This window comes from Grus americana, chromosome 2 (assembly GCF_028858705.1).
Source record: "Grus americana isolate bGruAme1 chromosome 2, bGruAme1.mat, whole genome shotgun sequence".
In the NCBI taxonomy this organism is placed as follows: Eukaryota; Metazoa; Chordata; class Aves; order Gruiformes; family Gruidae; genus Grus; species Grus americana.
Window position 1 is genome coordinate 100,057,024 of NC_072853.1, and position 1,045,258 is coordinate 101,102,281.

The 1,045,258-nt window shown below is 41.0% G+C and overlaps 5 protein-coding genes, 2 long non-coding RNA genes and 1 pseudogene across 21 annotated transcripts; 6 read left to right on the forward strand and 2 right to left on the reverse strand.

Annotated features, from left to right (window-relative positions):
- Positions 1–184,028: 184,028 nt before the first annotated feature.
- ID4 (inhibitor of DNA binding 4) lies at positions 184,029–187,429 on the forward strand. Of its 4 annotated transcripts, none has more exons than XM_054818295.1 (3): positions 184,029–184,685; positions 185,424–185,482; positions 185,934–187,429. In XM_054818295.1, the coding sequence occupies exons 1-2, from the start codon at positions 184,283–184,285 to the stop codon at positions 185,435–185,437; spliced, it is 417 nt and encodes a 138-aa protein (XP_054674270.1). In that variant the 5' UTR covers positions 184,029–184,282; the 3' UTR covers positions 185,438–185,482; positions 185,934–187,429. The 4 variants fall into 4 exon arrangements, with proteins under 4 accessions (XP_054674270.1, XP_054674271.1, XP_054674269.1 ...); XM_054818296.1 differs by having other exon boundaries at positions 186,185–187,429; XM_054818294.1 differs by having other exon boundaries at positions 184,029–184,678; positions 186,185–187,429.
- A 119,394-nt stretch (positions 187,430–306,823) lies between these two features.
- On the reverse strand, positions 306,824–366,833 carry MBOAT1 (membrane bound O-acyltransferase domain containing 1). Of its 2 annotated transcripts, none has more exons than XM_054816854.1 (13): positions 366,538–366,824; positions 341,069–341,214; positions 340,442–340,519; positions 336,669–336,764; positions 327,167–327,222; positions 324,858–324,912; positions 321,931–322,114; positions 320,105–320,297; positions 316,816–316,919; positions 313,966–314,030; positions 312,436–312,568; positions 311,086–311,237; positions 306,824–308,663 (listed from the first exon to the last, which is right to left on the reverse strand). In XM_054816854.1, exons 1-13 carry the CDS (start codon positions 366,625–366,627, stop codon positions 308,531–308,533), a joined length of 1,485 nt encoding a protein of 494 aa, XP_054672829.1. In that variant the 5' UTR covers positions 366,628–366,824; the 3' UTR covers positions 306,824–308,530. The 2 variants fall into 2 exon arrangements, 1 of the variants encoding a protein (XP_054672829.1); XR_008575899.1 differs by having other exon boundaries at positions 308,527–308,663; positions 312,501–312,568; positions 366,538–366,833.
- Positions 366,834–396,078: 29,245 nt separating this feature from the next.
- Positions 396,079–439,920, forward strand: E2F3 (E2F transcription factor 3). Of its 4 annotated transcripts, none has more exons than XM_054817951.1 (7): positions 396,079–396,649; positions 427,347–427,458; positions 429,704–429,923; positions 430,502–430,660; positions 433,369–433,483; positions 436,755–436,893; positions 437,586–439,920. In XM_054817951.1, exons 1-7 carry the CDS (start codon positions 396,332–396,334, stop codon positions 437,849–437,851), a joined length of 1,329 nt encoding a protein of 442 aa, XP_054673926.1. In that variant the 5' UTR covers positions 396,079–396,331; the 3' UTR covers positions 437,852–439,920. The 4 variants fall into 4 exon arrangements, with proteins under 4 accessions (XP_054673926.1, XP_054673927.1, XP_054673930.1 ...); XM_054817952.1 differs by having other exon boundaries at positions 436,758–436,893; XM_054817955.1 differs by lacking the exon at positions 396,079–396,649 and adding an exon at positions 397,110–397,202 and having other exon boundaries at positions 437,586–439,919.
- A 3,244-nt stretch (positions 439,921–443,164) lies between these two features.
- CDKAL1 (CDK5 regulatory subunit associated protein 1 like 1) lies at positions 443,165–893,425 on the forward strand. 6 transcript variants are annotated; one of them, XM_054814405.1, is made up of 17 exons: positions 443,165–443,812; positions 444,262–444,374; positions 445,077–445,114; positions 446,766–446,935; positions 458,547–458,659; positions 523,116–523,200; positions 582,845–582,941; positions 594,040–594,088; positions 609,157–609,277; positions 638,699–638,802; positions 710,420–710,586; positions 726,699–726,844; positions 775,311–775,491; positions 793,868–793,930; positions 860,944–861,027; positions 864,341–864,505; positions 889,844–893,425. In XM_054814405.1, the coding sequence occupies exons 4-17, from the start codon at positions 446,769–446,771 to the stop codon at positions 890,048–890,050; spliced, it is 1,749 nt and encodes a 582-aa protein (XP_054670380.1). In that variant the 5' UTR covers positions 443,165–443,812; positions 444,262–444,374; positions 445,077–445,114; positions 446,766–446,768; the 3' UTR covers positions 890,051–893,425. The 6 variants fall into 6 exon arrangements, with proteins under 6 accessions (XP_054670380.1, XP_054670379.1, XP_054670381.1 ...); XM_054814404.1 differs by having other exon boundaries at positions 446,769–446,935; XM_054814406.1 differs by having other exon boundaries at positions 444,314–444,374.
- A 25,922-nt stretch (positions 893,426–919,347) lies between these two features.
- LOC129203826 (U2 spliceosomal RNA) lies at positions 919,348–919,521 on the forward strand (annotated as a pseudogene).
- Positions 919,522–985,180: 65,659 nt separating this feature from the next.
- Positions 985,181–1,012,367, reverse strand: LOC129203359 (uncharacterized). 3 transcript variants are annotated; one of them, XR_008575993.1, is made up of 5 exons: positions 1,010,107–1,012,367; positions 1,006,241–1,006,418; positions 997,120–997,171; positions 992,014–992,923; positions 985,181–987,155 (listed from the first exon to the last, which is right to left on the reverse strand). It is a non-coding gene; the product is annotated as an uncharacterized LOC129203359 (long non-coding RNA). The 3 variants fall into 3 exon arrangements; XR_008575994.1 differs by having other exon boundaries at positions 1,006,241–1,012,367; XR_008575995.1 differs by lacking the exon at positions 985,181–987,155 and adding an exon at positions 989,886–991,899 and having other exon boundaries at positions 1,006,241–1,012,367.
- On the forward strand, positions 995,927–1,006,067 carry LOC129203360 (uncharacterized). The gene is made up of 3 exons (XR_008575996.1): positions 995,927–996,018; positions 1,001,369–1,001,482; positions 1,005,238–1,006,067. It is a non-coding gene; the product is annotated as an uncharacterized LOC129203360 (long non-coding RNA).
- Positions 1,012,368–1,038,456: 26,089 nt separating the features above from the next.
- SOX4 (SRY-box transcription factor 4) lies at positions 1,038,457–1,043,248 on the forward strand. Its single transcript, XM_054817837.1, has one exon. It carries the CDS (start codon positions 1,039,368–1,039,370, stop codon positions 1,040,676–1,040,678), a length of 1,311 nt encoding a protein of 436 aa, XP_054673812.1. The 5' UTR covers positions 1,038,457–1,039,367; the 3' UTR covers positions 1,040,679–1,043,248.
- The last annotated feature ends 2,010 nt before the right edge of the window (positions 1,043,249–1,045,258 follow it).

Here is a 1,045,258-nt window from a genome sequence, read left to right on the forward strand (position 1 = left end):
CCAGGTTTACTCCACTGGTACCAGCACAACTGAAAGCAGCAGCTGACCTCATCTGCTAAAATCCAAGTAACATGTCAAGGGCTGTCAGTGATTTAAGGCTCCAGCACCCGGGAGGTGAGATGCCCAACCTCAGAGAGCAGGTGGTGACTATTATAGGAGAGGGTTCTAGCTTCAGCCCACTTGAATTTTGGCTTCAGTGACTATATGGTACTGAACACGCTTGGATTTTCACTGAGAAACTTTTTTCTTCTTTGTGCTCTAAGAGGCTGCCCATGTGCTGCAAGGGCAAACTCATAACTTTACCATAGATTAACGATCAAGCAGTTTAAAGGTTGTCCTGTCCCTCTGAGCCACTTTCCAACTCTATTTGCACAGGTATAAATCCAGAGTGATGAGTCTGGCTCCAGCAGAAGTCTCTGGATTTGCATGGGGATAACTGATAGCAGACCTTGGCCCATTGTTTTTGTTTTACAATTTTCATAATAAACTAAAGCAACAATGGACAACAGTTCGTACAAAACAAGGTCCTGACCAATATTTGCCAAATTTTTCTCTGCTTCCTGTAGTACCTGCTTCTCTTGCACAAGCAGCGCGTACTCCTGCAACTGGTAACAGCAATAGCCTTATACTCCAGTGGACACACCACCAGAGGGCAATGAAACACATTGACTGTGTCAGCATCTTACAGGTGAAGCTTTTTGGCCCCAAGCCTGAGAGGTGAAAAGCTCCTGTGTTAGCTGTAAACACACTTACCAGCTGCCATGAGGAAACTGGGATCCATTTTAAGACCAGATCTGGTCTGTGCTCCTGCCCAACATTACAAGAAGAGAGTCATGCTGCAACTTCTCTTCTTGTACTGTCACACCTAGCAGCTTCCATTGTCATAACAGACAAAAATTTACTGGTGACCTCAGAGTCCAAGGCAAGCGCTTCCACTGAAGAAACCTCACCCAAAGCTGTCAACATGCCATTGGCCTCATGCTCATTCACACCCCTGCACACCCGTGCAGCTCAGGCAAGGGGGAGATCCAAGCTCTGCCTGAGCCCCACCAGCCAGGAAGTGGCTTGTTCAGATGAATTTGATGTCACCTAGGAGGAAATGATGATGTCCTTTGGCACATGATAAACTGTCATTGAGTAATTTTCACTCTTCTGGGGTGGTTTTCACTCTTGTGTGTCTATAAAAAAAATATAACACTGCTTTTGAAATCCAGTCAGAGGCTAAGAATTGGCTATACATTTTTAGTGCTAGGAGATTATGCACAGAAAATGTAAGATACCTCTGGTTTCAAGTCACCTTCCAACACTTTATAATTTTGAAGAGTGATATGTGGTCATTGATTAATTACTGATCAAACCAGAATCTTGCATTTGTAGGTGACTAATTTTCTAATGACACTATTTGATCATCTTCCTTGAGCACCAGAAACTACTACTAGGTATTTTAAGCACGAGATACAGGATTTGGGTGTCCTAGGTAAATCCAAACTGGCCTAATCCACAAGCTATTTACGTCAATTTATATGATGAGAGCACTCTGAATCAGCTGCCTATTTTGACACTCCATATGATGTTTGGGTAGAATGTGCACAGATATGGCCTGGTATAGAACATGTGTCCTACACACATATGTATGACCTATGAGTAGCTGGCTGATAGCTCTTTGGCTTTGCTGGTCTCAGCTCTGGATTACACCAGAACAAGCTCAGAATCATGCCTCCAGCATCCAGATATCGACAAAGTCTTCCCTGTTTTCTTTGCCACTAATCTGGGGTCTGATCGGGGAAGTGTTGAAGTCCATGGGAGCCAAGGTGATTTCACAACTTTACAGAATCAGCATCTTAATCACATTAAAAATAATTCATTAATACAAAGCCAAGGAATGAAGGCAAACATTTACCACAAGTAATTAGAGCTTTAAAAAACAAGTATGCTGTCTGCTAGACAGTACCAACCAGAGTGACTTTTGTCTTCCAGGCATGAGTCAGAAGATTAGATTAACTTTCAACACTACTATACTGGCATTAATGATTGATATCTCAAAGACTGGTACCACGGTGGAGTCTGCATGCTTACCAGTGAAGGAACACAACTCCAACAGGTACAAAAAGAGAGTTCAGAAAAGTCTAAGAGTGCTTTGGTCTTAACAGAGGGCCTAGGATAAGGCTTCTATAAAAAGAAGGAAAGTAGTTGGGGCATGTAAAAGATGAAGAGATTTAAGAAGTAGGGTGGGAGGGGGAGGAGAGAAGAACTGAGATTGGGATTTGGAACAAGCTTCTGTAAATGTTGCTTTAAGTATTAATTGAAGAGTAAACAGCCTATTAAATTCTTATGGAATATGTGCATGAAAAGCAGTAGCACAAGTCAGATCTGCCCCATGTGGATGTTGTTTATGAAGCAGCCTCCTTGGAAATGTTCATCAGACTTTTGACAAATGAACTTTCTGTAGGTTGTACTTTTGAACATGGAATGCCTATTGTTTCCATCTGCCTTTGGCTTGTACAGTTCCTTGGGGGCTTAATACAGAGACATTTAGTGGAAAGAAGGGTTTATTGAGTGGCAAAAGCACATTCTAGGAGAATGTACTAGGAGGGGAAAAAAAAAATCCCTGAAAAAAACCCCAACCACAACCAACCACTGGTTTCTACAGAAATGAAACCAATCACAGAAGAAAAACGCTTTTAAAAAATTGCATACATTTTTCATGGAGTGGGCCTAAAGCACTTATTTATATTTCATCTCTGTATGACATGGTTTTGCTCATCTAATTCCATTTAGAACATTACAATTTTTGTTTCAAATGTCTCTGTGCTGAAACATATTCTCTAAAGTGCCCTGGAGCTGCTGGTATTGTGAATGTTATCTAAATGACTCATTCGAATTTTTAAGAAGAAGTCAGCTTAGAAACACAGTATTCTGTTTTTCAATTATTTTTATTTTAAAGTTTTTAGTTTGGGGTGCAAAGAAGAAAGATGTAGAACAACAGATAGCATTTGAATGAAGTCACACAATTGCTGCTGTTTTCTACTTTATGGGGTGAAGCCAGACATGTGCAAGTGGCATGGTTTCTCCTGATATGCACAGGGTGAATTTTGATTGCTTGCAGCATTCCTGCAAAGGCCATTTCATGAAAAATACAAATATCTCTCTCTCTTTGATCAGGAAGCGAAACACAACTATCAAACACTGCTGCTTATGATGTCTGTTTCTATTGTGCTGCTACACATTCTATAAATAGCAGAACTTCAACTTAGCATTTCATGCACACATTGTCTTTGTACACCTGCATATACCTGTATGGTGAAATTCTAGCTCCAGTGAAACTGCAGTTTTCTTAAAATGCATATTATATGATAATATTATACACACAAACATTCACAAATACTTGCCTGCATATAGAGTGGGCCAGGTTCCATGTCAAGCACATCACAGGGCCCCTGAGGCTGCAAAGCCTGTATTTTGAAGGCAGGCTTTGTTATTTTGCTGAAGTAGACAGACTTAAGGGCTAAATTGTATGCTTTTTTTGAAAAAGGATTCAAACTCAGGAATACCTCATTGACATTGAAAAGTCACTGTACAAATGACACTCCTGTAGTACCAGCACACAGCAAGACAGGAATGCATTGGTTATCTAGCTACTTTAACTTGAAGAAGAACACTCTGAGTTATCTTTTCTCTCACTCTGGTTCTTTCTGTACAGTGCCGGAAAGCTAATTGAAGGGGATATCCTTTCAGGCAGTACAGATACCTAGTTGAGATCAATCTATAGAATTGCATCTTTTTACATATGGAAATGCACAATCTGAACTGTGTTTGTTGACTGGTCTCTGCAATTAAACTAAAGCAAGCTGGACATCTGCTCAATAGAGATTAAGCTTTTCTCAGGCTGCCAGGCCCAGCCCTCTGAAGGAGCCAGGCCATTTTTCAGAACAGAAGAGCACGCTTTCCTAAATAACCACCCCAGCCTTAACCAATCAGTCAGCATATAGATATCATTGCCTAAACATTAAGGCCAAAAAGGATACCAGATGCACCTAGTGTGTATTAACACACCATTAACTTTAACCAAAACATCCTAGTTGATGCCCAAAGATTTTAATGAGGGAAAAGCACTTCTGTGCCCTGCAATGGCAAGGAATTAATCATGTGATCAACACACAAATGATCCTAGCAGATGAACCACACCTCATGCTATACGAGGTGAAAGATCCACAGAGCCTGCCAACCTGACCCAGGGAAAATTCCCTCCCAAACCAGCTAAGGCAATCCGTAATCACTCTCTATACCACCTACAAAGAGATCTCCTGCTGTGGCCAATCTCTAATGCTGCAGAGGAAAGCAATAACAATGAAAAGAAGCAGCATACAGAAATCTTCGTTCATTGTGCAAGGGAGGAGATGAAAAGAAATCTGCCCTGATCATCTTCAGACAGCTCACTGAAAATCTGAGCCATGACATGCAGGGCTGTTAATTGTCTTAACGTGGAGTTGCTGGCTATAAGCTTTTGAGTGCAATGCTTTACCTAAAGGAAAGGGATGAGCAAGGCTAGCTGCAAAGGGACACAGCCATCCAGCCCAGGCTCGTCAAAAGGCTTGAAGTGATCACAACTCCTTCTCTGCCTCTTCCCCAGAGGGACGCCCTCATGTTCCACAGACCTCACAGCCAGAAAGCAGCTTCTTATTTCAAGACCGAATTAGCTGAACTTCAGCTTCTGTCAGGCAGGTGGAAAAGCCTCTGCTATCAGGTGTCTTCTTCAGAGTGGCCTCTCAGCCTGCTCTTAAATTAGCTGAACACTCCAAATTCTTTAAGCCCCTCATCCCAATGCTTGTTTTCCAGTCTTTAACTCATTTTATAGCCCGTCTTGGGCAGAACAGGACACATCATCCCAGGAGGAAGCTTACGAACAGTACTAAATGTTTCTCTTTTTCATGGATCACGTCAGCTCTTTTTTGCCACAGCACAGCAGCAAAAATTCAAGTAAAAGAAATTATCTGTGATGCTACCTAAGTTCTTCCGCAAGCCACTGCTTTCCAAAATGTGATTCATTCCATTCTCTGTTCCAACATATACTAGCTGGGGATTGACAGTATTAAAAAACACTGGTTTATGGGAACAGAAACATTAGACCAGGTGATCACTCTCTACCTGGCCTTATTGTTTACTTCCTTGCTAATTTTTGCATCAGACTTGACCAGCAAACGTTACAGATCACTGACAAGATTGCTTATCAAGATTTGCCTGCTCCACCCTCCCAGTGTATGGAGAGTAAATTTACTATAAAAGTACCCGAATGAATTATGGGGAAAGGATGCTTGCCTATAGAGACTGTCGCAACTGGAAGCAGAGAAAGATTATTGAATGAGTATTTTAGGCAGTGGGTAAGCTATAAAGCTGAAGAATTTTTCTTCACTTGTATAGAGGAAAGAAAAAAAAAAAGGCAGAGGAGAGCTTTTGCTCAGGGGATGTCAACAGCATTGCTGATCGAGGTGGAAAATCTGTGAAGCAGCCCCTTGTTAGAACTGTTGGCTGTGTGTCATCCAGCGCTGTACATGTTTTCCCTGCACCAGGCAGGGAGTTTTCATTTCATACATCATTCAGAACTTGCTGTAACCCTTCCAAAAGTCACATTACATATTGTCATACACTCGCATTAACACAAAGACCTTCACTTCATGAAGAAACTGGCTGCTCTGGAAGATGGGCATAGGGAGCAGGTGCTACGGGTGGCCTTTTCATGTTGAGATGCTCCACCGACATGCTCAGCCAGGGAAGCAGTGTTTCCATTGAAGATGACTTGCATCTCCCTAGCTTTCAGCGCCTGTCTTCTGCACGGGGCTTTGTACCTGGGTGTTCCACATCTTTCTAACATCCTTCTTTACCACCAGCCCATCCCATGCCAATTCTACTACTTACACCATTCCCAGCCAAATTAAACACAGGAGTTGCTTCCAACAAATAAAATTTCTGAATCCTAAGGAAAGCTCAGCAAAATATCTTATGCTATTGGCTACAACCCTAAAGAGAGGAAGGCCAGGCCATATCATATTTCCTTCATAGGAAGAAGATCACTTTTCCCCTCAGCAAAAACACTACAAAGCCAGCCATGTCAGAAGTAAATGCTGTACTGACAAAGACCTCACTTTTTATATGAGTTATCAAAGGTCTGACCAATAGAATCAGAACATCCAACAGTAATTTTTGCTCCAGAATTTACACATCAACTCTAGTGCACTAGCCAAATACCAACCCAGGTAGCTCTATTCTGCTACGTGAGGAAAAAAAAAAAATCTTGCCGCTGATTTTGTGGAATAAGTTAATTTTTACTGTTGTGCACTAGTGACATATGATACTACACAGTTGCTACACTCCATCCTAGAAGCAGTCATCATGCGTACATGAAACCTCTTTGCATTGTTCTTATTTTTGCTCTTTAAATTCTTTGTACATCCTGTGGGATGAAACAAAGGTGCTACATAATAGGATATCAATTATGCTATTATTTAGACACAATCTTGCTGATTCTTCCTCTGACTTCTATTTCCAGAATCACTTGAAAATCAGTGCAACAGAGTGCAACAGAGCTCTGCACCAGCCCATACAAAACAGTAATTAAACTGAACTCATGCCTAACATAAGCAGCTAAATATACAAACCATTCACTGTCCACATTCACAACAGACAAGAACAAGGCTCACCTGGGTTAGGAGAAATTGGAAGAGGGCATTTTAAAGTGTGGCTTTTGGCTTTTTGCCAATACTAAATGAAATATCTCACAGGACATGCTACATGAATCCAGCACTACAGTGCTGAATCTACTGCAGGTATAAGCTAGTTAGTTTGCTTCCTGAACTCTAACCATTATGATGACAGCATTAACTTACCAATCTCATCTTGCTTCCTGCAAAAATGTCCCAATTACCTTCTTTATTTTTTCCTCTTTCAGAACTGCTTCCTTTCCAAAATTGAAAAGTCTCTGTCTATGGAAGCAGTGTTGGAGCCCAAGAAAGCCAATGACCAGGCAACGCTGAGGCATGTTGGCTCTACTACTCTCCTATTCTTCATTCATGCAGTAGCTAAAATAGTACTTTCAGTGGTCAGGAATGCCAGCACATTGGTGCTTCAAATTGCCATTCTAGAGTAGGAAAATGAAATAAACATAAGTCAGACTATGATTTCTAAATTTCCACACGTTCTATGTTTTTTTCCCATTGCATCTACCTGAATCTGCTTGATAATCATTTTTCAAGGTCAAAGAAAAAAAGCAAAATTTAATTTGACCACTGTTTCCCTTTAATCTTTGCAGTTTCCACGTGCCTGATCTTATCAAGGTACAAAAGTATTGCCCTGCTACAGAGGCATAAGTGACCAAGGAAGCTACATGAGTGGTGGATATGCTTTTTGGAATACAAACAAGGAAAAGCTGATGGGGAAAGGGTCAATTCAGCAACAAAAGCTATGTCATTTGTTAAATACACCATCACCACCCTCCACCCCAAAATTTATATATTTAACAAGGTATCTGTTAGTAGTTAGGCAAAATGAGATGATATCCATAACTAGTTCAGTATTTACACAAAGAATGAGTTAATTATAAATATCTAATGTTAAGAAACCTTGTATAACTGTACACGCTGTCAGTATTCAATTATGACCCACAGGTAAATATTACAACTTTAAATAGTAGTACCAAATATCACTGCTTTAATAGCTGATTTGTTAACTTCATGTGCAGTTCTTGCAATCCTAAACCCATCTATTGGCTATACAGCCCATGAAATACTATGTTCAAAGACTAGCTTTAATAGCAAATTATAAACAGGCTGACAAAGATATGTCAATGAAACCTAAAAAAAAATGAAAGAGAAAAGTAAAACAAAGAAAAGTTATACCACTTTGAGCCTTGGTGGCCTGGCTACCAGAAACTCTTGGATCTTTACTTTTGCACTGGCAAAGGGGATTGAATCACTTGACAAAAACTTTTCCTCCCTCTAAAGATGTGTAAAGTTTGGGGTTATAGTTATTGTCGGAGCCAACCGGGTCATAGCCAGCACTGATGAGTGAGTGATATTAAACACCAATGCCAGTGGCATCAGGTGGTATAATGCTAAGACAGTTGAGCCATTTCTAAAAGGGCTCAGGTCTTTTGAATGGGCAAACAAATCCTGCTCTGCTGCTTTACTCAGACATTATTCCCTTTTACTTTGATAACAAATTTGCTTGAAAAAGTACACCAGGATTTGTACCTCTATAAACTCATTTATGCCTCCATTCTTTCAGGATAAAAATCTTCTCTTGATGTTATTAATCATAATTAAAAAAAAAAAAAGGAGAAAAAAGATCTTCCCAAAGATCACATTATTATATAAAGCAACAATGGTTTTCATGTGCTTTCACCATGGGACTCTCAGTTTTAGAAAGACTGGACTGTGAGATGGGGTAAAATTTGCACAAGCAGCTCAGAAACACTAACTGCATTCAAGACACAGCCAACTACTTCTGTTTGATACACTGCTTATTTCCCAGTTGCTGTGGGCTTTTGCTTCACATATTTTCTGTTGTAAATACTTGCCATTACCAAGAACTAAGAGGAGCAGCTATGATTCCAGAAGAAGTGGTGGCACTTAGTTCCCCAAAATCTCTTATGTGGCACTGTCCAAGCTCTGGATGTTCACAGGTTACAAGAAAGGATCTTAGGGGGGAAAAAAAAAAATCTTACAGGAAGAAATAGAATTTCAGGAGAAAAAAGTTAAATCCCTGAATAGAAAACCTCCATCTTCATCATAGACAGATGTTTTTTAATTTATTTTCAAACATACTTATTCTATATACTCTTTGACAATATACTAAAAAATGCCTTAAAGCCACAGACCTAATCAGAAACTTCAAGAGCTGAGAGTTGATGGCATGCTGCACTTACTGTTTTGATGAGTTTACACTCCATGAAGAGGAAGGAAACATCCCCCTGCACAGCATATGGCATCACTACAGGAGACAGCAACAAGAAACGACCTTCAAGGGACCATCTGCCAGTTCTGCTCCAGTCACACCTCCTCCTTGCCCACAACATGACCCTTATACCAAGGAGACCAGCAAAGCATGCACATGGGAAACATCCTAAACAGTTAAAGCTCATGCTAGGCTTGCATCATTCACTTCACCTTTGTTAAGAGTTTTTCCATCAAATGCCAAGAGCATTTAACCTTTAACACTGTTGTCCAGGAGCATCTGAACATACCACTGAAACTACAGCCCAGAGGTGGTTATCCATTTCTCACCGCTTCCACATCTTCAAATATTGTTTCAAAGAATAACAAAGGGAGGAAACTGCTAAGATAAAATGTGATCTTTATGGCAGATGGTACCACAGGATAAATGGCTGTCGGTCTGCTGTAAATAATTCATCATTGTCAAGTGTGGTGCCCCAGTCATCTCAACAGAAGTATATGATTGTAAGCAAAATGTAACATTTGTCATAGAAGTACCACATACATCATAGGGCTTCCTTTTTAACCCAAGATAGGCACAAGAATACAATTTACAGAGTCAAGCAAGACTTTAAGGATGCACAGAAACAACCTCCCTTGCACACACATCGCTGTGCAAGCTGACTCGTCCTCAAAGGAGTAAGCTGAGTAGCACTGACTTTCCATTTGCTTGCGAGAAGGTGAACAGCATGAGAGGAACGAACAGGAGCCTTGTTCTGTTTCCTTCCTAAGCCCCCAGCGTGGTAGCCAGGGCACACCATGTTCCCCACACATTTAGGCCAACAGCAATTCATTAAGTGTGTCCTAGAGGAAAAGGGAAGTAGGGAGGCAACCAGGACTCACATCACCGAGGCCCACAACTCCTAGTGCAAAGCCTGGGACGGTGCAGCTCATGTCTCACCTCTCCACCACCGTGTTCAACCTCCTGTTTTGGGGTCACATGGGGACAGGTGGGGAAACAGGCAGACAGCAAGCAGAACACGCATTTCTGAATACTGCCCTTACAATGTAGCTGCATTTCCCTTTACATGGCTCTGAACAGTCCAGTGCTACAAGAATTACTATTCCCAAATTACAGGGAAGACCAGTCAAACAGGAACAGCATTAGGTGATGCACAGGGGAAAATCCAGGTAAAGAACTGTATAGACAGAATTACCTGCTCCCTGCACTTGTCTCCCCAGTAAATGTATAGGGACCACAGGCTGCCTGACCTGGGTGGGTGGGGCTTGATTCACCTGTTAATCTCCTGCCAGAAAAGGTCCCTTAATCCATCTTAGGTGCTGAATGGCAGCACTGAATACATCCTTAAGGGTCTCCTTCCTCTGCATCTCCTGCAAAATATACAAGGCTTTTACAGCTCCCAGCTTGAGAGCATGGCTATTTAGCTCAAGGTAAAGTAATTTCTTTAATCTCCTGAGTTTCTGGCTGCTGTTGCTTATGCACTCCCAAGCTACAATGAGAAAGGCTTCCCTAACAGCCATAATGGATGTGGCACAAGATCAGCCCAAAGGATCTCTGACGACACCTGCCCTGGGCAGACACGCTGCCCTGAACAACGGGCATGAATGGGTTGCCAATGCTGTTCCGACCCACAGGAATAGTAGGTAGATCTGAGATATGGGATCAATATTGCATTCATTAAAATAAAAAATACTTGTGCAGTTTTGTGAGAGGAAGTGGGCACAAATAGTCTCCCCCTCCATTTTTTTTTCCCCTCTTGTCACTTCTCTCTCATTTCTGCTCATTACAGCTGTAGCTATATAAATGACAGGCTGCGGCCTAGCATCATGTGACAGATCATCCTACATCAGCTCTGAAAAATGGAGATGCTGTCAACTGCCTGGTTCTCCTCACATTCACTGTCAGCATCAGTGCATTCGGGCTGCATGTCACAGTCATCTGAACAAGATGAATACAGTACTGTGAACATCAGCTTGGGAACCAAGTCAATCAAACACGTGACCACAACCACACAGAAGTATTTGTGCTGAGAAACTGCCAGAGAGAAAGGGTTTCCAGTGCCCTGCCATGTACTGCCACTGGTAGTTTTTAATTAAAATATCTGCTCAAGCTAGTTTGAAAAAACAAAGAGGGATTTTTGTGGTGAGGCTTTTTAATGCAGAAGCTTGTAAAGAAAATCTCAGCAGCCGCTGGGGTTGAAGACAACCTCACCATTGACTAAAGCTGTCAGGACCAGTCTTGCTGTTCCTAATCTCGCTGGACTAATCTCACTGACAAGCTCCCACAGTGAAGCAAGGGGATTGATTCTCTTGTGCCACCCACACGAGCCTCTAACAGAGGTGGGTCAGAGGAGACAATGTTGTATCCTTTCCCCCATTGTTCAATACAGCTAATCTGGAAAGGAGATGAAATTAAAGGGACCAAAGAGGAGGCTGCTGTCATTTAATTTCCATTTTGAAAAGCAGAAATAGCAACGGGCCATGCCATGGTTCAGTGCTACGCCGTCCATGCGACAACATGGCTACGCACTGCCTCCTTTCCTGTCACCCCCTCCCTCAGGGTTCCTGGGCTGTGTATCCCAGCTGAGTCCATTGAAGGTTCTGCACTCCTCATCTAGGCACCTCTGTCCCTAAAAGTTCCCTCTCAAAAATATGCGCACGTCTTTATGTGTATCTCTTATAAAATGCTTGTATTCTGTTGCCTGCTACAGGTTGGTCTCAGAGCTGCAATCACTGCACAAACAAGCAGGAAAACATTAACCCATTGTGCCTGTACTGAAATTGGTTTCAACATCAACGAACCAAAGCAGTGGTCTGGGAAAACAACAGAAATGCCTTGAGCAAGGCAGTGATAAAAAGCAGCATTCACCCAGCTGAAGTGGCATTTATGGGCAAATTTTTGAGCACTGTCCCAAAATGAAAAATGTGCAGTACATTAAAATGAGTATCATAAAAACATCAGGAAAAATGCCAAAACAGCAATGACCTTGTAGCAGTCAGAAAACAGTCCTATTCAAAGAGAGAATAGGACATCATCTCAGATAAAAGAAGACTGTTTCAGCTGTGTTGGGAGGTTCTCCAACAAGAAGATCCATTTGAATTGTCAGTGGAAGTCTGGACTCTCTCCGGCAGCTAACACCAATGTTGAATCTCTTTCTGGGGTCACAGAACCTCTGCTACATGGTCATGCTACCTACAGCACAGAGGTAGTGGAATAGGAACTTTATTTTCAGTTATAGAAGCACTCCTGTGTTTATCTTCCTAACAGAAGGTGATGGGGTAAACTGTGAAGGAAAAGCTGCACAACATGGTATTAACAGTAAAGTGACTTCATGACTTCTGGGACTGCTTCTCTCAACCTTGCCTGGATCACCATCATCTCACTTAGTACCTCGATGAGAGTACCATCCCATTCAGCACCTTATCTGAAAATGAAAATTTACCTGAGTCATTTTCAAAGAAGTAAATCACCTGCACAGCTACACCCCTAATGCACAGTCATACTCAGAATGGGAGCAGATGAATGATGGCTCAAGAAATCCCCTTCCACTATTATTCTGCCCCTAATGTGGTTCCTGACAAAAGGAAAATGCTCCTTGCCTTCTAGACAGCATGCACCTGCAACTGAGCTAGGCAATGTATGTGGAATACAATGCTCATTATTAAAAGCAGCAAAAATGAAGACAGTTTACTTAAATTAGTACAAATTGTCCCCAAATTCCAAAAGACAACCACTATAATTCCTGCAGACTTCTCTACCGTCCTTCTCCCAATCAGCAGGGACAGCCGCACAGAGGAGTTATGTTCATGTGCAACTGCAGATATGAATCAAATGAAGAGCCTACTTCTGAAATATACACCAAACTATAGAAGCTACTGCTGCTTTGTGATTTGCCTAAACAAACAGATGCATTTATTTAAATAGCTCCCTGCACTGTAAAGGACCTCAAAACAGCTCAGCATCAGCACATGAAAACGAGAAAGTGAAATTAGCTCAGAGCTGGGGGGATCATATAAATTGTGGAAAGTTTCTTCAGTTTTATATCATGTCCCCTGCCACACACACTTGCAAATAAGCAGCAAAGCTAGGCTGAGACCATACTTGATAATACCCAGACCTCCAGACTTAGTCCATTTGGGAGATAAAACAACTCTATTTTAGTTCATGAAAGTTAGAACAAAACTGAGTTTTTCCTTCCTACCAACGGTATTTTTACCAGTAATACAGGGAACCTGCAAGAGATTTTACTTTATGTTTAAGAAAAAAAATCATAGCTATTGAAACTTCAGAACAATCTATGGTAAAAGAACTAAGCCTTCAGGACCTACAAAATTAGACTTTTATTAGCAATAAGGTACAGTTACCTGACATATTATCAAGTTGATGGATATTTTTTAAGTTAGGTCTCATTCTAAATTACAGGCTTTCCCGTGCCAGCATCTGAGTAATGTGCTGGCTCGTTAACAGATCTCTTTGTACGAGAAGAGGTAGAAGATTATCCCTAAGCTCACGTCTTCTAGCCAAACAGACACATTATTCTTGCTGTGCTCGAAGTTCTGAATGGTCATTTACAGTAAAGGCAACAGCTTTCACTGGAAAACAACTAACTTGCCAAGAAACGATGAATTTAAAAAAAAAAAAAAAAGGAAAAGCAGATCTATTGCAAATCTCCGAAAGATGAAGCTTTATCAAGGAACAAACTTGAGAAACACCACTGTAACTTGATCATCTATCCCATACCTCGAGAGTGTAAGTGTCAGAACATAACATGACTTCTTTTTTTTTTTGGGGGGGGGGGAGGGGGCAGGGAGGTAGAGTTGGAGAGGGAAGAGGGAGAGGGAAAGAAAGCTATAAAATGTGATAAAGGTATAGTGCCAAGTAATGCAGTATTAAGATGAGCTGACATTACTAGAACAGATATAATTCCTGGCCCTATTTGATGGAGCTTATTCACTGTGTTCATCACTTCTTATCCAAGCTGTCAGGAAAATTGTAGCACTTACCATACACAGTCTTAACAAAAAACACACCTTTGAAAACTGTGTTAAACAAACTGAGATAATTCATGACAGAGTTGCTAAACTCACAGGAAATGGGTTTGTTTTCTGACCACTGAGCCAAAATCTTTAAGATTTTTCATGACAGGCACTTCTGATATAACCATTGCTTACGTTTTTCTTGTCAAGAAGCTTTCTCAAATCTTAGTCTTGTGGGGTAATTGCCAAGAAAGTAGACAACTTCAAATTCTTCCAAGTCTCGAGTGTTAACTGGTGGGTCAAATAGAATCTAGTGGACCATCCGTGTACCACATCACCACTCCAGTCACTAAGAAGTAGTACCTCACAGACCAAAAATATTTGGGATATTTGTACATGTTCTTTTTAAATTAACATTGCATGTAAACCATTCTACATAATTGAGCTCTGGGATAACACTGTGATATTAGGGCAAGATTTGAACCAGTCTCAACTGTCATTACTGCACTAGACTAGCATAAACACAATACCCAGTATGGAGTGTGATCACATTTGTTTGACAGTTGCATGCAGAGAGCATGCCTCTCTCATCATTTACATCTCTGCAAGGGAATCAGAATTCTGTCAACATCAGTGGAGTCAGACCAACATAGAGCCAGAGCGAGGAAGAGGAGAAGAGAATCAGCCTGCATCCTGTACTAGTTGGATAAAATAAGTAGAGCTCATCAAACAGTGAACTAATTCAGAATTAAGTCATTAAATGAGTTAGTTCTGCTATTATTCACTGAGTTGCATTATTCATTGTATGCAGATAATTGCCAGGTCATTTGCAAAATACTTTTGGCTCATGATGATTTCACAAATTTTAACCATTATTCCTTTCTTAAAAAAAAAAAGAAAAACAAAACCAAACTTCAGTCACCCAGTGAGGAAACAGGGAAAAAAAACCCCAAACATATCAACTGGATAATCCATTATATATCACAAGAATTGTCTAGCTGAAATGAACCTGTCATGAATAATCCATAGACCAAAATAGATGCACCTAATGCTTAAAACCAACACAGTCAGAGATAACAGGCTTGGTTTGTAAACAATAGAAAGTAGGTTGTTTATTGTATAATTTATTTGCAACAAATAATTCAGGGTGCTGATCTCTTCCCTAGAACACATTTAAAATAATGTCTATTTCAATAGTAGCAAAACCATAAAAAAATTAAACACAAAAATTAATTAGATCCATTTTATAACAACTCAAAGAACCTGAATGTTTACTTCAGAGTTAACAAGGAAAAAGAGTAAGATTAACAAAAATTCTATTCATAGATTCTATATTGCTCCTTCTTCTGGATGATAGAGAAGGGATATTCACCATAGTGTCAATAAACTCATACATTTGCTGAGAACATAATTATCATTGCTGATAAAAAAAATAGCCCACTACTCTCCATCAACCTCAACACACCATCAGGCACTTTACTACATGTACAAAACCATCCTAAGTACTACCTTCAGTAATGTGGTTTCAGTAGTTAACATGTTATCAAGAGATGGTGTCAAGGAAAAGACGGTAGTGAAAAATCTAAATTACTACATCCAATAACGCTTCATCACTATGAGTAAAATAGGACTTGACTCTTTTAAGGATGTATTTTTGCCACCTCCAGTTGTAATCTTCTCAAATACCAAAGATTAATCAAAATTAGGTGTCATCGGTCCTTGAATGGGAGACTCTTCATGAAAAATAAGAGCTTAATGGACACAGGGCAAATGATTCAGACATTTTTCCCATGGAATTCGTATCACCCTTTGAAAAGTTTCCACCTGAACTTCCAAATCTAGGTCTTCCCTTAATGATCCAGCTGCCTAGAAAATGGCCACAGTTTACTTATTTTTATCTGTTTTACCATTAGGTACTTCCTTAAAAAGTTTTCTTTTCTTTTTTTTTTTTTTTTAGAATTGGAATTAACAGGATTATGTTATGAAAATGGAAAAAAAAGCCAAAAAACCCACTCACATTAAAACCTACAATATGGCCAGGAATTTAGGTTCCACTAAATCACTCTTCCTCAATAAAAGGATTACAAAAATATGATGGAAGTATGTTCCAAATCAGACCATTCTAATCTGCTTCTTTCTGTTTTTTCTCAGTATATCAGTTTACAAAATTTGATAAACTTCATGTCTGAAACGCAGGGGTGGTTGGGGATGACCATTAAAGAGAGCTGTACTAAACTAAAACCAAGCAGCTGAAAATATTAGGAATGCACTGAAGACTTAATACTGTGATATCCTATTCAGGTAAGCAGTTCTCAGTAATGTGAGTATCTTAACTTCATGTAAAATGTCACATGAGGAACAGCTTGCACAAACTCTGTGCATATTTTGCAGTACTCTATAATGTTTTCTGATGAAAACCAGGTGTGCAAATTGTCTTTTGAGTGTTTTCATTGTAGTTAATAAAGGGGAATAATTTTCAAGGACAGATATGACAACTTAGTGCCTGCTGCCCAACAATGATCCTCAAAATACTTGAGGGACCAGGGCAGGGCTCTTCGTTCACTCTTATGTACAAGGAAGGAAGAGTATAATCACGTTTCATAACCTCCCTCAGGATGTTAAGGACAAACTGAGAAACAAATCTGAGGTCACTGTAGGCTAACACTGCAATTACCTTACCCTCCTTTTTCCCCAAGAGATGTCCCTTGTACCTTTATGAGTTTCAGAACAGTACTCAGCAGACTTAACTTCTAAAATAAAGATTTATGTCAAGGTTTAGCTCACATGCAAACCTGAAAAGTTAGGAGACAAGGACATGCTAAAGCATTTCCCTGATTCAAGGGCTGGATTAATAGACAAATCTTAAGCTTCCGAATTTCTTATTACTCTGCTCTGACACCAAAATACTCAGTGACTTAAATCATGTTAGCTACATTACACTTTACATTATCTGCTCATAAGTCTTCTAATTTTGGCCTAGCTTCTTCTGTTAGCCTGTATCTTTTTACAATTTCAAAAAACATTCAGGAAAACGTGCTTGTCGTCTACATTTCTGGAATAAAGGAAGTTCCATCTGAACAGGAGGAAAAACATCTTCTCTTTGAGGGTGACCGAGCAGGGGAGCAGGTTGCCCAGAGAGCCTGTGGAGTCTCCTTCTCTGGAAATATTCAAAAACCTGCCTGGACGCAACCCGGTGCAACATGCTCTAGGTGATCCTGCTCTAGCAGGGGGGTTGGGCTAGGTGATCCCGAGAGGCCCCTTCCAACCCCTACCGATCTGTGTAAATCTGTGTGAAGTGATGGCAGCCCGCGCAGCCTTTGTCTTGCTGCTGCTTCTAATCATCGTCTTCTAGAGGCCCTGCGTGACCCCCCTAATCAACTGCTTAGTCTTGGTCTGCCTTCACCCCAGGCAGAATTTATCTTTCTTGAACCCGAGGAATGAGAAATGCCCACAGTGGTCCAGGCGACTTCTCACCAGGGCTTTGCACCATGCTTGCCTTTCCTACACAAATACCTTGCCTGACACACAAGGCGGCCTTTGCCTGTGTGACCTCGGTGGCTCATGGTCACCCTCTCATCTGCTCGTGCTGCCTCCAGGAACATTTGCCTACTCCCATGTTTCCAAACCGGAGCAGAAAGTCGTGGCGCTCCACCTGACGTTGTGTTTCCTGTCTGTGCAGTGCAGTTCTTCATGCGTGGCTTCTTGATGTCGGGGCTATCTCCCTCTGCTGTCAGAGCTTCAGCTGATTGGATTCAATTCGATTTGATTCTCTTTTTCTCTCTCTCTCCTTCTTTCCCTACCAGTCCGCGCTGAGGAGGAAATCTCGCATGACATTTCTTCCCAGCCCTGCCCTAGCAGAAGGGATGCAATGGGTAATCATGTCCCATCCTAGCCATTGGCTCTGTCACTTTCTGGGAAGGAGGCAGGTACCTTCTGATGGGGGGTGAGAGCTGGGCATCGTCTCGAGATCATGCGACCACCTGAATAAAGCTGCAAAAAGCATGCCTGAACTGGGGTTGCTGAGAGTCTTCCATGGTCACCCAGTGTAGCTGGGTTTCCACCAGATGGCAAACCCCCACTAGAGCCTCTGACACTAGCGAGGCTCAAAGATCAAGCCCTCGGTCAGAGACAGGAAGTGCTCCACAACTAAATGGCTGCAAATCTTTGTGAGGTGACCGAGACCTCTTCATTTCCCCGTGGATTTGTTGGGTTTGTTTCTCCTTGGACCCCTTTTGAGAAACGCCAGAGCTGTTTCCCTCGGAAAAACATGCTGCACCAAAAGAGCCAGAGAACAAGAGTACTCCATCAGAGCCAAGGTCCATCTGGCCCAATGCTCTGTCTCCAAAGCGGCCACCCATCAATGGCTAAAGGAGAGCAGATCAGCAGCGCAGCTCTGCTTCTGCCCAGGGGTGCTCATAGGCCTCAATGGCTGGGACCGGCCTCCCCTGGGACCCCCACCCAGACCGTCTCCTGCCAAGGGCCCGGGGACGGGGTGTCTCGGCTCAGCCTGGGGCCTTCAGGCCCTGCCTCAGCCATGTGGTAGGTGTGCCCGTCTCTGACCCTCTCTCCTGCTCCTGGACGGGCCCGGGATGTGCAGTGTGAGAGTTGCTCTCCTGGGTGGACCCCTCAGACCTAGGGCAGAGCTTGTCAGGCTCAACTCGATGCATAACAGAGCATAACTAGTCTAGTCTAGCCTAGTCTAGTCTAGTCAATTGCTGGCGCTCACCAGGAGTCAAAAACCACCGAGACTCTTATTTGCCAGGGGGGTTTCCGCTCCAAAACCATTTTCAAGGACACAAATCAGAAAGGTTACAAGTGGAAGGAGGATTTTATTTTCTCTTATTTTAGGTGACTGTACGGGATTTGCCTGAATCCCGTCCAGGGCCGAGGCTTACAGGCATTAACACAATGCGCCACGTGTAGCCGGCAGCAGGCTGATGCCTTCTTGAGTTTAGCTTGGAAAAACAGCCCTTGCAGCCTGGCAAAGGCAAGTCGCAGAGCTGCAGAAAGTAGCAGCAGGAATACAGGCCAAGCGGGCCCTGTTTCCTCAAGAGTGAGAACTTGAAGCACGAGGATCGCAACCAACCACACACAAAAGTGGAGGAAGAAGAAGAAGAATAGGAAGACGATGACGATGACAATGACGATGACGACGAAGACGAGGTGTGTGGGACCATGGGCTATCTTCCAAAGTATGATGCCTATCGATGAGAAGCATCCTTTTTGCCCTGTCAAACTTGCTGCGCTGTGCTTCTTGGCCAGCGATGCAGGAAAAACGCTCTCGTGCCTGCCCCGCGCTTGTTTTGCATGCAGGGAGAGCTGAAAAGTGGCAGCTCCTGGTGGTGCAGCTAGCCCGGAGCCCTTCCAAGCACCGGCTGTTCTGCACAAGCAAGAAGCCCTGGGGAAACGGAGCCAAGGGAAGGGCAGAGCTCGCTCCCGCTGCAAACTTGCCCGGGGAAAGAGAGCCCCAGGGAGCCAGGGCACAAGTAGCGCCTTGGAGGCGCAAGAGCAGCCGGCAAGAACCTCCCTGAAATGGCCCCGAGGAGCCCTGACAAGGGGCTGTGCTCGATGCGACAGAGGACAAGACGCAACCCGTGGGGGCCACCCTGGCTGGGGGCCCGCCCTGGGAGTCTAGAAAGCTTCCTCCCCCCGGATGCGGGGCACGACTGCCCCCTTCGTGGAGCATGAGCAGCAGGCACCTGGCCAAAAGGGCCCAAAGGAGCCCTGGCAAAGCAAAGGGCCGTGCTCAGTGCTGCGGAGGAAGGCAAAAAACCCCCCGGCGACGCTTGCTAGCCCACCGTGGGGGAAAAAAAGCCTCCTCCCCCCAGCTGCAGGGCACAAAGGGCCATCTTCGCGGTGCATGAGCAGCAGCAGGCAGTGACCTAGCCAAAAGGGACCAGAGGAGCCCTGCCCTGACAAGTGGTCATGCTCAATGCTGCAGAGGAAGGCAAAAAACCCCCGGGGACCAGTGCCAATCTGCCCCGGGGGAAAATTCCTTCCTGACCCCAGCCAGCGCTGGCGATCGGCTATTCCCTGAGCATGTGAGCAAGACCGGACGACTCCTCCTCCTCCTCCTCCTCCTCCTCCCACCGGCTGGTCACGCCTCCCAGGAGCTAGATGCCCAAGCCCTACACTCCCCCTCAAGCTGGAGCCATCTCAGGGGCTTCCCAGAGTGGCCGAATGCCCCCGGCCTGATCGACCGACCCATCAGGGGCAAGAATCCTTCCCGTGCCCCGTGCCTGGCAGGACACCACTGCCTGCTCCAAAGCACTGGCACCCCTGGCAACATCTCTGCACCCACCCCATTGCTTATGGCTGCTGCCACTGGCTCCCCGCAGGGGATGAGGACGGCGAGCTCTGCAGCGCTCCTCCAGAAGGCATTCCCTTGCTCTGGCCACTGCTCTCCAGCTGAAAAGGCCCGATAGCCTCAGGCACCTCTGGGTGTTGCTGGTTCTTCTCATGTCCGGCAGCCTGGTCCAGCCTCCGGTCGGTCTTCCTCCCTCCACTCCCTCCCTCCCTCCAAGGACTTCCGCCGGCTCCTCAAGGACTTCCTCTCGCGTGTCTGCGGGCTGCCCCCGGGCCGGCTCTGTCCCGACGACGGGAGGATGCCCCCTTTTATCCTCCCCGGGGCATTGTGACTGCTGCCTTGCCGGGTGGCGGCACTGTGACATAGGGGTGGCGGGGCCCCACCCACCCCGTCCGCGGCCCAGCCCACCGCCCCCCCCCCCCCCGCCCAGCATCCTTTGGAGGAAGGAAGGAAGGAAGGCCGGCCTTTGGGGTGCTGGCCCCGAGGATGTGCCTGTGCCCAGGAGGCTCTCCCTGCCCTTGCTGGCCGTGCGCTGGGCGCAGCTGCTGGGCGTCCCTCTCAAGCCAGCTCTACCTTCGGGCTCTCTCTGGAAAGAAGGGCATGGCTGCCATAGGCATTCGTCTGGTTTTGGGGGTGCCAGAGGGGAAAGACAGGCTATGCTTCCTTCTCCATCACCTCTGCAGAGACATAGGGAGCGTGCATGGTTTCCTCACCATTCCCTAGCAAGGCAGCAAGGCACTTTTGCTGCTGCTCCTCCTCTGCTGATGGTGAGGTCTTCCTCTTGGCATGAAGGGCTGAATTGGTTGGTGTTCTTGACCGTCTGTTTCCTTGCACTTCAAGAGCTCTCATCCTCCTCTAGCCTTCACCCTTGATATCCTTCTCGAACCATATGCATGAATTTCATAACCATATCAGATTCCATGAGGGCAAGTGTAGGGTCCTGCCCCGAGGGAAGAACAACCCCAGGTACCAGTACAGGTTAGGGGTTGACCTGCTGGGAAGCAGCACTGCCGAGAAGGACCTGGGAGTCCTGGTGGACAACAAGGTCTCCATGAGCCAGCAGTGTGCCCTCGTGGCCAAGAAGACCAATGGTATCCTAGGGTGCATTAAGAAGAGCGTGGCCAGCAGGTCGACCGAGGGAGCTTATCCTCGCCCTCTGCCCTGGTGAGGCCACATCTGGAATATGGTGTCCAGTTCTGGGCAGCCCAATACAAGAAAGACAGGGAACTACTGGAGAGAGCCCAGCGGAGGGCTACAAAGATGATCAGGGGACTGGAGCATCTCTCGTAGGAGGAAAGGCTGAGAGAGCTGGGTCTGTTTAGCCTGGGGAAGAGAAGACTGAGAGGGGATCTTTTCAATGCTTATAACTATCTAAAGGGTGGATTTCTAGAGGAAGGGGCTAGGCTCTTTTCAGTGGAGCTGAGTGTCAGGACAAGGGGCAACGGGCACAAACTGGAAGACAGGAAGTTCCATCTGAACAGGAGGATAAACGTCTTCTCTTTGAGGGTGACCGAGCACGGGAGCAGGTTGCCCAGAGAGCTTGTGGAGTCTCCTTCTCTGGAGATACTCAAAAACCCGCCTGGACGCAACCTGGTGCAACATGCTCTAGGTGATCCTGCTCTAGCAGGGGGGTTGGGCTAGATGATCTCTAGAGGTCCCTTCCAACCCCTCCCATTCTGTGATTTGTTTTTTTATTTAAAGTTCAGATTTTCATGTTTACCTCCACACTATGTCCCGTTGGAATATCCCTAGCAATCAATGGCTGCAAATAATGTATTGTCATGCAACAATATGAAGATACGAAAGCCACACATTCAAAAATTGTACTTGGAAACAGCCAGCTTTTAGTTAAACATGACAATATTCTCAAACATCTACCTAATTCAGACTGGTAGTTTTACAAGGAATATAAGATTTTATTCTGAATCTCTACTGTTGACTGGACCCAAGAATAATAATCTTTTCTTAGACATCCTTTTGGTTTTGGACCCATGTAGTGTGCTTTTTATAAACAAGGAGAAATGAAATGCAAATGGAAAGAGGAAGAGAATAATTAATATGATTTATTAATACAAAATATGCATTAATCATTAGCAAGCCATTCTACGTTCATCACTTACTGGAAGGCTTATCATTCAAACCATTTTTGGTTCCAGTGTGAATAGCCTGATCTTGGGTCTGATCTTCCTTCCCACTGAAGTCAACAAGACAGCAGCTTCCACTAACTTTTACAGGAACCCAACCCATTTTGCCAGATAATTGCCCTTTCATGGCAGCTGAAGTGCTACCCCTTGTCTTTCCTCCATTTCCAAATAAATTATCTCCTAGGTCTCTTCTTTCTTTGTTTTTTCTTCAGGAGACCTGTACACTTATCTTTTTAGCCACTGTTTTAGTCTGCAGCAATTGCTTCATCACTGAAGCTGCTGAGAAGATCACCAAGTTTTCTCTAAAAATCACTTCACTATTTGCTCTTATATTTGACTTTCACATGTGCAGCCACTACAAATGAAGGTCTGATCTGAACATGTGCATTTAATGTTCACCTGCCACTGAAACCACCACTTTGAATGGTGCGGCAGAGTAAAAATAACACACACTTACAGCAGGAAGTCTATTTAGTAGAAGGACAGTACATCATAGGCAATACATAAAATAGATCACCTCTCTGTCATCATAGCAGATAACATCTGCTATGTCATATCTTTACGTAAGAGCATGTCCTGGTTTGATATACCCATCAGACTCCTGATTTCAGAGGCGGAAAAGCTTCTGGTGGAATAGGGTCAATTGACCATTACCTCCTCCAACAGACACCAGCTTGTACAGGAAAGCTCTCATAGGAAATTGCAAATCTGCGAGCATCTTGGTCCAGGCCAAATCTAGAAGTTCACGAAAGCCCAGGGCTCACTACAATCCAGAGTCTGTACGTGAGCTACTTATTTGGAATAATGGCTTAGGCAGACGCAGAAAAAACTGGACAACAGGCAGCCAGATCCATGTGACTCAGATATACAAGCATGTTTTTTCAAAGGTATTATGGTACATGCATCAGCAAGCAAAGCACTCACACAATTCAACTCTGTGTCACAGAGAAGGTTTTCCCTCCCCACACACGCAATACACGTTTGTCATTAAAATACTCCCCACAACATTTTTGTCACCGAAACAGCATTACTGGAAAATTGTCGCTAGTTCTTTTTTCATCTTTCAGAAGAAAAGCTTCCCCATTATTTTATTTAAAATGTTCACATTGCTGTGAAGCAATTTTCAAAATCACTGACATTTTTATTTCACCAGAAGCAGTCTTTTCTTAGCCTTCACTAAACAAGAATGTAACCCCTGCTGTTTTCTGTGAATTGGCATTTTCAAAAGTTATTTTGAAAATTATTCAAAAATTGTTTTTAGTCTGGTTTTCAGTGAAACACAGCACAGAAAAGTTGATTGGAGATGGGTCCATTTCAAATGGTGTGTTTTGGGTTGTTTCAAACACACACACACAAGAAAAAAATCTTTCCCATACTTTTGGATTGTCTCATTAAACCTATGATAATTTCTATCAAGAGCTCCTGAATGTGCTAATGGACTTCAATTCCCTTGACTTCAATGGGAGAAACACACTTCAGTATCTCACAGGAGGTAACTGGCACCACATGACTGGATTTTCAAAAGACACAGTTTCTCAAACTACCTTTGTCCTGAAAGAATTCAATTTAGTCAGCCCCGAAGCCTGTCTCATTCATACAATACGTGTTTACAATAAAGCTATTTCTCCCATTGTCCACTGCACAACTTTCAAAACCAGCTATTAGATGGCTGCATCCTTAGTCCACAAGCTCTTTAATTTGCAAAACTGCTCATCTCTTTACTGGAATGTCACCAGAGCACTTGACCATTAGGGAGTCTCTAACTCTATCTAAAATTATAAGACCAGACAAAAAAAGGCAGGTTTCTGACAAAAAATAAGCTGGTTATTGGTTGCACAATATAAAAGAGGCTTGAAGAATTCAAGCCAAGTTAGAAGGTTCTGGATTTGAAACAATGACAACAATAATAAAAATCACAGAAACTGAATTGACTAAATCAATTTTCTTGTAAAAGTGTCACAATTACAGATGGTAACAATCTGGAAATAGCTGCAAAGAGAAAATAATTACAAAGGGATGAAAATGCATTAATGCTCAATCGTTCTGGATGTGTGGGAAAGTATATTCTGATATATTCCGGCTGTCCTTAATTCATCATCTGACGGTACTAAGCGCCCACTTTTACAAACCAAAACATTGCCTCAGTTGTTGAAATCCTTTATTTAGTAATCTGTGTAGGCTGAAATGTTGAAAATGGTTTCTAAATTCCTGGCTTCTGAATCTGTCTTCAAAGCTGTCTTTGTCTATATTATCATACAGCTGCAGGCTTTAATCAAAGGTCATTAGATTTACCAATTTCTGTCAAATGTCCTAACATCATTCCTTCCAAGGAAATATCTACTATTTTAGAACTTGTAAATTCAAGGAAATGCCACTTAATCCCCAATTTTTCCAAAATAAAGTGTCACACCAAGGATGTAAGGCAGGAAGAGAAAAACCTTGGAGTATTCTACAAAGTGGGTGTCAGTATGGCTTAAGAAGCTGGAAAATAGCACACAAGATTTAGCCAAAAATCCAAACAAAGCCAGCAGACTTTAGCCACCCATGACATCCATATCCTTTTTTAGGCACCCGCAATCAAGCAGTGTTCCATGAACCACTGCTCAGCTGATGCATAAGCTGATCAGGTACCTCGCTATCAGAAGTTACCAAGGCTGTCGGTATCCTCTCTCTCACATGTTCACAATTGCTCAGTATGGTCTAGAAATTAAACCCAAGCCATTTGCAAAGTCCAGTCCAGCAGGTGTGCTAAAAATTCACCTATGCATCCACAGGATCATGCACCTTGCAGAGTGAAGCACCACACCTTAAAAGTGCATGCCCTTGCCAGGAAGCAGACAGCAGTGCTTCATGCAGGTACTTGTATAGGCAACCTCCGGACAATTCCATGCAGTGCTCTTGGAGAAGATACTGTATCATATTCACTCTCTTGGGTTAGATCTGCAATTCCATTCACATTAAATGAAACCTTGGAAGAAGCATGACAAGTATTTTCACTCATTTATGAATTACAAATGGCTAGTCTGATACATATGTGCTCGTAAGTGCAGGGAGGGCATTTACAATACCCTCCCCGTTGTTATCCCATCAAGGTACCATGCTTAAAGGAAGTCCCTTACGGTTAGGACATTTGAGAGCTGCCAGTACCAGTAGAACAGGAAGAAAGAGGCAACACGTGTTGACAGGATGCACTACTCAGCAACAATGAGTAACTGCAGCTTCCCATAAGGTGACACGGTTACTTAATGTGCCTTCCTGAGATGATGTCTTTTAGCCTCCAACGAGCCCTGAACAAGGATACACAAAGGTTTCCAGAAATGGAATCATACTAGTGATAATATCATTGGGGCTATTTGATACCTGTTTCTACAAATGACTGCAAAGTGACCACACCGTAACGTACAGAGTAACAGATGCACAAATGTGCTACTGCCTGGACTGACAAAAGCAAACAGTACCACTATATAGATCTGTCCCTCTAGATGTGAAAATCACATGCACTCACGCTTCATGTTTTTTATTTTTCTGCTCAGACCATAAGCTGACCTACTTTAGACCATGGCCCAAATAGACTAAATGCTTTATAGACCTCACCAAGAATATCCTGCTCCATGAGCTCAGCCCTAAAGCCAGGAACCACAGGAGACATGTTCCTCACTGTTCTCAGTGCCATTCGCAATACCTGACACCATCACAAACAGAAATGATAGAATAAAATTTAGTACAAGAGCCAGGCTTGTGGAACACACACAGCAGAACCCTTCAAGTGTCATGGTCAAAGGAAAAGCAATTCCACCCTCAAGAACTGGAATGATTTGAGTTTTGTGAAGAGATACATTAAGGGATGAAGTTTTGAGCGAACTCACAATACACTGCATGTTTTCCAGCTGTCCAGGCATTACGGCACTAAGACAGATGTTTACACATGAAGAAGCTCAGCTTTCTTTCCAAGCAATGTACATTCAGAAGACCTGCTAAACACTGGATGCCTTTATGTCACTGCCAAGCAGTCATAATGAATGAAGCACTTCGCAACTCCAGCTAAGATCAAAACATTATTGGTGAAGGAAAAGAAAGGTCCTTCTGTATTAAATAAACCAAAGCTTCTGCACTGCCAACAGTCCTTTGGGGAGTTCAAGTGGAGACTGAGAGGGACATGTTAGAGAACACAATACTGCCTCTTCTGCAGAAGCAAAAGAAGTGTGCTTTCCTCCTTCCTGGGCCTGAGAAATCGGTGTTACCCTCAGCTCCCACATTGTCTCAGCTGGTGTTATAAAAGGTTCCATCTGCTTCAGCCATGGACTCAGTTCTCTTCTGATGCTTACTCTATGCAGGCACTCACACTGTTACTGAAGATTAGTGTTCCTTACTGAAACTCTATTCAAAGGCAAAAAGCAATGAGTGTTTTATTCTCAAAAGAATCCCAGTGGATACATGCCCCCACCCGCACCATTACTTAAGTTTTTCCTCCTCATTATTTTGAGAAGATGAGATCACCCAGATAGACTCTTATACTGATAGTCTAACTGAATTGAGATCTGGCTTTCTGAATATCAGCAAAATGGGTTACAAGCAGAATATTATTTGCAGCTATGTAACAGCATCAGTAGCATGATATTTATTTTCTCTAGGATTTATGATCAAGTGTATGGACTACTATAGAGAATATACAAAACTTTGGTTACATTCAGTTTATCTATAAATGGGTTTGTTTTGCTTGCATTAGACAAAATAATTTTATTGTCAGAGGAAAGTTTTAGTTACTGTAGTTGTTACTCAGGCAGAACTGTGCGTGGGTTAATGGATCGGCCCACAAAAGCTAAATAGCGTTAGCCAGTTCAAACACAAACTGTGAAGAGTTTTTATATCCCAAATTATAGCTGCAAAAGGCTCCTTAGCACAGTTTGCCTAAACTACGAAACATCTTAGTTATGTAAACACTACTTCTTTAGAAGATTAACACATGGATAACAAGTTCCTGTCATGACGAGCTCATAAATGGAGTTTAAAATGATATGTTTTTACTTGGTTGATCAAACTGAAATAAACAGAAATATATAAAAAAATGAAAACAAATAACAATATTTTTTTAAAATTCAGTCTTCTGTTACTAATAAAATGGACTTTATAAAAAAAAGTATCAGTAATTATCAGCTGCTGACTGAGGTGGGTGCCTTGGCGATGAAGGATACAGAGAAGGCAGAGTTACTGAATGCCTTCTTTGCTTCAGTCTCATGGTGGGTTGACCCTGGCTGGAGGCCAGGTGCCCACCAGAGCCGCGCTCTCACTCCCCTCCTTAACTAGACAGGGGAGAAAAAGTATAACGAAAGGCTTGTGGGTTGAGATAAGGACAGGGAGAAATCACTCGCTAATTATCATCATGAGCAAAACAGACTGAATGTAGAGAGAAAATTCATCTAATTTATTACATTACCAAGCAAAACAGAGTAGAGGAATGAGAAATAAAATCAAATCTTAAAACACCTCCCCCCCCCAACCCTCCCATCTTCCCGGGCTCAACTTCACTCCTGGTTTCTATCTACTCCCCTCGCAGCAGCACAGGGGGTCGGGGAATGGGGGTTGCGGTCAGTTCATCACACGGTGTTTCTGCCGCTTCTTCATCCTCAGGGGGAGGACTCCTCTTAATCGTTCCCCTGCTCCAACATGGAGTCCCTCTCACGGGAGACAGTCCTTCACGAACTGCTCCAATGTGAGTCTCTCCCATGGGGTGCAGACCTTCAGGACCAGACTGCTCCAGCATGGGTCCCCCACAGGGTCACAAGTCCTGCCGGCAAACCTGCCCTGGCATGGGCTTCTCTCTCCACGGGTCCACAGGTCCTGCCAGGAACTTGCTCCAGCACGGGCTTCCCGCAGGGCCACTGCCTCCTTCAGGTGCCTCCACCTACTCTGGTGTGGGGTCCTCCACAGACTGCAGGTGGAATCTCTACACCCCCTCATCCTTCCTCCATGGGCTGCAGGGGGACAGCCTGCTTCACCATGGTCTTCACCATGCAGGGGGATCTCTGCTCCGGCGCCTGGAGCACCTCCTCCTCCTCCTTCTGCACTGACCTTGGTTTCTGCAGAGTTTCTTACATCTTCTCACTCCTCTCTCCCGCTGCAAAAGCTCTCCCTAACTTGTTTTTTTCCCTTCTTAAATATGTTATCACTGAGGCGCTGATTGGCTTGGCCTTGGCCAGTGGCAGGTCCATCTTGGAGCTGGCTGGCATTGGCTCTATCAGACACAGGGGAAGCTTCTAGCAGCTTCTCACAGAAGCCACCCCTGTAGCCCTCCCTCCCCCCCCCCCCCCAAGTCTTTACTGCTAAGACTGGCCCTCAGGAAACTCAGACCCTAGAGGTAGGAGAGGAAGTCTTGCAAAAGGAAGACCTTCTCTTGGTCAGGAAGGATCGGGTTAGAGAACATTGAGGCAATCTTGACATCCACAAATCCATGGGCCCCAATGGGATGCACCCCTGAGGGCTCAGGGAGATAGCAGATCTTATTGCTAGGCTGCTCTCAATCATCTTTGAAAGGTCATGGAGATCAGGAGAGGTGTCTGAGGACTGGAGGAAAGCCAGTGTCACTCCAGTCTTCAAAAAGGGCAAGAAGGAGGACCCAGGAAACAACAGGCCAGTCAGCCTCACCTCCATCCCTGGAAAGATGATGGAGCAACTTATTCTGGGGGTTATCAATAAACATGTCTCTCATAACATCCTCATTAGCAAGCTTAGGAAGTGTGGGTTGGATGAGTGGACAGTGAGGTGGGTTGAGAACTGGCTGAATGGCAGAGCCCAGAGGGTTGTGATAAGTAGCGCAGAGTCCAGTTGGAAGCCTGTAGCTAGAGGGTGTGCCCCAGGGGTCAGTGCCTGGCCTAGTCTTATTCAACACGTTCATCAATGACCTGGACAAGAGGACAGAGTGCACCCTCAGCAAAGTTGCTGACAATACTAAGCTGGGAGGAGTGGCCGACACACCGGAAGGCTGCGCTACCACTCGGCGAGATCTTGACAGACTAGAGAATTGGGCAAAGGGGAACCATATGAAATTCCATAAGGGCAAGTGTTGGGTCCTGCCCCGAGGGAAGAACAACCCCAGGTACCAGTACAGGTTAGGGGTTGACCTGCTGGGAAGCAGCACTGCCGAGAAGGACCTGGGAGTCCTGGTGGACAATAAGGTCTCCATGAGCCAGCAGTGTGCCCTCGTGGCCAAGAAGACCAATGGTATTCTAGGGTGCATTAAGAAGAGCGTGGCCAGCAGGTCGAGCGAGGGAGCTTATCCTCGCCCTCTGCTCTGCCCTGGTGAGGCCACATCTGGAATATGGTGTCCAGTTCTGGGTGCCCCAATACAAGAAAGACAGGGAACTACTGGAGAGAGCCCAGCGGAGGGCTACAAAGATGATTAGGGGACTGGAGCATCTCTCGTAGGAGGAAAGGCTGAGAGAGCTGGGTCTGTTTAGCCTGGGGAAGAGAAGACTGAGAGGGGATCTTTTCAATGCTTATAAATATCTACAGGGTGGATGTCTAGAGGAGGGGGCTAGGCTCTTTTCAGTGGAGCCGAGTGACAGGACAAGGGGCAACGGGCACAAACCGGAAGACAGGAAGTTCCATCTGAACAGGAGGATAAACGTCTTCTCTTTGAGGGTGACCGAGCAGGGGAGCAGGTTGCCCAGAGAGCTTGTGGAGTCTCCTTCTCTGGAGATACTCAAAAACCCACCTGGATGCAACCCTGTGCAACATGCTCTAGGTGATCCTGCTCTAGCAGGGGGGTTGGGCTAGATGATCTCCAGAGGTCCCTTCCAACTCCTACCAATCTGTGAATGTAATTGAGCTCACAGTTTCCTGAGGAATTTAATTGTTAACATGAAATGAACGTTAAGTTTATCTTTTCTTTAAGGAAAACTTAGATTGGACATTTATGCCAGGCCTTGTAATACCCATGAAGCATACTCTTGATGCCAACAGCAATAACCATGCTAGAGTTCTACAGGCAAAATCCTTTGGTCTCTTAAGCGGGTGTATTGAGTAAGTCCGTTTTCAAGTAACTCTCGTCTGAGTTCCACTTGAAACATGACTCACTTCCAGGTTTAAAAAACCAATGTGAAACTTTCTGTTTAATTTTTTCATATACTCTTCCTCATTCCCAAGAGATACTGGAAATATGGAAGAAAAGGCTTTTGAATTGAAATAAACAAAAATTATTTGGTGAAAACTAAATAACAACACGTGAGATCCTGCTCTCTCAGTTAACCAGCATAATGGACATTTAAAGCAATGGAACAACATCAATTCCTTTTAAAAATCGCAGTGGTACCAAACTAGCAAAGCTTTTTTCAGCACCTATGGAAAAATGTACAGTGAAACCTAGTCCAATGAAAAAATAATCTCTTACATATACAGGCTAATTCACCAAAGACAGGCTATCCCCAGTGGCAGCTGTTCGGAATGAAGCCTTGCATTCCCCAGAAGCTGCCTCTCTAGCACAAGTTCTACTGACCAGCAGAAACGCTCACCCTACTTGTACGACCCCACTCGTCTTATCTTGTTTCCTTAAACCCTAATTAACATGAACACACTAGCTGTTGAGTCAGGCTAAACTGCATTCTGTGGAACATCTCTTTCACGGTTTAGGTGAAATAGGCTACTACTATTTCCTAAAATCAGAACATAAAGAAAGGTTACACAACACAACATGCATCACTCCACAGAACAAAGCTCAAATATGATGTTACTGCATATACATACTGTATATAAATAATACTGTATGTATATACTATATGTAAACAAGGACTGTCAGTAGTTAGCTTTTGCCCTTTCTTCTTCAGAGCAAACAGAGATCTTTCTTGATATCTAACCTTTCTTACTCAGAGCTTGTGCATGAACGAATGGTGAGGTGGCCTGTTCAGAAGATCCTTTTTTTTTTTTTTACAGTAACCCATTTCCCCAGGCCAGCTATTGACAAAAGGTTTGTACCACATATAGTCATGCTTTTAGTATGCTTGAAGAGTCAAATACAACTAATGACAATAAAGAATCCTTGAGCACAGCTTGAAATGCTTGCTTACTTTCCAGTGAATTTTACAGAATTACGACTATTGCTATGTAGAAAGTGGATAGCTGGTACAGGATCAAGCAACAAACCAGCATTTTCAAACGTGGAGTAAGGTACTAACTTTTGTAAGAGTGTGAGCTGCAACCTCCCAGCAGTAACTGCCTTTAAAAAGAGATGCATTTGAAAAAGAAGACAATCTTTACAACTGAGCTTAGAACTGGGCTTGGTTTTGAACAAATAGAGAAATACCATTTGCATGTTAAAAAAACAACAAAAACCTGCCTCTGTTTGCTGAGTGGACATAGCCAATTTAACCAGGCAAGATCTAGGCACGATTCCCTGACCATAACGATGTAAATAATATACCTCTAAAAGCCATTAGAATATCTGTAGACATGGAAATCTCCAGATTCCAGCTGCTACAAAGTTAACTTTTACTGTCATGCAAGAAGTCATACTCATACCAACAAGTGCTGGCTACTGAATTATCTTCTGTTGGAGAAGGAAAGTTCAGTTTGAACTTTCATCATCTTCAGGACCCTTTATTCTTTTCAGAGATTACTGTCAAGTAATGTTTGTGCTCAAAAAAACCCAACAAAAAACGAAAAACCAAACTTCCCTCTGCTCATGGTTCTTTAATTACATACATATTACCTTAAGATAAACTTAAAACATTAGTAATCTTCTATAAACCAAAACCCTTTGGGTATAGGAACACAGAGAGATTCAGAGCAAGTTTTCCTTTTTGTACCTGTCTTGCTAAGTACAGTATGTCAACCAAGCCCACATCCTGGATTTAAATTTATAATGCCTAGCTCACCAGAGGGATTTACCTTCGCAGGCAGGAAAGAGGCCTGTTCAGATGCATCTTAATGCCTGAATCATTTTCAGAAAAACTGATTATGCAAATTAAGATGAATAGCGTTAAGAAATGTATCTTAGAGTTCTGCGTAGTAGCAGGAAAAGGTTGGTTTAGTGCAGTTCCCTTTATCCGCAGATGAGCAATACCAAATACTGTGGGCTTGTCAGCACTGGCCACCCAACCTGATGACAGGGCAGCCCCTGCTATTGATGGGAGAGCAATTCTATAGTTTCTTCCTCTCTTCTTCCACTTCCCTTCCCCTTAACCCATCCCCTCTCCTCTAAAACACCCTAAGAAAGGATAGAGTTTGTTGGATTTGGATTATACCCATAGTCTTACACTTTAATCTTCTGGATGCTGAACACCACTCACAGGAAAACGTGTAACGTCTTCAAGAAGCTGTTTACCAAGCACAGCCTCATTGAGCCAACATAATTAATGAATATTAATCCAGACAATAACGCAGTAGACAGAGAGGAATGCAGTGTCAGCACCCAGGAAGATGAAAATGGGATGGCATTGTGTGTGCAAAGGCAGTAAACACTTTCATGTTAAAGGAATTTAAGGAAATGAAAACAGGAAAGGCTGGGGAGTTCAGTTGGAGATAGACTTGTACACTGTCAGACCAAGTTTTTATCTTTTTGGTTATAAAATTAAAAACTATGGGAGAACCTCATTGGTGTTCTAGCAAGTCTTATAAGGTAGCAAAATGCAGCTTTCCAGATTTCTTGGTCAGGCATCGAGAAGCAATTAAACTCCACGTTGCCCAAATTAGCAGTAGGTAACTATTATTTCAGTTACAGCACTGAAAGGAAGACTGGGAGAACAATCCATCTTCTTCCATCTCTGTGCTGGCTATGCCAAATCACAGGAGGAAACTAGAAACTGGTTTGTCCACCATACAGCCTCTCCAGTTCTTGCAAACGTATCCCTGGTCTTAGGGTACCTGATGCTTATTTCAAAGCCTAGCTCTTTGAATCTACTGCTTGGATGTGACACAGGGTTTTATTTGAAGAGTTGCAGGTGACTCTACCCCGGGAAGGGAAGAAGCAACCCACTGCAAATGCACACTGGGTCATGGAAACCTACTACCAAGGTCTGGACGTGTATCTCTGCTCTATATGGAATTGTACTGAGCAGATTAAAGCCAATTCAGATTTTTTTTTTTTTTATTATACTGCTTTTCTAGGGGAAGAATAAGTGGTATTTTTCATAAAAGTTGTCTGCTTTTTTAGCTAAACTGAGTTTTAGTGTGCAGTTATTCTGGAAAGTCATATATGTTGTGCTTTGACATAGGGAGCTATATAGCTCCTTTTTAAAGACAAACATAAGAGAATTTATCAGAAAACATGAGCTAAAAATATAAATGTATTTTAAAGATAATGCTAATTTTTCCAGAGCTATGAAGACATAAAAACATTAATCTGCTGAAGAGATGGTTATGGGATCTGTTGATATATTTTTACTACTAACTTTTGGCAGTGCAAAAGTTCCTTGAAAAGCAAAACTAATGAAAAACTCTCTTATCAGAGAATCGAGTTGTGGAATCCTGTGTCTAAAGACTGTTCATGCTCAAGGCACAGATCTTCCTCTGCATTTGGGACATTCATAGCGTCAGTCTCCTCTGCTGATCTCCACAGTCCAGTAACACATTATTGTTGCTGCCTTTATGTCAATATGGGCATCAACAATATATCTCCTCTACTTACTTTCATGAGTCGTGCAGTTCTGTAAGCTCTGTAGGAACTAATTATCCTTAAAACTTCTGTCAAATTTGGTTAAAACTTGTGACAGCACTGCGAAGTTAAGAGCGAAAGGAGACACGTGTGCACACACGCAGGCATGATCTTTCAAGCCAAGTTTCCTCAGGAAATCAAGCTAAAAAAAGGAGTATGGTGGTAGCTTTTTCAAAGCTAGTTCAAATAAGGAGATACATTGTATATCCTGTTCAGCATGCCTTTTTTAAACTATTGGAATGCAGTTGCATTCATAAACAGCTATAAATACTTCCCATAGAAACAGCATATAGTTGCTGTTTCTCCCCCTCTCCCAGCCAAACTTCATCCCTCCAAATGTAAGACAAGAGCCTATTTTGGAAACTGAACTTTAGCAATGTGTGTATTCCTCCAATTTGAAAAGGAGAAGCTTTTTGAGAAACAAAAGCAACAGAAAATGTTTTCCTATCATTAGATGTACAGTTTGCCTTCACTGCTAAAAACAGCAGTAATTTTAACCTTGCAGAGATTAGGATGCAGAACATATCCCTCAGATAAAAACTTGGCAAAAAGGTGATTTTATTTTCACCCTAAAATAAAGCAAATTCAACATCTCATACCTGCCTGAAGCTGTTGCTTATAAATTTACCTCACAGTAAAATGAGAGCAGCTTGTTTTCATAGTGCTTTTGTCTTGGAAAAGTTGATCAATACCTTTGCCACATCAAAAAATAATACATTTCTCTATAATAGCAGGGAAGGGTTCAGGAAACCGGGCATGACAAGCACAGTACAGATTCATGAAGGTGCACAATCCACATTTTCAAGAGATTATTGATTTGAGAGGACTTTTGTCTCAGCTGCAAGCTTGCAATTGCAAAGCAAGAGGCAGGTCTGGCAACACGACTGTACGTTTTCTGATCATGCAGCAACAATAGTCCAGGATCTACTTCAGTGGCACAACCCAGGAGGATAAGGTCAGCAGTATAGAGCAATGGCTCTCAGGTTTATGTTCACTCAGAAGCTTGGAGTGCACAATGACGCCAAATACATTTAAAATCATTTAGCTCTTTTCCAGTACTCCCTGGTCTCCAATTCCAAGTTTGCAAGGCTGACAATTTGATTTATTAAGTTTAGACACATAATCTCAATGTAAAAATCATGTTTGAGGGAGAGACAACCAAACTGCATACATGGCTCCTGCAAGCACTTAGATGTGCCTGCAAGACCACAGGCTAGTACCATCACCGTAAGCAAAGCAATCCACAGGCAATGCCTTCCCAACACCCTTACGCAGGGAGTGGAACCAGCCATAGCTATCTGCAAGAAACCCATTTTAAAAAACACGAGTGGTACAACCCTGCTCACAAAACCCCTGACTTCCTGCACTTCCACAATTGGGAAGAGAAGTAGAAAACCCCTTTGAAAACTGAAGGGGGTACAGCTCTTCCCACAAGCTTTAATTCCTATGGCTAACAAGACTAGGTCAGAGCTTCCATATAGCAGAAAATCTGGTTTTAAGGCAATCTGTGGTAGATCAAACCCATCAGCAAAGTGCTGAGTTACAGCAAACTCACTTCCACACAAACATGTTCAAAAAGAAAAAAAGAAAAAAAATTTAAGGGGTATCTCATTTCCAGCATTCTTTATGCTGGATTAGGTATTGTCTGTCCTCCCGCAGCTGGCACAAGCCCAGCATAAATTCCACATTGTGTTCTGCTTAATTTGACACTTGATCCAGATCATATTTGTGCTGCTTGGTGACTTGGTATTAATGAATGAGAATCAGATTTAGGAAGATTCTTCCATCTTAAGGTCAATCAGGGTAATTATGATCACTTAACTTTTTATTCCTGCATTACAGAGATCATTTCTGCTAAAACAATGCAGTCCCACAAATTTAAAAATGCTTATCAGCCACAGTTCAGCCCTCTCCCAGTAATCTTCAGAGATTACTGAATTTCAAAAGTTACAAAAACCATAGCATCAGAAGTGTGTTTTGTAAGCTACTTTTTCTCTACTCTTTAGTTCCTCTCTCCACCTAATGAGGATACCCATCCAAACACGAGTGAGGGAAAATAACAGCTCTATAAAAATAATGACTGCAACCAAGTTCAGGGTGCTTATTCATTAATATGCCACTGATAACTTGCAGCAGTGCTGTGTGGAGAAGGCTTATGCTGATTTTCCTCTAACGAGGTCTTCTGTCACTGCTACCCTCCCCTCCGGGAGTTGTGCACGTGCTTAGACTGGCAGGTTACTCTTCCCCAGTCAGGGTCATTCCCAGAAATCCCCGCATCCCAAATGAAGGGTAACTTATTCCAGCTCACTGCCTGCTCTCCAGATCTATCCTTGGCCCAGCCCCACACTGAGTGGTGTCTTCCCCTGCAAGAACTTCCTCCTGCAACAAATCCCAGACTTGCAGAACCACAAGAGAACAGGAATTATCCTTCTGAGACCTGCATTAGATCAGGAGTTTCATTTAGACATACATACCTATTCCTCTGCAAGATTTCAAAGTAATGCTTTAATCACAACAGTTCAATCAAATAAAAAGATTTAGAAATTAGGCATTTATTCTTTAGCTTATTGCAGAACACCACCACAAGGTCCAAAGTCCTCACCTGGGCAACATTAGCGCTGACTTCTACTTGGCTTGATCTCTCATTAATGCATCAAATTCATGTATCTATGGCAATGAATGTATCACTGAACTGTGTTTTTATAGTCTTAGATCTCAACTTGTAAGGTGGACTTGGATATAAGTTATTAATTCAGTGATCTGCAAGAGCTAGCGATCAACCATAACACCTTTTCACTATAGCAACTAGATGATTTATGTAACAAAGAGTAGTACATCACATCTGATGTTTTTATGATTATATGTTGAGCTATTCATCAAAACAGTTTCTCAAAGATCTAGACTTGGTCTATTTTTGTTTAAAGCTGATTTCAGATATGTTAAGTCAGAAATAAGTAATGTTTACAGCCTTTCTTCATGGTAGATAAATAATTGAAATATTCATTTATTATGTGCCATCTCTGTATCTGTAAAAAAGAATTTTAAAAGCAGCTTACTCCAAAGCCACAAGAGCTGAACTAAACGTATATGCATACACTGTGCTTACTAAACCAATGAGCCATAATGACCACAAACTAAACCAACTTACACACCTGTCTCCAAGATGGCCACAACTTATTACTGTAAAACCCTGCCACTGGAGATCAAATTTTTCAGATATGTTCAATTAATAATTTGATATCCAGTGAGTATAACATGTAGTGAGGTTATTTATTTAAATGAGCAGATGTATCCCTGTTGTATTTCTATGTAAAAAAACAAACAAAACCCAAAACCCCCCAAACTTATTCTACTTATCTGTTTTCTTCCAAACAGTTTTGGTCAATTATGGCAAAGTTCTCAACTACTGTATAACATTGCCACCAAACAGGCAGGTGTTCCAGTATAGAACAGGCTGAGTTTTCATGCACCATGCTCTAGTGGAGGTATCTGAGGATTACAGTAAGAACTTCACTCACACCCTCACCACTTCAATACAGTTTGAGGAACAGAACTCCTTTTTGACAGGCAATGCCACCATCAAACTTGAGAATGAAACAGTAAAGTCAACAGCAAAGCCCAGAGCAATCCAGCAAGCTCCCTTGATCCTATACTTGCTGAAGGAAGATGCATCAGAATAGGAAGAGAGAGTTTAATTGCTGGACCTACAGTGAATTTCTCAGCCTTCCTATGAATCCCAGAACAGCAGCATTCATGGTCTCTACCTCACAACACTTGGCAGTGACAGAAGTTGGCAGGAAGTCTTAGGACTGCTTCATTCCTTGGGACCAGACTACTTGCCAAAGGGAAGTGCTACAACCATCAGAAGGCTATTCAGACACACTGAAAAGCAAGTAAACCTATCTGAGAAAGATTACATAGGTGCTGGTTTACCTAGCGCTTATTATTATTTCTCTTTAACTCCTATCTTCAATTTCACTTCCCATATTGTGGTTAAAATGCCATTATGTAAAAAGACACTGCACACAAGATGATTGCCCCCAGTGGCTGGTTTATTTCAGAAATAATGTACCTAAAACATACATTGGACTGCAGTCCTATGAGTCAGCAGCAGCCAAACTTCTACTGAAGGCTAATGCATTACACACAAACTCATTAAACCATTACATACACCTGTCAGATTTCCAGCCATTACCTTTGGTCAGAGGTAAGTAATACCTTTTATTCATCCAGCTACTTGTATTGAAACAGGAAATAATGCCTCTCCACACTGGCTGCACTGTCTGTATTTTTAAACACCCAAGATATGTGTGTGTACAAATGCACATATAAGAACAAGAAGATGTAAATATGCCCCTCCAAGTACACATCAAGAGTTGAGACATTCCTCACTCAGAAGGCCAGAGGGGCATCTGAGAATTTCTAACCTGACAGCCTCCATAAAACAGGATGCTGCTCTTCACCCACATGCTTTCTATCCATAACTTTAAAGTGCTGCTGCGCATACACACCTATACATCACCAATACATTCCTGAAGTTTGCTCACTTAATAGAGCATTGCCTAAGTACCAGAGTGATGTGTGCGTGGTAGGGTGACATGGCTTCATGATGCTCCTTGCTGACAACCTGTGATCAGCCACGAGGATGATGCAACAGAAAAAAGCAGCAATATGGGCATGTCAGCACAGCTATGACATCTTCTGAGGGAGAACTGTAGTAATAAGGGTCTGGGGTTCTTCTCCAAGAACAGCTCGTTTCTGGGTCCCCTCTTTATACTATTTTCAGATTTGCATCATATTATCATAGTGTTTAAGAAACCAGAGGCAAAGAGAAGGACGCTACTGTTCCAAGCACTGCACAGTCCCAGAACTAAAACTGCCCCAAGCAGTTTCTCCACACTAGTCTGCCCATAATTTTCAGAACAAATAGAAAAATTCTCCTCTACAGACCTGGCAGCTGCAGCGCTGTTGCCATGAACTGCCTGTGCTTCAGCCTCAACTTCTTTCCTTGTTCATTATGACCAAGCAGTCCTATGCTCTGAGCTGGCATCTCTTTGACAGTTTTGGACACAGGAGCCAGACTGAAATACAGCGACCCTTGAGAAAACTGTTCTCCAGTTCATGAATCTCAGCCTATCTCTGCTCTCCTAATAATGGCAGATTTCCCATGCACAAATAAAACCTCTTCTGCCAGTATTCCTGATTGACTTCAGTTGATGGAGAATTCCCCTAATGCCAAAAGAGAATATCTCCCCAACTTTCCCAGGGAACCACGTTTGCCTTCAAAAATAAAAGTCTTATGAAGGATTTCAAATCCTGGAGAAAGAAAGAGTTTGCAGGATATTTAATGAGGAAGTCAAACAGAATAGTAGCCCCAAGGAGTACAGGCCTCAGCAAATGGACTAAAACCAGGCCTTCAAAGCCACAACACAGCAGAAATTCCCAGAAGGCTCTTCTGCTGGTAAAAGGATGCTGCACACTTATAATTAATGTAAAATTTAATTAGAATCTCTGGGAAAAAAAGAAATCCATTTGGAGGTAATTATAAAAAAGGAGGCAGTTATAACAATTATTTATCATCTCTATTTCTGGAAGAGAAATCAGGGGCCTCATTCTTGGAGGCATTCAACAAATGTAACGAGCAGTCAGGTTCTGCTTGCCAGCACCGAAACACTCTGAAGGGTTTGCGCCCTCTCTTATCACCTCCACTCAGTCAGCATTACTGATGTATAACCAGCTGAGTCATTCCACAACACAGCTGCTATTTCAGGATCTCTACCTATTACCTCGTTCGTGTGCGCTGGCGTGACTCTTCCACGCCACCATCACCATGTAACCAGGAGACCAGACTTCTTGCTATACAGCACGTCATCTGTATTGCCTCATGGCCACAGGACAATGCCATGAGCCTGGCGACAGACGTCCTGATGCAGTGCAAACTTCAGTTGGTACGTCATGGAGTACTAGAGGTTATGAGTGTGCCAAAACTCTGCTTCATGTGCATTGGAAAAGTATCCTATAGACAATGCTCTTGGGAGCCATCTACTGGCAATTAGAAATTAACCATTTACATGTCTGCAGAGAAATCTGAGAGCCACTTGTAACTCCACCATCTCAAGGCACCTCCTAAACTCCTGCATTCATGACTGGAATCTTTTGAGGAATCATCTGTAAACTAGTTATTTAACCATAGCTAAGCATTATAGTCCTATTTAATAGTTATTCCTAGCACTTCATATGCTTAGCGTGCTACCTAAACATTATCTTCTTTCCTAACATGCTTGGACTCTAAAAGATGGAAAGCACTGTAGAAATCATGTATTATTTTCATGTTAAATGCAAAGCCCTAGTAAGGACAGGTGGGAAAAGTAGGAGAAAAATCCAGGCCACACGGCAAATTGAAGTGCCATGATTTGAAGACTCAACTCCATGAGTGGAAACACTAGGTAAAGAAGCAAAATTAATTCCCAGGAGCTAGGTGGGAAGAGGGTATGTAGAGGTCGCACTGGAACAAGAACGTGTGAGATGCACGTGGACAACCACTCAGAGGAGAACTGGTCTTCCCCTAGCACAGCATGGCTTTGTGAACACGGACCCTTGGGCTACTGCAGATACATTGCAGGTAGCAAAATGGAAGAGAGCAGATGCTGATCATGCTGCATCTCATGCTTGGATGGTTTAAATTGCTTCCCTACTAAGTGCAGGTCCAAAGGCAAGGAAAGGCTTCCACCAGTATTATTGAAAAAGCTGAGGGGTAATTAGAGGGGGAAAAAAAGAAATGTTCAGAAAAAGGGTGTACACCTTTCCAGAAAAGTAGGATTTTCTGGCACAGGGACACATTCGCAATGCACATCAGTTCCCCAGCCTTGAGGGCACGACCCTGTTACATCCACGTTATACAGAGGACAGACCCACCAGCGTGAATCACACACATCTGCAGTGCAGTGAATAGCGCAGACAGTACATGCAGGTCTCCACCCTCAATGCCCAGGATTTCCCGTGGAGGGAGCAGAACATGTGCTTCAAATGGGAGCCCTGGCACCTACTGACTCATGCAGTGTGGATAACCAGTGGATTAAGAAAAAAGTCTGGAGCGGTCTCCCAGGACACTAAGTACGGCCAGACTCAAACTAATTCAGAAATAATAATGTCTACCAAGAAGGTCTCAAAACCAGTGCCTGGGGACTCACAACAAAGTATCAGGAAACCAGTACAGAGGAAGTGATTCATGTTTATCCTACTATATTTTGCATGGCAGAAGGTTTCCAGGGCATTCCAGTAGCCTAGCAGACACAGCAGAGGTGGGTACCAAAGTAGAAAACAAACCTCACATTTATCATATTCTGGAGGATATTGTGCTGTAAATGCATAAGCCAAAGAATGGAGGTAAGAGCCATGAAGTTATGTCCTTCCACCTCACACGTGCAATATTTTCTTAGCCAGAAAGACATGAAGTTTGTTTACACATAGACAGATAAAAAGGTCTCACTTGTCACACCATCTGCTAGTTGCAAAGAAGATGGTAGCTTAAATGTCTATGTCCTATTGTGTGTTTCATACTTGGATTTAGATTTAAAGCTCTATTATTTTAAAATTAAAAGTAGACCCCAAAAGGTCCTGTTCACATATCATCTCTACATCAATGCTCAGGTTTCAGTGGGCCATCATTAGAGCACCAACTCCATATTTAGACCTGCTGCCAGTTTTCTGTGTCCTTGGTCAAGGTCCAGTTAGTTTCTCGGTGTGAAGTGGTACTGTTTCTCAGCCCGGTAGTAGTAATGCTCCACATGTTTTTTCTCCCTCCTCTCTTTTCATGTCCTGTTCCATGCCAACATGTCTTAGTGAGGCTGTCTGGCATACTTCTCCATTCTTTTTAATGGTTTAAAGAAAACATTTTTCATCAAATGAAAGCACTTTGAACAGAATCTATTATGAAGGAGAGAAAAATATTTTTTCCTCCTTCTGAGTAGCAGTTTTGTTGGGCACTAAATTAATAGTTTGAGGTGTCTAATATTGCTAAATTTAGAAAATCAAGTAATAGCAGTCCTACGTGGGCCAAAGGATGATCTAAGGGTGAGGGAAGCAATATATCTTTTTAACAATTGAAAGAGTTGGGAACCTTCCCACAGTGAGAACATGCTTAGCAAATTTCTCTGCGAGGGGGATGCAAGGAGTATTTCAGCTACAGCAGTAATCCCGCAGCGTTCTGTGCTGAAAGCAGAGGTCGGCCTTAAGGGAATTATATTAGACATACAGTCAGACAAGGCAGGCACCTCAGGGAATAGCTCCTTGCACAAATACAAACACACAGCTGCATGCAAGTTATTGCTTCTAAGATGCCACAGCTACCCCACCTCTTCTCTCTACCTATCTTTTATAAAACCAGAATTTGATGCTGCGCTATTTTAAAACATCAACAACTTTCCTTCCTGTGCAAACATCATTCCACGTTCAAGTAAACATAGAGCAGACGGGACAACCATTCTCAAAACAAACCACTGCGGGCTCAGCCAGGCTGTTAAGGCACAGGTCTGCACTCAGGACGATGTTGCCTAGCTTGTCACATAGGGAACTGCCAGGAGGAGGGAACTCCATGCCAGATATTGTCAAAGGATATGGAAATCTCCCTCTTCATCCTGTGGTTAGTTATGCTGGTCCATGGGTCCTTCTCTGATCTGTTCTCCTTGCCTGTGTGGCTTGGGGGAGGCAAAGAACCACCCCAATTGTGTTTTATTGCTATGTTAGAAGTCAAGGAAAAGAGAAAGTCACACACTTGGCAGTCAGGCACATGCTGACCCCTATGCACACAGCAGAGAAACAAGAGATAGTTTAGAAACTATTTTCTGCTGTAACTTAGTTTAAATCAGTTTGCTATTGCAGCTGAGGACCAAAAAGTAGAGTCATTACTTATAATTAGTTTTCAGAAGATGAAGGAGGGCTGACTGGGGGCCAGGTAGAGTTTGTTGCATGCCCTTCCAGGAGCTTTTATTTACCCCTCTCCCTTTTACCAGGTGCATTACTGTTAACTGAAAGAGAATTAAAACAGCAGCAGGCTGGCAGGGTGTGTGTCCGTGTCTCAGAACAGCCACATGATACTACTCACACCTTGTTCTTGCTTCCCCCACAATTACATTCCTCTTTGAACACCTATTTATTACTCCAGGTTGCAGGGCCACGTTCAAACTTTGACTCTGGCTCCATGCATATGAATGCTGGACATTTACACTGAATCCTGCCAATTTCCAAAGTAGTTCTGGGAGGAAGATCCATACAAGGTCCTATGTCCATATGTCAGGTGCCTAAGCTGGGGGATCAAATTTATTTTAAGCTCACAAGAGAGAGAGAAAGCGGGTAGTTCCTCCAGCAGGTGATTTGACACCAGAGCCTCACTCACTGCCTTCACCACAACCCATAGAGAGAGACCACCCTGCGAGTGTGATCACCCATCCTGGATGACTCAAGTTCAGTGCTGCGGGTCCCTCCCCTGGCCGCGCAGGCAGCGAGCGATTCATCCGTGGAGCTCTGAACAGATCAGCTCAGGACTCCAGGTGGAAACTTTCGTGTGCCAGGCCCAGCTGTTCTGATACAATGACCACGGCTTTTAAAAAACCCACAAATGGAACCCCACTACAGCTTTTTGGAGAGCCCAGCAAAAGCTGTAAGTCTCCACCCTGAAGACATGCGCAAGGCCGGAGTTCCCGAGAGAGACAAAAACTCTGTGGCCAAGTCTAGACTGGAGCACGTTCTGGGGTTTTTTCCATTCTCAGCTGAGTGGCAACACACTTGAAAAAGCAGCTTGAACCAGTCGTTATTCTGGGATCCAGGGAGCACCACACACACACATACCTCACTTTAGTTTCCCTCCCAACGCAAGCTCTTATATTATGAAATCTAACCACAATTACTCTTTTATAAATAGTTCAGTGTCAAGATCCTGCTGAGTCCCAAGTCTAAAATTTAAAACCCAAACATTTACAACTAGTCTTGCTCATTTTGAGCACAACCACAGAGCAGGGGTAAGAAGAATTGATTTATAGCAACCAAGGAGTTGATACAGCAAGAATAATTCCAGATTGATGAAGGACCTCAGCTGCAAATTACTACTGTTATGTCCACTCTGTCTTAAAAACCGCTAGTTTCCAGAAACGTAGCTCTTGTAGAGACAGCTTTTGGGGGACAGGGTGTCTCTTGTTCTTATATATATTCTCAGCATGATTTAATATACATACAGAAACTCAGCTTGGATTTCAAGCCAAAACCCAACTCACCTTTTTTTCCTGGTGGCACTGGACAGTGAACACTAGGAATTTAACAACAGCTCACTGACTGTATGCTTCCCCTCTTTTTTATTTCTTTTTTTTTTTTTTAAGTTAAAATACATTTGTTGTATATATTATTAAAAAAACCCCAAAGAACAGTAATACAACAGCAACAGTTGGAGCCTGGACACTTGCAGCCTATTCTTGGCTGTGTACAGACATGCCTGTCTTACCTTGGGTGAGCCAGCCTATTGCCCTCCAGCTGATGTATTTCTAACATAGATGCCCTAAGTATCTGTTTCAGAAAGCGTTGTGAATTAAGGTCTCTGCTTTGAGATCCTGAGAAGAATGACGATGTACCAAGTGTAAAGTATTTAATAACTAGGAGCCAGAAACAGAAGGGTAAACTAATTACAAGAGTTGCACGGACATTTGTAAGAGAGGACAAGCAGGAAAAACAAAAAGAGAGCTTGTGCTTAGCAAGTTAAGTACTGCTTGGTGATCTGTACCTCTGAATATCTAAGCCAGCAGTTTCAGTTCCAGGCTGAGCACCAGTTTGCCTGCAAACTGCAATGAGGTACAGCTGTTCCTTGGGCCAGGAAATCCAAAGGATGATTCTAGCCAGGGATCTTGGGTTTTTATTAGGCACTCAGTGGTGACAGCATCTCTGGATACTGGAAACATATGGAAACCTGCAGACACGTGACTGCACTGAACAAAAGAAAGATGGTTTCATTTCTGAACTCCCCAAGACTCCAGACAAAAGGCTGCGCAAATGTTCCAGCAAGATATCCTGGACCAAACGCATTCAATTCATTGGAACAGACAGTAACATTTTAAGTTACTTTCACAGAATGTACCTAATTATGTCATCACAAACTATAAAGGCTGTAAGAACACATGCTAGAGCCAATATCTTGACATCATGCACACATGCTTAATGTCTTACTAAATCTTACAAGTGCGAGAATAACATCTTTGTTTAACAACAAAGAAGCAATGCTGGGTTTACTTGTCTTAATCACCTTATGTATAAGATTATTTTTTCTAGAAATCCCTACTCGTATGAATGAGTGTGTTTACTGCAATGTCACTAAAGCAATGCTATCTTCCACTTGCTGTTTATTTTTCCTTTTTCTAGAAGAAGGTTCCCGATGTGCTCCACTAGAGCAGGTATAGTCTCTGTGTTTTCTTTTTCTAATTATTCATGTAAAAATAACACTATGATTAACGGAAATAGTGTAATATCTCCAAAATAACTACAATAGTAACAACTAACAAATGTTTTCAGCTGCTCCTGTGAGGAGTTAAGCAAGCAAACCCATTGGCAGACACAATCTCAATGTTAGGAAATGTTTGTGGAAATCAAATTTGGGACTTGAAATTGTAAGTATCTGCACCCAAATCCTGATTCCAAGCACTAGTTTAATCCAATCAAAGTAACCAACACAGCTCAAATTTGTATCCTGTGTAGTCAGAACAAGCTGCTTGAGAACAATCTACAGATCAAGACAATTTCAAATGATGAACAGATTCATGAAAACCCTACACTGTTCAGACATCATTTAAACACAGAGAAATGAGGCTAAAAGCATCAAATACACTATATTTAAAAACTACTTTTGAAGATAATAGTGACCTTAAAATATTAATAAAATTTGATAAAATACTTGAAAAATATGACCACGAGAAACAGTCAATATAAACAATGTTCCAATATACACATTTATCTCCTTCCCCATCATCGCCATGCCTTACCAGATCTCCAAATCTTAGTTGGAAGCATTCACCCATTTCCATGTTCTTTATATATCTGGCTAGTAGACAAAACCCAAATATTCAGTTTTGGATTAAGTGCTAACATCTGCTGGGTATATGCTTCAAACAGCAGAGAAAACTTAATTTTCAGGGCAAATAATTTTGGGCAGGCCCTTAGTATTTAAACCTGCCATCCCCACAAAGCTCCCCATATTTATCAGCATCGTGATTAATGGATGAGTGGTTTTTACTTGCCAGTGTAAAAGATGGGGTCTAAACTTAATGGAGAGATTATACATTACATTTCATACAGTCTCCTCCATCACATCAGATAAGTCACTGACCTCTGAGAATCTGCTACAAGCAGGGTAAGTGTAAGCATCTGAAAGCTCACTCTCCATTTTATAAGTAGAAGGGACCAGAGATAAATCCCCCACTTAAATATGTCCTCAGGAACTAAAAAGTCATGAGTAAGGCAGTGAAGTGAAGAAATGCACTACACCTGGAGAGCAGTGTTTCAGGGCCACATCTGGAAAAAGATCAGAAGGGAAGAAGAATGTTCCAGAGGAGTATTTATGGCAAATATGAGCTAGAACCAAGAACGCAAGGTATCCCTTGGTGTATAGGGCCTCAAAAGAAAGCACAAATTTTCAGCCTCAAACCCTTCTCTAGATCCACCAAGCTATCATGTAAGACACGCTAGGAAGTGCCATGCCTTCATTGCAGACATTTGTAAGGCAGATAAAGCAAAAAAGTCTTGGCAGACCAGTGAGGCACAGACATGCACAATGAGACATGCCCCGAGGGCAGCAGCACAAACAAGATTGTCTCTTCTTGAATCCCCAGCTGTCCAGCCTCCAGGCACTCACCTCTACAACCTTTAGGCACACCAACAAATGGAAGGTGACAGCTATACTCTTCCCTTGCATTCTCTTCCTATAACATCGGGAGCACAAGACGAGAGAGTTGGGCCAAAGCAGCAGTCGCTGTGGACGAAGACTGCAATTCTGTTGGATCTCATGAAGGCAAGGTGACTATACGCTTCTCAAGCTCCATCTCTGCTTCCAGGTGTGCTAAATTTGCCCCCACTCTACTCTGCCTGTTATGCATTAAACCCACATAACAGGCAGATTTTTATCCTCTTTCTCTGTACCTACTTGACATGGTGTACTACCCTCAGCCCAGCGAATGAACAGTCTCGGCCAAGAACCTCGGAAATAAAGTCCACACAGGAATTAAGTTGTCAGCTTTCTTAACCACTTCAAGCAATCAGTTCTGAGGACTTTCTGACTAAACACATCCTTCCTCCTATTCTGTTTTCACCCTCTAGGTTAGAGATCACGGTAACACACAGATACTGGAAAGCACATTATGCTCCAGCAGGCTCTCAAGGAAGTTTGACAGCAGCAAGTTCCCGGCTTCCCTGGTCATGGTCAGATGGATCTGCACACTAACGTAAGAAGAATCAATTACAAATTGCTATTTGTCATCATAAACTTCACAGGACAGTTCAAGAAAAGAAAAGGTTTAGAAGCCTTTAATTTTTAATTTGAAGCCTTGAACAACAACAACAAAATCTGTTTTGAACTAGCATAACATACCAGAAGATTTAATAGATCACGAGCTAAAGAAGTACGCAGGCATTGTTTTAAGTTGCATACAATTAAGTGTTTGTATGATTATAATTAGTACTTCTAATCCTTCAAAGGCTTAATTCAGTTTTGATATGTCTGTCTTAGTCCCTACCTAATTTAACCAAGATTCTTTGACTTGGAATGCACCAGAACAACCAAGCTCTCAGAGTTCCAGTTCTATCACTAGTGGTATCCTGCACAAATGTGTGAGGGACCCTCATTCTGCCTCGCTTAGCTGTGCATATATTTTCACAGGTACAGCAGAGAACACCTGATACCAGTTCATGCACCTTGAAATACTATACTTACCAGTACACTGTACTATCTGAACTACGAGATGTGTTATCCAGGGAACTCTGATAGTGTACGCAAGGCTCATGAAAATTGGCTAGGAGTTTTAGCATCACAAAGTACAAGAGAACATATCTGCTTGAGTATTCAACCGAGCAGGAAAGTTTAATTACTACTTATTATATAATCTAATGAATGGTTGTAAAAACATAAAACTAGCCAATGGACTAGTATCGTGTTCTATAATAAAAGAGCTGCTGGCCTTTTGGCTTAGGGTATGTCCTCGCTGCACAGGAAAGACCAGGACAGAGATCCTTGCAGGTAGATGAGTTCTGAGACTGGAAGTGTGACAGCCAGGTCACAGTGAACCACACTTGCACTAGACAGGCCAGTTCATGCAGGAGAAAGGCTCTCGCCTGCCTGTATCACCTCACTGCAGAGGTTCTCTTCAACATCTGTATACACAGACATGTCATATCGGGGTGACCTGGATCCAGCAAATCAAGCCTTTGGCAGAGCTCTTGCAGACACTTCTGGACAAGAGGAAGAAAGAGGTTTTCAGAAAGCTACAGCCTGTGAAATCTGAAATGAATGTGAAACTGGGAATGGCACTGGACATTAGCAACAGAGACAGATGACTCATGCATTAGAGTCCGACTTTCCAATTAGGAAACTATTTGTACCCTTTTACTGGCTAACATCACTCCACCAACTACATGAACAATTAGTGCACAAAAATGTGCTCTAGCTAGAATCCTCCTAGCCATGTTTGTATATGAAACAAAATTAACACTTGATTTCCTACTTCAGTAGTAGTTCAACTGGACAGAAGAAACTGCCCACTTGGGAGTTATCTTTCAGCTATTAATCGCAGCGTCATTTTGCAAGTGGGATAACTCCCTGTACTTCCAGCAATGCAGTTAACTGGGAGGCCTGGTCCCATTAATGAATCTGCACAAAAGCAAAATGTTTCCATTATTTACCATTTTTACTCGAATGAGCATCTCCTAGAACAAAGACTGAAATCAAGGCAAAATAGTTTTTCATGTGAGCAACAGAACAAAGTCATTTGCCATCCCAAAGGGTGCATTTGTCTGCTGTCCCACAGGGTTTAAATTCCTGACCTGTAAAAGGATGGAAGTCTGCATTCCCTTCTCATGCAGAGGGAGCAGATAAAGATGACAGGAATAAGTAGGTACGCTTACAAAGAGCCACATTAAAGGAAATATGCTTAGATCTCAAAGGATGTCCCTTTTGGCACTGGAGATATACTTTAATGTATAGTAGCACACACTGTAGCAAAATTTAAAAAAAAAAAAAAATCTTGCCAAAGTTCTCCAAGCCTTTCTTGTGAGCAGGGATAGCTAAAGTAATTACAATAAAGAAAAGATTTTGCTTTGGAGCTTTTTATCTGAGTGTCACTTAACTATGTGACTGTCATGGACACCTAACCACAGATCTCAGTGGACAAAAGACAAAGAAAGGAGCATGACAGTTGCAGTTGTGCAGAAGAAGCTGCAGTGTAAGCCATCTTCCAGCTCTTGCAGGCAGGTAGAACTCTTGCATATATACTAAACATTGCAGCATCCTTGCTTTCTCATTCACAAGAACAGAAGAGGAAGAAAAATTATGCCTAGATCCATTCTTCCGTCTTATACAGAAAAAGCTTTATCTGAAGTCAGTTTTAGCAGGAATCACAGCATTTCACTTGCTTAGCACTTTCCAGAGCATTTTCTAACCTCAAAGCATCCTTCACTAAATGAAGGATGAAGAAATGCAGCAACTTATACCAGGCACATTAAAGTTGCAACTTGCACTGATAGTGCCTCCGTAATTCATGCTGCTTAAATCGTTGACCTGCCAGATCCTTTATAACCAATGAGCCTTGCTTAAACTACAGAATCTCATTAATTCTGTCTGAGTCTTTTTCCATGTAGTTTGAAGACATTTGGCCCATGTTCACAGTTCAGGAGCTAGTAGAACCATCTCTCAAAGAAACAGATGTTTACTTTAACTGAGTAAAAACACAAAACCTGTCTGGCAATCCTATAAAGTGCATGTTTTTGTGATACTTTAGTACTTCCACAATGAATCCTAGCTCAAAATAAGATCACCAGAAACAAGCAAAACATGAAAAAATAGAACTGGAAGCCCATCTGCACATATGAAATCCTGAAGAACATTGCTTGTTTCTTTTAAGGGCAGCAGGCCATAATAGGCACAGCCTTACGACCAGCTCCAGTTCTAGACTACGCAGGGGTGTCCAGCAGCTCCTTTCCCTAGGTGTGTTCAGTTTCCCACCCATAAACTGGGAAAGGGATGATGGAAAGTTTTCAGTTGTACCAAGGAGATAAGAACTGGGCACCACTGACTAAAAGCCCATTTGCTTTCACATTCTGTGCATTCTCATGTTAAGCTCTTTAGGTCAGAGCTACTGACCTTTATTTTATGTGCTGCAATGCCATTGCAAGCAAAGCAACAGTTCTGTGTGACACTATTTTACTAACAAGGCTGGACAGAAAAATGCCTGAGGTAACAACACCAGATGTTCTTCAGGCATGGAGAACAAGTGCCTTTCCAGCGTTTCCCTCAAGAATAAGCCTCTGGAGTGCTCATGCACCTGGCTTTGCCAGGGAGGTGTGGTACTATGGGTGTTTCTCATGCCTGAAAGCTGAGTCATAACTTCAGCCCACAGAAGCAAACCTAATGAAAGGTGAGATTTTTCTTTTCCTTGCCACCCTTTGACATGTTTCTGTGAAGATGCCTGAATACTGGAACAACAAGTACAGCCAGTGAGCATCTGCTGTTGCTGTCCAACTAACGAGAGGGGCTCATGCCAACGTACACTTTACTCACATGCACGTCTCCTTAGTAATGCTGGATAATGCTTTGCAAATAAATAAATGTACCAAAATCACTTAGTCTTCATGGTGAGTAAGAGTAGAGGAAGCCATTGGAGACAGAGAAACACTGACACACAGAATCTCACCTGTGACTCGTCTATTCTAACATCCTGCCTCTGGCCTGAGCCACGTACCAAGTGTCTTACAAAAAGAAACAAGAAAACCTGTTAGTGGTAAGATTTGGGATATGTCACTCCTTGGAAGGGTTTTTTGTCATGATCCTTAAAAGTTAAACTCTAAAGCTTGAGATTTTTATATCCACCTAAAATATTTATTAGCATTAACTATAATTCTGGATATTCTGGTTATTTATACAAAAGTGTTCAATCCCTTGTTTAATCCTGCTAAATCCTCTGGCCTCAGCAATGCCTTATAGCAACTGTTTTCACAGTCAAATCACATCCATAGCCAGGGACTTCAGAGCTTGCAGGTTTGCTGCCATGGAGCTGGTAACAGAGCAGCTCCGCGGGCCTGAGGAGGCTTAGCACCAGCTACGACTCTTTGCCTACAGGGCACAGTGAAGTACCAGAAGCAATGCGGTTTCACCAGCCCTGCTGAGAAGCAAGGTGCAAAAACCAAGGCAGAGATTGGCTTCTAGCCCCCAGATTAACTCAGTCAGAGCTAGTGTTGCTGCCTGCCCTGCAAATCAATACATTTGTGTCCCCATTCTTGGCGCTACAGTAGAACCCAAAGCTATATGACATCTCTCAACTGGCACAGATGATCCAGGACTTCTGGGTTCCCAAATCCTCTTTAGTTTGCAACACTGGCAAGCAGCCTGTACTTGAGAAATAGAGCTGCTGCTGAACCAGGAGACTTACAGCTTGGGCTCTAAGGCTTTATTTCAAAGTGAAATCAGAACAGACCAAGAGCAAAGTACTTAATTTTCAAGTTACCATTGAAAATTTCATCTCCCCCTCCCTTTAAATGGAGCAAGGATTTTAACTTCTTTTCACAATCAAAAGTTTTGCACCTGTGCCAAACGTACATTTGGAATTCATGCAGTCGTTCCTATAGTCAGTACAGGACCAGTGAAAGGTGCGCACAGCTTGCCCTGAGAAATGCAACTACAGCCATGTTTTTGTACACGGGTTTTGGGAGGCTTTCTATCAAAATACAGGTCAAAACGGGAAACTAGGGACAACAGATGCTATGTGATGTAACACACGCAAAGGAAAAGGTTTATCGTCATTGTGATTTGTTATCACTACTATTTCAGAGACAATTAAAAGCAGCAGGTTGACTGTGATGTGCTAGTTAAAAACTTACTGCAGAGAGTCTGATGCACTGCATGGAGACATCTTTTCTGAAAAAAAAAAGTCAGAATTGTTTTGCATTTGAATCACCTCTCTCTCCAGACATACTACTACAGAACTCTATAACCGCACGCCAGTCCCATTTATAAAAAGATTCAGTACTTGGACAGCTTGTGACGGGGTCTATATTCTGTCAGCATGCTGCCTGCACTAACATTATAAAAAAATAAACCAAACATAGATCAACATTATTGATGATAGCTTAGGAACCGTCAGGCCACTGCACACTTCCATAGTCTCACTCTGAATCTGCAGAGGCTGACTATTAAAGATAGACAAGGAACAAATTTGTGCTGTAGACAATTCTCTCAATATATTAAGAAAAAATAAATCATACCTGCCTTCATCAAGGAGGATGAAAAATTCTGTATAAATTGAAGAGGGGAAACAAAAGTAATACTTTTGGCAAATAATTTGTGACATGACATATTTAGAAAGTCAGCAATGTAATATCTGAGTTGAATTTGCCAGATTTAATTAAGACACCACAGACTACGTGAGTGTAAGCATTTCTGCTGGCTTTGGTGCTCTGCAACGTCTCAGAGAAAGCTGAAATTTGACAAATCTGGATGAAAAGAAAGAATAAAGTTTAAAAAATAAATAAATAAAAATAACTCAAGATTATTTTTAAAAGTTTTGTGACATTTGGGCCAATTTCTAGATATTTGGAATAGAATGGGGAGAGAAAACTCATGAGCTTTGAATACTTGGATTTGGCAGTGCCAGACAATTCCACTGGCTTTCGCTTCATTGTGGGATTCAGATCAAAACCGACCTCCTTGTTTTAAAAACCCTTCACAGGCTTACTCTTGCCAACCTGTGAACTGCGGCCCCTGTATTCAACAAGTACTGGTTTTCTTTCTGTCCTTTCACACATTTTCACCTCTAACATCACAAAAGCTCTCTCTCTCTCCCTCAACTCCCTCCACCTGCTTTGTGATTCACCAATCCACCCACACAAATAGAACTCAACAGCAGCAACAAAAAGCAAACTCTTACTCCCACAAATCTCTTTTCTCCACCTTATTTTCCCCTCAATTTCTCTCCCCTTCTACTATTGTTTGTTATTTGCCTTGATAACTCTGCTGATGTTCTGACAGCAAAAGGCTACTCAGACAGGAAAGCACGGAGTGCTCCACTTCCACTCCACTTTCCATTTCCTACTCAACATAGTTACCTCTACACCAGACTGCATATGCTATCCTATTTATCTGCAGAGTGCTGGTGGACACTATGTGAAGGATGCTTTACAAAATGAAAGGTATCATCTAGCTGTAATAACAGGATAAGGAGAATTAAAAAAAAAAAAAAAAAAGATGCAAAGACTAGAGACTGCTAAGGTAGGGAAAAGTATAGTTATAAAACAGATAGATTTCAGTGCTTCCAGGAAACAGCATTGTAATATCTTCTCCTATTGACAAAACATCACCTACAGCAACATTTTTGTATGACAGCAGTAAACCCTTTGCGGCTCTGCTTTGGAAACAGCGCTAGACTTTAAATCCTCCCAAAGCACACTTAGCAGTTTAACAAAGCCCTGGAAGAGCACAACAAGGACTAGATCCATATCTACACATATCTAACATGAAAATAAATTATAAACTTTAGTGACTTTGGAAGACGGGGCCAGGTATCTCAAGTGTTTCCCAATTCAAAACATTTCATTGCAAAGCTTCTTCTATGACAGCACTATGGGGTTTAAAAATACATACATTTGAGTTCACAGATTTTGACTCAAAGGAAGACCTGCCCGAACATCACCTCTGTAGCCATCTGGAGGATGGAAAAGCTGTAACCTTTTCTTGGGTTGCTTACAGTGGGAAACAGTACCTCCATGTACATACGCCGGGTGTATGTTCATCACGTATGGGATACTTGCGGCAGACGGAGAAGACGACCATCTCTCTTCAAAAGAAGCAAGGTATGGTAGGCGATGGTAAGTATCCTACCCAGATGTACTTAGATCCAGATCCTGGAGGAATTCAGCAGAAAACCTGCACTTCATGGGATTATTCTTCTGGTAGTGAGGAAAAAGAGGAGTGCCAGAACACAGGCTGCAGTGAAGGGCCCTGTATTCTTTCTCTTGCTCTATGAGGTTTTGCTTATTTGCTTTGCCTGCTTGTAAATCCATCAGCCAAAAATCAGACCCATTCTCCCCTCTGCCTTCACCTTTTTGGGGTGTGCTCTCTTCTGACCTTTCACTGTAAAATCTTCTCCAGTTTGTGCCACGACTCAAAGGTTTTATCTTTCAGATCACACTCCTCAGAATAATATCCTCAGCAACAAGGAGTCTGAGATGAAACCTTTGATTTGATTGCCTGTGCTCTTATATGACTTTTACACTGGACCAGTTCAATGTAAGTATAATAAAGTAGAAATATTCAATAAATATAACTCTTTGGGTTATTTTGTTGCATGGAAGCGCACATTCAGAAAGTATCAATTATCACAAGCCTGAACAAGACTCCTCATGTCAAACTCCTCAAGCAGAAAGCAAAGACAAGTCTGTGGCTTAGTACAGCTCTGCCCTCAGTTTGGTCTATCCAAAATTTCCTTTCTTCATCCCAAAGTTGTGACACTACTCTGTACATACATAGTTGCTAAAGAGAAAGAAGAAACTAGACACTAGAAAACAGGAGCCCTGCCAACAAGGAAGACCAGCACCTAGTTAAGGCACTGAAGTAGCAGCAGTCAGTCCCAGAGCAAGAAAGGACAGATGACATTTTGTCCTGCAGCAAAAGCAGAGCCAAGAGGGAAACTTAAATAGCACCTGATAAATGAGGCACTGGACACAGGAGTGCGCTCAGGTCCATATGTAACAAAGGAACTCTGCATGTGGCACTTGCTACTATCCAAAGTCATAACAAACCTCAGTGAGCCTCAAGGCAGCATCTCAGTACTGTCCCAACCTAGGACACGATGATTAACTGAGGATCCTTAGAGGACATTGGGTCCTGCACAATTTCAGGTGTTGTCATACATGATCATGTCATTTTGTGAGTCTAGGAACAGCAAAGAGTTTTGGTTTTTTTTTTTTTTTACAAAGTGAAGCTTCATGAACAAGCACAGTATGAGGACAGGGAAGCAGCCCTCTTTCCACTCCTCATCTTCCCCTCCCTGCTTTATTTTACTCCCTCTCAATCATCTGCTTAGAGATCATCCCACAGTCCAAACCCAACTGGCACTCCAGTATAATCACACCCACACTTCCAGAGAGGCTGTGGCAATGCAGCTTCTGTCCGCTCTGTTCCTGTAGGTCAGCGTGCACGTGTGTGCATGTGTTGGGTAAAGGAAGGGCAAGGGAAAGTGGGTGACTTCTGACCACAACGCCACCATCCCCCCTTCAAAATCTGATACAAAATCCATTCTAGGATTTCCGTTCTGGAGAAGAAACCAGTTTCTTCTCCTGTTTGTCATGCCCATGGACCCAAAAAAGCACTCTGCCTCTGCAGTGGGATGCCTGCCTTGCTCAGTTGTTCCTGTGCTGAGCAGGGACTTAAGATATTCCAGTACCTGCTGGGAAGCAGATCCTACCTTCCCAGCCTCCAGAGATGTTCAGAGTCTCTGATTTTGCACCTTGAAATTTAATTTGGTGTAAAGATCAATCAAAACACCCCACAAGTAACTTGCAAACTTCCTTATACCTGGAGACCAGATATCAAGGAAAAAAACTAAAATTCCATTTACCCTTTGCATCTCTCCAAGAAAAAGCAAATCACATTAACCTCAAAACACCATGCAAGCATTTGTCATCCCCCCAAAAAAGTTAGAAAACAAAACCAGAAATAGGTCAAGATCACTACATTATGTGTTGGCCCATCCTATCTAAGCCCCATGAAACAAACCCATTGCTTTTTTTTCCCCTCCCTAGTATTGGAATTACTTGTTTTATTTGTGATTCTTAAAAAAAAAAGCTAATACCAATACAAACAACCCAGATACTCTCCCTTAAACCACCAACAAATCATTAACTGAGCTCAGAGTTAATAGCTTAAGAATATAAAGTATAATATATTGTAACAGCAGTGATAGAAAGAAAAAGATTTAAAGAGCATGGAACTATTACAACTAGTTTTGAGAGAGCTCAATGTGAAATCAACCAGAAAATGATCATTCCACAACTATAAATACAGAGTACTAAAACCAAAACAAAGCCTCTAGCTTTGTGAAAAAAATCCATAAATAAAAAAAACCCACACCCCTAAACCATTTTAGGGGAAAGTATTTAATGCAGCTATAAAATAGAGAATTTGTTTTCTTTATATTAAGTGTAGCTTTGATTGAGTTTGTAGAATTAAACACTAATGTTATTGTAAGTAAAACACAAGGAACTGGAATTTGTGTTTGGCATATAATCAAGAAACAAGTGAGTCACAAAGTCGAAGGATGTGATATGCCTTTATATGGCTTAGTCAGGGTTACTTTTGATGCACTGTAAAATAAAAGTATTCCTTATGCAAAGAAACAAAAATCTTTTTAAATATGCACAGAGAGCTCACACTCTAATACTCTGTATATACACACTCTCTTTCCAAGTACAAACAGATTAATATGTAGAACACATTTGGGGTTTGGCTGGCCATGTTGAAGAGGTAGAGCTGATTGACAGCACGTTCTCAACTTTGTAACAGACTGAAGGAACATATAATTTAATTGTGTTTTTTACGGCATCTTAGATGACCTATTACAATTGATCATACCTACAAAATAAACTGGCAATCATAAAGCCCATTCTTGCCAGCTCTGATGATTTCAATCATAAATGTTACAATATTTTATGCTTTGGTTAAAGTTCCAGCTCCCAAAAGTTAGCAGTTAAGCGAGACCCAAAATTTCTCGTTAAAACTAACAGTGGTGTTAAAAAACCCCAGCAACCCAACTGGGACCTTGAAACTCAAAAACCAGAAGCGACTTTAAGAGAGAACATAAAACCCCCTTATCACTTAGTAATTTGTTTTGGTTTTCTGCTTTTCACAACATAAACATTTTGTAGAATTAACTTATGACCTTATATATGGGACTAGTGGCACCAGAACTCAGATAAGACATTAAATATCAGCCCAATGACTCTACCCAGGGAGACCTCACCCTGCAAGATTTCTGTCACTCCCCTCTCCCCGTCAAAGCCAACAGAATCCAAGGTACTTGTAAGCTGAGCCATCAATTTACACCGGTATCACTGTAATACATTAGCACAGTGGCAGCATGCAAATTCCAGTTTCCAGAGCCTCTAGGATAGCACTAGATTAAGCCTCAAATATATAGTTTCCCTATATGCCATAATTTCATGCTTACAGTTCTGCCATTTGTTCCACTGCAGTGGCAAACCGAGGCATTACAGTTAGTCTGAACTGTATAATCTTGATCTACTCAAAACCCTCTGCCTAGATTTCCCTGCTATATCTCTCACCAGAAATCAATAAAGTAGATAGATTCCTTACAGGAGTCCTATGTGACAGAAAATGTTACACCAAATCTCAGACTTAAAAAACCCCAAACAAACCTATAGTAAAGCATATTTACAGATGTCCAACAGGCTAAACACATATATTAGAGCAGCGGCAAGCAGAGGAAAGGTTATTAAAATGATGAAACAGCCAGCCAGTGCATCAAAGCTACTGCAATGCACCCACATTGCTACTAAATAGCTGAATGTCTGATCCTGGAGTCCCTGTGAGTTGAGTGCTTGAAAACCCAAACCTAAAATGACTGGGGCTAAAATAAGGACAGCATTCACTATCAGCTGCATTAACATGACAGTGAAGACAGCAAAGAGGGAAAAGACAAGAATCATTAAGTAACAGAGATGAAAGGAGGGCTATAAGAGCAAACAAGCATCTTTGGTTTGTGTGGAGGACTTGCATTCCATCTTTCTAATGGAACTATCTTTGAACTTGATTCAAATAATGGACAAGCTGTGACGGCTCAGGGGAGCCACAGCCAGTCCAGCAGACAACTGTACTGTGGCTACTCCACATACCGTTCCGTTATCCGTGATCTTTTTCCTTGCTAGCTATCCAAGTGCATTTTTTTTTTTCTGCAGGGAGAATCTAGTCTGCACCTGTTGCTGCTAATTGTAATTTAAAATGTAAAATGCAAAGGACAAGGATATATTGGTAGAAAGTCTATTGTTAAGATTTAATATCTAGTATACACGTATTAGTGCAAACTAATATGCACTAATACTCTACTGCATATTTGGTTGTACTGTATGTGGAGCTTTATGAATCTAAGTGGACTTAGGATGAGTCTGTGAAATCAAATTAGTACCCACAGGTCTGTACAGAAGATTATAAGTGATTTCTCTTTTTTGGTTTAAGGATATACAAGTGATCATATCACTGCAAGTAATGGTGTAGAGTATACTGTAGGCAAAGAGTATTCCTGCCTAGTTCATCGGCATGCCAAATCACGTACCCAGAAAAGGACAAGTCAGTAATGCACCCCACTTTTTACAATTTACACCTCAGATTTATCTGCATGACATTGCTTTATCTGGCCAGATAGAGATTCAAAGTTGAACTCCCTCTAATAAAAAGACTCAGTGGGAAATTTAAATACAGCCAGGGATAAGACATTTCTGGGTTAACAATACAAAAGCAATTAGAACAATAGTGGCTACTTCATTAACTGGGAAGATGCTCTCCCCAAGCCTCAGTCAGAACTTACACAGAGAAGTTATCCGAGGTATCATAAAAAGATCTCCTGAAGATGACGAAGGGGGTGGGGGAGAAAAAGAGAGGGATGAAAAAGAGAGGAACAAAAAGAGTGTTTGTTTGCATTAGGACAGATGACTAACACTTCAGACATGCCCAGTTCCTGTGTATATTAAACTTTTCTACATTTTCAACCTTTTTCTGCCCATTTTTGATAAGAACCTTGACAAATTGATGATAGTTCCATTTGTAAAGTGCTACTGAGAATAATTCAATCTAGGAGAAAAAAACCAAAACCTGAGGGAGGATAAGATAACACAGGCCTGTACAATCACAAGCACTACAGAAGGGACAGGAATCACTGATGTTTTCTCTCTCTCTCTTTAGAAAAATATGGGTGTGGGGGGGAAATTAATAAAGGCTAGGTTTGACACACAAAGATGGGGTTCTCCACACCATAGAGAGGAAACACATATAACTCCTTGCCAAAGCATTCTGCAGATACTAAAAGCTGGCAGGGAAACTTGGTAAATTTCTGGAAGATAAATCCAGTGAGGGTCAGTAAGGCCACAGGAAACGCCTCCAGCTAAGAGAGAGACAGAGACAGGGGAGTATTACGGTGAAGTATCACACACATCCCTGCACTCTTCTTACTTGTCATTATACAACCCACCTGCAGCCACAACTGGAGAGAGTATACTGAGATAGGTGGACCTTTGCTTGAAGCCAGTATGACCACTACCATGCCTTTATAAACCTAATTAGGCACACACTGCGGGCTCCCAAGGAACACTTCCAGCAGGTCTCCAGTATAGGTAAGCCCATCACTGTAACTCAGTTGCGAATGGTGGTGGGATAAGGGAGGGGGACTGATTAACCTGGGATATGGAGAATACGATGCTGCATCCAGAGAGTGAAAGCAGAGAAATATTCATGGATATGTGCACGCTAGGGGACTGCAGAGTAGGGAGCAAGGCACTCCTCTCCATGGTGAGAGACTGAAACACAGCCTATTATCACACAAAGATCCAAACCTCTCACTGGGATACACCCAAATACAGCTCCATACTGGGAGCTGTGACAATTGGGAAGAGTGATCAGAGAGATCACACGTACAGCTTTCTCCTGTGCCTTCTCACAAGGACCTGCTTTACAAAAAATCACTAACAGCACTGAGAGAACCAAGAACCTGCTGAGTACATTTCAACTGCTGTCCAAAACTTTGATCCTGAGGACTTCCTGCAGAAAAAGGAGGAAGTATGCTGAAAACGTGACTACAGATACTGCTCGCTACCTTCTGCAGATAACAAAGAGGCATAAAAAATTAATAACAACAACAACAACAACTAAATTTCCTTTGGCTGAGAGGTCTGGCACATTTGACCTGCATTCAATCTCAACAGCAATTACCTTCATGTCACAGAAGGGTTACAGTTAGAAGGGACCTCTGGAGGTCATCTTGTCCAACCTCCCCGCTCAAGCAGCGCCACCTAAAGCAGGCTGCCCCGGACCATGTCCTGATATCTTCTGAGTATCTCTAAGGACAGATACTCCACCACCTCTCTGAGCAATCTGTGCCACTGCTTGGTCACCCGCACAGTGAAAAGTGTTTCCTGATTTTCAGAGGGAACCTCCTCTCTTTCAGTTTGTGTCCATTGCCCCTTGTCCTATCACTGGGCACCACTGAAAAGAATGTGGCTACATCCTCTTTGCACTCTCCCTTCAGGTATTTATGTACATTGATGTGATCCCCCTGAGCCTTCTCCTCTCCAGTCTAACAGATGTCTCAACAATCTTTCTTTCTTCCAAGAAAAGCAAGGCTGGGTGTAGGCCAACAGACGTTTCTGCTACCTATGCACATATACCTATTTGGAAGTGAACTGGGACCAATTCATTTAATATTTCATCCAACAAACATGATCCTGACCCAGATCAGACTTTGCTGGCTTACCTGCTGGACCCTTTGCAATTCAGACTGCCAATGGATATTTCATAGGGGAGATATTGGGTGTTATGTTTAAACATGTTTAAAGGGATCAAATTCATTTGTCGGATTACTTATGTGCAAATGTGAGTATTGCCATTTCAACACTGGTTCTACTTGCTAAAATTAGCAGAATATAATTACAGGTCTTTCATGCAAAGTTATCCTAAAATATCTGTTAGTACACAGTGAGGAAGAGATATTACATGATGAGTATGTACCAAAGCAGACCTTGACCCCAGTAGGCCTGGGAGAAAAATGCTCATCTAGTCACCTATGACAAGACAAACATTTCCACATGAAAATATTTCAGCTAAAAGCTGAATGTAAGACTGTTGGTGGAAGAGAAAAATCTAAGCATGCAGCCTTTATGGTTGCAAAGATAATTTTCCAAATACGAAATACTGCAGCACTGGATTTATAAATCTATTGCTAGTACCACTGTCTGCCTTTACTCACAATTGTGCAGGCCTCTGAACTGCAGATCTCTCAAATCCCTTGCGGGCTGCCTCATAGCATTCTATCAGTGCCTTCTGTATGGTTTTAAAAATACCATACACCTCTTCTGAAACAGTTGCTAGTTCTTTAAATGAAGTAAATTCAAGCAGCAGTCTGGAAAGAGTCTATATTTAGAGTTTGATTACGGTTTAACCCTGGTAAACCAATTTAGTTAGCGAGACATTTACAAATAAGTGCTCATTTCAGTTATGAGCAGGGGTTTTTTTCCAGTTTACCCTACAGCACCCTGAAGCAAATTTGAACTAAAAAAACCCCAAAAATATAATTGGCCATTCCCAAACTAAACATCCACTACCTGAATCCCACATTTGAAGTTGATTAGAGCTCAACAAATGCCATCATCTTATGGAGGCATGGCTTTCCTTCCACCCCTTAGACTACACATTAAATGAATCTGTTCTTCTTCATCTTTGATTCCATAGATGCAGCCAAGTAACTGCTTGAATTTACAAAAGCACCTAATGTTAACAGATGTGGTTTTGTGTGTCCCACTGGGAAAATGCTGTCTCTTCAGGCAAAGACAAACAGCATGAAAGATGTCCAGAGAAGTCTAACAATGAATTTCCGTAGCAATCTACAGACAAGCTCTGCCCACTTTCCAAGCTGAGCAGAAATCTTGGCACAATGAATTATGCAGAACTGGACTCAGTCATTTAAACCACTGATTTTGTCACCATTGATGAAGCTCTGTTTGTTCTCTGAGACTGTTATGAGTAAGACCTATTGCACATATGACTTTAAAAGATGGCCCCACCACACTTCAAACTATTTGCTATGTAGAAAACATTAGTGTTTTTCAGGAATCCCCAGAGTTCCCACAGGAATACCTGGTGGAATAGTAACCCAAATTCTGTGTGGCCAGAGCAACTCCTGCCTTGGAGGTGAATGATTAGCTTATACAAGTGCAGCTAATTCCACTCAGGGCTGGAACATCATTTTAGCCACAAGCACAGAAATACAGGACAGACAAGCATTTCAATGCTTCTGACTAGGGGATCTTGCCCTCAACACACATACTGATGCTTGTACATGGTCTCCTGGCTGTCTATAGTCCTGTCCATCTGTTGGGATGGCATTACGCCAGCTAACAAGGTAGCACGCCAGCTTCACTAGCACAAATGTGCCAAATAGAGATGGGTTGTTTTGAATGCACTGCTTTCAGAAGACTGCAAAAGTCAGGTAGAAATTGTCCCCACTGAAGCAAAAAAAAAAAAAAAAAAAAGACAAGAAACTTCTGCACATCTCCAGCTCTCCTACAGTTGTTTTAGGTTTGATCTGTCCTTCATTTTCAACATTCAAGCACATTCCCAAACACAGAAATCTGAACAAAGTTCTTGAACATCAGAGATTGCCAGGCAAAGCAGGTGGTATTTTAACAGACTCACTGGTAAGACCATTACATGCCTGCAGGAGATTCTACCTCTTTCTCTATACATCCCGCTAATAACCTTAGGAGAGAGCTCTCCCATCTAAATTTGCACTTTTCTTCACTGTTTTCCTTCTAATCATCTCTATTCCTTCACATTTTAAGAGCAGCTCTTCTCATACAGCAAAACTATAGCTTTTCAAAACACCTATTAGCCTCTTGAATAGAACCACAGTTCTTGCTGCTAGGGCAAGTACATAGCAAACCCTTCACATCTAGTAGTACCCAGTTAACTTCAATTTTACTGTGAGTTTGAAAGTTACAGAACCAACTCAAGAATCTGTGATGTTGTTGTATTCATAAAGGCAGAAACTTCTGTATAAGCACTTCAGAAGTCTGGAGAAACGCAGACTCTCTCTTTTCAGAAGTTTCCCTGTGCTTGCAAACTACACAGCCTCAGTTCCCAAGACCAACAAGCCTGAAGAGCAATGATATATAGGGTTTAAGAAGCCGGCCAGCTTGCCAGCTCTAGACATTACTGAGCACTCTGGAAATACCAGAAATTCTCTCCTTTAGAGTTTTAAGCCTAAACTGCACACTGTTGCGATATGAAAAGAGTCAGCCAAAACTACAGTTTGTAGGGGCAAAGAAAATAAAAAGAATTTATGTAATAAAGATTGTTGAAAGGAAGCAAGAAAATGGAAAAGAGAGTAAAGGCCTAAACAAAGCAAACAGAAGCAACGTGGACTGACTGTCCCTGGGTTAGTATTAAAGCCATCATAAAGCTGCCATAGCAGCCACAGATAAATACAGGAAAGTTGCTTTTCCTTTAAAAAGCAAAACTCAGACAAGGCTACCTGTATGCCTCCAGAAGTTTTTCTTCAGGACTTATTTCTCTGGCAGTGCATGCTTAGTTCAGCAATAAACACATCGTTAGCGTGGGCACCTTTCACGTTCTGACACAAGCGCTGGCTCCACGTTCCCCAGCAGCCTGGCGAACAGCACTGCGGAGGGACAGGGACAAGGAACGGTGGGTGTGTGTCTCAAAACAATTGACTGACAAACCAGGGGTCCTGCCTGCCTATATTTCTATCAAGTTCCCAGAAACATTACATCAACAGGATACAGTCATCCATCATTTTCTAAAGTCGTCACAGTAGTAGGACCTTTTCTTCTCAGGTGAGCTGAGTCCAGTAACTGAACTGCTCTGTCATTCAGATCCCTCTGCTTTTCATACTGGCAGATTGCTGGACCGCGCTCAGGTAGAGACAACGTTATATGCTTCATGACTCCAAAGCCACAGTGATTGCTCCACCCTACCTTTTCCTTTCTCCCACAGAGATTCTGCCCTATGCACAGAAACAAGAGACTGTAGCTCAATCCACATGATCCAGCTTTTAGCTTTTAGTAGTTTGTCATTAACATCCCTAAACAGGGATCATATTCAGAAGCATCATTTTTGACAGCAATAGAGAATGTGCTGGTGGGGGGAAAATATGGGGTGTGGAGACAAGCATATCTGGGAAAGATTTGTGATAGTAAACACAGCCAGCATGAAGGTAACCATCTGCTGGGAGGTGATTCTGACATGTAAAATACTGAGCAAGCATGAATGAAGAACAGCAAACCCCACCCATGCACCAGACACAATCAAATCTGACCCCCTTCAATTTTTTATTTGAATTAATGTTACCTTTTAATAACCTTTCACTGCTCTCTGCAAAGATAACAGGTGTCATTAAAACAGCTGTCACCGTGCCAATCTTCCCTGAGACACCTATTTATTTGGATCTTTCAAGAGAAACATAAATGAAATCAGTCATTCTATATTAGAGGGTTCCCAGGGACAGTTAGTTGATTGGCATCTCACACTAGTGGGCAAGTCACTGCAAGACACTTGTAGAAGAGAGCTTTTTCCCTGAAGTCTTGATGCTTTAACATCTGACAGGAATATGTATATATGTATAGATTGATTTTTTTTGATGAACGATACTCTGTGAAATATCAGAGAGAAAAATGTCAGACATACATTGCATAGCAATCGAGGGCTAATGAAGATCCAGGTATTAAATCAATTAAGAAGTATCAAAAGCTACCTAATCATCAAGGAACAAAATTGGCACCACAATATGTAGTGAGTATGGGAAAGCCTAATTTACTAAACATACCCTGCAGTCACATAATTGCATGTAATTTTACCAGCATAATTAACTAATTTAATTACCACTTCTCAAGTGCATCAATTATTGACATTACAGAGTTTTCAGACAGCAGAATTACTGTGTGGTACATTCAGAGAATGCAAAATGCTTTGTACGCCTATTTTCCAGTCACAGTCAACAACTGAGAGGGAACACAAGCAGCAAAAGGGGAAAAAAAAAAATGCAAGTGCACCACATAGAGCACAGTTTAGCGGTCAGGTTTAAGAGAGGAACCAGACAAAACCATGTTTATGTAGGACTGAAAAGTCAACAGCAAACAACTGGAGACACCAAGGAGACAAAAGCTAAGCATGGTGCTAAAACAAACAACTCTATTCTCAACAACGAGGTCTATTTTAAATGAAATCTATCCAGGAGGTGAAAAGCTCTTTGGGATCTACCAGCCACCCTTACCTCTTGCTCTTAACAGTAAGATCTGCAAGGATATACAGATACCTGCATCAAGCTCCACCAGCCTCACTGAAAAGTCATAAGGGTGTTAGGTCTGTCTGCACAAGTCTCAAAGCAGACTCAAAGCCCAAGGAGATTTGGGCTACTATGTGATAAGAAACATGGATGTGCTTGAACAAACCCTGGGTGCACTGGCCCCCTCCAAGACAGGGAAAAATGTACAAAGATGAAGTATGGATGCATTCTTATTAATTAAAATGTAGCTTTGCCATGTGGGATCATTACTCAGACTTGAAGAACTATTGATCCCCTGCTTAATGTTTAGACACTGTATGTAAATCTTTGCATAAAACCATTTTGTTTCAGCAATGAGCTTTTCAAAGTCAAGAGAGATGTCAGCATCTGCTCCCTATGGAGTCTTAAGAGTCAGTGTCAGTAAAAAATGGGCAGCGTCAGTAAAAATTATGCCCTGTGTCAGTAAATTTGTTAACAGGGTGGTTGGAAACCCTGGGAGCTGTGGTGTCATTTTCTTTTCCCATTGCCCTCTTGTACTTGACCTTTGCACAGCTGTTTCACAGTATCTGGAGATGGCTGAACTGTGAAATAGTGATTACAGGAAAGGGGGCATTTTAATGAGACAATACAACCTAGAACAAGAAGAGGGCATTCTTTCATATGCCAACTGAGATCTTTAAAGTCTTTTTTGTCTTTCAGATTCAATTAAGAACAATCACCACAACCCCCCCTTTTAAATCTAATGCCAATGTTCAGTTACCCATTTTAAGGTCACAAAAGCTTACTGGATTCATTGTGGTGATTATTCCAAGCAAGCAGAGGCACTTTGTTAAAATAAAATAAAGAAGTGCAAATAAATTATCAATACCCGAAGAAACTTAAAAAAAATCATACAGAATAAAACAAGCGCAGGCTGGGTCCAATCAGTCACATCCCTGTCAAGTCTCTTGGCACAGTAGCACATGTAGTAAAGGCTCCTTCCTCAGAGACAAATGATACACTGGAGAAGAAATTCTACCGGAGCAAAGCTACTCTACCCTGTCCTTTTAAGGAGTAGACTTCATCCTCCAATGAGTAGCATTGCAGGGACGGGACTATGAACCTGTGCTATCTGTCCCTGTGAGGGCCTTGTGAGGTTCCAGCTCAGGCAAAACTTAAGCTTGTTCTTAAATTTAAGCAATGGCTTAAGTTGAGCAACTGGCTTGAAGTATGCAGACACATACATCTTTGACTAGAGATCAATCAGACTGGTCTGGTGCATGTGGCAGTAGTAAAGCTTCCTCCAAAAGCACAAGAGACTCCTTGAACCTTTTTCAAAGGTTCTAGGAAACAGCAAGACACAACCTGGTCCCATCTGGAACCCTGACTTGAAACCAGGATCTGAAAAATCGAGACAGTGAGAAAAGCATGTGTTGCGATCACGGGCAGTGGAAGAGAGAGGATGGAGGAGGAAGGGGACAACATTCTTTTCATGCTAACAGACAAAATGACTTTTTGAAAGCAAACCTGATGAATGACACTCTTCATACTGCTCGTTCTGCAGGCTGCTCTCTGTACACCTGCCACGTGGCTGCTATCAGTAAAAGCAATTCCAGTAATGACATTGATGTGTGAGGGGCCTGCACTTGTGAGACACCAGGCCTAAAACATTATTCATTGCAGTTGTAAGTGGGTGGTGGAACTTAACCAGTCAGCTGAGCAAGTGCATATAAATGAGCATAAACAGACAGCAAAGAGAGTGGATGAGTCAGTAGCAGCAGGAAAGAAAAAAGATAAAATACAAAAATCCTCCTCATACACCGTCAGCCCTAGCCACACCACTCTGGCTTTCAAATGTCCTCTCAAGTGACTGCAAAACCTCTAAGAAGTGTTGTTATTTTTTCAAACACCAACAAGAGTTACCGATCTGTGGTGTATGCATGCTACTAGCTGCATGTACTTAGCAATCTGAAATGCAAATTATTAATAGTTTGTGCAATGCACAACTTTGTATAGCAATTTGTATTTCAAATTGAAAAGTTGTGCATTGAATAAACTACTACAAGTCATCATCCCATACACATACCATACACCCTGCAAGCAGTGTGGCCTGTCATACTATGTGTGCAGTCACTGATCTAAGACTCTGTCATGATGGGAAAGTTTGAGGTTGATCACAAATGAGGCTGTAACATCCTTCCCTCACAGTTTGCAAACAGGGCTACCTAGTTTCCTATTTCACAGAGACTAAGGAGTGAAAATGGAATCAGATATTCATGCTTGTCAATACTGTAGCATCCCTCTACCTGAACTAAAGACCAGACAGATGAATTGGAAAGAATAAGATGCTTCCTAAGTTATCTTCTCTTTTGTCCTTTCAAGACCTTTCCTGCAAAGCTTTTCCTCAGCCTCTCTTAGACAAATTAATTTGGGTGAACCGTTTTCTTGCATATTCCATTACCCTTTGGGCAGAGCCGAGGAGTTTGGTGACCTTTCTTGGGGGGCATTACTGCCAGTGGTAAGGAAAATTATGCTTCACACTCCACTAACTCACCCAGATACCACTGAAGTTAAATCTTCTTCAGCCTTAATTCCAAATCTGATATTTTGGAGAAAACCAAGTTTTTCTCCTCTGTTGTGTTCCCATGCTTTCTAGATGCTTCAGCATCCCTTCAATGTGGAACGTAGCACTGCAGATACAGATGGGAACAAAGCAAGAAGGGCAGCACAACACTGTGAAAGGCGCATGACGAAGAACAGCTAACCATCTGGCTCTCTTCATTGGCATTCTCAGTATCATGGTTTTCCCTCGCCATTGTATGAGGAGGGAAAACAGGTTGAATCTCCTCTGCTACCACACATTTCTGAACCAGACTGCAAAAATTGGCCCAAAGGGTAGCACATCTGGTTAATATCTCAGTACTCAGCTGATTGTTTAACACAGAAAATCTGTTCTGAGCTGCTCTGGATCTTTTAAACAGCCCGACTCCCATGTAATTGCTATCCATTCACCACACCAGGGTAGCCAAGAAACCAGCAGCCTGCAAACCACATGTGCTACCAACATGCTGTAGGTGGCCAGGAGGGTCAGTACTGGGCCTGCCAGCCCTGCCAGAGCCCTTCAACTAACCTGAGCCACTGTGGGACTCCCAGCAAGATAAGCATCAATTATTAGCTAATTTCTTTCAGTTCCCCACTGAGGTGGGTGGATAGGAAAACAACCAAAGTCAATCATAATAATTTAGTGAAAATAAGGAGAGGGAGATGTGTCTGGGTCTCACTGAGGACCTTTATCCTATACTGCGTATCATTTTGGCAGACGAGAAGGAACAGCAACAGAATTAAAAACTAGTGTTGCTTACATACAAGCGAGCATGACTCCATTACATCTGTTACATTCACACAGCACAAAGTTCAAACCAGTTAACTTTCAACTTGGTGTTCCTCAAGGGTCAGTTTCAAAAAGGTGAATACAATTAGGGTCAAATTTGGCCAGCAGGAAAAAAAATGTGTGATGGAAAGATGACAACGATTGGCAAGAGCTTAAGAATATCTTATTAGGTACCTCAAAAGCCACAGTGCAATTATTCAAAGAAAGAATCACATTGGTTACAGAAATGCAGCCTGGCTTACAATGGAAGTGAAAGCATCTGTAATTTTGCAGTGTAACAAATGGAAGAAAGAGAAAGGTGAAAATGGTAAGTATATAACAGAAGCTAGACAGTGTAGAAAATGGAGAAGGGAAGCAAACCCGTAACAAACCAATAGCCAACAGAGCCAAAGAACCAGGACAAATATTTTAAAGTTCACTAGGAGCACAAGGACCTTTCACAATGACAGTAATCTTTTGCTGGATGAAGAAAGTTGTCTTGTGAGAAATAATAGCAAAAAGACAGAAATCTAAGAATGATGATGATGATCTAATACTGCTGAGCAAACCACAACCAAAAATCTCAAAATATGCACTGCCCTCCAGAGAAAGATCATGATCCTTCCACTGTCTAGTTTAAATAGAAGAATAAAGCAAGATTTGACTAGAGTTTGTAAGATTGTAAAAGGGGAGGTAGAATTTATAGCTAAGTCTTCTATTCAGCAAAGACAAAATAAGATTGAAAGGCAAAATAAGGCTTGAAAGCTGCATAAAACAAACCTCAAATAAAACTGAGGTTCTTATTGTGAGTTTTGCAAGCATCTAACCCATTGGCTATTTCACTGTTTTACAAATGCTTCACTATCCACATTCCCTGCTCTCAAAGGGCTGATGGACTAGCATGACCCGAGGAGAGATTACGGTGCACATGCACATGCTGATTTATACCAGCAGGAAATTTAGCCCTCCAGGTTTTGGGAAGAACTGTGCTTTATTCCTATTTTTGTTCCCTTACAAAGATGAAAGATGAGAAGAATTCAGAACTTGTTCCAAAGGTGCAGGTGCTCTGCACAGTTCTGCTGGGGGGTGGGCAATATTGGCAGGACCTCCTTACCACTGCTACATCCATACCCCACCTTGGCTCATCAACCAGTGAGACCAGCTGCATGAGAGACAGTTAGGGAGCTTCCTTTTACACTAGTCCAGACATTTCCTTTCCACTACCAATTAGCTACCCACAACACAGAAAAGCTTATCAGCAACATCAAAGAATGCATTCCTCACTAACACACGGTATGGCAGATAACGTCTCTGGCTGCATCAGATTTTCTAATTAAGCATGTGGGAGTGGGGGAAAGAACGGGGGGGGGGGGGGGCCAAAAAAAAAAAATCAAGCAGAGCGCACTGTGTGTGTTGTTAGCAGTCACTACTGTAAACTGAAATACAGGTGCCATTAGCAATCTGCTGTCTGCTGAGCTGCACTGCTCTGGGGCCTCACTTCCCCAGTTGGTCTTTTTGGTCTCTGTCTCGTAGAAAACAATGTATAGAAGACTCCTTCAGTGTGGCAAGGTGAAGAAACAGCACAATGATTGTACATTTGCATTTGATACCTACTATCTCGTGGTAAGAAATAAAGCGACCAGATAATGAAAGCCATTGATTTCATAAAAAGACCATGTTGCTTTAAAAAAACAAAAACCAAATGGAAGAAGCAAATAACTAAAACGTAATAGGTTGAATTACTTATTAAACAGTTGAACAAATAATTCACTATAAGGAATTCATTAGATAAATTCAGCTTCCCCTCCCCCCCCAGCAGTTTAAAATTCACTTGAAATATCCAATTGAGTTGAGGGCAAATCTGCTTCAACTGTCTGCAAGTACAAGCACAGACAGCTCAATATTTTCTTTTCAAGCTCTATTGGTTAATTGAGAGTATTTACACAATTTTTTGTTTCCTGAATGAAAGAGTGCACATGCACTTCCAGCACAAATAATTGTGCATGTAGTTTAAAAAATTGGCGTCTTTACATATTTGTGCCAGCAAAACTCGACAGCAGGAACATTCGCAGGAAGCAAACACAAAGAAGACGTCACTACAGATGAAGCAAATTAATTTTCAGATTGAACATTCCCAAAAATATTGTCCAACTACAGACAGATCATTATGCTGAAGTATGAACTGTGAAAAATTAACAACAGAAAATATGCAGTGCTTACTTTGCAAGCCTCAAATTGGGTAAATCACCTTAGGTCTTGTGGCTGTGGTAGCTGCATTAATTGCTCAAGATCTGGTTCCTAGATAAACTTTTCTGCATGGAAAACAAGTCTTTGTTTCATTACTAAATCCTAATGCAAACTGATGGTGCTATACAAAATAATCTTCTCTTGAAATTCCAGTAGCAGCTCAATTGAGTTCAGCTTGAAACAGGCAACCTGCATTGTTCTATTTTAGATATAGGAACCTGTCACATGCTGCTTTTTGTTGTGTTTAAAACAGAGTTAATATTTGGCTAATATGTTTATCTTTGCATAACATTACAGTCTATGTGCAGGAAAAAAAGAAACAGCTGTTGCAAGCCTAACCCTTACTCATTAATCTTTCATCATCTGGGGACTTCCAGTGTTGTATTCTCCATTACAGCATCAGCTTTCTATTCAGCAGTGGTATCTGAGAGCAAATTCCCTACAAAGCTGCCATTTAGACTTGCCAGATCCGCTTTGTACTGAACCTGGACACTGATGCTCCACACACATCACCACCCAGCAGAGACAGGGGCATGAGGTAGGCAGTATTTCTACCTTACCAAGGTTTGCAGAATCTGTCTACTGGTGGCTGCTTGTTTCAAGGGGAACAGGAGGCATCCCAGTATTTCCTCCTGGTAGCACAAGGAGCAACTTCAGCTCCCTTGCATCAAACTGATGTTCTGAGGTCTGCTCTTACTCAAACACTTGGCAAATATCCTGAACCCCTGAGTGCCCAGGTTATACCCAGAAACTTACAGATTTAGCAGCAGAGGACTATCTTCTCCTCCTGTTGCAATGGTCTCATCGTTGCCTGATTTTCTTCTCAGCCTCCTTTTGGATGCATGCCAAAATCCACAGATGTGCACAGGAGGTAGATGGCACTAGAGGTGCCCTTAAGCACCTCAGCTGTTACTTCGCACTGCCTCCCAGGTGTTATTAGCAGAAAACATGCATTATAGAAACCACAGTCGGATTCCCTTTACACCATTCTTGTTTTTAATCTTTTCAAATTCTCAGGAAACAGAGTCAATGGGTATTTGGGAGTCAGAGCTGTATGACTTCCTCCTCCTACTCCTCATTAGACTCTCTACTTATATAAACACGTACAAAGCATATGTATTGGTTTCAAACATCTGTCTGTAACATGTCAACATTCACTGCTGTAGTAAAGTCACCGCTCTGGCCGGTAACCATAATTTTGCCCAGCTGACGAAGTAGCATCGCACACAGCTTGGCTCTGCCCTCAGCCACCTATCTTTGGGCATTCAGGCCACGGGCACCAGGCAGGCGAAAGACGGCCACATCTGTGCAGCAGACAAACTTCATCCAAAGCCTCATGGACTGTCTTTAAGCAGTTCTGGATGCATCTGTGCCTCACCTGTCACCACTGCACTGACTTATGTATGACGTAAAAAGAGTGAGAGCATTTAATTCCTCACGTCATGTTCTAATGCTAGACAAGTGTGGTATTACTGACTCTGTTCCTCACCAGCTATCCATTACCATGCAAGCACACGCTGGTACAAATATAGGCTAGGCCACATTTAAGAATAGCATAGGCTAGTCAGGGCAAGAATTATGCAGTATTTCTTCTTCTGGAAGGTGCCTGTAGAATTTTTGATACTTTCATAATACACATTATAAATTATTTGTGCAAGCATACATGCAGACCACATACACCAGTAATGTGTGTTGCAGAATTACTAATTTGCATGCCACTTGTATCAATGGAATTTTGAGCATAAGACTAAACTCCTAAAATGGATAACATGGTCCATCTTGAGGTTAATATCTGTACTTCTTTTTATTTGGTGTACACATGTCCTTCATACTATCTTTCTTTATGGAGAATCGAAAGGCACTCTTACCTACCACAGTAAATGCAAACTAGCTTTCACACTGAGAAGTGGAAAGAAAAAAGCACCAACATCATATTATTCTTTGTGCTAAGTGTGTTACTTATGCTTACCTCATCTGCGTTTAATAGGTTGCCTTCATACTCCCTCCACAGAGCTACAGATTCTCATGTTAAACAAGGAAGCTCCTGACAGCTTTCTCTTTCCTAGGGCAAGATTGCTCAACTAACAATAACTAAGATACCTTTTGACAAGTGCGGCTAAGAGCCAGTAAAGCTTAGTCAATCTGCATCAGTCTGTCTTGGCACCTTTCTTTCAGTTTCATATCTATACACTGGATGCCAAAGTCTCTTGCAATTATTATAGAAAATTATAAAAAGAGAAATGAATGCAAAAGCAGAAATCATATTAATCAGTTGAAGGAAAATACTTTTCCAACTACAATTGTGGCTGAAACCCATAAATTAGATGACTGGAGTAATAAGACACGTGAAATGGCTTTTAAGTCCACTACCAGCTCGATGCAATAAATTTCAAATGACATCCAGGCTTTTAGTGGAGGGGATGATTTATTGCAGTCTGCAGGAAGAGAGCTTTCATGGATTATCTCTAAAGTGGCAAAACTCTATTCTGAATTTTTCAAAATTAGTGCAGCTCAATGAATGTTACTGACAAGCAAGTCCAAAAGCACTTAAAAAAACCCCCAACCCCTTTTTGTAAGAAAAATAGCAAATATATTTTAGAATATCCACATATTTTGTTAAGGGAACTGCATCTTGTCCTTTCATAAACCAGAAAAAAAAAAATAGCAAGAGAATAACACTTGCTGCATGTGTTGTTCACCTGGGCTTCCTACAACCAGAGATATTTCACTAGTGAACTTTCTAAGGTAACATTACTCAACTTTTGACACTAAAAGTCTACAAAAGAATTTGGCAGATAATGCAAGTTTCTCCCCAAACCTATAAACCTAAAGGTGCTCTTTCTACTATTTTTGTCATTAGGCAATGAGAGTGAAGCATTGATGACAGAAATGCTCTCAAAAGACAGCCTGGAGCTCAGAGAAGCATCCAAAAATAGACTTATTTCCTCTCCTCTAGTAAAAGGAATCAGATAAAATATGTCTGATTGAGAGTGCCATAACGTCAGCGTACCAGAGTTGTGATGCTCACTGCAGTGCTCCTGCATCGCACCTGACTAGTGACGTGTTGTGCAGTGTCCTGGTTCCGAGTCCGTTCTTTTCCCCAGGGTGAAGACAGCAGTAACAGCCCTGGGATGTTGTCACAATTACATCCCTTGGTATGCCCCTGCTCAGCACTGTAAAAGTAATTGTGTGTAAGGAGAGGATGTTCCAGGGGACAGGCATGATCATCTTCAAGAGGCATAGGTGTACCTCAGCTACAAGCTGTTAGACACAGGCCCCTAATTCTGACTGCTTTACTATTTAGCGATAGTAAATAATTCTGGTAATTCTCAATACGTGGAACACTGGATTTGCAAACCAATAGCAGTTAAAACTAGGGTATGTTTGTGTTAAGTAATGGAAATGTTACATACAGAAAGCATCATCTTACTCTTTTCTGACACCTTTCATTCAGAATAGTTCTAAAATATTTTATGGAGTAAGTAGAGATCTAATTTCACTGGCATTCAGAGTAGAAAGTGAAGATCTATGCTTTAGCCAATTAATTTATATAGAAAGCGTACAGTGGTGTGATTTAGTCTCCCAGGAGAGAATGTAAGAGTATACCAAGACTAACAGCTCTGCTTTTACATGACTGTTAATGATGCTTTGGCTTTCATTAGAGAGTCTTTCCTACTAAAGACTAACCATTAGCCTTTTAAAGCATGAATTCAGCACTGACCTGGATTAAGAGCAGTATTTCACTGACTCCACAGTACTTATAGCTCTGAGATTTCCCCTGCAAGTCACCTATCCAAAGTCTGATAGTAACACTTAGTTTATGAGGAGTTCTGGAAGCAATAAGGGATTCATGCAAACATCTTTTAAAAGGAAGACCATCCTAACTTGAGACATAATCTACACTAAAACAGAGCTGGAAAAAATAAATTAACAGCTTTACGACCCAGCCCATTCTCATCTATTGTTTTTTTAATGAGTTGATCACAGCATTGTTTATGAAGCTAGTCACAGACATTATCTTAGTTTTATAGACAGAGAAACTGAGGCACAACCCAGTGAAGTTAATGACATAAAGCTGCTGGTGGGCCAATGACAAAGCCCCAAACAGGACCCAAAGTTTCTTACAGAAGTGCTTTAAATAGTCAGATACACTGCAGATGGCACTGATTAGAAAGTACGTGATGGGGAAGGTTTTTGAATTCAATATAAAATTTTTTAATCCTATCCCTACCTGTGTTCAAGTGAAGCCAGATACATACTCTTCTTCATCCTTGGCTTACGGTATTCAGACACATACTAAACACAGGTCTTACTCTGTACTCCATGTAGCACAAGCCACGCAAGTACACTGAAATCTTTAAGTGATGGCAACTTCTCTTAATTATCAAGTATACACAGAATTCAGAAGAAATCTCATTTGCTGTCATCACTTAATAACCACATAATTTCCCAAATGCTCACAGTCAGAATTGTGGGACTCAGTCTATCAAAGATCACTTGTATCGACTTTGTTGTAGGCACAAGATAGAAAACATTTGCTCTAAGCAAGCCTCAATTCCTTGGACGATGGACCCAACTGAACATACAATAAAAAAAACATACCTTATAGGGCTTTACGTGTTAAAGACTATGTTAAATTGCAAATATTCACAAGAGGACCAAATGGACTTTACTATCCATGAATACATAAGCACACAGCTACCGTTCACTTAAAACATTTTAAGTAAATTACAGGCTGGGTATAGAGCAATTTTCAGGTTTTGATCATGCGTACATCTTATATTTTAGGCAATGCAGAGTGACCATGTTGCGCATCGTGGCAAAGCAATGATAAATGACAGAGTACTTAGTGCTACTGCAGCACAAACAAGCTTGTGCATTTTTATGAAAACTAAATGGAGAAAAATAACTTTGATATTCTTTCCCCACATCTTAAAAAAAAATACCATAAGTTTTTATGAAAATAATGGCATTGGGAAGAAAAATTGTTACATCAATTACTTATAAATTCACATTGAAATGCATGCAGAAGTCTTCCTTTCTGACCTATGCATAGAGTTTCATTTGCACATATTACTTCTGTAGAGCTCTACATCAGCTTCATCCTCCAAACCAAAATCCCTACCTATAGCCTGATTTTATAGGTGGGACCATGTCTGGAGAAGCAGTAAGGAGATAACAGAAGGCTCTTGCCTGGCGTCTAACTCCCTCTCTCATTAATGGGCAATATGCCTGCACCGACAGGAAAATTTATCTCAAAGTCTGTGATAAATCAGTCAGATCTGATCTGCTTTATGTAAAATACACAGCCAACACAGATTAAATGAGCAGTGTAGTGCTCTTTCAATAGTGCATCAATGCTTTTCAGCACATAGGCATGGACAGACAGCTCATAGCTGTAAATGGAGAATCATGACTTAGGTTTTCAGCCACTGGAAGAAATCATTGTAAAATATGAATAGAGTGATGTGGCTTCCTTTCCCATTCCCGTTCCACATGCCATTAACATGTTTTGCTGGTCATTCATATTATTGTGTGTGACAATTTGGGGTGCAAAGAGTTTTATGCATACTGTTGTGTTATTTTGAAACACTTTGTAAGTGAGCTTGGATTGCAGTGCAGTACCATTACACATTTTTATTGAAAGAATTTTTAAAAAATAACTACAGTTCTAATCCGCAGTCTTGTTATCTCTCTTCCTCCTTCATCTTCCTCAGTCCTTCCTTTCTCACTAAGAAAAAAGTCTTTAATAAAGGCTGACCAAGTATGTTTCCTAAAAGACAAATAATGAAAATCAAGGAATGTCCAAGTTGAGCCTATACGAGTGATCTAGAACAACCCCACTTCACATATCTGACCACCCAAACATCAGAAGCAACCCACAAGAGCCTTTGTTCTGCAAGCAGATCTACAGAGAGCTTTGATCTACAAGCTCTCTTGCAGATCCAATTCAGACAACCACTTTTTCTAGCTCTCATCTAGGCTCCATCTCAACCTGCCAGCCACGTCACAGTAATAAACACATTTGGTATAAGCAAGCACCCGTGAGTCCTCATCAGCACAAAACCTCTCTTCCAGATAGACCAGGAAAGGCCTGCAGCCTCAGCAGTACAGTTTGAGGCTCTGATATTCAGGGGACTCTTTTTCCTCATGTCGTTGAAATCCAAGATCAGAAGGAAAAGAAACCGAAGAGCGAAAAAAATCAAGGAAATTTGCCAGACAAATGATGTTTTCAGAATGATTTCTGAAGTTGCACACAACAGATGAGTTCCCACACTTAGCAAAATTGTAGCCAAGACTCACCAAGACAGAGAGGTTCACTTGGCATGTTCAAGAAGACTTATCACATCCATCACCGCTAGGGAGGCTTGATGTGTACTGGGGTAGGAGCGGGCCGAGAGGATTCCTACATTTCAGAGACATTCCCCTTATCATCCTGCTTGACACCCATGCTCTGGCTAGCACTTTACCCACAGGCTCCTTTCCCTCACTTCTACCTTGTAAGCTTCCAAACTTGATCTTGCAGCTCAGGGTGCACAAGCCCTGTTCATAAGCATCTCGGGTGTGGACACTGCAAGAACAAACCCATACCACAGTTTCAAGAGCCCCACCACAACAGGAAAAGAAGAGCTGGCATCTGCCAGCCCCTTGGAAACCACTCAGAAGAGACAAACTCTAAAGAAAAACAATCTCTTCCACTGAGAAGTAGAACATAGAAATCAACCACAGAATCTGGAGGCAGAGAGAAATGAAATATTGTACCTTAGCCTATCTTTTGCTGTAGGATGGTCCCACATAATTTAATGGTTCTCCTCAGCTAGGACTCCCAAAGTCAAGGTAACACTGCAGACAAGGATCTTAATTCCTCAGACTTTTCCCCTTGTAATACAACTTTAAGGTGATTCCCCTTTCTCAACAGGGTTGCATTTGAGTGCTTCCAGAGACTCTCTGTACTGATGGTTCATTCAAGGCACTGACTCATGCCTTAAGCTAATGAGATCCTGCCTGTCACAGTATCAGTATCATAAGAACACCTCTAAAATGCCACTGCAGGGGTCCCAGCCAGACTTAACCCTCTGTGGGACGTACTCAAAACAGAATCTCCTCCTGGAAGAGAAAGAAATTAGTACACATAATAGGCACATATATATATATATTATGAAAAGTTTTATTCCAGAAACAGTCATAATAAGATCCCAAAGGAACAAACAATGGATGAGGCTTGTTACTAGTGCTAAAGAGAAGCAAAAGTTGGGAAAACAGCATGAGACAAACAAATGTTTGGATTGAAATGGCTGGAGACTATTCAGGATATAGGTATTTACCTCCTTAGCAACAAGGGAAAAAAAAACATGGGAGAGTTAGAAAAGTGCAAAAGAAGGAGAAAGAAAATAAGGAAGGGTAGGGAAAATGAACCATTTTGAAAAACACAGCTAGAAGAAAAGGTGTGAAATTGAGAGGGAGCAGAGTAGAATCAGGCCAAATAAACAAAAAATGTCCTGACAATAAGATCCATTCATTGTAGAATAATCTCTCTTAGGAACTGAAGCAGAACCCCATTACCTGTAACGCTTCTGCTCAAATATCACTGTAATGAGCTCATTAACACTAGAACATCAAAACCTAAACTGAACCAAATGCTTGATAATGTAACGCAAGGGTAAAACATTGCACAGACAGAATGTTACTTCCATTTATATCACAGTAACAAGCCCTGGACGACTATGTCCATGTCCTAGTCTAGTTTACCATGTTCTGTCAGGAATGGAAAAAAAGAAAAGGGGGGTGAAGATGGGAAGAAAAAGGTTTAGGAAGAACCACCCATGTTACAGAGAAGCAATAACCGTATTTTCCATTTGTAAATTCAGAACTGAAAATCTTTTGAAGCTCATGAGGTAGCCTTTGAGGTGAACACCAAGTACTACTCAGCAAAGGGAGATCTTGCTTGTGTTTGTGAAGGATCTTATTTCTTACAGATGCTCTCCAATTTCTACTGAAAACAAAGGGATGTTCCCACATTAATTCTCATAGAAAACTGGATTAGGCCCTAGAATAAACTAGGAATCAACTCTTGAAATTATTTTGACAGCCTTGAGAAATTGGAGGAAAGTATTTAAAAAAACTAACCAAACCCAAAAAAACCCATGAGTTGCTTTTGTTTATTTCCTTGCTCAACCCTTTGCAGTCCAGCAAGAGAGATGCACGAAGTTTGGTTTCATTCTCCTTATTCTGCCAAAAGGCCATATAATCTCCAGAGCCCTGAACAAAATAGCATGCATGTCAAAGAATGAAAATGCAATAGAATCACGCATTGAACTTTTCTTCACACAAATAAAACTGCATGCATAAAAAAAGCACTAAATCAAAGGCATAGCAAGCACCTTTATATTCATACATTAGATTGACCATGTGATACATGCCAGAGGAGCCTATGTATTGATCCATTCCATGAAGAATCCAGAGTCTTCAAGGTAAACTACTTTTGACGTATAGAATCAGACAAACAGTGCATTTGAAGAATGGCGTACCAGACACAACTCTCAATGAAATTCAAGACGACAATCATAGAATGGTTTGGGTTGGAAGGAACTCAAAGATCATCTAGTTCCAACCCCCCTGCCATGGGCAGGGACACCCTCCACTAGACCAGGTTGCCCAAAGCCCCATCCAACCTGGCCTTGAACCCTTCCAGGGACCCGGGGTGGGGGGCCTCCACAGCTTCTCTGGGCAACCTGTTCCAGTGTCTCATCACCCTGATAGTGAAAAGTTTCTTCCTAACATCTAATTTAAATCTACCCTCTTTCAGTTTAAAACCATTGCTCTTTGTCCCGTCACTACAGGCCTTGGTAAAAAGTCATTCTCCGTCTTTCTTACAAGCCTCCTTTAAGTATTGAAAGGCTGCAACAAGGTCTCTCCAGAGTCTTCTCTTCTCCAGGCTGAACAACCCCAACTCTCTCAGCTTGTCGTCACAGCAGAGGTGCTCCAGTCCAATCTTCAGAGAAGTAAGAGCCACAGGGTAGTGGACATGTTTTACACTAAAAGGACACAGATTCCTCAAGCACCCAGCTAAATCGGAAGCAAGAACAAAATTGAATCCAGGCAACAAACAGATGCATGAATAGTAGCAGTAATACCAGAATACACCTCATTAGATGATCCTGCCTTCTCTTTCAGTTCTCCTTGCAACCCAAAGTCACCTGCCATTATCTGCTTATGACAATCTGTAATGGCATATGCACAAGCTCTTCAGCTATCAGGTAGCCAGACAGTTGCAATCATCAATGGCCATTTCTTAAAACTGAATGAACACCAGGCCAAACGCCCCAGCTACAAAAGTTTAGAGATTATTGTAGATATCAAACTGCAAAGGTGGTAACTATATAGAAGCTATTGCATGGACTTCCTAAATCTTTCAGAGTCTTAGTTCTAGGAAGAGTTTTGTTCAACTGTGGTACTATACTGGAAAAAAGATGGGGTTTGGTCCAAAGAACCTTCATTCTAAATAAACGAAAGAAAAATCAAATGACACAGAAAGAGAGGAACCAGCAGATAAGTCTAATAAATAGGAGAGGAGAGGTCAGGACACCATCGGACTGGCAGCTGACAAGTTGGCTTGCTCAATTTTAATTTTTTTTTTTTTTAATGGGCATCATGAAAAAGAAAAGTATGAAGACAAACAGTGGATATGTTTATGAAGAACTCTTCCCAAATGGCACAGTGTGGAAGGAAATACAGGCATTTATTGAACCCTTAATATGAAGGATGCAGAAGTTGACGCTGTAGGTCATAGAAAAGCAAAAGTTGTATTTCAGTAGTGAAAAAGAGATGGTTAAAAAACTAGCAGAAGCCCAAAATGCCTTGGAAATGAAGACAAATAACTTACATATGATACAATAGGAAAAGGAGAGACAGAGGAAAGATACAGAGAAAGGAATGACTTGGACAAAAATACAGGCAAAGTGATTTTTATATCAACATTATAGGTGAATTAAGTGGATTGTTTTTCAGATTATGTTTTCTTGCATATTACATTTTATTATATATGTGCTGAATTTATCATTACCTTATAATTACTGAATCATAGTTTTAATTAAGTACTCTGTAAGAAGCAAGTACATCGTTGTATGTATTTATTCTCCCTCCATTATGAAAAATCTTACAATCTAATTTTTGTAAACGTGTGCTTTTCTATGCTGAACATTCTCCGTGTCTGACAGAGAAATGGGAAGTGAAGGAGGACAGATGTTTCTGCTTCCAACATCCCCACCCAAAATCTTCACCTATTTGCATATGATAGAGAAAGTGTTCCCATCTCCACAGGAACAAATGTACTTTAAGAATTCCTTTTGGAAATCCATGCTTTGATTTTTCTTTGTTTAAGCAACATGAGGAATGAGCAGAAGTAGCTCAAATTTCTTTCATGAATAAGGTCCTTCATTCATGCTTTTCAGAGTACAATATATACGGAACTTCAAAAGTTTCAGTCAATAGCTTGGTCAAGCAACCAAATCTGAACTCTGATATTAACAATTCAACCTTCTGAAACTAACGAGTCATATTATAACCAGCAGTAATTGTGGTTCACTTCCCATAAAAATGTAATCTGAGGTTGGTTAAGTCATTCAAAATCAAAAAGCACAAATAAACGTATTTTACTGTTGCATATGAGTTTTTAAGCAAGAGACACTGCACCGCATAAGGCTTTGCATATTTTATGTAATTGAGCCGCTCCGTGCATAATGGTCATTATTACGCTCTCGCATTACACTGCTGCCTGTAAAAGCAGTTTTGGTGTCTAAAGGAATGAACACGGGGGACAAAAGTATAGGAAAGATAGACTGAATAATGCTGTGAGCAAATTAGGGCTACTGTAACAGGAAAGTTTGTCCAGAACATTTTGGCGCAAGTTGGAACAACTTTCATGCTTTTATACTTTACTAGCAGGATTATACACAAGTGAGTACCAGTATTTTCGGGGGGGGGGGAGCAAAAGCAAAAAAAAATTCCAAACTGGGCAACAGGAAGAAGTTTTACAAGCTTGTTCAAATTTCAACAGGCAGCTTTTGGTTTTTAAATCCAAAAAAATGCCATAGAAGCTAAAAACAATCAAGTAAATTATTTTTCACCAATTTTAGTCTTTTATAAACACTTAACATTTCCTGAAAACTAAATAGAAGATTTTATTTCCAGTGAGTCAGAGAACTATGTTCAAAAATGTGACAGTTTTAGCCATTTCAAAGTTAAACTGACAGGCATAAAACCTGGTCAATGCAGTCTAAAATAATTTTCGTTCTCCAAACTTTGCAACAGCAAACAAACAAAAAGAAACTCAGTTATTCAAATATCTGCCTAAGTCCAAAACATTGTGAATGAAAAACAGCCTAGCCAAACTTAGTAGAGATCCCATTTACAGTATTTTGTTTGCTTCTGAATCTGACTGTCTCCAGATACTGGTATCACATGGAAAATGGTGTGATACCATGGTTGAAACAACAGTCAGTATTGCAGCTGACTCTTTCCCTGGTGTGAATGGTTACACGAGGCTTTCTGAAATAAACAGCAGGATCATATTGTCTTTTACACTACTTACACTGGACACTTGACAAGAGACAAACTGCTTTATATCAATGGAAGAAGAGTTAAGAATTATATTTTGGTATGGAAATGCACTTCTCTGTATAAAAATTTTCATGAGATTCACATCTACTGGTATACATTGAAAAAAGAGAGGATAAGGACAGCAAGCTAATTTTATCTTGTTCAACTCTGCCCCTGTTTAAGTATATTTCTTTTTTACAGGCAGGTTCTGTGTCTTATGTCTTATTGTTAAAGTAGTTTACTATTTAGACTGTCAAAAGCTCCTGCCCTTAAGAAAGCATTTGGGGCCATACATCACCTAAACTACCAGTTTTAGAAGCCAGATATCCTTGCCATAGAGAGGGACTATATGATGGTACAGCTACTCTCAGCAGTAAAAAGAGGTTTCAAAACTGGAATTATGCCGTGGCCTGTGACCCACGACATTTCTGTCTACATTGCTAAATGTAGCCAGTGTCAAGTGCCTTCTCCACACACAGGACTGTGCACTGGTATGGGCATTAGTTCCTCTCACCAGGGAAAAGGGAGCTACCACCCGTGTTCTCGTTTTCGGCTGCAAGCCCCTGCAAAGGGCTGTAGATATGTCCAACATCCTAATAGTTTCTGATTTCAAAAATATTGGAGTAAAGCAGTCAAATCTGTGTTAAAAACAGAGAACTCAGGTATTCTGGGCTCTCCCAAGGAGTCTGGAAGTTCAGTTCTTTACAAGCTTCCCATTCCAAGACACCTCAGTCACAAGAAGAGAAATCTGTTCAAATAAAGATGCCTTAATGCTTGCTTGTGGAAGGCCAGAACTGCAACAACCACACACAGGAAAAAGCACACCAGATGTGAATAACAAAATGGATACCTGAACCAGCAAGTGTGATAATAGCTAATATTTAGGGTGCAGCACTCAGCAGCAGCATCCACACACAAGGCGATTGATTTATGACTTACAAATCAACATATTCACAACTCATAACAACACGCCATTCATTCTTCTGAACTAGAGAATGATATTCATAAAAGCTCAGATCTTTCTCCTGTACTCAGCTGGGGACCATGAATTATTTAATTTCTTGGTTGCCTTTGTGTGTGTAGTGGGGGGACCTAGTTTTCGTTGGGCTTGACAGTTATATCATGCTGTATTTTTCTCTCCCAAAGCCTTCATGCAGTTCTTGATGTAGAAGCTTAGCTTTCTGTAGACAACTGTTATTTCAAATTAAAAGCTGCATGAGTTTTTGTCAATATAAGACTTTATATTTAATTTTCCCTTCATAGTTCACAAAATGGTTATTTCTATAATTCATTCCATGTTACTTCATAGAGAAGATTACTATTGCAGCATATACCCATCAAAGTCATCTTTCTCATCAACAAAACATTGTTTGTAGCAGCCACACATCAATGAAACTTCTTCAAGCCTGTGACTGTTGCTTTTTCATAATTATATTTTCTAATCCCCCTTTACACACGAGAGCTCAATTCACTTCCTGGTACAATGCATTAGCATCCTCTTCAAAGCCATTAGCAGTACCACAAGATTCACAGCATCTCTCCCTCTTCAAAATAGTGTGTTATTAAGTTACTGTACAGTAGGCTGAAGACTATGAATATTTTAAGCCCACTGTATGTACCAAATCAGAGAAATCAAACCTAGTCTTTTACCCTATTGGCAATATTCTAAGAGACACTTATGGGCTTTGTTAAACTTGTGTTGCTGGCACAAAGATATCTGGCATATTTAACAGAGAGATTTAATACGTAATACAACAGTAACAGCATAATCTCTCAAGTCATTTTCGACCCATAGCACTCAGCAGTGGGTCACCTCAATCTACCACTCAGCTAAGTCAGGCCTAGTATCTCAAACATGTTCAGTAAAACACAACTAATTCATCTAATGAGTTGCTGTTAGGAATATCAGCTGTCAAAGATGTTATCAAAACAACTAGCAGGATTTTTCAAAGCACTTCATAGCATCTAAAAGTGGGTTGACTTATACTGCAGCCCTTTTGGGGTTTTGTTTTGTCTCATCACCCCAAAAATGAACATTTATTTTTGAAGCATTTGAGGCATTTTACTGAACCAGCTATCAAATATTCATACTAAAACTCATTTACCCTTTTTGAATTAACGGTAAATTCTGCAGTTGAAATGAACAGGGCAAAAAACATGGATTATCCTGGTTTGCCCCCTCTGCAAGTACAGGTCCAAAACAAGGCCGACAACCTGATGTCTAGCACAAGTGCAGAAGAAGCAGATGACCTCAGTTAATTCCCAGCTCTCACAGGCTCCACCAGCGACAAATTCCACAGCTTTTTCAAAGGCATCAGCAAAAAGAGCCCTCTTCTAGAGATGTCTCCATGCCAGAAATCCAGGTGGGTTTACATGTGGGTTTAGAAATTCCTTAGGTGACATATGGAGCCTCTATGTTTCAATATAAGGGCTTTGATGCAATAAAATACATGCAGCAGCAGCTCAGCTTTTAATGCTATTCTAATGCATCGCTCTGCAATGAGTCTGAGGCATTCTGCCTGGCAGTAACCAAACTCCCAGTGTTAAAAGTCTTGATGGAGCCACACTAGTCTCCTTAAACTTCCATGTGAACACCACAGGGTATGTGAGCAGAAAGCAGCACACAAACACATGTTACAGCATGAGTTTGTCCTTTCCTTTTTATCCTCACCATTCCAAAGTCAAGGCAAATTTTGTTTCACTGTTTTTTCCAGCATAAGCTAGCCTTAATTTTCATTCATTCTTTTACTACTTTCACTATTTAAAAAGCCACATTTTGTCATTTTTCCTGCTGTACCTGGGAAATGCTTCTGAAAACTTGTAACAACAACAAGCCCCCAACCAGTAAGTAGTTCTATATAAAATGTTTAAGCAAGATAACTCTCACCCTCAGATACAGAAACTCTTTTTCAGAGCGGTCTTCTTTTCTTCCCAATTTTACAGCTGACATGCTTGAAGCAAATTAAGGGTGAGCAATTTACCATCATTAGAACACTTTCCTCAGACTGAATTTGAGCCTTTCAGGTTTCCAGCAGTTTGCAATATCCATTAAGCTTCAGTTATGGGTCTGGCATGCCTTAGGTTCCTACAAAACGGCAATGCTTCTGCTGCACAAGATGGCTGTTATCAAAACAGATGCTGACATACCAAAACCAGCAGGAATTCCTCAACTAAGAATAGCCAAATGATCTCTCATAGGAAAGCTGCCTTTCTTGAGCTGTCTGCATCCTTCTTTGGACCACAACCATGTAGTGAGCCCATAAAATAAACAGGATCAGTGCTTCATTCATTCATTTTATTTAGATAGGAAAGTCATCTATATCATATGTGAAATCACATTAGTAGTTGCATCAGATACAAAAGTACTTTTGTAGCACTCTGTAAAGGTCCTGTCCTATTATCAGCAAATTTGCAATCTACCAGTCAGGAAAATTAACCACGGGTAAAGACAGAAACCACAAAACAAATAAACAGAATAGAAATATGATGTCAGGGTTTAGGGGATGGAATCACTGTTCCATTATATTTGGATTAATCTCCCCAAATTCTGAGAGCACTGGATGCAAAGGGTTTCTGTTTATCACTCTTAAATTTACTATTACAAATTGTACATGATTCAGTTGGCGTCTGCAGAGAAAAAGAGAGTGCGCGAGCAAGTAATCAGCAGTGCAGTTCCCAATAATTAGCCAGATCATTCCCCAAAGTACAGAAACTGGCGCTCCTCATCAAATTCCATGCTTTCCTCCCATTCCCCTTTTGCAAGGCCTGAGTGATACAGCAGCCACAGCAGGAGACATTAATCTCACTTGTTAGTAGTAACAAGAACCATGCACAAATAACCTCTCTTTCCCAATTTCTCAGTATAAGGCATAAAGACTTCAAAGAAATTTCTGTTTTTAAAGCCATGACATACTATACAAGCATAAAACAATGAAAGAGATGGAAGCAGCATGGAACAGTCTAGTGGTGACTTGCAGTGCAAGTTACCAAAGCTGCTTAGTGGCTTACCTGATAATCAGGTAACGGAGTTTGGTCAGGAAAAAAGCCTATCATTATACCCAAGTACTGCAAGCATTCATACAGAATTTGGTAAAACACAAGTGCTAGAAGGTATACGTACTGCCTTTATAGCTTTTGTGTGTTTACTTGGCATGCATATTTGCTTTCACATGCAGGCATACCTTGATCTCAGAAGAGCAGCTGCTGTCTTTATAGCTTTAAAATGTTTTGTGCCTCTCACTGACAAACATAATGCGTGCTATGAAAAGAAGATTCACTTAATGGGGTTGATAATCTATAGACCATCTCTAATAATTCATAACTTGCAGTGATTTGGTAGGAATCAAGACAAACACCCTAGAACTGGGTTTGCACCATATAACTTCATGACAGACTGTTTCACAATGTTGTAGTATCATGAATATTTGACTCCTTTCCTCTGAGAACACAACCCTCTCTACAAATGCTGGCTAATGAAGCCTTTCACCATTGCAATAAGACTGAGAAGTACATCGCCATTTTACAAAGAGGGAAAAATGAGGCCTGAAAGAGTCTTTCAGCATTTTAGGAATAAAGGAGTAAATGCTTTACTGAGAAGGTCAATAGAATTACCCTCATTTTACTAAGGTTACTGAACCATCCAGTTATCCCTAGACACATCTTTTACACCTAGCTGACCAGATGACTCTGACAGACTACCACTATGCATTCACCATCCAACTGCGCAGTACCAGTACAACAAACCTCACGAGTGGACCAACCGTTCATGTGCTTCATCTGCCCAAGAGATCTGACACATTCAGGGCATATCATGCGTAGTACATGTGCTACAGACACTTGTGCAGCTTCAGATCCAGACGCATCACTAGCATACCGAGCAGCATAATTTATTTAGTGTTCAGTATGAAAGGTTAGGAACTTCCAATCTTACAGGTGGAGAAGCTGATTCAAAATGCAGAGACTTAAGTTTTGCCCTGGTTTAACTGTTCATTCACTGTTTGGCCACCTTCCTATCTTTTCCACTCACTCCTCTTCTGGCCCTTCTTTTTCACTATAGGCTTCACAAAGCAGGAACCACCTGTTTGTTTGGGTTCCCGGCATGCAGGCCAAGGAGCTATGGCTCATTTAAGTATTTTGTGAACCTTCTTCTGACACAAATCAACAGTATGAATGAAGTATGAATCTGACAGAAATCACGTTGTCTTGTGATTGCGTAATGGCATTTAGAGGTCTCTCGTATTCTAAGCACAAGTTACACAGGGTGTCACTCAACTGCCTAAGTGCAGGTATTTAGTGATATTTTAGATGTCATACAAAGTGCTATTTTTAGGTGTTGTACAGTATCTTACATGGTTTTTATCTACCTCTCCTCCCAGATAGCATGACTATCCCATACATCCAGTGTTGTATTTCACAGACCCATGCAAATGGCTCAGATACCCTTGGACATCTAACATGGCACTCACCATTCATGGTTAGGCAACAGAGACTACTGGAATATTCGCTACACAGGCATATCAGAAAACCATGAGGAAGACCCTATAGACTCCCTTCTAGCAGTGTGCAAATAACTTCATTTCTCTTGTTTTCCCTATTTGGGATGCAAATGATTAGCATTTCTTTAACACTACACCGTAAATAGTTATTTAAGCCTCACTTGTTAAGTCCTTGGAAGGAAAAAAGAACCAGGTAAACAATAGTGCCATTATTTCCTCAAGATCTTACTTTCAGTAGACATTGGCTGTTATAACCAAGAACTTTTGTACCTATTCTCGCTCTTTCAGAATACAAAGGCAGACGGACATCAAGGTGCAGATCTTTTGAAAGTATTTAGAATCATACGATGGTTTGGGTTGGAAAGGACCTCAAAGACAATCTAGTTCCAACCCCCCCTGCCATGGGCAAGGACACCCTCCACTAGACCACGTTGCCCAAAGCCCCATCCAACCTGGCCTTGAACACTTCCAGGGAGGGGGCATCCACAGCTTCTCTGGGCAACCTGTGCCAGTGCCTCACTGCCCTCACAGGAAAGAATTTCTTTCTAACATCTAATCTAAATCTACTGTCCTTCACCTTAAGGCCATTACCCCTTGTCCTATCACTCCATGCCCTTGTAAACAGTCCCTCCCCATCTTTCCTGTAGGCATCCTTCAGGTACTAGCAGGCTGCTCTAAGGTCTCCCTAGAGCCTTTGCTTCTCCAGGCTAAACAACCCGAACTCTCTCAGCCTGTCTTCACAGGAGAGGTGCTCCAGCCCTCTGATCATCTTCATGGCCCTTGTCTGGGACACTCAGCTGCTCCGTGTTCCACACTCTAGAAGTCACAGGCCCCCTGAAACAGTGGTTATTGGCCAACCATTGTGCTGACAAACTACTTGTTAGACATGTGCCGCAAGTCAGATCAGGGTTAAAAATAAACACTCACTTTCAGAGGACTACTTAAACCAGCTCACTGAACAGATTAACAGTGCATGGCCCTACGAATAGTCGTATCAGCACAACTGACAGCGCAAGAGGCTGTGGTTTGGGGGTGGGATCAAGCAGCTGTGCCTGGAATGCCTCAAGTTTGAATCTCCTCTTCAAGTTATTTAAGCATTGAGCATACCTGAGAAAGTCAGGCCTCTCGTTTTTTTTAAAAAAAAGTGTGCAGAGTTTTTTTTTCCAAATGAAATAGCAAATTATGAAACCAAAGAAAACTTGTCAGAGCGTGATTGCAGCAAATAGCATGAAAGCATTAACTCGGTATTTCCAATGAAAAGGAAGACTGTGATCAACAGCATTCTGCATGCTGCATGAATCAGAAGAGTCTGGTAAAAGGGAAATTAATAAAATTAAAAGTCTCATGTTCTTTTCCCTCTCTCCTCCCTATCTCCATACAATTTTCTTATACAAAGTAAAAAACAAGAAAGCAGGAAATTAAATATTTAGAGAAGAGGGTAAATATTACAAGATAACAATTTTTCAGATTATCATCCTTTCGCACATATTAAAGATGATAAACATTAAAGGAAATTCAAACTGCCCTTCTGTGCCCTTTGAACTTAATTGACACCAATGAGTATAACTATGCAGATACAATATAGGTGGATTAGTTTTCAGCAGGTTCATTTATTAGCAGCATGCTGCAATTATCAACAAGGTGAATCAATAAGCATGAAGTACACTGGGCTGTCTATGTGTGACTAATACAGAACAAGTTCTGTTGCACTCAGAGCCAAAGAATGCCATGCTGTTGCACAGGTCTTCTACTCTATGTCCTACATCAGTGCCAAAAACATCCACTCCTTGCAAAATGGATGACTTACTCAAAAAACAGTTTGTTAATAGGCAAATTCCTATGTTGGGGGGGGGGGGGGAGCTTGCAAAGCAGAGCTAAGGATTCCACGCCTTTTGCCAACAAGCACTGCAGCAAATGGGAATTTCTCTCATTAATTTCAGTGGCTTTGTTTCAAGCCCTTAATGATGAGAGGACTTATTCTACCTGCAATTAAGACACACGTCGCTTCAGTCATTGTGATCTGGCTAAATGGTAAGAGCAATAATATGCTAGCATTATGGTAGCTCACCCACTCATTTCACACCACCAACAAGAAACAATCATTTTTACTAATCCAGAAAGCCACCACAAGACATTTCTCTGGAAACTGCCAGGCACATATGATTTGATCTTAGAATTGGTCCTAAAGGAGCAATGACAGTGACATTCCATAATTACTTTGTACTTCAGTCACAAACTCCAACAATGCTTAAAATGAGGTAAATCTAGACCAGTCCCCATTTCAATATTTTATATAACCAAGTAGTGTGTCCTAATTTTTACTTAGCTCTAGTCTTGCATGCAGTATTGTAGTAAGGGATTCAGCCTTGTAGTGCTTTCATTTACAGGTCTTCCACAGCCTGCAAGGCTACACTAAGATACTCACAAACACTACCACCAGCCCTTGGATAGCATTTTCCTTGCAGTCCAGCTACAGTGAGTGGAGAGGGAGAGGTGCGTTCCTTCACGCTCTAGACAGAAACACTAAGCAGAAGCGTAGCATTTCTCTCTGGTGACCAGCAATAGGACATGAGGAAATGGGATGAAGCTGCTTCAGGGGAAGTTCAGACTGGACATTAGGAGACGGTTCATTACTGAGGGGGTGGTCAGTCACTGGAACAGTCTCCCCGGGGAAGTGGTCATGGCACCACGCCTGTCAGAGTTCAAGGAGCACCTGGACAATGCTCTGAGTCACATGATTTCATTTTAGGTAGTGTTGTGAGGAGCAGGGAGTTGGCCTCAACTTATGGGTCCCTTCTAACTCGAGATATTCTATGATTAACTCAGGTGTCCTGATGTAACCTCTAAGTTTGTTCATTGACTACAGAAGACAACAAGCTTCTCTAGCCTAAGGTTCAACATTGAGAATAGCCAGAAAGCATCTGATTTTCTTATTTGCATTTGGTACGTGTTAAAATAAAGGAAATAATTATTTACCCCAAGAACGTAGCAAAAAAAGGATAAGAGTGGCCTGAAATTTGTCTTTTGTTGGTTGCAGCTCCATCATACTGGAAGAGTATGCTGTAGTTGCTAAATGACAAATACTCCTGGGCCTAAATGTGAGCACTGTTCGTTGCAATCAAAAGCCATAACAAGTTACAGACATGCCCAAGTTATAAGAGACCTTTCTGTTAGCTGCCTTCTTCCACAGAAGAAGGCGTTTTCTCTAGCCTTCCCTAGAAGTTCATAAGCAGCCAAACATACCAAAAATAGACATAATCTTCTTGAAGAAGAGCTTTAACATCAAATTTAGCAGTTTGCCCCTCTCAACTTTTGTGTTGTGATGTCATTACAGATGGGGCAAAATTCACACACATGAAGGGACATAAACACATTCTTGAACATCATGAACCAAATCAATTACCCCAGGCTACTAATCAGCTAACTAAAACCAAATCTCTTGGGACTACTTATTCCTCCTCATCCTCAATTTTTTTTAATGATACCAAGAAGTGTGTTAGATTTTTTTTTTTTTTGAGAAGTGGTTTGGATATTTTATGAAGGAGACAGAGCACTGAATTTGTACCAAATGTAATTTTAGAGCAGATTTCCACAGAAGTCTAGCACATGTTAAGTTTAAGACCAGCCACTTATCACATGTGAGTTACTCTGCTCCCAGAGGACATACTAGAGGAGGCATTGAGGCTAATTAAATATGCATTTGTTTGCAGCATTTGGTCCTTTATCTCTAAGTTGAAAAGCGAAAAGAGTTTTCTGGTAAGGTATTGGCACTGGACCATGCTACAGAACTCCTGAATGAATTCACATTTTTAAACTGCTGTTCCAAGGCCTTTGCATTAATATGTTCATTGCATTGTGGTAATCAATAAAGTTTAGTAAGTTCATATCAAATTAGTTATCTTGCAAATGGAACAACTGGCTCTATAGCTTTTTTTTAAAAAAAGTTAACCTGTAGCATCCTATCAAACAACAGCTAGTCCCATGAAAAGATAACTTGAGGAGTTAAAAATAAACAAGAAAGTATCTTCATCAGGATATTTGCAGCTGGACTGCGCTAGGAAAACTTGAGATTTAATAAACATTCATGACTTTAGTAAAGATAAAAGTAAAAAAATCAAAAGAGTTAGACTCATGAAGAAAAATCCTAAGAATCAACAAATTTTCTTTCATTTTTTTAACCATTTAAACTATTTTTCAACCTCTACTGAGATTATGTTTCTACAACTAAAGCTGGAACTTTCTGTTATGAAAACATCAATATGACAGTTCAAAACCTTCCCATCACACATACTCAAAAATTTTCAATTTGAAAAGGCTACCCAATAAGCCTGTTCACAAAGGAATTCAGAGTTTGTGAAAACAGTCATTTTTGATTGAGAAGATTAATTTTTATCATACAACGTGGGGCCAAAAGGTCCTAGGTGCCAGATTGTCAAACACAAGGGCATATGGACTGCCCTTCACTTGCAGAGGAAGACGACCTCAGAATATCTCCTCAAATCTAACAGGTATGCCATATTTTAAATGAATGTACTCTGGGATGGAGTGTCGGTTACCCCTTGCCTGGAAAGAAACACTTGTCGCACAGACCCCTGTTATTCCCCACGCAATTGTCATCCCGAATCTCTGGTGATGAAAAGCTTTTTAAATACCCACAGCATCACGTATTCTAGACACAGACCTATTTAGTTTCACTCCTTACATACGAGACTCTTATCATCTCCATCACACACCTCGCTGCTTTACCTCCGACAGCTCCTAGGCTGGCAGCACAACGCCACGCTCTGAAATCAGGCAGCTGGACGCAGCTGCGCGGCTCACAGAGCAGTCACATCTGGTACAGGGTTTCCAGTGAGAGCAAGAGACCGTACCAGGGAGCACAAGCCTCCCAAGAGCTCTCCGCACACGCAGGGAGCCTTGACAAAAAGCAGACTTACTGGCTGCAGCCCTTTCCTGTCACATAACCTGGTGCAGGAGAACAGGGAGAAAAGGATGGTACAGAGCAAGATCTCTTATGGTCACGTGAGTTGGCATACAGAGCTTCACACGTCAGGTAAGAAAAATCCTGTGGGGCCTGTATATGGCTCCATCAGCCACATGTAAATGTGCACGGTAGGTGAGGAATGCTACGCCTCCCTGCCACAGATACCTAAGCGGGCAGTGTGAAACACTCCCGCAGCGTTCCACACATTCCATTTTTTCCTTTTCTTACTGTATCTGTGCCCACCAGCTTTTAAATGCTGTTAAATTTACCACGCTTTCAATATCAACACACAGATTCTGACTGCAAAACTTACAAGTTTGAGTTATTTTTTTTTAAAAAAAAGATTAAGATAAAACAAGATAAGAGCAAGTAAACCCATGAATTAGTTTCTATGGAGAAAGCTAACAAGTTAAACACTGCTTTGACTTTATTGTCATGGCTCAGGCTTGCACTCACTTCACAGACCTGACAAGAAAGCAGTCACTTTTTTAATGAAGGCATTGAAATTCTTCCATCACTGCAGTGAGCTCATGAATTGTTTCAAAACCATGCACAAAGAAGAGCCAAAACCTTTCAGAAAATTGTGTTCTCTTTCTTAACAGATATAACAAAACACAGCAACTACAAGCAACCACAAATCCAAGTTTATCCTCCTTACATATTTGCATATATGTCAGGCTTGCAAAAAGTTGACATGCAGATGCAAAAAATAAGATATTTTCAGACATTACTCCCAAAAGAGTCTACATAGCCATGCTTCAGTCTAGCTGTCGAGTTTGCACCTACCTACATATACTAGGTGTCTGCAACATTCACATAAACTTAGACTGTCCCAAACTTGCAACTGGCTACAAAATTCCAGTAAACAACACTCTAAACTATAGCCCGACATGATCAGAAAATACTGTGAAAGGACAAATTAAGCAAACACATTATTTCTGCTCCACCTGTTTAAATGTTAATAATGGCTTGTAGTAATGATGCTTTTCTGTGTGTTCTGATCATGCTGTAAAGAAAGTAGAAACACACAATCTGGTAAACCAAGCCCCATCAAAAGCATTGATTCTGAAAATGGAGGGTAATGCAGTCTCTCCTGTGATGTAGTCAATGTTAAAAATTATAAGTACTTTAAAATGTCTGATAAACAGTATACAGCTCACACATGCTCAGACAGTGGGCTGGTTAATATTTTATAGTTTATCTGATAAAGTTAACAAAAGAATTTAAGTCAGAGTAGAGGCATACACTGAATATTTCATCACCTTCTTAATTGCAGAATACAGACAAGACAATTTTTTCCCTTTGGGAAAAATAAATATTAAAAGTTATTACTGATGGGAATCAGTTTGGCAATTAGGATAAATGCAGCTGAAACCAACCAGAATTGGAGTGCTGAAAACATCACAGAGCTAAAACATATTCAGCCGACTATTAATTTACATGATGAAGCAGAAATGTTGATAGCAAAGCTTGTGTAACTCAGCAAGCTGAGGTTACATTAACAGGAGAAAACACTGCTTTGTGCTTTTTTCTTTAGTTAATTTGCAGTCTTCAGAAGCTGCTATTCTTTTGCACAGCAGACAATATGATATACCTAAGGCTCTTCATTCCGACTTCTGATTTAAAGGTCTTCAGCTTGTGCTACAGACCTTAGCCTTGAAGCCAAGTGCAAATTAGCTTTAAATCAATGAAGCTGATTAAAGCTTCATTGTGGCTGAGCCCTTTAATGGGAGAAGGGGGGAGGGGAAAGACCCACTTGAACATGGCAAAAGAGCTGCCTCTCAACTTGGAACATACGTAATGCTTTTCAGCTCCACTTTACCCTGACAAAACCATGAAGGGTTTAAAGCCATTTACCTGCTGACAGGATGAAACCAAAGTCCCAATTCAGTGAGAAAGGCCAAGAATCAGAGAGGTTGCTATGTAAGCAGACAGTAAAAGGTGGCTTTCAAAAATAGTAGGGGAAGAGAAGGAGGCAGAGGCAAGGAGATAGACATCAAAACATCTCTCCAGGAGGGAACCAGGGAACAAACTTCCCACCCTGCTGTAGCAGCATTTATTATTTTTTTTTTTTTTAATACAGAAGTTCCTATTTAGAGAAATAAGCTGTAGGCAAGTTGCAGTACTATGAAAGGAACTAGCTCTTTCATGGAGTTCCATTCTCAAAACAAGCCACTTGTCTCCAGGGGCTCTCTTTCACTTGGAATGCGGACAACCTGCCAGATTCACCTTTAAAAAACAATAACAGTACCAAATGAGAACAGAGGAAGATCCTTACGCTGCTTTGAATACCACCGTGGGAATCCACATTGCACAAGGGCTGGGATTGCTCGCCTTTCTTTCCTTGTCCTTATATTTAGTACAGCCCAAATATCCGTAACTTCAAAGAGGATGATAGGCTTTTTTTTTTTTACATATATATTTGAGAATCTTCACAAAAGGTTAAAATATAAAAATAAAAACATCCTACCCCAAGATAATGAAATTCACTTCTCCCACCAGGGTAGATAATCTTCAGTATATTGCTAAATTACACTCAGAGCACCAAGAAAAATTTCATCCTACTCTCCTGTTTAAAATCCTAGCCTTGAAGATAAATCCCTCCTCTGATGACAACTCAGTCACCCCGAGTCCCTCATTCTCTTACCTTTCACCATCAGACATAAGAGGCAAGAATACTGAAATTCCTCAGAATATAAGAAGCTGCAAAGAAGAAATCAGTCTGCAAAACATTGAAAAGAAAAAAAAAATGCAAGTAGCAACAATCATACTTAAGATAAACAACTGAGTACTAGAGCACAGAAGAGGATTAACAATACAGCCCAGTGTTTGACAAGTAGACACCTGAATGTATGATCTGAAGAAATAAAGAACTGATGCAAGGAAAGTGATCCTGGATAGCTTGCTTGGTACACAAAAGTTAACCTCTTAAGTTAGCTCTATGTCACTTACTCTTCCTTGATCTATTTATTATACAATCATTCTGAGCAGATGCCAATTTAGCACTAGCATCATACCTACTAACTTTAGGTAAGTCACAATAGATGATAGCGTGTTGTTACAGAATGTTAAAAATCAGCAATGAGGCTTTATTCACCCAGAACTTACTTCTTAGAAGATAAAGCAATTCTCACAGACAAACTTAGACTTCAAGACTAAAAGTGTGAATTCTCTCAGAACAGAGCTCAACACATGGACAATCTACCAGTTGCACTGTTCAAGTCTCTGATGTTACCACCCACATTTTGTGTGCAGAAGTCCTTAAAGAAGATTATATCATTGTCCATTTTCACGAGTTATCAAAACTATTTAGGAGCACATAAACGTTTCATTGCGCTATCGCAACTCACTCATGAGCTAGCTATGTTGACTACTCTGGAACATAAACAGTCAGCAACTTTGATGGAAGATCATTTATTAGTGGACGCCACTATGGAGGATGAATACTCACATTGCCTCACTTTAGGCAAATACAGGAAGCTAGTCTGCGCAGGCTCTCATCTCTCGGGTCAAGGCAGTGTATTGTCCTGGGTCTCCACAGATAAATTACCAAGCTGACTATGTACCAGGCAAAGAGTTAAGCCTGTACAAAGCTACACCACAGTAGATTATCTCCTTCCTTCCTTCCTGAATTTTAGTAATAAGGGATCTGCACTGCACAGGGAGAAGCAAATACTTGTTCTTCACTACACAGGGCTTTTCCTTAGCCAACTTACACATCATCCAGAATGAGAAGCAACTTTTCATCACAAAACTGGCCAAAATAAGATGTATTTTGAATGACAGCAATGCAACTCTGAGTAAACAGGGTTACAGACGACAGCAATGACAGTGGTCACCTACCTCATACATAAAGGCCCAATAACAAGGGACCCAGTGCACAAGCACTCACACTATAGATTTACAATTTAAGCACTGGTCAGCAAATTGGCTATTCGCTTTTAGAGGTTTATGTGTTTTGGTTGCTTTCTTCTTATTATCTACTATAAAACATCAAGATTTGAAGCAAGGAGGTATATTTGCTGCACCAACATTAATGCTTGTTATCTCATTTCTACGTTTTGTTAGTGAGCATCTCAAATGCCTCAAACATGACAAGTTTCACACTACCATAGGTTTGGCCAGATCAGCAATAAAAGCTTACTGTAAGTGAAGAGAAATCCTCTTCAGTGGTAGATGCTTCCTCTTTGATGCATTTCACACTTTGGTTTGTTTTTTTTTAAAAAAACATACTAAAATCAGTCATGCTGCTGGTGTGTGTGCTAACATTTCCCATATCCCTGAAAAACATTTAACATATAATTTGTCACCCAAATCTTACATAATTAGAATTCGCTTTGTCTGCTACTCATGGAATATATTTTGCTATTTTAGTGAATCGATTAAGCTTTTTTTTATCTTGACAGTAGTAGGATTTGAGGCAATCAGGCTACCTTTCTGTGCATGTTAAAGGGTGGGAGCTGATGAGCGATTAATATTTTCTGTAGTGTTAACTAACTGGCAGGATGTTGAGGGGTTATGTGTAGTTGCTATTCATGGCTCTCTGAAAATGCATTAGTTTGGAAATACATAAAGAAACAAGACTTTACCATACAACAGCACTGATATTTACCTACCAAAATTGCAACAGACATCTCTTAAAGCCTTTAAGGCTACTGAGTAAAAGCGACTACACGATTTAATACTGATAGCAGTAGGTCAGGCATCATAAATTGACCATTTGCTCTCAGTACTTCCTGTAATAGGAAACAGACCAATTTATAGGAGCCAGTTTTCAACTCAGACCCTAGCTCTTCTTGGCATAGGATTCAGAGACCCCAATTTCACATCCAGCTGCACTCCACGCAAGTCTTAAAAGCGAACACCATTATTCCTCCATTTCCAGTCTGGGAACAGCCTCCAGCACAGAGCAGGAGAGCAGGCAGAAGGACCGGTACAACCACAGTGCTCCAGACACAGTTTTTTGTACTATCCCTACTAAGACAAACCTGTTATGCCACTCAGGGGCTCAGATCCAGCAACCGCATGATCCCTCTGTGCCAGGAGACGTGGCATACTGCAGAGCGCGGTTTTTAATGACCACACCAGAGCTGCTACAGACAGGACTTGTAGGCCATTGGTTCAAGGCATCTTAACACTAGATGTCCTAAATCAAAAGCAATATCAAGTGCCTATAATTAAAGGAACCCCACATAATTACAGGAATACATTAGAGACCAAGAAAGGTCAAACATCACTATATGTATATGTTATATATAACATACATATAATACATAACATAACTATAATGGAGTTTTGGAGAGCCTTCAATACAGACAACTAAACACTCCTAAACAGCATCTGCTAACAAGACTGGCACTGGTTAACATTATATCACAACAGTATTTGCTGGTGTGGGAGGAAATGTGATCCAAACTCTACAGTGTGTCAGAGGTCTATATTGTTTTCATCCATCCATTTGGGAGTACAGAGCCATTTCCCTCTATTTTGACACAACAAAAGATGTAAAAGAAATACTAGAAATAACAAACATAATCAGCTATCACAAATCAAACCTCAGTTTTTCATGACTCCAGATAGGATTTGTCTGCAATAGCAGTTTTTCGGGAAATGATTCCCTACATTATGAAAACATCTTAAGGATCAGTTTGATAAAACCCACCTATTGCGAGACAAGTAGGACACTGAAGGCTCCTCTTCCCTTTCCCAGTTTACGACCCAGATTCTTACGCACAGTAATACCGTTTTGCACTGCACAAAGTAGCTCTATAACCAGAATCACCATTTATAACCTTAAATATATATACCTGGTTTTCAAAGTATAACAAGCTCACCTCTGTGCCTACAAAATTTTCCAAAATTAGTAACTCTAAAACCAAGACAAATGAAAAAAAAGGACATAAACCATGGCATAGTTAGTATAACAGTTAGCATCACCTATGACAGGAAGACATAAGGTGACAAGAAAGGACAATATGTTTTCTGGTTCATTTGTAATCCTCAGCTGGTGAAAAATAAACTGGGATTGCTATCTCCTGGAACATATTTGTATTTTGCCTAAGACTGTAGAACTGCAAATTCAAGTCAGCTGTGGAATTTCTAAATGCAGCCAAAACATAGGCCTGAGCTTGTTGCTCCTTTTTTTTTTTGTTTGGTTACTCAGTAGGAAGCATGAAGACAAAAGCAGCACCTGAGCAGGCCAAGCATATTCACCGTTTTTTTGGGGTTTTTTGGGGGTTTTTTATTTTATTTAATAAACCAGGATGAGATAGGAATTTGGCTCATATTCTTATCTCTCAGGCAAACGTTACAGGACACAAGCTCTCATTACTATTGTTCAGACAATCCTGGAAAATATAGCCCAAGCAATATTCTCACTACAAAATCAATACTAGAAACTAAAGGTAGTTATGTGTCAAAAACAGGTAAACGGATATAAACCTAATCTGAACAGAAGTGTGTTTGCCTTTTTTCGCATACAATGTGTATAGCATAAGTTATTTCTCAGGTAGAAATAGCTTAGAAAATACAGCAACAGCTTAATTTTGCTTTTAAAAGCAGAAATTATCAATTTTAAAATTAAACAAGTAAATCAGAAGATGTCATATTTTATGACAGTAAAGGGAACAAAAGGAAGCTGATCTTTCTGTTGATAATAAAATTCACCCTCCTGTCTGCAAGACATGAAAAGAAGGAAAAACCCTGAAGAGTTCAGAGCGGGTGTTACTATGAGAAACCAAATGGGTGATAATATGAATTGCAAGAAAAGTGCAACAGGCCATCTATTTGAAATTTGTTTTTCACACAGTTAGTACAAAAACAACCGCTCCTGCAAGAGAGGTCAATCTACCCACGCATTAATCCCCAAATCAAGCAGCACTCAGAATCAAAATGTGATTGCAAATCTCTTGCATGCCAAGATGAAGGAGTTTTTCATTTCAATCTATTACTACCAGCGTTTTACATTCATTATGGTCAGGGGGTGAAGTGAGTACTAGGTACTTGCTGGTTCTGAATGCCAGCGCTTTCTTGATTACATTACTAGAGAATTAACATACAGAACCTGCATTAAAGCAGTACAGACAGGCTTACTTACAGCCACTTTCATAGCTAAAGCTTTCATAGCCGTCTTACTTTCCAACCCAGAAGGTTAAAAGGTTAGAGGTTAGAAAATAGCTGTATAACCTATCCATTGCTACAAAGAAAGGTCTTTTAGACCAACCCTTTGAGCATTACAATGACACGAAGGCTATCTTTGCTTTTGTAAGCATTTATTTTAAATACACTTAGTGGGCTAGCAACCCCTGGCTTTGAGGGTGGGGGTTTTGGGGTTGTTGGTTTTTTTAAAGCTGTCACTGGGCAGATGAAAATAAAACGTACAAAATCTTTATATAACCTCCACTTCTACAACAGGCTAGCACATGTACTAACTCTTCACAGTAGAAATTGCCACAATGACAACTTACAATGACTCTTATAGGGTCATTACAATCTGCAAACCTTGGAGAAGGTCCAGGAAAGAACTCCTGAAGTCATTAAATGGAAAGAGGACCTTACCTATAGCAACAAGTGGGATAAGCAGTCTTAAGAACATTTAAGAGTTTAAGACCTTAGTACACTTCTTGCAGAACTGCTTTTGCCATTTACATCATAAATGTATCCTAAGCACCCTAATCAGGGACCGAAGTAGTGAATATTTCCGTAGTGGAGTTATGCATTAACTCATCTGTATTTGGAACTTTAGGATGAAAAGTGAGAGAAAAGACAGTGACTTTTCTACAAATGAGGCATTGTAATGTATATTATTAGCTATTGTTAGCTGCACGAGAGATAGTTTGGTTAATCCAATCATGCTTTGAGAGTGCAAGTTATTATACAATGATGATATAAAATAACTTGAGTCTCAAAAAAAAAGATATGCAACCTTATGATGTTTTTAAAGTTTACCTATTTTTTTCTATTGTACTTAAATCACTTCAAAAAAATCCTATTAAAAAGCTTCAGCATGGCACTGCATTAATAAAGATTTATTATTTCCAAATTCTAGTTCACTCACATATGGCCAGCTCACATGATGGGCAGAATGAACTTCAGGGGCTTCTCAAGAAACAAGGAATGCCAGTCAGAGCTATAGACTTTGAGGCCAGCAGCTGAGCTGGCCTCATTCTTTGCTCTACAGGATCAACCACAACAATTTACTCAAAAATAAAAAACAGATCTAACATTGTCATATGCAATACTACATCATACATGTCTTGTTGTGAGCAATCAAATAGCTAGATATGCTTGGATACTACACACCAGTTTTGCTGCTAATGCAACTAGACAGATGCTGGATTACTGTGATCTACCTATAGAACTGGATCTTTACTACTGTAAAGTCAATGCATTCCTTGACACATACTAAGATGATCTTACGATAATGGGAATCAGAAGGGAAAGTAAGCCCCTTCACTCGGGAGTTAACCAACTCCAAAGGATGAACAACAAATGAAACCAGTTACAGCTACCTGAGAAATAATGTTAGACAATTTTCTGGACAACTATCTGGTGGCTATTAATCCAGTAACAGTTATTCTAATACCAAATTTCAGCCATCACCAACACTAAAATACATTACCACAGTTTTTCAATCAACCAGTAAGTGGTACTGGAAGTCAAAACACTGCCCTGCTAAAAAACATACTGGCTTAGTCAATCAACAGATTCATTAGACTAAGAACAGAGACTGAACCACAAAGAAATGGCCTCACAAAAAACAAGGGTTCTTACACTCTAGTGCTAATTCCATACTTTGCAGGTTTTTCTCAGTGGGAGGTTCCTCTGAGGTTCACTCAAACCTGTTGCTTTACACTTGTTTCTTTCACTTTGTTCCTACTGATCAGTCTTGCTCTATTGGCTGCAGTTTCAAGCAATGTTTTCAAAGCAATTCATGAACTCAACAAATACAAGATGCATATAGTTGCATTAATTCTAGTTAACAATCAAGGGAACCACTTATTTCATATGGTCTGTTTCCACAGGAGGATACAAGTCAGGTGATCATTTAGAAGCCAGATTCTACAGTTGTCAAGTATTACGTGGGTTCAGAGGACAGGCTAGACAAGCATTTGTCAGGAAAGCCCTCGCTACAGGTGATCTTGTCAGAGGATAGGGAGATGGACTGGATAGCCTACGGCCCCTCCAGCTGTGCTTTCTAGGGTTCTCTGTTTTCTATCCTCTTGAAAGCTTAGGGAGGATAAACCAACAAGTGTTTGCTTCTCAATACGTAGCACTTAAGAACAGCACTGCAAGCTTTTGTGGCATTTCTACAAAGTTTCTTGTGAGAGAAAGCAGCCACACCTTTCTCAGGAAACAACCACATTCTGAAAACCTTTTCTGAGGCTTTCCACAAAGAAAACTTCTCTCAGAGTGAAGAGGCTAAAGACTCCAAATACTTGGGACCAGTGGAAGCCCCTTCCCCATTCACATGAATGAACCCAAGACAGAGTTTGCAGCAAGCAATGTATGTCAAAAAAATGAGATCTTGTTTGTTTTTTGCTGATGACATTGCCTTGGCACCCAGGCAAGAATATACTTCCTTCCTTACTATCACTGGCCAAAGTTACCTCTGATGCACATAATCTGACTGCAGTCTTGTCTAGGATGACAAGCGACAGCATCACATTGCTGCTATACCAACCTTAAAATAAGAAATTCAGCAAAATGCCCGAGGGATTTACAGGTACTTTTATGCTACTGAAAATCAATGTGAACAGTGACAAAAAAGGTTTTGGGGGGAAGGTTCTAACCAAAGAAATGGAAACATCTAGTTGTCAAGTAGTATTATACAGCATTAATATTATTGCAGGATTGTGGCACACTAAAAGAATATGAATCTGCTCACAACAGAAATGTCTTACACCTTCCATGGAATAACTGTATCCAAGAGTTGTCACTCCAGAGCATTTTACCCATGAAAAGTTCACTAAGAAGAATTTGCACTCAGAGAGTGAGCACCCAGGGAAGCATGTTAAACAGAAACCAAGATAAGAAAATATGTATTTGACAAGAGTTCTGCCCACCTGGAACTCAGTCCTGACCATCAGTAGAAGTTTTTGGACAACCACCCACCTAGGTATTAATGAAACTCATTCCCCAGGTGCTCCACATCCCTTCTTCTGAGGGCACTTGGGGAATGGTCATTAGCATCCAAGACATCTGGGGTCTCATTAAACAGCAAGATGCAAAGGGTTGGGGGAGGGGGAAATCAGGAGTTTATTTCAGTAACAGTCACTTTAAAAAAAAAAACACACCAACATCGTTTATAATATAGAACTCCCTCCAAAATTAGCTTACACACTGATATAAATTGGTTTTCTTTGTGGTCTAAAATTGACTTGCAGTTCACTACTTAGTCAGAAAATAGCTACTGAAAAGCCCTGGCCTCAGAGCTTTTGGACTGTGGACTCCTTTCATGGTGTAAACAAATGCTTCAGATTTAAAGCTTTCCCATAATTGTTATGCTAACCTTGGAGTGAAACCTCTCCATTTGCATTTGAAGGAGCTAAATATTAGGCAGGAAAGAAAGTGGTCTTTTTAAAAGCATGAGAAAATGTTCCTTCTTTTTGGTACTCAACCATCTGGGCAGGCCCTGCTCCCCTCTCTCTCTCTGGCAAAGGCAGAGAGAAGGAAAAGGGGCACGGATGGCAGTAATCTTGCTAGAAGAGAATTAAGAAATTCCTTCAAAACATGAATGAATGAGACTTCCTATAGGGGAGGGGAGTCTGTGTTCTAAGGAGATGTAAGAGGTTGTGGGCAGGGGGGAGGGAGCAGGGACACAAATGCATCAGTGAGCTAGTGAGTGATGTAAGAAGCACCTACGTTTTATTATGTTTTTCTCTCAACGTGTTCTGGAACCCAAAGCCAGATTTCTTTATAAACCCCATGTGTGAACCTTGCAGCTAATGGGATGTTAATGTTTCCTCCTTCGCCCTTCTGGAGCTAAAAGGAGTATTTGACTGCATGTGCTGTGCACACACATGCTCATATTTGTATATGTGTACAGGTGAGTGAGTGTAATTATGTCAAAAAAAAAAAAAAAAGAGAAGAGCCATGGATTTCAGTCTCAGGTTTGTGATGAAAGAATTTCATAAAGTATTTCAACAAGGCCAAAAAGGACAATATTTGCATGAAAACCCATGGGTTTGAGATTTCTAGTAATATGTTTTAAAATAAAAATTTTCACAAGAGAAATCACTCTCATTTTCAAACAGGTCTATGAGAGGGGCTGCCTGTGTCACTGCACAGGTCAAGAGCTTACTCCACTGAGTCTGTTTAGAGTTAAAGCTCTAATCAGTAGAATAAATATTTGATATTACCACAGTAAGACTGTGATAGAGAAAAACAAGACTGACAACCTTCTTAAAAATAATCTAGGCCAAATTATCTGCTGGCACAACTCGGCTCTTGAAATCATGCCAGCAGGGAGTTTGGTGTTACATTTTGAGCTGCTAAAGGAAGTTATCACAACACACTTTCTCATAACAAAAACAAACAAAAATAATTAATTGTACTGGAAGGAAATTGAGCAAGGATTACCAGATTATCACCAGACAGAACAACAGAGTTTGTGTTAGCTGTGTTACTGGTTTCTATCTATTTTACATCCATTTCCTCGCAGAGCAACGGATCAACATTCTCATTTCGCTTTCTGTTAGTATCAGGAGCAAAGTGACGGTTGAACCAGCAAGCGAGATTCACTGCATCTTGATCATATATAACATGAGAAATAGACTGAATTTTCCATTTCATATGAACATTCAGGATTACATTTGAGTAAAGATTCCAGTTTCTAGAGAGAGGAAAGTTATGAAATACTGTTTACCCATTTTGCTCTGGAATAAAATAATAGTCATGTCTCATTCCTGGGCTGCACAGTACCAAGCAAGAGATGTAACTACCAGGAAGACTCCACAGAAATTTCCTGAAACTATCAGGAATCCTTGTAAACGTAAATATGAGTTAAGCCCAAGAGGAAATCAAGAGTCACGAAAACGGTAGCCCTGCATTCATAAGCACCATCTTTGTGCTTGAGTACACAAAGTGAAATTCATCCCATAAAAGCCAAGGTATATATGGTGGGCTTTAAACTTGCTCCACTTCTAATTAGAGAGGTCAGACAAGATACAAAAAGCAGGTATGACCAAGTCTTGCCTTCATCTGTACAAGTATAGGTTGTGTACTTAAAGTCTCCCACAAAACTTCACTCAGCAGGAGGGTGGACAGATGTGAGGAAAACTAAGAATCATAGATCCTAAACAAAAACGTAGACATAATCACTAGGCCTTGGGACAAGTTCTCCTCTGTTTACAAAAAAGTGAACTACTTCCTTGCCTCCTTCCCAATAAATAGAACAGAAAAAACAACATTGATTTAATTGCCATATGTTTTCCTACTGACACACTGAAGAGGGGGCATTACAAGCTCCAAAGTCTTCTTTGCTATGGGATAGAGTACAACACTTTTAACAATTTTTACTCCATACATTAGACTCTAGCAGCAAATTTTACAATTCACAAAAAATTATATTTAAATCCTGATTTTCTGTATTTATTTTATTCTGAGAGTAATATCAGAATGTGGAAACATAGTTTGTATTTATATAAATTGTTGCCTGTACTAAGCAGCATAAATGCACTCAAGCTACTGTTTTTTCAATTGTACTCTCTGCCAGCTGCAGACCCTCCACTTTCCTGGATAGGGCAGGGAGGTAAAGTCAGTTCTGTCTCATTCATGCTTCACCAACCTATTGCCAGGGGAAGCAGGGGAGGGAGGGAGGCGGGCAGGCAAGAAATGCATATTTTAACAGTTAGGATCTACCATACACCAATACCTAATTCTGGTACATCTGAGCTTCAGAGTTTATGGGGATGACATGAGCTTTCTTTTCTACACAAGAAGTCCCTTTCTCTCAGACTGACACAAATCCTAGCAATGCCTCCGAAAAGGTAAATATTCCAAAAAAGCTAACAAGTATTATCCATTTTTTACAATAGCCTAGACACCAGTTATGATTAATTCAATATTTATAAGCTGAATGATTGAGTTTTTAGTTCCCAAACTGTTAAACCATCACAAGCCGAAAAAGGAGGAACCTAACAACTCACTTATCATTTGTTCTCAACTCTCATTTCTTCCTGACTGGTTCTTGCCAGTTCCAGATCGAGGTGCTGGTAGTTCACTGCCCACCTGGTCATTCTTTGTTGTATTTGTTGGTGTCCATTTCCAGGCAAAATGGAAATTCTTTAGCTCCTGCACCAAATACAGCAGAGCACTATTTATTGGATGTACTGTAATGGCTACATACATACCAAAACTATGGTCACTGGCCAAAAAGCAAGGCCATTGGCTCCAAAAACAGCTGCTTCTGCAGTAGCTCTGGCAATCAGCATCTTTGTCCCATCCTCTCTGTGCCCAGCAGGCTCCTTACCAGACCCACCACCTTACAGCTTTGGACAGAGACCAGCCTCCCCAGTGGCAGTGAGCTGTTCCTCAGGCAGTTAACTGTTCCATCCTCTACCTCTCTCCACATCCAGGAATAGTTTTTCCCAGATGCACTAGCCAGCTGCTCACAAACATAACAGATGCTCAGTTTGACTGGTTTTAACCCAAAAGATATAATTAGTGGCAGTTTAACATAAACACCAAAGAATAAAATTTTTAACAAGATAGTTGAACACAATCATGCTTAGACAAACACTGATGCTGAACACACAGGGGTACATATGGTTGAAACTTGAATCTACAACAGGCTTAAAGTTGTCTGATTTTCAAAACTGTCTCACCCTCTTTCTCCCAATAGCAAGAAAAGGATCATCTCCCTCAGGGGAAAAAAAAAAAAAAAAAAAAAATGTCCTCCATCAGGAAAGGAAGACTAACTGCATAGTTATTTCATAGAGATCATTGATTCTTACTGCATGGCTATACCCTTGACATAGTATCTACTTGCTAACAAAGAGTCAAAGAACATTACTCCATTTCTGGGACTGATTTCTTTTCAGACCATCAGTTATGCAGCCAACACATGCAGCTATTTGGACAAATTCTGAAATCTAGGATCACGTGCTTTCCCATGTAGCTCTTCACTTTCTTTCTCAGTATGTTGTACAGTTGCAACCTGACATCTTATAGTATTTCATTAGTGTATAGAGTTAGGCTATTCTGTGAAACATCTGATGAAACAAGGAAACTCCACTCAAAGCCGTCAAACATTACTGCCTCAAGTTAGGCTCCAAGCTCCTTATCTTGACATGTAAAACAGACATTCAATTTCCAGAGGATGAGTGACCCCATCATACACTTCTTTTGCAATCCTAGTTTTAAGCAACCAGAGTATGATAGTCTTGTTTAAATGCTAATTAAGAACGAAAGTAACAATAGACTTTGGAACATATTTAGAGCTTTCAGATGAAACTGATAGACATGCTTGATGCCAGATGCTAATGTGGCATGACACACCAAATAGGACTTAATATGTTTAAACTCACACATTTCTGAGAACAACATGGATGCACTTCTGAATTTAAGCCTGACATCCAGCGTCTTTTACAGAGATGGTTTCTACAGGGTTCTTCATATACAGAGCAAATGGCAGATAACAGACAAAATCTCTATTGCCGTTATAGGTGACGGACTCTTGTTATTGAGCTCTTGGCAGCTATCATAGAAGGAAGGGGACATAATTAACACACTTGAGGCTTCATTTCCTTCACAAGCACACTTCATTAGTACTCATTGGTAAATATACTTGCACATCTTCAGAAAGACAAACACTGCTTTTGCAGTATGCCTCATCAATGCACTAATTTGTGGTAGCAAAACACATAGCAAATCATTTATCAGCATTTCTGTGGTCTTTCCATACACTATTTCTGTGGTCTTTCCATACACTGGGGAAGCCACAAGCTATCCCCACATTATCTGTTGATAGCAAGGGCCAACATGATTTCATACAGCTTGGTCTGCTTTGTTTCCTGCGTATCACATTTAAAAACAGCCATGTACCCCCTTGGAATAGAAAGGTAGGATATCAGCATAAGCGATACGACAACCACTTCATAATATGGTGCTACTTGAGTGCCATTCAAAACTGTAGGTAAGGTGGCAAGAGAGACCCGTCTCCTGGCTGCGTCAAACGGGGAGATGCCATTTGGGAATCAATATGCTCAAGTTCCACAGAGTGGTCCCATCGCTGTCAGTATTAGGTAACCCACAGCTCTGCAGTGACAGCAAGGTCAGCTACAGGGAGAGCTGAAAGAAGCAGACAGCAGTGGGATGGCCTTCCCAAGGAAGGCCTCCTGCTCTTCCCACCCTCCTACTGCCAGACTACAATACTGCAATACCCTGTGCTATCATGTACTTAACACCAGAAGACTTAAGTACCAATATACATGCAAGTATCCTGTTTCCTTTCTTGTTTGTTTGGGGGTTTTGTTTGTTTCTTTAAAAACTAAAACCCCGAAGTCTGCTACTGACTTTCCTTTTTTCTCTGAGCAAGGCATTTCACCCCCTTCACCTCACATCTAGTCGGTATGTTCTTTGGAGTAGGAATATTTCTATATGGTACTTTCCAGAAGGTATTTTGTTGTAAGCATCTCAGTGAGCCAGCTCTGAACTCCTGGCTTAATTTCCCTGTCTGCTGCAGACTTCTCGTGACAATAGGCAAGTCAGTAAAGCCATCCACACCTCCTCTGAACACCTCTAAAATGGACATAGAATAACGCTGTGCATATTGTCCATTAGTAATAGAATTCACAAAGATGACTTGCTTACTGAGGTTTCTTGGAGACTGGTAAAACTCAGGTGATAAAATCCCATTCTTACTAACCTTTCACTCAATAGTTCCTCCCCAGGCCTTTCTAAAGCTTCAAATTGGATTTTTATGATGCCGCTAACTTATAGGTTTCTACTTTTTAGACTCTGTTGCCAAGCTGCAACAGAGTAAGATTTCAGGGTGACATCCTTTCATCCCATGTATTCTCTGATTTTTCCAAAGAGCAGACACCTCTCCAAAATCCTGCTCACATGTAAAACATAGGTACTGCCCCCCTGTCACAAAGATCATTGACTTTTTCAGACAATTACCTTCAGACTTTTTCATTTTATTACCTCTTTTTACCCTTTCCTCTAATTTTCCTTCTAAAGCCTCTGTAAAGTTTTGAGACATCACCAAGCTTACAGAAGCAGCAGTTATCTCCCCTTTCTCTTCATGTTCTCTGTTCATTCATAAATTCAGTAGTACCCTGCACGAAGCAAAACCTTTTTGTAGATAATATGATGTACATATCATTGCATTAGCCATATTTATGAAGCTATAAGCAAATTATGTTTTGCATCATAGCCGTGAAGACAAATATAGTAATAGAATCAGGTACCTTTCCAACCAGATGGAAATTTGCTAATGCAATAGGAAGTTGCTTATTAAATACAATGAACTTCTGGTGTCAGGAAATACAAACTGCAAGCACCATCAGGTGAAGGGAAAATGGCTACTTTAACGATCCTACACACAGATACATAAATTTCTCCTGATTAGAAAAAAACCTGTCAATACTTAGGCTCTCCTGAGGTTGTTAGTTTTTATCTTTTTCTTTTTTTTTTTCCCCAACTACATGTCACAATATACTGCTAAAGAAAAGGCTGTTTTCATCTTTCTGCAAGTGAAAAAAGAAGGTATTAGGCAAGTCCTGACTTCAGACCAATACTGCAATACAAAACAAATCCTTTACACCACTCTAACACTAGCCTTTTATACAGACATTCTAGACCTTTCAAGCAGTGATATGGTCTGAGACATGCTATACCAATGTTTTTAACAAGCAACACCTAGAAAAAGAAAATGGTGCTTTCACCTAATTTGTGAAAAACTACATGAAGAACATCATGAGCTGCAAACAAGCAGAGCAAGAGAATTAGCAACACGTGTAATGACATCAGAAGAAAATTTCTTTCAGTAGGCATCATGAAATCCAGGATGGCAATTAACAAACAGCTTACCTTGTTGATGACTTCTATGCAAGGCACGCTGGTCCCTAAGCAGTTACAGAATAGTTCCAGTTCACCTTGCCTTGCAAGAACAGGTAATCACACAGTCTCTAAACACTATACATTGATCAGATAGCAGATTCCATAAAGGAGTCAGAAAATAGTTTCAGAAATCATTTATAAAGACGGGGTGGTGAACATCCCAATCACGTTTAAGATTATATATCATGCTGTTTAATCAGAAGATGCAATTTTGATAAAGTTGTCAAAGGAATCCACTTTCTAGAATACAGGTCAGAATTACTGAAGATTTTTTTTAAAATCACCCCTCAGCTACCACCCATCCAGAAAAATTATTGATGCTAGCCTCCTTTTTTGTGCATATCAGGCCTGCAGTCATCATGGCAAAATTCACACCAATACCACAAAAACTAAAATTTCACATTTGCCTGTAAAGCACATCATGTGCAAAACAGACTCAACACAACAAGGCTGCACAAAATAGATACATTCAAAACATACAACTATGACAAAGCTCCAGAGGAGCAAGTTGCTTCTATTAAGGTGCACAAAACCAATTCACTGGAAAATGCCTGGATGAGAACATCTGAGCCTGGACTACCTGAAGAACTGTTCTGCCACAGAGAGGCACTGACAGGGTTAAGTAATTCCAGTTAGAAGAGTCCTCCTAGGTGCCTGAATAAAGGGCACTCTGAAGTACAAAACTAGCACAGAGGTGCCAATAGATGTTCCATTATTAAGGCTCTACCAGTATTTTCTTCTTAATGGGTACTTGGCAATTTTCTAATTCTCTTCACCTTGAATATTTTGTTTCAGCAATGCTCTAAACAGCTAATCCTTGCAGTGTGGATTTTTTAAGGATTCTTCAGGGTTTTAGAGGCTAAACTAAGCAAGAGAATTTTTGTTCTGAGTTGCAAACAGCAGCACACAGTTTATTCACCATTTGTGCACAATAACCCACCTGCTTTCTTCATAAAACAAATATCACAGATCAATATTCAGAGGGGGGTTTGTTTTGTGCTGGTTTTAAGTAACAAAACTGTTTGCTTTTCCTTTCAGAAGGCTTCTACCAGAAGCGTGCCATTTTCAGTCCATGAAGCTGTCACATCAGCATATTCTAGGGAGACAAGAGATGTTAGTTCGTACGCCTTCTCATTCTTCTCTCGGAACTCAAGACAACAGCCTGACACCCACCCAGTAACCCAAGAGATAAAACACAAAATCATACTTACAGAATGAGAGGGGCTTGTAAGCAAAGCCAAATTAAGGAGACATACACACTAAGGCTATAGCTGAGTATCAAAATGCAGCATCATAGCAGGTAATAGCTCAGAAAATAACGTCCTGCTAACGCAACTGTACCTGTCCTATAACCAGGTTAACCTAACCTACGTAATACAGTACAGCTCAGACCTGCTGTAGAAGGCTTAGGCTCAAAGATCCATTTCCTTATATTGAAACTGTCATTAGTAAGCGTACAGTGTTTGCCAACTCAGCTGCTTAGGAACTGTGGCCTCAAGAATGCATAAACCTGAGGCTACAAAATGCCACACACAATACTCCCATGGGAATTAAGAGGTGTCCATTGCATTTGCTCATGTGATCATTGGGGTGGACTAAATGGGATCCTGTGAGGATTAAAGGGATCAAATCGAAGTGAAACTCAATAGTATGAAATGCAAGGTTATACATTTAAGGGATAATGCCATTCTTGAGACTACAGGTTTATCAGTAGAGAAGGACAAGGAAGAGAACCTAGGAAAACCAGGTGATCACTGCATGAAAATGAGCAACCAATGTCACAGGGCAGCAAGAAGGAAAGGAAATCCTAGGGTGTATTAATGAAAAAAGAAAAAAATAAATCAGTGAGACCTCATCTCAAATGCCCATCTCAAGCTCCAGCTTCCCCAATCTCCAATTTTACCTCTTCAAGAAAGGAGAGCACTAAAATAAAACAACTGCAGTAATGGGTTGAAAAAATTTCACTGTAGAAATGGATTGCTACAAGGCAAGAGTACTTTGGGGAAGAGGCCAGAATGCATTGGTAACCACTGCAACAACCTCGAAGAGTCGCATCCGGTAAGTTAAGCTACAAGGCCACCAGTGAACTATCCTGCACTGCATGGCCACGTCCTGCCTTTTAAAGGCTTCACTTTCAAGAAATACCAATACAGATACATGTCCACTAAAACAAGCATTCTTCACATGCCCATTAGTACCAGACTGACTCACATTACTGGCCTGGTATACAAGACAGAGTTTCCCTCTGGGCACGAGATTCAGGCATTGCAAATACCTACACATCACAGAGGTTTCAAACCTTCTACAAAACACTGCACCATGCTTCTACGTCTTCTTGGCAAATCTTTTCGTAAAGCAGGCATAATACATTTCTTCATGTTAGCTTATGCCCAGCTTTACCTACGGAGGTATGTTTGTGCAGGAAGAGAAAAGATTTCATGGTAGCTTGTGTGGAAAAACACATTTAGTTTTTCCTTATTGACCAAGTCCATTAAAATTATCCAAAAGGTGAACATTTTCTACTACTACTGAAAGATTATTGGGCCAGTGTTTCAAATCCAGCATTAGCATCATGTAAAGAAATTCCAGACAGCTAGCAAGAATATAGTTTCACCAAGCAAGGTGTCTTTTTCTTATAACTGCAAAAGCAGTAATGGAGAAAAGGAAAATAACCCCAAAGTCAATCTTCTGTACATCATTCTGGTCTTTCTTCCTTGTTTTAAGCTAGCAATAAGTAAAAGAGTTGCTTTTAATTACTACAGCATTAAGTAAATATATTTTATTTTGTATGGCTCGAAATTTTGACATCATTCTTGGCTTCAGTATCATCCCCAATTAGAAACCCCTAGAAGAGTGAGAACAACAAGAGCCATTAAACACGTCACAATACAGGGTGAAGGGAAGAAGTGCTGGAAGTGGAGGCTTTTCAAAGAAAGCATAGGAAATTGTGCTGCACAATGAGTGCAGAATATGTTTTTTTCTCCCTCTCCCTCCCCCCTCCTCATGACACACACACACATTTTATGGCCTAAAAGCCAACGCAAAAGGGTGTGTTCTTTCAGGTTTATAGCCTTGACTAATGGAATTGCTCTAAATAACATTTTGATCTTGTAAGGTCACACAGAGTGCTATACCTTTCCTTTAATGATTCAGGTCTGGACCAAGCATTTCCCAGAATTGAGATGGTAATGAAGTCATTAGTTTCTTCCTACTTGAAGCTCTGGCTAGGAAAGGGAATTCTATGGGTAAAGTCTGAGAGGGTCTTTTTCATAAAGCTCATACCCAGCTGAGCTGTAACACCTGTTACATTTTCCCAGGAGCCTGAGCTGCAGAGCATTTCCAATCTATTTGCTCTTCTTCTCCTACAGCACGTTGACAAAAGCTAGGGGAACGGGCTTTCTAAGGGAGTGCTAATTGAAAAAAAAAATCTATGGCTGGTGCAAATGTTAACTCACATCCCAGCTAAGGCATTAATGATTATTTCCTTGTCTTCTTTGACAATACAAGCAATCCCAGACTGCATTTAAATTAAAAATACACATTTGAAACAGGTTCCTTAATAATTCCTCATCTTCTATGTATGATATAAAGGAGGAACGATGACACCAAAAATCCTATTGAAAACAAGTCTTTATGCTAACAGTTTTTGATACTAAAATACAGTCACTGCTCAGTACAGAAACACAGCACTAAGCACATGCCAGTAAATATAGAACTAACAGATTATATATAATCCTTACAAAGACAAAGTTTCTTGGAGAAACATTTTTTAAAATACGGTTTCTCGAGCAAAAAGAACAATAAGGCTGGAAGATCAAGTTCTACCTGTGAGTATCTGTGGGGAGGGGCGTGTTGTTTGTTCATTTGAAGCAGCAATACATATGATTTAAGGAAATTCCAAATCACTAAAGAACAACATATGCACAAGTTAGACTCAAAACTGAAATACATTTAGTAATCAACAAACACCTTGTTTTGCCATGGGTACCCTCTCAGAACTCCCTCCAAAGTGAACCCGTTTATAAACTGTTTTATAGAGCAGACTCAGGTATTCCAATGTATTTTAGTCTAACCAGCTAATTAGCACACATACAGAGTAATAGAGATCATTAGAAGTAAGCTAGAAAAAGGACATTCCTTGACTTAGAAATTTGTTCCTCCTACCAGATCAAAATAACTCAGATCTACGGAATACCAGAACATGCCACAAAAATCAGCTCTTCTTTGTGGTAAAGGTACAGTCTAAAGGTAGGACACTTCTTTACTCTCTTTGCTGCAGACCTTGCTGGCTGTGACTGTAATAATGAAGGCTTTGTAATAAGAGACAGAACGAGATTCTGAAGAAATGTCTGACTAGATAGTATCCCCAATGTGTTAAACATAACATTGAAGTTTCAGTACACCTATTATTGGAGTCAAAATACTTTGCTGCATTGCACGCACTTTGGTTCCTCACTTTCATCTCTGAAAAGCCTCCAAAAATGAAAGTAAGTGGGGTTTTTCAGTTGGTGTTGGTTTTGTTTTTTTTTTTTTTTTTCATTTCTACGCCATATTGCACAAACATATAGTATAAATAAGTGGAATATGGTGTGGAAATTTTTGAGCATCTTTGTAATATTTAGGAAGTCCATATGCAAGAAAGGGGCATACCAATAAAGTATAAAATTAATCTTGCATTTTTATAAACCAGAGCATGCATTCAAGAAAGAATATTTCAGTCTTCATTTTTATGTTTGTTATCCTAAAATATCATACTAGAAATAAGCTTTCATTATGACAGGCTAAATTAGAGGCGCTCTCTCTCTTACACCTTTCCCCCAGAAACATCAAGCCAAGTTATTATTGTTTTTCTTTTAGTATTACAAATCTTAAGAAAAGATCTTGCTCATTTAGAAAGTAGGGGATCATTACAGACTAATTTCTGATCATTTTGCTCACAGACCACAGCATGCATACTTTCCTGATTTGCCAAGTCTATTCTACACAGCCAAGAAAAGTAACGTTCCTGCCAGTCTTTACTACAAGGTTTTGTAAGTTTCTTAATAAAATGAAGTAGAACCCCTTTCTGTCAGTGTTTATATCCCCAAAATCACAGGATACAATCACACAAATGTAACACATGAGAGAATAGCCTACAAAAGGATGCGTATCTGGAAGTCTATAGTATCCTTATAGCATACTTTTACTTTCCTTTGCTTTTGGTCAGCCCCAGCCAGGCAGTGAATCATGCCTTATCACCCCAATGGAGGAAAGATCTGCAAGCAATCAGGAGACACCACCTCCCAAGTATTTAGAACCATAGAATTGTTTAGGTAGGAAAAGACCTTTAAGATCATCAAGTCCAACTGTTAACCTAGCACTGCCAAGTCCACCGCTAAACCATGTCCCTAAGCACCATACCTACACCTCTTTTAAATACCTCCAGGGACTGTGACTCAACAAATTCCCTGGGCAGCCTGTTCCAATGACTGACAACCCTTTGGGTGAAGAAATTTTTCCTAATATCCAATCTAAACCACCCCGGCACAACTTGGGGCCATTTCGTCTTGTCCTATCACTTGTTACTTAGGAGAAGAGACGAACACCCACCTGGCTACAACCTCCTTTCAGGTAATTGTAGAGAGCAGTAACGTCTCCCCTCAGCCTCCTTTTCTCCAGGCTAAACAACCCCAGTTCCCTCAGCTGCTCCTCATAAGACTTGCTCTCTAGACCCTTCACCAGCTGTGTTGCCTGAATTTAATCCCAATTCTGATCAACTCAAAATAGCAACATAAGGTTTTTCCCTTGTAAGTTCAACCTTAATTCTTCACTGTAATGTGCAAGTTTGGTATTTAATGCACCTGAAACATAGCTACTCCCACATTTTAGCCGAGTCCCACCAACTATATCCTTCTTGTCCACTGCTTCCATAATTATTTTCTCACTTCCTTCCAAACTGCCCCTTCATTCAGCATGCAGTGTCCTCCCCATACAAAACTATTCAACTTTAACCTAATCAATGAGGAAAGATGCATGAAGTTCAGTTCATCCCTTTCTAAACAGTTCATAAGCATCTTTATATATTCCTGCTTTACACTGGCTACCTTGTCATATTAGTATCCACTTCTAAAAACAACTAACTGGATCTACTAGTATTCCAGGCAGGGCAAAGTGCCCCAGCTGGACAACCATATTCTCTATCCAATGTTAAGCCTTTCCAGAAAGAGGTGGTTCCTGCACCACCCACAATCAAAACCTGCTGATGCTGAGTTTACACAGCCCCAATTACCTCTCCTTTTGGAGAACAAAGGCAGACCCTGGCAAATAACTGGAAATGACTGTGTCCTAGACTCCAGAAACTTTGAGCTTCTAGTTGCAACTTTCTCAATATTTACATGAGCTCGCCACAGCCTTACAAAATGGCAAGACTGGAAATATGTGATTCAGATACTTTACCTGTACTCTGGAATTGGAAGAGAAGACTGAATTATTTCACCTTCACACTTGGCACAAATTGCTTTCTACACTGCACTACGTCAAACTGTTAAGTCACAATGAATTGCTGAAAGTAAAAAACAGCCTTCAGCACTTCTTGCCTGTCCACAGAAGGTGAGCAGCAGCGGTTCAGCAAAAGCTGCTGTCCCACATGCTCTGCTACTCAGAGAGGAATACAAACTGAAAGGTATCACTCAGTGGGACTGGGTCCTCCTGCGGCATAAACAGGCCATAAATCTGACTATATGTTTGAATAATGTCAAGAACTATCAATACCAACTGCATGTAAACATGAACATTAAATCAAAACTAAATAACTTGAATTATAATCAACTGCAACCAGCCCACCAATAAACTCCATGCAGAAATACATATTGAGGCCTAATAATCTTCTGTGTTTTTTCCATCTGGAATGACTCACTTCATTGCACTTTTCCCAAAAATAAGAAGATCAACAGCAGCGCATGCCTTCAGGTTGCCTCTGGAAGAAAACTTCAGCAAGGCCTATTAAACAGAAAGGTATCACCCATAGCCCAGGAGTGTCCAAAAGCATGAAATCACTGAAGGCTAAGGGAGTATTCTGGGAAAGTATCACTGCGTGCCTGCCCTGTTCTCATACCCCTCCCCGGACATCTGCAGCTGGTCACTGCTGGAGACCAACCAGAGAGCAAGACGGACACTCAGACACTCTTATGTCAGAACTCTGCAACAGAAAAACCACCACTCTCAAATACTTACAGAGCTCCCATCATGACCACATCCAAACTTTCCATACTCATGTAAGTTGAAGAAATGCGATTAACCGTGTTTTACAAGTTGGTAACTGAGGCATAGAGCAATTAAGCAAGTTCTCCAAAACACCAATGAAAGTTTGAGGGCACTGTTTGAACCACTGTTATGAGGTTAGATCACGATCATGATTCTTCTAATGAATGAATACAGTCAACACCTTCATTTCCAGTAGAGGTCATGAGGGACATGATTTTGTCATCTTGTTTTCATTTCTCAGAAATCTCTTACTAAAACTTTGACGCTTTAACACCTAAATTGAGGTGTATTTAATACAGATGGTAGACCAAAGAAAAAGTTTCCTCTCAACTGCAAGCAAAACCAGGCATGCTGGGTTTGAATGTGAAGAAAGATTAAAAATAACAATTTATTTCCTTAAGAACATTCTTGAAATAGATATAGATATACATATGTATAAAATAAATGCAAAATTACACATTTTTCAGGGTTTAACTCTGGCCAGCAACTAAGCACCACACAGCCGCTCACTCACCTTCCCCCAGTGCGAGGGGAGAGAGAATCGGAAGAGCGAAAGTGAGAAAACTCGTTGGTTGAGATGAAGACAGTTTAATAGGTAAAGAAAAAGCCGCATGCACAACCAAAGCAGAACAAGGAATCCATTCACCATTTCCCCTGGGCAAGCAGGTGTTCAGTCATCTCCAGGAAAGCAGGGCTCCATCATGCTTAACGTTGACTTGGGAAGACAAACGCCATCACTCCCAACGTCCCCCAGCCCCTTACATGCCAAGTATGACCTCGTATGGTATGGAATATCCCTTTGGCCAGTTGGGGTGAGCTGTCCTGGCTGTGCCCCCTCCCAACTCCTTGTGCACCCCCAGCCCACTCGCTGGTGGGGTGGTGTGAGAAGCAGCACAGGCCTTGGCTCTGTGTGAGCACTGCTCAGCAGTAACGAAACCATCCCTGTGTTATCAACACTATTTTCAGCACAAATCCAAACCCTAGCCCCATACTAGCTAATATGAAGAAAATTAACTCTGTCCCAGCTGAAACCAGGACACGTTTCATTTACTATGTACGTGTTTTATACTTCACTTCCACAACAATATTATACACAAGTTTATAAAGTCATTCCCCACCACAGATTTGGTTTGAGCAAAAACCATTATGCAATCTTGTTTAGTTACTGTAAGAATTCTCTTGTAGAACAATTCAGCCCACAGCCTCTCTTTTCCCAAACAGTAATTCTGACCTTGAACTAACGTAAACTTTTGATCATCAACGCATCACAAACACCTCAATCTTTTCACAAAGTTATGACATCTGCCAGTGAAGTGCAGTATTTCAGATTAAGGCAATACTGGTCACTTGCTGTATACATCCAGAATGAAGAACAAATGCAAAAAACACCCCCAGACATCAAAATCCATGGAAATTAATGTAAAGAATTCTAAGATTTTTTAAAATTAATAATACATTTGAATTACAGGTTTTCCCATATTTAAAACTTTTAACTTCAACATTTCAATGTTGCCTTTTTATTTTAAAGCAAAAAGCTTGCGCTCTGTCACCTGCGTGCTGACACTAAGAGCAAGGGAAAGAGAGGAAAGATACCAGTTGCTTTCAGATACATCATAAAAATCAAAATAAATTGAGAACCAGCAACACTGAAAATGTCAGAGATTTAAAGCTGAAACAGAATAGCCTTTGTATGTTTCAAAAGAAATTTGTTTTGAGTTAACAGCCTTTGAAATATCAAATACTGAGCAGCACATTTTCATCATTTTTCTCTTCTCTGCATTCAGAGTGCATAGCTAAGGAAGAAGAGAAGAATAGAAAGGAACTCAAGCCTGACTGCTGTTCACACTTTAAGTTGTATGTTATATACAGAGTTTTACTGTGAACTGACTTGGAACAGAGCTTGTGTGAAACTGTCTTACTAAACTCACGTTTTTCATTTAACAGAATACAGAGTCACTTGGGAGGCATCATATGTCCAGATGCCATTCCTAGTCAGTGATCTTCCCTCTCGCCCCAATCTCATGAGAGCCTAGTCATTAGGAAACTCACCTAGAGCAAGTCCCCAGCCTAGCTGTTTCACAGCAACTAGAAGACCTAACCATCAAGTATCCCCCCTTTCATCAAGTGCTTTTCTTGGAGCTGTTATATCTTGCACTAGTAACAGGCAATGTACCTCAGAAAAGGGAAAAGAGTGGTAGGCTTGGTCACTTCCCTGGGGTTATGGAAGGCACCAAACATGACAAGTCATGTATCTTCAGCCAGTATCCTGACCATGGACTCTTCTACAGTGTTGTGCTCCCTCCATCCTACCCAGCTGAAAGAATTTGATACAAAAGGTCAGCATATTCAGAGCAGTGAGGTAGAGACCTAAAGTTGCAGGTAGCAGTCTTACTGACTTTACAAAACTAGAGTCCGAAGTCAAAGGGAATTCAACAACACTTAAACCACTTCAGTGTCCTTGAAAAATCCCTGTAAGTGCTTATCCTTGTGTGTCTTTCTACACTTGAGAACTGTGCCTGAGTGCCTTATAAAGGTTCCATAAAAGAGAGAAGCATCTCACAGTCACTGTAGAGAAGACAGCAAGCAGATTCTCCACGGCAACCTGTACAGTGTTTACTAACAATAAAACATCACCACATGGCATTTTCTCAAAGTAGTAGGTGTCTCAGATTCTGGAAATGACATTCCTGGGAGTTCTTCCCATGTCTTCTCCTTTAAACAGTATTAGAAAACTCCATATATAAGATTTTATGTTAAAATACTGGTATGGCACATTCACTTCTCAAATTTTGTGTCACGATCTCAGGATTAGGCTGCCTTAAGTGAAGTATTTACTATGAAAAAATAGTTAATAGCAGGATGAAATACTATGCCCCAAATAAAAATCTACCTTACTCAAAAGCCTCCTCAAATTTATTACTGCTGCACTGGCAAAAAAAAAAAAAAAAACAACCAACCAAAAACCCCCACATAAGCTGAAATTTAAGTTACCAAAACCAACAGCATGTCTCCCTACCTTCCTTAATAGACACACGATCTTTAGCTCTGACTGCACGTTACTATTCTACCAATGATATGTTTGTATATTCTTTACTTTCGAGGTTTGTACTCCTATTAGGGGCTACTATCCTTCAGTTGTGCTGACTCAAATGTTGACCTAGCTGTATCCTTGGAAGAATTCTGTTAATATTTAAATAAAAACCACCCAAATAACTAAAAAACCAATGAAAACCAACCAGAAACAACTTCGCAAAAATATAAAAAAAAAAAATCCACAAAAAACCCAAAGAAACAAACAAACATCAAAAAACCCCAAAGAAACCAAACAAAAACCCCCAGATTATCTTAACAGATCTTCCTTAAAATATCACAGTGTGAACACTTGAATTCTGCAGAGAGAAAGCAACTTCTGGAAGCGAATAAAGCTGAGCACTAGTACGCTGTGTAATCTCTACACTGTATCTGCTCCTGAAGAAACACTACCATAGAACCATAGCCTTGATATTATAAACCTCTTGCTTTCTCCTCTCCATCTGTGATCATCATGCACTCTTCCTGCCAAACTTCTCACTAGAGGAACTGTGGTCCTCTCTCCTAGCTTTAAAATTGGTGTTTGAACACATTACTTCTCATATAGCTCTTTAACATACCACTTCTCAAATGTTAATTCACACGCAGCTTTACACCGGCTCAATTGGACTCCCAGACATCAGAGAACTGAAGTAGTAAATAACTTCATTTACTTTATTGTTGATTTGGCACCTGTTGCCTGAGATCAGTTTGAAGAGTCTAAGTGCCATCATACCTCTTCCAAATGCTGATCATCTGCCTTGTTGCTTTGGACTATAAACTCTGTTGGGCAGGCACCATTTCCACACAGTGTTCATGCAAAGTACCAGAAGTAAAATCATGCCTGACAAACTTGGTGGCCTTCTATGATGGGGTTACAGCATCCGTGGATAAGGGAAGGACAACTGACGTCATCTACCTGGACTTGTGCAAGGCATTTGACACTGTCCCGCATGACATCCTTGTCTCTAAATTGGAGAGACATGGATCCGATGGATGGACCACTCAGTGGATAAGGAATTGGCTGGATGGTCACACTCAAAGAGATGTGGTCAACAGCTCAATGTCCAAGCGGAGACCGGTGACGAGTGGCACCCCTCAGGGGTCGGTACTGGGACTGGCACTGTTTAACATCTTTGTCAGCGACATGGACAGTGGGATCAAGTGCACCCTCAGCAAGTTTGCCGATGACACCAAGCTGTGTGGTGTGGTTGACACGCTGGAGGGAAGGGATGCCATCCAGAGGGACCTTGACAGGCTGGAGAGGTGGGCTGTGTGAACTGCATGAAGTTCAGCGAGGCCAAGTACAAGGTCCTGCACGTGGGTCAGCACAATCCCAAGCACAGCTACAGGCTGGGCGAGGAATGGATTGAAAGCAGCCCCGAGGAGAAAGACTTGGGGGTATTGATTGATGAGAAGCTCAACATGAGCCGGCAGTGCGCGCTTGCAGCCCAGAAAGCCAACCGTGTCCTGGGCTGCATCAAAAGAGGTGTGACCAGCAGGTCGAGGGAGGTGATCCTGCCCCTCTACTCCACTCTTGTGAGACCCCACCTGGAGTACTGCGTCCAGCTCTGGGGGCCCCAGTACAGGAGAGACATGGAGCTGTTGGAGCGAGTCCAGAGGAGGGCCACGAAGCCAATAGGAGGGATGGAGCACCTCTCCTGTGAGGACAGGCTGAGAGAGCTGGGGTTGTTCAGCCTGGAGAAAAGAAGGCTCCAGGGAGATCTAATTGCGGCCTACAGGAAAGATGGTGAGGGACTGTTTATGAGGGAGTGTAGTGACAGGACAAGGGGTAATGGGTTTAAGCTGAAGGAGGGTCGATTTAGATTAGACGTTAGAAAGAAATTCTCTACTGTTAAAGTGGTGAGGCACTGGAACAGGTTGCCCAGAGAGGTTGTGGATGCCCCATCCCTGGAAGTGTTCAAGGCCAGGTTGGATGAGGCTTTGGGCAACGTGGTCTAGTGGAGGGTGTCCCTGCCCGCAGCAGGGGGGTTGGAACTAGATGATCTTTAAGGTCCCTTCCAACCCAAACCATTCTATGATTCTATGATAAGTTCCCACTTTTCATTGGTTGTGAAGGTAAAAAAATAGTAAGAATCAATAATGTGCTCAATTTTACAACATTTCCAGTTATTTGCAATGAAAATCTTCTGGTTTCTTTAGATCACTAAATTTTTCTGCTCAGTTAGCCACTCCACGCATGAATTTCTGGTAAGAGACTAGTTGGAAACAAAAACTTCAATGCAGACAAACAAAACGTATCTGTGAAAAAGATATGGTTATCATTTGGATAGCTGTATTAATCACCACATATAGCTACAAAAGACTTTTTTTAAAAAAATAGAATGAAATATTACAAGATATCAAACAAATACATCTAAAAAGTTTCTAGAAAGACAACAGCCGTTCAAGAACAGAAAGTGGTCACAAAATTAAAGAATGTAGTACCAGATATAATACAGCAGGCACAATTCAGGCTAAGTATGTCAACTAAGTAAAGCCTGAATGTCTGTGTTGGAGGGGTTTGGGGTTTTTTTGTTTTTTGGGGGGTTTTTTGGGGGGTTTTTTTTGGTGGTTTTTTTTTTTTTTTTTTTTCAAAGCAGACCCTTAAGTGTGAATTGCAATATAACCTCCCAACATCACAAGGTAGGACAGGGTCAGCTGCTGCTCAGTTGTTTCCAGAAATTACTATGCAAATGCTGACTCTGGTTATGGTGAGAAGAGTGCTTCACCCAATGAATATATGTGCAATGACACTGAAGGTGTAGAGGGAAGAGACACAAACAGTATCATTGAAACTGATGATGATACTAAGGAAGAGCTGGAGTAGAGATTAAAAGTAGAGAATAGAGATGCTGCATGTCATCATGAAATTACAAAACAAACGTTCTTGTCTGCTGGGACATTGCTTCTCAGTTGTTTGGTGATGGCTGACTACTTCCTCAGTAATTTCTACGGAAGAAGAGAGCCTGAACAATGCTTACCAATCCTCCCACACTGTTGAATAAATGAAAAAGAAATAGTGATCAGAGGCAGCTGGCTCCATCTCAAAGATATCCAAAAGGAAAGCTGGGGTGGACAGAACAACATCCCAGAGGGAATGCTCATAACCACTTTGAATTAAAACAAAAAAAGATGCTGTACACCACTACTCTTCTGACCAAACAATTTAAGAGGGGAAAATGAAGGAGACTGGTGCATCATAAGGTAAGACACTCCTGGAATAGGGGAGGCAGGTCAGTGTCACATCAAAAACTACACAAACGCTTTTGGTAGGAGGTAAATGACTACATCCTGACAACAAAAACACATGCAATCAGACACACTGTGTGGCTTACTTCATGCTATCAGGCATCAAATATGTCTAAACCCCAGTAGTCACGAAGGGCAGGATAAGACTTGAAATGGGTACCCTAGACTGGAAATAGGCCATAGATAAGCATCTATGCAGTTCACCAATTTATGAATTCCCTGAAAAATCACCAAATCGAAATCGGATGTTTCTGAAAGATATTCAGTAGTTAGCCTGCAGTTACAGGCTCTGAACTGGAATTACCAGGAACAATTCAACAGCCTTTGTTGCAGAGGTAGGTGGACAAAGAGTGGTCAAACCAGTCCATTCTTGCCTTAAAATCTACTACGTGGTCCCTGTAGTCCTCCTCACCTCTGGCTACATAAACAGTATCAGAGGAAAAATACATTTCACATTGTCGGAACAAGCATAAATCCACTCAAGATATTGTGAGGCCCTGTGAAAGAGCACAGAATTGGGAAGCACATGTAATGCACTTGAGGAATGAGGAAGGATTCGGCACTACCTCACATTCAGAAGAGGTAAAAGATGGAGAAAGTGGGGGAGGGCAAGAAAACCAAAATCCCTCCTGTGATATGGCAAATCCTCAGACTACTAGCCATGGGGGCAGGGAAGAGTTTAGGCAGCAAGCTGACAGAACAGCCCTTCCACTCCCTCAAAAGTCTAATTCTCCATGAGGATACTCAGCTTCAGTTTACATTTGTTATCAGGTCAGCTTTATGTGCAGCCTAAACAATAAAATACATGCAGGAGAGGGGGAGGAGGGCAGACTGAATGCATTCTAATTTATCACAAAGCAAGGACAGCCTAATTCATGTACTATTCCTACCCTCATTCACACAGGTAAGAAAGAGGAAAAGGGAGGAAAAACTCCTGAGAAAGAAAAAAAAAAAAAGCCTTTTTATTTTGCTAAAGGACCCCAGGGAAGGGCCCCTGATGCAGAGGCCCTGCTTTTACAAATGCTTCCCTTTCCTTACACAGTTCCTTTAATACGAGTAAAAATTCCAAATTCCTCATTTGTTTAGCCTGAAATCCCTTGCACATTTCCCACAAACTACTTCCTTTTCTCTCTTTTTAGCTGGACTCCCTCTCTTTTTAATGAAGAGAAGTTCAGAGAGTTTTTCCCATGAATAGATGGCGGGCACCTGGGAGTTATGAATTTTAAAGTGATCATTTTCTTTCAGCCCCGCCGGACAATGGGGATCTCCTTTTGACTCACTTTCACAGCTTTGAGAGGCTCTCAGATCAGCCACATTCCAATCAGACTGGAGTCAGATCAGAGCCGGGCTGGACTGCATCAAGGTCTCTCGCACAGAAAGACAAGGAGCAGATGGCCAACACTGAGCTCTCCTCCCCTTTTCAGAGTGCAATGGAAGGCAATGTGGGAAAGCGTTCCCCCAGCATTGCCTATTGATTTCTGAATAGGACCACCACATGCCACCAGCCTGTAGGTATGAACCTCTGTTAACAGATGGTGAGATCATTATGAGCAATTAATTCCTTTAATGTATCAGTGGGAACATGTTGGAAAGGGTGATGCAAGCACGGAGTGAATAGTGAACTTCTCATTCCTCGGGGAGAGCTGCAGCTACATCACTGAAGGATGGGAACAGTCTTTCAAGAGACCCTGTACGTACTGAGAACCAGAGTTAGCCATTTGGTCCACAAAAACAAGGCCTGGTTTTTATTAGCTAATCATCCCTCCCTCGTTGATATGTGATTAACAACAGATTTATTTCTAGGTCATTTTTGGAGAGACAAACAATTCAAAACAATGGGAAAAAAATCCCAAACTATCAACATGATAGGAACACAGGGAATTTGGTCCTAGATGATGAGGGAGTATTGCTACCAAACTTTTTGTTACATAAAATTTAATTTAGACTGACTATAAATTAATAAGGAAACAGACTATTTTGAACACAACTATGGGTATATAAATAAATGAGAGGAATTCATAATAGCTCTTAGCACTGGAAATAGAAGCATACAAAATAAGCCCTCAGCAGACTTGTCAGAAAGTTACTACCAAAGGCTCTTACACAGAAGTTATAGATGGTACAATTTAAATATAGATATCATATTGAAATACAGAGAAGTCCACAGAAAAATAGTGCATATTTTCTGCTATTCGTTGTAATCGGGATAAATTAAAATTCACTCTGCTAATAACAACTGTAAGAGTAGGACATTCCCGCATCATCTGCTTTACATGCAACTATATGACAGCCTTTGTTGTTTTTTGGGGGTTTTTTTGTGGGTTTTTTTTTCCCCCTCTTTTAGAGGCAGAAGGAAAAACTGAAAGCACAATATAGATGGCTAGTTAGCTCTTGGTGTTAAAGATGACAGCAGAATGTGAACAGGAAATACAGACAACTATTCACTTATTCATATTTAAATGACACTTTTTGCTTGTAATTAAGACACTCAAGTCGTGTCTCTGTTCATGAAATTTACATAACTGTACAATAGCTTGCCTAAGTGAACAGCAAATGGTAGTTAACCTTGAAGTGTATTATCTTAATTGAATAAATCTGGCTATAGTTCAATAAATTTAAACAGAAAGATATCTTTAAACTACTAAAATAATTTAAAAAAAACACATTTGCTTTTACATGTTAAGATGGCTCACTGCTTTTCTTCTAGATTTTTATTTTTGCTGTAACATTGGTCCTTTAAAAAAAAAATCATTGCAGAACACCGAAGACATTGATACATGTTTGCTGTTTTCTCCTTATTGTTTGCAGTTTGAGTCAGTGTCACATTCTGGAAAGCCTTGATAAGAATATCAGAATATTGAATCAAAATGTTTAACTTGCCTGTTTGAGATAGTCCCCTTACCTACCTTCTCTGTCCTTATTGGACTTGTGTTCTTCCCCTCCCCCACCATATACCAGCTGAGTATCCCGTCACACAGTGAGAAACCTAGGTGGGAGAATATAGATTTTTGCATAGGTTAAATAGGAAAGCCACATTCCACCACTCTCCCATTTAAATCAGATTTACATGGGGTGTAAATCCCCTCAGAATAGAGCCATTCACAAAGGGCTCAGAATGTTCCCCTCACAACACTGATTACATTAAATCAGCAGCAATCATGTTTCTTGGATTATATAGTTACAGCAAGAGAAACTGTGCAGCGTATTTATATTTGTGTGAAATAAGTTAATGAGAAGCCACCTGTGCCTTATATCAGTTTACAAGAAAAAACAAAGGAACACAGGTGTTTCAGCAATATAGCTGTATATTTTTATATGAATTTGCAAACACTAAAAATTAACATATTGTTACTGAATTCAGCCACATACACACTTTGAAGGACAATATTTTGGATTTTGTTTGGGCTGTCTTAGTCTTAAAAAAAATACAAAAGACTAGTTTCTTGGCCATTACCAAGAATGTAATTTGGGCTTTTCTCTCCCTCACAATGTTCACCATTGTACCTTATGCAACATGGATTGTACATGCTCAGTTCTAACCCACATTGCTGGTGAAAAGCATTCACACTGTGAATTACCATTTTTCCCAGCATCTAGCGCTACTCAAAAGACAGCACAATAATACACTAGAAGTGCCTTTGTCTGTTAAAACATTGTTCTTCATTACTACATGAAAAGCAAATTGTCTTTGTATAGAGGAAGAGTGGCACACAGTAGCTCTGGGAGTAGGGAGAAGGAATTTGTATCACTAGCTGACCACCTCATAGATACACATGCCAGTTTCTTCCTCAGAAGCAGTCACATGGATGTTTTGGATAAGATTTTGGCCATACTTTTTTTAATTATTAGTTGTATTAGAATGACTCCAAGGGGATAATTTGCTTTTACCTTTAAGGAGAACATCCAAGCTTTCCCATAAACGGTTTTTGTTTTTTCGCTTGAGGAGCACATTAATAAAACGTGCTTATCTTGACTTGATGCACCACATCTAAAATGAAAGCAAATCAGAAAACCTCATCCTTTCATTGGGATCGATTCAGAAAGCACGTCATCAAATGATGAATTATGCAAATTCAAGAACAACATTTATTTTTGCAATACAGTTGAACAACTGTACTCCAAACTGATGTGTTGTAAAGAGGATTTTGCAAAATGTATTACTATGGTCTTGAAATCAGGCAAGTTATGAGACAAATATCCTTCAAAGGCTGTTCTCAATTCCCCTATGTTTTTTTTTTCCTTAAAAAAAAAAAAATAAAATCAGTATGTACAAAAAAATATTCTGGTCAAGCAGTTCAAAAACAAATACTTAAAGGACTAGAGAGGGATGCAGTCTAATACAACAGTTCCAGATGTTGATGGATTGTGAGAGGAACAGGCATCAGAAAGTGGCCAGGTTCACATGTTCTCCCTGAACAGCACTGCTTTCTGCTGCTGTCAGACACAGAACACTGGATTCAACAGACCATTGATACGACCCATGGACATTTCCTACATTCTTGTGTTCTCCATGGGAAGGAGTTTCTTCTTTTGGGAACAATCTACAAACCACATAGGTTGTTCCTGGTCCACATAGGACCTGTGAAATCTCATGTCATCTACTACCTGGGAACTTAAATGTGTGATTTATTTTTCACTCTGGCCTCCAGCTCACAGTGCTCCAGTGCTTCCACCCACACCTGGTCTGCAAAGCATCCTTCCATGGTTCAGAGACAGTGATTAAAAGGAGGGGCTAAGGCCCAGGCCACCTTGGCTCAATCTCCTTTCCATTAAGGGACCCCAAATTCCACAATTTTTGTATGGGATAAAGAAACTTGGCCAGCAATTCAACAATTATGCATTCTAGGATGAGAATCTACTGACTTCCTTTCTCTATCTTTCCAAAACCAGAGGTAATAAAATCTACTCATTTTCTTCCTGACAAAGATTATAATTGTAGTTTGCAACCAAGACAGCTGAAATCGTTAGTCCTCCCATAGAGAACTGAAGTGGCACTGCCTGTCTTCGCACAGCCGAATGTATTTAGACTGGATAAATCATACTTTAGAGGCTTATGAATTCTAGTTAGTTGAGAATACCCCTAGCAATTCTACACACTCATTGGGCTGGTTTGCCAGCACAAGCAGCACTGTACTTCCTAACACTCAAGCAGAGGTTGAGCAGGAGAACCCCACTGGGCACGTGCCCCCAAAACCTGCATTCCTCTACCTTCAAGGATAGACTTGGATCTGATTTTTAGGGTTTGAGATTTTTTCCAATTTTTCATGGCTCACAGTTCAGTCCTTACTTACATGGACAGCTTTCCCAAATTAAGACGCATGTCAGAGCTCTCCATAAAGTCAAAACAACACATGCTGAACTTCAGGCCAATCTTCAAGTAGGAAGTTCTTGCCCATGCATTTTTTAATACTAAAAGTAATTTTACCATTTACAAGTCTTTTATTTATTTTTAGGGAAGCAAAAAATATATCTTGGATCTCTTAAAAATAAATATTTAATACATATTAATAATTTCCAAAGGGTTTTAATTACCTTCCTTAATGACAGTTTCTGTTCTCTATTAATATGTAGGCTCTTTTTAATTATCATGTCTGTAACAGCACTTTTCCGTTACATGGGCACAGACATGACATACAATTAAAAATATGAATTACTTTCAGTTAAGGAAAGTGAATCAGTTTGATTCTAAAAGCAGAGAACATTCTGGTGGTGGCAGCTGTGCAGTTGGGGAGACACTGCACCAAGCTCCAGGATATCTGAGCACTTGATTCTGGAGACAAACCACCTCCATTGTCAAGAGTTAAGCTCTGGTCAGAGTACAATGCTATGCCACAGCACCAAAAACTGACACAAGAACACTTACCAATACGCCTGCTCACAATGTAAGTCCTTTTAGAAGTGCTGGGCGCTACCTATCACAACAGAGAAAATGCAAATTGAGTTTTGCCGCAAACACACCAGTCTCAATCTACTGTTTGATTAGAGTAACTGACTTCAGATTACACGGGTCCTTCCAGGAGAATACTGCATTACTGCTTCCACCAATAATTTCAAATGGAAAATAAACAGGCAAGAAGCCATGCTTCAAGTTCATATTACTTGCTTTAAAAAAAAAAAAAAAACACACACACACAAACAACAACACACTTGCAAGATTCAATAGCTTGTCTAACCAGAACATACCAAACTATACTGTTCAACTTGAACAGTCACATATAAATCAAATCATAACAGCATTCAGCACCAAAATCTTTGGCAACAGAATGATCTGTTGGTTGCACACCATACACATTAAGTACTCGCAAGCACTTAAGTTTTTGTTCATTTTTAACAGCATGTAAATATCTTGTCTATAGACACTAGCAACAGCCAGTTCTCAGCAGTTCCATTTGATTGGAATCAGTCTGTAGAAGATAAGGAGGCAAAGAAATAATAGGTATGAGCACAAATCAAATTCCTCAAGCTCTAAACACAATATGGGTGTTTGCAGCTTAATCTCTTCCTCAGTATCAGCTGAAACACAGCAATAATAAACTATAGGAAAGATGAAACTAAGGTCTGGGACATCCAGTGTTCAGGAATATTTGCACAGGTATTCTCAGTATGACTATTTCAGAGTTCAGACTTGGACTGTTGACACAGAATTTTTGTTTAACCTTACCTGTCACATGTACAGAGGTTAAAGTGGAAGAGCAGCCCTTCATATCAGGGCTACACAGCTAAGATTCACTTAGGAAAACCTTAGTAAATTCTCTCTGCTTACATATTGACTAAGAAGTGCTACCAATGCTAAAAGGGCTTACAAGCAAGCTTTAAAAACTTAAGCATTGAATTACTGTTCAAGAGGCACAGAGAGTATAGAACAGGTATACGTACAAGATCAAAAGCTTTCAAATAATGAAGTTCTCCAAAAAAAGACAAGCAAAAGCCAAATCATGCATATCTAAGTAAGATTAAGGGATGGGGCTTCTAGGGAGAAAGGAAGGTTGGTTTGGGGTTTTTTAATTCTGAAAGTTTCCTTGGTCAGGACACTGACAAACCTGACCTCTTAAAATTAGCTTCTATTACCAGCATGAATATCTATGGGCACAGACCTGGTTGAGTTCCCTAGTCAAAAATGCAAAATGCTTCCACACAAGAATGCAGGTAATTTGTAAGTTTCCCTATGTCTCACTGCATTCCAGTCTCCAGACAGGTTCATTTTCCAGATTCAGATTCTCTTTGTCCCATAACAATTCCCAAGGAAACAGAGCTTCAGGACTCCATCACTGGACTCGTTTTACCCAAGTGATAACTTACAACCTTTCTATCAGTAAGGTGGATTCACAGCCTGTTTAGCAACCCATTTTGCAAAACCAGTTTAGTCACTTCCTTCAGCACATGTGTTGACCTGTAAGCATACTTTTAGGCCAAGGGTCTTGATAGCTATCCACTCAATCCCAGCAATTTTTTTTAACCACACACTAGTCATTTAACCAGCTATTTCCAGCTCCCAGAAAGCATCCCTGAAAGCAGCTGGGGTTTTCTCATGCTACTGGAATAGGTCCTTCAACACAGAAATAACAACTCTGAGGTAGACAGGGAGAAAAGAAAACCAAAAGCCAAATCACAGCATGCTGCAACCTGCCACCACAGCCTCAAACAGAGTAGCAGTAAAAATTAAAAAAAAATTTTTTCTCTCCGAGCCTGTCCTGCCTGGATGGCAAACAGCACGCAAACTTTGTCTTACCTTTCTCACAGAAAGTGCACCCTGCAAGCAGCGCACCTGAACATGCTTTCTTCGCTACTTGCTTCCAGGGCACCTAAAGCTGGTAATTTCATTTTTATCATGCGTCACTGCACATACATATTGTGGGGCTCTTATTCTCCAGTCTCTTTGATACTGTCTCTCTGTGCATGTGTTTGAAGGTACCAATTCTTTAAAAAAATAAATTGGAAATCTAGCCTGTTTACTAAACTTCAAAAATATACAAGCGCATTTCTCAAAGGTTCCTGTTAGACCCAATGACAGCATTAGTGATGAAAACATATTTGAAGTTCAAGCTGACTTCAGGGTCCTGGAAGAAAAAAGCCAACACAGAAAGCATGTATCTGCATGTCTTTCCAGTCTACAGTTGCCATTGCTGATACTGAGTCATGTTAGAAACACAGATAGCCACAAAAATAGCTATGCTATGCTGGCAAAGTGCCCTGTGAGCTCAGTGCCCAGGTTTCATCAGGGACTTATCCATCATCCTCTGAAAGACAATAAAAGTTTAGAGTTGCTTAGTAGCATCTTCCCTGACTTGCATGAAAAGATGCCAAGCCACTATTGATGATAAAAGGTATACTCTTACAGAAGTTAAATCACAGCAAAAGTTTAAAACAAGGCTCTAATTACCTGAGCCTGTTGCAACTTTTGTTGTTTGATAAGTCTTGGAGAAATCATAGCCTCACTTAAACCAACAGATGTTTTAAAAGCAAATTCAGAGTCCAAAATTTCACCCTTAAGATATGGCTAGATTTTTAAAGAAAGGTACAGAATACAGTTCCCAAAAGACTGCAGGGTATTTAAAGTCACAGATGTATAACTAAGAAGTCCTTGGAACAGAGCCTGCCCATTGTCACACTACTTTTATGCCTCAAGCCCAATACAGGTGCAGTACAAAAAGTATAAACCATATTATTATGTGAGGATTAACCTAATAGCTTTGATATTAATAGAAGTTTGACCCTGCTGGAAAACAATGGGTTTGATGAAAGTAGTCTTCAACAGAGCTCTTCAATAACGTGTTGGTCATCTGCCAACTGTTTTTTCAGAAGGAAGTCGGTCTCATCCAATTCTACTTCAGCAAAGGTATGGATGGTTAAAATTTTTTTGTCTGACCTCTTTCAGTTATCAGCACTCATGCAACTTGTTTCCTATTATAGCAAAAGAAAACATTGCAGAGAAACATCTCTCTGCAAATGCCTATTACACATTCCCATAGCATCAACCCAACCTGCATTCAACCAGCTTGCCAAGAACCCTACAAGACAGTCTTGCTTTGTCACGTGGATAAGGTTCAAAGTAAGGAAGCATGAAAGTTAGGTGCAAGCTTCTTGACTGAGTTTGGAGGCATGTGAATCTGAACTGCTGACGCCAACATTCTGGTCCCCTGCAGAGTAAGATTTTCACAGCATGGATGAGGATTCAAGACTCTGCTGTCTTTTTTTCTCCCCACCCCCTGTACGGTATCCTTAAATTTCTAAGTACCCACCCTCTCTGTAGGAATATTGGTAGTCATTCTGATTTCTAAATTCAGTGCAGACTGTCAAAAAAGACATGCCATATGCTCTGTAAGGGTCACAAAATTCTCCACCTCTGAAATAAAATTTTCCAACTGGAAGTGTCAGATAGCAAAGGATTCTTTATCTTCATTGACCACAGGAGTACCTTTTGCACATCTAAATTTGTCTGTCAGCTGATAGCTACTTGGTTTCACACCATAATTCCATAATCCATTTAATCTGTCATTGCTCAGTGCTGGTGATTAAAGGGGCCAGTCCCATCTTCCTCCTCCATATTATGGCCATTCACTCCCACTATCTCCATTGCATCAGTGCAGTCATCTGTGTGAGGAACCAAACCAAAGAACTAAATAAGCTGAAAACCAAATAATTTTTTGGTTTCTGCAGGTTAGGAAATTAATCTGGCAACAAACTACCTCAGTTTCACCAGGAATGCACAAAAACTGGAGCTGGCACAATGGAGAGGCAGAAATAAGCAACTAGATGACATTGGGAATGCCCTTTTCAGCAGTCACATTAAATTATGCCAGGTAAAATAGATCAAGGAACTACAGTGCTAATCTGCTAAACTAATCCATGTAACACCTCACTTAGTGAAGGATGTAGAGGATTCTCTGTTAATAGAAACCTAAATCAAGACTAGGTCTCCAAAACTACATGCTTAGCTTCTTCCAAAGATACAGGCTAACTGAAGAAACACCTGGGTAAAACACTATAGTTTCCATTACACCACAGTAATAGGATTCTAATGATCTCTTCTACCTTTACAATCTATGCAATTTATGTGAGAATAGCCTTACCTTCTTCAAGTACACTAGCATATCAGAAATTTATCAACCCTCTAACAAATTATGTACATTTCTTAAGAATTTGCACCTTTTATCCACTGTTTTAACCTTGCCATTAATACCTTGAGGACAATTGTTAGCCCCCTGCATTTACTGACAGCCAATCCTCTTCTTTCCACAGTGTAGGGGAGAGAAAGAACAAAAAAAGTATCCACAGTTATAGTATTATTTTTACTATTCCTAGTGCATAAAATATCCTAACTGAAGCCACAAGTTCATTTTTTACCATTTTAGAACATGATGAACTTTTCATTAAATCAAAAGACTCCCTCAATACACGATGTATGGGGTCTGCATAAACATTGATAAGACTTCCATACTTGTGCACCCAGTCCGATGGTGAAAGCAGGTGTGTGGGCTACTTTATTCCAAAACCACAGACCTTCAAAAGAGGTACTTAAATGTCTTTGGAATCTAAAGCTTTTTTATACTGAACTTCACACTTCTTCCTGTACTGAGTTTTACTAAGATTCTGAAATATACTATTATGAAAAGCTGATTAAAAGGACAAGATTTACAGATATCTTGCTACTGGGGGGGGGGGGGGAATCAACAACAACAAAGAGATGTTCTACAGGTTTTCACTGCCTCCTGCTGGCCTCAAAGCCAATGTTTTCGCAGGCATATGGTGCTCAAGTATCTGCCATTATTTTGCTCACTTTGCTCCCAAGACATATCCTCAACAGTTGCGCCCATAAAGAGTCACACAGTGGGCTTCCAGCTCATGGGCTCAGCACTGTGGAATATGCAACAAGGTGCAGTGCTGTTGATCTCATCTCCCAAGTGCATGGCTGGATGATCAAACAGATCTTTGATCCAGCTGCTTTTGGCATGTCAAGTTTGAAAGCAGGAAAAAGGATGCAGAGCATTAACTAGTAATGTTTCAGAACTCCTGTAACTTCTGCTCTGGTGCAGCCTCCCAGTTTGACATCCCTTGGCAGCCATGGTCCCCCTCTCAACAGGAGGCTTGAAGTGCCCCCGAAGAACTGGCACAATGGTGACATTATGAGCAGCCTGTTCTTAGTTGGGCTAATTAGCCTGAGCACAACATGGTGTTAATGCAGTTTTATTGCTTGCAATGCACAAGCTCTCTTTGCTGAGGTTAGCTCAGACCTTTGCACAATGCCGCATTATCCTGTGGTAACATACAACAAGAATTCAGGAAAAACAAATTTTTAGCACACTGTCATGCACACCCCAACTTTCAGCAGGTTGCCCACAGGCACTGTTGCTACACAAGATGATTCAGGTTCCTAAATTCCAAAGAATTCACAGCCAATGTTTAGCACACATCACCACAAGTGTTGGTTCTTAATGTCTCATTTCAAAGGTCTTAAACGTTAAATTCTACTATAAATCATCCCCTCTGGTAAACTTTAAACATCTGTAGACTCCTCAAAAGTATCTAGTTAGGTTGTGGGCAGAGCAGAAAGTTTTATTCAAACTACAGAGGCCTATAGGAAAGGAGAATTAAAAAAAAAAAATCCAGAAAAAAACCCCCAAACACCCCCCCAACCAACCCCTTTCAATGACTGGCTTTGCCACCTGTATATGAACCCTAAGGAGTTCAGCAGGAATACTCAGTTCCTCACAAAACATATTCAACATTGTAGTTACAGTTTGAAAGTTCATGATGCCAATGCCATTTGGAGGTTGTGTTTAAGCTACTCAGCTCATTTAGTTTTAGACCCTGCAACCATTAATTTGGCGCTCCAGACACCTCTAAAAAACCCTAAAGAATCTGTCTAGGAGAAGGCATCTGCTGCTCTATTATGCGTCCTAAGAAACATGTGGCATGGTCCCATGAGGCATAAGGAAATCAGCGAAAACAATATGGAGTTTCTTCCCCATTGTGCAACTTCCCACTACTCAGCCCTCCAGCCAACTATTTTCTCTCTCTCACATACAAACATCTTCCAGGCTCTCCAGGAAATGCAAGTCCAATATTTGAGTTTCTGGAAAGTCAGTAAGAACAGAGCAGGCCTGGTATTTCTCTTCTTGACACTGTAAGGTAAAACACCTAACCCTGAGGATTTCAATGTTTCCAACAAAAGTGGAACTCCTACCCTTCCACAGCCCTCTTTCCCTTGACGGCGAACCAGGAATTTGGTGAACAGTATCACAGCCAGAAGACCATTGGGTCATTTCTCTCGTCTTGGACATCCTCTTCTTTTCCAGATCCTGCTTTCTTGAGTTTTAATACCATCAAGTAATACTCTTTTTTTGGTTTGAGCGTTTTGGTGTTTCATTGTGGTTTGTTTGTGTGGTCTTTTGTTTGGGGGTTTTTTGTTTGTTTTGGGTTTTTTGGGGGGTGTGGGGGTGGTTTTTTGAGGGTTTTTTGTTTGTTTTAAAATGCAGAAACAAGCCCTAGAGAAGTTCAACAGTTTTGCTACGGCTGTTGTTGCTGTACATGTATTTTGGAGTAGACAGACTTCATTCCATGACCACCCATGAATTAGAGGCCTATGAAACAAAATGTTAATTCTCATTTCTCAAACTACCTCATCTGAGGCCGGTAGGACAAAAGGTATGCAAATATTTCATATATAAGCATATATGTATTTTAATATGTAAGTCTGTGCGTGATTAATTCTAGGAGTCTAAGTCTTCTCCAGTTATGAAAGTGTGAGGCACAGTTTAACAGGTCTCCCTGAAATCATGGTCACACATTACTTCAAAACATTTAATACAACACATTATTTGAATCAGGACAGCTGACTGAAGAGACACAAATAGCAAGCACACCAAGACATATTCAAGTCTTGCGGTGCTCACATACTATTGTATGTACAAACAGAAGATTATAGACTGGCATTTCTGTAGAGAAAAAGGAGCTTCAAAGGTGCACTTGGCAAAAGCAACCTGGTGGACTGCACTTGCAGGGCTTCTCATTTGTGGATGTTTGATCCGCATACATTTTATTTTTAAGCTCCAATATTCTAGACGGATAATTTGTTTTCAAACCACTGAGCAGAGTTAAATTCTGCTCTAATTATGCTCCTCCCCCAAGGAATCAATGCAGTCCTTTAAATTTAAATCTTTTATGATGTTTGATTAATCATAAGGCAAATCCTACCATTTAGAAAAGATCAAGCAGAACTAAAAGTTAAGTTTGAGACTGTAGCAAGTGCTTGTTCTTTCCAAGAGCATCCCAGCAAACAGGGCAGATGGAGAGCACAAGAGCTTTTGCACATCAACTAGGGCATATATCCTTCCTATAAAAGTTACTTAAACTCAGTACACTTAACTTTAGGATCAGAATTTACATACATTGTGTCTATTTCTAGATTATATTGTTGCTCTGCTCATACAAAGTAGTTATCTCTGAGGTATATCCCTGCTAGTTCTAAGGGTACAGAGACTCTAAATCTTAATACCTCACAACTTTTTTAAAACATTTAGAAAAAAAACTCTGAGTATTAGACAAAACACAAAAGACCTCAAAAGACTAATTCAGTTAGGCGTGCTACACAGAGGATACTATGGAATCTATTTGCAGTATCTCTGTAACTACGCAGCTGCAAGCACACCATCCCCTCCCAACAAAGGCAAAGATTTGGAAACTAAAAACGGAAGCCTGCTCTAGAAGAAAGGGTTATACATACAGGATTTTTTTCCCCACCTTGATTCTGGGTTTTATCCAAAAGAGAAAGATCAGTCCCTCATTTCTTATTTATCATAATCCTGCAGGAACAAGAACCCCTGTGGCATGCAGGTATACTGTCCAAGCACAAAGAGGAAATAGTCCAGAGAATTTCATTCATCTCCGTATTTTTAGCTGTCTAAAAGTCAGGCATCTAATCTAAACTAGACATCTAGGCTTCCTCAACAGAGAGAGAAGCACCTCCAGACAGTGATTCATCTCACCCTAAAAATAGTATTTCAGTTAGGGGGAGGGGTACTTGCACAGGTACCTGGAGAGTTACGATCACTCTCCCCTGACCAGAAAAGGGGCCTTCCTGATGAGCATTCACAAACTTTTAAATAGCTGAAGTCACAGAATTACCATATCTCCAGGTGGCTCTACATCACAGCACAAGATGTTTACATCCAAGCAAGCTTAAAACTTAGGTAGCTGAGGGGCTGACGACAACAGCCGTACTGCAACAGAACACCAGGCACAGGCACTATAAAACCAGTCCTAAGGGCTCGTACTGTCAGTCCATGTGCTGCTCTATCAATAGCTGGACTGCTGCTGCTTTGTAAGGTAGTTTAGGACTGTTGCCTAGGCCACCATCATCACTGCCACATCTAACATGGAGGTTACAAAACCTTGTTCACAGCGCTTTGTAAAGCAGCAGAGTTCTGTGGTTATTCAATTATTTGGCTTTCCCTCTGCAGAAGAGCATGAATACAATGGACCGCTGCTGATCGATAAACAAGCTTCCCATCTGCCACTTTCTAGGTTGGTCTTCAGAGTCATTAAGAGCCTGCAACTGCCAGAGCAGCGCTCTCAGGCATCCTCCAACCAGCCAGTTGCAAAGGGACCTCCTGTTTAAGGTGCATTCTTCTGGTAGGTTCCTTTTCCGTACCACATTCAGTAACCTGTAGCCCGAACTGATCATTTTTCCTCCAATGAACTCATTTCATATGAAGAACAGGAATTTTATTTCCTATCACCACGAGCAATTATGGGAACATTTTTGTCTCCTACAAAGAAGTATTTGACATGCTTACCCATTTAGCAAGAGATTATCTCCAAATATCACTTCCCCATCCTGAAACCCTATTACTAAAACTGCTGCTAAGATCTGTAATTAGAAAATGCCTGTATCTGCTGAGGGACTGGTTACAGAAACTGCCACAAAACAGACAGCAAACAGAAGGACTGTTCTTAAGGATGTTTAAATAATTCCATGAGCACTGAGTAAACTTGACCTCTCAGAAGAAAAGCAACAGAATATAAAGCTTTACAGCACAGGTCACAGTTCAAAATTGGCACAGCTCAATAGCAACTGGAAGGCATTGCCAAACTGAAGCTTTCATGTTCATCAACAGAAGCATGCTGATTCCACAGCGTGAAATTAGTCTTTTACAGTAGCATGTGATACCTGCTTGATAGTTCAATGTCTTAAAAACAATCTAAACACCAAGAATCTCCATCATCTAATAGGACTTGATCAACAGACTGACATCCCCCAAGGAGGGGACATAGGGTTTGAGACACATCAGTGGTGAAAAATGGAACTTTCAGCAGCTTCTGCTGCTCCTCTTGCTGAAAACCGTGTCTTTCAGCTGTATGAAGGTGACACGTTTCACAAGCACAGCATTCAGATTTAACAAAATTTAGAAAAAGAAACAAAAAAGGGTTGGTTTTTTTTTTTTTTTAAACACTAGATAACGTTTCCAAGGGATTCTTGAAGATCAAAGGCAGAAGTCAGCTGGACCAGTTGTGCAGCACGCTCGGTACAGGCTTCAAAGCTCAGAAAGCCAGAAGTTGCACAACTGGAAGTTAAATGTGATTTATTCAGCAGCATTGGACTGGGAGGGGCACAGCAACTTCTCAAGATTTCACAATGGGGACTCTTTATTCATCCTCCCTAATTATATACTGACACTGGAAAAATTACATTATGAGGGCAGTTAACTTCTCTAAATAACTGTCACTCAAAGACATTCTGCAATGCTTTGTGATGTCTTCCAAAACAGGCTATTTGAAGACTGGAAACAGAGTTTCATGTCAGAACAACTGGTTCTTATACAATTGTCTGAGGCATGTTGTCTTCTTCAATTTTGTGTTATAAAAGCAGCCACAATACCTGTTGGCCTAAGACATCTCATGTGTGTTTCATTTATCTTTTTGGATCAGCCACTGGAAACCTGGCCCCGACACTAAAACTGAGATTATGAAAACTGGCCAGAGTTAAGACCATTTGTGTTTGGCTTGGTTGGAGTTAACAATGTTATGTTTCTCCAAGAAACTAGATGAAAGTTGCATTTTAGGTCTCAAATGCTTGGGTCTTATCTTGCAGTTTAACCCTTGTACAGAACTAACGCAGACTCAGTAAACTGCTGGGAACATTTGGGACTGGGCTTCAAGAGCTAGCCATGTGATGTTTATGATTCACTGGTGAGATAGGAGATGAGCAGGAGGCTGAGTGGTTTCAAGCACCTGAGAAAACACAGGATTGAGGAATGGACACAGGTAGCCACTGAAGTCCCAAAGTCTATTAGCAGCACAGCAATTAAATGACTTAACTAAGAAGTCTCAAGCTTTACATTTTAGAGACAGACCTTGACCTAGCCAAATTTTCAAGGTTATCCATCATTAGATATTCTGATCTCTAGCATGAATGGAAGAACGAACACAGAATAAGGACCTTGAAATCTCACCTGTATGTCTGAATACTCTGATTTTCAAGATCAGTCCTTAATATTGGAGAGCATCAGGCAAGAATTTAAAGAAGAGTCAACCACCCTCAATCTACCAAATGAATGAAAAAAAAAAAACCACAAACCAAACTTTCCACAGAATTTCTTGCGAGGCCTGGTTCTAGTTACACAGCAGTCACTCTAACATTTCTGTGGTAACAAACAGTAGTTTATCTAGATATGCACTAGTACATATAGCAACTGCTCTGTCAAGGCTGCTTTGAAATGTGATTTCAAAGGAAAGGAGAACTAAAAATCCGGCACTTACACTCTTTTTTCACCTTCAGACCTGGAATAGCTTCTCAGAAGATAGTATTTCAAGCAGGAGTATTTGAAAAGTTTTGTGGACAAAACATAAGCATGGCCATTTAAAAGCAAACAAGCAGTTGCCTCTTCTTCTAATGCTTGTTAGCTATTCAGTTACAAACTCCTCCAAAACAATACTGCACAGCTGAACACCATTAACCTTGCTGACAGACACAGCAGGATATATTTGTGTGCACAAATATAAAGTTTGTGTATAGGTATGCACACACACACTTCTAATAAGCCTTAACTTCTTTTAAAGTAAGATTTCCAGGTCCTAATTATTGCCTCAAACGTTAAAATAAGCAAGCATATAGTGTTCTTACCCAAGTTGATATTCTCATTTTTCCCTCATGAAATTACCCTTTAAATAAAACCTTTTCAGCATGTTCTTCACAGCACACCTGTTCAATTCTACTTGGTCCCCACGACACATGATGATGCTCCAGCAATACTCTGGGGATGATGTGACAATATATTGGCACAGGTCCTTGAAAGAAAAAGCAAAGCAGGGCAAATATACTTTCTGTTTACTTGAATGGGAAGATTAGCTCAGTACTAGGTATGCCAGCTGTACTAATTGTGGTTTGCTCATCTGTGCAGATCAGCTAAGAAAGTCCATAGTATGCACTATATATTGGAACCGCTTAACACCAAACATCATCTGAGATTATTTCAGTAAGTTGTGTGATCCCATATGATCTTGCACAGACTAAACTCATAGAATCACAGGATGGTTTGGGTTGGAAGGGACCTCAAAGATCATCTACTTCCACCCCCCTGCCATGAGCAGGGACACCCTCCACTAGACCAGGTTGCCTAAAGCCCCATCCAACTTGGCCTTGAACACCTCCAGGGACAGGGCATCCACAGCTTCTCTGGGAAACTTGTAGTGACTTCAAAAGGAAGTTTACCTCAATTGCACATTACTGGCCAATGCTTCTGCTCAGACACAGTTGTACGACATGGTAAAAATGAAGTTGCAAAGGCCATACGCTAAAGAGAAAGAAAATTCTATCCACCTGTATTTGGTAACTTTTTTTTTTCTTCAAAAAATAAAAGTAGTTCCATAGGTAAGAGAAAGAATAATCAGACCTGCAGACTAAAGTATTTTACATACCCACACCTTTGTGAAGATAACTTACTGATAGTCATTTCAGCCACTGCCTTCTCTTTGTAATATTCCCTGGTTTAATTACTGAAAATAGAAAACTTCTGAGTACCCTGCATTAGGGGAATCACACCAAAATGCAGCTGCTTTATGGTCAGTTTTCTATTTCTATCATCACTCTGAGCATCTGTGCACAATGTTAGCGATTATGAGTTGTACCATTCATTCCCCAGCAGGAGAAACAGTGCCAGAAATTCTGCTGTGTTTTGCTTGGCAAAAAAATACAAGTCCGCCTGGAAAAAGAAAAGGGAAGTAAAGTGGAAAGAAAAGAAGGTAACCAAGTCTGTTACATTGTTTGTCCTCATTCAGAACAAATTTCCACGTACAAGCAGGTGAGAACAAGTCCTGTACAGTCCTAACTTTAAGACAGAATAGGAGGACTTAAGTGTGGCCATACACTGGGTTACAGCATAACTATAACAAGCTGACAGTCAACATTTCCAGCTAATTCCCCCCCCCCCCCCCCAATCTTCAAAATACTTGAATATTGGAGTAGAAATCAAAGAACATATGTTTTCCTATCAGACTTATAGCTTTGGAAAGAACTGTTTATTCATTTTAAATTTTTGTCAGAGAATTTCAAACAAAGAAAACATATTTGGACCACAGTGCCTAGCAATGAAACTACCTAGCAACAGATAATGGAAAATATATCTTCTATTTTAAATCAAAGTAAGGCAGTGATCATGTAACAGTTACTTGTGCTGCTTTTCACATTCATTATAAAGATTTTTCTGTAAAAATAGTCTTTAATTTCTTGTATTTTGTTAAAGTCCAAATTTTCAGATGATTTTATGGAAGAAAAATTTTCAGAGATACTATACTGTCGTTTGCGAGTTTACAACTACCCTCTATTGCCTTCCTAAAGCCAATTACATTTCCTCAGTTTAAAAATGCAGTAAGATCCCTATGATGACAGGTGTAGCATAGAGCCAATTCTTCCTTTATTTCATACAGAAGAATTTCCAACAGAAGTTAAAGCTCCCCGAGTATAGCTCTCGGATGAAATACCTCACCAATGAGCATACTTCTTCCAGCCAGCAACAATTTTAGATTACCTTATAGTGTATTACCTTTCTTACAGGTTTTCCTTTGTTTGTTTTTTATGCTTCCATTCAAACACATGGTATCAATAGGACAACAGCTTGGCACACCTTGGATTAATCTAGTCTGTCCTCACAGGATCTCTGCAGTAAAAAAATTAATCTGTAAAAACTCTATTCAATGGAGTCCACCTCTGCCACTGTAGGAGGAGAGTAAAGCCACCAGCAAGTGTAAGGCCAGCATGGCCAGGCAGCAAATCCCACAGGTATGAGGGTGCATAGGGAAGCATGTCTGCCCTGACTTGTACTTGGATTCAAGGGAGCATTCACACAGGTTCAAAACAGGGTAACTAAAGTGACAGCATAAAGACACAATTGACTTCTGGCCTCCCCACAGGAAAAGCCTGGCCAGCCTAAAGAATCAGAGGACTGCGTTTAGTCTTTTTAATTAGCTGGTTTTCCTCAGTACCCTTTTAATTATTTTTACATGGCACCCGCTAGGGAGGCTGCATGAAATTCATTTTTCTTGAGGGAAGAGAGATGTTGGGGCCCCTGGCAGCATCCCTCTAGTTCGCTTTCTCTGAGACTGGGCTCTTTGCTAGTAGGATCAGGGAGGACCACTGGAGTTAATAAGCAGTTGGCCAGATGGTGCCTGTCCAAAGGTGTTGGCTTTGTAGACAACTGGAACTTCTCTTTGGGAATAAATCAGCGATACAGGAGAGACAGACTGCATTTCAATCAAGCACAAGCAGACAGACTATTAGTGGAGATAATTACCTTTGCTTCCCCCTCTCCCTTTCTCAAAATCAGTAAATGCAGACCCAGGGAGTGAGAAACAAAGGATCCCCAGGGCTAAAAAGAACATTCTTCCAAACACTACAAGCAGAAAGCGAAGTGTTATTTCTTCGGATGCTATCAGCACTTACACCCCCACTGCTGAGTTAATACCTATGTAATAACAAAACGGCATGCAACAATAAAAGCTTTTGATATTCAACTTAAAGACAACTGAAAGGTATACCCTATTGGTCTTTGTGTTAACAAGGCCACTCTTACGGCCTTGTGACCATTATCATAAAGCACTTTAAGGGCTGATGATGCAGCCTCCAACCATTGCAGCAACTATGTTACTACCTTTCTCAACTAACTTAATATGCCAATATGGAAAACATTTCGGTGCAGCTCAGGCCTCAGGGAGGGATGTACTGACACATCCAAACATACAATGCTACCGAGACTAATTTAACATCAGAAAGACATCTACATGGCTACAAAAGAACATTTCTGCCAACAGAGTATTAAGTAAATGGGATAAGACTGAAGATTGTTTTTCCTCAGGGAAAAATGACAGTTAAGATAGTACCTAGGAGTCTGAGTTTGTTTTTCTTTTGGACCACAGATGTCACACTACCATAAGCTAGTCACTACTTCTATAGCCCCTGCTCTACCTCTCTGAAAGGCATAACGTGGGTTATCCTAGTGTGGTATATTTGGGCTACAGGGATCCTCAGGAATAACAGTAATTGGAGCGACCAAGAAACTCAACACTAGTGTGCTGATAGAGTCAAAATAAGGACTTGTATGAATTTTCTTTAGCAATTCCTTGAAACAATCTGGAACCAATTTGTTATTCCAGAAAGTTCCCTCTGCCTGTAAACACATGCCTTCTTTCAGAAAGATCCCTTTTTAGACAACATTAGGATCTCTTCCAGCTATCCCACTGACACCACTCCACAAAAGGTGTTTGCGCTTAGAGAGATGATGGACAAGTTCCCTCAGAGCTGCAGCCATTGAATCCCACAGTACATAAGCCCCTTCCCTCCATCCCATAGCACAACCATATAAGCTTGCTATACTTTTATTGTGGTTAAGAAAATAGCTCAATTAAGTAGTCCAAGAGTAGCATATTTGTTCCTCTCAAGTACTGGGAAGTGATGAACTGCTCTTTACTATCTGAAAGGACTTCTGGAGTCACACACTTCTGGGCGAGAGCAGGTTCTTTGAAAACAGACTGCTCTGACAGTATCGAGGCTGATAGAGGAATGCAATGGCTCTGATGCATTCCAAATTCACATTGTTCCCTGCTGCATCATGTATTTAGGTTCCCACATGCAGAGTCTAACTGCAGTGCACACATCTTTCCAGAAGAAGGAAAAGAAAAAAAAAAGGAAAAAAGGCACTCTCCTCAAGTAACTTGGCAATCAGCTTCATTCCACAGAGTCAGTGCAAAGACTGAGCTCCAGATTATTTATAAATCCTAATTTTAAAGGAATCTTTTTTTTTGCACAGTACTAGGCTAATATGAATAGCCTTTTCAGAATCTTCACTGAAGAGTGCAAACTGAAAGCTACTTTGTAGTCCTCACATTTATATTTCTTAAAAAGCATCTCTCATCTAAGAAACTGGACTGACACTATTTTCAGTTCAAGCTGTCTTCATTTAAGTTCCTTATGCAAGATTGATACTAGGTAATTATCAACATTGCATTATGTCCAAAACTGCTATCAGCTAGAACAGAGTTACAGAGGATGTTCCTACACTGAATGCAGAAAACATTTTCTGCAATGTCAACTAAATCCTCAATGCAGATGACCTATGAATAGCACCATTTGTGAAAAGCACAAAACCAGAAAACCCACTAGCGCACTTTTCTATGCTTTCATGCCCTGACACTTCTCTCATCATATTATCCCCTTTTCCCATCTGTGTAATGCCAATCACTGTATAAAAATTCAACTGTAAATAGATCCTTGGAGTCCACATAACAGAAGTTTTGCATGACTGCACTAATTTCCAAGTTACAAATCTGTGATTTGCCTTCCTCCTTCCCAACTCTGACAAATGGACGTCATGTTCATTAATGCCACTCTCTCCATTTAAAAATCCCATATAGATTTATCTGCTGTCTTTCTGTTTGCAGTTATATCCCTAACACCATGGGCCATGGCCTTTAAATAACAAAATTCAAGCACAAGGAAAAAAAAATAAATAATCACACAGAGAAAAGTATTAGATAACAAGCCTTGCAGCAAGACTTGTGTTCCTCAGTGTCTCATCACCTGCAGTTTTCTTTTTCCTAACAGCACTTGAGTAACTCCCCAACTCAAACAACAGTATGGATACAGACCATTAGGCTTGCGTCTTCATGTAATTAAGGTAATACCTCTGCTCTGTTTTTTCACTGTGCCATACCATACATACAAACAGCACAACAGGATTAATCTGCCCATCTTTGACATGTTGTGTATTACAGAAGCATTGAATCACAGACTCATTCAGGTGGGAAGGGACCTCAGGAAGCCTCTAGTCCAGCCACCTGCTCAAAAGGTCAGCTAGAATCAGACCAACTTACTTAGGGCTTCACCAGTCAAGTCTTGAAAACATCCAGGGCTGGAGGCTCCACATCCTTTCCAAGCAACCTATTCCACTTCCTGACTGTTCTCACAGGGAAAGAGATTCTCCTCAGAGCCAGTCCATGCTGATGGTTCCCAGTCACCTCCTCCTATATCCGTGCAGAGATGTGCTCCAAGAGGACTCCCTCCACGCTTTTTCCACAGAGCAAAGAGAGGCTAATGAGCCTGCAGTTCCCTGTATTGCACTTTAACCTTTTCTGAAGATTGGTACATTGTTTGCATTTCTCCAGCCATGGGGGCTCTTCCCCAATCTCCACAACCATTCAAAGATGACAGCAGCCTTGTATGGACACGAACCAGCTCTCTCAGCAGCCTTGGATGCAGCCTATTTTTTCCCATTGACTTGCACGGGTCAAGTTCTCTCAAGTAATCCCTGACTTGGTCCTTGTCTCCTGATGGGACTCCTTGTCCTTCTTGAACCCTTTCACTAAGCACAAAGGCCTGTGAGGCCTCAATAATGAGGACTGAGGCACAGGAGGCACAAGTACCTCAGGCTTACCTGTGCCCCTTGCCACTAATTCACCCACTCCACTCAGCAACAAGCCCACAACTTCCTTGTTCAGCCTGTTCCTACCAAGTGCAGGTGATCAGTTGCTGGCTGGGAATAAAACTACAACACTTTTCCAGCAGATTTTAGAGAGGTTCAGCCTGTAAGCCAGAGACTTCCTCAGGTTGTCTGAAGACTTTGTATGCTTCCTCATCAGATGATGATGATCTGTAACAAACTCCCATCATGACATGTCCTGTACTGTCCTATCCCCTTATCATGACGCACAAGCTTTTGACTTGCCTGTCCTCAGTCCCACAAAGAATTTCATATAGTCAAACTGCTCCTTCACTTAGAGGGAAACTCCATGAATCCTTGTCTTCCCATCTTTTCTGAAGAACCTGTATCTGTTCATTGCAGCACTCATCATACAAGCTATCCCACCACACTGAAGTTATTCCTAGAGTGTTGTAGCTGCGTGACCACATACAGTTTAGTTCCTTTTTTCACCCTGCATAACCATTCCCGAGATCACTCTTCTGTCACCCTACATCATTTGCTTCTCAGCCCTGTCTACTATTTCCTCACTGTTTACAGCTCTATTCACGAGGTTGCCCAGCCTGTTGGCAGAGATGCTCTTGCCCCACTTAGTTGGGTGGATCTCATCCTTTCCTAGCAGTCTTCAATCCTCAGAGGTTTCCATGACTGCAAAAGCCAAATCCCTCTCAAAGACCCCAGCTGCACAGCCAGATTTTGACTCACAGGATTCATCAACTCCTCCCCATTCCTTTTGCCTTCATAGGCAAAAAACACATGGAGCCCCACACATTCCACCCTTGCCCCAGAGCATTGTGGCCATTGGTACAGTCAGCATCTCCCTGGCAGTATCATTGGTGCTGAGATGGATGAACAGCAGGAGGTGAAAGTCCAAAAGACAGACAAGCCTCAGCAGACTCTCCACGACATCCTGGGTCTAAGCACCTGATAAGCAGCAAATCCCCCAAGACTTCATGTCAGTATGGTAGATGGGTGCCTCCATCCTACACCAGAGATTCTCCAGTCACTATCACCCTCCTCTTTCCCTTTGTGCAGAAATGTATTTGAAGCTCGGCTGTCTCCAACACCTCCCCTAAAGCGAGGTCACCTTCCTCCCCTATTTCCAGAGCACGGCATCTGTTCTGTAACTGCAGCATAAGCCTGCTGTGGGTGCAGAATTTCAGAGCTTTGGGAGAGCATTCCAGAATAGTGCAGAAGACAACCAACCAATTAAATGAAAGAACTATTTCCCTTAATACAGTTTTTATTTAAAAAAATATATATAATGACACAATAGATGTGTATAAGGAGCTCAAAGGATAAGAGTATTTACTCAATGAGAAGACAAAACATTCACAGCTTCCAAGAGCATGCACAAATCTCACCCAATGAGCAACTCTGCAAGAACAGTAATATAAGATTCCCCCACCTGAACAAGTTTTAGCAATTGCTGTTCAAGTCCCAAGCTTTGTATACCCATTTAGCAAAAGCATTCTCCCCACCTTACAACAAGTCATAAACAATTGGTTTGTTACACCTCAACAGCCCCATCATCTGCAAAATATGTGCTGGGTAACACCAGTGTAATAATTGTGTCTGTAATGAATTTCCACAGGTAAACCAGACTGGAACGGGGCAAACACTCTGCTGATGGAAACAGGGAATGAACCCCACAGCTCACTCCACCATTGTTACACTTTGTACTGAAGCTGCAGCTAGAACAGCAGTGGCTACCTCACATTGCTGCTACCACCATTAACCATAACCAAAACTAGATAGAAACAAATGATTAAAAATATGCCTTTTTCTATCAGACCACAGATGTTGGCACATTTTATACCAGATCTCGTCACTTTATAGACCAGAACTAATTTCCAAAAGTCTAGGAACAAAACTTTTCACAGAACTATACTTCTATGGCCTTTACTTCAGACAATAACCACCTCCCAATGATACTGAAGTATTCCTTACGCTTTCCGACTAGCCATAGTGATCTGTGAAGAGCTGATTTCATTACAAGTTCCTCCATCAAACTGTGCAACTGTTAACAAGCTCAGCTAGATAAGCAATGCAATTTTAGTGTACTTCTTGGCTGCCTGTTATCCAAGGTACAGATGACATTTTTAGTGCAAAATAATCACATACAATTGAGCCCTTATTTATACACCTATTCTTATGATCATTTAGTAGACAATGTTAACTTAGATAGCATCACTTTAATAGTTTTATATTCTACTTATGCAGCTAAAAATCACATAGGTCCATGGCATATGAAATGGTCAGAGTAAACAAGCAGAACAGTCCAAAAGGTCAAAAATCTGGTCTGAAACTAGAGGCCACATAAGAAAATCATCGGCATGGCTTTTTTTGCAGCTAGAGCACAGACTAGCAGTATGCTGCTTATCTCTTTGTATATCATTTTCAACCTGTACAGGAATATCAATTACTTTCCAAGGACAGCCCTCACCTTGTTGTTTCAAAAGTGAGGACTGATAACAGCATATGTTGATTTTCTTATCTTTCTCACAAAAACAGTCACAATTTAAAATAAACACAAACCTTGCATCTCACAGAGAAAAGGTCATTTATTTACCAGAATATTTTGAAGGTGTGAAATTCGATTTAATAATAACAGGTATATTGAATAACAAAGCTTTAGAAAATATATGTAATTGGATGACAACAGTCATTTAAACAGATATTTCTATTGAATCTTTGCTAGACTCCATGCTTGTCACCAAATTAGATGTTGTCCCATGGCATGCATTATAAATGAGGCAATTCATTTCATGAGGTTTATAACCAGTGACTGGAATTATAATAAACAATATACATTAGTGCCTTTTAATACTTGCAATATTTTGGAGCCTATTTTGATCTCATGCTAGTTTCATATGACAGTAACTCCCCTGTCTTTGCACAGACTCCCAGTTTATGCTAGGGTAGGTTAGAATAGAGCCTCTAATTTTATATGAAGCATTATGGGGCTCAAACATGTTTTTAAAGGCACACACTAATATCAGACTGTTTGTGTACTACAAGGCATCCTCCAAAAACAGAAAAGTTTTTGTTTGTTTGTTTGGGGAGGGATTGTTATTGGGGTTTTTTTTATTTTATTTTTACCAGCTACCATCATTAACAAATTGTAAACCTTCCACTTAGCTAAAGCTGCAGGTCATTTACTACCTTAGCCCTCCCAGAAACAGCAAAGGAATGAGACTACTTCTTTTCCTTTTTGAAGCTACATGCTGCAATACTTACAGCAATCCTGGCTCTCTTCTGTACATTTGATTTAAAAAAAAAAAAAAAAAAAAAAGATATCTTAGATATCTGTCCTTACATCTACCATTGAATCCTACCGAGAACTTTCTCCATTTCTCTCATCAGATGTCCCCACCTCCAACAGCTGTAATTATTTACAATGCATCACTGCAACCTTATCCCATAGGTACCTACAGACATTTTCTACCATACAAATCAGGTGCATTTTCCATTTACATATGAAAGACACAGTAAAATTATATCTAAAGTTCCATAAAAGTAACAAGAAAGAACTTCTACAAAGTCTGCATCCCTACAGAAACTCAGGGAAAAAATTGTCTTGTGCAACATGTTCAGACATTGGGTTGCATCTAGAGCAACTGAAAAGCAGGGTTTCTCATTCACAGAAAATGCCAGACTTCAGCACGAGCAAGACTAAAATCTGAAAGTATTAACCTCTCTACAAACCAGAAATGTAAAGAAAAATTAAGTCATATTGCCCAGTGAAGACTTCCTGCACTCTGCAGAGTCTCAGTGAAATTAAGCCTTGTTGATTTTCCATCTTTTCCTTAAATATCTGCTGTTATGTTAAAATATTATTCTCAGTTTTCATGAGTAACTACATAGGCTCCCAATATCTACAGCTTTCAATCAGCCCCATTAGGCATACTGTCCCAGAATCACTGACCTTGGGAACACTTCCCAGGTTTACCATTCCTCAAATCCTGCCTCTGAGACCCCTGGACCTCCAAGCTCCGTTCTGTAGAGCCAAGGCCAAGCTTATGTGAGAACCCATCTCATTTGGTTCCTGGCATGGGAGCAGAAAGCATGGAAATTCCAGACGAGCTATCCAAACCAATAGCTCTGCAAAGGTTTGCCACCCCTAAGGAAGTCTGCTTAGAAGGTTTGCTGCACAGCAACAAAATCTGGAATCCTAACAAGCAGGGTGCCACAAGACTGATGATGAAAGGCTTTCAAGAGGCTCAACTTGAAAACAGAACTAAGAGGCGGACAATTCTGACCTTAACACCACAAGATTTCACATCAACCCTATCTCAGATCCTGCTGAACTGAAATCCCACTGATCTGAAAGTGTTGCAAACAAAACATTCCAGGCTGAACAAGGTGACATTCTTCTGACCACATCCAGTTTCATCTGTTTATCTCTAAATATTCATACACACTCAGCAGCATCTTGTCTCAGCATGTCATTTTCTGCACATTGATCCTCTATACTGAATAGAAGGGAGAAGGAAATAAACCTTTGCAAACAGGAAAAAGGTTTCTAACAAATAACCATGTATTGAGCTGTGCGTGTACACTCTGTTCAACTCAATTCTAGTCAAAGCTATTGAGTATAGGACTGATTATTACACACACCTGGGAGACAAGCAACAAGAACAACATTCAAATGTTATTTGGGGATTATAATAAATCCAGTGTATGTCACCCATTAAACTAATTGGCCAAGATTGCCAATGCAACATGTTATTGTGGAAGCTGGCAATGGAGGGAAGCATTCTAACCTCTGAAGACTCCTTTGACTTAATGGGATTAAAAAAAAAAAGCTTCACAAGTACAAAAAGAAAGTATAACAGAACCATATCTACTCTAAGAAATTTGTTTATACTATTACAAATAGTGATATTGTCTGGGCCACTGAAATATCATGTTGAAACATTTAACTAAAGACATTGGTTGTGTTTCTCTTCTTGTTACTGTAAGCATAAATCTAGAGTATTTCCACTGAAGTTAGAGTTCCTGCATAGCAGTGCCAAGAGAGCACAAGAGTACCACTATCTTATCAAAATTCTTTAACTTTTCCTGAGTTGAAAGCTATAGTTGAGAAATAAAAATTAATTATCACACAGTAGAAATCCATAATGATGTCAACATTTTATAATCAGAATATGACAGGCAAGAAGAACTCAGCATGAAGAAACAAAGGTAGAAATAAAACATTCTTACAATTACTATAAAGGAAGAGATTAACAAGACAGAAGAAGCCATAAGTTTCTGATGAGCCATAAGCCAACTCAGAACATACATTTCATACTCAGGGGTCAAGGTGAAGAAAGAATAAATATTTCTGCTTTTAAAGAAGGCTTTGCAGCAAACCCATGAGCAGTTTGAAAGAGGATGAATGTAAAAAACACTGAAACTTCATACTTAAAATAAACACAGAAGGCCAGTTGATCAGAAAAACACAGAAGCTGTTAAGCCATAAGCCAAGTAAAACAACCTCACCTTCAAGCCAGAAATTCAGGGGGAAGGAGGGAAAAATATGACTTGGTGGCTAGCCATTGTAAAAGTGAACAGCAACACAAAATGATGTCTTGGCCTTAAAAAGACGGCTTTACAGCACAGTCACTGGCATTCAGCTAAAGGAAAAAAAAAAAAAGCAAAAAAAGCATTTGACACTGTAGGGTCATAAATAAATTGCTGAGACATTAGCTAAGGTGAAGGCCTTTTTGAAGCATATGAAAAAGGCTGAAGGCTATAGTCTAGCCGCCGCATCAAAACAAGGAAAATGAGTTTCCTAGAATATGGACCAATGAACGATAAGTGAACCAAAGGCCAGGGAGCCATGAGCTGGAATCTTTCACATGACTTGCAGACTTGGACAGGGATGCCCAAGGACATAAAGGAAAAGGATTTAATTCTTTGCTGACCAATATGCTTGGACAACTCTGATGTCTCCTTGTTTGCTTTCTCCCTGAAACCTCCCATCTCCAATTTGCATTTGTTACCTTAACCCATACTGACATCTGTTAGCTGGACTCTCAGAGTAATTTTAAGTTAACTGCTACAGCCTCATTCACTAGTCATGCTCAAAAGGACACTACTGTTTTCCATGTTTCTCAGCTACTTCCTATGCACACAGCTCTTCACTTATCACATTCACATGCAACTTTTACTGCACTGTGCTTGATTCTCCACTACCGATTTCCAGGAAGCAATGCTGCAGCAGAGCAATCCAGACTCCCCGTTCAATGAAGTGCCACGCTTTCCTCCCTTCAACATATAGCGTCTTCCCTAGAGCCTCTAGAGAACAAGCAAAGATACTCTTTATGTAAAATATGTGCAGAGGGCTGGACTATCAATGCATGCCCTAGAATCTGTATTTTTGAAGCTTTATCAATGGTCCCTTAAAACAAACAGAAGAATATTTAACAGCATCTGAAACACGAAGAGTAGCATATTTTATAATATGTCACAGAAACACAGATATTTTGCCTTACACAGCACATAGATTTGCACAAAAAGAGCTACAGCATGAGTTAGTCTCAAAATGTATGTCTAAAGCAAGTTTGCTGGTTTCAATAACTGGCAGACCCTATAAATGGGATTCTATTGTTGATACCTGGAATTGCAAATACAAGCCACTGTAAGACTTATAGCCATAAGAACACCGTATAGGAGAGGGGACTCGTGTCCTGGCAAAGGTATCTAATATGTAACCTCAAAGATTAGTAATGGAGTCCAAGTCATGCCACATAGCAAAATAGCATTCAGAAGCCTCCTGTAAGCAAACCTGCAGACAGTGAATTACTTTTGACTGTACGAGAAGAGAGCTTCTCTTTAAACTTCTTTTACAAAACACCTTTTTCTTTTGAAATTCCTTTCAAGATACTGGGCTAGTTAAGAATCCTCCTCAAGTCCCAGATGCAGAGAGTTAATATAAGAGACTTTATCTTCAGCTGTTATAATACAGCATATAAGGGCCCAGGTAACATTTTCAGGTTTTCCATGGAACATGAATCTCTATCAGTCTCTATTTCAGTGGGATGATTCTGCAAATAAGCCTGTGAATGCCTACCTTCACTCACATGAATAGTTACAGTGAAGTCCTGCAACACATGAAGGTATGTCTTTTTAAACCATGCAGGGGAAATAGACTTGCTACAGTCACCACATTTACTTGCCTTGAGTCTTCTGAATAAAAGACAAGGCTGTATTGAGACACACCTTTTACAAGTACATTCAAAGAACTGCTGCTTTGATCTAAGTCTCTCCTGCACAGTTCCCACTACTTGCACATCCAAGTTCCTCACACACCAACATCCTCACGATGCATGGAAACAGCACTGTCCCCTTTCCACACAGCAGACCCAGACGAGCTTGTCAAGGTGGCAGATCACAACAGCATTCTTCACCAGATACTCACTCTCCTCTGCAAAGGAGGCTCTTTTTGTTTTTTACAGCATCAGGAAAGGGTTTAACACAAACAGCATTTCTTAAGCTAGAGCACCCTGTGCTCTCCCTGTTTAAAACATTCAGGCCACTTGTGTCTCAGGTACTTGTGTATCCCCAGAAGAGGGTTTCTGATTTTATTAACTCTGGATCCTGTGCATGGGCTAATCAGTGAATGTAGGGGAAAACCATACATTTTAAATGAAGGCCTAAACACTAATTCTACTCTTACTAGAATCAAAGAAAAAAAATCTTCTTTTATTTCACTGTGTTGCTGCCAGATTACATCCTTTCATTCTATTATCTGCCTCCTGCACCCAAAACTTTGTTAGTCACATTTGATAGCATCTCTACAAAGCTCTAAGGACTGCGGAGACTTTTCTGCTGATTTTCAGATAGACGTTTGCAATGAACACAGGCAATCAGCTATCCTTGAGTTCAGCCAACTAAACTCTCTGGTATCACTGAGGCATTGCGTTGCTACCACCAGAAGCAGGGCTAGAGCCCGGAAAAGAGACTTTGAGATTTTATCAGTGTCCAAAAATACTTTCAGAAATACTGTCATAGCTTCACATATTTTACTACCATAATTTGAATTTGGAATAACAAGGAGTAATGGAATATCTACAAAATTTCTATATGCTAAATATCATGCTGACAACTATAGTATCCCCCAGCAAGAAGATTAACTTTCTAGAAGTATCTAGTACCACACAAAATCACACATTTCAAAACTTAAGTAAACCCCAAATCAGTTATAAAAGACACATATTTCAATGCTTATCAGCTAATATGAAACAAATATTTACAATACTTACATTTTAAGTCTACATATATAGATTGCAGAATTAGGAAGTGTTTTATGTATCAAATACTTCCAAATGAAAGAGAACTATTTTTAGAAATACAATAAAAGAAAGTTTAATAGCTTCAAAATTGGAACAACCAGGGGCCCTCCCCTTAAAAATTTTCTCTGTTGCAACAGAAAAAGTTGTGCTACATTATTGAAATACAAGTTTTGCAAACCACTATTTTATGAAGCTTATTACTTACCTTATTTTTCATGTAATTAAATGCTGGAGTATTTAAAATACCTGTTATTCTGCTGCTGTAGTACTGAGGACACCCAGTAGCACATAAAGGTCTGAACATGACAGTTTTTGCACAACTACTGGTCAGATAAACCCTTGACTGAACAGAACTTATGCTACAGTAAGAAAAGCAGAATCTATCCCAGGAAGTAATAGAAATTAAAATAGAACTAATTCAAGGAGACAACAGAGAGGGGAATCACAAAGGTGCTTAAAACATTGGTTTGCCCTTCACTGTGTTTGGTGAACTGAGTTGCAGAGGTTTTTAATGAGGATTGATGACCAGCTGGGGTTAATGGCCCTCAGCTGCACCTCAGGCCATTAACTCCTCCCTACCAGTTATTAATCCCCAGGAAATACCCTGTACCTCTCTCTTTATTGCTTAATCATAAGTAGCAAGAGATGACCAGTCAAGATCCTGGCATGGTGTGACTGCTCCTGTTCCTGCCTCTTCACACAGCACGTCTTATGCTGTAGAACAAACTATTTAGATATTACCACATTAGAGGTCATGAAAGGATGAAGAAACACATGTGAACAGAGAAAAAATAAACATTTTGTCTGGTGATTGCATTTCATATTTCTTTAGAATAAACATAATATTTATAGCTTGTATACTTTGTGGAATTATACAAATCTGTTTGCAATCCCACTGCTATTAGACTACTGGGGGCTCTTTTCTTTGCAGTTCTAGAGCTTATAATGGGGTTAATGTTCTTGTTACTGCTGTTTGTAAAGCAAGAAAGTATCAAGCAGATGTTACACGATATAGCCTGAGAAGTAAAAGCACCATGGTCAACCTAAGACACTGCACCCAAGAGGTGTATGGAAGCAGAGAATCACAAGGCTCGAACCCTGTGCTTTCCCTTGGAACAGGCAGAGCTCAAAGGGGAGTCAGTCCACCCCTACTCCTGATTTTCACCACCCACCCAGTGAAAACAGCTGGTTTGGCCCAGTGTCAAGCCCGTATGTTAGCAGAGGAAGATCAGAGAGTTTGTGCAGAGTTAATGTAAGAGTAAGAACACAACCTTTATGTTTTAATGTTGTTGCAGAAAAAGACTGTACTGGAAATCAGTTTGGCTGAAGGGAAGTGGCATTTGTCTGATACAGCATCCTATGGCCAAAAATTATTTCATCTTTCTTTAATATTTCCAGTCTGGAATCAGAATTTCTGGGAACATGACTATCGATCAGGATGTATCTAAGTAACATACTTTAATTCATACCTACTGAATTCACTCACTCTGAAAGATAACACAAATACACTAATAAACGATCTGAAGATCATCTATCTGACTGCATCTTCAGTGAGTAACCCTACATCCTCTTGCAGTGTCATTTTATGTCAGTCACACTGAAGTAGCAAAAAGGGATTACTTTTCCATTTCATTCTTTCCCTTCCCAGTATATTTGGATTGCCCGTGTTATGAGGCTTATGGGGTGCTGACATTTTCTGAATGAATCAATAAATTATGTCCTCATGTCTTTGTGAAAACTCTTACAGGTAAAAGAAATCGTAACTTTCATCCCATGAGCAATCCCATTGATTTCAATTGTAACATCAGCGCCAATAAATGCTTGAAAAATTCTAGTCTTTAGGGGACAGACAGGACCTCAATCCCCAAAGGCTACAAGAGGTTGATTACTGTTATTCTCTTTAAAGGGAATAAGATCACATTGAGCTTCAGATCAAAATACAGATCCTTTCAGGTCACATTTACCAATGATCCATGGTGATATAAATTAAATCAGTTACATCTTTTATTTGTATATAAATCATAAGTTAAATGGATGTTCTGCTGCCCTACTTAAATATATTTACCTATAAACACACACACCACTTTCTGCTCTGTCTTCTGACAATGTCATACTTTTCTTAGTTACAGGCAGCACACGTTTTGAACATTCAGCAGAATAACCCCCATTTAGAAAGTTAGATCTAAAAATCAACATTTGCTCCATGAAAGTTCTCCCAAGAGTGGGGTGCTGTCAAAATTAGCAGAAGAGTCAAGAAAAGGGTTGTAAAAAGAGGTAGTATACTTAATTTCAGAACAGCTTGTTTAGGTCCTTACATCACCTCAGCTGTAACAACATTTTCATCAACTTCAATAGGCTTTGGATGAGGCTCTGAGTTGGAATAGAAGTTGATGACAATAGTAGGAGCGCACTGACTGATGTCAACAGGCTTTGAATTGGTCCATTATTATGAAAACTGTTTACAAAGAATGAATAACTAATCCACACTGTGCTATATACACTACCTCTCTACTCAGAATAATTAGGCTAGTGCGGCTTACTGACTCACTGTTTTTACCATTTGCCCAGCCACTTGATGTCTTGGCGAACATTTTCTAAAACAAATTTTTAAATCTTTTAAAATTTGCAAATCCAAAGATTTTCATGGTGTTTATTTAAAAAAAAAAAAAAACAAACAGTGGACCTCTCTTCCTCCTACACTAGTTTCTTTTAACCTAAAAGCCAATCTAATCCTGATGAAACATCTTTACATCAACTGCTCATGTTTTACAGAATGTTTTTTCCCTAATTAATTGAATCATATACATCATAGTCACATTTATTATATTTTGTTAATTATTAGGTACATTCTCACACATAAGATTTTAAAGATTTGTTTAATGTCATATCTATATATAGTAGACAATTAAATCATTATATTCATTAAAGTTACTCATTTAATTCCTTTGCTTGACAGTAGGAGATGGAACTATGAATACATGTTTCGGTTCAATACTAAAAGCACACATTGCAAGCAGCAACAAGTGTACATTTTTAAGGATCACCTGTGAAATGTGCTGGACTTATAATGTCAGATTCTGAACCCTTCTGTTCCTATAAAAGATTTACAGCATATAAAAGACTCCTACCTAGCTATTGTGCTTGCCTCTTAAAATGGAGATTAAATAAGCAGTTATATCCACCTTGGATTTTGCACTATGTTTTTTGTAAAATACATACTTTAACTCAAGTGATCATCAGAATGAGCTTCTGCAGAGACTGATAACAAAAATTTCTTGGTTTATGTTATTTAATAGTGGTTCACCATGGTCTCTCCTGTCTTTAAAGGATCTAAATATATTATCAAAACAGTGCAACTTAGTAACAACTATAATATAAATGAGTTTGTTTTCTGTCATCAGATCATAAACATTCATGGGTGAATTGTTCATGTAGACATCTATCAAACATATAATAGATGGTGATCACAAACCACTGCACATAGTCTTTCAGAAACCTCTCTTGAGGGGGTTTTAGTCACTAGCATTCATAATTCATAAACCAGTCAGTCTAGGAATTCAAGTTAGCAGCAGAGAGAGAATAAGTTCTAGAAGATAAGGCTGCTTGCAGTTCATGGGAAAAGATGGACACAGGGGCAGTTCAGCCCACTGAAGATCTTTGGACAATGGTATGTATACTTGGGAATGGTTCCTAACTTCCAGTTTCAAATGCTGTCTTATCCCACGTTCCAACTCTGTACTGGGTTGAAATCAGGCGTGCATGATCTCTTCTTCTCATTCTGCCCTGATTACTACCAAAAGGAAACTTGGCCTTGGCCAGAGAGGCACCACAATATGCTCCAACTAGATCCCTAATTTGGACAAATGAATCTTATGGCTTGGACATGTGCCACACTCAAAGGTTGGTTAGATGCAGCCTTTCTCCTTAAAAGTACAGCCTACAGACAACACATTTCTAAATTAGATCCCTTAGGTAAATGCTTGCAACTGGTTGGGATGAATCCAGTCGTAACAGCTACTTTGTTAATACAGTTGCTTATTAATAGAAAAGATTAAGATATATTCATCACCATTTTTCTGAAATACAAACCTTAACTTCAGTACAGTCTAACGCTCTTCAATCATTCTACAGATGATAGTGACAAAACAGAACAAAATACAACAGTAACATAAACCAGCACTATAAACAAGATGTATTTTCAACTACAAAACTTGCATGCATTTCTAACACTACAAATACAGATCTATATTCAATTCTTTAGAACCCAACTTGCATTTTGAACATAAATTTGCTTTGCCTTACTCATGGGGAGAAGGAAGAAATCTAATCAAATTCTACTGAGTGTTTTCTCTGCTATAATTTAGTGGTAAAACTGGCAGGCTGCCTAACCACGTCAAAAAGGGATACATTTGAAATGCTGTAACTATAAAATAACAAGGAAGCTTTTAGCCACATTCATGTAGTGGAGACTATGAAAATGTTTACTTGTAATGTGGTTAGCATATGAAAAGATTAATCTAACAGGAAAATACATTTTAAAGTTGTGAAATTGTCTTGCTTGATGTATAAATATTTTATGTAAATAAAAGGGGATTTCAGATTCATATAACATTTATATATTTTTAAAACTAAAGGCATAGCAACTGATTCTGCAAAATGTTTTTCAGTAATACTCTCACTCTGCTATCTACACTAATGCCTTTATTTGTTTATATTAGCTTTTACCCTAATGAAGATGGCGCCGGTGGTTCTGTCTGGCTAAGCTGCTGACAGGACACCATCAACTTCGATGGAAGGCATCACTGAGAGAGAGCAGGCAGTTTTTCAGCTCAGTGACTCTGACTGCAGGCTACGGTGAAAGAAAATTGATGCCAATGGCTGGAATAAGGCAAGGTGACTTTTCCTCAAGATTGTGACTGGAGAAGTTTGAGAAAATTGGGGTGACATATAGAGATGCTGTTCTAAGTACTTTGAATGTCTGAGCTCATTTCCTCAAGATGTTTTCTTTTTGCCACTTTCTTCATTAAATGTGTCACTGGAACATAAAAGTCATTTTATACTCTTGAAGATTTAGAGACAGCTTCTAAATTACATACCAGAGAGATGTAAAGGGGTCTAAACATAAATGAAAAGTCAGACATTCTATTTCAGTTCTGATCCAACTTAATTGGAGCTTAGTTTCATTATTTTTGTTATTTGGGACAATTAATAAATTGTCCCCATTCAAGAAACAAAACAGAATGGCCTGGCAGACTAATGGCCAACTAACAATACCAAGTAATTTTCATAAGATGCTGACAGCTGCTACCACAACCATTACTTCTGCAATATAAGGGTGAGATTCTTTGTGGAAGAGCCAACACTTTCTACCAAATTTGAAAGCATTTTCAAAAGTTATGGCAGACAATGACTGTCTGACTGAAGACACAACGCAAGACCAACAATTTTACTTATTCACAAGTTTGCAGAAAAAAAAAAAGTGTTCATTAAAAAATCTACAAAATTACACTTAATTTTCTTTGGAAGCCCGACAGCATTAAAACTCAACTGAAGAACAAAACAGTGTATGTCTGGGTATTGGGAAATGTGATGAGTTACTGCATCTCAAATCATAATTATGGCATTAGAAATTTTTTTATTAACTGTTGTGAAACAAAAAGAAAACATCTGTGATCCATATAGCTGTTTGATATACTTGTGGATTTAAAAAAGACTCATTTTAATTTAGCATCATAGTATAAATTATTTCTCTGATATTAAATAAATCTAAATAAAACTGAAAGTGATGAATACAATGAAGTCTATGCAGTGATAAACACAGTGAAGTCCATGGATTTGTGTCACCAAGTTAATCAAATCAAAGGTGTTGCATTCAAATTGAAATATATTTTCCTGGATGGCAGCATCACCAAGTTTACACAGGGCAAATTTGTGGATCATCCTGCCATTGTAAATGCCTGTGAATTTTTGGGGCAGGGGAGAGGGCTTGTGGGTTGACACTAATACAAAGAAGTGCACATTTCAAGCACATTTACAAACCTAACCCTGAACCATCAGCTTGACCTCTCTCCAAGTACACAATCAGAAGTATTCTGAAGTTCTCTTTTTTTTTTTTTTTTTTTTTTTTTAGGCATATATGTAAGCCAGTATCAAACTCCAATGGGATGCATCTGAAGATCAGGATATGACTTGCCACATATGACTCTGAAAATCTCTCTTAAGCAGTAAAAAAAGCATGGGTTCTAGCTGGGAAGCAGAAAGTGTACCCTGAGAAAGATCCAGCAAATACCATCAATCGGAAAACTTTAAAATCCCTTGAAGATTCCTACAATAATTTTACCAAAAGGCATACTGTACACAAAATAGATGCTCATAGGGTGGACTTCAACACTTGAAGCAGCAAGAGATTAACACCAACACTTTCACCCATTATACACAACCTAAAAGCAGGGCTGGGGGGAGGGGACCCCCCCCCAAACAAATAACCCAGTTCCCAAGTATAGATCTCCATCAGTCAAACCAAAGATTGTTTTGTTATTAATCAGAATAAGAGAATCAAAAATTATGTGATTTCTTTCTTTTAAATATCAAATGCATTGAAGTAGCAGTCATTTATTTTTATGTCATTATTTCTTTTGATACTATGCAAAATACCATTTCTAAATGCTGGTTCTCTAAAAACATAACCATTAGGATAGATGTTACATATTTAATTTCATGCTCCACTCAGCATAAAGCAGTTGAGAGACTGCCAGCCAGAGCAAATTAAGTAACTGGTTAGATAATTTCCTGCTTAATTGAAAGCAGGTAGTTTTTAAAAGTAATAATTGATTTTGTTTCTAATGAGTGTGTAGCTATTTCTTCCTTTTTCTATTCCTGTTATTAAACAAGATTGCACTAAACCTTTGTACACTGTTAATGACAGGCATAGGAGGAAAAGAACTGGAGAATACTGTTTATTTAATATTTTAGATTCCAATTGCAGTAAAAAAAAACCCAACAGTGGAATGGCATCTCAATATTGGTCCTCCACTTCAAGATCATTGTTTCAAGATCTAATCCAGGTCAAAAGTTCTTACCTTCATCCTCTTCAGAGACAAGAAGTGAGTCAGCAATCCCAATTTAGTTCAAAGCAAAGATGCATCAATCATCCTAGCAGACAATAACTGACCTCAGCAAAAAAAAAAAAAAAAAAAAAAAAAAAAAAGTGTTCTGGAATTACTACTTTCCTTTAACTTTTAGGAATGGTCACTCCAAAACTGGGATGCCTAAAGACAACAGATAGAGAAATCTTTGACTGACACTGTTATATGGTTTGGTAAAAAAAGGACTTAATTCTCTATGACTATTGAAAAAGCACCTGTCACAAGCAGTTAGTTCACTTGAAAATTATATTTAAAAACAAAAGAATAATTGTTCTATTAAAATGTTTGAACAAAATATTACATTTTCTGATCTAAAGAAAAAAGATGACTGTGTCCATCTTTTTTTCTTCCACGTCTTTGAAAATTAACAAAAAGGAAAGCACATTCTACATGTGTAGAAAGTATTCCTGCAAGCTTTGTATTACAATCGAATGTTTTGACAAGTTAATATAAGAAATAGTCAAGTTCCTGTGTGACTCACTTTAGACTCTATCCTCATAACTGCTGAGTACTTGACTGCTTCCCTTCCACAGGTGCATATATATAAGCAACAATTCCCTGAAATGAGTAATACAAAAACAACCTAGAGTCTAAAATCAGCAATACATCTGTATAAAAATCATAAGCTATAGCACCATATATACATATACACATAGTAGATTTATAACCACCACAAAATGCTGAGATGATTCTCTGAATGCAAAATAATTGCTGATTTCAGGCTGGTAGGTATTTCCTGTATTGCTATTACTTATTAGTGCCCCGAAACAAGACTTGCACCAGGTAGAGCAAGCAAGAGTTCTGCAGCCTGTCAGTAGCTTGATCCATGCACTACTGAAAGTATTATGTGCAGTTCTAAGTATTTAAATCTGGTATTTAGTATACAAATCCTTCTACTGAATTTACAGTCTTACATGCAAGGATTTAAAGAAAAATACTCTATCCTTACAGAACATAATAAAGAGGTATGCAAGGGTATCATAAGATTTGGGGTTATCTTCTTTAGTTTCTGCTAAGAAAGTACAGTCACTGGCATTTCCTAGTATGCCAGATGACAAGAGTTTTTTTGGTTTATCCACGCTGACAAATCTCTAAAGCAGTTAATAACCTTAACAGCAACACCATGGGGGTTTTTTTCTGAAAATCATGGTTGCTAACCGTAATGACTTCTCCATTTATTTAAGGGTCACCAATACAGTATTTAGAGTTTGCCTATTCATACACAATGACACTAAATGATGCCTGTATTCTTGATAACACTCCTCCCTTTTTCATGTAAGTATATATGTACAAATAGAGCTTAAACTTATTTACATGTAGACATCTATGTATGCACCTCAATCTGTAATAATATGGTCTAAAATGATTGGGGAGGTTAACGAGTTCACAACAGGTATTTTATGCAAAGAAAAAAAAAATATGAATAAGCCATGCAGTTTGTCCCAAGCGAGTACCTGAAGAACACTGTGTCATCATGTACCGCTTTTGTAACCCAATCATCACAGGGGCAAAATAGCTCTAAAACTTGCAGAGTTTCTCTACTTTGGATTAGGAGTGCTTCTAGTATCTTACCACTTCTGAAGCTAGATGCTGTTGTTCCTACCAGTTCAAGTTTTCAGTTCTCAGAGTAAAAGAAATTAAACCCAACACACACAAAAATACTGCAAATCCTGGCATTATGCAGTATGTCTCATGCAATGAAGTCACACATTTCATGTTTACCGTTCTAGTCATTTTCAGTTCAGCAACAGGATTAGGGCTGATTAACAATCTCCCCTTCTGATATATGCAGCATTTCGTAGTCCTCCTTTTGTCCCCTGAGAGATCAAAGAAAATGACCATTAAAACTGCAAATTGTTAGGCTGTCCATCATAGACCTTAGGCTAGGGTCATCTACAGATCAAATTTGTACAAACAGAAGTTGTGGGAAAGGAAGACAAATAAAGAGGAAGAAGTAGGCATATGACATGGATATGTGAAAACTGGAGGTGGGAGAGGGGGAAATGCTTTACTTCATGATATCCAAATGAATACTTTATGAATGGTCACGCCAGTAAAAAGCTGTGATGATTAAGGACAGTGGAAAAACCACCGGCAGACATTTCCTCCTCTCCCCCTCCCCGCACCCAAAAAAGGACTTCATTCTTTATACTTATCCAAATATCACTTACATAGCAGACATCCAAATTCTACTTGAAGTTATTAAGAATTTATATCAAGTGACTTGGTCTTGTTGGACCAGCAGACAAAAGCTAGCCAATGCTAAAAAGGATGAAAGATACATGATAAATATTTTCAGTATGTGACTGCACATTTGCTATACTATATATACACATGTACAGTGTAAGTACACATATATGTAACTCACACAAATACACTCCACTTATGTTTGGATTCTGCAGTCTGAAAGAATGCAAATAGAGTACTAAATGCATGCTTTACTTCTGATACCTTCACCAGTCCTTCCACTGTTGAAGATAACAGATATTTTGCTATTAGGACAGACTTTAGAGCACTACATTGAATAATGATCACAGGTCACAACTACATGAGCTGTAGTTGACCACAACGACTACATGAGCTATTTTTAAAATCACCCCTAATTGACCCCAACTTACAGGTTCTCAGTTTTCCACTAAACTTGCGCCAAGAGCTCATTTAATCTGTAAATATGATCTTACGAGTAAATTATTTCTGAATGACTTTCTGTAAGTACTTAAGTGCAGCTATTTTCCCCCACAAGCTTTAGAAAGAAAAGGAGTCATTAAAGATTACAAATTTATAGATTAAGATCTAATAAATCATAACGATACTGAGTAGGAACTCATATTCAAAACATTCATAAGAAAAGGTTAACTGATCTAAAATACATGGATGAGCACTGTGAAATCTGTTCTGTGGAACAGAGTCAATACTGCATAACCAAACAGGTAGAAAGTTTTGGGGGAAATTAGAGACAAATAGCATAAACTCGTGTCCTTCAGAGGTATATTTATGTATGTGCAGACACACACTAATTCCAAGTCCTATCTTTGCAGTTTCAGACTGTGTTTAATTGGCTCCTAAGAAGGCTGGGCTATAAGAGCAAGAGTTTCTAGACAAAAGCATAGTTCTAAGCTTGTCTTATCCAAATGACCGCAACCAGAATTTTACCATCAACAGAAGTAAGAATTCTGTCAAGTTCTTAGGAAATACAGAGTCATAGCAGCAAAGAATGATCTCCCCTTTATCAAATAAGGTATTTGAAGAGGGGAGCCTGGCTGATGGAAAGTCTTTAACAGATCAAGATTAATTACAACTCCTAGGAAAGAGAATAATTCTTTGTTCTTGCTCCAGTCTTAAGAAAAAACTAGTTCGGAGAAGTCTGCACAAAAGCTAGAGTAAAGGTTGAGGTGCCTCTTGGAACATACCATGCTTAATCTTATCTTTTTCCCAGAGTTTATAGTTCTGATCAGATGACCCTCTATCATCTAGACTTATCTGTCAGTCAACCTGGAATCACAGCTGCCACATCGAAAGGAAGATAGAGGAGGATAATACTGCTGATTTTCTACGGAAACTGTGGCCAAATCAAACTTTTCTAGAATGTTAAATAGAGTTTTTAGTCTAATAGCTAGAAAAATAACACTTAATTTCGAACAGTTAAAAACTTCATGAAAATCCAGAGCAAGTTGCACACGAAGCCTCTGATCTTAGGAGTTGACTTGTGTGCAAGGTCATATTTAAGGATAAATAAATTTAAAATTAAGCACTATGGGTAGATAGATCTACTTTCTCAATGGTTATTAATTTCAAACCATGTGCCCTAACCCACCTTCATGAATGTGTCACCCAGAGGAAAAGAGAAATGGGGGGGAGGTGGCAGGGTGCAGGGAGAAGAGTACATCAGAGAAGTACATGAACTCCAGCATAGCATTTATCATACAGTAAGGTAATCAGCTACATAGTTTTCACTTTAGTATTTTAAATTTGCGCTGGAAATGGTGGTTCCTAGGAAAAAACAGTGCATCATGGGTTGGCCAAACAACAAAACAAAAAAAGTCTGCATATATGCTACCCTTGAGGGCTTAAAGTATCGTTTATCCCCTGAAGGGAAAACAGAAATGTTTATAAAAACCTGAAAGAAAAAACACCCTACTGAATAAAACCTAGCTGTACTGTGAAAAATTTATCTATTCTTCCTCTCTCAAATAGCAACACTGCTAATGGTCTCAGCATTTAAGGGTCCCATTGGCAGGAGTAGCTACGACTCTCTTAAGACAGGGCCATAGTTACTAGCTGGGCTCTGCTGCAGAGACTACACTTCCTTATGGTCCAGCAGGATGCCCTTAGGGTGACCAAGTCAGCCTCTGCCCCAGGGTTATATGGAGTTCCTCCCTATCGACAGGCTTCACTGACCACTCAATATGTTTTCTCTTAGGTGAAACAAAATTTTGGCCATCTATCGTATGGATCAGTGCCCAGAGTCTGTGCCCATGGGTACCGTTGGGCAGACACAGGCAGGTGTCCAGGGGGCAGCCTGCCTGGCTTTTGTCTGCCCCTACTTTATGTACAACACTAATGGGTTTTATTGACTTTTGCTGCAACGCAGTGTTTGAGGGTACCATACACTGTGATGGACCAGAGGAAGAGGAAATAGATCTCGCAGGACTGAGTTTCTAACTCAGAATGCATTCAATTAAGTGGTGTTATCCTTCCTCCGGGACTGACCGTTTGGCTAGGTTACAGGGAGCAGTCTCCTCTCTCCTCAACCTTGGCCAGTACTTTCATATTGCCATTGGTCCCTACCTCAGCCACAAAGGTGGGAACTTCCAGACAATAGTGCTCCAGCTGTTGACAGTCCTGGACAGGAGTCTATCAACCCAGGGAACCTCCAGCTGGTAGTGCTCCAATTGTGAACATCCTCGATGGGATCCTGTCACTGGGGGAACCTCCAGCTGGTTGTGCCCCAGAGGCAAAGGTCCCAGACAGATACCCAATGCGTCCATGGTATGGTAACTGGACAGGAAGAACGTCAGGAGTGGTGAAACATCCAAAGACTCAGCAGAAGAAGGTGGGTTGGTGTAGAAGACGGAAGCAGGAACATTGCCTCAAGCATGAACGGGACGATCAGCAGGAAATTCAGCTAATCACAGCCACCTGCACTGCCTCCCCCCTCCCCGCTCCTTCCCATCCCACCGTGCTCCGGCGGCCTCTTTAAGTTGCGAGCGGCCGATGTTCCAGGGAACCTGGGACATTTGAATAAGCAAGTCAGCATTGTGCATGTGCTGCTTGTGCACCTGCAACTGTGGGCTCTGCATGAACTGCACATGAACAGGCCGACATGCTGTAACCACAACTTCTGATCGGGCAGGACAGCGCGTTGGTTCAGGGCAGCAGCCGACAGACTATAAAAGCAAGGACCTGTGGAGACAGGACAGACTGCCCCCACTGAACTTCAACAAGACAAAGATTGCTCCTGCGACACATCGCTGGATCCACGGTGGTGACTATCATGCTTGCTATTCTCTCTCTCTTTCCTTCTCGCTCCTTCTCCTAACTCTTCTCTGAACATGAGTTGTTTTTCAAGCACAATGAAGGGTATCTTAGTTGGAACTCCTGGCTGAACCGTGTAGTGTTGCAACCTTTAGTCTTGGCCGACACTAGACCCTCATTTAGGAGGTAAGCTTGCAATTCTCCCCAGGGCCTGGGGTAGACTCAAGGGAGGCTGACTCAAATCTTAAGTAGAGCAGCCCCCATTTGTCTGTTTGACTTAATGGTTTTGAATTTTGAGTAGAAACCAGTATCGGCCACAATGAAAAGTCATTTTGCAGCCCGCCTAAGATAGCGCCTCAGACTAGTGCAACCTACCTTGCCCTGAACAGGCCAAGACAGTTGGCTCTTCCTCTGAAGAGCCCTATTAACACTGGTAGCTATTTTCCATGATTTGTGAGCCACATGGACTACTACAAGCTTTGGCTATATATAAAATGTATCTGCAGAGTTGTTCATGACCTGGGAGGCCTGTGTGAGCCCTGTAGGAAAGACAGTAGGGAGGACATGAAAAGGGAACTCTATAGTCATGATGTGTATCTCAACCAGCTCACATTAACATACCAGCTTTACTTAGGTGGACAGGCTACCTTACCCAGACCAGAAAAGGAAAATGAAAATTATGTGTGTTCAATAAATAGACTGGAATTTCAAGGTTATAATGTTTAGTTTCCTGTTGCTGATCATTCCAGGAAAATGTACATTATTTAGTAATGAGACTTTTCCACAAATTAATTAATTTTAATGATATTATCAGTAATCTAATTTGGGGGGATGGATACTTCATGTATACATACTTGTGCACACCACACAAAAAGCATTATTTCACACAGTTAACATAGTTCATAAAGTTAATATGAACCCTCTCATGACCAAACCCACTTGTCCAACTCTAGGGATGCAATAACACATAATAAAAACGTGCTATTTTTCATTTCTTATCCCAATTTAAAGCCTGGAATATAACTCTCAGCCCTGGGCCTCCTTTCATCTCATTACTCACCATCAACAATGGTGAGAGAGATCTAAAATCCTGCCTATTTCATAGATTGTCTCCAACTCTACCTTCTCTCTAAGGCCACCTCACAAAACAGTGTTCACATAGACTATGTGGAGCCAAACACGAGAGTTCTATGCTTGTTGCATTACGTACAACCATCCCAAATTCCTAACTGCATACCTGACAAGCAAATTTCTTTTACATCCTGAAAATTCTGAAGCAAATCTATTTTGAGTAAACCATGGTAAGAGACTCTGAACTGACACTATTGTGTCTTCCATAAAAAAGGCAAATTGTGCGCTAGTCTATAGGTGACATGGGTCTCAGAGACTGAAATAGTCCCCAAGATATACTAGGGAGGACGCTTGTACAGGTTACTTCGTTTGTCAGTAGGCCTGCCACTGGGAAGCACAGCCTTCTGAGTCTTCAACTCAGGCACCTCGCAGAGAGAGTTATGTTTTCTCTGTGAACACTCCACTGAAGCTTCTTCCTCCATACTATAGCTTGTAGCATAGGCTGCCTGAAAATACATTCTTTAGCCTTCTACCTTCTTGAACAGGCATAAGAGAGCTCATAATAACCCTACCCCACAAAACAGGGTAAAAACTTTTGACTTACTGGCACCTAGCATCCCTTGGCCTCTAAGCAAAAATGAAAAGAAAAACTGGCTCAGAATGAGACAGCATGTTTGAATATATTCCAATTATCAGAAGCATGAGCTATGAAGCCCCAACAGCGCAAACAAACTCCAAAGATGAAAAGTAATTTCTGAGTCTTAGACACCTGTCACTGATGTACCCAGGTAAGTATTCTGCACTACTGACAAAGAAAGCTTATCAAAGACTGTTTATAAATCAATAAACAGTTTCTAGCACATGAAAAGCTTTCAATAAAACAATTTATTTTATTTTTACACTAAGGGATTCTTTCTTTCCTGGAAAAAACACATTCTATAGAGGCAACTGCAGACTATACTTCCCTTATTTCTTTATCTAGTCACAGCCACCATCACAATATACGGCTAGTCCTGTTTTGGAAAATGGGAATTGTTTGTATTTCAAATGGATGAGAAAAGCATAAAAATCTTTGAACATGTCTCATAGGCATGTTGGCCCACACTACTTCACCAAAAGAAGTCCTCCAAGTTCAAAACTGACTGCCAAGGCTGCATACATGACATTTGCTATTTCAGTTCCTAAGGGAGGGTCCAGATAAGATCCTTATGGGTAAGGAATAATGCTAGACAATCTCTAGCCAAAGATTTCAGAAAATGTTTTAAGCTTTACTTTTTGGAAATACTGACAGTGGCCCTGATCCAGTAAAGCTCTAAAGAACATAATTTAAACACTTGCTAGATCAGAACTGTAGCATGCAATCGAAGACAACACAAATATCTGGCTATTACAAACACTGAAAAATGGAACGCACAAGCACAGTTTAAGTTTAGTACTACAGTCAGTTTTTCCTATAGCGAATCTCATGTTCCCATGGTTCTGCTCCGCCACCCATAAGAAAAATTAACAGCAAAGTGTCAGGGTATGGACCTAGACTTAAACACAATCCCCTTGCGCTACTGTGTCTCTCTGTGTAAACTTTCCTCTTAATGCTTTTAGTGATATTTTCTACCCAATCACATTTTAGCTTATGCATCTACACGTACAACACCAGATAAAGTCAATCTGCAGATACACCATAGATGATGAGTTGCAGATCAAGAATTCTGAAGCACCAGAAGCACCAGGGCGAGCTCCATGCAGACCCAATTCAGGTCTGATTGAGTTCATTAGCTCAGGCTGCATCCCAGAGCACTGCAGATTCACAGCCATACAAGTACTTTCATGCAGCATGGAATATGAATGCATCTTGTAGAGCTTGCCCAGTTATCCCTATGCTGTGCTCCCAGGAGAGCTAGGCAGCAAAGTCCCGATGGATTTGAGAGGCTCTGGGATGGAGTTGGTGCTATTAACCCCAGACTGAACTCAGTCAGAGACTTTGGTTGGGCACAGCACAAATCCAGCCTGGACCCAGGACCCTAGCTGAGCTCATCTCTGCACTATGGAGCACAGCATGCAGGCTCCAAATGGTGCTGCAGTATTCAGGCTGAATCAGTACCTCCAGTTCAGCACCAACCACGCTGATGTAGGGCCAGGCCTCTGCGTGGACACTGGCTGTGCTGGGCGTGTCAGCACTCCTGATAACAGGAATACAGTGTGGACGCACCCAAAGAGGCACAGATCTGGTTCAGCAAGACTTAACACTTTGGTTCTATAGGGCAAGAAAGCTGCTGGACTGCATCCAGGCTCATACTCAGTGCTAGATGTTCCAGACTCACACTGGCTCCTGATGAACTAATCAGACATCGTTGCAACATACTCTTTTGCTCACATCACAGTTTCCACAGGGCTCCCCTTCGCAGCATCACTTAGACTAGTTTGCTGTGCCTCCTTTGTACAAGATCCAGCTCTCCTGGCTGTCCTGAGTCTAGGTGCAGCTCCCTAAGAAAACACTTCATAGAAAGGTAAGATGTGAAAACATAAAAGACTGAGCCCGAGACATAAAAGCATCGCGATACTGATGCAAAAGAAACCTCAAAATTAGCATAAGTTACTCTGAGTAAATCAGAATGGATACGCTCTGACTGCATTATACAGAAACCATCTTTATATCAAGATGCCAGCATACCAGGCTGGTTCCTTCACATCTAAAGCATTTGGTTACAATGAGTTATAGTTTGTTATAACAATGTTAATAAATTAAAAGCACAAAGGGGCAATTACAATCACATTAAAACATTCTGTAATTTTGGAAAATTAATGTTTCACTAAGTCTTCATTTTTACGGACAAATTGAGTCAGAACTGTGCTGTTCCTACAGTGTGCTAACTAGTATCACTGTTAAGCTTTTTGGAAGCATATAGAAAGCTATCAATTTTTTTCTTAAGTAGGATTCTCATGACTTTAATATCACTACAAATTACACAGGCTAATATTTACAGATGGTTTCATGTAGGAACTGTGAATCAACAAACTGCAAGGCAATAGGTAGTAACTATTCATTCTCAAAGGAAGTGTTGTGAGCTACCTGTCTAAGGGGGCTGTACAGAAAACCAGGAAGCTCTCTTACTTCTAATCCCTCACATTTGACTCTGTGTCCCTTTGGGACTTTGGGAAGTCACATGCGGCCTAACTGCAGCAATATGAAACTGAAGCACGAGAAGTTTCTCGATCAGATACCAAAAAAAAAAAAAAAAAAACCCCAAAACCAAAAACCCCACAGGACTGGCTTCAGAAGCCACAGGATCTTTTACTGCTATACTGTAGGTTCATTTTATTTGTCTCCTGGTGCTTCTACTTCAAGTTTCGGTCAACTCTCAGACTTGAAAAGTTTTCATTATGGACACTAAATACAGAAGCATATGTATTTGATCAATAAAAAGGGATATTCACAAAGTTTGACATCAGCCCTAGGTCTTTCACAGAGACATCCACCATCATAAATTTTTCAGATGAGTTTAGAAAGGGGGCAAAATTGGTTCATGCTTAGCTAAAGAGAAAAGTTTTCAAGAGTACTCAGTGCGCAGTACACTGTTTCCATGCAATCCTCCCACCGTCTCGAAAAAGGTATCACACAACTACAGAGGTGCAGAGAAGAGCGCCAGCATGATCAGTTAGAATGGAGACCACATGGGAGATGTTAAATGAACACATTTTCTCCAGCACAAAAAAAACAAAAAAAGGCAACTAGGGAGAATATGGTAGAGATCAGCAAAATCAGTAATCATGTCAAAAAGGTGAATATGGAAGTTATTCACTCTCATAACACAAGAATTAGGAGGTGCCAGTTATAATTATCAGCTGAGAGATTTTTAGAGCAATTGAAATGAATTTTTCGTTCATATAACACCCAATGAAACTTTGGAACTCATTGCCACCAGATGCCACAGAAACCAAAGAGAACAGAAGTATTCGTACAGAAAGGTCCATGGATATTTATTAAATACAATGGCTGCCACCTGCGAGCCAGAAAGTCCTTTAACAACGTGATCCTACGCATGCTAGACTAGGAGCAAGCCACGCCGAGCTCCTCCACACTCTCTCTGGGCAGCCCCCCTCAGAGGAGCACAGGGCAGGCAGGCCTGCCCGGCCATTCCACAGGGGAGGCCCTGCGGCAGACTACTAGCAGGCCCCGACAAGGCCCACCTATTACCTGCAGAGCAGCCTCCCCTCCCTGCCTCACAGCAGAGCGCTTCCCAGCGAAAGCCACCCTCTTTCCTCAGCCGTCGGGCTCAAAACCCGCCCGAGGCCACCAGCCATGGGCTTCCGCGGCGCTTCTTCCCGGCGGCGCAGCGGCCACCACCGGAAACCCCTCAGCCCGGTGAATACCAGCCACCTTGTTTGCGGCTCCTTTCGAGCTTCTCGGGACGTTTTAGCCCGCCAGGACTCCCCGGCGGGGCTCAGGACGGGACTTTACCCCAGACGCGGCTCACGGGCTAAATGACGGGGGAAAGGGGAGGAGGGGGACAGGGACGGGACGCGGCGACCGTTATTACCACCGTGGCACGTGGGGCAGCCCCGGTCCCGGGAAACGGCCCGCGCGGGGGGGGGGGGGGGAGTGGGCGAGCGCGCGCGCTCTCGCGGGCGGGCAGGCAGGCAGGCAGGCAGCTGGAAGTCATTGCCCGGAGATTGGCGTCCGCGTTGCCACGGCGACCGCCCCGGCGGCGCCAGCTGGGCCGCAGTGTGAATGGGTGATGTCACGCGCCCGGCGCCGGCCAGTCTGGGCCGTCCGGGCCAAGGCATCAGCTGGGAGAAGGCGGGAGTGGGCGGGGGGGGGGGGTGAGGGGGAGGTGCGCGGTGGCGCGCGGAGCTGGCGGGAGCCCGCGCTCGCCCGCGGAGGCCCTGCGCACCCCCGCGCACCCCCACAGAGCCACGCGTGGGAGCGGGGGGGATGTGGGGGTGTTCCCCGCAGCCGGGCGGGTGTTCCCCCAAGCGCGTTGCCGCCGCTGCGGGTGCCGTCGGTGGGAAGGCGGCGTTTCCGCGGGGGTGCCGCCACGGCTCGCTTCCACTTGGCCCCCGCTAAACGTGGGGGCCGGGTGTTTCGCTCGGGCCTTGCCAGCTCTCCATTGTTTGAATGGAGATGTCTCTGTTTCCATCCTCAATTCATTTGCAGGCACTTTAGAAAAGTTCTTTCCTGGAGGAATGAGGGGCTTTTCACTGCGCTCCAGCGAGGTTTACAATCCCTGCCAACGCTCCCAAACTTCCCGCATTCAGCCTTGAAGTTTCCCACTGCTTTCAGCGACGAGATTCCCACAGTGCAGAGTACCTGCTGATATTTATAATTTTGCCGGTTTCAGTAAAACATCCTCTCAAACTTGCAATAAACGGTTTATTTCGTGTATGAAATTCATTACTTTCTTACTGCAGTTCTTCATGAGAAGATGCGTTCCTGATTGAGTGACTTAGGCTTAGAATGGGAAAATCAGATTATTCCTTAATGTAGGTTGTTATTTACATAGATCCACTCTTTACATTAGTTTCAGTGGGTTCAGGACAAAGACCACTTGGCAAAAGCCAGCGTAGCTGGTTTGTGACCCAGCAGGAGATGCAGGTTGGGTTTAAACATAAATTTCTCTCAGTAAGGACATTAAACTGTTGCAGAGTGCAGGGTTTTCTGCAGTGAATGAAATGGCCCCCCATCCGTCAGCTCCTCTGTATTTTATCTCATCTTCATCGCACAGCACCTCTAGCTGTGGGCCTCAGAGCCTCAAGCATGGGAGCTCTTCCAGGCTGAGGAGAAGGAGATGTGACACTAGGTTCCTCTATCAGTAAAATCTTAGAGCAACTTAATTACGCAGTTTTGTGTTTTACTTCACTTGGCATTTGCTGAGTAGCCGGCCGCGGCCAGGCAGGTGGGACGCTTGCAATGGTTTTCATTGTAATTCTGCTTATTTTAATTCTTCTGTTGATAAATTGGCTTGGTGCATAAGTTCTCGGGGAAGAAAAGGAGGATGAGTCCAAACCTTCAGGAGTAATTACAACTGCTTGCACTCATACAGAAGCTTTCAAAGGCAGCAGAAACTGTTGCTGAAATGTCACCCATCAGCTTGCAGACCCTTTATCTGAACCTTGTCCCGGCAAAGGCTCACCCATTCGAAGGAGGAAGAGCAGCAGCATGAGGGGTGGCACGTGAGGAGCGGCAGCACCTCGACACAGGGCCAGGGTAGGCAAAGCACCCTGTGAGGATGGGGTGCAGGCTCCCCCAGGGAGGAGGGAGGATGAGGAAGGGACCCATGCATCCCATTGGCAGCTCAGCCCTAATGCTGAGGATGGATTTTAAAATCAATTCAAGTGGCACAGATTCAGTCTGTGGGCAAGGTGAACGCTAACTCCCTGCAAAAGTCTGCATGCGAAGGGGCTTTGCAGTCAGTGTAACATATTAGGATGGATGGCATCATTCACAGGTGTACAGCTAGGTGTTAGGACAGGCGTACATAAAGGACTCACCCTGCAAACATGAAGGACTCACCCTGCAAACGCTGAATTACCTGAGGTCAGCCAGTACACAAGAATACTGCAGGATCGAACACTCATCTTTGTCTGGTTTGCTGGACACTTTGGAAATTGGATGGTAGCAAGTAAGCTGAGTTTATGTAAATATGATTTTAGTGTGAGGCTCAAGTTAAGTCAGTCTGATTTTAACTGCTCGATACGATGTTTAAATCTGAGTGACCTGTATCCTTTAAAATCTTACTGGGATTTTCACACTGCATGCTTTTGATGACTGCTTAAGGGAAATTAATCTGAAAACAATCATTGAGAGTTCACTGTCTCTATCAGGTAACTTTGCAGTAAACGAAGTAAATTCTAGCTGGTGGGGGAAGGGAGAGAGCGTCCTGAGAAACTCACTCCTCCGCTCCCATTGATCATCACCTGCACTGGACTTTATACAGCAGTTTAATCCTATTCTCTCCCTCAAAGGTTTCAAGCTTCTGCAAGATCCTGACTGCTAGGGAACAAAGACTGGTATGTGGTTCCCTCAAAGGTCAGTCATTAACCTGCCCCAACAACAGTTTTAGGAAGATCAAGGCAATGAAGAAACCCTAAGAAAAAGCACTTTCACTTTGGAATGAATTGTTCAAAATGCCATTATACATTCAGTTTTATTCCCTTTCAGCTCCGCACTTTTTAGTTCCTGCACGTATTTACTTCTCATCAGGAATAATGGCAAGATTTGCTCTCCCAGAGATTTGACCTTAAGTTTATCCTAGCCACAACACTATAGACCATTTCATCAATTATGAATGTACTCGTGTATAGAGGAACTGGTAAGCCAGCTCAGTAATGCTACCTTGTTCTGGAGAGTTACCCTTATAAATAAATTAGGGGCATATCTTTATGAAATACCAGAAAGAAATAGAAGATGAAAGAAAGAGGGAAAGAAAGAGAGAGAGAAGGAAAGAGAGAAGAAAGGAGAGAGAGAGGGAGAGAGGGAAAGAGAGAAAAAGAAGGAAAGAGAAAGAAAGAAAATATCTAGAAAGCCACATTTTTCTAAAGATAAAAGGACAGAGGCTAATATCAAAAGTGGTTTCTCTGTGATTTGTATTTTCTGTGCCTGTGTGTCTGTATGTGAGACAATATACTGGACCTGCAGTAGCCAGGCTATCAACAAGACATTTATTTCCATAAGTTATTGATGACCCTTTAGCTCACAAGTGACAGGCCGAAGTAGAGCCACGAGCAACTTCTGAAAGGTCATCAATAACAACTGAAAATAAATGTTTTATCCAGTGCCTGCCCATTGTGTGTCCTGTTTATGCAATGCCAGTTTAAGTTTCATCTGGCATAGTTTTTAATGGGCTGTGACTACCTTAGCTCCTGTCTGAAGCAATGAGGTCTTCCAGCGATGGAGGAAGGCGGGGACACACACGCACATATTCTGACTTGCTTGCTCACGCGCCTCATGGAGAACCTTTTGTCAGATGCAGAGGTAAAAGCACACATCTCAGCAGATCAGGATGAAACAGTAGCCTGAAGAGTGAAAGGAGAGACTGCCACCTTACTAAAACATTAAACACCATGGAGAATCCTCATGCTTCAAGTGTAAGGTCATTTAGAAGAAAGAAGATACAGAGGGGACAGGAAGGGAAAAAAAGGAGATGAGATGCAAGGTTGTAAATAAATCATATCTCATGCTAAGATTACAAAAGCATAACATTCTATTAATGTATTTCTAATAATAATTCATACCATACTGCAAGGAAGATTGATGCATTGTGTGTGTGTGTGTGTGTGTGGAAAGGAGTTCCTGGAGGCAAAAGAAAGCTCTTGGAGTCTCTCACTCCCAGTGGAAAAAGACTGCAACGGACACTGGATACAATCCAGTGCGGACCAAAAATTTGCTTTGAATAACAATCACCACTAACCACTATGTCTTTTAATTAAACTTTTCTATTGAAAATTTCACATTTTCTTACTCTTTTGCATTTACGTTTTCATATTTTAAAACATTGTTTTGAGAGTCAATTATCAGGAGCTCGAAGTAGAGTGACTATTTCAAGAGGTTGGTCTGAAATAAGCTAATGATTTTGCATCCGGTTGTGAAACTTCTGCTCACTTGAGCAGTCCTTATACCACATCCTTACTCAGGCAAATAAGCTCATTAACTTCAAGACAAACTTTCTATATAAGCAAGGATTTGTGCTGCTTTTCAAGTCAATTTCTCCATTGAGGTAAATTAAGAGATTTGCTTGAGTAAAATATACCAGTGCTTTAAAGTGTTGAAAGAGCATGTTAGTGGAGTAAAAATTACCAAAATAAATGTCATTAACACTTCAAGGTAAGTATGTGGAAACATGCTGGTATTGAAGACAACTTGAAATAGTTATTTAGCATAAGCTGTGTGATTACCCAAAATATTCTTATATATGCACATCATTTAACTTTAAGAAAACAAAGTCAAAACTGTAAGAAAATTTGCATGCTGAAGCATTTTTAACAGCAATTTTGAGTATGTCTTTAAAATACTTTTGCATCGTTTGCCCCCTGCACAAGAAGCAAAAACATGAAGAATTGCTATACAATTACTCTGAAATGGAAAATAACATTCATTCCCATTTCTTATAAGGGAAAATTAGTAAGTCACAGAATATACTTAACTGTGAAGAATTGCAGTTCATGGATCATTGTCCAATATTCTCCTTACATCCATCTTTCTTTTTTCTGCATCTCCAGCCATTTGCACTCTGCAATGTATACCTTCATTTAAATTCACTGTGCTACACAATGGTTTTCATTAGACAATCCTGTTGTCCTAATAAATAGATAAGGTCATTTTAGTATATGCTATTGCTGGAATTAAAACCCGTGAGTGTGACCCTGTCTGCCTAAAGGAGACGTTACCTGTCTTCGATTTTTTTTCTTGCTCTCTAAACATGACATCCTGCAAGAGCTGTTTTCTGTCAGCAAAAGCTGATGACTCGTTTTCTTAAGTGACAACTTTCTCAGAAGCCATGCAGGCTATAAAGAATGATCACAGAAAGCATCCTACCACAAATTAATACAAACCTCATCTTTTCAGCAGACTGCTTTTTCAAACACACACAAGTACTTAAGCAAATTAAAACAGAGCCATGATCCTATAAATAATCTCCTACTATTCCACTATTTATTCTGCAAGATAGAAGAGAAGAATGAGGAGGAGCCTTTTGATTCTATTACTAAGCATTTGGTAGATCCTCACATGTTATGGCAACAGGAACTCTATAGCAGGCAGGTAAATAAATAGATAATAATATTTAAAAAGATAAACCCCAAAGATTCTGAAGAATTCCTTAAAACACTCATGGAGAGCAAATAACAAATGCGTTAATATTAGCTTTCAAAACGTAAAATGTTTTATTAGTGCAAAGTATTGCTATTGTTTCTGCAGGGTTTTTTTGTGGCATGAACTTAGACTGCTTTTGCTGATGAACCTCTTGAGGTCCCCTGAAAATAAATACCAGTATCATTGGTATAATGATAACATATGCAGATGAGCATGTACACATCCAGATACTTATTTAATTTAGGTTGATTTGCTCATTGTCCCTGTAGGCTGTATTATTTGTGTGATTATAGAGCTCTTAATGCAAACTCATAACAAACATGAAAATAATATGAGGCGGTATCATACCATCAGTTTTCAGGCAGATTAGCTGAGGGTTTCTGTCTACAAACAAAGGGCATGACATTGCACATAAATCTGATCTAAATCTACACAAAATAAAATTAAAGTTAAAGTTAAGACTCCAAATTCAATCTGTTACTATGTAACTCAGTTTAACGTAGTGTTCCTCAGGAAGCTGCTCCAAATACTCCTAAATTATTTTCCCCTTCCCCAGAATGAGCATCTTGATTGCTTATATTTGGACCACACTGCAGAAGGTTGTCAACATGAGTTATCTTTCCTGCCACAAGCTTGCTTTAGTCAATGCAGAAATCTGACATTACCCAACAAACCCAGTGTTTCTGGTCACCTGAACAAAGCAACCTTCTTAAATGACATTAGCCTTCAGCCGACATACAACCACCAGCAAAATGCCAGGGCGTCTGTCAGTGACATACCAATGTTGTCTGCTGCCGCAGCCTCTTGAAGGGAGGAGGTGGGTTTGCACAAATTTCTACAGCATAGCCGTGCTGGAGGCAGCACAACAAGAAAAGCTCTTGTAGATACTAGCCCTATTACAGGGTTAGGGGGTTTTTTTTTGTTCTCTCCACTAATTGAGGTAAAATATTTCTTTATGCATTTATTTCCATGTTTGTGTAAAAAAAAGCTTACATAAGCATCAAGCCATGGAGAAGGGTTTTTTTTAATCTGTTCCTCATCTCTCCAAAATGTTTGTTGTCATGCAATTTTTTGTAGCATACGATGCCGAGGAAAGCATCAAGAGGTGGGTAGGAGTATGCTCCTGTCATTAGAAGGATGCTCTAAATTGGACAAGTTTATAAACATGCAAAAACCCCATAACTTTTTTGTCTGTGAAGAGCTGTTGTGAGCAATGGACAAACACTTTTTATTTTATATTAAACTTCATGCACAGGGGGCAACGGGGAGGTAAAGGTCTTGAGAATTTCTTAGGTTTTCTCAATAAACAGAAAATTCTGTTATGACCACAACCAGAGAATGAGAAAAAAACCCTGCGATGTTAAGTGAAGTTTGTGAGTTCTATTTAGATTTTGGATTCGAGGGAAATGAGGAGAACAGTACTGAATATGACTTGTGCTATTTGGGGAAAAGGTTTGCGTTAAGAAGTTTGGAAGAGCTTGATGATGAATCGTCCCTGGTAAAGAGTGGTTCCAGAAAACCAGTAGATTTTGCTCAGTCCATTGGTAGTCTGCAGAGTGAGGTGACTTCTCTGTGCTCCCCAGATGCTCAATGGATCTTCCCTGACCCATTCTGAGGACCTGTGCGCTGGCACTGCAAAGGAGCCCACAGTCTCATCTCCAGCCTGGTGCCTGAGGGGACACAGGCACGTAGGAATAATAAACCAGTAAAAGACTTATATATTCTTTCCCCCATCTCACTCCCCCACCCAATTTTTCATTTCATATCACTATCCCCTGTTGCCAAGAAGAGTTTATCTATGGTGTTTGGTGAGGGAGCACTAAACACATTATAGTGCTATTTTAAATGACATCACAACTAACTAGATATTTTAATTGAAGGTAAATAACCAACATTATTGCCATTTGAATGATAGCAATAGTGGAGAGTAATGGCACCACTGAGGAATCAATTGCTATTTCCCTCATAAACCATAAACCATTCAGAGATTTATAATGCTTTTTTAATGATCAGCCCTTCTAGGTGTTGAGCAGCTCCTCCGAGATCCTGAGTCTTCTGGCTGCCTGCTGAAGTCAACAGGAGTGGGGGGCAGGGGGTCTCAGTATCACATCTCTCTGTGCCCACCAGGATGAAACTTGTCACACCAGTTATCAGCCTCAAGCAAAGGAAAGCTTGGGATTTTACCACACTGCTCTGATACGGTGTGCCCCAAGCCCCAAAACAGGGACACTTGACTCAACCACTGTTTCATAACTTGCTTAAGAATAAAGATGCATTGTGCATTTGTGTGCATTTCATGCCCTCTTAAGGTAGGTATAGCAAGTAACCTTGTGTAAGAAACCACATTGCTTGCTTGCTTCCCTCTGCATGCCTAAATGTGTTCCCTTCTAATGTTATCTGTCCTGAGACTATTTTAACTAATGGGTTACTATCCAATGCACCAGTTGGTTCAGTGGCATCATATCATGCAGAAACATCTGTAGGTCCAGAGTGCTGTCAGAGGAAATGTCCCCTGTGTTCTGTGCTTGGAAGGACTGTCTCTTCCCTGGTGCCATGACCCAGAGACAGTGTCAATGTCTCAGATTTATTTTTTCAGCTGGAGTCAATGGCATATTCATATACTCAGACCTGTGCCGACAAATTCAGCCTCCTTTATTCATGAGAGTATTCTCATTGAGTTCAATGGGATTATCCTCATGACAAAGGGGATACAAGGCCAATCGTTACATTTTCATTTTTAACTTGCTCTACTTTGGTTTTGAATCAAAAGCAGCCTTTTTAAGTTCCAGAGAGCACCTATGATGTGATCTGAACTCATCAATTTGGACCAAACTGGTCCATTCAAGCACTATCAAGGATCTTGTGAGAATATTGCAAGAGCTGGTTACAATGGCAATGAATCTTGACTGTAGAGAGCACAGAAAAACCCAGGCAAGACAAATGAACTCCTCCAGCCAGCCAGGAAGGGACCACATGCTTAAAGATGCACAGATTTATTTAAAAAATCCAAACTTGGTCTGGTGAAAAGCCAGAGCGTTAATCCCTATATACTCATGTCATGAAGAATACTGCTGTTAATAGGACAAAAGCATGCACAGTAGCCACTGCCCCTCGCTCTTGTGTAGGTCTTCAAGGGCCAAGAGTTTCACTACACCTACCTCCATTGCTAACATTCTGGGGTTTCCAACCCATTTCTAGAGCAATTTACTTAGCATCTGGTGCACATCCAATCTAAATTTTGAAAAAGCAGCCGACCCAACCTGCTCCCGCTTAAGTCAATGACAAAACTCCCATTGACTTCAAGGAGAGCAAAAGCACACTGGTTGTTAACAGGGAATTGGTGCCTACTGCTCAGCAGAGCATGTCGGACTAGCATGTATCAACTTCATGAGTATCAAAGGGAGTTACTAGAGGAAATCCCCTGAATATTTATGCGATAGTCGGAGGGGAGGGCTGTTTTTCCCTCTCCCACATATCTCTGCTGTGAGACGTTAGCTATGCGAATGCACAGTCTCCTTTGCAACCTCAACAATGCTTACAGACCCTTGGATTTCCCTTCGTTTCCTCTGCAGTGGAAGCAGCCCGATGGAAAAAGAGGCATATGGTGGTTCTTCGTGGGTTTCCAGAAATACTGAGTCATCTCCAAGAGCCAATGTGAGGAGTGTGCATACACACACACACACAGAGACACAGAAAATAATCTGTCCAAATTAGCTTCTGGAGAGTTAAAGGGGAACCAGTGACACACTGGGGTTTCCCGGAGATTTCCAGTGAGATCAGACGAGCTTCCAGGTGGGATTCAATACATACAGAACGACCCAATATTACGGTGTATCTAGTTTCACACAGATTTTATTTAAATGGGAGCAGCAAGATTTAGGCCTGCATGCTCACTGTAATTTACAAATACTTTTTTTTTAGACAGCACATCAATTCTGACCATATTACCAGGACTCTGGGAAACAGACAAAGTGTAACCATAATGTATGCTTTAAGGCCCATATATATTTCCACCTCATGAGACTCAGAGACTGCAGGGAGTGGAGTTTCACAGAATAAAAGCAATGACTGCAGCAGAATTGGGATCATCCAGCCTGTAGCTAATGGAAATACATCTTCCCATCGCATCATGATGATGTAGCATACAAATCTAGACCTCATTCACACAAACATTTACACCACACACTTTTTGTGCCTAGAGGAGCCCAACTGCCACGGATGGCACTGGTAACGTGGGACAAAATGAGGAAAACAAGAGTGTGAGTATTTGTAAGCAGAGTTGCAAAGCATATGTTTTTAAAGGGTGAGAGAGAATGAAAGTGTGCTTCATTATATACTTCAGATGATCCAGTCTCACCGCTCATTCAAGTTCTGCGTTTGACAGCTTCCCACTGTATCCTTTATATATCACCCGTTGTGACTAAGCATTGAGGGGACATGCAATCATTAATCACCATTATGGATTTCTTCCCTTGTGTTGGGTTTGACTTACAAGCTTAAAGGCAGATCCTGCAGCCTTTACTCCTTCCTGCAGTCCTTTGCCCAAGCAATCAGCCCTACTTCACTCACGGGGAGCTCGAAGCGCTGCAGCATCCGTAGGATCGGGCACCGAGTTTCTTACACCAGCGTCCCAAATATGCAATGGTTCTTAATCCTTAGCAGGAACTAACAGAAACTTTGAACACTGCATTATTAAATTAAAAGGTTACAATCTGCCACAAGATGACTTAAGCAGGACTCAGGAGTATGTGTCTGTTAATTTTAATGCTCTGTCTCAAAGTACAGAAGTCTGGACATTTTCAGCATCATATTTAAAACATGGTACATCTACTAATACGTGATCTGGTGCATTAATGGACCAAATTAAGTTACAGGTATGAATTTTACATAAAATGGATTAATATTATATGTCATGGAGGAATTTTAAATACTCCATCTCCATGCATTTTTAATAGTTATGTGCTCTAATTTAATGTTCCCAGGCATTGCTTTGCTTGAAGTCCCTAAACCCTCCTCCTTCCCTCTCTCCCCCCTCCTCCCTCCCTCCCCCTCAAGTTTTGCTTGGGATTTTCCCTGCCTTTAAACCGGCCTTCCGAAGTCCTTCAAAATATGTGTAAAGCGGGACTGGGTCTCCGACATCGAGAGGATAAAAACGCGTTTCACGACCCGAGGAGATGCCACCCCCTCCCCGGGGCTGGGGGAGCAGCCGCCTTCCACCGGGCGGGCGGCGGGCAGCCGCGCCGGCCGCTCGGGGCTGCGCTCGTCCCCGCGGAGCAGCGCGCCGGACCGCGGGGGCGGCGCCAGGAGTCGCTGGGCAGTGGGTCCCGCCCGCATTCCCGCAGTCGCCTTCTTCTTCTTCCTCCTCCTCCTCTTTCGCCGCCACCGCCTCCTCCCCCCCCTCGGGGGTCAGCGCCAGCCTCCCGCCCCCTCCAGCAGCGCCACCGCCCCCCCGGCCCCGCCGCCATTGGCCGGCGCCGCGTTCCAGGGGGGGATGCGGCGCCCTGATTGGCTGCGGCGCGGCGCCGCGGCGCCCCCCCGCGCTCCCCGCGCCGCGCTCGCCTTGCCCCGCCGCGGCGGCGCCCCCGCCTCCCCCCGGCGCCGCCCGCCGCGCCCCGCCCGCGCCCCGCGCTATATAGCGGGCGGCGCGGCCAGCAGCGGCGGCAGAGGCGGCCGCAGTTGAGCAGCCCGGAAGGGAGGGGGTATTTTTTTCTGGCGGTGCTGCTGTTGTCGCGCGGTCCTGCGAGCACCTCTCGTTACATCCCCGGGGGGTGGCCGCCGGTAACGCTAGTGAAGCTGCGTCCGTGCGCCGCTCCCGTTGCGTTGCGGGCGGTGCGTGCGCGGCTGCCCGAGGTCGCAGGAGGCGGCAGCGGTGGTTGAGAGGGAGGTCTCCCTCCCTGCGGCACTATGAAAGCTGTGAGTCCCGTCCGGCACCCCAGCCGCAAGGCGCAGCCCGGCGTGGCGGGCGGCGGCGGGGGACACCCGGCCCTGCGGTGCCTGGCAGAGCACAGCGGCTGTAAGGGGGGCCCGCCGTCGGGCGAGGAGCCGGCGGCGCTGTGCCTGCAGTGCGATATGAATGACTGTTACAGCCGACTGAGGAAGCTGGTGCCCACCATCCCGCCCAACAAGAGGGTCAGCAAAGTGGAGATCCTGCAGCATGTCATCGACTACATCCTCGACCTGCAGCTGGCTCTGGAGACGCACCCGGCGCTGCTCCGGCAGCAGCAGCCGCCTGCCCTGCACCCGGGCAGCTGTCCCGCGGGCACCCCCAGGACCCCGCTGACAGCCCTCAACACTGACCCGGTAAGAGGTGCGTGCCACGCCAGCCCGCAGTTCGGGGTGCGGAGCGGGGAGGACGGTAGCGGTATGTCACGGCGGTCACCGCTGGCAGCCGTGGGAGCGCCCCGGTGATCCCTCGCCGCTGCCGGCCCCGTGGCTCTGCCAAGGGGCCGTAGCCCCCGGAGGAGACGGTGGCGGACGGGCACAGAAATGCCTCGGCGGTGCGCGGTGGATGCCTGCATCCCCTCGGTGCAGGCAGACACCCGCACCGTGTTTACCGTGTAATTACAGCCTCTCGAGGGAGTAGCTGTAATCAGCGTGTTTGCACACACGGGAGCAGACGCGGTGCTCCTGCGCTTCTGAGCCCTCCGCGGAGTGTAGCGAGTATGAGCGGGTTTGGGGGCTGTGCATATTTAACGCCCTCGGCGCACCGTGCTTTGGGGGATAAACGGGGAGCGTCTCCCCTCCGCGGGACCCCCCCGTGGCAGCCCGGGTGCGCTCACAGCCGAGGCGCGGGGAGCGGCGTGCCGGGCCCGGTGCCGGGCGCCCGCCCGCCGGCAGCGCTGCCGCGACCCTCTCTGCTCTGTCCCCCGGGGCTGGTGCCCGCCTGCGCACCCCCTGCAGCCGGGGGCTCCCGTGAGCGCGCCCTCGGCGGGGCTGTGGAAGTGCCCTGTACGCGGATGGGGGTATTTGGAGAGCGGGGGGAGATCTCCATGTCTTTTTTTATTTAACCCCCACCTCTAACTTGCCGTGTTTCGTTGCTGCGCAGGCTGGCTCTGTTAACAAGCCGGGGGACAGCATCCTCTGCCGCTGACCGCCGCTCCCCAGGTGAGTGCCGGGCGTCTGCGGGCGCGGGACCGCGGCGGCGAGGGGGGGCGGGGAGCGCAGCCCTCCGGGGCGCAGCGCCCGGGCTCGGCGGGGCCGCACCGCCTCCCGCCGGGAAGCCTGCCGAAGGGGGACCTGGGCTCGGCGAGAAGTATTTGCAGGCGGCTTGGGGGTTTATTTTTAATTACCGGGTGGTTATTTTATTTTCCTTAATTACCGGGTGGGTTTTTTTTTTCCCTCTTAAAACATCCCCCCCACTCCCCCCCCGGAGCGCTTCTGGCTGCGGCGTGCAGCTGCGCATCCCTCCGCCTGGCCCAGCCTGGGAGCTGCGGTTGTTGTTTGACCTGGTTTGTTTTGGGTTGTTGATCAAGCATGTCTTGTGTTTTGTTGGTGGCGCCAGTCGGTCTGGAGCGGAGCGGTTCACACACCCCCTCTATTCATTCCTCTCCCACAGGTGTGCGGCGGCGCCGCGCCGCGCAGAGGCACCGCGGGGGGCGGGCGGCGGCGGGAGGGAGGGGGGGGGCCCTGCCCGGCCCCGCCGCACCGGAGGAAGGAGCCATCCGACCCCCCCCCCCCCGAGCAGTTCCCATGCTTCATCCCCGGCAGAGCCAACCTTTTTCACCGTTTTGCACGTCCGTAGCGGTCCCCCGTCCCGCTCCCCCCCACGCCTGCCCTCCCCCGTCTCCTCTCTTCGCTTCCGAGCAGATGTGAGCGGTGTCTCCCGCGGTGGCAGGAGGTTGTCGGACTCGAGCAGGAAAAGTTGCGACTCTTCCCCGGGATAAGAGGACCGAGCCTAAACCAGACTTTAGAAGCGTTATAACTCTTTAAGGGACCGAGCAGCTGAATCTTGAAGCTTTACTAATCTACCAGAGCATTTGTAGATAATATTTGACATCTATTGTTTAAAATAGATGGATTTTATTGGGGCCCAGGGAACTTTCTTCTCCCTGCAGGAATGTTACATATTGTATAGATAAATGAGTGACATTTCATACTGTGTATATATAGAGATGTTCTATAAGTGTGAGAAAAGTATATGCTTTAATAGACTACTGTAATTATAAAATATTTTTAATTAAATATTTTTTTGTAAATATTATAAAGGTGTGTATGTTTTTTTTAAATCTGTGGGAATATCTCTTTAGAAAACCACAGCTCAAGTATGGAGCTGCTAATATGGAAATATCTTGAATGTTTAGGGCTTTTTTTGTCCCCAAATGTCCTTTAGATGCAGAAGTTGCAGCTATAGCTAGTGGTCCTGCATGATTGCATGAGATGTCTAATTGCAAATAAACTTGTTTGGAGTCCATACAAACGTGTTTTCCTCGATCTAGACTTAAAATGTTTGTAAGTGTATTATACATTTTGAGACTACACTTTTGTCATTTAGGCACAGGGGTTTTTAGTGCATTCTATAAAAGTAGCAGTAAGATGTAAGTAGTGTTTTTTTACTGAGACTAGAAAAACATTCTATCTAGTTTTTGCATTATGGGGACGATGCTTTAGGTCTTTAATCAGCTTTTTTAAAATCTGCTGTTGCATCAGATCAAGGAATTTGTTCTGGAACTTCATTTAGCACCAAAAGGTTTTATTGCAAACTTGTGTTCCTACAGCCTATTAATTCCTTAAAAAGTGAAAACAGTTCTCTGCTTGCAACCAAAGGGCAAACCATTAACAAAAACAGTTGCTGTTTCCTTCGTCCAAAGAGTATTAATACCGAACTACAGAAAGGCACATGGGCAAAGTCATTATGATTAATGATGTAAATTCATCTTAAAATGAACTTAAGTATACCAAAAATGGGATAACTGCATCAAGGTTATTTTTCTAGTACAAAATGACTTTCATTTCACTGCAGCTATGTTACAGTTAAAATCCTGTTTAATCTCTGTGATGTGTAACTACTACATGTGAACATTAAACTAGATTTACCTGTCTTTAACTGTGATTCTTCAGCTTATTTCTTCAATCCTCTCGATTTGCACATTCTCTTCACTTTTTTTTGTACATACTATTTGAGGGGCGAATTCATTTTACAACAGCCTTTTGTACAATCAAGTCTTGCAGACTGTAAACTCATGTCCAGGCTCAGTGAAAGATGCTCATTTTGTGTGATCAGTAGTCTCCGTGCTAGTGAAACGGGATTTTCAGAGTGGGAGAATTAAGTAGGATTTAATTGGGTGCTTTGTAAATAGCTAGCCAACTGTGTGTGTAACATGGTCTGTTTGACTAAAAAAGAGGATTTGTTTCAGATTATACAAGTGTCAAAAGTACTATAACCCTAGGGACTTCTTCTATTAAGTTAAATATTTATAAGGAAATTAACTACTGGGGTCATTAGCTATTGACTACAGTGATGATGTTAACAAGATGAACATTTTCTTAATCAAAATAATTGTGTAAAGATCAAATCAAAAAGTGGCTAGCACATCTGCAAACACAAGGCCTCCTGTCACTGCAAATGCGTTGAAGGCAGGGGCGTTTCGCAGGCAGAGCCCTCACTCGAGGGATGGGGAGTGGGTCCCTGGGTTGTTTTCCCCTAGCTCGGATGTTACGACAATAGTAGTTTAATGAGCAAAATGCACGTTCTTGTAAAATTAAGTCATGCGTTTCCAACTAATTCAATGACATTAGGAATGCTATCAGTAGGATTTTTTACTGCAGTTTTGGAATCCTCACACTGTGTTTGAAGAAAGAAAACATTTTTCTGAAGGAATGGTTTAAATTTACCTTCATTTTCCTTGTTTATCTTACTAATATTTGTAATCCTCTGCTTACTTTAGCTTGTATAGCTCAGCTTATTTTGTATACACTTTTCCAGTAACATGAGTTCTCAATACTCTCATTTGTTCCTATCCGCTGTTGCCGAATTACAGTATTCTGTTACACAGAAGAGGAAGCAAGCAAAAGGTGCTGTCTTAAAATATGAAACTACCTTGTAGAGTTTGTACATATCAAAGATGGTGTATCCTGGGAGAGCCGATAAATCACTGAACTGCTTTTCAAGGGAGAGCGTACCAAATCCCAGATTGTTTCAGGTCAGGGCAATCTCCCGTTGAGTTCAGCGGCTTGAGGATTTGGTTTTGCTTTTTTAAAAACTTGCAGTGCAACAAGTTAGGACCTTTAGAAAACTAAGTCTTATTAAAGAGCAGTGAAAATTTTTTCCTGTTATGCAGCATTCTTGACAAATGTGAAAGCCTACATATAACACAAAAAAAGCTCTATCAGATGCCGGACTTGATTTAGTCCTTATGCTATGTATGAAACTCCAAGCAAGGAATATCTAATCGCTCGCTTCCTTATGGCTGGAATCTGCAGTCCTAAATACAGCCATACTTATTTTTGTTTTTCAAAGATTTTAGAGTCTCTCATCATATTTTAATCCCATATCTTGTTTAAATCATGGTCTGCATATAGCAAAAGGCATGAATGCTTGAACAAAGGCAAATTAAAAGGACTCTTTCTTCTAATGCCTTGGATTTTCTCTTAGTCACAAAAGCATTCCTTAAAAGGAACTATTTGATTGCGTGATCAGAGTTGTGGTGAGGCTGCCAGATTAGGAATTAGGATACCAAATTCTGTTCCCAGCTCTGCTACTGAGGCTCTTTTGTGACCTTGAACAAGTCACTGGCTGGCAAACAAACTTCCAGTTTTCCAGTTGTAATGCACCAGTGGCAACATGTACTCATCTGTATAGAAGCAGGGAGATGAAGTAGGCAAAAGGCATTCATGTTTTTTCATCTTTGTTATGGGGATTATGTTTTGGGTGAGAAAGGAAGCTTAGGAAAAGCTGGGATGATTATCAGGAAAGCCTTCCTAAGGAGGAGCAGATTGGGAAATGTTGCTAGTAGAGGCTGCAACGACTCTCTTGTTTGGGACACCGAATTTGCAAAGACTGGAAAATGGTCTTGAGGAAGAATAGATGAGGGATCTGGGCTTTTTCTGTCCCTTACTCATCTGCTGTTTGCAGAGTGCAGCAATGGATACTGCTAATGCGTGTGTGTTTTGGTGAGCTGCAGTGTGGAGGTCCCAGTCCTTGCAGGTGCTGAGACTCCCTTCTGAAATTTCCAAATGACAGGAGATGTTCATTCCATGTAAAGGCCAAATTCCAGCTCTTGTGGTGATAGCTACGTTTTCCCCACTATTTCACACGGGAATGGTATTTATTTTCACTTTCTAAACCATGTAGTGTTGCTTTCAAGCAGTCATGTTTTCAGCCACAAGCGAAGCAGTCATAAGGAATGCCGTAGCTGTCCTGCAGGTTGTTCTGAGAGTTAATGAATAAACCATGTATAGGATAAACAGGTTTATGCAAATGCAGAGCAGTACTTTACTATTATTTGTATTTTCAATGCTTTTGTAGCTGTAGAAGTCACATTTTTGTAAAACCTTTGCAGTTGAAAAGAAGAAACCACGGTACAAGCAATTCAAGTAATTGTTTTAGATGCAACGCAATTTACTGGCTTCTCCAGTAGTAGGGCTTGCAATACTAAGTAGTGTGCTTCCAAAACAGTATTGAAAACGTTTTGCTCTCCAGGCCCAGAACATGTGATCTGAAAATACAGGCTAAATATATTCCCCCCATACAACTGCTTGCTGTCTTGCATTAGAAAATCCATCCTTTACTCTTACTCCTGTCTAAGAGAAAACTTGCATGCTGTGCCTACCAGGAGAGCCTGCTTTCTCAAATGCCCAAAGCAGGCATGCACACACCAGCCCTCAGAGCGCATCTGAGCTGAGCTGGGGACCAGGCGCCCCCGGGGCTGCGCAGCACTCCGAAGCTCGGCTGCAGGCAGCTGCCGGCCCAGCGCCAGCATCATGCGGGTCAGAGCCAGTCTGTCAGCCACCAAGTCCTGGCCATGCCTCCTTCACAAAAACCCTTTTCCCCTTCATGGCCTGGAAAAAAAAAATTGCAGGGGCCAGGCTACGGCATAGACTGCTGTGTGATTGCAGCGACACAGACAGGAGGGGGGATTTTCTAAGTTGGCATCCCTCCTCCTCAGCAAAACATCTGCCAGAAAAGAGCAGTGTCACCCACAGAGCGTTGGGGAAGGAGTGGTGCGAACCCTGCAGAGTGCTAGGTTTGGGCACAAAGACACAGCTGAAGTCATCAGAAAGATGCTGGCGAGCAATGGACCCGGCTGCCGGGCACACTAAGCGTTTCAAGGCAATGTTTTCCTCCCGTTTTGCCCCTCTTGAAGGTACGTGAGGGGAGAAGCAAGGCCACCTGCAACCACCGCTTGGCTGCGCTGACGCAGTTGACCTATAAGAATAGCCATAAACAGCAGCTCCCCGTATAGCAAGGTGAAGACAGTGGCGGGGAGTTGCGGTACCCTGGCTGCCCCCACCACGCTCAGAGGGACACGGGCGGGGAAAGCAGAGCACTCTTCTAGCAGATTATTTCAAAGTAGAGGACGCAGTGGTGGCTGGAACAAATTAGTCCCCATTTGTCATTTCTTGGCCTGTAGGGAGAAGAGCTGGCGCCCAGGACTTTGGCACGCAGAGACAGGAGCAGCCCCTCCACAAGAGCCCTGGGCGTGCAGCCCTCCCGCGCGAAGTGCGATGGCAGTGCTGAGCGGGACACGGGGCTGGGCAGCTCGGGCTTTTCTTCCTTTGATGGGCATGGAACATGCTTTGACATGGTACGAGGGTTGGCTGTTATTTTCTTACCTTTTTTTTTTTTCTGTTTTGACCTTCTTTTAGCCTTGTGTTTGCTTGCTTTTTCTTTTTTTTTTTTTCCCAAAGATAATGTGTTTATCGACTGACAGGATACACTCATCTCTGGTAAAAGAAGCACTTTGACAATTTTCACAACATGTATAATTTACTTAAGGACTGTAATGGCTTCTTCTGAGCCATGTGTCATGTAAATAAATATTCCAACGATTTTTAACATGCATATTGTGTACTCCATAGATCAATGGCTCCTTTGAAGCTGTTACAGTTTATCCTGTAAGTTCCTATATAGACACTTTTTAATATGTATTATTTATTCAACAGGCTGTCTCTTCATTCTGAGATGCCACTGTCTGTATTTGTAGCAGTCTAGCATCTATGTCTGGTTCAGAATATTGCAAAATTGATATTGCTCAGCTTTTTCAGCAGGTTGGAAAGATCCGCATGAAAATGTGGAAACGGGAAAGAATAGTTCAAAGGAATGAGACTGTAACATCCATCCATTTCAGATCAAGTTTTTAAGATTCCTTCCTTTACTCCCCTCTACCTTCTCCACCAGCCCTGGAAACACGCAGGGCCAGAAATGGGTTATGTGTGTGGGCACACAATGAACCCTCGGGAATGTTTAGGAGGGCAGCAGTGCCCGGCCTCAAGAGAGGCAGGAGGGACAGGGTGCCACCGGCCAAGCATTTCCCTCTGACTTCTGCTGTGTCTGTCCGGAGACCGGGGGATCCCTGCAGGAGCATCGCAGCGCTGGGCGAGCAATGCTGCACAATGACATTGCCTTCTCCGGCTTTAATGAGGAAGCAGTTTCTTGGTCCGTGTACAGGACAGGCTCACCAGGTAAGTAGGAGCTAATATACCAGCACTGATTTGTGAGCTGCCCCAGGGCTTCAAGTGCCAGCAGGGTTTTTTCAGGGTTTGGGGGGGGGGGGGGTTTGGGTGCAGGCCTGGGGGCTCCGTGCCAGACAGCGAGCACAGGCAGGGGCAGGTGTGAAGGTGCAGGGCACATGGAAGCGAAGACATGCACGCAGGGTGCTTCGTGCCTCTGCAGCTAGTAGCCGGGGCAAATCCTTTTCTATACACCCACCTCAACAGGTTCCTGCAAGGGGGACCGGGCAGAGCGCCCAGGCCCTTCAGGAGCAGCCCACAAGATGAGAGGGCCTCAGTGCAGCCTAATGAAGGAGGAGAACCTCGGCCGAGAAAGATAAAGTTCCTATTTAAATGCAGACGTCTGCAACAATAGAGGTGGAAACATAAAAAAAAATATTGCTATCAAAGTCATTTGCTTGTAGTATGAAGGCTTTTGTCTCACCTTGTTTAAACAGTCCCACTCCTATGTTTAGTTTACTTGTGTTAATATCCCCCAGAGGCTTCATCATTTGCTATTGATGAGCATACAAAAAAAAAGGGGGGGGGGAAATGTTGCTGTCCGTGCAATTAATTCTCTTTCCAAGTGCTTAAAATTCAGCATGTCCCTTCAGTTCCAAAGGTGCTAGATCTTCAAAACCAGCAAGCTGCTCACAGTCAGCTGGGAAACCCCAAGTTGTTTTGGAGCACATAAAAACATTCAGTGCTGATAAATACCCACACTGTGTTTTGTATCTTCATAATTTGGGATTCCATTTACTTGACATATGCAATAAATAAAACAATAAATAAAATATGCTCCCTGCCTCAAGGACGTTTCTCTACAGAAGTTGCAGCACAGTATACAAATTCTTTCCAAACCAGCTGGCGCTATGCATCTACCACACTTCCTAAATGCAGGGACACCTTCTTACAGCTGACCACAAACAACACTGTTTAAACCATAATGGCAGCAGCTACAGATAAGGCTTTTAACAAGAATGTAAAGTAATAGAAATAGCTGGAAAATGGGCAAATTGTTCTTATTAGCCCTTTTTGGTGAAAAATGCTTCTACCTAAAGTGTTGGAAACTCCAGTGACTCAGCTCTTGATCAAATGCCCACCAAAGTCTTTCCATCACCTTCAGCAGACGTCGAATGGCAAATTCACATAAATGAATGGGTATATTTAGGGCTCTGTAGTGCTCTGCTCCGCATGGGAAAATCCTGTTATTCCTCATCCAGGCCTCAGTTGGGAGCTAGGTTTTACCATTTTTTACCAATTTACTCCAGACCTACACTGTTGCCACTGGCGTACAAAGTTGGGCGCAGCCTTCAACCAAGCAGAACGGCACCAGGGCTCGCAGCTTTTAACTTTCCCCTATTCTAAAACCATGACAGGTCTCTGTGTGAAGAGTTACATGCGACTCAATAGCAGCAGCAGCTCCGGCAGGGCTAAATGGTGAAGGAAATAAATTGTAAGGCCAAACCTGTCCCCAGCTTGGCTTTGGACTTAGTCTCCTGTTCATCTCAGTGGGTTTGGGATTAGGTGTAAACACTCAGAGAGTTATAAAATCCTCTTTCCTGTTGCAAGATGGGGTTTGAGTTGAGTTTTGCCATGAGTTTGGCCATGAGTTTAGCAGGCGCAGCAGGGTCGGATGCTCACTGCCATCGATTGCTGGGGGTGCTTGCATCGTGTTCGGCTTGAACGCTAAACAGAAAGAGAGATATCAGTCTGTGTTTGCTTGGATTCATTGAAATATTAAAACAAATGCTTGTGTCTCTGTTGCAGGGCAAGGTCTTCTTTATTTTGCTGGGGCAATAGCCATATTGAAACAAACTGTATTTTGTTTTCTTTCAGACAGGTGTGATGGCACACCTGCGGAGCTCAGGCTTGAATAGCAACTCATAACCTTTTGTGGGTAAGGTGGGGGGCAAATCCTGCTTAACAAGGATGTCAAACTGATCTTTGTTCCCTTCTCCCAACCGAGTATCTGTGGCAACAAACTGGAGACAGGTAAACAATCGGCTTCTGCTACCGCAAGCTTTCCATTTACAGTTCACGAGGAGCTCTTATATGAAAGGAAAGGGTGGATGTGGTGTCAACACAAGGTAATAGTAATATTATTTGAACAGGTGTGTGGGGTGTTGCTAAAGTGAGAGAACGGGTGAGCGGTAGGGAGCAGTTAGTACAGGGCTGTGCATGTAATAACCAGAGCTCACCCGCGTTTATTATCATAACAATCATGTGCGGTGATAGGTTTCACAATGAGCTGGTCTGATTTACCTGGTGCATTAAACCAGTTCTGTTGTTTCTTCCTTTCTAACTCCCTGCTGGAAAAGAGCCCGAGAAAATACGCACGCTAAAAATTCGGTGAGCAGACCCACTGTGTGCACAACTACAGATAGATAACCCACCGGGTCACAATTATCCCCCAGACTCCACTCCTCCACAGACAACTTTGCTGCTGATTTACATCGGTGGAAGAGAGAAAGCAGATTAAGTATCTCAGGACTGCGTTACAAAGGGATGGCGGGTTTGTGGCAAGTCTTAAGGCACCTTGGAATAGGGAGAGTCGAGTACCTCAGCAGTTTTGTCTATACATCTATTCTCTGTAATGCAGTTAATTTTAATAATTTATTTCCAGTCTGTGATGTGTGTTATATTGATATGTATCTACGATTCGAATGTATATTTATCTATGTGTGTATAGAATTAGATGGATAACCTCTCAGCAAGAAAACTGTATGCCACAATAGAGAATGGAAATGGTAAAATAATCTTTTGGATTCTGCTTTTAAAGGGCCGACTGGAATCACATTAGAAAGGATTAATGCGGTAGGTACATACCTTGCTGAAATTTGCATGTTTCCATTGTGGGAATCTGGGAAACAAAGGGAAAAAATCATACCCTGATATATTCTCGGAGTGGAGATATACACTATGATTCACTGAAGACAGCTATGGAGGTTACAAAACAGAAATTAAGAGACGATATAAATTACGTGAGGGTGTTCTAGACGATTAGACAACTCGTTAGTCCATTTACAACGCTGCTCATAGCTTTATATCAAATCTGATGAAAGAGTGGCAAATTATAAGCAAGGAAATTTTGCACACTCTCCTGTCCTTAGGCCTTACTTTGTTTAGTGAGATCTTAATGTGTATCCTGAGTATTTTAATAAGAAACTATTGCATGCCACCGGTTTGTGCAAACAGTAGTTGTATTATTACAGGGGATGAATTAATCTTCCAGGCGTCCATTTGTGTTACTCAGATCAGGCAGGGTTTATTTGCAAAGGGCTGACCCTGCTTCCTGGCAGGTTTGTTAGGAGATGCCGTGCCAGATTCCCTCCAGCCGATGCAGAAGGTTTCGGCTGGCACATCTCGGGGACCGCGGGGACAGCCACATGGCAGGGGCAAGTGGCTATGGGGGCAGCGGCACCAAGTCCTGCGTTCCACAGGCTCCTTCAGGGACTGATTCTTTAGTGGGTATTTAAGGTGGGTGGGAAGCAAGTGTCCTCAAGCTTGGGTCTGTATCCTTCTGGTAATGCAGATTTAGCCCAAGATCACAGAAGAAACGTTTATTTCAAGCAGCTTGCTCCCTCTTAAGCAGAATTGCTGCAACATTTCCCTGTGTACAGATTTCATTAAGTAAATGCTTAATAGCAGGGTGGCTGGCATCTTAGGACAAATATTTTAGAAATCCCTTGTTAGTCACATCAGGTGTGCGTTTTCAATTCTGCAACATCTGTTATTTGTTAGATGCAAACAGAGAAGGAAAATGGGCATTTGCCCTGTCCTGGGCTCTTCAGTGATTCAGGCAACCTGGCTGAACGTGGCAGAGACAGTGCTGACAGTACAGTCATTTCAGGAAAGTAACATTGCACCAAACATTGAGTAGGGGGTAAACTAAAAAGTGTTGTATTATGCTTGGGTGCCCTCTAATTTTTTTACGATCCAGCATGTATTTTAAATCTATCTTGTTCCTTAAAATTTCCTTGTAAAAGTCGATGCTATGCTGCTGTTCAAGCAGAGCAAATATTGGATGGACTCCTTACAAACAGCAGGTAAGTCACAGTCAGCTGAAAGGAGCATACTCTTGATCACAAGGATCCAGGCTTCTGGATTAAAATGAGCATTTTGATCTTTCTTTGCGTGCTTGATTATTTCACACTAGAAGACACATATTTTGGGGTTACATCACAAACTCTTACTCTTCCCTTTGGATGGGCTTTGCCAGTTTTTAAGCAGATACTTAAGTAATCAAAAATAACAGCCTGTGAACATGTTAGGCGTAGCTTGAGGAATTTCGTTGAATCAGGACTTTAATGAGGTAGCAGTGGATTCTTTAATTACCTCAGACAGACTTTAACGCTTCCTTCATATGTGGTATTTATCTGCGGTGCATCAGTGTATTATTAGTTGGCTATCTCAGTGCAAAAGTTGGTGGCAAAGTCATTGCGGTGTGCTGCAGAGACAGCATTATGACTGCATGAGAGACTACACAAAGAATTCTTTGAACGTAGATGGGATGTATTCATTAATATTGTTGATCAATTAAGAGCTTGTTTGGTTTGGGGTTTTTCTGGTAAATATAAAGTCCTAGGAACATAGCATTTTTTCCATTAAATATAATTTATCAGAACATGGTGTCTATATTTTGTGACTGGTGATTTTCACTTGCTGACATTCTTCTACACACTTGGAGTCCTCCCCTTCCTTTCGAGCAGCCTAAGTAAGATGCTGCCCTCTTTTGAATTTCAGGACGCAGTGCACCTCCTGGCAGAGGGCTGCCCGGGGAGCGGGAGGCATCGCACCCTGAAAGATGCTACTGACTCCCGCGGGGCTGGTGAATGTCGAGAAAGGCAGCACCATATTTTACACTATTAAATAGAGTTAGGACAGTTGCCCCGAAGAATGCAAATTCTTTAAAATATAAATTCTCTCCTCTTTATTTTGAAAAATTGGAAAACAAGCAAAGATGCCATACTCTGTTATGGAAATATCTCAGCTAGGGAAATTTTATTGTCTCCAGTGCCTGAATAGAGGGGAGACCAAGTCCTGAAATTCTTTGAACTACTTTAAGTGAGTCTTCACTCAAATGCAATAACTTCTTTGACTATTTGAGTTGTGAGTTTTGCTGAATGCTCATCTAGGTTTTGCAGTCGGAGAAAAGCGTTTTGTCTGAAAGGCCTTCTCTGAAGGAAAGAGGATGCCACTGGGTTGCTGCTAGTCCTCTGCACCAGAAAAGAAACACTTAGGGTTACTCCCCAAAGTTTGCCCGCTGGGGTGGGACTACTGATGTGTTAGCTGTAGAAACTGTGTCTCTGCCTTGTGCAGCTTAGTTGGGAGATGTGTTGCCAGCTGGAGGGAAGAGGATGTTTCTCCAGCTGTTTCTCCTCTTCATTGGCAAGCTGCTGCAAGGATAAGGCGTACTCTCATGCATCTTCCTTCAAGGAGGCAATATAAAGGAGACCTTGTGGGAAAAGCTATGGTGTAGTAGATACCACCTCCATTTCTTCAACAGGGGCACTGAAAAAAACCCGCTGTCCCTTTCTCCCCCACACACCCCTGCTTAACACATCTTTCTGCCGGAGGGAGGGGTGAAAAGGGCCATTAGTCGTGTACCAAGAGGGACTGCCTATAAGGAGTCATACAGAAAACTGGCATCACTGGGAGGGAGGGCGTGCGGGTTTTGGTCTGTGGTATCTCGGAAGATGCCAGTGCACACATGAGAACCAGGTCGTCTGCATATCAGATAATGCATGGGAGGAATGTGAAAGGGGGGCATGCATTGTGGAAGAAAGGGAGAAAAACACACGTGCACACATAAAACCATGGTCTTTTTCTTCCCTTTTATTATTTAACAGGCTTTTTCTGAACATACAGCTCCCCACCAAGCCGTCTTATAGTTCTCAGAAGCTAAAAGACAGGTAGGCAGCAAGGAGCAATAACGCAGGCAAAATGATCAGGCTAACAATAGCTATGCATCTTGTTAGTTACATGATTTGTGCAAAAGGGCATGCTTCTTAATATTTATCTCATTTTTCTGCACCTACATATTTTTTGACACAGAAATGAGGGTGATTAATCCCAAATATCATCTGAAACAGGATAAACAGAAAGGTTCTGGGCATGTATATGTCACTGGTAGTGTATACTATCTCATATATATTAAATAGGAGACAATGTAATAAAAATAAACAGTACAGTATTGTGTCAGCTGCAACTCAGACAGTAACAAAATATTGCCACATTTTTTTTTACAAAGCTGGCTGTATGGTGGCTGGAAAGACCCCTAAAGCATATAAAGCTCTTATCTTCATACATTTCCCTAAAGAATAATAGATCAGTTGGTGCTCTGATGCTGTTTTAATAATGTACAATTTACAATTCATTTGGTTACCAGGCACTCACAGTATAATTAATTTCACAGACCCTTTCTACACATTCACATGGTTTACGACAGTACGGAGGGGAGGTGGGGAAACTGTGTCCCCCCTCCTGTCATAGGCGTGTTACCTGGCCGGTCCGCAGGCAGTCCTGCTGCTGTAGGGGTGGTGGGGCTCCATTTCCCCTTTCCTTCTCCCCCAGCTCCCGCCTGCCTCTCCCATTCCCGTACATGAACATCTCCATGGGGGATGCTGCCCCAGGGGCGAGCCCGGCTCAGCCCGCAGCGCCCCAGCAGCATCGTGCCAGAGCTGCCCCATCCCCCGGGGATGCGGCGGGTGTGAGGTCCAGCCCACCGGCCCTGAGACGTGCTGAAGCAAAAGCTAAGGTGAGGCAAGGGGAAGTCTCAAGGACAAAAGGCAGGTGACGAGCCTCCAGTGCCTCTCACGGATGCCTCCCTTCTCCCTCGCAGCCGGGGACAGAGGAGTCTGGCAGGAATACAGGTATTGCTTCGGTCAGGAGCCACTGCCCATCTGAGACTGTCGGCGTGTGAGCCTGAGCCTAATATCTTTTCACAGAATGAAGTCATGAAAGCTGGAGGGAAAGACTCCAGAAGCCGGCAGCATACACATTGTTGGGGGTTTTATTTCCACAGTCCCGTTATTTTTCCCTTTACGGGGAATCTGTACAGTTGCCTGAGAGACTTAAATAATGGGCTCTCTCTGCAATGAATGGAGCTGCTGTTCTGTGATGTCTTGCACATCAAAGCAATTTTTTCAAATCTACGTTTACCTCTTTGATAAAGACAACACTGGGAGGAATTCAGCAGCTACAGAGAACCTTCGGGTCTGTGCGTCCACCCAGCGCTGGCTTTGACAGCAGTGTATGAATCGTTATTCAAGTGCTGGTTTTGTTTCCACTATCAAATAAACAGGGGTTTCCTTTTCTGAATTTCCCAAACATTCTTTTCCTTTTGAAGTTCTCAATTCCTATACATATACAGTGTATCTATACACATATATGGATACTTGTGTATATGTGTACAAAAAAAATATAAATAAAAAAATATATATGACCATATATGCCTGAGGGTTGAGGTCCCAGTTTGTGAAGGTTCAGCACACAGTCCTGGATATAAACACACAGGTACTCACACTGAAGTGCAGCTTAAAGCTAGACTTGCTAACTTTCTACAACTAGAGATGCCGTTTCTTGCTTTTTTCCCCATACGTTTAAAAGCTGTGACAGGTAGCATTTTCTTCTGGGGACTAAAGAACGTTATAAGTCAGAGCAGTAAATGTTTGATTAACCCCCACGGGGCCCTGTGTGATTTTCACAAGGTATTAACTGTAAGAGGTACATCTTCTCTTGCGCTGCCTCTCCAGATGGCTATTCAATCTCCTGGCATTCAGCCTATTGATTGGGTTTCCTGATCTCTTACTTGAACAAAGACGTGGTGAAGCAGAGGCTATGAAATACTGCTTTCACATCTTGTTTCCATATAGGATTTGGCAGCCAATTTGCCAACATATTGAAGACCTGCAGCTCTTTATTTTTTACATCCATAGAAACTTGACTCTTCTGTGAGTCAGGGCATATCTATAAATGGAACTGTAATCAAAAAATATGATTAAGGACATCATGTGTGCATTTGTAAAAACAACGGCAACAAATGTTATTATTATCAATTATTCTTATCCACAACAAAATCATAATTAAAAGCTTGAGTGGTTGATGTACCGCATGGTTCACTTCACAACAGGGCTCAAAATCTCTGCCCGGCAGTCAGGTTTGCAGGGGGTTTAAAGCCTGTGTTGCATGGGAGGGCTGATGGAGTCCTGGCCCCCAGGAGACCGTTGGCTTCTCTTCTGCCTGAGAAAAAGCACCCAGGAAAACCTGATGTCAACTCTTCCTAAGATATGGGAAGTAATGAACCTGAAAAACTTTGCTTTTAACCTTTGAATATCAAAGGGTCAAAACCTAGCCTTCAATCCAGGAGAATTTTGCCTACAGTCAAGGAATAAATGAATGTCTGTGTAATTATCTATTATCTGGTTTTTTACCTGTCTCATTTCTCTCCCATACAATATTCCTCTGTAATAATTTCTCTTTTCAGTTCAAAAATATTTTGGTTTGATTTAATGTTGCTCAAGAAATGAACACAACTGTGTTCATAAAATTCTCGCAGGCTCCAACCTGATTGCAAGAGAAAACTCTCTACTTTGAAATTCCAGGTCTGTATCTATCAAAAAAAAAAAAAAAAAATTAGAAGCATAGTATTGCTAGGAAGTATTATTTGCTTTATTTCAGCATTTTTTTCAATACTGAAATCAAACAAAAATTTCTCAGATGTGAAAGTAAAGCTGACAAGTTTTAAACCTACAATGGCTTAACAGCATTGCAGAAGTGATAGCATTTATCAGACATACGTAGAAACATATTTTCAAATTTGATCACCTATTATTCTTTTATCTGAAAAAAAAAAATCGATTATTTGGCCATCAAATCCAAACAACGGCTTAAACCAAATCTCTTTCTTTTATGATCACAGAAGGAAGAAAGAGTCTCTTCTTGTTTCTTAGTCCATATTGAATATGAAGTGGAAATGAGACGGCCTTTGCAGTGGAGAAGTCAGGGGTCCAGGCTGGAGTCCACGTCATCCCTAGTTAGGCCTGTCAGACACCTTCCCTCGGACTTAGTCCTTGTGAACCCACAGGGACTGTTGACAGTATAAGGTTAAATGCGCTTTGACGTGGAGGCCAGCTGGCACAAGACATCCCACATCCATTCTCCTAATCCTCCTTCCCTCCCAAAATGCCTGCTGGGAACGGTCCCTGGCCAGTGTTAACACCTGAGCTGTGTCCAGGGATGGCTGGGGAGAGTTGTACTTGACCCAAGCCAAAACCATGCCAGGGACCGCTCTAAATTTAACAATCCGGAAAATTGAGCTCCAGCACCTGGGGACATTCCCTGGCGCTGTTTCCTCGACTATCTGCATGTGGCCACGCAGAGCAACCCGATTCGATCAAATACCGATATGATGACGCTTTCAGTGCAGGGTTGCACGTTGAAATGCACAACAGCAGCCACTTTCAACGTGCCGGCAAAAATGTTACACTGAAGTTTTGCAAATCAACTAATAAGTATCACGATCATTTTTAAAAGAGAGCCTAGAATTTGCCAAAAAGGGAGTCAGATCCCCAAGTTGAAGGGAAGTCAAGATAATACTTAAGTGGCTTATTCATGAAAAGCTACCACTTGACTTTCCACGATGAACTTGCCAACGTAAGGCTTCATGGGAGGAATGCAAAACAACCAGGTGAAGCTCAAAGAAAAAAAGTGTATTTTTGGTCAAGGACAAAATAATCATGTCATCTTGAGATGTGACAGGCCAACTTACAGAGCTTTGATTTTACCAGCTTAACTACCTGGCGCTTTCTGTGATCAAGATGCCCACAGCTGTAATCTAATGTGATCTGGAGCTTATTCACTGATCACAGCTGTGTAATTTCAGGTAACATGCTTCCCTTGTTTAGTTTTGTTTAACATTGTTAAATATATAGTCAGACCATCTGCACAGTATTTTTTTAAATTGGAAATTACAACCATAACTTCCTTTTTATATATCAATAAACTAAATAGCAAAATTTCAAAGGGATCCTTCTCTACCAAACACTGAAGCAGAATGTTTGTCCCACGCCACACCATTGCCTAATTGCACACTAATTGGACAAACGTGATTAAATATTTCAAGATCTTTACTAATTGCCTCTATTTTAGCTTTAAAATTTGCTTGCCACCAACAAATTTAATGACACTGGTGTCTAGTCATCAGCAAAAAGCCCAAGAGTTGCTCTTTAAAATGTACCTAGTCAGAATATTTACTGATTGTGCATTGTTGTTTCCAATGTAGCTTAATTAGAAATCCAATCAGTTCTCTAAGTCTAATTATACTTGATTTGTAGATTCAGACTATGATACATAATGAAGCTAAGCAGCTAACAGTAAACGTGCTTGAAATGTAACAATAAGAGAAATATTTTTAATGCATGCCTTGTTATCATTTTAGAAACTCCAAGTGATATATAAGATCAAACACAAAGGGAAATACAGAGATTTATGACTCAATAGATTTTAAAAAAAGCCCATGTTTTATCCTGCGGCAATATAACTGGTGTATGTTTAGTGTTTAAAAATATTTCCTTTGTTTGTTTACTTATTTGTTTGGACAAAATAGCAGCATATATAGTGGATGCTTTGATATCTGTACTTGGTTGCATGTATCTTACAACAGTTATTTTTGCCCTATGTTTTAAATGGCATTCTGCATCAGAAGCTGGAAGCTGGGTTAGAGATGGTTACTAAGGCAGCAGTTCTCTTTAGCTGAGTCCCTACATCTTCAATGCACCCTTAATTTACTCTTCTCTGTGAGAAATATCCTTTAGGGGCCAAGGGCCAGATGTGTCTTTTTATTCCACGCTGTGCAGGGAAACACATCTGCTCTGCTATTATTTTTTACCTCAGTCCTACAGTCTGAGCATTGCAGCTGCATCTTTACACCCGTGTTGTAGGATCAAACTAATAGCGTGTCACTTTATGTAGGCAAGGCATTGCCTACAATGTCCTTTTATTAGTATTTTTGTGTAGTAGCAAACATTTTGGTCATGCTTAAGTAACGAGCAGCACAAACAGTTTCTAAAGAACAGGCAAAACTTGGAGCAAGCAGAGGAGGAGGAAGGAAGTCCATCAGCAAGTCACCCCAAGTCCCATGGTTGCTGCCTTGAGGGACAAATCAACAGGCAGCCACACTTTTCCATTTAGTAAGCCATAGAGTTGCCCAGGGGCTTTTCAAAAATCAGCCTTTTTCATTGCTGCCTCTCTAGCTTGGTGGCCTTTTATACAGTCTTCTGCAGACTTCTTGTGGACCACTTGTTGCTCCTAAAGAATTCACTAAAGGAGACAAAGCCTGATGTTTGGGAACTTCAGTTTGCTGTAGAAGACACCCTTTCTCCACTAGAAAAGTTTTAGGACTCTACAGGTTAGAAACAGTTAAAAACCACCTACGTTCTCTCATAAAGAAAAGAACACCTCTAAACCCCTGACCTCTCCATGTGAGGAGAGGAGGAGCAAGGTAGCAGCGTTGGGGCAGGATCTTCTGGAGGCTGCGGCAGAAGCAAACTCAGGCACCCTGACCCTTTCCTTTTAAGAGGGGACTCCTAGGGAGCTTTATGCAGCTCAGGATTTTCTCTCCTTAGCTTGTTTGCAGTCTCTTGCTGCAAAGAAAAAGTATAACCAACTGGCGAGTCTTTGTGTGGGGCCTACAGAAGAGAAATGTTGAGAGCTCACCCTGCTAATTGCTGCAGTTCTATAAGAAGCTAATTAATAAAGCATTTCATGAATAAAAGCTGTTCCCCAAGTTGCAGCAACACCACTGAGAATACGAAGGATGGGGAGAGGGAGGAAGGGAAGGCAAGTGCGCAAAGATAAGGAAGTAAACAATGAGGTTAATGTTAACTTCTGCTCAGTAAGAAATGTAGCGCATCAAGTCAGCAGCCACTGAGAAGAAAAAGAAAAGTTCTTGGCGAAACCATATGGCTTAGCTACGGGCAATGCAATTGTGCTACCACATGGTATCGTGGTTTTAAATGTTTAGGATGCCACCCCGATGGGGTCAGCCACCACGGGGCAGATCCCTGCTTGGTAGGAGCCCAGCTGTGGAGCCACGAGCCAGCCGGAGGGACGGCCGAGCCTCCCCCACGGCACCCCAGCTCTGGTCCCGGTGACTGAACCACCCGGCCACCCCACACTGGTGGTCTGCCACAGGTTTTGGGGTCTCTGTCAGGAAATGCGCCAAAATGGCTTTGCCTTATGCAGCGTGACGTGTTGGATGCAGTGTGAAAGGAGACGGCAGGTGATGTCGGCTTGCACACTGGCTTACTCCCTGGCCTTGCCCACACCAGGGTACGGCCTCGGCCTTTTCTGCCCGAAAGACAATACTTCCCAGAGTACTTGAGCTCTGTAAATGAAAAGCACTGAACAGCAGCTGGCTATCCTTTTCAGGCTTCCAGCATGATATTTCGTACCACATACAATGAGATAAGTTTTAATTTTTTTTTTTTTTTTAGTAACCACTGCAACAGTGATCTTTAAAGAACAAAAACTGTAAAGTGGACTTGTTATTAAGAACTTGGCTCTGCTTTAACAGCAATGTTTGAAATATTTTTCTGTGTTATTCTACTTAATTTATAGAGTCAAGGGGCTGGGCTCCCCCTCCCATCTCTTCTCTGCCCTTAAAATCAGCAGCAGCAGCAAGGACAAAATTTTTAAAACACAGTGAAATAAAATATTTCAGACACATCCCCCACACTAACCAATGTTCAATATTTTATCTTTCTTTACTTTTTTTTTTTCATCTGTGTGCAATCAGCCTTGAAAATTTCCTTTGCTTTCAATTCTTTTACCTTTGATGGTATTCAGATTGCAGGCTCTGCCTTGGCCCCTCATGCCACACAGTCCTCTATTTATATTATTAAAATGCAGCACTTGCTTTTTCATTTTACTCTGTTTACAGGGTATTGCTTTTATTGATTAATGTCTCAGACTCAAGTGAAATGCTAATCACACAGGGAAAAAAAATGTAAAAAACTCAATAGGCTGATCTGTGATGCTTGGCATTGGAAGTAGCTCACTAACTTAGCTCTGATTTAAGCTCCAATTTGGAAGCAGCTCCACCTCACTAATGCAGTGGCCGAAAACCTGGACCTCTTTGGTCAAGGTGCACAACATGTTCCCATTTGTGCTCACACCATGGGGCGCGTGAGCCCCAGGGAAGACTAGAAAAATTGCATACTTAGCTTAATTTGCCTAGACTATGATTTTCAAACTCATTTATATTTATCTATTTTCTGCCAAAATGGGTGGCTGCCATATACTCCCTCCTTAGGACAAGCCTGACATACGTGTGTGTGTGTGTGTTCTGGCAGCCATGACAATAAATAGCAAGCTGGCTTGGAAAAAACAATGAAAACCCAGAAATACAAACCTAAAGAAACAGAAAGCACTTTCCGCTCGTGCAGTACCAGCAGGTGACTGGACTCTGCCACGTTGCTTCTGCAATACCAACCACTGTGTGTTTAAGAAGGAGTGCAACAGGCTCGAGGTCTCTCAGCATCAAGAGCAAGACTGAATTTTGTTGCATCAAAGAGGAGGCAAGGTCTCCTTCGCTGCCGCAAGCAGAGCAGGCTTTTGACTACTGTTTCTGTGAGGAGCTCTTCCACATCCCCGTCGCCCCTTCCTAAGCAACAGCACCAGCAGCAAGACCATCCTTGGCACCCAAGCAAATTATAGGCGAAGAAAGTGAAAATGTGAACAAGAGCTGCCCCTTGCCCACTGCCAGCTGGGGAAACAGCAAGCACTACAGCCGCCATCTCACAAAGATGCCTTCCCTCACACACCTGTATTTTCCTCGCATACAGCCCACAAGAACCTGGTGGGACAAACTCTGCAAAGTGCTGATGTGTCGGTCTCTGCAGGTTCAGGACCCATGTGATTGAGGCCTCAATTACAGAAAGCTCTCAAATGTATATTAAATCTGTCCTCCTTCTCCTCAGCATGCGCTGACACCAGGTGCTTAACTGGGAATAAATGCTTAAATTATGTTCAATTCAGTGGGATATAAGCAAGAGCTTCAACTCAAATGTGGGTGTACATCCTAACTTAAACAGTGATGCTTTCCTGAAGCAGGATGTAAACTGTGACCCACATAAACAGTGTAACACATTTAATCATCAAAAATCCTTCTTGCTGGTGCAGTGTGATTGTGAGCATTTTTTCTCTGCTTGAAATCTTCATATCTAATCTATATATCCTGTAGAAACAAAGCTAAGATGACTTTAGAAAGCGTTCAGAGACTGGAAGTGGTTAATTGATGCTTTTATTTTTCTCTAAACAAGAAACCTTTCATTTTTTTAAAAGCTATTTTATACTTTTCCCATTATATTCTCTTTTCCCCCTTTTTTCTTCTTATTAATAAGGTCTGGCCCTCTTTAACATGCAACAAGAGCCTAATGAGCCATGCAGGCTTCTGTAATTTCTTCACTGTTGAAAATGCCTGACACTAATCTATGCCATTTATACTAATAAGAGGTGCATCAGCTGATATTTGGTGCAATGAAAACATTTTAAATATACTTTATTGAATTGCAGGTAGCAATTTCTCACAAACTTTACTCTGCTGTAAATAGATGCTCTGCACAGAGCTGTGTGTATTGCACAGAGCTGTGTGTATTGCACAGCACACACCGTTGAAAAAAATCTGATATATTAGATTTATATTTTATGTAAACATGTCAAAGAGATACCGCAGGAAAATCACATCCTCCACTTTTTTCAGTGCACTATGTTTACAGTTTACATTAACAATGAAGTGCTGACCTAAAATATGATGTCACATTTTATACTAAGTGGACATTAATTAATGCTAAACTGCAGGAGAACTCGTCAGGAGTTTATGTTTTACATATGTATGCATACCACGACAATTCAGCATGATTAATGATATTCCAGTGAATAACCAGAATTTACATGTGGAAAAACAGAGGGAAGGGGAAATGCATTCCTTAGAATTATTTTTTCCCCTGTTCTTAATTGTGAGCTTTACATGTGCGTTTCTCCACTGTCTCATCGATAGCACTTAGCTCTGGTAGACCTCCACTGCTTCCAGTTGCAGAAGTGCTGGTGTAGCTACAACAGACAAAGGATATAAGTGAGGCAAGGTTCGTTGGGAGGGGCAGTATCTCTTATTAGAGCAGCTGGAAAAAGAGGACAAGCTCTTGGGCGCACAATCTTTTTCTCAGGTTTGAAGCAAAGGCTGCAAATGACTTTCCACGTCAGGCCTGAAGAAAGGCTCTGTGCCTGAAACTTTTTCCAGTTAAATCAGCCAATCTAGTAACAAACACTCCCTTTCCTTTCAAATCTCTCTTTATACACGTATTTTAGAAGGGCGGAAAGTATTATCATCTCTGCTTCAGAGATGCTGAAAAAGAGAAGCTGGGATGGACTGGGCTGAAACCCAGCCGCGCTGGCTGCCTGGGTGAGGGGAGCCCAGCTCCCTTCCTCTGCCTGCTCTCTGCCTGCTACGTGAAGACAAAAACATCCAGGAGAGGGGACTGCAATGATTCACATTTCTGAAGATGTGCCCCAGGCACATAGTTACCCTGTGGTTTTGGAAATATAAATTCATACCTCCAATTTAATAGGAAATACAAGCGCACACTGTGGTATCCTATTTAAGCGTCCTCCTATCTGCCAAGTGTGGGAAATAGAGCTGGCGACTCCCCAGAGGCTGCAAACTCGTTCTTTTTGAGAAAGAAGGAACAAAGGAGGGGAGTAGCAGGCCTGGGAGGATGGATATGGCACAAAAATCCCCGAACTGCCCAGCCCTGGTGTATGGAGAGGTGGCGTGTGGCCAGTGGCCCTTTGCAGCATAAGGATCAGGTGGTCCAGCTGCGAGGGATGCCATAAGGTGGTCTTCAGCTAGGTTTAGAAACTAGGTGGGAGATTTTCTCATCTGAGCAGGATATGACCTGTTAATGATACTGGTGTCAAGGTGTAACCCCCATTTTTGCAAGGTCTGTCTAGAGGTCACCTCTCCCAGGCACACTGTTGTCCTCCAAGTTTCTTTGTTTGCCAGCCTCTGTCATGAGAGGTGTGAAGAGGCATCCTTACACAAATGTCAAGGACATGTCAGCTCTCCTGAGCTGAGCTGCAAGGAGGCCTTTGAAGCTCACTGACTGGGAGGTGAGGAGGCTTGATGAAATCCCTCATGACTGTGACAAAAGTGAAGAAATCGTCATTATATTGAATAAGGCCCTTGGCATCTCCAGGCTAGGTTTCCTTTCCAACAGCACCTGCAATTTAACCGGAAGCTGTGTGAAGCGTTGTAGTGGATGGCTGTAAGACCTACTGCTGATACGTCTTTCTGAGCGCTAATGTCACTCAAAGCACAAGTGTGGATGTCCTTCAGGAATATCCTTTGTCCTCAGGTGGGAGCCCTCTAGATGTTCTCATTTTCCACCCATACGACTAGACCTCAGTTAGGTCTTGTTCATCCTTCGTTCAGAAAGGTCCTGGGGAAGGGAACTCCAAGAACTTGTTATGCCATGGGGAAAAAAAAGGCCTTATCTTTATCCTTTGTAATCTTTGGGGGTTTTTACAAAACTAAGGATACTCATGTTTGTAATTTATGGCGAAGTGTTAACAGCACTTGTTTTCATCTTCTTTGTTGTTCCGTGAACATGCCCTCCTCTTATGCTCATTTTCTCTATAAGGTAACCATCATAACCATGGCAATCATCTTCCTCTGGAAAAATCTATGTGTACTTTTTATTTTTAATTAAATATAGTAATTAAATATTTTAATTACATATTTTCAATAATTTAAAAATATAAAATTGGTTTTTTACCCATCTCCCAGTCTGGAGGAAGGCTGGAGGTATCCAGATGAGTCCAAAAAAACACAGGCATATTGTAAGCTCTGCATCACTGTTGCTTTTTGTCCTTTGTACTTTACACCTTAAGCACAGATTTGCACTGCCCTATTCCTCAAACTCTCCCCAAAACAGCGGTCAGATCTCTTTCCTAGTTTATCAAGGCTAATTTGGAACCCAGCAATGCACACAAGTAGCTCAAATTGGAGTGTAGTGATAGGACAAGGGGTAATGGGTTTAAGCTGAAGGAGGGTCGATTTAGATTAGATGTTAGAAAGAAATTCTTTACTGTGAGGGTGGTGAGGCACTGGAACAGGTTGCCCAGAGAAGCTGTGGATGCCCCCTCCCTGGAAGTGTTCAAGGCCAGGTTGGATGGGGCTTTGGGCAACGTGGTCTAGTGGAGGGTGTCCCTGCCCATGGCAGGGGGGGTTGGAACTAGATGGTCTTTGAGGTCCCTTCGAACCCAAACCGTTCTACAATTCTATGATTCTATGAAATACTTCTTTTAAAGTATACCACTTTGCATTTGTTAAAACTGGATTTTGTGTGCCGCTGACCTGCCTGTTTGCCCTGTCCCCTCTGAAATTGTCCACTGCCTCAGCAGTCTATACGGTAGCCAGTAATTTCTCACTTGCTACTTTCTCCATCACCACTACTCTGTCTGTGTATTCTGGATCGCACCTAAGAGACCAGCCATGATCCACGGTCCTCCTTGCAGCAAACATTCTATGAATACACAGCAAGAAGACAACCCCTGCCCTGCAAGCTTGTATTCCTCGGCCATATCTACGTGGCCAGGGTCCCCCCGTGCCCAGGCCACAGGCGAGGCAGCAGCCGTGTGAGAGGGCTGGGCACCCCCTTTGCCAGCAGCGCTGGCTCACGTGGGCCAGCTCGGAGCAGGCAGGTGGCTGCCCACGCCTGACCCGCGCGCCCTCCGCATCGGGCAAAAGGATAATAATGAATGCAGGCAAGCAGCCTAGCAGGGAGAAAATTCAGCTCACCGCTCACCATAGCGCTCCAAAATGCTGATATTTTCCACTCGGTACATTCCCTTAAATATTCAGTGTAGGTCAGGGTAATCTGTGTTGTAATGATGATCCCTCTCCTATCACTCGCTTTTCCTGATGTTGTTGTAGCAATCCTGCTACTTCACTGACACTGAGAAAATGGATCTGTAGCTCCTCTTTCCTTCCTCGAATCCGGAGAAATGCCCTTTGATTTATCCTCTCAGTGTTTATAGAGCTGGGGGCAGACTGAATTGTGGGCTGTCTGGATCTGTAACTCATCCCCTGGACGATTACTGGACATACACGTCCCAGCACCGCTCTCCTCTTAACCTTCACTAGCCTGTGTTAACTCCCCAAAGATTATCAGGCTGTCTGAAGGTGTGATTGAAATGAGCTTGGCTCCTCTTGAGAAGCCAGTGCCCTAGCCTACTAAATCACTGCTCTAATCTTGAGCACTTAAGCAAAAACAAACAAAATAATCTTCCAGGAAACACTAATAGCGTAATGTCAATACTTGCATCATGTGTGTCAACTGCCCTATTAATTATTATCATTACCTGCCTTCATAAATTGAAAGCAACTGCAGTTCTAGCACTGTGGGAAACCAGCATTAATTGGGAAAAAGCCTACAGAAGTGCCTTTGTGTATTTGCATGTTTCCCCTCTCTCCCTGCGTGCACATACAACACAAAATGTACCCGTTCACCTATGCTACCTCGCATGCATGTATGTATACACGCATATTTTTTGTATGCACATGTATACACTCTGTGCAGCCTACTGATTTAGTCCAATACAGCACACAGAGGTACATGCCTTCTTCCTGAGCAGCTTATTTTGCAAATGTTGCTCTATATTCTTAGCCTGTTATTGAAATACATGCAGACATACACTCCATGAGGATACGTCTTATGCCCTGCGTCTCGACATTTTCCGACAGATGTTGGTTAATGCAGTTGTAGAAGGTTCAGTGTGGATGCAGTGAGCCCAATAAATCTTCCTCTTAAATGCAGACACTCCACCATCCCAGCATCTTATACCTATAATACATTTTAATTACTTGGCTATTCAAATTATACTAAATTAGATCTGCACGGAGCTGCATCACGGATTTCTCAATTTACATTTAATCCACGGCAAACAAAATAAAAAAAAAAAAAGGCAAGCGCACTTTTTATTGGAACTTGCAGGAGCTACTGAAGTCTGATACCTTTAAAATTATTAAGTGACAAAGATTACTAGCACTAAGGTTCTACTTTGCTTCCCCATTAGCCATTTAGGTGACAGCTGCTGTATTACACATAAAGATGAACCATTCCTTGAGGGATGATAGTGGTTCCGCTGTGACACCACTGGCATAAAGCATTATCAGACCATAGCTGTGCTTAGAGCCATCACAGTCTCCTAGGCACCTATCAGTACCCTCATTATCTGCATCACAGAGTGTCTAGAAAGAACACTGCCAGGCTTCACAGCTTTGCAGCTCATTTGAGAAGCGGAAATTAAACATCCCAGGAGAAAAAACAGGCACATTGTAACAGCACCAGTGCTGTACACCAATAACATGTTGACTGCTGTTGCACTGACTTCTGTCTCATTAATTTAATAGGCTCCTGGATTGGGGATGGGAAGGTAGACAGGCAGCCTTTACAAGCAGATCACTGAGCTGGGCTCTCTGCACTGATTGCGAATCCAGATTGGAGTGAGAACTTACACTGAGCACCGCCACACTTTAGATACCCGTCCTGACTTCCACAGCTGCCGTGTGGTGAAATAGACCAGAGAGAGGCAGCAAAATTAGCTCATTACGTATGTAATCTGTGCTTAGCTTATCCTCAAGCCCTGTGTGAAGTAAAGGAAAGCAGCACAGGTGCTTTTGCAGGCAGCGACAGTTGCTGCATGCATGTGTGAGAGTTAATATGAGTGCATTAAATGGGGACCGCTGCATTCAGACGAGGTTGCGTTAGCAGAAGCAGTCCTGCAGCAGTGCAACGTGGTCTGCTCTTCAAAAGGGGCTGATTTGCTTTCTTCCTCTGAAAACGTAACACTCACTTATGTGGTGATGTCCAGCAAAAAGCATAGTCCTCTCTGGAGCTTCTGTAGGGCCCAAGCGGAGCATACATCTTCTGATGGCCCAGGGGGGGCTTGCTCCCTGAATCAATACATTAAAACAGCTCTCACGCCGAAGCCAATGAGTTCATGTCAGGGAAGAAAAATGGATGTGGGCGTCTATTCTATTCCCCTGCCAGGTTTTACATCCAAGAGCACCTGAAGGAATTTGGAGATTTTCACATTTTCTAGTGCATTTTAGTTAGTTATTGCAGGTGACTTCGTGCATTTCTGTACATTTAAGTTGGTAAGGACATTATAGGAGATGCCAGTGGAAGCAGGACTGGTCTGCAAATGTGTACATTGTGAGAGACGTTCGTTAAAGTGATCTCTCTGCCAACAGTGCCCTTGGGTATTTGTGTGCATCTATGTCCTCTCTCTCTTTACTTATGTGAATGGGTGATAAAAGAGAAGATGGAAAGAAAGTGAACTCATTTTTACAGTCTCTGTAAAGCCACTTTACCCATCATACAGGAGCTGAAGTCCTCAGACCCCACTGTTCTCTCCCCTTAGGTTGTGTAGCTGTTACTCAAGCGCCTCAGGGCCCATGCTCAGATATGGGACAGAAAAAAGAGCCTACAGTGTGTATATATATGTGCCCTTATCTTGGCACTCAGTAATGCAGATTTTTTTTGGATCATGTAGCAAAAATGCAGAAGCTGCATTATCTAGAAACACGTACAAAACAGTGACAGCGTGAAGAGCAGGTGGGAACCCTGTTTTGAAGGCCCTGTGGGGCATATTGCCAAAGGAATTGCACTTTTTTGGCCTATTAAAAAAAAGACGCATGCACGCAGATGGTCTCAGCATTTTAAATATATCTCCATCCCTTGGAAATGTTGTGGGTCACTGAGTCTATATACTTTTTTGGGAGTCTCACAGCCAGTAAGAAGGGAAACTTCCTTAAGTGTCTCACCTAATGTCATCCAAATAAGTATACTGGGATTTTTGAAACTGTGGAAATGAACAGGAAAACCTTTCCAGAATTTTTCCCAAACAACTGATTCCTAGGAAGATTTCCCAAAAGTTGATAGCAATTACAGACATTACTCTTGCACATTTAAAATTTGATCTGGCTTAAAGAAGCTTGAATCTCACATTACACGCTTTGACTTGGTGCTGATTGCTGTCTTTAAACTGTGAGCCTAGTTTGGTTTCAAAACCACCTCTGGGCAAAGTTAAGTGCATAGCTCCCATGTAGCTGCTGCAAATTCACATGCATGGGAGTAAGAAGATAATATGTTCCCATAAATACATGTTCATGAATGCACCTCTCCTTTACTTAGAGGTGGAATCAAAATCCTCTTCTTTTTCCCTGTTGGTCAGTTGGGGTTTTTTGCATGGGTGAGGGAGAACCATTTTTTAAACTAAAAAGATCACAGGAAGTTGTGTTAACTGAGTATGACAACAAGGGCAACAGGACAGTAATGAGACCCACACTTTCACTGCTGTGTGGGTGACTTGCAGTTCACTATACCTTTTGCCACAAAGGACTACATTTTAAGTCTTACAAAACACTTTTTCGCTCAGATGTACCCAACAGAGAGAAAGATTTGGCTGCAAGAAATCTGGGTAAGCCTCAGTCTAGATAAACCAGCAGGAATCCCTTTTACCTTTGGAAAACAGATCAAAGCAGCTGAGGTACATGCAGGGACACAGGAGCAGAAGGCATCACCTGGGTCATTGAATTCAGTCCCTCATAACCATGAGCAAGCTGAATCCCATAGAGCTCTGGGATCCAGCAACATTTCACAGATCCCCAGTCTGGGAACAAGACATTGTCTCCCGCTGGCGATGCCAGCTTCCAGTGGAAAGGAAACCTGAGGGCAGCAGGAGCACAGGCTCCCCCGCACTGCTGGCAGCTCCCCGGCCTGGCTTGCAGCCCTGGCACCCGATGCTCTGCCCACCTGCCCCTCCAGCACAGACCGCCTCCACCACCCTGGTGCCACCCCCTACATAAGAAACCACAAGCCGTGTCCCTCAGGTAATAATCTGTGGGTGCTCCTAAGGCCTCCAGCGGTTTTACCCTGCCGAAGCATCGCCTTTCTGTCCCTTTTGCAGGACAGGTCAAAGGCATCAGCTGCTAACCCAGCTGGCTTGCACGGGACCTGTATGGACTGCTTCTCAGTTGTGACACCCCAGAGGGCCAGACCTCAAGTCCAGACTTCAGGGACACCCTGAAACCTCTCATCTTCACAGACAATATCTCCAAGACCAGGATACACTCTACCTCATTGCCTATTGATTGTAAGATGGAGAACAGAAAATTACTTTTATTCCCAGTAGGAATCTGGAAGAGCTTGTAAGTCCAGTAACCAATGTTGGTCCTGTTGCACTTCTGTGTTTTAGAGTTAAGCAAGGGAACATGAGGGGGGAAAAGCATGGGTTTGTGGAATAACACTCCTTTTCCAGACACAGGGAAACAACATTGCTCTAAACACATAAGCATGGATGTTGGAATAATAATGTGAAATTGACAATAGATGATCCTCTTTCAGTCCAAAATATGGCAAGAAACATTTGTATTAACATACACAGTGTTACCTTACACTCCTATCTCTTTTTACTCTGCTGTGTCTATCCTCCCACCAGATAATTTTGGACAATGCACACTGAGGCAACCCTGGGTGTAATACCATCTAAGAATCTGTGCTCACATGGTGAACAAAGGTGGCTGGGGCAAGTGTATAGGCTAAAGGCCTCATTGCAGCTTCCAGACCATGCCTCTGTTTGGACACCAATGTCCCCTAGCCATTCGGTGGGACTGGGATGCAAGGTATTGAGAATTGTTAATTCGTGCACTGAATTCTCAGTTTATAGCTTGTCCTTGGAAGAACTGATTCATTTAAAGCAGGGGCACAGCCACGTGTTTTCTCTGCCAGCATTTCAAACTCCAGGTCAGAAGGCTTAAAGATTTTGGAAAGAGGGGATAAAGATTTACCTAAGTCCAACTTATTCCTCTGTGCCCTCAAGATATGCAAGGTGGCTTTCACTGATGGCTGGCATATGATTTGAGGTGCACAAGCATCGCTGCAGACCAGTCCCCACTGATTTAGGTGGTGTTATGGAAGATTTACACAAGCATAATTGAAGGATTCTTTTTTATTTTGAAACTGTTCTGGGTCAAACCCTGGAAGAAAACATATAGGGATTAATATGAACTTATCACCCCTCCATTAATTTCCAGTGACAGACCCATTTCTTTCTACTCCAGCTTGCTATTGCTCCCAAGGTAGTAAGTTAAAAAAGCCAGCTCTGCCCATCTCAGAGGTAATTGAAGTCATGTCTTCCTCACTCGTGGTGCTTTAGGCCCCCAAGGAAATGGACAATTATTTTGTCCACATTATTGAAGAAGACCATAGCAATTCTGATAGAAATAGAAATTGAAAAAAATCTGGACAATCTGTTTATATGGACTGCACTCTGCCTGCCTAACCAACTAGAATATAACCTGCCTAACCAGCTTGTTGTGAATGCAAGCTCCATTTTGCAAGGTTTACAGTAAAAGGAGAAAATTTGCTTTACCTACTTTTGCTTTTGAGTATGTCACCTGGAACCCCAGGTATTATTTTTCTTTTTTCTTTTTTTTTTTTTCCTGCCCCAAAGAAATGGATCTCTTTTTGAAGAATTTCTGCTATATGGATTATAATCTCTACTGGGAGAATTAGTGATTTTGTCAGTTTATAGCCAGTATTCTTATCAATGCTATCTAATTGACTTATTTTAGAAACTAGATACTAAACATATGCTTTTAAAAAAACCAAACCAAAACTATGCACAGATCTTTCAGGAATGGGAAGAAAATACAGAAAAACAACAAACTTTGCAGTCATCTCTCGCATGCTGGATTCTTCCAGACTCACAGCTGCTCGAATGCCTTCTGCCAGCTGAGTGAAGAGTTTGATGTGATAACAAAAGAGCTTCCCTGGAAAAGCCAAAAATACGTCTGTAGCACAGCAGCTGACCAACTCAGCAGCACGGGTCACTGCAAGCACAAACCGCCTGTTTCTCTATTCATTCCTCTAGCTCCTGACTAAATGCTGAGTCAAGTGTAAGGGCACAGACCATATTCAGACCATTCATCATGAGTGCCGCAACCATTTCTGTCCCTCAATTTTGCAGGAAACCCTGGGCAACATATACCCTGGGTCCCCCATAGCTTGCTTGAAATTAAACACCACAGTGCCTGCAAAATCTGTATGCTTAGAGACACTGTAGAGGGCTTCTGAATATGGTCCTGCATCCTGTGAAGGGTCTTTGGTGGCCTGGGGCTCGGGGACCTCGCTCTTTGTAGGGACACCATCGCTGGCTGCATTCCCGCAAGTGACAGCCACAGAGAGCTGTTTCATTGAGGTCCAAGCCCTAAACGCGCACCTCTGACCCTGCTTTCCCCTGCTGTGTCAGCCAGCATTTATGAGAGATGTTGGGAAAAGCGTCTTGATTGATGTCCCCCTCAGGGAAGGAGAGGGGAGAACCATATCATATTGGCGGTGAGTCATACTGCTCAGATTATCTTTCCTCCTAAGATGCTAAAGATACCTCAGCGACATCAGCTCAGGCTGAATAAAATTTTAGGATGATGATGAGGATGGTTTTAAGCCTTCAACACTGGCCGAATGCATGAATTTTTCAAGGAATCAAGAGAAGTGGTGGGAAGGGGGCGTCCCCCTGGGGAACTGTCCCTGCTCCGGGTCCTGTGTCTCCCCCATTGCGCTCCCAGGCCAGGCAGCGAAGCCTGCAGAGTCGGTGTGGGGCACGCAAAGGAGATCCACACAGAGGATGAGAGAGCCGCAGTGTGGATTGTAAAAGAAAATTATACCCTAATAATAGAGAAACACGCAGGCCTTTCAGTCAGTTCACAGGCTGCAGCACTCTAATATTATTAACCTGATTTATTTCAAGGAAAGGGTCACTTTATGAAGTGACTGTGTCTAAACTTTGTTCAGATAAAAGGCCATTAACAAAAGGCAGGCTTTGGGAAAACAAGCAAAACTCGGGCTGTGCACTCAGTAAGCACATTTTCTAGTTTTCAGTCAAGAAGTCATTGGCAGTGTCAGTGCTTGAAAACTGCATGGCTCAGACATTTCTAAACCCTTTTAATCCATCACAAAGGGCTCCCTTGATTGTTGCTTTGTTTTTCTGCCGCTGCCCTACAGTATGGCTGCCAGTGTATATTCCTGATAAGCAGTGAGCTATGCAGATGCTGCTAGGTTTCCCTGCCTTCAGTACCACGCAACCTGCCAATGCCTCTGTGAGGGACACAATCATGTGTCACAAGCAACCAGGAGAGGTGACACTCCGTCCTCCCCTTGTAGTCCAGGAAACTTAAAAGAATACAAGATTAATTTCCATGGGCCGCATGGTGCCACCCATAAAAGTCTCTATTGCAATAAATAGGAAGTTCTGCTTGAAAAATGAGGACACAATGAAGGTCTGCAGTATTAATGCCATTTTAATCCCCCTCGGATTCAGAGTTTGCCATTACTAATGCAATTAATTGTGATAAAAGAGAGAGAGAGCCAGCTCCATGCATCTGAATATATACTTCAACACAGACTTGGATCCATCCCGAGATGTATGGGGAAGCTACATCTTTCTTCTCATGCCTGAAACCCCAGTACAGCCTGTCCTACTCAAAAGAGCACCACAGAAGCCTCAGGGACGTATTCAAAACCATCAGGAGGAAAAAGAGTGCAGCAGGTAAGAGGGAAAGTTTTGGCACAGCAGCAAGGTGACCACTCGAGTAAAACGGCACGTGGATCCCTCGGGACAGCAAGGGACACACCGTGTACAAGCACCTCCTGGACGAAGCTACCAGGGGAACAAAGGGGACATCACATTTTGCAGCAAGCAGAGCGATGGTTGCTTATTTTCACAGTTGTTTCACCTCCGCAATCCCTCTTCAATGCAGCGCATTAGGCAGCGGCCCCATGGGGGGGGTTGGAGGCTCAGGGGCCCCGGGGCTGGCTGAGCACCATGCAGAGCCAGGCGTAATGTTTGCAGAGAAAACATCCAAAATGAGAGACCAGCATGATGGGAGCCCCACCAGCAATTCTGTGCGCGTAGCCCAAAAAGGAGCACGAATAAGGGAGGGCTGCTGCTTCACCCCAGGTGCAAACCTTGATCAAGAGTCTGGGAAACTGAGCCGTTTAACTCAAAGCGCCTCCTTCCCTTGCTGCACCCCGACAGTGAGCACATACGTATGCTCAGGATGCTCAGGTTGTCCTGTATTGCTGACTGCAAAATGTTGTGGTTTTATCTGTAGGACACAAGCACCTGCTGAGGACGACCATGAACCTGTTATTCCTTCCCCTCAGCCCTGGGAAGAGAGAGATTATGTTTTCACCTACAATTACATGGGTGTTTCTTTCAAACTGAGGCTACACAAAAAGAGGAAAAGCAGTGAGATGCTCCATAGGAACTAGGGTCCTTGCGAATGTTACCCTGAGCCCTGGGACATGGCATGGCAGCACTGCTGTATTCGTACCTCAGCTGCAGGACCGAGGACTGAGCAGGGAGTGCAGCAGGAGAGCCAACGGGGGCACGGAGAAGCAGGAAGAAGGGCAGAAATGGTGGGGCGGGAAGGGAAACGAGAAAATGAAATGTGATCTGCTGATCTCTGAAGATCCTGGTGAAACACGAATGGGCCCTGGGTTAAGGAACATCTGTGCATGGCCAGGGTTGGGCGATACCCAGAATAAATGCAGCAAAGGAGATGAGAGTGTACACATGCCTTATGTTCAAAATCCAAATGGAAAGACATTTTCGTGTCACTGTTTTAATACTAGATATTAAATGTCCAACATTAGCAATGAGAAATAGCCACCCTATCAATTTTTAATAAATACTAATGACCTCTTAAATTAAATTTCTAAATTGAAAAATATCATCAATGTCAAACATTTGTGAGATACATGAAATCTTTACAAATATGTATTAAGGCCACTCATTGTAATACCTACGATATCAACTTTTACAGACATTGCTTGTCTGTTTGACTCCCCACCGGCATTTTCACAGCTCAGCCCTGGCCACCTCTCCCCCGCAGCTGCTTCTCCTGCGGCACCGTTATTTCCACCCAGCCTAAAGCACCAAACACCAAATACCACAGAGGTGCCCGGGTCTGCACAGCTCTTCCCTAGATGACGTCTCACTAACAATGAGGGAAAAGTGGGGTTAAAAACCCTGATGTGTTTTTAACAATCTCAGACAACCTTCTGAATGACTGCACAGTGAAACATCAGATTTAGGAATAACAGCTTGTATTTACCTTTTCATTACTAACCAGCAGCCTCAGTCTTTACTCCCTCTTTTGTCTTGAAACAGAGGGACGTATTAAAGAGGATGTAAAAATGTTGCTGGCATCACTACAAGCAGCACAGAGAAGCTGAAGACAGTCAAGACCAGTATCTTTATCTTCTCTTGCCTTTGAATGCTCCTTATTTTTCAGTTTGTCTGCTAAATGTCTTTGCCCCATTACAGCTGCAAGCTCTTTGAGACAGGGGCTGCAGCTTCTTCTATTGCACTCCTCTTTCAGAGACCCAGAGTGAGGTGGGGCGCTTAATTAATATGAAGTCACAACGATATGAAACAGCACACAAAATTTATTTCTATAGAGAACAGAAGACTCGGCAGACTAAACCTACTGAGTTGTAAGATTTTCAGCAGGGTTTGTTTTTTCTGTTTTCAGAGGAATATTCTGTATCGCAGTGTTTTCCCTGGCCCGACCGATGAGTATTAGCTGGAATAAAATGGTATATTAATTTCCCTTGACAATAATTGGAGCAGCCTATGATCTTAGCAACCCTCTGGGTATATTCCTAAGGTCAGAATGAGAGTGTCGCAGCCGTGTTGCTCTTTTATGCCACTCCCTACACATCTACAGGAAAAGCTACTAATCCACTTAAACAATTACCTTTCAGAGGAGGAGGCAGAGGACTTTGTATGAGGATATCTAATGAAAGACTCAGCCTGTGAAATATTTGAAAAGCTCGCAGAGCACAGAAGTGGAATACAACTATTATCTGACATGTAGCACCAATGAATAAAATCATCACCAGACTGAAACCGTTCGGTATTTTTATTCATGTCTGCGCTGCAAAGTGGTTGAAGCCTAAAGCTAATGAAGGAAATAATATGCAATTCATCACGGTGTAGAGGGAGAAAGACAGACAAACATAACTCTTGACTCGTGTCACATCAGTGCCTTTCAAACTTCTCTTTGAGGCAGCTTTCGGGAAAGGACCATATTCTCTGTGCCACTTACCAGCTCGTTTTCATCCCGTGAAAGAGCCACGTCCCAAAACCCCGCTCCGCCTGTGGACAGGAAATCCTCTCTGCTTCTTACTGCTTGCCTTGCACATGCATACAAAATAAGGAAAGATAATCAGTAATCATGCCTGACTTTAAGTTAATGGGGCATAATATTGGAGGCGAATAGCTAAGCCGCTGTTCCACGTACTGGGGGCAGCGCGTACCATGAGCTGCGCACCCGGCGCAGACCGCTGCTGTGCCTGGTAAGGGATGATGGGACGGACACAGGGACGGTGCCTGCCTGTGTGGGGACCACGTTGCCTCAGCCCGGCTTGCCTGGCTCTCCCAGAGAAAAGCTTGCCTCTGAGAAAAAAACCTAACTCTTTGATGGCTGCTGTGGACTTTCCATCTCTGCTAGTGGGAGAAAGCTCCTTCTCCTGTCTTCCCGCGTCCTGCCTGGCACTGGGCAGGTACCGGAGGTGGGAGGGACTGCGACTCAGTCTGGAGCTGGCATTGCCTCTGCATCGCGCAGTGGGGTCCCGGAGGAGCAGCCTTTGCTATTCCAGCCTTGGGACACTTATTTTCCCTTTAATTAATGCCATTGCTTGTCTGGAGTGGGGGGGGCTACACTCCAGCCAGTCCTCAAATACTCAGTCACAGGGAGACAGCGGAAGGAAATAACTTGCTTACAGAAAAGCCAATGTGTGAATTTGGCTTTAAGAGCCCATTTAGTATATTAGCTGTCACGAAACTCGCAGAGAGCAAATCTACCCCAAAACCTAGGACTTCATACCTGTTTCTGGTAGGCTCAGGCATTTCAGTGGGGAATCGTGCTTCGGACCTGGGATGACGTCCAAGGACAAGGTCCCATGAAGAGCCCTACAGTGCACTCCATGGGGCCAGCCTCCACCATGCTGGCCAGGCTGTGGCTCTGTGGGACTGTGGGTGGCTGTGGACACCTCACGCTCTCCATGTGAAGCCTGGCAGGCTTGTGCTGGACCCTGCAGAGAGCAGTTTCAAACAGCCCCATGTAGGGTGGTTGCGTCCTCCTGGCATCACATAGCAGTTGTCATCAGCTGAGCAGGGGAGACTACCCAGCCCCATTGTGTGACCCCCTCCCTGGGGGGAGGAACCCACCTGGGGACAGCAGCGAGTTGGAGCAGTGGGTTTGGCAACTTTGCAGCAGACACACATGCTTATTTTCAAATTTTTCTGTGTCTTTTATATAGCTGTACCTGCTGCCTGCCTGGGTATTTGGGGCACTGTCAGTGCACTTGCAGCTGCAGATTGGCACCTCTAAAATTTTAGTCGTGATTTCAGTCAATTTGCACATTTCCAAAATGGAGCGAAACCTCATAAAGCACAGATCTAATGCATATAATACCAATTTGCTGAATGTCAGTGTATATTGACCTTCTATTACAAACACTGGCAGATGGCCATTCCTTTAGTACTCAAGAGTTGCTTGAATAGAAAATCAAGTGATGGCTTAGCCTGTATTTTGCCTCTGCATCAGTGCCCATAGCAACACGCAGTGGTAGCTGCCTGAATGCGATGCCTCTGCCATCACCAGCTCCTTTCCAGCGCAGCAAGGCCATCGGTGATCCCACAGCTACCATATCCAGTTCCATATCCAGAGCTACAAAATAGCAAGAGGGTCCTGCTGGGAAGAAGACAGGGGCATGGAGGCTGCTGGGCGGAAAACCTCAGCCCAGCCACAGCAAACCGTGGGCAGGAGCTGCATGCTCCCTCCAAGAGCCGGAGCGATGGTTATGCCTGTAGAGCAACCTCTGCTTTGCGGCGCCGGGAGGGAGAAGGAGAGCCAGTCAGCCTAGTCGGAATGTCATGCAAAAATGGACCATAAATACAATCTGATAGCCGAGGAAAAAAAACTGTTTGAGAAGCCAGGATCAGATCAGACACTTGCTCTGCAACCTGGCCTGTGTGGCCAGCCTCTGCACAAGCACCAGTTTCCTCAGACTTTGTGTCCATAAGGACTTTGCAGTTATTTTGTAATAGCCCAGTCTGTATTTGGGGTCTTTTTCCTATCCACCCCATGAAGCTTATTTCCAGACCTGGGAGCCTGGCAGTGCACAGGAACAGCATGTGTCCCAAATACAGGAAATGCGTACTGTGCATCACTCCGAATTTGTTCATTCCCTTTGCAGCATCCCTCAGGTCTTGCATACCAGAGCCCATGCAGCCTGTGCAATCTGAAACTTATAAATGTGCTGTGGCTGCTCTTGGAAATGGGAAGTGGTGTGGTGAGTCGCCAAGTGACCTCTTTTCCTCCAGGATTGTGCTTTCTCCTTCCCGTGGGGAGGTACTCAGAGGTTCGAGGCCAAACTGGGTGAGACGCTCCTGCGTGGCAAGGAGCAGATCGCTGGCTGAATTCCCACTTCCCGGCTTGTGGGTGCAATCTCCTTGAAAAATAAACTGCGGGTTGAGGAGCTGCATTTCCGCATACAGGACTGAACCTGCGATTGAGTTTGCGAGTCTGCTGGCAAGGCCACCGCTGTCTTCCAAGTGTTTTCGGTTGGTTTGCAGAGATGCTCAGAATCTCGGGGATATTCCCTGCCAGAGTCTTGCGGTTCTTTTAATAGGCTGTGAAATTTTGGAATCAAACTATTTAGGCCTTCTGACAAGACAACACATCTCCAGGTGCCTTACTCCACAATAAACATCCATTGTGCGGCCTTCTCCTTGTACAATGCAGATTAATTTTAACCCTCACAACAGCCTAATGGAAAGAGCGTGCTGCACTGCAAATGCCAAACACTTGCTGAAAGCTTTCCTTTGTTAGCGCCTCCCGCTTTAGTCACCACCAGCTTCTGAAAAGATTCCACAGAGTTAATGTTTCCATTTCTTTTAATTCGCTCGCAGTGATGACACAGCCATAACACAGCTGTGTTCCAGCTCAAAGGAGCCGAGTGCGGATGCTGCCCACTGTTCCTCGGCCCTTGCTCCCTCCCTGGCTCGCAAGCAGGGCTGATGGTGTTGGGAGGATACGGTGACATTTTCCTATCTTGGGTGGAAAAGTTCGTTTGGAGGAAGCCTCTTTTTTTATTTTTTTCCCTTCCTTATTTCTTTTTTTTTTTAATTTGACATTTTCTCTGTGAAAAGTTGACCTAATTTTCTGGTAATAATGTAAATGGTTACACACTCTAAGCATTGCGCTGGAGAATTTATAGATAAAGCTGAACTATTTTATGGTTCAATTATCCCAAAGTACAGGGGACCCCTGTTGCATTAACACTTCATGAAGATAGTACAGTGGGGGCTTCCTCGCTCTTCCTTGGGTGAGCAAGTTAGGATTTGCTAGTAAAACCTTCACTGCAGCTTTGTTACTACAAAGCCATTAGCACTGCTAGTTGTAAAAAACACATTAAAGATATTTTCCACAACGACTGTGTCTGGTGTTAGTATTTGTACCAATTCCCTGCCCCATTCTGGAGAAAGTTTTAAATTGCCTGTTCTGATGCACAAAAGACAAGGTGGAAAGGAGTCATTCAGGGACGGGAAGAGGCAGAGAAAAGGAGATGAAGCTGCGGCACGAGGTTGGCAGCGGCACAAACGCTGTAGCAGCATCCGGTTGCCACTGGGCTGCCTGGACTGATCCCGGGTAGATGCCAGGACGTGGGTGTCCACATCGTCCTGACCTGAGCGGCACACAGCTGGCAGCCCCTTCCCGCGGCAGGACGCGGAACGAGCCGTGCTGGCAGAGCCCTTCTCCTTATTGCGTGGGCTGTGGAGGAAGCTGTAGGAGACTGCCGTCACCCTCAAACACGCCAGCAGAACCTGCTAGATTAGGTTGTGGTAATCCGTATTTCAGACTAAAATATGGTGCATTGGGTTCACCCCACCAAAGCTCCAAGGTAGTGTTTTTAGCCACAGACTTAATGTACTGTGCACCAGACTGAAAATGTGGGACAAGAGGGAACGGGTTGCCTGGCCTACTCTACTTCACTAAGAGTTTTCTCTTTGGTGAACCGGGCTGTAGGAATCACCAAGACCCTGCTTGGGTACACTTTTGTATTGACCCAAACAGGTGTGCAATTCAATGATAGTTTTGGGGTTTCAACATCAGATTTTCTGAGTTTTTATTCCAAAAGAGCAGTTTTTAACATTTCTTAATTTACATACTCTGTAGGTCAATGCCTTCGGCAAGTTGGACCGTGCAAGTGGTTTGCATAGGAATAGATGTACCACCATCATCTCCCTTGCTGGTATCTGAACCAGCCGTCTTAAGCGTGGCTCAGGTACGGCTCCCAGTTCTCCAGCCGTACCTGACTGCCGCAGAGATACGGCTCATATTCTTGAAGGAATTTGTTGTTCATCTGTTGCTGGTGTGCACTTTCATATCTATGAGAATCTAATTAGGTTCAGTGATTAGGAGTGCTAATGGGCATAACAATCCCACAGAAATTTACCTTTCAGAAAAAGAAGGGCAGCAAAAATATCCAACAAAAGAAGAAAAAGAAAGGAAAAGAAAAAAACCACTAAAATTTTATGCAGGATGAAATAAATAAATAAATAAATAGCCACTATGCAAATGCCTCTACCTATCTATCAGAGATTGTTGTAAAGACAAATTAGTTAATTGCTGCTAAGTGCTTTGAAAATGAAAAGGGATATATAAGAGGTGATTATTATTATTCACAACAATCTGGTAGGTGAAGGCATCTGTCTATTTTACTTTATATATCCCCAGAGCTTTCCCAAAGCAACATTAGAAGAAAGAAGAAGACCTAAAATAGGAGATGAACAATCCCAAAAGGGAGAGAAAAGGCCTGTGACATTTGTGAATAATAAAAATAAGCTACAGATCAGATAAAAAAAATACCACCAGGAGTATAGAGTAAGAAAGCTACACTGAGGTGCATTTGAACTGATCTTAATGGATATGGAGATCATTAGCAGTGTGCTGATACTGCTGAACTGACACAGAAAATATTAATTTAAATAGAAATATCTTACATTAAGTCTACAGCTGCATTACAATGCAAGTAAGTTGAGATTCTACACCCTATGCTTTGTTCCTTTTGGTACTAAGCAGAATTTCTGTTTTGTGTCCAAACTTCCAAAAATGATAAGGGTGAAGATTTTATCCCATTACAATTCCACAATCTAAAATGCTCAAGGATGATGTAATGACATTCGTAATTTGGGCTATGTCTAAATCACACATTTGTCTCCAGAAACTGTAGGAAAGCATCCAAGCCTGTGAATACTTAACGTGTTAACTCCCCTCACATCGACAGTCCCTCCAGACCTCAGGGAGCTAGTCATGTGCTTATGCTAAGCGCATGCAAAAGTGCTAGCAAGATCACTACACTAATTTTCAGCACCGGAAAGTAAGATAATGCTTATACTGAGACAAGACTCCTGATGAATCTGTAGACTACAGCATTTCATAGCTGTGGAAGAATTAACTCATTTTTCCCTTTTTTTTTTTTTTTTCTTCTCAGTGTAGCAGCTAAATTATCACTTGCCCTAGCTATGAATCACTTCAGAGCTCATTCCTTAAAGGTACCCAAAATTCCCTCAGGTGTTTTGACATAATTCTATTACATCTTATTTCTGTTTAATATTAAATTCTTTCCTGCATGTTTAAATAAACCTGGAAACCTTTTTGCGGAACACAGCTTAATGGGGAGCTAAGAACATGCACACCGAATGTCACTATCTTACATACATTTTATTATTAATGGTAATTCATGCAGAACCAGCCACTTCATAAGGAGAGACTAAACACTTACATAAAGCTAGGTGCTTCTCTCTGACCTTAATTTGTTTCTGTACTTGAACACTGGATTCCCTTTCAAAAAATAATTATTCCCATAAAGATTAAAAACCAATAACGCAGTCACTTTCTGGGTGACAAACAAATGCAGGGTTTTGAGGGTGAACGCTAGGAATACTTTCTTGGTGGTTAGTCCAGTAAACTAGAGGGTGAGAGGTCTCCTTGTAGGTCGGGATGTGGGTGTCCTGAGAAAAGGGAGATGGAGGATGGGGCCTGTTTGTTCCAATGTGTTTCATGGCATTTTCTTCCCTGTCTGTTACACATGTTTTCTTACAGCTTCTGCTACTAGTTCACTTGGAGGGACCAGGCAACATCTTAGGTTTTCCTATGTGTTGTGGTTTAACCCCAGCCAGCAACTAAGCACCACGCAGCCGCTCGCTCACTCCTTCCCCCAGTGGGTTGGGGGAGAGAATCAGAAGGGTAAAAGTGAGAAAACTCATGGTTAAGAACATTTTAGTAAGAGAAATAAACTATACTACTACTACTACTACTACTACTACTACTACTACTACTACTACTAAATTGTAATGAAAAGGAAAATAACAAAAAGAGAAAGAAACAAACCCCAAGGAAAACAAGTGATGCAAATGAAAAACAGTTGCTCACCATCCACTGACCAATGCCCAGCCAGTATCTGAGCAGCGATCACTGCTCCCCGGCCAACTCCACTCAGTTTATATGCTGAGCATGATGTCATATGGTATGGAATATCCCTTTGGCCAGTTTGGGTCAGCTGTCCTGGCTGTGCCCTCTCCCAGCTTCTTGTGTACCTCCAGCCTTCTTGCTGGCAGGGCATGAGAAGCTGAAAAGTCTTTGACTTAGTGTAAGCATTACTTAGCCGCAACTAAGACATCAGTGTGTTATCAACATTATTCTCATACTAAATCCAAAACACAGCACTATACCAGCTACTAAGAAGAAAATTAGCTCTATCCCAGCCCACACCAGGACACTACAGTATGGCAGTCTTAATTAAGTAATTCCAGCATTTCTTCTTGATGGTCAGTTCATTTACCTATGTGAAATAGCTGAAGACTTTAGTCCATCCTTCTTGCAGCTGACTTTTCTGAGTCCCGTATTTAGCATGCCTGAGACTAAATGGGCCCAGAAACTGAAAAGAGTCTGATCAAAAGCTCATCAAATCCCATGGAAAAGCTTCCTCACTAAGGAGTAAGGACAGGATGTCTGGGATGGTCTTCCAGGATGAGGAGAGGGGAGCTTCTGCTGTTTGGCATCTTCTGCCCAGACAAAGGAGGTTTTGGTGTGGTGTCCCTCAGAGCTACACTTCATTTCTCATGAGTCGGCACATCCATCCAGGTGGCAGCACAGCTCAGGGGGTTTGTCTGCTGCCTGCCAGAACTGTAGACCCACAGGTACTCTTGGTAGCTCACCGTCTTTTGCAAGAGGTTTCTAATTTGCCCAGAGGAGCAGGGACAGCAGAGGGAAAAGGCACAGGTTAGCTGAAACAGGAGTTCTACCCCACCTTTTTCAAAGTTGGCATTTGCTTAGGAGATTCCCTCATTCTTCTGAGTGAACAGGGAAAATGCTAACTGGAATGGTATGTGGTGTTTCCCACCAGCAGTCATGAATGAAACATCACTTCAGACATACTGGGCTGCACACACAGAAATGGAAGGTTTGGCAGTAAACCCAGATTTACCTTTGCTGAAGTATTTATGTGTTTAACATTCTCATAAAAGCTGGATATTAACAGGTTTTGAAGTATTTCTTCCCCCCTACCTCTACTGAAAAGTGAAGGCAGGTTTTTTTTCCCAGTTAACCAGCTAGCAGTCCGAGCCCAGAGATCGTACAGGACTTGGCTAAGTCAGTGGCAAAGGAGGGGTACCCAAATTGTATACCCCGATGGAGACAGTTCTTACACTCTTTTTCTTCTCCTTTTGGAAAAGATAGATGTGTGTGCTGTGGGGAACAACTGCAGATGGAAAAACGTAAACTGACGAAGGTGCCAGAAAACAACAGGAAAGACAAAACAAGAATTCTTGGATCAAAACAGCCCTTTCATAAAAAAAAAAAAAAAAATTAAAAATAAAAATCAGAACAGTGCATGCAATCCTTTGGTATTACATAACTGTTGGCATAAAAAGGAAAGCTGCTATATAAATCTGAAGCTGCTTGTCAAGACACTGGAATATTATTCTAATAAGGCATCTTACCACGATCCTTTTCAGGATCCAAAGACATCCATCAAAGCCAGAGACTGAAAGGGATGGGTTGGAGTTTATATTGCCAGGCACGGTTTTGCAGAAAATGCCTTTTTTGTTTGTTTGTTTTCCCCAAGGATGCAAAGCTGGAATTTGGACAAGAAAGAGTCGGACACTTTCTGAGTTCTGGAAGAAGTGCCTGTAGATGTGCTTTGTATTTTCCATCCCATCTTTGACTGTCATAGATATCTGCTCTTCAGATATAGTGGGTGCTTCTTGTCTGACTAGTGATTAATGAGCAGTACAAGCAAATAGTTGAACCAACTGTGCTGACACGTATGTCTCCAAAACTTTGCCTTCCCAAGTCCAACCTATGCACTTTGGGTGATGTGTAGGGTTTTTTGTGTGAGAAAAAGAAAAACGAAGGTCTTGGCCAACATGGATGCACCAGGGACAGTGAGAACGCTCGCTGAGGAAGAAGCACAATCAGCGCAGTCAAAAAAACTTTTCTGTGGCAAGCAAGTCCTCATCTAAAATACTTTGGAAACTGGTATAAGTGTGCCTAATTTCCCTGCCAATCGCAGAAACGGCTTTCAGTTGAGCTGGGTTGCTGAGAGCCATAGACAGAGCCCATGTCCTCATTCATCACCTGGGCTCTCTGTCTGTGAAGTTTAAGCAACGTCCTGCTTTGTTTCTCTGTTTTTTCACCTGTGAAACGTGCACATTACCTATCTGCCTCACGATGACATTATGAGGCTAATTTAATCACAGCTATAAAGCTCTTCTGAGATAGTTGGAGAAAAGGTGCTGTAGCAGCCGTCATCCTCTTCGTTATCATTAGAGGTGGCATTTGAGTGCCAGCCGAGTACTGCGGGAGTCAGATCCAGGCATCAGCTGTGGCTATCTGTCGTAATGACCCAGATGATGAGAGTGACTGAATGGGGAACAATTCTGGTGACCTGCAAAACAGCTCCATTAAAAATGAAAACTCCTGTGCAGCCAGAATTTAATTCAGTGCCTGGAGAAACCAAAATCTTCTCACATATCTTTATGAAGAGGAAATTAATTAATGCTTTTCCTTCAGAAGCACTTTTGCTAAAATAAACCAAGAGAAAAAAGAGACTGATAAAGTTTCTTGGAGGATTTAGTTAGGACGGAAGGCAGCAGGGGTGACAGGGAGGCTTCCCACCACTCAGTAAGGACGTTGCGACTTTTTCTTCTGCTTCAGTCTCTTCACCCTTCTCCAACTCCTCTTGCTAGTGGGACAGCAGCATGCAGCCAGCCCCACATCTCAGGCACAAAATCTCTAAGGTCACCTGGTGAAAGTGGGTGGCCCTGCTATCCACCCACTGCAGCCCAGTTATCCCAACCACTGCCTCCCACCCCACATTTTCCAGAATATCTCCCACAACTGTTGTGGTTTAAGTGTCAGAAGAGTAAAAGTGAGAAAACTCGTGGGTTGAGATGAAGACAGTTTAATAGGTAAAGCAAAAGTTGCGCACACAAACAAAGCAAAACAAGGAATTCATGCACCACTTCCCATGGGCAGGCAGATGTTCAGCCATCCCCAGGAAAGCAGGGCTCTGTCACGTGTAACAGTGACTTGGGGAGACAAATGCCATCACTCTGAATGTTCTCCCCTTCCTTCTTCTTTCCCCAGCTTTATATGCTAAGCATGATGCCATATGGTATGGAATATCCCTTTGGCCAGTTGGGGTCAGCTGTCCCGGCTGTGCCCCCTCCCAACTCCTTGTGCACCCCCAGCCCACTCGCTGGTGGGGTGGGGTGAGAAGCAGCACAGGCCTTGGCTCTGTGTGAGCACTGCTCAGCAGTAACGAAGCCACCCCTGTGTTACCAACACTGTTTTCAGCACAAACCCAAACCCTAGCCCCATACCAGCTACTATGAAGAAAATTAACTCTGTCCCAGCCAAACCCAGCACAACAACAGAGGCAGCGAGAGCAGGCAGAGCAAGACTGGAGTTTGCTTCAGGAAACGAGACAGCAAGGGGACCCATGCCTGTGACAGAGCCAGCTTGGAGGCACCTCCTAACTCCCTCCCTCCACCCCCCCAAGTTTCTTCCATGGGATCTAACAGAGAGAGATGTGTGAATAAATATTTATACTAAACATAGTCAGGAATGAGAATTCATGATCTAAAATTACACAAATATTTGGGAATCTACACACTATAACTCAAGTGGCACTTAATCTCCAAGTGCAACCGAAAATATATAACTCCTCGGTTTACTAGCAGTGTCAGCTCCCCAAGTGTGGAGCTGAATAATTTAGGGTGGATGAGAAACAGAGAGTGGCTGAGCGTGGAGTTTGCTGGGGAGAAGAGCTCCTCTCCAGCTTCACTAGTGTCTTTTCTTGGCCAGGCAAGCAAAGGAGGCTCTGGGTCACCTTCAGGACAACCCCCATAAATGCAGAGAAAAAACAGAACCGCACACCCAAAACCAAGGAGCCCGCAGCCTCCTGCCTGCAGGCGCAGGGAGAGGAACGGGGGGCAGGCAGGGGTGCACGGTGCTGGAGCCTTCCCGTGGCAGGGGAGGCTGCCCAACACCTGCCACCAGCGAGGCTCAAATCTGAGAACTACAGCTGTAGCATAAAGGAGGATTATCACCCATCCAAACCAAATTCAATTATCATATCTATGCTGCTTCTCTATTTCTGTAACTTGAAGGCTATTATTAGGCTCCCTGCCTCCCTCCCTCTCGCTCCCTGTTTTTAATACATCTCCAAGTAATGCTGCTGTAAAACATTCAAAAAAGTAAACATTAGCTTTAGGCCATTTGATTATCAGTTTCCCAGAACACTTCGTTCTGCCCTGCTTTACTCCATATTCCTTTAATACCCAAAAAAAAAAAAAAAAAAAAAAGAGATGGGCTGAGATGGTTTTAATGAATCCGCACTATAGCAATTCCCCTCTCTGTCTCCAGTGCTGGCCGGGGCTTGCTCTCACAATGGTGAAAAATACCAGTTTACGCTTGGATGGAAAAGAGGCGAGGAAATAGGTTTTCCCTGGAAAACAGTAATACTATATTCCCTCCTGTCCTACTTGCTAAAATATTTCCTAGCAGGCTTCCCATCTGCACCCCCGTTAATGACTAGTCCATTTTCTGTGCTAGAAACAGGAGGTGATTGGGGGGTAAAAGTGCCTTTGAATGGGCAAGGGTAAGGCAGCCTGTGAGATGGGGGAACCAGACCTCGGCAGCTGAATGCACTGGGAGGCAACATCACAAAAATAGCTTCGGTGCCAGTGTCCTTTCTGCTACTGCTTGTTTACTCCACAAAGTGCATTATTTTCCCCTTGAGGTCTCAAGATGGGGATGGGGAACACAGCACATACACTTGCCTACTGCAGAGAGCTGTGCCCTCTGCGAGTAGGGCTGATGCTTTGCTGTGATGAGAAGCTTATATATTTTGTGGGACTGCGCTGTTTTTTTCTTGCATTACACAAACACACTGAAAAACTCCTGAGCAGGTATTGCCCCTCAAAGGTGTGGTGAAATAAAGCCTATGAGTGCTTTTTCCATGTACGTGTGAGCTGCAGTAGTGCAGGAATGAAAGTGTTAGTAAGAGCTGAGTTAGTCTTTTGGGACAAGCAATGTGTCTTCTGATGGCTTTTAACATGACCACTTGTGAATAAAACACAAAAAAGCCCAAATCTTTGCTTAGTTCTTGAGGAGCTACTATAATTTGAGTAATAAATCATAATGTTATACCCTAGCTTTTTGGTTGTAATGGGATGGTTTTAGCGTCATGACTTTCATTTCAGAAGCTGCTGGTTGACTTAAACTCCTTTATCTCTATCTTTCACACAAATCAGAGAGTTTCATAGGTAATAAAGCATTTGGAGTAAAATACAGACATTGAAGAGGTAGGATCTCACTTTCATAGTTTTGGGAATTAGCTAGGAGCAAAGAGCAGAGCTCCAGCCTCTGTGTTACGAATTTAGCCCCGTTAGCATCATCCGTTCAAGCCATGCCCCAGGGCCACACCGGCTGCAGCAGGACCATAAGCCAGGTATGCTGAGGTCTGGAGTATTAGTCTGCTTACAGAAACATAATTCCTCTGCTTCTTACGTGCGCAAAATTGAGAGAATTGTGTTCACTGACTTTGCTTGGGTGAATGAGCCCGTGACCCCGTGCACACAGACCGCTGCCTCTTGCAGCGGCTGGCATGAGCCTCCTGCTAGCATCCTGCCTCGCAAACACAGGAACCTGCCCAGCCCTTCGCCACAATGGGCAGATCTAAGCTGACTGCGGTGGTTGTGTGTGGAAACTGGGAAGCTGGAGATACAGTTATTCCCCGCTTCATTCTGCTCAGCTGCAAATATTGTACAAATATTGTAGCCAGCCTTTTTTAAAATGAATTTTAAAAGCTTTTGGATAAGGTTCTTATTTACATCATTCTGATCGTGTAAAGGGACAGAAACGAGCCAAGTTTTTTAATTAACAACTGATGTAGCAGAGAATTCAGCGTTATACGCAGAAGTACTTCCTCTCTGGTTTTGTTTTGGCCATGTGCAACCATAACACCACGTAATATTAATGAGTTGTGTGACCGCAGTACCACGCACCAGAGCAAAACCTGCTGAGATGTTAAATGGCTTCTACGGTAGATGCTTGCCACCCTGTTCATGTCTGTAAGCTAGGATAAGGCATGGGGTTTAGCCACATGTTATTTGTTAAATACTGTGAGAGGTGCTTAATTTCCTTTGTCTCACTACCACTGATTAAAAATTTATCACCAATGCTGTGCAAAGGTAACCCTACAGGCACTTTACTTGAGAGCCACCTCTGAAACTGGAGGCACGGGGAGAGGCTGGGGAGGGTCTGCAGGGGGGCACTGGGGTGGGGACCAGGACATCGGCAGCGGTGGAAAACACCTGAGGGAGTCACAGAAACCATGTCGGGGCGGGGGGAAAGAAAGAGAAAGGTGGCAGGCTTTGGAGGAGGAATGAGATAACTGAGAAATGAGCATTGTGAGCCGACCTGCCCTGGGGGCTGGGGTGGGCATCACTGCAGGGGCTGGGGGGGCTTGTGCTGGTCCTACCCTTCTTCCCCACCGCTGCCACCCGCAGAAGGGCGTTGCTGGACACCCCTCTGCTGGCATCGGCCACCTCGGACTTAACCAAGGGGCGAGGAAGATCCTGCCCCCCAGATGTTGCATCTTGGGTGAATTCATGCTATTTTCTTTAAATCTCAGAGCTATTTTAATTTCATGCAACAGGAGAGCAACCGGAGAGGCCTAACAGCTGGCGCAGTTTTTCACTTCAGCTGTTTAACGCTGTGGCTGCGACTCGGTTTGCACCGGTGAAAACTAGGGTGAGTCCAGAATCAAACCATCCTTGTAAGCACCAGGTTCAGGCCGCTCCTGAGCATCCCTGCCGCGGGGAGGGCTCAGCCCTGCTCGAGCAGCTACGCCTCTGCCCGACAAACATACGTACTCCTCATCACGCTGAAGAACACCAGTTACCTGCTAATGCAAAAAAGGAGGGGCGGGGGGGGAAGCAAAGGAGCTCAGTGCTGTTGTTTTGCCATGGTGTTTATTGTCGTCCAGTTTCCTTGCTGAGAGCGACGAGTGATCACGAAATCGATAATTCTCAGTGGTATTTTCTCAGCAGCGTTTCCCACAGAATGTGAATGTCTCTTTTCTTGTAGGCAGATGGACAGAGCCTGCAGGATCACATTTACTGGAGAGAAACCAGCTTTGAAAAGTTTCGACAGCCGGCATGGTATCTGGTCCATCTCTATCGAAATGAGTTCATTATCATTCATTTTTTGCCAACTGCCAGTCAGTTCTTAAATCACTTTTCAAATTAGGATGTTGCAAAAAAACCCCCAAAAAGTCTCTGCAGATACAGTTTCAACATTTACAGGAATATTTTAGAAGTATTGTTCCAACAGCTGACACTATATAATTAATGTATAAAATAATATAAAGAGAGAACAAACCTTGTAAAAAAGTGAGTTTTTTTCATGATATGAGTGCAGAAAGAGAGCAGCAAAAGATCCCCAGTTCCATCACCTACTCATTTACTAATGCTTTGTATTTCAGAAAAAATGAAAATTTATTATTCAGAGAGACTGGTCCTCACTGCCCATCCATTTGTTGTTTCTTGTGGGTTTTTTGTTGTTTTGTTGTTTGTTTTTTTTTTTCCAAAGGGCTACACAGTTTTTCTGCAGACATTCTGATTTTACACTCAGAAATTTATCATCTTCCTAGTGCTGGTCCTCTTAAACAAGTGTTTATCAATGTATAGTGAAGAGACCCACGTTCAGACTGTCATACTGTTCTACCAGATTAAGATATTTGCATATTTTCCTGCAAAATAAACCCATTGTCACAGAGGATTAATAGAACATAAAGAAGTCAGGAAAATGCCTCTTTTGGTGCAGATTTTAGCATGCAAGCCCATGTCTTTCACCTATTGTACAATTGGTCTGCGTTTGCTGATTGGTGAGTATGCTGTTGTTGGAACACAAAGTTTTGTCACTTTTTTCCCTTTTGATAGTACCAAATACTCCAATAAAATATAGGAATGTCACCTCTTACGCTCCTTCCCGTGAAAACAATAGTGCAGCAAAATGACAGCCCTTCAGCTTTCTAAAGTATCCAGAAACCTCGGAAAGAAAGAAGCCAGATACACGATGCAATTCTGAAATGGTGCAACCTGACCATTTGCCTGAAAGAAAGGAGGGAGAAGTCAACAAAACAGAAAAAACAAAGCTGAACATATTGGTGAATAAGTGCTTTAAAGATAGACTTGAAGCCTAGCGAAACCAGCACCCTTATGGATATATGGTGTGAACGTATTATTGCATGCAGACATTAATGAAGATAAGACGTTAAGTGCATGGTTAAGGTGTGGTACTTGTTCTTTGTTTTGAAATAAATGAACAATGCAAAACCGGGCCTATCCCTGCATGGCGTACAGGGACCATAATTATTTCTTGGCAGACATTTACCGCTGCCCACTATCCCGGTGCCTCACACCGGGCACTGCCCTGTTTGCTTTGGCAGATCCGTGCTTGCGGTTCCCACCGGAGCCAGGGTCTTTGGGTGGGAGCGGAGAGGGAACAGGCTCTCCTCTGCTGAGTGGTGGCTGCTGCCATTTGGGTTTACACAACACGAGAGGTCTCTTTTAAGTGGGTCTTTCCGGGCACTTTTGGGTTGCTCTGTGTCCCCTCCTGGCACACTGGAGAGCGCCCAGGCTGCAGCTCATGTTTGCCGGCCACTGCAGAGCTGCGCGTGGCACTCCTGACGGCCGCGTGGGAGGTCGTGTCAAAGCAACCGCAATTTTCTGGCCATGCCTAAATTCATCTTTCAACCGTCGTCTGAGTTCGTGCATGTGGGTTCAGTAACATCGCTGACTTTTGGGGCGTGTGTGTACATGTACACAGAGGCATCAGCGTTTCACTGATGGGAGCCTAATTCCCCAGGTTTACCCAGCCTGGCTCCCCGAGCTGCAACGGGACATAGGCTGCAGTGTAACTTTAAGATAAATACCACGAAATACATGGCAACATTGGAAAAAGCTGTGAAAACTCTTGAAGAGAAATTGATTGCATAAGGAACACCGGTGCCTGACTGAAGATGCCGTGATACATGGCTGAAACGACTACCTGGGCTACTTCAGATGCTAGAAGTACTTCTCATAGCTGAAAATTTTCATCCAAAAATAAACGAGGTTAAAACGACCTTCTTCCCAAGTAAGCAACTTCGTGCATTTTGCTTTTTGTTGGCTTCGTGTCCCCCCCCCCCTTAAAGTTATTATTTTCACAGGGTGCTCCCTTCTCTCACAGTCTCTGTGATATCTTTTTTCTTCTTCCACATCTCTCTGGTTTTTTGTTCTTTTGGTCTCAAGAAAAAGAAAAGGAGAGAAATGGTTAAAATGGAGAGAAAAGTATAAAAATCAGGAGGAAGGGGTCGCTTATTTTTTCCCAGCCAGATCAATGCAGTCTGGACAAAAAAACCCCAAACAAATACATTTTCTTTTAAAATACTTAAGAGGGAAAAAACCCCCAACCATCACTTTTTGATCAGCTCCAACATTTGCCCTGATTAACAAGAACATTTGCAAATGTGTTTAAAAGGCGTAATGCAGGTTAATGTTGCATCTCCACGGTATTGGTGTTTCCAAAGTTGCAATGAGAGTCGCAGGCTCTTTCCCACGTACATTTTGCAACAAGACAAAATGTGTGTCCCCCCCCGCACACACTCTGTGGTTTTCCTTCAGGTGTCACATCGTTCTCCTTTGTTTTAATCCAGCACTACCTGTGCTCGCCTCGTGGCATGCCGCCTCAGTGCCATCTATAGTGTCATCTTTATTTCCTCGTTTGTGCTAATAAGGAACGTTTAGGAGCGGCTCCGACTCAGGCGCTGCGTTAATGAAGCACTAACATTTGTTAGGAGAGATTCAGCGATGTTGACAAGTGACTTGGCTGATCAGAGAAGCGCGGTTGGATTGGAGGGAACCCGTGTTGTCCAAATGCGGGAGGTGAATTATCTCGGTATTCAAAAAAATAAACAGAGACGAGTTTGATGAGTTTAAATTCACAGAAGAGCTTTTTAATATTTCCTGAGGTCCTAATCAAAGAAACATCTTAACTGGTCCCAAAGGGAAATGAAAGATGAAAGGAGCTGACACTGATGCCCACTCTACCTTGCCTGGCTGCTGTTATTTTTTTTCTTCCTTTTTTTGCTTGTTACTAAAAATATCTCGATGGGTTAGAGTTAGCAGTAGGATATTAATGCAAAGTCACAAACAAAAATCCATTGCAAAATGTAGCATACCTTTAAAATTTTAACATCTAGTAAATTAAAATTGGAGAAATTGACATAGATCGGATGAAAGAAGATACAGAACCTCTAGCTTATGCCAACTAAAAATAAGAATTATTAATGAAGCTAGGCTTTCTTCTGCTGTGCACATTAATTATTTATGATAATAATACTCCGCACTGCCATATTAAAGAATTTTCTTCACCCAGCTTCCCAGAAAACTCCATCTTCTGAAACCCTCAACATGTTAAAAACCACAAAAGAATGAATTCCTTTCAGTGTATTTATTATACTGGAAGATGAATATAGTCTTGGGTTATTAAACTGGAATGAAAAACACATCTTATTAGAACTTACATGGTGATTTTTATTCTCACTAGTTTCATATAAACTTAATGATGCAGACTGCATTTTTATGCTCATCTATTTTAAAATGGTGCCTGGAGCAAAAAAAAGCTTCCATTAATGCCAGTTTGGTATTTCAAATACAATTTGATGTAATTTACTTCAAATATATGTGAACAGAGAAGGATAATGTTGAGAGCATTTTCTGGATTCAGATCTGGGTTAGCTCATGGCAGTGATTTGTTAAAACACAAGTTTTATGCAACAGAAAAAAAAAAGAAAAGGAAAACTAAAATGTTTTTCAAAAAAATAGAGTAAAATTGATATCTTTATACAAAGGTGGGGGAGGTTAAATTATTTTGAATTGGCAGAGTTTGAATAATTAGTCCTGAAAGTAACTTTATTATTATTTATAAATCATCAACAAATGAAACTCATTTAATATGAGTATTGGACCACATTTATTTAGAGCTGTTGTATTTGTTGTGATCAATCTACAATAGACTGTGATTGGTTTTTTTACATATATACATTTATTTATTTACAACCCAAGTTTCACGTAACTGTTTCCTTTGTAACACCATATGAGTATATCCATCTCTTTTGGCTCTATTCCTGCAACATATATTTTTTATATTCCTGCAACATATTTTTTATTTCATGTTTTTTGCCTCTTTCTTACTGCTATTGGAATTTGTTTTTCCTATTTCAAGAGTTACACTGGCAGAGACACTCATACTTGAATGCACACGGCAGCATCTGCAGGACTTGGTCCTGAGATATAACAGGGACGGAGGTGTCATGCAAGGAAAAGAGTTTTTAGAGCCAAGGAATTCATAGCCGAAGAATACCCATTATGATAAAAATGTGGTGGTAAAAATGGTAATGAGGGGGTGTGTGTATGCCTAATATTATACTATAAATTCATACATGTGTTACCTGCGTATACACAGAGTGTCACACTTGCAGTGTATGTTGCTGTCTCAAGGAACAGCATCCTGAAACAGGAACGATTACAGTGGGTGCAAGGCACTGGATTTGCTCTCCTCCCACAGTCTTGGGGTACCCTGCCTTGTGGTTTTGCCCCAGACAGCAGCCACTGCACCGTGCGGCCGCTCACTCACCCCTCCCACCCACCAAGGGGATGGGAAGGAGAATGAAAAAAAAAACCTCGTGGGTTGAGATAAAGACAGTCTATAGGATAATAAAGGAAGATGATAATAATAATAATAATACCCCAAGTGATGCACAAATGCAATTGCTCACCACATGCAGAACGGAAAAAAACCAACCCGATGCCCAGTCTGTTTCCAAGCAGCAAATCTGCCTGCCGGCTAGCCTCTCCAGTTATATCCAGAGCCCGACGTTCTATGGCAGGGAATATCCCTTTGGCCAGTCGGGGCCAGCTGTCCTGGCTGTGCTCTCCCAGCTTCTTGTGCACCTGGCAGGGCGTGGGAAGCTGAAAAGTCCTTGACTTGGTGTAGACACTACAACTGCCCAGCAACAACTAAAAACATACAGTGTGTTATCAATGTTATTCTCATGCTAAATCCCAAACACAGCACTGTGCTGGCTGCTAGAAAGGAAATTAGCTCTATCTCAGCCAAAACCAGGACACCCTGGCAGGGTTTTCAGTCCCCTGGTACACTGGGACACCTGCTATTTCCATAAATAAGGAGAAAGCGTAGTCACCGCCTCCCTGCTTTTATTGTATTTCTACCTGTGGGGGTTTTTTTCTCCTTTTTTTCTTTTTTTTTTTTTTTCCCCCCAACAATTTGCAGGGAGGGAGAGTGAACCTGAAATCAAGTAAGTGGCTTAAGGGTAGGATTATAAAAGCACTGATGTGCTGTAGGCACATAACTCCTGGGCCAAGACTTTGTGCCTAATTCCCCTAGGACATTTATCAAAGCTCACTCCTCCTTATGAATTTTCCAGGCCTTTTTCACACTCTGTCCTCCTGAGGATAAATACTCCCCCTCGTCAGAGCTCATTGCATCATAGCCCGCCAGCCGGTGGTCACAGCTCTACCCTCTTCCCATGGCCTGCTGCGGAACAGCCCCAGAAAGTTTAGGCAGCACCAGTTTGCCCTGAGCGGGGCTCCTGGAGCGCTGCTGTACGGCACCAGCGATGGGCTGCCATCCTCTGCAGGACAGTGCCTCAGAAAGAGGGGTAAAGGGTGGGCTCCACCGTGCGGCGTTGCTGGAGAAGTCAACCCACCGCCTCCCCTCTGCTCGTGAGGCTCTTCCCAGGTGGATTAGAGCCCTTTCTGTATAACTTCCACCAAGGAAAGAATCATTGAGGACATTTGTAAAGGAATCCAAAGGAAAAATGTTCCTAATTGTTTTTCAGGCAAGGACGGACAAGGAACTGTTTCTGGAGAAAACGTGCCACAACATCATTTCACAAAGCAATGCTAGCTTTATGAATGGGTTCATAAGTCTCAGTGTACACATCCAAATGGTTATAAGCAAGATGAATGCCTAAGAAAATTAATGACCATATTTAGTGTCTAGTAATGGACTCTGTTTCCTCTGCCTGACAATGAAGAGAATACCACACATGATCTCATGAGTTAAACCATTATAAAGATTAAAAACCTTCAGCATTGCAAAGCTGCATGTTTGAATACATTTGTGTTTGGTTATTTTTTTTTTAAATCCAGACATTAGATCGCTCAAACCAGCCAACCCTGTGACCTGAAATGCATATCTTTAGTTGTGCAGTTCTTTATGGACACCATACCTATACAATAGCAGAGGCAGAGCCGATGCCAGAGAGATGTTTGGTGTGCATTGAAAAGGAGAGAGGCATTAAGATACATCATACTATTAAAAAAAAATAATAATTACTACCTGCTTCATTAGTTTAAGATTTCATTTCTGTAGAAACCGTGCCCACTCTGACCCGAGGGTGCCCCTCATGAGTCAGTAACAGCACTTACATGCAAGGAGCACGGGCTGGATCCTGTGCTGGGTCCCATCCTCTGTTTGCTTTGACAGTGAGGGTAAGTCCAGATCAGTGAATAACCACTGAAGTGCGACAGACTTTCTGTGTTCAGTGATTGCAGAGTCTTTTGGAAGTCAAAAGGAGATCACGGCTTGGGTGAAAATGGTGGAGGCTAGCTGTATTAAAGGTGATTATGTGTTAGTACCTTGTAGCTCTTGCTGAAAACTGGGTAGTTGGCTTGAGCGATATTTTGGCTTTTTCCAGTTTCTGTCTATTTCTGATATAACAAACAGGATGACCTCTACAGCACAGTCTTCTCAGGCTGGTACTAGACTGACACAGATATTGAAAGCAGGAGACCTCTCCTTTCATCTTCTCTGAAATGGTCAGATTTTAGGATTGCTCTTGGAGAAAACGTTTTCTAGGGTGAACCTGAACTCATCATCACTTCTACATCTGATATTTAGAAAACATCTATTCAGGCAGGGCAGACTAAGAGGTACTTTGAGCTACTGAGCCTTTCAGCTACTATGAGTTGCACTTCAGATATTTGGGTCACAGAACAGGCACAGAACCCTTAACATGTAAAATATCTGTTTGTTTGTTTGTTTGTTTGTTTGTTTGTTTGTTTGTTTGTTTCAAACAGGAAAGAAGAGAAAAACCAGATAAAACACAGCAGCCATGAACACAGGTCAGAACCGTTCCACTTCAGATCAGCTATTGCTAAATTAGATGACAAATGCAATGGGTCAGTGTCTCAGCTGACACAAATTAACTTCATTGCACTGTCTCACACAAGCAAAGGTTCTGGTGCAATATCTACGCCAACATCACAAATACTTGCTGTATGTTTCCAGTGCTCTCAGCAGCAGGCACCTGCTGGGCCACAGAACAAAACAAACCCACTGACGTTCAGCTGATTTCCAGAACAATGAAGACAATACTAAAGGAAAAAAAAAGCCATCTAGCATGTACATAAATAAATGATACTAAGAAAAAAGCTATATAGCATGTACATAAATAAATAATACTAAGCCTTATTTGCTAATATGAGGAAAACTGTCTGTAATTAGAGCATGGGAATGCTCTACAAAACCATCCATACACAAACCACTTATTCCTTCCATATAATTTGCTAGCTTACTCTGATCCTATTCATTGCTCCATCCTACCTGTGAACACCTCCATTGCCCACTAGTCTGGTGGCAGAAGGTGTACGAGCAGTTGCTCAGGCCCGTATCAATGCTTTTGCCCCCTGGAAGGTGTCAACGATGTCCCAAGTTGGCATGGAGATGAGAGACGTGAGAGACTCTATGCACCAGGGCTTTCTGAGCTTGAAGCAAGTGGGAGACTCAGACCCATATGTGAAGATGCATTTTGCAGTCTGGACTCATCTTCACTTTTCCCACTTCCTCTCCTCTAGCTGTGATGGTTTCAAATGAGCAGAGGGCAGTTGCCCTTGGACCTCAACAGAATCCAATGTCAAAGTATAGAAAAAGAGTTGAAATTTGTGGCGCTTCCTTCTGCCTTTTTGGTTAAATCCTGTACAGGGAAGGGAAAAGGGTGACATTTGGCTACTGGAATATGGGTAGAAGTCTCTTTCTCCTTCCTGGAAGATAAGTGAAGTGAGAAGTAGCAACATATAACTGCTAATTTATGGCACTTGAACATTCTGTTAAAAAAATTTAATCTGTGATTGACTCATTTAAATGACATTTCACTTCATCTATAATGTCTTCACCTTCCCAATGGTAGTTATATACAGCATGTGGCATGGATAGAATGAACCTCTTGTAGACGTAGAAATGGGTTAAAAAAATGGACGCTCTGGCCACCCTACTTTACTACTGCTGTGATTTAGTAAAAGACTAGTTGCTGTCAGATCCAGTAATTTGAGACTCATCTTACAACGAAGTATATATGCTGATGAAAAGCTGCTTTAGCAGCAGAGAGACTGCTAATTGTTTGATTATACAGGTCTTCACATTAATGAAGCACTATTCCATGGATTTGGAGCATGGCGTGCAACCAAATTACCACCCCAGCACTCAAGCTGTGAAATCTGATTATTCATTAGCCAGTCAGTGAGTGGTACAAACATCTTTTCTTTTTTCAAACCGTCAAAGGAGAGTGACTGCTTTTTTTTCTCCACTCTTCCCTTTAAGGATATGAGGTTTTGGACTTTTGTCAACGATAGAAGCTTACTCAAGATTTTAAGGATAAGCGTGTTACATAAAGAGGGCCCTATTTTTCTCCAAACTGTGCTCTTGTATAATTTATCCTCCATGTTTACTTAGTCCTGGCCTCCCCTGAGCCTGTCACTAACTGACAATTGTGGTGCACTTAATGAATTGAGAGTAGACTATATCCTCCCTAATTGACAAGAGTTACTAAAAGGCAAGAAATCAAAGTGAGGAAAGCTCACAGTGCATCTGCCTCTACCATGCAGACCCGAGTGAAGATGGATAGCTGTGAAAGTAATTTCCAAACTTCTTTTATTATTATCTTTTTATTAACCTTGATTATTTTTTCTAAAGGGAAAATTCCTCTCTCATGTAAAAAATGAGGTGGAGAAAAAAAATCATTAGATATTATTAGCAGACAGGAGTCCCTTCATCCATCTTTCCTTCTTTCTTTCTTTGCTTGCTTGCTTCCTTCCTTCCTTCCTTCTTTCCTTCTTTCCTTCTTTGCTTCTTTCTATTTCTCTATTTCTCTCTTCCTCTCTTTCTTTCTCTTTCCCTTGAATTTCCCTGCCCACAGCAAACCTAACCTAAGGAGATTCCAGCTGCAGCCAGTCTGTTTTGTACAGTGAATGTAGCTGGGATCAGTTACAAAATGAGTGGAAATCCTTCCTCACATAGTGGAGAAGTACTGACATCTCCAGCAAATGGGATTATCTGTAATGAGATTACATACAAAGAGATTAAGATGTGAACTGACACTCCTAGGAGATACAAAAGAGGCTCCTGAGACAACAGAGAAATGAGGTGTCAGAAGCAGAAGGTGGAATTGCTTCCTTGAGAAGGTTTTTCATGATAATGATAATGATCTTACCCGTATAATAGTGCCTTTCATCCAGGAAGATCCCCAAAGAGCTGTACAAATGCCGTACACCAGTTCTTTTCAGACCATCATGGAAATGCTTCCACCTCTGGTCGGACTACAGCAGCTGTTTAATCACATACAACCTGACCTCATAGCAGCACTGGGCAGCAACTATTAAGATAAAGGCTGATCACGAGGAAAATTTAGGACACCAAAATATAGCTATATAAATCTCAAGTCTGGATATAGAGTCATTCCACAAAACTATATTTTGGGTTTTGGTTTTTATTTATTTGGTGGTTTTCCCCCTTGTTTTTCACCATTTACATTGACATGTATAAATAAGAACATTGAATTAGTTTTTTAAATGTTCATTAAAAATGCACCATTTCTCCTTTTCAAAAAATGTGTGGAAAAATTAAGAAGCCAAAGCAAGTAGGAAAGAACAAAGCTGCTCAAAGTTTTGTTGAGTTAAAGCTTTGGCACTGCATTTAGGTGCATCTGAAAGCGCAGTGCATTGACCGGCCATTGTCAAGCAGATGATCGATGCATTAGACCCACGCATGACCGTTGATGGACGCGGTTTTAAAAACAAGACACCTCCTATTTGTTTGACAAGGTCGTGAGGGAAGTCACCACAAACCAGTGCAAATCAAGGAGAGACCTCTTTATTTAAAATAACCTATGACTGAGTCCAGGGTGGTTCATTTTGCATCTCACAGAACATTACATTACTTACTGAGTCTTTTAAATTCTCTCTGTAAAGCTGGCTGGCAAAAACTTTCTATGAAAAACCTCAGAAGACAGGTAGTAGATGTTGTCCAGAAGAAAAAAAAAATGATAGAAGAACCCCTCCTGTGTAGGCTCATAGCTCATCAGAAGAGATATTTGTAATTCAGGCATGACTTGAAGATGTTAGAGCAGCATACGCAATCCTCAGATACAGCTACTCTCTCACTCTCTGAGTGCTAAATTACCATCATTGTTCTTAGTAGATTTTATTAGTTTTCTTGTCACTCTTATAAATGGAGTTTAACAGGAAACCAAAATGTATTTAGACAATATGGTCTATATGGCTTTGCAGCTAAACAAGTCTCCCTGTCAGATTATTTCAGCTCTCTGGCAATGAGGATAATGAAACGTTTTGCTTGCTCCCACACTCTCATGTTTGTTCTGCCAGGCAAACCACCGGCACCAATGCCTGAAGGACATCTTGCTTTCAGAGAGGGGGCTTAGCACTAGCCCTGGATGTTATTCTTTTCATTCCAGCCTCCAAGTCTAGAAGCCTTAAGTCGACTACTTCATCGGTTGTAACGTACCAGAGGAACTGCTAACTGCTCACAACAGACCCCGACGCAGTGTCCTCCAGTGACATGTCTCTCCTCTGCAGAGGAGCACTGGGTCCTGGGCCTGCCTCCACGAACACCTGACGGCCCTGCCGTGACTCCACAGCTCTGAGCAAACCCCTCTGTGGTCCAGTGTCCCTGTCTGCACCATGGATGGTAATGCTACTTATCCTGGTAGAGGTGGCTTTTATTCTTCTGGCAGTCGCAGTGCACAAAAGAAAAATACGGATCTTTGTAGCATCCCTCAGGCATCACAGACTGTTAAAAGCAATACAAATTACAACTATTTTACCTGCTGCTACTGCCATTGGTAACCTACCACCAAGCACCTGAGAGCGCCATACACATGGGTGACCCTCTTCTCCTTTGCTTTTCCACAGTTGAACTGTATCATCTCACCCTGGATGAAAACCCACATGCTTATTGATGCTAACAATGCTATCCTCATAAATTAATTTATTCTCTCTCTTTTGTTGGTTTTTGGGGTTTTTTGTGTGGTGGTTTTTTGGTTTTTTTTAATCTGAACTTTTCAGGCACTAAGATTAGGCCTCTAAAGACACTTGCTAGTATGACCATGTAATTTTAGGGTTTGGGGGCTTTTTCCTCTAATTCTATAATATTATATTGGCAAAAGCCCTAGGTTTGACTCACTTGTCCTGGAATAAAGCCACTTTGACTGATGTATCTTGTTTTACACGAGCAGCACATCCAGACTCCTGACATCACTTGTTTGCTGCCACAGGCTGTAGCTACCTCAGGAAGGTTTTGTTCACTTAACCATCCTGACTAGGTCTACCTTAGGACTCAGCACGAGCTAATGTCTGGCTATAAGCTTCCACATGCGTTGGGACTTCTCCAGGAGGAATTGGACCAGGATACCTGCCTCTTGCCTTAAACAGTTTGGTAAGCACCCAAGGCAGGGTGCATAGCACGGCTTTGCTCCCAGCCAGCTCAGGTGCACCATCAGCTGTCCTGCCCTGGCTCAGTGCTGCTCCCACCCCGCCCCAGGGTGACCCCCATCACCTCCAGCACCATACAGCTGCTGTCTCCCACCAGCTTGGACTCACTGGCTCCTGCATCCCTTTCTGTACCAAGGCACATCAAGGAAAGGAGAGCTGAGGCTCACCAGGTGCTTCTGAATTAAAAAGCTGTCAGGGCCTGCTCACCTGTGTGCAAATGCTGCTGCTGTCAGTGAGCAGCTATTCCTGGCAAAACCTACCCTGTCCTAGCATGGACAGGAATCCATTACCCACTGAAGAGGGTCCTGCTTATCAGTCTTGCTCTGCAGCATTCAATAATTTTGATCTCTGTCTGGGCTACTGACAAGTGCTTCCAGTCCAAAGCAAGAAATCCAGCAGCTTTCATCACCCACACAGAAGCTTTCATTTTAAAAATAATGCCTTTCAATGTCAGCTTGGCCAACAGCTGCTTCTAGAAGATTAGAGCTTTTCTCTGCCTTCTCTGGCAACCCAGATGGATTTGTTTGCCTAGTTTACATTGCACTGCATTGTTCAGCTATCTGTAAGCGTGATCAGTTCTGGCTTCCAATATTTCAAAGCCTGTGGCATCATCATCATCTCATACCAATTATGGGGGAAAAAAAGCCTCTTCCAAGTAGCAGCTGTTGAGTTTGGGAGGGGCAGCGGGGTACCCTTTGTGCTCGTGCACTTAATCAGCAAGATGAGAGGTATCAGCGCTCACATGACACAGCACTTTCAGGACAAGATACTACATCTAATCTATTCCCAGGATTTTCCTGGGTACCTATCCCAACCATGTCTGCAGCGACATTTCTATATCAGGATGGTCACAGCTTCCCAGGAATATCCAAGATGGCAAGTCAAACTTTTCATGACTGGCTTCATGTGTTTTTCATGTCAGCTCCACACCGCCCTATACCACATCCTGCTGAAAGTAAATGAGCTGATGGACAATTGTCTGAGAACAGAAAAGTTACACTGGAGGTATTAGCAACCTCTGCATGCTCCTTCTGAGCAGTCTTACGGTACAATGAGCATGTGCTTAGATGTCTCCTGCCACGCGTTCAAGAACAAACAAGCACAGACTGCCTGATTCTCCCAAAACTTCTATGTTTTTGTGCCTGCAGCTCAGCAGCTAAGTCAATATATTAAGCACCACCATCAGTGGTCTGGTTTTTCAGAGCTGCTGAGCGCCCGCAAGCTCCGTAGACATCACGTACAGATTGTCCCTGCTCAGCTTCTTTCCCAAAAGTTTCCACAGCTTTATTAATATCTTGCTTCTTCTCTAGCCTGCGTTAACTTGCGAGTGTTGAAATATATACTTCACTGTAGAGCACAAAGTCCAGTCATTCTGCAGAAACAGTCCATGACAGATCAAAATGCCTATAACAATACCGATTTTCCTCGACTTCAACTTATGTCACAACAAAGCTCTTCATGAGTCATTTGGCAGGGACATTGCTCAGTCAAGAAAACATTCTTTAACTTGGGGACAAGAAACAGCCCCATTATATATGCTGCCACTTCTTTCCTTTGTTTTATTTACAAGACCTTTAACACAAGAATATCAGCTTCTCTGTGATTCTTCATTTTTCTCATTATTTCCAGCTATTAGGAATAGTTCATTTCCACCTGCAAATCAACTATTTGCATGCATATACATGCAAGGCACCATCTATTTTGCACAGGCAAATGCAAGCTGTGAGAAAAACACTTGAACATTTGAGATACAGACCCTAAGTAAGTGCGGCCCACAAAGGGAGATTACCATTTTGGATAGGAACCAGTGTTCAATCTGGGGTAACATTTGCACTGCCAGATGTCATAAAACTTGTTATTTCACATTCCTTATGCTGGAAAGTGCTGCATCTGGCTCAGGAACACATCAAAGGCTACGTCTACACAGCATTTTGCAGGCAGACTCAAGCTTGATATGACCGCACTCCAAGCCAGTCAGGAACCATGTGGCCACACCAGTGTGGTGCCAAACCCCAGAGAATCTGCCCAGATGAGAAAAAAGTGTGTATGAGAACAGTCAGAGCTTAGAGCAAGTGTATGCTTCCTTGCAAAAAAAGCTGTGGATATACCAGGCTCAAATTTTCAGGAACCCTCCATGGGGTTTAGACTTAGCCTTCTCTATCTACCTGGCTAGTAGAAAAAGTAATGAAGTTTCTTTTCATACATCAACAACTTTCTCTAAAATCCTTTGCCACAATGACAAAAGGTGCCTTTATGAAAAAGCCAGGAGAGCTTGACAGACAGGCACCTGCTTCATGAGAGCTCACTCAGAAAGACCCACGGATCATAGCAGTCTGAGAGATACAACCTCGGTTCAAAGCAGTGGAAAGAATCAGGGCTTTTGAAACTCTTTGTCCAGGAGCTCTCGATTATTTGCACACTGAAGCCTTTCACATGTTTTGGAAGCAGATCATTTTTTCAGAAGTTCAGGTAGTATTCCAGGTTGGTTGCTAAAAAATTATCTACAGCTGACACATGAGAAGTAGAACTGTGATAAGCCAGAACAAGTTTGGTGTGGATGATCTGATCTTTGCCATAGCTAAATTACTATTGGCCTTCTTTTAAAAGAAGTGTATTCCAAAGCTCAATCCCATTAGTTTAATAAAAGATTGAAAAATTACGATTTATACAAGCTCAGTTACCATATAATATATTATATTTATCACCTATTTCCATGTGTTTGCAAGGCTCTTCAACTTTTCCTTTTCTTCCCGGTTAACTGCATTTGGACAGAAGTCAAAAGTTTATTTAAAACATGAGAGAAGCACTGAAGAAGCACAGAAGCAAAATGGTGTCATGTCCTCGGTTGTGTCATGCGTTGAAGCAGCATCCAGCCCTGGAGCAGATGGGAAACCTCAGCTTCTGATGCTATTTCGTGGGGTCTGCTCATGTCAGTGATGGGCTCCAACAGCTTGAGATCCACCTGATCTCTGATGATCCTTCTCCAGTGCTCCCTTTGTGGAGGGATGAACCTTATCCTCCACTTTCATGTATTGTCCAAATGCGTGCCGGGGGCTTTGAAAGTTGCTTGTGGAGAAACAGTGACCCTGACCCAAAAACACTGTCTGTGTGAATGCAAACCATGCAACACCAGCCAGATGGGTGACAGTTGAAGATATCCTGGCTTTCCACAGCAATGAAACATAGACTTTTCTGGTATCTGTGTAGGGAAGTTGACAGTCTTGTCTCCCTACCTGAGTGTAGGACTGGACTTTTGTCTGGTGAAATAAGCTTGGTGTGTGGGTTTGTTTATGCAGGCTTGAGCATAGCTCGTTTCCTCGGGTGAGAGCTGTTTGCCCAGACTTAGACAGTACAAATTCATGTGATTTACAATGAATTCAGAGGGAAGTCAGCATCTGGATCTGCAGTATTTCAAATTATTGCTTCATACTGAGAATGACATGCCTCAGCTTTTAAAGTGTTTCATGTGAGATACCCAAAGGAAATTTTCAGACTACTGAGTTATCATTACTGAGCTACTACAACTACTATCTGTCTTAACATTTCACTGTGATGAAGTAATATTTAAGTTACCACCAAGGATGGTCTTGCAATACCTCCTTAAGCCAAAGGGAGGGTGAGCACCAGAGACGGTTCCAAATTTTGTCACTCTGGGGATGAATTTTGGAAGTGGTCCATTTCTCATCGAGCCCAACCATCCTGAGATGCTGGATAATATAACCTGCACTTATCCCTGGCATAAACTGGCTACCAGGTGTCATAAAACTTTGGGCAACATTTTATTGATCAAACCTTTTGGAAATGTGACATTCCCAAGTAAAACGTCAGCATGACAGAGGTAGATGAAAGGAAATAGTCATGGTGAGGCAGAGCAGTTCTGGTTTTTACTTATGAAGTCACCAATAACATACTACTGTCACCTCTCACCTGTATTGCAAATTTAAGGCACCTGAAAAACAACGTAAACTAGTCAGAGCTCTCTGGGTGACACTAAACAGTTTGTCCCTGTATTACACTGGTGGGAGACTTCTTCTAGGGCAGATGGACAATAATTACCACCAGCCCCAGCAAAATCCCAGCAAGCACCAAAGATGAAAAGAAGCAAGGGAGACCTTTGAAGAAACAGAGGGTACAGCAAGGGAATTTGGACTTATGCTTCTGGCATTTGTCTCCGAGGTGGGGGGAGCAAGCATGCTAGCACCAGGAGACTGCTGCCCCAGGCCCAGGTGACGGGCACGAAGGGAGCCACAGTGCTTCCTGGCCCGGGACCAGCAATGAGGTACTGACCATGGTTTACCCTGACCTAAAAGTGTCTTAAAAGTGGTGGAGATTCCCTGTTCTTTCAGGGATGAGGACTCCTCCAGACAACCAGAGACCCTCTTGTGCAGTGAAAGACCTCTTGAGGTCTAGGAAGAGGAGAGGGTCTTTTTCCTTCTGCTTGTGAGAAGAGAAAAGGAAATATTGCTTGAAAGGCACTCTTTACTTGTCTCTGGCAAGAATGGCGTGAGATCCTCTTGAACAGCTCTAAGCAGAAGACAGCTCTAGTCATACGATACTGTATTACAAGTCCATCTGCTTCACAGAAAGTTATGTTCAGTAGGTATTTACAGATCTAATTTTCCTCTTTAGTTCTTTTTCATCAGGATAAATGTGATGAACTTTAAAAGGTATGAAGTTGGGAGAGCGGGGACAAAAGAAATATAGATGAATTTCAAGGTAAAAAAGTACACTCCATCCTCAGTTCACTTAGCTTAAGTACTCTATGAATATCTGAACAGCTGGTGATTTTGCATATTGTATCATCTGTTCTGTGGTATGGAGGTAGAGGGATACGTATAATAACAACAGGCTTTGGGGCTTAACTGAGAATTGCCCAGGATTTTGGTGATATAAATCAGCTATCTTAGTATAAGGGTAGATTTTATACCAAAGTTTTCACTTTTTGCATTTGAATTTTCATTACAATGCTGGTTATTATAAATTCTTTTTAAAGAAAAAGGCAAGTCATGTCTCCAATAGAAACAAGAACAATGCCTCTTACTGGAGTTTCATGAATTCACTTCAATGTCACTTGAAAGTCTCCTGAAGAGTTGAGCTGCTTGGTTTCTGTGAAACAGCCCAGGAGTCTCTCTCTGTCCAGCTCACGCAGCTAAGTTAAGCTCTTATTAAACTCAGTTGTTATTTTTCTAACAGATTCTTAATTACTGTTTTTTGAAGCAACAATCATCCCACGCTTCGCATTTGCTTTGTTTCTCCACCTCTTCGTGCGGTGCAAGCATGTGGGCAAAGCGTGGGAGGCTCCAAGAGCCCAAGCAATTGAAAATTGATGCGGCGCTTTAAAATAAAGGAATGATCCTTATTATAAAAGGGGAAAAACAAAGTAGCACACTGAGATAAACAAAGACGCACAGACAATGCAAGGAAAATAATATTAGCAGATGTTGAGCCAGCCGTTAATGATCTGTTTTATATTTAAATCTATTGCTTGAATGCTGGAGCCAGAACACCAAGGAGCAAGAAAGAAGCCTGGCAGCAGCCATGCACTTCACTTTTATTGCTCTGGCTCCAGTCATTGATGTTGTCTTTTTAAGTTATCAATACAAATTTTTAGCATGTGAGTTGAGTGCTGATGGAAAAGCGGGCCTGATGCCACTGATAGAGGGAAGGGGTCCCCTGGCAGACCAGGCACAGCAAACCTCCCCAGGCACCCAGACCGCTGCAGCTCCTTGGAGGAACAGTGCTCAGGGCTTGTTGACTTGTAGGGCCTGGGCTGAACTCTTCATGCACACATCATTAAGGAGCCATGCAGGAGGTCAGATGCAGCTTAAGAGAGGCAGACAAGCCTGTAGAAATGAGAGGGGAAAGGCTCCACGTTCAGGTTGACGTCAACCTCTTAAACCACGCGCTGTCTGCACTTCATCATCCCTTGCAGGGACACGGGCACTGCACACTTTGGGGTGATTTTGAGTAAAAACACGGGACCTCAGTACTCCCTGCAAGGACAGGCGGCTGGGCAGTTTTTTTCCATGAGGAAAACCTGCCCGGTGCTCTCAGTGCCATCCCTACGGCAGAGGGACGTGCCCCCAGGCAGGGGCTGCTGGTGCCACCAGGATCAGTGACAGCTTCCCCGTGCTCATGCTGAGCACGGACTCATCCACCGCACGGCCAGACCAGAACTTCTTGCCCTGTTGCTTTCTGACCATCCCACCTGCCTCGCCGGCACCGCTGCTTGCCAGAGCCAGAGCCTCCCCACCGCTCCTGTAAGCCGGCCTGCGCCAACAAGCCCAAGATATTCTCAAAGTCATAATCCAACCCTAAAACCAAGATGTTGCTGAAGAGGCATTACCTCATGCCTGCAATGAGCAGCTCCCTGGCGCTATTTTGGCATGGCAGGCAGGCTGGCAGAGAGCACTTCCCCATTTTTGAGACCTGTACAGCTTGTGCTAGGTGACAGGCGCTACAGCTGCCTTTTATACCGATTCCTCCCCCCAAGGATACCTCAGTTTTCAGCAACATACCACTCCAGACATGTTTATTGCAAAGCAATGTGATGGATAAAAGCTGGAGAGAGAAAAGCTCCCTCATGCATCGTTCAGTCAGGGTCAAACATTCAATTGCAAACCTGCAAGCAGCTACACCAGAACAAAATGTCATAATATCATCTCAAGATCAAACTTCAGCTAATTTAGGCAACACCAGAGAGATATGGATCTCATCTCATGCTGGAGCAAGACCCGCCCCCCAACACTGATCCTCTCCCCAACACCACCCACATCCCTGTGGGGAGGAAACCAGATGCATGGGTCTGCGTGGGGCTACAGCCATTTGCTCAAGTCCCTGCCCAAGCCGTGGGGACCTGGGACCTGCCACAACCCGCAGCGCGCACCAGCCGCTCGGACTAGACACGTCTGACCGAGGTGGTCAGCTTGGCTGCTCTTCCAGGGCTGGGCTTCTTGGTTTATGCCAGAGTTTCTTGCGTTAAGTTTCCTCTTGTTTTGCATGAGATGGCTGCCTGTTCCTCATGCACGCTCTCTCCTGGACCAGCTCCTAATTATTGGCCATCTCCTCCTCTCCTTTGTATTTATATTTTCATTTGCATTTCCTAATAAATACACTGCTTCTAGCTTTCAGGGTGGTATTTCCTGCTTATGCTATTTTCAGGACTTTGGTAAAACTTTGTAAATCACCGCTCCTGAGGAACAGATACTGCCCAAACAATCTGTTGTCTGCTTGCTGTCAGCCTGACATAGACAGGGAACGTGATATGTAAACACAACAGAAAAAAAACCAACCTAAATGGAAAGGGTGCTGCTCCAACATTTACCCCTGTGCTCCTCAGTACCCAGAGGAAGGGCTCTGGGCTGCTCACAGCTTTTGACCCAGCTCCAGACCACCAGGATCAGAGACTGCTGTTGTTAACTATCTGCTGTCCCTTCAGTGGCAGGGATGTCCTTACTAGATCCTTTTAGGATTGACTAGATACTGATTCCCCATGAAATTATTGGATCTGTCAGGCTGTTTGGCTCTCTTCTGTTACTACTAGTGTAATGAAAATATCATTACAATCTATTATTTGTACCAATAATCCATACCAACCACTACCTAACCAAGAGTAATAATACAGTTGCTTTTAGGTTATTTAAAATAGAAAATTTCAATCCATTTTACTTGTGCCATACTGATTTTAGATCAGTGCATGTTTTTCAGTTACGATGGGACAATTTCATTCAAGACATGCTCTGGCTGCAATGAGAATTTGTGCAACTTCCATGGTTCCTGCTCCACCGCCCATCCAGCTGGACCACCACGGACCTCTGAGGTGTGACAGTCCTCTGAGCTCATCAAAAAGGATCAAGCATCAAGTCAGAAACTTTAGAGATGCCTACTATGACACCACAGGTACTGCACTTTTATTCATCACACTTGAAATCTCACCACTGAAAGGTATCAAGTTTGCTTTAAAAAAAAAAAAAAATTAGCCATTACATATTTTTCATTGATACTCATTTTACCCTGTATTGATGCTGGTAACAACCCTGACATTGGCCCAGAATCTGAAGGTAATTTCAATCACCTGGATCCAGTGAGGAGTCTTTTAATACTGCCTTTCTCCCACTTCAGTGGAGCTCTCCTGCTTTTCAAAGACAAGAAAAGCTCAGCCAATCCTTTGAAAGCTCTTCAGCTCAAGTTATAGAAAACTGCTAATTTAAAAATATTTAATATTTTTTAATGCTTTTTAGCATCAAGGAACACTACGTCTGACCTTACATGTGTACCCCGACAGCCCAGAAAAATCAGACCCACAGCTCTTTGGTATATCCTTTTCCTTTGCCTACTAGATGCCTGTGTTTGCAATTATCTCCCAGCAAAGAGAGTCACGTAAAGTCAAAGGAAACAGAAAGCAGATCTGGGCTGTGAGTCTTGCACTCACCACACTTCAATAACGCATTGCCTTGCAAGTCACTGTTGTGAATGCTAACATTTGGTGGTGAACAATTGGGACAACATTACTGTATCCATTATATATTAATAACAGATGCGCGTGTATCCTATTTTTTTCTTCCCTTTCTCTCCTCCCCTCCCCTTTTCATGATAATTAACAAGGCAATAAACATGTAAAACTTAAAAATCACAGAAGTGGAAAACTGATAAAGGCCTCTGAAATGATACAAAGGGAAAAAAAAGAATCACTGAACCAGAAGAACATATAAAGTTATTGCCATTGAGATTTGCAGAGAGCACAAAAATTGAAAGAATAATAAATAACCAGGGCAGGTCAGTTTTCCAGCAAGAGCTAAATCAGAGTTGAGCTGAGCTAACTTAAAACCACCTATGCCATGCTGTAAACTAAGGGAGAGATTCCTTACGCGGGAATAATAGATGCCGTTCAGGTTTATGGGGTGGGGGAAGTAGCCGTATTTTCTGAGGCGCTCAAACACCCAGGAGTGTGACCGGCTGCACCCAGCACGGTGGGGCAGCCGAGGCTCCCCGGGCAGCAGAGCTCCTGCCCAGCCTGGCTCACGAGGACCATGTCCTCCCACAGCCCGACATGCCTCGCACGTGGAATAACCAAAGAGAGCAGTGGGCTTGTGAGGAACTCCGCTGTGGTGTTAGCTGTATCTGTCTTGTTAGCTATTGCCCTGCCACCTTGTCCCCAGGTGTACGTGCACTTGCACACGCAGACACGCCGGCACACACAAGCCTGTACTTCCCGCCGGCTGAAAGCAGGCGCTCCTAGATAAAGTACATATGCCAAGGTCTTAAGATGAGTTTAATGAACCATCGTGACTAAATTTGGCAAGATTTCCCATCTTGCTTCTTTTCTGTACCTCAGACTGTTTTGATCCATTTGTGAGAAATTTAGTTTTGGCAAGTGAAAGTCCTTTATCACTGCCAGTGGTTAATCTGTGCTGTGACACATTCATTCAGCCAGAGAAAATCCAATATTGACATTTGTACCTTGGGGGGAAAAGAGGTTAAACGCTGGATATAAAATAAACTCCTGGACTATGCCAAGCAACCGTATAATATCTATATCAAGTATAAATGTGTTTCTTTCCCTGAGAACTCAGATGTAGCTCGATCACATCTGGACTCCACTATTATTCCACATAATCGGTCAAATGGATGCTGTTGGACAACATCTGGAAGCGTCTCTGATAGCCCAACTCAGCTACTCCAGCTTTTTGGTGGTCCACTGAGAACTGGCTGTTCACATGCTGCTAAATCTCTTCCTTGTTTCCACCTGCTAAATAGCATTAAAAGGCAGCTTAAAATATATTAAATACTCTCCCAACATTAATTTCCTCTGTAAGCAATTACTGCCTTGGCCACAAGGATATTTTGCAGTTCCTGGTAAGAAGGAGATGGTCTGTGTGGCCATTCACACATGGGAAGGACCAACCCCATGAGTCTCACTAAAACGTGTTGTCACTGTTAATAATTTTCATTACCGCTGTGCCTAAGAGTCAGCTAAAAAAATGAAATCCTATTGTGCAAGGCAGTGTACAAACACGCAGTGGTGTCAGGCCCTGGCTCCACAGAGTTCACAGCCCAAGAAGCCCTCATCCCATCTATTTTTAATTAATTCATTTGATTTCTAGAACTGGGTTTAAAAGTTACGAAGTCTGGCTACCTTTGCATACATTGTGCAACGCCTTCATCCGTGAACAGTTTCACTAATTTCAGGAGACCTATTCTATAGATTTATATGCTTTATTTTAGGCACACATATATACACATTTAGGTATGTATGTATATTCTGTATTTCAGATTATACACAGGCATAAATATGTTGGTCTAGAGAATATTTCCCAGAGGAAGATCAGAGCATACATTATTAAATTCTCTCTCTCCAAAACTAACTGTGCTTTATCTTGTGCTTTAGCACTGCTGAAAATAAGCAGGACCTCACAAAGGCCAAGTGTTTTTCAACATGAACAAAGGTATCAAGATAATATTGCAATAAAGATCAGAATTGGCTGGGTTTTAAACTGTGATTAAGCCTTGCAAACTGTTTCACTTAACTTAAAAACTTCTGAATGAGCAAATTACTTTTTTTTACACTTTGTCATTAAAAAGAATATGGTGGAAAGGTTGAATGTAACCTGGGATTAAGATTTAACCAAGTTTAGACAGGAATCCAAGAACCAGTCAGAGCTGGAAATAAACCACTGTTGCCGATTATTCTGACTACTGACAAACAGAAACTAGGAGCCTTCCTTTTAAAATCTATTAACTGCTTCTTTCCCTTATATCTAGAACTTCACCCGTTAATAATGAGCCAAACCAAAATGATGATGCTATCACATAGACTAGACGGTTCAGGTCACCCTGAACTTGCATTGCTTGCCTAAAAAATTCTTCACATTTGCCTAGGCCAGTGCTACTCACCCTGCACTTTGCGTATGTGACGCAGAAGGGCTTAACCTATGACAAAGACAAGAGAGCCGGGAGTGGCAACCTGACAACTAGGTTTTCCTGAAGTAGTCATTTTGGTTAAAGAGATAACAAAGGAAAGCGAGGTGAACATCGGAAACTGTGAAACTCGGATGCAGAACTAATGATTAAAAAAACCCCCAACCCTCACAGGTGTAAATTTGATTTCCATAACAGGGAAGATACCAGCCACACAGAGCTGGAGTATTGCAATATTCAGTGGGGCTTAGTCCAATCAAAGGCAGACGGCATATCTTTATTAAGAAACATTATGGCCAACAAAGCTGAGAGAAATCATCACAGAAGTAACACCCAGAATCAATGGGAGGAAACTGAGCATTATTTACCTAGACAACAAGAAAGCTTTTGAGGCAGCATTGTACAAAAAGCTGATTTATATGAGAGGATTACTACAATTTACTCAAAACCATAATGTTTTCATTTTCAATTGGGAAGTAATTTACTTGATTGCAAAAAGAAATTGAGGCCCTCTCCTGCAAGACTTTCACAGTAGAAAGGCATTTCAAGGGATTGCCCTGAGGACCAGCTTACTATAGCTCAGGTGAAGACATCTGTGGTAACAGAAATGGGGAGGAAGGTGATCAGATCTGCAACATGTGGGAGGAGTGTTATGAACCAAAATTCAAGAAACAGTCCGTATATGAAATCAGGTCATCTAAGGAATATACAGGCATTAATAGAGAGGAGCAGTGGATAAGTCTGATACTGAAGACAAGATCAGGAGTCCAAAACAGATCTGTAAAAGCATCACACTGGTGAAACATGGGCAAGGCAGGTAGGACACTAACATGTTGGCATGGCACTTAGAAACAATGAAAAACAGCGTATTCTGCTAGACACGGGATCTGAATCAGCAGGAGTTTTTCTCAGCAAGGACCACAGACCCAAATTCTTCCCTTCATGGACTTTAAGTAACCACAGCCTCGTCCCCAGGCGACTACACAGGCAGCAGAACAGACAGCACGTCCCCAGAGCTACCCCAGGCAGCACCCTTGTTGAATATGAAATTACGTCGGGCAATCTAAATCAGCGCTGCTATGGTGGACACTCAGCCACCGGGTCCCTACCCACTGGCTAAGCTACAGCTGGAGACAGCATCCTCCTAAATCACCCTGGCACAAGCCAGAGGTAGGTCAGAGCTGTCACCTCGTCACCTTATTATCTCTGCAAGGGTGGCTACGTTTCCAGTTTTGCTTGCTTTCACCTCACTTCCTGCATTTTATATTCACAAGTATGTATAGCTTCTGTAAGGAAGGATATAAAAACATATAGATATGTAGATATAGTTTGGTTTGTATTAAAGATCAAGAGTTTGGTTTCACTGAAAGAAAGTTGTCCTAGTGTCATACAGGGCCAAATAGCAAGGAAATTATATCTAATCCATCCTGTATTACCTGTTCCTTTTAATCTGGAGGCTATTCCAGAGATGGAGAAGGCACATTACCAGGGTGAGTCTCTGATCCTAGGTACTCAGCAAGTATTAAAACTTCACTCTTTAGAAGAAAAGCGTTAAGGTCTATAATTACCCCAGAGCTCCTGTTAAATCAGATGCAGCCATGGTTTCCCTCTACCTTTAAGATCCCTCTTCACGTGCAGGGAGTGTTTATTACCAGCATCATCTTCATAATCTTGGGATGGAGGCTCATCTGGGCTTGGTGTCTTCCTAATCTTCATTAACTCTAATTTCATTATCACCTGTCCTGGAGTGACCCTGAGATCACTCACTACTTCTTTCTTCCTCCTCTGGGAAATGAATTTCTGTTTCTGTCCTCAGCTACTGAACTGCTTTTGTGAGCCCTGCGGCAAATAATTAATATTAGCAGTATCCCCTTTGTCTCTCACCAATCTGGGTGCCCCACCCCATCTTAAAAGCTCTGCTGCCTCCTTGACTCATCTTTCTGTTTCTGATATATATGTTTTCAAAAGCCTCTACAATAGAGGCTTGGCTCAGTAGTCTTATTTCATCCCTTGTGTGAGATTTTCTCACCTTTTTTTTAAAAATCCCTCTATTAACCTTCCTATTCCTCACCTTCCCTTCTTGCATTTGATGTTCAGCAGCTCTCAGATGTCTTTTGCATGACATAAGAACCAATTTTTCCAGTTAATTATTCGACCTCTTCTCCTGCCTCTCCCCTCCCTCCAAACAAGAGTGTAATAAAGGTGGGCTCGGGATGACAGAGCATCACCGGATTAAAGAAACAGACTGAATTAAAGGTCTTCCCACAAAAGAGAGGTCTCGACCAAAAAGCTCGGAGGCCCCCCTGACTGCAGGGAAAAGTTTTGTAAAAAGCAGATGCCCCAGCTCCCTCCCCTGGCAGCGGCAGAGGATGTTGTCATCTGATAACGCGGCAGGGCAATAACATTTTATTTCTGTCCCGCACCTAACTAATGGGGTTGTTTGGCACCAAGCAGAAACAAATAGGGAGGAAGAATGACGATGACCGAGAGAGGAGAGAAACGGAAAGAAACCTTGTCTTCAGCTCTGTGTCTTTGACAAACATCTGAGGTAATAAACAGGGAGTTTTATGAGCTAATCGCATTTTAATCAATTTGAGCTCTTAACTGCATTGGAGAGGCTGCTAACTTATATGAGATTCATGTACGGTTTTACACTGCGTCCCCACCGTTAGCAGTTTTATGGTAACAAAGCCCCCGCCGCCACCGTCACCATGGGCTGTTGCTCCTGAGGAGCGCGCGGACGAGAAAAACTCCCCTGAACAAAAACAAAGAGGAAGAGCAGGATCCTTTGCATAAACAAGGGGAAAATGGAGCGATTGTGCTGCACGACGTGAGGCGAGAGTGGAAGTTTGGTGGCTGGCAGCAACCCGCGGCCACCGACCTTTGGAGAAAGAAATCCTGGCACAACGAATTTGGGAGAGTCCAATAAAAATGTAGAAGTGAAGGCAGAAAACTCTCTCCTCCTGGTTCTGTACGTGTGTCCACACAACCAGCATATGTTAAGCCTTTAAATGAACATTTGGACGTGAAACAGTAGCTATGGCAATACGCAGGCACGAATTTATGTACTGTATGTACATATCGCATAGAAAAGCTCTCTGTTTCTGAACCGGACTGGCAGCTGCTTGAAATTTTCCCCTTCGCTTTCCCTAAGGTCTCAGGTGTGGGATTCATGAGCCAGTGTCTCAGCTAGAACAGGTGTCTATCGCTGTGTAAATAGCAATTAGGCCCAAATTTCAGACTTTTTTCAAATCCCTATCTGAGGAAAAGCCCAGGAATAAATAGTTGCTGTAACGGCCAGGGGTATTGTGTAGCATTATAGCCTCCAGCTGGGCTATTACATACTATAGACGGGTGAAGAATACAAGCACCTGACAGATGTGTTCTGTTAGCTTCATTAGAAAAGAAACAAAGAAACTCCTCAATTAATAGCAGTGGAGCCAAAGGGAAGGGGGGTGCGGGAGGGAGGAATCATAGCCTGTTATTTAAACAGAGTCAGGGAGCCTTTCACTGATGGCTTAATATGATTCATTAATAAAAACAGCTTTTTGAATGCCCAGTTTAAGTCAAAAGAAATCACTAGTGTGTGGGGGTTTTTTGCTGGTGGGTATTTTTTCCCTGCAAAAGAAGGGCAAAATGACAAACTGGAGTTGCTGAATTCATTTCGTGTGAGGCCGGTCCTTCTCAAAGCCCCCTTTCCGCGGGGCATTCATCCCTCAGGGTGGTGGTGCAGTCCTCGGGAATCGATGGGGTCACATTGAGACTTTGGGTAAGAGATTTGCAGGGGTAATATGGAAACATCCCACGTCTCAACTAGGAAGCCTTAATGATTTTAAAGTGTCAAAATGGAGCTCTTCAACACAATGGAAATCAGATGCATCTAGAAAGTCACACCTTTCCATCACAACGTATTATTCCTATTTTGAGGGTTTGAATGACTGGTAAAGCCATGTTGAGTGTAATTCTTTAAAAGCAATGAACATCATGTCTCTTTATTTAATGCAGTTTTATTCATAATGAACTTATGTACAGACTATATCGTACTGCGGCTTCTTATGCCCAGGCATACGACAGGGTTGAGGACCCTGCAGCTAGCTACAGAAACCACATCTCTTCTGCTCCTAAAAATTAAGACAAAGCCATCATTACCTTTTTATAACAGACAGCAAAACTCAAAGGCAATGCAATTCTTAAGCTGCAGCGCTTACTGCTGTCACTGGCAGTGGCAGTAAGATCTTTCCAACACGCATTTGAAAGAGAGGGAGGTGTTTCAAGCATTTGCAGGCTCAGGGAGCTCCCAGGGTAGAAGCCATCTGTGCTGGGGGATTTTAACGATGAAGAAATTGCTGCAGCGCCTCTGTGGGGTGGTGTAAGGTAAGTGGGACGGAAAGGATAACAGCATCTGAGAGTACAGAAGGAGCCCTGTGATGGAGGTGGCCATCGTTTGCACCTTGGCCTGCCAAACGAACCCATGCCAAGAGAAGACCTTGCAAGATTTACCAGCCTCTGCCTGGGCAAGGGGATGGTGACGGTGTGGCTCTCATGCAGCAGGCACCGGATCCATGTGGTCCGAGTGTGGTGATGGCGAAGTTGATGCACTCAGCTGGGGTCTTGGTTTGGTGAGATGTCTTACAGAAAGATTAAGGAGACCAACCATACCTATCAACTCCTCTCACATATTTCCCTGCAAGTTGTTTCCCACAGTGCATTAACTGATGTTTTGTCAAAGCCTGCCTCTAGACGTACCAAGCGATGGGCCTTTCATCACTTCTCAAGGGACATCTCTCCATGACCAAATAGATCTTGCTGTCAAGAAGGTTGCTTTCATATATTCAGCCTAATTTTGCCTATTCTTAATTTCATCCCATTACTCTTAGTTAAACCCATTCCTATTGTCCTAAACAATTCACCTCCCTCAGGAATTTAGCCCCTCCATCTATTTGTAGGCTATTCTTTTGTCTCACTGTAGTCTTCACTTAGCAAAGCTATCTATATTTAATTCTTTTAATCTCTCTTCATAAATTAGTCCCTCCAGCCAACGAGGGGAAGGGCATATTTGAGACGTTATTCAGTGGTGAGCTAGGATGCTCTGTTGCATTCTGGGGATATCTAGAGCATGGAAAATGCCTAGGGGAAGCCTAAACATTCATATTATTACTTTTTTTTTTCCCCCCCCAAGTGTTTGAACTGCCATAGACAAAGTGATATTTCTGAAGAAGAAAATTATAACTAAAGATCTCTGTTTCATTCTCCCTTTTCTGGCCCACAGTTGTAAATGTCTGCTTTGTCCTCCATCACCAGCTGTCCAGGTCTTGCTTACAAGCTTTGCCTTCCTTTACACCCTAACCTAGGATTTTTGTGTCTGGGTGAAAAGCAGAGAATCAGACAGTCAACGTAAAAATAGGTTAAACTATATACAATGATAAACAAATGCACTGCTGCTGCGGCATGCTAGAGCTTTTTCTGCCAGGCTTGAGGAAGCTGTTTACTTTTGATAGTTTGTATACTTGTGACAAAGTTATTGCTTTTTTAATGTACATATTTATGTACATTTTTTGTATTTTTTGTGGTTTTGTACATTTTTTAATGTACATAAATTCCCAATGATTTAGCACCACTATCTTCTTTTTACCGACAGAATCAGACAATAGCTGTAGTCTTGCCCTTCCCACCCAAAATTAATGACTTGTAGGATTCAGACTTACGAGTTTGATGCAAACTAATGACTGGTTTATTTGAATTGCTGTTTCCTTTCTAATGGCAATTTGTATGACATAGCTGATAGCAAAGTCTCCCTTTAGGAGAACACTGTATAATTCTGTGTGTCTTTTACATTTATTTGCTGCAAATTGCTCTCTGTTCAATCAAGCTCTAGATCTGAAGAAACTGAAGTCACTTACACTGGGACATGAGGATGGTGTGGTCTTTGAACCCTGTTTAAAAAAAAAAAAAAAGAGTTGATATTGTTGTTATTACTTGTATTTCATGGCACTTTTCCTGTGTAGCTTAAACACTCCTTTACCAGCAAGTGGAATTTTATACTAAAACTTATATCCTACCACAATCTTAAGGTAACTATTAGAATTTGTTAAAGGATTGTAATAGTATTTGACTTTTGTGTTGAAAAGGGATTTTCAATTGCTTTAAATGCATCCAAAGACTTGGAATGACTGGGCCTGTGCACTGGAATCATTTAAATATCTAAAGGAGAAATGCAGAATCCAACACATGAACCAGTGCCCATAATTGGCTCTGATACTTCAACAATTTATTTATTTTTCTCTACAGCTGACTTAATACCATAAAATGAATTCAGTACTTGCCAAAATGCCTATTGCAAAAAAAGTCAAACAATCCATATTTGGGTCATACAAACCTGAAAAACATTAGAGACCAATAAATGGTGTCTTCTGAAGGATATGAAAATAAACAGACCCGCATATTAATGCAAACCAACTCAGTCTTTAACCCATTGGCTATTATTTTTTTCTCTTTGCATTGTGGCAACACATACGATGATTTCTTATTATAAATGCTGTACCAGCATGGAACCCCAAATAATTCTTAACTCAAGAGTTTTTACACTAAAGAAAGTAATTGGGTCAGGAGGAAGCTAGGGATGTGTGTGCACATGTACAGGAAAAAAACCATCAGTGGCATGCACAAGGTGTCCTACGAGTGCCTTCTTTCCCTCAAGTATTCCTTCTCTTCCACCACAAAGCCTGTTTGTCTGTCCAGCGACCAGAGCGATGGCTTAACGTGGCTGGTGGTGGCTATTTCCAGAGTTAGGAGATGCCCGCGAAGAAGACTTCATCCACGAATTGTGAGAGCCTTGGTTCCTTGCCTCAAGTCTCAGGGCCGAGCTCCTGACGTGGTTACCCCCACGTCCGACGGCTTTGTTCCAAAAGAAGCGAAAAGTGCACATTTACTTCTCTTGCTATGTTTATGGGTCAACTTGAGTGCAAAATGCGAATATACACAGGCTGGAAAGTCTATTTTAATCTCTGGGTTTGTTATATTTTCTTCTTTCATCATACTGCATTGCAAATTATTCTAGTTCTATTTCTCTGGTGTATTAAACTAGTGCATTGCCAAGTCTCAGCTCTCCATTCAGGTTCTGGCATCAAAGCCTTAGGCCAATTTTATTTCATTTGTATTTGCTGTCAGAGCAATGTCTTTATTCTAAAATGCCCTTCTCATATCAACTTCTCAGGTGGCTTGACAGAAGTAGAAAGTGTGAGGAAGAAAACCCTCCCCCATGCCGCAGTCTGCAGTGTTGCTTTTATGTTTTCCCCCTCTCTGAGGGGGGAAATGTACAACACATTTCGAGAAAATGGAGTTCAGGATGCCATTTAGCAATGAAGGGGATTTTTTTCTAATCTTAGCTAGGCACTTGACCCGTTCATACAGCCTTTCTATTTTATTTATATGTATATGTGTGTGTGCGTGTGTGTGTGTGTGTGTATATATATATATAAAAAGCATACACACTTTCAAAAAATACTCATGCTGCTGTTGCTCTGGGCTAATTTATTTTCAACTGCAAGTGGCACATTTACTCAATCACAAACTAAATTTTAGTAAAGCAGAGTGAAAATCTATCATGTCCAATTATGATGACAATGCAGTGCCATGCAGCTGAGGGTTAGATTGGGACCAGCCGTGTTTTGCTTGTGGCCATCAAGGATTGCAATGGAGCTTTTTTTATGCGTGGGTAGAAAAGTGATTTAAACTGGATGACAGGAAGCCCAAATCATTTTGTCATATTAAAGACTGTCAAGGACCCACCTCAGGATGGAAGTGTTTGATGTCAAATATAACTCCAGAATTAGGCAAGGTAAGTACAGCTGTAAACAGGATATCTTAAATATCACAGGACAAGAGGAAGTATAAGAAAAGTTTATCTTCTGGCATTGCATGTTAAGCAGTAACAGTACTTGATAATAATAGGTTTTAGTCTTCTGTTTATATTCCCTGCTGCGTCCAGCAAAGAACACTTTGCATTCTAAAAATTTTTATTTGCCAAGCACAAATGTGTCCTATCTATAAAATCACATGCACTTAAACATATATAACCAAACATTAAAAATCCACCTGCATACATACACATCTGTCTGCAGCATCCGTGCACTGGCGATGCTAAGGACTCTGAAATCCCTGGCTCACGTAATTTTGCAAAGATCTTAGTAAGCAGTGCTGCAGCCTGTGGCGCAACAGGAACAGCGCACTGTCACATCCCCCTCACACTCTGTTTTCAGAAGTAACAATTCTCACCCCATTAAAAATAATAAAGATTTGGGTTGCACAAAATTCAGACACCTTCCCTAGCACAAACACATGGATACATGTTTTGGAGGCTACTCCCCATTAAGTGCTTTGGTTTTGGATAGTTTAATCTGTGTCCTCACTGGTTTTAGGCAGAACAATGGGTTTTTCAACTGAGGAATGTGCATGTTAAAAGCAGGGATCAGATGCGACCTCCGTACCAAAGCAATGAGTTTCACCAGGGCATTCAAAATAAATCTTATCTACAGAAATCATTACTATGTTTAAGATTCCATAAAATGTTGTGCCTTAGGAATGGAGTATTTCAGAAAGTAGTCGAACAGTGCCAGTACTTCAACATCGACAGCCAGAAAAAAGAAATCTCAGTTCACTGTATTACTAAGTGAACGCAGCTGATTGCTCCCATGCGAGCGGTGACGATTCAAATTCCTCAAAAATTGTAACAACTTCCAGTAATGTTTTCCTTTGACAGCTCTGGGACAAACTTTTTCATTCATTCACTGTTTTCTCTGAAGATTTATGTCAAAATTAGGGGTGAGTAAAGCCTGCTTCTTTCCGTGCTTTCTTTTGCTTTTCCCCACAGCTCTGCTTTATACTTTACTAGAAAACAAGTTGAGGTGAAAGAAGAAGCAACAACAGAAAACAAATTTATCAAAGCAGGTGTCAGTTAAATAAAAATGGAAAAATTTGAAAACAAAAGGTGATTTTTTCCCCCATTTTGTCAAAGACCTATTTTTGCCATAAGCCAGGGGAGAGCAGAAACCTCTCTGCAGTCTACCTAGATACTGTTGTCTGGGTGCATATTTATATTTCAGAGACTATAATGACAGATGTGAGAGAAGAAAGATTTTTACAGCAATTGGATGAGAAAAACTATGGGAGTGAATCAAATTTTCTTTCTTTGGGTGTGCAGATACAGAAATGTAGCATGCATCTATATTATCTCTTTATATATTATTCATACAATAATGTGTTTTGATTTGCTTGAAATTACAGAAGACTAAAATACTAATTTTAAAAAAACTTTCCCTGCCTGCCTCTCTCACTCTCACACACACTTATTTCTATACAATAACTCTTTCCAGTGATCATTAGAAGAATATCCTCTCAGAGCTAGGAAGCCTGAAATGATGCACTGAAGGGCCGCTCCTGCAGCTACTTCTACCAGGGTCATAGAGGGGTTGATAGAGACATTTTTGTGTTTCTTTTCTGGCCTCTACGCTTTTCTGTGTGCTGTATTTAAGGCAATATACTCAGGGTGAAATCTAGAAGCCACAAATCTGTCTCTGTCCATAGGAAAAAAATACCCTATGGACATTTCTTCACACATACAATATAGGAGCCAGAAACCATGACTTTAAATGAATTCAGTACCACTATTTCACTTATGTCAGATCAAAAGTTTGAGAACCAGCATCTGGATAATGGAAGTTTATTGTTGTTATGATACAAGCCAACAACCATTTTAAGCCTGAAATCAGTTTACCACAAAGCAAACTCCCCATCTCTCAGGCATCCTGTCACATACAAACTAAACTTACCGAGATCTGAGGTACTGCATGAAAACCAAGGTATTTGAAAGTTAAACCAAATAAAATCTCATTTCATTAACACAAGTCCAGCATAGAACTGGCTCTGCTAATGTCTACGTTTTAGTCAAGACTACTTATGACATTTCTGTAAGTAATAAACAGGCAAGAGGAGCGGTCTCCTCTCTTACGTTATGAGCAGGAAGAGTTTGGGGGGAAATGTGTATTCCAAATTGGGACACAGAGTTGCACAAAGGTAGATTATTGACAGGCAGAGCAACAACCAGGATTATTGGTCTTACAAAACACCCAGACAACATCTACACACTCATGAGGAGTACCTCCAAAAACATTTGCTCTGCACTAGTTCTACATATCTGAATGCTCCTGTTGTTACAAGGCAAATAAAAAGTTATTGTAGGACACAGTGAAGAAAGGAGACACCACAGGGAGTCACAAGCAATGGGGAAAGAAAACTGCTGTGAGGAGAGTGCCTGGACAAGGGATGGGGGTTGGAGTGGTGCTGGGCCATTGACACAGGCTGAGGAGCAAAGGAAGGAGATGGGTGCAGAAGGAAACTGGGAGAGCCCCAGCGAGGAGCCGGCTTGAGACCGGGATGGTACAAAAATGCTGTGTTTCTGAAGTTAACAGGAGTGAGAACAGAAGCAAGGCCCACCAAAGGTGTAGGTCATACAGGGGAAAGTCTTGGGACAACTACAGCCCAGTGTGGAGCTCATACTAATGCCATGTTCACCAGATTTGTGTTCTCTGGGGAGGTGTGTGCACTTCCACACCGGACAAACCTGGTGTGCCTGGCCACCCCAGATCTTGGGGAGTCAACATGACCTTCTGCAGTATTGTCAAACAGCCTGGTCAGCAGTGCTCCCGTGGGGTTCCCACAGCACGCACCAACCTCACTAGGGTTAAGCAAGGAAAAAGACTCAGATAATGCTGGTGTTGCTTAGCCTCATCCTCCTGCCAGGAAATGTAGAGGCAGAACAAACACTGGTGAGTTTATCAGAAACAAGAGATGATTTATTGAGAAAATGTCCAACAATTACTTCTTTGAAGGAAGTTGGCACCTCGCCCCTGCAACAGTGCCGCTTACCATCCGCTCCAAAATTAGATAAGCAAATCCCTCCTGGCCTTTTCCCACCAAGTACTTGATATAAAGTGACAATTGATAGTCAATAGTATTGGCAGACCCACTCATCGAAGCTAATTGCGCAACAGGAAACGTCCTGGTTTAGTTCATCATTATGTAATTCAATGCTATATTATTAGACATATGAGGAAAGTTTCCATAGGAGGAGAGATTGAAAAGAACAGGACTTCCAGTTTAGAGAAGTACCAAAAACAGGGCCTTGCTAGCCTGTGCAACACAAAAAACCCCTGCTTTTGCGCTATCTACTGTTTCTTATAATGAAAGAACAAGAGATAGCTAAAAAAAAATTGAAAGGCATTCAATAGAAAACTGATAAAAGGATTTATTTATTTGTATACAACATGCAAGTAACTTCTGGAGGTAACTGTCAACAGATACAACTGAAGAAAAAAGAATCAGTAGGATTAGGAGTTTATCTGGATATTAAGAATATATATCATTATAAAACTAACTTGTCAAGCCGTGGGTTTTTTTCTCTTGCAGTTAGTAAACAACTTTGTGGAAAATTCCTGGGGTATTTTGAGGTAGTCAACCTGAAGATTTAAAGGGACTCATTTGTGAAAAATCACAATTGTACCCCACTTGCTGTTTCATAATTCCACCTTACTGACAATCTGAATCAAATAAGTCACAGATAAATAAAACAGGCTGGGAAACCAATTTGTTGACAAATACTGTAATGTTCAAACGTTGCTCTCACGCCTCATTAGCACAGCGTACCCTTGGTGCAATAAAAAAATCTAATCTGTGTCCTTTTTGTTTTCCCATCAAGAAAAGGTATTTTACTTTTTTGAATTATACTTACTTAATGAGCATATAACTCCTCAGACATTTCAAGTCACTTCTCACCGTAGATTTGCTCTATGTACAAAGTACTACTTGGACCCTCTGAAAGCTGGGCCAGGCACAAATGATCCTGACGTCCTGTCTCATTTGGGTTACCTGAATGTGTGGCCAGGCAGTCTACTTCCTGTCGGCAAAGATTTTGATCTGAGTTTTCTGGGTTGTAGTTCGTTCTAGTGAATAAACACCAGGTATTCCCCGAACACAGGAAAAGTGATTGGAATAAGCTTCAACAGAGAAGTGTGAAGGTCTCAGTCTGCTTTGCTGCCACCAGAAAGCAGAAGTGAACCCCAACACGTTCAGCATCAGGTTTATACAGGCTTTTGACTCCCGTGCCACCTTAGTTTAGGATCTCCCAGCAGAGTTTAACTTGTCTTTTCAATAAGATGCTTGTCTGATGGTTCCTACAGTTTCACCTGTGCAAATGTGTGCCAAATTTATCTTCCAGCCTTGAAGTGACTTCTTGCTAAACTCATGAGGTAAGCTACTGCATGTGTGACTGATTTACATTCAAAGTTGACAGGATGTATCTTCTGCAATCTGCATCTTACTTTAGGCTCATGCTTCCAAAACATGGCAATTTTGAGACATGGGTTAAAAATGGAGGAAGCTATTGCAAAATAAGTACTGTGGCTCATTTTACATGCCTAAGCCTGTGAAATACCTTTGCTAATCTTTCCATCAAACAGTTCTACCAGATTTGTTAAAAAACAGATATGCACATTTGAGGTAGAAAGGAGATTTTTCCAGGAAATTGAACATAAGACGTATCAAAATAAGACTTGATTGTAAAAAGACATTAATTCAACTGCAACTGCTTCACAATTCAGAGTATTAGATTAATGCTTTATGAGCACATTATCTACAAGTTAATGTAAATGCTATAACAAACTGAAATTCAGAGATGGAGACTGTTCACAGGTTTGGCTTGGACCCCGGCCACAGAGGCTTTGTTAATCAGCACAGAAAGTTTAGTCTAACCTTTGCCAATCAGTTCAAGGTAGAGAAGCTTCCTGAAAGACAACAGAAGTGTCTTTCATGCTTGCAGACATCTAGCAGCTCCCTCTGCTCTAACCACAGGGCTGGGTCAGACCTTCCCGCATCACCTCATCATTGCTGATGTGCTAGACCACGCGGGCCATGACCGAGGCATCGCTGCTGTGGGTGCAAGAGCAAGCCCAGCTGAAAAGCAGCCTGTATCTGGCACAAGGAAAGAGTCAAAAGCCAAAGCTCTGTGCTGCTGGCAATGCCCCCAAAGCACCGCAAGACACACACACTAAAAATCGCAACAGCGGAGAGGTTTCAGTCCCATGCTTTGCCCTCTGCCCCAGCCACACCAGCCAGAGCTCACCATATTCCCACCCTGCGTCCTTTTACTTTTGCATAGTCCGACACACACAAGAAGAACAGCTGAATCAGGAACAAGCAGAGAATTGCTTTTTAGCAACGTTACAAATGTTAACCTAAACAAACCAACGAACAAAACCCTGGCGTGGCAGTAATAGTGATGAAGCCACAGCACTTTATCATAATCCCATCTAGCGAGACAGGGAATTTTTGTCAATAAGTTTCAAGCTCAGAAAATGTTCTGCTCAGCGCTTTGACACTGTACTAGTCACACGCATTTTCTTTTCTTGGGGAAAGGTTCTTTTATTTAAAAGCACGTGTTGGATCCAGATCCGTGTCCTCCCATACAGACTTTCTGGCTCGTTCAACTGGGGACGCGTGGCTGTGCCCACATGAATACTGTGCACTGGGAGAAAGCGCCAAGTGTATCGGCAGAAATCCTTGAGACAATTTTCAAGAACAGGATATTAGGAACCTTTTTTAAGGAATTTATTCCCTGAGATGCCTTAGAGGTCTGGCACAGACACATGTGATCATATCTCATAAGAAATTAGCAGTGGAGGCAAGTATCGGGCCTCCACAAGTGACCAGTATGAGCAGTCCCAGTGACAGGGCAAAGCAATTTATAGTAGGTAGCTATGAAATAACTTATCCACTTGAAAAATGCCTTCCGAAGCTAGACAGGGGGTCTCTGAGTTATGCCATGGAGCATTAGGATTCATATCACTGATAGATTAAATAATCTCTAATACCGTGCAGAGTGCACCTCTCCTTCCCATTTAGGCATCCTCTGGGTCACACGCCTCTGCGAGCACCTTACAAGTCTCTGGCCTACACTCTAGATTTCACGCATTTTCCCCTCTCTCTGCAAGGTTATCTTTCCATATCTCTAACAATTTCCACAGCTGACTTCAACCCTTTCATATTGCAGATCCTTTCATCTTTCATCTCAAGGTGGTTTTATTTCTTGCCTTTTTTTTTTTTATTAGATGAACTGAAAAGTTTTGCAAAGTAGACTAACTTTGCTTCTCTGACTGAGGACACTATAATTACACAAGGGTGTGTGGTTTTTTTAATCCCATGAACTCTAACACTTGCTCTTTTTTCCCCTGGAGACCCCACTAGCAGCTGTGACTATTCCATGGGTGTCCTTCACCTTTTATTTTCACTATTTGTATTTGATTTTGAGCGATCTACCCACCTGAATTTATCAGGGTACTCTGAAGTTCTTCACAGTCTTCAGGAGCTTTGAATAACCTAAACATTTCTGCATCAGCTCAAATATCATTAGCTGATTGATGAAAACATTAAGTATCAGCTCTGAAGAAAAAAGCATTAACCAATGCATTCCCATGGATGAAGCGCCTATGAGAATCAAAAGGCAACAAAACCTGTAGTCAGTCTCAAGCCAAGTTTAGCAGTGGCAAAGGCAGGTTTACCATCCACTTCCAGTTTTCTTTTAATATCTACAGCTTCTATAAACCAGTCTAGTGATATTGTTCTATCAGTTACCAGTAACTAATAATTTTACCTCTAATGGAAGTTACTTTGCTGTTCACTTTTACTGAACTTGCAAAGTTCTTTCACCCTCCGGTGGTTCAAATGAACAGAAAGGCCTTATCGTGCCACTGTGCAGGGAGTCACCGGGACTGTGATATTTGGGCCAAAGGGTGCAGAATGCTGAGAGTGTGGAATTAACCCTACAGGAAAGCAGCATTAACTCCTGAGAAATCAGGCAGCAGCCACTCGATACCCTCCTGAGAGTGCTGTGGGATCAAAAGGGTGAAGCCCTGAGGACAGAGCTGCTGCCGCCTGCCCACGCTGGCAGCCTTCAGCCTGCCACAGAAATGCTTGTGTGAGATAGCCATAGCCTTTAAAATTGGATAAGAAAGAATAGAAGGGAAACGGTGTAAAATGTCACATCCAGACAAGAGAACAAAACAAAGAGATTTTTTTTCTCCCTTACAGCAGGAAAAAAGTACTCACAGGACCTTCTTATCCCTTCCTCCATCATTTTTTTTTCCTTCTCAGGTTTCTTTCACGCAGGGAAATAATTCTCTCTCTGTTGACACCGATGCAACCACAGACGTGTCAGCATGAGCTGACTGGGTGGAAAAGAAAAAAATATTTACCCCCAGCATTTCTGCGATCTGCTGCATTGCCATTACTGCTGTGATTTATTGGGGCCTGTTACATATTTTAGCTTAAGCTTCTTAGTCACCCAAATGATTTACTCTCAGCAAATGAGAAATACCAGTGAGCCACGCAAATTCGTGGGAAAGAGAGCCAAGGGGAAAGCAAGGTGTGTCGTTCCCTCCCTGGCATCTGCCTCAAAAATGGGAGTAATACAGTGGGGGGCAAAGACCCAGCAATGGATGCTGAGGGATGCTGGGGAACGACAGGGCACCCCAGGGGTACAAAGCACCTCCACCTGCTCTCCTCGCCCGCTCCCCCTAGGACCCCGGGACGACCCCTTCTCCCGGCCGCCGTGCTGCCCTGTCCCCCCGCCGCTAACGGAGGGCAGGCGGTGGCGGGGGGGGGGGGGAGGAGTACGGGGGTGCGGTGGCTGCAGAAACGCAGCATCAGCACGGAGCTTAGGCTGTCAGCCTCCAGAGCACTTCCCTGCGAGGGAGCAGATAAGAGGGAAAAGGTGAATGGGAACACTTGTCACAGCAGATGGCGGCTTTGATTTGCAGAAGAAAGCGAGAGAGGGGGAGGAAAATAGGGAAGGGGAGGCCAGCCCTGCCCGCCCCGTCCCCGCCGCTCCCCCGAGCCCCCCGGCGACTCCCGGGATGCCGCAGCCCCGGCCCCTGGCCGGCCACCCTGCCGATGAGCCGAAAGTACTTGTTGGCCTTCCCCGCAGTCTTGGTAAGACAAAGTGTGGGATTTCGGCAATCCTGGCCGCGTTATACATTTTATTAATGTTATGCTAATTAGCTGGAAAGCCACGCATTGATTTTCTTGACAGGATTCAAGGATCAAATATCCATGAATAGAGCTAGCAAAACCACATCTACTAAATGGATTTAAGAGAAATATAAAGCTCATAGAAAAATATGATTATTGGGGGGCTACTTAACTAGCACTTATCTTTAAAATACTTTTACAGAATTTCCATATTCCAAATGCAGATAATTTTTTAAAACATATTTGGTCAATAGCTCCAAACAATGCCTTCTCTTCTCTTCTCTTCTCTTCTCTTCTCTTCTCTTCTCTTCTCTTCTCTTCTCTTCTCTTCTCTTCTCTTCTCTTCTCTTCTCTTCTCTTCTCTTCTCTTCTCTTTTCTCTTCTCCTCTCCCCTCCCCTCCCCTTCCCTTCCCTCCCCTTCCCTTCCCTTCCCTTCCCTTCCCTTCCCTTCCCTTCCCTTCCCTTCCCTTCCCTTCCCTTCCCTTCCCTTCCCCTCCCCTCCCCTCCCTTCCCTTCCCTTCCCTTCCCTTCCCTTCCCTTCCCTTCCCTTCCCTTCCCTTCCCTTCCCTTCCCTTCCCTTCCCTTCCCTTCCCTTCCCCTCCCTTCCCCCTCTTCCTCTTCCCATTGCTGACCTGGTATGAGTTGCTTATGACAGCTATGAGCCCACAGTGGCTGGTTCAAACCAGAGGCAGAGACACCCCACAGCACTTACCCCACCTGTAGAAGTGCTGATTTTCTGCTGACGTACCATGGCTGTGCCTCCGTTAGCTGGGATGGCATTTTGTCCTTTTGCATCAGGGAAAGACTTGACCCTGCACCTTTTCGTGCTGCAGCGTGGTGTTACCTCATTGTAAAACCCCTCAAAATTTTGCAGAATACATCTCAAATTCATAGGGCTGGACTCCAGGGAGAGTGCCAGGAGGCCACACAGCCATGCTGGGGGATTGAGGAATGTGTGTCCCACACTAACCAAGGTTAGAAACAGGCAACACAGGGGATCCTCCTCTCTCCCAGCAGTACATCTCCACCTGATATAAACCACCATTGCGTCCAAGAGCCCTAGCCACAGGCAAGGCTTACATTGTGGCCTGCGCTGTATAAGCACAGCACAAGAAAATGGTCTAAACTACAAAGAAATGAGGCTTAGTGGGAGAAGAAAGACCCCAGGCAAATGCGGACAGGAAGGAAATACAAGGAAATAACAGGAAAATAGGAGTCAGCTGGACAGGCAGTCACTCCAGCACACCCACGAGCAGTTGTTCAGCCTTTTATAGATACCATTATAAAGGATAGTTTCAAGGCGGGTTGGACAGCGATAATAAGGCAAGTTTGGATTTGGCTGCAGGGGATGCATCTTGAGCACAAAAGGCAGCAGGAAAGAAAACAGAGAGACACTTGTTTGAAACTTTAACAAGGCAACAGGGAAGAAAACACAGAGGCACTTGTTTGAAAATTTAACAAATGAGGAACAGAGACCAGAAAATTGCCTGACTGGAGGTGAAAGTAGACATTTCATGAGTATGCAAGAGATGGTGGTGACCCAGTGGTGTGCTAGCTGGGGAATCAGTCATGATAGGCCTTGGAAATGAAGGTATGTTCAATGCAGCACAGGAAGACAAGTGAGTTGTGGGAATCCCTGATGACAGACTGGTGTGATCAGTGCAACAAGCCATAGAAAATTTGAATCATGATGGTCAAATGATTTGATGTGTTGGGACATCTGGGTAGGTAGGTGACCTGGTAGACAGCATGTTCCTGAAGTTTCAGAAGGTCACACAGCTCCAAAACAGAATTTTTAATTCACGACAGCCTAATTTGTTATGTGGACAATTACACTGATGCTATTGCATTGGTCTTCTAGGCATAAATATGAACGAGCAGATCTGAACCAAGGTCCACTTTGTGCTAGGAGTAAGATCGAAGCTGGTATCAAGTAAGCAGAAATCTGAAGTCCAAGTCTCCCCTGCCATTGTACTAGAGAGGGCATTGTGCAAGCTGTCTCCTGGAGCACTCTCCATGCTGTTTTCTCTTAGTGATTCAAGATCAAATGTGCACAGTTCACTAGTAAGAAGATCATTATTTTAACTGTCAGCAACAGCCTCAGCCTGTGCTGCCATTCTGTCTTACACACCACTAACAAGCAGAGCCATCCAATTTGAAATTAGCTGCTAGTCCTCAGAGTGTTGGGTGTGTCAGTACAAAATGAAGTAGGGCATCCCACACTGGGCTGGTGATTCAGTGCTTGCTGGACGAAAAGAAGTATACCCTCCATTTCAGTTAGCACAGTGAACAAATACAACTTTAAACCAAACCTTTCACACCTGGGTGATATAATAAGGTGGATTTCTACATTACCACTCCTGACATACAGTCATTCTTGAAAAACTGGAATCTGCTCCCCATATGAATGTGTCTCTCTGAGTTTCCATGTTGTTTTATTGATAAACCCCCTTTAAGCTAATGTATGGCTGCCATTAGGTTATGTTGTTATCTAAACTCTGAGGTGTAGTGATTTTACTTATTCATCCCTAGAAGCCCGATTGCTCTCTGTCCCTGAAGAAACAACACCGGCTGCACCGTCACACAGCTCCAGGAAAATGCCTCAGCAGAGAGGAGTCATTTCGGAAGAGTTACACCAGCCTAAAACTTGAGCAATACAGTGGCAGGTCAGACCCATTGGATTCATGATAATGTAGTTGTTGTCTTGTAATTTAAGCGGTCTGCTTGGACTCCTGTCCATACATCACACACTCATGGTACTGTATACTTGGGTTCTTAGACCTGTGTGACTCTTGGTCAACTGTAAAGCTCCTACCTCAGCTTCCCACTTTGAGCCACTATTTTGCTCTCCAAAATTCCCTTAGAAAAGTCTCTGCAGTCTTCCTCATTTCTATAACTAGGGCTAAAATTCACCACACTTCTGAATCCTGGATGTGGTAATCCTAGAAGGCCTCAAATAGGTTTTGTTCAATGCAGCAAGGAGATCAGGACCTTTGAGGCAAACTTTAGAGTTTTGTGTCTTCCACAACAGAGCTCATGCCTCAGAGTACTTATGTTCTGCACCCACCTAGTTTATGGTCAAGACGTTCTGACATGTGAATAAAAAATTGCATGTATTTTTGGTTATTAGAGGGTTATTTCATTGCTTTTTTCTGCAGATGACTTGTCATACTCACAAAGGAACCATTACAGTGCTGGAAAACAATGCCATCAAATGCTCATGATGTTCAGCTCTGTGACTCCTATTTCATGGGAGTTCTGTTCTGCAGACATTTGGCTTTCTCAGGCTCAATCCAAACCCAGGACTTGGAAGACAAGAGCTGACTGCACATGAAATCAAAACCGTAATGGTGACAGGAAATAATTGGGGGAGATGGCAAAAGTGATGCTTGCTGTCTGGATAGAGGGAAGCCTTGCCCTTTGTTGCCCGGCTGGAGAAGGCTTCCTGGATTTCCAGATGCTTTTGAATGTTCCAGCGGCAGCAGGAGCTATGAGTGTTTATTTCCCCTTCTCATATCTGCTTGGTGAGGAGATTTCAACCTCTTGTCCTGTTGGACTGTGTCGCCATTGTCTGTGCTTTTCTCATCTCCAGACTGGATCGCTGCCATGTGGTCTGCTCAGCACTACGTCTGAGGACCACTCAGAAACTTCAGCTAATTGCAGCATGCAGCTGCCTGCTTACATATCCACATTTCAGACACAAACCATAGAGCGCAGATGGTACACAGGCTGCGCCAATTTTCAGTTCATTTCCAGGTGCAATTCAGGCCTTAGTTTCTAAATCTCCTTGTGATTTGAACCTGCCTGTCCTCCAGAGACTACCTCTGCCTGTGAAAGCTAGGTCCACCATTGAGATGAGCAGAGGCATTTGAACTGACAGTCCCTGGAGCAGTGCATTTGGAAATGGCTTTTTTTCTCAGCAGAAGAAGGCCCACAGCTCTGGAATTTGCTTCCTTGTGTGGTGAACCTTCAGGGCACGTTGCAAAACTTGTCTCTTTTGTTAAGCTTTAGTTTAATATATTGGGATGGGCTAAGAAGGGAGGGTTTGGTGAGGATACTTTTACTTTCATTGTTGTCATGGCAGTATAATTCAGTAGGGGATATGAGTTTTGATTTGTTTTTATTTTAACTGTAGCTAATGTAATCTAAGATTGTGCACAGCATAAATGAAATCAAATAAATAATTACAATTGCTTCAGGCCAGTGCTGTTTACTGGAGAGCCAGGGAAGGCAAGACAAGAGAGAGTATTGCTGCACTGGAAAGAATTAAGTAGGTATGGCCAAACAAAAGGGAGTAAGCCAGGTTGCCTCTGTATGCTCATGCTATGGGATGCCACTGACTTGTTTCCTTGCAAGGGGATTCTTGGGGCCTCATGTGTCCTTCAAGCTCATATTGAGAGTTGCCTGCCATATGTGGCTGCTGTTGGTCTAGAGAGGAAAGGACAGAGATACTGACCAAGACACACTGTCAAAAAAGAAAAAAACTCCAAACAACAACAAAGCATGGAGTACAATGACAAACCCCAACAGCATTAGATCCGAAAGACCCATTTGTCAAATAATTATCCCATCTTTCTTTTTCTTCTGATTTTAGTCCCCCTCCACTCTCCCTTTGTGTGGCTGTCTCTGCTCATTTTCTCAGGTTCTTTTCAGCTGGGTTTGTATGTTGCAGATTTGAACTGAGCCGTCAAACTGAATAATGCTTCTGGATAGGAAATGAAAACACCTAGAAAGAAGAGAGGCAGATTACTGAAAATAACCAAGGGTCCTAGATGATAGAGCTGATTCTCTCTAAAGGCACATGTATGTACATATATACTTACATAGGTGAATAGATCTTGATTGCAAAAAGCATTTATTTGTGTATATCCATGGTTTGGAAAAACATCTACTCCTTTCATGTACAATTATATCCCTCCTAGCCAGAGATCTGTGTATATTTCTCTTTTATAAATCATCCACAATTCATGGTCGTTTTTGGGTATGCAATGACAATTGTAGAGCTTCAGTTTCCGTAGCCATGTGTGGCAGAGAAGACTTCTTGCCTAGAGCTCATAGGACAAAACTGTGGGCAGATCATACTGCAGAACTCACCCCAAGACCCAGGAGAGGAGAGAAACCCAGCTGCCTGAAGCATCTAACCAGGAAAGGGCATGAGATATCAGCCCTTTGCGACTGTGCTTTCTTTACCTGTAGAAAAGCTTTGTTGCGAGATTTTTGCTCTCCAGTGGTGTAAAGGGGACGGAAAGCTGCCTCAAACAGGCAGCAGAGGAGTTTTGGGTTTTTTTCCCTAGGATGGAGATTGGCATAGTGCTGGAAGAAACAGTTTTATACCATCTGCTTCCCCCTCTGGTTCAGAGGAGAGGCAAAGGACAAGAATGCCATGCACCACTCTTGGCAGCATGATTTACAGCAGACCAATTTAAACGCCTGCCAGTAAAGCATTTATACTGCTAGATCATCATGTCTTCTATCATCATGTACACGACTATGTCTGTGATCACACAGATGCAGTAAGGTAAAGGTATGCATCCATAGGTTCACATGTTTCTGTATCAGGCATTTTAATTTTTGTGGGGGTTGAGTAACACCATTTTACTATGATTATTTATGAATTTGTTTGGGTTTTGGTTTTTTCCTTGATTGTCTTGTTAGCTCTTTTTAAATACTGAAAAATTTCTCAGTGGCATTAACTCCACAGCTCCTGCAACATGCACACAGTCTTTGGCTAGCCTTCAACTGTACAGAGAAGGCTTAAAAAGACCTTAAAAATCACCTGTCTGGTTCTCAGTCTTGTTTAAAACTCTGTCTCATGACACATTTATAACTGAATCCCCATTTCTTCTACCTGTTGACAGACCATTATGTCTGACCATCCTAGACATAATGTTCCTTCATTCACGAGAGACTTTCCCCACCATGACCATAAGCCTATGGCATACATTGCAAGTGCCCCCTAACTTACTTACACTATATGAACTAGACTGACATATGTGTGTAATGCATGCATCAAGATGATCTATGAGTACAAAGAAGTTACTGAGTACATAATCCATTGCTACTATCATAAAGTAGCCACCAATAATCTCAGTGTCTTCATCAAGTTCCTCCTTAAAGACAGCTTCAAAGCTGGTTTGCTCTTCAAACTCCAGAAAAAAGAAGTCTGTTTTTATAACTCTGTTTTCATAGGTGCAGCTCTCAGCCTTGCGGGACCAATGTAATGTCGCTTACTCAAGTTCACTCATTCGTGAGCTGACATTAAAGAGCTGATGTCCCCCAAGTCTAGAACTGAATAGGAGGAAAGGAAGGAAAAGAACCACTGCAAGCTGGACTTGTTATGTCAAGAGCAGGAACCCAGCTCTACATTTTACAATCAGAGCTCCTCTTGCTGCTACAAGCTTCTGTGAAGACTCCCACAGCAAAACCCACCAGCAGGAGAAGGGCAGGAGGCATTTCCTGCACCAAGGGGATCAGTATCTACACGACACTGAGGACAGCAGTTGGGAAAAGACATGTTCCTACCTGAGGAAGTCATTTTGGGTGCTACCTGAGTCAAGCACATTAGCAAAGCTTAATTGGAGAGGCACGTGAACAACCCCAGCAGAAGAGAAAGGCTATTGTTCGAGAGCAAATCTCAAAGTCATGTTATGTCTCGCTAGCTGCCAGGAGAACACGAGGCAGGTTAGGTCAGGAGGCTGTCCTAGGGGGCAGAGGACGCTGTTCGCGGTGTAAGTAGCCTGATGCAGCTGGACTTGTCAAAGGTGTACTCCTGCGCCACAGACCCCGGCCACCGCACCCCAGCCAGAACAAAAATGGACTTCCTCGGTGAAAATATTATAGTCTTGGCAGGAGAGGACCTTGTCTGGAGGTTGGTATGAGTCAGCTGCAAAGGGCTTTTGTGTGCGTGCATGTACGTGTGTGTGTGTTTGAGTGTGCGAGCGGGTGTGCGCATTAACAGAGTATGCTGTCAGGGACCAATTTTCAATGATGCAAGTCTCCTCTAACTGATAACACTCTAAATAACAGGTGAGTGACTCCTGGCAAGAAGGAGATTGTCTGACCTCATTGTTTGCCTTTTTTTCCCCCTCTTTGTTCTTCACAAATAAAGGTTTTTTAATAAACTGAAAGGTCCTCCGCTCCTGCCTGATGATAAAATGAAAGGAACCAGTGAGGTATGGTACAACGTGGCAGCAAAAAAAGAGAAGCTCATCAGAAAATAACAAAGGTGCAAGTTAAAGATAAGGCAGCTGTCAGAGATTAATCCTGCTGGCCTGATTGTTTTCTTTAATACCAAGGCCTGCAATAGCAAGCGATAAGTTTGCTGAGTAATTTGGTTTTTGGTGAGGAAATAAAATTCAGGTAGGCCTCATAATTGATTTCCTTTTCTTTAGTTTTCTAAACATTAAACAAAACCAAACAAAAAACACCTCTGCTTTGACTACACTTTCCTTTTTTCAAATTTGCTTCAAGGCTGTGAGCGTCTCCTCAAGCTGGGTCTGCAGGAAGATAACTTGGAGGGCAAAAGCACCCTCTCCTCCTCCAGCATCCTCCTGGGAATACTTTTGTTTTGTCCTAAACAGTAACTGCAGCTCTTGAACATGATTAATTTTGCCTGATGTTGGCCTCATTTTACTGACCAAAAGTGGGCAAAACGTGAGGTGGTGGAAAAAGCAAACTTCAAAAGAAAATTGGTGCTGCCTGTGGCCCATGGGTTGCGGTGGTGCCTGGCCACGGCATTGGTCACTGCCTGTGGAGGGAGCAATGCAGAAGGACAGTGCAATCCTCATCAGGATGGAGAAAAATCATTGCCGTTAAGCCGTGGAGGCCATCCGAGGGGTGGCCATCTGGGGTGCACCCTCAGCTCACCGCAGCAGCGTGTCGGGGCTCCCATCTGGTCCCTGCCCCTGGACATGGAAGGGGGAAGAGTGCCAAGCAGGAGGGGTTAATTACCGTGTTGTGTTGGTGAAAATCCACTCCCCACCCAAACCTTCCTCATTTAGGGGTACGCACAGGCAGCCGTGGGGAGCAGGGGTACTCCACAGGCAGTGGCTGTGGGAGGAAGCAAAAGAAAAGTTGAGGGAGAAAAACCTTTCCAAATCAGGGAGTCTGTAGCAATGAAGCAGAGCTGCTCTCAAGTGAGAGGATGATCCTGAGAGAGAGAGTGTGAGTGTGTGAGTGTGCACACACATGTGTGTGTGGTGCGTGCACGTGTGTGTGTGGTGCGTGCACGCAGGAGGCAGCAGCAGCAGAGCCTTATTTATTGTGACAAAATGAACAGCCCCCAGGATGCTCATCCAGCAGCTAATTTCTCATCTTATCTATTATGTGAATGAGATGGGAAAACAGTTTCCTGTTTTTCACAGATATCACTAACATGAAAGCCACAGAATGAATTCCCTTGAAAGCCATGCAGTCAGATCCAGCCACAGACTCATTTGTTTCAATGGAAGGCATTAATGCAGTCAGGGCTGCCCATTGATGGGAAACAAGTCTATAAAGCTCTCTATAGAAGCAAACGTGCTGCCACCACCTCCAAAAGGGATGAAGAGCTTGGCGGACACTTTCCCCCCATCCATTGATAGCACACACGCAGATGCACACTTGTGCACCACACAAACACACACATTTTGACCTTGTTGTTTCCCTTATTCAAAAAAGGGATTTCCAGTGTTATAATGCAGCACTGGTGCTACATGCAAAGAGCAATTTGTACCATGGGGCCACTCCCACTGAAGGAAACCTTTGCCTCTAGGGCTCTTATAAGGGTTTTACACCAGGTGTAAGAGGAAGAAGTGATGGGTGTGCTGAGCCACCAGTCCCCAGTACTCAGTGTTTAGGGTCAGGCTTTGGAAAAAGTCCTGCATTAGGGGCAAACAGAGGGGCCAGGCAAGCTGCATTAAAGCCAGGCTGTCGTGAAAGAAGGTCCTACATCTCTTTTAAAGCATAGACTTACAGGAAAGCCTATTAAAAAACCCCAAACCATGTCTGTGTATGTGCACAGGCAGTCAGTGGCCATGACCTTGTTGCAGCTATGGCTATGCAGGCGTGTCACGGAGCAGAAAGTGCAGTATCGTGTTAACACTTTTCAGGCCATTTCTGCCTGTTTCATGTTGGTTTTCACCTCTCTACTTTTCCCAGCAGAGGGAGCACCAGGGTTTGGATGAAAAGAAGGGGAGGTGGTACCAGTCTCGTGGCAGAAATCAGGCAAAACCTGACAAGCCTGGTCATAACCTACCCGCAGTGTCCCTTTCCCTGAAAACAGGTCCCACAGCCGTGGCACCCATGCTGCTGGGGGGACTCTGCAGCGCAGCCGGCGAGACGCCGAGCTGACCCACCGCCCGCGGGCTGGGAACTGCAGCCTCCCAGGTGCGGGGAGAGGAGAAGGGAGGTGGCGGGCGCTGCAGGTCGTTGTGGCCATGGCAGTCACACCACTGGGGATGGGCTGCCTGCATGGGGTAGGTTCTGCTGGGGTTGCTGCTCCTGTTGCAGCTCTTGCTCACATCACGGGGTCGTAACGCCACCAAAGCCATGTCCCTACAACCTCCACTCCCCTCACTTGGAGAGGCCAAAGCTCTGAGATGCAGGGACCCTTAAAAGGCCTCTTAAAACTTTTCCTTTTGCTTCCTTTTGCTCCTTCAAAGACACAACTGGGAGTAAGGGGAGGACCCAGCCTACTTGTGGACAGGACACCTTCTCAAAGGGCAGGCCCAGCCCAGCCCCTGGTTGGAGGGGTAACAGGGCTGGACATGAAGTATCGCATGGCACCACGCACAGATTCACCTCTCTCAGACAAAGGCAATGGGCCATGATCTCTGCTCCCAGTGTCCCCACCTGCTTCCCTCCTTCTTAAATTTTGGCTCTTGCCCCTCCTGCTTTTTTATTACTGGCCTGAGAGGCAGCAGGCACTTTCTGCCCTCCCTCAGCCAAAAGCACCTCTTACCCCGTGCAGGCTTAAATGCATCTTCTCACCTGCTACAGCTGAGGGAAGAGGGAGAGGTGCCTGCTCCCTACACTGAGATTAGGGCTTGACCCACGGGCTTTTGCAGAAGTGATGTACTGATTGACCCACAGTCCAAGTGACGTACCGTGTGTGGCAGACGTCCCTGCCTGCTGCCTTTTTGCTGCCAGCAGCCGATGAATCCAGGTGACGCCTGGCGCTGGAGGCTGGCTGATAGCGGGTAAAAAACCTGCAAGAAAGGGGAGCAAGGAGAAGTGGGAAGGGGAGGAAGAAAAAGCTGAGGAAGGTTAAAAGAAATGAGAAGAGACAACTCTGGTACTTTAGTACACTAAAAAGAGATGCTTCAGTTACATTGCAGCAAGGCACTAGTGTAGGAGAAATGAAAATAAATTCAGCCTACAGTCCTAATGAAGTAAATTCCAGAGTGGGCTGAGACCTTAACTGATATAAATGAGGATCATTATCTTCACTCTGCTATTCTGCTCAGCACAGGGCAAGGAGTGCAGAGATAGGAGGGGACAACGAGGGGTGTGACGGTGTGAAGCACAGCCGTGGTACCCTGCTGCTGTCCCATGACAAGGAGACTCTCATGTGAAGAGCCAGTGGCAGCTCTCTGTGCAAGCCATGTGGGCCATCTGCAAGCCTCAGCCATCCCAGGGTTTGTCCCAGCTCTTGGTCTGGTTGGGAGAAGGATTTCTGGATGTCAGGCTGGCAGGAGGAGTGGTGGCTCTCGGGAGGTATGGGATGTGTGCAGCTTTGTGTTGTTCTCACGTGCATCCTGCCAGGACACCAGCAGCATCAGCCGCCCACCAGGGAGGCTTGTTCGGCCTCAGCCATCTTCGTCTCCCCAGCAGTACCCACTTGGGCTGTTGGGGTCAGCCCTTGCAACCCTGGAGTCTTGTTTGAGCACTGGGAGGTAAGAAACAGCAGGTACAAAGCAAAGTGCTTCTTTCCTGCTTGGGATGGCTTATTGCTTACCCCCAGGGTGAGTGAGGTGGCCACAGTTTTGATGCTTCCTGCTGTTATACCAAAAAAATGAAGCTATGCCTTGGTGTGAAGCAGAGCAGCACATCTGCTCAGCAAAGCAGGTCCCTGGAAACAAACCTCCCCCCTCATCCCACTAGTGGGATGCAGACTTCTCAGTGCAGCCAGAGAGCAGTTTAAGCTGCCCGTTGCGCCTGCGCCTGGCCCAGCCGGGCTCACCTGGGAGGCCACCTCTCCCCACCAGCCATCCATCTCCTCCTGACAGCAGCGCCTGGCCGCTCTCCCACAGACCTGTGATTTATGTGGCGTAGAACTCGCCACCACCAGAAATTAAAATGACCTCGAGATTCACCACATTCAACATTAAACCTAGATGTTTTCTGCCCTGTCTCCTAGCCCTGTCTTCTTCTGACCCCTCCTTCAGCTCTTTCTGTGCTCCTCTCAGAAGGAGTGATAAAAGGGATGTGATAATATGGCAGGAGTCCTCTCTTCATCCTCTTCATCACCATATCTGCATATTAATATCTCATATCATATTTAATATTGACATCACCATTTGGCTCAGTCAGGTATGATATGTAAGTAGGCAACAACTTACACAGCTTCTGAGCACTTACGCCTAATGAGAAGAGCTGGAGCCCAGACAGGTCTGAGAAAATAAAGACACAATAAGATAAATTCACCGTGGCATTAAATCAAACTCTTAACAGGATGGTGTCTTTAATATTTCTGTAAGACCCAGGCAAAAGCCTCTCATACAGACTCAATGGAGACATGTACCTCACATGAGTGGCTCTGCTGCAGGTGCAGGGTAGTGGCGACAGAATTTTATAGTGAATTTCTAATGAAAAACTGAAGGCTTTACCCAATTTAATCTCCCTAGTAATGATCTCAGTAAAAGTCCCATTAAAAACATACTGAAATGAAATAAAAATGAGTTAGGCATTTTTGTCCCAGAACATGTTGGCATTATGAGGTCAGATTTTGGAGTTTTGAAATGAAATTTGACAATATAATGTCAAAATGTTTTTAGGTGGTTCATTTTGGGTTTTCTACTATTTGTATTACTTACCAATTACATCAGGATAATTCTGATAACTGACATCAAGGAATACCACAAAATTGTAATAATTAACTCCCAAATTAAACAAATCTCCAAGTGAACTAGTTGTGAAATGCTCCAAGGCAAATTTCCAAAAGTGAAATTTCAGAGAAAATATTTAAACAAACATATTTGTGGTTCAAACTGGGTAGAAATAACACACCCAGTGAACTGAAAATTTAGTTTCAGCCATCTGTGGTGAAGGCTTGCATCCGAACGCTACTCCCGAGCAGGCAGGCAGCATGCTCGCTTCTCTCTGAGGATGCAGGCTAGCACACACTGGGGTAGGAGGTCCTCTGTGTGACCTCTCCCAGTTTGGTTTGTGTGGCTGTAGGAGAGGGAAAGGGGTGAAGGATGATTGATAACAGCTCTAGCAATCCACTCATTAAAAAAAAAAATCAGCGTTTTCAGTGTGCAGGACCACAGTGTGGCTTTTTGTATGCTAGAAACCCAATCCAGATGCTCATTTTCACCATCATGCCACAGCAAATGACTCATCTTCAATCTCAGCCAGACCTGGGGACAAGGGTCAGGCTAGAGTTCACATGAGGTTTTGTTTATCTGTATTCTTGTCAGTGAGGCTGGATCAGAGAGAGTTGGATTTGGGTGGCTTTTTTTTTTTTTTTAATTCACAACATTTGTGTAGCTGTACTGGGTTTCCTCGATTGCTTCACAGCTAGGTTAGCGAGATTTAGACAAGCACAGTGAAATTTAACTCAAACTACTATGTCAAACAAACTAATCTTGCCCTGAAAAGCCTTTTCCTACGTCTTGCTCTGAAAAAAAGCCATCCACAATATCGGAGTGGAGGTGTATGATCCAAAGGGGTTATAGTAAATATGCCAAACCCTTCTTCACGGTAAGTATGCCTTGTGTCAGGATCACAAGTCTCTCCTTTTTAGAAACAGTGGAAGCTACTTTCACTCTCAGCACACACATCTCCTTAGCACGTGCACTAAGCCTTATGGAGCATGTTTCACAGGAAATTTCCTGTAAGTGCTTGCACAAATTGGGCTTACCAGCACCACTTTCTGGAAGTTCCAGCACTTTCTGGAATAGTTAACAGAATTCAGGGAAAAGTCCTGCAAGCTCCAGGACAGGTGGTATCAAAATCATCTGAAATACCAGCTTGGGAAAGACCCTATACAAGTTACATACTTTACTACTAAGGCCAGCCCTCAGGAATCCCAGACCCTGGAGGTAAAAGAGAAAGTCTGGAGAAAGGAAGCCTTTCCCTTGGTCGAGGAGGATTAGGTTAGAGATCATTTAGGCAAATTCGACACCCACAAATCCATGGGCCTTTATGGGATGCACCAACAAGTGCTGAGGGAGCTGGCAGATGTTATTTCCACTCTCCATCATCTTTGAAAGGTCATGGAGATCAGGAGAGGTGCCCGAGGACTATAGGAAAGCCAATCTCACTGTGATCTTCAAAAAGGGCAAGAAGGAGCATCCAGGAAACTACAGACCAGTCAGCCTCACCTCCATCCCTGGAAAGGTGATGGAACAGCTCATTATGGATGTCGTGTCTAAGCATGTGGAGGAAAAGAAAGGTATCAGGAGTGGTCACCATGGATTCACCAAGGGGAAATCATGCCTGACAATCTGATAGCCTTCTATGATGACATGACTGGCTGGGTAGATGAGGGGAGAGCAGTGGATGTTGTCTACCTTGACTTCAGTAAGTCTTTTGACACTGTCTCCCATAACATCCTCGTAGGTAAGCTTAGGAAGTGTGGGTGAGATGAGTCAACAGTGCAGTGAGGTGGGTTGAGAACTGGCTGAATGGCAGAGCCCAGAGGGTTGTGATAAGTAGCACAGAGTCTAGTTGGAGGCCTGTAGCTAGCGGTGTGCCCCAGGGCTCAGTACTCGGTCCGGTCTTGTCCAACGTACTCATCAATGACCTGGATGAGGAGATAGATTGTAACCTCAGCAAGTTTGCTAATGATACAAAAGTGGAAGGAGTGGGTGATACACCAGAAGGCTGTGCTCGCATTCAGCAAGATATGGACAGGGTAGAGAGTTCATTGGAGAGGAAACTACTGAAATTCCATGAGGGCAAGTGTAGGGTCCTGCCCCGAGGGAAGAACAACCCCAGGTACCAGTACAGGTTAGGGGTTGACCTGCTGGGAAGCAGCACTGCTGAGAAGGACCTGGGAGTCCTGGTGGACAACAAGGTCTCCATGAGCCAGCAGTGTGCCCTCATGGCCAAGAAGACCAATGGTATCCTAGGGTGCATTAAGAAGAGCGTGGCCAGCAGGTCGAGCGAGGGAGCTTATCCTCGCCCTCTACTCTGCCCTGGTGAGGCCACATCTGGAATATTGTGTCCAGTTCTGGGCAGCCCAATACAAGAAAGACAGGGAACTACTGGAGAGAGTCCAGTGGAGGGCTACAAAGATGATTAGGGGACTGGAGCATCTCTCGTAGGAGGAAAGGCTGAGAGAGCTGGGTCTGTTTAGCCTGGGGAAGAGAAGACTGAGAGGGGATCTTATCAATGCTTATAAATATCTACAGGGTGGATGTCTAGAGGAAGGGGCTAGGCTCTTTTCAGTGGAGCCGAGTGACAGGGCAAGGGGCAACGGGCACAAACCGGAAGACAGGAAGTTCCATCTGAACAGGAGGAAAAACGTCTTCTCTTTGAGGGTGACCGAGCACGGGAGCAGGTTGCCCAGAGAGCCTGTGGAGTCTCCTTCTCTGGAGATATTCAAAAACCCGCCTGGACGCAACCCGGTGCAACATGCTCTAGGTGATCCTGCTCTAGCAGGGGGGTTGGGCTAGGTGATCCCGAGAGGTCCCTTCCAACCCCTACCGATCTGTGTAAATCTGTGTGAAGTGATGGCGGCCCGCGCAGCCTTTGTCTTGCTGCTGCTTCTAATCGTCGTCTTCTAGAGGCCCTGCGTGACCCCCCTAATCAACTGCTTAGTCTTGGTCTGCCTTCACCCCAGGCGGAATTTATCTTTCTTGAACCCGAGGAATGAGAAATGCCCACAGTGGTCCAGGCGAGTTCTCACCAGGGCTTTGCACCATGCTTGCCTTTCCTACACAAATACCTTGCCTGACACACAAGGCGGCCTTTGCCTGTGTGACCTCGGTGGCTCATGGTCACCCTCTCATCTGCTCATGCTGCCTCCAGGAACATTTGCCTACTCCCATGTTTCCAAACCGGAGCAGAAAGTCGTGGCGCTCCACCTGACGTTGTGTTCCCTGTCTGTGCAGTGCAGTGCACTTCTTCATGCGTGGCTTCCTGATGTCGGGGCTATCTCCCTCTGCTGTCAGAGCTTCAGCTGATTGGATTCAATTCGATTTGATTCTCTTCTTCTCCCTCTCTCCTTCTTTCCCTACCAGTCCGCGCTGAGGAGGAAATCTCGCATGACATTTCTTCCCAGCCCTGCCCTAGCAGAAGGGATGCAATGGGTAATCATGTCCCATCCTAGCCATTGGCTCTGTCACTTTCTGGGAAGGAGGCAGGTACCTTCTGATGGGGGGTGAGAGCTGGCCATCGTCTCGAGATCATGTGACCACCTGAATAAAGCTGCAAAAAGCATGCCTGAACTGCGGTTGCTGAGAGTCTTCCATGGTCACCCAGTGTAGCTGGGTTTCCACCGGATATCAAACCCCCACTAGAGCCTCTGACGCTAGCGAGGCTCAAAGATCAAGCCCTCGGTCAGAGGCAGGAAGTGCTCCACAACTAAATGGCTGCAAATCTTTGTGAGGTGACCGAGACCTCTTCATTTCCCCGTGGATTTGTTGGGTTTGTTTCTCCTTGGACCCCTTTTGAGAAACGCCAGAGCTGTTTCCCTTGGGAAAACATGCTGCACCAAAAGAGCCAGAGAACAAGAGTACTCCATCAGAGCCAAGGTCCATCTGGCCCAATGCTCTGTCTCCAAAGCGGCCAACCGTCAATGGCTAAAGGAGAGCAGATCAGCAGCGCAGCTCTGCTTCTGCCAGGCGCCTGGGGGTGCTCATAGGCCTCAATGGCTGGGACCGGCCTCCCCTGGGACCCCCACCCAGACCGTCTCCTGCCAAGGGCCCGGGGACGGGGTGTCTCAGCTCAGCCTGGGGCCTTCAGGCCCTGCCTCAGCCATGTGGTAGGTGTGCCCGTCTCTGACCCTCTCTCCTGCTCCTGGACGGGCCCGGGATGTGCAGTGTGAGAGTTGCTCTCCTGGGTGGACCCCTCAGACCTAGGGCAGAGCTTGTCAGGCTCAACTCGATGCATAACCTCGCATAACTAGTCTAGTCTAGCCTAGCCTACTCTAGTCAATTGCCGGCGCTCACCAGGAGTCGAAAACCACCGAGACTCTTATTTGCTGGAAATGCCAGGGGGGTTCTGCTCCAAAACCATTTTCAAGGACACAAATCAGAAAGGTTACAAGTGGAAGGAGGATTTTATTTTCTCTTATTTTAGGTGATTGTACGGGATTTGCCTGAATCCCGTCCAGAGCCGAGGCTCACAGGCATTAACACAATGCGCCATGTGTAGCCAGCAGCAGGCTGATGCCTTCTTGAGTTTAGCTTGGAAAAACAGCCCTTGCAGCCTGGCAAAGGCAAGTCGCTGAGCTGCAGAAAGTAGCAGCAGGAATACAGGCCAAGCGGGCCCTGTTCCTCAACAGTGAGAACTTGAAGCATGAGGATCACGACCAACCACGCACAAAAGTGGAGGAAGAAGAATAGGAAGACGATGACGATGACGACGACGACAATGACGATGATGACGAAGACGAGGTGTGTGGGACCATGGGCTACCTTCCAAAGTATGGCACCTATCGATGAGAAGCATCCTTTCTGCCCTGTCAAACTTGCTGCGCTGTGCTTCTTGGCCAGCGATGCAGGAAAAGCGCTCTCGTGCCTGCCCCGCGCTTGTTTTGCATGCAGGGAGAGCTGAAAAGTGGCAGCTCCTGGTGGTGCAGCAAGCCCGGAGCCCTTCCAAGCACCGGCTGTTCTGCACAAGCAAGAAACACTGGGGAAACGGAGCCAAGGGAAGGGCAGAGCTCGCTCCTGCTGCAAACTTGCCCGGGGAAAGAGAGCCCCAGGGAGCCAGGGCACAAGTAGCGCCTTGGAGGCGCAAGAGCAGCCGGCAAGAACCTCCCTGACATGGCCCCGAGGAACCCTGACAAGGGGCTGTGCTCAATGCGACAGAGGACAAGACGCAACCCGTGGGGGCCACCCTGGCTGGGGGCCCACCCTGGGAGCCTAGAAGGCTTCCTCCCCCCGGATGCGGGGCACGACTGCCCCCTTCGTGGAGCATGAGCAGCAGGCACCTGGCCAAAAGGGCCCAAAGGAGCCCTGGCAAAGCAAAGGGCCGTGCTCAGTGCTGCGGAGGAAGGCAAAAAACCCCCGGTGACGCTTGCTAGCCCACCGTGGGGGAAAAAAAGCCTCCTCCCCCCAGCTGCAGGGCACGAGGGGCCATCTTCGCGGTGCATGAGCAGCAGCAGGCAGTGACCTAGCCAAAAGGGACCAGAGGAGCCCTGCCCTGACAAGTGGTCATGCTCAATGCTGCAGAGGAAGGCAAAAAACCCCCGGGGACCAGTGCCAATCTGCCCCGGGGGAAAATTCCTTCCTGACCCCAGCCAGCGCTGGCAATCGGCTATTCCCTGAGCATGTGAGCAAGACCGGACTCCTCCTCCTCCTCCTCCTCCCACCGACTGGTCACGCCTCCCAGGAGCTAGATGCCCAAGCCCTACACTCCCTCAAGCTGGAGCCATCTCAGGGGCTTCCCAGAGTGGCCGAATGCCCCCGGCCTGATCGACCGACCCATCAGGGGCAAGAATCCTTCCCGTGTCCTGTGCCTGGCAGGACACCACTGCCTGCTCCAAAGCACTGGCACCCCTGGCAACATCTCTGCACCCTATTGCTTACGGCTGCTGCCACTGGCTCCCCGCAGGGGATGAGGACGGCGAGCTCTGTAGTGCTCCTCCAGAAGGCATTCCCTTGCTCCGGCCACTGCTCTCCAGCTGAAAAGGCCCGATAGCCTCAGGCACCTCCGGGTGTTGCTGGTTCTTCTCATGTCCGGCAGCCTGGTCCAGCCTCCGGTCGGTCTTCCTCCCTCCGCCCCCTCCCTCCAAGGACTTCCGCTGGCTCCTCAAGGACTTCCTCTCGCGTGTCTGCGGGCTGCCCCCGGGCCGGCTCTGTCCCGACGACGGGAGGATGCCCCCTTTTATCCTCCCCGGGGCATTGTGACTGCTGCCTTGCCGGGTGGCGGCACTGTGACATAGGGGTGGCGGGGCCCTCTTTGAGGGTGACCGAGCAGGGGAGCAGGTTGCCGAGGGAGCTTGTGGAGTCTCCTTCTCTGGAGATATTCAAAAACCCGCCTGGACGCAGCCCGGTGCAACATGCTCTAGGTGATCCTGCTCTAGCAGGTGGGTTGGGCTAGATGATCCCGAGAGGTCCCTTCCAACCCCTACGGAGCTGTGACTCTATGCCCAGTCTAGGGAGGAGCTGAGTTTTGAGTTTTCCAAGCTGTTTTTTTTTTTCACTTGTAATAATTAATAGCGATACTGGAAATCAGATCTTTAGCTGGCATTCATTTGAACTCTCTGCAGTCGCCTGCCTTTGAACATTTTTCCAGTTTTTTTGAGGTGCTTACACCTTTTTTGTTTCCCTTTTTTTTTTTTATTACACCAACACCTGCAGACTTGAGCGAGGATTAAGATCCTGTTGTGAGCGGTGTTGCACAAGTATGTAGCAAGAGCCAGTTGCTGCCCCAAAGAGTTTTCTCATCAACATAATGAAAAATAGCTTAGAAAACCCAAATCTCCCATCATACACCGTTTTCAGCCTGGCTGACCACAGTGCCAGGAGCAGGCTCGGGAGTGGCCACGGCCTCCCTGGAGCTCTGCTCTGAGGGGCTCGGGCCACTTCACAAGCCATCCTCAAAATGAGTCTTGCCTGGCGGGTGCCCTGGAGCAGCCCCCAAGGTGCCGTGCCCTGAAGTCCCCCCAGCCATCAGGGAAGCAGCCTGACTTATCCCAGCTGAAGGTCTGACTCCTGATACTGAATTTTAGTGCTGAGGAATTTGTGGTGCCTCAGGTGCCCAAACCAAAAAGGGGACAGAAAGAATGATTCAAACATCCCAAAGATGGTCCTCATCTCTTTGAATATGATTTGGTTTTCTTTGAATACAATTTTCTTTTGTTGTAAAATCTAGGATAAATGTTGTTTCAACCCAAGCAGTGTGCCTAACCAACACCAAAAAGAGAAGGAAAGATTGGGAATGGATGGTTAAAACCAGAAGGACCCAGCACTGCTATTTTATGTATTACAATCTGCATGATTTTAGGGGAGATGTGGTAATTTACAAATGTAAGAAGACCAGAGCTCTGCCCTGAGGAGCTGTTTTAGCTTAAATTAGGCAGACCAAGCATAAACGAGTTTGGGTAACAAGAACATCTAGAATTTAAATAGTAAATATTAAGGAAAAAAAAAAAGCAGTGCTCAAGGCCACAAGTCATCCTTTTAATTGACAGCAGTTCAAAGGAAACTTTCCCAGGGGTAAGGCATTTCATAACTGCCTGCTGTGGGTTTCTTCTCTGTCCCCCTGAAGCATCTGGCTCTGGCAACTGGTGGTGATAGGGCTCGGAGCTCGGTGAGCCGGCTGGTGAGCCATCTCCCCTGATGTCTGACCTCTCCTCTCAGCCTTCTCCTCTCAGGTCTGATGGCGAAAGAGGTGGCTCCCCAAAAGGTGGTGTGAAATGAGAGGGAAGGCTAGAGGAAAAGTCCATCCAAAAATGCTGAAGAAGGGGTCAGGGTGGGAAAGTCTGAGCCAGACGTGAGTCAGGCCCTGGACAAGGACACTGGAAACCTGGATTTCATTCCAGCTTTGACCTTGGACAAGTTCCTGTTTCCGTTTGCCTGCTTCCACTCTTGAATGTCGTCTGCCTTCGTTATGTTGATCATAAAACTCTTTGGGGCAGCAACCGGCTCTTGCTACACGCTTGTGTAACACTGCTCACAACAGGATCTTAATCCCCGCTCAAGTCTGCTGGTGCTGTAATGCAAAAAGAAAAAAAAAAAGGTGTAAGCACCTAAAAAATCTGGAAAAATGTTCAAAGACAGGCGACTGCAGAGAGTTCAAATGAATGCCAGCTAAAGATCTGATTTCCAGTGTTGCCATTAATTATTATATGAAAAAAAAAAAAAAAGAGCTTATAAAACCCAAACCTGACTTTGAATGATCATTCAATGATAGCTGGTACACATGGGAACAACAGAGAATTTTTGCATTAAATACATTTGAGTTGGAAAAAATGACGCTTTTCAGGATTTTCCCTCCTTTATCATCATTTTAAACAAAATTAGCACCAAAATTACTACTGAGTGGTTTTGTTCTCTGAAAAAAAAAATGCTTTCAGTAATTTAAATATCTCAAGAGCTATTCTGCTAACAAATTTCAGTAAAGGATGCTGTGGCCTATTTCACAAGAAATAAAAAAAAAAAGTCCATTCTGGTCCTTGCATAATGAAAATAACTTTGAAAGTTCAAAATTTGATGAAGCTGTTTTCCCGATTCGAGGCCTGCTCTATTTTTCACGCAGTGTTGACAAGAACTAGATGAGAAAGAAATTCAGTTTCCATCATCTATTCAATCGCTGGCCTCTCTAACGATTAGCAAGAGTGCCTGTTTCACTGGTGTTTTCTTGTTAAATAGAAACTCGTCCCATAGAAACACAACTCGAAACTATCAAATCATTTCACAACCGACAGATGGTAACAGCTATCCACGCAGCCCTCGGCTGGTTTTAGCCAGCGACGTGGAGGTAAGAACTGCTGTATCATGATCAAACTCTGTATGCTTCATCTATCCTTTAAGATTTCCTCTCTGAAATAAAGGCACAAAAAAAGCTGCAGTCAAACAAACCCACTGGTAAATCCAGCTTATACCCAATGCTTTGCTCTGCCTTGCAATTAACTTTTTAATTAGGAAATATATTTTAAAAAACAATTTTCAAGTTAAATTGAATTCTCTGTTTATGGTTCGCCCTAACTGAATTATCCAGCACACAGAAAAAGGTGAGCAGCAATAGGAGAAAGTTCAAAGACTCGGTGTAGTTTCTGAAATTCAGATGAAGCTGTTCCCCACCACAAGGAAGATTTCTCAGCATTGTCCTGTTGGTTTATAAAACGACCTCTTTCAAAGCGAACAAGCCAGGAAGGCCGAGGGGCATGGTGATGAAAAGACTAGGTGGGAACCCATGTCCTGCGTGCACCACGTTACAGTTTCAGCCTGGCAAGCTACTGGCCAAATATCGCTGCTCTGTGGTGGCCACTCAACAGCCTCTTTGGAAGGAATTCATGGCATTAGCCTAGTGTCGGAGTCAGGTAACGTTAACTAACAGCCACACTGGCAGGCTCACAGCGGTGTCCAAGCATCCTGAGGCATGGACTGTGTGAAAATCCCACATGCAGGTCTGGGGCGAGCGGTGGGAGGGAAGCTGCCCTTGCTGCTGTGCTGGCTTTGTGTGCAGAGGGCTTTCCTCTCCGGGGCTCCCCAGAGCCTCTGCCATACGCACTAAATTCACAGGGGAGGAAGACGACAATGTGCTAGATGGAGGTTAGGCGGCCATGAACTCTCAGCCTTGTCCCTCACAGGGGTTTGGCCTCTTCAGGAAAATTTCTAGACTGGACTTTGGGTGCCATTTCAAAGGACCTGAGAGAAAAGGCAACATTTGCAAGTGCTCCTCACTAGCATTTTTGGGTCAGAAATACAGGCAGCCATGAAACACACGTAACATTACAAAGCACCCTTTGCACCATGCCACCATCCAACCCCTTCAGTACCTCACTTGCACTTGCAGAACAGCCTTCACGTACACATGCCGTCAAAAAAAGTTTGAATTCAGGAAACTTCCATATAAAATACCCTAAATAACCCCTTCAATACACTAACATCTTCTAGCTCCTGGTACAGCGATTCCCATGAAGCTGTGGCATTCAAGGAGGGTTTGTATGCAGCACTCCAATGTAATGTTATCTAGACAATTTTTCTTGTGAGGCTTTTTTTCTGCCACATTGAAACCCCTCCACTGTACTCCTGCCCTTGCCTTAACCTTTGGTGCACTAACAAAGAGCAAGCAATGAAGAGTCCATAATGCTGTGGAAATAAAGTATGAAAAAAGCACTTATGCAAAAGGAAGAAAAAAATAAAATACAGCCTGAGGTTTTACAAAAAGTTGCATAACTTGTCTTTGGGGTTGGAGGAGAAACAAATGCATTTGCTTCAGATTAAGAAGAACTAAATCCATCTATGTGCAAGCTGCAGTTTTTTAGCCATCAGTACCCTTTCACTGATAGAAAATATAGTGGTGACTGGATATCATTAGTGGTTGGCGATACTGAAAATATACACATACCTTCTCATATCTAACCTGCTAGAGAGCTGAAGGTTGGTTCATTTTTACTTTTAGGCACAGAAAGGAGATCTTCAGGGTTTTTTTTTTTCAAACACACACCCCCCCCAAAAAAAAAAAAAAGGAAAGATGAATACTTTTCCATTTACCTGGAAAAGAAAGGAAAAGGGGTCCCAGCGCTCTGCCCTCATTTTCATTTGGTTTTGGAACCGCATCTGCAAAGAAATCGCTGGTTTCTAGGTTTGGGTTCCCAAATTCTTGAGGGAGCACTGCCACCTACCGGGACAGGCCGGACCCACCGCCGGGCACCGCCGGGCACCGCGGGGTCCCCACCCCGTGTCCCCCACCCGCCCCGTCCCCTCCTCGCTGCACCGCGCCTCCGACACTCACACTGCATCAAAGTATTAACCGGGGGGGCGGGGGGGGATCCGATCTTCCACCCCTCACTGCCCGAGGAGGGGGGTTATTACGCCTCGGAGTGAAGGCTTCCTTCTGACGTAAGGCTGAAAGAGCAGGATTTTGCCGAGGGGTTGCAGCCCCAGGGAAAATGCAACAGAGGAGTCCAGGGAGCAGAGGTGTGGGGCTTGTGGATTGCTCAACTTCTCAGCACATCAGTCCTATCACTCACTGTTTTATTCCCGTCACCGCAATATCATGTTTTGTGCTAGAACATTTAGTGGGATTTGGGTTTATTTATTTAATTTAATTACAGCAACTTTCCTTGGCATGACTGGCAGATCCCCGGGTATTTCCCACACCGCCCACTGCGCTGCCGCCCCACTGCTTAGCCCCATGCTGGACACCCAGCTTTCATGCTTCTGCCTTAGAGCACCAGGCTGGGAGGCGGTTGTACCCCCAGATGTACCCCCAGCTGCTCGAGGCAGACCGCGGGTGATGTCCTCCAGCTGCTGCCCGAGAAGGTGGGCAAAATCCTGCCACCAGCCGTGACAGCCGGGTCAGGTGCTGAAGGCCTGGACCAAGAGCAGTAAAGCAAGAGCTCTGAAAAAAAAAACAAAACCAAAAACCCAACCCTGTTTTCCTCTGAGTGTTTGTGTGCATGTGTGTAATTTCCATAATAATTGTGTCTGTTGTCTGCAGACATGAATTCATTACAGCAGGAGGTAAGAGAACAGCCAGCGTCAATATACATTTCAAATTCCTTGTTACAGCCTTGATTTATAAGGCACAACCTGAAACACTGACTAGCTGTTTGCCTTTCAGTGAACTGAATTTAGCATGATAGCTGAGAGGACTGAAAAACAAATGAACAATTATTTTTTTTTTTAAAGCACTCCATCTCTGTATTTTTCATTTTTAAGAGTTGCTAGCTGTGGTCTGGATATCCCCCTGCTCCCTCCCTTTCATCCCCCTCCTCCCTCCCGTGCATGCTCCATCGGCACTTGCATTAATCCAGGCCTGAAAGTACTAAATTGATTCACAGTAATGCAGGCACCCAGGGGCAGAATATTCAAGGAACAAATGAATTAATCATCTCGGAGCCTCCATGCCAACCTGCATAAAAGCCCGCTGCCCAGAGCGGTGGCAGTAACAGGCGCAGCCTGGCCCCTGGGCTGATCACAGAGCCGGGTCCCACAGCGAGTGCCCTGTCTGCCCGGTGTGCCACCGAACATACGCGTGGAGGCTGTCGGGCACACGCCCACATGAGACGGCACGTGCGCTCGCACGGGTGCTCTTTGAAGAAATCCAGCTTACAGAAATAGGTGTAATAGGAAGAGGGAGCCCTGCAGAAAGAAAGAGGTCTGCAGTCATTATAAATGGACCTTCACGGCAACAACAACAACAAGGAATAAAAAAAAAAGCTTTCACGGAGAAACAGAAAATAATGTTTTGCAATTACAGTCCACAGCTGCTGCAGCTCCAGCGCGCGTGCTATACACAGGTGCAGCTATTATAGCAATGAATAGCGCGTGCTAAAGGTACTATCTGTATGGGTAATAATACAAGGGCCGAAAGGTATTTTCATTTGCAGCCTGATGCTGGGAAGGGAAAAAAAAAAAAAAAAAAAAAAAAGTAGGTTATCTCTCAGCCACGCAGGTCTCGGCTTTATCTGAGGCTGTGGAGTTGTAGGTGGGCACTGGCAGAGGAGCGCCTTTCACCATCTGACTGGGGAAAGCCTCCTGACGCACCAGGTAACGGTCGAGTTGAGACCATGAGGCTTTAGCTGGTAGGAAAACTGGCAGCTTTATCTCTTTCTTTGTTGTGAATAGAAAGTTTTTAGAAGTTTCTTCCCTTTGTGTCATTTAAAACACCTGAACTGTGAAAGGTACCTGGAGTAGGGGAGAGGCAAGGATCTCTGCTCTGGACTCTTTCCCCCCAACACCCATGCTCTGGCAGCACCCTTTTGCCGACTTGAGCGGCAGGGTCCCTCGCTGGGGTGAATGAGGGAGAACTAGATGCAGAAAGACAGCTGTGGGACCCCTTCATCAATATTTTGTTCTTTCCCCCTCGTCCCTGTGTCAGCCCCACGCAGTGACAAGGAAAGCCAGACCAGCTGACCTCCAGAGGTGCCCCCCAACTGCTGCTTCTGCGAATGCCCTCTGGTGTGAAGTGGATGAACGTTACTTGTCTCTGCTGTGGCTTACGGCAGCTCGTGGCCAGTCTCCACTGATGTAGACCTGTGACTCAGGAGACACAGGATGGTTAGTTCTCTGCAGCCTCATTTGCCCCCCCAAATCCTGTCACCATGGGATGGCTGTTAGAAAGGAAAAGGGCATCCCTTGGAGGCAGAGACTTAGCCACCCATGGCTACCAAGACAAATGCTTTCCAGGCTGTTTTACCACACACATCCTTTCTTTCATCAGAAAGGGAAGCTGTTAAAGTTACTTAGCAGAGAGCTTAGCAGTGTCAACAGTGAAAAGCAGGAAGGGGGTTACCCAGTGCAATGTGGCATCTTGCCCCATAGTGAGCTTTTTTTTTTTTTTTGATCTGTAGGCCCCTCAACATTTTTCCACTGGTAGTGAAGTTGCCTGAAGCACAAATGTAAGTGTCCTGACATCAGGTTTGCCTTTTCCTTGCAGAGTTCTTGGCGGTTGTCCACAGACCCGCAAGCATTCACAGGTGATAGACCCCTGACTTAGCATGCGATGGGGAGCCCGAGCCAAGGTCCATGTTGCCACAGAGCCAGCTACTTTAAAGCTAACATAGATAAATCCGCACGAGCTGCTGTCACCATTATGACTTGCATTCCAGACACCAGATGCTCCAGACCAAACCCTTTGTTAATTTTTTTTTTTTTTTTTTGACCTTGCATAGGAAAAAATGCTTGTTACTTCAGCCTCAGCACTCCCTCCACCCCCGTCCCCACCCCGGCTTCAGCTGGGTTTTCGTGGAACAACCCCGGCTCCGACAAGCTGGCCGAGCACAGGGGTGTGGGCGTGAGGCTCAGGACTGCCACACTGGCATTGCCCAACCCAGCACAGCGTGGGGCAGGGGTGTGACATCTGAAGCGTAGCCCCATCCTCTGCCCTCCGGGATGCTGGGGAAGGGTCCGGATGTTTTCAGACCGATAGTGCCAGAAACCCGCTGAATGCAGGCAGGGAAAATGGTTACCCCCGTCACCGAGGCAAAAACATCCTCCGGATTCCTGAACAGGTCCCAGTTCACCAAGGTATGCGGAACCAAGGTCTTTTTATAGGCCTTAAAATTGAGGGAGGCATTAAAATTAATTTGAAAACTTCGCAGGAAGCTGGCATAATGAAAACAAAAGTGGATTGATGCACTGGCTGGCATACCCTCGCCCTGGGAAAGAGCTCAGGCAGCCACTTCCAGAAAAGCTGGAGCCTGCTGGAAGAGAGCACAAAACAGAAAACACTGCTCAAAGGAAGCTCACAGACAAAGTGGCAATGTGGAAGAAATTATAATGATTAATACAGTGCCTGAAGTGTGCAGGGGACTACAGAAGATTTAAAAAAAAAAAAAGACCCAGAGATGTGATTTTTCCACTGCCCTTCATCAGCAGCAGTCATTTTGTACCAACGCAAAGTGGGAGCACAATCTTCATGACACAGAACAAGTGCACTTAATGTTGCCTTCCTCTCTGTCTTCCTGCTGCAAAGATCTCAGGGAAAGGGGCAATCAAGACTATTTGTCCCTGAGCTTGGAGCCTAAGCTAGGACATTGACCATAACAGACAAAGGGATCAGGGGAGAGGGAAGCCACTGAGAAGGGCTCTCACGTTTATCTCTGGCTAGGATAGAAGTTGGAATAACAATAAACTGGGGGCAACATCCAGTGACCAGCTGCAGAGAAAGCACAGAGTTACAGAAAAGAAAAACTTGTTTCTTCTCTTAATTTGATTGGACTCGAGAGTTTTGTCACAATCGATCTCTTCTAATATCAAAAGTAAACTCAATTAAAGCCTTAGATAATAAAATTTTGAACCTGTAGTTCAGATTCAGCCACCTCCCTATATCCTTCACAGCAGGTCACCAGCAATGAATAAATAAATTTAGATTGACAGACAAACAGACAAAACAGGTATGAAAAGCTACCAAGCCCAAACAGGTTTTTGCAGTGGTGCTGGCTTTCAGCAGACCAGCAGCGCACCCTCGGGGCGTTCTGGGTTTGTCCTGTGAGGTGCAATGGTGTTTCAGGTACCTACCGTGGTTTCATCCAGAGTGAAGGGGGTTAAGATTTCAATTCTTGCTTTCTGCTCGCTGAAAAGCTGTGGTTTGAATTAAGGGGCTTCTCACTCAGATTTACTATGAACGGGAATATGTTTCTGCAGGATCTGACTTTAGCTCCTTGCTGCAGATGAGCACCAAACCAAACTGCTGATGAGATTTTCATTTCTAGTAAATCAAGGAACTTTAAAAAAATTTAGATGACTTTTGGAGTTACAATAATGGGGAAAAAAGGCACGTTAGGCATATATTTCCCTTAGTAAATTAAAAATAGATATGTTCATGTCTGATTTATTTGCTGCATCAAGTCCACAGCAGCTGAGGTTTGCATGTTGTACTTCACCGTATCACACAGTCGCAGTCTGCATTTTCACTATATACAATAACTGAATCGGAACTGGTCGATGCAGGGGTGGCAAAACCTCCAGACGTGCGGAAGGAAAGCAGTGACCGAGCCTGACTGCTTCCCAACCCGCAGGAGTGTTCCTTGCTTCTGGCTTGCAGTCCGTACGGCAGCATTGCTGTGCTGCTAAATGTCTCCCACGGGTTGTACCTCTGTGACAGGGGAAGTACATTCTGTCTCTCTAAAGTCTGGCTTTATAAGGCTTCGTAAAGATATTAGGATGTATAGTAGCTGTATCTTAATGTGTATTTATGTTCTGTGATAATGTTTGGACTAAGCTTCTAATAGAGAAAAAAAAAGGGGGCAGTGTTCAAAGGAATAGGCTATTTCCACCTAAACCAAAAAGCAAATAAACACCACCAGAACAAACTTTATGGATAGATCTTTTAATTTATTGTTTTTAAAGTAGAAGAGGAACGTTTTGTATCTGAATATCCAGAATATTTTTCCAGCTCAGAAATATTTCTCTCCTGACTTACCCTCTCTCACAGCAGTCTGTGAATTCCTTTGAGTCATTAAAGCATTTTGTCCTCAAGTCATTCCCATTAGGGGAATATTCAATTTAGAAACTTGCCTCGTGCTCAAAGTTCACATGTGAAATTCATGGTTAAGATCCCTCCTCGCTGAGTTTCAGGTCAGTGTCCTATCCCCTGAAGAGACAGAGATATTTAACAATTAAATAGTCCTCTAGGCTACGTCTGTACGAAGCAGTCCAGGAGCGCTCCCCAGCTCGGTGATGTATGTGCCCTGGCTGTTTTCGCTCCAGGAAGGTACAGTCTCACCCCACCTCTCCCCACACTCCCCATGGGAAGGGAAATTCCCTGCAAGGGTCAGAGGGACATGTGGATGGGCAGCTGGGGTCTCTGGCCACAGAGCCAGCCCTGCAGCCTAGGGCAGCTGAATGCTGCTGAAGAGCTGGGAATGAGCCCCAAAATTATCTCACGGTGCCTAAATACCTCAGGTAAATCTATCCTCTGCTTCAGGCTAACATTAGCACCCAAGAAGTAGGAGCAACCTGAAAGATGGGAGGAGGTAAGGGCACTTCTTTGCCTGTTCAAAGACGACACAATTCAGCTTGTAGAAAGCAAGTTATTTTTCCATTCTCAGGCTTTTGATATTAAGAATTAGCTATCCACTTTCCAGAAAACAGGGAATTAGTCTTTCCAGACTGCATGTTTAACAGAGAAGAAATGAATCTTCATGAGCCCAAGACATATTCCCTCTTCTTCTCTTAGCCCCTCACCCCCTGCCTCATATCTCTTCTATGCAGTTTTTCAAATAGTTTAATAATATTCACAGGGACATTAGATTAATTGGATTTTAATTCCAAATGACTGTGAAAGCAGAGAAGTGAGTCACCAGTCCATGCTAATGAGAAGATCTATTAAGGACCCTTCTCTGATAGACACATAGAGTAGGGTTATAAATATTTCATATTCAATTAATTGAATTTTGCCCCCTGTTATATGATGCTGCCCTGGAATGTTAATCAACTGGGACCAGAGAGAGAGAGAGAGAGGAAGAAAGGAGGGGGGGGGGGAATCTAAAAAAGAGGCTTTAAACAACATCAGAGCCATTCCCATCCCCAAATCCTCCCAGCTCACACAGTGCCTGCACATCAGAGCGGAAGCTTTCATACAGACTACAGCTGGTTCCATACAGTGGATAAATTAATGTTAATTAATCAGACAGTCATTTTATGAAGAACTGTGCACAAAAGGTTATTCGAGCCCTGCTGCAAATAGATTTATAGGTATAATTGCCATGTTGAATGACCCTCTGTACATAGGCTCATTAAACTGGCCATCAGTCAAGAAGTCTAATTGAGGCAGGCCAATAGCATGCCGCTGGGACCACGCTGCTGGCTGCAAACAAAACCGCTCCGCTCTCTGAAAGCCGCCAATAATGCCGCTTCCCATCCTCTGGGCAGTTTCTGCCACCGTCCACCCTGCCAGCCGAAACTCTGGGCAGGAAGGAGCAAGGATAGAGGAGAGCTCCTGTGCCCAGCATGGCTTTACATCATTTGTAAAACACGTCGGGGGACTGGGTGCAGCGTGGAAACGGTCTTACTGACACCTGTGATTTCCAAAAGCCTTTCCGGCCTTCACAGCTGGGAACAGCTTGAACGCGCAGGCTTCAAAGTCGCCAAGATCAGAAGGCGAATATAAAGACACTAAAGATTCTGGATGACATTTCGTACTTTAAGAGCATCTCTTAATGTCATTGGGGTGAGGGAAAGCGCAGGAGGGTCCAGCCTGGGACTGGAAACACATGGGACTGGCAATCAGGCACACGCACATACCTCGAGAGCGGGGCACTTAACGAGGCTGCAGTCCCCTCTAGCAGTGCCACGCAGGTCCTGCCGTTATGCCGTGGTAGACGGTCGATCCCACGGGGGCTGCGTCCACCCCTGCGGCTGCTGGGTCCAGCCCTGACTCCTCCAAGAGCAGCAGGCAAACCTTACCACCACCTCTGGCAGCAGACACGTGAAGCTGTAGGCTGGCACTTCGGAAACCAGCCTTTTACTCCTGCTTGTGCCGCAAGCTCCCTGCTCGTGGTCTGTTGTCATAATCTCTCTGTACCTCCAGTCCCCACCTACGCAATTATTTCTGCTGTCTGCTGCCCAAGGAGATCTGTCTTTCTGCTCATGGTTTGTGTGAGGATTGTCTCCTTTCATGTACCTTGAGGGGCCCTGCACCTGGGTTTTGCACACCGAGGGCTGAAGTTACAAGCAGTCTCTCTCACACTTGCATGCCACAGATCGCATGTGTGTTCACAGGGTGGGAGATGGAGAAAGAGCACGGCACCTCGAGCTACCCCAGGGCATCCTGGGCAGCCCCTCACCCTGCCCTGGGGGAGCCACGGACTGGGACAGCCAGGGGGGCCCATGGGTGTCAGAAATGGGCTTTTTTCTCTGAGCTGCTTCCCGAGACACCTCCAGGGGAAATCTGCACCATCTGCTGCACACTGGAAGGTGTCATTTAAGAGTACTGGGCCAAAAACCCCCACATCAGAGTCACAGACAGGTAAACCTACTAATAGACTTTGAATGTGTTCACATTATCTATTCCTAAATTCACGTTATTCACCACATTTTTTGAGGTTGCCTTTAGCTGTGTATCTCCCTGATCAGATATAAAACAGCCATGTAATACCGTTTTTCTCAAACACAAAAATTAAAGCAGAACTAAATTGTACTAATACAGAAGCCAACTAGGCAAGAATAAACAGGCATCTTTATAAACAAAGAGAAATCCATGTGTCTCAAAGCAGTGACAATGTCACCATCTGAAGATGTTTCTGATGTAGAGGGGTACCAGTTTCCATCACTGGACAAGGCAAGGGTTGCTTAGTGTGTTGGGGCCCTGGCAGTATTTCCCTTCTCCTTGTGCTACAGCAACTGGTTTGGCCCGGGTATGTTCCAAATGCTTTTTGCTGTGCTGCTGGGCACAGTATTTACCTGTAAAGCATCTGACACATCAAGAAATCCAGCTGTGGGCATGGCACGCTCCTGGATCTGCTGCCTGCCATTCATGCCAGGGCCTCACGGGCAAGCTGCACGGCTCCTCATCCGTGTGCGGGGAACCATCCTGCAGTAGAAAAGCCTCCAGGCAAGCCTGGGGACTCACTTTGAGAGATGCTCTGTGGACGGACAATAAATCTGGTCCTGAGGGCAGTCTCGGGGCACTTTCAGGACTGATTTTCCCCCATCCTGTGGTTCCCTTCCATATTTGAGTCAGGTGAACAAAAGCGTACCCCCAGTTCTTAAGGCATATAAACACCATCTTTGCTACCAGCAAGGCAGCATTTCCTCCTGTAATAGTATTTTTTTCCAACGTGCCTAGGTCTTCAACGTCTGTAGCTCTCCTGCCCCAAAAGCAACACACATTTGTTACTGAGCATGGGAAACCCACCGGCTGTCCTGCAGTTAGCACGGCTGCACTGCTGCACACCCCCTCATCTTTGCAGCATCCCAAGCTCAGCACACTTGAATCTTCACTCGTGTTCGCCGAGGTCCAGTCGCCCACAGAGGGCACTACTCGTAAACGTAACCGAGCAAACGCGCTGCCACTTGACGTCACATCAGCACTCAGAAGGCCACGGTTTCCACCCAGAGCAAATCCAAATGCTCCATGCATATTAGTACTGTCACCTCTAAGAAGAAAGGGAGCAGCAGGCAGATGCTGCACAAAAGAATACATTTTTAAAGCGCATACTGTGTATTCGTACTCACGCTGAGATGTCAGGTAAGGCTTCCCACTCTGTCGCAGTGGAACACCGGTAGCCCCTGAGAACTGAAGTACATCAGCTCAGTGACATAAGGAAAGAGAACAGTACCTCAAAAGATAGTTGATATTTCAATATGCAACCATGCATGTCACTGTCTGGGGCAAGAATGAGGAGAGACATGCTCTTCCTCTGTCCCCAACATGCAGACCATAGGCAATCCTTGTAACACGGTCAAGTGTTAAAGCCCAGTTTCTAGTTAGCCCCTTTACTACTCCAGCCAGTGGAATATTTTTCTAAAGTCCCTGGTTCCAGGAAAGGGAGATGATGGCTTTAAATATCAGAGACACTGACGTCACTGATAGGAATTTTACCACTAGACTTCCTTGGGTGTCAGGTAATTTCTAAGAAAGGATCCAGATCTAGTCTGCTGAGCCTGCTTTTATATGTACAGAGAGGTAAGTGTGGGTTTATGCAAACACCTACCAATAGGCTAAAAATCTTTGGCCTTCTTACCCACCTACCTTATTTTAAGTGATGCAAAAATCTCAGCTATGTGCAATGTATGCATGCAGAACAGAGCAGCCAAAAAGGGAGGAAAAATATTTGCCTACCTTGCATCCCACTTCTGTGCTGCCTCCATTGCTTGGCATGCTCCAAGAGGACACGCAGGAATGTATTCGAGGAGGGGGACAGCTTACAGGACAGTAAAAGAAAATACTTTTTGCTTCCAGTCCACTGAGGAAATTGCTGAGCTGTTGCTTCTTTAAATACCAGACCCATAGTTAAATTGAAATGAAGTTTTGCTCTTCGTTCAGTCCCCTCTCCTAAGTGCAGCTCAACTTCTAGTTTAGTTTTAATGCAGTCAAATGTGCTGAAAAATAGCAGCTAGAATTTGCTTTCAGTCCAAGGGGATGTCTTTTTGGTATTCCTATATTTAAAATACAACCTTTGTCAACCCAGTACAATCTACCTTTTTCATTTCTGATAGCCCCATATTTCTCTCTGACAAACCATCAAGATTGCTTTTGTCTTCAGAATCTCTCTAGGAGCTCCCACTCCTCAGCTTTTTGCAACACAAGGAACACAGAGAGGGATTAGAAACTAATAACACATTGGTAATCACAGTCATCTATTTTAATCACTGAAGCACACCCTGAAATTACAGTATTCCAAGTAGAGACCGAGTAATTCAAGGCCAGTACTTGAGCTCCTGACATCATACTTCTATAACCTGAATTTCTACTTTGGGTCTTAGAGTTATATACTCCTGTGCAAAGTAGATGCACGCTACCAGCATGAATCTCCTCTAAATAGTAGTGGCTGTTTGCAGGCTTTCTAGAAAACCAAATTTTCTCCCCCTGAGAAGAAAAGGAGAGGAAAACTCAGTACAATAGAAAAAGGTAGTACCAAAGATAACAGCCCTTTTTTCAAAGGAGTATTTTACAGTGATTTAAATCCACAATGTGAGCTTTGCAGGACTGCCACGTTTGCCTAGGTAAGCTGCCTAGTCCAGGGTAACACAGTACAGCAAAGACCTTAGATCATTTCCTTCCCCTCCCCAGCTTTACGACTAATTCAACCAGCAAGTTTCCCTGCAAATGCAATGTGTCAAAAAGACTATTTCTCTTCTAATTAATGTAACATATCATATTAAATCTACATGACCAGTTCTCACTGAAGCCCAGGGTTCCTGTTTGCAGGAAGAGGTTCAAGCTGAGAAGGCAACGTGACAGGAGAGTAAGAGTTTGCTCACTAGCCCTGACTAACTCATCACATTGTAGAAGCTGAAACTACAACAGAAGTTGATGGCATTAGGATTAAGCAACTTCCACTTACGTGAAACCCCACCGATAATATCTGTCCTCTCTTGAACACAGTACAGGAAGGTCTGCAGACCAGTACAGGGGCTGTGCAGGCAGATCTCAGGGCACAGAGCAGCAGATACGAACCCAGAACCCTCACCGAGTGCATTTATTTTCCAGAGCAGGTGCTACAGCCAACCTGCTGGAAACACTTGCCTTCTTCAGGCCTGCTGAAGCCCCGAGTTGATGTGCATTAGGCTGGCTCTGCCAGCACTCCCAGAGATTCATTCCAGTTTCTGGGAGGTAAACACAGGCTGCCTTCAGCCCATGGGATCCCACGGCCAACAGCACCCAAACCCCTGTCCTCCCCGGGGATGCGCCCCGGTTCCCTCCCAACAAGCAACAGGGCCGGTGCAGCCAGAGCTCAAGGGAAACCTGGGATGCCCCAGATACAACTGAGGCTAGTGCCAACAAGGAGGAAACATGCATGAGGACAAACAAGGACTGGCCAAGTTAAGGACAAAGCTGCCATAAAAATGGACAGGGGTCGTTTTGTCTCCATTTCAGCAGGAGCAGGCTGTAAAGCCAGGCTAGTCTGTAAAATCCAGCAGAACTGAACATCTCCCCTCACAAGTGTGAGGGATCTCACACCCACTCACCCATTTTCACATTAGATGTTTGTGATTAATAATGCAAGGAGGTGACACAAAGGAATTTGTTTCTTCAGATCAACCTTTTAATCCCATCTCGCCTTCAAAATAAATTACCAGATAGACTTTTCCATGAACTATGCTCTAAATCATGAGGTGGTCACAGGACAAAAACTTCCCACCGGAGAAAAGAACAAAAGTCAAACTTTTTCTGGAACTTGCTTTGGTTCCACTGATTTGCTTCTTCCCAAAACATTAGGATTCTGCAAAATTTTAATCTGACACAAAAATCAGAATGCAGTAAACAGCAGATTCTTTGCTCAATCACACTTCAGTTAAATGATCATAAAGCAATGCCAATACTTTAACAATGGAATTGTTTCTACAAAATCCTGATAAAAACGTTCATGGAAAACAGTCATTTTTTAAAATGTTTTAGTTGGTTTTGATGTGTCGTACCAGCCTGTTTTATTGGCATAAGTGGATTTAAAAAAAGAAAAAAATCCCTGATGCAGCATTTTGTAGCAGGTTATCTCAACGCACAAGCAGCTCTTAGAAATTCAGCCTCCAAACATCCCTGTAAGCCAAGGACTTTACGAGCAGGGAAACTTGCATCAACAGGCTAAGTCATATGTCAGGATCATACAAGGACTCAGTCCTGACTCTTGTGATGATCATATCACATCCCAATATTTTGTGGAGAATGATTTATTATGACTATGACAATTACTGTTCAGGTTTCATATTAATGTTATCCTGCTGAAAAGTAACCCCTCCACAAGACGGGATGTTTTTGAGTAGAACAGTCTGATCCATTATAAACCTTTTTCAGATTTAACCCAGAACTGCGAGCTTTAAAACACTAAGCCCGCATAGCTCCTTAGTTATTTTGATACTGAAATGGAAGTGCTGCATGACTCTCAAACTGCAAAGGCAGGCTGATGTAGCAATAAGCGCCAGGTGCGTCATTAGAGAAGCACAACTCTGCAGATCACAGGGTGTATGTCCCTTCTTTTACTCTAAAGGGTGGTTGGTTTGGGGGGGGGGGGGTTTGTTTGTTTGTTTTGCTTTTGCTTGGCTTTAGATTTTGGCCTAGCCAGTTGCCAGTGCTCCCAGACACCTATGCCCAAGGGACTTGTCTTGCCCTCATTACCAGCAGGCGTCACGTGGAAGGATGTGAAATACCCTTGCTGCCAAGCTCGGGCTGCAGTCCCTGCTCTGGGGATTGCCAGTGAAAGCCCCGCTCCCTCTTCTCCCTGCCTGGGCAGGAGTCAGCGCCAGCACCTTGACCAAACCCATGTCTGTAGTTTTCTACTTGCACCATCTCTCTCCATAGCCAAGAGATGAAAAGCTTCCCGTGCCAGCTGCCCACAGCGCCAGGCTATCGGGCAGCTGGTCTAACTCTTTACTAGCTGCTTCCTGTCCCTCTAATCACAAGATTATTGATTAATAATTGTATATTTCTGTAAAAGAGCAAAAACGCCTCTCTGTGTGAAAAAGTTTAAATATATAAAAACACTTCATAAAAATATTTATTAAAAAAATCAAAATGCCCCATGAGCCTGTAAACGTTGCCTGTAAAAGCTTTCTTAACTGGAATAATTTGAAATGCAGTCATTCAGGCTCTTTTCTGCCCTGTCCAGTAAGATTTTAAGATAACCAATAGAAATGCCACTTGTCTTCTACTTCAACCATCCCACCCATTTTTCTTCTTCTTTGTTTCCAATATGTCACTTCGATTTCCCAGTGTCATCAGTTTTCTTTGGAGGCATCATTTGTCTTTGCTTTTAACAGAGTTCTGCACGACTTGATTCTGAGGCTTTCTTATGGAGTGGGCTTGAGGTCTGATTGGTAACGCGAGCAACACCAGGATGCTTAGAATGTGCATGTGAAAATACATAGACCTGGGAACAAAAGCAGAAAAAGAATATTATATTTTTGTTGGTAATAACATGAATTGTGCAACCTCAGTAAGTCCATGTAGAATTTAATGCTAAGTGATGAATGCAGAAAGTATGAACCTGACCTAGAAAGCACGAAAACACCCCCTTGAATTTCACACAGCCTATGCGTGTGGTATCCGCTGGCATTGATCAAAATGTTGCCGTGGATATTAATGACGCAAGAAATCAATCAGCAGACTCCAGAATCCAAAGTCTGACAGCTCAGATGAACCCATGTAATTCAACCCTAGACTTATTCAGCCCAGCTCTGTTTTAATGTTAGAGTATACAAGTCTACATTCTGAAGAAACATCCCTCAGGCTTAGGACATAAAACTTGTACAAGTTTAAAAAGAAAAACCAAAATAAAAAGTGATGGAAAGAAAAAAATCCATTCCAAGTGCTGAGATCTGAAATAAATCAAAACACTCAACTTTTAACTGGGGAAGGTCAGGTAATGACGTTTACAGAAGGGTTGTATTTTTGAAGGCAACTACTCAGAGATATCTTAATTTGATATCTTATTAAATATCAAATATTTTTTTTCAAATAAATCGATATACGCAAGATTGAACAGAAATAAAAAATACTGAAGCCAATTACATAAGGCTCTGGCAGCTTGGGGAGGACGGCATTTGGGAGCAATATGGTACAGCTCAACCACAGAGATGCACCTTCTTATGGTCTCTTTTATACTTCTTACCATAGTTCTAATATTCCTGTAAGGTGCTTAAGACCACTTCCAGGTGTGCAGTGCTCCAAATTACCTTGCTTAACAGTCCCTAAATTTAAGTGCTAACTATGTTCAAAGTCACTAGGGCAAACAATATTAAGGTGATGACACAATTTGAGGCAAGGGTGGAAAATAGTTTTCTTTGTTCAGAACTTTGGTAAAAGTAACATTTTTGCCTTCATGGATGCTGACATAGTGATAGCAAGTTCTTTATACATATTTATTTCTGTAGTTTTTATGTTAGCAAGGTAATCTCACAGAATTACATTAATATTTACTACATGGAATGGCCTTTTGTAGCACAAAGGGAACCAACTGCACTTACAGGGCAAATGTTTATAAACCAGTTTAATATTTCAGTCTTTTCTCTCCTTTTTTGTTCTGATTGCTGTTTGCTACTTTTGTCTTGGAAGATATAAAAATTACATATTAGCAAGGTACTCGGGAAAGCGTCTTACCGAAACTAATAAAGATTTGGAGTAATTTTTATATGGTAAGTTTTTCTGTGTTGAAATCAAATGTTTTAAGAAACAGGAATAGAAAATGTCAAAATTCAACCACCTTAAAACAGACTTACTGACAGCAGCTATCTTGACTACCAGTTTTATGTCTTTCATGTTAGAGGAGGAAATTGTCTTTCTTCTTAACCAACACCCATTACCCTATGTTGACAGTTCACTGTAGAATGAAAGTAAAGCAATGTAGTCCAGTCTCCCTTTTCAAATTATTTTCTCAATTTCTCTATTTCAAATTATTTTTATTAGAGTATATCCAATATACTCTGCAACATCAGTGTTTTCTTATTTTTATGGAACCTAGGGAAGTATTCACTTCCTATGGAAATGTTCAAAAAGAAAAGCATACTCATTTCAAGAAGTAATGCTCTGCCAGGCACCCTCCTTATCTCCTGCTCAGCAATTACACCTCCTGTTCCACACATCTGGCAGCTGGAAACCTGGTCTTTTCTCATCGAGTCCTTCCTACTGCCAACTCATGTTAGCCTTAACGTCTCCAGCCTTGGCCACTGTTAATGGTTGAGGCTTCACTGTTTTGAAGAAGGAAACTCAATATGTGAAAAGTCACATAAGGACACAGAAAGACAGAAGTAGAAGTGCACTGGCATTATTATCCAGTAACTGAAGGGGGCCTACAAGAAAGCTGGAGAGAGACTGTTTACAAGGGCATGGAGTGATAGGACACGGGGTAATGGCTTTAAACTGAAGGGGGGTCAATTTAGATTAGATGTTAGGAAGAAATTTTTTCCTGAGAGGGTGGTGAGGCACTGGAACAAGTTGCCCAGAGAAGCTGTGGCTGCCCTTGGCTCCCTGGCAGTGTTCAAGGCCAGGTTGGATGGGGCTTTGGGCAACGTGGTCCAGTGGAGGGTGTCCCTGCCCGCAGAAGCGGGGGTTGGAACTAGATGGTCTTTGAGGTCTCTTCCAACCCAAACCATTCTGTGATTCTATGATTATTATTATTATTATCATCTCCTTAAGTTACAGAGTGCACAAATCACCCCTTACACATTATTAAACATCCTGTTTGAACTCCTTTCAAATTTGATGAAATGCCAACTGCTTTTCAGCATGCTTTGGGTTATTTAACAAAAGCCTGTGCCGGTCTGAAGAAGAATAGTCAAGAGGAGAGAACTTACTTGTAAAACTTAATTGTGGGCTCAACAGCCAGCATAACAAATGGTGCAACAGTGTAGCACACAGCCAGTTGAGTGACAACCCAGGTAACAACGTCATAGGCTATCTTGAGAGGCACTGACGAGAGGAAGTAATGTCTGCAATTGTTTCTGATCTGCAGGTCAGGGAAAAGTAAACAGAAAATTATATAAATCCATTTCTTAGGCAAAATCACATGGACGTATTGCAGTGTATGACTCTCCACTTATCATCAGCATTAGTATTACAGAAAAGTTTATACACCAGTTAGAAAGGACTGAGAGTAAGAAGACACAAGTGTATTGACTGGCATACGCAAGATCCCAGAGTCAACCAGCAGCAAACAGAGAAGTGTCCCCCAATTTCATCTGTCATAATCACAGGAGCAGACTCATGTCGGGCATCTGGCATCTCTGGGGAGGGGAGTTGTTATGATTTGATTTTCCTCCCTCCTGGTTTTGATTTATTACTGGTTATCAACAGTGAAACAAAGTTACTTGAAATGAACAAATATGTGTTTATACTTGCAAGCGTGTGCTGTTCCCTAGAGATTTTAGTTTAGCTTCACATCTATGAAATCCTCATAAATGGGAGGCAAAGCACGTTAAGATTACATGTTCGGCAGCCTGCTCTAGCCGTAGCAGTTAATACTGATCAGTAGTTTAATTCGCCTTTCAAATTGACCCAGTTATTTATCCATAGTCAAACTCTGAAAGACAACAGTGGTGCTTCCCAGCCCTGCACAACTGGCTGGCTCAGCCTTGAAAGATCACCTGTGACAAATTTAATAACAGTGAGACATGAAACCTGTTCTGTCTTTGCTGACTCTACCCAAGATGAGGCCCATAAACACAGAGACCAGTTTACTGCATCTATTGCATCCACATGAAAGAGTTCAAGTTTGGGCTACTGCTCAGTCCATAACAGCTTCTTGTGAAAGACTGCACCCAGAGCTGATTACACGCCAGCATATAGGCAACATGACCTAGCAGAAGTCTGGACTCAAGCTTAACCTTGAATCCCAAGCTAATCTGACCGCATGGCCATAGCCGGTGGCACCACCAACTGTACACTCACAAGCACACTCTGTACACTCTGACAGCCAAGGACAGCATTGCAGCACGTGCAGAAGTGGTGCTGGTTATAACTGCTGGGGGTACTTTGTAATTAGCATCAATACAGAATAAATTTTCAGTGAACACCAAGCCCGCAAAGGCATGAAAGAGGGCTCACAGCAGGGACAAGCTGCTTGACCGTGTCAGGGTGGTCCCCGCAGTTGACAGCTGGATAGTATCTAGCATGGGCCTTAGAGGAAAACAATGAAAGGTACATACTGCTCTGGCTGCGAGCGTGATAAGGATTCCAGTGAGAAACGTAAAATAATATCCAGGATAGATACCATGCCACAGGGCCGACAGGATAAACGTTAAAGCCGTAGGGTACCAGGGAGCTCTGTCATAGCAAACACTGCAAAGACGAAAACAAAACAAGAAGCTGAATACAACTGAACAATTGATGCCACACTTCAAATCCTTCTCTGTTTTTAAGGTCTTATTCTGCTTTCTTAACGGTCTTATCTTTCCTCAGTTACAGATGAGGGCACTCTCTCTACAGACGAGACGCTCCCTTCATTTACATGGAGCATTAGACGGAAAAAGGAAGCATGCTTTTATGCACTGAGTATCCAAAGAATGCCTGTACAAATATTCCCGGTGCTCATAGCATTTAAATAAACATCAGCGCAAAGGGCAGGCAGGGCAAAGGGCAGGCAGGACTTATCCTTCAACTTTACACCTCTGTCTGGAATCACACACTACCCTTCAAAACTTTGACGGCAGATCAAGAGCAAGCCGAAGGACAGAGACGTGACCCCACCCTTCACTGGTGAACAGAGGTATTTTTAGGCACTGTTATCTGGCAGATGCCGGGAACAACAGGGAGTGTCGTAAACCGATGCAAAGCAGGGGATTCCTGCTAACTTTAGCAGCCCAAAAATCTTACTCAAGGCGCAAGCGAATGATACAGGTTCAAGAACACACTGACTGGTCTAGCTGAGGTTTAACTGAAATGCTGTCTTCTGAAGAAACAAGTCAAGATAATGCATTTCTTATCAGGAACATCATCTGAATCATGCAAAATAGTAGACATTGACTTTTGAGATATATTTAACAACAAAAATAGCTATGAGAACCACAATAAATCTGTGCCTGGGTTTCAGACCTCACACTGACTGTATGCTGAGCTTTAATCATGCCAAAAAGTGTAACCAAGTAACAGGAGACAGTTCAATCTACAAAACTTGGACTTACGCTAGTATTTATAAGTGCATTAACACTCATGGGTTAAAATCAGATCTTCTCAGTGCTATAAGAAGTCTCTTCTCCATATCCTAAACAGGGACTCCCTAGCAAGCACCTTCCAGTAAGTCCAAACTGGACTACACTGGGGCTCTGAAGAGTCTGACTTCTCCCCAGTTCTAGCCAAACTGGATCGCAGTGACACAAGGCTCACCTCCAGTAGTAGTACGCATGGGAAACATAACATAGCAAAGTGAAACAGTACAGCAAGAATAACGGAGGCAAACAGCAGCCTAAAAGATGCCATCAAAATGCTATTACTTTTTATTATGGAAGAATTGAACAGTTCATTTATGGCTTTGCTGCTCATATATAAAACGTGGGCATTTTACATTTGCAGCAATAAAACTTTACAGCACCAAATATCCTTGTATTCCACCAACTGCTACAGACACAGGAAACAAAGACAAGATGCTATAAATTTATGAGATTCACCAGTCAGTGTTCTTCCAGGCCTTCTAGAGTTTTTGGGTCTCACAAGCGCATTACTGTTTCATTAATTCTTACCGTTTTAGCCAGGCAGCTGTCTGAATGTTCCAGTTTTCAATGTACATTTTAAAACTTGTCGCAGTCTAAGAAAGAAGTTCACATGAAATGTTAGCACTGAAACCTGTAAAACAATACTTGCATTTTAAATTAGAGAGGAGAAACATGGAAAATATTAATTCTAGTAGCTAACTGTTGTGAAGGCTGTGCCACAGTCCATCATTACGCTAATGTATTTTGGGAGGGACATTAACTAGGCTGATTGCTCACCGCTAACACTTGGCACTTGCTGTAAAATCTCACCTTGTTTTGTAAAATTAAATACAATGTTTGGTTATTTTTCAAATTACAGGAAATCTGAAAAGCTTTCTTGTTTTAAATGTTTGGTTCTCCCTTCAGTTCATAAACAGCTTCATTTTTGGAAGAGAGATCTTGCCACCCATTATGCAGTCTGGACTTCCCTAGAGTTCTATTAAAACAAAGTACTATAAAAACTAAAAGAAATGCATTATTATGTGGAGAAGAAAGGGGGAAGACTGAAAAACATGGACAAAAGTTTTAGGACGAAATTTGGAAGCCAATTCTCAGCTCACTGCCCAACTTGAGAAATCAGAGCGGACTGAGAGCGCCACCTGTACCTCCTCGCAGCACCAGTTCTCCCAGCTTTAGGGGACTGCAGGACTCCATCCAGCATCAGTTCGCCTAATCCTGGTCAACTTCACCTGTGATGGCTTCCCATCCCTGCTCCCCATTTGTTCCTCGCCTGCTGACAGAAATCTCCGGGGACCTCCTCACCAAGCAGGGACATGATTCAGTGACACCACATTATTTTCTCATATCAGCTGGAGGGAAGGGCACACTGAAAAGATGGATTAAAGGCAAAGGGTTCCAAGGGGAATATGCAGATATTTTTGCTTTTCCACATAGAATCCTGAAGGCTAGCACTTCATCCTCTGTGTTTAAAGAGTTAAAATGATTACCAATTCCCAACACAGTACTGCCACATTTTAATTGCATTACTGCACCAAGAGAAGCCAAGAAAAATACGATCTCTCTTCCAGCTAAAATTGTCACTCTCTTTTGGCCTCCTTTAAGTTGTCCTGTTACATTACCAAGAGAGAAAGTAGTCATTGGCTGTCAAGGCTTTTGTCAAGTCCTGCACATGCATTCAGGTGTCGTCACATTTTAATGCCCTCACAACTCCTGCCACGTGCTTATCTTTACTACAGATCAGGTCATTTCTTAGCCACGTTTAGCACTCAAGTTCCAAACTCTTAAGCAATTTTACATATGCAGGTAGCTATACCTACTTAAAATGCACTGTACAGTCACACTTCAACTCCCAGAACTGTTGCTGGTGCATAAAGTGACAGTTCAAGGCTTACCCAAAGTAATGGTTTCTGTAGCCTTTCTTTTTTTGCATTGCACACATGATCAAATCAATGGAGAGCACACTGTTTTCTGCTCCTGGAAATAATTTTTCCACCCTGATCTCTATTGCCCGTGTGACCAGTAAAGGGAAAGGGTTTTGAGGGGTCCTACAGTTCAGTGGGTAGAGAGGACCAAAGGCTCCCATTTCCTTGATTTGGCTTGACTAAAGAGCATTGCCTGCACTTCGCTTTCCTCCTTCAAGCAGAAACTGCCTCAGCCCATCAAGGTAGGAATCGTCTCCTGCCCCAAAACCGAATCAGATATTGATTCAAGATCTCAGAGTGGTATCTAGGGTGCTGCTGTCATCGAGGCATATAAAGCATTTCTGGGCTGTGTATTCTCTACCACTCAAGGAGAGATGTATGCTGAGGATTAATTAAGGTTGAAAAAAACCACCAGAATAAGGATGTTGAGAAAGAGAGAACGTATAATGATACTTGTAGCTTTGGCATCTTTCAATGTTTTTCACTGAAGAATTACAGGGGCTCTTTCATTTTTGAGAAGAGCTATTAAAGCACATTCACTTAGTCACAGACCATTCAGCAATAAAGCAGTCAACTTGTTTTCATATGCTTTTCCTTTTAAAATCATAACTACAGAATTACAAGGGGAAGCTCTTCCTATTTCTAAAGAAAAGAAGCCTTTAGAAAGCAGTCTCAGACAACATAAACATTTTCACATCCCACTGGCATTCACAAAATATTCTTCGGTGCAAACAAACTACATTGGCCATCTTTTGCACTACAGAAACAAACATAAATAGTTTACAAAAGACTAATGGATGTTAAAAGTATACTGCAATCACAAGAAACGTGTGGCAGATTTTTTGAGAAACAGTGCAGTTTGCTGGATGGAGTTCTAGATCAGCATCCATCTAAGCTCTATGTGGCCCTGCCAATTCCCATTCAGGTTGCTCGGTTTGTACCTGCTGTCTCTCCGACCCTCACTTTTCTCCATTTACAAAAGGTACTCCAGGCACGTGCAGGGACCCAGCCCTTGCCAGTGTTTGTGCGATGCCTACTCGTGGCAGCCTCTTTCACTACCACCACCCATCTCAACTGGGTTAACAAAAGTGGAAGACTGTTAGAAGTAAATAAACAGAATACACCACAGATGGTGGAGAATCATAGCTGTGAGCAATTTATTGACCTGCTGAACTCAGCCACAATCTACAGTAATTGACTGCTCATTTATTAAACATCTGATTAATCATTTATTAGCCCTCTATAAACTATTTAGAAATGCAACTTGAATATAGAGCGTGACAAAGGCTGCATGACAGATGCTTTTTATCTGCCCAACAGATAAAATACAAAACCTCTCCATGTTGAAGAGGGGCAGCCTGGTGGCATGGACTTACTTTCCTTCCAGTGAAGCTTCTCCTCATTATCATGCCCATTTCTCTATAATTATGCCAATGCAGCCACTCCTTTAGCTCACCTCAATGTTCCAGATATTTAAATTGGACAACAGGTCCCAGCGGAAAGTGCCCCTCTCATCAACTCCACTGAATCCATAACCAGCTGCATTGTTGACTGCGTCTGCTGCAATGTCAAAGCAAAACGGGTCAAATCAGACGGCTGGAGGAGCCGTGTTTTCTTACAGGTCGGTATGACACTAAACACACATTCGAGCCAGCTTTATAGCAATTAGCATTCTCTCTTTCAAAGAGAAGCTTCCTCTTGGCAAAGGGGCATTGCTATAAGGCAATTCAAGAGTCATTTCCTCAAGAGGAAAGACTAGCTACTCCTCGCGTAGGACAAATAAAATAATAAAATAAAAATATAATAACAATGGATAGAAATCACTTTTCCCATTATTTTGCTGTTGTTATTAATGTGAGATATGATATACAAGCGTTGCCATAAAATGAATTAGCATTTTCCTCAAAAGGGTACCTGGATGTCACAGCATTCAGAAAAACTGTAGTGTCTCAAAGACCTGCTTACCACTTCTGTTGTGTTCCAACATGCTTGTTTTAATTAAGACTTTCATTCAGACTTCTGCAGACAAAGCCTTTTGCTAATCCTGTTGCTCGGTGCCTCCCTAAGTACCTCACCCTCTCTACAAATCATATATCGAGTAACTTCAATTACAGACTTAACTACTTTAAGGGCAAATAAAAGTTTGGGTAACGGTAGGCATTTCACATGCTACACTCTTGCTCTTTCCCAGGGCGCCGGTCAGCTAGCTCTCCTCTCGGCTTTGTCTGGGAGCCATCTCCTCACTGGGACTCAGGATCCTGCTTTTAACGTGCCCCTGCCAGAAATCCTCTCTCTGTGTACTAACAAAACAGGAGGGACTCATTAGCTCTGGATCAGTAGGTGCAGACAACACCAAGTATTATTGGAAGAAAAAGGAAAGCAAAAATACAGGTAAGGCTTTTCCTTCTAGATCATTTACGAAATACAAGCCTGGTTAAGTTATGCTTTAAAAAGGTCAGCATTTCTTTTTCAAGAATAAAAACAGATTTTGCTTTGTAAGTGCTATGAACACAGGCACAAGTGCATGGAGGAATCCCAAAGCTCAAAACCAGGGAGAGAACCTAATTAAAAGCAAACAGAGTAACAATAAATAAATAAATGAGCAACCTTCTCTAACCTGAAACTTTCCATTTTATTTTCCACTTTACTAAACAAGCTAGATTTTACTGATGGAAAGAAAGGTCTCCAAGTTTTTAACTATCTCCCTTTTTTAAAAAAACCAAACACAACAAACAAAACCACAACAACCTTGTCTCAAATTCTGTTTACCTTATGGTAAGTGCCAGTGTCTTGCTATGAGATCAGTAACGAGCTGCCCATAGGGCCTGCCCAGTCTCAGAGACTGGGGCTGCATGTAACTGTCACCCCAGAGCAGGGGGACTTCTGGATTTGCTCCTCCTTGCTCCAAGGGTTGCAGGGACCGCTTAGTGTTTCTTTGCCAAAAGCAAGAAACCAGAAATCCAGGGGCATAACAACACAGCAGACCCATCATCATCTCGCTGCTGCTGCCTGCTGTGCAGGTGTAAAACGCAGGAGAATCGCGATTGTCCACCCTCGAATTGCTCACAAAACCCCAACCTCCACAAAGCCCAGCGGAGGTTTCCCTGCTGACTTGAACAGCTCTGGCGTATCGCTTTCACAGCTCCTTGGATGCAGGTGTTCAGTCCCAAATTGGTTTCTTCGGCAGCTCTGAGTTAGGTTTGCAGCCACGTTTCCATGAATATTGCTAATGCGGCCAGAAGCCGAATTTTCTCTCTCCGTGGATCTGGAGGAATTCAGCAGCGCGGCTCTTGCACAATAGCATGACTGTCCTTTTCCGAGAACAGGAAGCGCTTATCGGCCGTTTCAGCAGGCACTTTTATAATGCCCTGGACCATGCCACTGGGAGCTAAACTGCAAAAGGATAAAGCGTCTGCTGTTCTGCTGCCTGGACTTGTAATGTGAATAATGGAGGCCTCACCCTCCAGTATGCAATGCATGCTTTTCCTGAAAACCCTCATTTGTAAGATACTTCTACAGCCTCTATGGCTTAGTCATGTCACAAATTCAAGTTCGGTTTATCTCTTCGATAATGGACTTTTAGTTAACTATAATGCCAGAAAAAAGAGAGGCAACAACTTAACATTGGATCTCACAAAAATAAGTTTCTGACCAAGCAATTCTTTATCCCAAAGCCTTTCCCATCCCACACATGCCAGTCCTGGCTGTCTTCCCTTGATATGTCAGTTTTACTCCCAGCAGTTTAATCACAGCCTCACAATTAATTTCCCTGGCTCCTTCCATCCCATCTCAACGACACTCTTCTCAATTTCAGGTGTATGCATTGCTGGCTGGGCTTTCAGGATCTCCCCTACACACAAAGTCATGTAATACCAGCAAAAAAATGCAGTCTCTCAATTTTCAACCTGACCTAGAAGGATTTGACTCCTTACACATAGATGGGAAAGGTGACTTCTAAAAGGAAGAAGGTAAAATACAAAAAGATTATTTTGACCACCAGTTTATCTGGCCCCCAATAAAAGAAACTGGCTTCTTTCTATAATAAGCCCTCTTCCTTCTCTTAGTTTCCTTGCAGAGATCCTTGGGTCCTTCCCATCACCTCTTTCGTTCCCCACCTTCCCCATGGTTCTCCAATCCTTTCTCTTGACTGCTCAAAGCTAATGTGTGTACAGGACCCCACAGTGCCTTAGAGGCAAAGCCTAACTTCAGCCCCCCAACAAGCACTACAGCTTTCTAATACAGATGCACATGCTAAAGATGTCCCTAAAGGCAGGGAGAGGTCTGTTGGCACTGTAACACACTTCTAAAGCCCGAGCCACTGTGACAAATTTTAACGTCCCAACCCCAATGATATTAAGCATGAATGAAGCATAAAAATCAAGGTTGAGAGGCAGCAAAGCTGTTTTTTTCCCCTAAGAATTCCTGTAAAAATTATTTTGGTACAATTCCAAAGTTTTAAGTAAGAAGAAATTGTTACATTGACATTACTGGCAAGAAGCTGAGAAGCAGGTTTGCCTCCAGAGGTACAGGATGTCAGACAAGCTAGAAGAGATTTTATGCATGTTTTTCAAAACTTTTGATGTCTCCCCACTTCAGCAGGGTCCACTGCATACAGGAACACCTCCCACGTGAACTACAGGTCTAGGGGCTAATTTTTTTTTTTTTTTTTTACCCCAATGTTCCAGACCCCCTCCCCCATTTATGAACTTGTTACCCACAAAAATAAGTGATGTGGCCAGACTTACCTAATGTCCATGCAAAGTAATACTTTGGTTTTGCTGCTTGTGTTACAACATACAAGTAACCAAGTCTTGACAAGAAGGGTGTTTTATCGAGAAATTCCTTATCAATAATATATGCCATGGGAAAGTTCTTGGTAAGTGTCAAGAATAAAATGAGAGATACTAGTGTGATACACAGCTTGTACATCACTGCTCCCTAAAAAGCACAAAAACCAATGAAACATTCATTAGAAACATTTGCTTAAGTGGAAAAAAAAAAAAGCAGTGCTCATGACATACAAAAACAATGCGGTTCAAAAAGCAATAAAGTTAGCAGTGACAAAGTTGATAATTAATTTAGAAGAGGTGACAAAGAAAAGGCCACAGTCAAAGCTTTGGTTTAATTTGGTTTACTGAACTCCCTATAGATAGGTACAAAGACAAAATTGGTGATGAAATTCACGAGAGACACCTACATAAGTTAGCGAACGTCCCAAAATGAGAAAGGAAACAAACACCAAAACCCTACAAGGGAAAGCAGAAATCTTCCCTATATGTACTGTCATCTCCTGGAAGTAAAGACTGGACTCCTCCTGGAAGCCAAAAGTATTGGTATTCAGTACAACAGTAGGTCTTATGGTCCAGCTACCATCCAGAGGTCTTGCTAAAAATCACTTGTCCAAAAAGCGTACGTCTCATACAGCATGTATACCATCCCATGACATAGGGTATTTGCTATGCCACAGTGTTTTCTATTACAGCTTCCTAGCTTTCTATATACTATTACTGACAATCACGTCAGTAGTTCGAAGCTCAATTTCAAATACACATCAAGAGTAAACTCTCCTTAATACAGTCATAATTAAAAAAGTAAATCTGGCCCTTGGGTACTCTGTAAAAGGTGACTCATGTTCTCAAAAGACTAATAAAAGTGCAATATACTATTGAAACGACAATGCATTTTTGGATCCCAAATACTCTTTTTATATTCTCCATATTCAGAAATAAACTAATGTGCAATTATCTTTAATGCGAATTTTAATATTCTCTGCTGACTTGCATCTAAAACAATATAGGCCTTATTCTGACCTCAGTCAGACTAACGTAAATCAGAAGCAATGCCACTAACGTCAGTAGAAATACAACCGCGTGCAACAGGAATCAGATATGCATAGACACATAATCAATTTCAGAGAAGACATGCTGCACACACTCATGAAGCTACACAGTCATTGTCACCTTAAGTTAAGAGAGAGGAATCTAGTCCTCATGCTATTTAATCCTGTTTTACAAGAAGGTCATTTTATAAGAAGTTTTTAAGTAATATTAAAAAAAATATAAAATAAAATTAGTGTTAATAGTATGTGGAAAGTGACCTCCAAGTCATCTTAAATAGAGTGCGGGATTCCCTTGCAAAGCGCCTGGACAAGCTGCAGTTTCTGATTAGCCATGATTCATGTATGCCTAACGCCTCCTGCACTATGGGCAAGATTCGACTTTTTTTTTTTTTTTATTCCTGACATTTCCTCTTCTATCAGGAGCTGAACTGCATCTCCTCATTGTCAGAACCTGCAGACCATTCCCATCGCTGCACAAAGGACACCCATTAACCAATGACCCGTTTTGCAAGCCAAACGCATTTGGGGAATTCAAGAGGAAGACACTAGCCCCTTCACCCCTGACCCTGTGATAAAAACAGCAACCACTTCACAGTAAAAACCCACTGTAACGTTTACTCGGAAGATAATCTAAAAAATGGTTTCTCCTCTTCGTTTTTAATTATGAGAATCATGTACAAAGCTGTACTCTCCCACCCTTTGCAATAAATCTTTGTCATTTTAAAAACTTACAGTTGGAGAAGGATCAGGAAGTCTGTCATAACCCTTCTGCTTCCAGTTCACTTCTAACAGTTTCATGTGCACATGCCTCCCTTCGATGAAGGCTATATAATCCTTGTAATTGCTGCAAGGCCCAGCTATGATGCTCATAAAATTGAGGAGATAGCTTAAATACTCCAGTAAAGAAGGTCTTGTCCTGTAAAAATCATCCACACACAACAAAACAAAAAAACCCAACAAGGTGAAATACAGCAAAGGCTTTCATGAATGCTTGTGCTGTTTGCCTCAGCCTCCAACTCTCTCCTACCACCCTCCCCTCAGCTGAAAGCTCACTGTATCTGTTTTGGAGAAGATGAAGCACGGCTTCTCTCATATCCTGGCGATGTCTGGCAGATGGCAGCCAGAACAAGGCTAACATGGAAGTGCTTGAGCTACAGGTGAACGAATGCTACCGATTTGAAAAGTTGTCATTTATTACTAGAAACATTTTAATCAAAAACAGTCATAAATTTAAATACCCACTCTCAAACAAATTGACTTGCACATTTTGAACAGGCCAGCAGTACCAGGAGTGAGAAGCTGGTAACTGGTTTTGGACATCTGTCCAGTACATCAGGGACCAGTAAGGGCTGGCAGACCACAAGCTGAGTAACACTGGTCTCGGCAAGCAATGCAGTGCAGAACCTTGCCTCGTGATGCAAACCACAGGGCAGGGAGCACTGGGGACCAGGACCCTCAGGCTTGAGAGGGGCTCTCACCCACCCTTCGGCTCAGCCTTTTGGAAAATGGGAAGCATGATGTAAGACATAGAGGAAGAAAATGAAGAGGCACTCTGTCCTACTGTGCAAATAAAGGAAGTAATTGCCTGTATTGCATCATGAACAGGAAAAGGAACTAAGGGGAAAAAACACATAAATCAAAAGACAGCTGAAGATGAAAGTCAAAAGAAAGTTCGTGTTCGTTATTTCCATTTTTGCAAGTGCATATCCCACAAGTTCCTTGGGGGATTTCACATCAGATGTAAAATGAAGAAGATCCACTGTCCTTGCTAAAGATCAGTAGGATGGAAAAGAAAGATACCAGAGGCCTGTCACCACTAGTGCAATTTGTAAATTCTTGGGCTTGCTTTATGTAGCAGAAAACGCCGTCCAAATTCTGCACTGAGATACACAGTGCTCTCCACGAATGTGCTAACAGTCACCATCTAAGTAAACGAGGAGTCCCCAGATGAGAACAGAAACTAGGGCACAGTGTTTCAACACTTTTCTGTCCAAAACACAGATGGTCACGCATAAACCAAAACTCACTTAAAATTCTTTCAGACCAAAACATAAATTTCTAACAGAAAAACTAAGCAACAGTTAAACATTTGCTATTGCCTACTTCTATTCTGAAGTGGAATTAGTTTGAATAAACAGTTAGCTTAGCCAGGATTTTCTGCATTCACCCTGCTGGTTATTGTAGATGTTAGTGCCTGAATGATATGTTCTCTGGTGAAATCATTTCACAGAAAGAAGCAGCAAACAATAAGACTCATCTTTCTGCTCTGCAAAATCAGGTCCGTGATTTGGGCTTCTAAGCTCTACAGTAAGATTAAAAATAAAGTCATTAGTTTCAGCCTAGATTCTGCACGTGGGTGGGTGGGGAGACATGAGCAATGCACGAAGGAATGTACAGAGGATGAGAGAGAAACAAAAACAGACCAAGAACAGGAGGGAAGACAAAAGGCTGTGTTACCAAAGGGGATTTAAAACTCTTCAGTTATGACTTGTCTGCCACCAACACTCAAGCTATTGGTGTGTACTTTCTATTATGAGGTCACCTACCGTACAAGCAAAAAAAACCAAAGGCCTGTTTGGTGAGAATTTAACTAGAATTAATCTTATGGTCACAAGGGCCCAGTGCAGTTAAACGTTATGCTGTGAGCTTTAAAAATAGACACAAAGCTATGGGTGACAGCAAAAGTTATAAGAGCCTCCCTACAGGAGTTTTGCTTTTCAAGAAATTACTCCTTTTTTTAGAAGCTCATAGGCAGATTTTCTGATTGCTGAATCTTCTGCCTTGGAAATTAAGGAAATAATTTCCTTGGCCTGAAACAAACACTTTATGGTGAAAAGTAGTTATGGGTCTAAGACTAATTCTGTTACACTAATTCTTCTTCTAAAAAAAATAAAATAAAATAAAATTCACCTGCATCCTGCACTTGTATTGAGAGACAAAATAAATAAAAAAGTGCTCAAACATACGATCAACATGCTGTATCCCTCTGAAAAATGAGAAGACTAGTCATGTAACATCAAGGACTAGGAATATTAACATTAGAGAGGATGATAGGAAAAATAAAATTTCAGTGTCCAAAAATTATGGCAAAGAAAAGCAGTACTTGAAGGGTGAGAATCAAATCAAAATGGATTTTTACTACACAGTGGTTTGCTGACAGAGGAGGAGTATTCCACTTGGATAAATAACATACCCAAGAAAGGATGAAGTCAACAGCCAAAAAATCCATGTAGTACAGTCTTAGCCTGAATATAAAAGAGTTAATTCAGCAAAAACTAGTTTTGTTGCATGTGGCGTATATATTTAAGTCAATGAGATGTTGCCAAGTACTTCAGTGCTTTACTGATTAGCACAATGTGATAAAAGCAAAAGTCCTGGATTGAAGAAATAAAAAACATAGCAGAAAAGCTATGTTTGTGTAAGGAGGGCACTGACAGCAGCATTACAAAACCAAAACTGCTCAAGCAAATAGAAAAAGCAGGTAGGATTTTTGGCTTATCACGGACTGGAAAGAAGCAGGGAACATTTTCATGGCCAGGCCACTAAGGTGGTCCTGACACTGCAAAGGAAAAAAAAAAATCAAAACCACAAACAAACCCAAACCCTAAACTTCTTTGGATGAATTTAAACTCAAAACAGTAGGGTAATTAAATTCTTACTTTATAGCAAGCCTATTCTGCTCAGCAGTGAGTTCCTCAGCTTGTCGCCCTATTCCTAGGGAGAAAAAAAGTCACGTTAGATCTTTCCCAAAGCCAAACAGTGAAAGCTATCCCCAAAGTCTTATTTTTGCATCCCAGAGATAACCACCTAAAGCCATAAGATTTGAGATTTCTTTGCCACAGGCAGTCGAAACACAGCTCAATCCCTAACTTTTAGGTCAACTATATTCATGTACCACCCTACCTCTTTACCCAGTTCCTTACCTCATTCCCCTTTTCTCACCCTCGCTACCCTTTCAGGAAGGGCAGCCACAGTACTGCCCCCCCCTCCCCCCCCAAAATGCAACTCACAGTGACACCAACTGGCAGTGGCCCCCAGCAGCCTCTGCTAACAGTCCTGGGATGGAAAAACCGCTGTTCCCAGGAGCTGCTGATGGTTCATTTAACCAGCAAGCCTCCTGCTGGCTCCTTGGTGAGAAATGGAGCATTTCACAGCAGGAGGAGTGGGCAGTGGAAGAGAAATGGGCTCTCAGGAAACAGAAGCTCTACTGGTGTGAACGAGCAGCCCGCTTGCCTGCTGCTGGAGCAAGCCTAAACACACACATCAGTAATAATCTGGAATTGTACAAGGTCCAGACTGGAAGGGCAACCTCCTGTTGAGTGCACGAGACCTTTGGGGCCAGACGTAGAGCATAGACTCACTGTCCCAGGAAAACGATGGAAAAATCTTGTATGATGGCCAGCGCATAAACAGACGTTGATCATAGCAAATACCTCAAAACCTTCACTCTGAAGCTTTAGCTGCACATACTGCGAGGAATCCCGCTGGCTTCAGCAGAACAACTCCCCACGGGATGAGTCATAGCACTTGATGCCGAGCATGCATCTATACATCTTCACAAGATCACGGGCTTGGCATCAATTAACACTACTGTTCTACACATACTGGCCATAATTACCGATACACACACACACAAGACCCATTTCCTAGAAAGACTGCTGATAAGCTGCTCATTTCCATTCTCTCTCCACTATTACAGTTTGTAAATACCGAGTGGGTGTGAGTTCCAGGGAAACAATTAAGCACTTAATTACTTAAGGGGCTGGGTATTTTGTTTGCCTGTTTCCATTTATGGGCAGCTGCGTTAAATTTTTACAAATACAGATTTGTCACTGATGCTTGAACTACAAGCTGCTCCATTTGATCAGCTACTCCATATATGGATGTTCACAATGTAATGAGCCTTTTCCACCATCATTAATCTGTAGGATTTCTGGTTTGCTTAAAATGCTCCTGCCTCTGCTGTTATCTTTTTCCTTCTGCCTGTTGGTTTACCTTCAATATTCTAGGCGCACGTCCAGGCTGCGCACCACTGCTGCATGCAGCGATACCTGAGCTGGCTAGCTTAAACAGTAGAAGCAGAGAAGCCCCAGCAACGTGAATGTCAATGATGAGGTCAATTAGCCTACGCAGAGCTTCAAGCTGCACCCATTATAGCCAGCTAAAAGCATTAGACCCACTTGTGTGAACTTGGCTTGCAAACAATGCTAGACCCTGCAGTTTGTGGTGTGGTCATCACCTAAATCCTAGATTGTAACTCTATAGCGGGCTACTTATCTAGTCACCCACAGCTTATAATGCAACAGGCCTCGGACCATCAGAAGTTCACACTGCAACATCAGGAGATAGGAGCAATAGCAGTACTGGTGACAATTGACATTTCTAGCCTTTGCGCTGTATGAGACACAGGCATTTTACTGGGAAATAATAGTGCTCTTTGTCATGGCACAGCACAAGACTGAAGACAATGTTATTTTGCTTGTAGCTGTGCTTCTCTCTGCACCGGGAAAAAGCTACTGAATTCCATCTTTCGCAACTCATGGAGTATATTATCACTGAATATATCAGTGATAGCGTATTTCTGCTACACTGACATTAATGGCATGAATGACATTAATGTATTAAATACAACTCTTGATTTTTGAGAATCGAGAACAGCTTCAGAGAGCTTAATGGAAACACACTGTAGCATCTGAACAGCAGACACTGGTACTAGCTAAAATCCAAGTTGGGCCCCAAGGAAGCAGAGCCCCCAAAGGGGAAAACAGTTGTCTTCATTACTGCAAAGACAGTTTGATCCTAGAGAACTGATCAAAACCTGCAGTTTCTTGTTTTCCTCCACAAAGTGTTTTTCTTCTTTATTTGGAGCAACTTGCTGAACTACATTCATCCACTCCGTAACTCAACCACAGAATGGGCTGGAATAAAAGGCTGTCTTCAGGACATGGGAAGAGATTCCTTTTCTTACCATCATGTAGCTGGCATGCAAGTGTTGTGATCTTCTGTGTAATTATCATCAGCGGACTGCAACAAAGACAGAAACAACAGTTACATGTCTTGTAATACAAATTATTCCCAACTTTCTTACTGAATGTCTTTATCCCTTTAAAAGGCATAACTGTATTAGCAACAAGTGGAAAACATCCAATTAAAACTGAAGGAGGAACTCAGGCATAAGACAATTGCCTGGGTTCAAAACAACCCCACAGTAACTCGCACTGGAATTTTTAATTGCTAAGAGCACACAAAGCCCTATTTTATGTCTCCCCATCCTGCAGCAGTGCAAATGGTAATTCAGAAGAAATTGCACCACTAGGAAATACCAGCTTCTGCGGTCCACTGGGCTTCCTTTCAGGCAAAGACCAAATTCAAGCCCCGCATGATGCAACACTAGAATACAGCAATGCTGTTGTAACATAACTCTGGCTCTTCTTACTTTTACTCTCCTATTGTCTGTCTCCTCAGTGCCCTAAAAAAAAAATGTTGACTCTGCAGATACACATGCTTATTTCCCCATGTGAATAGCCCTATCAATTAGGGCTGCGTGCAAACAGCGGAATAGCTGTCAGCACAACAGAGCTTCCCACTTGCTTCTTGGCCATGCAACTGCCTTGTGGACAGCCTGTCCAAGATGTACCGTCCAACTGGGAGCATTTGGGCATGTGGGATCTGGAGACTCCCAAAACCAGGAGCTAGTCGTACCTGAGCCACGCTTACAGGCTACCCAGCAGCTCTGGGGCCAACCAAACAAGCAGTGTAGGATTAGTCACTATGTTCAATAGAGCTGCTTATACTTCCCATATCCAGCCTTACAGAGATACTTAGCAGTGTAGGCAATGTGAGTTGCTGCAGCTAAGGAACAGAAAAAAGGCAAAACTCGCCTTGGGGGCATTAGGAGCTGGTCCCCATGAGGGTAAAGGACACAGCCAGGAGCATTCAGAGGTATGTAAGAAGAAAGATGGGGGAAAAACCATGGGGACAGCTAGTCAGTTCCTCATAGGCAGAGGCTCCAGGGCTAACTGTGGTCCATATAGAGCTTCTCAGGGCAGTTGAGCCCTAAATACAAAACCTGGCACTGAACAATGGTAGTCTGGAAGGACGCATGGAAGGCAGAGCAAAGGACAAGCACCCGCTAACGCTGCTGCTCCCCATCTCTCTGCCACGGGAGACACCAGCACAGGGTGCCCAGATCTCACACTACCTACGAGACCTTCACAACTGCGATAGCCAAGAGACCGTAATGGGTGATGAGGATACATCAGTGTTTTCAAAGCATTAATTGTGATGATTATACGTAAAACCAGTTCCACAGAAGGGATTTGCCTTCTCTGAGGATTAATACAATGGGTTATTTCTTGATTTGGTGATAAATTATCAACATAAACCACACAGAGGTTTCTGCTTGAACACAAATGTTGTCTTCAACATGGAAATTAAAACCCAAGTTTGTGTACATGCTATTTACAGAGTTTGACCAGTATATATGGAAGTTTTTAAAGAGACATAGATGATTAGTCCAAATATTATGGCTATTCATTTTAAACATTGTAATATATTTTCTGGAATCCAATGAAAGAAGAAAAGCTGAAGGGTTGTGGTTTTGGGTTTTTTTAGTTCAAGCACTATATTTTCCCCACCAATTTCTCAAGGTAAGGGGGGAAAAAAAAAGGAAAAGTTACATTTGATGATATCTCTGTCTAAAATAACAGTCAAATATTCATGTTCATTTTTGAGATATTCTGAATCATCCTTGACTAAAATTGACCTACTGGTTACAATCAAATGTAAATCCAATGGCTAAGATAAACTGTTTGCCATCTGATTATCCCATTATGATATATCAAACTGATTTTCAAGATAATTAATATGCTGAATAGGGTAAACACAAGAATACTGGAAAAAGACATTCTTTCATCATAAGTGGTCTTTTTTTAATACTAAATATAGCTGATTTTTTCAAGAGCCCACATGTAATTCTGCGTGGATGGAGTAATTTGCATTTTCTACCCAAAGCCAGAGAACATGCAGTATCAGCCAATTTCTTAATCAGAAACTATTTTTATCATTTCAACAGCCTCTACTTGAAATATCAATAAAAGCACTTGCACATAAAATCCAGAACAAGCTTAAATATACACAGGTCTGGAATACAACCGTAACACTAGGGCTTGTACAGCAGCTCTTCTAGGGTCACCTAGACCATTGATTGCAGCTAAGGAATGGATGAATTCAACAATGACTTTTCACCTTCCAGACAAGTCCAATACTGTGAAATAGTAATTCTAATTTTTAATCCAATTCACTTTTCAAGAAAAATTATTTGTAAGCTATATTTTCACCATTATCTTCAACATCCTATTTCTCAAAGTAGAATTTCCCATTCAGACAAAATTTTGCTTTGCTTTCAAAGACACATAAATCCCAATCTTTAAGCATATGAAAAAGCAGATTTTTTTTTTAATCCTTAAGAGAGACAGAGGCTGTCAGTGAAGCAGCAGTTCTACCACAATAAACACAGATTTTTATTTTGTCAGTGCTTGACCTTTTAGCTTTATGGGCAAATACTAACACTTGTTTCAAATTGGTTCAATTTGTTGCATATGTTTCTTACTGCAAGCACTTTATGCTAATATCGAAGTGGGTAACTTTAAGCCTCGGGCTCAGAGCCAAAAACTGTATGCCTTTAAGTGCCTAAATTTAGATACTCGTCTTAGAAAATTGGGCCCCCCACCGTAAGCCAGAGAGAACCGAAATGCAAACAATCCTGATGTGCTGATTAACCGGGGAAAACAGAAGTGCAGCTTGCACTGAAGTCATACAACATATAAACACAGAGAAAAGAGTGGTTCTCTTCATCTATATTAGGAATTCATCGCCTCATTGATGGCACGTTGTGACCCAGCAGACCAAGTCAGCCTCAGGAAAGACGGATGGTCTGCCTCCCTCAAATCCCAGCTCCAGAGGAGACAAACGAGCACAACAGCGATGCTGCTGACACCGTGGGTGGGAGGGAGAACCACAAAGCGCATCTGAGATACCTTCGGTTCTCTCTCCTGCCATCATCGTATTGCACATCTACATATCTCTTACATACCCTGCTCGGGAAGGTGGAAACCTGCTGTACAGTGGCAATGGGATGACACCCTCTAAATCTACTACAACACAAGTATCAAGTATCATTAAATGCTTCACACAACGGGTAAGCAAGGTTTCAGGTGAACAGGGAACATCCTCCTCCTCCCTCACCCATGCACCATTCCCCTGCTAGCTTGACCTCACTGGGGGACCGAGCCTTCGCAGCAGCAAAGGGCAGAGCACAACAAAACAATGACAGTACTGGAGCTCTCCCTTCTTCTGACACCCCTTTGGGGTGTGGAGGCACCCCATCTTCTGCACACCCACACCTGTCCCACTCATCCCACTCATCTCTCCTCATCACGCACACACACACAGAGCAAGTCTAAGACTGTTTTTGTTTCTTAAGAATGAATAATAGTCTTTCCCCTCCACATTTCAGAGCAATGCATGAGGTTGCAAGTCTTGAAACAATATTAAAAATTAGGTAAGAAAAATACATTTAATTTAAGGGGAAAAAGAGTATCACCATTTCCTAAATACACATGTAAGTTTTGATTACTAAAACTTGGCAATACCAGAGTATTGAATTGCCATTTCTATTTGGCCTTTCAGGCAAGCTCTAATTTTAAACAATGGTCAAATATTGAGTAAGTTAATATGTAAAATACAGCATCATATCACATATAATCAACTGTTTCCAAACACGATAATATTTTTAAACCTTAGACTCACTCTACTGGAAAAAGTCAGTAGTGCTACAAACAAGAAAGGGAGTTAACAAAACTATAAAAATTCAAATACCCTTTCTCTCTCCCAGATTTTGAGAGATGCACAGGTTACTTGAATGGGGTGAATTATTAGATTGAATTTAAAAAGAAGATCTATGTACGATACTTGCATTTACAGATGAAGCAGGAAGACCTACCCCTAGGAAGGAAGCATTTGAAATAAAACACTAAAGGACTTGAACTCCATCATATTTGAACACATTCCAGTCGCTTTGCAGCCACATGCAGAGTGGTGATTCCACGTCCTCTCCTCTTCACCTGTCCTACTAAGCACTACAGTTACAAACTAGCACAGAAACACAGAATTTGATTTACCTGTGGTGTGACTTCCCCCCGCCCCACCTCTATGTTTTATATATTGGCTAAGATTTTAATCTCAGGTTGTAGCTGCATTGTATCTCCTACACACAAACTGTAGTGGCCAACTTCTAATTTAAAAAAACCCCAAACATCGAGAAATTGCCCTCAGAAGTCAGTATGAAATAGGAAATTTCAACAAATAAAAAGAACAAACCCAAACTGCCTTTAATTTACGTTACATGCCTTGGAAAATAACACAATACAACAAAGATGCAATAGTTTACAGAGGGTCTTACCCCCCTAATTAAACCTTCCAAATTAAAGTGACATTTAACTGGTATGTTTTCAAACATGGCTTGTCCCAGTGGAACTAAAGACGTCGGCGTTGGTTTGTGACCTGCCATGGGGATCCTCCCTGTGTCACAGCCTGGCTACTGCACCGAGCAAACTTTGATGCTTATGAGAGAAAAGACATTTACCAAGCAGAGTCTGCCTGACCTTAGGTAATCCTGTGGAGGAGTCTGGCACACGCTTGCTAGAAATAGTTTCCACTGACCTGATTTCACTGAGAGAGGAGGTGGAGTCAAAAGGCTCACTACAGACAAGAGTGCAAACCAGCAAACATTTATTTCAGGTTTATCTCTTTAGCTCTGAGCCATGATGAGAAGTTCACACGGTCACACTCTGCTACGACATTAAACGTGCTGCCGAGGGGATTGCTGAGCCAGAGACGCCACAAAGGCTTCATTGGCAGAGGGCTCTTACTTCCGCTTTAGACGGCAAAATGAAGAAGTGCCGAAGCACACAGAGGAAAAATACTTCACTAAAGTTGCTCATGCCTCCAAAGCAACTTACAATTTGCTTCATGGTGAAAGGTCCCAAAGAGTGCTTCTCACACCTTCATGACAGAAGCACTTCACTTAAAAGAGTATTTACTTCTGGAGAAGTGTCCTGGGATGCAGTGGATGCGTGGAGCTCTCTAACAGTGAATGCCTGCTTGAATTTTGGCCAATTCCCACATTGCGGCTCTCGCAGGACTTCTGTGAAACCAATGGTAAGTGATCTCAGTGCAGTTTCAAGCGGGCATGGAAAACCGACTGACCTCCCCTTACTCACCCTGCACCTGTGCTGCTGTGCTGCCTCTGGGGACCTGCTGCGGGCCAAAGTTACCCTGAGCTGCTGGAACAGACACTGCAGCAACCTACTGCACTTCAGACACTTAAAAGACAAGAAAATAAAACACCCAACTGAACTCGCAGCATCAGTTAGTATTTCTGAGTTGTATTTTAACATGGTAACAGAATACCTGTATGTTTGTTTCCATCAGCAAATGTATTTCTTTTGTAAAAACTAGCTGTTGTACCTTTGTTCCTTTCTTTCATGGTTGATACTAAGCCACTGAGAGGGGAAAAACCAGCAGCAAAGCACTACCCACCGGACAAAAATTGACTGCCTGAAGTGACACTTGTTACTGAAGTATCTGCTTTTATGGCTTTTCAAGAGGGCTCTTTCAACAATCACCCCTTTCTAAGCAATTTGCTGAGAATGCTGCTGCTGTTCTGCATTTGGGATAGAGCGAACACGTAAAGATGTTCGTTCTTTCTGGAGAGTGATGTCCACCAAAACACTTGTGTAAGAGGTACAGATTTGACATCTGTAGGGAGGAAAACTGCTCGAGTTTCCTGATAATTCAGCTCTAGTCTCTCTAAGACCAACAGAAGGCTGAAAGCAATGCCAGTTGAGTTTCTTTTCTGCAAGGAATGGCACGAAGAAACTCACATATGCACAATCATTCCCTGACACTCGTCAAATAAGGTGCAATATTAGGAAATTTTGCTCAGACACTGCAAGAACTAAAAGAGGAAACCAAAAAGCTCTATGATCTTAATCAAGCAGAGGATTAAAGCAGACACAACTTCATAAGGATGAGAAGCTCCTCTGAATCCCATCCAGATGATCATATGCATATGGCATTTGTTCATGTCGCTTGCTAGATTGAAACCGTGTCTATTACTAGTTTCCAAAAATCCCAATCAAGAATCCCTGGATTTATTTTAAACTAATTTCTCCTTAAATCCATAATACTACTATACTCAGTCTGAGCCTGTGATACAAAGAAAAAACCTTCAAACTGTATGTTAGTATAACCATTTTTATAAAGTTGTATAGAAACCAGGCAACTTACCAGCATAATCCTCTTAGCATAAAGAAGAAGAAATAAGAGAGAGAAAAAGAGAGAGAAAGAGTTAGGATTTAGTATTCCTAGGTACAATGTATAAATGCCACGGCAAACCAAGCAAAATAAATTATGCATGTTTCTCTCAAAGACTGATTTGAATTAAGGGGGAAGCACAGAATTCAGTTATTTTACAATTAGCGTTCAAAAATTAATAGTTTTCTTTGAGAAAGTAGTCAGGAGAAAATTCCTAAATTATATCACCACATTTTTGTGAAATAATATAAATGAAAGAACTTTGGTAAAATATATATACATTTTTATAAAAGTAATTAAAGTGTAGCAAAATGGAACTGGTTTTCATCAAAACCTAGCATGTAGTTTAAAAAAACCTGACTTTTCACTTCAGTACTATACAATACATGAAACACTCTTTAATGAAGAAATTGCTGCAAGCAGCTTGAGTAGAGTTTTGATTATAGAAATCAGTGACCAAACCTACCCTTTGCACGAGTTGGAAGAATTAACTCGTCATCAGTAGAGAAGAAGTTTCCTCACTTCTTAACCTTGAAGTGGTGAGTCACAGTTTGATTTTCCATTTTCCAGTTTACTTATGACATGACTCAAAAGTTACCTTGTTCTCCGTCCATCTCTACCTGCATTTTACAAGCTGTGTTCTCAAAATGGGGGACTCCAGACAAATAGCACGACCAACTATTACTAAAAAACCAAAAAAACCCAAACCCATTTACAAGCACACATCAAAAAGGTTACGCATGCAAACTGTTAAGTGCACAAAGCAGGTCAAGAGAGCAAACGAGGTATGCCAGCTTTCAGCACCGACATTGGGAAACACTCATTTAACATCTGGCTTGTCAATTCAGGGAACTGATATTGGAAAACTGATGGCACTAGAACTGGCCACATGCCTATTTGATGTGGATTAAGACTTCCTCCTTGCAATCAGATATCACCAGAGACTTACAGGATACTGAGACCTCAAATACAAGTCAGCAGATGACAGGCTTTTTGTTCCCTCTTAAAGATTCCTTTAAATTCAGTGTTTTCTCTTCTCAGTGTATATCCCCAGCCACATTCACCCAACAGGGTGGGAGGCTGGAGGGAGATGCGTATCATCACTCCATGCATTCTGCCTCAGTTGTTTCTGAAGTCCTGAGGAAGAACTTTAAGGCCATCCTTCCAGCCAGAAGCCTGTTTGAATGCTTCCCTATTACCACATGCGATAGATGTGGAACCATCAAACATGGGAGAACAAGCAAGAGGAGGTTCAGCTGCTGCTCGTACATGGTAAAACTGTGGTCAGGGAGTATATTTTGTCTCTCTGGGTCATAACATCTGTTTAGGCATAAAGCCTCAGGGGGCGCATATTATTTACAGCAGAGGAAAACAGGTTTTAAGATAGCTTTACAAGGCTGACCTGGGTTTGAGCACTGTGGATTGCAAATTTTTATTAATACCACTACAATATTTTTATTTACTCTTAGTTTTTAAAATATACCATGAAGATGTAGTTCATATCCATACTACATTTTTCAGTTGTTTACTAGTTGGCAGTTTTATGTTTAACTGAAGTTTAGGAATTGTTTTATATCTTGAAGCATCAGGACAAAAATCAAATAACAGAGTAAGTTCAGGTATTATTCTTTCAGTACCATTATTAACCTCAAGCTCATCATTAGATAAGAGTAGCTCCCTTTTCATCAAGGGAGCAGAAAATGCTACCTAGTCTATAATATAAACAACTGCCATTCCTCTTCTTCCACCCCCAGTCTCAACTGGAGCTTTATCAAATGTCGCCAGAGACAGCTAATATGCCTCACAGTGCATGTCTGAACGCACTATTCAGAAAAGCATGCTCTCTTCTATTTCTCTCTCTGTCTCATACACACACAGAGCTATAGCATTCCAATCCCATTTATAGGCTTCTTGGTATGTCATGAACTTTCAGGACATGCTTTTGTGTATTAAAAGAACCACAGAAAAATTTTAGAATTAAATTTCTCTGAATGTATGAGTTCTCATTTCTGCCCCCGCCCCTAATAAAAAATTCAAGGTCTCAGAAAAACTTCTCCCCCCTCAATTTAATTAAATGCTTCAACCCACCACCACCTCACACAGACACGTGCACACAGACAGCAAAAAACTCCAGTTGCCTATAAGAAGACAGAGGCTTGGAAGAGGCTTCTGTAACTTACTATGCCAGTTTACAGAAGTTTTTCATAGTATGTTACTAATTACCCTGTATTCAAGACATTCAATTAAACAAGTGGGACACAGATTAGCACGCTGTTTTTAAATCATGCAAAAGTATACTTTCCTCTGATAAACAAAATACATAGTTAGCTGTCTATATTTTTGCAAAGCATCCTCTACTGCTTCAGTGAAATCAAATGGAGACTACTGTGTATATGAAAAACACTGTTCCACAGAAATGCATGGCATATAAAAAGTTGTGCTATTTAAACAGCAGCCATAACCTGCCCCCGTGAGAGACCCCATAAGACTGGTGCCAAGAGCGAAAGCTGATTTCACATGTCTCTGCCCAGGTAACCCACCCACCTCCCGGCTCCTCCAGCCACCCACCCCCTGCCCAAGCCCTTCCCTCCCGCCCACTGCAGAGCCTGGGGTGGGAAACGCCTTCCAGTTGGGGCATCAAGATAAATAAGAATGGTGGAAAAGGACGACCCAAGCCAACGGCTGTGCCTAGGAAGGTGGGAGGAGAGCAACCCACCCCACCTCTCAGGGCAGACCACCAGGGACCAGAGCATCAGCCATGCTGCTGGCCAGGGCGAGCAGCGCTCCTCCAGCTCCAGAGAGCAACTCTGCAGACTTATCCTCCCAGGCTGCTCTAGGTGGAAGTCTAGCTAACCAAGCTCTACCTTCCTAACGAGATAGTGCCTACCAACAAAACAGCAGAAACAATGACTCAATGCAAAAATCACACAGTGTTTATTCCTTATTTAAAAAAAAAAAAAAAAAAAGCTTGGGAAAAGCTTAAGGGAAACAAAATTGCAAGCGCTCCCCAGATAACATAAAAGTTATTCTTAAAACGTATTAAATTCAACTAATACTAATTGACACAGGACCCAGCTTGCAGACTCACTCACCCGGAAAAATCTGTAGTGAGAATACCATAATGAAATATGTATATTCGGCTTATGTGGCACAACGTGAGGTATCCCATAGCTACGACAAAGGAGTACCTAAAAACATAACATACAGAACACATAGTTACCAACACAAGTACCAACAAGAACCAGAATCACTCAAATTGGGTTTGGGCTTGTTTAGGAGTGAGGTTTGATTTTTGCAAATTAGGTTAACAAGTCTGAAACTATGTTACAGGATCTGGCAGAAATTTTCAGAGAGGACTGATATTTTTGTGTACCCAGCTGAAACATTATGGAGCTGTCTCCTCACACTGGCGGTAGGAAAAAAGACCGGGAGAAATAGGATCACTTCGAGTTGGACATTTCAATTTCAGAGTTCCCACCCTCACATATTATTTTGAAATTTGTCTGACTCAAGTACTTGAAACCAGATGATACTGTATGTGCATCTCTGAAGTTATTCATTGCCTTTTTTATCTGTAAATGTTCTTTCTTTACCTGCACAACTCTTCCTCAGATCTACCAGAAACTAAAATATTTGAAGTTTAAGGTATTTTGTCTCTTCTGATTTTGTATGCTGAAAGATGCCCCTTTCCAGAAGAAGCATTCCTTAAGCGGAGCTTGACAAATTCACTCTCTGTTTTTCAAGATGATTGCAAGGTTTTGTTAGGCAGGACAGGAGTGTTACTTTGTTAACAGTTGAACAGTCTGAGGACCAGAGGTGTTGCAGCATCTAGGTGGGGCAGATTCAGCCTTTCCTACAACTAACTTCTCCCTGTATGTACCTGAGCAAGAAAGAGGATACTGGGGAGGTAAGAAGCAGATGGGTATTTTGAAACAAGACTGACAAATGAAGCAAACAGAGAGCTGGGACACCAGAATGAAAGGCTTGCATCACATGGACAGGCCAGGACCAGGTCTAATGGTGTCCCCTGCATCAGGAGGAGAAAGCCAGGTGGAGGAGAAGATGCAAAAACCTACAGAGGAATGAAACTGCACATCCTGCACACCCAGCGGAGCTGAGCCATGGGAGGTCAGGCGGGCTGGTAGCACACATTGCCAAGCAGGGTCCCCCAAACCCATGGGAGGAGCGATCATGGTGGGGAACTAATGGTGAAATCAAATGAGAGGAACAGTCAGCAGATGACTGAAAATGAACCAGGCCTTTGTCAAATCATGTCTGGCTTCTAAAGAAATGAGCTTTTCCTCCCTGGGGACTAACAAACTGCCGTGCAAGTGACAGTGATGGATCGCAAGGCAACCTGTGGGTCACGTGCCCCACAACAAACAGTTGGATGAAAGGCAGACTGAGGGGACACGACAGCTTCTTCAGGAGATTCAGAGCAGAGTTTATCTTATTTTATCTTGGTCAGGCATCCAGTCCAGCCTCAGCAAGGTCCTTGGGCTCCCTCTCATCAACAGAGAATGGCAAGCATCCCTCCAAAGGCAAGTCACCCAGCTCAGACATGTAACTGTGATAGATGGGATGAAGCATCCAAAATAAGCCTCAGTACTTAAGTGTAAAGCACTTAGATTGAAAAGGGGGTGAGCAGGGAGAGACACACCGAATTGCTGCTGCAGCTGGGAGCATTTCTGATGCTGGATTAGTTTGTCCATTTATAGGCCTTGAAGGCTGGCAGCCTCACCAGAGAGCAAATGAGCAGAAAATAAGCAGGGAAAGGAGCATGCAGGGTAAACTATGTAGTTTCTTTATTTCATTTGTTCACTTCCACTTGTGTTTTGGGGTGGGGAGAAAGCGAAGACTTGGAGGTCCCACTATGAAGGATCCAGTGCTCTTACACGCCCTCTGTATAAACAGGTCAAGCCCTTAAACTGGCATTTTCCAAGCTTATTCTCAAGCAGCTTGAATACATTGTTATTTTACCAAAACTAATAATGTGGATGCACTTTGAGTCACACTGCTATGGCTAGTGGAACAGAGCAAAAAGACCCAACCCAATCCTCCCAGCCCTCCTAAGGTCATTCAGCATGTTGGATTGCTATTTCACATTGACTCCAATCAATACGACTACCTCGCAGTAGTGGGTGACATTATATGAACCAGCTTAGTTTGCGTTGCAGCGTACAGCTATTTTCCCCGTTGTAACTGATTGGCTAAACAGTAAGAGTGAGGGGGCTTCCTGTTGAAACTGTGCCTGCTTCCCTACCACCACCACCTCAACTTGTCTAGGAAGGCATAAGTAAGTACTGGATGATTCCCTCTGTAGATTTGGTTCCTCTGATCCACAATGGGCAACTCCTGCATTTCCCCCAAGCAGGGACAATGACCAGGAGATAGTAATACACATTTTTAGCACCTTTTCCTTCTGGTCTCTGGATGGCATTTCTTTCATAAAGATTATCCAGTTACTTTTTTATTTTAATTATTAATTACCTCTGGACTTCTGGGCTTTCAACTCTTCGAGGGGAGTGGAAAAACCCTCCTTGATTAACACCTGTGTTTCTGGTGCAAAATGCTAGTGACTGCTATAGACAAACCTTTCACTTATGGTTCACATTTCTAAACAGTTCACATTTCTAAGCAATCCTAGACAAATCATAAGTGATGGCTCCCATTTGGATATTAGAGAGGAGTTGCCTCAAGAAGTGCTCAAGAAAAGGGGAGATGATTATCTGCGCATTAGACCCCTCAGACAGCCCTGGCCCTGAAGACGAGAGAAGAAAGGGGTTTTGTGCCCCAGCCCACACCGATGTGGATGTAAGCATTCAGCAGCAGCCACAGACGCACAGAGCACAGAGACAGAAATCACCTGTAACACGCCCAAACCAAACCACAGTATTAACCACATGCTCTTAGGGAGGCCAAAAGTGGGAAAAACTGCCAGCTCGTCCTTCTAGCCTGCTATAAAGTAGCAGTTTTACAAATAAAAATTCCTAATTGTGCAGATTGATAGGAAACAAACTACTGCACCTACACAATTTTAAAAACTCCCATGTGCTGAACTCTAACAGAGAGTATGGTACCCACACAAGAAGGCTCAATGACTGAGCAGAGAAGTTCTTTCACATGAACTTCCTCTTATTCAGTTAAAGAAGCAGATGCAACTACCTTGTAGTTTCCATTTTCATATGAAAGTGCTTTCTGTCTTTTGGCCAGGAAGGCACTCATTTGATAAAGCACTTTTAGGAGTCTTAGGCGTCTTCCTTCCTCTGAGACATTTGTATAGGGAAAAGAAAGATCCCAGGGTCAAGAACTTCTCATGATGGTGCTGTAAGCAGTGACATTTCTGGTACTTTTTACTTTTTCAAGCTCAAAGCCCAGTACCAAATGCAAGACTTAATTCCATAGATCACTAAGTTAAGCTGCCACAGTGACCTTATTTGAACTACCTAACTCAAGAATAAGTGGAAAATACCTAAAGGCCAAACAGCAAGGGGGAAAATGCATTTAAAAGGATTTTAAAAAAGTGATCCTCAAGCTTTAAACAGCGATCTTCAAGGACACAAGACCAAGGAGAATATGACTTCATTATGTTTAGGAAACCAGAGGTTTGGGCATGAATTGTTAAGCCCACAAAAGCTGACTTTTAAGACCAGCAATTTCATAGGGAAATGCAATATATCAACGCAAAAACCACAAATTGAGATTACAGCTGTTTCTGTAACTGAACGACCAAAGCTCCTGCAAGTAACTGGGAAAGAAAGGCAGAAAAGAAGAGGAGATGGTCTTAAAAATCCCTCATGCTTCTCCATGAAAGGAGAGAAGTTGTCAGAGGGGCAGGTCCACATTTGCAGCCACATCAGCTCACCTGTGGATGTTGGGAATACTCGCCATATTCATAATGCCATAGTTCATCATCACCAGGACAAAAAGATGAATGGAATACCTTGAAGACAACAAAGCGAGTATTTAGATAATTTCTACATGACTTGGAGGGGCTGGCAGTTCAGAGAGAAGGAATATTTTTCCATGCAAATGACATAAGTGCAATGTCTTATCAGGGTATCACTAAACATGGATTATCACAATGACATCTTTATCGCCTGAATATCCAACATTGATTAATACTTATCGACAAGGTTAATACTTATTGACAAGATATTGTCAATGTGTTTCATTCAGAGAAAGAGCAGCCTGGCGCAAAGTGCACATTCAAACTAGACGCATCTTTTCCAAAAGCAGTATGTTCACAGCAGACAGTATGGCTTTAACTTCCAGAACAAACATCACACATTAAATACTTCACTTACAAATACTTTCATGGCTCATTTTACTTTGAGGGTTTGGGATGGTTATGCTGGTTAGGAATTTTTTTGTTTTTTTAAGAAAACATAGAATATGCCTTCAGACCAAAAAGATGTAATCCAGAGAACTTGATATTAATTTTAGAAATATTTTTACCCAAGCCTTGTCTACATGGTGACTAAATACTCACCACCCAAAGCAGAAGACAGCAAAGTATATTCCAAAGAGGGTGGCAAATGCATGGCGAACAGCTGAGCTGGCATGACTGGGACCCAAGTAAATACGAAACCAAAATGCAGCCAAAAGTGCAAACAGTTGACAGGCTACAAAATTGATCTGTAAAAGACAAACAAAACAAAAAACGATTGTGATTCTTGGAGGAGGGAGGAAAGGAGTCTCTCCATTCTCAGAACAATAAAGAGTGGAACCAGGAAAAGGGAGGAAAAAGTGAGAGCAATGAATCTTTTCTTTCTTAGCATTCTCACTTGTGAGCCCAAGCGATACCTTTCCTTGGCCAATGACAGAAGGGATTAAACAAGCGTGTAGCAACCCGAAAACTCAGACAGGAGGAAGAGCAGGCTACAGCTACCTGAGGTACAGGTGGGCTCGGAGTGGTTCCCACTCTCCCCAGGGCAGGGCTCTGCTCCACTGCCAGCAGCGCTGGCACACCAGCCCAACCCAGGTGCAGGGGATGTCATCCCCTTCTCTGTCCTCTTGGTGGGAGGCAGAGGCCAGGAAGCAGACTGGGACTCTGAAGCATTGCCCTGGTTCCTGACTTTCTCCACAAACCCCAAAACAAGGGCAAAATCAATAATCCTGATGTGACGCTGTTTCACAAGCAATAACTTCACAGCCTTCTTAGCTGAAATGGTCTACCCCACAGCATCCTCCAAGCAGGCCTTTCAACTTACCATTTTTTTCGCAGTTCAAGAGTTCAAAGAAAACAACTTTGCTCTACGGTCATGCAGACAGCTACAGGAAAATGCTTCTCAATTGTTTTTTGGCTACTGCATGTCTCTATAGAGCATGGGACATGGTCTGGCCCCATTGTAAGGGGGTAGCAATGGCAACACAAGACAGGTATAAGCGGAAGGCAGGCAGTCCATGGCTAGAAGCTACCTCTATCAGACACAAGGACAAGCAAAAGCTTCGGTGCCTCAGAGAAAAACCGACACCAAGCTGCCTTCTTCAAATCACCTTCTCTTTGACAGCCTCAGCAAAAATCCCAGAAGTCAGAAGAACAGAGCTCAGGAGCTGTCTCTAACAGAGCAATACAGCATTAAGATATGACATCCATAAGTCTAGCCTGGACCCTAGACAGCTGGAGTTAAATTAATTTATTCAGCTGCAGTCTTTTTTTTTTTTTTTTTTTTTAAAAAAATCACCCTGAGCTCTCCAGCAGCAAGTCATCCTAGGCTGAGCAAAACTAAATAGGCTGCAACATTTAAGCAGTCACTTGGATTAGAGGATTATCCAAAGCTATCAGTCCAGGACAGGATGATATATCTCACTCAGAAATGCTCTGACATGCTAGGTGTCCAGAGGTGGTTGGATCCACTACGCTTTTTGTCAAAAACATTTACAGTGAGTTTAACAAGACTCTACAACCCCGAACTGCTTTTATTCTGGTGGACTATATCCAACATGGTGCTGTTCAAGCAAATGCTTTTATTAGGGGTTTGTTGGCTACATTGCTGCAGTTTCATTATTTCAGTGATGCAGGCAGCCATGCAATAGAATAATACAATAATTTAAATACTGAAATATGCTGAATTTTAGTTCTTTGGAGCAGAGACAATATCAGTTCATTTCTTGTGCATGTAAGCAACCAGCATTTATAACAGACGGTATCATAAAACTATACCCAAAAGCAAGTAATTAGCAATGTCTTATTATGACAATACTTTACGCTTTATTTAAATAAGGTAATTCTTATTTTCCATGCAAGATTTAAAAAGAGAACAAAATTGCACTGGTCTCACACAAAACCCAGATGCTGTAGTACAAATCCAGAACTTTCATCTGGTCTATTACCATAGTCTATTACCATACAGTTACACTCAAAACACCTAACTCCTCCCGCGCCTCCTTCCACAGCCAGAGGTCCTGCAGAAATGGCCAACAAGAGGACATCCCCTGCAGGGCTGCTCTGATTGCACATCCATTCTAAGCAAGTTCCCAAGACTGATGGATGCCAGTTCATCAATGACAATTCTGTGAACCTTAATCCCACCTCAGCCTGCTCCCACTTAGGGTCATACTAGTACAGCCAGTGCAGCTCAACTCTGTGGCATGCAGAGCCCCCTTGATTCAGTATAAAGAAGGAAAGTGTGGACACTTGAAGAAACCTGACGTGACTGATTGTGCAGCATCACTCATGGAAGCTTCATACCAGTAAAAACCATAAAGATAAGCAAACGTTTGCTTTTCACTTTCATCCAATCCTTGTATGTTCAGTTTTAGATGTTAAAGATGCTGGGACTTCAAAGGTTCACACACACAGCAAAATGAAAGTGCAAGATCCCATGGCAGACACACTTGTGATAGCATTTACATAGCTAAGGCAGGTAACCACATCTGCAGCAGCAAGCAAGCAGCAGAGACTTCATCACAAGCTAACAATACAGTGTATGACAGCACAGCAGCCTTTCATACATACACTGTTGCTTGCCTACACCATCAATTCCTCTGAGCATGTGTTACCTGTGCTATTTGGATTAAAGTTAGCATGGGTACACCAAGTGTGCCACTATCACATCTTCATTTTGTTGTGCAAATTAACCAAGACAATTTCTCCTCTGTGCTTTTTTTGCAGGAGTTGGGGTAAATCCTTGTACCAGTATAAAAGCAAAAGTACACGCTAGCCTTACGTTTCAATCAGCTCTCAATTTATAAGGGTTATTTCTGCAGAGCAGCCAAACTTCACAGATCCAATGTACTCAGCAAGCAATAATCTCAGAATATTAGTTGTCATTTACCCTTTTTTGTACGGAATTAATCTAGAAAGTACCTGACAGGAGAATCACTACAACACATCATTGAAAGTTACAGATGTGATTAAAAAAAAAAAAAATCTAAATATTAACCTTCCTTTTCAGGATCTGTAAATGCCAATGATGGTGTTGAAGAGGCACAAACACACATCAAGATTCTTGTGTGTCAGTTGAACATTACGTGACCTACCACAATAGCATAAAGGAAGTGAGAAGGCTGCACCCAATGCATTGCTTGGGAGATTGACTCCCAGATACAAAAAAAATGCAGTCTGAAATACAGAAAGGGTTGACTTTTGCTCACTGGCTGAGAACATTCATGCCTTTGCCCTCCCTTCTGAACTGCAGCCGCTATAGCTCTTCGGCAGCTTTCCAGGTTCCTTTTCCCCACGGCCATGTTTTTCTGACGGACAGCACTGCCCCTACACACAACATGCTGCATTTGTTTTTCTTTGTCTACCATTAAGGCTTTTAGGGGGTTTTTTTGCATGTATTTACAGTAACACATACACATTATAAACAACATGATTAGTTTTAAAGGATTCATCAGCAGAGAGGTTGGGAGAGGGATACTAATGAACAAGAAAGCCAGGTAAATCCAGGAATTACTGATAAAACCCTTCCGTCATCCATGAGGTATTTGGTACCTGTTGGACAAAAACATTGGGGAACAGTATTGGAGAATACTTCTTTTATCTGTCCATCTATGTGCCTGCACTTAGAATGTGAATGCACCAAAGTGACCGCTGATTTTTGTGGGGGTCAGTCTGAAGATCAAACTTAGCTGCACAGAGCTCACTCCAAGGTCTTCTAGCACATAGTTTACTGCAAGACTGACTTTTAGAGGTGCTAAGCAATTGCAGGATATTTCTGCAAATCAATCCCTTCTGTGTTTACCTGAGCCAAGATGAAAGCGTGGATAAATCAGGCCAAATCTTTTCTTAACCTGTCACAAAGAGAGGGAGGGAAATTGTTTGTTTCTTGGGTTTGGGAAATGTAAGACAAATGTCAAGACACCAGTAAAACTGGGGAGCTCCTTTTCAAGTGCTGAGAAAATCTGTTCTGCCTGGCAGGCTAACTTTGGTACCAGACCAGATCTGGTCTGTTCTCCACTGAGTAATAGAGGGATATGATAGCTTTTCATATGAATACCACCTCTAGTTAGTTATTTATATGTAACATTTTAAACACATGCACCATTCACATGCATACGCACAAATACTGCCAGTTCATCTGACAGTGACTTTACTGCATTCCATTTCACATTAATTTTATTCTTCACTCTACATATTTAAGGTACCTAAGTAAATAGTTCCCTAATATCTTAAGAAACATTGTACTATATCACAAGTGAAGTAACAGTCACACTTTCCTCCCTTTCCCTTCCCAAAGAGGAAAGGGTTCATATTATTCCCTTTTGGTTACTTCCACTGTTGCTAAAAACACTTTGTAAACAGCAAATTGAGGGCTTTCTGAACATTGATGAATGGTGTCCACACAAAAATAACATGGAAATAGAAAATAAATTATATGAGAATTAACCCTTCTCATTCCAACCCACCATTATAAGTCATTTAACTCATGTTTTTAGCTAGTCACATCTATTCAGTTTTGCCATCAAACTTTTTTCACATCTGGTTTCAACTTTGCTAGCAGAAGAGAAACACCTTTGCTTTTTACAATCATTTTCTTCCATGCTCTAGTAAGATGTAATAAAATAAGGAATTGGAGCACATGATATGTTGCCAAAACAAGACACTATCTTCCTTTCATTTTCCATGATTAAAGACTGGAAGACAGAAAGGCAGTCTCATCACAGTATCCTGCACCGACATCTGGAAGACTTGTATCTGAGTCACAGCCAGCTGAAGAAAGCCTTGCAATGCAGAAACAAGATATCTGCACTCTTGGAGAGAGAGAAAATCTGGAACAGCTCCAGCCCAACTGGGTTGATGGTTATTGTTGTCTGATTAAGGAATTCTTTAATACCTAATAGCCTTGACTTTAAAAGGCCAGAAGGATCCAGAGCATGTAAACACTAGGTATGAACAATGAGAAAAAAACCCCACAACCATAGTTCCTCCCTTTATCCATTCAAATTCTGTAGCAGCAATAACTCAAAGTGATGTTTAGACTGCAAAACTGAGTTTTATACAAAGCTAGCAATCAGGTCAGACCAACCACCAAGCACCTATGATGTTGACACAAGAATAACCAAACATAATGGTTTCAAGATCCCCCTATACTACCATGCTAAAATCAAATCCCTCAAAGTATGTAAAAGGTTAGTTCCATCTGCCTCAAGACTTTGCACCTTCTGCCAGTTTTAATAGGGTGAAACCAACTTGGCAAATGTTGGACTGGCACTGTAGGAAGGGGAAACACTAACTCCTAGGGATCTGGAGTCACCTTTTCAGTCATCTCCATCAACAGGCAGGCCATATTACATGGGAAAGTCATCTCTTCAACTTGCAAACCATTCTTGGAGGAAAACCATAAAACTTTTTCTTTACCTTTATTGGTTCACAATAACCATCTGCAGGTGGGCACTTTTAAGGGCAACAGCCAGTTGGCAAGTCACAAAATAAAAGTTCCAAATACCTGGCATTAAATACTTGTCTTTCAAAATCTCAGCATTTGGAGGACATGAGCCCATTGCCAATAACACTGAGTGGGAACAATTATCACCTTTTGTTCTGGGGGCAAAGTGGCTCCATGGTGGAGGTTTTTAAAAAAAAAAAAAAAAAAAAAAGCAGCAATTTGTTGAATTCCTCTAACAGGAAAGTCATGGAGCCATAGTGCATTTCCAAAAGGAGACAGGTAAATGTGTTGTTTGGTGCATTAGAAAATGACTAGGAAAACCCACCAAAAAAAAAAAATCATATGAGGAGAAAATGGAAAGTGCTTTTCCTAGCTGGAAGCTCCTGAGATAGGAAACAGAAAATACAAGAGAAGGCAAACCCTGGCTTTATACTCTTCCATCAAATCATTACAAACAATCTTGGCCACTGCTCACCATAGTTTATGGTAGGCTACTAACCACTCACTTCAGGAAGTTTCAATTCCCCTCATCCCACAAGCCTTACATTTGCAAATCTCCCTATTTAAAGAAGTGGCAATAAACATTTGAGGGTTATTAGATCACACTCTAGGAAGAGGTAATAAGTAAGATTAAGCACATAGTCTGTTATTTTAGTGCTTTTAACATTTTCCTTATAGTTAAGTATCAGGAAGAAAAATCCTGCATTCTGTTTTGACCACAAAAATACTTTGCTTTTCCTTTACTACTTCTTTCCTCCCTTAAACTAGCAGAAAAACTGATCTCATTTTCCAAAAATCTAGGAGGATATAACAAATTGACCACGCAGTTTTCTCCAAACTCCAAATGGCAATTAAGTCCATTACCGAAACCAGACAGTTCTCTGTAAGCAAAATTCCTATTAATGCTATAATTCATTCACTATGAAAATCACTATGAGAAATCACACTGCTAACTTGTCACTTATTTGATGACAAGGTGCTGATGTATCACCTACAGCACACAGCCTTTGGACAAAAAGCAGACATGTTGCACATTCACCCATGTTCACAGACAAAGATGCAACTATGTTATGGCACAGCCAGACTGCCAGAATATTCCCAGCTAGCATCCAGGTCCACGCACCACTTCAATGTACAGCGGATGACACAGACTGTCCTCAGATCATAGATATCGCAGAAGATGCCTCTACTTTTATTCCAGGCCTTGTGCTTACTAGCCAAACAAGAGAAAAAGGGTTTAAATCTGTATTTGGATTATGCAATAATAATAATAATAATAATAATAATAATAATAATAATGGATTGAGAGCAGCCTGAGGAGGAGGACTTGGGGGTGCTGATTGATGAAAAGCTCAACGTGAGCCAGCAATGCACACTTGCAGCCCAGAAAGCCAACTGTGTCCTGGGCCGCATCAAAACAAGTGTGACCAGCAGGTTGAGGGAGGTGATTCTGCCCCTCCACTTCATTCTCATGAGACCTCACCTGGAGTACTGCATCCAGCTCTGGGATCCCCAGTACAAGAGAGACATGGAGCTGTTGGAGCGAGTCCAGAGGAGGGCCACCAAGATGATCAGAGGGATGGAGTGCCTCTCCTATGAGGACAGGCTGAGAGAACTGGGGTTGTTCAGCCTGGAGAAGAGAAGCCTCCGGGGAGATCTAATTGCAGCCTTCCAGTACCTAAAGGGGACCTAGAGGAAAGATGGAGAGTGACTCTTTATCAGGGAGTGTAGTGATAAGACAAGGGGTAATGGGTTTAAACTAAAAGAGGGTAGATATAGATTAGATGTTAGGAAGAAATTCTTCATTATGAGGCTGGTGAGGCACTGGAACAGGTTGCCCAGAGAAGTTGCGGATGCCCCCTTCCTGGAAGTGTTCAAGGCCAGGCTGGATGGGGCTTTGGGCAACCTGGTCTAATGGAGGCAGAGGGGGTTGGAACTAGATGACCTTTAAGGTCCCTTCCAGCCCAAACCATTCTATGATTCCATGTTTCATCTGCTGAACAAAAGAAAATGTATGAGCAGAGGCCTTCCATGGTGACTCAGTATAAAGATGAAGTTGTAGCCCATGGTCAAGATACTCTGCATTTGCTGCTATCTACTAATGAGCTACTGAGCATTAGTTTAGGAGGCTGCTACCAGATTTTTATCTGGTAAATTAGAATTTCCCCACTATTCACTAACTTACCACAGATCACCAAACAGTGGTTTTCAGTATTTGGAAAAGCATAAGGAACCATGTTAATAGAAACTACTGACAGCAACAGTAACTCCTCCTCAAGTCAAATCACTGTCTGTGGAGTCCAACAGTGCTTGGGTAGTATTTTAGAAAGGGGGTGCCATCATAAAGAATTCCACTCTGCCAGAGATCAGGCCTATCTTCCAGGATGGTGTCTTTCTTGCAAAGAATAAAGCAAGAAGTGCGGTAACTTGTTTTCTCTGTTTAAAAGTTTATTTTGCACATATAACCAAAGACACCTGGCAAACAACATGTTTAAGTTCACTTTGCTGGAGCCATTTCTACTTTGATCTTGAAAAATAGACCTGCTGTTATGATAGCATTTCGTAACATCCAAATTGTGATATTTAAAATGGGTGTGTTACGAATGAGATGGAATATTCTTTAATCAGATCATCTCAAAGATAGCTGATACTTACTGAAATTTTTCAAAATATTTTCATCTTCCAGACTATTTTTATGAACTATAAGGACAAATATTCTCTGCAGAGATCACTTAACTCTACGCAGGGAGGGGACAAACACCCCCCAAAAAGAGGGCAATATCACAGAAACCGTGTCAAGTTTCCCCACTGCTAGAATTTTGACTTAGGCTTCCACAAAGGAAAAGGATTCATGTAACGTCATCTGTGCAGCTCCCCTTATTGCCCACAGTGGTATCGCTTTGCACAGAACCCCATGCACGAAAAGCCAGCACAAACAGGCATTTGTGAAGAAATCAGAATTGACTGCAATTGATTGCAAGATGCTGTATCTAGCATGGATCAGAGAGGAGAGAAATCCTTTTACATTGGGGAAATACTGATACGACTACTGAAAAGTCACATCTCCAATATTATACTGGAGCAACTCATTTCTGACTTGGTGTTGTAGGAGTTCTGCAGAAGATTTTGAAAGTGCAGAAGCAAAGGTTTGAAAATAGACTCTTTTGTGGAAGAGAGAGAAGCATATATGCATGACTAATTTAAGATTATTGTCCTCTTCAGAAGCAGCACTAAGTTCTCATAGCCCTGGCTTTTTTGTTGCTGTTGTATGCAGAATATGGAGTTGGTAAAGTAGAATATGCCAAATTGACAGTATTTTGGCCTGTTGTGCTGTTTTCCTGGGTAAATTCTGCTGTTTCCCTTACTTACAGGGTCAGATATCCTTCCATGATTTAGACTATAAACTTGAAACAGATGTTCTTTCTGGATTACCTCTACGAAGCCACTAGCAGAACACACAAATATAGCTATAGAACAGATTAAACCCTCAGTCATCAGAAATTTTAAAAGAAAAACACTTAAGTCAAAAGTAAGCTTGAGAAGTCAAATCTACGTCATAATGCTAAGTCACACTCCCATACATTTACCTTTGATGGCTGATAAATTTAACGTGTGGACCTGATCCAAATACAGCTTTAGCTTGCTGTCAACAGCTCTTACATTGAACTATAATGACTTTGTCTGTTGAACAGATGTTTAAGTAGTGAACATTTATGTGCAGCGATGTTCTGCCACTACCTGTAACTCAGTAATTACTGTTCTCTCAGTGAGTAATGCCAAAACATAGCATAATGAAATTCCCTTGTATCTGAGATAGCCAGCACTAATTCCTACCTGTAATAGAAGCAGCGGTAAAATCAAACAACCTGGAGCGTTTAGCCATTCAGGTGGGTTTTTTTAAACCAGAATGCCTTTAGGTTGTTAGGAGAGCTGCCTTGTTTCTTCAGACTACTCAGCAGTGAGGTAGCACACTAATTACAGTACCTTTAACCCAAAAGAGTACTTTAAAAAGATTAATTTGACATACCTCTGTGCAGGTATAATATCGCATGGTGTAGTATAACACGGTGGACTTGGCTAAAAGCAGAACTACAGCCAGCAGGTCAGAGTATAGAGGATACTTTCATGAGAAAAGGAAAAAAGAGGAGTGAAATGTCATTATCCAAGTAGGAATTTTGACAGCAAAAAAACCCCACCAGGACCACCAGCCTTGCTTTTCCAAAGGCTTCCACAGGAAGTAGGAATCATTGGGATCTTGTACTTCTCGTAGGGAAGATGGCATCTTGTACCACGTACCCTCCTTGCTTATGCGTAGATTCATACTGATGCGGAGGGAACAGACTGACCTTAACATCACGTTACTCCATCACTCCAGCTCTTCTCACAGGGTCCACTCAGAAGACTCGATTTAAGCATACGTAAAGTTAGGAGACAGATGCTGAAGTTAAAATGAGCAGAAACAAGGAAAACAACTCCAGGAGAGTAAAATACAACAAAGCAGAGACCTGAGTGCCTGCAAAGCCTCCTCTGAAAGACTTTAAAGCTCTAGGAACCACCCATGGTGGGGACACCACAGCATTGCTTCCCCTCCTTTCTTTGCCACCTGTAGGGCTCAGGCATCTAACTGAAGCTTGGATCCTTTGGTTTCATAACCATTAGTTAAATATACCAGTTCACAGAATCATAGAATCATAGAATGTCCTGAGTTGGAAGGGACCCATAAGGATCATGGAATTCAACTCCCGGCTCCGCACAGGACCAGCCAAATCAGAGCATATGACTGAGAGCGTTATCCAGACGCTTCTTGAACTCAGCCAAGCTCAGTGCTGTGACCACTTCCCTGGGGACCCTGTTCCAGTACCCAACCACCCTCTCAGTGAAGAACCTTTTCGTAATATCCAACCTAAACCTCCCCCATTGCAGCTTCATTCTGTTCCCTCAGGTTCTATCACTGGTCACCAGAGGGAGCAGATCAGCGCCTGCCCCTTCGCTCCCCCTCATGAGGAAGCTGTAGGCCGCGATGAGGCCTCCCCTCAGTCTGCTCTTCTCTAGGCTGAACAAGCCAAGGGACTTCAGCCTCTCTTCATATGTCTTTCCCTCTAGACCCTTCACCATCTTTGTTGCCCTCCTTTGGACACTCTCCAACAGTTTTATGTCCTTTTTGTACTGTGGCGCCCAAAACTGCACGTAGTACTCGAGGTGAGGCTGCACCAGCGCAGTGTAGAGTGGCACAATCACTTCCCTAGACCGGCTAGCAATGCCGTGCTTGATGCACCCCAGGATATGGTTGGCCACCTTTCCCTCAGAAATCAATTCTTGGATAACATATATTGTTTCCAACTGATCTTTTCAGACCTGATGAGTGCTCCCAAACCCCAAACAGTTATTTTCACACTTCTCAAGAGCATTGCCTTGCTCCTGCTCTCGATCACTGTCACCTCATCCACCACAGACAGTGGGTCAGCAACAAAAAGGAAGCAGGACCGAGACAGGTTTCATCAGGTATGATCCAGCTCGAGTTCACCAGCCTCAAGCACTAACTGCTCTGGAGATTTCAGTCCAGTTTCTACTTTTGTATTCTTTAGTAAATAACGTCAAAGTAGCAGTGCTAAGAGTAGCACTGACAGAGATTTGCATTTTTTCCCCCAGATTTAAAGGTTTAGTTTTTAAAAACTTAGAACACAGCACAGCAAGTTAAACACTTTCACTTTGTCTATGGAACTGACGTACGTACATAGCTGATTTATTCAAAATACAAAGAAAGATGACAATACAGACGTAGGTGTATATACCCAGCCACTCTGCTGGCGCTTCTTTATGTGGCTTCCAGGTAAACTATATTCCTCAAATACCAATGGCAGTTGCATGAATGTAGGAATGGCAGGATCCTTATAGCAATGTTTCTAAAGTCCCAATTCAGAAACACCCTTAACTTTCAGGCCAGATGAAAGCCTTGTGCATGCACATATTTACCAATTTAAAAATAAAACAGTAGGCTTAAAGTGCAATCCTTCACTAGAATGGGAACTGGCACACCTAAAATAACTTGCCCCATTATTGCTGTTGCAATGTGTGTGCAATTCTATTTTCAGTTCCTTTTCTATAGAAGAATGTGTCAGTGGTCTTTAAAAATACAGACCAATACAAACAGAGCAGTTTTGTTCACATTATCCCACTGATATCCCAGTAAGCGCACGCAACAGAAAGAAATAAATATCAGTAAGGGAAAAAAAGTGCCAACTTCACAAGTTACTCTAAACCAAAAGAAAGTTGGGCTTTTTCTTCCCACTGTAGAAACTGTCAGTACTGTGTTAAATTTAGACACATTATCCTTGGAATGAAGTGGCTTGATCAAAGACACTTTCACACTTTGCAATAGTATTATATAAGAATTTATTAGTCCCTTACACATAAAAAATCTGAAACATCCCACATTTAAATGCTCAATCATGCTCAGAGTAACTTAAAACAAGGGCACTGTAAAAAATTAGCCTATTAGGACATGCTTCAAAAATTTATGCAAGGACTTTGCTAGAGGAAGAGGTAGAATTTATCTGTCCTGACACTGATGTCGATACCTGAGCTAGTCCATCTAAATTTCTTTTACTGTCAATGGGGGAAAAAAGGCAATTCTAGGCTGCAATTCATCTAATCCTGATACACAAGTTGAAACCAGCTCCTTCAACTATAGAAGTAATCTAGATGAGCAAGTTCAGATGTAGAAGTGTACACATCAGACTTACAAAGATGAACAGTAGCCATACGAAATGTATTAACCTTAACAGAAGCAAAATTAAATCTCTGGAGTGTGAAACTGGACTTCCATTTAGTTGTAAAAGAAAATTTTCAAAAATAACCCACAGTTCCTGGTGCTCTACTTTTTGATTTACCACTTAAAGACACCGTAAAATGGTATCATATTCCAGAAGCTGGTACTCTGCAGTAAACTAAGCGCACTTCAAGTGCCTGAAATAGAGCTGGGGGGAAAGAAAAAGTGCCAAAAAGAAATGCTAATCAGGAGGCACTTCTGAGGGAGGGAAGAAACAAAACAAAACAAAAAACAACCCACAGAAAAACCCCCTAGTATATCTACTGCAAGATACGTGTGGAAGAGTTTTAGGGTAACAATGCTCCTACGTGATGGGTGTAGTCAAACACAGCCAGTTTCCTGCTTCCGCAGGCAGGTGCTGCAAACCTCAGTTGTCCCTGACCTCTTCCTCGTCTAAGTAGTTTTGCATCTCTGAAACAACCAGTAACAATACTTGCAGAAGGAGGTAAGGACAACCCTTGTGAACAACAAAGAAAATGTTTTCAGTTAAGCATAAAAACATCACTTCAGGGTACATCAACATGGAAAGGTGAAGAACTATGTTCTTATGCCCATACACCATCCTAGCAAAATATGGGGCACGGATCTCAGGGTGCCACCATATCCCTTCCAACACTGCAAAGCCACAGAATTTGCTAAAAGAGGTATAGAAAATATTCCCAGCTACCTTTCAACATGGAACTCCCTTGCAGGCAGAAGTGGATACACAAAGATTTTGGGAAGCCATCAGTAGTGGCCAGGGAATATCTGCAGGGAATCTGCCCAGATGTTTTTTCTTTTTTTGAGTTAATTTTCAGTCAGCTCAACCTGTGCAGATGCACAATTGAGAGTGTTTTCACCGGAGAAGAAAAAGAAGCATGGCACAAGGAGTGGGAATATACGCAGAACCAACTTTTTTTAGTACTAAACTTTAGTCAGAGCCATTTCTTTGACAAGGTAAATAATATTTTCAGTTTATATTTTGGCAATTATCTTTCCAAACATAACAGTTAGTAACTCACTCTGTTTCCATAAACAATGCAAGCAACTGCAGAATATAAAGTTTTCAGAGTCCTCCATTTCCACTGTGGCCCTTGATTCTGCTGGCAAGCAAATTTTCCAGATAGGCTAAAAAATGAAAAAAGCTATTTCCAAAGAGCTGGGTATGTGGAATTGTTGTTTTTTTTTTTTTCAATTCAAGCACAATTATCTTTGTTTCATTCCTTTGCTATAACAGTGATTGTGTAGAATTAGCAAACCTCTGTAACTGCCCATTTCAGATGCTCGCTTTCCAAATCATAAGATTTCATGGTCATCAAATACTGCTCTTCCCTATTGTTCTACAGTTTTTAAAGTAAAATTATTGCCCTGTGCTGTTTAATATAAGATATGTTTATCTAACCTTCAGGCTGCAGACTTATTTTTAATCGCTTCAGAACTGGGTGGCAGAAAGAGAAGCCACCAAGAAAACACGTACAGCGACAATATCCTGTTGTGGCTGGTTTTTCCTTCCTTATTTCTGCTCAGAATTTGCAGCCCACTCACTTCACACTCATTTATTTTGGATCTTGAACCATGCAAGAAGACAAGAACATAGCCCCAGCTGTTTAATTTGCCTGTGTGACAAGCACCTTACATCTACAGCAAATATCTCTGAAGCTGAACTTCGGAGCGTGTCTAATTTTAGGTGCTCAACTTCAGACACTATTGAAAACAAGGACTTGGCACAAGTCAAACATCTCAACCATCACTAAACTAAAATATCTGGAAATCATTAGTACCTTTCCAAAAAGGAATTAATTCCAGGGGTTACCCCCTCAAAAAAAAAAAAAAATAAAAAAAAAAATCCTAGTTTTCAAACTTAGCAACCAAATCAAAACAAAAACTAACAGGAAAACACACAGCACGAGCAAGTGTCAGTTGGTGAATAAGCATAAAAAAACATAAAGAAAACAATAAAAGAAAAAGAAGAGATACTTGAGTTTTGCTATAAATTAATTTCATTTGCACTATTCTGTATTTGAGGAAAAAAGATTTCCTTACCTCATTAAGGTAAGCATGCTGCCTTTTTTATATATCCCCCACTAGTGTTCCATACTTCTATTTGCATATAGCACAGCAGAACTTTGGGTTGTAACACTGATATTTTCCAAAGATAACTGCCATATCAGGAGGGAAAAAACCCACCCACGTTTGTATTACTTAGCCACAGTATTATAATTTTCCCCAAGCACATTCTTGCCATGCTTGAGTCAGCAATAGCAGAAACTTAACTTGCTTTCCTTTACGAAGGACAGCAATCATTAGGCAACAGGAATAAACCTAATTTTTTCCCCTTTAACAGTTTGGAAAAAAAGAAAAGAATGGCCTTACATTTTAGAATGACTACAGTGATGATCCTACTATGCAGTGACAGGCAACTTACTGTCCAAGAAACAAAGTATAGCAATAAAATTCCAGAAACTCCAAGTGAGCTCTTCTCGAAATACCCTATGAACTTGAACATAGCCAGGGAAAAGAAATTCAACAGTCCTTTAAGTTGCATAAATAATTCCTTCAATAATTCCTTCCCTTTCAAACAAGCCCTTTCCACATAAAGCCTAAAAAAAACCCCATGCTTTAAAAGAACTAGGACATTGCATGATCTGCACAGCTGGCTTGCAAAATTTATTTCCATCTCTCTATCGCAAGGTTTTATACCACTAACATCTGGCTATCTCGGAAGCATTTTGAGAAAGCATTTCAGATTTGATTTTTAGCAAACTTAAGATATCTCAAAACGCAGATGGACTTTTCCCCACTGTTACTGCAGCACTAAAGCGCAGAGTGTGGTAGCATATCAGCTTCCCTGATGATGGAAGGCACCTGAGCAACAAGCAGCACGTACTTTATGCCAGACAAAGGAGAGAAGACTTGGAAAGGGATGACCAGGGTCCCCACTGACTGCTCAAAGCCTCTCCAGGGCACGAGCCAGTAGTTCCACCCATCAGCAAATAAATGAGGCCACCATCTCACAGGCAGAAATAGTCCAAGCAATTGCAAAGACACGATCCTAAACACAGGAAACAGAGGCACATCTGCCACTGAGGGTCTTCTAAACCGGTCTGGTACATTGTCCTTATTAGTGACTATGCTCAAAAACCTGAAGTGTCAGAGAAAAAGGAACAAGAGGAGGCAGATACAGAATCAAGTTTCTCCTAATAATCATTTAAACCCTGACTCAAGTCTATCCAGGCCAAAAAAACCAGGAAGCCTGACTGAGATAATTAGGCAATTGAGGTAACGGTGCACATAAAATGTGTGATTGATAAACAGTTAGATAACAGACTACTGATCAGGATGTCAGAACCCTATCAAAGGATGAAGGCAGACTACACCAGACACCTGCTGGTGTAGTCTCTTCAAAGAGAATACTCAGATCGCGAAACCCCCAAATACAGCGTTAAAGATATGCAACATGAACTGAACAGAGAGTAAATGCTCAGCATATGGACAAAAAACCCCCCAACAGTTAAAAAAAAATCAGAACAGAGGATAACCAAGAGGGAACTACATTGCAAAGCATACAAGGGGCCAGTTACTTTCTACATAAACTGATAGAAGGATAGCCGTAGTTTGTGCTCCTTCAAAGTGGGATGCTGGAGAAGTGACCTCTTGGGCTTTGGCTGATCTTCCCTACAGAGATTTGCTGCTTCCTGCTGTATCACCACGTGAAGAAACTCAAGTGATAAATCCAGTGTCGAGTCAAGCCCTGGGAGGGGATGACGATTCCAGCAGACCCACTTACCCGTAACGGGAGCAGTCATGCTTGGGACTGCCAGCAGTGACTCGGGAATCCCAAAAGCATCAGCAACACCAGGGGCAAAGCTGCCAGAAACCAGTGCCTGCAGAGGGGACAGACCCCAGAAGGATCCGACAAAAGAATACATACTTCCAAAAGCTTTTCCTTTTAAGCTATTAAGTATCTTACTCTGGATACTCATGTTTTTCATATAAACATCCAAGACCTCCCAGGCTCTGGCCAAGTTCTTGGCCTTAGCAGCCTCCTGTTGAAACAGGTTTTGCATTCCAGTTCTCGACTACATGAAAAACACCTTCATTTTAATCACTGTTGAATCTGCAGCCTTCCAATGTTATCACATTTTTCTCTTCACATGGAGAAACACTGGGAGACAGAAGGGAAGAAGTCCTAGATATATTTCATTTATGCTGCTCACGTATACTTTCACCATAATCCCTCTTAACAGTCACATTTTTAAAGCAAACAACCCAATTCCTTCACTTTGCTTTTGCATGTTTAAGAAGTCTACCTTGTAATTTTCTCCTCTTTTATCTTGTTCATATTTTCATTCTGGTTTCTTGGCAAAGAACAGCTACAGTCATCTTTCGATTGACAAGAGCAACTACAGTGGGACAGAAACGTAATTATGTCACCCATTTCCCTCTGCCCTGGACCATTCTTTGTTCCGATCCTCATTTCATTTGCTGGTTAGCATCAGCAGAACACCTCTAGAACTTTCTTTTTCCAAACTGCTGAGCCCATTTTCCTCTCCACAATGTCACATTTGCAATTGGGAACTAGCCCCCTAGCAGAGAAGTAACAATAAAGGTAACACTAAATTAAAGTTGCATTCTCTGAATAAAAAACAAACAAATGTTTCCTCTCTCAAGAGTCTACATATTTCACAATGTACCACAGCAATATGCCTACACTTTCAACATACTGGTATAAAATAGGCAAAAACCACCCATACACTGAGTACAGTGTTATTGTTGCTGTGGCAACTACAGACCACAATTTTTTGCCTCAAGAGAATTAGCATGAACACAAACATACACACAAAGGCATAAACAGCTGTGGGTGCTAACAGTGTCTACAACTCACTGTGGATGTGTAACGTTGCCATCAAAAACTGCATTTAATTCAAAAAGTCCTTTAACTTCCAAGCCACTGCCTGCAAACCATTTGTCTGCGCCTCTTTTTCCCCACCTTCAATACAGCATAGTTGGCAAAACATCCTGAGAAACCCTGCAGCCTAAGAAATATAAATGTAAGACAACTTCAACTCTGCTTTGTCAGTGAACAAAGTAATTCTAAAACTCTGTCTTAAATAGATAAATCATTGATCTATCAGCTGGAATTTGTTGGTATAAATACTTACTGCAAGCCATAGGAGTCAGTGATTTGAACCTGCCCTCTGTGTGTGCACACGCGAGATAAACAAAGTCAATACTGTACCACTCTTTAACAATCCCTTGGACTGATAACAGGAACAAACCTACTTTCACAAGTTTATAATGTCATTTAAGCTAGGTGTAAAAGTTAATAATTAAATCTCTTCTACTCAAAAGTCCTTAAAAAAAAATTACAATAAAACAGATAGATGAGCATGAAAACAAGCATGGAAGTTATTTGAGAAGTGTTGGGAGCAGGGGGTCCTCAAATGTCTCATTTTTTGCCTTGTCATTTTGCCTTCCCCATTCCTGCCCTATCTGCATACCAGTGCCAAACTGCACTTGAACAAGAAACTACAAACAAAGAAATTGCTCAAGTCCAGTTCAAACTTTTGTCACAAGACCAGGGCCTGTAGAAAAAGCAAATGCTCACCCTGTGCACGATAGCCAGCAGCTGAAGTTTCCTTCTTGGCCTGAAAGTGTTATTTAGTTTTTGAGTATGCCGCATGCAATCCAAGAGACTGATCTAAAGGAGTATTTTCCTTCCCAGATGTCCCCAGCCTGACTCACTCACTGAACTGGAAGACCACAGAATATAGTCTGACACTGATCAATAACTTTTAAAGTTGCTATTCCATAGCACTATGAGACTTTTGTCTGGGATTTACCAGGCAGATACCTGCACTCAGGTGTATCTACCCTTTCCATAAGTCATCCAGCTAGGTGGCTCACATGCTTTCAGACAGCATCCCACCCACTACGCTGCAGAGTTTATTCACATGAGGACACAGGCAAAATTCCCATTATCCAGCTACCCAATCACCCAGGAACATCCGGTAAATGTTCAGAGTCCTCAAATCCCACCTGGACACAGCATCCAGAAAGAGGGAAACCAAGAATGAAGATTGTTCTAAGAGTTAGTATTTGTTTTGTCTAGGGCCAGATAGCATGGCAACAGTCATGCTATAGACTGATTAACTTTCTTACTAGTTTTCAGACTAATGACTACCATTTCCTGTTAAAAAAAAAAAAATTAAGCTGGTAAAGCTGTCTAGTTAATATTTTGAGTTTTGGTTTAAAAATTATTTTTCATGTGGGTATTTTACTAAAACTTAGAGGACTGACTGAGAACAAACTCTCTGTGAATTTGCAAATATTTCAATTTATTTGATTTAAAAATACATTTAGAAGGTTTTCTCCTCATATTACTGAGATTTCTTTTTTTTTTTTTTTAAGCTGGAAATTTTCTTATCATGAGGGAAGCCCAAAACCCAGCAAAAAATTATTTCCCACCCAACTCCATTAAGGAAGCAATATGCTGTAAGTAGCCTCCCAAAAAAAATTCTAAAAAAACATTCACATCAGTAAGTATTGCTTGTGCTTTTGCTTTGGTGCTCACCTATGATTCTACAAAAGCTGTTTAAAATGCCTTAAACCAGGGAAAAAAGGACTAGTGACAATGAACATTTCCAATCAAGATCGTAAGAAGGAAGAATGATCAAATCTCACACCTTGCTCTGGGGCAGGACCCCCCTAAAGGTTTCCCCTTGGCCATTTTTCTCCACGTGCCGTTCTCCTGGTTGGCAGGGGCAGGACAGGCTGACCCAGCTGAGCCCTGTGCAGAACAGACTGGATTCCACATTGTCAGAAGTGACCAAACTAGCCTGACCGGTGCCATGCTCTGAAGAAAACACCCAACGAAGGTCAGACATATCCACTATGCCTATCTAGCAAGCAGCGTGGCGCAGCAGAAGTGGGTCTGAAGAGCAAAACGGCTGAGGAGGACCCCACGTTCACATGAGTCGTCGTCTGGAGGGTCTCGCTTCAGAGGAGCTGAGCTCTGGTGCTGTGAGCTGCGTGCCCTTTAGCAGCTGAAGCACCGCAGGCTCCTGGGGCGCATCTTTCGGCTTCACTTTCTCAGCAAACAACCCAGTGCAGATGCTCTGGGGCCACTTCAACACACGATGTGTGCTAAGTGGGGACAGTCACGAGATTCATTCCCAAAGCGCACTCCTGATCCAAACTATATGTTAACACAAACACTCCCACTATCAGTAAAGGACAGTAGAAATTTATGTATGAGGCTGTACTTTTTAGAGCAAGCCTGAGTTTCTGGAAGCCCTCCTTAAGTACTCACTAGACTACCCGAGCATCCAGGAGATGAGGTTTAGTATCTCAAGGTTACCTGTAACTACTAGGTCACATACAGAGGGATTTTTTCACTCCAATGAGAAACGTGGCCCATTGACAATAGACTTTTTACTTGGTTTTGGACAAGTCCAGAAGGTTGGATTCACCTCTGCACTGTTGCCCAGCCCAGCGCTGCAGCCTCCCCTGCCCAGGGATTACCAGCACCACTTGCAAGTTTGGCAAGCCTACCTCAAGCACTGACCATTCTTGCAAAGTCTGTCAGGAGCCAAGGAGCATCCAGGGCATTCTGTACTGTGCCAGGCTGGCCAACGCACAGTAAATCCTAAGCACCAGGGACTCCCCTGAAAGCAACAGGGCCAGCACTGTGCTCGGTGCCTAGACCCCTAGGCTCCAGCCCAAGAGTCTTCGTCTCTACTTTGTATTGTCTCAAAATAGCTGCAGAGCACCGCTAAATCAGTGCTGGTGTGATTAATGTGCAGAGAAGGTTTCAGGAAACTTTATGCAGCACTTCAATGTTTATTTTTCCAAATCTCATTTAACACAAATGAAAAGGAAAGTGCTTAAAAGGGGGAAAATTGCAAGCAGCTGATTCCAGTTGCACTTTTGTCCCTTGCCAAACGAAAAACTTAATAGGACAGACTTTGTTTTCAAGGCATGAGGGATGTGGAAATATTTACACCCATAGTACCAAGACATCAGCCATGAGGTTCAAGACTGCAGTGCCAAACTGAGTGAGAACACGTTGAAAAAGGCAGCATACATTTCCAAGGCAGAGGAAAATGTGCATTATTCCAATTGTTAGTAATAGCTGACCCGAACAGAAAGAAACGCTTTGGAGATGGCTTTAATCTTTGGAAAGTACTATACCTCTGTTTCAGGAACATACAGAATCTTCGGCCCTGCACAAGCGTGTGCAACAAGTTAGAGAGTGGATTTTGCACAGAAAAGCCGTGCATCCCACGAGCACTATGAACTGCTCTGCTTGCAGGCACACGTTTAACTAGGGACCCAAAACAGGGTCAGCAAGACTATGCCTCTGTTCTTTAAATCAAGTGCTATGTCCTTCATGGCATTAGAGTAAAAAGCTAATCATTTTTTTTTAAGGAAAATAGTTTTACAAAATCTGGGTAACTCAAAAGTCAGAAAATATCAAAATTAAAGTTGGTTTTGGCAACCTAAGTAATATCTCTCTATAAAAGTGGTTTAAGATGTTGATTTCAAGTTTCATTTTTGCTTACTGTTTCTCAAATAACTAAAAGTTACACAGCTTTATTTTTTGCGGTTGAGGGTGTTAGGCAGGGAAGCGTTAAATCTGACAAGTGCTGCTGCAATTCAAAATGAAAACACTGAATTTTCAATTGCAGAATGACTGGCATTAGGGAATTAAAATGTAGCATAGTTCATACCAAACATGGACAGCTGTTGCTGATGCCTCAGAGTAGCTTTTTTTCAGGAAAAATCAGACACTAATCCCACTTCTGAACTTCCATCTTTATTTATCTCTCTTCAATCTCTCACAATTATTGTTTTTCTTCAGCACTACATCTTCTAATGGTCTTGTTGGTGACCACTAAAGGAACCTTAAAGTTCCCAGCCTAAGTCTGTTGAGTTCCGAGAAAGCAAATTTTTTATTTGGCTTTTCACTGCCCAAAAAGTGGATTAAAAAAGTCATGCAAAGAGGCTTGGGACTACCAAGTCTGCTGACTAGCTAAACCTGAAAGCATAGAAACAAAACTGAAGTCGGACAGCAAAAGAGCTGGAAAATGTAAAATTTAGCAAAACAACCCCTGATTTTGGGATCAGAATTGCTGTTGATTTTTGTAAAAGGAAAAAAATATACATATACGTTTTTCTTCTTTCTCTTTTTTAAACCAATTCATCAGCATGCTTTGGGCAGAGAGCTATTCAAACTCGAGGAATGGTGGGAAGACATCTCTAATACTGCAACTATCCCAAGACTCAGAGGCATGTCCCACAGAGTCAGTGTTTTATTTAAACTGCTGCCAAAACATAAATATGCACACCAGCTCCAATGAAAGGATTAAAATGAAAAATAAAGTGTACCACCAGCAGCCAAAGCATCCAAAATTAAGTTTAAATGCACTTTTTTCCTCCTTTGGGGGAACACGGCTGGCCTCATCAATGAAAACATTGAAGTTAAAAGCTGTCCAATACAAACACTGGAAGATGCTCATACTTTTTTTTTTTTTTGAGAGAATCTCCTTGAACACAGAAAATATTTCCCTGAAAGTCAACAAACTTGGTATTGCCTGATATAGGTCAGGGTAAGGCCTGTTAAAAGGTAAGGTTTGTTGTACAACAGTTGAAGTTTTGCATTTGGACTGCTATTCCTAAGGCCATAGGTAACCTGGGATATCAAGGGTACTGTGAAATAACCTTGAAAAGTGCAACTTTTAAATCGTATGTCTTAACCCTTTGAATCTGAATTACTTCTAGAGATGCCTAGAGCTTAGGAAGGCATGGTAAAACTACCTATGGATAAACAATGCCATTAAACTTAGTTTTAATATACCTTTAAATAGTATATTTATTTCTTCACTGTATTTATACACACATGCACTTTCTTTACAGAAATTACGCTATTAAAAGTCTAATGTTTAACCTCCCATATCTCACTGATTTATGGTAGAGAATGATGTCCCAAAATTGGTGATTTATGGCATATACAACAAAAAAGTATGTACTTTGCCAAAAGTTCCTGTATAAGCATACTGGAGGGATGACATTCCAGAATCAGTGATGGGGCATACATGATAAGGGGAAAAAAAAAACAAAACCCAAACTCTTTTCCAAATGCTGCTGGAGGTATGTCATTGACCTAGCAAGATATTTTTAGAACACAAGTCAGCTAAACTTCAAAGTCTGCTTTCCTGGGATATGAGGATGAATTGAACACAGTGAGTCTTTTCATCCTCTTTCAAGCTCATTAATCTTGTTACTGAATATAGCTCTTCTTAAAAAACAGTATTTCGATGCTAAATTCAAAGATAAATCATTCATTAAAGAGACATGCAAATACACAGAGATATCAGGATTATTTTAGCATCTAAAGCAGGAAACATCGCTATGTTCTCATGCAGTACACTGTCTACTAAATACAATGTGAACAGTCTGCCAGGTACACAGCACAGCTAGAAATTGCACCCTCTGTAATTTTGCACTGTTTTTAAACCTAAGTTGTAATTTTTTTTAAATGAAGAAAACAACCAATGTGAAAAATGACATTTGCGTATTCATCCATGCTTCCCATAGCGAGTGATACAATAACTGCTTATTAGATGACAAAACATTTTCCACCTACCATTGCTTACAGCTTTTCTGCCTCTGCTATGGCAGAGTAACGATTATTACTTTCATTTTTCAGACCTCCAGCCCAAAATTTGTTCTGGTCTTTCTCATATACTGAACTCATAGCACAGACCTCATAGAAAACCATTTATACAACAGAAGGGACAAGTCCTCTGCACACTTAACCTAGATGGCTTTCACGTACCACAGTGACTTGGAGGGTCTAAACTCCACCTGCATGCTTTTGTCTCTCACTTTCTGGGCACTTCTCAGCATTTTTGAAGGCTCAGGGACAGCCATGGGGAACCGCCAGCCACATGGACCGGAAGGAGATTTAGGCTGTCACCATCCAACAGGATGAGCATGATGACGCTGACATACAGTGACAAACCAGAGATTACCTCCCCTGTTGCAGCCTAGCCACCCAGTGAAAGGCATTAGAGAGCCTGTCAGCACTGCAATAAGGGACTCTCATAAAATCAGTCCCTGCTACCCGTGGGATTCATATCTAGCAAAATAGCCTTTCATATGCACAGCTCCATTCTGTGCAGAGAGGCGAGTGAACTTTTCTTTTCCCCCTCAGCAAAAGCCCTCTCTCATTCTAATGAGGAAAGTAACCAACCCACCTGGAAAAAAGGTCTGTGAAAGTGCTGAAAGTGTCATTATTTTGTTTCCGATAAGTACTACAGGTCGGAGTTGAAAGTCACATCATTTGAGGGGACAGTGGTGGCACAGCACTTGCAAGCAGTTATCTGGGTATTTCCTACAGTCCAGCACATTGCAGTGGGGGAGACTTTTTTTAAATGACTGATAGCATACTCTCACAGGGACAACTAAGCGGGATCCCTGAGGGGAGGCGGGGGCATGAAATGGGAGGTAGAAGGCGATTTTCAGGTGAGGAAAGCTGCATTTCAGCACAGCTGTGCTGCAGTTCTGCAAGAAAACCCAGCAAGGGGGGTTCCTCCCAGCCCATCGCTGCTCCGTGCTGCTGGAGCCAGCGGGGTCATTCACAGGGATGACGCCTATGCCTGCATGCCCGCTCACACAGCCCAGCCACACTGCTAACCCCACAGCATGTGCCCCCCGCTTACCGGTGTGTGCTCAAGTCACAAACCACCAAGCACACAAGTGCCTGCCATCAGCACCCATGAGACAGGGGGCCTGGGACAAACACTGCGCATAACCAGACGTAGCAGAGCATCCTCAGGCCCGGAAGAGCATGGGGAGAATTTTCTCCATGGATATCGTCTTTGTATCACCTTGAAGGACAAGTTTCGGAAAGCTTAGAAAGAAAAACTGCAGTCTGTCGAGTCTTTGTTGTTCAGTGATCCAGTCAGCCTAACACTGTACGTACACCATGCTGGTGCAAACAGGCTGGAACAGTAAACGACTGCTATTCCTGGTTCCTTTGGTGTTCCTGCATTCATCAATCACGGCACAGAATACCTCAAAAAAAGAGGCTATCGCTATTCATGCGCCTTCTCCTAAATTAATAGCTTGTAATTATAGGCCTTAATTGTTGGACTGTTTTAGTGTTGAGCAACAGATCTCTTTTTTGCATCAAAAACTGTTTTCTGTTAAAAAAGGAAAAAACCAGCATGGTTAGATGTAAGGGTTTAATCTATAAAATTATATATTTCTTACTCAACTTTAAAAACAAACAGTAGTAAAAACTGACACATAGCACCAGCCACTCTGCAAACAGAAGAAAGCAAATACATCTCAATCTTCTGTTGATTTTTACCAGCATGTCTCTGCTGCCCTGCTTTCTTAGGACAAACTCGACCTCCTAGTAGTTTGGCGGAGACTTTTTCCTCGTTGCTGAAGGAACGCAGGAAGGCAGCAGGTGCACGCAGGCTTGAGAGACAATAAAAGGTGGCGGTGGGGGAGCAATGTTTTCTGCCTGTTAGGGGTGAGTTTAACTAGAAGCCTATAAACAACCAGACAACGTCACTGCAAAAAATATACTATGCTGTGAAGCATTTCATACAACTGTTATTAGCGCATAGCAAAGTTGCTCGCCCGTAACACCGTTTTCTTGTATGCGTGCCTGTGTGTTTCACCTATCCCCGTACATGCGCTTTGCAATTCCATCAGGCGCTTGTGCTGGGCTGAGAGAGACTTGTGTGCGTCCTTTCTACAGAGCTGCGGTCACAAAAGCACTGCCTTAATACAATGATTTCTTACAAGGCACAATTGCATCCGCGCTCCTGCACAGCGGACGTTCCCAAACAGTTCACCAGAGGCGGGCAAGCACCTGAACTACTTAAGCATTTCAAACTTCGCCGCAGTTCGCTCAACACCGTGACTTGCAGCATCCAGCAGCAGCGGCGACTTCTTGCAAGAGCACCAAAAGCGCCGGGCACCGCCGGGAAAAATGAAAGGCTTTCGCCGTAGCAGCAACCAGCCAGCCCGGCAACGCTGCACGGCTCAACCCCAACCCGACCCCACCTCGCTCCGCCGTGCGCCCTCCCCTCGCCGAAACACGCTTCTACCCCAAGGTTTTCCGCAGGGGACGGTGCCTCCGCGCTGCCCCCTAAGGCCCTTGGGCAGAAGCAAGGCGTGACAGCGACGGCTACTCGTCTCTGCCAGGCGAGCCTCCCCGCGCCGGAGACCCCCGCTTCAGGACACACGCAACAGCCTCCCCGGCACGGCGCAGCACAGCACAGCACACAGCCTCACCTGGTCCAGCGGGATGCCCAGCAGCCCGCTCAGCGGGTGCAACAAGGTGGAGCCGGTGGTGCGGTGCGGGGCGCCGGGCGGCTCGGCCATGCTGCATCCCCGCTACTGCCGCAGCCGCCGCCACACACCCCCGGCCCGCGCCGCTCCGCGCGCGACGGCCGCCGCCCCACCGAGACGGCTGCCGGGCCGCAGGGGGCGCTCGGCGGGGCGGGGCCGCCGCCAACGGCCGGGGGCGGGGCGGGAGCCGGCCGGGCTCCGCGGGCGGGGAGAGGGGAGCCGGGAACAGGCAGTTCTCGCTGTCCCCGGGCCTCACCTGCCGCCTCCTGTCGTCCGTGGGAGTGGGAGTGGGCAGGCAGCCTAGTCCTGCGTGGGGGTGGTTCGTTATAACAGCCGGCTGCTCGACCGGATTCGAATTTGAAACTGCTCCGTCCTGAGGGAGGCCGTCCCGTCCCGTCCCGTCCCCCTCCTCCCCCTGCGGCGTCGCGTTTATTACGGGAAGTGAAAAACATCCTGCGCGTCCCCTCCCGGGGTCCCCCCCGCCCCAGGCCGGGGAAAGCGCAGGGCGGTTACAGCCCTGGTGGCAGTGCTCGGCACCGGGGGCAGAGAAACACGCGCGGCGCTCGGACACGAGTGGCTTGGCCAGGGCGAAGGAGCGTGGTGCGTGTGGTGAGAGCGAGCGGAGCTGGTACGGGTGCACGGCACTCGCTTGCCGTGGTACCGGGCTCGCCCTGCGCCGGGCTCGCTCGATTCAACCAAGTACCGTCACAGCTCAAGCTGGTTCCCCTGCCCCGGCTTCTTGTCAGAAGCAGTAACTTCTCTGACACCTGCGGGGCCGAGGTGCCAGTCCGCAGATGTCCCAAGCAGAGGAGAGCTGGAGTGTCACAGCCAAAACAGTTGTAACAAGTTACTGGTTTGGGGTTTTTTTAACACAGATAGGGGTTTTTTTCAGTCATTGCTATTAGAAGTACTAATGGAGAATTACCGAGCCTTCAGTATGTCGTTCACGTTGCTGGAAACTAAGATGCATGTGATTTGGGGAAATAATGACTTTTCCTTGATAGGGGGAAAAATGAAAAAGGAGTCGGAGATTCAAGTGATACATGTATCTCGTAAGTGAAATATGGCCATTAAAAGGTACTTCTGCCAAGATCATCTATCTGCAGAAGCAGTGTTCTTATGCTTGCCCCGGACAATGTAGTATTGTGTTGCAAGGAGAGCTCGGGCAACGTTGCAAAGCTGTCTGTTCAGCTCGCACTGCTGACGTGCTTAGAACCTGAAATACCCCAAAGGTTCTTTGCAGGCTCAGTTTCAGGCTCTTTAATCAGCCCATCATTTTCTCTTCTTCAAATAATTGCCAACTGTGGCAACAGCTGAAACTGTAGTAGTGGCTTAAAAAGGTAGCGTGCCATGTTCAGTGTCCTGCTTATACTGTGCGAGTGAGTGCTGTGCTGGAAAACCCAGGCAAAAATTGTTCAGTAGGGAAGGAGTCACACAGCAACAACGTTCTCGTAATAGTATTATTTTAGTGGTGCCGATCTGAATATATATACATGCATACACATACTTCAAGTAGAAAAAGTAAGCAGTTTGGAAGGACTGGGTAGCCATGCATGAGAGTTCCTAACATTTTCCATTAGAAGTCCCTCTTGCCAGTTGTTTAAAATTTGCCAACCCAAAACTATCCGGATGGAACTTTCCATGGGCTGTGTCCGCCACAAGCGGGTTGCTTGTTGAGCTTTGGCTAAAACCATTGACCTGCTTTTGGGAACAGAATAAAAGTGATCTATTATTACACGCACAGTACAGATATTCTCAAAGCTTTTTCACTGTGGAAGTCTTGTACTTCTGGGATGGAGGCTTCAAGTTTAGATGTGGTAGTTTTCCTGGAATCAAGAAATGCCGTTCATTGTCTTTGTAAAACTACTCAAGAGTGACCAACTGCCAGAGTTCTGGGGAAAAAGCCACACATAATCTGTGTGGAGACTCAGGGAATCAATATATAACATCTCTGAAGACCATAATTCTTCAGCCCTTCACATTTCCTCCATGTGACTGGACTCCATCTATTTCTGTCACTACAGGAGCAGAGTGGGATATCACAGGGCTCCAGGCACAGGAACTGAGAAGAGTGCGCCTGTCTCTCTATAGTCAGTACTCAGCCATCTGGGCTTTGTGCAGTGGTGGAAACAGCTGCTCCGGAAAACAGCTGGAAGGAGAAAAGGACAGATGGAGAAAGGCGGGAGCAAGAGTACAAGGAGGAGGAAGATGGCGATTCTGAAGGGGGTTGGCACAAGAAGCCCAGTGAAGGGAACTAGAGCAAAGCTGGCTACAGATATAAAGGAACAGAAGCAAAGGGAGTATGGTTAGGAGGACAGAATTGGTGAGGGAAGTGTATCAGCAAGAAGGGGGTGGGACAGAAGTTTGAGAAGAAAGGCAAGACAGTATTAAGATGAAAGCACTGGGGAGAGAGACAGGAGAAACTGAGTGGTAACAGGGGAAGAAAGAAAACTGGAATTATTATTAGAAAAATTATTACTGTTGTAAAATACTATTCCTGAATTTCAGTGCTCCTTTTCTTGTGTTGCTAGTAGCTTTGAAATCCATAAGCAAAATACTGTCAGCTCTACAGCTTATAGTCACAGAAGGCTGGTACAGTCCCAAAAGAGGTACATTCTGCCTCCAAACTTGAGCTGTCAGCAGGAGGGCTGGGTTTGATGTCTCCTCAATGTGATCTTTGGTGCACCTCCTTCTGGGAGAGCTTTACTAACTTGGTTACAGATGTGTGGAGCCAGCAGTGCAATGCGGTATGCAGAGCCTCTGCCCCTGGAAATGGAAGCCTGCTGTAAAAGACACTTTGAACTGGCACTGCATGGAGCCAAGGAACATTTGGCAGGGCTAAATCCAACTGAGAGCACACTCCTGGACCCAAACTGGCTCAGCATAGGTACGTTCATGATACACTGCACTTAGACTAGAAAGCTCTCCTGCACCCTCCCATGCTTGAATGGACCCATCTTGAGTATCTTTGTGCCACAGACTTATTTGATTTGTGAACTAATTTGCACATGGAAATGGTATGTCACTTTCCATTGCCCCCTTCTCCACTGACAGGACGGCCTACAAGGTGTAAAAGTAGCCAGAACCCATCAAACCAAAAGGTTATTTAGGTCTCTTGTCTCTGACAGTGACAATTGTGGATGCTTAGACAAGGTATACAAGAAACGTGGCAAATATAGAGCAATCCTTTTACTTTGTACTCTCCCAGCTTCTAGCCATCAGGATTTCCCAAGATGGAAATTTCATCTGGAATATCACGTTTAATAGCCACTGATGGGCCTATGTTACATGTCTAATACTTTTTGAATTCACTTATATTTTTGACCTCCACAGTATCCCATGAGTTCCGCTATTTAATTATGTGCTGTATGAAAAAGTACTTCCTTCAGTTTGTTTTAAAGCAGCTGCCTTGTAATTTCATTGGGTGTTGTCTTGTTCTTGTGCTGTGAGAAATAAGTGAGTAATTGCTTCATCACCTCCCCCATGCTATTCATAACTTTATATACCCTGAGTTGTCTCTTATCCTCACTGAGGAGTCTAGTTAATCTCTCATTATAAGGAAGTTATGGGTATCTTTGTTCTTCCTTTTCACCCTTTTCTGTTTCTATTTTTGAAAGGGAGAGACTATAGATTTATGTGGTAACATAATGTTTTGTTCTATATTCCTTTACCAAGAACTCCTAACATCATTCCCAGTGACTCCAAAGTATTTTCTCAAAGGTAATAGGTAATTTACAGCCTAACGTGTATGTATAATCAAGAGTTGCTTTTTCCTGTTTACATTTATCAATATTAAATGTGAACAGTTTTTAAATTGCCCCACAATACAACATTGTGAAATCTGTTGCAACTCTATAATGAAGCTTTGATTATCTTGAATTATTTCATATCCTTGCTAACTTTATCTTCTCATCTCCTTTTCCAAAGAATTCATGGGTTCAACAGGACAGATTCCTTCATATTAATTTCCAACTCAACATTTATTCTCATCCTTTATTTATTTCCTTTTAAGCAGCTATTAACCCAGGATGGAGTAATCCCTACTATTCCGTGATTATTTAATTTCTTGGGTGTGAAACCTTGCCTCCAATAATCTGGAAATACAAATATACTGTCTTGAACAGGATCACCCTTAGTGTTCAGAGAACTCTAATGGATTTGTGATGTACAACTTCTGTACAACCGCTATAGTTTCCCCATTATGTCATAGTTGCCTGTGTGTCTACTCATTTCATTGTTTGCTGTACAGTTTCTACCAGTTTGTGTATCGAAGTGAGTGCCACTCTGTGGTTCTCTGACCCTGCCTGACTGATACAGTTCCATATCGTGAGTGTCACTCTTCCATGGAAGGTTTTATTTTATGATTTAACCAGTAGAAGACAATTCACTGGACAATGTGGAGAAGTCACAGTCATTTATTAGTTAGGAAACACAGGAATGAAGGTTGCCAGTGCAGCACCCAAGTACGCTGTAGCACCATTTTAAGGCATCTGGAATGATCTCATCAATAGAAATGGCAGTCTACCACTAAAAAGTCCATTTTATCTTTGCACAGGTGTTTTAAACTCTGGCCTTGCCAACACTAATTTTGGAAGAATCCAGGAAAGGTTGGAAAAGATGAGGGTGGGGAGAAACCAAGAATTTGATTCCACAGTTAAGGAAATAATGATGTGAAAGTGCTCATAAGGTATCTTGCATGCATGAATGAAACTTACCAGAGATGAGCTAGAAATTACTCCCATGCTCCTTTTGCTTCAGAATGAAGAGGAATTAATTTGTTGTCAAATCCTGATTCTTTTTGGCATTGGAAACTCAGCCGTAGGGACCATGGTGGCCTGTGGATGAACTGCAGTTCGAGATGTACAATATTGCAAGAAGCAAAGCTGAGCAACTGAGAGAGAAAGTGGTCGCGTATTTTTTCCTAGGTAACTTCTGTACATCCACATGGCTATAAAATCGTAGCACTGATGGCCTTCGCCATTATCAAAAGAGAATGTTACCTGCCGAAGGAGGCTTCAGAGATCATGGGATAATGATTGTTAATATTTTCAAATAATAGTGAATTAGAATCAGGATCTATTGACACAAAATTAAAGACAATAGAAGACAATGAACAAAGGTTTACATATATAGCTCATGATTCATTCTACCAGCATGATGCCTTCTGCGTCTAGACTTGAGATAATTTTGCAGCCTAGTTTCTTTTCCTATTGCTGAGAGGGATCTCTTGACTTTTATTAAAGTAGTGGTCATAAAGCAGGCACATGTAAATATAGAAGGATTCTTTTTTTTCCTTTTACTAGTAAATTGAAGATAGTTTATATCTGATCTTTTTGTGATCTCTACTACTCTTCATTCAGGAACATTTTGAGATGCAGAAGACTGTGTAATACAGCTTCAAACTAAAAACCTGGAAGGGCATTTTGTGATTTACAAAATGAGAAATTGCAAAAGTTGAAGTTTAATAAGAACTGCTCATAATTAATATGAAAAAGGTAAAGGTTCATGGAAATCGTTGAGGATCCAGGCAGTAACTATTGGACATGTGGAGATTTCAGTTCAACTACATTTAAAGAAATCAAGAGAAGGATTTTATAAAGAAAACAGAAAATGTCCAGGAGTATTGAAATAATGTTTTATATTAAAAAATTATTTGAATAATGATGTCTGCATTCTTAAGAAAGGATTTGCAGAACAGTCATGTAAAGGCAAATCGTAGCACGTGAAAGTTTTTGATAGTAACATTTCTTCAAAATTCCAGGTTTCAGTTTACTAGGAACCATCAGTGTATCCAGCATAACTCTTCTTACCTATGTCAAATGAAAACAGAACACACAGATAATTTAATATATCGTGACTTTTCAGCTTCTTTGCATTGTACTTCACCGGCAACGTTGTTTTTCTTTAGTATCATTCCAGTCTTCACAGTGTAAGTACCTTAGAGTTTGTTCTCTTCTACCATCTAGAGGGGAAACTGCTCAACAGAGAGAAAAGTCGTTTTAACTTTGCCGGAAAGTTAGAGAAATAGTTCCAACTCTTTATATCATAATTGTTTCCCAGAAATCCTTTTTGCATCAAATATAATGGGGGGGGGGAGGTGTTGAAACCAGTCAGGACTTACAGTTAGCAGAAAGCTATTCTAGTGTTTTTAAAGCTGTAGTTGTAATACTACAATATTATATAAAGAAAAATTAAACTTGTATAAGCAAACAAGCCCTTTCAATTGTAGTTAAGAGTCTCATGGACAAGATTAAATTACATTGCGGAAATCGTTCAGCACTGGCGCATGGATTTAGAGAGCCAAGACCTACAAAGTTTTTTGTACAGTAGTGCTATCAAATAACACAGTTAGCTAAATCCACTGCTCTGCAGCATGTATAGCCTGAATAAGATATCTAGTAACACTAGTGCTAACTGAACACTTTGTCCTACAGTACACTGTTAAAGAGGTCTAATTGTGGGTCCTACTATTGTAGTTGTGGATAGTCGTGACTTTTTCAAATAATGTCCAAAGGAAAAAAGAAATCAAAGATAAGCTGATGAGTGTTATTTAAGACAGCCAATATATTAATTATGTAACTACAAGAAATTCTGGATTGTAAAGATTTTCTAATCTGTTTCATAGAAATTGCCTTTTCCTACTTTAAATTGGTACTGCATTATTCTGAGTGAATACCTGTAGAGATCTAGTCAACACATGCTCAGCTAAAATCTCATCCAGGCTCTCATTGTCTCTTGTTTTGATTACCAAAACATTTTTTTCCTGCAACATTGGTAAATTTACCCTTGTCTGATCAGAATGCTACTGCAAAGTGTATTTCCCAAATTCGCCTCTCTGAACAAGTCACTCCTATTTTTGCATATTCTGTTTTGCTCCATCTTGTGTCATTCTTCCTTTTATAGGTTCCCATTGTCTATCCATCCACCCTAAGAGAAGTGCTAGCCCTTATGTTAGATTTCCAAACAAGCACTCCTGGGTTTCCTTCTGAACTTGCCCGTTTACAGTTAGGAGTTGACCCCAATAAACATGCAAGATTAATATACTATCCTCTTGTAATTACTTCTTTAAACTTTTTTTTTTTCCTTATTGTTTCAAGGGGGGAAGAATGCTTTTCTACTGAAAGCATGTCAACAGAGAGTTGTTATGCTGAGATCACAGCATATTCACTGATTAGTGCTGTCTTATTGTTTCCTTGGCCTCCTACGCCAGCTGGTCTATATCCAGCTTTGAATCCTGCCTCCTACTTAGATCGTTAGCCCCTTCAGCTGGGGCCGCCTGCATTATTCTGGGCTTGTGTAACATCCAGCAAAATAGGGTCTTCCTCCACGAATGCAGCTGCTTGACACAGTGATAATAAACATAATAAACGTATTACTGCTGTGATTATTATTACGAGTATAATGTTTATATGCACGGGGGAAAGGACTGAATTCAACGCCCGGTAAGCTCCACCAGGAAGAACAGGACCCGATTAACGATGAGACCTGTAAGTGTATTTTCATCACTGGCAAAGGCAGGACCCCTGCTGGCTGATGTGTAAAACGCTGATGTTTGTTTTAAAGGCAGCCACTTAACGGACCCTCCTGGTGGATCAGTTCGTGTCGCTGCCTCAGGCCAGGATCATCAAAGAAAGGTTGTGGATACTACAAGGAAGAGAAACTGAGACCTCCACCTTCAAAGTCTCCTGTCAATCACATCTGTCAGCAGATATTTTACAAACTTACGGTGGATGTTGGCACACCTTCTGGCTGTCCCATAAGTGCGAGGCTACTTCTGTAGGAAAAAGAGGACCTGGTTAAGGAAAACAATTCAGATGAAGTTGAGCATTGTCTGCTTTAGCAGCTCCTCAGAGAGAGTACCATGCCTACAGTATTAAGTGACTGTACATGAACAAATACCAGGTTTCTTAGCAGTGCGGGAAAATAAAAAGTAATCATCTGCCCTGCTATAAAGCTGGGTGTCCAAATAAGTGTTTAGTTTTATTTGCGGTCCAACTAGACCAAGCTCATAACACAGCATGCGTTTCCCACAAGGCTAAGGTGGTGCAGATGCATAGAAAACTGGACCTCCAAGTGCCATCAGAACAGTGCAACAGAAGAGTACACAAAGATGATTTGCACTGAGGGGCTTGACGGTATACGGATAACGTGATCCCATGTATTGAAAAGATGTTCGAATATTACCCTGTCTGCCTCAGTCCTACTATGTAGCTCCTCTTTCAAACAAGCCCTTTGCCCAAGCTGGCAGAAATGTGATGAGCTTGTCTTTGCTGGATGCTTTTCACTGCATATTTTACAGGCTCATCTAAGAAATGGATTGATTGGCAATGATGCAGTCTGCTAGATTAAGTCAAATGTTAAGGAGTTTCAGCACCTGTTGTCATGTTCAAATGATGACTCTTAAATACTACGGGGAATTTTAAAGTCCAGTGTGAAAGAAGTGATGGAAATGGCTGATACAGCTGAAAGTTCCCCTCACATGTTGCTGGCAGTGGAGGTTCACTGGCTGTAAGGCCAGGAGTGACCCTGGTGGTCACAAAGTCTGAACTAGTGGGAGAGTATGATGTATGAAGCTTCCTTTTAGAAGGATTCAACTTTCCCTTTGCCTTCCTACTTTAGCTTTCTTTCCACTAAATCCGTTTTGGACTTCGTTCAGAGAATATGTATGTATTTTTGGTGCTTAATCTCTAAGTAAGTTATAAGATGCTTCCCTTCCATTTGAGGCAAAGTTTTGCTTGTTTTCTCAGTTTGTTTTACATATTTTCCATATATCTATATCAATGAGAAGCTGTTGAGTTTCACTACAAAAAGCTCTTACCTGACTTTGTACTGCAGAGGTGGCCAAGACATCATGGACACCTGAACTCTCAGAAACATATTGTGTACACATAGTAATGAAAAAAAAATGCACTCCAATGAGGTAATAAAACTTTTTATAACAATTATTTCTTGTTCAAACTAGAGCCTAGCTTTAAGAAAGGCAGGTACTCTAGCTTTTAAAATTACTAGGGATAGAGAAGACTTATAATCCTAGCAAAGTTGTTCTAATGGATAATCACCTTGAGAGACAGAGAAGAGAAAAATGAATACTTAATGTAGAGGAAGGCCTGATTCTCCTGTCATGAACAGGCAAAATAGGAGTTATAAATTTCTAATTTTTCTAACCAAAAACCTGATTATCTTTAACTCAGAAACCAACTCTGTTATTAGGTTATTAAAAAGGAAAGTCCTCATTAAAATTGCCAAACTAAAAATTTAAAATACACCTTCCCAGGTGCCTTCCCAGTATCATTTTTTTCCACATGGGCAGTACCTGGTGTTAATCGAAGGGTGCTGAAGCTGGTGATCTGTAGCACTGGACAGAAAGACAGCTAGTCCTAGCAACCCTCTATTTAGGTAGGTGGCAGTCCCCTCTGTAATGATAACTTCCAGAACCTTTTTCCTTGTTTTCCTTTGGCATCATTTCTGAGGTGCAATTAGACCTGGTCCAGAGCCTCAGTTGAACACATGCCTAACAGGGGTCTGTCAGTTCCAGTTGGTTCCATAGCAATATTTTCTTTCCTCTATCCCACTGTTAGAATCCCTGGTCAGATACAGGCTTTCTTCATATGAGGTCATTGCTTCTGTCACCACATGAGCAAAACAGCTTCTTCTGAAGTGGATGACCTAATTACTGTGGTAACAGATGGGCCAGCATACAATGTACTTGCCAGCTGACTGTTTGCAAACATGTTTTTAAACAGATATCGTCATAATTTGCTACACAGGAACTGACAAATTGCAGTCTACCTGACAGAATACGATATGGATCTGCTGTAATGACAGCCTCCTATACAGTTAATGAAAGATCTCCTTTTCCATCCCACACATAGTCAAGGTTGACAATAAGAGTGATCACCATTACATAGTTATCGAACTCTTGTAGCTTCCATTGAAGTCTGCTGCTTGCCTGAATTATCCCTATAAGGAAGCATTTAGGCCTCTGATCTAACCTGAATTTATCTTCTCTAGCTAGGCTGCAGATAGGTCTTACAGACTGCTGCTCTAGCTCATTGCTGAATGCCACTATGGGCAACATATATTCTAACTATGCAGGTTCTTTCAAATGCTGCTACTGATTTTAGGGGCCTAGCCTGAGATTTTTAGGGAGAGCTCCCTGATGTTTTGAAACCAAGCAGTGTAATGATTTTGGTTTAAATTCAAACCTTAGAAGATTGCAGTCTACATCTGCCACGTAAACAGAGGGATGCATCCAAGTGTTGTTTGTATTGAAAATGACAAAGAGTGGTTCCAGCTCCGCTGCTCCACTGTGTCTACCAATGGGAACTGTGTTCTCCGCACCCAGGTTGTGGGACCAGTGAAATGAAGAGGTAGTTGGACAGTATCTGAAAAAGAGCAATACTAAGGACTTTTGCCCAGAGAGGTTGTAGATGGCCCCTCCCTGGAACTGTTGAAGGCCAGGTTGGATGGGGCTTTGGGCAACATGGTCTAGTGGAGGGTGTCCCTGCCCATGGCAGGGGGGTTGGAACTAGATGATCTTTAAGGTCCCTTCCAGCCCAAACCATTCTATGATTCTATGACTCCGGTCCCAAGTCCCCATGTACGCAGGCAAAGCCCTCTCCTCAACCACCGCAGAGGAGCTTATTCAGTGACTGTGCTGTCATGGCCTGACTCTCTGCACAAGGCACTCTGACTCCTCTGAAAGGTAGAAGAAAATAATAGGGTGCAACAGAGATTTAATACTGCTGAAAGTATATAACCTCTGAGTATCCCTGCTCAGCAGTTCCTGCTTCCCCTTTCTACTGGATTTCCCAACTTCTTCTCATGGCCCTACACTGGATTTGACATTGGGGCAGGGAAGGAAAAGCAAGGTTATTTGTCCTCTCTGCATTGGCTAACCATAGCTTCGCACAGGGATTTTTCCTTCTGCAAGGCTTTTCTGGGCATGGGAGTGAAAGGGAAGGTTGGTAACAGTATCCCAGAGTTTTAGTTTAGACTTTTTGAAGGTTAAAACTAGTTTGTGCTATACGGGATGGTAAAATATGACCTAATGTTGCAACTCCCATTCTAATTTCCCTCTGCTTAATTCAACTCAGGTTGGGTGTGCAGACAATTAAGAACTATCTGCTTGCTCAAACTGTTCTTTTGGTTTCTCACAGCTGCTGGAATCATGACATAAAACAATTCTATCACAAAGTCCAAATTGGTTGCTTTAAGATCCCTTCAGTTACAGCATGCATCTTCATCTCTGGATATGGTAAAGAGTGCAGAACACACAGATAATCCTAACATTCCCAAGGGACATAATGGAAAGAAAACAAGAAAATGAAAACCACTAACTGATTAAAAGATTTGTTGTGGCGTTAAGTTATTCCAACACACTAAGAATTCTGAACAAGTCGTGGATCCCAAAATTGCCCTGTTCCCAAAAGCAGAGTCCTTTCAGTAGGTACTAACTCTCTTGTTGTGTAACAAATTCATTACTATCTGCAAGGCAGAGTAATTTTACTGGCAAGAATATTCCTAGTAGGTAAACAAATCATCCTTTACCTCTGTAGGATGTGCCCGAGGCTGTCCCGTGCAACGGTGAAGAGCTTTCGAGTTTCTGGCACCATCTTTGGAGTTCTCCAGCCTGAGGGGGCTGAGCACAAGAAACTCCCAGCTACTGCTTCATAGTTATAAGGAAATATCAGCGATTATTTCCTAAGTATGTGACTATACTTGAAGATTGTGTTTGACTGACTTACATTTGATACAGTGCAAAGTTCTGTAACTTAGGAGATAGCCTAAGTTATTTACTGCTGAAAAGTAAAACTGACCAGCTTTTAGCACTTGAAATTAATTTCTGAATTCAAGACTCTGAATGGGAACAGAAAAGAGACTACATACTTGAAAATACTTACTACTCCAAGCAAATATTTCAAGAGTCTATTTAACAGTTAAAGTGTAAAGAGGAAAGTCTATTGTAAATAGTTACAAGTGAACTTTTTATGTTAAACATGGTCAGTATAACAGTAGAAACTTCTACATGGTTAGCAGGCATGCTGAGAAGCAAATAATTGACCAGCTGGGCTAATAACAAATAGAAATGGATTAGCTGTTTTTAAAAAGCTGCGGTAATTGTTTATTTTGACTTTATAAACTATGTGTATGTCTTTGGCCTAAGGAAACTTGAGAACCTTGAATTTCATGGAGGGCTCTGCTCTGTGTATGATACATCAGAACAGATGAGGATAAAAGTTTTAACTTCTACTTTACTCCAGATTTACAACCAGTCCTGTTCATGAACTGCTGCTTAGGTTAAATTGTTTTTTCTTCCCTAATACATTGCTTTTTAGAATCAGAAACTTTATAAAAGACTTTAGTGAGAATACAGAATTGGCCAGGCAAAAGCTTCTCCACAATACTATCTGCATTTTCAAACACTATTTTCGTTGCCAGATAGCTCCATTTTGACATTGTCCCCTTGCCATTTACAGTTAAACTGGCTCAGGACATTCCCTTATTAAGGTTTCTCTAGTCTTGAGAAACTACTCCATACTTAGAGAAATCTGTCCCAAAGAATATGATGCTGAAGCCTGAATGTCGTCACTAAGCTTCTGATTGGTTGCAGCTCCTGAAAGATATGTTGAGTATTTTATTTTTAAAAAAAAAAATCCCATATTAACAACAAAATGGACAGTATTCAAAGAAATGCTTAATAAATGGAAAATGGATGAAGAGATAGCAACCCAATGTAGAATAAAAAAAATCAACAAATAAAAAAAATTAGGAAATAAAGGTCAGTGAATTGCTGTTGACAGATACTTTTGCAGGGCCTTGTTAGTCTGACATCTTTATTATATTTGTGGTTATTATTAAATGAAGATAGTAAAATTATTTCAAGGCTGTAAATATCACTTCCCACAACATTTGTGGACAACACAGATTTGCCTGATCAGAGTTACTTGCGTAGATGGGGAACTGGTACAGAGCGATCTGAGTCATTCTGGGATGGCACAGACCTTTTCAAAAAAATTGTAGCCAAACATATGATTGCACAAGAAACAGAGGCTTTGCTTACATCATGGGAGGCTGAAGGCTGGGCAGCAGTGACTCCGGGAGGAATTGCAGGAGACAGTAGCTGAACAAAGTCTCTAAGCGCAATGCTGAGAATTGGCACGGCTTGGAAAATAACGCAGAGAGAAACGGTAGGAGGAGGGAGTTGAGAACAAAGACTGCACAAGAAGTCTGCATAACTACATTAGCTATTCTTATTTAAAAGGATGTTGAAAATGGGTGCTGATACAGAAGACAGCAGCAGTATTTATTACAAAGCTGTAGAAAATGCCTTATTAACAGAGACCTGAAAAACACAATCTGTTATAAAAATCAGATTTGGTTACAGTGTATAAGTATCTTCTGAAGAAGGAAGTACTGTATGACCATAGGCTAACAGAAAAAAAAATTAAAATAACAATCAGTGACTGGAGATTGGAGCTGTGTACTTTGAAACAGACAGTAAGCTCAAATAATTGAGAGAAATAAATTCTCAAAAAAAGTGGGGAATGCTCCATCTCTTTTGACATTAAAATCAAGTTTTAAATTCTTTCCAGGAACTGAAGTTTAGTATTCTAATAATACACAAGTCATTGGGTGAACTAGTAGGATATATCAGTGGAATTTAGGAGTCCATAATATCCTCCAAAACAGGGTGGTCACATTCAAGTGGTTTACCAGGAATGGTCCTGGGCCCACAGCAACTCCTGAACTATGCCCAGAACTGTTCTGGGAGAACGGTAGTTAGTCTGGACCAAAACCATGCCAGCAACTGTTTTAATAATTTAAACGTTTAAAAAAAAAAGTCCCTGTCCAGAGGTGTTCCCTGCTGCCTTAATTTCTTAGTAACTCTTAGTAACACATATGTCTCTGGACAGATAACCTAACTTGAGATTTTTGTTTCTAAGTTTCTCTCTTTCTTTCTTTCTTACAGAAAAAGGCACAAATTAGGGCATTTTTAAAATTCAGGCCTAAAGAAATTAAGGTGCAACACCACATGATTCAGTAGCACACAAAAATTAAGCTCTTCCTCAGCAAAACTGTAAGTTAGGCAAAAATCAAAGGAAAGAATTACTCAACAGAACATCTTATGAGTACAGAACACTGAATTAACCCACCCCCGCACCTTGTCCTACCTTCTTTGGGCTCACCTCCAGCCAACAAGGGGAGGGGGAAGGGGGAAGAAGAAGAAGAAAACCACCTCCCTTCCCAACACCTTCCAACCCTTGCTTTCTAAATGTAAACCACCTGCTCAGATGGTTCACATTGCACACCTGGTACATCATCTGAACCTAAATGTCTCTTGTTGAAACAAAAGATGAGGAAATATTGAAACTCAGAGACAGAGGACCTTTTTTTTTATTCCTTAGCCTGCACCCCATTCTCTGCCTATTAACAGCAGGGTTACTTCTGCTCGTCCTTTCATTTACATCCCAATTTAAACCATTAATGCTTGTACATTGGTTTGATGAAACCAGTTAACGCTGTATGAAGGGTAACTTCATTTTAATAATGTCGGACACTACCTTAGGACACCTGGGAGTGAGCAGGTGCAATAACAGTTTTAAGTTGTTGTTATAATTTCAATCAGCACCAGAAAATACTCTTTAAATGGACAGCCCTGCTTTAAACAAAGAGCTTCAATGGCATGCAGAAGCAAGCTGTATTGCTCAGCATTGACTTTATTAACATACTCTGTCGGCATTCCTGTGAAATCAGTATTCACCAAATTACTCACTTGACTTCACACTTGTACTAGCACAGCTGATTTTTTTAACGTTAAATCACCATCAGCCTTAAATAGGCACCACCAAGGCAACCTAGCTATTAAAAAAGCTTGACTGCACTTAGTTATTAGGTTTGTATTTTCTCAGTAGCAATCCTTGCCTCCCTAAGTACATAATAATTTGAAATGATTGTAAATTGGTGGTGGGTGGAGAGGGATTCTGAGCAACAGCTGAGAAGACTTGGATATGTATATTTTTGTTTGATTGTTGGATTTATTTTGGTAGGTAAGCCTTTATGAATTGGAAGAGAACAGAGAGTTGTGAATGAACTGAGGAAGCACATGTGGGTAAGGTTATGACCAGCGCATCTGGAAGAAAAACAAAACCTACAATTTTTGTTACTGGGGAGCTGATAATCAGGGGATTGTTCTTGCTGTCTGTCATGATACTTCCATTTTAAGGTCACATCTGACTTGATCTAGTCAGGCAATAGTTCAGCTTCAAGTGGGAAACTGACCTGCATAACCATCACGTGTCCTGGCAGCCTCCTCTGCTTCTACAGCTCTCTGCTAAGTTAATGCCAGTATCTTCCATCAGCAGCATGTGGACGCATCAAGTACATGCACGTGATGCTTGGCTCTTTGTTCTGCAGCATGGCTCCCTTTCAGAGGCTTCTGGCAGTCCTTAGATCAAGAAAGCAATCTTCAGGCAGCACATTTTATAATGCTCTGCAGGCTTTTTGTGTGTTTGTTTCAGTAGTGCTGCCCCATTGGGCAAATCAGGAGTATGCAATTATCCTGTTGTCTTTGCTGCCCTTTACCTCAAAAATGAGATTTCTTGTATCTTTGAGAGACTGCATATTTACCCATGGTGTTTCCTGGAATGCAGAGACATAACATTTGATACAACGTTGATGAAGTTGTTGACTACTTCATGAAGATCTCACTAATCTCAGTGCAACAGTCTCCAAAGTTTCCAAGCTCCTAAGGTTTCCCATCTGTCTCACAAGCTTAGAAATGGCATACTGCAAAATCAGAGGAATGTGAGATCTGAAGAAATCTGCTGTTTCCCAACTGACTTGCTGCCATCTCCTTCCCAGAAAGACAAGATCTTCCCAGATGAGTCAGACATAAAAGTGAATTGAGGACCAAAACAAGAATGCATTTATACCCCATCACAGCTAACTCAACTTGCATCATACATTTTCTGAAATTGAAATGCTAAATTGTTTATGAAAAACAGAGCGCAAGCCTCTGTTTTCTATTCTGCTAAGTTTAGAATGAAAATTTGAGACATGAATTATCTTTTTCTAATAAGAAAGATATTTTACGCAAAATTAAAAAAAGAGCTAGAATCAGAGTAGCATTTCCCTTCGGTTCACCATGATAAATAATAATATGCTTTGCAAGTATATGCTTCTTTTAACAGCTATTCTCTTTAGCCTCAGAATATTGATGTCTGGCTAACAAGGATTTTCATGGACTTGAATCTCTTTGTTTTTGTAAAAGATGCATAGCAAGACTTATCATTTTGAGAACTGAATCCTAAAATCTTTATGCATGACCCTATTGTGCTCAAACCTAGGGACACATAGGGACCAGAAAACCTGACAAGAGGTTTTTCTTGTGGGCAAGGATTGCATAACAACAGCCACTATTCACTACTAGAAGTACAGAGCAATTCACATTAGTGTCTTTTCTCACAACTGTCCATTCCACAAGCTTCATAATTTTCTACGACTTTGACAGCCCCCACTTTTGCATATGGAAGTTCTCCAGAGGAAGGGAGAAAGATTTGCTCATCTTTGTGATATTACTCAGAGTCCCTCCCATCTCACCACTACTGCTCACAACCTCAACTGCCAACTATTCTAATATTTATAATCTCTGTCTTTGCAATGGTACCCACAGAGTGCAATAGAACTCAGTTATAAAGAGATTACTTTTATTTTAAAGAGACAAAAACTGGTGAGATCAAAGCAAAGTCAACTGTGGTGAAGTGGTGGCAGGAAATGGCACGGTTTGGTGGGAAGAAGTTCTGAGAAAGACCAACCTAAATAAATAATAAGAAAAGTAGGCAAATGAGACCTTGCCAAGGATAGCTGTTCATTAAAACTAAGATTAAGAGGCTGATCAGCAGCTGTTCCTGTAGCTGTTTGTCCCAGCTGCACCTGCAGCTGGTTCTTCCCTTGAGTTTGGGGACAGATGGTATCACCCCTACATGCGTTTTATGCAGAAGAGTCCTGGAGAGTGGGACAATGCCACCTGGTCTCTACTGTATCAGCTTTTGCTGCTAGGTCTGAGGAAACTTGGATCTGCAGCTGCACTCCAACAAACCAAACACAGCCCAGAGCCACAGCAACAAGAAAAAGCATCAGGCCTGTTAAGATCCCTTCTACAGCCAACATGGTACAGAGACTGCCATTAGGAATGTGCAGTGTTAAGCAGTTTGTCCAGCTGCGGTTCAGCCAAGAGGAAGCCTCTGCGGGGATGGTGTGCAGGTGGAGCAGAAGCTGTAAGGCTAAAGCTGCTCGCTGAAGATCTCAATGGTGGAAAGTGAGATCTCTTTGGTTGCAATTTTCTCTTTGACCACCAGACTCCACTGTCCCGCCTGGGATGTAGGCAGCTGTGACAGCCACGTCTTCACTGAACTTAGTGCTCCCAGCATCCCACCTTGAAAGCAAGAGTGGTAGGAAAAGCCCAGAGGAATGGGAAGTAGTGCAGATCACCTGTTATGCAGAGATGGATGAGGAACAACTGAAACATGGCAAAACAGAAAAAATTCAACTGACCTCATTAACTGAACTCCTGCAAAGCACAATCAAGAAAAAAGCTGGAGCTTCATGAACTCTTTGAGTGGTGGCATCTCAGCTCCCTTTTTTCCAGGCATCTGGATCGTCCCTGCCTCCACGTTGTCACCTCCCTTGTGTTGGCACAAAATCTTCTGTGCAGCCCTGCAGTGAAACAGATCAGGAATCAATACAAGCTAAGACTAACCCAGCCCAAATACTAGTTGGCTCTAACTCAGATCAGTTCCCCAGCCACACGCAAAGGGAGGGGTAGCACAGGGACAGAAAAAAATGATAAGTGAAAGGCAGGACTGCTTCTTCTGGTGGCAGTGACAGCTTCTGCCTGCTCAAGTTGTGCATGCAACTGAAGTGTAAGTGCAGAGGCTCTTAGGGTCAATGCTCAAGCCTGAATCAGCTACGGATGATGTTGGAGCAATGTTGGATTGCTCTTCCTGTACCCCATGTTCACGTGCCTCCAAAAGGTGCCTAATTTGAAGAGCTCTGGACAAATCAGAAGGATGAAAGTCAGAAAACAGGAATTCCCCAAATGTCTTCATTAGCATCATTTTCTGTTACCACCTAGCTTCCAACAGAGAAGGCAGAAGATAGTCCCACAGGGATAGTTCTGACCATGTGTGGAAGACTTGGACTCTTGCTAGCTTGGTTTCCACTGTAGTCTAAATAGAATGGGTTTCTGAAGCCTTTATATGCTGAAATAATATTCAAGCATTATTTGAAAGTATTATTATTTGTTGTAAATACTTCTGATGCCTCCAAAATGCATGTCTCACAGTTACACTCCTGTGATGACAAAGTATGATATGTTGGACAAGCTGCCAGATATTGGAGAAGTAAGGCCATATTCCTGCAAAAGCTGTATTGACAAAACAGTTCAAAGAAAAATGCCAACTGATGTTATATCCAGGCATACTGAAGAGGAAGATAAGGATGAATATAACTCTACTTATAGAAACCCACTGTGAGGTGAAAGGTGGATTTATTTAAGAAAAATTTTAAAAGCACAGTAAAGAAATGCCTCTTCACAAGGCACAGAAAAATCTAACTATGATTTCAAAGCAAACTTTACAAAAATTTTTGATGCAACAAGAGTTTATGAAATATTAGGGAAGTTTGAAAGTGAAAGAGAAGGAGGAAAAGGATTTCCATCTCAAAAAATGGTAATGACTATACCTATCAAACCATAGATAATAGGAATTATGAAAAAATCCAGAATGAAACTTGTAATTTTGGTAGCACAGTATACTTTGTGCAACTCTCTACCTTTCTAAAAGAAAGGGCTGTTGGTTTTCTGGTTAATAAATAATAAATCTAACCATTTTGCCAAAGCCTGTAAATAAAGAGTCGGTTCCAAAAGTCAACACATTATGAGAAACAGCCTCAGTGCATGGACTCTTTAGGCGAGCATTCAAAAAAGTAAATAGAGCATGGGATTTATCTGATCTGGATGAATGTAGAAAAGAAACCTAACAAACCTGGGTTGAATTAAGACATTCCAGTAGTATAACTTTCCTACAAGAAGCCCACTAGTTAAAGAAGGATAAAGAAGACCATGTGTACACAGAGATGAAAATCTTCTAGTTACAGAAAAGATAGCACCCAAATAAAGTAGTCCTGCTCCTATCTCTTCTAATAGGAGGTAATTTTGAGCTGGATTCATGGAGGGGATATAAGCTGAGCACTGTGGTGCCTGTCTTGAAGGTCCTGACCCAGGGAAGGAAACAGCCACCCACCCGACCTCATCCCCAGCCCAGGCTCCCGCCATGCAGCTGTGTGCTCAGCAGCTGTCCTGTGCCGCCTAGGGAAACCTGCGGGTCTGAACCAAACACCCGAGCTCTTCCTATCCAGTCCATGGAGAGAAACAGGCACCCAAGATTAAGAGCTGGTCTTCCACCCTCCAAAAAAACCCCACCCAACAAAATGAGCAGGAAGTTTCAGAGGGGTCCTTACTCCAGCTCTTCACAGCAAGTTACTTACTGAGCAGAAGTTGACATTTTCTCTGCTTGTTTGCCCACAACAAGGGATGTTGGAGGCCTGGGTTCAAATTTGTCTTCTGCCTGCTTTGGAAAATAGGTTCGAACATCTATCTCTGTCCTAGGAGAGTGTGCAGGCTGTGGGCACCCTCCAATGTAGCTGTTCCACTGCCAGCCAGACCACTGCGTGAGCAACTCCTCAGCAAATGACTTCCAGTGATTGATCCAGAGATCTGGACTGCAGCCCTTGCTTCAGTGAAGAGAACTGGAGAAAACTCCAGAAGATGAAATTGAAACAGCTATCTATTAGAATGCCCTGAAGCAGTCTCTCACCCAAAAAGTCCCTACATAACTTGCTCTTTTAAAAAGAAAACCTTGAAGATAAAAATACACAAAAATGAATAAAACATATAGTATCGACACTATATACCTGATCTTAACAACCTTTTGAAGCCAGTTCTTCTCCTGAAGCTAAGAGCATGTGAGGTTCAGGGCCTGCATGGATAGCTGTCCCAAGGACTTCTGCATGCTCCAGAGGCCAGGAGCTGAGGCGAAGCAATCCCCTCCGGGTGCAGAGTCTCTTCACAAGCAGTGGTTTAGGCTTGATTATTACAAGGGCATTGCTTGGTCTTTTGGAAGGCAATTGGTTCGGCTATACAAAGCCTGAAAGAACTTAAAGATTGAAGATCTGAGTAGTAGACTTAAGAGGGTTAGATGGCTTGAGAGCAGCTTTATTTTAGGTTGCTTTGTGTTTTAAATAGCACTTGATCAAGATGAGCAAGGTTTCAATTGGTTGCTGTGTGAGGAATGGTACAGGAGGCTACTATGGACGTTAACTCTTTATCTAAAGTTGGACTGAATTGACAAAAGGGGTCAGAACTGGCCATAGAGGAATAGACCCCACGTTTCTTTTCCCTCCTGGTGAAACCCCTTGCACTGGGACATGTTCTCAGAGGGTGAGAACTGTGAGGTGTGCTGTAATGCCACAAAAGGAAAGGCAGAAAGTTGCAACAGAAGAATCAACAGCCTAGCACGTAGCTGATCCCCTAATCCTGCAATACACAGACACTTAAAGTCACCTCGTGATAACTAGCCTGCATAAGGTCAAGTATATGTTTCTGCCTTTCCATGATAGGGGCGTAGCACCCTTCCATCTCCTCAAGCAGATAGTCAGACTCGACGTTCCTCACTAAAATCCTCCCTAGAGCAGAACTATGCTGACATACAGAATTTATAATGCATGCATGATTTTTGTTGTATTTTCGTATCATTTGCTGCAAATAAAAATTATATGTTTACCAATGTATGTAGGTAGTGAAGTATAGAAATGGAAGACATTGACAAGTTTATGAATGTATACAGGAAGTTTTTTAACATAAATACATGACTATATGCAAAGAATTGAGATTCTTATGGAATATCAACAGACTGTGATGACCTTGCCAACAGTTAAAAAACCTATAAAAATCATTAACCCTGAAAAATAAACTCATATGAACCAAGCGATAATTTCTCCACCACAAAGTTCTTTTGATAATTAGGATTAATGGCTGTTACATAGATATGAGGAGATCCTACCAAAAGATGCTGTGTTACTGTACGCCCTTGCTCTAGTTAGGTGGTCTGCTGCTTTCCCTGAAACCACTGAAATGGGAGGGTGGCTCATTGGTAAAAAAGGTTGTGCCCATGTCTAATTGTTTTTTTTACGGCAAAGTGACATTTCAGGGTTGATGCCTTTTAAAAATTAAGGGATGATAGTCCTGTAAATGTTTCTAGAAACTGTTAAGTAAATACACCCAGTAACTAGATCACATGCTGCTCATAGGAGTCATTTCACTCCTACATTCTCAGATCACCTTCTTAGTAGAAATTACAGAATAAGGAAGTCAGTTTGGTTTGTTTAGTTTCATTTCTCTGGGGTTTTGGTTTTTGGTTGTTTCTTTTGTTGTTGTTTTTTTTTTTAAATTTAGTCTCTATCCTAGAAAATATCATTATAATCCCTGTAAATTTTATAAATGTAAATGTGGTTAATGAATTTGCCCAGGTTTTAGGCATTTACTTCACAAGGGTTCATTTTTTTTTAGTTGGTTAATTGGACATTTGTTTTTAACTCTGAGTTCCAACTAAGAGGAAAAAGGGTCTAATGACACAAACTGTGTTCAAAGGTTGTGGAATCTTATAAGATTATTTCCAGTAATGTCCCAAATATCTAGCCCCCTGCACAAAAGCAGAATCTGCTATTACTTTACTGCAGCTCCATCATGTTTATGCTGAAATTGCTCTCCAGAAGGGATGCCTATTTATTATTCTCTGGGAGGGTAGGCATGCCTATATTTAAGGTTATCCAGCATTTCTCATTCTGAGTTTTTCAATCATCTGTTGCCTTCTAAAAGCTAAATTGTTTGGTCTGAAATTTCACAAAGATTATGGCCTCAACCTGACATTTTTGGCCAGAACTGTTAAACTACTTGAGAAATATGGCAAAGGAACACAAGCTGTCTTTAAAAAATCTGGCAAGCTTTTATTTGAAGCAAAGCCTTGAAATTTGGTCAAGGATAGCTCTAATACAATTTTTCTGAAAATTATTTTTTTCTGAAAGGTCAAACTCACTAAACATCACAGTTTGCAATTGCTTAGCAGAGATTCACTAATGCTAAGTAGCTGCTTCAGAAGATGTCATCCTAAGACGGCAATCATGAGTGGAGGGAGCAAGGCAAAAAGAAGGATCATAACCCAGACTGGAAAAGAGCAGACTTTGGCTTTTTCAGGTATCTGCCTGAAAGAACCCCATGGGAGATTGTCCTGGAGGGAAGAGGAGACCAGAAGATCAGCAGATCCCTGCTTTTCAGGGATGACCTCCTCCACACTAAAGGTCGGTCCACCCCAATAAGCGGAAATCAAGGAAAGGCAGCAAGAGGCTGGCATAGATTAACAAGGAGCTCACATGTAAGAAGAAAGCACGTAAGAGGTGGAAGCAGGGACAAGTGACCCAGCAATAATATGGAGATGCTGTCCAAGCTTGCGTGGATGGTGTTAGGACAGCCAAAGCTCACCTGAAGTTGAATCTGGAGAGGGATGTGAAAGGCAAGAAGAGCTTCTCTAGGTACATCAACAGCAAAAGGAAGATGAGGGAAAATGTGGGCCCACTGCTGAATGGGGAAAGGGACTTGGTGACAAAGGACATGCAAAAGCCTGAGGTACTGAATGCCTTCCTTGCCTCAGTCTTTACAGGTAAGATTTGCCTTCAGGAATCTCAGGTTCCTGTGAGATGCATGGGAAGGTCTACAGAAAGGAGGATTTACCCTAGGTAGAAGAGGATCAAACTGGGGAACATTTAAACAAACTGGAAATACACAGGTTCATGGGACCTGATGGGATGATGCTAAGGGAGCTGGCCAACATCACTGCAAGGCCACTCTTGATAATCTGTGGAAGGTCATGGTGACTGGGAGAGGTTCCTGATGATTAGAAGAAAGCAAATGTCAATCCTGTCTTCAAGAAAGGCAAGAAGGAGGATTGGGGAACTACAGATCTGTCAGCCTCACCTCAACCCCTGAGAAAGTGATGGAACAAATTATCCTGGAAATCAGTTCCAAGCACATGAAGGACAGGAAGGTGATTGCGAGCACTCGTCTTGGATTTATGAAGACAAAGATATGCTTGAAAAACTTGATAGCCTTCTACACTGAGATTGACTGGTTCAATGGATGAGAGGAGAGCAGTGGATAGTCATAGAATCATACAATTGTTTAGGCTGGAAAAGACCTTTAAGATCATCAAGTCCAACCGTTAACCTAGCACTGCCAAGTCCACCACTAAACCATGTCCCTAAGTCCCACATCTACACCTCTTTTAAATATCTCCAGGGACGGTGACTCAACCACTCCCCTGGGCAGCCTGTTCCAATGCTTGACATCCCTTTCAGTGAAAAATTTTTTCCTAATATCCAATCTAAACCTCCCATGGTGCAACTTGAGGCCATTTCCTCTTGTCCTATTGCTTGTTATTTGGGAGAAGAGACGGACACCCACCTGGCTACAACCTCCTTTCAGGCAGTTGTAGAGAGCAATAAGGTCTCCCCTCAGCCTTTTCTCCAGGCTAAATAACCCCAGTTCCCTCAGCTGCTCCTCATAACACTTGCGCTCTAGACCCTTCACCAGCTTCGTTTTGCCCTTCTTTGGACACGCTCCAGCACCTCAATGTCTTTCTTGTAGTGAGGGGCCCAAACCTGAACACAGTACTCGATGTGCGGCCTCACCAGTGCTGAGTACAGGGGGATGATCACTTCCCTAGTCCTGCTTGCCACACTGTTTCTGATACAAGCCATGATGCTGTTGGCCGCCTTGGCCACCTGGGCACACTGCTGGCTCACACTGAACCAGCTATTGACTAACATCCCCAGGTCCTTTTCCGCTGGGCAGCTTTCCAGCCACTCTTCCCCAAACCTGTAGCATTGCATGGGGTTGTTGTGACCCAAGTGCAGGACCCAGCACTGAGCCTTGTTGAACTTCATACCATTGGCCTCGGCCCATTGATCCAGCCTGTCCAGATCCCTTTGTAGATCCTTCCTACTCTCAAGCAGATCATTGCTCCCACACAACTTGGTGTCTGCAAACTGACTGAGGGCGTACTCAATCCCCTCAGCCAGATCATTGATAAAGATATCAGAGGACTAGCCCCAATATTGGGGAACACCACTTGTGGCTGGCCACCAGCTGCATTTAACTCCATTCACCACAACTCTTTGGGCCAGGCCATCCAGCCAGTTTTTACCCAGCGAAGTGTATGCCCGTCCAAGCCATGAGCATCCAGATGCTCCAGGAGAATGCTGTGGGAAATGGTGTCAAAGGCTTTACTAAAGTCTAGGTAGACAACACCCACAGCTTTTCCCTCATCCACTAAGCGAGTCACCTGGTGATAGAAGGAGATGAGGTTAGTCATGCAGGATCTGCCTTTCATAAACCCATGCTGACTGGGCCTGATCGCCTGGTTGTCCTGTATGTGCTGCATGATGGCACTCAAGATGATCTTCTCCATAACCTTCCCCGGCACTGAGGTCAGACTGACAGGCCTGTAGTTCCCCAAATCCTCCTTCTGGCCCTTCTTGTAGATGGGCATCACATCTGCTAACTTCCAGTCAACCGGGACCTCCCCAGTTAGCCAGGACTGCTGGTAAATGATGCAAAGTGGCTTGGTGAGCGCTTCCGCCAGCTCCCTCAAGATAAACATCCCTGATGTTTATCTTGACTTCAATAAGGCTTTTGACAGTGTATCCTGTAACATCCTCATAGACAAATGGATGAAGTGTGGGCTATGTTAAGTGGACAGTGAAGTGAACTGAAAACTGGCTGAACTGTGAGGCCCAGAGGGTTCTCATAAACAGCACAAAGTCCAGCTGGAGGCCAGTCATTAGTGGTGTCTGGTAGGGATCAATACTGGTGGCCACAGTGTTTAACATCTTCTTTAATGTCCTGGATGATGGGATGTCACACTTTCAGTGACAGCAGGAAGGACGTGTCCCACCACTCTCAGTACTCCCTCCCGATGTCCGTTTGCTCTCATGCAAGTTGTGTTCCATATGTGTGATCACGAGCACATAATCCCATCCCTCCCTTCTCGACTCTTCCTTGGATGCTTGTGATGTCAAGCTCCAAAATTTAAGAAATGGAGTTCTTAAAGGTTAATATTTAGGAAAGTGGGGTTTTTTGTACAATCTCAGTTCTGTCCCTTGCATGTATGTATAATGCTGCAGTCTTTTTTATGTGAACATTATTCCTGCACATTTCTTCTTTCAGTATGAAAGATGGGCAGGTCTCATGTAATAAGTAGCTGTTCAGTATTTTCTATTTTCTATACAGGGCTATACATTTATTTACTATCTATTACTATTCAAACCTTTCTTAGAGACTTTTTTTTAACTCAAGAACTTTTTTGAAGTCTTCATTTTTACATTGTCCAGAATATTCTTCGTGGGAGAAGTCACATTAGAATCCAGGTCTCCGGGGCAGCTTTTAACCATTTTAACATCAAGGCAAAGCTTAATCTCCATTGGTGTTTCCACTACCTGCAACAACAGTCAGAATCCCAAAGAAAGCAATCCTCATTACACAGGTCCATCCATCTTCAGGACAAATGCAGCATTTTCCCTAAATGACAGTGTGTGGGTAAAATTGCTTATCATCATACAGATAAAGATCATACTCACAAGGATAGTAGCACAGTACCATACTCACAAGGAAAGAGAGATCACAGCTGCACATCAGTCTTAATTATAGTATCTCCTAAGCCTTTGAGTTCTGCAGGGTATTTTCTCTACAACAGATACCTGGATGATGACATCCCAGTAGGCAGCAATTTGTTTTTTATAGACCAACAGAGGTTCTTGGGCCTGCAATTAGCTTGTTTTATGTAGCGCTCTGTACACTTCTTATGTAGGTTTTACTTTCCACTTTCTTTAGGTTCCTTCCATTAGCTCTAGCAAGTGAATTATGTGTTTATCAGGTCCCGCTGCAAACTGAAGTATCTGCTACAGAATTGTGTTTAAAGAAAACAAAATGCACCTCTTCTCCCACAGTGTTTTCTGCACAAGCCAGTTTATGGACAGCAAAGGTGCTTTTCAGATGAATCCCATGCTTTTCTTTGAAGTTTGTCCACCAGCCTCACCACAGTCGCAGCTCAACTCCACTTCCAGAAGACAGGAACATGCGACCTTCCCATTCAGAGGATACGGGCTGTGTCTCCTGGCCATCCCATTTGGCTTGTGCGCATTTCTAGGACTAGATTTTTACATCTGGTTGCAGGGAAATGCTGCCTGGCAGAGTTTCTTCTCCTGCTGGGGTAAGGTTTTATTTTTCTATTCTTTTTCTTATGTAAAAATAGATATTGTCTTTCTGGATTTATTGCAGTTCAGTTAAAGTGTCCTGAGTGTAACAGGGTTTTGCTTGTTTCTTGAAAACTTCTAACCTTTCTTATGCATTAAGCCAGACCCTTTTCCTTCACAATGAAAAACAATATAGGATATTTAACTGTTAATAGTTTAGCTTTACTTTCTTTCAACTGCTTGGCTTATGCCCTTTATGGAATAATGAGCTACTAGAAACTCAGATAATGAAAGAACCGATATATGAAAGTGAGTTGTGAAGTGTACTGTGCCTTAGCCTGTGCACTGCCTCTTTTGCTCCCTCTGTTTGCCTGTGTTTTGTTTCTGCTCCTGGGATCCTGGCTATTTCTACATGGCTCTTTTTATACTTTAGTCTTTCTCTGGTCTTTAGCTTTAAAGGTCTGCTCTAAGGACTCTATTTTTGCTGTTGTCACTTTGTACCTTGTTTCTTTCTTTATGGCTTTTCTATTCTATGATGTAACATCATGGCCCAAGTTTCTGCTATTCATCTTGCAGGATCCTTGATTATTTCCTTTTTCCCTATTTTTTTTAATACTGTTATCTCTATCCACATTGTTTGCCAGATGCCTTTTTTCCTCTTCTCTCTTTCCTGAAGAGTCCCTATTACTTCTTTCACAGCTGCCCACGGTTACTGTTCTTCACTGTTATTTCCATTCCCTTTCCTTTAGAACATGTAAAAGCAATATAGTGTTACCATTTCATACATGGAAAAAAAAATCTTTATTTTGAACTATAAGCAAGCTTACTGCCCACTTGCCCGCAGATTTCTCTATGTCTGAACTTTTCCCTCCCCCTTCACCTGCTGTCCTTACTCCTCAGCTTCTGCCCCACTTTGGCCCTCAGATGTGCCCTAGTAACCTTCTCCCGCTACTAGGCAGCGAGTCCTCCTGTAGGACGCCCTCCCACGATGGGTAGTTAACTGAAGACAGCAGAGACCATGGCAGAGGAAACCCATAAAAGATGCTCCAGAAGACTGAAGACGAACTCTGCGGTAGGGAGAGATTTGTGTTTGTCCCCGCTTTCGCTGAGGATCCACCTCACCTGGCCAGCAAGGTGCTGCTATACCTGCCATGGCCAAGGCACGCTGAGCACAGCTCTCAGCTGCTTTGCACTGTGCGTGGGCACAAAGTTGGACATTGCTGGCTGACTCCTTAAGAGTGGTCCACAGTAGCAGAACTGCAGATTTAGATACAATTTTGAACAATGCTATGGTTCTGCAGAAGAACATGAAATTTTTCAGCCAAGCCCTGTTCCCGCTTGGGCTGGAAGGGCCATAATGAAGACTTGGAAAGGTTTTTAGACTTGGAAAGGTCCTGGATGGTCAGCCCAAACTTGCATCATCCCTAAAAGAAGTCTTCCCCATCTATTCAAAACCCTCCAGTATCCCTGGGTAGGCTACTGCAGGGTTTTCTCACTTCAACATCTATTGATCCCCGGTTATCTAGACTAAATCTAGTATTGCTAAAAAAGTCCATTACCTTCCCTACAGAGGAGGAGCAATCTCTTTGTGACCTTTGTGTATCAGATCACCACTACCATGTCCTATTCCCTTACTTTTCACCCTGACAAAACAAAAGCCAGCCTTTGTAGTAGGATGTGTTTTTCTGACCATGCTTTATTGTTCTTGTTTTCCTCTGGATTGTCTCTAGGCTCTATCTTCCCTATCGTACAGTGTCCAAAATTGTATGCAGTAGCTAAATCAAGGCCTCTCCAGTGCCAAATGGAGCAGAATTTCCTCCTTTGATGGAAAACATGCTCAGAATGGAAGATGCCCTCATTTTATGTGTAACAGCATCACACTGTAGGCATCCACTCTGTTTGAGCTAGGGTCAGACCAGGGAACTATAAGCTGGGTTGCAGACTTGATGGGGCGATTTGTTCGCGTACCTGCTGGCGTTGGAAGTGGGGAATGTTACCAAGGGAAGGGATCTGCATCTGCCCGATTCAGCAGCGTCAGCCTGGATGTGCAGGCGGCAGCACGTCTGTTAGGAGCACTGGTGCCAGGAAGGGGAAACAAAACAGGGGAAAATTGGGCATGGCTAGTGAGTGCTGGGCAGGGTGGGGGGATTTAATAAACGGAGGGGGCATTTAAGTTTAGGGGGCATTTAAGAAGTGAAGACGCTGCGCAGAAAGTGGAAACAGCGAGTGGACATAGTTCCACTCTTTTACTTCTTGGAGGTAATACAGATTGTAACGGAAAGGAATATTGTGGTGGGTGTTCTCTTTTCGTGGGGAAAAAAAAATAAAAAAAAAGGAAATGCCTTAGGCTGGTTTGAAGACGACGGAAAGTGCTTCTTCAGCTACCGGAGCGTGAAGTCCCGCGCCAGGACGCCTTTAAACGGCTGCACAGACTGGTGCCTTTCCGAGCAAACCAGGGCGAGAACTCAGGTGACCCCTTCCCAGCCGCAGAGGTGCCGGGCGGGAACCCGGCCCAGCGGAACGGGGGCGCCGCACCCACCTCCCAGCCCCTCCGGAGCGGCGGCGGCGGCTGCAGTGGCAGGCTTTCCGCATGCCGGCCGGGTCAGCGCCCTCCCGGAGCCGCACACCGCGCCGCCCCAGCGGGAGCCCGGCGGGCCCTGCACGGCCGCGCCGAGGGGCGGGGCGGCGCCGAGGGGCGGGGCCGGGACGCGCTCCCGGCCACCCCCCCACCCCCCGGCGGGGTGGCCCCTCCGGCGGGCACGTTGCGGCAGGCGCCGCCGCAGCTGTCACTGTCAGGGAGCCGGCGAACCGGGATCCCGGCTCCTCGGAGGGGGAATCCCCCAGCCTCGCCCCCGCAGCCAATCGGCGGGCGGCATGCAAATCGCGGCCGCGCCGGGCGGCGGCGGGCCAGTGGGAAGGGAGAGGGGCGGGGAGGCGGCGCCCCGTTGGATGGCGGGGAAGGCTGCGGAGGCCAATGAGGCGGCGTGGCGGGCGGGGCGCGCCCCGGGGGCGGGGCCATGCAAATTTGGTTTGAAAAGAGGGCGGGAAATCTGAGTTTCGCGGGAGGCCCTTGGCGCGTAACCCGTCTCCTTTCCCTTCATTCATTGTCAGCAGCCGCCGCTTCCTGGAGCCATTTTCCAGCCGGCCCCACACAGCGGGAGCGGCCCCGCTCCATCCGCCGCATCTGCCCGCCCCGCCGCCTCCGTCCCCCCCCGGCGCCCCGCATCCTGCAGCCGGGCCCCCCCCGGCACCCGCAGCCCCCAGTATTTTGCGCGGGGCCTCGGCATCGAGGAGGAAAGGAGCTGGGAAGGCCGGGGGGGGAGGGACGGGGGGAGGAGGAGACGCGGCTGCGGGGACAGACCCGGAGGGAAGGATGAGAAGGGGACTCCAGCCGCCGGCCCCGGCAGCGCCGCCGCCCGCACCGTCCACGGACTCCAGAGCAGCCCCCGCCGGCTTCCCGGCCCGCTTTGCCGCCGGCACCTTCATCCAGATCCGCAGCACCGGCGCGGCGGCGGGGGCGCCCTGTGTTGTCTCCTCCTCCGCCGCCGCTTCCCAGGCTCCCGGTGCCTTTGCCCCGGCGGCGGATGGGGGCCAGCCCGCTGGCAGCTCGCTGTACTGCACCCCCCACGGACCCGCCGGCAGGACGGCGCTGCTGCAGCCCGCTCTCGGCGGAGGCGGAGGCCGCCCCCCGGTAATTTTTTTTTCCCCCGTCCCCGCGGGAGGGTGAAGGGGACGGTGGGGGATCAGTGCCAGGCAGGCCCTCTCCCCGCCGCCGTCCGGGCCCGGGGTCGGGCGAGGGGAGGGAGGGGGGGAGGGCAGGAAAGGCGGAGGCAGCGCTTTGTTGCAATAAACTTTCCTGCCTCCTTCCCACCCCCCGCTGCTGGGTCTTATTTAAAAGGAAAAAAAAAAAGAGAAAAAATAGGGGGGAAAAAATTATATCCCCCGCCACGTCCCGCCGCACGGGTGCAAGGAGCGAGAAGCCGGCGGCGGGGAAGGGCCCCGCTTCCCCCCGGGCGGGGGGCCGGGCCGGGCCGTGCCCCGCCGGTGTCTCCGCTTCACCCCCGGAGCCGCCGGTGACGTCTGGCACACGTGCGCGGAGGCCGCGGCTGTGACTGGGAGCCGGGGCGGGCGGGGAGGGGGACGCCGCTTCCTCCTCCTCCTCCTCCTCCCTCTGGCCTGGGACAGCCCGACCGCCGGCCGGCCGACCCCGGCCCCCGCCGCTCTCGGAAATGCCCCTGCAGCAGGTCAGTGACTCGTGGGGCGGCGGCGCGCACCGACTCCCCCCCCCCTTTAAAATTTCCGTCCCCCCTCTTTCAAATTTCTACCCCCCCAAAAAAAAATATTTCGCTTCCCCCCCCCCACACACACACTCGTGGGGTTTTCTTTGTCCTCGCTGTTTTCGGGTGCGCGCTTGGCCCTCGTGGGCTCCGCCGAGTTGGAGAGCGGGGGAGGGCGCGGGGCATCCCCGCCGGGCGGGGGTCGTGGACGTCGGGGGGGCTCACCTGCACGCCGGAGGCGTGCAGGTGAGCCCCCCCGACGTCCACGACCCCCGCCCGGCGGCGTGGGATCGCTAAACTCTCTCCCACTTCTTCCCCTCCCGCCTCGGTGCGCCCCTGCCCGGGCACAAGGGGTTTTAACACCGCCCGCCCCCCCCCCCCCCTTCAATCGTTGATGGTCCAGGTATGGGATGCTGCTGTTAATTCTGAAATGCTTTTGCAAGAGCTTGGGAGCAGCGTTTGTGTCTTTGTGCAGCTGGGAGGCAGTGAGGATGGCAGGAGCTGCCTTTCGCATGGGTTTTTGCAGGTGTTGGTTGCTGAGGTAGTGATGGAAGTTTCAAGGCTTGTCAGATCCCGTCCAAAGTGTTGTGTTTTTTTTTAAAAAAGCATGTTCACCATAAAAGATAATTGATTTTTTCGGTGCTCCTAGTCTTCAGCATATCCTAACGGTGATCGGTGTCAAGGAAGCTGGTTCAAGCCGCTTTGTAAATATTTGGCTGTCCTATAAGGTTTGCTTCCTAGAAGATGGTGTTAAGCGACTACAAAGAGGACCACATGTAATGGGATGATTCTGGGAGAATAATTACACAGGCTTTTTCAGCTTTGTGGGAGGGATGTTGGTGTCATAGGAGACTCCTAAAATTTCTTCCTAATGGGTGCTACAAGACCATTAAATCTGAATTTAGTGCTTATGGTTTTTTTGGGGGTATAGAGTTCACCTCTCTAATGGGAGAAACTCCTGGCTGTAAAAGTCTAGGAAGGCTTCTTCCTCCCCTTAAAGATTTGGAAGTAGGAACGTAATTTTGGGCTCCATCTGCAAAAAAGTCCCCACGCAAGTTGTGAGTGAGTTTGTTGTATACCCTCAGCCCCCATGTTTACTTTGGGGAGAGACACGAGATGGAGGAGGAAGAGAGTGGTCAGGCCAGCAGTATCTATAGGCTCGGGCTGGCACCCTCCCAGGGCAATAAGCCAGCCATGGCACGTGCCAGGAAAGGGACTGCGCATCCTGCTCTGCCCTGACAGCTGTGCTCATGTCAGTGCCCCTCTTGGAGCCCTGCTGGTTTGCTGTGGACCTGTTTTTTGGGCAGTAGGGCTGAAGCACCCTGGTGCTCTGCCTCGTCTTTCCGGTCCGCAAACTGCTTGGCAGGGAGATGATCCAGCCCCTTTGCAGTTCTCTGGCTCCCACCCAGTTTTCCCCCAAACTTGCAGAGGATTTTCTGGGACTGGGAGACTGAGGGTATTTTCCCAGTTGGCTCCTTGCTGAGCAGTTTTGAGAATCTGGTGAGAGGAGTGAGGAAAATGCTGGGTAGTTGAAGTAGCGAGCTCTGGCGAGCAGCACCAATATAAATTTAGCTCTTGATTAGTTGAGTTGCAAGTAGCACATGGAGACCGAGACCCCCAGCTGAAAACAAGGCCCTGCTATGCAAAAGACTGTAGGGATAAGTCTAAAATTTGGCCAGCACACCTGCATGGTTAGGGTTATGAAAATTCTCTATCTTTGCAGATGTAATTGCACTGGCTACCCACCCATCACTTCCAAATATAAACTATGGTATGACTGGAAAAGAGTCAGTACAGCAGTATAGTTTAGGCTGTTCAGGGAGGTGTTTGACTATACCAGCAAATGAAAAAGTTTCTTTTGCCGAAGTAAGCTGCTTTCCCTTTGGGAACTTGTAGTTACTTTATCTATGGTTGTGTAAGTGTAACCGTGCTGAAAAAGCCTTGAAAGGTGGCCTAGTCCATAACAACAGGCAGCTCCAGCTCCAGAGAGATGAGAGTTTGCACACCCCTCCATCTCCCAAGCAGGTGTCTCGATGCTGTCCGAAACCTCTTTCTTGCTCTGTCGCCGCCTGTCACGGCAGCTCCGGTGGCTGAGGGTTGCTAACCGGGCTTTTGTAGCCTGGTGAGCCCAGGCTCTGGGGGGCTGTTACCCAGGCTGCCCGCCCTTTCAACTTGAAGAGTTTTTTCATGATTCCTGTGGAGTTAATAGATAGTGTTACTGGGCAGATCTGAACCCCTGCCATGGCTTAAACACAAGCGGTAATGAAGAATTAACCCTTGTAAAGCAACCGTCAACTTGAGCTCCTGGGGAAAACCTGAGTCTCCGGAGATGGGGTGAGTGCTGCTGCAAGGGGCAGGTGGTCCTGCACCCTCCCCTGCCCTCCTGTACCCTGCCCGGGGGCTGGTGCTGCTTCCCTTTTTCCTTTCTTGAAGCCCAGGCTTCCCAGGATGGAAAACTAACCCTGACCAAAATAAATAAAGGTTTTCTGCTGTGCAGGCAGGTTGAACCAGCTAATGGGAGGTCTGGTAGGTGCTAGGGACCATCAAGGGAAGGTGGTGGCCAGGGAGGGGCCACAGAGGTGGGTGACACTGTGCCGTTTTGGTGGCAGCGAGCTTGCAAATCAACTCAGTTCCTCATGAAAATGTGGGAGAAATTATGCTTTTGGGGTGCCTCACCAAACGCTTCTTGCTGGTGTTGTCTCCTCGCTTGGTGTGAGAAAGTCACTACCATTTGCAAATCCTAGTACTTAAAAAATGGGGCTGCTATAAAAGCAAGCTGCTCAAAATGTTTCTAATTCAAATAGTGGAGAATTTCTTACTGTCTTTGGGTTATAAAGATAAGCCTTTAAGAAGAGGGCCATTTTCTTAGCCATGAGAAAATGCTTAAATGGAGACACCACCCACATGTTAAGTCCTTTTTAAAAGGGGCTAAATCCTCTTAACAAGAATATCTTTAGAGAACTCCTGTGGCCTTTAGATGACATGAGCTGTGGAGAGGCTGGTTCGGCATACTTCAGAAGAGGGCAGGAGGATTTACAATTCCAAACTGAATACTTAGCACCTCTCTCACTTTTCTGGTAGTTTAGAAAGCACCTCTTCCTCCCTCCTTCTCAGCAAGTCACAGCTGGAAGGGGAGAAAAATGGGGTAACGCACAATCTTTCTCCTAGGTGTTAGGTAATGGAGCAGGCCAAATAAGACATAAATACTGAACAGGTATGGGAGAAAAACCTGTAAGTTGCATAAAAGAATTGGGTAGCTAACTAGTAGCTTCTCTTTTGCAGGACTAAAAAGTTTTGTCTGTGTAGAAGACATAGGCGTTTTCATATTCAGAGCTGATTTCACGTTTCTTTGCCTGATAGCATTCATTCCTATTAACACAAACTAGCATGAGTCTGGGGCCTTTGCTTTTTGAATAGCATTTAAGGGAGTTTTTGGTTTAAATCCATCTCCTCCAGCAACAGACTGCTGCTGAGCCCAAGGAGGTACCACATGGTCCTTTGGCACAGCAGTCTGAGGAGAGTTCAAAGAGGTATAAATTCTGATTGCCCTAACTGTGCCAACAAGCATCTAGTGGAAAGCGCAGGCATCCTAATAAAAATGTACAGCAGTACACTGTAGCTTGCTGACGGTGGCTTTGCTATCCTCATGCAGAGTCTAGCTATGCTGGTGTGGCTCTGTCTGCACCAGAACTACGGTAGTTTTCTTTCCCCACAGTGATAAGGGTTTCTGGCAGGTTTCCATGAGCAGCTGAGCCACTCAAAGGCTTTACTGTTGTTGGAAGGAGTAGGCTTGCTTCTCCCTCACCATCTCCTCTGTAGGACTTCCTTCACCCTACCCCTGGCCTGGCAGTGCTCTTTCCCCTGCTTGGGGAGCATCCAGCTGTGCTGGTGTGTTGGTTTTCTGCTGCTGTAACAAGATAAAATAGCTGGGTCTGGTGAGCAATTGGGTCTGACACGCAGTAGGTATTGGGCATACATGGCCCAATGTGGGTCACTTTAGGGCCAGTTTATTCTTCTGTAGAGGCTGCTTCAACTGATTGAGCAATTAAAAGCATTTTCTTTCCCCTCACTTTGTCCCAGGTATGTTGGTGCTGCTCTGTTAATTTTTACAGTGCTCATTTGTGAGTATGTGCGAGCATTTAAAAAAAAAATCTTTAAACTTAGGAACCGCTGTATTTTGCAAGATGAAAGCTTCTCCTACTACTTCTCTGACTACAACTGGCAAACATTTGAGGAAGGAACACAAGAAGGCTTGCACAGGACAGCCCTTCTTCCACTTGCTTTGAGAGACCGCTTCCTTGGTCAGGGGTTACAATGAGTTTTATAGCTATCAATGGCCTGTGATTTTAGTCTAATCCGTGTTTGAATCTAGTTGTAGTTCTGACCTTACGTAGCAGCAAGTTCTATCTATGATTTAGTTATCTTGTATGGACGAAGAAAGAATTTTGTTTCTGCTTTTTTTTTCTTGAACTTGCTGTCTATAGTGTCATTGGGTGATCCTAGATACTGTGGTAGGAGAAAATTATTTCCTCATATATGTTTCTCAACAGTTTGTGATACATTATCTTCTGTCTTCAGTTGTCTTCTCCATGCTGAAGAGTGATAGACCACTTAATTTCTCCTGAGGTGAAAGTCATTAATATTAAAATAGAAGTGTCCTTTTATAAAAGAATCACATGATTCTTGAAAATAAATAGGTCTGTTAGTTGCAGGGGTTTTTTTTTGGGGGGGGGAGGATTGGTGGCTGTAAAAGATGTTTTGAAGACATGGTGGACCTAGCAGGAGCCAGAGACCCTTTCAGAGCCAGCTTGTTTCACAAGGGCTTAACCTGGCCGTGGGTGGGAAAACAGGAGGTGTGGGGCAGAGGGGCTGAGTGTGCCCCACTGCTGTGGGAACAGCTCATTACGAAGCACAGGTTGCAAAAAGGAAAACAAAGTGGCACCTCTCCTCTTCGGAGCCCCTGTCCTGTGCGGGGCCAGTAGGTCTGGTGTGGCTGTGGGAGGGGAATTCAGCCCACCCCTCCTGTCCAGAGCACCAAGAGGGGAACTGGGTGAGAAATGAAGATGTGAGCTGTTCTTAGTAGATTCAAGTATGACACCTTTCAAACTTTCAGGCTTCGCTTCTGAAGGTGTGTGCTGGCTGATGGCCGTGGCTCTGGTGGCAGGGCTGGTGCTAGTGTGGGAGGGTGGCTCGGGCTTTAATCTTGGCTTGTGGAGGAGCTGCCTGCTAAGGATGGGTTGGAGACGGTGACTTCAGTTCAGATGGGCTTCTTGCATCGATGGTGATAACGTAGATCCAGCCATGCCCAGAGCAAGACTTCAGCAGATGGAACGCTTTTCTTAGTGTAACTAAATCTCTGAGTTTTACAGTCTCTGCAAATAATCTCATTTACAGCTGGCAGCGCTCAGTGTGGATATATGGTGGCAACTCTCCTCCTTACAAATGACTAAGTTGGACTTCAGACTTTTGTTTTGGCTGGCAAAGTTAATCACTTCCCGCATTATTTTTTGAGAGCAGAATTGTGCTTGCTGCTGCAGGGAGGAGAAACTCACTTCACGTGCCTGGGGACAGTGGTGTGCCGTGGGAGGAAGGCTGCGGGTGCCTCCAGGACGGGGCTGTTGCAGTGCTTGAGGTGCTGCTGATGAAGTATTTGGACTCGGTTTCAATTTCATTTCTGTCTTCTGTTTGAAGACAGACTTGGCAAAATTGCCCAATTTATCACATCTTTAAAAGGGAACTATTTCACTTCTGTTTTCCTCAAGTAAGTTAGTCCAAAACCACACTTGGAAGTGCTATGCCTGGCATGGGTGTCTCCTGAAGTACTATGCTGTCTGCTTGGATGGTGCTGGTGTTTGCTGGATCTCGTGGCATTTGCAGAGTTTTTAATGCCTTGTGGGCTCAACCTGAGCTGTGGTAAATATTTCCGTCTGCAAGCCCTGTAAAAGGGAGAAGGGAAGAGTTTGACTGCATGTTGATGAAGCCGGAGCATAATGAAAATGGCCTCTGCTATGTGGTAGGAGTGTTCTACTTCATGCATTTTAGCCTTCCTTTTATACATATATGAATACATTGCAAATATGTTGGTAGTTGTTTGCGAACTGAACTTGCATAAGGTTAATGGCATGTGTTGTCTCTCCTGTCCTACTTCTGAACGTGAACAGTTGTTGACCTGACCTGTTCCCGTGTGAAAGCTAACACACGCTAACTCTGCCACCGCTGCATGTGCGTGCCCTGCAGCTTTCAGGCTTTTGTGCCAAAGGTCTTTTGCCTAGGACTAAGTGCCCTGGTTTTTGGCTGGGATAGAGTTAATTTTTCACAAGAAGCTGGGAGGGGACATGGCCAGGACATGCTCTGTATATAAGGAGGAGCTGGCTGGGGAGGAGGGATTGCTGCTTGGGAATGGGCTGGACATCGGGTTTTGGGGTGGTGAGCAAATCTCGTTGTGTATCACCACTTCTGTTTATTCCTACCTCTAGAAGTACAATCAGTACTGTTTCATCACTTTGTTTAGGTAGGAGACTTAATTTGATCACCTGCATCTACTTTCAAGATTTCATCCAACTTGTATGTGGGTGCATCTAGGCCCAGAAGTGACCACTACCAAAGGCTGGCGGCATTTTTGGGTGCCTTACTTCAAGGGTCTGCTTTTTAGGGGGTATTGGGTGCTTTCTGTGATGTTCGCTCGCAGTACTGCAGACGTTGAGTCCTTGGTATCTTGAGCTTTGTACGAACAAGCCACTGCTAAAAGCAGAGGCTGCTATTGTTTTGGCTTTAATTTCTATATCTTTACAACTGCATTTTAGAGTCTCATCACATAGGCATTGCAACCTACTAGTTGTTTTGCAAAGATCTGTGAAAACTCTTGGAAAACGTGTTAACAACTGTTTTCAGTAAAAGTAAATTGTATTGGGAAACCGGATAATAAGAGGTGTCTGCTTTGCCTTGGCTGCTTCAGCTCCAGCATTCCTGCTCCAAGTTGTGGTATATGTGTGTGTTGGTTAATGTATGCACAGATTCTAGAAGAAATTTTCATTAATGAACTTCTTGAAAGACTTTATCCTCTTTAAAACGCTATTCTGGTTTTGGGGGTTTTTTTGGTTGTTGTACAGCTGTTGGTTCAAAGGTTGTTGCATACTGCATAACTTACTGCTAGAAAGCAGGGCGGGGGAAGAAACTCATTGGCAAACTTCCTTCCTCGTTAATTAAGGTGACATTAAGTCTCTGGTTTAGGACTCAATGGTGGCAGTTGCATGCAGTGCAAGAGTCAAATTCTTATATATTGTGTCAGGCTTATCAATCCATTCTACAAGTTCTCTCTAAATATGACTTTCTCTTAATTTTGGTTCTACCCATTAGTTACAAAATCTTACTAAAATTGGAGTGCAGTAACTGATACTATTTTTTTCTGCAAGCCACTGAATCTGCATTGTAGGATTTCATGATTTTTACACATTTTAAAGTACAGATGTAATTTTAGAGTGAAACACTTTTCTGTAGAGCGAGTGTACTATGCTCTCCAGAAAACTTAGCTTTCAAATCTGCCTTGCATGTTGTTCAGCAGCAAACTGGCACGTAGACTTGCTTGCATCCCTCCTACCTAGACTCCCATTTAAGAGATGTCATCTGGCAACTTTCAGATCTGGAAGTAAAAACGTAACCTCTTGACCTGGTGTTTGTGTTGGTATGGTCCATTTAGGTCGACACAGGCTTATGGCTTTTTGGGTGTTACCACAGTATAAGTAGATAAGTAGGTAAAAATATAAAATGATGTGTAGAAAGGGTCTCATCTTGTACCATATGTGGAATGGCCGTTCCCATGTATCTGGTTGTCTATGGTGTACTGGAAAATACACGCTTTAAGGAGCAGTTCTGAAGGGTTTGCTGCATTCTTTGTCTGCTTCTGTAGTGGAAACTGGGCTTTCCATCACCCTCTGCTTGGGCTTTTCTAACATGTGCTGGTTTTAAGGTTGTTTTTCCAACCAGAGATACTAGAAATGGAATTATATGGAATTATAATGTCTTGAGTGATGCTAGTAACCTAATAGTGCCTTCAGTACTTGTTTTCTTGTGCTGCTAACTCGGGAATTAAACGGCAATTACCATGTATATATGCTGGTGTTATTTTGCCTTGCCAGCGTTGTGTTTTTAGACAGTGTTGGTCCCACACACTGACAGTCAGTTTTTTGTCCCTGTACAGTAAGCTAGTTCACACTTTGTCTAATGTCTTTGCATAGCAGGAATTGATGTTGGTTACAGCTCTCACAGAAGGCTTTTGTGTGGCGATATCTGAAAGCTGTCTTGTTGGAGCTTTTATCAAGGCTATAGCAATGAGGCCATTATCCCCACTCACGGCGAGCACAGATATTCGCAGAAATTTTTATAATAATGCTTAGTAAGTGGCACACTGGTAAAGAGCGACAATGCTGGAGTGGTACAGAAATAATACACGAGGTGGCAGCCATGCCGGGGTGGGGAGTTATCTGTCCTTGCAGGCTAGGGACGGGGTGGGAAGGGAACCCTGCGCAGGGCAGACGGAGGGTGGTGATCAGGGCTATCGCAAGCGCAAATAATCCTGGCCGTCGGCTCAGCAGAATAAAGTTTTACTTTTCATGGTAAGACTTTTATCGAGCAGCTCCAAGTAACCCAGATCCAAATTGCTGTATAATAGTTCTGCACCTTGGATGGTGGGGTTTTTTTTGGCTGCACGGTATCTGTAGCCTAAAAATGTCTCTTGGGAGTTCTGAAAAACTGCAAGTCTGGTGAGAGGAAGCCGAAACTTCACAACTCCACTCTAATACTCTTTAAGTACAAACCTCTTGAGCCGGTAAAAAAGACAATTTACTACTTGAGGTGGGGGCAGGGAGGGCTTTAAAAATTATAATAGCATTTTCACTGGCTGCTTTGTCTTGACAGTAGGTATTTCACTGTTTGGGGGTTTCTTTGGTTTTGTTTTTTCTTCAGGAACTGGGGGTTAGAAAAAAGCTCTTTTTCTAAAAAGCAGTGTCCTGAAAGCATAAGCAAGTTGCTCATTTTCTTTCTCTAGTTCTTAATCATAAGAGCTGCCTTGATGATTTTTCCCACCTCAAATTAGCAGTTTATTTATAACATGCTAATGTTCTGCATACCCGTTGGTATTACTGTTCTGTCGTGCTGAGCTGAGAATTGTTCTCTCAAACTGACACGGCAAAGATAACATAAATGAACATGGGAAATTGTGTATGATAGAGGAAGAATTCAGGTGGCTTTTGGTAAGATTTTGGTTCACACTTCTTTCTATAAAATCACTTCAATTTTCTTTCTGATTTCAATTGCTAGTCATGTTTTTGTTGCTTTTGAAAATGTATTTGTTACTTTAAAGAAAATAAAATGCAGGCCACTGCCTCTTGGTCTCCTCGCTACACTTTCACTCCTGTTGGCAGACTTTTCTCGATTGTCTTCTGCACCCTGCCATCAGCTGCCTTGGATTGCAGGCAGGGGAGTTAGGAACTTGAGGGGGTATTTCCGCCTTCTCAGAGCCCTTGCAACAATCGCTTTGCAACGGAGAGCCTGCAAGGTCTCTGCAGGAAGGCTCTTCCAGATCTAGGGGTTATCAGCATCCTTCTCAGTGGTCCTCTGCTTCAGCTGCTCTACAGAAAGATCAGGGAGCATTCAAAGTCCAGACCATGCAACACAGGGTGTCTTGTGCACGGAGAAGGAAATGGCAAAATCAAAACACATCCCATAAGTTGCTGTACTTGGAGCTGTGTGCTTTGTGGGTGTTGACGAGAAAGATGGTAAAGAAAGTTGCAAGATCATCTGGAGGCCTCCAACATTGTTTCCTTGTGACCCATTCTCTAAAGATGCTCTTCATGTTGCTGCTGGCCTTGGGGTGCTGAAGTCCTTCCCTTTTCTTGTCTTGGTAGCATCATCCTTTTGCTGAGCATGTGGGAAGCGAATGCGACAGTAGTGAACAGGTTGCGTGCTGTTGGCTAGATATTAAGCTTAGGTACAGCCTTCTGTGGACAGAAATAAGTTAGTACTTATAAAGCTTTTCTTGTGTTTTTGTTTTTTGGGGAGCAGAAACCCACTTTGCTGTGAAGGGGAATGTGTAGGGGATTCCAGAGACTGACATATTTAATAAATAAAAAAAAGAGAGAGAAAAGAAAAGCAAGCTTGTAGGCAGGCAAATTCCCCCTATTCAGAGAAAGCCATATGTTCAGGATACTATCCTTAGTGTGATTTATTTGCTTCAGAATTAGGAAAGAGGGTTGCTAGGAAAAATAAGATGCATTCGCTTCTTTCACCTTAAAGAATTTTATAAGGGCGATTACCATCTCCCTCCTTTCTCTCTCTTTCCCAGTCCTGGAGAATAATCAATTTAGCAATAAGTCAGAGCAAGCAAAAATGGGATTGTTCTCATCTGCAATGCAGAGACTAAGATGGACTCTTTCTTTAAGGCCAAAATCAGGTATTTCTGCCTCAAAGTGAATCAGGACTTATTGAATCATTCTGTGTTCAGTGAGAAAGTCTCAGAATTTAAGCCTTTTTATTTTCCCCTTTGAATTTGTCTAGTTTTTGTTTTCTTGAGTATCCTTTAGCTCTTTTGATGGCTTCAGTGCCATTTTGAATACATTTCTCTACTTCCTCCAAGGGAGGGAAGCAGCACCAATTGTACTGGACAGGCATTATATCTGTCGCTAGCACTTCAAATGAAGTGAAGAAATGGGCCTTTCCCACCCATTTGAAGAGCTCGGTTGCTTCAGCGTGTGAAAAGCAGCCCTCAAACTCTGTTCAGCTGGTAACTGACAAGGGAGGAATCCCCTTAAGACCTTGCGGGGAGAAAACTCCAGGCATCTGTGAGATGCTATGGTATATCTAGCTAAAAATATCAGATACTTGAGCTTGCCTATGGACTTGTTCGATGGCAATGCCTTTTTGAAGTGGAAAAAGCCAACAGATCTGGAACAGTTTTAAACTTCTTGAACTTTGCTTAGTAGTGCAATGACACAAGGGTGGAGGCGTAAAGATCCCAGCAAACGTACTTGTCCACCAGCACAGCCCTGGCTCTTTCTCTGGTCTTTGCAAGCTGCCTGTCAGCAGCTGTGATGGTGCTGGAAGGGTTGCTTTCCTCCTGAAAAGCTGGTGTCAGATACTTTGTCTAGATTCAGCCCCAGACCCTTTGGTTAATGTTGCGCAAATCGTACAAAAATGTGTTGTACCTTCTGCAAGTATTTCACCTCTCCCTGGATGCCAGAGACGATGCTTTTTGTCCTCTTTGTCGCTCTGCCTCGTGTTTGAGTGCCCCTTTGTGACTGCATGGGCACCAGCCCCAACATGGAGCAGGGGCAGTGATCTTCCCAGCTAGAACCTTGAATTAAGAGTATCTTGAATTAAGAGTGTGGGAAGGTACCCAGTCCCCTCTTTGAGGAAAAATGTGGAATGTAACTTATTAGATGTGTTAGGCTGAACCGAGGTGGGCGTGCAGGTCAGGACTGATGCAGCAGCACATCTACATAGGGGGAGATCTTTATGCACCTGTCACTACAGGTCCACCTGTTTGTGCATCTGCACCCCACGCATGTAAGACTGGAATTTTTTGGATAGTAATATTGGTCAGGGCCATGACTAGTTGCTTTCTTGTTCTTATGTGTAACTATATAGAGTGGAAAAACTTCAGCTTTCACTTAGCTTCCTATTGCTTTCAGAGGTGGAGTTGAAACTGAATTTCTTAAGTCTACTTTGACTACCATCACATGGTTGTGGTAGCCTGATGTGATTTTTCTCTTCAGAAAAACGGTCTGAAAATCCGCATGCTTCACTGTCCATTTTGCAATGAGCTGATCCTTTTTTCAAGACAAACTTAGGAGTTTGAGTTTCTCTTCTTGTGAGGAGCTGCATTTACCATCAGGTGCTTGGAGTACCTGTGAGTTTGTGGAGACTGTGGCTTCTTCAGACCTGCTTTCTGAGGGCCTGTGAGGGGACAAGCTGCTAGACCTGCTACCGGATCAGCCAGCTGCATCTAGCATCTGGGCTACAGCTGAGATTGGACTATTGATCTTGGTGATGTGAGCTTCAAATTGCAAAAGAACTGATGAAGTCTTTTGATTGCATGGACAGAAAGACAGGACGTACACTTATGCAGCCTTGGGGCTTCTGAGGGCTGAGCAGGTGTCCTTCTTGGGGGATCCTGAGGAGCTGGGCTTCTGCTTCTCCAATTTAACTAGCTGCTTGCATCTCCCCTGGCTTGGTGAAATTGCATCAGTCCCTTCACTAAGCATTTTTATCTAGGCTACCAATTTCAACAAAGTGATTTTTATTTTTTTTTCCTCAAAGTTTGGTGTTACGATCTTTAGGTAGGCCAGCAAGATGATTCAGTTAAGAACCTTTTACAGTCACAATATGGAATTTTTTCACCTTAACGAGTGAAGGTGGTGGTTTGAGCACGTGCCAGTGTGCCTTTCCAGAGCTGTGATACGGCTGAACCACAGTGGAAATCTGGAACCGTAACAACACTGCTTATAGGAAGTTTGACTCCCTGCATTTAACCACAAATGTGGTCAATCTTAGGAGAGGCAATAACGGAGAGGAAGAAAGGTGGTAACATTTGATTAGCTTTGTTCTCCTTGGTTTTTTGCAGTGCATCTGATGGATGCAGCTCTGGCTGTGAGAAAAGAGCAATAGTGTTACTGACCGATGGTTCTAGTTTCTTCCTTGTTACACTTTGAAGATACTCTTTTGGGGTAGATATAACAAGAGTTGCTTTCAGCATATTAAATTCAATAGTCATGTGCTATTATTAATTGTCTATGCTGCTTGGTAAACTATTGAGTATTTCTGAAGGCAATAACAAAGAAGAGGATTAAATACCATGTCAAGATCCTTCAGGCGGTCAGTAGCTTCAAACACAAAGCAATCCAGTCGTGACAGGCATCTGCAGTAGGTGAGTGAGGGACAAAGGTCTTCCCATTGCTCCTCACCATCATGCCCCAGACCAACATGTTAGATCCATTCAGTTCAGCGGCACGGGAACGGCTGTTTGTCTTGGAAACTAAAACATCCTTCTGCTTCCTATTTGAAATGTAATCCTCTCATGGTTGGGGTAACCTTAATTCCCTGCCGGGGCAGGAAGGAAAAGATGAACTGGGAACTGGGTCTGCGCTACTAGGAGTGCTTCCTGTGATGGAAGGGATTTCCTGCAACCATCCTGGGATACGCTTTGGGGCTGCGGTTTCACAGTCAGCTTATGGTGATCCAAGTCAGTGCTGCCATGAACGGGGTCGTGCTGCCCTCCCTCCCTGCTCACGCTGTCCCACTGCCTCCCTGCGCCGGTGCCTGGCCTCATACTGCCCTGCACTCGGCCAGACTGGGGACCTCTTCCAGCTGAAAGCTAACACTGGCTGAGCAATTACTTTTCAGCCCAGCGAGCTGCCTGGCCCGGCTGGCCAGGGTGGAGGCAGCCAGCGGGGGCTGCCCCTCTTGGCAGGGGGGCCCTGATGTGCACCCTTGGCTGGAAATGGCGGCATGTGCCCTCTGGCTGCGCACTCTCCCTGCATGTGGGATGCCTCACTCAGTGCCACGGCAGACAGCGAGCCTTGCTACATGCATGACCTTAGCATCTCCTAGGAGCGGGTGGAGTTGTGTGTAAGGAAAACCTAACAGATGGCTATGTAAAGAAATAGGCAGCTTTTGTGCTGTTACTTACTGCTTACATTACCCAGCGTGAGCAGCTGCTGGTGCCCGGCTGGCAGTGCCCAAGGCCTGAAGGGAACTCGCACGCTGTCCCCATCTCCAGCTTCCAGCTTTTAAAGGTTTGGGGGCAGTTTAAGGGTTTTGTGAGCACACTGAGGAGAAAAGATGGCTGAAAACACTCTCAATTCGCAGAGGAAGTCCATGGTGACTTAAACTGAGAATCTGTGTTTTCTTAGCGCTGTGTTTGCACCGTGCCTTGTACACTCGCCTTCCAGTCCCTGACCAAGGCTCCCAGGCTATGTTTAATTTAATTACAGTCTGACGGCTGGCATTGAAGTAGGTGAAGATATAGATGTAATTTGTGCCTAGAAGTTATGTGTGTAGGGTAAGCTTGTAATACTGGAGGCCTTCTCCGAAATCATCGCTATCGGGAAATGTCTCCTAGTGAAAGACTGGCAGTGCTGCTTTGACAGGTACGGTTGCTCTGAGCAGGGCTTTAATGTGTCTGATTTTTAACAGATGAAAGTAATGGTGTTGTGGTATTGCACGAGAGGTCATGGAATCCCTGGAGATAGCAATTGGGATGGCTTTTACTGCCAATAGCCACAGCCGAGGGGCTTATCTTGCATGGGTTCTGAGTGTGGGAAGGCTCCTAGAGCTTCTGGCTAGATGAGTGGTAATGAACGCCGATCATATGGAAAGTTCATCAGGGAAGGTTGAGTTTCATGACTGCACTCACAGCAACATCTCTTTTATGCCCCTCAAGTGGAGAGCAGAAGCCAGCCTCCGTGGCAGCAGGAGCACCCAGGGCCCTGCTTATTCCACATTGGTGCAGAATTTGGCTCTTGTGACCAAAATACACCACTGAATTTCAGCTTAAAAGGAGGTACATCGTTGTGGTTGTATGTGAAGGTCTCCTTACAAACTCAACTAGTGTAGTACTAACTAACTCTAGAGACGGCCTGTAACTAACAGGGCTGCAAAATAAGAGCTCTCACTTTAATCTGTTGCCTAATTTTGAACATAACCATTTTGTTATTGATTACTTCGGCAAAAAACTTCAGATGTGTTTATCTCGCAATCCTTCCACACATTGCCCACTGCTGGAAGCCTCAGCTTTCCCCACAGCAGCTGCCAAAATTTCCGTCTTTCTCCCGATAATTTCTTTAGCACCATTGTGCATTGAAACATTTGCAGGATAGTAAAATTTGAAAGCTGTGTAGCATTCCTATTTATTTTGGAATTCAGGTTTTTTTTACACAAGGAACACTGTAACTCTGCCATATTTACTTTCTTATGTTTAATTCAATAAAACGTATTTACCTGAAGCGGACACAAAATTTCCAGTTTGCTGTGGAAAGCGTAGAGCTGCACTGCAGAACTTGTTCCAAGTTAGTGCAGAGTGTGTGAGGGCTTCTTGTCAGTGCAAAGCATGGGAGGGAAGTCAGGAGTAAGAAGAGTCTCACCGCTATTATCAACAGGTGCCTGTTGAAAGAGTAGAAGTTATGGATATCAAAGCAAGATGACAGGTTTTTGGTTTTTTGAGTTTTATATTTCCAAGACAACCAATGACTGGCAAAGCAGGTTTCTTCCAAAACTGTCTTTAAAGTGCTTTTGCTTCACCTTGGATAACAACCTGCTACCTCAGACAGTGAAACATAGTTGAGTTTTCTTGGGTCATCTTGCCTTTACAGTGTGATACAGTTTGGAATTCAGGTTGGGAAAACAATTAGTGCAGAAAATTAAGGTTTTTAAATTTTTTTTTGAGAATCTACCACATTCTAGGTTTTTCAGCAATCTAGGAAGCCTGTAGGGTGGTGGGGGCTTCCCATGACTGCCCTGAGTTGTCTTACCCTTCTTCCTGCTGCTAAGAGAATAAGGCTGTCCTTCTTGTCCACATGCTGTTGTGAAAGGCCACCATACACAGGCTATTTTTGATCCTATTCCTTTCCCTAATTATATGTAGCTTTTATAAATCTGTCTGGATGGAAAGATCCCATGTAGTTTGAAAGGGCTCATTTGATCTAAATTTAAGGATGTCTCATGTCCAGTTGTGAAACTTGCTATTTTAGTTTGCCCTACCTACAGGTTTTACTAAAACAAGAGGAAAAGGATGAAAAGAAGAGGAAAGATGGAAAAGTGTGTGTGAGAGGAGGGAATGATGACTCATAAGTGGGACTGCATTTGAAAATGAAAAGGATCGAGGTGTACTGATCATAAGAGAAAGTTACAATTTTTGTGAAGAAGGCATGATTAAATCACATGGTCATTTATCTTCTGTACAGATTAAGGTACATTTGCAGAAGAACCCATGAGCCTGAACTGAGTAGATAATTGTGAAGAGAGAAGAAATCTATTTAAAGAAAATAATTTTTAGTGCAGCCTTTAATAGGTGATATTTTGGTGCTAGATTCCACTGGAAGACTTCTCCAGGCTTCTGGAAAATCCCGTTTAGCTGTCCATTGCCTATGGGATAGTTCTGCTAACTGCATGGTCAGATAGCAAGGCAGGTGGCAGAAAGGGAAAGAGGGGGAAGGCACAGTCCAAGAAGCCAAATGGACTTTCTCTGAGCTTTAGGCTGCAATGAGTAGAAGTTAAAGTTCATGAATAGACACCTGAGTTTCTGCTTTCATCCTAGGTGTTGTCTCTTTTACCTCTCTGCTAATGTTCTGCTCTTCCAGTCTCATTCTGGCATCCATAAGACTTCCCTAAAACTTGAGATGTCCAACAGTCTTGAAATAACCCTTTCTGTAGGGTTTAAGTAGTGTGCAATTATAAGGATGGAGTTCTTCTGTATACAAAAAGTGCTTGTGGTGTTTGCTAAAGTGTTTACCAGCAGTATCCAACAGCCAGCTCTTCCCACCTTCACCGTCCTTCTTCCCCTGTCTTTCCTCCCCACCAACCAAAAGCTAAAAGATAAGATGTAGCTGTCCAACATGTGAATGAGGCTGACAGGAAAAATGTTTAATTTTGTAAAGCATTTTGTTTGAAAAAAAAAAAAGTAACTGTCAGTATGGCGTTGGATTAAAAATTGGCTAAGTGACAGGAGAAGGGTCCTTTTGATTCCAGTGAGTATTTGCACTAATCCCAATACTGTGGAGTGCTTTCATCTTTGTTTCAGAAGTAAATAAAAAAACTGTTGCTGATAGTAATTGCTAGCAGAATAATAAATGATAATAGAGCTCTCACAACTTGCTCTTTAGGCACATTCAAACACACTGCGTCTTTAATACAGCCAAAGGCAAAGTTGTATGCCAGAGAACAGGGAATGCAAGCTATTCCTTATGAAAGAGGGCCTGTATCCTGGAAAGCAGCACTTCTCAGAAGTCTGTAGCGGACAAGCAACTGCACATCAGCTTCCAGCGCAATGCTGAGGAGTGATGGCACTGAGACTTCCATCCTGGCATGTACAAAAAAAGGAACAGGGGAGGGGATACTTCTGCCTCAGTGAACACTTTTGGTGTGGCTGATACTTAAAATAACACACACAATTCTCTGCTAGTGCTTGAAAATGGAAGGTGATCTTAAATAGGGCAGGAAAAATTATTTGAGGTCTGAAGGAAATGCCCTACAGTACAACTTACTTAAGCAACATTTTCCTCATGAAATTAGTATTAAGGGATGAAACGACTGATACACAAGATACAGAATTGGGAGGGCTGGTTGATATAGCAGCTGTTGCGCTGCCATCCAGAGGGACCTTGATGGGCTGACAGGAACCTCATGAAGTTCAGCAAAGGGAAGTGCAAAGTCCTGCACTTGGGGAAGAATAACTCCAGGCAACAGGACAGGCTGGGGCCAACCTGCTGGAAAGCAGCTCTGCAGAAAAGGCCCTGGGGGTCCTGGTGGACATCAGGTTGACCGTGAGCCAGCAACACACTTATGGCAAAGACCACTGATGACCTCCTGGGCTGCATTAGGCACTGCATTACCAGCAGGTTGAAGGAGATGATCCTTCCCCTCTGGTCAGCGCTAGTGAGACACATCTGGTATGTTGGGTCTAGTTCTGGGCTCCCCAGTACAAGAGAGACATGGACATACTGGAGCAGATCTTGTGAAGGGCCACAAAGGTGGTTAAGGCCTTCGAGCATCTCACAAGGAGAGGCTGAGAGCTGTGACCATTGAGCCTGGAGGAGAGAAGGTGTGTAAACACCTGATGGGAGGGGGTGAAGAAGATGGAGCCAGGTTCTTCTCAGTAGTGGCCAGTGACAGGACAAAAGGCAATGGGCACAAATTGAAATGCAAGAAATCCCATTTAAACATAAGATTTTACAGCAAGGATGATCAAATGCTGGGATAGGTCTCTTAGGTTGTGGAGTCTCCGTCACTGGAGATATTAAAAACCCAACTGGACACAGCCCTGAGCATCCTGCTCTAGTTGCTCCTGCTTTGAGCAGAGGGGTGGACTAGATGATCTTCAGAGGTCCTTTATCACCTCAGCTGCTCTGAGAGATGATTCTGGTATTAAAGGACTTCTTAAATTGTTGAACTTGAGCATATCGAGAACTTAATACTGAGAACTGAACCAATGCAAACTCAAAGTGGAAATTAGACTTTTTTTGAAGTGAGGGGAAAATAGTAATGAGTTGGTACCTTTAAGTTCTGACAGAATGAATGTTTTGCTCTGTAATTTCTCTGCAGAGTTATGCACTGTAATTTCAGCTTTGTACTGCCTTGAGGTCAGCAAGTTCATATGCCTGCTTTTTGGTGGGGGCAATGGTGTTTATGGTCCTTCCTGACAGGTGCTTGCTTGTTTAACTTTCTCATAACAGAGATTCTAAAATTGCATGGCAGTCTCTTCCTACAAGATAACTTCATGTTACTAACAGTATAGCAGCTAGGGGAAATCTAGTGGCCTGTGATATGTAAGGAGGTCATATCAGAGAGTCTGATTCTTTCCTTTGATCAAAGGGCAGGTTAGAGAGAAAATGCAAATTAATTTCATTTTGAAATTTGAGACAAAGGTAGTATTCATTTTTCTAGAGAAGTCATCTCAATGTATTTAGTTTAGGGAATACATAGTAAAGAAGACAAAGTGGAATGGACAAATTGCGTATGGTGTGGGTCAGTTTTGGTAGAGTCGAGTCCTTGCTTGACTCTACTACTTGAGATGGTCTGCTTCACCAGAGCCAAAAGGGATAATTTTGCGAAATACATTTCATAATCTAAGAAAAGCAACTTTAACTTCTTTTCCCCTAGGAATTTATTGCCTGTGATGACACAACTGCTTTGGATGTTGTCTTGTAAATTAGGCTATCAATCACATCAGCTTTTTAGATTGTCCAGTCCATGGGATGACAGAATTTACCCAGATGTGAAAAAGAAAATGACTTAGTCTACCAACACTCATTCACTTTTCTTATGAACTGTTATTTGTCGTCTTGTCTTGTTTTTATTCTCTCTCTGTCACTGGGAATAAGTAAAACTTGCCATTTGAACCAAATAATTTATCTTCATTTTGACAACACTCCCAGGTTGTTCTGCTCCTTGGTGTGGCTGATGGAGTGATAAAATTCTGCCAGGGTAGGATGTGCATCACAGCGAAAGCTCGGTGGAGTAGTTGCTAATGATATTACACAGAATTTGAAACATTAAGAACTCTGCTATCTTTGTGCTGTTCCAGCCATGTAAGCTGTCTGTGTGCTGCCAAACCGACTGGTGAAATAAGAGTATATGCAACTGCTGCCTACCTTGACGTGAGAAGGGTGGAAATCATCAGTTCCTAGAGTTTAGCAACCCAGGCTAGGTGAAAATCAGGTTCAGTTTTTAGTCAAAGGAATGTGCTGTGAAGAAAGAAACCTTCTGATGGCAGTACTGGCTCCTGATCCAGGATGAAGGGGGCTGTCAGCCACAACTGGGGTCTCTAGGTCCCTGCTGCCTATGGTTCTCTCTCTGGCTCTCTTCTTACATGCTTTTATCTATTTCTGTGACTTTCTGCTGATTTGGAGCCTCCTTTCTGACTGCTTCTAGGAATAGTTGCTTTGTATATGTTAACTGTGTTTCCTGTTTCTTGGGCACTTGTTATTTATTTTTGTTACTCTGAGGTTTGGTATGTGGAGGAGGTTATTGTGTTAACTTCTTCAAGGTTACTTAAGAATTTTTTATTTATATATGATACCAGTAATTTTGTTTTCAAAACTACTTAATTAACTTGCGAATGATAAATCGATCTCTTTGTGCAAAGTCAGCATTATAGTTACTTGTAGGTGCAGAAACAACTTCTCAGGGTTAATCTGTTTGGACGATGTTGGTACTTCCTTAAAGTGAACTAAAACCCCCACAGTTTACACAGCATACAGAACTATCCTGTATTACAGTAAATGCTTACAACCCTGTGTTATTTCTCATCATCTGGCTCTGTAAATGCAAATCAGTGCATCTTATCTGGGCCTGGTTTTCTCCTGAAAGTTTTTTGTCAATTTTCACAATGTCCTTTGGAATCTATATAATATTTTTATCACCCTTAAGTGGATTCAAAGTACATTTATTACTTTTGGGGAATCCAGCTGTGTGTTTTTATACTCGCATGGAACTACGTTAAGGAAGTACTTCAAAATAAAAGGTTTTACTACTGTAGATCTCACTTCTCGTAACTAATTACATTAATTGAACAAGTAGATGTAAGAACTATGGTGCCTCAGGCAGTGAAAATACGGAGATGAGATTGGTGTCTACTTTTTTTAAGAAAAGATTCCCCTCCTTTGGGGGCATGAATACCCAACGCTAAGCCTGAGTATTTAAAACTTACTGCCTCCTAGTTTGTAGTTATTTGCTGTAATTTCTGAAGCTCTTGCATGTGGATCCTCTTACATATTCTTTCAAAAATGAATGACAAAATGAGTTGGTTCCTTGCGAATCGCCCGTCAGCAAGTAAAGCGATGCAGTCCCTTGGCACTGCACTGGTATAACTTGGTATGGCTATTTTGCATGGAGTGCAGGAAGGTTTGGGGTGTCAGGGTGGCAAATCTTGAACCTCAGACCTGTGCAGACAAGAAAACTTGCACTCCAGAAGCTTCCTGGGTGTAATTCCGCAGATACTATCCTTTCTTGTAGGTGTCCTGTATCCAAGGAAAACAAAGCTCAAGATGCTTTGGCTTAGGCTGGCAATTTAGTGAGTGAACTTTCTGATGCAAGCCCCATCTTGCATCATTACAGTGCACCTACACTGAGATGGCACTGGTGTGGCTTTGCGAGTGCTCCTCCTTCTCCTCCCTTTTCACTTCATACTTATCAAATCTTACTAATTCAAACTTCCTAGAGAGTTTTATGACTACATTCTACATTTTCTGTAAGTAAGAAATAACTGTCCTCCCTATTCCTATGTTGATATGTATGTCCACTAGACTACTACTTTAGTTTTTAACTTGCGTATCTGATACTTCATGGCATTTACTGGAATTTCCTCCAAGGAAGTTAATCCTATATTATTTTCCAGCTCCCTTAATGTCCTCCCTCCCCTCTCCCAGGGCTCATTTGTTTAGTAGACAATTTGGCAGACAACTGACAGTGTTTGAAAGTTTTTCTTTTTTAAGTAGCTGTGCTGATTTCTACATGTAGAGTGGAAGCCACTCAGTGGAACTAATCCAATCACAATCTCATGTTGAAGTTAATGACTTTTAAAAGAGTACTTTTAAAAATAGTCCTTAAATACAAAAGACAAAATAATCTCTAGGATATATTTTGAGACTGGCTGCTCTGTGATGCTTTTTCTTTGGGACCAACCTTAAAATAATACGGAAGATTGATTTCCCTTGGTCCAGTTTAGTTTTAGCATCATCAGTCAGAAGGCTGAAAGTGCTCCAAAGGGCTGAAATACTGCAAGGAGCTCTGCAGCCAGAAGAAGAGGTGGTACCCTCTCCACACACCGTGTGAATTTAAACTATCGCTTTCTTATTTGGCTTGCTTTGATCTCGATGGGGAATGTTAGAAGTGGACCTGTGTCGGTGTAATTGTTACTTATAGATGCAAGACAAAGAAATTACACCAAGAAGTCTTATGCAGCCGGTCTGTTGTCATGTCCTGCCTCCCAACCTGCTTGCCATCAGTTTAAAAGTTCAGTGTCAGGCCTGTTTTATGACAGTCTTGTTTTCTTCAAAGGATGTCTGTGGTGAGAAATTACTGATGTGAACTGCAACTGAAAACCCCTGAGCTTTGCTCTGGAGGCAGCAGCATTGCTAAAGTGGTATCTTTGGGAACGGGGTAGGCGAATGGCTGGTAGCTTTGACATCAGTTTGTAGGACCAGGCTGGTGCTAAAGCCTACCGGTGGCCAAGGACTATCTGTGCTTCCCGGGAGATGCGAGGGGAAACTGTCCTGCTGTACCCACCCACCCCCAAAACCTGCAGTCAGGATTCTACCCCTGATGCTGGTTGGTCTGTTCGTATGAGTCTTGGCTATTTGTCAGTACATTTTCTGGAAGTTTTGTTTCCAGAGCTTCCACCTCAGCCAGGCAGCTGCAGCTCAGATGAGGGAGTAGCTGTTGCATGGAGCCATTTTCAGGATTGCTCACACGCATGTGCTCTTCACCTTGGGCAGTTAAGCAGTTGAGATGAAAACTGGGTGCAGTTTCCTGAAAATAACTTGTCATATTTCAACATGAAGTGGTAACTGGAGCCTTCAAGCTTAGTACAGTGCAAAGCCATTGCTTCCAGTAAGTAATTGTTTCATATTTGGTGGAAAAAATTGCAATAGAAAGATCTCAGATGATTCATTTCCTATGCAGCATAGGTGTAATTCTGTTGGTTTGAGGCCTGAAACGTGGCTTATGCTTTGGTTTATTTCTTGCACAGCTGTTGTAATGTCCTTCCCCTTCTAGTGTGAAGAAAATATGAAGTACTGCACCAGTGCAGGAGAACAAGATAAGCTGCACATTTTAGCAGTGGCTGCTGTACTGAGTGCAAGCCAGACATGGGGTGTAGGCTCGTCCCACAGCATCCGAGTAGACCGATGAGCAGAAAATGGAGTAACACCAAATGGGTTGTCTGCTTACCTCAGTGTCCAAGTTATGTTAGTGGTGGTGACTCTGAAATGCTCTGACCTTCTGGCAAGTCAGTTCTCCATGAGATATCAGGATGAAAATCAAAGGGAATTAGTACCTTGAGGTTATAATCCTCCTTCAGTAAAAATGACCTGCCATAGGTCTAGGAAGAAACCACCATTTTTCATTGCTATGTTTCGCTACTTTCTTGGTTTGGTTCAGGTCATTGCGTTTCATTTAAAGTGGTTGAAAATGTTCTTTTGTTCAGACAGGACTGAGATGAGACAAGTGTGAACTGCCACCCAGGGGTGAGGCGCAGGGCACCGATGCGCAGTGCTGCTACTGTGGGAGCGAGCATATCTGAAAGCTAATGTATTCCTTTCAGTCGGTGTTAAAAATGCCACTGGGTGACGTTCTGCAGTAACGACGGGAGGCACTCGTGACCCTTGCATTGCTGCTTTCTGCATATTCAACCTGAGAAGGGAAAGCCATCGCTAGGTTCCTCTGGCTTTAGGTCCTACTTTCAGACGAGAATCTGCTGCTGAAACTTGGCCACCCACATTTTAACTTTTTTGAGCTAAATATAAGTCTTACGGTTTGATATTTAAGTGCTTACAGTTCATGGCTTCCTTGACACTCCTGATACTTCTGAGGGAATTGTGAAAATTGAAAATCGATGGAAATACAATAGTTTAATTAGGCCTTGAAAGAAACTTCACCAGAGTAACACTATCAGCCCTCAGCTCTCAGGGTCAAATGCCTAATGAAGATGGGCTGGAGATGATCAGAATGTCATTTAATTTGACAGTTATGTGAGGTGCCTCTTATTGAATTATAAACCCCATCAAGACGTACAAAGGAGATTGTCTTTTGATATTCATCGATATTAAAAACAAATGATTTGTCTGTAGCTGAATTAATAATTTCAATATAGGAATTAGAGAAGAATTCCCCTCAGTCAAAATTATAATAAGCTCATACCTCATAAGCGGAAAAACAAGGTGATAGTTTAGGAAACACAAATTGGTATAGTGGAAAGGATTTTTTTTATCCCCTTTTTACTACAGTTGCTATTTTCTGAGAAGAAAATTTGAGGGTTTCGTGTTGGAGTAGGTTGATCAGGACAATTTTTGTAAGCTGTGTTTTCACTTGCTTTAAAATGCTTCTTTAAAAGTTACTTTAAATACCAGCTGCTTGTCATTCAATAATCCTGACTAGTAAGTAGCAATATTTCAGACAAATGTTCTTTTTGTTGGTTTTACAATTTATTCAGTTTTCAAGGCACTATTTTTGTGTATCTTTTTATATCCTTTTACCTCAGTCTAATGAATGGGCTATGTGTAAAATTTAATTTTGAGGTTATGCTTTCATTAAAGTGCCATTCCTGGTTTTGTTCCTCTGTGTAGGGTAGTAGAGGAATGCATACTTTTGACAGAGAAGTAATATTTTTGGGAAGAGTTGAAAAGACTTTTAGAAACTTCCCCTTTAAAGAACATACTTAGTTTATTGTCTTTTACATGGAAGTAGTTTAATTCCCAGCTATGTTTTTATCTTCCTATTCTTTTCTTAAACCCTCTTTTTATGGTTTTATGCTGTCAGAATTAACTACTGAAACCAACGGTAGTATGGTACAAATTACTGGTATCTGCATAGACCGCTGGAGTAAATATTTCTTCATGGAAAACTCTCTCCCTTCCAGGAGGTTGGACTGCACATTTATCTCCGCATTGCTCAGCAGAAATAGGTACAAAATGAGAAGTTGTCACTAGGAGTCTGAAGGCAGCAACTCTGACGGTCCTCTTGCATCTTTTTGCTGACCTCAAGTGTTTCCTCGCTTGTGAGCTGACCTGCAGAGCTCAGCCCTTCCCTGCTGGGAGCTCCTCTGCTTTCCTTTCTGCACCTCTCCCCATTTTTTCCATCTCTCCTGGTGTGAGCCGTAGTGTTTGCCATGTCCTCAGCTGGGTACAGCCCTCTGGCAGGCACTTGGGGCTCTCCACATACCGAAGTTTGTTCATATGAGCATGTTCAAAAGGCACAGCCTGTATCGCCTTGTTCAGTGGAGAAATTTCCCTAGCATATGAATATTTCCATGCACTCACCCCAAGGTGTCTCTTTTTTCTTTGCTGCTTCTCTTGTATTCCTCCCTCATCAAGCTCCAGCTTAATTTACCCTTTCATGTACAGTGTTTGCTTTATTCTCTGCAGTGCCTGACCTCTGGAACAGCTTTCCAGAGTTCATGCCTCAGAACCTCGGCTTTTAAATGGTATTTTTAAGTGACTGCTTAAGTTTGGGAACATGGAGGAAAGCCTATAGAAAGTGTGTGGGGATTGTTAAAGCATCTGTGGTACAGCTTCCTCCCTGTGGTCAAAATTTATCTGTGCTCTCTGGATGGGCTTGCATCCCCTCCCCAGTAATATCAGCATTGTGGCAACATACAGAAAAGCTGCCATTTTATCTGTCCCTAGCAATTGTAATATCTTCTAGAGACTATGCCAGGCTTAGTCATCTGCCCTCGCTTAACTTGCCCAACTTAGTTCTCACTCTGACACACTGACGAAGACACAGCTGAGTGCAAAGACACATTTCTCTGGCTTACTTCTTGACTCATCGTCAGCTATCACTTAATACACACAATTTACTTCTTGCTTGGTCATTTCCAGTCTTCCTATTTTCTCTGCCCTGTCAACCTAAAACTGGAGTTCCTTTCTAGCTCCTCATCCCATTTTTTTAAATAAGTTCTTTTATCTTCTGTCCCCATCTTGGCAGACTTTGTCACGGGTTACTTTCACTCTCCTTCTGAAATCAGCTTTGGTCCCTTTGTATTTAAATCAGACTGCTGCTGCTCTAGTGTAGCCTGAATGCCTGCTAGGGGTGCAGGGGACTTAGATGTGTCTCACCCCGGAGAGGACCTCCCGGGAGATGGCATGTGCATAGCCTGGGCAGGCCCAAGAGCTGTGGCGCTTGCAGTCTGAAATGGAATTTGGCTGTTAATGTTTATATTGAAAATGTACCAGCTGTGCTTTTCCAAGTGGTTTTAAATTTGGGATTTTGAGGGAATAGAAAGGCACATGCCTGACTCAGATCATCCTTCTGTCAAATTTTACGTGCCTGCTAAAGCATAATAGGTGCAGCAATATTTCAGACAAAGGGTTTTCAGAGGATAGCACAGGTAATGTAATTTTTCTTAGGTTTGTCTCTTGCAAACAGTGCAACTGTCTTGCGTCCAGTAATGAAGCTGAGGGAGACATCTAGCAAGAAAAATTTCAAATGCGCATAGTTTGGCAAAGTTAGGCTCCATGGTTTTATCATTGGAAAGAATTAGAGGACGTTTTACTGCTTCTTCCCTCAAACTTAGAAATATAAGCCTCATAGAAAATGAGGCTTTGGTTACACGGTGCAGTCTTAAAAAACTGATGCTGGCTGTTCTCCACCAGGGCACTTCCCTCTTTGCTATCTTGACAAAACCCTGTGATGGCTGTTACCTAATGCTTAGCACTTTGCTATCTGTCATGCTGTTACAAGGTAACACTCTTATTTTTTTTTTTTTTCTTTTTTAATTGGTGCCAGTTTCTTTCCCCAAGAACCAAAGTTGATTGCTGTGTGATGCCAAAGTGAAGCCACTGGAATGCCAAGCTGATGCCCCAAGGGGGGTGGAGGATGTCCCACTGCTCCTGCTCAGCAGCCCTCAGTGGGGACAAATCAGCCGGCAAGGGCTAACCCGGCAGAAAGCTCCTGGTTCCTGTTTTGGAGGAGGGTTGGGTTTCTGCTGGTTGTGACCCCCTGAGGCAGGCTCCCTGCGGGGTCTGATGAGGACCCATCAGTCAGGTGCTGCCTGCACCAGGGGAGCAGGGGTAGCTCAGGGATGGAGGGGGGGATGCAGGAGAAGAGGTGGCGGCAGCAACCTGTTAGACCCAGGTAGCTGTGAGGTCAAAACAGCCCATTAAGAGGGATGGGCTATAATTTCCTGATTGCACCTTTTCCACCCCTTTTTTCAATTCATGATAAATTACATTTGTTATTTTTCTAGTCTTCTGTAAGCATACCTGCCTCCAGCCTCTTAAAAGTCCCTGAGACTGAGTATTGTAAAGTCAATTTCATCAGGGCCTGCCTACTTGAAAATACTTAGCTTATCCTAGTACATTTTAAGCTATTTTCCTATAGACAGAAGTGTTCTTATGAAGACATTCTTGTGAGTTTGCCTCTGATGTTAATTGTGGTAGCTGTCTGGGTTTCTAAACTAAAGCTAAAGGGGCATAACTACTTAGGAGTTGAACTGTCACCTGTTTTTAGTCATCTGCACTGAACAGTGGACCCATACTTGTATCTATATTGGCAGTTGCTTGTAGCATTGAAAGAGAAAATAGAGTCAAAGTTGATGCCAAACATTTTAGGTCTCCACCAAGGGGTAAGGTAGGTATCTGGTTCAGATCAATAGGATGCTTTCCTGTTACTTTTATGTCTCTTGCTGGATGTATCAATTTGTGGGTTTACCTGTCTCATTGCCCCATGTGCTTTAGGATCCTTTCGTGATCCCCCTGAGGAATCTGACTTCCATTTATTGCACTCAAGTTTCATGGGGCTGAGAAGTTCTTAGTCCCTCCGCTTCATATCTTTCCCTGTCGTTGGGATGCTTTGTGCTGGCGTCCTTTGGCTTGCTGCTACTTAGCGGGTCCCACATACTGTGTCAGAAGATTCTGCGTGCTGTGATGATCAAACAATGCAAATAAAAACAATACAAAATTTGTACAAAAACTTGTACAAATACTGCAAATAATGAATATAGTGCTGTAACAGAAATAAGTTATGCAAATCAAGATTATTTTTTTTTTGAAGGGTTACTGAGTCTGCTGATTGCTGAATACAGTCAAGGGAAGTCTGATATCAGAACACACTATGAATAATTTTGGAGATGGGAGAGAGATGCTGTGAGTCAGCCAGGATCTCTAGTGCAAAGAAAAAAGCACTAGAAAGTCTTTGGTCTGCAAGTCAGGGAAGAAGAAATTGAGAGAATATACCACTTCAATCCTGCATCTTGTTATGAACTTTGTAAAACAGGAAGAGGAAGAAAGCACTTGCTGAGTGATGTGTAACATCTGGCCAGAAATTAAACATTCCCCAGGGTTTGCTAAAATTGCCACTCGGGAGCTTCACCAAGCTCATTTAAACTCTTCTAAAATATTTTGCTCTGTACATCTCTCTTGGGTTTTCTGCATGCTTCGTGCCTGACAAAATAACTATCTTGTAGTGCTATCTCTGCCGTTTGGTATTTTTCCAGAAGGCAGTCAATAGTCCTGCACTGCCCGTAGGTACGGTACATTGGTGAGCCCAACAAGAGCGTGTTGTTTGTAACAGCAGCCAAAGGATGCTGTTTAGGTTCTCTTGTTACCAAACCTGGTTAGTTCACAGGAGAAAGTTGTGTTTAACCACAAAAGTAGGGGCAAAATACTGTTGTTTGTGTCTTGCAAACAAGTTGAGACAAAAAGTTTTGATGTGTAGTCCAAACGGGAGTTTCTCTTCTGATGGAGGGCGCTGCTGCAAATCTCTGGATTTTAAGTCTTTAGCATTTCCCCTCCTTCTCACACCTGGTTTTGAGATTCTCTTTTATCTTTAATTGTATCCCTTTGGCCTAGTCTTCCCACGCCCTGAATTGTTCCCTTTTCACCCCTCCTTCCTTTTCTCTTATAGTTCTCAGGGTGGAAAAACACTTACTTAAAACAAGTGTGAAACGTATTTCTCCCTCTGGAATAGCCGTAATCTTAATTTAATCCAATTACGTTGGCTAAACATATTAGCTGGATGCTTTTGTTAACAGTTGACCTTTTAAAATCTGTGTCCCTGGATTACAGAGCTGATGTCTCAGGGAGAGGAGCAGAGGTGTTTCACGCCGTTAGAAGCTGCCACTGATGGGCTGCTGGGAGCCCGGTGCCTGCATTGCTTAGAAGGATGCAGTTAGTTCAGTTTTGCTCTGACACCGATGAATTAGTGCCTTGCCCCTTCGCACAAAATATAGAGAAGAGTGGCTTGAGCACTCTGCACTCGCTGTTACACTGTGGGTTTATACGAGTTGCATGTGCTTTAACTTGCCTTTTAATAAGTTTGAGGTTTGCAAATAGAGTCCAGTACAAAGATGTTAGTTAGCTATCCATAAATAAATGCATATAAATGATTTTATTTAGAGCCTTCTGTTGGTCACAGGCCTGAAGTAAAACACATAAGCTAAATCCACAATGCAGAAATATCTACAACTGATATCTGTCCATAGAAGAATGTATTATTTTATCTTGGTTAACCGAGGAGCAGAATATGATCCAATCCTTTAGCAAGTCTAAAGAGTAAGCAAGTAAAATGCTCGGAATTATTCTACCTAATTGAATAAACATGGTTCTTTGGAAACAGTTATTTTGCTAAACTTCATTAGATGTAAAACTTCTTTCTCCTGTGTCTTCCCAGCTAATGTTCTTTCTATTGTTAGGATAACAAGTATCCCCAGATTTAATTTCAGTAACCTGAGTAGCATGGCAGGGTATAGAATGGTTTCCAAAGATAGTAGATTGTGTTTCTGTCTAGGAACAAAATTCATATTGGTGGTGGTTTTCATTGCAGTTTGTCTGTGTCTTGCATAGTTTAACAGTTTCATTCGTTATTTTTATTATTCGAGATGTACACAGCTTTCCTTTGAGCTGAATGCAACATACAGCTGGTTTTCAGGCATCATCTTTCTGATACTACTTTTGCTCCACCTTGCTTTTATATAGGCAGCTTTAATGCAAATATGCTAGATAATGTGAAATAAATGTAGTGGTTGTGCTTTCAGTGAGGACAAAAATTGTCAACAAGCAGAGAACAGTTTTCCAATGCTGGTCTTGATGTCATGTGTTGTATTTCATTGATGGAAAGCTTATAGTAGTGAATGTTACTGGTCCTCTCAAAGCCATCCTTTCAAATGGGGAAGGAAAAATTGCACTAATACTACCTGTGCACAAACTTATATCGTTATAATATAACTTATATCCATATAAGTTATATTTTCAGAAGAAATGTAGCTTTGTGGGTGCATACCTGTGTGCTTGAGCGTTTGTCTTTGGTTTTCTTAACTGAAACGTTCTCAACTCAAGTGGAGATAGAAACCTTTCATATGTATTTAAAAAAGGTCCAGACTAGACTGAAGCAGGTCATACTACTGTCAGCTTTTCAAATTAAAAGAATTGCTGAATTTTCCAAACAAAATCATCAACCTAGCCTTTGAGAGTGAAACATTGAAGTCCACCTTTGGATTCTCATAAATATTCAGATTCTCTTGTGATGAATATGGGGTATGAACCTGTACTGATACAGAACCTTGCTGTCAAAAACTCACTGCTGTCTGCCTTTCCTGTAACCCCAATATTGTGTTTAATAAAGTGAAATACACTTCTTTAACAAACCATCGATTAAAAAAAAAAGTTACTTTTTTTTTTTTTTTGACAGGCGAAACGAAGGCTGGAGCTAGGAGAAAGTGGCCACCAGTATCTTGCTGAAGGACTAAAGACTCCAAAGGGGAAAGGAAGAGCTGCGACAAGAAGTCCAGATAGTCCAAAAAGTAAGGGAATTTGTAACGTGCTGTATGGCATGGAGTTTTTTATTTTACTAGCTTGAGATCAGAGTAAACCAGTACAACAGGCTGCATTACCTAGCTAAAAAAGCGTGTTTATTACTGTCCTCACCTGGATGTGCGTGCAACATGCTGAACCCCACAGCCAGGCAGTGCACACGGTGTTTGCAGCGTGCGTCTGTCGGTCGGTGCAGAGCTGCTGAGAGGCCGCAGAGGCTCCAGGCTGCTTGGTCTGACCTCCTCTTCAGCCAAGGACCTGAAGTTGGGGATGCTTAGGAGAGGTAGATGCTGAGGAATCAAGATACTATGACACGATCAAATGCACAGTTATTAGGCAAGGCTAATTGGGCCAGCCTCCTCCTTCCTCGCTGAAGTTACAGCACCTGATTGTCAGGGCTTCTTCCCCCAGGCGGGGATTTGCAAAGAGTGGTAGCTGTGCCCCAGCAGCATTGCACGCTTAATGCTTTTTGTGGGGTCTGAGCTGCCTTCTCTCCCTGCAATATGATTAGATTATTACTGCCACTGCTTAGTGGCTGCAAGTATTAATATTTGCACGTCTGCATGGCCTTGGGCAGTAGGTTTCTTGCAACAGGAGATGGGGGTGTAGCCTTGCCATCTTATTTGAGGGATTTCAGCAGGGGGGATTTCAGCTCGCAGAGGGAGGGGAATTGAGAAAAGGGAGGATTGGGGCAGCAGTGGTAGTGATGGGAGAGCAAGAGATGTGCAAGGGTACTTGTCTTTCTTCACCATTCTAAGACTTGTTTCTATCGAGGCAGATGGGAAGAGTGAAATTAGCTGAAGATACAAACTTAAAGTGGACAAATTAAATGACAGTTGTTTTAAATAAACTAAACTTCATTAAGCTAAATGAAGTTCATTTGAAGTTGAAGTGCATTCTAAGAGAAGTTCACTACCATTCGGAGCATAGGATGCTGCTGCAGTGTTGATAAGGCTGTACAGAGAACTTCCTTGCTGCATGACCCCCCCATTTTAGGTGGGGGTCAAGCAGCCTCTTGCCCTTCTCACTCTGATCTTCTTATTCTTTTCCAAACCCCAAATTAAAACAAACAAACAAAACCCACCCTGCTCTAAATTCACAAGGACACCTAATTGATATGAATTTTCCTCCATCTCCCAGCACAGACAAGCCCTGAATCCACGAAAGAATGAGATACAGCAGGTTCTCTTTGCAAACAGGCAATTAATTGGTTTTCATTGAAAAGCCATCATATCCTTCAAAATATTTCAGGGTAATCTAAAGGTTTGCTTTCAGGTAGGATTTCAGTTTTGACTGACTTCTGCATTTAAGTGTGGGACCTGAACCTTGAAAAGATGAAAATGACCATCAGGTCAGCCTAAGATCCATCCTGCATAATACTTGGAGCAAATGAAAGGTTTGAGATGTACCAGCACAGCAGACTTCTAATAATGGCTGGCTCATTTCCCTTGACACAAAGGCCTTGAACATTTAGAATTAGAAATTATTCTGATCTATGTGTTTAAACTCTTAAAAGCTCATCTGTTAAGTATATAGATGCTACATTTGTGTGTGAAAACAGTGAGTTGTCTAATAAGAGCCAAGCTGTTTCCCGACTTCTAATTTAAAAGTAGTGGATACTCTTGCCCAGTTTGAGCATTGTTTGGTTATGGAGAAATGATTATAAATTGTATCTTGCGTCAATCTCCTCTAATTCACGAGTTTTTTTGTAAGCCATGGAGTCTGGCGCTGATGGAATCTGTCATTGTGTTCACCCACTGAAGTACACCTAAGTCCTGCTTAATTGCATGTGAAACACTTATCTTACAAGAGGGGAAAATCAAACCCTGATGAAAGCTGGCTATCAGCCTGATGAAGGAGAGTCATAGGGGAATTTTTGGTATTGCTGCCAGGATAAATAGATACTAAAAATACTATTAAGAATTCACATAGTGAAAGCCTAAGTAGAATATCGCTATATGTATCCATCAGACTAATGGAAATATTTGCATTTTTAAAAAAAGTGTATGTATTTGCTCATGTACCTGTGACTTTTGGAAAAGTACATCTTGAAATACAAATAAATACCCAGTGATGAGTTGTGTCTTAATGCAGAGGTTTGAGAGATTTCTTTAGTAAAAATGAAAGAAATACCTGTAATACATATCCTCTCATTTCTGGATGTAGCTTTCTGAACCCAAATGAGAAATCTGATTTATCTGTTTGTTTTATGGGTTTTTTTCCTCTTCTTCCAAGCTCCAAAATCTCCTTCAGAAAAGACTCGGTATGATACATCACTTGGCCTTCTTACAAAGAAGTTCATTCAGTTGCTGAGCCAATCTCCTGATGGGGTCTTAGATTTGAACAGAGCGGCAGAGGTCCTCAAGGTGCAAAAAAGGAGGATTTACGATATCACCAATGTACTGGAAGGCATCCATCTCATTAAGAAAAAATCCAAAAACAACATTCAGTGGATGTGAGTATTCATTATCCTTTTCCATTCCTGCTGGCTGATTTCACTGTCACAAAGCAGCAGTGTTTTTCTTCTCCCACCTTCCATTCTAACACTTTGCTCCAAGCAATCATCCAAAATGCCTTCTATCGGGATAAAGCTTTCTTTTTCTGTTAAGACAGGTTTTCAGTGTATAAATAGCATTTGTCAGGGAAATCAGAAACCAGCATTTTGTCTGAATACTGGATTAACTCATTTGCTTGTGCAAGTGGACTAAGTTTTTAGGTACACATCTCTACCTACTGCCTTCCTCAGTCTTTTTCAGGGTGTGGTTAGAGGAGAGGGGAGTTAGAAACAAGATTTTGGAAGAGCTTAGAAATGTTCGACTTTTCCATCTTGGTAGTAGTTCCAAAATGTGTTGTCACAATAAAAAGATACTTTTCCCGGAAGGCGTAGTTTATGTTGACTCGCGATGGGCAGGTTTAGGGAGAAGAAGCTAAGGACTTGACCTGCACTGTAAAAACCTGCCTCTCCCCTTCTCCATAGCACAGGGTCAAGTTTTGCAAATGCTGAAAGGGCCTCTTCCCCCTCTGTATCCGTAGGGGCTGCAGTTTGTCAGAGGACGGTGGCATGCTGGCGCAGCGTCAAGGCCTCACGAAGGAGGTGACCGAACTGGCTCAGGAAGAGAAGAAACTGGATGAGCTAATCCAAAGCTGCACCCTGGACCTCAAGCTGCTAACAGAGGACTCGGAGAATCAGAGATATCCTTTTTGCTAAAACCTCAAAGGTAGTCAGTCTTCTCGCTGTGCTTTGTAATACAAAGAGAATTCCTCTAAGTGATGAGATATGAAACATCAGAAATTTCCAGAAGTTAGATAATGGGTTTTAATGTAGTTCTATATAAAAGTTACTTAAGCCACTTGCACCTATAATGCTTCTGGAATATGTGTCCCGTCCTGTCCCTGCCTTGTTCCCGGACACCCCCCCCCCCCCCCACCCCCCCCAAAAAAAAAAAAAAAAAGAGAAAGGTGGTGTATGAAGGAGCCCATTAACATCCACGTTCACATAGACTAGAACCAAGAATTTAGCTGATTAATGAGTGACAACATCCAAAACCCTGTGCTTTTTCAATTCACTTGAACCCAGAGCAAACCCCGGTTTTGTGTATGCAGAAATTATAAGGGCACACAAAGTCTTTCCTGCGGTAACAAAGACTTGTGTGTGTGTACTCATTACTCAATTTTTTTTTTTTTTACATTAAACTGATGTGTATATAAATTAGAGAGGAAAATAAAGTTGGGAGTCAGTTTAGTCTGACACTTGCAACAAATTTTTAGCTTCCTCTGGTTAGAGAATCTATAATAGAATATCATAGTAAAGGTTTTATGAGCTCTCAAAATGTCTACTTATCAATGCTCAATTGCATAAGGTTCATATGGCTGTTAATACCCCTTATAAGTAACCAGTTCTCGTTTTCACTGGATTTCCCACCTATTAGCAACATCAGAGAGCATTTTATTAAATGCTGATGTGAAAACTTTTATTACTTTAAATAGTCAGTGGTTCTTAAAGAGCATCTAATAAAGTAGACTTATTCTCTGTTTTGAAGGATAGGAAATAACCAAGGGAGTGTCAGTAAAAAGTAATGTGAACTGTGTAAATATTGTCTTTTGATTGTGCTTGCGTCTCAAAACACGTATGAAAGCAAGACCACCGAGTGGCATAGGGAAGTAGGGTCAGCGCTGCCTTGATCCATGAAGAGACTTAAGCAAAGCAAAACTGAGCATTACAATTCTGTGTTTTTCTAGTGTTGTTTGCTGTGGTAGAGATCTCTGCCCTGCAGTTGCTGGCTCCCTTGGGAATGGGCGAGGAGGGATCAACATTAGCAGTGTCTTGGCCTCATGTTTTTGGCTTCAGGAGAGTGTGTTCCCCAAATCCTTCTGTGACTCTAAGTTTAGTGATAATCCTCATGATTACTGAGGAAGGAATGTGGAAGTGTGTGGGGAATCTGAGCGCACCCCAGCATAGTCTTTCGCTCACCTCGCTGAAGTCTGACATGAGGTGACCTGGTGAATGCTCACGGAGCTGAGAAGCCTCTTCCTTTGCTTAATCTCTGAAGGCAGAGTTTCTGCTATCGAAAATGTTTTTTTTTTTTTTTCCCTTATGATAAGGTAGTGCCAAAACATTGTTTGTGCCCCAGCTGTGTGCTTCCTCGTCTGCCTTATCAATAGAATCAGACAGTAACTGATTGCTACCTTGAATGTTTTGGGATATGCCCAGCATTAGCGTGGGGAGCTTTTAACTACAGCAATGAAGATTGTGTGTTTTCAAATAAAACAACAGTCCTTTGCTTTGTTCATATAGTGACAGCCACTGTTGGTATAATTTGTACTCTGCTTTTGCAAAGCTTACTAAACCTTACTAAAGGAGCGGTAGAAGCCCTGATAAAAGCCATTTGCCTGAAAGCTGACCTGTTGTTTTGCCCTCTGACCTGTTACTTTGCATTTGGTCCAAGTCAGACGTGAGATGTATTGGTGTTTTGAGCTGGGGCAGTTTGTCTTACTGTACGGTAACGGTAGATACTTACCAAAATTGTTCACATTTACATCCCCCAAAAGTATAATAATAAATTAGGCTCTTTTTTCTATGGCATAAATACAATGCTAGATACCTCATGGGTGATCAAACTAAAGAGCTGGAAGTGCCTGCGTGTGATCGCAGGCATTTCATAGTTTGCGACCAAAAGCTCTGTGAACTTGGTTGCACAGGTCAGTAAGTGAGGCACCACTGTGCAGTAACCCACCAAAACATTCATGTGGATTTCGAGAAATTCATGTTGAACAGCAAAATATTCATGTTCATTCAGTGCTTATGCAGAAATCAACTTTCTGCATAGTCAAGTCATTTAAAGTAGTTCTTTAAGCAGTTTTTTGAAATATTTTCATATAATATGAATGAATAAATAAATATATGAATATATGTTTAGAAAAAAACACCCTCAAATGAAAATTGAAATTATTTTATTGATGACTTCAATAATATATTGTCTATGCGCATCTATAACATGCATCTGTAAATTCCTTTACATTTTTCCTATGATTTCCAGTTCTCTGCATTTTGATAGCAAGTGTGTAAAAAAATTTTGCTTTGCGCAGTCTGCAAAGCAAAAAAAAAAAATTGTGAACTGTTGAGCTTTAGCTTAAGTAATTTTACGTGTGTGAAGAAGAAGAGATAGAAGGACTCAGCATGGAGAATCCCTATTGTCACTTGGTAGTAACCCCAGCAGTTAGATCAAAGGGAAATTCTCACACAGTTTCGCTGCAATCACCACCAGTGTAGAGAATGTAAAACTTTGGGCTAAGAGCTATGTAGCCATGAGAAAATGGAAAAATAATTTAAAGAATTCTGCCTCTTCTAATAGTCTGAATATATCATAACCTGGGTTGGAAAATTCCTTAACAGTGATTACATTAGCTTATGTGACGTATCAAGATATTCGAAAAATTAGTGGCCTTAAAGACCAAACTGTTATAGTTGTGAAAGCTCCTCCAGAAACAAGACTTGAAGTGCCTGACCCAGTAGAGGTAAGGAGAACCTGGCTTTTCCTGTCAGGTTATATATCTTTTCTTCTATAGATGGAGCAAATGTGTTGTGAGTCTTACTGTGGTAACTGATGCCCAAGGTGGATTATATTGGCATACAGTCCTATGTTCATCAGTCTTACAAACTTTGGATGTGTTTTTTTGAAAAAGGGGAATCTTTAAAAATAATTTTACACAAAGCAATCGTTATTTGTTCCTTTTCTCTCAATTCCAGCTTTCCTTCAGAGTAATCCACCCTACTTATAGATTATTTTCTTTTGCCATACTTGATGTAAAGAAGAGCTCTTCCTTTGCAGTTGAAATTTCCTGTTTGTAACCATGTAAAATCATTCTCCCAAGAGATTCAGCTCTCTTCTTTTTTTTTTTTTTTTTAGATTTATATAATTTTAGTTATAAAGTTCATGGATAACTCAATGCCTTAAGCATCTTGATGACTCATATTACTGATATCCTTATTTATTGAGACATATGTTTTCATGTAGGATTTTCTTTTCTGAAGTGTTAAAGTTATTATAGAAACTTGTGTTTTACTCTTAGAATCCATTCTTGCCCTTCCTTCTTCCATCATCACCTTTGCTTCATTGACGCTGATTTTACACATCTGCGTAAAACTTTGTACATTCTGCCAGTGCGCTTTTGTTTTGCTATTGTGAAGTCTGTAAGGGATGGGGATTTCCTTTCCTATTTTCTTATAAGTACTTTTATTTCTGAAGCGGTGTTTATCTGTGTCCCTCTTCTGTTGCCCCTTGCTACTCAAGCCACAGTCTTTCTCTCTTTCCTGGTTTATGGCTGGGATACGGTCAATTTTCACAAGAAGCTGGGAGGGGACACGACCAGGACAGCTGACCCAAACTAGCCAAAGGGATATTCCATACCATATGATGTCATGCTCCATATATGAGGGGGCGCTAGCTGGGGAGGAAGGATCGCTGCTTGGGGATGGGCTGGACATCGGGTTCTGGGCAATGAGCAAATTGCATTGTGTATCACCTGCTTTGTATATTATTTTATTGGTATTTCCTTTGTTATTTCCCTCTCCCTTTGCTGTCCTAGGAAACTGTCCTTATCCCAACCCACAAGTTTTACCTTTTTCTTCCGATTCTCCTCCTCATCCAATCTGGGGTGGAAGGAGTGAGCAAGTGGCTGTGTGGTGCTCAGTTGCCAGCTGGGGCTAAACCATGACAGTCTCCGAGTGCCAGCTTTTGTATATGAGATGTCTGGCGCTCACTCTTTTGTCCTCATCTTCTTTCTTTTCCTTATCTCAGGTAGATGGCTAGGGTAACTTAGCTGCTTCTCCTTTCCCTTACCTGATGTCACAGCTGCGGAGAAAAATGCTTCAGGTGGCTTTTCTTTAAAGATATTGTCAGAGAGTAGCTTTACTTTTTTTCGTTCCTTTCATGGTTTATGAACCACATGGTTCAAGCTGCTCCTGGGATTTTTACCTCTTGGTGGCAAAAGTGAGCTGCTTTACAATTCCCAGTTACTATGACAGACCCAAGTATGTTGGGCAAACATAAATAATTTGCACGAGCCACTGCTTTAGAGATTCAAAAATGTACCTAATTTCTTCTTTCAAGGAGCAATTAGACATAGGGCTAAAGCCCAGAAACCTCCATGCTGTGTTCATTCCTCTACGTTATTCCTTCATCCCCACTGTTGGGCTGGTTCCACGGACCCCAGGGCCACCTGCTGCTGGGTGAGCAGGAGCTGGCTCCAGATTCCCTGTCACTTCTTTTCCTAAGATTATTCTCCACTTGCTTAGGTCCATTACCGTTTCCATCCTTTTTTTTCCCCCTGCCTTTGTCCTTAATTTCCCCTTTGAACCGAGGTGCAGGTTTTGGAAGAATAAATCATTTTGCTGCAGTGAGGAAGGGATATCCTTTATCGGTATCCATAAATATATACTGTTATCGTTGCTTGCTTTCCTGTTTCTTTCCCCTAGGCATTATGCTTTGATTTTTAATTCAGTGAAATTGGATGGGTAGAGAGAGATGCACACAATCATTAAAACTAGCGCCTAGACCTCTCTTATCCCCTATGTCCAACTTATTCATTTAGTTTTCAGGTTCAGGCAGTAGAAGTCCTATTTCTTTCTCTCATTTGCAGTTACATTTCAGTGTCTCTTTTTTTTTTTTTTTTGCATACCTCAGTCACTCAGCAGTCCATTCCCCAACTCCTGTTCTTCCCATCTTCTTTCTTATTATCTATAACATTGCCCTAGGTACTGTAAACCATTTTCTGTGCCCTGGGGTATCCCTGTTCAGTTGTTGTTACCTGTATTTCTAAATGCTGTCTATTATGCTACATAACTGTCAGACCACAAATAATGTGAGGAACTTTTTGTCAAAGGGCACAATAAAATATATTTGAAAGAAGTCTGCAAAGAGGTATATAATGCCTGTATTCATGCTTTTTAAAACTATTAATGCAATACAGCTGGAGCAGGTTTATTTTTAACTGGAGTCATTTATGATTTTCCATTGTAACACTAAGCAACTTTGCAGATTTTTCTATCTGCCTATATATGTCATCTCGTTGTATTGCATCAGTGTGTGAAAGTTAAGAAACGATAATTTCTTGAGGAAAAAATAGGAATTCCTGTTATTCAGAAACACCATCAAAATTAAAGTTGCTGCTTTGAGGGGGCAGAAGGACTTATATAAACAAGTTTGGGTGAAGAAAATGGCATGTTTTATCTTTTTTTGTTATTTGGAAAACCTTCCCTGTTAAACAGGTGAACTTACATCCAGGAATTTGAGTCAGTGTGAATTAGTACTGAAGGTTTTTGGGTGAGCGAGAAGGATGTTTTGGCATTCTTTCAAAGCAGAAACTTTTACACAAATACATCCAATAATACTGTTATGAATAATAATAATAATAATACCTGTGACTTGTATCCCATAGTTCTGTTCCATCAGAACGCTCCAGGTTATTATGGTTGTAAGAAAATGCTAGGAGTTCAATCCTTTATACGTCTCTGGTTACAACACAGCACATGAAATGGTGGGCTTCTGAGATTTGTGCACTACAGACAGTGGGAAAAGCTTTTATGTTCTCTTCCAGTCTACAAGATACATCAGCCAAGCCTTTCACATCTTAAAAAAAAAAAAAAAAAAAAAATGCATGGGGGATTTCAGGTTCTTTTGATTAGTCAAAAATGTATTCAAACACACCCCAGTAAGAATTTACTCCATATTGTCAACATTCTGTTATGTTCATTGGTATAACACCGTACTGACGTTTGTTTTGTTAGCAGAGTGCATTGATACATTTATCTAGTACTCAAGGACCTATTGAAGTTTATCTGTGCCCAGAGGAAAATGATGCCCTCAGTCCAATGAAAACCTATAATCAGGACCACAACGGAAATATTTCCAAAACCATTTCCAAAGGTAAAATTATTTCTTTGTAATGGCCTTCCTTCATGCTCTCAGTCAAGATTTCATTTTGAACTTCAGATATCCAGCTCTTATTTTTCTAAGAAGTGGAAAGCTAACTTACCCATTTTCCACTGTGTCTTTCTGGTTTACATAGTGGGAAATATGTTTTCTTCTGCCTCAGTTGTTTAAAATAAGTTTCATATTTGTATATAATATGGAACTATGTAATCTAAGTTTATGCAATATTAAAGAAAGAAACAATTTTGTTCCTTTTGCATTTTCAAATAGGACAGTAGCAGCAAAGATTTGTCTCAACACGAGGCAGAAATCTCTGTGTATTGCTATATGCAGCTATACAGTGTCACTGATGACATCTGTTGATTAGAAAGTTTTCACTTTGACTATGAATTCCACTGAAAAATGGGCATCTCTCACTACACTGGATTTTGTTTTCCCCAGTAGTTGTTTAAACCTTGTAAAATATTTTTTAGTAGAAAAGTCAGTGGTGATAGCAACGAGTATTTTTGAGAAGCTCTTTGTAACATATCAAAAACAAGCTCGAAATTATATGGAGGCCATTTTTTGTTGAAATGATGCTTTATGAAAGGCCCTTTATGCAGTGATTACCCTGTTTCATCTGTGTCTAGTCTTTCTAATGAGATTAAATGTATCATATTTTTTTTTTTTCTTCCCTCCTCCTACAGAAGTGGCTTCTGCTAACTCAGGACAAGGTGACTGCTCAGTAAACATGGCAACAATCTCTCCATTGGCTTCTCCAGCCAACCTTCTCCAGCAGACAGAGGACCAAATTCCCTCAAACTTTGAAGGACCTTTTGTGAATTTGTTGCCTCCTCTGCTTCAGGAAGATTATTTGCTGAGCCTTGGGGATGAAGAAGGCATCAGTGACCTCTTTGATGCTTATGATTTAGAGAAGCTTCCTTCACTGGTGGATGAATTTATATACAGCTGATTCTCTTAAATGCCGTTCCTATCTGAATCATGTTTTTAACGGAATCAAAAAACCTGCCATCATTCAGAGTTGTCCCCTACTTACTATAAAATAGCATTATGAAATAAACTAGGCTCTCAAACAGTGCTGATATTTTACATAAATACTCCCTAAAATACCGTAAACAGCAAGTGAAGGCTTTTACAGCAAGGCCTCCTTGATCCTAAGCTCCAGCGCCTTGAGTCAGCAAGTGCAAGCAGGTGACTGTAAATGTGTTGTCTTCACACTCCCCCAGTCTCTGCTTACCGTGACAAGTGAGCTTACGGAGAAGGGCTCAATGAACTGGTTTAGTTCTAAATAACAATTTTATAATAGTATTTCAGGTCGTGCCTTCTGCAGAGAATGCATGTCTTTTGAGTGTCACAACATGGATTGTACCTGCAGTGAAACGTGAATATGAAGTAATGCAAAAGCGTGAAATGGGATTCTTCAGCTACTTGTGGGAATGTTTAAATTGCTGTCATAATGCTCATTTTGAGCTGTGTACGTGTCTCATTATGAGGTCAAATACTTATGTCCTTAAAAGCTTTTAATAAAAAAAAAATACACTGTACATGTAGTGTATATTGCAAATATTGAAAAGTATAAAGTTCTGCCACTTCTCGTAGTAATCACAGATTTTTAAAAATGCTTGTGTGTGCGTGCGTGTGTGAAAGTAGTTTTTGTTGGTTGTTTTTTTAAACTAGAACGAAGATGCACAGTTCAATTTTACTGCCCCCAGTGTGCATTAGAACTGGTACATAAATTTTTGTGGTACTAAGTGGGGCTTTGTGTTAAGTGCCTACTAGAGATGCACTGTGGGTTTTTCCCTCTATGGAAAACACTTATGCCAAGCTTTGTTTGTTCAATATATCATATTTATCTCAGTGGGTTAGCTTCCTCTGCTTACAGCTTTTTATAATTCTCTTCGCCAGCAAAATGGAACTAATTTTTTTCCAAAGTACATAACTGTAAGTACCACATCAACTGCATTGCATTTATTTTTTGAAGACCTTTGGTAGTATAGTATAGTACCAATATTTATTTTCTGAACGTGAGAAGAATTCTAAGAAGTCTTAAATAATTTTTTTTTTGAGTGTAAAATATGTTGCCATGTTCTGGGCTCAATTAATGTAATGTTGATTAGATGATGCCCAAATAATCCTTTTGTTTGCATTACTGTTGTGCTTATCTGACATACTCAGAAAATTAGTACTATTTGTACTGTAGTAGAATATTATGTATGCAGGTTTTCTGGTACCATTGAGTTGCTGCTATGAAAGCTCACACACGAAAAGGCAAGAAGTCACAGTACTAATGAGAAAACTGTATGACTGTGTGAGTTTTGGACTATAACAAATGTATAAAGGGCAACACATAAAGAACTGTTAAACAGTGTTAAGTGTGTGTTTATATGTACAAATGTGTGCATAGATCATTCAGCAGTTGTATTTAAGTTGATATATGTTCTCAACTCACACTTTAGTTACCTAGCAGTTTTGTACAATAGAATTAATTTGTAAACACTGCCAGAATATTTTCTAGCTGGTTTGTAATTTTTTAAGAGTTTTTTTAGATGTGGATCTGTAAATAAAATTGTAGTATTTAAAGTTTTCGTCTTGTGGAAGAGGAAAGTAAAAGTTGTGTGAGCATGAAGATCTGTGAGACAAAGGGGCACTTTTGCAGGGGAAGAGAAAATGAAGACTAATGCAGACCATCTTTTTTTGTACAAATTAAACACTTGTCCCAATGTGCGCGGGCAAAATACTAATCTAATTTAGCTTTGCATTGTATGCTAGTTTAAAAAAAAACACCTCTGTAAAATACTGTAAAAAAAAAAAAAAAACCAACAAAAAAAGCTTTTATGGTGAGTTTTGTAAATAGATTTATTAAAGGATGACCTGTTCTCTAGCTGTGATCTTACCACTTCAAATGGATGTAATTTGAATAAATTTTGTATGGTAATGAATCAATAAAAAGGATTTTTTAAAGAGTTTAGATTTGTATACAGCTATTTAAATTATTCTTACTCTTGGTGCCTATCATGCTGCTTCTTGGAACTAGCTGTTACTATTTTCATTATTAGTGTGCAGACTCATTTGACACTAGATATGTTTCAGTCCCATTTTTTTATTATGCTAACAGTAAGTTCAGTGGGTTTTTTTTTTTTTGAGTGAAACAAGAATAAAAGACACATGTAAAGAGACAGTAGGAGAGCCAGAGGTTGGGATAATAGGTTTATTTTCTTTTTATTTTATTAAGTGAACCAAGAGCCTGTATAGCAAAGTCAATGAAGTGATATTAACAGAAGCATAAACAAGTAGAATTCACCTCTGCATTTTGTTTTTCTCGCTGAAGTGAGATCTGCCTCGGTATTACTCTACAGCTAAGCAAAGATCAGCAGAATGCTTTGTTTTTATTAAGATTGGGAGTTTCTTTACATACTTTTTTTCCTCCTAAAACTTGACAGGAAGAAAGTGTCATATCTAACAGAAAAAAATGGGTTGCTATCAGTTCTGGGTGGCACTGAATGTTGCTGACAAATGACCAGCCAGATTCTCCGAAATTGCAGGAATAGAGGAAGAAATCTAATTTCTTGTATCTAACTTTAGGACTTTCCATTTTCTCCTGTGTGCCTTCCCACTTACTTTTCCACTCAGAACTGCATGTTAGTTATCAGAGAATAAGGTTGTTATGTAAAAATTGGGCCCTAACTTCCCTGGCTGTTTCCATTCCCTAAGGAAGTTAGTTGAGATGCTCTAAAAGAAGATACAAGGATCTATCTTCTACTAACCATGAGCTAAAATTGAGGTTTGTATTTTAATTTCCTAGTAGTTTTTATACTTTCCAACTACCTACTCCTGCAAAACCTGTAATGACTTAAGCTGGTAACCCAGCCTGAGGCTGGTGTCTTCAAGTCTACCACTCCTGAAGAGTAGGAAGTAAGTTATGCAGGCAACTTGGAAAGGATGTATTCTAAAGCTGTTCTTTGGACATTCAAGGAACTGGAGCGTATATATTACCAGCCTATAGAAGGCTGGCAGTGGGACTTCTGTACTGCCAGCCGCTGTCTCTTGAAAAGTGGTTTTCCCAGGTGGGTGTAGATAAGTTTTCTTCCTGGGGGCAGGGAGGTACTAGGGAATCATCTGCTTCCCTTGCTACCTGCTGCACTACAAGCAGTCTGTGCGCAGCTTTATTTGTTATTAGGAAAATGCTATGAAACAATTCAGATTTGTGAGCTTCAAAAGCACACAAAGGGTGCCTTCCGTGTTGCGGCTACATCCTAGGACTGAATAGGACTGTGCTGGCACAAGGGCTGCTTGATACGAATTCTTGGCAGCAGGACAAAGTAAGGACTCTGCCGGATCATGCTGAAACTGATCAGCATGGCCTATTTCTGTCACTAGGTATGGGACTCATGGGTTATTCCTGCCTGGGAGCTGCTCTTGGAGCTCACTGCCTCCCCTTAACAAGTAGTGTTTTGTCAGTCTTGGCCATCTGGAGATTTTTGGATATGTCTTGCAGGCTAGCTGTGCTTTGCTCTTTTAGTCAACCATAAACCAGCACTGATGTCTGCCCAGTTTTGTTTAACCAGAGAGGTAACACTGGGCTAGTCAAGATAACTGTGGGGTATTGCAGTGCAGTGCTCCCAGAATAGAGAAGTTGAATTCAAGGACTGCATGTGAAATACTTAGCAAACTGAAGACGGGAAACTGAAAAGGAAGAGAATTGCTAATCTTATCAGGAAGCAGTTAAAATACTGATTGGTAGTATATATATCATTACTTACTGACATATGAAGGAGTACTTACACCGTACTATGAAGGGGAATGTCTGAAATAGATTAATGTGACTACTGATTTTAAAATGCTTTCCTCTGTTCTCTTCCGGGCTAAAAATGCTGCAAACATAATAATGAATTACATATTACTCTGCATCTCACTGAGAGTATCTCTGAAAAGTACTTGTGTGCTTAAACAAAGACCAATCACAAAGGCAAATGTATCTTAAGCTGTAACAATGACTCTATCATGAGGCCAGGGTGATATTAATAGTGCTCTGTCCTGCCTAGAATGATTTGTTCTTAAAGACTGATTTAAATGAAGTGCTTGTTTCTTTCTGCTCCAATTTTCCTCTTCGAATCTCTCCTGTTACTTTCTTCTCATTGTTATCCTTTTTTTGCCTGTGAACATTGTCAGATAAGTGTGACATAAAATAAGCACCAGTTTTTAAGAAAAAGGAGAAGGAGGGGAAATGATATTCATAGGTAGAAGTTGCCAAGTTTTATCTGCTAACAGACCAATAGGCCTATTATGGAATACACTCAGAGCTTTCATTCACTTTCCCTAAACTTCAAGGGAGGCTATAAATGGTTATCTAGAGAATAAAATAAAGATTCCAAAGGCTTTTTTTAAAGAGAGTAACTTAATGTTTGAAATGCAATAACAAGAAATGGTGATTTTCATATTCCAAAGCTGGCTATCTCAAAATCAAATAAATATGTTAAAGATGAAATATAAATAATCTTTTTAGGTTAACTGTGTATATTAAAACCGAAGCAATAATATTATGCTCACCCTCTATAAGACTTTGATCAACAAGGACACTATGCACTTAACCATCTGTCTGCTTAGAGCCCTAGCTTTAGCCATCCAAGTCTAAACACCCAGACTAATGTCTTCCAAAATATTAATCAGAAAAGTTGCTACTAGCCCTAAATTGGAGGAAAATAATGCCAGAAACTTTAGCCATCTAATATTAAATATTTTGATCAATGTCTCCCAGACTAAACGGAAAAGTTGCTACTAGCATTGTATTTTGAGAAAACTAATGATTAAAAATAAATGTGTTGTGGCCATAACAGGAATAAATAGCTCATCATTCATTTGGATCAGATACATCAGAATCCAACTGTTTTAACTGGATATGTATTGCTAGATCTAATTTTCAATTAAAATAAAGGTGAGTCTCCAACGACTCAAGAAACTTGAGCAGTGGACGTGATGCCTTGGTGCTCAGCACATGCCCCAGCACTGGTTACTGGCACTTCGACATAGCCACGGAGGAAATTCCATTAACAACTCTATGACTTCGCCTTCAGTCTCACAATATCTGATGTTTCCAGTACAACACCAGCAGCAGCAGCCGCCGCCTGGCGACTCGACGCCGTGCGGATCCCAGCTCCCACGTCCTCACAGCCGCGCTCCTGGAGCGCAGCCTCAGGAAGCGACTCCGGCGCTCCGGCCAAAGCGGCGGGACCCTGCCCAGGGGCGCTGACGGACCGACGGGGCATCCTCTTACTTCTGAGGGCGGCGAGGGCAGGGAGCCCGCAGCTGTTTTCAACCGCCGCCGTCCGAAAAGACGACCCGGGACGACCTCCCTCATGGCTTCGGGCCCCGCGGCCGGCAGCGCGACAGCCGCCCCGCCCCGGCCCGTTACAGCTTCCAGGGGATGAAGGCAGGGCCGCGCCCCACTGCCCTCCATTTTTTCCCAGAGCGGAGGAAGCGACGCCGCGCCCCGTTTCTCCTCCTCCCTTTCCCGCTGAGGGCCGGGGCGGCCCGGAGCAGCGGCCGCGTCAGAAGCCCTAGCGGCCACCGCCCCCACCTCCCGATAGGCCTCAGCTCTGCTCTTCCCCACACGTACGGCAGTCTACCGGCGAAAGGAGCGGGAGTACCGGCCCGGCTGTCAAATACTCCGACGTTCTCGCAGTGAGACGCGTAGGCCCCGACTGCTGGCGGGCGCGGTGCCATCTCGGCTCTCCCGCCCCGCCCCACCGGGCGGCGCAAGCGCACTCTCTCTCGCGAAACTGCATCTCAGAGGTCGGCGGACTCTTTTGGTTGCTGCCGGCCGCCGTCGCGGCGCAGCTGCGTGCGCGGGGATTGAGGCGGGGTGTGGTGGCCGTGATGGCGGAGCCCAGCTGAAGTCGTGGTGCGCCTGGCGGAGGTGAGCGCTGGGGCCTGCTGTTGGGGTGCCCTCCGCCCGGCTGTGGCGGCAATGGCCGAGTCATCCCCTTCCCCGCCTGGCTCTGCCCGTGTCCCGCCCGTGCGACGCTCCCGTCCTCTGTGGGGCCTCCCCTGGGCTCCACGTTAAAGCCGGGAGAGAGAGGCGTCCCCTTTGGCGGGAGCCTCCAGAGCCGGGTTTGGCGGCCGGGTTGCTGCTCGGGGGTCGGGTGCCCTCAGCGGGATGGAAGCCCGGTGAGGGGTCGAGCCTAGCCGGGCTCCGGGGCGTCCGCGCTCCAGGCCAGGCCAGGTGGCGGCCCGGCTGCGCGCCAGGCTGCCGCTTGCCCGCGGGCACGGAGCAAGGTTGCTCTGGGGCGCTGAGGTGAGCCGGGCTACGCGGTGGGTCGGTCTTGTTTTATATTAACGCTACAGTTTTCTTTTGCTCTGTGTAAGCCTGAGGATAAAAGCCCTGGGCTTTACCAGAGACACCTGTTGGTAAACAGAGGAAAGAGCAGTCCTCTTCCACCTGGATGGAAGTTTTCTCTGTGGAAAGAAGCACTCTCTTGGTATGTGCAAGAAGATCAAGGAGGGGTGACTGAAACAGACTGGGGCAAGGGAAGTTTTGTTTGTGTCAAGACATTAAAGACACTTCTGTTGGTTTTTATTTACTAACATTCATTTTTTAAAGAGAAATGTAATGTTCTGCAGGTACAACTTGACAGTAGAAGAAGAATATGTTAACTTCTAATTTTTGCTACAGCCTCTTATTTCAGGCAATCTGTCAGAGTAGCTGCAGAAATATTTACTTATTTATGAAGAAGAAATTTCATGTGTACATACAGAACTAGTGCAGATATTAAGTAAACTGTTCTAAAAGAACTTTACTGTGTGATTAAAAGTTGTGAATGTCTTTAGCTAAAATTTACTGTTAATCTCTTTCCCTTCTTTCATTCAAAATTTTAAACTAATTTAAAACAAAAATCTGGAGGAGTTCTGAAAGAACTTAAATACATCAGACCGACAAAAAAAGACTCTATGGACGAAAAGATTAGTGCCTCTGCTCAGGGAAGGACAGAGAAAATGTGGTTACTGTTCCACCTTGTCAGCTAGTCAGCATGTGTATCCAGTCTTAGTGAGGTCAAACTAAGCAAGAAACATATTTCTGCAAAGGGAGGATGAATGCTTGTTCGAAAATAACATAAAGTCATGATTTTCTGTCAGCTAGTTCTGCTTGTTCATGCCATGTCTTTTTCCTTTTTTTTCCCCAGGTTTATTATCCAAGAAGAATTAGACCTTGCTTAATAAGGTATGGATTTTATTTTGGCTGTATTCTTTCTTTTGTGGGCCACTGAAATAAACTAAACTTGTTGGTTTTGCTAGCTGCTCCATTATATCAAATAGCTTTCTGGAAGCAAGAAAAAACAACAAATCAAAACCTTTTTTTCCTTCCCTGTATTGACTTGATAACTTTACCTATTTGTACGTACTGTTAGTAGTATGAAGTAGCATAAGAGATGTTACTTCCCTCACAGTATTCTTTATTGCTTGACTTTTCAGAGCTTTTTATTTTTGTTTATCCTTTGTTGTATGTTTATAAATCCTGGGATTTTTGATCTAGAAGAATGCTAAGTGCTTAAATATCTTTGTCAGATGCATCCTCTTTCTGACATCATTATATTCCTTTTTAAGTTAAATGCAGTTGTGTAATGGTTCAGGTTATATCAAGTTTTATTTTGAAGTATATTTTGCAAGATTGACTGAAGAACACGTACTCGGAAAAAGCACGGGTGTTTAACTTCTTATGTTCTTGAATAATTCAATTCCAACATCTGAAAGTATTTTGTACACCAGTAGCCTGAATTTTCTGTTCCTGAAATCTGATTTTAAAGAAATTAAAGCCTTGTTTTGTTCTTCACTGTCAGTTAGGAGAGTGTTGTATTTTCCCTGTAAACTCTCTGAAATGCCCTTGTGTGATTTCCTTAGTAAACTGTTGAGACATGTACAAAACCAAGTTTTCAATGGTAAATCAGACTTTATTCTGATGTACGAATTACAGCACAGTGTAAGGTGTGTAATTAATTCAGTAACTTTTTTTTTATAGGCTTCTTTAGCAAATAACTTTTTCCTTACTTGAAAACTGATCTGGATCTTGAGATCTGCTGGGAAATATATATGCACATATATTTACTTTCTTGTGGAAAACATAATTAGATTTTAATGATGATCTAGTATATTACATGAGCCAGATGATAATCTAGCTATTTTATATTAGCTAGGTGTAGTTGTTTAACATCTTGTAACTGAGAACACGAATTTTTTGTTTCGTTGTCCTGATGAGTGAAGTAATTCAAATGAAAAGCTTGTGGGATTAGGAATTCTAGGAATAGGTTGGGTTTGTGGGGGTTTTTTTTGTGTGTTTTTTATTTTTTTTTCTCCAAAAGAACGATGAGGACATATTGAAATACTGTGCACCTATTTTCAGCACAGAAATAAAAGAGCCAGAACAGCCTTTGAAGGAGGCACTTGCATGCTGTATCTTTCATTCTTCTCCTGTGATGTGAGTGGAGGTGTATCTAGCACATAACATTAACTCATTATTTCACTATGATGCCTGACATGATTAAGAATACGTGTATCTTGGATATGTCACGTCAGAGGAGCTGCAGGGTTTTTGAATTAGATGACAAGGTACAAATGATTTAAAAAAAACAAAACAAAACTATATGGTTTGTGACTTTCTCCCTGCCTGTGTTTGAGATCTCAGGGGAAGAGGGCATCAAGAAATATCTCTGGATAGTTGATTGTTTTTGTGTTCAGTATCCCTCATATGTATGATACATGGTAGGTATGTGTAGGAATATATAGGATTTTTCTTTATGAGAAAATATGCAGTAGATACTAGGCCTTGAGTTTGTATTCAAATGCTTGCTAATACCAGTCTTCTCTAATGCTTTCAGAAGATGCCTGCTGCCTGTGATTCAGTGCTTGAAGATATTGAAGATATTGTGTCAGCAGAAGATTTGAAACCACATGATCGGCAGTTTGTAAGAAAGAATGTTTTTCCAAAAGTGCGGAAACGCAATTCACAAAAAAATATTCAGGCAGATGATGATCCTCCAAGTGACAGGTAAATTCTTCCATCAACCTTATCTTGTTGCTTTTCTCATGTCTTGTGTGCACTGTCACCTTCTAAAAATAGGGTGGAAATTCTCATTATCTCACAATGTAAAATCTGAATACAAGATGAAAATGAGTAAAATAGTGTTTTATAAAATGTAGTGATAATGAATAACAAATCCTAAGCAAATTTCTTGTTGTAAACAAACTTTCTGTAGAAATTGGTTATGACTGAGATATTGATTAGTGGAGTAATCGGACTGGAAAAATGGTTCCTTTTACTTAAGCGTTTATGTGTAAAACATTTCTGAAAAATTGTGTGTTTCACCTTAATTACCTAAATAGAAGCTGAGCTCTTCAAAATGCAGTCCTGGAGTAGCCTTTTGACATCTGGAATGAGAAATATGAACAAGACTCTGAGAATCACAGAAGGGTCGAGGTTGGAAGGGACCCCTGGAAGTCATCTTGCCCGAACCCCCTGATCAAGCAGGGCCACCTAGAACCAGTTGGCCAGGACCATGCATAGGTAGTTATTGAATATCTCCAAAGAGGGAGATTGCACAACCTCCCTGGGCAACCTGTGCCAGTGCTCAGTCACCCTTACAGTGGAAAAGTGTTTCCTGATGTTCAGAGGGAACCTCCTGTGTTTCAGTCTGTGCCCATTTGCCTCTGGTCCTGTCACTGGGCACCACTGAAAAGAGCCTGGCTCTGTCGGCTTTGCACCCTCCTGACCCTTCTGCTTTCCAGGCTGAACACTGCCAGCTCTCTCAGCCTTTCCTCATAGGAAACGTGCTCCAGTCCTTTAATGTTCTTCATGGCCCTTTGCTGGACTGTCTCCAGTATGTCCATAGCTCTCTTGTGGGTGCATCCCATCAGGGCCCAGGGACTTAGGTATGTCCACTTTGCTGAAGTATTCCCTGACCTGATCCTCTTCCACCAAGAGTACATCTTCTTTGCTTCAGTCTTTCCACCTGGTTTCTGGAATCTGGGATTTCCAAAGGCTATACTTTTTATAAGTACATCCTGCAAGTGATATAGCGAAACTTCTTTTGAACTTACTGTTTCATTTCAGTGGAAATAGTATGCAATAACTACAGAACGTATCTTTGCATTTTTCCTTCTTGTGGTTGCTATAAAAACAGAATCAACTTTCTGCTGCAGTGGAATTGATTAAAGCATAGGTGTACACAGTTATTGATTCTAGTTCCTATGGCAGTTCAGAGATCTGGATTTTGTGGGGGGTTTTTTTGTTTTGTTTTTCCCCATTAATTTCAAACTGGTGGATAAAATTTCCCCGCATTATAAAGATGAAAATAAAGCATGTCTGGAATGCATAGGAAATTCAGTTTTGGTTTTTCACTAGTGTTAAAAAGAGATTTTATAAGCACAACAATGCACCTTTATGTGAAACCCCATTAAGGTGCATTGACCCCGTTCTGCCAGGAGTGCACATACAGCTGAGGTGGTGGTCTATAGATACTTCACACTCCATTCTCTTAAGTGTACAGGTACTGCATATTATCTAAAAGGCTGTATTTTAGTATTTTTGACCCAAGAAAGCACATTGAATGTATGTTGTTTAGACAGTAGGAAATCTATAAATAGATTGTACATGTGCAAGATGTGTTGCACACGTCTCCTTAATGATCATTAATCTTGTATCAACAAATTTCTATTTCTAACTAGAGGAAGTATCTTTAAGAAAAGAAGCACATGGGGAGAAAAAAAAGATGCGGGCAGGCCAGAGGATTGTGTTCCAGGATGTGTGTCATTCTTGTACCAGCATCTTCAGCTCATTAGCACAGTTATCCCAGGAGTTTCAGTGAGAGCTTTTTGCAGAATTTTTTGTTGGTTCTTAAACCATTGTGTGTACTAGCTCCATGGTGCACGTTTGCCATGCTGCTTCTGTAGCCCAGAAAGGTTGGGATATGAGCTTTCAGATGTTAGTGTGGCTGGTGGCAGGCTTAAGAATTTATAAAGATGTCTTGTATGGAGGGAACCACGATCAGTGGGTGCCATAATATTAAAAGGTTGCAGTTCAGCTCTAAAAGTTTGTTTGCTGCTGGCCTAACTTCATAGAATTGTAGAATGCTTTGGGTTGGACCTTAAAGATGATCTAGTTCCAAACCCCCTGTCATGGGCAGGGACACCCTCCACTAGACCAGGTTGCCCAAAGCCCCCTCCAACCTGGCCCTGAACGCTGCCAGGGAGGGGGCATCCACAACTTCTCTGGGCAACCTGCGCCAGTGCCTCACCACCCTCACAGGAAAGATTTTTTTCGTTATCTCTAATCTAAATCTACCCTCCTTTAGCTTAAGGCCGTTGCCCCTTGTCCTGTCACTTAATGCGCTTGTAACCAGTTCTTCTCCTTATAACCTCCCTCTTCTTGTAAGCGCCTTTTAGGTAGAGGAAGGCTGCTCTAAGGTCTCCCTGGAGCCTTCTCTTCTCCAGGCTGAACAATACCAACTCTCTCAGCCTGTCTTCATAAGAGAGATGCTCCAGCCCTCTGATCATCTTGGTGGCCCTCCTCTGGGCTTGCTCCAACAAGTCCATGTCTTTCTTGTACTGGGGATCCCGGAGCTGGATGCAGTACTCCAGGTTGGGTCTCGTGAGAGCGGAGTGGAGGGGCAGAATCACCTCCCTCGACCTGCTGGTCACACTTCTTTTGATGCAGCCCAGGATGGGTTGGCTTTCTGGGCTGCAGGCGCACGTTGCCGGCTCATGTTGAGCTTCTCATCCACCAACACCCCCAAGTCCTTCTCCTCAGGGCGGCTGTCAGTTGGTTCTCCACCCAGCCTGTAGTTGTGCTTGGCATTGCCCCGACCCACATGCAGGACCTTGCACTTGGCCTTGTTGAACGTCATTAGGTTTGCATGGGCCCACCTCTCAAGCCTGCCAAGGTCCCTCTGGATGGCATCCCTTCCCTCCAGCGTGTCGACCGCACCACACAGCTTGGTGGTGTTGGCAAACTTGCCGAGGGTGCACTCGATCCCACTGTCCATGTTGCCAACAAAGATGTTGAACAGTGCCGGTCCCAATACCAACCCCTGAGGAACACCACTCATCACTGTTCTCCACTTGGACATCGAATCGTTGACCACAACTCTTTGAGTGTGACCATCCAGCCAATTCCTTATTCACCGAGTGGTCCATCCGTCAAATCCATGTCTCTCCAGTTAAGAGACAAGGATGTCATGCGGGACAGTGTCAAATGCTTTGCACAAGTCCAGGTAGATGACATGAATTTGTCTTCCCTTGTCCACCAATGCTGTAATCCCGTCATAGAAGGCCACCAAATTTGTTAGGCACTATTTGCCCTTAGTGAAGCCATGTTGGCTGTCACCAGTCACCTCCTTATTTCCCATGTACCTGAGCATAGTTTCCAGGAGGATATGTTCCATGATCTTGCCATGCACGGAGATGAGACTGACAGGCCAGTAGTTCCCTGGGTCTTCCTTTTTTCCCTGTTAAAAATGGGGGTTATGTTTTCCCTTTTCCAGTCAGCAGGAACTTAACTGGACTGCCAGGACTCCTCAAATACGGGGTATAGTTGAGCCTGATAAGCTCTGCCCTAGCTCTTGAGGGGTCCACCCAGGAGAGCAACTCTCGCACTGCACATCCCAGGCCCGTCCAGGAGCAGGAGAGAGGGTCAGAGATGGGCACACCTACCACATGGCTGAGGCAGGGCCTGAAGGCCCCAGGCTGAGCTGAGACACCCCGTCCCCGGGCCCTTGGCAGGAGACGGTCTGGGTGGGGGTCCCAGAGGAGGCCGGTCCCAGCCATTGAGGCCTATGAGCACCCCCAGGCCCCGGGCAGAAGCAGAGCTGCGCTGCTGATCTGCTCTCCTTTAGACGTTGATGGTTGGCCACTGTGGAGACAGAGCATTGGGCCAGATGGACCTTGACTCTGATGGAGTACTCTTGTTCTCTGGCTCTTTTGGTGCAGCATGTTTTTCCGAGGGAAACAGCTCTGGCGTTTCTCAAAAGGGGTCCAAGGAGAAACAAACCCAACATATCCATGGGGAAATGAAGAGGTCTCAGTCACCTCACAAAGATTTGCAGCCATTTAGTTGTGGAGCACTTCCTGCCTCTGACCGAGGGCTTGATCTTTGAGCCTCGCTAGTGTCAGAGGCTCTAGTGGGGGTTTGCCATCCGGTGGAAACCCAGCTACACTGGGTGACCATGGAAGACTCCCAGCAACCGCAGTTCAGGCACGCTTTTTGCAGCTTTATTCAGGTGGTCGCATGATCTCGAGACGATGGCCAGCTCTCACCCCCCCATCAGAAGGTACCTGCCTCCTTCCCAGAAAGTGACAGAGCCAATGGCTAGGAAGGGACATGATTACCCACTGCATCCCTTCTGCTAGGGCAGGGCTGGGAAGAAATGTCATGTGAGATTTCCTCCTCAGCGCGGACTGGTAGGGAAAGAAGGAGAGAGAGAGAAAAAGAGAATCAAATCGAATTGAATCCAATCAGCTGAAGCTCTGACAGCAGAGGGAGATAGCCCCGACCTCAAGAAGCCACGCATGAAGAACTGCACTGCACAGACAGGGAACACAACGTCAGGTGGAGCGCCATGACTTTCTGCTCCGGTTTGGAAACATGGGAGTAGGCAAATGTTCCTGGAGGCAGCATGAGCAGATGAGAGGGTGACCATGAGCCACCGAGGTCACACAGGCAAAGGCCGCCTTGTGTGTCAGGCAAGGTATTTGTGTAGGAAAGGCAAGCATGGTGCAAAGCCCTGGTGAGAACTCGCCTGGACCACTGTGGGCATTTCTCATTCCTGGGGTTCAAGAAAGATAAATTCCGCCTGGGGTGAAGGCAGACCAAGACTAAGCCGTTGATTAGGGGGGTCACGCAGGGCCTCTAGAAGATGACGATTAGAAGCAGCAGGAAGGCAAAGGCTGAGAGGGCTGCCATCACTTTCAAAAAAAATATCAAGGGCGAAGGCCAGAGGAGGACGAGAGCTCTTGAAGTGCAAGGAAACAGACGGTCAAGAACACCAACCAATTCAGCCCTTCATGCCAAGAGGAAGACCATCAGCAGAGGAGGAGCAGCAGCAAATGGGCCTTGGTGCCTTGCTAGGGAATGGTGAGGAAACCATGCACGCTCCCTATGTCTCTGCAGAGGTGACGGAGAAGGAAGCAAAGCCTCTCTTTCCCCTCTGGCACCCCCAAAACCAGACGAATGCCTATGGCAGCCATGCCCTTCTTTCCAGAGAGAGCCCGAAGGTAGAGCTGAGTTGAGAGGGACGCCCAGCAGCTGTGCCCAGCGCACGGGCAGCAAGGGCAGGGAGAGCCTCCTGGGCACAGGCACATCCTCGGGGCCAGCACCCCAAAGGCCTTCCTTCCTTCCTTCCTTCCTTCCTTCCTCCAAAGGATGCTGGGCGGGGGGGGGGGCGGTGGGCTGGGCCGCGGACGGGGTGGGTGGGGCCCCGCCACCCCTATGTCACAGTGCCGCCACCCGGCAAGGCAGCAGTCACAATGCCCCGGAGAGGATAAAAGGGGGCATCCTCCTGTCGTCGGGACAGAGCCGGCCCGGGGGCAGCCCGCAGACACGCGAGAGGAAGTCCTTGAGGAGCCGGCGGAAGTCCTTGGAGGGAGGGGGCGGAGGGAGGAAGACCGACCGGAGGCTGGACCAGGCTGCCTGACATGAGAAGAACCAGCAACACCCGGAGGTGCCCGAGGCTATCGGGCCTTTTCAGCTGGAGAGCAGTGGCCGGAGCAAGGGAATGCCTTCTGGAGGAGCGCTGCAGAGCTCGCCGTCCTCATCCCCTGCGGGGAGCCAGTGGCAGCAGCCGTAAGCAATAGGGTGCAGAGATGTTGCCAGGGGTGCCAGTGCTTTGGAGCAGGCAGTGGTGTCCTGCCAGGCACGGGGCACGGGAAGGATTCTTGCCCCGATGGGTCGGTCGATCAGGCCGGGGGCATTTGGCCACTCTGGGAAGCCCCTGAGATGGCTCCAGCTTGAGGGGGAGTGTAGGGCTTGGGCATCTAGCTCCTGGGAGGCGTGACCAGCCGGTGGGAGGAGGAGGAGGAGGAGGAGTCCGGTCTTGCTCACATGCTCAGGGAATAGCCGATCGCCAGCGCTGGCTGGGGTCAGGAAGGAATTTTCCCCCGGGGCAGATTGGCACTGGTCCCCGGGGGTTTTTTGCCTTCCTCTGCAGCATTGAGCATGACCACTTGTCAGGGCAGGGCTCCTCTTGTCCCTTTTGGCTAGGTCACTGCCTGCTGCTGCTCATGCACCGCGAAGATGGCCCCTCGTGCCCTGCAGCTGGGGGGAGGAGGCTTTTTTTCCCCCACGGTGGGCTAGCAAGCGTCACCGGGGGTTTTTTGCCTTCCTCCGCAGCACTGAGCACGGCCCTTTGCTTTGCCAGGGCTCCTTTGGGCCCTTTTGGCCAGGTGCCTGCTGCTCATGCTCCACGAAGGGGGCAGTCGTGCCCCGCATCCGGGGGGAGGAAGCTTTCTAGACTCCCAGGGCGGGCCCCCAGCCAGGGTGGCCCCCACGGGTTGCGTCTTGTCCTCTGTCGCATCGAGCACAGCCCCTTGTCAGGGTTCCTCGGGGCCATGTCAGGGAGGTTCTTGCCGGCTGCTCTTGCGCCTCCAAGGCGCTACTTGTGCCCTGGCTCCCTGGGGCTCTCTTTCCCCGGGCAAGTTTGCAGCGGGAGCGAGCTCTGCCCTTCCCTTGGCTCCGTTTCCCCAGTGTTTCTTGCTTGTGCAGAACAGCCGGTGCTTGGAAGGGCTCCGGGCTTGCTGCACCACCAGGAGCTGCCACTTTTCAGCTCTCCCTGCGTGCAAAACAAGCGCGGGGCAGGCACGAGAGCGCTTTTCCTGTATCGCTGGCCAAGAAGCACAGCGCAGCAAGTTTGACAGGGCAGAAAGGATGCTTCTCATCGATAGGTGCCATACTTTGGAAGATAGCCCATGGTCCCACACACCTCGTCTTCGTCATCGTCGTCGTCGTCATCGTCTTCCTATTCTTCTTCTTCCTCCGCTTTTGTGTGTGGTTGGTCGTGATCCTCGTGCTTCAAGTTCTCACTGTTGAGGAAACAGGGCCCGCTCGGCCTGTATTCCTGCTGCTACTTTCTGCAGCTCTGCGACTTGCCTTTGCCAGGCTGCAAGGGCTGTTTTTCCAAGCTAGACTCAAGAAGGCATCAGCCTGCTGCCGGCTACACATGGCGCGTTGTGTTAATGCCTGTGAGCCTCGGCTCTGGACGGGATTCAGGCAAATCCCGTACAATCACCTAAAATAAGAGAAAATAAAATCCTCCTTCCACTTGTAACCTTTCTGATTTGTGTCCTTGAAAATGGTTTTGGAGCGGAACCCCCCCTGGCATTTCCAGCAAATAAGAGTCTCGGTGGTTTTCGACTCCTGGTGAGTGCAGGCAATTGAATATAGTAGACTATAGTAGTTAAACTATGTTCTGCATATAGTTAGAGAATCACGGAATGGTTTGGGTTTGAAGGGACCTTAAAGGTCATCTAGTTCCACCCCCCCTGCCATGGGCAGGGACACCCTCCATTAGACCAGGTTGCCCAAAGCCCCATCCAACCTGGCCTTGAACACTTCCAGGGAGCGGGCATTCACAACTTCTCTGGGCAACCTGTGCCAGTGCCTCATCACCCTCATAATGAAGAATTTCTTCTTAACATCTAAATCTACCGTCTTTTAGTTTAAACCCATTACACCTTGCCCTGTCACTACACTCCCTGATGAACAGTTGCTCTTCAGCTTTCCTGTAGGCCCCCCTTTAGTTACTGGAAGGCTGCAATTACGGGTCCGTGGAGCCTTCTCCAGGCTGAACAATCCCAACTCAGCCTGTCTTCATAGGAGAGATGCTCCAGCCCTCTCATCATCTTGGTGGCCCTCCTCTGGGCTTGCTTCAACAAGTCCGTGTCTCTCTTGTACTGGGGATCCCAGAGCTGGATGCAGTACTCCAGGTTGGGTCTCATGAGAGCGGAGTGGAGGGGCAGAATCACCTCCCTCAACCTGCTGGTCACGCTTCTGTAATCCCGTCATAGAAGGCCACCAAATTTGTTAGGCACTATTTGCCCTTAGTGAAGCCATGTTGGCTGTCACTAGTCACCTCCTTATTTCCCATGTGCCTGAGCATAGTTTCCAGGAGGATATGCTCCATGATCTTGCTATGCAGAGAGATGAGACTGACAGGCCAGTAGTTCCCTGGGTCTTCCTTTTTTCCCTGTTAAAAATGGGGGTTATGTTTTCCCTTTTCCAGTCAGTAGGAACTTAACCGGTCTGCCAGGACTTCTGAAATATGATGGAGAGTGGCCTGGCCACTTAATCCGCCAGTTTCCTCAGGACCCGCGGATGCATCTGATCAGGTCCCACGGACTTGTGCACCTTCAGGTTCCTTAGATATTCTCAAAACTGATCTTCTCCTATAGTGCGTGGTTTTTCATTCTCCCAGCCCCTGCCTTTGCTCTCTGTGACCTTGGCAGTGTGGCTTGAGCACTTACCAGTGAAGACTGAGGCAAACCAGTCATTGAGTACCTCAGCCTTCTGCATCTTCAGGTAACCAGGTCTCCTCTGTCCTTCTGGAGAGGGCCCACATTTTCCCCAGAATTCCTTTTATTGCTGATGTACCTATAGAAGCTTTTCTTGTTGCCCTTGACATCCCTGGCCAGCTTTAATTCTTTCAGGGCTTTAGCTTTCCTAATGTGATCCCTGGCTGCTTGCAGAGTTTCTCTGTATTCCTCCCAGGCTAACTGCCCTTACTTCCACCCTCTGTAGGCTTCCTTTTTGTGTTTGAGTTTGTCCAGTAGCTCCTTGTTCATCTATGCAGGTCTCCTGGCGTTTTCGCCTGACTCCCTCTTTGTTGGGATGCATTGCTCCTTAGCTTGGAGGAGGTGATCCTTGAATACTAGCCAGCTGTCTTGGGCCCCTTTTCCTTCCAGGGCTTTGTCCTGTGGTACTCTACCAAGCAGATTCCTGAAGAGGCCAAAGTCTGCTCTCCTGAAGTCCAGGCTAGCAAGCCTGCTGTGTGCCCTCCTCGCACCCTCAACTCCACTATTTCGTGGTCACTGCAGTCAAGGCTGTCCTTGAGCTTCACATTCCCCACCAGCACTCCCTTTAATCCTGACCTATAAGCTCTCGGTTGGTTCCTCATCCATCCCCAGGCTGAGCTCCATGCAGTCCAGCTGATCATTAACATGGAGGGTGACCCCCTCTCCTTGTGTCCCCTGCCTGTCCTTCCCAAAGAGCCTGTATCCTTCCATTCCAACACTCCAGTCATAGGAGCCATCCCACCACATTTCTGTGATGCCAAAGAGATTTGGCATCTGTGTTGGGTTTGCGTGGCAAGGTTTTGGTAGCGGGGGGGCTACAGGGGTGGCTTCTGTGAGAAGCTGCTAGAAGCTCCCCCTGTGTCTGACAGAGCCAATGCCAGCCGGCTCTAAGACGGGCCCGCCGCTGGCCAAGGCCAAGCCAATCAGCGCCTCTGTGATAACATATTTAAGAAGTAGAAAAACACTTAGAGAGAGCTTTTGCAGCCGGAGAGAGGAGTGAGAAGATGTCAGAAACTCTGCAGACACCAAGGTCAGTGCAGATGGAGGGGGAGGAGGAGCTCCAGGCGCCGGAGCAGAGATCCCCCTGCAGCCCGTGGTGAAGGCCATGGTGAAGCAGGCTGTCCCCCTGCAGCCCATGGAGGATGGATGAGGGGGTGTAGCGATTCCACCTGCAGCCCGTGGAGGACCCCACGCCGGAGCAGGTGGAGGCACCTGAAGGAGGCTGCGGCCCGTGGGAAGCCCACGCTGGAGCAAGTTCCAGGCCGGACCGGTAGACCCGTGAAGAGGGGAGCCCACGCCAGGGCAGGTTTGCTGGCAGGACTTGTGACCCCGTGGGGGACCCCACGCTGGAGCAGTTTGCTCCTGAAGGTCTGCACCCCATGAGAGGGACTCCATGCTGGAGTAGGGGAACGATGAGAGGAGTCCTCCCCCTGAGGATGAAGAAGCGGCAGAAACACCGTGAGATGAACTGACCGTAACCCCCATTCCCCGTCCCCCTGTGCTGCTGAGGGGGGGAAGGTTGAAGCCGGGAGTGAAGTTGAGCCCGGGAAGATGGGAGGGGTGGGGGGAGGTGTTTTAAGAGTTGATTTTATTTTCTCATTCCTCTACTCTGTTTTGCCTAGTAATAAATCAGATGAATTCCCTCTCTAAGTTCGGTCTGTTTTGCTCGTGACGATAACTAGTGAGTGATCTCTCCCTGTCCTTATCTCGACCTACAAGCATTTCGTTATGCCTTTTCTCCCCTGTTTAGTGAATGAGGGGAGTGAGAGAGCGGCTCTGGTGGGCACCTGGCCTCTAGCCAGGGTCAACCCACCACAGCATCATAGCCCTGCAGGCATGCACACATCTCTAACTGCTCTTGTTTATTCCCTACGCTACGTGTGTTTGCATAGAAGCATTTAAGTTGGGCCTCCGATGAAGCTGACTTTCTGGCTGGAATTCCTTCGTGCTGCACTTTAGGTGCTCTCCTGCTGAACTGTGATCCTTCTTCAGGCCCTGGGCATCTGTTGCTGGTACTGGTGTCAAACTGGTAGGAGTGGGATGGACTGAGGTTTCCCTCCCCGGCAACTTTACTTTAAAGCCGTCTTCTCCAGCTTGGCAAGCCTATGACTGAAGATATTCTTCCCCTTCTCTGACAGATGGACCTCATCAGCCCCCAGTAGACCAGGTTTCTCAAAGCAAGTCCCGAGGTCTAAGTAGCCAAACTCCTGGTTGCAGGGTTCAGTGCAGTCATTTGAAGGTCACCTGTAAAATGATACGATAATTTTCAGAAAGTTAATTTTTTGGGTTGGTTTGTTTGTTTGTTTTTTAATGTAACTGCAGCATACTGAATCTCTTCTTATCCTACAACTCTTGTACCTTCTCCATTCTAAAACTCTTTTCTTGCTACTTGCAGTGGATTGACCCTGGCCAACAACTGAGCAGCCACCCAGCCTCTTGCTCACCCCTCCTCCAAGTACGCTGGGGGAGAGAATTGGAAGAGCAAAAGCGAGAAAATTTGTGGGTTGAGATAAAGACAGTTTAAGTGAAGGGAAGAGTAGGTAAAACCCCAAGTGATGCAAAAGCAATCGCTCACCACCTCCCACAAGCAGACTGATGCCCAACCAGTCTCAGAACAATGGCTAGTTTGGAAAGACCAAACCCCCAGTTTTTATTGCTGAGCATGATGTCATCTGGTACATGTTATCCTTTTGGTCAATTTGGGTCAACTCTTCTGTCCATGTTCCCTCCCAACCTGTTGTCCATCTTCAGCCTTCTTGTGGTGGGATGGAGCACACTGGGAACCAGAAGGTTTTGGTGCTGTGCAAGCGCTGTTCAACAGTAGCTAAAATGCAAGTGTGTTATCAACATTGTTTTAGTCACAAATACAAAACACAGCACCATATGGGTTTCTGCGGAGAAAGTTAACTCTATCCCAGCCAGACCTAGAACCCACTATACTAAACATAATTGATGTTTTTCCCCACCTGTTTTGGAATTGTTAGTTTGTGTTGCTTATTTTATATTTAGAGAACTACAATTAATTGAGTCTGTTCAGTGGGCTTAAAGGGGAAGCTTGCTCATCTTTTAACTTGCCTTTTTCATTTATTTTTACTTAACAGCATTATTCCTGGTGCTCAGAAAATCTGGATTCGTACGTGGGGATGTTCTCACAATAATTCAGATGGTGAATATATGGCTGGACAGCTGGCTGCATATGGATACAAAATTACAGGTAACAATATCCAACAAGTTGCATAATTCATTTTTTTTGGGGGTGGATGTTCAGAGCTGTCAAGCTGATATCAACTGGTTTTAGTCATAATTACACTTTTTTAAATCCCCCTTTGATGTCTTTCTGATTTGAAGGTGAGGAAGTAAAGTGTTTTCCTGGCGTTAAGCAGAATGATTACAAGATAAGTGCTTTCCAAATGGTTAGGATTTCTTTCCAGGTGCAGCCATCTAATAGACGTCATGCAGTGCCTTTTGTGGGCATTTTACTTGCCAAGCTTAATTAAAAAGTTTTCATAAGAGTGGAAGGGAAAGATGTTAATTCTTGGCCAGAATCTAGCTAGTTGTCTGGTTGTAATTGGTGGAACCTGAGGGAAAGAGAGGAAGGTAGTGTGTTGTTACTTAGTGATGTGTGTGTTTGCTGCTGGAGCAGAGGTGAACTAGTCCAGATGAACAATCCTTTGTTTTAGGAGGGATGATCAGTATGATGGAAAGGGGATGATGCAGGATTGTGTCTTGCATTTTCGGCTCTTCTGAATGTACTATTTCTACTTTCCTTCCAAATACTTTAAAACACTCCCAGTCATCTTGTTCCAACTCCCCAACCCTCAACAAAAACCCTAAACTTGTGGTTGTGCTGGCCACATTTCATCTCCTTAATGCAAAGTGTGTTGAAAGAAAAGCTGTAGAAAGCTGGAAATGTAGATTGATGTCATGTTGCAATGGAGAATTATTATCTGAATACTTTTGTGTAGCTTATGACTAGTCAAAATAAAAATTTAAATTTTATTCATTAATTCGAGTTTTGGTCTGTCTTGCATTTAAACTTGTGTCCCGCTTGTACTGAAAGACTGCAGAGTTGTATTTCCTGGCATTTTGCTAGGAGTGTTTTATTCCTGATTTTGCAGAATGCTTGTTTCTTTTCTTGAACATCTCATGATACTGTTAAACAGTTACATCTCATTTTCCTTTTTTGCAGTTGATCTTTCTGTATTTATTTAAATAGAAACTAGATACTGAATTATTCCAGTGCTGAACTATATTTTAGGGAACCCAGGTGATTCTTTAATTGGTAGTGCAACTCTGGAGTAGGTATGCTTTTTCACAGACAAGTGGAATGCTGGTCCAAAAAGCCTTATTTGTGACAGCTGTTTGTGTAAGACTACAAATGAGTTCTCAATTTTGCCTTGTTATGGCTTTCTTAAATTTAACTTCTCTTTACCTTAGTTTTTCTAATGCATAGTGTTCCAGAAGCTCCTTCTGGCTTGTCAAGATTTGGATGGCTGTCCTGTGCTTTGGGAATTTTATTGGGAGAAATGTAGGAGAGATGGAGTGCAGCAAAGGAAGGAACTGCCTAGAATTTTTGATGCCTTCTCTTTTTAGGAAACTAAGTATTCATAACTTTGGAATAGAAATAAGTCTACGTACAGAATCTGAAACTGAGAACTAAAAACTGAATAAAAGTTGCAGTAGCTAGGACAGGAAAACCTACAGAGTAATTTTGGTAATTGTATATGAAATCAACTGCTAGTTTCTGGTCACTGTTAAATTGATGTCTTGATTTAGTTTTTGTGTGTATGTATATACATACATAAAATCAAGCAAACAAAACCCCCAATGCTGAGGTGTGGTAGGCAGAAATTACCCAGTGTGGTTTCTTCTTTGTGAAATTAGGTAACTTCTTTTTACACTGATATATCTAAGGACCTCTGGAAATTGCATTTTTGTTCAACAGAACAAAAATATTGGATACAAATTCTGACTAAAGTAAATTTTTACAAATCCGTCTGTTGAATGTTCTTCTTTATGGGCTGTTAATGAAGCTGGAACTGAGTGCAGGCATTACAAGTATGGTAGCTGTATGTGAGAATATGAGGTGGTGAACAGGGCAGCTGCCTTTCTGATCAGTGTAGTGATGCCTCTGGTGACAGGTGCGTATGAAAGTGCTCTATTACTGCTTGGATTACTGATAGCGTCTCTCAAGGTTTCACACTGGGACTGATCCGTTTAATGTCTTTAATGGACTTGGAAGACAGGATGTACTCTATCTTTAGCAAGTTTGTAGACTATGCCAAACTGGGGAAGTGGTTGATAGGTGGGAAACCAGTGCTGTGGTTCAGAGGGACCTTAATACATTAGCAAAAGGGCTAACGGAAACCGTATGACATTTAGCAAATGCAGATGCAAAATCCCAGGGTTGGTGTAACCCCAGCTAGTGATAAAGGTGGGGGTGGGCAGACTGACTAGAAAGCAGCTTTGCAGAAAAATAGTTTGGGATGGAGGCAGACAGAAGTTCAACGTGAATCAGCAATGTGCTCTTGTAGCAAAAAAGGCAAACTGCATCCTGGGCTGTGTTAGCAAGAGTGTAGCCAGCAGCTGGGAAAGCTCTATGTGGTGCTTGTGAGTCAGCGTTTGGAGTGCTGTGTCCAGTGATCCAGCTTGGGCCCAGTTTTGGGCTCCCCAGGAAAAGACAGAGATTGATGTAGTGCAGTGAGTCTGGTGGAGGGTCACCAAGATAGTTAGGGAGCACTGATGTATAAGGAGAGACTGGGAAGACTGGGTTTCTTAAACCTTAAGAAGAGAAGGCTCATGGAAGATCCCAGTTGCGGACAGCAATACCCAGTAGGAGGGTACAGAGAACATGGAGTCAATCGCTTGTCAAAGGTGTGCAGTGAGACAAAAGACAGCAAAGTCTTCCTCTTGACAAAGTGGCAGTTAAGATTTTAGTATCCGGTGCATAGCTTATTGCTAATGCTGTCCATCTTTCCATAGAGGAAATGCCAATATAGAAAGTTTCCTAACATTTCTCGAGTATCTCTCGTCAATCTCTTTTTAAGAATGCATGTTGTGGTTGGGTTTTTTTTTATTTATAGTAAGTCATCTGGGAAGTTGAGATAGAATGTCAAGAAGGGATTTAATCTCTTTATGTCCTATACAGTGAAGTAGTTACTCAGTAATAGTATTGCTTAACATAATCCAAATTTCAAACATTTCTTGAAATTAATGTTGTTTACACTGTGCAAAAAGTAACAAAAAAATGTTTTGCCAGAGCTGATTTCCAAATCAATGCCTCTGTTGATGGATTTTTTTTTATTGTAGAACTGTTACAAACTTGAAGAAAATATAGCAATACGCACTAAGGTGAAAGATTATCTGTTGTCACAGCATCTTGGACAGCTATTACCTAAAGAAAAGTGTTTTGATTAGCCTGTTTTCTACATGTTCCTAAGCTTTTGAGTCAACAACACTTACTGAAGAGATGCTGGAATAAAGTTCTGGTTCTAGGAAATAAAATGTGACCTTTACTTGCAGTTCTTGTCCCATTTTAAGGGAAATGGTCAAGCACTGTTTCTAGTGTCTTCTAATTGCAAGACTGATAAACATTAGAAGGAAGAAAAGCAGCATCAAACCGATTTTTATTGCTAACTAGAAGTTGTAATAATGCGACCTGCCTTGCAAGTTGTCTTAGCCAAAACTGAACATTGATATAATGATGTCTTTTAATTATAGAAATAAAGTTCTATGACCTCTTGCAAAAAATCTTATTCCAATACTATTCCTTATCGCTGTTTATTACATGGGTTCTACCCTGTTCTTGATTTGAACTCTGTTCAGGAGATGCAGAAGTCTTTTTTTTTTTTTTTCTTTTTTCCCCTCACCTTTCATCTGTTTCAAAAAATCTTCTTTCTGTACAAGCATCCTTTGTTGCTTTGAGGAGTTGCTGTATCCAAAGGTGAAAACTGGAAAACTGAGGGCTATGCTATACTTTTCCACAGCAAAAACTCCCTCTGTTTGGGGAGAGAGTACAGTGTGAATTGGCAATATAGAGATACTGCAATAACACCAAAGCTGATTAAAAATCAGGAACTACGTCAGCCTAAAAAAAAAAGGGCAAAGGGAAACCAGCAGAAAAGCTGAACCTATTTTTGTGTCTGCTTTTACAATGTGAAGGTGGGCTGTACTGTGAACAAATCTTGAATACCATCCTGTGGGAACACAAAGCTCCATTGTTAGTCTGAGCAACACAGAAAATGTGTGGACCAGCTGTTCTCAGTGTAGGGCTGTACCATCCTACTTGTTCATGTTCTGAAAACAATGTAGCTGATGGTGGCTTTACTGGTTCTAAAACTGGTTTTGGTTTCTTGGCAGCATGACTCGCTGTATAGTTTAGATATGCCTGCAGACCTACTAGGATGCTCCCTTTGAGATACACCCTGGAGGAAGAAATTCATGGTACAGACAAGTAATGCCTACTGTGAAGAAGAGGACGTGGGCAAGCTCGGAGCTCTCAAATACTGGGAGCCAGATGTTTGTTTGGGAAGGGAATTCAGTATGTGTGACACTTAACATGGACCCGAGCACATATAGTCAGACATAGAAGGAATTGAATTCTGAAGCGGGTAGTCATATTAGCATTTGTTGGCACCTATACGTTTCTGTTTCTGTGGAATGAATGACTTTTGGCCCAGCCTTTTTGTGATGGATCAGGCAGTTGGGTATTGTTATTTTGTGATAACTGCTTTTGGCTGTTCAGATCCAAAGCATTCTCTCCTCAGTCATTGTAAAACATGCTGGAGGGGTGGGGGGAAGACATTACTGATGACTTACAAATACCTGAAGAATGAACAGTAACTTTTCCTTTTATGAAGAATAAGCAAAAACTGGTATTAACAAACATTCAGCAAAACTAAACCAGTAACAGTTTATCTACACTACTAGCATGGAACTTTTTTCCTTCTGTAGTATAGGATTCTAGACGCAAAAAGGGGTGGAATTGTTTTATTGTGAATTCAGTGGGCTTGGCTTTGATTTAGCATGTAGAAACTAGCTTATATTATAGACCTTCAGTTTTACTTGTGCAGTTTTAGTCTAATCTTTGTTCAGGCATCCTTTTTACTATCTCGTGCAATTTGTCTGCAAGTTTGTTGGATGGAAAGATGCTGTATTTTTCATGGATTCCTTCCTGTAGTTCTTGAAGAGCTCATTCCATTACTGTGATTATGGTATTTGTTGGTGAGACTTGCCAATTTCTATTGAAGCTTAATGTATATAGTCCATGTTATATGTCTTACAAGTCTGAAATTCACTGTGCAGAAAACTTATGTATTTCTCTAAAGCAAATCTCAAATAATATTTTGAAATACTGTTAAAGAAATTGTCTGGTTTTTATTGCCTCTTCTACTTGTTAATTTTCTAAACACTTGTCAGTTTTGTTTACCAGTGGATATAGCTGAGGTATCCTTAAGACTGTCCATCTGCTGAAACAGTAAATTGGAGTAGAAAAAGGAAAAAGACAAGGAAGAATAAATTCTCTGATCTACCTAAGACCTTATGTTGAAAAGCAGACAGATGCTGTTGAAAAAGCAGATGAGGTGCTAAAACTAATACAGACTTCAGCATTCAAAGGCATTGCCTAGTGTTGTGTTGCCTAAACCGTGCTTCCTTACTTTGGCCATCCTCATAAGATACAGCAAAGTGTGCTGCAGCATCCATTTTATTCATCCAAGTGGAAAATAAAGAAAATGGCTAAGATTGTATGGGCATTGGCTCTCAGTTCCTGAATTGCAATTCAGAATCTGGTGCTTTCTTTTAAGTGTTGTTTTAAAAGTACTTTTCTACCACACAATAAAATGTTAATAATTTTAGATTTTGATTTATTTTGTTGTCCTAAAGTAGAGATCTCTTGAACAGGTTACTGTATTCTATACATTTGTAAACATAAAGTTAACTCTGCAGCTTGTGTAGTGGTTGATGAAGTATTTTTACTATAGTTTCTGCTGGCTTCTGGTGTATGCTTTTAGTTGCTCAGAATCAGCAGTTGGTCTTTCCATTTTTCTCTCTCCATCCTGTTGATAATCCTTCTCTGTTGCTTCATAAGTATCGTGTAAAACAAACGGTAGTGATTACCATGTAATTTTGGGGTGCCATGAGCCATCTCATCGTGAGATATTTTTGGTATTCTTTTTTTTAACCTAAAAGACAAATCTTTATTAGCTGCTCATGAAGTGCTTGATACTTAGTCTTAACAATCAGAGAACTCAAGTTTAGTAACTTTTATATTTGTACTTTTCAAATGGTTGTGACTGCAGTGCCAATTCAGAAAAAAAGATACAACTGTTTTTGGGAGGGGGCAGGGGGAGGTTTAAATACACAAAATAACCCAAACTACTTTTCTGACAATGTTTCTATTTTCTTTGACAACACTGCAGTCCTGAAACTGTCATTCTCTGTGAAGCAGCTGAGCAATGGAAAAAAGTGAACTGAGGTGCAAATCTTGTTTTGTACACTTGCTGAAGAATTCCCCTGTTGTCTATAATTTGCAGAGTCACAATCCTGTATGATTTTTGCATTGCTTGGTAACCTTATACACCTGCATAACTACTCCTGCAACAGATTTCTTTTTCAGATTCAAGCCAACTGATAATCTGGATGTAAAAGCTTTTGGTTGTTGATAATGAGAGAGGCAGTAAAGCAACTTATTTCTATATCTGTTGTTAAAGCAAGATAATTGTCTTAACAGTTTCAGCAATATGGCCTCCTGCTTTCAGAAGGTTTAAGTTTCTGCTTGTCACAAGTTTGCTTTGTATTTTGATTCTTGGTGCTCTGGCCTAAAACCCCTGCTCTGTCATGCACAGTTAGTTTGTGAACACTAGGGATGTAGGTGTGGTGGTTCTTGTTATGTTTAATATTGTTCTGAAATAATTGTTACAGTTAGACATACCAAGAACCATCTTCCAAGGAGATATCAGAGTTCTTGTTATCAGTTTAGCATCTGAAGCTTTTGTAATGAGATGGCTAAGAGGATGGGGAGAGAGAGTGAAATGGGACATAGAGGGAAAAATGAAAGATGATATTTGTCGGATGGAACAGATGGGATTACATGAATGTAGATGATCAAGATTTCACAGTTCTTTGGGAGGAATGCAGGTATTCCCAGTACAGCCTGAAGTGTCCTATAAGGCAGTGAGTGGGATGATAGGCCTGGATATTGTTGGGGTGCTTTCTTGCAGTATAGAGTTAATGTAACATCATGCTGTGACTCATCTGCAGCAGTGCATGTTCCCCAGGTCTCTGTAAACTAACGTATAATTGTAGTTTTGGCAGCTGTGTATTACTGTACTACTGCTCCTGTGTTCCTTGTAAAACTTCCTAGCATGTGTGTGGCTAGCGTTCTGTTACTTATCATCTCTAACTTGTAGCACAGTGCAAGATACATGACCTCTTCGCGGTGAGTTTTTCCTCCCTCAGCTTCCTCAGCATCAACTTATTCCCGTTGGGCAACTTTCTGTTGAGTATCTAGCTTTGAGGATGTTGTCTCTGTTAGAGGATAGAACTCCTCTAATTCTCAAACTGGGAAATGTTTCTCCTGTTTATGGGGGAACTAGAAAGAACTAGGGTGTATTTTTCCCCTCATAATGGCTTAGTATATCACTGCCATTAGAGCTTGATCTGACACATGTGTACTGTTTTCTTTATCCCACTTAAAATCACCTGTTTTACAGTCCATCTAAATTAAATTGATTTCTTTCCCTTTAGTGTTTTTCTTTCACAGTCACAGAGCTGACAACTGAAAGTTGGGAGCAGGCCAGACAGCCTAAATAAATCATACATGCACAGTATCTTCAGAGACACTTGTAGAGAGATTACATAGGTAAATTTAAGCGTGAATACATGTTTAGGGTTAATTCTAAGTGGTAAAGCAATTGGCTGCATGCTCTAGTGGTTGTGCAATAGGGTTTAGTTCTAGCAATGCTGAACTTCATATAATCCAAAAGAATGAGTTTGAAAAGGATCGAACCATGAAAGGTAAATTTCAACTTCTGGTAATGTGCATCCTTGTGTCTGGAATGTGTCCCTGTAGTAGATGGCTAAGCAATCAGTAAATGAAGCATAAATAGCAGTGATGAAGCGAGTTCAACACAGACATACAGGTGATGTCAAGCTTTGCAGAGTGCTCTACTGAGACATTAGTTTCACATATCTCATGTTTTTCGTGCTGCAAGTAATAATTTACAGAAGATTTATAAAGGCTAGTAGAAGAATAGACTAGATTTTTATAACCTGAACAGATTTTTTGACTATCTACTCTCAGAGGTAGGAGCAAGATCATGTTTTGATCAGACCATTTATAGGAGCATCTGAAAAAGACTTGCTTGTTACCCTAGGTGACTGGGGAATAGTGGAGGAGGGCAAGTGCAGGCTCTTGCTATGCTTTGGCTACAGTTTCATTTGCTAATAGGGCTGAAGCTTAGCTGTGAGCTCCTTGTTTTTGAGAAATTGCTGATGAGGACACAGTTCTCTGAACTTGCCGTGGTCAGCCTTTGCTGTGCAATTTTGCATTAAGATGCTTTTAACACATTTTGGGAATGCTTTTTTTTTTGACAGTTGCAATGTTGGGGTGCCTGTGCATGTGTGAGCTATTGCTTGATGTTACTCTGCAGAGGCAAGGCAAGCCTAAGTGAGCTAGCTTCTGGCTTGTTGCTGATAAGAATTTCGAATGTAGCACAACTGATCTTGAATTGTGCTATGTCTCCAACTACAGAGCATTAACCTATATTGTTCTCTCTGTCAGGCCTGAGGGTGTTTTAAGAGACAAGACTGCCATGTGATTATGGAAGCTGGCTGGAGACAGCAGAAATTCACTAAACAGATAAGAGACACAAATTGGTTTTGGTGGTTTTCCACATTGAAAGGAGCAAATAAAGTACTTTTTTATCTTTTTTTCTTGCCTAACTGAGATGAGTGTAATTTGTTTCCTTCTTCATGGCCAACTTAGGCTATGTTCATGTAAGTCTGGTAAGTGTTTCTGTGGCTCCCAAGTGTAAAAACAGGTCCTGTCACTGAACAAACAAGTGAAAACAGATGTAGGTATTTTTCATCCCTCCCAGAGTCCCATCTCATCCTTGGAGTGTATCTGCTGCTGTCTTAGATCGTCTGTGCTTTTCACTTATGCCTTTTTTTTTTTTTTTTTTTTTTTGTGATAGAGCATTGTGTCTCCCCAGGGCTGGTTGGCATGGGCAAGTTCAGACGTCCTCTTCTGATTTCTTTCTGTCAAAATGGTTTACAGCTGTACAGCAGTCACATAAAAACCCGTCAGGATATGATAATGTATGAAGTAGTTTAGACTCGTAACTTTTTCAGCGGAGGACGGTTTAAAATTCGTGTGTGTTCAAACGCTGAAGCTCCCCCCCTTTCGGGCTGGGGCTCGGTGCTGTATCGGTAGGAGCCAAGAGGTGGCAGCATTGGCCAAACACTGCCGGGCTGGGCACTGCTGCTCCTTCCTGGTGTCGGTCAGGGGGCACTTCACCTTTTCTCTACCGATGAGCTGTAGTACTGATTTAATTTAGGGATACTGGATTATTATTCAAATTTGAAGTGCAGTCATATGCATTTAATTAAATCGGCTTTAATTAAAATTATTTGCTGTTGTGCAGATCTTATGTCCGTTTAGTTAGCAGCTTTGCTGTTGACTATTAGGAAGGTCTGTGTTTTGTACTTCTATTTTGTCTCAGAGTTACCACTTTTTAGTTTAAGTTAGGTTTTGTGTTGGAGCCATTAGCTCCCCTTCCAAGGAGTCTTATGTTATGGATTTGGGATTCATAAAGTACCATAATTGCTAAAATCACCCCTTTCTGCTTCATGTTTGTTTGGTTTGGGCATGTTGGTTTAATTTATATAAGGACTTCTATATGAAACATTAATTGAGAATTTTGCTTATAATGATCATCACAACCCCTTGCTTATTTTCATTAAGGGATGATTTTAATTTTTTGTTCTATTTTAATAATCTTATGTACACTGTCTTAGAGTGTGTAGTATACTAAGACACTGAAACTTTTAGGGGCTGCTGAACAAATGCTGTCTGTTGAAATGCATGACTACTGCATAAGTAAAATCATGAGTTTACCTAATAGCGTAAAGGCAGATGGTGTTCAGGTTGGACATTAGTAATTAATTATGTTACAGCTTATTAAGGCTTGCATTTCACATAGGTAGTAATGACTGTCATCAGTGCAGTGCTATCCTAAGTTTCCAAAACAAGGTTTTTCATTTGTTTAAGCAAATTCTAAATAATGTATAGGATCTAATTTAATGTTTGGGTTGGGTTTTTTTGAGGGAAAGTGCCACTTGCTGTGAGTTAGCATCCTAAGTTGAAATGTGGGTGAGGGCTAGCTACATACTTAGCTTGTGAATTTTGTATGATTAACTTGGGGTTTGTGCAAATATGGGTTTTTTTATTTGCGATCCATATGAATTTTCTCGAGCTTATCTTCAGGAACTTCTAGGTTGTATACATTTTTCTTTTTTAGCTAATTTTTTTAATTTAGTTTTGTAAAATCTTATTGTGAGTGATGTTTAAAATAGTTGAGATGATTAAGCTGTCAAAGGGCAATCTTTCCCAGGTACATGGTGGTAGCAGTAGAGCTTTGCACTGGGAAGTGTCCAAGTTTGTAGGGAAGGAGCTCTGAAGCAGCATTGGAGCAGACTCCCATGCTGTTTGTATCCTCCCTGTGGCAGATATGGAATAACCATTGAATCTTTGTCCTTCTGTTCTTCCCTGCGGCCTTGTTCAAGTGCCTATTTTGCAATTAAGCAAGTTATGCACGGGCTCTTAATCTTTCACAGAAATGGAGTTGTCTCTGCAACACTATAGACAGTGTCTTTCACCCTAAGAGAAGTGGTAAGTTGCTTTGCATCTCAGAGATGCAGAGAAATGGCTTTATTGCATCATAAAGCTGTGTTTTTGAAAGTTTCATATTGTCATAATCTATTTCTGCAGTTCTTAGGAAATTTCAACCTCATGCTAACCAGTTTCTGTGATTTTTGTGCTCATTTCGATCACTTGGGATAGATGCTGTGACCAAACATCCTAGCACCCACAGGGACCTTAAGTTGACTTAGCTGGTGCAGTCTTTACAACAGTCTTGCTTAGCTGGGGTACGATGTGTTTGCAGAAATGGATGTTGATGAATCTTGTGTGCGCTTCCGTGAATCCTGTAGCATTTGTGTGCTACCAGTTGGAGTTAACACATTAAGTGTCAGGGCTGAGGAACAGGCTTCATCTGTTTAAGCAGAAGACATTAGTGTTTGTCTTGTGTGTCAAATCCCTGGCTTTGGAATTTGCTTACAGAAGGAAACTAAACAGAAACTTTGACTTGAGTGACTATAAATAGGCTTTGAGTTAATTGTGCCAAAACTTTGAATTACTGTTGATTGGTACAAGACACTGGTGTATAGAGAAGTGATTTTTTTGGCTTGCAATGTAATAGAAGACAGATCACTTGGCTGCTGATTTTATTAGGCATTTTGGACCCTCAGCTTTTGTTGGCTCAGCTTTAAGGTTAAAAGTGTGCTTGTTTGTAATTGATTCCGTAAGTGATAGTTGACTTTTGAAATGCTATTGTTTGTTTATGGTTTGATATTTTTCTATTTGTCTTTATCATGCTTTGAAAAATTGACTTACCTTTGGTAAATGTTAATCTTCCTTTGTGAATGTAAAAATTTAGACCATCAGATGACAGTAAATTTGAGCACTAGTATTTGTTTAACTAGAAGCTTGAGTCTTATGGTTGGTAGTGATGATAGGAGAATATCAACTGAATATACTTTAGAAGCATAAAGCAAAAATAAAAAATTAAGAAGTGTAAGTCTGAGACAGTCACCTTAATATATTCTCAACAGCTCCAAATATTCTTTGTAATATTGCAGTAGAAAAGAAAAAAATTAATAAAATTTTTCGTTAAAGGAGAAAAATGTCATTGTTAAAGTATCTTTTATTTTTTAAAAACAAAAAAACCCCCCAAACTAAAAACACCCCACAAAACAAAAAAAACCCCGACACCAAACACCCCACCCCCCCAACCCCAAGAAACTTATGGGAGGAAGGAGTTTCTCAACAAATGTATCACCATGCTCCAGTGTTTAAAGGGTGTCTGTGAAGAAGATGGAGACTCCCCTTTTATAAGGTGTCACAAGGAAAAAGTGAGGGGTAAAGGGTACAAGTTACTCCTGGGGAGATTCTGATTGGACACAAGAAGAAAATTTTCCATCATGCGAACAGTCAGCCATTGGAATAATGCCAAGGAAGTGGTGGATTCCCCAACATTGGACACTTCGAAGATTCAGCTGGATGGAGTGCTGGGCCTTCTTGTCTAGACGGTGCTTTTGCCAAGAAGGGTTGGACTAGATGATCCTTCAGGTCCATTCCAACCTGGTATTCCGATTCTATGAAACTATTTTGCTGTGGCACTTGTGTTTCTTTGTATCTATATAAAAAAGTATTTTTTGAAAACTAGTGTGTTTTCTCAATTGTCTTTGGGTCTATCCATGATTTTCCAAATACAAACACAGCAGAGCAGAAACCAGCATTTTCTTCTGTAGGTGGCTTGTCAGTTCATTTACAGCTGTAGCTTGTCAGTGCTGTCAGTGGTTCCTCATTTTACTGAGGCAGAAATACATTTCAATGGAGGGGACTGTAAGCTTCACCTCTGCTGTTCAGTGAGTTGGGGAGAAATTCTCATAGTTTAACAGCACCTTAGTGTGGTACTGCTCAGCTGCTGGAAGACAGTCCAGGCACTGGGTACAGGAGTTTATTTCTGGAGTGTAAACTGATGCAGAAGAGTACTGGGAGGAATTTTAATTTGTTTTCGCTGACCATCTGTAGGGAGTAGGTTATAACTTTGTGTTCATGACTGGCAGAGCCTCCCCTTAGACTGCTGCAGCCTGTCACAGATCATAGGCCAAAAGGCACCTGCATGGTTGAGCTTTCATTCCCAGGGCTGGGCTGTTCACTGACATTTGTTTTAGCTAGTTGTCGAGCACCTCCAATGATGGAGAATTCATAACTCCTTTTGGATGATTAACTACCTTCTGGTTGAAAAGTGTTTCTGAATGTGTAACCTAAATCTTTTAGCACAGTTCAAGCCTATAGCTGCTGTGTTTTCTTTAGTGGGTATGGAGAACATCTGATTCTTTTCTTCCTCATAGCAACGTTTCACATATTTGAATGCTGTTATCACTTCTCCTTGTAGGCATCTTGTGTGAAGGCTAAATAGACCTAATTCCTAAAAGCTTCTCTCATAGGTCATGTTCTCTAGATCTCTGACCTTTCTTGTTCCTCTTCTCTGGATGTTATGCAGTTTATTTGCATCAATCTTCAAGTGCATTAGTCTGTTTATCTAGTGTGTACAATCCTGATAAATGGGTAGTAGATAGATGTTTCTGATGCCTTATTCAAAATATGGTTTATGAAACCTTCAAATTTAGGTCCCAGGACAGCTGAAATCTGGATCAAAGTCTATTAGAGAATAACTGTCATAATTGACATAATTTTAAAGTAAAATGGGAAATACTGAAATACACTTATGTAGAAAAATATTTATGGGGGTGATTTTTAGAATAAAACTGTTCAAGATAGGGAAGTTGAAGTCTTGGTGCTAGCTTGTATACTATCCTGATCAGAATACTTTGCTTCTCTGCATCCATTTTTTAATGTATCTGAACTGAATGCTACTAGTTTATAGAGCTTCACAGTTTTTTAAGGATTTGCTTTTGTGGCTCACTTAGGGATACTGTTGTTGTTCATAATGACAGTATCCTAGCTTTTATTAATAACATAAACTCTGATTTGCTAAGCCAAAGATTGTCATCATACTTCTGTTGTTAACACTTATTTTTCCCTCTGTAATTTCAAAAATACTTTGGCACAATTTGGTTTATTTTTTTGCCATTTTAGTCTAAATCCATATTAGTGCCTTGGTTTGATTTACTGCAAAGTTGGACAAATCTTTGGAAGTATCTATGCATATGTATTAAGACATTGTGAAAGGAAGAGGGGAGAGCATTAACAGGTCTGAGTACGGCACAAGATGTCTCATCTTTCATTTAGCACTAGGGCTTACTTATGCTGAATTAAAGTAAGTGCTTGTGAAACTAGAGCTTTAGACTCAGAGCACTTTATTTTAGTGTTTTGTGCGATGATTGATTTCTGCATGTATTTTGTGCAACTTGATCTGGTAAAAAATCCATCTTGATGTCAATCTTCTGGACCTTAAAGTATGCTCTTTTGTATTTTTTTTCTTCTCTCCCATCAATATGTCAGAAAACTTGGATTTATTGATGTATGTAACTTCAGACGTTTCAACAGCTTCAGTCATGACAAGCGGAGAAATCTTGGCCACTTAAATTCAGTGAAGAAAAAATTTGGAGAAACATTAGATCAAAATTTAATTTTGATATCAGACTTACAATAAGAGCTATACAGGGCTCCGTTATAAGAAGAGTTCTGCTAATGCTTACTTTCTCCAGAACATTTTTGGAAAGCTTTTTTACAGAAGTAATAATCTATCAAAGATGTTTTAAATTCCTCATCCCCCTCTTTTATGAGGCCAGAGTTTAGGTCAATGGGAAGAGAATGGCAGCGGTTTGTGTAGATTCAGTCTCTAAAATTTCAGCATGAGGTTTGCTTATAGCACTTTACTGGTTTCTTTCAATTTACTTAAATGAGTAAGGAGTTTACAAACTATTTAATATGTCAAACTTAATATCATAGTAATAGGCCTACTGTAAGTCACTGCTAGATGGCACTGTTTAACTGTGCTTTCACCAAAATTATTGAAACATTTTTGAGAACCGTTTAAATTAACATTTAGGTTAAAAATGGCATTTTATTGAATTTTATTTTCAATTTAGTCACTTAATTGATCCCACTACAAATGATCTCTTGGCTTGGGGACTTATTTTGCGTTGTTTGAGAGGACTCAAAAGTTCAGAAGCAGCCCTAGCAAGTGAGGTAAAATTTTCCTGTGTTTCCCACACAATTATTAATAATGCAGAAGCATTGCATACATTAGGCTTGTGTAAATATCCTAGAAGATTAATCAGAAAAAATGAGATCCACCATCAGTTCGAATATGGTCACAAAGGAAATGAAGCAGTGATTAGTATAAAAGTCTTTTGAGATTAGAGGGATTTGTATGATTTTTGTTAATTGATCATCATCCATGTATGTTAATGCTAGTTACATGAACTCTTTATTTTTAGAATCTTAGCTAGGAAAGCTTAAAATTGTTGTAACTTTTTTTCTCTCTGTAAAATTGGATTTTTTGGCTTCAGAGTGACTGTGCCATATTATTGTAAGCACAGTAGTTGTTCATTTGTGGAAAATATCATATCCAAATAAAGCTTATGGGTGTGGTACTAAGACGCTTGCAATGTGATGCAGCCAGAGTTTTCTGTGTCCAATCAGGATGGCGTAAGGTTTTTTCATAGTGATAGGCGTTAGCAAGTGGTTTTCACTGTGCGGGAAGTACAGTATACTAAGCAGTCCGTTTCCTTTACTGTAATGGTTAAAACCACTTTTAGAAATTTTGGCAAGGCAGATTTTCATGATTCTCAGGTATGTACATCAGGAAAGTTTGCATCTTTTAAAGATGTGGATTCTTCCAACAAAAGAAGAAAGTTTGCTTCATCTGCTGCTTGTACTATGTGTCATTAAAAACCCAAACAAACTTGAAAGGGTCTGTGAAGTGCAAAAATGACATTTATGTTACCAGACTGCATGTTTTCTGCGTGCATGCATAAGTTTTTTTGCATTGTTAAGTATATTTTACTTTTTTTTTTTTTTGGGAAGTGGAAACAGATTTAGTTACTGAATGCTGTACTTGTCTCTTACTGTAATAATTACGTGGATTTGATTTACTTAATTATTGGGGGTATAGTCTTCATTTATTTCCTGAGATCTTGCTGGTTACTGTCTTTGTTCACATCTGTACTAGTGTATCAGTGATTATTTGCATTATGTGTATACATTTCTAGTTTGAATCACCTTCCTGGTGCTAATTGAAATCACTTGATGAATTTTTACTTGGAGTTCCAGGTGTGCTACCTAGCACACACTAAAGAGAAAATGGAAGATTTGGCATAGCATTTGATTCTTTATAAAACAAACAAATAAAAAATATTAGCAGATAGTGGCGCAGGGGCTCTTCTTATAGGAAGATTAACAGTACTTCTGCTTTCTTCAGCTGCAACACTTTATTAAAACCAATTTTTTTCACTGAGTTTTTGGGGAAACTTCATTTGTATTGAAGTGTTCTTACAAAGACTTTATACCAGAAGGAAACAGAAAATGTTTTCTAGCCATATATAATTTCCGAGACATTGAAGTCATGGCAATCTAAATTAGTTTATTACATGAGGCTGGATGGCAAAAGAAAGATGTTTGTATCTGTCAACAATGGAAAAGCTAAGATCTGTTGTCTTAGGTGAAAGTTTCCTCAGTTTAGAAAAAATACATAACTGTAATTTATATACCCATAGCTGCTGATTCCTGATTGTGATGTAGTGATTCTAAAGTAGTTTCAGTTTGAAATGTGAAAGAATTAGTTTAATATAACTCTTTTTCTTATTTTGCAGGTTTTCACAGCCTTTGATTTGAAGCAGTAAGGCAGCTTCTAAGATGATTTAGTAACATGTAGTTGGTTCAAGTTGAGATCTTTCCTCCTGTATCTCGATTAATTCGGTTCTGCAAGAAAATGGTTTAATAATGAAAAGAATGTTTTCGTATGAACTGATTTATAGGTTCTTATTCCTTTTGGAAAACAACTTGTTGAAGTATCATTTATTTTTATTTTTTTCTAGAGATCTATGCCTAAATTGTGATTCAAGAAAGTATTTTTAATTTAAGGGGTCTGCCTTTCTCATACTTAATGGACACTCAAAGAAGGAAAATTAATACAAACTGGAAACATTTTTCTAAACTTTGGTAAAAAAAGTTAAACTCATGTGAAGTAGGGTTGGGTTTTGTGAGATCCAAGACACAGTGAAATGCCTGCTAATTAGCAGCTTGCCCCTGTAAAACCCAGTTTTAAGCTTTCCTAGATGTATTTTTTCCTTTTCATTAATATAGTCTAGCTTTCTGTAAAAGCAATTCCATTCCTGTTAACACCTACTTCAGGTACCAGGAACTAAATCAAGTATACACTTCGATGTATAGAAAGTGTGGAACTAGTTAATGTCTTGTGAACATTAAAGAGTGTGTGACTTAAGAAACAAACTGTGTGGTATTTGATACCAAGTTGTACCCAAATACCTCAGACACATTTCAGTATTGAAAACACGTGTCATCTATGTTGCAAACTATATTCTCAATAAAATGATTCTTAAAATGAAAGATTTAAGGCCTGATGAATGAGGTGGTTTTAAGAATTGTTTTAAATGGAACACTCATATATCTTTCTATATGCTAAAACATATTTTTTCAACAGAGTCTACTGATTTTTGGCATCACTTTCTCTAGCATTGCTTCACAAATGTTTTCATTCTTGAAAACAGAATAGTGTCTTTTAAAGTGTCATTCTGGAATAAACAACGAAGAGACTTCTTTGGTAAAAAAACCCCAGCAAACAACTGTTAAAATGTGACTTTCCATCCTTGCTTAAAGATATGTTTTAGCTGCTACATCAAAGTGATGATAAGCAAAGGACTACCTAGGGAATGCTGAAATATCTATCAAAATAGGTATTCAAAAAGTGTTTTTACCATACATCTTTAGATACATAGTTTAGGTTCCTCAGTTAAGTCTAATTAGCTAAGTGAAAAGATACTTGCTTTCGTGAAGCACCCTCTGAAGGTAAGGAGTTCAATAGTGTTGGCTTTTTTCCTTTGATTATACAGGGAGTTCTGCTCCTAACTCATACACCTTAAGAGAGATCCATAGTCATTGGTATGAATACCTTTGTTCTTTCCACCCTAGTTATCAACACAGCAAGACCAAGTCTGTTTTGTTTTGTTTTGTTTTGTTTTTTTAAACCTTATCTTCCCTCAAATTGCATAAATCCCTTCAATGTTTAGTCAACCTTAGAGTTCTTCAGGGTTTTTGTGTGTATAGGTAAGCATGTGAAGTGTGTTAATAAGTTACAATGGAAAGTCACATGGTCAGGCTAGCCATATAGTTTCAAGTTCAGTTGAACTTCCGAGTTTTGTATTTCTTGTTAGTTGAGACTGTATTTGTTGGGAGGGCTCAGGATTTTGTTTCAAGTTCAGTGCTTCTACAATATACTTAGCTAACCATGAATTAGTTGATAAAAACTGTCCTTGTTCCAGTTCTGTTTTAGCAAGTGTAATTGCTATGCCTTTCTAACATACCTTGTGTAATGATTTTATCTTTGGATCCATAGAGCACCATTAAAGCAGAGAAGCAGGTACACAGTTCTTTGACACGTCCTATAAACTTTGCTGCAGAGCTGTCCATGCTTCTGATCATAGGTGGTAACTACTTATGGACTGTCTTGCCAGCTGCTGTTAAAATACTGTCTTTGGGAAGAGGCAGATGCAGTCCAGTTCTGTAATATTTATATACTGAGTAGTATCCTATATGCTAAAAGAAACAAAACAAACGTTGCAAGAACCACTTGGTGGGATGACACCGATCTCGTATTCTGTGATCCTGTGATGGAGTTGTGAACATGTTTGTCTGGAAAACCAGTGCTCTGTTTTATTGAATTCAATCCATGATGTCAAAATTCACAAATGCTTTCTTTTTGTGTCTTGTGAAAAGAATACTTCTATTAAGTTTTTTTCCCTAATTTGATGAATTTAAAATATTCTTAGTGATGTCCCTGTATGTTAGGAGGTATCTTGAGAGGATGTTTTAGTATTCTGAATGAATAGACAAAGGTAAATGTACTGGTTTATAACAAAAGTTCTATGCAACATGAGTTAATAACCATTATGTGTAGATTTTCTTACTGCTTTGCGATGGATGTTGGTCAATAGGAACCAAAATTATTTAAAATAGAAGTGCATGATAAGATTATATGTTACTAGGAGAAAGATGCAAATCAAATATACTTAGATAGGTTTTTAGCTTTGCAGTAGACAAACTAATGTTGTAAGTATCTGAGCTGGTTTGGTCAAAATAAAGTATAATGGCATATTGCCACACATAAGAACAACAAAGTTTTGTACCCAAGGACGTAAAATGCTCCTTTACTTCTGTTTACACTTGCAAGGACTCTACTCTGTGTGTTGAAAACTTCACAGGCATCTAAAGATGAACAGCTATTGTAGAAGAAGCTTAAACTCATGAGTCACCAGTGTTTATAATATTTGAATTTAGAATTCTAAAGCAGCACCTGTTATCAAGGTGCCATCCAATATTGTTTGGCTAGCGTGTACAATTCAAACTTGTACCACATATACACAGGAGGCTCATTAAATGTAATAAATTCTGTGTGGGATATAACGTTCTTTCTATTTGGCCTTGGCTAGAATGGGCATCGGTTTGATCTGATCTTATTGCCCAGTAAAGGGGTGAAAGAGGTCTAAGGGTGTCTGCTATGGGTGGTTTTCAAGAGACAAGGGATTAGGCTGCACTTTAAATTTCCCTTCTTGGAGTGTTAGTATGGGTACAGAGAAACAGGTGGTTTCTGAAACATGGAGAGAATATTTTTGGAGGTGCCATCATCTTGATGCTCCCTATGGGAAAGTTTAGTGCCTCTCTGGGAATAATAATTTAAAAAAAATAAAAATCTGTTCTTGCCATCAGTAATAGAATAGTTCTCCACTGTTTTCTTCAGATTTGAAGGAGACTAGGGATAAAGGACCTATTTGTGTTCTGAGTTAAAAGACTGATATCACTGTTTTCTTGGAAAGTATTTAATGCAGTTATCAGATGCACTTGAGGAACAAAATACAGTCACTGAAAAGTGTGTTTTTAAATGTTCTGTTTCAGGGTTCTTGAGTATTTTCTTATCCAGTTTATTTGCTGTGTTTGCCATAAAATTCAAGCTTTTCCTTGCAGTCAGCCTGGTGGCCACATCATCTCATTTAGCGGTAGGAATGAGGCTAGTAGGTGGCTGTGAAAGTTGTACGGCGTTACAGATAGCTAGTGCTATTTAAAGTTTTGTAAGAAATACTATAACTGAAGCACTTTTTGCACTGTAAAATGTCAGGTTATTTCTGGGCTTGAGTATAGTACATATTGACTACAAACAAAGAAACCCACCTCCAAAAGTGTAATATAAAAATGTTAAGTTAAAAACAACCAAACCACACACAAGTTCATGTTTACCCTAAAACTGTGACTAAATTGGTATCTTATCAGGTAATCTGGACTGAGGCTACCTTGACTTTGTTTGCACAGCTCTCCAATGTATCATTTATGAAAAGCACTCGGTTTCTGAAGTGACCAGAGACTAGTAGGGAATGAGCTTCACTTAACTTTTTTCATTATTTTAATATCTAAATTTGAGGTTATTTTGAAGAAGTATTTTGGTACCTTTCTTACTATCTAACCCTCGGTCGTGAATTCTTTGGTGGGCTGCTTTGTAAAGTGTTGCTAGGATGAAAAAGTATAAGTTATTCAGAAAGGGACATAATTGGTTTAGGTAAGGGGCAGTTCAGTTTTCTTCAGACTGGAGTGAAGGTGATCGAAGTACTTAGGTTGCGGCGATGTTTCTGTGTGGGAGCTGTTCAGAATAGATAGCCCATTGTGAACTTTTCAATACAGATTTTAATTAGTGTGCTATTCCTACCACCTGCTGAAGTAGAGTTGGAACGTCTGCTGACCTGAAATGAATGCACATGTTCAGTATTAATACTGCATGTCTGGATCCAGACAGCAATCTTTCATTTTGACATGCACATAGTCAAAGTAAATTAATGTTTAAAATCTGAAAGCTTGAAGTTCAGCCAGAGTGTGCATTCATAATTATCTTCAGGCTAGTTTAAATAGAAATGCATAGCGCTTTTTTATTCTTTATTTACAGTATGTAGAGGTAAAATTTGCGATATTAGTAGGTAAGTTAATTATGTTAACTTGTTTTTCTCCTACTCATGAACAGTATCTGTTAAAAGCCTTTAAAACATTTCAGTTATAGGGTTCAGATTCTGCATAGTTCAGTGTGCACTATGTGTTTTTTTCCTTGTATCTTGAACAATTGATTTGAACTTTGTATTTTCTAGTTGAGTATATACATGCAATTAGTCTTAGAAATTATTATTTTGTTACAGGAAGGTCTAAATCATTGTAGATTTTGTGGTCAGACAGAAAACTGCTCTCCTATCTCAGAAGAAATGTTTTCCAATGAACAGCATCGTTCAGAGATATGATTCTGACTACAATACCTCCTCCTGTAATTTAAGCTATGTATTTTTAAAGCTCTCAGAAGAAGATAATTAGTCTAAATACTGCCATTTAATCCAACCTTGCTCACACTACAGCAAAACGATTTTAACTTGTACATTTAAAATAGACCACAGTCCTACAGACAGCTGCAGCTCTAACAGCACTAACATTTTTATACTCATTTTTGTTTGATTGTAAGTCAAGTAAAATTCAAGCACTTAAGTACTTCTCAGGACAAAAAACTTTAAAATGTTCTAATACTGAGGTTCATGCAGTAATGTCTGCAGTAATGACAATTATTGGCAAGAAAGCTGAGTGATAAATGCTTCTGATATACTGCTATGCGGATTACTTTTTGCAATAACATGACAATGGGAAAATCTTCCCAGAGAGGCTGTGGATGCCCCCTCCCTGGCAGTGTTCAAGGCCAGGTTGGATGGGGCTTTGGGCAACGTCGTCTAGTGGAGGGTGTCCCTGCCCATGGCAGGGGGGGTTGGAACTAGATGATCTTTGAGGTCCCTTCCAACCCAAACCATTCTATGGTTCTATAGTTCTATGGTTCTGTGATTCTTTGATTCTTTGATTCTTTGATTCTTTGATTCTTTCCTTTTTGTTTATTAAAAACTAATAAATAACCCCGATGATTAATGAAGGTCATGTTCACTGATTATAAGACTGAAAAGCCTATTGGTACATCATCCATCTTATTTCTCATGTTGAGACTATAATGAACCAAGTCCAAAGCCAGTACCTGTAGAACTGTGTTCAGTTCTAAGTAGTGCAGATAAGCAGACACTGTTTTTAAATCTGAAACTTAATGAGGACATAAACTTGTAAAAATCAAACAAACAAACAAGACTACCCCATCACCCAAAACCCACCTTAACCTACATAGAATTATAAATGAATATAAAAATGTTTGTGTTGGTGTAACTGCATCTGCATGTTGATTGCGTTTGTATCCGAAAGAGGTGTCATCCTGATACTGCGTTTTGTTGTTAAGTGTCTTATTAGTAGATTCACAGAAGAAATGTGAACACCGATAACCTGTAATAAATGGGCTCTGAATGGGGAATTTTGCTGCTGACCAGTGAAGAATTATTTTTTTCTTTTGAACTCATGATTGCTGACCCTCTTGGTTGTCAGGAGTTTTTCTTAAATTCTTACAATCTCTTTTGCTATGATACTTCTGCAGGTGAAATAAAAACCAAACAAACAGCCAGCCGGGGATCAGGCTATTGGTACGAGTACTTCCATTATGCTGTCTCATGTTCTGTCTGTATCCACATCTTAAGTTATTAGTCTTTTTCTATGGATTTTTGTTCTAACAAAAAACCTCAGAATTTCAGACTGAAAATGTGAATCAAGGACACAGAACACTGCAGGTATCTGGAGTAATAATGCTCAGTTTTAACTATTTCTCATCTCAGTAATTAGGTGATTCAAGTCTTCTGCTTAATATGGCATAAATCAGCAGAAATTACTGTTTCTAAACCACCTTTTGTGCCTACTTCTCCCCTGCCCCCCCTAACCCTTGGTGTAAAACAAACATTGGATTTAAATGTAAATTTTTCTTGTGTGACAACTTTATGAAGAGAAAAGCATCTAAGATGGAAGTGTTAATACAGAATGTTTTATGACTCTTATTCTTAAATTCAGTACAGCTATCTTATGTGCAGCTTTTCCTTCCTGTTCCTCTGAAGCATCAGATAGTGGTCATCACAAATATGTAACTATTAGTATCTGCCTACAGAGTAAATTTTTGTGTGCAACAATAACTCGAAGTTCTCTTCAGCAAATGTTACTATGCCTTTTGCTATGGTCTGACAGGCATGACCTACATTTAAGAAAGCCCTCTGGGTCTGTCTGGTTCGTTATTGTCTACTTGCAGATGCTTCTTCATAGATGGCTAGTTGAGATGCTTTTGCCAACCTCTAGATATTTTTGCAACATTTTGGTATAGTGGTTTTGCAGATTCATGCTCTCCAGTAGCAAGAGCCTGACTTGCTTAATAGAATTTATGTGGAGCTTGGTTTTAAGCATCTTTCTAATTGCAATATTGAGAGCATTTTGATTTTTGTCACTGAGCTTCAGGTTGCTCTGGGTTGTTAGATGAAAGTAAACATATATTTACACATGAAACGTCCAGTCTCTATTCTGAATTCTGCTCGAGAGTTTGTTTTCACTGTTGGAAATGGTGTTGCATATAATTTAAAGGCATTTCCCAAACCGGGGCGGGGGGTGTGCATTTTTAATAGTGAAGGAGACCACCTCATATTTTCCACTTTAGTAGTAGGAGGCTGGTTGCTGTAACTGGCATAACCTTTAAAGCTAGTAATGATCTTTAAATTAACCAATACTGCTTGTGTTTGAAATGCTAATCCAACAGACTGTATGGTTTGTACAATTATTAATGCTCTTTGTCTATGCTGCTTAGTAGTTAAGAGGTTAAGCAGTTCACAGGAGGGGGGGGGAACCAAAAGCAGTTTGCGTTTTGTCAATTTTCAACTTCAGATATCAGTAAATCATTGCAGCAGCCTTCCTTATCAGTTGTTTGCACAAAAAAAAAAAAAAAAAGTGGAATGGGGGAGTGGAGAAAACCTGTTCGAGTTGTGTCTGAGGGGACCATCTGCTGTGGTTCCCAGTGTTGTCAGTGTGATAAGGGATAAGCTGTGTAAACAGAGGTACCACAAAAAAAGGCAGGGCCCCGTTCGGGGAGGCATATGTACAATTTGGATTTGAGTTGATAATGGCCTTAGAAAGTCAAGGGACTTATACTCTAAGTCTGTTAAGCAGAGGAGTGATGTATTTAATCTGAAACTCCAGATGTAGCTTATTAGCATGAGTTTGCCTTTGGACTAACTTCTGTAGCTTTCTTCTGATTTATTGGAACTTCTACAAACAGAAAATATGCATGAGTTGCAACGGATTTATAAAATACAGTTTTTTCGTGTTTTAGAAACCTTCATTAGCTGTTTGAATTTGTGCTTAATCAACAAAATAGATTAAGATTTGAAGAATTACTGGCAGTTGGAAGGGACCTTAAAGGTCATCTAGTTCCAACCCCCTCTGCCTCCACTAGACCAGGTTGCCCAAAGCCCCATCCAGCCTGGCCTTGAACACTTCCAGGGAGGGGGCATCCGCAACTTCTCTGGGCAACCTGTGCCAGTGTCTCACCACCCTCTCAGGAAAGAATTTCTTCCTAACATCTAAATTTACCCTCTTTTAGTTTAAACCCATTGCCCCTTGTCCTGTCACTACACTCCCTGATCAATGGTCTCTCCCCAGCTTTCCTGTAGGCCCCTTCAGGTACTGGAAGGCTGCTCTAAGGTCTCCCTGGAGCCTTCTCTTCTCCAGGCTGAACAATCCCAACTCGGCCTGTCTTTATAGGAGAGATGCTCCAGCCCCCTGATCATCTCCGTGCCCCTCCTCTGGACTCACTCCAACAGCTCCATGTCTCTCTTGTACTGGGGACCCCAGAGCTGAATGCCATATTGATACTAAATGTTTGATTTTGGGGGAGGAAATAGCCAGGTGGTTACTTGGCAGAATAAGTGGCCCATATGAACTGAAATGGTCAGAGAAAATTTGTGACTATTCACCTGGCCACAGATGTCCCTAGTGGACCTGAATTCGATGTGTATGTCTGAAACCTTTGGAAAAATGTAAGATAGAAACAGAGCGCCTCTTGCAGTAGGGAGGGGGTTTCCTGAGCCTCTTGTTAGTCACAGGTTGGATGCTCATTGCAAGCAGGGTGGAGTGCAGGTGTGTTTTGCTGGCTGCCAGTCCACCTGCAGTGTAGAGCATGCTCATGTATCAAAGAACCATAGATCTGTTTGGACTAAGATAGACATGTGTTACTAAAGCCCCTGTAAGTAGCTAGTTCCACTTTAAATTTCTGTATTAGTGTCACTGATGTGTCTGGTTTTATGGTGACTGAAGTACTGGAAAATGGGGAGGAAGCTTGCGTTAAAAATAAAGTTAAAATTTTCAACAGTTTCTGGCTACTTAGGATAGTGGTTTAGGGGAAATAGAGGCACAAGCTGGGTTTGGGTTTTTTTGTTAATGTTATGAAGCTTTTGCAACTAAGATTCCTGTAGCCATCTATAACAGCTGCTAGGGATGAACTCTTTGGGAAGACAGCATATAGAATGATGTTCTGAGGGAAAATGAGTATCACAAGCTGCCTACTACTTGTCCAGGACTGTCTCCCTTTCCATCACACAAACTCTCCCCTCTCATAGCTGTATTGAGAAGTTAATGATTTCTTCAGTCAGTGATGATGTGTGGAAACTGAAGAGGTGCCAATACCTTTGCCTTGCTAACTGCTGGAATGTGATACGCCACATTTGGGGAGACTTAGTGTGGGTGGATGTTGGCCAGCGTGTGTTGGGTGTGTGGTATTATTCCTTTGGGGAGGTAATAGTCGCCAGAAACTACTACCCTCTGTGAGGTGGGTGGTGCCTGGAGTTGGAGGTGCAGAGATTTGGAACAGGCTGGAAGCTGGGGTCTGTATGTGGGAAGAGAAAGTGGAGGTAGGGGCTCTCAAACCTTTATGGAAAAAAAGGGAATTGTCAAATAAATTTAAAAAAAAAAAAGTATGAATGTGGCTGACTTATAGGTCAGTTTACTTTCTGGTGACTATGTAAGATGTGACTATTTATATTGCTTATTAGTGAGCCACTAACAGTATATTTTCCTAACTTTGGGATCTGGCAGGTTTATAATAGCCCTGTTTAAAATATACATGCTGCTTTCTCTGATGAATGCTCACAGACCTTTCTGTGCTGGGCTTGACTAATGTCCCTGCTGCACATGCAAGTAAATACTGTCAGTATAGGACAGGATTTATTTGTAACTTTTCTCCGTGGTGCCCAGTGACAGGACAAGAGGCAATGGACACAAATTGAAATACAAGAAATTCCATTAAAACATAAGAAAATACTTTTTTTTTTTTTTTTACAGTGAGGTTGATCAAATGCTGTAATATGTCTGTTGAGGTGTGGAGTCTCTATCCTTGAAGACATTCAAAACCCAACTAGCCACAGCCCTGAGCAACCTGCTCTAGTTGCCCCTGTTTTAAGGATATGGGTTGGACTAGATGATCTTCAGAGGTCCCTTCCGACCTCAGCCACTTTGTGATTCTACAAAAAAACTGTAAGCTTCAGAAGATATTCTAGATGAGGAGGAAGATGTTGGGGAGAGGAAAAAAGACTTTTTTTCTTGTTATATGTTTTTCTTCTGGTTAGCTTCTTGCCAAAATTTTCTTTCTTGTTTGTCTACATTTTTTTCCAGTCTGTGGGTCTGCACTGAGGTTACTAGGGTTTGACAAGGTGTCTTTACCTCTCTTGTGGAGGAGGGAGGAAGGTTTTCTTGCACATGTGGGAAGTGGGGGAAAGCAGAGGAGAATTTCACATTGCTTTCCTTCGTCCCATGGAAAGTGTTTCTAACTCATTTTTAGGTAGTTCTTACAAAGGTAAATTCTGTACTAACCTAGTGCTACTGTCTTTGTCACTTTTTTTTTTAATGAAACTGCCCAAGTTCCAGTAACAGTAAGGGGAAATGTAATTCTGTTACCATTTCCTATAATGGAAGTTATGATCAAAACTTTAGAAATACTGGTTGGAAGAGTTGCTTCAACTTTTTCACTCTTTGAGTTCCGGCTTGGATATTGATAATGTGTGAAATACTATTGAAGAATGAGAAAGAACTCAAAGTGAGCACAAAGTGTTTCTTAAAAATAAACTTTCTGAATGCTACACTCTCTTTATTAAACCAATTGATGTTTCTTTTATACTGTTTTCAGTTTGTGGAGGTTTTCCTCTTTTCCTGACAGCCTTTTTCCTTCTTGGTATAGGGACCTTCACTTTCTATTGTCAGGGCTTAGTTATACTTTTATTGATTCTCATCTTGATGGAATATTATACTCTGCAGAAAGAGTTTCATATGTAAAGTTTTCCACACAGGACTTTGACCAAAATTAGTGGTGCACTTCCTAGGTGGTAGAAGTTGCTGGCTTTTCTTGGATGTTGCAAGAAGAAGATATAAAGAGCTTGTCTTTGTGGTAGAGGATGTGTAGGAAATAGCTCACTGCTGGTCTTATCCCTGTTAAAAAAAGAGTAAGATTAGGTCAGGTGCACAAAATGTGACCCAGAGAATTTAAATGGATACTTCTTCATCACCTGAACAAGATGAATAGGTGGATGTATTTCTACATTTTGCTTAAAATGCTGATTTAGCATATTTTCTTCCTCATCAGCAAACATCTGGTATGCTACAAATAACCCACTCTCCTTAGGATATAAAAAATAAGTGCTTTAATTGAGATTCTACTTAAATATATGCAAACACTTATGAATAAATTGGTGATTTAATTAACAATGTTTTATTAATTCTTATACAGTTAGATTGATAGAAAGCTTTTGCAAACTGAATTAACTATGGAATTATTTTACAGGTTGTGCCTGTGTCATCTACTGCATGCATTTCTAAATGCTTTCTTTTGCTCTAATTTAATCTTCACTTAGTATTTCCTTATTATTTACTTGAAATTCCATGCATTATGAAACAATAGATTCTGCTTCACATAGATAGCAGAACAATATTTCAAATCTGTCCCTCTCTGAGGTCTGCTGCATTAAAACATTAAGTGCCAGAGGAAAATGTTGTGGGTCAGATGCATTATTTTTTAATCTGATCTGCTATGGACTTTTGAGCTTTTGTAGTGGGTTTTAAAGTCTGTTTACCTGCAATAACATATGTTAGATGCTTGTTTCTTCTTAAGCACATCTGTCCTAATTATGTTGTAGTTTTTTCATGTTTTGAAACAAAATATTGGAAGCTAATGTATTAGGCAAAACCTGCACTCAAGCTTCTGTCTGCTTTTTCTTACTCGAAGCAATAAAGTTAACCTTTCCAGGCATTATTTAATGTGGTAGAGACCTTTAAATAGTTTCAACATTGAGTTCCATTTTCTGTTTGCTCTTTTCCACAGTTTCTGCAGTTGTTCTGAGATTTGCTGCTTCAACTAATAAAACTAATTAAAACTTGAAGAGTGTAGTTTTTGCTTTTACAACTGATTAATTTGGTTTCCATTAAAAGTAATTTCCAAATGAAAGGTTTCAACCTGTTGTATACCTGGAGTATTCTGACAGCATAAGTTGTCTTAAAGATGAATCGTGTGTGGGACAGATTGCATGCCCTTGCCTGACTTGACTGGTGGAGAAGTGTACGAATAGAGGGGACTGTGGACCAATGGAGAAATAATCTTTAGGATGGCTCCTTTTTTAATATTCTTTCCCCTTTTAAGTCATCTTTTATTTTTACTGATTTAAAAAATTGGTGTTTGAAAGATACCACAAAATGTTATCAATTGGCTTCTTTAATAAGACAGACTAAAGAAGTTTTTATAGATAGAATAATTTTAAAGGAGTAATGATTATCAAACTGAAAAGTCCTCTTATCTTGAATTTCAATCTGTTTCAAAATTGGTTAGGGTTACTCAACTATTGTATGCTGACATAAGTAGCATATTGAGAGTTTTGGCAATAGAGGAACAAAAATGATCAAATAGTGAAAATGTGCAGTCATAGACTTACCTTCACTGCTGTTCCAAATCATGGCCGTCTGATTTCTGTTGGTGGTGGATTGAAAGGAGGAGGTGATTGGCACATGGATCCTTTCTTCATGGTAGCGCAGCTCCAGTTTTCAGTACAGATGTAAAGAGCGGCGTTGCCTGCTGAAGTGAGTGTTCAGGAGCTAAGCGGGCTGATTCTGTGTAGCCATAGCTGCAGTGCAGCAGCAGCGTAGGGGAACAGGCAGCTCACAGCCACCGCGCAGTGTGGCATCGGCTACGGGAAGGTTCCTTGAGTCTTTGGTGCTGTGCTTCACAGCTCCCTGGCCTCATGGGCAACCTGTTTGTGTATCAGCCCTCGAAAAGCTAGGAAGAAGTGCTTATTTTTAAACATCGGTCCTGTATTTCCAGCCTTCTTGAAATACAAAGAAAATATCTTGGAATTCTATTTTTATTCTAGGATATAAATATTTGATTCTGTGTTCTCTGAGGTAGATGGATCAACAGGGCATGTACGGCCCCATGACCTTGATTAAAACACATAGAAAAAGTTTTGTTATTCCTTTTAAGGCTCAAAGCAGCTTTTCCCATTTGCTTGTCTTTCATTTACAAATGATAGCAGAGCTTTGGAACACATTGCTGGGGAATCTGGAAAACCATTTATTGTTTGGGGTTTTTGGGTCTTCATTAAATAGTGTAGAGAACATGATTAATCCTTTATGTACAATCTACCACAGTGGGCAGTTTCCTAAAACAAAATTTAGCAATGTTGACTAGAAATTCTGTATGTTTTAAAAAAAAAAAAAAAAGGTGAAGAGGGATTGTTCTTTTTAAATGTTTGTTGCTTCTGCAGGAATGGGGGGTGAGTTTGGTAACTGCTGCTCACATTTGAGTATAGAGGACAGCTCTGTACTGGTTTTCAGTTTGTGAGTAGACTATTTGTGGGGGATGTTTGGGGGGAGACAGCTATTTCCATGCGGAGGAGAGGCAGGCAGACGCTATGCATGGGCAGTGGTGTATATCTGCATTGGAGAATAGGAGGGAGCAGGGGGATGAAAGTGGCTGTGATTAGGGAACGGAAGAGCGGGATCTGGAGTCTGGTTTATGTAACTTGGGGTGCCCCAGTGCTGTCAGCCTAACCAGCTCTTGCACCAGTGCAGTTCTGCCAGTGCACAAGAGCTTCAGTTAAACTGTGAGCTGCATGATGCCAAAAGCCATAGCTTTAGATACTACTGTTTCAGAGTGTACCAGTTCTTAAAAAGTGTGCATAACTAATTTGTTCACGTTTTGAATGATACAGGATTTTAACAGTAATGACAGCATTGTGGTCTGGATCCTTCATTTCATGCCATATGTCACACTTGTAATTTAATTCTGAGAAGTGCTTGCAAAATGATTTAAAAGTGCTTTAAGTACTTGACAGCACATCATCAGTGGGGGAGAAGTCAGTTAATGTCTGTGTGAATTCCCTTCTAGCCCTTTTGACTAGATTATTCAGCACCTTGTTTTAAAGACAGATGACATGCAAGTGTCTTCTGAAAGTCAATTGTGTAACTTGAAATTAGAAAGTAGTATGTAAGTATTGTCATAGAATGGTTTGGGTTGGAAGGGACCTTAAAGATCATCCAGTTCCAACCCCCCTGCCATGGGCAGGGACACCCTCCACCAGACCAGGTTGCCCAAAGCCCCATCCAACCTGGCCTTGAACACTTCCAGGGATGGGGCATCCACAGCTTCTCTGGGCAACCTGTGCCAGTGCCTCACCACTCCAACAGCAAAGAATTTCTTTCTGACATCTAATCTAAAGCGACCCTCCTTCAGCTTAAACCCATTATCCCTTGTCCTGTCACTACACTCCCTGATAAACAGTCCCTCCCCATCTTTCCTGTAGGCCCCTTCAGGTACTGGAAGGCTGCAATTAGATCTCCCTGGAGTCGCCTTCTCTTCTCCAGGCTGAACAACCCCAACTCTCTCAGCCTGTCCTCACAGGAGAGGTGCTCCAGCCCTCCGATCGGCTTCGTGGCCCTCCTCTGGACTCGCTCCAACAGCTCCATGTCTCTCCTGTACTGGGGCCCCCAGAGCTGGACGCAGTACTCCAGATGGGGTCTCACGAGAGCGGAGTAGAGGGGCAGGATCACCTCCCTTGACCTGCTGGTCACACCTCTTTTGATGCGGCCCAGGACATGGTTGGCTTTCTGGGCTGCAGGTGCACATTGCCAGCTCATGTTGAGCTTCTCATCCACCAACACCCCCCAGTCCTTCTCCTCAGGGCTGCTTTCAATCCATTCTCTGCCCGGCCTGTAGTTGTGCTTGGGATTGCGCCGACCCACACGCAGGACCTTGCACTTGGCCTTGTTGAACGTCATGAGGTTTGTATGGGCCCACCCCTCCAGCCTGCCAAGGTCCCTCTGGATGGCATCCCTTCCCTCCAGCGTGTCGACCGCACCACACAGCTTGGTGTTGTCAGCAAACTTGCCGAGGGTGCCCTCGATCCCGCTGTCCATGTCGCCGACAAAGATGTTGAACAGTGCCAGTCCCAGTACCAACCCCTGAGGAACACCACTCATCACTGTTCTCCACTTGGACATCGAATCGTTGACCACAACTCTTTGAGTGTGACCATCCAGCCAATTCCTTATCCACTGAGTGGTTGATAGCACCAGACAGAACATTGGGATGCATGACACAGCGTGAAAGATTTGTGCCTCCTGCATAGTCACCTTGCCAGAGGGCCTATGCAGTGTCACAACTCCATGGTTAACATCCATCAGACACATCCACTCTCACAATCTATAACCCCTGTAGCCTCAGCTGAGCTCCTAAGGCCAACACACAAAAAGCTCAGTGAGTTGTTGGACATTGACTTGTACTCTCCCAAGCTTACCAGCTATGCTGGGTGGGCGGAGGTGGTGACAACTGTAATTAAGTGTGGTCTTCCTTTCTTTGTCTCCCTGAATGCTAAATAAAGGGCAGAAATTTATTTCAGTAGTCTAACGAAAGAGTTTCTTTCGATCATGAAGCTGTAGATTGCATTGAGCTAATCTTGCTGGCACCTATTTAAGCATTTTTTGAAAGATAAGGTATACACACATCTTGCACAATTTTATTTCTAACTCTTGAAGAGATCTGCCTCCAGTTTTTCTTCCGTATAGTATGAGCACAGATTTAAAACAAACAAACAAAAACCCAAACAGAAAACCCACTCAAACCCACTGTTACTGGAATCTGCACTACTAGGATGGGATTTGAGATCTTTCTGGGACTGGCAGTTTTTGTGGGAACTGAGCACTGTTTAAGAGGGGAGATTTCAGTTTCAGAGCTTTTACTTGTGTATTTATATATAATATGACAAGTGTCTTCTGAAATTGCACAATTTTTATCAATTATGCACCAAACCTTAGATTATGCCACAGGACTTGCTTCTTTCCAGTTAATGCCTTAGGCAGCTTGGTGGGGAGCCTGTCTTTAGCAATGCCATGCAAAGGATTAAATGTATTTTTTATAAATGTATAATAAATTAACTTCCTGATTTGAAAAATACCATTACTTAAATAAAAAAAAGCAGCATGGGGGGAACTTACTGTTTTGGAGAGTTCATTTTTAGCGTGTGTGGTCGGAACTTTGTTTTTTGAATTGCTAAATAATGAATGGCTCTAAAATCAGATAATGATTGTGTTATGAAAATTTCATTCTTGTAGCTTCCAGTTCTGAAAGCATTTGCTATTTAAGTGATGTGAATTTTGAACACATTTTGTAAGGTTTAATCAAATAAATCTTAATAGACTATTGAAAATGTGGTTTACTAATGTAGTAACAATTCAGGAAAAAAATAATATTTCTAGTTTTTCAGTTGTGTCAAACTACCAAAGTTATTCATTACTGAAGAAATTCTGCCTATCCTCTGAATTGTGAAGCAAATATTTATTGGTTTTTGGAGATGTGCACTTCTTTGGATTTTTTTCCATGGCTAGATGGGTTTTCTTTGTTTATGTCAAGTAAAAGGGCAGAGTCTTTCATTGCTAAATAGCTAATATTCTCAGAAATTTTGACTGTTAACTGTTTACATGACAAATTTTGCTATGACATGTTGTCTGGCCAGAGGTTGGCACAAAACAGTTTTATATTGCTGTATTCAATCTTTTGAGTTCTAAAATAATTCATTTTGTGTACCTTTTTAAAAAATTCCACTGTTTATTCTATCATAAGTAGATGCTGTTACTCACCAATTTTTTTGTTATTAAACAGATCTGGTGTTTATCTGCAGGATTTTTCCTGCAAGGTATCCGAGGCACAAGAGAGTTTTCCTTTATTTGTTTTCTTCTGGATTAATAAGCCCTGAAGTAACAGGGTAAAAATATGTCTGTTCTTCATAGTTAAGGCATCCAAGTACAAAGTAGTAATAACGAGAGAATAGTTGCCCCCCTGCCTGCCATCTGTGATGGCCAGCTGCTGGATGGCAGTGCTTTGTATTGGAGGAAAGGCAGGCATCTGACCTGTTTTGAGATGAAAAGCTGGCGTTGGGAATGCTGCTCTGCAGGAACCTGTGGACTGCCTCGGTGTACTTCTGTGGGGCGGGTATCTTCTAATGTAAGGTACAGAACGTGAGGAGTTAAATACGTGGTGTTTATATTGACCTGCAGAGAGGGAGTAGGCTGCCCAAGGGGGGATGCTGCAAGGAAATAGCACTTTCCATCTATATCCCCTGGGGTCTAGTGTTCAGAAGCAGGCAAGTGGCTGTCACTCGTGCACGCGTAAAGGCTTTTCCATGTGTGTTTGTGGAACTCATGGGTGGTATGTGGAGACCAACACTTGAATTCTCACTTCTTTGGGCAAGGTGGTCCAATGATGGCCTTCAGGAATGACCACCAGACCTGCCGCCTTGCCTGAGCAGAGCTGCTCTGCTCCTCCCAGAGCTCTCTGCTGTGTCGATGTGTGACCAGCAAGCAAGAGCACTGAAATAGTCATCCACCAGAAGTGGCTTAGATGTCATCATATTACTTCCCACGGTGCGGAGTAAAAAGAAAAGAGGAGAGGGGAAAAATATAAATAATCACATGTGATCCATTGGCTTTCTGTGAAGACTGGAATCTCCTGCTGAGGTACAGTATTGAATAGTTGTAGGCAGTAAAATCTTAATTTATTCTAGATAAATTTTCTAGGAGTGAAGTTCTAGTTTTTTGTGGGTTTTTTGTGTTTTTTTTTTTAAACAACTGTTATCGTTGATGGATTATTTCCTTAGTATATTCAGACAGCATTTGCATAAGCAACATGTCAGGACTTGCTTCAAAGTAAGTTATAGGATTGTTGGGGAGGCATAGAGGGAGGAGAGACAGGAGGAGCATGCTGAAGAGGAGTGTTCACACTGATCAGGAGTCTGAAAATGCTTGGTTTTGTGTGGAATGTGCCTGTTTTGAAAGATGGTGAAAGAAAAAGCAAAGCCTTCTTGAAAGTTGCTTTTTTTTTTTTCCTAATCATATCACAAGGACCACAGTTACCAAAGCTAAAAAGCTAGTTTTTCCTTCTCTTTAAGATGATAATAATAATAATAATAATAATATCAGGTTTATCAGTATGGTGATTTGTATGTAGTCATTTGCATTTATAGTTTGATTGTATTTTGTTATTTTCTGTTAGTGCATGTGGCTTGCTCTTGGTGAGAAATGACTAAGTCTTCTGTGGTGCTTTGGTGGTCCTATGAATGCTTTCTTTTTTAATTTAAAATGGTCCCTATTGTTAAAGTGATGGTATGAGCAGTATTTTCTGAGTTACTGGACAGATACAGCTAATTAAGGGAGCTGTGGAAATGGATTGTAGAGAATGATCGGTGAGAAAATGCTCAAAAATGAGGGTTTCACCTCATACTATGGCAGAAACATTGAAAGGAATGTGGCTGGTTGCAGAATTGTGTTGCTACCGTTGTGGCAGGCAGCTAAGATAAAACCACAAAAAGCTAACATGTAAAATACAATGTTCTTGTATGTAAACTTAGCTCCTGAAATTCGTTACTGGAAGTATCTTTAGGGCCAAAGATTCAGGAATGAATTCTGTGTTCATAAATAAGAAAGTGGTTTCCCACCTCATAAATCAGGTGAGGCACCATTACCTATGGCTCTGGAAGCAGCTTCTTTTGTAATTCAGTGGCTCTTACATTTCTGACCCCTTCTTCTAAAAAAGCCTGTGTGCCCTTCTGCTAGACAAGAGAGACTGGCTGTGACCAGCATGTCAGTGATTAAGAAATTGCTGAGTAAAAAGAGCTTATCCTACTACCATTTTCTTTGTATTGGCTAATTGTCCAAAGAGTATGTGGAAGAAGCTGTAAACGACTACCTGTTATTCAGGTAATATTCTTGTAATTTTTGCAGCTTTCAGTGTTGGAGAACAAAGAAATGCCTATTTTATCAAATCATTGGGTTTTAACAAACAGCAGTAATATTCAGTAACAAAATACCGTATTTTCTTCTGTGAAAATTTGTAAGAAAATGTATTTTCTTAATGGAGAGTGAGTATTTGTTGGACAGTTTCCAAGTGATTTCTGTAACTTCATAGATGTAACGCGTGGCTGTTGAGAAGAAGTTAAAGCTGTTCATAATGCTTAATATTTGCAAGCTGTACACACACCTCTTTTATGCTGTACTGCGTTTTCTTTCTTCATTCAAGAAATAGGCGTTGGACTAAAGTTTTTGGCTTTTGTATTCCTAAAACACGTAACTGTGTGTGAAGTACAGTAGACTTAGGTTGCCACTGCCTGATCCCAAAGCCGACTAGAGAAAGAGATTTGCAGATCTCCTGCATTATATCTTTGTACCTGTACCTACACCTCATTGAATGAAAATACGAAGTAAAATTTAAGGTACCGAATCTGCTAAGTGTAGCCTATGTGTGGTATAAAAGTAATTTCAAACTGGCACATGGTCTGGTGTAGAGCAATGGGGCTGTGCTATCTAGCACTAACCCCCTCATGTCACGTATAGTTTCTAAACTTTTTAAAAATCGGTTGTTAAAGCCAAACAAGACTGTTGATACTTTTTGGTGGGCCAAAAGCTTAGGGGATGAAAGATGGTGACAACACCTGGGTAGGTCCTTTTCCTATAACTGCTGGGGTGACGGGAGGAGGAAGTGGTTTTTTTCCCATTAGTACTTCTGAGAGCCTTCCTTTGTTTTCAGTCCAAAATACAGATTAACATAAGCGACAGATGAAAAGTTAACCATTAATTACTTGGTAAACGAAAATAGTTAGGAATGACTCTTAATGCATGAAAATGCAAAAATTAAGAATCTGCAAACGTTTGTGGTAAACTTGCACAACTATTGAAGTATATAAAGAAGTATACTTTGTGGTTAGCAAAGAAGGATTTTGGTACGGAGGTTGTAATTTCTTCTGAGACTGAAGTTTAAAGCAGACTATTATTTTATTACATGAGTTGGAAGTTTGATTTTAAATTGTGCTTCTCCACTACAGTAAAATAGAAATCAAGTAGCTTTACATAACTGTGCTTAACCTCGAAGCCTTGCTGTCTTCCTTTTCAAACGAAGCTGATACTCAAAGCTGCTTCAAAGCAGCAGTTATCCTAAAGATAACATTAAATGTTTGCAAGTGTTGAAGTGGTAACGTGTTTTGTGGCTAGTGTTGTTGAAAGACTGTAATGGTTAGGATTTTGCTACTATTTCTGTGGTGGCATAAACTTCAGCATGTTTTACTTTATATATTTTGTCAGACGCAACTGTTCACAGTTAAAATCGTTTAAAGAAAAAATTTACTTTTTAGAATTTTTTGTTCTGATTGAAGTGCTCCGTTATGTCAAGTGTTACAACTTGGAAGAAGAATGTAGGCTTTGGTCAAAGGAGGAAAATACCCATTCTTCTGCAATGAAGTGTTAATTGAAGTTTTTTCTGTGTTTTGGGCCATTTTTCAGCTTCATCAAGCTGCTGGTCCCAAATTAATAGAATGTTAAGATTGGAATGGAAGATAGTGAGGTTCATAGTTCCAGTTAGGAATGATGTAGAAAAATTGAATTTTTCGTCAAAATAAAATTGTAACTGGAAACATTTCCACTGACATTTAGTGAGATTTTTTAAAAAACATTTTATATTGATTATAATATAAGGGGGGAAAAAAACTATTTAGAAACAGTTCGTAGAACTGTAAGGGTCTTTTTCACTTTTGCGTGAAGTGATGTTTAATGAAATTTTAAGTGTTTCAGTTGCTGTATTTTCTTTTCCAAACGGAAGATAGATTTTCTGTTGAGCTTCAGTATTGATATGTTTGAAATATTTAGCACTGAATTTGAAAATGCAACGATTTGACACTTAAGTACTTTTTTTAAGTAAAGGGAAATGAAACTTATAGTACCATGAGGTAAACAATTTGCTAGTGCAGACTTGATGGAAATTAATTTGAGTGGCTTATCCTGCCAGCTGATCGACGAGGTGGTTCTTGTACTCAAAGATCTGCCAGAGTTACTGTGCTTTGATGTCTTACCCTTGGAAACTGAGCTATAGTAACGTGCCCGCGCGTTTGCCTGCAGCAAACATATTTAAAGCATTGGCTTGAACCGTAATGGCACACTAGCTAGGGAATGCGTCCGTGCTGCCTGTTGACGTACAGCTTTATTGCCAATAATCTACTTTTGTGTACCAGTTATTCTTTGTAAATAGCACTGAAGGTGAGACGGCACCTTCAGTAAATCAGTTATCCTGGGAGAGGGTGTACAGTAAGTTTGAAAAGTTTCAAGTGCAGATTTGAGATTGCCTTTTGACATTAAGTTACAACAGATGTTGGATTTATTCCAAATCCTTAACAAGAGATGGGGGTTATAGTTTCCACTTGGCAAGTTACCAGCCTAAAGAAAAAGGCTTCTATTCATGCTGTTATAATGGAAACTATTCTCTCTACCTTAGTCTTCCACAAATGCAGCTCATTTAGTGGATAAAAATATCTCCTCATATTCACAGATTTCAGTCTCCTGGTTATTCATAGCTAGACTGATTTGTGGCAGTTTCAGAGGTCTTGGGCGACACAGGCAGATTTATACAATGGTGAGAAAGCCTCCTTTGAGGCTTGACCGATACCTTCTTGTGAAGTAAAAGGAGCTGAAGTAAAATCTGGTAGTGGACTTAGCGAGTCATTTGTCCTTTAAGCAGGAGTGTAAAATTAATCTTGCAGCATCACCTGCTGTACTTGGCAGTGCAGGGACAGCTACCGGGCGGCAGCTCTCATGCCTGTGTTCTGACTTCTGGGCTGCTCAGTTTGTGCAGGGAGGCCGGGTTACTGGAATGCTGAGAGCAGCAAGATACACTATTCTTTTTGGCAACTTCATTGACTACAAATGTTTTTAATTCTGCATGTCTATTTTTGTTTTTCAGAGGAAAGCCCCCCGAGGGCTAACCTAGGCTTGCTTGGTGCGCCAGGATTTTTGTGAGAATATTGTTGCCTCCTCAATAGGTGATGTTGCAGTGGCTTACGGAGATGGAGATCTCTTATGATGTGAATGGCAGGCAGAAATGTAGATGTTCTTCAAGCATCTTTTCCTTTAGACATTTCATGCCTTTTCTCAAGTCAGAAAGTATTCAGATATGGATGAGGTGTAGGTGGCTCTAAGGGTATATTGAAAATTTTGTTTGGTTTTGATGGCACTATTTAGGCTTTTTTATTGAGACATGACCAAATTTTATCTGACTGGTGTGAAGGTAGGCCTATTGGGTATCAAAAATAAAGAATGAAAGAAGTTCAAAACTTTGTTAGTAAATTACTTAAATTTATCTTGAGTGGAGGTTGAGATTCAAAGCTGTCTAAGCTTTGTACTCCTTGGCAGCAGAAATGGACAAAACCCCCAGAAAACCCAACCAGCAAAACAAAAGAAAACCCCAAACCCCCAAACCAAAACATTTAAGCATCTATCAAGTGTGTTCATGATAAAGTAAGAAAAACATTACTGGTATTTCTGATTAGTTGATACTAAACAGTAGATATGCAGACAAACAAAAGTATGTACATAAAGCATCTTGAAAATAAATTACATGCCCATGGCAGGGAAGTTGGACTAGATGATCTTCGAGGTCCTTTCCAACCCAAACCATTCTATGATTCTATAAATTTGCTCATTTCTATTTTGGAACAGCATGCATTAGCAGGAAGGGAATCATTAAAGAAGAGAGACAGTTCTGAATTACAGTCTTCTGACAATAGCAGTTAAGCAAAATTCAGTGAAGAATGACACAGAAAGCAGAAGAGCCTTTGAGTTACTGGACAGTTAAGCATCAGATTTTATTTCAAACTTTACAGTCCAGTGTGCTTTTGCAGAGGCCAATACTAGCCTCAGCACTGGAACTTCACAGTACTACAGTTCATAGTAGCTTTCATGGTCTTTACACCATTGACTAAAAGTAGGTCATCGTCTCAAAAAGAACTGCAGCCTACATTATTTATAACTGCATCACATTGCCTGCATAGCACATCTTGGCAAAACGAAGGTCAGTAATGACAGATATCTCCTATCATGGCAGAAAAATGTGAAGTGAATTTGAAATGTGTAAGAAACCCTTAATAGAAAATACATGACTTCAGTATTAATCTGTAAAACCTGGTCTAAATGATTCATATACAAATCTTTTTGATTAAGTTTTCATGACTTTGCAAATTTTAAGCTTTATTCAGTCTGTTTGGTTTGTTCTATTATATGTTAAACATACATGCTCTCACTTTCTGACTTTTTAATTACACTGGAAGGCAATTGCATTATTCCTCTGAAGTAGGAGATGAAAATGGGGCACAGCAAGTGTAAGGAAAAATTAGTAAAATCAAAATCTGTAATTCTAAATTATTTTTTTTCCCTACTGAAAGCTAGTTAAAAGTAGTCCACCACTTCTGAAGTCCACCATTTTCTTAGTCATAGGGTGATTACTCCTCTTTTGATGAGAATATGTTATTGTATGTTTAGTTTCATTAAACACTTCTGCTTCAGTATAGTTCTGTCCTTTTTCAATGTTTGCTGAAGAAGTCTCAGTTACAAATTTGTAAGTGCTTAAAACAGAAACAGTTTTTTCATATTTGTTAACGTATGGGGACTCTGATACTAAATGCCTAATAAAAAATATAAATGGATTTAATTTATATAAAAATGATGGCATTTGGGAAAATTATTCATTCTCTGATATTTCAACAACTCTGCAATACTACCTGGTGCCACAGTAAGCCTACTAATTTGAAGCTTGCATGGAATTTTAGGAAGATATTTTTTCTTGCATTGTCTTCTACTGATGTACTGCTTATTGCACTGTTTACAAGCACTCCAGGAGGTGATGTTACATGTGCTTCATTTTGAGAAAAATGATGTGTTCTTAATTCTAGCATTAGTACATTCTCATGGAGGAAGCATCCTTTGACTGTTCACTTGACCCAGCCCATGCAAACTTGTGTTCATATGCAAACAGTCTGTGTGTTATATAAATATGACCTCCTTTATTGTTGCTTGATGTTTCTCAAAGCATTTTTTTAGAATTTGCCTAATCACTTGCCTCACTTAGTATTTTGTATTGTAAGGAGCGCAGATGTTATGGATATGAAAAATATTACAATGTGCACAAAACACAGAAAGGTAGTATGACAGGCAGTGTTCCCAGGTTAAAATCTTTCATGGGTATTTGCATGCATTTTGAATATTGACTATTCCCAGGTTAAAATCTTTCACACGTATTTGCATGGATTTTGCATAGTGAGGCATTCATGTGCTTATTAGCCGCACACTATACTTGCAGTTAAGAAATTTGCATGTGATTTGCTTTCTGTTCAGTGAAATAAGCTTTACAGAGAATTCAGTGTATTAACTCTTTTTATGCATGGCCTACTACTGGGTGGAAGGCACTTGAAAAAAATAACTGGTACTACTTAGCATTTTGTAACAAACGCAAGATTTAGAAGGGGAACACGGGTATGAAGTGTTTCTGTCAATAGGACCTTTCAGTAACACATGCATGTGCTGGGTGGCATGTTTCCAGATTTAATGTCATTTGTAGCCTACAAAGGGCTTAAATCTGAAGCTTATTTTTCATCGCAGATGCAAAAAAAAGAGGTGTAGGGGATAGATTGTTTTGTTGTGGGTTTTTTGGTGTGTTTTTTCCCCCCCCACTCAGTTCTTTTATTCATTTGTTTCAGAAGCACTGATTTGTTGCCACTTTCATGACTGATAGCATGAGCTGTCGATTTGTTATGTTCCTGACAGTAAATTGCCATTTGTGTTCAGAATATTTCCTAGTATATTAATTTTGGCTTCCTTCTGAAGCATAATCAATAGTCATTGTTCTTTCAGATCTACAGGCTTGAATTGAGATTACTCAAATCCTTGAAAAGTTAATAAAACCCTACACTTTTTCAAAGACTAGATGAAAATAATTGTACTCAAAGCCTGACTGTCAGCAGCCACTAACACATTTTACTGTGAGGTGCTCTGTAATTCCACAGCACGTGTGTAAAAATCCCACCTCCGTGTGTCAAAGTAATCCGACCGTGTGTATATGACTCGTTACCTTTTTGAACTGGAATTGCTTTCAGTAAATTTTAAGTTGTGGTAACTTTATTACTTTGGTAATTCAAAGTATGCTTGCTAAACAGGAACTAATTTACCTATTAGCATATTCATGTGTGACAATCAACTTTTTTTTAATATTTTCATAGGTCCTAATGCCCTCACCTGCATCTTTATGGCATTGGAAAGTGATTTCCACTGCTTTGGCTGCTTGTCTTTTACAATGATCAGAGCAGGTCAATGTAAGGGTACTGTGCAAAGATGAAATCAATTGTAATTTCTGAGAGCAGAAACCATCCTCCTCTTCCCCCCCCCGCCCCGATTATTTATGAAATAAAATTGGCACCCTGCTAGTTTTATGCCACCACTGAGTATTAAATGTCTCTTCAGCACTGCCTGATAGTTTTCTTCATCTGTAAAATGGAGGAATAAAAAACTGATCTAAGTTGGAGGTATCTAGTGCTGTGAGAAATCCAGAACATCTGATTTGCACTGCAAGATGTGTTTGAATATGGATAGCAGCAGACCAGCACTAAGGAAAAAGAACCTGCAGATCTTCCTTCTTCATCCTTGAAACTTGGAGATGGTCGCAGTTGTGCCACTTGTTGGCCTTACATTTCCGTCACTAAATACCGCATAGCGCAGGCTGCAACACCGGCGTGAGCAGCCGCTGTTGTGTTCCCTTGCGTGCCTTGGCTGGGCCAGTGCAGATGTGCTGCGTGGAGCAGTTCAGTACCAAAACAGGTCATCTTTTGCCCAATGCACTTCTTTTTTATCCCAGGCCAGTTACCTGGCTATTTTTGTAGCCGCAGTTGTATCATTCCAGTGAGAGGATCCCATGAGAGAGAGGAAAGTTGCTAAAGCTTGGACTGCTACTAAGGGGAAGCTTTGTAAAGCTGTGCCATAAGTTTATTCCCTGTGTTAATTAGCTGTAACTTGTGTCTGTACGCCAGAACTGGCCTGCCGCCGTGCCACTAGCACAGCCCTGAAGACCTTTTGTAGTGAATGAAATGGCTGGTTTTTCACAATGATTTGCTGCTGGTGGTGATGGCTTCGTATTTCTTTAGCTGAACACACTGCACTAGGCAGAACAATAAGTTGGGTTTGTAAGCCTGAGTTTTGCCTGCAGATTGCATATTTTGTCTTTGAAAGCATACTCGGAGTTGATAAGACTAAGTTCAAAGAAAGTAACTTCTATTTTTTTCACAGGCTGATCTTGAAATATTATGAATTTATTTTCCCTGTTTAGGTGATTAACAGGAAAAAATAATAACTTTCATTACATTGGTTGATGTCAACACTGTATGAACATCAGAAATTCAGAGTAGATCTGATTATGCAGGAAAAAGTATATTATGTAGTCTGTTGGTGTACCTTGAAGGGAAAATGTGTTTTGAATCTTATTACAAAACAGATAAATATGCATTTTCTCCAAGAAATATTCTTTAAGTTCTGTATCTAAAAGTCATTGTTAATGATTTCAGAGTTAGGTTTCATCCTTGTAGTAAAAATGCTTTCGGAATAAGTCTGAAATTTAACTACTGAGATTTAAGAATTACTTCTGTACAGATTGATAGCTGGTTTTAGTGACTGGGTAGCAGTTTTTCTGGTCGTATGAAGACAGTATGTATAAAGAGGTGTTTAAAAATGTTTCATTGTCTTGACTGTACTAAAAATAAAAGCAACAATGAATGAGAAAGCTGACCAAAAATCATCAAAGCCATTTTTTTTTGTTCCATTTGTATTCATTTCCTCAACTCACTCCTGTTAGTAACCATGGCCAGGCTGCTTTGCTCTCCATTCTGTGAGCGTGGGAGAAGTGCCATACCCAGAAGAGCTGGATTCTACGCATTTTGTGTAATTATTTGTTTAGTTTGAGACAGTTACATTTACACGGTATCTTTAAAAAGAGGCAAATTCAATGGTGTCATAGAAGGCAAAATTTGACAACAGTAGGATTGGCATAAACGCAAAACTTTCATAGCGAGGGTGTTCTTTGGGATAGACCTTGGTTTAAATTTCTTCTCCTCGGATGCCTGTACACTTTCTATTTAAAGCCTCTGGACATCACACCTGTATTCAGGTATTGTTTTGGGAGCTGGTTCATGCTTCCTTACTTATGCTGTCATCTTGGTATTCTTGAACTCATCCTACAGTAGTGCAAAGTGTCAAAGTGTCAACAGAAGATGATGGATAAGGACCCTGTTCCAGTCTTCCCCATATACTTTCTTGTCTGAATACTGTCCTAGGAATTAAAAATTGTTGTCTCACTTTTTAGAAAATGTGGAAGGCTCTCTTTTATCCTCTTGCACTGTGTAAAATTTTTGATCTGCTGGAAGAGAAGCTGAGCAGGGTTTTTAAGTTAATCACGTAGGTGACTTAATCTTCACCGCGTAGACCAAACATGTATTGTGTATTTTAGCGTTACAGCTCATCTCTCTTGCAGAGCAAAAAAGATACAAATAATCATCTCCAGTTTCCTGCTGTGGCTGAACATGGCTTTGTGAGAATTACAAACACCTCAGTCTACTTAAGAGTATCTGGGTTTTGGCTGATGGCACTGGCGCAAGAGCAGGGACAACTTGAGCTGTGTATGTAGCTACTTTTGTTTTAAAATATTGGGCTGTCCGGGATCTGTTTTACAAACAACTTGGACATCCAGACTGTGGGAAGAGGGTAACAGTACCCTTGAAGGCTGTCTCAGTATAAGTTATCTGTATGAGTCAGAGCCCTATGACTGAGATTACTTTTTTTTTCTGTGGTATTTAGCATCTGCTCCTTGAGACTAAGTAGCTGTTCCATTTTTCATTATAGGTATATGATTTTAACTATCTTTTAATCAGTGCTATAGATTTTAAGGCTTGTTTTACATTGTAGAGATGCAATTGAAACCATTATAGAAGTATTGCTCTAACCAGTCATGCTTATAACCCTTTAATGCATAGGTAGTGAACTTAATTTCAAAATGGATAGCTGCTTAAGTGGATTTTAAGGTATGGCTTAAGTTAGCACGACTTCATCTATGGTCACATGAGTTTCTGCAACTTAAATGTTTTACTGTTGGCTAATGCTGTAGTTGCACACGGATGTTCTGATGGTAGCAGGCTGTGTGTTTGTGTCCCATTTTGCTTTTTCCTTTCAAGTCTTAGCACTGATCAGTATTTTTTTATTAGGTTCCCCCATTATTGCAAACTTAGGTTTTGATTCTCTTCTGTAGTGATGTTTTATGTGTTAAAAACCTACGTGTTTTCATCAGCTGATTTGAAGAATGCATTTTGCAGTCCTTGTGCTACTTTGGAGCAGTTTATGCTACAGCAGCACTTATCAACCAGTGACAGTCTTTTGGTTTCCTATACTGATCAGTTTTTCCCTGACATACCGTTGTTTGTTCCTTAACCCCTTAGATGTTCTCACTGTGGCGGAACGCTGTCATGTCTGCGTAAACCAGCGATGTTTCTAATGGGGCACATGTGGAAGCATTTGTGTATTTTTCCCACAAAAATCTTCATCAGCAGGGAGGCTCTTAACTAACTACCAAGTGTTTTGACGTATTGTGAATGTGCTAAGCCTATCCTGGGTCTTTGATAAGTGTCTAAACCAGGAATGCACTATTTGTATATGATTGCTATGGGAAAGAAAGAAAGAAGATTGATGAAGAATATTTATCTAACAAAAGGCAATCTGAATTTCAGTATTCAATGTAGTTTTGGTCTGAATCTAAGGGTTTACCTTTTTGCAGTTTGCTGTGGAGTTGGTATGCATTTATCTGACACAAGCTCAGTATATGTGACTTAAAAATCTTTTCATTTAAATTCAAGGATATGTTTCTTGTTTTATGTCCATAATCTCCCCTGTTTGTTGGGGGCAGAAAGGCAAATATTTGTTTTGGGGTTCAAGAACCTATTTATGTTGTCAGAAGCAATATCCAGTTGAATTGTAGTGTGTTACACAGCTTGTGTGTTCTTGACTTCTGTGACATACTGTTCCATGATGTATTATAACCTGATGTAACGTCAGATATTTGGGGGGCAGGAGACAGATTATCTGGAGCAAATATCAACCTGTACTTGACATTTGTGAGCTGGTTCATTAATCAACCAAACTGCATACTCATAGCTCAGCAACTCTCTAGCATCTTAAATATTAATTTCAAATGACAGAAAAGCAATGAGAATAGGAGTAAGGTTTTAACATCATGTCTAAAACAATTCATCGTTTTCAGGTAATAGTAACTAAACACTGGTTTTAATCCAATCATTTTTTGTACGTTTTTAAAGGCTGCTGTATCTTTTTAGGATGCTTTCTGACTTGGTGAATGATCTCATTTGTGTTCACCCTCACCAGATTAAACTACTACTTTTGAGAGGAGTCTTGGTGGCTGCTCCTATTTTTATTTTGGTTCCAAGATGGTTAATCACATTTGAAGTTCTAACAGTAGATTTGGAAAATACACCACATAAGAGTCTTTATAATCTGTACAACATTTATGGATAAGGCTGATACTGTTTTGTGAGATAATCAAGTGTAGTTGAGAAAGTAGATGTGCTTTTGGATACAGAGACATAAGCTCTGAAATAGAAACAGCTGACTTGAAAGGTAAATACAGGCTGAGAACTGCTGCTTAGTCACATATCCCTGAAGAAAAAGGACAGCTGGAATTTATGGTGTGGACAGTGATAAGGATGATAAAATGATTATCTTTGGGGGAAGGAGAGAAACTTTAGCTTCTTTCTCATAGATGATGATTTGAAGTTCTTGTACAGAATAAAAGGTGTGGTGGCATGGAGGCTGACTTTTCTGTGGGGTGGGTGGAAGCTGGGATCTGGCTTCCAAAGCTGATGAGTTGTCTCACCCCTGGGTGATTACAAGGTGTAGTGGGGTGGCTGGTTTGGCTTTACTGGTGTGTGCAAGGATGCTCTCTTAGGTAGGCATTGCTGGCCAATGGCTCTGTTTTAAATGTCTGGAAATATTGCTGGACACTAGGTAGCTCAGGGTGCTGACAAAATACAGTTTTAGGGCTTTTTAGAAGAGTCTGCTAGTCCTTAAGGTTGCTAAGAGTCCTTAGTTCTTAAAGATTTGTCAGAAACTTGCTTACTTTCTGAGGGAATTCCTGCAAAGTCTGTGCTACTTCAAGTGTGTTTTTAGTAATCGTTATCTTGCCATTTCTCCATGTAATATTCCCCCTAATAAGGTACTCCTTATATTTGTGAAACCCATATGCTTTATATTAGTTTGTGTTTATTCAATTTCTTGAGACGTCTGGAGGGCAAAGAATTAGTTTCCCTTTTGCTTGCAGATCCTTCTGTACCTCTTACTGTACCCTCAACAGCAGGACCATTTTTGCAATATGCATCTGTTTATTCCTTAGGTCAAATTCACTGCCGGTCTTGTATAATTTAAACATTACCACTTCCAATTTTTCATCATTAGTTCTTAACAACAACGAGAATATGTTTCTTGAAAGACCCCTCTAGTTGCCCATATATTTGTCGTGTAGCTCTGCCAAAGTATTTATGGTAGTACTTTGTGTTATGAGGCTGGGAACACTAAACTTGACACTGTATATTTGGATCCACTTTGAGCAAAACCAGTGTACCAAAAAATACAGGATGCACGTATTTTTAATCTTTTTACAGGATTATTTAATGCACCAGAAAATAACATTAAACAAACTGAAGAGAGTACTCTGGGTAATGACTGTCTCTTTTGTGGCGATACATGCATAAAAAATAAGGAAGGATTTAAAGACCCCTCTACACTGCTCTTGTGAGACCCCACCTGGAGTACTGCATCCAGCTCTGGGGGCCCCAGTACAGGAGAGACATGGAGCTGTTGGAGAGAGTCCGGAGGAGGGCTACGAAGCTGATCGGAGGGCTGGAGCACCTCTCCTGTGAGGACAGGCTGAGAGAGTTGGGGTTGTTCAGCCTGGAGAAGAGAAGGCGACTCCAGGGAGATCTAAATGTGGCTTACCAGTACCTGAAGGGGGCCTACAGGAAAGCTGGTGAGGGACTGTTTATGAGGGAGTGTAGTGACAGGACAAGGGGTAATGGGTTCAAGCTGAAGGAGGGTCGATTTAGATTAGATGTTAGGAAGAAATTCTTTGCTGTTGGAGTGGTGAGGCACTGGCACAGGTTGCCCAGAGAAGCTGTGGATGCCCCCTCCCTGGAAGTGTTCAAGGCCAGGTTGGATGAGGCTTTGGGCAACGTGGTCTAGTGGAGGGTGTCCCTGCCCATGGCAGGGGGGTTGGAACTAGATGACCTTTAAGGTCCCTTCCAACCCAAACCATTCTATGATTCTGTGATATGATTCTATTACTTCAGAATTTTTCTTTTAAATGCAGTGGCAGTTTCTTTGAGGGGATTAAAAAACCAAACAAACCAAAACAACCTTACAGCTCATATTGGAGTTCACCTCTAGACTGATATATGTTGATTATTTGTACTTAGATTGTACCTTGTACTTACATTAACTATTCTTTTCCAAATATTGTCAACAAAGAGTTGCTGGCTAGGATTACTTCTGCTAGTAAAATTCCTTTAATACTTTCATGCATGCTAAAAAGACATTGAACGTGCAATTACCAAATAAATAGGGAAACAAAAGCAACTGGAAGATTTTGGTACCATATTATTTGCAGTGTATTATTAAAATGAAGTAGCAAACATTAACGAATAATGACTTTTTAAAGGAATGATACTTTTTTTTTTCCAAGGGCATGGGTGTTAAATATGCACCTGCTTGAAAAAGGTGTTATAATTTTTCCTATTTGAGGTAGTTGTCCTATTAATATATCTCAAATTTGCTTCTGTAGTACAATAGAGACCACTTAAATGCATATGTTGAAACTGAAATCTTCCTGTGAAACCGAGGGTGTGATGTACAGAGCATCTGCATTTGTCAGAGATCTTACAGGTTTCAGTTTCCTAGTGAATACTTGACTCTTCATACTTTGCAGGAGAACCCTGTGTGTCAGTGGAAGGGGAGTGTTATGCTTGGCTTTTACTTGCTTTAGTAAATGGATTTAAGTGATTAAATTCTACCATTAATTATTTATTTTGCTAACCATCTGTTTCAAATGGATAGGTCAGTAAGTCTGCCTGTTGATGTATTCTAGTGGTGCATTTTCTGATCATTAGTTTTGTACAGATTTTATTGTGGATAGTAATATTATGTTGAAAGAAGCGTACCCTTCTGTGGTTTTTTGTGTGTGCTGTTTAAACGTGGTCTTAAGCTGAGTCTTCCTTCCTCCCTAATCTCAAACACAGGCCCCGTGAAAATTCAGAAGCTGTTGGTGTCATCTTTGATGTATTTTTGATGCACAGTTACTGCCCATACTTAATTCGAATCTTCAGCCTGAGCATAATGATGAAGATCTGTAACTTTTTAGTGCATGCCTTCACGTTTTGAATAGTTTAGGCCTTGTAAGAATTTCTTGAAGTTCTGGCCTGCCTGAAAGAACAGAAACGTTCAATAAATTTCCTCAAATAGCTAAATCTTTTGATTAGCCATTAAATGTCTAGAAATAATGTTTAAAAATGCAGAAGCAGCACATCCGTAGTAATTACTGGTAGGACTCCAAAAAATGCTGCGCGTCAGAAAGTGAAAGAAGAGTGAGTCAGCTGTTTATTTTATGACACCTAGTAAGGCTCTACCTTTAATATTCATTTTTATATTTAAGGAAAAAAAAGTTAAGTATGTATTATTGTACAAAGAGAGTTGGGAACAGAAGGAGAGGAAGTCACCCAAGGTTTTGTCGTAAGTGCTGAGCACTGCTTTTGAAAGTAAGCGTAATGCTGGATCTCAAGTTGCTCAGCAAAAATTGAATGTTATGAGAATCTTGACTGTCAGGAGCTGCAAACATTTGACTTTAAGTTGTTTTTTACTGTGTTCAGAAAACTGGTTTCTTCAGTATATCTGCTGTAGAATGATCTTGTTTCTACTTCATAACATGGGCTAACTTGTGAATAATCAATGTGCTTTCGGGCAGGACATTCTTCAGGATATGATGCCTGTTACCTTGAGTGTTTGCTTTGGTCAGAGGATTTAATTGTGCTTGATGTGTGTAAGTAATCACATTTGTTGGGGAGGTTGGCCTGTGTGTGCAGTTTAAAATCAAATACAGCAGCTGTAGTAATTATTTTGATGGTGCTGTACCAGTTCAGAATTTAAGGATGATACAGAATGTGACAAAGATATGTGGCTCAGCACGAGGAATTCAAATAAAAATCAGTTCATTTTAAACCAAAACATAGCGATTCACCAAAGGGAGCATTTGTAGTGTGGTGAAAATGGACCTGCTGTGGATCATTCCTAATTTGGAAGAAAGGCAAATCCTTCATGGTTTGGACCAAAAGCTGCATTTTCTTTTTTCCCCCCCCTGCAAGTAAAGCGGAAGTTTAGACAGTGTTATTGTTCAGAAAACAGCACTAATGGGCGATTCTGAAGCGCAGGGTTGCGTGGAACTGGCAGCTTCTGTGTGAAACAGGGAGTTGCTTTCACTGTCCAGATCGGGCTCCCCAGTGTCCCTTTCGGTGGCCAGGCTGCATGGATGGTCCCAGGCTGCGCAGGGCTCCTGGACTGAAGGGCAGCCAGCGGCATCACCTGCCAGCTGGGGACACAGGCAGGGCAGAGTGCCGGTGGGCTGGAGAGTCCAGAAGAACTGAAGTTGCCACATCTGGGGCAGTCTTAGAGCTGCAAATGGTTTGGGGCTTATTACAGGGTTCCCAAGATCTGAGTCTCAGATACAGAGCTTGGAGCAGAAGTCCTAAAAGTCTGCTGATGCTCTCGGAGCTGAAAGTGGGTTTTCTTACTGGGAGATGCCGGGAGCTCTGGCACGGTTGGGTTGCTGTGGGGTGGTGGACTCTGAAATCACCTGGGTTGCAGGTGAGGGACTTAAAGGAGCTTCATAGTGGCAAGTACAGGAGCCTCTGCAGTGAAGTGGATGCTTTCTCAGTTTTACAGCTAGTGAGTTTTGGCAAAATATATCTGTTCAGAGCCACTTCCAACATTGTGTGTTAAGTGCCAGATGATTAATGGAAAATACATTGCATGTGTTTGCAAGGCCCAGTGATGATTAATAGCTACTAAAAGCCTGTATCAAATAAAGTGCTGCGGTGTCTATTTTGTGAATATACTATTAATGTAAGTTTGAATACAGTTTTTTTTTTTAATCCTTGGTTGGTGGAAAGTAGGGAATTTTGAACAGGCTTTACTTTTTTTTTGTTGTGATAAAGGGTCTGTTATCTTTAACAAGAAACTTTGACAGATTATATCCAGGATGTAACAAATACTGTGGTTTTCAAACAGGAAACAGTACAGTTGGAAATTGTCCTGAAGTGGTAGTACTTTTAGTGATTTTTATTTCCTGAATTTTCTCTGTCAGTCTGTATACTGCTTTTTTTCCCTCTCCGTTAGAGTTGCCTCTTCCCCACTACCAGTATACGTATATACCGTCTCTGTCCTTTATGGCATCGGTTTTAACTGTGGACGTCAGTGCTTATACTGTTTGTTTGGTTTGTGAAATAAATTATCAAAAGTGACTCTAAACATCTATTAATGAGAGACTGTGGTTAACATCAGACACTTCTTTCCGTGTAGCTGTTGTCCAAACACTGCACGTAGCTCTGGCCTCTGCGAGTCCTCAGCCGGGAGAGGAAGAGCATTCTCTCCACTGTATCTATCTGAAAGCATTGCAGTGTTTCCCAGAGTGCTTCCTGTCAGGTGAAATGCGGTGGGAATTTTAAAGGTTTTTCACATAACAGTATTCTTATGAACCTTGAGTTAAATCAAAATAAAGGATCTTGTGATTTTTCTCATCTCTGGCATTTGGAAGACAATTTTAAATTTTCTTTACATCAAGCAGGTACTTTTTTATTCTCTGCACTTACCTTTAAAAGACAGTAGAGCCACCGCCATTTTTTTCCACAGTCAGAAGAAGAGTAGCTGCTGGATATTTGAAGGACTTGTGACTGTACAGTAATGATTTGTTTTCAGTAAGAGAAGGGCCATTGGAGCAGTAGGCAGGGTGCCATTTATACTGCCATACATATTAAACATTAAAAAGGAACTTAGCTGTATAGATCTTACCTATATAGACCTTAATTAACTTCAATGCAAATTGCAGCCTTCGTGGCTAAATACCTATGTTGGCAGAGCTTAAAAGAGATGCTAGCAGAGGGCTGGCGTGACTGAGGAAGAGGACAAGGTGTAAATGCGAACTTAATGTTGTTGTCTCACAGTGACTTTGTTTCCTGGTTTATAAGCAGAACAGTAGTAAACACTTCCATCTGAGTGTAATTGTAGTTGGAAGAGCTTAGAACAGGACCTTTAGTTAAATGCAAGGGGTTAAGCACTTTGTGGCGGTTAACTTTTGTGCTTTATACAGGTTGAATGTGTGGATGAACCTGAAATGGTAGTTGAGGTCCATTCAAAGGTAGGAGGCCGCCTGCTCTGCCAGTGCTTGTGGAAGAACTTGATGGTTCCAGGTTGTTTGTAGCTGGGACTCTCCGATGCATGATCTGTGCTGTGTTGATAGGCTGAATTACCAGCTGTATTTCAATTTAGAAAGACCCTGACTGCTAAGCTGTGCTGATGACCCTAATGCTGAGTCAATACCTGTATTTCTCCATCTTGCTGCACACATCCTGACAGGGTGTCACAGATGATTATTTTTTTTCTCTCCGTGCCTAGAGAGGTCTGTTAATGCACTTGTAGGTTGTACCATTTTCTTAAAGTTCTTGTTTCAAGGCCAGTTGAAATAAAGAAAGACTACTTACAAACCAATACCATGTAACTTTATGAATTGTAGGTAAGTAGTCTGGGCTTTTCATGTAGTCATGGACCTCCTGGTGTCCTCTGCTGCCACTGTACCACTTCCCTTTATATCTAGCAATGCTTTATTCATTTCTGTTAGGCCTTGTTCTTCTGAAATGTTGAAAAGACCGAAGGTGCAGTAACAGAAACAGCTTATGTCTTCTCCTACTGGAAGTGATCATTATTCTTTAGCAAAGAGTGGTTATGACAATAAGCATTTTTACCTTCATATATTAGAAGTATATTTTAAAAAGTTTGCTTTTGGTTTTTGACTTTGTTGTTGTTTAGGGTTTACCACTAGGGTTCACCAAAAGCTTTCTTAAAAATAGTGTCAGTATCAAGCAGTTGAGTGCATAATGTGGCAGAGTGCGTTGTGTTGTGTGACTTGTAGGACCTTGATATGCTGTTTTTAAAATTCATCTTTGAAAGCAAAGAAAAGGTAAATTAGAGAACATGTGCTAAATGAAAACAGCTGTAAAGACAGTGAAGTCATAAGATGTAAATATACAAAGGAAGACAATAAGATAGGGATCATGGGAGATACCAGATTAAACTTCAGCCATCAACATGGAAACAGAGGAATTTGCATAAAGATCCCTCTCACAATGGAAAATGTAAAACAAAGTGTGGATAGCTACAGGCCTTGAAGTCTCAAGAGTAAGAAAGTGACTTTGACTTCTTATGCCATTGGCCTATAGAGCTCTTCCAGCAGATCTCCTGCCTTTTCCTTGAAGGAAATGAAGAACCGCTAGACAGCACTGTGCACGCTGAGAGTGCAGCTCACTCTGCTGTAATACATCAACATCACTTCTGGTGACAGTGCTTAAAATCTTGAGATGTTTCTTCCGAATAAAACGAGAAAATGGATCCTCACACCCACCCACCTTCTCTTGTTTTCAAAATGATCTCCTTTTTATTTTTTGGAGCTGCTGCTCCATCAAATAATACATGCATGGTGCCTCAAACTAGTGTTTGACTGGTTTGTGCTTGATGAAATCGGACCACTCTGGGCCCATAAAGCCACAATTCTCTATGCAAAACTGGCATACTTGAACTTTTGGCACTTCTGAATGCTGTTGAAAGTTCCAAAATAGGCTTGTCCTATTGTATGCAGCCTTATTAGTACTGGAAGAATATCTGTTTGGTTTTGTTGTACAAATGGCAGGAACCTAACCTAACTGACTCTCAAGAATATTCATTAAATCTGCAATCAAGGTTGGGAAGAGACCGGCTAGAGAAAGCATATGTGAGGCTGTAACGAATGTCTCTGTATTGGTACAGAAATATTCAACCTCTTTAAGGGACTGCTTCGGGTGACAGATGTCTTGTTTTACTTCTGTCCTCACCTATTCATTTAGTTAGATGCTGTTAGATACTTCAGTTGCACGGGCAAGTAAAGTGTTGGAGAAACAGTCTGGGTAGTGAGAGTACAGAGAGGCGTGTAACTGCTGTGGTAGCTGCATGGGCTGGTGGGGCTGGGATGCATCTTCACACATCTGCCTGTGCTCGGTCTTTGTCTTTCTTTCCTGGTTCTTCTTTGCTCTTCTCCCATGAATAGACTTTCCTTACTATTCTGGGTAAATGGGCAGAGAAGTAGAACTGCTACTTTGTCCTAAAGGTTTGTAGACAAAGTGTGATTGAAACCTGTTGGTTGGTTGGTGGGACTTTGTGAAGAAGCTTGCACTGCTGATGGCTGCACTGCATCTATCTGTGGTGTGTGTAGAGAGTGAACTTTAATTTCCGCTGTGCTCAGTCTGGAGCTTTCACAAGCACTAAATTCTGCTGATAATCTGAACTGGGGATGATGGCTGGGAATTAACCACAGCAAAGGCTTATCTGGCTGCTGGGTATGGTACCTTAAGCCCATATCTCCTGCTTTTCAGAAAACTGATAAAGTAGCAAATAGATGAAGTGTGAAGGTAGTTCTGAGAAAGTCAATAAATAGCCGGAAGCTACAATTTAATAAGTGTTTGGACATATCTGGCTCAAATAGCTTATATATTTTAACTCTTTTAAAAGTGATAGATGGAACCTAAATCCATATTCCTTGTGGCATTAGGTATCAGGAGAAATAAGTGGAACCAAGGCATTCGAAATCAATAAATTGCTTCTAGGTACAATTTAATGCAGACAGAATTTAGAGAGAAAAGATTGTGAAACAGATACAGGAATAAAATTTAGCTTTAATTTGCAGACTACAGCAAAAGCCTAATCCTGGCTCTTGTGAAAATGAATGGAGATTAGGAAGTTATGGAAGTGAGGAAGTTAAGTGCCATGGGCCAACTTGAACAGAATAGGTGTACTGAAAAAGTAAGAAATCTGTGGAGTAAAGCTGCTCACCAGATTAGCATTACGCATTTATGGTCTCATTTAAGGCATTTAATTACCTAAGATCTATTTTATATTACACTTGAAATGAAGCAAAGATTCTTCCTCACTTGCTTGGGAATTTTGCTGTACTTGAGAATCTTCTACTGCACTGCTTTGAGCTTCTTTTTGTTGGACCTACTCATGGCTTGCAGTGGCTAGACGTGTGAGAGGCTTCACCGAGTAGGTGATTCAAGTGATGCCTTTGCATTTTAGAAAGGCCTTTGGTTTCTGACTGCTGTGCCTAGCCCAGCAGGTTGTTACCTGTGTGCATGATAGGCGTGAAGCAACCCTTAATTTCTGTTTTCTTCTTTTCCCCCCCAAGACATAGTGAGGGAGAGCCGTTAACATTTCATTAGCTCTGCAGATAGAAGCATTTGTTTAAGGGAGGCTTGTCAGAGCATTACACCTAAGGGAGATTAAAATGATCTTCCTGAGGCAGATTCCAGTCGATTTTTCTTGATTCTGAAATATTTATTACTGTTTACAGCAAATTCATATGGAATCATACGGCATGTACAGAAAACCATAAAATTTTCATTTTTCATTCACCTGTGGCTTTGCTGTCAGCATATGAAATTAGCTGCTTATGCTTGACTACAGTGTTTTTTCTTACCTTAAAAAATATCACAGTATGTGATATTTCCAAATAAATAGTTTAGACAGCATTTCTGATTTGCATTTTGTCTTTCAAGTCTCAACATCATTAGTTTCACTTAAATTTTACCTGTTTTTCAATGAGCCCCATGAAAGCTAGAGATTCTTCTGGAGTTTACACCTCAGCTGTCATCCTTCTAAGGCAGCAGTTAGATTTCAGTAGATGCTGTAAGACACATCTGCAAGAGTTGTGTTTGAGCACCCACAGGGAGTTAGTAGAACTATTGTAATCTGTGTTTGGTTTGGGTTTTTGTTGGGTTTTTTGTTTGGTTTGGTTTTGGTTTTTTGTTTGGTTTTTTTGGTGTGTGTGTTTTGTTTTTTTACCTTGTCCTATGGAAAATATTAAATTTAATCTGCTGTTCAGTGTTTTCTGTTGATTTGCTAGGCTACCCAAATTATTGAAGGGCTGGTTTTTGGGGATACCTTAAAACCTGTTGTGAAAAGGTTATTGAATATCACTGATCTGGCCTGTAAATGATGTAGACTGAAATAGCTTGTGCACATGCATCTAGGCAATGGCTTTGTATTGAGGAACAGGCCTGAAGTCAAGGACAAATTGGCTAAGATCTCGGCTTATTTGTGTAGACATCCTGTGTGGCTTGATCAAGTTATAGAAACTCTGAAACTACTTGTCTGCATGTATAAGATGAACAGGAGTTGGTGTAGGGTTGGGTACGTAGTTAATATGTGGGCGTTGAAGGTAAATCAGTTAATATTTGGGATGTGTTTTGAAACTTCAGTTGCACGGTATTGTGCAAGACTTCTTTTGTTGATGGTTGACTTCAAACTGTTAGTGACTAAGATAGGGGCAATCAGTCTGTATTTGCTCATTTGAATAACTCTTGTGTTTTGCGTATGAAGCTGTATGTAGGGAATACAAAGAGACAAAAAAAGCACTGAATCATACTGCATGTGTTATTTCTAGAAGATCAAGCAGGCTTAAGACTTAGAGGAGGAGGAGTTTCTGGGATTTTTCCAAATTCTGTCAACAAAACAAATTCTACCCATGTTAATCATCAGAATGAGTCGTTGGACTGACTTGTATGTCATTGTAGCGTAGCCTGGCTAAAACAGGCTACTTGACCTTGTTTCTAATGTAGTGGGACTTTCCCTGCGAGACTGATAAATCACTCATTAGTACTCTTCATATTGAAGTTATTTACATTGATCATTACATCTTCAGTGAAGACTCTTGGCATGCATGGAGATTACGCTTTTGCTCAACAGCAGGTTGAAGTGCCCACCTTAGAGCACCATGCTATGGCGTCTGCTGCTGCCCAGGTTGATTTGAGTCCCTTAACATTAGGTGATAGTGTGCTGAACAGACCCTGGCTATGCTTAGGCTTTCTGCCAACACACCTCTAGCTAGAAGTGAGATCTGTCTTGTTTTAAGGCCTTGTTTTGTTCAAGGAATAGCTGTGCATCCACTTATCTCCAAGTAGTGTAGTCTTTATTTTGAAGGAATGAGGCTGCCTTTTCCACCTTTAGCATGTAACACCATGTGCAGAGACATCTTTGACTATTTAATATCAACAAAGAGCCATGAGAAAAAGGTAGCCCATGAGCTCGTGTCATGATGGAAGAAGCTTTGTTTAGAATGTGATTGTGAGTCTATACTTGTAAATGGGATACCTTTCCTTTAAGACGTCTATCTGGGAGCTGTTTGACAAGACAAGTGGAACTGTAGAATGCACAATAAAATCCAGCACAAATTCAAATGTTTATGGCACACAGCACTGTACCCAGAGTTGAAGATGGATATAACTGAACTATGTGGGTTTTTTCCAATCAACAAAGATAGCAAGCAGGTAAGATGTGGAAATGATCAATCCCTTTCTTGATTGGAAGAAGTATGAGGCAGATGTTCAATGGCTGTAGATTTGGCGGTGGCTGTGGGTTTAGGAAAGTTAACATTCAAATGGAGAAAAAATTGAAAGGAAATTACTGAAATGGTCTGTGGTTCCTGCAATTTTAGAATGTAATTACCTTCTGCTCTTCAAAAAGAAACATTTCTAGTTTTAGCCTTTTTAAACCTAAGTCTTTTTGCAGCCTCATGTATCTTTAGGTGCCTTAATGCGTGGAAGATTTAGTGAGTTAGAGAAGATGAACAAACTAGCAAAGTAACTGTCAATTCCTGTTGTCTGTGCTGGGTAAACAGGCAGAAAAATCAGCTGGACATTGCAGGAGGAGTTGAAATGGAAGTTATAAACTAATTGGACTCTTGCCTTTGTTACACAGTAAATCTTTAAATTATACTTAATTATCCGTTTCATGACTTTGTGCAGCTTAGGTGTCACTAAGGATGGGTGGGCTGAAGCCTTCCTACCCAGCTCTGTGTGTCTGGGTGCTGCAGTGCAAGACCCTGGGCTGCTCCAAGCAGGAGTACAGCTGGAGTAGCCTGAAAGTCTGACTTAAGTGTGTGGAAGGTGGGAGAAAAAGGTGGCTTACTCCAAGGATCATCTAGGACCGAGGCTGCAGCCTGTGCTGTGTCTAGAGCAGAGATGGAAGGTATTTAGAGAATGGATTACTCACTAAAAAATCCCAGTGCAAATAAGACTATGTGCTACCGATGGTCACACAGTAGAAGGGGAATGTAAAGTTTATCGGTCAATGTTTTGAAGCAAAATTTGTTCTTTCATGTGCCTTTTCTTCTGTGCTGTGTCCTGTGTTCAGTACACCTGTGGCCAGGCCTGACAGATTCTGTTAACGTGCATGCTCTGAAATACAGATTATTTTGTCTGCATTATTTATAAATATATTGATATTACTTTAAGGGTTCAGCTGTTGTATTTTTTCAAGTTCTAGTTAAAAGATATCTTCTGAATGACCTCAAAGTTGCACTTAGTTTTAGTGATAGCAGCAGACTCCATAAGCTGTTCTGCTGGCCTTGGCTAACTCCAGCCACAAACTTACTATATTTTGAATTTGAGTTTGTTTGGAGGGAGTGATAAGGCAAGCTTCCTGATGACAAATAGATTGAATGGGTCACCAACTGGTAGTTCAGTAGTTTGTCCCACCAGCTGCATGCTGCCACCTAAACAGCTGAAAAGAGAGAGGTGTGTTACGGTACACTTCTTATTTTGGAATGGGCTTTCAGCGGTGGCTGGAAATAAAACAGTATTTTTTTAGAAATGTCACAGACAGACATGAAAGTACGCATGAGTAAATAAAATTGAGGGTTTTGTCTACCATATTGAAAGGGAGAGGCAAGGATTTAACAGGTAGTATTTTGAGTCCAGTAAATAGCGCATTATTGGTTTTTATTTTTTCCCCCTCCCCTTAATTGAGCTAGCTAGATTGTATGTGTTCAAACATGCTCAGTTCCTACTCATGTGATGTCTTCAGTAGACCGTCCCTGTGCACCTCTGTTTTGGTTCTGGACAGAGAGAAATGTCCTTTGCTGGCGGACACAGCGATCCTGATCTGGAAGGCTTTATAAAAGCTGTCTGTAGTCCAGCAGTAGCTGCTGTTGAGATGTCTACTCACTCAAGAATGAATTTACTAAAAATACTTGATGTCTTAAAACCAGGAGAAAACAGAAAAGCTTACTTGTGCAATTATCTCAGTAATGGAAATGTTAATGGAGAATAAAAATAGCAACTTTGCATATTTGCAGTTTAAATTAGGGCAAGAGGCATGATGGGAGAATTACTTTTTTAATGGAGACCTGTCCACATTGTCTGATTTGATAAGCAGCCTGTCTTTCCTTATGGAGCTTTAAATAACATATTTGCAGGGTGAACCAAATTGTTGTATTTTCATTAACTGTGGATGAAGTAAGTTGTTATGACTAGAGTATCTCAGAAATCCAATGAGAAAACAGAAGTCATGTTGCAATCAAGTTGACCCTTTTATATTTTACATCATAATGCTGCTGCTAAGAGACAAGTGGGACTGTTTTGAAAGACATTGGCAATCTGCAAAGTTAGTACTTTCAGCATGCATTTGAGTGTTTTGTATCATTGGTAAACGCATGGTAGGTCTTCAGAAATGGGAACTAATAATGTGGCTCTGAGATTTCAAACAAATGCCATCTGGAAGTTCATGATAAGTTGTGGTTTTGATTTGTAGTTGCTGTTGAGGGAGCAGACAAAGGGAAAGCGCTTGTTTGTTTGGAATCTTTTCTGTAAGACATGTTATATGAAAGTTGATAGTTAACTATATCTGATACAAAATATTGAGAACTAGCAAATGGTAACTATTTTGTGTGCCAAGGAAAGGTCTGGAAAGCAAAAAGCAAAAAAAAAGAAATAGAAATTTGCTTTCTCCTGTTCTTCTCAACCTTGTTGTCTATTTTTCCTCTGCCAAGCAAAGCCTATTGTCTAGAAACAAATAATTGAACTTAATTCCCCCAGAGGAAGATGTACCTTCCATCTGCACTGATGACTCGCAGCATTTCTGAACTAATATTTATGAAAGAGATTCTTGCCCAATACTTGCTGAGGTCCCTGGGTGCCCAGTGGCCCAAGAAATCATTAAATTTACCAGCACCTAATTTCAGTAACCCAGGGCGTAAGAGCGGGTTTCTGTGACACAGGGATGTTGAAAGAAAATAAGAAGTTTGGTAACTTTGTTCCAGTCAAGATGTAATTGGCTGTGAGATGTCCTCATGCTTAGATTTTTGTGTGTTTTTGGGGGGAGATGGTTCACATGGAGTCCAGTTGTGAGCACGTGCTCCAGGTATGAACTTGGGTGTTCCTGGGTCTGGCTCCAGAGCATAAAATGCCAAGTGGGGGATCAAGGGAAGGGGGCAGAGCTCTTTTGGAAGTGTGAATGCACAGGACAAAGCATTAATGGGGAGGCCCATCAATGGGAACAGAGGCTAGAATACAGCAAATGACAACAGAGAAACTGGAGGTATATCTGTTGTGCAAGAGAATTAGAAGTAAAGGAAAATCAGAAAGGGTGAGAAGGAAGACTTGCAGAGAGCTTAGGAACAGGGTAAGGAGAGCTGGAGGAAAAGGCCATGGGAGAGCCTTCTGTGATTATAGAGAAAGATCTTTCAGATTGAAGTTACACAGACTGATGTACAGAATTTAAAAGGATGTCATACAAATTATGAGTCACGTTTTTTGAGCAAGCAGCGCTGAGCAAATCTGGTAGCAGTTTCAGTGCAGAGAGGAGTGATGTGCCGAAGAAAGTAAAGAAAGACTATTCCTTTAGGGCTTCACTATCTGTTTCTTCTACTTCAGTGCTCTGTGTGTGTTTTGATTTTTCAAGGAGATGTGGTTTGGCAGGAATTGGAAGAAAACAAAGTTTTGGAAAAAGAATTGAAAGAAAAAAGACTTTAGTTAAAACACCAGGGCAAAACCCAGTCAATTGTTTAATTTTCAACTGATAGTATTACTACAGTCTTCTTAAGAAGTTCTGCTGATTTATGATTTCTAAAATGATAACAAACCCAAAAATGCTAGTTAGAAAAGAATTGTAAATATTTTTTTCCTCTGTAGGTATACTGATGTTTCAGACTCTTGCCATTTTATCCTCTTAGTATTGCATAATGCAGCCAATTCATGTTTTCCAGAGCTTCCCAATTAAGTGAAGTGTTCAGAAGTTTCCATGACCTTTCAGTTTCTTTGTACTCTATGTTGTTTTGCAGAGAGTATGATAGACTTTGTGGTTTACTTCCAGTGTAGCCTTTCTTTTATGGAAAAGATGTCACAATGCAAAAAGGCCATGGTTTTGAGCTGTGTTTTTGAGCATTTAATACAATGCTGATTTGACACAACTTTATTTCAAAAAATGTCTTAACATACAGGAAACTGTTTAAGTAGTTGATAAAAAAATGGTCATCAGCAAAATATCATAATTTAAAAAGTACCATTAGGCTGAATATATGGAAAAAAAGTTGAAGGAAGAAGATCCCCTTAGAGAAGTTTGTTGCAGGATATAGAAAAGGACACCTATATCTTATATTCAGTACCATAACTGATGTTCATCATGCTTACGGTTCTTCAGTTTTGCCTATCACAGTATGTATGACTTACTGGAAAACCTTCTGCAAAGGTTAGATTGGCCTTTTCAGTCAGATCTGTGAGAGTTCCCAAACACAAGCCTCTGTTCTTTGCTGAAATTTTGGAGGATTCTCCAAAACCTTACGGTCTAATGGAGGTTTCTGAGGACAGAGGGCATCAACCTGCTGAATGAATGAATCCCAGCTTCACTGTGACCTTACAAGGTGGAGTCTGGAGTTGGAAAAGGCGTGTGTGTGTTTGTGTGTATATACATATGTATATATGCATATAGCCAATCCCTCCAATCCCTCTGCCCCGAATAAAGAACCTTTACCCACTATGTTACTTAATATTTAGTAATTATGAAGCCTCAAGATCTTATTTATACATGCCAACTCCGATCTGGTGGTTTGGTCCATGTTTGTTTCAGCATTTAGTGTAAGTGCGTGCATCAAAAGTTCTGAAAGCGAAATGCGACCACTGACAAGTTGCCCCCACAATGTCGTAAATGTGCAATTTTCCTGCAACCTGATCCAAAAATGCCCTGTTGGTAAATATTTTTTTTTAAACTGAAATTTGCTTGAGGAAAATACAGTAGGTCATGGTGAATCTGCACCAGTGCATCTATAATTCTTTTACGTATAAACAGTGCAGAAAAGAACTAAGAAAATTCAGTTATCGTTTTAAAGAATTGTGGCATGAACTCTTATTAATAAATCATATAACTCATAAATGTGTCTGTGTGTATTTATGTATACATGATAAAAACTTGTATGTAAATATATCTGTATGAGAGAGAATGAACGTTAATAAGAAAAAAGATTAAAAAATAAATATAGAAATAGAACAACTAAATATGATAAAATAATACTATTGCTGTAAGGAGACGACAAGCCTCTGCTACACTTCTCTTTTCTAAAAATGATTTTTAGATGTGTACATTAATGAGACTCCTTTTCCCAAAACTGCTCAGAAGACTATTCTGTGGAAGCCTTTATTCTGCACCCTCTGTTCTGCAGAGGGTGAAACCTGTGAAGGAATGAATTTGAATCTATCTGGGAGATTTTTTTTCTATGTGTAAAATACTTGCAAGTGTTGCAGTTGTTGTCCCTCAGACTCCCAGTCAAGGAGCTAATATATTAATAGCCTGGAATCCAAATTGTTGTGTGAAGTGATTCCTGTTGGATTAGCGTGTAAGGTCTGTCTAAACTTAAATGCCTTAGTTTTTCCAATGCTGTTTTGAAGAAGTGGGGTTTATTTTAGCTTTAGGGTAGAAGTATTGTCGGTGAGGTTGTCTCTTCCTTCACACATGGAAACCATGGTACAAGGAGGAGCTGAAACCAAGGCCAGAGTTGGTGTTCTCTGCATTAAGGCATCTCTCTTCTCAATAAAGACATCTCTTGAAAATTGCTATGCTCTACGGTGATGTATGACTGCCTTGGAAATTCTTGTCTACTAAATGTATTCCCGGCCTCCTGTCTGACTTACAGTGTTGGCCTCTTGTTATTTAATTCCCCGCCCTGATTCTCAGGTGGGTGTTACGGGTGTGGAGCTGAATTTATAAGCATTTTATGCTGCTGAAAAGAATAAGAAATACAAAGTTTTGGCAGTATTATTGGAAAACTGTTCTAAAAATGTGTTTGTTTTTCTATTCGGTGAATTTGACTAGGCCAGGAGTTCACTCTTTTCCTGATTTTGAAACTGTACCTTTCTTTGCTTTTCCATACCTCATTCCTAATAAATTTTTTTTTTACCTATAACTATCTTTCTAACAGTAATAGTATGTTCATTAGTCTGAAAACATTGTTTCATGTAACCTGGGTTGGAGAAGAGATTCTTTGACTTGTTCCATTTTTGTTTTGACTTCTGTATAGACTAAAATTGAATTTTTTCCCAACCTGTCAAGATGGGGTCAGATCTTGGTAAATTTGCTTTATATTTAAAATAGCTAAAGGCCTGAATCTTTTTGATGACTCCTTTGTAGAGTTTCGCTATCATATAAGAGGCCAGGGTTTGATCCAAGTTAATGGTGTAACCTCTATTAATAAAGATTAGAAACCTTCTGAATGTTTTATTTAACATAAGTATATCCTTCAGTTGCTATTTTATGTGTTATTTTCATTTTACTTGCTTCCTAGGTTAAGTGACTGATAGTTAATTGTAAAGGATCATTTCTTTGGAGGAAGTGGCAGTGAGACAGAAGGAAAGATTTTTCACTTTTAGTGTTTAGATTCTTAAGTATCTATATGGGGGAAAAGGATATTCACGCCTATGTGGATACATTCACGATGATCGCATACGGAAGCATGCTTACATCTTTGCAAGCTTGCTTCTGCTTTAACAAGATGTCAATTCAAATAAGGCATCCTAAAAATGATGAGTTTGCTCAATTCATTGTTCACTGGCTTATGTTATTTGAAGACACCTCAGTCAATACTTCAGTACTCAGGATGTACTAAATAGTAGCAAGAGTGCCACAAATTTTCTTATCCAAACTGATACAAGCTATTCTGATGAATGCTAGAACACTTGAATATTTGAGATGGATTATCTTCAGTCTTTTATTTGCAAAAAGAAGCTCTAACGTCACAAGAAAAATAACTATGGTAGTAGTTCTGTGCTATAGGTCATGTTTTTACAGGATTAGAGTTTATTTATGTTCTTCCAGAGATAATTCTGGGATTCAGTTCTGTTATTCCATTTAGATATCAATAGGTTGTGAACACACAAAAAGGTTTGGCTTTTGAAGAAAATTGCGTGCTTATCTGAATGGAGGCAGATATTTGTTCCATAAATATCTTTTGTCTGAAAATTGCTGAAATATAATTATGCCATAACTAAGATATAATCTAAACTAGAAATATGCATGTTTCTTTCCAAATTAGCTATATTGACTTTTCTCTTTAGTAGAGATTCATGTTTTATAAATTCTGATTTGTCTCTTTTGTAGTACTAGTTCACGGTAGAGCTGGAGCAGGGATTTTGTTTTGTTAGTGAAACCTGCTTTTGTTGACCATTTAATTAATTTTAAAAGCACCTTTGTTCATTTTGGTCATCTTTTTGCCTTTGTGTAGGCCAGATCTTTCTGGGGGGTATGCATTTTTGGGGGTAGTGACCATTTTTCTTAACTTTGTTTTCCATGATGTGCAACCTAGTGTCATCTCAGCTGGTAAATGAGAAAGCTGTTTATTCTTCCTTTGGAAAAAAAAAAGAAAAGTTCAATGGAAATGCTCATGCGTGGTTTTTGTTTTTTTCTAAACCACAAAACAACAAACAACGAACAAACAAAAAACCCTTCCAAGAATTGTTTTAAAAGGTGAATATAAAGTCATTTTGGAAATAGTCAACTTATAATGGCTAAGTTTGATCTTTTTTTATAGGATATAAAGTAGGAGTTGGCAGGTCGAATAATTCTTAACACAGATTTGTATCTTTCTGTCTTCCAGACAACTCTGCTGAAGCAGATTTATGGTTGCTGAACAGTTGTACAGTAAAAAATCCTGCTGAGGACCACTTCAGAAACTCAATCAAGTAAGTTGTTTCCCTAAAAAGATACTTAATTATCAATAAGTATTGCATGTTTCAATATCGAAAGCTTCATATTTTCAATCTAGAAGTAATTTTGTGTTTTAGAGCAAGAAGTATGCTGAGTTTGAGTGTTATGATGGTGAATTCTCTTGAATGGATTTGTAAGATGCAGTGTATTTTTTTTTTAATTAGCTTTAACTTGCAAATCATTATCAATACACTTATTTAGGAGAACTACTAACCTGTTTAGATAGGGGCTTCTATATCACTTTTCAAGACAATGTTGTAATATTCTTCTGAAGAGTTGAACATTTGTTTTTTTCAAAAGTGTGAATTGTTAGGCTGTTTCTTTTTTCCTTAAATTTTACGTAATCAGGCCCTTCTAATTAAAAGGATATCAGGCACATACTTAAAATAGCTGTTTCCCTATACATTTTCTTACAAGTTGAACTGATTAGCCTGTAATAGAAGTCTTGTGATGAATGTGTTTTAATTCTCTGTAATATTTCAATGATGTTGAAAAATACAACATGGTAGTGACTTCTACCTGACTTCTGCAGAAATACAGTTATGATGAGAGTAACTGGAAAACCTATACGCTTACAGCTGTCATTGCCCTGTGTAAATAAATATTGTGGTATGTTTCTTTAGTTTTTACCTGTACTAAACAAGTGTGGCTATTTATGCAGTCGTTTGTTTAGCATGGTGCACGGCAGATGGACTGATGTTTGAAATCCATTTTGGTGAGAAAAACATAGTTCTTTGCAAGCAGTTGGCATGCTCAGGAAGGTAGAGAGGAGAGAGAAGCTGGACATAAACTGTCTGCTTGTAGTGCTGGAGTTAATAGCAGCATCCTGGGGCTGTAACCTGGAATGGAAACCGTTTGCCCACAGTAGGTGGCACAGCAGAAGCTTCCTCCACCCCTCAGAGGGCTTGACTTCTTGAGTGCTGGTGTTGCCCTCGGTAGTGAGACTGGCTTTTTGGCTTTTTTTATTGTTGCCAGAAAAAAAAAGCCAACCAAAAAGCTATTCCCAGAATACTTCCATCTAGTGAGTGTTGGCCAACAGAACTGATGACAAGATCTTTTCCAGTTCAGTTGTGGACATCTTTTTATTTTACTAATCCTATGCCAGAATTTATGTGGTATGATGTGTGTCCTTTAACCAGGAGAATAGAGCTGGTTAAGAAAGAGGGTCTAACTAAAAGCAAATGACTAAAAATATTTCTTTGAACTTCATGTTTCTGTTGCTGTTCTGCTAATGAGCCTGATGTTATTGTAGCTTGGGTTTATTCCTTTTTCCTTACTTTTTCTTTCCTTACTTACTATCTGATCCACAGATACTCTGGTGGTTCTCTATTTCTTCTCTTTGCTGAGAGTCACTCCTTTGGTGTAGCATGGATCATTTGTTCTCTACTCTCAGATCCGGCAGTGCCTAGTTATGGAGAAGGACAACTTCTGTTGCTGTTTCTAACCTTTTTTTATAATGTTCCTTAAATGTAGGGGATGGAACCATATGTGGGTGCTCTTTCATGGGACTTGGAGGATGTTTAATCTTTCGGTTCTGTCTCAGAAAAAAGCAAATACTACTGCATCTGGGTTTTACAATGGTGAGGAAAGCTTCTATCTCTGAAGAACACAACTTCTCCCAAATACACCTGAATTTGTTACAGCAGCAAACCCAATGCATGAAGATTGGTGATACAAAACTAACTGCTGTTGTATTGTATTGTAAGAGCTTGTTGGTAGCTATGGAGATCTTTGCTTTTCTTGGTTAAGTAGCAAATCAAACATGTAATATGTGAATTGTCAAAGCAAACATACTTTGAGTGGAAAAATTAATACTTGGCACAGTAAGATGATTCATTCAAATTAAAAATTTTTCAGGCTGAAAGTGTTACATAGCATTAGAAAGGTCACATGGGAGAAGTCTTTCAGTTTTGTTTATTTTCTGTCCTCTGCAACAGTTTCTGCTACATAATTGTCCTTGCATATATGACTTTGAAAGGCACTAATTCAAACCAGCAGTAGTATGCTCACATTAGTGGTCGAAGAATGGCCGAGAAGCCGATCCCTCTTAATACCCTGTGCCGAAGGATGTGTCAGAACCCAAGAAGTCCTGTAGGTTCAACTTTTTTTGATCTCATGTTCTTTTAAAAACAAAACGAAACCACTCCCAAACTCTCGGAACCTTTACATTGGATGTGCAGATATGTATGTAGCTGATATAAGCCCTCTGACAATATAATCTTTGTGCCTTTTTCTACAGCTATTAGAAGTAGTCTGCTGTTCTTTGGTATCAATAAAGTTGAAGCTGCTGAGGCAGGGTGACGGTATGAAGGGCAAAGAGTTGCTTAAAGTCCATTAGCTTATGGATGGGGATTGAGAGCTTTTCCTGTGCAGATTCTATTCTCTGTTGGTTAATCTTAAAATAAGATTAAAGGCAGAGGTAGGCAATAGTAATGAAGAATTTCCAGTGTAATTAAGTAGGTGGAGTTTGAGAAATAATAATTAGTATCCTTCAAAAACATGAAGGTAATTCAAGGAAAAGTAGAAAATCAAGAGAATAAACTAAAGCAGTTAACTTCCATCAAGCATCTCATGAAGACTAATATAACCATGTAAAGCAAATAGCTAGGCAAAGGAAATGAATCCCTTGAACAAGGAAGAAGAAGGAAGAAACTAACATTAAGAAGTGAGGCAAAGAACACCACAGAGAAACAGTCCCCATTCAGTATAGGGGGGCTCAGTTATGTTGCAGTAACTCTGTTCTTCTGTTTTAATACTTTGTGTTGTATCACAGAATATGCATTATCCCCAGCCCTAGCTCCCCAGAATTCACAAGTGCATGTAACCCTGTGGCTGAAAACACTGAAAGATTTGCTAGTAGCTGGTTTTGGCAGGATCCTACCTTAGGGTGAGAGAAGCAGGAGATAGTCTGTAGTTTAAATGGCTCCAGTTTGTTGTTGTTACGAAGTGAGAACATGCACTTTTTGGAAGGGGGAAGCCAGAGTCTGGGGTGCGGAGGGGGAGAGGAAGACAAGGGCATGGGAGCTGGTGTGGATGTGTGGTATTACTTGTGAGATTGATAAGCAGTCACTTATCACATGGTATATGTAGAGATGAATGAGTTGCGTGCCTTTGTCTTTCCCTACGATGTATCAGTGTAGTATAGATAGTACTCCATGCACAGAACCACAGAATGGCCGAGGTTGTGGGGGACCTCTGGAGATTGTCTTGTTCAACCCTGCTCAGAGCAGGGCCAGCTAGAGCAGCTAGCTGCGGGCTGTGTGAAGGCAGATTTTGAGTGTCTTCAAGAGACTCCACAAATGCTCTGGGAGACCTGTTTCAGTGTTGAAGCTGTAAAAAGGGGTTGTCTTAGGTTTAAACTTCGTATCTTGTATTTCAATTTGTTTGTTGCCTTTTGTTCTGTCACTGGACACCACTGTGAAATGTCAGGCTCTGTCATCCCCCCCCTCTCTCCCATCCCTTTCCCCATCGGATGTTTATACACCTTGATGGGATTTCCCAGACCCTTCTCTTCTCCAGGCTGAACAGTCCCAACTCTCTTGGCCTCTGTTTGTATGCCAGATGCTCCAAAGCTTTGATTACCTTTGTGGCCCTTCCCTGGACCCCTTCCAGTTTGCCCCTGTTTCACCTGTACTGAGGAGCCCAGAAGTGGACCCAGTGCTCCAGATGTGGCTCTCACCATGGCTGAGCAGAGGGGAAGGATCACGTCCCTCAATGTGTGGGTGATGCAATACCTAATGCAGCCCAGGAGGTTGTTGGTGGTCTTTGCCGCAAAGGCACATAGCTGGCTTGTGGTCAGCTTGGTGTCCACCAGGACCCTCAGGGCCGTTCCTGCCAAGCTGCTTTCCAGCTGGTCAGCCCCAGCCTGTCCCCGGTACATGGGGTTATTCCTCCCCAGAGGCAGGACTTTGCACTATCCATTTTTTTGAACTCCATGAAGCTTACACATTACATTAGTTTAAGAAAATCTCATTTTTATTAAAATTTAATTTCTATAAAGAAAATAATTAATTTGGGTTAACTCAGTATTTATTGTGAGGGATCTACTTGTCCTCCTAAAGATGTGATTATTCTTGGGTATGCTTTGTAGGCTTTTAGAAATACAATTAATTTCTTTTCTGAAAGAAAAAGAAGCACTTTTGTTCTGTCAAGGGCTTGTATTTTGGTTGGTGATGGATATACCTATTGTGCTTTAGTAAAGTAGTTGCTGAGCATTCCTGGGAATTAGCAACTTTTGGAAAGACCCAGGAGTGTTGAATCCCTCTAATCAGTTTGTTGTGGTTTTTTTTAGTGTTTGTTTGGTTTTTTTTTTTCCCTAGTGGTATTGAACTCTTGCTAAAGTGGTGGATTCCCCTGGCAGGGAAAGCATGCCACTGGAAATGACTCTACCGTGGCTTGTTCTTACAGTCTCGAGTATCTGTGAATGGCTGCAATCCCAGAGAGCTGTTAGTTAATTTGCCTTGGTCTTGTGCTTTTTAACTGGCCTGCCTACACTGGTTTAAGCAGAAGGATTTTTGAGTTTTAAGTTACAGTTCAGAAAACCCTGACAAACCTAAACCACAACCATTAATATCGTTGCTATACTATTTATATAGAAAGTCCCCCTGAAAACGCAGTGTTCAAGGTTTCATGTTGAACAGAATGACTGGGATGTTTTTAAAGCCTGTAATGATGTAGTACCTCAAATACAGTTTTGTGGAATTAAGTGCATTCAAGTGGGTTGGATTCAAGGACCTTACCTTACCTGGAGGTAGTTTTTGTCTGCTACCACAACTGGTTCTGTCAGTACTGATTTTTTGTGGGTTTTTTTATCCTGAGCATAGCTAATCAGAAGTTAAACGTACTTTATGGAATGGGATATGTTTTCCCTTTCACATGATTTCTCTTAATAGTGGCAGGTATTTTCTTTCTCTGGTTGCTAGTCAGACACAATATAGCAAGATTCTTTTGTAGAATGCATTCCTGCACTAAAGGCAGCAAAGTGCTTGAGATATTTCATTGAGGGAGCTTGTCCTTGTAGGACAGCTGTGCCTTGAAAACTCCTCACCCTGTCCTGTGATCTGAGCTGGCTTTATCCTTGAGATGGACAGAGCTAGGATATTACTCTGTTTTAAAGTCCTGTAGGACAGTATGTAATAACATTAAATTGACTTTAAAAACTTCTTAAATGTTTGCTTATAACATTTTGTGAAGTTGACTTTATTTTGCCTTAAAATTTAGAATGAAATAAGAGTTTTTTAAAGGTATCCTACAATCTATATTTAAAAGTCAATATCACATCCGGTTTTTTTGCTGATAATGTTTCGGTATGATATTGTAGCTCTGGACCTGATCGTCTGTCAACGTGACTAACTTATATAAGTTGAGTGTATATGTATATAGGTGTTTTATAAACAGTATAAACAATAAAGAATAAATAAAGTATCATTAACATCCTTCCAGAGAGATGTCACCGTATGTATTTACTTTTGGGGATGTTGGGTAGTTCTGTGATGGTTCGTTTCAGTGTCTCTCCTTAGTCTTTTTTTTTTTCCTCCTCTAATGGCAGGTTGTTAGCTAACATTTTCTGCTATCATTAATTTTATTCAAGAGTAACCTTCTTAAAACTTAGTTGTTAGCAGCAGCAAGAATAAGCGTTCAATAAGTTGCTAACTTTAACTTCTGTAAACTACAGTAAATCTGTTAAGGCTGTTTGATGAAGAGAATTAAGCATAAGAGCATGTTCTAGAGGAGCTCACTTCCTTTAAAATAAAGTTACTTTGCTCTTTGTTCTCATGCTTCATTGATCTCTATGTGCTCTAATACTCTTTTTTTTGACTGTTGCATCTCAGATACATAGCGCATTTTTCCTAATGACCTCCAAAAATTCAGAGACTGTTGCATGTTTCTAGCTAGCCATCTGTGTTGGGTTTGCGTGGCAAGGTTTTGGTGGCGGGGGGGCATCTACAGGGGTGGCTTCTGTGAGAAGCTGCTAGAAGCTTCCCCTGTGTCTGACAGAGCCAATGCCAGCCAGCTCCAAGACGGACCCGCCACTGGCCAAGGCCAAGCCAATCAGTGCCTCTGTGATAACATATTTAAGAAGGAAAAAAAACAGTTAGAGCTTTTGCAGCCGGAGAGAGGAGTGAGAAGATGTAAGAAACTCTGCAGACACCAAGGTCAGTGCAGATGGAGGGGGAGGAGGTGCTCCAGGCGCCGGAGCAGAGATCCCCCTGCAGCCCGTGGTGAAGGCCATGGTGAGGCAGGCTGTCCCCCTGCAGCCCATGGAGGAAGGATGAGGGGGTGTAGAGATTCCACCTGCAGCCCAGGGAGGACCCCATGCTGGAGCAGGTGGAGGCACCCGAAGGAGGCTGTGGCCCGTGGGAAGCCCGTGCTGGAGCAAGCTCCTGGCAGGACCGGTGGACCCGTGGAGAGGGGAGCCCACGCCAGGGCAGGTTTGCTGGCAGGACTTGTGACCCCGTGGGGGACCCACGCTGGAGCAGTCTGCTCCTGAAGGTCTGCACCCTGTGGGAGAGACCCACGCTGGAGTAGTTCGTGAAGGACTGTCTCCTGTGAGAGGGACTCCATGCTGGAGTAGGGGAACGATGAGAGGAGTCCTCCCCCTGAGGATGAAGAAGCGGCAGAAACACCGTGAGATGAACTGACCGTAACCCCCATTCCCCGTCCCCCTGTGCCGCTGCGGGGGGCGGAGGTTGAAGCCGGGAGTGAAGTTGAGCCTGGGAAGATGGGAGGGGTGGGGGGAGGTGTTTTAAGAGTTGATTTTATTTCTTATTCCTCTACTCTGTTTTGTTTAGTAATAAAGTAGATGAATTCCCTCTCTAAGTTCAGTCTGTTTTGCTCGTGACGATAATTAGTGAGTGATCTCTCCCTGTCCTTATCTCGACCCACAAGCGTTTTGTTATACCTTTTCTCCCCTGTTTAGTGAATGAGGGGAGTGAGAGAGCGGCTCTGGTGGGCACCTGGCCTCCAGCCAGGGTCAACCCACCACACCATCTTTCCCCCTTGCTCGATCCTTTCCTGAGTCCTATTATAAGTTACTCATGTGTTCTGGGACTTTGGCTTTTCCTAAGCAGTTCTCTTGCTGGTTCAAGTATTATGGGTAGGATTCTGGCACCTGTCTTAGCGAAATAGCTGGAACGATGTCATTTGGGAAGTATGATGTGGTTTTGCTGTTGAGGTGTTCATGGCTTGTCTAATAGTATGGCATAAGTTTGACCACTATAATCATCTTTGTTACTATATATAATTAACATATAACATTAACGTATATTCTTTTACCTATATGTTATGGCATTCACTTTAAGGCACACTCCAGTGTGTATTCAACCCTTTTCTTTCTGATAGCTATGAGTTGTGACAGAAATGCGAGGGCTTTTAGCACTGAAGTAGCACTGTGTGGCTTCCAGTTCAGTCCTTGCTTCAGTTTTCACCAATTCATGAATAAACACTATGTGTGTGATCTCACTTTTATGCTAGAAGGAGCATCCAAACCTGCAGAATTTGTTGAAATGGTAGTTCAATAGGACTTCAGTCTTAGACCATGCAAATTGTTTAAGGCTCTCAGGTCCAAGTGGACTAAGTTGAAGAGTAAAAGGCATGACTACCTCTGGATGCTGCAGAATTTCTGTTCACTGAATGCAGTTGTGTTGATGTTAAGTACAGAAGGAGGTTATTCTTTAAGAAATACAAAAGCTTGTTCAGAGATAAGAGATAAGAATAACTTTCTGCTGCTTTTGTTTCTTTGTTAACATTTGTGAATGTAATTTGTATGATGAATTTTGCAAATTATGCAAAACCAAAAATTGCACACTGAATTAGAACAGTGTTACCACTTTCTTCAAAGCGTCATTAAGCTTTTTGCTTTTACTAATATGTTTCCAGTGTAAAAGTAGACTGTGATTTACACTTGTTTATACTGTTCCTACAGTAAAGTTCAAGCTGTGAAGTACCTCTGTAAGAGGAAGCATAAGTATTTCAAAGCTCTTTATTTTATAGATCCTGCAATACGATCAATTCCACTACATTTCTGACATGAGCGTCATAGCCTTGCTGTTTATTGCATTTTACAGAAATAGTGTGTTGCCATGACTTTAAGTGTTTGTGCCCAAGTACTTAAGGCAACAGGACAGCATTGAGAACCATAGCTAGCAGTTCTGCTGTTTTCCACTCTTCTTGTATTGAAGAAATCTGGGGAAGAGCTGGATTCTCTGCAGTAAAAATGATTGGGGAACAAGCTTCATCAGGTGGGAGGAAACTTGGCACTTAAAGTTTTTTAGGTGAAGTTGCCAATAACATTCCTTCTTGCTCAGACTCTCTAATTTAGTCTAGATGATATTGATGAAAATCTTATCATTTTGCCATGATAAAAGGCTCACATGCTCATAGATTGAGGAAATGCTTGTATTCAAGATACAGGCCATATTCACTGTGCAAGAGAAAAATCTTCCCCAGTTAATAGGAGTTACTTAGTTTTGAATGGAGGCTATAACTCTGTTAACTAGAATTTTAAATCAGTTCTTCTCCAAGAACAACCAGAGAAGCTTGGGTGACTGCTGCACTCTGGCTTCATCAAAGCCTTGGTTGGGATAGATGGGTGCGCAGTGCTTACATTTTTACAGTCATGGGAGATCTGTAAAGATGTCAGCAATCACACACTGTTAACCAAAATCAGTTTTAAAATTAATTTTGTAGCGTAACATAGCCCATTCTGTTAAATAAATAAATGATCTAATGTTTTTAGAAAGCACTCTACTTTTTGATATAAAGTGTACAAATTAACTCATTGAAAACACTGAATACTTCTCTTGCGTTTGGATGATTTTTTTTAAGGTTCAGCATTTTTCTGGCAAAATTTCTAGAAGGGTTTTCTACTTCCGCATTGAGATTTCATTTTTTTCTGTAGCTATGCTCATCCATATTACAAAACACTACAATTAATTTTATTTTTATGTTCTTTTTACTAGTTATCGTTTCTTACCCTGAGCAATACCAATTTCACTGTTATATAGTTGGTTAAGCTTTACTATGGGGCATAGCATTGTGCTCTCTGGCTTACAAATGCTACAGATTTGTATATTTTTACATATAAATGTTATGTGTTTAGAACAAAAAATTATTAAACTGGAGGTCTTCATTTAAAAACTTAACAATCTGGTAAGTTTGTTTGGTTTTTTTTTTTTTTGCTTTCATTGTCTTAGGTTGATGGAAAACATAGTTGTAGGTGAAGGATTCTGTGATTTAAGTGATGTTTGTTAGTGGAAGGTTTTTTGAGTGCATTCCTTTTCTTGCACCCATCTCTGCCATAAAAGAGAATGTTAAAAGCTGCTTGACATGATGTTATAAAATGCAGAGAAAAAGCAGACCATATAGAACTGAGTGTTTTCCATTGTATAGTTTTTAGAAGATAAAAGGATTATGGACTGCTTGTGATTACATGTGTTACATGGCTGCGTTTTGCAGAGATTTGCAAAAGCCTGGGTTATAAACTGGTGTGCACTTTAGTATTTAACAAGGTTTAGAAAAAAAAAGGGACAAGAACAGGGCCTGTTAAAATCAACTTTTAAACACTATTCTGGAAACCTTTTGACTTCAACATGAACATGTTTGGGACTATTTTAAGTAGTAGTTTTGAGCCAGATCATTAGGGACTGATGTATATTTGATTGCCGTTTGAAAGAAGAAAGTATTACCAGGACTTGAGAAGCCAACTCTGTTTTATGACTTCGTATATCTATTCTTGAACTTTTTGATTGGGCTGTAGTTACAGGTCCCCAGCTATGTAGGGTCCTGGACCACCGGTGCGTTACAAGCAGTGTTTACAGACATTTGAAAATCAGTTAAGTTCATCGCTAAACATACAAGATACACTTTTCTTTGCAAACGAATGCAAATCTACTGTTTCAGTGATACGGGTAAACAAGGACGGCTTCTGATTTGGAAAGTACAGCTCCCCAGGTAGTCTATGGAGTAACACTTCCACCCTTCTCCTCATCAACCAAAGGGAGACGCAGCTATAGAACTTGCATGTGTGATTAACTGTCTGAAACCTGCTGTAGGAAAATGAGCAACACTAAAAAAGGGATCTAATTCTCTTTAGACTGCATAGCTGATGTTATCTTTAGTTGAAAGACAAAACATTTCTTCTTCCCCTCTTCCCAGACTTGGTCAAATTGCATAATTTTAGGAATGCTCTTCAACCAAACAAATTTAATAAAATTAGCAAAAGTGGGTATCAGGCTTTCTCTGTGTTTCTCCTGCTGTTCTGCCATATGAGTGCTTTGGGGATGTGACGTTGCTGTTGGGCTCTTAGCGCTGGCTGTCCCCTCTTTGCCCAGACCAGGGTCAGATAATAGAAATGATCAGGGAGATGGAGGCACCATCTTGGACTAGAAGTTTCAGGTGTATGTTTTCTTACCAAAGTGCTTTCAAGAAGAGGCTTTTTGAGGGATGGGAGGAATTTGGTCTCACATCACGGGCATTTGCATGGAAAGCATGTTAAAAAAAAAAAAAAAAAGCATGTTTCTAAGCATTGGTTGAAATTCCTGTCTCGATTAAACTCACATTTCAGATTAGCAGGTTAACTTCTAGTTTGTCCTTACTAGTCGGAGTGTTTTCTGTTTGTTTGCAGTTTAAAAAACAGGCTACTAAATAAAAATTTTAAAAAATCTAGTTTATGTTAGGGTGTGGAAAAGAATAAAATCTGCCTTTGTGTATATGAATTTAAGGGATGTGAATGGTGGAGTGGAATTAGAATATTACTGGGTTTGTAATTCAGCATGGCTGCAGGTGGAAAATTCTCCTGCTGCATTTGCTAAAGCAAAGCAAGCTGATGATGGTTCATTAAAAGCTTGTGATCACATGGTGGTGAGATAGTGGAGGACTACTGGAAACGGAAGCAGTCTGAGACATTGTAGTGTGGGATTTTATATGACTTCAAACAGTAGGCTAGATGTACTTTCTTTTCCTAGGAAAAATATCTGTGACTTACCTGTGTCTTACTGAGACGAGTAGTGCACTACTGTAGCTGAACTTTCTGGTTTGCAGTTAATTTTGGGGGTGCGGTTGGGGTTCTTGCTTCCTTCGCCACCTGACATTCATCTCTGTTCTGTTGGGGGATTTCTTTTTTCTTTCTCACGGAAGGTAACCGAATTAATTGCTCCAGCACTAAAAAGCATGTGAGAAACTACGACATTTTAGATTTGCCTCAAATATGTCATAGCATTACTGAGAGAGGACATAATATTAATTGAGGCCCATGGAAACAATGTGGGACAGGATCAGGACAGAGCTCCAAATGGTTTGGTTTGCTTTACTTGCATACAGAAAGTACAGTCACAAGAGGTGAAAAGGGCTTTGGCATGAAGTTGGGGTTTTTTTCTTGCTTTTCTGAACATGTATCTAGTAGATCAGATATTTTCAACAAGCCGCTGGAGAACAGCGAATTGATTCTGCTTCCCTTTTTAAAAAGGATTTTTGGTTCTAGCAAGGCTAACTCTTTACTTTTCAATGGGACAGGTATTGGACTAAGTTGAAAATAAAACTTTCCACGCTAAGTGATCACTGCTGTTTTAAAAGTTTCATTATGAAAGTCCTTTTAAGCAGTGGAGATTGAGAGTTGTCTTTAAGATGGGGAAAAACAGAGACCTTTCACCCACATGTATATATAAAAAAAAGTATATAATGAACATTAGAGTGATAAAAGGGTATGGTTCAGTAATATGAAGAGGAGCTCTTGTTAGCTGGTTTTAAGATGGGTTATATGAGCTTTACAGAATCAGTGTTTTGCGTATTGTATGACCCCCTATGTTAACAGGTGTTTTGTTTTACCATTTCAGGACAGATGAATTGAGCAGCAAAGGTTAATGTCTTGAGTGCTGGAAGCAGGTGGTTGATAGCTTTGAATATTTATCTAATTACCTGCATGTTGGCTGTTGGCCTAGCAGGCCCAACTTTTCCTAGGGAGGGAGCATAGAAAAGCAGGCAGGAACTTGCTGTGGCAGGATTAATGCAGAGGTCAACATGATCTAAATTTGTCCTCACCAACAAATGTGGGTTTTGGTTTGTTTTTGATTCAAAAGACTATCTACTAAATACTTAACGTGTTTGTCCTAAAACAGAACATGCTTGCTTGTCTGGGTGAGCTGGAGTGGAAAAAGCATCCTCTTTCATACTTCTGAAAGGGCGTCATCACGTGGTTACGTGAGATGCTAACTTAGGAAGGGCAAAATAATGTTGGGTTTTTTCTGTCTTGTCTGTATTCCACAAAGCTCTTTCTTTTTACACCAAGTTTTGTTGTAGTTTGTATCTTTTTGTCTAATGCACATCTGTAAAGACTGTAATGGTATATTGAGATTTTCTTTTGGTATATTTAGTGAAGACAAATTGGGATATTGCCAATGTGATACAGCAGTTCACATTTGCCATTGAATACCTCAGCTGCTGTCTTGACCCTCGGTGCTCTGCTCTTATGTGAGGGACAAGAACATCCTCTAATGGTGGCAGGGGTCATGATGGACAACTCTTGCTTTTCAATTTAACTTTTCATCCAAAATTTCCTCACTTTCCTGAAGAAACAGCAGAAGCACAGGCCAACAGCAAGAAACAGTTGACTCTGGAGTTGTTTCACTCCAAGTGTGTGTTTGAATTTGAAACTTTCCTAAGCAGTAATGTCTGATAACTGCTTTTAACAGGATGAATAATCAACTTTTTTTATGTATTGCTTTTACAGCTCACAGCACAATGGAAAATGACCCTTGTTAGTGCCTCCAGCTACCAACATAACACAAATACTAACCAACAAACTGTATACACATCTGCTCCGAATAGGAAAAAGCCTATTGTTTTTCTTGGGTGTGTTGTAGTTTATTAGCGTGGTCTCAAGGGAAATTTAGTAGTGAAGATGCAGAAGCTTGTTTTTTACAAAAGAACAATGTTAAATAAAATTGTCTAAAATATAGGAAAACTCATTGTAGAAGCAATTTATGACTATCTCTTATCATAGTGGGTAGCATGGATTTTTCTCATAAAAATTAAATATGCCTCCAGTTTTTGTTTTGTCTTTACCTGTGGTTTTTTTCATGAAAAGAATACCTTTTAAGTTGCCTGTTTCTGTAGTATACTTCTAGCTTGTCTGCAGTTACCTTATACCAGGTATCAAATGAGATATTCTTGTCTGTGGAGCTGTTGATTATGATACCTGTAAATCAAACAAAAAAAAAAAGAGTCACAAATGTTATTTAGAGACAGAAAAGATGCAACCATGTATCGTAACTACAATGAAATCTTCTCTTTCACATCATTTCAGTAAATAAATACCATGTTTAACTTGAAATGTGAACCCAGGTTATATAACTTCTTAGAAAAGGGTGCAGAAAATGGGATTTTGACTTCAGGTTGCCCTTAGTTTCAGATGCTGCCACTTTGAGCTTTAATATCTGGACTCAAAATCATTCTTTCAGAGATTTCCTCTTCTTGTATTTTATTTCTCACTGTTAGTAGGAGGTCTCTTGTTTAGCTGGTATTGGACACATGTGCTGGCTTAGTTACGTGAACTTTGTTGGGCTTAACCAGCAAAGACATTCGGTACAGGAAGTTCTTTCAAGGTAAAGACCATAAAATTGAAGGACTTGTGAAATGCAAATTGTAATTGCTGAACTTTTACACGGGAAGTGGAAGCTATGGGTATTTTGTTTCTATACATATGAAAGTTATATGGCCTCTTTTGATCCTGTCACATGTAATTACATTTGTAGCCCGTGAATTTGACTGTATAAGTATGCATGCATGTAACATACTCAAACATTCTAGAGAACAGGTTAAATATGTGTTTTTTTCACAGGCTTTTTTTGACCTTCCCTGTATGGTTCAGCAGAGTTGCTTCTGATTTAGTCCTGAACTGATACAAATCCAACGTATGGTAAACCTGAGGGTTCAGAATGTGATAACTTTGTAGGATTCACTGTTTATTCATGTGTTGAAATTTATCTTTTGAAATAGGATAAGTGCAGTCTCAGTTTGGACTGTGTATAATGATGTGGGCTGAGGTGCTCCTTGCTCATGCACGAGTATGGGTGGCCGATCAAGACAAGCCAGATTCAGCTTGCAGGTGCTGGTTTTGAACACTTGGTTTTGTTATGGTGTTTGGTAATTCATGAACATCCGTTGAAACTGAGCTTGGATGAGGGGTTGAGGGCAAAAATCAACATCATTTGTAAATGTTATTGCAATGGGAAAAGAATTTCTAAGTATTTACTGTGGAAATAATGTGCACTCATGAAGGTGGCAGTTCCCCAATGCAATTTAGATACTGATCTCTAAGGATCCAGAGGACGAGAAGATGGCACTGCTAGTGGTCTTGGCCTATTGTAGACATTAAAAAAGAAACCGCCAAATTTTTCAGTCTCTTATCTAATGATGTTAACATGTCCCATTCTTTTAATAATGTAGAAATTGAAATGGCAGCTCATTCTTACTGGCTTTCTTCCTTTGTTCCACTAATGGATGTGCTGATGAGGAAGGGGATCGTTTACTTCATATTTGAAATATATTGGTTTTCAGTGTTAATGCCGTAATATGAATTAAATACAGTGTTAAAATATCTCTTGGGCAACTTGTTTTTTAAGTCAACAGTTCATAGTTTTTACAGCAAGCAGTTCATGCTCTTCAGTTTGTGGTTTCCATTTCTGTTTCACAAAAGATACCAGTTAAGCATGATTGTTGCAAAATTTTTAAGTTAAGCTGTTGTGAAATGCTACTCAACATATTACAATTATTGGAGGAAAGACATTTAATTAGAATAAACCAGGTATTGCGCACTCTGTTGTCATTCTTCACTGATGCTGTGGTTGAGATGCAGAGTGCCTTGCTTGAATTTCTTGTGACTATTGCTCAGAAACCACATGCTAAGATGACATTGTCAAATTCTAAGAAAATTGTCAGGGAGAATGTTTTTATTGAGTATAGGGGCTGCAACTGACTTCCTCTAACATCCTAAATTACATTACTTACGTAATGAGGCTTCCAGCTGGAGTCCGTTGCTTGGTGCGGTATTTCCGTGTGAAGATGGAAAACAGATCGAGTTGCCCCGTTTCCCTTGTGTTTCCCCTGCTGGAAACGTCCTGGTGGTGCAGCTGCTACCGGCTTCGCCCCCTGCCAGAGGTGCAGCATTGCCTTGTGGCTTCAGGAGTAAACGGCATGTGGCAGGTTAGAGGGTGCAGCTTTATTTTGTCTTCTCAAAACATGCCTCAAGTAGCTTTAGTTGTGGCTTATGTTACGTGTTCCTTTCCTGCCTTTATCTTCCCCAGTAGGGACAAGCTGTTGAAGTAACACAGCATTGGTGCTCTTTTGTTAACCTTTGCCGACTGTCCTGAGGATTTGGGGTATCCAGATGTTTGAAATAAAATTAGGAAATATTTAGAGCAGTGTGCGAGGGTTTTGTTTACTTCTCCAGTGCTGATTTGTAATGCTCTTCTCTCTATTTTTCCTTGCTTTCTAATTTTAATGTCATCTGTTTACAATAGGGAGAGACAAACCTTCTCAATACGACAATTTTTTCCTACTTTGCCTGACTTGAATGGTAATGAGAAGCTTCTAGTAAGTTTTAATGAGGTTACCTTTTTCTCAGCAATGAGATACGATGTTGCACAATAGGATGTTTTGTTACTGACCCACAGTAAATTTGTTGGGGGTTTTGTTGTTGTTTTTCTTTGGTTGACTTTATTTTTTTATAAGGAATCTTATCTATTGCACTGATGTGGACACACTGAGCCATTGACCCACCTAGTAAGCCATCTTTATTCAGCTACACAGGGATTCACATCGCATTTGTCTGCGAGAGTAGTAGTAGTGCTTTTTTTTCCTTTTAAAGATCATGTTCATTCACTTTGCACTGTGGGAATATGCACGCTGCCATTAGATGTTACAATAGTCATTTTATCCATGGACTGGAGCCTATATGCGTAAGAATTGTAGAGTTACGTTTATAGAAGGAAAAACATATATTGATATGTGAATGCATATGGAAGAGGGGCACGAGTAGTCAATATTACAAGCTGATCTGTTAGTTGTAGCATGTTTCTCTCGGTGTTTGCTTTTAAGAGATAGGAGGGATTGCTTCTGAATTGAATGAACCTGAAATCCAGGTTGAGCATATTTGCAGAACCTCTTATTAGAGGAGTAATTCCACTTTATCTTTGACTAAGATGCTGGACCCTCTGCAGGAATTAATGATGTGGTATTGTAGCAATAGTGCAACAAAACTAATGAGAGACCTTATGGGGGAAGGGATTATATTTTGAGAAGTCTCATACCATTTCATAGCAGCATACTCACGAGCAATAAGACATTTCTATGTGTGGTGTTCAGCATTCAGGTACCATGGCGTATGTATTCATGGCATGACAGGAGGAGTATCTCCTTTATTAGGTTGGCTTTTGTATTTTGCAGAGTACCTAGCAGGTTAGGATCTTTGTTTCTTTTCTTTCCTGTGCGATGTCAGCAAGTGTCAGGGTTTGCTCAGTCTACTTCTGTGTACTTATCTGGGGTATCTTAAAGCTTCAGTGATTCACTTCATCTTCCTGCCATCATCTGTTAGTGGCTTGAGTTTTTGTTTTAGCGAGGGTGTAGACTGTTCCTTATTCTAGGCTGCCACTTGTTTCCCTACCGTGGTGTCCTGAGAAGCTGCGTACAGAGGTGCTGTGGTCTGGATCACCTGCTAATTCATGTGCTGTCAACATGTGCCTTTTTGTGTCCCCCCTCCTGCTGTCCCTTCCTAAGGTTCTGCACCTGTGCAGCCCCGTTCATACCAGTCCTAATGTTTTTATTACAAATCTCAACAATAGACTGCAGTAAAAAGATACTTGACTAAGAATAGGTGTGTTTTAATACTATTTTAATTGAGTTTTCCATTATCACATTTGAAACTTGCGTGTTTAATTCTTTTAAATATCTATTTTGTGAATTAAGTAGACATTTAGTTTAATACAGTCTGCTGCTGAGGTAGAAAAAAATCACCAAATAGAAAGCAATTAATTCACTGCAGTTACCTAGTCAGGACCCTTGTTGTTTTTGCAATAGCTCTATTTTTTGAAATCTACTGTGCTTGATGCACCAAGTTCCTGGAATTGAATTGAGATAAGAGAGAGTTTTCTTTCAGTTGAGTTGGTGCTGACTGAAGGCATGTCTCTTGCAAATCACGCTGCTCAGATCAGAGCTCTCTACATCACTTGTAACTTCTTGAAGAGTCAGTGGAAGGTTACGTTTTGTCTTGCCCATCATCCTGCTTACCTTTAATGACAGGCTACTGCTACTGCCATGAGATGAATTTCAGGATAACAATCTGGTATTTTTTCATTCTTTTCAAAATGTCAACAAGCAAAACTTGTTATTTTTGTTTGGGAGTAATGAGTAATGCCGTCAGTCGGATCCCATTGGGTTTGCCTCTGAGGCATGTGTTGTTAAACTTCATTTTCCATTTCCTCCATGTAACACTTAGAAACCCAGGGCAAAGAAATAATTTTTAGCTTTATTTTTGTTGGAATTATGAAATTTAGTTGCCTATTTTTACTTGAAATATTGCATCTGCTGAAAACTGTCATAGCACAAACATTAAAGGCACCTCTGCGACTTCTATGAGGTCCCATGCTGATCTGGGGTCACTAGGTGATATCTCCTCTCCTGTCTAGGCATGGTTTTAAGCATCTATCCTGTTTTTCTAAGCTCTGGTTCAAATCAACATCAGCAGGGCTCTTCTCTGGGATGTCCTCATATGTGGGGCAAAAAAAAAAAAAAAAAAAAAAGGATTATTAACTGGGGTCAGCGAACTTGAGTTACAGCAGCAGCGAAAAAGACAAGCATGCTTGTGTTTGTACATCACGGTAACTGTTGAAGAACTCCGAGAGAGCTATTGAAATAAAGCAGCTGTCTTCAGTTAAAACATCTCTCCGTGCCCACAGACGAACAGCTCCACTTCTGCTTCAGGATGTCTTACTGAGCTGTTTTACAAGGCCACGCTCGCTGTCATCCTGTATAACCCGTCCTTATGATGGAAAGGAGAGCTGAGAACACATGAAGTTCAAAGACGGCTGTACTTAGATGATATGCATTATCAAATACCCTAACATCATTTCTAATACTTTGTTTCCTAGGATTCCCAAGGCTTTACAAGGTGAATACCTGGGTAGTAGGAAGACTTAGGTTAAATCTAGATTGTAGGGAATTTGTATCATAGATGGAAAGCAAGACAGTACTCAAAAATAGTAGAGAAAGCAATGGTCCTATGCTGTGTTTAAATAAAGTGCTTTAATTAAATTCCTGACACTGTTTAAATGTTTCTTTAAAATTAACTTAAAACTAAAATGTTTTTTTATAGTTTTTGATAGTTGATATAATTATGTTAAATTATTTTGTTTACAGGTATTAGCGTCCATGCAGGTTGAGAAGTTAAAAAAGTACAACTGGAACATACAAGCGGGGATCTGTATCAGTCATTCCTAAAGTCTCTTGTCTGTTTTCCTTATCTGAGTTAGTTATGTTCTGAGCAGTCCTGAGCAGCCAGGCAATGGCTAACACAAATAGTCCTTCTTCATCGTGATCTGCCTCAGCCCCCCGTAGCACAGTTCTAGGTAGTACTGGACTTTGTGGATTATCCAAATTCCCTGTTGCTATTGCACGTGCAGAAAATGATAATTCTTCATGTAGTTTTAAGTAGCCTTGTTTGTTCATTGCTTTGCTCTGCACATAAGCACGAGCTGTTTTTGCTGGTCTGTGCATTTGTAATGTCCATAGTTGTCTGCAGAGACATACAGCATTTAGCAGTTGAAGGGGGAAAAAACAAACTCCTAAACAAAAAATAACAAACAATCAAACCACCCCTTCTTCTGGACCGGTAATACAGCAATCAGAATGAATACTGCTACATCAAGCACTGGATCTTTGCATATTACTTTAAAAAAGTTTTTAATATATATGATATATTAATTATATATACCTGTGTGTGTATATATCTCTCTCTCTAGATATCTCTCAAGGTTCCTTGTATTTATGCTAGCTTTATACCACCTGAGGATGTTCGGTGTCTCATTGAGAGCAAAATTTACCTTTGTTTATCAAAAGTAGTATCATTGGGAAGGATTAAAGAAAAATTCTTAAGCAGAGTGGTTGTGTCTTGTGTCCCACTCCTACCTGCTTCCTTATGGATCTGGAGTGAGCTTTATTCTGGGGGAGTTAGGCGATTGTAACTCTGACTGTAGCCAGTATGAAACATAATGTATTATCTTGAATGTGGTCTTCCCCTACTGTAATGAGTTGTTAGTGAAGAGACAATAAAAGTAACTTCCTAGCCTTCCAGACTCACCTGGTGGCCTTACAAAATGAGGTATTGGGGTGATAAGGGCCACAGCAGTAGGAAGCACGGGCAGCTTTGTCAGTGGTTACGATTATCACTTTGTTACGGCAATTTCCAGAGGAAGTCATGCATGAGTCCTAAATTACAGGTTAGCTTAATACTCAAAATATTTTCCCATAAACATATGTACAGTTTCTGTTGTTAGGGGTTACCACGTTGGGAGACATAATAAAATTTGCATCCTTGCTTAACTCTCAAGTTGAAAATACATTCAAAATACAGAGGGGAGGGAATACTGATAAGGTGTATACAAAGTCCACTGGAAAGTACTACAACCATGGCCTAATGCTGAATTGAAATTGTTACTCTGTGTTGATCTAATCTTTGATATTATTAATGTTTGAAAACAGCTAACGAAATTTCTTGGTGTTGAACTGCCTCCATCCTGTTTGCTCACTTCGAAAAGGAATCCCAAATAGCTTGCAGATGTTTCTCAGTAAAGACTGGAAGAAAGACACTGAGAAACTCCCATTCAGTCATTTCTAGAGGCTTGCTAAGTTTGATACAAGCTTACTTCCTCATGTAAAGTGATCTCAGGATGTAAATCGCTGATGTATTTAACAGTTTCATTTCCAGAGTTTGGAACCCAGTTCTGATCTCAATGTAGAATTTCCTCAAAAGATGCAAACTTAACAAACCATCTGCTCTTTAACTCTTAAGTTCCCATGGCTGTTAGTAATTCAGACACATTGGCAAAACCAGTCTAAAACTGTCTTGTCAGATTAAAAGCAGAAATTGTTTCTGGTTTGTAGAAGGTGAAGCAAGCGCCCTGGTTTGTCAGCGTTGAGCTCATGCCAAGGTGACAGATGTCAGATGATCCCAGGGAACAGATTTGTGTGGGAAATGTTGGATCTCTAGTGTCTGCAAAGTTCTTTTACTTTACGTAAAAAGTAGGTATGACATGTATTTGAAAAGAAATAATAAGGAGGTTGTGATAGTATCTTCTGTGGCACTAATTATTTAGGAAAATATCAGATTATCTTTCAAAACTTCACTCCCTTTTGTTAGAAATTGCACATTTTTTGGGGCATTTTTTTCATGTTCAGTAGGCTTAGGAGGACAGACTTCTGCTTTATATGGAATATGGTGAATCGATAAACCTCTATGCAATTCTTTGAGGATCAGTTTCTTCTTTCAAACAGATGATGGATAAACAATAAGAACCAAATCCTACCCTTGATATATTGGTAAAAGGTGTTTTTTTATTAAAGTGTGTGATCACAAATGCTTCTAATTGGGAGCAGGTGATTGTTCTTGTAACTGTTCCCACAAAATGTGTTCAGAAGCAAGTTTTTACCAGTAAATGATCTCTAGCTAAATATTTAACAGATTTTTTTTAAAAACAAGTGTGGATAAACATGTTAATAAAAATATTTCTTTTCTATTTGTGTTTCATGCCTTGTGTTATGTCATAGGAGAGCTATTTAAGCGATACAAAAGCCAGCATGTAAAAATACAGAAAAACAGGAGAGTAAATTTGAAATAGGAATGTTAATGGCTGCTTTGTTAGATACAGAATGACTGAGGGAGAGAGAGGAAAAAAAACACAAACCAAAGTAATTTTGTTTTATTCTTGAAGTGTTTTACTGTAACATGGCCATTTTGCCTGGAGTCTGCTGAACTGATGGCTTCTCAGTCAAATTGTTGGCCCCTAGCACATCAAAAACATCTCTGATGGTTTAAGATATCACTGTTTCTGTACTGGACGTTACTGCACCTCCAGCAGAATCAGCAGTCAGACAATCCATATTAAATTTTCTTAAGGTTTTCTTCAATTCTTTCAAGCAGTTCTTTAGTCTTCCATGAAACCTAATAAAATAAAGGGAACGAAAGTTTGTAGAGTGAAGGACTAAGGTCTCTTGGTAGGCTTCATAACTCAAGTTCTCCTTGTCTTTTAGTTTCAAACCTAAAGCTTTGGTCAGTAACCATCTCTGCACAGCCTTCGCTCTGTATCACTGATAGTTACTCTCTCTCACGGCTCTGTGTGTACAGCTATGAAGGGTATTAATGAATTTGCAAAATCAAACACTCCAAAGATCAAAATGAAGACCACCTATGTAACCTTTTTTTGGTTTTTACCTTATGACAGTTCTTATTCAATGAGTACACAGTGGCTTTTCCAGAAGGTTACGGCCATATTCAGTGATGGTGACACAATTTCATTGCACATTCTGAGGTGCCATTTACTGGTATTTAATACTTTTTAAAACTTGCAAACTCTTGTCAGAGGGCAGGATTTTTAATTTCCTTATGGTTTTCCTGTGCTTCCCATCACTGTATTATGCAAGTGCTTTACAGAAATGGATTAATTTATTTTCACAGTATTCTTTGTGGTCAGAGCTTCATGGTATTCCTTTTTTCTTAGTGCACTGGAGACTTAGCGAGTGGTACCAGGGTCAAATGTATCCCTGAGTTCGGTCATCCAACATGTGACTCTCAAAGGTTTGATGCTTCTGAACCTTTAGTTGTGGCTGTGACCTTCCATGCCCGGTACCACCTGTGACCACCGTGCCCCGTTGGTGGTAGCTGCTTCTGCAAATCTGGCAGGCACCACGAGGGTAGGGTGTTCCCAAAGAAAGAGACAATTTAGAAGTATAAATTAATTCCGGACCAGAAGCATCCTTCAAAAGGGGGTTGTGGGTTTGTGGGGGTTTTTTGTTGTTGTTGGAGATTTTTTTGAGGCCAATCGAGTATCTTCACTAGGAGACCATGTTTTCTCTTTCTAGCACCCGCTAAATCATGTAATATCCAGCTTTTGCCACGACTGTTAGAAAGGTCATAGAAATTACAGTTGCCCTCAATACACAAGCAGGGGAAACCCATCCCATCCAACACTGGATGAGATGGTTGTCCTGGGGAAGTGTCGGGCCTGTATAATTGTGTCAGAAGTGCGCTGTGAGCAGACTGTAAGGAGGAACTACTGATGTGTAGGGGCAACCTCACCTCTGGCATTTTTACTTTTTGAGTGTTTGACTTTGCAACCTAAATCATGTGTTTTGACCACAGTTTTGTGTGCATCGTTTTCTAGGTTAGAAAACAAACCACCAGCAATTTACATGACACTGCACTCCATGCATTACTGTAACCTCTTTCCCAGGCTGCTAAGCCAGTTGCTATTTCCCCCAATGCCCTTCTCTGGTTCACCTCTACTCTGCATTTATGTTGTGCAATTCGTCTATTGCTTGAGCAGTCTTGATTCACTGAAAGCTGAGGAGGCAGAGGCTCCCTGCTCTCTGTTGGAGTGGTTGGGATGCAGCCTGCTGCATCCTGGCGTGGTGCTTGGGAAGGAAAGTTGTTCTCTCTGGACGTGCTCGGTACAGTCAGAGTCTCCGAAGAACGTGGTTAGAGTTGGTGCTTTCTGCCAAGCTAATGCACCTGCAGTTTTTCAGAGGCCTGTAAATTGGACAAATCTCAGCTTTTTTTCACTGTGTTGGCAGAAAGCATGTCTGGCAAGAAAACCTATTCTGTTGCCCATCTTGAAATTTGGCTATTAAAAAAAGTCATCCTAACTTTTAAAAAATCTTTGGCATAAAACTGCATATCATTTTACTGGATCTTCAGTCTTATTCTTGGAAGAGAGATTGGTTTCTGGAGAGTTATGATTTCATGATGAAGTTTCCAGTACTAATTAGATACTTCGGAAATTTCAGCCTGCTGGACAGGAGGGGTTTTGAGCTGAAAAATAAGGTATTGGCCAACTGTTAGAATAGGCTTTTTGCAAGCAATCTAAGAAGTGCAGCAGCTGAGTAGTACCTGACTTGAGTTTGGCAACCCTAAAATTCTTTTAAAATGATGACTAATAAACCAATTCTATTTCTACAAGGAAAAATGTTGAAGTGTATAGCACTGTGTGTTCAGTGGTTTTGATAAAGAAAAATAAAACAAAACTAGCCTTAAATGGTCCAGGCTCAAAAAAAAAAAAAAAATGACCCAAAGGGTAAATTACTGAAAGGAGTGAATCTTCTGCAACTGGTTTGCTAACAGATGGTGTAGGCTTATCTAACGTGGTGAGCTCCAAGCTTATTTAGGCAGGTTGCGGAGGGCGTGCCCAGGAGCAAGCAGCAGTTAGGTATGAAGCCTGTGTCACTCTGCCACCGCGGTACCGGCTTTCAGCAGAGGTGAGGCCAAGAGGTGCGGGGATGTCAGAGTCCCTCCGGCCGCCTCTCCTGCCGCCGGCCTCTGCCCCAGCGAGCTGCGAACCCAACTGCTTGACAGGTGGCAGAGGGAGATAATCAGGGTTATATATTTTCCTGCAGATGGAGGTAGAGTTACCAGATACGCTTTGTTTACCAAATGTTAATGGTTTCTTAAGGAAATAACTCTGTGCCTTCTGGTGCAGAGTTTCATAACTGAGTGGAACAGTTAAAGCTCAACAGATTGCATTTTTAAATGCTGTCTCGGTTATGACTGATTATTAGGCCAGCTAACTCACGTTGCTCAGGAACAACTATAGCCACAGTGACTTGAAGTGCACCTGCAGAGCTGTTTTTTGTGCTCCTTGTAGATTATAAAATGGGTGAAGAAAGTGTGACTTCTAGTAAACCATCATGTTGTTTTAAGGTTGAAATCGAGAAACACTCCCAGTGTCATTGCTGCCACTTTGCAAATAGAACTGACAGGCATGGCTCAGGTTTTAATCAGAAAAAATAACTACTACTTGATACACTTATCTCTGTAGTTGTAAGGACAACATTTAATATGTTTTGGTCTTTTTCTGCTTCAGTTGCAAGTCGATATGGAAGGCTCACTGAGCTCGAACAATGAAAGAAAATCTGTCTCACCTTTCATGAGTTAAAGTTTAAACAATGGAGGTTAACTATCTACAAACTGGGAGAGAAGAAGGAGGCTTCTTAGCTTTGCACCTGTCAAGCGCTGGAAATAATTGCTGTTCTAAAGCGAAAAACCCAAAACACGAGCTGTACAGCAGCTGCCAAGCCAAATGTGTCAGCTGTACCCAGGTACCCGGGCCAAGCAGGTTGAGGAAGACAAAGCTTTTGGTGTGCAAAGTTGAGATGTGACGTGTCATGTGGAAACCATGGGATACAGGTGTGGTGTTTGCACTGGAGGGAATAGCTGAAGCAGTCACGGGGGCAGGAGGTAGCGAAAGCCTTGCTGTAACTTGAGTTGAATATGGCTCAAAGCATTTTTCCAGCCATCTCAGCCGGTCTCATAACAGGCAGGTTCTCCCCTCATGGACCCTCCCTCGGTTGTATCTTCAGGTCAGAGGTGTAGCCTCCCTCCACAGTAATGAGCCACGGTAGGAAAGTTATCCGTGTTTTCTCCACTCTCATGAAACAGGAGACACATTTTTTTGTAGGCATGAACTAGCCTCCTTGTTTTGCTGAAATTAATTAGCCATGTAGCGCTTCATATTACTAGAAATCCATTATTGGGCACTTCATAATTGAGCAAAAAGAAAAAATAATTCAGACACTGGAATTTGAATGCTGGTCATGGTTTAAGTTCAGCCTTAATTGATAAGGTTTTTAAAGACAGAAAGTTTTTTGTGATTTCCCGAAGTTTCTGTATCAGTTGGAGAACCAAAAATTGCAGTAACCTATTAGTATTAAAAGAAAATCTAAAACTTAATGATAGGACTGGTAGTAATTTACATGTGGTGGGACCGAAAGCTGAATTACTCCCAGGAGTCCTTGGTTAAGGCATGTGGTTGCAGAAGCTTAAGCTTTATCCTGGTAATTCATTTTGATATTAAGCTTCTTGTGTAACTTATTTGATATTTCCTTGGTCAGTACAGGTTATTTCAGGATGCTTGTGCTTTTCATTATTAAAGAAACAAAAAAAGTGAAATTGTCTGATAAATCTGTTATACTTGCTCATATTAAACAAGGCAGGAATAAACTGCGTCGAGGTTTAGCATGGAAATAAGCTGCTAGTCCCCCTACCTCCACTAGGGCTTGCTTATTTTTCTATGGAAAATTACAGTATTTTAGTAAGTAATGAAACATGATCTGTTTAGGTGGCCTGAGAACACCTGGACCCCTAAAGTGAGATGGCCCAATAAATATTCACTCTCCATGTGGAGTTTCTTACTGTATCTTGGAAAGCCTGGCTTCTAGGATGGACAAACAAAGGAAACTGTGGTTTTCGGCTGTGTGATGGGACGTGAGGAAAAGGGCAGGCCTGGTCTCTAAAGGGTTTTTAGCTGTAAATGACACAACTATAGGTGATTTGGGAACAAGGCAAATGTTCAAGACTGTGGAATCACCAATATTCTACCTAGGTGCCTGGCTGTGGCTTTGTCTGGTAGGCTTCTTGGGGCATCTTCCATGGAGTAGTTTATCTTTGAAGCTAGCACAAGTTTTTTAAAATGAGGATACTGATAGAATTATGTGAGACCTTGAGAAAGAAAACTGTACTTATGTACTTAATTGCATTTTGTATAGTCAGTGTCTAACAAATATTAATGAAGTTAATCTGCTCTGTGAGGAAGGAAAGTATCATCAGTTTTGTTTTTATAAGGGAATCAAGGAACTAGGAGAACTGACAGAGGTCCCATAGGAAGTTGGTGGCAGAGCTAGGAAATCAACCCAGCTTAGTAGAGTCCCACTGCAATGCTTAATCCAGCAGCATTAAGGTTTTTTTACTCTTTTATATGCCAGAGCTTGCAGCTGAACTCAATCAAGTTTTTAAGACTCTGAATTGTGTTCAGACAACACAAACACCGGAGAAATTTCTTTGTCTTTGCTAATCTGTATTGAAGGATCTTGTATTTGCTAAGAAAAAGCCACTGTCTTTTTACTGCAGGCTGCTTGGCTGGTGTTTGTTATCATGTTAATCTTACACATCTTGTTAAACTGGTAGTTAAACTGATACAAAAGCTGTAGACATATCTAGCAGAGCAAAGACACTTGTCCTGTTGCTGGTCTGTGCAGTCACATGGCCCTGTGGCTGCTGGCTCTAGACCCTCTGTTCTTCTCGCTGTTTTAAGTCAGTTTGCTGTCTTTTCTTCACACAGTAATCCCTATAAGATGGGGATGCTGTGTTTCAGTATGTTCATGCAATTCAAGGACAGTAGAGTCCTGTTGTGCGTTGCTGCTGTTGCTCAGTGTCTCAGTGCAGTAAAGTGAGGTCTGAAGCCACATCACTCTTAATCTCCTCATCACCCTTGGTTGACTTTTATTTTTGTTGTGTTAGAGAATTCAAATATGGGTCAAAATTGTACCCCTTCTCCGTAGATTTAGTATGTCAGTGTTAAGCAGTTAATCTAGGTCTGTGAACATGCTTCAGCTAGATATGGGTGAAGCTTTTTTTCTCTTCCGTCCTTGTTTTAGGACCACGTGGTTTGTGTGCCCCGTTCCTGTGTTATAGTAATAACAGGGCAGCCTTGCCTATATACTGACACTCTCACTGCACCAACCCACAATTTTTGGTTATACAGATAATAAATAGCAGTTGAAGATTATTAATTTTTAGTTTATGGTATTGAGCACTTTCTGTCTGGCTGTTTGCTACTTGTTTTTTACACAGAGAATTTGATGTAATACTCAGCTACTCTTAATGTTTCATCCTTGTAACAGTTTAGGACCTTCTGACTCTGTGTGCTTAGGCAAAGTTATACTACATACTGTAAATCTTACTCTGTTTGCTAGTTTTTTAATTACTAATGACAGCCTGGTCACTCCAAGTGGTTCTTTGAAGGTGCACGGTCATAATGCATGTATCGGTGGGGCTTCTTGGGTGTTAATACTACTTAACATTTTTTTCATTGATATGGATGATGGGATGAAGAGCATCCTTACCTGGTTTGCAGATGACACCAAAGGGAGGAGAGTGTGTGATGGCACAGCAGCCTTTGATTAGGTGGGACCTCAGCAAGCTGGAGGCATGGGCCAACAGAACCTCATGAGGTTCAGTGACGACACTTGAACCTTGAACAGGGCAGCCCCATGTGACTGTGGGCTGGGAACTGATTGTCTAGGGAGCACTTCTGTGTGTGGGGAGTTTGTTTGTGTTTGTTTTTTTTTTTTAAAGAAAATAAACATGGTGGATACCAGGTTGAGTCAGCAGTGTGCCCTTGCAACAATAAAGGCCAGCAGCCTGGCTGCATTAGCAAGAGTGTAGCCAGCAAACTGATGGAAGTGGTTATTCTTGCTTACCATTTGGGAGGATGGAGCTGGAAAACTGTGCTCAGTTTTGGACCCCTGAAGACAAAATGGGTATCAACATGCTGGAGGGAATCTATCAAATGGCTGCTGAGATGACTGGAAGGCTGGAGATGAGTTCTTATTGCTGTCTTCAACTGTCTAATTCATAGCTACAGAGAAAATGGAACCCAAATTTTCTAAGAGGACCCCACTGTTAGGACAGAAGGCAATGGTCTGGCAGCAAGACCTGGGTGTAGTAATGGGAACAATGGGAGTAATGATTTTATTGTAATTATGGCTGGTTATAAAGAAACAAATGTTCATGGCAAGAGGGGATAAGTAGCAGGAACAGGTTTCCCGGAGAGGCTGGTATCCATTTTTGAGGAGTCTTCAGCCTTGGATATGCTCAAAACTCAACTGGGCAACTTTGGGTTTCATTGTTGAACTTTGGAGTTAGCCCAGCTTTAAGCAGATTTGGAACTAGATGGGAAGTTAAGGGGGACTCTGGAGATCCCATCTGACTGGAGTTTTTCTATGGTTCTGTACAGCTACCTTGTTGATGAAGAGTTTTTGAAGACCTCTTTTTATATGACTATTAGACTGTCTTATGCCAAGGCACATATAACAAAAACTTGGTTTTTTTGAGGCCAGGAGACTGTGCCAGTCTACTTCTGGAGTGTGTGTATGTCTATGTAATTTCAAGTGATTTTTTGGGGAAGAGCTTAGTTGACTGTCAAGAGGAGAGAGGTTTTTGTTTTCTTTCAGCTTCTACAATGTCAAAGAGCAGAGCCAACAAGAGCTGGTTTGGAAAACAATGCTCTTACAAATAGAAATGCGCTCAGTGACAAACAACTAGTTTGCTCACACAGCTAGTCTGGAGCACTGCTCTTCCCTTGTTTGTTTTTGTTCAAAAGTCCAGATATTTGTAAATATTGTTGCTGTCCTTTTCTTAAGAAAAGAGGGTAGCAGGATAGTAGCATCTACACTTTCAAATGCTCTATTATTGAGTAAGGCCAGAGTGCCATGTTCATAATGCTGGCTAGGAGGCACGATGAAAAATTGAAAAAAGTTAAGCAAAAAAAAAAAAAGTAAGAGAGCAGGACCAGTAAACAAAGTAATTCTTAACTGTTTACAGAAATTTTCTTCCTAAAAGTACAATTTCTAAAATGAAATTACTTAATTCTTAAAGCAGGAATTTCAGAGAATAATTTGTCAATTTACTCTTTCGAGATTTTTGCATCTTAAATGTTTAAGTGCTTTCCATCCCAATTTCAGGAAGAGGCAGTGGGAGCTCTAAAGGAGGCAGTTGGGCTAGATGATCATTGTAGGTCCTTTCCAACTGAACTATTCTAAAATATTCAATACATTTTTAACCCTTTATAAGCTTGTTTCTGCCTCTGTGGCTAAAGAATTTGTTTCCTTAAATTGTTACCTTAAAACAGGTATGAAAGCTCTTAGTGCATGCAGTTGGTGGGTTTTATGATATCCATTCCCTTCTCTTTTCTGAGTCAAAGCCTGCGCCATGCTGTCTTTCAGCGTTGTCTCAAGGTAAGCTCCTGTGTGTCTGAAATATAATCAGCTGTTGGTGTTGAATCCTTTGCTCTGGCCTGATGTCAAGGTAGGGGCTTACTCAAGAACAACTTAGATTTTTATGTCTGTTCGTCGTCCATCTTTTTTGATGTAAGAATAAGGCTTAGGAAAAAAGTTGGTGTGTATTTGTGTATCCAGCCCTCAAGGTCAGGTGGCCGATCTCATCTGACATGCACTTACTGATTTAAATAGAGTGACTGACTGACAAGCTTGACGTGGGGCTGCAAACCGAAAGCTGGTCTCCCACCTCCATCTCCTTGTGCGCACGGTCAGACCGCAGCTGTGCCCCAGACTCCGCTTCAGAGCAAGCAGGTATGAAATTAGCTACACATAACCCCTCTGAGAGGCGCAGGGATACAAGTCACTTTATAAAGGTGGAGAATATGTGAGACAGTCCCTTGCTTTTTTCCTGTCTGGACTAGATATTGTTAAAGGTACCACCATAGTTCTCACTTTTTTCCCTATATCTTTGTGCATGCAAATGCTTTGCTATAACATCTCTGGGCATTTCTACAACTTACTAAAGCATATCTAGAGAATACAGTTAAAAAATGACTCTTCAGAATCAAGTAAAGATATTTGTGTGCACCTCAAGCTACAATCTAGGCAAGCAGTTTTAAGCTGTGTCTCATAAGCAAGTGTCCTCCTGTTTTTTGTCGAACTAGTGCATGTCTAGCCTTACAGCTACAAGTGATAAAAGGCAACATTGGGCTGAATCTGCACAGGTGTGCAAACACAATGTTTGCTTACTCTGTTTGCTGCAATCTGAATCCTTCACTACTCAAAGTATTTGTTTTCCCTGGAAAACTACATTGTAGTGCAACATGTATAACACCATGTTAAATATCACCTAATAGGTAGGCTAGCTGATCACTGTGAGAAAAAGGGATGATTTTTTTTTTTTTTTGGCCAGGAAGACTAACAAACTACAAGACACCCCACCTCCATGTAGGACTGACAAAACCTGCATTAAATAAACACTAGTGCATATGCTATTTCCACTGGAATTTTGTGTTGCTATCATTACCTTGACTGGTGGCCTTGGGGAAAAATGACCCTTGCTATGGCTTAAGAAATGCAAGAATTGGCATCGCTGACCCCTGCAGCTAAGGTCTGATAACTGCTGCAGGCTCGCCATGGCCAGTGTGTACATACATTGCGGTTAAGTGTTACTATTAGCTTCACAGAGTTGGTACTGTTCTGTTTTTCATCAAGTATGTGAAAGTGGTGAAATTGGGATGAGCTAGTTACTACTGGTAAGCACGAGCATCTGTCTGTCTCCTCCCTCCTCCTACCTCAGCATTACAGGGGTGGGCCCTAAAAGTTCACGAAGGTGATGTGTCCTCCAAGCATGTTCCTGTCATTGGTCCTAGGTCCTCCTTGCCTGACTCCCAGACAGGGTTGTGGAGGACAGACTAGTTCTTCTGCAGGGTTCATAGTCAGGACTGCAGAAATACATCTTTTTTGTTCCCCCATTGCTCTTGCAACCCTTGTTTTATAGACTCTCTTATACAGTTTCTCCCAGTTGCTAGCAAGTTACTGTAGAAGTAACAATCCTAGATGTACCTGTGCAACATGGAGATATTAATTTCTTCACAAGAAAAAACAACTGGACATTCACTGTTTGTTGGGGTTTTTTTCCTTCCTTTTTTTCCTGAAGAAAGATAAGTGCTATCTGAGTTGAAATAAGTACAGTCTTCTTGGACTTGGCTTGTGTATCTGATCAGAGGAGTGTGTTAGTGTCTTAATGTAACAAACATTATAAAATGTTCAATTTTATTATACTGCACTGTTAGAAATGCTGTAGCATGGATCTGGATACCAAAACCTATTAAAATATCAATTGAAATGTATGTAAATATTTTATCTGGAACAGGTGAGGAATTGAAGAATATAATCTGCTTTAGTACAGTGATTCATTATTTCAACAGTACTCATGTATTATACATTTCTATTTATTAAATATCAAGTAGATTATGCAACTGTTTTTAATTATCCTTCTGAGCTGATGCCTCTTCACTTGAGATAGGTAGCTACTAGAATAAGAGAAATGGAAATTAGTAGTATTGCAAGAGGAAAGCAAGAGACTGAAGACATCAAAACCAGTACAAAATGCTGGTAACAATGTTCTTTTTCTGATACCATGTAATTTTACATTTTCTTAGTGCCTCTGCATGTGAAACAAGTTTTGTCCGGTCTCAGATTACTAAATTTATGTTAGAAAAAACCCAACAAACCCTTAATATATTTTTAGGGATGTAAAAAGACTTCAGGCTTCTGCCTCTGATTTTCCGTCCTTTAGCCCTTTCTCCTAGGTAGTAACCTTTTCACTTCTGCAAGTGGTGATGCCCTTTATTTAAAAATAAGAAAAAAAAAAAATCAAGAAATTAAACCCCCAGACCAGAAAGTACCTTGTTACTGGGGATTGAGATTATTTTTAGGCATATCTGACTTTTGTCACATCAGTTCAGTAATGTCATATCACTAAAAATATTGCAAGCATACTATTAACCTTTGCAAAGTAGATCCAAAATACTATTTCACATTTCAAAATAATAACACCAGAATGAGACCGGAAGATGTTTTTCCTGAGTCCCTGTCTGAGAACTCCCGGAGGGAGAAGGGGGGAGTGTGGCTGTGGCTGGGGTGGCCTCTGTGCTGTCCCCGTCCCCCTCGAATGACCTGGCAGGGAGTATTACAGTACGCATTTCAGGTGCAAGTCTATTGGAATTAAATTACCAGTGAGAAACACGTTGAAGTAGTGGAGTATTTAGTGCTTCTATTTCCGGTTAGCGCTCTCCCTCTGTTTATTAAGACTAGCATAATTGTAATGACTGAATGTTTTACTTTACTTCAGGTGAACCAAGTCATCTTCCTTTATGGTGCACAGCAAAGTACATAACCCTAAAAATTCCTTTCCTTTTTAAGGTTTAAAGTAGCTGCTCACAGTTTCTTTGAAGGCAGCCAGATAAGACAAAAAGCAAGTAAAAGTAATTAAAAAATACTACATTTTAGCATATGAGGCATAGGTTGCACTTTGTAGCTTTTCTCTAGAACCAGTATTTCCCAGGTTTCTTGTCTGAAATGGCAAACGCTGGATTTTTCTCCCAGAGCCCGACGTCGGCTCCTGCTGTAAAGTCAGCCTGCGAAGCGGCTGGGGAGCAGGCACGGAGCGAGGGTCCTGCGGCCGGCTCCCCATGGCGTTGATGGGGAGGTGGGGGCCTGGCCCGAGAGAGCGGCTGCCGCTGCTTCCCGGCTTAGTTGCTGTTGTTATATATAAAGAAGTAACTGAAAGATGGTCTGACTAGCAATGGTCCCGTGTCCGTTTGTCATAAAATGTTTGAGCCATCTGTTGCTAGAAAAACTACCCCAGTCTACCACCTGGTGTTTCACTGAGCCTAGGGATTTATTCCAGATAAGCACCAGTTTACTTAATAAATACTGAAAGGGAAAAAAATGGAGAACGGAGGGAAAAAGATGCGATAGTTTTTCACTGTTTTATTTAGTGCAGAATAATACCATTTGGATCATTGTCTCCTTCCATGGTTCGTGTGTCACTAAAACCCATTTTCTTTTCATTTTGAAAATTGAGGATGAAGAGTAATATTAAACAGATACAACAGTACACAGGGTTTGGTATAAAGTTCTGAGCAGTGTATGATTTAATTTGGAGTTGTGGATAGCCACCTGCTGTACTTTTGTTCTTGTGGCAATCTGGCAAGTGGTTATGCTGTTTTGGTGCTTTTATTTGTCGGGTATGTTAGGAACCGTCCAGGAGAGCTGCAGACTGCCTGGGCTGGCACGGACTGGTGGAGTGCTTGGCTACTAGCCCCTTGAATGCAAAAACCCCTCCAAACTCCTAAGTTTGGTGGTTTTTTTTTTTTTTCAGTGATCACAAAATGCATCGCTGTGTTGCTATCACATACAGGTAAATTATAACTTCATCATAGGCTAACTTATTTCCTGTTGCTAATCTTTAAAATAAAAAGGACTGCACTACTCTCAGGTAATGTAATTGCCAATGCTGTGCCAGCACCTGCTGCTTGTGCCCCCTGGAACTGTATTGCCAGGGTCGCAGGGAGCTACAGGAGCAGTCGGCTTCTGTTTCGAGGTGTTGGGAGTGGGCTTTGCTCAGGGCAAGACATGTCTCTTGACATTGGGGTTTTTTGGGTTTGTTTTGGTGTTTTGGTTTTGGTTTTGTTTTGTTTTTTGAACTCTGAGTATTTATGATATGCCCTTCAGAGAAAGCAGGTGTTCTCCATCAAGTCATTTGGATAAAAACCCCAGCCTTGATCTGGCAGCTGCAGTCTGTTGGTGTAGCTCTCAGCTTTTTCCTACTTTACTCTTTTGCAGGCAAGTTTTGGAGCCCCCAGTAATGTGGGAAATGAATATGGGAATTGTTTAAAAGTTAATGAGTTTGTAATGTTTTTAACCATTACATTCTATTTTTTCATCTAATTTGGTTTGGTTTTGAGGTGAGCTTTTTGAGGTTGAGTACTGGTTAGAAAGCCAAATGATAGGTGGGAAGAAGAACCTGGTTGTGTAATTTGCTGAAAAATTTATCATAAAGCACTAAATGTAGAATAGTTTATTTGCAGTGTGTTACATTTAAATTTGTATAAGAATGCAGAAAGCATTTACTGCAAGACAAGCACTGAAGGAAAAGTATACACACCTGAAAGTTTTCTGTTGCAATAAATAACACAATTAGTTTCAACCTAATGTTTTGGTTTTGAAATACTTTGGCAGTATTTTGTAGCCCATACACTGATCCTGATAATTTGGAATGAGTCTTTGTCATTTAGTTGTCTTTGAGGCTACAGAAACAAGGTGTTTTTTGACTATTTTCTTTGACTAGGAAATGCAGTCAGAAACAATGAGGAAGACAGTACAATACATGCTCCTATTGCCATTTGAAAACTTATTTGCATTTGCCTGTTTTGATTTTTAGAAGTGCATTATTGGCAGATTTCTGTAACTTTAAAAGCAGCAGCAAACTAGTGTTTTGTGGGTTTTTTGCGGGTGGTTTTTTGGGTTTTTTTTTTTTTTTTTTTGGTAGGAGTTCTGGCTTTCAGGGACCGAAGTTAGACACTTTAAAAAAAAAAAGTAAAAAAAATCATGTGTTGAGCAATTATCAAAAATGCATTCCTGTGTCAGCTTGTTAACTGACAAATGCTGGCCCCTTGTATTCTTGTTTCCAACATTATTTGACACATCCTGGAATCTGCTTGAGTTGGTTCTGTCTGGATTGAACTGGTAGGCTTTTAAATAGCTTTCAGCTCTAGTGTGGATATGGACTGTATAAACAATAATGTTTTTAGGCTTGCATAGGATGTCAAGGCATTTCATAAATTGCCCTTTAGAAGTTTGGAAGTATAATATTTATTAGTTAGATTAGATTTTGCCCCTTGCCTGTGTTGCTGCTGTGTACCCCGTTTCCTAGCTTTGGGAAGCAGTGGGTGAAATAAGTGGCTGTGAGAATAGGCTTTTGACGCTTCGGTGCCAGTAGTGTTACAGCTATTTCTGCGGTAGAAATGCTGTACCTTGAATTATAACAGCTCATCAGCTACTAAATCACTCCGTAGGGCTGTCTTCTGTAACACAAGACAGTATAGTCAGCAGTACCTCAGCTTGTTTCAAAAGGAGTTGACTTACGAACTGGAAGCAGTCAGCTGCAGCAAAATCCTGCTCCGCTTCTCATGATAATTTAGCATATGTGGAGCGTATTGATGGTATGGCCAGGCTGTTTCCAGTACCTGCTGTACTGCCCCTGCAACGCTAGGTCGCCTTGCTTCTTATAACCGGTCTGATAGCACGGCCTCTGCAGCCCCCGTGTTTTGAAGAATGATGTGTTTCACACTAGGAACTTGAGTGGGCTAAAAGCAGGTAAATATTGTTGTGGAAATAAATCCTAACTGAAATCTGTTTCTCACAGCCTGAACTCATCAGTTTCCCTTAAAATGAAAACTGAGAATATGTTCAAACAAGAAAAGAGTTCTTGTGGTGGTAGGTTTGTTCTGTTTTGTAAACCATGAGTATGGTTAGGTGCAGTAGAAGCATAGTATGGGTAAGGTACTAAAATTTTAAGATGTAGGCAGCTAACATTTCTGTTGGCAGAAGAAATGATAATTTTCTCAAATTACTTGTTGAAAAAACCCCTCTGTACTAAGGATTATTTAAATTGGAGAAATCTATCAAATGCACTCAAAATGCACTGGGGTGGATATGGGAAAATGTGCGTTACTTTGACTACAGGTACCTGATAACATAAAAATTATTAACAATTTGATAACACAGGGCTGTGCCTCAGTTCTCTAGTGCTGAACTGTAACTCTAGTTTAAAAATGTCTAGCTGATTAGTTTGAGGAAAAAAGAAATAATTGTGCAAACTTTTCCTTTTGATTGATACTGACATCTTGGAAATGCTGGAGTGAAATTAAATCCATGCTGCAGTTCAATCCACACTCTTTATTGGAGCAGTATATGTATAAAGACTATATGTTTGATATATGCTCAGCATCTTTCAGGACAATTTACCATTGAGAGTGCACGGTCAATTTGTCCAAAAGACACTGGGAAGAGTACAAGCAACGTGGCTGGGCTCAGCTGAACTGTTCTGGTGTGTAAACAGGGTCAGTAAGCTTCATGGAGCTGTTGCCATGCATGGACTAGGAAAGGAGAATGTGCCCGTCTGTTTTCTAGGTGCTTCTCTGAGTTTTTCCTCAGGTGGTTGTGAGTTTTCCATCTCGGACCTTGGAGCTTGAGGTCTGGCCTTGGGGGGTACAAGTTTGCCAGTTGTTGGAGCCAGACAATTAACAACTCCTCCTTTACTCTCTTACGCATTTTTTGTGTATTTTCTGACACACTGTTATTTCCTAAAAGCTTTCTTTGATTTAACCTTGTAAAGTTAAATCAGTCATGTGAAGCAGGTAAAACGAAGTCCAAGTTATTTAAAACCAAACTCACTTCCTCTTAAATGCAAAGAGTTTGGTTTGCCCCTCACACCATATCAGGAATGGCATATTGAGGGACATTGGTTTACTCATCACTCTGAACATTTGCCAGTCGTCTCTCTGAGACCGAGGGTTTGTGCAACACTTGGGCAGTGAAAGTCTGAATGTGGCTCATCTTATGTGAGGCAGTTTTTTGGCTCCGGTGGCTCCAGTGTTGTAACACTTAAAGGGAAAACTTTGTCCACCGAACTGGAAAAAGTTGTAGCCAGTCTGTCTCGTTTCCCACCATGTGAGGCTGGCTAAATTTTGACAACAGGATGATGGTCTGGATTTTGGAATGTGGTTTTAGTTTTACTACTTGAACAATTCACTCTTTACTTTTAGGGGTTATAAAATTGTGATAAAGAAGGATATCCACCTTGTGGATATGAGGTTAGAAAAATGGTTCTTGGAAAAAAGAAAGAAGTTACAATCCTTGGATGAAAGCTGATACGTAAAATGCAAAGCAGCATTATTCTAAGCCTTTTTTTTAGATAACAGAATTTTTCTAGCATGCAATGGGATAGTCAGCTCTAGCATATGACACACTGAAACATCTGTCTGCTATATATGCTTACCACGCTAGCTTCCATGTATTCATTGTGATGTTGAAGTAGAGCCTTCTGGTAGGGGTCTTAACGAGCCAGAAGGGGATCACATTATATTCCCAGATATTGTGACTTGTCAAGGCATGTTTCAAGAGATGTTTTTTATTTGTTTTATTTTTAAGAAGGAATGTATTAACTTGATTGTGCAGCAGTTAACTCTTTTACAAACAGTGAAATTCATTAAACTTAACATCATGCTGTACGTAGTTGAGAAGATAATTATAGCCGCTTGCTTGGGAACAGAGAGCAAATAGCCTTCAGAAGGTGGGCTTTTCAGGCACTGACTTGATTATATTTCCACTTGCCTCTGGCATGGTTTCTAGCAGATTTATCTTTTTTTATTATCATGCCAGAAAACAGCCTTTGAAATATGCAATTTTATGTTAGCTTAGCAGTTTCCCCATCTGTCCCACTGTTCAAATTTGAATTTATTAACCCTTCCAAAATAAAAAAGTTCATAGCTTCCATTAGTACACTTGTATTCTCTAATGCTGAACTATCAAGTTGGGCAGAGAAAGTCAAGATTAGCGATTTTTATATCAAGATTATGTGTATTCTCTGTATGTGTAGGTAAGTCTGGTGAAAGTTGCAACTACAATGATGACTCTGCCTCAAAAACCTCACTGTGAACAATTATACAAATTTTAAATTGTTACTATTACTGTGGTTTTTTTCCTCGCTGATATAATAACACTTAGTGGATTGCGGAGTTCTAGCTAGAGCTTCAGACAGACTTATGGATAAGAAGGCCGAATCCTTTTTGAACTGATTTTAAGATTTCAGCTTGGCTGTTACTGCAGTGTGTAAATGCAAATGCATCCACAAACTCTAGAAATGCAGATCTCTAGAGGCCAGCTTTTCAAATCTGCATGACAAAATTTAAGCACAAATTCCCAATTAGGCACAAGTTTTCAGGGTGGTGATGAGTAATTATACTCTCTACCTGAATTTTTCCTTACGGGTTTGTTTTCAAGCAACACAAATAGTGAACATGATCTATTTGAATGTGGTCACTGCTGGCTATGACTCTCAGCAGCTGGTCCCACTGGAAATTTCGGTTTTGCCTATGTACCAGTGGTGTGTTGACTTAAACTATGATCACCATTGTATTCTCTTGGTTTTAATTGCTTACCTACAACAAATTATAATTATCAATTTTGGCCACTTTTGAGTGGGAGTAAAGAGAAGGTAAGAGGCAAGTGTATGACAGAGGTTAGCAACTGGATACAAATTCTGTATTTCTCTGAGTTAGTTTTTTGTTTGTTTCTATCTGCCAGTGGGGTCAAAAGGAGATAACTCCGGCCACCCTTTCTTTAACAATTTTCTGTTCACCCTTCAGTAGAATTCCTCATTAGGCATCTGTTCATAGTCTCTACTTGTTTGTATTTCGTTTTCTTGTAGTGGAGTGCTGACAGCTATAGCTCAGGGGCTGGGCAGGGCCAGCTCCGGAGCAGAAAGGCAACCCCCAGCACAAAATGCACCAAGAGATTTTTGTTGGCTTGTGATCAGACACGGGGGTATATAGAAATATATTTCTCTGTTCAACAGCAGAAGGCACTTACACTGCACTGTTCTTTCAGTTGGCAAAATACAGCACAGGTAGAGAAAGTCAAAAAGCTGGAGTGCAGGAAAGTAAGTAGCGAGGTGGGAGGATCTGGGCTTTTGAGCAGTGTGCTCTAGGGGAAACAGGAATGGATTGCAGGAGGGAAGTACACACTGCTTTTGGTTGCCTTGCTGTACGTGTAGCATTGGAATAGGAATGCCATTGGGCAGTCCCTTTATATTTATTCAGTAGTTACAGGGAAAAATGCATTTTGAGAAATTGATAACTTGTACAGTGTGCTTACACTTTGAGATAAATATATAGTAATTTAATTGTTCTGTAAGATTTTTTGCCCTCATTGCAGGGCTTAATATTCTTTTTGTAGCAGGACTGCTTTTATGTAGCAAACAAAATTTCTGTAAAGTATTACAGAATACATGAGCAGTCCTACTCTGTTAACCTTAGTTCATGAGAATTGTCTCTTATCGCATACTTTTGTTCTTTTTCTTTGTTTGATATGTAACTTGGAAAAACACTGTTGATTGAAGTTACTTGCAGTATTAAACCAGTGATAAGTAATTGCTGACAGATCCAGACCAGATAACCACTTGGTGAAAAGACAAACATCCTAAATGAAAATGTTTTAAATCAAGCTGAGAGCATATAATACACAATTCTGAAGTAACATGGAAATGGTCTTAATCTTTTTGATGGTAATTGTAATTCTGTGTACTGTAATATTAAAAAAATGCGAAGTTCTTTATATCAGTTGAACTGTGAAATTTAGAGCACTTACTGTTCTGAGTCACATGTATGTGTTCTGAGAACTATGTCAAGTTTGAGGGCGTATTTACATACAATTAATCACACAGCAGCCTAAATAAATGTGAGAGATACAGCCTGGTTTTGTTGCTTTGCACTGAGGATGACTGCCCTGCTCTTCAGGAAATAATGCTATGCAACTTCTTGCATTTTAAACTTATTTTACATTACTAAATGCCATGGTGATGATAAATAAACAGTAATCCCTTGCATACCTATGCTGAGTTTTGTAGTGTTTTAATATATGTCTGTAGATGATTGATGTATGTCTCTTGAAATATGTTGTTTCCTCTACATAGAAAGAGAAGACTTGTGATCTTTCTGCCTGTGTATTTTTAAAACAGTAAAGCAACTGCTTGTTCTGGCTTCTGGCGTTAAGCTGAAAGCTTATGGTGGTACTCTGTAAGGGGGGAAACCAGCTTCAAGCTCCTTCAGGAGAGCATTTAGGAAGTCAGCGTATACAGCATTGTAATCCAGTTGTCTTGAGTCATCCCAGATTGCCAGCCTGGCGGGAATGGTTCCAGTAGCACTTGTGAGACTCGAAGGCAGGATGGCAGATCTCATAGGCATTGGCAAATCACTAAACATTTCCTGTAATCTACTTATGCCCCCCCATACCTTGCCTTCCTGGCCATCTTTTACATCCCTTCTGCTCTACTTGTTCCTGTATCGCCTGCTGCTTCCTCCTTATACTGGCTCACCGCAGTGCCCTCTGCTTTCCCTTTCTTGGCCTGGCACACCTGAGTGCTGGTAGTGGTTGGCTGGCCAACCTCCTGTTGACATACTCTTTGATTTCTTTATTATTATTTTTTTGAAATGATGCTTCCCTCCTTATCCACCTCCAAAAAAAAAAAAAAATCCTCTCAGGAAAATAAAATACACAAGAAGCTTGGTCTAAATGGACAGCACTGCAACACAGAGAACTAAAGATTCCTTGTTAAGCATCTTCCTCTTTGTACCTGGCAAGCTAACAGCAAAGGCAGCTTTGATTAGCCTTCTAGCTGTGCAAAGCAATTCAGAAGTAAAATGGTAAAATGCTGAACTTGTTGCAAAAGTGCCTGAACTAGTCTTTAAAGCATTCTTTGGAAATATTCATGCAATCTCTGCTGCTGGGAGCAGGGAACAAAGAGAAAGGCATCCTTTTTGAGAGTGAGTGACTTGAAGTGCTAAAGTCTTTTGAGGTACAAATTTTTTTCATGAAAAATGGTTGAGTGAGAGGTCCCCCCGAGTTTAAGTTTTCATTTAATAAATTAATTAGACTTTTACTTATTACTTAATAGTTACATCATCTTTATTGAAGTCAGCATGACAAATACCTTTATGAGTAAAAACAAGAAATGCTTGAGATGGTCTTTCATCCAACTACCAGCACATATTTCTATGTGCTGCAATGATGTGTTTTTGTTTTATATCAGTAATGTTGCTCTAAATGAATCAAACAGCTTAGTGTGGAAGATTGGGGCGGGGGGGGAGGAGGGAGTGGGTTTATTCCTTCCCCCTTTTCTTCCTTAAGTGCAGAAGTGGATGAAATGTTTCAAGGTTTGGAATGGAGATCAGATGTGTTACCAGAGAAGCTGTTAACTAGGTAGATTAAAGGACCACAGTAAAGACTTAAGGTATAATCTTCTTTTACTGCCCCTTCAGCCCACTTCAGTCTCCATGTTGATATGTGCTGCTGTAAGAAGTGGATAATAACTAAGCAGATAGGTATGAGGAGATTTAGTATTTTAAAAAACGCTTGAAAATTTAAGTGAAAGGTATTACATATTCCTTAAACATACTCTATTGCTGCTGGAAAAGGAATGTTTTAATGGTTATACTGTATATCTCCCCCCAGTTTTAGGATGTTGAGAGAGTAAAATATACCCTCTCATAACAGAAAGTATTTGGTAGCTACACTAGCTATATATCCCTTCAGATTGTAATTCTGTGTACAGAATCTAAGGCCTTTATTTGTGTAGCTTGCTCATTGAGGGTTTTTTGTTTGTCAGTCCTTTCTGAAGGCACTGATGAGTACTTAAGACCCTATTTTAAGGGGCAAAAGAACCCGTGAAGAAACACAATTCAAATAAAGTAGATGCCCTTAATTACTACAAGAAGAGTTCAAGGTCTCTTAAATTTGTTTAATAAACTTAAGATAATAAATCAGATCATGGTGTATTCAACATAAGAATGTACTAAACATGAAGTGTAGACTGACATGACCTCTTTGTTTTACCAGTTGAGGTTGATGTCAGGGTTTTTTCCTTGAGTCTTGCAATATATATATTGCAAGTATATACAGTATACAACATTGTTGAGAGGCTGAGGGATAATTTTTGGTTTTATTTTCATATAACACTTTACGAAGTACTCTTCTACTCTATGTACTAAATTTATTCTTGGTTTATTGATAGTCATAGAATCATAGAATGGTTTGGGTTGGAAGGGACCTCAAAGATCATCTAGTTCAAACCCCCCTGCCATGGGCAGGGACACCCTCCACTAGACCACGTTGCCCAAAGCCCCATCCAACCTGGTCTTAAACACTTCCAGGGAGGGGGCAGCCACAGCTTCTCTGGGCAACGAGTCTGATAAAAGGGTTCCCAGCTCACGGTGGATTTCACATGTAAACGTTTCCAGGTCTGAGCTAGTAAGCAGCATTCCAGAAGCTGTCCACTCTGTGGCCAGGGTATGTGGCTGCCTTCTTCCATGTTACTATTGTGAACTGCCAAACTATTTAATATGGACAGATCCACCTCTTTGAAGTAAGGAATTCTGACTTGGTTTATGTGAATCGTTCAGCTGAGACCTCATCAGGTAGAGCCCTCAGAAAGCTTTACCTTTGAGGCCTTAGCTCTAAAGCGAATGGGCATAATTAGTTTCTAGAGCAGTTCAGTGCTAATGTGTCACAGGTCTTGGGGGAAAAAGAACACAAATGCTGAAAACTTGCATTCAGAATAATAAAACAATTGATTGTTGGTTGTTTATAAGGTCTTTCTGGCAAACTAGACATTCTTATTTCAGTTTCTGCTTTGTTTCTTGCAGTTATTAATCAGGTAGCATACTATACTGTTTGCACTTGTGGAAGTATGTGTGCACATACTGGAAATCTTGCTTTTGCAGTATTTATTATCTGCTATGTTTTATAACTAAAACTTTATATATGCCATGAATTGTTCTCTAATGTGGTAGTATCTTCATGCTTCCCTAGATTTCTCAGAGCTCGATTTAATTCATATTTAGTGAGCAATACCTATTAGTGAATATCTGTTGCTTTCATACTTAGGAGCTTTTGTTTTGATAATGATATCTTCTAATAGTAGAGTTCAAGATCAAATGTTGACCTTCATAACCACAGTTCAAAGTCATCTGATGTCTGTCATGAGTCTTTAGCCTATTCAGCACATTCAATTTATTGTAAATACTGCTTTGGTAGAAACAAGGCCAGATTTTCAGGAGGCTCACATATACGAGAGTTAGATTTCTGTGTTTTATGTGGACTGGCTTTCCAGCTTTTACTTTTCCCACTTGAGCTAAGTTCACTCTATCAGAAATCTTTGTGGAAGTAATGATGTCTGAAATCCTGCATCAATAACCTCAGGTTTCTGAGAGGAATAATAGCATCACCTATCCAAACATTATTAGTTCATGGTTGGTGATTGCCTTCCTCAGGAAAGGTTGTTGATTCTTTAGAATACAGAGTCATAAATGCTATGTTGGCCATTCGAGTACGTTAAATCATTAATTGAAACTGGTTTGGGATAACGGAAGTAACAACCAGATGAACTTTTTTCTATTGGGGCTTACTACATGTGATAATTTCCAGTTTTGTGCACTTTTCTTTTTTAAAGCAGGTAATTAGAGACTTGACTGCTCTGCTCCTTCTAGTTGCTGCAGGTGGTGCTTCAGAATTCTTGATGCCATGACGTGGCATTTGTATTTCTTGTGAAATGGAATCGTGTCTCTGGAATACGTTCTAAACAGTGCTTGTTAGATGTGCATTGGAAGTGGGTGGGAATATTTAGCCAGTTAGCTTCTTGGGCATGTAATTTTTAAGGCAAAAGTCAGATTTCTCTTGCAAAGAAAACTACTTGTTAAACAGCTGGAAAACAGTAACTGAACTATCAGTCTGTAATTCCATAAGTGGTGCTCTTTACCAAGAACAATTCCACCCCCCACCCCAAACTTTGGGCAGGCTGTAGTTTCCTTAGCTTCCCAAATCACTCAGTGCAAGTGTTACAGCTATAGGAGAGATTTTCTTCTGTCTTCAAGTAAAGCCATGATCTGTGGTGATTTTATGAGACATTCTTAAATTCATACCATATGACCGACTGATCTTATTTTGATATAGTTCTTTTACTGAATTTGGTAAGACCCTCTCTATTTTCATGCTGTTACCATAGGGAACAGTGGTGATTTTCAGTAAAACTGGGAAGCTCTCCTTCCTTCCTACTCTCAGTGGTGAGGAGCCCTTGTGGATAGTAACTTCTGTTTCACTCTTCCAGGAATCCTGGTTGTAAACAGAGTTGTATCTTGCTCCCTCCTGCATTGATTAGTTTTTACTGGGAATGCAAACAAACTGGTTTTGCTATTTTTGTACACAACAGATGGGCAACTTCTGCTGGAGTGAGATTTGCTTGACAAATGGAAGTTCAGTGTAATAAGGTGCCTTCCTACGCAACTGTTTGCCCCTCTGACCTGTTTGGACTGTTCACCTGGTTTCTGAACTGAAGAGTGTTTTTCAGAGAACTTTAAACATCACATTTAAGTGCATCCTATATTTTTACCATAAACATTGTTCTACCCGAAACGAGATTTTTGAACTGACTGTGTCAGGTAAAGATTAAATCGTAAATGGATTTCAAACTGATAGTTTGTTAAGGATTAGTGACTGTATGAAGCTGATTCTCTTCGGTGGGGAATTATCTCGGCGAGTAATGTGCTTAACATTCAGAAAGAACTAAAGAAACAGGTAAAATTACCTGAGAGAGAAAATTTAGACTAAGTTGAGACTTGTGTGGGAACAGTTCCTTACCTAGTCCACAACTGTGTAATCAAGAAGGGTGGGTGATATGGAATAAAGGTCTAATCAGGCGATGTTAAGACAGGTTTTTATAGATACATGTAGGAAATATGGGGGAAAAAGGGCAAAATGATATAAAGTGAGTGTTACATGATCTAGATATTTGGCAAAGAGAAGCTAATGTTATTAAGGGAATATCTATGGTGGGGAGCCCTAAGAATAAGGGGAAGGCTATGTACATTAGAACTACAAAAAGAACTCCTGCCAGTTTTGAAGTGGCACTATTTATTATGCAACCTTAGTATATCCTATACATATTTACACAAAGTATATAAATGTGCTAGCTTTTCTAAATGCCATAGGCTATGGTAATAATCGATGGATGTTAAATTTAACAAATCTTGGAAGGTTGAGAAAATTCCGTCAGACCAGGAGAATGCTAATGGTGGATTAATACTAAAAGAAACAATAACAACAATGAAGTATGATGCTCCAGGCTGTTGATTTAATCAGTAGCTCTCTTTATCTTAGAGAGAACTGTATGCTAGGCAAAAGGTACGGGAGCATAATTTATAGTCCATAGAGGCAGCTGTTGTTGATAATCACAGGCAAAGCATCTGGTGGTGCTTGGGCTTGTACAGAACTGCCAATCCAGTATTTATGCTCTTTCTGAAATATTGGCCAATGGTCATGTGGCAGGTGAAGTGCTGCGTATATAGAAGGAAGCGTCCTTATAGCTGAGGAGTCTGAGAGCAATGGAAAAGAGAATACAGGCTTTCAAAGAACTCCAAAGCACTTCCTGTGGTATGATTAGGAAGTGAAGTGTGCGTTGTATGGATTGGCTAAATTCTGGAAGATGATGGCTGGATCGATACTGACTATGGTCCATAGCCTCAGAGACAGTTTCTCTAAATAAATTTCTCTAAATCTGTAAGACTTCCTTTTGTGGTACATACAGCAAATACTGTACTGAGGAAACTGTTGGCATCTCGAACGGCTTCTTTTCAAGCTATACGTCCCTATTATTACTATTTCTGTGAAACTGGACGTAATAAAATCAAAACATTTTGGGTTGTATTGGTCAATATCAAATCCAATAAATGTGTTGCAAACTCTCTAATACCAGGATGTGGAATACCAATAGAGTGGGAATAGGTTGTAATATGTTAATCTGTATAGTAAGTTGAACATGTGGAGAGTATTGTTGCCCATTTTGATGCCGAGGTCAAATGCACATGGGTTAGAATACAGAACATGAAATGAAGGAGTTGGCTTTCTAGAACTTATAACTTCTCAGAGTTATGTGCAAACTCTCAAATTATTCATGTACTTCTAGAGCTTGGGTAGTCCTATTGAATATTATAACTTATTGTGAACACCACATGTGCTTTAAAATTGATAAAGCTAATGTATGAATAGCAAAATATTTATCTGCTTACTTTTTTTTTCTGGGTTACTTTTTAAAGCAAAAGTTGTTAGAGGCACAGTTTGAGATAAGTTTGCTGCAGCAAATTATTATTTTTGTGGTTTTTAATTTGGTATCTGTATTAATGACACTGTGATTTTTCTAATATTGAAGACATTTTGAACTGAGTGGAGACACTGTTTATCCATCTCAGTGTTATTTTAGATAGAACTATTTCCATAGAGAGGAAAATAATTTAGAAAATAAGTATAATAGTACAATATCTCTGTAAGCTAACCTTGCTTTACACATAGAATCTTGTCTGAGCCTGCCTTATTCCCATTGGAGCGAAGATGCTCTTGTGTATAACACCTGATAGCTTTTTCAGACAGTGGGAAATAGTGGCAGAAATCATACAGTAAGTGGATATTCTGTAAATTGATATATATTGTGAATAGAAGCAGAAAGTAATTTTTGGTATGCTCATGGGAGTAGGGAGGGAGAATGTGGCTATAACAACATATTAAGGAGAGTGCATCGGGACTGAAGGCTCTCAAGTCTTCTGAACGTCATCAGAGTAGGTCTGGCCTTCACTTGACCCGTGATCAGGGCACAGAACAGGGTAAGAGCTTTAATAAAAAAAAAGGCCTATGAGCAGTGCAGTACTGTCTAGCCCTATCAAAAGGGATTTTGAAAACCAGGTAAGCAACCTAAGATGTTTGCTTCTTAGTGGTTTATACTGTTAAATCTAAGATGCCTTAAAAAATTCCATCAGGTTGAGCTGCTGGTAACAGTGATGCAGAACCTACCTTTTTACTTCTGTAATTCTGTAGTGTATTTGGAAATAAATATGCACGTAACGTTGAAGTACATACTTACCGTCCCTTACTGAAGGATTTTACCTGCCTTCTGCTGATACAGGTAGGCCTATATCCTACAGATAACAGAGTTTTGGATCATCTTAAATAAGGTTGACACACATTTTGCTCCCCCAAGTACCAGAGAAATCTGGAGTGGGTTGTCCGATAGCAAGAGATGTGAAAAGTTGATGAATGGAGCTCAGATTTTGAAAGGAGCTTCAGGGAGTGCCGTGCTCAATTTCCCAATTTGAGCTTTATTTAAAAGAAAAGTTCTGATTCCCTCTGGCACCTGTTTAAAAACAAATTTCTACTCGATGACAGGGGAGGATCTTCTTGGGTGCAGACTGTTCAGAATAAAGACTCAATCACTGTAAGAATTACCTATTTAACACTTTGAATCTTTGTATATAAGCTGTGGTAGGAAAAAATCATGATGTTTATTAGTGAAGTAGTATTTCAAAGAAAACATATGATACACTTAGTGCAATCAGAGTCTGAAAAATGTACTTGAGTCACTGTGGAAATTTGGAAGAAAAATATGAGAAATCTTTCAGAGCAAATTTCAGAGGCGTGAGTTGTGCAGTTAGCACTTCTCCCATCCTCTCAAATTCTGCAGTGTTTGAACAGGGTTTCTTTGAAACTCCTGGTAGGAGCAGATGGATTTCTTTTTCCAAGTTTTGTAACAAGATGATACTTTCCAGTGAGATTCAGTAGAATTCTGAGCTGCATTAAGTAGATTTAACACAGAGCATTGCATTATTTAATATTGTTTCCAAGTGTGAGGTGTCTTGAAGTCTGCAGAGAAGTATATTGTACTAAAAATAGAAATGAATTAAAAATATGAGGTGGTTGCATAGGAAATGTTGTTTGCGCAATTAATATTGCTCAGAGATATTTAATGGTTGATTACATTATTATTATTTATTATTATATTAGAGATTGTTACAGAAGGCTTATCTGTAAAGCACCTAGCTTGTTTTGTATAGGACTTGCAAAATAACCTTTAAAATTTTTTCATTACTCTGTTAGGTTATGTTCTTCCTTTAGAAAGCCATTGATCAATGGCATTATGCAGTGAAGCCTTTCTCCTGACATTTGTGATGATGGGATTGGGGATAAAACTGTGAAATCCTGGTAGAGTGGTATGTGTGGTTTACAGGGCTCAGATACTTACTGCTGCTAATTGTATGCTGCAAACTTTCTACATAGTACTGTGTAGTATTAGACTTTGCTTATTCTTCAAAAGTAGAATATTTCTTAGGTTATATCTATGTATATGTATAGGTAAAGAGGTGCTATCAAGATGGTGATGTTAATCTGTGAGAATTAAAGTCTATGGGAAATTTTGGAGGGGGGGGAAGGAAATGGAAGTTGTCATGTGCATATATTTATATTCAAGCCACCTTGGATTGTTAGTTAGAAATGTGTAGTGTTAACACAGGGGAGCTAATGTTTGTTGCTTGAGTCCTTTAAATTGTTCTGACCTTTCAGATGTGCATGTGACCTAAAACTTTCATGAGCCCATGCATGTATTATTATCCCTATGAAATGCCTGGCAGTGCATTAAACTCGTAGAACATTATCTATTGTGAAAACTACTAGAATGATATTTTAGTTATTTTAGGAGACATTCTTAGGCAAGCTAATACGCTTTAGAGAAATTACCCCTTCAGCTCTGATAGAAGTTACAATTTTTACCTCTTTAAATAATACGTTTTGAATTAGATTTAGATGACTAAAGTGGTATTAATTTCTCAGAGCTACTTCTAGGTCTTGTGTCTTTCTCTGCTTCCCTCAGCCAGCCCGCCCCCCCCCCCCCCCCCCCCCGCAAATGTTTTTCCAACCATACACATCAAAAAGCCTAAACCAGAATGGAACCAAGTGTGCTGCATAAATTGTTAGTGACTTGAGCAGATGTAGTTACTCTGATCGGTCCCACTTCACAGTGGGAGTGCACTAAAGCCATCCTACACTGCTTGATGCACTTTTGAGCTTCCTGCTTTCTAATAGCATCTTCTCCCTTCCCCTGCTTAAGCATCAGTGACAACAACTGAGTGGAGAATTTTTCCTGCAGTGTACAGGCAAAAGCAAAGTGCAGTCTTCATGCAAGTGACCTGGGAATTTCAATTTTGTTTTGTTTTTGATAATGTGATTAAAAATGAATGGAAAAAGACAAAATCATATTACTTCTCTTTAGAAGTAGGATTAGCTTCTTAAATAATTGTCATACACTTTTGAATCTGTACATGTAGCCACAGACTCAAAGCTTGAGTCTCTTAAATAAAATAGTAGTATCTCTTCAGTTTGTATCATAGCATGTGGTGCAAGGCCCTTCTAAAGCATTAAGTTAAAGCAGTGGAGGAGACTGTTGCTTTTAGGAATTGTGATGAATTTGTGAGAGTGTAGAAGCACTAAGATGTTTCACCGATACAGAAACCAGATTCTTCTGTCCAACAAATGCATATGTCAAAATGTAGTTCATGGAGAATTGTTTGGATCCTTACCATTCTTTTAGATGTGGTATAAAACAATGAGAAATTAAAGATATTAATGAAGAGTTAGTTAGCTTCATAATCTATTGAGATAAGACTGTTGGCTAAGTAGCCGGTTGCAAAGAATGTGAGATGTGTGGTGAGGACCAAGAAACATGAGCCGATTTTCATTGAGTCACTCTCAGTTGTAAGACAAACGTGACCAGGAGATTGAGAGAAGGCATTTATCCCTTGGTGGGGCTTCACCTGAATTACTGTGTTTTGGATAGATTGGAGGCAGTTGAGAGATGCCAGGAAACTAGAGCCGGCTCCATTGGAAGGCTACCAAAACGGTTAGGCTGTCATGAGTATGGCACATAGGAGGCCAATGGATAATCGTATAGTAGTCTGTAATTACTTCAAAGGCAACTGCAAAGGTTGCAAGTTGTTCTTGATCGGACCAGAAGACATAACAAGTGACAGCAGGTTTTCCAGCCTTGACTGGGTAATGATGTTGTCAGTAGTCCACTTGTGAATGAGAGGGTAGGCTGGATGACCTCTAGAAGTCCTTTCTAACCTACATTTCCCTGATTCTACAAAAATGAGGTTAACCAGAAAGGGTAAGAGATAGTATATTGTATAGTTTGTTACTTCTATTGCTGTTTGGATGCTATGATCATGAATAGGAATTAAATAAAACAGTCCTCATCGCTTTAGATTAGAAGGAGCTTACTGGGTTTTACTGGAAGAGTTTAATGAAGAAGAATAAGCAAAAGGTTAATAAAAATGCGATACAGTGCAATTTGGACTGAGTGAAGGTTTCAGTATTTAGGAGCTAAACCTACTTTTTTGTTTCTGCTCTATTCTTTGTCGCTTATTTATGTTTCATCACCCCGTGCTTATGCATTGCAGAATTCCTAGGCACAAAAACTAGGCATTTGTGGCTGCTCATGTAGCGTTTCCATAAGGCAAAAAGTACATGCAGCTTACTGTTTTGAAAAGTTACTTTATTGAATTTTGTTTCCTTCTCTTTGTTGGATACCTTCTGACAGTCTTCTGTGCTTATATTATGTAAAATATATTTAGTGACTCTCGAGAATGTTTTTCGTTTTTCTTTCATGTAGTGGTTGTAGCTACCTGGTTTTGAGTAGCAAAAAGCCTTGATGTTCAGAATTTTGGCTGCCTTTCAGGTCTGTAGCTTTTCTGCTTCAGCTGCCCTGATAGTGTCCAAGAGAATACGAGTTGATTCTTAGCTGCTTTGTTATCCTCGACTTTTTATCAGAATGTTCCGTGTCAGACACAGCATAGAAAAACCTTGAGGGGTTTTGTTCTGATGACTCAGTAGAACACTATTGTCAGTACCATGTACTGTTCTCTGCATGTAGTCTATGTAAACTCTGCACCCATTTTTTTGGATCTTCACTTCCTTACATGATGAGAAAAAATTCTTGGTGTGTTATACTTACCAAAAAAAAAAAAGTACTCAGCTTCTAGAACAGCAACCTCTCTTGATGATCCTTTTTCAATTTTGTAGATAGACTGTTACTGAGAAGCATACTGCACCTCTGTGGAAAAAAAAAAAAGAGATTATTTAATTTTCATTCAACACTAATTTCATTTTTTTAGCCATTGTGTCAACAAGGTTTTATATTACAACCATTGGCCATGCATGCATGTAACTTGAAGCTGTCCTGGGTCTTGAACCTGAGAGGCAGTGTAGTATTTCACAAATTAGATAGAGTAATAGAATGCCCTAAACTGCACTTCTTTTATGTTTAAAGAGATGAGTAGAACTAACAGTGGGAAGATTGGGAAGGCAAAGTAGAATAAATGGTCAGTTAACAAAACATAAAGGAGAGAGATGCCACAAATACTACAATAGAGTATTATAGATCCTATGGAAATATGTGTAGAAAGAACAGAGACATAGAGTAAGAGTCAAGTGGGTTATATAAAAGTTCACTGTCGTGATTTTGATTTCCATTTCTTTAATCTGTCAGAAGTTTAATGTTCCTTTCCAAGTGAATTTACAGATTTCCTTTCACTGATTTTGAGACAGTATAGCTGATTAAACACTCCCTCTATATATGCAAACATAAATTCAGAATAGGATTAAATTCTCAAGTTTGAAGGGGGAGAACAAAGTCTTGCTTTTTCAAACTAATAGAAAGAATGCAAAAATGCTTGCACTTGAAGGACAAAAGTAGTTGTAGCAGGTAAAGAGAAAAGAGAAAATTGCTGCTGCAGGTTTGGAGCTATTTCTGCTTTTTCTGAAATCTCTCTCACCACTGTGATTTCCTTAGATCCTTGCTGAAGAAAGGCTGGCATGAAACTGGAGATGTAGAAAGATGGTGAAATATTCTTAGAACCTTACTACAATCTGTCACATATGTACTAAAGGACATAAAGCTTCAAGGATATGCAGAAACTTGTAATTTAATTTTTTTTAAATATAATTCCAGCTTTTGCCACCTGCAGCACTTCCCTGGTAGTGTGGTTACCAGCAGCCTCTGTTTTTGCAAGGCTGAGTTGACAGAACTTCAATATATTCGTTACTCTCTGCCTTAGAGAAGTTCAGAGTTGAAGTTACTCGTGCTGTCACCAGAGAGCTAAAGATCGCAAGTGAAAGGAGGGGGGAAGAAAAGGCAGCCAGCGCTGGGGATGGCTGAAGGTTTGTGAGGTTTGCTGGTGTAGACATTTAGAGCCTCATGTATGTACTTTAAAGTAGAAGTAATAGAAAAAGAATTAACAAATTCTCCTGAATTAACAATTTCTCTTGTCTTCAATCCGACAGAATAGGTAAAACAAAATATTAATTATGGAAAACCCTGTCTTAGATATTATTTTTGTTATACACTTAATCTTGCAGGTATTACCAGAAGACCAATCAACATGCTCAACTCAATTGTGAATCTGCATTGATCACAAATGGAGACATAATCTAGTCCAGTGTGTCTGTTTAGGAGTGCCTTCATAGATATTTGGTGTTTAGTGTTTGCCTTGAGCAGACTTCAAGGAACAAGATGGGGTTTTTTTGCAGATGTTAAAGTTTTCGAATTGAGAATTGGTAATAAAGGGCCTACTACAGGAAGACAACCTTATCTAAGACAGTAATTATGCATTTGTAGTGATAGGACAAGGGGTAATAGTTTTGAACTGAAAGAGGGTAGATTTGGACTGGATATTAGGAAGAAATGATTTCCTGTGAGGGTGGTGAGGCACTGGCACAGGTTGCCCAGAGAGGTTGTGGATGCCCCGTCCCTGGAAGTGTTCAAGGCCAGGCTGGATGGGGCTTTGGGCAACGTGGTCTAGTGGAGGGTGTCCCTGCCCATGGCGGGGGGGGTGGAACTAGATGTCCTTTGAGGTCCCTTTCAGCCCAAACCACTCTGTGATTCTGTAATTTGCCTATTGAAGTAATTTAACTTCAATGAGTAGGTAAGAATCTAAAGTTGTGAATATTTTATTTGAAGAGTGGAGTATGTTTAGTTTTAATAGTTGTCTAGATGCATCGATCAAGATAGCCTAGAAAAAATTCAGTTGGCAGTGATTTTTTTTTTGTTTGTTTGTTTCATTGTAATACAGTGAAGGAGCTCAGGAACATAGCAGTGCATCCTACCAATAATGTCCTACCATCCTACCAAGTTTACGTCCTGGTTAATAATACAGTGTCTGGAGCAGGGCAAACTCCTCCTGGTTTGAAATTTTGTACTGACTTTCTAGTATTTTCTGTTGCATGGCAAGATCCCTCAGTCTTTTAAATAAACAGAAAAATCCCCCGAGTACTTGACTTCTCAGCAATAATGAGGAAAAAAAAATGAAATATATGTGCTTTTTAGCAAACAAGTAAAAATCTGTTCACCACCAGCCAAGATGATTTTTTGAGGAGCAGATTGTCATTAATTACACTTTCCTTTTAAAAATAATTTTGTTGTTGTAATGCTGGTAACTTTCAACAATTACAAGTTTTGCAGATTTGCTTTAAAGTTATGGTATATTGATTTTTAAATTAATTTTCTTAAAAGGAGTTGGCCTGTAGCCATTCTTGTCCAACCTGCCCAAAGGCCATCCTGGTAGATATCTGTTCTTGGGGAAGGAACTTCCCCTCTGATGTTCGTCAATTCAGCCTTGCTTGGGGCTACAAAAACTACCAGGCAGGGCCAAAGTGAGATTTAGGATTTATTCTTTCATCCCATCCTCTTCCTGAATACATCCTGGTCTGATTTTTCAATTTGATAAAATCTTTGTACTGTTACTTTGAAAGCCTCTGCAGGAAGAAGAAAGACCATCATCACCACTAAAATGCTGTATTTGAGTAATGACTGCCCAAGAATAACTGTTGGATCTTTAATTGCTGCCTATAAAGTTACATTTACAGAAAACTTGAGTAAAACTCAGGCACATATCTGACTTGATCTAGAGTTTAAAATGAGATTGCCTTTTGCAGGCAAACCTGCAGTCACTTCACTTGCATGCCAAGTAGTTGGATGAAAACAAGTTTCCATTCAAACCAAGATATTAGAACTAATGCAATAAGCTGTGCTGGGAAAACTCCCCGTAGTTTGGAAGCAGCCGCTAACCCATCGTTTTGGAGTGTGGTGGATGCAGGTGTCTGCCATAAAAGGCTGGATGGATGTGTTGTACTTGTGGAAAGCAGAAGTTCGAGTAGTGCATTCAAATGCATTTTTTTGTGAGAGCGGAAAAGATGTGAGAAGTGTAACACCTGTTCATGCAGATACTGAGAAGATCCAAGTGTAGATGAAATATACTTTTTCTTCCTCAGGTATGTCCCCTCAGAAACTTAGGGAATAATTTGATGCGTAGCATGTGAGTCTTGGAGTTATTCTCAGAGCTGACATTTCACTTTTTATAAAAAAACTCCATTGTAGGTGGATATTTTTATGTTTTCATTTTATTTATTTTTGCTCAGAGCACATCTTTACAACCTCAGTTTGGAGTCCGATGGAGCAAGCATTTGTGTCTTTTTGAAGTTTTTTCAGAAAAGACATGCTTGCTTTTATCAGGAAGAGAACATGCAACTTATTTTTCCCCTGGAGTATTTACATGTTACCTGAGGGGTTTTGTTGAAGGAGACACGTCCAAAGGATGCAGCATAGTAACCAGAGGGCTGCTTTGCTAGAGGTTGGTCCTCAAAGAGCAGTTTAGTAAACTCCAATGATTAGCACAAGCATCCTCAAATGAACATTACGTCTTCACATGCCTCACAAGGAAAACAGTAATTCTTTGGGGGCTGTGGAAGTGTACAAGGAAGCTGACAGGCCTAAGTACACTCAAATGGTTCTGCCATGATAAACACTAATAATGTCGACAAGTTTTCCTCAGGTTTTCGACATGCCTTTGACTGTGCGGCTGTCCCTGACCTCGAAAACACATTTATGGGAGTTTCTTACATCCTTCTTGCTCTTTATTCACCCGTGCCGCTCAGCGTATTGCCACCTGTCTCAAAGGTTTCCCAAGACTTGTCAAGCTCACTGCAGACAAAATGAGGAGTTCCCATCTCCTCTTTTTCTGCTCCCTTCCCAACAGCTTTCCCTTGACCATTGTTTTGGCTCTACTGCTGCCCTTCTCCCATCAGCTGACTTAACAGAATAAACTCTTAAAAAAAAAAAACAAAAAACCCAACAAACCCAAACTCTGCTCAATAGGTTTCTGCTATATCAGTGAGTTAAATAGGGCCCCAGAAGGGTCCGGTGAGCTGCAGAGCTTGGAGCGGAGAAGGAGTGATACCAGATGGCCAGAAATGAGAAAGAGGAGGGGTTGGAGTTGGAGAAAGGTAGGAGCAGCAATAGGAGACAGGGAGGATGGGAAGCAAGCCTTTGGGTAGTAGCGTGACATTAGATTGGCTCAAAGCCTATAAAGCCACAGTTAAAGTTACCGTTTGTAACTTTTCAAACAGAAAATAGCTGTGTGATTTTATGGATTTTCAGGAATGTATTCCAGATGCTGTACAGGCATCGTCTTTTCATTCCAGGGATGTTGTGCTCTCTTTAAAATTTGTGGCTTCCTACTGATTAATTCAGCAGATGAGACAGTTGGAATATATTTCACACATTTGAATCTTTAGCCTAATAGCATTTCTTTTTCCCCAGAGATATCACAACATCATTTCTACAGCTTGGGAAGTAGTATCCCCCAATTTTTTTTTTTTTTTATAAACTTTGGCAGCCTCATCTCCTCATATACCCAGCTCATACTGTATTCAGCCAGAGCTGCCTTAGCAGAACTTCCTCATGTATGCTAACATTTCTTAGCACATTTCTAGACACAAAGGTCCCATTGATTTATGGCTTCACACTTTTCTAAAATACCTGATATGGGGTGTTGTAGATTTTTCTGTAATAAAAGGCCATGAGAGTGACATGAGTAGATTACACTGGTGCATTGCACAATTCAATTTAACTATCCACATATTAAAATGGAAAATCACCGGGTTTGTGCTAGTACAATAACAGGGAGAGGAGTACTGTGTTTGGTAGGAATAGCTCATTGCTGTAAAAACTTATTTGAGAGTATAGTCAGTTGTCATCTGCATAGTAGGATTCAGGATGAAATGCTTCCATTTTCATTTCAGATAACGATTGTTGTACTTAAGCATTAGAAATAGTTCCCCTTAGTATTTTATGAACATTTCCCAACTACTATCAATGCAAAGCTTAACAAGCTCACTGTGAAGCACTTTTCCCCTTAATTTATTGCTTTTGCTGAAAATTTTGGTCTTGCTGCTTCTCATACTTGCATCTGACTGTTGCTTAGTCCTGCTGCTGCAGGCAGCCTTCTACTCATTGTTCAAATACTTCTTTATTATTTAATTTCACCAAAAATAGATTTTTGGAGGAAAAAATTGGGGTTTATAGGTATAATACTTCGTTTCACATATTTGGTACTAGAGCAACACTTTACAAATTAGATGTTTCATGCTGACCAGCCTGTAGCTTGCCAGCTTTGCTCCATGCGGAACAGACTGCTTTTCATTTCAGATGCCTGCCATGCTTCCTGTGCAGCTAGGATACCTTGGTGAGTAATAGTGGTGGCTCTCTGAAAGCTGGGAGTCATGCCCTTAAGAGTTCACAGCTTAGAAAAGTCCAGCGGACAGCTCTGCTCACAGAAAGGGAACCAAGCAGGTGAGCAGTGATGATCTGGCTTCTCTTGTCTCTCTTTGCTAAAGAGCAAGTTAGGAATTATTTTTAATGTCACAGATTGTCACAGATCATCTTCCATTGAACTTAGCCCATCTTCTCTGCTTTCATTTTTTTTCTTCTTTCCCCCCTCCTTGCTTTTTTTAAATTTGAAATTCAGGGCAAGGTCCCTAACTTTTTTTCCTGTGGTGATTCTACCTGAATGGCTGTGAGAGTCATGAAAAAGCAGTACAGCTTCCTGCACTGGCTGCCACCATATGCAGCAGTGTTGCTGTACGCATAGTGCTGATGTAGCAAACACTGGAGGCTTTTTTGGAGGGTGGGATTTTTTCTTTATCCTTGTTGTGTTACTGACCAAATTTTCTTGGAACTCAAAGAAATAAGAAGTAGAAAAACTGTGTTAACAACATGTTACATAAAATTGTGAGCAGAATATTCCAGTTTGGGCAGGTTCCTAATGACATAAATAGAAGTGCAGATAAGCAAGGCAGAAGTTTCTCCCCATTTAAGTCTTCAAATTTGCTTTGTAATTCATTAAGTCTGATAGTACAATTATAGTTGCAGTGGCTATATCTGCGCAATGCCATTGCGATGGAATATAACCTGTGATCTCACTACAGATCTTGTGTGAGTTTTCTACTGTATGCAGTACTTTTTTTTTTTATGCCCTTGTTTCTTACTTGTTTTTTGTTCCCTGCCCATTACTTGGGAAGTAGCTCAAATAATTCCTTTCTTTAAAAAAGAATTGCTCTAATTAAATTTCTGTTCAGATGTATATCTTGCAAGAAGTTTTTAGAAAAGAGTGTATTTCTCGAAAATGTTTCCTGATGCAATTAGATTGAAAGTTCAAGGTAAGGTTCATTTAATTGAAAAATATAAAGGGGGTCTAAAAGGGAAGATGTACTTGTTCATGCCACCTACTAGATTCCATGAGGTGGTATTTTCATTACTATTCATGTTTTTGAAGGATAAAGGCTTTTCTAATACAGTTGCTGTACTAACTAGATTTCTGAAGAATAGTTTTTGTAGGCTTTTGTTAATATGAGGAGGGCTCATTAAACTATTAAAAGGAGGTGACAGTATAGTACTGGAATGCATATTTTTGAGAAGTGTTTTCTTGAAAATGAGGCAAAAATTTTCATAATTTCCTTCACAATGGTTTTTCATTTATGGTGGTGGGTTTCATGGGCTGTACAGTGTATTATGGGTGTAATGAAAATTGACTATGATTGAAAATTTAATTCTGACATTTCCACTTAATTGCATTTTAAAGCAAAAAAAATCTCAGTGTACAAAATTCTTTATTCTGCAGAGACCTGTACAACTTTAAAAAAGTTAAATGAAGGCAATGCTTATTATGAAGAATATTCAGTTTAACTTTTTTCCCCCAGCTCCAGTTATAGTCCCAGAAGATACGGCAAAATGTTAAAGCTGTGAAATAACATTAAAATGCCATTTAATGTGTCAAGGGAAACTTTGTTTATTTTTTTTTTTCTCAGATAAAAAGACATGAATAAAAGCTTTTTTTTCTGTAGTACTCATAGGTTTTCAAGTAGATGGAGACAGCTGTTGCTAGCAGCAGATTATACCAGATGCCGAGTTGCCTCAGGATGCGTGCTGTCTTTGCTGGAGACAGGTCTTATTGTCTTGCCTCCAGGCATTAGGTTGAGTCCGTTAGACTGCATAAGTAGTGATTTTTATCCTTTGAGTTAGTGGAGTGTCACGTGGTGCTGTGACATTTTTAGGTAATGCATGAAGTAGATCTTTTTTATTTTTTTTTTTATACTTCGATATGTAGAAGTAGGTGACCTCCATTGAAATTTTGCAAAACCCTTAAATATATACCACTGAAAGAAAAGGAAGATTGCAGATTTTGGAGACATGTTGCTAGGTTCCTTGCCTAAGAAATACACTAAATTAGCATTTCATCATAGTTCTTTATCCACAGAAATATTACCAAGGAAGAGATGAAAGGATTTGCATTTATATTATATACCTTAGCATGCAAGTAGAGGACCAGTGAGGGTCTGTATGATGAATGTCTGAAGATTTCCTAAAAGTCACACTAAAACAAAACGGAATATTTTATAGAGATCTGCTGCATTTATATTAGATATGAGGTAACAGGCGTAATACATTTTCCTGTTATTTCACACTTGTCTGTGTACAGGATATTTAATTTTTTTTCCTTTGAAATACTTCATTTTTAGTTCAGCAGCCAGTGCAAGGTATTCGGCAAGATGACCTGTGGTCTTCTTTAATACTACAATTTGTGTGGTGTTCTGAGATTTCATTTGAGCTATAATTTGTAAATAAATAAATTTGTCCGTATTGTGTGTATGAAGTAAACTGCGAGTAGTGGAACTGTGTGGTACCAGTGTGGGTTTTTTTCCTCATTAAATTTGCATTTGCTGGAGATCTGCAGATACTCAGTGTAGCATCCTTGTTGTGCTTGTTGAACATCACTTTCTCTAGTGCATTCAGCTTGGAGACAGCTCAAGCAAGCTGAAGAGTATAAAATTGTCTAAGCGATTGTGTATTTTGGAGAAGATAGCTTTTTCTGAAAAATGTTATGACATGTCTTAGCCTGTTCCAACATAACAGTAAACACTTCATGAATCCATATATTCCTGGAGAAAATATGGATTTACAAGGTTCCAGTTTGACAGAAATCTGCCAGGAGGTTGTGATACAGCATGTAACTGTGCAAGATGGTTCTTAGAGCAACCTGTGATATGTCAGACCTAGCAAATCTGCTAAAATTATTCAGTGCTTCTCTTCTTTACTGTTTTGCACATTATAATGAGGTAGTTGTGTTGGGTTAATGTGTTAATGGATGATCTTCAAAGTTTAATGAACATAAGCAGGTTTTGCATCTCACTGTTTTGTATGCAGCCGATAGTTTTGTTCAGGGCTTCCGGTAGTTTCAAGATTCAGTGATGGCTTGATACTCAGTGTTGAATTCAAATCGAGTCAAAATATCACTAACAAAATGAACAGTGTTAACCATTTAATCTTAGTGTTTTGGTTTCCTACTTGGTACTAAGGTAGCATCAAAGCTAAGGAATTATGTAAGTTAATATCCAGACAAATGTTTCCCTGCCAAAGGCAAGCGATATGATTTTAAGTAAACATTTACTTAAACATTTTTAAGTAAATGTACATTTAAAAGTAAATAAACATTTTAAAGTAAACATTAGAAGACTGATGTAACTGGTCGCTTCTGACTGGTACTACAGAAATGCCTGAGCTAGCAGTTTTTATCTGCCTAGGCTGTCCCTTGCGTTCTGTGTAACTTTTCTTGAATTGCACTTAATACCCCTGTCCCATCTTTCTCTGCTATCATTGTGGCAAATAAAGGTTAACCAAACTTGATTAAAGGCTTTCAAGGTTGTACTTTTGTCCAAGATACACAGTGGTAATGTTCTCTGTAGATGCTCCCCAAACTGAGGCACGTCTGTTGTGGCCTGATAGCTTCATATGGGGTTCTTCTGGTGTGTTGGTTTCTTTGGTTTCTCAGGTTCAAACATGTACAAGTTGCTTCTGATTTGGGAATGTTTTCATCGTGGTTGCTTTCCTGTGTCACGTGCACAATATGACTACTCTGAAGTTGAAAATTATCAGTTTCGGAAATAGTAACACACTGTCTGTCTGCTCTTCTTTAGGAAAGCCCAAGAAGGGAAGAAGAAAGTGGTTCTAGCAGGCTGTGTGCCGCAAGCGCAACCCCGTCAGGACTACCTGAAAGGTTTGAGTATTATAGGGGTATGTATCTCTATCAATTAGAAACCAAAGGTTTTCATAAATGTTTTCAGCAGGCCAATGTCAATATATAGGCTTTGTTGCCTTTCTCTTGGAAAGAGCAGCTTGGTAGCCCCATTAGTCATCTTGCATTATACAGCATTTAGGCCTTCTTGCATCCAGGGTCATTTGATTTGATTGTGGCACGAGAGGAGAAGGAAAGGAATACTCTTGGTGGAACTGAGTTCCAGTGCCCTTTGTAGCCCAGAAATATCTAGGCTTCATCCAGGATGATGAAGATACCCATTACCATAGTCTTTAAAATACCACAGTTTATTTGCTTTAAGACAAGGAATTACACACTTTGTTAAAATTAGTGGAAGTGTAAAAGACTAGAGCATATAAATTGTACAGACGTAGCTGGGGGTTTGGTGGTTGTTTTTTTTACTTCACACTGTTAAGCATAAGAACAAATGGCAATGATTATTTAGCTTAAGTTTGAGGCAGTTTGAAGAGTTAAATCCACCAATGACTGAGTTGTTAAACAGTTACCAAGCTTTACCTTGAAAAGGTAACCAGAGAGCTTTTGACTTAATTCAGTTAGTAAAGTGCCTTTGGTATCCTTTGGGATGAAGTACTACTGTATAATTGAATCAGCTTTGTAAAATAGTAATGAAAATCCAGGAGTAAAAAGCATAAGCAGACAAAGATTCTTCATTGTTCCAGTTTTAATCTAAAGGCTTGATGAATTTGCAAAAGGCATGTTTGAGTTGAAGCGCTGTCATTGGATTCGGTGCATGAGAATTACAGTGAAGCTATCCTTTATTATGTTAAGTCAGAGCAGATGACTCTGCAACATTGTTTCTGTATTAAAAATGTAAAGAGGTCAACGTGTTTCCACCTTGGTGTCAGGAATTCAGGTGGAAACTAAGATTTTATAGGGACAACAACAATGTTCCAAAGTTTTCACTTTCATTAGGAGATCATACAAGATGCATTTCAAAGTAATTTACAAGTAATATAATAGTTTGTTTGGAGTGAGGAAGAAGATGACTTCGTTAATAGATTTACTGGAATTCTTTATAAAGATGGACTTTGTGCTATTTGACTTTTTTTTTTAATTATGGCTGTCACTCAGAATGTTTTATCCCCCAATTTTTTCCCGGCTCCCATTCTCAGCTATGTCACTGCCTATAAATTAACTCAGTGCCCAGAAATTAAATCAGGGGCTGTGAAGTGCCACAGTATTCTACGATATTGCATTGATAGTTACAGTTTAAGGGAAGGAGCAAACTTTCCATTCCATTCTGCAGTCTTACTTTACACAAATATGTGCAAGAGAACTGTGGTGCTCTGTCATCTCTCAGGCTCTGACTAATTAAGTGCAACTTACTCTGTGCAGCAGGATAGGAAAAACAAAAAATAAGAGGAAATCCATTCACCATTTGACTTAGAGGCAACATAGTTATGTGATCTCTAATTGTCATCATAGTGAATATAATGATATCTACGCATATGAAGACAGAGGGGAAAAAGAAAGAGTCACTATCCTTTGACCAAGACTGTAATTTGATGTTTCTATTTTGGTGAATTCAACTTAGGAAACATGGGGGTCCTAGTTTGATTTTTAAAAAGAAAAATAATATTTTTTCCTTTCCTTTTTTAAAAACTTTCCTTTTTAGGTAACATGGAATTTCTGAAAATTAGCCTCTTCACCTTCATTTTGGTACCTAGAACCAGTGTTTAGTGAAAAATATCTGTAGTTTTGTATTTATTACAGAAAGATTTCTGTTAGGAGTAGAATTAGGCTGATAATGCAGTGTTCCCAAGTACTCTTGAATTGGACCTGAAAATAGTGAAATGTGATCGTTGCAGTAAGAACATTGTCTTCTAACTGTCATTGCTGTGGTAGAATTTACTGTGCTTTCAGTGGTAGATGCTTCAGCTCAGAAAACTTTAGGCATAACTATTAACAGGAGCAAAGCTAGGAGAAGATATTGTCCATGTTTTCAGTTTGTATATTTAAGATTTTCTTCTCATTTATAGAGTGTATGTGAGGGGGTGACTGCATTTAAAGGATAAGAGTTGTTATCTTACTATTGTAAAATATTTTTGGAAGATAGTTTTGACAGAATTGAGAAATAGAAAATGTTCTGTTGGCAGTAGGATATTGATTATGCTTTAAAATTTTACACATGAAGAGTGTAGTTTTGGAAATCTTGCTTTACCACCAGGTTGGTCTCATCTTCAACTTGGCTGAGAAATACAGTTGATTTATTGTGGCTTATGTAAGCTCTGCTGCTTGCCTTTTTTCTTTTTTTTTTTTTTTTCCCTTTAAGAACAGAGTTGTCTGAGAATAGGGTTATTTACCAGCAATTATAACTCCCTCAGGATGGCTTTCTGAAGGCAGAGTGTGTCAGAGGGCTCTTCTGCTCATCTTGTTATGCTGGAGGAGGAAGTTGTGATGTAACTACCAGAGAGATTCTAGTAACTCAGAGCTTGTTTTGATCTGCACTTGAGAAATACGGGACCGAACTTCCACTGTTCTTTGTTTATTGCTTGATTTGGGCAGAAGGGAAGGAAGGGCAACTCCATATCCCTGTTATCATTTGTGATATGTCTTTCTTTCATTGCCACTTTTTAAAAATAATGTGGGTTGGGGTGTTGCCACAGGCTGTATTCAAGGTAAATAACGTAACATGGCAAAGATAAAGGAGCCCCTTTTCAGGAAGGGGGACGCTCTAGGTAGTAATAAACCTGGCAAATGTGAAGTGTGTGTGAAACACATAATGGTTAACTACATAGGTTCACAGCCGTTTACACCCAGGTGGTTTTCCAGAGCTTACTCCTTTGTTTGGAGTAGCATACCCACTTCAAACTCCAGTGCACATACGGTATTGCAAAGAGAAATATCAAGTCTTGTAGTTAGAGCTGTCCCTCACTCTTCATTGTCAGTTGCTGAAAATAATAAGTGACTTTGTCTATACTGATAACTTTGAGGGGATTATAGGGAAAGGGTGGGACAAAGAGGAATGAAAGATTTAGCAGATAGGTTATGTTCTGGGACTCACGAATGGACGTAGATAGTTGTAGTGTTTCCTGATTTCCCGAGTTGCATACAGAGGGCATGCAAAATCCTTTTTCTCAGTGATAAGTTGAACCGTTGGAATGGGATGAGATGTTCTGTTTCTTTGGCGCTTGTCTGGAGTTTTAAGGTATTTGGTGTCCAAATGATGCCATGTCTTGGAACCCCTGACCAGTTTGCTAAGGGTTTGTAGGCCTTAAGATGCTTCATAAGCACCGTGTATCTGTACTTTGGAATCACCAGACTTACTGGGCATACTGAAAGCATGGGGCCTAATGCGCATACGTATCCCGTTAAAGGCATACCGTAGCTCTGCAGTTGAGTGAATCCCTTCACTTTCTGAAGGAGAATATCAACCTCAATTCTCCTTCCTTCCCCATCTAGGGGGTAACATCTAGCATCAAAGACCAGTTGTCTGTCGTCTTCTGCCATACACCCATTTCCCAAGGGAAGAATTTCAGCCGATTCTTTCACCTGTACAAAATACATCCAGTGTCACCAAGACTGTAATCTCCCCTCTGCTGCTACGCTCTGAGTGGGAAGGTGCAGGTCCTGTGCATGGTAGAGTTACTGCAGGCTCTTTGGCCAGAGTTGAGCCTGAAGCCACTGTTTCCAGGAGAAACATATAGCCATGAAAACCTCTCTGCAGGGGCTCCCTGCAGTCCCGTGACCTCCAAATAACCCTTTTCTGTGGCTGTTCTACTTTATAAGGCAAGCTTTAAGTAATTTTTTTTTTTAATATCCAGTTTGAAACTGTGGAGTGGGATTAGTGGAAGTGCTGAGCAGTCCCATAACAGCACATAACACTGGGAGCACTGCTGTAAAGTAGACGTTTCAGTATTAAAAAATGCTAAGTACACTACATAAAACAGGCACTTGACTTCTCAAGCTGTACCTGTATAATTGGTATACACTTTTAAATTTAACATGCCTTAGTTCTCCATTTGTAAAACCCTTGAGTGAGCAAAGCTTTAACAGTGCCATTGTGAAAGAAAATCAGCGTAATCTTGCCAAGATGCCAAATGCCCGTACATCCTTACTGCTTTGGTGTCCTAAATGAGGATGACATGTTGTATGATATTTCTGATATTCAGTTCATACAAGTTTCAATGGTGTTTGCAAAACAGAGATAAATGATACTTTCCTACCTTGCGGTGTTTATAAGGTCAGACTGCATTAAAGATTGCAAGCCTCTCTGCCCTTAAACTGGAGCCTTGCAGAAATACTTCAAGACAGACAAATTTGATCGAATTTAATTTTGAATGATGTGAATTAGCAGAACTTCTTGGAAAGCATGCTGAAAGCCTGGGAACAGGTGCACACTGCTCTTCTGTAACTTATGGCCAAGAATGATTTCATGCAAAATTCAAGCTCAGTCAGTACTGCTCAGCTGGTCGACTTTGGCTTTTGAATTGCCATGCTGATACTTGGATACAATGCTTGAACCTGGAAAGTCAAGAAAATTTCAGTTAAGCCCCTGCTTTTAAGCTGAAAATTGGACGTCCAAATAGAAACTATTGATTTCCACAGCAGTTACATACTGCCCTATGAATCAAAAGGTGTAGGAATTAATGTAGGTAAGAATTATACTCAAGCTGTGTCAGTACTTAGCAGTGAAAGTCAGTTGTTTATGTGCTTTTCTGGGGTAGTCCCCTTCCTTTTAAAGTTTATGTAGAGCCTGCTTTCAGAATACCTTCTTAAACCAGAATATTGCCCATTACTATGGTCAGTGTTGTGAGCAAAGGTTTTAAACACAGATGTTATCTCTCTGAAGCCAAACGGTCTAGTCACATGCCTTTTGAAGTTATGTATTAAGGCCTGGATTTATGCTGGTTAAGTACTGTAATTTGAGAGTCTGTTTTGCTCAGCTCCCTTTATGGTCAGTGAAGATAATTATCTCTAAGATAATTTAGATTTTTTAGAAGATCTGAAGTGACTTTTGAAGCCGTGTATTTCCCTTTACTGGCTTTAGAGAGGGGATAGCCTGAGTAGGCTTTTAACATCCAACATCTGACAGCTGCCTAAACAAGGTGAGATGAAGCTGAGAGTTGGTGAACAATAGTGAGTTGTAATTACATAAGATTATTTTATCTATGTAGGAACCAATTTGTTTCTTATCTATGTGAATGAAAATCAAAGATGGGTAGGGTTTTCCCTAGATGAGAAGAAAAAGATTGTTTTGCTTCAAGTAGTGATGTGTATGCTCACTCCCAGGGTTTTTATAAGCAGCTGAGTGCTGTCAATGTTTGCTTCAGCAGTAGCCTCACACTGTGCAAGGAAGCTGCTGCCCCTTCCAATATTGTGGGCACCCTGTCCTCAGTTTCTTGCAACCATTGGCTACCGTGGTTTTGTTGGGTTGTTCTGGTTTTTTTGTTTTGCAGGGTTTTTTCAATAAACATTTCTAGTCTTCGGTATTTCTGGTCTTTGTCCCTCCTTCACTGGCTTCAAGATCTTTTTGTTTTGATAGTAACTTTCTGATACTTGATGTGCTTACACTTGGCTTGTGCTACCTCCAAGAAACTTCTCTCTGGGAAACTTGCTGACTGTGCCAGGGGAAGGGCAGTCAGGGGAGGCTCTGGGAGTACTGTCTTCAGAGAGTTGTTGTCACTGTCCTGTCAACCTCAGAGAAACTTTAACCTTCAGACCTTCTGTGGTGGAAAGACATTTCTTTCCATGCTGAAAGGAAGCAGGCTGTGGGGACCACCTGCGTAGGCTTTGGGGAAAGGTCCCTGAGAAGACAAGGTTGTGACCTAGCTGCCACTTTTAACCAGCGGTGGTAACTGTGGCAGTAGCTATGAGAGCTGAGACTCATCGGAAGGTGAAACCACAATCTTCTTGGCCAGAAGATGGTCACTGGTGACAAGTGTCAGAGATCTCATGCTTTGTCTCTGGTTTTTTTTTATTTACAGCTGATTCTACCAGGTTAATCCCAGTCCTCCAGCAGAAATGACAGTCGTCAGCCAGGTGAAGTGGATCCCTTGTGACCACTTTCAAGAAATGGCATGTTAGACACAGGAATTACTCTGTGATCATATGATGTGGAGACAACAAAGAGTGTGATGTATTCTATACTCACATGTGTTGAGGTATCATTGCAGTGAGAATCAAAAGATAATTTGAGGGAAACTGCTCATTTGAATGTCAAGAAGCTTCCCAACTCCTACAGTCATTTTTTTATCCCCTGGTAGGCACTCTCTTCTGAGACAGAGCAAGTTCAAGTCACAATATAAGGAGATATTTTCTGAAGGAATTAAAATGCTCTCTTTGTAGGATTTAATTCTTTTCAGATGGGAGCAGGATAGCCATTATCTAACAGGCAGTGGCCTAACTCCAGGAAGCATGAGCACCATGACAGTTGGCAAAGGGCAGTGTGCCTCTGGTGTAAATGTGCTTCCTGCAGCTGACTCCATCTGAAATTATCTCTGGGCTGTATTAAGAGGAGAGAAAGCTATGCATAAAATGCCAGGAAGCCTTACGCATTCCCACCTTTTTTGCAATACATAGTTGGGCAAGATTGTTCCTCAGCTTCTTCAGTGGTGCAACTTGAACCAAACAGCCTTTCTCAGGTGCCTTAGATGCCTGTGTAGCAGACTCCATTAAAAGGCAGTCTATGTCCCCCAGAAAATATTGGACGTTCATGAATTGCTTGTTTCCACAACCACCCTCTATTTTCTTATCATGGTTGTAGCCACAGAGAGAAGCATACAGAGGCTTCTCTTTTAGAAAAGACCTTTAAGACATTGGATATCTTAACAGAAAAAGTGTTAACTGTTAGCTTTTATGAAGTTTAGCACTTTTTACCCAGCTGTTGTCGTAAGGGGCATCTGAAGACCATCCCTCCTGTTTTGTGTTGGTCCTATCACTTGAGAAAGAGATTGGTCCAAATATCTTTTCTCACAAAATGTGTCTGTCCATATTTCAGTGGACGCATTGAACTGAAAGTATATTTATTTCACTGTAAATTTTGTACGAGGTTTTGTCTTCCCACATGACAATGCAGAGTCTTTGCCAAGGTCTTGGTGCTCCCCTGAAGACAATGTGATAAAGTTTCTTTTGCTTTCATGATAGGTTCATGGATGCACTTTTCTTGGTAGCTTTCTTTGGTCTGAGGCTCACTGACTTCTACAGACTACAAAATCTCAGGGTAAATGTGCAACCTCTCACTTCATTGCCTGTTAAGAGTATTCTGAGTTTATAGGGGCTGTCTCAGAGGTTGTTTTTCCCAGGGTCCACGTCTTGCAAAAAAGTTTCAAGATGTTAATATGGGTTCTAAGACAACTTGGGTCATGTCTGAGAGCTTAGAATAATTTGCGTGACAGTCCTCAACATGCATGTCTGCCTGCACTCACAGATCACCTGGTGTGAAACTGCAGGCATGGCACGTTGCAAGCACGTCTTTGGGCTGTGGACACCTAGCAGTCATCTGTTGACTGTGGTAATGACAGTACAAAGGGAACCAGGGGACTTTCTCTGATGACAAATGGACCATGTGTGCATTTCTATACTCCTCTTTGTAATTACTGGTGCTTAGTTGGAGAGCTCGGGGCCTCCTGGGAAGCAGGGCTTCAGTATGCATACCCCTTACTCCAGAAGAAAAACATTGTAAAAAAACAAAACCAAAAAAACCAAAAAAACCCCACCAAACCCAAAACCGAATGCCCTCACCCTGTTCCTCCCCCTATCTCTCAGTTTCTTATTGCTGAGCAGATGCCATATGGTATGGAATATCCCTTTGGTCAGTTTGGGTCAGCTGTCCTGGCTGTGTCCCCTCCCAAGATCTTGCCCACCCCCAGCCTGCTGCTGAGGGGGGGAAGAAATGTTAGAGAGTCAGCCTTGATGTGTGCTGGCACTGCTCAGTAGCAGCCAAAACACTGGTGTGCTATCAACACCTTGCTAGCTACCAGTACGCACCACAGCACTGTCAGGGCTGCTGTGGGGAGAATTAACGCCATCTCAGCCAGACCCAATACAATGCCTAGCTCTGATCCCACCAGGAAGGCTCAGAGATTTTTTCCTGGTCTTTGTTTCAACTCAGGCTTCATGCCCAATACAACTCTCTTCTTTTTTCCTTACTTTTTGACCAACCAGTTTCCTGCTACAGCTACTCCTTCATCTCATGGGCCTTGCCTGTGCTGTTGTCCTGTATCCATTTCAGCCCAGATTTCTGCATCACCCCTGATTTGTGGTGGTTGGGGCTCTTTTTTCAGTGTGTAGTCCTGCTCTGCTGCCTGCTCCAGCCTGCCCTTAGCTTTTGATCTACCCAAGTCCTAATGGAGAACCATTTGTAATGGACAAAAAGGCCACCATGTACATACTAGAAACAAGATCTGTGGAGCCCAGTACGGTGCACAAACTACATCCAGCAGTAACGTACCTGCTGTCAGTCCTGAAGGTTTGGTTTATTCAGATTCATTGCAAGAAAACGTTGAGGAATGGTGTCTTTTCCCTTCACACACCATGAAGAACTCCTCAGTCTCTGTGCTTCATGGGCTTCCCGATGCCTGTTGCAGACAATATTGGATCTCTGATCAAGAAGGTTTACGGATGGCTTTGATACCACTCCAGAACAGAATTATCCGTAAGTTTAGTGAGAAGTGAGGAAAGGAATCCTGCAGGCCTCTGTATACCTAAGCAAATTTCATTATTGTGACTCTGTGATTCTTTTTTTCCTCCCCCCCCCCCCCCCTTTTTTTTCCAAACAAGAATCCTCTAAACCTCTCCCTCTTCTCACTCCAGATTCACCTCAGTTTTAGTAAAATACTTTTATCTTTATAAATGGGAAATTGGAAGCATTTCGTATTTTCTTCCTGAGCACTCAGGGCTTTAGCCAAACAATTTCCAATGATTTCAAATGAAAAATACTTAATGTGGAAATAACACATAAGGCAGAATAAACATCCATTTCTAGTTGCAGATTTCATTATCTCTCAGATCTATCATTTCAACTACTTATGTGAACTGTCATCTTGACAGACATATAGAATAATTTAATTTTTCCAATAAAATGAAAATACAATATACTGGTTGGGTTTTTTTCTGAATCTTTATTTAACAGGGAGCTTAGAGCTATGCAAAAATTCCCCAGATGTGCAACACAGTAATCATTGGTGGTTCAGGTTATGAACCAACCAGGTTTCTCTTGTTTTAAAATGATTATGAACTTAAAACAGGTTAGTATTGAGATACTTAGCAGTAATATTTCGGGCAATGTATTTGGTACAGACTGTGTTCTCTGTCTATAGTTGTAAATGTTTAAACTTCTGTTTTCAAGTTCCATTTTTTAATTTAAAAAAAAATTGAATGGAAAGTCTGTATGTGAGTATCTTAGGTCACAATTTATTAACTTGTATCTAAAAAGGATATGTACATAAGCATGTGAACTGCTTATGTGTGCTTTCTTTAAAAGTAGGTTGCTAAATATTGACATATGTCTATAATATGAATGCTTGTAATCCAGAAAAGGATTTAAATATATATCTTTTATTAAGATTTTTAAAATGCCAATATGAGTGATATTTTAAATAACTTAATTTCTAGAATTCATAACTAATATACTGTATTGAGAAATCTGAAGTGGCAGAGATTCGTGTTTTGAAAAGGCTGTGTTTCAAAAGGTTTAGAAAAAAGAGGGGAAGAAAATAGTTTTGCACAGACTTGATTCAACACCCGGACAAGGAAAGGAACAAACTCCCAGTGACTTTAGTTGGGATCTCTAGGTCAGACACCAACTACAGTTCAACTTTTTTTTTTTTTAGCTGCTGTTAGACCTATTGGAAAATGAACGTGAAATAGATGACTGTGCAGACATGTGTTTACAGGAAATGACACACTTGGTGGTTTAAGGGGCACAGAGACTTAACGGCTTTGATGGAAGGGCTCTGAGTTCCAGGCTCCTTGTTGCAGACCAGGTTTTGCTCCTGAAGCCTCTGCAACTTGTGCTTTTCTGCTTGCTTTTGAAATAAACTGGAAAAGAAACTCCAAGGAAATGACAATGAAAATAATACTAAATCTAGTTCATATAATGTAGAGCTTAGTGAAGCAGTGTTTAAAAAGGAATATTGTGGGGAAATTATAAACTGATTTAAATGTGCAAAGTAGGCTTTCCTGCATTGTACGTAAACATATATGCACATATATAATAGACTTTCATCCAAACCACCTATTCTATGTAAAGTTGTAGAAAGAATCTCAGCCTCAAGAATTTGAGTGTCTAATTTTGCAGTGTTAATGCTGATTTCTTCTACTTAATATTCCAAAATCTCTACAGTGTATTGGCAATTAACTTTAAATAAAGAATAATGTATCTAATGAGAAACAATTTAACTGTTTATCACACTATGGGTGAATTTTGGCAAGTGTAACACTAAAACATAAATTTGTTGTCTTCAATGGAGATGCTATGTCCTGGTCATCAGATATTTTTCTGTCTTGTGAAAAGCATTGGGGCTTTTCCTTGCATTTCCAAACACTGCCTGCAGTAAGTCCAGGACAATGTCCTGTTCCCTTAAACTTGACCACAGTATTTTTAATTTCTTCCCATATGCCAGTCTCTCTCTCCTGCAATACTTTTAATTTTCTCCCCTGTAGCCCGCCCTTGCAATATTCTCAGCTTCTCTTAACGTTCTCTACCATCTTCTATTTTGGCGTGGGGAGTGGGGAGAGGGAGCGCTTCGGGGCTGTTTGAGCTACCCAGGTGCTGACTGCCTGGGTGACCGCTGCCTTTTGCAGACCATGAACAGCAGTTAAAGCCTGAACCCTTTTCTAGGGTCCCTCTTTTCTAGCTGTTTGGTGATTTTTGCCAAACATACAGGAACTTGCTATTTTTAAGGACAAAATTTGGCTTAAGTTAGGTGGTGAGTTTTAAAGTTACTTTAGCCAGATGAACCAAGATGCACAGAAAAAAAAGCTGGCTAAAAACACAGCCCCAAACTCTTTACTGCCCCTTAATCCAGAAGAACACATTTGTGAAAGAAGAGTTCTATAAAAAGTATGTCCATTTGTTAACTACTTAGATATTGACCTTCTGACTTTTTTTAGGTTCAGCAGATAGATCGTGTAGTAGAAGTTGTGGAGGAAACTATTAAAGGTAAGCATCACACTTGCAGTGAGTCTGAAAGATGTAAGCATGAGTTAGCAGATGCGCTGCTGCTATGTTCCTTTATCAACCTAATTCTTGCTTTCTCCTTTACCTAAATGTTTGGGCAGTGCTATACTTTGCCATATATGCTTTGTTTAAGTGGTAAATTCAGTAGATCTCTTCTGGCAGGAGCTCTGTGGCCTCTTGGATTCATAGGTAAATGATCCAGGAGAGACTTCAAGCAATCATTTAAGTTGCATCAGTGTAGGTGGGTGTAGAGTATCGTTTAACGTTTCTGCGCTATCTTGATTCAGTGCTGTATCTCTGCTTTCTTATGCTTAGTCCTCTCATGTTTTCTTCTTTTCAGAGGTTTTGGCTCGCTTCCCTGAGCTTTCCTCAGCAGGACAGATAAATTATCTGCTGCTTTAATGTTTTTCTGTAACTGTGTTCCTTGTTCTCTCTGGCTGTGTTCGTGTGTGTGTACACTCAGTACTTTGCAGTGAAGAGGGGAAAAGACAGTATTGTTTCTGCAGCTTGACTAGTAAACATTGGCTATTAAATAAATATATTTGTCTGGGTCTTTCTGGGTTACCTAAGTTTGTCTCCATTACTTATCAGGCCATAAAAATTACTGTTCCATGAAGCTTTAAATTACAAGGTTTAGTTTAATTGGCTGTACTTTCAATATAAACAAGTGTCTAGTCCACAAGATGTTGCCTGTAACTGGAGTATGATGTTTTTGAAGTACAGCATGAAAATGTAGAAACAATGCAAAATTTGAAAAGAAAAAAAAAAGCTTCTATCAAGAAATTGTGTAGTGTGGTGCAAGGCTTCTAGAGTTTGTGGTTTGAAGTCCTTAAGATTTCATGTTGCTTTGAATGATTTAAAAAATGAAACCTGTACTCTTACGTACTCCCAACCAAACATTTTCCCAGTTTGTCCTTACCTTATGGCATCCATTTCTTTGGGGTACAACCTACTGTACCATACAAACAACGAAGAAATATAGTCAGCGTATTCATATGTGTTATTAAACAAGCCAAACTGTTTTCCCAGAAACATCATGGGGTATATGACAATGTGTTGGAAATGGGGATGCTTCATGATTTTTACCACAGCACAGTATTTCAGATCCCTATCTAATTTTCCTGAATTTTATTTATGCTTAAGGGAGTAAGATGATGACCTGGGTCAGCATGCCCTCCCTTTGCCAAAATGGGCTTTGTAATATTTATACTGACTCCAGACGTTACTGCTTTTTTGATAACATAGTTACTCAGGTTATTGTGACTGAACAGTATATGACTAGAAAGAAAACAATCTAGTAGCAGTTGTTACAATCTTTTCATTGAATTGATTTTAAGATTGCATTTTACATATTGATATAATTCTGGAAAATAATGTTCATAGACACGTTAAGGAACATTTAATCTTTAAAAAGCATGAATTTTGGGAAAGAATTTGGTTCCTTTCTAGCTTACTAGAAGTGATTTGATTAAAAAGGAGTGAACGAGCTGCTGAATTCCATACATAGAGCCAATTCCTTCAGGGATTTCCAAAAGGTAATGGAACACAGGATTTTGGAAGTTTTGTTGGAAACAATGAACAAAAATGGCTCCGCAGTGCAAGAGAGACACGGACGTACTGGAGAGTCCAACGAAGGGCCACGAAAATGGTTAAGAGACTGAGACTGGAGCATCTCTCCTCATAGGAGAGCCTGAGAGAGCTGGGGATGTTTAGCGTGGAGAAGAGAAGGCTCAGGGGGATCTCATCAATGTATATAAACACCTGAAGGGAGGGTGCAAAGCTGACAGGGCCAGGCTCTTTTCAGTGGTGCCCAGTGACAGGACCAGAGGCAAACAGGCACAAACTGAAACACAGGAGGTTCCCGCTGAACATGAGGAAACACTTTGTCACTGTGAGGGTGACTGAGCACTGGCACAAGTTGCCCTGGGGGGTGGTGGAGTCTCCATCCCTGGGTGTATTCAAAAACTGTCTGGACATGGTCCTGGGCAGCTGTCTCCCGGTGGCCATGCTTGAGTGAGGGGGTTGGACAAGATGTCCTCCAGAGGTCCCTGCCAACTGTAACCCTTCTGTGAAAATAGAATTTCAATTGGAAAGAGAATCGACAAATTGACAAGGGTCATAGCATATGATAACGGCTTACTTTTGCAAAAGCGAACCATAAAAATCGTGTATTTACATTTTTTCATTTAAATTTGTTTAAAGATAATAATTCATTAATTTATGTATTTGGGAATCATCTTCCGCTAATGGAGAAGAATGTGAAGCTCTTTTTCACTGTGTTTTATTGAAGAGTCTAACCATGAACTTTCATTATCCAAATGAAGTAAAATTCAGTAGATAACAGGACTGGTGGTTAAGACTGTTTTATACTGTAAAATAGATACATGGTAAAAGCTTAAATTTGTGTATGTAAAACCAAATGAAATTTAACCCTCTGTCTTCATAATTCTGCATCATTAGTTACCACTTCTGAAGCTGCAAATGTCTTCAAGAGACAGAGGCGGTGTGGGACAGGGGATTAAATACAAATTCTGAATTCAAAGCCAGCTTATATTAGTAAGTTTTAAGGTGGATATCTGTCATAGTTGCACGATACCATTTTCTTCACCTATTTTTTTAAAAAGAAAATCAAAAGGTTGCACAGATGCTATACTCTTGTAGTGTGGCTATGTATGTATTGAAACTTTAAAAAAAATGTTTTGACTGATTATTTAAATTGACTAAGTTTAAACTATATTGTGTCTGCACTCTGTAGGGCAGCTGTGTAGATTGGCCGGCCTAACTGAATTGTCCTGATTATCTGTCCAGATGCCAAGGTGGTTATCCTAGTTGCCAGTTTTAAGTCTAAAAGTCTCGCTTTCCTTGGGTTCCCCTTTCTTAAGGGGTACCTTACTGTTGGGTTTTGTGTTTTTTTTTTTTTTTTTCTTGGATGCTTGAATTTTGTGGTGCACAGCTTACAGAAAGGGAAACTTTGAAAAAAGAATTTGCCGCTTCCCCCTTTTTTTCCTAATAGTCGTCTTTCCAGTTTTCCAAGAAAATGGCTCCCCTGTTGGATATGGCTGAAAGCTTACTGTACTCTCAAAGAAAATTACTTTCTTGGAATTATTTAGAACTCTCTGTATGAAGTATGAAGGGGTTTCTTCTGGCTTTATTTCTCAGTCTTAAGAGCATTGTCAGGAAACCCCCTTCAGAAGAGTGTCATTCTGCTGGTCCAAGAGATAGTTTCAAGAGGTAGGTCTTTGTGGTGGTCGTTAACTCATCTATCTGAAAACAGTGTAATTGCCAGTTCCCAACTCCCCATTGAGGTACTTCTCATGAACACTTTTTATGTGACTTTACCTTTTTATCCTCTTTCATCAGAAAAAGAAAAAGGAGGATGCTCATGTTTATTATAGCATTAACAGCTGAAGGAGGGACAGAATTTTTAAGAGACCCTGAGTTTTATATCACTATGACTTTTATAACAAGTCTTATAGAACTTTGAAATTTCCTAATTATCAGATAAACTGTCATTTCCAGAAGCGATCTTTAATAACTGTACAGTATTTGTATGCAGGTCATGTCTGATTAATATTTATACTGTGTCCCAAGATGTATTTTAACTTGAAGCATCTTCAAATACTTTTGCTATGATACTGTAATTTATAATCTGAAACCTCTATACTTCCTACTAGGAGCTAGACAAATTAATTTGATCTCAGCCTCAGAATTAGGTCTCTCAAAGTGACGTCCACAATCGTCTAGCCAGAGTGTGTCAGTCTTCCTGATGTGCAGAGCAGTTTTGTTGTGCAAGGCTCTTATTTAACAGTTTAGTAAACCTTGCTTCATCTGCACATTACCCAAATTATAAAACTGGATTACAGCAATTTTTACATCGAGGCACCCATTTCCACTCATGTGCTTAGTTTTCCAGTAATATGTTATGATGACATAGTATGTTAGGAGAATATTGCTAAGGGTTTGCAGTATCTGGAAGCTAGGAGAAAACAGGGTTGTCATCAATGTGTGTTCCATCACTAAGTAAAATTTCTGTGCAGAATTTAAAAGCTGCTTGGGCTGATCAGTCTCTATATTTTGTCTCAGTAAGATGAAGATTTGTCTTTGATGGGAACCACAGAATGTCTTTATGGTGATTGCTCAAGTCAGCATTTTATGAACCACTTTAAAAGCTGTCTTTAAAAAAACCCACAGTGTGTGTGTACAAGCTTGGATATAAACAGTTTGCAGTAGGCAAGGTAATACATTTATTCTGCAACTTAAAGGAGAAATTTTAACTGCTTAATGTAGAAATTCTTCTTTTATTGGTTTTGAATTTGTCTTCGGAGATTTGCGGCTTTCTTCCCTTCCTAGACATGCTAGTTCTCAAATTTCATGTTATTAAAGCTTTCTGGGGGTAGGAGGTGTGGACCCAGAGTATTTGTGTACAGTCTGCTTTTAGTTTAGGCCTTAGGGAGATGAGGGACACAGGTTGAATTGACTTTAGTCCATATTGTGTCTGTCGTACGCTTTCACAAAACATAGTTTTACAATGGGTCATTAGACTTGATTGTAAAAAACAACCAAAGGAAATTACTTCAGGGTTGAGCCTTTTATACTTCACATAACCTTTCTTGGTTTCAGTCACATTGACCTGTCTGGTGAAGTTGCCCATCCATTTCCAGTTTAAACATTAACCAATATTTACTAACTGTTAAATTGTCCTCATGTGGTCAGTAATTATGGATTGCTGATAGCTGCAGTGTCAGTCTGTATGAAAATGAGCAGATAAATGGTACCTATATCATATATAGGCTAAAATGTAGAATTTGTACTGGATTGCCTACCTTTGAGTATGTCTAGATGTATGTATATGAATGCCAACATATCGAATAGTACTTGTATGTGCTGTTTGATTTCATTATAATCTGCCAATAGCAGTAGATAAAATACTCTTTTTTTTCAATTTCCATGATAGTGGGAAGAGTAGCCTTGTCTTAAGAAGCTGATGACGAGCCAAATGAGGAATAAAAATTGGAGGAGTCAGGAGTTCCTTTTTTGAGGAAAAGTAGCATTTGTCTCCAGTCAGGAAGCAGACTGTGTTGAAGTGCAGCTTGAGGAGGGACAGAGGGAGGGTCATGGCCTCACTGAGTCCCTATTACTGTTTCTACATCCTTTGAAAGGACACAGAAAGGGGAGATGGTTTTGTATGGGTTGTTTTATTTATGTCACTGTATGGTGGGTTGACCTTGGCTGGCTGACAGACCCTCACCCAGCCATTCTCTTGCTCCCCCTCCTCAACAGGACAGGGGAGAAAATAAGATGGAAAAGCTCATGGGTCACGGTGAGGACAGGGAGATCACTTACCAGTTATCGTCATAGGCAAAACAGACTCGACTTGGGGAAAATTAATTTAATTTACTGCAGATTAAAAATAGCATAGGATGGTGAGAAACAAAGAGAAAACTATAAAACTACCTTCCCCCCACCCCGCTTCTTCCCAGACTGAGCTTCACTCTTTCATCCCAGACTCATCTACCCCCTCCCCCCGAGGGGCACAGGAGGATGGGGAATGGGGGTTGCAGTCAGCCCATAGCAGCACCTCTCTGCTGCTCCTGCTTCCCCACGCTGTTCCCCTGCTCCAGCCTGGGTCCTTCCCATGGGCTGCAGTCCTCCATGAACCGCTCCAGCGTGGATCCTCTCCATGGGCCGCAGTCCTTCAGACACAGTCTGCTCCAGCCTGGGTCCCCCACGGGCTACGTACAGTTACTGCCAGAAACTGTGCTCCTGCATGGGCTCTCTGTGGGCTGCAGCTTTCTCAGGATGTATCTACCTGCCCTGGTGTGGTCCTCCACAGGCTGCTGGGGGTGACCTACTTCACCCTGGTCTTCTCCAGCAGCTGCAGGGGAATCTCTGCTAGGATGCCTGGAGCACCTCTTCCCCACCCTGCCCCTTCTCTCACCTTGGTGCTCGCAGGGCTGTTTCTCACATTTTTTTTCCTCAGTGCCAAGCAGAGTTTTGCTCTTTCTTACCCAGGGTTTCCCTGAGGCCCCCACCAGTGGCTGCAGGGCTCAGCCCTGCCCTGTGGTGGGTGGGTTGGAGCTGCTGGAACAGGCCGTGCCTAGGAACACGCCGTGCCTGGCACCAGGCAGCCCTGGCTGCTCCTCACAGAGGCCACCCGGCAGGCACCTCGCCACAGATACCCCATGAATGCTGCTGTGGCCCTAACGGTATTTCTAGATAGTAGAATTGCCTTTTAAACTGAGATTATTGAAAAGTAAAGGTGCTACTGGCAAAAATTATGCAAGGGGCTATCTGTATTTGACAGACTAAAAAAAAAGCAGGGAGGAGGGAGTTGAAATCAGGTTTTCAATAGGCAATATACAGAACTACAGGTTGTCAGTAACTTGGTGAAATGACTGTGGTTAAAAGATTCGGTATCAGCCATTTATATGTATTAATCGCTGAGGTTAACAGCATAATGTGGTAAATGTCACTTCCTGCCCCTTCTTTGTGTCTCTGGATTAGAAATTTTGGAGCTATTCCTGTTTAAACAAAAATAATTATAGATTTTTGTTGTCATTTAAGAAAATGACTTTTTGTGTGGAAAGAGTGTCATTACCAAAACCAGTAGCATTTTTTTCCCTACTGTTAATTTGAGAACTACTTTGACAACAAGCATTGACTTATGAAGGACATGACTTGAAGGTATCCTGCCTTGCAGTTCTTAAATGAAGGGGTTGTCATTCAGCTGAAGGCTTCAATGAGAGCACCAGATTGCATTTTGATTGCCTGTTTTGGAGCGCTTAGGGAAAGTGTGATGTACTGAAGGAATGAGTTCAAAACAGTAAAACCATTATCTGTGGCAGTATCAGTTCTGGGAGTTTAGCTTTGTAGACTGTAATTTAAAGAAAACAGTAAAGTACAGTGAGGAATATACAGTAATTATGGAGAAACTATTTCTGCAAAGACAGATTTTAATGGCTTTTGTAAAACATCAATAATCGTGCAGCTCAATATAAAAATCTTACCTTCTGCTGGGGCAGAAGATTTCCATTGCCATCAGTTGCTTTCTGTTCTTACACCAAACTTTATTGCCTTTTTTGCTGTGCCTGTTCAAGTGCTTTTGGGCATGCAGTGACTATTAGGTGTGTGAGATGACCCAGGATTTTAGGTGGATTTTGTGATTATTTGGTTTAGAAAACTGTTAGGACTGACTATCCTTGTTATGACTCTATGTAAGTACTTCACAGAAACTGAATGGGAGATAAATAGTGCTGCAGAAGAAGAAAACAAGCAGTGGGGAGGAAACAGATAGAAAACCTGAGTGGCAAAATTCTGACTGCTTATTGTTAAATGAGCCTGTGATGTGCATGAAAGAGAGGCCTTCCAGACCTGTGGTGCTCTCTTCCACACCTTCAGTGAGTGACCATCTTAGAGCATCCCTATTTTTCTGTCCTGTTTGCATCGGATAGATTCAGCTGGGTTTAGCTCTGTTAGAGAGTCCTCATGGCTGGTAACAGCAGAGAGTACCTTGTTCAAACCACTGCAATTTAGTTATCCATAGGAGGAGTACAAGTAGATGGCAAAGGAGTAGAGATGAAAGTAAAAGCTTCTTTTGCATACAGTGATAAGTTCAGCTCCGCGTTTCAGTCTAAGGCTAGATTTGTTCTGTTCAGCCTGCACACCCCAAAATATTAGGCAAGTTATTTGTCCTGCTGTAGCTGGCTCTGACAATCCACATTTCAGCATTTCCCTTCCTCAGAACACAGCCTCTTTCATCCAATTCAAAACTTCTTTTCCTTGAAAGTTTCTATCCATTATCTCCTGAGGTTTTGAGCAGCATCCTTGATCCTGATCAAATGCATTTCTTCACAGAGAGGTGAGGACAGAGGGTCAGGGGAACTCTTCCTGTTGTTGATTCTTAGCATTGTCCTTCTGAGCTGTTGAATTGTAGCCAGCATTTTGAGTTCACAGCAGATTTAATGTTCAGTCACTTTTTCAGAAAGACAATAACATGGTGTGATCCCAAAATAAGTAGGGTGAAGCTATTGAATCCTGGGAGGGGGGAAGTGCCTTAATAGGGCATTTCCAGTGCTTTCATTGTGAGAGAGGAAAGTACTGTGGATATGTCAAAAATGTTCTTGAATACTTGTATTCTTAATTTAACTCTATGAAATTTCTATATGAACAGTAATTCCTTATTAATAGTTATCTCCTTTTCTGTTTTACTTGTTGCACTCTACTGTTTCAATGCTTACAGATATTTTTATGATTGAATGATACATTGGAGAAATACCAGGAATAAATAAGTATTGTATGGTTAATGGAGAGAAAGTGATATATGAATTTTAGCAATCTGGGCCACCTGCAGAGCTTTTTTCTGAAGTTTGTGAACTGCCTCACTATATTTAATGTCTTGTTTTTGAAATTACATAAAATGAATTTTAAAAAGCCCCGGTCTTCACCTGTGTGACAGTCATATCTTGGAGTCTTCCAAAACAGAATTGTTGTTGCATGCTAATTCCAAGTGCAAGGCTTAGTAGATGTGTATATTTCAAGCTAGCAACATATGTGCTGTATGCTTAGTAATACATACACCTTTCTCTGCAGCTGTTTTGACTTGGTATAGGATGGAAGGCAATCTTTTTATGAGAGAGTTCTGAATTGCAGAGACTGGGTCAAACATACTGCCTGCTATCAGCAACCTGATGGGACCTGTTGTCTGGCCCAGGGCATGCTTTTTCCTGTGATGCTGTGACAATAATTCTGACAACGTTAGTCTGAATTATTCCTTGTCTTGTAATGGTCCCGGTTCCTGCCTGCACCAGGTGAAGGAGGAGTTTGACTGTTATACAACATTCCCACCTTCGCTGATCTAAGGGAGGAATAATTTATATTAGTTGCTTGGCCAGGAGCAGGGTAAGTATCTTCCAGTCAGGTTTGGCTTTTCTTTGCTTTCTGTATTTAGTTGAGCCAGGAAATCCCACAGATGACACTCAGGGATGCCTTCACTACATAGCTAATGTGCTGATGACCAGCTGGGGTTGGTTTGGGTGGGAGCATTCACATAGCAAAGCCCTAAGCCAATTAGTGTCCTTGTTGTTTCTGCACTTGTGTGTGCCTGGCAGCATGTGATTGCTCTGGGGAGCTCAGGGATTCCTTTGCAGTCAGTCATGTCTGCTGTGGGACAGCTTGTTTGTGCTGCAGGGCAGGGAGAAAAGATGGGAGAGGAGCTTAAGGTCTGTCCTTGCTACATGTGGGCTGCTTCCATCAGAGGCAGACCAGGGCTCTGGCTCTAAGCCTGCCTGTCTACTGTGAGCTCACCAAATTTGGAGGTTTAAAGCACCTCCAAATTGAAGAGGTTTGGGCTCAAATATGACCAACAGTCTAGGTTAGCTGTACAGTGTGTTAGGCAATTTGTGTTACATACTTGCATTTCAGATGCTATTCTTTTTCTATTAGGCCTGCCTGAAGATCCAAAATAACTTCTTTAGAAGGTTGGTTTTACCCAGTAATTACAGTGAGAAGAACATAACTCTGGAAATAAATCCAATATTAAAGTTTTGTAATAGCTCCTGATTTGCCTCTTCTGCCTTTGCACATTTTTTTTTTATCTCCTTAGGTGCCCTTCTCTCTTTAATATGTACTTGACTGTTTTTGTTACTTTCACTTAAGTTTTCTAATTTCTTTAACCTTTTATGTTTAATTGATCCTCCTTTCAGTCTTTATCACTGTTTTTGGTGGTTCCTTATACTTCTTCCTTTTGTTTTTCTTTGGGGAAACTCACTACTTTGTTTTCCCTTCATATGGCTTTGCCTTCCTTAGCTACACTGTTCTCATGGGCCACTTTTTCCAGCGTTAACCTTAAGGAAAGGAAGCTCTGTATTCATTAAGAAGCAAATAATGGTGGAAGGAAATGTGTGTAAGAGTACATGAAATAGTGCTCAATCCTTCTCCCTGAAGATGCTGGAGAAGATCAAACAGGTTGGTGAAAGACAGCTGGGAAGTATAGAGCAGCCTTGTTGTGAGGAAAAAAAAATGTCTTTCAGGAAATGGTGAATAACCTCCAAGTATAATGATGTAACTGGGAAAGGAGAAGAATGGGTAACAGAACAAGCTGAAAACAACAGAAATTGTTGCTGCCAAGGCTGGGGTTTCCTGCATCTTTGAGGATTTTCTTTAAACTCATGTTTTTGAGCTGCTTGAGATATCTGCACTGAACTTTGAAGCTAACGGCAAAGAAATACTGCTCTGTGTCTGGCTGGGAGGTGTGTTTTAGTGGCACACTGTGTGGCTTCAGCAGGGTGTGCAGGGATGGGGAGGGACCCTCCATGCATGCCCTCTTCCATCTTTCCAGCAGACATTATTTCCCAGCAGCTACTGAGGGGTGCCTAGCCTGTGGACTTGAGCATAGCTGACTATTTTTAAAATACAGGAGGTCTATTAATATCTGATAGGTATTTGCAACACTGATAGGCAGTTCTTAAAGTTAACTAAAGATGACTAAGCCAGGCCCCTTTCCTCTCACTTATCCTTGTATCTGACTAGCAAAATACCCATTCAATTTGAATTTGTTTGCTCTAATATCATTAACATGCTTCTGTGGGTCTAGGTCACAGGGGTCTAACAATAGCCTGAGGTTCACAGCGCATTAATGTCACTATAATTTTATGGCAAAGAAATGCAATTACCTGTTTCCTTCATATATTTGTATTTCAAGAACAGGCATTCTGGCATTCTCTATCACACTTCTGAAGCACATACTTCTACAATTAAAGGTATATGTACATGCTGTTAATATTATGTTACTTTTTTGTATCCTTTTTAACAAGTGAATGTGAATGGCTTGAAAATATTTTCATTCTGCACATGGGGTTATCAAACTGACACATTTAAAAGCCCTTTTTTAGACTAACAGTAGGATTTAATATCCTGATTAATTCATTCTAGCCTCATCCTCTCTGTGAACAATGCCAAGTAATGTTAATTGCATCTACTAACTTGTATGGAAAAATTAGTTTAATTTTATACACTCAGCTCTGAAAACAAGAGTGCTCTGGTTCATTTTAAATTGTTTCTAGCTTGATTTCATTTACGTTTACCATGAGTGATTCTGCTCTATAAGCTTCTTCACTGGACTTGGTTAGTACTACTGTTGTATTGTAATCTGCATTAATTGTCTATTAATTAGTGAAAAACTGCTTTGAAGCATGACCTAAACCAGTAATTAACCTTTTCAGGATTTTTTAATAGAATTTTATCTGCTGGTAGACTATGTGAAAGTAGCAAAGTTATCTTTATGGCAGAAGAGGTTTATAGGACTAGGATGTTTAGGCTCTCAAACATAACCTGACTAGATCTGTTTGTTATTAAGCTGTGTTTCAAAGCTTGCATCTTCCTGTGAGCCATCAAAACAGGAATGGTTTTCGTTTGATATCTAAGATAGACCACTCATCATTATGGAAGTGGAACTGTGATTAACTCCATTTTCAAAAATGTTTTTGGTACCAAATTTAAAAAAAAAAAAAAAAAAAAACCACAAAAAAACCCAAAAAAAGACTACTTTTAAGTTTGGGACACCTGTTTTGTGTAGTTCAGTTGTTTTCCAACCTGTAAAGTCAGAGAGATGGTAACTTAATCAGATAAAATGCTTTAGAAGTATTGGAAGCAAAACTTGATTGCAATGTTTTGCCCCATTCTAAACTTTGGAAGGAGATCATAAGTGAGACTTGAAATTACTGCTTTGTGTGTGATGTTGATGTGGACTTAATGCTGGTTAGTTTAAAAAAAAAATGTTGCTTAGCCTTTTCCTTATTGAAGATGACAAAATATTTATTTTTAAGTTTTCTTGAAATAAGTGTGGGGGGGAAAAAAGATCTACAGCATTTGAAAAAGTATGATTCAGTGTTTATCAAGTTATGTTTTATTAATAGCAACAATGCTGTAAACAGATGCTTTAGTGATTACTTAAAATGAAACAAAATAGTCCTTGTATGGAGTAGGCTAAAAAGGATTTAAGGTCACAAATACTGTGACTGAAGGTTTTTTTTGGTTTGGGTTTTTGTTTGTTTGTTGGGTGTTTGGTTTTTTTTTTTTTTGTTGGGGTGTGTTTTTCTGATTTTTTTTTTGGGGGGGGGATGTTGAATTAAATTATTAAGTGTACCTGCAGCACAAATCACTGTAGTTGACTATGCATGTGCTGTTTGCTTTCTGGAAGCATTAAACTCTCTGTTAAAACTCATCTGTGGTCTCTTAGTACTGCTTTTTTTTTTTTTTACCCTCTGGTGTCTGGATTGAAAAGTACAGGGATGTTATCATTCTGGAGTGCCACACAGAATTCGCAAACCTCATACTAACTTGAACTTTAGTGGCATGCATTAGGAATATGTGAAAAACTGGCCATACATGACATGAAAATGATCTGCCATATGTGATTGCCAGGCCATCGATTTCCTGAACTGGGGTACGAGATTGGGGTGGGTGTTGGCGTTCAGTGGATCACGTGGGAGGTGGTCACAGAGCTGGGGATTCTTTCCTGAATTCAGAAGGTATCTGAAGGTAAGAGAGGCTAGTTCTTATGTTCCCTAGTGAGTTATATTCTGCATGCAAGTGTCTGAAGTTGGTTTTGGTTAGGGTTTTTTGGGTTTTGGTCCCCTCCCCCCCATCCCCCTAATGTATATGGTAACCTGCCTACCATCTGAAAGACAAAGATCTGTAAGAAGGTAGAAGTACTTTTGGTTAACAAGATTTTTCTAGACCACCATAGTGTTTTGTTCCCATTTTCCTAAAAAAACATGGATTATAAAGCTGTACCTCCTGCACAGATCTGTCATTATCTCCATTTCCCTTCCTCCTTACTAGTTTGTAGTCATCTGACAAATTTCAAACAGAGTTGTGACAAGTTTTGTAGTCTAAAAGATACTGTTTTTCCACAAGTTCTGTGAAAAAGTTTGCTTCTTTGATTAAAGCTCCCAGTGTGCACAAGGGAGAGCATAGGCTAAATTCCTGTTAGAGAGAAGTAATTCACATGGCTGTTCCTTGTGAGGGTATGCATTCAGAGGACATCAAGCTTCACTGATCCTGCTCTGAGATGTTACTTGTTGGAGGATAGGTTGTTTTTTGTGGTTTGTTGGTTTTCTTTTGATTTTAAACTTCAGAATGGTGGTTTGACCCCAATTCTAAATGTATGAATTTTAAATTTTAGGTAGCTTATTGTTATGTTGTTAAGCCTAATTGTTTTAATCGTTCCTCTATATTTCCAGTCATAAATCCAAATACTGTTTTAATATGGTAATGCAACTGAATATTCTAAAAATGGATAAAATGGTTTATTCCAAATAAACCACAGTATGAGCAAATACAAAAAGGAATGTTCTCTGCTTCTAGCTTAATTTTTATGCCTTCCATAATGCAGTCACTTTTGTTTTACAAGCAAATAAAATGGTGGCATGCTTGCAACTCTTTAATGAAGCATTAGATTGGAAAATAACTGATTGTATTGTGAGACAAAGGTATTGCTGTTATTGTCATGAAAAGATAGAAGTGAATAATTTAGCAAATGTTAATAGCACAGTTACCGTATTACTAAATTCACAGCAAGATGTAATGAAATTTTTGCCAAATGCAACTGCAAAAATAATGTCTTTTAATTTCTGTTGACATTGTGATGTCTCCTTTTAGTAATAGCTATTATGATATCAGGCCAGTCCTGCTCACTTCTTCATTAGATCACATTTTTGATTGAGAATTTTTATGTCTATTAAAAAAACCTTGGAAAGATGATATGCCAGTAGTAGTTGTTTATTTCCAGGCTGTTGTTGCCCTATCACAGAAATAAACTCAGAGTATGAATGCCACATTGGTCAAAAATTGATTAATAACTCCTCAAAACAGGTAGTGGAAAAAGACTAACTGATGGATGAATTAGTTTTGTAAATAACCGTTGGTAGTGTAAGTTAGGAAATTTGGTTGAACATGGTTTTTTTAATTGATCTGAATTGGTTATCTACTTTGCTGTGCTGGATGTAGTTCAGCTAGTACTTCATAGTTTCATGCTTTCCTTTTGCCCCTCTTCCCTTTTAGGGTAAGTTTTTTCTCTTCTGAAATATTTGACAGATTGTAGCTGTAGTTTCATGTACTATCAAAGAGTTTTCCAGCTTCAATGGATACATGCTCTCTTTCCTCCACTCCAAGTAGTGGTTACGTTCCACCTCTCTTCAGGTATCTAGCGTTAGCTTTCCCTTGCTGTGTCTTATCTGCCTATTCTAGGTGTTGTGGAATAAATGATGCAAGTCTTATGTTTATAACTTGGGCACATCTTACACTACCTGTTGCAGTAATATACGCTTAAGCACTTTTATTCGTTAGATCTTGCTTCTGAATATTAGTGAACCCTGTAATTTGTACCCTTTAAATACAGGACTTGATGTGGTATGACTGATGTACTGTTGTAGATGGTTGGTGATAGTACTCTCTGAAAATTACTGGCTTCGGGAAAGGAGTTGTGAGGTGGTTTTCTGACCTGCAGTTTCCTTTTTGTGGGAGGAATGTGTGTAAATGTTGGTAGTCAGCTTAGCCATGAACACATTACCAGGATATGCTTCATAGCACTTTCCTTCAGACTTGCAAGAGTCAGGTAACTTTGACTGAAATGTGTTGGTTCGCTATATAATAAGCTAAAAAATATTTAGTTCATTACCTATTAATTTAGGTTTGAATTAAATTTTTGGGGAAAATATTTTAATTCTGCCATACAACTTATTTAAATATTGCGATGCTGGTATTTGCTTGAGAATCTGAAAATGAAACTGCTTAGATCATTTTAATTGAATAAACCAGAAAATGCAAGTGTGAAAAGATAATTGGATGAAATAATTTGTTCATTTGAACATGATTTATTTTACCTGTCAGTGTCTCTCTTTAAATGCTTCAGCTGGTGGAAATAAATTATTACGTCTCATTCTCATTTTCAGTCTTTGAAGTATAAACGCTACTTGTGAAGAAGAGCAAATCAAAACAAATATGATGGGACTTGTGTTTTGTATTGACTGCTTTTTGTGCTTCATTTGAAGGTCATTCTGTGAGACTGCTGGGTCAGAAAAAGGATAATGGAAAACGTTTGGGGGGAGCACGACTGGATTTGCCAAAGATTAGGAAGAATCCGCTGATAGAAATAATTTCCATCAACACAGGGTAAGAATCTTCCAGACTTATAAAACGTTCATTACTGCCGAGGAATTCAATTTATGTTTTTCTGCAGGCCTGGTGTATTCCTCCTAAGTTGCACAGAAGGAGGCAGGATGACCACTTATAAATAGTCAAAGATTTTAAATGGCATTCTTTCTGGAAAATAAACCCATGCTTATTTGGGTACAAGACTTCTGCTGCTCCAGGGCTGCATACAGTCGTGCAGTCCCATTTGTACCTTCATCTCACTCTTTCTCAAAAGAAAAAGTCCTTAGAAAGTTGGAGAAGAAAAAAAGCATTTAGAGTTGTTTTTTTCCCTGTGCTCTTTTGATTTCTAAGAAGGCAGTTCCAGAATATCATTAGTAACTCATTAAGATCTGTAAACACCTGATTGTCAGCCCAGATGTATTAATGGCTAAATTAGATACAGTTATTTTTTTTTTCTTGCCCCTCTGTTTGTAAAAAGTTATCATGCTTATATTTCAGCCTTTTCTTTGTTTGAATAAGCTACACTCTCCTGCCAAGCAGCTCTGTCTGGAGTATCTAGTTGCATCTGCCCATTTCTCCATGAGACTAGAAACATTTTCCTGTTCAGCATTTCTACTTTGAGGAATTCTCTTTTAATCTTCCTTCACTTGATTCTTTCCTTTTCTCAACTCCGCTTGGTCATCTCCCATTTGGTCAGTTCCCTAAGAAAAAACAAACAAAAACACACACGTAAGTCCTCTTCTGATTTTCCCATCTTCTCCAACTTATGTAGTAATTTCCCACATGGTGAAATATAAAATGCATTGCTCTAGGCATCTCAGGTAGGTGTGAACTTACTGCCTAGAGAGAAAAAAAAACCTGTGGTAGATCTTAGCTCTCTTTGAGTTTAGTCTAGTGCTTTCATAAACATGCCATGAGAGTTTTGCTGCTGTCCACTTCCTCTCTTACTTTCTTGTCCTTAAGTAATCTTGCCTTCATAATTTGCTGTAATGCCTAGTGTGCTGTTTAGGTCAGAATACCAGGTCAAGGCTTAGCGTGGTTACTTTTTCTTCCTCTGAGTTACGGTAAGCATATGGGTGACGTTTTGTCATATTGCTGAATTACACCTTTTTAAACTGCAGTTTCATGCATTGATTGTTTTTGAAGTCTGGATATAAGCTCTTCTGGTGCAGTTACTTTAAGTGATCTAAATTTTTTCCCTTATTGTCTTTCCTGTCAACATCTTGTTTGTGCCCATGTGATCAAAATCCTTTTCATGATTAAAAATAAGCAAAGCATTCTTTTGCGTTTGTTTGTGTCTAAGTTTCAGATTGTATAAATTTTTCTTTGCCATTAACATGTATCACAATCTAATGTTATAGTATCATTCCAGTTGTAAATGTTGTCAAGGATGTAAACTAATTGAGCCATGGTCTTGTTTACATGTCTTTTGATTTGTAGTAGTGCTTTTAAGATGGTAAAATGTATTGCTGTTTCTAATACCAGGTTATTGCTAGCCTAATTATAGAGGTTAATAGAAGGGTACTGTAGGGGGATATACACTTGGCATTAGGTCGCTGATGAGATTAACAACCCTTTTTTATATATTGTGAACATAAGTATTTCCATAATGGATTTTAAAAAAATTGTTTCCCAAGTTCATCAACCTGCAGACAATTAACATCTCCCTAAGATGTTACCTTTGGAAAACCATTTATTTAGAACCTAGTAGTTTACAAACACTAATTACTTTGCTTAGTAGTTATTGCTATTCTCAGGTCAATAGAATATGTATTTTATACCATAGGATAATCTAAAAAATACTAGAAACCACAAAAATATATTTATTTCATGGAGAATAAAGTCAAATATGACTTGGGAAGACCAGAACACTCTGAAAACCTCAAACAAACAAGTCAGTTGTATAAGACATCCAAATTAGCTAATGCCCCATTCTATGTTATATCACACGCCCAAGGAATCCTGTCTCTCTTGAAATGCAGGTTTTTGTGTTTTCCTGTCCTCCTTTTCCCCTTCTCCCTCCCCAATCTCTCTACCTGTGTATTGCAGGTGGCTTTTTTGGTTACTATTTTGGGTTTGAAAATTAAAACATAGCTTCAGAAAGGCTATTCAGCAGTTTCTGAAAATACAAAAATGTGGCAATGTAGAACAAGACACAGTATGTGTTACTTACTGTGACTTGACCGTGTTCATTTTATCAGCTTTGCCTTAGTAGTCTGACTATGGCAATTTTTAGTACCAACAGCATATTTGATCTGAGCTGTTTTCTCTGTTTAAATACTAGAGAAAACTTGGAAGATTAGTTTTTGGTACAGTGCTCTTTATTGAGAGATGAATTTGGATTGGAAGGTCTTAAAATAGTAAGAAACAGTTAAAAAAAAGTGATTTCCTCTTTGGAAATATGTTTGCCTGATGCTGTTCAGTGATAGTGTCCAGAAGCAGCACTGTGAAGGAGGACAAGAAGGGACCCAAGGGTGCTACGAGCACAGACAGTGCCCGCACCAGTGGAACACCCTGTGCCTCAGGGCCTGAGCACTGTGGTCAAAGCTGGGGGCTGGTATTAGGACCCATCAGCAGTCCCAGACATGGCAAATGGCCACCCAGGGTCTGGGTCTATCCAGCAGCTCCAGCCAGGATCAAAAGGAAATGAGCTGGAGGCAGGACTGGAGAGAAGGCTACATATAATGCAGGTGTGAGGTCCATCCTGGAGATGAGCACAGGACTGCAGGGAGGCATGGTATTTAAGCTCGAGGCAGGACTTGGAGACATAGGCCTGAGCTTAACGGGGGCTCCTGGCTCAGAGGGGGCTAGTGGAGACAGCAGCTGAGGCTGGTCAGGTCAGTAAGGGCCTGATGGTGTCCACAGGGCAGTGACAAGTGGTGGTATATTACATGTGGGGTCTTAGTGAACTCTTGGCTCTTCTGTAATTCTGTGAGGGAAGAAAAGGCTTGTTGGAGCATGTGTATACCTCAGCCCCAAAGTGCTGGAGGTTTTAATGGCTCATGCTAACTCCTTTCCTTCTCTGGTAGTACGAATACCTTTTATGTAGGTGGATACCTGCCAGCTGGAACTATTCTTCTGAGAGTTCAGTAGGACCAGTTTATTCTTGGGAGTCTTCAAACACGCTGATTGTTAAGATATCTCTCATTCTCATAAACTGTGTCTGAGAATGCAGGTGCAATTGAAATGCAACACTGTAGAATAAGATTTGTTTCTTAACTCAAGACGGCATCAAATTCTCTTCAGTAATTTTGACTTGGGGCTTCCTGTTATTGATTCCTTCTTCTCTCAGACATGGAGGGAAAAAAAAAATCCTGTCCTGAAGGATTCTGTCCTTATATAATTGTGAACTTTTCCCTTACTTTCCATGCACAAATGCATGCCTGTGTATGCACACGTCCCTCTGTGTTTGTATTCTCCAGACTGCTGCTGTGTATGAGCCTCCTCAGCTGTTCCTTTGCATGAATCAAGTATGTCCTATCAAGGGACAAACAGATTGTGTCTCCACTACAGTATGCAGTCTGTAATAATAATAATAATTTAAACCAAATGGGGTTTCGTTTAGGTATGGAATATCTGTGAAGGTAAGTGCTGCTTCCCTCCATTGTGAGGCAGCTCAGAGTTTTCACACAGTGGCACTTTTGTCCCTAAAAGATGTTACTGTGCCCTTAGAGGGACCTGGATCTTGTTCAGTGTTTGGCTTTTTTTCGGAAGTAATGGATGTTTTTTCTACTGTTAATTTTGGTTGCTCTGAGGTTTGCTGTTTTCTCATTTAGAAATCCAATCTATCTTTATCTGTTTAATTTACCATGGCATTTAGTGGTTTCTGTCAACAGACTGTGACTCTAGAGAAAACCTTCCATCCCAGGAGCAACATGTTTCAGAGTTTCCAAGTATGTTTGTAGAGACTATGGTGAGTGCCAGAGTAGGAGCACAAGAGAGTTATCAGACTGACACACAAAGATACGTTAGCAAATCTTGATTTTTTTCCACATGCCAAATACCTAAGGAATCCTTAACCATCCTAGTATCTCATGCAAGCTGTAGATTAAACTCTAATTTATCAGTAAGGAATAAGTCACCCTTTCTTCCTCTATTGTTTGCTTTCTCTGTTATCACTTAAAAAACATTTTTCAATATTTTTCAAATAAATTATTCAATTTTTTCTATAGAATAAGCAGTTAATAAACCCCAGCGATTCCAGTAGAGCTTTGGTAGTTTTCTTAGTATCTAGTAAGTTCTGCAGTGATATTAGTGGATCTGAACCTAGAAACAGTGATTTGCTCCTGTCCTCCAAAATAATTTTCTCCTTTGAATTAAGGGCATTTGGTTCAATCTCTTTCACTTTTATTTATGTCCTAAGCATGTATTGTATAGGTCATCTTACTAGAACAAGCAAGGTAGAGGAGTAGTAGAATAGCATGTTAAATGTTGTTTGGAGAAAAGGCATAAAGTTGTTCGCTAATCTCCTAATGTGAGTATTCCATCTGGTAGTTTGAAGTAAGAGAAATGTTTTCAAATCCATTTTGCATTACAGCTTCATTTTGGTCTAGGGAAAAATCTTTTCTCCTCATGATCTAATTTTCATTAGTACTAGTCTCATAACCTATGTAGCCACTTAGCTCTCTTTAATGGAGTAAGGACTTGGTCTTCCACCTTTTAATTAAGTAATTCTGTATCCTGAACTCTCTACTTTGTTGCTTGGACTATTATTGATGTATCCATCTTGTTGGCATGGCCTGAGCTCCCTTATATCCAAGTTGCTACCACTCACAATCACTTCAAATACAACTTCATTTGTTGCCTTGGGAAGCATGAGAGGAGTGTAGTATGAGCTGAATATGAGCCCACACTAGAATTTACTGTTGTGTGGGTTTGCACATAGGTTCTCTGAAGTGCTTCCTGTACACTTTCTGAAGTTTCTGCCTCTTTTTTTCTGTTCCCAGGCAGGAATATTTCCCTGGTTGTGAATTGTGAAAGGTTAAAATTCTATTTTTTCATAGTTTTCAGTTTTATGATTAATTGGGGCGTATGAGGATTGAATTTTCTTCAAGAGTTGCATTTTATTTTTATATGAGGTCACATAACAGTCTTTTTATGTATTACATGTCAGCATTTGTTTAGGATTGAGTATATAAAATACCCTGGAGTTGTATGTCTGTGAAAGTGTAGGTGATTCTGTTTTGGTTTGGGGTTTGGTTGGTTGGATTTAAATTGTGCCAAAAAAGGAGTACAAACTTAAATGAAATGCTTTCAACTCTATATAATTTTTTTTATTGTGGATATCTGAAATATTTGATTTAGTTAACTTCTGTCACATTCTAAAACTTCTCAGCACTAGATGGTTTTCTCCTTACTTTTAGGGGTTAATAACTAGGTACCTGTGAGGTGTAAGGTTACAAAAAAATGTAAAATAATGCTGATAAGATATTTGGAAAGTCTTTGGTGGTATGCATGGATTCATTTTGCTATAGGTAGCCTTCATTGAATCAGCACGTATTTCAGGCTGCTTTCAGTATTAAAAGCAGATAGTGTTCCTTCTTTTTCACTGGGGCAGTTGGCTTAGATGTCTCATGAACAAGAAATATCAGTGTCTTTCCTGTATGGCAGTACGAAAGGAGACAGTGGCGTCATCTCAGAAATGCGGGATTTATGAACAGAAAGATCAGGAAGAGAAGCCTGTGGCTCTGTTTGCTGCCTCTGATGGAGGGATAATTACTGTGTTGGAATCATTTGATGCCAGTACAGTGGCAGATGTGTAGAGTCCAGTTAGAACAGTATTTATTCCTTGGTCAGCATAAGATTTTTCAGTGAAAGATATTGAAGTCCTTGGGAGCACATGAGGATGCTACAGTTTTTATCAGTGAAAGATGTGCCTAGTTATTAATCTGACAGTAGTGCAATGAGTCGAGTGCTAACCAGGCTTAGGTGCAGAAGCAGAGGCCCAGGGCCCATGACGTTGGATTAGACCATGTTGAACACAGAGTTGGGAGACTGATCTGATGAAGGTTTGGGGTCTGCCTTTTTTTAGTTTTGTGGGGTTTGTTTATTTTGTTTTGTGGGGTTTTTGTTCGGAGGTTTTTTGTTTGTTTTGGCTTGTTTATTTTCTCTTGAGGATTATGGCTGTGGCTCGGGGTATGCAACTCTTTGCAGTATTGGAAGGTAGAATAAGTGCCTTGTCTTCCTGAAATTACTGTCTTTTTGGGTTGGTTTGTAAGGGTTTTTTTCAGGTGGGTTTTTTTTGGTGTGGGGTTGTTTTTTTTTTTTTATTCATGTTATTTTCATAAGGAATGTTTGGCCTTGTTGGCTCTTGTCCAGCTGTATCCCTGAGATGCTGAGTGGCTGCCCTACAGGTGGCTTGGGCTTGTAGTGCTGATTCCACAATATTCTGCTCCTGCTGAACCATTTCAGAGGGTCTCTTCCCCACAAGTCAGGTCTGCTCTTCCCCTCCTTTCCACTTTCATATGAGACCGGTGTACCACAGTGTGACTGCACTATTATTTGGCACTGTGGAGCTCCCAGTAAGGAAGGGAATGTGATCATAAACAAGGTGGATGTGGATTATAAAGCAGCACTCTATGCTGATGAACTGCGTATTTACCATGGTCCAGCCTGTCTGAAGAGTGGTCTGCTCTTATTTAAAATGGATATTTCGCAATGTAGTATAGAGATCAACTAGGATTTACTAGATTTTTTTTCCTAATTGCAGTAGCAAATTACTATTTGGTAAGGCCACAAAAAGAGGCCCTAATTGTGTCTGTTAAATCCCTGAACTCTTGCAGTGGTTTGTGTTCCCTGCCCAGATTTTTGGCTAAATGAACTGGCTGAGCTAGATTTCTAGCAGCCTTTTGTGCTTTCAGCAAAAATCTTCTACACCTGTGGGTCCACCTTTGAAAATGCTTTGTGCATTCACATCATCTTTGACTCCTTTATAGTTGGGATGAGTTTTCTGGAGGTACTGTCTTGAAACCATATCAAAATATCTCTGATTGGTTAGGAAATGATGTGGCTTAAGTCTGAGAGCTTGTGAAGCCATTGCCCTCCTGTGCTGAAATTAGTGGCATATTTCAGTAATAATCTCATCAGTTCAGCAGAACAACCACTATTTCTTTGGCTTTCTGTGTTTACTGATGTGAACTCAAATCCCCACGTATCATGTTATGTTTAGATAAAAACATATAGAGAGATGGAAAATGGCAATCTTTGTGGTATGTGAAAAACTGAATTACGTACTGTTTGACAGTGATAGACTTGGGTTTTTGGCAACTGCTTATATACTTCTGCCTATCCAACTATGCCACAATGTTTTCAACGTTTCTGTCTTCTCCTAAAATACTGCTGTCCCCATCTTGAATGAATAGTCAGTCTGAATTACAAATCTGTTCATATTTTATAAAAATCATTGACTGAATACTTACAAGGATGAATTCCATGTCTTCAATTTACTTGATTTAGTTTGTTCATTAATAAAATACAGATTTTCCTATATTTTAATGTTCAACTTTTCACTCATGTAAGTGACACTGCAGTTGAAAGAAGATTTTGATTTTAGAGTACAAAATCAATATGTGTTTTGATTTACATTTGATATTATGCTTGGAGAGACAAAATAGTATTTCTTCTGATCGTAATAATATAGTAATTATGTGGTAATATAATATGTAATAATATATAATATTTAGTTTTACTTGAACTTGAATTCAAGATAAATGCTTAGTGATCTCCCCAGGCAACGTGAAGTGATACAATTACTTTGGCCATACCTTAGCTTATAATATTTAAATGGACATTTTTTGTAATTATTTAGCTCAAACATCTATGTCATGCCAGATCCTGTCATGTCAGTTACCCTCAGAAAACAGAGAAGGTGGAAAGTCCAGAAAGATAGTGCATGTGTTTTTGAAAGCACGTCTCTGCATTAGGCTTTTTTGTTTATATTTTAATCAATATTTGCATGTATGTACATTTAGATTCTAGGTGTACTATGTACTAAGCATGTATTTCAACCATGTGTGTACCAGATATCAGTCTGTTCTGCTTTGGCACGTTTCACCAAATAATTTACATAATGAAAATGATAGATGGCACATAGATATGTGTATCTATATGGAAGGCTTTTTAATTTTAATCATAAAATTTGAAAAGCTAGTATTCCAATGCTTGCAGAAACCACACTGCTATAACAGAGGGAAAAGGAAAAAACAGTTGTTTACAACAGAAAGTTTTAACAGTCTACTTTTTTGCCTAAGGTCTCTTTCCACTGCAACTTACTGTAACTCGCATCCAAGGTCATTATTTCCTAATGAGATATTTAAATAGAATATTGATGACAGTCTCTGAAAGATTTTTTTTCAGTTATTACTTATTTCTTGCAATTATAGCAATTCATATTTGAAAACGGAATATAAAATTATTTATAATGATCTGCTACAAAATCTCGAGGTGCTACATGGTAACAGTTTCACTGAAAACATAGAAAAAATGTATTGTTTATCCTAAAAAGATGATACATTGGTGTGGCTCACATTCTCATCTTACCAACTGTTGTAGTCATTTCTGTTCTCTGTGGGTCTGTCGTCTTCTGTGTCTCCATTGCTGAGAACATGCCTGCTCACCTATGCTTCCTCATGCAAAGTGAGAAGTATTGCATTTTAATAGTTAGCTTCCTTGAGCAGCTGATGTAGAAAGGTAATTTAAGAAAGCAGAAAAGTAAGTAGTTGGATTGGGGCCAGGAAAGAACTGTTTCCTCCCTACTGAGTAGCTTGATTTCTGTCTTCCTCCAAACATCAAAGGTTGCTACACCTGATTCCGTAGGGTAGATTTGTACTTCCTTCAGTGCCAAAGACCCCCAGCCTCTCGTGTCCATTAACGGGAACTGCTGATTGAAACCAACAGCTGAGGGCAGGAGGAGTTAAGCTTTTGGTTATATTGGTTGAGGCAGTGGCTGTGGTCCTCTTCATTCCTCTGTAGTATTAGGCTTGGTCAACTTTGGATTATCTGGAGTTTAGTATAATAAATACCCTTCTGCTGCTGGGAAGGTGGAAGCTGTTGATGTCTTCAGTTTCTCTTACTGTTGCACATGGTAATTCTGCTATTTGTGCTGATCTGTATTATACAAGATTGCTTTGAGTAGTGAATATGATATAGAAGTATTGCAGATTCTTCTAGAGTAAATGTCTTCTACTGTGATAACCTGAATGGAAGATGACCTTGAATTCACGATGGTCCATCACAAAAAGAAAGAAAGATGTTTATGCACAAAGAAGTTATTACATAGCTGTATTCAGTATATAATTAGGGTATAAACTTTTCACTAAGTATTTGCCTGAAATAATGTAATTTTTTCTCTTATGCTTTATGACTCTTGTCTTTCAGCTTTGCATGCCTCTTCATGATTTCTGCCACTATTACTCTCTCTTTATGATACTACTTTCTAATTTTTAGAGTCTTCACTGCTCAAACTCCCTTCTTTGAACTTCAGTTCTATCTATGGGATTTTAAGTACAGAACTTGTGAAATCTTTAGCTGCAACATCTGAATTTCTCTGATGTTGTGCTGTCTTAATTCAATGACAAAATAATCCTGAACTGGACTTCTTTACTTTCCCTATAGGGATTACAGCATGATCCCCTGCCATGAGTAATTTTGAGAGAAAAAAATAAATTAAAATGTTCAAAGGGTCTTTAAACTACTTTTTTCACTAGTAAATCAAATACCTGCTGTTGTGGCATCATTTGTGGTATGACTTGAAGACTAGTATTCATTTCTTGGATTGTTTTTTTTGTTGTTAAATGCTGTTTGAGTGGATCTAGGACAAGCATGTTTTTAATATGTTTTTAATAAATGGCATAAGTTGTGTCCTATTCCAAGACATGTTCAGCCAGTCCTTCATTACGTTTACTGACATATGACACCTAAGAATTACTCCAGTAAATAGTTGTTTCTTTGGCATGATTCTACTATACAAAATAACATACAAAGGCAATTCCGTACTATGTGCTAATACTGCCAATTGTACTGTAACACATATTTTTCATTCCCTTGTTTTTATGATGATGGATTTTACGCCTGTTTCTTCAATGGTGCAGTTGCCAACATGTCAAAGTAAATGCATCGTTCACCTGGTTCTTTATGTAGTCCAGTCATATGCTGTTCACATGCAGTGAGGTTTTTCAGTGGAGTCAGAAGGTACGTGTTGGTAAAGTTCTGTACCAAAGGCAAGAATCATTGACACATTGTACACACCAAGCATTACTGGCCTTGAATTCTTGCTGTGCGGTGTTTTGTGTTCATGCTATTTCTTGAGCTCTCAGTTCTTGAGAAATGAGAAATACTGTTTAAATAGAAATAAATTCTACAACTATTTTTTTTCTAGTTCATGAAAGCTTCCTCTTTTGAGTCTGCTGAATGACTTCTGCATTGAGTTAGAAAACAGTTTGTTTTGATTGTTTCCGTTTTTGCACATTTGTCTCCCTTAGATTATTTCCTCCCAGCCTCACAAATTTTAACTTCTTCTGCCTATAGTGCCATCATGAGTTTAAAAATTGCATCAAATCTTTTCCCGATACATTTTGATACATTTCCTTTTTGCTCTTGTACATCTCATGTTCAGAATATCTGCTATTTCATAGTTCACTTTTATGAGTCTTGCTGAATCTTCTAAGATGCCAAAAATCACTGTGCAATTCTCTAAACTCCAGTACACCACACAACTTGCAAGTCAGTGGGAAAAACAGCAGTCATCACATGCTCCAACTGCGTCATCTTATTAAAACTTTGGGCAGCTTCAGGCATATTTGAGCTTCTTCGTCACTAGGTGGCTTCCCACACTGCACAGTTCTGTTAATCTGTTAACTCAAGAAGAGGATCACCAGCGTTTAACTATTTCCTCAATTTTTAAGTTAAACTATGTGGAGAAAAGGTTGGGGGGAGGGAAGGAGAAGCCTGATTTTGTTTTGTGTAATTATGATCTATAGTTTCCTACAGTTTCAGATTATTCCTTTCAATGCTGCATTCCTGATTATTTTGAAGATTCACTCAGAAAATGGGGCAGCTTTAACATACTGGAACCTGATTACAGGTTAGCACACAATATTGTAAGGCGACTTCCTGCCTGTCTTTTGGCAGATGCTTACATACAGAAGTGGTTTTGGATCACACAACAAGCGACATGTTCTAGTCTGCCTGAATGAGAAGAGATCATTTTGAAGTTGTTTGCAATTTCATATATCTGTAATTCTGACATCAATATGCTTTCTGAGGTTGGAGATAAATTCCTCCTTGTTGAGAAGAGCTTTCATTTGCGTCCCTTCTCTTAACGCCCACGTACATATTTCCTAAGGGAAATCTGGACAGAATCCTGAGAAACATTTTATTAATTTCTCAGATTACAGTAAATACTGAGAAATAACCTCATATGTCATACTTACAATTGATGTTGTGTTGCCTTTAGTCCTAGCTTTTCACATAAAAACCCCCAAAACTAGAAAAAACAAGACAAGCAGTAGAGAAGCCATTGTTTTGAAAAAATACTGTCTTGCTGAACATTAGTGTAAGAAGTGTCTGTGTTTTTACATACTCATAATTCTGGGGGTTTTAATGGCCTATTTTAAAGTGTTATACAACTTAAGTGTTTAAAGTTAAGTGTCCATGTCTTTACTGCTCATCAGCAGAGTCGGATAACTTTTAGTCGCCTAATAATATAGCCTCTTTTGCTAGTATTGGTATGACTTTCTAAATGTGAATAAAAATGAAAAAAAACTTGTCAAAGTGTCTGATTGAAGCATCACTTGTGCCCTTTTAGGTAAAGGTGGAATTTTTTTTTGAACACCTGACAGGGAAATGTGTTAAGGGATGTGTAAAAAGAAGAATCAGAATTGGGAAACATCTTGTGCTTGAATTTGTTCTTAGACTTGACCTAGAGATAATTTTAATGGAAAATAACTTTCCCTGAATAAGATGAATGGGCTCAAAAAAATTTATATTTTGCCATTATCTATCAAAGTACACGAAGGCATGTTTTTATGGTCTTCTCATTGACTTGTGAATTCATAAGATTTGAAAAATAGAGAGGAATAGGGCATTTTAGCTGTGATCATCAGTATGTGACATAAGAGCAAAATCACTGAAGTAAAGGTACTTTAAAAAAACCCTCAAAGAAATAACTGAAAAATTGAATATTAAGATTGTGCTTGTCAGATAATATAGGTGGCACAAAATTCAATGTAACATGTTCACAATTATTAATATTATTTCAAGTTTATTGTATGTGAGAGTATCTTTCGTTATATGGCTTCTTTATGTGGGGAAGAAAAAAACTCAACACTGTTTAATGCTGATGTTTATGCTGAAGCTCACATAAACTGTGAGATTTTAACCTATTAACTTACAAAGTCCTTTAAGATAATTTACATGAACTCTGTTATAATTGCATTTTATATTCCTTTATCTGTTTGTATAGCAAATAAATTTTGAAATTTGGATTTTTGGGGTCACTTGAAATTTTTCTCATTGAAAATTGAAAAATTTTGTGTTAATGTTATTGAGAAGTCTCACAATTTGCATATTTTTCTACATTATTCTTCTTAACTGTTATTCTTGAAATGTGATTATAATTTTTTAAAAATATCAGATTCCTAATTGTAGAAACAAATTACACTGAATTAAGTAATAGTTCTATTTGCGCTTCAAATAGTCTACTAAAATGTGAGATGCTTAGAGCAGATTTCTGTGCTGCTCATCCTTTTGCTTTTACTCCAGGATGCACTTTAGAAGAGTTAGTATTTATACCAAGAATAAATAAGTTTAAAAGGGGCACCTTAAGGGGTGCCCCTACCCCCAGTTGTGGCATTTAGGCAATAAAAATGTACATTTTTGTGGACACACAACTTTTTCTCCGGTAGGCTTAATAAAAAGCTGTTGAAGTATTTGCTTTAAATTTTCTTCTGACTAGCTGTTTTAGCTTTTTCCATTGCACAAAGACTAATCCAGTAAATAAAATGTATGTTTTACTAAGTATCTGCTAGTACAAATGAGATTGAACTCCTGAGTTTCTGGTCCCTTTGGGATCAACATATTTCTCTGCAAGTTGCTGCTTTAGCAACTGAGGGTACTGAGTAGATCTCAAAAAATGCTGAGGTGTTTGTGCACCCCTGTGCTGCAGAGCACCATGCAGTTGTACTTCACTAAATGGGGAGACGAAAAAAAAGTGACGAACAAAAGGTAATTCCTGCCTCCGTCAACTGGATACCAATTGTGTGGTGGCACGGAGAACTATGTCTGTTTTGGGTTTTTATGTAGAAGACGGTTTCTTTTCGAGTAGAGCACCATAAATACAGAAGTGAAGATTTGAGAAGTGCCTGGAAACAGTTCTGCCCTGATTCATAATTGTATTTGGAATTAAGTGAACTAGATTAATTCACTGACTAGAGAAGATCTTTCACATGTTCCCTCTCTCTACAGAGATCGCCCATTAGTTCCCTTATTCAAGTTGTCATCCTTGTTTTTCTGAAGTCTAGACTCAATTGAGAGGAAGAAAAAAGTGGTAAAATAAGATCTTAGATCCATATTTAGACTATAATAAAAAATAGTTGTATAATTTTTTTCAGCATGCTAGTACCTGTTATGTTCTGTTGAGGAGTATGGAGTGAGGCTTGTACAAATATTATTTCCTTCTGCTCTGAGCACAGTAATAGTGTAAGATGTACAGAAGATTTCAGGCAAATGAGCACTGAGTACTGCGTCCAGAGAATTAAGATCAGGTATTTCTCAGCATCCCTATGAAGCATGTTGATAGTCTATAAAAATTCTGAAAGTAAAAGCTGCCATTGGTATCTGAAGTACTGTTTCCGAAGAGTTTCTTAAGTCTGATGGAGCTCCTGACTTCTTGTTACATAAAACATCTTAACAAACATGAAAGGTCTATGTAGACTGAGCCTAAATATGACAGTTATAATCAACAGTGTAGTTTTAGCTCGTGCATGTCATCATGTCAAGGAGGCACAAATTGAAGTACAAGAAATTTTATTTAAACATAAGAGAAAACTTTTTACTGTACAGGTGATTGAACACTGGAACAGGTTGCCCAGAGAGGGTGTGGAGTCTCCATCCTTGGCGATACTCAAAAGCTGTCTGGGCATGGTACTGAGCAGCCTGCTTTAGTTGTCCCTGCTTTGAGTAGTGGGGGCTTGGACTAGGCGATCTCCAGAGGTCCCTTCCCACCTCAGCCACTCTGTGATGATGTGATGTTTAAATAAATATAAACAGCAACAGAAAAATCCACAAGGATTTAGACACAAATACAATGGATGTTAGTGCAGTTGCTTAATACTGGTGGAGAACTTCGCTTCAGAGGTAAGTGTTGTGGTTTGACGCTTTAAAAAGTAATACCCTGAACTAAGGGTTCCCCATGCCATGCAGAATGCATCCCCATTTCCTGACATAAAAACATTTCCAGTGCAATCCTGTAGCCTTATTCAGCCTCAGGAAAGAAGACCTCTATTTCCAAATTCCTTCCCTGCTAGGCAGAGTGAAATATTCCAACTGGAAACATACACCCCAAGCTTCTGTCTCTGGTAACTTAACATGTTGAATTTCATCAGCTTGATTTACAAGAAGACTTCAATGGTCCTTTTTTTTTTTTCCTTTTTTTAATTTCTTTTTCTGAATTTCTCCTGCAAAACATATGGGGTTTATTTTTCCTAAAGTAACCATGTAGAATTCTGGTTTTAGAGTTTTATCTTCAAGACAGAAGTAGGGGTTTAGTTGCTTTTTTTTTTTTTGAATTTTGTTGATATGTGTGTAGACTTTGTGAAAAGGAGCTATTTAAGCAAAGGTCAAGTACAAAATTGTCACACATCACATGCTTATCTAGCTTATTTTTAAACTAATACACAAGTGTCTAAGTATCACATGGTCTTTCTTGCATTGCAGACTGGTGCCAGACTTGGTGTCTTTTCTGTTTTTGAGACAAATGTCTAGTGGTTTTTATTCTCAGTGAGTATGTTTGAGTCACATATATCATATAATGTTGCTTTGCTTCTGAAGTTCAATCATTTTGCAGAAGGTAGGTGGGCTTTCCACATTTTAACTTGGTATTAGGCTGAAAACTGCAGCTGGGGAATGTTTACTGAAGGGTTTGTTTAGTCATTCACATTCCTGTGTTCCAGCAGTTTTAGATCATTTGTTAAAGAGCTTAAAGAGGAACTCCCTTCATTATTGAGGTAGAGAGGTTTTTCTCCTGCAAGTTAAGGGATTTTGATTTATTTATTTTTTTCCCCTCTCAAAAACTATACGTTAGTTACTTTTCTAAACAGCAGGTATGGGTAAAATAGTATACTGATTTAATGTAACTAGACAAATACATATTGAAATTTCTGTCTTTTGTTTTAGGAATAATTTAGTAAAGTAAAATGTAATAACTCTTGAGATTTTGTTTTTAATTTACCACTTAAATAAGCAATAGTCTAAATGAAAGTTTTAAGTAATAGAGGGAAAACATTATTACAGGTTAAACTATTTATGTATCAACATCTTTAGGAAAGTTCAGCTGTATAATTCAGCACTGTTTAATGAATTCACTTGCAGTTCTGTAATTCACAATAATATAGTGATGTCCATTCACCAAGCATGCTATAAACATTTAAACAACCTTGGAATTCCGACTAAAGGTTTAGTAGTGATGTCTCCACTAGGCTTATCCATTTTGCTTGAAGAGAAGGCATAAGCAAATGTTGTGCTTCTTGACTTGTATCTGCAGCTTGTAGGGAAATAGTAGGTTTGCAAGGGAGTCTTGCTGTAGCTGCAGCTGATCTTCAGAAGTGTTTCTTGGAAATGTTTAAATCCTAATCTAGCAATTTTTTGGTGGAAACTATGGTTATGTAGTCCATGTTTAGAAATATATGTATGTGAAAGCACCAAAGTAATATAGAACTTATACTAAGTACTGTTTAGTTCCTATCCTTGTTTGTGTAGGTTCCCTTGTATAAATGTTCCCTTCATGCACTAGGTATACATCCCTTGCACCTGTGCTGAAAGCCAAGCTAGTGCAGACACTTTATAACCAACTAAGATCTAAGATACACATTCTTTTCGATTCAGACAGGTGGTGAACTTACTGCAGAGACTACAATGGGAATTTTAATCATTAAACTTAAACTAGGCCCTATTCCTATATTACCAATTCATTTTAGCAGCTTACGTACTTTACAACTGTTGCTTCTTTGAGTGGAAGTACAGTGATGAGGCGTAGTTTGTAGTGTTAAAGTCAAATATAGGAGTGAAGCCATACTTAATAAAATAACAGTCAACTAAAAATAACAGAAAGCTTGAGAAATGCTATAAAAATATTTTGAAAAATGGAAGTAGGTGTGAAGTGATGGTACTTGCTGTGAGGTCTTTTTTTAGACACTATGTTTCTGTGATGGCAAAATGGACAGTCTCAAGGATTGTGTTTCACTGTTGTATCTTTATTCTTCTTTCAAAGTATTTCTTCTTTTGACCCTGACAGCTGTGGATTAGAGTTCTGGGTTTTTGGGTGTTTTTTTGCTCCCTTGTTCTCTAAATACAATGTGTCTAAACACAAGTTGTATCTAAACTGTCTTAAGTATCAAAAATGCCATCTATTTTGGCAGGCTGGATGAGATGTGAGAATACAATTAATGTGGGTAAAAGAAGCACATTTTAAGTAGGACTTTTTCTTAGGGCTTGTAGCTGAAAACTTTTGTTTGAACATACATTGTTCAAAAAAATGTTTGTGGTTTGAAAAACGCCCTCACCCTGCCAACTGGACTTCAAATTCTACAAAAATAAGGATATTCTTGCTGCAAAATAGTGCATAGGCTCCAGTGTTCTCTGGTACGTTGTGTGAAAACAGTGCTAAAACACAACCAACCAAAGTAGATCTGTGTGTTTGCTGTATATTTGTGTAAGGAGAAATGCATCTTTGAGAGAAGATGACTTCCTTTGTCTGACAACTATTAAAATACTGGGAACAAGATTTTTTCAGTGCTAACTGTTTTTGTTTTGTTAGCTATATTTCAGATTTCATGAGTGTTTGTGTTTATTATAAGGCCATTTTCCTTTTGAGATATTCATCTGCATAGATTGGTCCAGTTTATGATACCTTCTGCAAAATAAGAAAGAATAAGACTTGGTATTCTTTGATTTTAATAAAATAATTTAATACATAATGCTTGTGAGACTTAGATGGGAAGATATTCTTGGCAAAGTGATATGCACCTGATTTATGTATATTCTTTCAAATAGCACTTACTGCTAAGTAAGGTCTCAAAAAGGTAATATTACTGTACCTAACTGCACTTAAAACTCTGGTATCTGCTGTCGTCCTACTCTCCTTTCTTTAGGAGTGTCTAGGGTTTATCTTAGGTATATGTTGAATATTTTATGTTGAATTATTTTCTTATGCAATCAATATGTGGATAACAGTAGTCCCTTTTGAAATAAAATTGTGAAAGTAATACCATAAACACTCAGTGAATACAGTGGCTTTATGTTAGTCTAGATCAGCTGAATGGCTTTATTTTTCAAAGGGAAAAGCAAAGCATAAAGAGAGACCTATCTCTGTCGAGTCTAATGAGACTAGAAACTTGGATTCTATAGTTTGTATAAACTGCCTTAGACGTGATCACACATAACAGCTTATTGCACATCTGTTAATTGAGGGACTTGTCTTTGTTGTTTATACGGTACATTCAGGTTTTTCCCCCCCCCATCAATTTCTGTTACATGTGATGCAGGTGTGTTTGCAGAAGAGAGTTTGGGATTCTTAAGTAAATTCGAGTTAAATGAATTCACAAGTTTAAATGTGGCCAGATATAACAATACTGTCAAATTTCATCTTTTTTTGGTAAGACTTGTTTACAATTTGGGTTGATTTCAACATTTCAAAGGAATGTGGAGAAGCACAAATATATTCCACTCGGGACTAAATTATGGGCTTTGCACAGTTACTACCTGTATGTGTCTGTATAAAGCTTCAAGGCATGTTGATTAATGTTGCACAAAGGTGAAGGGTGGCAGGAAACAAAGTGCAATTTTAAATGGCAACTCACAACTCCATGGCCATGGAAGAACATGCATGCACTTGCTTTCTCAGTGTTCTCTGTATGGATACAGTGCCCCTTCCCTGTATTCTTTATCCTGTGGAGGAACATGATGAAAGTGGAAACCTAATTTGCACAGAACCAATAGCTATTTTGTCATCTTTACAATAAGTGTTCTAATTTATTTTTTTTTGTGTGTGTGAATTGTTGGCTGGCTGTAGCTCCAATAGCATGCTTGGCAATATTTTGTTCGTGACTGGCTACTGCATGTCTGCTCCAAAAAATCTACCATACTTGTTTCTCTACTAGTGTTAGCCCCCAAAGCGCTGTGGTGTACTTATGGATAACATGTGAGTATCACAGTAGTGTCACACTCTAAATGTATTTGATAATAAATGGAGTGAAAATTATTAAACGTTGATACTGTTTCAGGTATCTTTCATTTAATGTTCTTCTCTGGTTTTCCTTGTACAGGCCAGACCTGGTCCTTCTCTGCATTGATTTCTCATCTTCTAGCTTTTCTTACCCCTGTAGTTGAATCTCAGCTTCCTGTGGTATGGAAGCATGCTGTGTTTCTTTTTTGTGTGTGTGTGTCTTTTACACATATGTGTGCACACACTCATCCATGTAGACACATAATCCTAGAGCAGAGCAGGTCTTTGGGCTCTAGAAGAAGGAATAGTGTTGTTGTTGGGTTCCAGCATCTCAAAGAGATGAGATCAGCTGTGGTACAACCTGTTTCAGTACTTGACCACTGTCATGGTAAAGTACTTTCTTCGGTCTAATCCTAGTTTCCTTTATTACAACATGTGTCCATTGCTTCTAATCCTATGACTTTGAACCTCCAAAAACAGCCTGCCTGTATGTTCATCGTATGGTCCCATCAGCTATTTGTAGACAGCAGTAAGATCTCCTCATCCTAACCATGAGTAGGCCTGTTCTCTCAGCCTCTCCTTGTGTGCCGTGTGCCTGAGCACCCCAGTCATCTTGGTGGCCCTCCTGTCTATAAATAATAAAATGAAATAATAAACGAATATGAAATGAATAATAAATGAAATAATAGTGGCTTCAGCATCAGTCCCTGAGGAACACCAATGCTAACCAGCCACCGGTTAGACTTTGCACTGTTGATCACAATCCAGCAGTCCAGCCAGTTTGTAACCCACCTTGTTGTTACTTATTCAGTCTATACCACAGCGATTTGGCTTTATGGATTCTATGGGAGACTGTTGTAGAGACCTGTCTAAAATCAAGGTATATGACATACCCGGCCTGTGCCTTCCCATGGGATCAGTCACCTTTTTGTAGAAGGCATGGTCGGGTCATGTCTTTTGCTTCGGACAGCTCAGCCTCACAAGGAAAATGTCATTTTAACCCATGTTTATAAAAGCAAACAAATATCTTGTAGTACGATGTCATCAACCTTATTTGTGAAGGCGTTTCTGCAGGGAAGTTATTGGATGGTGCTTACTGAACGAAATGGTAATCTTCCTTGGTATGTTGACTTGTTGGGTCTGTTCAACAGTCCATGTGCAGCCAGTGTAAAATCCCCATCATCCAAAAAGTTGGGTCTTTTTAAGACCTTTGTTAAAGTAGAAAAGCTGTTTCAAGTCAACCATTGCAAAGATGATGTTGTAGTCAAATGTGGCTGTGGAAATATGAAGAAAAATTCCATTTAAGTGTTGACTAAGGCCTGTAAACAACTGAATTGCTGAGCTACTTTGTGTTTTCCTTTTTATTGTTAAGTCTTGCTTTTGATGACTAGAGCTGCCTCTTGTGTATTTTCCAGCCTGTAATGTCTAGAAGGCTGTTTAGATCCTGAATCCCCAAGGGGTTCTGTGGCCTGTTTTCTAATGCGCTGATTTGTGCATTAAGTGCTTTAGTCATGGTCCTTCTGATTTTCTTTTAAATGACTGACTATAACTAGCTGAGTTGCAATGGAGGTGACAAAAAAGAAAAAAAGAATTTTCACCAACTTAGGTCTAACCAGACAAGAACTAGTTGTCTGTGCTTTAAAAAAGAAAAGAAAAAAAAAAAGCTGGCAAGTTATGGTTTCTGTCAGAGCTGGCAGCAGTTGAACTGGAAAAGTTTCAGACTCACCACAGACTTGAGTGGTTAAAGAGGAAATCAAAGCGTACGAACACTGGCCAATTAGCTTGGAAGAAAGTCAGACCATTCCAGTCACTGGGACATGAGGACACCGCTGGAGAGTTTACAAGCATAATGGTCACTGAATGCAAGACAACAGGAAGAAGTGAAGAAAATGGCAGAAAGAAAAAAAAAAGTAAAATAGAAGAAAAGAGCTGAGGAATCATTAGAAGGGGAGAATTTTGGAGCAGTAAAGCAGATGGAGAAGTTGAGGATCATTAGTTTAGTAATGAAAGGGCTACTGTTTCCTGGTTTTCTGCACTGTCACTATGCTTTTAAATTCTGCAAAATATAAATTTTATATTATAAAATAATGAAAATAATTTATAAATGTTAGTTTGCCTAATTAATCAAATTAGTTTCCCTAGTTATTTAAGAGTAAGTACCTTTATTTGCATTTTCTTTAAGAGGTACATGAGCAGTAAGGAAGATACGCCCATGAAGATAATTTGACTGACTTGGCTTTATAACTGTGTAAAGGGGATTTAATTTGCTTTTGAAAATCCCCTTGGAGACTCTTAAAGGCAAACTTAAGGCCCCTGGTTTAAATTTCTATTTTTAAAAGAAATCAGTCATCGGATTCTTATAAGAATAACTGTGTAAATCAGTCCATTAAATTGCTTGGAAAATCTCAGACAGATTTAGGATTGGGCAATTATGTTGAAATGTGTGGTCTTCTTTCATTTGAAGTTGACAAAGTAATACATAACAAAGAGTATGTACTTGAAACATGTATATGTCTTTCTACTGGTGCACATACACATATTTTTTTTCAGCAAGGCTAACCAATTTATCACAAGACAGAGATGACATTTAAGAGCAACAACATAGTATTAATTGTAGATAATGCTTAGATCCTTGTCCACATGGGAGCTTTTAACATTTCTACTGCTGCCGCAACCAGTAGGACATTTGGGGGCAGAAAGCATTGTATAGACACAATCATTGGGAAGGGGTTCTTTCTAGATTATAAATCGTGAGTTTGTTTTTATTATGCACTTATTTCCATTATTTTACCCACACAATTCAGATCCACTTCCCACAGACATTTTACAAATACTTTTTCGGAAATTGGTCTGATGGCCATCTTAGATAAATTCTAAATTAAGCCTGGTAGTTTCAGTGCTGCTGAAATCTAACTTCTCCCCCCCCCCCCCCCCGGATGTTTTGACCAGTACAAAAACAATACCTTTTATCCCAAGAATCTGTGTGGTACCTGCTGCATGTTACAGAATTAACTGCAGCCTAACGTTTCCTGTGAGATTTCAGCACTCTAAAAGAGTCTGTCCCAAAAGTCCTTCAGGAAGTAAAAACAATAGCTCTTATCACAGGCAGTGGTCTACTTTTCAACTAGGTTTTCTGTATGGGTGATGCTGCTGCTGATGTGAAGATGCATGGTAATGAAGTGGAGTGCTTATAAAAAGACACTTGACTCCCCTTCCCCTTCTACTCACGGAGTTCTGCTGAGATGCTTCATTCCTGAAACAGAACTTTAAATGTGCTCATTGTCTCCCCCCACCCTGATATGCAGAAATCATAGTTTTAATTTAATCCTTAGTATTTTGTTAAAAAACTTTGAAAGCTGAATTTTTAAAGCTTATAAAATTGTTCATTACTAACCCAATTAGGTTTTGCAGCACATTCAGTATAAGTTATGTTAAATCATCTGCCTCCAACAGAGTGGTTTTTTTAATAAATTTATACTATTTGATGCTTTACATACTAAGGCATTTGTCAAGTTACAGCTCCATAAATCTTTTTAAATTAAAGCAAGTCTCCAAGAATCCTGTCCTCAGAGGTAATTTTCCAATCACTGCTGTTCATTAGGAGGGATCTGAGAGTAATAGTTGCTTATGGATGCTGAAATAGTGATGTTTGGGGTATTCTGCAACTGCGTCTCTGGGAGTAGCTGTGAGCAGATTTCGAAGAAAGTATCTTTTCTATCTAAGGTTTTTCTGTCATAACTCTTTATTTCTATCACCTTCCTTACTGCTATTTGACTGAGGCCAGGAGTCATTGTCTTCCAAATACTGTTACTCTTTATGAAGTGTTGAAAGAATTGATTACTTGTAGTTACAATGCCGTGGCATTTTCAGCTCTGTGCAACCACAGAACCTAATTTATCTACCTGTGCTATTTCAGCTGAGTTGCTTCTTAATATTAATGATTGTCATGATCTGCCCCTAAAGTTGTGGTCTGTGTAGCCAAGCAGCTACTAGGAAATGCTTCCAAAATAATTAATGTCTCTGTGAATTATAGAGCTTTAGTTTGAATTGCAGAGAAAAAAATCGTTGCCATTTCCAGTAAGCAATGCGCCATTTTGGGTCAGAGTGGGGAACACAGATCTATGCAGCTTCCAATGGAATGTTTTACCTTGTAATACCAATTTAGAATGCCTGAATGAATGAATTCAGACAATTGCAGAACTATGGGGGCAGAATAATTAACCAAGAAGTTCTTTAGACAAATGCTAAAAAATTGCCATTGATTCACTTGATTTTGCTGATGTTAAATCATTGGCCTTAAAGTGAGCAAGTTGAATGTACGATGGTATAACTACGTGGCTGTGACCATTGAATCACCTGCACTTGACTGTAGGAATTCAGTTTCACAAAATGTAAATATTTAAAGTACAGAATTAAGTCATTTTATAGCTTATCAAACTAACCGAGCTGCCTTCTCTCCAAATTCCTTTTGATTAGTAACTAGTGAGACATTACCAGATAAAACACTGGCTTCAAAGGTCTTTGGAAGAACAAAACTATAATGCACTTTGCTCGCATATTTGCTGAGCATGGAATGGGTTGCAGGATTAAAAAATAGCATCCCAGAGATGCATCCTACTTTGAGAAAAATGCGTGCAGTCCCATTCACTGTATAATGTTTCTTGAAAGGTCATCCTGTTTTCTTCTGCAACTTTTTTGAGAGGTTTTTTAAGTTGGCATTGCTCGCTCAGAGCAATTTGTAAAATAGTTGGCTACAAAGATAATTTTGGAGAAGTCTTTTTTATCATAGAGAAAATGTTGTAACATTGAGTGCATCTATGTAGCATAGCCCCTGTGGCTGGTGGCCAAGCTGAGTCTGAACAAGCTAGGGTACTAGAAACGGTATTTGTGTAATAATGCGGTTTGCTGCTTAGACTAAGTAGCTTTGATGAGAAATAGCTTGCCACTGTTTCAAAAGTATCTTAAATCCTGAATCTTTTAAAAGTGAAAACAACCTCCCATGCCCCAAAATTTTATAGGAAATTATCTTCCCTGTCATAGTGGGTTGAAAACTTTATTGTAAAAAGTGCAAACCTCAAGCAAAAGAACAGTTTCCTGAAAACAAGTCGGGTATATTAGGCATGGGGTTTGTTCTGTGAACTACTTTTCTTTCTGATCCATTGCAGTTCAGCTTGACGGAATTTAGAAATTTTGGAAGTACAAAGTAGCATTTATAGAGGTAAAATACTAAGAAATATTCATGGCATTTAATTCTACAAATATAGTATGATATTTAACTATTTGTAGAATTCTACTAGGTCTTGCTTAGTAAGTTGTGGATAGTATTCATCTCCTTTTCATCTGCTGGGAGTATATATTTCTGGTATTTCTTTTGCTTAGTTAAGCCTGTAAAGGGAGTTTTCTCTTTTCTAACTACACAGCATTTTTATCAAAATTACATTTGATAGAAGCTCTAAAAGTATCTTACAAAAGCATGTCTCTCTTCTGTAAACTGTATTTTGAAGCAAGAAAATCATGCTTCCCTTTCAGGAAAACCACTGTTTACTAATACAAAATATTCTTAGGCTGGAATTATTGAGGCCTTCTAAGGAAGTCTGATGGTAAGTGCAGAGAGATGGTGTGGGTGACTGCGATGAGCAATCTTTCTGTATTTGTACTGATGGGATGTTCCAGTGATGTTAGGGGCACTGCACTACTGGCAGAATTTTATTTTTATTTTTCAGTAGGGCAAACTTCATAAAATTTTGAATTTGTGTAACTAGTCAGATCTCATAAGTGCAGATAGTAAGGTTTAGACTGAATTGTGATTAATGATACTTTATTTCTGCAAATTTTTAATTTGGGAGAAGACCACCTTAGGACTGAGTTTTGGTTTTGTTTATTTATTTATTTATACCAGTTCATTATGTTGATACCAAGCAAGAATTTACTGGCTTATTCAGGAAATTAATGGGGCAATACCACCCCCTTCTACAAAATTACCCACCTGCAGAGCAGCAGGGATCTTCTGTCATATGACACTGTTGCAGCTATACAGCTCTCCCATCTTGCTCACAGATGTCTGGTCTTGGTCAATCACATTAAATGTGAGTGACTAGCACTAATGGCACATCACAGTCTCTGTAAGTGAGCTGTTTTCTGATTCTTGAATGAAAGATGTTTTATACTTTTCATATCTGAGGGTGGAATCCTGTCTTCATTAAACTTAGTGGCATGAGTCCCATTAAGAGGAACCAAGATTTTACTCCTCATGTCTGTACTCTCGTTCTCATCTGCTGCTGAAATCCACTGATTAGTCCCACTGAAGGAAAGTCTTTATTTGTCTGCTGTGGCATAAGTATTCTTACTCATAATTAGTTCCATCTGTAAGGGGTAGCCTTTCATGTTAAGTGTGTGTTTTATGAGGAATATTACTGTTTTGAAAATGAAGAGTCTGCTTAATCTAATGCACAACATGAGCACATACTACCTAAACAATATGAAGACTGCTGTTTCCTATGTCTACAACAAAATTTCAGGCACTTGACCAAAATGTTGATGACGTTTGGTTTGGTAACGTGTTCAAAAAGTTTTTTAATTAGCCACATGGTAGTAATTTATCTGTGGATAGTATTTTACCTTGCTGTGAAATAGTTCTGTGTATTGGGCGCATAGATGATTAAAGGTTAATAATTCAAAGTACCTTAATCAGTTTAGTATGTTGGAAAACCAGGACTTGGTATTTTTCTCTGGAATCACTACAGAATTTATCCAAAACATGTTGGTAATTACAAACACAATGACCATTAATAATTGTTTCTATAAATATCTGTAATTTCTTTGTGCAAAAATGCTTTGACCTGTATTAATACAAACTAACTTTAAATGCTTGAAGAAGGCTTCCAGTTTAACACAAAGCAGAATACTCTTTCACAATACTAGCATATTGGCTTTTTAATGCCATATATTTGAGCTTTAGCTGTGATAAAGGCTGGTTTTTTTAAGGAAAAATTAATTTATGAAGAGTTGGGATTGTTCAGCCTGGAGAAGAGAAGTCTCCGGGGAGACCTTAGAGCAGCCTTCCAGTACCTAAAGGGGGCCTACAAGAAAGCTGGAGAGGGACTGTTTACAAGGGCATGCAGTGATAGGACAAGGGGTAATGGCCTTAAGCTGAAGGAGGGTCGATTTGGATTAGATAACCTTCACTGTGAGGGTGGTGAGGCACTACACAGATTGCCCAGAGAAGCTGTGGCTGCCCCCTCCCTGGAAGTGTTCAAGGCCAGGCTGGATGGGGCTTTGGGCAACGTGGTCTAGTGGAGGGTGTCCCTGCCCATGGCAGGGGGGTTGGAACTAGATGTCCTTTGAGGTCCCTTCCAATGCAAACCTGTGATTCCATGAGAGCTTTACCTCCTGGGCTGGTTTTAGACAATCCACTTGCAGGTGAATACCACTTAGAGGCAATGCTCAGATTCTTGGAGTTCCCAACAGCCTTTTTCCACTTGGTTGTCTGTGGTCTGAGTATGTGGCAGCGTGGATGTATGAATAATTTGTTTTGCTGGAAACTTGGAGTAGAGGCTGACTTACTAGGGAAAAAACCACTACAGATACTTTATTATACTTATGGTTTTGTTTAAATTTATATTTTCAAGAATAGATAATTCTCAAATCTGTGAAAAGTGGTTAGTTCAGCATTTTTACAAGTATTTGAAATCTGCATCCTTTTGTTGGTTGGCTGTAGCCCAAAACATTTTTTCCCAAGTTGGAATTAACAAATATGGTACAAATAGAATTTAAAAGAGTTTTTTTTGGTTTGGGTTTTTGTTGGTTGGTTGGTTGGTTGGGTTTTTTGGGTTGATTTTTTTTTTTACTTTCTAAAATTGATCCTTTTCTATTTTACATTAAAGTCTGTCTTATTTTGGTTTTGTTGTATAATCTCTTTAAGTACCAAAAAAAAAAAATTAGGTATTTCCATTCTACAATATATTTATTTTATAGTAGGAATAAGTTAATTGGTGCAGCAAAACTTGGAAAAAAAAGTCTGCCTCAAAATCCCAACTTTCAGCTCCTAGCCCAAAATAAATCAACAGTCCCTCTGAAGTTGTAAAGACCGTAGTAATAAAGCTCTTAGAAACAATCCTACATAATACTGTGAATATTTGCAGAATAATTTTACCTTTTTTCTCCTTCTTGCTGCACATTTCCATTCTCCCTCTGTGACCAAGTTTAAAACTGCTGTTACCATATTTCTTTAGGTAGCCCTGGACTTATTTCAAAGAATATTTGCCCAGAAAACATCTCTGAAGATGCACGAGAAACTAGTTTACTAGAAGCTAGGCCTTGTAGGAAAGGAACATTGATTGAAGATACAGAACTTATCCTCAAGGTTTGGAGATTAATAATGTCTGCTATGAAACTGATTTTGTGTTTCTTGAAAGGAAATTGAAAAAAAAAATAACATGAGAACTAAAAAAACCCAAACAAACAAAACCCAACTGCTCCCAAAAAAAACCCCTAAATCAAAATCTGTGGCTCAACCTGTATGTGACAAGTAATTCTTTTTCTTTATTTTCTCTACTGCTGTCTTTACTCTCTTCTCATAAACGTGGCTATGTAAATGCTGGAGCATTTCCATCTGTGCCGCCGGAAGAGCTGTGACTAGTACTGACTTCCAAGGCTTCTGCTGGGTCCCTCAGCTGCTCTGGTGCAGTAACCAGCGTCTTGCGCTAGTGATCTTACTAGCTGGCCAGTAACTATAACACAGGCTTTGACCAGATTGCCTGTGAGGTGCCTGTGCGAAGACATAGGAGTTTCCCTGCAATATTTTGCCATCCCAGCATTTTCTTTCAGCGCTTTGCAGAGCTGTTTATGGAGCTGTCCTGCTGAGGCGGAGGGAGTCTGGCTGTTAGCTGTGTGGAAGAAAGCTGGCTTTAGTTTAGGGAATGATGTAGAGGGGAAGGAGTGTGGCAGTGGGCTCACTGGATGGGATCCTGCTTAGAAATGAAGTGTTGGGTTGAATGGAGAGTTGTGCTTTAAAAACAAACAAAACTAAACAAGCAAAAAAAAAAAAAGGAAAAAAAAGAAGAAAAAAGAGGGAGACATGCTCTGCAACCCTGGAAGAATTGAAGGATTTTGAAAGAGTGATGAATGGGAAGCAGGGAGAGAAATGAGTACCCCCTGGGCTGTGAGGGAAAGCCCTTTGTGGCATACTTTAGACGGCCAGTGACCTAGTAGGAAACAGTTTGCTAAATAGGTTACACAGGGGAAAGTGTAAACCAATTATCTGCTTGTACTCTCTTAATTTCAAATGTTACTTTTAAACATGCTTTAGGTCTTGCAATGAAAGGCTTTCGGTTTGCAGGAGAAAGGTGAGATACATAAAAATGATTTCACATCTGATGAAAAGTTGTCTTTTGATGGGAATGAATCACCTGTTTGGAGCAGGTTGTAAAGGTTCAGATTTAGGTCTTTTTTCCTCTGTTTTTAATAGACGATTTTATATTTTACTGAATGGCAGCTTTTTTTCATACACATTTTGAGTTCTTAATAGAACAGTCTCATTGCAGTTAAGCAGTATCTTTTTAGTTTTCTAATCTAAAGTGAATACTAAAATCTGATGTTTGGGTCTGAAAAACAGGAAAAATAATATACATAAGACAATGCAAAACTTACAACATCCAGTCTAGCAGAAAGAATACGAAGTGTCTAGATGTCTTCTGGCAGAAGGTAAGATTCGGTTGGTGGAAGAGGTCTCACGGCTGAGATGATGTGTTGAGAAAATGTCCAGTGCAGTGTTCTGTGGTGTTCTGCATTTCCTGATCCACTGTTGAGCGAACAGGGTATAACTGAGGTGTGAGGGGAGTCTTTTTGTGAAGGAAAACATTTATAGAGTTTGTAAAGCAGTAATTACCTAGTTATGGAGCTGTTAGACATCATAATAGAAGACAAGATATATCCAAGCAGTAAACACAGTCTTGTAGCTGGTAACTTCTTCAGAAACTACCTGGTGCTGTCTTTTGCCTTTTCATTATTGTTTTGAAGGTTCTATAGTAATACTACTGTAATTTGAGCATTAGCCTTTTCTGACACCCAAACACTTTATTATATTGAAGCTGTGGCTTTTTGATTGTGAAAATGAACAGAATTTAAGATGTTCTGGTAACCGCGAACAAGAGTGATATTTATACCTGGGTTTTTTGATTGTGGGGTTTTAGAGGTTTAAATGCTTTAACCTATGAGAAGCTATAGGGTAATATCAGCTTTAAAAAGGGGGCAAAGGAGAAAAAAAAAAAAGTGCAACAAACTCCTTTTAATGTTCTGCTTATTACATTCATGGCACTACCAGGATCCAAAGGCTAACCTAAGAAAAACATAGTTTTGTTTGTTCATTTTGATCTTTCAATCCTTTTACTTTGAATTACTCTGCCTTTGCTACATTGTTAGGTAAATTAAAAGCATTCACATTGTTTCTTCAGTTTCTTATGGGAGTTTTTCATTAGCTCCCCAATCTTTTGTGCCAAGCTGTCTTTCTAGCTGGTGATTCTGTCTTTGTTTACACAAGCCAAATGAAAGAAGGAGAAATTAACTAAAATGTGTTTTCAAGAATATACGCTGTGTTTAAAATCTACTTTTAGTGTTTACAGACTCTTTTATTTCCTTGTTCAGGTTGGATTTTTTTATGTAATAGCGGGATTGGAAGCCTGGAGATTCATCTTTAATAATGAATGATTATTAACCCCATTATAGCTTTCTAAAAATATGTAAATTCCCACTCTTGGATTTTTGTATGTGATTTCCACTGATCATTTTATCAACCTTTTATATAGATGTGAAAGATACTTTAAGAAGATAAGAGGACAAAGCACTTTTCAAACCAGTCTTGTTACTTTACCGATATTAAAACAGAATACTACTATTTTCTAGTCATAGATATAAAAGCTCATTTTTTCCAGATGTACTTAATAATTATAGCTATGCATATAAAAGCTTTCTTGGTCAGAAACTGAGTGTTTTTATTTTCTAAACAGGTGTCTCAATGCATGTACCTACTGCAAAACTAAGCATGCCAGAGGAGATCTAGCAAGTTATCCAATTGAAGAACTAGTGAACAGAGCCAAACAGTCTTTTCAAGGTAAGGGATTTTATCCCTACAATAAAAGTCAGTCTCTGAAGTATACCAGGTCTTATTTTCATACGTAATGATCGTGATACAATATGGCTCTGTTACAGTGTTGTGGTATAACCCAGCAGGCAACTAAATACCACAGAGATGTTCACTAACTTCCCTCCCCTCCCCTTGCAAGTGGGATGGGGGAGAGAATCCACCAAAAGAAAGTAAAATTTGTGGGTTGAGATAGAGGGTTTAATAAGACAGAAAAGGAAGGGAAAATAATAATTATAATAATGATAAAAGAATATACAAAACAAGTGATTCACAATGCAACTGCTTACCACCTGCTGACCGATGCCCAGCCAGTTCCCAAACAGCACCCCTCCCTGCCACCTTTACCCTAGTTTATATGCTGAGCATGATGTCATATGGTATTGAATATCCCTTTGGTCAGTTGAGGTCCTGACTGTCCCCTCCCACCATCCTGTGCACCCCCAGCCTACTCCATGGCAGGGCAGTATGAGAAGCTGAGAAGTCCTTGACTGCTTGGCAACAACTAAAACATCAGTGTGTTATCAACATTATTCTCATCCTAAAACCCAAACCCAGCACTATACCAGCTGCCAGAAAGAAAATTAACTCTGTCTCTGCCAAAATCAGGATGTGGTAATTGATGTTCTTAACAGTTGTACCTGTGTCTGGTGGTGCCTTTGTGTTAGAAAGCCGTACTTTCATTATGTTGTGCGCCACTATTTACAAAATGTAGTCCTACCGTAAGGACAAAAAGTCAAAATGATTTTAGGCTTGCTTAAATGAAGTTCCATGCAAGCATTTTGTCACGATGATGGGGAAACTGTAGTGGTTGGTCATTTTACTCTATCTCTTTTTTCTTAAAGGGGAAGATAGTAACTTTTCCACTCAAAAATAAAAGTAAATTTCATGAACCTCCCAAGGATTCTTAAAACCCTGTTTAAGGATACATTGCTTTTTCTGGTAATGGATTTCCTGGAAGAGTTCTGGGATGTTTCTGAGAGCCATACAAACCTTATCAGCTTTTAAGTCTAATAGAATATTAATGTCACATGGATCCAACAAAACATCAAAAGATTTTTTTTTTTTCCCCTGCAGTACAGTACTCTGTCCCAGGATCTACCTAAAACTCTTGTATGTTTGGTTGTTATGGTAGCTTTATTGTACCTTAATACTTGTTCTTTATATCTAAATTTTACCTGTGTTTCAAAAATACAGATTTCCAAATAATGCCAGTATTCATTTCCAATGCAATCTCTGCGAAGGCACAGGTGTTTTTTGTGTTTGTGAGCTATGTTGAAGGATTAGAGCTATATTAAAAAAAATCTGAGGTAATTGAGGTATAGTATTTCCTTCCATCTTTGTATCAAATACTGTGAATCAGAATTAGAGTAATAAATACAACATGTGAAGTCACGTCCTCTGGGCATGTACAAACAGTACATGCATTGGGTTTCACTTATGGCTCTGAATGTTGCAACTGTTATAGTGAATCATTGGAGGCCTACTTCTTACATGTTTTTAAATCCATCCTTATTTAGGGATCCATAATGAACCTTTTTAAGATCTGTGATGAACTTCTGGCTATTCCTATCAGTAGTATGCAAGGAAGAGTCCTTTTCCTAATCAAAGCTCATGTTTGCAAATTCCAAGTTCTACATTATCCACACAGAAAGTTCTCACTTAAGATTATAAATGTCTTTTGCTTTTGTTCAAAGCCAAGTTCCTCTCTTTTCTTCCATGAAGCTTATGCAAAATTGCCACAAAATTTCTCCTGCTGCTTAGATTTGTACAATTAATGCTGTTGTTGCTGTGAATTGGATTGGCTGTTATGATAGACAAGAATCCTGTCGTGTCTCAGATTTCTTGTTTTAGTAAGACAAGTTTCTAAAACCTGTATGCATATTACGAAATATTCAGTAACTGAAATAGAAGATGTATAAATACACTTGCTATTTTGGTGAAGAAGCAGTTCAGGAATCATGTTTCAGAAAGCTACACGTTTTCAGTAGCACAAGACAGGTGATTTAGAAACTGGTAAGTAGTCACTGTGCAGGAGAAAAGCTGCCATTTGATGGTTATGGTGGTTGTTATGCAGTAATTACCAGACACAAGTAACTGCCTGGTGATAGCAAGACAGCAAGACATGTAGGTAGAAAAGGAGCACTACATTCTTTACGTTTCATCCAGGTGTAACTCTGAAATACTTTTATATTATGAGTAGCATAAGAATAGTGTTATTCTGATAGTGCTATATAGCTGTTGAAATGTTCTGAAGAAACTTTGAACAATTCAGCAAGGGAATATGACGAAGAGAAGATATGGATAATACAGTCAGGATTATGGTCTTACTTAGGTTAACTATTTAAATTTTATTTAGATTTATTGTATGTAAGGAAAGAAAAAAAAAAATCAGACTTGTCTGTCCTGTTATAGTTGTATTTACATGCCCTAAAGTCCATATGAATTAACATCAAGATGCCTTTGCTTGATATAACAGGAAAGAAAACTCTTGAGTTTTGTTTGTCTTTGCAGACGATAAATGTGAAATTTTGGAAAGTATTTTGAACTTCGAGTATTGTACATTTGGATTGAAAATTCAGTAATTCAATTCATCTGTTTTACTGTGGCCTTTATTATAAATATTGAATCTTTCAAACTAACTTGATTTCTAATGGAAAAACTTTCCCTTAAGCTATTGTTTTGAAATTTCTTGAAGAAATGCTATGACGTGTCTCACAGCAGGCATCTCCAGGGAGTTCTATTCTTATTTGGCCTTACACTAGTACCTTTGTTAGAGGACATAAGGAAAGAAGCAAGTACTAAGTTGTAAAATGACAGGCTTTGCCTCCAGCTTTCACATGCTTAGAAACAGGCATGAAATAGTCAGATACTTAGTTTGCAGTCTACGGAGAATTTATTACTGCCAGTGTGCTGCAGCTGGGCTGCAGAAACTTCATCAATCCAGTGAAAGACTTAAGTAATTCAAAGTCATTATTAAAGTTCTTGCTGAGTTACTGAGCCACAGTTTCTTCAACAATCACTTCTGTTGTCCCAGAAGCTGTTACTGAATCTGTAGTGAAAAATATAGAGCGATACAGATGTGTGATGAAAAGTTTTTCCACTTTGGAATTATTCATAGGAGAACTGAAGTGTCTTAGAAGAACAGCAGCAAAACAGTATGTGATGATTTTGTATAACTGCACGATCAAGTCATGTAAGAAAAGGGAGACTGGTGTCATTTGTATGTATGTATTCTTACAGTACGCAACTTGATAGGCCCCAAAGGTGGGATGTTTCAATTGTGGAATGCACTGAAAATTGATTAGAAGAGCTGTATTTAAGGACATTTTGTTACAGGCCCTTAAATTTCAGCACAAATAAAGCTTTCTAAAATGCTTTATTCAGGTGATCATGCTTTGACCAGACTGCGGTTGACATCTAGTAACCGTATTTCTACCAACAGTATGTTGCCAGAACTGGCTTTAGTGTTGTGATCAGATACTCCCAATTTTTCTTCAGTCACATCTGTACTGCAGCCTGCAGGTAGGATGTCTCTACATACGAAGTATTTCCAAGCTGTAGTATATGCTGTGTTACTTGGATGCATGCCATTTCTAGTAGTCAGTGGAGCAGTCTTGGACTACTACTACTATGATATGTAATAATATGGTATCTGTGTGACAGCGGCTGTAAGATGGTGCCTGACAGTCATCACTCTTCTTGATGTTTGTCTCCAAGATGACATCTGAAGATTTTTTTAAACTCTTAGGCTTTTTAGTCAAAATTTAGCTCCATGACTTTATTAAGCAGCTGGTTTTTGAGAGTTTTCCATATTTTGTGTAGGTAAGTAGGTATTTATTTCAGTGCATTTCAGGGTTCAAACCTTTATCTTTTTGGTCTATGTTACAGTTTTGTAAAAACAAAATTTAATACTTTGCTGAGGGTGGTAACTAGATGTCAGGAAATGAGAAAGCTGTAATAATTTATGTGTATGTTCAGATTATTTGTATGAGCATAAACTTGACTTAAATCAACTGATTAAAAAGAGATGGCTGAAATCATCATGACTGAACAGATATCAACCTCTATCTTGTACTTTTCTAACCTCTGGAATGAACTTTTTTGTATTTTATTGTAATATCTTAAATTCAGTATAATGCACTCAAAAACTAAGTGTGTTGCAGCTTTCTAGTACATGCTGCATGCTGTCATAATGTATTGGACTAAGTGTTAAGATGGACTTAAATTGAGTTTGTTTGCATACTTTGTATGGGTTTATGTCTCCTGTCTGACCTCCATAGTAGTCTTGAAGTTAGGACTGACATCAACTTTAATAATTTACAAAATTTCTCTAACAAAATAATCTAGCTGAGGTTAAAAGTAGACTATTGAGGTTTTTGCTTTTTTAACCTTAATGTTTTTTCTGTTTAGTTCAACTTTTAGTGAGTAGTTGTATCACTTCTTTACATGGACAGCCTTGTCAAACCACATTATATAGCAGACTTTTATAAACAGCTACTAAAAGAAGTATTGCGAAAAATAGTAAAGTGGTCTTTGAGTAGAGAACAAATGTCTACTGTAAGGATGTTTATGCAAAAAGGTTTTCTACAGCTGATAGTACAGCACTTTCTTTGTGTCATCAATTTAGTAGCATGTTGGGTTTTTTTTTTTTTTCAAAATTTGCTATATCGTGTTCAATGCTGTATTTTAGGGAATTGCATTTGCAGTTATGAGAGAGCTCTTTCTTTCCTTCCAAAAGCTACTTTATGTATAACAATGTGTTTTTGCTTGGTATATGAAGTGGAAGGCTGGGGTAGCTGCCATTGGTGAACAGTGATCCAAGGAAACACAAAAGTTAAACAAGCCTGAGCTTTGAATGTTGTGCGGAGTGGTGTCCTGGGATAGCTTTGGCTAAATTGCAAGACTTTAAATTGATTTTATTTATTTATTTCTTTTTAATGGGATGTTAGTGACCATAAAAAGATATGTATGCTACCTGGTGATTTGTAAACCCTGTGTATTGAGAGAGACTTTCTGGGCAAAGATAGTACTTTATATTGCCAACAATTTTTGCTGGTTCAGCAAACTAAGTTAAAAATATAAATAGTTTTATGGAATTAGCTGTTATTTCATTCTTAAACTAGAATGAAAATCTTCTGCGTGTACCAGTACAAAATTACACTTCTTTAGCATTACTTGCCTGTTGGAGATGGCAGAGGATATACTGCTATTAAAATATACACTGTTATTAAAATATACACTGTATAATTACTACTATATTAGCTTATTTTATGGTAGCAACCAGGGAGCTCAAATGAAAGTCAAGTCCTTTTGGGAAACATTGTTCTTGTATCCTCAAGCCATGTGGAACAATTGCTTCTGGATGAATAATTGCAGTGGCAAAATATCATTTATTTTTATTCCATTATTTGCATGATCATTCACTGGCATTCATGGTGTTGAATTCTGAATAATGCTTCTGTTTAGGAAATCTTGGACAAAATGTAGCATTACAAAGCAGAGGAGCTATCTAAACGAAGATTCTGAGTCTTGACTTTCATTAGTTGTCTTTAGCAATTATCCCTAATCTCGTAGATTTTGAAGTGTTGAGAGTTTGAAGGAGATTAATGTTAAATATTTCTCTCTCTACAAGTATTACTGTAAACAGATGTTTATGCATAATGATAAGGATTGATTTTCCCTAATGTGACTGGTTTCCAGAGATTTTCAGGTCACTGCAAGCTTTGCTAAAGATCTCTCTTTTAGTAGTTCTGATGAGGTGCTGTCAAGACATTAATTTATTAATTGGTAACTGTTTTTCTTCCTGCACCACTACCAGTAAGCTTTTGTATGTTTTCATAGCAGCTGCCATTCATGAAAGGACAAATATTAAGTATCGGCAATGTTTTTACTTTCCCATTAATTGGCAGAAGCAGTACCAATTTAGGATGCATAGGCTATGTCTTCTCAGTAGTGGATTTGGTCTTTGAACACACTGCGAGGGTCTGGGCACCCAGTCCCCCAGGTGGAGACCTGGGCTGTGAACTCAGGGCCCTTCTGGGGCAAAACTAAGACTGTAGGGAGGACAGTTATTGTGTATGCAGGTCGCACCTTGACGCAAGATAAACACTTGGAGTCTGGACGCAGACCCAGGAGCATCTAAGCTGTCTTAGTGGTTTCAGCGTGGCCCTTGTTAATGATCCTAAGCATGCCCCAGGAAAGTTTTCTTAACTAATCATAATTCCATGCTCAGTAATATTTTTGCCATCCCAGTGTCAATGTTCTGTCAAATAAGTGTATGTATGTATTATACCCACAGCAGTGTTTTTCTTCTGTAGCCTAGCAGCACTACCAGAAGTCAAGCATTTTCTCATGCTTCTTTGTCCTAAATTTTATTCAGCAATTTCTACAACAGTCCCAAAAGAAAGCTAACTCTTTTTCCATACTAGCCATGTGATGAAAAGACTTTATTACACTTTGTTGAGAAGCCTATTGGATAACAAATTCAATATTAAAAAAAAAAAAAAAAGTGCCCTGGTGTTACCCATTGATGAGAACTGAGTTTCTGTTGTTCGTATAAGCTCAAATCTTGACAATGTGCAAACTGATATTTGATTTTATGGCTTTTAATCAATTTATGTTGGAGTTATGCTTGAAAATGTTTGGAGACTCCCTGGAACTGAGTTTGTGCTGTATGGTTCAAACACATAGTCAGAGTACGACTGTGTCGTAAGGATAGATTAGGGTCTGCTGTGTGTGGGAAAGAAAGGGAAAGAAAACCTCATCATTATATGTATACTGTTAGATACCAAGAAAAACTAAACTATATCGTGTTAATGGCAGACAGCTAATCAATTAGCTGAGTTAGATGGACATGTCTTGTGGAAGTGTTGATTTGTTGTTGTTTTGTTGTTTTTTAATTCAGTAGTCATTTGGAAAGATTGGAAAATCTGCTTTGTATAGAACTGAAATATGTTTGCTTGGTTCTTCTCAGAATAAAAGGGTTTGTTTCATTTTGAATTGAAATAAATATTTAGATCAACTTGAATGTTTTATTCGGTTTTCAGAGTACCCCTTGGCTTTCAAAATATATAGCAACTCTGAAACCAAACATAACATTTGTCAGTGGGGTGATTTTTTTATTTATTTATTTTTTAAAGGGAATGGTTGACTGTGGAAAATGTTTATACTGAAACATTTCACTTTCATTCATGTGAAATATTTCACCCTTTTGAAATTTTGTTAAATGTTTTAAAATTTTCTTTCCTTTTGAAAGTTTGATGGTTTCAATACAGAAATGATGCTTGTTTCCTAAAAGCTGTAAGCTATACTTTAGCAAGCGTCTCTTTCTGTTCAGCAAAAACAGCTTTAGAAAAGCAAATTTTTTAGTGTTATTTACCAGTCATTGCCCAGGGCAGTGTAACAAAAAGTTGCATATAAAATTAGAAAGTTAAGCTCAAGGCACTTTTTTTGTGCTATGTCCTTTATAGCCAAAAGAAAGCAAAAATAAAGGCAGGTTTCACCTGTAAATGCAGACAATATCTTAATCTTTTTTTGCTGCTTTAGCCACACGAAAGAAAGCTTGAGAGTGAGAAAGCAAATGGTAGTATGCTTTAAATACCTCCAAAAGGGGTTGCAAAAGCTAAACAAAATTTTCTTGTAAGGTGAACGTAATGGAGAAACATGAAACTTTGGTACTTGGTGGCTGTTTCTTGAGTTCTGTCATACTAAAGTCACACTATGCGTTACCCCATAAAAACCTCAGAAGGAAAAAACCCTATACTTAATATCTGATACAAAATGATATGTTGAAGCCTATATTGGCTTTGGCTTGCTTTCTCTTAGCAGCAAGAATGACCTTGTAAGAGTATGAAATCCATGCTCATTATAACTGGTTTTAAACTGTCTTATGGAATGCTTTTCTATCAGAATAGATAAATTCTCTAAATGCTGATTTTTTTGACAGGAATATATTGAATTCAAGAACAAAGTTTTATAGAAAAAGCTGGATGTGTCCCATTTAGCATTGTGTAATGTAATGCTTGAATCTTCTTTTCCAAAATGCTTTTGCCTCTGTATTTTCTGACTTATAAAATCAAAATTTTCTGATGCATAGATTATAACATGCATAAGACAGGAAAATTTTATATGGAAATCTTTCCTAACAAACATTCTTTACCTTTAAAAAAAACCAACCAAACCCCATACCATTTTTCAAATCCTCTCCAACTGAATTTTTTGTGAGAGCAGAATTTTCCATAGCACAGATAATCTTGGTTCATACCCAGCTTTGCTGTGCATAGTGTTTTCTTATGTTGTTTGGGGTTTTTTTTATTTTGGAGGGAAGGAGAATGGTGACGATGTTTTTCTAAGATAAACCTCTTCTGTCAGCCTCTTTACTGACTGCTAGGAGAAGTAGACTTTATTCTAATATTGTTCCTGAGGTATAATTTGAAGTTGCATTCCAGGGAGCTTGGGCTGCTGTATTTGAGACACTTTGATAAACAACTTCTCTTTGTTCTTCTGTGCTTTTTGGCTATAGCTAAAGAGCTAAGTTTTTGTTGTTGGTACTAAGTTTATTAAAATTTTTTCTGTATTGTCTTTTCTGTCTTATGAATGTTTTAAGTTTTTCCTGCTGACTTAGCTAATTCATGGAATATGTAGGCCAAGATAAATATTTTGGTACCAGCCTGTCATTTCTTAGAGTTATATGGGATGGTGTAATGAATTGTTTTTTCATGGCCCCATGTAATCTTTCCTAATGATCCTGAAAGAAGAAGGTATAATTACGTTCCATCAGTAGTGATTAGAAGCAATGTCTTCAGGTATGCTAAAACTGCTGTGTAACAGATATTTAAACACACATAATCAACATCATATCTTTTTATCCTTTTAAATAGCTCTTTGCTATGTCTTTTTAGTAGTAAATTACACCATTGTAGGTATTTTCAAGCTTCGTTGGAGTAAGAAAATTAGAAGTTTAATGAGCATTCCTCTAGGTTCAGAAAGAAAGTCCGTATCGTGGTTTGATATGTTTTTCTTTTATACAGTCAAGTTTATTAATATGTTTGCAGTTGTTTCTTTTGTCTTCAGTGTGTCTGGTTGCATAAAAGGTTCCTTCGCATTATTTTTAATTTTACTTGAGAAATGTAGTGGCTATTAAGTTAAATTATTGGTGTCTAGCTTTTTTCCTCACCACTCTCTCCAGCTTCCTGAGGAGGGGAAGTGGAGAGGGAGGTGCTGATCTTTTCTCCCTGGGATCCAGTGCCAGGGCATGGGGGAATGGCTCAAAGCTCAGGGGAGGTTTGGACTTGACGTGCGGAAACATTTCTTTACCGAGAGGGTGCTCAAACCCTGGGACAGGCTTCCTAGAGAGGTGGTGGATGCCTCATGCCGGTCAGTATTGAAGAGGCATTTGGACAACACCTTAATTAACGTGCTTTAACTTTTGGTCAGCCCTGAAGTGGTCAGGCAGTTGGACTCCATCGTTGTAGGTCCCTTCCAACTCAACTCTTCTCTTCTAGCATGCTACATTCTGAACTTATGCATTAGAATACCTGAGCAGAGATCTGTGCTAGTTCCTTTTGCATGTGGGAAACCATTCATCTTACTGCAGAGTTATAGAAATTTTTAGACAAGTTTGGTTCAAGACATGGTCATGTATGTTCCATTGGATGATAGAGCTGAATTGTTTCTTCTGGTCTGACCAAAGGTGTTCCTCGTCCCGTCCCCTCCAGAATTTCTCAAAACTGCATTATGGCAGTGAGTTTCCCTCCATTTCATATGTATTTTCACAATAATGCACCTTTTATTTACACCTTTTTAGAAGTTTCTCATTTATATTTGCTCATTTGTCCTGGAAGATGACAGTATATTTACATTCCTGTTTGTTATATATACATTCCTGTTATTTCCAGTTCTCTATAATCATCCTGCACCTAGCTTTAGTGAAGAGATAATTTCCTCCATTCATGTCATTATGACCTTTGATTAGGGTTAAAATATATCTATATGTTTCTTATGTTATAGAATCATAGAATGGTTTGGGTTGGAAGGGACCTTAAAGATCATCCAGTTCCAACCCCCCTGCCATGGGCAGGGACACCCTCCACTAGACCACGTTGCCCAAAGCCCCCTCCAACCTGGCCTTGAACACTTCCAGGGATGGGGCATCCACAACCTCTCTGCACAACCTGTGCCAGTGCCTCACCACTCTAACAGTAAAGAATTTCTTTCTAACATCTAATCTAAATCGACCCTCCTTTGGCTTAAACCCATTACCCCTTGTCCTGTCACTACACTCCCTGATAAACAGTCCCTCTCCATCTTTCCTGTAGGCCCCTTTTAGGTACTGGAAAGCCACAATTAGATCTCCCCGGAGCCTTCTCTTCTCCAGGCTGAACAACCCCAACTCTCTCAGCCTGTCCTCACAGGAGAGGTGCTCCAGCCCTCTGATCAGCTTCGTGGCCCTCCTCCGGACTCTCTCCAACAGCTCAATGTCTCTCCTGTGCTGGGGCCCCCAGAGCTGGATGCAGTACTCCAGGTGGGGTCTCACCAGAGCGGAGTAGAGGGGCAGGATCACCTCCCTCAACCTGCTGGTCACACCTCTTTTGATGCAGCCCAGGGCACAGTTGGCTTTCTGGGCTGCAAGCGCACACTGCCAGCTCATGTTGAGCTTCTCATCAATCAATACCCCCCAGTCCTTCTCCTCAGGGCTGCTTTCAGTCCGTTCCTTTCAATGTCATTCCTTTATTTTGTTAAAAATAATTGTATGAAAAAAATCATTGCTTCTCTGCATGTTTTTACTTTGTTTTGCATGGGTTTAGTTGGTCTTTTGCAGTTAGAGCTGAAGTTTCCTTCTCAGATGGCCAGATGTGAATTGACTTTGATCTAAACAAGCCATGCTTGTGCATTGCTAGTGTATTTTATATATATAGTCAGTCCACTGCTGTCAGAAAGCTTCAATGTGTTGCACATGCTGTACAGGTGATAGACTCATGCAGAATAAATTTTGTGTTTTCAAGATCTGTTGACAAAGGCTGATCACTCTGCAGTGCGCTTGTGGTATGTTTGATGTTGTCATCAAAATATTAAACTTACTGATCATCTCTGTGCCCTGTGGTCACAAAGGATTCTGGGATTCACAACATGCCCCTGTTTTTCACAGAAATGCTAGGAATTAGCAGAAGACTCAGATTTAGTTTAAAATGTTGTTAATATTTTTGTGAAGGGTGCAGATCATGGCATTTTCTAGTTTTATAGTTGCCAAGAACTTTCAGTAATAGAATCTTGCTTCCATTTCCTTATAAGTCTGTCAAACTTTAATAGATGCTTCTAGTTAAAATCATCTATTTACAAGAATTATGTTAGGGAAAGGATGTTATTCTAGACAAGTTTAGAAACAAGAAAAGCTTTTCTTATTGAAAAGTTACAGGCCTATCATGCCTGGTAGATACTTTGTCTCAGGTCATTTTTTTTTGTTAATTTTTTGCTTGGTTCAAATGTGTTTTGTGGAGACTCAGTAGATTTTCGCTGTTAGATTTTTGTCCGCATGCTCCGTGCCTTAGGCTAACTTCATGCATTATGGGTTTTTTCCTTATTGCCAGGTCTACTGTGATACTAGGCATCAGAAGTGAGGAAGAGGAGCCCTCTTCTCTTTTGCTCCATGTCTCAATGCCTTCTTCCGGTCTCGATAGAGGTTTTAGTCCAGTCAATCAGTTTAATTGTCCATGTTGCAGCCTCATGTAACAAAAATGCCGTGACAGTTAATTGGCCAAAAAGTCACGTCCATGCCACATTTAGGACAGAAATGAATCACACTAGATTTTGCAAGTATGCAGTGTAATGTGCAAAACTGTAAGTGGGCCCTTCCCTTGCAAGGAAAACCACTCTGGCAGTGTTTACTGTTTGTATAATTTGGATTCTACTGTTTAAGTACTGTGTACCTTTAAAAAAAAAAAAAAAAAAAGAGGTGGCCCCAAAGAGCTTATAATGTCATGATATAAACAAGTGAAGAGAAATATAGCAGAGTAATAGGTGGTTGCATTCAAGATAGTAAGAAGTTGGTCGTTGTATTTACTTCCAAGACATTGTCCAGGGTCTTGCATGGGATGACAGAGGAAAGATTGTTATTTAGGAAAGATTGGAAGAAAGACAATGCAGTAACAAGGAATGGCCATTCATTTGGGGAGGAGCTATCCACCTAAAATTTGCAGAAATTCATGTACCCCTACAGATATTCATTAAGAGTCGAAGTCTGTATGTGCTGGCTTGTGTTTCTGAAAGTAGTAATTTTTTCTCTATGGGGACTATTATAATAACTTTGAATAGCTTTAAGCGGATTCTTTGGATGCCTTGGAATGTTGTTCATGTCATGGTTGTCTGTTCCAAAATATAAAGCCCATTAATGCTGTAATATGAAATAAAATGCATACTTTCTGAAAATCCAGACAATCGTTGGTTTAGGATGCTGTCTTCTCTGTAAGTTGTTGTCAGAGGTACATAGGCATTGTCCAGAGGATAACTTGCCAGATATATTGACGCTGTTGCCAAACTTTCTGATAGCATGACCAGATTACTTTTTGGTCTGCATGAAATCTAGTCTAGTGGTGATGTTGCTTTTTTATAAAGTGTTTCTGACTGTGCATGGGTGGTTGTAGCTTACAGTGTTGGAAAGAAGAATATAAAATGTGTGTGAATGCTTACTTTGCATGCCTGACTAAGACTTCTACAGACAGCAAGACTCCACTAATCTCTTAGCTTTGGCAGTTTAAAGAATCAGAGAAGTCTGTTTAACAAAGGTTGTATTTTTTTTTTTTCTTTAACAGAAAAAAAGCAAGTTTTGGTCACATTTGCTCTGTGTAATTCAGTCTTTTCACTCCTCTTTATTTTTCTACTCAAATATTTGCATTTGTGCTGTTTAAATCCTTGAATGACAACCAATCTGTTTAATTTTGCATTTTTATGAAAAAAGGTGCATTTTATTTTTGTTTGAAACAAAAGTTTAATACAAAAGAGCCAAAGCAGAGATGTATGCAATTAAAAATACTACTTGATCTTCAGCCTTAGGCTATAGTTTCAGCTGTACTTTAAGCAAACACTGCAACTAAAAGAAGCATTTCTTTGCCATCTTCTTCCCCCCCTCCTTTTTTTTTTTCTTTTTTTTTGTTATCCTTTCTTCCTCAGGCCACATGCTTTCTTGCTGGGAGTGAGTTCCTTACATGAAGCAGGCTGGGGAACTGATCTGGGGTAAAACTGAACGTCGTTCTCCCCACTTCTCTCTCCTGCCCCATCAACCAAAACCAGCCACCCCCCCATTTTAATTTGAATTGTTACTGCAGTCTGATTTACTTCAGGACCCCATAAACACTTGTAGGAAAATAAGCAACTGAAGGCAATGGAAGATGAGATTGATTCTTTCATCAGCAGCATTGACTTATGCTGCTTGAAAAGTGAGAGAGACACTGGTCTGAGAGAATGATCAAATCTTGCTTTCTGGGAAAGGCTGTGGAGTTGCGCATGTATCCTCTTGAGTCGTACATTCCTGCACATACCTTTCAGATTAGAGATGGTGAAATCTGTCATTCTAGTTTCCATGAAGTTTTGTTTTTTCAGAATATGATTTTACTGTGTTTTAAAATGAAATGTCCTGCAAAAAAAGAAAGCTGGAAGGAGACTATTCATGTGTTTTTAGAAACCTCAAAGGGCAACAGCAATAAGTGTTACAATTTGAATGTTCCAAGATACTGATATTGTAGAAGTACCACAATTCTGCAGCGTCCCAGTGTTGCTAGACCTTCAGAGCAAGGGACTGGAGGGGTGTCAGGAACACTAGGTGTAGAGATCCGCCCAAGCTCTACTCTCTCATCACTGAGCCTGTGTTTCCTACACAAGCTCATCTAGCTCGTGGGATAAGGAATGTCCCTACAAAAGTTCACCTAATACTGGACTCACTGGGGTGTCTTCTCTCATCTTCCGAGGGCATGAGATAACCTGTTCCAGCTTTACTCTTCCCTTCAACTTACTAGGGGATCCACAGATTTCCATGAGCCCTGTGTGCACTGTGACGCCAGTATCTTCTGGCATTTTAGTGAGGAGACAAGATGATCACTAAAGAGGAGAGGGAAGCAGAGTTCACCTCCAACCTTTCCAAACTCTAAAGCAGAGATTTTCAAATACTGTGGGAAGGGGAGAAGAGGTAGTGACAACACACTTAGCGAGGCTAGATTCGATCACTTGAGTCAGAGGAAGGCAGAGCACAAGACTACAGTTTAGGGGCAGTTTAAATCATTTAGATATTACTTGATACTGCATATATTAGAGTTACAGTGATACCATGGTAGTAGTTCATTGTTGATAATTGCTTGATGGCTCTGAGGAAGATTGACATGATTCCTATCATGATTTTAAAATGTTTGCTGAAGATAGAGTGCTCTTATGTGGTCCTGGACAACGAATGGCAGATGTCTCCTCATGGAAGCAGCACTGGGCAGCCTGAATAGCTGCTTAGCATAGGAAATTCGGTGGGAGAAACTCTTCATGTGAAGCTGTCCCAAAATAGCAGATCTGGAATCTTTGTTCAAGTTTTTCAGCTGTTTGTAGGAAGAACTGAGAGATACATACAGTCTGACTATGGGTCCAGACTTACAGGCTCTGACAGTGGAACTTAAAGCTAACGTTCTGAAAGAGGCTTGGCTGCAGCAAACCAACTTACTGGTGGCTTTAGGCTATATATTTTACTTGACCTATCCTAATCGGTGATGAAAAACTATCTAAAACTATTACTTTTTCACTGTGCTTACTTAACATTGCACAAACGCATATATTTTAAAAGCCAAAGTAATTTATGGATGTTTTAAAAACAATTTGCTGTTTTGTTCATCAGTTACTGAATTAGATGTCAATCTGTTAAGCAATATAATCTTGTAAGCCTTTGAAAATTACATCAAGTGCTTATCAAATATCAAAATAATTTGCATTTATCTATAAATTTTGTTCATCCTCCTTGAAACAGACTTCCTCAGAAATAGAAGGTTTCTTCTTTCAGTCTGTATTTTCACTATGTTATCAGGAAAACTTAAAAATCACACTGTTTCAGTGTTTTCATCCAATAAGGAATTGTTAAAGTTGCTGCTAAATTTTCAAGGGAAAGAACTGCTGATCTCTAATTGTTTAAAAGGAACTTTCAGTTCCTGGGTGGTGCCTGTCAATGCTGTGTAGTCGAATACTGGAAGAAATAGAGTGGAAGTTCAAATGCAAGTCACCTGTGTCTTTCTGAAAAGCATATTTAAAACACAAAGGCATCATGTCCGTGTTCTCTGTGCAAAGGAAAGCTCATACACCTCATCTATACCGTAGCAAGACAGTAATGACCAGGTGTGAGTTGTTCTGGCAGAGGCAGGAATATACACACTAGCTGTGGTTGTCTTCTTGCTGTTTAATCCTGTTAGTAATTTTACCATTAGAAACAGTACCTTAATGTTACTTTTGAATCGTGTTATTCAATATTGTGTTTTAAGAATGTAAATTCTTAGAGGAAATATAATTACTATCCACAGCTGTATCGTTTTAGAACCAAGGGTAGACACTAAGGTTGCTGTTGTGTTAAAAATCTCACAAATGCAAATCGGTGGGTAGTTATCGTGGTTTTATTTGAACTCAAACTATTGCCAGTATATTTCCCTTGTAGTTTTTCACTTTGAGCTTGTGTTTAGGTTATAGATAGTAGAGGGTTTTTTACTTCTTTTAAAGTGTTCTCAACCAGTTTTGTGTCACTTTCACTTTTGTTGTTAATTGTAATGCCTTGAAAATGTAATTTACTGTTTAGACCTGCAGAGGAAAGGACTAAAAAGCTTGTACTATGTACGTTTGGCAATGAAATAGATGAAGATTCTTCATGCTTTTTCATAGAATGTTTGGCTGGCTTAGGGCTTCCTCAGAAGAGCTATTCGATCTGATGTTTGCTTTAAAATGCTTTTTTGAAAAACTTGTTTATTTTATACCAAAGTAGTGTATGCTATATTCTTTTCATGCTTATTCAGTGGAACAGCAGCAGAGGAAAGCTGGATAGCATTGCTTGTTTGCTAATTTTGTTTATAAATATCTTTTTGTTAAGTTTGCTTTGTTTGAAATGGAGTGTAGAACATGAGGTTTAGTAATGCCACAGCCAGTATTTGAAGTCTCTACCAGACAGATTAAGTTGGCTTTGTGTGTATTTAGCATTAAATTTAAAATCAGTTCAAATTAAAGCACAGTGTATCTTTTTAATTGATCTTAATTTAAAAAAAAATCATATCTTGAATTTTGTTTAAAAATAAAAGTTTGGTTTTATGTGGCTTCTTAGCCACAGAGGTATTGGAGTTTTTTCACTCCTTGTAAATACTTGTTCAGCTATGGGAACTTGTGCTGCTTTGTTGGTAATATTTGTTTTGCTCCTGTATTTACTGCTGGTTTTGTAAAACCTGAACTAGAAATATTTTCAAAACATCATAAGAGTATTATCATGGCCAGCAGCAATAAGCTACTTGGAGCTTTCCATTGCTCCTGTGAAAAAAATCACGAGCGATTCCTACTATAGAACAGATATGGTGACCAGAACCTAAACTGTTAATTTAACAAACGTGATGCGCTGTGTTGCACTAGCCATCTACCAAGTGCAGTATAGGTCATCATTATGTCCAAAGGTAATTTATCAGAATACAACAATGATTTGTTTTATCATTTGGAAAGTGATATCACTCCCGGATAGTTTGGCCTTCTGGATGAACAAGCATTAGTTATTCTGTGCCACTGAAACATCCGACTCACAAGATTTTTCAAGATGATATCTTCTACTAACTTTTCTTTCTTTGGTGTGGGAATGTGAAGGAGAGTGCTTTCTTGGAGAATAAGAGTTTTAACAGAACTAGAATCTCTCAGCATGAAGTTTGCACACTACCTTTCTGCATTTCTCTTTGTAGGCAAAATGAGTCATGTCATGCATGCCCTACTACCCCTTCCACTGCAAGGTGACCAGTGTGCCAGCTACTTCATAAAATGAAGAGTGATGTAAGCTATCTCATCCCGTACAAGGTTTCAGGGCATGAAATGAAACTAGCGAAGGCTAGGTTCAGAACAAATTAGAATGAGATTCTTAACCTCATAGTGTGGTTAAAGCTGAGAAACTCCCTAGCATGGGACATAGTGAAATTTTGCACATTTGGAAGAGACAGGACAGATGTATGGAAGAAGAATCCAGTTTTTTTTAAATAGGAATAAGTCTTGGAGTGTTGCAATTTGTTGAATACTCAGCGAATACTTTTATGCTGCTTGTATTTACACTCTCCATTAAGCATCCTTTGGGAGAGGACGCTAGGCTAAACTGAGTAGTGGTTTGACTTATGGCTATTCTTAAGCTGTATTTCAGCAAATATCCAAATTCCTCCATTTTACTTTATCTAGAGTGTGCATTATCCTTTTAGTTTTGCTCTCTACCACCTTTTGTAATGAGGGCTTACCTTCCATGTTTAGGTTGGGTTTTGCAGTGTTGATGCTCCTGTTGTTACGTTGTGTGATACCATTGTGACTCCAGTCCGTGTCATCTCCATTTCTAATGCTACTATAAGATTGAAACTTTGACAATTTGTTTAGTAGGAAACTAAGAGCTGATCTGATCAGAGTTTACAGAAGTCAACATCAAGACTTCAACATCAAACAACTCACAGCATATGTCAAGTGTAAACAATCTGTAAGTTATAAAAAGAAATAGTCTAATCTTTCATGCTGTATTCACTGAAGTCATAGTGAGAGCAAAAGTCTGGATGGTGAAAAGCCCAGTTGTGACAGTGATAAAATGCTTAAAGAATACTAAATGTATCTTATGAAAAAATAAATTTACATGCTTGGTCCCAGAGATTTGATTAATTGCTGTCATGGTTAGCTGTTGTCCCTTTTTTTTTTTTTTTACTTTCCCTCAAGTATTTCCTATTATGGTATGAAAAAAAGTGAATAAATGAAAGTATTTTGAGGTCAGCTTTAGACATAATTCTACAGTGATTGTGATTGCCTGAGAAATAACAGCTCAGGATTGGGTAGAAGAAAACATTACTTCCAAGGGAAACTAGTTATAGTGTATGGATGCATTAGTGTCTCTTTTCACTGGACAAGGCATGGCTACAGTTTTTCTTGTGTTAAAATCCTCTCACGTGAACAAGTGTCTGATGTTCAAAAATTCAGTCTTGTTGTTAAAGTGTTACAGAAGTGATAATTTAGGTATAATTTGCACCTGCACATTTTAGAGAGCTCTGTGGCCTCTCTATTCTAAATCCAAAGCAAATAGATCTTAAAATGCATGTTTTAAGAGTTTCGTACAGCTTGCTAAGTTCAGATGTTAGAGAGATGGCTTTTATACACAGTTTGGTTGTATGTGGAAACAGATTAGGAGTAATCATGTTGAATGGCACAGAAAAATTGTTTCTGCAATATCGCCCCATGAAAATAAGAGCTGTGATTTCTACAGATATGTGGGACTTCTGATGTGTACACTAGGGTGTCTCGATAGCTTAAATATATGCCTTTTTTAATGCTGTGTACATTGTGTTAAAGTACTGAAATCTGAAATTCTAATATTGCACGTAAGCTAGGTCTAAGAGCTGTCAGTGAGGGTTCATGATAGTCCAGAACCTTTAGGAAGATACCTGGTTTACTTGTGAAGACCAGTTGTTTCTGCTTTAATTTAGGGTAACTGTATTTGTGACCTGTTCGTGGTTTGTTTTTATATGTGGGCCCAATGCCCCAAAGAAAAATGGAAAAATAACATTCTTGTTCCTTGTTTATTTGTAAACCAGGTCAGATACCCTTGATTAGCTCTCAGCTGGAGCATAATTTAAATCCTGACAAACTGAACCTAAACAGCAGGCTTTTCTCAGATCAGCCAAAAGACAGGGAGAGAAAAATAAAAGCTATTTCCAATTCACAAGCAGTACAACAGTGTTGAATAAATCTGCAACTGTTAATGAATAGCTATTTCAAATATTTACAGGAGGCAAAAGAAGATTGGCATCCAAGGCAGCTGTGCCCAGGGAGAGCTATTAAAAATAAACATGATAAATGATGTTCAAGTGCTCATATAGCTGTCAAATATCAGAGGTACTCAAAAGTGGAAAATCTTTATACTCTATGGCCATGCTGCTAGGCAGTCTGGACAGGGATATTTTTTCTAAAATTTTTCACAAAACTGACATTTAGCAGATCAAAAGGGGAGAGAGGATCTAATATAAAATATTCAAGAACCTTGACCATTTTGCTACATTAAAATACACAAATGCTTATTTGCTTTGCGGGTGAAAATCAAATTGCTTTATACATTCAATTATTTCCACACTGAATTGATTTCTTGATTCCTAACTAAAAATACGTGATGAGAGTTTATGCTCATAACAAAATCTATTACTTATTTTTATGACTCTCTGTCTTCTGTGTCAGTGGATGTTAGTGGTGAAGGTGTATGATTGTTGCATTGATTTTGTATGAAACTTGAAAAAAAGTATGCACATAGTAAGCTGTGAACTTCATGTGCTTCTGTAAACAGATTTTTTTTCAAGTTGTCTAGAAAGTATTTTTATAACAATTCTCAGTTCTGAGTTTAATGTGTGTTGGTTGACTGCAAACTTTTTAACAGAGACACTTTATTTTTGTACTTCATTCTGAAGTTAGTTTCTCAGAAGCTGTCGAGCTGGCGAATCCTTGCCTCCCATCCAAAAAAAAAAAAAAAATTGATGCCTTATATACTAGAGATATACCAAGTGCAAAGGACATGAGAAAAATGTCATTAGTTATAGGATGCTATAGTAGAAATTGAGTGTTTCTCATGCATGGATATTAATTTCTTCCCTCTTCTAATTTTTTTTGCCTTTTCAAAAATGAATTATAAAAAATTATGCTACAATACTAATCCAGCTTGTTTTAGAAATAAGTTCAGATCCTGTGTTTGAGGGGTGAGCAAATGTGGAGTACACATAACGAGCATATTTTCACTGAAAACACTGCAGGAGACCCATGTGTGAAGTGACATGGATTGCTGTCTTGCTTGTGCATAGACTCCTGTCCTTTAGCACTGAAATTCACTGTGAAATGGATAGGAGCTCAGCTGTCTGAGTCTGTCATGGAGAACAGCCTAAATAGTGTCAGTTTTATATTTGGTGTCTTGAGCTTTTGAAGCAATTCTTAAATGAAACGTATGCTGATGCCGCAATGAAGAGGCAGAAGAAATTTGAAAGCATCTCTTTCCTTAACCTGTGCATATCTCTATTGTTATGGAAGTGACTTAGTGGTTTCCTCAGAAAATAAGTTTTGGCAACATCTGCCAGATCAACTTCTTACCATATTGTGGTGAGGTAAGCAGTGCAATGATGATGGAAAAGATGGGACCTCCTCAAGCCTGAAGACATTCCAAGTCTGAAAGCTTGCCTTTTTTTTTTTTTTTTCCAGTTTTATCTTTCCATTTAATGGCAAATGTTACCTTTCAATATACTGTTGCGTAACAGCACAGTTTCCTGAAATGATCAAAGGAGACAGCGAATTCTATACTGGTTTCCGTAATATGGAGGCTTTGTATGTCATTGGTCATTGATTTGAAAGTTAGCACAATGTTACATATTGAAATGATTGTAGCTGCCACAGCCCAACATGCTTTCAGTCATCTTTAGTTAAGCATGCCTGTTGCCTGAATTCCTAAATGGCTCTCATGATAGTTACACTACTTTTATTGTTTCAGGATTATAATGCTGTGCTGCAAAGGGTGCAACACCTGAGTCGCTTTAGGAAACTAATGTGTACTGTTGTGTGTATCTTAACTGAAATTTTATAGTTGTGCCATGTAAGCCACACCTTAGAAATGAGAGACATTTTTTGTAAATTTTAAAGGTGAAATCTGAGTTTTTTGTGTCACCGCCAAAAACTCCATGTGATTGGAGTAAGCGCTTCTTCTCCTCTACCCAAGTAGAGTACCTGCTGCCCAGCTAGGAGCAGGAGGGGCATTTGGTTTGCATTTTCCTCCTCCTGGGAGTGGAACAAGGCAGTATCTCAATTAGATTTTTTGAAGGCTTGCTCTGCATTTAGCTCACCAGAATCTAGACTGCTTGACCTTCTGTATGTGGTGGTAACCCTGCAACTTTCCAGATTATTTAAGGAAGGGAATAGGTAATGGCAAAAGCAAGCAAGCTGTTGGGAAGGCTTGATAGATATGTGTATATCAAAACAAAATTTTCTATATATAGATAAAACATACATGATTTTTAATCTGTATGAATACTCTGCAGAGCAGGAAAATCCAGTTTCTCTAGCCTTTTTTTTTTTTTTTTCAAAACCCTTTTCAGTTGCACAGTAGGAACCCTCCTCATTACAGAGTAGGTCTTTTCATTGAATCTGGGTAAACAATAAGCTGACACACTTTCCAAACAATAATTGAACATTAGTAGTAACGCTTTTTAAAAAAATTTAATTTTTAACCAGCAGAGTCTCACTGGAAGAAATTATACACGTAGCGTTCATTTAACAGAGATTTATCTAATGCGAGTAGTATGTAATACTCTTTAAATAGTGCTTCTCATGAATAAAGCTTACCTTTATGTCTTTAAACTAAAATTTGTGTGGACTGCATTATTCACACAAGCTAATGTTATATTATGATGTGATTCTTCTTCAGCTGTGCTGAGTACTGAGTACTTATTTAAACACTGATGACACGAACAGAATTTTGTGTAGAACACCTTTTATTAAAGCAAAGCTTAATAAGTAGAGCTTCTGGTTGGAGAAGAAAGAGAAAGAGTTAATGGAGAGTTCAAGAAAGTTCAGTTTGCATTACCAGTAGAGAAGACGTTCTTGCTCAGGAACTCTGAATTTTTAAAAGACCTTCTGGTTAATCTATGAAGGTGTATTTTATGTTCTCTGGAAACACATGTACTTGTGGACTACTTCAGTTAATTACTGAAAATAAATACATTTTCTGCTAAACCTTGTAAATGTCAAGTGCATTCAACTACTAGGAAGGGTGTAGCAGACTTATCTTTTCTTCCTTCTTTAGTGCTTTCCAGTTTCTGCAAGTAGATTTTTCTGCCTTCCATACAAGGAGAAACTTCTTACCATTCTTGGGTGTAGAAAGGAGATTCAAATGGCATGTCCAGACAAAACTTACAACATCATGAGAGATTTCTTTGGGCGTGTTTACTGCAGCATCCCTCTGCCATAGCAACTACTGAAGGCAGCATTCGGCATCTAGACTAGTCTGTCACGTCTGCAGTGGGCAGACTGCATCTGTCTAAGGTGACTTCAGTAAAATTACCCAGACTACTTTTGTAAAAGTAATTATTATTGTCCAGCCCCAGATCTTCCACTAACTGTGAAGAGGGGAAGGATACTCTCCATTATTTTACTATTCCCCAAGACCACTTCTTTTTCCTTCTTTGTAAATATGCTAGTACCTGTGTCTGCTCATATTTTTCCCAGGCTGCAGCATTGAGACAGAATAATAGTATTGCAGAAAACCATTAGAATCCTGAGCAGAAGCAGCAGAGAAGCTAATAAAACTAGCATTCATCTTCTGTTGCTGCTCTTTCAAAAATCAGTGTGGAGTGGTAGCTGGATGGACAATGCAGGGAGATGAAACTTCAACTACTCAACTTCCCCTGGTAGGTGGAAAATTCTTTGCAAACATAGGGATAGAAAATTTTTTTGAGGTTTAATCAACCAGATATCAGTGTTTGCTTATCTCTAGGAGTTTGAATAAGGAGGAGTAAGCAAATGGATTTATTTTTTTAATGCTTTGTTAGACGACACTATTAAGTTCTTTATTGACGATGGATAAATAAAACATAATTTATATCTTGTATATTAAGTATGGTGTTTGGTCCTTTAAATATTCCAAGCAGTAAAGTTGTCATAAAAGAAATGTCTTTTACATTTCTAGTATTCTGTGGCAAAAATATCTTCACAACAAATAATAAAATGAAAGTTCTATAAGGATTTTAAAGTTGCTTCATGCTTGGTTATTATAAACTGCAATATCTTTCACTGTAAGTTAATTTTGAAAGCATCTGAGCATAAAGTAGGTGTTATTATGTTAAATTTTCTGTGACATGAATAATTTTACAGGTTATGGCAATTTTATTTAGACATAATAAAGTTAGAGCTATGAAGCTTCTCTTTTCCTTTCTCAGCCCCATCCCCCCAGTGCAACTCTTGCTTTATAAAGATTTGCGCTCAATTCTTACACGTATTTCAATGTATTTTTTTGGTATTTAATTATTTTAATTTGCATATTGGGCTTGCATAGTCTCCTTAAGTTAATTGTTTCATTTCTCCAGCTGTTCCTAAATAGCCATTGTGCTGATCAAGCACTTACTTCAGTATGTCCTTGATAAAATTAATGAAAGCATCTGTAGAAGCAGTGACAGCAGCTGCAGTGCCTTATGGAAGCCAACTTCTGCTTAACATTCTGATAAAAGAAATACTTTTGTACTTGTTCTGGAAGCTAATGCTGGCTGGCTTACTTCTAGTATAAAGAGAGTTGCACCTGCCATGGCTAGACCAAGCACTGAGGCTTGCTGATTACATGTTCTTGTTAGTGTCATTGTTATTGGTAAAATGGAAGTGATGTCATCCTTATCAAACCCTACTGGCACCCTACGGAGTGACAAATAATTTGCCCGCTGCTGTTTATCAGCATGGGCCTTGTTTTAGAAGTGACGAGAGTGCTGAATTTTCACAGTTGAATGCTGTACAACTGCAGAGGTATATGAAAATGAAATGGATTGATACTTGTAATCAGTGCGCATAGTGATGGTTAAGGTGTAATGAAACATAAGTGCACATTTAGGGTAATTATACTGCTACCAGGTGGGGGCCCTGGGGCTTTGCATGTATAGAAACCACTTGAGGTGACTGATATGCAGGAAGAAGTACTGTAGCACCATCTGCTTTTTTCTTGTTTCCTCATTAATTCTTGTATCCCCCAAGCCTGGACTGCACAGACTTTGAACAGTACTTGGACTGTTCAGTATCTCCTCTCCTCCTAGTTGGGTATAGCCCCAAACACTGGAGTGGATGTGATGCAAAACAGCAGCTTTTGTGAGTAGAATATATTAATACACTCTTATAGTGCTCTCTGAGACATATGTTGCATACTTATTTTTAATCTTCTCTCAAACTGGCTTGTAGTAAAATCTGCTGCTCTTGTATTTTAAGGCAATAACTAATCTTCTGAGATTTTCTGCGTGTATTGGTTGTAATGCTTATATGTCTTAAATGGGTAACGAAAAATACTAAGAATTCCTCCAGACAGACATCTGTATTTTCTGTTTGCTTCCATGGAAATCTGTAAGCCTTAAGCTACTTGCGTTTCTCCTAAGTAATGGGAATAAATGGTTGGTAGCTGAAAACACTACAAGTATCTTTTGCTCCTTGGAATCACTGTGCAAACTAGAGAATGAGAACTGCATATTGTCATTCATTTGTGGTAATTACTATGGGAAATGGGAGTGTGTATTTTCAAATTTAAAAAGGGAATAGGAACCTGGTACCCCCAAGGACACTGTTCACACAAGCACACCAGATGTCTCAAAACTGGTAGACATGCCACACATGCAGTTTGGTTGCACATCTCATGTAGAGTAGATTTAATGTATCTCAGATGCCCTGTATTCATCTGCACTTGTTGATAGCTGATCTGTGTATCTGCATTTACGTGCCTGGGAGTATGCTACAAAAAGCAGTGTTTTCAAAGCAGTTTCTGCACTGATGGCCACAGTCAGATTGTATTATTGTGAAATGTTTTGTAATTTATGTAGCTTTTCTGTTATAATGCATCTTTTATAAATCTTTGACGTTTTTATTAATCTCAGTTTTTCTCTGCTGAATGTAGGTCATTATATAATTTGCACTGTTTGTTCCCTAATAAAAAAGAACATTGCTGAATCTGACTTTTTCCTTTTTTAATAGTATGTGCCAGGGTCAGGCTCATACTTGATGTAACTGCAGGGAAGTCAGTGGAGTAATACCTTGGATAAATTTCACCCAGCTGTTACTAAAGATCCAAGTTTCAACTGAAGCCTGCCCTTTTACAGTATTAAAAACACAATAAACTATGAGATCTGTCTAGGTATAAACCCAGTTCTATATGTATGAGGTGGTTCCTGGTAGCTATTTAGCATAAGTTACAAAACAAACCCAGATCCTGGAAGTTAATGCTGATTTACAGAGGTAAACACAAAACCCCATCACATTTTAAACTGATTACTTTACTGACAGAAATGATGGAAATTTTAAAAATAGATGTGTGTGCAAGTAGGATGATAACCTGTGCTGCATATAGGGAGAACATAAAAGTTTAATCATGGTGAACTTTGAATGAAAAAAGTATTTATGGATTGTAAAGCCATTCAATTTTGTCAGCTTGACCAGTCAATTCTGACGATTATTAAGACCTTTATGTCACTTCTGGGAACCCTTGCAGAATGAAAGTATGAATGATCCATTTCTTAAAATTAATTTGGGGACAGTCCTTTATCAGAGGAGTGCATCAACATCTCCTGGCCTGGTGGATAAATTACCTCTGCAGCCTGTGACCTGAGAAGCTGTACAACTCTTAGACATGCTACTCTTAATATATGTGAACTAGTTCTTTTAATTAGAATACTGGAGTATTGTGTTTATCCCATTGATCTTACTGAAGTGGAACATTTTGTAACACTCAAGGAAAGCAATGAACTTTTTTTGTTTGTTTAGTTGGTTGTTTTTTGTGTGTCTTACTACCATATGAATTCATTTTTCTCTCTGTTCAGGGTGTGGGGTCCAAGATGATTTTTATGATCATGTTTCTTTGACAGCAGCCAAAAGACACATACCCTGCTTCTATGAATTGGTCTTTTAAATGGGCATTGGAGCTGGTGATACTGTAAATGTACAAGTGCGTACCCCATGTGCTTATGAAAACTCTGGAGTTCATTTACCAACTTAGCTTATCCGCATTGTTATGCTGTTGATGATCATAACTTCAGGCACTGAGAACAATGGTGGAGTTTTATTTGTCCCTATAAGCTACCCTTAGAATAGTAAATGTAAATGCCTGATGTGGACTTAGTGTTCAGTTAGCTTTTCCTCCTTCCCTCTGACTGTTTCATACCCAGTGAGAAAGCCAAGTGCATTCTGGTTAGGAACTTCAGTTTGGAAGTAGTTTGATTTAGGGGTGAGATTGCATTTTTTTAATCAGCAATTGAAATGTAAAAGGGTTGGATTTTTTTTTTAGTTGTTGTTGTTAGAAAGCTTTACTAGTGAAGTGCTTACTACTAGGCAAGAAATATCTTAAGTGTTTCTGTCCGAAGTCACTGGAAGTTCAATTTTATTCTTCTAGTTTTAGACAGAGGTGGAAAAAATAGCAGCACATTTGTCTTAGACGAGACCTTAGTTTGCAAGATTTTAATATGTGTTTTCTGTGTCTTTTAAACACAATTTCTGTCTCTACCTCTCTGGCATACTTGCCTAGATAGACATGTCTCTCTCTTGAGAAAAAGATCTTATTTTGTGTTTGCTGGCATCAGCCTCTGGTACTGTTTCTGTTGGCCTTCTCTCTGCTCGTGATATGAAGTGGCAACTGTCAGTAGCAATGGCATTTCCAAGTTAAACGGAAGCAGCAGCTCTTGAACTCCAGGGATCTCTCTCCCCTTTCTCCATCCTCCAAAATATACGTGCTACATTTTTAAAAATCAAGATGAATCCTTTAATTCTATAACAGCTGATGAAAGAGCCAACAAAAGCAAACAAACTGAAACAAAATCATAGCTTCAAAAGACAGTTGATTCTAGGCAAAATTCTAGTTTGAACTGTAGGGGCTTTTGCTTGTATCATTTATATTCTTAGGACAAAACCAGCTGTCATATTGAAAACTTTCAACATGAGAAATTTAGCTTGCATACAGCAAAAGAAAGGAGATTTATTTTTGCCTAGAATCTGCAGGTCATCACAAGTGAAATAGCCATTACTGTGCAACTTCTCTGTGTGAGTAATGGCTTGGTTGCTCTGAATACTTGGTGGTGCTAGTAAAAAAGTTATCAAATATAAATAAATTTATTATAATACCTTTACATTTTTCTGTCTTCAGTAGAATAATTATATGAATAGTACAGATAAAGCTCATGAAATGATCTGACAATAAGAAATGAAACCATTGTCATCCACTTTAGAGGAGAAAGAAATACTACGAAAGTGATGTTAAATTTGAAATGTAGGGCGCTCTTGAGTTTAGAGCTAGACACAAAACCAAGATGAAGTGTTGTGCTACATTGTTAATTAAGCCTGCTGTCAGGAGCAGGTGAAAGGTGAGAGGTTATGATGCAATTGCCAAGTTAGTGGGAGGCAAGATGGGTGTGGGAACAGGGGCGGGAATGGTCAATGCTAAATGCATCATGAAGACGGAATATGCTGAATTGTTCGAGCCCTTGGACAGAACATGAACTTGTACTCACTGTTTTTATTTTGGAATTCTGTACCGAGATACTTGCTATTTTGGCAGGAAAAGAAGGTTAGATCTTATTTATGTTTTCTGGATCTTGCCACTATGAAAAGTGCTTACCTCACAATAAAATAGTGCTCTTTTAATTGTGAATTACTGTGTTAATATTGAGTTGCATTTGTTGACTATATCTCTGTAATGGGACAGGAAAAACTCTGTGCCTGAATAGGTATAAAAATTTCATTCCATCTTCTCCCTATACCTTTTTGAATAAGTACTTCAAAATTCTTCTGTTTGTGTTTCTGTTTTCTTGATATCCTTATGTTGACACCTGTCATGATGTCAGAGCTGACTCCTGTACTTTAGATCAACAGTTCACTTTTAAAAATGATACTAGCAATCAATTTTAATAATAGATTTTAATCTATAACTCTCAAATGATAACACTTAAAAGGTGTGTGTGACTCTTGGCATGCCAGAATTGCTTGTGGATTAGACTAAGTTAACTTATTAATTCTGAACATGTCCTATGTGAAAGTAATATAATTAGTTGAGATGGATTAGTTAATATATGAAGTATGGAGGATGAGAAATTTTAAACCAGAAGAGGGCAGCAATGCTATAAAAAAAACAATTTTGGCTCAATTATCTTCCTTTTTCTGTTTTGCCAGTAAGTCACATGTACGTGTGCTGCTAATTTCTTGGACAGGCTTTAAGATAAGTAGCATGAAAAAAGTCTGTTAATACCATTGCAGTGGTTATTATTTCAGTTATATTTCTTTGAACAGCTTCTTCCTGCCAAAAGGTATTAACTTGAAGAAGTACATGTAGAGGACCTGCTGACTTTTTTTCCTTTAACCTATATTTCTAGTATGAAAATAAATTTTATAATGTTGTGGTAATTTATGATTTTACTGTTTCTGTCCTTAGATGATTCAGAATAAAATCTTTCATTTCCTAGTTGTCACAATCCTATTCATTTTAGAGAATTGAATATCAAGCTGGGTACTTCTTGATTTACATGTTGTAAGCAGTAAGTTATACTGGCCAAATGTATTGTGTTGTATTTTAAGAACTTTACTGTTATCAGAATGTGACTTTAGAAGCACTAGTGTATTGCACAAACGTGCCAGAGGATATGAAGCAGCATTAAATACTTATGTGTAAACTAGAGTGGAGATCATATTAAATATGAGGTAGTACCTTGATAATGCAGGACTAAAATTTAGTTGATTCTTTCTGATGGTGCATCAGTTGTAGGAAAAAAGTGGTGTTGCCTTTTTGGAGTGTGTTCTAAGAGGTGGTGTAAGGGGAGAGGAATCGTTTCAATGCATTTTTCCATACATACAGGAAAGTAGGTCTGTTGAGGAAGGTGATGTCCCACATATTCTTATTATAGAACAGAGCTACTCCTCGGCACTCAGCAGTGCTGATATAGTTCTGTAAGTGAGGGGGAAGAGGAGATAGACAAACGAGTCTGCATTGCTTATTTTGGTGCTGAGAGAACATCTGAAGAATAACCGCAGCTATTTTTATGGCATTAGCAATGCATAGGTACTAAGAGTTGTGGAAATGTACATCTTGTGTACAATTACATTTGTGGTAATGTGAGGTTTGAACCTTCTTTTTTCCCTAGTGCTGATTCAGACAGGAAAGAAATAGCCAAAAACTGTTTAAGGGTTCACACTGTTCTGTAGTCTGAGAGAATAAACCCAAATGTTCACATGCTACAAAAGAACTGGAATACACAGAGAGTGTTGCTTCACCATCTGGGGAAAAATTAGCATTTCATTTGTATTAGCTGCTTCTGTTCTGGTTTTAGACGCTGACTCACTGTCTGAACACACTAGAGGGCTTCTCCTAATATGTTAATTTTAAACTAGTCTGTGTGCTGATTAGTATCCTTAATGGTTTCCTGAATGGGGTGCACAATGCATGCTAACATGCCATTGTTAAATAGCACCATACATCCAGGTTGCTATTGGGTATGCCCACTGGAAAAAGAAGTACAAACTTAGCCTTCTGTTGTTTGGGTATGTGTAATTACCTATGCTTCCTCCTGCCTAGAGTTGTCTTAGTCCTGTGTCAGTCTTGACTAAGACATGACTAAAGGGAAATTAAGAAATCAGCAAATCTTTGAAGATTTCAAGATGACTGCATTCTTCAAGAGTACTTGAGCATTGTGTTACTTATGTCACACCCATTATTGTGATTACTTACAAGAAATTTCTGGTTCCAGATTTCTGGTGCGGACGAGGCTGTAGAAGGGAGAAATATGTGCTAGTAGGGCACAAAATCTCCTCCCAGTGGGCAGCGCCCCCCCCCCCCCAACCCAGCTACCCACTAAAGATGACATCATTTAATATTAACCATAATGTATGCACAGTAAGACAAACTGGGCACTAATACAAGGAACTATTGAGTGGCTGCAGTCTCATATATTACTACATGCCAAAGGCATGAATTCCTTTAAAAAGACATATCCATAAGTATGTCTTGCAGCTTTTAATTAAATCCTGCAAAATCCCGGCAAGACTTAATAAACGTTTCTACTGTTCTCTGAATCTTGCTCTTCCACTGAAAATAGATTTTTGGGTTTTTATTCTGAACACAGGTGCAAGTTGGAATACTTGCCATTAAACGAATCTGGAAATGCAAGGTAATGTCAGGCTTCATCTGATTCTGTGGGCTTCAGTTTTAAAGATGCATTTGTTTGACTTTGGATGTGTAATTGAGCAGCTGTGGCTTGATGGGCATAGATCTGTATCTTGCAGAGTTTTAAGCTTTTTGGCAAACTGATAGAAAATGGCACAAGAAAACAGGACTTCAGATGTCTTGGAAGTTGTTTTTTATTGTTTCATTTTTTAAAATGAGATAGTTTGTTCCAAGAAAGAAGAGAATTGCTTCCTAGCTTCCCTTAGTATATTATGCACTTAGGTTACCTACCCAAGATGTGCATGATTTAAGAACTAAAGTCCTGTCTCCATTGACTATGTAGGGAAATAATCTCATCGTTTAGACACCTGAGATACTCAAAATCAATGTGAATACATCTGGCTTTCCCCACAGTAGTGAGAAAAATCCCTAGCATAGTTTATAGATGAAAGCATACATAATACTACCTTTGTAGCATCCTGCCAAAATTCAGATAACACCTAAGCTGATGTCATGTTTTCTTATGTGGAAGCTGTGAGAATTTTATTTCCTATAATCACAGAAGGGTTGAGGCTGGAAGAGACCTCTGGAGGTCCTTTGGTCCCACCCCCCTGCTCAGGCAGGGCAGATTTGTGAAGGTCTTTCTGTGAAGGGGTTTTTTTTATCATTCATTGGTCTAATCTATCAGGTGTCCTAGCTTTTTACCTTCAGTGCAGGCTGCAAAGCATGTTCACTTCTTCAGTTGCAAGAGGTACCTGGTAGGACATAACCTCCCCACGCCCCCAGCCAACTTACTGCGAGAAATTTATAAATTACAATTAATTTGATATTATTAAGTGGGAGGAGTTTCTCTGTATTGTATTGTGATATGGTGTTTAGAAAAGAGTATATGTTACTACTGTGTAAAATGCATAAATGTAAACCAAATTTACATAATCTAATTTCTAGAAACTTCCTTGTTCTAGTTAGGGTGCTGAATGTAATATTCAGGTTTAATTGCAAGATTACTTTGGGATTTCTTTTCAACTATTGTATGTCTTGTGTTCATAGTTTCCATATGAAATATTGCTGGGCATTTTGACAAACTTTTCCTGCTCTTACTGTGGGAATGGATAATTTTCAGTTTATAATTTAAAGCGCACTGTGGCAAATGTAATCTGGTCTTAGTTTGATTAGACTGTACCCTATCAGCTGCTTTTGGTTACTTAGTCATTCACAATTGTTAAGGTTATTGTTAAGACCATGCTGCATCTAGTAAGTGCTGAATCTTATATGCAATACTTCAAATAGTTGGCTTGTTAATTTTGTATTATTGTTTGGACTAACTTATGTTCTTGAACTAGGTACGTGTTATGTTTTTACACTGTGTTGTAAAAGCTGTCTCTCCTTGTGTTTTGAGTGGTTTTGTATAGAGTTTGATTAATAATGTTCTTTAACAGTGAAAGTCTTTCTGTGTGCTTAAGTGAGGTTTATTTACTAATTAGTGTTTCCAGTGTTCTTGTGCTTCCACATGGTTTTCTCTTCCTTCTTTTTGTAGGTGCATTTTTTTTCCTCTGGAATATCAATTATGGAATGATTTTCTTTTGGGTCAGGAACTAACTGAAATGGTTACATTTTATAATTAACATACCTGAGAAGTTGGTCAGATGCACTACAGGGTGGGCTGGGTTTAGATCTCTCTCTTTACCCCTTTGCCCAACTGTTTTTCAGATGACAGGTGCTGCCCAACCTTCAGGTTAGTGCTCCCTCTTCTTCTGTTAAACTCATAGATAGTTCTGAGGGTGGAGGGCATTTTTAGGAGCTTCATTTTTAGGATGTTTTTTGCTTTAAAACTAGCAGCGTGCTCTGTCTTTCTTAGCTGTGATGACAGAAGAGTGAAATACTAGATCAAAGGACCTTGGGTTCTGTTTCTTAATCTGAGAAACTTGCTCTGTGATTCCCCTGCAGAAAAACAGAAGGCTTTGTTCAGTTACCTGCACAGGAAATAAGCTCATGGACTTTCAGGCAAACAAGAATGTTCAGAGCTATATGTGAAATCAGTTTAGTTCATTAAATGACCTTCATTAAAACATCCTCCAATGGAGCTATATAAGAGTAGCACCTGTGGCCATAATGCCTGTTTTGGGTTTTTTGTTGAGGTGGTTTTGTTGTTTGGGTTTTTTTTTCCTCCTCTCTCCTTCCTAGGCCTGTGTATTGCCTTAGTCCCTTTGTCCTGCACCTTGCAGTGTTTAGGCCTGGTCATTCATTTCCCTGTTTGTCCCCTTCCTGCACATTTCTGTGTTACCTGTGAAAGGGGAAAAAAGACTGTCCGCTGTATACATCAAGGACTCTTGATCATGGCTCTCTGGAAAGTGTCATTGGCTCTAACACAACATTACCAGTAATAACTTTATGTAAAATAAATGTTTGGGCAGACAGTGCATTAAAGGGGCACCAAAGTGAGCACAACATAATGATCATTAAATGGATGGCTTTGAACAAGGAGTGGTGGCATGTCCAGCCCTCTGACTGTTGCACCTAAATTATTATTCTTTTTCCGTGAGGACTTGTTCCAAAAATTTTGCTCTCTGTGCACTTTGGGCATAGTAAAGCCAAAGACCTTCTGTGGTTTTTAAGACAGAGCCATGAGCACCAGCAGCTGGCTTTTCTTACACACACACACCCCCACACCCCCCCAGTGCTCCCCTTTCACCCGTCAAACAGAGTGATTCTCCGAGTGTATTTCGGAGGAGGCATGGAGGGGCCATGGTGGGCTGGGAATTCCTGTGTGCCGATGGAGAGTGCAGGGAGCTGCCCCAGCTGATGCGTGAGGTGGAGGAAGCCCTCCAGTGAGAGGGGGTTGTGTTCCATCCCAAATCTGGTGGCAGGAACAAGCGAAGCCGACTGACCTCCTTTGCCTGGGTGTTCCAGGCTGCTTCCCCAGCTGGTCTGCCGCACCTGGCGAGCCAAGGACAGTGTGGCAGGTGCCGTCTGCGTGGCCTCCCCAACTCAGAGGGGCAGAGCCGGGCAGTGCAGGCAGGAGGGCGGGAGGCCGTGCTCCCCTGGGCCTGCTGCCACCGGTCTGCTGAGGCGCTGGGCGCTGCCCTGCGGCCTGAGCAGGGGTGGAGGCAGCAGGTGCGGGGCTGCGTGAGCCTTTTGTCCTGCACCTGCTGCACATCAGGTAAGTATAAACAGCTGTCGGACGTAAACTGGGATTATCCGGTAGGTGGGCCTGGGCCTGGCCCAAATATGTGCTTTGTTGGTTTTTTTTTTTTTTCCCCTCCTTGTGCCGCTTGCCTTTATTAGCTGTTTTGAACCACAGTTTACAGTGCAAGCAGGCAGTGGGGGGAAGGGTGCTGGCAATGCCTACTCAGGCTGGAAATGTTCACGCTAACACACGCGACAGGACTTAAACCTGGAGCCCTCGCATTTTGCAGGGTTGCTAGGCATTGTGCTTGCTCTAAGGTAGCTGGAAGTTGCACCACATTTAAGTTTTCAGATAAGCATACAGCCCGTTGTTTAACTTAGAAAACATTAACTTCTTTGTGTGGTTTGTGGCAGTGTAGCAATAAGTTGAAGGGTAAAGAGAATAGAATAGAAAATAATACTGCTTTATTGTTTTTATAAAGGACTGTGATCGCTGTGTTATCAATACTGAATTACAGAAAGAGACTTTCTTGCTGTTCCCTTCCTTTATGAAGCAGAAGTACGTTAATGATAAACAGTTACAGTGGAAAAATTAAGATACAAATATATTACTGCACTATGTGTACTAAGCATAGGAGATACCACTGTAGGTCAGTACCATGGCATAGTAAATGTTTACTTTTAAAGGGCACCCTCTTTTTACTTTTTTCTTTTTTTTTTTTTTTAAGGCACAGTTGAGTACAAAATGTTTATATATCAATAGCACTGTTTAGGGAAGAGTCAAGTGATAAACCACAGGAAAACTCATTATGCTTCAGCTTTCTATGTTTAATTTCTTTATCATTGGGATTCTGTAGGGTTTTGGGCATCGTTAATATGGTATAGGAGCTATAACTGTAATTAGCTATAGTGAGAATAAATGTAAGTCAGAACAAAGTGTCTCTTTCTTGAGCTTCCTTGAACTTCTGACAGCACTGTAAATGAAGAATTTCAAAGCAACCAGCAGTGAATGGCCTAGATTATTAAACCTGTGTGGTGTCTTTGTTATGATCTCCTTCAGAATATGAATAAAATCTGAGGGAGATTGTGATTCACATGCTAGTGGCAGATGCAGGTAAAGAACCTAGACAGATCAGAACAGTAATCTGGAAAATCCAACAGCTATCCCAAATTTTGAAACAGAAGTTCTTGAAATTAGAGTATATAGCTATCAGAATGTTGTCACTGCTGAAATATGGTTGGAACTTACTGAAAATTGGATTTGGTCTCACAATATCTGTTTAATAGCCTAAGAGGTTGGAAAAGAGTGCTGTAGTTACTCTTATTTGTAGGCCTATTAGAAATAGATCTGAACAGTGTATAGTAAAAACGTTTTAGGATGTTTGAGAGATTCAAACAGATGAAATAAGCAGCTGCTCTTACACTGATTTTTACTGTAGGAAACAGTCACGATGGAGAAAGTCCCCAGAGGACCTGAAAAAAAAAAATAGGGAATAATAACAAAGTTAAACTTTCCATTTGGGGTTATGTTGTCAGTCTAAGTAAAAAAGGTAGGAGGAGCTGGTTCAAGTAAAAATTGATTTGTATTAGCATAAAGGCAGGTGCATGCCCAGATAGGATGTACTATCTGAGGGAGGAAAAAAAGTGGGGGTTTTTAATGCAAAGCAGCTATGTATATGCAGGCACAGCAAATGTTTCATTTACAAAGAGTAAAATATTAAACAGATTTTAAGGTAGTTAAAAATTGCTTCTTATGAAAATTATTAAGCAGTTTTAAAAAGCAAAACAAAAACCAATGAAGTGATATTCATGAGAGGTATCAGTTGGAGACCAGTGTCTCTCCTTAAGCAAGGATTCAGTATGCCAAGAGGCAGACTACTTCTGGCCCAATTGTATCTCCTCTCCACCTGCAAAAGCCACTTAGGAATAGAGAGAGGATAGTTCAGTCTCCTTGTCTGTTTAGTTCTTAGTGCATCAGCTGGAACTACTGACGCAGTGTTAGATCATTAAATCATAAATCAACAATTTTAGATGCCCTTTAGATGCCTTTAACTGAGGATTAGGTCACAGGTTCTTAGTTAGTGCCTTATTGAGAAGTCCTCAAGTTCAGAAAAAAATGAAACTCTATTAAAAGGCAGTAGTCATGCATAGTGTTCTGCTGTAACCTTTCGGTCCTGTCTATGCGATGTGAAGCTAGTGAGAAAATTCAGCCCCTCCAGTTACTTTGTTTCAGATTTTCTGCTTAAGGGATATCTGTTTTACTCAACACCTTTTGAATGATCCTGGTTTTGCTGGGTTTTCATTTGCAGTGAAAGACTTTCATTTTCCTTAGACTTGTTTATGAAGAAATATGCTTTGGCTCTGTCTGGGTTTGTCGGTTCCTCAAGATGAACTGAAGCAAGATGTTCTGTAACAATGGATGTTTCACATATTCAGAGTATAGTAACATGCAAATGTTGTCTGGAAATATAAAGTAGCAGAAACATCTAAAATGAAAGTAATGACATTTTATTACATCTCATTCTATATACATTAATGGCCTTACAGGTTGAAAATTAAAATTAATTTTAGGCAGCTCCGTGTGCCACCTGGATTGTCGAGGTTTATTGTGACCAGGATAGCAATTTGTTCATCATTGCTTGTGATCTGTCGTGTCCTGTTGCTTTAAAAAAAATGCACATTGAAATGTGCAAGTGTAATATATTCAAGCACTTGCAGGTGCGATAAATACATGTGATGCCAAAACCAAGTAACTTGTATATTTGAGAGGAAGACAGTTGCTTTCAAATACAGTAGTAAGACTGATTATGGTGCCATGTGCTTACTTGAATTGTTTCTTTTCAAGCATCTGCTCCCTTATTGAAAATGTATTTTTGAACACCTGCAGAGCACAACCATTTCCCACTTCCTTCCCATATAATGGAGTTGTATTTACTAATGGTTCAGAATCCAGCACACCCCCAGGGAGAAGGGGAAGGCACGTTTTGTTTTTTATCACTGTGAGCTCTGCTGTGTCAAGGAGCATACTGTGATAATCTCCCTGTGCAAATGCTATAACTCATTGTGAGGCGTTTGGTGGGGGTGGCTGCAGGGCTTAGCATCTAAAACAATACATTTGTAGGTGCAAATTTATTTTATACAAACTTTAAATTGTATTAAGCTACCCAAGGATCATGCACACTGTCTAGTGGTAAAACACAGGGAATTGTTTGAATGTATACTGAAGTTCCATTGTATCCATATGTCCTAAAACCTGGAGAAATAAGTAAGCCCCCTAGTAGAAAGGGAAATGATCTATAGCTTAATTCTGTAACTGCTGGAAAACATATGGGAAATCAACTCTTTTCCTTTTTGTCTTAGGCAGCAGCCATGTAAATAGGTTTTACTGCTCATAAGTTGTGAATAACTCTGGTGTAGGTCAGGTGGCAAAAAATTTACTTGTTCAGTTTGTAGTGCGACAGTATTTAAATTGCTGGTTCAGGGTGCTGCAAAGTTATTAGCAAGTTTTTTGATGGTTTGTTGGGAGGTTTTGTGTTTTGTTTTTCTTGTCCAGGCTGCTTTTTTTGTTATCCTTGAACCTTGGGTTTAAGAATATGGTTTCATTGGAAGTTGTGTGGGTTTTTTTCTGCCAATACTGGCAGACTTTCACTGACAGTATTGTTATTTGCTGCCATTGCAGGTGGTACGATGCAGACGTATTTATTCTAGTGACATTGGTGTGCCAATGGGAAGCTTCTTTACCATATAACTTTTCATAGTGATTGATGAATGTAGTGAAAGCAGTTGTGCTTTGCAGAAACATTTTTGTTAGTACTTCTTTAGCAAAGGACATCACTGCTTGCCTTGCTTAAAAAAGTCTTAGCAACTAAATTGACGTGTTTAGATTTTGTACAGTGAGCTTCATGTTAAAAATATTTTGAAAGCATTTAGATCTAAAATAACAGCTATCCATTTTTTTCCCAAGTTTTTATATGAGAAGGTATTTATTAATACTATTTACTTGCAACTAATGCTTTTGGACAAGAGAATGTAGACAATGTAAAAGAACGTAGAATGTGTAGGACTTACATTCATCATCTGTTTTCTATCATACAGTAGACTTTGTAATGGCTAATAGTTTTTCAGTGTGCCATTTTGATTTTCCTGAGACAGCCTGTCTTTGCGTGTCTTTTAGTTTTAAAGGTTTTATTGTGTCCTTTGGACTGATGTTATAAGTCCTTTTCAGTCCCATGTTTATGTGGTTAAAAACCAACCTAACAAAGCAAGCCCTACACATCTTTAGCTGCACCAAAACCCCCAAACCTTTTGATACAAACATACAAATGTAATTTTGATAGAAACAGCAAGAAAAAGCTTCAGTATAAACCATTCATGACTGTTGAAGACTTCAGTCCTGCACAATCCTGTTAGGTCTGTCTGACACTTGTGTAGTTATTAGAGTAAATGATAATTTTATCATCATTACCTTGAAATATTTAATTGCAGCTAGTTTAAGACCTTATAAGCATAAGAAAAGCACAGCATATGTAATGTACAGGTCTTTACATTTTCCCTTATTATAAACTTCATAAAATTAATATGTATGGCTTTAATATTAGATGTTTTGTTTTCATATTTCTGTTTCCATAAGAAGGGGTTTTTACAGCTATAACTAAGATTGATATACATACAGCAATTTTCTTGGTGGTTCTTCATAAATTTATTAGCTTTGCATTTGTGGATAGACTAGAACTTCACTGTAGTATAGGCAGATACAGGATTCAGACTGTCCTGTTGCAGATGAATCTAAATTGAATTAACTTGTGTCTGCCTTGGACTGATTTCTCACAAATGAAAATTACAGCTAATGAGGTAACTGATGCTTGTCTGAGTCCTGGCAGAGCACATACACTTTTGATTGCTTTTACATATATGTGGCATAGATAAGTGAGTTTCTTCGTGGTTGGGTTTTTTTTTGTTGTTGTTCCTTGTGCATTTTGATTAGTATTATTTCAGTAGGAAATATGTATCGATAATTTGTAAACTCTTAGAATTGCAAATACTAATAGCATTTAGTAATTTTCCAATTAACTTCAAGAATTTTTCAAAAAGCTTTATATGGTGTAACCTTCCCTTCTGGTTCAAAATAGTAAAATCTTGATTTTTGGGAAGTAACTACAATTTTGATAAGAATATATGGAACTGGTGACAGAAGCGTTATATCTCTTATGACAATAAACTGCTCAAACAGGCATCTATGGCTGCTTTTTACAGGAGCGTTTATTTTTGTATGTCCCAGATTCTGCTTAGTAGGCAACAATATCATAAGCCCACCTCCTTTCTTTCCTTGTTTTTGTGCAGTCTTCCAGGACTTTCTGCAGCTGTGCATAATGCATGGTAGTTGTACTGCTGTCCAGCTTGTTGGTTTTGCACTTTAAATTGCAATTTTCACAAGCATTTTCCATTCTAAATTCTTTTTTTCAGGCAAATTTTATTCTCTCTTTCTGAGTAGCAGAAGGAGGGTTTCTGCTGGAGTGCTATGAGTCTGCTTGAGCATTCCCTGGCTCAGGAGTCAATCTCCTGACACTTCTCAATTCTAGAAGGTTTTTTTAAAGTTTCAAGGAAATAATCAAGAACTCATGCAATTGTACTGCCAGCTGTAGAGCTCTCTGAGCAGTTTTGTGGGCTTCTCCTTCAAGTATAAAGGACTTCTTGAAGTGGCTGCTTCTTCTGCAGTTTTCTGTTTCCACACATGTAAAATGTCTTATCTGGACCTGATAATTATTCACCCTGCTAGAGTTAAAAATGCTTGAGGGATAAGTATAAAAGGCTTCTCCCTACAGATCTGCTGAGCTGTTAGATTTTCTGAAATAAATATTTCAATAATTCTGCCATATTTGTATGTAAAGTATGTCAGACTTTAATCATGTTCAGTAAGAACCTTCTTTAAGATGGGGTATTGATTTTCATATTGTTTCTATTGCTTACATTGCACAGAATTCCTTTAATCACAGTATAGCTATTAAACCAAATATGCTCTTGCCATGTTGGTTCAGCAGTTTCAGAAGACTCTGTAAAAAAACTCCTAATGAGGCCAGTATATCGATTGTATAGGGAATTCCCCTCTCCCCACTGAACCTGTACGTATGTCCTCAGCCGTGTGGACCTGTGTTCCCTCCATCTGAAAGGAAGAAAGGAAAACCAATAAAACTGGATGTTCTTGTCCATGTTCACCTTCATCTGAGCTTTAAGTTAGCAGTTTGTATCTTAGTTTGGATATGCAAGGAAAAAATATGCAATTGGATCAATAATTAAACTAACATTTTTAATTACCTTTCAGACCTCCATTACTTGCTCATACCATTTATGCACCGTCAGTGTAAAGAAATCAGCCTAGTTGAGTGTGTCTAGTAACAAGCAAATACTTAAGGATGTGGCCTGCAAAGGCATTTAGATGCCTTTTTATGTGCAACTGCTTTTTAATTTCACTGAAGATCAGGTAATGGAATACCTTTATAAGATCAGTCATTGCACAGGATTGACAGGCTCTTTCAACAGGCCCACAAGAAAAATCTTCTCCATATAAAAGAAAAATATGGTTTCCATGTACATTTAATACCAGTGTAGCATTGGGACGTCTAATGGCAATATAGTTCAAATAGGGAAATTTCATTCAATATTGAGTCACTAACCATGCCCCAGCTTGCTTACTTAATGTGGATTTTTGTTTGCTAAAGCTTGGAACATGGAGAAAACAATTATGATAAAAATGTTTCATTTGCCTTTTTTTTATAACAAGAACTTCTTATGCATATCTGTCTTCATTCTAGTATTAGGAAAATAAATTTTTGCATATTTCAAGAATTAATTTCTCAGTTTGTTTTTCTGGGGGGAAGAGTATTTTGTGAGGTGCTGTAAATAATTAACAAGCAATAGTAGAGTTAACATACTGATTTTTGAAAAGTGGCTTCTGTTTGGTCATTTTTACTCTCCCAATCTATTACGCATTCACTTCAGTGCCTTCATTAAGATACAGAAACAGTAATTGGATTTCTGGCTATTTCTTAACATGCAGATGTTACGTACACTTACACACTGAGGTTTGCTCTCTCATTTCAATGTAGGCATATAAGGATTCAGGACCAGTTTTTTTAGAGTTGACTTCTTGCTCTAAAATTCTGATGATCGCCTAATTTGGGTAAAAACCTTCAGGGAAAGTCTTGACTTTTGTTAAAAGATTGAAAGTTTGCTCATCACACCCAAGCCTGGCCGCTTTGTTGAAAATGTGCATTCTGACTTGTATTTCCGATCAGTTATTTTTTTAAGTTTAGTTGTGCTTTCCAGAAGTGACTGTTGACATTCCAGGTTTCTGCTCCACAGAGTGTTCTCTAGAAAACTGTGGCCAGTTTCTTACTAAAATGTAGCAGTCATATTCTCATGCTGCTAAGAAATTACTGGGCCATATTCTGCTTTTCAGCTTAGAAAAATAACTTCCAGGAGAAAGCTGTTTTCTCTGCAGAACATACAGAGTTACTTAAAAATATATAGAGTGTGTGTGTGTGTGTTGCGTTTCTTTCCTGAGTGAAATGGACATTTAATCCCTGAAGATGATTTTTCCTGGAAAGTAATTAATTACCAAAGACAAACTATTACAATAGAAGCTATTTTGAAATCTTAATTATAGTGTTGATTATATCCAATTTACAGGCTTCTGGACATGACAAAATGAAGTCTGTAGGCTTTTTTTTTAGACACTGAAAATTAGATGTATAATTAGTCTATTAGTGTCATTATTAAAACAGTATTTCCTTCTCTTTACTGATCAATGCTAAAAGCAGAAATTTCTGCTTTCAAATGTAATTATGATTGTAACATTTGTGATCCAGTATTTTTAATGTTAATTTGTCACTTGGTGTCACTGGAAAGAAACAATTTTCATTGGAGATTATTTTCTGGACTGGAAAGTTGTGTGGCTTTGTGCTTTATTATTTTTATAGGGTGGAGAAGTTTTCCTGCTCTGTTTCTGAAAGAGAGAAAAAAAAAAAAAAAAAGATCAAAGTGAAACGCTCTGACATTTTTCCTGAGAAAAGACCACCCTACAGTTTGATAGGTTTTATGTTTTTCTCTTGCTTGATGATTGATGCTTCTCTGGCACACTGACATGCATCTCAGGAGTAAAAAAGTGAAGGGAGGATGGTGCTAATATTACATATCATTTGAAAGGACACTGTAGCCATTTATTATTTATTTCTGTGTCCGTTGTTTACCATATTTTTCTGAGGCTTGGAAAGCTCTCATGTTCCACTGGCTGAATATTTTCCCTGCATGTTTCTTGTTGACTTGAAACAACTTGTCTAGTTAGTTCTTCATCTGTCATTCTAAAATATTTCTTTTTTGCTACAGCAGCGGTTTCTGCTCCCTACTGCCATGCAGGCCTCTGAGAAATCATTTAACATATCTAAAGTGACTCTTCAGTGCTAGAAGCTATTTGTATGTGTTATGAAAACTGAATGATTTTAGTATAACAAAGTTAAGGAAAACGAGGTATTGGATAAAAGTTTCAGAACCATCTGTAATGGCTTACCAACTTACACCATTAGTAATTAAAAAGTGCATATGTACTAGAGAGCCTCTCAAAACATTACCCTGTGTCCTTCAAAACTTTGGCTTTATTCCTCTAAAGTTCAAAAAGCATCAGATGTTGTTGGCAATACTGTGCGTATAAAAAATGGTGACAGAAGAATGACCGCTACAAGGACAAAAAACATAAACAGTCAAGATAAGAAACATGAAATGTAGTAAATTTGATAGCTATGCACACAATTCAGTGATTTTATTTGTTGTAGGAACAGGTTTTCCGTAGGAGTTGAGATTGCCATTTTGCATTACAGGAGTGTGTGCATCTGTGTGTTAGATCCACAAACAGGTTGACATCCTTTAGAAATCTGAGAGCTGCTACTGGCTCATTCAGTCTTTTGTGAGCTTTTTCCTCCAACCTCTCTCCTTCAAACTGTATTAGTAAAACCTGCACATTTTGTTGTAGATCCGTGAGGGTTTTTTCTCTTATTGTAAGTGTCTATACTCCCCAACTTAAGGGAGTACCAGCAATTCAGGTTTGTAAATCCCAGTAATGCAAATTAATTGAAAGACAACTGTAGTAATATTTATATTTAAGGAAATACAGTGTTTTAGAGAACATTAATGTTTGCAATATGTGCATCTAAAGAGGGTTTCTGTAGTTATGCTAATTCCCTATCTCAGCAAGCTGATGGATTTTCATGGATATGGCTGAAGGATGAAATGGCCAGACAAGAGGCAGAGAAACAACAAAGAAGGCTTGGTGGGAGCAGGGGGAAAGCAGAGTTGTGTTAGACAGCTTGAGTTGAGTTGTGTTAGTTTAGCTTTAGTGAAAGGATGAGGAGATGAAAATAATTGAAACTTAAGAGTCTGTTTTGCTTCAGAACAAGGCAAGAAGAATCTACTTACAGTTGCTTCTAAATAAACAGAAGAGGAAACCACCAGAGGGAGATGCAGGGTAAAAGTAAGGTCACTTTTCCAAGTGAGTGGTAAATTGAAAACATTAATTAAAAAGGAGGGGGAGGGCAGGCTGTTTGCTCAGAACTAGTTTAAAATTTATCAGGGAGAAACCAACAAGTTATTCAGTGGCAGCTTTATTAATAAAGAATTTCATTATTTTTCTGAAGTTAGTGTGTTTCAATTGCATTTATTGATGATTATTCCCAAGTCTCTTGGGAAATTTATTTTATTAGCATCACTTTCATTTACAGAATATATCATTTCATAGTACTAAGTATTGTGAATTTATAGGTCTGTTGAGGAGCTCCACTACTCCACACATCAGATAAAACATTTCTGTACTGGATATTGACCTGAAGGGAAAAGATAGACTTTGATACATAAGTCAGCAAAATTTAATAGACACTTTCTGTTGTTCAGGCCAGAAATGGTTTCAGAATATATGTGTTTTTCCAGTTGCTCTGAGATAGATATAATACATTTTGGATGTTGAGAATACGAATAAATGCCTTTGCCTTTAATATTCTTGGTATTTTACTGTCTTGTTTTTCAGTACCATTTTTAATTTTCATCAATATTGGTGATTTTTCATAAAAAACCCACTTATTAGAGATTTGTTGACTTTTTTTTTGACTTTTTGGCTTCTTGGAAGACAGGTGCACCATCTTCAGCATAGTACTACATGCCTAGGTGCTTTCTGTCCCCGGATTCACCACTGAAGATGTTTTTTCTAATTTCTTATAAAAGGGAGAATTTACACTTTATGATCTGGAACATAATGTTTGGAAATTCTTTGGACTGGCAGAATTGCGTAAGGGTGCAGTTATGATGGCTGTGTCCTTCTAATAGAAATAATGTCCAGCTGTTTTCTTCTAACTTGACATAAAATTAACTGCAACTTAGCGTTTAAGCATTACTTCTTCTGTAGATCGTTATCTACAGGCACCACTTATTTAAAGCAGTGATTGTTGAGCACCACTTCTTTAACTGGCCTGTGCTTCCAGCTGTGAGGATGCTAAACTTTGTGCCTCCACTGTCAGTCTTCATCTCCCTCAAGGCAGAAGATTTCTACCAGCCAGAGAACAAACCTACTTTTCAGTTTAATGCAAGTCACTCATTTGGAGCTTTGTTTGGGTTGTCTGTTAATTTTTGTAAAGAATATAATGGCTTAATTCTCCAAAATGGTGTTTATATGTGTCACTTGCAAGGAAGGAAAAGTTAGTAAGTATTCAGGCAATGTAATTTTTTTTTTAAAAAATAATTTGATCATTTCTGTCACTTAAAACTATTAACTATTTTACAAATATCTTGAAAAGGAAATAACATATAAGTGATATTCTTTGATATTAAAAAATTGTGGGTTTTTTGAATGTCAATATGTTGGTACTTGTAGCTACTTACTTATCATCAGCTTGCAGGAAAGTCATCCCAAATGAACGTAGCTAGATAGTTTTGTTGGATCAGATCATTAGGTTTAGATAAGAGAAAAGCAAGGCTCTTCTTCCAAAAAGAAGACATTAAGCAGAAAAAAACTTTAACAAGGTAATGAAATAAGGAGTTGTATCTGTTGTAAAATTAATGAGTTTTCTGGATTTTCTTGTCAGCAATGCAAATTAAGCCACTGCTATCTAATATTGTAATCTGTTCTTGAAAGCAGTAATTTCCTAGTTCATGGACTTCTTTAAATATTTGGAATTAATTGCAGTGAAGATGATAAAGAGCAGTTGCCCTTGTAAGTAGGAGCATCTCTATAGATCTTAATTTTTATGATCTGCTTGATGGGTCTGAACAACTGGAGAACATTTTTACTCTCCAGGGTCAACAGTAAATTCAGATTTAGTACTCTGAGTCACTCTGAAACACCAGAATCATAACCTTTGTTATTCTGTGACTTTTGCATTCCTCCTACTCTGTCTCCTCTCAAATTTTCTGCATGTTACTCTCGTTTATTCTTCCAAGCATTAGTATGATTCCCTCCCTTTCTTCCCTTTCCCTTTTGACCAACAATCCGTCAATATGTGCTTGTGATTAAAACTGAAGAACAGACGTGTTTACAATCATTCCATATTGCTCTGTATTGTATTAGAATGTACTGCTGCTTCTGGCTGAACTGAAATTTGGAAAGGGATTTAAAGTATTATAGTGATTATTGTCTTGGGCCCTGTCACACATTAATCTGTGTCCTAGCAACTGCTGTCTATTAAAGAGGTGTATCATCATACACATGTGTACATGCATATATGTTGTATATAGAGATGTTATGTGTAAGGAAACCAGGAATCATTTTCAAAGTATGTTTAGTAGGATATTTTTGTTTGTTTTTGTGTCTTTGAACCAAGAGTGAGTATAAACCTTGTTTAGATGATCCACCTAGTTTCCAAGACTCTTGTTTGCATACTGTACGGAAAATATGTTTGGTGTTATAATCTCCATAAGTGAGCCTTTTTTAGAAGCAGGTATGTATGTGTCCAGAGGGAGAGCGGGTAAAGGTAAAGTCCATTTTTGTGAAATTTTATGAATTTTTGAGAAAATGAAATGTACTGAGATTTAGAAGTCTATCTAAATTTTATAATGGATTATAGCTTAAAAGATTTAGATTCTGACAGTTGAGTTGGGAAGACTTGAGTTTGGCAGTGCTTAGATATCAGTTTGGTCTGTAACATTTTTATTAATAAAATTAGGTTACTTGTTTATAGAGCATTAATGTTTTGAGTTTTAAAAATGAGACAAGGAGCCTCTTCTGATGGTGTAGGCAAGCAGGAACCAAAATAATAAAAAAAAATAAAAATAAATTGTCATCTGACAGAAAAATTTGTTGTCCTAAAATTCATATGCTTTAAAACTATTTTTTGGTTCATTTAAAAAATAAGTATATAAGATAACTATTAAAAAATGACTGTAATTATGATGTTTTACTATTGTATGTATGTTTTTATTGATATTTTCACAGAATTATGAGGTGCTGGGTTTGAGTCATTTTCAAAACAATTAATGTATAAATGTGTCGCACATGAACGTCTATAAAAGTAATGTTAGGGGTTGGTTTCTTCAGTGAATTCCAACATTTGTGTCTTCATAGAGTTAAACCTTATCTAGATTTACATTTCCATTTAGAATTAAGAATTATCTTCATACATGTCCTGGGGCTTTTCTTGTCTTTTACCAAGGGTATGGTGTTTTCTAGAAAAGAACCATTTTTTTTACAGAAGCAAACACTCACTTGTTATTTACTGATAAACCAAAACTCTTTTTTATGTTGGAGTGGAAAAGTACATTCTGATTTTATGTACCAGAGATGTATTTTAAAAAAAAAATAGTTAAAAGTTGTAATTTTGATGTGAAACCATACAAATACTTGTAATATTTGTGCTTTTATATTTAGGTGCTTCAGATATTATAAGGGGTCAAAATAGCGAATGTGGTAGTGTAAACATGAACGTATCTTTTCCTGTACATGTGTGTATATATATCTGCATATTAATATCAAACACAGGCACACAGAGCAGGCAGCATACATTGCTAAGCTAATTATGAATGTTTAAATCTGGGAATTTCATAAATTACATACAACTGCTTTTCCAGAAACCCACAGCTGTATGTAGTGCAAATTTGTGAAAAAAAGATGCTAGGATGTGCTTTGTTGACAGATTTGCTAATGCATTTGTCTCGGTGTGTATTGGTTGAGGTATTGGTATGTCGGGCAGGCTGCAAAGCATTTGCTATGGTTTTAGTGTTAGATGGTGTCTAGTGTTTTTCAAAATTACACACCCTTTTAAGCTCCAACTTGAAATCTTGGGCAGAGCTTTGTCTTCCCAGCTTTATCATTGTAGCTCTTTTGAAGAGGCTGGGGAGGAAGGCTTTACTGGCTTGTGATTCTGGAGGCAATTCAGAAAAAAGAAAGGATTCGGTGTGTGTCTTCTCTACAGCTGTCAGGCAAGTGTCGGTTGTGTGCCCGTGCACATATGAGATTAAGAACATGCTCTGTCATAAGGCTGTTGTACAAGCTTCTTTAATAAGAGTATCATGAAATTTGCCTTCATGTTCCTTCCTGATTCATTTAGCTGAAGAACAGAAGAAAAGTGTGTGGCTCTGTCTATGGTTTCTCTACCATTGTTTACTGTGTATTATATCATGTAATCCGTCAGCCAACTTTAATTTCACAAGCTATTCATTGTGTTTAAACAGTGCGGTTTTTTATATTAAATATTTATGGAAGTCTTTGGGAAGAATACATTAAAATGGCAGATGGAGGTCGTTTCAAGCATTTTCTTGATTGAAGGCTGGGGACCCCTGTGAATTTGAAGTCTGCTTTCAAGGAAAGTTCACAATGTCTGATTATAAGGCAGGCAGGCAAGAATTCCACCAATTCCCTGCACTGTGATTTCAAAAAGCAATGGCTGCCGACAATCTTCATGCTTCAGCACCTTTCATTTTGAAATCATTTGCAAGTGCACTGAAGAATGGTGAACAAAAGCATTTACAGTTGTATTGCTTATTAATAATTCAACAGACCTGCAACTTTTGCACATTAAGATTACTTTACTCATTGATTTTTAACTACTAAAGCTAAGTGGAAAACCTGGCTTTTGATGACAGTCCAATTGAGATATGTACGTTTGGCCTCACACCAGTAACCTGGGGTTTTTGCTAGCCAGGTGTAAGAGGAGCCAGGCAGAAGGGACGTCGTTATGTCAGGCGGGCGAGCTGTCCCAGGCCCTCAAAGGAGAGGGCAGATGAAGGTGGCTACTGTCTTGCCTCGGCCAGCTGGCCTTACTGCTTCCTATTGCTATTTCTCAAAAAATATGCCATGAGCATCTCTGCTGATGTGCACAGACTGATTTGCAAACACATTTCATTTTTAATATTTGTGAATTCACTAGTTTATCAAGTACAGTAGCTGATTATTTTAATTCATATGACAACTTGATGTCAAAATAACACTTGTATATTTTTTCCTTGTTTTTTTATTGTCTTCAATCATGAGCTACTTTCAGCAACAACTACAAAACCTTGACTTGTTTTCTTGCTAAAAGCTTGCACTCCAACCCCTTTTCCTTTACTGTCACGGAAACATTTTCAATACCTATATACGTGAGAAGATGATGTGGTTTCTAGAAATGAAAACATAGTATAAGAGATGCAGTCTTTTACACACGCTTGAATTCATATGATTAAAGGCATATTTGCCATTGTCTTTTTTTGATAACTTTACCTTTTCAAAAAATATTTAAACTGTTAGAATGATAAAGAAACATTTAGGAAAGCATGCAGCAAGATAGCATCTGATGACTAATTTTTAATTTTTCTATTCTGTTCATAATTCATAAACATATACAAATGTGATACAAAATTGATGGTACGTGAAATAAGGTGGAAGAGAAATAACAGAAGTACTGGTATATTGAGAGACAAAGTCTGCTAGGATATATTCATCACATTTAAAAACAAACAAAAACCCTTCATTAGAGAAGGCATTGTTTTAATCAAGCTTCATGACAATAGCATGCCATTTAGGAAAGTTTCTTTGGAAAAAATATAAGTAGTAAGGTGTTACCATCTAGAGGAACCTACTTTTTGTTCTTTGCTAGAATAACTGTAGTGTTTTCCCACTGTGCAAAGTATGTTTATTTTTGTCATTTGGATTTTTTTGATGTTTTCCACTTAAACTATATTTATGCTTTTGATATTCATAAATTCTGAAAAGTTCAAGTATGAAAAAACGAGTTTTGTCACTACGCATTACCCTATAAAAATGCATGTACTCTGTAATATTTATTACATTTTGGGACTATTATACACATCACTTCATGGGTTGATAAAAAGTTCTTGCTGCAAAGAGGCTGTTGTCAAAGCAAAACGTGTGCAACCTCAGCAAAAATAACTATACCCAAAATGCAAGCAAATGAATCAACCTTTTCGGGTTTTATATGGACATTTTAGATGTTGTTATTACTTCTGCAACCATAAATTTAGTTTCATTTTTGTAATCATTCTCTGTCCATGTGAATCATCATAACAGCTGTCTGCTCTGTGCAGGTTCAATGGCTTAATCATATGTCTTGACCTTAACTAATACTGACGCCAAAGAGGATGTGCTTATGATGGAGGCTGTTACTGATAACAGGGCAGTTGTGAAGTCAGTTTTACTACCTCAGAAGTTCTTATATCTTAAGATTTGATTCAAATATAGAATTCTCATGCATTTCTCTGAAAAGTTATGTATATGCCAGGTTTACAGTTTTGCCTATCAACCATTTTTTCAGTTATGTGAATATAGATTTTTAATTTTTTTTTTTTAACTGACAAACTGGTGTTTTTTTCTTCAAATTTCTTTGAAATGACACATTGGATGTTTTGAAACTTCCTGAACATATGGATAATAAAGTTAGGTCTGAATTAAAACCTAAGAAAATAATTTCCATAGAAAATTGAGGGAGAAGTTCCTTATGCATGAAATTCTAGCATTGTTTCACCATGTTGCTGTAATATATTCACTGTAAAAACTAGAAGCTGTGTAAATAAGTGAGTGGCAGTTGCCCCAGGCAGAAATTTTTACTGATGCAATGAGATAAAAGTAATTAAGAAACATGTAGACTGATGGGTAATTAAATCCATGGGAAGCATTTTGTAACTAATTACTACGTTCTAATCACAGATTGCTTTCTATTTGTCAAGGTAAGTGTATATAATTACACAGTTCCCATTTTCTTTCATCTAAAATCATCCCAGTTGGATCAGTATTTTTTAAGCAAGCCCAGACCTCTTAGGTTTTGGCAGTTCTTTTTCCTTGGAATAAAACAAACAAAGTGGTGGTCATCTTATTGTCTGAATCCAGGTGGCACAGCTGTCAGCACTTACTGTTGATGCTCTCTGCCATGCTTGCATCATGGCATCCTCAGTAACACATTATTCTCATTGGTTTTGCATGTTTGTGCTCTGTTTAGTTGCCTAATGGCATTCTGATACATGTCATTAGACTGATTTCAAACACCAACATTTGAGCATCCTAATTGCATGTCTTTGTATGCCTCAACTTTTCAACTGCAAATATTTTAATACCTGCAATAGAAAGATTTTCTTTTGTTAGGAAAAGTGATACGGTTTAGATAAGTTGTTTTTGGATTTTTTTTTTTTTTTTTTAAGTATGTGCTTAGGTAAAGCTCACCTACTCAGTTTAGGTTTTTTCCTAATATGATACTTCCATTTGACTTTAAGCTGGTTTATGTTTTCAGCTTGACAAAGTGTTTGAGGTAAATCTAACTCCATATCTATACTTGATTTTGCCTTAGAATACAGGATTCCCTAGTATGTCTTCTCTAAGCCCAGATTTTCCTTGAATGAAGACAAAAGCATGGAATAACTAGGACATGAAAATTGTTGCCATCTTTGGAATTGCTACTCAGTACACTGTCTTTTGTTATAAAATCATGGATTCATCTCTAATCAGTTAACTTGGCATTTTCTCGTGTCTTGAAGTAGGCAACATAAGTGTTGCTCTGTCGTGCCAGGGAACCTCCATGAATACGCAGTAAGCTTGTTCTGCTTTTCTCCAGTGATGTTCTGTAGTGGATGCTTTGGAAACAGCGAAAGAAGGGAGGCAGCTCAAGGTGAGGCTTAGCTTAAGCCTTGCCTAGCCTCCCAGCTTGTAGAGCCTTCCTGTGCCAGAGGCTGCAGCCTGGAAATCACATTTCCTAACCTCTTTTTCCCATAAATTTGCCTACAGATTCTTAGACAGTTCCAGTCTCTGCAGCAGCCTGTAGCAGTGAGTTTCATAGTTTCTGTAATCAATAATCATGTACTGTGTGAAAACTTTTGTTTTTACTTAAGTCTACCTGCTTGAATTATGTTTTGGATTCCTGAACAGTGAAAATAAGCGCATAGTCATTTTCCTGATCATCTTTTCTGCTGTAGATCTTTCTTGTATTCTCCTTCATCTCTGTCCTCAAACTGAGTTGTGGATTATTTTATCCATTTGCTTTTGTCAATTTTATGACAGTCTTCTTTATGATAACTATTATGAAAGAATGTCACAATGGATTTCAGAATTTTGGAATACCAAGGATGTGTGAAGAGGCATAGCCTTGCCTTCCCCTTAGTTCTGTATTCTTTCTTTATTCAGTGTTAACGTTCTGCCAGCTTTTTTTGATTGGTGCTAATTAGTCTGGTAATGCTTTCAAAAAATCTCTACAGAAAAATTTATCTCCTTTATCGAGGCTGTAGTACATCATTTTGAGCTCATCCTTTTCAGGGTCCTTCTTTTGTTGTTGGGTTTTGGTTTTGTTTTTTTATTATTATGGTGTGTAATTTTGTGTTTATCTGCATAGAGTTTCATAAGTTGTATTATCATCTCTTAATTCAATATAGTTTCTGCAAGATTTTACGGTGAATTTAGTTTTGACTTCCTATGGATAATTTTAAATGATCACAAATTTTTCTTATGTTCCTATTCCACACTTTTTTCAGATTGTTTGTCTGTTGAGTACACCAATCCTAGTGTAAATCTGGTAACTTCTCTGTATTGTAAAAACTGGTAAATTATTCCTAAGGTTTACCTCCTATCCATAGTAAGGCAATCCACAAGAGGCATCAGTCCCTCTATCCTGTGAGATACTAAAAGTTCTCTAAAAAGTTATTGGTGAAGGACATTGGAGAACTGTTTGGAAATCCATATGCACTTTGTCTATATGTTGGCTGAATTTTGGAAAAAAAAAAGTATAATGTGTGAATTCGCATAGGCGTAAGGAGATGTAGTTAACATTGACATAAATACAAGTTGTTCTAAATGTGGCAGGGAGTTTCATTAAGAATATAGATGTAATGGTATCAGAATAAAATCTAAGACTTACCCATGTATAACATGCACTTTTGGGCTCAGGTATTTAATCTCTTATGTTTTAAATTCTTCATAGCATTTTTAATGCCTAATTTTAAATAGTTTAAATACTTAATAGATGCATTCTTTATGCAGAATGTTTTTGCAGCATATCAATTATTAAAACAAACCACACTGAAACTCTTTAGGGCTTGTGCTCTTACATCAGAAATGGAGAAGTTAAATACCATTCACATCCTTTGGCATAGCGCAAGTCTGATTTGCTTTACACCATCCTAGGTTTGAACTTGGAATTGTAGCTGTTACAGAACTTTTCCTAGATCCTCTTTATGAACTTTGTATGTATAATGAAAAACACTTTGCAGCACTTGTGGCAGCTGAATTTTTGAAGCCTTTAAGTGGAACACAGTAGCTACTTTTGTTGTTGAACAAGTACTGACCTGGTCTAGGAAAATTTGAAGTTGATTTAAGGGGAAAGAAGCCCTAAAACGAACGGGCAAAATGTTTTACTTCCACAGCTAACAGAAGCTAGCAGTGAGCTCAAGGAGGCAGCTTCAATCTCCTCCCACTCCTGGCCCTTTATACTGGCTCCTATACTGCCCTCTCCGCTAAGATGATGCACTCTATGGCTGCTCTGTGAACATCTGGAGAGCTAGTCCAGATTAAAAATAGCGTTGCGAGGATGGGGAGAGGTTAGGTTTAGTCATTGTTAATCAGTGAGTTTCTTTATCCTTTTCACTGCAGAATGGAAGGGAAGAGAAGTAGGTGGCTGTGGAAAAGTTGTGACTATTTAAAATGCCATCCTTTTCTGTTTTGTTTTTGTCACTGGTGGTTTTTTTCCCTTGAATACATCTTTTGGTTCTTTCTAAGGATGCTTATCTGCAGCAGTTTACGTTGGTCAGTGTCAGGGCTGTCCACTGTCACATGCTCTTCCTTCCAACTGCCTTTTCTGATTCCATTGCTTATTGAGCAGCCAAACAGAAGGCCACTTCAGAATGCTATTTTTCAACAGAAAACTAATAATTAACAAAGAAGGGGGGAAAAAAAAAAGCTTGACTCCTCAGCTTGCTGTTTGCTTTTGTGCAGAAGTCAGGTAGGGGACATAAACATGCAGGAGCTAGGAGAGTGGGACCATTGTAGATACAATATAGATCCTGTTAAGCTTCTTGTAGGACGGGACCCTTAGAAGCAAAACAAGGGCTTGGAAGAAGCAGAACAGACTTGGCAGTGCAAGTAGACTTGATTGTCAGGCTTTGTCTGCAAGGGAATGTTGGTGAAGAGGTGTCTATTGAGACCTGCCTTGAAGCTGAAGCAGTACTGAAAGTTATGTGTCATAATTTCAATCTGTAATAAATAGTGTCTTGGAAGGAAGGAGTGAAGGAAAAATCTCTCATGAAATAACTACTTCAGACGAATGCATCTGTTGAGAGCTATCATGTATATGCTTTTCATTTCCAATACCCAAACAGATGACTTAAGAGTGCGATTTTTAGAAAAGATGCATTGGGTTGATGTTTATAGAGTACCTGGCACTATGTAGACTTATATTAATTCCTACCATGTTAGAACCAATTATGGTAAGAAGAAAATTTATCTACTGACTTTTTCATTATAGAAACAGAAACAAGATTAAGTGCACTCTTTCAAAAACCACTTTATTTTCTCCTTTCTAAAATGCATTCATTATTTGAAATAAAAAACATGTCTCCAATGGGTGACATAGCCATGGAGTGTTTGCAATTCAGGAGAGAGCTAATTAAGTGCTCTTTGTAGCATAAGATGCGTGTTATTTACTGAGATCATTCAGGCATCAACAAATAACATTCATGTTAGAGTATGTGATGTGACTCTTTCTAAAGAACTATTTTTAAAGCAATTAAGTATGACCAGTCTACAGGCACAGCTGGGCTTGTAGCTCATGTAAGTATACGCAATCTAGCTTGAAATAAGCCACCTTTTTTTTTTTTTTTTTAGTAGTACTACTATAACTTCAGGTCACCAGAATATTTGTCAAGGTTCTCTTAACAGGTTTCTGCTGAGTTCTGTGCCATTAGTATTCTCTTCCTATAAATAAGTGCCTGGGATAGCTGCTTGAAGCCAGCTTACGTGGACATGTCCAAGCAAAAGCAGTAATGCATGACATGTGTGCTAGTTTGTATTATTAACACTTTGTTTAGAACCTGATACAAGCAGCAAACTGGTGATATATAAGCCATAAAAAAATCTTTCAAGTTTTTAATCACCTCTAAATTGGATTGTATTGAAGTTACTCCTGAGTCTGAGATGAAATGCAATATCGCCATTACATGGAGTCATCCAGTCCCTCATGTTTCATAAATCTGACTGCAAGAAATTCATCCAGTAGTTACAGCTACAGTTAAGTTGTTTATATTTTCTCCCACTGACTTAATGCTAATTTCCTCATCCTGACTCTTGTGAAATTATGTAGAAATACCAGCGCTTTAATATATGTTACAAAATTGGAACATGCATTTTAAGTAATGACATTGGAATACTTTGGATTAGAAACCAGTGAGCAGCCTTTGCTCTTCTGAAGATCAGATGCTTAAGGAAAATACCATTTTCCTATGGAATAGAGAGGCAGGGATTAGCACTTCGAGATGGACTCTGTAAACTCCACAGAATGTCAGTAGAGTTCTTTTATGTGTAGAAATAGTTTCAACCACTCTTTCAGTGTATTTTTTTTCCTGGATTTCAAGTTCAATCCTTGTAGCTCATGTAAAGTTACTGTTCTGTAATAAGATTTCTCTGGAAACTTTGTGCTTTGTTTTATTTTTACAATACCTGTCTCTTGAAATGCCAATGCACTTGTATGTGTTAGATTATATCTTTATTAGGAAATAGAGCTTTTGAACAAAACTGGATCATTTTGCTTCTCTTTGCAGTTTAAGGTGGGCTAAATAACAAGATGCTTGCATTACTTTTTTCTGACAGATATTTAGGTGGTCCTCCTGTTCTTCCTATAAATTAATCTGAACTGCAAAAAATTCTTTCCTGGCAGTCTGCACCTTGGCTAATTGGTGCTGAGGATGTCACTAGTCAGGTCTGAGTGACCTCCCGCTGCTGGTTTCCCAAGTTACAAATCAGAATTAGCTGCTGACAGCCAGCCAAATAACTTCAGCAAATACTTAGGACAATGGGCACTGAAAGGCACCAAGTCTGTGAAGTCAGTCAGTGGTTTAAAGACACTGAAGCATTTCTGAGGATCTCTTAAGCTGAGCCACATGGTGCTCAGCTAGGAAGTTGATTGACGGTTTTACAAAGAAAAAAATGTTTATGAAAGAATGCTTTTCTTACAGATTATCCTGCATTAATATATATCTGATGTGTCTGGCAATGTTTCAGCAACTGGATGTTTGCCAAGACTTGACACTCCTGCAAGACACAATACAGTTTGTGTCTAGCAGCACAGAGCTTTTTGTTTTATGATCCTATTTTTAATGAGGCAGACACTTTCATATGAATTCCCCTTCTCTAAATCAATAACACTTTTACATTGTGATCGTTGCATGTTAAATTGTTTATCTGGGCTAGAGTGGAGTCCATTTTTGCAAGTTTTTGCTTCTCATCCAGAATTTCAGTCTATCATATCATTCCATTTCAGTGATTGGAATAAACACAAAAGGTACCAGAAGCTCTCGTGCAAAGTTGAAGAATTGCAGACTCCATACAAAATGTACCAACCAGGTTCCCTGATCATGTGTCCTGAAAACAAGCTCAGAGGTGTTTAAGTATCTTTGTAAAGTAAAGATCAGTGCTCTGGGATAGTGGGAACTAGGAGCCTGAATCCATTTGTAGATCTGTCTGTAATTGTTTCAGAGTACTTGAGAAAAGTTTGAAATTAAAAGTCCTTACTGGACTTATTTGCAAGCAAATTTCATGGGTTCTTTTGTGTAGTTTGTGACGTTAATTTCATGTATTTTGTGTGCTGTTCTATAGAGGGGCAAAAAAACATTAATGTGCAGTGCAGAGAATTATTAAATCCTTCCTCTTGATCTGAGAGAGCAGCAAAACAGCCATTCTCAAACTGTCATAGAAATTGCTCAGGCTATGATTCCCTTAGGTTGAATTTATAATTAAGGGCTGGAACAAATAAATGATTTTACTTTTAACTTTGACTTACGTCCAGCCTCCCTAACGTCACTGGTGAATGATTTCTTTTTAAGCCAAAAAGTCCTTGTATGATTCAAAATGATTGAAAAGATGTGTGTGATTTCTTTTATGAGAGAGACTTTAACAAACCATCATTGAGGCTGAATTATTTCTCATTACTAGCAGAGAGTGGTTCTTTTAAATTGGGTTTAAGGTCATTGACAGGGCAGGTTGAAGGGGAGGAAAGAGAGAGGAGATATGCATTGTGGTTAAATGTGTTGGAACAGACCTGCAAAATAAAATGGAGACTGTCAGATAGTCTCAATATTTGTTCTTTCATGCATAGAAACATATACAGAGAGAATACGCAGAAAAACTGTTGCTCCAGTGGCTTGCATTCAAGCATACGGTATGATGAATTGCTTGGAGCCCTAATGATAAAGAATATTAACAACCTGAAGACAGAATCATTTAACTGGCCCATACTATTCATTATTGTCACATACTCTTCTTTAGGTATAAATAGACAAAAGTATTTGGACAGGTAACTGTAATTGCAAGTTGCAAATTCTTGTGAGTCTGTACTTTTACTTATGTAATGCTTGTGGTCTTTATTTGAAGACGAAGCCTGCTTTCTTAAAGTTTGGTGCCCTGTGATGCTGATATTCTTCACCAGTATGAAGTCCACTTCCTTCCTCATGGAGCCTGTGATATCCTTGCCGTAGAGGAGTTGTAGCTAATCCAGCCTGGTGGCTGTAGCCAAATAAACTGAGTAGTGGCAGAGTCCTGCCTGCCTTCCCTGAAGTGGGATACCCATTTGGGCCATGCTTCTCTGGCTGGTTACTAGTGTTCATGAAACTTGTGGTAACTTACTGTTGAGATTTCTAGTTTTCAATCAAATTTGATTGAAATTGGCCAATGAGTTCAAAAGTTACTGGAATAGAATGATACATGCACAAAATGATCATGCAACTCTTGTTTTCCTGATTAAAGATACATTTCTTAAATACAAGCTTAAGGAATGTGAGTCCATATTGGAGACTTGAATTGGAGGATTCAGTTAATAGTGTTGGGATCTAGTAATTCAGTTCTTGGTAAGTGCAAAACATGAGTTGTTTCAAAAAAACAGAAGCTCAAACTTGTCCATTCTTCTGTATTCCTACAGACCAATGCAGATTTAAACTAATATTTCATAAGTAAGAGTGACATCAAACCCATTGTTGGAATAGTAATTCTGAACATAAATAAATGAGGGCAGACTTCACTGTAATCCCTAGATGACTCGATATTTTGTTCAGCTGGAGGAAAGGAATGTATTTCTGCTGAAAATTTTCCTTTAAGAGGTTTCAGTTTATTTTTCTGTGCCAATCTGTAGTTAATGCTGTGTGGTGTTATTTAACACAGTTTTACTTGTTTCTCTGATTTCTGTTTGCATTCATTTGTTCATGCTCATTCTTAAAAGGCTTCTTTCCCATGGCTGAGCCTCAAACAATATCTGAGCTGAGATACTGCAGGTATGTCTGGAGGATCTCTGTGGGTTTCAGGGAAGTGTTTTCATCCTGTGCGTCATGTTTGGTTTTATGCTTACATGTTTCACTGCATTCTGTAATCCTTATTTGGAATTTACGGCATCCTTTTAATTTTCCTTTGAGGCAAAATGGTGAAATAGGTCATTGCTTTCTGTATTTTACTAGAGGGTGGAGATAGAGAGGAAATACTGGAAAGGAGTCTTTCTGAAAATATGGTAAACTCAAAAAGCTACTTTATCCCCATCTCTATTAACCGTTTTCCCTTCCTAGAAAAAAAAAATGAAAAGGTATTTAACGTATTCTAAGTTGCAACCAAATTGTTGTTATTGTTGTGTAGGGACAAAAAGATGTGTTACGCTATGACTTAAGAGTTACTATAAAACTTTATTAGATTATTTGGAAATTATAGCACATGGCCCAGGGCTAAAGCTCATGTTGTTAAAAAGGAATTATTGGCAGTCAAAACGTGCTGTGTAAGAAATGACATTTCTCCTATTTCTAAAACAGAGGAAGAACAGATCTTTCAGTAGGTTTTTTTCTTGTTTCTAGCATTCCTAAAGCTTGTTTCCGTATGTGGAAGTGACAAATGGCATATGTATATGCAGCATGTTTCCTCTGCAGCAGTGCAGAGTATATGATAGTATACATTTTTATTTTTTTAGTCATGCTTTGGGTTAGATATTTGATGGCTTTGTAGTGCATTGTATGTATTTTATTTCTTTATCCAGCTTAGTGATACGCATTTTGGCATTTTAGTAAAACTGCTCTATAAAATATCCCATCTATCATTATCAGAAAATACAAACATATGCAAAAAAGTACTCCTTTAACTATTAGATTGTATTTCTTTCAGAAAAATGAGGAACATTTTTGAATAACATTTGTGTTTGATTTGTGATTCCACTATAAAGTTTGGGTTAGAATTCATCTTCAGGGCTCCTGAAAGAAAACGGTTCTATAAGTTCCTCTAAAGATAATTTATTTGTGGAACTGTGAAGCCACGCATCAGTCATAGATTTCTATGACTTGATTGCAGTGCTACTAAGTGGATAAGTCATCTATATGCTGTGCTAATATGATTGTAAGTGTTGAAAGGCTGAATATTTTAAATTTTAATACAGCTTCTTAAGCCTGCCTATGCTGTATTAAAATAGTAGTGACAACAAAAGAAAAACCTCACTCATTACTTCTGACTCTTTGATGTGAAACTTATTTACAATGAATTGTTTTCCTAGTATCACTGCCAGTTGCAGCTTCTATAATCAAATTGAACAAAATCATACAATATGAATAGCACTTACCAGTAAGAGAATTCACAAGATTTTCGTGCTCGTTCAGAAGAGACATACCTGGTTGTTATACTTATTCAAAGGATTTTTCTTTTTATGCTTGACTTGTGAAGAATTTATGTAAGACTGACTGAACTGCTGCTGCCTGGAAGAATTTTTCTCCAAACTGATTTTCCCATGCCCCTGGAAACATCTGGTAAGCAGCAGCCGTGGGCTAGGGTACCATACCAGGCAAATTGCACCACTCGCCCTAACTGCTGTGGTGGTTTGTGTGTTCCTGCCACAGTGATGTGTTCCTTAGCACGTGCACACAGCGCAGTCAGGCTTTGGAAACGTGGCCTTCCCTCCCTGCTCCTCTCTAAAATCAAATACACATTCTTTCCTTAATCACCTATAAACTAGGGCTTCGACATGCCCATTGCAGCTTCGATGAGTCTCCTAAAACTGAACTCTTCATGAAATGATGAAAAGTACGCCTGGTGGAAAAGCCATCTCGAGAAACAAAAGAACAAGTAATAACAGCACTGTTACTCAACCATTAAAACCACTGTGCAGAGAAGTAGTATTTGAAATGCAATTACCTGGTTTGAAGGGAAATGCGATCTCCTAGTGTTAGGGGTAACTCATTAAAGAAGTCTTTAAGGCAAGTGTATTATTTTTTATCATCATTTCCCTAATGATGGCTTTCTAGCAGTTAATGCAGCTGAGCAGCTGTTGTAAGATTTGTGAAGTTTGATACCTTCATAAATTTTTTCCTCAAATTATATCGCTGGGTTGTGTCTTTCAGAGCTAAATACAGGATGTAGAGGTGTTGGTAATCAGTATAAGGAACACATTACAGAAAATTGTAAATGAAGACAAAGGTAAACTTGTATAACACATGTAGATGTCTAGCAAGAGTTTAAAGAAAAACTATTTAATAAATGGGGATTATTAGATTATTTCAATAAATTTTTTAAAGATTTTTTTCCTAGTGTCATCTGCTTGGTGATTTTTTTTCTACATGGTATAATAAACTGTTTTTCTGTGTGACTTGTTTGAATTCTAGTCTGCAAAAGATTCAGTAATTGCACTTTGAATATTCTTCTGATAAAGATTCACAAATGGAAGCTCATCTCTCTTAATTTTGATTTGTGTTCCTGTATTGTCATATAGTAAGTTCAACAAAAGGTAAATTATTGTTTAGAATGAGACCTTAATGGGCATTAATCTATATGAGAAAAATACATTAATATCCTTCAAAACACTTGAGTGATTTTACTTTGACCTCCCTGTGGACATCTCCCAACAGATTTTAATTGCGTTCTGATTATGACATATTTTGGTGGTGTATCATTGAGTACTTCAAATAAATTTAGATTAAGGTGATTACACACCCAACGAGACTCTGGTACACAGTGAGAATTCAGTAGATAAATGACTTGATGATTTAGAATTAGAGAATTAGAGAAACTACATTAGTAGTGCTATGCAAGCATTCTCCTTTTTGGTCAAGTTGACCCATTTAGAGAGAAAATACCATCCCTTTGAGAAAATATTTTAAGTAATGCTGAACATTAGAGGAAGGTTTTGACAGGAATCAGGGGATTATGATGTTATTTCTATCTGTAGACTATCTAATTTTTTATGTATTTTTTCCTGATTATTGTTTTTCTCTTTAAAAAAAAAAAAGAGGCACCACCTCTAGTTTTGAGGTTACTTACTGACTTGCTACTGAACTGTTTTACCTTGTAGTCAGGTACAGCGACAAGTTTACATATTTGCAGATGCAGGCCATGTAATTCTTAATGAATGAATGAATGTTATCTACGCTATCATGAGGAGGTAACTTTAGATAAGGATTATCATCCTTGGAAACTGTATTTATACATTACCCCTTTGTATTGCTGACTTATGGAATTGGGGTCCCCTAAGTGCATTCTGTGTTTAGCTGACTGCCTTGCACATGCTGACTATTTTCCCTGCTTTCTTTTATTCTGATATAGCAGTTTGCCAGATTCTTGAGCTATTTTCTCCCTTTATACAAAGAATAATTGTAATTAAAATCAGTCTTTTCCTTAGAATTCAGTACTGTTAGGTAAAATAAGATGGCTGAGATATATGGAATTGCTGAGAAACAAAGCAAAACAAACCTTTTTTTATTAAAGTATTTCTGTATTCCCATTTGACATTTACATTATTATATCTTGGCTCATAACTTAGTGTGAAACAAAGCATTTGACACTTATATTTGTCACTTATGATAGTACTTTCTTCTTGATTCTGGAGGAGTGTTTGTCATCAGAACATGTAACATTCTAAAAGACATCTCCCCTAATCCTGGAATATGTAGTAGGGCAGAGATTATTTATTCATTCTTGTTAGCTTTTCAGTCAGACATAAGCTATTCTTCTTTCTTTGATTGTCTTTTAATATTTCAACTTTTTAGTGTAACCCAAATAATTTTCAAGTAATTTTTAAAATGTCATCTGTAAAAATGTGGCTGGTTTCTACTCTTGCTGTTCAACTATTTAAAAACCAAAAATGTCATCAAAAACATTGAATGAAATAGGACTTACAGGATTCAGCTCTCAAAAATGCAAGAAATTTGGGCAGGTGAATGCTTTCTGGAGAATGAGTTTCCATCAAATCTCTCTAACATGGGCTGGTAGCTTGTGTGCAAGCTGCTGTTGTAGAATTTGTAAGCTATTCTCTTTCTGAACTCAGATTCAGAGAGTTATTTAGCTTGGCTACAAACATTTTCAGTGATTGAAATTTGGTATGCCATGTTATTTCCCAAGAATTAATCAGTTTCCATGAAAACATGTTGTTTAAATTAATCCAAACTCATTAGCACTACAGAGATGGATACTCAGTAAAAAGCCTCCATTAATTAGCACTGCATCCTGTAATATGCCTACAGCTCCTGACCATTTCCTTGAATTTGTGCAGTGTGTGACTCTTTGCATCTGATATTTCATCTACAGCAGACCGATAGCCTATGTTTTGGTTTTAAAACAGTGAGCGTATGTTATTATGAGTGGCACGTTACCCTTTTTTTCCCAATGAATTACTAAGTCATAAACAAGATTTCTTGTATGCATCACTTTGAATTTAGAGTTCAAAGCAGACTTCTCATTTGTGTTTTGACAATAGGCATAGAAATAATAAATTTGAGTTCTTCAGTTTTTAAGTTTATGGAAATTTTGCTCTTTCTCTTTTCACTAGCTAAAGAGTATTTCTGCAGGCTGCTAGACAGACCCTTCTGTTGGAAACTCAAGTAATCTCTCTCTGCTTATAGTACAAGAAGAACATGAGCATATCAATAGTTCACAAAGTGTATTTGTGAGGCATAGAGCTGAGAACAGTAATTCCACATTTGAGGGACCTGCATATCTGTGTGCTATATGCAGGGCTGCAGAACAACAATTGTAAACTTGTGCCTGCCTGTGTGTTCTGAAATAACTTTCCTTTGTGGTTAAGGCCCTTTTTGCAAAATCCATTCCCTATAGTCACCTAGTCTTTATGCTTTATATTCTTCATCATTAATGTTTTCTGTCATTGAACTTGCTTCTTGAATAATGTTCTTGGTTCAGCAAAGAACTAATTAACATCAGCTAATTCTGTCCCTGATCACTAATGCACATAAGACTTTTATCTTGCTAACTTAGTAGATTTCCACCATCTCTGAAAACCAATTTAATTCTTGTAGGATGTCTGTATATGTAAAGGCAAATGTCAGTTTTATCTTTTTTCACCTGGCACATGTAACGATTAAGTGGAATTTTTTTTTCATTTGTGCAGGAGCTAACCTTCAAAACAGGCCATTGTGCAGGTAACACACGCCTGGAAATAGGAGGTCACAGGCAAGTGGCCGGCAGAAAAAGCACAGACTTGTCTCTTAAAGAACAATTTCCTCATCTTTCAGCCAGAGAAATAGGACCAACTCATGAAATTCAACTATGTTTTTTCCCCTCCAGTTTTTTCGAAATCCTTTCCTCCCCTTTCTCTTCAAACTGGCTGCAAAACCCAATTTATCATCATAATGTATGGTATCATTAATCCTCCTTGAAAGCAAGATGCATAATGCACTGAGCGAACTTCTGTGGCCTGTCTTGATGCCCTTTTGAGTCTCTCTTATTCTGGCAGAATGAAACCGGACTCATAATAAGTTTAGCTATCATGCTGTTTGCAGCAGCAAGTGACCTATTATATTGTTCCCTTTCCTTCCCCCCTTCCTCTCCCCTTTGCTAGCACACTGTAGCTACAAAACATGCAAGACAGGGCTGCTAGTTTATGCTCTAGCAGTAAGCTATTAGGATCAGAGGTCCCTATAGGGGTAGAATGACCTCTTTTATAAGCAAGGACAAGGGTTTGCTTTGTGGGAGAGAGAAGCCTCTTATGCTGTCTTTGGTATTTAATGATCAGTCGGTCCTATCTGCTGCACGCTTTTCATTGGGAACTCCTATTTCTAACTTGTGCGTGTGTTAATACCATAGAAAGAAGGAATAATTTTAACTAAACTTTTACTACTGTCACAAGCTTTCTTATTTCTCATTCCAAAATACTCCTCATATCAAAATAATTTGCTTATCAATATAGTCACAGAAGCAAGCAAAAGACACAATATTTGACATAAATTGTAAAACTGCTGAACGTTACAATAGTCACAGGTAGTAAACTTCCTTTGTAAATGCCTTGATGGTGAAGCATTGGCTGCAGAAGCAGGTCTGGTTTTGAGACTTATGCAATGAATTTAGATAAATAAGGAAACTCAGCAGACTTGTTCTAAACAGTTTCATCTTTCAGGTACATGACTTTTTGAAAAGGAAAACCTTGAATAAATCCATTTGTAGCTTCCACTTTCATAACTACAGAAGATAAAATGGAAAGCCACTGTTAGTCACATGGATATTAGATTTTTCTATCAGACTTCACATCTAAATATAAAGCGGATGGTAGAGTATCCTTACGTTAAAGTTAGCTTCAGGTTACTAAAGAGTAGATAGGTAGCTGAGCCAGAACTCTTTATTTCAGTGTGTGGTTGTTTTGGCAAAATCTCCAAAGTAACACTAAAAATGAATGTGAAAGGTGGTAGTAGAAGTGTGTGCATGTGTCTTCTGGTTGAGGGGGAGGTTTTGGTTTTTAATTTCGTGCAAAATCAGAATGTTTTGTTATTGTAACTTAAAAGTAATTAAGAAAAGTTCTTATTAAGCAGTCCTACTACTTATTATTTTTTTTACTGTGGTCCAGCTCTGATTTGACTTTGTAAGTTACATAAAATAACACAAGAAATATGAATGCACTTTGAGGGGAAAAATATATGAAACATAAATTTTTAAAAAACCATTAAAATGTATTAACACATTTTCATTCAAATAGAATCAGGCTGTTTCTTGAACTCTTTTTACATTGAGCTTCCTAAGCTGTTTCTTGAGCTCTTTTGCATCGAAGTTCCTTTAAGCTCTGATTAAAGCTTACTTATATAGTGAGACAGCATGTTTTACTTTTTGGAAAGATAACTTAATCTAACCAAAATTCAAGGGTTGTTTCATACATTTGAAAAAGCAGTTGGCAGAACAGTAAGGGGGTCCAAGGCACAATTAATTTTTCTGTTTCAGAATTTGCAAATATAACCCAAACGTTTTTCAATTAGTTTGCAGAATCTGGAATTGGTTCTAAGTAGCTACGTCACCTGTGTGGTGAACGATCCTTTAGGTCAAGTTCGTGTTATGGCTTCATATAGTTTGAGCATTTCATACCATGAATATATGCTAATGTATGTAAATACATGAGAATTTTAATCATTTGTGTATGCAAACATTTACTTAAATTAAGCATCTGGGCAAGGAGAAAGACAAAATGTATTGAATTTTGTTACTAAGTGTAGTAGACAACACTGCTAAACAGAATTGTCCAAAGTAATATTGTTGTTTTACTTTTAAAATACTACGTTATCCTACATAGGTGGAATAATCTGAGTCAGTGTAACTTGGTCTGTATGTCACTTCATATTAGTTTCCAAACACATCTTTTCTCAAAAATATGTAGACCATAGAAGTTAGTGTGTTCATTTCCTAAGTACTCTAATATATGTGTCATCCTGTGGGTAGTAGAAACCACAACTGCTGTAAAGACTTGTACTGAACTAAGCACTTGCAAAACATAGCTGTAGTTTTTGTAACTGCAGACCAGAAGTAATAGAAATAATCCTGCAATGAGAGGCATCCAAGTGTGCTAAGAGTGCCGGCTGATGTCATTATGAGGCTGTTCTCTCTAATCATTCAAAGGGCTTGACAATCTGGGGAGATTCTTGATGACTGGAAAAAGGGAAATGTCACCCTGCTTTTCAGAGAGAGCAGGAGAGGGGATCTGGGGAACTACAGGGCAGCTGAATCTCACTCTTTACAGGGCAAACCCTCCTGGAAGCCACTTCTAGGCACGTGAAGGACAAGAGGGTGTTTGGGAACAGCTGGCATAGATTTACCAATGGCAAATCATGTGACCTGAGTGGCTTGTCTGACAGGATGTCTGGCTTTTGGAGGAGAGGAAAGCCATGGAGTTTTGGTGTTTTGGGGTGGATTGGTTTGGGGAGGTTAGGGAGGAGGGGGTTGTTTGCAGGTTTTTTTGTTTTTCAGGGTTTGGGGTGAGAAGGTTTTTTTTGTTTTGGGGTTTTCTGTTTTGTTTCGGGGGGTTTTGTTGGCTTTGGTTTTGGGTTTTTTTAACCTTGAATTTAGCTAGGTCTTCAGCATAGTCTCCCACAATATTCTTAAATTGGTGAGAGATGAACTGGATAAATGGATGGTAAGGTGGCTGAAAGAATTGGCTGGACTGCCAGGCTCACAGGGTGGTCATCTATGGTATAAAGTCTAGCTGGCAGTTACTAATGGTGTTGCCCAGGGGTTGATACTGGGGCCAGTATTTCATGTCTTTATTAACAGCGTGGACAGTGAGATAGAGTGCATTTTGAGCAATTTCAGAGATGATACCAAATTGGGGGAATAGTTGACTGGCCGGAGGATAGGCAACAGCAAGGGACCTCAACCATCTGGAAAAATGGACTGACAGTAACTTTATGAAGTTCAGCAAAGACAAGTAAAATGTCCTCAATCCAGGACAAAATAACACTGTGCTGCAGCATGGATGTGGAGATCTGACCGACTGGAAAGCAGCTTGATGGACTTTGGATTTCCTCTGGGCGAGCTGATGGACACAAGTCAGCAGTGAAACCCCTTTGTAATTATCAGCTGCATCCCAGACCCTATTAGCAAGAGTGCAGCCGCCAGCCCAGAGGAGTGCCTAGTGCCTTGAGCTTGGCAATTATGAGACCTCAGAGTGCTCTGTCCAATTTTGGGCACCCCAGGATGAGGCTTACTGATGTACTGGAGCACCTCAGCAGAGGGGCGCTGAAATGATTAGGAGGACGGAGCACATGGCATACAAGAAATAGATTTGTCGAGCTTTTGAAGAGAAAGCTAGGAGGAAATCTTATTGATGTCTACAACTGCCTAAGGGGAGGGTATAGAGAAGGCAGAGCTGGACTGTCTTGTGGTCAGACAGGTCTTGCAGAGATAGGATGAGAAGTAACAGGACAAGTTGGAACACAGGAAATAATTGCAATTAGGTGCAAGAAAAAATATTTTACCCTGAGGGTGGTCAAATATTGGAACAGATCACTCAAAGTGGCTGTGGTATTTCTGTCCTTGAAAATATTCAAAACAACTGCACAAGGGCCTGAACAATCACATCTAACTGGACCTGATTTGAGTAGGAGTTGGATTAGATGACCTCCAGAGGTCCCTTGCAGCCTAGGCTATACTGTGATCCCATGAACAGAAATTTTTACTGTATGTACAGATTTGTCTTTACCTTTTGGCTTTCCTGATGACCGCATAAAATGGAATTTGTTCAGGCTTTTAAATTGAGTCACTGTGTGTAACAGGTCTTTATGTGATAGTAACCAACCCTTCAAAGCAATTTATGCTATTAAAGAAATATTTTAAAACTATTGACTATGACTCTATTAGTGAAAATTCAGAGAAATATTTTTCTGGTCCTCATTTTGAAGCGCACTAATGCTGAACAGACTTTACTGGCCACTCAACCAGCCATTGCTTCCTCCTGTGTTGTGAAGGGTTGGTTAAGCCAATCATCCTTTTGCTAGGCTTTCCCTTTTAACAGGAGTTTTGGGGATGTAGTAATTTCTCCAAGCGTTGCATTCCAGTAGGTCAGCCAACTTTCATCATGCCATTCATATCTTGTTCTGCTATTCGTGGCAAGCGTTAAGAAAACAGGCATGGACAGTCATCTTTCACTTCCTTAAGACTGTCCAGAAGGATAAAAAAAAAAAACCAAACTTTTGAAAAGAGGAAATATGTTTATATGTTTGAGCATAATAAAGAAACTCTAGAAAGTCAGGCTATGAGACACTTACCTAAAGCTTTGTCCCTCAAAGTAAAAATGAGACTGCAATGGGACCAGTTTGTACGTGGTATGTCGTGAGCAGAGCTGTAATACTGCATTTGTCTGAATGATACATTGCTGAATCATAAGCTGACCTGCACTTTCCAAAGTACAGAAAAAAATATTGATCCCTTAGATCATAGCCTGACAGTTTGCCTCTTTCACCAGCTCTGTACCTAGATCTGTCTTTTTTCTTCAGTCTACTTTTTTCATCATCTGCTTGCCAGATATCCTGCAGTTTCTAATTGTGACAGTTAGGTGTGAGTTACTTTTTGAGTCTGGGATAGGGATGTTCGTACAGGATTGTGTGTAACTCCATTCTCTCTCTCTCCCCTCTAGAAGCCCTGTGTGCATACAGGTCACATAGGGATTTCTTGGTGGACTGGAAACTAATCCTTCCAAATCTCCATTGGCACCAGTGAGTTGCTCCCAGTTTGATTTACTCTTTCAGAAAGTCCCTGCAATGGGGTCTTTCGGTGGTGATCCATGTGGTTGAGCTGGCTGGGTAAGAGGAGGCCTGGACACTTGATGATGAATCAATGCTTGCAGGGTACTTCAGAAGTACAGGAGGAATTTGATTCCTCCAAATCTCAGTTTCTGTTTAAACTTGCATTATATTCAGGTTGTTACAGTGATATGGTATGTACACAGATGTCTTCACAGTTTCTCAGTTAAGGAACTGATTCAGCAAAGTAATTAGCACAAGCACTGCATCAAGTATGTAAATAGTGCCTGTTAAATCCATGCTGAATAAATAAGGGGGAACTCAAATAATTGAAGAGAAGATAAATTTGTATAGGGTGAGCTCATTCTGAACAATGAGAACATTTAAAGTGAATTTGATTTTTCCATGCTTTTCAGTCTTTGGCTGTGACTTTTTTTTTTTTTTTTTTTAATTCTAAGGGTGTGATCAGGAATGGCAGGATCAGATTGATTATCCTCAAGTCTGCAGGCAGTTTTTGACAAACGTTTAAGTCAGACCTCCCCTTGGCAGATGGTCTTTCAGATTTCTGTTCTGCAGTGGGAGAGGTATTTCTATGGTCTGCGCAGCACTGCGGGCTCTTGTAAGAATTTGCTGTTGGAGAAGGAATAGCAAGGAGCTCAGGCAGTTATTGATAAGCATATGTGGGCTACTGAGAAGGTCAGCATCAGGGGTCTCCCACCGAGGCAGCCTGCAGAGAACTGTACTGCTGGAGAAGCCAGTCCTGTTTGCATTAGAAAAATCTCACAAGAAAGAGAAGAACAAGAAGGGAAGGACAAGAAAAAAAATAAGGGGATTTTGTGATTGGATTTCATTTGTACAAAGGTACAGCAGGTTAACAAATAGGAGAATTTCAGTGGGATTAATGTCTGATATTTTAACATCTTCAGATGTTTTTGTAGATTCAAGTAAATTCATTTTTCAGATGGAGTAGATTTCCTTTAAAAGATGTTTGCTACTGCTGAAAAGTGTTTACAATAGTGGCATGAGGATAAAGTGGAAAAAAAATTACTAGAAATTGTTTATTAAAGAAGTGAATCATTTCAAGTGGTCTTTAAACCAGAAATGCACATATCTTGTAACAGTGACAACTGGGGATTTCTTGTTGTCTTTATGACAAGGATTGTTTAGACTACCCCACAAAAATGAAGTTAAACCCCATGTCAGATAATCTGCAATGAGTATTCTTTATATTGAATTGTTGGCTAAGGAATAGGCTCAGAACCTCCTTCATTCACTTGGAACCTTTTTCCAACATTTTTCATTCTCAGTCATCTCCAATTACAGCAGAGCAGAGATCAGAAGCCAGCTGTTGAAATTACTCGTTTCTGCTGGGTGGTGATGGCAGAGTGAGAAATAAACTACGAGCTGTGACCAAAGGCAGACTTGTAATTACTTGAATATAATGATAATTGGCCTTAATACTATAACAAATGCTCTGAGTTTGTACATCCAAACTCTGCAGTTTGGATCAATTTTCTTATTTACAAAATCAGCTTGCTTTTATTAGCACCAAAATTACCCAGTAACAGAATGGTGAATGATCTAGTGAGGTTCACTGGAAAAAAAACAAAACAAACAAAAAAAAAAAACCCCACCACCCTAACAAACAAACAACCAACTACCCTGTGTGTGATTAGATAGTGAATTTAATTAGGTTCCTACATAGGGCTGGAAGTTTGGAGCAAAAGGGATTTGAGTAAGAATAGGAAGCGTTGGTTCACTTATTAATGCTGTTTAAGAGATCTGTTGTTTTCTCCTCTTACCTGGTGTAAGTTCAGACTCCTAAACTCCTGATGCAAAGGGCTAAAATAAACAGCCTAGCAGTTGGCACCAAACCTCTATCGTGCACAGTTGTGTGCAAAGTTGATTTGCCCTACTTGTAAATATTTAGCTCTCAGAGCAGCTGGCAGTATTTGAAGATCCGTTTTGTCTGCCTGAAACTGGGACGTGAACTTTCTCCTAAAATACAGGTGTCCGTCCCCCCCATATTAAGACTACATCCTTGGCGCTCTTGGCATGAATTATTCCCATTGCGTGTTGTTCAACACCCTGATCGGAGAGCGGATGAGACAGTTATTCCTGTTGTTGCTGATTTACTATTACAGCTGCTTCCTCTTCATGTGATTTAATTTGAAGTTTCAGCCCACCAGGGGGCTAATGGTCCCCACCTATGCAGCTTTAAAAGCTCGCTGTTGTTTTCCACTGGAATGTTATTTCCATTCCTAGCCACTGGTTTATTTTTTTTTCCTAAATGTTCATTTGGTAACTGTGAGGTAGTATTCCATCAGCCATTTTCATGAGGGGAAAAAAAAAAAACAACCAAACCCCTAAAACCTGTGCAACCATGTAAATTGAAAGCCTAAAAATAAGAATTAGTCTGCTTCAGTAGAACCAGAGCAGTGTTCTAATGGCTGTTGGAGACTGATATAAAAAACCCCAACAGGACATTAGTCATCATTTAGATCCTTTATGTTTCTCTTATTTTAAAATGTAACTGATCTATAATTGACTTTTTTTTTTCCATGTCTCAGGAAAACGTAGGGCAGGTGGCAAACCCTAGGGTATGTTTCGTAGTGTGGTACTGCCTGTGGTGAGATGAATTCCGAAAACTTTAGCAACTCCAGTGGAATCCAAGGTGTGATTGTGTACTGCTAGCAAATTCTGCGTACCTGATCAGGGATGGGGGAGCTTAGTTTGACTACAAAATTGTGACTGCAAGCTGGATAACCAAAGAGCAGCACTTCAGGAATACTTTCCAACAGGCTTTTTACAAGAACAGAATTATACATCTCTCTCATGAAGTTATTCTTGAAGCAAAACTTAAGTGATGAGTTTCTTGGTTTACCTTTAATTTTTAAGTGTTCTTAGTTCTAAATAATAAATGACCTTAAAAACCTTTCTGAACAAACAGGATTAACTTTGCTCAGCATAGCTTGCTGTCTGCCTTTATTTATTTATTCATTCATTCATTCATTTATTCATTAGTGTGAGTTTGAGTGGCAGTCTTCAGTTTACATTTTTGTAAAATTTCCAGTTTTCTAGTTTTGATACTTCTTATATGATTAAAGTCTGTGTACATGTTTGTTTTCCTCATCTTAAGTATATATCTGTAATAAAAACATTTACATTTTCTGATACATTCTGCACCGGTCCAAAGAGTGTTTTGATGAATTATGCGCCTTCTAGTGTTTGGATGTTTTCTTTACTGGTTGATGATCAGTATTAGAAACTTAGCTCTTCCCTGAGTTAATGGTATCTTATCTCACTGGGAATCACAGGAGTCTTCCTCCGAGCCGCCTTGTTTTTGATGGCTTATTTCTTGCTTTGGGGTGGTGAGGAGGGGGAGATGGATTGCATTGCAAAAAGGATGGAAGCTGGGCAGACCAATAGAAGTGGCTGCATAAAACCTCATTGCTTTCAACTGTTATAAATGGGTGGTGCAATCTTTCCCCTCTTTGAGCAGGAGGATATTATTACCAAATATCAGTGTTCAAGGTCACTACTCTTTATAATATAAATCAAATATACTACTTCCTAAGGTCCTGATTGATGGAAAATAAAGTATTAACTGCCAGGAAACAGCTTCTCCAACACTATCACTCAGTCATGCAGTGGTCACTAGCCTTTTCAATACAACCTTAATATTGCATTGCTAATTGTATAATTTAAAGAATACAAGTTTTTAATAGTTATTCCAGGAGGAATGCTAGTCACGGTGCTTTAGAGCTATTTTTGCTTATTGGAAGCTTACCAGTTAATAAGTTAACTACTCGTAACAGCCATTAATGCAAAGCCTTTGCTTGGGTAATGTCGCTTGTGGTGTTTAATGACTGGACTTGACTGACTTGCTGTAGAGGCAGCACAGAATTAGTCATTGGCTGCGAATGTTAATCACCCCACAGCAATGATAAGTTACAGCATTGTTGTAGCGCTCTTGTGCTCATAAAATGAACTTAATAACCCACTGCTACCCATGGGATAAGCCTTCCTCCTCCTTCCCACCCCCTTGCAATTGAATACCCAGTCTGGCTGCATAATAGCCTTGTGAAATACTGCATTAAAAAGAGTGAGCAGCTGTATGATAAAATAAACAGCTCTAAAACAGATTTGTTAATTATCTCTTTCTTTTATTCACAGAGGGTGTTTGTGAGATATGGCTGACCAGTGAAGACACAGGGGCTTATGGCAGAGATATTGGCACAGACCTCCCTACGCTTCTGTGGAAGCTGGTTGAAGCTATTCCTGAGGGAGCTATGCTGAGGCTTGGCATGACAAACCCTCCCTATATATTAGAGCATCTGGAGGTAAGGAAGAAAGGAGAATCATTTATATGCCGGCATAGACATTCATTGAGTGAGTCAGCGTGGAACCATGTGTATAGTGTATTTCTTTTTAAGCGATAGCTTGAAAAAATTACGGACTTCAAGTAAATTTTATAGAATTAGACTAATAGTGTTAAGCCATTTGTCTGACACAGCAAGTTATTGAGATAATAAGATATTCAGATCATTTTGGAATGGTAATATTACTGAGGGCTCTGACCTGTGGAGCTTTATTATAGCAATGTTGCATTTGTGTGTATGTCTAGTGTTTTCAAGAACTAAAGGAAATGTCATTAGCTGGCAGTGGACTATGGATTTGAATTTGTCTTCCTGCTGCACTTCAGAAAAATACTTTCAGAAACACTATATGCTGGTCTCACTCAACAAGGTATTCATCATCGTATGTCAAATGTTATTCTGAGAGTGTGTAGAACTTCCATGGTAACAAAAGGAAATTTCCTAAGTGTATATCTGTGTTAAAAAAATTTGCAACAAAGTGGTTCAATGAGATTAGAAGCAACAAAGTGTACAACAATGTGAATTTGAAAGAATATCATATGTATATGAGCTGGAAGTGAGAATTTTGTCTCAAAAATTGGTTGGTTTGGTTGGATTCTGTCACCAAATTAATTTATTGACATTCATAGGAACTGTTTATAGAAAGAACCTAACTTTAAAAAGGAGGAAAAAGCAGGGAAGGATATACCTTAAGGTAAATTTTGTAACCATGTGCGTCAGTAATATCCAGATAAACAGCTGGTGTCCATGCTGCTTTCCCAAATATATTATAGAATTAATAGTTGCACTTAAGTTGTTTTTTTTAAGATGTCAGGGATGGTATTTTCTCACTAAAGTGTCGTAACTGCACCCTTCCCTATCAAAGCACATGAGGTAGAGGAGGCTCATCTTGACAGGAATAAACAGTTTTTCACTTCCCCAGCTAAAGAATACAAGCTGCAGAAAACGGCAAGAAATTTCCCAGGCTGTTATTTTATTCTTGGTTTAACATACGCTTCACTAAGAGTCTTAACACAGTGAATAGAAATCTTTAGGAATTGGTTTAGTTGTGTTTCTTAGAGCTTTGCATTCTGTCTCAAACTCTGTCACAAGTTTCTCTCTTTTTTTTTTTTTTTTATTTTAACATTTCCCAGCATCTTGTACAAAAGCAAATCAAGTTTTAGCAATTTTCACAGTTAGTGTCTTTGCTTTCGTTTTAACTCACATTATTAAAAGTGTTTTGGCATAGACTGCTGCTTTTGTCACTGCTGCTCATCTTATGAGTTCTCTCAGAAGCTCTTTTTTTTTTTTTTTTTTTTTTAAATAAAAAATTAGTCAGTTGCTGGAAATAAGAAACTGCTCTGCCGAGCCAAGGATCACTGCAGTAGTCTTAATTTGACATAACCTGAGCAAGGTGGAAAGTATATTACTTTCATTCAGTCGGTAGCCATCTTAGTGAGTGTGAGCATGTCACAAATCTGTGAATGGTTTTGATTTATGATCTCTAATTTTCCTGCTTCTAATTTTTCTTGAAAGTGCTGTAGGTAGGACTCTCTTCGACCTGACTCATATTCAGGAAAAATAATCTCTTTAAAAATGGATCTTTAAGTGTGATGACAGAGCAAGAGGAATTTGTAAAAGCCTAGTGAAAACGTATATCTTGAATGTTGCTGTGCACAACATGCTTTATGTGTGTACCAGCCTTTTTGTACAAGAGCAATGTCTGCTGTTGCTTGTCCTCTTCAGTGTTTCATAAAATTTTCAGTTTATATGTTTTTTTTTTTTTTTTAAGGATTAGTTAATCACACTTCTGTGTTTCATGTATGTCCAAGAATTTCTGAGCTTGTGATTTGGTGAAAGAATTTTGATGCTTTGTCAAACTAAATTTGTAAAAAAATTTTTACCTTCTGTGTTTTTGCCTAGGTCCCCTCTTCCAAGCTTAACAGACTTATATCTGAAAGATCACTAGGGAATGTTGGCAGTCTCCTGTATACATTTTCACCAGACAAAATAAACTTTTTATGAGGAATGTGCTTTTAACTTTCCAGTTGAGGAAAGGGTAAAACTATGATTTGTTTAAAAAACAAAATAAATGAAATGAGAAATTGATTAACCTTCATGTCAGTTGATTAGGATAAAATCCAGATGTAGTTCTGCTATCTCGTCAGAAAGGTATGAAGCTGTGTTATTGGTTGCAAACATCTTTCATTAATTGTTTTAAAAGGTGCTGCATTTTATTAATTTATTTTGTTAGAAGTCAGATTGCTAATTAGGATGATGTTTGGCTTTCTGCGAAAAAAATTTCTATGGGAAAATGTACTAATCGTGTCATTTTTTATATCCAATGAAGAAGAAATGTTGTTACAATTGTGTCTTTTTTTAAAAATCAGAATTTTTCAGCAATTGCATACATCTGTACATATGCAACTGCTAGGCAAGGGTTTATTTCACTTTAGTAATGAACACATGTCTGATAAGTGGCATAGAGCAACAGCAGTCACGTAAAAGCATAAATTAATTTTAAGATCTGGACAGAGCTTCCCTAGAGAATTAACCTAAAAGCAATGATTTTGATTCATATACAGTTTTTGCCATTTTTATTGGAGCTTATCTGCAGGTAAAAGGTTTGGCCAGTTTTATGTCTGTCTTATTCTTGTAACCTCCAAAGCTAATAACAAAGTTTCTATAACTGCATTTGCTTTCTCCAATGACGCTCAGTTCTAAGTTAATTTTTTTAAAAATGCCAGTTTCCAAAGACATCTTTTTTAAATACTAAAATGATGTCTAGTATTGCATTAATTGCTCTATCATTAGAAATGGTTTTGTACTGAAGTATGAGTTTTTAAAACATTTCACAAATGTTTGTTTTCTTCAAATAGCCATGTATTTTGATGTCTGATCATTCAAAGTGTCAGGTCACTGGCTGGATTGTGTGCTTGGAATTCATAGGTTTCTTTTACTCTTTGCTGGAGATTCTGTATCTTTCAGTCATCAGAATGGGAGGAGATTGGAAATAAAAAGAACAGGGACATGCAGATTAATACCGTGAGTTGTAGATGACCCAGCTGCAGTGGAAGCAAAGAATTGCTCGGACTGCAATGACGGTGCTAATGTCCTCAATGAATGGGAAAAAAGTTCCATCTATGGATAATATGACTGAGTGAAGGACTAAAAATTTAAAAATGTATCACTCTATATACAATTGAAGCCTAAGTTGCACATACTGTTACAGCAGCCTGTGGAGTCATCCCAGAGGGGAGGCATCTTCATTGTCAGGTTTTTCTCCCCTTGCCCCACACCTCAGTCCTTTGAAATATGCCCAGCTTATATTGTTTGTGTTCCTCGGGTGGATCTTTAGGATGTAGCTAGACATGAGGTACTTCAGTTACATATTAGTTAGTGTCTTCATGGTTCTCAAGAAAATATATCCACTGACTAAACTAATACGACTTTTTCATATTATATGTGTTTTCTGTATATAGGTGGAATAGCTTTCTCTTTCATTAAAAAATAGTTAGCCCACTTTTTGATAAACTGCTTATAGATTGAAATTTATTTGCAAGTGCCAAAAAGTGATTGCAGGTTCTTATTTTTCCCTCAAAAGAATTATTTCATAAACATACTCTGAGATATTGTCTGCTTAGAAAGTGTACAGTGGGTGGCATTATGACCAGAGATCTGTTTAAGCTGTTGGCAACATTTCCTTTGTGCTGTACGCCCAGGTCTGTGGCTGGGCTTTGCCCCTGTGAGTCTTTCGACTCATTAATATAAAGCCCGCACTCACAAGTTCCCTGGAAGTAAAAATGGAGGAACAGAAAATGCCGCTTACCTCGAGAGTGTTTCATCTGCCTCTGTACCTGGGAATCACTCTCTTAGGATCCACCAAGAAGTGCCAGCCAACAGCTCTGCTGTTTGACTGGTGCCGGAAGCTGGCACAAGGAGAGGAGGAGGAGGAGGAGAGCTTCGCTTGGGTCAGGAGTGGAGGGACTAGAGCAGAGGAGGGGGCAAAGGTAAGCTGCAGGTGCTTGTAACTGGCCTTGAAGCTCTCATGCCGGAAGGCTTGGTAGATGTGGGGGCCTGGGCTAGTGGACATTCAAGCTCAGGTTTATTATAGGTAGGGAGTTGGTTTAAGTTTTCACGTAATTTAAAATACCAGGCATACCCGGTGCCTTCAGGTACCAGTTGGTAGATGCCGTTCTGTCCTTAAAGATGTTCGCTGTTTGGTGGCTGTTAATCTTACGAAAATCATCATTATACTTGTGTGGTACGGTCTGACAATTTAGTACTTTTAGATTTTTATTCAGTAAATATGGTGGTAATAGTGCCTTATGTACTTAGAGATGCATGTAGCATGAACAGTTTTGGGATGAAAAGGAACCATATGTTTTCAAATGATAAATTCTGCATTAAGTTGGGCCTTCTTGTTTGTAAAGAAAGAATTATTTGGAACCATGCAGTGTTTTATAGTCATGCCAAATATTAAACGCTTTTTGATATGCTGCATACTGAGCTAAGTCATTAAAGAGCCTTTATCACAGTTATTCTGGATAGAATGTGAGATACTAAATTTTTTTATCTGCTGTTTTCCTCAGCTGAAGAAAGATGTCTGCGCTTACATTAGTGAGTAGTATGCAGTAATAAGAGCAGATCAGGAAATCACAGAATTTGGTAGTGAAGCCACTATATCAGCATTATCTGCATTTTGGAGCCTTTGCTTCAAAATACATCTAATCCGCTTAACCAAACTTTCCCACTACCCATGCTCCAAAGCTGTTTCAAAGGCAGATAGTTGATTTGAATCCCTCTGTTCCCGCCAGGAGTTTGGAGCACATTTGCTGTGAACCTAGAGTATGGCCACTGCTCTGATTTCCTCGGAAGTGAATTTCGTTTGCCTGCCCCAAAGTCACCCTGCAGACTGAACAAACCCATGTCTGGGAAGGAACCGTGGGAAATTGCACTTTACTATTTCACTGTTGCTTTCAACCAGCATGTTAATGTGAACACAGCCAATGCTAGTATGACTTCTCCTGCATGAGATTTGTTGGTATGACAAAGGGTTATTTGGTGTGTTTAAAATAACTGAAGGACCTGAGATGCCAACATTGTTTCTCTTGATCATAGTACTAAGACTGAGAAAGAAGTTGGAGTTTGTAGGTTAGCTGCAGAAGGCATCCTCAGTTTTCCTCTCAGAGAAAATCTAGCCAACCAATGGAAAGAGTATTGTGTTTTCCAAAGGACTCTCTCACAGTCTTAGCAGTCTGAATGTATACATCATGAAGCATATAGCATGCTTATTTGAAGTCTCAAGCTGAGATTTTTGAGATGTGCCCTTGTCCAGTGTCTGTCCTCTCTTAATATGTTGATGTCACATGGCATTGAGGAAAACTTGGGATTTTATCTGCATGGCAAAAAAAATCAGTAAATGGACATGAACTTTGGTCAGGGAAAAATGTTTTACCTCAGAAATGTTTTATTTATTTATTTTATAAAATGTTAAAGGTGAAGGAAAAGGTTAATATTAGGATCCCTTTTATAATCCTGAGCACACGTGTACAGTTACCTTGTGTACTTTTACCCATATGTATTTGCACAGAGCTACTGTTCGAATTACACAGGCTGCCAGATGGCAAAGATGTTATCGTCCTATGGTATCAACATGTACCAAAAGTGACATAAGGTATACATCCTGCTCTAGAAGTCACCTCCAGGCATTTATTCTATAATCATATTATGGAGTTATCGGCTAGTGCTCTAGCGAGACAGTGTTTTACATCCACTTGCAGTGACTGATGGAGAAGGGAGGGTTAGGAAAAATCCATTAAAATGGTAGTAGTAGGTCAATGGTGAACAGGAGTTAGTCTGAAAAGTCAAAAATGGAACCAAACGTATAGTAGGTTGAAATGAATAAATGTTAGTGGCATAGCGTTAGAGACTAATTTTTGCCTTGAATGTATTTCACTTTTCCTTAGGTTTTTAACTTCATTTTCTTGTTCAGTATCTGGGGCTGTGTCGAGATCAGAAGGGAATGCAGATCATCCAGACTGTAAAAGGGCAGGGCCTCTCATCTCAGCCTTGCCTTACCTTCCTTGCAGATTTAACCGTAACTGTAATTCTAGAGTTGTCTGGGATTTTAGTACAGCGCTTTCTGGAGTGATGGGATGCTTCCAAATCTGTATAAAGGAGGCAGTTCACACCTGCCATTCCCGTAAGTGCTTAATTTCACATGACTAGATGAGTAGTCATCTTTGTCACCTGTCAAAATGAGTCTGTCTCAAACCATACCATATGCCATCTGTGGGCTTTATCTGCGTTATTAATTCAGGACGTTTGAGTGATACATCAGCCATTGAGATGAAGTCTGCATGGCGGCAGTGTCTTTGAATGCATAAGGTGTGCCAAGTGTACCACGAGTCGCAATAGTATTTCTTTGCTCTTTTGCTTTGATTTTTCATGTCAGCTTGGTGTTTATGTTCCTTAACCTCATTGAGGCTGATACCCTACAGATGGCTTCCTCAAACGTGCCCTGACACAGCACATACATACATATTACAGTAAAATTACTAATTCACTTTTCTTTTTTCCATATTGTTCTTTTTTTCCTCTGAGTGCACCAAACATGTTTGAGCGTTGTGCGTAAGCTCCAGTTTTGAATAAGCTGGAGTGTAAGCTGATTTGAAATGCGTTTAAAAAGGGAATAATATGCACACATTCTTCAATGGCAAATAAAAGGGCAGCATGATTTCAGGAATTAAGAGGCCTTTAGGGCATGTATTTGCTTTGTTTCTAGTATTATTTTTGTCATTTTCATAGACTGCTGCATTTGAAAGTGCCAATTAAAATCTGTTGATTTCACCAGAAAAAATGAAAACTGTGGCATACATTTAAATAAATGAATAGTTAAGCCCCTGACCTCTTATTACTGTGAGTTTTGTAGTGTTTTGTAGTCAGTGGACCATGCAACTTTCCCTTGCTGTAATTACATAGTTGTCTCTATGCAAATTGTGTTTGTCTTGCTAGCAGTAAAATTGAAAGAATTTTCAGATATTAAGGGGAGGAGGAGAGGGGCAGTTGCATCTGGGCTTCTAAGAAGGAAACAAAAAAAAGGCAGGGGGAGGGATACTTACCATTTCCTTTGGTATCATGTTAAATGCTTACTCATCCTATGGAGGCTGTGTGTACATCTTTGCTTCCTCTGTGTATTCCAGCTTTTTTTTTTTTAAATATTGAAATACTCTGTCTCCTGTTCTTCCTCTTATAGTGTTCTTTGTCTTTGGGGTTTCCAAATGTAGGACGTTTCCTCGAAATTATTCCTCACAACATAGTGTCATGGGAACTTTTTCAGTGGTGAACTCACCCCAGAGAGAATGTATATTTGGATATTATGGGATTAGGAAAGGAATTAATCTCTTCTGTGCTTTGAGATACGTTTTGTCACACCACTTTCTCTAATCTAGAGTTTTAAGAACTCGGGCTCAGCAGGTCCTAATGTCCATAAATGCTTGGTGACATGTTTGCTGTCAGCTGGTGGAATATGATTTGGCTTAACAAATGTCAAAATAAGAACCCATCTTACTCTTCTTGAAGGTTTTATGTTGTATTTGTGAATCTTGGGTGTTACTAAAAACCTTAATAATGTTACTGTATTGTGAACTTTGATGAACAATAAAGGTTTGCTTCCAGATGATGTAGAAGGGAATATTTGTGGTGCTGGGAATGAAGCTCCTGTTCTTTGTAACACTAGTAGAAAAAATGCTTTGAGAAACATAGAGAAAGATCTGCTTTTATTTATGCAAGATTCAGTTCTTCAAGACAGAATATTTTATGCATGCATCTAGTGCTCTGCCGTATTTAATAATCTGTGCATAAAAATTGGTGTTGCAAAGAGGGGTTAACATTAAGTCGCACATTGCTTGACCAGTTAAAGCTGTGCATGTTCACTGTACCTTAATTATGATTTGTTCATATGAATGTTTCTCTTGCTTGTTAGATATCACAGGAATGAAGAGTATTTAAATGCAGACAGATCCACTCTCAATCTTGTGTTGAGTGTCACGTTGTCTGTCGATTACTTACAGTACTGTCTCATCCCAGCAGACCTTTGGAGCTATGGCTTATTTCGTTGGTGGGTTACTAGCAGAGAATAAAAATCACCATTAATTGAGCGGTTTGTTCAAGGAATGGGTAGTACAGATATGGGAAACTGTGTTTTTACTAAATAAAGCACAGTTGCCATGCGCTTCAAGGTATTGGGGTAGAAGCTATTGTCAAATATATGGCTTGCATAACAAACTGTGCCATCTTCTTTTAATATTTCTGCCTTGGCTAAGAAACAAATAAGATCTCACTTTCCTAGTTATTTATATTATAAGAAGTAAAGTTCTTTCAACTACTCTTCATGCTGTTCCAAAAGCTTCTGTTTAGTTTAGATGCGTAAACCCCTTTTTTTCTTTGATAGATGAGTTGTCACATTCACTGTGCTTTGCAACACTATCTACATAATCTTCAGTAAGACTGCTTGCTTCATTAGGCTTTGGCATTTGTTTTAAAAAAAGTTTGCTTTTTTTTTTGAGGTGATTGTTCTTTAAAAAACAAGAAAAAGGAAATATAACATGTTCTAGAAAGTTTAATAAAGCTGCACATGATACTGGCTTTGGGCTTCTGTACCATTGTGAATTGAGGAAAAGACACAAAATCTCTTCTGCCCAGTCTTTGAATTCAGTTAGTTTAGTTATGTCAAATATGCAAGAATTGCTGAAGAACGTAAATTCTATGGTATCAATCTTGTCATTATGTTTTTGAATATTTTTATTCTCTTTTGCTATGAAATATAGGTCAGTGAATTGGATATCTACAAAACAAAGGAAGTGATAGCACTTGCCTAATGATTTAGGTTTTGATTAAAACCTTTCACTGTTTTCCTTCCACTGTAACACGCTAAAGCAGATGCTATTTTAGGTGTTGTATTTGCTCGTTTGAAATAGAGAAACAATAGGGAGGCTTCCTGGTACTGGATGAAACTAGCAATCCATTTCACTCATCCAGGTTTCTAAAGACAAAAAGGTAGTGTGACAGTCCTACTTGCCTATTGTAAGCGTGAGCTACTCTACACTTTAATTCATTTTCAAGGTTTTATTAGCATAAAATATGATTGAGACGGAGAGTTATTTAAAGTAACAGTGTGCTGTTGCAATAAATCACCTTTTTAGGGAACTTCCCAATATGTGTTTCTAATACATACTGCAAAGAGGAGTATTAATTTACTTTGGAAAAAAAACATTGCATTTCAGGAGTGCTTAATGATGAGAAATTAGAGAGCACCATGGAGAAAATGAAAAGGTGTGTATTTTCTTGAACATCAGAATTAATCGTTTCACAAGGAATTAGCATTAGCTACTTGGTTGGATGGCTTTAAGTCATTAAGCTATCACTCTAGCCATTAATTAAACATACATTTTACCTTTAAGTGATTCTGTTTATTGAAACTGGACAAACAACACTCTGAAGCTCCACAAAATCACTTTAGGATTGATGTAATGATGGCTGCAGCAGCAACAGTAACAGGTTTCATCTTTGAAAGCACTGAACCGTTCACTGCGTGTTGTGAACCACACAGCTGCCATTGGTTCACATGGGAACTGAAGGTGTACAATACCTTGAGGAAATCAGTGCGGTGCTATTAATGCTGAATGTGTTATTGAATCACCTGTGTTTGGGTGACACTTGCAGAGACTCAGTTGTATTTGGGCTCATGGCTCCATACAGACTTGAGTAATAAGCAGTCAGTATCTACCCAACGTACATGCTGATGGTTTACATTTTACCCAATGTAAAGTCAGTCCTACTTTTATATTTGAAGCAGGCTGTGATAGGGATACCAATTTTCTTATCACGAATTATTTTGGAAACCCAGGTTAGAATACCTGTACTGGGAATTACTGTTTTTATCACATAAATGCAAAAAATGGTACTCTGCAGAGGCTCTTTCTATTCTTGGGGATACCACGTCTATGCAGGTTGAGCCATATCTTGGTGAGAAACATATGTCCTTGTTAACTGAATAGGAGAGTTCTTGATATTTCTGTGTTTAAAAGTAAAAATCAGGTAGCTAGTATTTGATGCCGGGTGTTCCTTGTTTGTGCACTGACTCATGGGAAGAGATGCAACAAACCACAGCTGAAGCTTTGAACTGTGAAATACAGTAATGTATTGTATTATTATCTGAATGTCACTTCTTTGCAAGAACTCCTCTTAGCCTGTCCTCATTTTTAATAAAAGAAGATCTGGCAAGTTTTTGAAGGCATGTAGATGGTTTTTGTTTGGCTTGGTTTAGTTTTTAAGAGATTAGGCTTAATATGTAGCCACAAGGGAGAAAAAATTGCTTAGCTAGCTAGGTTTGTCTGGTTTATGAGGTTGGATCCCACACCTTGGAGAACAGCTGGGAGCAGATACGGCTGAGCATATGGCTCTGATGGCCTGTTCTCCTATCAGCAAATCATGGCTTGCAGTCTGGTTTACATCCACTTCTAAGGGTGGCCTGAGCTAATACCAGTTTTTTGTTTGGTAATGTAGAAGGCATTTTTCCCATATGACAGAACAGATTTTTGCTCTCCATCTGGCAGCCCAAAGATTTGATTTTAAGGTTCAAATTACATTGGTCAGAATTGTGTGGGCTTCTAACTGCTGCAGAATGATAGGGTAAAGACCTGGCCATAAGTCATGTCATATTACATGGGATATGGGTTGCTGCTAAGCTTGTCCATCATACGGCTTCGTTACATCTCCCCTGCTTCATATACAGATGAGGGGGAGGCATTACCTTCCAACCAGTGTCCTTGGGGAGGTGTGTGATTATACGCCCTACATGTTCTTTGTTTTTCACAGCACCATTACTCATGGGGGGTGGGAAGCCGGGGGAAGGTTCCCTGTTCATTAGTTTTAACAAAACTGTTACGGGCTTTCCAGGCTCGATCATACTGTATCATCGTTGCCATGCCTGCATCACTAGATCACATCTGTTCCTGAACTGCACTGCAGCAGAGGAATTTATAAAATGGACCACAGCCACTTGATTTTTGTCCAGACCGTGCTGGTGGTGGCACCACTGGGCTTCTGAAAGACAACAGTCAGCGGACACTCCTCGTGACATATCCCAAACTAACATCTGCCACAAGGGGAAGAAGTTTTGAGGGAATGCCATTTTGTCATGTTTCCATATGGATGAGCATTTCTTTGGGCTTCGCTGTTGGCAGTGGACAAAATCCTTTTGCTAGGAAGCAAGTTACTCAGATCATCGTGGCTCAAACACAAGGCAGAATTCAAATACTGGATTTTTGCCTGCTTTAGAGTAGGGGAAAGAATCTCTGTCTGAATAGCTTGCTGGTACCGACATAAAGATGCACAGATATTGATGTTTATTGTCTTTGTGATTCTCTATGGTTGCGCCTGGTGTCATTACAAACAGAAGGATTGATTTTTCTGGTTAGGTGGTTAAAACTGTGTATTGTAATTGCTGGGATAAAATATACTGACTAGATAAAAATCTTTCTGGCAGTGTGCCTTGTGTTCTAATGTACTCCAGCTGCTAAGAACTGGAAAAAATTATTTCCTATGTGATCAGTATCCTAAAGGATATTTTGCATATATATTGTTAGATTCCAAATGTAGATGACTTTTATTTTTTGTAAAGTCATCTTAAAACAAATTGTGCTACTCTTTGACCTTTTCATTCCTACATGAAATGTCATTTTTGTGTAGTGCTTCCCTTTGTTCATGTAGTCATTATTAGATTCCAGGAGACTGGGGGAAAAGGTAATCAGCTGTTTCAGTCTTGATTAAAGACAGAAGTTTTCTTTCACAGTCATATAATTTCAAAAATTTGTTCCTTTATTATTTCCAGATGGAAATAAAATTCTATATTGCATTTTTTTCTTCTGAAATATGTAATTATATCTAGCAATGCAAAGCACTTTGTAAAATATATATTTATAAAAAACAGGAAACAGATGTTAAGCTTAGAATGTTGAGACACTGTAAAGTACAATTATGCATTTGCCCATGATGTCCTTCAAGTTCTCTCTGGGATATTAACTAATAGTTTTATTAAGTGATGAAATCTAGTATTCTGTGTGCAATCTGTAGTGTGGGAAAATCTGTCAGCATTAACTAAGTATGACTGTTCAGTACATAGCGGTAATTTAATCAAATCTATGTGGTAAAGTAGTTCAGTGTGCATTTAGGTGTAGGGAGGATTAAAGGTAAGACTGGAACAATCTTACCTTAAAGTTCTGGGTTGGACTGTGGTATTTATAGCTGACCACTTACGAAGTTTGGAAGATTTTTTGATCCAGATGTTTGCAGTAATGATACAAAACTTTTGTTTAGTTCATTATTCTGTTTCCTTCTGAACTGCTTACTCTGAGTTTCTGGTTCTAAAAGGTAAATTAAAAAACAGTAGTGGTACTTAGAAAACAAATGACACGGATACAGTGAGTTGTCAGGTATTTCCGTCTTGTGTGTGTTTGGTTTGTGTTAATTTGTATTCTAATAAATTCACCAAGTTAATAATTATGATCCTGAAGTTCTTGATGAGAAATCAGTTTGTCGTTGGGTCCTTTTATTCAGGTCTATGTCTGAAAATACAGGAATATACTCAATTGGACTTTATTACTTAAAACGCATGTAGCATATTGTGTGTAGCTTTAGAAAGTCAGCAAAGAAAACACTTCACAGTAGAAAGAGTTGTTTGCAACCTCCTCTTCTCTAGAAAGAGCTTTGAGTGTCCGGAACGTACCTGAGACCTGTGACCACAGTAACTAGTATTAGGGTTTCCAGGTACGTAGTGTGTGCTGTACATGCATTTCTGATACATACAACAAGCAATTTACCTTGTAAAGAATGCATATTCTTTGATATTGAGGGACTGATGTGCCTCTTTCTAAAACAAAATTACCAATAATGTTTTTGAGCTTACTTTCACGGCTCTTACTGCAAACATGGACCTGTAGTGACAGTTGAAAAGTTCAGTTAATTAATACCAGGCATTTTGTGTCCTATTAGTACAGAGCCAAGGGAAATGACTTTAAGTGACAGCAATTGTGTTCTTAATCCTAAAAGATATCGACAACAGTGATTGCAGAAGCCATATGATTTCTTTTTTTTAAATGGGGGATAACTAGAAGAAGCAGTTCTGACTAGAGTCTTGTTTAACTATGGCTGCTGAACACTGTTGGTTTAGTTCCTCTTACAGGAAACATAGTTAAAAGTTCTGTCTTGGTCATGTCCCACTGAAGGAGATCAAATGTGAGACCAGCAGGATTCTGCACATTACCGTAAGATAAGCAACTAGTGAGTTTGGGGTTGGTTTTGAGATCCTCTAGACAGGAAAACACTTTCTAGATTTTAGAATTTGGGTTTCACTTTCCATACTTTGCAGCAAAATTTCCATTTTTTAAGGCAAAGAAGAGAGGAAGACACATGAAACCAACATTTTCACATAACTGGAGAATTTCCTGACTTGTGACTTTAAAAAAACAACTTTGTGGTAAAACAAGGTAGTTTCTCATTCTTTACTATGTATAGTGTCTTTAACACAGGTAAATATGAGGTAGTTATGCCTTTTTTTTTTTTTTTTTTTTTTTAGTTCCTGCTGGCTTGCAATGTGTGACTAGTTTTGTAAGCTATTTAAAAGTAGCTACTGTCTTGGAAAGAATCAATCCCTATTTTAAGATTAAAAAGCAACTCTAAAACTATAAGTGTTTAGTATGAATGCAAAGGGGAAAGAACAAAATGTTAACTTCTTAAATGTGATAACGCTTCTGGTTTTTTGGGACAGAAATCTGGGGGGTTTTCCTATCAAATGCTTCTAAGCCTTACAAAAGCTGGACTAAAATAACACTTTTGTAGCTAGAAATTCTAATAAATGGTTTATTACCTTCAAAAAGAATTCACAAAGCGATCACATACTGAAGAGGCTGTTATTCAGAAGATGCCAAATTTGAGAGGAGTGAGAAGGAATGAATTTTTTTTTTCTATGTTGTAGGGCTAGTTTTGTGTAAGAACTTGGCAGATTCAGAAACATGTTATGAAATTTGACTTTTATTAGTTTCTTGTATCATAAATCTGTTTTTGAAGATTGAATGATGTGCTTTGAATGAAGAGATAAGTGGAATAATAGACTTGTGTTACATAGCTTAGGTTTCAGCCCTCTTGCCATTTCTTGTATTTTAGAAACATATTTTATTACTGATAAGCAAAAAAATCACAGGTGTCTACTAGGATGCTTCATATAAGCTATGTTTACAGTGTTTCTAAAGCTTAAAAGAGAAGGAAAGTTTTTCTCATTTTGTTACTTTATTTTACAGAAGTCATTCTACGCCATTTCAACTTGAAAACATATTCTAGCTGAACATCTAAAATTATTAAGGGCCTAGGCAAATGCTTCCATTTGAAATGGACACATAACATTTGTGTGGATGCCTGGTGGCCTTTACTTTAGTCTTTTATTCATGAAGCCAGCTACCTCCAGCTTCCACTGAGAGCCAGGTTCAATGTACACAGGCTTTCTGTGCATGAAACTATGCCCTCCATTATCAGTATAGTTATTACTGCAATGTTTAGTTTACATACCTGAGATAGAGTAGATATTCCAATGAATAATATAACCACTTCTCTTAGGAACTTTCAAACCTGCTTTCAAAAGTGATTTGAGAGCGTTCAGGTTTTGTACACATATGTTTGTCAGATGAAAGGTGTGTGTTGATAGAGCGTTTTTTCTTCTTGCTCTAAAAATCAGTGCTTTTAAAAGGCGGGTACCTGAAAGTTAAAAGGCACAAGTGTGTTTACCTTCTCTTTGAACAATCTAGGCCAACCCTGTAGAAATACCGAGAGAAAATCTAGATGCGTGACTAATATTGCTGATTAATGATCTGGAAAGAATTTGTAAATAGTTGCAACTTAACAACTAAATCTGGCAGCAGTATGTGTTGTCAGACGGGATGTCTATGCTGTCAAAGAAAACAGGAGAAACGGTCTGAGTGAGCCAGCCTGGAGCGTGCAGAAGGCACGTGGCAGAAGAGCAGGCAGTGCAGCGCTCGGTCCCAGGCCATGTCCTGTATGCTCACTGCGCAGGGAGAAAGGGAAAACCTGAAGTGAAAACCTGGCTGTGTGTGTAATATGGTTCTTTGTCCAAATTCACTTATTTTTTTGCAGGGTAAAGATTAACAGGCCTTATTGTACCATATTGCACCCAATCTAGATGCTGTTTTGTCTCAACTTTTAAAAATACTTAAACTTTTTTGCTAGACTGTATGTCCTTAATTGCGTAAATAATAAAATGAAAGAAATGTGACCAGCATATTCTATTCTCTCATGTCCCATCACCCTGGCAAGCCTCAGTCAGGGTTTGGTTTGGCTTTGATTTGAGGGTTTGTTTGCAGTTTCGCTATTACCTTTACTTTGTTGTCTTCTGACCTTTTGTATTTGTACAAAATGTATAACATCCTCTGTCTCTTTTCAAGCTGTTGCTCTGCTTTTAGCTGCCCTCTGATTAATTCTATCCATTTTATAGCCAAACACTTTTAATTCCTGGAGTCTTATCTCTGAAATAGCACAGGTAACGTATTTCAGACCAGTGTTGGAGCAGGTTTGCAAATGGCCAGCTTTAAGGGTACTCCAGTTAGAGACATTCTCATATTGGTATCTGAGAACTTACTTGACTCTGACAAGATAGCATCTAACCCTTGCCATCTTCTGAATTTGAAAACAACCACTGTCGGAGAGCACCAACTTTCACAATACCTTACCTCTCAAATTTTCTCTTAATTGAACAACCAATACTATGTGGGGAATGTCATCCCTATCTCAAAGGAAATGCAATCCGATAGCTTTCTTACTTTCTTTAAACACAAAATTGCTTCCACTTTCACCTGTCCCTACTGTTTGAAACTGAGCCACTGCAACTCAGTATTGTTTGGGTTTCAGAAGTATTACTACTGATACTTATCCTGTATATTAATTTAAGAGAGTTTTGTGTATTGTTTTCATAATGCTTTAAAGCTTTTTTCTTTTTTTTTTCTTTTTTTTTTTTTAATAACTCTTAGGAAATGGCAAAGATTCTCAATCATCCAAGAGTATATGCTTTTCTGCACATACCGGTCCAGTCAGCCTCTGACAGTGTGCTCATGGACATGAAAAGAGAATACTGCGTGGCAGACTTCAAACAAGTAGTGGATTTCCTTAAAGAAAAGTAAGTCTACTAATATTTGAGAAAATAACAGTATTGGGTTTTTTGCAATGTCAAAAACATGTGGCTGAAAACACATTTACTTGCAACTTCATCATTAAGATGATGAGCTTCTTTAAGCTTTCAAAGTCTTTGAGTTTTCAGTAAGCCCCTTGATGTGGTTAGCCCCTTTGCTTGAACTTTTATAAGCATCTTAAATCTCTGCATGACATGCTTTTAATTTGTCGATATATTCCTAATCTTTTTCAAATAATACATTCTTAATTTTTTTTGTGCTTAAACTACTATATATAGACTGCTTGAAGTTAAAGTTGTTGAAGTCTTCTTTAATGTGGCTTTTGAGCATTGTATACTTTGTGTACTGGAGATGATCCAGCTCCAGCAAATATGAATGGGTTGGTTTGTTGTTGGGATTATTTTTTTTATAAGAAGTATTTAATGTACTATAGCTGATGTACATTTCCATTCATATAGGAATACTCTAATCTTACTGGTGATTTCTAGGATAATTTCAAAATTATTTCCCTTAACAACAGAGCTAATAGTGAGAAATAAGAGTGTATCATCATGTGTTTACTTATGCTGACCTGAAGATGAAAGTTACATTTACCTGCAAAGCTTTTGTAACTACAAGTAATAATTTAATATCCAAAGTCATCTTTTCTTAGCTTTTAAAGTTTAATAGTGACATATTTTGATGGATATTTCTGCACTGATTGTCCTAAAAATAAGCGTCTGCAGAATTATTTATGTCAGCTGTTTGTCTACTTTCTCTCTTTATCTGCTTTTTTGTTGTTTGTGTTTTAATGAATTAAGCCTGGTGGAGTTGTGTCTTTGACTCTTAATTTGCATTAAAATATGTGTACATAAAAGAATCAAATTTTCATAAACATTTTCATAATTAATTTTTCATGAACATTGAAAAATCCAGCAGTCTAGCTATGTAAAACATGTCATGCAAGAGCTGCGTGGGAATTATGATATGTAAGAAAGAAAAGCAAACTGCGACACAACAGAATCTGTTTTGCAAACTGTACGTGTAGTTTATAGAACATTCCTATGCATTTGGGATGACTGATGGAATGGAGCTGCTTGTCTTCGTACAGGTTGATTGGGCATTAATTTTCCACCCTAAGCAATGCACGTGAATTCTTGGCACTTAATTTTCATGTGCCTATGGGTCAGTGTTAGTTTTTAATTAACAGATATATTGTATTCCCACATATCTTATGTGAGAACTGTGTCAGTTTATGTCTTAGTTGACTTGGACTGATTCATTATTCTCTTCAGTAGTTTTAGCATTGGCCGCTATTATCATAACAGCAGCTGGATTTTTGATAACCTAGTATAGCTGGCACGTGTTGGGGCATATGGGAATTTATTAAATCATTCAGCTCTTGCACACAGAAAAGAGTGAATTACTTAATATCCAAATTTAAAACAGCTGGTCATTGAATATACAGTAATCTATTACATACATCTTTTTCTGCAGGCTTTTTTGTAGTGAATTTAACAAGGAAGAAATAATTGGTTTGATGTCTTAATTTTAAATAATAATAAACTTTCTTTATCCTGCTTATTAAGAAACTACTGAATTATCTAGTAGTTCCTGTTAGAAAACAGTCTCCAAATATTAAGATGGAAAATTCTTTGAACTGTATGGCAGCAGGATGAGGAAGCTATGCAAGGCAGAGAAAATGTTTTGGATATTTGAACATGTGTGCATCTGTAAAACTAATTTCTTTTTTTCTTTTGCACTTAAGAGCATAGCGTCTTCATTTGTAGTCTCTCCTCTGATGGCAGTGGCCAGCTATTACATTCCCATATAGATATTCCCATAAAGATCTCAGCACAAAGTTTGCCAGGACCTTAACATTGCTGCAGTCAACTCCAGACCCTAGAGCCAGAATAGCTAAAATTAAATGTTTGAACTACTTTAATAGCCAAAAGAGATTATTTCCATCTTGCATTTATCAAAAAGGAAAAATAAAACAAAAGTAGAACCCCTTATATCTCCTTTCTCTGTTCCTAGGGCCATAAAGGCATCTAGAAGCTTCCTACACAAAATATACAGGGTCTTATCAGTAAATGGCGCCTTTGTCTCTAAGATGTGACATCTGCTCTGATAGTATCTACACCTAAAACTCTATTAAACCGATAATTGTATAGGCTGACCTGCTGAAGAATAAAGCCACACATTGAGGAATTATATGGTTATCAGTTAAGTGCTTAGTAACTTGAGTTCAAACATTCTAAGCAAATAAAAATGAAGTATGGCAAGTAAAAAACGAGGGAGAAAGGAAAAGAATGAATCATGTCATCTTTTTAGTTTTGGAATCCCAAAGATACCAAGTGATTCCAGAATCTTTCTTTTCTCAATCAGACCAACAAAACAGTTTGGGACTTTTTTTTCCTCCTCAAAGAAGGAGCAACTGCCTTTCCTTCCTCTGGAGAGCCAGGAGTGATTGCAGAGGTATCTCCTTCTGAGAGTGGGGATTTATTTGTATCCTGCTGAGCACACAATGCCTTACAGAGAAGCTAGAATTCTCCCAAGCAATTACTTTCGGTGTTGAAACTTTCTAAAAGAATGGAGCGTTCTAGACCCTCTGAGACTGTGAAGTTAAGACATGTCACTTTTTTCTTCTCTTTGAGGATTATTTCTTCAGGCAGGAAGCTTAGAAATGAACTCTAAAAATGAATATTGATGTTCTAGTGCAGTCTTTTGATATGCAACATTTTTGGGTTTTAGAGCCGCTCTCCCCAGCCGCGTGACAACATTTTTGGTTTATTATGAAGATCAGTAGCAAAATGTAGAGATTGTAAAGCCAGAAACACAAATCCATTAGACTGAAATACTGAACTGCAGAAGTGTAGTTTTATACTTTTTTTAGAAATTCCTTCTTTGATGTCTTGTACTTTTTTGCACTGAAATTTCAGTAAATTCAAGTATTCAGCAAAATACTGCTATGCAGTTGATAGGTCAATGGCTGATCTACAGGTATAATATGTGTATATACGTATTTACTGAGGATTTATTTGTAAACTATTCTAGAGAGCAACAGCATAAAGGAAATGAAGATGCACTGATTAATTTAGAAGGTGATCCTGTACAACTTGTACGTAGACTGTAGGGCCTAGGGACTAGTGCCCTAGTCTGTAGTCCTTAGGGACTAATACAGTAGTCTAGAGGGACTATTTGCAAGACTGGTTCCTGGATGAGTTATTAATTTCAGTGTGTTTGCAACTAAATATAGGATCTTTAGAAATTGCTACTTAGTAAATTTAATGCAGAGACCAATTTATTCTTGTATCAGAAAGTCTTTTAATTGTGGTGCCATTATATCAAAATGTGAGTTGTTTTTCAAGTGATCTCAATTTTCAAGATTCGGCATAAATTATATTTCTGAAAGGTGATGTTTGTAGTTGCAAAAAGAGCAAGACTGCTTTAATTATCTCAAAGTTTTGAAACTTAATCCCCTGAAATTTACTTTTGCTGATAAAAGCAAACAATTGGAATAGATTTTAGTTAAAGAAACCTGAGATCTGAATGTCATATTCTGTAATTGCTTGAATAATCAGCAATGTGACTATATATCCATTAAAAAATCCTTAGACTGGTAATGTATTTTCCAAATTTCTTGTTTGCTATTGTTGACCATACTACATTCTCTTACCACTCTGGTTTGTAAAGCAATTACGATGTTCATCAAAGCTTATATTAATTTTTCCCTATTATTGATGCTTGATAAGAGAAATGTAAAACCAAAATCTAAATGAATAAAAAAAGTAGGGAAATTTAGAGCTAGGCTGAAATACTATACCTTTCTGTTTTGGAAAATGGCATAATGCTGAGGAAAAGCTGGGTTTGCTTGCAGTTTGTTTTTGTTTGTGTTCTGAGATAGAAGTGTAATATTAATTGTGGGTGGCTGCTGCTGTTCACTTGAGATTGTCTCATAATTCATACTGAGCTTTCCAATATCATCTGAAAGCCAGAATACTTGGGCTGCCAGAGGGGAAAGCTGCAGCTCTGTCAGGCAGAAAGTTCTCTTCTTTTTTGCACTATTGCTCTCTTCTCCATTAAAATCAGACCTATTGCAGCAAGCTTGTCCAAGCCTCCCTTACTTTTAATGGTACTCAAGTATCACTTTTTCAGCTTATGTAGATACATAATTGCATGCAGTTGGAAAAAGAAAATAAAGGTCCAAAAGTAAATGAGTGCATTGGAAGCTTGGAAGGAGATAAATCACTCAGGTGTAAACTTGAATCTTAGTTTCTCAGCAATTACAGACAACTGCTGAACGTCTGCAGAAACTGGAGATATTGTCCAAATTGAGAGAAAGTGTTATGTAGTCCTTTGGGACAGCTCGCTTCAGGGAGGCTCCCTTCTTCCCTCTTGCTTTACAAGGAGCTAAGCCAACAAATGGTAGCTTCAGCAGCTTCCTAAGCTGCCTCTTAATTCTGTTTTTAATGACTGGGGGATTCAGCAGTGACTGTCTCATGTTTCTTTTGATCAGCCATGACTTTTGTCTCTTTTGTTGCAGTGGCAGCCAGGCTGCATCTGCTTGGATGTTTAGACAGGCTACTTCAGGGTAAAATAGAGTAGCTGGGAGCAAAGTGGACTCAGCTACTGTCTCTTCCCAGTCATGCTGTATATCCATGTTAGTCTTAGTTTTTAGAGCAATATTTGTGTGTCCAAATCAAAATTTTCATAGTCCACTTTCTCAATATTATTTTGTCCAGTATGTTTCAGTGTGGCTCTTCATGTCTTTCTGAGCAATTTCACAAGCAGTAATTTCTTTCCCAGGTTCTAGTCTTCTGCTGTAACCTTGTTCTTATTCTGGGCATCAAAACACATACCCTAAAAGCTTATGTGGGTAATTCAGCTGTTTATTGTGATCTCTGTCCGTGTTTCTCATGCAAGAGAGTATCTTGCTATCCAGAAGTCTTCTGCTTGAAAATTTTCTCTATTTTATAATAGCTAACTTTTGACTGAAATAATGAACAGGGAAGAAATATCTTCCCAAAAGCTTGTTTCTAAATACTGTTGTTTGGATGATCAAGAAAATTCTGAACATTGTAAATAATTGGTAACTGTAATTTTCTTTTGAAAGGTGTCCATATAGTAAGCTCCTGAATATTATTAAGTCCACATTGAAAGATAAAGGGCTAAATGAGTCATCATCAAATTTGCAGCTATTCCAGACAACCTGCAGTTTTGAAACTATCCCAGGCCTTGTGACAGTAGTATTGTCTTTATCACTTTGTCATGTCAGTTATTGAAAGTAGAATTTGAAAGCAATGAATAGAATAACTTTAAAATAACCGTTTACTATTTTTACATCCATTTTTATACTCACTTTCAAAATGCAGGTAATTATGAAATAGGTTATAACAGCTCCCTCACTTTTTTTGCAGCATGAATGTGTTTAATTTTCTTTTTGAAAATGCACTTTTGTTTCTCAGAGAGAGACATCGCTGAGCTCATTTTGCAGATGTGCAAATCATGGCCCTAACAAACCATGACAAGTCTTTCAGATTTAGGCTTTTTTTAATGGATTTTAGTACATCTGTTCTGTCAGTCTAACTACTGCAAATGCAAATGTCATCTGTTTAAAATCCTTATGACGTTTTCTGCTAAGAAATTGCTGAGTGTATTTGGTACTTATCTGTAATTTTATACCTGTCTCTAGACTCTTCTCTTTACTCTGTCTTTTGTCTGCAGTTGGAGTCTGAACTAATCATTTTACCAAACGTGTCTTTTTTGTGTGTGTGTTTTAAATGAATTGAGTGTTTGTAAAAAGTATTGAATTAGCACCAAAAACTAAAACGTGGGGATTTTTCACCAAACAGACACATCGCAAAAGTAGATTCAAGTTTGTGTCTAAACTTCACCCTAGTGATCAGTGGTGTAGTCTTTGATGGACATCAAGCTCCTTTTACCACAAGATTAGTTGTCTTTAGGTCTTGTGAAATTTAAATTTGGGCTTACATAAAGCACTTGCTAAATTTATAAGTCTTTCTTCCTTGCATTTGATTGACAAGGTCATGTAAAGAGATACAAGTAGGTGAGAGGTTTCAAAGGTGCTGAACACTTGCAGATCCATTCATTTCAGTAGTATATTTTGAATATTTAGTGTTCAACTACCTGAATTTAAAAAGTATGTTTTTCTTTGCTACTGACTGGGGAGAAACAAACATTAGGCATTCCAGGACAGCTTTGCTTTTTTTTTTTTTTTTTTTTTTTTTTAAAACTGTAACATTATTCCAACCAAGCTGAATGTCATTTTAGGAGGGCAATCTTTCCATTTTGGCTTGTACAACACTCCTTTACCCTTCTCTCAGCAAATACTACTATACCCTTGTTTTCTAGCAAGGAAATATACTGAGGAGATTTCCTGGAGGGGAAATGGAAGGAGGGAAGAAAGGTTGCTTACAAACATCTGCATCTTTTTAATCTCCTGTCTTCGCTGTTCTACAGATTGTTGAATCAGATTTCAGTTAGTTCATGGAGAGACCTCTTACTGCCATGATTTGCACAATTAGATATGTTGCCACTTTATAAATTACTAGTCACCGTTTTATAGCATAGTCTTTCATGCCAAATGCATCAAGGATATTAGGATTTTCTGGGCTGTAGGCTCTTATTTATTCTGTTGCTTGTACCTCAGGATGGCAGCTGCCAGAAGTGCATGCTTTTTTCTACTTTTGGTGGACCCGTGCTTTGTAAAATGCAACTGTTAAACTCTTTCTGTAACAGTGCTGGGGGAAAACATCATTTGCTGGAAGGTGAACTAAAAGCTGCAGCTGAAGTTGGGGGAATGTGAAAATTGCATTAGACTCGTGGCTGTTATTTGTAGAACTTTATTACAGGGACTTTAAAAAAATTCCGTTAATAGCGAGTTAGCTGTGGTCATCTCTAGTGAACCACATGAATGTTTGTCGAGTTCACTTTACAGCCTTCACTTTCTTATCATATAAATTATTAAAGTCTCTGGCTGTATGGCTGAAAACACCCAGCTTTGTCTATGGTAATTATAGCTTGACAGAAGTCTTCTGAAAACACACAGAGTATAGCAAAAATTTTAATGACAATGATCTCTTGAAGTTCACATTTTCCTTTTTTTAGAACCTTAAAGAGCAACAAAAACCATTTACCTTAATAGCGTGACATTTTCCTACTGGGAACGCTGTTTTGTGTCTTGCTATACGAGTTACTCTAAAGAGTATACAAATAGTGGTGTGATGGATTCTCTGAAGTTTCAAGGATGTTTTCATAAATGTAATTACTTATTTTTACTTAGAATCATGGAATCTTTTAGGTTGGAAAAGACCTTTAAGATCATCAAGTCCAACCGTTAACCTAGCACTGCCAAGTCCACCACTAAAGCATGTCCCGAAGCGCCACATCTACACCTCTTTGAAATACCTCCAATGATGGTGACTCGGCCGCTTCCCTGGGCAGCCTGTTCCAGTGTTTCCAGTGTTTCATAACCCTTTTGGTGAAGAAATTTTTCCTAATATCCAATCTAAACCTCCTGTGGCACAACCTGAGGCCATTCCTCTTGTCCTATCACTTGTTACTTGGGAGAAGAGACCAACGTCCACCTGGCTACAACCTGCTTTCAGGTAGTTGTAGAGAGCAATAAGGTCTCCCCTGAGCCTCCTTTTCTCCAGGCTAAGCAACCCCAGTTCCCTCAGCTGCTCCTCATAAGACTTGCTCTCTAGACCCTTCACCAGCCACGTTGTTCTTCTTTGGACACGCTCCAGCACCTGAATGTCTTTCTTGTAGCGAGGGGCCCAAACCTGAACATAGGACTCGAGGTGCATCTTCACCAGTGCTGAGTACAGGGGGACAATCACTTCCCTAGTCCTGCTTGCCACACTGTTTCTGATACAAGCCAGGATGCTGTTGGCCGCCTTGGTCATGCTGGGCACGCTGCTGGTTCATTTTCTGTGACCAGCGCTCCCACAGAATCATAGAAACATAAAATGGTTTGAGTTGGAAGGGACCTTAAAGATCATCTAATTCCAGCCCCCCTGCCATGGGCAGGGACGCCCTCCACTAGGCCCGGTTGCTCAAAGCCCCATCCAACCTGGCCTTGAACGCTTCTAGGAAGGGGGCATCCACAGCTTCTCTGGGCAACCTGTTCCAGTGCCTCACCAGAATCACAGTGAAGAATTTCTTCCTATTTTCTAATCTATATCTACCCTCTTTTAGTTTAAACCCATTACCCCTTGTTGTGTCACTACGTGCCGTTGTAAACAGTCTCGCTGATGAAAGATGAAAACATCTTTCCTCTAGGTCCCCTTTAGGTACTGGAAGGCTGCTATAAGGGACCAGCTGTCCTTTTCTGCTGGGCAGCTTTCCAGCCACTCTTCCCCAAGCCTGTCGCGTTGCATGGGGTTGTTGTGAGCCAAGTGTAGGACCCGGCACGGAGCCTTGTTGAACCTCATACAATTGGTCCAGCCTGTCCAGATCCCTCTGCAGATCCTTCCTACTCTCAAGCAGATCAATGCTCCCGCACAGCTTGTTGTCTGCAAACTTACTGAGGGTACACTTGATCCCCTCATCCAGATCATTGATAAAGATATCAAAGAGAACTGGCCCCAGTACTGAGCCCTGGGGAACACCACTTGTGATTGGCCACCAGCTGGATTTAACTCCATTCACCACAAGTCTTTGGGCCCAGCCAGCCAGCCAGTTTTTTATCCAGCAAAGTGTACGGCTATCGAGGCTGTGAGCAGCCAGTTTCTCCAGGAGAATGTTGTGGGAAACAGTGTCAAGCGCTTTACTTAAATCCAGGTAGACAACATCCACAGTCTTTCCCTCGTCCACGAAGCGAATCACCTTGTCACAGAAGGAGATCAGGTTAGTCAAGCAGGATCTGCCTTTCATAAACCCATGGTGACTGGGCCTGATCACCTGGTTGTCCTAGATGTGTCATGTGATGGCACTCAAGATGATGTCCTCCATAACCTTCCCTGGCACCGAGGTCATACAGACAGGCCCAGATCTTCCTTCTGGCCCTTCTTGTAGATGGGCTTCACATGCACTAATTTCCAGTCAACCAGGGCTGCTGACAAATGATGGAAGGTGGTTTGGTGAGCACTTCCACCAGCTCCCTCATTACCCTTGGGTGGATCCCACCTGGCCCCATAGACCTGTGTGTGTCTAGGTGGTGTAGCAGGTCACTGACCATTTCTCCTTGGATTATGGGGGCTTCAGTCTGTTTCCTGTCTGTGTCTTCCAGCTCAGGGGGCTGGGTACCCTGAGAACAACTGGTCTTACTATTAAGGACTGAGGCAAAGGCAGCCTTAAATACCTCAGTCTTTTCTTCGTTCCTTGTCACTGTTTCCCCCGCATCCAATAAAGGATGGAGATTCTCCTTAGCCCTCCTTTTGTTGCTAATGTAGTTATAGAAACATTTTTATTGTCTTTTATGGCAGTAGCCAGATTAAGTTCTAGTAGGGCTTTCGTCCTTCTAATTTTCTCCTTGCATAACCTCACAATGTCCTTGTAGTCCTCTGAGTTGTCTGCCCCTTCCTCCAAAGGTCATAAATTTCCTTTTTTTCCTCAGTTCCAACCAAAGCTCTCTGTTCAGCCAGGCTGGTTTTCCCCACCGGCTTGTCTTTTGGCACATGGGGATGGCCTGCTCCTGCACCTTTAGTATTTCTTTCTCAAAGAGTGTCCAGCCTTCCCGGACTCCTTTGCCCTTCAGGACTGCCTCCTGAGGGACTCTGTCAGCCAGGCTTCTCAACAGGCCAAAGTCTGCCCTCTGTACTTAGTCATGTACCCACAAGAAGAGTTGGGAGTAAAACCTGTGTAATATTTTTACACTAGATTCTGTTCTTAATAATTCTACTTAATGTAAAATACAAGTTTTTTATTCCCATAAGATTTTTGGGGTTTTTTTTAAACAAATATTGGATGTTTCACTGTTATGCCCAGCCTTGCTTACCTCTTCCTTCCAATTGTTTCTTCCAACCAAATGAATTCTCTTTTAAATGAGATTGTAAAATGCATGGGCCTAGAACTGTTCCATAAGGAATGTGATTGAGTCAGCTGGAAGACTACAGACCATGTTGTAGTATGGGTATAATAATTCGGGGTAGTACGAAAATGAGAAATACAGAACTGGGTTTAAAAAAACCCACAACTCTGATATGGGCGGTAAAATAAGGATAAAAACCCATGAGGGTATCACTTCGACAGTTCACAGTGCTCATTTTTCAGAAGCTGTCTTAAAGAGGATCATACCTTGTTTGAACAGGAGACTTGGAGTATCTGTGCATGAATGGTAACCGTACCCTTTGTAACAAAGTGGTGTTTGTTTTCTGCACGTGCATACACTACAGCTGCAGTATGGTACCCAAATTCACAGTGAGAATATGGCTGCAATCCCCATTTTGCTGTGGCTTACTCTGCTAATGGTTTACTGGTACATCTGTCAAACTGTTGTTCATGTGCTGAGCACACTTAGCCTGAGGATGTACACATGCAAATACTGAAGTCCAAACTGAGTCACACAATGTGATGTTAACATAAAGTCATTCTGAAGTTACAGACAGCTTTGAAGATTAGATGGCACTAAATGTAACTTCAACCTATGTATTTTTGGGGAAGGTACTGTTTAGGAAACTATGATTTCAAAATTTCTATGTGCTCTGTAATTTTTTATATGAAGTATCTTCACCTTCTGGAGCAATTCAGTTCTGCATACTATCCTATTTAATCAGGATGCGTATGGTGCTCCTGTTTTACAGAATTTTCTTCTAAATAATAAATATATTTTTCTGGAGATACAGAATCATTATGAGAGGTTGTTGGTTTTTTCTGGCTCTCTTGCTGTTGTTCCACAGATATGCGTAGAAACTGGAGAGTGAATCCTGGGAAGCGAAGTGCCCAGGATAAGCAGAGCTTGCTGAGTGCAGGCTCAGAGGGCATGCAGGGCTTTCACACTTTGGGTGCTTTGAAGTCACAGCACCGTCATGTTCTGCTTTGGCCAAAGATTGGTTGGAGGAATAGTTTTTGGAATGGTTGCTGGAGACAGAAGATATGCCCCCTTATTAAATGTAAAAATTATTTAGTTTTATTATTATACTTGTCATAGAAGCTGGCTTTTTTACTAGATATAACTAGTAAAGTTGTTTGGAGTGATACTTTCTGTATTTAGTTATGGTTAAGCTTTCCTTTTTCTGGGCAGTTTTATCTGCAGTTTTCTTCTGCAAAATCCTAATGGGAGTATTGTTATACGATAGAGTAGGAATTGGCAATGTGATTCCAATTCCCAGTTTCCTAAGTGTAGCAAGATGGTATGTTTTTTCTTTTTCCTTCTTCCCCTGAGGACGTATGAATGCAGTTTTTTGGAAGTAATGATATAAAATCTGTAGTAAGGTTAAAAGGAAGGAATTGTAAACATCACAGAGTTTTAGAAATTAGTCTTCTTAAAACATTGAATATTTATGATTTTTAAATGCTTGAGTTTACTTACTGAGATACTCTATTACTCTAATATTTTTAAAACAAAGTAGCTGAAATCTCTTCTTTGTGTTTTCCGTATAAATATTGTCATTCTGTTTCAATGCCTGCATCAGAACTTAGAATGGAATTGGAGGGAGTCTAATTTGGTTTTAAAACAATAATAACTTTTATTCATGTTTATTTGCTTAATAACAGATTTATTTGACATGTAATTCTCAGTTTTAATTTGCTCCTGCATTTTTAAGCATATCCAAACATATGTTAAGATACTTAGGTATTTTTGTGTTAGTATATTAGTACCCATCCAAATCCAAGATGCATCCCATGTACACCTTACGGTGTTCAGATGTGAAAATTCTGATGATGGTATTAAATTTTTAGATTTGGTACATTTTAAAAAATTAAGTATATTCATTTACATGTGTACATTTTTCTGATTTTTGGCATAGTAGTAAGTAATAAATGAATTTTGTAAGCCATGTTATTTTGGTCATATACAACAATATGGCACAAAAAAATTTTTGATGAAGGTGGTAGTTGGCCAGCTGATAAGCGCTGATCGAAGTTACATTTCTGTCAAGCTTTCAGAGAAAATACATTGGAAAGAATGATTGAAGAAATGCAATACATCTATAGCTGATCAGTACCTTTAATGGTGATTTTCTTTAACCCTAGAATGTTTAAATGAAGAAAACTAGTAAGTGGAAAATTACAAAAGTTGTTAAACCTCTTTCAAAGTGGAGTTATACAATTAAAACACCATTGCATGCAAGAGTCATGATTATTCTGCTATCCAGAAATTTTCTGTATACATTCATTTGGGGACTAGGATACAGATTACTTTGAGGAAGCTCAATTTTGTGTTCATGTGCATCTCTTATTGGTCTGTAAATTATACTCATGAGTTGATGATTCACCTCTTTATAATGAGAACAAGATTTATAGTTGTAAAGTTCTTATTTATTACATGGCAAAGTAATCACAAACCTGACATTTTAAAAGGTTTGTGCATAAGAGTAGTGGCTATAGCAGATGAAAGTTTAATTTCCACAACTGAATTGCTTATCTTTTGCACTTGGAATTTTTTTTGTCTTTATATTTTGCTTCTCATCGTGATGTAGAACTCTCATTTTGCTAGTAGGAGAAATTGCCCCAATACAGCTGTTAAATTACATTATAACAGGAAGATGATATTGCAAATATGGTTGTATGTAAAGGCACAAGAAGCAATGTAAATTCTTCTCAATCCACTTACCAGAAAATGGTGATTCAGGTGCAAGTTCAAGCTGGAAAATAAGCTATTGTGTCCAAACGCCTTATGTATAGGAGAACATAAAGCCAGAGTGTCTCCATTTCTGGAGAAAATATTTATTGGCAAAACCTAGATGTCAGAGAAATTAATTGTCTTTGGCTTGCTGTGTCAGATGTCTCCCTGCTTGGCCTTTGAATGAGCTGTGACCCTTAGCAAGGAGAGACAACTTTTGAGATCAGAAAACGATTCCATACAGACTTGCAGTCAGCTCTGGGGTAATAACTTTTGGACGTTACTAACCCCAACAAATTTGAATCGATCTCCTACAAAAAGCTTTGTATTAAAAAAAAATACTGATCTCTCTGAACTGTTTTTCTCCACTGAAGGATTTTTGTTGATTCAAATTTCAGCATAAGCATTTGACAGCCTTCAGTTTATTTACAGAAGGGGTAAAGATCACATCTGAAAAAAGGGCCGTGTGGTCATTTGTAGCTCTAACACTGAATCTTGTGTGTGTGTGTGTACATCCCACAGCAACTAGTCACAGTTATTTTTTAGCCCTAGTGCTTGGTGAGGGGAGAGAAATCAACTGTCTTGTCAGGGACTGGCTGTTTCCAAGAGTCTGCAGAGACAGACGGACAGACTATGGTTTCAGGTTTGAACAACAGACTGGCACAATTTCTCCGCAATAGTGGGATGGCCACTCCCACACTGTTGACTTAAGTTTTTGGGAGTACTTGCCTCACATACTGCATCCTAAAAATTGCTGAGGCAGCCACCTGAACTCTGAACTGTGCCCAGCAAACTATTTTTGCATGTAGTATATTCTCTTGGACCTCCCCTACCTCTGTTAGACCATATACCTAGAAACACTGGTTATAACACTGAACACTTAAAGAACCAGACTTCAGTTTCATTTCACCTATATCTGTCATTCATTGCCACTTACTTCAGAATGGAGGGAAATACAATGCTTGCTTTGCTTAGTTGTGTTAATGTAATTGTGCGATTGTTGACATTGATTCTAAAATCCTAACAGCTGGGGGAAAATGTAACAGTGGATATTCTTCTTTTTTAAGTATGATTATCATTAAGTATGATACTTTAAAACATTTATTATTTCAAAACCAGAGCAAGCCAATAGAGTGTCTTTAAATCTCCTTTTAATATTTGCTTTCTTCCTTTTTCCTTACCTCCGTGATACCTTCCTTTACGCAGTTCTTGTAGTACTCGGCTGTAGCCACTGCGTAGTATAATGTATTTTACAGTCAGCCAAAAACGATGGCTTGGGAGTTTTGCCACAACAGTATATCATCTGCTGGGGTCTGCATATGAATTTGAGCCTGAAGCTTACTTTCACTGTAGTTTATCATGATCTTATGTGATAATTAGAATAGATGTGAGAATAGGTGAGAGGACACAGACAAAGGAAAATGGGAATTTAAATACACCAAAGCAGAAAATGCAGATATTATTTTTTTTTTCGTGACTGCATTTAGTAAGTACAGCAGATGTGCCTTGATTTTGTGTGTGTCAGTGTATAAAATGAACATTGTGAGTGCAGCAGTGCATTGTAATTTAAATGTTGTGGAAGAGAGGTTTACTTTAACCAATATAGTTATCAGCAGAAATATGTTTAAAATCATTTGTAAATGAAACCCTGTAGGGTAAGGAACTAATCTAAATTTTGGGCATGATTTTGTGACTTTTATCAGCGTTATACTTGGGTGCATGCAATGTTATGGATTTCCTTAATTTTAGTTAAACATCTAAATATTTGACTGTGGTCACAAATTATGAATTTAAACACAGCAATAATATTAACTGTCCCTCAAGTTCTTCTAAGACTAGAAGAAGGGGAACATTTTTTGGAAATCCTAATCCTCAATGCAGAACTTTTAAAAGTTGGCTTGAAATGTTAAAGTATATTTATATCACTAAAATAGATATTACCTAAAATGATTTTCTGTGTCTTTCAAACAAGAGGAGACATTTTCTAGCCCTAATTTTCAGAGCACTGTTTTGTAGTACAGAGCACTACTTCAGCATTGACAGCCTCTTGTAATTGAAGCCAAATATCTTTGTCAGTCATTCCACTTCCTAACCAGTGTTGTTCACAAATGCTATAGAACAGGGGAAAAAGTTTAAAATACTTGACTTTTTAATTTTATTTATCTGCTTTCTTTATACATTTTAATATGTGCCCATGCATGCAGATAGCATCTTCCCTTAGTTTTTATGTTAGGGCCTGCACGATGCTATGTATGTACCTGGGAGACTGTTGAGAGTAAGATTTATATCTCACATAGCAGAAGGTAATTTTAACCTTGTATTCTCCTATGGGTGTATGCCTGTGATCCCTGGACAGTTAACATTAATTAGAAATTAGCAGGGATCAATTGTGCTTCCCCTGCAGGATCATTTTTAGCACAAATTTAAGACGAAAGAAAATGAGAAGCTGTGTTACTGCCACTCATTTGGATTATTCCCTTACCTCCTTATGATGGTAAATGATCATCAAATACTTGTTAAACTCCTGAACAAAACTATGATGAGATTTGTTGGCATTTTTGAGTGTTAACTACTTCGAAGCGTTTTGCTGAAATTTAACTATTTTCACATCTTTTATAGGTGACTTGGTATTAACAACTCTCAGAAGGTATCTAAACAGAATATAGGTTAAACTTTAGGGTTTAATTTTCCATATTTTTTGTATGTCCTAATAAGCAGGACAGTTCTAAATCTGAATACAAGCTGGTTTAGAAACAGGATTCTTCCTCCATTCAGTACATATCTGATTCAGCCCACCTGCTCTAAAAATGGTCACAGGTCATACCTACCAGTGTTCTACCAACTCTTCTGTATATTAGATTTAGCTTTTAACCTGAAGCAGGGTAACTATATATCAGTAATAAGACATTAAAAAAATTGGAGCTACAGGCATAAAAACAATTGTTACAAATTGAAACAGTTCCCAAACTATGCATTCACAGTAAAAATCAGAAATGCAGATATATGGAAAATGTTACATATAATGAAGTTTACATGCATGACAATTCAAAATCCAGTGTACACAGTAAACAAAAGTTATAACGAATTATGTAATTTTACAGTTAGGAACTGATTTTTTGTAAATTTGTCTTTCCAGATCACTCTAGATTTATGACATAGCATATGTCCTTTCTGCAGAAAAAAAGTCCATATTGCTATTTATCATAACCTACTTTGCACTTTGCTGAACAGAATAGTTCGTGCTTTGCCAGAATATTTCCGAGTGCTGTACAGAGAGAATGTCTGAGTTGTCTGGGTTTTGTCTTCAAAAATGTTAAAATTTGAGAAAAGATTGGACATGATTGTGTTAAGATTTAAGTTACTGATTAGTTTATGTCTTAAATATGCTATGGAGTTATGCGGTATTAAGTCATAACATGATTTTGTACTGTTGGCTACCTAAGATTACTTAGTCATACTTCCTGTAGAACACAAAATTATTTGAGGTATTTTGAGGGTTTTCATCATTACGAGAATAGCAGAAGCTGAAGTCTGTCTTTTAGCATATGTTTTCACAAAATACAGCTTTTACTTGACAGTATTAAAGTGAAGTACAGTAATTATCACATTAAGTGAAATAATCTTTTCATGTTTTCATTAATAATGCAAATAAACATTTTTTTCCCAAGGAAGATGTTCAGCTAATTCTTTAGAACAAAAAAATTGTTTCATTGATTGAACTAAATGTGCATTTAAACTATCATTATGTTAATGCACCAATAAAGTGGCTGGAGGTGTTTTGGGGTTTTTTTGTAGTGTAGCATCTGTAGGGAATATTCTCCAAACCTCCCATCCCTTCCATAGAGTTTGCACAGAAATTAATTGTTCTTTCAATTTGACTTCTGGTTAAGTTAGGACATCCTGCTTTCACTTGTTAACACTGTCACAAAAACTTGTTTCACATTCACTTTCAATCCTCTTCTAATACTTTTGATAAATTATTTTTATTAGTTTACCCTTTAATTTTTAAAGTTCTAGCCTAAGGTTTGTCCTCTGACATGCTGGGTTTGGGTTTTTTTCCTCAAAACAAAAATGGAATTTCTGACGTGGTATAGATTTGACTTTTCCTATTTGCCTCAAAGGTTGGTTTTGTTTTGTTTTTTTCATTTTCTGGTGAACATTCCTTTATAAATAAATAAACTGCCTTTACTTTCTGAGAGAAAGACGCATTGCATCTAAATATCCTATCTTTCTGATAATAGAGCCCTAAGCCAGAAACTCACAGTGGCATCTTCAGACTATTTACTTCCTAACTTCAGTGTATTTTTTGTCAAGGAAATCACTCACAGTCCAAGTTCTCAATTACTCCAGTAGTACCTACATTGACTCCTCAGAAAGCCAACCTTGAGGGCTTTGGTGAGGTGCAACGCCAAGGTGCAAGAGTGTGTGTTCTCCTTATGCAGCTTTCTATCAAGTTCCTGAGACTTGAAGAAGGCCCAAAGAAACGTTATCGCAGTGGGAAATGGTATCTTTGTAAGTTTGATAAATATTCATAGCCCATGCCTATACTGAAATCCCGTTGTTGGACACTACAGGTAACACAAAATGTCCTGGTTTTTGGCTGGGATACACTTAATTTTTGCAAAAAGCTGGGAGGGGACACAGCCAGGACAGCTGACCCAAACTAGCCAAAGAGATATTCCATACCATATGACATCATGCTCAGTATATAAGGGGGAGAGCTGACAGGGAGGAGGGATTGTGGCTCCGGTGCGGACTGTACATTGGGTTTCAAGGCAGTGAGCAAATTGCATTGTGTATCACCTGCTTTGTGTGTTCTTTTATAAGTATTGTTGTTACTTTTCTCTTCCTTTGCTGTCCTAGTAAACTGTCCTTATCCCAACCCACGAGTTTTACCTTTTTCTTCTGATTCTCTTCCAAATCCCACCGAGGGGGGAGAGCGAGCAAGCAACCATGTGGTGCCCAGCTGCCAGCTGGGGCTAAACCATGACAGTCCTTTTTGTCACCCAGAGTGGGGCACAAAGAGTTGAGATAATGACAGATTTGACCAGAGTGTGTTAAAACAAAGTTGCGATACACATTTATTAGTTAAATAGTCACTGGTCACAATGGTATTTTGTTTGTTCGCATGGCTGTGGTATGTCAATCCTTACTTGCTGTATGTATTCTCTGTGGCGTTGTTTATCACCTCTGGGAGAGGGATCAGGATTCTCATTTTGCTGTACTGCATAATATCGACTTATGGTACAATAACATCAATGGTCATGAGGGTAAGCTGGTGTTTGTATGTGGCCTTGCTGTCATGTCCATACCTTGGACATCTCTCAGAATTGGTTAATAATCACACCCAATGTATGGAGAAGATGGGGGGGATACTTTCTCCTGCTCTTTCACCTCCCCTTTTCCCTTCAGGCTGCTTACAACAGCTTTTGAGAATTTTGAATATCCTTGGGATGTTCAAGTCAGCATGCTGTGAATTGCTGTGAATCCTGAATGTGTTCCGGGTCTTGTTTAGGGTTACAAAAAATTGCTTTAAGAATACCACCCAGAGATCTGCCCTGTGGCTGGATAGTCACAGATGGCATGGCATGTGGGAAAATATGGGCAGGTATCTAGAGAACTTCTTACCCCCAGTGATTTGGAACTTCACTTCTGAACAACTACAGGACCCTGATGGAGTGGATAGAGTATTTGAAAAGAAAATGCTGTGGCTGTTCCAAAGAGGCACAACTTACTGCACTGTGCTGGGCCCTGGCCACTATCTACCAAACACTGCTCAACAGTAGGCAGCACCTTCAGGGGGAAGAGAGGGAAAACAGACTAACAGGCACTGTGGCTACCCCAACCCCAGCAACAGGCACTGCGGCTACTCAAACAGGCACTGCAGCAGAACCAAAAAAAAAAAAAAAAAACCAACCCATGCTGGTATCAGTCACCCCTATACAGAAGAAGAAATACACAAAAAAAATCAGTTTGCTTAGTAAGGGATGACGATGAATGAGGGCCATCATGAGAACAGGAGGAAGAGGCAGAACCAGAGGTAATCACCCCATCCCTGTCCCTGAGTGAGCTGCGAGATAGGAGAAAAGATTTCAGCTGCCTTCCGGGGAGCACGTCATTACCTGGCTGCTCCCATGCTGGGATAACGGGGCCAGCAGCCTGGAATTAGAGGGGAGGGAAGCCAAGTAGCTGGGATCCCTGTCTAGGGAAGGGGGCACTGAGAAGGCAGTTGGGAAAAAGACACAAGCCCTCAGCCTCTGGAGGTGACTCCTGTCAAGTATGAAGGAAAAGTATCCCTTCAAAGAAGATGTTATATGTCTCCCAGGCAACTGGACCACCATGGAGTGAGGTATCCAGTTCCTGAGGGAATTAGCCATCTGGGAGATGGTTTATTATGACCTGGACAGCACACAGTTACCCACAGATCCTGAAGAAGTCCAATGCACATGACTTGTGATGCAGAAGTTTGTACAGAGTACACCATCATTGTACGCCAACTCACTGGCAGTAATAGACTGGAAAGTTGAAGAGGTGCCAACAGTGGATGAAGTGGCTGGCCGACTTCTTCAATATGAAGAATGTCTCTCTTCCTCCCTTGTCTCACCTGTGGAGAAACTGTCTCAGAAGGTCCAGCAACTTGAAGAGAATATGTTGTATTCCACACCTGTACAGACCAGTATCTCAGCTATTAGGAGTAAATGTTTCTCTGCTCAAGAGAGAGGATATAGAGGATACAAGCCACAAGGCACCATGTGGTTTCTTCTGCGTGACCACGGAGAGGACATTAGGAAGTGGGATGGAAAACCTACCTTGACTGTAGAGGCAAGTTGCAAGGAAAACAATCACAAAAGGGGATTCTTCCAGGAAAAATGCTGCTCCAGTTTCCAGCAGCCAGTTCCCCAGAACAAGTGGAAGGTCTGATTGTACTTATGATCCTCTTGAAGGGACTTCTAAGTCATTTTTACAAGAACTGAATAACTAATACTATGACCAGTACTAGAGGGGCCCTGCCTCCAGCCAGGTGGAGGAAAGGGACAACCGGGTTTATTGGACTGTGTAAATCTGATGGCCTGGCACGTCAGATCCACAAGAGTATAAGGCTCCAGTGGACACCAGTGCACAGTGTACCCTAATGGCATCAAGCCATGAAGGGGCAGAACCCATCTGTATTTCTGGAGTGACAGGGGGATCCCGACAGCTAACTGTACTGGAGGCCAAAGTGAGTCTAACGGGGAATAAGTGACAAAAGCACCCCATTGTGAGTGGCCCAGAGGCTAAAGTCTACACTGAGATCAATGGGTGATGGGACCTTCAAACACTGGGATACACATTCAGCAAAGGCCACCTGGTTAGTTAATTCTAGGAGGTCTACCAATTGAGCTGGCCCTGCCCAGTCAAAACTTCCACGTACTGTAGAAGGAGATAAAGTCCCCATAGTGCGCATGAAGAATATCTTGGGGAAGACAGTCTGGGTTAGCCCTGCTGCAGGCAAAGGCAAACCTATCTGTGGGATTGCTTTTGCTCAGGGACCTGGATGCACTTGGTGGGTGATGCAGAAGGATGGGGCCGTTGATGTGTACCTCAAGGGGATTTGATTTTGAGTGAGAATAGCCAATAAATTAAATTGTATAATGTTAATTGCTAAATAATCCTGCCATTGTATGTCATCATTGCTACAGTTGCTATATGCCATGCCAATGATATTACAGTGAGAATCACCCAAATTAATGAAGGATAAACTTTGATGAAACTTGGAAACTGTAGGATCTGGGCATGACGTGGATACTATAGAATAAAGGGTGGGTAATGTCTTGGGTTTTGGCTGCAATAGAGTTAGTTTTCACAAGAAGCGGGGAGGGGACACAGCCAGGACAGCTGACCCAAACTAGCCAAAGAGATTTTCCATACCATACGGTGTCATGTTCCATATATAAAGGGAACTGGCTCGGGAGGAGGAGTCGCTGCTCAAGGATGGCCTGGACGTCAGGTTTCGGGCAGTGAGCAAATTGTATTGTGTATCACCTGTTTTGTATATTTATTCTAAGTATTGTTGTTGTTATTTTCCTCTTCCTTTGCTGTCCTATTAAACTGTCCTTATCCCAACCCATGAGTTTTACATTTTTCTTCCCATTTTCCTCCCCATCCCACTGGCAGGGAGAGGAGCAAGTGGCCGTGTGGTGCTCAGCTGCTAGCTGGGGCTAAATCATGACACTAAATTACCTTTTTCAACAAACAAGTTTGTTCTGGAATTACTAGCCATGATTCTAGTGCATAGGATTTTAAAATCTTATACCTTTCTATCCACCTGTCCACAAGTACAATAGGTTTTAGGCCTTTCAGTATCTTTTGGGAGTTCACTGCTATCATTGTCAGTGAAGATAGCTTATTATTTAGCTGGAAGAAAACAGGGGATTTATGCTCTAATGGTTGATATTCCTTTTGTTCTTGTTTTCCATAAAGGTAAGGTAGCCCACGTAGCATTTCTGAAGTCCTTTTCCAAGGTGATTTCCAGCTTTCAGTTATCTTCGGAAAGTAAATGTGCCTTGCTTTTTCCCTTAAGCTTCATGCTTTCCTTTACAGATGCTTATTTTGTATCCTGCCTGCATTTTACCTTCTGTGTGTTAGGGGAGAACCCTCAAGAGCAATCCCTGAACTCCCTGTATGCAGTGGTGAAGAGTTGAGAGAGGTTAGCAGACTCCTCAGTGTCTCACAATAGATGAAAGGAATATTACAAAGCCACGAATAGGGATCATCTGCTTCTTTAACAGCTCCTTCAGTTAGACCTTACACAACTATGCTCTGCATCATGCTTTTGTATTTTTTATGTGCAAAGTGGACACTTGAAGCTTCACTTACATCTTTGCTAAGCACTACCCTATTAAGAGGCTGCCTAGGAGAAACCTGCATTTGTTATAGCTCTCCTTCCATCTTGGTTCGTTTAGACACTCGATGTGCCTTTCTTCAGGCTTTCCGTATTCTTGGGTTACCAGCAGTGACTGCAGACACTCCAGCTGAAGAGGAGGAATTATTTACTTACCCATAACTGTTTTTACTTTGAGATATGCTGTCTACACATTTAACCCTTCGATTTAGCTGTGTTTCTCAGAGTTAAGTCTAATCTGTGGATTCTGTCTTTGAGGGGAACTGAGCCACCCCTGTTACTACATGAACTACTGGGTGAAAGAGGCTGGCCTGAAGGATGTCCCTTTGGATACTGCTGTCATAAGAAACATCGTAGTCGAGAGTACTTGTATATACCACTGTGTGATTACATAGTAGATAACTCATCTTCAAAGTGGTGTATAGGTAGATAACTGGTCTTCGTTTTCACCATAGTACGTGGCTGCTTTGTTATTTTTTGTTAACACCAATCCAAATGACAAAGTGATTTTATTTTTTTGTTTCGAATATTCAGTTTTCCCCTACAGGGTGAAATATTAACATTTAAGCCTCTTTTTAGGCTGAAAACAAGTAACTTCTACAAGAAAGCACAAGTATCCTAGAAATTGATAACTGTAAAATGAAATATTTTCAAATTATGTTCTTTTCTGCTAAGGTAAAAACCTTTAGTGAGATGTTTAGCTACTCTGTCTTCTACTCAGCTGTAAACCCAACCTACTGAAATCCCTGGAATTTCTGTACTGGCACTGAAACTGGGCGAAGGGAGATGTGAATTATACAGACTTACAATAGATTACAGAGGATGAAACATTTTCCATTAATGGACTCAAAAGTCACATCAATAAATAATTTCTAAAGATATTCAGGTTTTTTTCTACCTACTTAAAACGTGTGTACCTCCCCCTCACATGAAATAAGCATTTTCGGAATGCTGGTACATAGATGCAGCTTTACATTAGTTGTTCAATATTCTCTTTGTAAAAAATGAGCTTAAATTGTCTGAGATACAGCTTGTTTCATCCTCAGTGATCCTAATTTGCCACTTTAAACTTCTTCCATATCTTCTGTTTTTCTCAAAGTGGAAAAGCCAGTGTCCATGTTAGGCCCACCAAGTTATACCCAGACACTTGATTCAGCTTGCACCAATGTTGTGAATAGTCTGTCTTTCTGCCTAAGAATTCTTCATGTCTCATGTTGCTATTGCAGAGCCAAAAAGGTACTGTTGTGCCTGGCAGGCCTGTGGCAGGCTTTCCAGGTTCTTTAACTAATGCCTGAAGGCCATTGTGGAACATTATGTGACTTGATAAAATTCGTTTCAGTAATATGGTCCGAATGCAAACACACCTGTTTCCACTGAATTGATTCGATTCCATTTTCATATTGTACTCTCTCTGTATCACAGTATGCATATTTTACAAACTTACTAATTACATTTAGTAGACTTTAACAAGGAGAGTGCATGGTAACTATTAAACTTATCTTCAGCATGCAAAATTGAGTATATATAACCACCTTACTCCATTCATGTGAAACAGTTCTCAGGTCTTTCAGTATTGGTTTAGTTTAATTCCGCAGCTTAAGCCTCTTGCAGTAGTTACAAGTGAGGGAGAAGTTTGTCAGCACCAGTTTTGGGGAGGTTTTTAACCGCTGCAAATTGTAATATGATTCTCAGAGTAGAATGTTGGGAACCTCAAAAATGGCATTTCTTTCATCTCTTAGTATTGCTATCAAGATACTCTCTCTTTGTTTCTATAATTGTCTCTTTAGTAATAAAATGTCTCCATTTTTTCTTTTATCAGAACTATTACATTTGATATTTTTGTCTAAGGACATCACTGATGTCCTTTTATAATTATGTTTTTAGAGGTTTTCAATTCTGTTCCATCTCTTGTATAAAATTTCATCAGTATTGCTTTTTTGACTTTTGCCAACTCTTTGAGGATTTCCTACAGTTCATCATTTTCCTCAATATAAGACTGATGCCAGTTCTTGAGCAGTTGCCTTGCTCCATGCTGGTTCTCATTTCTTTTTCAATAGGAATCATCCTGCGTAATCTTCTAATGGTGGAAGCCTCAGAGACTCTGTTTGGATCCTGTGACTTCATGTGCCAGGTCATTCTATATTACCATTTCAAGAGACAAGAAACTCTATTTCCCTTAATATTCAGATATTACTCCTGTGCTTTGAATCAAGTTGGTAAGCCCAATTGGTAGTGATCCTCTCTCTTCTCTAATTACATTTATTCATATATGAGAAAATACATTATTCTTCTCAGCTATGTCTTTGTCTTCCACTGCTATTAAATTTATGAGAAACCTTATTCCCTGAGTACAATTTTCATATATCACCTATTGCACTTTTAATTCTTTAAATTGTAGAGACATGGATTTGACTCATTGGATAAGGAATTGGCTGGACGGTCATACTAAAAGAGTTGTGGTCCACAGCTTGATGTCCAAGTGGACAGTAGTGACAAGTGGTGTTCCTCAGGGGTTGGTACTGGGACCAGCACTGTTTAACATCTTTATTGGCAAAATGCAGAGTGGGATCAAGGGCACCCTCAGCAAGTTTGCCAACGACACTGAGCTGTGTGGTGCGGTCAACATGATGGAGGGAAGGGATGCCATCCAGAGGGACACTGACAGGCTTGAGAGATGGGCCTGTGCAAACTGCCTGAAGTTCAACAAGGCCAAGTGCAAGGTCCTGCACGTAGGTTGGCACAATCCCAAGCACAACTACAGGCTGGGTGAGGAATGGATTGAGAACAGGCCTGAGGAGAAGGACTTGGGGGTTTCAATTGATGAGAAGCTCAACATGAGGTGGCAGTGTGCACCTGCAGCTGAGAAAGCCAACCATGTCCTGGGCCGCATCAAAAGAGGCGTGACCAGCAGGTCAAGGGAGGTGATCCTGCCCCTCTACTCCGCTCTTGTGAGACCCCACCTGGAGTACTGCATCCAGCTCTGGGGGCCCCAGTACAAGAGAGACATGGATTTGTTGGAGCGAGTCCAGAGGAGGGCCACAATGCTGACCAGAGCGCTGGAGCACCTCTCCTGTGAGGACAGGCTGAGAGAGTTGGGGTTGTTCAGCCTGGAGAAGAGAAGGCTCCGGGGAGATCTAATTGCGGCTTACCAGTACCTGAAGGGGGCCTACAGGAAAGATGGTGAGGGACTGTTTACAGGGACAAGTAGTGATAAAACAGGGAGTAATGAGTTTAAACTAAAAGAGGGTAGATTAGATGTTAGGAAGAAATTCTTTCCTGTTAGAGTGGTGAGGCACTGGAACAGGTTGCCCAGAGATGATGTGAATGCCCCATCCCTGGAAGCAATCAAGGCCAGGTTGGATGGGGCTTTGGTCAACCTGGTCTAGTGGAGGGTGTCCCTACCCATGGCAGGGGGGTTGGGACTAGATGATCTTGGAGGTCCCTTCCAACCCTAACAATTCTGTGATTCTAAGGAAACCCTGGTGAGAGCTTGCCTGTACCACTACGGGCATTTCTCATTCCTCGGATTCAAGAAAGGCAAATTCCACCTGGGGTGAAGGCAGACCAAGACTAAGCAGTTGACTGGGGGGGCACGGAGGGCCTCTAGAAGATAACGACTAGAAGTAGTAGTAAGGAAAAGGCTGAGATGGCTGCCATCACTTTCAAAAAAAATATCAAGGGTGAAGGCCAGAGGAGGACGAGAGCTCTTGAAGTGCAAGGAAAAAGACGGTCGAGAACACCAACCAGTTCAGTCCTTCATGCCAAGAGGAAGACCATCAGCAGAGGAGGAGCAGCAGCAAATGGGCCTTGGTGCCTTGCTAGGGAATGGTGAGGAAACCATGCACGCTCCCTATGTCTCTGCAGAGGTGATGGAGAAGGAAGCGAAGCCTCTCTTTCCCCTCTGGCACCCCCAAAACCAGATGAATGCCTATGGCAGCCATGCCCTTCTTTCCAGAGAGAGCCCGAAGGTAGAGCTGACTTGAGAGGGATGCCCAGCAGCTGTGCCCAGCGCACGGGCAGCAAGGGCAGGGAGAGCCTCCTGGGCACAGGGACATCCTCGGGGCCAGCACCCCAAAGGCCTTCCTTCCTGCCTTCCTCCAAAGGATGCTGGGCGGGGGGGGGGGGCAGTGGGGGGGGCCGCGGACGGGGTGGGTGGGGCCCCGCCACCCCTATGTCACAGTGCCGCCACCCGGCAAGGCAGCAGTCACAATGCCCCGGGGAGGATAAAAGGGGGCATCCTCCCGTCGTCGGGACAGAGCCGGCCCGGGGGCAGCCCGCAGACACGCGAGAGGAAGTCCTTGAGGAGCCGGCGGAAGTCCTTGGAGGGAGGGGGCGGAGGGAGGAAGACCGACCGGAGGCTGGACCAGGCTGCCGGACATGAGAAGAACCAGCAACACCCGGAGGTGCCCGAGGCTATCGGGCCTTTTCAGCTGGAGAGCAGTGGCCGGAGCAAGGGAATGCCTTCTGGAGGAGCGCTGCAGAGCTCGCCATCCTCATCCCCTGCGGGGAGCCAGTGGCAGCAGCCGTAAGCAATGGGGTGGGTGCAGAGATGTTGCCAGGGGTGCCGGTGCTTTGGAGCAGGCAGTGGTGTCCTGCCAGGCACAGGACACGGGAAGGATTCTTGCCCCTGATGGGTCGGTCGATCAGGCCGGGGGCATTTGGCCACTCTGGGAAGCCCCTGAGATGGCTCCAGCTTGAGGGGGAGTGTAGGGCTTGGGCATCTAGCTCCTGGGAGGCGTGACCAGCCGGTGGGAGGAGGAGGAGGAGTCCGGTCTTGCTCACATGCTCAGGGAATAGCCGATCGCCAGCGCTGGCTGGGGTCAGGAAGGAATTTTCCCCCGGGGCAGATTGGCACTGGTCCCCGGGGGTTTTTTGCCTTCCTCTGCAGCATTGAGCATGACCACTTGTCAGGGCAGGGCTCCTCTGGTCCCTTTTGGCTAGGTCACTGCCTGCTGCTGCTCATGCACCACGAAGATGGCCCCTCGTGCCCTGCAGCTGGGGGGAGGAGGCTTTTTTTCCCCCACGGTGGGCTAGCAAGCGTCGCCGGGGGGTTTTTTGCCTTCCTCCGCAGCACTGAGCATGGCCCTTTGCTTTGCCAGGGCTCCTTTGGGCCCTTTTGGCCAGGTGCCTGCTGCTCATGCTCCACGAAGGGGGCAGTCGTGCCCCGCATCCGGGGGGAGGAAGCTTGCTAGACTCCCAGGGCGGGCCCCCAGCCAGGGTGGCCCCCACGGGTGGCGTCTTGTCCTCTGTCGCATTGAGCACAGCCCCTTGTCAGGGTTCCTCAGGGCCATTTCAGGGAGGTTCTTGCCGGCTGCTCTTCCCTTGGCTCCGTTTCCCCAGGGCTTCTTGCTTGTGCAGAACAGCCGGTGCTTGGAAGGGCTCCGGGCTTGCTGCACCACCAGGAGCTGCCACTTTTCAGCTCTCCCTGTGTGCAAAACAAGCGCGGGGCAGGCACGATAGCGCTTTTCCTGCATCGCTGGCCAAGAAGCACAGCGCAGCAAGTTTGACAGGGCAGAAAGGATGCTTCTCATCGATAGACATCATACTTTGGAAGATAGCCCATGGTCCCACACACCTCGTCTTCGTCATCATCGTCATTGTCGTCGTCATCGGCTTCCTATTCTTCTTCTTCTTCCTCCACTTTTGTGCATGGTTGATCGTGATCCTCACACTTCAAGTTCTCAGTCTTGAGGAAACAGGGCCCGCTCGGCCTGTATTACTGCTGCTGCTTTCTGCAGCTCTGCGACTTGCCTTTGCCAGGCTGCAAGGGCTGTTTTTCCAAGCTAAACTGAAGAAGGCATCAGCCTGCTGCCGGCTACACATGGTGCGTTGTGTTAATGCCTGTGAGCCTCAGCCCTGGACGGGATTCAGGCAAATCCCGTACAATCACCTAAAATAAGAGAAAATAAAATCCTCTTTCCACTTGTAACCTTTCTGATTTGTGTCCTTGAAAATGGTTTTGGAGCGGAACCCGCCCGGCAAATAAGACTCTCGGTGGTTTTCGACCGGCAATTGACTAGAGGAGGCTAGGCTAGACTAGACTAGTGATGCTAGGTTATGCATTGAGTTGAGCCTGACAAGCTCTGCCCTAGGTCTGAGGGGTCCACCCAGGAGAGCGACTCTCGCACTGCACATCCCAGGCCCGTCCAGGAGCAGGAGAGAGGGTCAGAGACGGGCACACCTACCACATGGCTGAGGCAGGGCCTGAAGGCCCCGGGCTGAGCTGAGACACCCCATCCCCTGGGCCCTTGGCAGGAGACGGTCTGGGTGGGGGTCCCAGGGGAGGCCGGTCCCAGCCATTGAGGCCTATGAGCACCCCCGGGCAGAAGCAGAGCTGCGCTGCTGATCTGCTCTCCTTTAGCCATTGATGGGTGGCCGCTTTGGAGACAGAGCATTGGGCCAGATGGACCTCGGCTCTGATGGAGTACTCTTGTTCTCTGGCTCTTTTGGTGCAGCATGTTTTTCCGAGGGAAACAGCTCTGGCGTTTCTCAAAAGGGGTCCAAGGAGAAACAAACCCAACAAATCCACGGGGAAATGAAGAGGTCTCGGTCACCTCACAAAGATTTGCAGCCATTTAGTTGTGGAGCACTTCCTGCCTCTGACCGAGGGCTTGATCTTTGAGCCTCGCTAGCGTCAGAGGCTCTAGTGGGGGTTTGATATCTGGTGGAAACCCAGCTACACTGGGTGACCATGGAAGACTCTCAGCAACCCCAGTTCAGGCATGCTTTTTGCAGCTTTATTCAGGTGGTCGCATGATCTCGAGACGATGGCCAGCTCTCACCCCCCATCAGAAGGTACCTGCCTCCTTCCCAGAAAGTGACAGAGCCAATGGCTAGGATGGGACATGATTACCCATTGCATCCCTTCTGCTAGGGCAGGGCTGGGAAGAAATGTCATGCGAGATTTCCTCCTCAGCACGGACTGGTAGGGAAAGAAGGAGAGAGGGAGAAGAGAATCAAGTTGAATTGAATCCAATCAGCTGAAGCTCTGACAGCAGAGGGAGATAGCCCCGACATCAAGAAGCCACGCATGAAGAACTGCACTGCACAGACAGGGAACATGTCAGGTGGAGCGCCACAGCTTTCTGCTCCGGTTTGGAAACATGGGAGTAGGCAAATGTTCCTGGAGGCAGCACGAGCAGATGAGAGGGTGACCATGAGCCACCGAGGTCCCACAGGCAAAGGCCGCCTTGTGTGTCTGGCAAGGTACTTGTGTAGGAAAGGCAAGCATGGTGCAAAGCCCTGGTGAGAACTCGCCTGGACCACTGTGGGCATTTCTCATTCCTCAGGTTCAAGAAAGATAAATTCCGCCTGGGGTGAAGGCAGACCAAGACTAAGCAGTTGATTAGGGGGGTCACGCAGGGCCTCTAGAAGACGATGATTAGAAGCAGCAGCAAGACAAAGGCTGCGCGGGCTACCATCACTTCACACAGATTTACACAGATCGGTAGGGGTTGGAAGGGACCTCTCAGGATCACCTAGCCCAACCCCCCTGCTAGAGCAGGATCACCTAGAGCATGTTGCACCGGGCTGCGTCCAGGCGGGTTTTTGAATATCTCCAGAGAAGGAGACTCCACAAGCTCTCTGGGCAACCTGCTCCCGTGCTCGGTCACCCTCAAAGAGAAGACGTTTTTCCTCCTGTTCAGATGGAACTTCCTGTCTTCCGGTTTGTGCCCGTTGCCCCTTGTCCTGTCACTCCGCTCCACTGAAAAGAGCCTAGCCCCTTCCTCTAGACATCCACCCTGTAGATATTTATAAGCATTGAAAAGATCCCCTCTCAGTCTTCTCTTCCCCAGGCTAAACAGACCCAGCTCTCTCAGCCTTTCCTCCTACGAGAGATGCTCCAGTCCCCTAATCATCTTTGTAGCCCTCCACTAGGCTCTCTCCAGTAGTTCCCTGTCTTTCTTGTATTGGGCTGCCCAGAACTGGACACCATATTCCAGATGTGGCCTCACCAGGGCAGAGGATAAGCTCCCTTGGTTGACCCGCTGGCCACGCTCTTCTTAATGCACCCTAGGATACCATTGGTCTTCTTGGCCACGAGGGCACACCGCTGGCTCATGGAGACCTTGTTGTCCACCAGGACTCCCAGGTCCTTCTCGGCAGTGCTGCTTCCCAGCAGGTCAACCTGTAACCTGTACTGGTACCTGGGGTTGTTCTTCCCTTGGGGCAGGACCCTACACTTGCACTCATGGAATCTGATATGGTTATGAAATTCATGCATACGGTTCGAGAAGGATATCAAGGGCGAAGGCCAGAGGAGGACGAGAGCTCTTGAAGTGCAAGGAAAAAGACGGTCGAGAACACCAACCAGTTCAGTCCTTCATGCCAAGAGGAAGACCTCACCATCAGCAGAGGAGGAGCAGCAGCAAAAGTGCCTTGGTGCCTTGCTAGGGAATGGTGAGGAAACCATGCACGCTCCCTATGTCTCTGCAGAGGTGACGGAGAAGGAAGCACGGCCTCTCTTTCCCCTCTGGCACCCCCAAAACCAGATGAATGCCTATGGCAGCCATGCCCTTCTTTCCAGAGAGAGCCCGAAGGTAGAGCTGACTTGAGAGGGATGCCCAGCAGCTGTGCCCAGCGCACGGGCAGCAAGGGCAGGGAGAGCCTCCTGGGCACAGGGACGTCCTCGGGGCCAGCACCCCAAAGGCCTTCCTTCCTGCCTTCCTCCAAAGGATGCTGGGCGGGGGGGGGGGGGGCAGTGGGGGGGGCCGCGGACGGGGTGGGTGGGGCCCCGCCACCCCTATGTCACAGTGCCGCCACCCGGCAAGGCAGCAGTCGCAATGCCCCGGGGAGGATAAAAGGGGGCATCCTCCCGTCGTCGGGACAGAGCCGGCCCGGGGGCAGCCCGCAGACACGCGAGAGGAAGTCCTTGAGGAGCCGGCGGAAGTCCTTGGAGGGAGGGGGCGGAGGGAGGAAGACCGACCGGAGGCTGGACCAGGCTGCCGGACATGAGAAGAACCAGCAACACCCAGAGGTGCCCGAGGCTATCGGGCCTTTTCAGCTGGAGAGCAGTGGCCGGAGCAAGGGAATGCCTTCTGGAGGAGCGCTGCAGAGCTCGCCGTCCTCATCCCCTGCGGGGAGCCAGTGGCAGCAGCCGTAAGCAATAGGGTGCAGAGATGTTGCCAGGGGTGCCAGTGCTTTGGAGCAGGCAGTGGTGTCCTGCCAGGCACGGGGCACGGGAAGGATTCTTGCCCCTGATGGGTCGGTCGATCAGGCCGGGGGCATTTGGCCACTCTGGGAAGCCCCTGAGATGGCTCCAGCTTGAGGGGGAGTGTAGGGCTTGGGCATCTAGCTCCTGGGAGGCGTGACCAGCCGGTGGGAGGAGGAGGAGGAGGAGGAGTCCGGTCTTGCTCACATGCTCAGGGAATAGCCGATCGCCAGCGCTGGCTGGGGTCAGGAAGGAATTTTCCCCCGGGGCAGATTGGCACTGGTCCCCGGGGGTTTTTTGCCTTCCTCTGCAGCATTGAGCATGACCACTTGTCAGGGCAGGGCTCCTCTGGTCCCTTTTGGCTAGGTCACTGCCTGCTGCTGCTCATGCACCACGAAGATGGCCCCTCGTGCCCTGCAGCTGGGGGGAGGAGGCTTTTTTTCCCCCACGGTGGGCTAGCAAGCGTCGCCGGGGGGTTTTTTGCCTTCCTCCGCAGCACGGAGCATGGCCCTTTGCTTTGCCAGGGCTCCTTTGGGCCCTTTTGGCCAGGTGCCTGCTGCTCATGCTCCACGAAGGGGGCAGTCGTGCCCCGCATCCGGGGGGAGGAAGCTTGCTAGACTCCCAGGGCGGGCCCCCAGCCAGGGTGGCCCCCACGGGTGGCGTCTTGTCCTCTGTCGCATTGAGCACAGCCCCTTGTCAGGGTTCCTCAGGGCCATTTCAGGGAGGTTCTTGCCGGCTGCTCTTCCCTTGGCTCCGTTTCCCCAGGGCTTCTTGCTTGTGCAGAACAGCCGGTGCTTGGAAGGGCTCCGGGCTTGCTGCACCACCAGGAGCTGCCACTTTTCAGCTCTCCCTGCGTGCAAAACAAGCGCGGGGCAGGCACGATAGCGCTTTTCCTGCATCGCTGGCCAAGAAGCACAGTGCAGCAAGTTTGACAGAGCAGAAAGGATGCTTCTCATCAATAGGTGCCATACTTTGGAAGATAGCCCATGGTCCCACACACCTCGTCTTCGTCATCATTGTCATTGTCGTCGTCATCGGCTTCCTATTCTTCTTCTTTTTCCTCCACTTTTGTGTGTGGTTGGTCGTGATCCTCGTGCTTCAAGTTCTCACTGTTGAGGAACAGGGCCCACTCGGCCTGTATTCCTGCTGCTGCTTTCTGCAGCTCAGCGACTTGCCTTTGCCAGGCTGCAAGGGCTGTTTTTCCAAGCTAAACTGAAGAAGGCATCAGCCTGCTGCCGGCTACACATGGCGCGTTGTGTTAATGCCTTTGAGCCTCGGCTCTGGACGGGATTCAGGCAAATCCCGTACAATCACCTAAAATAAGAGAAAATAAAATCCTCCTTCCACTTGTAACCTTTCTGATTTGTGTCCTTGAAAATGGTTTTGGAGCGGAACCCCCCCTGGCATTTCTGGCAAAGAAGAGTCTCGGTGGTTTTCGACTCCTGGTGAGCGCCGGCAATTGACTAGAGGAGGCTAGGCTAGACTAGACTAGTTATGCTAGGTTATGCATCGAGTTGAGCCTGACAAGCTCTGCCCTAGGTCTGAGGGGTCCACCCAGGAGAGCGACTCTCGCACTGCACATCCCGGGCCCGTCCAGGAGCAGGAGAGAGGGTCAGAGACGGGCACACCTACCACATGGCTGAGGCAGGGCCTGAAGGCCCCGGGCTGAGCTGAGACACCCCGTCCCCGGGCCCTTGGCAGGAGACGGTCTGGGTGGGGGTCCCAGGGGAGGCCGGTCCCAGCCATTGAGGCCTATGAGCACCCCCAGGCCCCGGGCAGAAGCAGAGCTGCGCTGCTGATCTGCTCTCCTTTAGCCATTGATGGGTGGCCGCTTTGGAGACAGAGCATTGGGCCAGATGGACCTCGGCTCTGATGGAGTACTCTTGTTCTCTGGCTCTTTTGGTGTGGCATGTTTTCCCAAGGGAAACAGCTCTGGCGTTTCTCAAAAGGGGTCCAAGGAGAAACAAACCCAACAAATCCACGGGGAAATGAAGAGGTCTCGGTCACCTCACAAAGATTTGCAGCCATTTAGTTGTGGAGCACTTCCTGCCTCTGACCGAGGGCTTGATCTTTGAGCCTCGCTAGTGTCAGAGGCTCTAGTGGGGGTTTGATATCTGGTGGAAACCCAGCTACACTGGGTGACCATGGGAGACTCCCAGCAACCGCAGTTCAGGCATGCTTTTTGCAGCTTTATTCAGGTGGTCACATGATCTCGAGACGATGCCCAGCTCTCACCCCCCATCAGAAGGTACCTGCCTCCTTCCCAGAAATTGACAGAGCCAATGGCTAGGATGGGACATGATTACCCATTGCATCCCTTCTGCTAGGGCAGGGCTGGGAAGATACGAAAAGCTCAACATCAGCCAGCAATGTGCGCTTGCAGCCCAGAAAGCCAAGCCTATCCTGGGCTGCATCAAAAACAGCATGACCAGCAGGTCGAGTGAGGTGATTCTGCTCCTCTGCTAGAAGACGGAAATGGAGATGTTGGAGCGAGTCCAGATAAGGGCCATGAAGATGATCAGAGGTCTGGAGTACCTCTCCTATGAGCAGAGGCTATGATTTTATTAACTTTAAAAGATTCGTTTTCCACCTATTTTGCTTCTTTAAGATGTGGTAACACATTTACGCTGTGTCTTCTCCACTGTGTAATGAAGGACGTCTTACACATTCAAGCCCAAAATATTTCAGGTGTCCACGTTCCAATCTTCTGTTTAAATAGCTGAGGTGGTTTGATTTATCTTTTGAAACTTCAGAGTTTTATTTGGAGTTCATGAATAGCTTTGGATTTTTTGTGGGATAAAAAATACTAAGCAGATCTCTCTCCTCATATTAATGTGCACTATTCCTCTTAAGTTTGTCTGAAATGTTCTCAATTGTCCCATTTAGGGAGTCTACCTTTAGGGAGCAAAGCTACTGCTCAAAGAACTGAGAGTTGGGGCTGTGTACAACCTGTCAAAGTCAGAGGCCTTCAAAAAAATGCACCTGAACTTACACTTGTTTAACAGTCCTTCATTTTATATACAATTTTTGAATATGACAAAATATACTGTTGTCCTAATAACAACATTGTAAACCATTTAAACTGTAATCTTTAAGGCATCTGCAACTTAGGGACGCATTGAAAGTAAAATCATTCAGTGAACTGAACAGAGAGAAATGGGTAGGAACATCCCTGAGGCAACAGCGTCCATTGAATTTGTATTGTTTTAATTTTGCCATTGACAAACTAACAGTCTACACTTAAAATATCATCTTTTCTCTTCTTGATTTTGCTTATGATCTTTATGTGTGTATTTCTGTGTGTATGTTTGCATCTCAATGTTCTTCAAAACTTTTCAAGGAATTTGTGTGTTAATTACTTCCAAAAGTACTGAACTGATTTTGCCTTTTACAAAGAAATGTTAATATACTACTGACAATTCTAGAGAAAGGAAACTGATTTGAAAGTATGAAGAGCAAAAAGTGTGTGAAAACCTGGTTAGTTGAGGCCATGTTTCTGAAAGGTGAACTAGGAGATTTTAGAGGTGTTTTCCTTGTCATTTTGCTTTTTCTGCCCAGCGTCCTCAACTGCATAGCAAAGTAAGCCTGTTCCTCCATTTGGAAGTGAAGCCACAATATTTTGCTCTAGATTACATTTTATTAACTGGTACATACATTAATATTTTATTGTTATGGGCCAATCCTGTGTATTTAAGCAAGTCTTTTATGTTTGGAACTCACCTGCTGTTTGGATATACCTGAGAACAAAAAAGATACTCCTCACAGTCATTCCGCTACCTTCTAATTAGCTGAGTGAACTGTCTTTGCACATAAAGTTTGGTATTGTTTCTGCTGTGATTTCTTTAAATTCAGGTTGCTATAAGAAGATATCATGAATGAGATGAGCCAGAGTGATCTACAGACAGTATTTGTTGTGTGCTGTCACTCCAGTGATGTCCGTTAACTTATCAGTCATGCCCAGCTCTTTCTGTGTATTGTTCCAATTATTTTTTTACATGAATGAATAATTCTTTATACACACTTACTTTGGAAAATTTACTTCATAATTTCTTTAAACTAATTCTTGCAAAGTAAATTCTCTGTTTCTCAGTGATCCAAGTTATATTGCATTGTGTTGATTGGGAAGATCATTTACATTATCTTACACTTTCATTAGTAAAGCATACTGGATTTCTTTGAAGTTAGGCTTGCAGATTTTGACTTAATGAGGAAGTAGCGTTGCTTGTGAGTCTGCAATGTTACCTCTGAAAATTCCATTCTGAAGCTATTTAGGGTTGTTTTTTGAGCACATCACAATGCTTGTGTCATACTTTATTCTGAAGTTTTAAGATCATATTGCCACTTTTGCCAGTATTGCGTGGAATAAAACTGAAAATCTTTGAAGTTACATGATAGGAGCTTTGAGTCTTAATGGAGTGGCGAGGGCGTTTACGGGGGATTTTGAGCAAAATACTGCACTTACTCTTAGAACTGAGAAATTTATTATTATTATTAAAATTTGCTTTTTATGCTGCTGACAGAAGTTGTAGTTCCCTATACAACCTTCTTACATACGGTCATGTACAAATATTGCTCCTTAAGGAAAAAAAAAATGTTAGAGCAGTGATTTTAAAAGCTTTTGACTGCTTGATCTTTCTTTTATAAAGCCATAAATCTCCAGCCTATTTGGAAAATCATCCGGTCCCCTACATCCTCAATGCAGCTGTTAGTCCTGAAAGCTATCTGAGGCACAGGTATTAAGTCTGCAGATCTGAACATCTCTGAATAAGGATGCAGAATTATAGCTATCATAATATCGCTATCCAAAATGCTGTTCTGTTTTGATATTTTTCTGTTGTGCTCTTAATTTCAAAATCCATCCTCTTAAGTATCAAATTACCTTCCCACGCTATTAGTCTTTGCTACCATATTCAGACATTTAAAGCCTTTTGTTTTCAGAGGTAGTGATGTCCTACATTTGTAAGGGGAAAGCACCTCTGAAAATTAGACGGTTTGCATTTCATGAGGCATACTCTGAAAAAGTCTAATTTCAGAATGCATAGTAACAACTGTCTGGTGTAAAACTGCAGGGCTTTTTAGTTACAGGGAGAGTCCATGAATTGTGTTTAAATGTCTCTGGCTAGCATTCAGGAAAATTGTTTAAAGCTCCTAAAACCTTGCCCCTGTCAACATGCCTGCCTCTCTGTCTCTCTCGAACTGTGGTTTGATATCTAATTGTAACAGCACCTTTTGTATGTATGGTGTCGATAAGAATGCAACATATAAACTGGAGTGCTTTGGATGATCAGCTGGTGTGGTATGAGTTGTATTTCATTAGATACTTTGAAAATGGAGTGCAGATGATAAATTTAGTGCATATCATGCTTGTGTTGTTCTGCTGTTCCCTTCACAACCTCAGTCATTCCCATGTAGATATTTGCAACTGGAAAACTTTTCATGTGATGATTTCTCACAAAGGAATAAAGACCAAAAAAAAGAAAAAATCTAGCCATATTGTTTGTGTAGCTTGTGATGAATTATGTGAATTATGATGAATTGTGTGAATTATATTTCTTTTAAATCTGTCAGCTGTTTTGGGGTAACTCTTTTGAGCCAAGCATGTTTTCCGCAGAATCTGCTTTGCTTTAATGTCTGTCTTGCCAGGAGGCATTCTCCTCTCTTTCTCTCTGCTGCAGGAGTTCTTAATATAAATGATCTTGAACCAAAACCTTGGAATAAAACATCTGGTCCAATGGCAATTTTAGTTCTTTATTTTCTTCCTTGATCCATTCTTGGTTCTGCTTCAGATAGAGATCTTAAATTCTCTGTTAGTCTTCCAACTTGTCATACTACTATTCCTTTGACAACTTCTGTTCCCCCGCTACCCCACATTGCTGACTTTGACCTGTCTTTGAAATGTGCTTTGCCTTCTTTTTGTTGCCAATTCCAGCTTATCTGTTTCCTAAAACTTCACCTACTCAGTGTTTTTCTGCACAAAAGTTATTCACTTCCATCAGATACATACCTTTAGGGGAAGTATCACCCAACTGTTTAATACCCTGTTGAACTCAGCTGCACAGTCTTTGACTTTTTCAGATGGCATCTCTGCTCAGCTTTATTTTTGAGATGACATATTCATCGATGCGTCTTTTCTAATGACAGTAATGTTTTTCTGAATTTCTATTCAGTAATAGCTCAGAAGGAGGCAGAGGCTGATATTGATTTGAAGAAGAAGTAGATACGGTGGTAATCCCAGGCTTCTCATATGAAGTAGGTAGAGTGGGACTCAGCGTAGTGCGTGTATCTCTGTGAAGGAGAGAATTTGTTTTCTCCATCTTCTATTTGGCAGTTTCTGTTTTCCCGTAGCAGGGGAAAGCAGTAGTATGAGTCCTCTTTTCCTGAATTTTAACATTGATCATATTGTCAGGGGATTTTTACCAGTCCCTGGTGTAGACTCTGCTCTCATAGTAAATTTCAGAACATGGCTCTCTTAAAGGTAATGTATTTAATGATTTTGGGGTGTAACATTTCTCTAATGTAGGGGTGTGGAATGTTTACCAATGCTGTACTTGCATTTTCTTACAAGTAAACAACTGTCATTGGCGTTTCTCTCTCATCCCTCACCCTGTGTAAGGTCTGTTACCTTTTGCTACCTGCTTACTAGAAAACAAATGAACCCAAACCTGAAAGAAAAATGAAAAAAAGCAGATCATTTATCTAAATTCTAGAAATACTTTAAGAGATTTTTATCTCATTGTGCCTGTATTGTTAAATGCTGTCAACACCCCTCTCAAAAAGGATACGTTACAATAGGAAATGTTATTGTGATGACTAACAGATTATCAGAGGTATGACAAATCTGTCACACAAAGGAAATTAAGGACGCTTAAGTCTGGAAAAGTGCTAATTGAGAGGGACTAGAACAGAGGTCAATGAAAGCATGAAGAGTTCTGAGAAGGTGAACAGAGTTGTTAACGATCTCTCCCAGTCTAACAATTAGGGGACATCAAATGGAATTAGCAAGTGGCGGGCTCAAAGAGAGAGATTTTTTATTTACTTTTTTTCCTCAAGTGGTTATGATATAGAGGGGTTTAGATTCAAGGGGAAAGTGGACAAATTAATGGAGGAGAAGTCCATCACAGGCTACTGGTTACAAAAAGACCTCTCTGACAAAATCCAATTGTTGGAATGAGGAAGGGATTCTGGGGGACTCTACATCTTAAATGCTTCCCTGGGCTTCTGCTGCTGCCAATTGCTAGCAGGAGACTACTGGGCTTAGGTGGACCTTTGGTCTGATCTGTCTTGTCTTCAAAGTCCCTGAAACATTACAGGATTGTAGATGATAGAGGGAGAACAACACAAGTTCAGAAAGATTTTTTTTTTTTTTTAGTTAGCATTTGTTAATGGAGCCCTGGTCGCAATTTTTCATTTGGTTTCATCATGCCAAAAAGGCATGTTAATCATTTTGTTTTATATGCCTGATTTCTGTGTCAGAGTGAAGAGCTAAATGACTGTCACTGAAACAGACATGGATGGGTCCTCAGAGCCCAAGACATTTAATATTGGTGATAAGCATTGTGTCAGACTGAGAAAAAGTATATAATATTCTCAGCTACTCATGGCTGAGATCCTATTATTTCTGACCATGCCTGACAGCTCTAATGTTAAACAGTGAAGGGTCATAGAAAATTAGTGTAATTTCAATGGCTGCTTTAGTGCAGCAAACATTAAGTCAGTTCCCAAGAACAGTTCCCTGGTGCCACCCTTAATAAATTCAAACTTTATTTTTAGTGATGACCTTTAGTAATGTGAGCCTTGATCCATTGAGATGCTGTTCACTTTTGATGCATCTCCAAATCCCTTTTTTATGCATTTTAAATCAACACACGCTTATTCTGAATTTATGCGTGTGGATAGACGGAGAGATGTAATTTAAACACATCTGTTCAAATATGCATTTCAGATCAACTTGGTGCCGGTTCTCATAATACGGCTGAGTTTTTGACGGGTATTATATCCCTAAAGTACACAGCAGATGGTATTTATTAGAGATTGAATGGAAATGAAGTTTAAGGATGTTGAGCTTTTTGTCTTAAGTCGCTCATTTTTTAATCATAAAACAATAATGATCTGAAGTTATAAATCTGTAATGAAGTTCTGTAAAATGTTTCATTTTTATGGGAGGAATAGAACACCTTGTAGTTCAATAAAGTGAGTCCAAGCCTTAACTGTTTGATTTTTTTAAGAAAATTGATAATGGGAAGTATTAATAAAGTTTCTAATGAAACATTTGGGCTGCATCTAGTAGGAGCTCTAGCAACCTTCACTATAATTGTTTAAAGAGAGTAAAACTGTGCGTACTCTCTCATCGTCAGGCAGTGAGCCATGCTAATTATGAAATATACTTTTAATCTAGGTCACTATTCCCCAACAACAAGGACAGACCCAGTCCCTACTTACATGGAGTCCTCCATACCTATAGGCCTTCTCAAGGTCAGTTCTGGAAATCAGGTCTCCTAGCTGACTGCAGGTGTTGTTCAGCTCAGTTTCTGAAAGAGCTCTTTTGGGGGCAGGAGGTAGGCTTGGAAAAGAGCAGTCATAAAAAATACCTATTCTCACTCTCAGTTAAACTCTGAGAGCTGTTAGATTAGCCTTTGTAAGGTGATTTGCATCAAAACCGCTAATGACTCCAAAGTTCAAACCCAGCCTCTTAAGCTGCACTTGCAAATCAGTTGGAAGTTGCTACAGATCACAAAGCTCAGGTGTAATGTGTTCCCTGTGGGAATCACCACCATGAGCAGCCTTCAGTGCTCTCTGTAAGGGGTGGGATGCAAAAAGCAGAATGCACACAGCGACTCTGTAGCTGTCAGGCTAGGCTTAATATGTAGTTTCCGCTACCCTTGAAATCTGAAGTGTTTCATTATGAATCACCTCCAAATTAAATGGTAGGATTTATGGTCTTGCCAATTATTCTCCCATGTGTGTATGTGCATATATCCTTCTTCAGGGAAATCTGCAAGGATACTCTGAAAAAATACTCTAGGGGTTTCTCTGTGGTCATGTCTGGGTTTTGTTTGTCTGTTTTGTTATTTTTTTAAAAATCTCCAACATATAAACAATATGGCATTATAATTTCTTTGTCTGGTTGATGTGTCTTAGGCATCAGTTTCAGAGAGATAGGATCCAAGCCGTGAAAACAATTTTTAAAAAAAAAAGTCTTAAAATTATGCGTTTTACACACATAAACAAAATATGACTGACTTAGATGTCTGCTGGTATTCAGTGTTTCAGCAGTCGAGTGAAAGTAAATAAGTGAGTTGACTTATAAATGAAATCATTATAGACTTTTACAAACAGTAAGAACATAAAGTAATGTCCACTTTGATGAAGGCAAACTGCAAGGTGAAGGAGAACTGATTTGTGAGACAACCTGGAGTTGTGTTAGGCAATAATAGAGAACATTTTAAAACATATGAAATAATATAGTTGCTTTGGAGTGGGAACACGTACATGAATAAAAGATGTTAGCAGGTGTCCTGCCAGAGTGGAATCTCATGCTATTGTATTTAATAGGAAAAAATACACCATAAACAGGTCTAAATTTGCTAAAAGCAATCAAAACTGAAGGCCTGAATAACTAATATGCAACACAGTTTAAAAATAATTAAATTTAAGCATGATAGTTTATTAAATAACCTTTTTTCTTGCAGTGCATATAAGCAACTTTCTTTTTTAGAGTGAGGCCCCAGCTTTCACCCATTCCTCTCAATATGTGATTGTATCTGACACTATTGGATGTAGTATGCATTTAGGTTTTTTCCAATACAGTTTATTACATATTTAATAGAAATTCAATCAAAATGCAGTGAATTCATCTTTTCAATTGGCTTTATCTGGTGGACAGTTTGATAGAAGCAAACATAAGGTCCCTCAGACTTAAAGAAAGCTTGAAGTCAAAAATATTAGTACTAACTGTAGAAGAGTGGAAATGGATGCTACTTTTACATTATTTATATTTATTTTATTGAGCTCTGACTTCCTGGCCATGTTGACTCCAATATCTTGCCATCTCTGTTCTTTTAGATTGTATCGCAGTCTGTGAAATGTTCGTCCTGTCTTACCATTTATACTTTTACTGCTAAATTTTATAGTACTATTTTAAAATGTCTTTCTTCAGAAGTCGTGATTGGAGCTTCCCTACTTATCCTACATTCAGTTGCAAAATCTCCCACTATTTGTCCTGATAATTTTGATGATGTCATTATGCATCTAGAGCAACTGAACCCTGGAAAAGGAAATGGCAGCATTAAGTAGAATTTCATATAATAATTAATAACATCAGTTCTGTGGTGAACTTGATAGCACTGCTTGTTTTCTTACATCAGTTTCTTAAGTATTAATGTTCATGATATATGTAGCTGCATTTGAATAAGCAGTCTTACCAAATGATAGTTTATATCCAGCCGCAAAGCTCAGTCTGCTATCATTTAAAAGGCTTCACACAGAAATGTTAATGAAATGTCTATTGTCATTGAACTGAGGTACTTTCCAGTTTCACTCTGTGTGTAAATCTGTTGAGCAATTGATATGAGGGTTTAAAAGAGCTCTTTTTTCTGTCACAGAGGTTTTCAAGTTGTACATCCTGGACTGCTTTTAAACACATATGGAAAAGATTACTAAAAAAAACATTGTCAGTGGATATCCATTTATTAGAAGTCTGTACATCCATTGCATAATTTAGGGTAAATCATAAACTGAAAAAGATGGAAAACCCCCTGCTTCAGAAATTATTTTTATGTTCACTCCCTAACTCCAGACACTTAAATTAGGAGTATATTGTGCTGTGTTCATAGTCCATGGAGAGAGAGAGAGAGAAGTTCAGGAGGATTTCAAACAGAAGTAGGCTGAATCCCTTTCTGGAAGTGTAGGGATCTTCCCATGGCTTCATTCTCAGGTTAATCTCCATATAGTCAAGAGAGAGGCAGGGTGAGGGTGAGGTTTCCTGTTGTTACTAGCCTTTGAAAGAGGCAGTGCTTCCAGCTGAGCAGTCTGTTTCTCTTGTGCTAGCTCCAGCTCGTGTTTAAGTCAGAAATCCCACAAGACTAGGCCTTGTAGAGAAAAAGAGGCCGGGGGGAAAGGGCTTCTGGAGGACTGTGTGTGGTCACGGGGAAGACACAAACATCTCCTTCAGCTCCAACACAAAATGGCACATTGAGATGCCTGGTAGGTTCTGTAAATACGCTTGAAAGACCAACTTTCAGATACCTTCAAATTAGCTCATCCATTAACTTGATTTCATTTGCAGGTTCCCTGAATGGGCATATGCTGCAGAAAGGTTCTAAAATACAAAATAATGTATGAGGCTGAAATAACATTTCAGAGAAGACTGGTTTTATTTTCATAAGAATTCCGCTTTTTTTTCGTAACTTTTTTTTAATGTGAATTTCTAATTCAAGAACCAAGAAGTTGCTAGGTCATCACATTTTTTGTATTGACTTTAATTACTCTAGATTTTCCACACAGTTTCTGTACCCTTCTGTAAGAACATACAGTGTTTTAAATTTATTCGCATAGCTATTTATTCTAATGCAGTATTTTGTTATACTGGGAGGGGTGGAGGTGGGGGATCTTGGTTAAGATTGAGTTGGTGGCTTTAAGTCATTGCTGGATTTAAATGTTAATTGCTGAAAAGGAAGTAGGAAGATTATGTGATCATGCAAAAGAATTTCAGATAGTCATATGAGTAGGTGAAGGTGCTGATGAATTGCATTTTATCTCCTTTACATAATTTCTTCCCTGAGCATGGGTTTGGTTTGTAATGGTTATTGCTAAAGGAAGTATTTTCTGTAACTGAAGCCACATGAAATGATCCATGTAACACCTGAATCCTAGCAAGTTTCACACTTGCTGCTGATTTCTTGGACATCTTGCTCTGTGAAAATAGGGGGAGGGGGGCTACTGTATTATTTTCGGCAGCTTGACACTTTTATTTCTTTCCTAAATCAAATGACCAGGGGTTCTACATTTCACTCCCGACTTACCTTCCATCGAGAGTTCTCTAACTTCCCTCTGTTGGTGAATCTGTCTGTGGTAACTGTCACTGTAATATCTGCTATACTTTCCTGTTACTGCTAGTCCAGTGGGAACTAAGTCCTCTGGGCAGAAGAGAGCAGGAAACTCCTCACTGTGAGGGCATGCCTGTGCTGCTCGCTGGTTAGTAATATGCAACAGAGATACCTGAGCAAAGGGAGCTCCAGGAGCTACCTAGCTGTAGTAGCACAGAGCTCACCTCAGACTGATTTATTCTTCTGGACTTGTTTAAAGCTAAATCAGATACCTCTGAGCTGTGAGGAGGCAATTCTCAGGGCAAGTTACCCACAGCACATTCATAGACTTTACATCCAGGCATCAGCCACTCCTTTGGGAGGTAGAACACTTTTTTTCTCTGACCCGAGAGGCTGACTTGGTTCCTCTTCAGGTAGAGGGTAAGATGTTGCATTTCTTCTGTGTCCTTCCAAACACATTTGTTCCTCCTTTCTGTGAGATTTTGGATATCTGTCCTCTTAGTACTTGCTCATGATCATTTCTCGGTGTACTGGTCCTTACAGCATCACTCTAAAATGGACACTAATGTAAGATGAAGGAGTTGTTTCTTTTTGGATGGTCAGAACTGCCCAAGGTGATGGTGATTGTATTGCTGGTCTGGTTCAGGATGGCACAGCATAAACCTGCTTGAGTAGATGGAAGGGATTTATTTATGTAGAAGGACATAAAGGAGAGAATGTTGAGGAACCCTAAGTATTAGTCCTGTATTATCTTACAAGTGGCATTAATTATTCCTCAAATTCATTTTTTTCTGAAATTCCACAATTTTATTGTAAAATGTTCCAATTGAGGGTCGACTTGCAACTGTTTTTTTGTTTCTATAGTTGAGTGAATGGAGATAATAGTATGTTTTCAGAGAAAAAAAAATCTTGCAAGATTTATGATTACCACTTAAAATGATTGTACACAGTCTTTCTAGGTGTTTGTCAGGAATATGAGGCTTTAAAATGGCTGGCAAAGTTTAAGTTATTTTATGCTCAGAAGTATTGGAACAGACTGAATACCTCCATTAGCTAGGCTATAAGGAGCATCCATCCTTTTGTATGTTTGAAGCAACTTTCTGCTTTTTTAAAATAAATTTCTCTTTCATAAGGACCACTGTATATTCTTGATTCACTGAACAATGTGTTGTGGAGCTTCTCTGCTGACCCTAGAAAACATTTGCTGCAACTGAATTTTTAGGCTTATTGTAAATGCATTTGTCTAATAAATGTTACAAAATGCTTACTGGGGATGTTCAGCAGTTTTTTCTTTGTTTACTTTAGAATAGATAAAATGCATTTCATTTCATTTCAAAAAACAATTTAATATTGGCTGATGCACAAGAAATTGATTCTTGTACAATTTTGCATCCTATTTTGTAGCTGGGACAATTTTTTAAACATCATCTGAATCTACGCAATAAGGAATTTTATGCTGCTTTCTTTCAGACTGTCAGAGCAAAGGTTGCTTTAATTTTCAAGTATATATGTGTTTTCTATTTTTCTGAAATTGTATCTTTTTTTTCCTCTTTTTTCATTAAGAAATGATGTTTCGCATGTGGAACCAATTCTACTTATTTTTGTTTGTCAGTGCTTTGAGAAAGGCCGAGCTTGATTTTTGTCAGTTACTGGATTTTATTCTGAGTGAAATCTCATGCTTTTCTCCCCTTTCAAAACTACTTTTTAAACAATGTAATCAACAGGGGTATAAAAATGCACTATGCAATGTCATATTTTAGGCAGGTATATTGGATTGAACTGTAATCAATTGCTGTTCCTGAATTTACTGTGGTCCTTACTCTCTTTTCATGCCCTCGCTTTTCTTTGTGTGTAATAATTCCATCCAGGAAGAAATCTAATTACTAAGATAATTAACACCTTATCACCAAATGGAGTTCAGACATTTGTAGAGTTTATGAATTTTTAAAATATGTAATTTCCTTTTAACTGAATGACAACTGGTGTTATGGAGAAAAAGAGCATATTTTATTGTATCTAGCTTGATTGGACTTTATAATTCATGTTGCTATAGAAACAACCAAACCTTTATAAAGGATGATATTACTACTTCCATTGGTAATAAATGCTTTGACTGTTGCCCATAGTGTCATTAAAATGGTTAAAATAACTTCATTGTAATGGTTTTGTCAAACTTAGTGAGTGTTCTGTTAATGTCTGAGAAATGGCAGTTGATGTTATGTGATACTGATTTATAAAGTAATTTACTTTTTCCTCCATAAGCTTACTATTACTACACAAGATATTTGCAATGTGAACAAAATCATGTTGCAGAATACAGTGCTCCTCTGTTCATTCAGTCCTTAAAGCTAACGAATCTTATTGTTACTTGATACCAAGCAGAACTTCATATCTTGCAGTTTGTCAGTCTTAAGAAACGAATGGTAATTGAGGCTGTTTATCTAACAGCTCTGGGGATTTTTTTACTGTTCTGTGCAATATTCAGCTTGTGTTTCCCACTTACAATTATTGGACCAACTCCTTGAAAATGTTCAGTTTTACACTGGTTTTGATTTGACATTCAAATGCCATGTTTTAACTTCATCTCAAATGATGGAGTCTGAATTCATTGACTCAAAAATTAATTGAAAGAGTTTGATTTTTTTTGTGGGGCTTTTCATAAGGAAAAGGTGAAGGAAGATTCTAATAATATAATGTCTAATAAATTCCTGTGTAGCTAAATATATACACAGACACATGCAAAAAGGAGACCAAGACATTTGCTTTAATTAATTAAATAAATAAATAATGGATTGCTTTTAAATTAAAAAAAAAGTCACAAAAGAAATTTACTGCCATATACTGTTTGTATGAGGGCTGCCGTGGTGAATATAAGCTATGCATGCTCTAATACTGCGCCTAATCAAATTACTAAGAACAATATTTTCCGCTTCCCCTTTCTTAAGTTTTTGGCCAACAGATTCTTCTGTTCCAGTAGAGCTCGTTGTTGCAGGAAATTTTTCTTTCTGCTATTCAGACTCAAGTTTCTTCACCCACTGTAACCACAGCATTATTTTTTCTGTGGTGATGTACTGTCTAATAAGAAATGATAGTTCTCTTTGGCCATTCAAATGCTTTATAAATGTCATTTGGATTACACGCGTTTGAATTTACAGTTCTGCTGTCTCTTGGCCTGATGAAGGGAAGAGAAGCCTTCCAGACATTTCTTAGGTTGGAGGCAGTCTCGGAGACCCCTTCTTAAGCTCAGGTGTGAGCTTTGCTTGTGGCAGTGGTCTTCATGCCATTCACCCCTAAGAGAATCTGTCTCAGCTGTTCCCTTGCCTGTAGCCTGCATAAGAACTGTAGAATTATTTGATATGGCAAGGACCTCTGGAAGTCATCTCATCTATTCCCCCCACTTGAAACAGGGCCAACTTTAAGTCAGATACCACCAATATCTTTGTAGGGTTCTTTTCCTCATAAATCATATTTTCTCCAGTTCATCATTGTTACTGATAGTGTAGAAATCAACTCTGTGCTGTAGGAAAAGGTCTCATCTGTGTCAGTAGGGAGCACTGAGCACTTCTGAACACTATACAAGTCTGCCTCTCTGCAGAAGAGGTTTATCATTATTCCCACTTTACACAAGCAGGCTGAATACAAAACAGTGCTGTGGTTTTCCAGTTTCTTCAGGGCAGTGGTCATCCAGCAGGCTACTGGATTTGGAAAGCTGAGTTGATATCTCCTGAGTCCCATAGAGTGCTCTGAAAATACCATGCAGTAATGTCTTGGTTGTAGGACTCATTTTTCTGGACCATGTCACCGAATGACAGAAGCGTTGAGGTTGGCAGGGACCTCTGGAGGTCATTTCATCCAACTCCCCTTGCTTGAGCAGGGCAACCTAGCGCCGGTTGCCCAGGACCGTGTCCAGATGGCTTTTGAATGTCTCCAAGGAGGGACACTTCACAACCTTTCTGGGCAACATGTGCCAGTGCTCAGTCACCCTCACAATAAAAAAGTGTTTCCTGATGAGGAGTACACCACCTGAGCCCTCATGCCCTTAACTACTGCCCCCCAGAGCTCTGTAGTCACTTTTAATACTGTCCAGATTTCCACTCACAGTATCATTTGTGCCCACATGAAATAACAGCAGGGGGTAGTAGTCAGAGGGCCAGATGAGCCCTACAGCATCCCGGATCCTGGCCTCTGGGAGGCAGAAAACCTTTCTAAATGACTGGTCAGGTCGACAGATGGGTGCCTGTGTGCCCCGCAGCAGGGACGATGGCTTGCTGCTTCTTCCTGGTGGTCTTGCGTGGTTTAGCGTTTAGGTGGACCGGATACTTTGCTTGCTGGCACATCTGGCTCCTCTTAGACTTTGAGGGTGTTGAACCTATTTTGCAGTTGTAAGCCCTTAGGTGGGGCAAGATCCTTTCTCTTGGTGTCAGAACTCACCAGCTTCCATCCTTCATCTTCTCCAGACGTTTCACTTCCCTTGGTAGTGGGGATAGACACTACCTGCTTCTCTATTGCAGATGGGGGCTGAGGCTCTTCAAGCTGTTGAGTTGCAGAGAAGATCCTGTCTATCTCCCTTTCATCTTTAATGCTGCGTAGCCTGCTCACTTCCTCCCATAACTCCTCCACTTGGAGGCACAGCTCCTCCAAGATAGCACAGCTCCTGCAGGACAGAGGGCTGTCTCTCTTGGCATCAGAGAAAGGCCCCAGGGACTCCCGGCAGCCTGGGACTTGGAGGACTGCATACAGTATCTGAAGCTCAGTCTTGGTGCAAGCCTTGACCCTAGCAGAGACGGCTACTCCACCATCTACTGGGGAAAATGCTCAGTAACGTGTCACCACTGTGTCTGAGACTGTTACTGTGGCACAATTTCAACTGAAGGCCCCTTACTCTCTTCACCCCTTTCTGTGGGCCCTGCTGCACTAAGTGCTGCGTCTGTTGGCTGCTGCTGTTAGCTGCGCTCTCTTAAGCTGCTCTGCGTAAGGGTTCTGCATATTCAGTCCAAGGGGAACACTTAGGAAACGCTGGCCTTGCTTAGCAGTAAGAGAGCTCAGTGCCTGCGCATTTGTAAACTTATGTATTTTGTTTTCCTTTTAAAGCAAGGCATAGGCTGATTGTATGGAGTACTGAATTAGAAATTAACTCGTGACTAAGAGATGTCTTGTTGGCTCCAAAGCCAATTTTGTTCAAAATTGCTAGGTTATATGGCATGCCAGTTTGGATATCCGGTTCTACTTTCATAGCAGCACTCTAATACATTAAATAGTTTACAAATCTTAGTGGCTAAGTCTCAGAAGTTAAAATTTTGTGGATTAAGCAATCAGAATTCAAGAAATTTACAAGCTCTGCTGATCACCTATAATTTCGAATGAAGGAGGAGTTGGTCCAGATGTTTTCACTCTTCTGTCACAATCCTAATCCAATATTTGCTGCAATATCTTTCTTCTGTTCTGTGTGCTCTCGGCTGAGTACCAAATGCATTTTTCATTATCAAGCAATGATATTTAAATCTCGTTATTTTTTTCCCAAAGATCATTTTAGGTCTCAATTTCTGTAGATAAAGTTGAAGGTTTATAAGTGTATGTACATTAGGTTTTAAGGGAGCAAGACATTTACACGTCCTTAATTCAGTGTTCCTTTCCACTTTCTTTGCAGAGTGCCTGGAATAACAATTGCTACAGACATCATCTGTGGTTTTCCTGGAGAGACAGATGAAGATTTTCAAGAAACAATGAAACTTGTAGAACAGTACAGGTTTCCGAGCTTGTTTATTAATCAATTTTACCCACGCCCAGGAACCCCAGCTGCAAAAATGCATCAAGTTCCACCTGCAGTGGTAAGATCCATCATCTTGTGCCAGTGTACGTGGTGTACTCAGATGTCTTTAAATACATGAAGCATATACATGAAAATGTAGATTTTCTGCAGAACTATGCTACAATTCAGTTAAAGCTTTTTTTTCAGTCCACTAAGTGAAATGATTGTTGAATTGCCTTTAGAGGTTAGCTAGATCACTGAACACATTTTTCATATATAAATTACTGTTCAGATTGTTAGGAAGGGTAAAATAGTGGTTATACTGAAGTCATGTCTTCTTTCTATCAAGTTTTGGCTGAATGAGTACCAAGAGTGGTAGCTGATTGATTACACATACTATTTTTTTTCCATTTTAAGACTTTTGTGACTCCAGCAATCTCAAGCTTGTTATGAATAATTATGCAAAGTATTAATAATAGAGCAATGATAGTCTTTGATTTATTTGTCAAATACCAAATTTGCAGGCAACTTCTTCTCAACAGTCTCCTTACACACTGCTTATAAACTCTGTTCTTTCAGCCTGCATGTTAAAAGCCATTGATGAAATTGGCATTTAATCTTTCAATTTTCAGGTGTTTTCTTTCTTTCTGTTTTTGACTGAGAAGTGTAACCCTTCCTGACTACAAACATTCTCATCTCAAATTCCCATGAAGAAAATAGCCTGTTTTGATATAGAAGGTAGATGGCTGTTGACTGTATTTTGATTGATATAAATAGCTATTTGTAAGCAACAATAACAGCAATCACATCTGAAGGTATGGTTTGATTTATTTTTTAAGAATTGAATTTGTAATTTTTGTAATCTGAATCTCAGAACCTATACAAGACTGATGCCTGTACAATAATTCAGCTCATGATTATTTCATTACTATGGGCATAAATAACATTTATATTTCTTTTCAGTGTAAGAAAGAAAGTCAGCCAAGAATGTAAATCAGTTTAAATAAAAAACCTGTTTCTTTCCATTTATGTATCCTAGTACACTAACACAAAGTCAAAACTACATATCAGTACTTGTATCCCTTCGCTTATATATCTGAAAGCTAAACAAAGTATTTCTGCTTAGTCTCACTATATTCCACAAATTCCATAGGATGTGTTAGCTGCTGAAGGCATGAGATTATAATTGGCTTCTTCAGTTTGTTGTTTAGAGCAGTACAGCTTGAGCAGTGACTGCTCATTTATTGTAGGCTGCCTCATAATGGGAAATAGCTGCTGTTGAAATACTCTACTTAGCATAACCAACTCACACTGTTGAATTATTTTTATTAGTTTTGAATGCTTTTTACAAACTTTTGTAAATGAAATAAATGCAGAAATGTAATTTTTGGAAGTTAGGAAGCTTAAAAATCAAAACATTGATTTATGTTTCTGTTTTGCATTCTTTCATTCAAAGTTTTTAAGCACTCTATTTTCACAGGAGGTGCAAAGAGCTTAAGTTAATTTACCCTCTTCTGTTTAACTGGGTGCCATGGGAAGACAATATGTGAAGAGCTAAATTATTAAAAGAACATTAGCTGTTCTGTGGTTAGGAGTGTTACTTGAAAAACGGTAATGTCATTTTAACCCAGTTTTACATTCTTTCTTCTTATTTGTAGCACTAGTACTTATTGCTTTCAGTGAATTAGAACCTTCAAAGAAGATGGGGCCTCTAATCCAGGGCTGATGAAAATCTGTAATTAATAGATTTTGTTTCTCTCTTTTTTTTTCTTCCCTGTAGTCCTTCAAAAATCCTGTGTTATGAGATCCTTTGTTCTTTTATCTCTTTGTAGAAAGGGAGAGTAACTAGTCAAACAGAGCAGGAAGAGCTTGTGCTAATCTCTTATGTTTTATATTCACACTGCTTCTAGACAGAAGCTGATGGTCTTTTCTTCATTACCAAGAGTGGACAGGCATTTCATCTGTCATTTCTTGCCTTGCTTCTCTGTATGTATGCTTCTCTGCTAGGAGAAGGAAGTAGCATGTTACTATCCACATTATGCACTCTTACCCCTTCATCCTTTAATAAAATATTATTCATGTCATCTTAGCATTAATGAATTTATTGTGTTGCATTTGCATAGGGAAAGAAATAGCACATAAAGTGACATCCAGCTGTTACGTGCAAGCGTCTGAATGTGCATTACCAGCCTGAGCTTGTGAGCTAGTGCCTTTACAGGATGCTTATAACGTTACCCTCTGCAGTGGATATGTTGGTGGGATCTCTTTCTATGAAAAGAATTTTGTCTATATTATTTGATTACAGATGCTGAAACAGTGAGCAAGTTATCTGACGATTGTTATCTTTGTATTTTTCATAAAGGCTGGGTGTATTTGCTATGTTATTTCAGCTTTGCAGTACTTCTGCAATGGACAGCTCTATCACTATTTGCAAACTGCTCCCCTTTAGTGAGCTCCACTTCTCCAACTCTGGTTCAAGACAGCTTCAGTGATTCTGCCCAAGTATCACAGCTGCAATAATAACGTATTTGCCTTGTCAGTTCCTTTTAAGTTAGCTGTTTTTATGAAGACCTTATAACTTTTAGAGACTATCTGTGAAGTATTAAGCGTAGTAACGTTTAATGCTTTCAAATTTTTAGTGCATAGTTTTGATGGAAATTGTAAATATAATTGCCTTTTTGGAGAAAAGCTTTAATTGGGGTTTATCTTAATAGAAAAAAAAATATCAGTATGTCAACATGGAATCTTTCCTTCACATAGATAATTTATCTCTGAAAGCCTTACAGGCACTGATATTTTTCTAAAAGAGCAGATGACACTAATCCAGATGGACAGATCTGCCACCATAAATTCAGAAAATACAGTTAAGGCTGCAGGCCTTTCTTGTTTCTCCTGGAGAAAAAATGTCCATGGAGAGTCAGACATCTGTCTAAATGGTCTCATCATTTCATAAGCATCAATTAGGTTATGCTTACCATAAATGCTGTCTCCAGTTTAAAGTTAGAGCACAGTTAAGCAAAACTAGGCATGATTTTTTTTATAAGCAATTGAAGTGATGCTGAGTCATGTACATGAAAAATGAGTCAAGATGTTGTTAAGAACTTAAATGCTACCCCAAAATTCTGTTTTTCTTGGCTTTTACCCCCATTTTATCCACATACTGCTAAATGCATTGTTTCAGAGATGAGTGTGAATGCTCATTGTCTCCAGTGGGCTGTCTGTTGAAAATTGTCACTCCAAAGTGTGTTAACTGAAATGCTATTTTGCAGATTATTATTTCTATTTTGGATCTGGATTTCTCCATTTCCCTCTTGCATTCAGTTGTAAAAGTGATAGTGCTAATAGTTGCATAACTCAAATTACAGATTCTACTCAGATAAATATTTTAGTAAGCAGTGTAAGAGAACATGATTTAGACGCATCTGGTAGGGATTTTATATTTAGCTGCATTGCAAAGGATCAGAATACTTTCATTCTAAGTGTAAAAATTACTCTTTTTCTCTAAAATTAAGGCTCTGTAACACCTTATGTTCTTGATAATTTTAATTTCTCTGTCCTTTATTTTTTCAAGGTAGCCGTTACTTGTCTGGGGACTTGTGAAATGATTTCTTTCTCTGTCCCTGAGATTTGATCCATCACAGTTTCTGAAACACTAGGGGACATCATCTCAGAATCAGCTTGATTTCTGTCACATGGATATAACGTGAGGAAATAGCCATTTTGAAAATAGGTATCATAGTAAGGTACAATTAGGTTCATCTCTACTGAGAATAGATGGCAGCAGCTGTTTTGAGAGCAGTAATGTGACTGCAGCTTCATGATTACACTACCCTCAACTGCAGAGTGGATTACAATCTTTCTATATGTATTTTCAATAGTGTAAGCAATTCAGTTTCAATTATTGGTGTAATTATTAGATTTTTAAAAAAATAAAATCATTGTGATGTCTAGATAAAAGACTATACATTCCCTTTCTCTTACAGTCTCTTTCCTTCTCTCTTTCTATATATCATCAATTATTGTGCTCCAAGCTAGAAAATTTTATGTCAGTCAACTACTGAACCTTTCCTTTAATTCCTCTGAAGAGTGTCTCCTTAATTTTTTCTCGCTGTATTACTTGTATTAAGCTCTGTACTTACTATACTGCGGTGAATAACCAAGTTACAAACTTCATAACTGAACTACTATTTGATCTCAAAAATAATTTGCTTCAGAAATAGAGGTCGGTACAGGATATTTTCTCTTAAGGTGTATAGCGGGGAGTTACTGAAGTCTTTCAGTACATGAAGGGAATGGTGGGCATGCCACGTCCATGGTAGGCAAAGATGTGAGACCTTGTCTTACATCTGAAAGTGTTTACCCAGTCTCTGAAAGCTCAGTTTTCAGCAGCCTTCATCCCAAGCAGTACTTGCCCATGGGTAGCAGTTGCTTTTGGTTCAAGGACAGCCAGACCTATATTCTGTTTCTGCTCTGTAGGAACGTGCTATGTCCATCCAACTACACTGCAGGTGGTTTGCCCCTCTGCTATCCATCCACCCTCAAATACTGCGTCCAGGCAAAACTCATCCTGAATCTAAAACCTCATCCGTCTATACACTGGGCATTTTATCTGTTAAATATACATATCATTACTAGAAAAAAAAAAAATTATGATCAGACATTGTATCCCCCTCCATTTAATCAAACCATCACTTAGATCTGTCGCCGTGTGTACCAATTGTAGAGGTGGTACATAATGCACATCCTTTTTCTGTAAGTATAAGCATAATGCTATATGCACCTTCTCACTGTTGTCTGCCAGACAAGTTGTGTTTGACCGTTTCTGTGGGAGCAAATGAACCATCTTGTATTTTATGCCTTTATTCTATGATGGCTACTTATTTTTCTTAGATTGCTTTGCTTTTGCTTCCCTCTAAGAGGTCTCCAAGAAGTTTCCTGACACCCTTTCATTACTGAGTGGCTGCAGATCCCCCATGTCTCTCTTCACCAATTAAAATTCTGCAAGGCTCTAGAAATTGATATTTGTGGGAACCAGCAGATACAGTATGATGTTTAATTCCTTCTTTGCTGGATGGATATAGGTTTTGTAGTTCTGAAACTCTATGCACAAAGAGCTGAATCTTCCATGGTAGCTCACGCGCTCTTACCTATTCAAAATAAATCATTGTCCATGTGTCACCAAACTGTCCCTGGCTGATTGATAAATAACTACATTCCTGCATCAGGCAATATTAGCTGTCCTCTCGCTCAGCACTTTTTAAATCCAACCAGCATGACAGCAACTGGAATGGCATTGTTTGTGCAAGGAACACCTTTTGCTCTGTTCACAACTCTAAAGGAAAGGGAGCACAGCAGAACCTTGCAGTTGTACCATCAAAGAAAAGTCTAGTAAGCGCCAATGTTGAGCAGACAGTAAGGGGAGATGACAGTTGAGGGCTGCTCTTGCCTTTAAGCACGTGCTTCAGGCGTTAGTGGGCAGTGGTGTGGCACAATATGCCTAGGGAAGCCAGGGTCAGAGCTAGGGCAAGGAAAGAATTCATCCGCTGTCTGGGATGGATTTAGAAATAACTTTGTAGAGTTTCATGTACTCCGTGATGTGCGAGAGAACCAATTGCACTGTTAGGCACTTGCAGGTGAGAGAGCGCAACTTTGGATGGTGTCGATTAGTTAACATGATTTAAATACTCAGAAAGGAAGGGACCATCTCCCTTGTTTCAAATACTCACAGGCATAGCAGAATCAGTAATACTTCTTGCCTTAGCTTAATGGTGGCCAATCCAAAGATCGTACAATGGGAATCTGTAGGGATATTCTTCATCTAAAATTAAGGAAGAGAGCTGGGGAGATCAGGAGGTGGGAGAAAAAGAAAGAAAAAGGAAAGAAAAGTGAGTAGGAAAAGGAACAATGCCACTTATTCAACACTACTGCTACCCTGCTCTACCATCACTGCCTTTGAGCTCCCTTGTTAAGTGCCGTGACTAAATGGCATTGCATGCCCCAGGAGTTAGATGCAGCTGTGATTAACTGCTTCTGGTGTATCAAGGATGCTTGGCCCCTGACATCCCCTCAACACATGCAGTAATGCATGGTGTAACATGCAGAATGTACTTTATGTGTAAGAGAAGCCAAGTCTGATTAATGTCTGAGTTTGACTGCTGAACCTCTGTACTACACTTTTTTTTTTTTCAGCAGTACACTTTTATTTACTGCTTGCTACTCTGCCAGAATAAAGACCTGAGTGAAGACATTTATGGCAAGTTTGGGACCAGGGAGTTAAAAATGTGAAGGCTGGAGGAGGAGGCAGACCATGAAGGAAAAATCAATATATAGTCCTTCATATTTGTCGGTGAACTATTGAAGTATTCCAAGTTAACATTTTCCAGCAAGTTTTGTACTTGCTCTCTAGTAGTTTTATTTATAACATGTTTCCTTATGTTTTTTTGAGAACATGATGTGAGGTACTGCAGAAAGTCTTACAAACCATCAAGATAGCTATGATTTCTCTTATCTACAAGCCTAGTTATTATCTGACGATTAATTTTGATTGATATAGCTGTTGGTTAGTGGCAGATCATTTGCGTTACTTTCTGGATGCTTACCAATAGTTTTGCATATTTTCCTCCCTATTTTTCCAGGAACTGTATAAATTGACTGACCTATGAAAGCCTGGCTCCTCCTTTTGCCCTGTTTTAAAGCTGGTCAAAACATTTGACTTCTTTTTGTGCTGTATCTTTAAATCTACCACAGTGCTCACCATTCAGTGTGCAGCCAGAACTGGGGTTTGTGTGATGAATTCAAAGGAAGGTAATTACCTGTGAATAGGGTTTTTTTGTGGTTAGACAAGGCTACTAAGTAGAATTTTACAAAGTTTAAAGACAGTTTTATTTTAGAGGTAGATTCAGCTCAAGTTCAAACCACTTTATTTGACCAGGTGCTGAAATGAAAATCTGTTTTTGTTGCTGTGGGAAACAGTTGAGCCAGTAAGTTTTAAAATAGGTTGTACCCTTTTGGAAAGCTACAAATGATCTGCTTATGGAGCTGCTGAAAATTCAGATCATGGCTGAATCTGGGGAATGAGTTAAATTGCAGTCACTGCTGGGCTGTGCAGAGTCAGACCCCTGAGAAAGGACAAGAATATTTTGACTTTAGCCTGGAGCCATGGCTCTGAAATCTTGCACTGGTGAACTTCAGGCACCTGACAGAATAGAAGTCTTAATGCTTTCAAGGAGCATGAGTGTCTTGCTTGAAAAAGCAAGTCAAAATTCAAAGCTAGACTGGAAATACACTTGGGAAACCAAGTTGGTGTTCTACTTTTTTAAATTTTGCTTTGTTTCTACAGCAGAAACTGATTGGAATGGAAATTACCAACAGCTTCCTCATAAAATTTATACAAATTCAGTTTGATAATTTGAGCATCTTAAAATAAAGGTACATCTGTGGCTTCAATCTAGGCCATGCTGTTAAGGAAAAGAATTAAAGGACACTGGAAAATAAATTGTGGAGAATATACATGTAGAGGAAGAGGCAGATTTCTTTCTGAACTTCACTGTCAAGCCAGAAATAGCTACAGAATTTGCAAGGATTCTGAAACCACCACTAACACCATTGTGGGTTGATACTTGTAGCCATGTACAGTCCACATGTTGACTGTCCAATATTAAAAAATTACTTTTAGGAAAGTGTAGTCCTGTAAGACTTGTAGTGGCCTTGAGCATTCATGACCCATCCTCCTTCCCCTGTGAGTCCGTCTGGAAACCCTGATGATTTTAGTTGCAGGGAAGCTGAAACAGCATCAGGGGTTTGTATACCACATGCTCCTGCACTGAATAGAAGGGGAGGAAGGTACTCTCCACAGATAAGGTGGAATAGCCTTTGATTTTAAGGGAAGCAACCATTTTTACTTCCAATGTAAATACATATGTGATCAGCATCTCAGGTAAATTTCTCCTTTCACTATAAATCTTTTTCTCAGAAAAATTCAAAAGTCAAAAAATGGAAATTAATTTAGTGAAATGAGATTAATGGTGTCATGGCAATTTTCTTCTTTTTTTGTAGGCTTTTATTGTTTAGCATCCATTGCAATTGCTTATAAAAAAGCAGAAGAGTATATCATTCTTCTGTGTTTCCTACCTAAATGTAGTTAATTGAAATTTTCAAGATTATGACATTGTTCTTCAAAAGAAGTGTATATAAAATGTCATCAGGATAAACTCAATGCATAAATTTATTTTATTTCTGTTACATTTTAATCATACTACAAACTACATAAATACACACATACATGGATTATATTGGAAGCCTCTGCCATTAAGTCCCTGCCTGCAGCAGGGGGATTGGAACTAGATGATCTTTAAGGTCCCTTCCAACCCAAACCATTCTATGATTCTGTGAATTACAGGGATTGAATCAGTAAGATAGATGTCATGAGGGCAATAAAAGCTGAAAATTGTGCATCTTTTTTCTTTACCAGTGATTATGGATTCTGTACTCTGATCTGGGGCTTCAAGTTAGAATGTTACAGGTAGCTTAAGGACTGTTTTGTAAATTCCGTCTTCCCTGATAGGGAATTGAAGTGAGGCAGAGAGAAACAATAACTACTTCAAACACCTTTTACTCATTAAACTGTTGTTATTAGTAGAACCAAGCCATTATTGTTAAAAGCAGATAACTATTTGCACAACACATTCATTTAGTCACTGACTAAATTCATTGAACAGACTGTTGTTGTCCTGAATTTGCTAGTTACTGCAGATTCAGCATGAGTACTAGTCTTCAGAGCTTATTAGTCCTTGGAAAATTTTCTCATGCTACATTCTCAGGAGATAATGTTACCGTCTTTGGCCTGCTGTTTTCTGTTAGAACTCCATCCAAATCCATAGATGCTGATAGAACCCATGCACACAAGCTCATACAGGAGGGACCCGTGTGGCAACTGGATGTTGTGTTTATGTATTTTTTGTCCCTCTGTCCTCTTCATTGGCTCATAAGTGGAAGAACCATGGAAGAAGTTTTAACTGTTGTCTTTTTGTAACTTTTACTTGAATTACAGTTAGGTAACTTCGGTAATACTGGAAAATTTTCTCTTTTTTAATTCAGAATTTTAATAGACTTTATGAACCAGTCACAGTGCCAGCAGTTGTGGACATAAGAGAGTATTGTCCATAAATTAATCCCTGAAATTGGATATGTGATGCAGCAGAACAGAAAAATCTATTAGTTTAAAAAAAAAAAACCAAAACCCAAAAGCAAACCAACTCTTGGCTTTGGCAATTCCTGACTTCCTCAAATGAGAACATAGTTTGAATTTAATAGTTTGTTACTTAACGCTGCTAGCAAATTAAGACCCTATCCAGGTCTGATATTAATTATTACCTAAATCATTTAAGTTTTACTACTTTACTGTCTTTGTTGCCTAGCATAAATAGGCTGTGGTTGAGTGTATTAGTTTCATGGCTGTCTGTAAGTGTTACTTTAGACTCCAGGAAAAAAATTTGCCAGTGCCGTAAGTCTGGTTTAAAATGTATTTCTATTTAAAAAAACACTGTGGACTTAACAATATAATTCTCTTATTTTTTTTAAACCCACAGTTTGCAATTAAAGTTTTTCAATGTACATTAATCTTTTTTGTATTATGGAGGTGACTAAGCTTGTCCATCATTTGCAATCCATGTGACATTTATGATGGCCCATAAAATGTGCTTTGGAAGAAAAGGACACTGAAATATTCTGAGGTGGGTTCTTGGTGACCCTTTCCTGAACTTCATCTGTCTTTGATAATCCAAGCACACTCTTTCAAAGCCAGTACAGTCAATCAGGTCACCGAGTGCTTTGGAACTCCTATCTTCCACTGTTTTCATGGCTGCCCCTGCACCTCCGGTCATTGGGCTAAAAATCCACTTGGAACTTGGAATTGCTGAAAAACTGTAAGTAGAGTGGAGGACTGAATAATAGATTAAGGTAAAACAGTGAGGGCAGTTTTTGTGTGTTGTGGGTAAGCAAGTGGTCTCTCCCACACAGCAAGCGCTTGAGCACTGTTTACTGCTCAGTTTGTACCACGCTGTACCTTCTGGAGCACTTCTGCTCTTTTTGTTCTTTCTGGAGTGCTGGAAAACATGGTGCTTTCAAGGCTGCTGTTGTGCAGTAGAGCACACAGATATCTCACCAGATTATAGAAAGGAAGAGAGTGCACCGCAGATAGGTCAGTCCTGGGTTTATATGTAAGCCCATATATGTCCTGGGCTTAACATATATATATGAAAAAATTATGTTTCATTACTAAAATGTAGTTTACGATTCATTCTGGTTTATATTATTGCATAACAGGGCACAATAACTATATCTATTCAAAATCACTCTGTCCTTTGTGACCAATCACTTTACTTCTGATTTAGTGTCAATCTAATTTGAAATATGGCTGATACCCCAGGCCAAGTTTCTGTCAGATACTTTTGTTCTACAAAATCTTTTTGAGCTAAACAGTCTTCCTAATCAGTTACAGTGGCATCCTTAGAAAATACACACTTCACATAGATTATGACATTTCAGTATGAATTTCAGACATAAAAATCTTCCAGAGTGAGACAGAGCATTTACAAACTATACCCAGTTTAAGGGCCCTCAAGATGAACAAGCGTTGAAGGCCTTTTTTGAAATTAAGGATTTCTTTGTGAAAGTCTTCAGAATAAATTTTGCATAATTGATGCTCTGCTAAGGGGGAGATTTTTATATGAAAAATCACACGAATAACAAACATTAATCCTGAACTAAAGAACTCAGGCATACCAGAAGGAATAGAATTCATTCATATTTGTAAAATACGTGAGTTTGAAGAGTCTGTATTACATAGCTGAAATTATGTGGGACGTAAGAAGGAAGAAATTGCAATGCCCATAGTTTAAATGAAAATGAATCCTTCAAGAAATTATTTTCAAATAGGTTGAGAGATGATCTTATGAAGATCCTATGCTGTTTTTTTTATTTTTTTGTATTTTTGATAAATACGAATCTCTACTTAAAATGTAAAACAGACTAAACCATGGCTATTTGTGTTGCCATAATCCTGAAGGCAGGATCACTTTAATGTTTGCAATCATTTTCTAGATTAATATGATTAGTAAAGCTGCGTAAAGTTTTACATATTTTCCTCTTTCAGACAAAAAACCACATTGCATGGGCTCATAAAACTTTGTTCTAAATTTTTTAGAAGGAATCACTGAGTATACAAAAGACTAAAGAGTATACAAAATACGACTTATGAACATGTAATTCTGTTGTTAATTCGGGTTGGAAAGTTCCACCATTCTGGAACATTGAGGTAAACTGCTGAATATAACACAATGTACACTAAGTGATATTTTCCAGGTATGCATCAAAAATTATTAGAAAGTAATTTCTTAAACCAAGCTAAATAATGAAATGCACATGTATCAATAGTTAAAGTGGAACAGTGAGTCTATTTGAACATAGTAATTCAGGTAGGTTAGGTCAAAAAGACTAGCTAAGCCCCAAATGATTTTGTATGTAATCAGAAAGACAGGAATAATATCAGTAGAAGTGAGTTCGCTATAGGAAGTAGAAAAGTTGTCAAGCCTGTATTATCACTTCTGCCCTTTCAGACCTTACAGGGCACAGACGCAAGAGCATAATGAATACCAGTTACGATTTTATCAAGAAACCTGGCTGGGGCACAACATTTTTTTCAGGATCATTTCCAAGAGGGTGATGCACTGAATAACTCAAGGTCAAAGAGAACAGTTCACTGGTTTCTGATCACTTTTCTAAAAGTTGTTTTGCAGAACAAAAAGCAATCTGTAAACTTTGATAACGTGGCAGTTTCAGTGGTTTGGCTCGTATCTGTATTGTGATTATAGGTACATAGATTTAAGGCTTTATGGATTGAATCTTCAAGCATGGGTTTAAAATGTATCTTGGTTGGAGTAGTTGCTACATCTTTCTCTGGTGTTTTGCCTGGTAACTCTGTGGAGATTAAAGTCAGTGTCTTTAGATAGGGTGCTCCCAACTCTATTCTGTTTTGTAAAAGTTTGGACTTTGGAACTACCCAAGGCCTTTGTAGTTTTGAAATCAGAGATGTAACATGGGGGAAAGAAAAGTCACAGCTTTGTTATTGCTCACAAAACGCATGTTCCTGAACTTAGAAAATGCCATAACTCAAGATGCTTTAGATGTGCTGTTTCAGAAAAAGCTCCAGTCTCATGGTTTTTGCTATTGCAAGAGTCTGTTATGTGGGAGCCTCTGTCCTTTTGGTAATACTGGGGAAGAAAACTGTGAAAATACTTGCTAAGCTGCTTCGTTCTTCTCCTGAAGAGAAAGGGAATAATGAAATTATGGTAATGTGATGTTTCCTTGCTACTAATGTTGTCTATGTATGTTGTCATAAGAAATATGATGATGGTTTCTGGTTCTTATTTTTGAGAACTGTCTTACGTGTATTTTAGTAACAAGCTTGAAATAATTCAAAAAATAGAATCTTAAGGTTGGAAAAGACCTCTAAGATCATCAAGTCCAACCGTCGACTCAACACCACTATGTCTACTAAACCATGTCCCGAAGTGCCATGCCTACACATTTTTTGAACACCTCCAGGGATGGTGACTCCACCACCTTTCTGGGCAGCCTGTTCCAATGCCTGACCACTCTTTTGGTGAAGAAATTTTTCCTAATATCTAATCTAAACCACCCCGGCACAACCTGTGACCATTTCCTCTTGTCCTTTTGCTAGTTACTTGGGAGAAGAGACCAACACCCACCTCACTACAACCTCCTTTCAGGTAGCTGTAGAGACTGATAAGGTCTCCCCTCAGCCTCCTTTTCTCCAGGCTAAACAACCCCAGTTCCTTCAGCTGCTCCTCATAAGATTTATGCCCCAGTCCCTTTACCAGCTGTGTTGCCCTTCTCTGGACACGCTCCAGCACCTGAATGTCCTTCTTGTAGCGAGGGGCCCAAACCTGAACACAGTACTCGAGGTGTGGCCTCACCAGTGCCAAGTACAGGGGGACGATCACTTCCCTAGTCCTGCTGGCCACACTGTTTCTGATACAAGCCAGGATGCTGTTGGCCACCTTGGCCACCTGGGCACATTGCTGGCTCATGTTCAGCTGGTTGTCAGCCAACACCCTCAGGTCCTTTTCCACCAGGCAGCTTTCCAGCCACTCTTCCCCAAACCTGTAGCACTGCCTGGGGTTGTTCTGACCCAAGTGCAGGACCCAGCACTGAGCCTTGTTGAACCTCATACAATTGGCCTCGGCCCATCAATCCAGCCTGTCCAGATCCCTCTGTAGATCCTTCCTACTCTCAAGCACATCAACACTCCCACACAACTTGGTGTCATCTGCAAACTTACTGAGGGCGCACTCAATCCCCTCGTCATTGTTAAAAATATTAAACAAGACCGGCCCCAGTACTGAGCCCTGGGGAATACTGCTTGTGACTGGCCACCAACTGGATTTAGCTCCGTTCACCACAACTCTCTGGGCTCTGCCTTCCAGCCAGTTCTTTACCCAGTAAAGAGTGCACCTGTCTAAGCCATGAGCCACCAGCTTCTCTAGGAGAATGCTGTGGGAGACAATATCGAAGGCTTTACTAAAGTCCAGGTAGGTAACACCCACAGCCTTTCCCTCATCCATTAGGCGAGTCACCTGGTGATAGGAGACCAGTCTGGCAAGCAGGACCTGCCTCTCATGAACCCATGCTGGCTGGGCCTGATCCCCTGGTTGTCCTGCACCTGCCTGGTGAGCACACTCAAGATGAACCGCTCCAAAATTTTCCCTGGTACCGAGGTCAGGCTGGCAGGCCTGTAGTTCCCCGGGTTCTCCTTCCAGCCCTTCTTGTAGATGGGCGTCACATTGACAAGCCTCCAGTCATCTGGGACCTCCCCTGTTAACCAGGACTGTTGACAAATGATGGAGAGTGGCTTGGCAAGCTCCTCCACCAGCTCCCTCGGTACTCTCGGGTGGATCCCATCCGGCCCCATGGACTTGTGAGTGTCCAGGTGGCGTAGCAGGTCGTTAACTGCTTCCTCCTGGATTATGGGGGGATTTATTCTGCTCTCCGTCCCTGTCTTCCAGCTCAGGGGGCTGAATGCCCTGGGGACAACTGGTCTGACTATTAAAGACTGAGGCAAAGAAGGCATTAAGTACCTCAGCCTTTTCCCCATCCTTGGTGGCCATGTTCCCTTCCACATCCAATAAAGGATGGAGATTCTCCTTAGCTCTCTTTTTGTTAATGTATTTGTAAAAACATTTTGTGTTATCCCTTACAACAGTGGCCATATTGAGTTCTAGCTGAGTTTTCACTTACAAAAGTATTATATTACTTAGGGAAACCCTTCCATCCTGGTATGCTTACGTGTACATGCATACATGATTTTACAGTATTTAACTCAGTCTTGCAACAGCACTTTAATCCATTTGTCATCAGGCTTTCACATACTTTTCCAGCTAAAGATAGAAATAAAAAGTATCTCCATTGTATCTCCCATATAATGTGGCATTTTAAAAACTTATTGAAACAGAAAAGTGAAAAATTGTTTTTACATTCATATGCATATATTTTTAGTGGCCCACATTAGTTTGTGTCTGAATGTGTCTCTTTATCTATCTCATCTCCCTAAACTTGTTTCTTTAAGTGCTACAAACTAAGGACTCTGGGTTTAAAATGTAAACTGGTGCATGACTGCATCGTCAGAATTTTGTAACCTAACAAAATCTCTGCCCTTGTAAAGCGTGCACACATACACACATACAAACAGATAGACAGACATCTATTCGGGAACCTTCTGTCCAGAGTCTTGCTTGTTGTAAATTTAGGAGGATCTTGCTGGGCTCCCACAGACTCCACCATGTGAACAAATGTACACAGCAATGATGCAGCCAGCACCCTCCACCCAGGGGAAGCCCTTCCTTCTGAATGAGTAGGGTACTGCTCTGCAGTTCCCCAGCTGGCCTGCTAATACTGCTTTAAAAAATCCCGACTTCATATACCACTGCTTGCTTCAATGCACGAGTAGGAAATTGTGCACAGTTCTCAGACTGAGGCTTTACTGATCTTGTTAGTTATGATATTTATCTCAAGTGATACATGACTGTCCTGTTGGCAAGCCAATACTGGAAAAGTTTGTGGAGGAATAGTGTATCTCTGGCTTGTTACATGTCAAATGCTCTTGCACCAAAATTATATATAGCCAGACTAAGAGTATTGCAAGTAACCCACTGCCAAGAGTAACTTGCTTTAAGGAAATGTTCTGTGGTCACTGAACATAGGCTGTATCAACATCTGGCAAGCCTGAGAGAAGTACAGAAATAAGCTATGAGTCAGATGCTGCTATCAGACTCCTAAGAGGTCTTTTCGTTTTTGGAAATACCCTGTGCTAATTTGTATAGCGACTTTGGAAAGACTCTTGAATTTTTTCAGAAAGATAATAAATTTAAATGTATCCTTTGCAGATCTGTGAGGATGTTTGAAAGCGATAATTCTGCTGTATGTGAAACAGTACAATGGGACAGTACATTTGCCTAAGTTCAGAAGGGGTTTTTGAGTGTCTTTTTATCATGTGATTTTGGTCGCGTTATTGGTAGAGAACAAAGGAATGGGGAATCAGAACACTAAAGGGAAAGAGCAGGAAGACAGGAGGAAGAAAAATATTTTTATATTGGTCAAGAGAGTACTTGAAAGCTATGTTGGACTAAGCCGAGGAAGGAGAGATGATAGGAGTATGAAGCTGTGTCAAGGAAAGAAATTCTGGGGAAGTGCATGTAAATAGGCAGTTTTGGGACTGAAATAGTCTCACTGGAGGCAATAAAGGAAAAGGAGCTTTTGTGGTCCTCATTTTCCTCTGTCACGTCTAGACATGGAGAGGTCTGCTTTACTCTCTGCTTTATGCTGCTTACAGGTGAGCTGGGTACTGTACTTTTTCTTCATGTAAAAAACTTGTTATTAATGCCGTGTGGCTAATGCATGCTGTAGGAGTTGAGCGGCTTACCATTATAGCAGCATGAATTCCTTGTTCTTTTCTTAGTCTCTGTGTTTTGAAATGGTTTATATTTCTGGTTAAGCTGAACTCGGTGTTCTAGAAAGACACAAATTATCACTAAGCGACCATAACTCTGTGCTTAAGACATTTTTGTCTCTGTCTATTCAGAGTTCCTACTAAGTAGTCAAATGCTGTTTAGATTCAGATCAGCTAAGTATATCCCGGGAATTTTGGGGCAGCATTTTTTCATGTGCAGGTCCAGAAGTTTCATTCCATGTTCCTCTGTGTCATGAATTTCCAGCATATCCCCAGTCATGAGCATTTTGGTTTTGTACAAAAAGTAAAACTTCTGCCTCTTGTGGAAAGGCAGGAAAGAAACCATCATTTCCTATAATAAAAAGTGGAATACTATGTCAGTGTGTTGTGTAAAGAAAACCATCTTCATTCTTCATCTTGTCTCGCTGAGTGTGTAAATAGCATTTTAGCCAGCATCTGAGGGTGAAGGATAGGAGGGTTTCTGTCATACAGTTTTATTGAGTCTTATTAAAGCTATTGCAATAAAAATATTCCAAAGCACTTTGTGTGCAGTCAATATGGATAAAAGAGAAACAGTCTTAGGTAAGAAAAAGCAAGAATTAGTTTTTCTAGATTTTGTGGGGGTGTTTTTTCCTAGAAATATTAGTGGAGCTCTCCACATTCCAAACTAAAATGCCTTTGTCTGCTTCTTCCATGGTTCTACATTAGTTGTTTAAGCAACTTTTTTAATAATCATTTTGATATCTCTTTTCAATTTATCACATTTTCCAAATCCTTTTAAGCACTTTAACAGTGTATAACTGTACTACCAGGAAAGAAGTCATTGTAGGGTGGTGTTGGAACTTGGGTTGTGCTACCTGATGATGCTTTCATTTGAGTGGGTTTTTTCCCACTGGAAATAAAGGAGGTATTAATGGGGGTTAGAGGGCAAAGGTTTGTCTACTAAGGGAGATCTTTTCTTTGACAAAGGCATGTTTGATTGCTGAGAAAGTCTATACTAACAGAAATGTATTTTTTAATATCGCTTCTGTTAGTTTTAAAGCCCCTTAATAAACTCAGAGAAACAAATCCTGATAGGTTATGGTAATTGAATAGAATTGTCTGTGACAGAAGTAACCTTCTCATACTGAAAACAAAATTCACCCTTCTTATTTGAAGAGGGACAGTGAGTAAAATAATTATTTTCTGGACTCTTTAGCAGTCGTAACTAAATCGTAGGTAGGGACCTCACAGAAGTAGTAATATTAATCTGACACCTTTAGTGACTCAGAAATATCCAGCTGTCATAAATTTATGCTAGTCACTAAAGTTATAGCTTTTATGACTAAGTTGCTGCATCTGAACATTTCAGTGAAAATAAAAACTGTGTAAAGAAAGGAAATACATAGTTCATTTTGCACAATCAAAAATCACTAAATTGTCCTATAGTTTCCAGAAGTTAAAATAAATACTGCAGTCATGCAGCTGTCTAGTTAGTTCCCAGCATGCTGGAAACATGAACAGATCCTACCAGTTTAGTTGGAAAACTGCTTTCACAGAAATGAGGGCTAAAGACGACAACAGTACAGACTACAAGCAAGGAGTTCTTGTAGTTGTCTCCCCTTTACACACTTTCCAACACGCAATGCTTTGCCTTCCTGAGCTATGAGATAAGTCAGCGTTGATTTTGACATAATAAAACTTTGAACTTATTTGTGACTCATCCCTGCATTAAAGATGAAGCATGTTTTTCTCCTCTCCCTGCCCCCCCTCCATAGGATGCAGCTGAGAGATTCTATTTAACATCTGTTGAAATCACTGAAAGCTCTTTCATTGATTTCAGTAGAAGCTGGATTAAGCAGGTTTTGTCTTTGAACTTTGCTCTTAACAGAAGGAGGGTTTTTCCCTTTGCCTTGGCATTAAATGGCATATCACCTATTAATTTTCCACAATCAAGGCAATGAGAGTATTAGCATCAAAAGAAATTGAAAAATAATAAATGATTCTTCTTTAAACTGACTTCCTTTAAACCTGATCTGCTGTGAAGCAAGATTGCATGTACATGCTAGAATAGTAGACAAGTCTTTGCAAGATTGGAGCCTAATCTTCAAGTTTTGTTAACTGTATTCTAAGACATTGTTTATGATTTATTGTGCAGAAATTAAAACAAATCTGAGTTGTTTACACATTCCACTGATGTTGAACTGATGTTCCATAGATTAGTGTTTATTATTTATTAAGAATGTTCTTAACATTGTTAATATATATGTTAATTATTTCCTGTGATATTTAATATCCTTAATCTGCATACACTGCTCTTCATACCTACAGTTCCGTTAACAAAGTGGGGAGAGAATGTGTTTGTACCTGCATACAGCTTTTTAAATCAGTAGTCCCTTTCTTTTTCCTTTAACTTTTCTAATACGGTTTATTTATTAATATTACTTTTCAGAAAAAACAGAGAACAAAGGATCTGTCCCAGCTGTTTCATTCATACAATCCATATGATCATAAGGTAAGAAAAAAATATACTACCTACATTTGTTGATAAGAATAATTCCAAACATTTGTGATAATTATATTTCATGTTTTATGCAAAAATGAGAGGAAGTGATAAAATTGAAAGCACTAGGCTATTCATGTTACTTAAGTTGTACTATCATATAAATGTTTCTTTGTTTCTTCAAGCCAAGCTTGAAAAGCTGCATTTTCTGATTTGTGAAACCAATGACTCATATTAACCTCATAGAAGTATAATTTATAGACTGACACTAAATCCTGCAAAATGACCATATGCGGTATTGGATTCCTCTCTTTTTTTCTCTCTCTTTAGAAATTGTGCTACCCTTGAGTATGTTGCTTAGCCTGTTGTGTCAGTTAGGCCTGATACTAATGAATTATCTATTGATTCTGGAAGCAATTGGAAGAGGCTGCTTTGCTAACAGCCTGATGGTTGTCTGGGGGGAAGAGGAAGAAATACACATCATCATTATAACTTGATCCTTATTTGTAAAGTCTGGGAACCCTGGTTAAAAAAAACCCAAACCCCACCAAAAAACCCAAACGACCTTCTTTATTATATCCCGTACTGTAGGGTAAGAAAAGAAGATCGCTTCCCTAGAAACATTGCAATGTGAAATAAAAAATTAAAGCTGTTACAGGAAGATTTTGGAGAACCAGGAGACGGACATAATAGCATTTCTGCACTATAGCTAACTATGTCATGGAGGTTTTGTAGACATTATGCAAAAAAGCATTAAGCAGCAGATTGAAGGAGAGTTAAGTAAGTTTGTAAATATTTTCAGGGAATTCCTCCTATCCTGGATGCATCTCTGAGCATGTTTTTTTAAGCAAGTGCACTAAATCCTTTAACAATTTGTCAGCAGTATGAAATGACTGTCTTTGCTGCTTCTGTTTTGCAAACTGTGTGGTGATTTTGCAAGCATCCATTTCCAAAAAAGAAAGATTTGAAACATTTTTTTGTTTAGACATTTCAAAGGAAAGTTCTGAACTCTACCCGTCTTTTCCTGGCCATATAGCAAATAGCTATACTTTGGAAAAATTAGCTAGCTTTTATATCTGAGGGAAGAAGTTGGCAGAATTGTGTGTGTATGTGCACCTATCTCTATGTATGAACACCTGCGTGTATGTGTGTAACTACACATATGTCTATGAGAAAGAAATACATTGTGTAAATAGTAATGGATTAAATTTATCAGGTAGGTTGTTGCTATGAGAGTTCCATAGTTACCAGCAACTTGAAAATTTACAGTTTAAAAAACCATTGTGAAACAGTAGGTATATTCTATAATTCTAATATTTATATATCATTTCAAGTTAAATCCATCATGTCGAAGTATTTGCTTATAGATAGACTTGCATTATTTACAAGGACTATAAAGCAGATATTAAAGGCCTGTGAAAATTGAGAAACATGAAGAATAAAGGAAATCAGTGTGAAAAGATTTTGAATGGGACTGTTGCTTTTGTGAGTTGAAGCATTTTAAGGTAAATGTATTAGTAAGTCAATTAAGATCTAATAAGGAGAAGCAACAGATGAACCAGAACTTTTGATATTCTTCTCCGCGTCTAAATTCTCCTGTGCCAAACACTTTTTATTCATAGTACAAGGAAATTCCATTATTCTTTTATTAGCACTTTTAATGGAGCTTGGCCATTTGTAACTCCTGCTGCCTTCCTGCTTATATCCTTTGTGGCATTATATCAAAGTATCCTCAAATGATTTTGGCTTCAGTTGTGAAGACTTGTGCACTCTTTACAAATTAGTCATCAGGCAATGTGGAATTGAATATAAATGGTTAGATATATTCCCTTTTGATCTTTGTTTTAGGACCTTTAATAAATTATTAAAAGTAGCACAATTGTTTGATGAGTGATTTTTGAAGCTCCACTCTTTTGCTGCTTCCAAGCACATTCTGCATATATATAGCTGAGAGTAAAAGGGGGAAAAAAGGACAAATGAAAGTTTATTGAAAAGGTGATCTGTCCTTATATTTTCCATTTGACAATGAAGGTTTTCCGTCTGCTGACTACTTCCTATTTGTAATGGCTGCAACAAATTCACTGCAGATTTCTTGCTATGTGCTTTTAATTTCCCTCTTAGCTGCCAATTTCACAATCGTTGCAGTCCAGGGGAGGGCTTTTAATTTTTATATTAAATTTAATAGAAATCAACATTAGTTGAAAATACAGTTATTTCAAGTGGAGGTCTGTATTCGTTTTACTCTAGTTCTGTTTTGTTTGATTTATGTGGCAGAAGGGTTGGTTGGAGGCGGTGGTGTTTGCTATTTTGCAGATTATTTTCAGTAAGCGTAAAAAGGACATTTTCTGATGGCTTTGTGAAAGTGTTGGTGATGCAGGATCATGGTGCAAATGACTTGAATTACTGGCTTCCAGGATTCATAGTTGGTTGATTAAAAGGTTTTTCTCTGAGAACCTTTTTAAAGTAGAAGAGAGAGAACCTTAAAGGATAAGTGGGAGCTCAGTAGTAGTAGTTAAAACAGATGTAAAAAGGAAGCTCATGAACTACAGTGGCTGGAATAGGACTGTCTACCGAGATTTGATAGTACTTCATCCTTTTATGATGGGATAGCGCATAGAAAAGAGAAAAATCAGAAAATTCTTCCAAGCTTGTGCTTCGCTCACTAAACCAGAAAGTAATGTTTTGATGGAGTGACTACACCAACCTTATTCTATTTATGCTTGGTCAGGAGACCGATACGATTAGAAATAGTAGCTATTCCTGGAAATTTTACCTCAATATATATTTGTCTATCTAGTGTAAGTTACTGCATCCTGAAAGACATTTTGAATGTTTGTGGTTCTGCGTTCCCAGGTGAAAACCCAGCTCTTTTATGGAGGGGGACAGCAAGGATTTCCTTTTCCTTCCACTTCCAGGTGTGAAGTCTTACCTTGTATCTCATGAGGCCTTAATTCCACAGCAGAGAGGGCAGAGCTTTTAAATTCTTCTATGCGGAAGGGATGGAAAAGTGGGAGATATTCTGCCTCTGCTGATAGCAGGGGAGGAGTAGTTAAGCTCCTGTATTCTTCAGTGCCTAAACATGTTTAGTTTAACATCTAGTTGCCCCTCTTGTTGTTCAGATGAAACCATACAACATATCTCAAAAATTGCCCTTTGGTTGTATACTTGCCCTGTCCAGGGGGATTTGATCCTGTTCTCTTTCACCTGCTGTCACCGTAGTGCTTACAGAGCCTCTGACTATGGAACCTGAGGGTCTTTCAGATACTGTGCCACTGACCAAGCTCATTGTAGCATCAGTCTTGAATGCCTGGCAAATCTATTGAATTCTTGATGTCAGACACATACAAAAAGCTCACTTTTCTCAGATTTTTGTTGTTGTTAAATAAATATCTTCTAAAATTCATTCTTTCCAAAACTAAATAGTTATTTAGGAAATGCTGAGATATGTCTTGATTATGAAAAACTGTTCCAGGTGGGTGTTTGATTGCCATTTGTTCAAACTGATTTCAGTTAGCATGTGTAAAAATACATAGAACTCTATTTGTAGATGAAGCCATTCCTTGTTTTGAAATACTTGCTTTTTCCTGTATTTATGTAGAGTAGGAGTATGTATAGTCTGGCTTTCTTGAGAGTCAAGTTCTAACTGCAGTGTAACTTTTCTCTAGTTAGCAATAGAACAGCTCTTCCAATTACATGTACAGTTTATCTTTTTCTAGGACCTTCAGAAAAATAAGATAAAAATGACATCCTCATAAAGCTGTGCCAACAACAATTTTAGTGATTTAAAATTAAAAAGAAGATAGCTGAGGAGTGCTCTTTTTACCCTTAGCTATAATGTGGCCAGTTTTCTACTAGCTCATTTAATGAAAGATTATGTTTGCACACAAGTAATTTCTGCTGAATCTTTTTTATTTGGATACTGTGAGGTTCCATATTGCATACAGCAAGAATTTTATTCTGTCTGCAGTGGACATTTCACTTCCTTAGTATCTTTCTCCCAAATGTTGTTTGCCCTTTAAAACTTGTGACCCAGTTTTTTGAAAGCTATTAAGGCAGTTGTGATAGCAGGTTACCTGGTCAAAACAACAGGTTTGAGAAGCTTAACATGAGCTTCAGGATCCAATGTGCAGCAAGTGTCCAAATTCAGCGGCACAGAGCCCTGGTTCCTTTTCTTCTTCTTGTCAGATGAGTTAAGTATTCAGTCTAGCCCTGGAGCAGTTGTTTAAAACTATAATCCTCAATTTATGCTCTGTAAAAGAATGTTTTTACATGTAGTAAACACCATATAGTAGAACTACTATTCATTTTGCTGCTCTGCCTTATTGAGAGGATAGACCGAAAGAGGGACCTTAGGGCATGTCCATACCTGCCCCTGGCAGCATCGTGCTGCTACGGTGATAAATCCTCTGAGAGCTGTGCTTAAAACTAGCTCTGGATTCATTTCTGCCTTTTGCAGCCTGAATCTCTTGCTCAAGAATAGGGCATGATCTATGAAAAAATAAGGTCATGTCTTACAGCATTAGTGATGTATTTTAGCATATACTGTGTCCAACCAAGTAAGATATAAAGTCAGTGCTCATGTGATTTGAAAAGAGTTTTCTGAGAGATTTTTTTCCAAGTTGAAAGTGCTCAGGATTAAAAAAATAAATTACTAATTCAAAATGTGCTCTAATTGATGCAATACTACTGAAATAATTGTAAAATCTTTAAGCCTCATGCTTTAAAATGTTCTTTATTAATGTGTTCTGGAAAAGTTAAAACACTTAAAAAACTAAAGCCCCATAGACAATGCCTGTGTGATTGGCAAGTTATATGGACCATTTTATTAACATACGCAAGTAAGTGACTTTTTTTTTTTTTTTTTTTTTTGGCTAGTTCTTAGCCCGGTAAGCAATTTCAGGAGGCAGGGGGTGATGTCCTGTATTCTGTCGGCTTTGATAAAGATAGACATGTACATAACTGACTCAAGGAAGAATAACAACCAGATTATGTATGGCTGTCCTTAAAGTGAAGGTGCTAATGGCTGCTGTCACTTACAGACTTACCATGATAATTGCTTTCAACCAATTATTTCAATAGTCCACAGACTCTTTCTCCAATATTTAACGGAAAATAGATAATCTAATATCAGCATCCTTAAACTTTGGTTGTAAGGCACCTCTTTCTTCTGCTGGGTTCTGTAGCTCCTCTGGAGAGTTTGAGGCATTTGTAAGTCAGAAAAATTAAAAAACGATACTACGACACATTGAAAGAGGCTGTAAATTATGAGGGGGGGAAACTGTTTTCATAATGAAACAGGAGCCACTGTCAAACAGGCAGGATCTATTTTGGCACTGCCTGTGAAAGCTTATCTGTATGGTCTCGATGGTTTTCATTGACAATAACACAAACTATTAATCATAGCAATGCCCAAGGCTGTGGCATTGTCAGGAAACAGTCATGGACACCTGTGTGAAACATGGAGTATCCAAAAGCAAGAGGAAGGTCCCAGGTTAAGGGGTGAGGGATTGGAGTCATTTGGCTTCTGGTAGCAAAACCTGTCAAGCCCTGCACTCCTTCTGGCCCCGGTGCCGTAGCTGGTGGCCTCTGGGGACTGCAGGCTGTGGCAAGGCAATGGAGGGTGCGGTGGTGGCACCAAGAACCAGCAAAACTGTCTTCCCTGTGGTGAGGATTGCTTAGTTAAACAGCGGAAACAGGGACATGGGAAGTTAAGCACTTCTGTTGGGCCCAATTTTCCTACCAGTGAGCTGCTGCTTTTCATTTTTTTCCCCTGTTCAGGGAAGCTGGACCTTCTGTGCATCCTTCACAAATAAGCAAAATTGAACAAAAGAAATTCTGATGTCTGCTGAAAGAAACAGCTCTAAAATGCCTGATGTTGGCTAACTTTCTAATGACAGGCATTGCCATACTACTCTGCTAAGTAGGTCCTGAAAACTTTTTTGAAGGGTTTGAAGATGTGCCTGCACTGTGGTATGATGCAGTTACATGAGAGGACATGTAAATTGAAATGTTGGACACTGGTAGAGTTGGAAGTGTTGCTATGAGAGTAGTTTCTTAAAAGAAGCTAGTGAAAGACTAAAACATAGTCGCAGCATTAAACATATCTGGCAGGTGAGATTTACATCTTTCAGTACTCTATGCTCATATCTTTTGAGTAGTTCCTGACCTCCCAGACTTTGCCATCTTCTACTTCCGTGTTTGTTGCTGGCCGTCTTTCACAGCATATGAGGCATGGCAGCTAGCATGTTTAAATAAGCCAGGTTTGGATGGTTTTTGAAGTGTAGAAATGGCAAATGTCAGAACTGCTGAAAACCACAGCAATTCTTGTTATTTTTCCTGAGGACAGTGATGTTTCTCAGATATTAACTGTGTTTTATGAGATGCGCATGTGCAGTGGAAGTGCCATGAATGTGTAGGTTTTACTTTTGAGCCAGAAAAAAGAAAGTAGTTTTGAGATACTGTCTCAGTCTTCAGATTTTTTGGGTAATGACTTGGGTATATGATTCTGGAAAATAACAAAAATCCTTTTAACCTGCTTTCCATTTATTCCAGGAACAGCATTTTACTAAATCATAAAGTGACTGTGAGGTTGCAATGCCTATGATATAAGCCATAGTCTGAATTTCCTAAAGCAGGTGCTTTGAATTGTTCTTCTGTAAGATGAAAAAGATTTCTAAGTTATTGCTGAAAAGAGACAGAGCCTTTTGCTATCTCCTGCCTCAAAATAGATTTCAGGTTTAATTCAATAGCTCAGATGTCAGATATGACTGTGTTTTATGGAAATATTCTTATTGTAACCTATATCCATTCTTCTCTTTTCCCTTCCCTCGTGTTCAGAACTGCTTTTTGGAGGTGGTTACGTAAAGCTGTTTTGTGCTCTTGATATGATGTGAGGCTTCAAAGAAGACTACTGAAAGAGAAAAGCAATTTCTGTTTGGAAGAGCAGTGCAGTGGCCTCGTGCTAATGGCATACTTGAACATTACTTGATGATAGTGAAGAAAATCTAATGGCCTGAAAAACCGCTGCTTTTTCTTACCTTAACTCTTAGCTGCACTGAGGTTTATGCCATCTGTAACACAAAGTGAGCTAATATAAAAACAGTTTAGAAATGGCTGTTCAAATACCAGGACTTGTTTCAGGGTTTTGTAGAGAATAGGAAAAGAAACAAGGAAAGCAGTGTAATGAAAAGGCTTACTTCTCTGTTGAATAGGCTGTATAGAAAAAGACATACCTGCTGTGTCTTAATTCTATAGCTCAAATGTTGGGATAAAAGACTTGCAATGTTGTTTGAAGTGTATATTGCATCCAGAAAATGCAAAAACAAGAAAAAAAAAATTCTGAATTTATTACTGTAAAACTAATAGTTTGTTGGTTTTGTTTTACACAAAACCTAAAATATATACAAACAGGTAGTACATATACACTTAATACTTTGGTTAAAATTGTATTCAATGCTAGTCACTTCTGCTGTAATTGGCTAGTTAAGGCATCTAACCCTGTCTGATGCTAACTGAATTGTTTGAGATTGTTAACTCAATTATCAACCAGAAGGGAGGCTTCTTCTGTTTTAGGTTAAACAGGTATTTTTTCTATCTTTTATAATTATCTTTCTAAAAAAGATTAACAATAGTCTGTCAAATCACGTTTGCATCTATACACAAAGGCAATGCTATATGTTGATGAACAAACTTAGATGCTTAATGAGGTTTCACAGATACTGATATATTATTGAAATATCTTCATAATTATCTTAAGAATAGTTTTAAGAAATAAACTGATGTAATACACATATACCTCTCCCCCCAGTGTAAAAACATTATACATTTTTTTCAGTCAAATAATAATGAAAATTGTGGTCATTTACTTCAGTTTTTCTCCTTGGTACAGCATGCAAATGCTACATGTACAGCAGATTGCCTCAAATCAGTATTTTCTACCTCTAAAAAATATTGAAATATAAAATGAGAGACAAGTTTTATGGTGACATTAAATACCTGTCATATCAACTCAAGTAAAACAAATTGCTTGAGGTGCGTTAATCCTCTTGTTATTTTCCATAGAAAGGCATTACCTTTTGCTGTATGTCTGATATCACTTATGTAACTTGTCCATAGTTACTGTGATACTGACACAAAAAGAAAGATATTTTAGGTTTTCTAAAATTAGTCGCTGGAAAAACTTGACATCACAAAAAGTAAACATGCCTGGTCCTGTTAAAATTTCTTTTATGCTGTCTTTAATCTTGCATTGGCATTGTGATGGAGTGTATAACTAATAGTTCTATGGTCATTTCAAGTTCAAATCAAGTTCAGGTGTCTTGCATTCTCCCATTCCCTAACACCTCACTTGACCTGGATCTCTCTGTGGCTGTGCAGTTTGTAGTGGATTAGATTTCCCAGTTATCTTTCACCTTCTCTCATTTTTTTCCCCTTCTTTCTTTATTCTATTGACATTTCTCCCCACCCAAAAAAGTTTATTTCTTCTCTGTGTAGTCTACCTTTTTTCTGCTTCTTCCTACTTAATTATTCTTTTTTTAATATCTTCTTCAGGTATTAACATGGTATTCTCTCTCCATTTACCTCACCTGCCTTTCTGTTTCTATTGGGTTTTTTTCCAGTATATCTTTCTGGAACCCCTTACGTCTACAGCTGTGTGCTGGGTTTGGCTGGGACAGAGTTAATTTTCTCCATAGTAGCTGGTATGGGGCTAGGGTTTGGGTGTGTGCTGAAAACAGCGTTGGTAACACAGGGATGTTTTCGTTACTGCTGAGCAGTGCTCACACAGAGCCAAGGCCTGTGCTGCTTCTCACACCACCCCACCAGCGAGCGGGCTGTGTCCGGGGCACAGCCGGGACAGCTGACCCCAACTGGCCAAAGGGATATTCCATACCATATGGTGTCATGCTTAGCAATATAAAGCTGGGGGAACAAGAAGGAAGAGGGGGGGACTTTTGGAGTTACAGTGTGATTTGTCATGACATTAAAGTGGCCATGGGAAACAATGTTGCTGTCGGAGAGGAAGGCATCAGTGCAGCAGGTGTAGCAGTGCATGAGCACAATGTCATGGGTACCCACCCGCAGAGGTGATAGTAGAGCTCTTCACTATTCAAGAGCTTAAAGTTCACTATTGACCTAAGTGTTCCTATGACCAAGCTCTTGATATGCTTGCTTTTAATTAATTGCATATCTAGAGACCCAAGTTTTGGGAACTTCGCTAACTAGCTTTACATTCTGTTCCCTGTCTTCTCACTGCAGAACAATAGTTGGTTTTGCTGATAATATTGTTAGTCTTTCTGTGTACTTGAGTTCATTTGACATGTTATTTAAAGTTCTAGATGTTAACCAAGTTGCCATCAATGCTTCTATTACCAGAAGATTATTCTTGGGTAAGATTTTGACTTTCTTGCACGGAGTGAACATATTCCATTTACTTTTCTTCTTCCTTATTCTTGTTTAAAAACTTGTTTTAATGACCTTTTGATATAAAGCTCTGAAGCAGGTGTATATTTTCTGGATTTCTGTCTGATAATAAGAGTGTGGAAATGTTGATCTCCTTATCCTCTCTTAATATTCTTCTTCATAGCCTTATACGGACGTGTGCACACACACATGAAAACCCATCAACAAAAACTTTGATTTGAGATTGATTCCAAGTATCATCCAGAAATAATCTGGATGTATTTCAAGTAAGTCAGGGAAGGATGGGATCACATTTTCCCCAATTCATTAAAAATCAACACTGGCTATGATTCCGTCTTCTGCTGGAACACTCTTGGAACTAGAAACACTCTTTAGTTTTTATTTTGTTATAATTTCCTCTCTATACTATATCCTATTTAAAGGAGTGAAGAAAGGTTAGTTATCTACAGTTGAAAAGACAAGTCTGAGTAAAGTGACCGTGTAAAACTATAGACAGAATTTGGGCTTTAGTTTGTTCTACACGGGAAACTTGTTCTTCTGTTAGCCCACGCTCAGCGTGAGCTCACGTGCTCTGCTTTGAAGGGCAGCTGGAGGAGGAGTCTCAGAATCGGCTAGCAAAGCATGTGGATTTTGCATAGTTAATCTAGGTGATTGTCACCTGCAGCAAAGCATCTATCTTAGCTGCATGTGAACTTTAGGATTCTTGCAAACATGCTCTCAGTGGTCTGGCACTCAGTCTGCCTGTGTCTGGGGGAAGGGCTCATGGTCTTAGTGGGGAGAGGGTGTTTCTGTTCAGGTGTATCTAGAAAAACATCCTATGGTTTTTACCAATTGTTCATCCTTTTTGAGAATTGTGGGATGTTTTGTTGATTTAATATGCATACTTACAGTAAAACTAGCAACTTTCAGCTAAATTACCCAGATACTAACATTAACTCTACTCGTGTAAATTACGGTAGGCTTGAAAGACCTCCAAACCTAGTTCAAGGGTAGAGGCTCAGAGTCAGTGGACTTTGAGTTAACTCTGCAGTGTAGACACACCATGGAGGTTTAGGTCCCAGTTCAGGGTAGAAGAAAGGGTCTAGAACACGATTCAATTTCAGCTGTACTTGAACTTTAGTGTATCAGAAGGAAGGAGTGGTGTTGTCAGTAGGAAGAGAGGTACAAACCTGGATTTTGTTATAAATGCACATTAACAAAGCATATTTTATTCCTAAAATATGACATGTTCTTCGTATGATTTTTTTTCCTCTGTAATCTGGTATTTTATGGACATAAAATAGTTTTCATCCTAAAAACTGTATCCATTCAAAGATGGATAAAACAAATTATCCATTCTTCCATGCATTTTTTGAGGGAAATGCTCCAGCTTGAGAGGCTTGTATGGATGGCAGCCATCTTCTTTGGAATTTACTTCATCATTTCAAAATTTGGCAAGATTCCAACATCAAAAAAAATCATCTTTCCAAGAAGCTGTAGCTTCTTCCTGTAATTTTAGACACTGCCTCTATTTGATTTGCAGTATCTGGAGTGTAAGAGGCTTGTGGAGCCAATGGCGAATTTAAGGTTTGGTATCTCATGATCCATCAGGGTAAGAATAGGGGGCTTATATCTCCTTAAAGGAGCAGGAGCATTACAATTTCTTTGTGATAAATGTGGCATTTTCTAATATCACTGAAAGCAATGAAGAGGTTGATCTTTGAAGATGACATTTTAGTTCATGTAAATGCTGCTTTAGGTCATGTTTAATTTTTCTTTCACCCTTTCCTCATACAATCATGATAGTCATAAGTAGTCATCTAATCTTATAGAAAAAAAAGATGGATATATAGTTGACAAAGGTTTTTAAAACACAGCACGAGATTTTTTTTTTCCAAAATACATTTCTGTGAGATTTAATATACGTAGCACACATAAGAGAGGTGTTGTGATAAAACATTTCAGGTTGCAAATACAAGCAGTCATGCTGACAAATTCTTTTTTTCATACTGTCATGCTTTTTCCAGGAAAAAATACCTATATGTTCTTACTACTGCTCATTTTCACATCTCCTTTAATATTGCTAGCATCATTTACGAGGCATGTGTATGGCAAACTATGCTCATTCATGCCTTTTATTTTTGCAAGCTTATTTTTTATATAAAAGGCCTGCTTGGTACAAAGCCTTTCAAGACATAAGCCATCAGTGGTTTACACTGCAAACCCCAACCTTGTTTTCCACAGAACATTTGCAGAAAATATGTAATATAAAGCTAAAAATATGAACCATTTGTAAGTCCTGTGCGGGAACAGACATTAAATACCAATTCATGTGTCAGACAGACAGTGGCAGCTGCTTTGTTAACGTATGGCACAATCCCATATTAAATCAAATGGCAAGTGCGCAGTTTGACAGATACTGTCATCAGTGCAAACATTATTAAACTCATTGAAGAGCTTGCTTTTAATTTTTTATTTAAAGTACATATATTTGGCTTGCAGAGCCTTTCTCAGTCGGAGTCTACAGCAGCAAGTACTGCTTCTCCAGGTTTTGTGCTTAACAAAGCCTGATGTGTTTCTGGCCCTTCCTCAGGGGCAGCGCTGCGATGTTTATGGCTTCCCCTGCACATTGCACGTTAGGGTCTGTGACCAGAAATTCCATTTGAGAGCACATCACTCTGGATAGCACTCAGTGGTCTTTTCATTTTGATTGATGGCTCTGGTTTTGCACCATCTGGCTTCTGATAGGCTGCATTAATCATATCCCGAACTAAGAAAATTTAGACAGGGTTTTTTTAATAAGTACATGTACGTGGAAAAGAAAGTTGCATGTATATATGTGTTTGTCTGTTTAATTCCTATAGGTTCCAGTCACACAAGAGAGCTACAGTCCTGTCACACAGATTGTGTTGGGATAAATAGGTCTCTGAATAAATCTCTACTTCTGAATGTCTATATTTCGATTTTGCTCCTACTGTTTTAACTTTATTTTGCTTTCTATTAGCTGTTTATCACTGCCTTATGTTGACATCATTTTCTATTAGAAACAATGGACTTGTGTAAAGAATTTGAGTTGCATCTCAACTGTTGTTTTAAGTAAATCTTAAAATTTTTCTTTCTGCTGCTTTGGTGATATGCTGAAGTTCCTTGCTTCTTTGTAAACATAGCTTGAGATAAAGGTTTCTGTAACAGAAAGTCATCAGGTTTTAAATTTTGTATGTGTAGAAAGTCTTAAAATTGTCATATTTAAATTCACATATGGGGAAAATTTAAGAAAATTGTACATACAATATACAAAAGTCAGCAATTTGCCTTAATGAAGGCTTCTAATAGAGTTTGACAATAGCGTATTTCATAGAATCACAGAATGGTTTGGATTGGAAGGGACCTCAAAGACCATCTAGTTCCAACCCCCCTGCCATGGGCAGGGACACCCTCCACTAGACCAGGTTGCCCAAAGCCCCATCCAACGTGGCCTTGAACACTTCCAGGGATGGAGCATCCACAACTTCTCTGGCAACCTGTTCCAGTGCCTCACTGCCCTCACAGTGAAGAATTTCTTCCTTATATCTAATCTAAATCGACCCTCCTTCAGCTTAAGGCCATTACCTCTTGTCCTATCACTGCATGCCCTTGTAAACAGTCTCTCTCCAGCTTTCCTGTAGGCACTCCTAAGGTACTGGAAGGCTGCTCTAAGGTCTCCCCAGAGCCTTCTCTTCTCCAGGCTGAACAAGCCCAACTCTCTCAGCCTGTCTTCATAGGAGAGGTGCTCCAGCTCTCTGATCATCTTGATGGCCCTCCTCTGGAGTCGCTCCAACAGCTCCATGTCCTTCTTATGTTGGAGACCCCAGAGCTGGACACAGTACTCCAGGTGAGGTCTCAGGAGGGTGGAACAGAGGGGCAGAATCACCTCCCTCGATCTGCTGGCCACACTGTTTTTGATGCAGCCCAGGATGTAGTTGGCTTTCCGGGCTGCAAGCGCACATTGCTGGGTCATGTTGAGTTTTTGTCCACCAGCACCCCCAAGTCATCTTTCTCAGGTCTGCTCTCAATCCACAATTTAAATTATTGTATTATTGGATTAGCAAAATTAATAGCCTCCCAATATGTATTTAGGAATTAATTGGCCAACATGCAGTTGTTTATTGTTCCAGATATTATTTGGATTTAAGGGAAAAATTTGTCCAATCATATACTCTGTCACATTGAAGCCATGAGCTGGACGTTAGGTTTGAGAAGCTACTTAATCTTCACCTGTTAAATTTTCAAAGACCACGGGATGAGAAGCTACACTGGATTCCCTTCCACCTGTACTGCTGTGGATATAACACTCCATGAGATGGTGGGCAGACAGCAGTACTTTATACTTTTAATAGGAAATCCAGTAAGTGCATTTGCTATATCCCCCAGTCCAGCATTTACTGGTCAAACTGGGTGTACTTTCTTAGGTGTTCCTCACCAATCAAATGGTGTGGAAGTATCACCACCACCAATTTTTCACTGACAGCTGTAAATTGCATTATTGTTGGGGGGGTAGGGGGGCTGTGGGATTTTGCTTCTTGTTTTGTTTTTGCTTTTTTGCTCCATTTTCTCTCACTTTTCCTCAAGATTCTCATTAGCAGAGCTTGCAGGTACTTTGGAATTTTTTTACTTTTGTTTTTAATTTATTATTCCCTGTGCTTTGCTTGTGAAAATACCTTAAGAATGAGATACAGAAGAATTCCATGTGTAGTTTAGCAGGAAGGTGGAGCAACTTTCATCCATAACCTGACCAACTAAAGCAAAACTTCCTGTTCTAATTTTATTTCTGCCAGGCTTGATGATGTCTCTCTGTAGAGTAGATAAGGTTTATTTTGAGACATGTGGCATGAATTCTTTATAATTTAAAGCTGTACTTAGGGTTCAAACCTAATGGCGTGTTAGAAAGTTGTTTGACATACTACAGCAAGAAACAGTTCTTGAGGAAGATTTTTAGAAAATTCAATCGCTATATTTAATAATGATATAAAGCTCCTTAAGGTCTAGCACCGTGCAGGGGCTAAGAGCACCCTGTCTCACATTTGTTCATTTCCACAGTTTTGCGCAAAGCTCTGCTTTTTCTGTTGTCTTCCTCTAATGTGTTCATGTGTTTTCTTATACATTTATTTTAAAGGCAAGGCTTGTTTGTTTGTTTAGTCTCACAGCTTTTTAAAATAGACATCTGTGGTTGAGAGAATCATAATTCATCAATAATCTATGTTAAATTAAGTATAGATGCTGAAAATTAGGGTAAACAAAACCTGCTTAATCGTTATTACGAAAGCACCATCTTCATTTGTGTGCCAAGGAGGATATTAAAAAAATCTTCATGGCCACACTACTGATCAGACTGTGGCCAGCGTTGAATTACAGTACTCTAGTAAGTCAACAACTGGTCTTGAGTAATTTTGCCTTGCGCCTCCCAGACATAGAACTCCCACCTTATTTTGCCTGAAACATTGTAATTATAATTTACCTCGGAGACATTATGGAAGTTAAAAAGTTGAAGTCTTGCCAACGGGCATAATCAGTATCTTCTCCTAAGCGCCCTGTTGGCTATTCATAAAAGCCTGGTTCCTCAAGCTGGGAAGAAGCCTTCAGTATGCATCCTGCTCCCCGGTGTTCTCATCACCCAGCGTCCAACTTGGAGCAGCAGCAGCAGCATCACTGTACAGGCTCGGGGAAGGTGGAGCAGCCCAATACCTTGTTGGCAGCACAGGTCTGTGGTGAAAAGGACGGTCGTTTATGGTAGCATTACACAAAGGATCCTCTGAACTTCGTGAGATACGAACAAGAAGTATTCACTCCTGTACTGCAGTTCAAAACATGGAGAGAAGAAAGTAAAATATATTTGCAAGTGTGTTCCTGAGAACTGAAAAATCATTGATATTGTTATTTAAACATTGGGATGTAGTGTCAAAGGGTGAGGTTGGGGCCTGCAGGATGATTAACAGAAATCCCTAAAAAGTGAAACATTTATACTGTGGATCTCCTTTCATTTCTTTCCAAACTTGTACATGCCAGCTTAGGAAAATTGCCCACAAAAACTCGTCATCAGCAGATACAGACTACTGGTGTTTTCTTCTGATGACTTTCAGTAAGCAGCTCAATGTGAAAAAACTTTATATTACCGTATTTTCTGAAATGCATGGCCTGCCTACACTTTTCAACTGAACAACTCCAGTCAATCTTATCTCAGTCCATGCAGGTTTAATGACTTAGCTTCTTGAAGTCAATGCCAGTCAATTAATTCTGTAGAAATATGCCCTGCATTGCTGTAGTGATGCTGCATGTTATCATATCTCATTGCCACTGTATTTTTTGTTTCTGTTTCCATATGGAGAACAGAGGAGTTGAATTTTGGGTTGCATTTTTGGGTTGATTTTTTGTTACTTTGTTTTTTGGTTTTATTGTCACTCCCTACATTGAAAGAAATATAAAGAGTAAATACTTTAAAATTTGTTCAGGGTTACCAACTTCTATATGCATATTCCATTCTTTATAAAGCTTTCCGATAACAAATCAGCAAATGGGATGAAACCCATTTAACAGACTCCTTTCCAGGGCTATTTAATATACTAGCATCTGGATGTGTTCTTACACTGATTATTAGTAACATTGGATCAAAGGATAATGTCAGCTTATTGTAGGAAGTTTGGGGGTTGAAAACAGATAACATTGGTAGTTATTTTTTTAAATTCTGCTTGTTTGTATTTAAAAATCTACAGGATTTGATATGAATAATAATCTGGGAGATTATACATGTGAAGATTTTTTAAAATTCTTTCCAAGGTTTCTTTCTTCTGTGAGACTACATACAGGTTTTTGGTGCTTTTAAACTCCTTTATAAATCCTGTCTTTGAGTAATTCCTTTCCTTGTGATGAATGTAGTTTTAAGAGGAGGGGGAGCCCTTTATCGATTGTACTCTGTGGGTATGTAGCATGCATTTCTCTGTTAATGGTTGGCAACTGTGTACACTGTGCAAGCTGCGTGTGTCTGGTAAGAAATTGGGCCTGTACATCAAAACAGTTCGTGGGGGTAGGGAAAGTGGAAGTACTTACCGTAAAACCTTTGTAATGCCTCATATCTAAATCAAAGTAATACAATTATTCATATTGGAAATAGGATAATGTTATTGCTAAGAAAGCTATTTTGTCTTTAGTGGTAGATAATATGCCGTTATACCACATGCGTATACATAATTTCCATTGAGAATGCTCTCAAAATTATTTTTACAAAGAGATCTGCTGTGCTTTGGTGTAGGTTTTTTCCTTCACTACAGCCTACCGTGGTTTTGAGAACATAATTCCACAAAAAGAAAAACCTAGAGCCAATAAGAAGAGAAACTTAATTACCAATGAATATCTTTGTGTGTGTGTGCGTATTGTGGCGGTTGTGATTTTTGAGGAACAGTCTCCTCTTTTAGAGTCTTGCCAAAATCCCAGTTCCATTGAAATATTTAAAATAAGATATAAGCCTATTTTTTTCTTAAAAGTGATAGCTTCTAAGCTGAAGCCTATAAATTATCCAGAATTAAAAATAACTAGCAGCTTGTTTGTGCGGAAAGAGGAATTTGCATTCAATAGGAAAAATATCAGGCATGTGGGGATGTATGAATGTATGGAGAAGACCTGGCTGACTTGTATTTGTGTGTCTAAGTCAAATACCAGTCAGAAGTCATTGTTCTGCTGTATTTCCTCGGCAGTGAACAACAAGTGACAACTGCTGTGGTACTTGGGCACCATCTGTCTTGTGAACCCTGCCATTCTGTTCTTGCCTGAATATGATAAATTTTACATTATTTCTCCAAGAAAATAAAAATAGTACTTAATCTACAGTTCAAAAGCTGGATAAATTCCAAGTGAGGCTCTGTTAGTAGTGATATCCCTTGTCTCTGGGGGTGTAAATTTGGGCTTACACCTAAGTGTGTGTATATAAATATTACAGATTTATTGCTATGTGTGCTGTGCTATGCCACAAATACAAGTCTGTATACAGGCATGCTATATTGCAAAAACTCTTTTTAACAAGCACGGTAATTTGTATCCACAATAAAGTAGCGAGTTTTAACTTACATAACTACTGTTGAAGACTTTAAAGTTATTCTAATGATCAGGGGGGTGAGGAGGGATCAAGGTGGACTTTTATTTGTTTCAGTATTTTGAACTCCTCTTTGCTGGTGGTATGTTGTGGACAGTGTTGTTAGGTATTTTTTTATTTTCATTTCAGCATGGTGAGACTTGAAATCACTGGATAATTTTTCAAATGCAACCTTCCTTCCATGTAAATAAAATTCATTTAGGGTAGATGGCTTTTTTCCAGAATGCCTGGTGAGGTAGTATTTTTCTGGCTGTCTTACTGCTGCTTTTCCCACTTTCAAACATTTTCCTCATCTTCAGTTTTGTTAGTGTTTGACTGTACTCATGGTCTCAGCCCCTGAATTATTATGCTGCACCACTTTCACCATTTAATACATTGGACAGCAGCAAAAGTACCTGAATGCCAGCTGGCTCTGTGCACGGCTTTGTCTTACAAAGAGTCTAATGAATAGGCACTTAAAAATTGTAACCAAAAATCTGCACATCTCTGCAGAAACTTGAAGCACCTGCTTCACTTTTTAATTTTAGCTTTTTTATAAAGTCTACACATTCAGAGTCTTTCTGTCAGAGATACGGGATCTCCAGCATTAATTAAAAATCACATTGTGACTTGAGAAAAGGTGACCTCACATAAAAGAATTATTTTTAAACACTTTATTTTAAGAAAGTGATACCCACACTGAAACTGTTTGCAGTGAGCATGGATAATGAAAGCGGTGTGTGAAGCCATGAATCCCAGTTATGTGGTGCTTGGTTTTGTGTACCAAATGACAGCACACTCTGTCTAAGAACTGAACACAAGCTGGCTTATGAAATTAGATACCCTATATGTAAAGCAAAGAAAGCTTTTGTAATGGCACAGATACACAAGATGAGACATCACTACCTTCATTACCTTCTTCAGTCACTTAGAATTTTTTGCTGAAAATTTTGTGAATAGTTTTCATCTTGAAAGTGTCTGTTCAATATAATTAGGTATTTTTCTTACACACGTGAAAGAAGTCCTTTATTGTACCTGAAAATTTTTGAAAAATTATAAGAATTTCATGCAGGAATTGCTGGGGGAGCAGATTGCTGTGAAGGGCAGAAGGTATTTTCTCGGATGTGATTTTCTTGCTCTGCACACTCAGTTGTGTATCTACAGTAAGTGTTGTTCTCAGTGGAGGAGGGAGCGTGAGAGAGAGGTAGAGATGTTGCAGGGCTCTTTCAGCATCTCCATAAAAAGGCCCGGAAACGATTGGCTGAATAAAATAGCCACTTTAATACGATAGACTAAAACGAGGGGTAGAGATAGTGAGTAAATCTTACATCCCTTCAGCTGCTGAGAACCCCATATTCATGCAGCATCAGGCAGGGCCTGGATGAGTTTTCCCCACAGCATGCTGCACGCTTCATGACCACAGAGAGGTTCCCTCTGGGGTCCAGAAAGGAGCAAAAATTGCTGCTTTCATACACTTAGATGTTTTAAAAAACACAAAAGTGTCTTGCCACCTTTTACTGCTTTTCCCCTAAAGTATTCTACAGAGAAGAACTTGTGCTTATATGTGTTTTATGCTGTCTCTGCTCTCAGTGAAATATTCCAGGTACGGGAACCCTAGGAAAAAAGCTAGTGATGAAAGGAGCAGTGTAGCAAATGCAGTCAGTTTAAAAAAAAAAAAAAAAAAAGAGAGAAGATTAAAACCCCACAAAACCATTGTAGTCAATAATAAACCCATATGGCTTTTTTAATGTCTGGCCCCTCTCCTCAAAAAGTGGTGTGAATGGGAAAATGCCCCTGTAAATGTTGCGACTCATATAAACGTTGTTTATGAATACCAAGGTGACTGTGCCTTCAGATATACCTCAAGAGACTTATATATGAGAAAACCAGCAAGGGAAGAAACAAATGCTTAAAAAGAAGAAAATCAGTCCTACCAGACTCAATGTCTGCTTCACTTGGAGGAAAGACATAAATATTGTTTGCCACATAACACTGAAAAATGTGTGATGAATGTAACAACTGTAAAACCTTCATTGTTCCTTCAGCTAAAACAAACAGAATGTGTAATTAGTTGGCTACTTCTGCCTAATCCTAAATCCCAAGAAGATTACATGCCATTTGAATCATCGTCTCTCTACCTGTTTTTTACAGACATATTTTGGTTGTTCCAAATCATCTCCATGTTTACATGCACCAGACCTCTGCAAAGCAATGGAAAACAGTTAACACTGCCCTGACATTCTGCTTTTGGATAGTTAAAGGGGAGCTGCCTCATGTGCTTGTATTTCATTGACTTCAAGCCATACTGGTGATTTCCAGATGTTGATAATATTTTTGTCACAGCCTTCAACTTTGTACACTTGGATTTGTAGATGAGTCTCAGTACTAATTTTGTTTGTTTGTTTTGTGGTTGTTGGTATTTTTTTTTATTCCTGCTTGGTCTGGCAGTTAATCCATTGTAATTTGTATCTTCTGAAGTGAAATTCACTTCCAGTTAACTGCAGTACACATGGTAAAATTGTTTTTGTTTTTTATATTTGCAAGGTGAAATCAAATATAAAGTCTTTTTGTGGATGCATAATAAATTATTGATTTTGATTGCATTAGGACTAGTAAAACGTGAAATCTTGTTTTAACTGGTGGACTCTTGAATGAGAAAATCTTTAAAGACGTTGTTCAGGGTTTTTTCTTTTTATATAAAACTTCCATGAACATCCATTTTCCTCTTCTGCACCATCTTGTCCAAGTTTAACTGTTGTATGTTTTAATGAGTAGTCAGACCTCTCCTGTATGAGAAAAGCCCAGGGTAGTTCACTGGCCTTTCATAAACCTCACGCAGAGAACATATGAACGCGGCGCAGCCCTGATTCTTTTCACAAACGCAGTGCCATGGAAGAGGAAGTTTGTTGAAGTCATGTATCAAATGTCAAATATGCAGGTCAAAGCAATAGTTCTGAGTTTGGTCACGGTTGTCTGAAAACCTCAGCTAAATGCCATTGTGGAGTTGCAGATCACTGTAGAGGACACATGCAGTAGTCCCACAATTTCCACACATTTCCAAAGGAAGAAAATCTTGGATGGAGAATACGGGAAAGTCCCTCAAAACCAGTGAAGCTCCTATCTGAAGAACCAGTGTTAAATCAGCCTCATCCCAGTCAGGCCATGAGCCTTGTGCTGTTCTGGAAAGCTCTCTGAATAAAGACTGGCTTCAAAGTTCATACAGACAGTCTGTATGCAGAGATAATGCCTTATATTAGACCAATTGCTACTGTTAGAAAAAAACAGACAAACTCGCAAGCTGTTGAAAGCTCCTCTGTTTCTCCCAAATGTATCAGTTAATCTAATTTTATTTTTAAAAAAAATTAAAATTAAATAGTTTACCCTGTGAACTTTGCTTTTCTTGTATCTTAGACCATTGTGGGCATACCACCACTATTCTAACATCATGAGAAGGGTAGGGTATGCTACCCATTTCGTTTACTTCCATGTTCTGAGCCATCCTGGATTTCTGAGCAATGGTATAATTTAAGGTGAAAAAACTGAGTTTTAGAGGAACAAGGAGGATTCTCTGATTCCTGCCTTGCTGCTTTCTTATGAAGTACCAAAGTACAGCAAATACAGTCAACTTCAGAATTTTTGTGTAGCTTTTTTCTTTCCTTTCTTTTTGTAGTTGTGAAAGGAAGAACTCTGCTGCACTTGTGGCAAACGAGAGTAGCGCGTAAATTGTGCAGGGCTTAGGCTGGACAGTAGGTCAGACAATTAAGAAGATGGCATAACCAGAGGAAAACATTTAGAAGCAAGTGGAAACAGAAACACTACCCAAAGAAAGCATGTTGATTTGGTATTTTCTCAGAGGGATATTTGGATTGTATTTATTTGATTAGTATTGTGATTTATAGATGTAACTGGCGCTTTTTTCCTGAATAGAAGCAGCTCTATCTCGTCATACATAGCATCTGCTACAATCAAGTATAATTAAGCTTGTCTCAGATTTGCATATTATGAAGTTGTATGAGCTTATTCAAGCCAACAAAAAGAGGTCTCTCTTGCTAGGCTAGAGCATTATATGAGCTAATCTGCCTGCTTGAGTACATTAATGTTTTGCATATGGTTCTAAGAGATACGTGCAGCTGGGTGGCATAGTTCTGAATTATTGGAATGATTCATGGCACTGGTTTCCATGCAGTCACCTTTTCCTTCTTTAATAAATGAATACAGCCTTAACTCAGTAGAAATCCAGGCTTTCTTTGCACTGCAGCACAAGCATTGTTTGTTCTTTATAGCAAAGATCAAAGGATATATGATTTTTTTTTAAATAGCAGCAGGAACCACAGATCATAACTCATTGAAATGACTTCCCCCCCTTTTTAATCTTAGAACTATACTATTGTGGAATATTTATTGTTTTATTGTGGAATATAGATGTCACTGACTGCAGTTATGTTGATTCAGTATGGCCTTTTGTATATGTTTTTTAGAACTACAAATGATTGCATTTAATTAAAACCCACACATTACACCAGATGCTCCTTTTAATGGAAAAACTCATAATATGGGCAAGGAAGCCTCCCCATGTTTCTGTGTAGGGAATTTTTATCCCAGAAAAACACTTTAAATGAGAAGGGGTAGTATAAATGCACAGGCGGTATTCTGAAAGCTAAGAGGCACCTAAGAAAGCCTGCTTTGGTTTTAGCTGCCTCCTTCCAGACTTCTGTAAAAATGTCTGCTTCCCCCAAGGAGCGGGGTTTTACTGTGCCAAGGAAAAATCCCGACTGTTGTGCTGGCAGCAGCCTCCTCTTCGTGTCTGTTGAAGAACTGGGTGCGGGTAGTTAGGATGTAACACGATGGGAGACACAGACAGGTCCTGAAGCACGACACTCGGTGTTACATGGGAACAGAGTCAGCAATCGTATTCCATACTTCCTTGTTCTTTTTTATCACCGTATCCTGCCCTTGCTAGTTTCATTTTTGGACAGTGGTAAAAGGAAGTATAAACAAGGGAGCAAAAATTAAGAACTTTTCCCTGTAGCTCAACTTGTCTTTTATCAGCCGGTAGAAGCTGGAGGACTGAGCCCTTGTTACCAAGCTCGTGGGACTGCTCACGCACTGGTGACTGGAGGGTCTGTAAGATGTGTGTTTTCCAGGCAGAGTCAGCACCCTGCAGTGCTGCCCTGTGCTCTACCTGCTTCTGGTTTGCTCTGTATTTGTCGTTCCCACGCGCCTACTGCAGCCGACCATCGCTCTCCCCTTCACCATGCACATAAAGCACATGTTGTAAATCCCTGTGGGCCATCTAATTCCTATGTTACAGGTAAGGAAGGAAAAAAGATAAACTCTCCTTTATTTAAATTTAGGGTAAATTTCCTGCTTTGAATTAATTTTCCAAGTACTGTCTTGTAAATTTTTTACTCCTCCCATACTTTACTATTTCTCATCTGACCTCTTTATCTTCTGCCTTTTGTGCTAAAAAGACATTTCTTCTGTCCAACCGCCCTCCCATTTTATTTTCAGAAGTTATGCTTAAGGAATGAATAAAAAAAATGCTTTTACTACCCCAGGTTATTCCCATGCTTTAGTGCCAATAATACCCTCCTACACTGCTGTTTATGTGAAATTATCATGTTGGCATTGGGTCAAAGAAGACAGAAACTCTCAAAAAGGGGGTGTGTGGTAGGGAATACAGTTTCTAAATAGTCTTCCCCCCACGGTTTGGAAATGATACTAGCATGTGCATTGGAAGATATGTCCAGGGTTAGAAAACAGGTCTGTTGTTTAAATCATATTGAAAAATATGGAAACAACTTTGCTTGATTTACCTTTTCTTTCTCTTGGAGTAAAAACTGTATGTTGTATCTTTAGTGTGTTCTCTCACACTTGCCAACTTCTGAAGCTGTAAAGGTGAACATTTTGGGTGATTACTTTGGACATTCAGTGCTCTAGTTTGCTTTCAAAAAAGACTTTTAGGCAGACCACATGAGAAATGCTAAAAAACATATTACACATATTCGTCCTTGAATACGTGTAATAGCTATACACTCATTCCCCCCTTGTTTCCACAAGTAATACACAGGAGAAATGCGATACTGCTAGCATAGCTCAATTTTTTGTGTCCTGCGCTCCTGGCAGGAGAGCAACGAGAGCGAGAGTCCCACGATTCTGTCTGCTGGAGGCAGAGAGTCTTCCCTTAAGATTCCCATCTCTTTCATCTACCTCTCCTCAAAAACTTCCTCTTACCCAGTTAGAGTTGAGGATAAGAGAGAGGAAGAGGAAGAAAGAAGTGGGATGGACACATTGGGGAGGTGGAAAGAAGGAGCCGGAATATTAAGCAAACTTCTGCATCAGAAGATTGCTTTCAAAACAGTACTGCTGGGCTTCAAGTTGGCAAGTCCTCTCTGGACTGAAGCTCGGGAGACTGCAACCTTGTGTTACTTGTGTGCCCAGCACTGATCTGTGTAGAGACTTGAGTGAATTTCTTGCCGTTCTTGCAGGTTTGCTTCCCATATGAACAGTCTGTATTTGTTGCTACCTGTATCCATCTAAAAAGGATGCTTTGTATCTACCCAGTTCTTGCACGGCACAGAAAGCAGGAAGCAAAAGTGACCTCAGCCGCTCATCCCTGTTAACTTGGTCAGTTATTTCTACTAACAGTAAAAAAATGAGATAAATTGCATAGAATTGTTGGGATTTGCAAGTGCTTTTGGATCCAGGTGTTTCCGGGACATTGTGTATTTGTTTAAAATAATAGCAGTAACACCTCCCCATAGTGGGATTTTGAATGAAAGTGGTTACTGATGGTGTTGTGGTGCGATGGTATTAATCTTCTTCAAATGATATTTCTTAAAAGTTATGTATATTGGCTTAGAGCTCAGACTACCATTGGTTATCCAGTGCTGTTCTGCTGCCCAGGATGACACGAACCATCAGAGCTAAGTCGGATTTACACATTTTATATCTTAAGATCTTGCCCTGACTACAGAAAATTACCGTCCTACGGCCTTAACTCAGTTCAGCCATTTTCTTTGTGAATAGATGTCGACATGCAGAATGCTACAGTAGGTAGATATATCAAATGCAGGAGACTGGAACAATCATATCATAATACGTTTTTTAAATAAAGAGGGTTGATTGAGTTGGTAGGAGGGGTGGTACCAGAGCAGTCAAAGTCAGGCTTCCAACACTGCAGTGAGGTTCAGAAAAAGAAAATGATTTTTATAAGACAGTGGAATCTCACCTCATTTTTATCATTCAATTTCAGGAATTGTTTTGATTGAGTGCAGTGCCGGACTGCTGTAAAACAAGTCAAGGAAGCATTGAAGCTGTTCTTTCTTACCCTTCTGGCGAATGCAGTATAACTAATGCCTAGCATAGTTGCATTTGCAGCTGCACGGTATCATGATTTTTTCTGAAGTGAAGAATGCTATTGGGTTTTTATTTGCAACATTAACAGGGACAGTTGTTTAATGGGTGAAATTTGTAAGTCTGTATAACATACCTTTTTACTACTGTTGTCTTTTCATTGTTGGGATTTTTTTTTGTCTGTATAATATGGGGTTGACAGTACAGACCGCAGGAACTCTCAATTAGCCTTGAGGTCAGGCATCTAGAGTAAAAATCTTGACACGTTCCTTTATCATTTCACCCCAATCTTAAAAGGGCAGTTCATTTCTCTTCTGTATTTAATACCTTGTTTCTTTTAGGGGACACATAAAGATAATCTTATTTTACAGCACTGTCGAATTGGGTTTATGATCAGGATTGGTGCAAAGGCCAATGCTCCTAAAAGACCTATTTCTTTGGGGTGCAAAGTGTCGTTTTATTAAGCTGTGTGCTTGAAAGTTAATTTTGTTGCTATATTAAACCAGTGTTAACTAGCCTTTCTACTGCTGTATGATGGACAAAGCTTCTTTCTGAGCAAATCTTAAAATGGTAGATGTGGCTAGAAGACAGCTGAAGGCCTGTGTTTTGTTTACAAAATAGAAGCAAAATAGTTTTTCTTGGCTCTCCAGTCTGTTATGTCCTGCCTGTTTGAGCCGCCCTAGGTGGGCTTCTGCATCGAACCTTCTGCTTACCCACCTGTCGGGTAAAGTAGCTTTGGACTTTGTTTAGGACGTCAGTGCTTTTTCTTTCATCTTCATAGCCTATGTGGGACTATGATTCTATGCTTACGGCAATATATTTTCATGATTTGTGGCAAACCTAGGACATAGCAACACAATGTGTTTTTTTAAAAAGGTCTGAGGTGTGAGAAAATATGATCTCTTTCTTTAATTTAAAAATGGTTGCCATTTTTGCAATTTAATACTAAAGTTTAAGCAGAGCATTTCAACTACTAATCAAGTGAATTAATGCTGGGATGAATGAAGATGGCACAACAGATCTACTGTCATGGTTTGTCTATCCTTTGAAGAAAGAAATATTTCTAAAATACATCAGCAAGCAGCATGTATCTGTGCACATCACTCTACAGCTTTGTATGTCTCTGTAGTTCATCATTTCCATATTCACACATGGAGAAGGTGCAGCATAGGAATTTGAAATGACTTCCTGAAGGGGACAGTCCTAAAGGGATTGCTCTGTCACATGAAGACTTTGGTGAAAAAAAAACATTCCAACACAACAGGATTTAAAGGAACTACACTGAGGGATGAGTCTTTGCTTTGTATATAGGAATATGTTCTAATCACATCTTCCAGAGGTTTTTTCCTATTACACTTATCTTGGCAATGTAGTGTTAATGACTGAAATCCTACATGTGTTACCCCTGTATGCTCTCTCACTTGTTAGGAATTGGCACCTGTTTTTGTATTTTTATAAAGGGTGAAAAGAATTAATACACTCTCAGGAAATATGTGAATAAACAGTGTTCAAAAATACTCATTTTCTGAGAGTTACAGGAAGCATTTAAAATGTTGTATATGGAAGTGGTTCACTATGATCCAAAGTCTACAAGGACCAGTACACTGCTAGTATCGTTATTTTCATAAAATCATTCTCGTATTTTTAAGAAAAAAAGTTCAACTAATTTATTCTTCTTGTATAAGGTCATCTAGACAGGTCTGTTAAATTTAATGGCTGTTTCATGATTAAGGAAGAGTAAGAAGTTCTTAATTGAGGAACAGATAAAAAGCAAGCTAATTAACTCCAAATACATTTCTTTAGCAGCATCCAAACAGCCATTTCTAAGATGAACTTGGGTTACTCATCTTTTGAGCTTTTAATCGTATTTTTAGATTGCATTTTTGCACCATCTGTACTACAAAAATGACTGTAATTTCTGTCACAGTTGGAAGCATCAGTTAATAAATGTTTTCTATTTTGATCTAGGGAGGTGTTTGAATTGAGGGGAAAAATTCTTATACTAATTGGGTTAATTTACAGTAGATAGAGGGAGAGTGCAGTGGGAATGGTTTACTCCTATCGATACCTGGTTTTCTTCCAACAATCACCTTACTCTTTTTTATTTAAATACTGTCCCAAATGAAGCCTTAGCTCCAGCCCTCTGATCTTCTGTAAATTGCTGCATGTAATTCGGAAACCGCTGGTAGTGCATCCATGCTCTGTCACTCTATTTACAAGATATTTAGCAGTTCGAACCATCTCCTGGAGATTAGGATCACGCAGGATCAGAGCCACTAATGCAGTAGCATTAGGTACCGATGTGTTGACTACTGCCTTACAGAGTCTACATTAATAACTCATTGGAGTAGGGAATTTAAATAATGTAGTAAGTTGTGTTATGGCTAACTGGTAGCCTTCAAAACTCACTGTTCCAAGATTGCTTTTGGTGAGGAAAATCTCTTACTGTGCAAATGTATGGAGTTGAATAAAAACAGTGCAGTCTATGTGCATGCGCAAAGCACGTACAATGTATAGAGAATTTTACATGTGTATCTGAAATCAGTATTATAGATATCACACACTAGTAATAGTAACTAGCTAAGCATTCTTCAGGGTGCTCTATGAATTTCATTTAGTTTGTGTGACAGACGTATGGAATATGGATTCCTAACAGGCAGGTAGTATTAAGATCACTTAAGCATATTAATATTTTGCTATCCTAATTTACTCATTCATAGAATGTTGTCAGCAAACTTCAGTTTTCTTCGAATAGAAACCACTTTATGCTTTTGCATCTTCTCATTTTATTTGCTTATATGCATTTAATATTTCTATTTCCTGCAGAGTTTAGTGGGAAGCTATGTGTTTCAGTGTAATCTTACTGTTATTCCGAAGAACTGAGATTTTTCTTGTGATGTCTGAAATGTCTTGCAGTGGAAACAGTGGAGTTTCTTTGTTTAGTAAGAGGTTCACACTTCCACCAGATATTGGAGGGTTTTGAGGGTTTTTTGCTTTGTCCAAATTATTAGCATATTCACAGTTTACAATCAAGTTAGCTAGAGAATACTGGTACTTACCCCGATACATTGCCAGACCTTTACTGATGTTGGATGAAGCAGTGAATGTAGTAATGTTAAAATAGAAAACGAGACTGAAATATATGTAAAAATAATTTGCCAGCATCTCCCAGTGGATTTTATTGTAGATGATAAGGTTTGTAGAAAAAAGGGAGAAAAGAAAATCTTGAGAAGTTGTTTGCGATGGTAGATTTTTAACTCTGGGATTTACATTGCTGGTCAAAGGACTCGTTCATGTAACAGTAATTATCTTAAAATACAGATAATTTTTAAAATTATCAGAGAGACCTATTACATTCTTAACGTATATTTATATGTATTTTATTCTTGCTTCAGTGACAAACTGCTGTATTCTTTGGAGCAGAAGTGATAAGGTTTTATTAATGAAGGAAAACAGCCTAAGGTTATCTGCCAAAGCCTATTTTTCATCTTCATAAATAAAAGAATTTGGTGGCCATTAGGTCACTCAGCTACTGTGAAACCATTCAATTATATTTCACTATGATAATTTTAGTCATATGTGTTGCTCAGAACAATATTTCTGTTTATTTTTAATCCTGCAGAACATTTAAGCATCATCTTAAACCTGTGCAAGACGGTATATGAAGCCCACTGTAAGGATTCTTGCTAACAGTCAGGCCTTTAAGAAAAAGTATTTTTTCATATTTGGATCTCCTCTGTACCACATGCATACAGACTTGACTCTCAAATACTTCTGTTCACATGACTACTAAGAGATGCCTTGCAGGTCATTGGCAGTTCATAGGCACTGCTTGGAAATGCTAGATTAAACTCAAAAGAAAGTACAAGAGTTGTAGCATCTGAAATGTGAATTTTAAGGCCCTAAAAAAATATTTATTTTCCTTCATCCTTTTTGAACTCTAGTGATGATGAGGCATTTAAGTAGCAGTTAACCATGTAAATATCCTGGGGAATATATTCCTGTGTCCACGTTTTGGCATTGCGGAACCTTTAGTTGATGCTGATGTTGGCATTTGATGAATAAAAGATATATAAATAAAATATACCACGTACTTACATCCATTTTCTATAACAGCTTTTCATCTTTAAGACTGCTTCTTGATTCTTCTAAGCGATCATATTGCTGACTGTTTTCTTTAGCTACCAAGTTGAGCTCCCTAGCTCTCTCTGAAAAAGCAGTTGGTTCCAGGAATGCCGCATCTGCTGTGGCTACATCTACAGCCTCAATTTTCTCGTTGTTACTAAAATCAAAATTACCAAGTTTCCATATGCTGATTTTAGCCATTAAGGTTGTTTTGATTTAATGGCAATGGCACATTTCATTTCCTCAACTATAAGCATGATTTTATGGACCATTTCCTATTGTTCTGTAGTGACACAGTGTCATGACAGAGCATTGAGGTGGAATCTAGAATATTTGCCGATGAACTTCCAGAATGGCCAGCATGGCTACTGTCCTGCAAAAGAGCCTGCTGACTTAACAGCATTCGTTTTAATTGCATAAATGTGAAAGATGTTAATTAATGCAGTGTTAATGGTGAGAAATCAAGTCTGCAAAAGAAAACATTCCATAAGTATAGATTTTGTTGCCATATATAAGGAGACTATATTGTATATCTTCTAATATGTATGATACAAACCACATAAGCAACAATTTTGAAAGACTCGATGTTAAGAACAGCAGTAGTAATTTTTCCAGTAATAGATCTGTGTGCATACTCTGTGAACATCAGAACTTCATAGAGAACAGTGACTACAGGGATATTTTTACAGATTTACATGCTGGACAAAACAAGGGACCATCCAGATATGTCTGTGTAGCTTCTCAGTGTTCCTAAATGATGATTTGGAGTCTCTTTTAAGCTTTCCATTTTTCTTTCACTTGTGTAAATTGCAAAAGTGAATTTCGGTCGTGTGAGGTTGGTTTGAAAAGTGGTTGGTTTGAAAACTTCACTTTGAGGTGCTTTTACATTTATTAACACATTCAACTTGTAAAATAAGCCACCAAGGCAAAATCTGTACAATGCCAATCAGTGTTAAAACTGTAGCTGTGTTAGGCATGCAGAGAGGTGACTTTTGCTTCCTGAGGTACTTACTTTCCAGCAGCAACACCATTCCCCAAACCTACTTAAAAGTGAGTATGTTACTCTAATGAAAAAATTAAGTGGGTTATACTGGCCAGTTAGTGCATTCAGGAGTGGTTCATAAATCTTGCATGATTTCAGAGTGCCTTTCTGTGCCACCAGATTTATGTCATTTTGAGAGATACAAGTTAATCTTATAAAGGCCATATTTAGCAGTAAAGCTGCAAGTTTTGAGTAAGTATGATGAAGTTTAATCTTTTTAGGAATACCATAGATATTAAATTGGGATGTTAATCACAAGCTTACGGATCAGTCACAGCAGTTACATACTTATTAACTCTGCTATCTTGAAGATTTAAAAAAACCCCACAAAACCACAAAAAACCCCAATGCAGTTGACAGCATAAATTTCTATTGAAGAAATGCAGTGACATTTGTTAGAAGTGTCACATTCTCCATCCTCTATAGTCCTAAAAAAAAAAAAAATGCTGATCTCCATATCCTCACATCTCAGTTATTGATTTGTCAGTGACACAATAAGCACAGTGATGTCTTGTCACCTTTTCTCCCCTTCATTTTGTATATGGCCATTTTAAAAATTATTTTTAAGTACTATTGAATGGCTTGTACAATATCGGATTATGGGGAAAATTTGTAAATTTTACTGCTGATGGCTTTTTGTTTGTTTGTGTCAGAATGGATTTTTTATTTTTTTCCAAGCATGTTTCAGGCCAGTGCTTCTGTCGCTTAAAGAATGAGCATATGACTGACAGGATACTATTTGGGAAGTGATGTGCAGTCTCAGAGTAATATGACATTTTACGAGCAGCTTGACTGTTTTCATTACTTGGATTTATACTTTTATTTCTGTGTGCTGAGGAATAAGTGAGCAAGGCAGCTGTGAGAAATAGAAAAGCTGTCAGGATGAAGTTGATAGGACAGCCTTGAAATTATGCCATTGTGTCTAATAAGACATTATGACTGTTATCTTTAAACCCTTTAAATACAAAATCTGATAGAGCAGCTTGGATCATTGTTTCTAGCTAAGTAATTTGCTAGGGTTTGTAATAGCTTCATCTGAGATATTCAGGAAAACTTGAAACAAGAAGAATCTATTTTTTAAGACTATTTTGTTTTAAGAATCTGGTTACTAAATTGCCCATTCTGGCCATTTTTCTTATTTCATAATTGGAGCTATTTTATTACTAGTGACAGTGGGAGATAGAACTTCTAGCGGGTTTTTGTCTGTTTTTTAACCTCAGCAGCAATTTAATGGAGGATCAAGGTTTTAATGTAAATATTTAGAGGCAGTCCATTGCATTTCTAATTATGAACTACGTTTTTTCTCACTTGCAGGCTTAAATACTCTGTTCCTGTTGCTTCACTCTTACAAGCTTCATTTGTCGTGGCAGCACAGTAGTTCTCATTCTTGCACGTCTAAGAATTGAAGCACTTGTGTGCCTTTCAGTCATTCCTGACTCTTATTCCCCTCCCTAGTTTTGTGAGGGACCCTTCTGTGTGAAAACTTTAAAGGCTCAGGTGCCAGAGTTGTGCAGTCTTGGTTCCTCTGGCAAACTGGCAGCTTGGTAGTTGGGCATCGTTCACTCGTTGAGCAGTTTTCATTATCTGCCAAGTGAAACTAGGAATGATCATTTCTCACTATAAATGCACTATGATCTGATAAGGACATTTCCCTCTGGAGTCTAAAGCTGTCTGTGAGGGCTCTTCTTGGTTGTGGTTTGTAAAACTCCGTTGGTTCTGCAGATAGGAGCAGCCCTTGGCACCTTTGGACATCCCAACCGAAGGCCTCAGTTCAAAGCCGTATCCCAGTGCTTTATTATTGATGCTCAATAATTGCACCTCTGAAGCACTCAATGCAGGTTTCAGAGTGGTTTTCTGAGAGCTGGGGAAAAATTAGGTTGTTATTAGGTGGCTACAACTTTGAAAGACTTGTGTGATTTCAGCAAGGAAGTAAATGGTGGTATAAATTAAATTAAACACATGCATAAGCATTAAATCATAATAAGCAGTTCATGGTGATTAACCTTACTGTGAATGGGGAAAAATGCACAACTTCATTGACATAGCATTAAGGAGTTTGGAGAAGAACAGCTGTACTTGTAGAAGAAATGTAGTGTTTGAGACACTAAGAAGTGCTTTCTTTTTTTAAATTAGAAATTACTATAACATTGGTGCAAATTTCAGTGCTTTATCAGCAGAAAATATCTTCTGACTAGTAAGAACTAAACTTAAAATAAATAGTATCATTTCAATTGCAGCAAGACTGATCCGTGACTGTTAACCTGGTAGTAGGATAAATGTGATATCCTTACTAACAAACACAGATAGTACACAAATCTCTTCCAGGGCTTTCAAAACTGTGATGACATTTTGGGTGAATGTATGCACAAGCAGACGTTTTAGCAGAAAACAATGGCTTATACTTAAAAAATAAATAAATAAAAGACACAGCATTGCACTTAACAAAAAGTAATATGTTCTGTACTTTTAATAAAAACAAAACCAAAACCAACAAAAAACCCCTAAGAAAAACTCCATCTTCCTTGTCCATCAAGGCAAACATTGAGGTAATTAGGTAGTGCTCTCTTCCTGCAAAATTTACAGTAGTGGTAAGGGAAGGAGGCCCCAAACACTGCTGTGGCCAGGCTCATATGACACCTTTTCCATTTTCAAAAAGTATAGGGGTTGGTGGGACAAGGGCTGCTCAAGCTTCCCTTGGCTGTTGCAGTAGTGCAGAGGTTTGCTAGCAACAAGGAGGGTGACAAAGGTGAAACTTGCATGATAAATCACTCTTAGTTTGTCATGAGATAGTTCACATTATAGACACTTCCGTCCATTCACCAGCTAATGTATCACTCAATTTTCTCAAAGCTTTACTCCCTAGCAGATTGTTCCTTTCGTCTGCAGCACTGTTGAATGCAGCGTTCTGGCAAAAGATACCAGATGCAGCGAGCAGGATAAGCAGACAAAAATTGTTTGTGTTATGGTGGCTGGCAGTAGATCTAGATCCTCTGTGGGAGGATATTTTTGTTCGGTTTGCTATGGTTAACTCTCCCACCTTATCATATAGCTGTATGTATTGGGTCTGGCTGAGATGGAGTTAATTCTCCCCACAGCAGCCCTCACGGTGCTGTGGTGCCTACTGGTAGCTAGCAAACTGTTGATAACACACCAGTGTTTTGGCTACTACTGAGTAGTGCCAGCACACATCAAGGCTGTCTTTCCAACATTTCTTCTTCCCCAGCAGCAGGCTGGGGGTAGGCAAGATCTTGGGAGGGGACACAGCCAGGACAGCTGACCCAAACTGACCAAAGGGATATTCCATACCATATGGCGTCTGCTCAGCAATAAGAAACTGAGAGATAGGGGGAGGAACAGGGCGGGGGCATTCGTTGTTTTTTTTTTTACAATGTTTGTCTTCCAGAGTAAGGGTACGCATACTGAAGCCCTACTTCCCAGGAAGTGGCCGGACATCGCCTGCTGATGGGAAGTAGAGAATAATCTTTTGCTTTTTGCTTTGCTTCCGCGCACGGCTTTTTTTTTGCTTTAGCTACATTAAACTGCCTTTATCTCGACCCACGAGTTTGGGGTTGGTTTTTTTCCATCTTCCTTTCTCCCCTCCCTGTCTTACTGAAGAGGGGAGTGAGAGAGCGGCTCTGGTGGGCACCTGGCCCCCAGCCAGGCTCAACCCACCACACTGTACCAGGTGCTTATAGTACAAAACTGGGTGAATGCTCCCTCTGAGTGAAAATGAAATGAATTAAAATGAAATTTTAATTGCTCACAATCTGTTTTTATCATGGAGTTACAGCCATTCCAGATTTATTCAGAGAGATCAAAGAGCAGTGTAAACCTCTTAGCAAGATATATCTTCCATTCTCATCTAAGTCTATTGTGGGACACTTCAGGTGCCAGCATAGCTAATGTCTCACTGAATGTGAAAAAAAGCATCATGATCCTAGGAAGAATGATTTATGTAAAGCTGGCAGGTTAATCAAAGGAGAGCAACACGTAATTACAATAGCAGTAGCTACAAATGTAGTGAAAGAGAAATGGTTAAAATAAGGGTCATGCCAGCATGTGTGTAATATTGATAGAGGTCATAATTGGCCAAGCATTCATATCCTGTATGTGTGATGTGATGACGTTTCTCTGTTCAGACCCTTGTATAGCACAAACAAATTTTGAATGTGTATCTGATCATGTCAAGGGATTTCTTAGGCTTTGGAGGACAGAACCCTATTATTTCAGTCAAAATTGGAAGGGAAAAGGTAGAACATATTGAAGTACTGATACCTAATTAGCAGATAAACATCTCACCTCTGTAGTTGTCTGTAGAGGAGAGACCTGATTGATAGCATCTATTAACACCTTTATGACTTGAAGATGAGTGCTTGAAAAACTTGTCTTCTTTCTAATGTGTCATTTGGTCCACTGTCTCCCAGATTGTGCCTTGTTTACATCTTCTAGTAGGGTAACTCCCACAGCACAGTTCTGTTCATTATTTCAGTATTTTTGTAATGGTGTTTCCCTGGAAGAGAAGAAACAGCAGAATGACTTTGGGAGAAAGAGGAAAATTATGTGGATAGGGGTCCACGGAAAGCTCTTAGAATGGCAGAGCTTTTGGCAGAGAACGGATGAAAAGATAGCAGCATGTGAAGGTAAAAGCAGATTACATGTGATCTCTGGTAAGGAGTAACAGAAGTAATATCCTAAAATGGAGGGCTGGGAATGGTACCAAGAGAGCTTGTCAGAAAAATACCAAATAAAAGGAACTTCTCATGTGTACAATGAACTTGGCCAAGAGAAACATGCCTTTTTTCTTTCTCTTCCTCAGTACATCTATATAAACATCATATATAAACACAAACATACATTTCTTACTAAAACTATGTCACCGATCCTTTGTCGTGCATTAAATTAATTGCTCAGAAATACTCAGGTTGCACAACTTTGTGGCCGCTTCTTATTAAAATTTGTTTCTTCAGGGCTGGACAGTATATTAATCTAACAAGCACATGGACATTGTAAAGGTTCCAAATGCCAGACTCTTTATGTAAGTATTGTACAAGCCTAGACAAAGTAATAAGTGGCTGCCTGCACTTCACGGCTTCATTTTCTTTACCACACTTGGGTGAAGAATCACATTATTGAACTCAGAGTTTCTTCTCCTGCATATTCATTGTTCTTCCTCTCATGAAGTATGTCCTTATCTCATCCAATTTTAACCAGTTGCTTTCGTCTTTATTTGATCCTCCAGTTAGATTAGACACTTTTGCCAAGAAAGCATGACCCGCTCTTCCTCTTCCTTGCCTCGGCTTCATTTCTTTCTTTTTGTTCTCATGCATTTTTTCTAAGTCTCCTGGGCCCCTTGAGGTACAGGATCCAGCTGTAGCACGTAGGCTTTTTTCTGCTTTTAAGTGTAGTCCAATAGCCCAGACTTCCTCCTCTTCAGGCAAGCTTGGCTGGCCAGTTTTTCCAACTTCCCACTATTTCACCAAGCTTCCACTTGAACGGGTAGCCTTCGGGGTTTAGTGAGTCTCCATTTTATGGGAAATGTGTAAAAAGAGCTCTGAGACCACATGCCTGACTCAGGTGTTCACTGATGCAGCAAGTTCATCTCCTCTGCTGGGTTCTGTATGTTGCACAAAGTCTGATTCCCTGAATCAGCAAAACTAAGTTCATGGTTGCCTGACAACTCCCTTGTATATTTGAATTATGACGCTGTATTTTGATTACGTGATCACATGCATATGTACTGCATAGGATGCACAGTACTCATTGAATGAGGAATTGGTCCATTACTTTTTTATCACCCTTGTTCAGAGTGTGGTCTCCTACCTGTTTCTAATGAACATCAGCCATATCTGCAGTCACAAGTTTTTCACAGCTACTTGTGAAGCAGTGGAAAAGCACTGCTCTAAAACCTGAGGTACAGGAAACTAATGATCAAACCTTACAGAAATGCCTCAGCTCGTTGCCTCAGAGCAGGAATACTCTTTAATAGGTGTCCAAAGCCTGCTTTTTTCAGTTTTATTTGCCTATGTATATGGAGTAGTATTTTATAAATTGAAAGATAATGTAAAGAACCTTAGTCCCAAATGAGTTCTTAAATAAACAGTGAATAAATGGTATTATTTCCTTACAAAAATAAAAGTGAATCACAGTGGCATTTGGCAGGGAATCAGACATTCAGAAAGGAGAAAACTTCTGTCTGCTGAGTAGGCGGAAAATGAGATGGTTGTTTTTGTTCATCTGTTAAACCTCAGTGATATCTAAATAAGGTCTTTAATACTTACTAAATAAAAATCTAATGACACTCAGCACCATTTTCCTCTGCTGCTGTCTTTACGTAGGGAAGGGAAAGTTCAGCAGAAATTCCTAAATCACACTGTCATATTGATTCAGTCCTGAGGTATTGTTCATGGTGTGGACTAGGTGACTTTTGAATATTCAGTTTTTGTCTCCCTAGTATTACTGAGCAATGTTAGGTCACCAAGCAGTCTCCGTCAATGTTGCATTTCCAGGGGAACCTGTGTGAGGTGAGTGCTTTGTGTTTTAAGAAGTGAGGTGGTAAAAGTGACATTTCCTTGAACTTGTTTATGTCCAGCTACTCTTTGTCTAAAACAATCATTAAAGAAGCTTTGGGGGTTTTTTTTTAAGAATATTTGCTCCTTAAGAAAGCTGTGAAATGTTTCTCAAATCTAAAGTTTGAATGCATTATATAAATATTCAGGTTGGCATTGGACTGTTGAAGTAGAATATTAGATCTCTGGGGGGATAATGTAGCCATATTGCTTATCTCGTAATCTGTTATATATATACTGCCTAAAGTATATACTTAGTATATAGGCTATACTTTGTTTATTTTCAACTATTTAAAAAAAAAAGTACAGGAGAGACATTAAAAATGGTTGACCATTTTGCAAAAAGACACTAAAACATTTATTTGAGAGCAGTTACTGCCAGGGAGATACAGGAATGTGTATGTCCCATACAGAACGGAGACCCTGTTCTTCAATAATTTGTATGCAAGGACACAGCCTTAGCTAGAATAATCATCTTAGGAGTAATTTCTCCATCCTGGAAGTTTTGAACTGAGGTGATGAAAGAAACATCTCTAGAAAATTACTCTTCTTGTGTTGACAATATCTCAAGATGTTCCTGATAAATGAAGTGCAAAATTTATTTTCAAATACTGTTCTACTCAGAGTGCTCTGAAATATTTTATTTCCCTTACAAATCTGGCTTTGACCTTAAATCAAGTGCTGAAACTTGAAAATTCTAGCAAGCTTCTTCGGCAAAGAGTGGATAACAAGTTTTCCGGGGAGAACTGTGGCTAGTATTTGGGGGGCATCAGTCCTTATTAAAATATTTTGGAAAGCATATTGCCAGTGAATTTATGATATTGTGCTTGTGCTGTCAAGTAGTTTTAATGTTTATTGCCAAGATATTTAGCAGCTGGAAACCTAGGAGTCTGTCCATTCTGAGACCATTCAAGATGGAATTCTTGTATATTTTAATTTTACCAATTTCCAGCTTTCTAGATGTAGGCAAGTATTTATTTATCTGGTATGATCTCTAATGAAAGCCAACGCATTAATGATGGTGTTCTGCAGATATAGCTGATTCTTGTGACTGTACTGCTGAGCGGTTGTAACGTGGAAGAGAGTTTTAAATTGTCATATTTACCTGGTCCCATGAAACTTCCTACATAAGGATTTGATGTGTTCCAAGTTTGGCCATTTTGACAACAACTAATGTCAGTTATATTTTCCTGAATTCATTAAAGTGAATGTAGTCTGTCTCGTTTCTTGTCCTGAAATTCTAATGTAGTATGACAATACGCGGTCACATGTTTGACATGCTTTTTTTGGAGGATAGCTGTATTTTTAGGGAGTGATTAACATTGATTTGCACTGCATGTTTTTCGTTTTCTCTTAAAATATGAGAAAAGCCTTTGAGATTAAGCTCACAATATTAAATAAGTAGTATTACTAAAATTAGCATGTTAAACCAGAAGGAAACTCTTTAAAATTCTATATCAGAAGAGAAAATTCAAACATTAGTAAACATTTTGGATATCAAGTGCTGTATACAAAGGCAGTCCAGATATTCAATAAGATAATCCTTGCCTCTCGGGTATTTATTTGCAGGAGCGTAGACAGTCCTGTCAGGCTTACAAAAATCATTTTTTCACCTCTAAAATCACCCGTGATGGTCATTATGTTTTTAAGTGTGCTGTAAATCTGGGCTCACAATTTTTCTGTCATTGGGATCGCAGAAGGACAGCTTCCCTGCCTGTTTACCCACAGCTTCCCTGCATGTGGAATATCATTAAATAACTGCTTAGGAAGGATGGACTGGACACAACAGGCATGGGTTAACAAGTTGTTATTTATGGAAAGTAATCCAGCAGCACAGTTGTCTTCTGAATCTGCTTGTGTGCCAAGAAAAGGGGCCAACTTCCAGAGCAACCTAACTCTGCTCGTATATTCATGAGTGTAGAGATGTTGAAGTGCCACAATGATGTACGCAGCTGGGGCTTTACCCAGATTTAAAAACATGCACAGAAGTTAAAAAGCTACTTTCGTTAATCTGATTACTGAAAGACAAAAGATGGAGAAGATGTTTTCATGTAGGTTTGTTGGTTTTATTGAGTTTGAAGTTTTTGTTTTGCACTGGCAGTGCAACAATGTAACATAAAATGATTAAAAATTGATTAGAAACATTGATTGTTTCAGTCTGCAGAGCATATGACCTGCACATGATCCTCTTAAAAGCTCATGACTGGGAAAAGTTTGTTGTTTGTTTTGTGGTTTGTTTTTAGTTTGTTTTTTTTTTTTTTTTAAAAAAAAGAGCAGGTGGATTATTTCTTCTGCATTCACAGAGAGGTTCCTTTTCCTTGATTTCACAGAACCACACTCTATTCAGTGAAGTAATTGCTGTCCCCTTATCTCACATCCCAAGCGGAGTTCAGCATCTGGAAAAGCTTAAGAGCTCAATGCATCAAATTATCCTGCTCAAACTGTTGTTTATTGCAGGCCATTTTGTCCTGTCATCTCCATGACAGAATGTCAAAGCTTTTCTTTCTGTTGCCTTCAGCTTCCAGCATCTGCAGGGATCTGATATGCTACCTCTGCATTACATGGGGGAAACCGTCAAACAGCCGTGATTAAGGCAGCAAGCCAGAGAACTGGAGGCATTGGTAACTTGTGGGGCTGCATTGCAGTGGTGCCTTCTGATAGAGATCAGATGTCACTCTTCTTGGTCACTCAGCCGTTTTGGTGGGGTTCCTAAACTTTCTGCCTTCCCATGTGATGGGCTGTTCTCGCCTGTGTTGGGTTTTGTGTGGCAAGGTTTTGGTAGTGGGGGGGCTACAGGGGTGGCTTTTGTGAGAAGCTGCTAGAAGCTTCCCCTGTGTCTGACAGAGCCAATGCCAGCCGGCTCCAAGATGGTTCCGCCCCTGGCCAAGGCCAAGCCAATCAGCGCCTCTGTGATAACATATTTAAGAAGGCAAACAAAACAGTTAAAAAAGCTTTTGCAACCGGAGAGAGGAGTGAGAAGATGTAAGAAACTCTGCAGACACCGAGGTCGGTGAGGAAGGAGGGGGAGGAGGCGCTCCAGACACCAGAGCAAAAATCCCCCTGCAGCCCGTGGTGAAAACCATGGTGAAGCAGGCTGTCCCCTGCAGACCATGGAGGAAGGATGAGGGGGTGTAGAGATTCCACCTGCAGCCCGTGGAGGACCCCATGCTGGAGCAGGTGGAGGCACCTGAAGGAGGCTGTGGCCCGTGGGAAGCCCACGCTGGAGCAAGTCCGGGCCGGACCGGTAGGCCCGTGAAGAGGGGAGCCCACGCCAGGGCAGGTTTGCTGGCAGGACTTGTGACCCTGTGGGAGGGACCCCACACTGGAGCAGTTTGCTCCTGACGGTCTGCACCCCATGGGAGAGACCCACGCTGGAGCAGTTCGTGAAGGACTGTAGCCCGTGGGAGAGACTCCATGTTGGAGCAGGGGAATGTTGAGTCCTCCCCCTGAGGACAAAGAAGCGGCAGAGACAGTGTGTGCTGAACTGACCATAACCCCCATTCCCTGTCCCCCTGTGCCGCTGAGGGGGGGAAGGTTGAAGCCGGGAGTGAAGTTGAGCCCGGGAAGATGGGAGGGGTGGGGGGAGGTGTTTTAAGACTTGATTGTATTTTCTCATTGCTCTACTCTGTTTTGCTTAGTAATAAATTAGATGAATCTCCTCTCTCAGTTCAGTCTGTTTTGCTCGTCATGGTAATTAGTGAGTGATCTCTCCCTGTCCTTATCTCGACCCAAGCCTTTTGTTATACTTCTCCTCCCCATCCCGCTGGGGGAGGGGTGAGTGAGCGGCCACGTGGCACCCAGCTACCGGCTGGGCCTAAACCACGACATCGCCCATCTTTTCTCTTTTACTAAAATGTTCCGAAGTGTGATGGCGTGAAACTTTATGGCTTTTGCTAGGCGTGTACCAGTATTACTTCCTCTCTCTCCGCTCACAGGTTTACATAGTGGTTTCCCCTAGATGACATAAACTTTTTTGCACGTGTTAACAAAACTACGGAGAACATTTAGGGGGAAAAAAGTCCTATCACAGGATTCTCAGTCCTAAAGTGTTCAGTTTTATTGTATTGCCCTATTAGAATTTTTTCATTTTTTTCAGTGATACTAATTGAATGTTCAGTCATCCAGTCTTCAAGCTGAACTAGCACCTGGCAGTGGGAATCCACAGTGTTGCAGTTTCTCTATTGTAGCTTTAACCTAATGAAAAATACTGTGGGTGTATGCATTAAAAAAAATTTACATTTGTACAGAATTTATTTCTATGCAAATGTCCAGTTTTAGCAGTATAGCCCTCTCTGTGTACAGGTCTTCTGCTATAAAAATGTCCTGAAATATAAAGACACAAATGCTTTCAAGCATCTTCTAAGATCATAGATTTGTCACCAAATCATCTGCTTGAGATGTTCTGACTCATTCAGACTCTGACTCAACCTCCCTCCACTGGCCGTATAGGGAGCTTACATCCCGAGCGTTGGCACTTCCAAGCACTGCTCCTACCTACAGGAAGTGTTAAACTGCTCTGCATCCTTGCCCAGCAACTTGTCTGTGTTTTTTGCTTTTGAAATACTGTCATATGTTGAGTCTCAAAAAGGCACTTAGCGGGTGACTTCTTATCTTTTCTAGACTTCAATAATCTGTGGCTTGAGGGATTTACCAAGTTGTTCTTGGTTATGCCAATAGGGGCAGCGTGGCTGAATTTGAATTTTCCGTATACTACTCAGACTAATATGACCATGTTGTATGTAGATAAGTATAAACAGAATTTGAATGGAACCTGTGCTTGTTAGCAAGCGTTTCAGACAATTCCTTTGCGTAAAAATAACTAAGAACTGATAATAAGGAGTTTATTCTTCAGCGTAGATTGATTTAGAAATGTGTCATATAGTTCTTACTAAGGTTGTTAAAGGGACTCTTCCTAAGAGTGGTATCTCTAATACACCCTACTCTACTGTAGCTACCTACTTAGAATAGTAAAGTAAAATTATATTTGGAAACTAGAATCTAAAGAATTACCTTAAAATTCCTCTGGCAGTATACAGTATGAGTGTAGGGCCTGATTTGCAAAGATATTGACCTTATGTGCTCAGCACACAAAAAAAGAAAAATTTCTGTTTCCTTATGGATCTTGATTTGCTGCACAACTTCAGGTTGGAGATCCGAGCTCAGAGTTTAACGTGAGAGGTTCTCTTATGAAATTCTGAGAGGTTATTCCACTAGTGTGGCAGTTTCAGAGATGACAAAGATATGCTTTGTTCTGCATTTGCTGTTTGTACATCTTCTTAGACATCACCAGTATGGGAAATGTATTCTAGAAAATAATTCAACAAAGGTAATGTTTTGTTTATTAATCCTAGGGCTCCGTAAAATTAAATAATTGGATGTGAGAACACAGAAGAAGATTACATTTCACAGTTAAATGTGATTTGGCACTCTAAGTAAATTTGGCATACAGTATTAATTCTTTTTTCTTTCACATTCATTAAAATTAAACTACCTTCGTATAGTGTGAAAATACGGGGGGGGGGGGGGGTGTCAAATAACACCGGATAAAAAAGTATAAGTGATTAGCATGTTAACTTTTGATATGCAGAAATATTTGATATTGTGAATAAGGATTTCATTGTTTGCATCTCTCTGAGTAGAGAATGCTGAGCTACAAATTGTTTCCTGCCAAGGTTTATATGGTAAGATTTGCTCTTGCTGCTTTTTATCTGTTAAGGATCCTTAGCAAGGAAGCCAATTACAAAATTGAGTCAAAACACAGCACACTAGCAGCACAAAAAATACTTTCCAGCATATAAACCAAGCAAAAATAAGCAATGTAATTCATCATGTATCATGTAAAGAACGCCAGGAGCTTAGGTGTCCCATAGCATATGCTCTTCACCTTTAACTGAAAGAATTCATAAGAGGAGTAAAAATTCCACTTAGAGTCCACTTTGTCACTGATTGTTGCCTGATGTGTGAATGGAGCAGCCAACACATCAGGCACTGTGTTTAGGAGCGACGTGCGTTCTTGCAGATGTTCGATTTGCTACATCTAACTCAGTAGCTGTGTTTAAACGTCACATGGAGAAGAAATATTCAGGGGGAGAAGTCCAGTAACATGCGTGAGCAGGTTTTTTGTAAAAATCCGCTGTGTTGGAAGAGGGAACTGGTATTTCACACGTGCTATTCAGTCTAATGAATCAACTCCGTTCTTGTGTTAAAGTGACTGAATCCACGTAACGTGCAGGAGGGGGAGTAGGGCCCTGGGTAACGTTCAGCACACAAAAACCTGATGCACCTGTTTTCCTCTTTTGCGGCTTTCTGCTACAAGGTGATCCTTAAAGGATAATGTGCTTTTTGTGGCTTTTTTGTTTGCTTTCTTAGAGTTTGGGGTTTTTTTGATCACTGGAGGTTTCATATGGTATGTGAATTACCTTGAAGAAAGATTGATATTCCAGTACCATATCATAAATAAATGGAGATGATGAAGAATTGCACATTTGGGGTGGGATTTAGAGTGTATATGTACATCCTTGCACATATATATATAAAGCAGAGCAAATTCAAATTATGGCTGATCAGTCGTACACCCACATGCATACATATTTTAACTCAGAGAAGAAAGTAGCTGAAAATGAAAAGATCTTACATTTGTAAAAATTGTTATATATAAATCTGGCATGTAAAAAATGCAAATCTGACATTACCTTCTATGTATCTTAATTAGATCATGTAATATGTCACCTAGAAGAATTTTTTGGACTTCAGTAAATCTCTAAGGACTGCATTTGTTGTTCTTGTATAGCAAAAGGTGCATTTAGAGGGAGGAAAAAGTCAACTGCAGGGTTTAAGGAAATAATCTTTTCATTTAAAAGCAAAAGCAAATACGAAACACCTTTTTTGCTAGTTGAACACATAAATGCAAATGTCTAGCCTGCCCTCCAAGCTTCCAGTAAGAGAGACAGGAATTGTTTGCATAGATTCATTTATGGTTTGTTTTTTTTCCTTAAAGTACTTTTGATGGGGGATTGCTTCACTCTTTATTTTATCAGACTGTTTCAGGTCCTGGCAGTCATGCGTTTTGGTTAGTTAGGTTACAATCAAAATAGGTAGTGGGTGTTTTCTATTGAATGATGAAGGGCAACCTAGTGATTATTAAGAAAACTCTGTGGTATATTGAGCACTGCTGAAAGGTAGCATGATAAATAGCATCTGGCTGACAAGAGAAACCTCAAATTACTGTATGTGGTTTATGCCAGTATGTCAGTTTTCCACATACTGAGTGATAATTCAGAAAGGGAAAAGAGCAATTCACATATGTACATAAAATCTGAATCTAATCCAGGATATCACATTACTCTGCACAGCCACGTGCTATGTTTGTAAACTATTAGTAGTAAGTAATTTCCATCAGTATTATCTGTGAAGAATCCAGTTGCCTTGCAGACCCTAGCAAATTAAATTGTTGTGAGGATGACTGTATGTCTTCATTGAAAGTATCTATTTGTTTTAATTGAAAATACCTACTCTAGCATTCTGAATATGTTCAGCATGGTTTTCTGATAAACAAATTCTGTTCATTTCAGTTGCTGTATTTCTGAAATCTGAGCCTGAGGAGGCACATTCTTCACAGAACTTAATTCTTTGGGAGAATGACAGGGGTTGTTCAAACTTTGATCTCCAAGGTTTCAAGCAGTTTGAAACCAGCTGCTGCTGGGATCTATTAAAGGCAGAGGGGTTAGATCAATCTAACAAAATACATGTTGGCTTGGAAGAGAGGTTATGAGCTCTGGTTAGATTTTTAAGGTTAAAGACGAGGATGAACTGTGAACATAAACTGACAGGGACATGTCTTGTTTAGACACAAACTGAATTAAAATGTGTGGGTATGTATCAAGAAATATAGGAAGATTTATGTTGGGCTTATTATAGCTAAATGATCTTTGCATTCAGATAGTCTCCCTGAAGTTATATGTAGGCTTGATCATTAAGAAATGTAATTAAGAGAGAAGTCAGCACTTCTAAGTAAATTTTTTTTGTTACCATGTCCCTTTTTCTACTTCAAAGTGGGTTTTTTTTCCAGTGCCTTCAAAGTAAATCGATCTTTTAGTACAATTTCAGCTGCTTATCAGATACTCTAAAACTGTTTTTAGCCATTGTAGTTTGAGATTAAATAGACTAAAAGGACTGATATTAAAAGACAGGAAAGAACTTCTTTGTTTATCTTCAAAAAGCTTGTTAGGACACAGGTTTTGGGTAGTGAGACTCAGAAATAGTTCGGTATGTTAGAGTGGCAAACTATGGTATGATTCTGTTAGGTACATTTACCACAGAGCGAATGTCCTTGGATGCAGAGGTTGCCTGTGCTTAGCACACCTATGGAGGCAAAAGCTTGGGAGGCTCTGTCTGGGCTTGCTTTCTTAAATCTTGGATATTTGTTCTCAGCCTATGTTTCAGATTTTCTGTCTGTAAGATGGGGAAAAAATGGCAACATGGTGTTGATACTTGCTAGTGCTAAGGCCTTTTTCGACATTTGAATTGCAAGCAGGCAGAAGTTCCAAAATATTCCTTGGTTTATGTGTGATCTGGGCTAGAGGAAAGTTTGTGAATGCAGAGTTGGCAAGAGTAAACACGGCCAGTTCTGGCTTAAATAACTTTCCAAGAGTCGCTGCAGTCTTTTGCCAACTAAAGATTAGTGTTAGCTACTCCCTAAAGTATACAAATATATATATTGGGGGTACAGCTAGGTTGTCAGCTGGGGCAGAATACTTTGTGTTGAAGGTGACTCTTGCAAATTTTTCTTATATCGTTTCAGTGAATCTGAAGTGCAATTCTAGGTGCTAGAGAACTTGAGCCTTTCATTGTCTGAGTACTGGTTAATGTCAGAGAGGAAAATAATACTAGGCTGGATCTTCCATTTACCCCCAAAATCTAGAAAGTTGACTTTTGCAGCTGCAGATGAGCAAATTAGCCTTAGAAATGCCAGAATATTTATTTCTTCCCCTACTTCTCTTATTATAATCTGAGCAGCTGAATGAATATATGATCTAAAAGTTGGAACAGTTTGGTTGATTGACATCTTATAAAGCTTCTGTCATCCAACAGTATATTCATAGCACATCAGAGAATATGAACTAGTACTGTCTGAAAAACTGTATCTGTAATGCAAACTCAGAACAAACCTCATTTATGATTATTTCTTTGAAAGAGATGGTTTAAAGAGAAGCACTGATATGAAAGGATCAGTCATTAAAGATGAGCACATGCCACTGGCTTTCCATCTCATTGCTGCTTTATACTTGCCAAACTTTCTCCTATATTTAAGCTGAAAAAGATATTTCTTATTATTTTTATGTAATAGCATAGGTTTTTTTGACATTTTCCACTCCACATCAATTGTGGAGCTAAGCAAGAGAGGTCAAAACGTGTTGGGATTAAGCATCCATTTCTCACCTAAACGAACTTCTGAGGAATATGCGAAGTGATAAGAATTAGTGCTGTGTAGAACAGTCTTGGCCAGTTTTCTTTGGACAGAATTCTAAGGCCTTTTTCTGATCACTTGTACTTAAGTGGTGCCAGACACCAAACAGATTAGATAATAAACTGGTATTTTCTGCAAAATTCTCTTCATTATTAGACAAACTCAAATGGGGATGAAAACAATTGCATCTAGTTTTCCTTTAGTGTGAGAAAGAAAAGTTACTTTGATTTTAAAAAAATAAAATGAAAACAGACAAGCAGACTCTAATACAAGAGGAAGGACTGGTAGACAGGCTTCAGGTACATGGTTGATGTTGATGGCACTGAAGAGAAAGAAAAAAAGGTTTTCCTTTAAAATACGACAGTCCAGTGTTGTGACTTTCATGATGCAACTTGGACGTTCCTTCTCAGGGGCATCATTACTACCTGGCATTCAAAGGCATGCATTCTGCTGCAGCAGAAACCCGCATTAGGGGGTAACCAAAGTAGTAGTAATTTTCAGAAAATCTTTAGATGCATGCTGAGAAGGACTTTTATTTTTAAAACTAAACAGTCCTAAAACGAAGCTACAGATGGAAAAGAATTATTTTTATATGGTGTATCATGCAATACTGAAGGCTCATGTGGCACAGATTATTTTTTTTTCTAATATTTTGATTGGTCTGGTTTTAACTGGCCGATACACCAAGGTCCCTTGGCAGGTGGTTTTGCCCTACTGTATCTTCCAAAGGTGCTGTGCAGCCTCATTACTTCTGGTTTGGTTTATTCCCTTGTCTCTGTTAGTTTTGTGATCTCTCCTCTTGTCATCTCCAGATTTCCAGTGTTAATTGTTCTTCTCAGAATTCCAAAATCTTTAATTTTACGTCTAGAAGGGAAAGCATTAGCCCAGGTTCAGTGACCACAAAGCATAAGACTGCTCACATCCGATTGTCCATTTTTCTGCGCATTTTGTTCTTTTCAATACAGGCAAAATAAGCCTTAGAAAACTGAAGACATTTCTAGTGTAGTGTAAGTTTAATTTAGTAAAACTTTCAAAAAGGGAGGCGGGAGGGTGAGATGGTGTTAGTAGTTTTGGTTTGGAGAGTAAGAAAATACAACTATTTTTTCCAGGGCCCTAAAGGTATGTTTAGGCTCAAAAGCTCAGTGCTATACTCATGATATAAATGCTATACGTGTTTATTCTGAAATAATGTAGGCCTGTGCTATTTTCCACCACTGTATAATGTTACAAATTCGTGTCTAGGGTTTTGTTCTCCCGACAATCTTTTTCAGCATTGTTGCTTTCCAAGTTTCTCAGAGAGCATCTGTGTTTCAGATACATTTTTCCAAATGGATTAGTTGATGTTTTCAGAATGGGGATCTTGTTTTTCTGTACATAGCTCAATTTGTTTTCTCTTAGTAGTGTTTGCATATCCCATCCATTTTAATTTCCTTCATGAATTTCAGTACTATGTAACTGCCTTTTCCAGATCATGTATGAATATATTAAATAAAGATGGATGCATAACTGATACCTGAAGTTTTCCATCTGACGCTTCCGACAAACCTGAGATATTGCAGCTTGTCTCTTAGAACAATTTTCCTTCCATTACCAGGACATTCCAATATTCTAGTCCCAAAAAGGTATATACAATATCTTATTCAAGTATAATTTATGCAATGTTGTATAAAGTGCTTTACCAACAAGTATTTATTGTACTCACGATTTTTCTCTTAACCCCTGTTTTTTGATAGTTGTTAAAAAAACCCCAACAAAACAAACAAACAAACAAATGCACCATACCCCTCCCTCCCATATCCCACTCCTTAGTCAAAAGAAAACAATTGGCTGTTAAGCTTTCTTTTTTCTAATTAAGCGTGCTCATTTTTCTAAGGCATGAGTTCTGATAATCTGAGTTCTGCCAAGTCCGTGTGGTTAGTGTTATCTCCTAAGCAGCCGCTTGTGATGATCAACTTCCATCTGAAGGTCTGCATTAGTGACAAGCGATAGACAATCCCTTGAGAACTGCTGAAATGGGTTTTTGATGACCTTTGGATATTTTTTCAGCTATTTTAAGAAAAAAGCTTGGTTTAGAGGAAGCCGTTTGCTAGGAGCAGCGTGCTTTTCTTTTGAAAATTATTACCAAGTTTTTTCCTCTCTTCCAAGATGTTTTAGGATCTGATAATTTTTTTTTAGATGGATGATGAGGTAGAAAACCAAGTAGTATTCATTGTCTAATATGCTAAGCACTCCATGATTGTGACTGGATATTTAATTATGAATTTTTTTATATGTTGTAATTTTTCAAGTACTTCTTGCAGGACATTTATCTATATAAAGTCTCCATTATTCCTAGCAGTCCAGTCTTTTTTAAATTTTTCTTAGTTTTTTTTTAATGTCTAGGATTTCAGTATCACCTAAGCATTGAGAAGCTAACAAAATGTTTGGCTGCTTTTGATCCCTGTACTCTGGAGGCAATATCTATTAATAAGAAGCAATGGACACAATACTTAAAATGAATTTTTTTTGCTGTCCTTTAAACAGAAGACAACTTCCAAACAGATGTTTCCTAAATTCATTCTTGTCACACATCATGAAAAGTTTTTTTGAATTTTTTTCTTCCAGCAATTTATATATACACTTTGAGTCTGCAGTGGAGGTTGGCCAAGGCAAGTACGTTTATATTACATTATCTATAGAGAGCATAATCTCTCTGTATGTTCAGCGGTCTCATTACATTTGAACACATGCTTCAGGAAGACTGCCTTTTCTAATACTGGTCCGTTCTTGTATGCAACTGTGAAGGATATCTGAAACAACATGTATTCTGTTTGCAATTGTATGGATTTCATTTTGTGTACCAAATTAACCTAGCAAGTTTCTTAACACTGCTACTAGGATATACATAGCAAATAACCAGATTGTAGCAAAGTCAGTGAGGGATGCCTTATCGTCAGTCTCTCCAGCAAAATCCAGGGATAATTCATGAGTTCTGAACTGAGCCCTTGGCCAATGACTCATTTTTGTTCTACTACTCCGAAGAGTCAAATTTACATCCCAAATGAGTACACCTACAGATTTCATTATCTTCAAAAATCTGTAGCAGGCTTGCTGACCACAGCTTAGGTCTCTTCGCAGTGAATAGTTATGCATAATCTTTTTAAATTACCAAAATTATTAATTACTTCGAAAGATTTCTTCTAGCAGAAGATAGATGGCTTCAATGCCATATGACTGTACTTGCAATAATCAGCTCCCACAGGTCAGTTAAATGCTTCAGGGTTTAGTCAGCAAGCAGACACCCATCACTGCTGCATGTACTTAGATGGAATGGAAGTTATTGCTTAATTATTCCATTTGAGACTGGATGGAAAAGGGGTCATTACGGGTTTAAAGCTTCGCTTTCGATTTATATGGCTTGGAATTATACTTACAAAGACAAGAGCTTTTCTCTTTGCATAAATTAATTTAAAATCATAGACTTTTGAGTGCTCTTCAGAAAGTAAGTGGGATTCTGATTAATTTTAGTTCTGCAGTTGCAGGACTTAGTAATGAACTAAATGTAGACTGAAATCATGAGGAAGTTGAGATCTTTTGAAATATGTGTGAAAATGTCAGATGGATCTGCTGAACATGTGTTTCTTTCATATGATGCAACCAAATGTTTAGGTTTCCAGCCTATATAATAAATTGTGTGCAGTGCCTCCCTCAGCCTTCTGTGGCATGTGTTCAAGGTGTGAAACCCATTATTCGAAAAGCTTTAAGTTGTCAGTGGAATTCTAGGAAAGCAGGGAAATATGTGGTATTACATTTTGTAAAGAAGCAATCTGTCTACTTTCAAGTGTCACATTTTTGTGTCTGATTTATTGCCATTGCATCCATATGTACAGCTTATGTGCAGTTATGGGACACTTGTACTGAGAAATCCAACATTGTTCAAATCAAATAATTGTACAGAATGCCCTTCTGTTTTTAAATAGTTTCCTTTTGAGTAAACTCGTGATCATGAATATTTGTTATGTAAGCTTAATGTCAGGTGTATGCAATGTAAAACATTGAAAGACACAACAGTCTTCCTACTCTACTCCCAGTATTTCCTAGTGAGAATTTTGTACGCACTATCCATTTTCCCGTGTGTATTGTACACCTCATTTACAACAAATATGATCTTTAAAGAAAATAATTCTCAGGAAAGTTGCTGATTTTTTCATTAGTCTATCATAAAATTAAAATCAATTCAAATTATGGGGTTTTTTACTATGTGTTTACTGACATTCTCTTCAGAATATATTGAAGTTCTGAATATTGAGTCTGTCTATTTTTCTTTTCAAATTGTTTATTTAAACTGATCATTTATTTTTAACTGCCTCAAGCAAATGCACAAGAAATAGAAATCAGTATCAAACAATGAGAGAAGTGAAAACAAGTAGGTGCTGCTTTGATCTTGATTCAGAATAGGTTTGTGAAAACACTGGCTGTTGTTACTTGAGATATCTTATCCCATCTTATCCCAAATGACAAAAATGTTATTGAAACTTAAATGGCTAACGTGAACTCAGTTTTACTGTGTGGTCTGTTATTTCAGTAACACACACAAGAGCAATGATACAGTCCTTTAAGAATTTCATTTAACAGTGAGCTCCAAGATCATTAGATACTTTTAGTGTGGATCTTCGAGCAGAGAGCGCTCAGTTGGGGCAGTCAGCAGGGCAAGGTGGTGTCACTGTAACCAGAAACTGTTGAGGGCCACGTAGTGTCACCTGGTCAACTACATACTTGCAGTCTCCAGATTATACTCAAGACTGGCTTTGTTTGTCTATAATTTACACTGCTGCCCTTATATATAAAACCGCACCAGACAGATGAGCTGCACCACGTTTCAGAACGCTTTGCCCAAGGAGGAGAGACAGTGGTTTGTGAAAAGAGCAACCTGTGGAAGAAGGGCTAGACTAAATCAACTAAATGGAAGTCTACAAAGATCAGAGACTTGTTATTTCTCTTTTAAAATGTAATGCCATGAGATTAGAAACAGAAAGTACCTTATGTTCAACAAAGCTAAAAGGATTATCTGTGTTAAGGACAAAAAAAAAAAAAAAGGCAGCTCCATGATACATGACTGGATTTGGTTTGCTTAAATCAGACCACCCAACCACAGTGTTCTCCTGCAATAGTATCTTGTCTACAAAGTGTACGCATGTACTGTTAACCTCTCACTGACTTTAGATAACATTGCCGGATACATGCATGGTATATTGTAGCCCAGTTGCCAATATGAACTCTTAAAGATATTTTCTCAAATAATATTGTTGTGGCCACCCGGTGAGCAGCCAACTCTTATCTGTAAAGCCAGTTCGAAGAGCGATGGCAGCTCTGTTGTAGATACTAGCTGACACCTTTAAACTAAATCTTTTGCTTCACTGATCATCAGTCTCTGTGTTAAGCCAAAAAACAAGCAGATAAAGGAGAGATTTGAGATTACTGTAAAAACCACAATGATAAAAGGATTTGCCAGTTCAGAGTCATCTGCCATTTGCCGAGGATTGGCCATAACCACAAACCGATGCTTGCTTTACCATCATTTCTCTTTATTTTGAACCAATCTCCTGTGCATCATTCCATGCATAGCAGAATAATCATTTTCTTGCTAATGCCCAAGGCAGCTGGTGTGTCCTGAGTAAGATGATTACATTTGCAATGGCAAGACAAGTATCTAAACACATTAAATTAATCTCCCAGTCCTCCCATAATTGAAGAACCTGGTGGTTTAAATTTTGCTGCCTGCTGGAGAGTTTCAAACCCATAGAAGGGCTGGAGTCAGACTCTGATGGCCTCACAGTTACATCATTATCCTTCATGCAAGTCACAGTGTAAGAGAGGGCTCAGGTGGCAGGGACAGAAAAAACCCTTATTACTGTATCTGCTAATCTCATTCGCACTGGCCTCCTCCTAAGAAGACAGTGCAGCATTCGCTCCTGAAAGAGAAACTATATTTTAAAACATTTCCTTGGCTGTTTTCTTCCCACTTTACAAGTTGAATGTATTATTACCTCTGCAGGCAAAAGGGTAAATTTCCTAGTACAGGCAAAAGCATTGTATAAATATAAGGTCTCCTGCCAGACATTCCTAAATAATTAGATCTGTGTGCTTCTGAATTACTTTGCTTTTTTTCATCTTTTACCCCATTTTTTAAGCAGCGTATTACAGTATAAAGATGAAGGCAACTGTGGTCTGCATATATCCAAATGGCCCGTGTATTTTAAGTCTATCTGTAAGAACAGGAAGAGTACTGCTGCCCCAGACTGATTTTCCTTTTCCACACTGAAACCTCAGCAAGGTGTTTATTTAGATATTCCTGCTGACTTGTAAATGTCTTACTCTCTGGACACCAGAGAACAAAGAAAGAAAATCTATGAAACAAGTAGCCCAAGGACAACTATGTGTTTTTTCCATGATGCCTTAGAGGATTAGACTGTATTCTGGCAATTATTTTTTTCCTATGCACTTTTTTCAAAGAATCTTTAAATGTTGAAGTGCTAAAATGCAGCAAAACTGTTAAACAATTTAAAGTGAAAATAAATAGCAGATTTCCACAGTTCTCTGACTTCATTATCTTTGGATTTTCTCTCTATGCCTACCATGAGATTTCTTTAATAGCTTCTTCAAGGATCCGTGTTTTTAGGAAAAATATATGTTCCCTTCACATTGTGTGCCATGTTTTCTATATTGCTGCTAAAAATATAGCAGTACTTAGGAAGTTGTATAAGAACAAAACAGTTAAAATTAATCAAGAACAGGTATATTCTAATGCTAAAACAAAAAATATATCCACATAAGACTGACTAATATATTTGCTAGTGTAGAAACTAATAAAATAATGAACACCCAAACACAAGAAGAAAGGCTATAAAATGGAAAAGCACTCTGCTTGAATAACAGATTGCCCCTATTTTACAGATGGGAAAACTGGGGCGGGTAGAGAACTTAATTGATTTCCCTAGTGTCACCCTATAAATCATTGATGTGACAAGGCCTAAAGCTGATTCTCTCTGAGAGCTGTGCAGCTAACTCTTTGCCTGACTCTCTTCAATAAACAGATTCTGAAAGCATGTTCTCTTCCGTGCAATAATTTATACTTGATGCATGAGAAGCCTGAAGTATGAGCAGATAATGCTATTTGATCTGTATTTTGCAAAAAGCCCTTCCAGATACTCTGTTCTACTTGATCCGCTCCTTTCATAAACAGATTTTGCGTTGCCGCCTTCTTTCCTTGTTCAATCTCCTTTCTCTTTGTGTAAATGAAATGGCATATCCTCTCTCCCAGGTTCTGCATTTATTTCATGCTCTCTTGAGTTTGGATCACATAACTCATCTCAACCTCTCTGAGAGGCTAACCTCTTTTTCACTGAAGCTGGGTCATGAATAATTTCCTAGAAAGTGAGGCATTACCTCTTCTTCAACCCAGGAGCAGTGGGAATATCAACTGTGAGCAGTTATTACCAGTACCAACCGTCTAAAAGGGTAAACCTGTGAGTCCTAAAGGCTGCTTCTTAGCAATGGACTCTTTATACGACAGAGAAATTACGGCATGACTTACCAGGCTCCCTCACCTTCCTTGCCTCTCTATGAAGTTCTTGTTTTCTTTTAATCAGTCCCATTTGTTAGTGCCATTCGTAAATACTGGACTTCAGCGGTCAGTGTCAGGCTCCTCTTGTGTGAGGATTACTAGGTACTAGTAGCCGTGAGCCTTTGCATCTCTTGCCTTGCCATCTGGCCTTGAGAAAAGGAAACGGACCTGGGACAAACCTGGATTGAGTTCTTGGTTTGGGAGCATTTTCTTTGCCATTAGAAGGAGCTTCAGGTTACTTGTGTCCCATACTCTGGCTCATCTCACTGCATTGTAGCTTAAAGGAAGTGGGGAAAATGTTTGACAAATTTATTAAATGATCAGAATTTTTATGACGAAAATTTAAAAAATGTATTTTCAAAGTGCTGCAAATACAAATGTGACCAGTTATCTCATACCACCAGAAGAAATTCTCTCCATGATTATATATGACAAATGAAAGGGTAGATATTTCCTTTATCAGAAGCACTCTTCAGAGATTAAGTTTAACAATATTCCTCTAAAAATACAGCAAAAGCTCTACTTTCTACTGGCATTCGAGCATAATGGAATATAGCAAAATCCACTATATAAAATGAACGGAGTTTTTTTGGCAAACGTCTGTAAACTGCTTTAATATATGATCTTGAAAAAGAAAAGGAAAAAAAAAAGCAATATAAGGATATGCCCAACTTCATGTTGACTTAATGATGAAGCTGCTGATAATCACGGTTAAAACGTTGGTTTGAAGGTTCGGTGGAGTTTCTGTTTGTTTGGACAAAAATTGTTATTCCATGACTTCTTTAGGCAAGGAGACTCTTTTCATTTAATAATAGCTTTTGAACCATGTATATTAAGAGTTGGGAGGTATCTGTTTTATTATTTATACTTATCTAGAATTCTAAGATTGTTCTAGAAATGTAGGCTTTCCAAGCCATAATATATTTTGTTACTGCCTTTTCTAACACTTGTGATAGGCACGCTTATTAATGATAACATACACAAGTAGTTATCTACTATGCCTATGTAGTTTAAATAACGATGCAACAAACAGGAGAGCTAGGGAAAAAGGTGACCCTGCCCTAATTGCGTAAAATGGATGGAAGTTGCAAAAAGTTATCCTGTAGCGTGTGGTAGCAGGCAATATCTGCTGAGTTCAAGGGGCTGTTACAATGGCTTCTAAAGCATGGTATGGTTTCTTCTCACCACCTCGCCACAGAATTCCTGTCCCCTGCTATGACAGCATCTTGCTGTCGGCTCCCAGTCTGGCTCACTGAAAACAGTCTCAAATCAGCACAGCCTCCTTTCCTCTCCCATCAGATGGGGAACATCCCTGAGTGTGCCCCACGTTAGTAGAAACACCGTGAAAATGCACATGGTCAATCACGTTGCTTCTGACAATACTGAAATTTAAGATCTGATCTTTGGTATCCAAAGCAGTATATTTACCCCTGACAGCATGGAAACATGTTGCTGTTGCATCTGAAGCTGTCAGTGTTCTGTGATTTGCCGAGCTAACTGACAGTGGTGATGATGATGGTGAGCTTTGCCCTTTAATCCCACAAAACTGGTGTGAAGCCTTTGTGTTGCAGAGTTCTGATACTGCCGTTTTCTGATTCAAACCACTAATCAAGTCACCAGTGTATGATGTTTGTAACTGAGCTATGTCCTAAAATCTTGACATTCAGCTCTGACAACTTTGTCCAAGCATATATAAGAAGATATTAGTCTTTCACTTTTGTAATCTTTAATGAAGAACAGAGAATTTTTTTTTTTAAAAAAGTAGTAGGAAGCAATTACATTGACCTGTTCCTTTTGTTTCGAGTTCTGTAATTACAAATATTTAAACAAAATTTCTAGTAATTCTCAGTTAAACTTGTGCACAGTTTTCCATTGCTGATCCCTGTCTTTGCTGTAATCCCCATCAAGTTTCTAGAGCTTGAGAAACCTGTGTGACCCTGAAGTGTTTGTATCATTTTTATTGTAACAGCTAGGAAAGACAGAAGAAATACAGTGCAAATACATGGAGAGTCAGTTGGGTGCAGGAGATACTGGCTAAAATTTTATGTTAGCTAGAACTGATCAAAATAATTAGTTTATGTGAAGATATGACATTTTTAACATGGTAAATTGTGGTGCCATTTCTACCACATCCTTTAGGAGAAAACCAGTCCTAAAATTGTTTAGGCAGGAGCCTTCTTATTTTTAAACCATAAGCTTCATTCCCATTTCTTTAGTACGCTATAATAAAACTCTAGACCACGTGCTGGCTTTCTTTGCTTGTGCAATATGAAGCGTGCATCAGCCCAGATCTGTTCACCAGTATAGCTGAGGAACCCAGCTATTATGCCAAGCAACTTTGTCTTCATAATTGCATGAAACAGTGTAAAATGTATATATCAGTCTTTTCTCCTGTCTTACGTACCTGTTTTGTGTAATCACCTCACAGAAAGTAGTTTATTCTCTTCTTGCTGCTTCTGACACAAAGAGATAAAACACAAACAATGAGAGGTGGATTCTGATCAAAATTCTCTTTGGAGAATTCATAGTTAGCTGTTGAAGTGTAAGAGTGACTAAGACAACCTAGGACTGGCTCATTTTGTACCCCATCTCAATTGTTGAAAAGGCAATTTAGAGTTAATTACTAGCATTTTGCCTTTGAAAACAAGCTGCTTATTGTGTTTTTGCCTTTATTGGTGTACAGTAGAGAGGTGTAAAAGGGGAAAGGGGCACAGATTTTGAAAGTGGAAAACAGTAAGCTTCATTTTTTTCATGGGGGCATCAATTTTTCTCCTCCATGCTTGGAACATCTCAATGTGGATGAAACTAAAGCAATGGCTTGTTCATAGAGTCCCTTCAGGAGCAGAGCAATTTTCAGGGAAAATAAAAAAAACAATTGTCTCAAGTCATGTGTGGTAGAAAAGTAAGATAAAATTACGTGTTGGGCAATTCAGTAAGATGTAGGCAGAAGGGGGAAAGAAGCTAGGAGAGATCTTGCTGTTCTAAAGTTTTTAGTCTAAACTTGCTGAAGAGTTTTTCTCAGGAGTGGGAGTACTGTTTAGTCTTACTCATCTTTTTCATTCCAGTCAGGTTTGAGGAAAATAGTACTCTGAAAGGAGGAAATACAGAAGAGGAAAAAGGACGGGACAGGAAAATAAAATGCTGCATACTACTGACCTTCTGATACGATCCAAGATTGAATGAAGGCAAAACCAAATGTATGGACCTTTCTGACAAGCATTTCTACATAACTTTGGTGCATTCATACATCTGGCTTTGAGAACATTAGAATACAGGACTGGCAGCAGTTATGGGAATACAACAGTGCTTTCTGCCTAGTATGCCCCATTCATTAATACATTTATTTTAATGAATGGTGATTTGTTTCCTATGCCTCTGATTTTATGTTGCATTTTGACTGTGATTAATTGCAGATTACTTACAAAAGGGAATGGCCATAAATAGAAATTTGAAATAATACTTTTTCTTTGGAGAATTACTGTATTTACAGGGCACATTCTGTTTGTGTGTGCAGGCATTTGTCACGGAGGCATAGGAAGATCTTTATTCCTGAGCCTTTGTTTCACAGTTGTCCACCTTCTTTAAGGACGGTTGGCAAAGACTGTAAAGACAGACAGAGCCACTCCTTTCTCGACTATTCAAGACTGGTGAGCAGTGTGTAAAACTCCCTCTGAATCCCTATCCTCATGTACGCTGAAGACACTTAAATCTAGTCTCTAATCATTCTTCTTGCCATACCCACACAGGGTTAAAAAGATCTGTTCACGTAATGGCTGAAGAATCTTTTTTTTTTCTGTTGCTCTTCTGTTAGCAAAGACTTTGTACCATAAGAAGCTTCAGGCCTGTCTAGCTACCATATTGTTTAGCGTATGTATCCAAACCATTCTGCTGGGTTTATTGATAAAGTAAATGATACACTTGGTTTGGAATTTGAAACCTACTAGGTGAGAACTTAATAGTCTCATTAGTGATGTGATATGCACAGAACTGCAGACAAAATATTGACATCAGCTGTAATTTTTTTTTCAAAAACTAGTTTTTTAGAAAGGTTTATAATATGGTCTTAACACTTGCATTTGAGAATATAGCGTGTTTCTTGTTGATCCATCTCAATAATTAATTTCACTTGCAATTAAATTGTACAGTTTGTTTCGCTTTTTGTCCTGTTAAAATTCAACTACAGCATAGGATGTTGCTGCTTAGTTTGAAGGATTGTAGAAACCCCTAGTGTCTTCCCGTTTTTGAGTATTTCTTATTGCCTGGGCTAAGTAAGGACTTTTGTAAAGAGGAGAAAGTTGCACACAGTGGTATACGTCTTGAAGAGAATTTACAAATTAATGAGGCCTGTAATTTGACATATTTGTTTCTCATGTCATGCAAAAGGTAGTGTGCTGAGGCATATGCAGCAGCACACGCTTGAGATTTCTGTGATAACTTTATGCATAGCCTTGAGAATTGAGTAGGTTATAAGGATGATATTAGAAAGAAATACTTAGTCCGTAGTCATTTTTTTCTTTTTCTTCTAGAACAGAAGTGATTTGTCTTACAATTTTCTTGAACTGATCTCTGTTGACTTCCTTTAATGGATAATAAAGAATTGGTCAGAATTATTATTCTGGTATGCTAATGAAGAAGTGTTTCTTTTAGCTACCTTTTTATATGCAAATAGTTGGCATACTGTTTAAAAATAGTAAAATGCATCACAACTAGTTTGACAGTAATGACTATTAAATTCTAAACAACATGAAGTCACACTACATTTATCACTCTTTAATGAATCATTCACTCTGGTCCCTCTGTAAGCCCTCGATGTCATTTGTCATTCAGCACTATGCCTTTAGAAGTGTCAGCAGTTCTAGGGTCTTGATCATATGTTGGCTACCCTCAAAATAAAAATAATATCATTATCCTATCCTCATTAACATTATCAGCTGCTGACGATGTTCAGATGCTTTTTTTTGTCATAGCCTGTGATTCATGTATGGCAAAGGAGTTTTATTATTCTTTTGAAAAGAAAGCTGATACATATTTATACCCTTTTTTAACTCTTTCGGTTAGTGCCACCATTTTGTATTCTGTTAATTAACTTGCAACAATGTCATATTACGTATTTTGTGTGTTGTTAAATGTGTTATTACAGCTTCTAGTGAATTTTGGGGAAGAGTTGGGTTTGGGTTTGCATACAGGGTCATTTTGGACCTTTGTTTGTTCTGCTCTTTCTTTGTTCTCAGAGAACACTGGCTTCAGTTGTAGGATGAGCAGAAAAATTATACTGATCTTTTGGAGAGAAGCCCAACTTCTTGGAGCAGTCTTTTTGGTGTATTTTATTAAAACATATCAGGCTATAGATGTGTTCTAAGAGCACCCAGTCTTACTGTGGGGATTCCAGGATCATGCCAGGGAAGACAGTATTGACTGTTGATTTGTATCAATGGTATCTTCACTTTGTCATCTGTGTTCTTGCATCCAGTATTTTCACCTATTCCCACTATTCCCAACTTTTTCCTGCTTTCTCCTGCTTATGAGGAAGCAAAGTGCAGCTCTGCCTACGATTTACTGAAGTTAAGCTTATGTTAGGGCCTTTTATTATTTCTGGCAATTCTCTCCAACAGCTGGTGATGCTGAATCGGTGCTGAACACAGTATTACATCGGTCTGTGCTACATCAGCTCCCTTCTGACAGAGCCACTGGTGAGCAGTTTTCTTTCCGTAGCGTAGACAAGACTTTAGTCTGAGAAAACAGATTGGTATGGCAAGTTCCTAAAGTAATTTCTGGAAAAGTTATTTGATAGGGTATTTACCAAGGTGATTTATAAATTCTCATATAACTGATACTTGTCTGGGCTTATGCAGCTGTTAAAAGAGATCACTGAAACAGGAATTGCATATTGTTGCCTTAGCAACTGCTACTTCATATTGTGCTTAAATCACTCGGAAATATGCAGTGTATCTTAAGGAATTGCTTCCAACAAAAACAGCCAATCTTAAATAATTTTAAATAATTTCACAGAAGAAGCTGAAAGGATGGCCTTTCCTAACAAAGGCCATCATATTTTTTGTAAGCTTGGTAGCCTCACACGGGCTTAGCTTGCTAAAAAAAAAGCAAAATAAAATTTGAAGAACCCAAATATTTGTTTACTCGTGCCACCAGTATCCATGTGACTGCCAAACTGGCTGGAAGTCACAAATATTTTTAAAAGATTCCTCTAAACTCCATCTTCCATTCTAGAAGATCAGTATTAATAGTATAGGTTCCCATACTTACACTTTAAAATATCAAATTTCCTTAAGGGCAGACTGTTGTCTAGTTTTTTGTTTTGTTTGTGAACTCTTACGGGTGTGAAAGGAAGGCCTTAAACATACTTTACCTACTCAGGTGTTTCTTGTTCCTATTTTGAACTGATCTTTTAATTTAGACTTTTTCTGTAGGTATTTGCCACAGTTTTATGGGGTTTCTTAGATCATCTGAAAGAAGAGGGGAGAGGCTTTTGCCAGTATTACACTAAGGCAGTTGCTCGAGTGCTCATGCTACACAATAGTCCCAAATACCAGTTCTGCATAGGGTATTTTATATTGCTTTAGCAACTTCCCCAGTTTTGTGGTGACTAGTCTGTGAGCTGTGTAACGATCGGAATTGGATTTTGCACAGGTGGAAACAGAGTTTCAGAGAGCACAAGGAAACGGCCGGAGGAGTGCCTTAGCAACGTTGTGCCAGATCCAGAATAAATCCCAATTCTGCCACCTCATCCTTTTACTGCTTAAGTCTGGGTTTACAACAGAAGGATCTGAACGAGAGAGACTGCTCTCAAAGGCAATATATACCTCCCATTTCAGAAAACTTATTTTCCTTTTATAACATTGTACACAGTTAATAAAATTTAGAAAGGTAACATGACAGAGTTGTCAACATGCTACTTTTATTACCCCTTTTCTAGGCAATGAAACTTACAGAATGTAAAAGGCATCAGATATTTTGAGGACCAGTTGTCATTTTTAGGTCACCGCTCACATCTCTGAATATAATTTTCATCTGAGCTGCGTGGCAGGGATTGTATGTGCTGGAAGAAGCTACATTTTCACAGCAGGAGCCCAAATCAAAATGAAGCAGTCAGATGCAGGTGCACAGTAATAGAAAGGATCTATTTACCCTGAAGCATGAGCGATGGGCCAAGCAAGCAGAAGCAGTCTACTTCCATCTCTCGCCTCCTTCCCTCCCCCCTAGCTGTGCCAGCAAATCCATAAGGGGACCAAAGAGAAGGTGTTCGCTTGCTTTTAATGAGCTGCATTGCCTGCTGCTGAAGGTCTGAGGCACTTTTTTGTTATGCTGATTGTGTACTATTAGAGCTGCCTGTCTTTAATTTATACCTAATCCTTCCTTCCTGCTTGCACAGCCTCAAGCTGGCCTGGAAAATGGTTGAAAGAGTTTGTCCTGTGGGCATCTGTTGCCTGTGTCCATTCTGAATTCTTGAATGATGCTCTGGAAAGAGCAGTATGTCTGAAGCATCTGTGCCTAAAACAAAATGGCAGTTTGCTTAGATATTATTTTATAAATCATACATTTTATGTAATCCTTTTAAAATAAAGTTCCGGCAGCTTTGTTTAAAGATGGGCAGTTCAATAATGGTCGAAGTCAGCTGTATTGGTTGACAGTGAAATGAATGTTGGCTGCTTTTCACTTGGGATTCTGGAGTTCTCTAGTTAAGAGCTACATGCAAAGACGACCACCCGATGCTGTTTCCAAGGCTGCAAAAAAAATGAGCAATGTCATTCAGGGAAAAACACTGACTCATAGCAAGTGTGAAATGGTAAAATTTAGCCGCACTGGACATAAGTACAAAACAGTCTGATATGGGTAGTGGGACCAGTAATATCCACTGTCTTTTAACAGATGTATTTGTAGTTCATCCATAGCTCTGTGATCTATGCAAGAGATTGAGAATTTTGTTTTCCTTGCTAATTAGTGGCATTGTAGGACTGAGGCAGCATCATCTAGGTTTGGGAGGAGCATGTGTTTCATAACACATGAAATCCGTGTGGTGAATTCTGCCGCTTCCTCTGTACCACTGGAGTGGTCAGGTTCTCTGTTTCTTTTGTCAGGTGTAAAATGGGCCAGACACATGTTGTAAAGATTAATCTGATTGATGCTTGTATGGTGTAAAAGATACAGGACTCTAAATATTAATGTCACCCTGTTGCTGCGTTTCTGTACTAGGGTTATGCACTAAACAAAAAGGAGGTACCTACCCATCTGGAATTTGCAGCAGTGGTAGCATGAGCCCTGGTAAAGTGGCAGCTGTCTATGCTGTATGCTAGAAAGGTATTTTTATCCTGGCTTAAAAATTGCCACGCTCAAGACCTGAACTGTTTTAATGTTACTGCTTTCCAGTCTACACATTTAAAACCTAACAAGTGCGTAGAAAAACTCTAGAGACAAGTCCATTCTTTGTCTCCAGTACTGCCTTCAGAAAGGGAGAGATGTATAGACCGTAAATGTTGGAGGAGCAGTGCTGAGTAGCAGAAGAAAGCAGTACAAAGGAGAGTTAGGAGAGATGTGTTCTGGTATCGTCAAAATGGGACTATGTCATAAGTTTCAAGAAACTTTGCCTTTTTTACAGGGAGGTTGTGGCACACCTAGACTTGTCTGTCAGGAGGAGAAGACACCTCCAGAACGTTTAGAAAACGCTTAATTATCATTTTCAAGCAATTTGGCTTCTAATTACAGAAGGATTAATGTGATTCATAAAAGTAGGTCCAGCCAGCAATTCTTCTCTGCTTTATAGGGAAGGACACGCCATCTGCATGATTATTAAAGTATGTTTTAAATAATTAGACCACAACTGAAAAATCAGGAGAGAAGTATACCAAGATCGATGTAGAATGAACACTTTCTAAATTACTTTTGCTTATACTTTGTTATACTTAATAAAGGTCAAAATATGTATGTTTACCAGAAATATTCTGTACATCAGAGAAATCTGTTAAAACATACACACATAAATTGTGACTGTGTATTTTTTATTGCCTTTTTTTTTTGATGTCTTTAAATAACAAATAAAGGAAAGTAGTTTTGTGTGGCTTCCAAGCCTTGTCCTAACTATGCTCCACAATGTTTGGGGTCAGAATCCAAGCCAGCCTCCTTCCACATGAATGGAGAAATGCTCATCGATTCCACTATGAGTTGAACTCTATGTGAAGGAGGCTTCGGCAACTGTCTCTAAATCAATGGAGATGGCTGTATGTGCAGTGTGCCTTCTTCTATGGGAGAATAGAAATGCAGTGGTTATCTGTATTTTTTTTTAGCCAAACAGAGACTCTTAAAAACAGAAGTAGCAAAATTCAGATAAAAGAACAATAAGGAAACGGTGAGAAAGATCATTGTGCCACATGCTCTGGCTGTCATACATAAGGAATCAAACTGGAACAATTATAGTTTTCATTAACTAAAATAAAAGATATGGGGGATACGTTATTTGAGTATAATTACAGCAGGCCATTGTTGACATTACATAGCAATATTCTATCAAAGCATGTAAACAGGACCTGTCTTCTCACCCATACTACTGTAGAATTTAAAAATAAATCTTGTGTTTTCTGTGATTGAGTCAGTTTGGGTTTAAAAAACAAACCTAATTTGACTGCAGCCAAGAAGGGTGTTTGACATTTCTTACCATTCATTCCTTTTAGAAAATCATCCAGCTGGAAAAACTGCTTTTTATGGTATTCGGTAAAGGAAAAACTGGGTTATAGGATTATCTTGTCAGAATTTCCTGGACGATAAATGAAAATGAAATAAAAGTTCATAAGTGATTTGATTACTAATTCTGAGATTTACAAACCACCTGGCAACTGTTGCGGTGTAGGAAGTGATAGGACCAGCAGTGCTTGTTGCGTTATTTTTGGTGAAAATAAATTCTCCTTGTGTAAATGATGTGACCAGTCCACCTTGGGATGGGGGAGGTTTCCAGGCAAGGTTTTTGCTATCATTCATTATTACTCTCGTGCTATCCTCCATAAAGAAAAATATCCTGGTTCTACAGGAATCTTTCCAAACTGAGATGCCAGAGCTGGGTTTCCGCAGTTTCAGATGCTTTGTCAGAATTGTAGTTCCCTGGGAGCTGGAACTCGTGCATACCTGTGGAAGCAGATGAAAGAATAGGAATAAAAATAAGGTACTGAATTACTTCTGCTGGTACATGCCTGAAAAAAATCATCAAAGGTTATTATAATTATGACTGTTATTAGATATCGTGTCTGGTTTCTGCATATTTAAATTCTTTCTGAGAGAGGTGAAACTTAGGCACTTAGAGATCCCAGGGGAATAATTGCAGAAATGATGACATATTCCACTTCTTGGAGAAATTTAAATACCAAAGCTGCATTCTGCGTACTTAGATTTCTTCTTAATTATACTTGGATGCAGGATAGATAGTCATTTTCTGTCTTACAAATCCGTGTAGCCAATTAGTCTTGTAGATCATGAATACCCAATGGTCTAACTCATTAAATGGAATTTTCCTTTTCTGTTGTTATGGCAAGATCTGCAAATAGCTGAATATCGTCGTTCTCTGTGAGCTCAGCCTTGGCCAAGGCTACAAATCCAGTAACTCGAGCAAGTGAACAGTTTCTGGCTTTACCTGTACTCCACACAGTATGCCGTCTCAATCTTGTGTGTGTGTGTATGTAGCGTAAATTGGTATAGGCTGTTCGGCTCCTCTGATAATGCCACAGTTTTGATGCTCTGTGACGAATTTAGTCATCCTGCTTTCCTCCTGTTCCCAAAAAATTCTGAGCCCAGAAGCTCTGTCTGGCCCACTGAGACATGGAGACCTGAGCTCTTTTTGCTCATGGAACCAAAGATGAGAAAACACAGCAATGTGTCTCTGAAGAAACCACTGCTTATATCAAACAATCAAACACAGGTGTTCTTTTCTTCTTCCTTCTGATTTTTTTTATTATTGTTATTTTTTGCATATCATGCTTGGCATTCTGTCACCTGAGAGTATGAAGACTGCACATGTAGCTTAGACTACCTCACAGGCAGGATTCATAGAGACGATGAAGGCAGAACATTATGACCAGAGAGAACCAGGGAACCACGCGATAGTTGTGAAATGAGTTACAGACCCAGGATTGCTTTGAGCCAGATTTGCTGAGTTACGGTATTGGTAAATAATGAATATACAATGTGAGGACATGACTTGGTGATTGGCCTGGGTGCTTTTCAGTGGTAGCATGTTTCCCCAAGGGTGAGTGTTGCTTATCTAACGTTTTTGGCCTCCTCTTTTTCATAATATTGCATGACATCTGAGACTTTGGTACTGTAGTACTACAGCGGATACTGAGTTGTGATTTTAAAGGCTATGGTCTCAAATATTATAGAAACAACAAAACCTCTCCATTCAAGGGAGATGTTCCCTGTAATCTTATTACTGGAGTAGTTATCTCCAGTGCCTTCTTGACATGTATTTGCAAAACTCCTCTGGGGATTTGAATAGAATAACTGTTTTCTTGAAAGAAAAAAAACACCTTACTGTTTAAAGGAATGGTAAACAGTTACACTGGATTTACATTAATAAAATTTGAGTATGTTGTATCTGTTGTTGTTTGTACTTGCAGACTTCCCAGAGAAACATGAATGGAAATTTTAAACGTGCTATAAACAACTCTTAAACACCCTTTAAAAGTGTGCAAAAATATACATCTTTTCTACTATTAGGATTCTGTTACTGGGTCTGTAACTCAGGGCTTGTGCTCCTTCTGCTGTCTACCCCACACTTGCGGTCCAGGGGAATTAACTTGAACTGCCTTTGGGGAGATGAGCTGGGTGCTCGCTGTCTCCCCTGCTCTCCAGGGTTTACTTTGGGAATACTCCAAGTACGTGCACAGGGAAGGGAAGGCAAGAGTTATTTCATGAAGTCTTTCTGTTTGACGAGTGGAGAATTATATATGTATCGCGTGTGTGTATGTATATATATGCGCATATATACTATATATATATACACTGTAATGTAGATGTGATATTGCTGTTCTTATTACTTCATGTTCTCTTTTTCTGGCATTGACTGTTCAAGAAAATCCTAATCTTCTCCTTTACTGCTTGTACTTTAAAGAATCAAAACATTATTATCTGATCTGCATCTTCTTGCTAATTCCCATGGATCTTATGGTGGGGGCCTTAAAACTTCTACATGACAGTTGCCACTAGGGTGTGGTGGAAGTCTGTCAGGGAGGGGGGAGGGTCTTGAGTGCAGCTTTGCTCACAGATATTAAAAGTTTGGAGTAAAATGTGAAACCATTTTTTATTCTCAAAATACTGGCAGCAATAAAAGCAGTGAGTAAATTTAACTTGCCAGACAGTTGTAATTTGCAGAATACATTTGTCAAATAGTTTGGAAAGAATCCAGGGCACATTTAGATGAAAAAAAATAGAGATGGGCTCAGACTAAAAATATGAGCTACATGTCCTTCTAGGTTTGCAGAAATTAGGCTATAAACTTCATTACACACTTCTATAATGGACAAAATCAAAAGGTGTTGTGCGGGGGATTTTGAACTTTGGGGAAAGTCAGATTTGTCTTGGGGTCTTCCATTTAACCAATGGTAGAACTGATGCTTCCTTTAGGCTGTGTTAGTGCATTTGGAAGTGGGGAGGTAGAATTGATACGCTGAGATTTTTAGCCCAGTTTTTATTTGGCCTATAATATCTCTGTGTCTGTGAGTTGTTTAAAAACTCTTCTTTGCTGAATTGTCGTAATGTGAAGTGTTGACTCCACTGTCATGGAAATCAATGTGGTGTCATGAGTACAGCTTAGTGAAATCACCAAGAAAGGATAAAGACATGCCCTATCAGGGTACATAATGTGTGGCTTTTAAAAAAAAACAAGGCAAATAGATGACCTTGGATGGCATCTCCAAGTTGTGCAGTTTGCCACAGGTCCCTGCTTCTCTCAGATGCTGCTAATTGGTTTATAGGGCTGGGGGGTGTGTTAACCTTTTTGCAATTGATTGCAGAATTTTATGCTGAATGTGAGTATTTTCATTAGTTGGATGAAGCTGTAACGGACTCTGTGCATATCTGACGTTAATATTTATTGTTGTGTAAATAAGTAAAAATCAGTTTATGTTTCTAAGTTGGATTTTCATGTTAAGCCATTACAGTACCACAGTTCTAGCCTTCAATTCTGACTTTTAACCCTGTAAGTTTTAGATGGTTTGAACTAGGGCTTTCTGTGCCCCACTTTCATGCTAACATAGGATTTTCTCAGAGAATTCTATTATTTCTGCTAAGAGTGTTTGTAGTTGCAGCTCTCTTCTGAGTGCAATTCATTATTTTTGTTTTCTAAGTCATCGCTCTTGTCTTTTATTTTCCAGGTTGGTGAGAGGCAGAGGGTTCTGGTAACAGAAGAATCCTTTGATTCCAATTACTATGTTGCTCACAATCCTTTCTATGAGCAGGTACAGTTAAATAAACAAAGTAACATCTTTTTGTTTTATCTTTGCTTTCTGATAATCTCGGCAACACGGCGTGCCACAGCACAAAAATAATTAAAGAAATAAGAACATTTTCCAGGAAAGGTGTGACCATCAAGACCTGTTTGTGAGATATTTTATTTCTGTGTTGTAAATACTGTTTACCTGAAATTATGTTAAGAAATACACAATGGCACTTTGAGTATACAGCATGAGGAGGATACATGCTATATATCCAAATAACATTATTTGAATGGTTTAAGAAGCTGTTAATTATTGCAGTAATTTTAATTTCTGTGTCTCCAAAGCATTGTGTTCTGAATAGTTGAATCTTGATAATTTCCATGCATCTTTCAGAAAATCCTTTCAGACAATGCAATTTGGAAAAAAAAAATCAAACAATAGGAAGGGTCAGAAGCTTCTTTACATTAACACTGATACATTGTATTTCCTGATACATCATATTTCCTTTGCCTGATACATTGTATTTCCTTTTATGTACTTTCTATAAATGAATTCTTTCCACACAGAAACATTATCTTTGAGCTGGGAAGTACATACAGCTTCTATTTCACAAAATTATTATTTTTGCTCAAAAGCAGATGACTTGTGGAAAACCAATAAAATTGGCTTTTCTGAATCATCATGATTTCATTCTGGTTTTGCCTTTGGCTTCTCCTCCATTTTGTTGCACTGAGCAGTTTGCTTTTGCTAACTTTAGTTATTCAGTTGTCTGAACCTGGAGAGGCTATTGATGATGCCTGTGCTTATATAGTCACCCATAGTGCTTTCTTCTGCTTCCAGGTTATGATAAAGCATTTATTTATTTATTTTTGCTTAGTAGTAAGTAACATTACTGCTCTTGAAATATCTGTTTCTATTAACTAGATATCAAGTTCACTAATTATTTTTTCCTCTGTTTCTTTCTTTCTATTTTTATAAATCTCTTTTTTTTGGTTACATCTCTAACCTCTGTCTAAGTCTTACGTTACGTATCACTGTTCCTTGCTTTTGTAGCTTATCAGTCAGATTTGAGGAACATGGTTTTCCATATAGCGATTAAAAAGAAATTGCTGGGGGCTTTTTAGTGTTCAATGCTTGTTTTGTGAAAGTTTCATTAATTAAAGGAAAAGCAGTATGTCAAACAAAAAAAAAGTGTTGATGTTTTATGGGATGTTTGTACAGCACCTAATACAGCTCCTGATTGGGACTGGTAAAGAATACACAAAAACCAAATAATAACATAGGGAGTAATTTTAAATTTTATTATGGAAGAATTACTTTCCATTACTAAAATGTACATCTTTTCCCTAAAATCTTATATGCAGCATGTTTGACAAGGGTAATATCCTACTGTTTGCCCAGGTAAGCACAAGAGTTGGTGCTAGTGACTAATAGCAGTAAATTTAATGATAGTAAATCGAAAACCACTCTTAAATCACTAAATACCGTATTATACTTTGGAAGCTGAAGCTCAGAGTCCTAGTGTAGTGTTCTGTTAACTCAAATAGTTACCAAACTTATCCTCTCTTCACTAAGCTCATCTACATTGGAAGAGTTTGCTATTAAAGCCACATCGATAGAGCTACACTGACAGACTGCCGGGTAGAACCGCAGCTTACGTGTGTGGAGGCTTTGGTGGTGTAGTTTAAGGTAGTTCATTGAACAGTCTAAACTGACCAAAGGGTGCTTTGCCAGAAAAACGGTCAAGGTGAAGGTTTCTGTTGGTATAACTTCATTTCTTAGAAACATGGTTGGGGATTTTTTCCTAACAAATACTTATATCAGAAAAATGCATGAGTGTGTGCCAAGCCTGGCTGCTTGGTTGTTTACAGTACCTCCCAGATATTTTCATTTAACCTCTTTCTTTTTCTGAAGTAGTCATCACTTACCTATGTCTGTCCCTGAGGATTTACATTTAGTTACTGCCATTTCACATATGGAGATACGAAGATTTACAGAGGTCGCAGGCCCAGTGATACTTAGTTACCTAATTTTCCTTTGATTTAAATTTGCCTGAGATGAATTATGTGGGAAGAACTGTGATCTAGTCACCTTGTAATACTGTCTCAGCATTAGGATCTTGGCTTTGTATTTGCCACTTAGTTCCAATTAGTCTCAGCTTGCCCATCTCTGAAAAGCAAAGACGCCTGCTTTTCTTGGAAGATGCTTAGGAAGCTCAGCAGAGTCCTAGGGTCTGGAAACTCCTACAGTCATGAACACCTTGAGCCTTCAGGGTAAAAGGGAAACTACTGGTGATGATTTCCTCCAAGTGGGACAAGCAACACTTGTGAGAGGTGAAAACGGAGAGGCGCTGTTTGGCAACAAAATGTTTTCCAAATGTGGTTGGCATGGAGTTTTCCTTGGAAAATCCTCTGCACGTATTGTCTAAAAATCAAGCCGTTTTAAGGCGCTTCAGTTTCAGCATCCAAAAATCAAGATGTATTCATCACCTTTGAAAAGCTTGCATTTGTGTGTGGACGAGCTTCAAGTAAATGTGATTAAATAAGTCCCTGTGATTCAAGGTTTCATTGTTTAATTGGGAAATGGCTTTTCTTTTTTTAACCGCTTCTCTATTTTTACGCCATTTGTTCTTACAGCAGAAAATGTTGCTCCTGTATGTTGAGCTCCTTCTTTTGTAATGTGCACAACCTGGGAACATCTATTATCTGGTGTCTTTTTTGTGAAGTTCTTATAGGACTGTCTGATATCATGGTTGTGCAAATTCAGGACAGAGTGGCATTAGTTGATGACCCGAGAAACACACTCATCCATTTTTACAGGCATTCATTGTCAATTGTGCATCTCAGCAGCAAAGGACCTGCACGATTAAAATAAGGGCTTGTGCAAACAGAAACAAGGGCATAATTTCTGTCGTGAAGCATTTACTGACTCAAAAATGTATATTTTTTTAAAAGCATCATGGGATAGATATGAAGATAGGAAGCTTTACAGCAGTCTGTTAGAATTGTGTAGTACAAGTGCCCTTGGGAACTGTTTGGGTCTGGATTCAAATGTTGCAACTCCAGCTCAACTTTCTCATCAATCAAAAAACACGACTCACAGAATGAGTTGGAGTTGAAAAGAACTGAGCTAACACTGCAAAGCTATTGAAGAACACAAGCTGGAGATGTTACTGGTCAAGTGTGTCAGGGCTATAGTGCATGCTGGTGACTGAAATTTTAAAGTTTTAGGATTTGCTCTGATGTTTATCAAAAAACTGTATTCTGAGTGGAAGCTGGAGACACTGATGTCCTTTGTGGTATTTAGTAACTCTGTCTTCATCTTTATTTGAAAGGTTCTTGTGCCAAAGGATCCTCTGTTAATGGGTAAGATGGTAGAAGTGAATATTTATGAAGCTGGGAAACATTTTATGAAGGGACAACCAGTGTCAGATGCCAGAGTTTACACTGCATCCATCACCAGACCGTTAGCAAAAGGAGAAGTTTCTGGTTTAACAGAGGTGAGTAAAAGACATTTTCTGCTTTATTACACTGTTGAAACAGCAGCTGTTCAAGCATAATGATTCCATGCTATGTATCTGTTATCATTTTATAGTTCCCCTTTTATGTATGCATAAGCTTTAATCTTTCCTGACAGACTGAAATCTGAATTTGAAGGATGTTTTTTCTGATGCCCATAGCTTTAGTTTGCTGACTGTAAAGGCAGTAATACGCTTGTTCCTTGTTCCAGGGTGAAAGATGAGGAAAGAACTTATTAGAATTGAAAAGATTTAACACCAGTGATTATATAATTCAATGTATTTCAGTTCTAGTTTAGTGGAAGGATGAATCTGTTTATTTTGCTTTACAAAGCTGTTTTAAAAAACGTGTATTGATTACATGTCTGTTAAAACAGGTCAAAATTGGGTTCAGAGATTCAAAATTAATTGATGGGTAGAGGTACGGAATATTTACAATATATTTTGGAAGAAGGTGAACATCTGATTTAGTCATGTAAAGAAAATGAAACTCTTTTTAAAAGAGATCTGATCCTTATTTTACACCTCAGTAGATATGGCTGTTAGCCAAGTATTCTCATACCTTTCATGGACCTCTAGTTGTAAAAACTGATGGAGTGTGAAATGAAAATGTGTATCACATTTCTAAGCATCATTTGATGTCCTTTCTCCAGCACTGTTGTTAGGATCTCCAAAAATATGTAGCAATAATTTAGCACATGGAAGAAGGATAATTGGCAGTTGATCAGCCACCTTGCTGCTTTTACAGTAAATTGTTGACAAGTATTAAAGTATATATGCATCCTTGTTAAAGTTCTAAGGCGTCATATTTAAAAGAAATAATCAATGCATACCTTATGTGACTAATGTTAAGCTAAGCTACTTGGCCTCTGGAATAAAACTGGCTATGGAAACACAGAGCAACACTAATGCACCTACTGTAATGGGTTTGGCAGATCATGAAACTTAAGCACAAACACATTGCTAAACTCTCCTTTGAATACTGCCTGCGTGTATGTGTATATTGGCCTGATAAGGGTCTGTAAGAGGAAGAAACAGCCAAAACCCTCAAATTGTCTGATTGGACTATGGAGCTATTTAAACGCATCTGTTTTTTTCATCAGAACTTTTTTTTTAATAATCTGCTGGAACAGAACCAAGCCTGTCATTAAACTGAGTGCATGCTGCCAGAAGCTTGTGGCATGGGAACAAGCAAGCAGACTGCTGACTGAAATTTTGTATGTTAAAAATGAGAGATAAAATTATTAAAATCGAGGATACTGGTAATTTCGATAAGAACTCATTGAGATTTATAGATCTGCTCCTGCCCTTAGAGCAGATATGAACAAGTAGCTGGAATGCCCAAGTAAATGACTACAGCAAGCAAATGATAAGGCAAATTGCCTTTCCTGACATTTGTGACTGCCAGTGCTCCTTCAAGGGAATATCTTATTTATGTTTGGTCCACTGGACATGTTAGGAACTTTCAGTTTCTGGAAAAAACTAGAATCGCAATACTTCAGTAAATGGGACATCTTTTGTACAGGGAAGCTGCAGCTGAAAGCTTTCAATCACACTTGGCCAATGTATAATATATAGGACGTGAACTGAAATTGTTAGTGGGAAGTTCCTCCTGACAAATCATGTGTAAGTGGCAAATCAGGAACTTTCTTTAGGTTCCCAGAGAAAAAAGTTTGTCACAGAAGTCACCATTGGTTTTTGGCTGAGTGAAAGATGCTCTTTATGTTGTTTTGTACGGTTGGACGGCTGGGAAACGTTTCCTGCTAGATGTGCTCGAGACATATAATTCTAACCTAAGATGCTTATGAGCAAGATAAAAGGAGCAACGTATGTCATATGACCCTTTATATAGCTTGTTACGTGCACAAATGGCAGGTTGAGGGAAGAAGGCAATGACGACTCAGAACATATGTATTCAGGTACTCCATCAAAAGTAGCCAAAGATCTTGGATCTTCAACAAGATCCCAAGGGTCTCCGCCAGATTTTCAGAAGGACAGCATGCAGAACTAAAACCTTGGATAGTATTTATGTTAAGTCAAGTTATCAAACTATACAATGGAGAGAAGGAAGAATTACCTAAAATAGGTTATAAAAGCAAAAAATGAAAACACATGTGACCCTTTCACTTTGTCCTTTCCACTTTGCACACAAACGAGCAACAATTAGGGCCTGCTTTACATTCCCAGGCTTGAAAGGATGGATAGCCAGCTGACAGGTGGCTTTTTTAAGACCAGGCACGTTTCTGTTGCTCAGCTTAGCTGTCCTGTGGGCAGAAGGTCTTTTAGGCACCGACCTGCATCCTGTAGCTGGCATGCTGTCTGAAGTGCCCAGTAAGACTCTGGTGGAACTCTAGTCTCGACCTGTCAGTGGCATGACTTCTCTCAAGTCCCTCATGTTTCAGAGAAGCCTGCAAATTTAAATGTCAGTCGAGGTAATCTAGATCAAATGAATGTGATAATGGGCTGTACTGCAGTAAAACATTTATATGCTTCGGTCCATTCCCATTCAACAAAGCACCTGGCTCTTTCCTAATGACCGTGTAAATTACAGGGGCTGCAGTGCACTCCTTACAGTTCGGGGTGTTGCGCAGGTACTGTCATAAAGAGGGAGAGATTGCTGAGGCAGGGCTGTAACGTGGTTGTAGACTGTCTGCAGCAGTTGAAAAAATCCTATTTTTGTAGTATCCTAGGCATCACTTGCTATTATTAACAGTATTTTCATTAGCTTGCATAGGACATAATAAAAGATGTTTCAAAATACATCACAGCTATACTTCTCTCTAATGAGGAATGTTCACAGAAAGAGTGAAAGCTTTCAAAACTGTACAGTTTTTAAGGAAATTAATCACATGGCTAAAAAATAAAGTTATAAAATCTGAGAGCACTATAATGTGACGATGTCAAAGCAAGCCACAAACCCATCATAAGAAAGAAGAAACTTCCATAAATGCTGTGATGAGGAATACTTTTAAAGTGTCAGATCTTATCTGCAATTGTGTTCTCTCTTTCTCATCTTCCACATGTCCCTCAATAATTTTTTCTGCCAAGTTCAGAGGAAGCACCACGAGCAACATGGTGTGTTTGAAGGAACAATTGTAGGCCTTTTTTTTTTCACCCTTTTGACTACATGACTGGGGTGACATATTGGTCCAAAGAAATACAACAAGTAGGTCACCAACTGGAATTAACAGATTTGACTGGAAAAGAGGGAATGCAAAATGTGACCCAAAGGACTATTTACAAACTCCACAAAATATTCACACATTGTATATGTGTGCCAAATAAGAAGCAGACAAATATTGGTAGAATTTATTCAGGATATTTCTAGCATATCATTTTATCATGCTTTTTCAATATATGAAAAACACACCTAGTATGTATATCCACTAATATATTAATGATGTAGAATTTCGTAGCAGTTGTTATATTCCCTAAGGAAAAAAACTGTGACTAAGTAGATGGGCTTAGAATAAGGTCTTGACATTCAATAACATGAGTCTCTGTGACAGAAATTGGGACAGGAAGGACAGAGGAATGTTGGAGTCAGTGGCTCAGGTTAAAAAGCTGTCAAAGAAATTGGACTTACTGATTGTAGTGGACATATTAAGCATTAAAATGCACGAGTGTTTGCCAGGATTATTTTTTTTTAACTTCAGCATGAATTTTTTACAAAAGCCACCTAAAAGTGAGTGATGTGTCCAAGTTGCACAATTTTACAAGAGGGCTATTTTGGGGGGCATATACATTTGGAAATTTCAATTAACTCAGAAATTTAAATCTGCTATAGATTTGAGTTTAAAATGTGCAGTTGCTGATTCAGTAATAGAACAATGTTTAGAAGATATATAGCACAGGATATATAGGTCAAAGTTGAAATCAATAAAGCATGAACACATGTGTAAAGGCATTTTTGGATTTGGTTCTAGGGAATCTAACATAGGATATATGTGGACCGGGCATGAACAAGTGTTGACGGTAACATTAAAAATGATCGTTCAGGCAAAACAAGCATATCATGAGTTACTGCAGTTACAAATAAGAGTGAATAAGTACTTCAAATCTTTGATCAAGAATTAGTTCTACTAAGTTTCACAGGAAAAAAACAAGATGTAAATGCTGGAGATGTGATATCCTTTCATTGAGGTAGGTTTGCAGTTGACAAAGCATTAAGAATGTACTTCAGCATTTTGAGATACAGTAAAGCAATTTAGCATGTCTGCTATGTTCTTCAGCACTCTAGTAAACTAGTCTGAGATTTTGGAGGTGGGGTTACAATGCACATCGTACTGAGTACATTGTCAGTGGATAATAAATATTTTTGAAAAGTCAGCAGTGGGTGTGAACAGTCTGAATGTCATTTAATTTTAAAATAACATTTTAATTTTTTTTAATAATTTTATTTGGACATGTTTAGGGATCTTGACAGTTTCTCAGCAGCATAAAGTAAAATACTTAATAAATATAACCTGTTTACAGACAAATGTTTACACAGACATAATCATTGAAAAAAAATAAGAATCTGCAAGAATATGATCTCTTGTTAGAAATGGAAATAGGGTATGTTACACTTCTGTACTCCAAAAATAATTCAAGTTGTTTACATGTGTTCTATGACTAGAGGAAAAAAAAAATATTGCGAGATGAGAAATATACAAAGAGACTAAAGGACTGAGGGATAAAAATAAGAGGGTGGCTACCTGCCAGAATTATAATGCATTGCCAGAATTAAAGCCCTATAAGTCTGAGGGCCTGTGGTGGGAAATTTTAATCAGATGGAAAATTAAGGCAAGAAAAAATACATTTTAACAGGCTATTTAATTATGTAGTCATGATTATATGTTTGTAATTCCAGCTTCTATAATGCATCTATGACTTTCTTTTCAAACAAATGTAGGCACATCTTTCTCTCACTTACCTGTTTTCCGTTGTTTTATGTGATAACAATCTCCCTGTCTAACACTTCCTCTGCGAACGACTGCTGCTGGCAGTCCCCGTTTGCAGTATCTCCTTTTGTGAGTCTGGGATCTTCGTGCACATCTCTGTGGCTACCAGGCCATGGTAATATCCACAGTTGGCCCGTCAAGCTAATAGTTATTCAAGTCATTGGGATCTTTGGAGGAAATGAAGAGTGAGCCACTGATTTTCAGTTCACAAGCAATTGCTTGGCCAGTCTGCTTCTTCCTTTTTCTCTCCGTCCTGCCTTCATTTTTTGCAGTAGGTTATTGTAGCATTGTATTTCTGGATACTACTGAAGAAGCTTTATGTTCCTGGTGTCCCAGTTACCCACAAGTATTTTCTAGTTACATTAGCAAAAGATGACCTCTAAACATTACCCAGCCTTTTTTCTGATGTTAGGAAACAGGAAAGGTGCATACATCAAACACTTCTTTATAGCCTGCCAGAAAGAAGAATCAACAAAGCATAGCTTAAAGGGAACTCTCTGATCTCAGGTAGAAAGGGTGCTTCACTTGTAGGCAAAATAAAATGGAGAAGCGGGAAGAAAGCATCTTCTGCTGGAACAGAAATGAAAGAAATCATGGCAGAATTGAGATCTCTGTATTGGAAACTTCCTTCAAGGACTTGGAAGAAAATGTGGCAGATGATATGCATAAAACTGAAGTAATTATTAAGCACAGTTTTTACATATGCTGGGGTTTCAAAGTGGTGGAAAACTTGGTTCCTGAACAGGAACTAAAGATTAGAGATTTAGGGAAAAAAGAAAACAAGGAAGCAAATTTTGGACCAAAAAATGGCATACAGGTGCGAGGAGGGGAATCTTTCATCAAATTACAGAAACAGAAACTACAGAAAGTATGAGAATTGCTAATGAAAGATCGGAATTTCCAAAGAAGAAAGATAAAGTAAAATAAAATACATACCTTTTATTGGCTCAATTGCTCTCTCTCCCATTTTCTCTAAAACAACTGATTGTAGTGTGAGGCATACAAATAGTTACTGCTTTTGCATGTATTAATCTGTTTTATTTAATGTGTTACTCATGTTCCCTGCTAGTTGTAAATAGAGGTCATATAAGATGGTGTTAAATCTTTCTTAATTAATATTTTTTTCTAATGTTTTCTTCAGTTATTTCACTAAGGTCACTGTAAAGTTAACGTAAGAAAAGAGAAATTTCCTTTCTAAGAGTGGAGTTAAATGCCATCTATGGATGTTTTAGCAAAGGACCTTCAAAAGTCTCATTTCTCCCTGAAAAAATGACAAACATTTGTAATGTGCTCTTCTTTAGATGCTTTGTCATGATCTACATATTATCTGTGCAACATGTTGGCTTTGTTTGTTTGGGGATTTGCGTTGGTTTGAATTTTTCTTCTACTCGAAAGCCCAACATTTCTCAGCTTAGAATCAGAAATTCAGGATAGATTCTTTCTTACAGGCAGAATAGATTTTTCTTGCTGGTTTTAAATAAGCATTGGATTGGATCTCTTCTAGTGCTCGGGGAATTTAAATCAATGCTGGTCTTTAGGAACATGCTTAGCAAATATCTCTGAAACATTAAAGATGTAGGCCAGCTGCCTTGGGTCATGGGTGTGGGGTAGGTGACCTCTGAAGTTTGTTTCCAGCCTTCTGTAATTCTATGAATGTTTTAATTTAGCCAACAATTACTTGATGACCAGTAAACTGGAATAGAAGGTAGTTCATTGATCAAAACATTTCTCTGCACTGCATAGGGGGTTAAAATACATAGAGGTGATTTAAGGCAGCAAACCCAAGAGCCAGCATAAGACCTTCACCAAGCTGTTTTATCCTGAGGTCTTTAGTTTAATGGGCACGTTGTCTTTCTGCCCATCCCTTGGCAGGGCTGAATTTCAACTACAGTTATCAAAGCTCAGCTGAAACAACACATATTACGTAGCCCCTTTTCAAACAAATGCTCACTTAAGTCCATTTCAGGTGAAAAGCTCTGAACTTCAGTTTGTTTACTTTTCATTTCCTCAACAGACAGTGTTGTTTGGCTGAATCTCACTGTCTAATCACTTTAAATTACATAATTATGTTAATCCTGTGCAGTGCATGCAATAAATAGAAATAGTAATGACTGGGATGATTCAAATGTAAGTCATTTTCTGGAGAATGAGAGAAAGTTAAACAGAAATATTCTACCCCTCCTGCCTCCAGAATTAAACTCACAAGTGCTAAAATAGTTCTGCCATTTTTGAGTATTATTTCTAGTATTTGACCTGCTGGTGCTGCACTGCAGGATGAGTGGGTACGTTCTGCTCTCCCTTGGCACAGGGACAAGTTGGAAGTGTGTAGCCATGGTAATTCTAACTCCTTGACACTCCTTGTAATATTTAGGAGTTCCTTTTAAAATATTTTTGCTTTTCAGTCAGAGCTTTAACAAACAGACTCTTTGGAAAGAATCAAAAGGTGTTTGGTTTTAGTAATGCTCTATTATTTAATGTACCAGGTTAAAAATTCACTAAGTTTTAATTGGCTTTCGGGGGGGGGGGAAATACAGCAGCCACAACTTTTCTCAATTTTTCTGTTGTTTTGGAAGTCATCTATTTCCAATTCTTCATGCCAGCAAAAGCTGTTATAGGTTTGATTTTTATACCTCTCCGGTAGAGTTTAATACAAAGGTAGGTGAAGGATATTAAGCCCATGTATACGTTATATCTTTGCTTGTAGTATTTAGTCATCCCTTCTTATTACTGCTTTTTAGATCACCAAAAAGCTCACATAGGCAGTAGTACTCTCTTTATTCCTTCCCTCTGTTCTTTCCCTGCAAGCAAACACACAGAGGCATGAGATATTTATATCTTGGATGGATGATTTTTCTACCTCTTCCTCATCTGTCTAAGCTGTAATCGTAGTAGTCTTTCTACATGAATATTTAAATGGAACAGCATGAAAAAGGCATGTGGAGCTCATGAGAGGAAATAGAGGTTTAGAAGGGCGATATAGCTTTCCCCATCACCAAATGAAAGGTCAGTAAGAGATTTGATTTGACTCATACAAGGTATTGGAAGGATGAATTTCTGCCTCTTAGAAATACATTTGTTGCCAAAACCATTGAAGTAAGAGGGTTCTTTAGCTGTGAGATTGTTTTGAAGGCAAATAAAAATTAGTCGTGAGATTAAGCTATTTTTTAACTTCAAACTGTTTGTTTAAAAAGTGTATCTCATTTCAAAGAAATTAGCAAACTATATTAGCGTGTTCTGTATCCTTTAATATTATTACATGTTCCAACTTTTTTATTAGATTCTCAGTAGATTAATGGTTTTGTAATAGTCTAAAAATCATCCTTTGTGTTCTTGTTGATTCTCTTTATGCTAATGAGAATTCACTAAGATATATATAAATCTTGCAAATAACATTTTTTATTCTGACAAATCTGTTAAAACAGTCTTGAACTGATCCAACAATATTAGGATTAATTTGGAGTCACAGTAGAATACCGAGATCCATTCATAATCATAGTTTCCCACTCAGACTTTGGTAATATTTGGCTATAGTGATTTACATTTGGGTTTTTAATATACATGTCAGTAACGTTAGATTAGAGATTATTTTTTGTGGTGTCAAGGGTAATAAGATAAAGAAAAAGGGGAAAAGACTTTCCAGTAGGAGGCAGAAATGAATTTTTTAACGTATTATCTTATATTTTGTGTATAGGGATGTCCCCATATAAAAATTCAAAGGCAGCTTTACAGTGGCTATATCTTTAACTCAAATTAAATTACAGTTGAGTGATAAGAATGAGGTTCTATTTGGTGGCTACACTGGAGAAAACATATCTTAAAATGTCCAAATGCCATAATTCAGTGAAGTGGATGTGAAATTCAGCCTTAAATTTAGTCCACCGAGGATATACTCCTAACTACACTAGAATATCCAAAGAACTTACTGTGTCCCTGTTGAATATATTAGAATGACTGTATCCTTAAAGACAATCCACAGAAAGTTGTAGTATCTAAGCAAGCTCAGTAAACTAGTGCTTCTTCAAAAGCTGCATACAGTAACTTTGTATTTACACGGGCTGTATTCCATATCAAGTTTAACATTCACTCTAGATCCGTTGTCATGTAATCACATCAAAGTCTTGATCATGCCATTAGCCATTAAAGCATGTTGTTGCAGATTTACTGGACCAAACGACAAAAGAAGTAAACCCTTGCCCTCCTACTACAATCTCTACCCCAATCTAAGATATTTTTTAAGAGAGTCCTCTGAAACTACAAGAGGAATAATTGCTTTAAAAGTTTGCGTTCTTCCTCTAAGAGACTTGGCCCATTGCCTATTACATTGAAGGTTTTCATGAGACCTGACTCTTAAATTTATTTAACTTTAGGTTCAGTTCTTATTTGTAACAAGTTCCAAAGCAAGCTGTTCCTGTGGGCTTTGTCAAAGACCATTAAGTAAAAGAAACATTTAGAAAAGTAACCAATTATTTAGGCACTTCATTAAAGCTGTTCAAAGACAGCGTTACCTGTGGTTAGTGTACAGTACACGAGTCTTGATAACCTTTGTCTGACCACTTCCCATTGTGTATTTAATTGACTAGAAGGGTTCCCCCAGCTCTAATTTATTATTTCAGATGTTAGAACCCTGCTTAAAGATGAATGAAGATTTTCTACTGACTTACTCCAGTGCCAGGCTATGTCACTCATACTGGCTAAAATCCAGAAAGTATGACTGGATTTGATGTAATTGTCTGATCCAGCATTGGGAAGGAGGAACATATTGCACTGAATGATCTAGTCAGTACAGCATGAGAGGTTGTGGTGGTGGTGTGATACGGTTAGTGGAGATAGCCCACATCTCATACACATTCCCACAAAAGTAAAATTAGCACTCCGTCTGTTTGCATGGTCTTTTTAGTGTTATGCCTTTCTTTTTCAATAGAACAGATTCCAAAGCCTGTTCATCATTTTACTGGGAGTTTGCTCTAAGCAGATTCAGAGGTGTGCATCAGAAACAGTTCATGTTTTGAGGTTCCAAACAAGTCAGAGGGCTTCAAGCACAGTTTTCCTGTGTTTGAAACTCAAGCCCACAGGATGTTAAAATTTCAGCATATTTACTGTCATTTCTTTTGCTGGAGTCAGGACCACAACCCAGGTTTGGTGTAATAATAAAATTACGATCTTGGAAAACTAGGACATATTTCTTCCACCCTAGATAACATAAAAATCTGAGACACTGGAATTATGGTGAGAAAGATATATGTACTTCAGTGGTGTTTCAGCTTTTAATTGTCAAGGTCACAAGCACTGGCATGAAGTCATTTTTAATTAAGACACACTGGTGTAAAGTTGAAACTGATGTTGACGATTGGACTTGATGGTCTTAGAGGTCTTTTCTAACCTTAAAGATTCTATGATTCTATGATTGAACTATATGGTGATCTAAGCCATCAAGATATGCAAGAAATAATAAGGATTTTTCTCATGTAGTCTTTATTTTGGAGAAGAGCTGACAAATCCTTTGTAAAATAAAAACATGAATTTAAAGAATCTTGAGTGATAAACATTTCTTGAAAAGAAATGTGCATTTTTAGTTGTTCTTGGTGATAACAACGACACAGAATAATTAAGGGCCTGAAGGCAGGCCATGTTTGACCTATGTAGCTCATCATTCAATAAGAAAATAGTTATTTCCCAGCTTCTGGCTTGACATAAGTCAACAAATGCTATAATGAATGTTGATGTTGCTGTGCTATCAGTGTCTTCTTTATGACACTTCTCATTTTGCCTTTTTTCCTGACTTTACCGGTAGCAACGCTGTTTTGTGGGACTTAGCCTGTAAAGCAGCCCTCTCCACAGATGCATCCGTATGTTGTCATTGTACTAGTGCAGAAACAGCCAGCCTCTGGTGTGGGACAACCTGCACCCACCAGAAGAGTTCACCTGCCTCAGTAGGTGCTATCCAATACCCTCTTTTCCAGTGCCTACCAGGTCAGGGTCATATATATCAGAGCATATGTGATGTGTGGAGGAGGCGGGCTAGTAGCTATTAATCACACGATGAATTTATGTCTGGTTGTGTGATTGGCAAGGCATGGTAGTAGACTCATGTGGCCTATCAAAAAGGACTGACCATGAGATGGGTGTGTGATTGATAAATAGTGAAAGGAATGAAATATGACAGGCTGGAGAGCCAGATGTCCAATGCAAAATAAAAAGCAAAAGCCAGATGAAAATTAATATTCTTTTTTTGTAGTCTCGGTATAACCGTGGGATCCTTGAAACAATATTATATGAGAAAATTATTCACTAAATATCTTAACTTTCAAATTGATGAATTCCTCTTCATAGCTGTATATATGCTGAGGCAGAACTTTAAAAATGCTCTGTTTTGGTTTGGGGTGGCTTGGAAATTTTTATGAAAATGCTTTTGATGGAACAAAGATGTGTAGGCAGTACATTTAAGCTCTTTTTGTCGAAAAATCACATAGCTACAAAAACTACCTATGCATAATATCGACCAGATGGATTTCTGGTCCTGAAGGAAGGGTCTTGTTATCAGGACTAGAGGATTTTTTAAAAAATCTCGTTCTTGTTTTGACATGACTTCATATGTGATTGTAAGTCATTTCAGTCAGTCTGACTGTGCTTTATCCGATCAGTATGGAATCTATTTTGCAATTCTCACATACAAAATCTCTGATAAGTGCAGATAACATAATTATCATACAAAAAGGATGGCTGTGAATATCCATTTCTGACACACAGTTTTTTCTAAATACAAGAACTTTAATTTGGTAAAGTAGTGGAAGTAGTGCTTAGAATGACAGGAATTCTTTTCCTCTTTCAACTATTCCACTTGTATCTCTGTCCAAAGAAACATTAGTTCATTATTTTTTCAGTGAGGAGCGCTTAAAATTCCGTAGCATAATCAGATTTTGTCACAGAACCACAGGGGAAAGCCAGATGCGTAGCTCTTAATAGCTGGAAAGGAATGAATTAGAGTTATGCTTGGGAGAGTATCTTGTGTGATAAAAATCTGTCGTAGTGTTGTTAAGCTTTAGTAAGGAGACATGAAGCATCCCATCAATTTGTTAAAGACTAGGTTAAGTCCCACAGTTACCATCCTGTGGGCTTGCATATCTCACCCCTGTAGGCACTTTGTGTATGTTTGCCATTTTCAGGTTGTCTTCTGGTTTAGTTATGTTTATCTCAGATTTTCTTAATTTCTTTTCCTGAAAACAGTGTGGTTTAGTTTTAGCTAATTTTAGGAAAGATGTTAGGGATTTCAGAGAAGTAGAGGTGAGTGAAGCTCCTCTCAAAAAATGTGAATCTGTCATAAGAACCTCACCTTACCTCACCTTTTCCTCTCTTACAGGGAAATGGCCTCCAACTGCTGATACTGTGTTTGATAGAAACTCATTACCATTTTAATTTAGGCCTAACATGGCAAATCTGAAAAGTAGAAGAAATACCTTTGCAACAGTTTACTATGTAAAATCATTCTCCTATCGTGCATCGCTATACAGTGGTAGCATGCAGTCAGATAGGTCCCTTGGCTGTGAAAAGGTGGGGAGAAGTGGGAACTGCAGACTCTTCGTACTTACGAGCAAGCTAGTTTGTTGAAACGCTGTTCCCCATGCTAAGCAGTACCACCTCCCTCCCTTTCATATTTATTTTTTATCCAGTTTTCATCTGGTCTTCCATTTAGATTTGAAGCACCACGAAGCAGACACAGTCTGTACAGGAAAGGTGCATTCACAGCGTTAGAGACTGAACAAGTGAGTAGTTGAACTAACGAAACCTGATCTCCTGGGCTTTGGGTTCTCTGGTTCCTTCACGTTTCTGCATCAAAAACCGCAGCTTCCTCTCCACATATCTTCTCTGACTGCCCTCCGGAAAAAAAATGTGTTATAGGTGGTTTGTGTAACTGTTGCATGTGATTTGGAGTTTTAGGAATACAGACTGGTCAGCAGGATGATGTCAAAAAAACAGATTGTTGAGGCTGGGCTTTGGCCTTTCCCTCGATGGAGCACTGATTTAGATCTCTTTTCTTTTTCTTTTTTTTTTCCTACCAGGCCTTGACATTTATGAAACTTACTGTATTGCTCTTCCATTGTTGAAGTTAGTGAACAGGCTCAAAAGTTACTAGGATGGGCAGAGATAATGAAGTGGAATCGAGGACACCTCTTGCTCAGGAGTCAATTCCAGTTAATATTTGTATTTACCTAAAGACAAAAGCAACAACCAAACAACAAAGCAAGCTGTATTAAAATATTATGGGTTGTGTTCTACAGACCAGTGTCCTTTTCTAAACAGAGAAAAGTGTAACACTGCAATGACATTGAAGACTTATAATATATGATAACAAGAAGAAACTAAGAATGATATTTCTCATGTACATATGTGCACAAATTATTTGGAGTGTAAAGTGAAGTACTCTGAACTAAGGAAGTTCTAGTTTTGGTTCCTCTTTTCCATGTAAATGACAACCATATTATGTTTCAGCCTTCAATTATGTGCTTATGCACTATTTTCACACACACGCACGCAGATTTGTTTCTTTCTGTGCACAGAGCAGAGACTATTCATTTAATAAGCTATTATTAGATATTTTTCCTCTTCATTGTTCATTGTGTGATAGCAGTGTTATTTGCTACATACTGTTTAAACCTCGCTCTCAAGGGAGTTACTAATTTCTTTCTAACCTTTCCTGTGATCTCCATAAGTAAATTTCTGAGTGCTTCAGAAACAGTAATAAGTTTATTTCTTCCTGAAATACAGCTTTCATCTTCCCATTTCACAGACGAAGATTAGACACGTGTTCAAAGTGTCCGCTAGAAGGTTAGTGTAGTGAACAAATTTCATGGTGGTCAGTTTAAAATGCTTGGAACTAGATACTTACAAATTATTAAAGTTTTGTACCATGTGTTCAAGCAAATTGCAGCAGCGACTGTTCACCATTTAAGATAAACTAACTCCAGGGTATGAAGTCTCAGAGAAAAAGAGGAAATTGGTACTTATTACTTCATGGTTAATTCCAGAGGAACTGATTTTCTCCTCATGAGCTAATCCTAGGAATTATCAGATACAACCTGATAGAGCACACCATGTAAAACCTGAGTGGGAGAAGACTGAGGTCCACTGCGTTCATTGGAGGCTCTCGGCCGAGGTACAAATTGCCGGTATTTGAGCATGGTAGGGCGCAAGTTCGTGCTTATGTACTTCAATCCTTCACAGATACAGAAGTTGGTTGTCTAGTCAGACCACCCTCCGAACGATACAAATGCTCTCCTGAGGGAAGATATTCGTTACAGCCTGTAGATTGGAAACTTACTGTTCTTTGATGTCTTAGAGCGCCGAGGTGCTATCATGATTATCTAGCATAAAATACACAGCAAGCCAAGAAAGGTTTTTCTCATGTAATCTTTCTTTGTGGAGAAGGGCTGACGAATCATTTGTAGAGACTGGGGATACAGAGATTGTGTAAGAGCAGTTAGGCTTGCTAATCACAGAACGTAACCATTGTTTGATGTTTCCATGAGAGAGTCCTCCATTAACTGCAGTTGAACTTGACTGAGTGTGAAATTAAAAAGGAGACTCAGATTTCAAGACACTCCCTTAGGTGCTCAAAAGTATGCTAACTGGCGCTGTGGGAGACCTCCTAAAACAACTAAGGATACTTAAAGGAAAGAGGCCATGACAATATGAAAAGAAAACCTTTCTCTTATCACTGAACCCACAAAGTTGGTCAAAATCAGTCACAGTTTGTTAACTGTTAAATTTCAGGCTTGCATGAGATGCTGCTTTTTGCCAAGGTCTGATTCCAGCTGTGCTTGGTGAGCATCTACAGTCCCAGGAACGAGAAGTGTTTAATACCGGGCAGAAAAGTCCATGAAAATGAATGATAGAAATTGTCAGGAGACTACATATTAGGGCATTGCCTAGCTTTACGAAAATGTATTTCAGACTTAAGCTTGACAGAGATAAAAGGTTTTAGAGGCTATGTTGGCTTCTAGTGACAACTGGAATCTATGACAGGAATTGTAGAGACCCGATCGCTGGCTTGCATTATGGCACTGGAGACACTTTAATCTTCTTTATTTCTCTACCTGTAAAATGAGGGAGGCATATAGATCCCACAGCTACATACTGGTATGGATTTTGAAACCTGGAAACTAGTATCATTCCTAAATATTAATAATGCTCATTTTATACCATGTTTATTATCTGTGAGGTTGGAGTGTAAGAAGGGCCATATCCTTTGTCTCTGTGATTGTCTTATAACACAATGTTGAAGTCTCCTTGGAACGTATCATTTGCGATGCTTGGTTCCGTAGGAATAAATGAAAACACCATAAATTCGGGATTATGACATATTCTAGGATTAAGAGGAAGGCTTTAGCCAAGAATATGTACATATATCAGTTTATTCTACTTTGCTCCATGCGAAAGATCTTTAAAAGCTTTTCCTGATTTTGAGAGAGAACATCCCTTGAGATATTTCTTGGATATTTATCACAGTGTTCTTTGCAAATAACAACGGTTAGAAAACCTTTTAGTATTTTATGCTTTCTACCATTTGGGAGTACAGAATTCCTCTTAAAGATAGTGTTTTAATATAAACTCAGAGAGTTCACTTCCAAATAAAAGCAGTATTACTCATTTCACTGTTGATGTGTTAAAATCATTCAGTTATATTGGTGGTTCTTGTGGCATGAATATATCTTTTCAGATCTAGCTATTCATTTTACTAGGCTACACTTTCTCATGGAAACCTTCTGTGTCTTTGCCTGTAGCTACCATTGACCTCCATATAATTGTCATTGTAATTTCAAGATTTAAAAGGAAAGGAAAAAGGTGATGGTCTCTGAAGGCTTCTGCTATAAAAAAGTATATCATATTTCATTTAATAATCTCATTTGTAGAACAATCTTTGAACATTCACATACTGCTAACTCTTTATCATTCTTTCATCATCTAACAAAATAAACTGGGTAACTTGTTGTATTCTAAACACAACCTTAAAAAACTTATTTAAAAAAAAAACCAACAAAAAATCTCTATGATCCTTTAAAGAAGGAGCAAGCTGGAATCCTGTGGAATGATATATACGAAGACAGGCCATGGTATGCACACTGAAAAATGGTATCTAGTGTTATTACAAGTAAATGTACATCCTGTAATTCACTGTAATGTATTTTCAAAGTCATGAAGCCTGTGCTGGTCATCTCTAGGAAACAGATTTGTCTGTTAGCCAACTATTTACCAGATAAGTGCCCAGAGCAAGCACCTGCCATCTCCTTCGTAAAACTGTGCTAGACAGAGGGAAATAAACAGTGACAGATCACCATCCTGAATTTGTCCACATTGTGCTGCTGGGTTCATTCTTCATTTCAAGTCATTACTTGGACAACTGTGATTTTTTAATCATAAACTTTCTGCTTAAAAGATCTCTCAGTTCTCTTGTGGTTGCAAGTGCTAACTGGAATGCCGGCTTGCACGTCACTTGTTTCTGGCATAGTGATTGACACTTCACAAACCTTATTTTAAAAAAAAAAAAAAGGCAGCTCAGAATCCAGACATCACACTGACTATTTTTCCAAATGTTGCTTCTGACCTTGAATGACAGGTTATTTTGACAATGTATTATTTGTATAGTGGGAGGATACTAAGTCACTGAGATTAATAGATTAATAGCAGCACAAAATACAAATATGTAAAAAAAGAGTCAACTCCTGGCTGGAAGCATTTATAGGTAAATATAAAGAAACGAGCTAAAACAAGTGAGCATAATGGAAAGCAGCACAAGAATGTTGTAAACATTTTGGAGGTGTTTTTGGCTTGTGTTTTCTTGGTTGTTTATTTCTCGTTAGCTGATTTTTTGGTTGTTTTCCTCCTCCTCAAAGTGTACATCAAAAAGGAAGTCATTTAATAAGCCCCAGTTCCTCAGCCTTCTGTCTAGCTTTTAACTGCATTATGAATTTTGAGGGCTCATTGAGGGAATAATCCTTAAAGACTATTTGGGTAAGGAAAAAGAAGTAGGTAGGCAAGGGCCTACCCTCAGGTAAGAACATTGAAGAGAACAGAGAGATGTCTGCCAAGAAAAATACTGGTGGAGACTTACAGTAATGGTGGCAAGTTCAGGTACAGTAACTTACAGAGAGATAATTCATTTCTTTTATACTTTTACAGCGGAATATTAAAGTTTGAATTTAATGTTAATGTAAGAGGAGGAAGTTCCAGAGGTGAGTCTGCGTGACATGGACAGAAAGTCATGATACGGCACGTCACTCCAAATTTGTGTTCCTATTGGCATCTCTGCTTTTGTTTATTAGGAGAGGCCATATGGTCAGATGGTCCAGGAGAGAAATGGGGAGAAGTAGAAGGAAAACAGGACAGACAGGAGGAGATTGTAGTAGTAATCAAGGCGAGAGGGAGTTGAGTAACAGAAAAAGTGTTTTTTCTACACTGACGGAAGGAATCGAACAGATCTTGCAAGTGTTACTGGGAAAGAAAAAAGATTTTGCTGACTTGCTGTGCAGGTCAGGGCTAGGCCCTAGTTAAAGATGATGTCCATAAGAAATGATGATAATCTCCCTAAGGAATGACAAACCTGGAAGAAACTGTCAGATTTGATGCAGCTTAGCTTATGGTCGATCAGTCTCTGTATCTTCCCATTATTAAATGTATTTTATGTTTGTATTTGACCATGGTCCAGCTGCTAGGAGTATTGCTTACCTGACTTGATTGGGTCATGCGCGGTGATCTTGATGTAAATTAGGAATTGGTGACTGGAATGAGTTCAGCGTAGGGTCACAAAGATGGTCAGGCGCTGGTGCACTGGGCCCATGAGGAGAGGCTGAGGGACCGGGCTTGGTCAAGCCTGGAGAAGGGCTGGCTTCAGGAGACACTAACAGAAGCCCCCCGCCAGTGTCTATGGGAAGGGTACTGAGAAGACCAAGTGCTTCACAGTGGTGTATGTGAGAGGACGAGAGACAGTGGGCAGAAATTAAAACGAGAGCTTCAGACTGGATATGAACAGAAACATTTTCCCCATGAAGACGGTCAAGCAGTGGAACAAAGCCCCAGAGAGGCTGTGCAGTCTCCATCCTTGGAGGTTTTCAAAGCCCAGCTAATTAAATCCCTGAGCAAACTAGGCCATAGCTGACCCTTCTTTGAGCCAGAGGATGGACCAGATGCAGTTTGAATTATCCTAGGATCCTATGACAGGCAGTAAGACAGTTTTAGTGGCTACAGCTATTCGCAAGATCCTTTGATTAATTTATTTTCTTGCTATAACTTCAGTGGTAATGATTTGGGGTTAAGAGATTAAGAATCCTAATTATTGCTAAGACTCGGACTGTTTACTGAAAAAATAATAATAAATCTGTATTTATCCTTCAATTCTTTCCCCTCACTTAGATATTAAAGCATAGTCATATATCACACACATGCATAAATGCCTATGTATATATGCACATAAAAAGAAGAAACAATGTGAAATTCCTTTGCAAAAGTGCCTGGCTGCTTCATTTGTTTTTTCAAGGTTTCCCATTTCTTAAAATGGGTAAGTAAACTCCACATGTATTTGGAATCGGTGAATTCCTAGGAATGGTGTACAGCTGATAACATCTGACGCAAGCATACTTATAGACAGCATTTTCTCTTAACAACATAGCACTGTGCAGTCATTGGAATACATGGTGGCAGGGATGCTTCTTATGGGAATTACCATGTTAATTCTGTTAGAAAAAAATATTTTGTATGCCATTTATTTTCTACTTTAAGATCAGCATTCCACTTTTGCAGAAGGCTGGTAGGCTTTTGTAAGTAATAAATCAAGGGGCTCTCTTAATACCTACAGAACTAAATGTGTCTTCCGGAACTATTCAATAATATTTAATTTACTTATTTTTTGGATGTGTAATCTATGTGACCTTCAGTAACTGTTTGTTTTTTAAATCTGAAAAATGCCTCCAAAGTGTAATAGCCCAGAGTTTCAGATGGCGCAGTAGGATATGTAATGCATATTTTAACATGTTTTCTTTTAATTTGTCACACGGGCTTGTTGTGCATGATTATATAAAAGTCCATATTTTTAAAGCCAGTAGTACAAGTGTGTAAGATGTACTTGATTGGGCTAAAAAATTCAGAAGTCTAATTTATCTTGAGATATGCTCAGTCAAGTAGTTTTTCACAGCAGTTAGCTAACACTTCAAGCTCTAACAGTGCCCCTGAGCCATAAAAGAAATTTGCATGTAAGAAATGTTTTGAATCTCTTAAAACCTCAGCTCAGAGCTAAAGAGTTGCTCTCATGTCTTTGTTGACTAACATGAAGTGAGATCTTACGAAAAGCTAGGCTGTGATCGACAGATGCCAAAGCTTAGGTTTTGATGTGATTATGTATTTCTTTCATGCACGGCAGTTTAAGTCTGGGACTGGAGCTTCAGAAAGACAGCAATCAATGGGTCTGTGCAAGAGTACACAAAATATATTACTCCTGGCAGTCGTCAAGGCAGAATTATTCAAAAAATAATCTGAAATGCATTTGATCATACACTAGATGGTTTAATAATTTATATTATACCTTATTAGCAAAGTCATGTGTTTACTTTGTGGCTGCCAAAACAAGATGAAAGGCTGCCTCCATGGAAATACAAGATGCTTAGCTCAAAGTGTCTGTCTTCGCATTTCAGTTTGATAATTTCCATTCCTCCCCTCATTTTGATTAATAGTATGTAGGTTTAAATCCTAGAGTACCTTTTCCTTCATTGCAGTCCATTTTAGTGAGAGCAATGCTCCTTATTAACAAGTCTACCAAAGAGTTCATGGCCTATCAAGATTTAAATTAGTATGAACACATATTTCTGGAAACTTCTTTAACTTAGAATTTCCTCCAAGTATTTTTTGGGTAAAAGAGGCTTTGGATTTAGTTCTAAATTCCACTGAACTGAATCATTACGCTAATCTTCCTGAGTCTTCATGCTACTAAAGTGTGATTTCTGAACTCAGCTTAAGAAACTTGCACTAGTATAGTAAATATCACCAGTTATATCAGTTCAGAGTATTACAGAAATGCCTTGAAGATTTCCTTGAAAAGCTAACGCACTGCAAATATTTTATATAGAGATACAAATAAAGGACTTTCAGAATTAAAACTACTATAAAGTGAGAACGCAGGGAGTGGACCGGTGTAACTGCTCGCTCAGCAAATGAGATCTTTGCCTCCACTCAGGTTTTCTACACCAAAGGTGCATAAAAGAGCTCTCATAAACTTGGTTTTCCATGGAGAATTCCACTCCCCACAAAACATGGAAGATCTTTCCATCGGGTGTCTTGGATAGCTCTTCAAGGCAAAGCATATGAGAGGATCTCAGAATACAGCACTACAGTATTGCAAACTCTGAAGCTCATATGACAGCCCAAAGAAGCTCTTGTAATTTGCCTTGTCTACCCTAGAAGGCTTAATTTTAGTTTTAGATTCTATAACTTCATGCAATATACACTACAATATATACTGTATACTTTACCTGAAAACTAGTCCTTCAAACAGAGCCTACAGAAGAACTTTTTGCCCAAATGAAATTGTATGTATAGTGTTTTTCACTAGCACAGCTGGTAATATGATACTTATATGTTAGTAAAAACTGATTGTATTCTAGACAGGCATTTCAGTGTTGTCCAGACTCAGCCCTTAGCTCAGGCTTGAGAGAGTGCAAGAACGTGGTCAGCTTAGCAGAGCTCTTCCTCTTCCCACTGAGAGTTTTGTGCCGTGTCATACAGAGCTGCGCAACAGGCTCTTAGGAAGAGGCATCTACCTGCAGGTGTCTCTGAGAGATTAGCCCGACTTTAAAAGCTGTTGTACGAATTGCAGGGAGGACAAAAGACTGCCATTTTCTAAAGGAGCCTTTCAGTTGCAGGGGACCAGGTGTACCCCTTTTAACAAATGCGTCTTCTGTGACAATAATGATGGAAATTTTCTAGGAAGCCAGTGGTATTACCCATGCGTCAGGGTTGCGAGGCAGAACTTTGGGGCAAACTAGAGAATAGTTCTTAGAAAACATGGATCCAATGAACATACTCATTGCTTTTTTTGAAAGAGAATACTTAGCAGGATCGTCTGAAGAGATACATTATCAAACAGAAATGCAGTAGTGGTTTAAGTGGTAAGCTGTGAAGTACATCTTAAAGAAAAGGGTCGCTTTAGTTTGCAAATTGTGATCTTTTTGTCCATATAAGAACAGTTTAACCCATGAGAAAATTTGTAAAGAATTCAGATTAGCAAGGTAACAGGAGTAGTATTTCATGTATGCCTCTATTGAAAGAAAAAATTCTGGTTTAAAGTGTTTGACAGTCTCTTACATGATCTGAGATACTGCAAAAATCTGAGACTTTTGAGCAATTTAGAAAATGTGACTCCCAGTAGAAACAAATGCATCGGAGTTCAAAATAGAAGATAAAAGGAAAATAAAAGCATAATGAAATTGTGAGAATTGTACCTCCAACCCAGTTAAGTTTGAATATTAGTAAAATACTGTAAGAGAAAAATCTCATCTACAGAAAGAAAATAAAAATGGGTTTAGTGTATCAGTATGATCATCTAATTTATGAGAAATATGATAAAGTAAGGAAGAAAATGAGGCTCACACTTTACAGGCTAACTTACTCAGATGAAATAGCACTGGGACAACTGGCCATGGGGCCAATGGCATTCCCCACCACCGGAACTTTGTAAACCTTGCTAAAAATCTCTTTTGCCATTCTGTCCTACTAGCAGCATGCAGCACTACCTAATGCATATGCATTGTATGTTGCAAGAGAGGTTTAAGAAAACAATATGGTAACAAAAAAACCCCAGTGTAGGCTATTCGTGATCAAAATTATGCCAACAAAATGAGACTATTTGGTTTTATGTTGGAAACCAGAAAAACTGTAAAACAGAAATGAAGTGCCAGTGAAATCACTATTGAAAAGTACTGCACAGGAACATGGATGAATGCATGAAACACTAATGTATTTTAACTGTTAGAAAAGGGGAAAAAAAAAAAAGTCCCTCAAAATTTTTAACAAGTTGTAACTTGTGTTTGGGGTGTTCTGCTGGCTGTCCCTGGTTTCACAGAGAGAGGTGGATAGGGAGTCTGAGCATGAAGAGGAGCATTGAGGAGAAAGTTACAAAGTCATTTATGAGGTACTGGCCCTTTTTATCTGTTTTCTAAGGGATGGCATCTAGCCTTGTACAACTAAATATTCAGGACTTTACTGATTATCAAGCTGTGTAGAAATATTTAATAAAGGCTTAGGAGTCTATAGTCAGCGAAATTTTAAGTCATGAATTGGTGAAAATTAAATATCAGAGGAAATCGGTCTTTGGTTGTATTGATATTTTGACAGCCTTATCCATTCTTTTGAATCAACTTCACCTTAGTGTTAATGTACCAATGATACATGTAAAAACAGGTCATGACCATAAATTATGCACCTTAGATTGGTAGGGATTTATGAGACCTGCAAAGAAAAGAAAGACTTTATAAATGTCTAGAAAGAATAAATTGCAAATGAGTTTTGATTCATATATAAAAAAATCCTTATTACTGTATGGTTTCCAGTTTATTCTGCAGGCAAAGGTCAATCAGCTTTGATTTTGGGGGATAAAATAGCTATGGCCAGTTACTAAAATTTCAGATGCCTTAGGAATTGACTGTAATTAATAACTTAACAATATAAAGCAGTTTTGTAGTTTTCGATGAAGCCAGCATATTCTGTGCAATATAGACTGGAGTAGTGTTGTTACTGTGTCTTACACTGCAAAGAACTACACCCCAATTTGCTTACCTGTTTCCTTTTCCACTCTTTACCCGGTTGATGGTCTTCTGGGTGCGGTATTGTGCTGGGTTTGCATGGCAAGGTTTTGGTAGCGGGGGGGGCTACAGGGGTGGCTTCTGTGAGAAGCTGCTAGAAGCTTCCCCTGTGTCTGATAGAGCCAATGCCAGCTGGCTTCAAGATGGACCCGCCGCTGGCCAAGGCCAAGCCAATCAGCGCCTCTGTGATAACATATTTAAGAAGGAAAAAACCAGTTAGAGCTTTTGCAGCTGGAGAGAGGAATGAGAAGATGTAAGAAACTCTGCAGACACCAAGGTCAGTGCAGAAAGAGAGGGAGGAGGTGCTCCAGGCACCGGAGCAGAGATCCCCCTGCAGCCTGTGGTGAAGGCCATGGTGAAGCAGGCTGTCCCCTGTAGCCCATGGAGGAAGGATGAGGGGGTGTAGAGATTCCACCTGCAGCCCAGGGAGGACCCCACGCCAGAGCAGGTGGAGGCACCTGAAGGAGGCTGTGGCCTGTGGGAAGCCCATGCTGGAGCAAGTTCCAGGCCGGACCTGTGGACCCGTGGAGAGAGGAGCCCATGCCAGGGCAGGTTTGCTGGCAGGACTTGTGACCCCGTGGGGGACCCACGCTGGAGCGGTCTGGTCCTGACGGTCTGCACCCTGTGGGAGAGACCCACGCTGGAGCAGTTCGTGAAGGACTGTCTCCCGTGAGAGGGACTCCATGTTGGAGCAGGGGAACGATTAAGAGGAGTCCTCCCCCTGAGGATGAAGAAGCGGCAGAAACAACGTGTGATGAACTGACCGCAACCCCCATTCCCTGTCCCCCTGTGCTGCTGCGGGGGGGCGGAGGTTGAAGCCGGGAGTGAAGTTGAGCCTGGGAAGATGGGAGGGGTGGGGGGGAGGTGTTTTAAGAGTTGATTTTATTTCTCATTGCTCTACTCTGTTTTGCTTAGTAATAAATTAGATGAATCTCCTCTCTCAGTTCAGTCTCGTTTGCTCGTGACGATAATTAGTGAGTGATCTCTCCCTGTCCTTATCTCGACCCATAAGATTTTTGTTATAGTTTTTCTCACATTTTGTTAAGGAGGGGGATGATAGAGCAGCTCTGGTGGGCACCTGGCCCCCAGCCAGGGTCAGCCCACCACACGTATATATAATAAGTCATCCTCATTTCATAGGTCACTTGTTCAGTAACCCTTTGCCTATCTGAATTGTGATTTCAATCAACAATACCTCAGATATTAGAATAGCACTTACACCAGGCTGTCATTTGCCCCTTTGATACTTACTTACCTGACCAGTAGTAGTGATTATTTTCCTTCTACAATTGCTATAATGGAGCTGATTCCTGAAATGGAAAACAGGAGGCAGTAACAGTTTGAATTGTGCCGTCGCGCTTTCATGGGCATGCACCTGTCTTGGAGCTTTGATATTTATTCAAGTTTGCCCAGAAATACGTTTGGTAAAAGAGGGAGTTGGGCGTCTGGTCTGTATTTTCATGTGACCTTGTTTAAGCTGCTTGGAAATACAAGATTATCCAGATAGGGACTTTCTGGGTCCCTGACTTGTTTTATATGAAATGTGAAGGGAGAAAAAAATAAAATGGATTAATAAAAAACCTTTTTCAACTGGAACATTTAAAACCAATGAAAAATCCATCTGAGCTCAGTTGAATTCCTAAGAGATTATTGAAGTAGAGGGAGGAAGAAAGAAATTATTAACAGAAATATTGAATCCTATGATGCAAGATCATTACAGCTTTGTTACTTGCACCTTTACCACTTACGCCTCTTGCAAATGTCATCAGTTTTAGTACATGTTTTTACTTTTGAGTATCTACAATGCTAGCATGCTGAACGAGGTTGCAAGAGAGAAGAGTTTCTTATTCTTCCCACTTGGATTTTCAGCTGCAGTAGTGACTCAACATCTGTAACTTGTGCTGCAGTTAAAAGTCCTGGTATTCTGGGGGACCTTGGTGCTTGCAGTCAGGTTGAGAATGGTAATGGCAGGCGCAGCAGGGAACTCAGATTCAATATGCTGAACGAGAAGGTGAGTGTTTTAGCACAGCTGCCTCCTGAGGGTCAGGGGAAAGGAAAGGCCCTGTGGGAGGATTTTCAAGCACCACTGAGCTGGCACACCAGGAGACGATGATTGACTTCAGAAGAGCCTGCTGTGCAATGGATTGTTGTGTTGTGGTCCCCTTTATCAGTGGTTAGACATTTCTTTTGAAGAAGCCAAAAATGGGAGAGTAGTGAGATAGCAGCAAAACAACTGAATAAAAAAGTAATCATCAAACAACTCTGATGACATTGAGGTCTGGAGATTTGTTTCTGTTGCTAACAGCTTCATTGATTTGGCAGTTAATTTCATTAGAAGGATTGACTTTGTATGGCATTGGTAAGATTTCTGTATGAAAAACTGATGACCTGATGATGATGCAGAGCAGGTTGAATTGCTGTTTGGCTTGAAAAGGGATATTAATTTGAACCTCAAGAGGAGATTTTATTTTTATTTGGTATGTATAATCAGAAACCCATAACCCAGTTTCCATCTTAATATGTGCATTTCTTCACAGGAGTTCAGACACGCACCACAGAATGGCACAAACTGGAAAGCGCAGCCTTCTGCTGAGATGCCAGTGAAAACACCGCTCGGCTGGTGGATGGCTTTGCCGCTCCCATGGCAACAAGAAGGAGGTGGACTGAAGATACTGTCTGTCAGCCTGGCTCTACTGGCGGTTCTTGTTATGTTTTACTATGGAGGAATGAAAACAGAACTGTGAACTGAAAGAGGCTTTTATGAAAACAATAAAACTGCTGTTTAAAATCTTCAAAGGAAACACTTTTACCAACAATTTTTTTTTTAAAAGAAGCTAATATAAATTTGGAAATAATTTGTACTCGCCCTATGCCTTTCCTGTCATTCATAGGAGAGAATGTTAATAAGCTCTAGGGAGACCTATCTTGCCAAAATTTGAGATCCTTGGTTGGCAGAACAGTTTGTTGCATCTTTTGTCTTCTTTTTTCTAAAAGGATGCAATGTTTGTATTGCTTATTCTTTTCATAACTGCTGTAGCAGGTAAAATTGCATGCAGGAAACTCATTAAATTTATAAGAAATCTTTCCATTGAGTGATGTTGATAATCTTTTATGGGCAGAATATTTAAAGCTTTCTTAAAGATTTTGCTTAATGCAGTGGGATGGTTTGATGCGTGTCTTTTTACATTAGAATCAAACACTGCTGGGCCATTAAAGTTTGTCATTTCTTCCTATTGATTTTACTGTCATGTCAAAGAATTTTTGGCCTGCCATCTTGCCTCTCAGAACGTCACAATGAGTTTCTAGGCTTTGTTAATACAACAAGAACTATTTTTTACATGGAAATAGTTTTAAAAGTTTTTTTATCATTGAATGGGAAGATGGCGTTCTGGTAGTAGAGTTCTGTTAAAAGATGGATTTAATGGTCTCTATAGATTTTGTATGATGCTCAGAGAACTAAATGTGAATCTCGTGTTAGCTGTACATCGGGTCATGTTGTGTATAAGACAATATTGCTTTGTTACTGAGGAGGTTACATTTGGCACATCGCAAATTTCTAATTACTTTCTTCAAGCCATTTTTGTCATGACAGGATCCCCATGCATCTGGAGATTGTGGTGGTCAATCAGCTACTGGACTCTGCCCAGTTCTGCCAGCAGCAGACTGCATGATATTGTTCGTTCGTGCCTTGCCACCTTTCTGGCTCTTCATCCAAACTTCCACTTGCAAAGTCTGTTTAAAATCTGAAGAACTGGAACTGTTGGGCTTTTTTTAGTATGTTTGTGTCATACCTAGCACAGACAGAGCTGAGCTGCCTACATGGCTGTTGTGGCTTAACCCCGATAGGCAGCCAGGTTAACACAAGCCACTCGCTTACTTCATCCCCCTCCGTGGGACGGGGGAGAGAATTGGAAGGGTAAAAGTGAGAAAATTCATGGGTTGAGATGAAGACAGTTTAATAGGTAAAGCAAAAGCCGTGCACGCAAGCAAAGCAGAACAAGGAAATCATTCACTACTTCCCCTGAGCAGGCAGGTCTTCAGCCATCCCCAGGAAGGCAGGGCTCCATCAAGCATCACGGTGACTTGAGAAGACAAATGCCATCACTCCAAATATCCCCCCCTTTCTTCTTCTTCCTCCAGCTTTACACGCTGATGCCATATGGTATGGAATATCCCTTTGGCCAGTTGGGGTCAGCTGTCCCGGCTGTGCCCCCTCCCAACTCCTTGTGCACCCCCAGCCCACTCGCTGGTGGGGTGGTGTGAGAAGCAGCACAGGCCTTGGCTCTGTGTGAGCACTGCTCAGCAGTAACGAAAACATCCCTGTGTTATCAACACTGTTTTCAGCACAAACCCAAACCATAGCTCTGTACCAGCTACTATGGAGTAAATTAACTCTGTCCCAGCCAAAACCAGCAGAGTGGCTATACAGTGCAGATGAAAAATCCCCTAGGAAGGATGCTTGGTACTTTATAAACCAAGGATTCCTAGTAGTCACAGACAATTTATCCCAGTTCCACAGTGATGCTTTCAGTGCAAATGTAACTGTTTTCAGGAAATCAGGTGTGTAAGGATTGAATATTATATTTCTTACTGCAACTACTGAAGGTCATGAGCCAAAACTCGAAATTTGTGAGATTTAAAAAAACCCCATGTTCTTGATTTGCTTCTGCTTGTTTTTTTGAGGCTTTACTTTACGACGAGGAATACATAAATCAGTAATGTACATTTTTAACAAATCTGAAATATTCAAAAAAAATCCCACTCAACACTGGGAGCTCAAATTTTCAGGAATACCACATATCACAAGATTCGCAGGAAAACTATGAGTTGACAAAATCATTATATCTGAGCCAAATTTTTGCATTTGATGGGAATAAACTATGCAGATATGTTCTATGCCTCTAGCACACTCTCTGTCAGCCACTCTAGCTTGTCTAATCATAGCAATTACAGACTCATTGCATCAGCTGTTACAGAGATTTACAAAGCTTGTGATTTAGATTCTGTGCATCGCTGGCTTTAATGGGACCAGCTTATTTTCTTAGAAATAATACAATATACAGAAAGAAAGTGAAGAAGACTTTATAAATTACATTGCCCACAGATGCAGTGTGTTCTTAAACTGAGCTTTAACCTGATAAGCAAAAAGTATCTAATTTCCTTTTGATACCAAGGAAGCTTCAACCATTTTTCTTAAGTGTCTGTGGTAGCTCTGTGTTCTTTTTGGCTGTTTTCAGTGGGGAATCTTGCAAACCACAAGACTTGAATAGCAAAAACATCTTAAATCTCTTCTGAACAACGTTAAGTGCACACTTTTGTATCCTGCTTTTGCATGGTTTTGGGTGCTGGAGGACTTTGTCATTTAATCTTTTCATTGTAGCTTTCCATTAATGGTATATTTGTTTAGAAAAAGAATATAAAATAAAAAATGTGGTCTATGTAATGCTTGTTGTATGAAGCAGGAGAGAGAAAGGAGGAGAAGATACCTTTTGAGGAGAGTTCGTCCACCTCTATCACATCATTGCCTGCACATCTCTGAACATCTGACAGCTTCTGTTAATTTAGTTTCACTCCCCAGTTCAGCTTCCCATATGGAAAGCTGGAGTGATTTTTGAATAACAGCAAGTAATATCTGAAGTGGCAGCAACTGGCAACTCTGACATTGAGTTTGGCTGTGGCCATTACCCAGAATCCTTCCGCTCTTCTTGAGAAGCAATTACAATTTCACAGGTTGGAATTAAAATTCCCTGCGGTATGCAATAGAGTAACTGAAACTGTCAAAGTGATTTCAAGCTGCTAATCTCTCGCTGCTCGAAGAGTGAAAATAGAGCCCCTCTTACCCAGGCACAGATCTGACAACTTAAAAACTCCAGCCTTCCACTACATTTAAATACATATGGAGAGTGGCTTGATCTGCTCACAGAGGATATCTGTAAAGATGTTATGTCTATGAACATTTGTGTGTTATTAACAAGTCTGTCTTTTTTAACTTTAAGATGTGTGTAACTTCAGGGACTAAGACAAATATAAAAGAAGTTTTATGCAAGACATCTGAGAATTTGGAGGAATGAGTAGGCATGTGCCTGTTAGTGTGAGGCTTATTAAAATCTTTATTTATGTATTTTTGAACATGTTGTATTTTTTTCTGGAAAAATTGCTTGCAACTTTCCCAAATTTTAATTTCACATATCTATACCCCGTATTTTATTTTGAGTGCAATATGTTTGACTGTATAGATAGAAGCAAAGAGCATTTAGAAATCAAAAACAGAGGAAAAAAGTGAGAGGCTGTAAAGCTAGGGTGCAAAATGAAAAATATTAGTATGAAAGCTGCAAAGCAGGTTTGAACTAGGAGACACAGCCTGTGGAGTTAGGGACTGGCTGCAAAACATTTGACTTATTCAGAGGCAGGGTTCATCTGTTAGGTAATTAAAATTAGAATGCTTGCTGGAAAGTATTTGTGCAAATATCATTAAATGTCTTTTAGCTGCATATTTCATTCATGCATGCACTTAGCATTGAAGTGAACACTTTTTTCTTTAAATGAAGATGCTTCAGTAGCTGGTGGAGAGAAGACAAATTATGAATAGTCCCATTTTAATTTTAAAGAAGCCCAATTGAGAAAAAAAAATAATAATCATGTCCCTGCACCTGCTGGCACCTCAAAGTCTGTTAACACCCACTTGGGAAGCTGTGGTTATGGGTTTGGATCATCTATGCTGTAGATCTCCTTGTGCTATATTGTGACAAGTTGAGTGTTTGAAAAGTCATGGAAGTGCCTGTGTTCCAGTCAAAACGTTAGTTAAGCTGATGGCAGAACAGATATTCAGATCTCTTTGTTTCTCTATCCCACACCTCTCTCTCACGCCTTTTCACCATCTGTGCATAGACTTCTCTCCATTCTCTAACTCTTCTCATTCAAATCTCCTTTATCAATATCAGGAGTTTAAAGAACAGTTAGATAACATGTTTAAGTTTCCATGTCGTCCTCTTAGGAAGGGAAGGTAAGACAGAGGAAGGTAAGGATATAACCATTGATGAAGGTGGTGTGATGATCAAAGAGCATGAGAAACTCTTGTGCAACAATATGAGAGCTACATCATCACCTAAAATAGATCATAAGACCTGTCTTGTGTATCCTTGTCTTTCTCTATCTGTAATCATTAGTTGCTGTCTCTTGTATTACCACTCAGAGTAAACTGCATTTCATATGTACTGCTGGAAGAATCCAGAGTGACTAAATTACAGGTATGAGGGCAGATTGAAGTGCAGCAGTAATGTAGACTAAGATGTGCAGGTATATGCAGTCCTAAAAAAACCAGCAGCCAGTGCAACATCATACACCTCTGGTATTCACGGCTGAACTTTTTCGTGGAGTCCTAGTTACTAACATGCGAATTCCAGGTACCAGAATCCTCCCATGTGCAGAGAGCTACCATTGAATAGCAGAGGAGAGGAGGGAAAAGTGAGAGTAAAAAGAAAAAAAACCCCAAGCTTGACTAGTTATGTTTAAGTACAAAAGGGTGTTATTTAGCAGCCACATCACCAGAGAAATGCATTAGCAGCTCAGAAGGAAGCTAAATACTACACAGTGACATCCCAAATCTCTTCTTTGCACCTTTTGCTTCTTTTTCCTAAATACTTAATCTGCGTTCCAGAGGAATGAAAATTCCCCTGGCAAAACCTAACCAAATCAAGAGGGGGACAGTTTCCTTTCCGATTGTGGTGATTTAGCACTTTTTTCACTGAGGGGGAGAAGTAGGGGGTGTGAATCATGTCCCATGAATGGACAAAGAATAATATTTGAGTATCTTTTCGACAATCTTTATTTTACTGGAAACTATTTAGCAATGATAGCTGTTGTTCTTGAAAAGTGGTGTTAACATGATGTTTTATAGAGTGCGATCTGCCTTGGATGGTTTGCTGCATGCTGGTTGTAGGTAATGGAGTGAAATTCCATGCTGGTGACCAGAGTGCGATGCAGATTTGTGCCTACAACTTGCATGCTTTCAATGTCCCATCTGTCACTGAGTGTGAGAACAGGCTAGTTGTGCTCAACTGAGCATAAAATATTGTGTCTACTCCCTTCCTGGGTGGTGGTTGTGGAGACTGGTGTACAAATGGTTAGTTGGCAATGGGTTACAGATTACAGGAGAAGCTTGGAGATGATAAAACGCACCCAAAAAAGGGCCATGATTGTTTGGCACGTAATGTGAGTTGGGGATCGGAGAGAAATTCATATGATGATATCATGACATCATGGGAAATTTAACTTTGCATAGTTAAGATCTCATTATAGTATAATCTGAAGAGCAAAACTGTTTTACGGTGCTTGAAAGGCTTTGCTGCACAGACACTTTTCCCAACTGCTCATAACTCTTGGGGTTACTGTTGTGTGTTAGAGCAGCCTGTTTCACCACACTAGCTGCTGCACACAAGTATCCGAGTCGGAGGAAAGCAGCCCAGCTCAGCTGGCCTCTGTCTGCGAGCTGGGCACATACAGTTTTATGGAGGAGGGCCCTCCAAGCAGTTGTCACCTATCACCCTGTTTTGTCAAAGCATTACATTTCTTATGGCAGGGTAAGGAGAACAGGTAAACTGTGACCAGCAAAGAAACTTACTCAATCCAATGGCACTCAGTAAATAATACGTGCTATTTAATGATTGCAAGCTTCGACTGTTAAGTACCTCCATTATATTCCTTCCCTATGAGCGTACCTTCTCTCTTATCCTTTCTTCCAGCTGCTTTGCTGAAGCTCTCAGCACCTCATTTTGTTTTATGGAAGATGCTGTGTCTTCAGAAGGATAAGTATTAGTCTGAGCATGGTGGCTGCTTCCTGGAAAACAAGAATGCTGCTTCTCCTGTGGAGCTGATTTGCCAGAGGTATCAGTGCTTGGAAGCTATTGTGTTGCAGTGTCTCTCCTTTAACCATGTAGTGTCTGATTGCCGTAGCCTTTGGGTTATGATGTCAGAAACTCCCATTTGCTAGTAAGCAGTATTAAAAGGCCTCTTCTGTTGTGCTATATGATTTTTAATCTTGCAAACCCCAGAAATGTGGTAATTTGAAGCAAGAGATAAAATACATCAGTGATGTCAGCTGAAAGTATTAAATTTGATATCCGCTAGTGGCTTTATGAGCCGTAAAAGTCAACAACTAGCAATCATTAACTGCAGGATCTCTGTACAGGAGATCATAAAGGCCAATGTGTGCCATGGTCCGCAGAGTATTAGTGTGAGACAGCGGAAGGAAACAAGTGAACAAGTTACCGAGACAACCACACCGATAACCAGTAACAGAGAGAAGGATGTTCCCACTCAAGGGACAGCTTAATCTCCAAGTATTACAGTAATATTAAGGAAATAAAAAAAACAGATAGCAGCTTGGTTATGGTGCAGCAGCCTTAATTTGCTTCTGTCCTGCTTGGATTGCTTAGTAGGCAGAAAGGGCAATCTGAATGACAGTCTCCAGCAGAAGGATAAAACGGAGCCTAACAGCAGTTAACAGCTTTGGCTCTGTGAGAAATTACTTGGTACAAATTTGAAACTCCTGGACTTCCGTATCTCCTCCCCATTCAGCTCTAAAAAGAGAGACCTTCTTGTTTGGGTTTGGGTTTGGGGGGGATTTTTTTTCTGCAAACGCATGTTCTTGTTCCCAAAACTGATTTTATCTGACCCTGAAATAATACTGAACAAAATCATTCACTTTTATTTTTAAGATGAAGCTTGTTTGTGTTTTGTTGCATCATCTGTAAGCCTGAATCAACTAGTGCCTTACTTGTAGGATGATTAATTTTTATACTGATTTGAACCTAAACTGGAAGTTTTCACTTGTCCTGTGGAGCACTACTAAAGGGATCAAGAAAATCAAGCCTAGCTGGCAGTCAATTTGCTGTATTTACTGTCTCTAACTACAGATTTATCAGGATTGCATGTGGAAAATTGTTCAAGCTAACTAATCTAAATCCACTGATAAATTTTCAGTTTCTACCAATTTATAGTGACATTAATATCAGGCACACAGATAATTTCATAGCCTTGCCCCAGCATATATCTGCTGTAAGAATTACCGCTGTAAGGCAGTAGTATTATACGTTGCTCTCACCACCTCCTCCATGGAACCTCTGCTATGCAAGAAGAAAAACAGACAAAAAACATCAGATAAGAGGAAGTTCCTAAACTTTGTAAAGAAGTGGGCGTCTTGTGCCTCTGTACAAATATTCATGAAAGGTTGTAGTAATTTGTAGTTTCTGAGTTCAGAAAGTTTGTTCTAGAATAGTTGTCAGTTGTATTCCAACTTAAATGCTGTGTGTGGGTTAACAAGTTTAAAACAAGAAGTAAAATCACTATCAAACATGAAGGATGGAAGAACTCTTCTCTTTCCCTATCTCTCAGCAGCAATATGTCAAACAGCAGGAGAGCTTCCAGGGCCAGCCTTTTGTCACCTGTGCTTCTTTCCATAGTCTCTGAAAGACATGTACTTACCATGCATCCTGCAGAAGCCTTGTGTTCTCTGATGTCCTTTAATGAGGTCGGAAGCACTTGTGAGTCTCTTCTACAGGCATCCAGGATTATGGTTCCAGCTTTCTGAATCACAGCAAGGAGAACAAGCTATTTCAGCCTTTAACTTCAAAGTTGTTGTCCTAAGAGAGTTCAACAGTGTATTTCCTGTTCTTGCTGCATACACCGCTGCAAAAGTTGAATCATCAGCATGTAAATACTTTCTTGGCCTCAGAATATCTGATTTTTGTTTTGATTAGCTGCCCATTTCATTTCTCTTTCCACACTTATTGAATCATTGAAGAATAATGAAATTGGGTCACTGCCAATTGTACTTGATATTTGTGCAAGTGTAGGAAAGCAGAGGCAACTCATAAATACTATCTTATCTGTCAGAAAATCCATGAAACTGAAATTCTAGTGATTCCCATTCACAGCAGTAGCTTGAGCAAAAGACCTGAAATAGTTTCAGTAATAAAGTCTAGTCCTGTGGACAGTCTTGCGCTGTGGTCTCTAATGGTGTGCTTGTGAGCAAGGAAAGTAAATGAAAGTCTGCTCCATGGAGGGAACATGTTTTATTCTGTTTTCTTGAAATGTTTAGCAATCTGGCCCAAACTCACTTGACAGGTAGAATTGACAAGGTCTCCTTACTTAAAAAAAATGACAGTGTACTGACTAGTCTGATTTTCCAATTGTCAGAGTTCAGTTATCTAGACATGCTATTCATGTTTCATGCAGTAAAAGCAAGCTGGTGTGATGGTCAAAGACAAGCATAAAACTTTTCTCCTCTTTTCCTAAGCACCTCAGATTTAGTTGGAAAGCAAATGTTTTGGCCTTACAGAGAAGGAATGGTATAGATGGCTCTTTCCATACCTTGTAATTGTCAATATGGGACAAGCTTTAAATAATACAAAGACCTAAGCAAAATAAGAATTTTAAATAAACAACCATATTCTGTCATGCAGTATGATTTTAAAGTTAGCCACATTTTAAGGGTTATATCCATGAACAGGCCAATTATTTTGCTCACTTCTTTCTCTTTCCTTTTTTTTAATCTTATGTTTCCCCTCAGTTCTTGGCAGATTAAACATTTTCATTTCAAAATATAATAGCTGCAGCTCAAATAGAATCATAGAATCATAGAATGGTTTGGGTTGGAAGGGACCTCAAAGATCATCTAGTTCCAACCCCCCTGCCATGGGCAGGGACACCCTCCACTAGACCACGTTGCCCAAAGCCCCATCCAACCTCGTCTTAAACACTTCCAGGGATGGGGCATCCACAACCTCTCTGGGCAACCTGTGCCAGTGCCTCACCACCCTCACAGTGAAGAATTTCTTCCTAAAATCCAAACTAAATCTCCTGTCCTTCAGTTTAAGGCCATTACGCCTTGTCCTGTCACTACAGGCCCTGATAAACAGTCCCTCACCATCTTTCCTGTAGGCTCCCTTCAGGTACTGGAAGGCCGCAATTAGATCTCCCCGGAGCCTTCTCTTCCCCAGGCTGAACAAGCCCAACTCTCTCAGCCTGTCCTCACAGGAGAGGTGCTCCAGCCCTCTCATCAGCTTCATGGCCCTCCTCCGGACTCTCTCCAACAGCTCCATGTCTCTCCTGTACTGGGGCCCCCAGAGCTGGATGCAGTACTCCAGGTGGGGTCTCACGAGAGCGGAGTAGAGGGGCAGGATCACCTCCCTTGACCTGCTGGTCACACTTCTTTTGATGTGGCCCAGGACACGATTGGCTTTCTGGGCTGCAAGCGCACATTTCTGGGTCATGTTGAGCTTCTCATCAATCAATACCCCCCAGTCCTTCTCCTCGGGGCTGCTTTCAATCCATTCCTCGCCCAGCCTATAGTCGTGCTTGGGATTGCGCCGACCCACGTGCAGGACCTCGCACTTGGCCTTGTTGAACTTCATGCGGTTCACACAGGCCCACCTCTCCAGCGTATCAAGGTCCCTCTGGATGGCATCCCTTCCCTCCAGCGTGTCAACCACACCACACAGCTTGGTGTCCTCGGCAAACTTGCTGAGGGTGCACTCGATCCCACTGTCCATGTCGCCGACAAAGATGTTAGGCAGCGCCAGTCCCAGTACTGACCCCTGAGGAACACCACTTGTCACTGTTCTCCACTTGGACATTGAGCCATTGACCACAACTCTTTGAGTGCAACCATCCAGCCAATAGTCCTCTTACAACAACAAATTGTGACTCTCAGTAGTTTCTATAGGCTGAAGCTAATTTCCCAGAAACCAGAATCAACGTGGCAGCCTCAGGGAGTGGCTAAAGCAGCCCAAAGAGATTTAAACTGAGGCTGCTGCCTTTCTGTCCTACCTCCTATCGACAGCTCTTGCACCATCAGTAGTGCTGTGAGACTGCCTGAGGAGAAGTTCAGGTAGCTCCTCTAACCAAAACAGTTTTTTGCAGGGGCTTATTTTGAGCTGGCTCATGTTGCTGAACTGGCTTGCGGTGCTGTTGTGAGAGCATCGTTGCAAGGAAAGGGTTGAGCTGCCAGACCGCCACGCTTCGGGCCAGAGACAAGGATGGTGTGAGTCTTACAGGCTGAACTGCTTCTTGCTGGTACAGCTTTGGAAGGCTCCTTATTCTACAGCTTTATTTCAATTACAGAGTTGCAGTAGCATGCTGCGACCACACAAATATGTGACTGAAAACAGAGTACTGTTGTGCAAGCACTGTAGAGCAGGGCCATAAAGTTGTTGTTTGAAGACCTCGATGCAGCTTCAGAGGTAAGGTATGCTCAGGAACTGCAGAGCTAAGGTCACGGCCACAGGCAGGCAGGATGTTGCTGAACTATAAGATTTCAGAGCACTTGAGTGATCTGATCAGCTCAGGATTAGTAGATCATAAAGGCCATATAAAGTTACTGTCAACCTGCCCTTTCCCTCAGGCTAGTAACTCTCCTTTTGATGTCTATGTACATACATAATATGACTTTTCTTTCCTTTTTTTTTTTTTTTAATGGAAACACAAAGTGCCGGTTGCCTCCCAGGAAGTGCTGTTTATGTGGGTAGAACAGACTTAATGTTTCAGGACTGCCAATCTGTCCCTTTTGTTAGCTGTAGAAATCACTTTAAAAACCAAGTGGCATGTGAGTGGGTGGTTTTGGTTGGTTGTGGTTTTGGGGATTCTTTTCTTTTGTTGCATTACTTTCCTTATGCACATGCTGCTAAATTTCTATTTGTTAAGGAAGTACAAAGGAGGAAAAAGTAAAAGTTCTGCGTCATTTCAGTTTGCCTTTGTGCTTAGATCTGGTCAGAGCCAGCCAAATTCTCGGCAGTCAGCAATGTCAGCAAACATAAAGCAGATATCTAGAAAAGGACTTGGAGCTTTAAAGTCACATTAAGACTTTGTTATAAACGTCTGCTTTGAAGACTTGCAGTATGACACATGCAAAAAATGTTAACTTCCATTAAAAGGTCTCATGAGATTTGTTACCAAATGTTAGCAAAAACGCAGCAGGACATTTCAAGGGGTACATTCCAAAAGGTTCTGTCATGCATTTGATGAAAGCATCTTTAAAAACCCAGTTAGTGTAAAGGAGGAAACATTGTACTTGCACCAGATTGATATTAAATGCAAATTTGGTTTCTGGGAGCAATTTAGGAAAACAATGACATTTAGTGAGAGCTTAATGGAAGTGTGTGAGAATAGAAATGGTCTTTGCTTGGCCTTCTGTCCACTGCTCGCAAAGTATGTAGAAAGCAAGTGACTAGACATTTAAATTGTGAAACACCAGGGAAAAAAAGTAGTTTATCGTCAGTATCCTTAATGGAATATTGTGGGCATCCTGCTATTTCTAACACTACATTTTTGTAAGTCCCATGGATTAGTTTGCAGTCATTTAAGAGTATATACACTGTATATGTATTCTAGTATATTTTTGTCTTTCTCCAGTTTATTCTGTAGTCAGTGGCTTGAGAAGGCTTATGTGAGTTTAGGAAGAGGAAAATATGGTTAAAGAAGCAATATAATGTCTTGTTCTAAGGCTCTGAAATTCAGTTGTTTCAATATCTTGAAACAAGTGACCTGGTTGGGGCCAGCGAGGGAGAGAGAGCTGTCTCCCCTGCCCAGGCCGGCATGCAAGACAAATGGCTCCATTGTTTCTGTGGTGTGCAAATATCACCGGTCCTGGGAGGTCAGGATTGCACGCACTGAGTGGGTGCTTAAAGAACTTGGATCAAATACACGTAGAAGATTTTGAAGATAAGGAGCCAGTAATGATAAGACTTGTGTGCTCTCTAACCATGTTTTGGTGGTACAGTAAAAACACAAAGCACTGAGCTTGTGTAAACTTACTCACTCTGCTAGTTCAAAATATGTCAAGGAGTTAACTTTCTACCAGTAGGCTTTATGCCAGATAAGGTATCATTTTTCCCTCCACAGCCAGCCTAAAAACATAATGCTGGCCACAAGCTTTCTATTGTTTATTTGAGCAAATTCTACAGAAACGCAGTTATGTACCTGACATGATGCACGTGTGTTGTAGGTGACCTGGTATCACGTGGGTGTGGAAATAGCGAGCGGGGAGACTGCAGACGTCTGAGGCTGGGGTGGAACTGGGTGAAGCTGGGCTGTGAAGGCTTTCCAGGGGACTTCACAACTCTTCAGGAGTTTGGGCCTAGGCTTGGGCTGAAGATAAGCTGTAGAGTGGCATATAGATTTTTAATTTTTAGCACTATAAAGATGATGATTTTTATTTCCATTTTAAACACAGGAGTTGCCTTAGACATAAGGGCTAATATAGTAGCCAGCAGGCTGATCAGGTATTGCAGAAGAGCACAACAGTGCCAGTGAGCTGGTGATCTTTGCTTTGGCTGTGATTGGCATAGTTAATGCATTAGGCTGAAACAGTCCTTCACAGACGATCAGTGATCATGGAGTTTTGGCAAACTCCTAAGTTACTCATGTTCCTTATAAAAAACAAAAAAGAAAAAAGTCTTCCTGATGGATGTTATACCACTGCCTGTTGCTTTAACCATGTACAGGAAATAAAAAGCCTTGTCCTGCTCTTGAATTACACAGATGGCTTCCACTGTGTGGTGTCTTCCATAATTAGTTGTCATAAAATCGGAACAGAATCATGCTAAAAAATTTGGCATCTTAAGATGCCATCTAATCTCAAAAAGTTTTGGAAGGACAATTCCTCCCCCCCCGCAGTTAGTCTTAGGAGGAGGAACACTTCTCTTGTCCTGCATCTTGTGCAGTGCGAATGCCCCATTCGGTTGTGTCTACTAGAAATGGCACTTCACCAATATCTGGAACCATTATTGAATTTTATATTGCAGACAATGAAAAATCACTCACAAACAGACTTCGTTGTTGTGGTGGTTGTTTGGCATCTACTTAAAATACAGTTGGAAGAGTTTTAGTGTCTTGTCGATCTCTGCACTTAGCGTGAGGCTCTATAGACAGCAGTTGCTGCTGGAGGTCATTGTTAGAATGAAGCGATTTGAAGGCAACGTTGAGTGGCCTCATTTAATTCCAATGTAGCAAAGTGATTTAAGGACCTGCTTCCCTCTTATTTTGAAGTTGGATTTATCTGGCTCAAGGATTCCTACACTGACTACGTTCCTGGAGTATGGAGGCAGCACCAGAACTGCATGCAACGTTAATTTTTTTTGAAATATTAATTTATCCATATTTTTTTGATATGTCTGCTGATTTCATACTCCTTTTGCCCACCAGACAGTTAAGGCATGTTTTCACAATTTTTCTTTGCAAATATCCATTGGAGTGTAGGATTCTTTCTAAGGCATGTTCAAAACCTTGTACATACTTTTTTTTTAAATGAAAGATTAAATCCTCCTCTCTTTATTATTTTATCACTTCTTTTGTTTTAATTTATAAGGTCACTGCAGCCAGATTTTTTTCTAAGGTGGATTTTCTGGCCTTTTTTTAAGAGCTTGTTGGTAGGGGAAAACAATTATGTAAGAGAATGATTTTCATTCCACTAATGTTGATTCACTTGGCTCATAAGAAGAGCTTATTGCTTTGTTTACTTGGAAAGAATGAATATCAACACATAAATAATCAGCTGAGAACTAGATTTCCAGAAGGAAGAATTTTCCTACTCACTTCTCTCTTAATTCAAAGCAATATCTTTTAAAATTGATGTAACTCACAGCCTTATGATGGTCACATTACTATCCCTTAGGCGTAAACACAGACAAAAGTGTCTGCTTAGTTTCCAAACTAGAGAGCAGTTGTTGCCTCAGGTACTCACATTTCTATAGAAAAAAGCCTTTCGTAGCTCTTCTAGTAGTATATACTGAATGTATCCATGTACCTGGGGACTTCCATGCCAACTTTTAAGAAGTACTAGGAACTCTTCTTCAGAAAGACATGGAAAAACAATTTACTGAACGAGCCTCCCAAAAGTGCTTTTTCAGACAGTCTTTCACCTAGCTAAAGTACTCAGACCTGATTTGCTGTAGCTGGAAGAAACTAACCATATCGTATAATTTCTGGACTCATTTTTCCCTTCCTTTTACTCTTGGAAAGATATGTAGCCTAACAGGACAACAGGGTCAACCCTTTCTTCAGACCCCGTTGCAGTGCAACACTCAAACCTCCTTCTGGAAAATCCTCTCGGGCGAATACGTTGACATCCCACTTCTCAGAGTTTGCAAAGCCTAATGTATTTAGCTTGTTAACAGCGTCCCACAGAACCTCAAGTCCCAGGGACAACTCATGTCCTTCACAGCTCATGGGATTTTGTAGTACTCAACAGCAGTAAGAGATTTGTCCAAGAGGAGGGCCCGGGCCACTGGTCATGCACGTCATCTACACCATTATCTGTTTCGGCAATATGGCTTGATTTTTAAAGCTTATAATGGAAAGTGTCTTACGTCCATTATGCATAAGTCATCAGATGCTTTTATCAAGTACTTCAGCTGTTCCAAATTACAAGCATGTTTGTGGGCTACGTACATTTATTAGCTTATTTCTATATGATGGTTTCATAATGCTGAAAACAGAGAAAGAAGCAGATTCATTTTCCTCAAACTGCTTGATGTGAGAAAATTATCCTCATAGTTCATGCTGTTAGAGAAGGTTGCTGTGACCTGGAGATGTACCACTTAGCTTATCGCTTTCCAAGTTTAAAAGAATTAGCTGTCAGCAACAGAAACCTTCTGCTTGCTTTACAGCATTTTGCAGAATGCAATGCTGATCCATGTCAACAGACTTTGGATGCCACACAGCAACACTTTCAAGTAAATCCAAGTAACCAGTCATCACACTGGCTTCCAGGTATTTACAATAATAGTGCCTAAATCCCTCCTTCAGACATCGGACTTTTATACCAAATGAGGCAGGAGGTGCCAAGAATTAAGTAACTTAAAGGATAAGAAGTCAGAGACAGAAACTGCAAGGGGGACAAGCGTTAAAAGCATACCTTGAATGCACTTAGGGCGTTTGGGGGTGAGGTGGAATTGTTGGCTGTGCAGAATACCTGAACTGAATTGCTAGTTTTTGAGTCAGCAGAACATTGCCAGCTTTACAGCCAAGAACTGCATTTTTCTACCCAGACTGAGTCAAATGCAAAACCAACTTTGATTTTGAAATAAGAATTGCATGTGGTTATTAAAAAAATAGAGATTGTCTTGAGCTGTATCTTCACAATGGGAGAATATTGGTCCTTTCTCGTGGTACTTGTTACTGGCCAGAATTTCTTCTTCAGCTGTTTTTGGACATGGCTCAATACAGGCATTTTTGGCGATGATTGAGCTAAAGAGAGTTTTTTTGTGGGTGGACAGTTGTCTGAGTTACCAGTAAACCTGCTGTTTAATGCTAAAGTGAAATCACACTGCCAGCACTGTGCTGGAACTCTCCATTTTTAATCACTAGTCAATTACAATTTAAAAAAAAAGAAATCTAGCCTTAGACTTCAGCTTGCTCAGTGGGACAGCAGAGGCTGAGACATATGCAGGGACAATCGGTATGATACTTTTTTCCCCAGTGCTTTGAACTTTGTGTTCATTTGCATCTGACATTACAAAGCATGAATGTAAAATACTGCCAAGTTATGAGTGTAATAAATCTGCACCTACTTGCACATAAGGTGGTCAGAAATCAGGCCCAGGGATACTTACTTCCTGCAGACTGTCAGTAGTCTGGCAAAATATGAGTGCACACCCTGATCCAGAATAATATTACAGCCTCATTCATGTTTAGCTTAATCTACTTTGGAAAAGGAAATACCTTGTGACATTCTTCAGTGGCCTCTATGGACAAATAAATAAAAGATTTAATGGAGCCTTCACAGTAGGACATTGGCAATGGAGGAGGACCCCGAGGACTGGGTTGTATAAATTAGGCAGAACTTGGGATATTTTCAGAGCTCCATAAGGGATGAGGAAGAAAGGTCTTTCATCCACTCAAGTTCTTGGGGCTCTGAGGAAAAAAAAAAACCTCACCATGTTTAGCACAGGGAACAACTGTTTCTCCTGAGTGTTTTGAGGCTGTATATGTGCATCTTATAGTCTGGCCTCGTTCCATCAAATACATTCCTCTGAATTGGACACTAAATGGTAATGGCTTTTAGTATGTCAGCAGGTAATTAATTATGATAAACGTGCAAATTGTGTATTGTCTTGATAGGCTGTGTACAGCCAACAGGGTACATGTGACTAAAAATATACTGATTAGAGGTCTGCAGTAGTAATGAGCACTGCGACAGTATACCACACTGAGTCACTGAGAGCTGTGCTGTCAATTACCTGTGGATTAAGGACCGATGCGATTTTAACCAGATCCCTTATGACCTGAATGGAAAGCCCCAAGGCATTTTGTGGCACTGCCTATTACAAATGCTCCGTGACAGATCTGGTTTTTATTCTTATTATTTCTTTCCTTTTTCTTTTTTTTTTTTTTTTTTAAGAAAATCAAACTTCAAAGTAATGGCCTAATTTATGATTAATATACCTTACAGTATATATCCTATGACTTCTTTTTTTCTTGTCTCATCCATTAGCCTTCTGCACCTGGATGCTGAAGGGAAGGAGAGGGCTGGGGGGAACAGATGATGCATGCCAAAAGAAAAAGTAATTGTGGCGATAAGGAGTTTTAGCAACTTGGAGAAAGAATCCTTTGCCTCACATTTTTCCAACCTCTTTTGGCTTTCATGTTAGCCTCTCACTGTTATTTGTGTGTGCATACATACATATATGTGTGTGCACATATTAAGCACATTGTTATAGGTGAAGAGGATGGTTCTTCATGTCAACACGTCAAGAAGAACTCAGAACTGCTTTGTCAACATATATAAGCTATTAGACTATCCACAACTGACGTCTTTGAGGTCATCTTCTGTAGCCGGAATAAATTTCTCTTTAGCAGTACAGATGGATACTAGGAAAGCCAGCAGATGTATTGTAGCTAATCAGAAAGAGGCTCAGCAGGGTAACTGAAATCTCTGCTAGAATTCATATCCCTTCACAGAGTTTAATTAAAGAGCTTTGTGTGCATCCTTTTGTTTTATCTGTTGCCAGTGTTTTGTCTCCTATTGTGGCAGTTCCTTCAAATAACCATCAATTTGCTGTGATAATCTAATGAGGAGAACGAGCAGCACTATTTAATTATATAAAAACTATAATGAGCTTTGGCTGCCGAAGAGTTAAAGAGGTGCTGCTGGCCACAGGAATACAAAAGAGCTGGTGCCAAAGGGGCTCCTGGAAGTCTGTGGCACTTCAGACTTCATTGCTGAGCAGCAGTAACTGGCTTGAGCAAGCAGCAGGCCAGCGGAGCTTCCTTCAGGGAGAGATAACTGAATTATTGAGCAGCCTCCTAACAGCAGGAAGCAGAACAGGCATGGGCAGATTTCTGTTTCACACCCCAGCAAAAATACAAGGCAATCAAAAGAAAGATCTCTTGTCCTACATAAGCACAATGCCCTTGGCACTGTACTCCATTCCTCACCCTCACAGCAGAAGATGGAGTTTGGGCATAACCAGGTGTCTATCTGGTGCCATTTTGCTGCAGGAGGTAGCAGGAGAACTTGGGGGAATGGGGTTCTGGCTGCTGGGGAAACGTGAGCCAAGGTGCAGATAACTCAGGTATGCCTGTGCTCTATCCAAGAGTAGTGTGGGTTCAGGTTTATCAAGCGATAACTCTTCTAAGAGGTAAAAACTTTCCATTTTCAGAGCTTTTTTTTTTCTAATCTTTTTTTTTTTTTTAATAACCAAGAGGTAAGTAAAATATTGTGCAACCTCTTTATTTTGCATCCAAACTACTTAGTCATTGAAGTTGTTGTTTTCCCTTTTCTATTTTCTCTAGCTGAAGTAAGCATGGGGCGGGGAGCTTTGGAAAACAGGAACAGCAGTGGAGCAGAGGAGGAGAAATTGCTGGAAGCCCTGTTTCTTAAAGCAGAGAACCAAGTCTCCAGAATTCATCTTAATATTGATGTGACTGACTACCATGTGCATAGCATCCTGATTAATCACAGCAGTAATGAACTCCTGAGGTATATAGCGCCCACAGGGTCTGTATAAAACAAGGTCTCCAGGAACAGAGCTGCTTGGCTGGAACACGTATGATGGAGCTGGAGATAACACATCCAGAACCAAGGATGTCTGTGAAGGCAACGAGACGTGGCAGGGCCTGCGCATAGCCTGGCCACAGCGCTGTGGGAGAGGAGGTGTGGAAAGGCAAGGGGCGTTCAGCGCAATTGAGGTAAGCCGGGGCAGAACCTGTGACAGAGCGATGCTGTTAGAGGTCTGATGTGAACAGGACTGTGGTGGTGCTGCTTCTGACTGACACTGCTGTACCGCTAATACCCAGAAAGTGGAAAAAACTTTGAGGAGCACTCTGTTTTTACCAGGGTGTGTGTGTTGATTGTATGTAAGGAAGACTGACATGGGAAGGGGCGGTGCTGAGTTGATAAGAGACACAGCTTTGCCTTTATTGCAGCATTCATCCTATAGTACACTGTGCTGTGTATTGGTATTTCTGTATCAGGAAAGGTGTGCTGGGATAGATACAGTCTTAAACAGAGAGGTTAAGGTAAGGTTACAGAGAGGAGCACTTTACAGGTGTAGAACTACAATCGCATTATACAGGCAGAGCATTTTTATTGCTACTGACAGTCTTTTAGACCCTGGCCCCTTTGACCAGGTCATTTGTTTGCGTGTGATTCCGCAAATTTCTCATACGGGCAAGTGAGCAGACATGCCATCTTCCTCCCTTCCTTTGGTTATCCTCACCACCTCTCCTCTACAACTCTGTACTCATACTGTCCGTAACAAGGTTATTGACCTGCTTGCCTTCATGGCCTCTCCATTGTCTTGTATTTCACGATATTCCCTGCTCTTATCCTTCTTTCATCCCTGCGGGCACCGAAGCCAGCCAATGCTGTTCAGCCTGAGAGCCACAAAACTCCTTTGGCACTGGCTCTTTTGTGTTCCAGTGGCCAGCCATGACAACTCCTGCATGACCAAGGAAGTTATCATTTTTACAGGAAGAGTACCGTACACCTTCCTCATTAGGAAAGATGTGAATCTGAATTATCTCCTCGTCTTTTAGCCTCACTCTTTTTGACATCCCCTTCCATTTATAACCCCGTTTCCTAAGTTCATTCAGCATGCCATCTATGTAATACATCGTTTTCTCTCTACCCAGACAACTACAACTTTGCTGTTATTTCTTCAGTTCTTGTTATCTTATGGGTCAATCACTGTACTCATCTGATACTGTATGTCATAAATCTGACAGATGGACCCTACCCATCCCCAGTGCTCCAGCAAAGATAACTTTCCCAACACTGAAGTTTAACCATGTTGTCTGTTCTTTGTGCTTTCCCATTGCCTTACTCGAGAAACTTAAGCTACTTGTTTTTACTTCAAGGCTTATCATGGCCTGTCTTCTCCCTACCCTTGTCCTCACCTCCTCAGTACTGAAAAGTTAGCTTCCACCTCTACTAGCACGTAGTCCTGGCCTCCTCTGAGCACTCATTCCATTTTTAAATGTTCTTCATACTTGGAAGGAGCATCCTGTGAAGCTCTGCAAAGCAGCTTCTTCTGTCTCTTAACATTATCTCCTAAGACTCTTCCTTTCCACATTGCCCCTTAAAAAACTTGGTGTATGGCTAACGTGCTGGCTGACATCATTGTCTAATTTTACTCCCTTCCCTGGCCATACTGCCCCAACACTTTACGCTCAGGTCATGAATGCTTCGGGACTGGGACTGTCACGCTGTTCTGCCCAGGTACAGCACATAGCACAACATAACACAAGGGGAATGTGGTCTGTGAGAAGGGCTCCTACACACTTCAGTAATAAATAATTATGCAGCAGGAGTGCACCTGTAAAAGCAGAGTTACATGGTAATAATACAGGAAAATTGTCACCCTCCCCCTGGTGACATAAGCAATCCAGAAGAAAAGCAGAGTGGCTGGTATCTTTACACCCACACTCAGCTCACCCACACTCAGCTCATCCTCACTCAAAAGAGATCACATCTCTTTCTGCTCCTACCTGACATAGGTTATGCCGAAACCTGAGGATGTGAGTTTTAGTAACATCACCTGAAGAACACCTCTGGCTAGGCTGTGTATTGGGAGAGATACCTGTCGGCAGATAGCACTTCCAAATACCACTAGTGCAGTTCAGGGCTCGGCAGCTGGCCCCACCGCTATGCTGATGGAAGGGATGGTGTGAGCACTCCTTCATGTATTCCAGCCCAGATTCGTCAGATTATCTCAAACTACTTCACCGGGGGCTTAAACTGGCAGGGCTGGGTATGCACTGTTGCAGACTGGGGGGCACACACGGACCCACTGGGGTGCCTTTGAGCCAGTAAATTCTGGCAATGGGGTGGTGGCAAACAGGCGTGGGGTGGGAGAGGAGGAGCGGCTGTAATGTCTTCAGCCCTCGCAGCTGTGTGCGCTGTAAGCCTGTATCTACAGCACCACTGTACTCGCTAGCACTTCAGACAAAAGTAAACCTTTCCTTTTGCAGAGACTTCTTTCTGTATGAACTAAAATCCTTCGTTATCCACGGAGTTTGACTAGTGTCGCATTGAAATGAACTTCAAAGCAAATTCACATCGAAACTGCTAGAGACTTAATTTTTGCTTGGTTTTGATACAAAACATGAAAATCACCTCAGGCTAGCTGGCAATGCTTGTGACGAGCAAATCTTTTGGTGAAACAGGAGAGGGCTTCCAGTTTCTAATGAAATCCTGCCCCCCTCCCTCCCCCAATCCAGTGGGCATTTACATGGTTTTCTTGTGAACATTTCACGCAACTTTGAAAATCAAATGCTTCCTTACAGGAAATGTTTTTTCTCTGTTGTGCATCTTTTGTGGCTGACTGCCAAGAGAGCCTGATCTGACATCCAGCTGTGCTTCTATGACCAGCTTTTGTGACTGTGGAGAATCATTTTTTTTACTTCTGCCTCCTCTGTTTTCTTCTCTGTTAAATATGTATAAACAAGTTAGAAATCAGAGCCTGTATGTTCTTTGCAGCCATAGTGGGCAGAAATGTGATAGCAAAAGGTTAGACTTCTTAGTATCTTAAAAAGTGTCTGAGAAATAAATCAGATAAACATAAACTTTTTTTTTTAATCTGACAAAAATTATTTTTTATTCACAAGGTGAGACCCATGCAATATTTCAATGTAAGTTAAAATAGTAGTTGACAAAGTGCTTACCTTGTATAAAGTTTTGCTAAATGAGGCAGGAGATAAAGCTCTTGCAAGGAATATGCAAGGAAAACAGTTTCCTTTTCTGGAAAACACGTTTTACTGGTATGCATCCTTTTATACTGTCTTAAGGCATTCTGAAGTAACAAGGTTGCAAAAGCAATCTCTGTTAGCTGCATTTTGACTTAAACAATGAGGTAATTACTAATGTGGTAATTTCATGTGGGCAGATGCGTGAAAACCCAGAAAGACACCCAGCTTTACACTTATGCAACTGTAAATGAGTGTTGCAGTTATAAATATCAAAATACATGGAGGAAGGGGGCGTGGGGAGCAGGAGCAGGCCTGGCAAAAAATCTGGGCTTCATACAGCCAAAGCCCTTCATTTGCACTCTGAAAGCAAGGCCAAATCAAATTAACAAACAGAAGAACATTAAGTAATAATGCCTAACAGCTCATGGGCTCCCTTGTTAAAGTTACTGTAGAGCCTGTCCCTGGCAAGCGGCAGGTACACATGGTGCTCATGTGTGGGTCATCACTGCTCTGGGGCACGAGGACTCAGCAGTGGAGTCTTTGGGGCGGTGTTCAGGGAGATGCCAGCAGGAATCCATTTGGCCCGCACCGAGGTTTCTTTCGCACTTTACAAAGCAGGGATTCAGCTAGTGTGGAGACCAAATGCCCATTTTGATCTGGGAAACAGATCCAGTCTTGAATATATGAGAAACACAACACACCATCTTATGAGAAATTTACCTTTATTCCTTTCTCTTTATTTTTTTAAATTGACATTGTGGCCAATGCTCTATGTTCAAAAATAACTTGCTTGAATATGATGGTATCTTTCTTAAGATAATCACAAGAAAATAGCATTAAAAGTAAACATTTCTCCTTTCGATATATTAGAATCTGGAGTATTTAAGATTTGTGCTTCCAATTTCTTTCTCCTCATCTCTGGCACTAGATTTGATGTATGTTTCTTGTCAGTGAAAGCTGAGGCTTTCTCTGACTATGAAACTGGGTTAAGTATTTTCTGCTTTCCCCATCTATCCTTCCAGTCTGTTAGCTGGCCTGAAACAGTGGTTTGTGGTTCAATTTCAGATTTCTGAAAATAATGCTTAGAAAAAGCTGCCTTCCTTTTTTTCCTTAAGATTTACTTTCATATTGTTTTCATAATAGTAGCCAGTAAAACTTACCGAATGGCATTGTGAAGATGACTTCCCCATGTTATAATGGCCTTTCTGATCATCATCCCTGCATTTCATTCAGCTCACTTGTGAAATGGAGGCCTCGCGATCGTAACGCCAAGGTTTCCTACAGAGCACTGGTTTTCACCTATTTACTGCAGTGGTATGGCTCTGAGGAAGTGGTTATGGTTACTTCTGGTCATATGTTTCTCCAGGAGAAGTCCACCTACAGTAGCCTTAGTTAAGGCATATTTGATCCTCCAGAGATTCCCTGATCTTCTGACATCCAGAAGAGATGACTTTATGTTGTAGGAAAGGTGACTCGATGTTGTAGTCTTCTCAAGAGAGCAGAATAGACCATGGTTTGTTCCTCTCAGTCTCAGCATGGTGTGATCCAAATCCTTCCATTACCTGAGGAAGGAAAGGGTAGCCTTACTTCCTCCCTATTTCCTTAACTAATAATTCAGAGAGAAATAAAAACTTATTCTTAACAGGCTGATGCTATTAGAGTCTTCAAAATGAATTTGCACACTCTGCCTCCTTGTGCCCAGGAGGACTAGTGAGTAAGTCCTGCTTGCAGGCATAGTGTCTGCCAGAGATGTTGAAAAATTCTTCACAAATCTGTGAGGGGGGAAGTCCCACCTGCACTGTGCAGTTTTCTAAAACAAAACAAAAAAACCCCAATATCTAAGAACATCCTGTTTGCTGACCTCTAAGTTAATCAAGGCTCACAGTTAAAGTAACCTACCTACCAACCCACCACAATAAAAAAACCCAAAACTGTGGTCTATAATTGCTCCTGTCTGTTAGGAGTTAGTTTTTTCTTTTTAGTCTGTCTTTTCAAGTACTGAAACTTAGTTAAAATAAGTAGAAGTAGAAAACAATGGAGTATTTCAGCACAGGCTCTTTAGAAATTTCAGTAAGTTTTTTTGGTTGGTTGGTTGGTTGGGTTTTTTTTAAATAAAAGGAGATGCTCTCTGTGTGCTGATGTGCTGCACTTTCTATTTGGGAAGGCTGCTATGCTATCCTCAATAAGCAGTTTAGAGTGTCATTGATTGACTCAGCCTGGTGCTGAATGGTCATTTTTAATGTACTGTATTGTCCTCACCTTTGGCCATCGGAGTCCATCAGCTGCAAGACTGACAGGCTCTTTACTTGCTCTGCTCAGTCTAAGTGGCTGTTTTAGCATACCTGCATTTGCAACTCCAATCATTTTGCTCGATAAAAAGGTTGTAGTACTTCGTGGTGGTCAGGGAAGATTGGGCTGGCATTGCCACTGCATTTCTGTTGGGTTTAGGTTTTAGGTACTTGTGGTTTGATCCCTAACTCCCAGAAGTTTTTACAAAATTTGTTTTGACAAGGTGAGTGAACTTTCTGAACAGCAAATCAGGGACATGTGCATTTGTTTGAATCTCAGCACTGCAGATGTTGGTATGGGGACAGAAGTGCCATAACCTGTGGGATGAGTTTGGGGGTTTGCTTGGCAGGGATAAGAGAAGACGACATTGAATTCTTTGCTAGATGAGGGATGTTAGAGGAGCTGAGTTTTGTAGCTATTCCCTTCTGTAACTGCATCATATTTCCTTCCAAGCTAGGATGACTTCAGTCCCACTACCTATCACCTAAATGTATGAGAATCTTAGCTTGCATTTTCTTGAAGCACGTTTCTTTGCCTTGTGGTTGCCAAGAAATACTTGGAAACACTGCTGAAGTGTCTACATAAGAGTTCTTTTCCTTCTTTTAAAGTGAATTAACAAAAAAAAAAATACAAACCCACAATGTAATTACCTTTTACATTTAATAAAATCTTATGATTTTAGAGAGACTGACTCATGATATTTGAATGCCAGGAGTTGGCAATACTGCTAGATGAAGTGTTAAATCCCTTCAAGATCTGCCCTGATCATCAGCTTTATTTCACAAAGACCAGTGAGGAGACAATATACGTATAACCGAAAAGTAAAGCTAATGCAAAGGTGTCTTTATTAGATGCTCAAAGCAGCGTATCCTCTTCCTGAAACAATTTTGACCTGAGAGTGAACATGTTAGTAGCCACTATTACATTACCTTCTGAGATCCAGGCAAAAAATATGTTTGAGCATCTCTTTCAAGATGATACTATACTACTGGAATGTCTTCCATTACCTTATGCTGCAACATATTACTTGAAAGAGTGATAGCATTTAAATAGTGTTCAAATAACACAGCCCATGCCCACCTGCTTTGGATATTGTTTCCCACTTCAAAAAATCCAAGAAAAAGACAGAACTGTTTTAAACTAAATATTGGCCCCTCTGCAGGTCTTATCACTTACACTTCTCCCCCTTTCCCCCTGAGCAAAAAAATCTTTTATATTTGTGGTTTATATATGGTCTTGTGGTATTTGCTCTTGCTATTTGACTAGTTCTACCTTTATGTGGTATTCTTATGCCTCTGGGGCAGAGCGCAGTGGAGGAGGATGTTTAAAATTAGCTGCAAAATTATAAATCTTTGATAAAATGCTGATAAATCTTTATGTAATGTGTATTTAGAAATCACTCAAAATCAAGAAATCACATTACCAAATCACAAGCCAGTAGTGCTGTTTCATGCCACCAGAGCCCTGTTGGAAGAAAATACACTGGATTTTGATTTTCTGTCAAAACCTTCTTTATTTCTAGATCCCACAGCCCTGTGAACAGGATGTAAAATAACCATTTTAATTATAAGATAAAACAAATATCATTAGATGCTATTGGGACATTTTCAGCTAAGCCTGTTTTGCTGACACAAGACATGTATCATGAGAGACAGAGAAGTCAGGATGTCTAGGACATTACCTGTGTTGCACGAAGAATGAAGAACCGGCTTCCTGCTGTGGAAGCTGTATTGTGCCTTAGAGGTATGTAGAGTGCCCTCAGCTAATAGGCTGAAGGATACTTCTTCTAAATAAGCTCTAGTTAGCATAAATGGGTGAAAAGGGTGTAAATCACAAATATATTTCAATTTATGTTAACAAAATTTAAATGGTTTAGAAGCTGGGTCACTGGTTAATCAGAAATGCCATGGAAACAGCATCAGCTTTAGTAGCAATGATGGAATCATAGACAAGGACTTTAAAAACAACACTGAGTGATTCTGTGAATTTCTTGCCTGCTGTGCTTAATATTTTTAATCTGAAATTACTAATAAAAATATCTGTTGCTCTAGCAGATTTCAGGCACAGGTTCCCAACACGAGGGGTAAAGCAAATGTCCTACTATCTGCTGCAAAGGCAAAGCTGTGCCATATTTTTTCATAGTAATTTAGGGCAAAGAGGGACCATTACAGCCATGTAGTTTGACCTTCTACATAACGCAGACCAACGAATTTAACTCAGTGATTGCTACCCTTGGGCTAGATTTCAAAAGTGGAGAGAGATTTATTCCTTTCTTTTTTTCTTTTGATCCCTCAGTGTTTTCAACTGCCCGGATCTGGCTCTTTGTTAAAATGAAGAGACTGTAATTTTAATTTATGTTTTGTTTTCAGAATGTGCATATATATATATATACACATATATAAATACATAGGGGTGTGTGCAGACACACATTTGAAATGGTTTGCATTTGTAAAAATAGAGATGACCTCAGATTTGAAAGGATACATAGACTCAGAAGAAAATTGGGAGAGGGAAAGGGTGGCAGAAGGTAGCATGACCTTCACGTGCAACTCATCATGGGCCTCTCTGGTGAAGTGTTTATACTTCATATTAAGTCAGCACAGGGTGGGATTAGAGGCCTGCAGAGAGAAACAACTTGCCTCACCCTGAAGAAATTGCCAAAAATGTAATGTAGGACAGAGCCTTCTCAGTTGGGGCTCATTTTAAAAAGGCAGAAACAGGCCAGGCACTCAGCCCTTTGCAGGGAAGTTGAAAACTCCTTCCCTTTGCCTACTGTGGGAAAAGCCTGGGTAGATACATGCATGCTGAGGAGCAAGCGTGGAGCCGCCTGCTTCACTACCCATCACATCTGTGCTGGATTGAAGCTGCGAGGTTTTTATCTCTTGCTTCAAAAAGTTTTCAGTGAAAGCTCCATTGAGATTATTTTCCTTTACCTTATGTGGGCTAAAAATAATTTTTAAAAAATCGTGTAATCACTTCACTTACTCTAAGGAGTATGGTAAACATGATAGGATACTGCGCAGACCTTCATCCGTTTTGTGTTTACTACCAGTGAAGACCCTGGGCCACCCTCAGAGAAACAATGTCTGTTAAGTGGTCCATTAAGTGCTTTAGTCCGATTAACGAAGCAGACTTATTTATTGTCACTGAAAGTTGACCTGGAAGCTTATTTGAAAGGAAGACTGCAATGAAAAGTTACCACACTTTGGATAGGTAAATACTTAAGAAGTAAGACTGTATAAAAATGAATTTTTGTTAGGATAGCTACCCTCTCTTTCACAACTCCCATGATAACCATGACCAGTCTGAATGACCTCCCAGTGGGCCTTTTTATTGATACTTCCCAGCAGGAGTTTCAGTCTGACAAGTAGGTCAGGATTCAGTTGGTCTGATTCCCATTTGAATGCATGACAAAACAGGAGGATTTCAGCTTTACTGTCAAAAAGGTTCTTCTCTTTCATGTTCAGGTTATCTAATATCTAGAGGGCAGGTGCAGGGGTTAAAAAAAAAAAAAGGAAAATCACAAAGGGGAGAAGCACAGAAAGGAAAAGAAAAGAAAGTATTAAAATTTAATCCTCTGAGTTATAGCATGACTAATGACTCCATAATCTCTACTCTGCCACTGTGCATCTACAACAGAGTGGTCCTGCTCCAGATAGTACTTAATGTCCCAAAATATTTTGTAGCCACCTTTAATTTATGAAGTGATCTCCCACTTATCATCATAGCGCTATCTTTTTGGAGTGGAAGAGAGGGTGTGTTGATACATTCTGCCCTCCTCCACAAAAATGCAGAAGGTCCAGGGGGCAAAACTGAACGTGCTCTGACAATTCCTGCTTCTCCCTTTTCTCCATGTGCCATGTCCTGGGAAGGGAGTTCATGCAAATTTCCCTGTGCCCCTCTGGCACTGGGAAAGGAAATTTAATCTAATTTACTACTTCTCCCATAGGCTTATGATGAATAAAGAATGAAGAGGTGTGTCATCTTGTCCGGTGAAGTTGGGGGTGATGAGCTGAAACCAACAAATATATTACAAAAAAGATAGCAAGCTGGACTAAAACCAAATTCTCATTGGTGAATTATTAGTCCACTGTTCATTATGATGTCGAGTTTCAATCCTAATGAGGTGGAACTTGATGAGATAATTACTTTGAACTATAGGATTCTGTTTGCCCACAACAAAAGCTTATAGTATGGTATCATCTCATCAAGCCCTTCCCTTTTTCTGAAAAGTTATTAGTTTTCTTTTAAATGGGATGTTTGTCTTTTCTCATTTAATGAAAACTGCACAGTGACTGGAGATATCTGGTACCTATCAGGATTTATCTAAATGTAACCACCATCTGTAGATTGTTCCTACTCAGTCTGGTAAAGAAGAATCTCAAAAAGAAAAGTCAGGGGGATATTTACTGGCAAATCCGGTACAAAGTTGGTGCCATGTGTACTGTCTGGTATGAAAAAGATGAAGTGAACTAATATTATTGGAACATCTTTTGCGTCACAAGTTTCACAGAGCATGAACCTTCTGTAATCTCCACAAGGTGGGTTGCAGTGTATGGAGGTTGCAGGTTCAGCTAACTGTGGCTCTCAAAATCATTGGTGTGTAGTAAAGATGTCTCAGGTCTCTCTTGCATCCCTTCTTTGCTGACCATTTGCTTCAGCCTAGAATATAGGAGCATTTGTGAGTGTATGAATGAAAGAGTTCCTACATTTTACTGCTTTGACACATGGTGTTAGGATATGTATAATATTTCACCAAGCAGTCACTCAAAGTTATAGGGTTTTTTAAATCATTTTTCCAAAAAGGATGTGATGTGCTGGTTGATCCTCTTCACTTTATTCAGGAACCTAGAACAGCTGGTTTTACCACCATTCAGTAAAGAAAGGGGATGAAGGAAATTGCCTTCAGACTAAAAAGAACAGAAGGATTTTTCTGTGCGTTTGAAAGGTGCAGCAATATGTTGTAGATAGAGCATAGGACAAGTAGTTTAAGGCCTGCTTTTCTTTTCCTCCACAAATATCACAGGCTTTGGATGAGGCACTTACTTTTCTCTAATAAAAACTTATTAGTTATAAAATCAGATTGATACAATACAAATCTCATGCAGATGTCAAAGGGCCCAATATATTCATATTTCGATGTGATGAGAGTCTAAGATGGAAGGAGCTCTGGAAGAACTGTGTTTACAACAATCAAGAGACATTCATTGAGGGAATGGGAAGGTGTGTTGCGATGTTGTAGAACTAAGGAAAAATAAGGAAAAGAAGCAAAATAGATTAGTAGTTAGGACAGAAACAACATTTAGCAAATCAAGAAAGGAATTATCAAAAGATAAAATGTAATCTTACACACTTTAAAATGTAGGGGAAAAAAATGAAGGCACATATTTCTTCCACTCATTCACATCTTGCACTGGTAATGATGTTAGTGTAGAATGGTGGCTTGTTTGTGTTGTGAAGTCCTTGCTTTTCTCCAGAGAGACACAGACAGGGCATGGAATAGCACCATAATGAGACCGTGGGAGCTGCCATGCTGGCTTACACTAACTTGCTGTCTTCTCTCCACATCCCTTCTTGGCCTTTTAGCTAAAATCATGTGTAGTACCCATTCTTGTCAATTTTATGCCACTCATATCTTCAATATGAGGACATGATGTTAAATGAGTGTGGAAAGCGGGAGGTGGACTTGGAGCTTGCTCTGTGCCTTGTCCTAGCAATGCAGTGCCCCAGGGAACAGGACTGGGTGATGGGAGGGGTGGGCTGAGAGAAAAGTCTATAAGCAAGGCACATATGCAGCAGTATTTCACAACAATATTTTCCCAGCCTACAGTGATTTGTGGTTCAATGACTTTCTGAGCCAAAGGGGGTATTTGTGTAAATTCTTTTCTATTAATTTTCCTGATTTTTCCGAGCCAGATTCTGCAGCAAGGAGGGTACAGCAACCATCTCGACACACTGTGTGAGGAAGCATTCCCTTCTCTTGGCTTTGAAACTCTGATCTGCCTTTTTCATTGATGCTCCCCTAGTTCTTTTTTTTTTTTTTTGAAAGACACAGAATAACCTTTCTTTCATTTACTTTCTTTGTGGGCCACTTATGATTTTAAAGATCTGTGTCATGTCTCTTTAAAAAGTTGTAAATTATGGTTACAATATGAATACAGTTAATTTAGTTTAATGGCAGGCTGTGTAAGAAAAAAGCTAGCAGGAAGTTAAAACAATGATACATCCTTCAACAGACATTTCAGTGTGATTAAGAGACAATACAGGAGCTATTAACTGTCAGGCTGCAATGAAGTTAAACAGCTTGTTTTGTTTTTACTGGAAAGCAGAAGGACTATAAAGAATTTAAAATGTCTTTCAGATCAGGGCAAGGGAGTTGCTAAGAAGCTGTTTCCTCATGTAAAAACCTTACTGAAAGGTCTGAGGAGCCTGAACATCCTGAACTCTTTTCATAGGGAATAGGTAGGAGTTGTGTAAGGAGATCATTTATAGCTACAAAACTCTTTTTCTTTGAAGTTTTGTCCTGTTCTTACAATTCAGACAGGCAATACTGCGGTACTGGCTCTTTGCTAGAAGAACAGAGGGAAGAAACAGAAGTACTGAACCCAACACGGGTAAACCCTGTTGACATCTAGCACATTGTAACCCGTGGCAGAGCCTAAGCAGAGAAGAACTTGGAAACTCCCAGGAGAACTGGTGAAGATTCAGGTTTTGTCAGTTGAGGAGATTCAGTGAGGACACTATGGAGGCCATGGGTGTTTGGGAAGGCCTCCAGGCATTGTTTTCATCTTCATATATTTTTAATGGTTTCACGTTTTTGCCTCCAGGATAGATACAGTTTAGAAAACTCGTATAAGCATGCAGCACCTTTTGGAAACCCCAGCCTACATTTCTTTAGAGTTTAATACCATTGTTGGCATTGGTATTTTTTTATTAAATTATGTTTTGGGGTTTTTACTTGTCTGCATGCCCTGGCACTGGTTGTGCTGAAGAAACTTCCATTTCTGTAATCCTGACTTTTTGTGTATAACTGCTATTTTCTGTTTTAGCCAGAGGTGTTAAAGCAAGATGTGGTTGACTAGCTGCAGGTACTTTTCAACACTAGTGTCTCCTAACTAATCTTTAGACTGGTGTCAGTATCAAATTTGCAGATGTTTAACCATAGGTCCCAAAGTTTATGCTGCCAGCTGTAGAAATGTCCTGTATCTATTAGAACACAGGATTGTGAGCAGAAAGTTCAAGCTCCACATGACAGTGTCTCACTGACTTGCATAGTGTTCTTTTGCTGAGGACTTGAGGTGGTTTTAGCCTCTATGAAACAGGTACATTAGTTGCTTACAACAGTGTGGCCCAGTGTGCTGTTTGGAAACTCAGTAAGATATATCAATGAAAGAAATTTCTGAATGACACCTTCAGCAGTAAAGTTGATGCTTAAAAATTTCTCAGTAGAGTGACTGTACCAAATGTTGTTATAGTTCTCATTTTATCTAGATTGTCCTCCAACCAAAGGAATTCAGCTAAATGCATGAGCTATTTCTTCACATGTAACAAAATATTATTGCTGTGGAGAAGTCATCATCATCTGTGGAGGAAGTAATGCCCAGCTTTTGCTGTGCTCTGAGGTACTGTACCAATGCTTTTTGTTCCCTCTCCTGCCTCTGCTTTGAGCCCTGTGAAGAAATTACTTTGGGAGCTGTTGAAACACCTACCTTTGCAAATTCAGACCTGGGGTCCTCAATCTTAATTTCTTCAGTTACCGCAACCAGCAGTGGCCAAATGTACCCATAGCATACATAGATGCCAGCAGCCATAGATACTGCGTGAGGTGACTGGCGCAAGAACTCCTGCCTTTATTGGATGTTCATGAGGAGGTGTCCCTCATCCTGTTCTGTCACATAACCTCACCTCCTCAAAACTGGATCCCAGCCCCACATGAATAAGGGGACCTTAACCTTGTACTCTTATCTACCGCTCCCATCCCTGCAAACTGTTACAGTCACATCCCTTCACTAATATTTTCTTGCACAAAAACACAGATTAAGCCTATGCTCACTTTGTTTCAAAATATACTTGCAGATGCCTGATAAAAGTCTGTAGCCATGATACTGTTCTCTCTGTATTGCAACTATTTACACGGACGATGCCCAACTGTAAGTATTGCCAAATATTTGAATTAGAGACCATGGGGATCATTAGCCACAGCTTCCTGCAGTAATTGAGGGAGGCAGGCTCAGGAGCCTTGGCTGAGCACTCGTCACTAAACCTGGAATTCATTCCTTCCTCACTCAGCTCCAGACAGCATTTCTGATCTGGGCAATGATTGAGTTAGTGCACCGGTTATTGACTCAAATGTCTGCCTTTTACTCTTGGTTGAATCTCCAAGTGTTTCCAAGCTGTGGTGTACTGGCTGCTCGTGGCACACAAGTGTGTTCAAAATGCTACCTGGCTGGAGAAGAGATTGACGTTCCCTTCCCAGTGGCGGTCCCTGCTGCTGCAGGAACTGTCACAGGGAAAAAATGTATGGGTCTGTGGCTTTTAGTCTCATGGGCAGAGCCATTTCTTGTAAAGTCTTGCTTTGGCCATTTTCCAACTGGGAGAGGTTAGAAAACAGTCTCACAGTGGCTTCCATCAGTCTTTTGTGTCTGACAGACTGGGCCAGGTGGACCGTTTCGCTCAGGAGTTCATGTGTTTTGCCAGCCAACTTCTTTTCCATGCTTAATGACTTTTGCAGAACATTCTAGGCAGCTCCAGTTGATCTCATTCTTTCATCCTCCTGTGATCTCACTGAGTTTCTGGGAGAATGAAGTGTGAAGGTGCAGTTGGCCTCTTCTGTACTCCAAACCCTCAGGCTGCCAGTGCTGGAAAGGGGAGCACATGGTAGCGCTACAGCTTATGCCTAATTCTTGAGTGGTTCTGTGACTGGAGAAGTACTTGTCCTTGGAGAAATCAGTCCTTCATTGGACAAATCCTGATAGCATTGGTATTTCAATGCAAATTTTAAATTCTAACCTCTGGCCTGTATATACTAAGACATTCATCCAGTTACATGCTGAATTTATGCAGGACTTTTTTTAGAAAAGAATGTGGAGTTAACTGGGGGTTATCAATAAGCATGTAGACAAGGAGGAGGTTATCAGGAGTGGTCAACATGGATTCACCAACGGGAAATCATGCCTGACAATCTGATAGCCTTCTATGACGGCATGACCAGCTGGGTGGATGAAGGGAGAGCAGTGGATGTTGTCTACCTTGACTTCAGCAAGGCTTTTGGCACTGTCTCTCATAACATCCTCATTAACAAGCTTAGGAAGTGTAGATTGGATGAGTGATCAGTGAGGTGGGTTGAGAACTGGCTGAATGGCAGAGCCCAGAGGGTTGTGATAAGCAGCACAGAGTCCACTTGGAGGTCTTTAGATAGCGGAGTGCCCCAGGCGTAAGTGCTTGGTCCAGTCTTATTCAACATATTCATCAATGACCTGGACGAGAGGACAGAGTGCACTCTCAGCAAATTTGCAACGATACTAAGCTGGGAGGAGAGGACAGCACACCGGAAGGCTGCGCTGCCATTCAGCAACATCTTGACAGGCTAGAGAATGGGGCAAAGGGAAAACATATGAAATTCCATGCGTGCAAGCGTAGGGTCCTGTCCCGAGGGAAGAACAACCCCAGGTACCAGTACAGGTTACGAGTTGACCTGCTGGGAAGCAGCGCTGTGGAGAAGGACCTGGGAGTCCTGGTGGACAACAAGGTCTCCATGAGCCAGCAGTGTGCCCTCGTGGCCAAGAAGACCAATGTTATCCTAGGGTGCATTAAGAAGAGTGTGGCCAGCAGGTCGACCGAGGGACCTTATCCTCACCCTCTGCTCTGCCCTGGTGAGGCCACATCTGGAATATGGTGTCCAGTTCTGGGCAGCCCAATACAAGAAAGACAGGGAACTACTGGAGAGAGCCCAGCGGAGGGCTACAAAGATGATTAGGGGACTGGAGCATCTCTCATAGGAGGAAAGGCTGAGAGAGCTGGGTCTGTTTAGCCTGGGGAAGAGAAGACTGAGAGGGGATCTTTTCAATGCTTATAAATATCTACAGGGTGGATGTCTAGAGGAAGGGGCTAGGCTCTTTTCAGTGGAGCCGAGTGACAGGGCAAGGGGCAACGGGCACAAACCGGAAGACAGGAAGTTCCATCTGAACAGGAGGAAAAACGTCTTCTCTTTGAGGGTGACCGAGCACGGGAGCGGGTTGCCCGGAGAGGTTGTGGAGTCTCCTTCTCTGGAGATACTCAAAAACCCGCCTGGACGCAACCCGGTGCAACATGCTCTAGGTGATCCTGCTCTAGCAGGGGGGGTGGCCTAGATGATCCTGAGAGGTCCCTTCCAACCCCTACCGATCCGTGTGAATCTGTGTGAAGTGATGGCAGCCCGTGCAGCCTTTGTCTTGCTGCTGCTTCTAATCGTCGTCTTCTAGAGGCCCTGCGTGACCCCCCTAATCAACTGCTTAGTCTTGGTCTGCCTTCACCCCAGGCGGAATTTATCTTTCTTGAACCCGAGGAATGAGAAATGTCCACAGTGGTCCAGGCGAGTTCTCACCAGGGCTTTGCACCATGCTTGCCTTTCCTACACAAATACCTTGCCTGACACACAAGGCGGCCTTTGCCTGTGTGACCTCGGTGGCTCATGGTCACCCTCTCATCTGCTCATGCTGCCTCCAGGAACATTTGCCTACTCCCATGTTTCCAAACCGGAGCAGAAAGTCGTGGCGCTCCACCTGACGTTGTGTTCCCTGTCTGTGCAGTGCAGTTCTTCATGCGTGGCTTCTTGATGTCGGGGCTATCTCCCTCTGCTGTCAGAGCTTCAGCTGATTGGATTCAATTCGATTTGATTCTCTTCTTCTCCCTCTCTCCTTCTTTCCCTACCAGTCCGCGCTGAGGAGGAAATCTCGCATGACATTTCTTCCCAGCCCTGCCCTAGCAGAAGGGATGCAATGGGTAATCATGTCCCATCCTAGCCATTGGCTCTGTCACTTTCTGGGAAGGAGGCAGGTACCTTCTGATGGGGGGGTGAGAGCTGGCCATCGTCTCGAGATCATGCGACCACCTGAATAAAGCTGCAAAAAGCGTGCCTGAACTGCGGTTGCTGAGAGTCTTCCATGGTCTCCCAGTGTAGCTGGGTTTCCACCGGATGGCAGACCCCCACTAGAGCCTCTGACACTAGCGAGGCTCAAAGATCAAGCCCTCGGTCAGAGGCAGGAAGTGCTCCACAACTAAATGGCTGCAAATCTTTGTGAGGTGACTGAGACCTCTTCATTTCCCCGTGGATTTGTTGGGTTTGTTTCTCCTTGGACCCCTTTTGAGAAACGCCAGAGCTGTTTCCCTCGGAAAAACATGCTGCACCAAAAGAGCCAGAGAACAAGAGTACTCCATCAGAGCCAAGGTCCATCTGGCCCAATGCTCTGTCTCCACAGTGGCCAACCATCAATGTCTAAAGGAGAGCAGATCAGCAGCGCAGCTCTGCTTCTGCCCGGGGCCTGGGGGTGCTCATAGGCCTCAATGGCTGGGACCGGCCTCCCCTGGGACCCCCACCCAGACCGTCTCCTGCCAAGGGCCCAGGGATGGGGTGTCTCAGCTCAGCCTGGGGCCTTCAGGCCCTGCCTCAGCCATGTGGTAGGTGTGCCCGTCTCTGACCCTCTCTCCTGCTCCTGGACGGGCCTGGGATGTGCAGTGCGAGAGTCGCTCTCCTGGGTGGACCCCTCAGACCTAGGACAGAGCTTGTCAGGCTCAACTCAATGCATAACCTAGCATAACTAGTCTAGTCTAGCCTAGCCTACTCTAGTCAATTGCCGGTTGAAAACCACCGAGAGTCTTATTTGCCGGGCGGGTTCCGCTCCAAAACCATTTTCAAGGACACAAATCAGAAAGGTTACAAGTGGAAGGAGGATTTTATTTTCTCTTATTTTAGGTGATTGTACGGGATTTGCCTGAATCCCGTCCAGGGCCGAGGCTCACAGGCATTAACACAACGTGCCATGTGTAGCCGGCAGCAGGCTGATGCCTTCTTCAGTTTAGCTTGAAAAAACAGCCCTTGCAGCCTGGCAAAGGCAAGTCGCAGAGCTGCAGAAAGTAGCAGCAGGAATACAGGCCGAGCGGGCCCTGTTTCCTCAAGAGTGAGAACTTGAAGCACGAGGATCACGACCAACCACACACAAAAGCGGAGGTAGAAGAAGAATAGGAAGACGATGACGACGACGATGATGACGAAGACGAGGTGTGTGGGACCATGGGCTATCTTCCAAAGTATGGCACCTATCGATGAGAAGCATCCTTTCTGCCCTGTCAAACTTGCTGCGCTGTGCTTCTTGGCCAGCGATGCAGGAAAAGCGCTCTCGTGCCTGCCCCGCGCTTGTTTTGCACGCAGGGAGAGCTGAAAAGTGGCAGCTCCTGGTGGTGCAGCAAGCCCGGAGCCCTTCCAAGCACCGGCTGTTCTGCACAAGCAAGAAACACTGGGGAAACGGAGCCAAGGGAAGAGCAGAGCTCGCTCCTGCTGCAAACTCGCCCGGGGAAAGAGAGCCCCAGGGAGCCAGGGCACAAGTAGCGCCTTGGAGGCGCAAGAGCAGCCGGCAAGAACCTCCCTGACATGGCCCCGAGGAACCCTGACAAGGGGCTGTGCTCAATGCGACAGAGGACAAGACGCAACCCGTGGGGGCCACCCTGGCTGGGGGCCCGCCCTGGGAGTCTAGAAAGCTTCCTCCCCCCAGATGCGGGGCACGACTGCCCCCTTCGTGGAGCATGAGCAGCAGGCACCTGGCCAAAAGGGCCCAAAGGAGCCCTGCAAAGCAAAGGGCCGTGCTCAGTGCTGCGGAGGAAGGCAAAAAACCCCCGGTGACGGTTGCTAGCCCACCGTGGGGGAAAAAAAGCCTCCTCCCCCCAGCTGCAGGGCACGAGGGGCCATCTTCGTGGTGCATGAGCAGCAGCAGGCAGTGACCTAGCCAAAAGGGACCAGAGGAGCCCTGCCCTGACAAGTGGTCATGCTCAATGCTGCAGAGGAAGGCAAAAAACCCCCGGGGACCAGTGCCAATCTGCCCCGGGGGAAAATTCCTTCCTGACCCCAGCCAGCGCTGGCAATCGGCTATTCCCTGAGCATGTGAGCAAGACCGGACTCCTCCTCCTCCTCCTCCTCCCACCGGCTGGTCACGCCTCCCAGGAGCTAGATGCCCAAGCCCTACACTCCCTCAAGCTGGAGCCATCTCAGGGGCTTCCCAGAGTGGCCGAATGCCCCCGGCCTGATCGACCGACCCATCAGGGGCAAGAATCCTTCCCGTGCCCCGTGCCTGGCAGGACACCGCTGCCTGCTTCAAAGCACTGGCACCCCTGGCAACATCTCTGCACCCACCCCATTGCTTACGGCTGCTGCCACTGGCTCCCCGCAGGGGATGAGGACGGCGAGCTCTGCAGCGCTCCTCCAGAAGGCATTCCCTTGCTCCGGCCACTGCTCTCCAGCTGAAAAGGCCCGATAGCCTCGGGCACCTCTGGGTGTTGCTGGTTCTTCTCATGTCCGGCAGCCTGGTCCAGCCTCCGGTCGGTCTTCCTCCCTCCGCCCCCTCCCTCCAAGGACTTCCGCTGGCTCCTCAAGGACTTCCTCTCGCGTGTCTGCGGGCTGCCCCCGGGCCGGCTCTGTCCCGACGACGGGAGGATGCCCCCTTTTATCCTCCCCGGGGCATTGTGACTGCTGCCTTGCCGGGTGGCGGCACTGTGACATAGGGGTGGCGGGGCCCCACCCACCCCGTCCGCGGCCCCCCCCACTGCCCCCCCCCCCCCGCCCAGCATCCTTTGGAGGAAGGAAGGCCTTTTGGGGTGCTGGCCCCGAGGATGTCCCTGTGCCCAGGAGGCTCTCCCTGCCCTTGCTGGCCGTGCGCTGGGCACAGCTGCTGGGCGTCCCTCTCACGTCAGCTCTACCTTCGGGCTCTCTCTGGAAAGAAGGGCATGGCTGCCATAGGCATTCGTCTGGTTTTGGGGGTGCCAGAGGGGAAAGAGAGGCTTTGCTTCCTTCTCCGTCACCTCTGCAGAGACGTAGGGAGCGTGCATGGTTTCCTCGCCATTCCCTAGCAAGGCACCAAGGCCCATTTGCTGCTGCTCCTCCTCTGCTGATGGTCTTCCTCTTGGCATGAAGGGCTGAATTGGTTGGTGTTCTCGACCGTCTTTTTCCTTGCACTTCAAGAGCTCTCGTCCTCCTCTGGCCTTTGCCCTTGATATCCTTCTCGAACCATATGCATGAATTTCACAACCATATGAAATTCCATGCGTGCAAGCGTAGGGTCCTGCCCCGAGGGAAGAACAACCCCAGGTACCAGTACAGGTTACGAGTTGACCTGCTGGGAAGCAGCGCTGTGGAGAAGGACCTGGGAGTCCTGGTGGACAACAAGGTCTCCATGAGCCAGCAGTGTGCCCTCGTGGCCAAGAAGACCAATGTTATCCTAGGGTGCATTAAGAAGAGCGTGGCCAGCAGGTCGACTGAGGGAGCTTATCCTCACCCTCTGCTCTGCCCTGGTGAGGCCACATCTGGAATATGGTGTCCAGTTCTGGGCAGCCCAATACAAGAAAGACAGGGAACTACTGGAGAGAGCCCAGCGGAGGGCTACAAAGATGATTAGGGGACTGGAGCATCTCTCGTAGGAGGAAAGGCTGAGAGAGCTGGGTCTGTTTAGCCTGGGGAAGAGAAGACTGAGAGGGGATCTTTTCAATGCTTATAAATATCTACAGGGTGGATGTCTAGAGGAAGGGGCTAGGCTCTTTTCAGTGGAGCGGAGTGACAGGACAAGGGGCAACGGGCACAAACCGGAAGACAGGAAGTTCCATCTGAACAGGAGGAAAAACATCTTCTCTTTGAGGGTGACCGAGCACGGGAGCGGGTTGCCCAGAGAGGTTGTGGAGTCTCCTTCTCTGGAGATACTCAAAAACCCGCCTGGACGCAACCCTGTGCAACATGCTCTAGGTGATCCTGCTCTAGCAGGGGGGTGGCCTAGATGATCCTGAGAGGTCCCTTCCAACCCCTACCGATCTGTGTGAATCTGAATCTGTAAAACCATGCAAATATTCCTAGAGAATACATGGGCATTTACTGTATTTCTTATGTAAATAGGATATAGAATATACATATGGCAGGTTTAGTCTCTACCGCTGTAGTGGCATATGCAGATAGCTGCTTCATGTACATATGTGTATCAGTAACTGAATATTAAAATTGAACAATCATGTAGCACTCTGTATGTTTTCCCTCATTTTAAAAAATCTGGCCTGCTTTATGTAGGCAATGTATTACTGTCCTCTTTGGAACGTCTATACAATTTTTACTGAATTCATAAGTCAAAATATGAATTCAGTTTTCACAAATCGAAGCACACTAACCATTTCTGTGGTGTCATCTTGTTTGCATTTAATAGAGAATTCATGAGTTGAATAATAAATTTTGAGAGTGAAAAGCATTTCACAGAAGAAGTTCATAAAGATGTCTAACACAGAGAGGATACATCAGATGGAAAAGTCCTCACTGTGCTGGAATAATTACAAACTCCTTTTAATAAAATTTATTAATGGGATTTTTCAGATGTGGCTTAGGATACTCACATGGAACATTTAATAAGCTAAAGTCACTCCATCTTGGGGCTGCAATCATTATTTGGACCGTCTTTAAAAGTTCTGCCATTTATTCAATAGTCTATAATGGGCTTTATGAGCTGTATGAGTTCATTATGCAAATACCTATTTAAGATTTGTATGGACCACAATTAAAAACATAGCTGGAGAAAATGTGTTGGGTTTTACATGCCCAGTAGGCAGGCTCCAAAATGAGGTATCTCCACTGCCTCAAATTACTTTAGTACCAAACTAACTTAAGCAAATTACATTTTCACTATGAATACCTGCATTGTCTTACTTTCCCACTCTTATTTTATTTCCAAGCCTAACAGTTAAGGTCTACCATTGAATCAGGACAGAGACTGAGACATGCTTTCACTATTGCATGTCATTTTTAGGGCGTGTTCTTCTGAGACATTGTTTTGCCAGCATCTTCAATAGCATTATAGCTTCAAATGTACCTATGTGTGTATAAACTTAAAATGGCCAGATTTCATGAGAGATTTTAAAAAGATTAGATTGTCAAGCCTGGGGTGTCAATAAATTATCTCATTCGCGAAACCTTAGGAAACTGAACTTGTGGCAAGGGTTAACTCTGCAGATGCCAGCAAAGATTTTAACAAATACTTACCTTCATTCTTCCTTTTGTCCACAACTGCAGCATTTCATTTGCCTGGAGTATGATGGGATCAAAAGAGGAATACAAAGGAGCGCTGTCCCCTTCCACTGTTTTTTCATGGAAGCTGAGTGTTCTGAGTCTCCTCTGACATTGACTGTAAAAGACTGAAGACTTTCCCTGCCTTATATTTGCCATTGGGGAGCGGGGGGGAGCATTTTCTGTCACATCTAAGGTGCAAATAACGGCTGTAAGAGTCGCTTCAGGACACTAATATATAAAATCTTCACCCCACAGAGTTATCATTCTAGTGTTAAGTTGCAAATGAAGTGGAAAATCTTCTGTGATAACAAGACATAATAGTGAAGCAATTGGATTGGGGACTTTGTGTCCTATTTTTTGTGTCTTAAGAGAAATCATTACTTGTATGAAATGGAAAATGTTTTCTGCTCTTTCATGGCAGTGGTATGAATTTTATTTTACAGAGGTTATGGTTATTGCATTAAACTTGTTCATGTTTTTACCTAAAAACATTAGCAGTAATATTACAGGTAATGTGTTGTTTTGTACTCTTTAACTATAGATTCCACAACAATATAAGATGAAATTACCCTTGTGCTGGAAACTAATAGCATGTTTTGTATCTCCTCCCCTAATGTTGCCAGATTGTATTAATCACAAATGTCAATGAAGTCTCCAGATGACTTCCTGACTTTCGACAAAAGGCCTTCATCTCAGCTTCTTAAATTCCAAGGTCAAGGGGAATGTAACATTCAGAATAATTATTAGCATTATTTTACCTTGACATTTCAGCCCTGCTTTCAGTTTAGCATTCCAACCAGGCAGTGAAGAATGTCATCTTTCGATTCACTGGAGGGAATTGTCCCAATTAAATCTGACTTTAAGGATATCTAAAGACCTGTATTAATGTGCTGCCCTGGTTTTTAGCAAGAAATACTTCATGAAGGAGAGAAACTTTCATTAAAAGCATTCAAGATTTACTGTGACAAGAACAAGCAATTTTTGAATTGCAGTTTTCCCCCTAGGCTAGGATAATAATCAGTGCTTCTCATTTTCAGAGGAGTCAGTGGTTGCGCTGCCCTAAAGATTCTTTTGCCTTTTGTTTCAGCTAAAAGGTCAGAGTTATAATTTTGTCTCATCATGAACTATTAGTGGTACCTTGTCAAAACCTTGTTACAAGTCCAGGATCTTGCACCCATCCTTTGTACATACCTGTATTTACTTACATTTTTTAACATCATATCAGGTAATAGGGACAGAATACATTGTTTGCGAGGGTTTGGTTTTTTTCTTAGCAAAGAAAAATGTTTTCACCAAAGCACAGATGAAAAGAAGACACAACCACTGTGCCACACAAAACCCCACAGCTGTTTGACCTTGACTGGGTGGAGAGCTGGCAGTCTGCTTCAGTCAAACAATTTTACTTACTTCCTGCAATCTTTTGATGACCCTTATGATTCTGGAAGTCTGTTTTGATAATGGGGTAAATAACTGTATAAATGTCATTCACTGTAAAATTGGTTAGAAAGCAGGTGTGTACAGACAAACGACAGACACCAGTTAGTCTTCAGACAGTGGGCTTTTTTTGGTACAGTACAGAGAATAAATCAAATTCCTCTGATGAGCACCATTTATTTCAATAGTTTTGTTCCCATTTGATCTGTGGCAAAGCTTTGCCATAGAGAGAAAAATGGAGCCACACTGCAAAAGGATATATACAAGACTGCGTAACTTTAGCTCCCTGTTCTTATTAGTTGCTTTTCCTGCTGCACTCTGCCTTTCTGCGAAACCTTGAAGATAAAATTGTTTTGCATGTTTTGGGCTGTAAGTCATGGCTACTTTCCAGCTGATAGCAAATTGCTATTTGCATCTGTTATGGTTGTGTGCCCAGTGTGTGATTTTACACAACTGCTGTGGCCTGTACTGTTTCGATGGAAGTGAAATTTATTGCCTTCTAGTTAAATTTGACTTTGGGACTTCACCAAACTGGAAAGTAAATTGATTGATGCTGACACTCCTTTTTGTCTAACCTCTAGCTCCGTGCAGATTCATACTTGAAATGCTTTTGTCTCCAGCACAAACATGCTCTTTCTCTTATTCTTTCTTTATTTTTAACTAGAAAACTTGCATAAATATCACATGAACGTACAGTTCACTGCATAGATGTGTAACAATCTGCAGTGTTTTCCCCCAGAATTTTCATGCAAATTTGACATTGCTCTCTACTTAAATGCTGTACATTTTGGCATGGCTTATAGTTAAAAGTCTAATTGCATGCAAATGTCAGAACACTTTCTATGAAAAGTTGGTTAAGCAGTGCACCTCTGTAATTTATCACGGAAGTCCACAGGAGTCTCGAGTCCCTTTCCAATTTCCATTTCCTTCCCTGCTTCCTCCTGTGAGACAGTTACTAAGGATAGCTGGCTGATCTTTAGTGAGTTTATGGCCAACAGTTCCTGACCCGTTTTTACTCAGCTTTCATTGACTTAAGCAGCGCGGTGATTAATTGTGCTGATAAGAGAAGTGGAAGCTTCTTTCCTCCTGCCTGTCAAGCTTAACAAAAGCAGTGAATGTGAAGAACATGGCAGAGATAGAGAATTGATACTGAGCTCTGTGGAAATGATCCTGTGCTGTCTCAACTAAGGATCTGGCCCATTTGTGAAATAGAATTAAATTTATTCACTTACTACTTCATTACATAGGTGGTGCAGCAAAGCATATACGTTGCATGCATGTATACATGTAAGGATATAAAAGAAGCTGTTGCTGGTCTTTTACATTGTAATTTTTACTGAGTACTATCTGGTGTTGAAAGAGGGTGTAAAAAGCATTCCACTGAACATCCATATTTTTCCTTTTTCTTTCCCTTTCCGTACATTCAAAATGTACTTTTTAATTTTCTAACAATGTTTTCGCAGCTCTCTGAATGTCTCATTGGTGGTAATCTACCAGATGGGACCCTGGAGAGTGGGAAAGAGAGGTTCAGAAGAACTAGCTGTAACCCCGCAAAGCAAGGTTTTCTAGATCCCCTGTCAACCAGCTGCTTTCTATAACCTTTTGGGGAGGGCTGTCTCCTGGGGTTTCCTCAGTATTCCTTCAGGATTACCTGACCCCATAAAATCAGGCTTTCTCATACTAGCATTTTTCTTCTATGTCTCCAGCGAGCATATTTGCAAGACTGGTGGTTTTGAGGGCTGAGAACACAAATCTATCACTTTCCAGCACAGTCTTTTATTTTTGCACAAACAGTGCATGTTCTTTCCTAGAAATGCACTGCAGCCCACAAATTCACCTTTTCAGGATACCATGCTCTGGTGCCATTTCTAATTTAATTAGTTCTTTTTACAGTCCCACTTCTAAGTCCTTGGAACCTGAAGCTTCGGAGATAATTATTTCCATCCCTGAAGAGGGGTCTTTCAAAATCCCTTTGCATCTTGTGGGTTAAGTGTTTAATGTTTCAGCTGGAGACTGGTAAGCATGAGAACAGAATGGAATGTGTTGTGTTCAGTGCCCATCCATGTTAAATAATTTTCCTTTTGGCCCTAAACTTCCTTTTTTTTTTCATATTAAAAATATCTGTGGAGTTTCCAGTGAAGAGGAACAAGAGATTATTTTTCCCCCCTCTCAACTGGAATAAATGCAGAAGGAGTGTCTGGCTGATAATGGATCTGCAGCAACACAACTCCAAGGCCCTTATTGTCTGTGTTTTTCATTAAGTGATGTATGTCTTCACAATAATATAGAAATGCTAACAAAGGAGTGCTGTTAAGTGTGGAGGAGCAAATAGATCTAAATCTATTTTTGGAGTCAAATAAATTTTCTTGAAACATATAAAAAATAAAAAATTACTCCACGCTGACAAGAGCTCCTAAAAAAATCAGTCTGTTGAGGGAATTTATATGTGCGTACACACACAGACAGGTATTCTGGTCTGCCCTTTTAGTTTGAGACTGTTATAAAAGTGATTGAAAACAAAGGGAGTTGTTTGGGAGCACTGCCTCAGTGAATCAAAACTATTAGGGATTTTACTGTTGTGAAAACAAGGTTTATTTAATAGGCCTCTCCAAAGTTTTTTTTCCTCTGCCTCCAAGCCAGAGTGGACACTGGCATGTGAGATGATTGCAGGCTGTGAATTTTCAAAGAGGTTTAAAGTAACAAGACCACCCCAGTTGCTCTGCTAATGCTGCTGCTGCTGCCCTTAGAAAGAATTCTCTAAGTGTTTGAATTGCAGATGGAGCAAAGTAATTGAGGGGACTTGTTCAGGAAGCAACTTATGAATGTTTCCTTACCCGAGAGCTCTTTGGTCAAGAACATGAAAGCAAATGTAGCTGAAAGAAACCTAGTAAAAACCTTAATGTAACAGCATTTGTGTTTTTCTGTTGGTTTTTTTCCCTCTTCTTCTGTTTTAGCATATCCTCTGTGCTTTTTCTAAGAAATTACAGTATTCCACCCATTGCCTAAGAAGTTTAAAAAAAAAAACAATAGTTGAGCAATTAAACAGGTTTCCAGCAGCTTTGGTTACAAAGCCATTGGGCTACATGGAGAATATGCTGGCAACAAACAACAGATATAATTTAATGAGGTGTAACTGAGTAATTTGGGGCATCCAGCAGGTTTTTGCTATAAGGGGCTGCATCAGAAGGCCTCTAATAAGTATCCTGTGATTGGCTTTTGGAGTTGTCCTCACAGAGCAGTTATGAAATGCATTGTGCTGATGCTGATCTATGGGCCCTGAGCTCCTGCTTTTCACCTGTTTAATTAATTAGAGAAAAACAGAGCCAGAGGATAAGTGACTCTAAGGTCTCATACTTTCTTTTCACATTGTATTACTTACAAAGAACTTGAACAGGGAGAAGGTGACCTTGCCTGTAATTGTAACATTCCTATTTTTTATTTAATAGGAGCAAAAATCTTTTGTCCTTTACATTCACATACTCTTAGACTTATGAGTAGTGACTTGCTTTAGATTGAGATCCTTCTGTAAGGAAGCTTGTGTCCATCTTCCATTGCAGAAATGGTCATCAAGTTTCCTGAACTCGTGTCTCATTACAGTAATAGCACTATTTCAAGAAAAATTGGTGTTGCACATTTCATGACACTATTTATGCACTCTGTGGGCCTGAAAACATCTGTGATGTGATTATTGAAAGGACAGTAATGGCCACTAAACTGAAAACCTCAAAAAAAGAACATTTTTGTCCTTTTATTTTTCAAAGACTAAATTGAAATGCATCAATGCATATAATAGCCATTTCTCTAGCATGAACTGCCGTGAGGTCCATTTTTTCACGTCAGTGGTATGTGAGCCCATGATTCCCTGGCTCCAAGAAAGCCTTCCCAGCTTTTGGAGGGCCAAATGTTTGGAAGAGTCCTTCCTAGAAAGCAAGTCTGCTCGATCAAACCTGCTCAGGTCTTCCCCAGAGAAAGACTTCTCCCAGGAAAATGCCACTGTAGAAGAAGTGATATGTTAATTGGCTTAGTTTAAGAATATTACATTTAAAAATCAATTGCTTGTACTAACATGGAAATATATTTGGGAGAGTTTTCAGGGGTTGTTTTTTTTTGTTTTCCTCTAATAGCTTTGGACAATCTTGCCTCAGTTGGCGAGGTGACAGAGAACTGTGGAGATGCTGCAAGCGCAGTGCTGCAGCGTAAGAGACGGGCAGGTACTCTGGAGCGGTCCCCGAGATGCCCGCTGCCCCTTGGAGCGCTGCTCGTGAGCAGACTGCGACTCAGCGCCCGCTGCCCTCCCAGGCGAGCTGCTGGGCTCCGCTGCTCTCTCCGAGGACTGAGGAGGAGCGAGGCAGCAATGAGGGAATTTCTACCTTGGGGAAGTGCAAAATGCAACTTTAAGTGTATGCTGCTTCTTACTGGCTGTTGGTATATAGTGTGTGTGTGCATGAGGATGGGGAAGCGGTGTACTGGAAGCTTGCTGTGTCCCATGTTTTTAACCCCTGCCAGAGGGTGCCTGTGATTGAAAAAAGTGCTGCTGCTTCCTTGAAATCTTGAAGTGGGTAGGAGAGAAGAGGGGATAGGCCTCTTACAACTGAAATTGCTGCGGTGAGCAAAGGTGGCACTGCCAAAATATCAGAAGCTGTTGAAACACACATCATGCTGACCAGCATGTACCTACTGGGACTGCTCTCCACAAAATGCTAGTTTTTAGTCCTGGTAATACAACATCAGTTTGATCAGTTTGCTACAAAAATGTGTTCCGCTTCCAAAATGTGCCCAGTAGTTTGAATCAGTATGGTACCATGACTTCTTCATCAGTTCACTAATATTTAGGTGTTTTGTTTCTAACATTTACGCTGTTGACTTTTGACAATTTTTTTTATTGCTGTGTTTCAACCTGATTGCTTTCCAAGCTGTGAGTATTTTGTAAATTATTTTTACTACTACTTTACAGAGAATCCCCATAAGTAGTTTTCTATCACATTCATGAAGATCGCAAGAAGAAACCTATTTCCTTAACCTTAATGACTAAACCTTACAAGAAATATGTTAATCAATGCCCAGTTGCTTCAATATTTATGCTGAAATAATATCTTGTGACTGGAACTCCTTTTAGATAAGTGTAATTAATAATCCATTAACTTAAAGTGTTAGAGGATGAAAGTAGATCTGGTGCTTTTGACAGCGTACTCAAAACACCGCCTAGTCTAAACCAAGACTGAATGAGAGTTTAGGTGGCTATGCTTGTTTACCTGTCAGAAGTCATTTTTAAAAAGCATTGTATTTCAATCAGATAGTAAAACAATAAAGATCTACATCTGCTTGCATACCTAGGCCATTATGGAACCTGTGCTGGAAAGTTGCTGGGAGGTTAGCCTGATGATGTCTGGTTTGATTGTTTGATTTTGAGAGAGTTTTTTTCAGGTGTAGATGGTCAAGTTATGCACAGATGCAAACACAGTTGCAAGCATTGCAGCCGGGCAGTTGAAATTGTACACACAGAGTAGCTAGGGAATATGTTTTGTATGGGCAGCTACTTGAAATGTTTTGCAAGTGCTTCTTAGGCACCTATGGAAAAAAAAAAAAGCTAACAGAAAAACAAAAGTCTGGCATTGCTCACTCTAAGAGCTGAAAGCCTGGGGTTGGAGCCAAAGGTCTAAAATAGAAATGGGCAACATAACAGTCTTTTTTGGTGATTAATATAAAGCTTCTTGTTAGAGTTCCTAACTCATATCAGTCCTAAATATAATAGCAGGTGAGCTAGGACACAGTGGAAAGAACCTTGTGAGAAACAGAGCAAATGAGCTGCTTTTTTCTTAGTAAGCTCTATCAGAGAACTGACTCACTGACTAAAACTGGTTAAACCAGGATGCTCAAGCCTTCAGGAGTTAGGTGCCTTTACAGGCATCTGTTTAAGGAAAACCCACACCTTTCCTTTTAAAAAAAACCACACACAAAAACAAAACAAAAAAAACCCCATTCTACATTAATGGGCCAAGTTGTCTTATCCAGAAAACTTTGATCAGAAACTTTGGTGGTTCTTCAAAGCTGATCCTAACCACTGTGGGTGGAAAGCCAAAGTGAAAAGTATGTGAAGGTTTTTCATACCTTCTGCTTTCCTTTTAGTTGGAAATGCCAGAAGAGGGGCTTTCTCATTTCCAGTGTGGTTGTTTCCCCTATTTCTCATCACACTTAGAGTCCTTGGTGAAAAGGGGATTGTGGTTTATAATTGTGAAACCTCTTTGTTGTTCAGAGAGCAGTGTTACATGAGCAAACGGGTGATCTGTGCTAAGAAAGAGGTGATACTACTATTCATTCATTTTTCCACCACTACCATAAACTTGGGCTTAGCAGTGAAAAGTACTGAGGCTGCAGTCTTTTAAGTTTAGTGCCCTCATCTCATCTATACTTGATGGAAGCTAACGATGCTCAGCATCTCACAGGACTTGCCTTCATACCCTGGTTTAAAAGAGGGGTTAAGTAGGTTACAGGAGAGCTTTCTGCTGTCTTGTTCTTAAACGTCATATTTTCCATCCCCCCCGTCTCAGAGACAAACAAATTTGGGAAAAGTCCTGAGTGGTAATAAAGAGAGGCACAACTATACCTGGTCCAGCCTCCCTCTGTAAAGTCAAGGAAAGCACTGTTGGCATGTGAAGTCAGTCAATTCAAGGGGGAGTTTAAGTGCTCTCTACTCATCCGAAACTGTCTCGGGAAGTTTTATGAAACTCCACAAAGGCAGTTGTAAGATTGTAGTGGGTGGGAAGACCCGAGAAACTGGGTGGAGCAGTGAGAAAATTTTAAGAATAGCTGGCAATTAATCTTAGCTCCTGGGACTTAGGGACTTTCCAATGCTGGCAGGTCTCAGTATGTGTGTTGTTATTCAGGCTGCACGCCAAGAATATTTAATGCTGACTGCTGAGTGTGTTGGAGAAAAGTCATTGTGCAGGCACTGTCACTCAAAGGAAATGCGCCAGACCATAATCATTGGTTCAACAGTCATTTTTGCAGACAATGAACACTGACATTTGGATAGCAAATGGAACAAACAGTAAAAAAAGGTGGGTAGGTGGGGAAACCTTTGTCTTTTTGGTAGTTAAGACCATTAAATCTGTTAGTAGACGTTGTTTGTACATGGGTCCTGCTGCAGTTGTGATAATGACAGTGTTGTGAGAGGGTGTTAGGGCACACAGGGAAAAACTGATTGTTGGAATCACAATGGCCCTTTGAAGTGAAAAAACACTGTCTCTGTCCTGAAAAAAATGTACTTTAAAATACAAAGTACAGCAGCAAAACCAGAGAAAAATGAATAAAGGGTGGCAGAAAAGTGGAAAACAGTTTGGGTGAGTTGCCCTGCAGATTTCAACTGAGCCTGGACTTCAGATCTTATTTTGCGCAATGTGCTACCTGTTATTTGTGACAGGCTGGGATGTGCCCTTCCCACTGCAATATGTCAGTGAGTGTTTATGGAATAAGCGTGTTTAGAGCTGGGCTGAGCGGGAAGACTGACTGAGCGAGTGAAGAGATGGGGGTCTCTTCCTGAACTGAGCCGAGCAAAGACGCACAGATGTGGAAAGTGTGTGGACGTGGCCACACTGCCCCGTAGGTCACACCATGCCAGTTACCCCCTACCACTTGCCCCATGTATGTCCCTCCGAGGAGCTACCGAGGCACCCTGGCACCGTGCCTACGCTGCATGGGATGCCCCTGACAGCAGGCAGCGGTGCTGGCGCTGCCTGGCACCTTGCCCACACCACGTGCACGCTGCATCCGCCACATCCCGCCTGTCACCCTTCAGGCCTGCCAGCGTGCTGAGGCAGCTCCGGGCGAAGGGGAGAAGCAGGAGACAGGCAGAAAGGCAAACACACCGCAGCGAGTGGCAGCCTCTTGGTGGTTGCTGCGGGGCCGGTTGGCCGCCTTATCTTTGGGACTTGACTTGATAACCCCGGCGCCAGTGCCGGTCTCTTGTAGATTATTGGCTAGTCACTGCCTTAGATATGCAGGACAGGATCACTGCCACACTTTGTCATGGTCCTTGAGGCAATACACATAGTGCTCCAGGGCACTTTGAGAATGGCCTTAATTATTAATAACCATTATGATTTTTTTCTGTCAGACTCTAAAGTCTTGCTGATCATCATGGATTATTTATACACCCTACTGCTGATTGCACCAGCTCTGTATCATCAGCCCTCCAGCGTCTGCCTTTCTGGCTGGCATCCTTTTTCCCATGCAGTACCCTCTCTGTTACACCACAAGCGTAGCAGTCTGTCTGATCAACAGATGTATTCCCTGTTCCCTCCATTGTGGATGCGCCCTTGGTCTAGTGACTTTAGAAAGTTCAATCATGTCCTTAGTTTATTCAAGATATGTTAGGGGTAAAGGACAGGTAAGGATGTACCGGGCTCAACTTTGATGGTTCAAGGTTGTGGCCCATAGTGGTGGTAATGGTCTTAAGGGGGTTTTCACCCTGTACTTTTTGATGTTTAAGACATCCTTCTCCTCATCCAACTGGTGATGAGATTCCCCCCACACACACACTTTTCAGTGATAGCTTGATGATGCACATAGAATCATAGAATCGTAGCATCCATGACATCCATCAGCATGATGGCTTCCTTCCCAAAGACAACATGAGACATCTTGTTCTGAAGGCAGGATCGCTTTCGGCTTGGAGAATTACCATACCTGGTCTTATGAAAGCTATCTTTTTTTAATCCATCATTGGACTCCAGCCTGTATCTATTCTTTTGACAGCTTTTCCCTCCCAAAGAGATCCCATTTCTGCCTGAAAAATACCACCAAACTAGAACAAGTGGTGAATTTTTCAGACAGATAAATAGATGTGGCCATTGCCAGTTACCTATCTGAAAGTGCAGTCCTGTGCACGCTGCATGGCTACGTTAATGCAGGCCTTGCCCCGTTTCCAGCCTTCACCACACAAGCTGACTCACAGCAGGCTCTGCGGGAGGCAGTCTCAAATGTGATTTTCCTGGAATGCCAGTTATGTGGAGCCTTCATGGAGGTCTTGCATGGGACAGGACGCTCCTGAGGTTTAATCTGTTGATGGAGCAGTGGAGGCCCCTCCATCTCTTTGTCACTGTGGGCAGATGGTGTTGTGTCTCCTGGATGCCACCAGAGCACTCTGAAGAAGCAGCTGAGGTAACCAGTTCTAGCAAGAAGAATGACATGGGAGAAGCGTAGGTTAAAGAAAAGGAGCAAGCAACAAATTAAGAAGAGATTGGAGCAAACAGTCAATGTGCAAAGCCTCCAAACTGAGATCTAGATACTGAACAGAGCAGACGAAGTGAATAAGCAAAGAGGAGAAGGGTTACAGGTACCAAGAGTGGTAAGCATCTGTCTAAATAAGTCTGTTGTCCATTGGTTATTTAAAAGAAAGAAAGAAAGAAAGAAAGAAAGAAAGAAAGAAAGAAAGAAAGAAAGAAAGAAAGAAAGAAAGAAAGAAAGAGAAAGAGAGAAAGAAAGAAAGAAAGAGAAAGAGAAAGAAAGAAAGAAAGAAAGAAAGAAAGAAAGAAAGAAAGAAAGAAAGAAAGAAAGAAAGAAAGAGAAAGAAAGAAAGGTCTACCCTTCCTTTTATTAATTGTATTTTCTTCTGCCTGGATACCAAGAATGAATGTATTTCCTGTTTTAAAACCTAGAATTACACTGCAGGAAAAACAAGCATAAGACCCCTCCTGTGCTAGCACTGCCCACCTCCGCGTAGCTAACTTCGCAGTGCAGGGCTGGGCTGGGTAGAAATCTCAGGGACCTTGGCTGGTGGAAAAGGAATAAGTCTGCAAAGGGTCGAGGGTGGACTTTATGGATAACGTGAAACCAGTCTAAAGGCTTAGTGCCTTCAAAGAGGCAATCACCTTGCTACCACTTCCTTCTGCAGTGAGCCAGTGCAGGGAGTTACACCAGCGGGAAAGGACTTACCATTTGAAGGTCTACGTCTCTTCAGAAATTTGCTTAGCCCTAGTAGTGGGAGGTTGGAGTATTAGGTCAGGGAGGTGGAACCCCAGCTTTAGGTGGTGGTCTGTTACTGGAAGAGCTAAACCTGCCATGGAGAACCAAACTGTCTCTTTGATGTCACTAAAACTCTCATAGGAGGTTCCTGTAGGAACAGTGGAGGTGTGGTCACCCCTGGGTACCCATTACTCTCAGAGTTTTAGGTTTACTCCCAGAGAGTTGGAGGCTTGTCTTCAAAGCCAAGGCCTGAAGCAGAGTGTGTAACTTGGAGAGGAGAAGGGCTCCACAGCAAAGCTGAACACCAGGAGTTAAATGTGGCAATAGATGCATTTTTAATGTTAATGTCCTTTTGTGGGTTTCACTGTGTTTAGACATGGCTAATTTGTCGCACTGTTTTTTTGCTTGTGAAATACAGATAGCTCCAAAACAACCATAAAAGCAGATAAAATAATTTATAGACAATGTGTGTGTATATTACATTAAAAAGTAACTTAAGGGCTTTGTGGTATATAAAATGTTAATTGAATGCTTGTATAAAACTGGCATCTGGTGTCATCAGTGAGACAAGATTATAGACAGTGATGAGACAGTGATGTTACTAATGCTACTGACATGCAAGAAGAAGCAGCTGGAATTCTTCCCTTTCATGTCATCAAAATCTAAGCACATGGTTAAAGCCAGAGGAGAGTATGTGTGACAGGGAAGAGCACAAGAGAATGGTGATTTTCTGTAATATTTCCTATGCTGAGTTTTTCCCTTTTATTTTCCTACAAAGAGGTTGGTTTGTTTAGCCTTGAGGCTGAAAGTGACTGTAATTTCCATGGACGGCAAGTTTTGCGTGTGTGGTACAAGCAGTAATATTTTCCCGAAAATATGTTTGCCATGCTTGTGAATACAAGAATTCAGAGGTGCTAATTTCTGAGACGTGCAGTGATAGTGCTAGTGGAATCGATATTCAAAATCCAGTTAGAGTACATATGGCAGCACCCTGCAGCCCTTATGACAAAACCCCAGTATTTCGTGTTCTATGTACGGGCAGGCTAACGCTATCAGAAGAGATTCCTGAAGTGCACGCAGTAGATGGGACTCAACCTGAGCTTCAAGTATCTTTGAAATGAACTGTTGTTTCTGAGCCATAATGCATGACCCGCGCCAAGGATGTCTTCTGCTTTAAGTGCCTAGCTGTCTAGTAGTAAAGGAGGGAGTAGCGTTGCTGAGGACAGGAGGTTAAGGAGTAACCTGACTGGGGAAGAAGCCAAACTGAACAAAGGTTTATAGATCTATAGCTGAAAATAGTATAACTTACCATTTTCCTCTGCCAGTGGCTGACACACCACATTTTTTGTTCTTTAAAACCACAGTGAACCATTCCCAAAAAAGGAATTGTAACCTCTTTTTTCTACACTTCTGTCCTTCCCCTCATCTGGGGAAAACCTTTTCTTGCTGTATTTCTCATGACACATTTGACTGGAGGGTTTCTTCACAGCGTTTCTGCTGGGGGCTGTTTGTTTTATCTTGTGTTTTGCAGTAGATAACAGACCTGTATGCTGCATAGATTAGAGCTGGCAATTTTTGCCACTGATTTCTTTAGGTACAGATAAAATGCCTTAGTCTCCCCCTCATGTCTATACCTAAAGCAAAATTTTAAGATGTCTGTTAATGGGAGTGCTGAGTGTTTCCTTTCGTTCTCAGCTGGCCACGTGTGCACGCTAATGAGACACGCTAATATTAAAAGCGGAATTTGGAGGAGAGCAGAGGCCAGCCTAATAAATCTGCTGTTAGTTCAGGCTCTGCGGTGGTGTTGCTGCACCCGGCGGGGGGGAGGAAGGGCAGAAGCTGGGCGTTGGGCCTGAGGGACAGAAAAGGAAATCAGCCATGGGCAGGCAGAGAGGCAGAATCTGGGTTGCTGAGGGCTGGAGGCAAAAAGCAGCTTCTGAAGGAGTGTTTGGGGGCAGGGGGTGTGTGCAACAAACAGGCTGCGGAAATTTTGTTTCGGGAGGTGGCTGTACTGCAATGAGCAGATGAGTCACTTTGGAGTGAAAGGTTCTTTATGCCTAGGAGTAGATAACAGAATAAATAAACAAACAAACAAACAAACAAACAAAAGGTTGCCTTAATTTGGAAGCCTCTTCCAGGAAGACAAAGCAATCCATTTTTCTTCTAGTACAGCCCAGATTTTATGCTGACCGAGCTCTGACTTCAAAGCTGGCCCTTCTCTGAGCAGAGAGCTGGGCCTCATGAACTTGGGAGGTCCCCCCGCAAACCTGAGTGTTCAGTAATTGATTTTGAGCACCAAAAGTGAAATCTCTGTTCCATTCACCCCTGATGTCAGCAAAGCTGGAATCTTATCCTGAAAGAGTGCTGATTGTAGTAAGTAATGGCCAACAGAGGAAAAGCAATTTAGATGTGACAGGCTCTCCATTGACCCCTGTGAAATAGATGGATGATGTATATACCTGCTTCCCCCTGAACAGAAGTTCTTACCAAACAGCAGTCATTTAGAAATTGGTTGGTAACTCACCAGCAGAGCCAAGGTTTTGAGTTGTCATACTGGCATGGTGGCCTTACCGCTTGCTCCTACTTCTCCCTACTATGTGCAAGTGTAAAGAATGCTTTAAAGAGCTAGATTATCGCTGTTATGGATTTCTCTCACCTCCAGGCCAGGCAGGCGAGCAGGCTGGAGCTAGCTATGTCTGTTTAGTGCATAAAGAGGAAGGATTGGTCTCAAGAACTGTAAGTCTGATGCTGTCATGGGCATCAAATCCATACAAGTGTGAGACAAAAAGGCTGCTGGAAGAGATCAGTCATGATCCATGGTCCACTGGCTTGGAGTTGAAAACCCTATCAAAGGCAGAACATGAAAATCTGTAGATGTGAAAAGCTATGGAACAGGTCTAAAGCTATGATGAATTAGAGACTTGGCAGATGCCAGAGTCTCTGAAAAGTTACTTGCAAATGCTAAATTTCACTTTCCCTCTCTCACTAGGTGGTTGGTTTTTTATTGTGCCTTCTGGAAGATGATCATGAGTTGTAGCTATCCAAAATAGTTTGTTTCCCTGAAGATATTTAATTCCAATTATTTCTCTTCAATCACATTCAGAAGAGACTTTGTAGAGGGAGGACTAGCAAAACTCTGGAAAACAGATCTGAACAGCTGTACCTCATCACTTTGTGAAAGATTAGGAAGGGATGAAACCTCAGGCTCTTGGCTGAAGTTAGCCAAAGTAAATACAAAGTGGTATCTTTAGGGGTTATAATGAAACTAAAAGTAGCAAACAAGTAAAGCCATCAAATATCTTCAAATCACAGGTTGCACCAGATATTTGCCTTTCCTAAGCTTGATTGGGTTAAGCCAGACCATCATCTTTTCTGGGCAAATAAGAGCCTTTATTTCATCAGTAGTCCTGACATCCATGGGATTATTTATATAAAAAATTATTCTTTAATGTGAGTGAAAGTATTACAATCTAGTCCTATGTTTGGATGTTATATCTCCATTTATTTTTCTTGTCCATTTAGACTTAGAGCTCCCCGGAAAAGAATGACCTCTTCGTATGTACAAAGTACAATTGGTTGGGATTCCCCCACAATCATATGTCACTTATACTAAAGAACTTAAATGTCAAAAGGAAACATTTTGACCTTTATAAGAATATTCATTTTCATATAATTTCTTCTGAATTTAGACCAAATGGATACATTCCCATGAAATATTTTAATTGTGCCCAAATTAGTATTTCCCATTTGGCCAGCTCTACTCTAAAGAGACTTGGTGAACGCGAAGTCACTGGGAATAAGGTCTGATGTTTCTTACTGACTTTTCTGTCTTAAATCAAAGCTTAGTCCATCTTACGGCTGTTGGAGTTTCCACATACTATTCACTTTAAGGAGTGAATTTGAATAGTATAGGAAAAGGTGTGTATGGATCCTTGTTAAAAGGCAAGAAAGTAAGTGGCATAGGCCTGTGACAAGTTAATCTTGAAAAGGAGTGGGAGAGATTGTGGGGGAAAGGTTATGCTATGGAAAATATCTCTTCAGCTGAGATCACAGTGAGCTTGCCCAGGATTTCGAGGGAATTTCTATACTCCAAATTGCTTTCAGTGCTGAAGCTCAAGTGGTGGGAGTAGCCTCCTGTCAGCGTCTTGGCTGGACCTGGAGCTCCAAGATGCCGCAGCCCCCAGCTAGCTTGGGTACTGCCGTTCTCAGCTGCGGCTCGCAAGCACTGCTGTGGACCAGCTAGAGGAAGCGCAGGCCACCTTGGGTAGGTCTCTCCTGTGTTTCTGCAATTAGCCTTTAAGAAGGTGGCAAGGGCAGCCCCAGTGCAACCACCAGAGGGGCTGAGCACCATTAGCTTTCTCCGGTGAGTCTCGACTTGGAACAGCCTGAGGACCTTTGCCTTCTGCAGCATCAACACTCTGTGAGAATACACACTGCTTTGGCAAAGGCAAATGTCTCTAATGGGGCTAGTGAGACAACCTAAGTGTTACTCATTTTGGGAAATGTATACAAATTTTTAAGTCGTTGCTGTTCTCAGAGTGCTGGGAGCATAAAAAGTCAAACCAGTTATTTAATCAAAAGCTTTACTGTTGACAGTGAGCAGGACGACTTTTCAGTCCTTCTTCTCAGGGCTGCTCTCAATCCTTTCATACCCCAGCCTGTACTGATACTGGGGGTTGCCCCGAACCACGTGCAGAACCTTGCACTTGGCCTTGTTGAACATCATGAGGTTCTTGTCTTGTTGAATTTCGGCACCTACAGCTATTCCCATCCTCCTCATACTTGCGTATTCCCTTTGTTAGGCATGTGCGCGTGAGTTATGATCACCTCGCTGCACACTGGCTATTATGAAGCTGCTGTTGACTCGTTCTCCAAGAAATGCCATCAGATGGATCTCTCTATCTTATGTTTCATTTTTAACAGTACACAGGGAAAAGGAAAACAAAGTGTGTTCTTTTTACTATTCAAATTTGATCACACTGCTTGAGAACAATGCATGTCGGCTCCAGGCTTAAAGTGCTAATTAACATTGTTTCACAAACACACAGCTATTTGGTCCAAACAAACTGCTTCATCAAAATGTTGAAAAAAGTATTGTACCACTGGGACAGTTCTGCTACAGACAGTTTTATTCCTCTCTCTTCACTTACTTGTGCTTTAGGAAAAAAAAGCAACAATATAATCACTTTTATTTTTATTACTCAAATATTTGATCTGGAGCCTGGAGAAGAGAAATAGTTATTATACATTATGTAAATAATATATTTAAAGAAAGCAGCCTTACAAGCAGCAATACATTAACCCTTCAGCAACACCTAGCACCTCATTCTTCTTTGGCTGTTGACAAACAAGGCCAATTAACATCAGCAATATAATTAACTACAGCTCCAGGTAGTATTTGCATCCATTCTATTGCTGTTGAGAAGCTGTCTCTTCTCCTTACCTCCTTGCAGCTTGAAGGTGCTAATTTTAACACCTACAAAGTAAGGAGTTTGGATTTGGTTGAGAAGAGAGCAAGACTGCTTTTTTTCTTATTATTAAAACAGTAGATGAATAATTATAATAGTGAAGTGACTTCAACCTTCTACTAGATTTTTTTCTCCAAATCATTTGCACATTTCGGGATGCTTTTTTTTTAATTCCTTATCTTCCATATGGAAAATTATTCTTTTTGAATGTCTTCTACTTAGAATGAGAACACTTCGGGGATGGACTTAACTGGTGGTCCAAACCAAGGGTAATTATGTTTGTTGCCAAGGAAAGAAGAATATTATTCCTGGAGACACAGCAGGCATTTTATTAAATGATTGTACCAGCTGGAAACAAATTATTGCCTTTGTTTTAAACTACCATTTAGTAGTCTAATGCTTCTATTTCAATGGGAAACAAAGTTTTAGGAAGATTACAGCTCATGTGTGCTTTTGATTTTTACTGGGGTATGCTAGGTTCATAAAATTATCCATGATAGTGTTATTTGCCTTGGTTTTGATCAGGCTGTTATTACCTGCAAGTCAAAAGTAGATCCTACTGTTATTTCCCTTCTGTCTGATACCTCAACTAATTTTGGAGTGAGGAAGAGCATATGCAGCGGGTAGGCTGTGTTTCTAATAATTAGTTTCTTAAACATGTTATGAAGAGCCTTGCCAAGAAAATATCCCTGTAGCATTTTGAGCCCAGCTGGCACTGTATTGGAGCCTGGAGAGGGGCGGAGAGAACAGCAGACTGAGCCATGTTCATCTATGGGGTCTCTCGGCCAAATTCACCTACAGGTGTAGAGAGAGCACTCTCCCTGTGCTCTAGAAAATGTTTTCGCCTGGGATTTTGTAGAAGGAAACAGAGGTGGTTCTGGTGCACAACTTGCATTGTGAATGTGCGCGTTCATTGTTCCCTCTGAATGAAGTCCTTAGGACGCTGTCAAACATAGTTTCAGTTGAACAAGGAGCTCTTGAGCTTGAGAGGAACCGCACAGCTCAGTTCTCTGGCTCCATTGCTAGGGTGTGTGGGCACCCAGGACAAGAACATGCTGATGGACAACAAAGTCTGAACAAAGGATCTCTAAGCCTTCCTTTCCCAGCTTTCCAAGCCAGGAATCGGTAAGAGACAGTTAAGAGCAATAGCAGTAGGGGTGCAGTATGGATCTGCGTTTTGGCAGTAAGTCTGATTTCACGGTCTCTAGATCAAATATGCCTCAGCCACGTAATGCAGAGTGCTGACACGGTATGAACTCACACTAGCACTTCAAATCTGTTCCAAAACGTTGAGGGGTTAGTATTTCGACTGCTTGCCTTACTATCAGATCAAATCGGTCTTCCTGCAGCAAGCATAAACTCCATATGCTTTGGCTAATCAAATGGAAATATGATCTTGGGCCCGTTCCTGAACTGAATTAAATTTATATTGCTGAATTAAATTTGTCAGGCAGTGCACTGGCTGTGCAGTACCAGTGTGAGTGTTCCCCTCCCTTCTCCTGGAGAAATGGGAAAGCAGCAAGGCTGGAGGGGTTTTCCTTAGCACTTTTCCAAAGATCACTGAACTGTTTTGGCTGGACTCCTCAAATAAATTCAGTTTTATGAAACATGGAAAAGTCCAGTACGGTTACATGCATTTGAAAAGAGCCAGGTAATCCTACCAGCCCTGTGTCTCATGTAACAAGTTGGTCCCAGAATGTATATTGCTCTTTCAGTAGCCATGATTTGCAGATTGGTGGTATGCCACACGGCTTATTTTAAAACTTTGCACTAAGTAAACTCTGTTGTACAAGTGAGCTTCTATTCTCCAAATTAAATATGACTATGTGGTGGGAAAAAATAATCTGTTTTTCAAGGCTTTTAGACTTTTCTTGGACTTTGTCAAAGAAATCAAATTAAGGACCTCTTCTACTTCTTTCTAACATTGCTTTGATGGGAGCTCAATGTAGAAAATGCTGGTGTTCCCCATAAAAGCATGTCTTTTGTATCTGATGTGCTGTATGTGTAAGATACATATAATTTCTGTAGCATAGTGCTACAGTCTCCTGATAGCCTCTGAAAAAAAGAATGGATGTTGCCCTTTCCTACCCAGTAGGGTGATGTTGAAAATGTTGCCAGGATGCAGCCACCTACCTCAAACTATCGCTAGAGGCACTTTGGCAGCAAGGCCCGTTTGTGCAGTAAAAGCTCTGTGATGAATTTAATACACATGAAGCACTGACTTCCCTAGGGAAAGCAGAAAGAGGATCAGAGAATATAATCAGAGAGTCTGAAGGCTTCAGGAGGACAAACAGGTGTTGTCTGTGCTGCGTTGCCTCCCACTTTGCATCTTAGTCTGCAGGATACATTATTTCCTTCTTTGACATTCAGGACGTTTGCTTCAGGAAGATTATTTTTTTTTTTTAGTGAAGTCTGAGTCCTGTTGCATGAGCTAAAAGCCATCTGTGTGGGTTTTTTTTTTTTTTTTTTTTTTTTGCGGGGGGGCGGTGTCACTGTTCCAACTGACTCTCTGCAGCCCATGGCTACGAAAAGGCTGAACAAGACCGTAAAAAAAATGAAAATACCCTTTGGGGAAAGGAACATGCAGTCAGTCACCTCAAGGTCACTTAAAGTACAATGAGCTTATGCACTGGTGCAGGTTGAACTGATTTGTTTCATTAATCAAAAGTTATACTCTGTTTGCAAAGAATAATTGACATTAACAGAGCTGTGTTACTTTGGAATCCAATATTAACCTCTCTGTTTAATTATATTGAGTTTTAAAGTCAGAAAATAAGCCTTTGCCTATTCAGTAGCAAAATGTTTCTTTTATTAACAGAGCAAACCTTTTGTCATGCTATATAGGACAAATTTTGTATTTTTAGCAATGAAATAAATACCAAGTTATTGTGGCTGTGATTTGGTAGGGGATAATGTTGGATTCTGAAATGGCGCTGCACTCTGAGGAGATTTTCGAGCACATTAGTGGGAGGAACCAGAAGGAAAATTTCGAACATTAGCACAATATTTTCCAAAAAAAAAGGTGTATTTTTGTTGCGGGGGAGGTGAGGAGGAGCAGGAAAAGAGAGGGTTCAGGATAGGGAGGATGCGTTGGGCAGAGAAATGCATTAAGCACTGGCTGAAAATAGAAAATTGAAGGCAAGAAAGAGTTGTTATCAATATGTATTTAAAGGAAATTAGGGATGATTAAATTTTTCTCTATTAAATGTAAAAAAATTGGATCATGATCTAACAATTGCATGTTGTGGCCACTGCTTATCCTGCAGATTTGTTACTTCCAGTGCTCTCCCCAGGCATCTGTATTTACCAGTGTTTCTGCAAACGTGCAAGTAGCAGCTCATTGGGTGAGCTTTGTGGTTTGTTTGCTCAATGCCTAGTATAATGTGGCTTTGATCTATGAGGCATCCATAAATATTGCTGCAACCCACATGGCTGTGATCTCCTAGTCCATTCTTTCTGTCTTCCTGATGCTATGTATTATCTGTCCCCTGGGGAAATCCTGGTGAAATCAACGTATCTACAAAGGTATTGCTCAGTTTAACTAAGATGGCAAAAGCATCTTTTCCTAAATTTCATTCTTAATCGAAGACATCTACAGCAGGAGTGCCCAGTTTATGTCCTATGTGATCACTCTGGCCTACTAAGGTAATTTATTCCTCCCCTTCTTTCCACAGTCTGATTAAACAGATTGTTTCAGGGAAAGTGAGCACCTCTCTCTAACCATCCTCCTCCTCCTGGGGACTCCTTCCCTCACTGCTTGAAGGATATTCAGCCAGTCATGCTGGGGTGAAGTGAGCTTAGGAAATGTCCCAGCTGAAAGGAGACAATTGATGTTCCCCACGTAAGTCTCGGGAGCAACTGCAAAGGTAGTGGCTAAAAGAAAGAGCATGAATTGCGCTTTTGCTTACAGCAGCTGAGTCCTTCCCCTTGTTCTTGGGCAACTGCTGGGTAAGGAGCTGACCACCCTGCAGTTTCCACATGCATGGGCAACCTGGTCTAGTGGAGGGTGTCCCTGCCCATGGCAGGGGGTTGGAACTAGATGATTTTGAGGTCCCTTCCAACCCCAACCATTCTGTGATTCTATGATTCTATGTGCTTGGTTGGGCTTTCCGGCCAAGGCCAGTGACCTGGTGGATGTTCAGAAAAGCCACAGCATGCAGGCGCAAGGGTTCCGTCATGACGTGGGAAAAGGGCTGTGGCACTGTCCTTCTCCATGTCCTCAGTGGAAGTAAGGCATCTGCCTAGAACTAAACAGCTTGGTGCTGCCATCCTACAGGGATAGTTGTTCTGGCATGATAATCGGCCTCAGGAATTAGGTTGCTGAGAGAATCTTCCAGCAGGAGAGTTGGTCCCAAACGAGTAGGATAGCGGTGTCCCTTCTGCACAGCACCATGAAAACGGAGTGGCACACAGCCACGCTCTGACACACCTTGCTGTCTGCTTAGTCAAGGAGTCCCACAACAACGGAAGGACTTTTCCCTCCCTCTGATTCTGTTAATTTCGATTGCTTCCATTCCGCATTTTCAGCTGCCTAACTTGCCACCGTTCCCCAGGTTTTAATTTTCCTGAATAAACACACCTTTTCAAGTGGAGTTTGCTTGTCTGCTCTTCGACCCAGCTGGTTTTTAGTAAGTTTTGTAGCTAAAAATTCTTAACTACTACCTGGTACTTTTTGGTTCTCCTCTTCACAGATTGTATCAGCCAGAAAAAGCAATGCTTGCTCTTTCTAACTGTAGCAGTTGTGTTGCCCTGACAGAACCCATTTTGACTGAAAGTGCTAATAATATCTTGCTCTTCCTGCTACTGCTCTGCATTTTTCCAGTACTGCAGACATTTTTACTGAAAGCTTAACCAACGTCTCCTCCTCTGTTTGCTGTGTTAGGTCAGGGTGCCACCAATAATTTCAGTGTAGCTTTGGCATTTTTCCAGTATTAGCTGCCTGCTCACTTCAGGATTCAGCCTCAGCACCTCTGCATTGTTGACCTCTGAAGCTATTGATTTCTGTAGCTGGAATACGTTCAAGTCACTGAAGGAATAATCTGCTTTGCCTTATCAGCAAAAAATGTTTGGTCCTTCTGTAAGCTGCATTTTTAATTTTTGGGTTTACTGCAGGAAAATGTTGTAAACAGTGTTTGTTTATTGATAGCATCTTGTTCATTATTTGCTATCCAGATACTTAATAAAAGGTAAATATCAAGATTGGGTTTTTTACAGATGATAAACTTAGGCACAAATCTGTTCATCCAGTGGCAGAGTTCAGTGAGGTTTTACAGTACCTCCTGACTTTCATCCTTCTCCACATCAGATGCATTCCTTACATCTGGGGGGATAATCAGGGGCATCTGGAAAAGCTTGTGCAAAAGAGCACTGTGTTCACCCTCCCGCCCACCCCACCCTACTCTAAATGGAGGAGGACATACTTCTCCAGGCAGTACTGACTGAGAAGAAAAGTGCCTCTTTCTTTGAGAACATGGGAGTTCTTTGTTGCCAAACTTCAGTTGTTCTTGTGTTCTAGACCTTTTCTTTTCTTCTTTTTTCTTTTTTCTTTTTTTTTTACTTTTTTCTTTTTTTTACTTTTTTCTCTTTTCTTTTCTTTTCTTTTCTTTTCTTTTCTTTTCTTTTCTTTTCTTTCCCTTTCTTTTAGTGGTATCTAGCCAGTGAGTGCTGTTTCTCATGCTTGGAAAATATAATTAGACACCTGTACATCATAGACAGTATAGAATCACTTCTATTGTTCTTTGAATATTATGGATTGTTGATGAAGTCTCAGCAGTGATTTGGCTCAGGAGGAGCAAAATGTGTTTGATTTCGCTGGCCTTCTCATTTGCACCAAGTCTACTGCACACTGTTCTGCTAAAAGGGGCCTTAAATTAACAGCAAAATTTGTTTACTACCATAACTGCATCCTATCACAGCCTAAGGAGATCTAGCATCAATATATTCATTAATTGTGTTTGGATAGGGTAGATTTGTGACATTTGATACACTTAGGCCACCATACAGATGGGGAGAGGTCATACTCCATGCCTGTATCTTCCTTTGGGGTAGTTTTGTTTTTCTTGGTTGTCTGGGTTTCGCTGTTGTTTTTTTAAAGTTTCTCAGTTGTGTGGTTTTCTGGGGCAACTTTAATGGCTGTGGTCTGGGAAGTCAAAGAGAGAAATGGGCAGCTGCTGATCTTGCAGTTGTGTGTTTGTCTGTGTACCTGTAGGATGAAGGGCAATATTATTTCTTGAAGTATTCCCATCAGCTGAAACACAAAGTTTGCTTTTATGAAAATTGCAAACATGAAATCTAAATGTGTATTTTAGTCTTTAAAAAAATACTTATTGCTGCCAAACAAAGCTATAAATTTTACTTTGTCTAAACCAAATGAAAGTTTCAATCTTCCCAACATGAGACATTATGCTTTTTAATTCTCTTCTGAGACTTGAAGGCTCATACAACTAGTTTAATTCCTCCCTCTGGAGCTTGTTATCCATCGGTTAAATAGATTGATACAAACTGCTATTTCCTGATCCTGGTCTTTACTAGCTTTCTTTTTTAATTAACTGAATATTTTTCTTTTTATTCTTTCATTTATTTTTTCTTACTCTACCCATCTTTCCGATAGAAATGATCCTTTTTTGATCAAGAATAGTCTTAGCTTTGTGATATAAAGACTGATTATTTTCATAATTATTAAACAAAGTGTGTGTGTGTGTGTGTGTGTGTGTGTGGAGAGAGGAGTGAGAGAGACTTTCATTTTTGTATCAGGTGTCTTATTTGTAGACTTGCACACTGCTTTTGTCGTATCCTTTATCAAATGCTTCTTGCGGGGTCAGATGGAGAGATTGTGTCCATTGTAGTTGTGCCAGCTTCCCTGCTAAATGTTTGGCAGAGAAAGGTGTAAAACCCTATTCATGAACAGTGAAAATCAAGACCTAAAAGCAAATTCCCCTAGTGACCAGATTTTACATTTTCTCCCCATCCCACTGCTTTTCTCTCATCATGAAGTCTGACTTCCTAAGCAAAATTCTTTTTACCGAAGAAGCAGAGTTTCATTTTAGACAAAATGGTATATTTTAAAGTTTTCCTGCCTAATAAGGGGCTTGATTTAAAAGGATGTTTATTTTAATTTGATATTGTCAAGCACTGAACAGGTAACTTGGAAGTCAGAAAAACAGGTCAGGCATTAGTCTCCACCCAGTCACCTCAGGTTTATGTCTCTACCCTGGTTGGTGCAGCTCTGTCCTTCCAGGTCTTCAGTTCATTGCTGTAGAGACAGCAGGAGCACTGTCCTCTATAAGCTGATTATTTTAGTATTTTTTTTTCAGCTGAGAGTATGTTTACAGACATCCACAAAGACACACTCAATTTACATTTTCCTTCCACATATCTCTGCTCACTCTCTCTGGCAACTGTGAAAGCTCTTTGTTGCTCTTTTCCTTGCTCTTATTTCACATTCAAATGTCTGCCTTTCAGGTGTCACCCCTTCCCTTGTTGTTGGCAATACTGGCTTACTTTTGGAATCACTACTTATAAAAGATCAACATGAAGGTTCTTGTTCTAGTGGCATAAAATTTCCTCCCATCCATGCTGAAAGTCATGTTGCTTTTTCAAGACTCTGCATGTATGCAAGTAAAAAGATGAGGACTCCATATAAGTTGTACCTTTCAAAAGTCAACAAAATGGGGCATTAAAATCAGTCCCAACACCCTCAGTTTTAAGAAATTATTTCCTGCTGAACCGATTGGGAATCTGCAGAGAATAACCTTTCTTGTGTGTCTCACCCAGATTTTCAGACAAACTAAAAAAGATACCCTTGATCAATGTGCCACACGTCATGGAGAGTTCAACAGAGCAGTGGATGCCGTTGACACCACAGACGAAGGAGAATTCTCTGTGCCATACATGCTCAGGTATTTGCAGAACGGGGTTCAGCTCAGTAAATCTTTTCCTGTATTTGTTTTCACCGTGAACTGTGCTTGCGCTATATTGCCCGCAAGGTGGGTCACGTTTCAGCAAGGAGACTCGCAACGATGAGACATTGTCATCAGTGCTGAGTTTGGTACTGGTGGAGGCTCAGACTGACACCTGTGATTTACAGCCCTTTTTGAAATAAATTTGTCACCAGATGCCAAAACCAATCACTAGCACTGCTTCAAACTTCAGATTGTGGTTCTTTGATATGTTTTTTTGTACTGGAGTTGTTGATTTGTTTTGCTTAGTCTGTTTTTAAAATAAACTGGTTTCTGGTGTGTGGAAATAGAATACAATAGGTATTTGATCTCTTTGGCCAAAATCAGCTGGAATTGCTTTGCGTTGCTTCTGACCAGCATAAAAATAGAGCTAAACAAGGTTGCTGTTGTAAACAAAAAAAAAGCAAAAAGTTGACAGCTGGGCTGGGACCTGTGTGTCAGGTGTGAATGAACACTTGTAAAGGTAGTGCTTTTATAAAATCCAACCCTTTTTTTTTCTTCTTTTTAAAATAAAATCTAACCAGGTAATAAAATCTAAGCTGTATGGCTATGCAAAACTACTCCAAATGGGTATGTTTCTCCTGCTTCTAAAATCGATTGTATATGGGAGCTGCTATTTTTAGGTTTAATTTAAAAAATAAATAGGCTTCTCTTTAAAAAATGTTTTGCATCTGTTGCATAGGTGGCATTCTCTAATTTTTGTGAACTACCTATTCTACTGTATGATATAGGCCACTTACATGAAGTAGGAATATACTATAATCCCTACAGGCTTAGATGAACCCTGGTAAGAAACAGTATTGTCAAAATCTAACAAAAATATGTTTAGACCAGTCGCCTCACGATGGCTATGGCTCGGATACAAGGCTTTTGGATTCTTGCTACCCAAAAGGATTATTCACTCTTGGCTTCTCCATATACTATACAAGAAAAAGGGAACTATAAATCATACCTTGCAAAACTCAGTCAGGCTTTGATGCCTTAAACTTGCCAAGTTTGTCCTACTATAAAGCAGCTGTTTCATACACTAAAGTAAATAGTAAAAATTAAGTTTTTGAGTGGTGGGGGGGAATAGAGGGCAAAAGGAGGGACTGACAGTGGAGGTTGTTCCAGTACATGTAGCTCTGAAGGGGCAGTTAATTCCCTGGTGTGTGGCGGGAAGACTTGCCTGTTCTTTTCAACAGGCTGCGTATGATCAATATTCGAATCAGACCACTCTGACAAGGAGAAGCAAAGACTTCTTTCCTTTTGGGAGACTGCAGTGGATGTGTCATCTACCATACACATTGTCATCAGCTTGTATGGTTTTAGGGCAGCAGGGTGCATTAGCTTGTATTTATTTGCTTTGGAGCATAGTATGCTTTAGCAGTTCACGGTGGGTCCAGATATAATAAAGGTCCTGTGTCTGCCAGCTCTGCTCTCCCCAGAGCATGGCCCCAGATCTCACATGGCCACCTCCTTCAATGGGAATGAGTCAAGCCGTCTTTGAATCTGGTGTTTTCTTCCTGCAATTGTTTACTTCCAAAGATACTGCTTACAAGACGTGTAAACTGGAGGGAATTACATTAGCAAAATGGGAAATCCATATAGTTAGCAGTGCCGTGGTTGACTGGTTTGTCTTCTTGGCTTACAGCGTAGTGATATCAAACTGTCAGCCACATCTAAGTCGGATTTAAATGAAAGTGACTCCAAACTGGCATGTAAAATTCAATTAAATCACCATGTCAGTTCCTGTATTTGCATTCTGAGGATCGTGACTAAAATAGGTGTTAATGCTATATATTATTACAGAATAATGAAATTTCTGGGGTCAGTTTCTTGGTGGAAGATAAACAAGAAAGATACAAATGTAATGAAGCCTCATTCCGAAATGCAAAGCAGGTGCTGTATCCAGCAGAAAACTAATTTAATCGATAAACTAATTTGATATTTTAAATTCTGAGTAGAGGTTATGCATTGGGCAGATTTAATGCAGTTTGAAAGATAGCGTAAATTATTAATAACATAACTGGGCTGAATATCTCTATCCATTCTTTCATCCTGAAAGTGAGGGACTTACTCCTAAATACTTAACAATATTTATAACAACTGGCTTATTTTCTTCCTTTCCAGCCTGTAGGAGGAATAACTTTATTCATTTGTGTCAGTTTTATTTGCATATCGAAACACGTTTGAGGGAATCTAGGTTGGAGAAATAATGTCAATCAGTGCTGTGACTGCAGCTTGGTGTTGGTCACAGTACTAATAGATAATACAAGGCAAGCCCAGGATCTGTGCAGGCTCTGTCTGCTGCATGTCTTATGTTTGGTGATGGGTTTGTTTTTATAGTGAAACACAGATGTTGTGGGAGACCATGGTCATGCAGTGATGGTCCTTCATATAGACCTGGCACAAAATATCAGTGTGGAAACCCCGATTCCATTATAGTGGTGGAGAGCAGAGAGAAGGGAGCTCTCAAAGTAAGTGGACGTGGTTCCTTGAGGTACACGGCTTCATATAATGAGCCAGATCCTAAGTAGAGAAGAGCGTGGATAAAACTGCCTTCCTACCACTTTTGGCATGTCCATTCCTCCTTGTGACTAGGGCAGGCTCAGCTCTCGGTTCACCGGAGCAGCCACAGAAGTCTATAGAAGATTTTGGTAGCATGAGGTTGCCAAAATTATTAAAGTATTCTTCTTACACCAACATAGGAGTCACGAGCAGTTACTAAGCCTCTTACACATCCTGGACTTCATGGCAAAGCAGGTTGAAAGATGTTTGCTCTAGTGCATTGCAGCATTAAAACCTGCAGTTCACAGATGAGTGAAATGGGTTGGTGTGTGACTGGCAGGCTGAGGATCCTTGTCTTATAGTGGTTAAGAAATTCCTAAACTGAAGAGAGAATGTGGTCCCATTTTCTTTTTTTCTTGTATTTTTTCCTTCACTCTGTTCTTCTGACCAGTCAGTATTATCTACCTGAGTAGTCTTTTACTTGACAAATAATTCTGTGTATTTACTATTCTGCAGAAAATTATTCTTTCTGGGTGATCCCCTTACTTGGTTCTCCTTTTTTTTTTTTTTTGGCAGCATTGGGATTGTCACCCACTTGCTGTCCTCCACTTCACTTTGAAGGTCTCGATCTCTCCTTTCCCCATCTTGCATGTATATATTTCATTCTTTATAAACTTTATAAACTACTCCCAGAATAAACTATTCTTACTGCTGTGATATTTTGGAGTCTAATATCTCAGAAATATACCCAGATGGATGGTAGAAAAAAAATCAGGTGAACAGGCCAATGAATCTGTTAAGAGACAAGGTGAGAGAAAGATCGATCAAAAAGTAATCCTGATGGTTCACTATACATGGGCTAAAGCACTGAATCTTTGCTGTCATGTCCAAATACAATTAACTCTTCTTCCACCATCACTGATTTTTATATAATCCTCTATTTTTCTGACCTCAGACTATATGAAGAGGACCTTTCAAATTTACAGACTTCAAGAAAATACAAGTCCAGTTTTACCAAGCTTCTCAGCTTCTTACATCATCATATGGGAAGCTGCATTTGTCATAATGTTCCAGGACCCTGTAAAACTAAAGTCATTGTATTTCATCACAGCATCATTAAGACAGATCAATCTTGTTGGCTTTTGTCAGCTAAAAACTGTACAAAGCTCTGCCTTGGCTCTTACGGTGTTTTTTAGCCAGTCAGTCACGATATTCCTTTCTTTCCATGCATAAAATAGTTTGTGCCTCTTTAGGTGCAGAGGTCATTTTGCACACTGGGTGTAGCTCCTAAAATGAGCCAGAGAGGAGGGGATATGAGCATGGGGGAACAGCTTCAGGAACTGTTAGGGAACCACTCCCAGCTAGTTAAAAAATTATTTCCATGTGAGCTAATACTATTCCTAAAGCTCTTAGTGGAAACAGAGTTCAGTATTATCTAGGTACATCTGGAAAGGCTCTTTTAGTCAGAGTAAAATTTTTATAACATGGCTATTCTAGAAGCAAAGTGGAAGCTCCGGTTAGCTTTCAGTCTAGTTCCCAGAATGCTCTTACAGCTCTCAGGGCTTTTTCCAGCTCTGCTAGCATCTGAATTGTAAGAACAAACCAAAGATTTAGACACAGTTGTATGAACCTTGTAATTTTTAACAAGTTTTCTGAATAACCATAGTGAATATGTTTCCCACATGACAGTTTGTGTTTACAGACATGTGTTATGCTAATTGTGCTTTATGGAAAGCATTAGAGTACTGAATGCACATATACTTCATATAAAACCCTTTCTCAGGTTGCTTAGGATTTCACAGCAATACAGCTTGAACTAGCACTGAAGAGTTTATTACTACCTGATGAACAGGGCAAAGATAAATCTGTATCTTTGTTAAAGTGTGTGTGTGTATGCGTGCGTATTGTTCAGCACAGGCACTGATTTTTGTAGGGAGCTGAACACAATCAACTTGCACTGAAATCACTGACCACCACAAAAGATTGTTTAAAACTATGCAACTTCTCCGTTCAGAGAATTGTTTTTCTTCCATAAGAATGTCTGAAAAGAGGTAAATGACAGGTGGAGAAGCATGTGGGGAGGTTTTGGGGGTTTTTTGGCTTGTTGGCAATATTATTAATTTTAGAAATATCAGACAAATTAGAATCTGGGGTTTTTTTATTTTTCTGGAGGGACTTCAGAAGGTCTGAGTGAGATTTATTGTGAGCATAGTTACCCTTATTCGATCTAATTAAAACAGGTACCTTTTTCTCCAAGTCCCTTCATTCAGTCCCTCTGTAGATCTCCACATACTGTGGAATTTTCCAGTGCAGACAGGGCTGTTGTTTTGAATGTAAAATAGTCTGGGAAAAACACACCCCATTTTCAGTGGCTTTTCTCCATGATGAATAAATCCATAGAGAGGAACAGGCTTGTGCTTTTCCTTTCCTTACTTTTCTGAAGCATTAAATACAACCTTCAGTGCCAACAGGCAGCCAAAACCCCTGTATCTGGGTAAGCAAGATGCTTAGAAAACAGTTTTTAGAAGTGACCTTTTAGCAAAGACCTCCTGGCATTTTTATTGTCTAAATAACAGCTATTTTTTGTTGCTCTTATCTTATATCTCTAGTCAGTGAATCTTCCTGAGAACAGTTTATGTGCTAAACAGTTCATTTACATATATATGTACTATTAGTATAGATAGCCACCAAAGTTGGTACTTCCAGAAACTTTGTAGGTGGCTCTGTAGAAATAACAGAGCAAATATAACCTGAAGCAGAAATGAGCTGCATCATTTTGTGTAGGTGTTGGGCTGAAGTACTGGATGATTGACCTATAAAATGAGGCAAAGCCACTACTTCATCTGAAGTTGTGCCCTTGGGCACTTCTGCCTGAAGTCAATTCAAGCATTCAAATGAAATAACTGACAAGTGTATAATTTCAGAACATGTCAGAGTCTTAAAAAAAACAAACAAAAAAACCTCCCACAAAAAAACCCCCAACAACAATAACCCCAAAGAAACCCCACACAAGTATTATGAGAGGAAGGGGTCTATGTGCTGTGATAAGGGCTAGACTTAAGATACTGTGACAGGGAAATCCCCAATCAGATTTTCGTAAGCAGGGGCTTCAAAGGTGGGGGAGGCCAGGGTAGGGTAGTACCAAAAAGGAGTGCCTAAGGTTAAAACTAAATTTAATCCTGTCTAAAGATTTGGAAACATCAGACTGAATATCTCTTGCTGGCTCTGTGTGCCTGCATTTGTTGTAATCTCAGGCCAGCACTCGCTTATACTAGAGAGCCCATTGCTCACAGGTGTCTTTCTGTGCACGAAGAGGTACTGTTTCAGGGTGTGCAAATGTGACTTTTGAAGATACAACTTCTATAGGCAAATCTTTGATAAATGTCTTTTGAAGATGGAGCCTTTTTTCCTATGATAATCTTAAGAAAGATAGAGAAGGAAAACTTAGTTTAACTGTTAGTTATGGACTTCAAAAATACTGTTAAACATTGGATGTTTAACACCTTTAGTACCACCCCATCACTGAGGCTCATTACTAGAATCTGAACACTGCAAACAGAAAATCACATTGCACCTTCCATCCTATTTTTATGCTTTCTCTTAAGCATCTTTAGTTTTTGGGAATCCTAATATGCAAAGTATAATTCATCATTGATTGTTGTCACATATGGGATTTCCTTTTACCATGTTCTCAGCAGTATCAGGAATATGGCCTGCTTTCTTTCGCTGTGTTCAGATACTAAGTCCAATAAAATATGAAGTCTTGTTAAAGTTTTGATTTTGGAAATAGGGTTGATTTTCTAGACCAAAAAAAAAAAAAAAAAGTGGTTATGCTCTCCTTTCCATGACCACTTTCAGTAACACCTCCAGGTTTGTGCCATTTAAATATTTTTACAATTTGAAGAGAAATCTGAATGAGAAAAATTCCGGGTTAGATTTTCTTTCAGCACTCTGTTTTTTGTACAAATGTTACATAGCTGTTTAAACTGCTGTGAAGAAGCCATAATTTCAAAGGTGGAAGATACCCCAGGAGTTTGGAAGTAGGGAAAACTATGTGGGTTAATTTTTTCCGTTTCCCCACAGGAGAGCCTTCTGGAACTGAGGTCTAGACAGAGGACTTCAGTGCAGATAGAAGCTTAGGCACTAATACAGTAGAGTCTGTGTAAACTTTTTGCTCCCGTTAAAACCTCCCAGTAATACAAGTTGTAGCTGTACACAGAGTTGTCGCTCAAATCCAGACCTTGGGCCACCATTAGCACTCCAGGGTTACACTGCCTAACATTCAGGCTCAACTCCTTTAGAAAGCTTGCTACTGAGCTGTGATTTAGTGTTCAGTATTGTTTCTTACTCTGGGATTTGTGATTGAAAGAGAAACACCTTCACTCTAACTAATTTGTATACAGGATAACACTTTATGGCCAGGAGTGGAATTTTTTTGGAAAAGGAGAGGGGAAAAACCAGGACCTGTTTAGTTTTCCATTAAGAAACTGTGTACTGATATTCAGAGGGGAAGGCACAACAGTTCAAATAAGCAATGAAAATAAGAAAAAAACAACAAAACCTTGGTGTCATCTGTGTACCAAGACGCATTTTTTTTCACAGCTCTGTCGATATCACCTTTGCTGTGAACTGCAAATGCAGATAATGGAGTTGTGTAAACGTGCCTTTACATTATTACCACTCATTATGGATCATTTACCTGAAGTGCCTGTGGAGTGGAGATTCTGCAGGCTTCTGGGCTGGTTTTGGTGTAACTAGTTTGCATGGATTTTAAAGGGAAGAGATGGCATTAAAAAAACAGCATATGAAAAATGCAAATATCTGGGGGAAATGGCAAAGTGTGAATCCGCGTGACAGCAGCCTCCTTTGTGGAACTGAGGTAGCCCCATCTGTGCAAACAGGCACTTCACTAGAAGATATGAGCAATAGTGAGGACACAGATTCTTCAGGCCGGTGATGGCAGGTTCAACATATCCAGCGTTCCAGTTGATGTCAGTATTTTTGAGCCTGAGGGAAAATGCAACTTGATGCAAACTGCATTAGTGTTGAGGCACTCAAATGGGAAGCATTTTTATAATCAGTCTATTTCACGGAATGAAAGGAGAAGACCCACTGTGACATGCTGGGGTATACGTTGTTAATTGCTCGTCATAACAATTCTGTTTCTTCAGTAAGATCTCACTTTTCCCTTACCTCCTCTTCCTATGAAATGATCTTGTCAATATGGAGAGAGCAAGCCTGAGGAATCTATAATTTAATGAAAAATTGCTGTTGCCATGGCATAGGAGAGTTCTGATTTTATATTGAAAGAATTTCTCAGTCTTCATTTGCATTCCCTGAGTCTCTAAACAGCTATATCAGCTGTTAGGATGCAAACAATTAAAAATGCTCTATTATTAAGGAGAAATTAAAAGAAGTAATCAGCTTAACACAATTCCAGCTCAAAAAACCCTTCCCTGGCAGCTCACAGGAAAAGCATATTTGCATGCTGTTAACATCCCAAATTGGCTTAAGTTAAAATACACTGGGGCAAGATTAAATCAAAGCAAAGACAGTGGAAAAAGAACTAATGTTTTCTTTTCACTGTGAACAATGTGAAATTTCATCAGTTTTTGTTGTTAGTATGTCATACGAAAATACTATGCTGAAACCTACTATGCAGGCTGTTACAATCTCCTAAGTGACTCTTTAATATAAATTTCTTGGCATCTACTGAATTCCCATGTTTATTTGACTGAAATATTTGTACCAGGTTTGTTCCATCTTCAGTGTTTGAACAAGAGGGGATTTTTCCCCTCCTTTTTTTTTTTAATTCCTTGTTTTGTGGGTGGCTGTAAAAAAGTTTTATAATCCTGATGAACTTATAGTAACTGGGTTGAACTTAACACAAGAAGAGGCAGATGGTACCTACACCTCCTTTGCTACTCCTAAGGCACCTATTGCCATCAGCAGCAGCCTCCACTGATATCAACTTGGATGTCTGCAGGATAGATGCTGCAAACCGCACTGCAGCTCACCAGTTGATTTTGTGGCGCATGGGGTAGTGCAACCTGTTGTACAACCACCAAGAGCGTTGGCCAGCTTTCATGCCCCAGGTTAAAAAAGCCTAAAACTATGAAAGTTTGGCTCCTGCCCCTTTAAATATCTTGAGCCAAACTTCAGGGGAGTGCAGCTCAGGAGTCAGAGTTTGGGTTTCCATTTTATTTCCATTGCTGAAGATTTTAGCTCAGAGTACCAGACACAGGCAAGAGATCCAAGCCTTCCTGGGATGCCCAACTTCAAAGCTTGAAGTCATGCAGGCTCTCTGCCCTACCTTGTGTGCTTTCTTTGGTGTCCTCTCTCCCTGCTTTCCAGTACGCTAGTAATATTTTCATACTTTCCTCCCTCTTCCCTTCCCTTTCCAGTATATCCATGTCACTGTATATTTTCACATCTGTGGTTGAAATTCACCTCTGGAAGAAAGTCCAAGCACCAGCTTGGGCACCGAGCACTTCCAGGCACTCCTAAACTTTAAGAGAAGCTAGTCATGCCTGTGCTTTGTGGTCTGAGGCTGCCCCAAATGACATCATTGACCTTGGTTTGATGATTTCAGTCATGCGTGGGTGAACCTTCAAACCACTGTTTTGAAAATGAAGCTCATTTTGCTCAGAAGGACGCTTCTCACCCTTACCACGTGGCATACCACACAGTATCCATATACCTGGGTTAACATGGAAGTCCTAATGGTTTTTCGGCTTGGTGAATTATGTGCCTCCAAATCTATCTTATTCCACAAGAAAAAGTGGAGCCAAAGCAGCTTTTAAGGAAAGATGCTATTGTTACTGTTCTATAGTTCCTTTCATATGGGATGTTGTCCCCATTTGTCTCTTTCTGCACTGGAACTAAGAGCAAACTGTGCTAATTACAGCGTCCTTACAGTTTGTAAGGTGGGTGGCCCATAACTGCACCTCCACAGCACTATTAAACCCTTGAATTGGAGTGTAGCCGGGCTAAAAAGCTTAACCAGTTCAAAGGCCAAATATGCTTACTTGCAGGGTAATGATGGTCCAAGAATAGTTTCTTTTTTTCTGACTTCCCATTCATATTCCCCAGTTTGCCTCCCAGGTTGGTAGGCCAGCTGATACACAGATGGTCATTTTATCAGCTATTGAAGAGATGGCTTCATGGTACAAGGTATGGTCTCCTTCCCAATGCAGGATGTCTCCTCAGGAAGGTCTGTCTGCATACTAGGTATAACATGATTTTTCTAGTCCACAGCAGTCTTGAAGGCTGAGGTTGTTTGCCTGGTGGTTTGGTTATTATTTGCTTTTTTTTCTAGCCTGCTGTGTGTCTTGTGGGGCAGAGGAGGATGAAAAGATGCAGGTGAAAGTTGTCATCTCTAATGTAATGTTTGATGTATACTTAGTTTTGTTATTCTAACCTGCATCCATCTTAGGGTTGACAAAGGGATGGAAAATAACTGTAGAGAATAATTTAATAACTTCTTGCTTTACCCAGTCCATCTCTGAACGTCAAGATATATGTGTGCATTCCTCTAGTGTCCAAAAATATATTACTACTTCTGCTTCATATTACCTAGTGACTGAGTCACTAGATATTAATGACTGAATTTCTAGTGACTGATGTGGTAAAAAAAAAAAAAAAAAGCCCCCCCCAAAAACCCCACCACCTGCCTTGGAGATACTGTGTTTCGTTTCCATATGGAACACATTCCAAGCTTTTAACTCATTTTGTAAATCCAATTGTAACTTCTTCGGCACCCCAGTACACAATGGTAGCTGATGCTCTTGCTATTTTGGCGTGCTGACTCAGCATCATGCTGTGACCAAAACAGGTTCTTCATCAGTCATTTAAGAAAAATATTTTTACTGCTTACAGCTTCAAAGCTGAGGTAGTTAAACAAAATATTTTACTTGGGCCTGGTGAGTTACCGTCAAAATGTGTGACGAACTCTCAAGACATGGCTGATGTTTAATAAAGAATCTTCACAATATTTTGCTCTTATAAGAGATTTGTTCACTGAACATGTTCATGTTTAAGTTGTGAAGTACACATAATGTCCTAGGCAGGCTGCAAAGGCTGCCCAATAATGGTTGTGCAATTTGGATTTCAGAGTCCTTGATTTCCTGTTTGGCATAAATTATTCCTGGATTAGCATATATGGACAGCTACAACTAATAAGCACATGCACGCATTCATGTGTCAGATATGTATCTTTTACAGACATATATCAGAGACGAGCATGACTTTGGATTTTTGGGCAGAGAAATGAGACTTCCCTAGGGAATCAATTCCTTGGTGAAAGAAGTCTTTCTGTAGAAGGCATTTTAAGTGGGATTATTGCTGTCCTTTGTAGCACTGATGAAATCCTCCCAGGAATTAGGTGACAATGTTTGTCAGTAAGAACACCCAAGTTGTGTCCAAGAACTAAACTGACTTCTGATCTCTCGGAATTATCTTGTAAGAGCCCATCTTGATTACCTCTGCAAAACCAGATTTAACTTTACGTTCTTCCTCCAAAGTCCCTCCTACCTTCTGCTATATGAGTAAATATAATTATTTTAGTTAGGTAAATATCACCCTTTCATAAAAACAAAAAAAAAAGCAGACTGTTGTGAGTGTCTGACCCTCCTTTTAGTCCTTTTTCCATTTCTCAGTGAAGCAAACAAAACCATGTGAATCTCAGATACTCATGGGAGGGGAGAAAAAGGGAGAGGCTGTTGCTGCTTCTTTTTTGGATCAAGGAGTAGTGCCCAGAGACACTGAACAGAGAGAGGCTCTCATTGTGCACAAGCTGCACAGGCATGTGAAAGAAGCAGTCTATTCTTTTAATATTACTGTAATAAATAAGTGTATATATGTGGTAAGTCCATAGTACGCTGCTGCAAAATTGTTGTTTGTCTCCCAGTAGCCTTCCAGGAAATGTGTTAGTACATTTGCATCTCTTGTGCACATCACTCAAGCTTAGAGCTGTTGCCTTATTAAGTAGGGAAACATGAGGGTGAGTTTAGATTTGTTTGGGAAACTGACTCCAATGTCTTTTCCTCCTGTGTCTGGTATCAGTTCTTGCTGACAGTGTTCTGCAAGGGAATTTCCCTTAGGAAGTAAGGGGTTTATTGGACTAGTGCTTCTCTGAAGTATGTATAGAGGAAAATAACACTGGTAACGTCAGGCAGGAAAAAACTCCTTAAGAGCTCCAGCAGGCCTCCCTAAATATTATCACATGTTATATAATACAGGGAATAATAAAAATAAGTAGTGATTATAGAGAAACATATTTTATATATGTTTTTGTTATCCACAAAGCCAGTATTGTATTTGAACAAAAGGCCCTTGCATACAATGTCAATTTTATACTTGTACCGTTTATATGAGAGCACCAAATTTCATAGCTGTGTAATGCAGAAATATGGTAATCAGTTGCTTAAATATTTAAATAACAAAATGCTGTTGATAACATGGCGAGCAATGTTCAACTACTATACGAAAAGTAGCAGAAAATCTGCAGGAAATGTATAATTATACAATTTGTTAAGCCTTTGTATTTTGCATTGACGAGACATCATCTTGGGTATATATATGTTTGCAAACTAAATCAGATGTTCATCATTTGATGCTTCATTTGCTAATTATAATGTGGGATACAATACAGCAATATGCATCTAGAGTGAATCAAGGTTGACTGCAGCTCAAGAGTAAGCTTTTTCTGTGTTTGAATCTCACTTCTAGGTGGACATGATCCCATTTTTCTTTATGCTCGCTCCAAAACTTTTGACTCCCTGTTACAGTTCCAGCTGTCAGCCCAGCAGTCATCCTTAACCTATGTAGCTTAGGTCTGCAACTTACCCCATTAGGAGTGGCAGGCTCTATCATAGCTGTTAAACCACAGTCTATTTTAGTGAGATGTTGAGGGTCAATGTTGGAAGGGTTCATCAGATCTCCTGCTTCAGATTTGGACTGGTAGGGACAGGCAATAAGGAGAGAAATCTCCCTCTCATCTTCTCTCTCTGCTTGTAGGTTAGCTCCATTCAAAACCTTTGGACTCCATCTACCTCCCTGGGCTGTCTATGCCTTTTCTCTGTACTTCCTCTGAGGGGCTGTTCCCTCTGCCATCCTTAATGATGTATTTCAGTCCTTGAGTTTAGAAAGGTCAGTAAGGCAGATTGTTGTTTATCCTATTAGCAGGGATGCAAAGATTAGGAAACATTCATTTTTTTCATTCTCTTACCTCCTTGAAAGTCCATTTAAAATGTGTGTAATGCGGGAGCACTACACTTTTCTTCTTCTTTCACCAAGTTGCCTGTCATTTCCTCACTAACCTTTTAATGTAACACGCCTGGCTGGAGCACCTCTCCCATGAGGACAGGCTGAGAGAGTTGGGATTGTTCAGCCTGGAGAAGAGAAGGCTCTGGGGAGACCTAATTGCGGCTTACCAGTACCTGAAGGGGGCCTACAGGAAAGACGGAGAGGGACTGTTTATGAGGGAGTGTAGTGACAGGACAAGGGGTAATGGGTTTAAGCTAAAGGAGGGTCGATTTAGATTAGATGTTAGAAAGAAATTCTTTGCTGTTAGAGTGGTGAGGCACTGGAACAGGTTGCCCAGAGAAGCTGTGGATGCCCCCTCCCTGAAAGTGTTTAAGACCAGGTTGGATGGGGCTTTGGGCAACGTGGTCTAGTGGAGGGTGTCCCTGCCCATGGCAGGGCGGTTGGAACTAGATGATCTTTGAGGTCCCTTCCAACCCAAACCATTCCATGATTCTATGATTCTATGATTTTTCTTCTCGTTTTCAGCTCCACTACTCCTGAAAATGGAGGTACCTGTGTTAATCAGATTGTGACTCTGAACAGTTATCAGCACATCCAGATTCCTGGACTGCTGCGAAGGATTTGGTCCAACTTGTGCCTTTGTAAGCAAAAGTACATTTACTTTCACTGGACAATCCAATGCATGGGGGAAACTAGAGTGAGCTTTCTGTTATTTTATTAACATGCTTTCAGTTTAGGGCCTCAGGAAACTTCCAACAAGTATTTATTTGAAGATGTCTCTGTCCAGGTTAATGTTATGATTAGAATCAAAGGAAGCAGAAAAAAATAGGTTTTCTTACTGAAACAAAGTGAAGGATGCTTTTTATTTCCCCAGCCTAAAGAATCTCTGGAAGAGTAACCCAAGATAGGACTTGGCAAGTACTACTTATGCTCTCTGCCAAATAATGGCTAGAGATGTAGCAGATCTAGTTATTAAATGAGCTGAGCAGGAAGAGCCTGTTTGAAACTGCTTAGGAATACTAGCACTATGCTCAGCAGAGGACAAAAGATGTGGGGTTTATGAACTGCAGTCACTGAGGCCTCATGTCAACTAAGATCAGAGTCAACAGTGGATGGAGCAGTGCAGGAGAAGCAGGAGAGGGGAGACGAGTGTTGTTGAGGCTTGTATGCTGCTCTTGGCACTCGACCTACTCTCGTTATTGTTACTTTACTTGGCTTTTAGCTGATAAATAAAATATGGAGTAGTGTCTAGAAACACAGACAGAAGAGAGTTCAACTACTGCCTCACTGCTGTGTGGTGCAGTTGCCGCCTAAGAGCTATCTTTCTGGAGTTAGAATAGGAACCAGTGGCATTTTATGGACTAGGACTAGCACTAGTGCTTTACAGTAACAGGCCATGAATATGGTGGTTGAGTGAAGTAGAAAGGCTTTATTCATTGGCAAATCCAGGGAATGCCATTTAGACAGTCCAGAGAGTCCGGTCTGTGGCTGAACTGAACTGGCACCAGTTGCTAGCGCAGATTGTGTAAGTGACCCAAAAGGGATGGCAGAGAATAGCTTTCCAGCTCCCAAGAGCAGAGGGATCCTATTCAGAGAAGCTGTCTTGGCTGTCAGGGCAGTTCTTCTTCCATGTCACTGGACTGAAAAATATCTCTATTTTTCCCATTGCAGCCAAAAGCAAAAGCTGGCTTTTGAAAGACTATTCTAAAAGTAGAAGAGCTTCAGGCTTCTGAGGGCTTAATCTTCCAAAATTTTAGTGATGGCTCGTAAAAGCTAGTATTCTGCAAAGAGACACTGTACAATTACTGTCTTGCATTCTCCTAAAAGGTGAGTGCTGACTCGTTATGGAGGATAAGTCACTCGCTATTTTAAAGCTGGGGAAGGTGCAACTTCATTTAATTCTGTAACTGTATGATCTCTCTGTTTCAGTACAGGGGAGGAAGTGCTGCTTCTTCATACTGAAATGCTGTATAGGGGCAATGGACTTTCCAGGAGCAGTGTCGCTGGGCTTCTCTGGGTAGGTGTTCAGCAGCTTCTCTACCAGGTCTTCCCAGAAGGACGTTCATTTTGTGGCAATGTGCTTGGCAAAGGGGGTGAGCCCTGACTGACTGAGCTGTGCTGGGGCTTGAAGGAAACAGGGGAGAGCAGCAGCTTGTACCCTTAAGGGTTTCTGGTGCAGTAGAGCAGGAGAGGTCTCCCGTATCTTTTCACAGCCTGCCTTGGCTTCCCTTTCTTGCCTGCTGAAGGAGGGCCTCCACGTGCTTGGGGCTTGATTCCGAGCTCCAAGGCTGGTTTTGCGAATGGCTTTCAAACGTGAGCCAAAAATACTAGTCTGTGCATGCGTATGTGGAGGCATGGGGGAGGGAGCGTTGCTCCCTTGTGCAGTCGCACAGAACAAGCCACAATCCGGCATGCTTTTGGTTATTAAGAGTTAGAATATGGAAGTAGGGCAAATATCCATCCTGATTTATCCTGACCTGAATAATCCATATAGTCTTCAGGCCATAGACTAGTGATTCTGTCTCTAGCTGTCACATTCCTGAATTTTAGGAAGTGCTATCTGTGACCATTTTGTGTCATGATGATCAATGTCACATTAAAGAGAGAGGCCTGTAGGCAGGCGTGTGAGCTGTGCGAGCACTGCTTGATTAGGGGAGCGCTGGGGTGGGGATGCTGCTCCTTGTCATTCCATGCTGTCTGAGAAGACCAGACAAAAGATCCCAGGGAGAGGTCAGCCTGGCCCGGGGCTGCTCTGCTGGGGAGGGGGGAGCGTGAAAGACGGTCCAAGAGGCAGGCCGCAGGCGGAGAAGAGGAGTCAAATAGCCATGAAGCAGCACTGAAGGAGGCAGGAGATGTTCGATTCAGGAGCGGGGAGGGTGGAAGGAGAAAGAGGAAGAGATGTGCAAAAGCCCGTATCCCTGTGGTTAACCATTCCTAGGCAGGATCAGGGTGTCCTGTGGCAGCGCAGGCTCATCCAGGATTATTGGGCTGTTGAGATTCCAGGAATTAAAATTAAAATAAAGAGTGATGAGGCTCAGGAAAGGCTCTGTGGTGTTACTGGAAGTTGGGCTTTTTTCTTCTTTTTGTTTCTAAAAATCATGAATACATTGAATCCCATATTTTTATTCTCCTCCCAGTTTGCAACATGGTGTTTTTCACACCTATTTTTGAAATCGCAGCAACTTTTTTGACCAAATGCGCAGATTTGCCATTGTGGCCTACCTACTTACATTCCTTGCATGCAAAGAGAGACAAACAAAAGGGCATTAACTGGTAAGTCCAGCAAAAAGATGCCTGGGACACAAATCAGAAGTCCTCATTTGGTCAGGTTTCCCACTGACTTCCACACGAACTGGCATGATTCTGGAGTAAAGCATGCAAGCTGGAAGAGTAGGGTTCACATTTGCATCCTGTTATTGTTCTGAGTGTTATTCTGGTAACAATTTTATTTTTCTGGATGGGCACACAAAAAAGCAATAAATATTATTGCTGATTGCGTTTTAGAAACTGCAGGCATTAGTTGGAACGTAGGCCTATTTACTAGGGGTAGAACAAGTATATTGGGAAACAAATCTTTGCCCAGAAGTATTTAAAGCCTAATATTAAATCAAGACACAATGTAAGAAACAAGAGTAGCATGAAATGAAGATGGCTGTGCTAACAGTCTGCTGTTATTTAAGCCAGCTAATGAACAATTTGATAGCTTCAAATCATCTAACATTTTGTGTGTGTTGTGATATGTTTCTGTTCTGCTTTAATGCAGATACAATAAATACAAGAATGGTTTCTCCCAAGCTAATGTCTGGAATTACGGTGTTGGAGTAATACCCAGGGCCGATCAGTCCATTTGTAAACACTGTGTTTCAGTGTGTCAATGCTTTTTTTGGACCTTAAATGTCAGTATGAAACCTCCCTTCATGCTACAGTGAAGTAGCCACGGTTACATGCCTTCTCCTTTTGCCTCCCTTCCCAAGCCACAGCAGGCGAGGTAGCACCACGGGTCCCCTGGCTCTTCCCTTCAGATTTCACACTCTTCCTCCACCAAGCATCGGCCTCCATTCGCCCCCTCGCAGAAAGCTCTCAGCCAGAATGAATGCAGCACAGCCAGACACAATGTGCATCTCCTAACGCCAACGATCACCTCGGTGCTTCCGCAGGAGGGGCTGGGACAGCACCCTGGCCTTGCAAGAGAGGAGAAGCTGGGCAGGTGAGGCTGCTGGCAGGCAGTGCCGCCGCGCGCGGGCAGCCCCAGCCAACGTCTCTCCAGCGCCCAGCCCGTGCCTGGGAGCAGAGGGCAGCTATGGCAGTGCTCTCTTTCCTCTCAGCTGGGGAAACCACAGAGCTCCAGGTCCTGACCCGGCCAGGGAGGCCACAAGTGGGGAAGAGAGAGCATGCCGGGATTTTCCTGTTTGCTGTTAAACGCGGATGCTGGCTATCCGGGTGTTTCTCTGTGTGTCTGATGGGAAGCGTGCACCAGCACTCGGGGCTCCAGCTTTGTGGCTTGGGCTTGTGGCGTTTGTGAGCCTACTTTGTCAGCAGTAAGTTATTCTTGTCAGATTTCCAAGTAAACAGCAGACAGGTACTTACCCCTTTGAGCTGTTACAGTTTGCCAAGAAAACTATCTGAACTTTGAAATTTCTCCTTTTATTTTCTGCCTTCCCGACCCTGCCTCCGCCGACAGCAGGTCCCTCTTGTCGGGGCAGTGTCCTCCAGGCACAAGACAGGGAAATGGAGGAGAGGAATTTTCACCTCCAGAAATCCTGTTTGGCAAGACAAGGATGTCTGGGTCTGTGAGAGGGACTGCGGCAGGCAGCTCTGTGCAACTAGGACTCGTCGGAGAGGCTCTCCCTGGGACTGAAGAAGATCATTTCTCTGGAGAGAGGGGGCAGGGTAGGAGTGTGCACATAGTAACGACAACTTGGTTGACGGGTGATAGCTCATTAAGCTGTCACAGCTCTATGGTAACAGCGTGTATGGCATCCACATCTAAAGCAAACACACAGGCTTTGATCAAATTTGCTCTTATTATACTAGTGGAGATCAGCCCAGCCTGGGCTCCTCGGGAGCTGGGGACTTTGCAGCTTGCAGAATGAGCCCTGTCTCTGCCTCTACAGGGATGCTTTCCTCAGTTTTCTTGTTGCTGTGCCCAGCATCTATCCAGGGCTAACACGGAGGGTCAGCTTTGCCATCCTCTGATGCTACATGCAGCAAACCAGTGGCCTGGGCTTAGGTTGCCCTCTCTACCACAACCCCCTCAACGAGGTTCACAGAGGCCCTGCTCTAACGCTGTAGGCACCTGAATACACAGGGAGGCCTCGGTGGTCTATGGAAGGAGCAGGGTTTGAAGAGCTTCTGTTGAGTTATTTTTGCATGATCCATACATGCCTTGGGCTTACATGGGGACTATTTATGACTGGGATAAAATATAAAAAATGCTGAAGTATCAGGTACATCTGCTTGTTTTCCTCTTTAACATATGAAATAAATTGCATAAAGCCAATAGTCTGAATTCTGGAATAAAGAGCATCAGCCACAATCCCAAAATTATCACCTTTGCTGCTTTGTGAAATGAACAACTCTGGAAATGTTGTTTGAAGCCAGTTTTGTATCATATGCTTGAGATGCTGCAAGCAAGGTACTTATTAACTACAACATATAGTTATTCAGTTTTGGTCTTTGGAAGGGGAGAGAACTTACAGCCTTTAGGCATTTCTTTGGGGAAGAAATGATCCAGCTCTGCTGAATCAATGGGTTATCTTCCATTGACTTTATACATTTTGGCTAATGTCCAATCTTACCTCCCTCAGCTTCTGTCTGGGTGTTTGAACAGCTAGATCATCTTCGGCAGCTAGTAATATATTTTTGAATTTTTTTTATGCCAAAGTGAATATCGATGTTCAGCAGGTTATCAAAACACAAGCTTACATTGCTGCAAAGAAAGCATTGCTGTTTACTTTCCAAAGCCCAGTCTTGAATTTTTTCTTGTCTTGGGGAACAGCACAGTAAACGATGCAGGGGAAGAGAGGCAGGATTCAAACACATCCTGACAGTGAGCAGGTCTGTAAATACAGGTGTTTTAGGAAATAATCTTGTAAAGGATCTGTTTCACATAGGCTTCCCAATGTTTCAGGGGGGGTGCATCTTTTATATGCCATGCAGGTCACATCCTTAATAAAAGTGCCATTTTTCTTGTAATTTGTAAAACTTACAACTTCTTCCCCGAACACATGCTTTCCCCTCCTGCAACCCCCTTTGTCCAGGTGTGCAAGGTCTCTGTGCCACAGAGGTCTTCTACTCATGGAGCAATTCCTGCTTGTCCAGGTTAGACTTCAGTTCTGGTGCTGTCCATCTCCTACCCTTGTCTTTTTCATTAGAAGATCACCACGTGAGGAAGTCAGTCTGCAACTGAAGGTCTGTAAACAGTTGTTAAAGCTGCAGTTACAAGCTTTAGTGCGGTTCATCGAAGTGGGACTCAGCCAGCCTAAAGGGTGTGCTGAGCTGAACACATCCCGGTTCCCTGGGATATTGGGTAGGAGTGTTGATCTGCTTGAGAGTAGGAAGGATCTACAGAGGGATCTGGACAGGCTGGATCGATGGGCCGAGGCCAATTGTATGAGGTTCAACAAGGCTCAGTGCTGGGTCCTGCACTTGGGTCACAACAACCCCAGGCAGTGCTACAGGTTTGGGGAAGAGTGGCTGGAAAGCTGCCCAGCAGAAAAGGACCTGGGGATGTTGGTCGATAGCCAGCTCAGTATGAGCCAGCAGTGTGCCCAGGTGGCCGAGGCGGCCAACAGCATCCTGGCTTGTATCAGGAATAGTGTGGGCAGCAGGACTAGGGAAGTGATCGTCCCCCTGTACTCAGCACTGGTGAAGCTGCACCTCGAATACTGCATTCAGTTTTGGGCCCCTCACTACAAGAAAGACATTGAGGTGCTGGAGTGTGTCCAGAGAAGGGCAACACAGCTGGTGAAGGGTCTGGAGTACAAGTCTTATGAGGAGCAGCTGAGGGAACTGGGGTTGTTTAGCCCCAGGGGAGACCTTATTGCTCTCTACAACTACCTGAAAGGAGGTTGTAGTGAGGTGGGCATTGGTCTCTTCTCCCAAGTAACTAGCAAAAGGACAAGAGGAAATGGCCTCAAATTGCACCAGGGTGGTTTAGATTGGATATTAGGAAAAATTTCTTCACCAAAAGGGATGTCAATCATTGGACCAGGCTGCCCAGGGGAGTGGTTGAGTCACCATCCCTGGAGGCATTTCAAAGATGTGTAGATGTGGTGCTTAGGGACATGGTTTAGTGGTGGACTTGGCAATGTTAGGTTAATGGTTGGACTTGATAATCTTAAAGGTCTTTTCCAACCAAAATGATTCTATGATTCTATCTAGTGTATACAATGCTGACAATCATTTGTTTCTAGCGTAGGTAATCACTGCTATGTTCTTTTAAGTGAGATTCATAGATGCTGATTACATTTACTGCATAAATTACTTCATTATTAAAATCAGGTCATTTGAGCCCCAAAACCATTAACATGCAAACTATTAGCATAATTTCATAAGCTAATAAATCAAGCACAGGAAAAGAATTAAGCGGTTCCTAGTGATAAGTGTTTCTTCAGAGATTAAGAAACACAATTTTCTTACGCATATATTAACATTTTAAAAGTGAATTCATGCAAAAGCAATTTCTCTGCATATATAAAACTTATGTTTAATAATCTTTATACTCAGCCTCCAGAGTTGTTTCAAAATTAATGTTTTTTCTCAAATCACTGTACAGGAATTTGATGTTGAACCAGCAAGGCTTTTTTGATATACTCTACCTGTAAAATTCTTTATGCCTTTATTAAACACTCAAAGTTAAGAAATAAAACAAGCCAAGATATGATTTAGAAGAAAAATAGCTCAGGTTCTTCTTAGATAACGAACTGTTCATCCAAGGTAAATTTTGTATTCTTAATCTTAAGCAGTACCAATGAAATTGTAATTATCTCCATAATTGCAATCTAGAACTGTGGTTGTTGTCTTATTAAAGTGGTGCATTAAAATTGATTCAATTCCCATTTCTTATGTAATAGAATTTAATATTGGCTGAATAATACAGAGATAGGCTCTTCTATTCACTTTACTGACTAGATTTAAAATAATACAGTAATACAACTGTAATTATTTGGATACACAATAGTTGCAGGGAAACAAAGAAAATTCCAATGTAAATGAAACTGTAATAAGCAACAGATGACACTGCCCAAGAATTTTACTATGTTACAAGACATCCATGATTTATTTATGTTTAGCTGGTTTTGTTTTCCAGCTCCTAACCTACTGTTTTGGTTTGTTTAGTGTGTTTCTTTTTCAATATGAGGCACCCAATGATTTGCTCCAAGGAATAAGAGAATATAATGTTTTCAGAATGGTGCTCACCATACTGGGTATTCTGGGTTTCTTGGTTCCTACAGCAATACCACAGCCTCTTTCTTTTCTAGCCCACATGTGAAAAAACCACTCAGACAGCTTCTAGCGATTGCTTGTGCTTGCTGCTGTTTAATGGCTGACTTGGCTAAGAACACCACCCTGACAACTGCCTCTTCGGGGAGGGTTGGCTTGTTGCTCTCCATCTCCCAGAACCGGTTCACCTTGGGGCCAGACAAGGACCACCACTGGCTCTGGGGAGGTGATGACAACATGCAAGAGGGGACATGTGGGGATACCCCTTCTCATGGCAGCTGGTTGCTATGTCATTTTTGCTGCAATTTGAAGCCACAGGCTCAGCCACCTGAGAGCCAGACGGTTGACCCGAACACAGTGGCAGTGGTCACTCAAGTGCAACCAAGGTAGCGGGACATTCAGCAGACAGCCTGTGCAGAGGAAGAGGAAAAAAAGGAAAGTATTATGGTCACTGTCATTATAGTGGTGTAGCTCATGTGGATGGTGAGTTGGACCTGTGGCTCAGAAGACCAAGTATTAATTACCCCAATAAGGAAACCGCAGAGCACTGTCGATGTGCTGCTTTCCACATCTGTTGTCCAAACCATTCTTGTTCTGTGCTCCTTCCTTGCCTTTGTGCACATCAAGAAGTACAAGGATGTTGTAAATCCCCCACATCATTAGTGTTCTCCTTACCTTTCCCCAGCTGGAGGATTCAGTGCCTCATTCATCAGTTATGGTCTCTTTTACGTTCTTCCTTTTAAAGCAGTTATTGAATTACTGCTGTTCCTGGCAGGTCTTCAGCTTGTTTGGAGGCTGTGCGTTGCTACTGCATATGCATAAATCATTTGTATCTGTTGAGGATTCTCATGGGCTGTGTTTCAGGTATGTCTTCAGAAGGGTTTATCACAACTCCATTCCAGATCATAAACTCATTTTTCAATGTTTGTGTAACTAATTGCACAGAGGAGATGATGTATCTAGCACAGAGCAGGTGACAACACCCATGTGAAATGATATTTATGAGAATTTTCGAATCAAAATGTGAGTAATTGCAGTAGAATGGTTATGGAATATTTCTGGCAGCATTGCTTTCTATATTGCTGAAGCTGAATATCAAAAAGGAGATCTGAAATCTTGCCTGGACAAATTGGCATGATTTGGGAGTTTTTACAACATAACAGTCCCACTTGAAGTCAAATGGAGGCTACTGTGCAAATGCAAAACCTGACTTGATTGCTTTGTTCATATATAGCAGAATCCTGCTGAGGTCAAAGGCAGATTACTCATCTGAATAAAATTTCTGGGTCAGGTTCCACATTTGCATGAATGAATTTGGGTAAAAACAAGAATTTGAATTTCCAGGATTCTGTAATAATTATTCTCAGGTAACACTGATATCTTCCCTTTTAAAATGCTGATGAATCTTTTTAATATGGAACACCCAACATGAAGTACTTCACTTAGCCAGGCAGCTTCGTGATTTTCAGCAGTGTGTGAAGAGGAAGGTTTCTCCAGGCGGCGTTTGGCGCACCTACCCCAGGCTTCTGCTCTCACTGCCTCTTGGAGGACTCCATTCCTCCCCACGTGCTAGAGAGGAAACCTCAGAAGACATTTAGCAGGCAAAACAAAGGCATCTCCACCCAGGTTCAATGAATGTTCTCCTGAGAGAACAACAGAGAAACTCATTTGAACCACAGAATTTATGTTTCACTGTTGGGTTTTTTTCACTGTCATTGTTCATACTGCCATCTTTTCTCTTTCAACCTATTTATCTACTTTCTCTGTAAATTGCGACCACCTGAGGAAGTGGTAAATTCAACTTGGAAGTAATTTCTAGTATAAACTAGTTTATGGTGTACCCGTTTATCAAGGCTCACTGAGGAGTGGAGAAGGATATTCAAACAAATCAGTCTTTGAATGACTACATTGAAGGCTTATTCATTCACCAATCTGACCACTTCTAAACTACTGCTAGCACATTATACCCACTTTCTGACTCATGACGGAAGAAAATGAAGACAAGCAGACTGTGTTGTCTGTGTCTGGCAATTACAGCATACGTCAGTGGGAGGAGGATGAATGAAAGTTCAAATCCATCTCTAATGGATTCCCTTAAGACGAACAACAGCTTTATATGAAAGTGTGTATAGGGCAGCATTTCACACACACAGTTCAGAGCCAGGAAGGCCAGGAAGAGCCTGGCTGAGGCATTCCATTGTAGATGTACTCAGTTTTCTTCCTGCGTGTCTGCAGTGGCTGCTGTAACTCTAACCCATCCCAGGAAACGTACCTGTCCTCCATGGCTGCTTCTCGAGCACTCCTTAGCAGAAGGGAGACAGGCTGTCATCCCGCTTCTTACTCCCTATCTTTCCTGCAAGTGTATGGGAGGGAATATTCTCCTGCATTTGAAGAAGAGTGATAGGAAATCAGTTCTGGGGGACTTAGAACCATAATAAACCCAACAACTTTCCTCCTTCTTTCCCAAGAATCCAAAATACTTACAGAAATCCTGAGCTATTGCAGATTTTCTTCCAGGAAAATTATATAATCACCAAGATCTTTCTGATGGCAAGAATGGCTGCTGGTTTGTTTGGATTTTGTTTTATTTTTTTAAAGGTCTCTGTCTACAACACAAAACAAATGCTGCTTTATTTTCCTCCACTGAAATTCTGGTGAGGAGGGAATGAATGTAAGAAGCAGTGGTATACTGTTTCCTAAAGATCATAGAATCATAGAACGGCCTCGGTTGGAAGGCATCTCCAGACATCATCTAGTGCAACCCCCCTGCAATGAGCAGGGACATCTTCAACTAGATCAGGTTGCTCAGAGCCCTGTCCAACTTGGTCTTGAATGTTTCCAGGGATGGAACATCTACCGCCTCTCTGAGCAACCTAATCCAGTGTCTCACCACCCCCATCGAAAAGAATTTCTTCCTTACATATAGTCTAAATCTACCCTCTTTTAGTTGAAAATCATTACCCCTGGTCATATTGCAACAGGCACTACTAAAAAGTTTGCTCCCATCTTTCTTATAAGCCTCCTTTAATTACTGAAAGGCCACAAAAAGGTCTTTCCAGAGCTTTCTCTTCTCCAGGCTGAAAAACTCCAACTCTCTTTCTTCACAGAGGAGGTGCTCCAGCCCTCTGGTCATCTTTGTGGCCCTCCTCTGGACTTGCTCCAACAGCTCAATGTCTTTCTTGTACTGGGGACCCCAGAGCTGGACGCAGTACTCCAGGTGGGGTCTCACGAGAGCAGAGTAGAGGGGCAGGATCACCTCCCTTGACCTGCTGGTCACACCTCTTTTGATGTGGCCCAGGACACGGTTGGCTTTCTGGGCTGCCAGCACACATTGCCGGCTCATTTTGAGGTTCTCATCCACCAGTACCCCCAAGTCCTTCTCCTCAGGGCTGCTCTCAATCCATTCTCTGCCCAGCCTGTAGTTGTGCTTGGGATTGCCCTGACCCACGTGCAGGACCTTGCACTTGGCTATGTTGAACTTTATGAAGTTCACACGGGCCCACCTCTCCAGCCTGTCAAGGTCCATCTAGATGGCATCCCTTCCCTCCAGCATGTCGACTGCACCACACAGCTTGGTGTCGTTGGCAAACTTGCTGAGGGTGCACTCGATCCCACTGTCCATGTTGCTGACAAAGATGTTAAACAGTGCCAGTCCCAATACCGACCCCTGAGGAGCACCGCTTGCCACTGTTCTCCGCTTGGACATCAAGCCATTGACTGCAGCTCTTTGAGTGTGACCATCCAGCCAATTCCTTATCCACTGAGTGGTCCATCCATCAAATCCATGTCTCTCCAGTTTAGAGACAAGGATGTCATGCAGGACAGTGTGAAATGCTTTACAGAAGTCCAGGCAGATGACGTCAGATGCTCTTCCCTTATCCACCAATGCTGTGACCCCATTGTAGAAGGCCACCAAAATCATGTCAGGCACAATTTGCCCTTAGTGAAGCCATGTTGGCCGTCACCGATCACTTCCTTATTTTCCATGTACCTGCATACTTTCTAGGAGGATCTGCTCCATGATCTTGCCAGGCACAGATGTGAGACTGACCAGCCTGTAGTTCTCTGGGTTTCAAAAGTAGGCTCATTCTTCAGAACTAAAATTGCAATTTGCCTCTTTTTAAGATTATTGTTATTGTCCCAGTTAACCACCACATACAGCATTTTAGCTAGAAGTAAGTAGCTTTAGATGGTTGAGGTAGAAACTGGACCATTCACCAGAAGTTATTGCAGGAGAGGGGCACTTCCAAAGTCCATTGGGACCTCCAAGAAGATCTCTGTGGCCACTTCAGTAACTTACTTTGTTACCAAATGTGCTCATTTATTAAACTAGCTACCCAGCTCAACCATTGCTCCTTTTCTGAATTGGCAAGTATTTCTTTAAGAACAAAACAGATGTATAGTACCTGTTGCTTTTAAAAAAAAAAAAAAATCTACAAACACCAGGATATGTGAAAGTGTTTGCTGAGGACCAAAGCTTTTGTGTAAGGAAAGAGTACAAGAAGACTAGGACACACATAGTATTCTTGTTTTGTCGTAGGTCTTCTACTGCAAATTTGAAATTACGGTATCGAAGGTGACTGTGGAGTTTGTGTAACTGCCTGCTGAAGATCTCTGATGTGATGTAAATGGCCTTGGACTATCAAAATCTGATCCTTGTGCATTGTGTTGACCCCATTTTCATTACTGGGAGTATATGAGCTATATGCACTGTTGAAGAATGAGAACCAGTTCACACAAATGGTTGTCCCTTAGTTACACATCAAGAGCCATGTATCTTCTCAATTTTCTTACGTAACCTTAGATGGGACAATAAGCTTCCAATTTTTATGAATGTATTTGAACTTTTCAGTACTGGTGGTGGTCTTAAATCTCAAGATATCTGAAAAATTATGAGACTAAGAACCCAGTTGGTTTTCTTAAGGTTAATTTTATTTAAATTTAATTCAGATGCTTACTCAAGACCTTAAGAATTTCTGTGAAATTTTATGCAAAACAATGTGATTCAATATTTTTAAGGTATCATAATAGTCTGCTGGTCTGTGAACCACTCACTGTGACAGGTGGAAAACCTTTTTCCTTTTTATTGCAGATGACCTGTGATTCCAGGTTCTTCCTCAAGAAAAAAAGTTGTTAATAGAATTGGAAGATTTTAAGGTAAACTGCAAAGGACAAAGAGAATTACTCCGCTAAGGACAGAAATTAAGCCCACGGGAATTAGCTGAATGGCTGTAATATATCTCCCATAGAAAACTGGCAGTGTTGGTTATTCTTCATTTTTAGGTGATGTATGTTAGCTCACCTTTGTTTACTCAACCAGGAGACTTATGCATAATAGTATATATTTAGGAAATTCTGGAAGTATGTTTTGCTTTCAAAAATGAGCCTGAAAAACTTATATAAAAATCTATCTGTGGTTTGTATTTCAAATAAACAGATCCTTTGAAAATAGTGTAACACTGCAGGGTGTTTATAAACTGACTGATGTTTACAATTAGCTCATTTGTTAGCATGCCATCTTCTTGTTTCAGCTGGCTCTCCGGGCATTTGGGACCCATTTTTGAACCAAGGCACTTCCTCCTTACTTTTCCAATACCCCTGGAATATTCCAGGGGTGTCACCTGGAGTGCAAAGACGGTCAGGTCTTGGACTGGCTTGGCTCGGTGCTGGCTGACCCTGGCCACTGAACTGTTTCAGTGTGCTAAGCCAGCAGGAATCTGACCCAGCAAGGAGACACATGGTGGTTTTCTGGTGGATGACCATCCAGGAATGTCATGATGGCAAGTGTCAAAGGTGGTGCAAAGGTGAAGGTGGGACAACTCTGCCAGCAAGAAGGAGGGAGCTGGCTTGTCACCTAGTGATTAAGTCACCTGAAGGGGGACATTGAACTGCAACCTTGTAAGGGTAGCTACTGTATGGTTTTCCACACCCAACTTAAGTATGTACTGCTGGTAATATGAACTTCATGCTCTCTGTTGAGAAACCTGTTTATCAGCATGGGGTAGCAGCTTTGAAAGATTTAATGTTTAAATGAATATATAAGATGTCTATGCATTATCATGGCAGAGAAAGTCTTATCTTGCACTACAGGCAAATATTACTGCAACATGGAACTACATTTTATCAAATCTGAAGAGAAGATAGAGTGACAAGCTTATTATAGCTGACATGTGTATGTGGTTTTACACTTTTGATGACATAGATTTTGTTAAAGTGGGCCAACATCAGCTAAATTTGTTTACCGGTATGACCTGTCCTTTTCTTCTCTTTGAGTCTTGATATGGAGAACTGCAGTACTGAACATGAAACCTTTATTCCCAGGCACTTCTAAAGAAGGACAGCCAAGAAAGTTAAGGCAAATCAAATTAGGGATGTGAATCCAACTTCCATACATTAAAGTGCATTAAAAGGCTTAGTTCCTTCAGGTGTAGTGCAGCTGTAGACTTGCTCAAGGACTGAGCTGACTTCTTGTTATTGATTGCTCTTAAATTTCATGAACTTTAGAAAAACCCCAAGAGTGAGATAAAAAAGGTTGAAATGTGTGTCTATTCTAATTAAACACTTAAGGGAAGAGGAGAATGTCTTACCGAATGACTTACCTAGGTATCATTTGAAAGTATACAACATTGCTGAAGTAAGGTCTCCTGCTGCAGTTGGTGAAATTCCTAACGACGACAGTTGCCTAAAAAGTATCTTGGGAGCTGTATTCCATGTGGAAACCATGGACAAATCAGGGAAGATACTTCTGAAATGCTTCCAAAGTAAGTAAACACGTATTTGTAAATATTTGATTAATGTTTTACTAATATTTATTAACATAGTATCCTTGAGAAGAGAAGGTTTGGGGGCAGGGGGTCTTATCCGTGTGTATAAGTACCAGATAGGAGGGAGCAAAGAAGACGGAGCCAGGCTCTTCTCACTGGTACCCAGGGAAGGCATAAGAGGCAATGGGCACAAACTGAAACAAAGGAAGTTCCATTTAAACAGAAAAAGAATTTTTTTTTTCCCATGAGTTTGGTCAAACACTGGAACAGGTTGCCCAGAGAGGTTGTGGAGTCTATGTCTTCGGAGATAATTCAAAATGCAACTGGACACAGCCCTGAGCAACCTGCTGCTTTTCAGATCCTGCTTTCAGCAGGTGGTTGGACCTGACAATCTCCAGAGGTCCTTTCCCACCTCAGCCTTTCTGTGATTCTGTATAGACAAGATGTTTGGGTCACAGCAACCCCATGCAACACTACAGGCTTGGGGAAGAGTGGCTGGAAAGCTGCCCAGCGGAAAAGGACCTGGGGGTGTTGGTCGATAGCCAGCTCAATATGAGCCAGCAGTGTGCCCAGGTGGCCAAGGCGGCCAACAGCATCCTGGCTTGTATCAGGAATAGTGTGGGCAGCAGGACTAGGGAAGTGATTGTCCCCCTGTACTCAGCACTGGTGAGGCCGCACCTCGAATACTGCATTCAGTTTTGGGCCCCTCACTACAAGAAGGACATTGAGGTGCTGGAGTGTGTCCAAAAAAGAGCAACGCAGCTGGTGAAGGGTCTAGAGCACAAGTCTTATGAGGAGCAGCTGAGGGAGCTGGGGTTGTTTAGCCTGGAGAAACAGAGGCTGAGGGGAGACTTTATTGCTCTCTACAACTACCTGAAAGGAGGTTGTAGTGAGGTGGGCATTGGTCTCTTCTCCCAAGTAACAAGTGACAGGACAAGAGGAAATGGCCTCAAATTGCACCGGGGTGGTTTAGATTGGATATTAGGAAAAATTTCTTCACCGAAAGGGTTGTCAGTCATTGGACCAGGCTGCCCAGGGAAGTGGTTGAGTCACCATCCCTGAAGGTATTTCAAAGAGGTGTAGATGTGGTGCTTGGGGACATGGTTTAGTGGTGGACTTGGCAATGTTAGGTTAATGGTTGGACTTGATAATCTTAAAGGTCTTTTCCAACCAAAATGATTCTATGATTCTATGTTGTTAGCAAAAGATATGAGCAAAACTTCAACCTCTAAAATTTCCTCTGATATCATCTTATTTACAAAACTGAATGCATTAAGATGAGAGTTTTAATTATTGAATTATACTTTCTATAATACAGTGAAAAAGGATGATTCAAATGGAAGCGATCCTTTTGAATAGCAGTGGGAAATTAAAATGTTATGACAGCAATTCCTTCATAGAATTCAGGTTCAGTTGTCAATGATCTGGACATTGATTTTTACCTTTGGTCTGCAAGAAACATTCCAGATCTTCACTGATTTTTCATTTTGGATGATTTATGGCATATTCCTTTTGACAATACTTACTCTCCTCTTCTTTTTCCCCCCTTGCTAGTTGCAGTATACTGTATTATGTTAAAAATGGAATATAACCATAAATTACTTCAGCATTTTCAGTAGTCTTAGCATTTTGCCCAAACTGGCTTGTTTGACATTCAGTGTTCTGAATTTGCTGTCTTGCTAAATAATCCAGATGTTCAAACACCAGTTTAAGAAGAGCTGTATCCACTTAATGGAAGCATGCAAAGATCCAGAACACTGGAAAGCAGCAGAACTTCTCCTAATTTTGTCCAGTGTCTATATTTATCGCTGTTCATTCATCTATGTGCCTTCCCTCCCACCCCAGCTGCCAGCACGCCGATGGCATTCCCAGCAAAACAAACAGTTCAGATTCAGTACGCTATTTGTTGTCTGGAAATGTTAGCAGATGACAGGGAGAGGGGAGGAAGAGGAGGGCTAGCTCCACATTTTTCAGGTCAAGTTTTGCCCTGAATTCTACTCAGTCACTGCAGAGAGGTCCTGGGGATTACCAGGGGGGGATGGGAGCGAGAAGAAGTTTGATACTGTGCATATAGTGACCTTTGATACGTTCTGAGGCTTGCTGGATTTAAGTTTCCATACTATGCAGTTATTTACTTCTAACTCCATAACAGCTTTAATTTATTAAAGGACTGAAAAAAAAATGGTTTTGTTTGCCCTAGAAACCAAGTGAAAACAATGAGGGAGAAGAAGGCATCCCTGCAAAGTTGTTACTATTAAACCCAGACACAAAATGGAACGTTTGCAGTGTCTATGAACAGATGTCTAACGACAAGGAGACAAAACAATTACTCTTAAGTAATGATTTATTTCTGGTTTATTTTGTAAATGCCTTTTATTCAGCCCTTTCATATAAGTCATTTCTATATGCTTTTAGCGTGGTACACTGGCCCGAGTGTTACTGCGAAAAATATGATGGTCTGGGGTTTGATACAAGGAAAGAGGAAAGGAGAGACATGGTTAACATTTTAGACTGAAGGATAATGTAGCCACAGGTTTCCGGCATTTGCCTTCAGGAATTCAACTTTCAGGTGCCATTAACTGTGCTAAACTTCCATTCTGGGGGCTGAAATCTCCAGAACTATTGTGTGCCTCGGAGTAAAAAGTTTCAGATAAAATTATTTTGTTGAACAAGACTAAGGGAAAAGGTTGCTGGATTTGGCATCTTAAAAATATTTCAGCAACTGTTTTGCTGAGGAGCTGTGTCTAGTACCTCCGTATATTGCAACAAGGACATGATATTTGGCACATCTGACAGCAGGAGTTTTTTTGGCTGCCTTGTGAAAATTCATTCTAAATACCGCTCAGAGTACAAGCTTCTGAAAAATACCCATTCGTAAACACACAGAAGAGTTCTTGCTGCCCAGCTGTGGTGGGGTCACTGAGGCACCCGGTCTGAGAGCAGAGACAGATGTCCTTTTCAGTGACTCGAACCAGAGCACTTTAAGCAGGTATTGGCCCATCTGCTTGGTACTGCTCCCATATCTCAGATGTCGTGGCTGATTGTCTGAACGCTCAAGCTCTGTTTCAGTGAAAATTCAGGGAAGCGGTGCCATTCTCAGACAATGCGACCTTAACAGCCCCCAGCTGCTCATTCCCAGCCTATGCCCTCCTTCAGTTGTTCTTGTAAAATTGTTTATTGGGGCTTGCAACAACCTGGATCCAAACCCTGCCCCTCCACGCCCCCAAAAAAGCTCTGATTATTTTGAGCCTGAACCGACTCTCACGACCAGTTTAATGCAGGGCTGGCTGCGGCTAGATTTGCTAGAGGACAACTAACTGTCTGTGCCCTGCGATCAGGGAGATGGTCTTTTCCAGGCACCGAATTTTCCTCTTGCTTTTTATGTGCGGGTGGCATAAGGAGACCCGGCTGCGTTTGTCCGCGCTCTGCAGTCGGGAGAGCAAGGGGAGCAGCTGAGGGCTGGCTCCCTGGCTGCAGAAGGCAGACAGCTGCGGCTGGTAATCCCCTGAACTGCCACCGCAGGCTCTGACAAAGCTGCTCTGGCAGAGCGCTTCGTGCTCTATGCTTGCGTTCCTACCACCTTAAAAGGGAACTAAGTCTTAATAAGGCTTATGTATAAAGTCAAAGTCTCTGCTGGTGCCATGAGCACTTTATTACGCCCAAGAAATATAGCGACATTTCTATTTTGTAACACAAGCACAATTCTTTACTGAGCAGGAGGGAAATTTTCTCAAACTGGTAGGGTAAAATCCCCTGAATTAGAACCAGAAAACACAGGACTATGGGACTATATAATCAATCACCTTTCTAATGATAGTCCATAGATCTCCCGTTGTCGCCTGGACAAGTGACTTACGAACACACGTCTGTGTTCGTAAATAGTAATTAGTTGAACTTGAAAAAGAGGGGGTTTCTGAAAGCGGTGTAAAGGTTCTTTACAGTCTTTGTGCACTATATGGGGTTTCTATGTGGGAACAAGTTTGGAGTGGTGGTGCTGGTGTTGCTTTCCACGTGTAGTCCATAGATCCTGGAGGTGTCTGAGCTTTTTATAAGAGGTCTGTGAACATTTGCCTATGAAGAGTCAGGGAGCTTTGATTTGCTACATAAAGCTCTGCACTTCCATTGGGAAAAGAAAGAAAACCAGGAGCCTGCAGACTGGTATAAAGATGCTGATTTGGTGAAGTATACCTCTGTGCTGTAGATGACTGCATGCTAATTTCCCATGCTGGCAAGCATGTGTGTTTGTCCATGATGGTTTTGCTCATCTCCTGTGTTCTCAAGTTGATTTCTCTGTGACCTGAATTCTTGGGATACCAATAAAACAAAATTCTAGGTGAATTTAGGTAGTACCTGACAAAGCTTGTAAGCAATTGTGGAGCAATCTCTAGATTAGGTGAACAGAGGGGGTTTAAATAGATACATAAAGTGAAAAAGATTGAATGATGATTTTTTTTTAAAAAAAAGAAGCAAGCTGTTTCTTTCTCCTGTCTAATTAAATTTTAAGACCTCCCTTTCTAAACAGCATATGGGACACAGATTTCCTAGTCATCTGGGGATCAGCTAGATACGTGTCTCTGTGTTATTCAAGTTCCAGCTGATTAAGCTGTTGCATATACCAGAGGTTTCCTGTGATATTTCTATGGAATACCATGGACAGCAAAACCAGCATGGAGCTTTGTGACAAAATGAGTTTCATCCAAAAATGCCTCTATTTGTCTAAGCCAAAACTTTGTAGGAAATAGGTCAAATCAGGTTTCAAGGGCCTGAAAAATAAAATTTGATAAAACATGGTTTTGACACTTCAAATTAAAGATTTTGGTTTTCTGTAAAATGGCTTTTAGTCACAAAACATAAGCTAATTCTGGTATAATTCAAATGTTTTAAAATCACCTAAAATCATTGCCATTGCCATTATTGACATTATTATTTTTAGTTCATAAACTTTGTCAAGGTTTTGAAGTTTTTGTCACAGTTCAAGAAAGAGGGCTTTCTACAAGATGGGAAAGAGTTGAAATCCAGTCCTAGTTCAGTCCATTATATTGTAGAGATATGAAAGCAAAACTCAGTAAAAGAGAATGAGGGAGAACCACATCAGCATCCCCAGAAAAAAACAAATGAGGTATTGCTGTTCTAGTTTCCCTTTGCATCTGCTCCCTAGCCTTTAATCATTCATTAGCAGCTATAGTTCTGGTACGATTCTTATCAGGTAGCTATTCCAACAAGTAAAGCATAATGGTAATGAATAATTGGGATCCATTATTTTAGCAACTGTTCCTGATTCTGTTTAATGACTGAATGAATAGAAAATGTTTTCTCTTCCTTCTAGCAGGGCTATTTAATTTAGATATACCATAGATAAATGCTTCCAGAAGTCATTCCTTAAAACTTATGACAACAGGAAACATTTGCATGTTTATATATCTCTTTCAGATAATGAAATATCTTTTGTATTTTTTTCAAGGTTACATGGAAAGCAACCTAGTATGTTAATTATAGTTCATTAGGGAATTGCAGTACAATGGAAAAATTCTCCATAGCTGTGTGTCCTGAAAAAAAAACCCAACTGGTTAACTTCAAGTTATGATGTCTGCTAAATGAATACAATTCTGCTTCAGCGGTTGAAAACGCAAAAATTATTCGCATTTTGTCTCAAAGCAAAACTTTTCCTATAAATTATAAAGTTTAAATTATTTTATGCAGTTATTTGACCTGGAAATCAGAGTGAAGGAAAATTTGTGGAGAACTGGAAGTGAGTTATTTAAGTTTCAGGGGTTTCACTGGGAAGAAATGTAGAAGAAGCATGTATGGACAGGGATATTTTCTTGAGTGTATAGGGAAAAGGGAACAGAAGGTTTCTATCCTTCTCGGGAAAGCAGTGTGAGAATTTTTGAAAGAAACAGAAATGTGGGGGATGAGATTAACAAGATTACTGAATTTGGCCAAGAAATTCATGAAGAAGTTGCAAATCCTTGGATAAACCAAGAATGACAATTAGAGGATGAATTTCTTAGGGGGCTCTAAAATTGCGACGGACCTGAGGTCTGGTTACTTCGAAGCAAATGATGAATCTCATGAGAGCATCCTGTCACTGGAACGGTTTGTCAGAGATGGAAGAACCTCTGAAGGTACTTGAGAGGGAAAGTCACTGGACAGCAGCAGCTCAGTCCTGTCTTTGCTGTTGGCTGAGATAATTTTATGATGACAGTCAATTTAGAAAACACTTGGGTTCAACTGTGAATGAATGTTCCAGCACTTCACTAAGGAGGGGGGTTACAATGTTCATTCATAGGTGCTGGTAGTGGGAGAAACTCCTCCCTTCCTAGCTTAGGTTCAGAGAGGCTTTGGGTTACTTCAGCCCCAAGGCAGCGGGGGGCTGAATGGTGTGCTGCTATCCATGAAGGTGAAAGCTGCAGATCCCACAGCTGCATTGGCTTATTTTATTGCTTTATTGTGTAGGTCTTAGGAGGCATACTTTGAGCAGAGGGCTGCAGCAAAGGGAATCTGCAGGCTCTGTACCATTGCTTCTCTTGTCTCCTTCTCTTCTGCTGGTAGAGGCTGCTGTGCGAGAACCTCAGTGAGTGGTCAGTTAACAGTCTCATGTGCAATGAGCTCGTTGAAAACAGCAATTTTGTCAAGGCTGGATTTACAACTTTGCTGTGTCAGCCAACATGGTACACGCTGGGCTGATGCTCGGCTGCTGTGACTTGTCATAGTTCTGTGGAAGTCACTGAACCCTGAGCAATTCATGCTATGTGAGGATTTCACTTATAGAACGAATATGAAAGAACATTTCATATTCGATGATTTTTCATGACAGAGGCCTGATATGACCAAGATCATTTTTATATGGGTTATGTAGCTATGAGATTACTTCAGTTAGTTTTTTTTAAAAAAAAAAAGATAGATGGATAGATAATGGTAAGTTTCTATGATTTTTACACTACTGTATATTAATACATTCTTCATTTTCTATGCATACTTATTCATCCACTTGCAGAGCCCTCTTTTTTTTTTTTTTTTGTTGTGTTGATATAGATTTGAGCTGAGAATTAAGCTTCTTTCAGTTTAAGGACACACTGCAATTTTCTTGTCATTTCACCTGCTGGGAGGAAGACAGTATTTTTTTCTTTTACAGGGATGAAGAATTATTTTCTGTCATCTCATGTGTGCTGCCAGTTTTTACTTTAAGAGTTAGGGACTACATGCAGGTTTAATTCTGCTTTATCTTTTCTTTACATTACTTGCTGATCCCGCTCTCTAAGTTACCTATTCCTAGTATTTTCAGTCTTAATTCTGTTTGGACTCCTTTATCTGACTCCTGTTGTCCAGGTTGAATCCACAGAAGGCTCTCCACAAACTGCAGGAGCTACTTAAAAGCAGGATGTAAGAAGGGTTGTCCCAGCTCAGTCTAAAAAAGATCCATCTAGTCCAGTGTCCTGGCTCCAAAAGTGGTGAAAAGTAGAGGATGATTACTAAAGGTTATTATAAAATGACAAGCATGCAGTGATAGCTACCTGCCTTATATTCCCAGCTTCTAGTGATATGACTTCCAAAGTCAGAGGTAGAGTTTTTCTATTTAATAGATCCTGATGGATGAGTTTGTCCAAAGGATCTTTAACTCATATCAAATTCTGTAAACCACAACATTTTGTGGCAAGGAAATTCAAAGTTACCAACATGCTATATGAGGAAATACTTCTGGTTTTATTTGTTTTGAATCAGCTAATGATTTGATGCATCCTTGTTCACCGCCTTTCATAATACAGAAACTCCCACTCCCTATTTGACCTGTCTTTACTACTCATGATTTTAGAGAGCTCTCTTCTTTACTTTCCCTTTTCCATGCATACTAAATCTAGTTTTGGTTGTTCTTTGAAATTGTTACTGCTTAGCTTAGAAACCTACTGGTAGATAATTTTCAGTAATCTCTCCTATTTATGCTGTATAAAGAAAGTTTCCAACAAGGGAACATCCTTTAGTTTATAGCAAACAGGGATGCAAAGAATCCATGCAGTTCACTGCCATGGCCTTATCTCTCCTGTGTGCTCCTTTTATGTCTTAGCAATCTACTGCTCCTGCTAATTCTTTGACTGGTGACCTGCTTGCTACAGGAAAGGATTAACACAGGTTTTTGATGGCCGTCGATGTCTTCTTGGGCATACGATGTGTTTATGTTTTATGTCCTATTTTCACCGTCAACTTCTTGAGGAATGTATTATTTTTAATAAACTTCCTTTGTTTAACCATGGCAGCTTTTTCTAAAGTATTTACTCTGAGACTTCAAGCTGCTGGGAAGTATCTTCCTCTTGGGCTTGTCACTTTTGATACATCTTTTATAAGCTTCCACTTTATTTTTCTTAAACTTGATCACTGCCAGAGTGGATTTCTTGTTTGTTTTTTTTATTGCTCATGTATGCATAATAAGTCTAATTTCATTACAGTTACTGTTAATGTATTTGTTTGATACAGAAGGACTCAAATGACAGGTCAGATGTCTTTCCTGGCCTTCTTCGAATACTATGCCTGTGGATGGGGTTTTTTCCCCAATTATTTTTTGTTTCATTTAGGACGATGTGATTGTCTACCTTTTTCAAGTTGTTCTGAGCAAAGTTTAAAAACGAAGATGTTACTTTTTCTCTTAATACATTCCCTTTGTTTATTGGTATAATTGTTATGATTTGCAATATTTGTCTTTTCGAAGGTAAGAGGAAGGTGTTCAGGTTCATCCGCACAACTAGCAGCTGGCGAGCGTCAGTAACTTCACCCGCAGGGCAGAGACTAGTGCATCACCTAGCGATGCCCCAGCAGCTGCCGTGTCGCGTGCTGCGTGGGACGACGTGGCATGGGGTGCTCAGCCACCCGCTGCGGTATTTTGGAGCAGGACCAGAGGAACGCTGGCCTTCTGGAGAGCCCAGGGTTTACAGTTTCCTTCTGACCAAGCTCTCTGGGACAAGTACCATCCAGAACTCTTTTGTGAAATGCAGTACACGTTAATAATGACCTACAGATATATGGGAACTGGGCATGCTGTTGCACGAGGCATGCTAACTGCAAAAAGCCAAATTCAGGAAAGTAACTTGTAAGAGTGCCACCAAAATGTATTTGTCATTTTAAAATATATCTCTGTAGTGCTTTGGCACTTGATTAATGGATTTACCTTACCTGAAATGTCCCCCAAAAGGCTCTGACAGTTCAGCAGGCAAGAAAACTTCAGCCAAAAGATAGGTACTTGTAGCTCTATCTGTGGCAATGAGAGCCAACCTGAAGGAGAGGAAAAGGCAGTGAGTTATTATATGCTTCTGGAGGAAATTAAAACTTGAAAAAATACTTTTTTTTCTAAACTCACATATTGGAGATGCCAGGGAAAATGTGTTTAAAAGCAAACTTGCATCCCTGGTATAATTACGATATTATTAGTGTGGTTGTTAGGCTGGGCCCTACTAACAAAACACACCATCTATTTTGTTATCAGCTTTTACATCAAGCTGTACAACAACACTAAGTAGGCAAAATGCAGGAACGATCCCCATTTTCCTTGGAATGCGCCCTACGCTATCAAGTACAAGTACAATGGCTATAAAGGAGCCATTATGGTGTTCAGTGAATTGCCTAAGAGAGCTTTAATAGATGGAAAGGCTCAGTTCTGTTTTGGGGCAGTGCAAGGTTATACTGTCCCCCTTATGAAACATACTGGAAAGGTCACAAGCACCGTCAACCTCAGAGCATTTAAGACAGTAGTATAATTACAGTAATGCACAAATGAATGGAATTCTTGTTTTAAAAGACTTCCGTGTCTTACCCCTTGCTCCATTTTATTCAAAGAGGCTTTACGTCTAGACAAGCAAAGACTTGAAACTTAGCTTTATCCTGATCAATTTGCTTGTCTTGCTCCTTAAAGACTTTAAGAAATCCTTGAAATCTTCAGTGGATCCAAACAAATTGTTGCAGAATCAAGATTTTTTTTTTTCCTTGTATGTCTTCAGTGCTGAGCTGTCCTGGAACATATGCAGAAATAATCCTCTGCCAAGGTGTGGGATCCAATACGCCTGTAACCACTCGGGCTTCAGGTTACCTGGAAATTGAGAAAGACATTCATAAATGTTCTTAAACACGATGAGAACACCCTTTCTGTTTCAGCAGGAATTAAAGTTTGCGGTCAGCGATTGAGCTGGAGACCCCTGTCCATGTTTGAATCAGATATTCTCAGTGTGGGACGTGTATCTGGCTAAGCCTAGAGCTTCAGGTGACCACTTTTTGGCTTAGAAATGCCAGCATTCCTGTCTCCTGCCAGAGGCCATCCCTTCTCATTTGCTAAGAACCGGACCTGAGTTGCCATTTGCTGATTCTTGTCCAGTCTTGCTCATGAGATGAGAACCAAAAGCACATTTAGCTCCCAGTGACATCAGACTAAAATGCACCTATATATCTGCTTTAATGTCTTCTTTAGGACTTTCAAAGCACTGCTTCAGCAGCACAGTCCAGAGCACCTGCAATAGTTCATCGTCAGTAAGTGACTTAAGTTTTGTTTAATAGTCTAAAACTTGCAACATTGCAGCGATACCATCCACACTGAGGTCTTTATAAAGTGCAGTATTGTTTGCCAGACTGATGTTAACATGCATGGTTTAAATGATGACACAAGCAAAACTTCTGCTCTAAAATGGAGAAATTAAAGATACCAAAATATTATCTTTCCTCTTGCCAATGAGAACAGCTGGCAGGATGGGTTTACTGAACAAAAATGTTGGCCAGCAGACATAGGTTATCATTTTCACAGGCTTTCCCTCTGAAATACAGGATTAACAAAACATGCAATTTTTTTATTTCGAAATTGGAGGGTTGGTGTCTTTCATCTGGTCAAATTTAGCGTAAAAGTGAAAATAATATCAAAGTTACAGGCACCACAGGGAGGCTGTTAATGTGGTAACAAAGGGCATTTGGCCAGTTAAAATAATAAAAGACTATACAGCTTTCCCAGTGATGGCTGAAGCCCAATTAGTACTTTCCAAGTAGAGCCACAATATTCCTTTCCAGATTATGCGGTTTGGCACGATTCAGAATGAGTAAACTTACTTTCCTACAAGGGAAAAATATAATTAACAGAAAAAACAAGGTCATGCAGTATTTTGCTTTAAGTAAGCAATAATACACCACAGGGTATACATTAAACAGTCAATATTCATACACCTTGGACAGGCTGAGGCAGAGGCAAAGCAATGGCTCAGCATACAAAAAGATACATATATTATCTTAATAAACCTATGTGCAAGAATAAAATGCAAATAGATATTTTATTTCCTTAATAGATGATTTTAAGGGAATGTGTATTCAACATTCATGTGTATAGTACTCACACGTATTACTTAAAAAGTACCCTTTCTGTTAACATTTTGTACTTTTAAGTAATAAGTGGGTTTGCTATTTTCCTTTTGTTTGAGCACCTGGTTTTTTTGGGCTGCTACTAAAGGCCGAATGGTTTGGAAGATTCATTTTTTCTTAAACTGATTAAATTCTTTGAAAGGACTTTCAACCTTGATACTTACACTGAAAGCCTCTATGAGTCTATTCTTATTTATAGTAATCCACTTTCCAGGCTTCTGGAAGTGACACAAAGCTTGCAAAGACTCAACAAAGCTGAAAATAGAGTAGCAGGATTGGAAGAAAGAAACAGCAAGTTCCAATTTGGAGGTGAACGTGCAAGTGACTTGTAAGGGTAAGCTTTTTCTTCTCTCTTGTTTTTGATGTTGTTTTAAGATGAGCAGGCTGTTCAGCTGAAACTCAGATAGAGGGGAAAACATAATGCAAAAGAAAGCATGATGGCCCAGGGTAAGTATATACTACGGTAGCGAAATGAAAACAGCCCCGCTGAGACATCTGGCTAATGCTCTACGAGTGACAGCGTTCATGAGAAAGCAGAGTGGTACGCCAGGAGGAAGATGAAAAAAGAAGAAAAAGTAAAACTTCAAAAACCGTGGAACCACTCCCATCACCCGAAGCTTAGACCACACACCTGAAAGGGAGTAACCCACATCCAGCTCAAGCGCAGAGCATGAACTGCCTTATCTCCCTTTCGACTCCAGCATTTTGCAGATGTCTTATATAAAGTATTTGTAAGGGAGGAATTGCGTATTTATTTCCTGTTTCTTTAATAATTACAGTAATCTATGATATTATAAACTTCCATGAGCTGCAGCATCTCCTCGTAGCTCCTGTATTACTGCTGTTTGGCTCCCGGCTGTTACACTTTCCTTCATTTCCCAGCTCCACCTGGGGCTCCTTGCTCTGTTAATATCCTAAACCAGCCCTGCCTATGGTAGTTCTGTGGGTTAAGCAGCGGGAAACGTGTGGGTAGTGGATGTGGGAGCATATTTGTGATCTGCGGTATCATTTCAATAGTCACGTACACACACCGTGCAGAATACGCGTACTGCCCTCTCTTCAGTTAATCCACAAGTCAACAACTGATTGCATACAACACTCCAGTCATCTCCGCGAGGTAAGATAGGCCCCAGAACACCTGATTCTAAGGAGCTACTTGAAAGACAGGAAAATCCTCGCCAGCTATAGAGTTGCGCTAAGTACTTTGAAGCATAAAAATTTGCCAAAAGCCTTATATTGTCGACTTTATTACTTGAAACCACTCCCATGTCAGAGTGGTGGGGAAGCAGAAGCCAGCGCTGGAGCAAGGCGCAGGGGTCTGTCCCGTCGGCTGCCTCGCGCCCGCGTTAGCTTGCGTGGCACAGCAGCATCCGTGCTGACGCGCAGCCCCTCATTCCCAGACTGGATTGTTTTTCCACTCTTGAGTCAATGTGACACTCCTTCCAATGTGAAAGTGAAACTCATCGTGTCCTTCTGCTGTACGTACGCCTTAACCATCTTCTCTTAAAACAGATTAATATCTCACCCATATTACAGTACTGAGGTATCTAATTAGGTGGTCTAACAGATGTACGTTACTTGAGTGTATAAAGAAATGAAAACAGTATAAAAATATGGAGATGACCAAAAATTTGTATGCCTAAACACAACTTTTTTTCTATGTCTCCATACTAATAAATTGTCTTGTAGGAAACAACGGATCTGTATCACCCTAAGTCAGAGCGCCAAGAAATCTAATGGAAAGGAACCCAACACAGGAAATGGAGAGAAAATAACTGAGAAAAAAAGGTCTTGCTATTTTACATAGAAAATATTTTCTGAATGCTTCTTCATGTAGATGTCAAACGGTATTTTGTATTAACTTATTGATGAGGCCAGCTTCTCATAGGAACATAAATTTTCTTGAAAAATGTTACTGATTTTCACTTTAAAATGGCACCAGAAGGTACTGCACAAAAGGAAAAATATTTATTTTATATTAAGAGAATAATGCAAACATTTCCCATATGAATCACTGCTGAAGGGTGATTCCCTGCTCTTCACTGACACGCACACCCCCCCAAGCTATTTTAAATAACTTAAATATTTTCGATATGGAATCTCTATTCATGGCAAAATTATACTGTGTAAAAGAACATCTTGTCAAACAAGTATACCATGTTTACCTGCGAAACCCACTATACTTGCATGCAGCAATTGTATTTTATTTCTCTTCTATATATGTTCTTGCAATGCTTTCATCACCCCTGTGGTTCTATGTATCCTCCAGCAGTATATTAAGCAATGTGACTGGTATCCGTCAGGTGTAGTTAAATTCTTTCTTAATTAGCCTAACACCACTACCAGATTAAAATCAGTAGGATAGTAGTTTTACTTTCAGTGACATGTTTCTCTTTGTAAGGCACTTTGCAAATCCCTTTCCTTTAGCAATACAGTAAGTCTATCATTGTCTAAAGAGAAGAGACTAATGACAAAGCTTTGTCCCAGTTTGACAAATGCTTTTACCAACTGCAACTAGCAAACAGAAAGAGGCGAGTTAGGGGAAAGAACCACTTTAAAATTAATCTCGTCAAGTCAGAATGATCATTTGGTCGCACCCTGCTGCAGTGAAGGCCTGCGAGTTTCTGATGTCTGAACTTGTCTCAAATATTTCTGAAAAGATGATAGTGAATTATGGGTCAAGAGGAATAAACTCTTCTGACAGAAATATCAATTCATTTACTTTTTGAAGCCACTATTAGCATATGCTAGGTTTACTTAAGTTGCAGATCTTGGGATGTATAAAATCAAAGCCTTCCAAACTCAGCTTAACAAAATAAAAAATATCAAGACTTCTTCCTCCTTTGATGAAAGTCATTATGTTACCACTGAGAGATGTTCAAAGCTTACCTGCTTAGTGTACCAGTCAGCAGTCCACAGCTATCAGCTCCACCGGGATGCCCTAAACAGAATACACCATATTAAACGTTACTAATAATGCAGCAAAAAGTTAATATGTTCACTTAACCACTTCGACATCAAAGAAGGTATTATATAGCAACAGTCAAGGAGGGCATATTAAATAAAACTACCTTTTAATAACTTAATAAAATAATCCTGAATAGATACAGATTTCCCTCCCAATAAGCAGATTCCCATCACATTTAAAACTGACAAAAAGATTTTTCAAGAATTCTATAAAGCTGCGTGCCCTAGCAGATAACTCTCCTGAATAAATTTTCTCATTCCAGCACTCTTATGCAAAATAAATTAAAAAAATCTATCTCATGATTTTTAAAAGATTAATCTTTCTCCCTCTAAAAAAAAAAGTCCCTCAAAAACCTAGTTCATCTTTCTAATAAATGGTGAAACTCTTGCTAGTAAGTGTGGGGAATACACTAGTCTTCTGTTTTCTGTGATTATACAACTAAAGGTGTTTTATAAATTTCTGGCTTCCATGACAAAATAAGGAAATTGAAATCCTTTCTTAAAGGATTCAAAGTTTCCAAATTCCTAGCTAGTGTAACTTGCAGTCCAAAATCATTAAGATACTTCTGAAAATCTCAATGTCTTTTGAAACCTAATAGGTGCACATATATTCTTCGTTCCAAAGCGTATGGCCCTTAAGATGGAACCTTTACAACTAGATAGTAACAAAGCTTTTTTACTCTGAACAACTCCAGAAGTATTGATGTAACAATCCTCATGTTTTTTTAAACGCACATGTAAAGAAAATATTGCACTGCTACTTCAGAGATACAGACTCTGTAACGTCTCAAGTCTTTAACTGTTATGCCAACCTTAAAAAATAAGCAAACCCAAGTAAGAAGACAGACCTACAATGGTGTGATGTCTAGGAATGGCTTGTGAATGACACTACCACTACAGAGCACTCTAATACAGAGATTCTCCAAATTAATTTGCTTTAGATGCCGCCATCGTTTTCTTTTCTATTACTGTGGTAGACGCAGTAGCTGCCAGCTGTGTGCCAAGTTACAGATAAACGCCAGAAAAGACATTTGGCCGCTTGGGCAGCACGTGCTGCTGGGAAAGAAGCCTTTTCCCCAGCTTCTCTGCGGAGGAGGTGGTGGGCTGCATGTTCCCCCACGCTCCTTTCACGCCACCTTGACAGATTCTGTAGGTGCCTTTGGGAGCTCCTGCTCTAATGCGTACGAGAAACTTTTTCCCCAACTAAAATGCAATATTCAAGCAGCTCTAAGTATACAAGACCAAAAAAGAATTTCCTAAGGTGCTGCACACACCGTACCACACGCAAACCATTACGTTCTATCGTATTACGCCGAAGAACTTGTGAAAATCTCTTATTCCTTAATACATCCCGCCTGGTGCTGTCAGTATGCAGAGTACCTCCTTTGTCTCCCAACATTAGTCTGTTTTATTTTTCTATTATCTTTGGCATCATTTTATCCAAAACATTTGTTACCCTTAGAAAAAGCACATTAAAAATACACACTGCTAAACTCACTCTTAAATGTGTAGAGTTGGCAGTGGAGGCATGCACTCGAGGATTAATAAAAATGATCTGCTATAAACTAGGAGCATATCAGTTGTAAAACAACATAGGAGATGGATCTAGCTATGCATTTTAGTTGACTACAGCATTATTAAGTTGCCAGTGGGATACAACCATGAAAAAGCAAATGCTGTCCAAGGACAAACCAGTTAGACTATTTGTTAGCAGAGAAAAGGAAAATATCTGTGCCATTGCTTAAGGCACCTGAGAGATATCTCAGATTTTTTTCATAGTTTTCATGGAAAATGAAGCAGGTAAAGAGCTGCAGAGGTTACCAGACAGAAGTCATTTTAAGAGCAAGGCTGCAATTTTTTTTCTTATTTAGTCTAGCAGAAACAGCAGCTGATACAGGAAATAATTATTCTCCAAAAACACAATAGGGTGGTAAACAGTAGGCAAGGAAAAGAACTATTTACTCTAGCAGACAATGTTGGCACAAGAACTAATGGGTGTCATCTGGCCATAAATAAATTTAGGCTGGAAATTAGAAGGTTTCTGACCATGAGTGGAGAGGTTCTAGAATAGTTTTTTAATAGAAATAGTGAAGGCAAAAAAAATAACAACTCAAGCTATTTAATGATGAGGATTGTTAAGTTCCTGGAAAATGCTACAGGCACAGTTCCCTCTGTAAGTAAAGGACTACATTTTGATCATCCAGGAGGCAGTTTCCAGCATTATGTTCCTCTATGTTCCGAAAGCATGGGGTAAAAAAAAAAAATTAAAAAAATTGAAATTAAATCATATTTATGCAAGCGGTGTTAGAAATATTGCTTAAGCAAATGCCATCCATATGTAAATGATCCCTGTAATTAAGTTTGTGCTTTGCAACAAGAAAACAATTTAACTTGATAAATAGGTATCACATTGTACTTCAGTGGTTGGAAGCTAATTCTTTTTAACAGAAAGATGCAATTTGTCACATGCTAATTTTCTTGGGATTTATAGTGTCTCTTTCTACTACTTTTATTTTGCCTTGCTGTATTCTTTTAGTCTTTAAAGTTCTAGCCAACGGTTTTATCAGCATGTGTGGACAGCAATGAGAGACATCTGGAAAATAGTGTCTGCCTATTCATTTATACCAGTCTGGCCAAATTTGGCTACCAAGTTCCTCAGATAAGCATTTGCTGTTAGTTTAAAACAGTATTAGGAAAAAGAAAAAAATTGATGATCACCATGGAAAGCTGGAATCTGAATATCCAAAAGAAAGAAGCAAACATAAAACAAACGTATTTGAGTTAGAAGAATAACTTAAAATTCAGGAAGAGTGTCCAAAGAAAATAAGGAAAATGTTATGAAACTAATTTCCACAAACACAAAAAGAATTTGCTGAGATTGCAGTCAGGAGTTTAGCCTAGAGACCCAACATTAAAGCACTTCTTAAGGTTTACTTGTGCAGTCTCTGATGCCTGTAATAGTCTCACTATTAATAGCTAATAAATATGGTTCACCCAACACCGTAGTGGCTCTTGAAATTCAGATCTGTGGTATACCACTATGCCATCTGAAGAATTACAGTTATTTAAAACCTAATCTACATTCTCTCATCAGCAAAGCCAAGCAGCAGAAAGAAAAACAAAATGTTGCAAAAGCGAAATAGAGGTATTCCCCAATCAGTGTCAAAATGTAAACAATTGAAAAAAGTTAAATGATTGCATATGTGTAGTTTAAAGTCATGTTAAAAATTCCTGTTTGAAAGTGTATGTGTACACATATGTATATGATGATAAATGTATTTTTAATCATTATTTATCATTTACCTTCTCTGGAAGCCCAGTTATAAAAGATTTATTATGGAAGAAACTGTATTATCAATTACAGTATGCATAGCTTATAGTTGCTACTTCCTCATCAAATATTATGATAATATGTCAAAACATAATAATATATGAGAAATCACATAAGTAAGTGTACTTGACTAGATGCTGGAGGAATCTGGCTGTACCATGTGGAGGAAAAGGGCACATACAACCTCCCCACCTTGCTCATCAAGAAGCACCGTTATGTGGGCTGGCTGTAACAGACCTCACCCCATTTGCTGAAAAAATATAGTAGTCCTCATGGCCACAGAACCAAATCAGAGAAATTTAGATAAACAAGCAAACATAGCCATGTCCATATTTTTCCAGTTTTGTTCCTGACCAAAATCAGTTATGCGACTTGCAGTTATGCAAATATGTGGCAAAAATAATGCAAAATTGTCAAAAGTATGAAACTCAATTTTTGGTTCACTTTAATTCACCTTTGTATGAAACCATTTCTTCTTTTCTTCCTTTTTAACCCCCTCTTACTTATACTTACTAGTGGCTGTGTGCAGTAGCTTTTGCAACTGACAGCTAACTGGAGTTACAAGCCTGAACGCCTCAGTAAGTTTTTAAGAATAAAAGGACCTCACATCATTAATAATGCAATTTTAAATTCTTTCTATCTGAAGCTGCCGCTCAGATACTAGCCATGACACTTATGAGACAGCTGCCAATATTCACTTTTTTTCTCCCCCCCCCCCCCCCCCCCCCTTTACTTTTTTACTTCTGCTTGGGGAGTACAAGTGAGTTTTTTAATAGCGTTATGATCTGGTTTAGAAGGACACATTTCTGATGAGGAATTGTTATTTCTCCTCGTACGTAGCTCTTGGGAGGACACCATGACTTGTCTGTTGAACAAGTGACAAGGGACCGCGGAGGAATGCGCTTTCCCCCTGTGAAGTCCGGTCTGCCCATCCCAATAGCACCCAGCCAGCAGGTGGGACTCTGTAAAAGTTTTACTACCGCTTGTAAATGAATAGCTCTTGATTTAGCTTTTGAAAGCGAAAGTACCATTTCCAGGGGAGAGAAACAAAGAAAAACTGCTCTAAGTGCCAGGTTATTGTGTGTTTCTGAAGGCTGTGCACAATGAAAATGTGGCTATAGTGTGGGAAGAAATTTAACACGTCGGGTACAATCGGTGCTCAGTAGCGCTCAGGTAGATGAAAGCAAAGGTGTCTCTCAGGTACGTTTCACATCTTTGCTGATGGCAAAGAGGTCATCAGCAGAAACAAGAAGATCGGCAGGGATTCAAAGAGATAATTTGTCTTATACTACGTAGAGTACCCTGCCAAGGATTATTCTTAAGCACAATGAGAAAGATCAGATTTTATTCCCATCCCTTCTAACTTCTGCCTCGTGCCTCAATCCTGCACCCCATGCTACACTCCTAGCATTGTCTTTACTGTAGTTAGATTTTATCTAAATTTATAATCTCCAGGTTTTACTTAAGACCTTTTCGTGTCTCTGCTGTGATGCAAAGGCATAGGCAATATCCAAAGTTATGCTTCAGGTAGTTTCCCAACCCTGAAAGGATTCATGATTTAACTAACAAGCTGAGCATCAAAGAATTAAATTAGTCATTAGCAAGGCTCCTAGTGGTCATCAACATTGAAAATATCCTGAAACAGAGGCAATAACCCATGATTTCTGATTTATCTTTGTGTCAGACTAGTTTGAATTTCTGGCAGGTTCTTCTTCTGTCTCTGCCATTTAGATGTGCTGATTTTTGAAGTAAGTTTTCCCAATGGACTACATTTTAATCCAACAGGAAAAATTGATATTTGAGAAGCTATTAAATACAGTTTCAATAGCCTCTGTAGTTTCTATAGATTAATTATCAGAAAACTGAATAAATCTATCTGGGAATAGGGAAGAGTATTCAATGAAAATACTTTGCAAATGGCAATAAATCTTTAACGATGTGGGAAAAGAGTAAATGCATCATGCTATTTAAAAGCTTGGTGACAGGCACTTCTAAAATAACGAGATATTTGTCCATCATCAACGAAAATTGCATTCCTAATTGTGCAAAACCTACTGTGTTCCTTCATCTAACTTCAGTTTCAGCTCACTCATTTAATTTTCTCATGCAGACATAGCAACATTGACTAAAGCTGGATTGTGAAGGAATTGAAATGAGCTCACAACCTTGATGCAGTTCATAATCACCTCTTAAAAAAAACCAAAACAAAACAGCCAAACTTTTATGATTACAGTTACAATAATTAAAAAAAAAAACCCAACCCAACAAAAACACATAATAGGAATATCCATGAATTCTTATGGTCTAAATGCATGTCCGTCGGAACCAAGTTTCTCTACTTCTGATATTCCAGGATACATTAGTATATTTTGTAGATTTTATTTCAAATCTGTCTCTTAAAAATGCAGTATTCTGTCTGTGGGTAATGAAAATGAGCAACTTACCAAGTAAGTTGTTACATTTGCAGGAAAGGTCTGTTTACATTGTACTTAAGTGACCGCTGATAAATATACAGAATATTGGCTACCTCGTTTCCAGAGGTCACTCCAACCTGGGCCAGATAAGACTTAAATCTTTGTAGAAGACACAAGGAGCTTTAAAAATGCGCTGGCAAATGGGAGTCTGTTCAAGACTTATATGCAAATTAAATTACATTCTGCTACATGTAAATTTATGAATGGTCCAAGAGTGATAGGTTAGTTGGGGGTGGGTGGGTATTTATTATTATTGTTGTTGTTATTATTAATTTTTTTTTTAATCTTTAATCTTTCTAACATTTCATCAGGGCCTGAAACTAGTTATTTTTCTGTGGGGAGGAGGAGTCACGCTTTCTTTTAAATGCAATCATCAATTCATCATTACAAGTACATTTGCATTTTTGATAAAAATAGATGAGAGACTTGCAATGAGGTTGTTCAGAAACTAGGTTGCATATATAATGTGAATCTCTCAGCTTCTAGTTTGTAGCTTTATTTTTCAGTGTTTTCTAAAAATGATCTTCCCTGAATATCTCAAAGTGACACATTGCTTTCTCAAATGGTTAGTGGCTGTTCTTCAGTCATGTAAAAATCAACTCCAAAGTGTAGATCTTTTGTTTTCCCTTCATATTGTGCTTTGCACAATGACATTGATTTTTCTTGATAGGTATTGTGACTGAATATATAGTAATGTGAATATTTTCCAGCCTATTGTTATGTCTGCCCAGACATTGTGGAAGAACGTGGACTATTCATCTACAGATAAGATAAACTATCTGTTCAGATCGCTGCCAGTAGTTGCTGGACCACTGCTGTAGTGGAAGGTGAAAGAACCTCTCCCAATACAGAAGGAAGGTTGAGAATTTTTCAGTACCGAATTAAGACAGCATTTATTGCTTTGTAGATAAACAAAAATTCTTCTTATGGTTAGGTACCCAGTCTTCACACTTTTATGATACCCCTTGACAACTATATTTTATTTTTTTCCCTTGGCATCCCAGAAGTACCACTGAAACTTAAAAGTCTTTGGAGAAGTCAATTTATAACCTTTGTGTATTAGTGATTAAAATTCCCCCCAAGTTATATATACATATATTTCCCAAATACAGAATTGGGAAATTCTTACTGCTCTTAAAGAAGCAATACACATAATGAAGTCGTTCCTTTCCTAATTATATGAAGGTATACACGTACAAATCTGCATGTGGCATAGGCACAGAAGTATATGCAGGTAACTCCGATAAAGCTTCTCAATGCTTCTCATTTACGTGACCCTGTTCTCTGATGCCTACAATCCTGCCAGACTTTCAGCTGGTATTTTCCACAGGGCATTTGCATCAGAAGATTTTTTTTTCCTCCTTGTTTCTATTGTTGTTGTTATTAATTATTGTTATTATTCCATTGTTTGTAAGCTCTTGGCCTTACCCCTGTTTAAAAATACATGAAATGTTCTTGTGCATGTGCGCCTTGGAGAACTCAATAGAGATGGATAATGATGACAGAGGCATTCTCCCGGGAGACGTGCCTATTGATGTCTCTGTGGAAATCCACCCACATTTGGGTTCTTGGAGCTGCCTGCACTTTGAAGGACTGACTGGAACAATAAAGAACCAGTCTGATGCCGAGGAGCTGGAAACAAAAGCCCAACTGGAGGGCAGGAAGGGGAGGGTAAAGTGGGACAGCAAAGAAAAGTGTATTTGGAGAGGATTAGGATTGACTAGCCAAAGAGTGGGACCTAGGATGGGAAGTGGTAGGGATGCAAAGCTGTTAGGAAAGGAGCGGGAAGCCCGCAGAAAGGTGGCTTGAGTGGGCAGAGAGATTGTGACAAGAAGGTTGCTTTCCGAAATGGGAGAATGGCTGAGATGGACAGAAGAAGCAACAGCATGGGGCACAAGACTTTCTCTGTGCTCGATACAAATTCTTAATGAGCAGCAATTCAGTCTCTTTGTCCTCATTTCCTGAAGAGCCTGCTCCTAATTTACCACTCAGCACTGATGACGGGAGCACTAATTTCCAGCAGGATTTTCCCCTAACACTTATCTATTCATTATCTGACTCACATTTGTTAATGAAATTATTTTCATAAAGTGCCCTATAAGGTGAAAGAATTGTGTTTAGAGAGTCTTATTTACAAAAATAAAAGAGACCCAGAGATTAAGGTCACAAGTATTGTCCAAATTGGAGCAAACAATCTGAAGCACCAGAAAGTTACATTTTCTTATTCCTTTACAGAGAAATTCATCCTATGCATACTCCCATGGCCCAGACACTGTCATGAAAGCTCCGTAATTCAGCAAGTCACACACAACTGTTGGGCATTCAGAAGATGAAACGCATTTCATTAAAAAGTTTGTTTTAAGTAATTGCCTAGCATCAAGTTCTGTGGCAGAGGAAAGGATGCGCTCCAACTCCTAAATATAATAAAACAAGCGTTGAATACCAAAAAAAGCTGAAACTGTAAGCAATTCATGACCAGATCAAGCCCATCAACTTGCCAAACACAGAGGCTGCCCCTCATGAAAAGGTAGGTGGTAAGTTTAGTACAAACAAGATTTGAAGAAAATAATTCCTTTTTAGAAAAGAAATTGCAATATTCTGTGGTAATTCTATGCATAATACAGGCCATGTTATATCACTTAAAGGAAAGGCAAAAATACCATTACCAAAAATGCCATTTTAAATGGGACATAGCTACTTGTGCTAATATGAAATATATAGTCAACTTATAGATATTACAGGTGCAGTGGCATAGGTAGCTACATTTACCTGCAAATAAAAAGGCCTTAAAACTGTTTCTGAAGAGTAATGCTGGGACCGTGTATATGTATATGAATAAACATTATTGTAGTGTATTGGGTTACAGAAACTGTTTTTCCTCAGTCACAATATTGATTGACAAGTTAAGTTTTCTGGGTGACTCGGAGTTCCGATACATGATGTTCACGCTAGGTGTAAATATGACAAGTTTACAGAAGAGCTGCCTGCGAAAACGTGGAAACTAAAGATGTTCCTACTCCTCTCTAATTACTCGACGATGACATTTTTCCACTTCCGCACGAGTATAGGAGTCAGAGGCACGTAGCACATAAGCAGTCTCCCACCCTCGAGGTCCCTCCGCGTACCTCCCTCTCCCCTCGCCCCCCCCCCCGCAGCCGAAAGGGAATTGCCTCTAGGAGCAGGGGATGCGGGATCTCGCCCGTTTCCCAGGCTCAGCGAAGTTCTTGCCACGGCTTACCGCCCGCAGGTGGGAGGGGAGGCCGCTGCGGCTGCTGCGCCGCGGGAGGCGCCTCTGGAACCAGCGGGGGCGGCAGAGGAAACACAAACGCCTGAGCGCGGGACACGGCTTCTCTGCCGAACCTTTTGCTGGGCGCGACCGACTAGAATTGAACCGTACGTTCGCTTCTGCGCAATCTCTGTGAAAGACTCAGTATAAGTAACCAGCTCAACGGCAATCCTACAGTCTATAATTTTTTCTTTTTTTTTTTTTTTTTTCCATTTTAACAGCATTTCCCAATTTAGCATTTTGCACAGGTGCTAATTCATTGCGTGTGCTTGGCTATGCATGACTAGCTATGGATGAGCTATATTGTTGCAAATATGCTTTTGGATTCAATTCCCTGGTAAACTTTGAGACAAGAGCCGTGAGAGAAATAGTATCAAATGTGGTTTTTAAACAAAGGGCAAGTTTTCAGGCACAAACGGGGCCATATTTTGAATTCCCACTCATTTTTAACTTTGCGTTCATTAAGACAAATTCTAACACCATGAGGAGTTTAACCTGATCTGGAAAACCCTCCACAAGAAGCTCTGTTGGCATGAGACCTGGGCAACCCATTGCCTCCACTGCAATTCCCCTTTTGGGATTAATTTCCCCCTTTCGGTCGGTCAGAAATCATTCCATTTTCAGCACTTTTGGTTACGTTACAGTTGTGCAGCTAAAAGCACGGAGCAGGTGTATGTTTATAATCCATAAAGAAACTGAACTGATACTGTGAAATGAGATGCGAATACTTCTAAAGCCAGAGGTGTTTTTTGATTGTATCTATATAATATAAACTGAAATGGCAAAATCATTTACCTCTATCGCATCCTGCAGTTATCACAAGGCACCAAAAAGGGAGTAAACTGCTTAGGTATTTTAATTGTTTCTATGAACCCATTTGGATTTTCTTCTGTTTAACTCTGAATTTCCTGCATCGAAATGGTTGGTTTGGAAATGCTGCTGTTATCCTTCCAAATTACTTCAGCCTTACTTTCCTCCTCCTAACATTTTTGCCTGGGAATAATGGTTTGAAATTCACAGCAGCCAGAGTGCAGAGGAATCTAGAGATACTTTATACATACTTATCAATAATGCATTTCTCTGCATTCTTAGGGGATCACATTTCCAGAGGCAGTTACAATTCGTTCACAGCAACTGTAAGGTGAAAAAAAAAAAAAAAAAGCACCAAACCCACAACAGATCCTCCTATCCTCAGGGCTCTTGTCCAAATAGATACAACCATTACAGATCAGAACTTGTGTGTTTTATAGCAGCTGATAAGAATGCAGAATTGTCAAGCTAGCGAGCACAAATACTATCAACACAACTACAGTCAAGAAGGTCCCGTCAATTTGCAAATAAATGTATCCTGAGTTGCTGGTTTCTGTGTATGTTTAGCTCAGGTCATGTGTCCTGATGAATAGAAAGCACCTTCTGTTCAATGTTATGTCAACTATACCAGACTCTTACGATCAAGAAGAAAAAAAGGAAAAAAAAAAAAAAAACCAACCAGGAACAGCTTTCACAGGGGGGCTGTAATGGAAGGAAAGTAATTCATCCATCTTTTATGCTGATGGCACAGGGAGTCTTGCTATTGACTTCAGTGGCAGTAGAACGGGCTCCAGGATGTTCTTCACATGTACAACTGCATCATGTGATCACTGTCTAGCTGCACATGAGGCCGTGGGCCCATCAAACGCATAGAGGGAATTTTACTCGGATGAATAAGGCATGTAAAGAAGTTATTTGGCCCTTATTTTGCCATTGCAGATTCATTTATAGACAAGTGTAACACAGTGGAAACATATAAGCACAAAACCAGACTAATATATCTTGTAATACAATGTAGATTAACTGTTGAATCACTATTGCTAAAATTAGTGGCTTTATGTTAGAAATTTAATATTGCAAGTCTGCTACTTATTTCAGCACATACAATTATACAGCTTAAACAGTTTAGCTGTAGTTGCACCTGATTAGCTACAGCCATGTCAGAAAATGCATTGATGATACAGTTGACTATATTTTAATGCTTTTTATGAGGTAATATTGCTAATATTCACTTCATGATCCTGTGGCTGAAAAGGTTTTAATGCTTTTCTCCCCATTTGCTTGTGCAATCTCTCCTGCCGGCAGCTTGCAATCCTGCCTTCTTTGAAACCCACGGCAGCCCAAATGGCAGAGTTTACTTCCGGAGGTTTTCAAACTTTTTCAGAGTACTTGGTAACAGAGTCTCGCAGATAGCCTCACCTCCTGAGGGCACTGTCATAACATCCTCTGGCAACTACTGCAGTGACTTACATTGAGAAACAGTATTAGGCCTGACCAGCACTGCATATTTTGAAATGTGAAGCCAGTATGGAGCAGTGGGAGAAAGCCAGTGGCACATTCAAAATTCAATGATACCAACACAGAGTAAGTTAGAGGACTCCAGAGTGGATCTGCAGTCTGATTTGGATCGGGGCCTTAAATGAAGACGTCAGGAGCATTTAACTCCATATTAGATCTGCTCTGCAGTTGTTAATGAGGACATCTAACACCCCATGACCAGCCACTCTCTACAGACTGCTGCGGGAGATAACACTGATAAAAAAAAATCTGAATGCAAATACTCTACAGAATCAAAATGCTTAACAGACTACGATTTCAAAGCAGTATATGATACTAGAAGGTTATGGTAGTAATAATAATAATGTAAATGCTAGCAGGTATTTGTAAGGTATTTTGCAAATCATTCACATTCCTGTTTGCATGATCCTTGCAGTATAGTAGTTATATCAGTCTGTGTTATATTTGTGTACACAAAACCATAAAATGCTCATCATAAAACAATTAAGCCAAAACACCTACTTCTCTTCAGAAAAGTTTGATCTGAATCTCTTGATTTATTACCACAATAACAGAATGTAGGTTTTACACTTTCACCAGAGTTTCAGTCTTTGCTGTGTGCAAGGATTTCTCTTTGTTAAGTTTTGAATACCATGTGAAAATGAAGGATATAAATATAGCAGCACTGAATGGACTGATTAATTCCAGATAGTGTAATAACTTGCGAGTATGTTGCCTAAGCAAAACAGTTTGCTAAATCACATTACTGAATGATTTAAAATTCAAGATTTTTGTATAATCGTATTTTGTGCCCTTTCAAATTCCTTTGTTATCACAGCTCAAGCTGTAAAACCTTCTGCCTCTTCTACCTCTAGAGACCAGTCTCCACTCATATACAGGAAATTTAGAAGTACAGTAAATTGTGTTTTACGAAGACAAAATATCTAAAATCCAAAGGTTTCAAGAACATTATTATTTAGGTAGAATAAACTCTTATTTAATAACATTAAAGAGTCCAAGCTGAATACAAACCCAATCTTTAAATTCTTTTTCTGTGTAGCATTTCTATGAGTGTATTTTGAATAAGAAGCCATATTTTAAATATGCTTTCTTGCCCGGTTTTAATGTGAACAAATACTGAAACACTTAATTAGATGTCATGAGATCATGCTATGTTATGTAACTACGTGCTATAAACATGCATTTTCCCCAAAAGAAATGCAATACGGTCATAGAAATAAGAAGAAATACTGCTTACCTTCCTTCCTTAGAAAATATTCCCTGAAGGCAGAGTAAATCTGGTTATAAAATGAAAAAACAAGCCTGAAGTGTACAACTCGCATACAGACAGCAGATACAGTCGTCTCCATGAAGAATGCCTGTTTCTAGCCTTCTTTATATCTTTCTCACTTCTCCACATTGTAGTTATGCTACAAGGACTCGAACTATGCTTAAAATACTGATCTGTATCACAGCTATAGGCACCAACATATTGCTTAAATGGTACTTACTGTTCCAGAAGTCACGCATCATCCTATAGAGGAGTTTTACACCTCCAAGACAGGGATTTGTTACAACCGAGCAGATTGTGGCAAAACACTGCACCTGGCTTGTCAGAAAAAGTTGTTACTTTCAGTGATCAGCACATACTCGCAAAGCACGGTATCTTTACGTTTATGTCTGTGCATGCGTACCTACATACACACATCTACAGAAGGACTCGCAGCCTGTCTCTCACAACCACATGCTAATTGCTGAATAGGGAAAAAATCTTGTTAGTATTACACACGATCGTTTTTCTTGACCATGGCTTTTGCATACATTTTTCATGTAGTACAACCAAGACCGGTGATGCCAGAGAGCATTTGTAAAACTCAGACACAAGTAATTATTCACATAAGGCACCGAACTGGTTTTGGCTTCCCCTGCGAGAGCGCTGCTACTGCAGCAGCAGTGCAGGGTCTCTCTGTTGGTACTCGTCTGCTGCAGTCTTTGTGCATGAGCCTACGTTACAAACAAATTAGTAACACAATGACATCCAGTACCCAGGAACTAAAGAAAATCATGGAGAATCAATCAGATCCTACAGCAGGCATGTAGACTGGCTGTAAAAACATTTAACAGTAGATAGATTTTTCCTGTGCTGTCAAAGTTAAAGGTACCAAAAGGAAGCACACACTAAGGCATTTTTGTTCCACTGTGATATTGATCCAATGCCAGACGTAGTGAAACACAATGGGCACACAGTCAGCCTTGGTAAATTAGGTAAATTAGAGATCATTTGATGGTATTCTATTGTTGCTATTGTAATCACAGTAATTTTCACTGGTAATGGTGCTTCGTGATGAAGTGCGGTTCTCACAGAATAATTGTGAAAAGTATCGAAAGATTCAGGGTGTAGCATCTGGTTTTAAAAGCTCTTCAGATTCAAATTGGCATTTTACTTTATCTTGAAAATTTATTAGAGATTCAGATCATGCCGGTTTAAATGGAAAGGTGAAAGCAGGGTAATTTCAATCTATGAATTATTCAGATTCAGACTGGTGAAATTGCCATCCATGAACTGATTCTCTGACAGTCTCTTTTGCAGAGCCTCCATTACGCTTGTCATTTTTATTTCTTTATCTACAATCTCTTTCTCAGTTACTGAGCTCGTCCCTTAGGGCTGCGCTTCACAAACCAAGTATTTCAAATTGGCAATAACCTAAATGAGTTGCTGTCTCAAATCGCAGTCTCCACAGGCTGTCTTTTCCAAATCATTAAAAACCACATCCACGATGGTGTCTGTTAGGCTCTTCAATTAGATGAATTAAAGAAAAAACAAAACAAAACAAAAAACAGCAAAGAGAAGAGACCAGGGCATCATATCGAAGAAGAGTTATGTTCCTGTAACAGTCCAGCAATGAAAGTGGTGCTTTGTGCTTGTTCCTTTGTTGTCAGTGTAACCCATTCTAGTTGCATAGCATCACGCAGAAAGAAACAACTGTTAAAGCAGGCTGACTTCGTGCCCTGATTTCCAGCAGGAGCAGATAAGGACTGCGTTATAGACAGACTAATCCACGCAAATATACGCTCAGAGACCAAGCACAATTAATAGCTTCTTACAGGCAAGAAAAACCAGAAGTAGTAGAAGTAGTTGTAGTAATTGCAGTATGAGAAGAAGGAGAAGCGACTGGATAACCAAAAGGGTTTCATTCTCTCAGACTCCAACTGATACAGATTGCAATCCCAGAGACTCTCCACTTGATGGCTGGTTGTGTCATTGCTAGTCGACTGCTGCCCTGTATCCAGAAGGACTGGGGATTGATTTAGGTCAGAGAGTCTGGTTTCTCGTTTGAGCTTTGCTCTAAGTGATGTAAGAAATTGCGGCAATCTGTGTTACCAATCTATATGACCCTGGGACGCTGGCACAGCTTCGGCAGTGGAGTGCCTGCAAAGGCCCCAGTCGTACAAACAGTGACAAGTACCATCTCCTTTGTCCTATCGCTGCAGGTATATCGCCGTGGCATAAAAAAAACCCCTCTTAGTACACAAAGTGGGAAACCAGGCGTTCTTCCTCAGAGGCAGTTTGGGTACAGAGCTCCGAGCAGTCCCTGCTCAGCTGAAAATGCTGCCAGGCTGAAGCCAACACATCCAGGCTGTGTGTCTGTTCCTACGCTAACACCAGGAAAAATTCCCTCGTACGAAAAAGACAAGAATAAAAAAAATCTATGCTGCTTTGTGCCTGGTTCTATGCGTCTGCTTTGCCGCACTGCGACTAGAAAACTGCAGCAGTAAGAGCTCTGGCAGTTGCGATAATGTAGAAAGCAGCAGCTCTGTGACACAGCAGTCAGCTGACTCGCAGTGTTATCATTCAATGTCCTCTATAGAATAAGGCCAGTTTCTAAGGTAGCACCAGGAGGATGACCTTGCATACAAAAATTGGGCTAGAAGGAGCAGCGAGACTCGTGCGCACCTGCAGACGATTTTGGGGTGATGTATAGCATTATCGTCAGGAACGTGCAGGTCTTTAACGGTCTCTTTTCTCTTCCTCCTTTCCTCCTTCTTTACAAAACAGAACTTGTCATTTATTGAGCAGTTTTCCTTCTGTCATGAAATAGTCAATGTGGTCACGCACAGCTGATGACAACAGTTGTCTTTAATAACAGTCTTTAGGTAAACTGTGTTAAAAGTATTGCTTGTAAACCACATTTCTGCAAGAAAACCTGATGGGTTTTGGTTAACTCGCTCCCTCCCCATGACTATGGATGTGCTCCAGGAAAGAGAAAGTAATCGGGTGAACATCCCTGAAAGACAAGTCCTAATTGGCAAGAGCATGTTTCTGAGTTCTCATCAAGGCATCTAACTACCTAGACTGATTTTCATGGCTCCCTGTAGCTCCCAACTAAGTTCACTGGGAATGTTTGGTTGCTCGTGCCTCTGGGAAATTGGAGGGGAGAACTTTAAAGTTACAGCTGGCAAATATGGGAACTGATATTAAAGTTCAGAGTCAACAGGAGTCAAGTGCCCCATCGCCACCTGAGACTTTGAAAGTTCCCCTGGGGAACATCAGGCATGGTCTTGAAAAACTTCACCATGTGCCTACCTACTTAAATTATACCTAAGGCTAGAACAGCTCCATCAGAAATTGCCATAAATCAACTTGCCAATCACTTACTGAAAGAACGTATATTATATTGTGTTACCCTTAGCCTAGGACGGATCAGCTTCATCTCGGTGGACGTGCTGTACTTGCTCAGGCCAGAACTAAACTGGCTCTCGCAGTTACTACTGTAGACAGTGCGTTTCAGTAAAACTCGTTATAAGTTCATTGTAAAGTACTGAAAGTCTTAGCCTGAAATTTAGCAACAGTCAGGTAAGCAAGCAAGCACTATACACCAAGTTGGTATTCCCTGCAATAACTCGACTCACGCTAAATTACATCAGCATTAAAGTAGACATAATACAGAATTCTGTTATAACACAGCAATTTGCACCAAAACCCAAACAAACTATAATAAAGACATAAAAATGTTAAAAGCTGTGCTGTATCTTTAAGGTGCAATTCTCTTAGCCAACACAAAGAGCAGAGCACCCATGCAAAAACTGTATGCCCATTGCTATATTGCTCCAGGGGGAGAAATGTCTGTTCTCATGCGTAGCTGGTTAATGGACAAGTAATATAGCCTCAGTCCTGTCTCTTCCTTAATCATTTTTTATTAAATGCCCCAAAGGCATTCTTGCAATCAGCAAAATCAGCAGAGACGTCTAGCAGGGAGATGCCTGCGCCTTCCTCCTGCCCCTTATGACCAACCGACCACACTCCTTGATTACAGGCTGTGCCTCCACAGCCCCATACGCTTGATATTCCAGAATAGCTTTTCATTTGCTGTTCTAGGATCTCTGGTGTGAGCTAGGCAGATGCCTGAAGTCTACGCAAACTTCAGGAAGCCAAGGATGCCAGTTTTCCTGCCTTAAAAGATTTGCTGAATGACTAGTGTTGTTTTGACTGTGCTAATGAAGTCTCCTTTTTTGCTGAGCTCCTCTCCATGGCCTCACTTTCTGGCCTCAAGATAAACTGGATGGCTGTTCTCCGACAGGGATCTTTCAAGCAGCAGCTCTTCCTAAGCAAAAGACGGTCTGTAGATGGCAGAAGATGCGTTTCCGCCAACCATTACAGCCGTGGGAGGGGACCGGGCAGGAGGGAGCATTTCTCTCCTCTTCCTCAACCACCAACCAACCCTGTGGGCCCAGCTACAGCTAAAACAATCACAAACTGAAAGGTTCTCCCAAGTTTTTTCCCTGTAATCCCGTCGTCTCTTTGGATGCCTTGGGGGGTCAGGAATGTGTGAAACACAGGACGGGGCATATCCACTGACAACAGCTCAGGAGCTTTCCTAAAACCCACATTAGGGTTTGGTTCCGAGAACGACTTTGCACTTTAGTTTTCTGGTGTTGATGAAGGCTAATGCAATTTCCTGAAACGTGCGCAGAGCTCCTTTTCTGGTCATTAACACACACACCTCCCCCCATGAACAAGATCCTGCTTTGGTTTTCTTAAAGTCTGTTGCAGAAGGTTCAAAGTTGAGTGTTTTGATTAGTTCTTGGCTATGTATGCATGTGTATGTACTATATTACACTGCATTACATTGTGTTTAGGGTGAGAAATCAACACGTGGACAAATCTGGGAGAAGTGAAATATTGAAAACTTTCACCTCGTTTACCACTTAATAACTCTGGGAACAGAACAGATTAAAATTTTGCCTGTTTTCTCCCCCTCTTTTTTTTACTGAAATAAAAATTGCATCCAAGCCCATCAACTGTATTCCAAGTTTTAGCTGAACACAATTAGAAACAGCTTAAATATTAAACTGAAAGCTGAAGGACCAATGACATTAAAGGGACGTTCTCTCACAGGCTCTTAACTGTAACACTGCTGACAAGATGTTGTATTAGAGATGGATTTTTAAGGCATCACCAAATATATCCCACATATTATGTGAAATTACAAACTCAAAGCATTTTACAAGTCCTATGGATGCTGTGTTCCCTCTTCCTAAACACGTGCAACACCACGTTCATTCAGCTGATGTTATTTTAAAATCTCAGAGCATTGTTGCAAATTAATCAGGCTGGTTTATGTTCTATGCTTTTTCTCTTATGTTGGTTATGATTTTTAGCCAATGCATATACTTAAATGCTGTTTTTTTAATCAACTAATATTTATTTCAACTGGAACTTCTAAGTTTTTTTCTTTTTACTTGTCAGATTTTAGTAAACCCGATTGCTTTAATTTTAATGATACTGTTGTGTAACCAACCAACAGGGAACACATTAATCTACAAGTTTTTCCTGTCCATTATTAGTTGACCTAATTTTTTATTCCTTCCCAATCAATATACAAACTTTGGGCCTTCAGGTATTTAAAATAATATACACATATTGTATAAGATCTTCCCAACAGCTGGTTCTCTTAAGAGTTCAGCGAAGTAGCATATTCACTGACACCCCAAGCTCCCTATATCTTCAGTAAGCTTCATGTAAGTCACGTCTACTGGGACAAAAAAAAATCCAAACCTCTTACTTTTCTTCAACAGAATTTGCCAAGGAACTGATTTTTCTAAAAACCTGAAAACGCTTTCAGAGCTCGTCTCTAAATACACATAGAAAATGGCCTTATCAAGTGGGATGCAAACCTGAGATACAGAATTGAACTTTTACAAGCTGCCCTCAGAAGACAAACAGGGGCTAATTAAAAATACAACTCTTGTCACAGAAGTGAAAGAGAATCCTGTGTATTTCCCAATCCTGCTTCTGCAAATCCTTCCTGCTGAAACAGCTGAATCAGAACAAATTGCTTGTGTGTGAGTTACTTCAGCCATATGGTGAAAGAAAAAAAGAGCCGTGTGCCTCCTCAGCTATGTAGTAAATAGGAACTACCTCCATGTGGTTTTACACATTTATAGCTAATGCAGAGACCTAAATGTGAAATCAGGGAAATGAAGTGAATTTGTGAGTCTCCCTCCAGGACTTAGGGCTTATAACCTATTAGAAAGATGATATTCATCCAGGTACAGATAAATGTATATATATTGCAATGCTGATTATTCTGATATGAATAACCTTTTTGATTCCAGTGATTAAACTACAAACAAAACTAACCGTGAAAAATAGAACAAAATGGTGATATGCATAAACCACGAACAATAACATGGAAATTTTTTGATCCAAAGCACGAGAGGATCACTGCACGAGGTTGGTGAATAGGATGCGACAGGAATGTCAGTAAAGGACAGGCACAAAAGAGATATCTTGTTGTCCGTGGCACATCACTGGTGTCAGTCACTAATGCTCTCCTTGACATGTTGAGAACATAGCTCAAAATGTATCAACATTACTTCTTTTTTCTATCGTTATTAGTAGCAGTCAGTTTAAACTTTCCGTGATAGAAACCAAGACTTGTGCAAAGGGGTGGCTGCCTGTCTTGAGGAAGATTACAATTACACATTTGACCTTATTTGGATGTCGCATTTGATAAATCTGGGATAATTAATCATGGAATAATCTATGAGATTATCCATTTGGGGCCTCTGGTTTTTCACCTTTTGTTTGTGCTTCAGTTGGTATTTCTGTTTGCTAAGAAAGACTGCAGTAGTGCCAGGGATGCATAACGAAACAATCCTGGAGAGAAATAAAAAGCAAAAAATATGGCATAAAGTAGGGGAACCTCTATAAAAGGAGAAAACTGAGTGCACTGAATGTATTGGCCAAATGCAGCAGTCTGCAGATAAAAAGCCATCAATCTGCTACAGCCCACCCAGAAACCTGAAATTCTCCCCAAACTTTCAGGACCCTAATCCTCTAATAAAAACAATTCACACCTATATCCAGAACTTCAAGCTCTCATGAGTGTTTACATGGTTGTGTATTTTTGTCTGGTTTATATGTCATGATTTTATTTAAAATTACCATACTCCTAATAGAAGGAGTTTTAATGTTCAGTATTGCTTAAAATTAGAAAATAAATCAATTTGTTCATTTAAACCATTAAAATACACCCAGCTAAAAATAAATATTGGAATGAAATATTGCAAATAGAAACAAACATGCAGGGAAGTGCTGAAGTGAATGCAATCAGTTCCAGACTTAAAACAGCCTCCCCACACTCACCCCCCACCCCCCCTTTCCACTACTGGGTGGTCACAGACTCGTGGCTGTTACTAGTGGTTTTCTTTAGAGTCATTCCAGACTTCTATGTTCACTCACTTAAAAATGGGAAAAAATAGAGGTATTGACTTAATTTTCTACACGCTTTGCCTTAAGTTTCAAAATCTATCCCTGAGGAAGCAGGCTCCTGAAATGGTGCTGGAGTGTTCCTAATCAGCGGAGCAGTCGGAGTCTGGAAGAGGCTTGCAGTCAGGAGAATTTGGGCTAAAAAAACCCCTATTATCCTTCAGGATGGAACCTGCTAGGTTTATAGAGGGCAGTATATGACATACAGGCCGTGACAGGTGAAGGCTGGGCTCCCGGATATTAGCGAGTGACTTGGCCCTGTACAAATTTCTGGGGTTTTACTGGGTACTAGCACTGCTCTGGCCTCGCAGGAGCAGACAGATGCTAGGTGAGCTTCTGGAGCATGTCTTCCAGGTCAGGCAATCCAAAAGGAAGCCAGCATGCATGCTGCAAAGGGGCTCCGTGACGTGAACATCAGCAGCGTGAATGGAAACGACTGAACGATTTGCTTCAAAGCTACCCTCCTGATCCAAGCTGAAGTGATAGTAGAGCCACAGACAAATCTCTTCCCATCTTACGGTCAGTGGTAAAACGGAACTACTTCAATGAAACAGCCACTGGGGATCAGCCATTCTCACCTCTACTCCCAGCCTTCATCCACAGTGTGTCCAGAATCAGGCCTTGTGTGATACAAAACTGCTTAATATTGTATCCAATACCCAAAAGAATATCAACATCTGGGGGTTTGTGTAAGATTAAAAAAAAAAAAGTGCATAGGAATATTTGGAGAATATTACATGGGCTGGTGTAACATAACTAAATAATCAATTAACACAGTTTTTTGGGGTTTTTTTCTGTTCCCATTCAGTTATGAAATAAGCACTTAAAAAGCTATTGCATTTCTTCTCATTTTAACTTGCATACTTCTTACCTTTCCCTTCCTCGTGCCACAACTCTGGCGGCCACAATGCCTGTTTCACTTTCGTGTTCTCAGGCACAACTGCGACTTGGTCTGAGCTCTCCTACCTCGAGGGGCAAGAGCTCAGCTTTGTGTCCCACTCATTCAGGTGCGTTGATTTGGCAAGTCCCAGCTTGAAGTTCTCCTACATGCATACGGTGCAAGGTCCAGGGTCTGAATACCCTGCCTTGCAGGGCATCAAAACAAACATCTAGCTGCAAGGCAGCAAGGAGCTAATCCACATCTCCTCCAAGGAAAAGATGAAGGGGTCAGAAGGAAATGTCCTGAGAGCCTGGCTTGGCTGCAGGCAGACCTGCCAGAGCCTCCTGCACAATCCTCCTCTCTGGGCACAGCGCTTCCCATACCCTGGACACCAGCTTAGCTTTCCTAACACTAAAATACGTACTTTTAATGAGCTTTAGCAAGCTTTCTCTGCAAATAATCTTTCTGACATTCTAGAATAAGTAGGGCAATAAATCACATAGTAATGCAGGTCTTGTGTTTGGTCTGCTGGGACCTGTGAAGCTGTGGCAATGCAGTCACTTAGTTAGAGTTAACCAAATCATCAGTTTGTTCGCTAGCTTAATAGAAACCATTTTACATGCAGATCGGTAACTTGTTTTGCTGTTGAACTGTTAAGAGTACTTTCACTTGTATACCACTTTTATACTACATACAGCATAATTCACTCTTCTAAAGTTGTGAAGTTACTTCTACAGTAAAGTATTATTACTCAGAATTAATAAGATGACTAAAACTGGTTGCAATATAGCTGCTGTAAGCAACCACTATGATTTAGTTTTTAAATTGCGTATGCTTAAGAGAAGGTGGTATGCATAAGCTCCTGTATAAAGGAATAAACACTTCCCCAACACTCAAGCAAACCTGCTTTGATCAGAGGTCAATCAATTACTAATATAAATGTTTAGTGCCGTGTAGTGCCAATTTAACTGTCATCTTCTATGCAGTGTTTATATCTATCGATACAGTAGCTTAGAAGAAGAGCACAACCAAACTGTTATAATCCTTAAAGGTAAACGTCTTCTGTGGAAGCGCACCAGAAGGTAATGTCTGGAAGACCACCTCCCATACACGTACGTGGATTTTTGACAGGCCCATCCCACGCGTGGTTCGTGGGCAGCAGTGCACACACGCAAACAAGTTCAGACTTGATCGCCTGGAGCACTGGAGGCTGCTGCGCAGACCCGGACCACACACCCGATGACCTTCACTCTCCGTTTCATCCTTCACCCAGGAACCTCCCACCTTTTTCGGTGCGGGTAAACCACATTTACATCTCATACTAAGACACAAATGCAGGCAGGCAAACTGCCGATTGCTAGGTCTAGGGGGAATGTATCTGTGGAAATACCACCCTAGACTTACCCAGTTTCATGTGCTTTGTTTTTCATCGGCATCTGCTGTTGGGAAACAGGAAACTGTGCCTGATGGACTCTCACCCACTCAGAGGAACTCTAACGCAATTATATTAAGTACATAGCAAGCACACATCACTTAGCAGATGTGCATTTAAATCCACAGCTCTTTCACGAGCCATGTGAAAGTGCTTCACAGTCACACGCAGCTTATGGACTTATTTGCTTTAAATTTTCAAAAGCATTCTATTTAATGATTTCTGCAGTTTTATATGGCCCTTGAAAATTACTTGTTTCTCCTTCTATCGGTAAATCAAATATAGCTCAATCAAAAAGAAAACAGAATTTAAATCTCTTTTGGGGTGAAATAAAAATGTGCCGTTCTGTTTTGAAACCTAAAATGAATGATAGTGGTTATCTTTTCCCATTGACTTAACAGCACCAGGATTTTATGTGCAGTGTTTCCTTTGCTGTGCAGTCTGAGGATGGGAATTGTGTTTCTGTGTCTTTGACAGAACACAAGATGCGGTGTATCTCTGATCTTATCTGAAACTATAAAGTGCTGTTATGCTAAACAACAATATAATGAATGATTTTTTTCAAAAAAATCAGCAAAGGAAGCTCAACCAGTTCTTCTAGTTGAGGTATTAGATGCAATTAACATTCATCTTGAATTTATCCCCTTTTCCTTTCTGGAATAGTTTAAAAACTAATTAAGTGGCTTGAAAAGTAACAGAAAATTCACAATTTTTTTTTTTAATATAATTTTAACATGTTTAAACATATGCTTAAAATATGTCTTAAAACACTTTTCTGGAAACAGGTTTCTCTGATCTCTCTTAACCGTTTTCCTGAAAGTTCATTCACGTTTCTCCATCTTATTATGCACTAACCACACGATCTTGTTTCTGCTACCATCAGCGGACTAATTCCCCAACGGCTGAAGCACGACAGCTACACGTGTGGCCCCAAGTCCTGCGTGGGCTGACACATCCGCATAGACCGGGGGTCCCGGAGGGGCAGGGGTTGCTGCTGCAACACTTTGAACATTTGAAAACAGAGTGGGTTTTTCGTTTTCCAGTCTGATCTTCCTAACTCCACGGGCCTTGAGCAAGTTTTTGGTTTGTGAGTTTGCTGTATGGTTCTTATTTATTTGGCAATTAGCTTAAGCAATTGAATGTGTCAAGTTGGACACCTTTAGGTTTGAAATATAATGTGCATCAATGAATGTATAAACAAAATTATGCATATTTACCATATTATGAAATTAATCATAATCCATATTAAAATATGATACCAATGCTTATGAATGGTGTTATGAAATGAATCTTAATCTGTGTAAAAATAAGTTATTCTAATACTTATGAATTTTTCCTACTGTGAGGTACTGTTTTTCTTAATTTTATTGTTGCAAGACTTAAACTACTTAGTCTGAAAAGATCCATGGCACACATCTAGCTAAGGCTGGTATTTTGTTGAAAAGTTTTGGTTAAGTCCATTTCAATATTATCACTAAGAAAGAAGATGTCTTGTCCACGTTAACAGCACCACGACATTTTACAAGCAGCTCTGCTGAGAAGCTGCTTTGTTGAAGCATGGATGGGAAATCTGACAGCCCAAAGAACTGCATTGCTGTGAAAATTTTCCATAATGTGAGCAAGTTATGAGTTTCTGAAATATTGAAGTTCACATGAGTTTGGGGTTTAAGGTCTGGCATTCAGTGTTTTGGAAGATTAGGATCTGCCCACCAGGCTCTGCTTGTTCCACCTCCAGAGTGACTGATGGTGTTTCATCCCCTTGCAGCTTTGGGAACGTGGCTACGTGCTGAGGAAGCACCATCCATCCTGGGGCTACAGCATTTCCCTCTACTCGCGCTTCTTGACCATCGAAGGCTGCTGCAAAACCAAGAACAATGTCATACTCTCTGGCAAGAGAAAATCTTTTTTTTTATAAATTAAAAATGTATATTTTAAATAAATATGTGCAAAAAGGTTTTTTTACAGAATGCCAAGGTTAAGGTTAAAATAAAAGAAACGCTTTTCTAATATAGTCTAAAGACTGCTGGGCAGACATTTTAAATTATGTTTTAAATAATCCTGCTTTCTCCACATGATTTCATTGTATAGAACTTTGGCTTTAATAATTACTTCTCAATTTGCTCATAGCTGTTTTATAGACATTCAATCTTTTGATAACCCCATTCTTAGCTCAACTGTTTTAGAGCTGTTTTCCCTATTTGCTGTTTATTTCCATTAAACTGAAGTCCAATCCCCTCTCCACCTTTAGTCTGCCAAAATGAAGAAGTCCAGCTTTTTTAGCCTCCACACATACATCAGATTTCTCCACTCCCTTGGAGAGTAACTATTCTCTAAACCTATACTAGTCTGAATTCATCTTTCCTCAAAACGGATGACTAGTATCCCAGGTTTTTCACTAGTACCTAACCAGGGCCTTGTATAACAGTTTCAACCTCCATTGGAAAAAAAAGAAAAAAAAAAAAACCCAAACAAAACTAAAGCGATCTTAGAATCATTATTATTTATGAAATTATTAAATTTGTGGTTTTCTATGGCTGCGGCACCTTGATAAATGATAATGTTGCTGTGACAGACTTGGATATCCAGACTGCTCCATCCGCCTTTGTCATTTATAACCACGGTGCACTTATCCCACAGTAACAATGATTACTGGCAATCTGTACCAGCTTGGATTTGCACTTTGTACTTCCTTATCCCATTTCTCCTGCCTCATTCATACGCTAATCCAGTTCTCCTTGTATGTTCTCCCAATCCTCCTCTCTATCAATCAGCAGTGCCTCTTTGTGTTATGAGTAGATTTCCTTAATGTGCTTCCAAATCATTAATGAAAATACTAAATAAAAACAATGCCAAGACCAATCCTTGCACGACTTCCCTACGAGCTTCCCTCCAGCCCAAACCTTCCCTTTCCAGCAGCCCCCGGAGCTGATCTCCCTGACACTGTGCCTCGCTAACTGCACTAACACTGTAAAGTTCCCCATCTTCTCCAGTTTAATTAATAATTTCCTATGTGGCACTATATCAAATACTTAACTGACCTCTAAATACTTCTTTTTGTTTTTCTAGAGAATTTTTTATCTTATCTAATGCAGCTTTTGAGTTACTCGGCCACAATGCACCTTTTGTAAAGCCAAGAGCGTATATTTGCCCCATTTACCATTTACTTCCATCTGTGCATTATACTGCCTGCACTGATGAAGATCAAAGACACTTCTTTTTACCACTCTGACCTAATTTTGTTTGGAAAACTTTGTTATTATTAATAGTATCAAAGGTACCAATGCTATCATCTCTCCCTTCGGTGTGTCACGGGTTTAGACGTGTCAGTGCCAGGACTGAAGGTCGTTTCCTGGCTCCGCTGGCTTGTCTTGTCTTTCCCTGCCTGAGCCCATTTCCAGCAGAGGACTTTCACTGATTAGATGAAGTCTGAAGTCTGGAGCACAAACGAAGAGTCCCCGCTGTGGGATAGCTGCCGGGTTTGTTATATTTTATAGATCAGTGAGAGCCACTTTTCCTCTTACACGCTACCTTGGGCAACAAATGGTGCATAGTCCAGGGGCAGCGGTCTCTCTCAGGCAGGTTTGCCATGAATGGAAAGTGAAGTTCCTGCGTCCTTCCGATGAGCACTCATTTCCCTTAGCTGCTGCTTCTTTTCATGCCCTTTTTCTTCAGAGGCAGCATCTGAGACTGGTAACATTCTTTTTAAGGCTCAAAATCTAGGTGTCTCTTAGTAGATTAAGGAAGAAAAAGGCTTTTCTTACCCCTTCTCATATACCTCCCCCCCAAGCCAAGATACAAAAGATTACTTCTCAAATGGTCCTTAATAGAAAATAATATTCTATGAGAGTAAAAAAAAAAGTAATTTGTGTTTGCTTGCTCTGAAGTCTGCCAGAACACGTGTTTAGTAACATATTCTGAGCTGGATATGCTCACCTGTAGACTGTCAGGAATAATTACTACTTGTGAGCCTGAACTGTCATTATTAAAATAATGGTGTGCTTAGTCATTGAAAAGCAAAATTAATCCAATTCCATTTCAAGTTCTAAACAGGCAAATTTGCAGAAAGCCCTCAGATTGACTTGAGAAGATTACTGAATATAAGTAATATAAATTCTGAACTGATGAGCTCCCAGGGCCAAAACACCCCTCTGTACCTATGGTAAAAGGGCAAAAGCCAAAAGTCTCATGGCATGGGAAAGCCAGGTGAATTCAAGGTCACTGCTGCCATTACAATGGAGTATGGGCTTTGAGGACTGACTGCGTGATATTAGGAGTCAGACCACTCTCTGCACTACAAAAGGGTAAAAACAAAATAAAACACTCCCTAGAAAATACACCAGATTAGGCAATCTTATGAAGTACTGTCTCACATTAGAAAGTTGCCTGCATTCAAGTAGAAGAAGAATAGATAGGCACGACAGGGAAGATAAGCACTTCAGTACCTGGTGGTTTCTTCTGCACTCAGAACCGGCGTGGGGAGGCAGAGAGCAGCACCTCCCTCCAATGTTGCACCCATTTCAGCTGTGCACTCACCTATGTTTCTAAAGAAAATTGTATGAGCTCTGCACTTCCTAAGACTAAATCTTCCTTCAGTAGATTACGTTTTACTAAGTCTTCAGACCACTGAAGTAAAAAATAGTAACATAATAAGCAAGTACATAGAATCCTGATTCCCAGAGTCCTGTGATGGTGCCCGAAGCTCAGCGCTTGCTTGGCAAACAAGCCAAGGTTCTCGCTTTCCTTGCGTTGGGAGAAAAAGAAAAGAAGTGGAAACGTGACTCGAGTGTTAAAGATGCTGAGATGCATGCCTGGGTCAGCAAGCAGACATGCCAAGAATTGGGAGACTCCAGCATCTCACCCGGCCTCCCAGAGAGGAGGTGGCTCTCCGGTGCAGAGCAGCCTGGCTCTCCTGGCAGTCATACTGCTCCTGCGCTCTCGCAGTTGGTTTCCCTTCGGTGCGTGGCTGATGGAAACCGCCGGTGCCCTGAGCTTCTCCTTGGGGTGTACCGCTCCACGGACCGACCTGGGCAGAGAACAAGCAGCATTTGCCTAAACGTCCTCCTGCCACAGCACCAAAATGGGACACTGCTGCTACACTTCTTTCTTCTTTGCTTTGCTCAGCAGTAAAACCGTTATTAGTATCAACACTGAAATCACATCAATGGGCACTGGAGATAGAGCCAGAGATAAGAAAAGCACGTTCTAGCCCTCACTGCTGATAAGAGCAGGCTCCGCTAAAGAGAAGATTCAGGCTTTTTCCCCCAGTCTTTCAGAGTTTTTCTTTAAAACCATCAGGACTACACCCACTTTTCCCCTTTTTAATGAATAAAACAGGATAAAAGTTGCAAAAAGTGCCTCATTCAGAGCCCCAAGGGCAGCGCCGTCCAGAATGGTCAGCTGAGCCTCAGTGGGTTACTGTGGCCTCAGTACACACAGGCACAGTGAAAAAATGGACCTGTTAAAAATCATTATTGTCACTAACACATTGCTATTGCAAGTTTATTTAAAATGTTTCTGCTGTTCTACAGGTCCTGTGTAGAAAAGACCTGTAGAATAAATGTCTTAAAAAAAGCTGTGAAAAGAGGTGTCACCAGAGCCACCCCTAACGCTTTCCCCCATGGACCAGAAGGGCGATCGTTGTTCTTGCCTTCACCCTCGCTAGCGCTGGGGTCAGCGGTGGTCCCAGGGTAACGCTCGGTCTCGCTGCACAGGCGTTTCTGAGCAGTGCTGCTGCAGCTGGCACTCAGCCCCGGCCAGGCTACCCAGGACTCGTGCCCCACGCTAGTGACGTGAGTGCAAATGCACCCCCGTACCCACACTGCGGTGCAGACAGTGAGTGAACTCAGTATGAAGTGTGAAACCTTACAACGGGTAGACGTGCATGCATGCATTAGTATCCTCTGCATTAGACTGGAATTAACACGTGTAACCCAGCATAAGCAGTCCACTATTCAAATATTCAACTTCTGGAAGTTAAGTTCAGACTGAGCAAGTAAATCTGGTAAGGCGGTAGCTCCACTGTCCAACAACAAAAGCTCCTTAAGCTGGAAGCTTAAAAATTGCTGTTAGGGCCTTATTCGCCTAACTGTAAGTTCATACATTTTAAAATGTATTAATCTGGATAATCCTATCTCCAACCCCAGTGACAGAGTAACTGATGTAGATATATCTGGAAAGATTTTAGCTTTATCTGGAGAAGAATCTTCCCACCTACAATAATATGATGAGCCATAAGAAGGAGCATGAACACCAGAGCCTTCAAAGTCAGGCCAGCGGAGAAAAAAGGCCAGTTTGTGCAAAATCTTGACATGCATCCAGTCATTATTTGTGTCAAATTACAAAATGTTTTAAAGCCTTCATCTTAGATTCTCAATCTATGAAGAACACTAATAGGCTTTTTAAACACAAAGATCTTATTTTCAATGTTCTATACAGCAATGCAAATATAGTGCTAGGATTAAGTATCAGATCAACAAAAATGTGTTAAAAAGTGAAAATGTAACTCAGAATAAAAAGTCAGAAGGAATTCCAATCCACTTCAGAACAATGTGTGCAGAGAAAGGGGCTAATCTGAATAGGCAAATTATTCCCTGCAATTATTTGTTCAGGTCCATTAAATTCATACATTTAATGGTTGCCAATTACTATGCATATATGCTGCTCTATGCCAATGATAAGACACTGCTGGTCATGCATTTTAAAACCATAATCAGGATCAAAATCTCAGATTCTTTTCTCTTTATTTCTCTTTTTTTGTTAAACTCACTTACACGCACAGCTTCATTACTTTTGAGAATACCTGACTTACACACATTGATATGTGCTAATAGCTGCACTCTTTACTATGAACACTCCTTTTGCTGGGAAGCAGATTTGAAGATACATGTGAGCAAAATGTATATAAGCATGTAAGTTTTAGAGGGATTATTATTGAATCACTCTTTACTTACACAAAATGGTCTTGATGTAAGTGAAAGCAAAAAAAAATGACACAATCGAGACTGTCACTCCATTACAAAATCTGGAAAAGACTAATTGGTAAGGACTAAATACATTTATTTTAAACAGGCACTTAAATTTTGTACCAGAATATGGAGAGCTTCAGAGGTTATGTGGTTGGTTTACTACTGTATGTATATCTGTGCATCCCAGCGTCCACAGTGTGAGCTATAAAGCTAAGAACAGAATTTAATCCTGATTTTTTTATGACTATTGAAAATTTAGCTTATACAGATTGTGTTTGATTACTTGGAAGAGCTGATAGAGAATCCGCCACATGACTTGATGGAACTAAACAGGCAAAACTGTGCCCCCATCAATGAGAGATCATTCTTTAAAAAAAAAAACAAAACCACAAACAAAAAAAACCCCCCACACAAAAAATTATTCTTGACAAATAGCCTCTGTTCCACTTTAGGTTAGAAGCCTAGAGAGCAAACACACAGTTTTAAAGTTTCTAAATCCCTAGAAAAAGAAATGAAACAAAATGGATTCTCTGAAAGACATTTTCATTTTTTTCCTAAGTGGCACAAACTACATAACAGAAAAGCCATGCACACAAAAATTAAACATAAATTCAACAGCTAGGCCAGTTTACAAATCACTTCTGTAGCCCTGAAGCAAGATAAAAGGAAATAAATATACTTCATGGTTGGTAACCTATTAACTGACACCAACTGTTGCAGCTGCGAATAAAACAAATGCATGATAAGATTAGATATGTTGATTGCACCTGGCCATCTGTAAATTGCTGCTTACCATAAGAATCACATGCTTTCTACTAGTCACTGTGATAAATACAGAGTAACTGTTGTTGGTGGGGTTTGGGGTTTTTTTCCCTTTGGTAAATAACAGAGGAAATAATAGGGAAAAACTTATATGCAGCGGATTTTCTTTTCTAGTTTGTGCAAAATTTGCCCAGTATTTTCCCACTTTGAAAGAGAGAAGGAATCAGTTGAATAAATGAGACTGTATCTCACCAGTGTGGACTGAACAACTCAGCCAAATGTGTTTGTTTCAGAGAGAGAAAAAGCACTTTGTAATGAAATTGCTTTCGGGATTGCAGAGGCCTTGCAAGACTTTCTATGGGTTTGAACAAAAATACAATATGCATATAAGTTAACATACCAACAGCTACAGCAGTCACTTTTTTCCCCTTGAGGGAGTCATCAACAGCTCCCAAGTAACAGCTCCCTTTATTTTTAGACTAGAAAAACCACACAGAAAAGAGGAGGCTAGTCGCACGCGTGGCATTGGGACGCTGCTTTGCCCACTCACGCGCGGGCGTCAAAACGCTGGGAAGCGGCGGGTGGCCCAGGGCTGCCATGTGGATCAAGGTGTGCAAAGTCTCTGGCGCCCCCCCCAAAATGCAGCAGCCGCCCCCCTGGAGCTGCTCTCCCGCTCCCCACATCGCCGCTGGGGTTGGGGTCTCCCCAGGGAGGGCAGCTGAGCGCCTCGCGAGGCAGCAAACCTGTTCCAGCCCAAGGGCTGGGAAGCGCCGGGCGAGCGCCCGCTCCTCTGTGGCGAGGCAGTGCCGGGAGCTGGTGGGCGACCGGCTGCCGTTCCCGGGTGCAGGACAGCGGGGCACCGCTGCCCAACCCAGCAGGAAGTTTTCCTGCTTTATCGTGGGAGGATGCAACTGAGCGCTGCTGCCTGAGAGGCGTCTGAAGGATCACCAGCCCTGGGTAGACTTTGCAAATCTGCAACCGGACCGCATACTCGCAAGTCGATTTGAAGAATTAAAAAACGGAATGGCAAATAAGGAACTCTCCAAATATGGTGGTTTGTCATTTTTTTTACTCCAAATAGATACTCTCCTGTACCATATTAACTAAACCTGAAAACCTGCTCTACCATCTTGCTGAAAATGTACCTGTGCTATAATTTGCCCTTGTTACAAATGACAGTAAGTGTCAGCTATGCAAGTCTGTCGTTTAAGTAATGGCATATCACACGCTGCCACAGTTTATGTATGCATGCAATATTACAGTCCTCATTAGACAACAGATTCCACTGCCCCGTCACTGTGTGCTTAATATGGTGCTGTTGCCCTGCGTTCCAAAAGAAGAACAAATGCAGGCAAAAAAGTTGTAAATACAATCAAATGGCTGAGTTGAAGGCTCACCATGGCTGTGACATAGTCGGGTGTCAGATATCCTTTCATGGCTGGATTTGCTTAGAAATCTGTGAACAATCCAAGGAGCAGTCAGACACCACTTCTGCTCCCCTAGTTTGCGACAATTTTGGCATTACATGGTGAGCTTTTCTGAGAAGCAGCTTCAAGCCCATTTAACACCAGGATGTACAGCAGCATGGATTTTGAAATCTCAGTTACTGAATATAGATATGAAGTATATAAGATTACAAAATACATCAGCATATATCTATGTAAGAACAGCAGAGCTTCTTCCATTTATAGCAGTAAAGATGGTATTATATTTCTGGGATAAGAAAATGGAAAAACAAAAATAGATTACTTGAGAAAGTTTAAACGATGGATGATTTTTTTATCTTTATCAGTAGGTGGGCAATTTATCTGCTCACTTGCTCCGTGTGATTCTGAACATGAAATCAGTAAACTTCCCATAGGTAAATTTTTGCAAGATTAGACTGAACGTGACTTATGCGCTGGGCAAATGTTGTTTAAATTTCCTTTACCTGATTAAAAACAAATTAGCGCAGAAGTTATATTAGGGCAAAGCTGAGGCTGAGAGCAGGGAAGCAGAAAGTTCGAGACATGAAAAGCCGTGGGCTGGTGAAGCTATGCAAAGGAGCCAGAAGTCTGCTGGCGCCTGCCTTGCAGAGCCTTCGCCCCAGGAGGGAGCTGGGAGCAGAGCTCTGCACAGGCAAGCAGTGGGACCAGAGCTGGAGAGCAGGGCAGGGCATACCTACACCACAGCCCATTCCCAGCTGCCGTATAAATACCTCGGGCAACTGGAGCCACCCTTGACTCGCAGCTGATGGGACACATAAATCAAGAATGAAAACCCAAAAACACCTACTATTGCTTCTGGTACCTAAGATGGCTCATTTACAGCTAGCTCAGGTATTTTTACACTACGCCACAGTCTGCAGTGTACATCTTTCCTAAAGAGCAAGTGTCTCCAGTGTCTATTTCTATTAGAACTTGATATTGTTCTGTCTTTTTTAGTTCTGTAGTCTAAATATTGTTTTTTTCCCCAGTGGTCTCACTACTTGTGCCTAACTTTTTTTTTTCTTCTGCTTTTATATATACAGGGAGAAAAGGTCATGCACAGAAGTCTTCAGTACAATGCTTGTACATATGCATGTGCTCATATTAGCTACATGCTGTGGTGCCTCAGAGATGTTTCTGGACAGCTGTACACCTCCGGAATGAGCATTACTCACACACCAGGTGTAAGATACACAAGATGCAGCGTCGTATCCTGATTACTTCCACCCCGTGCAAAACATCTAACCTGGGAACCACGTAGCTTCCGTGCCACACTGGCAGAGGCATGAGGAGGTACTTTGTGTCACCGGGGTGAGGGCATGAGGAAAACTGTAAGATCTGCATCGAGACAAACCCCCTCACAGGGGCACACATGGGCAGCTGCTGTTTATCCCAGCCCTGAGGTTAAAACAGTCAGCGTGCGGGTATGTTGCAGCAACCACCCACCCACCGGCACCGTTACCTTCCACCTCGCAGCCTCCACAAAGACCTGTTTCCAGAACGAGTGCATGGTGGAGTAAGTCTCCGGCTCCTGGTGGAAACAGGTGCCACAAAGTCTGAGGAAAGTTGGTCTAAATGCCAACTTTCTGTATCACCTGGGCGATACGGGGGTTGTAAGGCCATTTTAAAGCTTCTTGTTTGGTACCTAATTGTGTCACTTATTAATAATTCTGAGCAGACTATTAACCTGGGGAAGTCATCCCACAGTCAGGCATTAAAATAAATGGGGTTTTGTCTTTGAATGAAATGGGAGTAAGAAGAGACTAATTGGATATGCATAGTCTTTCCTGAATACAAGGATATTTTCTGATACATCAACAAGATTTGCACCTCAAATTTCAGAGGCAGTCCTGCTAAACCAAACTAAGTGCTGTTTAGCAGACCATCTTTCTATGCAAGTGCTTTGATTGTCAGGAGTGCAATATTTTTCACACTTTTCAACTAGTATATTTATATTCCACAGCATTAATATACATTGGCATCCTCTTCTACAATAGTCAACAAATTGGTAATTTTATAAAGCAAATTCAACAGTTCATTTTTTTAAAAAATAATTTCTGATACTTAGATAAGACACCAGACTTCCTGTCTTGGTGAAATGCATGAGCTGAGGATTAAAATTTTGGAATAATACATGGAAAACACTTGATTCTTTTACTACAAAACAGTGTATAATATTCTAGCTTCCTGAGGTTCTATACAAACAATTTGTTAATTCTGATAGCAATTAATCAAACTTAAATACAGACTCTATAAAGCAATGCAAATTCAGACATCCTGCCTCACTTGAGCACACCTGCACATTGAGATTACTCATATATATGCTTCTCGAGTGTGACAGCTAGATCAGGATTACATACAGTACTGTAGAACTCCACCACCTTTTTTGTGACATTCTGCTCAAAAAGATAAAATTATTTGAGGAAAAAAAAAATTCTTTTTTTTTTTAAATACTCACATTTAATATGAAATCAGTAACCTTATTCTGCACAAGCGGCATAAGCAAGGTAGGTGACAGAGATTGTAGAACAGACCCTGGCAAGTACACAATGGTATCATTTGAGCAATCTATTCAGAAAAGATTTTTAAAAAAATAATCTACTTACTAATTGTCACACCACCACCATCATTAAGAACAATTATATGGAAGGAAACCAGGAAGAAAGCCAGACTTGTATTTGTCCTGAGCACAAAAGGAAAAAAAATGGTAAGAAAACTACTTTTTTCTTTCATTCATTTTAGATTAAAATGTATTTTGCCTCTTCCCACCAGAACCTACTGTTACTTTTTGACCTGTGCATCAGAAACACCAAATCAGAAAAATTAAGTTAAATAAAATTTGCTTGACAGAAATCAATCCATAATGTCTGAAAACTACAGGGCTGAATGAGGGGGATGAATTTCTGAGTACAAAGGCATTTTTATGATAAAAAATACTAAACGTTGTCTAAAGTTGAAATATCAGAAAATGGTAGGCCACTCTGAAGACCAATCTTAGTGGCATGACGTTGCTGGTTTTAGTCACAGTTATTTCCATGCCTCAGGAGATCCTAAAATTAAGGAAATTTAAAATAATCAGTTATTAACTCCACCTTTCTGTTCTGAACAGTAAACAGCATTATTTGATGACAGGTTCTTCTGGAGTGTCTGCAGAAAGCCTCCAGAAAGCTTACATGCTAAGCCTGGATCTGCCTGGGTGACAGTCTTCTGGTGAGTCAAAAGCCGGGTGCTGCTCCAGAGTTTGTCTACCTCTGCCAGCACCATCTTAGACAACATGGATAACCCCAACTGTCCGCAGGTTGCTGAAGGCATTTTGTTTCCTTACGAGTTGGATCCTGTGGATAAGCATCCATGAATAACCCAAAATCTAAAAAAATAATTTAAAAAAATAAAAAATTTTAAAAAACCCCAACTAAAACCTATGCAAGATTTTTTTTATTTTTATTTTTTAATTTAATTACATTGACTGTATCACTCAAGAAATGGTCTTGCAAGAAAGAAGTTAGAAATGCTAAGACACAAATTTTAGAAGAATCCTTTTTTCTGTGTGCACAGGGATTACCTCATGGCTCCTTTCCAGGAGTTCTAAGTATAAGCAACGTTTTGCTTAACACAAGAAGTCATTCATACACTGAATTAAATAGCATGCAACATCCCACTAAACAATCTTTAAAAACAACCCAAATTTTATTCAGTGCACTGTGGTTTTGTAGCTCCATCTTATCAACGATGCTAAAGTATGGGTGACATCATGATGTTGTGGAAGTGGGCGGAAATATTACTTCATTCTTGGTACTATGTGGGCTTCTGCTGAACTGTCTTCTTGCAGCTGTTTGTAGAGATGGCAGGAAAAGATGAGCTGAACGTTACGAGAGCGGCAGTGATAAGCTTGTAGGAGAAGGCCCGGGAAGGCGAGAGTGAGCAGGAAGGACGAGTACAGATGACTGGGATGGAGTGCAAGGGGCAGAACAGAGGAGCACATTCAAAAAGCGTGGTGGTCCGAAGGAGCGGGACGCTCCTTCCCTAATCCTCCTGGAGGCAGAAGGGCTCAGCCCTGCCAGAAGGCTGGCTGCAGGCACGCACCAGCCGCCGCTCCCCTCCGCTGGCTCTCCTCTTGGGCTAACCTTCGTGGGGTGGCCTTCATGGCAGCTGCAGCTCATGAATATGCAATCTGCTGATACATATGCAGCAGACCTGTAATTCCTCTTCAACCTTGTGGCTATATTGCCTTTCACTTTGCAGAAAAGGCTTGCCAAAACAGCTTTTAAAATTAAGTAAAAGCTTTTCTTAGATGAAACTTTTTAAAAATATATGTTTGCTAAATCTTACAGGATTGGATAGGGGTTACTACTCTCCTTTTAAGTAAATGCAAACAATGTTTTTTCCAAGTTTCTTTTTTCTTTTTTTTTTTTAACAGAGCTTTTTGAACTTGTGTTGTTCTTAGAGAACAAGTTCAAACTTAAAAGTCACCAAAGTGGATAAAGGAGAGAAGGTATTATCATATTTTCTTATTAAAAATCTCTGGAGAGGTGTTTCTGCCTTCCCAAACCAAACATTTCCATATAAGTGATTAATATCTGAATTAATATAAATATGTAACGCAAATGACTTCTTACCTACTTATTGCATTAAATGAGCTAGAAATGTCTCAGCGTTCTCATAACAAGAGCACTGAGTATCTGTGTGAAGGCTTGAATACAAGTGAAATGTAAGCGAACATACATTGTTGAAGGGAACGATACTGTACAACTTTAGGCAACAGATTTTTCACCCCTAAGTAAATAATATCCACTATAAAACACTTCCCAGTAATAAAAGTTCTTCTCAACAAAGCAATCGGGGAGACTTCAAAGTGTTTATGAATCATGTTGAATAAAGGTACTCTGTGAATCGGAGTGATGCAATTGTACAATGCAGTTTTCTTCTTGCAAACAGGACGAAGGAGGAGGGCCACTTTCATGTCTCAGTTTACTCCTCTGATCCTTAGGCACTCTCTTCTTTGATCATGAATATCCGCTATCATCATGTTATTTTAAAAGCCGGGGCTTCTTCCCCCTTAATGGCAAGAATCTCATCAACTTTGTTTTCCTTGAATCAAAATAGGCAACAGAAAGGTGGTGGGAAAGGTGTTGTTCAGCAGCGTACCTCTGCTGTGGCTTTGTCATTTGCAATTCAAGAAGACAAAAATCACCCCGATACGCCTTTTTAAAATGCGGCACAGAATGTCAAAGCAAAATATACGTTAGAGAGAGGAATTTCGGTCGCAGACAGAAACGCACTGAGAAGTAATACAGGTTTGGGGGTTTTTTAAGGAAAATAAGATGCCGCCTTTCCCCACCGTGTGGATGCCTGTCACAGAGTGATGGGAAGCAAGATGTCCCGGGAACCGCCTTAATTAGCCGCAATATTTCCTCTCGGGTCGCTAAATGACCCGCTGACGTTATTGCTCAAGACGTGCCCGGGTGAGGGCCCTGCTTCGTCCGTGCAGGTGAACACGCCCCACGCAGCTTCAGTCCCGCGGGGGAGTCGCCACCTGCCCCCGCCCCGCCGTGGGCGGACATCGGTCCGCAGCGGGCAGCGAGCTTTCCGCGGGGGGGGGTGGGCGCGGAGAGCCGCGCACTGCCAGGCACCGCCCCTCCCTCCCCCGCCCCGCTGCGGGCGGTGCGCGGCCGCGGAGCGCCCTCCGCCGCGGCAGGCAGGCGTGCCGCCACCCGTCCGGGGCTCCGCCCGCACCGGCTCCGCGCCCGCGCATCCACTGCAAGGGGGGGGATTGAGGGCTCTGCGGATCGTTGCCCGGGCTGGAACGGCTACGGCGGCAGGAGGAGGGTTGTGCGCGCCCGTATTTATCGTCGTGCGTGGACAGGGTCCCCGCTGCGCGGGCGCGGAGGCGCCGGGGGTAAAGAGAAGTGCTGGGGATCGGAGCTGCGCTGGGCAAGGGCGGGGAGGGGGGGGTAAAAGAGACAGGGTGTGCTTTATGCGCAGCGCGGTGAGGGTGTCTGCTGAGGTAACAGCGTGGAATTAACGTGCGCGTTAATTAACCCCCGTTAATTACCACGCACGCCCCGGCGGAGGGATGAGCCTGCCGGTTCCCCCTGGCTGGGGAGCCGCGTCCACTGGCCGGCGCAGGGGGGTCGGTGGGTGCGGGGACTTGTCGGCCCTGCGCGCTGCGCTCGCTGCCCGGGCAGCGTGCCGGCAAGGAAGGGAAGCGCTCCGTGCCGACTGGGGCACGCAGCAACACGTTTAGCGGGAGGGAAGGTTTGCCTCCCGAAAGCTCAGCCCGAGTCGACTCCAAAGCATTTCTCACAGCCGACGGAGCTGGGGGTGTGGAAAAGATCAACTGCAAGGGCTGCAGTTAAATAAGCCTGAGCGCTAGTAATCCTCAGCTTAAGGGGGTGTGTGTGTGTGAGTGTGTAATCTGCTGCGGTGCTAAATCCGCGTGTTTTTAAGACATTTTAACCAGCGGGGACTGCGGTCTGATTCACGCAGAAAACCTTGAATCCATGCCTGTGGCACCCAGTACTGCTGCAGATTTGTCCAGGAGCTTTGTCTCAGAACAAGCTCTCTTGCTCCATGTGCCGAGCAAACTGCAGGTTCCAGTATGCAACGATATGTGTGAGAATTGCATTATTAATGACCATGCCCTTAAACCCCCCTGATGAGGTTTATGGTCAATCGCGAAGTGTTGAAGCGGCGTACAGCTGAATCTGTAGGCATTGCCGCTTTTGTATGGAAACCTCCTGAATTTCAGTTAGAAACTTGCAGCGCTATGCTGCTCAGTAAAACCGGGGGGGGGAGGGGAGAAATAATAATAATATAACAACAATCATAATTTTTAAAAAAATCCGCGGTTCGATAGCTCCGCGTTTTCCCACGTCTGGCAGAAGAGGCTCAGCGCTGCCACCTCGCGTCACTTTCCGCACCCCCGGCCTTACAAAGCCTGCAGGAAGTAGAATGAAGTTTCGAGGCTTTTTTAAGTTGTAAAACGGGGAGAAATCTTGCCAGAGCTCTTAAAATGCATTTTAGACGGAAGCTGAATGCTCACCTTTACACCTAGGCTTAAAAATTTGGGGAGCTGGAAGGGACTTTCAGGCCAGCACTGGAGGATTAGGGGTGGAAGCAATTAACTTCAAGGAAACAGCCAAGAAATTGTAATAAACTGCTTTTATAGAGTTTCACATCGTATTCTTACAATTGCTTTATTAAGCAGCTCTAAATTGCACTTTTGTAAAGTTTTCATTCAGGAAATAATACTCTTCTGTCCACCCCACATGCACATTTTTTGAACCAAGATTAAATCAACATGACCGCTTTCATCAAGATAACACTTAACTCACCTGGAGATAATTTTTGTTCTTGGCAGTCAAGACCTTGCACACTGTAACACAACTGAGTGAACAGCTTCTCTAATGCTTTTTCTTTCTATGGCTATCAGTTTAGTTTTTACTTATTCTGCTTTAACTTGTGTCTAGAAATATGAGAATATTTTACTTGCTTTGTAGTTTAAACAAATTGATATTTACATGTAAAATATGATAGTTGGGGGTTGAAATCCTTTCCAATACTGTGCTAACAGGTGGAGCAGCCAGAAGCTGCCGTGCTCCCAGTCCCAGTTTTTCAGGCTGCTGCACATGAATACCAAGAGTGTAAATAAACCCAGTACTTACTCCTGACACCAAAACCACTGCGAGCCTCCGTTTCTGTAGATTTTGGTGGTATATGGTAGAACAGATTTGATGTTAGCTTTGGGGTTGCGGCGGGGGGAAACATGGCATGATTTACTTCCAAAGTGTAAAGGTGAGAAACTCCACTGATGTCACTGGATGTCGTCAACCTAGTAGAAAGCAGTATTTCATCCAGTGCTTACCAGAGGCTGAAAGAGGAAACAAGGTGTTATTTTTTTGCGAGCAGAGCAATAATTTAGGTTGTATCTTTGTAAATATTCTCAGTAATATAGGTGACCTACCCAGGGAGGTATTAGGAATTGAGGATTTTTCTCAGCATTTCATGACAGCGTAATAGTTTGAGTCCAGTGTGGAATCTTAACATTCAAAGCTTGTTCCCAAACCAGCTAGAAGCCCTGCTAAAGGACCCTACTATAAATTCTCTTGCAAAAATGTGTTACTTATTTTCAGACCTCTTTCCTAGACATTTCAGCTGTTTCCAACCATTTTTTTTTCTGATTTAAAAAGTGTTTTTAACTGGTGTGTGGAACAAAATTTTTCACAGCTATTTAGTCTAACAGCCTTTTTGGTCCATGGCCTGATGAATGACATGAGGAATCTCTGGGGAGTAACGCTGCCATTTTTTCATGGCCTTACCACCCCCTTTACCTCAGTATTGGGGGTTTTTTGACGTCGCGAGGCCTTAAGGGGTGTTTCAGAGCGCATTTCACCACTGCCCTGTTTTGCTGCACTATTGATCATCGCGGGGTGGAGGGAGAGGGAAATGAAACAGCAGTCCCCGAAACGCATCCCGCGCCCTGGACGGGCCCCGAAAACGTGGGGGGGGGGAACCTGCTCGGCGCGGGGGGGCAGGCACTGCAGCACCTCCGCCCCGGGAGGCTGGTACCTGCCGGCCGAGCACCACAGCGGGGCCGACCAACACCCCCACATCCCCCCCCAGCCGCAGTCCCCCGGGGTCGGGCGGCGTGGCGGGGCTGCGGCATGCGGGAGCGGCCGGTGGCGAAGCGCAGGGGAGGGCGCGGAGGGTAAACAGGCGATAAGGGAATCACCTCTTCCTCCCACCGCGCCGGGGGATGAGATAGATGGGTGGCAGCGATTAATTAACGCCGTCGCCTGTATGATGCTCGCCGCTCCGCGGGAGGTGCCCGCTGTGTCTCCCGTCCCACCCCCGGCACCGTTCAGCTCGAACTCCGTGGCGGAGGGGGCGTGACGGCAGCGCTTCGCGGGCACTTCTCGAGGGGTGACGACACACTCTGCGTGTGGGCGTGTGGGGCGCGTGGGTGCCCGCGCACGGGGCGCTCCAGCATTCCCTCGGAGCCCCTGGCAGCGCACAGCGCCGGCAGCAGGGACGCCCGCCGGGCTCTTTGTGCGGGCAGGTGTCCCCGCTCGCCGCCCACCCGCGACCGCCTCCGCCGCGACCCCCCGCGCGGCCTAGCGCCTCCTCCCGCAGGCACCGCGCGCGGGGGCGGGCAGGTTAATTTCCACACAGCCCCTCTTTTTTTTTTTTTTTACATTATTTGCATTATGATGATTTTTGCTGATTTCCTAATTTTTCCCTGGCAGATTAGAGGGGAGGGAGGAACGCAACGGGGGAGTGGGGTGGGGGCGTGGGGGTGGGGGGCGCGGGCACGTGCGCGGCAGGGCGCGGGGCGGCGCGCGGGGCTGCCCTCCTGCCCCTTTTAAAAAGTTCGCCCCGCCGCCGGGAATGAGGTCAGCGCGGGCGCTTCTCATTGCACGCGGCGATTATTACCGCGCCGCGGCGGCCGCCAATCGTCGGCCGGCAGGCGGGGCTTGGCACGCGGAGGCGTTGGATACAGCGTCCGATTGGCCGCGGGGCGGGCTGCGAAAGGATAAAGCGGCGCGGGGCGGGCGCGGGGTCCGCTCTCAGCTGCAGCCGGCGGAGCGCGGCGTGCGGGGGGCGCGGGGCATCGCCCGGCGGGCGGGCGCGCGGGTCGGCGGGGGGCGGCGCGGCTCGGCTCCGCGCGCGCGGAGCAGCAGCAGTAGCAGCGGAGGACGGGGCGCGGCGGCGGCGGCGGTGGAGGAGAACGAGGACGGGGCTGGGAGCCCGGCTCGTCGCTCTTCCTGCCGGGGACGTACACACTCGTTCATGCACGAGCGCTTTTCTTTTTTTTCCGGGGATTTTTTTTCAATTATTATTTTTTCCTTTTTTTCTTTTTTTTTTTTTTTTCCTGAGGGGTTTTCTTTTCCCTCAATACCTCGCAACTGCCAAATCCTACCTGCACAAACTCCTGGCCGCCGACCCCGCCGCCACGAGTCCTGGAGCTGGGGTTTTCGGGGCTTTGGGGGCGCGCCGCCTCCCCCCTCCCCCGCGGCGGTGCACGCTGGCCGTGCCCAGCGCTGAGAGACTTTCGGCGGCGGGCTCGCTGCTCTCCTGAAACGCCCGGGGCAGGCGAAAAGCACTTGTGAACTGGACCGGCTGCTTCGGGGAGGGGGGAGACCCGAGGTGGTGAGGAGAAAAAAAAAGCAGACCGACACCCCCCCTCCAAAAAAAAAAAGCCCAAAACATCCCAAGAAAAAAAGCAAAGTTGGACGGGCGGCTCGCGCCGCTGCTTTTGCAGAAACTCTGACCGCGGGCGGCCCCGCTGCCGCCGCCTCGAGGGGGAGAGGACCGCGCCGCCGGGGACGAGGCGCCGGTGTGGAAGTACAAGTGGTGCGGGGAGCGGGGGCGCGGCCGCGGGGGGCTGCGCGGCCGGCTGCGCCGCCCCGGTGCCGTTGTGAGAAGTTGCGCGCCCTGCCCCGCGCCGGAGCGGCGCTGAGCCCCGGCGAGCCCCCCGCCGCCGCCGCCGCCGCGATGGTGCAGCAGACCAACACGGCGGAGAACACGGAGGCGCTGCTGGCCGCCGAGACCTCCGACTCCGGGGCCGGCATCGAGCTGGGCATCGCCTCCTCCCCCACGCCGGGCTCCACCGCCTCCACGGGGGGCAAGGCGGACGACCCGAGCTGGTGCAAGACGCCCAGCGGGCACATCAAGCGGCCCATGAACGCCTTCATGGTGTGGTCGCAGATCGAGCGGCGGAAGATCATGGAGCAGTCCCCCGACATGCACAACGCCGAGATCTCCAAGCGCCTGGGCAAGCGCTGGAAGCTGCTCAAGGACAGCGACAAGATTCCCTTCATCCGGGAGGCGGAGCGGCTGCGCCTCAAGCACATGGCGGACTACCCCGACTACAAGTACCGGCCCAGGAAGAAGGTGAAGTCGGGCAACAGCTCCGCCAAACCCGGCGACAAGGCGGACAAGGGCGGCGGGGGCGGCGCCGGCGGGGGCAGCGCGGGTGGCGGCCCCGGCGGCCCCGCGGCCCCCGCCAAGCCCGCCCCGAAGAAGGGCGGCGGCGGCTCCAAGCCCTCCCCCGCGGGCGGCGGCGGCGGCGGGAGCGCGGGCGGCAAGCCCCACGGCAAGGCGGCGGCGGGCGGCAAGGCCGCCCCCTTCCCCGGGGAGCCGCCGGCCGCGCTGCTGCCGCCCGAGCACCAAGCGCTGTACAAGCCCCGGGGGGCGGCGGGCGCGCCCTCGGGCCCCGGCAAGCCGCTGGCCGAAAAGAAGCTGAAGCGGGTCTATATCTTCGGCAGCGGGCAGGCGGCGGCCGCCTCCGCCTCCCCCGGCGGCGCTGTGCCCGGCAGCCCCACGCTGAGCAGCTCGGCGGAGGCCGGCGACCCCTTGAGCCTCTACGAAGAGGGGGGCGGCGGGGCGGGCCGGCCCGACGGGGACTGCGGCGGCGCCGCCTGCCCCTCGCCCTCCGGCTCCGGTTCGGGCTCGCCCTCGGATCACCGCAGCTACACCAGCCTGCGCGCCTCCTCCCCGGCCCCCTCGACGGCGCATTCCTCCTCCGCGTCCTCCCACTCCTCCTCCTCTTCCTCCTCCGGCTCCTCTTCGTCGGACGACGAGTTTGAGGACGACCTCTTGGACCTGAACCCCAGCCCCGGCTTTGAGAGCATGTCCCTGGGCAGCTTCAGCTCCTCCGTGCTCGACCGGGACCTGGATTTTAACTTCGAGCCCGGCTCGGGCTCGCACTTTGAGTTCCCGGACTACTGCACGCCGGAGGTAAGTGAGATGATCTCGGGGGACTGGCTGGAGTCCAGCATTTCCAACCTGGTCTTCACTTACTGAGGCGAGAGCCGGGCCCTGCTGGAGGAGGCACAGACCCGCGTTGTCGGGAGGACTCGCCCACCCCGCCGGGGAGCTTTTGTTTCTTTTTTTTGTTCTGGGAAGGGGCTGGCGAGACTGCTTGTTGTGCTCGGGGAGAGCGGCGCCGGGAGCGGGATAGCCCTCTCCTTGCGGAAAGGCCAGCGGTCCCCTTCCTCCGGCTGGAGACGGACCCGCACACACCCCCTTCGGGAGACGAGCCTGGCGTTGCTTTTTCAGAGACTGGCGGGAGCGAAACGCTGTCTTTTTCCTTTTCCTTTTTATTTCCTGAAAAGAGAGACAGAGGAAGGGGGGGGGAACCACACACACCTCTGGGTTCTTTGTTGTTGCCCACTTTATACGAATAAAGAGGAGGGGGAGCGATGCATTGTGCTGAGCGCACACTGGATGTCTTGAGCATTCGCCCTTTCGTGTGAAAGAGCGATCAGAACTGCCTGAAAAAAAAAGGAGAAAAACAAACAAACAAATCCACCCAAGCCTTTGCAAGGTTCACTTTGGGGGGGGGGGGAGGGGAGAAATCCTGTCCCGGTTTCTTCTGCGGTGAGAGGAGGCGACGATGATGGGAGGAGGAGGAGGCGGATGGAGCCGGGAGCTGGACCGAGATCCTAGTTAAGCGGAGAAGAGCCAGACTTACACTTGAGAGCTGTCTTGGAAGTACGGTGGGGGGAAGATAATAATAAACTGAAACGGATTTGCACGTACAGACGAGGTGGCGGCAGCGCTTTTCTCAGTCACCTTATGTCATATGTGGAGAGAAAAATAAGGCCGAAACTTCAAGAACACTGAAAACTTCTTTTGAAACAGACGGAATGGGAACAGTTTCTGTCATGATGTGGTACAGGGGAAACGGAGGGCGATGGCTTTTGCAAAAAAAAACCCGAAAATACAAAAAAACGTAGTTTTTTTCTTCTTACTCAGAATCGTGATGGTGTTGGATTATTTCACTGGTGGGGTTTAATATAGCATGTTATCCTGTCTATCTTTTTAAGATTTCCGTAAGACTGTTGAACAGTTTAAAAAAAATAGTGTTAGGATAATATAAAAGCAGATAGATGGCGCTATGTTTGATTCCTACAAAAATATCACCAGCTTTTTTTCATTCTTAACTCTTTAAAGGATTCAAACGCAACTCAAATCTGTGCTGGACTTTAAAAAAGAAAATTCAGGACCAAATTTTTTCTCAGAGTATGTATGTGTTTGTTCCTTATAGCTGTAAATGAAAAGACTTTTTTCTCACCGATGCTCATCCTCGTATTGGTTTTTTTTTTCCTTGTAAATGTAATCGGATGCCATTTTATAAGTGGACGTATTTATACTGGCCAAACATTTTTGACTTGTATTTCCTTGTCCTTTTTTGGTAGTTCTCGTTGTTACCCGCACCATTTTTATGTCTCCTTCACTGAAGGGCTAGAGTTTTAACTTTTAATTTTTTATATTTAAATGTAGACTTTTGACACTTTTAAAAACAAAAAGAGAAGAGAGATGAAAACGTTTGATTATTTTCTCAGTGTATTTTTGTAAAAAATATATAAAGGGGGTGTAAATCGGTGTAAATCGCTGTTTGGATTTCCTGATTTTAACAACAGAGCCGCTGGTTAGTATCTCACACGCGTGTGCGCGCTCACGCTCACTCACACACTCTCACACACCCACGAATCAGCCCCTATTTTGTCCATGTTTACACTCCAATCTGCAGGCATCTTAAAGTGACAGCATCCCTCGCCGCCACCGCCAGTGCCCGCTCTGCAGCCCCTCGCCTCGCTGGGGGAGGCGGCGGGAGGGGGCCGGGGCAGCCGGAGGGGAAGGCGTATACACTGAATGCTACCGTTTTCGGGAGAAACCGATCCCGGAATGAAGTTAAGCAACTGGTGCATTTACACAGAAGGGATCCTGTACCTTTAACTTGTAAACCACATCTTTTGCACTTTTTTTAGAAGCAAAAACGTGCCGTTTAAACCACTGGATCTATCTAAATGCCGGTTTGAGTTCGCGACACTATGTACTGCGTTTTTCATTCTTGTATTTGACTATTTAATCTTTTCTACTTGTCGCTAAATATAATTGTTTTAGTCTCTTATGGCATGATGATAGCATATGTATTCAGGTTTATAGCTGTTGTGTTTAAGATGAAGAAAGTGAAAACATCTTTGTACATTTAAGTCTGTATTATAAGCAAAAAAGAAGATTGTGTGTTTATGTATGTTAATATAACATGACAGGCACTAGGACGTCTGCCTAATGAGGTGGTTCCGTTAAGGGTTTAACTTTTTTTGTTCTTTTTGTTATTTTTTTGGTCATCCATCCTGTGCAATATGCTGTGTAGAATTTTTTTTTTTTTTTTTGTCTAACGATCACCCACAACGCAACGTTGGGAAAGAAGAGAAAAAAAAAAAATCATGCCAGCTAACCATGTCAAGTTCACTGCCTGTCAGATTGTTGATATACCTTCTGTAAATAACCTCTCTTTTTTTTGTTTGTTTGTTTGTTTGTTTTTTTTCTTCGGGAAGGAAATAAAATCAGCTGGAACTGAACCCTAACACTGGGCTGCTCTTGTCATCATTGCTGCGCCCTCCGGGTGGGTTTTTTCTCGCCCGTCCGGCAGCGGTGCCTGCAGCCCGGCGGAGCCCCGGCCCGGCCACGGCGGCAGCGCGGAGCCACCGCCCCACGGCCGGCCCCGCCGGGAGGGGCCAGAGGAGGGACGGCCCCGCCGCCGAACCGCCTTCCCCCCGGGGCCGGGGCCGGGGCCCGGGCCCGGGCCCGGCTGGGGAGTGGCTGCGGCCGCCGGGAAGCGCCGTCTCGAGTGGGGGCTGCGGGGCCCAGGCTGGGCGGTTTTGTGCTGTTGCGCGGCCGGCTCCAGGCGAAGGGGCGAGAGGAGCCGGTGTTGTGCAGCTGCACGGCGGGGCCGCCGGTGCGGCGTTTGCTTCTCCGGAGGTCCCGGCGGTGCTTGAGCCGGGAGCCAGCGGGCCGCGCCTCTCCTCCCGAGGCAGCTCGCCCTGACACCGCGGGTTGAAGTTATTTTCCCTTTTACGAGATTTTTTTTTTCCCTTTCTGCCCTGGCGTTTTGGGTGAGAGCTGCCGGAGCGAGCGAGCCACTAGGCCCGGGCAGCAGTGGGGCCCCGCCGCCCACCCCCCCATTCAAAATAGGTTCTCCGGGGTACCTTTAATGAAGTCTTTCTAACGCAAAGCGTTTGCAAACGCCCGGCCACCAGCCGTGTGAATGCGCGGGGCCGGGGCCCGGGGGGGTCCTTGCCCCCACCTCCCCGCTGGCCGTCGCGGGGGGGGGGAGGGGAGGTGCCCCGGCCGGGGCCAAGGCCGGTGACCCCCTTGGGTTTCGACCTCGGCCTCCCGGGTACCCGCCTACGTTCCCGTCCTGCCTACGAATATGCATTGTACCTCGAACAGCGTTTTGTAAACCGATTAAAGCATCCCACTGACATAATGGTTTCACTTAGCCGTTAATTTACAGCTGGTTTTGAGCCATAAACTCTTTTCCATGAAAAAGGAGCAGCCAAGGAAAAGAGACGTTGTACCGGCTGTTTCGCAAAGCCACCGGCACAGGAGGTTAATGTTTGCCCTGCCTTACCCCCATGAATTCCTGTGTTATATTTGCCTTGCAAAAATCCCCTATCAGCAGCTCCACGCCACCCATTGCCTGGGAGGTTTCCTGGTTAGCCTCTTTGCATACAGCGCCTTTCCCTTCCAAGGCCGTTTGCAAATCAGACGCCTCTGCCCGCGGCCTCGGCGCATCCTCGGGGCTGGCCACCCGGGTGTCGGGGCATCCCCGCCCGGGCCGTGCGTGGGGCAGGCTGGGCAGGCACTTTGCTGGAGCTGTGCGCCCAAACCCTCCCGGCTGGAGCACGTTGCTGCGCCCACGCGGTGCGGTTATCAATAAATTTGCTCTTGGGACTGAGCACAGGTCAAAATCTGGGATGAAAACGGCCAGGGGTGGTGATGACACGGGAGACAACATCAAACTGCAGCCACTTAGAGGCGACAGGCTTGGACTGCAGCCCCGCCTGAGCCCGGCTCGCCGCTGCTGCTCCAGGTCTGTTTGCCGTTGGCTACAGTTAACTTGAGGGGTTTTATGGTTTCCTGCGTACGTTGTTTTTGTTCTCAATTTATAATTAAGTCCGGTGTTGCCAAACGGATTGTTTCTCTGGGGACCCTTTGGCGACACAAGTTGTTGCCTCTGGATAGCTAAGTAGAAGTCAGGCTAAAATATACATATATATATATATTCACACAACATTACATATGTGCATATGTACATAAATGGAGAATATTCATATGTTCTTTGCGGGAGCAAGGCAAGTCTCTCACTAGATGAAGTACCTAAGAACTACGCCATGCAAGGATATATCACCAAATGCACTTTTTTTTAATAGATCATATTTCTAATATAATTGTTTTGGAAGGAAAAGTAGTAGCCCTTTAGCAAATGTGCTGGCAAATTTATTGCAAAGGTTTTTAAATGAAGATCTATGTTAAAAGAAAACTAGATTTTAGGAATTGCAACTGGTGCCTGACTGTAAGTTTGCCTAACA

Excerpts from the sequence above, each read along its gene's own strand:
- ID4 (XM_054818294.1), top strand. The coding sequence starts at position 184,283 with ATGAAAGCTGTGAGTCCCGTCCGGCACCCCAGCCGCAAGGCGCAGCCC. Across the intron at positions 184,679-185,423 it reads CAGCCCTCAACACTGACCCG|GCTGGCTCTGTTAACAAGCC; the intron begins GTAAGAGGTGCG and ends GTTGCTGCGCAG.
- MBOAT1 (XM_054816854.1), bottom strand. The coding sequence starts at position 366,627 with ATGGCCGAGCCGCCCGGCGCCCCGCACCGCACCACCGGCTCCACCTTG. Across the intron at positions 314,031-316,815 it reads TAAATATCTGGAACATTGAG|ACTGCGACAAGTTTTAAAAT; the intron begins GTGAGCTAAAGG and ends CTTCTTTCTTAG. Across the intron at positions 312,569-313,965 it reads ACAGCTGCCTGGCTAAAACG|TGTTTGCTATGACAGAGCTC; the intron begins GTAAGAATTAAT and ends TCGTCTTTGCAG.
- E2F3 (XM_054817951.1), top strand. The coding sequence starts at position 396,332 with ATGAGAAGGGGACTCCAGCCGCCGGCCCCGGCAGCGCCGCCGCCCGCA. Across the intron at positions 433,484-436,754 it reads AAGTGCCTGACCCAGTAGAG|CAGAGTGCATTGATACATTT; the intron begins GTAAGGAGAACC and ends TTGTTTTGTTAG. Across the intron at positions 436,894-437,585 it reads TTCCAAAACCATTTCCAAAG|AAGTGGCTTCTGCTAACTCA; the intron begins GTAAAATTATTT and ends CTCCTCCTACAG.
- CDKAL1 (XM_054814405.1), top strand. The coding sequence starts at position 446,769 with ATGCCTGCTGCCTGTGATTCAGTGCTTGAAGATATTGAAGATATTGTG. Across the intron at positions 638,803-710,419 it reads AGCCAAACAGTCTTTTCAAG|AGGGTGTTTGTGAGATATGG; the intron begins GTAAGGGATTTT and ends TTTTATTCACAG. Across the intron at positions 710,587-726,698 it reads ATATATTAGAGCATCTGGAG|GAAATGGCAAAGATTCTCAA; the intron begins GTAAGGAAGAAA and ends AATAACTCTTAG.
- SOX4 (XM_054817837.1), top strand. The coding sequence starts at position 1,039,368 with ATGGTGCAGCAGACCAACACGGCGGAGAACACGGAGGCGCTGCTGGCC.